This window comes from Lissotriton helveticus, chromosome 3_1 (assembly GCF_964261635.1).
Source record: "Lissotriton helveticus chromosome 3_1, aLisHel1.1, whole genome shotgun sequence".
NCBI classification, from domain to species: Eukaryota; Metazoa; Chordata; class Amphibia; order Caudata; family Salamandridae; genus Lissotriton; species Lissotriton helveticus.
The window spans coordinates 930,237,072-931,371,011 of record NC_136061.1 but is presented as its reverse complement, the minus strand read 5'-3'; positions in this window follow the sequence as shown (position 1 = coordinate 931,371,011).

The window sequence follows — 1,133,940 nt, the reverse complement described above, 5'->3', positions numbered from 1 at the left end:
GGGGTGTATAGGAGGAGGGGCCTAGTCAGATTGGGTGGGGTCAGAGAGGAGGGGTATAGGAGGAGCCTAGTCAGAGAGGAGGGGTATAGGAGGAGCCTATTCAGATTGGGTGGGGTCGGAGAGGAGGAGCCTAGTCAGATTGGGTGGGGTCAGAGAAGAGGGCTGTAGGAGGAGCCTAGTCAGAGGGGAGGGGGTCAGCGAGGAGTGGGAGGCAAAAAGCTGTTTGACAGTTTCTATTACCAACAGGGGTCACCATACAATTCTGCTGCAGTTATCGTATTGAAAGGTACAACAAGGAGCATGTGGCTGTATTTTTGCAGGTGCGGTGCCCCAAAATTTTACTGCCAGCAGCAGCAGCCCCACTCCTCCCCACCCTGCAGATTGATATAGGTCCCTTTAGGACATTTCTGTTGAAAACAGAGGCTATAGCGAATCACGCTACGAAATCTACATTTGCTAAATAAAGGTGGCATCGGAGCATACCAATGAGGCAGGGAGAGGCTACTGTTGGCAATTGGTTTAGTGGGTCATAGTGAATAACCACAGCATGCAAATAGGCAGAAGTGTGAGGATTGGCAGTGTCTGTAGAGAATTTTGGCATGCTCTTCAGTTTATTTTTTCCTCCTTATGTTGGCTATGAACTACAGAGGAAAGGCCTGGCCTTACTGTTGGGCAAAACATGTATTTATGATTTTAAGAAGTATAGTCTGGCTGTACTGAGAGGGGCTGTACAGTACGGTAAATGCCTGTATACCCCTGCAATGTGCATCCAACTGTCACTTGAGATTGAACAGCGAACGAAGTAGCTGGGTTTCTGACTGAATGTAAATGGAAGGCACATAGGAAGGGTGTTTGTGGTCACTCAAACGATTGAAACCTGGTTGATGCAGTACCAAAGCTGGGGTACCAGGAGTGAACATTCGAGGGGTATTGAGATGGTGGTGTCCAGAGGTCAAAATAAGTTTCAGAGACACAGAGGTATCGCGGTCCTGGTCCCACATTGGGGTTAGTCAAAAGTCCCTGCTAAAGATTTCTGTCCAGCTGTGACCACATTTTGTGCAGCCTGGCTCCCTCTGTAACGATTCCCCAGTGTCTTTGGATCGTATAGATGACTGGAGCAAACTTCCCAAATTTTTTCTTGGCCCCATACCCCCAAAGGAGTGCCTGACATTTGCCAGCCTAACTATACTCACAAAGGGAGCGCTACTGACATTCTCGGAAAAACCTCACTAACCATGCATATTTATGCACCACACATGGCAAATCCTTACAATTGCAGAACATCATATCGAACTTGTCATCTTTGAGGTGCTGTAAGTATTTGGATTTGAGGAAAATATTCATCCTTGCTTGCTCTCTCATCTGAAGTCTATGGTGCTGCTGTTCCTTTCTCACATGTCCATTCAAAGAGACAAGTGACACACAGACTCAATCACTCAGCAAACATATATGCTTTGGCGCTTTCATCTTGCTGTTTACCTTCCAAATATTCCCCCTTCACCACAAATACAGGCCAGCCATTCCTCATCCCCTCAGTGTTCGCATTTCTTCACTCCGTAGGCCCTCAAGACCACCATGAACAAGAATCATGTCAGCAAGCAGAAGAAAAGCCTCAGTGTGCTCTTTTGTTCATACTGCTGCCCTCTAGTAACACTTCATTGCAACTGCAGCATAAGAATGGGACTTAGAAGAGGGCTGTCCTATGCAAATAATGTCCTCTCATGCATACTTTCTTCTGAGACGGTCGGCGGCTTGTGCCGTGATACCGCCTCCAACATATGGCCTTCAACCAACTTTTAAAAAGCCCACTTGCCTTAGACGAAGGATTTTGCCACTCAAAGGAAGCACATGGGGACATCACCCTCATTTAGCAGGGTCCCAAATTGCCTGCTGTCAGCCTGTATACAGAACAAGGGCGTTCGTGGGCGTTTGTGAGCGTTCCTCAAAGGAAGGAGGTGGATGATTAAATCCACAGTGACAGGGCAGGCCCGGCCCAGCCCGGCACGTCGTACTGCTGTGGAGGTTCATTCCTTCAAATACTACAGCAGGCATGATGCAGACCTACTAGAGCAAATGCTTGACTCTGCCCTTGTCTGTCTCTTAAAGAAAACAATCTTTCTAGCTTCTTATTGCACCTAATAAATGGACTCTAGCTTGCCTCAAACTTGACCCATCATTTCATTAGCCAGAGCTCGTACTTGACCTTTATTTCTATCCAAGCTCACTGGCTCCAAACCCCTGATTTGAGCGAGTGGCTCACACCAAAATGAAAAATCACCATCATCCATCCTATTTTACAATAAGTGTAGCACCTTCCTCGCATTCTTGTGCTCAGTAATAACCCCCAATACCACAATTGCACTCTGCAATTCACCAAACTTAAAGGACAAAGAATGAAGACATTGATAAAGGAAGATAAGGCCTTGTCCCTATTGCACCTACTTGAGAAATAGGGCGGTTGGTAGAAGGTCACGAGGGAAAATATTTGCAATTTTGGGACACACGTGCCAAAAAGAGTGCCCATTTTTCTATTCTGTTACCAAGTATAATAAAATCTTAGCAAAAAAAAAAAAAAAAAAACGTTTGACATTTTCCCACCTTGGGATAATTCTACAGCATTGACAGGATTCGAACCCTGGCCTGTGAGGGCTGTCCACACCAAAGGTACGAGACTTACCTTTGAGCTATAGCTCCTTGGTGGTCTAGAGGATTACAGTAGTAACTATAAGCAACATACAGGCCTTGGTGTCATTCCCTGCGGCTTCCATTGCACATGAAAAGGATGACCATGACATAAGGACAATTTGATAGGCTTCTTACATGGAAACCAGTGTGGTCCAGTGGGTAAGTTCCTGCCTTCCATCCAGGCAACCAGGGTTCAAATCCCGGGTTCGGCACCAGGAGACTGATGGTGGCAGAGCAGAGGTAAGTTGGAGGTGGGCCTAAATGGCCAATTGGTAAGGAAAATGTGTCTGTGTGTTGTGTAAGAGTGGAATCATGGCTAGCGAATGAGGGATAGCAGATTGGTTGGTAAGTAAAATAGGTGTGTCCTGAACAGAGACAGGTGAAAGAAAGGTAACAGGTGTTGTGTGTAGGAGGAGGAGCGTAGTCAGATTGGGTGGGGTCATAGAGGAGAGGGGTTAAGGAGGAGCCTAGTCAGAGAGGAGGGGGTCAGAGAGGAGGAGCCTAGTTAGATTGGGTGGGGTCAGAAAAGAGGGGTGTAGGAGGAGCCTAGTCAGATTGGGTGGGGTCAGAGAAGAGGGCTGTAGGAGGAGCCTAGTCAGAGAGGAGGGGTCAGAGAGGAGGAGCCTAGTTAGATTGGGTGGGGTCAGAGAAGAGGGCTGTAGGAGGAGCCTAGTCAGAGAGGAGGGGGTCAGAGAGGAGGAGCCTAGTCAGATTGGGTGGGGTCAGAGAAGAGGGCTGTAGGAGGAGCCTAGTCAGAGGGGAGGGGGTCAGAGAGGAGGAGCCTATTCAGATTGGGTGGGGTCGGAGGGGTATAGGAGGAGGGGTCAGAGAGGAGGAGCCTAGTCAGATTGGGTGGGGTCGGGGGAGAGGGCTGTAGGAGGAGCCTAGTAAGAGAGGAGAGGGTCAGAGAGGAGGAGCCTAGTTAGATTGGGTGGGATCAGAGAAGAGGGCTATAGGAGGAGCCTAGTCAGAGAGGAGGGGGTCAGAGAGGAGGAGCCTAGTTAGATTGGGTGGGGTCAGAGAAGAGGGCTGTAGGAGGAGCCTAGTCGGAGGGGGTCAGAGAGGAGGAGCCTAGTCAGATTGGGTGGGGTCGGAGGGGTGTATAGGAGGAGGGGCCTAGTCAGATTGGGTGGGGTCAGAGAGGAGGGGTATAGGAGGAGCCTATTCAGATTGGGTGGGGTCGGAGGGGTATAGGAGGAGCCTAGTCAGAGAGGAGGGGTCAGAGAGGGGGAGCCTAGTCAGATTGGGTGGGGGTCAGAGAGGAGGAGCCTAGTCAGATTGGGTGGGGTCAGAGAAGAGGGCTGTAGGAGGAGCCTAGTCAGAGGGGAGGGGGTCAGAGAGGAGGAGCCTATTCAGATTGGGTGGGGTCGGAGGGGTATAGGAGGAGCCTAGTCAGAGAGGAGGGGTCAGAGAGGAAGAGCCTAGTCAGATTGGGTGGGGTCGGGGGAGAGGGCTGTAGGAGGAGCCTAGTAAGAGAGGAGAGGGTCAGAGAGGAGGAGCCTAGTCAGATTGGGTGGGGTCAGAGAAGAGGGCTGTAGGAGGAGCCTAGTTAGATTGGGTGGGGTCAGAGAAGAGGGCTGTAGGAGGAGCCTAGTCGGAGGGGGTCAGAGAGGAGGGGCCTAGTCAGATTGGGTGGGGTCAGAGAGGAGGGGTATAGGAGGAGCCTAGTCAGAGAAGAGGGGTATAGGAGGAGCCTATTCAGATTGGGTGGGGTCGGAGGGGTGTATAGGAGGAGGAGCCTAGTTAGGTGGGGTCAGAGAAGAGGGGTATAGGAGGAGCCTATTCAGATTGGGTGGGGTCGGAGAGGGGTATAGGAGGAGCCTAGTCAGAGAGGAGGGGTCAGAGAGGGGAAGCCTATTCAGATTGGGTGGGGTCGGAGGGGTATAGGAGGAGCCTAGTCAGAGAGGAGGGGTCAGAGAGGAAGAGCCTAGTCAGATTGGGTGGGGTCGGGGGAGAGGGCTGTAGGAGGAGCCTAGTAAGAGAGGAGAGGGTCAGAGAGGAGGAGCCTAGTCAGATTGGGTGGGGTCAGAGAAGAGGGCTGTAGGAGGAGCCTAGTTAGATTGGGTGGGGTCAGAGAAGAGGGCTGTAGGAGGAGCCTAGTCGGAGGGGGTCAGAGAGGAGGGGCCTAGTCAGATTGGGTGGGGTCAGAGAGGAGGGGTATAGGAGGAGCCTAGTCAGAGAAGAGGGGTATAGGAGGAGCCTATTCAGATTGGGTGGGGTCGGAGGGGTGTATAGGAGGAGGAGCCTAGTTAGGTGGGGTCAGAGAAGAGGGGTATAGGAGGAGCCTATTCAGATTGGGTGGGGTCGGAGAGGGGTATAGGAGGAGCCTAGTCAGAGAGGAGGGGTCAGAGAGGGGGAGCCTAGTCAGATTGGGTGGGGGTCATAGAGGAGGAGCCTAGTTAGATTGGGTGGGGTCAGAGAAGAGGGCTGTAGGAGGAGCCTAGTCAGAGGGGAGGGGGTCAGAGAGGAGGAGCCTATTCAGATTGGGTGGGGTCGGAGGGGTATAGGAGGAGCCTAGTCAGAGAGGAGGGGGTCAGAGAGGAAGAGCCTAGTCAGATTGGGTGGGGTCGGGGGAGAGGGCTGTAGGAGGAGCCTAGTAAGAGAGGAGAGGGTCAGAGAGGAGGAGCCTAGTCAGATTGGGTGGGGTCAGAGAAGAGGGCTGTAGGAGGAGCCTAGTCGGAGGGGGTCAGAGAGGAGGAGCCTAGTCAGATTGGGTGGGGTCGGAGGGGTGTATAGGAGGAGGGGCCTAGTCAGATTGGGTGGGGTCAGAGAGGAGGGGTATAGGAGGAGCCTAGTCAGAGAGGAGGGGTATAGGAGGAGCCTAGTCAGATTGTGTGTGGACAGAGGAGGGGTATAGGAGGAGGGGCCTAGTCGGAGAGGGGTCAGAGAGGAGGAGCCTAGTTAGATTGGGTGGGGTCAGAGAAGAGGGGTATAGGAGGAGCCTATTCAGATTGGGTGGGGTCGGAGGGGTGTATAGGAGGAGGGGCCTAGTCAGATTGGGTGGGGTCAGAGAGGAGGAGCCTATTCAGATTGGGTGGGGTCGGGGGAGAGGGCTGTAGGAGGAGCCTAGTAAGAGAGGAGAGGGTCAGAGAGGAGGAGCCTAGTTAGATTGGGTGGGGTCAGAGAAGAGGGCTATAGGAGCAGCCTAATCAGAGAGGAGAGCTTTAGGAGGAGCCTATTCAGATTGGGTGGGGTCAGAGGGGCCTAGTCAGATTGGGTGTGATTGGAGAGGAGGGGAATAGGAGGAGCCTAGTCAGATAGGAGGGGTCGAGGAGGAGCCTAGTCAGATTGGGTGGGGTCAGAGAAGAGGGCTGTAGGAGGAGCCTAGTCAGATTGGGTGGGGTCAGAGAAGAGGGCTGTAGGAGGAGCCTAGTCAGATTGGGTGGGGTCAGAGAAGAGGGCTGTAGGAGGAGCCTAGTCAGAGGGGAGGGGTCAGAGAGGAGGAGCCTATTCAGATTGGGTGGGGTCGGAGGGGCATAGGAGGAGCCTAGTCAGAGAGGAGGGGTCAGAGAGGAGGAGCCTAGTCAGATTGGGTGGGGTCGGGGGAGAGGGCTGTAGGAGGAGCCTAGTAAGAGAGGAGAGAGTCAGAGAGGAGGAGCCTAGTTAGATTGGGTGGGGTCAGAGAAGAGGGCTATAGGAGGAGCCTAGTCAGATTGGGTGGGGTCAGAGAAGAGGGCTGTAGGAGGAGCCTAGTCAGAGAGGAGGAGCCTAGTTAGATTGGGTGGTGTCAGAGAAGAGGGCTGTAGGAGGAGCCTAGTCGGAGGGGGTCAGAGAGAGGAGCCTAGTCAGATTGGGTGGGGTCGGAGGGGTGTATAGGAGGAGGGGCCTAGTCAGATTGGGTGGGGTCAGAGAGGAGGGGTATAGGAGGAGCCTAGTCAGAGAGGAGGGGTATAGGAGGAGCCTATTCAGATTGGGTGGGGTCGGAGAGGAGGAGCCTAGTCAGATTGGGTGGGGTCAGAGAAGAGGGCTGTAGGAGGAGCCTAGTCAGAGGGGAGGGGGTCAGCGAGGAGTGGGAGGCAAAAAGCTGTTTGACAGTTTCTATTACCAACAGGGGTCACCATACAATTCTGCTGCAGTTATCGTATTGAAAGGTACAACAAGGAGCATGTGGCTGTATTTTTGCAGGTGCGGTGCCCCAAAATTTTACTGCCAGCAGCAGCAGCCCCACTCCTCCCCACCCTGCAGATTGATATAGGTCCCTTTAGGACATTTCTGTTGAAAACAGAGGCTATAGCGAATCACGCTACGAAATCTACATTTGCTAAATAAAGGTGGCATCGGAGCATACCAATGAGGCAGGGAGAGGCTACTGTTGGCAATTGGTTTAGTGGGTCATAGTGAATAACCACAGCATGCAAATAGGCAGAAGTGTGAGGATTGGCAGTGTCTGTAGAGAATTTTGGCATGCTCTTCAGTTTATTTTTTCCTCCTTATGTTGGCTATGAACTACAGAGGAAAGGCCTGGCCTTACTGTTGGGCAAAACATGTATTTATGATTTTAAGAAGTATAGTCTGGCTGTACTGAGAGGGGCTGTACAGTACGGTAAATGCCTGTATACCCCTGCAATGTGCATCCAACTGTCACTTGAGATTGAACAGCGAACGAAGTAGCTGGGTTTCTGACTGAATGTAAATGGAAGGCACATAGGAAGGGTGTTTGTGGTCACTCAAACGATTGAAACCTGGTTGATGCAGTACCAAAGCTGGGGTACCAGGAGTGAACATTCGAGGGGTATTGAGATGGTGGTGTCCAGAGGTCAAAATAAGTTTCAGAGACACAGAGGTATCGCGGTCCTGGTCCCACATTGGGGTTAGTCAAAAGTCCCTGCTAAAGATTTCTGTCCAGCTGTGACCACATTTTGTGCAGCCTGGCTCCCTCTGTAACGATTCCCCAGTGTCTTTGGATCGTATAGATGACTGGAGCAAACTTCCCAAATTTTTTCTTGGCCCCATACCCCCAAAGGAGTGCCTGACATTTGCCAGCCTAACTATACTCACAAAGGGAGCGCTACTGACATTCTCGGAAAAACCTCACTAACCATGCATATTTATGCACCACACATGGCAAATCCTTACAATTGCAGAACATCATATCGAACTTGTCATCTTTGAGGTGCTGTAAGTATTTGGATTTGAGGAAAATATTCATCCTTGCTTGCTCTCTCATCTGAAGTCTATGGTGCTGCTGTTCCTTTCTCACATGTCCATTCAAAGAGACAAGTGACACACAGACTCAATCACTCAGCAAACATATATGCTTTGGCGCTTTCATCTTGCTGTTTACCTTCCAAATATTCCCCCTTCACCACAAATACAGGCCAGCCATTCCTCATCCCCTCAGTGTTCGCATTTCTTCACTCCGTAGGCCCTCAAGACCACCATGAACAAGAATCATGTCAGCAAGCAGAAGAAAAGCCTCAGTGTGCTCTTTTGTTCATACTGCTGCCCTCTAGTAACACTTCATTGCAACTGCAGCATAAGAATGGGACTTAGAAGAGGGCTGTCCTATGCAAATAATGTCCTCTCATGCATACTTTCTTCTGAGACGGTCGGCGGCTTGTGCCGTGATACCGCCTCCAACATATGGCCTTCAACCAACTTTTAAAAAGCCCACTTGCCTTAGACGAAGGATTTTGCCACTCAAAGGAAGCACATGGGGACATCACCCTCATTTAGCAGGGTCCCAAATTGCCTGCTGTCAGCCTGTATACAGAACAAGGGCGTTCGTGGGCGTTTGTGAGCGTTCCTCAAAGGAAGGAGGTGGATGATTAAATCCACAGTGACAGGGCAGGCCCGGCCCAGCCCGGCACGTCGTACTGCTGTGGAGGTTCATTCCTTCAAATACTACAGCAGGCATGATGCAGACCTACTAGAGCAAATGCTTGACTCTGCCCTTGTCTGTCTCTTAAAGAAAACAATCTTTCTAGCTTCTTATTGCACCTAATAAATGGACTCTAGCTTGCCTCAAACTTGACCCATCATTTCATTAGCCAGAGCTCGTACTTGACCTTTATTTCTATCCAAGCTCACTGGCTCCAAACCCCTGATTTGAGCGAGTGGCTCACACCAAAATGAAAAATCACCATCATCCATCCTATTTTACAATAAGTGTAGCACCTTCCTCGCATTCTTGTGCTCAGTAATAACCCCCAATACCACAATTGCACTCTGCAATTCACCAAACTTAAAGGACAAAGAATGAAGACATTGATAAAGGAAGATAAGGCCTTGTCCCTATTGCACCTACTTGAGAAATAGGGCGGTTGGTAGAAGGTCACGAGGGAAAATATTTGCAATTTTGGGACACACATGCCAAAAAGAGTGCCCATTTTTCTATTCTGTTACCAAGTATAATAAAATCTTAGCAAAAAAAACGAAAAAAAAAAACGTTTGACATTTTCCCACCTTGGGATAATTCTACAGCATTGACAGGATTCGAACCCTGGCCTGTGAGGGCTGTCCACACCAAAGGTACGAGACTTACCTTTGAGCTATAGCTCCTTGTTGGTCTAGAGGATTACAGTAGTAACTATAAGCAACATACAGGCCTTGGTGTCATTCCCTGCGGCTTCCATTGCACATGAAAAGGATGACCATGACATAAGGACAATTTGATAGGCTTCTTACATGGAAACCAGTGTGGTCCAGTGGGTAAGTTCCTGCCTTCCATCCAGGCAACCAGGGTTCAAATCCCGGGTTCGGCACCAGGAGACTGATGGTGGCAGAGCAGAGGTAAGTTGGAGGTGGGCCTAAATGGCCAATTGGTAAGGAAAATGTGTCTGTGTGTTGTGTAAGAGTGGAATCATGGCTAGCGAATGAGGGATAGCAGATTGGTTGGTAAGTAAAATAGGTGTGTCCTGAACAGAGACAGGTGAAAGAAAGGTAACAGGTGTTGTGTGTGTAGGAGGAGGAGCGTAGTCAGATTGGGTGGGGTCATAGAGGAGAGGGGTTAAGGAGGAGCCTAGTCAGAGAGGAGGGGGTCAGAGAGGAGGAGCCTAGTTAGATTGGGTGGGGTCAGAAAAGAGGGGTGTAGGAGGAGCCTAGTCAGATTGGGTGGGGTCAGAGAAGAGGGCTGTAGGAGGAGCCTAGTCAGAGAGGAGGGGGTCAGAGAGGAGGAGCCTAGTCAGATTGGGTGGGATCAGAGAAGAGGGCTGTAGGAGGAGCCTAGTCAGAGAGGAGGGGTCAGAGAGGAGGAGCCTATTCAGATTGGGTGGGGTCGGAGGGGTATAGGAGGAGCCTAGTCAGAGAGGAGGGGTCAGAGAGGAGGAGCCTAGTCAGATTGGGTGGGGTCGGGGGAGAGGGCTGTAGGAGGAGCCTAGTAAGAGAGGAGAGGGTCAGAGAGGAGGAGCCTAGTTAGATTGGGTGGGGTCAGAGAAGAGGGCTATAGGAGGAGCCTAGTCAGATTGGGTGGGGTCAGAGAAGAGGGCTGTAGGAGGAGCCTAGTCAGAGAGGAGGAGCCTAGTCAGATTGGGTGGTGTCAGAGAAGAGGGCTGTAGGAGGAGCCTAGTCGGAGGGGGTCAGAGAGAGGAGCCTAGTCAGATTGGGTGGGGTCGGAGGGGTGTATAGGAGGAGGGGCCTAGTCAGATTGGGTGGGGTCAGAGAGGAGGGGTATAGGAGGAGCCTAGTCAGAGAGGAGGGGTATAGGAGGAGCCTATTCAGATTGGGTGGGGTCGGAGAGGAGGAGCCTAGTCAGATTGGGTGGGGTCAGAGAAGAGGGCTGTAGGAGGAGCCTAGTCAGAGGGGAGGGGGTCAGAGAGGAGTGGGAGGCAAAAAGCTGTTTGACAGTTTCTATAACCAACAGGGGTCACCATACAATTCTGCTGCAGTTATCGTATTGAAAGGTACAACAAGGAGCATGTGGCTGTATTTTTGCAGGTGCGGTGCCCCAAAATTTTACTGCCAGCAGCAGCAGCCCCACTCCTCCCCACCCTGCAGATTGATATAGGTCCCTTTAGGACATTTCTGTTGAAAACAGAGGCTATAGCGAATCACGCTACGAAATCTACATTTGCTAAATAAAGGTGGCATCGGAGCATACCAATGAGGCAGGGAGAGGCTACTGTTGGCAATTGGTTTAGTGGGTCATAGTGAATAACCACAGCATGCAAATAGGCAGAAGTGTGAGGATTGGCAGTGTCTGTAGAGAATTTTGGCATGCTCTTCAGTTTATTTTTTCCTCCTTATGTTGGCTATGAACTACAGAGGAAAGGCCTGGCCTTACTGTTGGGCAAAACATGTATTTATGATTTTAAGAAGTATAGTCTGGCTGTACTGAGAGGGGCTGTACAGTACGGTAAATGCCTGTATACCCCTGCAATGTGCATCCAACTGTCACTTGAGATTGAACAGCGAACGAAGTAGCTGGGTTTCTGACTGAATGTAAATGGAAGGCACATAGGAAGGGTGTTTGTGGTCACTCAAACGATTGAAACCTGGTTGATGCAGTACCAAAGCTGGGGTACCAGGAGTGAACATTCGAGGGGTATTGAGATGGTGGTGTCCAGAGGTCAAAATAAGTTTCAGAGACACAGAGGTATCGCGGTCCTGGTCCCACATTGGGGTTAGTCAAAAGTCCCTGCTAAAGATTTCTGTCCAGCTGTGACCACATTTTGTGCAGCCTGGCTCCCTCTGTAACGATTCCCCAGTGTCTTTGGATCGTATAGATGACTGGAGCAAACTTCCCAAATTTTTTCTTGGCCTCATACCCCCAAAGGAGTGCCTGACATTTGCCAGCCTAACTATACTCACAAAGGGAGCGCTACTGACATTCTCGGAAAAACCTCACTAACCATGCATATTTATGCACCACACATGGCAAATCCTTACAATTGCAGAACATCATATCGAACTTGTCATCTTTGAGGTGCTGTAAGTATTTGGATTTGAGGAAAATATTCATCCTTGCTTGCTCTCCCATCTGAAGTCTATGGTGCTGCTGTTCCTTTCTCACATGTCCATTCAAAGAGACAAGTGACACACAGACTCAATCACTCAGCAAACATATATGCTTTGGCGCTTTCATCTTGCTGTTTACCTTCCAAATATTCCCCCTTCACCACAAATACAGGCCAGCCATTCCTCATCCCCTCAGTGTTCGCATTTCTTCACTCCGTAGGCCCTCAAGACCACCATGAACAAGAATCATGTCAGCAAGCAGAAGAAAAGCCTCAGTGTGCTCTTTTGTTCATACTGCTGCCCTCTAGTAACACTTCATTGCAACTGCAGCATAAGAATGGGACTTAGAAGAGGGCTGTCCTATGCAAATAATGTCCTCTCATGCATACTTTCTTCTGAGACGGTCGGCGGCTTGTGCCGTGATACCGCCTCCAACATATGGCCTTCAACCAACTTTTAAAAAGCCCACTTGCCTTAGACGAAGGATTTTGCCACTCAAAGGAAGCACATGGGGACATCACCCTCATTTAGCAGGGTCCCAAATTGCCTGCTGTCAGCCTGTATACAGAACAAGGGCGTTCGTGGGCGTTTGTGAGCGTTCCTCAAAGGAAGGAGGTGGATGATTAAATCCAGAGTGACAGGGCAGGCCCGGCCCAGCCCGGCACAGCGTACTGCTGTGGAGGTTCATTCCTTCAAATACTACAGCAGGCATGATGCAGACCTACTAGAGCAAAGGCTTGACTCTGCCCTTGTCTGTCTCTTAAAGAAAACAATCTTTCTAGCTTCTTATTGCACCTAATAAATGGACTCTAGCTTGCCTCAAACTTGACCCATCATTTCATTAGCCAGAGCTCGTACTTGACCTTTATTTCTATCCAAGCTCACTGGCTCCAAACCCCTGATTTGAGCGAGTGGCTCACACCAAAATGAAAAATCACCATCATCCATCCTATTTTACAATAAGTGTAGCACCTTCCTCGCATTCTTGTGCTCAGTAATAACCCCCAATACCACAATTGCACTCTGCAATTCACCAAACTTAAAGGACAAAGAATGAAGACATTGATAAAGGAAGAAGGCCTTGTCCCTATTGCACCTACTTGAGAAATAGGGCGGTTGGTAGAAGGTCACGAGGGAAAATATTTGCAATTTTGGGACACACGTGCCAAAAAGAGTGCCCATTTTTCTATTCTGTTACCAAGTATAATAAAATCTTAGCAAAAAAAAAAAAAAAAAACGTTAGAAATTTTCCCACCTTGGGATAATTCTACAGCATTGGCAGGATTCGAACCCTGGCCTGTGAGGGCTGTCCACACCAAAGGTACGAGACTTACCTTTGAGCTATAGCTCCTTGGTGGTCTAGAGGATTACAGTAGTAACTATAAGCAACATACAGGCCTTGGTGTCATTCCCTGCGGCTTCCATTGCACATGAAAAGGATGACCATGACATAAGGACAATTTGATAGGCTTCTTACATGGAAACCAGTGTGGTCCAGTGGGTAAGTTCCTGCCTTCCATCCAGGCAACCAGGGTTCAAATCCCGGGTTCGGCACCAGGAGACTGATGGTGGCAGAGCAGAGGTAAGTTGGAGGTGGGCCTAAATGGCCAATTGGTAATGAAAATGTGTCTGTGTGTTGTGTAAGAGTGGAATCATGGCTAGCGAATGAGGGATAGCAGATTGGTTGGTAAGTAAAATAGGTGTGGCCTGAACAGAGACAGGTGTTGTGTGTAGGAGGAGGAGCGTAGTCAGATTGGGTGGGGTCAGAGAGGAGAGTGGTTCAGGAGGAGCCTAGTCAGATTGGGTGAGGTCAGAGAAGAGGGCTGTAGGAGGATCCTAGTCAGATTGGGTGGGGTCAGAGAAGAGGGGTATCGGAGGAGCCTAGTCAGATTGTGTGTGGACAGAGGAGGGGTATAGGAGGAGGGGCCTAGTCGGAGAGGGGTCAGAGAGGAGGAGCCTAGTTAGATTGGGTGGGGTCAGAGAAGAGGGGTATAGGAGGAGCCTATTCAGATTGGGTGGGGTCGGAGGGGTGTATAGGAGGAGGGGCCTAGTCAGATTGGGTGGGGTCAGAGAGGGGTATAGGAGGAGCCTAGTCAGAGAGGAGGGGTCAGAGAGGAGGAGTCTAGTCAGATTGGGTGGGGTCAGAGAAGAGGGGTATAGGAGGAGCTTATTCAGATTGGGTGGGGTCGGAGGGTTGTATAGGAGGAGGGGCCTAGTCAGATTGGGTGGGGTCAGAGAAGAGGGCTGTAGGAGGAGCCTAGTCAGAGAGGAGGGGGTCAGAGAGGAGGAGCCTAGTTAGATTGGGTGGGGTCAGAGAAGAGGGGTATAGGAGGAGCCTAGTCAGAGAGGGGGAGCCTAGTCAGATTGGATGGGGGTCAGAGAGGAGGAGCCTAGTCAGATTGGGTGGGGTCAGAGAAGAGGGCTGTAGGAGGAGCCTAGTCAGAGAGGAAGGGTCAGAGAGGAGGAGCCAAGTCAGATTGGGTGGGGTCGGGGGAGAGGGCTGTAGGAGGAGCCTAGTAAGAGAGGAGAGGGTCAGAGACGAGGAGCCTAGTTAGATTGGGTGGGGTCAGAGAAGAGGGCTATAGGAGCAGCCTAGTCAGAGAGGAGGGGTCGGAGAGGTATAGGAGGAGCCTAATCAGAGAGGAGGGCTATAGGAGGAGCCTATTCAGATTGGGTGGGGTCGGAGGGGCCTAGTCAGATTGGGTGTGATTGGAGAGGAGGGGTATAGGAGGAGCCTAGTCAGATAGGAGGGGTCAAAGAGGAGGAGCCTAGTCAGATTGGGTGGGGTCAGAGAAGAGGGATGTAGGAGGAGCCTAGTTAGATTGGGTGGGGTCAGAGAAGAGGGCTGTAGGAGGAGCCTAGTCGGAGGGGGTCAGAGAGGAGGAGCCTATTCAGATTGGGTGGGGTCGGAGGGGTATAGGAGGAGCCTAGTCAGAGAGGAGGGGTCAGAGAGGAGGAGCCTAGTCAGATTGGGTGGGGTCGGGGGAGAGGGCTGTAGGAGGAGCCTAGTAAGAGAGGAGAGGGTCAGAGAGGAGGAGCCTAGTTAGATTGGGTGGGGTCAGAGAAGAGGGCTATAGGAGGAGCCTAGTCAGATTGGGTGGGGTCAGAGAAGAGGGCTGTAGGAGGAGCCTAGTCAGAGAGGAGGAGCCTAGTCAGATTGGGTGGTGTCAGAGAAGAGGGCTGTAGGAGGAGCCTAGTCGGAGGGGGTCAGAGAGAGGAGCCTAGTCAGATTGGGTGGGGTCGGAGGGGTGTATAGGAGGAGGGGCCTAGTCAGATTGGGTGGGGTCAGAGAGGAGGGGTATAGGAGGAGCCTAGTCAGAGAGGAGGGGTATAGGAGGAGCCTATTCAGATTGGGTGGGGTCGGAGAGGAGGAGCCTAGTCAGATTGGGTGGGGTCAGAGAAGAGGGCTGTAGGAGGAGCCTAGTCAGAGGGGAGGGGGTCAGAGAGGAGTGGGAGGCAAAAAGCTGTTTGACAGTTTCTATAACCAACAGGGGTCACCATACAATTCTGCTGCAGTTATCGTATTGAAAGGTACAACAAGGAGCATGTGGCTGTATTTTTGCAGGTGCGGTGCCCCAAAATTTTACTGCCAGCAGCAGCAGCCCCACTCCTCCCCACCCTGCAGATTGATATAGGTCCCTTTAGGACATTTCTGTTGAAAACAGAGGCTATAGCGAATCACGCTACGAAATCTACATTTGCTAAATAAAGGTGGCATCGGAGCATACCAATGAGGCAGGGAGAGGCTACTGTTGGCAATTGGTTTAGTGGGTCATAGTGAATAACCACAGCATGCAAATAGGCAGAAGTGTGAGGATTGGCAGTGTCTGTAGAGAATTTTGGCATGCTCTTCAGTTTATTTTTTCCTCCTTATGTTGGCTATGAACTACAGAGGAAAGGCCTGGCCTTACTGTTGGGCAAAACATGTATTTATGATTTTAAGAAGTATAGTCTGGCTGTACTGAGAGGGGCTGTACAGTACGGTAAATGCCTGTATACCCCTGCAATGTGCATCCAACTGTCACTTGAGATTGAACAGCGAACGAAGTAGCTGGGTTTCTGACTGAATGTAAATGGAAGGCACATAGGAAGGGTGTTTGTGGTCACTCAAACGATTGAAACCTGGTTGATGCAGTACCAAAGCTGGGGTACCAGGAGTGAACATTCGAGGGGTATTGAGATGGTGGTGTCCAGAGGTCAAAATAAGTTTCAGAGACACAGAGGTATCGCGGTCCTGGTCCCACATTGGGGTTAGTCAAAAGTCCCTGCTAAAGATTTCTGTCCAGCTGTGACCACATTTTGTGCAGCCTGGCTCCCTCTGTAACGATTCCCCAGTGTCTTTGGATCGTATAGATGACTGGAGCAAACTTCCCAAATTTTTTCTTGGCCTCATACCCCCAAAGGAGTGCCTGACATTTGCCAGCCTAACTATACTCACAAAGGGAGCGCTACTGACATTCTCGGAAAAACCTCACTAACCATGCATATTTATGCACCACACATGGCAAATCCTTACAATTGCAGAACATCATATCGAACTTGTCATCTTTGAGGTGCTGTAAGTATTTGGATTTGAGGAAAATATTCATCCTTGCTTGCTCTCCCATCTGAAGTCTATGGTGCTGCTGTTCCTTTCTCACATGTCCATTCAAAGAGACAAGTGACACACAGACTCAATCACTCAGCAAACATATATGCTTTGGCGCTTTCATCTTGCTGTTTACCTTCCAAATATTCCCCCTTCACCACAAATACAGGCCAGCCATTCCTCATCCCCTCAGTGTTCGCATTTCTTCACTCCGTAGGCCCTCAAGACCACCATGAACAAGAATCATGTCAGCAAGCAGAAGAAAAGCCTCAGTGTGCTCTTTTGTTCATACTGCTGCCCTCTAGTAACACTTCATTGCAACTGCAGCATAAGAATGGGACTTAGAAGAGGGCTGTCCTATGCAAATAATGTCCTCTCATGCATACTTTCTTCTGAGACGGTCGGCGGCTTGTGCCGTGATACCGCCTCCAACATATGGCCTTCAACCAACTTTTAAAAAGCCCACTTGCCTTAGACGAAGGATTTTGCCACTCAAAGGAAGCACATGGGGACATCACCCTCATTTAGCAGGGTCCCAAATTGCCTGCTGTCAGCCTGTATACAGAACAAGGGCGTTCGTGGGCGTTTGTGAGCGTTCCTCAAAGGAAGGAGGTGGATGATTAAATCCAGAGTGACAGGGCAGGCCCGGCCCAGCCCGGCACAGCGTACTGCTGTGGAGGTTCATTCCTTCAAATACTACAGCAGGCATGATGCAGACCTACTAGAGCAAAGGCTTGACTCTGCCCTTGTCTGTCTCTTAAAGAAAACAATCTTTCTAGCTTCTTATTGCACCTAATAAATGGACTCTAGCTTGCCTCAAACTTGACCCATCATTTCATTAGCCAGAGCTCGTACTTGACCTTTATTTCTATCCAAGCTCACTGGCTCCAAACCCCTGATTTGAGCGAGTGGCTCACACCAAAATGAAAAATCACCATCATCCATCCTATTTTACAATAAGTGTAGCACCTTCCTCGCATTCTTGTGCTCAGTAATAACCCCCAATACCACAATTGCACTCTGCAATTCACCAAACTTAAAGGACAAAGAATGAAGACATTGATAAAGGAAGAAGGCCTTGTCCCTATTGCACCTACTTGAGAAATAGGGCGGTTGGTAGAAGGTCACGAGGGAAAATATTTGCAATTTTGGGACACACGTGCCAAAAAGAGTGCCCATTTTTCTATTCTGTTACCAAGTATAATAAAATCTTAGCAAAAAAAAAAAAAAAAAACGTTAGAAATTTTCCCACCTTGGGATAATTCTACAGCATTGGCAGGATTCGAACCCTGGCCTGTGAGGGCTGTCCACACCAAAGGTACGAGACTTACCTTTGAGCTATAGCTCCTTGGTGGTCTAGAGGATTACAGTAGTAACTATAAGCAACATACAGGCCTTGGTGTCATTCCCTGCGGCTTCCATTGCACATGAAAAGGATGACCATGACATAAGGACAATTTGATAGGCTTCTTACATGGAAACCAGTGTGGTCCAGTGGGTAAGTTCCTGCCTTCCATCCAGGCAACCAGGGTTCAAATCCCGGGTTCGGCACCAGGAGACTGATGGTGGCAGAGCAGAGGTAAGTTGGAGGTGGGCCTAAATGGCCAATTGGTAATGAAAATGTGTCTGTGTGTTGTGTAAGAGTGGAATCATGGCTAGCGAATGAGGGATAGCAGATTGGTTGGTAAGTAAAATAGGTGTGGCCTGAACAGAGACAGGTGTTGTGTGTAGGAGGAGGAGCGTAGTCAGATTGGGTGGGGTCAGAGAGGAGAGTGGTTCAGGAGGAGCCTAGTCAGATTGGGTGAGGTCAGAGAAGAGGGCTGTAGGAGGATCCTAGTCAGATTGGGTGGGGTCAGAGAAGAGGGGTATCGGAGGAGCCTAGTCAGATTGTGTGTGGACAGAGGAGGGGTATAGGAGGAGGGGCCTAGTCGGAGAGGGGTCAGAGAGGAGGAGCCTAGTTAGATTGGGTGGGGTCAGAGAAGAGGGGTATAGGAGGAGCCTATTCAGATTGGGTGGGGTCGGAGGGGTGTATAGGAGGAGGGGCCTAGTCAGATTGGGTGGGGTCAGAGAGGGGTATAGGAGGAGCCTAGTCAGAGAGGAGGGGTCAGAGAGGAGGAGTCTAGTCAGATTGGGTGGGGTCAGAGAAGAGGGGTATAGGAGGAGCCTATTCAGATTGGGTGGGGTCGGAGGGTTGTATAGGAGGAGGGGCCTAGTCAGATTGGGTGGGGTCAGAGAAGAGGGCTGTAGGAGGAGCCTAGTCAGAGAGGAGGGGGTCAGAGAGGAGGAGCCTAGTTAGATTAGGTGGGGTCAAAGAAGAGGGGTATAGGAGGAGCCTAGTCAGAGAGGGGGAGCCTAGTCAGATTGGATGGGGGTCAGAGAGGAGGAGCCTAGTCAGATTGGGTGGGGTCAGAGAAGAGGGCTGTAGGAGGAGCCTAGTCAGAGAGGAAGGGTCAGAGAGGAGGAGCCAAGTCAGATTGGGTGGGGTCGGGGGAGAGGGCTGTAGGAGGAGCCTAGTAAGAGAGGAGAGGGTCAGAGACGAGGAGCCTAGTTAGATTGGGTGGGGTCAGAGAAGAGGGCTATAGGAGCAGCCTAGTCAGAGAGGAGGGGTCGGAGAGGTATAGGAGGAGCCTAATCAGAGAGGAGGGCTATAGGAGGAGCCTATTCAGATTGGGTGGGGTCGGAGGGGCCTAGTCAGATTGGGTGTGATTGGAGAGGAGGGGTATAGGAGGAGCCTAGTCAGATAGGAGGGGTCAAAGAGGAGGAGCCTAGTCAGATTGGGTGGGGTCAGAGAAGAGGGATGTAGGAGGAGCCTAGTTAGATTGGGTGGGGTCAGAGAAGAGGGCTGTAGGAGGAGCCTAGTCGGAGGGGGTCAGAGAGGAGGAGCCTAGTCAGATTGGGTGGGGTCGGAGGGGTGTATAGGAGGAGGGGCCTAGTCAGATTGGGTGGGGTCAGAGAGGAGGGGTATAGGAGGAGCCTAGTCAGAGAGGAGGGGTATAGGAGGTGCCTATTCAGATTGGGTGGGGTCGGAGGGGTATAGGAGGAGCCGAGTCAGAGAGGAGGGGTCAGAGAGGAGGAGCCTAGTCAGATTGGGTGGGGTCAGAGAATAGGGCTGTAGGAGGAGCCTAGTCAGAGAGGAGGAGCCTAGTCAGAGAGGAGGGACCAGAGAGGAGGATCCTAGTCAGAGAGGAGGGCTATAGGAGGAGCCTATTCAGATTGGGTGGGGTCGGAGGGGCCTAGTCAGATTGGGTGTGATCGGAGAGGAGGGGTATAGGAGGAGCCTAGTCGGATTATGTGTGGTCAGAGAAGAAGGGTATAGGAGGAGCCTAGGCTAGGCAAATACTTTTTTACTGCCCCGCCCTATACTCTCTGCTTTCTGTTGGGAGGGGGCAGGCAAAATTTGGGGGAGCAGTATTAAAAGTTGCTTGGGCGTAACGTGAAGGGCGATGAGGTCCACAGAATGGCATGGCTTCCAGGTACTTTTTGGGGGGCTACCATTAGTTTTTATTGCTCTGATCCTCCCTCATGGGGTGTACCCCAAATGGTTAGGGGCAACGGGGTGGGAGGCAAAAAGCTGTTTGACAGTTTCTATTACCAACAGGGGTCACCATACAATTCTGCTGCAGTTATCGTATTGAAAGGTACAACAAGGAGCATGTGGCTGTATTTTTGCAGGTGCGGTGCCCCAAAATTTTACTGCCAGCAGCAGCAGCCCCACTCCTCCCCACCCTGCAGATTGATATAGGTCCCTTTAGGACATTTCTGTTGAAAACAGAGGCTATAGCGAATCACGCTACGAAATCTACATTTGCTAAATAAAGGTGGCATCGGAGCATACCAATGAGGCAGGGAGAGGCTACTGTTGGCAATTGGTTTAGTGGGTCATAGTGAATAACCACAGCATGCAAATAGGCAGAAGTGTGAGGATTGGCAGTGTCTGTAGAGAATTTTGGCATGCTCTTCAGTTTATTTTTTCCTCCTTATGTTGGCTATGAACTACAGAGGAAAGGCCTGGCCTTACTGTTGGGCAAAACATGTATTTATGATTTTAAGAAGTATAGTCTGGCTGTACTGAGAGGGGCTGTACAGTACGGTAAATGCCTGTATACCCCTGCAATGTGCATCCAACTGTCACTTGAGATTGAACAGCGAACGAAGTAGCTGGGTTTCTGACTGAATGTAAATGGAAGGCACATAGGAAGGGTGTTTGTGGTCACTCAAACGATTGAAACCTGGTTGATGCAGTACCAAAGCTGGGGTACCAGGAGTGAACATTCGAGGGGTATTGAGATGGTGGTGTCCAGAGGTCAAAATAAGTTTCAGAGACACAGAGGTATCGCGGTCCTGGTCCCACATTGGGGTTAGTCAAAAGTCCCTGCTAAAGATTTCTGTCCAGCTGTGACCACATTTTGTGCAGCCTGGCTCCCTCTGTAACGATTCCCCAGTGTCTTTGGATCGTATAGATGACTGGAGCAAACTTCCCAAATTTTTTCTTGGCCTCATACCCCCAAAGGAGTGCCTGACATTTGTCAGCCTAACTATACTCACAAAGGGAGCGCTACTGACATTCTCGGAAAAACCTCACTAACCATGCATATTTATGCACCACACATGGCAAATCCTTACAATTGCAGAACATCATATCGAACTTGTCATCTTTGAGGTGCTGTAAGTATTTGGATTTGAGGAAAATATTCATCCTTGCTTGCTCTCCCATCTGAAGTCTATGGTGCTGCTGTTCCTTTCTCACATGTCCATTCAAAGAGACAAGTGACACACAGACTCAATCACTCAGCAAACATATATGCTTTGGCGCTTTCATCTTGCTGTTTACCTTCCAAATATTCCCCCTTCACCACAAATACAGGCCAGCCATTCCTCATCCCCTCAGTGTTCGCATTTCTTCACTCCGTAGGCCCTCAAGACCACCATGAACAAGAATCATGTCAGCAAGCAGAAGAAAAGCCTCAGTGTGCTCTTTTGTTCATACTGCTGCCCTCTAGTAACACTTCATTGCAACTGCAGCATAAGAATGGGACTTAGAAGAGGGCTGTCCTATGCAAATAATGTCCTCTCATGCATACTTTCTTCTGAGACGGTCGGCGGCTTGTGCCGTGATACCGCCTCCAACATATGGCCTTCAACCAACTTTTAAAAAGCCCACTTGCCTTAGACGAAGGATTTTGCCACTCAAAGGAAGCACATGGGGACATCACCCTCATTTAGCAGGGTCCCAAATTGCCTGCTGTCAGCCTGTATACAGAACAAGGGCGTTCGTGGGCGTTTGTGAGCGTTCCTCAAAGGAAGGAGGTGGATGATTAAATCCACAGTGACAGGGCAGGCCCGGCCCAGCCCGGCACAGCGTACTGCTGTGGAGGTTCATTCCTTCAAATACTACAGCAGGCATGATGCAGACCTACTAGAGCAAAGGATTGACTCTGCCCTTGTCTGTCTCTTAAAGAAAACAATCTTTCTAGCTTCTTATTGCACCTAATAAATGGACTCTAGCTTGCCTCAAACTTGACCCATCATTTCATTAGCCAGAGCTCGTACTTGACCTTTATTTCTATCCAAGCTCACTGGCTCCAAACCCCTGATTTGAGCGAGTGGCTCACACCAAAATGAAAAATCACCATCATCCATCCTATTTTACAATAAGTGTAGCACCTTCCTCGCATTCTTGTGCTCAGTAATAACCCCCAATACCACAATTGCACTCTGCAATTCACCAAACTTAAAGGACAAAGAATGAAGACATTGATAAAGGAAGATAAGGCCTTGTCCCTATTGCACCTACTTGAGAAATAGGGCGGTTGGTAGAAGGTCACGAGGGAAAATATTTGCAATTTTGGGACACACGTGCCAAAAAGAGTGCCCATTTTTCTATTCTGTTACCAAGTATAATAAAATCTTAGCAAAAAAAAAAAAAAAAAAAACGTTTGAAATTTTCCCACCTTGGGATAATTCTACAGCATTGGCAGGATTCGAACCCTGGCCTGTGAGGGCTGTCCACACCAAAGGTACGAGACTTACCTTTGAGCTATAGCTCCTTGGTGGTCTAGAGGATTACAGTAGTAACTATAAGCAACATACAGGCCTTGGTGTCATTCCCTGCGGCTTCCATTGCACATGAAAAGGATGACCATGACATAAGGACAATTTGATAGGCTTCTTACATGGAAACCAGTGTGGTCCAGTGGGTAAGTTCCTGCCTTCCATCCAGGCAACCAGGGTTCAAATCCCGGGTTCGGCACCAGGAGACTGATGGTGGCAGAGCAGAGGTAAGTTGGAGGTGGGCCTAAATGGCCAATTGGTAAGGAAAATGTGTCTGTGTGTTGTGTAAGAGTGGAATCATGGCTAGCGAATGAGGGATAGCAGATTGGTTGGTAAGTAAAATAGGTGTGGCCTGAACAGAGACAGGAGAAAGAAAGGTAACAGGTGTTGTGTGTAGGAGGAGGAGCGTAGTCAGATTGGGTGGGGTCATAGAGGAGAGGGGTTAAGGAGGAGCCTAGTCAGAGAGGAGGGGGTCAGAGAGGAGGAGCCTAGTTAGATTGGGTGGGGTCAGAAAAGAGGGGTGTAGGAGGAGCCTAGTCAGATTGGGTGGGGTCAGAGAAGAGGGCTGTAGGAGGAGCCTAGTCAGAGAGGAGGGGTCAGAGAAGAGGAGCCTAGTTAGATTGGGTGGGGTCAGAGAAGAGGGCTGTAGGAGGAGCCTAGTCAGAGAGGAGGGGGTCAGAGAGGAGGAGCCTAGTCAGATTGGGTGGGGTCAGAGAAGAGGGCTGTAGGAGGAGCCTAGTCAGAGAGGAGGGGGTCAGAGAGGAGGAGCCTAGTTAGATTGGGTGGGGTCAGAGAAGAGGGCTGTAGGAGGAGCCTAGTCAGAGGGGAGGGGGTCAGAGAGGAGGAGCCTATTCAGATTGGGTGGGGTCGGAGGGGTATAGGAGGAGCCTAGTCAGAGAGGAGGGGGTCAGAGAGGAGGAGCCTAGTTAGATTGGGTGGGGTCGGGGGAGAGGGCTGTAGGAGGAGCCTAGTAGGAGAGGGTCAGAGAGGAGGAGCCTAGTTAGATTGGGTGGGGTCAGAGAAGAGGGCTATAGGAGGGGCCTAGTCAGATTGGGTGTGATCGGAGAGGAGGGGTATAGGAGGAGCCTAGTCGGATTATGTGTGGTCAGAGAAGAAGGGGAGCCTAGGCTAGGCAAATACTTTTTTACTGCACCGCCCTATACTCTCTGCTTTCTGTTGGGAGGGGGCAGGCAAAATTTGGGGGAGCAGTATTAAAAGTTGCTTGGGCGTAACGTGAAGGGCGATGAGGTCCACAGAATGGCATGGCTTCCAGGTACTTTTTGGGGGGCTACCATTAGTTTTTATTGCTCTGATCCTCCCTCATGGGGTGTACCCCAAATGGTTAGGGACAACGGGGTGGGAGGCAAAAAGCTGTTTGACAGTTTCTATTACCAACAGGGGTCACCATACAATTCTGCTGCAGTTATCGTATTGAAAGGTACAACAAGGAGCATGTGGCTGTATTTTTGCAGGTGCGGTGCCCCAAAATTTTACTGCCAGCAGCAGCAGCCCCACTCCTCCCCACCCTGCAGATTGATATAGGTCCCTTTAGGACATTTCTGTTGAAAACAGAGGCTATAGCGAATCACGCTACGAAATCTACATTTGCTAAATAAAGGTGGCATCGGAGCATACCAATGAGGCAGGGAGAGGCTACTGTTGGCAATTGGTTTAGTGGGTCATAGTGAATAACCACAGCATGCAAATAGGCAGAAGTGTGAGGATTGGCAGTGTCTGTAGAGAATTTTGGCATGCTCTTCAGTTTATTTTTTCCTCCTTATGTTGACTATGAACTACAGAGGAAAGGCCTGGCCTTACTGTTGGGCAAAACATGTATTTATGATTTTAAGAAGTATAGTCTGGCTGTACTGAGAGGGGCTGTACAGTACGGTAAATGCCTGTATACCCCTGCAATGTGCATCCAACTGTCACTTGAGATTGAACAGCGAACGAAGTAGCTGGGTTTCTGACTGAATGTAAATGGAAGGCACATAGGAAGGGTGTTTGTGGTCACTCAAACGATTGAAACCTGGTTGATGCAGTACCAAAGCTGGGGTACCAGGAGTGAACATTGAGGGGTATTGAGATGGTGGTGTCCAGAGGTCAAAATAAGTTTCAGAGACACAGAGGTATCGCGGTCCTGGTCCCACATTGGGGTTAGTCAAAAGTCCCTGCTAAAGATTTCTGTCCAGCTGTGACCACATTTTGTGCAGCCTGGCTCCCTCTGTAACGATTCCCCAGTGTCTTTGGATCGTATAGATGACTGGAGCAAACTTCCCAAATTTTTTCTTGGCCTCATACCCCCAAAGGAGTGCCTGACATTTGCCAGCCTAACTATACTCACAAAGGGAGCGCTACTGACATTCTCGGAAAAACCTCACTAACCATGCATATTTATGCACCACACATGGCAAATCCTTACAATTGCAGAACATCATATCGAACTTGTCATCTTTGAGGTGCTGTAAGTATTTGGATTTGAGGAAAATATTCATCCTTGCTTGCTCTCCCATCTGAAGTCTATGGTGCTGCTGTTCCTTTCTCACATGTCCATTCAAAGAGACAAGTGACACACAGACTCAATCACTCAGCAAACATATATGCTTTGGCGCTTTCATCTTGCTGTTTACCTTCCAAATATTCCCCCTTCACCACAAATACAGGCCAGCCATTCCTCATCCCCTCAGTGTTCGCATTTCTTCACTCCGTAGGCCCTCAAGACCACCATGAACAAGAATCATGTCAGCAAGCAGAAGAAAAGCCTCAGTGTGCTCTTTTGTTCATACTGCTGCCCTCTAGTAACACTTCATTGCAACTGCAGCATAAGAATGGGACTTAGAAGAGGGCTGTCCTATGCAAATAATGTCCTCTCATGCATACTTTCTTCTGAGACGGTCGGCGGCTTGTGCCGTGATACCGCCTCCAACATATGGCCTTCAACCAAATTTTAAAAAGCCCACTTGCCTTAGACGAAGGATTTTGCCACTCAAAGGAAGCACATGGGGACATCACCCTCATTTAGCAGGGTCCCAAATTGCCTGCTGTCAGCCTGTATACAGAACAAGGGCGTTCGTGGGCGTTTGTGAGCGTTCCTCAAAGGAAGGAGGTGGATGATTAAATCCACAGTGACAGGGCAGGCCCGGCCCAGCCCGGCACAGCGTACTGCTGTGGAGGTTCATTCCTTCAAATACTACAGCAGGCATGATGCAGACCTACTAGAGCAAAGGCTTGACTCTGCCCTTGTCTGTCTCTTAAAGAAAACAATCTTTCTAGCTTCTTATTGCACCTAATAAATGGACTCTAGCTTGCCTCAAACTTGACCCATCATTTCATTAGCCAGAGCTCGTACTTGACCTTTATTTCTATCCAAGCTCACTGGCTCCAAACCCCTGATTTGAGCGAGTGGCTCACACCAAAATGAAAAATCACCATCATCCATCCTATTTTACAATAAGTGTAGCACCTTCCTCGCATTCTTGTGCTCAGTAATAACCCCCAATACCACAATTGCACTCTGCAATTCACCAAACTTAAAGGACAAAGAATGAAGACATTGATAAAGGAAGATAAGGCCTTGTCCCTATTGCACCTACTTGAGAAATAGGGCGGTTGGTAGAAGGTCACGAGGGAAAATATTTGCAATTTTGGGACACACGTGCCAAAAAGAGTGCCCATTTTTCTATTCTGTTACCAAGTATAATAAAATCTTAGCAAAAAAAAAAAAAAAAAAAACGTTTGAAATTTTCCCACCTTGGGATAATTCTACAGCATTGGCAGGATTCGAACCCTGGCCTGTGAGGGCTGTCCACACCAAAGGTACGAGACTTACCTTTGAGCTATAGCTCCTTGGTGGTCTAGAGGATTACAGTAGTAACTATAAGCAACATACAGGCCTTGGTGTCATTCCCTGCGGCTTCCATTGCACATGAAAAGGATGACCATGACATAAGGACAATTTGATAGGCTTCTTACATGGAAACCAGTGTGGTCCAGTGGGTAAGTTCCTGCCTTCCATCCAGGCAACCAGGGTTCAAATCCCGGGTTCGGCACCAGGAGACTGATGGTGGCAGAGCAGAGGTAAGTTGGAGGTGGGCCTAAATGGCCAATTGGTAAGGAAAATGTGTCTGTGTGTTGTGTAAGAGTGGAATCATGGCTAGCGAATGAGGGATAGCAGATTGGTTGGTAAGTAAAATAGGTGTGGCCTGAACAGAGACAGGTGAAAGAAAGGTAACAGGTGTTGTGTGTAGGAGGAGGAGCGTAGTCAGATTGGGTGGGGTCATAGAGGAGAGGGGTTAAGGAGGAGCCTAGTCAGAGAGGAGGGGGTCAGAGAGGAGGAGCCTAGTTAGATTGGGTGGGGTCAGAAAAGAGGGGTGTAGGAGGAGCCTAGTCAGATTGGGTGGGGTCAGAGAAGAGGGCTGTAGGAGGAGCCTAGTCAGAGGGGAGGGGGTCAGAGAGGAGGAGCCTATTCAGATTGGGTGGGGTCGGAGGGGTATAGGAGGAGCCTAGTCAGAGAGGAGGGGTCAGAGAGGAGGAGCCTAGTCAGATTGGGTGGGGTCGGGGGAGAGGGCTGTAGGAGGAGCCTAGTAAGAGAGGAGAGGGTCAGAGAGGAGGAGCCTAGTTAGATTGGGTGGGGTCAGAGAGGAGGGGTATAGGAGGAGCCTAGTCAGAGAGGAGGGGTATAGGAGGAGCCTAGTCAGATTGTGTGTGGACAGAGTAGGGGTATAGGAGGAGGGGCCTAGTCAGATTGGGTGGGGTCAGGGAGGAGGAGCCTATTCAGATTGGGTGGGGTCGGGGGAGAGGGCTGTAGGAGGAGCCTAGTAAGAGAGGAGAGGGTCAGAGAGGAGGAGCCTAGTTAGATTGGGTGGGGTCAGAGAAGAGGGCTATAGGAGCAGCCTAATCAGAGAGGAGGGCTTTAGGAGGAGCCTATTCAGATTGGGTGGGGTCGGAGGGGTGTATAGGAGGAGGGGCCTAGTCAGATTGGGTGGGGTCAGAGAGGAGGGGTATAGGAGGAGCCTAGTCAGAGAGGAGGGGTATAGGAGGAGCCTAGTCAGATTGTGTGTGGACAGAGGAGGGGTATAGGAGGAGGGGCCTAGTCGGAGAGGGGTCAGAGAGGAGGAGCCTAGTTAGATTGGGTGGGGTCAGAGAAGAGGGGTATAGGAGGAGCCTATTCAGATTGGGTGGGTCGGAGGGGTGTATAGGAGGAGGGGCCTAGTCAGATTGGGTGGGGTCAGAGAGGAGGAGCCTATTCAGATTGGGTGGGGTCGGGGGAGAGGGCTGTAGGAGGAGCCTAGTAAGAGAGGAGAGGGTCAGAGAGGAGGAGCCGAGTTAGATTGGGTGGGGTCAGAGAAGAGGGCTATAGGAGCAGCCTAATCAGAGAGGAGGGCGTTAGGAGGAGCCTATTCAGATTGGGTGGGGTCGGGGGAGAGGGCTGTAGGAGGAGCCTAGTCAGAGAGGAGGAGCCTAGTCAGATTGGGTGGGGTCAGAGAAGAGGGCTGTAGGAGGAGCCTAGTCAGAGAGGAGGGGGTCAGAGAGGAGGAGCCTAGTTAGATTGGGTGGGGTCAGAGAAGAGGGCTGTAGGAGGAGCCTAGTCAGAGGGGAGGGGGTCAGAGAGGAGGAGCCTATTCAGATTGGGTGGGGTCGGAGGGGTATAGGAGGAGCCTAGTCAGAGAGGAGGGGTCAGAGAGGAGGAGCCTAGTCAGATTGGGTGGGGTCGGGGGAGAGGGCTGTAGGAGGAGCCTAGTAGGAGAGGGTCAGAGAGGAGGAGCCTAGTTAGATTGGGTGGGGTCAGAGAAGAGGGCTGTAGGAGGAGCCTAGTCAGATTGGGTGGGGTCAGAGAAGAGGGCTGTAGGAGGAACCTAGTCAGAGAGGAGGAGCCTAGTTAGATTGGGTGGGGTCAGAGAAGAGGGCTGTAGGAGGAGCCTAGTCGGAGGGGGTCAGAGAGGAGGAGCCTAGTCAGATTGGGTGGGGTCAGAGAAGAGGGCTGTAGGAGGAGCCTAGTCAGAGAGGAGGAGCCTAGTTAGATTGGGTGGGGTCAGAGAAGAGGGCTGTAGGGGGAGCCTAGTCAGAGAGGAGGGGTCAGAGAGGTGGAGCCTAGTCAGATTGGGTGGGGTCAGAGAGGAGGGGTATAGGAGGAGCCTAGTCAGAGAGGAGGGGTATAGGAGGAGCCTATTCAGATTGGGTGGGGTCGGAGGGGTATAGGAGGAGCCTAGTCAGAGGGAGAGCCTAGTCAGATTGGGTGGGGTCAGAGAAGAGGGCTGTAGGAGGAGCCTAGTCAGAGAGGAGAGGGTCAGAGAGGAGGAGCCTAGTTAGATTGGGTGGGGTCAGAGAAGAGGGGTATCGGAGGAGCCTAGTCAGATTGTGTGTGGACAGAGGAGGGGTATAGGAGGAGGGGCCTAGTCGGAGAGGGGTCAGAGAGGAGGAGCCTAGTCAGATTGGGTGGGGTCAGAGAAGAGGGCTGTAGGAGGAGCCTAGTCAGAGAGGAGGGGTCAGAGAAGAGGAGCCTAGTTAGATTGGGTGGGGTCAGAGAAGAGGGCTGTAGGAGGAGCCTAGTCAGAGAGGAGGGGGTCAGAGAGGAGGAGCCTAGTCAGATTGGGTGGGGTCAGAGAAGAGGGCTGTAGGAGGAGCCTAGTCAGAGAGGAGGGGGTCAGAGAGGAGGAGCCTAGTTAGATTGGGTGGGGTCAGAGAAGAGGGCTGTAGGAGGAGCCTAGTCAGAGGGGAGGGGGTCAGAGAGGAGGAGCCTATTCAGATTGGGTGGGGTCGGAGGGGTATAGGAGGAGCCTAGTCAGAGAGGAGGGGGTCAGAGAGGAGGAGCCTAGTTAGATTGGGTGGGGTCGGGGGAGAGGGCTGTAGGAGGAGCCTAGTAGGAGAGGGTCAGAGAGGAGGAGCCTAGTTAGATTGGGTGGGGTCAGAGAAGAGGGCTATAGGAGGGGCCTAGTCAGATTGGGTGTGATCGGAGAGGAGGGGTATAGGAGGAGCCTAGTCGGATTATGTGTGGTCAGAGAAGAAGGGGAGCCTAGGCTAGGCAAATACTTTTTTACTGCACCGCCCTATACTCTCTGCTTTCTGTTGGGAGGGGGCAGGCAAAATTTGGGGGAGCAGTATTAAAAGTTGCTTGGGCGTAACGTGAAGGGCGATGAGGTCCACAGAATGGCATGGCTTCCAGGTACTTTTTGGGGGGCTACCATTAGTTTTTATTGCTCTGATCCTCCCTCATGGGGTGTACCCCAAATGGTTAGGGACAACGGGGTGGGAGGCAAAAAGCTGTTTGACAGTTTCTATTACCAACAGGGGTCACCATACAATTCTGCTGCAGTTATCGTATTGAAAGGTACAACAAGGAGCATGTGGCTGTATTTTTGCAGGTGCGGTGCCCCAAAATTTTACTGCCAGCAGCAGCAGCCCCACTCCTCCCCACCCTGCAGATTGATATAGGTCCCTTTAGGACATTTCTGTTGAAAACAGAGGCTATAGCGAATCACGCTACGAAATCTACATTTGCTAAATAAAGGTGGCATCGGAGCATACCAATGAGGCAGGGAGAGGCTACTGTTGGCAATTGGTTTAGTGGGTCATAGTGAATAACCACAGCATGCAAATAGGCAGAAGTGTGAGGATTGGCAGTGTCTGTAGAGAATTTTGGCATGCTCTTCAGTTTATTTTTTCCTCCTTATGTTGACTATGAACTACAGAGGAAAGGCCTGGCCTTACTGTTGGGCAAAACATGTATTTATGATTTTAAGAAGTATAGTCTGGCTGTACTGAGAGGGGCTGTACAGTACGGTAAATGCCTGTATACCCCTGCAATGTGCATCCAACTGTCACTTGAGATTGAACAGCGAACGAAGTAGCTGGGTTTCTGACTGAATGTAAATGGAAGGCACATAGGAAGGGTGTTTGTGGTCACTCAAACGATTGAAACCTGGTTGATGCAGTACCAAAGCTGGGGTACCAGGAGTGAACATTGAGGGGTATTGAGATGGTGGTGTCCAGAGGTCAAAATAAGTTTCAGAGACACAGAGGTATCGCGGTCCTGGTCCCACATTGGGGTTAGTCAAAAGTCCCTGCTAAAGATTTCTGTCCAGCTGTGACCACATTTTGTGCAGCCTGGCTCCCTCTGTAACGATTCCCCAGTGTCTTTGGATCGTATAGATGACTGGAGCAAACTTCCCAAATTTTTTCTTGGCCTCATACCCCCAAAGGAGTGCCTGACATTTGCCAGCCTAACTATACTCACAAAGGGAGCGCTACTGACATTCTCGGAAAAACCTCACTAACCATGCATATTTATGCACCACACATGGCAAATCCTTACAATTGCAGAACATCATATCGAACTTGTCATCTTTGAGGTGCTGTAAGTATTTGGATTTGAGGAAAATATTCATCCTTGCTTGCTCTCCCATCTGAAGTCTATGGTGCTGCTGTTCCTTTCTCACATGTCCATTCAAAGAGACAAGTGACACACAGACTCAATCACTCAGCAAACATATATGCTTTGGCGCTTTCATCTTGCTGTTTACCTTCCAAATATTCCCCCTTCACCACAAATACAGGCCAGCCATTCCTCATCCCCTCAGTGTTCGCATTTCTTCACTCCGTAGGCCCTCAAGACCACCATGAACAAGAATCATGTCAGCAAGCAGAAGAAAAGCCTCAGTGTGCTCTTTTGTTCATACTGCTGCCCTCTAGTAACACTTCATTGCAACTGCAGCATAAGAATGGGACTTAGAAGAGGGCTGTCCTATGCAAATAATGTCCTCTCATGCATACTTTCTTCTGAGACGGTCGGCGGCTTGTGCCGTGATACCGCCTCCAACATATGGCCTTCAACCAAATTTTAAAAAGCCCACTTGCCTTAGACGAAGGATTTTGCCACTCAAAGGAAGCACATGGGGACATCACCCTCATTTAGCAGGGTCCCAAATTGCCTGCTGTCAGCCTGTATACAGAACAAGGGCGTTCGTGGGCGTTTGTGAGCGTTCCTCAAAGGAAGGAGGTGGATGATTAAATCCACAGTGACAGGGCAGGCCCGGCCCAGCCCGGCACAGCGTACTGCTGTGGAGGTTCATTCCTTCAAATACTACAGCAGGCATGATGCAGACCTACTAGAGCAAAGGCTTGACTCTGCCCTTGTCTGTCTCTTAAAGAAAACAATCTTTCTAGCTTCTTATTGCACCTAATAAATGGACTCTAGCTTGCCTCAAACTTGACCCATCATTTCATTAGCCAGAGCTCGTACTTGACCTTTATTTCTATCCAAGCTCACTGGCTCCAAACCCCTGATTTGAGCGAGTGGCTCACACCAAAATGAAAAATCACCATCATCCATCCTATTTTACAATAAGTGTAGCACCTTCCTCGCATTCTTGTGCTCAGTAATAACCCCCAATACCACAATTGCACTCTGCAATTCACCAAACTTAAAGGACAAAGAATGAAGACATTGATAAAGGAAGATAAGGCCTTGTCCCTATTGCACCTACTTGAGAAATAGGGCGGTTGGTAGAAGGTCACGAGGGAAAATATTTGCAATTTTGGGACACACGTGCCAAAAAGAGTGCCCATTTTTCTATTCTGTTACCAAGTATAATAAAATCTTAGCAAAAAAAAAAAAAAAAAAAACGTTTGAAATTTTCCCACCTTGGGATAATTCTACAGCATTGGCAGGATTCGAACCCTGGCCTGTGAGGGCTGTCCACACCAAAGGTACGAGACTTACCTTTGAGCTATAGCTCCTTGGTGGTCTAGAGGATTACAGTAGTAACTATAAGCAACATACAGGCCTTGGTGTCATTCCCTGCGGCTTCCATTGCACATGAAAAGGATGACCATGACATAAGGACAATTTGATAGGCTTCTTACATGGAAACCAGTGTGGTCCAGTGGGTAAGTTCCTGCCTTCCATCCAGGCAACCAGGGTTCAAATCCCGGGTTCGGCACCAGGAGACTGATGGTGGCAGAGCAGAGGTAAGTTGGAGGTGGGCCTAAATGGCCAATTGGTAAGGAAAATGTGTCTGTGTGTTGTGTAAGAGTGGAATCATGGCTAGCGAATGAGGGATAGCAGATTGGTTGGTAAGTAAAATAGGTGTGGCCTGAACAGAGACAGGTGAAAGAAAGGTAACAGGTGTTGTGTGTAGGAGGAGGAGCGTAGTCAGATTGGGTGGGGTCATAGAGGAGAGGGGTTAAGGAGGAGCCTAGTCAGAGAGGAGGGGGTCAGAGAGGAGGAGCCTAGTTAGATTGGGTGGGGTCAGAAAAGAGGGGTGTAGGAGGAGCCTAGTCAGATTGGGTGGGGTCAGAGAAGAGGGCTGTAGGAGGAGCCTAGTCAGAGGGGAGGGGGTCAGAGAGGAGGAGCCTATTCAGATTGGGTGGGGTCGGAGGGGTATAGGAGGAGCCTAGTCAGAGAGGAGGGGTCAGAGAGGAGGAGCCTAGTCAGATTGGGTGGGGTCGGGGGAGAGGGCTGTAGGAGGAGCCTAGTTAGAGAGGAGAGGGTCAGAGAGGAGGAGCCTAGTTAGATTGGGTGGGGTCAGAGAGGAGGGGTATAGGAGGAGCCTAGTCAGAGAGGAGGGGTATAGGAGGAGCCTAGTCAGATTGTGTGTGGACAGAGTAGGGGTATAGGAGGAGGGGCCTAGTCAGATTGGGTGGGGTCAGGGAGGAGGAGCCTATTCAGATTGGGTGGGGTCGGGGGAGAGGGCTGTAGGAGGAGCCTAGTAAGAGAGGAGAGGGTCAGAGAGGAGGAGCCTAGTTAGATTGGGTGGGGTCAGAGAAGAGGGCTATAGGAGCAGCCTAATCAGAGAGGAGGGCTTTAGGAGGAGCCTATTCAGATTGGGTGGGGTCGGAGGGGTGTATAGGAGGAGGGGCCTAGTCAGATTGGGTGGGGTCAGAGAGGAGGGGTATAGGAGGAGCCTAGTCAGAGAGGAGGGGTATAGGAGGAGCCTAGTCAGATTGTGTGTGGACAGAGGAGGGGTATAGGAGGAGGGGCCTAGTCGGAGAGGGGTCAGAGAGGAGGAGCCTAGTTAGATTGGGTGGGGTCAGAGAAGAGGGGTATAGGAGGAGCCTATTCAGATTGGGTGGGTCGGAGGGGTGTATAGGAGGAGGGGCCTAGTCAGATTGGGTGGGGTCAGAGAGGAGGAGCCTATTCAGATTGGGTGGGGTCGGGGGAGAGGGCTGTAGGAGGAGCCTAGTAAGAGAGGAGAGGGTCAGAGAGGAGGAGCCGAGTTAGATTGGGTGGGGTCAGAGAAGAGGGCTATAGGAGCAGCCTAATCAGAGAGGAGGGCGTTAGGAGGAGCCTATTCAGATTGGGTGGGGTCGGGGGAGAGGGCTGTAGGAGGAGCCTAGTCAGAGAGGAGGAGCCTAGTCAGATTGGGTGGGGTCAGAGAAGAGGGCTGTAGGAGGAGCCTAGTCAGAGAGGAGGGGGTCAGAGAGGAGGAGCCTAGTTAGATTGGGTGGGGTCAGAGAAGAGGGCTGTAGGAGGAGCCTAGTCAGAGGGGAGGGGGTCAGAGAGGAGGAGCCTATTCAGATTGGGTGGGGTCGGAGGGGTATAGGAGGAGCCTAGTCAGAGAGGAGGGGTCAGAGAGGAGGAGCCTAGTCAGATTGGGTGGGGTCGGGGGAGAGGGCTGTAGGAGGAGCCTAGTAGGAGAGGGTCAGAGAGGAGGAGCCTAGTTAGATTGGGTGGGGTCAGAGAAGAGGGCTGTAGGAGGAGCCTAGTCAGATTGGGTGGGGTCAGAGAAGAGGGCTGTAGGAGGAACCTAGTCAGAGAGGAGGAGCCTAGTTAGATTGGGTGGGGTCAGAGAAGAGGGCTGTAGGAGGAGCCTAGTCGGAGGGGGTCAGAGAGGAGGAGCCTAGTCAGATTGGGTGGGGTCAGAGAAGAGGGCTGTAGGAGGAGCCTAGTCAGAGAGGAGGAGCCTAGTTAGATTGGGTGGGGTCAGAGAAGAGGGCTGTAGGGGGAGCCTAGTCAGAGAGGAGGGGTCAGAGAGGTGGAGCCTAGTCAGATTGGGTGGGGTCAGAGAGGAGGGGTATAGGAGGAGCCTAGTCAGAGAGGAGGGGTATAGGAGGAGCCTATTCAGATTGGGTGGGGTCGGAGGGGTATAGGAGGAGCCTAGTCAGAGGGAGAGCCTAGTCAGATTGGGTGGGGTCAGAGAAGAGGGCTGTAGGAGGAGCCTAGTCAGAGAGGAGAGGGTCAGAGAGGAGGAGCCTAGTTAGATTGGGTGGGGTCAGAGAAGAGGGGTATCGGAGGAGCCTAGTCAGATTGTGTGTGGACAGAGGAGGGGTATAGGAGGAGGGGCCTAGTCGGAGAGGGGTCAGAGAGGAGGAGCCTAGTTAGATTGGGTGGGGTCAGAGAAGAGGGGTATAGGAGGAGCCTATTCAGATTGGGTGGGGTCGGAGGGGTGTATAGGAGGAGGGGCCTAGTCAGATTGGGTGGGGTCAGAGAGGGGTATAGGAGGAGCCTAGTCAGAGAGGAGGGGTCAGAGAGGAGGAGCCTAGTTAGATTGGGTGGGGTCAGAAAAGAGGGGTGTAGGAGGAGCCTAGTCAGATTGGGTGGGGTCAGAGAAGAGGGCTGTAGGAGGAGCCTAGTCAGAGAGGAGGGGTCAGAGAGGAGGAGCCTAGTTAGATTGGGTGGGGTCAGAGAAGAGGGCTGTAGGAGGAGCCTAGTCAGAGAGGAGGGGGTCAGAGAGGAGAAGCCTAGTCAGATTGGGTGGGGTCAGAGAAGAGGGCTGTAGGAGGAGGCTAGTCAGAGGGGAGGGGGTCAGAGAGGAGGAGCCTATTCAGATTGGGTGGGGTCGGAGGGGTATAGGAGGAGCCTAGTCAGAGAGGAGGGGTCAGAGAGGAGGAGCCTAGTCAGATTGGGTGGGGTCGGGGGAGAGGGCTGTAGGAGGAGCCTAGTAAGAGAGGAGAGGGTCAGAGAGGAGGAGCCTAGTTAGATTGGGTGGGGTCAGAGAGGAGGGGTATAGGAGGAGCCTAGTCAGAGAGGAGGGGTATAGGAGGAGCCTAGTCAGATTGTGTGTGGACAGAGGAGGGGTATAGGAGGAGGGGCCTAGTCAGATTGGGTGGGGTCAGGGAGGAGGAGCCTATTCAGATTGGGTGGGGTCGGGGAGAGGGCTGTAGGAGGAGCCTAGTAAGAGAGGAGAGGGTCAGAGAGGAGGAGCCTAGTTAGATTGGGTGGGGTCAGAGAAGAGGGCTATAGGAGCAGCCTAATCAGAGAGGAGGGGTCAGAGAGGAGGAGCCTAGTCAGATTGGGTGGGGTCGGGGGAGAGGGCTGTAGGAGGAGCCTAGTAAGAGAGGAGAGGGTCAGAGAGGAGGAGCCTAGTTAGATTGGGTGGGGTCAGAGAGGAGGGGTATAGGAGGAGCCTAGTCAGAGAGGAGGGGTATAGGAGGAGCCTAGTCAGATTGTGTGTGGACAGAGGAGGGGTATAGGAGGAGGGGCCTAGTCAGATTGGGTGGGGTCAGGGAGGAGGAGCCTATTCAGATTGGGTGGGGTCGGGGAGAGGGCTGTAGGAGGAGCCTAGTAAGAGAGGAGAGGGTCAGAGAGGAGGAGCCTAGTTAGATTGGGTGGGGTCAGAGAAGAGGGCTATAGGAGCAGCCTAATCAGAGAGGAGGGCTTTAGGAGGAGCCTATTCAGATTGGGTGGGGTCGGAGGGGTGTATAGGAGGAGGGGCCTAGTCAGATTGGGTGGGGTCAGAGAGGAGGGGTATAGGAGGAGCCTAGTCAGAGAGTAGGGGTATAGGAGGAGCCTAGTCAGATTGTGTGTGGACAGAGGAGGGGTATAGGAGGAGGGGCCTAGTCGGAGAGGGGTCAGAGAGGAGGAGCCTAGTTAGATTGGGTGGGGTCAGAGAAGAGGGGTATAGGAGGAGCCTATTCAGATTGGGTGGGGTCGGAGGGGTGTATAGGAGGAGGGGCCTAGTCAGATTGGGTGGGGTCAGAGAGGAGGAGCCTATTCAGATTGGGTGGGGTCGGGGGAGAGGGCTGTAGGAGGAGCCTAGTAAGAGAGGAGAGGGTCAGAGAGGAGGAGCCTAGTTAGATTGGGTGGGGTCAGAGAAGAGGGCTATAGGAGCAGCCTAATCAGAGAGGAGGGCTTTAGGAGGAGCCTATTCAGATTGGGTGGGGTCGGAGGGGCCTAGTCAGATTGGGTGTGATTGGAGAGGAGGGGAATAGGAGGAGCCTAGTCAGATAGGAGGGGTCGAGGAGGAGCCTAGTCAGATTGGGTGGGGTCAGAGAAGAGGGCTGTAGGAGGAGCCTAGTCAGATTGGGTGGGGTCAGAGAAGAGGGCTGTAGGAGGAGCCTAGTCAGAGAGGAGAGGGTCAGAGAGGAGGAGCCTAGTTAGATTGGGTGGGGTCAGAGAAGAGGGCTATAGGAGCAGCCTAATCAGAGAGGAGGGCTTTAGGAGGAGCCTATTCACATTGGGTGGGGTCGGAGGGGCCTAGTCAGATTGGGTGTGATTGGAGAGGAGGGGAATAGGAGGAGCCTAGTCAGATAGGAGGGGTCAAAGAGGAGGAGCCTAGTCAGATTGGGTGGGGTCAGAGAGGAGGAGCCTATTCAGATTGGGTGGGGTCGGGGGAGAGGGCTGTAGGAGGAGCCTAGTAAGAGAGGAGAGGGTCAGAGAGGAGGAGCCTAGTTAGATTGGGTGGGGTCAGAGAAGAGGGCTATAGGAGCAGCCTAATCAGAGAGGAGGGCTTTAGGAGGAGCCTATTCACATTGGGTGGGGTCGGAGGGGCCTAGTCAGATTGGGTGTGATTGGAGAGGAGGGGAATAGGAGGAGCCTAGTCAGATAGGAGGGGTCAAAGAGGAGGAGCCTAGTCAGATTGGGTGGGGTCAGAGAAGAGGGCTGTAGGAGGAGCCTAGTCAGATTGGGTGGGGTCAGAGAAGAGGGCTGTAGGAGGAGCCTAGTCAGAGAGGAGGGGGTCAGAGAGGAGGAGCCTAGTTAGATTGGGTGGGGTCAGAGAAGAGGGCTGTAGGAGGAGCCTAGTCGGAGGGGGTCAGAGAGGAGGAGCCTAGTCAGATTGGGTGGGGTCGGAGGGGTGTATAGGAGGAGGGGCCTAGTCAGATTGGGTGGGGTCAGAGAGGAGGGGTATAGGAGGAGCCTAGTCAGAGAGGAGGGGTATAGGAGGAGCCTATTCAGATTGGGTGACGTCGGAGGGGTATAGGAGGAGCCGAGTCAGAGAGGAGGGGTCAGAGAGGAGGAGCCTAGTCAGATTGGGTGGGGTCAGCGAATAGGGCTGTAGGAGGAGCCTAGTCAGAGAGGAGGAGCCTAGTCAGAGAGGAGGGGCCAGAGAGGAGGATCCTAGTCAGAGAGGAGGGCTATAGGAGGAGCCTATTCAGATTGGGTGGGGTCGGAGGGGCCTAGTCAGATTGGGTGTGATCGGAGAGGAGGGGTATAGGAGGAGCCTAGTCGGATTATGTGTGGTCAGAGAAGAAGGGTATAGGAGGAGCCTAGGCTAGGCAAATACTTTTTTACTGCACCGCCCTATACTCTCTGCTTTCTGTTGGGAGGGGGCAGGCAAAATTTGGGGGAGCAGTATTAAAAGTTGCTTGGGCGTAACGTGAAGGGCGATGAGGTCCACAGAATGGCATGGCTTCCAGGTACTTTTTGGGGGGCTACCATTAGTTTTTATTGCTCTGATCCTCCCTCATGGGGTGTACCCCAAATGGTTAGGGGCAACGGGGTGGGAGGCAAAAAGCTGTTTGACAGTTTCTATTACCAACAGGGGTCACCATACAATTCTGCTGCAGTTATCGTATTGAAAGGTACAACAAGGAGCATGTGGCTGTATTTTTGCAGGTGCGGTGCCCCAAAATTTTACTGCCAGCAGCAGCAGCCCCACTCCTCCCCACCCTGCAGATTGATATAGGTCCCTTTAGGACATTTCTGTTGAAAACAGAGGCTATAGCGAATCACGCTACGAAATCTACATTTGCTAAATAAAGGTGGCATCGGAGCATACCAATGAGGCAGGGAGAGGCTACTGTTGGCAATTGGTTTAGTGGGTCATAGTGAATAACCACAGCATGCAAATAGGCAGAAGTGTGAGGATTGGCAGTGTCTGTAGAGAATTTTGGCATGCTCTTCAGTTTATTTTTTCCTCCTTATGTTGGCTATGAACTACAGAGGAAAGGCCTGGCCTTACTGTTGGGCAAAACATGTATTTATGATTTTAAGAAGTATAGTCTGGCTGTACTGAGAGGGGCTGTACAGTACGGTAAATGCCTGTATACCCCTGCAATGTGCATCCAACTGTCACTTGAGATTGAACAGCGAACGAAGTAGCTGGGTTTCTGACTGAATGTAAATGGAAGGCACATAGGAAGGGTGTTTGTGGTCACTCAAACGATTGAAACCTGGTTGATGCAGTACCAAAGCTGGGGTACCAGGAGTGAACATTCGAGGGGTATTGAGATGGTGGTGTCCAGAGGTCAAAATAAGTTTCAGAGACACAGAGGTATCGCGGTCCTGGTCCCACATTGGGGTTAGTCAAAAGTCCCTGCTAAAGATTTCTGTCCAGCTGTGACCACATTTTGTGCAGCCTGGCTCCCTCTGTAACGATTCCCCAGTGTCTTTGGATCGTATAGATGACTGGAGCAAACTTCCCAAATTTTTTCTTGGCCTCATACCCCCAAAGGAGTGCCTGACATTTGCCAGCCTAACTATACTCACAAAGGGAGCGCTACTGACATTCTCGGAAAAACCTCACTAACCATGCATAGTTATGCACCACACATGGCAAATCCTTACAATTGCAGAACATCATATCGAACTTGTCATCTTTGAGGTGCTGTAAGTATTTGGATTTGAGGAAAATATTCATCCTTGCTTGCTCTCCCATCTGAAGTCTATGGTGCTGCTGTTCCTTTCTCACATGTCCATTCAAAGAGACAAGTGACACACAGACTCAATCACTCAGCAAACATATATGCTTTGGCGCTTTCATCTTGCTGTTTACCTTCCAAATATTCCCCCTTCACCACAAATACAGGCCAGCCATTCCTCATCCCCTCAGTGTTCGCATTTCTTCACTCCGTAGGCCCTCAAGACCACCATGAACAAGAATCATGTCAGCAAGCAGAAGAAAAGCCTCAGTGTGCTCTTTTGTTCATACTGCTGCCCTCTAGTAACACTTCATTGCAACTGCAGCATAAGAATGGGACTTAGAAGAGGGCTGTCCTATGCAAATAATGTCCTCTCATGCATACTTTCTTCTGAGACGGTCGGCGGCTTGTGCCGTGATACCGCCTCCAACATATGGCCTTCAACCAAATTTTAAAAAGCCCACTTGCCTTAGACGAAGGATTTTGCCACTCAAAGGAAGCACATGGGGACATCACCCTCATTTAGCAGGGTCCCAAATTGCCTGCTGTCAGCCTGTATACAGAACAAGGGCGTTCGTGGGCGTTTGTGAGCGTTCCTCAAAGGAAGGAGGTGGATGATTAAATCCACAGTGACAGGGCAGGCCCGGCCCAGCCCGGCACAGCGTACTGCTGTGGAGGTTCATTCCTTCAAATACTACAGCAGGCATGATGCAGACCTACTAGAGCAAAGGCTTGACTCTGCCCTTGTCTGTCTCTTAAAGAAAACAATCTTTCTAGCTTCTTATTGCACCTAATAAATGGACTCTAGCTTGCCTCAAACTTGACCCATCATTTCATTAGCCAGAGCTCGTACTTGACCTTTATTTCTATCCAAGCTCACTGGCTCCAAACCCCTGATTTGAGCGAGTGGCTCACACCAAAATGAAAAATCACCATCATCCATCCTATTTTACAATAAGTGTAGCACCTTCCTCGCATTCTTGTGCTCAGTAATAACCCCCAATACCACAATTGCACTCTGCAATTCACCAAACTTAAAGGACAAAGAATGAAGACATTGATAAAGGAAGATAAGGCCTTGTCCCTATTGCACCTACTTGAGAAATAGGGCGGTTGGTAGAAGGTCACGAGGGAAAATATTTGCAATTTTGGGACACACGTGCCAAAAAGAGTGCCCATGTTTCTATTCTGTTACCAAGTATAATAAAATCTTAGCAAAAAAAAAAACGTTTGAAATTTTCCCACCTTGGGATAATTCTACAGCATTGGCAGGATTCGAACCCTGGCCTGTGAGGGCTGTCCACACCAAAGGTACGAGACTTACCTTTGAGCTATAGCTCCTTGGTGGTCTAGAGGATTACAGTAGTAACTATAAGCAACATACAGGCCTTGGTGTCATTCCCTGCGGCTTCCATTGCACATGAAAAGGATGACCATGACATAAGGACAATTTGATAGGCTTATTACATGGAAACCAGTGTGGTCCAGTGGGTAAGTTCCTGCCTTCCATCCAGGCAACCAGGGTTCAAATCCCGGGTTCGGCACCAGGAGACTGATGGTGGCAGAGCAGAGGTAAGTTGGAGGTGGGCCTAAATGGCCAATTGGTAAGGAAAATGTGTCTGTGTGTTGTGTAAGAGTGGAATCATGGCTAGCGAATGAGGGATAGCAGATTGGTTGGTAAATAAAATAGGGGTGTTCTGAACAGAGACAGGTGAAAGAAAGGTAACAGGTGTTGTGTGTAGGAGGAGGAGCGTAGTCAGATTGGGTGGGGTCATAGAGGAGAGGGGTTAAGGAGGAGCCTAGTCAGAGAGGAGGGGGTCAGAGAGGAGGAGCCTAGTTAGATTGGGTGGGGTCAGAAAAGAGGGGTGTAGGAGGAGCCTAGTCAGATTGGGTGGGGTCAGAGAAGAGGGCTGTAGGAGGAGCCTAGTCAGAGAGGAGGGGTCAGAGAAGAGGAGCCTAGTTAGATTGGGTGGGGTCAGAGAAGAGGGCTGTAGGAGGAGCCTAGTCAGAGAGGAGGGGGTCAGAGAGGAGGAGCCTAGTCAGATTGGGTGGGGTCAGAGAAGAGGGCTGTAAGAGGAGCCTAGTCAGAGAGGAGGGGTCAGAGAGGAGGAGCCTAGTCAGATTGGGTGGGGTCAGAGAAGAGGGCTGTAGGAGGAGCCTAGTCAGAGAGGAGGGGGTCAGAGAGGAGGAGCCTAGTTAGATTGGGTGGGGGTCAGAGAAGAGGGCTGTAGGAGGAGCCTAGTCAGAGGGGAGGGGGTCAGAGAGGAGGAGCCTATTCAGATTGGGTGGGGTCGGAGGGGTATAGGAGGAGCCTAGTCAGAGAGGAGGGGTCAGAGAGGAGGAGCCTAGTCAGATTGGGTGGGGTCGGGGGAGAGGGCTGTAGGAGGAGCCTAGTAGGAGAGGGTCAGAGAGGAGGAGCCTAGTTAGATTGGGTGGGGTCAGAGAAGAGGGCTATAGGAGGAGCCTAGTCAGATTGGGTGGGGTCAGAGAAGAGGGCTGTAGGAGGAGCCTAGTCAGAGAGGAGGAGCCTAGTTAGATTGGGTGGGGTCAGAGAAGAGGGCTGTAGGAGGAGCCTAGTCGGAGGGGGTCAGAGAGGAGGAGCCTAGTCAGATTGGGTGGGGTCAGAGAAGAGGGCTGTAGGAGGAGCCTAGTCAGAGAGGAGGGGTCAGAGAGGTGGAGCCTAGTCAGATTGGGTGGGGTCAGAGAGGAGGGGTATAGGAGGAGCCTAGTCAGAGAGGAGGGGTATAGGAGGAGCCTATTCAGATTGGGTGGGGTCGGAGGGGTATAGGAGGAGCCTAGTCAGAGGGAGAGCCTAGTCAGATTGGGTGGGGTCAGAGAAGAGGGCTGTAGGAGGAGCCTAGTCAGAGGGGAGGGGGTCAGAGAGGAGGAGCCTATTCAGATTGGGTGGGGTCGGAGGGGTATAGGAGGAGCCTAGTCAGAGAGGAGGGGTCAGAGAGGAGGAGCCTAGTCAGGTGGGGTCGGGGGAGAGGGCTGTAGGAGGAGCCTAGTAAGAGAGGAGAGGGTCAGAGAGGAGGAGCCTAGTTAGATTGGGTGGGGTCAGAGAAGAGGGGTATCGGAGGAGCCTAGTCAGATTGTGTGTGGACAGAGGAGGGGTATAGGAGGAGGGGCCTAGTCGGAGAGGGGTCAGAGAGGAGGAGCCTAGTTAGATTGGGTGGGGTCAGAGAAGAGGGGTATAGGAGGAGCCTATTCAGATTGGGTGGGGTCGGAGGGGTGTATAGGAGGAGGGGCCTAGTCAGATTGGGTGGGGTCAGAGAGGGGTATAGGAGGAGCCTAGTCAGAGAGGAGGAGTCTAGTCAGATTGGGTGGGGTCAGAGAAGAGGGCTGTAGGAGGAGCCTAGTCAGAGAGGAGGGGGTCAGAGAGGAGGAGCCTAGTCAGATTGGGTGGGGTCAGAGAAGAGGGCTGTAGGAGGAGCCTAGTCAGAGGGGAGGGGGTCAGAGAGGAGGAGCCTATTCAGATTGGGTGGGGTCGGAGGGGTATAGGAGGAGCCTAGTCAGAGAGGAGGGGTCAGAGAGGAGGAGCCTAGTTAGATTGGGTGGGGTCAGAGAAGAGGGGTATCGGAGGAGCCTAGTCAGATTGTGTGTGGACAGAGGAGGGGTATAGGAGGAGGGGCCTAGTCGGAGAGGGGTCAGAGAGGAGGAGCCTAGTTAGATTGGGTGGGGTCAGAGAAGAGGGGTATAGGAGGAGCCTAGTCAGAGAGGAGGGGTCAGAGAGGAGGAGCCTAGTCAGATTGGGTGGGTTCGGGGGAGAGGGCTGTAGGAGGAGCCTAGTAAGAGAGGAGAGGGTCAGAGAGGAGGAGCCTAGTTAGATTGGGTGGGGTCAGAGAAGAGGGGTATCGGAGGAGCCTAGTCAGATTGTGTGTGGACAGAGGAGGGGTATAGGAGGAGGGGCCTAGTCGGAGAGGGGTCAGAGAGGAGGAGCCTAGTTAGATTGGGTGGGGTCAGAGAAGAGGGGTATAGGAGGAGGGGCCTAGTCGGAGAGGGGTCAGAGAGGAGGAGCCTAGTCAGATTGGGTGGGGTCGGGGGAGAGGGCTGTAGGAGGAGCCTAGTAAGAGAGGAGAGGGTCAGAGAGGAGGAGCCTAGTTAGATTGGGTGGGCTCAGAGAAGAGGGCTGTAGGAGGAGCCTAGTCAGAGAGGAGGGGTATAGGAGGAGCCTATTCAGATTGGGTGACGTCGGAGGGGTATAGGAGGAGCCGAGTCAGAGAGGAGGGGTCAGAGAGGAGGAGCCTAGTCAGATTGGGTGGGGTCAGCGAATAGGGCTGTAGGAGGAGCCTAGTCAGAGAGGAGGAGCCTAGTCAGAGAGGAGGGGCCAGAGAGGAGGATCCTAGTCAGAGAGGAGGGCTATAGGAGGAGCCTATTCAGATTGGGTGGGGTCGGAGGGGCCTAGTCAGATTGGGTGTGATCGGAGAGGAGGGGTATAGGAGGAGCCTAGTCGGATTATGTGTGGTCAGAGAAGAAGGGTATAGGAGGAGCCTAGGCTAGGCAAATACTTTTTTACTGCACCGCCCTATACTCTCTGCTTTCTGTTGGGAGGGGGCAGGCAAAATTTGGGGGAGCAGTATTAAAAGTTGCTTGGGCGTAACGTGAAGGGCCATGAGGTCCACAGAATGGCATGGCTTCCAGGTACTTTTTGGGGGGCTACCATTAGTTTTTATTGCTCTGATCCTCCCTCATGGGGTGTACCCCAAATGGTTAGGGGCAACGGGGTGGGAGGCAAAAAGCTGTTTGACAGTTTCTATTACCAACAGGGGTCACCATACAATTCTGCTGCAGTTATCGTATTGAAAGGTACAACAAGGAGCATGTGGCTGTATTTTTGCAGGTGCGGTGCCCCAAAATTTTACTGCCAGCAGCAGCAGCCCCACTCCTCCCCACCCTGCAGATTGATATAGGTCCCTTTAGGACATTTCTGTTGAAAACAGAGGCTATAGCGAATCACGCTACGAAATCTACATTTGCTAAATAAAGGTGGCATCGGAGCATACCAATGAGGCAGGGAGAGGCTACTGTTGGCAATTGGTTTAGTGGGTCATAGTGAATAACCACAGCATGCAAATAGGCAGAAGTGTGAGGATTGGCAGTGTCTGTAGAGAATTTTGGCATGCTCTTCAGTTTATTTTTTCCTCCTTATGTTGGCTATGAACTACAGAGGAAAGGCCTGGCCTTACTGTTGGGCAAAACATGTATTTATGATTTTAAGAAGTATAGTCTGGCTGTACTGAGAGGGGCTGTACAGTACGGTAAATGCCTGTATACCCCTGCAATGTGCATCCAACTGTCACTTGAGATTGAACAGCGAACGAAGTAGCTGGGTTTCTGACTGAATGTAAATGGAAGGCACATAGGAAGGGTGTTTGTGGTCACTCAAACGATTGAAACCTGGTTGATGCAGTACCAAAGCTGGGGTACCAGGAGTGAACATTCGAGGGGTATTGAGATGGTGGTGTCCAGAGGTCAAAATAAGTTTCAGAGACACAGAGGTATCGCGGTCCTGGTCCCACATTGGGGTTAGTCAAAAGTCCCTGCTAAAGATTTCTGTCCAGCTGTGACCACATTTTGTGCAGCCTGGCTCCCTCTGTAACGATTCCCCAGTGTCTTTGGATCGTATAGATGACTGGAGCAAACTTCCCAAATTTTTTCTTGGCCTCATACCCCCAAAGGAGTGCCTGACATTTGCCAGCCTAACTATACTCACAAAGGGAGCGCTACTGACATTCTCGGAAAAACCTCACTAACCATGCATATTTATGCACCACACATGGCAAATCCTTACAATTGCAGAACATCATATCGAACTTGTCATCTTTGAGGTGCTGTAAGTATTTGGATTTGAGGAAAATATTCATCCTTGCTTGCTCTCCCATCTGAAGTCTATGGTGCTGCTGTTCCTTTCTCACATGTCCATTCAAAGAGACAAGTGACACACAGACTCAATCACTCAGCAAACATATATGCTTTGGCGCTTTCATCTTGCTGTTTACCTTCCAAATATTCCCCCTTCACCACAAATACAGGCCAGCCATTCCTCATCCCCTCAGTGTTCGCATTTCTTCACTCCGTAGGCCCTCAAGACCACCATGAACAAGAATCATGTCAGCAAGCAGAAGAAAAGCCTCAGTGTGCTCTTTTGTTCATACTGCTGCCCTCTAGTAACACTTCATTGCAACTGCAGCATAAGAATGGGACTTAGAAGAGGGCTGTCCTATGCAAATAATGTCCTCTCATGCATACTTTCTTCTGAGACGGTCGGCGGCTTGTGCCGTGATACCGCCTCCAACATATGGCCTTCAACCAAATTTTAAAAAGCCCACTTGCCTTAGACGAAGGATTTTGCCACTCAAAGGAAGCACATGGGGACATCACCCTCATTTAGCAGGGTCCCAAATTGCCTGCTGTCAGCCTGTATACAGAACAAGGGTGTTCGTGGGCGTTTGTGAGCGTTCCTCAAAGGAAGGAGGTGGATGATTAAATCCACAGTGACAGGGCAGGCCCGGCCCAGCCCGGCACAGCGTACTGCTGTGGAGGTTCATTCCTTCAAATACTACAGCAGGCATGATGCAGACCTACTAGAGCAAAGGCTTGACTCTGCCCTTGTCTGTCTCTTAAAGAAAACAATCTTTCTAGCTTCTTATTGCACCTAATAAATGGACTCTAGCTTGCCTCAAACTTGACCCATCATTTCATTAGCCAGAGCTCGTACTTGACCTTTATTTCTATCCAAGCTCACTGGCTCCAAACCCCTGATTTGAGCGAGTGGCTCACACCAAAATGAAAAATCACCATCATCCATCCTATTTTACAATAAGTGTAGCACCTTCCTCGCATTCTTGTGCTCAGTAATAACCCCCAATACCACAATTGCACTCTGCAATTCACCAAACTTAAAGGACAAAGAATGAAGACATTGATAAAGGAAGATAAGGCCTTGTCCCTATTGCACCTACTTGAGAAATAGGGCGGTTGGTAGAAGGTCACGAGGGAAAATATTTGCAATTTTGGGACACACGTGCCAAAAAGAGTGCCCATTTTTCTATTCTGTTACCAAGTATAATAAAATCTTAGCAAAAAAAAAAAAAACGTTTGAAATTTTCCCACCTTGGGATAATTCTACAGCATTGGCAGGATTCGAACCCTGGCCTGTGAGGGCTGTCCACACCAAAGGTACGAGACTTACCTTTGAGCTATAGCTCCTTGGTGGTCTAGAGGATTACAGTAGTAACTATAAGCAACATACAGGCCTTGGTGTCATTCCCTGCGGCTTCCATTGCACATGAAAAGGATGACCATGACATAAGGACAATTTGATAGGCTTCTTACATGGAAACCAGTGTGGTCCAGTGGGTAAGTTCCTGCCTTCCATCCAGGCAACCAGGGTTCAAATCCCGGGTTCGGCACCAGGAGACTGATGGTGGCAGAGCAGAGGTAAGTTGGAGGTGGGCCTAAATGGCCAATTGGTAAGGAAAATGTGTCTGTGTGTTGTGTAAGAGTGGAATCATGGCTAGCGAATGAGGGATAGCAGATTGGTTGGTAAGTAAAATAGGTGTGGCCTGAACAGAGACAGGTGAAAGAAAGGTAACAGGTGTTGTGTGTAGGAGGAGGAGCGTAGTCAGATTGGGTGGGGTCATAGAGGAGAGGGGTTAAGGAGGAGCCTAGTCAGAGAGGAGGGGGTCAGAGAGGAGGAGCCTAGTTAGATCGGGTGGGGTCAGAGAAGAGGGCTGTAGGAGGAGCCTAGTCAGATTGGGTGGGGTCAGAGAAGAGGGCTGTAGGAGGAGCCTAGTCAGAGAGGAGGGGTCAGAGAGGAGGAGCCTAGTTAGATTGGGTGGGGTCAGAGAAGAGGGCTGTAGGAGGAGCCTAGTCAGAGAGGAGGGGGTCAGAGAGGAGGAGCCTAGTTAGATTGGGTGGGGTCAGAGAAGAGGGCTGTAGGAGGAGCCTAGTCCGAGAGGAGGGGGTCAGAGAGGAGGAGCCTAGTTAGATTGGGTGGGGTCAGAGAAGAGGGCTGTAGGAGGAGCCTAGTCAGAGGGGAGGGGGTCAGAGATGAGGAGCCTATTCAGATTGGGTGGGGTCGGAGGGGTATAGGAGGAGCCTAGTCAGAGAGGAGGGGTCAGAGAGGAGGAGTCTAGTCAGATTGGGTGGGGTCGGGGGAGAGGGCTGTAGGAGGAGCCTAGTAGGAGAGGGTCAGAGAGGAGGAGCCTAGTTAGATTGGGTGGGGTCAGAGAAGAGGGCTGTAGGAGGAGCCTAGTCGGAGGGGGTCAGAGAGGAGGAGCCTAGTCAGATTGGGTGGGGTCAGAGAAGAGGGCTGTAGGAGGAGCCTAGTCAGAGAGGAGGGGTCAGAGAGGAGGAGCCTAGTCAGATTGGGTGGGGTCGGAGGGGTGTATAGGAGGAGGGGCCTAGTCAGATTGGGTGGGGTCAGAGAGGAGGGGTATAGGAGGAGCCTAGTCAGAGAGGAGGGGTATAGGAGGAGCCTATTCAGATTGGGTGGGGTCGGAGGGGTATAGGAGGAGCCTAGTCAGAGGGAGAGCCTAGTCAGATTGGGTGGGGGTCAGAGAGGAGGAGCCTAGTCAGATTGGGTGGGGTCAGAGAGGGGTATAGGAGGAGCCTAGTCAGAGAGGAGGGGTCAGAGAGGAGGAGTCTAGTCAGATAGGGTGGGGTCAGAGAAGAGGGCTGTAGGAGGAGCCTAGTCAGAGGGGAGGGGGTCAGAGAGGAGGAGCCTATTCAGATTGGGTGGGGTCGCAGGGGTATAGGAGGAGCCTAGTCAGAGAGGAGAGGGTCAGAGAGGAGGAGCCTAGTTAGATTGGGTGGGGTCAGAGAAGAGGGCTATAGGAGGAGCCTAGTCAGATTGGGTGGGGTCAGAGAAGAGGGCTGTAGGAGGAGCCTAGTCAGAGGGGAGGGGGTCAGAGAGGAGGAGCCTATTCAGATTGGGTGGGGTCGGAGGGGTATAGGAGGAGCCTAGTCAGATAGGAGGGGTCAAAGAGGAGGAGCCTAGTCAGATTGGGTGGGGTCAGAGAAGAGGGCTGTAGGAGGAGCCTAGTCAGATTGGGTGGGGTCAGAGAAGAGGGCTGTAGGAGGAGCCTAGTCAGAGAGGAGGGGGTCAGAGAGGAGGAGCCTAGTTAGATTGGGTGGGGTCAGAGAAGAGGGCTGTAGGAGGAGCCTAGTCGGAGGGGGTCAGAGAGGAGGAGCCTAGTCAGATTGGGTGGGGTCGGAGGGGTGTATAGGAGGAGGGGCCTAGTCAGATTTGGTGGGGTCAGAGAGGAGGGGTATAGGAGGAGCCTAGTCAGAGAGGAGGGGTATAGGAGGAGCCTATTCAGATTGGGTGGGGTCGGAGGGGTATAGGAGGAGCCGAGTCAGAGAGGAGGGGTCAGAGAGGAGGAGCCTAGTCAGATTGGGTGGGGTCAGCGAATAGGGCTGTAGGAGGAGCCTAGTCAGAGAGGAGGGGCCAGAGAGGAGGATCCTAGTCAGAGAGGAGGGCTATAGGAGGAGCCTATTCAGATTGGGTGGGGTCGGAGGGGCCTAGTCAGATTGGGTGTGATCGGAGAGGAGGGGTATAGGAGGAGCCTAGTCGGATTATGTGTGGTCAGAGAAGAAGGGTATAGGAGGAGCCTAGGCTAGGCAAATACTTTTTTACTGCACCGCCCTATACTCTCTGCTTTCTGTTGGGAGGGGGCAGGCAAAATTTGGGGGAGCAGTATTAAAAGTTGCTTGGGCGTAACGTGAAGGGCGATGAGGTCCACAGAATGGCATGGCTTCCAGGTACTTTTTGGGGGGCTACCATTAGTTTTTATTGCTCTGATCCTCCCTCATGGGGTGTACCCCAAATGGTTAGGGGCAACGGGGTGGGAGGCAAAAAGCTGTTTGACAGTTTCTATTACCAACAGGGGTCACCATACAATTCTGCTGCAGTTATCGTATTGAAAGGTACAACAAGGAGCATGTGGCTGTATTTTTGCAGGTGCGGTGCCCCAAAATTTTACTGCCAGCAGCAGCAGCCCCACTCCTCCCCACCCTGCAGATTGATATAGGTCCCTTTAGGACATTTCTGTTGAAAACAGAGGCTATAGCGAATCACGCTACGAAATCTACATTTGCTAAATAAAGGTGGCATCGGAGCATACCAATGAGGCAGGGAGAGGCTACTGTTGGCAATTGGTTTAGTGGGTCATAGTGAATAACCACAGCATGCAAATAGGCAGAAGTGTGAGGATTGGCAGTGTCTGTAGAGAATTTTGGCATGCTCTTCAGTTTATTTTTTCCTCCTTATGTTGGCTATGAACTACAGAGGAAAGGCCTGGCCTTACTGTTGGGCAAAACATGTATTTATGATTTTAAGAAGTATAGTCTGGCTGTACTGAGAGGGGCTGTACAGTACGGTAAATGCCTGTATACCCCTGCAATGTGCATCCAACTGTCACTTGAGATTGAACAGCGAACGAAGTAGCTGGGTTTCTGACTGAATGTAAATGGAAGGCACATAGGAAGGGTGTTTGTGGTCACTCAAACGATTGAAACCTGGTTGATGCAGTACCAAAGCTGGGGTACCAGGAGTGAACATTCGAGGGGTATTGAGATGGTGGTGTCCAGAGGTCAAAATAAGTTTCAGAGACACAGAGGTATCGCGGTCCTGGTCCCACATTGGGGTTAGTCAAAAGTCCCTGCTAAAGATTTCTGTCCAGCTGTGACCACATTTTGTGCAGCCTGGCTCCCTCTGTAACGATTCCCCAGTGTCTTTGGATCGTATAGATGACTGGAGCAAACTTCCCAAATTTTTTCTTGGCCTCATACCCCCAAAGGAGTGCCTGACATTTGCCAGCCTAACTATACTCACAAAGGGAGCGCTACTGACATTCTCGGAAAAACCTCACTAACCATGCATATTTATGCACCACACATGGCAAATCCTTACAATTGCAGAACATCATATCGAACTTGTCATCTTTGAGGTGCTGTAAGTATTTGGATTTGAGGAAAATATTCATCCTTGCTTGCTCTCCCATCTGAAGTCTATGGTGCTGCTGTTCCTTTCTCACATGTCCATTCAAAGAGACAAGTGACACACAGACTCAATCACTCAGCAAACATATATGCTTTGGCGCTTTCATCTTGCTGTTTACCTTCCAAATATTCCCCCTTCACCACAAATACAGGCCAGCCATTCCTCATCCCCTCAGTGTTCGCATTTCTTCACTCCGTAGGCCCTCAAGACCACCATGAACAAGAATCATGTCAGCAAGCAGAAGAAAAGCCTCAGTGTGCTCTTTTGTTCATACTGCTGCCCTCTAGTAACACTTCATTGCAACTGCAGCATAAGAATGGGACTTAGAAGAGGGCTGTCCTATGCAAATAATGTCCTCTCATGCATACTTTCTTCTGAGACGGTCGGCGGCTTGTGCCGTGATACCGCCTCCAACATATGGCCTTCAACCAAATTTTAAAAAGCCCACTTGCCTTAGACGAAGGATTTTGCCACTCAAAGGAAGCACATGGGGACATCACCCTCATTTAGCAGGGTCCCAAATTGCCTGCTGTCAGCCTGTATACAGAACAAGGGCGTTCGTGGGCGTTTGTGAGCGTTCCTCAAAGGAAGGAGGTGGATGATTAAATCCACAGTGACAGGGCAGGCCCGGCCCAGCCCGGCACAGCGTACTGCTGTGGAGGTTCATTCCTTCAAATACTACAGCAGGCATGATGCAGACCTACTAGAGCAAAGGCTTGACTCTGCCCTTGTCTGTCTCTTAAAGAAAACAATCTTTCTAGCTTCTTATTGCACCTAATAAATGGACTCTAGCTTGCCTCAAACTTGACCCATCATTTCATTAGCCAGAGCTCGTACTTGACCTTTATTTCTATCCAAGCTCACTGGCTCCAAACCCCTGATTTGAGCGAGTGGCTCACACCAAAATGAAAAATCACCATCATCCATCCTATTTTACAATAAGTGTAGCACCTTCCTCGCATTCTTGTGCTCAGTAATAACCCCCAATACCACAATTGCACTCTGCAATTCACCAAACTTAAAGGACAAAGAATGAAGACATTGATAAAGGAAGATAAGGCCTTGTCCCTATTGCACCTACTTGAGAAATAGGGCGGTTGGTAGAAGGTCACGAGGGAAAATATTTGCAATTTTGGGACACACGTGCCAAAAAGAGTGCCCATTTTTCTATTCTGTTACCAAGTATAATAAAATCTTAGCAAAAAAAAAAAAAAACGTTAGAAATTTTCCCACCTTGGGATAATTCTACAGCATTGGCAGGATTCGAACCCTGGCCTGTGAGGGCTGTCCACACCAAAGGTACGAGACTTACCTTTGAGCTATAGCTCCTTGGTGGTCTAGAGGATTACAGTAGTAACTATAAGCAACATACAGGCCTTGGTGTCATTCCCTGCGGCTTCCATTGCACATGAAAAGGATGACCATGACATAAGGACAATTTGATAGGCTTCTTACATGGAAACCAGTGTGGTCCAGTGGGTAAGTTCCTGCCTTCCATCCAGGCAACCAGGGTTCAAATCCCGGGTTCGGCACCAGGAGACTGATGGTGGCAGAGCAGAGGTAAGTTGGAGGTGGGCCTAAATGGACAATTGGTAAGGAAAATGTGTCTGTGTGTTGTGTAAGAGTGGAATCATGGCTAGCGAATGAGGGATAGCAGATTGGTTGGTAAGTAAAATAGGTGTGGCCTGAACAGAGACAGGTGAAAGAAAGGTAACAGGTGTTGTGTGTAGGAGGAGGAGCGTAGTCAGATTGGGTGGGGTCATAGAGGAGAGAGGTTAAGGAGGAGCCTAGTCAGAGAGGAGAGGAGGAGCCTAGTTAGATTGGGTGGGGTCAGAAAAGAGGGGTGTAGGAGGAGCCTAGTCAGATTGGGTGGGGTCAGAGAAGAGGGCTGTAGGAGGAGCCTAGTCAGAGAGGAGGGGTCAGAGAGGAGGAGCCTAGTTAGATTGGGTGGGGTCAGAGAAGAGGGCTGTAGGAGGAGCCTAGTCAGAGAGGAGGGGGTCAGAGAGGAGGAGCCTAGTCAGATTGGGTGGGGTCAGAGAAGAGGGCTGTAGGAGGAGCCTAGTCCGAGAGGAGGGGGTCAGAGAGGAGGAGCCTAGTTAGATTGGGTGGGGTCAGAGAAGAGGGCTGTAGGAGGAGCCTAGTCAGAGGGGAGGGGGTCAGAGAGGAGGAGCCTAGTCAGATTGGGTGGGGTCGGGGGAGAGGGCTGTAGGAGGAGCCTAGTCAGAGAGGAGGGGTCAGAGAGGAGGAGCCTAGTTAGATTGGGTGGGGTCAGAGAAGAGGGCTGTAGGAGGAGCCTAGTCAGAGAGGAGGGGGTCAGAGAGGAGGAGCCTAGTTAGATTGGGTGGGGTCGGAGGGGTATAGGAGGAGCCTAGTCAGAGAGGAGGGGTCAGAGAGGAGGAGCCTATTCAGATTGGGTGGGGTCGGAGGGGTATAGGAGGAGCCTAGTCATAGAGGAGGGGTCAGAGAGGAGGAGCCTAGTCAGATTGGGTGGGGTCGGGGGAGAGGGCTGTAGGAGGAGCCTAGTCAGAGAGGAGGGGTCAGAGAGGAGGAGCCTAGTTAGATTGGGTGGGGTCAGAGAAGAGGGCTGTAGGAGGAGCCTAGTCAGAGAGGAGGGGGTCAGAGAGGAGGAGCCTAGTTAGATTGGGTGGGGTCAGAGAAGAGGGCTGTAGGAGGAGCCTAGTCCGAGAGGAGGGGGTCAGAGAGGAGGAGCCTAGTTAGATTGGGTGGGGTCAGAGAAGAGAGCTGTAGGAGGAGCCTAGTCAGAGGGGAGGGGGTCAGAGAGGAGGAGCCTATTCAGATTGGGTGGGGTCGGAGGGGTATAGGAGGAGCCTAGTCAGAGAGGAGGGGTCAGAGAGGAGGAGCCTAGTCAGATTGGGTGGGGTCGGGGGAGAGGGCTGTAGGAGGAGCCTAGTAGGAGAGGGTCAGAGAGGAGGAGCCTAGTTAGATTGGGTGGGGTCAGAGAAGAGGGCTGTAGGAGGAGCCTAGTCGGAGGGGGTCAGAGAGGAGGAGCCTAGTCAGATTGGGTGGGGTCAGAGAAGAGGGCTGTAGGAGGAGCCTAGTCAGAGAGGAGGGGTCAGAGAGGAGGAGCCTAGTCAGATTGGGTGGGGTCGGAGGGGTGTATAGGAGGAGGGGCCTAGTCAGATTGGGTGGGGTCAGAGAGGAGGGGTATAGGAGGAGCCTAGTCAGAGAGGAGGGGTATAGGAGGAGCCTATTCAGATTGGGTGGGGTCGGAGGGGTATAGGAGGAGCCTAGTCAGAGGGAGAGCCTAGTCAGATTGGGTGGGGGTCAGAGAGGAGGAGCCTAGTCAGATTGGGTGGGGTCAGAGAGGGGTATAGGAGGAGCCTAGTCAGAGAGTAGGGGTCAGAGAGGAGGAGTCTAGTCAGATAGGGTGGGGTCAGAGAAGAGGGCTGTAGGAGGAGCCTAGTCAGAGGGGAGGGGGTCAGAGAGGAGGAGCCTATTCAGATTGGGTGGGGTCGGAGGGGTATAGGAGGAGCCTAGTCGGAGAGGGTCAGAGAGGAGGAGCCTAGTTAGATTGGGTGGGGTCAGAGAAGAGGGCTATAGGAGGAGCCTAGTCAGATTGGGTGGGGTCAGAGAAGAGGGCTGTAGGAGGAGCCTAGTCAGAGGGGAGGGGGTCAGAGAGGAGGAGCCTATTCAGATTGGGTGGGGTCGGAGGGGTATAGGAGGAGCCTAATCAGAGAGGAGGGCTATAGGAGGAGCCTATTCAGATTGGGTGGGGTCGGAGGGACCTAGTCAGATTGGGTGTGATTGGAGAGGAGGGGTATAGGAGGAGCCTAGTCAGATAGGAGGGGTCAAAGAGGAGGAGCCTAGTTAGATTGGGTGGGGTCAGAGAAGAGGGCTGTAGGAGGAGCCTAGTCAGAGGGGGTCAGAGAGGAGGAGCCTAGTCAGATTGGGTGGGGTCGGAGGGGTGTATAGGAGGAGGGGCCTAGTCAGATTTGGTGGGGTCAGAGAGGAGGGGTATAGGAGGAGCCTATTCAGATTGGGTGGGGTCGGAGGGGTATAGGAGGAGCCGAGTCAGAGAGGAGGGGTCAGAGAGGAGGAGCCTAGTCAGATTGGGTGGGGTCAGCGAATAGGGCTGTAGGAGGAGCCTAGTCAGAGAGGAGGAGCCTAGTCAGAGAGGAGGGGCCAGAGAGGAGGATCCTAGTCAGAGAGGAGGGCTATAGGAGGAGCCTATTCAGATTGGGTGGGGTCGGAGGGGCCTAGTCAGATTGGGTGTGATCGGAGAGGAGGGGTATAGGAGGAGCCTAGTCGGATTATGTGTGGTCAGAGAAGAAGGGTATAGGAGGAGCCTAGGCTAGGCAAATACTTTTTTACTGCACCGCCCTATACTCTCTGCTTTCTGTTGGGAGGGGGCAGGCAAAATTTGGGGGAGCAGTATTAAAAGTTGCTTGGGCGTAACGTGAAGGGCGATGAGGTCCACAGAATGGCATGGCTTCCAGGTACTTTTTGGGGGGCTACCATTAGTTTTTATTGCTCTGATCCTCCCTCATGGGGTGTACCCCAAATGGTTAGGGGCAACGGGGTGGGAGGCAAAAAGCTGTTTGACAGTTTCTATTACCAACAGGGGTCACCATACAATTCTGCTGCAGTTATCGTATTGAAAGGTACAACAAGGAGCATGTGGCTGTATTTTTGCAGGTGCGGTGCCCCAAAATTTTACTGCCAGCAGCAGCAGCCCCACTCCTCCCCACCCTGCAGATTGATATAGGTCCCTTTAGGACATTTCTGTTGAAAACAGAGGCTATAGCGAATCACGCTACGAAATCTACATTTGCTAAATAAAGGTGGCATCGGAGCATACCAATGAGGCAGGGAGAGGCTACTGTTGGCAATTGGTTTAGTGGGTCATAGTGAATAACCACAGCATGCAAATAGGCAGAAGTGTGAGGATTGGCAGTGTCTGTAGAGAATTTTGGCATGCTCTTCAGTTTATTTTTTCCTCCTTATGTTGGCTATGAACTACAGAGGAAAGGCCTGGCCTTACTGTTGGGCAAAACATGTATTTATGATTTTAAGAAGTATAGTCTGGCTGTACTGAGAGGGGCTGTACAGTACGGTAAATGCCTGTATACCCCTGCAATGTGCATCCAACTGTCACTTGAGATTGAACAGCGAACGAAGTAGCTGGGTTTCTGACTGAATGTAAATGGAAGGCACATAGGAAGGGTGTTTGTGGTCACTCAAACGATTGAAACCTGGTTGATGCAGTACCAAAGCTGGGGTACCAGGAGTGAACATTCGAGGGGTATTGAGATGGTGGTGTCCAGAGGTCAAAATAAGTTTCAGAGACACAGAGGTATCGCGGTCCTGGTCCCACATTGGGGTTAGTCAAAAGTCCCTGCTAAAGATTTCTGTCCAGCTGTGACCACATTTTGTGCAGCCTGGCTCCCTCTGTAACGATTCCCCAGTGTCTTTGGATCGTATAGATGACTGGAGCAAACTTCCCAAATTTTTTCTTGGCCTCATACCCCCAAAGGAGTGCCTGACATTTGCCAGCCTAACTATACTCACAAAGGGAGCGCTACTGACATTCTCGGAAAAACCTCACTAACCATGCATATTTATGCACCACACATGGCAAATCCTTACAATTGCAGAACATCATATCGAACTTGTCATCTTTGAGGTGCTGTAAGTATTTGGATTTGAGGAAAATATTCATCCTTGCTTGCTCTCCCATCTGAAGTCTATGGTGCTGCTGTTCCTTTCTCACATGTCCATTCAAAGAGACAAGTGACACACAGACTCAATCACTCAGCAAACATATATGCTTTGGCGCTTTCATCTTGCTGTTTACCTTCCAAATATTCCCCCTTCACCACAAATACAGGCCAGCCATTCCTCATCCCCTCAGTGTTCGCATTTCTTCACTCCGTAGGCCCTCAAGACCACCATGAACAAGAATCATGTCAGCAAGCAGAAGAAAAGCCTCAGTGTGCTCTTTTGTTCATACTGCTGCCCTCTAGTAACACTTCATTGCAACTGCAGCATAAGAATGGGACTTAGAAGAGGGCTGTCCTATGCAAATAATGTCCTCTCATGCATACTTTCTTCTGAGACGGTCGGCGGCTTGTGCCGTGATACCGCCTCCAACATATGGCCTTCAACCAAATTTTAAAAAGCCCACTTGCCTTAGACGAAGGATTTTGCCACTCAAAGGAAGCACATGGGGACATCACCCTCATTTAGCAGGGTCCCAAATTGCCTGCTGTCAGCCTGTATACAGAACAAGGGCGTTCGTGGGCGTTAGTGAGCGTTCCTCAAAGGAAGGAGGTGGATGATTAAATCCACAGTGACAGGGCAGGCCCGGCCCAGCCCGGCACAGCGTACTGCTGTGGAGGTTCATTCCTTCAAATACTACAGCAGGCATGATGCAGACCTACTAGAGCAAAGGCTTGACTCTGCCCTTGTCTGTCTCTTAAAGAAAACAATCTTTCTAGCTTCTTATTGCACCTAATAAATGGACTCTAGCTTGCCTCAAACTTGACCCATCATTTCATTAGCCAGAGCTCGTACTTGACCTTTATTTCTATCCAAGCTCACTGGCTCCAAACCCCTGATTTGAGCGAGTGGCTCACACCAAAATGAAAAATCACCATCATCCATCCTATTTTACAATAAGTGTAGCACCTTCCTCGCATTCTTGTGCTCAGTAATAACCCCCAATACCACAATTGCACTCTGCAATTCACCAAACTTAAAGGACAAAGAATGAAGACATTGATAAAGGAAGATAAGGCCTTGTCCCTATTGCACCTACTTGAGAAATAGGGCGGTTGGTAGAAGGTCACGAGGGAAAATATTTGCAATTTTGGGACACACGTGCCAAAAAGAGTGCCCATTTTTCTATTCTGTTACCAAGTATAATAAAATCTTAGCAAAAAAAAAAAAAAAAAAAACGTTTGAAATTTTCCCACCTTGGGATAATTCTACAGCATTGGCAGGATTCGAACCCTGGCCTGTGAGGGCTGTCCACACCAAAGGTACGAGACTTACCTTTGAGCTATAGCTCCTTGGTGGTCTAGAGGATTACAGTAGTAACTATAAGCAACATACAGGCCTTGGTGTCATTCCCTGCGGCTTCCATTGCACATGAAAAGGATGACCATGACATAAGGACAATTTGATAGGCTTCTTACATGGAAACCAGTGTGGTCCAGTGGGTAAGTTCCTGCCTTCCATCCAGGCAACCAGGGTTCAAATCCCGGGTTCGGCACCAGGAGACTGATGGTGGCAGAGCAGAGGTAAGTTGGAGGTGGGCCTAAATGGACAATTGGTAAGGAAAATGTGTCTGTGTGTTGTGTAAGAGTGGAATCATGGCTAGCGAATGAGGGATAGCAGATTGGTTGGTAAGTAAAATAGGTGTGGCCTGAACAGAGACAGGTGAAAGAAAGGTAACAGGTGTTGTGTGTAGGAGGAGGAGCGTAGTCAGATTGGGTGGGGTCATAGAGGAGAGGGGTTAAGGAGGAGCCTAGTCAGATTGGGTGGGGTCAGAGAAGAGGGCTGTAGGAGGAGCCTAGTCAGAGAGGAGGGGTCAGAGAGGAGGAGCCTAGTTAGATTGGGTGGGGTCAGAGAAGAGGGCTGTAGGAGGAGCCTAGTCAGAGAGGAGGGGGTCAGAGAGGAGGAGCCTAGTCAGATTGGGTGGGGTCAGAGAAGAGGGCTGTAGGAGGAGCCTAGTCAGAGGGGAGGGGGTCAGAGAGGAGGAGCCTATTCAGATTGGGTGGGGTCGGAGGGGTATAGGAGGAGCCTAGTCAGAGAGGAGGGGTCAGAGAGGAGGAGCCTAGTCAGATTGGGTGGGGTCGGGGGAGAGGGTTGTAGGAGGAGCCTAGTAAGAGAGGAGAGGGTCAGAGAGGAGGAGCCTAGTTAGATTGGGTGGGGTCAGAGAAGAGGGCTATAGGAGGAGCCTAGTCAGAGAGGAGGGGGTCAGAGAGGAGGAGCCTAGTTAGATTGGGTGGGGTCAGAGAAGAGGGCTGTAGGAGGAGCCTAGTCGGAGGGGGTCAGAGAGGAGGAGCCTAGTCAGATTGGGTGGGGTCGGAGGGGTGTATAGGAGGAGGGGCCTAGTCAGATTGGGTGGGGTCAGAGAGGAGGGGTATAGGAGGAGCCTATTCAGATTGGGTGGGGTCGGAGGGGTATAGGAGGAGCCTAGTCAGAGAGGAGGGGTCAGAGAGGGGGAGCCTAGTCAGATTGGGTGGGGGTCAGAGAGGAGGAGCCTAGTCAGATTAGGTGGGGTCAGAGAGGAGGGCTGTAGGAGGAGCCTAGTCAGAGGGGAGGGGGTCAGAGAGGAGGAGCCTATTCAGATTGGGTGGGGTCGGAGGGGTATAGGAGGAGCCTAGTCAGAGAGGAGGGGTCAGAGAGGAAGAGCCTAGTCAGATTGGGTGGGGTCGGGGGAGAGGGCTGTAGGAGGAGCCTAGTAAGAGAGGAGAGGGTCAGAGAGGAGGAGCCTAGTCAGATTGGGTGGGGTCAGAGAAGAGGGCTGTAGGAGGAGCCTAGTTAGATTGGGTGGGGTCAGAGAAGAGGGCTGTAGGAGGACCCTAGTCGGAGGGGGTCAGAGAGGAGGAGCCTAGTCAGATTGGGTGGGGTCGGAGGGGTGTATAGGAGGAGGGGCCTAGTCAGATTGGGTGGGGTCAGAGAGGAGGGGTATAGGAGGAGCCTAGTCAGAGAGGAGGGGTATAGGAGGAGCCTAGTCAGATTGTGTGTGGACAGAGGAGGGGTATAGGAGGAGGGGCCTAGTCGGAGAGGGGTCAGAGAGGAGGAGCCTAGTTAGATTGGGTGGGGTCAGAGAAGAGGGGTATAGGAGGAGCCTATTCAGATTGGGTGGGGTCGGAGGGGTGTATAGGAGGAGGGGCCTAGTCAGATTGGGTGGGGTCAGAGAGGAGGAGCCTATTCAGATTGGGTGGGGTCGGGGGAGAGGGCTGTAGGAGGAGCCTAGTAAGAGAGGAGAGGGTCAGAGAGGAGGAGCCTAGTTAGATTGGGTGGGGTCAGAGAAGAGGGCTATAGGAGCAGCCTAATCAGAGAGGAGGGCTTTAGGAGGAGCCTAGTCAGATTGGGTGGGGTCGGAGGGGCCTAGTCAGATTGGGTGTGATTGGAGAGGAGGGGAATAGGAGGAGCCTAGTTAGATTGGGTGGGGTCAGAGAAGAGGGCTGTAGGAGGAGCCTAGTCGGAGGGGGTCAGAGAGGAGGAGCCTAGTCAGAGAGGAGGGGGTCAGAGAGGAGGAGCCTAGTTAGATTGGGTGGGGTCAGAAAAGAGGGGTGTAGGAGGAGCCTAGTCAGATTGGGTGGGGTCAGAGAAGAGGGCTGTAGGAGGAGCCTAGTCAGAGAGGAGGGGTCAGAGAGGAGGAGCCTAGTCAGATTGGGTGGGGTCGGGGGAGAGGGCTGTAGGAGGAGCCTAGTAAGAGAGGAGAGGGTCAGAGAGGAGGAGCCTAGTTAGATTGGGTGGGGTCAGAGAAGAGGGCTATAGGAGGAGCCTAGTCAGATTGGGTGGGGTCAGAGAAGAGGGCTGTAGGAGGAGCCTAGTCAGAGAGGAGGGGGTCAGAGAGGAGGAGCCTAGTTAGATTGGGTGGGGTCAGAGAAGAGGGCTGTAGGAGGAGCCTAGTCGGAGGGGGTCAGAGAGGAGGAGCCTAGTCAGATTGTGTGGGGTCGGAGGGGTGTATAGGAGGAGGGGCCTAGTCAGATTGGGTGGGGTCAGAGAGGAGGGGTATAGGAGGAGCCTAGTCAGAGAGGAGGGGTATAGGAGGAGCCTATTCAGATTGGGTGGGGTCGGAGGGGTATAGGAGGAGCCTAGTCAGAGAGGAGGGGTCAGAGAGGGGGAGCCTAGTCAGATTGGGTGGGGGTCAGAGAGGAGGAGCCTAGTCAGAGGGGAGGGGGTCAGAGAGGAGGAGCCTATTCAGATTGGGTGGGGTCGGAGGGGTATAGGAGGAGCCTAGTCAGAGAGGAGGGGTCAGAGAGGAGGAGCCTAGTCAGATTGGGTGGGGTCAGAGAAGAGGGCTATAGGAGCAGCCTAGTCAGAGAGGAGGGGTCGGAGAGGTATAGGAGGAGCCTAATCAGAGAGGAGGGCTATAGGAGGAGCCTATTCAGATTGGGTGGGGTTGGAGGGGCCTAGTCAGATTGGGTGTGATTGGAGAGGAGGGGTATAGGAGGAGCCTAGTCAGATAGGAGGGGTCAAAGAGGAGGAGCCTAGTCAGATTGGGTGGGGTCAGAGAAGAGGGCTGTAGGAGGAGCCTAGTTAGATTGGGTGGGGTCAGAGAAGAGGGCTGTAGGAGGAGCCTAGTCGGAGGGGGTCAGAGAGGAGGAGCCTAGTCAGATTGGGTGGGGTCGGAGGGGTGTATAGGAGGAGGGGCCTAGTCAGATTGGGTGGGGTCAGAGAGGAGGGGTATAGGAGGAGCCTAGTCAGAGAGGAGGGGTATAGGAGGAGCCTATTCAGATTGGGTGGGGTCGGAGGGGTATAGGAGGAGCCGAGTCAGAGAGGAGGGGTCAGAGAGGAGGAGCCTAGTCAGATTGGGTGGGGTCAGAGAATAGGGCTGTAGGAGGAGCCTAGTCAGAGAGGAGGAGCCTAGTCAGAGAGGAGGGGCCAGAGAGGAGGATCCTAGTCAGAGAGGAGGGCTATAGGAGGAGCCTATTCAGATTGGGTGGGGTCGGAGGGGCCTAGTCAGATTGGGTGTGATCGGAGAGGAGGGGTATAGGAGGAGCCTAGTCGGATTATGTGTGGTCAGAGAAGAAGGGTATAGGAGGAGCCTAGGCTAGGCAAATACTTTTTTACTGCACCGCCCTATACTCTCTGCTTTCTGTTGGGAGGGGGCAGTCAAAATTTGGGGGAGCAGTATTAAAAGTTGCTTGGGCGTAACGTGAAGGGCGATGAGGTCCACAGAATGGCATGGCTTCCAGGTACTTTTTGGGGGGCTACCATTAGTTTTTATTGCTCTGATCCTCCCTCATGGGGTGTACCCCAAATGGTTAGGGGCAACGGGGTGGGAGGCAAAAAGCTGTTTGACAGTTTCTATTACCAACAGGGGTCACCATACAATTCTGCTGCAGTTATCGTATTGAAAGGTACAACAAGGAGCATGTGGCTGTATTTTTGCAGGTGCGGTGCCTCAAAATTTTACTGCCAGCAGCAGCAGCCCCACTCCTCCCCACCCTGCAGATTGATATAGGTCCCTTTAGGACATTTCTGTTGAAAACAGAGGCTATAGCGAATCACGCTACGAAATCTACATTTGCTAATTAAAGGTGGCATCGGAGCATACCAATGAGGCAGGGAGAGGCTACTGTTGGCAATTGGTTTAGTGGGTCATAGTGAATAACCACAGCATGCAAATAGGCAGAAGTGTGAGGATTGGCAGTGTCTGTAGAGAATTTTGGCATGCTCTTCAGTTTATTTTTTCCTCCTTATGTTGGCTATGAACTACAGAGGAAAGGCCTGGCCTTACTGTTGGGCAAAACATGTATTTATGATTTTAAGAAGTATAGTCTGGCTGTACTGAGAGGGGCTGTACAGTACGGTAAATGCCTGTATACCCCTGCAATGTGCATCCAACTGTCACTTGAGATTGAACAGCGAACGAAGTAGCTGGGTTTCTGACTGAATGTAAATGGAAGGCACATAGGAAGGGTGTTTGTGGTCACTCAAACGATTGAAACCTGGTTGATGCAGTACCAAAGCTGGGGTACCAGGAGTGAACATTCGAGGGGTATTGAGATGGTGGTGTCCAGAGGTCAAAATAAGTTTCAGAGACACAGAGGTATCGCGGTCCTGGTCCCACATTGGGGTTAGTCAAAAGTCCCTGCTAAAGATTTCTGTCCAGCTGTGACCACATTTTGTGCAGCCTGGCTCCCTCTGTAACGATTCCCCAGTGTCTTTGGATCGTATAGATGACTGGAGCAAACTTCCCAAATTTTTTCTTGGCCTCATACCCCCAAAGGAGTGCCTGACATTTGCCAGCCTAACTATACTCACAAAGGGAGCGCTACTGACATTCTCGGAAAAACCTCACTAACCATGCATATTTATGCACCACACATGGCAAATCCTTACAATTGCAGAACATCATATCGAACTTGTCATCTTTGAGGTGCTGTAAGTATTTGGATTTGAGGAAAATATTCATCCTTGCTTGCTCTCCCATCTGAAGTCTATGGTGCTGCTGTTCCTTTCTCACATGTCCATTCAAAGAGACAAGTGACACACAGACTCAATCACTCAGCAAACATATATGCTTTGGTGCTTTCATCTTGCTGTTTACCTTCCAAATATTCCCCCTTCACCACAAATACAGGCCAGCCATTCCTCATCCCCTCAGTGTTCGCATTTCTTCACTCCGTAGGCCCTCAAGACCACCATGAACAAGAATCATGTCAGCAAGCAGAAGAAAAGCCTCAGTGTGCTCTTTTGTTCATACTGCTGCCCTCTAGTAACACTTCATTGCAACTGCAGCATAAGAATGGGACTTAGAAGAGGGCTGTCCTTTGCAAATAATGTCCTCTCATGCATACTTTCTTCTGAGACGGTCGGCGGCTTGTGCCGTGATACCGCCTCCAACATATGGCCTTCAACCAAATTTTAAAAAGCCCACTTGCCTTAGACGAAGGATTTTGCCACTCAAAGGAAGCACATGGGGACATCACCCTCATTTAGCAGGGTCCCAAATTGCCTGCTGTCAGCCTGTATACAGAACAAGGGCGTTCGTGGGCGTTTGTGAGCGTTCCTCAAAGGAAGGAGGTGGATGATTAAATCCACAGTGACAGGGCAGGCCCGGCCCAGCCCGGCACAGCGTACTGCTGTGGAGGTTCATTCCTTCAAATACTACAGCAGGCATGATGCAGACCTACTAGAGCAAAGGCTTGACTCTGCCCTTGTCTGTCTCTTAAAGAAAACAATCTTTCTAGCTTCTTATTGCACCTAATAAATGGACTCTAGCTTGCCTCAAACTTGACCCATCATTTCATTAGCCAGAGCTCGTACTTGACCTTTATTTCTATCCAAGCTCACTGGCTCCAAACCCCTGATTTGAGCGAGTGGCTCACACCAAAATGAAAAATCACCATCATCCATCCTATTTTACAATAAGTGTAGCACCTTCCTCGCATTCTTGTGCTCAGTAATAACCCCCAATACCACAATTGCACTCTGCAATTCACCAAACTTAAAGGACAAAGAATGAAGACATTGATAAAGGAAGATAAGGCCTTGTCCCTATTGCACCTACTTGAGAAATAGGGCGGTTGGTAGAAGGTCACGAGGGAAAATATTTGCAATTTTGGGACACACGTGCCAAAAAGAGTGCCCATTTTTCTATTCTGTTACCAAGTATAATAAAATCTTAGCAATAAAAAAAAAACGTTTGAAATTTTCCCACCTTGGGATAATTCTACAGCATTGGCAGGATTTGAACCCTGGCCTGTGAGGGCTGTCCACACCAAAGGTACGAGACTTACCTTTGAGCTATAGCTCCTTGGTGGTCTAGAGGATTACAGTAGTAACTATAAGCAACATACAGGCCTTGGTGTCATTCCCTGCGGCTTCCATTGCACATGATAAGGATGACCATGACATAAGGACAATTTGATAGGCTTCTTACATGGAAACCAGTGTGGTCCAGTGGGTAAGTTCCTGCCTTCCATCCAGGCAACCAGGGTTCAAATCCCGGGTTCGGCACCAGGAGACTGATGGTGGCAGAGCAGAGGTAAGTTGGAGGTGGGCCTAAATGGCCAATTGGTAAGGAAAATGTGTCTGTGTGTTGTGTAAGAGTGGAATCATGGCTAGCGAATGAGGGATAGCAGATTGGTTGGTAAGTAAAATAGGTGTGGTCTGAACAGAGACAGGTGAAAGAAAGGTAACAGGTGTTGTGTGTAGGAGGAGGAGCGTAGTCAGATTGGGTGGGGTCATAGAGGAGAGGGGTTAAGGAGGAGCCTAGTCAGAGAGGAGGGGGTCAGAGAGGAGGAGCCTAGTTAGATTGGGTGGGGTCAGAAAAGAGGGGTGTAGGAGGAGCCTAGTCAGATTGGGTGGGGTCAGAGAAGAGGGCTGTAGGAGGAGCCTAGTCAGAGAGGAGGGGTCAGAGAGGAGGAGCCAAGTTAGATTGGGTGGGGTCAGAGAAGAGGGCTGTAGGAGGAGCCTAGTCAGAGAGGAGGGGGTCAGAGAGGAGGAGCCTAGTCAGATTGGGTGGGGTCAGAGAAGAGGGCTGTAGGAGGAGCCTAGTCAGAGAGGAGGGGGTCAGAGAGGAGGAGCCTAGTTAGATTGGGTGGGGTCAGAGAAGAGGGCTGTAGGAGGAGCCTAGTCGGAAGGGGTCAGAGAGGAGGAGCCTAGTCAGATTGGGTGGGGTCGGAGGGGTGTATAGGAGGAGGGGCCTAGTCAGATTGGGTGGGGTCAGAGAGGGGTATAGGAGGAGCCTAGTCAGAGAGGAGGGGTCAGAGAGGAGGAGTCTAGTCAGATTGGGTGGGGTCAGAGAAGAGGGCTGTAGGAGGAGCCTAGTCAGAGAGGAGGGGGTCAGAGAGGAGGAGCCTAGTTAGATTGGGTGGGGTCAGAGAGGAGAGGGGTTCAGGAGGAGCCTAGTCAGATTGGGTGGGGTCGGAGAGGGGTTCAGGAGGAGCCTAGTCAGATTGGGTGAGGTCAGAGAGGAGGGGTATAGGAGGAGCCTAGTAGGAGAGGTCGGAGATGTGGGCTGTAGGAGGAGCCTAGTCGGAAGGGGTCAGAGAGGAGGAGCCTAGTCAGATTGGGTGGGGTCGGAGGGGTGTATAGGAGGAGGGGCCTAGTCAGATTGGGTGGGGTCAGAGAGGAGGGGTATAGGAGGAGCCTAGTCAGAGAGGAGGGGTATAGGAGGAGCCTATTCAGATTGGGTGGGGTCGGAGGGGTATAGGAGGAGCCTAGTCAGAGGGGGAGCCTAGTCAGATTGGGTGGGGGTCAGAGAGGAGGAGCCTAGTCAGATTGGGTGGGGTCAGAGAAGAGGGCTGTAGGAGGAGCCTAGTCAGAGGGGAGGGGGTCAGAGAGGAGGAGCCTAGTCAGATTGGGTGGGGTTGGAGGGGTATAGGAGGAGCCTAGTCAGAGAGGAGGGGTCAGAGAGGAGGAGCCTAGTCAGATTGGGTGGGGTCGGGGGAGAGGGCTGTAGGAGGAGCCTAGTAAGAGAGGAGAGGGTCAGAGAGGAGGAGCCTAGTTAGATTGGGTGGGGTCAGAGAAGAGGGCTATAGGAGCAGCCTAGTCAGAGAGGAGGGGTCGGAGAGGTATAGGAGGAGCCTAATCAGAGAGGAGGGCTATAGGAGGAGCCTATTCAGATTGGGTGGGGTCGGAGGGGCCTAGTCAGATTGGGTGTGATTGGAGAGGAGGGGTATAGGAGGAGCCTAGTCAGATAGGAGGGGTCAAAGAGGAGGAGCCTAGTTAGATTGGGTGGGGTCAGAGAAGAGGGCTGTAGGAGGAGCCTAGTCGGAGGGGGTCAGAGAGGAGGAGCCTAGTCAGATTGGGTGGGGTCAGAGAGGAGGGGTATAGGAGGAGCCTAGTCAGATTGGGTGGGGTCAGAGAAGAGGGCTGTAGGAGGAGCCTAGTCGGAGGGGGTCAGAGAGGAGGAGCCTAGTCAGATTGGGTGGGGTCGGAGGGGTGTATAGGAGGAGGGGCCTAGTCAGATTGTGTGGGGTCGGAGGGGTATAGGAGGAGCCGAGTCAGATTGGGTGGGGTCAGAGAGGAGGGGTATAGGAGGAGCCTAGTCAGAGAGGAGGGGTATAGGAGGAGCCTATTCAGATTGGGTGGGGTCGGAGGGGTATAGGAGGAGCCGAGTCAGAGAGGAGGGGTCAGAGAGGAGGAGCCTAGTCAGATTGGGTGGGGTCAGCGAATAGGGCTGTAGGAGGAGCCTAGTCAGAGAGGAGGAGCCTAGTCAGAGAGGAGGGGCCAGAGAGGAGGATCCTAGTCAGAGAGGAGGGCTATAGGAGGAGCCTATTCAGATTGGGTGGGGTCGGAGGGGCCTAGTCAGATTGGGTGTGATCGGAGAGGAGGGGTATAGGAGGAGCCTAGTCGGATTATGTGTGGTCAGAGAAGAAGGGTATAGGAGGAGCCTAGGCTAGGCAAATACTTTTTTACTGCACCGCCCTATACTCTCTGCTTTCTGTTGGGAGGGGGCAGGCAAAATTTGGGGGAGCAGTATTAAAAGTTGCTTGGGCGTAACGTGAAGGGCCATGAGGTCCACAGAATGACATGGCTTCCAGGTACTTTTTGGGGGGCTACCATTAGTTTTTATTGCTCTGATCCTCCCTCATGGGGTGTACCCCAAATGGTTAGGGGCAACGGGGTGGGAGGCAAAAAGCTGTTTGACAGTTTCTATTACCAACAGGGGTCACCATACAATTCTGCTGCAGTTATCGTATTGAAAGGTACAACAAGGAGCATGTGGCTGTATTTTTGCAGGTGCGGTGCCCCAAAATTTTACTGCCAGCAGCAGCAGCCCCACTCCTCCCCACCCTGCAGATTGATATAGGTCCCTTTAGGACATTTCTGTTGAAAACAGAGGCTATAGCGAATCACGCTACGAAATCTACATTTGCTAAATAAAGGTGGCATCGGAGCATACCAATGAGGCAGGGAGAGGCTACTGTTGGCAATTGGTTTAGTGGGTCATAGTGAATAACCACAGCATGCAAATAGGCAGAAGTGCGAGGATTGGCAGTGTCTGTAGAGAATTTTGGCATGCTCTTCAGTTTATTTTTTCCTCCTTATGTTGGCTATGAACTACAGAGGAAAGGCCTGGCCTTACTGTTGGGCAAAACATGTATTTATGATTTTAAGAAGTATAGTCTGGCTGTACTGAGAGGGGCTGTACAGTACGGTAAATGCCTGTATACCCCTGCAATGTGCATCCAACTGTCACTTGAGATTGAACAGCGAACGAAGTAGCTGGGTTTCTGACTGAATGTAAATGGAAGGCACATAGGAAGGGTGTTTGTGGTCACTCAAACGATTGAAACCTGGTTGATGCAGTACCAAAGCTGGGGTACCAGGAGTGAACATTCGAGGGGTATTGAGATGGTGGTGTCCAGAGGTCAAAATAAGTTTCAGAGACACAGAGGTATCGCGGTCCTGGTCCCACATTGGGGTTAGGCAAAAGTCCCTGCTAAAGATTTCTGTCCAGCTGTGACCACATTTTGTGCAGCCTGGCTCCCTCTGTAACGATTCCCCAGTGTCTTTGGATCGTATAGATGACTGGAGCAAACTTCCCAAATTTTTTCTTGGCCTCATACCCCCAAAGGAGTGCCTGACATTTGCCAGCCTAACTATACTCACAAAGGGAGCGCTACTGACATTCTCGGAAAAACCTCACTAACCATGCATATTTATGCACCACACATGGCAAATCCTTACAATTGCAGAACATCATATCGAACTTGTCATCTTTGAGGTGCTGTAAGTATTTGGATTTGAGGAAAATATTCATCCTTGCTTGCTCTCCCATCTGAAGTCTATGGTGCTGCTGTTCCTTTCTCACATGTCCATTCAAAGAGACAAGTGACACACAGACTCAATCACTCAGCAAACATATATGCTTTGGCGCTTTCATCTTGCTGTTTACCTTCCAAATATTCCCCCTTCACCACAAATACAGGCCAGCCATTCCTCATCCCCTCAGTGTTCGCATTTCTTCACTCCGTAGGCCCTCAAGACCACCATGAACAAGAATCATGTCAGCAAGCAGAAGAAAAGCCTCAGTGTGCTCTTTTGTTCATACTGCTGCCCTCTAGTAACACTTCATTGCAACTGCAGCATAAGAATGGGACTTAGAAGAGGGCTGTCCTATGCAAATAATGTCCTCTCATGCATACTTTCTTCTGAGACGGTCGGCGGCTTGTGCCGTGATACCGCCTCCAACATATGGCCTTCAACCAAATTTTAAAAAGCCCACTTGCCTTAGACGAAGGATTTTGCCACTCAAAGGAAGCACATGGGGACATCACCCTCATTTAGCAGGGTCCCAAATTGCCTGCTGTCAGCCTGTATACAGAACAAGGGCGTTCGTGGGCGTTTGTGAGCGTTCCTCAAAGGAAGGAGGTGGATGATTAAATCCACAGTGACAGGGCAGGCCCGGCCCAGCCCGGCACAGCGTACTGCTGTGGAGGTTCATTCCTTCAAATACTACAGCAGGCATGATGCAGACCTACTAGAGCAAAGGCTTGACTCTGCCCTTGTCTGTCTCTTAAAGAAAACAATCTTTCTAGCTTCTTATTGCACCTAATAAATGGACTCTAGCTTGCCTCAAACTTGACCCATCATTTCATTAGCCAGAGCTCGTACTTGACCTTTATTTCTATCCAAGCTCACTGGCTCCAAACCCCTGATTTGAGCGAGTGGCTCACACCAAAATGAAAAATCACCATCATCCATCCTATTTTACAATAAGTGTAGCACCTTCCTCGCATTCTTGTGCTCAGTAATAACCCCCAATACCACAATTGCACTCTGCAATTCACCAAACTTAAAGGACAAAGAATGAAGACATTGATAAAGGAAGATAAGGCCTTGTCCCTATTGCACCTACTTGAGAAATAGGGCGGTTGGTAGAAGGTCACGAGGGAAAATATTTGCAATTTTGGGACACACGTGCCAAAAAGAGTGCCCATTTTTCTATTCTGTTACCAAGTATAATAAAATCTTAGCAAAAAAAAAAAAAAAAAAACGTTTGAAATATTCCCACCTTGGGATAATTCTACAGCATTGGCAGGATTCGAACCCTGGCCTGTGAGGGCTGTCCACACCAAAGGAACGAGACTTACCTTTGAGCTATAGCTCCTTGGTGGTCTAGACTCTAGAGGATTACAGTAGTAACTATAAGCAACATACAGGCCTTGGTGTCATTCCCTGCGGCTTCCATTGCACATGAAAAGGATGACCATGACATAAGGACAATTTGATAGGCTTCTTACATGGAAACCAGTGTGGTCCACTGGGTAAGTTCCTGCCTTCCATCCAGGCAACCAGGGCTCAAATCCCGGGTTCGGCACCAGGAGACTGATGGTGGCAGAGCAGAGGTAAGTTGGAGGTGGGCCTAAATGGCCAATTGGTAAGGAAAATGTGTCTGTGTGTTGTGTAAGAGTGGAATCATGGCTAGCGAATGAGGGATAGCAGATTGGTTGGTAAGTAAAATAGGTGTGTCCTGAACAGAGACAGGTGAAAGAAAGGTAACAGGTGTTGTGTGTGTAGGAGGAGGAGCGTAGTCAGATTGGGTGGGGTCATAGAGGAGAGGGGTTAAGGAGGAGCCTAGTCAGAGAGGAGGGGGTCAGAGAGGAGGAGCCTAGTTAGATTGGGTGGGGTCAGAAAAGAGGGGTGTAGGAGGAGCCTAGTCAGATTGGGTGGGGTCAGAGAAGAGGGCTGTAGGAGGAGCCTAGTCAGAGAGGAGGGGGTCAGAGAGGAGGAGCCTAGTCAGATTGGGTGGGATCAGAGAAGAGGGCTGTAGGAGGAGCCTAGTCAGAGAGGAGGGGTCAGAGAGGAGGAGCCTATTCAGATTGGGTGGGGTCGGAGGGGTATAGGAGGAGCCTAGTCAGAGAGGAGGGGTCAGAGAGGAGGAGCCTAGTCAGATTGGGTGGGGTCGGGGGAGAGGGCTGTAGGAGGAGCCTAGTAAGAGAGGAGAGGGTCAGAGAGGAGGAGCCTAGTTAGATTGGGTGGGGTCAGAGAAGAGGGCTATAGGAGGAGCCTAGTCAGATTGGGTGGGGTCAGAGAAGAGGGCTGTAGGAGGAGCCTAGTCAGAGAGGAGGGGGTCAGAGAGGAGGAGCCTAGTCAGATTGGGTGGGGTCGGAGGGGTGTATAGGAGGAGGGGCCTAGTCAGATTGGGTGGGGTCAGAGAGGAGGGGTATAGGAGGAGCCTAGTCAGAGAGGAGGGGTATAGGAGGAGCCTATTCAGATTGGGTGGGGTCGGAGAGGAGGAGCCTAGTCAGATTGGGTGGGGTCAGAGAAGAGGGCTGTAGGAGGAGCCTAGTCAGAGGGGAGGGGGTCAGAGAGGAGGAGCCTATTCAGATTGGGTGGGGTCGGAGGGGTATAGGAGGAGCCTAGTAAGAGAGGAGAGGGTCAGAGAGGAGGAGCCTAGTTAGATTGGGTGGGGTCAGAGAAGAGGGCTATAGGAGCAGCCTAGTCAGAGAGGAGGGGTCGGAGAGGTATAGGAGGAGCCTAATCAGAGAGGAGGGCTATAGGAGGAGCCTATTCAGATTGGGTGGGGTTGGAGGGGCCTAGTCAGATTGGGTGTGATTGGAGAGGAGGGGTATAGGAGGAGCCTAGTCAGATAGGAGGGGTCAAAGAGGAGGAGCCTAGTCAGATTGGGTGGGGTCAGAGAAGAGGGCTGTAGGAGGAGCCTAGTCGGAGGGGGTCAGAGAGGAGGAGCCTAGTCAGATTGGGTGGGGTCGGAGGGGTGTATAGGAGGAGGGGCCTAGTCAGATTGGGTGGGGTCAGAGAGGAGGGGTATAGGAGGAGCCTAGTCAGAGAGGAGGGGTATAGGAGGAGCCTATTCAGATTGGGTGGGGTCGGAGGGGTATAGGAGGAGCCGAGTCAGAGAGGAGGGGTCAGAGAGGAGGAGCCTAGTCAGAGAGGAGGAGCCTAGTCAGAGAGGAGGGGCCAGAGAGGAGGATCCTAGTCAGAGAGGAGGGCTATAGGAGGAGCCTATTCAGATTGGGTGGGGTCGGAGGGGCCTAGTCAGATTGGGTGTGATCGGAGAGGAGGGGTATAGGAGGAGCCTAGTCGGATTATGTGTGGTCAGAGAAGAAGGGTATAGGAGGAGCCTAGGCTAGGCAAATACTTTTTTACTGCACCGCCCTATACTCTCTGCTTTCTGTTGGGAGGGGGCAGGCAAAATTTGGGGGAGCAGTATTAAAAGTTGCTTGGGCGTAACGTGAAGGGCGATGAGGTCCACAGAATGGCATGGCTTCCAGGTACTTTTTGGGGGGCTACCATTAGTTTTTATTGCTCTGATCCTCCCTCATGGGGTGTACCCCAAATGGTTAGGGGCAACGGGGTGGGAGGCAAAAAGCTGTTTGACAGTTTCTATTACCAACAGGGGTCACCATACAATTCTGCTGCAGTTATCGTATTGAAAGGTACAACAAGGAGCATGTGGCTGTATTTTTGCAGGTGCGGTGCCCCAAAATTTTACTGCCAGCAGCAGCAGCCCCACTCCTCCCCACCCTGCAGATTGATATAGGTCCCTTTAGGACATTTCTGTTGAAAACAGAGGCTATAGCGAATCACGCTACGAAATCTACATTTGCTAAATAAAGGTGGCATCGGAGCATACCAATGAGGCAGGGAGAGGCTACTGTTGGCAATTGGTTTAGTGGGTCATAGTGAATAACCACAGCATGCAAATAGGCAGAAGTGTGAGGATTGGCAGTGTCTGTAGAGAATTTTGGCATGCTCTTCAGTTTATTTTTTCCTCCTTATGTTGGCTATGAACTACAGAGGAAAGGCCTGGCCTTACTGTTGGGCAAAACATGTATTTATGATTTTAAGAAGTATAGTCTGGCTGTACTGAGAGGGGCTGTACAGTACGGTAAATGCCTGTATACCCCTGCAATGTGCATCCAACTGTCACTTGAGATTGAACAGCGAACGAAGTAGCTGGGTTTCTGACTGAATGTAAATGGAAGGCACATAGGAAGGGTGTTTGTGGTCACTCAAACGATTGAAACCTGGTTGATGCAGTACCAAAGCTGGGGTACCAGGAGTGAACATTCGAGGGGTATTGAGATGGTGGTGTCCAGAGGTCAAAATAAGTTTCAGAGACACAGAGGTATCGCGGTCCTGGTCCTACATTGGGGTTAGTCAAAAGTCCCTGCTAAAGATTTCTGTCCAGCTGTGACCACATTTTGTGCAGCCTGGCTCCCTCTGTAACGATTCCCCAGTGTCTTTGGATCGTATAGATGACTGGAGCAAACTTCCCAAATTTTTTCTTGGCCTCATACCCCCAAAGGAGTGCCTGACATTTGCCAGCCTAACTATACTCACAAAGGGAGCGCTACTGACATTCTCGGAAAAACCTCACTAACCATGCATATTTATGCACCACACATGGCAAATCCTTACAATTGCAGAACATCATATCGAACTTGTCATCTTTGAGGTGCTGTAAGTATTTGGATTTGAGGAAAATATTCATCCTTGCTTGCTCTCTCATCTGAAGTCTATGGTGCTGCTGTTCCTTTCTCACATGTCCATTCAAAGAGACAAGTGACACACAGACTCAATCACTCAGCAAACATATATGCTTTGGCGCTTTCATCTTGCTGTTTACCTTCCAAATATTCCCCCTTCACCACAAATACAGGCCAGCCATTCCTCATCCCCTCAGTGTTCGCATTTCTTCACTCCGTAGGCCCTCAAGACCACCATGAACAAGAATCATGTCAGCAAGCAGAAGAAAAGCCTCAGTGTGCTCTTTTGTTCATACTGCTGCCCTCTAGTAACACTTCATTGCAACTGCAGCATAAGAATGGGACTTAGAAGAGGGCTGTCCTATGCAAATAATGTCCTCTCATGCATACTTTCTTCTGAGACGGTCGGCGGCTTGTGCCGTGATACCGCCTCCAACATATGGCCTTCAACCAACTTTTAAAAAGCCCACTTGCCTTAGACAAAGGATTTTGCCACTCAAAGGAAGCACATGGGGACATCACCCTCATTTAGCAGGGTCCCAAATTGCCTGCTGTCAGCCTGTATACAGAACAAGGGCGTTCGTGGGCGTTTGTGAGCGTTCCTCAAAGGAAGGAGGTGGATGATTAAATCCACAGTGACAGGGCAGGCCCGGCCCAGCCCGGCACGTCGTACTGCTGTGGAGGTTCATTCCTTCAAATACTACAGCAGGCATGATGCAGACCTACTAGAGCAAATGCTTGACTCTGCCCTTGTCTGTCTCTTAAAGAAAACAATCTTTCTAGCTTCTTATTGCACCTAATAAATGGACTCTAGCTTGCCTCAAACTTGACCCATCATTTCATTAGCCAGAGCTCGTACTTGACCTTTATTTCTATCCAAGCTCACTGGCTCCAAACCCCTGATTTGAGCGAGTGGCTCACACCAAAATGAAAAATCACCATCATCCATCCTATTTTACAATAAGTGTAGCACCTTCCTCGCATTCTTGTGCTCAGTAATAACCCCCAATACCACAATTGCACTCTGCAATTCACCAAACTTAAAGGACAAAGAATGAAGACATTGATAAAGGAAGATAAGGCCTTGTCCCTATTGCACCTACTTGAGAAATAGGGCGGTTGGTAGAAGGTCACGAGGGAAAATATTTGCAATTTTGGGACACACATGCCAAAAAGAGTGCCCATTTTTCTATTCTGTTACCAAGTATAATAAAATCTTAGCAAAAAAAAAAAAAAAAAAAACGTTTGAAATTTTCCCACCTTGGGATAATTCTACAGCATTGACAGGATTCGAACCCTGGCCTGTGAGGGCTGTCCACACCGTAGGTACGAGACTTACCTTTGAGCTATAGCTCCTTGTTGGTCTAGAGGATTACAGTAGTAACTATAAGCAACATACAGGCCTTGGTGTCATTCCCTGCGGCTTCCATTGCACATGAAAAGGATGACCATGACATAAGGACAATTTGATAGGCTTCTTACATGGAAACCAGTGTGGTCCAGTGGGTAAGTTCCTGCCTTCCATCCAGGCAACCAGGGCTCAAATCCCGGGTTCGGCACCAGGAGACTGATGGTGGCAGAGCAGAGGTAAGTTGGAGGTGGGCCTAAATGGCCAATTGGTAAGGAAAATGTGTCTGTGTGTTGTGTAAGAGTGGAATCATGGCTAGCGAATGAGGGATAGCAGATTGGTTGGTAAGTAAAATAGGTGTGTCCTGAACAGAGACAGGTGAAAGAAAGGTAACAGGTGTTGTGTGTGTAGGAGGAGGAGCGTAGTCAGATTGGGTGGGGTCATAGAGGAGAGGGGTTAAGGAGGAGCCTAGTCAGAGAGGAGGGGGTCAGAGAGGAGGAGCCTAGTTAGATTGGGTGGGGTCAGAAAAGAGGGGTGTAGGAGGAGCCTAGTCAGATTGGGTGGGGTCAGAGAAGAGGGCTGTAGGAGGAGCCTAGTCAGAGAGGAGGGGGTCAGAGAGGAGGAGCCTAGTCAGATTGGGTGGGATCAGAGAAGAGGGCTGTAGGAGGAGCCTAGTCAGAGAGGAGGGGTCAGAGAGGAGGAGCCTATTCAGATTGGGTGGGGTCGGAGGGGTATAGGAGGAGCCTAGTCAGAGAGGAGGGGTCAGAGAGGAGGAGCCTAGTCAGATTGGGTGGGGTCGGGGGAGAGGGCTGTAGGAGGAGCCTAGTAAGAGAGGAGAGGGTCAGAGAGGAGGAGCCTAGTTAGATTGGGTGGGGTCAGAGAAGAGGGCTATAGGAGGAGCCTAGTCAGATTGGGTGGGGTCAGAGAAGAGGGCTGTAGGAGGAGCCTAGTCAGAGAGGAGGAGCCTAGTTAGATTGGGTGGTGTCAGAGAAGAGGGCTGTAGGAGGAGCCTAGTCGGAGGGGGTCAGAGAGAGGAGCCTAGTCAGATTGGGTGGGGTCGGAGGGGTGTATAGGAGGAGGGGCCTAGTCAGATTGGGTGGGGTCAGAGAGGAGGGGTATAGGAGGAGCCTAGTCAGAGAGGAGGGGTATAGGAGGAGCCTATTCAGATTGGGTGGGGTCGGAGAGGAGGAGCCTAGTCAGATTGGGTGGGGTCAGAGAAGAGGGCTGTAGGAGGAGCCTAGTCAGAGGGGAGGGGGTCAGAGAGGAGTGGGAGGCAAAAAGCTGTTTGACAGTTTCTATAACCAACAGGGGTCACCATACAATTCTGCTGCAGTTATCGTATTGAAAGGTACAACAAGGAGCATGTGGCTGTATTTTTGCAGGTGCGGTGCCCCAAAATTTTACTGCCAGCAGCAGCAGCCCCACTCCTCCCCACCCTGCAGATTGATATAGGTCCCTTTAGGACATTTCTGTTGAAAACAGAGGCTATAGCGAATCACGCTACGAAATCTACATTTGCTAAATAAAGGTGGCATCGGAGCATACCAATGAGGCAGGGAGAGGCTACTGTTGGCAATTGGTTTAGTGGGTCATAGTGAATAACCACAGCATGCAAATAGGCAGAAGTGTGAGGATTGGCAGTGTCTGTAGAGAATTTTGGCATGCTCTTCAGTTTATTTTTTCCTCCTTATGTTGGCTATGAACTACAGAGGAAAGGCCTGGCCTTACTGTTGGGCAAAACATGTATTTATGATTTTAAGAAGTATAGTCTGGCTGTACTGAGAGGGGCTGTACAGTACGGTAAATGCCTGTATACCCCTGCAATGTGCATCCAACTGTCACTTGAGATTGAACAGCGAACGAAGTAGCTGGGTTTCTGACTGAATGTAAATGGAAGGCACATAGGAAGGGTGTTTGTGGTCACTCAAACGATTGAAACCTGGTTGATGCAGTACCAAAGCTGGGGTACCAGGAGTGAACATTCGAGGGGTATTGAGATGGTGGTGTCCAGAGGTCAAAATAAGTTTCAGAGACACAGAGGTATCGCGGTCCTGGTCCCACATTGGGGTTAGTCAAAAGTCCCTGCTAAAGATTTCTGTCCAGCTGTGACCACATTTTGTGCAGCCTGGCTCCCTCTGTAACGATTCCCCAGTGTCTTTGGATCGTATAGATGACTGGAGCAAACTTCCCAAATTTTTTCTTGGCCTCATACCCCCAAAGGAGTGCCTGACATTTGCCAGCCTAACTATACTCACAAAGGGAGCGCTACTGACATTCTCGGAAAAACCTCACTAACCATGCATATTTATGCACCACACATGGCAAATCCTTACAATTGCAGAACATCATATCGAACTTGTCATCTTTGAGGTGCTGTAAGTATTTGGATTTGAGGAAAATATTCATCCTTGCTTGCTCTCCCATCTGAAGTCTATGGTGCTGCTGTTCCTTTCTCACATGTCCATTCAAAGAGACAAGTGACACACAGACTCAATCACTCAGCAAACATATATGCTTTGGCGCTTTCATCTTGCTGTTTACCTTCCAAATATTCCCCCTTCACCACAAATACAGGCCAGCCATTCCTCATCCCCTCAGTGTTCGCATTTCTTCACTCCGTAGGCCCTCAAGACCACCATGAACAAGAATCATGTCAGCAAGCAGAAGAAAAGCCTCAGTGTGCTCTTTTGTTCATACTGCTGCCCTCTAGTAACACTTCATTGCAACTGCAGCATAAGAATGGGACTTAGAAGAGGGCTGTCCTATGCAAATAATGTCCTCTCATGCATACTTTCTTCTGAGACGGTCGGCGGCTTGTGCCGTGATACCGCCTCCAACATATGGCCTTCAACCAACTTTTAAAAAGCCCACTTGCCTTAGACGAAGGATTTTGCCACTCAAAGGAAGCACATGGGGACATCACCCTCATTTAGCAGGGTCCCAAATTGCCTGCTGTCAGCCTGTATACAGAACAAGGGCGTTCGTGGGCGTTTGTGAGCGTTCCTCAAAGGAAGGAGGTGGATGATTAAATCCAGAGTGACAGGGCAGGCCCGGCCCAGCCCGGCACAGCGTACTGCTGTGGAGGTTCATTCCTTCAAATACTACAGCAGGCATGATGCAGACCTACTAGAGCAAAGGCTTGACTCTGCCCTTGTCTGTCTCTTAAAGAAAACAATCTTTCTAGCTTCTTATTGCACCTAATAAATGGACTCTAGCTTGCCTCAAACTTGACCCATCATTTCATTAGCCAGAGCTCGTACTTGACCTTTATTTCTATCCAAGCTCACTGGCTCCAAACCCCTGATTTGAGCGAGTGGCTCACACCAAAATGAAAAATCACCATCATCCATCCTATTTTACAATAAGTGTAGCACCTTCCTCGCATTCTTGTGCTCAGTAATAACCCCCAATACCACAATTGCACTCTGCAATTCACCAAACTTAAAGGACAAAGAATGAAGACATTGATAAAGGAAGAAGGCCTTGTCCCTATTGCACCTACTTGAGAAATAGGGCGGTTGGTAGAAGGTCACGAGGGAAAATATTTGCAATTTTGGGACACACGTGCCAAAAAGAGTGCCCATTTTTCTATTCTGTTACCAAGTATAATAAAATCTTAGCAAAAAAAAAAAAAAAAACGTTAGAAATTTTCCCACCTTGGGATAATTCTACAGCATTGGCAGGATTCGAACCCTGGCCTGTGAGGGCTGTCCACACCAAAGGTACGAGACTTACCTTTGAGCTATAGCTCCTTGGTGGTCTAGAGGATTACAGTAGTAACTATAAGCAACATACAGGCCTTGGTGTCATTCCCTGCGGCTTCCATTGCACATGAAAAGGATGACCATGACATAAGGACAATTTGATAGGCTTCTTACATGGAAACCAGTGTGGTCCAGTGGGTAAGTTCCTGCCTTCCATCCAGGCAACCAGGGTTCAAATCCCGGGTTCGGCACCAGGAGACTGATGGTGGCAGAGCAGAGGTAAGTTGGAGGTCGGCCTAAATGGCCAATTGGTAATGAAAATGTGTCTGTGTGTTGTGTAAGAGTGGAATCATGGCTAGCGAATGAGGGATAGCAGATTGGTTGGTAAGTAAAATAGGTGTGGCCTGAACAGAGACAGGTGTTGTGTGTAGGAGGAGGAGCGTAGTCAGATTGGGTGGGGTCAGAGAGGAGAGTGGTTCAGGAGGAGCCTAGTCAGATTGGGTGAGGTCAGAGAAGAGGGCTGTAGGAGGATCCTAGTCAGATTGGGTGGGGTCAGAGAAGAGGGGTATCGGAGGAGCCTAGTCAGATTGTGTGTGGACAGAGCAGGGGTATAGGAGGAGGGGCCTAGTCGGAGAGGGGTCAGAGAGGAGGAGCCTAGTTAGATTGGGTGGGGTCAGAGAAGAGGGGTATAGGAGGAGCCTATTCAGATTGGGTGGGGTCGGAGGGGTGTATAGGAGGAGGGGCCTAGTCAGATTGGGTGGGGTCAGAGAGGGGTATAGGAGGAGCCTAGTCAGAGAGGAGGGGTCAGAGAGGAGGAGTCTAGTCAGATTGGGTGGGGTCAGAGAAGAGGGGTATAGGAGGAGCCTATTCAGATTGGGTGGGGTCGGAGGGTTGTATAGGAGGAGGGGCCTAGTCAGATTGGGTGGGGTCAGAGAAGAGGGCTGTAGGAGGAGCCTAGTCAGAGAGGAGGGGGTCAGAGAGGAGGAGCCTAGTTAGATTGGGTGGGGTCAGAGAAGAGGGCTGTAGGAGGAGCCTAGTCAGAGAGGGGGAGCCTAGTCAGATTGGATGGGGGTCAGAGAGGAGGAGCCTAGTCAGATTGGGTGGGGTCAGAGAAGAGGGCTGTAGGAGGAGCCTAGTCAGAGAGGAAGGGTCAGAGAGGAGGAGCCAAGTCAGATTGGGTGGGGTCGGGGGAGAGGGCTGTAGGAGGAGCCTAGTAAGAGAGGAGAGGGTCAGAGACGAGGAGCCTAGTTAGATTGGGTGGGGTCAGAGAAGAGGGCTATAGGAGCAGCCTAGTCAGAGAGGAGGGGTCGGAGAGGTATAGGAGGAGCCTAATCAGAGAGGAGGGCTATAGGAGGAGCCTATTCAGATTGGGTGGGGTCGGAGGGGCCTAGTCAGATTGGGTGTGATTGGAGAGGAGGGGTATAGGAGGAGCCTAGTCAGATAGGAGGGGTCAAAGAGGAGGAGCCTAGTCAGATTGGGTGGGGTCAGAGAAGAGGGATGTAGGAGGAGCCTAGTTAGATTGGGTGGGGTCAGAGAAGAGGGCTGTAGGAGGAGCCTAGTCGGAGGGGGTCAGAGAGGAGGAGCCTAGTCAGATTGGGTGGGGTCGGAGGGGTGTATAGGAGGAGGGGCCTAGTCAGATTGGGTGGGGTCAGAGAGGAGGGGTATAGGAGGAGCCGAGTCAGAGAGGAGGGGTCAGAGAGGAGGAGCCTAGTCAGATTGGGTGGGGTCAGAGAATAGGGCTGTAGGAGGAGCCTAGTCAGAGAGGAGGAGCCTTGTCAGAGAGGAGGGGCCAGAGAGGAGGATCCTAGTCAGAGAGGAGGGCTATAGGAGGAGCCTATTCAGATTGGGTGGGGTCGGAGGGGCCTAGTCAGATTGGGTGTGATCGGAGAGGAGGGGTATAGGAGGAGCCTAGTCGGATTATGTGTGGTCAGAGAAGAAGGGTATAGGAGGAGCCTAGGCTAGGCAAATACGTTTTTACTGCCCCGCCCTATACTCTCTGCTTTCTGTTGGGAGGGGGCAGGCAAAATTTGGGGGAGCAGTATTAAAAGTTGCTTGGGCGTAACGTGAAGGGCGATGAGGTCCACAGAATGGCATGGCTTCCAGGTACTTTTTGGGGGGCTACCATTAGTTTTTATTGCTCTGATCCTCCCTCATGGGGTGTACCCCAAATGGTTAGGGGCAACGGGGTGGGAGGCAAAAAGCTGTTTGACAGTTTCTATTACCAACAGGGGTCACCATACAATTCTGCTGCAGTTATCGTATTGAAAGGTACAACAAGGAGCATGTGGCTGTATTTTTGCAGGTGCGGTGCCCCAAAATTTTACTGCCAGCAGCAGCAGCCCCACTCCTCCCCACCCTGCAGATTGATATAGGTCCCTTTAGGACATTTCTGTTGAAAACAGAGGCTATAGCGAATCACGCTACGAAATCTACATTTGCTAAATAAAGGTGGCATCGGAGCATACCAATGAGGCAGGGAGAGGCTACTGTTGGCAATTGGTTTAGTGGGTCATAGTGAATAACCACAGCATGCAAATAGGCAGAAGTGTGAGGATTGGCAGTGTCTGTAGAGAATTTTGGCATGCTCTTCAGTTTATTTTTTCCTCCTTATGTTGGCTATGAACTACAGAGGAAAGGCCTGGCCTTACTGTTGGGCAAAACATGTATTTATGATTTTAAGAAGTATAGTCTGGCTGTACTGAGAGGGGCTGTACAGTACGGTAAATGCCTGTATACCCCTGCAATGTGCATCCAACTGTCACTTGAGATTGAACAGCGAACGAAGTAGCTGGGTTTCTGACTGAATGTAAATGGAAGGCACATAGGAAGGGTGTTTGTGGTCACTCAAACGATTGAAACCTGGTTGATGCAGTACCAAAGCTGGGGTACCAGGAGTGAACATTCGAGGGGTATTGAGATGGTGGTGTCCAGAGGTCAAAATAAGTTTCAGAGACACAGAGGTATCGCGGTCCTGGTCCCACATTGGGGTTAGTCAAAAGTCCCTGCTAAAGATTTCTGTCCAGCTGTGACCACATTTTGTGCAGCCTGGCTCCCTCTGTAACGATTCCCCAGTGTCTTTGGATCGTATAGATGACTGGAGCAAACTTCCCAAATTTTTTCTTGGCCTCATACCCCCAAAGGAGTGCCTGACATTTGTCAGCCTAACTATACTCACAAAGGGAGCGCTACTGACATTCTCGGAAAAACCTCACTAACCATGCATATTTATGCACCACACATGGCAAATCCTTACAATTGCAGAACATCATATCGAACTTGTCATCTTTGAGGTGCTGTAAGTATTTGGATTTGAGGAAAATATTCATCCTTGCTTGCTCTCCCATCTGAAGTCTATGGTGCTGCTGTTCCTTTCTCACATGTCCATTCAAAGAGACAAGTGACACACAGACTCAATCACTCAGCAAACATATATGCTTTGGCGCTTTCATCTTGCTGTTTACCTTCCAAATATTCCCCCTTCACCACAAATACAGGCCAGCCATTCCTCATCCCCTCAGTGTTCGCATTTCTTCACTCCGTAGGCCCTCAAGACCACCATGAACAAGAATCATGTCAGCAAGCAGAAGAAAAGCCTCAGTGTGCTCTTTTGTTCATACTGCTGCCCTCTAGTAACACTTCATTGCAACTGCAGCATAAGAATGGGACTTAGAAGAGGGCTGTCCTATGCAAATAATGTCCTCTCATGCATACTTTCTTCTGAGACGGTCGGCGGCTTGTGCCGTGATACCGCCTCCAACATATGGCCTTCAACCAACTTTTAAAAAGCCCACTTGCCTTAGACGAAGGATTTTGCCACTCAAAGGAAGCACATGGGGACATCACCCTCATTTAGCAGGGTCCCAAATTGCCTGCTGTCAGCCTGTATACAGAACAAGGGCGTTCGTGGGCGTTTGTGAGCGTTCCTCAAAGGAAGGAGGTGGATGATTAAATCCACAGTGACAGGGCAGGCCCGGCCCAGCCCGGCACAGCGTACTGCTGTGGAGGTTCATTCCTTCAAATACTACAGCAGGCATGATGCAGACCTACTAGAGCAAAGGCTTGACTCTGCCCTTGTCTGTCTCTTAAAGAAAACAATCTTTCTAGCTTCTTATTGCACCTAATAAATGGACTCTAGCTTGCCTCAAACTTGACCCATCATTTCATTAGCCAGAGCTCGTACTTGACCTTTATTTCTATCCAAGCTCACTGGCTCCAAACCCCTGATTTGAGCGAGTGGCTCACACCAAAATGAAAAATCACCATCATCCATCCTATTTTACAATAAGTGTAGCACCTTCCTCGCATTCTTGTGCTCAGTAATAACCCCCAATACCACAATTGCACTCTGCAATTCACCAAACTTAAAGGACAAAGAATGAAGACATTGATAAAGGAAGATAAGGCCTTGTCCCTATTGCACCTACTTGAGAAATAGGGCGGTTGGTAGAAGGTCACGAGGGAAAATATTTGCAATTTTGGGACACACGTGCCAAAAAGAGTGCCCATTTTTCTATTCTGTTACCAAGTATAATAAAATCTTAGCAAAAAAAAAAAAAAAAAAACGTTTGATATTTTCCCACCTTGGGATAATTCTACAGCATTGGCAGGATTCGAACCCTGGCCTGTGAGGGCTGTCCACACCAAAGGTACGAGACTTACCTTTGAGCTATAGCTCCTTGGTGGTCTAGAGGATTACAGTAGTAACTATAAGCAACATACAGGCCTTGGTGTCATTCCCTGCGGCTTCCATTGCACATGAAAAGGATGACCATGACATAAGGACAATTTGATAGGCTTCTTACATGGAAACCAGTGTGGTCCAGTGGGTAAGTTCCTGCCTTCCATCCAGGCAACCAGGGTTCAAATCCCGGGTTCGGCACCAGGAGACTGATGGTGGCAGAGCAGAGGTAAGTTGGAGGTGGGCCTAAATGGCCAATTGGTAAGGAAAATGTGTCTGTGTGTTGTGTAAGAGTGGAATCATGGCTAGCGAATGAGGGATAGCAGATTGGTTGGTAAGTAAAATAGGTGTGGCCTGAACAGAGACAGGTGAAAGAAAGGTAACAGGTGTTGTGTGTAGGAGGAGGAGCGTAGTCAGATTGGGTGGGGTCATAGAGGAGAGGGGTTAAGGAGGAGCCTAGTCAGAGAGGAGGGGGTCAGAGAGGAGGAGCCTAGTTAGATTGGGTGGGGTCAGAAAAGAGGGGTGTAGGAGGAGCCTAGTCAGATTGGGTGGGGTCAGAGAAGAGGGCTGTAGGAGGAGCCTAGTCAGAGAGGAGGGGTCAGAGAAGAGGAGCCTAGTTAGATTGGGTGGGGTCAGAGAAGAGGGCTGTAGGAGGAGCCTAGTCAGAGAGGAGGGGGTCAGAGAGGAGGAGCCTAGTCAGATGGGGTGGGTTCAGAGAAGAGGGCTGTAGGAGGAGCCTAGTCAGAGGGGAGGGGGTCAGAGAGGAGGAGCCTATTCAGATTGGGTGGGGTCGGAGGGGTATAGGAGGAGCCTAGTCAGAGAGGAGGGGGTCAGAGAGGAGGAGCCTAGTTAGATTGGGTGGGGTCGGGGGAGAGGGCTGTAGGAGGAGCCTAGTCAGAGAGGAGGAGCCTAGTTAGATTGGGTGGGGTCAGAGAAGAGGGCTGTAGGAGGAGCCTAGTCGGAGGGGGTCAGAGAGGAGGAGCCTAGTCAGATTGGGTGGGGTCAGAGAAGAGGGCTGTAGGAGGAGCCTAGTCAGAGAGGAGGGGTCAGAGAGGTGGAGCCTAGTCAGATTGGGTGGGGTCAGAGAGGAGGGGTATAGGAGGAGCCTAGTCAGAGAGGAGGGGTATAGGAGGAGCCTATTCAGATTGGGTGGGGTCGGAGGGGTATAGGAGGAGCCTAGTCAGAGGGAGAGCCTAGTCAGATTGGGTGGGGTCAGAGAAGAGGGCTGTAGGAGGAGCCTAGTCAGAGGGGAGGGGGTCAGAGAGGAGGAGCCTATTCAGATTGGGTGGGGTCGGAGGGGTATAGGAGGAGCCTAGTCAGAGAGGAGGGGTCAGAGAGGAGGAGCCTAGTCAGGTGGGGTCGGGGGAGAGGGCTGTAGGAGGAGCCTAGTAGGAGAGGGTCAGAGAGGAGGAGCCTAGTTAGATTGGGTGGGGTCAGAGAAGAGGGGTATCGGAGGAGCCTAGTCAGATTGTGTGTGGACAGAGGAGGAGTATAGGAGGAGGGGCCTAGTCGGAGAGGGGTCAGAGAGGAGGAGCCTAGTTAGATTGGGTGGGGTCAGAGAAGAGGGGTATAGGAGGAGCCTATTCAGATTGGGTGGGGTCGGAGGGGTGTATAGGAGGAGGGGCCTAGTCAGATTGGGTGGGGTCAGAGAGGGGTATAGGAGGAGCCAAGTCAGAGAGGAGGAGTCTAGTCAGATTGGGTGGGGTCAGAGAAGAGGGCTGTAGGAGGAGCCTAGTCAGAGAGGAGGGGGTCAGAGAGGAGGAGCCTAGTTAGATTGGGTGGGGTCAGAGAAGAGGGGTATAGGAGGAGCCTATTCAGATTGGGTGGGGTCGGAGGGGTGTATAGGAGGAGGGGCCTAGTCAGATTGGGTGGGGTCAGAGAGGAGGAGCCTATTCAGATTGGGTGGGGTCGGGGGAGAGGGCTGTAGGAGGAGCCTAGTAAGAGAGGAGAGGGTCAGAGAGGAGGAGCCTAGTTAGATTGGGTGGGGTCGGAGGGGCCTAGTCAGATTGGAGAGGAGGGGAATAGGAGGAGCCTAGTCAGATAGGAGGGGTCAAAGAGGAGGAGCCTAGTCAGATTGGGTGGGGTCAGAGAAGAGGGCTGTAGGAGGAGCCTAGTCAGAGAGGAGGGGGTCAGAGAGGAGGAGCCTAGTCAGATTGGGTGGGGTCGGGGGAGAGGGCTGTAGGAGGAGCCTAGTAAGAGAGGAGAGGGTCAGAGAGGAGGAGCCTAGTTAGATTGGGTGGGGTCAGAGAAGAGGGGTATCGGAGGAGCCTAGTCAGATTGTGTGTGGACAGAGGAGGGGTATAGGAGGAGGGGCCTAGTCGGAGAGGGGTCAGAGAGGAGGAGCCTAGTTAGATTGGGTGGGGTCAGAGAAGAGGGGTATAGGAGGAGCCTAGTCGGAGGAGCCTAGTCTGAGAGGAGGGGTCAGAGAGGGGGAGCCTAGTCAGATTGGGTGGGGGTCAGAGAGGAGGAGCCTAGTCAGATTGGGTGGGGTCAGAGAAGAGGGCTGTAGGAGGAGCCTAGTCAGAGGGGAGGGGGTCAGAGAGGAGGAGCCTATTCAGATTGGGTGGGGTCGGAGGGGTATAGGAGGAGCCTAGTCAGAGAGGAGGGGTCAGAGAGGAAGAGCCTAGTCAGATTGGGTGGGGTCGGGGGAGAGGGCTGTAGGAGGAGCCTAGTAAGAGAGGAGAGGGTCAGAGAGGAGGAGCCTAGTCAGATTGGGTGGGGTCAGAGAAGAGGGCTGTAGGAGGAGCCTAGTCGGAGGGGGTCAGAGAGGAGGAGCCTAGTCAGATTGGGTGGGGTCGGAGGGGTGTATAGGAGGAGGGGCCTAGTCAGATTGGGTGGGGTCAGAGAGGAGGGGTATAGGAGGAGCCTAGTCAGAGAGGAGGGGTATAGGAGGAGCCTATTCAGATTGGGTGACGTCGGAGGGGTATAGGAGGAGCCGAGTCAGAGAGGAGGGGTCAGAGAGGAGGAGCCTAGTCAGATTGGGTGGGGTCGGGGGAGAGGGCTGTAGGAGGAGCCTAGTAAGAGAGGAGAGGGTCAGAGAGGAGGAGCCTAGTTAGATTGGGTGGGGTCAGAGAAGAGGGGTATCGGAGGAGCCTAGTCAGATTGTGTGTGGACAGAGGAGGGGTATAGGAGGAGGGGCCTAGTCGGAGAGGGGTCAGAGAGGAGGAGCCTAGTTAGATTGGGTGGGGTCAGAGAAGAGGGGTATAGGAGGAGCCTAGTCGGAGAGGAGGGGTCAGAGAGGGGGAGCCTAGTCAGATTGGGTGGGGGTCAGAGAGGAGGAGCCTAGTCAGATTGGGTGGGGTCAGAGAAGAGGGCTGTAGGAGGAGCCTAGTCAGAGGGGAGGGGGTCAGAGAGGAGGAGCCTATTCAGATTGGGTGGGGTCGGAGGGGTATAGGAGGAGCCTAGTCAGAGAGGAGGGGTCAGAGAGGAGGAGCCTAGTCAGATTGGGTGGGGTCGGGGGAGAGGGCTGTAGGAGGAGCCTAGTAAGAGAGGAGAGGGTCAGAGAGGAGGAGCCTAGTTAGATTGGGTGGGGTCAGAGAAGAGGGCTGTAGGAGGAGCCTAGTCGGAGGGGGTCAGAGAGGAGGAGCCTAGTCAGATTGGGTGGGGTCGGAGGGGTGTATAGGAGGAGGGGCCTAGTCAGATTGGGTGGGGTCAGAGAGGAGGGGTATAGGAGGAGCCTAGTCAGAGAGGAGGGGTATAGGAGGAGCCTATTCAGATTGGGTGACGTCGGAGGGGTATAGGAGGAGCCGAGTCAGAGAGGAGGGGTCAGAGAGGAGGAGCCTAGTCAGAGAGGAGGGGCCAGAGAGGAGGATCCTAGTCAGAGAGGAGGGCTATAGGAGGAGCCTATTCAGATTGGGTGGGGTCGGAGGGGCCTAGTCAGATTGGGTGTGATCGGAGAGGAGGGGTATAGGAGGAGCCTAGTCGGATTATGTGTGGTCAGAGAAGAAGGGTATAGGAGGAGCCTAGGCTAGGCAAATACTTTTTTACTGCCCCGCCCTATACTCTCTGCTTTCTGTTGGGAGGGGGCAGGCAAAATTTGGGGGAGCAGTATTAAAAGTTGCTTGGGCGTAACGTGAAGGGCGATGAGGTCCACAGAATGGCATGGCTTCCAGGTACTTTTTGGGGGGCTACCATTAGTTTTTATTGCTCTGATCCTCCCTCATGGGGTGTACCCCAAATGGTTAGGGGCAACGGGGTGGGAGGCAAAAAGCTGTTTGACAGTTTCTATTACCAACAGGGGTCACCATACAATTCTGCTGCAGTTATCGTATTGAAAGGTACAACAAGGAGCATGTGGCTGTATTTTTGCAGGTGCGGTGCCCCAAAATTTTACTGCCAGCAGCAGCAGCCCCACTCCTCCCCACCCTGCAGATTGATATAGGTCCCTTTAGGACATTTCTGTTGAAAACAGAGGCTATAGCGAATCACGCTACGAAATCTACATTTGCTAAATAAAGGTGGCATCGGAGCATACCAATGAGGCAGGGAGAGGCTACTGTTGGCAATTGGTTTAGTGGGTCATAGTGAATAACCACAGCATGCAAATAGGCAGAAGTGTGAGGATTGGCAGTGTCTGTAGAGAATTTTGGCATGCTCTTCAGTTTATTTTTTCCTCCTTATGTTGGCTATGAACTACAGAGGAAAGGCCTGGCCTTACTGTTGGGCAAAACATGTATTTATGATTTTAAGAAGTATAGTCTGGCTGTACTGAGAGGGGCTGTACAGTACGGTAAATGCCTGTATACCCCTGCAATGTGCATCCAACTGTCACTTGAGATTGAACAGCGAACGAAGTAGCTGGGTTTCTGACTGAATGTAAATGGAAGGCACATAGGAAGGGTGTTTGTGGTCACTCAAACGATTGAAACCTGGTTGATGCAGTACCAAAGCTGGGGTACCAGGAGTGAACATTCGAGGGGTATTGAGATGGTGGTGTCCAGAGGTCAAAATAAGTTTCAGAGACACAGAGGTATCGCGGTCCTGGTCCCACATTGGGGTTAGTCAAAAGTCCCTGCTAAAGATTTCTGTCCAGCTGTGACCACATTTTGTGCAGCCTGGCTCCCTCTGTAACGATTCCCCAGTGTCTTTGGATCGTATAGATGACTGGAGCAAACTTCCCAAATTTTTTCTTGGCCTCATACCCCCAAAGGAGTGCCTGACATTTGCCAGCCTAACTATACTCACAAAGGGAGCGCTACTGACATTCTCGGAAAAACCTCACTAACCATGCATATTTATGCACCACACATGGCAAATCCTTACAATTGCAGAACATCATATCGAACTTGTCATCTTTGAGGTGCTGTAAGTATTTGGATTTGAGGAAAATATTCATCCTTGCTTGCTCTCCCATCTGAAGTCTATGGTGCTGCTGTTCCTTTCTCACATGTCCATTCAAAGAGACAAGTGACACACAGACTCAATCACTCAGCAAACATATATGCTTTGGCGCTTTCATCTTGCTGTTTACCTTCCAAATATTCCCCCTTCACCACAAATACAGGCCAGCCATTCCTCATCCCCTCAGTGTTCGCATTTCTTCACTCCGTAGGCCCTCAAGACCACCATGAACAAGAATCATGTCAGCAAGCAGAAGAAAAGCCTCAGTGTGCTCTTTTGTTCATACTGCTGCCCTCTAGTAACACTTCATTGCAACTGCAGCATAAGAATGGGACTTAGAAGAGGGCTGTCCTATGCAAATAATGTCCTCTCATGCATACTTTCTTCTGAGACGGTCGGCGGCTTGTGCCGTGATACCGCCTCCAACATATGGCCTTCAACCAAATTTTAAAAAGCCCACTTGCCTTAGACGAAGGATTTTGCCACTCAAAGGAAGCACATGGGGACATCACCCTCATTTAGCAGGGTCCCAAATTGCCTGCTGTCAGCCTGTATACAGAACAAGGGCGTTCGTGGGCGTTTGTGAGCGTTCCTCAAAGGAAGGAGGTGGATGATTAAATCCACAGTGACAGGGCAGGCCCGGCCCAGCCCGGCACAGCGTACTGCTGTGGAGGTTCATTCCTTCAAATACTACAGCAGGCATGATGCAGACCTACTAGAGCAAAGGCTTGACTCTGCCCTTGTCTGTCTCTTAAAGAAAACAATCTTTCTAGCTTCTTATTGCACCTAATAAATGGACTCTAGCTTGCCTCAAACTTGACCCATCATTTCATTAGCCAGAGCTCGTACTTGACCTTTATTTCTATCCAAGCTCACTGGCTCCAAACCCCTGATTTGAGCGAGTGGCTCACACCAAAATGAAAAATCACCATCATCCATCCTATTTTACAATAAGTGTAGCACCTTCCTCGCATTCTTGTGCTCAGTAATAACCCCCAATACCACAATTGCACTCTGCAATTCACCAAACTTAAAGGACAAAGAATGAAGACATTGATAAAGGAAGATAAGGCCTTGTCCCTATTGCACCTACTTGAGAAATAGGGCGGTTGGTAGAAGGTCACGAGGGAAAATATTTGCAATTTTGGGACACACGTGCCAAAAAGAGTGCCCATGTTTCTATTCTGTTACCAAGTATAATAAAATCTTAGCCACCAGAGCAGAGGTAAGTTGGAGGTGGGCCTAAATGGCCAATTGGTAAGGAAAATGTGTCTGTGTGTTGTGTAAGAGTGGAATCATGGCTAGCGAATGAGGGATAGCAGATTGGTTGGTAAGTAAAATAGGTGTGGCCTGAACAGAGACAGGTGAAAGAAAGGTAACAGGTGTTGTGTGTAGGAGGAGGAGCGTAGTCAGATTGGGTGGGGTCATAGAGGAGAGGGGTTAAGGAGGAGCCTAGTCAGAGAGGAGGGGGTCAGAGAGGAGGAGCCTAGTTAGATTGGGTGGGGTCAGAAAAGAGGGGTGTAGGAGGAGCCTAGTCAGATTGGGTGGGGTCAGAGAAGAGGGCTGTAGGAGGAGCCTAGTCAGAGAGGAGGGGTCAGAGAAGAGGAGCCTAGTTAGATTGGGTGGGGTCAGAGAAGAGGGCTGTAGGAGGAGCCTAGTCAGAGAGGAGGGGGTCAGAGAGGAGGAGCCTAGTCAGATGGGGTGGGGTCAGAGAAGAGGGCTGTAGGAGGAGCCTAGTCAGAGGGGAGGGGGTCAGAGAGGAGGAGCCTATTCAGATTGGGTGGGGTCGGAGGGGTATAGGAGGAGCCTAGTCAGAGAGGAGGGGGTCAGAGAGGAGGAGCCTAGTTAGATTGGGTGGGGTCGGGGGAGAGGGCTGTAGGAGGAGCCTAGTCAGAGAGGAGGAGCCTAGTTAGATTGGGTGGGGTCAGAGAAGAGGGCTGTAGGAGGAGCCTAGTCGGAGGGGGTCAGAGAGGAGGAGCCTAGTCAGATTGGGTGGGGTCAGAGAAGAGGGCTGTAGGAGGAGCCTAGTCAGAGAGGAGGGGTCAGAGAGGTGGAGCCTAGTCAGATTGGGTGGGGTCAGAGAGGAGGGGTATAGGAGGAGCCTAGTCAGAGAGGAGGGGTATAGGAGGAGCCTATTCAGATTGGGTGGGGTCGGAGGGGTATAGGAGGAGCCTAGTCAGAGGGAGAGCCTAGTCAGATTGGGTGGGGTCAGAGAAGAGGGCTGTAGGAGGAGCCTAGTCAGAGGGGAGGGGGTCAGAGAGGAGGAGCCTATTCAGATTGGGTGGGGTCGGAGGGGTATAGGAGGAGCCTAGTCAGAGAGGAGGGGTCAGAGAGGAGGAGCCTAGTCAGGCTCCTCCTCTCTGACCCCTCCTCTCTGACTAGGCTCCTCCTATACCCCTCCGACCCCACCCAATCTGAATAGGCTCCTCCTCTCTGACCCCCTCCCCTCTGACTAGGCTCCTCCTACAGCCCTCTTCTCTGACCCCACCCCATCTGACTAGGCTCCTCCTCTCTGACCCCCTCCTCTCTGACTAGGCTCCTCCTACAGCCCTCTTCTCTGACCCCACCCAATCTAACTAGGCTCCTCTTCTCTGACCCCTCCTCTCTGACTAGGCTCCTCCTACAGCCCTCTTCTCTGACCCCACCCAATCTGACTAGGCTCCTCCTACACCCCTCTTTTCTGACCCCACCCAATCTAACTAGGCTCCTCCTCTCTGACCCCCTCCTCTCTGACTAGGCTCCTCCTTAACCCCTCTCCTCTATGACCCCACCCAATCTGACTACGCTCCTCCTCCTACACACAACACCTGTTACCTTTCTTTCACCTGTCTCTGTTCAGGCCACACCTATTTTACTTACCAACCAATCTGCTATCCCTCATTCGCTAGCCATGATTCCACTCTTACACAACACACAGACACATTTTCCTTACCAATTGGCCATTTAGGCCCACCTCCAACTTACCTCTGCTCTGCCACCAGAGCAGAGGTAAGTTGGAGGTGGGCCTAAATGGCCAATTGGTAAGGAAAATGTGTCTGTGTGTTGTGTAAGAGTGGAATCATGGCTAGCGAATGAGGGATAGCAGATTGGTTGGTAAGTAAAATAGGTGTGGCCTGAACAGAGACAGGTGAAAGAAAGGTAACAGGTGTTGTGTGTAGGAGGAGGAGCGTAGTCAGATTGGGTGGGGTCATAGAGGAGAGGGGTTAAGGAGGAGCCTAGTCAGAGAGGAGGGGGTCAGAGAGGAGGAGCCTAGTTAGATTGGGTGGGGTCAGAAAAGAGGGGTGTAGGAGGAGCCTAGTCAGATTGGGTGGGGTCAGAGAAGAGGGCTGTAGGAGGAGCCTAGTCAGAGAGGAGGGGTCAGAGAAGAGGAGCCTAGTTAGATTGGGTGGGGTCAGAGAAGAGGGCTGTAGGAGGAGCCTAGTCAGAGAGGAGGGGGTCAGAGAGGAGGAGCCTAGTCAGATGGGGTGGGGTCAGAGAAGAGGGCTGTAGGAGGAGCCTAGTCAGAGGGGAGGGGGTCAGAGAGGAGGAGCCTATTCAGATTGGGTGGGGTCGGAGGGGTATAGGAGGAGCCTAGTCAGAGAGGAGGGGGTCAGAGAGGAGGAGCCTAGTTAGATTGGGTGGGGTCGGGGGAGAGGGCTGTAGGAGGAGCCTAGTCAGAGAGGAGGAGCCTAGTTAGATTGGGTGGGGTCAGAGAAGAGGGCTGTAGGAGGAGCCTAGTCGGAGGGGGTCAGAGAGGAGGAGCCTAGTCAGATTGGGTGGGGTCAGAGAAGAGGGCTGTAGGAGGAGCCTAGTCAGAGAGGAGGGGTCAGAGAGGTGGAGCCTAGTCAGATTGGGTGGGGTCAGAGAGGAGGGGTATAGGAGGAGCCTAGTCAGAGAGGAGGGGTATAGGAGGAGCCTATTCAGATTGGGTGGGGTCGGAGGGGTATAGGAGGAGCCTAGTCAGAGGGAGAGCCTAGTCAGATTGGGTGGGGTCAGAGAAGAGGGCTGTAGGAGGAGCCTAGTCAGAGGGGAGGGGGTCAGAGAGGAGGAGCCTATTCAGATTGGGTGGGGTCGGAGGGGTATAGGAGGAGCCTAGTCAGAGAGGAGGGGTCAGAGAGGAGGAGCCTAGTCAGGTGGGGTCGGGGGAGAGGGCTGTAGGAGGAGCCTAGTAGGAGAGGGTCAGAGAGGAGGAGCCTAGTTAGATTGGGTGGGGTCAGAGAAGAGGGGTATCGGAGGAGCCTAGTCAGATTGTGTGTGGACAGAGGAGGAGTATAGGAGGAGGGGCCTAGTCGGAGAGGGGTCAGAGAGGAGGAGCCTAGTTAGATTGGGTGGGGTCAGAGAAGAGGGGTATAGGAGGAGCCTATTCAGATTGGGTGGGGTCGGAGGGGTGTATAGGAGGAGGGGCCTAGTCAGATTGGGTGGGGTCAGAGAGGGGTATAGGAGGAGCCAAGTCAGAGAGGAGGAGTCTAGTCAGATTGGGTGGGGTCAGAGAAGAGGGCTGTAGGAGGAGCCTAGTCAGAGAGGAGGGGGTCAGAGAGGAGGAGCCTAGTTAGATTGGGTGGGGTCAGAGAAGAGGGGTATAGGAGGAGCCTATTCAGATTGGGTGGGGTCCGAGGGGTGTATAGGAGGAGGGGCCTAGTCAGATTGGGTGGGGTCAGAGAGGAGGAGCCTATTCAGATTGGGTGGGGTCGGGGGAGAGGGCTGTAGGAGGAGCCTAGTAAGAGAGGAGAGGGTCAGAGAGGAGGAGCCTAGTTAGATTGGGTGGGGTCGGAGGGGCCTAGTCAGATTGGAGAGGAGGGGAATAGGAGGAGCCTAGTCAGATAGGAGGGGTCAAAGAGGAGGAGCCTAGTCAGATTGGGTGGGGTCAGAGAAGAGGGCTGTAGGAGGAGCCTAGTCAGAGAGGAGGGGGTCAGAGAGGAGGAGCCTAGTCAGATTGGGTGGGGTCGGGGGAGAGGGCTGTAGGAGGAGCCTAGTAAGAGAGGAGAGGGTCAGAGAGGAGGAGCCTAGTTAGATTGGGTGGGGTCAGAGAAGAGGGGTATCGGAGGAGCCTAGTCAGATTGTGTGTGGACAGAGGAGGGGTATAGGAGGAGGGGCCTAGTCGGAGAGGGGTCAGAGAGGAGGAGCCTAGTTAGATTGGGTGGGGTCAGAGAAGAGGGGTATAGGAGGAGCCTAGTCGGAGGAGCCTAGTCTGAGAGGAGGGGTCAGAGAGGGGGAGCCTAGTCAGATTGGGTGGGGGTCAGAGAGGAGGAGCCTAGTCAGATTGGGTGGGGTCAGAGAAGAGGGCTGTAGGAGGAGCCTAGTCAGAGGGGAGGGGGTCAGAGAGGAGGAGCCTATTCAGATTGGGTGGGGTCGGAGGGGTATAGGAGGAGCCTAGTCAGAGAGGAGGGGTCAGAGAGGAAGAGCCTAGTCAGATTGGGTGGGGTCGGGGGAGAGGGCTGTAGGAGGAGCCTAGTAAGAGAGGAGAGGGTCAGAGAGGAGGAGCCTAGTCAGATTGGGTGGGGTCAGAGAAGAGGGCTGTAGGAGGAGCCTAGTCGGAGGGGGTCAGAGAGGAGGAGCCTAGTCAGATTGGGTGGGGTCGGAGGGGTGTATAGGAGGAGGGGCCTAGTCAGATTGGGTGGGGTCAGAGAGGAGGGGTATAGGAGGAGCCTAGTCAGAGAGGAGGGGTATAGGAGGAGCCTATTCAGATTGGGTGACGTCGGAGGGGTATAGGAGGAGCCGAGTCAGAGAGGAGGGGTCAGAGAGGAGGAGCCTAGTCAGATTGGGTGGGGTCGGGGGAGAGGGCTGTAGGAGGAGCCTAGTAAGAGAGGAGAGGGTCAGAGAGGAGGAGCCTAGTTAGATTGGGTGGGGTCAGAGAAGAGGGGTATCGGAGGAGCCTAGTCAGATTGTGTGTGGACAGAGGAGGGGTATAGGAGGAGGGGCCTAGTCGGAGAGGGGTCAGAGAGGAGGAGCCTAGTTAGATTGGGTGGGGTCAGAGAAGAGGGGTATAGGAGGAGCCTAGTCGGAGAGGAGGGGTCAGAGAGGGGGAGCCTAGTCAGATTGGGTGGGGGTCAGAGAGGAGGAGCCTAGTCAGATTGGGTGGGGTCAGAGAAGAGGGCTGTAGGAGGAGCCTAGTCAGAGGGGAGGGGGTCAGAGAGGAGGAGCCTATTCAGATTGGGTGGGGTCGGAGGGGTATAGGAGGAGCCTAGTCAGAGAGGAGGGGTCAGAGAGGAGGAGCCTAGTCAGATTGGGTGGGGTCGGGGGAGAGGGCTGTAGGAGGAGCCTAGTAAGAGAGGAGAGGGTCAGAGAGGAGGAGCCTAGTTAGATTGGGTGGGGTCAGAGAAGAGGGCTGTAGGAGGAGCCTAGTCGGAGGGGGTCAGAGAGGAGGAGCCTAGTCAGATTGGGTGGGGTCGGAGGGGTGTATAGGAGGAGGGGCCTAGTCAGATTGGGTGGGGTCAGAGAGGAGGGGTATAGGAGGAGCCTAGTCAGAGAGGAGGGGTATAGGAGGAGCCTATTCAGATTGGGTGACGTCGGAGGGGTATAGGAGGAGCCGAGTCAGAGAGGAGGGGTCAGAGAGGAGGAGCCTAGTCAGAGAGGAGGGGCCAGAGAGGAGGATCCTAGTCAGAGAGGAGGGCTATAGGAGGAGCCTATTCAGATTGGGTGGGGTCGGAGGGGCCTAGTCAGATTGGGTGTGATCGGAGAGGAGGGGTATAGGAGGAGCCTAGTCGGATTATGTGTGGTCAGAGAAGAAGGGTATAGGAGGAGCCTAGGCTAGGCAAATACTTTTTTACTGCCCCGCCCTATACTCTCTGCTTTCTGTTGGGAGGGGGCAGGCAAAATTTGGGGGAGCAGTATTAAAAGTTGCTTGGGCGTAACGTGAAGGGCGATGAGGTCCACAGAATGGCATGGCTTCCAGGTACTTTTTGGGGGGCTACCATTAGTTTTTATTGCTCTGATCCTCCCTCATGGGGTGTACCCCAAATGGTTAGGGGCAACGGGGTGGGAGGCAAAAAGCTGTTTGACAGTTTCTATTACCAACAGGGGTCACCATACAATTCTGCTGCAGTTATCGTATTGAAAGGTACAACAAGGAGCATGTGGCTGTATTTTTGCAGGTGCGGTGCCCCAAAATTTTACTGCCAGCAGCAGCAGCCCCACTCCTCCCCACCCTGCAGATTGATATAGGTCCCTTTAGGACATTTCTGTTGAAAACAGAGGCTATAGCGAATCACGCTACGAAATCTACATTTGCTAAATAAAGGTGGCATCGGAGCATACCAATGAGGCAGGGAGAGGCTACTGTTGGCAATTGGTTTAGTGGGTCATAGTGAATAACCACAGCATGCAAATAGGCAGAAGTGTGAGGATTGGCAGTGTCTGTAGAGAATTTTGGCATGCTCTTCAGTTTATTTTTTCCTCCTTATGTTGGCTATGAACTACAGAGGAAAGGCCTGGCCTTACTGTTGGGCAAAACATGTATTTATGATTTTAAGAAGTATAGTCTGGCTGTACTGAGAGGGGCTGTACAGTACGGTAAATGCCTGTATACCCCTGCAATGTGCATCCAACTGTCACTTGAGATTGAACAGCGAACGAAGTAGCTGGGTTTCTGACTGAATGTAAATGGAAGGCACATAGGAAGGGTGTTTGTGGTCACTCAAACGATTGAAACCTGGTTGATGCAGTACCAAAGCTGGGGTACCAGGAGTGAACATTCGAGGGGTATTGAGATGGTGGTGTCCAGAGGTCAAAATAAGTTTCAGAGACACAGAGGTATCGCGGTCCTGGTCCCACATTGGGGTTAGTCAAAAGTCCCTGCTAAAGATTTCTGTCCAGCTGTGACCACATTTTGTGCAGCCTGGCTCCCTCTGTAACGATTCCCCAGTGTCTTTGGATCGTATAGATGACTGGAGCAAACTTCCCAAATTTTTTCTTGGCCTCATACCCCCAAAGGAGTGCCTGACATTTGCCAGCCTAACTATACTCACAAAGGGAGCGCTACTGACATTCTCGGAAAAACCTCACTAACCATGCATATTTATGCACCACACATGGCAAATCCTTACAATTGCAGAACATCATATCGAACTTGTCATCTTTGAGGTGCTGTAAGTATTTGGATTTGAGGAAAATATTCATCCTTGCTTGCTCTCCCATCTGAAGTCTATGGTGCTGCTGTTCCTTTCTCACATGTCCATTCAAAGAGACAAGTGACACACAGACTCAATCACTCAGCAAACATATATGCTTTGGCGCTTTCATCTTGCTGTTTACCTTCCAAATATTCCCCCTTCACCACAAATACAGGCCAGCCATTCCTCATCCCCTCAGTGTTCGCATTTCTTCACTCCGTAGGCCCTCAAGACCACCATGAACAAGAATCATGTCAGCAAGCAGAAGAAAAGCCTCAGTGTGCTCTTTTGTTCATACTGCTGCCCTCTAGTAACACTTCATTGCAACTGCAGCATAAGAATGGGACTTAGAAGAGGGCTGTCCTATGCAAATAATGTCCTCTCATGCATACTTTCTTCTGAGACGGTCGGCGGCTTGTGCCGTGATACCGCCTCCAACATATGGCCTTCAACCAAATTTTAAAAAGCCCACTTGCCTTAGACGAAGGATTTTGCCACTCAAAGGAAGCACATGGGGACATCACCCTCATTTAGCAGGGTCCCAAATTGCCTGCTGTCAGCCTGTATACAGAACAAGGGCGTTCGTGGGCGTTTGTGAGCGTTCCTCAAAGGAAGGAGGTGGATGATTAAATCCACAGTGACAGGGCAGGCCCGGCCCAGCCCGGCACAGCGTACTGCTGTGGAGGTTCATTCCTTCAAATACTACAGCAGGGATGATGCAGACCTACTAGAGCAAAGGCTTGACTCTGCCCTTGTCTGTCTCTTAAAGAAAACAATCTTTCTAGCTTCTTATTGCACCTAATAAATGGACTCTAGCTTGCCTCAAACTTGACCCATCATTTCATTAGCCAGAGCTCGTACTTGACCTTTATTTCTAACCAAGCTCACTGGCTCCAAACCCCTGATTTGAGCGAGTGGCTCACACCAAAATGAAAAATCACCATCATCCATCCTATTTTACAATAAGTGTAGCACCTTCCTCGCATTCTTGTGCTCAGTAATAACCCCCAATACCACAATTGCACTCTGCAATTCACCAAACTTAAAGGACAAAGAATGAAGACATTGATAAAGGAAGATAAGGCCTTGTCCCTATTGCACCTACTTGAGAAATAGGGCGGTTGGTAGAAGGTCACGAGGGAAAATATTTGCAATTTTGGGACACACGTGCCAAAAAGAGTGCCCATTTTTCTATTCTGTTACCAAGTATAATAAAATCTTAGCAAAAAAAAAAAAAAAAAAAAACGTTTGAAATTTTCCCACCTTGGGATAATTCTACAGCATTGGCAGGATTCGAACCCTGGCCTGTGAGGGCTGTCCACACCAAAGGTACGAGACTTACCTTTGAGCTATAGCTCCTTGGTGGTCTAGAGGATTACAGTAGTAACTATAAGCAACATACAGGCCTTGGTGTCATTCCCTGCGGCTTCCATTGCACATGAAAAGGATGACCATGACATAAGGACAATTTGATAGGCTTCTTACATGGAAACCAGTGTGGTCCAGTGGGTAAGTTCCTGCCTTCCATCCAGGCAACCAGGGTTCAAATCCCGGGTTCGGCACCAGGAGACTGATGGTGGCAGAGCAGAGGTAAGTTGGAGGTGGGCCTAAATGGCCAATTGGTAAGGAAAATGTGTCTGTGTGTTGTGTAAGAGTGGAATCATGGCTAGCGAATGAGGGATAGCAGATTGGTTGGTAAGTAAAATAGGTGTGGCCTGAACAGAGACAGGAGAAAGAAAGGTAACAGGTGTTGTGTGTAGGAGGAGGAGCGTAGTCAGATTGGGTGGAGTCATAGAGGGGTTAAGGAGGAGCCTAGTCAGAGAGGAGGGGGTCAGAGAGGAGGAGCATAGTTAGATTGGGTGGGGTCAGAAAAGAGGGGTGTAGGAGGAGCCTAGTCAGATTGGGTGGGGTCAGAGAAGAGGGCTGTAGGAGGAGCCTAGTCAGAGAGGAGGGGTCAGAGAAGAGGAGCCTAGTTAGATTGGGTGGGGTCAGAGAAGAGGGCTGTAGGAGGAGCCTAGTCAGAGAGGAGGGGGTCAGAGAGGAGGAGCCTAGTCAGATTGGGTGGGGTCAGAGAAGAGGGCTGTAGGAGGAGCCTAGTCAGAGAGGAGGGGGTCAGAGAGGAGGAGCCTAGTTAGATTGGGTGGGGTCAGAGAAGAGGGCTGTAGGAGGAGCCTAGTCAGAGGGGAGGGGGTCAGAGAGGAGGAGCCTATTCAGATTGGGTGGGGTCGGAGGGGTATAGGATGAGCCTAGTCAGAGAGGAGGGGGTCAGAGAGGAGGAGCCTAGTTAGATTGGGTGGGGTCGGGGGAGAGGGCTGTAGGAGGAGCCTAGTAGGAGAGGGTCAGAGAGGAGGAGCCTAGTTAGATTGGGTGGGGTCAGAGAAGAGGGCTATAGGAGGGGCCTAGTCAGATTGGGTGTGATCGGAGAGGAGGGGTATAGGAGGAGCCTAGTTGGATTATGTGTGGTCAGAGAAGAAGGGGAGCCTAGGCTAGGCAAATACTTTTTTACTGCACCGCCCTATACTCTCTGCTTTCTGTTGGGAGGGGGCAGGCAAAATTTGGGGGAGCAGTATTAAAAGTTGCTTGGGCGTAACGTGAAGGGCGATGAGGTCCACAGAATGGCATGGCTTCCAGGTACTTTTTGGGGGGCTACCATTAGTTTTTATTGCTCTGATCCTCCCTCATGGGGTGTACCCCAAATGGTTAGGGACAACGGGGTGGGAGGCAAAAAGCTGTTTGACAGTTTCTATTACCAACAGGGGTCACCATACAATTCTGCTGCAGTTATCGTATTGAAAGGTACAACAAGGAGCATGTGGCTGTATTTTTGCAGGTGCGGTGCCCCAAAATTTTACTGCCAGCAGCAGCAGCCCCACTCCTCCCCACCCTGCAGATTGATATAGGTCCCTTTAGGACATTTCTGTTGAAAACAGAGGCTATAGCGAATCACGCTACGAAATCTACATTTGCTAAATAAAGGTGGCATCGGAGCATACCAATGAGGCAGGGAGAGGCTACTGTTGGCAATTGGTTTAGTGGGTCATAGTGAATAACCACAGCATGCAAATAGGCAGAAGTGTGAGGATTGGCAGTGTCTGTAGAGAATTTTGGCATGCTCTTCAGTTTATTTTTTCCTCCTTATGTTGGCTATGAACTACAGAGGAAAGGCCTGGCCTTACTGTTGGGCAAAACATGTATTTATGATTTTAAGAAGTATAGTCTGGCTGTACTGAGAGGGGCTGTACAGTACGGTAAATGCCTGTATACCCCTGCAATGTGCATCCAACTGTCACTTGAGATTGAACAGCGAACGAAGTAGCTGGGTTTCTGACTGAATGTAAATGGAAGGCACATAGGAAGGGTGTTTGTGGTCACTCAAACGATTGAAACCTGGTTGATGCAGTACCAAAGCTGGGGTACCAGGAGTGAACATTGAGGGGTATTGAGATGGTGGTGTCCAGAGGTCAAAATAAGTTTCAGAGACACAGAGGTATCGCGGTCCTGGTCCCACATTGGGGTTAGTCAAAAGTCCCTGCTAAAGATTTCTGTCCAGCTGTGACCACATTTTGTGCAGCCTGGCTCCCTCTGTAACGATTCCCCAGTGTCTTTGGATCGTATAGATGACTGGAGCAAACTTCCCAAATTTTTTCTTGGCCTCATACCCCCAAAGGAGTGCCTGACATTTGCCAGCCTAACTATACTCACAAAGGGAGCGCTACTGACATTCTCGGAAAAACCTCACTAACCATGCATATTTATGCACCACACATGGCAAATCCTTACAATTGCAGAACATCATATCGAACTTGTCATCTTTGAGGTGCTGTAAGTATTTGGATTTGAGGAAAATATTCATCCTTGCTTGCTCTCCCATCTGAAGTCTATGGTGCTGCTGTTCCTTTCTCACATGTCCATTCAAAGAGACAAGTGACACACAGACTCAATCACTCAGCAAACATATATGCTTTGGCGCTTTCATCTTGCTGTTTACCTTCCAAATATTCCCCCTTCACCACAAATACAGGCCAGCCATTCCTCATCCCCTCAGTGTTCGCATTTCTTCACTCCGTAGGCCCTCAAGACCACCATGAACAAGAATCATGTCAGCAAGCAGAAGAAAAGCCTCAGTGTGCTCTTTTGTTCATACTGCTGCCCTCTAGTAACACTTCATTGCAACTGCAGCATAAGAATGGGACTTAGAAGAGGGCTGTCCTATGCAAATAATGTCCTCTCATGCATACTTTCTTCTGAGACGGTCGGCGGCTTGTGCCGTGATACCGCCTCCAACATATGGCCTTCAACCAAATTTTAAAAAGCCCACTTGCCTTAGACGAAGGATTTTGCCACTCAAAGGAAGCACATGGGGACATCACCCTCATTTAGCAGGGTCCCAAATTGCCTGCTGTCAGCCTGTATACAGAACAAGGGCGTTCGTGGGCGTTTGTGAGCGTTCCTCAAAGGAAGGAGGTGGATGATTAAATCCACAGTGACAGGGCAGGCCCGGCCCAGCCCGGCACAGCGTACTGCTGTGGAGGTTCATTCCTTCAAATACTACAGCAGGCATGATGCAGACCTACTAGAGCAAAGGCTTGACTCTGCCCTTGTCTGTCTCTTAAAGAAAACAATCTTTCTAGCTTCTTATTGCACCTAATAAATGGACTCTAGCTTGCCTCAAACTTGACCCATCATTTCATTAGCCAGAGCTCGTACTTGACCTTTATTTCTATCCAAGCTCACTGGCTCCAAACCCCTGATTTGAGCGAGTGGCTCACACCAAAATGAAAAATCACCATCATCCATCCTATTTTACAATAAGTGTAGCACCTTCCTCGCATTCTTGTGCTCAGTAATAACCCCCAATACCACAATTGCACTCTGCAATTCACCAAACTTAAAGGACAAAGAATGAAGACATTGATAAAGGAAGATAAGGCCTTGTCCCTATTGCACCTACTTGAGAAATAGGGCGGTTGGTAGAAGGTCACGAGGGAAAATATTTGCAATTTTGGGACACACGTGCCAAAAAGAGTGCCCATTTTTCTATTCTGTTACCAAGTATAATAAAATCTTAGCAAAAAAAAAAAAAAAAAAAACGTTTGAAATTTTCCCACCTTGGGATAATTCTACAGCATTGGCAGGATTCGAACCCTGGCCTGTGAGGGCTGTCCACACCAAAGGTACGAGACTTACCTTTGAGCTATAGCTCCTTGGTGGTCTAGAGGATTACAGTAGTAACTATAAGCAACATACAGGCCTTGGTGTCATTCCCTGCGGCTTCCATTGCACATGAAAAGGATGACCATGACATAAGGACAATTTGATAGGCTTCTTACATGGAAACCAGTGTGGTCCAGTGGGTAAGTTCCTGCCTTCCATCCAGGCAACCAGGGTTCAAATCCCGGGTTCGGCACCAGGAGACTGATGGTGGCAGAGCAGAGGTAAGTTGGAGGTGGGCCTAAATGGCCAATTGGTAAGGAAAATGTGTCTGTGTGTTGTGTAAGAGTGGAATCATGGCTAGCGAATGAGGGATAGCAGATTGGTTGGTAAGTAAAATAGGTGTGGCCTGAACAGAGACAGGTGAAAGAAAGGTAACAGGTGTTGTGTGTAGGAGGAGGAGCGTAGTCAGATTGGGTGGGGTCATAGAGGAGAGGGGTTAAGGAGGAGCCTAGTCAGAGAGGAGGGGGTCAGAGAGGAGGAGCCTAGTTAGATTGGGTGGGGTCAGAAAAGAGGGGTGTAGGAGGAGCCTAGTCAGATTGGGTGGGGTCAGAGAAGAGGGCTGTAGGAGGAGCCTAGTCAGAGGGGAGGGGGTCAGAGAGGAGGAGCCTATTCAGATTGGGTGGGGTCGGAGGGGTATAGGAGGAGCCTAGTCAGAGAGGAGGGGTCAGAGAGGAGGAGCCTAGTCAGATTGGGTGGGGTCGGGGGAGAGGGCTGTAGGAGGAGCCTAGTAAGAGAGGAGAGGGTCAGAGAGGAGGAGCCTAGTTAGATTGGGTGGGGTCAGAGAGGAGGGGTATAGGAGGAGCCTAGTCAGAGAGGAGGGGTATAGGAGGAGCCTAGTCAGATTGTGTGTGGACAGAGTAGGGGTATAGGAGGAGGGGCCTAGTCAGATTGGGTGGGGTCAGGGAGGAGGAGCCTATTCAGATTGGGTGGGGTCGGGGGAGAGGGCTGTAGGAGGAGCCTAGTAAGAGAGGAGAGGGTCAGAGAGGAGGAGCCTAGTTAGATTGGGTGGGGTCAGAGAAGAGGGCTATAGGAGCAGCCTAATCAGAGAGGAGGGCTTTAGGAGGAGCCTATTCAGATTGGGTGGGGTCGGAGGGGTGTATAGGAGGAGGGGCCTAGTCAGATTGGGTGGGGTCAGAGAGGTATAGGAGGAGCCTAGTCAGAGAGGAGGGGTATAGGAGGAGCCTAGTCAGATTGTGTGTGGACAGAGGAGGGGTGGAGGAGGGGCCTAGTCGGAGAGGGGTCAGAGAGGAGGAGCCTAGTTAGATTGGGTGGGGTCAGAGAAGAGGGGTATAGGAGGAGCCTATTCAGATTGGGTGGGGTCGGAGGGGTGTATAGGAGGAGGGGCCTAGTCAGATTGGGTGGGGTCAGAGAGGAGGAGCCTATTCAGATTGGGTGGGGTCGGGGGAGAGGGCTGTAGGAGGAGCCTAGTAAGAGAGGAGAGGGTCAGAGAGGAGGAGCCGAGTTAGATTGGGCGGGGTCAGAGAAGAGGGCTGTAGGAGGAGCCTAGTCGGAGGGGGTCAGAGAGGAGGAGCCTAGTCAGATTGGGTGGGGTCGGAGGGGTGTATAGGAGGAGGGGCCTAGTCAGATTGGGTGGGGTCAGAGAGGAGGGGTATAGGAGGAGCCTATTCAGATTGGGTGGGGTCGGAGGGGTATAGGAGGAGCCTAGTCAGAGAGGAGGGGTCAGAGAGGGGGAGCCTAGTCAGATTGGGTGGGGTCAGAGAAGAGGGCTATAGGAGCAGCCTAATCAGAGAGGAGGGCGTTAGGAGGAGCCTATTCAGATTGGGTGTGATTGGAGGGGAATAGGAGGAGCCTAGTCAGATAGGAGGGGTCAAAGAGGAGGAGCCTAGTCAGATTGGGTGTGATTGGAGGGGAATAGGAGGAGCCTAGTCAGATAGGAGGGGTCAAAGAGGAGGAGCCTAGTCAGATTGGGTGGGGTCAGAGAAGAGGGCTGTAGGAGGAGCCTAGTCAGATTGGGTGGGGTCAGAGAAGAGGGCTGTAGGAGGAGCCTAGTCAGAGAGGAGGGGGTCAGAGAGGAGGAGCCTAGTTAGATTGGGCGGGGTCAGAGAAGAGGGCTGTAGGAGGAGCCTAGTCGGAGGGGGTCAGAGAGGAGGAGCCTAGTCAGATTGGGTGGGGTCGGAGGGGTGTATAGGAGGAGGGGCCTAGTCAGATTGGGTGGGGTCAGAGAGGAGGGGTATAGGAGGAGCCTATTCAGATTGGGTGGGGTCGGAGGGGTATAGGAGGAGCCTAGTCAGAGAGGAGGGGTCAGAGAGGGGGAGCCTAGTCAGATTGGGTGGGGGTCAGAGAGGAGGAGCCTAGTCAGATTGGGTGGGGTCAGAGAAGAGGGCTGTAGGAGGAGCCTAGTCAGAGGGGAGGGGGTCAGAGAGGAGGAGCCTATTCAGATTGGGTGGGGTCGGAGGGGTATAGGAGGAGCCTAGTCAGAGAGGAGGGGTCAGAGAGGAAGAGCCTAGTCAGATTGGGTGGGGTCGGGGGAGAGGGCTGTAGGAGGAGCCTAGTAAGAGAGGAGAGGGTCAGAGAGGAGGAGCCTAGTTAGATTGGGTGGGGTCAGAGAAGAGGGCTATAGGAGCAGCCTAGTCAGAGAGGAGGGGTCGGAGAGGTATAGGAGGAGCCTAATCAGAGAGGAGGGGTCAAAGAGGAGGAGCCTAGTCAGATTGGGTGGGGTCAGAGAAGAGGGCTGTAGGAGGAGCCTAGTCAGAGAGGAGGGGGTCAGAGAGGAGGAGCCTAGTTAGATTGGGTGGGGTCAGAGAAGAGGGCTGTAGGAGGAGCCTAGTCGGAGGGGGTCAGAGAGGAGGAGCCTAGTCAGATTGGGACAGTTTCTATTACCAACAGGGGTCACCATACAATTCTGCTGCAGTTATCGTATTGAAAGGTACAACAAGGAGCATGTGGCTGTATTTTTGCAGGTGCGGTGCCCCAAAATTTTACTGCCAGCAGCAGCAGCCCCACTCCTCCCCACCCTGCAGATTGATATAGGTCCCTTTAGGACATTTCTGTTGAAAACAGAGGCTATAGCGAATCACGCTACGAAATCTACATTTGCTAAATAAAGGTGGCATCGGAGCATACCAATGAGGCAGGGAGAGGCTACTGTTGGCAATTGGTTTAGTGGGTCATAGTGAATAACCACAGCATGCAAATAGGCAGAAGTGTGAGGATTGGCAGTGTCTGTAGAGAATTTTGGCATGCTCTTCAGTTTATTTTTTCCTCCTTATGTTGGCTATTAACTACAGAGGAAAGGCCTGGCCTTACTGTTGGGCAAAACATGTATTTATGATTTTAAGAAGTATAGTCTGGCTGTACTGAGAGGGGCTGTACAGTACGGTAAATGCCTGTATACCCCTGCAATGTGCATCCAACTGTCACTTGAGATTGAACAGCGAACGAAGTAGCTGGGTTTCTGACTGAATGTAAATGGAAGGCACATAGGAAGGGTGTTTGTGGTCACTCAAACGATTGAAACCTGGTTGATGCAGTACCAAAGCTGGGGTACCAGGAGTGAACATTCGAGGGGTATTGAGATGGTGGTGTCCAGAGGTCAAAATAAGTTTCAGAGACACAGAGGTATCGCGGTCCTGGTCCCACATTGGGGTTAGTCAAAAGTCCCTGCTAAAGATTTCTGTCCAGCTGTGACCACATTTTGTGCAGCCTGGCTCCCTCTGTAACGATTCCCCAGTGTCTTTGGATCGTATAGATGACTGGAGCAAACTTCCCAAATTTTTTCTTGGCCTCATACCCCCAAAGGAGTGCCTGACATTTGCCAGCCTAACTATACTCACAAAGGGAGCGCTACTGACATTCTCGGAAAAACCTCACTAACCATGCATATTTATGCACCACACATGGCAAATCCTTACAATTGCAGAACATCATATCGAACTTGTCATCTTTGAGGTGCTGTAAGTATTTGGATTTGAGGAAAATATTCATCCTTGCTTGCTCTCCCATCTGAAGTCTATGGTGCTGCTGTTCCTTTCTCACGTGTCCATTCAAAGAGACAAGTGACACACAGACTCAATCACTCAGCAAACATATATGCTTTGGCGCTTTCATCTTGCTGTTTACCTTCCAAATATTCCCCCTTCACCACAAATACAGGCCAGCCATTCCTCATCCCCTCAGTGTTCGCATTTCTTCACTCCGTAGGCCCTCAAGACCACCATGAACAAGAATCATGTCAGCAAGCAGAAGAAAAGCCTCAGTGTGCTCTTTTGTTCATACTGCTGCCCTCTAGTAACACTTCATTGCAACTGCAGCATAAGAATGGGACTTAGAAGAGGGCTGTCCTATGCAAATAATGTCCTCTCATGCATACTTTCTTCTGAGACGGTCGGCGGCTTGTGCCGTGATACCGCCTCCAACATATGGCCTTCAACCAAATTTTAAAAAGCCCACTTGCCTTAGACGAAGGATTTTGCCACTCAAAGGAAGCACATGGGGACATCACCCTCATTTAGCAGGGTCCCAAATTGCCTGCTGTCAGCCTGTATACAGAACAAGGGCGTTCGTGGGCGTTTGTGAGCGTTCCTCAAAGGAAGGAGGTGGATGATTAAATCCACAGTGACAGGGCAGGCCCGGCCCAGCCCGGCACAGCGTACTGCTGTGGAGGTTCATTCCTTCAAATACTACAGCAGGCATGATGCAGACCTACTAGAGCAAAGGCTTGACTCTGCCCTTGTCTGTCTCTTAAAGAAAACAATCTTTCTAGCTTCTTATTGCACCTAATAAATGGACTCTAGCTTGCCTCAAACTTGACCCATCATTTCATTAGCCAGAGCTCGTACTTGACCTTTATTTCTATCCAAGCTCACTGGCTCCAAACCCCTGATTTGAGCGAGTGGCTCACACCAAAATGAAAAATCACCATCATCCATCCTATTTTACAATAAGTGTAGCACCTTCCTCGCATTCTTGTGCTCAGTAATAACCCCGAATACCACAATTGCACTCTGCAATTCACCAAACTTAAAGGACAAAGAATGAAGACATTGATAAAGGAAGATAAGGCCTTGTCCCTATTGCACCTACTTGAGAAATAGGGCGGTTGGTAGAAGGTCACGAGGGAAAATATTTGCAATTTTGGGACACACGTGCCAAAAAGAGTGCCCATTTTTCTATTCTGTTACCAAGTATAATAAAATCTTAGCAAAAAAAAAACAAAAAAAAACGTTTGAAATTTTCCCACCTTGGGATAATTCTACAGCATTGGCAGGATTCGAACCCTGGCCTGTGAGGGCTGTCCACACCAAAGGTACGAGACTTACCTTTGAGCTATAGCTCCTTGGTGGTCTAGAGGATTACAGTAGTGACTATAAGCAACATACAGGCCTTGGTGTCATTCCCTGCGGCTTCCATTGCACATGAAAAGGATGACCATGACATAAGGACAATTTGATAGGCTTCTTACATGGAAACCAGTGTGGTCCAGTGGGTAAGTTCCTGCCTTCCATCCAGGCAACCAGGGTTCAAATCCCGGGTTCGGCACCAGGAGACTGATGGTGGCAGAGCAGAGGTAAGTTGGAGGTGGGCCTAAATGGCCAATTGGTAAGGAAAATGTGTCTGTGTGTTGTGTAAGAGTGGAATCATGGCTAGCGAATGAGGGATAGCAGATTGGTTGGTAAGTAAAATAGGTGTGGCCTGAACAGAGACAGGTGAAAGAAAGGTAACAGGTGTTGTGTGTAGGAGGAGGAGCGTAGTCAGATTGGGTGGGGTCATAGAGGAGAGGGGTTAAGGAGGAGCCTAGTCAGAGAGGAGGGGGTCAGAGAGGAGGAGCCTAGTCAGATTGGGTGGGGTCAGAGAAGAGGGCTGTAGGAGGAGCCTAGTCAGAGAGGAGGGGTCAGAGAGGAGGAGCCTAGTCAGATTGGGTGGGGTCAGAGAAGAGGGCTGTAGGAGGAGCCTAGTCAGAGAGGAGGGGGTCAGAGAGGAGGAGCCTAGTTAGATTGGGTGGGGTCAGAGAAGAGGGCTGTAGGAGGAGCCTAGTCAGAGGGGAGGGGGTCAGAGAGGAGGAGCCTATTCAGATTGGGTGGGGTCGGAGGGGTATAGGAGGAGCCTAGTCAGAGAGGAGGGGTCAGAGAGGAGGAGCCTAGTCAGATTGGGTGGGGTCGGGGGAGAGGGCTGTAGGAGGAGCCTAGTAGGAGAGGGTCAGAGAGGAGGAGCCTAGTTAGATTGGGTGGGGTCAGAGAAGAGGGCTATAGGAGGAGCCTAGTCAGATTGGGTGGGGTCAGAGAAGAGGGCTGTAGGAGGAGCCTAGTCAGAGAGGAGGAGCCTAGTTAGATTGGGTGGGGTCAGAGAAGAGGGCTGTAGGAGGAGCCTAGTCGGAGGGGGTCAGAGAGGAGGAGCCTAGTCAGATTGGGTGGGGTCAGAGAAGAGGGCTGTAGGAGGAGCCTAGTCAGAGAGGAGGAGCCTAGTTAGATTGGGTGGGGTCAGAGAAGAGGGCTGTAGGGGGAGCCTAGTCAGAGAGGAGGGGTCAGAGAGGTGGAGCCTAGTCAGATTGGGTGGGGTCAGAGAGGAGGGGTATAGGAGGAGCCTAGTCAGAGAGGAGGGGTATAGGAGGAGCCTATTCAGATTGGGTGGGGTCGGAGGGGTATAGGAGGAGCCTAGTCAGAGGGAGAGCCTAGTCAGATTGGGTGGGGTCAGAGAAGAGGGCTGTAGGAGGAGCCTAGTCAGATTGTGTGTGGACAGAGGAGGGGTATAGGAGGAGGGGCCTAGTCGGAGAGGGGTCAGAGAGGAGGAGCCTAGTTAGATTGGGTGGGGTCAGAGAAGAGGGGTATAGGAGGAGCCTATTCAGATTGGGTGGGGTCGGAGGGGTGTATAGGAGGAGGGGCCTAGTCAGATTGGGTGGGGTCAGAGAGGGGTATAGGAGGAGCCTAGTCAGAGAGGAGGGGTCAGAGAGGAGGAGCCTAGTTAGATTGGGTGGGGTCAGAAAAGAGGGGTGTAGGAGGAGCCTAGTCAGATTGGGTGGGGTCAGAGAAGAGGGCTGTAGGAGGAGCCTAGTCAGAGAGGAGGGGTCAGAGAGGAGGAGCCTAGTTAGATTGGGTGGGGTCAGAGAAGAGGGCTGTAGGAGGAGCCTAGTCAGAGAGGAGGGGGTCAGAGAGGAGGAGCCTAGTCAGATTGGGTGGGGTCAGAGAAGAGGGCTGTAGGAGGAGGCTAGTCAGAGGGGAGGGGGTCAGAGAGGAGGAGCCTATTCAGATTGGGTGGGGTCGGAGGGGTATAGGAGGAGCCTAGTCAGAGAGGAGGGGTATAGGAGGAGCCTAGTCAGATTGTGTGTGGACAGAGGAGGGGTATAGGAGGAGGGGCCTAGTCAGATTGGGTGGGGTCAGGGAGGAGGAGCCTATTCAGATTGGGTGGGGTCGGGGAGAGGGCTGTAGGAGGAGCCTAGTAAGAGAGGAGAGGGTCAGAGAGGAGGAGCCTAGTTAGATTGGGTGGGGTCAGAGAAGAGGGCTATAGGAGCAGCCTAATCAGAGAGGAGGGGTCAGAGAGGAGGAGCCTAGTCAGATTGGGTGGGGTCGGGGGAGAGGGCTGTAGGAGGAGCCTAGTAAGAGAGGAGAGGGTCAGAGAGGAGGAGCCTAGTTAGATTGGGTGGGGTCAGAGAGGAGGGGTATAGGAGAAGCCTAGTCAGAGAGGAGGGGTATAGGAGGAGCCTAGTCAGATTGTGTGTGGACAGAGGAGGGGTATAGGAGGAGGGGCCTAGTCAGATTGGGTGGGGTCAGGGAGGAGGAGCCTATTCAGATTGGGTGGGGTCGGGGAGAGGGCTGTAGGAGGAGCCTAGTAAGAGAGGAGAGGGTCAGAGAGGAGGAGCCTAGTTAGATTGGGTGGGGTCAGAGAAGAGGGCTATAGGAGCAGCCTAATCAGAGAGGAGGGCTTTAGGAGGAGCCTATTCAGATTGGGTGGGGTCGGAGGGGTGTATAGGAGGAGGGGCCTAGTCAGATTGGGTGGGGTCAGAGAGGAGGGGTATAGGAGGAGCCTAGTCAGAGAGGAGGGGTATAGGAGGAGCCTAGTCAGATTGTGTGTGGACAGAGGAGGGGTATAGGAGGAGGGGCCTAGTCGGAGAGGGGTCAGAGAGGAGGAGCCTAGTTAGATTGGGTGGGGTCAGAGAAGAGGGGTATAGGAGGAGCCTATTCAGATTGGGTGGGGTCGGAGGGGTGTATAGGAGGAGGGGCCTAGTCAGATTGGGTGGGGTCAGAGAGGAGGAGCCTATTCAGATTGGGTGGGGTCGGGGGAGAGGGCTGTAGGAGGAGCCTAGTAAGAGAGGAGAGGGTCAGAGAGGAGGAGCCTAGTTAGATTGGGTGGGGTCAGAGAAGAGGGCTATAGGAGCAGCCTAATCAGAGAGGAGGGCTTTAGGAGGAGCCTATTCAGATTGGGTGGGGTCGGAGGGGCCTAGTCAGATTGGGTGTGATTGGAGAGGAGGGGAATAGGAGGAGCCTAGTCAGATAGGAGGGGTCAAAGAGGAGGAGCCTAGTCAGATTGGGTGGGGTCAGAGAAGAGGGCTGTAGGAGGAGCCTAGTCAGATTGGGTGGGGTCAGAGAAGAGGGCTGTAGGAGGAGCCTAGTCAGAGAGGAGGGGGTCAGAGAGGAGGAGCCTAGTTAGATTGGGTGGGGTCAGAGAAGAGGGCTGTAGGAGGAGCCTAGTCGGAGGGGGTCAGAGAGGAGGAGCCTAGTCAGATTGGGTGGGGTCGGAGGGGTGTATAGGAGGAGGGGCCTAGTCAGATTGGGTGGGGTCAGAGAGGAGGGGTATAGGAGGAGCCTAGTCAGAGAGGAGGGGTATAGGAGGAGCCTAGTCAGATTGTGTGTGGACAGAGGAGGGGTATAGGAGGAGGGGCCTAGTCGGAGAGGGGTCAGAGAGGAGGAGCCTAGTTAGATTGGGTGGGGTCAGAGAAGAGGGGTATAGGAGGAGCCTATTCAGATTGGGTGGGGTCGGAGGGGTGTATAGGAGGAGGGGCCTAGTCAGATTGGGTGGGGTCAGAGAGGAGGAGCCTATTCAGATTGGGTGGGGTCGGGGGAGAGGGCTGTAGGAGGAGCCTAGTAAGAGAGGAGAGGGTCAGAGAGGAGGAGCCTAGTTAGATTGGGTGGGGTCAGAGAAGAGGGCTATAGGAGCAGCCTAATCAGAGAGGAGGGCTTTAGGAGGAGCCTATTCACATTGGGTGGGGTCGGAGGGGCCTAGTCAGATTGGGTGTGATTGGAGAGGAGGGGAATAGGAGGAGCCTAGTCAGATAGGAGGGGTCAAAGAGGAGGAGCCTAGTCAGATTGGGTGGGGTCAGAGAAGAGGGCTGTAGGAGGAGCCTAGTCAGATTGGGTGGGGTCAGAGAAGAGGGCTGTAGGAGGAGCCTAGTCAGAGAGGAGGGGGTCAGAGAGGAGGAGCCTAGTTAGATTGGGTGGGGTCAGAGAAGAGGGCTGTAGGAGGAGCCTAGTCGGAGGGGGTCAGAGAGGAGGAGCCTAGTCAGATTGGGTGGGGTCGGAGGGGTGTATAGGAGGAGGGGCCTAGTCAGATTGGGTGGGGTCAGAGAGGAGGGGTATAGGAGGAGCCTAGTCAGAGAGGAGGGGTATAGGAGGAGCCTATTCAGATTGGGTGACGTCGGAGGGGTATAGGAGGAGCCGAGTCAGAGAGGAGGGGTCAGAGAGGAGGAGCCTAGTCAGATTGGGTGGGGTCAGCGAATAGGGCTGTAGGAGGAGCCTAGTCAGAGAGGAGGAGCCTAGTCAGAGAGGAGGGGCCAGAGAGGAGGATCCTAGTCAGAGAGGAGGGCTATAGGAGGAGCCTATTCAGATTGGGTGGGGTCGGAGGGGCCTAGTCAGATTGGGTGTGATCGGAGAGGAGGGGTATAGGAGGAGCCTAGTCGGATTATGTGTGGTCAGAGAAGAAGGGTATAGGAGGAGCCTAGGCTAGGCAAATACTTTTTTACTGCACCGCCCTATACTCTCTGCTTTCTGTTGGGAGGGGGCAGGCAAAATTTGGGGGAGCAGTATTAAAAGTTGCTTGGGCGTAACGTGAAGGGCGATGAGGTCCACAGAATGGCATGGCTTCCAGGTACTTTTTGGGGGGCTACCATTAGTTTTTATTGCTCTGATCCTCCCTCATGGGGTGTACCCCAAATGGTTAGGGGCAACGGGGTGGGAGGCAAAAAGCTGTTTGACAGTTTCTATTACCAACAGGGGTCACCATACAATTCTGCTGCAGTTATCGTATTGAAAGGTACAACAAGGAGCATGTGGCTGTATTTTTGCAGGTGCGGTGCCCCAAAATTTTACTGCCAGCAGCAGCAGCCCCACTCCTCCCCACCCTGCAGATTGATATAGGTCCCTTTAGGACATTTCTGTTGAAAACAGAGGCTATAGCGAATCACGCTACGAAATCTACATTTGCTAAATAAAGGTGGCATCGGAGCATACCAATGAGGCAGGGAGAGGCTACTGTTGGCAATTGGTTTAGTGGGTCATAGTGAATAACCACAGCATGCAAATAGGCAGAAGTGTGAGGATTGGCAGTGTCTGTAGAGAATTTTGGCATGCTCTTCAGTTTATTTTTTCCTCCTTATGTTGGCTATGAACTACAGAGGAAAGGCCTGGCCTTACTGTTGGGCAAAACATGTATTTATGATTTTAAGAAGTATAGTCTGGCTGTACTGAGAGGGGCTGTACAGTACGGTAAATGCCTGTATACCCCTGCAATGTGCATCCAACTGTCACTTGAGATTGAACAGCGAACGAAGTAGCTGGGTTTCTGACTGAATGTAAATGGAAGGCACATAGGAAGGGTGTTTGTGGTCACTCAAACGATTGAAACCTGGTTGATGCAGTACCAAAGCTGGGGTACCAGGAGTGAACATTCGAGGGGTATTGAGATGGTGGTGTCCAGAGGTCAAAATAAGTTTCAGAGACACAGAGGTATCGCGGTCCTGGTCCCACATTGGGGTTAGTCAAAAGTCCCTGCTAAAGATTTCTGTCCAGCTGTGACCACATTTTGTGCAGCCTGGCTCCCTCTGTAACGATTCCCCAGTGTCTTTGGATCGTATAGATGACTGGAGCAAACTTCCCAAATTTTTTCTTGGCCTCATACCCCCAAAGGAGTGCCTGACATTTGCCAGCCTAACTATACTCACAAAGGGAGCGCTACTGACATTCTCGGAAAAACCTCACTAACCATGCATAGTTATGCACCACACATGGCAAATCCTTACAATTGCAGAACATCATATCGAACTTGTCATCTTTGAGGTGCTGTAAGTATTTGGATTTGAGGAAAATATTCATCCTTGCTTGCTCTCCCATCTGAAGTCTATGGTGCTGCTGTTCCTTTCTCACATGTCCATTCAAAGAGACAAGTGACACACAGACTCAATCACTCAGCAAACATATATGCTTTGGCGCTTTCATCTTGCTGTTTACCTTCCAAATATTCCCCCTTCACCACAAATACAGGCCAGCCATTCCTCATCCCCTCAGTGTTCGCATTTCTTCACTCCGTAGGCCCTCAAGACCACCATGAACAAGAATCATGTCAGCAAGCAGAAGAAAAGCCTCAGTGTGCTCTTTTGTTCATACTGCTGCCCTCTAGTAACACTTCATTGCAACTGCAGCATAAGAATGGGACTTAGAAGAGGGCTGTCCTATGCAAATAATGTCCTCTCATGCATACTTTCTTCTGAGACGGTCGGCGGCTTGTGCCGTGATACCGCCTCCAACATATGGCCTTCAACCAAATTTTAAAAAGCCCACTTGCCTTAGACGAAGGATTTTGCCACTCAAAGGAAGCACATGGGGACATCACCCTCATTTAGCAGGGTCCCAAATTGCCTGCTGTCAGCCTGTATACAGAACAAGGGCGTTCGTGGGCGTTTGTGAGCGTTCCTCAAAGGAAGGAGGTGGATGATTAAATCCACAGTGACAGGGCAGGCCCGGCCCAGCCCGGCACAGCGTACTGCTGTGGAGGTTCATTCCTTCAAATACTACAGCAGGCATGATGCAGACCTACTAGAGCAAAGGCTTGACTCTGCCCTTGTCTGTCTCTTAAAGAAAACAATCTTTCTAGCTTCTTATTGCACCTAATAAATGGACTCTAGCTTGCCTCAAACTTGACCCATCATTTCATTAGCCAGAGCTCGTACTTGACCTTTATTTCTATCCAAGCTCACTGGCTCCAAACCCCTGATTTGAGCGAGTGGCTCACACCAAAATGAAAAATCACCATCATCCATCCTATTTTACAATAAGTGTAGCACCTTCCTCGCATTCTTGTGCTCAGTAATAACCCCCAATACCACAATTGCACTCTGCAATTCACCAAACTTAAAGGACAAAGAATGAAGACATTGATAAAGGAAGATAAGGCCTTGTCCCTATTGCACCTACTTGAGAAATAGGGCGGTTGGTAGAAGGTCACGAGGGAAAATATTTGCAATTTTGGGACACACGTGCCAAAAAGAGTGCCCATTTTTCTATTCTGTTACCAAGTATAATAAAATCTTAGCAAAAAAAAAAAAAAAAAAAACGTTTGAAATTTTCCCACCTTGGGATAATTCTACAGCATTGGCAGGATTCGAACCCTGGCCTGTGAGGGCTGTCCACACCAAAGGTACGAGACTTACCTTTGAGCTATAGCTCCTTGGTGGTCTAGAGGATTACAGTAGTAACTATAAGCAACATACAGGCCTTGGTGTCATTCCCTGCGGCTTCCATTGCACCTGAAAAGGATGACCATGACATAAGGACAATTTGATAGGCTTCTTACATGGAAACCAGTGTGGTCCAGTGGGTAAGTTCCTGCCTTCCATCCAGGCAACCAGGGTTCAAATCCCGGGTTCGGCACCAGGAGACTGATGGTGGCAGAGCAGAGGTAAGTTGGAGGTGGGCCTAAATGGCCAATTGGTAAGGAAAATGTGTCTGTGTGTTGTGTAAGAGTGGAATCATGGCTAGCGAATGAGGGATAGCAGATTGGTTGGTAAATAAAATAGGTGTGGCCTGAACAGAGACAGGTGAAAGAAAGGTAACAGGTGTTGTGTGTAGGAGGAGGAGCGTAGTCAGATTGGGTGGGGTCATAGAGGAGAGGGGTTAAGGAGGAGCCTAGTCAGAGAGGAGGGGGTCAGAGAGGAGGAGCCTAGTTAGATTGGGTGGGGTCAGAAAAGAGGGGTGTAGGAGGAGCCTAGTCAGATTGGGTGGGGTCAGAGAAGAGGGCTGTAGGAGGAGCCTAGTCAGAGAGGAGGGGTCAGAGAGGAGGAGCCTAGTCAGATTGGGTGGGGTCAGAGAAGAGGGCTGTAGGAGGAGCCTAGTCAGAGAGGAGGGGGTCAGAGAGGAGGAGCCTAGTTAGATTGGGTGGGGGTCAGAGAAGAGGGCTGTAGGAGGAGCCTAGTCAGAGGGGAGGGGGTCAGAGAGGAGGAGCCTATTCAGATTGGGTGGGGTCGGAGGGGTATAGGAGGAGCCTAGTCAGAGAGGAGGGGTCAGAGAGGAGGAGCCTAGTCAGATTGGGTGGGGTCGGGGGAGAGGGCTGTAGGAGGAGCCTAGTAGGAGAGGGTCAGAGAGGAGGAGCCTAGTTAGATTGGGTGGGGTCAGAGAAGAGGGCTATAGGAGGAGCCTAGTCAGATTGGGTGGGGTCAGAGAAGAGGGCTGTAGGAGGAGCCTAGTCAGAGAGGAGGAGCCTAGTTAGATTGGGTGGGGTCAGAGAAGAGGGCTGTAGGAGGAGCCTAGTCGGAGGGGGTCAGAGAGGAGGAGCCTAGTCAGATTGGGTGGGGTCAGAGAAGAGGGCTGTAGGAGGAGCCTAGTCAGAGAGGAGGGGTCAGAGAGGTGGAGCCTAGTCAGATTGGGTGGGGTCAGAGAGGAGGGGTATAGGAGGAGCCTAGTCAGAGAGGAGGGGTATAGGAGGAGCCTATTCAGATTGGGTGGGGTCGGAGGGGTATAGGAGGAGCCTAGTCAGAGGGAGAGCCTAGTCAGATTGGGTGGGGTCAGAGAAGAGGGCTGTAGGAGGAGCCTAGTCAGAGGGGAGGGGGTCAGAGAGGAGGAGCCTATTCAGATTGGGTGGGGTCGGAGGGGTATAGGAGGAGCCTAGTCAGAGAGGAGGGGTCAGAGAGGAGGAGCCTAGTCAGGTGGGGTCGGGGGAGAGGGCTGTAGGAGGAGCCTAGTAAGAGAGGAGAGGGTCAGAGAGGAGGAGCCTAGTTAGATTGGGTGGGGTCAGAGAAGAGGGGTATCGGAGGAGCCTAGTCAGATTGTGTGTGGGCAGAGGAGGGGTATAGGAGGAGGGGCCTAGTCGGAGAGGGGTTAGAGAGGAGGAGCCTAGTTAGATTGGGTGGGGTCAGAGAAGAGGGGTATAGGAGGAGCCTAGTCAGAGAGGAGGGGTCAGAGAGGAGGAGCCTAGTCAGATTGGGTGGGGTCGGGGGAGAGGGCTGTAGGAGGAGCCTAGTAAGAGAGGAGAGGGTCAGAGAGGAGGAGCCTAGTTAGATTGGGTGGGCTCAGAGAAGAGGGCTGTAGGAGGAGCCTAGTCGGAGGGGGTCAGAGAGGAGGAGCCTAGTCAGATTGGGTGGGGTCGGAGGGGTGTATAGGAGGAGGGGCCTAGTCAGACTGGGTGGGGTCAGAGAGGAGGGGTATAGGAGGAGCCTAGTCAGAGAGGAGGGGTATAGGAGGAGCCTATTCAGATTGGGTGACGTCGGAGGGGTATAGGAGGAGCCGAGTCAGAGAGGAGGGGTCAGAGAGGAGGAGCCTAGTCAGATTGGGTGGGGTCAGCGAATAGGGCTGTAGGAGGATCCTAGTCAGAGAGGAGGGCTATAGGAGGAGCCTATTCAGATTGGGTGGGGTCGGAGGGGCCTAGTCAGATTGGGTGTGATCGGAGAGGAGGGGTATAGGAGGAGCCTAGTCGGATTATGTGTGGTCAGAGAAGAAGGGTATAGGAGGAGCCTAGGCAAATACTTTTTTACTGCACCGCCCTATACTCTCTGCTTTCTGTTGGGAGGGGGCAGGCAAAATTTGGGGGAGCAGTATTAAAAGTTGCTTGGGCGTAACGTGAAGGGCCATGAGGTCCACAGAATGGCATGGCTTCCAGGTACTTTTTGGGGGGCTACCATTAGTTTTTATTGCTCTGATCCTCCCTCATGGGGTGTACCCCAAATGGTTAGGGGCAACGGGGTGGGAGGCAAAAAGCTGTTTGACAGTTTCTATTACCAACAGGGGTCACCATACAATTCTGCTGCAGTTATCGTATTGAAAGGTACAACAAGGAGCATGTGGCTGTATTTTTGCAGGTGCGGTGCCCCAAAATTTTACTGCCAGCAGCAGCAGCCCCACTCCTCCCCACCCTGCAGATTGATATAGGTCCCTTTAGGACATTTCTGTTGAAAACAGAGGCTATAGCGAATCACGCTACGAAATCTACATTTGCTAAATAAAGGTGGCATCGGAGCATACCAATGAGGCAGGGAGAGGCTACTGTTGGCAATTGGTTTAGTGGGTCATAGTGAATAACCACAGCATGCAAATAGGCAGAAGTGTGAGGATTGGCAGTGTCTGTAGAGAATTTTGGCATGCTCTTCAGTTTATTTTTTCCTCCTTATGTTGGCTATGAACTACAGAGGAAAGGCCTGGCCTTACTGTTGGGCAAAACATGTATTTATGATTTTAAGAAGTATAGTCTGGCTGTACTGAGAGGGGCTGTACAGTACGGTAAATGCCTGTATACCCCTGCAATGTGCATCCAACTGTCACTTGAGATTGAACAGCGAACGAAGTAGCTGGGTTTCTGACTGAATGTAAATGGAAGGCACATAGGAAGGGTGTTTGTGGTCACTCAAACGATTGAAACCTGGTTGATGCAGTACCAAAGCTGGGGTACCAGGAGTGAACATTCGAGGGGTATTGAGATGGTGGTGTCCAGAGGTCAAAATAAGTTTCAGAGACACAGAGGTATCGCGGTCCTGGTCCCACATTGGGGTTAGTCAAAAGTCCCTGCTAAAGATTTCTGTCCAGCTGTGACCACATTTTGTGCAGCCTGGCTCCCTCTGTAACGATTCCCCAGTGTCTTTGGATCGTATAGATGACTGGAGCAAACTTCCCAAATTTTTTCTTGGCCTCATACCCCCAAAGGAGTGCCTGACATTTGCCAGCCTAACTATACTCACAAAGGGAGCGCTACTGACATTCTCGGAAAAACCTCACTAACCATGCATATTTATGCACCACACATGGCAAATCCTTACAATTGCAGAACATCATATCGAACTTGTCATCTTTGAGGTGCTGTAAGTATTTGGATTTGAGGAAAATATTCATCCTTGCTTGCTCTCCCATCTGAAGTCTATGGTGCTGCTGTTCCTTTCTCACATGTCCATTCAAAGAGACAAGTGACACACAGACTCAATCACTCAGCAAACATATATGCTTTGGCGCTTTCATCTTGCTGTTTACCTTCCAAATATTCCCCCTTCACCACAAATACAGGCCAGCCATTCCTCATCCCCTCAGTGTTCGCATTTCTTCACTCCGTAGGCCCTCAAGACCACCATGAACAAGAATCATGTCAGCAAGCAGAAGAAAAGCCTCAGTGTGCTCTTTTGTTCATACTGCTGCCCTCTAGTAACACTTCATTGCAACTGCAGCATAAGAATGGGACTTAGAAGAGGGCTGTCCTATGCAAATAATGTCCTCTCATGCATACTTTCTTCTGAGACGGTCGGCGGCTTGTGCCGTGATACCGCCTCCAACATATGGCCTTCAACCAAATTTTAAAAAGCCCACTTGCCTTAGACGAAGGATTTTGCCACTCAAAGGAAGCACATGGGGACATCACCCTCATTTAGCAGGGTCCCAAATTGCCTGCTGTCAGCCTGTATACAGAACAAGGGCGTTCGTGGGCGTTTGTGAGCGTTCCTCAAAGGAAGGAGGTGGATGATTAAATCCACAGTGACAGGGCAGGCCCGGCCCAGCCCGGCACAGCGTACTGCTGTGGAGGTTCATTCCTTCAAATACTACAGCAGGCATGATGCAGACCTACTAGAGCAAAGGCTTGACTCTGCCCTTGTCTGTCTCTTAAAGAAAACAATCTTTCTAGCTTCTTATTGCACCTAATAAATGGACTCTAGCTTGCCTCAAACTTGACCCATCATTTCATTAGCCAGAGCTCGTACTTGACCTTTATTTCTATCCAAGCTCACTGGCTCCAAACCCCTGATTTGAGCGAGTGGCTCACACCAAAATGAAAAATCACCATCATCCATCCTATTTTACAATAAGTGTAGCACCTTCCTCGCATTCTTGTGCTCAGTAATAACCCCCAATACCACAATTGCACTCTGCAATTCACCAAACTTAAAGGACAAAGAATGAAGACATTGATAAAGGAAGATAAGGCCTTGTCCCTATTGCACCTACTTGAGAAATAGGGCGGTTGGTAGAAGGTCACGAGGGAAAATATTTGCAATTTTGGGACACACGTGCCAAAAAGAGTGCCCATTTTTCTATTCTGTTACCAAGTATAATAAAATCTTAGCAAAAAAAAAAAAAAAAAAAACGTTTGAAATTTTCCCACCTTGGGATAATTCTACAGCATTGGCAGGATTCGAACCCTGGCCTGTGAGGGCTGTCCACACCAAAGGTACGAGACTTACCTTTGAGCTATAGCTCCTTGGTGGTCTAGAGGATTACAGTAGTAACTATAAGCAACATACAGGCCTTGGTGTCATTCCCTGCGGCTTCCATTGCACCTGAAAAGGATGACCATGACATAAGGACAATTTGATAGGCTTCTTACATGGAAACCAGTGTGGTCCAGTGGGTAAGTTCCTGCCTTCCATCCAGGCAACCAGGGTTCAAATCCCGGGTTCGGCACCAGGAGACTGATGGTGGCAGAGCAGAGGTAAGTTGGAGGTGGGCCTAAATGGCCAATTGGTAAGGAAAATGTGTCTGTGTGTTGTGTAAGAGTGGAATCATGGCTAGCGAATGAGGGATAGCAGATTGGTTGGTAAATAAAATAGGTGTGGCCTGAACAGAGACAGGTGAAAGAAAGGTAACAGGTGTTGTGTGTAGGAGGAGGAGCGTAGTCAGATTGGGTGGGGTCATAGAGGAGAGGGGTTAAGGAGGAGCCTAGTCAGAGAGGAGGGGGTCAGAGAGGAGGAGCCTAGTTAGATTGGGTGGGGTCAGAAAAGAGGGGTGTAGGAGGAGCCTAGTCAGATTGGGTGGGGTCAGAGAAGAGGGCTGTAGGAGGAGCCTAGTCAGAGAGGAGGGGTCAGAGAGGAGGAGCCTAGTCAGATTGGGTGGGGTCAGAGAAGAGGGCTGTAGGAGGAGCCTAGTCAGAGAGGAGGGGGTCAGAGAGGAGGAGCCTAGTTAGATTGGGTGGGGGTCAGAGAAGAGGGCTGTAGGAGGAGCCTAGTCAGAGGGGAGGGGGTCAGAGAGGAGGAGCCTATTCAGATTGGGTGGGATCGGAGGGGTATAGGAGGAGCCTAGTCAGAGAGGAGGGGTCAGAGAGGAGGAGCCTAGTCAGATTGGGTGGGGTCGGGGGAGAGGGCTGTAGGAGGAGCCTAGTAGGAGAGGGTCAGAGAGGAGGAGCCTAGTTAGATTGGGTGGGGTCAGAGAAGAGGGCTATAGGAGGAGCCTAGTCAGATTGGGTGGGGTCAGAGAAGAGGGCTGTAGGAGGAGCCTAGTCAGAGAGGAGGAGCCTAGTTAGATTGGGTGGGGTCAGAGAAGAGGGCTGTAGGAGGAGCCTAGTCGGAGGGGGTCAGAGAGGAGGAGCCTAGTCAGATTGGGTGGGGTCAGAGAAGAGGGCTGTAGGAGGAGCCTAGTCAGAGAGGAGGGGTCAGAGAGGTGGAGCCTATTCAGATTGGGTGGGGTCGGAGGGGTATAGGAGGAGCCTAGTCAGAGGGAGAGCCTAGTCAGATTGGGTGGGGTCAGAGAAGAGGGCTGTAGGAGGAGCCTAGTCAGAGGGGAGGGGGTCAGAGAGGAGGAGCCTATTCAGATTGGGTGGGGTCGGAGGGGTATAGGAGGAGCCTAGTCAGAGAGGAGGGGTCAGAGAGGAGGAGCCTAGTCAGGTGGGGTCGGGGGAGAGGGCTGTAGGAGGAGCCTAGTAAGAGAGGAGAGGGTCAGAGAGGAGGAGCCTAGTTAGATTGGGTGGGGTCAGAGAAGAGGGGTATCGGAGGAGCCTAGTCAGATTGTGTGTGGACAGAGGAGGGGGTATAGGAGGAGGGGCCTAGTCGGAGAGGGGTCAGAGAGGAGGAGCCTAGTTAGATTGGGTGGGGTCAGAGAAGAGGGGTATAGGAGGAGCTTATTCAGATTGGGTGGGGTCGGAGGGGTGTATAGGAGGAGGGGCCTAGTCAGATTGGGTGGGGTCAGAGAGGGGTATAGGAGGAGCCTAGTCAGAGAGGAGGAGTCTAGTCAGATTGGGTGGGGTCAGAGAAGAGGGCTGTAGGAGGAGCCTAGTCAGAGAGGAGGGGGTCAGAGAGGAGGAGCCTAGTCAGATTGGGTGGGGTCAGAGAAGAGGGCTGTAGGAGGAGCCTAGTCAGAGGGGAGGGGGTCAGAGAGGAGGAGCCTATTCAGATTGGGTGGGGTCGGAGGGGTATAGGAGGAGCCTAGTCAGAGAGGAGGGGTCAGAGAGGAGGAGCCTAGTCAGATTGGGTGGGGTCGGGGGAGAGGGCTGTAGGAGGAGCCTAGTAAGAGAGGAGAGGGTCAGAGAGGAGGAGCCTAGTTAGATTGGGTGGGGTCAGAGAAGAGGGGTATCGGAGGAGCCTAGTCAGATTGTGTGTGGACAGAGGAGGGGTATAGGAGGAGGGGCCTAGTCGGAGAGGGGTCAGAGAGGAGGAGCCTAGTTAGATTGGGTGGGGTCAGAGAAGAGGGGTATAGGAGGAGCCTAGTCAGAGAGGAGGGGTCAGAGAGGAGGAGCCTAGTCAGATTGGGTGGGGTCGGGGGAGAGGGCTGTAGGAGGAGCCTAGTAAGAGAGGAGAGGGTCAGAGAGGAGGAGCCTAGTTAGATTGGGTGGGGTCAGAGAAGAGGGGTATCGGAGGAGCCTAGTCAGATTGTGTGTGGACAGAGGAGGGGTATAGGAGGAGGGGCCTAGTCGGAGAGGGGTCAGAGAGGAGGAGCCTAGTTAGATTGGGTGGGGTCAGAGAAGAGGGGTATAGGAGGAGCCTAGTCAGAGAGGAGGGGTCAGAGAGGAGGAGCCTAGTCAGATTGGGTGGGGTCGGGGGAGAGGGCTGTAGGAGGAGCCTAGTAAGAGAGGAGAGGGTCAGAGAGGAGGAGCCTAGTTAGATTGGGTGGGCTCAGAGAAGAGGGCTGTAGGAGGAGCCTAGTCGGAGGGGGTCAGAGAGGAGGAGCCTAGTCAGATTGGGTGGGGTCGGAGGGGTGTATAGGAGGAGGGGCCTAGTCAGACTGGGTGGGGTCAGAGAGGAGGGGTATAGGAGGAGCCTAGTCAGAGAGGAGGGGTATAGGAGGAGCCTATTCAGATTGGGTGACGTCGGAGGGGTATAGGAGGAGCCGAGTCAGAGAGGAGGGGTCAGAGAGGAGGAGCCTAGTCAGATTGGGTGGGGTCAGCGAATAGGGCTGTAGGAGGAGCCTAGTCAGAGAGGAGGAGCCTAGTCAGAGAAGAGGGGCCAGAGAGGAGGATCCTAGTCAGAGAGGAGGGCTATAGGAGGAGCCTATTCAGATTGGGTGGGGTCGGAGGGGCCTAGTCAGATTGGGTGTGATCGGAGAGGAGGGGTATAGGAGGAGCCTAGTCGGATTATGTGTGGTCAGAGAAGAAGGGTATAGGAGGAGCCTAGGCTAGGCAAATACTTTTTTACTGCACCGCCCTATACTCTCTGCTTTCTGTTGGGAGGGGGCAGGCAAAATTTGGGGGAGCAGTATTAAAAGTTGCTTGGGCGTAACGTGAAGGGCCATGAGGTCCACAGAATGGCATGGCTTCCAGGTACTTTTTGGGGGGCTACCATTAGTTTTTATTGCTCTGATCCTCCCTCATGGGGTGTACCCCAAATGGTTAGGGGCAACGGGGTGGGAGGCAAAAAGCTGTTTGACAGTTTCTATTACCAACAGGGGTCACCATACAATTCTGCTGCAGTTATCGTATTGAAAGGTACAACAAGGAGCATGTGGCTGTATTTTTGCAGGTGCGGTGCCCCAAAATTTTACTGCCAGCAGCAGCAGCCCCACTCCTCCCCACCCTGCAGATTGATATAGGTCCCTTTAGGACATTTCTGTTGAAAACAGAGGCTATAGCGAATCACGCTACGAAATCTACATTTGCTAAATAAAGGTGGCATCGGAGCATACCAATGAGGCAGGGAGAGGCTACTGTTGGCAATTGGTTTAGTGGGTCATAGTGAATAACCACAGCATGCAAATAGGCAGAAGTGTGAGGATTGGCAGTGTCTGTAGAGAATTTTGGCATGCTCTTCAGTTTATTTTTTCCTCCTTATGTTGGCTATGAACTACAGAGGAAAGGCCTGGCCTTACTGTTGGGCAAAACATGTATTTATGATTTTAAGAAGTATAGTCTGGCTGTACTGAGAGGGGCTGTACAGTACGGTAAATGCCTGTATACCCCTGCAATGTGCATCCAACTGTCACTTGAGATTGAACAGCGAACGAAGTAGCTGGGTTTCTGACTGAATGTAAATGGAAGGCACATAGGAAGGGTGTTTGTGGTCACTCAAACGATTGAAACCTGGTTGATGCAGTACCAAAGCTGGGGTACCAGGAGTGAACATTCGAGGGGTATTGAGATGGTGGTGTCCAGAGGTCAAAATAAGTTTCAGAGACACAGAGGTATCGCGGTCCTGGTCCCACATTGGGGTTAGTCAAAAGTCCCTGCTAAAGATTTCTGTCCAGCTGTGACCACATTTTGTGCAGCCTGGCTCCCTCTGTAACGATTCCCCAGTGTCTTTGGATCGTATAGATGACTGGAGCAAACTTCCCAAATTTTTTCTTGGCCTCATACCCCCAAAGGAGTGCCTGACATTTGCCAGCCTAACTATACTCACAAAGGGAGCGCTACTGACATTCTCGGAAAAACCTCACTAACCATGCATATTTATGCACCACACATGGCAAATCCTTACAATTGCAGAACATCATATCGAACTTGTCATCTTTGAGGTGCTGTAAGTATTTGGATTTGAGGAAAATATTCATCCTTGCTTGCTCTCCCATCTGAAGTCTATGGTGCTGCTGTTCCTTTCTCACATGTCCATTCAAAGAGACAAGTGACACACAGACTCAATCACTCAGCAAACATATATGCTTTGGCGCTTTCATCTTGCTGTTTACCTTCCAAATATTCCCCCTTCACCACAAATACAGGCCAGCCATTCCTCATCCCCTCAGTGTTCGCATTTCTTCACTCCGTAGGCCCTCAAGACCACCATGAACAAGAATCATGTCAGCAAGCAGAAGAAAAGCCTCAGTGTGCTCTTTTGTTCATACTGCTGCCCTCTAGTAACACTTCATTGCAACTGCAGCATAAGAATGGGACTTAGAAGAGGGCTGTCCTATGCAAATAATGTCCTCTCATGCATACTTTCTTCTGAGACGGTCGGCGGCTTGTGCCGTGATACCGCCTCCAACATATGGCCTTCAACCAAATTTTAAAAAGCCCACTTGCCTTAGACGAAGGATTTTGCCACTCAAAGGAAGCACATGGGGACATCACCCTCATTTAGCAGGGTCCCAAATTGCCTGCTGTCAGCCTGTATACAGAACAAGGGCGTTCGTGGGCGTTTGTGAGCGTTCCTCAAAGGAAGGAGGTGGATGATTAAATCCACAGTGACAGGGCAGGCCCGGCCCAGCCCGGCACAGCGTACTGCTGTGGAGGTTCATTCCTTCAAATACTACAGCAGGCATGATGCAGACCTACTAGAGCAAAGGCTTGACTCTGCCCTTGTCTGTCTCTTAAAGAAAACAATCTTTCTAGCTTCTTATTGCACCTAATAAATGGACTCTAGCTTGCCTCAAACTTGACCCATCATTTCATTAGCCAGAGCTCGTACTTGACCTTTATTTCTATCCAAGCTCACTGGCTCCAAACCCCTGATTTGAGCGAGTGGCTCACACCAAAATGAAAAATCACCATCATCCATCCTATTTTACAATAAGTGTAGCACCTTCCTCGCATTCTTGTGCTCAGTAATAACCCCCAATACCACAATTGCACTCTGCAATTCACCAAACTTAAAGGACAAAGAATGAAGACATTGATAAAGGAAGATAAGGCCTTGTCCCTATTGCACCTACTTGAGAAATAGGGCGGTTGGTAGAAGGTCACGAGGGAAAATATTTGCAATTTTGGGACACACGTGCCAAAAAGAGTGCCCATTTTTCTATTCTGTTACCAAGTATAATAAAATCTTAGCAAAAAAAAAAAAAACGTTTGAAATTTTCCCACCTTGGGATAATTCTACAGCATTGGCAGGATTCGAACCCTGGCCTGTGAGGGCTGTCCACACCAAAGGTACGAGACTTACCTTTGAGCTATAGCTCCTTGGTGGTCTAGAGGATTACAGTAGTAACTATAAGCAACATACAGGCCTTGGTGTCATTCCCTGCGGCTTCCATTGCACATGAAAAGGATGACCATGACATAAGGACAATTTGATAGGCTTCTTACATGGAAACCAGTGTGGTCCAGTGGGTAAGTTCCTGCCTTCCATCCAGGCAACCAGGGTTCAAATCCCGGGTTCGGCACCAGGAGACTGATGGTGGCAGAGCAGAGGTAAGTTGGAGGTGGGCCTAAATGGCCAATTGGTAAGGAAAATGTGTCTGTGTGTTGTGTAAGAGTGGAATCATGGCTAGCGAATGAGGGATAGCAGATTGGTTGGTAAGTAAAATAGGTGTGGCCTGAACAGAGACAGGTGAAAGAAAGGTAACAGGTGTTGTGTGTAGGAGGAGGAGCGTAGTCAGATTGGGTGGGGTCATAGAGGAGAGGGGTTAAGGAGGAGCCTAGTCAGAGAGGAGGGGGTCAGAGAGGAGGAGCCTAGTTAGATTGGGTGGGGTCAGAAAAGAGGGGTGTAGGAGGAGCCTAGTCAGATTGGGTGGGGTCAGAGAAGAGGGCTGTAGGAGGAGCCTAGTCAGAGAGGAGGGGTCAGAGAGGAGGAGCCTAGTTAGATTGGGTGGGGTCAGAGAAGAGGGCTGTAGGAGGAGCCTAGTCAGAGAGGAGGGGGTCAGAGAGGAGGAGCCTAGTTAGATTGGGTGGGGTCAGAGAAGAGGGCTGTAGGAGGAGCCTAGTCCGAGAGGAGGGGGTCAGAGAGGAGGAGCCTAGTTAGATTTGGTGGGGTCAGAGAAGAGGGCTGTAGGAGGAGCCTAGTCAGAGGGGAGGGGGTCAGAGATGAGGAGCCTATTCAGATTGGGTGGGGTCGGAGGGGTATAGGAGGAGCCTAGTCAGAGAGGAGGGGTCAGAGAGGAGGAGTCTAGTCAGATTGGGTGGGGTCGGGGGAGAGGGCTGTAGGAGGAGCCTAGTAGGAGAGGGTCAGAGAGGAGGAGCCTAGTCAGATTGGGTGGGGTCAGAGAAGAGGGCTGTAGGAGGAGCCTAGTCGGAGGGGGTCAGAGAGGAGGAGCCTAGTCAGATTGGGTGGGGTCAGAGAAGAGGGCTGTAGGAGGAGCCTAGTCAGAGAGGAGGGGTCAGAGAGGAGGAGCCTAGTCAGATTGGGTGGGGTCGGAGGGGTGTATAGGAGGAGGGGCCTAGTCAGATTGGGTGGGGTCAGAGAGGAGGGGTATAGGAGGAGCCTAGTCAGAGAGGAGGGGGTCGGAGGGGTATAGGAGGAGCCTAGTCAGAGGGAGAGCCTAGTCAGATTGGGTGGGGGTCAGAGAGGAGGAGCCTAGTCAGATTGGGTGGGGTCAGAGAGGGGTATAGGAGGAGCCTAGTCAGAGAGGAGGGGTCAGAGAGGAGGAGTCTAGTCAGATAGGGTGGGGTCAGAGAAGAGGGCTGTAGGAGGAGCCTAGTCAGAGGGGAGGGGGTCAGAGAGGAGGAGCCTATTCAGATTGGGTGGGGTCGGAGGGGTATAGGAGGAGCCTAGTCAGAGAGGAGAGGGTCAGAGAGGAGGAGCCTAGTTAGATTGGGTGGGGTCAGAGAAGAGGGCTATAGGAGGAGCCTAGTCAGATTGGGTGGGGTCAGAGAAGAGGGCTGTAGGAGGAGCCTAGTCAGAGGGGAGGGGGTCAGAGAGGAGGAGCCTATTCAGATTGGGTGGGGTCGGAGGGGTATAGGAGGAGCCTAGTCAGATAGGAGGGGTCAAAGAGGAGGAGCCTAGTCAGATTGGGTGGGGTCAGAGAAGAGGGCTGTAGGAGGAGCCTAGTCAGATTGGGTGGGGTCAGAGAAGAGGGCTGTAGGAGGAGCCTAGTCAGAGAGGAGGGGGTCAGAGAGGAGGAGCCTAGTTAGATTGGGTGGGGTCAGAGAAGAGGGCTGTAGGAGGAGCCTAGTCGGAGGGGGTCAGAGAGGAGGAGCCTAGTCAGATTGGGTGGGGTCGGAGGGGTGTATAGGAGGAGGGGCCTAGTCAGATTTGGTGGGGTCAGAGAGGAGGGGTATAGGAGGAGCCTAGTCAGAGAGGAGGGGTATAGGAGGAGCCTATTCAGATTGGGTGGGGTCGGAGGGGTATAGGAGGAGCCGAGTCAGAGAGGAGGGGTCAGAGAGGAGGAGCCTAGTCAGATTGGGTGGGGTCAGCGAATAGGGCTGTAGGAGGAGCCTAGTCAGAGAGGAGGGGCCAGAGAGGAGGATCCTAGTCAGAGAGGAGGGCTATAGGAGGAGCCTATTCAGATTGGGTGGGGTCGGAGGGGCCTAGTCAGATTGGGTGTGATCGGAGAGGAGGGGTATAGGAGGAGCCTAGTCGGATTATGTGTGGTCAGAGAAGAAGGGTATAGGAGGAGCCTAGGCTAGGCAAATACTTTTTTACTGCACCGCCCTATACTCTCTGCTTTCTGTTGGGAGGGGGCAGGCAAAATTTGGGGGAGCAGTATTAAAAGTTGCTTGGGCGTAACGTGAAGGGCGATGAGGTCCACAGAATGGCATGGCTTCCAGGTACTTTTTGGGGGGCTACCATTAGTTTTTATTGCTCTGATCCTCCCTCATGGGGTGTACCCCAAATGGTTAGGGGCAACGGGGTGGGAGGCAAAAAGCTGTTTGACAGTTTCTATTACCAACAGGGGTCACCATACAATTCTGCTGCAGTTATCGTATTGAAAGGTACAACAAGGAGCATGTGGCTGTATTTTTGCAGGTGCGGTGCCCCAAAATTTTACTGCCAGCAGCAGCAGCCCCACTCCTCCCCACCCTGCAGATTGATATAGGTCCCTTTAGGACATTTCTGTTGAAAACAGAGGCTATAGCGAATCACGCTACGAAATCTACATTTGCTAAATAAAGGTGGCATCGGAGCATACCAATGAGGCAGGGAGAGGCTACTGTTGGCAATTGGTTTAGTGGGTCATAGTGAATAACCACAGCATGCAAATAGGCAGAAGTGTGAGGATTGGCAGTGTCTGTAGAGAATTTTGGCATGCTCTTCAGTTTATTTTTTCCTCCTTATGTTGGCTATGAACTACAGAGGAAAGGCCTGGCCTTACTGTTGGGCAAAACATGTATTTATGATTTTAAGAAGTATAGTCTGGCTGTACTGAGAGGGGCTGTACAGTACGGTAAATGCCTGTATACCCCTGCAATGTGCATCCAACTGTCACTTGAGATTGAACAGCGAACGAAGTAGCTGGGTTTCTGACTGAATGTAAATGGAAGGCACATAGGAAGGGTGTTTGTGGTCACTCAAACGATTGAAATCTGGTTGATGCAGTACCAAAGCTGGGGTACCAGGAGTGAACATTCGAGGGGTATTGAGATGGTGGTGTCCAGAGGTCAAAATAAGTTTCAGAGACACAGAGGTATCGCGGTCCTGGTCCCACATTGGGGTTAGTCAAAAGTCCCTGCTAAAGATTTCTGTCCAGCTGTGACCACATTTTGTGCAGCCTGGCTCCCTCTGTAACGATTCCCCAGTGTCTTTGGATCGTATAGATGACTGGAGCAAACTTCCCAAATTTTTTCTTGGCCTCATACCCCCAAAGGAGTGCCTGACATTTGCCAGCCTAACTATACTCACAAAGGGAGCGCTACTGACATTCTCGGAAAAACCTCACTAACCATGCATATTTATGCACCACACATGGCAAATCCTTACAATTGCAGAACATCATATCGAACTTGTCATCTTTGAGGTGCTGTAAGTATTTGGATTTGAGGAAAATATTCATCCTTGCTTGCTCTCCCATCTGAAGTCTATGGTGCTGCTGTTCCTTTCTCACATGTCCATTCAAAGAGACAAGTGACACACAGACTCAATCACTCAGCAAACATATATGCTTTGGCGCTTTCATCTTGCTGTTTACCTTCCAAATATTCCCCCTTCACCACAAATACAGGCCAGCCATTCCTCATCCCCTCAGTGTTCGCATTTCTTCACTCCGTAGGCCCTCAAGACCACCATGAACAAGAATCATGTCAGCAAGCAGAAGAAAAGCCTCAGTGTGCTCTTTTGTTCATACTGCTGCCCTCTAGTAACACTTCATTGCAACTGCAGCATAAGAATGGGACTTAGAAGAGGGCTGTCCTATGCAAATAATGTCCTCTCATGCATACTTTCTTCTGAGACGGTCGGCGGCTTGTGCCGTGATACCGCCTCCAACATATGGCCTTCAACCAAATTTTAAAAAGCCCACTTGCCTTAGACGAAGGATTTTGCCACTCAAAGGAAGCACATGGGGACATCACCCTCATTTAGCAGGGTCCCAAATTGCCTGCTGTCAGCCTGTATACAGAACAAGGGCGTTCGTGGGCGTTAGTGAGCGTTCCTCAAAGGAAGGAGGTGGATGATTAAATCCACAGTGACAGGGCAGGCCCGGCCCAGCCCGGCACAGCGTACTGCTGTGGAGGTTCATTCCTTCAAATACTACAGCAGGCATGATGCAGACCTACTAGAGCAAAGGCTTGACTCTGCCCTTGTCTGTCTCTTAAAGAAAACAATCTTTCTAGCTTCTTATTGCACCTAATAAATGGACTCTAGCTTGCCTCAAACTTGACCCATCATTTCATTAGCCAGAGCTCGTACTTGACCTTTATTTCTATCCAAGCTCACTGGCTCCAAACCCCTGATTTGAGCGAGTGGCTCACACCAAAATGAAAAATCACCACCATCCATCCTATTTTACAATAAGTGTAGCACCTTCCTCGCATTCTTGTGCTCAGTAATAACCCCCAATACCACAATTGCGCTCTGCAATTCACCAAACTTAAAGGACAAAGAATGAAGACATTGATAAAGGAAGATAAGGCCTTGTCCCTATTGCACCTACTTGAGAAATAGGGCGGTTGGTAGAAGGTCACGAGGGAAAATATTTGCAATTTTGGGACACACGTGCCAAAAAGAGTGCCCATTTTTCTATTCTGTTACCAAGTATAATAAAATCTAAGCAAAAAAAAAAAAAAAAAAAAAATGTTTGAAATTTTCCCACCTTGGGATAATTCTACAGCATTGGCAGGATTCGAACCCTGGCCTGTGAGGGCTGTCCACACCAAAGGTACGAGACTTACCTTTGAGCTATAGCTCCTTGGTGGTCTAGAGGATTACAGTAGTAACTATAAGCAACATACAGGCCTTGGTGTCATTCCCTGCGGCTTCCATTGCACATGAAAAGGATGACCATGACATAAGGACAATTTGATAGGCTTCTTACATGGAAACCAGTGTGGTCCAGTGGGTAAGTTCCTGCCTTCCATCCAGGCAACCAGGGTTCAAATCCCGGGTTCGGCACCAGGAGACTGATGGTGGCAGAGCAGAGGTAAGTTGGAGGTGGGCCTAAATGGCCAATTGGTAAGGAAAATGTGTCTGTGTGTTGTGTAAGAGTGGAATCATGGCTAGCGAATGAGGGATAGCAGATTGGTTGGTAAGTAAAATAGGTGTGGCCTGAACAGAGACAGGTGAAAGAAAGGTAACAGGTGTTGTGTGTAGGAGGAGGAGCGTAGTCAGATTGGGTGGGGTCATAGAGGAGAGGGGTTAAGGAGGAGCCTAGTCAGAGAGGAGGGGGTCAGAGAGGAGGAGCCTAGTTAGATTGGGTGGGGTCAGAAAAGAGGGGTGTAGGAGGAGCCTAGTCAGATTGGGTGGGGTCAGAGAAGAGGGCTGTAGGAGGAGCCTAGTCAGAGAGGAGGGGTCAGAGAGGAGGAGCCTAGTTAGATTGGGTGGGGTCAGAGAAGAGGGCTGTAGGAGGAGCCTAGTCAGAGAGGAGGGGGTCAGAGAGGAGGAGCCTAGTCAGATTGGGTGGGGTCAGAGAAGAGGGCTGTAGGAGGAGCCTAGTCAGAGAGGAGGGGTCAGAGAGGAGGAGCCTAGTCAGATTGGGTGGGGTCAGAGAAGAGGGCTGTAGGAGGAGCCTAGTCAGAGAGGAGGAGCCTAGTTAGATTGGGTGGGGTCAGAGAAGAGGGCTGTAGGAGGAGCCTAGTCAGAGGGGAGGGGGTCAGAGAGGAGGAGCCTATTCAGATTGGGTGGGGTCGGAGGGGTATAGGAGGAGCCTAGTCAGAGAGAAGGGGTCAGAGAGGAGGAGCCTAGTCAGATTGGGTGGGGTCGGGGGAGAGGGCTGTAGGAGGAGCCTAGTAGGAGAGGGTCAGAGAGGAGGAGCCTAGTTAGATTGGGTGGGGTCAGAGAAGAGGGCTGTAGGAGGAGCCTAGTCAGAGACGAGGAGCCTAGTTAGATTGGGTGGGGTCAGAGAAGAGGGCTGTAGGAGGAGCCTAGTCGGAGGGGGTCAGAGAGGAGGAGCCTAGTCAGATTGGGTGGGGTCAGAGAAGAGGGCTGTAGGAGGAGCCTAGTCAGAGAGGAGGGGTCAGAGAGGTGGAGCCTAGTCAGATTGGGAGGGGTGTATAGGAGGAGGGGCCTAGTCAGATTGGGTGGGGTCAGAGAGGAGGGGTATAGGAGGAGCCTAGTCAGAGAGGAGGGGTATAGGAGGAGCCTATTCAGATTGGGTGGGGTCGGAGGGGTATAGGAGGAGCCTAGTCAGAGGGAGAGCCTAGTCAGATTGGGTGGGGTCAGAGAAGAGGGCTGTAGGAGGAGCCTAGTCAGAGGGGAGGGGGTCAGAGAGGAGGAGCCTATTCAGATTGGGTGGGGTCGGAGGGGTATAGGAGGAGCCTAGTCAGAGAGGAGGGGTCAGAGAGGAGGAGCCTAGTCAGGTGGGGTCGGGGGAGAGGGCTGTAGGAGGAGCCTAGTAAGAGAGGAGAGGGTCAGAGAGGAGGAGCCTAGTTAGATTGGGTGGGGTCAGAGAAGAGGGGTATAGGAGGAGCCTATTCAGATTGGGTGGGGTCGGAGGGGTGTATAGGAGGAGGGGCCTAGTCAGATTGGGTGGGGTCAGAGAGGGGTATAGGAGGAGCCTAGTCAGAGAGGAGGGGTCAGAGAGGAGGAGTCTAGTCAGATAGGGTGGGGTCAGAGAAGAGGGGTATAGGAGGAGCCTATTCAGATTGGGAGGGGTGTATAGGAGGAGGAGCCTAGTTAGATTGGGTGGGGTCAGAGAAGAGGGGTATAGGAGGAGCCTATTCAGATTGGGTGGGGTCGGAGGGGTGTATAGGAGGAGGGGCCTAGTCAGATTGGGTGGGGTCAGAGAGGGGTATAGGAGGAGCCTAGTCAGAGAGGAGGAGTCTAGTCAGATTGGGTGGGGTCAGAGAAGAGGGCTGTAGGAGGAGCCTAGTCAGAGAGGAGGGGGTCAGAGAGGAGGAGCCTAGTCAGATTGGGTGGGGGTCAGAGAGGAGGAGCCTAGTCAGATTGGGTGGGGTCAGAGAAGAGGGCTGTAGGAGGAGCCTAGTCAGAGGGGAGGGGGTCAGAGAGGAGGAGCCTATTCAGATTGGGTGGGGTCGGGGGAGAGGGCTGTAGGAGGAGCCTAGTAAGAGAGGAGAGGGTCAGAGAGGAGGAGCCTAGTTAGATTGGGTGGGGTCAGAGAAGAGGGGTATCGGAGGAGCCTAGTCAGATTGTGTGTGGACAGAGGAGGGGTATAGGAGGAGCCTAGTCAGAGAGGAGGGGTCAGAGAGGGGGAGCCTAGTCAGATTGGGTGGGGGTCAGAGAGGAGGAGCCTAGTCAGATTGGGTGGGGTCAGAGAAGAGGGCTGTAGGAGGAGCCTAGTCAGAGGGGAGGGGGTCAGAGAGGAGGAGCCTATTCAGATTGGGTGGGGTCGGAGGGGTATAGGAGGAGCCTAGTCAGAGAGGAGGGGTCAGAGAGGAGGAGCCTAGTCAGATTGGGTGGGGTCGGGGGAGAGGGCTGTAGGAGGAGCCTAGTAAGAGAGGAGAGGGTCAGAGAGGAGGAGCCTAGTTAGATTGGGTGGGGTCAGAGAAGAGGGCTGTAGGAGGAGCCTAGTCGGAGGGGGTCAGAGAGGAGGAGCCTAGTCAGATTGGGTGGGGTCGGAGGGGTGTATAGGAGGAGGGGCCTAGTCAGATTGGGTGGGGTCAGAGAGGAGGGGTATAGGAGGAGCCTAGTCAGAGAGGAGGGGTATAGGAGGAGCCTATTCAGATTGGGTGACGTCGGAGGGGTATAGGAGGAGCCGAGTCAGAGAGGAGGAGCCTAGTCAGATTGGGTGGGGTCAGCGAATAGGGCTGTAGGAGGAGCCTAGTCAGAGAGGAGGAGCCTAGTCAGAGAGGAGGGGCCAGAGAGGAGGATCCTAGTCAGAGAGGAGGGCTATAGGAGGAGCCTATTCAGATTGGGTGGGGTCGGAGGGGCCTAGTCAGATTGGGTGTGATCGGAGAGGAGGGGTATAGGAGGAGCCTAGTCGGATTATGTGTGGTCAGAGAAGAAGGGTATAGGAGGAGCCTAGGCTAGGCAAATACTTTTTTACTGCACCGCCCTATACTCTCTGCTTTCTGTTGGGAGGGGGCAGGCAAAATTTGGGGGAGCAGTATTAAAAGTTGCTTGGGCGTAACGTGAAGGGCCATGAGGTCCACAGAATGGCATGGCTTCCAGGTACTTTTTGGGGGGCTACCATTAGTTTTTATTGCTCTGATCCTCCCTCATGGGGTGTACCCCAAATGGTTAGGGGCAACGGGGTGGGAGGCAAAAAGCTGTTTGACAGTTTCTATTACCAACAGGGGTCACCATACAATTCTGCTGCAGTTATCGTATTGAAAGGTACAACAAGGAGCATGTGGCTGTATTTTTGCAGGTGCGGTGCCCCAAAATTTTACTGCCAGCAGCAGCAGCCCCACTCCTCCCCACCCTGCAGATTGATATAGGTCCCTTTAGGACATTTCTGTTGAAAACAGAGGCTATAGCGAATCACGCTACGAAATCTACATTTGCTAAATAAAGGTGGCATCGGAGCATACCAATGAGGCAGGGAGAGGCTACTGTTGGCAATTGGTTTAGTGGGTCATAGTGAATAACCACAGCATGCAAATAGGCAGAAGTGTGAGGATTGGCAGTGTCTGTAGAGAATTTTGGCATGCTCTTCAGTTTATTTTTTCCTCCTTATGTTGGCTATGAACTACAGAGGAAAGGCCTGGCCTTACTGTTGGGCAAAACATGTATTTATGATTTTAAGAAGTATAGTCTGGCTGTACTGAGAGGGGCTGTACAGTACGGTAAATGCCTGTATACCCCTGCAATGTGCATCCAACTGTCACTTGAGATTGAACAGCGAACGAAGTAGCTGGGTTTCTGACTGAATGTAAATGGAAGGCACATAGGAAGGGTGTTTGTGGTCACTCAAACGATTGAAACCTGGTTGATGCAGTACCAAAGCTGGGGTACCAGGAGTGAACATTCGAGGGGTATTGAGATGGTGGTGTCCAGAGGTCAAAATAAGTTTCAGAGACACAGAGGTATCGCGGTCCTGGTCCCACATTGGGGTTAGTCAAAAGTCCCTGCTAAAGATTTCTGTCCAGCTGTGACCACATTTTGTGCAGCCTGGCTCCCTCTGTAACGATTCCCCAGTGTCTTTGGATCGTATAGATGACTGGAGCAAACTTCCCAAATTTTTTCTTGGCCTCATACCCCCAAAGGAGTGCCTGACATTTGCCAGCCTAACTATACTCACAAAGGGAGCGCTACTGACATTCTCGGAAAAACCTCACTAACCATGCATATTTATGCACCACACATGGCAAATCCTTACAATTGCAGAACATCATATCGAACTTGTCATCTTTGAGGTGCTGTAAGTATTTGGATTTGAGGAAAATATTCATCCTTGCTTGCTCTCCCATCTGAAGTCTATGGTGCTGCTGTTCCTTTCTCACATGTCCATTCAAAGAGACAAGTGACACACAGACTCAATCACTCAGCAAACATATATGCTTTGGCGCTTTCATCTTGCTGTTTACCTTCCAAATATTCCCCCTTCACCACAAATACAGGCCAGCCATTCCTCATCCCCTCAGTGTTCGCATTTCTTCACTCCGTAGGCCCTCAAGACCACCATGAACAAGAATCATGTCAGCAAGCAGAAGAAAAGCCTCAGTGTGCTCTTTTGTTCATACTGCTGCCCTCTAGTAACACTTCATTGCAACTGCAGCATAAGAATGGGACTTAGAAGAGGGCTGTCCTATGCAAATAATGTCCTCTCATGCATACTTTCTTCTGAGACGGTCGGCGGCTTGTGCCGTGATACCGCCTCCAACATATGGCCTTCAACCAAATTTTAAAAAGCCCACTTGCCTTAGACGAAGGATTTTGCCACTCAAAGGAAGCACATGGGGACATCACCCTCATTTAGCAGGGTCCCAAATTGCCTGCTGTCAGCCTGTATACAGAACAAGGGCGTTCGTGGGCGTTAGTGAGCGTTCCTCAAAGGAAGGAGGTGGATGATTAAATCCACAGTGACAGGGCAGGCCCGGCCCAGCCCGGCACAGCGTACTGTTGTGGAGGTTCATTCCTTCAAATACTACAGCAGGCATGATGCAGACCTACTAGAGCAAAGGCTTGACTCTGCCCTTGTCTGTCTCTTAAAGAAAACAATCTTTCTAGCTTCTTATTGCACCTAATAAATGGACTCTAGCTTGCCTCAAACTTGACCCATCATTTCATTAGCCAGAGCTCGTACTTGACCTTTATTTCTATCCAAGCTCACTGGCTCCAAACCCCTGATTTGAGCGAGTGGCTCACACCAAAATGAAAAATCACCATCATCCATCCTATTTTACAATAAGTGTAGCACCTTCCTCGCATTCTTGTGCTCAGTAATAACCCCCAATACCACAATTGCGCTCTGCAATTCACCAAACTTAAAGGACAAAGAATGAAGACATTGATAAAGGAAGATAAGGCCTTGTCCCTATTGCACCTACTTGAGAAATAGGGCGGTTGGTAGAAGGTCACGAGGGAAAATATTTGCAATTTTGGGACACACGTGCCAAAAAGAGTGCCCATTTTTCTATTCTGTTACCAAGTATAATAAAATCTTAGCAAAAAAAAAAAAAAAAAAAACGTTTGAAATTTTCCCACCTTGGGATAATTCTACAGCATTGGCAGGATTCGAACCCTGGCCTGTGAGGGCTGTCCACACCAAAGGTACGAGACTTACCTTTGAGCTATAGCTCCTTGGTGGTCTAGAGGATTACAGTAGTAACTATAAGCAACATACAGGCCTTGGTGTCATTCCCTGCGGCTTCCATTGCACATGAAAAGGATGACCATGACATAAGGACAATTTGATAGGCTTCTTACATGGAAACCAGTGTGGTCCAGTGGGTAAGTTCCTGCCTTCCATCCAGGCAACCAGGGTTCAAATCCCGGGTTCGGCACCAGGAGACTGATGGTGGCAGAGCAGAGGTAAGTTGGAGGTGGGCCTAAATGGCCAATTGGTAAGGAAAATGTGTCTGTGTGTTGTGTAAGAGTGGAATCATGGCTAGCGAATGAGGGATAGCAGATTGGTTGGTAAGTAAAATAGGTGTGGCCTGAACAGAGACAGGTGAAAGAAAGGTAACAGGTGTTGTGTGTAGGAGGAGGAGCGTAGTCAGATTGGGTGGGGTCATAGAGGAGAGGGGTTAAGGAGGAGCCTAGTCAGAGAGGAGGGGGTCAGAGAGGAGGAGCCTAGTTAGATTGGGTGGGGTCAGAAAAGAGGGGTGTAGGAGGAGCCTAGTCAGATTGGGTGGGGTCAGAGAAGAGGGCTGTAGGAGGAGCCTAGTCAGAGAGGAGGGGTCAGAGAGGAGGAGCCTAGTTAGATTGGGTGGGGTCAGAGAAGAGGGCTGTAGGAGGAGCCTAGTCAGAGAGGAGGGGGTCAGAGAGGAGGAGCCTAGTCAGATTGGGTGGGGTCAGAGAAGAGGGCTGTAGGAGGAGCCTAGTCAGAGAGGAGGGGTCAGAGAGGAGGAGCCTAGTCAGATTGGGTGGGGTCAGAGAAGAGGGCTGTAGGAGGAGCCTAGTCAGAGAGGAGGAGCCTAGTTAGATTGGGTGGGGTCAGAGAAGAGGGCTGTAGGAGGAGCCTAGTCAGAGGGGAGGGGGTCAGAGAGGAGGAGCCTATTCAGATTGGGTGGGGTCGGAGGGGTATAGGAGGAGCCTAGTCAGAGAGGAGGGGTCAGAGAGGAGGAGCCTAGTCAGATTGGGTGGGGTCGGGGGAGAGGGCTGTAGGAGGAGCCTAGTAGGAGAGGGTCAGAGAGGAGGAGCCTAGTTAGATTGGGTGGGGTCAGAGAAGAGGGCTGTAGGAGGAGCCTAGTCAGAGAGGAGGAGCCTAGTTAGATTGGGTGGGGTCAGAGAAGAGGGCTGTAGGAGGAGCCTAGTCGGAGGGGGTCAGAGAGGAGGAGCCTAGTCAGATTGGGTGGGGTCAGAGAAGAGGGCTGTAGGAGGAGCCTAGTCAGAGAGGAGGGGTCAGAGAGGTGGAGCCTAGTCAGATTGGGAGGGGTGTATAGGAGGAGGGGCCTAGTCAGATTGGGTGGGGTCAGAGAGGAGGGGTATAGGAGGAGCCTAGTCAGAGAGGAGGGGTATAGGAGGAGCCTATTCAGATTGGGTGGGGTCGGAGGGGTATAGGAGGAGCCTAGTCAGAGGGAGAGCCTAGTCAGATTGGGTGGGGTCAGAGAAGAGGGCTGTAGGAGGAGCCTAGTCAGAGGGGAGGGGGTCAGAGAGGAGGAGCCTATTCAGATTGGGTGGGGTCGGAGGGGTATAGGAGGAGCCTAGTCAGAGAGGAGGGGTCAGAGAGGAGGAGCCTAGTCAGGTGGGGTCGGGGGAGAGGGCTGTAGGAGGAGCCTAGTAAGAGAGGAGAGGGTCAGAGAGGAGGAGCCTAGTTAGATTGGGTGGGGTCAGAGAAGAGGGGTATCGGAGGAGCCTAGTCAGATTGTGTGTGGACAGAGGAGGGGTATAGGAGGAGGGGCCTAGTCGGAGAGGGGTCAGAGAGGAGGAGCCTAGTTAGATTGGGTGGGGTCAGAGAAGAGGGGTATAGGAGGAGCCTATTCAGATTGGGTGGGGTCGGAGGGGTGTATAGGAGGAGGGGCCTAGTCAGATTGGGTGGGGTCAGAGAGGGGTATAGGAGGAGCCTAGTCAGAGAGGAGGGGTCAGAGAGGAGGAGTCTAGTCAGATAGGGTGGGGTCAGAGAAGAGGGGTATAGGAGGAGCCTATTCAGATTGGGAGGGGTGTATAGGAGGAGGAGCCTAGTTAGATTGGGTGGGGTCAGAGAAGAGGGGTATAGGAGGAGCCTATTCAGATTGGGTGGGGTCGGAGGGGTGTATAGGAGGAGGGGCCTAGTCAGATTGGGTGGGGTCAGAGAGGGGTATAGGAGGAGCCTAGTCAGAGAGGAGGAGTCTAGTCAGATTGGGTGGGGTCAGAGAAGAGGTCTGTAGGAGGAGCCTAGTCAGAGAGGAGGGGGTCAGAGAGGAGGAGCCTAGTTAGATTGGGTGGGGTCAGAGAAGAGGGGTATAGGAGGAGCCTAGTCAGAGAGGAGGGGTCAGAGAGGGGGAGCCTAGTCAGATTGGGTGGGGGTCAGAGAGGAGGAGCCTAGTCAGATTGGGTGGGGTCAGAGAAGAGGGCTGTAGGAGGAGCCTAGTCAGAGGGGAGGGGGTCAGAGAGGAGGAGCCTATTCAGATTGGGTGGGGTCGGAGGGGTATAGGAGGAGCCTAGTCAGAGAGGAGGGGTCAGAGAGGAGGAGCCTAGTCAGATTGGGTGGGGTCGGGGGAGAGGGCTGTAGGAGGAGCCTAGTAAGAGAGGAGAGGGTCAGAGAGGAGGAGCCTAGTTAGATTGGGTGGGGTCAGAGAAGAGGGGTATCGGAGGAGCCTAGTCAGATTGTGTGTGGACAGAGGAGGGGTATAGGAGGAGGGGCCTAGTCGGAGAGGGGTCAGAGAGGAGGAGCCTAGTTAGATTGGGTGGGGTCAGAGAAGAGGGGTATAGGAGGAGCCTAGTCAGAGAGGAGGGGTCAGAGAGGGGGAGCCTAGTCAGATTGGGTGGGGGTCAGAGAGGAGGAGCCTAGTCAGATTGGGTGGGGTCAGAGAAGAGGGCTGTAGGAGGAGCCTAGTCAGAGGGGAGGGGGTCAGAGAGGAGGAGCCTATTCAGATTGGGTGGGGTCGGAGGGGTATAGGAGGAGCCTAGTCAGAGAGGAGGGGTCAGAGAGGAGGAGCCTAGTCAGATTGGGTGGGGTCGGGGGAGAGGGCTGTAGGAGGAGCCTAGTAAGAGAGGAGAGGGTCAGAGAGGAGGAGCCTAGTTAGATTGGGTGGGGTCAGAGAAGAGGGCTGTAGGAGGAGCCTAGTCGGAGGGGGTCAGAGAGGAGGAGCCTAGTCAGATTGGGTGGGGTCGGAGGGGTGTATAGGAGGAGGGGCCTAGTCAGATTGGGTGGGGTCAGAGAGGAGGGGTATAGGAGGAGCCTAGTCAGAGAGGAGGGGTATAGGAGGAGCCTATTCAGATTGGGTGACGTCGGAGGGGTATAGGAGGAGCCGAGTCAGAGAGGAGGAGCCTAGTCAGATTGGGTGGGGTCAGCGAATAGGGCTGTAGGAGGAGCCTAGTCAGAGAGGAGGAGCCTAGTCAGAGAGGAGGGGCCAGAGAGGAGGATCCTAGTCAGAGAGGAGGGCTATAGGAGGAGCCTATTCAGATTGGGTGGGGTCGGAGGGGCCTAGTCAGATTGGGTGTGATCGGAGAGGAGGGGTATAGGAGGAGCCTAGTCGGATTATGTGTGGTCAGAGAAGAAGGGTATAGGAGGAGCCTAGGCTAGGCAAATACTTTTTTACTGCACCGCCCTATACTCTCTGCTTTCTGTTGGGAGGGGGCAGGCAAAATTTGGGGGAGCAGTATTAAAAGTTGCTTGGGCGTAACGTGAAGGGCCATGAGGTCCACAGAATGGCATGGCTTCCAGGTACTTTTTGGGGGGCTACCATTAGTTTTTATTGCTCTGATCCTCCCTCATGGGGTGTACCCCAAATGGTTAGGGGCAACGGGGTGGGAGGCAAAAAGCTGTTTGACAGTTTCTATTACCAACAGGGGTCGCCATACAATTCTGCTGCAGTTATCGTATTGAAAGGTACAACAAGGAGCATGTGGCTGTATTTTTGCAGGTGCGGTGCCCCAAAATTTTACTGCCAGCAGCAGCAGCCCCACTCCTCCCCACCCTGCAGATTGATATAGGTCCCTTTAGGACATTTCTGTTGAAAACAGAGGCTATAGCGAATCACGCTACGAAATCTACATTTGCTAAATAAAGGTGGCATCGGAGCATACCAATGAGGCAGGGAGAGGCTACTGTTGGCAATTGGTTTAGTGGGTCATAGTGAATAACCACAGCATGCAAATAGGCAGAAGTGTGAGGATTGGCAGTGTCTGTAGAGAATTTTGGCATGCTCTTCAGTTTATTTTTTCCTCCTTATGTTGGCTATGAACTACAGAGGAAAGGCCTGGCCTTACTGTTGGGCAAAACATGTATTTATGATTTTAAGAAGTATAGTCTGGCTGTACTGAGAGGGGCTGTACAGTACGGTAAATGCCTGTATACCCCTGCAATGTGCATCCAACTGTCACTTGAGATTGAACAGCGAACGAAGTAGCTGGGTTTCTGACTGAATGTAAATGGAAGGCACATAGGAAGGGTGTTTGTGGTCACTCAAACGATTGAAACCTGGTTGATGCAGTACCAAAGCTGGGGTACCAGGAGTGAACATTCGAGGGGTATTGAGATGGTGGTGTCCAGAGGTCAAAATAAGTTTCAGAGACACAGAGGTATCGCGGTCCTGGTCCCACATTGGGGTTAGTCAAAAGTCCCTGCTAAAGATTTCTGTCCAGCTGTGACCACATTTTGTGCAGCCTGGCTCCCTCTGTAACGATTCCCCAGTGTCTTTGGATCGTATAGATGACTGGAGCAAACTTCCCAAATTTTTTCTTGGCCTCATACCCCCAAAGGAGTGCCTGACATTTGCCAGCCTAACTATACTCACAAAGGGAGCGCTACTGACATTCTCGGAAAAACCTCACTAACCATGCATATTTATGCACCACACATGGCAAATCCTTACAATTGCAGAACATCATATCGAACTTGTCATCTTTGAGGTGCTGTAAGTATTTGGATTTGAGGAAAATATTCATCCTTGCTTGCTCTCCCATCTGAAGTCTATGGTGCTGCTGTTCCTTTCTCACATGTCCATTCAAAGAGACAAGTGACACACAGACTCAATCACTCAGCAAACATATATGCTTTGGCGCTTTCATCTTGCTGTTTACCTTCCAAATATTCCCCCTTCACCACAAATACAGGCCAGCCATTCCTCATCCCCTCAGTGTTCGCATTTCTTCACTCCGTAGGCCCTCAAGACCACCATGAACAAGAATCATGTCAGCAAGCAGAAGAAAAGCCTCAGTGTGCTCTTTTGTTCATACTGCTGCCCTCTAGTAACACTTCATTGCAACTGCAGCATAAGAATGGGACTTAGAAGAGGGCTGTCCTATGCAAATAATGTCCTCTCATGCATACTTTCTTCTGAGACGGTCGGCGGCTTGTGCCGTGATACCGCCTCCAACATATGGCCTTCAACCAAATTTTAAAAAGCCCACTTGCCTTAGACGAAGGATTTTGCCACTCAAAGGAAGCACATGGGGACATCACCCTCATTTAGCAGGGTCCCAAATTGCCTGCTGTCAGCCTGTATACAGAACAAGGGCGTTCGTGGGCGTTTGTGAGCGTTCCTCAAAGGAAGGAGGTGGATGATTAAATCCACAGTGACAGGGCAGGCCCGGCCCAGCCCGGCACAGCGTACTGCTGTGGAGGTTCATTCCTTCAAATACTACAGCAGGCATGATGCAGACCTACTAGAGCAAAGGCTTGACTCTGCCCTTGTCTGTCTCTTAAAGAAAACAATCTTTCTAGCTTCTTATTGCACCTAATAAATGGACTCTAGCTTGCCTCAAACTTGACCCATCATTTCATTAGCCAGAGCTCGTACTTGACCTTTATTTCTATCCAAGCTCACTGGCTCCAAACCCCTGATTTGAGCGAGTGGCTCACACCAAAATGAAAAATTACCATCATCCATCCTATTTTACAATAAGTGTAGCACCTTCCTCGCATTCTTGTGCTCAGTAATAACCCCCAATACCACAATTGCACTCTGCAATTCACCAAACTTAAAGGACAAAGAATGAAGACATTGATAAAGGAAGATAAGGCCTTGTCCCTATTGCACCTACTTGAGCAATAGGGCGGTTGGTAGAAGGTCACGAGGGAAAATATTTGCAATTTTGGGACACACGTGCCAAAAAGAGTGCCCATTTTTCTATTCTGTTACCAAGTATAATAAAATCTTAGCCAAAAAAAAAAAAAAAAAACGTTTGAAATGTTCCCACCTTGGGATAATTCTACAGCATTGGCAGGATTCGAACCCTGGCCTGTGAGGGCTGTCCACACCAAAGGTACGAGACTTACCTTTGAGCTATAGCTCCTTGGTGGTCTAGATGATTACAGTAGTAACTATAAGCAACATACAGGCCTTGGTGTCATTCCCTGCGGCTTCCATTGCACATGAAAAGGATGACCATGACATAAGGACAATTTGATAGGCTTCTTACATGGAAACCAGTGTGGTCCAGTGGGTAAGTTCCTGCCTTCCATCCAGGCAACCAGGGTTCAAATCCCGGGTTCGGCACCAGGAGACTGATGGTGGCAGAGCAGCGGTAAGTTGGAGGTGGGCCTAAATGGCCAATTGGTAAGGAAAATGTGTCTGTGTGTTGTGTAAGAGTGGAATCATGGCTAGCGAATGAGGGATAGCAGATTGGTTGGTAAGTAAAATAGGTGTGGCCTGAACAGAGACAGGTGAAAGAAAGGTAACAGGTGTTGTGTGTAGGAGGAGGAGCGTAGTCAGATTGGGTGGGGTCAGAGAGGAGAGGGGTTCAGGAGGAGCCTAGTCAGATTGGGTGAGGTCAGAGAAGAGGGCTGTAGGAGGATCCTAGTCTGATTGGGTGGGGTCAGAGAGGAGGGGTATAGGAGGAGCCTAGTCAGAGAGGAGAGGTCGGAGAAGTGGGCTGTAGGAGGAGCCTAGTCAGATTGGGTGGGGTCAGAGAAGAGGGGTATAGGAGGAGCCTATTCAGATTGGGTGGGGTCGGAGGGGTGTATAGGAGGAGGGGCCTAGTCAGATTGGGTGGGGTCAGAGAGGGGTATAGGAGGAGCCTAGTCAGAGAGGAGGAGTCTAGTCAGATTGGGTGGGGGTCAGAGAGGAGGAGCCTAGTCTCATTGGGTGGGGTCAGAGAGGGGTATAGGAGGAGCCTAGTCAGAGAGGAGGGGTCAGAGAGGAGGAGTCTAGTCAGATAGGGTGGGGTCAGAGAAGAGGGCTGTAGGAGGAGCCTAGTCAGAGGGGAGGGGGTCAGAGAGGAGGAGCCTATTCAGATTGGGTGGGGTCGGAGGGGTATAGGAGGAGCCTAATCAGAGAGGAGGGCTATAGGAGGAGCCTATTCAGATTGGGTGGGGTCGGAGGGACCTAGTCAGATTGGGTGTGATTGGAGAGGAGGGGTATAGGAGGAGCCTAGTCAGATAGGAGGGGTCAAAGAGGAGGAGCCTAGTCAGATTGGGTGGGGTCAGAGAAGAGGGCTGTAGGAGGAGCCTAGTCAGATTGGGTGGGGTCAGAGAAGAGGGCTGTAGGAGGAGCCTAGTCAGAGAGGAGGGGGTCAGAGAGGAGGAGCCTAGTTAGATTGGGTGGGGTCAGAGAAGAGGGCTGTAGGAGGAGCCTAGTCGGAGGGGGTCAGAGAGGAGGAGCCTAGTCAGATTGGGTGGGGTCGGAGGGGTGTATAGGAGGAGGGGCCTAGTCAGATTTGGTGGGGTCAGAGAGGAGGGGTATAGGAGGAGCCTAGTCAGAGAGGAGGGGTATAGGAGGAGCCTATTCAGATTGGGTGGGGTCGGAGGGGTATAGGAGGAGCCGAGTCAGAGAGGAGGGGTCAGAGAGGAGGAGCCTAGTCAGATTGGGTGGGGTCAGCGAATAGGGCTGTAGGAGGAGCCTAGTCAGAGAGGAGAAGCCTAGTCAGAGAGGAGGGGCCAGAGAGGAGGATCCTAGTCAGAGAGGAGGGCTATAGGAGGAGCCTATTCAGATTGGGTGGGGTCGGAGGGGCCTAGTCAGATTGGGTGTGATCGGAGAGGAGGGGTATAGGAGGAGCCTAGTCGGATTATGTGTGGTCAGAGAAGAAGGGTATAGGAGGAGCCTAGGCTAGGCAAATACTTTTTTACTGCACCGCCCTATACTCTCTGCTTTCTGTTGGGAGGGGGCAGGCAAAATTTGGGGGAGCAGTATTAAAAGTTGCTTGGGCGTAACGTGAAGGGCGATGAGGTCCACAGAATGGCATGGCTTCCAGGTACTTTTTGGGGGGCTACCATTAGTTTTTATTGCTCTGATCCTCCCTCATGGGGTGTACCCCAAATGGTTAGGGGCAACGGGGTGGGAGGCAAAAAGCTGTTTGACAGTTTCTATTACCAACAGGGGTCACCATACAATTCTGCTGCAGTTATCGTATTGAAAGGTACAACAAGGAGCATGTGGCTGTATTTTTGCAGGTGCGGTGCCCCAAAATTTTACTGCCAGCAGCAGCAGCCCCACTCCTCCCCACCCTGCAGATTGATATAGGTCCCTTTAGGACATTTCTGTTGAAAACAGAGGCTATAGCGAATCACGCTACGAAATCTACATTTGCTAAATAAAGGTGGCATCGGAGCATACCAATGAGGCAGGGAGAGGCTACTGTTGGCAATTGGTTTAGTGGGTCATAGTGAATAACCACAGCATGCAAATAGGCAGAAGTGTGAGGATTGGCAGTGTCTGTAGAGAATTTTGGCATGCTCTTCAGTTTATTTTTTCCTCCTTATGTTGGCTATGAACTACAGAGGAAAGGCCTGGCCTTACTGTTGGGCAAAACATGTATTTATGATTTTAAGAAGTATAGTCTGGCTGTACTGAGAGGGGCTGTACAGTACGGTAAATGCCTGTATACCCCTGCAATGTGCATCCAACTGTCACTTGAGATTGAACAGCGAACGAAGTAGCTGGGTTTCTGACTGAATGTAAATGGAAGGCACATAGGAAGGGTGTTTGTGGTCACTCAAACGATTGAAACCTGGTTGATGCAGTACCAAAGCTGGGGTACCAGGAGTGAACATTCGAGGGGTATTGAGATGGTGGTGTCCAGAGGTCAAAATAAGTTTCAGAGACACAGAGGTATCGCGGTCCTGGTCCCACATTGGGGTTAGTCAAAAGTCCCTGCTAAAGATTTCTGTCCAGCTGTGACCACATTTTGTGCAGCCTGGCTCCCTCTGTAACGATTCCCCAGTGTCTTTGGATCGTATAGATGACTGGAGCAAACTTCCCAAATTTTTTCTTGGCCTCATACCCCCAAAGGAGTGCCTGACATTTGCCAGCCTAACTATACTCACAAAGGGAGCGCTACTGACATTCTCGGAAAAACCTCACTAACCATGCATATTTATGCACCACACATGGCAAATCCTTACAATTGCAGAACATCATATCGAACTTGTCATCTTTGAGGTGCTGTAAGTATTTGGATTTGAGGAAAATATTCATCCTTGCTTGCTCTCCCATCTGAAGTCTATGGTGCTGCTGTTCCTTTCTCACATGTCCATTCAAAGAGACAAGTGACACACAGACTCAATCACTCAGCAAACATATATGCTTTGGCGCTTTCATCTTGCTGTTTACCTTCCAAATATTCCCCCTTCACCACAAATACAGGCCAGCCATTCCTCATCCCCTCAGTGTTCGCATTTCTTCACTCCGTAGGCCCTCAAGACCACCATGAACAAGAATCATGTCAGCAAGCAGAAGAAAAGCCTCAGTGTGCTCTTTTGTTCATACTGCTGCCCTCTAGTAACACTTCATTGCAACTGCAGCATAAGAATGGGACTTAGAAGAGGGCTGTCCTATGCAAATAATGTCCTCTCATGCATACTTTCTTCTGAGACGGTCGGCGGCTTGTGCCGTGATACCGCCTCCAACATATGGCCTTCAACCAAATTTTAAAAAGCCCACTTGCCTTAGACGAAGGATTTTGCCACTCAAAGGAAGCACATGGGGACATCACCCTCATTTAGCAGGGTCCCAAATTGCCTGCTGTCAGCCTGTATACAGAACAAGGGCGTTCGTGGGCGTTAGTGAGCGTTCCTCAAAGGAAGGAGGTGGATGATTAAATCCACAGTGACAGGGCAGGCCCGGCCCAGCCCGGCACAGCGTACTGCTGTGGAGGTTCATTCCTTCAAATACTACAGCAGGCATGATGCAGACCTACTAGAGCAAAGGCTTGACTCTGCCCTTGTCTGTCTCTTAAAGAAAACAATCTTTCTAGCTTCTTATTGCACCTAATAAATGGACTCTAGCTTGCCTCAAACTTGACCCATCATTTCATTAGCCAGAGCTCGTACTTGACCTTTATTTCTATCCAAGCTCACTGGCTCCAAAACCCTGATTTGAGCGAGTGGCTCACACCAAAATGAAAAATCACCATCATCCATCCTATTTTACAATAAGTGTAGCACCTTCCTCGCATTCTTGTGCTCAGTAATAACCCCCAATACCACAATTGCGCTCTGCAATTCACCAAACTTAAAGGACAAAGAATGAAGACATTGATAAAGGAAGATAAGGCCTTGTCCCTATTGCACCTACTTGAGAAATAGGGCGGTTGGTAGAAGGTCACGAGGGAAAATATTTGCAATTTTGGGACACACGTGCCAAAAAGAGTGCCCATTTTTCTATTCTGTTACCAAGTATAATAAAATCTTAGCAAAAAAAAAAAAAAAAAAAACGTTTGAAATTTTCCGACCTTGGGATAATTCTACAGCATTGGCAGGATTCGAACCCTGGCCTGTGAGGGCTGTCCACACCAAAGGTACGAGACTTACCTTTGAGCTATAGCTCCTTGGTGGTCTAGAGGATTACAGTAGTAACTATAAGCAACATACAGGCCTTGGTGTCATTCCCTGCGGCTTCCATTGCACATGAAAAGGATGACCATGACATAAGGACAATTTGATAGGCTTCTTACATGGAAACCAGTGTGGTCCAGTGGGTAAGTTCCTGCCTTCCATCCAGGCAACCAGGGTTCAAATCCCGGGTTCGGCACCAGGAGACTGATGGTGGCAGAGCAGAGGTAAGTTGGAGGTGGGCCTAAATGGCCAATTGGTAAGGAAAATGTGTCTGTGTGTTGTGTAAGAGTGGAATCATGGCTAGCGAATGAGGGATAGCAGATTGGTTGGTAAGTAAAATAGGTGTGGCCTGAACAGAGACAGGTGAAAGAAAGGTAACAGGTGTTGTGTGTAGGAGGAGGAGCGTAGTCAGATTGGGTGGGGTCATAGAGGAGAGGGGTTAAGGAGGAGCCTAGTCAGAGAGGAGGGGGTCAGAGAGGAGGAGCCTAGTTAGATTGGGTGGGGTCAGAAAAGAGGGGTGTAGGAGGAGCCTAGTCTGATTGGGTGGGGTCAGAGAAGAGGGCTGTAGGAGGAGCCTAGTCAGAGAGGAGGGGTCAGAGAGGAGGAGCCTAGTTAGATTGGGTGGGGTCAGAGAAGAGGGCTGTAGGAGGAGCCTAGTCAGAGAGGAGGGGGTCAGAGAGGAGGAGCCTAGTCAGATTGGGTGGGGTCAGAGAAGAGGGCTGTAGGAGGAGCCTAGTCAGAGAGGAGGGGTCAGAGAGAAGGAGCCTAGTCAGATTGGGTGGGGTCAGAGAAGAGGGCTGTAGGAGGAGCCTAGTCAGAGAGGAGGAGCCTAGTCAGATTGGGTGGGGTCAGAGAAGAGGGCTGTAGGAGGAGCCTAGTCAGAGGGGAGGGGGTCAGAGAGGAGGAGCCTATTCAGATTGGGTGGGGTCGGAGGGGTATAGGAGGAGCCTAGTCAGAGAGGAGGGGTCAGAGAGGAGGAGCCTAGTCAGGTGGGGTCGGGGGAGAGGGCTGTAGGAGGAGCCTAGTAAGAGAGGAGAGGGTCAGAGAGGAGGAGCCTAGTTAGATTGGGTGGGGTCAGAGAAGAGGGGTATCGGAGGAGCCTAGTCAGATTGTGTGTGGACAGAGGAGGGGTATAGGAGGAGGGGCCTAGTCGGAGAGGGGTCAGAGAGGAGGAGCCTAGTTAGATTGGGTGGGGTCAGAGAAGAGGGGTATAGGAGGAGCCTATTCAGATTGGGTGTTGTCGGAGGGGTGTATAGGAGGAGGGGCCTAGTCAGATTGGGTGGGGTCAGAGAGGGGTATAGGAGGAGCCTAGTCAGAGAGGAGGGGTCAGAGAGGAGGAGTCTAGTCAGATAGGGTGGGGTCAGAGAAGAGGGGTATAGGAGGAGCCTATTCAGATTGGGAGGGGTGTATAGGAGGAGGAGCCTAGTTAGATTGGGTGGGGTCAGAGAAGAGGGGTATAGGAGGAGCCTATTCAGATTGGGTGGGGTCGGAGGGGTGTATAGGAGGAGGGGCCTAGTCAGATTGGGTGGGGTCAGAGAGGGGTATAGGAGGAGCCTAGTCAGAGAGGAGGAGTCTAGTCAGATTGGGTGGGGTCAGAGAAGAGGGCTGTAGGAGGAGCCTAGTCAGAGAGGAGGGGGTCAGAGAGGAGGAGCCTAGTTAGATTGGGTGGGGTCAGAGAAGAGGGGTATAGGAGGAGCCTAGTCAGAGAGGAGGGGTCAGAGAGGGGGAGCCTAGTCAGATTGGGTGGGGGTCAGAGAGGAGGAGCCTAGTCAGATTGGGTGGGGTCAGAGAAGAGGGCTGTAGGAGGAGCCTAGTCAGAGGGGAGGGGGTCAGAGAGGAGGAGCCTATTCAGATTGGGTGGGGTCGGAGGGGTATAGGAGGAGCCTAGTCAGAGAGGAGGGGTCAGAGAGGAGGAGCCTAGTCAGATTGGGTGGGGTCGGGGGAGAGGGCTGTAGGAGGAGCCTAGTAAGAGAGGAGAGGGTCAGAGAGGAGGAGCCTAGTTAGATTGGGTGGGGTCAGAGAAGAGGGGTATCGGAGGAGCCTAGTCAGATTGTGTGTGGACAGAGGAGGGGTATAGGAGGAGGGGCCTAGTCGGAGAGGGGTCAGAGAGGAGGAGCCTAGTTAGATTGGGTGGGGTCAGAGAAGAGGGGTATAGGAGGAGCCTAGTCAGAGAGGAGGGGTCAGAGAGGGGGAGCCTAGTCAGATTGGGTGGGGGTCAGAGAGGAGGAGCCTAGTCAGATTGGGTGGGGTCAGAGAAGAGGGCTGTAGGAGGAGCCTAGTCAGAGGGGAGGGGGTCAGAGAGGAGGAGCCTATTCAGATTGGGTGGGGTCGGAGGGGTATAGGAGGAGCCTAGTCAGAGAGGAGGGGTCAGAGAGGAGGAGCCTAGTCAGATTGGGTGGGGTCGGGGGAGAGGGCTGTAGGAGGAGCCTAGTAAGAGAGGAGAGGGTCAGAGAGGAGGAGCCTAGTTAGATTGGGCGGGGTCAGAGAAGAGGGCTGTAGGAGGAGCCTAGTCGGAGGGGGTCAGAGAGGAGGAGCCTAGTCAGATTGGGTGGGGTCGGAGGGGTGTATAGGAGGAGGGGCCTAGTCAGATTGGGTGGGGTCAGAGAGGAGGGGTATAGGAGGAGCCTAGTCAGAGAGGAGGGGTATAGGAGGAGCCTATTCAGATTGGGTGACGTCGGAGGGGTATAGGAGGAGCCGAGTCAGAGAGGAGGAGCCTAGTCAGATTGGGTGGGGTCAGCGAATAGGGCTGTAGGAGGAGCCTAGTCAGAGAGGAGGAGCCTAGTCAGAGAGGAGGGGCCAGAGAGGAGGATCCTAGTCAGAGAGGAGGGCTATAGGAGGAGCCTATTCAGATTGGGTGGGGTCGGAGGGGCCTAGTCAGATTGGGTGTGGTCAGAGAAGAAGGGTATAGGAGGAGCCTAGGCTAGGCAAATACTTTTTTACTGCACCGCCCTATACTCTCTGCTTTCTGTTGGGAGGGGGCAGGCAAAATTTGGGGGAGCAGTATTAAAAGTTGCTTGGGCGTAACGTGAAGGGCCATGAGGTCCACAGAATGGCATGGCTTCCAGGTACTTTTTGGGGGGCTACCATTAGTTTTTATTGCTCTGATCCTCCCTCATGGGGTGTACCCCATATGGTTAGGGGCAACGGGGTGGGAGGCAAAAAGCTGTTTGACAGTTTCTATTACCAACAGGGGTCACCATACAATTCTGCTGCAGTTATCGTATTGAAAGGTACAACAAGGAGCATGTGGCTGTATTTTTGCAGGTGCGGTGCCCCAAAATTTTACTGCCAGCAGCAGCAGCCCCACTCCTCCCCACCCTGCAGATTGATATAGGTCCCTTTAGGACATTTCTGTTGAAAACAGAGGCTATAGCGAATCACGCTACGAAATCTACATTTGCTAAATAAAGGTGGCATCGGAGCATACCAATGAGGCAGGGAGAGGCTACTGTTGGCAATTGGTTTAGTGGGTCATAGTGAATAACCACAGCATGCAAATAGGCAGAAGTGTGAGGATTGGCAGTGTCTGTAGAGAATTTTGGCATGCTCTTCAGTTTATTTTTTCCTCCTTATGTTGGCTATGAACTACAGAGGAAAGGCCTGGCCTTACTGTTGGGCAAAACATGTATTTATGATTTTAAGAAGTATAGTCTGGCTGTACTGAGAGGGGCTGTACAGTACGGTAAATGCCTGTATACCCCTGCAATGTGCATCCAACTGTCACTTGAGATTGAACAGCGAACAAAGTAGCTGGGTTTCTGACTGAATGTAAATGGAAGGCACATAGGAAGGGTGTTTGTGGTCACTCAAACGATTGAAACCTGGTTGATGCAGTACCAAAGCTGGGGTACCAGGAGTGAACATTCGAGGGGTATTGAGATGGTGGTGTCCAGAGGTCAAAATAAGTTTCAGAGACACAGAGGTATCGCGGTCCTGGTCCCACATTGGGGTTAGTCAAAAGTCCCTGCTAAAGATTTCTGTCCAGCTGTGACCACATTTTGTGCAGCCTGGCTCCCTCTGTAACGATTCCCCAGTGTCTTTGGATCGTATAGATGACTGGAGCAAACTTCCCAAATTTTTTCTTGGCCTCATACCCCCAAAGGAGTGCCTGACATTTGCCAGCCTAACTATACTCACAAAGGGAGCGCTACTGACATTCTCGGAAAAACCTCACTAACCATGCATATTTATGCACCACACATGGCAAATCCTTACAATTGCAGAACATCATATCGAACTTGTCATCTTTGAGGTGCTGTAAGTATTTGGATTTGAGGAAAATATTCATCCTTGCTTGCTCTCCCATCTGAAGTCTATGGTGCTGCTGTTCCTTTCTCACATGTCCATTCAAAGAGACAAGTGACACACAGACTCAATCACTCAGCAAACATATATGCTTTGGCGCTTTCATCTTGCTGTTTACCTTCCAAATATTCCCCCTTCACCACAAATACAGGCCAGCCATTCCTCATCCCCTCAGTGTTCGCATTTCTTCACTCCGTAGGCCCTCAAGACCACCATGAACAAGAATCATGTCAGCAAGCAGAAGAAAAGCCTCAGTGTGCTCTTTTGTTCATACTGCTGCCCTCTAGTAACACTTCATTGCAACTGCAGCATAAGAATGGGACTTAGAAGAGGGCTGTCCTATGCAAATAATGTCCTCTCATGCATACTTTCTTCTGAGACGGTCGGCGGCTTGTGCCGTGATACCGCCTCCAACATATGGCCTTCAACCAAATTTTAAAAAGCCCACTTGCCTTAGACGAAGGATTTTGCCACTCAAAGGAAGCACATGGGGACATCACCCTCATTTAGCAGGGTCCCAAATTGCCTGCTGTCAGCCTGTATACAGAACAAGGGCGTTCGTGGGCGTTAGTGAGCGTTCCTCAAAGGAAGGAGGTGGATGATTAAATCCACAGTGACAGGGCAGGCCCGGCCCAGCCCGGCACAGCGTACTGCTGTGGAGGTTCATTCCTTCAAATACTACAGCAGGCATGATGCAGACCTACTAGAGCAAAGGCTTGACTCTGCCCTTGTCTGTCTCTTAAAGAAAACAATCTTTCTAGCTTCTTATTGCACCTAATAAATGGACTCTAGCTTGCCTCAAACTTGACCCATCATTTCATTAGCCAGAGCTCGTACTTGACCTTTATTTCTATCCAAGCTCACTGGCTCCAAACCCCTGATTTGAGCGAGTGGCTCACACCAAAATGAAAAATCACCATCATCCATCCTATTTTACAATAAGTGTAGCACCTTCCTCGCATTCTTGTTCTCAGTAATAACCCCCAATACCACAATTGCGCTCTGCAATTCACCAAACTTAAAGGACAAAGAATGAAGACATTGATAAAGGAAGATAAGGCCTTGTCCCTATTGCACCTACTTGAGAAATAGGGCGGTTGGTAGAAGGTCACGAGGGAAAATATTTGCAATTTTGGGACACACGTGCCAAAAAGAGTGCCCATTTTTCTATTCTGTTACCAAGTATAATAAAATCTTAGCAAAAAAAAAAAAACGTTTGAAATTTTCCCACCTTGGGATAATTCTACAGCATTGGCAGGATTCGAACCCTGGCCTGTGAGGGCTGTCCACACCAAAGGTACGAGACTTACCTTTGAGCTATAGCTCCTTGGTGGTCTAGAGGATTACAGTAGTAACTATAAGCAACATACAGGCCTTGGTGTCATTCCCTGCGGCTTCCATTGCACATGAAAAGGATGACCATGACATAAGGACAATTTGATAGGCTTCTTACATGGAAACCAGTGTGGTCCAGTGGGTAAGTTCCTGCCTTCCATCCAGGCAACCAGGGTTCAAATCCCGGGTTCGGCACCAGGAGACTGATGATGGCAGAGCAGAGGTAAGTTGGAGGTGGGCCTAAATGGCCAATTGGTAAGGAAAATGTGTCTGTGTGTTGTGTAAGAGTGGAATCATGGCTAGCGAATGAGGGATAGCAGATTGGTTGGTAAGTAAAATAGGTGTGGCCTGAACAGAGACAGGTGAAAGAAAGGTAACAGGTGTTGTGTGTAGGAGGAGGAGCGTAGTCAGATTGGGTGGGGTCATAGAGGAGAGGGGTTAAGGAGGAGCCTTGTCAGAGAGGAGGGGGTCAGAGAGGAGGAGCCTAGTTAGATTGGGTGGGGTCAGAAAAGAGGGGTGTAGGAGGAGCCTAGTCAGATTGGGTGGGGTCAGAGAAGAGGGCTGTAGGAGGAGCCTAGTCAGAGAGGAGGGGTCAGAGAGGAGGAGCCTAGTTAGATTCGGTGGGGTCAGAGAAGAGGGCTGTAGGAGGAGCCTAGTCAGAGAGGAGGGGGGTCAGAGAGGAGGAGCCTAGTCAGATTGGGTGGGGTCAGAGAAGAGGGCTGTAGGAGGAGCCTAGTCAGAGAGGAGGGGTCAGAGAGGAGGAGCCTAGTCAGATTGGGTGGGGTCAGAGAAGAGGGCTGTAGGAGGAGCCTAGTCAGAGAGGAAGGGGTCAGAGAGGAGGAGCCTAGTTAGATTGGGTGGGGTCAGAGAAGAGGGCTGTAGGAGGAGCCTAGTCAGAGGGGAGGGGGTCAGAGAGGAGGAGCCTATTCAGATTGGGTGGGGTCGGAGGGGTATAGGAGGAGCCTAGTCGGAGAGTGTCAGAGAGGAGGAGCCTAGTTAGATTGGGTGGGGTCAGAGAAGAGGGCTATAGGAGGAGCCTAGTCAGATTGGGTGGGGTCAGAGAAGAGGGCTGTAGGAGGAGCCTAGTCAGAGAGGAGGGGGTCAGAGAGGAGGAGCCTAGTTAGATTGGGTGGGGTCAGAGAAGAGGGCTGTAGGAGGAGCCTAGTCGGAGGGGGTCAGAGAGGAGGAGCCTAGTCAGATTGGGTGGGGTCGGAGGGGTGTATAGGAGGAGGGGCCTAGTCAGATTGGGTGGGGTCAGAGAGGAGGGGTATAGGAGGAGCCTAGTCAGAGAGGAGGGGTATAGGAGGAGCCTATTCAGATTGGGTGGGGTCGGAGGGGTATAGGAGGAGCCGAGTCAGAGAGGAGGGGTCAGAGAGGAGGAGCCTAGTCAGATTGGGTGGGGTCAGCGAATAGGGCTGTAGGAGGAGCCTAGTCAGAGAGGAGGGGGTCAGAGAGGAGGAGCCTAGTCAGATTGGGTGGGGTCAGAGAAGAGGGCTGTAGGAGGAGCCTAGTCAGAGAGGAGGGGTCAGAGAGAAGGAGCCTAGTCAGATTGGGTGGGGTCAGAGAAGAGGGCTGTAGGAGGAGCCTAGTCAGAGAGGAGGAGCCTAGTCAGATTGGGTGGGGTCAGAGAAGAGGGCTGTAGGAGGAGCCTAGTCAGAGGGGAGGGGGTCAGAGAGGAGGAGCCTATTCAGATTGGGTGGGGTCGGAGGGGTATAGGAGGAGCCTAGTCAGAGAGGAGGGGTCAGAGAGGAGGAGCCTAGTCAGGTGGGGTCGGGGGAGAGGGCTGTAGGAGGAGCCTAGTAAGAGAGGAGAGGGTCAGAGAGGAGGAGCCTAGTTAGATTGGGTGGGGTCAGAGAAGAGGGGTATCGGAGGAGCCTAGTCAGATTGTGTGTGGACAGAGGAGGGGTATAGGAGGAGGGGCCTAGTCGGAGAGGGGTCAGAGAGGAGGAGCCTAGTTAGATTGGGTGGGGTCAGAGAAGAGGGGTATAGGAGGAGCCTATTCAGATTGGGTGTTGTCGGAGGGGTGTATAGGAGGAGGGGCCTAGTCAGATTGGGTGGGGTCAGAGAGGGGTATAGGAGGAGCCTAGTCAGAGAGGAGGGGTCAGAGAGGAGGAGTCTAGTCAGATAGGGTGGGGTCAGAGAAGAGGGGTATAGGAGGAGCCTATTCAGATTGGGAGGGGTGTATAGGAGGAGGAGCCTAGTTAGATTGGGTGGGGTCAGAGAAGAGGGGTATAGGAGGAGCCTATTCAGATTGGGTGGGGTCGGAGGGGTGTATAGGAGGAGGGGCCTAGTCAGATTGGGTGGGGTCAGAGAGGGGTATAGGAGGAGCCTAGTCAGAGAGGAGGAGTCTAGTCAGATTGGGTGGGGTCAGAGAAGAGGGCTGTAGGAGGAGCCTAGTCAGAGAGGAGGGGGTCAGAGAGGAGGAGCCTAGTTAGATTGGGTGGGGTCAGAGAAGAGGGGTATAGGAGGAGCCTAGTCAGAGAGGAGGGGTCAGAGAGGGGGAGCCTAGTCAGATTGGGTGGGGGTCAGAGAGGAGGAGCCTAGTCAGATTGGGTGGGGTCAGAGAAGAGGGCTGTAGGAGGAGCCTAGTCAGAGGGGAGGGGGTCAGAGAGGAGGAGCCTATTCAGATTGGGTGGGGTCGGAGGGGTATAGGAGGAGCCTAGTCAGAGAGGAGGGGTCAGAGAGGAGGAGCCTAGTCAGATTGGGTGGGGTCGGGGGAGAGGGCTGTAGGAGGAGCCTAGTAAGAGAGGAGAGGGTCAGAGAGGAGGAGCCTAGTTAGATTGGGTGGGGTCAGAGAAGAGGGGTATCGGAGGAGCCTAGTCAGATTGTGTGTGGACAGAGGAGGGGTATAGGAGGAGGGGCCTAGTCGGAGAGGGGTCAGAGAGGAGGAGCCTAGTTAGATTGGGTGGGGTCAGAGAAGAGGGGTATAGGAGGAGCCTAGTCAGAGAGGAGGGGTCAGAGAGGGGGAGCCTAGTCAGATTGGGTGGGGGTCAGAGAGGAGGAGCCTAGTCAGATTGGGTGGGGTCAGAGAAGAGGGCTGTAGGAGGAGCCTAGTCAGAGGGGAGGGGGTCAGAGAGGAGGAGCCTATTCAGATTGGGTGGGGTCGGAGGGGTATAGGAGGAGCCTAGTCAGAGAGGAGGGGTCAGAGAGGAGGAGCCTAGTCAGATTGGGTGGGGTCGGGGGAGAGGGCTGTAGGAGGAGCCTAGTAAGAGAGGAGAGGGTCAGAGAGGAGGAGCCTAGTTAGATTGGGCGGGGTCAGAGAAGAGGGCTGTAGGAGGAGCCTAGTCGGAGGGGGTCAGAGAGGAGGAGCCTAGTCAGATTGGGTGGGGTCGGAGGGGTGTATAGGAGGAGGGGCCTAGTCAGATTGGGTGGGGTCAGAGAGGAGGGGTATAGGAGGAGCCTAGTCAGAGAGGAGGGGTATAGGAGGAGCCTATTCAGATTGGGTGACGTCGGAGGGGTATAGGAGGAGCCGAGTCAGAGAGGAGGAGCCTAGTCAGATTGGGTGGGGTCAGCGAATAGGGCTGTAGGAGGAGCCTAGTCAGAGAGGAGGAGCCTAGTCAGAGAGGAGGGGCCAGAGAGGAGGATCCTAGTCAGAGAGGAGGGCTATAGGAGGAGCCTATTCAGATTGGGTGGGGTCGGAGGGGCCTAGTCAGATTGGGTGTGGTCAGAGAAGAAGGGTATAGGAGGAGCCTAGGCTAGGCAAATACTTTTTTACTGCACCGCCCTATACTCTCTGCTTTCTGTTGGGAGGGGGCAGGCAAAATTTGGGGGAGCAGTATTAAAAGTTGCTTGGGCGTAACGTGAAGGGCCATGAGGTCCACAGAATGGCATGGCTTCCAGGTACTTTTTGGGGGGCTACCATTAGTTTTTATTGCTCTGATCCTCCCTCATGGGGTGTACCCCATATGGTTAGGGGCAACGGGGTGGGAGGCAAAAAGCTGTTTGACAGTTTCTATTACCAACAGGGGTCACCATACAATTCTGCTGCAGTTATCGTATTGAAAGGTACAACAAGGAGCATGTGGCTGTATTTTTGCAGGTGCGGTGCCCCAAAATTTTACTGCCAGCAGCAGCAGCCCCACTCCTCCCCACCCTGCAGATTGATATAGGTCCCTTTAGGACATTTCTGTTGAAAACAGAGGCTATAGCGAATCACGCTACGAAATCTACATTTGCTAAATAAAGGTGGCATCGGAGCATACCAATGAGGCAGGGAGAGGCTACTGTTGGCAATTGGTTTAGTGGGTCATAGTGAATAACCACAGCATGCAAATAGGCAGAAGTGTGAGGATTGGCAGTGTCTGTAGAGAATTTTGGCATGCTCTTCAGTTTATTTTTTCCTCCTTATGTTGGCTATGAACTACAGAGGAAAGGCCTGGCCTTACTGTTGGGCAAAACATGTATTTATGATTTTAAGAAGTATAGTCTGGCTGTACTGAGAGGGGCTGTACAGTACGGTAAATGCCTGTATACCCCTGCAATGTGCATCCAACTGTCACTTGAGATTGAACAGCGAACAAAGTAGCTGGGTTTCTGACTGAATGTAAATGGAAGGCACATAGGAAGGGTGTTTGTGGTCACTCAAACGATTGAAACCTGGTTGATGCAGTACCAAAGCTGGGGTACCAGGAGTGAACATTCGAGGGGTATTGAGATGGTGGTGTCCAGAGGTCAAAATAAGTTTCAGAGACACAGAGGTATCGCGGTCCTGGTCCCACATTGGGGTTAGTCAAAAGTCCCTGCTAAAGATTTCTGTCCAGCTGTGACCACATTTTGTGCAGCCTGGCTCCCTCTGTAACGATTCCCCAGTGTCTTTGGATCGTATAGATGACTGGAGCAAACTTCCCAAATTTTTTCTTGGCCTCATACCCCCAAAGGAGTGCCTGACATTTGCCAGCCTAACTATACTCACAAAGGGAGCGCTACTGACATTCTCGGAAAAACCTCACTAACCATGCATATTTATGCACCACACATGGCAAATCCTTACAATTGCAGAACATCATATCGAACTTGTCATCTTTGAGGTGCTGTAAGTATTTGGATTTGAGGAAAATATTCATCCTTGCTTGCTCTCCCATCTGAAGTCTATGGTGCTGCTGTTCCTTTCTCACATGTCCATTCAAAGAGACAAGTGACACACAGACTCAATCACTCAGCAAACATATATGCTTTGGCGCTTTCATCTTGCTGTTTACCTTCCAAATATTCCCCCTTCACCACAAATACAGGCCAGCCATTCCTCATCCCCTCAGTGTTCGCATTTCTTCACTCCGTAGGCCCTCAAGACCACCATGAACAAGAATCATGTCAGCAAGCAGAAGAAAAGCCTCAGTGTGCTCTTTTGTTCATACTGCTGCCCTCTAGTAACACTTCATTGCAACTGCAGCATAAGAATGGGACTTAGAAGAGGGCTGTCCTATGCAAATAATGTCCTCTCATGCATACTTTCTTCTGAGACGGTCGGCGGCTTGTGCCGTGATACCGCCTCCAACATATGGCCTTCAACCAAATTTTAAAAAGCCCACTTGCCTTAGACGAAGGATTTTGCCACTCAAAGGAAGCACATGGGGACATCACCCTCATTTAGCAGGGTCCCAAATTGCCTGCTGTCAGCCTGTATACAGAACAAGGGCGTTCGTGGGCGTTAGTGAGCGTTCCTCAAAGGAAGGAGGTGGATGATTAAATCCACAGTGACAGGGCAGGCCCGGCCCAGCCCGGCACAGCGTACTGCTGTGGAGGTTCATTCCTTCAAATACTACAGCAGGCATGATGCAGACCTACTAGAGCAAAGGCTTGACTCTGCCCTTGTCTGTCTCTTAAAGAAAACAATCTTTCTAGCTTCTTATTGCACCTAATAAATGGACTCTAGCTTGCCTCAAACTTGACCCATCATTTCATTAGCCAGAGCTCGTACTTGACCTTTATTTCTATCCAAGCTCACTGGCTCCAAACCCCTGATTTGAGCGAGTGGCTCACACCAAAATGAAAAATCACCATCATCCATCCTATTTTACAATAAGTGTAGCACCTTCCTCGCATTCTTGTTCTCAGTAATAACCCCCAATACCACAATTGCGCTCTGCAATTCACCAAACTTAAAGGACAAAGAATGAAGACATTGATAAAGGAAGATAAGGCCTTGTCCCTATTGCACCTACTTGAGAAATAGGGCGGTTGGTAGAAGGTCACGAGGGAAAATATTTGCAATTTTGGGACACACGTGCCAAAAAGAGTGCCCATTTTTCTATTCTGTTACCAAGTATAATAAAATCTTAGCAAAAAAAAAAAAACGTTTGAAATTTTCCCACCTTGGGATAATTCTACAGCATTGGCAGGATTCGAACCCTGGCCTGTGAGGGCTGTCCACACCAAAGGTACGAGACTTACCTTTGAGCTATAGCTCCTTGGTGGTCTAGAGGATTACAGTAGTAACTATAAGCAACATACAGGCCTTGGTGTCATTCCCTGCGGCTTCCATTGCACATGAAAAGGATGACCATGACATAAGGACAATTTGATAGGCTTCTTACATGGAAACCAGTGTGGTCCAGTGGGTAAGTTCCTGCCTTCCATCCAGGCAACCAGGGTTCAAATCCCGGGTTCGGCACCAGGAGACTGATGATGGCAGAGCAGAGGTAAGTTGGAGGTGGGCCTAAATGGCCAATTGGTAAGGAAAATGTGTCTGTGTGTTGTGTAAGAGTGGAATCATGGCTAGCGAATGAGGGATAGCAGATTGGTTGGTAAGTAAAATAGGTGTGGCCTGAACAGAGACAGGTGAAAGAAAGGTAACAGGTGTTGTGTGTAGGAGGAGGAGCGTAGTCAGATTGGGTGGGGTCATAGAGGAGAGGGGTTAAGGAGGAGCCTTGTCAGAGAGGAGGGGGTCAGAGAGGAGGAGCCTAGTTAGATTGGGTGGGGTCAGAAAAGAGGGGTGTAGGAGGAGCCTAGTCAGATTGGGTGGGGTCAGAGAAGAGGGCTGTAGGAGGAGCCTAGTCAGAGAGGAGGGGTCAGAGAGGAGGAGCCTAGTTAGATTCGGTGGGGTCAGAGAAGAGGGCTGTAGGAGGAGCCTAGTCAGAGAGGAGGGGGTCAGAGAGGAGGAGCCTAGTCAGATTGGGTGGGGTCAGAGAAGAGGGCTGTAGGAGGAGCCTAGTCAGAGAGGAGGGGTCAGAGAGGAGGAGCCTAGTCAGATTGGGTGGGGTCAGAGAAGAGGGCTGTAGGAGGAGCCTAGTCAGAGAGGAAGGGGTCAGAGAGGAGGAGCCTAGTTAGATTGGGTGGGGTCAGAGAAGAGGGCTGTAGGAGGAGCCTAGTCAGAGGGGAGGGGGTCAGAGAGGAGGAGCCTATTCAGATTGGGTGGGGTCGGAGGGGTATAGGAGGAGCCTAGTCGGAGAGTGTCAGAGAGGAGGAGCCTAGTTAGATTAGGTGGGGTCAGAGAAGAGGGCTATAGGAGGAGCCTAGTCAGATTGGGTGGGGTCAGAGAAGAGGGCTGTAGGAGGAGCCTAGTCAGAGAGGAGGGGGTCAGAGAGGAGGAGCCTAGTTAGATTGGGTGGGGTCAGAGAAGAGGGCTGTAGGAGGAGCCTAGTCGGAGGGGGTCAGAGAGGAGGAGCCTAGTCAGATTGGGTGGGGTCGGAGGGGTGTATAGGAGGAGGGGCCTAGTCAGATTGGGTGGGGTCAGAGAGGAGGGGTATAGGAGGAGCCTAGTCAGAGAGGAGGGGTATAGGAGGAGCCTATTCAGATTGGGTGGGGTCGGAGGGGTATAGGAGGAGCCGAGTCAGAGAGGAGGGGTCAGAGAGGAGGAGCCTAGTCAGATTGGGTGGGGTCAGCGAATAGGGCTGTAGGAGGAGCCTAGTCAGAGAGGAGGAGCCTAGTCAGAGAGGAGGGGCCAGAGAGGAGGATCCTAGTCAGAGAGGAGGGCTATAGGAGGAGCCTATTCAGATTGGGTGGGGTCGGAGGAGCCTAGTCGGATTATGTGTGGTCAGAGAAGAAGGGTATAGGAGGAGCCTAGGCTAGGCAAATACTTTTTTACTGCACCGCCCTATACTCTCTGCTTTCTGTTGGGAGGGGGCAGGCAAAATTTGGGGGAGCAGTATTAAAAGTTGCTTGGGCGTAACGTGAAGGGCGATGAGGTCCACAGAATGGCATGGCTTCCAGGTACTTTTTGGGGGGCTACCATTAGTTTTTATTGCTCTGATCCTCCCTCATGGGGTGTACCCCATATGGTTAGGGGCAACGGGGTGGGAGGCAAAAAGCTGTTTGACAGTTTCTATTACCAACAGGGGTCAGATTGGGTGGGGGTCAGAGAGGAGGAGTCTAGTCAGATTGGGTGGGGTCAGAGAAGAGGGCTGTAGGAGGAGCCTAGTCAGAGGGGAGGGGGTCAGAGAGGAGGAGCCTATTCAGATTGGGTGGGGTCGGAGGGGTATAGGAGGAGCCTAGTCAGAGAGGAGGGGTCAGAGAGGAGGAGCCTAGTCAGATTGGGTGGGGTCGGGGGAGAGGGCTGTAGGAGGAGCCTAGTAAGAGAGGAGAGGGTCAGAGAGGAGGAGCCTAGTTAGATTGGGTGGGGTCAGAGAAGAGGGCTGTAGGAGGAGCCTAGTCGGAGGGGGTCAGAGAGGAGGAGCCTAGTCAGATTGGGTGGGGTCGGAGGGGTGTATAGGAGGAGGGGCCTAGTCAGATTGGGTGGGGTCAGAGAGGAGGGGTATAGGAGGAGCCTAGTCAGAGAGGAGGGGTATAGGAGGAGCCTATTCAGATTGGGTGACGTCGGAGGGGTATAGGAGGAGCCGAGTCAGAGAGGAGGAGCCTAGTCAGATTGGGTGGGGTCAGCGAATAGGGCTGTAGGAGGAGCCTAGTCAGAGAGGAGGAGCCTAGTCAGAGAGGAGGGGCCAGAGAGGAGGATCCTAGTCAGAGAGGAGGGCTATAGGAGGAGCCTATTCAGATTGGGTGGGGTCGGAGGGGCCTAGTCAGATTGGGTGTGATCGGAGAGGAGGGGTATAGGAGGAGCCTAGTCGGATTATGTGTGGTCAGAGAAGAAGGGTATAGGAGGAGCCTAGGCTAGGCAAATACTTTTTTACTGCACCGCCCTATACTCTCTGCTTTCTGTTGGGAGGGGGCAGGCAAAATTTGGGGGAGCAGTATTAAAAGTTGCTTGGGCGTAACGTGAAGGGCCATGAGGTCCACAGAATGGCATGGCTTCCAGGTACTTTTTGGGGGGCTACCATTAGTTTTTATTGCTCTGATCCTCCCTCATGGGGTGTACCCCAAATGGTTAGGGGCAACGGGGTGGGAGGCAAAAAGCTGTTTGACAGTTTCTATTACCAACAGGGGTCGCCATACAATTCTGCTGCAGTTATCGTATTGAAAGGTACAACAAGGAGCATGTGGCTGTATTTTTGCAGGTGCGGTGCCCCAAAATTTTACTGCCAGCAGCAGCAGCCCCACTCCTCCCCACCCTGCAGATTGATATAGGTCCCTTTAGGACATTTCTGTTGAAAACAGAGGCTATAGCGAATCACGCTACGAAATCTACATTTGCTAAATAAAGGTGGCATCGGAGCATACCAATGAGGCAGGGAGAGGCTACTGTTGGCAATTGGTTTAGTGGGTCATAGTGAATAACCACAGCATGCAAATAGGCAGAAGTGTGAGGATTGGCAGTGTCTGTAGAGAATTTTGGCATGCTCTTCAGTTTATTTTTTCCTCCTTATGTTGGCTATGAACTACAGAGGAAAGGCCTGGCCTTACTGTTGGGCAAAACATGTATTTATGATTTTAAGAAGTATAGTCTGGCTGTACTGAGAGGGGCTGTACAGTACGGTAAATGCCTGTATACCCCTGCAATGTGCATCCAACTGTCACTTGAGATTGAACAGCGAACAAAGTAGCTGGGTTTCTGACTGAATGTAAATGGAAGGCACATAGGAAGGGTGTTTGTGGTCACTCAAACGATTGAAACCTGGTTGATGCAGTACCAAAGCTGGGGTACCAGGAGTGAACATTCGAGGGGTATTGAGATGGTGGTGTCCAGAGGTCAAAATAAGTTTCAGAGACACAGAGGTATCGCGGTCCTGGTCCCACATTGGGGTTAGTCAAAAGTCCCTGCTAAAGATTTCTGTCCAGCTGTGACCACATTTTGTGCAGCCTGGCTCCCTCTGTAACGATTCCCCAGTGTCTTTGGATCGTATAGATGACTGGAGCAAACTTCCCAAATTTTTTCTTGGCCTCATACCCCCAAAGGAGTGCCTGACATTTGCCAGCCTAACTATACTCACAAAGGGAGCGCTACTGACATTCTCGGAAAAACCTCACTAACCATGCATATTTATGCACCACACATGGCAAATCCTTACAATTGCAGAACATCATATCGAACTTGTCATCTTTGAGGTGCTGTAAGTATTTGGATTTGAGGAAAATATTCATCCTTGCTTGCTCTCCCATCTGAAGTCTATGGTGCTGCTGTTCCTTTCTCACATGTCCATTCAAAGAGACAAGTGACACACAGACTCAATCACTCAGCAAACATATATGCTTTGGCGCTTTCATCTTGCTGTTTACCTTCCAAATATTCCCCCTTCACCACAAATACAGGCCAGCCATTCCTCATCCCCTCAGTGTTCGCATTTCTTCACTCCGTAGGCCCTCAAGACCACCATGAACAAGAATCATGTCAGCAAGCAGAAGAAAAGCCTCAGTGTTCTCTTTTGTTCATACTGCTGCCCTCTAGTAACACTTCATTGCAACTGCAGCATAAGAATGGGACTTAGAAGAGGGCTGTCCTATGCAAATAATGTCCTCTCATGCATACTTTCTTCTGAGACGGTCGGCGGCTTGTGCCGTGATACCGCCTCCAACATATGGCTTTCAACCAAATTTTAAAAAGCCCACTTGCCTTAGACGAAGGATTTTGCCACTCAAAGGAAGCACATGGGGACATCACCCTCATTTAGCAGGGTCCCAAATTGCCTGCTGTCAGCCTGTATACAGAACAAGGGCGTTCGTGGGCGTTTGTGAGCGTTCCTCAAAGGAAGGAGGTGGATGATTAAATCCACAGTGACAGGGCAGGCCCGGCCCAGCCCGGCACAGCGTACTGCTGTGGAGGTTCATTCCTTCAAATACTACAGCAGGCATGATGCAGACCTACTAGAGCAAAGGCTTGACTCTGCCCTTGTCTGTCTCTTAAAGAAAACAATCTTTCTAGCTTCTTATTGCACCTAATAAATGGACTCTAGCTTGCCTCAAACTTGACCCATCATTTCATTAGCCAGAGCTCGTACTTGACCTTTATTTCTATCCAAGCTCACTGGCTCCAAACCCCTGATTTGAGCGAGTGGCTCACACCAAAATGAAAAATCACCATCATCCATCCTATTTTACAATAAGTGTAGCACCTTCCTCGCATTCTTGTGCTCAGTAATAACCCCCAATACCACAATTGCGCTCTGCAATTCACCAAACTTAAAGGACAAAGAATGAAGACATTGATAAAGGAAGATAAGGCCTTGTCCCTATTGCACCTACTTGAGAAATAGGGCGGTTGGTAGAAGGTCACGAGGGAAAATATTTGCAATTTTGGGACACACGTGCCAAAAAGAGTGCCCATTTTTCTATTCTGTTACCAAGTATAATAAAATCTTAGCAAAAAAAAAAAAAAAAAAAAACGTTTGAAATATTCCTACCTTGGGATAATTCTACAGCATTGGCAGGATTCGAACCCTGGCCTGTGAGGGCTGTCCACACCAAAGGAACGAGACTTACCTTTGAGCTATAGCTCCTTGGTGGTCTAGAGGATTACAGTAGTAACTATAAGCAACATACAGGCCTTGGTGTCATTCCCTGCGGCTTCCATTGCACATGAAAAGGATGACCATGACATAAGGACAATTTGATAGGCTTCTTACATGGAAACCAGTGTGGTCCAGTGGGTAAGTTCCTGCCTTCCATCCAGGCAACCAGGGATCAAATCCCGGGTTCGGCACCAGGAGACTGATGGTGGCAGAGCAGAGGTAAGTTGGAGGTGGGCCTAAATGGCCAATTGGTAAGGAAAATGTGTCTGTGTGTTGTGTAAGAGTGGAATCATGGCTAGCGAATGAGGGATAGCAGATTGGTTGGTAAGTAAAATAGGTGTGGCCTGAACAGAGACAGGTGAAAGAAAGGTAACAGGTGTTGTGTGTAGGAGGAGGAGCGTAGTCAGATTGGGTGGGGTCATAAAGGAGAGGGGTTAAGGAGGAGCCTAGTCAGAGAGGAGGGGGTCAGAGAGGAGGAGCCTAGTTAGATTGGGTGGGGTCAGAAAAGAGGGGTGTAGGAGGAGCCTAGTCAGATTGGGTGGGGTCAGAGAAGAGGGCTGTAGGAGGAGCCTAGTCAGAGAGGAGGAGCCTAGTTAGATTGGGTGGGGTCAGAGAAGAGGGCTGTAGGAGGAGCCTAGTCAGAGAGGAGGGGGTCAGAGAGGAGGAGCCTAGTCAGATTGGGTGGGGTCAGAGAAGAGGGCTGTAGGAGGAGCCTGGTCAGAGAGGAGGAGCCTAGTCAGATTGGGTGGGGTCAGAGAAGAGGGCTGTAGGAGGAGCCTAGTCAGAGAGGAGGGGGTCAGAGAGGAGGAGCCTAGTTAGATTGGGTGGGGTCAGAGAAGAGGGCTGTAGGAGGAGCCTAGTCAGAGAGGAGGGGGTCAGAGAGGAGGAGCCTATTCAGATTGGGTGGGGTCGGAGTGGTATAGGAGGAGAGGGTCAGAGAGGAGGAGCCTAGTTAGATTGGGTGGGGTCAGAGAAGAGGGCTGTAGGAGGAGCCTAGTCAGAGAGGAGGGGGTCAGAGAGGAGGAGCCTAGTCAGATTGGGTGGGGTCAGAGAAGAGGGCTGTAGGAGGAGCCTAGTCAGAGAGGAGGGGTCAGAGAGGAGGAGCCTAGTCAGATTGGGTGGGGTCAGAGAAGAGGGCTGTAGGAGGAGCCTAGTCAGAGAGGAGGGGGTCAGAGAGGAGGAGCCTAGTTAGATTGGGTGGGGTCAGAGAAGAGGGCTGTAGGAGGAGCCTAGTCAGAGGGGAGGGGGTCAGAGAGGAGGAGCCTATTCAGATTGGGTGGGGTCGGAGGGGTATAGGAGGAGCCTAGTCAGAGAGGAGGGGGTCAGAGAGGAGGAGCCTAGTCAGATTGGGTGGGGTCAGAGAAGAGGGCTGTAGGAGGAGCCTAGTCAGAGAGGAGGGGTCAGAGAGGAGGAGCCTAGTCAGATTGGGTGGGGTCAGAGAAGAGGGCTGTAGGAGGAGCCTAGTCAGAGAGGAGGGGTCAGAGAGGAGGAGCCTAGTCAGATTGGGTGGGGTCAGAGAAGAGGGCTGTAGGAGGAGCCTAGTCAGAGAGGAGGGGTCAGAGAGGAGGAGCCTAGTCAGATTGGGTGGGGTCAGAGAAGAGGGCTGTAGGAGGAGCCTAGTCAGAGAGGAGGGGGTCAGAGAGGAGGAGCCTAGTTAGATTGGGTGGGGTCAGAGAAGAGGGCTGTAGGAGGAGCCTAGTCAGAGGGGAGGGGGTCAGAGAGGAGGAGCCTATTCAGATTGGGTGGGGTCGGAGGGGTATAGGAGGAGCCTAGTCAGAGAGGAGAGGGTCAGAGAGGAGGAGCCTAGTTAGATTGGGTGGGGTCAGAGAAGAGGGCTGTAGGAGGAGCCTAGTCAGAGAGGAGGGGTCAGAGAGGAGGAGCCTAGTCAGATTGGGTGGGGTCAGAGAAGAGGGCTGTAGGAGGAGCCTAGTCAGAGAGGAGGGGGTCAGAGAGGAGGAGCCTAGTTATATTGGGTGGGGTCAGAGAAGAGGGCTGTAGGAGGAGCCTAGTCGGAGGGGGTCAGAGAGGAGGAGCCTAGTCAGATTGGGTGGGGTCGGAGGGGTATAGGAGGAGCCTAGTCAGAGGGGGAGCCTAGTCAGATTGGGTGGGGGTCAGAGAGGAGGAGCCTAGTCAGATTGGGTGGGGTCAGAGAAGAGGGCTGTAGGAGGAGCCTGGTCAGAGGGGAGGGGGTCAGAGAGGAGGAGCCTATTCAGATTGGGTGGGGTCGGAGGGGTATAGGAGGAGCCTAGTCAGAGAGGAGGGGTCAGAGAGGAGGAGCCTAGTCAGATTGGGTGGGGTCGGGGGAGAGGGCTGTAGGAGGAGCCTAGTAAGAGAGGAGAGGGTCAGAGAGGAGGAGCCTAGTTAGATTGGGTGGGGTCAGAGAAGAGGGCTATAGGAGCAGCCTAGTCAGATAGGAGGGGTCAAAGAGGAGGAGCCTAGTCAGATTGGGTGGGGTCAGAGAAGAGGGCTGTAGGAGGAGCCTAGTCAGATTGGGTGGGTCAGAGAAGAGGGCTGTAGGAGGAGCCTAGTCAGAGAGGAGGGGGTAAGAGAGGAGGAGCCTAGTTAGATTGGGTGGGGTCAGAGAAGAGGGCTGTAGGAGGAGCCTAGTCGGAGGGGGTCAGAGAGGAGGAGCCTAGTCAGATTGGGTGGGGTCGGAGGGGTGTATAGGAGGAGGGGCCTAGTCAGATTGGGTGGGGTCAGAGAGGAGGGGTATAGGAGGAGCCTAGTCAGAGAGGAGGGGTATAGGAGGAGCCTATTCAGATTGGGTGGGGTCGGAGGGGTATAGGAGGAGCCGAGTCAGAGAGGAGGGGTCAGAGAGGAGGAGCCTAGTCAGATTGGGTGGGGTCAGCGAATAGGGCTGTAGGAGGAGCCTAGTCAGAGAGGAGGAGCCTAGTCAGAGAGGAGGGCTACAGGAGGAGCCTATTCAGATTGGGTGGGGTCGGAGGGGCCTAGTCAGATTGGGTGTGATCGGAGAGGAGGGGTATAGGAGGAGCCTAGTCGGATTATGTGTGGTCAGAGAAGAAGGGTATAGGAGGAGCCTAGGCTAGGCAAATACTTTTTTACTGCACCGCCCTATACTCTCTGCTTTCTGTTGGGAGGGGGCAGGCAAAATTTGGGGGAGCAGTATTAAAAGTTGCTTGGGCGTAACGTGAAGGGCGATGAGGTCCACAGAATGGCATGGCTTCCAGGTACTTTTTGGGGGGCTACCATTAGTTTTTATTGCTCTGATCCTCCCTCATGGGGTGTACCCCATATGGTTAGGGGCAACGGGGTGGGAGGCAAAAAGCTGTTTGACAGTTTCTATTACCAACAGGGGTCACCATACAATTCTGCTGCAGTTATCGTATTGAAAGGTACAACAAGGAGCATGTGGCTGTATTTTTGCAGGTGCGGTGCCCCAAAATTTTACTGCCAGCAGCAGCAGCCCCACTCCTCCCCACCCTGCAGATTGATATAGGTCCCTTTAGGACATTTCTGTTGAAAACAGAGGCTATAGCGAATCACGCTACGAAATCTACATTTGCTAAATAAAGGTGGCATCGGAGCATACCAATGAGGCAGGGAGAGGCTACTGTTGGCAATTGGTTTAGTGGGTCATAGTGAATAACCACAGCATGCAAATAGGCAGAAGTGTGAGGATTGGCAGTGTCTGTAGAGAATTTTGGCATGCTCTTCAGTTTATTTTTTCCTCCTTATGTTGGCTATGAACTACAGAGGAAAGGCCTGGCCTTACTGTTGGGCAAAACATGTATTTATGATTTTAAGAAGTATAGTCTGGCTGTACTGAGAGGGGCTGTACAGTACGGTAAATGCCTGTATACCCCTGCAATGTGCATCCAACTGTCACTTGAGATTGAACAGCGAACAAAGTAGCTGGGTTTCTGACTGAATGTAAATGGAAGGCACATAGGAAGGGTGTTTGTGGTCACTCAAACGATTGAAACCTGGTTGATGCAGTACCAAAGCTGGGGTACCAGGAGTGAACATTCGAGGGGTATTGAGATGGTGGTGTCCAGAGGTCAAAATAAGTTTCAGAGACACAGAGGTATCGCGGTCCTGGTCCCACATTGGGGTTAGTCAAAAGTCCCTGCTAAAGATTTCTGTCCAGCTGTGACCACATTTTGTGCAGCCTGGCTCCCTCTGTAACGATTCCCCAGTGTCTTTGGATCGTATAGATGACTGGAGCAAACTTCCCAAATTTTTTCTTGGCCTCATACCCCCAAAGGAGTGCCTGACATTTGCCAGCCTAACTATACTCACAAAGGGAGCGCTACTGACATTCTCGGAAAAACCTCACTAACCATGCATATTTATGCACCACACATGGCAAATCCTTACAATTGCAGAACATCATATCGAACTTGTCATCTTTGAGGTGCTGTAAGTATTTGGATTTGAGGAAAATATTCATCCTTGCTTGCTCTCCCATCTGAAGTCTATGGTGCTGCTGTTCCTTTCTCACATGTCCATTCAAAGAGACAAGTGACACACAGACTCAATCACTCAGCAAACATATATGCTTTGGCGCTTTCATCTTGCTGTTTACCTTCCAAATATTCCCCCTTCACCACAAATACAGGCCAGCCATTCCTCATCCCCTCAGTGTTCGCATTTCTTCACTCCGTAGGCCCTCAAGACCACCATGAACAAGAATCATGTCAGCAAGCAGAAGAAAAGCCTCAGTGTGCTCTTTTGTTCATACTGCTGCCCTCTAGTAACACTTCATTGCAACTGCAGCATAAGAATGGGACTTAGAAGAGGGCTGTCCTATGCAAATAATGTCCTCTCATGCATACTTTCTTCTGAGACGGTCGGCGGCTTGTGCCGTGATACCGCCTCCAACATATGGCCTTCAACCAAATTTTAAAAAGCCCACTTGCCTTAGACGAAGGATTTTGCCACTCAAAGGAAGCACATGGGGACATCACCCTCATTTAGCAGGGTCCCAAATTGCCTGCTGTCAGCCTGTATACAGAACAAGGGCGTTCGTGGGCGTTTGTGAGCGTTCCTCAAAGGAAGGAGGTGGATGATTAAATCCACAGTGACAGGGCAGGCCCGGCCCAGCCCGGCACAGCGTACTGCTGTGGAGGTTCATTCCTTCAAATACTACAGCAGGCATGATGCAGACCTACTAGAGCAAAGGCTTGACTCTGCCCTTGTCTGTCTCTTAAAGAAAACAATCTTTCTAGCTTCTTATTGCACCTAATAAATGGACTCTAGCTTGCCTCAAACTTGACCCATCATTTCATTAGCCAGAGCTCGTACTTGACCTTTATTTCTATCCAAGCTCACTGGCTCCAAACCCCTGATTTGAGCGAGTGGCTCACACCAAAATGAAAAATCACCATCATCCATCCTATTTTACAATAAGTGTAGCACCTTCCTCGCATTCTTGTGCTCAGTAATAACCCCCAATACCACAATTGCGCTCTGCAATTCACCAAACTTAAAGGACAAAGAATGAAGACATTGATAAAGGAAGATAAGGCCTTGTCCCTATTGCACCTACTTGAGAAATAGGGCGGTTGGTAGAAGGTCACGAGGGAAAATATTTGCAATTTTGGGACACACGTGCCAAAAAGAGTGCCCATTTTTCTATTCTGTTACCAAGTATAATAAAATCTTAGCAAAAAAAAAAAAAAAAAAAAACGTTTGAAATATTCCTACCTTGGGATAATTCTACAGCATTGGCAGGATTCGAACCCTGGCCTGTGAGGGCTGTCCACACCAAAGGAACGAGACTTACCTTTGAGCTATAGCTCCTTGGTGGTCTAGAGGATTACAGTAGTAACTATAAGCAACATACAGGCCTTGGTGTCATTCCCTGCGGCTTCCATTGCACATGAAAAGGATGACCATGACATAAGGACAATTTGATAGGCTTCTTACATGGAAACCAGTGTGGTCCAATGGGTAAGTTCCTGCCTTCCATCCAGGCAACCAGGGATCAAATCCCGGGTTCGGCACCAGGAGACTGATGGTGGCAGAGCAGAGGTAAGTTGGAGGTGGGCCTAAATGGCCAATTGGTAAGGAAAATGTGTCTGTGTGTTGTGTAAGAGTGGAATCATGGCTAGCGAATGAGGGATAGCAGATTGGTTGGTAAGTAAAATAGGTGTGGCCTGAACAGAGACAGGTGAAAGAAAGGTAACAGGTGTTGTGTGTAGGAGGAGGAGCGTAGTCAGATTGGGTGGGGTCATAGAGGAGAGGGGTTAAGGAGGAGCCTAGTCAGAGAGGAGGGGGTCAGAGAGGAGGAGCCTAGTTAGATTGGGTGGGGTCAGAAAAGAGGGGTGTAGGAGGAGCCTAGTCAGATTGGGTGGGGTCAGAGAAGAGGGCTGTAGGAGGAGCCTAGTCAGAGAGGAGGAGCCTAGTTAGATTGGGTGGGGTCAGAGAAGAGGGCTGTAGGAGGAGCCTAGTCAGAGAGGAGGGGGTCAGAGAGGAGGAGCCTAGTCAGATTGGGTGGGGTCAGAGAAGAGGGCTGTAGGAGGAGCCTGGTCAGAGAGGAGGAGCCTAGTCAGATTGGGTGGGGTCAGAGAAGAGGGCTGTAGGAGGAGCCTAGTCAGAGAGGAGGGGGTCAGAGAGGAGGAGCCTAGTTAGATTGGGTGGGGTCAGAGAAGAGGGCTGTAGGAGGAGCCTAGTCAGAGAGGAGGGGGTCAGAGAGGAGGAGCCTATTCAGATTGGGTGGGGTCGGAGGGGTATAGGAGGAGAGGGTCAGAGAGGAGGAGCCTAGTTAGATTGGGTGGGGTCAGAGAAGAGGGCTGTAGGAGGAGCCTATTCAGATTGGGTGGGGTCGGAGGGGTATAGGAGGAGCCTAGTCAGAGAGGAGAGGGTCAGAGAGGAGGAGCCTAGTCAGATTGGGTGGGGTCAGAGAAGAGGGCTGTAGGAGGAGCCTAGTCAGAGAGGAGGGGGTCAGAGAGGAGGAGCCTAGTCAGATTGGGTGGGGTCAGAGAAGAGGGCTGTAGGAGGAGCCTAGTCAGAGAGGAGGGGGTCAGAGAGGAGGAGCCTAGTTATATTGGGTGGGGTCAGAGAAGAGGGCTGTAGGAGGAGCCTAGTCGGAGGGGGTCAGAGAGGAGGAGCCTAGTCAGATTGGGTGGGGTCGGAGGGGTGTATAGGAGGAGGGGCCTATTCAGATTGGGTGGGGTCAGAGAGGAGGGGTATAGGAGGAGCCTATTCAGATTGGGTGGGGTCGGAGGGGTATAGGAGGAGCCTAGTCAGAGGGGGAGCCTAGTCAGATTGGGTGGGGGTCAGAGAGGAGGAGCCTAGTCAGATTGGGTGGGGTCAGAGAAGAGGGCTGTAGGAGGAGCCTGGTCAGAGGGGAGGGGGTCAGAGAGGAGGAGCCTATTCAGATTGGGTGGGGTCGGAGGGGTATAGGAGGAGCCTAGTCAGATAGGAGGGGTCAAAGAGGAGGAGCCTAGTCAGATTGGGTGGGGTCAGAGAAGAGGGCTGTAGGAGGAGCCTAGTCAGATTGGGTGGGTCAGAGAAGAGGGCTGTAGGAGGAGCCTAGTCAGAGAGGAGGGGGTAAGAGAGGAGGAGCCTAGTTAGATTGGGTGGGGTCAGAGAAGAGGGCTATAGGAGCAGCCTAGTCAGATAGGAGGGGTCAAAGAGGGGGAGCCTAGTCAGATTGGGTGGGGGTCAGAGAGGAGGAGCCTAGTCAGATTGGGTGGGGTCAGAGAAGAGGGCTGTAGGAGGAGCCTAGTAAGAGAGGAGAGGGTCAGAGAGGAGGAGCCTAGTTAGATTGGGTGGGGTCAGAGAAGAGGGCTATAGGAGCAGCCTAGTCAGATAGGAGGGGTCAAAGAGGAGGAGCCTAGTCAGATTGGGTGGGGTCAGAGAAGAGGGCTGTAGGAGGAGCCTAGTCAGATTGGGTGGGTCAGAGAAGAGGGCTGTAGGAGGAGCCTAGTCAGAGAGGAGGGGGTAAGAGAGGAGGAGCCTAGTTAGATTGGGTGGGGTCAGAGAAGAGGGCTGTAGGAGGAGCCTAGTCGGAGGGGGTCAGAGAGGAGGAGCCTAGTCAGATTGGGTGGGGTCGGAGGGGTGTATAGGAGGAGGGGCCTAGTCAGATTGGGTGGGGTCAGAGAGGAGGGGTATAGGAGGAGCCTAGTCAGAGAGGAGGGGTATAGGAGGAGCCTATTCAGATTGGGTGGGGTCGGAGGGGTATAGGAGGAGCCGAGTCAGAGAGGAGGGGTCAGAGAGGAGGAGCCTAGTCAGATTGGGTGGGGTCAGCGAATAGGGCTGTAGGAGGAGCCTAGTCAGAGAGGAGGAGCCTAGTCAGATTGGGTGGGGTCAGAGAAGAGGGCTGTAGGAGGAGCCTAGTCAGATTGGGTGGGTCAGAGAAGAGGGCTGTAGGAGGAGCCTAGTCAGAGAGGAGGGGGTAAGAGAGGAGGAGCCTAGTTAGATTGGGTGGGGTCAGAGAAGAGGGCTGTAGGAGGAGCCTAGTCGGAGGGGGTCAGAGAGGAGGAGCCTAGTCAGATTGGGTGGGGTCGGAGGGGTGTATAGGAGGAGGGGCCTAGTCAGATTGGGTGGGGTCAGAGAGGAGGGGTATAGGAGGAGCCTAGTCAGAGAGGAGGGGTATAGGAGGAGCCTATTCAGATTGGGTGGGGTCGGAGGGGTATAGGAGGAGCCGAGTCAGAGAGGAGGGGTCAGAGAGGAGGAGCCTAGTCAGATTGGGTGGGGTCAGCGAATAGGGCTGTAGGAGGAGCCTAGTCAGAGAGGAGGAGCCTAGTCAGAGAGGAGGGCTACAGGAGGAGCCTATTCAGATTGGGTGGGGTCGGAGGGGCCTAGTCAGATTGGGTGTGATCGGAGAGGAGGGGTATAGGAGGAGCCTAGTCGGATTATGTGTGGTCAGAGAAGAAGGGTATAGGAGGAGCCTAGGCTAGGCAAATACTTTTTTACTGCACCGCCCTATACTCTCTGCTTTCTGTTGGGAGGGGGCAGGCAAAATTTGGGGGAGCAGTATTAAAAGTTGCTTGGGCGTAACGTGAAGGGCGATGAGGTCCACAGAATGGCATGGCTTCCAGGTACTTTTTGGGGGGCTACCATTAGTTTTTATTGCTCTGATCCTCCCTCATGGGGTGTACCCCATATGGTTAGGGGCAACGGGGTGGGAGGCAAAAAGCTGTTTGACAGTTTCTATTACCAACAGGGGTCACCATACAATTCTGCTGCAGTTATCGTATTGAAAGGTACAACAAGGAGCATGTGGCTGTATTTTTGCAGGTGCGGTGCCCCAAAATTTTACTGCCAGCAGCAGCAGCCCCACTCCTCCCCACCCTGCAGATTGATATAGGTCCCTTTAGGACATTTCTGTTGAAAACAGAGGCTATAGCGAATCACGCTACGAAATCTACATTTGCTAAATAAAGGTGGCATCGGAGCATACCAATGAGGCAGGGAGAGGCTACTGTTGGCAATTGGTTTAGTGGGTCATAGTGAATAACCACAGCATGCAAATAGGCAGAAGTGTGAGGATTGGCAGTGTCTGTAGAGAATTTTGGCATGCTCTTCAGTTTATTTTTTCCTCCTTATGTTGGCTATGAACTACAGAGGAAAGGCCTGGCCTTACTGTTGGGCAAAACATGTATTTATGATTTTAAGAAGTATAGTCTGGCTGTACTGAGAGGGGCTGTACAGTACGGTAAAATGCCTGTATACCCCTGCAATGTGCATCCAACTGTCACTTGAGATTGAACAGCGAACGAAGTAGCTGGGTTTCTGACTGAATGTAAATGGAAGGCACATAGGAAGGGTGTTTGTGGTCACTCAAACGATTGAAACCTGGTTGATGCAGTACCAAAGCTGGGGTACCAGGAGTGAACATTCGAGGGGTATTGAGATGGTGGTGTCCAGAGGTCAAAATAAGTTTCAGAGACACAGAGGTATCGCGGTCCTGGTCCCACATTGGGGTTAGTCAAAAGTCCCTGCTAAAGATTTCTTTCCAGCTGTGACCACATTTTGTGCAGCCTGGCTCCCTCTGTAACGATTCCCCAGTGTCTTTGGATCGTATAGATGACTGGAGCAAACTTCCCAAATTTTTTCTTGGCCTCATACCCCCAAAGGAGTGCCTGACATTTGCCAGCCTAACTATACTCACAAAGGGAGCGCTACTGACATTCTCGGAAAAACCTCACTAACCATGCATATTTATGCACCACACATGGCAAATCCTTACAATTGCAGAACATCATATCGAACTTGTCATCTTTGAGGTGCTGTAAGTATTTGGATTTGAGGAAAATATTCATCCTTGCTTGCTCTCCCATCTGAAGTCTATGGTGCTGCTGTTCCTTTCTCACATGTCCATTCAAAGAGACAAGTGACACACAGACTCAATCACTCAGCAAACATATATGCTTTGGCGCTTTCATCTTGCTGTTTACCTTCCAAATATTCCCCCTTCACCACAAATACAGGCCAGCCATTCCTCATCCCCTCAGTGTTCGCATTTCTTCACTCCGTAGGCCCTCAAGACCACCATGAACAAGAATCATGTCAGCAAGCAGAAGAAAAGCCTCAGTGTGCTCTTTTGTTCATACTGCTGCCCTCTAGTAACACTTCATTGCAACTGCAGCATAAGAATGGGACTTAGAAGAGGGCTGTCCTATGCAAATAATGTCCTCTCATGCATACTTTCTTCTGAGACGGTCGGCGGCTTGTGCCGTGATACCGCCTCCAACATATGGCCTTCAACCAAATTTTAAAAAGCCCACTTGCCTTAGACGAAGGATTTTGCCACTCAAAGGAAGCACATGGGGACATCACCCTCATTTAGCAGGGTCCCAAATTGCCTGCTGTCAGCCTGTATACAGAACAAGGGCGTTTGTGGGCGTTTGTGAGCGTTCCTCAAAGGAAGGAGGTGGATGATTAAATCCACAGTGACAGGGCAGGCCCGGCCCAGCCCGGCACAGCGTACTGCTGTGGAGGTTCATTCCTTCAAATACTACAGCAGGCATGATGCAGACCTACTAGAGCAAAGGCTTGACTCTGCCCTTGTCTGTCTCTTAAAGAAAACAATCTTTCTAGCTTCTTATTGCACCTAATAAATGGACTCTAGCTTGCCTCAAACTTGACCCATCATTTCATTAGCCAGAGCTCGTACTTGACCTTTATTTCTATCCAAGCTCACTGGCTCCAAACCCCTGATTTGAGCGAGTGGCTCACACCAAAATGAAAAATCACCATCATCCATCCTATTTTACAATAAGTGTAGCACCTTCCTCGCATTCTTGTGCTCAGTAATAACCCCCAATACCACAATTGCGCTCTGCAATTCACCAAACTTAAAGGACAAAGAATGAAGACATTGATAAAGGAAGATAAGGCCTTGTCCCTATTGCACCTACTTGAGAAATAGGGCGGTTGGTAGAAGGTCACGAGGGAAAATATTTGCAATTTTGGGACACACGTGCCAAAAAGAGTGCCCATTTTTCTATTCTGTTACCAAGTATAATAAAATCTTAGCAAAAAAAAAAAAAAAAAAAACGTTTGAAATTTTCCCACCTTGGGATAATTCTACAGCATTGGCAGGATTCGAACCCTGGCCTGTGAGGGCTGTCCACACCAAAGGAACGAGACTTACCTTTAAGCTATAGCTCCTTGGTGGTCTAGAGGATTACAGTAGTAACTATAAGCAACATACAGGCCTTGGTGTCATTCCCTGCGGCTTCCATTGCACATGAAAAGGATGACCATGACATAAGGACAATTTGATAGGCTTCTTACATGGAAACCAGTGTGGTCCAGTGGGTAAGTTCCTGCCTTCCATCCAGGCAACCAGGGATCAAATCCCGGGTTCGGCACCAGGAGACTGATGGTGGCAGAGCAGAGGTAAGTTGGAGGTGGGCCTAAATGGCCAATTGGTAAGGAAAATGTGTCTGTGTGTTGTGTAAGAGTGGAATCATGGCTAGCGAATGAGGGATAGCAGATTGGTTGGTAAGTAAAATAGGTGTGGCCTGAACAGAGACAGGTGAAAGAAAGGTAACAGGTGTTGTGTGTAGGAGGAGGAGCGTAGTCAGATTGGGTGGGGTCATAGAGGAGAGGGGTTAAGGAGGAGCCTAGTCAGAGAGGAGGGGGTCAGAGAGGAGGAGCCTAGTTAGATTGGGTGGGGTCAGAAAAGAGGGGTGTAGGAGGAGCCTAGTCAGATTGGGTGGGGTCAGAGAAGAGGGCTGTAGGAGGAGCCTAGTCAGAGAGGAGGAGCCTAGTTAGATTGGGTGGGGTCAGAGAAGAGGGCTGTAGGAGGAGCCTAGTCAGAGAGGAGGGGGTCAGAGAGGAGGAGCCTAGTCAGATTGGGTGGGGTCAGAGAAGAGGGCTATAGGAGGAGCCTAGTCAGAGAGGAGGGGGTCAGAGAGGAGGAGCCTAGTTAGATTGGGTGGGGTCAGAGAAGAGGGCTGTAGGAGGAGCCTAGTCGGAGGGGGTCAGAGAGGAGGAGCCTAGTCAGATTGGGTGGGGTCGGAGGGGTGTATAGGAGGAGGGGCCTAGTCAGATTGGGTGGGGTCAGAGAGGAGGGGTATAGGAGGAGCCTAGTCAGAGAGGAGGGGTATAGGAGGAGCCTATTCAGATTGGGTGGGGTCGGAGGGGTATAGTAGGAGCCTAGTCAGAGGGGGAGCCTAGTCAGATTGGGTGGGGGTCAGAGAGGAGGAGTCTAGTCAGATTGGGTGGGGTCAGAGAAGGTGGCTGTAGGAGGAGCCTAGTCAGAGGGGAGGGGGTCAGAGAGGAGGAGCCTATTTAGATTGGGTGGGGTCAGAGGGGTATAGGAGGAGCCTAGTCAGAGAGGAGGGGTCAGAGAGGAGGAGCCTAGTCAGATTGGGTGGGGTCGGGGGAGAGGGCTGTAGGAGGAGCCTAGTAAGAGAGGAGAGGGTCAGAGAGGAGGAGCCTAGTTAGATTGGGTGGGGTCAGAGAAGAGGGCTGCAGCAGCCTAGTCAGAGAGGAGGGGTCGGAGAGGTATAGGAGGAGCCTAATCAGAGAGGAGGGCTATAGGAGGAGCCTATTCAGATTGGGTGGGGTCGGAGGGGCCTAGTCAGATTGGGTGTGATTGGAGAGGAGGGGTATAGGAGGAGCCTAGTCAGATAGGAGGGGTCAAAGAGGAGGAGCCTAGTCAGATTGGGTGGGGTCAGAGAAGAGGGCTGTAGGAGGAGCCTAGTCAGATTGGGTGGGGTCAGAGAAGAGGGCTGTAGGAGGAGCCTAGTCAGAGAGGAGGAGCCTAGTTAGATTGGGTGGGGTCAGAGAAGAGGGCTGTAGGAGGAGCCTAGTCGGAGGGGGTCAGAGAGGAGGAGCCTAGTCAGATTGGGTGGGGTCGGAGGGGTGTATAGGAGGAGGGGCCTAGTCAGATTGGGTGGGGTCAGAGAGGAGGGGTATAGGAGGAGCCTAGTCAGAGAGGAGGGGTATAGGAGGAGCCTATTCAGATTGGGTGGGGTCGGAGGGGTATAGGAGGAGCCGAGTCAGAGAGGAGGGGTCAGAGAGGAGGAGCCTAGTCAGATTGGGTGGGGTCAGCGAATAGGGCTGTAGGAGGAGCCTAGTCAGAGAGGAGGAGCCTAGTCAGAGAGGAGGGGCCAGAGAGGAGGATCCTAGTCAGAGAGGAGGGCTACAGGAGGAGCCTATTCAGATTGGGTGGGGTCGGAGGGGCCTAGTCAGATTGGGTGTGATCGGAGAGGAGGGGTATAGGAGGAGCCTAGTCGGATTATGTGTGGTCAGAGAAGAAGGGTATAGGAGGAGCCTAGGCTAGGCAAATACTTTTTTACTGCACCGCCCTATACTCTCTGCTTTCTGTTGGGAGGGGGCAGGCAAAATTTGGGGGAGCAGTATTAAAAGTTGCTTGGGCGTAACGTGAAGGGCGATGAGGTCCACAGAATGGCATGGCTTCCAGGTACTTTTTGGGGGGCTACCATTAGTTTTTATTGCTCTGATCCTCCCTCATGGGGTGTACCCCATATGGTTAGGGGCAACGGGGTGGGAGGCAAAAAGCTGTTTGACAGTTTCTATTACCAACAGGGGTCACCATACAATTCTGCTGCAGTTATCGTATTGAAAGGTACAACAAGGAGCATGTGGCTGTATTTTTGCAGGTGCGGTGCCCCAAAATTTTACTGCCAGCAGCAGCAGCCCCACTCCTCCCCACCCTGCAGATTGATATAGGTCCCTTTAGGACATTTCTGTTGAAAACAGAGGCTATAGCGAATCACGCTACGAAATCTACATTTGCTAAATAAAGGTGGCATCGGAGCATACCAATGAGGCAGGGAGAGGCTACTGTTGGCAATTGGTTTAGTGGGTCATAGTGAATAACCACAGCATGCAAATAGGCAGAAGTGTGAGGATTGGCAGTGTCTGTAGAGAATTTTGGCATGCTCTTCAGTTAATTTTTTCCTCCTTATGTTGGCTATGAACTACAGAGGAAAGGCCTGGCCTTACTGTTGGGCAAAACATGTATTTATGATTTTAAGAAGTATAGTCTGGCTGTACTGAGAGGGGCTGTACAGTACGGTAAATGCCTGTATACCCCTGCAATGTGCATCCAACTGTCACTTGAGATTGAACAGCGAACGAAGTAGCTGGGTTTCTGACTGAATGTAAATGGAAGGCACATAGGAAGGGTGTTTGTGGTCACTCAAACGATTGAAACCTGGTTGATGCAGTACCAAAGCTGGGGTACCAGGAGTGAACATTCGAGGGGTATTGAGATGGTGGTGTCCAGAGGTCAAAATAAGTTTCAGAGACACAGAGGTATCGCGGTCCTGGTCCCACATTGGGGTTAGTCAAAAGTCCCTGCTAAAGATTTCTGTCCAGCTGTGACCACATTTTGTGCAGCCTGGCTCCCTCTGTAACGATTCCCCAGTGTCTTTGGATCGTATAGATGACTGGAGCAAACTTCCCAAATTTTTTCTTGGCCTCATACCCCCAAAGGAGTGCCTGACATTTGCCAGCCTAACTATACTCACAAAGGGAGCGCTACTGACATTCTCGGAAAAACCTCACTAACCATGCATATTTATGCACCACACATGGCAAATCCTTACAATTGCAGAACATCATATCGAACTTGTCATCTTTGAGGTGCTGTAAGTATTTGGATTTGAGGAAAATATTCATCCTTGCTTGCTCTCCCATCTGAAGTCTATGGTGCTGCTGTTCCTTTCTCACATGTCCATTCAAAGAGACAAGTGACACACAGACTCAATCACTCAGCAAACATATATGCTTTGGCGCTTTCATCTTGCTGTTTACCTTCCAAATATTCCCCCTTCACCACAAATACAGGCCAGCCATTCCTCATCCCCTCAGTGTTCGCATTTCTTCACTCCGTAGGCCCTCAAGACCACCATGAACAAGAATCATGTCAGCAAGCAGAAGAAAAGCCTCAGTGTGCTCTTTTGTTCATACTGCTGCCCTCTAGTAACACTTCATTGCAACTGCAGCATAAGAATGGGACTTAGAAGAGGGCTGTCCTATGCAAATAATGTCCTCTCATGCATACTTTCTTCTGAGACGGTCGGCGGCTTGTGCCGTGATACCGCCTCCAACATATGGCCTTCAACCAAATTTTAAAAAGCCCACTTGCCTTAGACGAAGGATTTTGCCACTCAAAGGAAGCACATGGGGACATCACCCTCATTTAGCAGGGTCCCAAATTGCCTGCTGTCAGCCTGTATACAGAACAAGGGCGTTCGTGGGCGTTTGTGAGCGTTCCTCAAAGGAAGGAGGTGGATGATTAAATCCACAGTGACAGGGCAGGCCCGGCCCAGCCCGGCACAGCGTACTGCTGTGGAGGTTCATTCCTTCAAATACTACAGCAGGCATGATGCAGACCTACTAGAGCAAAGGCTTGACTCTGCCCTTGTCTGTCTCTTAAAGAAAACAATCTTTCTAGCTTCTTATTGCACCTAATAAATGGACTCTAGCTTGCCTCAAACTTGACCCATCATTTCATTAGCCAGAGCTCGTACTTGACCTTTATTTCTATCCAAGCTCACTGGCTCCAAACCCCTGATTTGAGCGAGTGGCTCACACCAAAATGAAAAATCACCATCATCCATCCTATTTTACAATAAGTGTAGCACCTTCCTCGCATTCTTGTGCTCAGTAATAACCCCCAATACCACAATTGCGCTCTGCAATTCACCAAACTTAAAGGACAAAGAATGAAGACATTGATAAAGGAAGATAAGGCCTTGTCCCTATTGCACCTACTTGAGAAATAGGGCGGTTGGTAGAAGGTCACGAGGGAAAATATTTGCAATTTTGGGACACACGTGCCAAAAAGAGTGCCCATTTTTCTATTCTGTTACCAAGTATAATAAAATCTTAGCAAAAAAAAAAAAAAACGTTTGAAATTTTCCCACCTTGGGATAATTCTACAGCATTGGCAGGATTCAAACCCTGGCCTGTGAGGGCTGTCCACACCAAAGGAACGAGACTTACCTTTGAGCTATAGCTCCTTGGTGGTCTAGAGGATTACAGTAGTAACTATAAGCAACATACAGGCCTTGGTGTCATTCCCTGCGGCTTCCATTGCACATGAAAAGGATGACCATGACATAAGGACAATTTGATAGGCTTCTTACATGGAAACCAGTGTGGTCCAGTGGGTAAGTTCCTGCCTTCCATCCAGGCAACCAGGGATCAAATCCCGGGTTCGGCACCAGGAGACTGATGGTGGCAGAGCAGAGGTAAGTTGGAGGTGGGCCTAAATGGCCAATTGGTAAGGAAAATGTGTCTGTGTGTTGTGTAAGAGTGGAATCATGGCTAGCGAATGAGGGATAGCAGATTGGTTGGTAAGTAAAATAGGTGTGGCCTGAACAGAGACAGGTGAAAGAAAGGTAACAGGTGTTGTGTGTAGGAGGAGGAGCGTAGTCAGATTGGGTGGGGTCATAGAGGAGAGGGGTTAAGGAGGAGCCTAGTCAGAGAGGAGGGGGTCAGAGAGGAGGAGCCTAGTTAGATTGGGTGGGGTCAGAAAAGAGGGGTGTAGGAGGAGCCTAGTCAGATTGGGTGGGGTCAGAGAAGAGGGCTGTAGGAGGAGCCTAGTCAGAGAGGAGGAGCCTAGTTAGATTGGGTGGGGTCAGAGAAGAGGGCTGTAGGAGGAGCCTAGTCAGAGAGGAGGGGGTCAGAGAGGAGGAGCCTAGTCAGATTGGGTGGGGTCAGAGAGGAGGAGCCTAGTCAGATTGGGTGGGGTCAGAGAAGAGGGCTGTAGGAGGAGCCTAGTCAGAGAGGAGGGGGTCAGAGAGGAGGAGCCTAGTTAGATTGGGTGGGGTCAGAGAAGAGGGCTGTAGGAGGAGCCTAGTCAGAGGGGAGGGGGTCAGAGAGGAGGAGCCTATTCAGATTGGGTGGGGTCGGAGGGGTATAGGAGGAGCCTAGTCAGAGAGGAGAGGGTCAGAGAGGAGGAGCCTAGTTAGATTGGGTGGGGTCAGAGAAGAGGGCTGTAGGAGGAGCCTAGTCGGAGGGGGTCAGAGAGGAGGAGCCTAGTTAGATTGGGTGGGGTCAGAGAAGAGGGCTGTAGGAGGAGCCTAGTCGGAGGGGGTCAGAGAGGAGGAGCCTAGTCATATTGGGTGAGGTCGGAGGGGTGTATAGGAGGAGGGGCCTAGTCAGATTGGGTGGGGTCAGAGAGGAGGGGTATAGGAGGAGCCTATTCAGATTGGGTGGGGTCGGAGGGGTATAGGAGGAGCCTAGTCAGAGGGGGAGCCTAGTCAGATTGGGTGGGGGTCAGAGAGGAGGAGTCTAGTCAGATTGGGTGGGGTCAGAGAAGAGGGCTGTAGGAGGAGCCTAGTCAGAGGGGAGGGGGTCAGAGAGGAGGAGCCTATTCAGATTGGGTGGGGTCCGAGGGGTATAGGAGGAGCCTAGTCAGAGAGGAGGGGTCAGAGAGGAGGAGCCTAGTCAGATTGGGTGGGGTCGGGGGAGAGGGCTGTAGGAGGAGCCTAGTAAGAGAGGAGAGGGTCAGAGAGGAGGAGCCTAGTTAGATTGGGTGGGGTCAGAGAAGAGGGCTATAGGAGCAGCCTAGTCAGAGAGGAGGGGTCGGAGAGGTATAGGAGGAGCCTAATCAGAGAGGAGGGCTATAGGAGGAGCCTATTCAGATTGGGTGGGGTCGGAGGGGCCTAGTCAGATTGGGTGTGATTGGAGAGGAGGGGTATAGGAGGAGCCTAGTCAGATAGGAGGGGTCAAAGAGGAGGAGCCTAGTCAGATTGGGTGGGGTCAGAGAAGAGGGCTGTAGGAGGAGCCTAGTCAGATTGGGTGGGGTCAGAGAAGAGGGCTGTAGGAGGAGCCTAGTCAGAGAGGAGGAGCCTAGTTAGATTGGGTGGGGTCAGAGAAGAGGGCTGTAGGAGGAGCCTAGTCGGAGGGGGGTCAGAGAGGAGGAGCCTAGTCAGATTGGGTGGGGTCGGAGGGGTGTATAGGAGGAGGGGCCTAGTCAGATTGGGTGGGGTCAGAGAGGAGGGGTATAGGAGGAGCCTAGTCAGAGAGGAGGGGTATAGGAGGAGCCTATTCAGATTGGGTGGGGTCGGAGGGGTATAGGAGGAGCCGAGTCAGAGAGGAGGGGTCAGAGAGGAGGAGCCTAGTCAGATTGGGTGGGGTCAGCGAATAGGGCTGTAGGAGGAGCCTAGTCAGAGAGGAGGAGCCTAGTCAGAGAGGAGGGGCCAGAGAGGAGGATCCTAGTCAGAGAGGAGGGCTATAGGAGGAGCCTATTCAGATTGGGTGGGGTCGGAGGGGCCTAGTCAGATTGGGTGTGATCGGAGAGGAGGGGTATAGGAGGAGCCTAGTCGGATTATGTGTGGTCAGAGAAGAAGGGTATAGGAGGAGCCTAGGCTAGGCAAATACTTTTTTACTGCACCGCCCTATACTCTCTGCTTTCTGTTGGGAGGGGGCAGGCAAAATTTGGGGGAGCAGTATTAAAAGTTGCTTGGGCGTAATGTGAAGGGCGATGAGGTCCACAGAATGGCATGGCTTCCAGGTACTTTTTGGGGGGCTACCATTAGTTTTTATTGCTCTGATCCTCCCTCATGGGGTGTACCCCAAATGGTTAGGGGCAACGGGGTGGGAGGCAAAAAGCTGTTTGACAGTTTCTATTACCAACAGGGGTCACCATACAATTCTGCTGCAGTTATCGTATTGAAAGGTACAACAAGGAGCATGTGGCTGTATTTTTGCAGGTGCGGTGCCCCAAAATGTTACTGCCAGCAGCAGCAGCCCCACTCCTCCCCACCCTGCAGATTGATATAGGTCCCTTTAGGACATTTCTGTTGAAAACAGAGGCTATAGCGAATCACGCTACGAAATCTACATTTGCTAAATAAAGGTGGCATCGGAGCATACCAATGAGGCAGGGAGAGGCTACTGTTGGCAATTGGTTTAGTGGGTCATAGTGAATAACCACAGCATGCAAATAGGCAGAAGTGTGAGGATTGGCAGTGTCTGTAGAGAATTTTGGCATGCTCTTCAGTTTATTTTTTCCTCCTTATGTTGGCTATGAACTACAGAGGAAAGGCCTGGCCTTACTGTTGGGCAAAACATGTATTTATGATTTTAAGAAGTATAGTCTGGCTGTACTGAGAGGGGCTGTACAGTACGGTAAATGCCTGTATACCCCTGCAATGTGCATCCAACTGTCACTTGAGATTGAACAGCGAACGAAGTAGCTGGGTTTCTGACTGAATGTAAATGGAAGGCACATAGGAAGGGTGTTTGTGGTCACTCAAACGATTGAAACCTGGTTGATGCAGTACCAAAGCTGGGGTACCAGGAGTGAACATTCGAGGGGTATTGAGATGGTGGTGTCCAGAGGTCAAAATAAGTTTCAGAGACACAGAGGTATCGCGGTCCTGGTCCCACATTGGGGTTAGTCAAAAGTCCCTGCTAAAGATTTCTGTCCAGCTGTGACCACATTTTGTGCAGCCTGGCTCCCTCTGTAACGATTCCCCAGTGTCTTTGGATCGTATAGATGACTGGAGCAAACTTCCCAAATTTTTTCTTGGCCTCATACCCCCAAAGGAGTGCCTGACATTTGCCAGCCTAACTATACTCACAAAGGGAGCGCTACTGACATTCTCGGAAAAACCTCACTAACCATGCATATTTATGCACCACACATGGCAAATCCTTACAATTGCAGAACATCATATCGAACTTGTCATCTTTGAGGTGCTGTAAGTATTTGGATTTGAGGAAAATATTCATCCTTGCTTGCTCTCCCATCTGAAGTCTATGGTGCTGCTGTTCCTTTCTCACATGTCCATTCAAAGAGACAAGTGACACACAGACTCAATCACTCAGCAAACATATATGCTTTGGCGCTTTCATCTTGCTGTTTACCTTCCAAATATTCCCCCTTCACCACAAATACAGGCCAGCCATTCCTCATCCCCTCAGTGTTCGCATTTCTTCACTCCGTAGGCCCTCAAGACCACCATGAACAAGAATCATGTCAGCAAGCAGAAGAAAAGCCTCAGTGTGCTCTTTTGTTCATACTGCTGCCCTCTAGTAACACTTCATTGCAACTGCAGCATAAGAATGGGACTTAGAAGAGGGCTGTCCTATGCAAATAATGTCCTCTCATGCATACTTTCTTCTGAGACGGTCGGCGGCTTGTGCCGTGATACCGCCTCCAACATATGGCCTTCAACCAAATTTTAAAAAGCCCACTTGCCTTAGACGAAGGATTTTGCCACTCAAAGGAAGCACATGGGGACATCACCCTCATTTAGCAGGGTCCCAAATTGCCTGCTGTCAGCCTGTATACAGAACAAGGGCGTTCGTGGGCGTTTGTGAGCGTTCCTCAAAGGAAGGAGGTGGATGATTAAATCCACAGTGACAGGGCAGGCCCGGCCCAGCCCGGCACAGCGTACTGCTGTGGAGGTTCATTCCTTCAAATACTACAGCAGGCATGATGCAGACCTACTAGAGCAAAGGCTTGACTCTGCCCTTGTCTGTCTCTTAAAGAAAACAATCTTTCTAGCTTCTTATTGCACCTAATAAATGGACTCTAGCTTGCCTCAAACTTGACCCATCATTTCATTAGCCAGAGCTCGTACTTGACCTTTATTTCTATCCAAGCTCACTGGCTCCAAACCCCTGATTTGAGCGAGTGGCTCACACCAAAATGAAAAATCACCATCATCCATCCTATTTTACAATAAGTGTAGCACCTTCCTCGCATTCTTGTGCTCAGTAATAACCCCCAATACCACAATTGCGCTCTGCAATTCACCAAACTTAAAGGACAAAGAATGAAGACATTGATAAAGGAAGATAAGGCCTTGTCCCTATTGCACCTACTTGAGAAATAGGGCGGTTGGTAGAAGGTCAGGAGGGAAAATATTTGCAATTTTGGGACACACGTGCCAAAAAGAGTGCCCATTTTTCTATTCTGTTACCAAGTATAATAAAATCTTAGCAAAAAAAAAAAAAAAAAAACGTTTGAAATATTCCCACCTTGGGATAATTCTACAGCATTGGCAGGATTCGAACCCTGGCCTGTGAGGGCTGTCCACACCAAAGGAACGAGACTTACCTTTGAGCTATAGCTCCTTGGTGGTCTAGAGGATTACAGTAGTAACTATAAGCAACATACAGGCCTTGGTGTCATTCCCTGCGGCTTCCATTGCACATGAAAAGGATGACCATGACATAAGGACAATTTGATAGGCTTCTTACATGGAAACCAGTGTGGTCCAGTGGGTAAGTTCCTGCCTTCCATCCAGGCAACCAGGGATCAAATCCCGGGTTCGGCACCAGGAGACTGATGGTGGCAGAGCAGAGGTAAGTTGGAGGTGGGCCTAAATGGCCAATTGGTAAGGAAAATGTGTCTGTGTGTTGTGTAAGAGTGGAATCATGGCTAGCGAATGAGGGATAGCAGATTGGTTGGTAAGTAAAATAGGTGTGGCCTGAACAGAGACAGGTGAAAGAAAGGTAACAGGTGTTGTGTGTAGGAGGAGGAGCGTAGTCAGATTGGGTGGGGTCATAGAGGAGAGGGGTTAAGGAGGAGCCTAGTCAGAGAGGAGGGGGTCAGAGAGGAGGAGCCTAGTTAGATTGGGTGGGGTCAGAAAAGAGGGGTGTAGGAGGAGCCTAGTCAGATTGGGTGGGGTCAGAGAAGAGGGCTGTAGGAGGAGCCTAGTCAGAGAGGAGGAGCCTAGTTAGATTGGGTGGGGTCAGAGAAGAGGGCTGTAGGAGGAGCCTAGTCAGAGAGGAGGGGGTCAGAGAGGAGGAGCCTAGTCAGATTGGGTGGGGTCAGAGAAGAGGGCTGTAGGAGGAGCCTAGTCAGAGAGGAGGGGTCAGAGAGGAGGAGCCTAGTCAGATTGGGTGGGGTCAGAGAAGAGGGCTGTAGGAGGAGCCTAGTCAGAGAGGAGGGGGTCCGAGAGGAGGAGCCTAGTTAGATTGGGTGGGGTCAGAGAAGAGGGCTGTAGGAGGAGCCTAGTCAGAGGGGAGGGGGTCAGAGAGGAGGAGCCTAGTCAGAGAGGAGAGGGTCAGAGAGGAGGAGCCTAGTTAGATTGGGTGGGGTCAGAGAAGAGGGCTGTAGGAGGAGCCTAGTCAGAGAGGAGGGGGTCAGAGAGGAGGGGCCTAGTCAGATTGGGTGGGGTCAGAGAAGAGGGCTGTAGGAGGAGCCTAGTCAGAGAGGAGGGGTCAGAGAGGAGGAGCCTAGTCAGATTGGGTGGGGTCAGAGAAGAGGGCTGTAGGAGGAGCCTAGTCAGAGAGGAGGGGGTCAGAGAGGAGGAGCCTAGTTATATTGGGTGGGGTCAGAGAAGAGGGCTGTAGGAGGAGCCTAGTCAGAGAGGAGGAGCCTAGTCAGATTGGGTGGGGTCAGAGAAGAGGGCTGTAGGAGGAGCCTAGTCAGAGAGGAGGGGGTCAGAGAGGAGGAGCCTAGTTAGATTGGGTGGGGTCAGAGAAGAGGGCTGTAGGAGGAGCCTAGTCAGAGGGGAGGGGGTCAGAGAGGAGGAGCCTATTCAGATTGGGTGGGGTCGGAGGGGTATAGGAGGAGCCTAGTCAGAGAGGAGAGGGTCAGAGAGGAGGAGCCTAGTTAGATTGGGTGGGGTCAGAGAAGAGGGCTGTAGGAGGAGCCTAGTCAGAGAGGAGGGGGTCAGAGAGGAGGAGCCTAGTCAGATTGGGTGGGGTCAGAGAAGAGGGCTGTAGGAGGAGCCTAGTCAGAGAGGAGGGGTCAGAGAGGAGGAGCCTAGTCAGATTGGGTGGGGTCAGAGAAGAGGGCTGTAGGAGGAGCCTAGTCAGAGAGGAGGGGGTCAGAGAGGAGGAGCCTAGTTATATTGGGTGGGGTCAGAGAAGAGGGCTGTAGGAGGAGCCTAGTCGGAGGGGGTCAGAGAGGAGGAGCCTAGTCAGATTGGGTGGGGTCGGAGGGGTGTATAGGAGGAGGGGCCTAGTCAGATTGGGTGGGGTCAGAGAGGAGGGGTATAGGAGGAGCCTATTCAGATTGGGTGGGGTCGGAGGGGTATAGGAGGAGCCGAGTCAGAGAGGAGGGGTCAGAGAGGAGGAGCCTAGTCAGATTGGGTGGGGTCAGCGAATAGGGCTGTAGGAGGAGCCTAGTCAGAGAGGAGGAGCCTAGTCAGAGAGGAGGGGCCAGAGAGGAGGATCCTAGTCAGAGAGGAGGGCTACAGGAGGAGCCTATTCAGATTGGGTGGGGTCGGAGGGGCCTAGTCAGATTGGGTGTGATCGGAGAGGAGGGGTATAGGAGGAGCCTAGTCGGATTATGTGTGGTCAGAGAAGAAGGGTATAGGAGGAGCCTAGGCTAGGCAAATACTTTTTTACTGCACCGCCCTATACTCTCTGCTTTCTGTTGGGAGGGGGCAGGCAAAATTTGGGGGAGCAGTATTAAAAGTTGCTTGGGCGTAACGTGAAGGGCGATGAGGTCCACAGAATGGCATGGCTTCCAGGTACTTTTTGGGGGGCTACCATTAGTTTTTATTGCTCTGATCCTCCCTCATGGGGTGTACCCCATATGGTTAGGGGCAACGGGGTGGGAGGCAAAAAGCTGTTTGACAGTTTCTATTACCAACAGGGGTCACCATACAATTCTGCTGCAGTTATCGTATTGAAAGGTACAACAAGGAGCATGTGGCTGTATTTTTGCAGGTGCGGTGCCCCAAAATTTTACTGCCAGCAGCAGCAGCCCCACTCCTCCCCACCCTGCAGATTGATATAGGTCCCTTTAGGACATTTCTGTTGAAAACAGAGGCTATAGCGAATCACGCTACGAAATCTACATTTGCTAAATAAAGGTGGCATCGGAGCATACCAATGAGGCAGGGAGAGGCTACTGTTGGCAATTGGTTTAGTGGGTCATAGTGAATAACCACAGCATGCAAATAGGCAGAAGTGTGAGGATTGGCAGTGTCTGTAGAGAATTTTGGCATGCTCTTCAGTTTATTTTTTCCTCCTTATGTTGGCTATGAACTACAGAGGAAAGGCCTGGCCTTACTGTTGGGCAAAACATGTATTTATGATTTTAAGAAGTATAGTCTGGCTGTACTGAGAGGGGCTGTACAGTACGGTAAATGCCTGTATACCCCTGCAATGTGCATCCAACTGTCACTTGAGATTGAACAGCGAACAAAGTAGCTGGGTTTCTGACTGAATGTAAATGGAAGGCACATAGGAAGGGTGTTTGTGGTCACTCAAACGATTGAAACCTGGTTGATGCAGTACCAAAGCTGGGGTACCAGGAGTGAACATTCGAGGGGTATTGAGATGGTGGTGTCCAGAGGTCAAAATAAGTTTCAGAGACACAGAGGTATCGCGGTCCTGGTCCCACATTGGGGTTAGTCAAAAGTCCCTGCTAAAGATTTCTGTCCAGCTGTGACCACATTTTGTGCAGCCTGGCTCCCTCTGTAACGATTCCCCAGTGTCTTTGGATCGTATAGATGACTGGAGCAAACTTCCCAAATTTTTTCTTGGCCTCATACCCCCAAAGGAGTGCCTGACATTTGCCAGCCTAACTATACTCACAAAGGGAGCGCTACTGACATTCTCGGAAAAACCTCACTAACCATGCATATTTATGCACCACACATGGCAAATCCTTACAATTGCAGAACATCATATCGAACTTGTCATCTTTGAGGTGCTGTAAGTATTTGGATTTGAGGAAAATATTCATCCTTGCTTGCTCTCCCATCTGAAGTCTATGGTGCTGCTGTTCCTTTCTCACATGTCCATTCAAAGAGACAAGTGACACACAGACTCAATCACTCAGCAAACATATATGCTTTGGCGCTTTCATCTTGCTGTTTACCTTCCAAATATTCCCCCTTCACCACAAATACAGGCCAGCCATTCCTCATCCCCTCAGTGTTCGCATTTCTTCACTCCGTAGGCCCTCAAGACCACCATGAACAAGAATCATGTCAGCAAGCAGAAGAAAAGCCTCAGTGTGCTCTTTTGTTCATACTGCTGCCCTCTAGTAACACTTCATTGCAACTGCAGCATAAGAATGGGACTTAGAAGAGGGCTGTCCTATGCAAATAATGTCCTCTCATGCATACTTTCTTCTGAGACGGTCGGCGGCTTGTGCAGTGATACCGCCTCCAACATATGGCCTTCAACCAAATTTTAAAAAGCCCACTTGCCTTAGACGAAGGATTTTGCCACTCAAAGGAAGCACATGGGGACATCACCCTCATTTAGCAGGGTCCCAAATTGCCTGCTGTCAGCCTGTATACAGAACAAGGGCGTTCGTGGGCGTTTGTGAGCGTTCCTCAAAGGAAGGAGGTGGATGATTAAATCCACAGTGACAGGGCAGGCCCGGCCCAGCCCGGCACAGCGTACTGCTGTGGAGGTTCATTCCTTCAAATACTACAGCAGGCATGATGCAGACCTACTAGAGCAAAGGCTTGACTCTGCCCTTGTCTGTCGATTAAAGAAAACAATCTTTCTAGCTTCTTATTGCACCTAAAAAATGGACTCTAGCTTGCCTCAAACTTGACCCATCATTTCATTAGCCAGAGCTCGTACTTGACCTTTATTTCTATCCAAGCTCACTGGCTCCAAACCCCTGATTTGAGCGAGTGGCTCACACCAAAATGAAAAATCACCATCATCCATCCTATTTTACAATAAGTGTAGCACCTTCCTCGCATTCTTGTGCTCAGTAATAACCCCCAATACCACAATTGCGCTCTGCAATTCACCAAACTTAAAGGACAAAGAATGAAGACATTGATAAAGGAAGATAAGGCCTTGTCCCTATTGCACCTACTTGAGAAATAGGGCGGTTGGTAGAAGGTCACGAGGGAAAATATTTGCAATTTTGGGACACACGTGCCAAAAAGAGTGCCCATTTTTCTATTCTGTTACCAAGTATAATAAAATCTTAGCAAAAAAAAAAAAAAAAAAAAACGTTTGAAATATTCCCACCTTGGGATAATTCTACAGCATTGGCAGGATTCGAACCCTGGCCTGTGAGGGCTGTCCACACCAAAGGAACGAGACTTACCTTTGAGCTATAGCTCCTTGGTGGTCTAGACTCTAGAGGATTACAGTAGTAACTATAAGCAACATACAGGCCTTGGTGTCATTCCCTGCGGCTTCCATTGCACATGAAAAGGATGACCATGACATAAGGACAATTTGATAGGCTTCTTACATGGAAACCAGTGTGGTCCAGTGGGTAAGTTCCTGCCTTCCATCCAGGCAACCAGGGATCAAATCCCGGGTTCGGCACCAGGAGACTGATGGTGGCAGAGCAGAGGTAAGTTGGAGGTGGGCCTAAATGGCCAATTGGTAAGGAAAATGTGTCTGTGTGTTGTGTAAGAGTGGAATCATGGCTAGCGAATGAGGGATAGCAGATTGGTTGGTAAGTAAAATAGGTGTGGCCTGAACAGAGACAGGTGAAAGAAAGGTAACAGGTGTTGTGTGTAGGAGGAGGAGCGTAGTCAGATTGGGTGGGGTCATAGAGGAGAGGGGTTAAGGAGGAGCCTAGTCAGAGAGGAGGGGGTCAGAGAGGAGGAGCCTAGTTAGATTGGGTGGGGTCAGAAAAGAGGGGTGTAGGAGGAGCCTAGTCAGATTGGGTGGGGTCAGAGAAGAGGGCTGTAGGAGGAGCCTAGTCAGAGAGGAGGAGCCTAGTCAGAGAGGAGGGGGTCAGAGAGGAGGAGCCTAGTCAGATTGGGTGGGGTCAGAGAAGAGGGCTGTAGGAGGAGCCTAGTCAGAGAGGAGGGGTCAGAGAGGAGGAGCCTAGTCAGATTGGGTGGGGTCAGAGAAGAGGGCTGTAGGAGGAGCCTAGTCAGAGAGGAGGGGGTCAGAGAGGAGGAGCCTAGTTAGATTGGGTGGGGTCAGAGAAGAGGGCTGTAGGAGGAGCCTAGTCAGAGGGGAGGGGGTCAGAGAGGAGGAGCCTATTCAGATTGGGTGGGGTCGGAGGGGTATAGGAGGAGCCTAGTCAGAGAGGAGAGGGTCAGAGAGGAGGAGCCTAGTTAGATTGGGTGGGGTCAGAGAAGAGGGCTATAGGAGGAGCCTAGTCAGATTGGGTGGGGTCAGAGAAGAGGGCTGTAGGAGGAGCCTAGTCAGAGAGGAGGGGGTCAGAGAGGAGGAGCCTAGTTAGATTAGGTGGGGTCAGAGAAGAGGGCTGTAGGAGGAGCCTAGTCGGAGGGGGTCAGAGAGGAGGAGCCTAGTCAGATTGGGTGGGGTCGGAGGGGTGTATAGGAGGAGGGGCCTAGTCAGATTGGGTGGGGTCAGAGAGGAGGGGTATAGGAGGAGCCTAGTCAGAGAGGAGGGGTATAGGAGGAGCCTATTCAGATTGGGTGGGGTCGGAGGGGTATAGGAGGAGCCTAGTCAGAGGGGGAGCCTAGTCAGATTGGGTGGGGGTCAGAGAGGAGGAGTCTAGTCAGATTGGGTGGGGTCAGAGAAGAGGGCTGTAGGAGGAGCCTAGTCAGAGGGGAGGGGGTCAGAGAGGAGGAGCCTATTCAGATTGGGTGGGGTCGGAGGGGTATAGGAGGAGCCTAGTCAGAGAGGAGGGGTCAGAGAGGAGGAGCCTAGTCAGATTGGGTGGGGTCGGGGGAGAGGGCTGTAGGAGGAGCCTAGTAAGAGAGGAGAGGGTCAGAGAGGAGGAGCCTAGTTAGATTGGGTGGGGTCAGAGAAGAGGGCTATAGGAGCAGCCTAGTCAGAGAGGAGGGGTCGGAGAGGTATAGGAGGAGCCTAATCAGAGAGGAGGGCTATAGGAGGAGCCTATTCAGATTGGGTGGGGTCGGAGGGGCCTAGTCAGATTGGGTGTGATTGGAGAGGAGGGGTATAGGAGGAGCCTAGTCAGATAGGAGGGGTCAAAGAGGAGGAGCCTAGTCAGATTGGGTGGGGTCAGAGAAGAGGGCTGTAGGAGGAGCCTAGTCAGATTGGGTGGGGTCAGAGAAGAGGGCTGTAGGAGGAGCCTAGTCAGAGAGGAGGAGCCTAGTTAGATTGGGTGGGGTCAGAGAAGAGGGCTGTAGGAGGAGCCTAGTCGGAGGGGGTCAGAGAGGAGGAGCCTAGTCAGATTGGGTGGGGTCGGAGGGGTGTATAGGAGGAGGGGCCTAGTCAGATTGGGTGGGGTCAGAGAGGAGGGGTATAGGAGGAGCCTAGTCAGAGAGGAGGGGTATAGGAGGAGCCTATTCAGATTGGGTGGGGTCGGAGGGGTATAGGAGGAGCCGAGTCAGAGAGGAGGGGTCAGAGAGGAGGAGCCTAGTCAGATTGGGTAGGGTCAGCGAATAGGGCTGTAGGAGGAGCCTAGTCAGAGAGGAGGAGCCTAGTCAGAGAGGAGGGGCCAGAGAGGAGGATCCTAGTCAGAGAGGAGGGCTATAGGAGGAGCCTATTCAGATTGGGTGGGGTCGGAGGGGCCTAGTCAGATTGGGTGTGATCGGAGAGGAGGGGTATAGGAGGAGCCTAGTCGGATTATGTGTGGTCAGAGAAGAAGGGTATAGGAGGAGCCTAGGCTAGGCAAATACTTTTTTACTGCACCGCCCTATACTCTCTGCTTTCTGTTGGGAGGGGGCAGGCAAAATTTGGGGGAGCAGTATTAAAAGTTGCTTGGGCGTAACGTGAAGGGCGATGAGGTCCACAGAATGGCATGGCTTCCAGGTACTTTTTGGGGGGCTACCATTAGTTTTTATTGCTCTGATCCTCCCTCATGGGGTGTACCCCATATGGTTAGGGGCAACGGGGTGGGAGGCAAAAAGCTGTTTGACAGTTTCTATTACCAACAGGGGTCACCATACAATTCTGCTGCAGTTATCGTATTGAAAGGTACAACAAGGAGCATGTGGCTGTATTTTTGCAGGTGCGGTGCCCCAAAATTTTACTGCCAGCAGCAGCAGCCCCACTCCTCCCCACCCTGCAGATTGATATAGGTCCCTTTAGGACATTTCTGTTGAAAACAGAGGCTATAGCGAATCACGCTACGAAATCTACATTTGCTAAATAAAGGTGGCATCGGAGCATACCAATGAGGCAGGGAGAGGCTACTGTTGGCAATTGGTTTAGTGGGTCATAGTGAATAACCACAGCATGCAAATAGGCAGAAGTGTGAGGATTGGCAGTGTCTGTAGAGAATTTTGGCATGCTCTTCAGTTTATTTTTTCCTCCTTATGTTGGCTATGAACTACAGAGGAAAGGCCTGGCCTTACTGTTGGGCAAAACATGTATTTATGATTTTAAGAAGTATAGTCTGGCTGTACTGAGAGGGGCTGTACAGTACGGTAAATGCCTGTATACCCCTGCAATGTGCATCCAACTGTCACTTGAGATTGAACAGCGAACGAAGTAGCTGGGTTTCTGACTGAATGTAAATGGAAGGCACATAGGAAGGGTGTTTGTGGTCACTCAAACGATTGAAACCTGGTTGATGCAGTACCAAAGCTGGGGTAGCAGGAGTGAACATTCGAGGGGTATTGAGATGGTGGTGTCCAGAGGTCAAAATAAGTTTCAGAGACACAGAGGTATCGCGGTCCTGGTCCCACATTGGGGTTAGTCAAAAGTCCCTGCTAAAGATTTCTGTCCAGCTGTGACCACATTTTGTGCAGCCTGGCTCCCTCTGTAACGATTCCCCAGTGTCTTTGGATCGTATAGATGACTGGAGCAAACTTCCCAAATTTTTTCTTGGCCTCATACCCCCAAAGGAGTGCCTGACATTTGCCAGCCTAACTATACTCACAAAGGGAGCGCTACTGACATTCTCGGAAAAACCTCACTAACCATGCATATTTATGCACCACACATGGCAAATCCTTACAATTGCAGAACATCATATCGAACTTGTCATCTTTGAGGTGCTGTAAGTATTTGGATTTGAGGAAAATATTCATCCTTGCTTGCTCTCCCATCTGAAGTCTATGGTGCTGCTGTTCCTTTCTCACATGTCCATTCAAAGAGACAAGTGACACACAGACTCAATCACTCAGCAAACATATATGCTTTGGCGCTTTCATCTTGCTGTTTACCTTCCAAATATTCCCCCTTCACCACAAATACAGGCCAGCCATTCCTCATCCCCTCAGTGTTCGCATTTCTTCACTCCGTAGGCCCTCAAGACCACCATGAACAAGAATCATGTCAGCAAGCAGAAGAAAAGCCTCAGTGTGCTCTTTTGTTCATACTGCTGCCCTCTAGTAACACTTCATTGCAACTGCAGCATAAGAATGGGACTTAGAAGAGGGCTGTCCTATGCAAATAATGTCCTCTCATGCATACTTTCTTCTGAGACGGTCGGCGGCTTGTGCCGTGATACCGCCTCCAACATATGGCCTTCAACCAAATTTTAAAAAGCCCACTTGCCTTAGACGAAGGATTTTGCCACTCAAAGGAAGCACATGGGGACATCACCCTCATTTAGCAGGGTCCCAAATTGCCTGCTGTCAGCCTGTATACAGAACAAGGGCGTTCGTGGGCGTTTGTGAGCGTTCCTCAAAGGAAGGAGGTGGATGATTAAATCCACAGTGACAGGGCAGGCCCGGCCCAGCCCGGCACAGCGTACTGCTGTGGAGGTTCATTCCTTCAAATACTACAGCAGGCATGATGCAGACCTACTAGAGCAAAGGCTTGACTCTGCCCTTGTCTGTCTCTTAAAGAAAACAATCTTTCTAGCTTCTTATTGCACCTAATAAATGGACTCTAGCTTGCCTCAAACTTGACCCATCATTTCATTAGCCAGAGCTCGTACTTGACCTTTATTTCTATCCAAGCTCACTGGCTCCAAACCCCTGATTTGAGCGAGTGGCTCACACCAAAATGAAAAATCACCATCATCCATCCTATTTTACAATAAGTGTAGCACCTTCCTCGCATTCTTGTGCTCAGTAATAACCCCCAATACCACAATTGCGCTCTGCAATTCACCAAACTTAAAGGACAAAGAATGAAGACATTGATAAAGGAAGATAAGGCCTTGTCCCTATTGCACCTACTTGAGAAATAGGGCGGTTGGTAGAAGGTCACGAGGGAAAATATTTGCAATTTTGGGACACACGTGCCAAAAAGAGTGCCCATTTTTCTATTCTGTTACCAAGTATAATAAAATCTTAGCAAAAAAAAAAAAAAAAAAACCGTTTGAAATTTTCCCACCTTGGGATAATTCTACAGCATTGGCAGGATTCGAACCCTGGCCTGTGAGGGCTGTCCACACCAAAGGAACGAGACTTACCTTTGAGCTATAGCTCCTTGGTATTCTAGAGGATTACAGTAGTAACTATAAGCAACATACAGGCCTTGGTGTCATTCCCTGCGGCTTCCATTGCACATGAAAAGGATGACCATGACATAAGGACAATTTGATAGGCTTCTTACATGGAAACCAGTGTGGTCCAGTGGGTAAGTTCCTGCCTTCCATCCAGGCAACCAGGGATCAAATCCCGGGTTCGGCACCAGGAGACTGATGGTGGCAGAGCAGAGGTAAGTTGGAGGTGGGCCTAAATGGCCAATTGGTAAGGAAAATGTGTCTGTGTGTTGTGTAAGAGTGGAATCATGGCTAGCGAATGAGGGATAGCAGATTGGTTGGTAAGTAAAATAGGTGTGGCCTGAACAGAGACAGGTGAAAGAAAGGTAACAGGTGTTGTGTGTAGGAGGAGGAGCGTAGTCAGATTGGGTGGGGTCATAGAGGAGAGGGGTTAAGGAGGAGCCTAGTCAGAGAGGAGGGGGTCAGAGAGGAGGTGCCTAGTTAGATTGGGTGGGGTCAGAAAAGAGGGGTGTAGGAGGAGCCTAGTCAGATTGGGTGGGGTCAGAGAAGAGGGCTGTAGGAGGAGCCTAGTCAGAGAGGAGGGGTCAGAGAGGAGGAGCCAAGTTAGATTGGGTGGGGTCAGAGAAGAGGGCTGTAGGAGGAGCCTAGTCAGAGAGGAGGGGGTCAGAGAGGAGGAGCCTAGTCAGATTGGGTGGGGTCAGAGAAGAGGGCTGTAGGAGGAGCCTAGTCAGAGAGGAGGGGTCAGAGAGGAGGAGCCTAGTCAGATTGGGTGGGGTCAGAGAAGAGGGCTGTAGGAGGAGCCTAGTCAGAGAGGAGGGGTCAGAGAGGAGGAGCCAAGTTAGATTGGGTGGGGTCAGAGAAGAGGGCTGTAGGAGGAGCCTAGTCAGAGAGGAGGGGGTCAGAGAGGAGGAGCCTATTCAGATTGGGTGGGGTCGGAGGGGCCTAGTCAGATTGGGTGTGATTGGAGAGGAGGGGTATAGGAGGAGCCTAGTCAGAGAGGAGGGGGTCAGAGAGGAGGAGCCTAGTCAGATTGGGTGGGGTCAGAGAAGAGGGCTGTAGGAGGAGCCTAGTCAGAGAGGAGGGGGTCAGAGAGGAGGAGCCTAGTTAGATTGGGTGGGGTCAGAGAAGAGGGCTGTAGGAGGAGCCTAGTCGGAGGGGGTCAGAGAGGAGGAGCCTAGTCAGATTGGGTGGGGTCGGAGGGGTGTACAGGAGGAGGGGCCTAGTCAGATTGGGTGGGGTCAGAGAGGAGGGGTATAGGAGGAGCCTAGTCAGAGAGGAGGGGTATAGGAGGAGCCTATTCAGATTGGGTGGGGTCGGAGGGGTATAGGAGGAGCCTAGTCAGAGGGGGAGCCTAGTCAGATTGGGTGGGGGTCAGAGAGGAGGAGCCTAGTCAGATTGGGTGGGGTCAGAGAAGAGGGCTGTAGGAGGAGCCTAGTCAGAGGGGAGGGGGTCAGAGAGGAGGAGCCTATTCAGATTGGGTGGGGTCGGAGGGGTATAGGAGGAGCCTAGTCAGAGAGGAGGGGTCAGAGAGGAGGAGCCTAGTCAGATTGGGTGGGGTCGGGGGAGAGGGCTGTAGGAGCAGCCTAGTCAGAGAGGAGGGGTAGGAGAGGTATAGGAGGAGCCTAATCAGAGAGGAGGGCTATAGGAGGAGCCTATTCAGATTGGGTGGGGTCGGAGGGGCCTAGTCAGATTGGGTGTGATTGGAGAGGAGGGGTATAGGAGGAGCCTAGTCAGATAGGAGGGGTCAAAGAGGAGGAGCCTAGTCAGATTGGGTGGGGTCAGAGAAGAGGGCTGTAGGAGGAGCCTAGTCAGATTGGGTGGGGTCAGAGAAGAGGGCTGTAGGAGGAGCCTAGTCAGAGAGGAGGGGGTCAGAGAGGAGGAGCCTAGTTAGATTGGGAGGGGTCGGAGGGGTGTATAGGAGGAGGGGCCTAGTCAGATTGGGTGGGGTCAGAGAGGAGGGGTATAGGAGGAGCCTAGTCAGAGAGGAGGGGTATAGGAGGAGCCTATTCAGATTGGGTGGGGTCGGAGGGGTTTAGGAGGAGCCTAGTCAGATTGGGTGGGGTCAGCGAATAGGGCTGTAGGAGGAGCCTAGTCAGAGAGGAGGAGCCTAGTCAGAGAGGAGGGGCCAGAGAGGAGGATCCTAGTCAGAGAGGAGGGCTATAGGAGGAGCCTATTCAGATTGGGTGGGGTCGGAGGGGCCTAGTCAGATTGGGTGTGATCGGAGAGGAGGGGTATAGGAGGAGCCTAGTCGGATTATGTGTGGTCAGAGAAGAAGGGTATAGGAGGAGCCTAGGCTAGGCAAATACTTTTTTACTGCACCGCCCTATACTCTCTGCTTTCTGTTGGGAGGGGGCAGGCAAAATTTGGGGGAGCAGTATTAAAAGTTGCTTGGGCGTAACGTGAAGGGCCATGAGGTCCACAGAATTGCATGGCTTCCAGGTACTTTTTGGGGGGCTACCATTAGTTTTTATTGCTCTGATCCTCCCTCATGGGGTGTACCCCAAATGGTTAGGGGCAACGGGGTGGGAGGCAAAAAGCTGTTTGACAGTTTCTATTACCAACAGGGGTCACCATACAATTCTGCTGCAGTTATCGTATTGAAAGGTACAACAAGGAGCATGTGGCTGTATTTTTGCAGGTGCGGTGCCCCAAAATATTACTGCCAGCAGCAGCAGCCCCACTCCTCCCCACCCTGCAGATTGATATAGGTCCCTTTAGGACATTTCTGTTGAAAACAGAGGCTATAGCGAATCACGCTACGAAATCTACATTTGCTAAATAAAGGTGGCATCGGAGCATACCAATGAGGCAGGGAGAGGCTACTGTTGGCAATTGGTTTAGTGGGTCATAGTGAATAACCACAGCATGCAAATAGGCAGAAGTGTGAGGATTGGCAGTGTCTGTAGAGAATTTTGGCATGCTCTTCAGTTTATTTTTTCCTCCTTATGTTGGCTATGAACTACAGAGGAAAGGCCTGGCCTTACTGTTGGGCAAAACATGTATATATGATTTTAAGAAGTATAGTCTGGCTGTACTGAGAGGGGCTGTACAGTACGGTAAATGCCTGTATACCCCTGCAATGTGCATCCAACTGTCACTTGAGATTGAACAGCGAACGAAGTAGCTGGGTTTCTGACTGAATGTAAATGGAAGGCACATAGGAAGGGTGTTTGTGGTCACTCAAACGATTGAAACCTGGTTGATGCAGTACCAAAGCTGGGGTACCAGGAGTGAACATTCGAGGGGTATTGAGATGGTGGTGTCCAGAGGTCAAAATAAGTTTCAGAGACACAGAGGTATCGCGGTCCTGGTCCCACATTGGGGTTAGTCAAAAGTCCCTGCTAAAGATTTCTGTCCAGCTGTGACCACATTTTGTGCAGCCTGGCTCCCTCTGTAACGATTCCCCAGTGTCTTTGGATCGTATAGATGACTGGAGCAAACTTCCCAAATTTTTTCTTGGCCTCATACCCCCAAAGGAGTGCCTGACATTTGCCAGCCTAACTATACTCACAAAGGGAGCGCTACTGACATTCTCGGAAAAACCTCACTAACCATGCATATTTATGCACCACACATGGCAAATCCTTACAATTGCAGAACATCATATCGAACTTGTCATCTTTGAGGTGCTGTAAGTATTTGGATTTGAGGAAAATATTCATCCTTGCTTGCTCTCCCATCTGAAGTCTATGGTGCTGCTGTTCCTTTCTCACATGTCCATTCAAAGAGACAAGTGACACACAGACTCAATCACTCAGCAAACATATATGCTTTGGCGCTTTCATCTTGCTGTTTACCTTCCAAATATTCCCCCTTCACCACAAATACAGGCCAGCCATTCCTCATCCCCTCAGTGTTCGCATTTCTTCACTCCGTAGGCCCTCAAGACCACCATGAACAAGAATCATGTCAGCAAGCAGAAGAAAAGCCTCAGTGTGCTCTTTTGTTCATACTGCTGCCCTCTAGTAACACTTCATTGCAACTGCAGCATAAGAATGGGACTTAGAAGAGGGCTGTCCTATGCAAATAATGTCCTCTCATGCATACTTTCTTCTGAGACGGTCGGCGGCTTGTGCCGTGATACCGCCTCCAACATATGGCCTTCAACCAAATTTTAAAAAGCCCACTTGCCTTAGACGAAGGATTTTGCCACTCAAAGGAAGCACATGGGGACATCACCCTCATTTAGCAGGGTCCCAAATTGCCTGCTGTCAGCCTGTATACAGAACAAGGGCGTTCGTGGGCGTTTGTGAGCGTTCCTCAAAGGAAGGAGGTGGATGATTAAATCCACAGTGACAGGGCAGGCCCGGCCCAGCCCGGCACAGCGTACTGCTGTGGAGGTTCATTCCTTCAAATACTACAGCAGGCATGATGCAGACCTACTAGAGCAAAGGCTTGACTCTGCCCTTGTCTGTCTCTTAAAGAAAACAATCTTTCTAGCTTCTTATTGCACCTAATAAATGGACTCTAGCTTGCCTCAAACTTGACCCATCATTTCATTAGCCAGAGCTCGTACTTGACCTTTATTTCTATCCAAGCTCACTGGCTCCAAACCCCTGATTTGAGCGAGTGGCTCACACCAAAATGAAAAATCACCATCATCCATCCTATTTTACAATAAGTGTAGCACCTTCCTCGCATTCTTGTGCTCAGTAATAACCCCCAATACCACAATTGCGCTCTGCAATTCACCAAACTTAAAGGACAAAGAATGAAGACATTGATAAAGGAAGATAAGGCCTTGTCCCTATTGCACCTACTTGAGAAATAGGGCGGTTGGTAGAAGGTCACGAGGGAAAATATTTGCAATTTTGGGACACACGTGCCAAAAAGAGTGCCCATTTTTCTATTCTGTTACCAAGTATAATAAAATCTTAGCAAAAAAAATAAATAAAAAAAACGTTTGAAATTTTCCCACCTTGGGATAATTCTACAGCATTGGCAGGATTCGAACCCTGGCCTGTGAGGGCTGTCCACACCAAAGGTACGAGACTTACCTTTGAGCTATAGCTCCTTGGTGGTCTAGAGGATTACAGTAGTAACTATAAGCAACATACAGGCCTTGGTGTCATTCCCTGCGGCTTCCATTGCACATGAAAAGGATGACCATGACATAAGGACAATTTTATAGGCTTCTTACATGGAAACCAGTGTGGTCCAGTGGGTAAGTTCCTGCCTTCCATCCAGGCAACCAGGGTTCAAATCCCGGGTTCAGCACCAGGAGACTGATGGTGGCAGAGCAGAGGTAAGTTGGAGGTGGGCCTAAATGGCCAATTGGTAAGGAAAATGTGTCTGTGTGTTGTGTAAGAGTGGAATCATGGCTAGCGAATGAGGGATAGCAGATTGGTTGGTAAGTAAAATAGGTGTGGCCTGAACAGAGACAGGTGAAAGAAAGGTAACAGGTGTTGTGTGTAGGAGGAGGAGCGTAGTCAGATTGGGTGGGGTCATAGAGGAGAGGGGTTAAGGAGGAGCCTAGTCAGAGAGGAGGGGGTCAGAGAGGAGGAGCCTAGTTAGATTGGGTGGGGTCAGAAAAGAGGGGTGTAGGAGGAGCCTAGTCAGATTGGGTGGGGTCAGAGAAGAGGGCTGTAGGAGGAGCCTAGTCAGAGAGGAGGGGTCAGAGAGGAGGAGCCTAGTTAGATTGGGTGGGGTCAGAGAAGAGGGCTGTAGGAGGAGCCTAGTCAGAGAGGAGGGGGTCAGAGAGGAGGAGCCTAGTCAGATTGGGTGGGGTCAGAGAAGAGGGCTGTAGGAGGAGCCTAGTCAGAGAGGAGGGGTCAGAGAGGAGGAGCCTAGTTAGATTGGGTGGGGTCAGAGAAGAGGGCTGTAGGAGGAGCCTAGTCAGAGGGGAGGGGGTCAGAGAGGAGGAGCCTATTCAGATTGGGTGGGGTCGGAGGGGTATAGGAGGAGCCTAGTCAGAGAGGAGAGGGTCAGAGAGGAGGAGCCTAGTTAGATTGGGTGGGGTCAGAGAAGAGGGCTATAGGAGGAGCCTAGTCAGATTGGGTGGGGTCAGAGAAGAGGGCTGTAGGAGGAGCCTAGTCAGAGAGGAGGGGGTCAGAGAGGAGGAGCCTAGTTAGATTGGGTGGGGTCAGAGAAGAGGGCTGTAGGAGGAGCCTAGTCGGAGGGGGTCAGAGAGGAGGAGCCTAGTCAGATTGGGTGGGGTCGGAGGGGTGTATAGGAGGAGGGGCCTAGTCAGATTGGGTGGGGTCAGAGAGGAGGGGTATAGGAGGAGCCTAGTCAGAGAGGAGGGGTATAGGAGGAGCCTAGTCAGAGAGGAGGGGTATAGGAGGAGCCTATTCAGATTGGGTGGGGTCGGAGGGGTATAGGAGGAGCCTAGTCAGAGGGGGAGCCTAGTCAGATTGGGTGGGGGTCAGAGAGGAGGAGTCTAGTCAGATTGGGTGGGGTCAGAGAAGAGGGCTGTAGGAGGAGCCTAGTAAGAGAGGAGAGGGTCAGAGAGGAGGAGCCTAGTTAGATTGGGTGGGGTCAGAGAAGAGGGCTATAGGAGCAGCCTAGTCAGAGAGGAGGGGTCGGAGAGGTATAGGAGGAGCCTAATCAGAGAGGAGGGCTATAGGAGGAGCCTATTCAGATTGGGTGGGGTCGGAGGAGCCTAGTCAGATTGGGTGGGGTCAGAGAAGAGGGCTGTAGGAGGAGCCTAGTCAGAGAGGAGGGGGTCAGAGAGGAGGAGCCTAGTTAGATTGGGTGGGGTCAGAGAAGAGGGCTGTAGGAGGAGCCTAGTCGGAGGGGGTCAGAGAGGAGGAGCCTAGTCAGATTGGGTGGGGTCGGAGGGGTGTATAGGAGGAGGGGCCTAGTCAGATTGTGTGGGGTCAGAGAGGAGGGGTATAGGAGGAGCCTAGTCAGAGAGGAGGGGTATAGGAGGAGCCTATTCAGATTGGGTGGGGTCGGAGGGGTATAGGAGGAGCCGAGTCAGAGAGGAGGGGTCAGAGAGGAGGAGCCTAGTCAGATTGGGTGGGGTCAGCGAATAGGGCTGTAGGAGGAGCCTAGTCAGAGAGGAGGAGCCTAGTCAGAGAGGAGGGGCCAGAGAGGAGGATCCTAGTCAGAGAGGAGGGCTATAGGAGGAGCCTATTCAGATTGGTTGGGGTCGGAGGGGCCTAGTCAGATTGGGTGTGATCGGAGAGGAGGGGTATAGGAGGAGCCTAGTCGGATTATGTGTGGTCAGAGAAGAAGGGTATAGGAGGAGCCTAGGCTAGGCAAATACTTTTTTACTGCACCGCCCTATACTCTCTGCTTTCTGTTGGGAGGGGGCAGGCAAAATTTGGGGGAGCAGTATTAAAAGTTGCTTGGGCGTAACGTGAAGGGCCATGAGGTCCACAGAATGACATGGCTTCCAGGTACTTTTTGGGGGGCTACCATTAGTTTTTATTGCTCTGATCCTCCCTCATGGGGTGTACCCCAAATGGTTAGGGGCAACGGGGTGGGAGGCAAAAAGCTGTTTGACAGTTTCTATTACCAACAGGGGTCACCATACAATTCTGCTGCAGTTATCGTATTGAAAGGTACAACAAGGAGCATGTGGCTGTATTTTTGCAGGTGCGGTGCCCCAAAATTTTACTGCCAGCAGCAGCAGCCCCACTCCTCCCCACCCTGCAGATTGATATAGGTCCCTTTAGGACATTTCTGTTGAAAACAGAAGCTATAGCGAATCACGCTACGAAATCTACATTTGCTAAATAAAGGTGGCATCGGAGCATACCAATGAGGCAGGGAGAGGCTACTGTTGGCAATTGGTTTAGTGGGTCATAGTGAATAACCACAGCATGCAAATAGGCAGAAGTGTGAGGATTGGCAGTGTCTGTAGAGAATTTTGGCATGCTCTTCAGTTTATTTTTTCCTCCTTATGTTGGCTATGAACTACAGAGGAAAGGCCTGGCCTTACTGTTGGGCAAAACATGTATTTATGATTTTAAGAAGTATAGTCTGGCTGTACTGAGAGGGGCTGTACAGTACGGTAAATGCCTGTATACCCCTGCAATGTGCATCCAACTGTCACTTGAGATTGAACAGCGAACGAAGTAGCTGGGTTTCTGACTGAATGTAAATGGAAGGCACATAGGAAGGGTGTTTGTGGTCACTCAAACGATTGAAACCTGGTTGATGCAGTACCAAAGCTGGGGTACCAGGAGTGAACATTCGAGGGGTATTGAGATGGTGGTGTCCAGAGGTCAAAATAAGTTTCAGAGACACAGAGGTATCGCGGTCCTGGTCCCACATTGGGGTTAGTCAAAAGTCCCTGCTAAAGATTTCTGTCCAGCTGTGACCACATTTTGTGCAGCCTGGCTCCCTCTGTAACGATTCCCCAGTGTCTTTGGATCGTATAGATGACTGGAGCAAACTTCCCAAATTTTTTCTTGGCCTCATACCCCCAAAGGAGTGCCTGACATTTGCCAGCCTAACTATACTCACAAAGGGAGCGCTACTGACATTCTCGGAAAAACCTCACTAACCATGCATATTTATGCACCACACATGGCAAATCCTTACAATTGCAGAACATCATATCGAACTTGTCATCTTTGAGGTGCTGTAAGTATTTGGATTTGAGGAAAATATTCATCCTTGCTTGCTCTCCCATCTGAAGTCTATGGTGCTGCTGTTCCTTTCTCACATGTCCATTCAAAGAGACAAGTGACACACAGACTCAATCACTCAGCAAACATATATGCTTTGGCGCTTTCATCTTGCTGTTTACCTTCCAAATATTCCCCCTTCACCACAAATACAGGCCAGCCATTCCTCATCCCCTCAGTGTTCGCATTTCTTCACTCCGTAGGCCCTCAAGACCACCATGAACAAGAATCATGTCAGCAAGCAGAAGAAAAGCCTCAGTGTGCTCTTTTGTTCATACTGCTGCCCTCTAGTAACACTTCATTGCAACTGCAGCATAAGAATGGGACTTAGAAGAGGGCTGTCCTATGCAAATAATGTCCTCTCATGCATACTTTCTTCTGAGACGGTCGGCGGCTTGTGCCGTGATACCGCCTCCAACATATGGCCTTCAACCAAATTTTAAAAAGCCCACTTGCCTTAGACGAAGAATTTTGCCACTCAAAGGAAGCACATGGGGACATCACCCTCATTTAGCAGGGTCCCAAATTGCCTGCTGTCAGCCTGTATACAGAACAAGGGCGTTCGTGGGCGTTTGTGAGCGTTCCTCAAAGGAAGGAGGTGGATGATTAAATCCACAGTGACAGGGCAGGCCCGGCCCAGCCCGGCACAGCGTACTGCTGTGGAGGTTCATTCCTTCAAATACTACAGCAGGCATGATGCAGACCTACTAGAGCAAAGGCTTGACTCTGCCCTTGTCTGTCTCTTAAAGAAAACAATCTTTCTAGCTTCTTATTGCACCTAATAAATGGACTCTAGCTTGCCTCAAACTTGACCCATCATTTCATTAGCCAGAGCTCGTACTTGACCTTTATTTCTATCCAAGCTCACTGGCTCCAAACCCCTGATTTGAGCGAGTGGCTCACACCAAAATGAAAAATCACCATCATCCATCCTATTTTACAATAAGTGTAGCACCTTCCTCGCATTCTTGTGCTCAGTAATAACCCCCAATACCACAATTGCACTCTGCAATTCACCAAACTTAAAGGACAAAGAATGAAGACATTGATAAAGGAAGATAAGGCCTTGTCCCTATTGCACCTACTTGAGAAATAGGGCGGTTGGTAGAAGGTCACGAGGGAAAATATTTGCAATTTTGGGACACACGTGCCAAAAAGAGTGCCCATTTTTCTATTCTGTTACCAAGTATAATAAAATCTTAGCCAAAAAAAAAAAAAAAAAAACGTTTGAAATTTTCCCACCTTGGGATAATTCTACAGCATTGGCAGGATTCGAGCCCTGGCCTGTGAGGGCTGTCCACACCAAAGGTACGAGACTTACCTTTGAGCTATAGCTCCTTGGTGGTCTAAATGATTACAGTAGTAACTATAAGCAACATACAGGCCTTGGTGTCATTCCCTGCGGCTTCCATTGCACATGATAAGGATGACCATGACATAAGGACAATTTGATAGGCTTCTTACATGGAAACCAGTGTGGTCCAGTGGGTAAGTTCCTGCCTTCCATCCAGGCAACCAGGGTTCAAATCCCGGGTTCGGCACCAGGAGACTGATGGTGGCAGAGCAGAGGTAAGTTGGAGGTGGTCCTAAATGGCCAATTGGTAAGGAAAATGTGTCTGTGTGTTGTGTAAGAGTGGAATCATGGCTAGCGAATGAGGGATAGCAGATTGGTTGGTAAGTAAAATAGGTGTGGCCTGAACAGAGACAGGTGAAAGAAAGGTAACAGGTGTTGTGTGTAGGAGGAGGAGCGTAGTCAGATTGGGTGGGGTCATAGAGGAGAGGGGTTAAGGAGGAGCCTAGTCAGAGAGGAGGGGGTCAGAGAGGAGGAGCCTAGTTAGATTGGGTGGGGTCAGAAAAGAGGGGTGTAGGAGGAGCCTAGTCAGATTGGGTGGGGTCAGAGAAGAGGGCTGTAGGAGGAGCCTAGTCAGAGAGGAGGGGTCAGAGAGGAGGAGTCAAGTTAGATTGGGTGGGGTCAGAGAAGAGGGCTGTAGGAGGAGCCTAGTCAGAGAGGAGGGGGTCAGAGAGGAGGAGCCTAGTCAGATTGGGTGGGGTCAGAGAAGAGGGCTGTAGGAGGAGCCTAGTCAGAGAGGAGGGGGTCAGAGAGGAGGAGCCTAGTTAGATTGGGTGGGGTCAGAGAAGAGGGCTGTAGGAGGAGCCTAGTCAGAGGGGAGGGGGTCAGAGAGGAGGAGCCTATTCAGATTGGGTGGGGTCGGAGGGGTATAGGAGGAGCCTAGTCAGAGAGGAGGGGGTAAGAGAGGAGGAGCCTAGTTAGATTGGGTGGGGTCAGAGAAGAGGGCTGTAGGAGGAGCCTAGTCAGAGGGGGTCAGAGAGGAGGAGCCTAGTCAGATTGGGTGGGGTCGGAGGGGTGTATAGGAGGAGGGGCCTAGTCAGATTGGGTGGGGTCAGAGAGGAGGGGTATAGGAGGAGCCTAGTCAGAGAGGAGGGGTATAGGAGGAGCCTATTCAGATTGGGTGGGGTCGGAGGGGTATAGGAGGAGCCTAGTCAGAGGGGGAGCCTAGTCAGATTGGGTGGGGGTCAGAGAGGAGGAGCCTAGTCAGATTGGGTGGGGTCAGAGAAGAGGGCTGTAGGAGGAGCCTAGTCAGAGGGGAGGGGGTCAGAGAGGAGGAGCCTATTCAGATTGGGTGGGGTCGGAGGGGTATAGGAGGAGCCTAGTCAGAGAGGAGAGGGTCAGAGAGGAGGAGCCTAGTCAGATTGGGTGGGGTCAGAGAAGAGGGCTGTAGGAGGAGCCTAGTCAGAGGGGAGGGGGTCAGAGAGGAGGAGCCTAGTCAGATTGGGTGGGGTCAGAGAAGAGGGCTGTAGGAGGAGCCTAGTCAGAGGGGAGGGGGTCAGAGAGGAGGGGCCTATTCAGATTGGGTGGGGTCGGAGGGGTATAGGAGGAGCCTAGTCAGAGAGGAGAGGGTCAGAGAGGAGGAGCCTAGTTAGATTGGGTGGGGTCAGAGAAGAGGGCTGTAGGAGGAGCCTAGTCAGAGAGGAGGGGTCAGAGAGGAGGAGCCTAGTCAGATTGGGTGGGGTCAGAGAAGAGGGCTGTAGGAGGAGCCTAGTCAGAGAGGAGGGGGTCAGAGAGGAGGAGCCTAGTTAGATTGGGTGGGGTCAGAGAAGAGGGCTGTAGGAGGAGCCTAGTCAGAGGGGAGGGGGTCAGAGAGGAGGAGCCTATTCAGATTGGGTGGGGTAGGAGGGGTATAGGAGGAGCCTAGTCAGAGAGGAGAGGGTCAGAGAGGAGGAGCCTAGTTAGATTGGGTGGGGTCAGAGAAGAGGGCTGTAGGAGGAGCCTAGTCAGAGAGGAGGGGGTCAGAGAGGAGGAGCCTAGTCAGATTGGGTGGGGTCAGAGAAGAGGGCTGTAGGAGGAGCCTAGTCAGAGAGGAGGGGGTCAGAGAGGAGGAGCCTAGTTAGATTGGGTGGGGTCAGAGAAGAGGGCTGTAGGAGGAGCCTAGTCGGAGGGGGTCAGAGAGGAGGGAGCCTAGTCAGAGAGGAGGGGGTCAGAGAGGAGGAGCCTAGTCAGATTGGGTGGGGTCAGAGAAGAGGGCTGTAGGAGGAGCCTAGTCAGAGAGGAGGGGGTCAGAGAGGAGGAGCCTAGTTAGATTGGGTGGGGTCAGAGAAGAGGGCTGTAGGAGGAGCCTAGTCGGAGGGGGTCAGAGAGGAGGAGCCTAGTCAGATTGGGTGGGGTCGGAGGGGTGTATAGGAGGAGGGGCCTAGTCAGATTGGGTGGGGTCAGAGAGGAGGATCCTAGTCATAGAGGAGGGCTATAGGAGGAGCCTATTCAGATTGGGTGGGGTCGGAGGGGCCTAGTCAGATTGGGTGTGATCGGAGAGGAGGGGTATAGGAGGAGCCTAGGCTAGGCAAATACTTTTTTACTGCACTGCCCTATACTCTCTGCTTTCTGTTGGGAGGGGGCAGGCAAAATTTGGGGGAGCAGTATTAAAAGTTGCTTGGGCGTAACGTGAAGGGCCATGAGGTCCACAGAATGGCATGGCTTCCAGGTACTTTTTGGGGGGCTACCATTAGTTTTTATTGCTCTGATCCTCCCTCATGGGGTGTACCCCAAATGGTTAGGGGCAACGGGGTGGGAGGCAAAAAGCTGTTTGACAGTTTCTATTACCAACAGGGGTCACCATACAATTCTGCTGCAGTTATCGTATTGAAAGGTACAACAAGGAGCATGTGGCTGTATTTTTGCAGGTGCGGTGCCCCAAAATTTTACTGCCAGCAGCAGCAGCCCCACTCCTCCCCACCCTGCAGATTGATATAGGTCCCTTTAGGACATTTCTGTTGAAAACAGAGGCTATAGCGAATCACGCTACGAAATCTACATTTGCTAAATAAAGGTGGCATCGGAGCATACCAATGAGGCAGGGAGAGGCTACTGTTGGCAATTGGTTTAGTGGGTCATAGTGAATAACCACAGCATGCAAATAGGCAGAAGTGTGAGGATTGGCAGTGTCTGTAGAGAATTTTGGCATGCTCTTCAGTTTATTTTTTCCTCCTTATGTTGGCTATGAACTACAGAGGAAAGGCCTGGCCTTACTGTTGGGCAAAACATGTATTTATGATTTTAAGAAGTATAGTCTGGCTGTACTGAGAGGGGCTGTACAGTACGGTAAATGCCTGTATACCCCTGCAATGTGCATCCAACTGTCACTTGAGATTGAACAGCGAACGAAGTAGCTGGGTTTCTGACTGAATGTAAATGGAAGGCACATAGGAAGGGTGTTTGTGGTCACTCAAACGATTGAAACCTGGTTGATGCAGTACCAAAGCTGGGGTACCAGGAGTGAACATTCGAGGGGTATTGAGATGGTGGTGTCCAGAGGTCAAAATAAGTTTCAGAGACACAGAGGTATCGCGGTCCTGGTCCCACATTGGGGTTAGTCAAAAGTCCCTGCTAAAGATTTCTGTCCAGCTGTGACCACATTTTGTGCAGCCTGGCTCCCTCTGTAACGATTCCCCAGTGTCTTTGGATCGTATAGATGACTGGAGCAAACTTCCCAAATTTTTTCTTGGCCTCATACCCCCAAAGGAGTGCCTGACATTTGCCAGCCTAACTATACTCACAAAGGGAGCGCTACTGACATTCTCGGAAAAACCTCACTAACCATGCATATTTATGCATCACACATGGCAAATCCTTACAATTGCAGAACATCATATCGAACTTGTCATCTTTGAGGTGCTGTAAGTATTTGGATTTGAGGAAAATATTCATCCTTGCTTGCTCTCCCATCTGAAGTCTATGGTGCTGCTGTTCCTTTCTCACATGTCCATTCAAAGAGACAAGTGACACACAGACTCAATCACTCAGCAAACATATATGCTTTGGCGCTTTCATCTTGCTGTTTACCTTCCAAATATTCCCCCTTCACCACAAATACAGGCCAGCCATTCCTCATCCCCTCAGTGTTCGCATTTCTTCACTCCGTAGGCCCTCAAGACCACCATGAACAAGAATCATGTCAGCAAGCAGAAGAAAAGCCTCAGTGTGCTCTTTTGTTCATACTGCTGCCCTCTAGTAACACTTCATTGCAACTGCAGCATAAGAATGGGACTTAGAAGAGGGCTGTCCTATGCAAATAATGTCCTCTCATGCATACTTTCTTCTGAGACGGTCGGCGGCTTGTGCCGTGATACCGCCTCCAACATATGGCCTTCAACCAAATTTTAAAAAGCCCACTTGCCTTAGACGAAGGATTTTGCCACTCAAAGGAAGCACATGGGGACATCACCCTCATTTAGCAGGGTCCCAAATTGCCTGCTGTCAGCCTGTATACAGAACAAGGGCGTTCGTGGGCGTTTGTGAGCGTTCCTCAAAGGAAGGAGGTGGATGATTAAATCCACAGTGACAGGGCAGGCCCGGCCCAGCCCGGCACAGCGTACTGCTGTGGAGGTTCATTCCTTCAAATACTACAGCAGGCATGATGCAGACCTACTAGAGCAAAGGCTTGACTCTGCCCTTGTCTGTCTCTTAAAGAAAACAATCTTTCTAGCTTCTTATTGCACCTAATAAATGGACTCTAGCTTGCCTCAAACTTGACCCATCATTTCATTAGCCAGAGCTCGTACTTGACCTTTATTTCTATCCAAGCTCACTGGCTCCAAACCCCTGATTTGAGCGAGTGGCTCACACCAAAATGAAAAATCACCATCATCCATCCTATTTTACAATAAGTGTAGCACCTTCCTCGCATTCTTGTGCTCAGTAATAACCCCCAATACCACAATTGCGCTCTGCAATTCACCAAACTTAAAGGACAAAGAATGAAGACATTGATAAAGGAAGATAAGGCCTTGTCCCTATTGCACCTACTTGAGAAATAGGGCGGTTGGTAGAAGGTCACGAGGGAAAATATTTGCAATTTTGGGACACACGTGCCAAAAAGAGTGCCCATTTTTCTATTCTGTTACCAAGTATAATAAAATCTTAGCAAAAAAAAAAAAAAAAAAAACGTTTGAAATATTCCCACCTTGGGATAATTCTACAGCATTGGCAGGATTCGAACCCTGGCCTGTGAGGGCTGTCCACACCAAAGGAACGAGACTTACCTTTGAGCTATAGCTCCTTGGTGGTCTAGAGGATTACAATAGTAACTATAAGCAACATACAGGCCTTGGTGTCATTCCCTGCGGCTTCCATTGCACATGAAAAGGATGACCATGACATAAGGACAATTTGATAGGCTTCTTACATGGAAACCAGTGTGGTCCAGTGGGTAAGTTCCTGCCTTCCATCCAGGCAACCAGGGATCAAATCCCGGGTTCGGCACCAGGAGACTGATGGTGGCAGAGCAGAGGTAAGTTGGAGGTGGGCCTAAATGGCCAATTGGTAAGGAAAATGTGTCTGTGTGTTGTGTAAGAGTGGAATCATGGCTAGCGAATGAGGGATAGCAGATTGGTTGGTAAGTAAAATAGGTGTGGCCTGAACAGAGACAGGTGAAAGAAAGGTAACAGGTGTTGTGTGTAGGAGGAGGAGCGTAGTCAGATTGGGTGGGGTCATAGAGGAGAGGGGTTAAGGAGGAGCCTAGTCAGAGAGGAGGGGGTCAGAGAGGAGGAGCCTAGTTAGATTGGGTGGGGTCAGAAAAGAGGGGTGTAGGAGGAGCCTAGTCAGATTGGGTGGGTTCAGAGAAGAGGGCTGTAGGAGGAGCCTAGTCAGAGAGGAGGAGCCTAGTTAGATTGGGTGGGGTCGGAGAAGAGGGCTGTAGGAGGAGCCTAGTCAGAGAGGAGGGGGTCAGAGAGGAGGAGCCTAGTCAGATTGGGTGGGGTCAGAGAAGAGGGCTGTAGGAGGAGCCTAGTCAGAGAGGAGGGGTCAGAGAGGAGGAGCCTAGTCAGATTGGGTGGGGTCAGAGAAGAGGGCTGTAGGAGGAGCCTAGTCAGAGAGGAGGGGGTCAGAGAGGAGGAGCCTAGTTAGATTGGGTGGGGTCAGAGAAGAGGGCTGTAGGAGGAGCCTAGTCAGAGGGGAGGGGGTCAGAGAGGAGGAGCCTATTCAGATTGGGTGGGGTCGGAGGGGTATAGGAGGAGCCTAGTCAGAGAGGAGAGGGTCAGAGAGGAGGAGCCTAGTTAGATTGGGTGGGGTCAGAGAAGAGGGCTGTAGGAGGAGCCTAGTCAGAGAGGAGGGGGTCAGAGAGGAGGAGCCTAGTCAGATTGGGTGGGGTCAGAGAAGAGGGCTGTAGGAGGAGCCTAGTCAGAGAGGAGGGGTCAGAGAGGAGGAGCCTAGTCAGATTGGGTGGGGTCAGAGAAGAGGGCTGTAGGAGGAGCCTAGTCAGAGAGGAGGGGGTCAGAGAGGAGGAGCCTAGTTATATTGGGTGGGGTCGGAGAAGAGGGCTGTAGGAGGAGCCTAGTCAGAGAGGAGGGGTCAGAGAGGAGGAGCCTAGTTAGATTGGGTGGGGTCAGAGAAGAGGGCTGTAGGAGGAGCCTAGTCAGAGAGGAGGGGGTCAGAGAGGAGGAGCCTATTCAGATTGGGTGGGGTCGGAGGGGTATAGGAGGAGCCTAGTCAGAGAGGAGAGGGTCAGAGAGGAGGAGCCTAGTTAGATTGGGTGGGGTCAGAGAAGAGGGCTGTAGGAGGAGCCTAGTCAGAGAGGAGGGGGTCAGAGAGGAGGAGCCTAGTCAGATTGGGTGGGGTCAGAGAAGAGGGCTGTAGGAGGAGCCTAGTCAGAGAGGAGGGGTCAGAGAGGAGGAGCCTAGTCAGATTGGGTGGGGTCAGAGAAGAGGGCTGTAGGAGGAGCCTAGTCAGAGAGGAGGGGGTCAGAGAGGAGGAGCCTAGTTATATTGGGTGGGGTCAGAGAAGAGGGCTGTAGGAGGAGCCTAGTCGGAGGGGGTCAGAGAGGAGGAGCCTAGTCAGATTGGGTGGGGTCGGAGGGGTGTATAGGAGGAGGGGCCTAGTCAGATTGGGTGGGGTCAGAGAGGAGGGGTATAGGAGGAGCCTATTCAGATTGGGTGGGGTCGGAGGGGTATAGGAGGAGCCTAGTCAGAGGGGGAGCCTAGTCAGATTGGGTGGGGGTCAGAGAGGAGGAGCCTAGTCAGATTGGGTGGGGTCAGAGAAGAGGGCTGTAGGAGGAGCCTGGTCAGAGGGGAGGGGGTCAGAGAGGAGGAGCCTATTCAGATTGGGTGGGGTCGGAGGGGTATAGGAGGAGCCTAGTCAGAGAGGAGGGGTCAGAGAGGAGGAGCCTAGTCAGATTGGGTGGGGTCGGGGGAGAGGGCTGTAGGAGGAGCCTAGTAAGAGAGGAGAGGGTCAGAGAGGAGGAGCCTAGTCAGATTGGGTGGGGTCAGAGAAGAGGGCTGTAGGAGGAGCCTAGTCAGAGAGGAGGGGTCAGAGAGGAGGAGCCTAGTCAGATTGGGTGGGGTCAGAGAAGAGGGCTGTAGGAGGAGCCTAGTCAGAGAGGAGGGGTCAGAGAGGAGGAGCCTAGTCAGATTGGGTGGGGTCAGAGAAGAGGGCTGTAGGAGGAGCCTAGTCAGAGAGGAGGGGGTCAGAGAGGAGGAGCCTAGTTATATTGGGTGGGGTCAGAGAAGAGGGCTGTAGGAGGAGCCTAGTCGGAGGGGGTCAGAGAGGAGGAGCCTAGTCAGATTGGGTGGGGTCGGAGGGGTGTATAGGAGGAGGGGCCTAGTCAGATTGGGTGGGGTCAGAGAGGAGGGGTATAGGAGGAGCCTATTCAGATTGGGTGGGGTCGGAGGGGTATAGGAGGAGCCTAGTCAGAGGGGGAGCCTAGTCAGATTGGGTGGGGGTCAGAGAGGAGGAGCCTAGTCAGATTGGGTGGGGTCAGAGAAGAGGGCTGTAGGAGGAGCCTGGTCAGAGGGGAGGGGGTCAGAGAGGAGGAGCCTATTCAGATTGGGTGGGGTCGGAGGGGTATAGGAGGAGCCTAGTCAGAGAGGAGGGGTCAGAGAGGAGGAGCCTAGTCAGATTGGGTGGGGTCGGGGGAGAGGGCTGTAGGAGGAGCCTAGTAAGAGAGGAGAGGGTCAGAGAGGAGGAGCCTAGTTAGATTGGGTGGGGTCAGAGAAGAGGGCTATAGGAGCAGCCTAGTCAGATAGGAGGGGTCAAAGAGGAGGAGCCTAGTCAGATTGGGTGGGGTCAGAGAAGAGGGCTGTAGGAGGAGCCTAGTCAGATTGGGTGGGTCAGAGAAGAGGGCTGTAGGAGGAGCCTAGTCAGAGAGGAGGGGGTAAGAGAGGAGGAGCCTAGTTAGATTGGGTGGGGTCAGAGAAGAGGGCTGTAGGAGGAGCCTAGTCGGAGGGGGTCAGAGAGGAGGAGCCTAGTCAGATTGGGTGGGGTCGGAGGGGTGTATAGGAGGAGGGGCCTAGTCAGATTGGGTGGGGTCAGAGAGGAGGGGTATAGGAGGAGCCTAGTCAGAGAGGAGGGGTATAGGAGGAGCCTATTCAGATTGGGTGGGGTCGGAGGGGTATAGGAGGAGCCGAGTCAGAGAGGAGGGGTCAGAGAGGAGGAGCCTAGTCAGATTGGGTGGGGTCAGCGAATAGGGCTGTAGGAGGAGCCTAGTCAGAGAGGAGGAGCCTAGTCAGAGAGGAGGGGCCAGAGAGGAGGATCCTAGTCAGAGAGGAGGGCTACAGGAGGAGCCTATTCAGATTGGGTGGGGTCGGAGGGGCCTAGTCAAATTGGGTGTGATCGGAGAGGAGGGGTATAGGAGGAGCCTAGTCGGATTATGTGTGGTCAGAGAAGAAGGGTATAGGAGGAGCCTAGGCTAGGCAAATACTTTTTTACTGCACCGCCCTATACTCTCTGCTTTCTGTTGGGAGGGGGCAGGCAAAATTTGGGGGAGCAGTATTAAAAGTTGCTTGGGCGTAACGTGAAGGGCCATGAGGTCCACAGAATGGCATGGCTTCCAGGTACTTTTTGGGGGGCTACCATTAGTTTTTATTGCTCTGATCCTCCCTCATGGGGTGTACCCCATATGGTTAGGGGCAACGGGGTGGGAGGCAAAAAGCGGGCTGTAGGAGGAGCCTAGTCAGAGAGGAGGGGTCAGAGAGGAGGAGCCAAGTTAGATTGGGTGGGGTCAGAGAAGAGGGCTGTAGGAGGAGCCTAGTCAGAGAGGAGGGGGTCAGAGAGGAGGAGCCTATTCAGATTGGGTGGGGTCGGAGGGGCCTAGTCAGATTGGGTGTGATTGGAGAGGAGGGGTATAGGAGGAGCCTAGTCAGAGAGGAGGGGGTCAGAGAGGAGGAGCCTAGTCAGATTGGGTGGGGTCAGAGAAGAGGGCTGTAGGAGGAGCCTAGTCAGAGAGGAGGGGGTCAGAGAGGAGGAGCCTAGTTAGATTGGGTGGGGTCAGAGAAGAGGGCTGTAGGAGGAGCCTAGTCGGAGGGGGTCAGAGAGGAGGAGCCTAGTCAGATTGGGTGGGGTCGGAGGGGTGTATAGGAGGAGGGGCCTAGTCAGATTGGGTGGGGTCAGAGAGGAGGGGTATAGGAGGAGCAGTAGTCAGAGAGGAGGGGTATAGGAGGAGCCTATTCAGATTGGGTGGGGTCGGAGGGGTTTAGGAGGAGCCTAGTCAGATTGGGTGGGGTCAGCGAATAGGGCTGTAGGAGGAGCCTAGTCAGAGAGGAGGAGCCTAGTCAGAGAGGAGGGGCCAGAGAGGAGGATCCTAGTCAGAGAGGAGGGCTATAGGAGGAGCCTATTCAGATTGGGTGGGGTCGGAGGGGCCTAGTCAGATTGGGTGTGATCGGAGAGGAGGGGTATAGGAGGAGCCTAGTCGGATTATGTGTGGTCAGAGAAGAAGGGTATAGGAGGAGCCTAGGCTAGGCAAATACTTTTTTACTGCACCGCCCTATACTCTCTGCTTTCTGTTGGGAGGGGGCAGGCAAAATTTGGGGGAGCAGTATTAAAAGTTGCTTGGGCGTAACGTGAAGGGCCATGAGGTCCACAGAATTGCATGGCTTCCAGGTACTTTTTGGGGGGCTACCATTAGTTTTTATTGCTCTGATCCTCCCTCATGGGGTGTACCCCAAATGGTTAGGGGCAACGGGGTGGGAGGCAAAAAGCTGTTTGACAGTTTCTATTACCAACAGGGGTCACCATACAATTCTGCTGCAGTTATCGTATTGAAAGGTACAACAAGGAGCATGTGGCTGTATTTTTGCAGGTGCGGTGCCCCAAAATTTTACTGCCAGCAGCAGCAGCCCCACTCCTCCCCACCCTGCAGATTGATATAGGTCCCTTTAGGACATTTCTGTTGAAAACAGAGGCTATAGCGAATCACGCTACGAAATCTACATTTGCTAAATAAAGGTGGCATCGGAGCATACCAATGAGGCAGGGAGAGGCTACTGTTGGCAATTGGTTTAGTGGGTCATAGTGAATAACCACAGCATGCAAATAGGCAGAAGTGTGAGGATTGGCAGTGTCTGTAGAGAATTTTGGCATGCTCTTCAGTTTATTTTTTCCTCCTTATGTTGGCTATGAACTACAGAGGAAAGGCCTGGCCTTACTGTTGGGCAAAACATGTATTTATGATTTTAAGAAGTATAGTCTGGCTGTACTGAGAGGGGCTGTACAGTACGGTAAATGCCTGTATACCCCTGCAATGTGCATCCAACTGTCACTTGAGATTGAACAGCGAACGAAGTAGCTGGGTTTCTGACTGAATGTAAATGGAAGGCACATAGGAAGGGTGTTTGTGGTCACTCAAACGATTGAAACCTGGTTGATGCAGTACCAAAGCTGGGGTACCAGGAGTGAACATTCGAGGGGTATTGAGATGGTGGTGTCCAGAGGTCAAAATAAGTTTCAGAGACACAGAGGTATCGCGGTCCTGGTCCCACATTGGGGTTAGTCAAAAGTCCCTGCTAAAGATTTCTGTCCAGCTGTGACCACATTTTGTGCAGCCTGGCTCCCTCTGTAACGATTCCCCAGTGTCTTTGGATCGTATAGATGACTGGAGCAAACTTCCCAAATTTTTTCTTGGCCTCATACCCCCAAAGGAGTGCCTGACATTTGCCAGCCTAACTATACTCACAAAGGGAGCGCTACTGACATTCTCGGAAAAACCTCACTAACCATGCATATTTATGCACCACACATGGCAAATCCTTACAATTGCAGAACATCATATCGAACTTGTCATCTTTGAGGTGCTGTAAGTATTTGGATTTGAGGAAAATATTCATCCTTGCTTGCTCTCCCATCTGAAGTCTATGGTGCTGCTGTTCCTTTCTCACATGTCCATTCAAAGAGACAAGTGACACACAGACTCAATCACTCAGCAAACATATATGCTTTGGCGCTTTCATCTTGCTGTTTACCTTCCAAATATTCCCCCTTCACCACAAATACAGGCCAGCCATTCCTCATCCCCTCAGTGTTCGCATTTCTTCACTCCGTAGGCCCTCAAGACCACCATGAACAAGAATCATGTCAGCAAGCAGAAGAAAAGCCTCAGTGTGCTCTTTTGTTCATACTGCTGCCCTCTAGTAACACTTCATTGCAACTGCAGCATAAGAATGGGACTTAGAAGAGGGCTGTCCTATGCAAATAATGTCCTCTCATGCATACTTTCTTCTGAGACGGTCGGCGGCTTGTGCCGTGATACCGCCTCCAACATATGGCCTTCAACCAAATTTTAAAAAGCCCACTTGCCTTAGACGAAGGATTTTGCCACTCAAAGGAAGCACATGGGGACATCACCCTCATTTAGCAGGGTCCCAAATTGCCTGCTGTCAGCCTGTATACAGAACAAGGGCGTTCGTGGGCGTTTGTGAGCGTTCCTCAAAGGAAGGAGGTGGATGATTAAATCCACAGTGACAGGGCAGGCCCGGCCCAGCCCGGCACAGCGTACTGCTGTGGAGGTTCATTCCTTCAAATACTACAGCAGGCATGATGCAGACCTACTAGAGCAAAGGCTTGACTCTGCCCTTGTCTGTCTCTTAAAGAAAACAATCTTTCTAGCTTCTTATTGCACCTAATAAATGGACTCTAGCTTGCCTCAAACTTGACCCATCATTTCATTAGCCAGAGCTCGTACTTGACCTTTATTTCTATCCAAGCTCACTGGCTCCAAACCCCTGATTTGAGCGAGTGGCTCACACCAAAATGAAAAATCACCATCATCCATCCTATTTTACAATAAGTGTAGCACCTTCCTCGCATTCTTGTGCTCAGTAATAACCCCCAATACCACAATTGCGCTCTGCAATTCACCAAACTTAAAGGACAAAGAATGAAGACATTGATAAAGGAAGATAAGGCCTTGTCCCTATTGCACCTACTTGAGAAATAGGGCGGTTGGTAGAAGGTCACGAGGGAAAATATTTGCAATTTTGGGACACACGTGCCAAAAAGAGTGCCCATTTTTCTATTCTGTTACCAAGTATAATAAAATCTTAGCAAAAAAAAAAAAAAAAAAAACGTTTGAAATATTCCCACCTTGGGATAATTCTACAGCATTGGCAGGATTCGAACCCTGGCCTGTGAGGGCTGTCCACACCAAAGGAACGAGACTTACCTTTGAGCTATAGCTCCTTGGTGGTCTAGAGGATTACAATAGTAACTATAAGCAACATACAGGCCTTGGTGTCATTCCCTGCGGCTTCCATTGCACATGAAAAGGATGACCATGACATAAGGACAATTTGATAGGCTTCTTACATGGAAACCAGTGTGGTCCAGTGGGTAAGTTCCTGCCTTCCATCCAGGCAACCAGGGATCAAATCCCGGGTTCGGCACCAGGAGACTGATGGTGGCAGAGCAGAGGTAAGTTGGAGGTGGGCCTAAATGGCCAATTGGTAAGGAAAATGTGTCTGTGTGTTGTGTAAGAGTGGAATCATGGCTAGCGAATGAGGGATAGCAGATTGGTTGGTAAGTAAAATAGGTGTGGCCTGAACAGAGACAGGTGAAAGAAAGGTAACAGGTGTTGTGTGTAGGAGGAGGAGCGTAGTCAGATTGGGTGGGGTCATAGAGGAGAGGGGTTAAGGAGGAGCCTAGTCAGAGAGGAGGGGGTCAGAGAGGAGGAGCCTAGTTAGATTGGGTGGGGTCAGAAAAGAGGGGTGTAGGAGGAGCCTAGTCAGATTGGGTGGGTTCAGAGAAGAGGGCTGTAGGAGGAGCCTAGTCAGAGAGGAGGAGCCTAGTTAGATTGGGTGGGGTCGGAGAAGAGGGCTGTAGGAGGAGCCTAGTCAGAGAGGAGGGGGTCAGAGAGGAGGAGCCTAGTCAGATTGGGTGGGGTCAGAGAAGAGGGCTGTAGGAGGAGCCTAGTCAGAGAGGAGGGGTCAGAGAGGAGGAGCCTAGTCAGATTGGGTGGGGTCAGAGAAGAGGGCTGTAGGAGGAGCCTAGTCAGAGAGGAGGGGGTCAGAGAGGAGGAGCCTAGTTAGATTGGGTGGGGTCAGAGAAGAGGGCTGTAGGAGGAGCCTAGTCAGAGGGGAGGGGGTCAGAGAGGAGGAGCCTATTCAGATTGGGTGGGGTCGGAGGGGTATAGGAGGAGCCTAGTCAGAGAGGAGAGGGTCAGAGAGGAGGAGCCTAGTTAGATTGGGTGGGGTCAGAGAAGAGGGCTGTAGGAGGAGCCTAGTCAGAGAGGAGGGGGTCAGAGAGGAGGAGCCTAGTCAGATTGGGTGGGGTCAGAGAAGAGGGCTGTAGGAGGAGCCTAGTCAGAGAGGAGGGGTCAGAGAGGAGGAGCCTAGTCAGATTGGGTGGGGTCAGAGAAGAGGGCTGTAGGAGGAGCCTAGTCAGAGAGGAGGGGGTCAGAGAGGAGGAGCCTAGTTATATTGGGTGGGGTCGGAGAAGAGGGCTGTAGGAGGAGCCTAGTCAGAGAGGAGGGGTCAGAGAGGAGGAGCCTAGTTAGATTGGGTGGGGTCAGAGAAGAGGGCTGTAGGAGGAGCCTAGTCAGAGAGGAGGGGTCAGAGAGGAGGAGCCTAGTCAGATTGGGTGGGGTCAGAGAAGAGGGCTGTAGGAGGAGCCTAGTCAGAGAGGAGGGGGTCAGAGAGGAGGAGCCTAGTTAGATTGGGTGGGGTCAGAGAAGAGGGCTGTAGGAGGAGCCTAGTCAGAGGGGAGGGGGTCAGAGAGGAGGAGCCTATTCAGATTGGGTGGGGTCGGAGGGGTATAGGAGGAGCCTAGTCAGAGAGGAGAGGGTCAGAGAGGAGGAGCCTAGTTAGATTGGGTGGGGTCAGAGAAGAGGGCTGTAGGAGGAGCCTAGTCAGAGAGGAGGGGGTCAGAGAGGAGGAGCCTAGTCAGATTGGGTGGGGTCAGAGAAGAGGGCTGTAGGAGGAGCCTAGTCAGAGAGGAGGGGTCAGAGAGGAGGAGCCTAGTCAGATTGGGTGGGGTCAGAGAAGAGGGCTGTAGGAGGAGCCTAGTCAGAGAGGAGGGGGTCAGAGAGGAGGAGCCTAGTTATATTGGGTGGGGTCAGAGAAGAGGGCTGTAGGAGGAGCCTAGTCGGAGGGGGTCAGAGAGGAGGAGCCTAGTCAGATTGGGTGGGGTCGGAGGGGTGTATAGGAGGAGGGGCCTAGTCAGATTGGGTGGGGTCAGAGAGGAGGGGTATAGGAGGAGCCTATTCAGATTGGGTGGGGTCGGAGGGGTATAGGAGGAGCCTAGTCAGAGGGGGAGCCTAGTCAGATTGGGTGGGGGTCAGAGAGGAGGAGCCTAGTCAGATTGGGTGGGGTCAGAGAAGAGGGCTGTAGGAGGAGCCTGGTCAGAGGGGAGGGGGTCAGAGAGGAGGAGCCTATTCAGATTGGGTGGGGTCGGAGGGGTATAGGAGGAGCCTAGTCAGAGAGGAGGGGTCAGAGAGGAGGAGCCTAGTCAGATTGGGTGGGGTCGGGGGAGAGGGCTGTAGGAGGAGCCTAGTAAGAGAGGAGAGGGTCAGAGAGGAGGAGCCTAGTCAGATTGGGTGGGGTCAGAGAAGAGGGCTGTAGGAGGAGCCTAGTCAGAGAGGAGGGGTCAGAGAGGAGGAGCCTAGTCAGATTGGGTGGGGTCAGAGAAGAGGGCTGTAGGAGGAGCCTAGTCAGAGAGGAGGGGTCAGAGAGGAGGAGCCTAGTCAGATTGGGTGGGGTCAGAGAAGAGGGCTGTAGGAGGAGCCTAGTCAGAGAGGAGGGGGTCAGAGAGGAGGAGCCTAGTTATATTGGGTGGGGTCAGAGAAGAGGGCTGTAGGAGGAGCCTAGTCGGAGGGGGTCAGAGAGGAGGAGCCTAGTCAGATTGGGTGGGGTCGGAGGGGTGTATAGGAGGAGGGGCCTAGTCAGATTGGGTGGGGTCAGAGAGGAGGGGTATAGGAGGAGCCTATTCAGATTGGGTGGGGTCGGAGGGGTATAGGAGGAGCCTAGTCAGAGGGGGAGCCTAGTCAGATTGGGTGGGGGTCAGAGAGGAGGAGCCTAGTCAGATTGGGTGGGGTCAGAGAAGAGGGCTGTAGGAGGAGCCTGGTCAGAGGGGAGGGGGTCAGAGAGGAGGAGCCTAGTCAGATTGGGTGGGGTCAGAGAAGAGGGCTGTAGGAGGAGCCTAGTCAGAGAGGAGGGGGTCAGAGAGGAGGAGCCTAGTTATATTGGGTGGGGTCAGAGAAGAGGGCTGTAGGAGGAGCCTAGTCGGAGGGGGTCAGAGAGGAGGAGCCTAGTCAGATTGGGTGGGGTCGGAGGGGTGTATAGGAGGAGGGGCCTAGTCAGATTGGGTGGGGTCAGAGAGGAGGGGTATAGGAGGAGCCTATTCAGATTGGGTGGGGTCGGAGGGGTATAGGAGGAGCCTAGTCAGAGGGGGAGCCTAGTCAGATTGGGTGGGGGTCAGAGAGGAGGAGCCTAGTCAGATTGGGTGGGGTCAGAGAAGAGGGCTGTAGGAGGAGCCTGGTCAGAGGGGAGGGGGTCAGAGAGGAGGAGCCTATTCAGATTGGGTGGGGTCGGAGGGGTATAGGAGGAGCCTAGTCAGAGAGGAGGGGTCAGAGAGGAGGAGCCTAGTCAGATTGGGTGGGGTCGGGGGAGAGGGCTGTAGGAGGAGCCTAGTAAGAGAGGAGAGGGTCAGAGAGGAGGAGCCTAGTTAGATTGGGTGGGGTCAGAGAAGAGGGCTATAGGAGCAGCCTAGTCAGATAGGAGGGGTCAAAGAGGAGGAGCCTAGTCAGATTGGGTGGGGTCAGAGAAGAGGGCTGTAGGAGGAGCCTAGTCAGATTGGGTGGGTCAGAGAAGAGGGCTGTAGGAGGAGCCTAGTCAGAGAGGAGGGGGTAAGAGAGGAGGAGCCTAGTTAGATTGGGTGGGGTCAGAGAAGAGGGCTGTAGGAGGAGCCTAGTCGGAGGGGGTCAGAGAGGAGGAGCCTAGTCAGATTGGGTGGGGTCGGAGGGGTGTATAGGAGGAGGGGCCTAGTCAGATTGGGTGGGGTCAGAGAGGAGGGGTATAGGAGGAGCCTAGTCAGAGAGGAGGGGTATAGGAGGAGCCTATTCAGATTGGGTGGGGTCGGAGGGGTATAGGAGGAGCCGAGTCAGAGAGGAGGGGTCAGAGAGGAGGAGCCTAGTCAGATTGGGTGGGGTCAGCGAATAGGGCTGTAGGAGGAGCCTAGTCAGAGAGGAGGAGCCTAGTCAGAGAGGAGGGGCCAGAGAGGAGGATCCTAGTCAGAGAGGAGGGCTACAGGAGGAGCCTATTCAGATTGGGTGGGGTCGGAGGGGCCTAGTCAAATTGGGTGTGATCGGAGAGGAGGGGTATAGGAGGAGCCTAGTCGGATTATGTGTGGTCAGAGAAGAAGGGTATAGGAGGAGCCTAGGCTAGGCAAATACTTTTTTACTGCACCGCCCTATACTCTCTGCTTTCTGTTGGGAGGGGGCAGGCAAAATTTGGGGGAGCAGTATTAAAAGTTGCTTGGGCGTAACGTGAAGGGCCATGAGGTCCACAGAATGGCATGGCTTCCAGGTACTTTTTGGGGGGCTACCATTAGTTTTTATTGCTCTGATCCTCCCTCATGGGGTGTACCCCATATGGTTAGGGGCAACGGGGTGGGAGGCAAAAAGCGGGCTGTAGGAGGAGCCTAGTCAGAGAGGAGGGGTCAGAGAGGAGGAGCCAAGTTAGATTGGGTGGGGTCAGAGAAGAGGGCTGTAGGAGGAGCCTAGTCAGAGAGGAGGGGGTCAGAGAGGAGGAGCCTATTCAGATTGGGTGGGGTCGGAGGGGCCTAGTCAGATTGGGTGTGATTGGAGAGGAGGGGTATAGGAGGAGCCTAGTCAGAGAGGAGGGGGTCAGAGAGGAGGAGCCTAGTCAGATTGGGTGGGGTCAGAGAAGAGGGCTGTAGGAGGAGCCTAGTCAGAGAGGAGGGGGTCAGAGAGGAGGAGCCTAGTTAGATTGGGTGGGGTCAGAGAAGAGGGCTGTAGGAGGAGCCTAGTCGGAGGGGGTCAGAGAGGAGGAGCCTAGTCAGATTGGGTGGGGTCGGAGGGGTGTATAGGAGGAGGGGCCTAGTCAGATTGGGTGGGGTCAGAGAGGAGGGGTATAGGAGGAGCAGTAGTCAGAGAGGAGGGGTATAGGAGGAGCCTATTCAGATTGGGTGGGGTCGGAGGGGTTTAGGAGGAGCCTAGTCAGATTGGGTGGGGTCAGCGAATAGGGCTGTAGGAGGAGCCTAGTCAGAGAGGAGGAGCCTAGTCAGAGAGGAGGGGCCAGAGAGGAGGATCCTAGTCAGAGAGGAGGGCTATAGGAGGAGCCTATTCAGATTGGGTGGGGTCGGAGGGGCCTAGTCAGATTGGGTGTGATCGGAGAGGAGGGGTATAGGAGGAGCCTAGTCGGATTATGTGTGGTCAGAGAAGAAGGGTATAGGAGGAGCCTAGGCTAGGCAAATACTTTTTTACTGCACCGCCCTATACTCTCTGCTTTCTGTTGGGAGGGGGCAGGCAAAATTTGGGGGAGCAGTATTAAAAGTTGCTTGGGCGTAACGTGAAGGGCCATGAGGTCCACAGAATTGCATGGCTTCCAGGTACTTTTTGGGGGGCTACCATTAGTTTTTATTGCTCTGATCCTCCCTCATGGGGTGTACCCCAAATGGTTAGGGGCAACGGGGTGGGAGGCAAAAAGCTGTTTGACAGTTTCTATTACCAACAGGGGTCACCATACAATTCTGCTGCAGTTATCGTATTGAAAGGTACAACAAGGAGCATGTGGCTGTATTTTTGCAGGTGCGGTGCCCCAAAATTTTACTGCCAGCAGCAGCAGCCCCACTCCTCCCCACCCTGCAGATTGATATAGGTCCCTTTAGGACATTTCTGTTGAAAACAGAGGCTATAGCGAATCACGCTACGAAATCTACATTTGCTAAATAAAGGTGGCATCGGAGCATACCAATGAGGCAGGGAGAGGCTACTGTTGGCAATTGGTTTAGTGGGTCATAGTGAATAACCACAGCATGCAAATAGGCAGAAGTGTGAGGATTGGCAGTGTCTGTAGAGAATTTTGGCATGCTCTTCAGTTTATTTTTTCCTCCTTATGTTGGCTATGAACTACAGAGGAAAGGCCTGGCCTTACTGTTGGGCAAAACATGTATTTATGATTTTAAGAAGTATAGTCTGGCTGTACTGAGAGGGGCTGTACAGTACGGTAAATGCCTGTATACCCCTGCAATGTGCATCCAACTGTCACTTGAGATTGAACAGCGAACGAAGTAGCTGGGTTTCTGACTGAATGTAAATGGAAGGCACATAGGAAGGGTGTTTGTGGTCACTCAAACGATTGAAACCTGGTTGATGCAGTACCAAAGCTGGGGTACCAGGAGTGAACATTCGAGGGGTATTGAGATGGTGGTGTCCAGAGGTCAAAATAAGTTTCAGAGACACAGAGGTATCGCGGTCCTGGTCCCACATTGGGGTTAGTCAAAAGTCCCTGCTAAAGATTTCTGTCCAGCTGTGACCACATTTTGTGCAGCCTGGCTCCCTCTGTAACGATTCCCCAGTGTCTTTGGATCGTATAGATGACTGGAGCAAACTTCCCAAATTTTTTCTTGGCCTCATACCCCCAAAGGAGTGCCTGACATTTGCCAGCCTAACTATACTCACAAAGGGAGCGCTACTGACATTCTCGGAAAAACCTCACTAACCATGCATATTTATGCACCACACATGGCAAATCCTTACAATTGCAGAACATCATATCGAACTTGTCATCTTTGAGGTGCTGTAAGTATTTGGATTTGAGGAAAATATTCATCCTTGCTTGCTCTCCCATCTGAAGTCTATGGTGCTGCTGTTCCTTTCTCACATGTCCATTCAAAGAGACAAGTGACACACAGACTCAATCACTCAGCAAACATATATGCTTTGGCGCTTTCATCTTGCTGTTTACCTTCCAAATATTCCCCCTTCACCACAAATACAGGCCAGCCATTCCTCATCCCCTCAGTGTTCGCATTTCTTCACTCCGTAGGCCCTCAAGACCACCATGAACAAGAATCATGTCAGCAAGCAGAAGAAAAGCCTCAGTGTGCTCTTTTGTTCATACTGCTGCCCTCTAGTAACACTTCATTGCAACTGCAGCATAAGAATGGGACTTAGAAGAGGGCTGTCCTATGCAAATAATGTCCTCTCATGCATACTTTCTTCTGAGACGGTCGGCGGCTTGTGCCGTGATACCGCCTCCAACATATGGCCTTCAACCAAATTTTAAAAAGCCCACTTGCCTTAGACGAAGGATTTTGCCACTCAAAGGAAGCACATGGGGACATCACCCTCATTTAGCAGGGTCCCAAATTGCCTGCTGTCAGCCTGTATACAGAACAAGGGCGTTCGTGGGCGTTTGTGAGCGTTCCTCAAAGGAAGGAGGTGGATGATTAAATCCACAGTGACAGGGCAGGCCCGGCCCAGCCCGGCACAGCGTACTGCTGTGGAGGTTCATTCCTTCAAATACTACAGCAGGCATGATGCAGACCTACTAGAGCAAAGGCTTGACTCTGCCCTTGTCTGTCTCTTAAAGAAAACAATCTTTCTAGCTTCTTATTGCACCTAATAAATGGACTCTAGCTTGCCTCAAACTTGACCCATCATTTCATTAGCCAGAGCTCGTACTTGACCTTTATTTCTATCCAAGCTCACTGGCTCCAAACCCCTGATTTGAGCGAGTGGCTCACACCAAAATGAAAAATCACCATCATCCATCCTATTTTACAATAAGTGTAGCACCTTCCTCGCATTCTTGTGCTCAGTAATAACCCCCAATACCACAATTGCGCTCTGCAATTCACCAAACTTAAAGGACAAAGAATGAAGACATTGATAAAGGAAGATAAGGCCTTGTCCCTATTGCACCTACTTGAGAAATAGGGCGGTTGGTAGAAGGTCACGAGGGAAAATATTTGCAATTTTGGGACACACGTGCCAAAAAGAGTGCCCATTTTTCTACTCTGTTACCAAGTATAATAAAATCTTAGCAAAAAAAAAAAAAAAAAAAACGTTTGAAATATTCCCACCTTGGGATAATTCTACAGCATTGGCAGGATTCGAACCCTGGCCTGTGAGGGCTGTCCACACCAAAGGAACGAGACTTACCTTTGAGCTATAGCTCCTTGGTGGTCTAGAGGATTACAGTAGTAACTATAAGCAACATACAGGCCTTGGTGTCATTCCCTGCGGCTTCCATTGCACATGAAAAGGATGACCATGACATAAGGACAATTTGATAGGCTTCTTACATGGAAACCAGTGTGGTCCAGTGGGTAAGTTCCTGCCTTCCATCCAGGCAACCAGGGTTCAAATCCCGGGTTCGGCACCAGGAGACTGATGGTGGCAGAGCAGAGGTAAGTTGGAGGTGGGCCTAAATGGCCAATTGGTAAGGAAAATGTGTCTGTGTGTTGTGTAAGAGTGGAATCATGGCTAGCGAATGAGGGATAGCAGATTGGTTGGTAAGTAAAATAGGTGTGGCCTGAACAGAGACAGGTGAAAGAAAGGTAACAGGTGTTGTGTGTAGGAGGAGGAGCGTAGTCAGATTGGGTGGGGTCATAGAGGAGAGGGGTTAAGGAGGAGCCTAGTCAGAGAGGAGGGGGTCAGAGAGGAGGAGCCTAGTTAGATTGGGTGGGGTCAGAAAAGAGGGGTGTAGGAGGAGCCTAGTCAGATTGGGTGGGGTCAGAGAAGAGGGCTGTAGGAGGAGCCTAGTCAGAGAGGAGGAGCCTAGTTAGATTGGGTGGGGTCAGAGAAGAGGGCTGTAGGAGGAGCCTAGTCAGAGAGGAGGGGGTCAGAGAGGAGGAGCCTAGTCAGATTGGGTGGGGTCAGAGAAGAGGGCTGTAGGAGGAGCCTAGTCAGAGAGGAGGGGGTCAGAGAGGAGGAGCCTAGTTAGATTGGGTGGGGTCAGAGAAGAGGGCTGTAGGAGGAGCCTAGTCAGAGGGGAGGGGGTCAGAGAGGAGGAGCCTATTCAGATTGGGTGGGGTCGGAGGGGTATAGGAGGAGCCTAGTCAGAGAGGAGAGGGTCAGAGAGGAGGAGCCTAGTTAGATTGGGTGGGGTCAGAGAAGAGGGCTATAGGAGGAGCCTAGTCAGATTGGGTGGGGTCAGAGAAGAGGGCTGTAGGAGGAGCCTAGTCAGAGAGGAGGGGGTCAGAGAGGAGGAGCCTAGTTAGATTGGGTGGGGTCAGAGAAGAGGGCTGTAGGAGGAGCCTAGTCAGAGAGGAGGGGTCAGAGAGGAGGAGCCTAGTCAGATTGGGTGGGGTCGGGGGAGAGGGCTGTAGGAGGAGCCTAGTAAGAGAGGAGAGGGTCAGAGAGGAGGAGCCTAGTTAGATTGGGTGGGGTCAGAGAAGAGGGCTATAGGAGCAGCCTAGTCAGAGAGGAGGGGTCGGAGAGGTATAGGAGGAGCCTAATCAGAGAGGAGGGCTATAGGAGGAGCCTATTCAGATTGGGTGGGGTCGGAGGGGCCTAGTCAGATTGGGTGTGATTGGAGAGGAGGGGTATAGGAGGAGCCTAGTCAGATAGGAGGGGTCAAAGAGGAGGAGCCTAGTCAGATTGGGTGGGGTCAGAGAAGAGGGCTGTAGGAGGAGCCTAGTCAGAGAGGAGGGGGTCAGAGAGGAGGAGCCTAGTTAGATTGGGTGGGGTCAGAGAAGAGGGCTGTAGGAGGAGCCTAGTCAGAGGGGGGGAGGGGGTCAGAGAGGAGGAGCCTATTCAGATTGGGTGGGGTCGGAGGGGTATAGGAGGAGCCTAGTCAGAGAGGAGAGGGTCAGAGAGGAGGAGCCTAGTTAGATTGGGTGGGGTCAGAGAAGAGGGCTGTAGGAGGAGCCTAGTCAGAGAGGAGGGGGTCAGAGAGGAGGAGCCTAGTCAGATTGGGTGGGGTCAGAGAAGAGGGCTGTAGGAGGAGCCTAGTCAGAGAGGAGGGGGTCAGAGAGGAGGAGCCTAGTTAGATTGGGTGGGGTCAGAGAAGAGGGCTGTAGGAGGAGCCTAGTCAGAGAGGAGGGGGTCAGAGAGGAGGAGCCTAGTCAGATTGGGTGGGGTCAGAGAAGAGGGCTGTAGGAGGAGCCTAGTCAGAGAGGAGGGGTCAGAGAGGAGGAGCCTAGTCAGATTGGGTGGGGTCAGAGAAGAGGGCTGTAGGAGGAGCCTAGTCAGAGAGGAGGGGGTAAGAGAGGAGGAGCCTAGTTAGATTGGGTGGGGTCAGAGAAGAGGGCTGTAGGAGGAGCCTAGTCGGAGGGGGTCAGAGAGGAGGAGCCTAGTCAGATTGGGTGGGGTCGGAGGGGTGTATAGGAGGAGGGGCCTAGTCAGATTGGGTGGGGTCAGAGAGGAGGGCTGTAGGAGGAGCCTAGTCAGAGAGGAGGGGTATAGGAGGAGCCTATTCAGATTGGGTGGGGTCGGAGGGGTATAGGAGGAGCCGAGTCAGAGAGGAGGGGTCAGAGAGGAGGAGCCTAGTCAGATTGGGTGGGGTCAGCGAATAGGGCTGTAGGAGGAGCCTAGTCAGAGAGGAGGGGCCAGAGAGGAGGATCCTAGTCAGAGAGGAGGGCTACAGGAGGAGCCTATTCAGATTGGGTGGGGTCGGAGGGGCCTAGTCAGATTGGGTGTGATCGGAGAGGAGGGGTATAGGAGGAGCCTAGTCGGATTATGTGTGGTCAGAGAAGAAGGGTATAGGAGGAGCCTAGGCTAGGCAAATACTTTTTTACTGCACCGCCCTATACTCTCTGCTTTCTGTTGGGAGGGGGCAGGCAAAATTTGGGGGAGCAGTATTAAAAGTTGCTTGGGCGTAACGTGAAGGGCGATGAGGTCCACAGAATGGCATGGCTTCCAGGTACTTTTTGGGGGGCTACCATTAGTTTTTATTGCTCTGATCCTCCCTCATGGGGTGTACCCCATATGGTTAGGGGCAACGGGGTGGGAGGCAAAAAGCTGTTTGACAGTTTCTATTACCAACAGGGGTCACCATACAATTCTGCTGCAGTTATCGTATTGAAAGGTACAACAAGGAGCATGTGGCTGTATTTTTGCAGGTGCGGTGCCCCAAAATTTTACTGCCAGCAGCAGCAGCCCCACTCCTCCCCACCCTGCAGATTGATATAGGTCCCTTTAGGACATTTCTGTTGAAAACAGAGGCTATAGCGAATCACGCTACGAAATCTACATTTGCTAAATAAAGGTGGCATCGGAGCATACCAATGAGGCAGGGAGAGGCTACTGTTGGCAATTGGTTTAGTGGGTCATAGTGAATAACCACAGCATGCAAATAGGCAGAAGTGTGAGGATTGGCAGTGTCTGTAGAGAATTTTGGCATGCTCTTCAGTTTATTTTTTCCTCCTTATGTTGGCTATGAACTACAGAGGAAAGGCCTGGCCTTACTGTTGGGCAAAACATGTATTTATGATTTTAAGAAGTATAGTCTGGCTGTACTGAGAGGGGCTGTACAGTACGGTAAATGCCTGTATACCCCTGCAATGTGCATCCAACTGTCACTTGAGATTGAACAGCGAACGAAGTAGCTGGGTTTCTGACTGAATGTAAATGGAAGGCACATAGGAAGGGTGTTTGTGGTCACTCAAACGATTGAAACCTGGTTGATGCAGTACCAAAGCTGGGGTACCAGGAGTGAACATTCGAGGGGTATTGAGATGGTGGTGTCCAGAGGTCAAAATAAGTTTCAGAGACACAGAGGTATCGCGGTCCTGGTCCCACATTGGGGTTAGTCAAAAGTCCCTGCTAAAGATTTCTGTCCAGCTGTGACCACATTTTGTGCAGCCTGGCTCCCTCTGTAACGATTCCCCAGTGTCTTTGGATCGTATAGATGACTGGAGCAAACTTCCCAAATTTTTTCTTGGCCTCATACCCCCAAAGGAGTGCCTGACATTTGCCAGCCTAACTATACTCACAAAGGGAGCGCTACTGACATTCTCGGAAAAACCTCACTAACCATGCATATTTATGCACCACACATGGCAAATCCTTACAATTGCAGAACATCATATCGAACTTGTCATCTTTGAGGTGCTGTAAGTATTTGGATTTGAGGAAAATATTCATCCTTGCTTGCTCTCCCATCTGAAGTCTATGGTGCTGCTGTTCCTTTCTCACATGTCCATTCAAAGAGACAAGTGACACACAGACTCAATCACTCAGCAAACATATATGCTTTGGCGCTTTCATCTTGCTGTTTACCTTCCAAATATTCCCCCTTCACCACAAATACAGGCCAGCCATTCCTCATCCCCTCAGTGTTCGCATTTCTTCACTCCGTAGGCCCTCAAGACCACCATGAACAAGAATCATGTCAGCAAGCAGAAGAAAAGCCTCAGTGTGCTCTTTTGTTCATACTGCTGCCCTCTAGTAACACTTCATTGCAACTGCAGCATAAGAATGGGACTTAGAAGAGGGCTGTCCTATGCAAATAATGTCCTCTCATGCATACTTTCTTCTGAGAAGGTCGGCGGCTTGTGCCGTGATAACGCCTCCAACATATGGCCTTCAACCAAATTTTAAAAAGCCCACTTGCCTTAGACGAAGGATTTTGCCACTCAAAGGAAGCACATGGGGACATCACCCTCATTTAGCAGGGTCCCAAATTGCCTGCTGTCAGCCTGTATACAGAACAAGGGCGTTCGTGGGCATTTGTGAGCGTTCCTCAAAGGAAGGAGGTGGATGATTAAATCCACAGTGACAGGGCAGGCCCGGCCCAGCCCGGCACAGCGTACTGCTGTGGAGGTTCATTCCTTCAAATACTACAGCAGGCATGATGCAGACCTACTAGAGCAAAGGCTTGACTCTGCCCTTGTCTGTCTCTTAAAGAAAACAATCTTTCTAGCTTCTTATTGCACCTAATAAATGGACTCTAGCTTGCCTCAAACTTGACCCATCATTTCATTAGCCAGAGCTCGTACTTGACCTTTATTTCTATCCAAGCTCACTGGCTCCAAACCCCTGATTTGAGCGAGTGGCTCACACCAAAATGAAAAATCACCATCATCCATCCTATTTTACAATAAGTGTAGCACCTTCCTCGCATTCTTGTGCTCAGTAATAACCCCCAATACCACAATTGCGCTCTGCAATTCACCAAACTTAAAGGACAAAGAATGAAGACATTGATAAAGGAAGATAAGGCCTTGTCCCTATTGCACCTACTTGAGAAATAGGGCGGTTGGTAGAAGGTCACGAGGGAAAATATTTGCAATTTTGGGACACACGTGCCAAAAAGAGTGCCCATTTTTCTATTCTGTTACCAAGTATAATAAAATCTTAGCAAAAAAAAACAAAAAAAAAAAAACGTTTGAAATATTCCCACCTTGGGATAATTCTACAGCATTGGCAGGATTCGAACCCTGGCCTGTGAGGGCTGTCCACACCAAAGGAACGAGACTTACCTTTGAGCTATAGCTCCTTGGTGGTCTAGAGGATTACAGTAGTAACTATAAGCAACATACAGGCCTTGGTGTCATTCCCTGCGGCTTCCATTGCACATGAAAAGGATGACCATGACATAAGGACAATTTGATAGGCTTCTTACATGGAAACCAGTGTGGTCCAGTGGGTAAGTTCCTGCCTTCCATCCAGGCAACCAGGGATCAAATCCCGGGTTCGGCACCAGGAGACTGATGGTGGCAGAGCAGAGGTAAGTTGGAGGTGGGCCTAAATGGCCAATTGGTAAGGAAAATGTGTCTGTGTGTTGTGTAAGAGTGGAATCATGGCTAGCGAATGAGGGATAGCAGATTGGTTGGTAAGTAAAATAGGTGTGGCCTGAACAGAGACAGGTGAAAGAAAGGTAACAGGTGTTGTGTGTAGGAGGAGGAGCGTAGTCAGATTGGGTGGGGTCATAGAGGAGAGGGGTTAAGGAGGAGCCTAGTCAGAGAGGAGGGGGTCAGAGAGGAGGAGCCTAGTTAGATTGGGTGGGGTCAGAAAAGAGGGGTGTAGGAGGAGCCTAGTCAGATTGGGTGGGGTCAGAGAAGAGGGCTGTAGGAGGAGCCTAGTCAGAGAGGAGGAGCCTAGTTAGATTGGGTGGGGTCAGAGAAGAGGGCTGTAGGAGGAGCCTAGTCAGAGAGGAGGGGGTCAGAGAGGAGGAGCCTAGTCAGATTGGGTGGGGTCAGAGAAGAGGGCTGTAGGAGGAGCCTAGTCAGAGAGGAGGGGTCAGAGAGGAGGAGCCTAGTCAGATTGGGTGGGGTCAGAGAAGAGGGCTGTAGGAGGAGCCTAGTCAGAGAGGAGGGGGTCAGAGAGGAGGAGCCTAGTTAGATTGGGTGGGGTCAGAGAAGAGGGCTGTAGGAGGAGCCTAGTCAGAGGGGAGGGGGTCAGAGAGGAGGAGCCTATTCAGATTGGGTGGGGTCGGAGGGGTATAGGAGGAGCCTAGTCAGAGAGGAGAGGGTCAGAGAGGAGGAGCCTAGTTAGATTGGGTGGGGTCAGAGAAGAGGGCTGTAGGAGGAGCCTAGTCAGAGAGGAGGGGGTCAGAGAGGAGGAGCCTAGTCAGATTGGGTGGGGTCAGAGAAGAGGGCTGTAGGAGGAGCCTAGTCAGAGAGGAGGGGTCAGAGAGGAGGAGCCTAGTCAGATTGGGTGGGGTCAGAGAAGAGGGCTGTAGGAGGAGCCTAGTCAGAGAGGAGGGGGTCAGAGAGGAGGAGCCTAGTTATATTGGGTGGGGTCAGAGAAGAGGGCTGTAGGAGGAGCCTAGTCAGAGAGGAGGGGTCAGAGAGGAGGAGCCTAGTCAGATTGGGTGGGGTCAGAGAAGAGGGCTGTAGGAGGAGCCTAGTCAGAGAGGAGGGGGTCAGAGAGGAGGAGCCTAGTTAGATTGGGTGGGGTCAGAGAAGAGGGCTGTAGGAGGAGCCTAGTCAGAGGGGAGGGGGTCAGAGAGGAGGAGCCTATTCAGATTGGGTGGGGTCGGAGGGGTATAGGAGGAGCCTAGTCAGAGAGGAGAGGGTCAGAGAGGAGGAGCCTAGTTAGATTGGGTGGGGTCAGAGAAGAGGGCTGTAGGAGGAGCCTAGTCAGAGAGGAGGGGGTCAGAGAGGAGGAGCCTAGTCAGATTGGGTGGGGTCAGAGAAGAGGGCTGTAGGAGGAGCCTAGTCAGAGAGGAGGGGTCAGAGAGGAGGAGCCTAGTCAGATTGGGTGGGGTCAGAGAAGAGGGCTGTAGGAGGAGCCTAGTCAGAGAGGAGGGGTCAGAGAGGAGGAGCCTAGTTATATTGGGTGGGGTCAGAGAAGAGGGCTGTAGGAGGAGCCTAGTCGGAGGGGGTCAGAGAGGAGGAGCCTAGTCAGATTGGGTGGGGTCGGAGGGGTGTATAGGAGGAGGGGCCTAGTCAGATTGGGTGGGGTCAGAGAGGAGGGGTATAGGAGGAGCCTATTCAGATTGGGTGGGGTCGGAGGGGTATAGGAGGAGCCTAGTCAGAGGGGGAGCCTAGTCAGATTGGGTGGGGGTCAGAGAGGAGGAGCCTAGTCAGATTGGGTGGGGTCAGAGAAGAGGGCTGTAGGAGGAGCCTGGTCAGAGGGGAGGGGGTCAGAGAGGAGGAGCCTATTCAGATTGGGTGGGGTCGGAGGGGTATAGGAGGAGCCTAGTCAGAGAGGAGGGGTCAGAGAGGAGGAGCCTAGTCAGATTGGGTGGGGTCGGGGGAGAGGGCTGTAGGAGGAGCCTAGTAAGAGAGGAGAGGGTCAGAGAGGAGGAGCCTAGTTAGATTGGGTGGGGTCAGAGAAGAGGGCTATAGGAGCAGCCTAGTCAGATAGGAGGGGTCAAAGAGGAGGAGCCTAGTCAGATTGGGTGGGGTCAGAGAAGAGGGCTGTAGGAGGAGCCTAGTCAGATTGGGTGGGTCAGAGAAGAGGGCTGTAGGAGGAGCCTAGTCAGAGAGGAGGGGGTAAGAGAGGAGGAGCCTAGTTAGATTGGGTGGGGTCAGAGAAGAGGGCTGTAGGAGGAGCCTAGTCGGAGGGGGTCAGAGAGGAGGAGCCTAGTCAGATTGGGTGGGGTCGGAGGGGTGTATAGGAGGAGGGGCCTAGTCAGATTGGGTGGGGTCAGAGAGGAGGGGTATAGGAGGAGCCTAGTCAGAGAGGAGGGGTATAGGAGGAGCCTATTCAGATTGGGTGGGGTCGGAGGGGTATAGGAGGAGCCGAGTCAGAGAGGAGGGGTCAGAGAGGAGGAGCCTAGTCAGATTGGGTGGGGTCAGCGAATAGGGCTGTAGGAGGAGCCTAGTCAGAGAGGAGGAGCCTAGTCAGAGAGGAGGGGCCAGAGAGGAGGATCCTAGTCAGAGAGGAGGGCTACAGGAGGAGCCTATTCAGATTGGGTGGGGTCGGAGGGGCCTAGTCAAATTGGGTGTGATCGGAGAGGAGGGGTATAGGAGGAGCCTAGTCGGATTATGTGTGGTCAGAGAAGAAGGGTATAGGAGGAGCCTAGGCTAGGCAAATACTTTTTTACTGCACCGCCCTATACTCTCTGCTTTCTGTTGGGAGGGGGCAGGCAAAATTTGGGGGAGCAGTATTAAAAGTTGCTTGGGCGTAACGTGAAGGGCGATGAGGTCCACAGAATGGCATGGCTTCCAGGTACTTTTTGGGGGGCTACCATTAGTTTTTATTGCTCTGATCCTCCCTCATGGGGTGTACCCCATATGGTTAGGGGCAACGGGGTGGGAGGCAAAAAGCTGTTTGACAGTTTCTATTACCAACAGGGGTCACCATACAATTCTGCTGCAGTTATCGTATTGAAAGGTACAACAAGGAGCATGTGGCTGTATTTTTGCAGGTGCGGTGCCCCAAAATTTTACTGCCAGCAGCAGCAGCCCCACTCCTCCCCACCCTGCAGATTGATATAGGTCCCTTTAGGACATTTCTGTTGAAAACAGAGGCTATAGCGAATCACGCTACGAAATCTACATTTGCTAAATAAAGGTGGCATCGGAGCATACCAATGAGGCAGGGAGAGGCTACTGTTGGCAATTGGTTTAGTGGGTCATAGTGAATAACCACAGCATGCAAATAGGCAGAAGTGTGAGGATTGGCAGTGTCTGTAGAGAATTTTGGCATGCTCTTCAGTTTATTTTTTCCTCCTTATGTTGGCTATGAACTACAGAGGAAAGGCCTGGCCTTACTGTTGGGCAAAACATGTATTTATGATTTTAAGAAGTATAGTCTGGCTGTACTGAGAGGGGCTGTACAGTACGGTAAATGCCTGTATACCCCTGCAATGTGCATCCAACTGTCACTTGAGATTGAACAGCGAACGAAGTAGCTGGGTTTCTGACTGAATGTAAATGGAAGGCACATAGGAAGGGTGTTTGTGGTCACTCAAACGATTGAAACCTGGTTGATGCAGTACCAAAGCTGGGGTACCAGGAGTGAACATTCGAGGGGTATTGAGATGGTGGTGTCCAGAGGTCAAAATAAGTTTCAGAGACACAGAGGTATCGCGGTCCTGGTCCCACATTGGGGTTAGTCAAAAGTCCCTGCTAAAGATTTCTGTCCAGCTGTGACCACATTTTGTGCAGCCTGGCTCCCTCTGTAACGATTCCCCAGTGTCTTTGGATCGTATAGATGACTGGAGCAAACTTCCCAAATTTTTTCTTGGCCTCATACCCCCAAAGGAGTGCCTGACATTTGCCAGCCTAACTATACTCACAAAGGGAGCGCTACTGACATTCTCGGAAAAACCTCACTAACCATGCATATTTATGCACCACACATGGCAAATCCTTACAATTGCAGAACATCATATCGAACTTGTCATCTTTGAGGTGCTGTAAGTATTTGGATTTGAGGAAAATATTCATCCTTGCTTGCTCTCCCATCTGAAGTCTATGGTGCTGCTGTTCCTTTCTCACATGTCCATTCAAAGAGACAAGTGACACACAGACTCAATCACTCAGCAAACATATATGCTTTGGCGCTTTCATCTTGCTGTTTACCTTCCAAATATTCCCCCTTCACCACAAATACAGGCCAGCCATTCCTCATCCCCTCAGTGTTCGCATTTCTTCACTCCGTAGGCCCTCAAGACCACCATGAACAAGAATCATGTCAGCAAGCAGAAGAAAAGCCTCAGTGTGCTCTTTTGTTCATACTGCTGCCCTCTAGTAACACTTCATTGCAACTGCAGCATAAGAATGGGACTTAGAAGAGGGCTGTCCTATGCAAATAATGTCCTCTCATGCATACTTTCTTCTGAGACGGTCGGCGGCTTGTGCCGTGATACCGCCTCCAACATATGGCCTTCAACCAAATTTTAAAAAGCCCACTTGCCTTAGACGAAGGATTTTGCCACTCAAAGGAAGCACATGGGGACATCACCCTCATTTAGCAGGGTCCCAAATTGCCTGCTGTCAGCCTGTATACAGAACAAGGGCGTTCGTGGGCGTTTGTGAGCGTTCCTCAAAGGAAGGAGGTGGATGATTAAATCCACAGTGACAGGGCAGGCCCGGCCCAGCCCGGCACAGCGTACTGCTGTGGAGGTTCATTCCTTCAAATACTACAGCAGGCATGATGCAGACCTACTAGAGCAAAGGCTTGACTCTTCCCTTGTCTGTCTCTTAAAGAAAACAATCTTTCTAGCTTCTTATTGCACCTAATAAATGGACTCTAGCTTGCCTCAAACTTGACCCATCATTTCATTAGCCAGAGCTCGTACTTGACCTTTATTTCTATCCAAGCTCACTGGCTCCAAACCCCTGATTTGAGCGAGTGGCTCACACCAAAATGAAAAATCACCATCATCCATCCTATTTTACAATAAGTGTAGCACCTTCCTCGCATTCCTGTGCTCAGTAATAACCCCCAATACCACAATTGCGCTCTGCAATTCACCAAACTTAAAGGACAAAGAATGAAGACATTGATAAAGGAAGATAAGGCCTTGTCCCTATTGCACCTACTTGAGAAATAGGGCGGTTGGTAGAAGGTCACGAGGGAAAATATTTGCAATTTTGGGACACACGTGCCAAAAAGAGTGCCCATTTTTCTATTCTGTTACCAAGTATAATAAAATCTTAGCAAAAAAAAAACAAAAAAAAAAACGTTTGAAATATTCCCACCTTGGGATAATTCTACAGCATTGGCAGGATTCGAACCCTGGCCTGTGAGGGCTGTCCACACCAAAGGAACGAGACTTACCTTTGAGCTATAGCTCCTTGGTGGTCTAGAGGATTACAGTAGTAACTATAAGCAACATACAGGCCTTGGTGTCATTCCCTGCGGCTTCCATTGCACATGAAAAGGATGACCATGACATAAGGACAATTTGATAGGCTTCTTACATGGAAACCAGTGTGGTCCAGTGGGTAAGTTCCTGCCTTCCATCCAGGCAACCAGGGATCAAATCCCGGGTTCGGCACCAGGAGACTGATGGTGGCAGAGCAGAGGTAAGTTGGAGGTGGGCCTAAATGGCCAATTGGTAAGGAAAATGTGTCTGTGTGTTGTGTAAGAGTGGAATCATGGCTAGCGAATGAGGGATAGCAGATTGGTTGGTAAGTAAAATAGGTGTGGCCTGAACAGAGACAGGTGAAAGAAAGGTAACAGGTGTTGTGTGTAGGAGGAGGAGCGTAGTCAGATTGGGTGGGGTCATAGAGGAGAGGGGTTAAGGAGGAGCCTAGTCAGAGAGGAGGGGGTCAGAGAGGAGGAGCCTAGTTAGATTGGGTGGGGTCAGAAAAGAGGGGTGTAGGAGGAGCCTAGTCAGATTGGGTGGGGTCAGAGAAGAGGGCTGTAGGAGGAGCCTAGTCAGAGAGGAGGAGCCTAGTTAGATTGGGTGGGGTCAGAGAAGAGGGCTGTAGGAGGAGCCTAGTCAGAGAGGAGGGGGTCAGAGAGGAGGAGCCTAGTCAGATTGGGTGGGGTCAGAGAAGAGGGCTGTAGGAGGAGCCTAGTCAGAGAGGAGGGGTCAGAGAGGAGGAGCCTAGTCAGATTGGGTGGGGTCAGAGAAGAGGGCTGTAGGAGGAGCCTAGTCAGAGAGGAGGGGGTCAGAGAGGAGGAGCCTAGTTAGATTAGATTGGGTGGGGTCAGAGAAGAGGGCTGTAGGAGGAGCCTAGTCAGAGGGGAGGGGGTCAGAGAGGAGGAGCCTATTCAGATTGGGTGGGGTCGGAGGGGTATAGGAGGAGCCTAGTCAGAGAGGAGAGGGTCAGAGAGGAGGAGCCTAGTTAGATTGGGTGGGGTCAGAGAAGAGGGCTATAGGAGGAGCCTAGTCAGATTGGGTGGGGTCAGAGAAGAGGGCTGTAGGAGGAGCCTAGTCAGAGAGGAGGGGGTCAGAGAGGAGGAGCCTAGTTAGATTGGGTGGGGTCAGAGAAGAGAGCTGTAGGAGGAGCCTAGTCAGAGAGGAGGGGGTCAGAGAGGAGGAGCCTAGTCAGATTGGGTGGGGTCAGAGAAGAGGGCTGTAGGAGGAGCCTAGTCAGAGAGGAGGGGTCAGAGAGGAGGAGCCTAGTCAGATTGGGTGGGGTCAGAGAAGAGGGCTGTAGGAGGAGCCTAGTCAGAGAGGAGGGGGTCAGAGAGGAGGAGCCTAGTTATATTGGGTGGGGTCAGAGAAGAGGGCTGTAGGAGGAGCCTAGTCAGAGAGGAGGGGTCAGAGAGGAGGAGCCTAGTCAGATTGGGTGGGGTCAGAGAAGAGGGCTGTAGGAGGAGCCTAGTCAGAGAGGAGGGGGTCAGAGAGGAGGAGCCTAGTTAGATTGGGTGGGGTCAGAGAAGAGGGCTGTAGGAGGAGCCTAGTCAGAGGGGAGGGGGTCAGAGAGGAGGAGCCTATTCAGATTGGGTGGGGTCGGAGAAGAGGGCTGTAGGAGGAGCCTAGTCAGAGAGGAGGAGCCTAGTCAGATTGGGTGGGGTCAGAGAAGAGGGCTGTAGGAGGAGCCTAGTCAGAGAGGAGGGGGTCAGAGAGGAGGAGCCTAGTTATATTGGGTGGGGTCAGAGAAGAGGGCTGTAGGAGGAGCCTAGTCGGAGGGGGTCAGAGAGGAGGAGCCTAGTCAGATTGGGTGGGGTCGGAGGGGTGTATAGGAGGAGGGGCCTAGTCAGATTGGGTGGGGTCAGAGAGGAGGGGTATAGGAGGAGCCTATTCAGATTGGGTGGGGTCGGAGGGGTATAGGAGGAGCCTAGTCAGAGGGGGAGCCTAGTCAGATTGGGTGGGGGTCAGAGAGGAGGAGCCTAGTCAGATTGGGTGGGGTCAGAGAAGAGGGCTGTAGGAGGAGCCTGGTCAGAGGGGAGGGGGTCAGAGAGGAGGAGCCTATTCAGATTGGGTGGGGTCGGAGGGGTATAGGAGGAGCCTAGTCAGAGAGGAGGGGTCAGAGAGGAGGAGCCTAGTCAGATTGGGTGGGGTCGGGGGAGAGGGCTGTAGGAGGAGCCTAGTAAGAGAGGAGAGGGTCAGAGAGGAGGAGCCTAGTTAGATTGGGTGGGGTCAGAGAAGAGGGCTATAGGAGCAGCCTAGTCAGATAGGAGGGGTCAAAGAGGAGGAGCCTAGTCAGATTGGGTGGGGTCAGAGAAGAGGGCTGTAGGAGGAGCCTAGTCAGATTGGGTGGGTCAGAGAAGAGGGCTGTAGGAGGAGCCTAGTCAGAGAGGAGGGGGTAAGAGAGGAGGAGCCTAGTTAGATTGGGTGGGGTCAGAGAAGAGGGCTGTAGGAGGAGCCTAGTCGGAGGGGGTCAGAGAGGAGGAGCCTAGTCAGATTGGGTGGGGTCGGAGGGGTGTATAGGAGGAGGGGCCTAGTCAGATTGGGTGGGGTCAGAGAGGAGGGGTATAGGAGGAGCCTAGTCAGAGAGGAGGGGTATAGGAGGAGCCTATTCAGATTGGGTGGGGTCGGAGGGGTATAGGAGGAGCCGAGTCAGAGAGGAGGGGTCAGAGAGGAGGAGCCTAGTCAGATTGGGTGGGGTCAGCGAATAGGGCTGTAGGAGGAGCCTAGTCAGAGAGGAGGAGCCTAGTCAGAGAGGAGGGGCCAGAGAGGAGGATCCTAGTCAGAGAGGAGGGCTACAGGAGGAGCCTATTCAGATTGGGTGGGGTCGGAGGGGCCTAGTCAAATTGGGTGTGATCGGAGAGGAGGGGTATAGGAGGAGCCTAGTCGGATTATGTGTGGTCAGAGAAGAAGGGTATAGGAGGAGCCTAGGCTAGGCAAATACTTTTTTACTGCACCGCCCTATACTCTCTGCTTTCTGTTGGGAGGGGGCAGGCAAAATTTGGGGGAGCAGTATTAAAAGTTGCTTGGGCGTAACGTGAAGGGCGATGAGGTCCACAGAATGGCATGGCTTCCAGGTACTTTTTGGGGGGCTACCATTAGTTTTTATTGCTCTGATCCTCCCTCATGGGGTGTACCCCATATGGTTAGGGGCAACGGGGTGGGAGGCAAAAAGCTGTTTGACAGTTTCTATTACCAACAGGGGTCACCATACAATTCTGCTGCAGTTATCGTATTGAAAGGTACAACAAGGAGCATGTGGCTGTATTTTTGCAGGTGCGGTGCCCCAAAATTTTACTGCCAGCAGCAGCAGCCCCACTCCTCCCCACCCTGCAGATTGATATAGGTCCCTTTAGGACATTTCTGTTGAAAACAGAGGCTATAGCGAATCACGCTACGAAATCTACATTTGCTAAATAAAGGTGGCATCGGAGCATACCAATGAGGCAGGGAGAGGCTACTGTTGGCAATTGGTTTAGTGGGTCATAGTGAATAACCACAGCATGCAAATAGGCAGAAGTGTGAGGATTGGCAGTGTCTGTAGAGAATTTTGGCATGCTCTTCAGTTTATTTTTTCCTCCTTATGTTGGCTATGAACTACAGAGGAAAGGCCTGGCCTTACTGTTGGGCAAAACATGTATTTATGATTTTAAGAAGTATAGTCTGGCTGTACTGAGAGGGGCTGTACAGTACGGTAAATGCCTGTATACCCCTGCAATGTGCATCCAACTGTCACTTGAGATTGAACAGCGAACGAAGTAGCTGGGTTTCTGACTGAATGTAAATGGAAGGCACATAGGAAGGGTGTTTGTGGTCACTCAAACGATTGAAACCTGGTTGATGCAGTACCAAAGCTGGGGTACCAGGAGTGAACATTCGAGGGGTATTGAGATGGTGGTGTCCAGAGGTCAAAATAAGTTTCAGAGACACAGAGGTATCGCGGTCCTGGTCCCACATTGGGGTTAGTCAAAAGTCCCTGCTAAAGATTTCTGTCCAGCTGTGACCACATTTTGTGCAGCCTGGCTCCCTCTGTAACGATTCCCCAGTGTCTTTGGATCGTATAGATGACTGGAGCAAACTTCCCAAATTTTTTCTTGGCCTCATACCCCCAAAGGAGTGCCTGACATTTGCCAGCCTAACTATACTCACAAAGGGAGCGCTACTGACATTCTCGGAAAAACCTCACTAACCATGCATATTTATGCACCACACATGGCAAATCCTTACAATTGCAGAACATCATATCGAACTTGTCATCTTTGAGGTGCTGTAAGTATTTGGATTTGAGGAAAATATTCATCCTTGCTTGCTCTCCCATCTGAAGTCTATGGTGCTGCTGTTCCTTTCTCACATGTCCATTCAAAGAGACAAGTGACACACAGACTCAATCACTCAGCAAACATATATGCTTTGGCGCTTTCATCTTGCTGTTTACCTTCCAAATATTCCCCCTTCACCACAAATACAGGCCAGCCATTCCTCATCCCCTCAGTGTTCGCATTTCTTCACTCCGTAGGCCCTCAAGACCACCATGAACAAGAATCATGTCAGCAAGCAGAAGAAAAGCCTCAGTGTGCTCTTTTGTTCATACTGCTGCCCTCTAGTAACACTTCATTGCAACTGCAGCATAAGAATGGGACTTAGAAGAGGGCTGTCCTATGCAAATAATGTCCTCTCATGCATACTTTCTTCTGAGACGGTCGGCGGCTTGTGCCGTGATACCGCCTCCAACATATGGCCTTCAACCAAATTTTAAAAAGCCCACTTGCCTTAGACGAAGGATTTTGCCACTCAAAGGAAGCACATGGGGACATCACCCTCATTTAGCAGGGTCCCAAATTGCCTGCTGTCAGCCTGTATACAGAACAATGGCGTTCGTGGGCGTTTGTGAGCGTTCCTCAAAGGAAGGAGGTGGATGATTAAATCCACAGTGACAGGGCAGGCCCGGCCCAGCCCGGCACAGCGTACTGCTGTGGAGGTTCATTCCTTCAAATACTACAGCAGGCATGATGCAGACCTACTAGAGCAAAGGCTTGACTCTGCCCTTGTCTGTCTCTTAAAGAAAACAATCTTTCTAGCTTCTTATTGCACCTAATAAATGGACTCTAGCTTGCCTCAAACTTGACCCATCATTTCATTAGCCAGAGCTCGTACTTGACCTTTATTTCTATCCAAGCTCACTGGCTCCAAACCCCTGATTTGAGCGAGTGGCTCACACCAAAATGAAAAATCACCATCATCCATCCTATTTTACAATAAGTGTAGCACCTTCCTCGCATTCTTGTGCTCAGTAATAACCCCCAATACCACAATTGCGCTCTGCAATTCACCAAACTTAAAGGACAAAGAATGAAGACATTGATAAAGGAAGATAAGGCCTTGTCCCTATTGCACCTACTTGAGAAATAGGGCGGTTGGTAGGTCACGAGGGAAAATATTTGCAATTTTGGGACACACGTGCCAAAAAGAGTGCCCATTTTTCTATTCTGTTACCAAGTATAATAAAATCTTAGCAAAAAAAAAAAAAAAAAAAACGTTTGAAATATTCCCACCTTGGGATAATTCTACAGCATTGGCAGGATTCGAACCCTGGCCTGTGAGGGCTGTCCACACCAAAGGAACGAGACTTACCTTTGAGCTATAGCTCCTTGGTGGTCTAGAGGATTACAGTAGTAACTATAAGCAACATACAGGCCTTGGTGTCATTCCCTGCGGCTTCCATTGCACATGAAAAGGATGACCATGACATAAGGACAATTTGATAGGCTTCTTACATGGAAACCAGTGTGGTCCAGTGGGTAAGTTCCTGCCTTCCATCCAGGCAACCAGGGATCAAATCCCGGGTTCGGCACCAGGAGACTGATGGTGGCAGAGCAGAGGTAAGTTGGAGGTGGGCCTAAATGGCCAATTGGTAAGGAAAATGTGTCTGTGTGTTGTGTAAGAGTGGAATCATGGCTAGCGAATGAGGGATAGCAGATTGGTTGGTAAGTAAAATAGGTGTGGCCTGAACAGAGACAGGTGAAAGAAAGGTAACAGGTGTTGTGTGTAGGAGGAGGAGCGTAGTCAGATTGGGTGGGGTCATAGAGGAGAGGGGTTAAGGAGGAGCCTAGTCAGAGAGGAGGGGGTCAGAGAGGAGGAGCCTAGTTAGATTGGGTGGGGTCAGAAAAGAGGGGTGTAGGAGGAGCCTAGTCAGATTGGGTGGGGTCAGAGAAGAGGGCTGTAGGAGGAGCCTAGTCAGAGAGGAGGAGCCTAGTTAGATTGGGTGGGGTCAGAGAAGAGGGCTGTAGGAGGAGCCTAGTCAGAGAGGAGGGGGTCAGAGAGGAGGAGCCTAGTCAGATTGGGTGGGGTCAGAGAAGAGGGCTGTAGGAGGAGCCTAGTCAGAGAGGAGGGGTCAGAGAGGAGGAGCCTAGTCAGATTGGGTGGGGTCAGAGAAGAGGGCTGTAGGAGGAGCCTAGTCAGAGAGGAGGGGGTCAGAGAGGAGGAGCCTAGTTAGATTAGATTGGGTGGGGTCAGAGAAGAGGGCTGTAGGAGGAGCCTAGTCAGAGGGGAGGGGGTCAGAGAGGAGGAGCCTATTCAGATTGGGTGGGGTCGGAGGGGTATAGGAGGAGCCTAGTCAGAGAGGAGGGGTCAGAGAGGAGGAGCCTAGTTAGATTGGGTGGGGTCAGAGAAGAGGGCTATAGGAGGAGCCTAGTCAGATTGGGTGGGGTCAGAGAAGAGGGCTGTAGGAGGAGCCTAGTCAGAGAGGAGGGGGTCAGAGAGGAGGAGCCTAGTTAGATTGGGTGGGGTCAGAGAAGAGGGCTGTAGGAGGAGCCTAGTCGGAGGGGGTCAGAGAGGAGGAGCCTAGTCAGATTGGGTGGGGTCGGAGGGGTGTATAGGAGGAGGGGCCTAGTCAGATTGGGTGGGGTCAGAGAGGAGGGGTATAGGAGGAGCCTATTCAGATTGGGTGGGGTCGGAGGGGTATAGGAGGAGCCTAGTCAGAGGGGGAGCCTAGTCAGATTGGGTGGGGGTCAGAGAGGAGGAGTCTAGTCAGATTGGGTGGGGTCAGAGAAGAGGGCTGTAGGAGGAGCCTAGTCAGAGGGGAGGGGGTCAGAGAGGAGGAGCCTATTCAGATTGGGTGGGGTCGGAGGGGTATAGGAGGAGCCTAGTCAGAGAGGAGGGGTCAGAGAGGAGGAGCCTAGTCAGATTGGGTGGGGTCGGGGGAGAGGGCTGTAGGAGGAGCCTAGTAAGAGAGGAGAGGGTCAGAGAGGAGGAGCCTAGTTAGATTGGGTGGGGTCAGAGAAGAGGGCTATAGGAGCAGCCTAGTCAGAGAGGAGGGGTCGGAGAGGTATAGGAGGAGCCTAATCAGAGAGGAGGGGTCAAAGAGGAGGAGCCTATTCAGATTGGGTGGGGTCGGAGGGGCCTAGTCAGATTGGGTGTGATTGGAGAGGAGGGGTATAGGAGGAGCCTAGTCAGATAGGAGGGGTCAAAGAGGAGGAGCCTAGTCAGATTGGGTGGGGTCAGAGAAGAGGGCTGTAGGAGGAGCCTAGTCAGATTGGGTGGGGTCAGAGAAGAGGGCTGTAGGAGGAGCCTAGTCAGAGAGGAGGAGCCTAGTTAGATTGGGTGGGGTCAGAGAAGAGGGCTGTAGGAGGAGCCTAGTCGGAGGGGGTCAGAGAGGAGGAGCCTAGTCAGATTGGGTGGGGTCGGAGGGGTGTATAGGAGGAGGGGCCTAGTCAGATTGGGTGGGGTCAGAGAGGAGGGGTATAGGAGGAGCCTAGTCAGAGAGGAGGGGTATAGGAGGAGCCTATTCAGATTGGGTGGGGTCGGAGGGGTATAGGAGGAGCCGAGTCAGAGAGGAGGGGTCAGAGAGGAGGAGCCTAGTCAGATTGGGTGGGGTCAGCGAATAGGGCTGTAGGAGGAGCCTAGTCAGAGAGGAGGAGCCTAGTCAGAGAGGAGGGGCCAGAGAGGAGGATCCTAGTCAGAGAGGAGGGCTATAGGAGGAGCCTATTCAGATTGGGTGGGGTCGGAGGGGCCTAGTCAGATTGGGTGTGATCGGAGAGGAGGGGTATAGGAGGAGCCTAGTCGGATTATGTGTGGTCAGAGAAGAAGGGTATAGGAGGAGCCTAGGCTAGGCAAATACTTTTTTACTGCACCGCCCTATACTCTCTGCTTTCTGTTGGGAGGGGGCAGGCAAAATTTGGGGGAGCAGTATTAAAAGTTGCTTGGGCGTAACGTGAAGGGCGATGAGGTCCACAGAATGGCATGGCTTCCAGGTACTTTTTGGGGGGCTACCATTAGTTTTTATTGCTCTGATCCTCCCTCATGGGGTGTACCCCATATGGTTAGGGGCAACGGGGTGGGAGGCAAAAAGCTGTTTGACAGTTTCTATTACCAACAGGGGTCACCATACAATTCTGCTGCAGTTATCGTATTGAAAGGTACAACAAGGAGCATGTGGCTGTATTTTTGCAGGTGCGGTGCCCCAAAATTTTACTGCCAGCAGCAGCAGCCCCACTCCTCCCCACCCTGCAGATTGATATAGGTCCCTTTAGGACATTTCTGTTGAAAACAGAGGCTATAGCGAATCACGCTACGAAATCTACATTTGCTAAATAAAGGTGGCATCGGAGCATACCAATGAGGCAGGGAGAGGCTACTGTTGGCAATTGGTTTAGTGGGTCATAGTGAATAACCACAGCATGCAAATAGGCAGAAGTGTGAGGATTGGCAGTGTCTGTAGAGAATTTTGGCATGCTCTTCAGTTTATTTTTTCCTCCTTATGTTGGCTATGAACTACAGAGGAAAGGCCTGGCCTTACTGTTGGGCAAAACATGTATTTATGATTTTAAGAAGTATAGTCTGGCTGTACTGAGAGGGGCTGTACAGTACGGTAAATGCCTGTATACCCCTGCAATGTGCATCCAACTGTCACTTGAGATTGAACAGCGAACGAAGTAGCTGGGTTTCTGACTGAATGTAAATGGAAGGCACATAGGAAGGGTGTTTGTGGTCACTCAAACGATTGAAACCTGGTTGATGCAGTACCAAAGCTGGGGTACCAGGAGTGAACATTCGAGGGGTATTGAGATGGTGGTGTCCAGAGGTCAAAATAAGTTTCAGAGACACAGAGGTATCGCGGTCCTGGTCCCACATTGGGGTTAGTCAAAAGTCCCTGCTAAAGATTTCTGTCCAGCTGTGACCACATTTTGTGCAGCCTGGCTCCCTCTGTAACGATTCCCCAGTGTCTTTGGATCGTATAGATGACTGGAGCAAACTTCCCAAATTTTTTCTTGGCCTCATACCCCCAAAGGAGTGCCTGACATTTGCCAGCCTAACTATACTCACAAAGGGAGCGCTACTGACATTCTCGGAAAAACCTCACTAACCATGCATATTTATGCACCACACATGGCAAATCCTTACAATTGCAGAACATCATATCGAACTTGTCATCTTTGAGGTGCTGTAAGTATTTGGATTTGAGGAAAATATTCATCCTTGCTTGCTCTCCCATCTGAAGTCTATGGTGCTGCTGTTCCTTTCTCACATGTCCATTCAAAGAGACAAGTGACACACAGACTCAATCACTCAGCAAACATATATGCTTTGGCGCTTTCATCTTGCTGTTTACCTTCCAAATATTCCCCCTTCACCACAAATACAGGCCAGCCATTCCTCATCCCCTCAGTGTTCGCATTTCTTCACTCCGTAGGCCCTCAAGACCACCATGAACAAGAATCATGTCAGCAAGCAGAAGAAAAGCCTCAGTGTGCTCTTTTGTTCATACTGCTGCCCTCTAGTAACACTTCATTGCAACTGCAGCATAAGAATGGGACTTAGAAGAGGGCTGTCCTATGCAAATAATGTCCTCTCATGCATACTTTCTTCTGAGACGGTCGGCGGCTTGTGCCGTGATACCGCCTCCAACATATGGCCTTCAACCAAATTTTAAAAAGCCCACTTGCCTTAGACGAAGGATTTTGCCACTCAAAGGAAGCACATGGGGACATCACCCTCATTTAGCAGGGTCCCAAATTGCCTGCTGTCAGCCTGTATACAGAACAAGGGCGTTCGTGGGCGTTTGTGAGCGTTCCTCAAAGGAAGGAGGTGGATGATTAAATCCACAGTGACAGGGCAGGCCCGGCCCAGCCCGGCACAGCGTACTGCTGTGGAGGTTCATTCCTTCAAATACTACAGCAGGCATGATGCAGACCTACTAGAGCAAAGGCTTGACTCTGCCCTTGTCTGTCTCTTAAAGAAAACAATCTTTCTAGCTTCTTATTGCACCTAATAAATGGACTCTAGCTTGCCTCAAACTTGACCCATCATTTCATTAGCCAGAGCTCGTACTTGACCTTTATTTCTATCCAAGCTCACTGGCTCCAAACCCCTGATTTGAGCGAGTGGCTCACACCAAAATGAAAAATCACCATCATCCATCCTATTTTACAATAAGTGTAGCACCTTCCTCGCATTCTTGTGCTCAGTAATAACCCCCAATACCACAATTGCGCTCTGCAATTCACCAAACTTAAAGGACAAAGAATGAAGACATTGATAAAGGAAGATAAGGCCTTGTCCCTATTGCACCTACTTGAGAAATAGGGCGGTTGGTAGAAGGTCACGAGGGAAAATATTTGCAATTTTGGGACACACGTGCCAAAAAGAGTGCCCATTTTTCTATTCTGTTACCAAGTATAATAAAATCTTAGCAAAAAAAAACAAAAAAAAAAACGTTTGAAATATTCCCACCTTGGGATAATTCTACAGCATTGGCAGGATTCGAACCCTGGCCTGTGAGGGCTGTCCACACCAAAGGAACGAGACTTACCTTTGAGCTATAGCTCCTTGGTGGTCTAGAGGATTACAGTAGTAACTATAAGCAACATACAGGCCTTGGTGTCATTCCCTGCGGCTTCCATTGCACATGAAAAGGATGACCATGACATAAGGACAATTTGATAGGCTTCTTACATGGAAACCAGTGTGGTCCAGTGGGTAAGTTCCTGCCTTCCATCCAGGCAACCAGGGATCAAATCCCGGGTTCGGCACCAGGAGACTGATGGTGGCAGAGCAGAGGTAAGTTGGAGGTGGGCCTAAATGGCCAATTGGTAAGGAAAATGTGTCTGTGTGTTGTGTAAGAGTGGAATCATGGCTAGCGAATGAGGGATAGCAGATTGGTTGGTAAGTAAAATAGGTGTGGCCTGAACAGAGACAGGTGAAAGAAAGGTAACAGGTGTTGTGTGTAGGAGGAGGAGCGTAGTCAGATTGGGTGGGGTCATAGAGGAGAGGGGTTAAGGAGGAGCCTAGTCAGAGAGGAGGGGGTCAGAGAGGAGGAGCCTAGTTAGATTGGGTGGGGTCAGAAAAGAGGGGTGTAGGAGGAGCCTAGTCAGATTGGGTGGGGTCAGAGAAGAGGGCTGTAGGAGGAGCCTAGTCAGAGAGGAGGAGCCTAGTTAGATTGGGTGGGGTCAGAGAAGAGGGCTGTAGGAGGAGCCTAGTCAGAGAGGAGGGGGTCAGAGAGGAGGAGCCTAGTCAGATTGGGTGGGGTCAGAGAGGAGGAGCCTAGTCAGATTGGGTGGGGTCAGAGAAGAGGGCTGTAGGAGGAGCCTAGTCAGAGAGGAGGGGGTCAGAGAGGAGGAGCCTAGTTAGATTGGGTGGGGTCAGAGAAGAGGGCTGTAGGAGGAGCCTAGTCAGAGGGGAGGGGGTCAGAGAGGAGGAGCCTATTCAGATTGGGTGGGGTCGGAGGGGTATAGGAGGAGCCTAGTCAGAGAGGAGAGGGTCAGAGAGGAGGAGCCTAGTTAGATTGGGTGGGGTCAGAGAAGAGGGCTGTAGGAGGAGCCTAGTCGGAGGGGGTCAGAGAGGAGGAGCCTAGTCAGATTGGGTGGGGTCGGAGGGGTGTATAGGAGGAGGGGCCTAGTCAGATTGGGTGGGGTCAGAGAGGAGGGGTATAGGAGGAGCCTAGTCAGAGAGGAGGGGTATAGGAGGAGCCTATTCAGATTGGGTGGGGTCGGAGGGGTATAGGAGGAGCCTAGTCAGAGGGGGAGCCTAGTCAGATTGGGTGGGGGTCAGAGAGGAGGAGTCTAGTCAGATTGGGTGGGGTCAGAGAAGAGGGCTGTAGGAGGAGCCTAGTCAGAGGGGAGGGGGTCAGAGAGGAGGAGCCTATTCAGATTGGGTGGGGTCGGAGGGGCCTAGTCAGATTGGGTGTGATCGGAGAGGAGGGGTATAGGAGGAGCCTAGTCGGATTATGTGTGGTCAGAGAAGAAGGGTATAGGAGGAGCCTAGGCTAGGCAAATACTTTTTTACTGCACCGCCCTATACTCTCTGCTTTCTGTTGGGAGGGGGCAGGCAAAATTTGGGGGAGCAGTATTAAAAGTTGCTTGGGCGTAACGTGAAGGGCGATGAGGTCCACAGAATGGCATGGCTTCCAGGTACTTTTTGGGGGGCTACCATTAGTTTTTATTGCTCTGATCCTCCCTCATGGGGTGTACCCCATATGGTTAGGGGCAACGGGGTGGGAGGCAAAAAGCTGTTTGACAGTTTCTATTACCAACAGGGGTCACCATACAATTCTGCTGCAGTTATCGTATTGAAAGGTACAACAAGGAGCATGTGGCTGTATTTTTGCAGGTGCGGTGCCCCAAAATTTTACTGCCAGCAGCAGCAGCCCCACTCCTCCCCACCCTGCAGATTGATATAGGTCCCTTTAGGACATTTCTGTTGAAAACAGAGGCTATAGCGAATCACGCTACGAAATCTACATTTGCTAAATAAAGGTGGCATCGGAGCATACCAATGAGGCAGGGAGAGGCTACTGTTGGCAATTGGTTTAGTGGGTCATAGTGAATAACCACAGCATGCAAATAGGCAGAAGTGTGAGGATTGGCAGTGTCTGTAGAGAATTTTGGCATGCTCTTCAGTTTATTTTTTCCTCCTTATGTTGGCTATGAACTACAGAGGAAAGGCCTGGCCTTACTGTTGGGCAAAACATGTATTTATGATTTTAAGAAGTATAGTCTGGCTGTACTGAGAGGGGCTGTACAGTACGGTAAATGCCTGTATACCCCTGCAATGTGCATCCAACTGTCACTTGAGATTGAACAGCGAACGAAGTAGCTGGGTTTCTGACTGAATGTAAATGGAAGGCACATAGGAAGGGTGTTTGTGGTCACTCAAACGATTGAAACCTGGTTGATGCAGTACCAAAGCTGGGGTACCAGGAGTGAACAGTCGAGGGGTATTGAGATGGTGGTGTCCAGAGGTCAAAATAAGTTTCAGAGACACAGAGGTATCGAGGTCCTGGTCCCACATTGGGGTTAGTCAAAAGTCCCTGCTAAAGATTTCTGTCCAGCTGTGACCACATTTTGTGCAGCCTGGCTCCCTCTGTAACGATTCCCCAGTGTCTTTGGATCGTATAGATGACTGGAGCAAATTTCCCAAATTTTTTCTTGGCCTCATACCCCCAAAGGAGTGCCTGACATTTGCCAGCCTAACTATACTCACAAAGGGAGCGCTACTGACATTCTCGGAAAAACCTCACTAACCATGCATATTTATGCACCACACATGGCAAATCCTTACAATTGCAGAACATCATATCGAACTTGTCATCTTTGAGGTGCTGTAAGTATTTGGATTTGAGGAAAATATTCATCCTTGCTTGCTCTCCCATCTGAAGTCTATGGTGCTGCTGTTCCTTTCTCACATGTCCATTCAAAGAGACAAGTGACACACAGACTCAATCACTCAGCAAACATATATGCTTTGGCGCTTTCATCTTGCTGTTTACCTTCCAAATATTCCCCCTTCACCACAAATACAGGCCAGCCATTCCTCATCCCCTCAGTGTTCGCATTTCTTCACTCCGTAGGCCCTCAAGACCACCATGAACAAGAATCATGTCAGCAAGCAGAAGAAAAGCCTCAGTGTGCTCTTTTGTTCATACTGCTGCCCTCTAGTAACACTTCATTGCAACTGCAGCATAAGAATGGGACTTAGAAGAGGGCTGTCCTATGCAAATAATGTCCTCTCATGCATACTTTCTTCTGAGACGGTCGGCGGCTTGTGCCGTGATACCGCCTCCAACATATGGCCTTCAACCAAATTTTAAAAAGCCCACTTGCCTTAGACGAAGGATTTTGCCACTCAAAGGAAGCACATGGGGACATCACCCTCATTTAGCAGGGTCCCAAATTGCCTGCTGTCAGCCTGTATACAGAACAAGGGCGTTCGTGGGCGTTTGTGAGCGTTCCTCAAAGGAAGGAGGTGGATGATTAAATCCACAGTGACAGGGCAGGCCCGGCCCAGCCCGGCACAGCGTACTGCTGTGGAGGTTCATTCCTTCAAATACTACAGCAGGCATGATGCAGACCTACTAGAGCAAAGGCTTGACTCTGCCCTTGTCTGTCTCTTAAAGAAAACAATCTTTCTAGCTTCTTATTGCACCTAATAAATGGACTCTAGCTTGCCTCAAACTTGACCCATCATTTCATTAGCCAGAGCTCGTACTTGACCTTTATTTCTATCCAAGCTCACTGGCTCCAAACCCCTGATTTGAGCGAGTGGCTCACACCAAAATGAAAAATCACCATCATCCATCCTATTTTACAATAAGTGTAGCACCTTCCTCGCATTCTTGTGCTCAGTAATAACCCCCAATACCACAATTGCGCTCTGCAATTCACCAAACTTAAAGGACAAAGAATGAAGACATTGATAAAGGAAGATAAGGCCTTGTCCCTATTGCACCTACTTGAGAAATAGGGCGGTTGGTAGAAGGTCACGAGGGAAAATATTTGCAATTTTGGGACACACGTGCCAAAAAGAGTGCCCATTTTTCTATTCTGTTACCAAGTATAATAAAATCTTAGCAAAAAAAAAAAAAAAAAAAAAACGTTTGAAATTTTCCCACCTTGGGATAATTCTACAGCATTGGCAGGATTCGAACCCTGGCCTGTGAGGGCTGTCCACACCAAAGGAACGAGACTTACCTTTGAGCTATAGCTCCTTGGTGGTCTAGAGGATTACAGTAGTAACTATAAGCAACATACAGGCCTTGGTGTCATTCCCTGCGGCTTCCATTGCACATGAAAAGGATGACCATGACATAAGGACAATTTGATAGGCTTCTTACATGGAAACCAGTGTGGTCCAGTGGGTAAGTTCCTGCCTTCCATCCAGGCAACCAGGGATCAAATCCCGGGTTCGGCACCAGGAGACTGATGGTGGCAGAGCAGAGGTAAGTTGGAGGTGGGCCTAAATGGCCAATTGGTAAGGAAAATGTGTCTGTGTGTTGTGTAAGAGTGGAATCATGGCTAGCGAATGAGGGATAGCAGATTGGTTGGTAAGTAAAATAGGTGTGGCCTGAACAGAGACAGGTGAAAGAAAGGTAACAGGTGTTGTGTGTAGGAGGAGGAGCGTAGTCAGATTGGGTGGGGTCATAGAGGAGAGGGGTTAAGGAGGAGCCTAGTCAGAGAGGAGGGGGTCAGAGAGGAGGAGCCTAGTTAGATTGGGTGGGGTCAGAAAAGAGGGGTGTAGGAGGAGCCTAGTCAGATTGGGTGGGGTCAGAGAAGAGGGCTGTAGGAGGAGCCTAGTCAGAGAGGAGGGGTCAGAGAGGAGGAGCCAAGTTAGATTGGGTGGGGTCAGAGAAGAGGGCTGTAGGAGGAGCCTAGTCAGAGAGGAGGGGGTCAGAGAGGAGGAGCCTATTCAGATTGGGTGGGGTCGGAGGGGCCTAGTCAGATTGGGTGTGATTGGAGAGGAGGGGTATAGGAGGAGCCTAGTCAGAGAGGAGGGGGTCAGAGAGGAGGAGCCTAGTCAGATTGGGTGGGGTCAGAGAAGAGGGCTGTAGGAGGAGCCTAGTCAGAGAGGAGGGGGTCAGAGAGGAGGAGCCTAGTTAGATTGGGTGGGGTCAGAGAAGAGGGCTGTAGGAGGAGCCTAGTCGGAGGGGGTCAGAGAGGAGGAGCCTAGTCAGATTGGGTGGGGTCGGAGGGGTGTATAGGAGGAGGGGCCTAGTCAGATTGGGTGGGGTCAGAGAGGAGGGGTATAGGAGGAGCCTAGTCAGAGAGGAGGGGTATAGGAGGAGCCTATTCAGATTGGGTGGGGTCGGAGGGGTATAGGAGGAGCCTAGTCAGAGGGGGAGCCTAGTCAGATTGGGTGGGGGTCAGAGAGGAGGAGCCTATTCAGATTGGGTGGGGTCGGAGGGGTATAGGAGGAGCCTAGTCAGAGAGGAGGGGTCAGAGAGGAGGAGCCTAGTCAGATTGGGTGGGGTCGGGGGAGAGGGCTGTAGGAGCAGCCTAGTCAGAGAGGAGGGGTAGGAGAGGTATAGGAGGAGCCTAATCAGAGAGGAGGGCTATAGGAGGAGCCTATTCAGATTGGGTGGGGTCGGAGGGGCCTAGTCAGATTGGGTGTGATTGGAGAGGAGGGGTATAGGAGGAGCCTAGTCAGATAGGAGGGGTCAAAGAGGAGGAGCCTAGTCAGATTGGGTGGGGTCAGAGAAGAGGGCTGTAGGAGGAGCCTAGTCAGAGAGGAGGGGGTCAGAGAGGAGGAGCCTAGTTAGATTGGGTGGGGTCAGAGAAGAGGGCTGTAGGAGGAGCCTAGTCGGAGGGGGTCAGAGAGGAGGAGCCTAGTCAGATTGGGTGGGGTCGGAGGGGTGTATAGGAGGAGGGGCCTAGTCAGATTGGGTGGGGTCAGAGAGGAGGGGTATAGGAGGAGCCTAGTCAGAGAGGAGGGGTATAGGAGGAGCCTATTCAGATTGGGTGGGGTCGGAGGGGTATAGGAGGAGCCGAGTCAGAGAGGAGGGGTCAGAGAGGAGGAGCCTAGTCAGATTGGGTGGGGTCAGCGAATAGGGCTGTAGGAGGAGCCTAGTCAGAGAGGAGGAGCCTAGTCAGAGAGGAGGGGCCAGAGAGGAGGATCCTAGTCAGAGAGGAGGGCTATAGGAGGAGCCTATTCAGATTGGGTGGGGTCGGAGGGGCCTAGTCAGATTGGGTGTGATCGGAGAGGAGGGGTATAGGAGGAGCCTAGTCGGATTATGTGTGGTCAGAGAAGAAGGGTATAGGAGGAGCCTAGGCTAGGCAAATACTTTTTTACTGCACCGCCCTATACTCTCTGCTTTCTGTTGGGAGGGGGCAGGCAAAATTTGGGGGAGCAGTATTAAAAGTTGCTTGGGCGTAACGTGAAGGGCCATGAGGTCCACAGAATGACATGGCTTCCAGGTACTTTTTGGGGGGCTACCATTAGTTTTTATTGCTCTGATCCTCCCTCATGGGGTGTACCCCAAATGGTTAGGGGCAACGGGGTGGGAGGCAAAAAGCTGTTTGACAGTTTCTATTACCAACAGGGGTCACCATACAATTCTGCTGCAGTTATCGTATTGAAAGGTACAACAAGGAGCATGTGGCTGTATTTTTGCAGGTGCGGTGCCCCAAAATTTTACTGCCAGCAGCAGCAGCCCCACTCCTCCCCACCCTGCAGATTGATATAGGTCCCTTTAGGACATTTCTGTTGAAAACAGAGGCTATAGCGAATCACGCTACGAAATCTACATTTGCTAAATAAAGGTGGCATCGGAGCATACCAATGAGGCAGGGAGAGGCTACTGTTGGCAATTGGTTTAGTGGGTCATAGTGAATAACCACAGCATGCAAATAGGCAGAAGTGTGAGGATTGGCAGTGTCTGTAGAGAATTTTGGCATGCTCTTCAGTTTATTTTTTCCTCCTTATGTTGGCTATGAACTACAGAGGAAAGGCCTGGCCTTACTGTTGGGCAAAACATGTATTTATGATTTTAAGAAGTATAGTCTGGCTGTACTGAGAGGGGCTGTACAGTACGGTAAATGCCTGTATACCCCTGCAATGTGCATCCAACTGTCACTTGAGATTGAACAGCGAACGAAGTAGCTGGGTTTCTGACTGAATGTAAATGGAAGGCACATAGGAAGGGTGTTTGTGGTCACTCAAACGATTGAAACCTGGTTGATGCAGTACCAAAGCTGGGGTACCAGGAGTGAACATTCGAGGGGTATTGAGATGGTGGTGTCCAGAGGTCAAAATAAGTTTCAGAGACACAGAGGTATCGCGGTCCTGGTCCCACATTGGGGTTAGTCAAAAGTCCCTGCTAAAGATTTCTGTCCAGCTGTGACCACATTTTGTGCAGCCTGGCTCCCTCTGTAACGATTCCCCAGTGTCTTTGGATCGTATAGATGACTGGAGCAAACTTCCCAAATTTTTTCTTGGCCTCATACCCCCAAAGGAGTGCCTGACATTTGCCAGCCTAACTATACTCACAAAGGGAGCGCTACTGACATTCTCGGAAAAACCTCACTAACCATGCATATTTATGCACCACACATGGCAAATCCTTACAATTGCAGAACATCATATCGAACTTGTCATCTTTGAGGTGCTGTAAGTATTTGGATTTGAGGAAAATATTCATCCTTGCTTGCTCTCCCATCTGAAGTCTATGGTGCTGCTGTTCCTTTCTCACATGTCCATTCAAAGAGACAAGTGACACACAGACTCAATCACTCAGCAAACATATATGCTTTGGCGCTTTCATCTTGCTGTTTACCTTCCAAATATTCCCCCTTCACCACAAATACAGGCCAGCCATTCCTCATCCCCTCAGTGTTCGCATTTCTTCACTCCGTAGGCCCTCAAGACCACCATGAACAAGAATCATGTCAGCAAGCAGAAGAAAAGCCTCAGTGTGCTCTTTTGTTCATACTGCTGCCCTCTAGTAACACTTCATTGCAACTGCAGCATAAGAATGGGACTTAGAAGAGGGCTGTCCTATGCAAATAATGTCCTCTCATGCATACTTTCTTCTGAGACGGTCGGCGGCTTGTGCCGTGATACCGCCTCCAACATATGGCCTTCAACCAAATTTTAAAAAGCCCACTTGCCTTAGACGAAGGATTTTGCCACTCAAAGGAAGCACATGGGGACATCACCCTCATTTAGCAGGGTCCCAAATTGCCTGCTGTCAGCCTGTATACAGAACAAGGGCGTTCGTGGGCGTTTGTGAGCGTTCCTCAAAGGAAGGAGGTGGATGATTAAATCCACAGTGACAGGGCAGGCCCGGCCCAGCCCGGCACAGCGTACTGCTGTGGAGGTTCATTCCTTCAAATACTACAGCAGGCATGATGCAGACCTACTAGAGCAAAGGCATGACTCTGCCCTTGTCTGTCTCTTAAAGAAAACAATCTTTCTAGCTTCTTATTGCACCTAATAAATGGACTCTAGCTTGCCTCAAACTTGACCCATCATTTCATTAGCCAGAGCTCGTACTTGACCTTTATTTCTATCCAAGCTCACTGGCTCCAAACCCCTGATTTGAGCGAGTGGCTCACACCAAAATGAAAAATCACCATCATCCATCCTATTTTACAATAAGTGTAGCACCTTCCTCGCATTCTTGTGCTCAGTAATAACCCCCAATACCACAATTGCACTCTGCAATTCACCAAACTTAAAGGACAAAGAATGAAGACATTGATAAAGGAAGATAAGGCCTTGTCCCTATTGCACCTACTTGAGAAATAGGGCGGTTGGTAGAAGGTCACGAGGGAAAATATTTGCAATTTTGGGACACACGTGCCAAAAAGAGTGCCCATTTTTCTATTCTGTTACCAAGTATAATAAAATCTTAGCAATAAAAAAAAAACGTTTGAAATTTTCCCACCTTGGGATAATTCTACAGCATTGGCAGGATTTGAACCCTGGCCTGTGAGGGCTGTCCACACCAAAGGTACGAGACTTACCTTTGAGCTATAGCTCCTTGGTGGTCTAGAGGATTACAGTAGTAACTATAAGCAACATACAGGCCTTGGTGTCATTCCCTGCGGCTTCCATTGCACATGATAAGGATGACCATGACATAAGGACAATTTGATAGGCTTCTTACATGGAAACCAGTGTGGTCCAGTGGGTAAGTTCCTGCCTTCCATCCAGGCAACCAGGGTTCAAATCCCGGGTTCGGCACCAGGAGACTGATGGTGGCAGAGCAGAGGTAAGTTGGAGGTGGGCCTAAATGGCCAATTGGTAAGGAAAATGTGTCTGTGTGTTGTGTAAGAGTGGAATCATGGCTAGCGAATGAGGGATAGCAGATTGGTTGGTAAGTAAAATAGGTGTGGTCTGAACAGAGACAGGTGAAAGAAAGGTAACAGGTGTTGTGTGTAGGAGGAGGAGCGTAGTCAGATTGGGTGGGGTCATAGAGGAGAGGGGTTAAGGAGGAGCCTAGTCAGAGAGGAGGGGGTCAGAGAGGAGGAGCCTAGTTAGATTGGGTGGGGTCAGAAAAGAGGGGTGTAGGAGGAGCCTAGTCAGATTGGGTGGGGTCAGAGAAGAGGGCTGTAGGAGGAGCCTAGTCAGAGAGGAGGGGTCAGAGAGGAGGAGCCAAGTTAGATTGGGTGGGGTCAGAGAAGAGGGCTGTAGGAGGAGCCTAGTCAGAGAGGAGGGGGTCAGAGAGGAGGAGCCTAGTCAGATTGGGTGGGGTCAGAGAAGAGGGCTGTAGGAGGAGCCTAGTCAGAGAGGAGGGGGTCAGAGAGGAGGAGCCTAGTTAGATTGGGTGGGGTCAGAGAAGAGGGCTGTAGGAGGAGCCTAGTCGGAAGGGGTCAGAGAGGAGGAGCCTAGTCAGATTGGGTGGGGTCGGAGGGGTGTATAGGAGGAGGGGCCTAGTCAGATTGGGTGGGGTCAGAGAGGGGTATAGGAGGAGCCTAGTCAGAGAGGAGGGGTCAGAGAGGAGGAGTCTAGTCAGATTGGGTGGGGTCAGAGAAGAGGGCTGTAGGAGGAGCCTAGTCAGAGAGGAGGGGGTCAGAGAGGAGGAGCCTAGTTAGATTGGGTGGGGTCAGAGAGGAGAGGGGTTCAGGAGGAGCCTAGTCAGATTGGGTGGGGTCGGAGAGGGGTTCAGGAGGAGCCTAGTCAGATTGGGTGAGGTCAGAGAGGAGGGGTATAGGAGGAGCCTAGTAGGAGAGGTCGGAGATGTGGGCTGTAGGAGGAGCCTAGTCGGAAGGGGTCAGAGAGGAGGAGCCTAGTCAGATTGGGTGGGGTCGGAGGGGTGTATAGGAGGAGGGGCCTAGTCAGATTGGGTGGGGTCAGAGAGGAGGGGTATAGGAGGAGCCTAGTCAGAGAGGAGGGGTATAGGAGGAGCCTATTCAGATTGGGTGGGGTCGGAGGGGTATAGGAGGAGCCTAGTCAGAGGGGGAGCCTAGTCAGATTGGGTGGGGGTCAGAGAGGAGGAGCCTAGTCAGATTGGGTGGGGTCAGAGAAGAGGGCTGTAGGAGGAGCCTAGTCAGAGGGGAGGGGGTCAGAGAGGAGGAGCCTAGTCAGATTGGGTGGGGTTGGAGGGGTATAGGAGGAGCCTAGTCAGAGAGGAGGGGTCAGAGAGGAGGAGCCTAGTCAGATTGGGTGGGGTCGGGGGAGAGGGCTGTAGGAGGAGCCTAGTAAGAGAGGAGAGGGTCAGAGAGGAGGAGCCTAGTTAGATTGGGTGGGGTCAGAGAAGAGGGCTATAGGAGCAGCCTAGTCGGAGGGGTCGGAGAGGTATAGGAGGAGCCTAATCAGAGAGGAGGGCTATAGGAGGAGCCTATTCAGATTGGGTGGGGTCGGAGGGGCCTAGTCAGATTGGGTGTGATTGGAGAGGAGGGGTATAGGAGGAGCCTAGTCAGATAGGAGGGGTCAAAGAGGAGGAGCCTAGTTAGATTGGGTGGGGTCAGAGAAGAGGGCTGTAGGAGGAGCCTAGTCGGAGGGGGTCAGAGAGGAGGAGCCTAGTCAGATTGGGTGGGGTCGGAGGGGTGTATAGGAGGAGGGGCCTAGTCAGATTGGGTGGGGTCAGAGAGGAGGGGTATAGGAGGAGCCTAGTCAGATTGGGTGGGGTCAGAGAAGAGGGCTGTAGGAGGAGCCTAGTCGGAGGGGGTCAGAGAGGAGGAGCCTAGTCAGATTGGGTGGGGTCGGAGGGGTGTATAGGAGGAGGGGCCTAGTCAGATTGTGTGGGGTCAGAGAGGAGGGGTATAGGAGGAGCCTAGTCAGAGAGGAGGGGTATAGGAGGAGCCTATTCAGATTGGGTGGGGTCGGAGGGGTATAGGAGGAGCCGAGTCAGAGAGGAGGGGTCAGAGAGGAGGAGCCTAGTCAGATTGGGTGGGGTCAGCGAATAGGGCTGTAGGAGGAGCCTAGTCAGAGAGGAGGAGCCTAGTCAGAGAGGAGGGGCCAGAGAGGAGGATCCTAGTCAGAGAGGAGGGCTATAGGAGGAGCCTATTCAGATTGGGTGGGGTCGGAGGGGCCTAGTCAGATTGGGTGTGATCGGAGAGGAGGGGTATAGGAGGAGCCTAGTCGGATTATGTGTGGTCAGAGAAGAAGGGTATAGGAGGAGCCTAGGCTAGGCAAATACTTTTTTACTGCACCGCCCTATACTCTCTGCTTTCTGTTGGGAGGGGGCAGGCAAAATTTGGGGGAGCAGTATTAAAAGTTGCTTGGGCGTAACGTGAAGGGCCATGAGGTCCACAGAATGACATGGCTTCCAGGTACTTTTTGGGGGGCTACCATTAGTTTTTATTGCTCTGATCCTCCCTCATGGGGTGTACCCCAAATGGTTAGGGGCAACGGGGTGGGAGGCAAAAAGCTGTTTGACAGTTTCTATTACCAACAGGGGTCACCATACAATTCTGCTGCAGTTATCGTATTGAAAGGTACAACAAGGAGCATGTGGCTGTATTTTTGCAGGTGCGGTGCCCCAAAATTTTACTGCCAGCAGCAGCAGCCCCACTCCTCCCCACCCTGCAGATTGATATAGGTCCCTTTAGGACATTTCTGTTGAAAACAGAGGCTATAGCGAATCACGCTACGAAATCTACATTTGCTAAATAAAGGTGGCATCGGAGCATACCAATGAGGCAGGGAGAGGCTACTGTTGGCAATTGGTTTAGTGGGTCATAGTGAATAACCACAGCATGCAAATAGGCAGAAGTGCGAGGATTGGCAGTGTCTGTAGAGAATTTTGGCATGCTCTTCAGTTTATTTTTTCCTCCTTATGTTGGCTATGAACTACAGAGGAAAGGCCTGGCCTTACTGTTGGGCAAAACATGTATTTATGATTTTAAGAAGTATAGTCTGGCTGTACTGAGAGGGGCTGTACAGTACGGTAAATGCCTGTATACCCCTGCAATGTGCATCCAACTGTCACTTGAGATTGAACAGCGAACGAAGTAGCTGGGTTTCTGACTGAATGTAAATGGAAGGCACATAGGAAGGGTGTTTGTGGTCACTCAAACGATTGAAACCTGGTTGATGCAGTACCAAAGCTGGGGTACCAGGAGTGAACATTCGAGGGGTATTGAGATGGTGGTGTCCAGAGGTCAAAATAAGTTTCAGAGACACAGAGGTATCGCGGTCCTGGTCCCACATTGGGGTTAGGCAAAAGTCCCTGCTAAAGATTTCTGTCCAGCTGTGACCACATTTTGTGCAGCCTGGCTCCCTCTGTAACGATTCCCCAGTGTCTTTGGATCGTATAGATGACTGGAGCAAACTTCCCAAATTTTTTCTTGGCCTCATACCCCCAAAGGAGTGCCTGACATTTGCCAGCCTAACTATACTCACAAAGGGAGCGCTACTGACATTCTCGGAAAAACCTCACTAACCATGCATATTTATGCACCACACATGGCAAATCCTTACAATTGCAGAACATCATATCGAACTTGTCATCTTTGAGGTGCTGTAAGTATTTGGATTTGAGGAAAATATTCATCCTTGCTTGCTCTCCCATCTGAAGTCTATGGTGCTGCTGTTCCTTTCTCACATGTCCATTCAAAGAGACAAGTGACACACAGACTCAATCACTCAGCAAACATATATGCTTTGGCGCTTTCATCTTGCTGTTTACCTTCCAAATATTCCCCCTTCACCACAAATACAGGCCAGCCATTCCTCATCCCCTCAGTGTTCGCATTTCTTCACTCCGTAGGCCCTCAAGACCACCATGAACAAGAATCATGTCAGCAAGCAGAAGAAAAGCCTCAGTGTGCTCTTTTGTTCATACTGCTGCCCTCTAGTAACACTTCATTGCAACTGCAGCATAAGAATGGGACTTAGAAGAGGGCTGTCCTATGCAAATAATGTCCTCTCATGCATACTTTCTTCTGAGACGGTCGGCGGCTTGTGCCGTGATACCGCCTCCAACATATGGCCTTCAACCAAATTTTAAAAAGCCCACTTGCCTTAGACGAAGGATTTTGCCACTCAAAGGAAGCACATGGGGACATCACCCTCATTTAGCAGGGTCCCAAATTGCCTGCTGTCAGCCTGTATACAGAACAAGGGCGTTCGTGGGCGTTTGTGAGCGTTCCTCAAAGGAAGGAGGTGGATGATTAAATCCACAGTGACAGGGCAGGCCCGGCCCAGCCCGGCACAGCGTACTGCTGTGGAGGTTCATTCCTTCAAATACTACAGCAGGCATGATGCAGACCTACTAGAGCAAAGGCTTGACTCTGCCCTTGTCTGTCTCTTAAAGAAAACAATCTTTCTAGCTTCTTATTGCACCTAATAAATGGACTCTAGCTTGCCTCAAACTTGACCCATCATTTCATTAGCCAGAGCTCGTACTTGACCTTTATTTCTATCCAAGCTCACTGGCTCCAAACCCCTGATTTGAGCGAGTGGCTCACACCAAAATGAAAAATCACCATCATCCATCCTATTTTACAATAAGTGTAGCACCTTCCTCGCATTCTTGTGCTCAGTAATAACCCCCAATACCACAATTGCACTCTGCAATTCACCAAACTTAAAGGACAAAGAATGAAGACATTGATAAAGGAAGATAAGGCCTTGTCCCTATTGCACCTACTTGAGAAATAGGGCGGTTGGTAGAAGGTCACGAGGGAAAATATTTGCAATTTTGGGACACACGTGCCAAAAAGAGTGCCCATTTTTCTATTCTGTTACCAAGTATAATAAAATCTTAGCAAAAAAAAAAAACGTTTGAAATTTTCCCACCTTGGGATAATTCTACAGCATTGGCAGGATTTGAACCCTGGCCTGTGAGGGCTGTCCACACCAAAGGTACGAGACTTACCTTTGAGCTATAGCTCCTTGGTGGTCTAGAGGATTACAGTAGTAACTATAAGCAACATACAGGCCTTGGTGTCATTCCCTGCGGCTTCCATTGCACATGATAAGGATGACCATGACATAAGGACAATTTGATAGGCTTCTTACATGGAAACCAGTGTGGTCCAGTGGGTAAGTTCCTGCCTTCCATCCAGGCAACCAGGGTTCAAATCCCGGGTTCGGCACCAGGAGACTGATGGTGGCAGAGCAGAGGTAAGTTGGAGGTGGGCCTAAATGGCCAATTGGTAAGGAAAATGTGTCTGTGTGTTGTGTAAGAGTGGAATCATGGCTAGCGAATGAGGGATAGCAGATTGGTTGGTAAGTAAAATAGGTGTGGCCTGAACAGAGACAGGTGAAAGAAAGGTAACAGGTGTTGTGTGTAGGAGGAGGAGCGTAGTCAGATTGGGTGGGGTCATAGAGGAGAGGGGTTAAGGAGGAGCCTAGTCAGAGAGGAGGGGGTCAGAGAGGAGGAGCCTAGTTAGATTGGGTGGGGTCAGAAAAGAGGGGTGTAGGAGGAGCCTAGTCAGATTGGGTGGGGTCAGAGAAGAGGGCTGTAGGAGGAGCCTAGTCAGAGAGGAGGGGTCAGAGAGGAGGAGCCAAGTTAGATTGGGTGGGGTCAGAGAAGAGGGCTGTAGGAGGAGCCTAGTCAGAGAGGAGGGGGTCAGAGAGGAGGAGCCTAGTCAGATTGGGTGGGGTCAGAGAAGAGGGCTGTAGGAGGAGCCTAGTCAGAGAGGAGGGGGTCAGAGAGGAGGAGCCTAGTTAGATTGGGTGGGGTCAGAGAAGAGGGCTGTAGGAGGAGCCTAGTCAGAGAGGAGGGGGTCAGAGAGGAGGAGCCTAGTTAGATTGGGTGGGGTCAGAGAGGAGAGGGGTTCAGGAGGAGCCTAGTCAGATTGGGTGGGGTCAGAGAGGAGAGGGGTTCAGGAGGAGCCTAGTCAGATTGGGTGAGGTCAGAGAGGAGGGGTATAGGAGGAGCCTAGTAGGAGAGGTCGGAGATGTGGGCTGTAGGAGGAGCCTAGTCAGATTGGGTGGGGTCAGAGAAGAGGGGTATCGGAGGAGCCTAGTCAGATTGTGTGTGGACAGAGGAGGGGTATAGGAGGAGGGGCCTAGTCGGAGAGGGGTCAGAGAGGAGGAGCCTAGTTAGATTGGGTGGGGTCAGAGAAGAGGGCTGTAGGAGGAGCCTAGTTGGAAGGGGTCAGAGAGGAGGAGCCTATTCAGATTGGGTGGGGTCGGAGGGGTGTATAGGAGGAGGGGCCTAGTCAGATTGGGTGGGGTCAGAGAGGGGTATAGGAGGAGCCTAGTCAGAGAGGAGGGGTCAGAGAGGAGGAGTCTAGTCAGATTGGGTGGGGTCAGAGAAGAGGGCTGTAGGAGGAGCCTGGTCAGAGAGGAGGGGGTCAGAGAGGAGGAGCCTAGTTAGATTGGGTGGGGTCAGAGAAGAGGGCTGTAGGAGGAGCCTAGTCAGAGAGGAGGGGGTCAGAGAGGAGGAGCCTAGTCAGATTGGGTGGGGTCAGAGAAGAGGGCTGTAGGAGGAGCCTAGTCAGAGAGGAGGGGGTCAGAGAGGAGGAGCCTAGTTAGATTGGGTGGGGTCAGAGAAGAGGGCTGTAGGAGGAGCCTAGTCGGAAGGGGTCAGAGAGGAGGAGCCTAGTCAGATTGGGTGGGGTCGGAGGGGTGTATAGGAGGAGGGGCCTAGTCAGATTGGGTGGGGTCAGAGAGGAGGGGTATAGGAGGAGCCTATTCAGATTGGGTGGGGTCGGAGGGGTATAGGAGGAGCCTAGTCAGAGGGGAGGGGGTCAGAGAGGAGGAGCCTAGTCAGATTGGGTGGGGGTCAGAGAGGAGGAGCCTAGTCAGATTGGGTGGGGTCAGAGAAGAGGGCTGTAGGAGGAGCCTAGTCAGAGGGGAGGGGGTCAGAGAGGAGGAGCCTAGTCAGATTGGGTGGGGTTGGAGGGGTATAGGAGGAGCCTAGTCAGAGAGGAGGGGTCAGAGAGGAGGAGCCTAGTCAGATTGGGTGGGGTCAGAGAAGAGGGCTGTAGGAGGAGCCTAGTCAGAGAGGAGGGGGTCAGAGAGGAGGAGCCTAGTTAGATTGGGTGGGGTCAGAGAAGAGGGCTGTAGGAGGAGCCTAGTCAGAGAGGAGGGGGTCAGAGAGGAGGAGCCTAGTTAGATTGGGTGGGGTCAGAGAGGAGAGGGGTTCAGGAGGAGCCTAGTCAGATTGGGTGGGGTCAGAGAGGAGAGGGGTTCAGGAGGAGCCTAGTCAGATTGGGTGAGGTCAGAGAGGAGGGGTATAGGAGGAGCCTAGTAGGAGAGGTCGGAGATGTGGGCTGTAGGAGGAGCCTAGTCAGATTGGGTGGGGTCAGAGAAGAGGGGTATCGGAGGAGCCTAGTCAGATTGTGTGTGGACAGAGGAGGGGTATAGGAGGAGGGGCCTAGTCGGAGAGGGGTCAGAGAGGAGGAGCCTAGTTAGATTGGGTGGGGTCAGAGAAGAGGGCTGTAGGAGGAGCCTAGTTGGAAGGGGTCAGAGAGGAGGAGCCTATTCAGATTGGGTGGGGTCGGAGGGGTGTATAGGAGGAGGGGCCTAGTCAGATTGGGTGGGGTCAGAGAGGGGTATAGGAGGAGCCTAGTCAGAGAGGAGGGGTCAGAGAGGAGGAGTCTAGTCAGATTGGGTGGGGTCAGAGAAGAGGGCTGTAGGAGGAGCCTGGTCAGAGAGGAGGGGGTCAGAGAGGAGGAGCCTAGTTAGATTGGGTGGGGTCAGAGAAGAGGGCTGTAGGAGGAGCCTAGTCAGAGAGGAGGGGGTCAGAGAGGAGGAGCCTAGTCAGATTGGGTGGGGTCAGAGAAGAGGGCTGTAGGAGGAGCCTAGTCAGAGAGGAGGGGGTCAGAGAGGAGGAGCCTAGTTAGATTGGGTGGGGTCAGAGAAGAGGGCTGTAGGAGGAGCCTAGTCGGAAGGGGTCAGAGAGGAGGAGCCTAGTCAGATTGGGTGGGGTCGGAGGGGTGTATAGGAGGAGGGGCCTAGTCAGATTGGGTGGGGTCAGAGAGGAGGGGTATAGGAGGAGCCTATTCAGATTGGGTGGGGTCGGAGGGGTATAGGAGGAGCCTAGTCAGAGGGGGAGCCTAGTCAGATTGGGTGGGGGTCAGAGAGGAGGAGCCTAGTCAGATTGGGTGGGGTTGGAGGGGTATAGGAGGAGCCTAGTCAGAGAGGAGGGGTCAGAGAGGAGGAGCCTAGTCAGATTGGGTGGGGTCGGGGGAGAGGGCTGTAGGAGGAGCCTAGTAAGAGAGGAGAGGGTCAGAGAGGAGGAGCCTAGTTAGATTGGGTGGGGTCAGAGAAGAGGGCTATAGGAGCAGCCTAGTCAGAGAGGAGGGGTCGGAGAGGTATAGGAGGAGCCTAATCAGAGAGGAGGGCTATAGGAGGAGCCTATTCAGATTGGGTGGGGTCGGAGGGGCCTAGTCAGATTGGGTGTGATTGGAGAGGAGGGGTATAGGAGGAGCCTAGTCAGATTGGGTGGGGTCGGAGGGGTGTATAGGAGGAGGGGCCTAGTCAGATTGGGTGGGGTCAGAGAGGAGGGGTATAGGAGGAGCCTAGTCAGATTGGGTGGGGTCAGAGAAGAGGGCTGTAGGAGGAGCCTAGTCAGAGAGGAGGGGGTCAGAGAGGAGGAGCCTAGTCAGATTGGGTGGGGTCGGAGGGGTGTATAGGAGGAGGGGCCTAGTCAGATTGTGTGGGGTCAGAGAGGAGGGGTATAGGAGGAGCCTAGTCAGAGAGGAGGGGTATAGGAGGAGCCTATTCAGATTGGGTGGGGTCGGAGGGGTATAGGAGGAGCCGAGTCAGAGAGGAGGGGTCAGAGAGGAGGAGCCTAGTCAGATTGGGTGGGGTCAGCGAATAGGGCTGTAGGAGGAGCCTAGTCAGAGAGGAGGAGCCTAGTCAGAGAGGAGGGGCCAGAGAGGAGGATCCTAGTCAGAGAGGAGGGCTATAGGAGGAGCCTATTCAGATTGGGTGGGGTCGGAGGGGCCTAGTCAGATTGGGTGTGATCGGAGAGGAGGGGTATAGGAGGAGCCTAGTCGGATTATGTGTGGTCAGAGAAGAAGGGTATAGGAGGAGCCTAGGCTAGGCAAATACTTTTTTACTGCACCGCCCTATACTCTCTGCTTTCTGTTGGGAGGGGGCAGGCAAAATTTGGGGGAGCAGTATTAAAAGTTGCTTGGGCGTAACGTGAAGGGCCATGAGGTCCACAGAATGACATGGCTTCCAGGTACTTTTTGGGGGGCTACCATTAGTTTTTATTGCTCTGATCCTCCCTCATGGGGTGTACCCCAAATGGTTAGGGGCAACGGGGTGGGAGGCAAAAAGCTGTTTGACAGTTTCTATTACCAACAGGGGTCACCATACAATTCTGCTGCAGTTATCGTATTGAAAGGTACAACAAGGAGCATGTGGCTGTATTTTTGCAGGTGCGGTGCCCCAAAATTTTACTGCCAGCAGCAGCAGCCCCACTCCTCCCCACCCTGCAGATTGATATAGGTCCCTTTAGGACATTTCTGTTGAAAACAGAGGCTATAGCGAATCACGCTACGAAATCTACATTTGCTAAATAAAGGTGGCATCGGAGCATACCAATGAGGCAGGGAGAGGCTACTGTTGGCAATTGGTTTAGTGGGTCATAGTGAATAACCACAGCATGCAAATAGGCAGAAGTGTGAGGATTGGCAGTGTCTGTAGAGAATTTTGGCATGCTCTTCAGTTTATTTTTTCCTCCTTATGTTGGCTATGAACTACAGAGGAAAGGCCTGGCCTTACTGTTGGGCAAAACATGTATTTATGATTTTAAGAAGTATAGTCTGGCTGTACTGAGAGGGGCTGTACAGTACGGTAAATGCCTGTATACCCCTGCAATGTGCATCCAACTGTCACTTGAGATTGAACAGCGAACGAAGTAGCTGGGTTTCTGACTGAATGTAAATGGAAGGCACATAGGAAGGGTGTTTGTGGTCACTCAAACGATTGAAACCTGGTTGATGCAGTACCAAAGCTGGGGTACCAGGAGTGAACATTCGAGGGGTATTGAGATGGTGGTGTCCAGAGGTCAAAATAAGTTTCAGAGACACAGAGGTATCGCGGTCCTGGTCCCACATTGGGGTTAGTCAAAAGTCCCTGCTAAAGATTTCTGTCCAGCTGTGACCACATTTTGTGCAGCCTGGCTCCCTCTGTAACGATTCCCCAGTGTCTTTGGATCGTATAGATGACTGGAGCAAACTTCCCAAATTTTTTCTTGGCCTCATACCCCCAAAGGAGTGCCTGACATTTGCCAGCCTAACTATACTCACAAAGGGAGCGCTACTGACATTCTCGGAAAAACCTCACTAACCATGCATATTTATGCACCACACATGGCAAATCCTTACAATTGCAGAACATCATATCGAACTTGTCATCTTTGAGGTGCTGTAAGTATTTGGATTTGAGGAAAATATTCATCCTTGCTTGCTCTCCCATCTGAAGTCTATGGTGCTGCTGTTCCTTTCTCACATGTCCATTCAAAGAGACAAGTGACACACAGACTCAATCACTCAGCAAACATATATGCTTTGGTGCTTTCATCTTGCTGTTTACCTTCCAAATATTCCCCCTTCACCACAAATACAGGCCAGCCATTCCTCATCCCCTCAGTGTTCGCATTTCTTCACTCCGTAGGCCCTCAAGACCACCATGAACAAGAATCATGTCAGCAAGCAGAAGAAAAGCCTCAGTGTGCTCTTTTGTTCATACTGCTGCCCTCTAGTAACACTTCATTGCAACTGCAGCATAAGAATGGGACTTAGAAGAGGGCTGTCCTTTGCAAATAATGTCCTCTCATGCATACTTTCTTCTGAGACGGTCGGCGGCTTGTGCCGTGATACCGCCTCCAACATATGGCCTTCAACCAAATTTTAAAAAGCCCACTTGCCTTAGACGAAGGATTTTGCCACTCAAAGGAAGCACATGGGGACATCACCCTCATTTAGCAGGGTCCCAAATTGCCTGCTGTCAGCCTGTATACAGAACAAGGGCGTTCGTGGGCGTTTGTGAGCGTTCCTCAAAGGAAGGAGGTGGATGATTAAATCCACAGTGACAGGGCAGGCCCGGCCCAGCCCGGCACAGCGTACTGCTGTGGAGGTTCATTCCTTCAAATACTACAGCAGGCATGATGCAGACCTACTAGAGCAAAGGCTTGACTCTGCCCTTGTCTGTCTCTTAAAGAAAACAATCTTTCTAGCTTCTTATTGCACCTAATAAATGGACTCTAGCTTGCCTCAAACTTGACCCATCATTTCATTAGCCAGAGCTCGTACTTGACCTTTATTTCTATCCAAGCTCACTGGCTCCAAACCCCTGATTTGAGCGAGTGGCTCACACCAAAATGAAAAATCACCATCATCCATCCTATTTTACAATAAGTGTAGCACCTTCCTCGCATTCTTGTGCTCAGTAATAACCCCCAATACCACAATTGCACTCTGCAATTCACCAAACTTAAAGGACAAAGAATGAAGACATTGATAAAGGAAGATAAGGCCTTGTCCCTATTGCACCTACTTGAGAAATAGGGCGGTTGGTAGAAGGTCACGAGGGAAAATATTTGCAATTTTGGGACACACGTGCCAAAAAGAGTGCCCATTTTTCTATTCTGTTACCAAGTATAATAAAATCTTAGCAATAAAAAAAAAACGTTTGAAATTTTCCCACCTTGGGATAATTCTACAGCATTGGCAGGATTTGAACCCTGGCCTGTGAGGGCTGTCCACACCAAAGGTACGAGACTTACCTTTGAGCTATAGCTCCTTGGTGGTCTAGAGGATTACAGTAGTAACTATAAGCAACATACAGGCCTTGGTGTCATTCCCTGCGGCTTCCATTGCACATGATAAGGATGACCATGACATAAGGACAATTTGATAGGCTTCTTACATGGAAACCAGTGTGGTCCAGTGGGTAAGTTCCTGCCTTCCATCCAGGCAACCAGGGTTCAAATCCCGGGTTCGGCACCAGGAGACTGATGGTGGCAGAGCAGAGGTAAGTTGGAGGTGGGCCTAAATGGCCAATTGGTAAGGAAAATGTGTCTGTGTGTTGTGTAAGAGTGGAATCATGGCTAGCGAATGAGGGATAGCAGATTGGTTGGTAAGTAAAATAGGTGTGGTCTGAACAGAGACAGGTGAAAGAAAGGTAACAGGTGTTGTGTGTAGGAGGAGGAGCGTAGTCAGATTGGGTGGGGTCATAGAGGAGAGGGGTTAAGGAGGAGCCTAGTCAGAGAGGAGGGGGTCAGAGAGGAGGAGCCTAGTTAGATTGGGTGGGGTCAGAAAAGAGGGGTGTAGGAGGAGCCTAGTCAGATTGGGTGGGGTCAGAGAAGAGGGCTGTAGGAGGAGCCTAGTCAGAGAGGAGGGGTCAGAGAGGAGGAGCCAAGTTAGATTGGGTGGGGTCAGAGAAGAGGGCTGTAGGAGGAGCCTAGTCAGAGAGGAGGGGGTCAGAGAGGAGGAGCCTAGTCAGATTGGGTGGGGTCAGAGAAGAGGGCTGTAGGAGGAGCCTAGTCAGAGAGGAGGGGGTCAGAGAGGAGGAGCCTAGTTAGATTGGGTGGGGTCAGAGAAGAGGGCTGTAGGAGGAGCCTAGTCGGAAGGGGTCAGAGAGGAGGAGCCTAGTCAGATTGGGTGGGGTCGGAGGGGTGTATAGGAGGAGGGGCCTAGTCAGATTGGGTGGGGTCAGAGAGGGGTATAGGAGGAGCCTAGTCAGAGAGGAGGGGTCAGAGAGGAGGAGTCTAGTCAGATTGGGTGGGGTCAGAGAAGAGGGCTGTAGGAGGAGCCTAGTCAGAGAGGAGGGGGTCAGAGAGGAGGAGCCTAGTTAGATTGGGTGGGGTCAGAGAGGAGAGGGGTTCAGGAGGAGCCTAGTCAGATTGGGTGGGGTCGGAGAGGGGTTCAGGAGGAGCCTAGTCAGATTGGGTGAGGTCAGAGAGGAGGGGTATAGGAGGAGCCTAGTAGGAGAGGTCGGAGATGTGGGCTGTAGGAGGAGCCTAGTCGGAAGGGGTCAGAGAGGAGGAGCCTAGTCAGATTGGGTGGGGTCGGAGGGGTGTATAGGAGGAGGGGCCTAGTCAGATTGGGTGGGGTCAGAGAGGAGGGGTATAGGAGGAGCCTAGTCAGAGAGGAGGGGTATAGGAGGAGCCTATTCAGATTGGGTGGGGTCGGAGGGGTATAGGAGGAGCCTAGTCAGAGGGGGAGCCTAGTCAGATTGGGTGGGGGTCAGAGAGGAGGAGCCTAGTCAGATTGGGTGGGGTCAGAGAAGAGGGCTGTAGGAGGAGCCTAGTCAGAGGGGAGGGGGTCAGAGAGGAGGAGCCTAGTCAGATTGGGTGGGGTTGGAGGGGTATAGGAGGAGCCTAGTCAGAGAGGAGGGGTCAGAGAGGAGGAGCCTAGTCAGATTGGGTGGGGTCGGGGGAGAGGGCTGTAGGAGGAGCCTAGTAAGAGAGGAGAGGGTCAGAGAGGAGGAGCCTAGTTAGATTGGGTGGGGTCAGAGAAGAGGGCTATAGGAGCAGCCTAGTCAGAGAGGAGGGGTCGGAGAGGTATAGGAGGAGCCTAATCAGAGAGGAGGGCTATAGGAGGAGCCTATTCAGATTGGGTGGGGTCGGAGGGGCCTAGTCAGATTGGGTGTGATTGGAGAGGAGGGGTATAGGAGGAGCCTAGTCAGATAGGAGGGGTCAAAGAGGAGGAGCCTAGTTAGATTGGGTGGGGTCAGAGAAGAGGGCTGTAGGAGGAGCCTAGTCGGAGGGGGTCAGAGAGGAGGAGCCTAGTCAGATTGGGTGGGGTCGGAGGGGTGTATAGGAGGAGGGGCCTAGTCAGATTGGGTGGGGTCAGAGAGGAGGGGTATAGGAGGAGCCTAGTCAGATTGGGTGGGGTCAGAGAAGAGGGCTGTAGGAGGAGCCTAGTCGGAGGGGGTCAGAGAGGAGGAGCCTAGTCAGATTGGGTGGGGTCGGAGGGGTGTATAGGAGGAGGGGCCTAGTCAGATTGTGTGGGGTCGGAGGGGTATAGGAGGAGCCGAGTCAGATTGGGTGGGGTCAGAGAGGAGGGGTATAGGAGGAGCCTAGTCAGAGAGGAGGGGTATAGGAGGAGCCTATTCAGATTGGGTGGGGTCGGAGGGGTATAGGAGGAGCCGAGTCAGAGAGGAGGGGTCAGAGAGGAGGAGCCTAGTCAGATTGGGTGGGGTCAGCGAATAGGGCTGTAGGAGGAGCCTAGTCAGAGAGGAGGAGCCTAGTCAGAGAGGAGGGGCCAGAGAGGAGGATCCTAGTCAGAGAGGAGGGCTATAGGAGGAGCCTATTCAGATTGGGTGGGGTCGGAGGGGCCTAGTCAGATTGGGTGTGATCGGAGAGGAGGGGTATAGGAGGAGCCTAGTCGGATTATGTGTGGTCAGAGAAGAAGGGTATAGGAGGAGCCTAGGCTAGGCAAATACTTTTTTACTGCACCGCCCTATACTCTCTGCTTTCTGTTGGGAGGGGGCAGGCAAAATTTGGGGGAGCAGTATTAAAAGTTGCTTGGGCGTAACGTGAAGGGCCATGAGGTCCACAGAATGACATGGCTTCCAGGTACTTTTTGGGGGGCTACCATTAGTTTTTATTGCTCTGATCCTCCCTCATGGGGTGTACCCCAAATGGTTAGGGGCAACGGGGTGGGAGGCAAAAAGCTGTTTGACAGTTTCTATTACCAACAGGGGTCACCATACAATTCTGCTGCAGTTATCGTATTGAAAGGTACAACAAGGAGCATGTGGCTGTATTTTTGCAGGTGCGGTGCCCCAAAATTTTACTGCCAGCAGCAGCAGCCCCACTCCTCCCCACCCTGCAGATTGATATAGGTCCCTTTAGGACATTTCTGTTGAAAACAGAGGCTATAGCGAATCACGCTACGAAATCTACATTTGCTAAATAAAGGTGGCATCGGAGCATACCAATGAGGCAGGGAGAGGCTACTGTTGGCAATTGGTTTAGTGGGTCATAGTGAATAACCACAGCATGCAAATAGGCAGAAGTGCGAGGATTGGCAGTGTCTGTAGAGAATTTTGGCATGCTCTTCAGTTTATTTTTTCCTCCTTATGTTGGCTATGAACTACAGAGGAAAGGCCTGGCCTTACTGTTGGGCAAAACATGTATTTATGATTTTAAGAAGTATAGTCTGGCTGTACTGAGAGGGGCTGTACAGTACGGTAAATGCCTGTATACCCCTGCAATGTGCATCCAACTGTCACTTGAGATTGAACAGCGAACGAAGTAGCTGGGTTTCTGACTGAATGTAAATGGAAGGCACATAGGAAGGGTGTTTGTGGTCACTCAAACGATTGAAACCTGGTTGATGCAGTACCAAAGCTGGGGTACCAGGAGTGAACATTCGAGGGGTATTGAGATGGTGGTGTCCAGAGGTCAAAATAAGTTTCAGAGACACAGAGGTATCGCGGTCCTGGTCCCACATTGGGGTTAGGCAAAAGTCCCTGCTAAAGATTTCTGTCCAGCTGTGACCACATTTTGTGCAGCCTGGCTCCCTCTGTAACGATTCCCCAGTGTCTTTGGATCGTATAGATGACTGGAGCAAACTTCCCAAATTTTTTCTTGGCCTCATACCCCCAAAGGAGTGCCTGACATTTGCCAGCCTAACTATACTCACAAAGGGAGCGCTACTGACATTCTCGGAAAAACCTCACTAACCATGCATATTTATGCACCACACATGGCAAATCCTTACAATTGCAGAACATCATATCGAACTTGTCATCTTTGAGGTGCTGTAAGTATTTGGATTTGAGGAAAATATTCATCCTTGCTTGCTCTCCCATCTGAAGTCTATGGTGCTGCTGTTCCTTTCTCACATGTCCATTCAAAGAGACAAGTGACACACAGACTCAATCACTCAGCAAACATATATGCTTTGGCGCTTTCATCTTGCTGTTTACCTTCCAAATATTCCCCCTTCACCACAAATACAGGCCAGCCATTCCTCATCCCCTCAGTGTTCGCATTTCTTCACTCCGTAGGCCCTCAAGACCACCATGAACAAGAATCATGTCAGCAAGCAGAAGAAAAGCCTCAGTGTGCTCTTTTGTTCATACTGCTGCCCTCTAGTAACACTTCATTGCAACTGCAGCATAAGAATGGGACTTAGAAGAGGGCTGTCCTATGCAAATAATGTCCTCTCATGCATACTTTCTTCTGAGACGGTCGGCGGCTTGTGCCGTGATACCGCCTCCAACATATGGCCTTCAACCAAATTTTAAAAAGCCCACTTGCCTTAGACGAAGGATTTTGCCACTCAAAGGAAGCACATGGGGACATCACCCTCATTTAGCAGGGTCCCAAATTGCCTGCTGTCAGCCTGTATACAGAACAAGGGCGTTCGTGGGCGTTTGTGAGCGTTCCTCAAAGGAAGGAGGTGGATGATTAAATCCACAGTGACAGGGCAGGCCCGGCCCAGCCCGGCACAGCGTACTGCTGTGGAGGTTCATTCCTTCAAATACTACAGCAGGCATGATGCAGACCTACTAGAGCAAAGGCTTGACTCTGCCCTTGTCTGTCTCTTAAAGAAAACAATCTTTCTAGCTTCTTATTGCACCTAATAAATGGACTCTAGCTTGCCTCAAACTTGACCCATCATTTCATTAGCCAGAGCTCGTACTTGACCTTTATTTCTATCCAAGCTCACTGGCTCCAAACCCCTGATTTGAGCGAGTGGCTCACACCAAAATGAAAAATCACCATCATCCATCCTATTTTACAATAAGTGTAGCACCTTCCTCGCATTCTTGTGCTCAGTAATAACCCCCAATACCACAATTGCACTCTGCAATTCACCAAACTTAAAGGACAAAGAATGAAGACATTGATAAAGGAAGATAAGGCCTTGTCCCTATTGCACCTACTTGAGAAATAGGGCGGTTGGTAGAAGGTCACGAGGGAAAATATTTGCAATTTTGGGACACACGTGCCAAAAAGAGTGCCCATTTTTCTATTCTGTTACCAAGTATAATAAAATCTTAGCAAAAAAAAAAAACGTTTGAAATTTTCCCACCTTGGGATAATTCTACAGCATTGGCAGGATTTGAACCCTGGCCTGTGAGGGCTGTCCACACCAAAGGTACGAGACTTACCTTTGAGCTATAGCTCCTTGGTGGTCTAGAGGATTACAGTAGTAACTATAAGCAACATACAGGCCTTGGTGTCATTCCCTGCGGCTTCCATTGCACATGATAAGGATGACCATGACATAAGGACAATTTGATAGGCTTCTTACATGGAAACCAGTGTGGTCCAGTGGGTAAGTTCCTGCCTTCCATCCAGGCAACCAGGGTTCAAATCCCGGGTTCGGCACCAGGAGACTGATGGTGGCAGAGCAGAGGTAAGTTGGAGGTGGGCCTAAATGGCCAATTGGTAAGGAAAATGTGTCTGTGTGTTGTGTAAGAGTGGAATCATGGCTAGCGAATGAGGGATAGCAGATTGGTTGGTAAGTAAAATAGGTGTGGCCTGAACAGAGACAGGTGAAAGAAAGGTAACAGGTGTTGTGTGTAGGAGGAGGAGCGTAGTCAGATTGGGTGGGGTCATAGAGGAGAGGGGTTAAGGAGGAGCCTAGTCAGAGAGGAGGGGGTCAGAGAGGAGGAGCCTAGTTAGATTGGGTGGGGTCAGAAAAGAGGGGTGTAGGAGGAGCCTAGTCAGATTGGGTGGGGTCAGAGAAGAGGGCTGTAGGAGGAGCCTAGTCAGAGAGGAGGGGTCAGAGAGGAGGAGCCAAGTTAGATTGGGTGGGGTCAGAGAAGAGGGCTGTAGGAGGAGCCTAGTCAGAGAGGAGGGGGTCAGAGAGGAGGAGCCTAGTCAGATTGGGTGGGGTCAGAGAAGAGGGCTGTAGGAGGAGCCTAGTCAGAGAGGAGGGGGTCAGAGAGGAGGAGCCTAGTTAGATTGGGTGGGGTCAGAGAAGAGGGCTGTAGGAGGAGCCTAGTCAGAGAGGAGGGGGTCAGAGAGGAGGAGCCTAGTTAGATTGGGTGGGGTCAGAGAGGAGAGGGGTTCAGGAGGAGCCTAGTCAGATTGGGTGGGGTCAGAGAGGAGAGGGGTTCAGGAGGAGCCTAGTCAGATTGGGTGAGGTCAGAGAGGAGGGGTATAGGAGGAGCCTAGTAGGAGAGGTCGGAGATGTGGGCTGTAGGAGGAGCCTAGTCAGATTGGGTGGGGTCAGAGAAGAGGGGTATCGGAGGAGCCTAGTCAGATTGTGTGTGGACAGAGGAGGGGTATAGGAGGAGGGGCCTAGTCGGAGAGGGGTCAGAGAGGAGGAGCCTAGTTAGATTGGGTGGGGTCAGAGAAGAGGGCTGTAGGAGGAGCCTAGTTGGAAGGGGTCAGAGAGGAGGAGCCTATTCAGATTGGGTGGGGTCGGAGGGGTGTATAGGAGGAGGGGCCTAGTCAGATTGGGTGGGGTCAGAGAGGGGTATAGGAGGAGCCTAGTCAGAGAGGAGGGGTCAGAGAGGAGGAGTCTAGTCAGATTGGGTGGGGTCAGAGAAGAGGGCTGTAGGAGGAGCCTGGTCAGAGAGGAGGGGGTCAGAGAGGAGGAGCCTAGTTAGATTGGGTGGGGTCAGAGAAGAGGGCTGTAGGAGGAGCCTAGTCAGAGAGGAGGGGGTCAGAGAGGAGGAGCCTAGTCAGATTGGGTGGGGTCAGAGAAGAGGGCTGTAGGAGGAGCCTAGTCAGAGAGGAGGGGGTCAGAGAGGAGGAGCCTAGTTAGATTGGGTGGGGTCAGAGAAGAGGGCTGTAGGAGGAGCCTAGTCGGAAGGGGTCAGAGAGGAGGAGCCTAGTCAGATTGGGTGGGGTCGGAGGGGTGTATAGGAGGAGGGGCCTAGTCAGATTGGGTGGGGTCAGAGAGGAGGGGTATAGGAGGAGCCTATTCAGATTGGGTGGGGTCGGAGGGGTATAGGAGGAGCCTAGTCAGAGGGGGAGCCTAGTCAGATTGGGTGGGGGTCAGAGAGGAGGAGCCTAGTCAGATTGGGTGGGGTCAGAGAAGAGGGCTGTAGGAGGAGCCTAGTCAGAGGGGAGGGGGTCAGAGAGGAGGAGCCTAGTCAGATTGGGTGGGGTTGGAGGGGTATAGGAGGAGCCTAGTCAGAGAGGAGGGGTCAGAGAGGAGGAGCCTAGTCAGATTGGGTGGGGTCGGGGGAGAGGGCTGTAGGAGGAGCCTAGTAAGAGAGGAGAGGGTCAGAGAGGAGGAGCCTAGTTAGATTGGGTGGGGTCAGAGAAGAGGGCTATAGGAGCAGCCTAGTCAGAGAGGAGGGGTCGGAGAGGTATAGGAGGAGCCTAATCAGAGAGGAGGGCTATAGGAGGAGCCTATTCAGATTGGTTGGGGTCGGAGGGGCCTAGTCAGATTGGGTGTGATTGGAGAGGAGGGGTATAGGAGGAGCCTAGTCAGATTGGGTGGGGTCGGAGGGGTGTATAGGAGGAGGGGCCTAGTCAGATTGGGTGGGGTCAGAGAGGAGGGGTATAGGAGGAGCCTAGTCAGATTGGGTGGGGTCAGAGAAGAGGGCTGTAGGAGGAGCCTAGTCAGAGAGGAGGGGGTCAGAGAGGAGGAGCCTAGTTAGATTGGGTGGGGTCAGAGAAGAGGGCTGTAGGAGGAGCCTAGTCGGAGGGGGTCAGAGAGGAGGAGCCTAGTCAGATTGGGTGGGGTCGGAGGGGTGTATAGGAGGAGGGGCCTAGTCAGATTGTGTGGGGTCAGAGAGGAGGGGTATAGGAGGAGCCTAGTCAGAGAGGAGGGGTATAGGAGGAGCCTATTCAGATTGGGTGGGGTCGGAGGGGTATAGGAGGAGCCGAGTCAGAGAGGAGGGGTCAGAGAGGAGGAGCCTAGTCAGATTGGGTGGGGTCAGCGAATAGGGCTGTAGGAGGAGCCTAGTCAGAGAGGAGGAGCCTAGTCAGAGAGGAGGGGCCAGAGAGGAGGATCCTAGTCAGAGAGGAGGGCTATAGGAGGAGCCTATTCAGATTGGGTGGGGTCGGAGGGGCCTAGTCAGATTGGGTGTGATCGGAGAGGAGGGGTATAGGAGGAGCCTAGTCGGATTATGTGTGGTCAGAGAAGAAGGGTATAGGAGGAGCCTAGGCTAGGCAAATACTTTTTTACTGCACCGCCCTATACTCTCTGCTTTCTGTTGGGAGGGGGCAGGCAAAATTTGGGGGAGCAGTATTAAAAGTTGCTTGGGCGTAACGTGAAGGGCCATGAGGTCCACAGAATGACATGGCTTCCAGGTACTTTTTGGGGGGCTACCATTAGTTTTTATTGCTCTGATCCTCCCTCATGGGGTGTACCCCAAATGGTTAGGGGCAACGGGGTGGGAGGCAAAAAGCTGTTTGACAGTTTCTATTACCAACAGGGGTCACCATACAATTCTGCTGCAGTTATCGTATTGAAAGGTACAACAAGGAGCATGTGGCTGTATTTTTGCAGGTGCGGTGCCCCAAAATTTTACTGCCAGCAGCAGCAGCCCCACTCCTCCCCACCCTGCAGATTGATATAGGTCCCTTTAGGACATTTCTGTTGAAAACAGAGGCTATAGCGAATCACGCTACGAAATCTACATTTGCTAAATAAAGGTGGCATCGGAGCATACCAATGAGGCAGGGAGAGGCTACTGTTGGCAATTGGTTTAGTGGGTCATAGTGAATAACCACAGCATGCAAATAGGCAGAAGTGTGAGGATTGGCAGTGTCTGTAGAGAATTTTGGCATGCTCTTCAGTTTATTTTTTCCTCCTTATGTTGGCTATGAACTACAGAGGAAAGGCCTGGCCTTACTGTTGGGCAAAACATGTATTTATGATTTTAAGAAGTATAGTCTGGCTGTACTGAGAGGGGCTGTACAGTACGGTAAATGCCTGTATACCCCTGCAATGTGCATCCAACTGTCACTTGAGATTGAACAGCGAACGAAGTAGCTGGGTTTCTGACTGAATGTAAATGGAAGGCACATAGGAAGGGTGTTTGTGGTCACTCAAACGATTGAAACCTGGTTGATGCAGTACCAAAGCTGGGGTACCAGGAGTGAACATTCGAGGGGTATTGAGATGGTGGTGTCCAGAGGTCAAAATAAGTTTCAGAGACACAGAGGTATCGCGGTCCTGGTCCCACATTGGGGTTAGTCAAAAGTCCCTGCTAAAGATTTCTGTCCAGCTGTGACCACATTTTGTGCAGCCTGGCTCCCTCTGTAACGATTCCCCAGTGTCTTTGGATCGTATAGATGACTGGAGCAAACTTCCCAAATTTTTTCTTGGCCTCATACCCCCAAAGGAGTGCCTGACATTTGCCAGCCTAACTATACTCACAAAGGGAGCGCTACTGACATTCTCGGAAAAACCTCACTAACCATGCATATTTATGCACCACACATGGCAAATCCTTACAATTGCAGAACATCATATCGAACTTGTCATCTTTGAGGTGCTGTAAGTATTTGGATTTGAGGAAAATATTCATCCTTGCTTGCTCTCCCATCTGAAGTCTATGGTGCTGCTGTTCCTTTCTCACATGTCCATTCAAAGAGACAAGTGACACACAGACTCAATCACTCAGCAAACATATATGCTTTGGCGCTTTCATCTTGCTGTTTACCTTCCAAATATTCCCCCTTCACCACAAATACAGGCCAGCCATTCCTCATCCCCTCAGTGTTCGCATTTCTTCACTCCGTAGGCCCTCAAGACCACCATGAACAAGAATCATGTCAGCAAGCAGAAGAAAAGCCTCAGTGTGCACTTTTGTTCATACTGCTGCCCTCTAGTAACACTTCATTGCAACTGCAGCATAAGAATGGGACTTAGAAGAGGGCTGTCCTATGCAAATAATGTCCTCTCATGCATACTTTCTTCTGAGACGGTCGGCGGCTTGTGCCGTGATACCGCCTCCAACATATGGCCTTCAACCAAATTTTAAAAAGCCCACTTGCCTTAGACGAAGGATTTTGCCACTCAAAGGAAGCACATGGGGACATCACCCTCATTTAGCAGGGTCCCAAATTGCCTGCTGTCAGCCTGTATACAGAACAAGGGCGTTCGTGGGCGTTTGTGAGCGTTCCTCAAAGGAAGGAGGTGGATGATTAAATCCACAGTGACAGGGCAGGCCCGGCCCAGCCCGGCACAGCGTACTGCTGTGGAGGTTCATTCCTTCAAATACTACAGCAGGCATGATGCAGACCTACTAGAGCAAAGGCTTGACTCTGCCCTTGTCTGTCTCTTAAAGAAAACAATCTTTCTAGCTTCTTATTGCACCTAATAAATGGACTCTAGCTTGCCTCAAACTTGACCCATCATTTCATTAGCCAAAGCTCGTACTTGACCTTTATTTCTATCCAAGCTCACTGGCTCCAAACCCCTGATTTGAGCGAGTGGCTCACACCAAAATGAAAAATCACCATCATCCATCCTATTTTACAATAAGTGTAGCACCTTCCTCGCATTCTTGTGCTCAGTAATAACCCCCAATACCACAATTGCACTCTGCAATTCACCAAACTTAAAGGACAAAGAATGAAGACATTGATAAAGGAAGATAAGGCCTTGTCCCTATTGCACCTACTTGAGAAATAGGGCGGTTGGTAGAAGGTCACGAGGGAAAATATTTGCAATTTTGGGACACACGTGCCAAAAAGAGTGCCCATTTTTCTATTCTGTTACCAAGTATAATAAAATCTTAGCAAAAAAAAAAAACGTTTGAAATTTTCCCACCTTGGGATAATTCTACAGCATTGGCAGGATTTGAACCCTGGCCTGTGAGGGCTGTCCACACCAAAGGTACGAGACTTACCTTTGAGCTATAGCTCCTTGGTGGTCTAGAGGATTACAGTAGTAACTATAAGCAACATACAGGCCTTGGTGTCATTCCCTGCGGCTTCCATTGCACATGATAAGGATGACCATGACATAAGGACAATTTGATAGGCTTCTTACATGGAAACCAGTGTGGTCCAGTGGGTAAGTTCCTGCCTTCCATCCAGGCAACCAGGGTTCAAATCCCGGGTTCGGCACCAGGAGACTGATGGTGGCAGAGCAGAGGTAAGTTGGAGGTGGGCCTAAATGGCCAATTGGTAAGGAAAATGTGTCTGTGTGTTGTGTAAGAGTGGAATCATGGCTAGCGAATGAGGGATAGCAGATTGGTTGGTAAGTAAAATAGGTGTGGCCTGAACAGAGACAGGTGAAAGAAAGGTAACAGGTGTTGTGTGTAGGAGGAGGAGCGTAGTCAGATTGGGTGGGGTCATAGAGGAGAGGGGTTAAGGAGGAGCCTAGTCAGAGAGGAGGGGGTCAGAGAGGAGGAGCCTAGTTAGATTGGGTGGGGTCAGAAAAGAGGGGTGTAGGAGGAGCCTAGTCAGATTGGGTGGGGTCAGAGAAGAGGGCTGTAGGAGGAGCCTAGTCAGAGAGGAGGGGTCAGAGAGGAGGAGCCAAGTTAGATTGGGTGGGGTCAGAGAAGAGGGCTGTAGGAGGAGCCTAGTCAGAGAGGAGGGGGTCAGAGAGGAGGAGCCTAGTCAGATTGGGTGGGGTCAGAGAAGAGGGCTGTAGGAGGAGCCTAGTCAGAGAGGAGGGGGTCAGAGAGGAGGAGCCTAGTTAGATTGGGTGGGGTCAGAGAAGAGGGCTGTAGGAGGAGCCTAGTCGGAAGGGGTCAGAGAGGAGGAGCCTAGTCAGATTGGGTGGGGTCGGAGGGGTGTATAGGAGGAGGGGCCTAGTCAGATTGGGTGGGATCAGAGAGGGGTATAGGAGGAGCCTAGTCAGAGAGGAGGGGTCAGAGAGGAGGAGTCTAGTCAGATTGGGTGGGGTCAGAGAAGAGGGCTGTAGGAGGAGCCTAGTCAGAGAGGAGGGGGTCAGAGAGGAGGAGCCTAGTTAGATTGGATGGGGTCAGAGAAGAGGGCTGTAGGAGGAGCCTAGTCGGAAGGGGTCAGAGAGGAGGAGCCTAGTCAGATTGGGTGAGGTCAGAGAGGAGGGGTATAGGAGGAGCCTAGTAGGAGAGGTCGGAGATGTGGGCTGTAGGAGGAGCCTAGTCAGATTGGGTGGGGTCAGAGAAGAGGGGTATCGGAGGAGCCTAGTCAGATTGTGTGTGGACAGAGGAGGGGTATAGGAGGAGGGGCCTAGTCGGAGAGGGGTCAGAGAGGAGGAGCCTAGTTAGATTGGGTGGGGTCAGAGAAGAGGGCTGTAGGAGGAGCCTAGTCAGAGAGGAGGGGGTCAGAGAGGAGGAGCCTAGTTAGATTGGGTGGGGTCAGAGAAGAGGGCTGTAGGAGGAGCCTAGTCGGAAGGGGTCAGAGAGGAGGAGCCTAGTCAGATTGGGTGGGGTCGGAGGGGTGTATAGGAGGAGGGGCCTAGTCAGATTGGGTGGGATCAGAGAGGGGTATAGGAGGAGCCTAGTCAGAGAGGAGGGGTCAGAGAGGAGGAGTCTAGTCAGATTGGGTGGGGTCAGAGAAGAGGGCTGTAGGAGGAGCCTAGTCAGAGAGGAGGGGGTCAGAGAGGAGGAGCCTAGTTAGATTGGGTGGGGTCAGAGAGGAGAGGGGTTCAGGAGGAGCCTAGTCAGATTGGGTGGGGTCAGAGAGGAGAGGGGTTCAGGAGGAGCCTAGTCAGATTGGGTGAGGTCAGAGAGGAGGGGTATAGGAGGAGCCTAGTAGGAGAGGTCGGAGATGTGGGCTGTAGGAGGAGCCTAGTCAGATTGGGTGGGGTCAGAGAAGAGGGGTATCGGAGGAGCCTAGTCAGATTGTGTGTGGACAGAGGAGGGGTATAGGAGGAGGGGCCTAGTCGGAGAGGGGTCAGAGAGGAGGAGCCTAGTTAGATTGGGTGGGGTCAGAGAAGAGGGCTGTAGGAGGAGCCTAGTTGGAAGGGGTCAGAGAGGAGGAGCCTATTCAGATTGGGTGGGGTCGGAGGGGTGTATAGGAGGAGGGGCCTAGTCAGATTGGGTGGGGTCAGAGAGGGGTATAGGAGGAGCCTAGTCAGAGAGGAGGGGTCAGAGAGGAGGAGTCTAGTCAGATTGGGTGGGGTCAGAGAAGAGGGCTGTAGGAGGAGCCTAGTCAGAGAGGAGGGGGTCAGAGAGGAGGAGCCTAGTTAGATTGGGTGGGGTCAGAGAAGAGGGCTGTAGGAGGAGCCTAGTCAGAGAGGAGGGGGTCAGAGAGGAGGAGCCTAGTCAGATTGGGTGGGGTCAGAGAAGAGGGCTGTAGGAGGAGCCTAGTCAGAGAGGAGGGGGTCAGAGAGGAGGAGCCTAGTTAGATTGGGTGGGGTCAGAGAAGAGGGCTGTAGGAGGAGCCTAGTCGGAAGGGGTCAGAGAGGAGGAGCCTAGTCAGATTGGGTGGGGTCGGAGGGGTGTATAGGAGGAGGGGCCTAGTCAGATTGGGTGGGGTCAGAGAGGAGGGGTATAGGAGGAGCCTAGTCAGAGAGGAGGGGTATAGGAGGAGCCTATTCAGATTGGGTGGGGTCGGAGGGGTATAGGAGGAGCCTAGTCAGAGGGGGAGCCTAGTCAGATTGGGTGGGGGTCAGAGAGGAGGAGCCTAGTCAGATTGGGTGGGGTCAGAGAAGAGGGCTGTAGGAGGAGCCTAGTCAGAGGGGAGGGGGTCAGAGAGGAGGAGCCTAGTCAGATTGGGTGGGGTTGGAGGGGTATAGGAGGAGCCTAGTCAGAGAGGAGGGGTCAGAGAGGAGGAGCCTAGTCAGATTGGGTGGGGTCGGGGGAGAGGGCTGTAGGAGGAGCCTAGTAAGAGAGGAGAGGGTCAGAGAGGAGGAGCCTAGTTAGATTGGGTGGGGTCAGAGAAGAGGGCTATAGGAGCAGCCTAGTCAGAGAGGAGGGGTCGGAGAGGTATAGGAGGAGCCTAATCAGAGAGGAGGGCTATAGGAGGAGCCTATTCAGATTGGGTGGGGTCGGAGGGGCCTAGTCAGATTGGGTGTGATTGGAGAGGAGGGGTATAGGAGGAGCCTAGTCAGATAGGAGGGGTCAAAGAGGAGGAGCCTAGTTAGATTGGGTGGGGTCAGAGAAGAGGGCTGTAGGAGGAGCCTAGTCGGAGGGGGTCAGAGAGGAGGAGCCTAGTCAGATTGGGTGGGGTCGGAGGGGTGTATAGGAGGAGGGGCCTAGTCAGATTGGGTGGGGTCAGAGAGGAGGGGTATAGGAGGAGCCTAGTCAGATTGGGTGGGGTCAGAGAAGAGGGCTGTAGGAGGAGCCTAGTCAGAGAGGAGGGGGTCAGAGAGGAGGAGCCTAGTTAGATTGGGTGGGGTCAGAGAAGAGGGCTGTAGGAGGAGCCTAGTCAGATTGGGTGGGGTCAGAGAAGAGGGCTGTAGGAGGAGCCTAGTCGGAGGGGGTCAGAGAGGAGGAGCCTAGTCAGATTGGGTGGGGTCAGAGAAGAGGGCTGTAGGAGGAGCCTAGTCAGAGAGGAGGGGGTCAGAGAGGAGGAGCCTAGTTAGATTGGGTGGGGTCAGAGAAGAGGGCTGTAGGAGGAGCCTAGTCGGAGGGGGTCAGAGAGGAGGAGCCTAGTCAGATTGGGTGGGGTCGGAGGGGTGTATAGGAGGAGGGGCCTAGTCAGATTGGGTGGGGTCAGAGAGGAGGGGTATAGGAGGAGCCTAGTCAGAGAGGAGGGGTATAGGAGGAGCCTATTCAGATTGGGTGGGGTCGGAGGGGTATAGGAGGAGCTGAGTCAGAGAGGAGGGGTCAGAGAGGAGGAGCCTAGTCAGATTGGGTGGGGTCAGCGAATAGGGCTGTAGGAGGAGCCTAGTCAGAGAGGAGGAGCCTAGTCAGAGAGGAGGGGCCAGAGAGGAGGATCCTAGTCAGAGAGGAGGGCTATAGGAGGAGCCTATTCAGATTGGGTGGGGTCGGAGGGGCCTAGTCAGATTGGGTGTGATCGGAGAGGAGGGGTATAGGAGGAGCCTAGTCGGATTATGTGTGGTCAGAGAAGAAGGGTATAGGAGGAGCCTAGGCTAGGCAAATACTTTTTTACTGCACTGCCCTATACTCTCTGCTTTCTGTTGGGAGGGGGCAGGCAAAATTTGGGGGAGCAGTATTAAAAGTTGCTTGGGCGTAACGTGAAGGGCCATGAGGTCCACAGAATGGCATGGCTTTCAGGTACTTTTTGGGGGGCTACCATTAGTTTTTATTGCTCTGATCCTCCCTCATGGGGTGTACCCCAAATGGTTAGGGGCAACGGGGTGGGAGGCAAAAAGCTGTTTGACAGTTTCTATTACCAACAGGGGTCACCATACAATTCTGCTGCAGTTATCGTATTGAAAGGTACAACAAGGAGCATGTGGCTGTATTTTTGCAGGTGCGGTGCCCCAAAATTTTACTGCCAGCAGCAGCAGCCCCACTCCTCCCCACCCTGCAGATTGATATAGGTCCCTTTAGGACATTTCTGTTGAAAACAGAGGCTATAGCGAATCACGCTACGAAATCTACATTTGCTAAATAAAGGTGGCATCGGAGCATACCAATGAGGCAGGGAGAGGCTACTGTTGGCAATTGGTTTAGTGGGTCATAGTGAATAACCACAGCATGCAAATAGGCAGAAGTGTGAGGATTGGCAGTGTCTGTAGAGAATTTTGGCATGCTCTTCAGTTTATTTTTTCCTCCTTATGTTGGCTATGAACTACAGAGGAAAGGCCTGGCCTTACTGTTGGGCAAAACATGTATTTATGATTTTAAGAAGTATAGTCTGGCTGTACTGAGAGGGGCTGTACAGTACGGTAAATGCCTGTATACCCCTGCAATGTGCATCCAACTGTCACTTGAGATTGAACAGCGAACGAAGTAGCTGGGTTTCTGACTGAATGTAAATGGAAGGCACATAGGAAGGGTGTTTGTGGTCACTCAAACGATTGAAACCTGGTTGATGCAGTACCAAAGCTGGGGTACCAGGAGTGAACATTCGAGGGGTATTGAGATGGTGGTGTCCAGAGGTCAAAATAAGTTTCAGAGACACAGAGGTATCGCGGTCCTGGTCCCACATTGGGGTTAGTCAAAAGTCCCTGCTAAAGATTTCTGTCCAGCTGTGACCACATTTTGTGCAGCCTGGCTCCCTCTGTAACGATTCCCCAGTGTCTTTGGATCGTATAGATGACTGGAGCAAACTTCCCAAATTTTTTCTTGGCCTCATACCCCCAAAGGAGTGCCTGACATTTGCCAGCCTAACTATACTCACAAAGGGAGCGCTACTGACATTCTCGGAAAAACCTCACTAACCATGCATATTTATGCACCACACATGGCAAATCCTTACAATTGCAGAACATCATATCGAACTTGTCATCTTTGAGGTGCTGTAAGTATTTGGATTTGAGGAAAATATTCATCCTTGCTTGCTCTCCCATCTGAAGTCTATGGTGCTGCTGTTCCTTTCTCACATGTCCATTCAAAGAGACAAGTGACACACAGACTCAATCACTCAGCAAACATATATGCTTTGGTGCTTTCATCTTGCTGTTTACCTTCCAAATATTCCCCCTTCACCACAAATACAGGCCAGCCATTCCTCATCCCCTCAGTGTTCGCATTTCTTCACTCCGTAGGCCCTCAAGACCACCATGAACAAGAATCATGTCAGCAAGCAGAAGAAAAGCCTCAGTGTGCTCTTTTGTTCATACTGCTGCCCTCTAGTAACACTTCATTGCAACTGCAGCATAAGAATGGGACTTAGAAGAGGGCTGTCCTTTGCAAATAATGTCCTCTCATGCATACTTTCTTCTGAGACGGTCGGCGGCTTGTGACGTGATACCGCCTCCAACATATGGCCTTCAACCAAATTTTAAAAAGCCCACTTGCCTTAGACGAAGGATTTTGCCACTCAAAGGAAGCACATGGGGACATCACCCTCATTTAGCAGGGTCCCAAATTGCCTGCTGTCAGCCTGTATACAGAACAAGGGCGTTCGTGGGCGTTTGTGAGCGTTCCTCAAAGGAAGGAGGTGGATGATTAAATCCACAGTGACAGGGCAGGCCCGGCCCAGCCCGGCACAGCGTACTGCTGTGGAGGTTCATTCCTTCAAATACTACAGCAGGCATGATGCAGACCTACTAGAGCAAAGGCTTGACTCTGCCCTTGTCTGTCTCTTAAAGAAAACAATCTTTCTAGCTTCTTATTGCACCTAATAAATGGACTCTAGCTTGCCTCAAACTTGACCCATCATTTCATTAGCCAGAGCTCGTACTTGACCTTTATTTCTATCCAAGCTCACTGGCTCCAAACCCCTGATTTGAGCGAGTGGCTCACACCAAAATGAAAAATCACCATCATCCATCCTATTTTACAATAAGTGTAGCACCTTCCTCGCATTCTTGTGCTCAGTAATAACCCCCAATACCACAATTGCACTCTGCAATTCACCAAACTTAAAGGACAAAGAATGAAGACATTGATAAAGGAAGATAAGGCCTTGTCCCTATTGCACCTACTTGAGAAATAGGGCGGTTGGTAGAAGGTCACGAGGGAAAATATTTGCAATTTTGGGACACACGTGCCAAAAAGAGTGCCCATTTTTCTATTCTGTTACCAAGTATAATAAAATCTTAGCAATAAAAAAAAAACGTTTGAAATTTTCCCACCTTGGGATAATTCTACAGCATTGGCAGGATTTGAACCCTGGCCTGTGAGGGCTGTCCACACCAAAGGTACGAGACTTACCTTTGAGCTATAGCTCCTTGGTGGTCTAGAGGATTACAGTAGTAACTATAAGCAACATACAGGCCTTGGTGTCATTCCCTGCGGCTTCCATTGCACATGATAAGGATGACCATGACATAAGGACAATTTGATAGGCTTCTTACATGGAAACCAGTGTGGTCCAGTGGGTAAGTTCCTGCCTTCCATCCAGGCAACCAGGGTTCAAATCCCGGGTTCGGCACCAGGAGACTGATGGTGGCAGAGCAGAGGTAAGTTGGAGGTGGGCCTAAATGGCCAATTGGTAAGGAAAATGTGTCTGTGTGTTGTGTAAGAGTGGAATCATGGCTAGCGAATGAGGGATAGCAGATTGGTTGGTAAGTAAAATAGGTGTGGCCTGAACAGAGACAGGTGAAAGAAAGGTAACAGGTGTTGTGTGTAGGAGGAGGAGCGTAGTCAGATTGGGTGGGGTCATAGAGGAGAGGGGTTAAGGAGGAGCCTAGTCAGAGAGGAGGGGGTCAGAGAGGAGGAGCCTAGTTAGATTGGGTGGGGTCAGAAAAGAGGGGTGTAGGAGGAGCCTAGTCAGATTGGGTGGGGTCAGAGAAGAGGGCTGTAGGAGGAGCCTAGTCAGAGAGGAGGGGTCAGAGAGGAGGAGCCAAGTTAGATTGGGTGGGGTCAGAGAAGAGGGCTGTAGGAGGAGCCTAGTCAGAGAGGAGGGGGTCAGAGAGGAGGAGCCTAGTCAGATTGGGTGGGGTCAGAGAAGAGGGCTGTAGGAGGACCCTAGTCAGAGAGGAGGGGGTCAGAGAGGAGGAGCCTAGTTAGATTGGGTGGGGTCAGAGAAGAGGGCTGTAGGAGGAGCCTAGTCGGAAGGGGTCAGAGAGGAGGAGCCTAGTCAGATTGGGTGGGGTCGGAGGGGTGTATAGGAGGAGGGGCCTAGTCAGATTGGGTGGGGTCAGAGAGGGGTATAGGAGGAGCCTAGTCAGAGAGGAGGGGTCAGAGAGGAGGAGTCTAGTCAGATTGGGTGGGGTCAGAGAAGAGGGCTGTAGGAGGAGCCTAGTCAGAGAGGAGGGGGTCAGAGAGGAGGAGCCTAGTTAGATTGGATGGGGTCAGAGAAGAGGGCTGTAGGAGGAGCCTAGTCGGAAGGGGTCAGAGAGGAGGAGCCTAGTCAGATTGGGTGGGGTCGGAGGGGTGTATAGGAGGAGGGGCCTAGTCAGATTGGGTGGGGTCAGAGAGGAGGGGTATAGGAGGAGCCTAGTCAGAGAGGAGGGGTATAGGAGGAGCCTATTCAGATTGGGTGGGGTCGGAGGGGTATAGGAGGAGCCTAGTCAGAGGGGGAGCCTAGTCAGATTGGGTGGGGGTCAGAGAGGAGGAGCCTAGTCAGATTGGGTGGGGTCAGAGAAGAGGGCTGTAGGAGGAGCCTAGTCAGAGAGGAGGGGTCAGAGAGGAGGAGCCTAGTCAGATTGGGTGGGGTCGGGGGAGAGGGCTGTAGGAGGAGCCTAGTAAGAGAGGAGAGGGTCAGAGAGGAGGAGCCTAGTTAGATTGGGTGGGGTCAGAGAAGAGGGCTATAGGAGCAGCCTAGTCAGAGAGGAGGGGTCGGAGAGGTATAGGAGGAGCCTAGTCAGAGAGGAGGGGTCAGAGAGGAGGAGCCTAGTCAGATTGGGTGGGGTCGGGGGAGAGGGCTGTAGGAGGAGCCTAGTAAGAGAGGAGAGGGTCAGAGAGGAGGAGCCTAGTTAGATTGGGTGGGGTCAGAGAAGAGGGCTATAGGAGCAGCCTAGTCAGAGAGGAGGGGTCGGAGAGGTATAGGAGGAGCCTAATCAGAGAGGAGGGCTATAGGAGGAGCCTATTCAGATTGGGTGGGGTCGGAGGGGCCTAGTCAGATTGGGTGTGATTGGAGAGGAGGGGTATAGGAGGAGCCTAGTCAGATAGGAGGGGTCAAAGAGGAGGAGCCTAGTTAGATTGGGTGGGGTCAGAGAAGAGGGCTGTAGGAGGAGCCTAGTCGGAGGGGGTCAGAGAGGAGGAGCCTAGTCAGATTGGGTGGGGTCGGAGGGGTGTATAGGAGGAGGGGCCTAGTCAGATTGGGTGGGGTCAGAGAGGAGGGGTATAGGAGGAGCCTAGTCAGATTGGGTGGGGTCAGAGAAGAGGGCTGTAGGAGGAGCCTAGTCAGAGAGGAGGGGGTCAGAGAGGAGGAGCCTAGTTAGATTGGGTGGGGTCAGAGAAGAGGGCTGTAGGAGGAGCCTAGTCGGAGGGGGTCAGAGAGGAGGAGCCTAGTCAGATTGGGTGGGGTCGGAGGGGTGTATAGGAGGAGGGGCCTAGTCAGATTGTGTGGGGTCAGAGAGGAGGGGTATAGGAGGAGCCTAGTCAGAGAGGAGGGGTATAGGAGGAGCCTATTCAGATTGGGTGGGGTCGGAGGGGTATAGGAGGAGCCGAGTCAGAGAGGAGGGGTCAGAGAGGAGGAGCCTAGTCAGATTGGGTGGGGTCAGCGAATAGGGCTGTAGGAGGAGCCTAGTCAGAGAGGAGGAGCCTAGTCAGAGAGGAGGGGCCAGAGAGGAGGATCCTAGTCAGAGAGGAGGGCTATAGGAGGAGCCTATTCAGATTGGGTGGGGTCGGAGGGGCCTAGTCAGATTGGGTGTGATCGGAGAGGAGGGGTATAGGAGGAGCCTAGTCGGATTATGTGTGGTCAGAGAAGAAGGGTATAGGAGGAGCCTAGGCTAGGCAAATACTTTTTTACTGCACCGCCCTATACTCTCTGCTTTCTGTTGGGAGGGGGCAGGCAAAATTTGAGGGAGCAGTATTAAAAGTTGCTTGGGCGTAACGTGAAGGGCCATGAGGTCCACAGAATGACATGGCTTCCAGGTACTTTTTGGGGGGCTACCATTAGTTTTTATTGCTCTGATCCTCCCTCATGGGGTGTACCCCAAATGGTTAGGGGCAACGGGGTGGGAGGCAAAAAGCTGTTTGACAGTTTCTATTACCAACAGGGGTCACCATACAATTCTGCTGCAGTTATCGTATTGAAAGGTACAACAAGGAGCATGTGGCTGTATTTTTGCAGGTGCGGTGCCCCAAAATTTTACTGCCAGCAGCAGCAGCCCCACTCCTCCCCACCCTGCAGATTGATATAGGTCCCTTTAGGACATTTCTGTTGAAAACAGAGGCTATAGCGAATCACGCTACGAAATCTACATTTGCTAAATAAAGGTGGCATCGGAGCATACCAATGAGGCAGGGAGAGGCTACTGTTGGCAATTGGTTTAGTGGGTCATAGTGAATAACCACAGCATGCAAATAGGCAGAAGTGTGAGGATTGGCAGTGTCTGTAGAGAATTTTGGCATGCTCTTCAGTTTATTTTTTCCTCCTTATGTTGGCTATGAACTACAGAGGAAAGGCCTGGCCTTACTGTTGGGCAAAACATGTATTTATGATTTTAAGAAGTATAGTCTGGCTGTACTGAGAGGGGCTGTACAGTACGGTAAATGCCTGTATACCCCTGCAATGTGCATCCAACTGTCACTTGAGATTGAACAGCGAACGAAGTAGCTGGGTTTCTGACTGAATGTAAATGGAAGGCACATAGGAAGGGTGTTTGTGGTCACTCAAACGATTGAAACCTGGTTGATGCAGTACCAAAGCTGGGGTACCAGGAGTGAACATTCGAGGGGTATTGAGATGGTGGTGTCCAGAGGTCAAAATAAGTTTCAGAGACACAGAGGTATCGCGGTCCTGGTCCCACATTGGGGTTAGTCAAAAGTCCCTGCTAAAGATTTCTGTCCAGCTGTGACCACATTTTGTGCAGCCTGGCTCCCTCTGTAACGATTCCCCAGTGTCTTTGGATCGTATAGATGACTGGAGCAAACTTCCCAAATTTTTTCTTGGCCTCATACCCCCAAAGGAGTGCCTGACATTTGCCAGCCTAACTATACTCACAAAGGGAGCGCTACTGACATTCTCGGAAAAACCTCACTAACCATGCATATTTATGCACCACACATGGCAAATCCTTACAATTGCAGAACATCATATCGAACTTGTCATCTTTGAGGTAATGTAAGTATTTGGATTTGAGGAAAATATTCATCCTTGCTTGCTCTCCCATCTGAAGTCTATGGTGCTGCTGTTCCTTTCTCACATGTCCATTCAAAGAGACAAGTGACACACAGACTCAATCACTCAGCAAACATATATGCTTTGGCGCTTTCATCTTGCTGTTTACCTTCCAAATATTCCCCCTTCACCACAAATACAGGCCAGCCATTCCTCATCCCCTCAGTGTTCGCATTTCTTCACTCCGTAGGCCCTCAAGACCACCATGAACAAGAATCATGTCAGCAAGCAGAAGAAAAGCCTCAGTGTGCTCTTTTGTTCATACTGCTGCCCTCTAGTAACACTTCATTGCAACTGCAGCATAAGAATGGGACTTAGAAGAGGGCTGTCCTATGCAAATAATGTCCTCTCATGCATACTTTCTTCTGAGACGGTCGGCGGCTTGTGCCGTGATACCGCCTCCAACATATGGCCTTCAACCAAATTTTAAAAAGCCCACTTGCCTTAGACGAAGGATTTTGCCACTCAAAGGAAGCACATGGGGACATCACCCTCATTTAGCAGGGTCCCAAATTGCCTGCTGTCAGCCTGTATACAGAACAAGGGCGTTCGTGGGCGTTTGTGAGCGTTCCTCAAAGGAAGGAGGTGGATGATTAAATCCACAGTGACAGGGCAGGCCCGGCCCAGCCCGGCACAGCGTACTGCTGTGGAGGTTCATTCCTTCAAATACTACAGCAGGCATGATGCAGACCTACTAGAGCAAAGGCTTGACTCTGCCCTTGTCTGTCTCTTAAAGAAAACAATCTTTCTAGCTTCTTATTGCACCTAATAAATGGACTCTAGCTTGCCTCAAACTTGACCCATCATTTCATTAGCCAGAGCTCGTACTTGACCTTTATTTCTATCCAAGCTCACTGGCTCCAAACCCCTGATTTGAGCGAGTGGCTCACACCAAAATGAAAAATCACCATCATCCATCCTATTTTACAATAAGTGTAGCACCTTCCTCGCATTCTTGTGCTCAGTAATAACCCCCAATACCACAATTGCACTCTGCAATTCACCAAACTTAAAGGACAAAGAATGAAGACATTGATAAAGGAAGATAAGGCCTTGTCCCTATTGCACCTACTTGAGAAATAGGGCGGTTGGTAGAAGGTCACGAGGGAAAATATTTGCAATTTTGGGACACACGTGCCAAAAAGAGTGCCCATTTTTCTATTCTGTTACCAAGTATAATAAAATCTTAGCAAAAAAAAAAAACGTTTGAAATTTTCCCACCTTGGGATAATTCTACAGCATTGGCAGGATTTGAACCCTGGCCTGTGAGGGCTGTCCACACCAAAGGTACGAGACTTACCTTTGAGCTATAGCTCCTTGGTGGTCTAGAGGATTACAGTAGTAACTATAAGCAACATACAGGCCTTGGTGTCATTCCCTGCGGCTTCCATTGCACATGATAAGGATGACCATGACATAAGGACAATTTGATAGGCTTCTTACATGGAAACCAGTGTGGTCCAGTGGGTAAGTTCCTGCCTTCCATCCAGGCAACCAGAGTTCAAATCCCGGGTTTGGCACCAGGAGACTGATGGTGGCAGAGCAGAGGTAAGTTGGAGGTGGGCCTAAATGGCCAATTGGTAAGGAAAATGTGTCTGTGTGTTGTGTAAGAGTGGAATCATGGCTAGCGAATGAGGGATAGCAGATTGGTTGGTAAGTAAAATAGGTGTGGCCTGAACAGAGACAGGTGAAAGAAAGGTAACAGGTGTTGTGTGTAGGAGGAGGAGCGTAGTCAGATTGGGTGGGGTCATAGAGGAGAGGGGTTAAGGAGGAGCCTAGTCAGAGAGGAGGGGGTCAGAGAGGAGGAGCCTAGTTAGATTGGGTGGGGTCAAAAAAGAGGGGTGTAGGAGGAGCCTAGTCAGATTGGGTGGGGTCAGAGAAGAGGGCTGTAGGAGGAGCCTAGTCAGAGAGGAGGGGTCAGAGAGGAGGAGCCAAGTTAGATTGGGTGGGGTCAGAGAAGAGGGCTGTAGGAGGAGCCTAGTCAGAGAGGAGGGGGTCAGAGAGGAGGAGCCTAGTCAGATTGGGTGGGGTCAGAGAAGAGGGCTGTAGGAGGAGCCTAGTCAGAGAGGAGGGGGTCAGAGAGGAGGAGCCTAGTTAGATTGGGTGGGGTCAGAGAAGAGGGCTGTAGGAGGAGCCTAGTCGGAAGGGGTCAGAGAGGAGGAGCCTAGTCAGATTGGGTGGGGTCGGAGGGGTGTATAGGAGGAGGGGCCTAGTCAGATTGGGTGGGGTCAGAGAGGGGTATAGGAGGAGCCTAGTCAGAGAGGAGGGGTCAGAGAGGAGGAGTCTAGTCAGATTGGGTGGGGTCAGAGAAGAGGGCTGTAGGAGGAGCCTAGTCAGAGAGGAGGGGGGTCAGAGAGGAGGAGCCTAGTTAGATTGGGTGGGGTCAGAGAGGAGAGGGGTTCAGGAGGAGCCTAGTCAGATTGGGTGGGGTCAGAGAGGAGAGGGGTTCAGGAGGAGCCTAGTCAGATTGGGTGAGGTCAGAGAGGAGGGGTATAGGAGGAGCCTAGTAGGAGAGGTCGGAGATGTGGGCTGTAGGAGGAGCCTAGTCAGATTGGGTGGGGTCAGAGAAGAGGGGTATCGGAGGAGCCTAGTCAGATTGTGTGTGGACAGAGGAGGGGTATAGGAGGAGGGGCCTAGTCGGAGAGGGGTCAGAGAGGAGGAGCCTAGTTAGATTGGGTGGGGTCAGAGAAGAGGGCTGTAGGAGGAGCCTAGTCAGAGAGGAGGGGGTCAGAGAGGAGGAGCCTAGTTAGATTGGGTGGGGTCAGAGAAGAGGGCTGTAGGAGGAGCCTAGTCGGAAGGGGTCAGAGAGGAGGAGCCTAGTCAGATTGGGTGGGGTCGGAGGGGTGTATAGGAGGAGGGGTGTATAGGAGGAGGGGCCTAGTCAGATTGGGTGGGGTCAGAGAGGAGGGGTATAGGAGGAGCCTAGTCAGAGAGGAGGGGTATAGGAGGAGCCTTTTCAGATTGGGTGGGGTCGGAGGGGTATAGGAGGAGCCTAGTCAGATTGGGTGGGGGTCAGAGAGGAGGAGCCTAGTCAGATTGGGTGGGGTCAGAGAAGAGGGCTGTAGGAGGAGCCTAGTCAGAGGGGAGGGGGTCAGAGAGGAGGAGCCTAGTCAGATTGGGTGGGGTTGGAGGGGTATAGGAGGAGCCTAGTCAGAGAGGAGGGGTCAGAGAGGAGGAGCCTAGTCAGATTGGGTGGGGTCGGGGGAGAGGGCTGTAGGAGGAGCCTAGTAAGAGAGGAGAGGGTCAGAGAGGAGGAGCCTAGTTAGATTGGGTGGGGTCAGAGAAGAGGGCTATAGGAGCAGCCTAGTCAGAGAGGAGGGGTCGGAGAGGTATAGGAGGAGCCTAATCAGAGAGGAGGGCTATAGGAGGAGCCTTTTCAGATTGGGTGGGGTCGGAGGGGTATAGGAGGAGCCTAGTCAGATTGGGTGGGGGTCAGAGAGGAGGAGCCTATTCAGATTGGGTGGGGTCGGAGGGGCCTAGTCAGATTGGGTGTGATTGGAGAGGAGGGGTATAGGAGGAGCCTAGTCAGATAGGAGGGGTCAAAGAGGAGGAGCCTAGTTAGATTGGGTGGGGTCAGAGAAGAGGGCTGTAGGAGGAGCCTAGTCGGAGGGGGTCAGAGAGGAGGAGCCTAGTCAGATTGGGTGGGGTCGGAGGGGTGTATAGGAGGAGGGGCCTTGTCAGATTGGGTGGGGTCAGAGAGGAGGGGTATAGGAGGAGCCTAGTCAGATTGGGTGGGGTCAGAGAAGAGGGCTGTAGGAGGAGCCTAGTCAGAGAGGAGGGGGTCAGAGAGGAGGAGCCTAGTTAGATTGGGTGGGGTCAGAGAAGAGGGCTGTAGGAGGAGCCTAGTCAGATTGGGTGGGGTCAGAGAAGAGGGCTGTAGGAGGAGCCTAGTCAGAGAGGAGGGGGTCAGAGAGGAGGAGCCTAGTTAGATTGGGTGGGGTCAGAGAAGAGGGCTGTAGGAGGAGCCTAGTCGGAGGGGGTCAGAGAGGAGGAGCCTAGTCAGATTGGGTGGGGTCGGAGGGGTGTATAGGAGGAGGGGCCTAGTCAGATTGGGTGGGGTCAGAGAGGAGGGGTATAGGAGGAGCCTAGTCAGAGAGGAGGGGTATAGGAGGAGCCTATTCAGATTGGGTGGGGTCGGAGGGGTATAGGAGGAGCCGAGTCAGAGAGGAGGGGTCAGAGAGGAGGAGCCTAGTCAGATTGGGTGGGGTCAGCGAATAGGGCTGTAGGAGGAGCCTAGTCAGAGAGGAGGAGCCTAGTCAGAGAGGAGGGGCCAGAGAGGAGGATCCTAGTCAGAGAGGAGGGCTATAGGAGGAGCCTATTCAGATTGGGTGGGGTCGGAGGGGCCTAGTCAGATTGGGTGTGATCGGAGAGGAGGGGTATAGGAGGAGCCTAGTCGGATTATGTGTGGTCAGAGAAGAAGGGTATAGGAGGAGCCTAGGCTAGGCAAATACTTTTTTACTGCACTGCCCTATACTCTCTGCTTTCTGTTGGGAGGGGGCAGGCAAAATTTGGGGGAGCAGTATTAAAAGTTGCTTGGGCGTAACGTGAAGGGCCATGAGGTCCACAGAATGGCATGGCTTTCAGGTACTTTTTGGGGGGCTACCATTAGTTTTTATTGCTCTGATCCTCCCTCATGGGGTGTACCCCAAATGGTTAGGGGCAACGGGGTGGGAGGCAAAAAGCTGTTTGACAGTTTCTATTACCAACAGGGGTCACCATACAATTCTGCTGCAGTTATCGTATTGAAAGGTACAACAAGGAGCATGTGGCTGTATTTTTGCAGGTGCGGTGCCCCAAAATTTTACTGCCAGCAGCAGCAGCCCCACTCCTCCCCACCCTGCAGATTGATATAGGTCCCTTTAGGACATTTCTGTTGAAAACAGAGGCTATAGCGAATCACGCTACGAAATCTACATTTGCTAAATAAAGGTGGCATCGGAGCATACCAATGAGGCAGGGAGAGGCTACTGTTGGCAATTGGTTTAGTGGGTCATAGTGAATAACCACAGCATGCAAATAGGCAGAAGTGTGAGGATTGGCAGTGTCTGTAGAGAATTTTGGCATGCTCTTCAGTTTATTTTTTCCTCCTTATGTTGGCTATGAACTACAGAGGAAAGGCCTGGCCTTACTGTTGGGCAAAACATGTATTTATGATTTTAAGAAGTATAGTCTGGCTGTACTGAGAGGGGCTGTACAGTACGGTAAATGCCTGTATACCCCTGCAATGTGCATCCAACTGTCACTTGAGATTGAACAGCGAACGAAGTAGCTGGGTTTCTGACTGAATGTAAATGGAAGGCACATAGGAAGGGTGTTTGTGGTCACTCAAACGATTGAAACCTGGTTGATGCAGTACCAAAGCTGGGGTACCAGGAGTGAACATTCGAGGGGTATTGAGATGGTGGTGTCCAGAGGTCAAAATAAGTTTCAGAGACACAGAGGTATCGCGGTCCTGGTCCCACATTGGGGTTAGTCAAAAGTCCCTGCTAAAGATTTCTGTCCAGCTGTGACCACATTTTGTGCAGCCTGGCTCCCTCTGTAACGATTCCCCAGTGTCTTTGGATCGTATAGATGACTGGAGCAAACTTCCCAAATTTTTTCTTGGCCTCATACCCCCAAAGGAGTGCCTGACATTTGCCAGCCTAACTATACTCACAAAGGGAGCGCTACTGACATTCTCGGAAAAACCTCACTAACCATGCATATTTATGCACCACACATGGCAAATCCTTACAATTGCAGAACATCATATCGAACTTGTCATCTTTGAGGTGCTGTAAGTATTTGGATTTGAGGAAAATATTCATCCTTGCTTGCTCTCCCATCTGAAGTCTATGGTGCTGCTGTTCCTTTCTCACATGTCCATTCAAAGAGACAAGTGACACACAGACTCAATCACTCAGCAAACATATATGCTTTGGTGCTTTCATCTTGCTGTTTACCTTCCAAATATTCCCCCTTCACCACAAATACAGGCCAGCCATTCCTCATCCCCTCAGTGTTCGCATTTCTTCACTCCGTAGGCCCTCAAGACCACCATGAACAAGAATCATGTCAGCAAGCAGAAGAAAAGCCTCAGTGTGCTCTTTTGTTCATACTGCTGCCCTCTAGTAACACTTCATTGCAACTGCAGCATAAGAATGGGACTTAGAAGAGGGCTGTCCTTTGCAAATAATGTCCTCTCATGCATACTTTCTTCTGAGACGGTCGGCGGCTTGTGCCGTGATACCGCCTCCAACATATGGCCTTCAACCAAATTTTAAAAAGCCCACTTGCCTTAGACGAAGGATTTTGCCACTCAAAGGAAGCACATGGGGACATCACCCTCATTTAGCAGGGTCCCAAATTGCCTGCTGTCAGCCTGTATACAGAACAAGGGCGTTCGTGGGCGTTTGTGAGCGTTCCTCAAAGGAAGGAGGTGGATGATTAAATCCACAGTGACAGGGCAGGCCCGGCCCAGCCCGGCACAGCGTACTGCTGTGGAGGTTCATTCCTTCAAATACTACAGCAGGCATGATGCAGACCTACTAGAGCAAAGGCTTGACTCTGCCCTTGTCTGTCTCTTAAAGAAAACAATCTTTCTAGCTTCTTATTGCACCTAATAAATGGACTCTAGCTTGCCTCAAACTTGACCCATCATTTCATTAGCCAGAGCTCGTACTTGACCTTTATTTCTATCCAAGCTCACTGGCTCCAAACCCCTGATTTGAGCGAGTGGCTCACACCAAAATGAAAAATCACCATCATCCATCCTATTTTACAATAAGTGTAGCACCTTCCTCGCATTCTTGTGCTCAGTAATAACCCCCAATACCACAATTGCACTCTGCAATTCACCAAACTTAAAGGACAAAGAATGAAGACATTGATAAAGGAAGATAAGGCCTTGTCCCTATTGCACCTACTTGAGAAATAGGGCGGTTGGTAGAAGGTCACGAGGGAAAATATTTGCAATTTTGGGACACACGTGCCAAAAAGAGTGCCCATTTTTCTATTCTGTTACCAAGTATAATAAAATCTTAGCAAAAAAAAAAAAAAAAAAAACGTTTGAAATTTTACCACCTTGGGATAATTCTACAGCATTGGCAGGATTCGAACCCTGGCCTGTGAGGGCTGTCCACACCAAAGGTACGAGACTTACCTTTGAGCTATAGCTCCTTGGTGGTCTAGAGGATTACAGTAGTAACTATAAGCAACATACAGGCCTTGGTGTCATTCCCTGCGGCTTCCATTGCACATGAAAAGGATGACCATGACATAAGGACAATTTGATAGGCTTCTTACATGGAAACCAGTGTGGTCCAGTGGGTAAGTTCCTGCCTTCCATCCAGGCAACCAGGGTTCAAATCCCGGGTTCGGCACCAGGAGACTGATGGTAAGTTGGAGGTGGGCCAATTGGTAAGGAAAATGTGTCTGTGTGTTGTGTAAGAGTGGAATCATGGCTAGCGAATGAGGGATAGCAGATTGGTTGGTAAGTAAAATAGGTGTGGCCTGAACAGAGACAGGTGAAAGAAAGGTAACAGGTGTTGTGTGTAGGAGGAGGAGCGTAGTCAGATTGGGTGGGGTCAGAGAGGAGAGGGGTTCAGGAGGAGCCTAGTCAGATTGGGTGAGGTCAGAGAAGAGGGGTATAGGAGGAGCCTATTCAGATGGGGTGTATAGGAGGAGGGGCCTAGTCAGATTGGGTGGGGTCAGAGAGGGGTATAGGAGGAACCTAGTCAGAGAGGAGGGGTCAGAGAGGAGGAGTCTAGTCAGATTGGGTGGGGTCAGAGAAGAGGGCTGTAGGAGGAGCCTAGTCAGAGAGGAGGGGGTCAGAGAGGAGGAGCCTAGTTAGATTGGGTGGGGTCAGAGAGGAGAGGGGTTCAGGAGGAGCCTAGTCAGATTGGGTGAGGTCAGAGAGGAGGGGTATAGGAGGAGCCTAGTAGGAGAGGTCGGAGAAGTGGGCTGTAGGAGGAGCCTAGTCAGATTGGGTGGGGTCAGAGAAGAGGGGTATCGGAGGAGCCTAGTCAGATTGTGTGTGGACAGAGGAGGGGTATAGGAGGAGGGGCCTAGTCGGAGAGGGGTCAGAGAGGAGGAGCCTAGTTAGATTGGGTGGGGTCAGAGAAGAGGGGTATAGGAGGAGCCTATTCAGATTGGGTGGGGTCGGAGGGGTGTATAGGAGGAGGGGCCTAGTCAGATTGGGTGGGGTCAGAGAGGGGTATAGGAGGAGCCTAGTCAGAGAGGAGGGGTCAGAGAGGAGGAGTCTAGTCAGATTGGGTGGGGTCAGAGAAGAGGGGTAGAGGAGGAGCCTATTCAGAGGGGAGGGGGTCAGAGAGGAGGAGCCTAGTCAGATTGGGTGGGGTCAGAGAAGAGGGGTATAGGAGGAGCCTAGTCAGAGAGGAGGGGGTCAGAGAGGGGGAGCCTAGTCAGATTGGGTGGGGGTCAGAGAGGAGGAGCCTAGTCAGATTGGGTGGGGTCAGAGAAGAGGGCTGTAGGAGGAGCCTAGTCAGAGGGGAGGGGGTCAGAGAGGAGGAGCCTAGTCAGATTGGGTGGGGTTGGAGGGGTATAGGAGGAGCCTAGTCAGAGAGGAGGGGTCAGAGAGGAGGAGCCTAGTCAGATTGGGTGGGGTCGGGGGAGAGGGCTGTAGGAGGAGCCTAGTAAGAGAGGAGAGGGTCAGAGAGGAGGAGCCTAGTTAGATTGGGTGGGGTCAGAGAAGAGGGCTATAGGAGCAGCCTAGTCAGAGAGGAGGGGTCGGAGAGGTATAGGAGGAGCCTAATCAGAGAGGAGGGCTATAGGAGGAGCCTATTCAGATTGGGTGGGGTCGGAGGGGCCTAGTCAGATTGGGTGTGATTGGAGAGGAGGGGTATAGGAGGAGCCTAGTCAGATAGGAGGGGTCAAAGAGGAGGAGCCTAGTTAGATTGGGTGGGGTCAGAGAAGAGGGCTGTAGGAGGAGCCTAGTCGGAGGGGGTCAGAGAGGAGGAGCCTAGTTAGATTGGGTGGGGTCAGAGAAGAGGGCTGTAGGAGGAGCCTAGTCAGAGAGGAGGGGGTCAGAGAGGAGGAGCCTAGTTAGATTGGGTGGGGTCAGAGAGGGGTATAGGAGGAGCCTAGTCAGAGAGGAGGGGTCAGAGAGGAGGAGTCTAGTCAGATTGGGTGGGGTCAGAGAAGAGGGGTAGAGGAGGAGCCTATTCAGAGGGGAGGGGGTCAGAGAGGAGGAGCCTAGTCAGATTGGGTGGGGTCAGAGAAGAGGGGTATAGGAGGAGCCTAGTCAGAGAGGAGGGGGTCAGAGAGGGGGAGCCTAGTCAGATTGGGTGGGGGTCAGAGAGGAGGAGCCTAGTCAGATTGGGTGGGGTCAGAGAAGAGGGCTGTAGGAGGAGCCTAGTCAGAGGGGAGGGGGTCAGAGAGGAGGAGCCTAGTCAGATTGGGTGGGGTTGGAGGGGTATAGGAGGAGCCTAGTCAGAGAGGAGGGGTCAGAGAGGAGGAGCCTAGTCAGATTGGGTGGGGTCGGGGGAGAGGGCTGTAGGAGGAGCCTAGTAAGAGAGGAGAGGGTCAGAGAGGAGGAGCCTAGTTAGATTGGGTGGGGTCAGAGAAGAGGGCTATAGGAGCAGCCTAGTCAGAGAGGAGGGGTCGGAGAGGTATAGGAGGAGCCTAATCAGAGAGGAGGGCTATAGGAGGAGCCTATTCAGATTGGGTGGGGTCGGAGGGGCCTAGTCAGATTGGGTGTGATTGGAGAGGAGGGGTATAGGAGGAGCCTAGTCAGATAGGAGGGGTCAAAGAGGAGGAGCCTAGTTAGATTGGGTGGGGTCAGAGAAGAGGGCTGTAGGAGGAGCCTAGTCGGAGGGGGTCAGAGAGGAGGAGCCTAGTTAGATTGGGTGGGGTCAGAGAAGAGGGCTGTAGGAGGAGCCTAGTCAGAGAGGAGGGGGTCAGAGAGGAGGAGCCTAGTTAGATTGGGTGGGGTCAGAGAAGAGGGCTGTAGGAGGAGCCTAGTCGGAGGGGGTCAGAGAGGAGGAGCCTAGTCAGATTGGGTGGGGTCGGAGGGGTGTATAGGAGGAGGGGCCTAGTCAGATTGGGTGGGGTCAGAGAGGAGGGGTATAGGAGGAGCCTAGTCAGAGAGGAGGGGTATAGGAGGAGCCTATTCAGATTGGGTGGGGTCGGAGGGGTATAGGAGGAGCCTAGTCAGATTGGGTGGGGTCAGCGAATAGGGCTGTAGGAGGAGCCTAGTCAGAGAGTGTGGTAAATAAATAAATAATACCTCTCTTTTTGACTAGACATATATCATAACAGATAGCTCAATAAATAAGAGTCAAGATTCGAGGTAGTAGGAGTTTTGCAGGTTTAATACAGCATAAGGACAGGAACAGGACAACCTGCATAGGAATAGGATGGCAGGGCCCAGCAGCTGCTGGGGCTGGATCTGGGATGAGCGCGCTGGCTTTTAATAACAATACATGAGCATATATACATAACGCAAACACATAGCATTACATTGCAGTAGGCGTAGCAGTGGGTGGAGCAGAAGGTGTGACACGTAGCAGTCGCGAAAGATAAGGGGGAAAGTAGGTGTAACTGGGCGTATACATAGACATGTGATGCAAACGTAACAGGATATGTCATGAATGGGGCGGAAACCATGGAGGGGGCTACCTAAGGAGCCGGGACCTCTAACCTGGTGGTGCGCGCAAACTGGCAATGACGTATCACTAGGAGAAGCTGGGGGCTATGAACTCTGTGCTAGGAGCAGAGACTGAAGTCTGGAGGGTCGGAGCGACATGTACCTAAACAGTATCTAGTATCTGATGTTTAGAGAACATGTTGATATAAACTATAAGTTAGGAGGGGAAAGGCTAACTTGATTCTAAGACTGGACCATGCATTATTCTACATGTAGTGCGTGATGAAGAATATTAAATGACCATTAAATGCAGTATTTCTCTAACGTGGAGACGTGAAGGCTAGACAATGACGGAAACTATTGATGCAGTTCAGTAGTTTAGGAATGCAGAGAAGGAGGGCTGAACTGATAACTGGACTCATAACATACTCTTGGCAGACTCAGAGGCAGAGCCAGGCTGGACCGGGCGAGGCAGGAAGTAAGTGAAGGGTCGAGGATACAGGTGGGGGCTGTATCGCTCCTCAGCGAGGCTTCAGGAGACAGGAGCTGAATCTAGTGTCCAGGCCCTTTTGAGGCCTAGAAACGGGGACTTTCAAATGGAATAACGTGCACACTGAGAAACGTGGCAACGTAGCTTTACATAGGCCTGATATTCGTAGTATTCACGAGGACTGGAAACTGGCATACTAGAGGTGGACACAACTGTAATTGCGTCATTAATCGGACATGGGGAGTGCATATGCATATTTAATCATGCACACATAACATATGATGAATGACACGTAGGGACACAGAACATGGCAAAATTTACTTTTACACATTCCCTCCTTGTCACTACGTTTCCATCAGGAAACATCAATATTCATGATACCATCTATCATTTCATACAGTATCATTTGCTCGTCTCGAATTCTCTTAGAACGGGATTTAGAACGGGACTTGGGACTAGGAATACAAGAGGTAGCACAAATGCCGCAAATCGCAGGGCCACATTGTATACAGAGGCAGCAGCTGAATATGATTGCTACTGCAATACCTAGAAAGGTCAATATTTTCCATCCCCATGCGGAAATTATATTCCAGAACCAACCGGACCATGTCCAGGTGCCTGGATCTTGGTGTATCAGATGGGCAATTTTATGGAGTCTGGTTATAGCTGAATAAACAGACGGCGCGTTATTTGGAATGAAAATGCAGCAACTAGATCCGATGACTCTACAGGCCCCGCCCCTATCGGCCAGTATGACGTCAAGGACGAGACGATTCTGTAAAACGACAAATCTCATAGCAGACTGCTCTTCGGTTAAGTTACCTAGAGCAGAGGCAGTCTCATTTACTACAGCTTCGAGGGTTCTGGTTAACCTACGGATTAGTTTACTATTCTGGATAGGTCCTATAAAGAAAAAGAAACCTCTATTGAAATCTGTATATTGTTCTAGAGCAGTTTCAGTGTAATCGACAATTGGGGACTCCCTTCTATGTCTAACGTGTACTAGATGTGTATTTCTATGATAATTAGGTGGGGCTAGGAAAACAGGTGGCAGTAGGAAGGCAATGTAACAGGTTCCCTCCCAATCGAGGGGCAGACGAATATATGCGGTTTGACCACAAATAAAATATGAATGACGTGAAGCTTTAAAGATAGATTTCCCACTGTCACTATACTTGACAATAGTAGTACAATCACTATGTCCTACGTGTACGGAACCCTTATTTCGGACACATAATTCGCCTTTGACTGGTAATACTGAAATAGCAGGTAAGTCTGGAGTAGTATCAGACTGAACATTCAGGACCATGAAATTCGAAGAATAATTACCTAAATTATACACTTCATTTTCTAGATCTAACCCGGTTCTGTGGGGGAGACCTTGCTTGTCTGGGAAACATGTACTGTTAAGAAAAGACATATCTGTTGAGGATGACGTTAACGTGGACCATGCCCCACACGAACCATTATGTGAAAAAGGATAAGGAAAGAGTGGCAGAACTCCCTTCGGCATCTGGAAAGGGGGGAGTCGACCACACACCCAACAATTAGTGGCATTGCTGGTCTGGTGTGAGTAATGTAACATGCGGATAAAGGAGTTATTTCGCATAGCGAGGCGGTAGGACAGTTCATGAGGGGGCAGATCACTAAACGTGTGCTCTACTGTAGCATTAGCAGACTTATTTACATGTGAAACTGGGAAATACAGGAAAAATGCATAACTCGTGCAGGAAATCATAATGCTGAGAAATAATATGAAACATAGAAAAACGATACATCGGATTGAGTTTTGACTAACTCTCTCACTATGGGGGTCTATTTTATACATGTCAGAAACAGTTTAACCGTTTCACCTAGGGGAGGACTTAGACAATCAAACTGACTGACTTATTTTACTAGACCTTAGTTTCTGTTTATACTCCTGCTGCGGAGTTTTCTCTAATAGGGGAGGGGTTGTAGCAATGTCTTTTGCGGGACAGTCCTTGAGAACAATATTCTGGCAATCCTTCGAATCCTGGGAAATGTTCTTAAAGACGGGTTTCAGTCCTTTAAAAAGTTTAACATGAGAAAGGTGCACCCAGCCCTTGCGTCCTTCCAACTTCACGGCTGTACGGGTGGTGAGGAGGACCTGTCGGGGCTCTTTCCAACGAGGCTCCAGCGGACTTGATCTGTCAAAGTTGCGGACCATCACCATGGATCCTGGGACGATTTCATGCGGTGCCACCTCGGTATTGTCTGGAAATGCGGCAGCAACCTGTGAACGACATGAGTTGAGGGCAGACATCAAGGAAGCTAGGTAATCTGTCAGCATATTACTTGAAACATCGGTAATACTTCGGGGTCTAGGAGTACCCCACATATTTGGGGGGCGGCCGAAAACGACCTCATACGGGGACAGACCTGATCTGGAATGTGCAACCATGCGCATATAAAATAGAGCGACTGGCAGAGCTACTAGCCAGTCCACACCCTTCTCTTTACACACTTTGGCAATACGGATTTTCAGAGTCTGATTATGTCTCTCAACGAGACCGGCTGCTTCAGGATGGCGTACACAATGGAACTTCCACTGGTACCCTAACAAAAGGGAAACGTGCTTCATTAACTCTGAGGAGAATGGCTGGCCGTTATCAGAATATACGACTCTAGGGAGTCCATAACGGGGGAAGAACTCACGAACCAACTGCTTGGCAGTGGTCGTGGCTGTGTAATCTGGGACTGGATATGCTTCTGTCCACCTGGACAAAGCGCATACAACTACAAGGACATACTTGAAACCTCGACATCGCTCCATCTGAATATAATCCATCTGGAGGACTTCAAAAGGGTGGTCAGGGGGCTGGAAACCACCTTGTTCCACCGGGACACTTTTACCTGGATTAAACTGACAACATATCATACAGGTACGGACTTTCTGCTTAGCTGCAGCTCGTAAATGCTTGTTGAACCAAATGTTCTGAATACTGTCTAACATAGCTTTTTCTCCTAAATGTGCTGGACTATGTGCGGTATTAATAATGACTTGAACCATAGAGTCGGGGAGAAACCATGTGGCTCTACCCTTCGTTAACCATCCTTGATCTGTCTGGACCCCTCCTTGTTCGGACCATTTCTTGATTTCTTCGGGAGTAGCATGTAACTGGATATCTATGACATCTTGTGTAGGGTCCTTAACTGTCATACATGTAATCGGATCTGGAGTATGTGTCATGTTAACTGGAATGTCTGGAGTCTGGGCTGTAAGCTTGGCTGTGCGATCTGCTAGATCGTTACCCTGGGAAATAATGTCAGTGACTTTCGTGTGTGCTTTGCACTTCATGATAGCGATAGATGTCGGTAAGTGTATGGCATCTAACAGAGCTTGAATAAGGAGACCATGCTGAATCTTGGTTCCATGAGAAGTCATGAAACCTCTCTCCTGCCAGAGCACTCCGAAGTCGTGTACAACTCCAAATGCGTAACGTGAATCTGTGTAAACGTTAACTTTCAGGTTCTTGGCGTGTATACAGGCTTGTGTCAGAGCAACTAGCTCTGCTGCTTGAGCGGACAGAGTGTCAATACGGTGTGTTTCAATAACTTCGGTGTCAGTAGTCACTGCATACGCGGCGACTAGTTCTCCTGTACTAGTTCTCATACATGAACCATCCACATAAAGTGTCAGGTCGGGGTCTGGTAACGGAGTATCTGTCAGATCTTGTCTTGGCTTTGTCGTAATGTTAACTACTTCCACACAGTCATGTGGGTCAGGATTCGAAGTAACTGATGGTAACAGTGTAGCAGGATTTAAAATGTTGCAGCGTCTTATTTCTATGTGTGGCTGGAACAGTGTCAATTCATAACCTGTTAAACGTGCAATTGTCAAGTGCTGAGTTTGTGTTCGGTTTAAAAGAACTTCCACGGAGTGTGGAACTTGTACTGTCAAGGTATGTCCTAAGACTATGGAATCACTTTGTCTGATAGCTAGTGCTGTGGCTGCAACTGACTTGAGGCACGCAGGCAGAGCCTGGGCTACAGGATCTAATGTGCTCGAAAAATAAGCACAGGGCTTGTTTTGTCCTGCTTGATCTTGTGTGAGAACAGATAATGCTGTACCTTCGCGTTCAGTAACGAAAAGTGTAAAAGGCTTACTGTAGTTCGGTGTCGCTAGAACTGGAGCTTGGCATAGGGCTTTCTTTAACTCATTGAAACTAAGTGTATGTTCAGATGTCCAAGGGAGGACAGTCGATACGGCTGCCTCCTGTGTCGTTAACTGTATCAGTGGCTTGGCTAGGAATGCATACTGAGGAATCCATTGTCTACAGTAAGAAGTAAGGCCGATAAAGGCACGTACCTCCTTCTGGGTCTTGGGCTGAGGAAGACTCGCTATTAACTGGATACGGTCTGGTGTCAACTGCCTACCCCTCTTGGACAGTAAGTGTCCTAAGTAGACCACTTGCTGGACACAGAATTGAAGTTTAGAAGGGGACACCTTGTGCCCCATCTCGGCTAGGAAATACAAAACTGTAAGGGATGCTCGCTCGCAAGCACGTTCAGAACGGGCTGTGATCAGTAGATCGTCGACATACTGGAGCAGGGCAGTGTCAGTTGGCATGTGAATGTTGTCTAGTTGTCTCTTGAGTGCTTGACTGTAAATACTAGGACTTTCTGTGAAACCTTGAGGAGCGCGTGTGAACATATAGCTCCTTCCATTTAAACAGAATCCGAAAAGAAACTGGCTGTCTGGATGAATAGGGACACTGAAAAATGCGTTCTTGAGGTCTATGACAGTGAAGAACGTGGCTTCGGAATCAATGGCTGTCAATAGGGAAGAGATGTCTGGGACAACTGGGTACTGCGGAATAATACATTTATTAAGCTCTCGTAGGTCGATCACTAATCGATATACTGGGGGTGCATTTGGATCAGTACGTTTCATGACTGGAATGATCGGAGAATTACATACATTGGAGTCAGTTTCTACAACTACTCCTTGAGCGATGAGCTCGTCAATAATTTTGGATAAGGCTGCTACAGCCTCAGGTGGCAATCTGTACTGTCTGATTCGTGGTAACACTACACCTGGTTTCAGAGTCACACGATAGGGTGTGATTTGCATGTAACCAACATCAGTTGGACCTTGCGCCCATAAATGCTGCGGAACATTAGACAGTCTTGAATCAAAATCTCGTAATACATAGTGACCCTTAAAGTCACGTAGGAACAATCGTATTCCCTCTGGGGAACAGCATATAACTGCACCTAACTCTTTCAGTGTTTTAATGCCTAATAGGTTTTCTGGACATGACTTAGTAAGTAACAGATCAGTAGTGCGGGACAATGGACCTACTTCTAGAGTAACTGGCTTTGAAATCTCATTTACGATAGGTTTTCCTGAAAATCCAAGGGAAACATTTCTTGAGCCTGAGAGCGGAGCCCCTGGAACTTCGGCGTGACTAATTGTGGTCCTACTTGCCCCTGTATCAATCAAAAACTTTCTGTCTTTCCCTAATACTTGACTGTGAACATAGGGACCTTCTTGATCTACAGGTATCTCGATGAGAGGCAAGCCTACCTCCCTCTCTAGGCTGTTTCATGAATACTGCTGGTACTCTGGATACTCAGACTGTGCATACTGGTACATCTGCGATGTAACATGCTGTGTTGCAGCGATAGGCTGCGGAGCTGTAACTGTCTGTGGTGCATTCTGTGGCTGAGGAGTCTGTGAAACTTGTTCTTGTCTAGGCGGACGTGGTCTTTCTTTTGTTTTACCGGTAGCTATGTTGCGTTTCAGAACTGCACACTCATTTATAAAATGACCTGGCTGTTTACAATAATTGCAATTCCCTTTAACGGGAGCTGCAGGATGACTGGCTTGATTCGGACCCCTCTTCTGACTGTCTTGAGGAACGGATTGTGCAACTAGTACTTTCATTTTCGTGTCTTTCATACGTTTTCTCTCGTGTTCTTGTTCTTCTCTGATTCTATTCTGGTGATACTGAAGCATTTGCAACATCTGGGACGGGGTATTAGCTTGCCAGGTACTCTCGACTTTCAGAACTCGATTTTTAATTTGTGGGCTTGAATTCTCGACTAATTTAGTAACAAAAAGGTGAGGGTATGACTCACTACTTGTCTTGAGGCCACTATTGATGCTAAAGCATTTCTCAAATCTAGAATAAAAATCACTAATATCTTCCTCTTGTTTCTGTTTACAGGCTGAGATTGCATCCCAGTCTTCTTTTCTAGTTGTCAATAATCTGGGTAAAACTTGAATCAATAATTCTGGTAATTCTTTACATTTCTCTCCTAGACCGGTACCTGGTACTCGTGCCTTATCTTCGGCTTCTAGAACTGCCCAATCTATCTTTTTCTCTCCCACCTCCCATTCTTTTTCTTTTAGCTTTTCATACACCCCTGCGGGCAACAGGACCTTTAACATTTTAATGATATCTGGGTAAGTGTATTCTCCCATACGGAGCATGTCTTTTAATTCTCTATGGAACCCTGCTGGATCTTTGTCATGACAGGGAATTAATTTCTTCATTTCGAGGAGTTCCATCTTTGTTATTGGAGTGTATACAAACACTCGTTGCATTTCACCGTCCTCTGTCTTAACTGGATGCACTTCTCGTAACGGGTTCTGTCTTTCCATGTAAAATGGTTTACTTTCTGGGGGTGAGACATGAACAAAATGCGGGTTCAGAAACGTTCTATATTTGTGACGCTGTTCTAGAATGACACTAATTAAATCGGTACCTAGACCTCTCCATCTATACTGGAGTAATTCGTTCAGGACATCATGTAACGGACCTGGATCAGAGTGCTGACCCTCATACAATGTAATGAGGTGCTGAATCATATACATACCCACCAGTCGTTGCTCGGCTGGGGGCAATTTCAGAAACATTTGTGCCACTATTTCGTCTGGAAAAGTGGTAGAATCAGTAATCCATCGGACTGCTGATCGGGCTAGTTCCTGTTCATGCATGGTACTTAACTCACTGTAACCGATTCGTGATTTCAGAATGTGATCGGTAGCTTGGAATACTTGTTCTAGGGAACCTTGTTCTGGTGCTGAATGATGGAAAATTGACTTGTGTTCTAGGCGTAAATGGCGATCTGGAAATCTAGATTTTCCCACATACGCTATTCTGGCGGTATTCTCGTCCTCTACCTCTTTAGGATCAGAGTTACTTTCTTTCTCGCTTACTTGTGCTGCTTTACGTTGTTCGTGTATCTTTATTATTTCTCTACGGATTTTCTTGTACATACTCTCCATAGCACTAATGGTATTGTGCTTACCCTCGGCTATATTATCACTCCACTTTGTCAGGGTTTTCATTTCGGCCGGATCTTTAGACGGGTAATCTTGTTCTCTTATTAGACAGTTAATTAAAAACTTTAATATCATACGCTGGATCTCAGCTTTCCTTTGAGACATGGCATCACTAATACTTTCTGGATCATCCCCTGTACGGATGAAACGATATATTCTGTCTAGATCTTCTTTCATATTGGGTAGGGTGACTAGATACTCGGTCACCCTCCTTACGCGTACTGAATATAAAACCATATTATTCTCGCCTGGGACTGGGTCATAGGCACATTCGCCAAGGGCTTGCCTGATTTCTGCAACAGACTTATTACTCTTGGGAGTACGCTGTGATGCTTGAGCATGTAATTCGAGTGCTGATAAACGCTTGCGTGGCGGCGGGGTTTGAGGAGGACCTCCTCCTGCGGCCCCTAGACTAGAATTGTCGACTGATATTCTTCGTGGCGGAGCGGGAAATTGAAATGCTGGCTGGACCGGGGGTACCGTAGCAGGTACTGCATGGGGTGCCCCGGTGTCTGGAGAAGCAGGATGTGCCTGATTTACTGGGACTGGCGGAGCGCGAACAGGATTTGCATATTCAGGGACTGTGTCGTCCAGATAGGACGAAATAAAAATATCAGCTGCGGTCGGTTTGTGACGTAGCTTGGTCGGAACTAATGGTGGCGGGAAATTACTGGATGCCTCTGGGGTCGCTTTTGGCAAGCCCTCGGCAAGAAGAGGATACATACCCTTAATAAGGGCATTCCTCTGTCTGTCTCTCTGTTCAGTTTTGACTTGTTCACCTATCTCGATTAATTCTTTTTCTTGGGCTCGCTCTAAGGATTCTCTACTTAATTCTGATTTTCTGATTTCTTTTTCGGTTCTTTTATGAGCTTCTTTGCGCCATAACTCGATGGCATCTTTCTGTGACTGTCTGGCTTTCTTTTTCCATAATGCCTCTTCTACTCGCATGATGCATTCGGCATCCCATGTACCCGATACGGGCCATCTATACTTTTCTTCTAACTGTTTGGTATATTCTACCCATAAATCTAGATACAATATGGCACTTATGCCATGTTTCTGATACATAAAGTGACCTGGACTGTCCCTAGGCGGGACGGGAACTGCTGCTTCCAGCAGACCCTTTCTAGTTTTTAACTGACGTAACTTGGAAAATATGGGCATGACTGAACTGTAATCTAGACACAATACAATACACAATGAACACGATACTTATTCCCCATTCATACCACAACATTAAAATACATGAAAAACATTTAAAATAACAGTTCGAACAGAATACTACCTGGAAATATTGAGAACAGAACACATACATTTTCTCGAGAACAGAAACTGGCTAGAACAGAAACTAGATGCACTGCTGAAACAGTACGAAACTTACCGGTCTCATAAAGAGACACGTCAGGACCCGCATCCACCGAAATGGACACTTCGTTTGTGGGACTGTGTACCACCAACCCACAGACCAGAGTCAATTAAATTGACCCTGTCTAGATACCACCCCAGTAACGGTACTCACCGGGCAGCAAGAACGGAAAGCCTCAGACTGGACTGGACTGCTACGACGACGGACGACGAACTTCGGACTTCGGACTTCAGTTACGGGTGGACCTCCGGATACCTCGGACCTTGGACTCTTGGCTTGGGCTCTGGTCGGGACTCGCCGCGTTCCTCCACCGTCTCGTCTGGATGCTGGACCGCCTCCTCCGTCTCCTCCGTGGGCCTGAGGGATACTTGAGCAGAAATATCTGCCACTGCGCAGAAGAGTTCCGTCACGACTGCAGAGGGTCAGGGGGTCGGCGTGGCTTCACCGACGCGTGGGGAAAGGGCAAGTCCCTGTTCGGGCGCCATTATGTGGTAAATAAATAAATAATACCTCTCTTTTTGACTAGACATATATCATAACAGATAGCTCAATAAATAAGAGTCAAGATTCGAGGTAGTAGGAGTTTTGCAGGTTTAATACAGCATAAGGACAGGAACAGGACAACCTGCATAGGAATAGGATGGCAGGGCCCAGCAGCTGCTGGGGCTGGATCTGGGATGAGCGCGCTGGCTTTTAATAACAATACATGAGCATATATACATAACGCAAACACATAGCATTACATTGCAGTAGGCGTAGCAGTGGGTGGAGCAGAAGGTGTGACGCGTAGCAGTCGCGAAAGATAAGGGGGAAAGTAGGTGTAACTGGGCGTATACATAGACATGTGATGCAAACGTAACAGGATATGTCATGAATGGGGCGGAAACCATGGAGGGGGCTACCTAAGGAGCCGGGACCTCTAACCTGGTGGTGCGCGCAAACTGGCAATGACGTATCACTAGGAGAAGCTGGGGGCTATGAACTCTGTGCTAGGAGCAGAGACTGAAGTCTGGAGGGTCGGAGCGACATGTACCTAAACAGTATCTAGTATCTGATGTTTAGAGAACATGTTGATATAAACTATAAGTTAGGAGGGGAAAGGCTAACTTGATTCTAAGACTGGACCATGCATTATTCTACATGTAGTGCGTGATGAAGAATATTAAATGACCATTAAATGCAGTATTTCTCTAACGTGGAGACGTGAAGGCTAGACAATGACGGAAACTATTGATGCAGTTCAGTAGTTTAGGAATGCAGAGAAGGAGGGCTGAACTGATAACTGGACTCATAACATACTCTTGGCAGACTCAGAGGCAGAGCCAGGCTGGACCGGGCACTGCGAGGCAGGAAGTAAGTGAAGGGTCGAGGATACAGGTGGGGGCTGTATCGCTCCTCAGCGAGGCTTCAGGAGACAGGAGCTGAATCTAGTGTCCAGGCCCTTTTGAGGCCTAGAAACGGGGACTTTCAAATGGAATAACGTGCACACTGAGAAACGTGGCAACGTAGCTTTACATAGGCCTGATATTCGTAGTATTCACGAGGACTGGAAACTGGCATACTAGAGGTGGACACAACTGTAATTGCGTCATTAATCGGACATGGGGAGTGCATATGCATATTTAATCATGCACACATAACATATGATGAATGACACGTAGGGACACAGAACATGGCAAAATTTACTTTTCCACAAGAGGAGGAGCCTAGTCAGAGAGGAGGGGCCAGAGAGGAGGATCCTAGTCAGAGAGGAGGGCTATAGGAGGAGCCTATTCAGATTGGGTGGGGTCGGAGGGGCCTAGTCAGATTGGGTGTGATCGGAGAGGAGGGGTATAGGAGGAGCCTAGTCAGATTGTGTGTGGACAGAGGAGGGGTATAGGAGGAGGGGCCTAGTCGGAGAGGGGTCAGAGAGGAGGAGCCTAGTTAGATTGGGTGGGGTCAGAGAAGAGGGGTATCGGAGGAGCCTAGTCAGATTGTGTGTGGACAGAGGAGGGGTATAGGAGGAGGGGCCTAGTCGGAGAGGTCGGAGAAGTGGGCTGTAGGAGGAGCCTAGTCAGATTGGGTGGGGTCAGAGAAGAGGGGTATCGGAGGAGCCTAGTCAGATTGTGTGTGGACAGAGGAGGGGTATAGGAGGAGGGGCCTAGTCGGAGAGGGGTCAGAGAGGAGGAGCCTAGTTAGATTGGGTGGGGTCAGAGAAGAGGGGTATAGGAGGAGCCTATTCAGATTGGGTGGGGTCGGAGGGGTGTATAGGAGGAGGGGCCTAGTCAGATTGGGTGGGGTCAGAGAGGGGTATAGGAGGAGCCTAGTCAGAGAGGAGGGGTCAGAGAGGAGGAGTCTAGTCAGATTGGGTGGGGTCAGAGAAGAGGGCTGTAGGAGGAGCCTAGTCAGAGAGGAGGGGGTCAGAGAGGAGGAGCCTAGTTAGATTGGGTGGGGTCAGAGAAGAGGGCTGTAGGAGGAGCCTAGTCGGAAGGGGTCAGAGAGGAGGAGCCTAGTCAGATTGGGTGGGGTCGGAGGGGTGTATAGGAGGAGGGGCCTAGTCAGATTGGGTGGGGTCAGAGAGGAGGGGTATAGGAGGAGCCTAGTCAGAGGGGGAGCCTAGTCAGATTGGGTGGGGGTCAGAGAGGAGGAGCCTAGTCAGATTGGGTGGGGTCAGAGAAGAGGGCTGTAGGAGGAGCCTAGTCGGAGGGGGTCAGAGAGGAGGAGCCTAGTCAGATTGGGTGGGGTTGGAGGGGTATAGGAGGAGCCTAGTCAGAGAGGAGGGGTCAGAGAGGAGGAGCCTAGTCAGATTGGGTGGGGTCGGGGGAGAGGGCTGTAGCAGGAGCCTAGTAAGAGAGGAGAGGGTCAGAGAGGAGGAGCCTAGTTAGATTGGGTGGGGTCAGAGAAGAGGGCTATAGGAGCAGCCTAGTCAGAGAGGAGGGGTCGGAGAGGTATAGGAGGAGCCTAATCAGAGAGGAGGGCTATAGGAGGAGCCTATTCAGATTGGGTGGGGTCGGAGGGGCCTAGTCAGATTGGGTGTGATTGGAGAGGAGGGGTATAGGAGGAGCCTAGTCAGAGAGGAGGGGGTCAGAGAGGAGGAGCCTAGTTAGATTGGGTGGGGTCAGAGAAGAGGGCTGTAGGAGGAGCCTAGTCGGAGGGGGTCAGAGAGGAGGAGCCTAGTCAGATTGGGTGGGGTCGGAGGGGTGTATAGGAGGAGGGGCCTAGTCAGATTGGGTGGGGTCAGAGAGGAGGGGTATAGGAGGAGCCTAGTCAGAGAGGAGGGATATAGGAGGAGCCTATTCAGATTGGGTGGGGTCGGAGGGGTATAGGAGGAGCCGAGTCAGAGAGGAGGAGCCTAGTCAGATTGGGTGGGGTCAGCGAATAGGGCTGTAGGAGGAGCCTAGTCAGAGAGGAGGAGCCTAGTCAGAGAGGAGGGGCCAGAGAGGAGGATCCTAGTCAGAGAGGAGGGCTATAGGAGGAGCCTATTCAGATTGGGTGGGGTCGGAGGGGCCTAGTCAGATTGGGTGTGATCGGAGAGGAGGGGTATAGGAGGAGCCTAGTCGGATTATGTGTGGTCAGAGAAGAAGGGTATAGGAGGAGCCTAGGCTAGGCAAATACTTTTTTACTGCACCGCCCTATACTCTCTGCTTTCTGTTGGGAGGGGGCAGGCAAAATTTGGGGGAGCAGTATTAAAAGTTGCTTGGGCGTAACGTGAAGGGCCATGAGGTCCACAGAATGGCATGGCTTCCAGGTACTTTTTGGGGGGCTACCATTAGTTTTTATTGCTCTGATCCTCCCTCATGGGGTGTACCCCAAATGGGTAGGGGCAACGGGGTGGGAGGCAAAAAGCTGTTTGACAGTTTCTATTACCAACAGGGGTCACCATACAATTCTGCTGCAGTTACCGTATTGAAAGGTACAACAAGGAGCATGTGGCTGTATTTTTGCAGGTGCGGTGCCCCAAAATTTTACTGCCAGCAGCAGCAGCCCCACTCCTCCCCACCCTGCAGATTGATATAGGTCCCTTTAGGACATTTCTGTTGAAAACAGAGGCTATAGCGAATCACGCTACGAAATCTACATTTGCTAAATAAAGGTGGCATCGGAGCATACCAATGAGGCAGGGAGAGGCTACTGTTGGCAATTGGTTTAGTGGGTCATAGTGAATAACCACAGCATGCAAATAGGCAGAAGTGTGAGGATTGGCAGTGTCTGTAGAGAATTTTGGCATGCTCTTCAGTTTATTTTTTCCTCCTTATGTTGGCTATGAACTACAGAGGAAAGGCCTGGCCTTACTGTTGGGCAAAACATGTATTTATGATTTTAAGAAGTATAGTCTGGCTGTACTGAGAGGGGCTGTACAGTACGGTAAATGCCTGTATACCCCTGCAATGTGCATCCAACTGTCACTTGAGATTGAACAGCGAACGAAGTAGCTGGGTTTCTGACTGAATGTAAATGGAAGGCACATAGGAAGGGTGTTTGTGGTCACTCAAACGATTGAAACCTGGTTGATGCAGTACCAAAGCTGGGGTACCAGGAGTGAACATTCGAGGGGTATTGAGATGGTGGTGTCCAGAGGTCAAAATAAGTTTCAGAGACACAGAGGTATCGCGGTCCTGGTCCCACATTGGGGTTAGTCAAAAGTCCCTGCTAAAGATTTCTGTCCAGCTGTGACCACATTTTGTGCAGCCTGGCTCCCTCTGTAACGATTCCCCAGTGTCTTTGGATCGTATAGATGACTGGAGCAAACTTCCCAAATTTTTTCTTGGCCTCATACCCCCAAAGGAGTGCCTGACATTTGCCAGCCTAACTATACTCACAAAGGGAGCGCTACTGACATTCTCGGAAAAACCTCACTAACCATGCATATTTATGCACCACACATGGCAAATCCTTACAATTGCAGAACATCATATCGAACTTGTCATCTTTGAGGTGCTGTAAGTATTTGGATTTGAGGAAAATATTCATCCTTGCTTGCTCTCCCATCTGAAGTCTATGGTGCTGCTGTTCCTTTCTCACATGTCCATTCAAAGAGACAAGTGACACACAGACTCAATCACTCAGCAAACATATATGCTTTGGCGCTTTCATCTTGCTGTTTACCTTCCAAATATTCCCCCTTCACCACAAATACAGGCCAGCCATTCCTCATCCCCTCAGTGTTCGCATTTCTTCACTCCGTAGGCCCTCAAGACCACCATGAACAAGAATCATGTCAGCAAGCAGAAGAAAAGCCTCAGTGTGCTCTTTTGTTCATACTGCTGCCCTCTAGTAACACTTCATTGCAACTGCAGCATAAGAATGGGACTTAGAAGAGGGCTGTCCTATGCAAATAATGTCCTCTCATGCATACTTTCTTCTGAGACGGTCGGCGGCTTGTGCCGTGATACCGCCTCCAACATATGGCCTTCAACCAAATTTTAAAAAGCCCACTTGCCTTAGACGAAGGATTTTGCCACTCAAAGGAAGCACATGGGGACATCACCCTCATTTAGCAGGGTCCCAAATTGCCTGCTGTCAGCCTGTATACAGAACAAGGGCGTTCGTGGGCGTTTGTGAGCGTTCCTCAAAGGAAGGAGGTGGATGATTAAATCCACAGTGACAGGGCAGGCCAGGCCCAGCCCGGCACAGCGTACTGCTGTGGAGGTTCATTCCTTCAAATACTACAGCAGGCATGATGCAGACCTACTAGAGCAAAGGCTTGACTCTGCCCTTGTCTGTCTCTTAAAGAAAACAATCTTTCTAGCTTCTTATTGCACCTAATAAATGGACTCTAGCTTGCCTCAAACTTGACCCATCATTTCATTAGCCAGAGCTCGTACTTGACCTTTATTTCTATCCAAGCTCACTGGCTCCAAACCCCTGATTTGAGCGAGTGGCTCACACCAAAATGAAAAATCACCATCATCCATCCTATTTTACAATAAGTGTAGCACCTTCCTCGCATTCTTGTGCTCAGTAATAACCCCCAATACCACAATTGCACTCTGCAATTCACCAAACTGAAAGGACAAAGAATGAAGACATTGATAAAGGAAGATAAGGCCTTGTCCCTATTGCACCTACTTGAGAAATAGGGCGGTTGGTAGAAGGTCACGAGGGAAAATATTTGCAATTTTGGGACACACGTGCCAAAAAGAGTGCCCATTTTTCTATTCTGTTACCAAGTATAATAAAATCTTAGCAAAAAAAAAAAAACGTTTGAAATTTTACCACCTTGGGATAATTCTACAGCATTGGCAGGATTCGAACCCTGGCCTGTGAGGGCTGTCCACACCAAAGGTACGAGACTTACCTTTGAGCTATAGCTCCTTGGTGGTCTAGAGGATTACAGTAGTAACTATAAGCAACATACAGGCCTTGGTGTCATTCCCTGCGGCTTCCATTGCACATGAAAAGGATGACCATGACATAAGGACAATTTGATAGGCTTCTTACATGGAAACCAGTGTGGTCCAGTGGGTAAGTTCCTGCCTTCCATCCAGGCAACCAGGGTTCAAATCCCGGGTTCGGCACCAGTAGACTGATGGTGGCAGAGCAGAGGTAAGTTGGAGGTGGGCCTAAATGGCCAATTGGTAAGGAAAATGTGTCTGTGTGTTGTGTAAGAGTGGAATCATGGCTAGCGAATGAGGGATAGCAGATTGGTTGGTAAGTAAAATAGGTGTGGCCTGAACAGAGACAGGTGAAAGAAAGGTAACAGGTGTTGTGTGTAGGAGGAGGAGCGTAGTCAGATTGGGTGGGGTCAGAGAGGAGAGGGGTTCAGGAGGAGCCTAGTCAGATTGTGTGTGGACAGAGGAGGGGCCTAGTCGGAGAGGGGTCAGAGAGGAGGAGCCTAGTTAGATTGGGTGGGGTCAGAGAAGAGGGGTATAGGAGGAGCCTATTCAGATTGGGTGGGGTCGGAGGGGTGTATAGGAGGAGGGGCCTAGTCAGATTGGGTGGGGTCAGAGAGGGGTATAGGAGGAGCCTAGTCAGAGAGGAGGGGTCAGAGAGGAGGAGTCTAGTCAGATTGGGTGGGGTCAGAGAAGAGGGCTGTAGGAGGAGCCTAGTCAGATAGGAGGGGTCAGAGAGGGGGAGCCTAGTCAGATTGGGTGGGGGTCAGAGAGGAGGAGCCTAGTCAGATTGGGTGGGGTCGGAGGGGTGTATAGGAGGAGGGGCCTAGTCAGATTGGGTGGGGTCAGAGAGGAGGGGTATAGGAGGAGCCTAGTCAGAGAGGAGGGGTATAGGAGGAGCCTATTCAGATTGGGTGGGGTCGGAGGGGTATAGGAGGAGCCTAGTCAGAGAGGAGGGGGTCAGAGAGGAGGAGCCTAGCCAGATTGGGTGGGGTCAGAGAAGAGGGGTATCGGAGGAGCCTAGTCAGATTGTGTGTGGACAGAGGAGGGGTATAGGAGGAGGGGCCTAGTCGGAGAGGGGTCAGAGAGGAGGAGCCTAGTTAGATTGGGTGGGGTCGGAGGGGTGTATAGGAGGAGGGGCCTAGTCAGATTGGGTGGGGTCAGAGAGGGGTATAGGAGGAGCCTAATCAGAGAGGAGGGGTCAGAGAGGAGGAGTCTAGTCAGATTGGGTGGGGTCAGAGAAGAGGGGTATAGGAGGAGCCTATTCAGATTGGGTGGGGTCGGAGGGGTGTGGAGGAGGAGACTAGTTAGATTGGGTGGGGTCAGAGAAGAGGGGTATAGGAGGAGCCTAGTCAGAGAGGAGGAGTCTAGTCAGATTGGGTGGGGTCAGAGAAGAGGGGTATAGGAGGAGCCTAGTCAGAGAGGAGGGGTCAGAGAGGGGGAGCCTAGTCAGATTGGGTGGGGGTCAGAGAGGAGGAGCCTAGTCAGATTGGGTGGGGTCAGAGAAGAGGGCTGTAGGAGGAGCCTAGTCAGAGGGGAGGGGGTCAGAGAGGAGGAGCCTATTGAGATTGGGTGGGGTCGGAGGGGTATAGGAGCCTAGTCAGAGAGGAGGGGTCAGAGAGGAGGAGCCTAGTCAGATTGGGTGGGGTCGGGGGAGAGGGCTGTAGGAGGAGCCTAGTAAGAGAGGAGAGGGTCAGAGAGGAGGAGCCTAGTTAGATTGGGTGGGGTCAGAGAAGAGGGCTATAGGAGCAGCCTAGTCAGAGAGGAGGGGTCGGAGAGGTATAGGAGGAGCCTAATCAGAGAGGAGGGCTATAGGAGGAGCCTATTCAGATTGGGTGGGGTCGGAGAAGAGGGCTGTAGGAGGAGCCTAGTCAGATTGGGTGGGGTCAGAGAAGAGGGCTGTAGGAGGAGCCTAGTCGGAGGGGGTCAGAGAGGAGGAGCCTAGTCAGATTGGGTGGGGTCGGAGGGGTGTATAGGAGGAGGGGCCTATTCAGATTGGGTGGGGTCGGAGGGGCCTAGTCAGATTGGGTGTGATTGGAGAGGAGGGGTATAGGAGGAGCCTAGTCAGATAGGAGGGGTCAAAGAGGAGGAGCCTAGTCAGATTGGGTGGGGTCAGAGAAGAGGGCTGTAGGAGGAGCCTAGTCAGATTGGGTGGGGTCAGAGAAGAGGGCTGTAGGAGGAGCCGAGTCAGAGAGGAGGGGGTCAGAGAGGAGGAGCCTAGTTAGATTGGGTGGGGTCAGAGAAGAGGGCTGTAGGAGGAGCCGAGTCAGAGAGGAGGGGGTCAGAGAGGAGGAGCCTAGTTAGATTGGGTGGGGTCAGAGAAGAGGGCTGTAGGAGGAGCCTAGTCGGAGGGGGTCAGAGAGGAGGAGCCTAGTCAGATTGGGTGGGGTCGGAGGGGTGTATAGGAGGAGGGGCCTAGTCAGATTGGGTGGGGTCAGAGAGGAGGGGTATAGGAGGAGCCTAGTCAGAGAGGAGGGGTATAGGAGGAGCCTATTCAGATTGGGTGGGGTCGGAGGGGTATAGGAGGAGCCGAGTCAGAGAGGAGGGGTCAGAGAGGAGGAGCCTAGTCAGATTGGGTGGGGTCAGAGAAGAGGGCTGTAGGAGGAGCCTAGTCGGAGGGGGTCAGAGAGGAGGAGCCTAGTCAGATTGGGTGGGGTCGGAGGGGTATAGGAGGAGCCGAGTCAGAGAGGAGGGGTCAGAGAGGAGGAGCCTAGTCAGATTGGGTGGGGTCAGCGAATAGGGCTGTAGGAGGAGCCTAGTCAGAGAGGAGGAGCCTAGTCAGAGAGGAGGGGGTCAGAGAGGAGGAGCCTAGTTAGATTGGGTGGGGGTCAGAGAAGAGGGCTGTAGGAGGAGCCTAGTCGGAGGGGGTCAGAGAGGAGGAGCCTAGTCAGATTGGGTGGGGTCGGAGGGGTGTATAGGAGGAGGGGCCTAGTCAGATTGGGTGGGGTCAGAGAGGAACGGGGTATAGGAGGAGCCTAGTCAGAGAGGAGGGGTATAGGAGGAGCCTATTCAGATTGGGTGGGGTCGGAGGGGTATAGGAGGAGCCGAGTCAGAGAGGAGGGGTCAGAGAGGAGGAGCCTAGTCAGATTGGGTGGGGTCAGCGAATAGGGCTGTAGGAGGAGCCTAGTCAGAGAGGAGGAGCCTAGTCAGAGAGGAGGGGCCAGAGAGGAGGATCCTAGTCAGAGAGGAGGGCTATAGGAGGAGCCTATTCAGATTGGGTGGGGTCGGAGGGGCCTAGTCAGATTGGGTGTGATCGGAGAGGAGGGGTATAGGAGGAGCCTAGTCGGATTATGTGTGGTCAGAGAAGAAGGGTATAGGAGGAGCCTAGGCTAGGCAAATACTTTTTTACTGCACCGCCCTATACTCTCTGCTTTCTGTTGGGAGGGGGCAGGCAAAATTTGGGGGAGCAGTATTAAAAGTTGCTTGGGCGTAACGTGAAGGGCCATGAGGTCCACAGAATGGCATGGCTTCCAGGTACTTTTTGGGGGGCTACCATTAGTTTTTATTGCTCTGATCCTCCCTCATGGGGTGTACCCCAAATGGTTAGGGGCAACGGGGTGGGAGGCAAAAAGCTGTTTGACAGTTTCTATTACCAACAGGGGTCACCATACAATTCTGCTGCAGTTATCGTATTGAAAGGTACAACAAGGAGCATGTGGCTGTATTTTTGCAGGTGCGGTGCCCCAAAATTTTACTGCCAGCAGCAGCAGCCCCACTCCTCCCCACCCTGCAGATTGATATAGGTCCCTTTAGGACATTTCTGTTGAAAACAGAGGCTATAGCGAATCACGCTACGAAATCTACATTTGCTAAATAAAGGTGGCATCGGAGCATACCAATGAGGCAGGGAGAGGCTACTGTTGGCAATTGGTTTAGTGGGTCATAGTGAATAACCACAGCATGCAAATAGGCAGAAGTGTGAGGATTGGCAGTGTCTGTAGAGAATTTTGGCATGCTCTTCAGTTTATTTTTTCCTCCTTATGTTGGCTATGAACTACAGAGGAAAGGCCTGGCCTTACTGTTGGGCAAAACATGTATTTATGATTTTAAGAAGTATAGTCTGGCTGTACTGAGAGGGGCTGTACAGTACGGTAAATGCCTGTATACCCCTGCAATGTGCATCCAACTGTCACTTGAGATTGAACAGCGAACGAAGTAGCTGGGTTTCTGACTGAATGTAAATGGAAGGCACATAGGAAGGGTGTTTGTGGTCACTCAAACGATTGAAACCTGGTTGATGCAGTACCAAAGCTGGGGTACCAGGAGTGAACATTCGAGGGGTATTGAGATGGTGGTGTCCAGAGGTCAAAATAAGTTTCAGAGACACAGAGGTATCGCGGTCCTGGTCCCACATTGGGGTTAGTCAAAAGTCCCTGCTAAAGATTTCTGTCCAGCTGTGACCACATTTTGTGCAGCCTGGCTCCCTCTGTAACGATTCCCCAGTGTCTTTGGATCGTATAGATGACTGGAGCAAACTTCCCAAATTTTTTCTCGGCCTCATACCCCCAAAGGAGTGCCTGACATTTGCCAGCCTAACTATACTCACAAAGGGAGCGCTACTGACATTCTCGGAAAAACCTCACTAACCATGCATATTTATGCACCACACATGGCAAATCCTTACAATTGCAGAACATCATATCGAACTTGTCATCTTTGAGGTGCTGTAAGTATTTGGATTTGAGGAAAATATTCATCCTTGCTTGCTCTCCCATCTGAAGTCTATGGTGCTGCTGTTCCTTTCTCACATGTCCATTCAAAGAGACAAGTGACACACAGACTCAATCACTCAGCAAACATATATGCTTTGGCGCTTTCATCTTGCTGTTTACCTTCCAAATATTCCCCCTTCACCACAAATACAGGCCAGCCATTCCTCATCCCCTCAGTGTTCGCATTTCTTCACTCCGTAGGCCCTCAAGACCACCATGAACAAGAATCATGTCAGCAAGCAGAAGAAAAGCCTCAGTGTGCTCTTTTGTTCATACTGCTGCCCTCTAGTAACACTTCATTGCAACTGCAGCATAAGAATGGGACTTAGAAGAGGGCTGTCCTATGCAAATAATGTCCTCTCATGCATACTTTCTTCTGAGACGGTCGGCGGCTTGTGCCGTGATACCGCCTCCAACATATGGCCTTCAACCAACTTTTAAAAAGCCCACTTGCCTTAGACGAAGGATTTTGCCACTCAAAGGAAGCACATGGGGACATCACCCTCATTTAGCAGGGTCCCAAATTGCCTGCTGTCAGCCTGTATACAGAACAAGGGCGTTCGTGGGCGTTTGTGAGCGTTCCTCAAAGGAAGGAGGTGGATGATTAAATCCACAGTGACAGGGCAGGCCCGGCCCAGCCCGGCACAGCGTACTGCTGTGGAGGTTCATTCCTTCAAATACTACAGCAGGCATGATGCAGACCTACTAGAGCAAAGGCTTGACTCTGCCCTTGTCTGTCTCTTAAAGAAAACAATCTTTCTAGCTTCTTATTGCACCTAATAAATGGACTCTAGCTTGCCTCAAACTTGACCCATCATTTCATTAGCCAGAGCTCGTACTTGACCTTTATTTCTATCCAAGCTCACTGGCTCCAAACCCCTGATTTGAGCGAGTGGCTCACACCAAAATGAAAAATCACCATCATCCATCCTATTTTACAATAAGTGTAGCACCTTCCTCGCATTCTTGTGCTCAGTAATAACCCCCAATACCACAATTGCACTCTGCAATTCACCAAACTTAAAGGACAAAGAATGAAGACATTGATAAAGGAAGATAAGGCCTTGTCCCTATTGCACCTACTGAGAAATAGGGCGGTTGGTAGAAGGTCACGAGGGAAAATATTTGCAATTTTGGGACACACGTGCCAAAAAGAGTGCCCATTTTTCTATTCTGTTACCAAGTATAATAAAATCTTAGCAAAAAAAAAAAAACGTTTGAAATTTTCCCACCTTGGGATAATTCTACAGCATTGGCAGGATTCGAACCCTGGCCTGTGAGGGCTGTCCACACCAAAGGTACGAGACTTACCTTTGAGCTATAGCTCCTTGGTGGTCTAGAGGATTACAGTAGTAACTATAAGCAACATACAGGCCTTGGTGTCATTCCCTGCGGCTTCCATTGCACATGAAAAGGATGACCATGACATAAGGACAATTTGATAGGCTTCTTACATGGAAACCAGTGTGGTCCAGTGGGTAAGTTCCTGCCTTCCATCCAGGCAACCAGGGTTCAAATCCCGGGTTCGGCACCAGGAGACTGATGGTGGCAGAGCAGAGGTAAGTTGGAGGTGGGCCTTAATGGCCAATTGGTAAGGAAAATGTGTCTGTGTGTTGTGTAAGAGTGGAATCATGGCTAGCGAATGAGGGATAGCAGATTGGTTGGTAAGTAAAATAGGTGTGGCCTGAACAGAGACAGGTGAAAGAAAGGTAACAGGTGTTGTGTGTAGGAGGAGGAGCGTAGTCAGATTGGGTGGGGTCAGAGAGGAGAGGGGTTCAGGAGGAGCCTAGTCAGATTGGGTGAGGTCAGAGAAGAGGGCTGTAGGAGGATCCTAGTCAGATTGGGTGGGGTCAGAGAGGAGGGGTATAGGAGGAGCCTAGTAGGAGAGGTCGGAGAAGTGGGCTGTAGGAGGAGCCTAGTCAGATTGGGTGGGGTCAGAGAAGAGGGGTATCGGAGGAGCCTAGTCAGATTGTGTGTGGACAGAGGAGGGGTATAGGAGGAGGGGCCTAGTCGGAGAGGGGTCAGAGAGGAGGAGCCTAGTTAGATTGGGTGGGGTCAGAGAAGAGGGGTATAGGAGGAGCCTATTCAGATTGGGTGGGGTCGGAGGGGTGTATAGGAGGAGGGGCCTAGTCAGATTGGGTGGGGTCAGAGAGGAGGAGTCTAGTCAGATTGGGTGGGGTCAGAGAAGAGGGCTGTAGGAGGAGCCTAGTCAGAGAGGAGGGGGTCAGAGAGGAGGAGCCTAGTTAGATTGGGTGGGGTCAGAGAAGAGGGGTATAGGAGGAGCCTAGTCAGAGAGGAGGGGGTCAGAGAGGGGGAGCCTAGTCAGATTGGGTGGGGGTCAGAGAGGAGGAGCCTAGTCAGATTGGGTGGGGTCAGAGAAGAGGGCTGTAGGAGGAGCCTAGTCAGAGGGGAGGGGGTCAGAGAGGAGGAGCCTATTCAGATTGGGTGGGGTCAGAGGGGTATAGGAGGAGCCTAGTCAGAGAGGAGGGGTCAGAGAGGAGGAGCCTAGTCAGATTGGGTGGGGTCAGAGAAGAGGGCTATAGGAGGAGCCTAATCAGAGAGGAGGGCTATAGGAGGAGCCTATTCAGATTGGGTGGGGTCGGAGGGGCCTAGTCAGATTGGGTGTGATTGGAGAGGAGGGGTATAGGAGGAGCCTAGTCAGATAGGAGGGGTCAAAGAGGAGGAGCCTAGTCAGATTGGGTGGGGTCAGAGAAGAGGGCTGTAGGAGGAGCCTAGTCAGATTGGGTGGGGTCAGAGAAGAGGGCTGTAGGAGGAGCTTAGTCGGAGGGGGTCAGAGAGGAGGAGCCTAGTCAGATTGGTTGGGGTCGGAGGGGTGTATAGGAGGAGGGGCCTAGTCAGATTGGGTGGGGTCAGAGAGGAGGGGTATAGGAGGAGCCTAGTCAGAGAGTGAGGGGTATAGGAGGAGGGGCCTAGTCGGAGAGGGGTCAGAGAGGAGGAGCCTAGTTAGATTGGGTGGGGTCGGAGGGGTGTATAGGAGGAGGGGCCTAGTCAGATTGGGTGGGGTCAGAGAGGAGGGGTATAGGAGGAGCCTAGTCAGAGAGTGAGGGGTATAGGAGGAGGGGCCTAGTCGGAGAGGGGTCAGAGAGGAGGAGCCTAGTTAGATTGGGTGGGGTCGGAGGGGTGTATAGGAGGAGGGGCCTAGTCAGATTGGGTGGGGTCAGAGAGGGGTATAGGAGGAGCCTAGTCAGAGAGGAGGGGTCAGAGAGGAGGAGTCTAGTCAGATTGGGTGGGGTCAGAGAAGAGGGGTATAGGAGGAGCCTATTCAGATTGGGTGGGGTCGGAGGGGTGTATAGGAGGAGGAGCCTAGTTAGATTGGGTGGGGTCAGAGAAGAGGGGTATAGGAGGAGCCTATTCAGATTGGGTGGGGTCGGAGGGGTGTATAGGAGGAGGGGCCTAGTCAGATTGGGAGGGGTATAGGAGGAGCCTATTCAGATTGGGTGGGGTCGGAGGGGTATAGGAGGAGCCGAGTTAGAGAGGAGGGGTCAGAGAGGAGGAGCCTAGTCAGATTGGGTGGGGTCAGCGAATAGGGCTGTAGGAGGAGCCTAGTCAGAGAGGAGGAGCCTAGTCAGAGAGGAGGGGCCAGAGAGGAGGATCCTAGTCAGAGAGGAGGGCTATAGGAGGAGCCTATTCAGATTGGGTGGGGTCGGAGGGGCCTAGTCAGATTGGGTGTGATCGGAGAGGAGGGGTATAGGAGGAGCCTAGTCGGATTATGTGTGGTCAGAGAAGAAGGGTATAGGAGGAGCCTAGGCTAGGCAAATACTTTTTTACTGCACCGCCCTATAGAGAATTTTGGCATGCTCTTCAGTTTATTTTTTCCTCCTTATGTTGGCTATGAACTACAGAGGAAAGGCCTGGCCTTACTGTTGGGCAAAACATGTATTTATGATTTTAAGAAGTATAGTCTGGCTGTACTGAGAGGGGCTGTACAGTACGGTAAATGCCTGTATACCCCTGCAATGTGCATCCAACTGTCACTTGAGATTGAACAGCGAACGAAGTAGCTGGGTTTCTGACTGAATGTAAATGGAAGGCACATAGGAAGGGTGTTTGTGGTCACTCAAACGATTGAAACCTGGTTGATGCAGTACCAAAGCTGGGGTACCAGGAGTGAAAATTCGAGGGGTATTGAGATGGTGATGTCCAGAGGTCAAAATAAGTTTCAGAGACACAGAGGTATCGCGGTCCTGGTCCCACATTGGGGTTAGTCAAAAGTCCCTGCTAAAGATTTCTGTCCAGCTGTGACCACATTTTGTGCAGCCTGGCTCCCTCTGTAACGATTCCCCAGTGTCTTTGGATCGTATAGATGACTGGAGCAAACTTCCCAAATTTTTTCTTGGCCTCATACCCCCAAAGGAGTGCCTGACATTTGCCAGCCTAACTATACTCACAAAGGGAGCGCTACTGACATTCTCGGAAAAACCTCACTAACCATGCATATTTATGCACCACACATGGCAAATCCTTACAATTGCAGAACATCATATCGAACTTGTCATCTTTGAGGTGCTGTAAGTATTTGGATTTGAGGAAAATATTCATCCTTGCTTGCTCTCCCATCTGAAGTCTATGGTGCTGCTGTTCCTTTCTCACATGTCCATTCAAAGAGACAAGTGACACACAGACTCAATCACTCAGCAAACATATATGCTTTGGCGCTTTCATCTTGCTGTTTACCTTCCAAATATTCCCCCTTCACCACAAATACAGGCCAGCCATTCCTCATCCCCTCAGTGTTCGCATTTCTTCACTCCGTAGGCCCTCAAGACCACCATGAACAAGAATCATGTCAGCAAGCAGAAGAAAAGCCTCAGTGTGCTCTTTTGTTCATACTGCTGCCCTCTAGTAACACTTCATTGCAACTGCAGCATAAGAATGGGACTTAGAAGAGGGCTGTTCTATGCAAATAATGTCCTCTCATGCATACTTTCTTCTGAGACGGTCGGCGGCTTGTGCCGTGATACCGCCTCCAACATATGGCCTTCAACCAAATTTTAAAAAGCCCACTTGCCTTAGACGAAGGATTTTGCCACTCAAAGGAAGCACATGGGGACATCACCCTCATTTAGCAGGGTCCCAAATTGCCTGCTGTCAGCCTGTATACAGAACAAGGGCGTTCGTGGGCGTTTGTGAGCGTTCCTCAAAGGAAGGAGGTGGATGATTAAATCCACAGTGACAGGGCAGGCCCGGCCCAGCCCAGCACAGCGTACTGCTGTGGAGGTTCATTCCTTCAAATACTACAGCAGGCATGATGCAGACCTACTAGAGCAAAGGCTTGACTCTGCCCTTGTCTGTCTCTTAAAGAAAACAATCTTTCTAGCTTCTTATTGCACCTAATAAATGGACTCTAGCTTGCCTCAAACTTGACCCATCATTTCATTAGCCAGAGCTCGTACTTGACCTTTATTTCTATCCAAGCTCACTGGCTCCAAACCCCTGATTTGAGCGAGTGGCTCACACCAAAATGAAAAATCACCATCATCCATCCTATTTTACAATAAGTGTAGCACCTTCCTCGCATTCTTGTGCTCAGTAATAACCCCCAATACCACAATTGCACTCTGCAATTCACCAAACTTAAAGGACAAAGAATGAAGACATTGATAAAGGAAGATAAGGCCTTGTCCCTATTGCACCTACTTGAGAAATAGGGCGGTTGGTAGAAGGTCACGAGGGAAAATATTTGCAATTTTGGGACACACGTGCCAAAAAGAGTGCCCATTTTTCTATTCTGTTACCAAGTATATTAAAATCTTAGCAAAAAAAAAAAACGTTAGAAATTTTCCCACCTTGGGATAATTCTACAGCATTGGCAGGATTCGAACCCTGGCCTATGAGGGCTGTCCACACCAAAGGTACGAGACTTACCTTTGAGCTATAGCTCCTTGGTGGTCTAGAGGATTACAGTAGTAACTATAAGCAACATACAGGCCTTGGTGTCATTCCCTGCGGCTTCCATTGCACATGAAAAGGATGACCATGACATAAGGACAATTTGATAGGCTTCTTACATGGAAACCAGTGTGGTCCAGTGGGTAAGTTCCTGCCTTCCATCCTGTGGAAAAGTAAATTCTGCCATGTTCTGTGTCCCTACGCGTCCTCCATCATATGTTATGTGTGCATGATTAATATGCATATGTATTCCCCATGTTCGATTAAAGACGCAATTATAGTTGTGTCCATCTCTAGTATGCCAGTTTCCAGTTCTCGTGAATACTACGAATATCAGGCCTATGTAAAGTTACGTTGCCACGTTTCTCAGTGTGCACGTTATTTCATTGTAAAGTCCCCGTTCCTAGGCCTCAAAAGGGCCCGGACACCAGATTTCAGCTCCTGTCTCCTGAGCCCTCGCTGAGGAGCGATACAGCCCCCACCTGTGTTCCTGACCCTTCACTTACTTCCTGCCTCACAGTGCCCGGTTCAGCCTGGCTCTGCCTCTGAGTCTGCCAAGAGTATGTTATGATTCCAGTTATCAGTTCAGTCCTCCTTCTCTGCATTCCTAAGCTACTGAACTGCATCAATAGTTTCCGTCATTGTCTAGCCTTTACGTCTCCATGTAAGGGAAATACTGTATTAATGGTCATTTAATATTCTTCATCACGCACTACATGTAGAATAATGCATGCTCCAGTCTTAGAGTCTGTTAGCCTTTACCCTGATAACTTTTGGATTCTATCAACATGTTCTCTAAACATCAGATATTAGATACTGCTTAGGTACATGTCGCCCTGACTCTCCAGACTTCAGTCTCTGCTCCTAGCACAGAGTTCATAGCCCCCAGCTTCTCCTAGTAACACGTCATTGCCAGTTTGCGCGCACCACCAGGTTAGAGGTCCCGGCTCCTTAGGTAGCCCCCTCCATGTTTCCGCCCCATTCATGACATATTCTGTTACGTTTGCATCACATGTCTATGTATACGCCTCTGTTACACCTACTTTCACCCTTATCTTTCGCGACTGCTATTGACCACACCCACTGCTCCGCCTATCGTATGTATTGTAATGCAACTGTTTTAGTATATATGATCGTGTATTGTTATTAAATGTTAGCGCGCTCATCCCAGATCCAGCCCCGGCAGCTGCCGGGCTCTGCCATCCTATTCTTGTGCAGGTTGTCCTGTTCCTGTCCTTTATGCTGTAATAAACCTGCAAACTCCTACTACCTCGAATCTTGACTCTTATTTATTGAGCTATCTGTTATTCATTTATCCATTCAAAAATAGAGGTATTATTTATTTATTTACCACATAATGGCGCCCGAATAGGGACTTGCCCTTTCCCCACGCGCCGGTGAAGCCACGCAAGCCCCCTGACCCTCTGCAGCCGTGACGGAACCATACCGTGCACGTGCAGATATTTCTGCTTCAAGTATCCCTCAGGCCCACGGAGGAGACGGAGGTGGCGGTCCAGCATCCAGACGAGGCGGTGGAGGAACACGGCGAGTCCCGACCAGAGCCCAAGCCGAGAGTCCAAGGTCCGAGGTATCCGGAGGTCCACCCGTAACAGAAGTCCGAAGTCCGTCCGTCCGGCGTCGAAGCAGTCCAGTCCGAGGCCTTCCGTTCTTGCTGCCCGGTGAGTACCGTTGCTGGGGTAGTATCTAGAAAGGGTCAATCTAACTGACTCTGGTCCGTGGGGTTTGGTGGTACACATATCCCAAACGAAGTGTCCACTTCGGTGGATGCGGGTCCTGACGTGTCTCTGTATGAGACCGGTAAGTTTCGTACTGTTTTAGCAGTGCATCTAGTTCCTGTTCTAGTCAGTTCTGTTCTCGAGAAAATTCATGTATTCTGTTTTCCGTATTCCAGGTGGTATTCTGTCCGAACTGTTGCTTCATAATGTTATTCAATGTATTTTCAATGTCGTGGTATGCCTGAATTGTTTTCTCAGTTGTTATTGTTCCTCGTGTATTGTATTGTGTTCAGATTCAAGTTTGCAATGTCCCTCTTTTCGAGATTACGTCAGTTAAAAACTAGAAAGGGTCTGCTAGAAGAAGCAGTTCCTGTTCCGCCTAGGGACAGTCCAGGTCATTTCATGTATCAGAAGCATGGCATAAGCGCCATATTGTATCTAGATTTATGGGTAGAGTATACCAAGGAGTTAGAAGAAAAGTATAGATGGCCCGTATCAGGTACGTGGGATGCCGAGTGCATCATGAGAGTAGAAGAGGCATTATGGAAAAAGAAAGCCAGACAGTCACAGAAAGATGCCATCGAGTTATGGCGCAAAGAATCTCATAAAAGAACCGAAAAAGAAATCAGAAAGTCTGAATTAAGTAGAGAATCCTTAGAACGAGCCCAGGAAAAAGAATTAATCGAGATAAGTGAACGAATTAGAACCGAACAGTCAGACAGACAGAGGCATGCTCTTATTAAGGGTATGTATCCTCTTCTTGCCGAGGGCTTGCCACAAGCGACCCCGGAGGCATCCAGTAACTTTCCGCCACCACTAGTTCCGACCAAGCTACGTCACAAACCGACCGCAGCTGATATTTTCATTTCGTCCTATTTGGACGACACAGTCCCAGAATATGCAAATCCTGTTCCTGCTCCGCCAGTCCCTGTAAATCAGGCACTTCCCGTTCCTCCAGACACCGGAGTGCCTGTTACGGTACCCCTGGTCCAGCCCGCCATACAAGTCCAGCCTGCATTTCCATTTCCCACTCTGCCAGGACGAAGAGCATCAGTTGACGATTCTAGTTTAGGGGCCGCAGGGGGAGGTCTTCCAGGAACCCCGCCGCCACACAAGCGTTTAACGTTAGCCGAATTACATGCACAAGCGTCACAGCGCACGCCCAGATATCAGTCTGTTGCAGAAATAAGAAAAGCCCTTACCGAATGTGGCTATGATCCAGTCCCAGGCGAGGATAATATGGTTTTGTATTCATTACGCGTAAGAAAGGTGACCGAGTATCTAGTCACCATACCAGATATGAAAGAAGATCTAGACAGAATATATCGTTTCATCCGTACAGGGAATGATCCAGAAAGTATTAGTGACGTCATGTGCCAAAGAAAAGTTGAAGTCCAGCTCATGCTATTAAAATTTCTGATTAATTGTTTAATACGAGAACAAGATTATCCGACCAAAGATCGAGCCGAAATGAAAGTCCTGACATGGTGGAGTGATAATATAGCCGAGGGTAAGCATAAGACCATCAGTTGTATAGAGAGTATGTACAAGAAGATTCGTAAAGAAATAATAAGGATACACGAACAACGCAAAGAAGCACGAGTAAGCGAGAAAGAAAGTAACTCTGATACTGAAGAGGTAGAGGATGAGAATCCCGATAGAATAGCGTATGTAGGAAAATCTAGATTTCCAGATCGCCATTTACGCCTAGAACACAAGCTAACTTTCCATCATCCCGCACCAGAACAAGGTTCACTAGAACAAGTATTCCAAGCTACTGACCATATTCTGAAATCACGAATCGGTTATAGCGAGTTAAGTACTATGCATGAACAAGAACTAGTCCGATCAGCAGTCCGGTGGATTACTGATTCTACCACTTTTCCAGACGAAATAGTGGCACAAATGTTTCTGAAAATGCCCCCAGCCGAGCAACGACTGGCGGGTATGTATATGATCCAGCACCTCATTACATTGTATGAGGGTCAACATTCTGATCCAGGTCCGTTACACGATGTCCTGAACGAGTTACTACAGTATAAATGGAAAGGTTTAGGTACCGATTTAATTAGTGTCATTTTAGAACAGCGGCACAAATACAGAACGTTCTTGAACCCACATTTTGTTCATGTCTCACCCCCAGAAAGTAAACCCTTTTATATAGATAGACAGAATCCGTTACGAGAAGTACATCCAGTTAAGACAGATGGTGGTGAAATGCAACGAGTGTTTGTTTACACCCCGATTACAAAGATGGAACTCTTAGAGATGAAAAAGTTGATTCCCTGTCATGATAAAGATCCAGCAGGGTTCCACCGAGAATTAAAAGACATGTTCCGTATGGGAGAATATACGTATCCAGACGTTATTAAAATGTTAAAAGTCCTATTGCCCGCAGGGGTATATGAGAAACTCAAGGAAAAAGATTGGGAGGTGGGAGAGAAAAAGATTGATTGGGCAGTTCTAGAAGCCGAAGATAAGGCACGAGTACCAGGTACCGGTCTTGGAGATAAATGTAAGGAATTACCAGAATTATTAATACAAGTTTTACCCAGATTATTGACAACTAGAAAGGAAGACTGGGATGCAATCTCAGCCTGTAAACAGAAACAAGACGAAGATATTAGTGATTATTATTCTAGATTTGAGAAATGTTTTACCATAAACAGTGGCCTCAAGACAAGTAGTGAATCATACCCTCATCTTTTTGTTACTAAATTAGTAGAGAATTCAAGTCCACAAATTAAAAACCGAGTTTTGAAAGTCGAAAGTACCTGGCAAGCCAATACCCCGTCCCAAATGCTCCAGATGCTTCAATATCACCAGAATAGAATCAGAGAAGAGCAAGAACACGAGAGGAAACGTATGAAAGACACGAAAATGAAAGTACTAGTTGCACAATCTGTTCCTCAAGACAGTCAGAAGAGGGGTCCGAATCAAGCCAGTCATCCTGCAGCTCCCGTTAAAGGAAACTGCAATTATTGTAAACAGCCAGGTCATTTTATAAACGAGTGTGCAGTTCTGAAACACAATATAGCTACCGGTAAGACTAAAGAAAGACCACGTCCGCCTAGACAAGAACAAGTTACACAGACTCCTCAGTCACAGAATGCACCACAGACAGTTACAGCACCGCAGCCTATCGCTGCAACACAGCATGTTACACAGCAGATGTACCAGTATGCTCAGTCCGAGTACCCAGAGTATCAACCGTATTCATGAAACAGCCTAGAGAGGGAGGTAGGCTTGCCTCTCATCGAGATACCTGTAGATCAAGAAGGTCCCTATGTTCACAGTCAAGTATTAGGGAAAGACAGAAAGTTTCTGATTGATACAGGGGCAAGTAGGACCACTATAAGTCACGCCGAAGTTCCAGGGGCTCCGCTCTCAGGCTCTAGAAATGTTTCCCTTGGATTTTCAGGAAAGCCTATTGTAAATGAAATATCTAAGCCAGTTACTCTAGAAGTAGGTCCATTGTCCCGCACTACTGATCTGTTACTTACTAAGTCATGTCCAGAAAACCTATTAGGCATTAAAACACTGAAAGAGTTAGGTGCAGTTATATGCTGTTCCCCCGAGGGAATACGATTGTTCCTACGTGACTTTAAGGGTCACTATGTATTACGAGATTTTGATCCGAGATTGTCTAATGTTCCGCAGCATCTATGGGCGCAAGGTCCAACTGATGTTGGTTTTATGCAAATCACACCCCATCGTGTGACTCTCAAGCCAGGTGTAGTCCTGCCACGAATCAGACAGTACAGATTGCCACCTGAGGCTGTAGCAGCCTTATCCAAAATTATTGACGAGCTCATGGCTCAAGGAGTAGTTGTAGAAACTGACTCCAATGTATGTAATTCTCCGATCATTCCAGTCATGAAACGTACCGATCCAAATGCACCTCCAGTATATCGATTAGTGATTGACCTTCGAGAGCTTAATAAATGTATTATTCCCCAGTACCCGGTTGTCCCAGATATTTCTTCCCTATTGACAGCCATTGATTCCGAAGCTTCATTCTTTACTGTCATAGACCTCAAGAATGCGTTTTTCAGTGTCCCCATTCATCCAGACAGCCAGTTTCTTTTCGGATTTTGTTTAAATGGAAGGAGCTATATGTTCACACGCGCTCCTCAAGGTTTCACAGAAAGTCCTAGTATTTACAGTCAAGCACTTAAGAGACAACTAGACAACATTCACATGCCAACTGACACTGCCCTGCTCCAGTATGTCGATGATCTACTGATCACAGCCCGTTCTGAACGTGCTTGCGAGCGAGCCTCACTTACAGTCTTGTATTTCCTAGCCGAGATGGGGCACAAGGTGTCCCCTTCTAAGCTTCAATTCTGTGTCCAGCAAGTGATCTATTTAGGCCACTTACTGTCCAAGAGGAGTAGGCAGTTGACACCAGACCGTATCCAGCTAATAGCGAGTCTTCCTCAGCCCAAGACCCAGAAGGAGGTACGTGCTTTTATCGGCCTTACTTCCTATTGCAGACAATGGATTCCTCAGTATGCATTTCTAGCTAAACCACTGATACAGTTAACGACACAGGAGGCAGCCGTATCGACTGTCCTCCCATGGACATCTGAACATACACTTAGTTTCAATGAGTTAAAGAAAGCCCTATGCCAAGCTCCAGTTCTAGCTACACCGAACTACAGTAAACCTTTTACACTTTTCGTCACTGAACGTGAAGGTACAGCATTATCCGTCCTCACACAAGATCAAGCAGGACAATACAAGCCCTGTGCTTATTTTTCGAGCACATTAGATCCTGTAGCCCAGGCTCTGCCTGCGTGCCTCAAGTCAGTTGCAGCCACAGCACTAGCTATCAGACAAAGTGATTCCATAGTATTAGGACACTCCCTGACAGTACAAGTTCCACACTCCGTGGAAGTTCTTTTAAACCGAACACAAACTCAGCACTTGACAATTGCACGTTTAACAGGTTATGAATTGACACTGTTCCAGCCACACATAGAGATCAGACGCTGCAACGTTTTAAATCCTGCTACATTGTTACCATCAGTTACTTCGAATTCTGCCACACACGATTGTGTGGAAGTAGTCAACATTACGACAAAACCAAGACAAGATCTGACAGATATTCCATTACCAGATCCCGACCTGACACTTTATGTGGATGGTTCATGCATGAGAACTAGTACAGGAGAACTAGTCGCCGCGTATGCAGTGACTACTGACACCGAAGTTATAGAAACACACCGCATTGACACTCTGTCCGCTCAAGCAGCAGAGCTAGTTGCTCTGACACAAGCCTGCATACACGCTAAGAACCTGAAGGTTAATGTTTACACAGATTCACGTTACGCATTTGGAGTCGTACACGACTTTGGAGTGCTCTGGCAGGAGAGAGGTTTCATGACTTCTCATGGAACCAAGATTCAGCATGGTCTCCTCATTCAGACTCTGTTAGATGCTATACATTTACCGACATCCATTGCTATCATGAAATGTAAAGCACATACGAAAGTTACTGACACTATTTCTCAGGGTAATGATCTAGCAGATCGCACAGCCAAGCTTACAGCACAGACTCCAGACATTCCAGTTAATCCGACACAGACACATACTCCAGATCCGACTACATGTATGACAGTTAAAGACCCTACTCAAGATGTCATAGATATCCAGTTACATGCTACTCCCGAAGAAATCAAGAAATGGTCCGAACAAGGAGGGGTCCAGACAGATCAGGGATGGTTAACGAAGGGTAGAGCCACATGGTTTCTCCCCGACTCTATGGTTCAAGTCATTGTTAATACCGCACATAGTCCAGCACATTTAGGAGAAAAAGCAATGTTAGACAGTATCCAGAATATTTGGTTCAACAAGCATTTACGAGCTGCAGCCAAGCAGAAAGTCCGTACCTGTATGATATGTTGTCAGTTCAACCCAGGTAAAAGTGTCCCGGTGGAACAAGGTGGATTCCAGCCCCCTGACCACCCTTTTGAAGTCCTCCAAATGGATTATATTCAGATGGAGCGATGTCGAGGTTTCAAGTATGTCCTTGTAGTGGTATGCGCCTTGTCCAGGTGGACAGAGGCATATCCAGTTCCAGATTACACAGCCGCGACCACTGCCAAGCAGTTGGTTCGTGAGTTCTTCCCCCGTTATGGACTCCCTAGAGTCGTATATTCTGACAACGGCCAGCCATTCTCATCTGAACTCATGAAGCATGTTTCCCTTCTATTAGGGTACCAGTGGAAGTTCCATTGTGTACGCCATCCTGAAGCAGCCGGTCTCGTAGAGAGACATAATCAGACCCTGAAAATTCGAATTGCAAAAGTATGTCAAGAGAAAGGTGTGGACTGGCTAATAGCTCTGCCAGTTGCCCTGTTCTATATGCGCATGGTCGCACATTCCAGATCAGGTCTGTCCCCGTATGAGGTCGTATTCGGCCGCCCCCCTAACATGTGGGGTACACCTAGACCCCGAAGTATTACCGATGTTTCAAGTAATATGCTGACAGATTACCTAGCTTCCTTGATGTCTGCCCTCAACTCTTGTCGTTCACAGGTTGCTGCCGCATTTCCAGACAATACCGAGGTGGCACCGCATGAAATCGTTCCCGGATCCATGGTCCTAGTGCGAAATTTCGATCGTTCAAGTCCGCTGGAGCCTCGCTGGAAGGAGCCCCGACAGGTCCTCCTCGCCACCCGTACAGCCGTGAAGTTGGAGGGACGCAAAGGCTGGGTGCATCTTTCGCATATTAAAAAGTTTTATGGACTGAAACCTGTCTCAAAGAACATTTCCGAGGATTCTAAAGACTGCCAAAGTACTATTCTTAAGGACTGTCCCGCAAAAGACACTGATACTGCACCCTCCCTGTTAGAGACAACTCCGCAACAGGAGTATAAATTAAAACTAAGGTCTAGTAAAATAAGTCAGCCAGTTTGATTGTCTAAGTCCTCCCCTAGGTGAAACGGTTAGACCGGTTTCTGACATGTATAAAATAGACCCCCATAGTGAGAGAGTTAGTCAAAACTCAATCCGATGTATCGTTTTTCTAAGTTTCATATTATTTCTCAGCATTATGATTTCCTGCACCAGTTATGCATTTTACCTGTATTTCCCAGTTTCTCATGTGAATAAGTCTTCTAATGTTACAGTAGAGCACACGTTTAGTGATCTGCCTCCTCATGAACTCTCTTACCGCCTCGCTATGCGTAACAATTCTTTTATCCGCATGTTACATTATTCACACCAGACCAGCAATGCCACTAATTGTTGGGTGTGTGGTCGACTCCCCCTTTCCAGACACCGAAGGGAGTTCTGCCACTCTTTCCTTATCCTTTTTCACATAATGGTTCGTGTGGAGCATGGTCCACGTTAACGTCATCCTCAACAGATATGTTTTTTCTTAACAGTACATGTTTTCCAGACAAGCAAGGTCTTTCCCACAGGACAGGGTTAGATCTAGAAAATGAAGTTTACAATTTAGGTAATTATTCTTCGAATTTTATGGTCCTGAATGTTCAGTCTGATTCCACTCCAGACTTACCTGCTATTTCAGTATTACCAGTCAAAGGCGAATTATGTGTCCGAAATAATGGTTCCGTACATGTAGGACATAGTGATTGTACTACTATTGTCAAGTATAGTGACAGTAGGAAATCTATTTTCAAAGCTTCACGTCATTCTTATTTTATTTGTGGTCAAACTGCATATGTTCGTCTGCCCCTCGATTGGGAGGGAACCTGTTACATTGCCTTCCTACTGCCACCAGTTTTCCTAGCCCCATCTGATTATCACAGAAACACACATCTAGTACACATTAGACATAGAAGGGAGTCCCCGATTGTCGATTATACTGAAACTGCTCTAGAACAATATACAGATTTCAATAGAGGTTTCTTCTTCTTTATAGGACCTATCCAGAATAGTAAGCTAATCCGTAGGTTAACCAGAACCCTTGAAGCTGTAGTAAATGAGACTGCCTCTGCTCTAGGTAACTTAACCGAAGAGCAATCTGCTATGAGATTTGTCGTTTTACAGAATCGTCTCGTCCTTGACGTCATACTGGCCGATAGGGGCGGGGCATGTAGAGTCATCGGATCTAGTTGCTGCATTTTCATTCCAAATAACGCACCGTCTGTTTATTCAGCTATAACCAGACTCCATAAAATTGCCCATCTGTTACACCAAGATCCAGGCACCTGGACATGGTCCGGTTGGTTCTGGAATATAATTTCCGCCTGGGGATGGAAAGTCTTGTCCTTTCTAGGTATTGCAGTAGCGATCATATTCAGTTGCTGCCTCTGTATACAATGTGGCCCTGCGATTTGCGGCATTTGTGCTACCTCTTGTATTCCTAGTCCCAAGTCCCGTTCTAAATCCCGTTCCCAGAAAATTCGAGACGAGCAAATGATACTGTATGAAATGATAGATGGTATCATGAATATTGATGTTTCCTGATGGAAACGTAGTGACAAGGAGGGAATGTGGAAAAGTAAATTCTGCCATGTTCTGTGTCCCTACGCGTCCTCCATCATATGTTATGTGTGCATGATTAATATGCATATGTATTCCCCATGTTCGATTAAAGACGCAATTATAGTTGTGTCCATCTCTAGTATGCCAGTTTCCAGTTCTCGTGAATACTGCGAATATCAGGCCTATGTAAAGTTACGTTGCCACGTTTCTCAGTGTGCACGTTATTTCATTGTAAAGTCCCCGTTCCTAGGCCTCAAAAGGGCCCGGACACCAGATTTCAGCTCCTGTCTCCTGAGCCCTCGCTGAGGAGCGATACAGCCCCCACCTGTGTTCCTGACCCTTCACTTACTTCCTGCCTCACAGTGCCCGGTTCAGCCTGGCTCTGCCTCTGAGTCTGCCAAGAGTATGTTATGATTCCAGTTATCAGTTCAGTCCTCCTTCTCTGCATTCCTAAGCTACTGAACTGCATCAATAGTTTCCGTCATTGTCTAGCCTTTACGTCTCCATGTAAGGGAAATACTGTATTAATGGTCATTTAATATTCTTCATCACGCACTACATGTAGAATAATGCATGCTCCAGTCTTAGAGTCTGTTAGCCTTTACCCTGATAACTTTTGGATTCTATCAACATGTTCTCTAAACATCAGATATTAGATACTGCTTAGGTACATGTCGCCCTGACTCTCCAGACTTCAGTCTCTGCTCCTAGCACAGAGTTCATAGCCCCCAGCTTCTCCTAGTAACACGTCATTGCCAGTTTGCGCGCACCACCAGGTTAGAGGTCCCGGCTCCTTAGGTAGCCCCCTCCATGTTTCCGCCCCATTCATGACATATTCTGTTACGTTTGCATCACATGTCTATGTATACGCCTCTGTTACACCTACTTTCACCCTTATCTTTCGCGACTGCTATTGACCACACCCACTGCTCCGCCTATCGTATGTATTGTAATGCAACTGTTTTAGTATATATGATCGTGTATTGTTATTAAATGTTAGCGCGCTCATCCCAGATCCAGCCCCGGCAGCTGCCGGGCTCTGCCATCCTATTCTTGTGCAGGTTGTCCTGTTCCTGTCCTTTATGCTGTAATAAACCTGCAAACTCCTACTACCTCGAATCTTGACTCTTATTTATTGAGCTATCTGTTATTCATTTATCCATTCAAAAATAGAGGTATTATTTATTTATTTACCACAATCCAGGCAACCAGGGTTCAAATCCCGGGTTCGACACCAGGAGACTGATGGTGGCAGAGCAGAGGTAAGTTGGAGGTGGGCCTAAATGGCCAATTGGTAAGGAAAATGTGTCTGTGTGTTGTGTAAGAGTGGAATCATGGCTAGCGAATGAGGGATAGCAGATTGGTTGGTAAGTAAAATAGGTGTGGCCTGAACAGAGACAGGTGAAAGAAAGGTAACAGGTGTTGTGTGTAGGAGGAGGAGCGTAGTCAGATTGGGTGGGGTCAGAGAGGAGAGGGGTTCAGGAGGAGCCTAGTCAGATTGGGTGAGGTCAGAGAAGAGGGCTGTAGGAGGATCCTAGTCAGATTGGGTGGGGTCAGAGAGGAGGGGTATAGGAGGAGCCTAGTCAGAGAGGAGAGGTCGGAGAAGTGGGTTGTAGGAGGAGCCTAGTCAGATTGGGTGGGGTCAGAGAAGAGGGGTATCGGAGGAGCCTAGTCAGATTGTGTGTGGACAGAGGAGGGGTATAGGAGGAGGGGCCTAGTCGGAGAGGGGTCAGAGAGGAGGAGCCTAGTTAGATTGGGTGGGGTCAGAGAAGAGGGGTATAGGAGGAGCCTATTCAGATTGGGTGGGGTCGGAGGGGTGTATAGGAGGAGGGGCCTAGTCAGATTGGGTGGGGTCAGAGAAGAGGGCTGTAGGAGGAGCCTAGTCAGAGAGGAGGGGGTCAGAGAGGAGGAGCCTAGTTAGATTGGGTGGGGTCAGAGAAGAGGGGTATAGGAGGAGCCTAGTCAGAGAGGAGGGGTCAGAGAGGGGGAGCCTAGTCAGATTGGGTGGGGGTCAGAGAGGAGGAGCCTAGTCAGATTGGGTGGGGTCGGGGGAGAGGGCTGTAGGAGGAGCCTAGTAAGAGAGGAGAGGGTCAGAGAGGAGGAGCCTAGTTAGATTGGGTGGGGTCGGGGGAGAGGGCTGTAGGAGGAGCCTAGTAAGAGAGGAGAGGGTCAGAGAGGAGGAGCCTAGTTAGATTGGGTGGGGTCAGAGAAGAGGGCTATAGGAGCAGCCGAGTCGGAGGGGTCGGAGAGGTATAGGAGGAGCCTAATCAGAGAGGAGGGCTATAGGAGGAGCCTATTCAGATTGGGTGGGGTCGGAGGGGCCTAGTCAGATTGGGTGTGATCGGAGAGGAGGGGTATAGGAGGAGCCTAGTCGGATTATGTGTGGTCAGAGAAGAAGGGTATAGGAGGAGCCTAGGCTAGGCAAATACTTTTTTACTGCACCGCCCTATAGAGAATTTTGGCATGCTCTTCAGTTTATTTTTTCCTCCTTATGTTGGCTATGAACTACAGAGGAAAGGCCTGGCCTTACTGTTGGGCAAAACATGTATTTATGATTTTAAGAAGTATAGTCTGGCTGTACTGAGAGGGGCTGTACAGTACGGTAAATGCCTGTATACCCCTGCAATGTGCATCCAACTGTCACTTGAGATTGAACAGCGAACGAAGTAGCTGGGTTTCTGACTGAATGTAAATGGAAGGCACATAGGAAGGGTGTTTGTGGTCACTCAAACGATTGAAACCTGGTTGATGCAGTACCAAAGCTGGGGTACCAGGAGTGAACATTCGAGGGGTATTGAGATGGTGGTGTCCAGAGGTCAAAATAAGTTTCAGAGACACAGAGGTATCGCGGTCCTGGTCCCACATTGGGGTTAGTCAAAAGTCCCTGCTAAAGATTTCTGTCCAGCTGTGACCACATTTTGTGCAGCCTGGCTCCCTCTGTAACGATTCCCCAGTGTCTTTGGATCGTATAGATGACTGGAGCAAACTTCCCACATTTTTTCTTGGCCTCATACCCCCAAAGGAGTGCCTGACATTTGCCAGCCTAACTATACTCACAAAGGGAGCGCTACTGACATTCTCGGAAAAACCTCACTAACCATGCATATTTATGCACCACACATGGCAAATCCTTACAATTGCAGAACATCATATCGAACTTGTCATCTTTGAGGTGCTGTAAGTATTTGGATTTGAGGAAAATATTCATCCTTGCTTGCTCTCCCATCTGAAGTCTATGGTGCTGCTGTTCCTTTCTCACATGTCCATTCAAAGAGACAAGTGACACACAGACTCAATCACTCAGCAAACATATATGCTTTGGCGCTTTCATCTTGCTGTTTACCTTCCAAATATTCCCCCTTCACCACAAATACAGGCCAGCCATTCCTCATCCCCTCAGTGTTCGCATTTCTTCACTCCGTAGGCCCTCAAGACCACCATGAACAAGAATCATGTCAGCAAGCAGAAGAAAAGCCTCAGTGTGCTCTTTTGTTCATACTGCTGCCCTCTAGTAACACTTCATTGCAACTGCAGCATAAGAATGGGACTTAGAAGAGGGCTGTCCTATGCAAATAATGTCCTCTCATGCATACTTTCTTCTGAGACGGTCGGCGGCTTGTGCCGTGATACCGCCTCCAACATATGGCCTTCAACCAAATTTTAAAAAGCCCACTTGCCTTAGACGAAGGATTTTGCCACTCAAAGGAAGCACATGGGGACATCACCCTCATTTAGCAGGGTCCCAAATTGCCTGCTGTCAGCCTGTATACAGAACAAGGGCGTTCGTGGGCGTTTGTGAGCGTTCCTCAAAGGAAGGAGGTGGATGATTAAATCCACAGTGACAGGGCAGGCCCGGCCCAGCCCGGCACAGCGTACTGCTGTGGAGGTTCATTCCTTCAAATACTACAGCAGGCATGATGCAGACCTACTAGAGCAAAGGCTTGACTCTGCCCTTGTCTGTCTCTTAAAGAAAACAATCTTTCTAGCTTCTTATTGCACCTAATAAATGGACTCTAGCTTGCCTCAAACTTGACCCATCATTTCATTAGCCAGAGCTCGTACTTGACCTTTATTTCTATCCAAGCTCACTGTCTCCAAACCCCTGATTTGAGCGAGTGGCTCACACCAAAATGAAAAATCACCATCATCCATCCTATTTTACAATAAGTGTAGCACCTTCCTCGCATTCTTGTGCTCAGTAATAACCCCCAATACCACAATTGCACTCTGCAATTCACCAAACTTAAAGGACAAAGAATGAAGACATTGATAAAGGAAGATAAGGCCTTGTCCCTATTGCACCTACTTGAGAAATAGGGCGGTTGGTAGAAGGTCACGAGGGAAAATATTTGCAATTTTGGGACACACGTGCCAAAAAGAGTGCCCATTTTTCTATTCTGTTACCAAGTATAATAAAATCTTAGCAAAAAAAAAAAAAAACGTTTGAAATTTTCCCACCTTGGGATAATTCTACAGCATTGGCAGGATTCGAACCCTGGCCTGTGAGGGCTGTCCACACCAAAGGTACGAGACTTACCTTTGAGCTATAGCTCCTTGGTGGTCTAGAGGATTACAGTAGTAACTATAAGCAACATACAGGCCTTGGTGTCATTCCCTGCGGCTTCCATTGCACATGAAAAGGATGACCATGACATAAGGACAATTTGATAGGCTTCTTACATGGAAACCAGTGTGGTCCAGTGGGTAAGTTCCTGCCTTCCATCCAGGCAACCAGGGTTCAAATCCCGGGTTCGGCACCAGGAGACTGATGGTGGCAGAGCAGAGGTAAGTTGGAGGTGGGCCTAAATGGCCAATTGGTAAGGAAAATGTGTCTGTGTGTTGTGTAAGAGTGGAATCATGGCTAGCGAATGAGGGATAGCAGATTGGTTGGTAAGTAAAATAGGTGGGGCCTGAACAGAGACAGGTGAAAGAAAGGTAACAGGTGTTGTGTGTAGGAGGAGGAGCGTAGTCAGATTGGGTGGGGTCAGAGAGGAGAGGGGTTCAGGAGGAGCCTAGTCAGATTGGGTGAGGTCAGAGAAGAGGGCTGTAGGAGGATCTTAGTCAGATTGGGTGGGGTCAGAGAGGAGGGGTATAGGAGGAGCCTAGTCAGAGAGGAGAGGTCGGAGAAGTGGGCTGTAGGAGGAGCCTAGCCAGATTGGGTGGGGTCAGAGAAGAGGGGTATCGGAGGAGCCTAGTCAGATTGTGTGTGGACAGAGGAGGGGTATAGGAGGAGGGGACTAGTCGGAGAGGGGTCAGAGAGGAGGAGCCTAGTTAGATTGGGTGGGGTCAGAGAAGAGGGGTATAGGAGGAGCCTATTCAGATTGGGTGGGGTCGGAGGGGTGTGGAGGAGGAGCCTAGTTAGATTGGGTGGGGTCAGAGAAGAGGGGTATAGGAGGAGCCTATTCAGATTGGGTGGGGTCGGAGAGGGGTATAGGAGGAGCCTAGTCAGAGAGGAGGAGTCTAGTCAGATTGGGTGGGGTCAGAGAAGAGGGCTGTAGGAGGAGCCTAGTCAGAGGGGAGGGGGTCAGAGAGGAGGAGCCTATTCGGGTGGGGTCGGAGGGGTATAGGAGGAGCCTAGTCAGAGAGGAGGGGTCAGAGAGGGGGAGCCTAGTCAGATTGGGTGGGGGTCAGAGAGGAGGAGCCTAGTCAGATTGGGTGGGGTCAGAGAAGAGGGCTGTAGGAGGAGCCTAGTCAGAGGGGAGGGGGTCAGAGAGGAGGAGCCTATTCGGGTGGGGTCGGAGGGGTATAGGAGGAGCCTAGTCAGAGAGGAGGGGTCAGAGAGGAGGAGCCTAGTCAGATTGGGTGGGGTTGGGGGAGAGGGCTGTAGGAGGAGCCTAGTAAGAGAGGAGAGGGTCAGAGAGGAGGAGCCTAGTTAGATTGGGTGGGGTCAGAGAAGAGGGCTATAGGAGCAGCCTAGTCAGAGAGGAGGGGTCGGAGAGGTATAGGAGGAGCCTAATCAGAGAGGAGGGCTATAGGAGGAGCCTATTCAGGTGGGGTCGGAGGGGCCTAGTCAGATTGGGTGTGATTGGAGAGGATGGGTATAGGAGGAGCCTAGTCAGATAGGAGGGGTCAAAGAGGAGGATAGGAGGGGTCAAAGAGGAGGAGCCTAGTCAGATTGGGTGGGGTCAGAGAAGAGGGCTGTAGGAGGAGCCTAGTCAGAGAGGAGGGGTCGGAGAGGTATAGGAGGAGCCTAATCAGAGAGGAGGGCTATAGGAGGAGCCTATTCAGGTGGGGTCGGAGGGGCCTAGTCAGATTGGGTGTGATTGGAGAGGAGGGGTATAGGAGGAGCCTAGTCAGATAGGAGGGGTCAAAGAGGAGGAGCCTAGTCAGATTGGGTGGGGTCAGAGAAGAGGGCTGTAGGAGGAGCCTAGTCAGATTGGGTGGGGTCAGAGAAGAGGGCTGTAGGAGGAGCCTAGTCAGAGAGGAGGGGGTCAGAGAGGAGGAGCCTAGTTAGATTGGGTGGGGTCAGAGAAGAGGGCTGTAGGAGGAGCCTAGTCGGAGGGGGTCAGAGAGGAGGAGCCTAGTCAGATTGGGTGGGGTCGGAGGGGTATAGGAGGAGCCGAGTCAGAGAGGAGGGGTCAGAGAGGAGGAGCCTAGTCAGATTGGGTGGGGTCAGCGAATAGGGCTGTAGGAGGAGCCTAGTCAGAGAGGAGGAGCCTAGTCAGAGAGGAGGGCTATAGGAGGAGCCTATTCAGATTGGGTGGCGTCGGAGGGGCCTAGTCAGATTGGGTGTGATCGGAGAGGAGGGGTATAGGAGGAGCCTAGTCGGATTATGTGTGGTCAGAGAAGAAGGGTATAGGAGGAGCCTAGGCTAGGCAAATACTTTTTTACTGCACCGCCCTATACTCTCTGCTTTCTGTTGGGAGGGGGCAGGCAAAATTTGGGGGAGCAGTATTAAAAGTTGCTTGGGCGTAACGTGAAGGGCGATGAGGTCCACAGAATGGCATGGCTTCCAGGTACTTTTTGGGGGGCTACCATTAGTTTTTATTGCTCTGATCCTCCCTCATGGGGTGTACCCCAAATGGTTAGGGGCAACGGGGTGGGAGGCAAAAAGCTGTTTGACAGTTTCTATTACCAACAGGGGTCACCATACAATTCTGCTGCAGTTATCGTATTGAAAGGTACAACAAGGAGCATGTGGCTGTATTTTTGCAGGTGCGGTGCCCCAAAATTTTACTGCCAGCAGCAGCAGCCCCACTCCTCCCCACCCTGCAGATTGATATAGGTCCCTTTAGGACATTTCTGTTGAAAACAGAGGCTATAGCGAATCACGCTACGAAATCTACATTTGCTAAATAAAGGTGGCATCGGAGCATACCAATGAGGCAGGGAGAGGCTACTGTTGGCAATTGGTTTAGTGGGTCATAGTGAATAACCACAGCATGCAAATAGGCAGAAGTGTGAGGATTGGCAGTGTCTGTAGAGAATTTTGGCATGCTCTTCAGTTTATTTTTTCCTCCTTATGTTGGCTATGAACTACAGAGGAAAGGCCTGGCCTTACTGTTGGGCAAAACATGTATTTATGATTTTAAGAAGTATAGTCTGGCTGTACTGAGAGGGGCTGTACAGTACGGTAAATGCCTGTATACCCCTGCAATGTGCATCCAACTGTCACTTGAGATTGAACAGCGAACGAAGTAGCTGGGTTTCTGACTGAATGTAAATGGAAGGCACATAGGAAGGGTGTTTGTGGTCACTCAAACGATTGAAACCTGGTTGATGCAGTACCAAAGCTGGGGTACCAGGAGTGAACATTCGAGGGGTATTGAGATGGTGGTGTCCAGAGGTCAAAATAAGTTTCAGAGACACAGAGGTATCGCGGTCCTGGTCCCACATTGGGGTTAGTCAAAAGTCCCTGCTAAAGATTTCTGTCCAGCTGTGACCACATTTTGTGCAGCCTTGCTCCCTCTGTAACGATTCCCCAGTGTCTTTGGATCGTATAGATGACTGGAGCAAACTTCCCAAATTTTTTCTTGGCCTCATACCCCCAAAGGAGTGCCTGACATTTGCCAGCCTAACTATACTCACAAAGGGAGCGCTACTGACATTCTCGGAAAAACCTCACTAACCATGCATATTTATGCACCACACATGGCAAATCCTTACAATTGCAGAACATCATATCGAACTTGTCATCTTTGAGGTGCTGTAAGTATTTGGATTTGAGGAAAATATTCATCCTTGCTTGCTCTCCCATCTGAAGTCTATGGTGCTGCTGTTCCTTTCTCACATGTCCATTCAAAGAGACAAGTGACACACAGACTCAATCACTCAGCAAACATATATGCTTTGGCGCTTTCATCTTGCTGTTTACCTTCCAAATATTCCCCCTTCACCACAAATACAGGCCAGGCATTCCTCATCCCCTCAGTGTTCGCATTTCTTCACTCCGTAGGCCCTCAAGACCACCATGAACAAGAATCATGTCAGCAAGCAGAAGAAAAGCCTCAGTGTGCTCTTTTGTTCATACTGCTGCCCTCTAGTAACACTTCATTGCAACTGCAGCATAAGAATGGGACTTAGAAGAGGGCTGTCCTATGCAAATAATGTCCTCTCATGCATACTTTCTTCTGAGACGGTCGGCGGCTTGTGCCGTGATACCGCCTCCAACATATGGCCTTCAACCAACTTTTAAAAAGCCCACTTGCCTTAGACGAAGGATTTTGCCACTCAAAGGAAGCACATGGGGACATCACCCTCATTTAGCAGGGTCCCAAATTGCCTGCTGTCAGCCTGTATACAGAACAAGGGCGTTCGTGGGCGTTTGTGAGCGTTCCTCAAAGGAAGGAGGTGGATGATTAAATCCACAGTGACAGGGCAGGCCCGGCCCAGCCCGGCACAGCGTACTGCTGTGGAGGTTCATTCCTTCAAATACTACAGCAGGCATGATGCAGACCTACTAGAGCAAAGGCTTGACTCTGCCCTTGTCTGTCTCTTAAAGAAAACAATCTTTCTAGCTTCTTATTGCACCTAATAAATGGACTCTAGCTTGCCTCAAACTTGACCCATCATTTCATTAGCCAGAGCTCGTACTTGACCTTTATTTCTATCCAAGCTCACTGGCTCAAAACCCCTGATTTGAGCGAGTGGCTCACACCAAAATGAAAAATCACCATCATCCATCCTATTTTACAATAAGTGTAGCACCTTCCTCGCATTCTTGTGCTCAGTAATAACCCCCAATACCACAATTGCACTCTGCAATTCACCAAACTTAAAGGACAAAGAATGAAGACATTGATAAAGGAAGATAAGGCCTTGTCCCTATTGCACCTACTTGAGAAATAGGGCGGTTGGTAGAAGGTCACGAGGGAAAATATTTGCAATTTTGGGACACACGTGCCAAAAAGAGTGCCCATTTTTCTATTCTGTTACCAAGTATAATAAAATCTTAGCAAAAAAAAAAAAACGTTTGAAATTTTCCCACCTTGGGATAATTCTACAGCATTGGCAGGATTTGAACCCTGGCCTGTGAGGGCTGTCCACACCAAAGGTACGAGACTTACCTTTGAGCTATAGCTCCTTGGTGGTCTAGAGGATTACAGTAGTAACTATAAGCAACATACAGGCCTTGGTGTCATTCCCTGCGGCTTCCATTGCACATGAAAAGGATGACCATGACATAAGGACAATTTGATAGGCTTCTTACATGGAAACCAGTGTGGTCCAGTGGGTAAGTTCCTGCCTTCCATCCAGGCAACCAGGGTTCAAATCCCGGGTTCGGCACCAGGAGACTGATGGTGGCAGAGCAGAGGTAAGTTGGAGGTGAGCCTAAATGGCCAATTGGTAAGGAAAATGTGTCTGTGTGTTGTGTAAGAGTGGAATCATGGCTAGCGAATGAGGGATAGCAGATTGGTTGGTAAGTAAAATAGGTGTGGCCTGAACAGAGACAGGTGAAAGAAAGGTAACAGGTGTTGTGTGTAGGAGGAGGAGCGTAGTCAGATTGGGTGGGGTCAGAGAGAAGAGGGGTTCAGGAGGAGCCTAGTCAGATTGGGTGAGGTCAGAGAAGAGGGCTGTAGGAGGATCCTAGTCAGATTGGGTGAGGTCAGAGAAGAGGGCTGTAGGAGGATCCTAGTCAGATTGGGTGGGGTCAGAGAGGAGGGGTATAGGAGGAGCCTAGTCAGAGAGGAGTGGTCGGAGAAGTGGGCTGCAGGAGGAGCCTAGTCAGATTGGGTGGGGTCAGAGAAGAGGGGTATCGGATGAGCCTAGTCAGATTGTGTGTGGACAGAGGAGGGGTATAGGAGGAGGGGCCTAGTCGGAGAGGGGTCAGAGAGGAGGAGCCTAGTTAGATTGGGTGGGGTCGGAGGGGTGTATAGGAGGAGGGGCCTAGTCAGATTGGGTGGGGTCAGAGAGGGGTATAGGAGGAGCCTAGTCAGAGAGGAGGGGTCAGAGAGGAGGAGTCTAGTCAGATTGGGTGGGGTCAGAGAAGAGGGGTATAGGAGGAGCCTATTCAGATTGGGTGGGGTCGGAGGGGTGTATAGGAGGAGGAGCCTAGTTAGATTGGGTGGGGGCAGAGAAGAGGGGTATAGGAGGAGCCTATTCAGATTGGGTGGGGTCGGAGAGGGGTATAGGAGGAGCCTAGTCAGAGAGGAGGAGTCTAGTCACATTGGGTGGGGTCAGAGAAGAGGGGTATAGGAGGAGCCTAGTCAGAGAGGAGGGGTCAGAGAGGGGGAGCCTAGTCAGATTGGGTGGGGGGTCAGAGAGGAGGAGCCTAGTCAGATTGGGTGGGGTCAGAGAAGAGGGCTGTAGGAGGAGCCTAGTCAGAGGGGAGGGGGTCAGAGAGGAGGAGCCTATTCAGATTGGGTGGGGTCAGAGGGGTATAGGAGGAGCCTAGTCAGAGAGGAGGGGTCAGAGAGGAGGAGCCTAGTCAGATTGGGTGGGGTCGGGGGAGAGGGCTGTAGGAGGAGCCTAGTAAGAGAGGAGAGGGTCAGAGAGGAGGAGCCTAGTTAGATTGGGTGGGGTCAGAGAAGAGGGCTATAGGAGCAGCCTAGTCAGAGAGGAGCGGTCGGTGAGGTATAGGAGGAGCCTAATCAGAGAGGAGGGCTATAGGAGGAGCCTATTCAGATTGGGTGGGGTCGGAGGGGCCTAGTCAGATTGGGTGTGATTGGAGAGGAGGGGTATAGGAGGAGCCTAGTCAGATAGGAGGGGTCAAAGAGGAGAAGCCTAGTCAGATTGGGTGGGGTCAGAGAAGAGGGCTGTAGGAGGAGCCTAGTCAGATTGGGTGGGGTCAGAGAAGAGGGCTGTAGGAGGAGCCTAGTCGGAGGGGGTCGGAGAGGAGGAGCCTAGTCAGATTGGGTGGGGTCGGAGGGGTGTATAGGAGGAGGGGCCTAGTCAGATTGGGTGGGGTCGGAGGGGTATAGGAGGAGCCGAGTCAGAGAGGAGGGGTCAGAGAGGAGGAGCCTAGTCAGATTGGGTGGGGTCAGAGAAGAGGGCTGTAGGAGGAGCCTAGTCGGAGGGGGTCAGAGAGGAGGAGCCTAGTCAGATTGGGTGGGGTCGGAGGGGTGTATAGGAGGAGGGGCCTAGTCAGATTGGGTGGGGTCAGAGAGGAGGGGTATAGGAGGAGCCTATTCAGATTGGGTGGGGTCGGAGGGGTATAGGAGGAGCCGAGTCAGAGAGGAGGGGTCAGAGAGGAGGAGCCTAGTCAGATTGGGTGGGGTCAGCGAATAGGGCTGTAGGAGGAGCCTAGTCAGAGAGGAGGAGCCTAGTCAGAGAGGAGGGGCCAGAGAGGAGGATCCTAGTCAGAGAGGAGGGCTATAGGAGGAGCCTATTCAGATTGGGTGGGGTCGGAGGGGCCTAGTCGGATTATGTGTGGTCAGAGAAGAAGGGTATAGGAGGAGCCTAGGCTAGGCAAATACTTTTTTACTGCACCGCCCTATACTCTCTGCTTTCTGTTGGGAGGGGGCAGGCAAAATTTGGGGGAGCAGTATTAAAAGTTGCTTGGGCGTAACGTGAAGGGCGATGAGGTCCACAGAATGGCATGGCTTCCAGGTACTTTTTGGGGGGCTACCATTAGTTTTTATTGCTCTGATCCTCCCTCATGGGGTGTACCCCAAATGGTTAGGGGCAACGGGGTGGGAGGCAAAAAGCTGTTTGACAGTTTCTATTACCAACAGGGGTCACCATACAATTCTGCTGCAGTTATCGTATTGAAAGGTACAACAAGGAGCATGTGGCTGTATTTTTGCAGGTGCGGTGCCCCAAAATTTTACTGCCAGCAGCAGCAGCCCCACTCCTCCCCACCCTGCAGATTGATATAGGTCCCTTTAGGACATTTCTGTTGAAAACAGAGGCTATAGCGAATCACGCTACGAAATCTACATTTGCTAAATAAAGGTGGCATCGGAGCATACCAATGAGGCAGGGAGAGGCTACTGTTGGCAATTGGTTTAGTGGGTCATAGTGAATAACCACAGCATGCAAATAGGCAGAAGTGTGAGGATTGGCAGTGTCTGTAGAGAATTTTGGCATGCTCTTCAGTTTATTTTTTCCTCCTTATGTTGGCTATGAACTACAGAGGAAAGGCCTGGCCTTACTGTTGGGCAAAACATGTATTTATGATTTTAAGAAGTATAGTCTGGCTGTACTGAGAGGGGCTGTACAGTACGGTAAATGCCTGTATACCCCTGCAATGTGCATCCAACTGTCACTTGAGATTGAACAGCGAACGAAGTAGCTGGGTTTCTGACTGAATGTAAATGGAAGGCACATAGGAAGGTTGTTTGTGGTCACTCAAACGATTGAAACCTGGTTGATGCAGTACCAAAGCTGGGGTACCAGGAGTGAACATTCGAGGGGTATTGAGATGGTGGTGTCCAGAGGTCAAAATAAGTTTCAGAGACACAGAGGTATCGCGGTCCTGGTCCCACATTGGGGTTAGTCAAAAGTCCCTGCTAAAGATTTCTGTCCAGCTGTGACCACATTTTGTGCAGCCTGGCTCCCTCTGTAACGATTCCCCAGTGTCTTTGGATCGTATAGATGACTGGAGCAAACTTCCCAAATTTTTTCTTGGCCTCATACCCCCAAAGGAGTGCCTGACATTTGCCAGCCTAACTATACTCACAAAGGGAGCGCTACTGACATTCTCGGAAAAACCTCACTAACCATGCATATTTATGCACCACACATGGCAAATCCTTACAATTGCAGAACATCATATCGAACTTGTCATCTTTGAGGTGCTGTAAGTATTTGGATTTGAGGAAAATATTCATCCTTGCTTGCTCTCCCATCTGAAGTCTATGGTGCTGCTGTTCCTTTCTCACATGTCCATTCAAAGAGACAAGTGACACACAGACTCAATCACTCAGCAAACATATATGCTTTGGCGCTTTCATCTTGCTGTTTACCTTCCAAATATTCCCCCTTCACCACAAATACAGGCCAGCCATTCCTCATCCCCTCAGTGTTCGCATTTCTTCACTCCGTAGGCCCTCAAGACCACCATGAACAAAAATCATGTCAGCAAGCAGAAGAAAAGCCTCAGTGTGCTCTTTTGTTCATACTGCTGCCCTCTAGTAACACTTCATTGCAACTGCAGCATAAGAATGGGACTTAGAAGAGGGCTGTCCTATGCAAATAATGTCCTCTCATGCATACTTTCTTCTGAGACGGTCGGCGGCTTGTGCCGTGATACCGCCTCCAACATATGGCCTTCAACCAACTTTTAAAAAGCCCACTTGCCTTAGACGAAGGATTTTGCCACTCAAAGGAAGCACATGGGGACATCACCCTCATTTAGCAGGGTCCCAAATTGCCTGCTGTCAGCCTGTATACAGAACAAGGGCGTTCGTGGGCGTTTGTGAGCGTTCCTCAAAGGAAGGAGGTGGATGATTAAATCCACAGTGACAGGGCAGGCCCGGCCCAGCCCGGCACAGCGTACTGCTGTGGAGGTTCATTCCTTCAAATACTACAGCAGGCATGATGCAGACTTACTAGAGCAAAGGCTTGACTCTGCCCTTGTCTGTCTCTTAAAGAAAACAATCTTTCTAGCTTCTTATTGCACCTAATAAATGGACTCTAGCTTGCCTCAAACTTGACCCATCATTTCATTAGCCAGAGCTCGTACTTGACCTTTATTTCTATCCAAGCTCACTGGCTCCAAACCCCTGATTTGAGCGAGTGGCTCACACCAAAATGAAAAATCACCATCATCCATTCTATTTTACAATAAGTGTAGCACCTTCCTCGCATTCTTGTGCTCAGTAATAACCCCCAATACCACAATTGCACTCTGCAATTCACCAAACTTAAAGGACAAAGAATGAAGACATTGATAAAGGAAGATAAGGCCTTGTCCCTATTGCACCTACTTGAGAAATAGGGCGGTTGGTAGAAGGTCACGAGGGAAAATATTTGCAATTTTGGGACACACGTGCCAAAAAGAGTGCCCATTTTTCTATTCTGTTACAAAGTATAATAAAATCTTAGCAAAAAAAAAAACGTTTGAAATTTTCCCACCTTGGGATAATTCTACAGCATTGGCAGGATTCGAACCCTGGCCTGTGAGGGCTGTCCACACCAAAGGTACGAGACTTACCTTTGAGCTATAGCTCCTTGGTGGTCTAGAGGATTACAGTAGTAACTATAAGCAACATACAGGCCTTGGTGTCATTCCCTGCGGCTTCCATTGCACATGAAAAGGATGACCATGACATAAGGACAATTTGATAGGCTTCTTACATGGAAACCAGTGTGGTCCAGTGGGTAAGTTCCTGCCTTCCATCCAGGCAACCAGGGTTCAAATCCCGGGTTCGGCACCAGGAGACTGATGGTGGCAGAGCAGAGGTAAGTTGGAGGTGGGCCTAAATGGCCAATTGGTAAGAAAAATGTGTCTGTGTGTTGTGTAAGAGTGGAATCATGGCTAGCGAATGAGGGATAGCAGATTGGTTGGTAAGTAAAATAGGTGTGGCCTGAACAGAGACAGGTGAAAGAAAGGTAACAGGTGTTGTGTGTAGGAGGAGGAGCGTAGTCAGATTGGGTGAGGTCAGAGAAGAGGGCTGTAGGAGGATCCTAGTCAGATTGGGTGGGGTCAGAGAGGAGGGGTATAGGAGGAGCCTAGTCAGAGAGGAGAGGTCGGAGAAGTGGGCTGTAGGAGGAGCCTAGTCAGATTGGGTGGGGTCAGAGAAGAGGGGTATCGGAGGAGCCTAGTCAGATTGTGTGTGGACAGAGGAGGGGTATAGGAGGAGGGGCCTAGTCGGAGAGGGGTCAGAGAGGAGGAGCCTAGTTAGATTGGGTGGGGTCAGAGAAGAGGGGTATAGGAGGAGCCTATTCAGATTGGGTGGGGTCGGAGGGGTGTATAGGAGGAGGGGCCTAGTCAGATTGGGTGGGGTCAGAGAGGGGTATAGGAGGAGCCTAGTCAGAGAGGAGGGGTCAGAGAGGAGGAGTCTAGTCAGATTGGGTGGGGTCAGAGAAGAGGGCTGTAGGAGGAGCCTAGTCAGATTGGGTGGGGGTCAGAGAGGAGGAGCCTAGTCAGATTGGGTGGGGTCGGAGGGGTGTATAGGAGGAGGGGCCTAGTCAGATTGGGTGGGGTCAGAGAGGAGGGGTATAGGAGGAGCCTAGTCAGAGAGGAGGGGTATAGGAGGAGCCTATTCAGATTGGGTGGGGTCGGAGGGGTATAGGAGGAGCCTAGTCAGAGAGGAGGAGTCTAGTCAGATTGGGTGGGGTCAGAGAAGAGGGGTATAGGAGGAGCCTAGTCAGAGAGGAGGGGTCAGAGAGGGGGAGCCTAGTCAGATTGGGTGGGGGTCAGAGAGGAGGAGCCTAGTCAGATTGGGTGGGGTCGGAGGGGTGTATAGGAGGAGGGGCCTAGTCAGATTGGGTGGGGTCAGAGAGGAGGGGTATAGGAGGAGCCTAGTCAGAGAGGAGGGGTATAGGAGGAGCCTATTCAGATTGGGTGGGGTCGGAGGGGTATAGGAGGAGCCTAGTCAGAGAGGAGGAGTCTAGTCAGATTGGGTGGGGTCAGAGAAGAGGGGTATAGGAGGAGCCTAGTCAGAGAGGAGGGGTCAGAGAGGGGGAGCCTAGTCAGATTGGGTGGGGTCGGAGGGGTGTATAGGAGGAGGAGCCTAGTTAGATTGGGTGGGGTCAGAGAAGAGGGGTATAGGAGGAGCCTATTCAGATTGGGTGGGGTCGGAGAGGGGTATAGGAGGAGCCTAGTCAGAGAGGAGGAGTCTAGTCAGATTGGGTGGGGTCAGAGAAGAGGGGTATAGGAGGAGCCTAGTCAGAGAGGAGGGGTCAGAGAGGGGGAGCCTAGTCAGATTGGGTGGGGGTCAGAGAGGAGGAGCCTATTCAGATTGGGTGGGGTCGGAGGGGTATAGGAGGAGCCTAGTCAGAGAGGAGGGGTCAGAGAGGAGGAGCCTAGTCAGATTGGGTGGGGTCGGGGGAGAGGGCTGTAGGAGGAGCCTAGTAAGAGAGGAGAGGGTCAGAGAGGAGGAGCCTAGTTAGATTGGGTGGGGTCAGAGAAGAGGGCTATAGGAGCAGCCTAGTCAGAGAGGAGGGGTCGGAGAGGTATAGGAGGAGCCTAATCAGAGAGGAGGGCTATAGGAGGAGCCTATTCAGATTGGGTGGGGTCGGAGGGGCCTAGTCAGATTGGGTGTGATTGGAGAGGAGGGGTATAGGAGGAGCCTAGTCAGATAGGAGGGGGTCAGAGAGGAGGAGCCTAGTTAGATTGGGTGGGGTCAGAGAAGAGGGCTGTAGGAGGAGCCTAGTCGGAGGGGGTCAGAGAGGGGGAGCCTAGTCAGATTGGGTGGGGGTCAGAGAGGAGGAGCCTATTCAGATTGGGTGGGGTCGGAGGGGTGTATAGGAGGAGGAGCCTAGTTAGATTGGGTGGGGTCAGAGAAGAGGGGTATAGGAGGAGCCTAGTCAGAGAGGAGGAGTCTAGTCAGATTGGGTGGGGTCAGAGAAGAGGGGTATAGGAGGAGCCTAGTCAGAGAGGGGGGGTCAGAGAGGGGGAGCCTAGTCAGATTGGGTGGGGGTCAGAGAGGAGGAGCCTATTCAGATTGGGTGGGGTCGGAGGGGTATAGGAGGAGCCTAGTCAGAGAGGAGGGGTCAGAGAGGAGGAGCCTAGTCAGATTGGTCGGGGGAGAGGGCTGTAGGAGGAGCCTAGTAAGAGAGGAGAGGGTCAGAGAGGAGGAGCCTAGTTAGATTGGGTGGGGTCAGAGAAGAGGGCTATAGGAGCAGCCTAGTCAGAGAGGAGGGGTCGGAGAGGTATAGGAGGAGCCTAATCAGAGAGGAGGGCTATAGGAGGAGCCTATTCAGATTGGGTGGGGTCGGAGGGGCCTAGTCAGATTGGGTGTGATTGGAGAGGAGGGGTATAGGAGGAGCCTAGTCAGAGAGGAGGGGTCAGAGAGGAGGAGCCTAGTCAGATTGGGTGGGGTCGGGGGAGAGGGCTGTAGGAGGAGCCTAGTAAGAGAGGAGAGGGTCAGAGAGGAGGAGCCTAGTTAGATTGGGTGGGGTCAGAGAAGAGGGCTATAGGAGCAGCCTAGTCAGAGAGGAGGGGTCGGAGAGGTATAGGAGGAGCCTAATCAGAGAGGAGGGCTATAGGAGGAGCCTATTCAGATTGGGTGGGGTCGGAGGGGCCTAGTCAGATTGGGTGTGATTGGAGAGGAGGGGTATAGGAGGAGCCTAGTCAGATAGGAGGGGTCAAAGAGGAGAAGCCTAGTCAGATTGGGTGGGGTCAGAGAAGAGGGCTGTAGGAGGAGCCTAGTCAGATTGGGTGGGGTCAGAGAAGAGGGCTGTAGGAGGAGCCTAGTCAGAGAGGAGGGGGTCAGAGAGGAGGAGCCTAGTTAGATTGGGTGGGGTCAGAGAAGAGGGCTGTAGGAGGAGCCTAGTCGGAGGGGGTCAGAGAGGAGGAGCCTAGTCAGATTGGGTGGGGTCGGAGGGGTGTATAGGAGGAGGGGCCTAGTCAGATTGGGTGGGGTCAGAGAGGAGGGGTATAGGAGGAGCCTAGTCAGAGAGGAGGGGGTATAGGAGGAGCCTATTCAGATTGGGTGGGGTCGGAGGGGTATAGGAGGAGCCGAGTCAGAGAGGAGGGGTCAGAGAGGAGGAGTCTAGTCAGATTGGGTGGGGTCAGAGAAGAGGGCTGTAGGAGGAGCCTAGTCAGATTGGGTGGGGGTCAGAGAGGAGGAGCCTAGTCAGATTGGGTGGGGTCGGAGGGGTGTATAGGAGGAGGGGCCTAGTCAGATTGGGTGGGGTCAGAGAGGAGGGGTATAGGAGGAGCCTAGTCAGAGAGGAGGGGTATAGGAGGAGCCTATTCAGATTGGGTGGGGTCGGAGGGGTATAGGAGGAGCCTAGTCAGAGAGGAGGAGTCTAGTCAGATTGGGTGGGGTCAGAGAAGAGGGGTATAGGAGGAGCCTAGTCAGAGAGGAGGGGTCAGAGAGGGGGAGCCTAGTCAGATTGGGTGGGGGTCAGAGAGGAGGAGCCTAGTCAGATTGGGTGGGGTCGGAGGGGTGTATAGGAGGAGGGGCCTAGTCAGATTGGGTGGGGTCAGAGAGGAGGGGTATAGGAGGAGCCTAGTCAGAGAGGAGGGGTATAGGAGGAGCCTATTCAGATTGGGTGGGGTCGGAGGGGTATAGGAGGAGCCTAGTCAGAGAGGAGGAGTCTAGTCAGATTGGGTGGGGTCAGAGAAGAGGGGTATAGGAGGAGCCTAGTCAGAGAGGAGGGGTCAGAGAGGGGGAGCCTAGTCAGATTGGGTGGGGTCGGAGGGGTGTATAGGAGGAGGAGCCTAGTTAGATTGGGTGGGGTCAGAGAAGAGGGGTATAGGAGGAGCCTATTCAGATTGGGTGGGGTCGGAGAGGGGTATAGGAGGAGCCTAGTCAGAGAGGAGGAGTCTAGTCAGATTGGGTGGGGTCAGAGAAGAGGGGTATAGGAGGAGCCTAGTCAGAGAGGAGGGGTCAGAGAGGGGGAGCCTAGTCAGATTGGGTGGGGGTCAGAGAGGAGGAGCCTATTCAGATTGGGTGGGGTCGGAGGGGTATAGGAGGAGCCTAGTCAGAGAGGAGGGGTCAGAGAGGAGGAGCCTAGTCAGATTGGGTGGGGTCGGGGGAGAGGGCTGTAGGAGGAGCCTAGTAAGAGAGGAGAGGGTCAGAGAGGAGGAGCCTAGTTAGATTGGGTGGGGTCAGAGAAGAGGGCTATAGGAGCAGCCTAGTCAGAGAGGAGGGGTCGGAGAGGTATAGGAGGAGCCTAATCAGAGAGGAGGGCTATAGGAGGAGCCTATTCAGATTGGGTGGGGTCGGAGGGGCCTAGTCAGATTGGGTGTGATTGGAGAGGAGGGGTATAGGAGGAGCCTAGTCAGATAGGAGGGGGTCAGAGAGGAGGAGCCTAGTTAGATTGGGTGGGGTCAGAGAAGAGGGCTGTAGGAGGAGCCTAGTCGGAGGGGGTCAGAGAGGGGGAGCCTAGTCAGATTGGGTGGGGGTCAGAGAGGAGGAGCCTATTCAGATTGGGTGGGGTCGGAGGGGTGTATAGGAGGAGGAGCCTAGTTAGATTGGGTGGGGTCAGAGAAGAGGGGTATAGGAGGAGCCTAGTCAGAGAGGAGGAGTCTAGTCAGATTGGGTGGGGTCAGAGAAGAGGGGTATAGGAGGAGCCTAGTCAGAGAGGGGGGGTCAGAGAGGGGGAGCCTAGTCAGATTGGGTGGGGGTCAGAGAGGAGGAGCCTATTCAGATTGGGTGGGGTCGGAGGGGTATAGGAGGAGCCTAGTCAGAGAGGAGGGGTCAGAGAGGAGGAGCCTAGTCAGATTGGTCGGGGGAGAGGGCTGTAGGAGGAGCCTAGTAAGAGAGGAGAGGGTCAGAGAGGAGGAGCCTAGTTAGATTGGGTGGGGTCAGAGAAGAGGGCTATAGGAGCAGCCTAGTCAGAGAGGAGGGGTCGGAGAGGTATAGGAGGAGCCTAATCAGAGAGGAGGGCTATAGGAGGAGCCTATTCAGATTGGGTGGGGTCGGAGGGGCCTAGTCAGATTGGGTGTGATTGGAGAGGAGGGGTATAGGAGGAGCCTAGTCAGAGAGGAGGGGTCAGAGAGGAGGAGCCTAGTCAGATTGGGTGGGGTCGGGGGAGAGGGCTGTAGGAGGAGCCTAGTAAGAGAGGAGAGGGTCAGAGAGGAGGAGCCTAGTTAGATTGGGTGGGGTCAGAGAAGAGGGCTATAGGAGCAGCCTAGTCAGAGAGGAGGGGTCGGAGAGGTATAGGAGGAGCCTAATCAGAGAGGAGGGCTATAGGAGGAGCCTATTCAGATTGGGTGGGGTCGGAGGGGCCTAGTCAGATTGGGTGTGATTGGAGAGGAGGGGTATAGGAGGAGCCTAGTCAGATAGGAGGGGTCAAAGAGGAGAAGCCTAGTCAGATTGGGTGGGGTCAGAGAAGAGGGCTGTAGGAGGAGCCTAGTCAGATTGGGTGGGGTCAGAGAAGAGGGCTGTAGGAGGAGCCTAGTCAGAGAGGAGGGGGTCAGAGAGGAGGAGCCTAGTTAGATTGGGTGGGGTCAGAGAAGAGGGCTGTAGGAGGAGCCTAGTCGGAGGGGGTCAGAGAGGAGGAGCCTAGTCAGATTGGGTGGGGTCGGAGGGGTGTATAGGAGGAGGGGCCTAGTCAGATTGGGTGGGGTCAGAGAGGAGGGGTATAGGAGGAGCCTAGTCAGAGAGGAGGGGGTATAGGAGGAGCCTATTCAGATTGGGTGGGGTCGGAGGGGTATAGGAGGAGCCGAGTCAGAGAGGAGGGGTCAGAGAGGAGGAGCCTAGTCAGATTGGGTGGGGTCAGCGAATAGGGCTGTAGGAGGAGCCTAGTCAGAGAGGAGGGGCCAGAGAGGAGGATCCTAGTCAGAGAGGAGGGCTATAGGAGGAGCCTATTCAGATTGGGTGGGGTCGGAGGGGCCTAGTCAGATTGGGTGTGATCGGAGAGGAGGGGTATAGGAGGAGCCTAGTCGGATTATGTGTGGTCAGAGAAGAAGGGTATAGGAGGAGCCTAGGCTAGGCAAATACTTTTTTACTGCACCGCCCTATACTCTCTGCTTTCTGTTGGGAGGGGGCAGGCAAAATTTGGGGGAGCAGTATTAAAAGTTGCTTGGGCGTAACGTGAAGGGCGATGAGGTCCACAGAATGGCATGGCTTCCAGGTACTTTTTGGGGGGCTACCATTAGTTTTTATTGCTCTGATCCTCCCTCATGGGGTGTACCCCAAATGGTTAGGGGCAACGGGGTGGGAGGCAAAAAGCTGTTTGACAGTTTCTATTACCAACAGGGGTCACCATACAATTCTGCTGCAGTTATCGTATTGATAGGTACAACAAGGAGCATGTGGCTGTATTTTTGCAGGTGCGGTGCCCCAACATTTTACTGCCAGCAGCAGCAGCCCCACTCCTCCCCACCCTGCAGATTGATATAGGTCCCTTTAGGACATTTCTGTTGAAAACAGAGGCTATAGCGAATCACGCTACGAAATCTACATTTGCTAAATAAAGGTGGCATCGGAGCATACCAATGAGGCAGGGAGAGGCTACTGTTGGCAATTGGTTTAGTGGGTCATAGTGAATAACCACAGCATGCAAATAGGCAGAAGTGTGAGGATTGGCAGTGTCTGTAGAGAATTTTGGCATGCTCTTCAGTTTATTTTTTCCTCCTTATGTTGGCTATGAACTACAGAGGAAAGGCCTGGCCTTACTGTTGGGCAAAACATGTATTTATGATTTTAAGAAGTATAGTCTGGCTGTACTGAGAGGGGCTGTACAGTACGGTAAATGCCTGTATACCCCTGCAATGTGCATCCAACTGTCACTTGAGATTGAACAGCGAACGAAGTAGCTGGGTTTCTGACTGAATGTAAATGGAAGGCACATAGGAAGGGTGTTTGTGGTCACTCAAACGATTGAAACCTGGTTGATGCAGTACCAAAGCTGGGGTACCAGGAGTGAACATTCGAGGGGTATTGAGATGGTGGTGTCCAGAGGTCAAAATAAGTTTCAGAGACACAGAGGTATCGCGGTCCTGGTCCCACATTGGGGTTAGTCAAAAGTCCCTGCTAAAGATTTCTGTCCAGCTGTGACCACATTTTGTGCAGCCTTGCTCCCTCTGTAACGATTCCCCAGTGTCTTTGGATCGTATAGATGACTGGAGCAAACTTCCCAAATTTTTTCTTGGCCTCATACCCCCAAAGGAGTGCCTGACATTTGCCAGCCTAACTATACTCACAAAGGGAGCGCTACTGACATTCTCGGAAAAACCTCACTAACCATGCATATTTATGCACCACACATGGCAAATCCTTACAATTGCAGAACATCATATTGAACTTGTCATCTTTGAGGTGCTGTAAGTATTTGGATTTGAGGAAAATATTCATCCTTGCTTGCTCTCCCATCTGAAGTCTATGGTGCTGCTGTTCCTTTCTCACATGTCCATTCAAAGAGACAAGTGACACACAGACTCAATCACTCAGCAAACATATATGCTTTGGCGCTTTCATCTTGCTGTTTACCTTCCAAATATTCCCCCTTCACCACAAATACAGGCCAGGCATTCCTCATCCCCTCAGTGTTCGCATTTCTTCACTCCGTAGGCCCTCAAGACCACCATGAACAAGAATCATGTCAGCAAGCAGAAGAAAAGCCTCAGTGTGCTCTTTTGTTCATACTGCTGCCCTCTAGTAACACTTCATTGCAACTGCAGCATAAGAATGGGACTTAGAAGAGGGCTGTCCTATGCAAATAATGTCCTCTCATGCATACTTTCTTCTGAGACGGTCGGCGGCTTGTGCCGTGATACCGCCTCCAACATATGGCCTTCAACCAACTTTTAAAAAGCCCACTTGCCTTAGACGAAGGATTTTGCCACTCAAAGGAAGCACATGGGGACATCACCCTCATTTAGCAGGGTCCCAAATTGCCTGCTGTCAGCCTGTATACAGAACAAGGGCGTTCGTGGGCGTTTGTGAGCGTTCCTCAAAGGAAGGAGGTGGATGATTAAATCCACAGTGACAGGGCAGGCCCGGCCCAGCCCGGCACAGCGTACTGCTGTGGAGGTTCATTCCTTCAAATACTACAGCAGGCATGATGCAGACCTACCAGAGCAAAGGCTTGACTCTGCCCTTGTCTGTCTCTTAAAGAAAACAATCTTTCTAGCTTCTTATTGCACCTAATAAATGGACTCTAGCTTGCCTCAAACTTGACCCATCATTTCATTAGCCAGAGCTCGTACTTGACCTTTATTTCTATCCAAGCTCACTGGCTCCAAACCCCTGATTTGAGCGAGTGGCTCACACCAAAATGAAAAATCACCATCATCCATCCTATTTTACAATAAGTGTAGCACCTTCCTCGCATTCTTGTGCTCAGTAATAACCCCCAATACCACAATTGCACTCTGCAATTCACCAAACTTAAAGGACAAAGAATGAAGACATTGATAAAGGAAGATAAGGCCTTGTCCCTATTGCACCTACTTGAGAAATAGGGCGGTTGGTAGAAGGTCACGAGGGAAAATATTTGCAATTTTGGGACACACGTGCCAAAAAGAGTGCCCATTTTTCTATTCTGTTACCAAGTATAATAAAATCTTAGCAAAAAAAAAACGTTTGAAATTTCCCCACCTTGGGATAATTCTACAGCATTGGCAGGATTCGAACCCTGGCCTGTGAGGGCTGTCCACACCAAAGGTACGAGACTTACCTTTGAGCTATAGCTCCTTGGTGGTCTAGAGGATTACAGTAGTAACTATAAGCAACATACAGGCCTTGGTGTCATTCCCTGCGGCTTCCATTGCACATGAAAAGGATGACCATGACATAAGGACAATTTGATAGGCTTCTTACATGGAAACCAGTGTGGTCCAGTGGGTAAGTTCCTGCCTTCCATCCAGGCAACCAGGGTTCAAATCCCGGGTTCGGCACCAGGAGACTGATGGTGGCAGAGCAGAGGTAAGTTGGAGGTGGGCCTAAATGGCCAATTGGTAAGGAAAATGTGTCTGTGTGTTGTGTAAGAGTGGAATCATGGCTAGCGAATGAGGGATAGCAGATTGGTTGGTAAGTAAAATAGGTGTGGCCTGAACAGAGACAGGTGAAAGAAAGGTAACAGGTGTTGTGTGTAGGAGGAGGAGCGTAGTCAGATTGGGTGGGGTCAGAGAGGAGAGGGGTTCAGGAGGAGCCTAGTCAGATTGGGTGAGGTCAGAGAAGAGCGCTGTAGGAGGATCCTAGTCAGATTGGGTGGGGTCAGAGAGGAGGGGTATAGGAGGAGCCTAGTCAGAGAGGAGAGGTCGGAGAAGTGGGCTGTAGGAGGAGCCTAGTCAGATTGGGTGGGGTCAGAGAAGAGGGGTATCGGAGGAGCCTAGTCAGATTGTGTGTGGACAGAGGAGGGGTATAGGAGGAGGGGCCTAGTCGGAGAGGGGTCAGAGAGGAGGAGCCTAGTTAGATTGGGTGGGGTCAGAGAAGAGGGGTATAGGAGGAGCCTATTCAGATTGGGTGGGGTCGGAGGGGTGTATAGGAGGAGGGGCCTAGTCAGATTGGGTGGGGTCAGAGAGGGGTATAGGAGGAGCCTAGTCAGATTGTGTGTGGACAGAGGAGGGGTATAGGAGGAGGGGCCTAGTCGGAGAGGGGTCAGAGAGGAGGAGCCTAGTTAGATTGGGTGGGGTCGGAGGGGTGTATAGGAGGAGGGGCCTAGTCAGATTGGGTGGAGTCAGAGAGGGGTATAGGAGGAGCCTAGTCAGAGAGGAGGGGTCAGAGAGGAGGAGTCTAGTCAGATTGGGTGGGGTCAGAGAAGAGGGGTATAGGAGGAGCCTATTCAGATTGGGTGGGGTCGGAGGGGTGTATAGGAGGAGGAGCCTAGTTAGATTGGGTGGGGGCAGAGAAGAGGGGTATAGGAGGAGCCTATTCAGATTGGGTGGGGTCAGAGAAGAGGGGTATAGGAGGAGCCTAGTCAGAGAGGGGGGGTCAGAGAGGGGGAGCCTAGTCAGATTGGGTGGGGGTCAGAGAGGAGGAGCCTATTCAGATTGGGTGGGGTCGGAGGGGTATAGGAGGAGCCTAGTCAGAGAGGAGGGGTCAGAGAGGAGGAGCCTAGTCAGATTGGTCGGGGGAGAGGGCTGTAGGAGGAGCCTAGTAAGAGAGGAGAGGGTCAGAGAGGAGGAGCCTAGTTAGATTGGGTGGGGTCAGAGAAGAGGGCTATAGGAGCAGCCTAGTCAGAGAGGAGGGGTCGGAGAGGTATAGGAGGAGCCTAATCAGAGAGGAGGGCTATAGGAGGAGCCTATTCAGATTGGGTGGGGTCGGAGGGGCCTAGTCAGATTGGGTGTGATTGGAGAGGAGGGGTATAGGAGGAGCCTAGTCAGAGAGGAGGGGTCAGAGAGGAGGAGCCTAGTCAGATTGGGTGGGGTCGGGGGAGAGGGCTGTAGGAGGAGCCTAGTAAGAGAGGAGAGGGTCAGAGAGGAGGAGCCTAGTTAGATTGGGTGGGGTCAGAGAAGAGGGCTATAGGAGCAGCCTAGTCAGAGAGGAGGGGTCGGAGAGGTATAGGAGGAGCCTAATCAGAGAGGAGGGCTATAGGAGGAGCCTATTCAGATTGGGTGGGGTCGGAGGGGCCTAGTCAGATTGGGTGTGATTGGAGAGGAGGGGTATAGGAGGAGCCTAGTCAGATAGGAGGGGTCAAAGAGGAGAAGCCTAGTCAGATTGGGTGGGGTCAGAGAAGAGGGCTGTAGGAGGAGCCTAGTCAGATTGGGTGGGGTCAGAGAAGAGGGCTGTAGGAGGAGCCTAGTCAGAGAGGAGGGGGTCAGAGAGGAGGAGCCTAGTTAGATTGGGTGGGGTCAGAGAAGAGGGCTGTAGGAGGAGCCTAGTCGGAGGGGGTCAGAGAGGAGGAGCCTAGTCAGATTGGGTGGGGTCGGAGGGGTGTATAGGAGGAGGGGCCTAGTCAGATTGGGTGGGGTCAGAGAGGAGGGGTATAGGAGGAGCCTAGTCAGAGAGGAGGGGGTATAGGAGGAGCCTATTCAGATTGGGTGGGGTCGGAGGGGTATAGGAGGAGCCGAGTCAGAGAGGAGGGGTCAGAGAGGAGGAGCCTAGTCAGATTGGGTGGGGTCAGCGAATAGGGCTGTAGGAGGAGCCTAGTCAGAGAGGAGGGGCCAGAGAGGAGGATCCTAGTCAGAGAGGAGGGCTATAGGAGGAGCCTATTCAGATTGGGTGGGGTCGGAGGGGCCTAGTCAGATTGGGTGTGATCGGAGAGGAGGGGTATAGGAGGAGCCTAGTCAGAGAGGAGGGGTCAGAGAGGAGGGGTATAGGAGGAGCCTATTCAGATTGGGTGGGGTCGGAGGGGTGTATAGGAGGAGGAGCCTAGTTAGATTGGGTGGGGGCAGAGAAGAGGGGTATAGGAGGAGCCTATTCAGATTGGGTGGGGTCAGAGAAGAGGGCTGTAGGAGGAGCCTAGTCAGAGGGGAGGGGGTCAGAGAGGAGGAGCCTATTCAGATTGGGTGGGGTCAGAGGGGTATAGGAGGAGCCTAGTCAGAGAGGAGGGGTCAGAGAGGAGGAGCCTAGTCAGATTGGGTGGGGTCGGGGGAGAGGGCTGTAGGAGGAGCCTAGTAAGAGAGGAGAGGGTCAGAGAGGAGGAGCCTAGTTAGATTGGGTGGGGTCAGAGAAGAGGGCTATAGGAGCAGCCTAGTCAGAGAGGAGCGGTCGGTGAGGTATAGGAGGAGCCTAATCAGAGAGGAGGGCTATAGGAGGAGCCTATTCAGATTGGGTGGGGTCGGAGGGGCCTAGTCAGATTGGGTGTGATTGGAGAGGAGGGGTATAGGAGGAGCCTAGTCAGATAGGAGGGGTCAAAGAGGAGAAGCCTAGTCAGATTGGGTGGGGTCAGAGAAGAGGGCTGTAGGAGGAGCCTAGTCAGATTGGGTGGGGTCAGAGAAGAGGGCTGTAGGAGGAGCCTAGTCAGAGAGGAGGGGGTCAGAGAGGAGGAGCCTAGTTAGATTGGGTGGGGTCAGAGAAGAGGGCTGTAGGAGGAGCCTAGTCGGAGGGGGTCGGAGAGGAGGAGCCTAGTCAGATTGGGTGGGGTCGGAGGGGTGTATAGGAGGAGGGGCCTAGTCAGATTGGGTGGGGTCGGAGGGGTATAGGAGGAGCCGAGTCAGAGAGGAGGGGTCAGAGAGGAGGAGCCTAGTCAGATTGGGTGGGGTCAGAGAAGAGGGCTGTAGGAGGAGCCTAGTCGGAGGGGGTCAGAGAGGAGGAGCCTAGTCAGATTGGGTGGGGTCGGAGGGGTGTATAGGAGGAGGGGCCTAGTCAGATTGGGTGGGGTCAGAGAGGAGGGGTATAGGAGGAGCCTATTCAGATTGGGTGGGGTCGGAGGGGTATAGGAGGAGCCGAGTCAGAGAGGAGGGGTCAGAGAGGAGGAGCCTAGTCAGATTGGGTGGGGTCAGCAAATAGGGCTGTAGGAGGAGCCTAGTCAGAGAGGAGGAGCCTAGTCAGAGAGGAGGGGCCAGAGAGGAGGATCCTAGTCAGAGAGGAGGGCTATAGGAGGAGCCTATTCAGATTGGGTGGGGTCGGAGGGGCCTAGTCGGATTATGTGTGGTCAGAGAAGAAGGGTATAGGAGGAGCCTAGGCTAGGCAAATACTTTTTTACTGCACCGCCCTATACTCTCTGCTTTCTGTTGGGAGGGGGCAGGCAAAATTTGGGGGAGCAGTATTAAAAGTTGCTTGGGCGTAACGTGAAGGGCGATGAGGTCCACAGAATGGCATGGCTTCCAGGTACTTTTTGGGGGGCTACCATTAGTTTTTATTGCTCTGATCCTCCCTCATGGGGTGTACCCCAAATGGTTAGGGGCAACGGGGTGGGAGGCAAAAAGCTGTTTGACAGTTTCTATTACCAACAGGGGTCACCATACAATTCTGCTGCAGTTATCGTATTGAAAGGTACAACAAGGAGCATGTGGCTGTATTTTTGCAGGTGCGGTGCCCCAAAATTTTACTGCCAGCAGCAGCAGCCCCACTCCTCCCCACCCTGCAGATTGATATAGGTCCCTTTAGGACATTTCTGTTGAAAACAGAGGCTATAGCGAATCACGCTACGAAATCTACATTTGCTAAATAAAGGTGGCATCGGAGCATACCAATGAGGCAGGGAGAGGCTACTGTTGGCAATTGGTTTAGTGGGTCATAGTGAATAACCACAGCATGCAAATAGGCAGAAGTGTGAGGATTGGCAGTGTCTGTAGAGAATTTTGGCATGCTCTTCAGTTTATTTTTTCCTCCTTATGTTGGCTATGAACTACAGAGGAAAGGCCTGGCCTTACTGTTGGGCAAAACATGTATTTATGATTTTAAGAAGTATAGTCTGGCTGTACTGAGAGGGGCTGTACAGTACGGTAAATGCCTGTATACCCCTGCAATGTGCATCCAACTGTCACTTGAGATTGAACAGCGAACGAAGTAGCTGGGTTTCTGACTGAATGTAAATGGAAGGCACATAGGAAGGTTGTTTGTGGTCACTCAAACGATTGAAACCTGGTTGATGCAGTACCAAAGCTGGGGTACCAGGAGTGAACATTCGAGGGGTATTGAGATGGTGGTGTCCAGAGGTCAAAATAAGTTTCAGAGACACAGAGGTATCGCGGTCCTGGTCCCACATTGGGGTTAGTCAAAAGTCCCTGCTAAAGATTTCTGTCCAGCTGTGACCACATTTTGTGCAGCCTGGCTCCCTCTGTAACGATTCCCCAGTGTCTTTGGATCGTATAGATGACTGGAGCAAACTTCCCAAATTTTTTCTTGGCCTCATACCCCCAAAGGAGTGCCTGACATTTGCCAGCCTAACTATACTCACAAAGGGAGCGCTACTGACATTCTCGGAAAAACCTCACTAACCATGCATATTTATGCACCACACATGGCAAATCCTTACAATTGCAGAACATCATATCGAACTTGTCATCTTTGAGGTGCTGTAAGTATTTGGATTTGAGGAAAATATTCATCCTTGCTTGCTCTCCCATCTGAAGTCTATGGTACTGCTGTTCCTTTCTCACATGTCCATTCAAAGAGACAAGTGACACACAGACTCAATCACTCAGCAAACATATATGCTTTGGCGCTTTCATCTTGCTGTTTACCTTCCAAATATTCCCCCTTCACCACAAATACAGGCCAGCCATTCCTCATCCCCTCAGTGTTCGCATTTCTTCACTCCGTAGGCCCTCAAGACCACCATGAACAAAAATCATGTCAGCAAGCAGAAGAAAAGCCTCAGTGTGCTCTTTTGTTCATACTGCTGCCCTCTAGTAACACTTCATTGCAACTGCAGCATAAGAATGGGACTTAGAAGAGGGCTGTCCTATGCAAATAATGTCCTCTCATGCATACTTTCTTCTGAGACGGTCGGCGGCTTGTGCCGTGATACCGCCTCCAACATATGGCCTTCAACCAACTTTTAAAAAGCCCACTTGCCTTAGACGAAGGATTTTGCCACTCAAAGGAAGCACATGGGGACATCACCCTCATTTAGCAGGGTCCCAAATTGCCTGCTGTCAGCCTGTATACAGAACAAGGGCGTTCGTGGGCGTTTGTGAGCGTTCCTCAAAGGAAGGAGGTGGATGATTAAATCCACAGTGACAGGGCAGGCCCGGCCCAGCCCGGCACAGCGTACTGCTGTGGAGGTTCATTCCTTCAAATACTACAGCAGGCATGATGCAGACTTACTAGAGCAAAGGCTTGACTCTGCCCTTGTCTGTCTCTTAAAGAAAACAATCTTTCTAGCTTCTTATTGCACCTAATAAATGGACTCTAGCTTGCCTCAAACTTGACCCATCATTTCATTAGCCAGAGCTCGTACTTGACCTTTATTTCTATCCAAGCTCACTGGCTCCAAACCCCTGATTTGAGCGAGTGGCTCACACCAAAATGAAAAATCACCATCATCCATTCTATTTTACAATAAGTGTAGCACCTTCCTCGCATTCTTGTGCTCAGTAATAACCCCCAATACCACAATTGCACTCTGCAATTCACCAAACTTAAAGGACAAAGAATGAAGACATTGATAAAGGAAGATAAGGCCTTGTCCCTATTGCACCTACTTGAGAAATAGGGCGGTTGGTAGAAGGTCACGAGGGAAAATATTTGCAATTTTGGGACACACGTGCCAAAAAGAGTGCCCATTTTTCTATTCTGTTACAAAGTATAATAAAATCTTAGCAAAAAAAAAAACGTTTGAAATTTTCCCACCTTGGGATAATTCTACAGCATTGGCAGGATTCGAACCCTGGCCTGTGAGGGCTGTCCACACCAAAGGTACGAGACTTACCTTTGAGCTATAGCTCCTTGGTGGTCTAGAGGATTACAGTAGTAACTATAAGCAACATACAGGCCTTGGTGTCATTCCCTGCGGCTTCCATTGCACATGAAAAGGATGACCATGACATAAGGACAATTTGATAGGCTTCTTACATGGAAACCAGTGTGGTCCAGTGGGTAAGTTCCTGCCTTCCATCCAGGCAACCAGGGTTCAAATCCCGGGTTCGGCACCAGGAGACTGATGGTGGCAGAGCAGAGGTAAGTTGGAGGTGGGCCTAAATGGCCAATTGGTAAGAAAAATGTGTCTGTGTGTTGTGTAAGAGTGGAATCATGGCTAGCGAATGAGGGATAGCAGATTGGTTGGTAAGTAAAATAGGTGTGGCCTGAACAGAGACAGGTGAAAGAAAGGTAACAGGTGTTGTGTGTAGGAGGAGGAGCGTAGTCAGATTGGGTGAGGTCAGAGAAGAGGGCTGTAGGAGGATCCTAGTCAGATTGGGTGGGGTCAGAGAGGAGGGGTATAGGAGGAGCCTAGTCAGAGAGGAGAGGTCGGAGAAGTGGGCTGTAGGAGGAGCCTAGTCAGATTGGGTGGGGTCAGAGAAGAGGGGTATCGGAGGAGCCTAGTCAGATTGTGTGTGGACAGAGGAGGGGTATAGGAGGAGGGGCCTAGTCGGAGAGGGGTCAGAGAGGAGGAGCCTAGTTAGATTGGGTGGGGTCAGAGAAGAGGGGTATAGGAGGAGCCTATTCAGATTGGGTGGGGTCGGAGGGGTGTATAGGAGGAGGGGCCTAGTCAGATTGGGTGGGGTCAGAGAGGGGTATAGGAGGAGCCTAGTCAGAGAGGAGGGGTCAGAGAGGAGGAGTCTAGTCAGATTGGGTGGGGTCAGAGAAGAGGGCTGTAGGAGGAGCCTAGTCAGATTGGGTGGGGGTCAGAGAGGAGGAGCCTAGTCAGATTGGGTGGGGTCGGAGGGGTGTATAGGAGGAGGGGCCTAGTCAGATTGGGTGGGGTCAGAGAGGAGGGGTATAGGAGGAGCCTAGTCAGAGAGGAGGGGTATAGGAGGAGCCTATTCAGATTGGGTGGGGTCGGAGGGGTATAGGAGGAGCCTAGTCAGAGAGGAGGAGTCTAGTCAGATTGGGTGGGGTCAGAGAAGAGGGGTATAGGAGGAGCCTAGTCAGAGAGGAGGGGTCAGAGAGGGGGAGCCTAGTCAGATTGGGTGGGGGTCAGAGAGGAGGAGCCTAGTCAGATTGGGTGGGGTCGGAGGGGTGTATAGGAGGAGGGGCCTAGTCAGATTGGGTGGGGTCAGAGAGGAGGGGTATAGGAGGAGCCTAGTCAGAGAGGAGGGGTATAGGAGGAGCCTATTCAGATTGGGTGGGGTCGGAGGGGTATAGGAGGAGCCTAGTCAGAGAGGAGGAGTCTAGTCAGATTGGGTGGGGTCAGAGAAGAGGGGTATAGGAGGAGCCTAGTCAGAGAGGAGGGGTCAGAGAGGGGGAGCCTAGTCAGATTGGGTGGGGTCGGAGGGGTGTATAGGAGGAGGAGCCTAGTTAGATTGGGTGGGGTCAGAGAAGAGGGGTATAGGAGGAGCCTATTCAGATTGGGTGGGGTCGGAGAGGGGTATAGGAGGAGCCTAGTCAGAGAGGAGGAGTCTAGTCAGATTGGGTGGGGTCAGAGAAGAGGGGTATAGGAGGAGCCTAGTCAGAGAGGAGGGGTCAGAGAGGGGGAGCCTAGTCAGATTGGGTGGGGGTCAGAGAGGAGGAGCCTATTCAGATTGGGTGGGGTCGGAGGGGTATAGGAGGAGCCTAGTCAGAGAGGAGGAGTCTAGTCAGATTGGGTGGGGTCAGAGAAGAGGGGTATAGGAGGAGCCTAGTCAGAGAGGAGGGGTCAGAGAGGGGGAGCCTAGTCAGATTGGGTGGGGGTCAGAGAGGAGGAGCCTAGTTAGATTGGGTGGGGTCAGAGAAGAGGGGTATAGGAGGAGCCTATTCAGATTGGGTGGGGTCGGAGGGGTGTATAGGAGGAGGGGCCTAGTCAGATTGGGTGGGGTCAGAGAGGGGTATAGGAGGAGCCTAGTCAGAGAGGAGGGGTCAGAGAGGAGGAGTCTAGTCAGATTGGGTGGGGTCAGAGAAGAGGGCTGTAGGAGGAGCCTAGTCAGATTGGGTGGGGGTCAGAGAGGAGGAGCCTAGTCAGATTGGGTGGGGTCGGAGGGGTGTATAGGAGGAGGGGCCTAGTCAGATTGGGTGGGGTCAGAGAGGAGGGGTATAGGAGGAGCCTAGTCAGAGAGGAGGGGTATAGGAGGAGCCTATTCAGATTGGGTGAGGTCGGAGGGGTATAGGAGGAGCCTAGTCAGAGAGGAGGAGTCTAGTCAGATTGGGTGGGGTCAGAGAAGAGGGGTATAGGAGGAGCCTAGTCAGAGAGGAGGGGTCAGAGAGGGGGAGCCTAGTCAGATTGGGTGGGGGTCAGAGAGGAGGAGCCTAGTCAGATTGGGTGGGGTCGGAGGGGTGTATAGGAGGAGGGGCCTAGTCAGATTGGGTGGGGTCAGAGAGGAGGGGTATAGGAGGAGCCTAGTCAGAGAGGAGGGGTATAGGAGGAGCCTATTCAGATTGGGTGGGGTCGGAGGGGTATAGGAGGAGCCTAGTCAGAGAGGAGGAGTCTAGTCAGATTGGGTGGGGTCAGAGAAGAGGGGTATAGGAGGAGCCTAGTCAGAGAGGAGGGGTCAGAGAGGGGGAGCCTAGTCAGATTGGGTGGGGTCGGAGGGGTGTATAGGAGGAGGAGCCTAGTTAGATTGGGTGGGGTCAGAGAAGAGGGGTATAGGAGGAGCCTATTCAGATTGGGTGGGGTCGGAGAGGGGTATAGGAGGAGCCTAGTCAGAGAGGAGGAGTCTAGTCAGATTGGGTGGGGTCAGAGAAGAGGGGTATAGGAGGAGCCTAGTCAGAGAGGAGGGGTCAGAGAGGGGGAGCCTAGTCAGATTGGGTGGGGGTCAGAGAGGAGGAGCCTATTCAGATTGGGTGGGGTCGGAGGGGTATAGGAGGAGCCTAGTCAGAGAGGAGGGGTCAGAGAGGAGGAGCCTAGTCAGATTGGGTGGGGTCGGGGGAGAGGGCTGTAGGAGGAGCCTAGTAAGAGAGGAGAGGGTCAGAGAGGAGGAGCCTAGTTAGATTGGGTGGGGTCAGAGAAGAGGGCTATAGGAGCAGCCTAGTCAGAGAGGAGGGGTCGGAGAGGTATAGGAGGAGCCTAATCAGAGAGGAGGGCTATAGGAGGAGCCTATTCAGATTGGGTGGGGTCGGAGGGGCCTAGTCAGATTGGGTGTGATTGGAGAGGAGGGGTATAGGAGGAGCCTAGTCAGATAGGAGGGGGTCAGAGAGGAGGAGCCTAGTTAGATTGGGTGGGGTCAGAGAAGAGGGCTGTAGGAGGAGCCTAGTCGGAGGGGGTCAGAGAGGGGGAGCCTAGTCAGATTGGGTGGGGGTCAGAGAGGAGGAGCCTATTCAGATTGGGTGGGGTCGGAGGGGTGTATAGGAGGAGGAGCCTAGTTAGATTGGGTGGGGTCAGAGAAGAGGGGTATAGGAGGAGCCTATTCAGATTGGGTGGGGTCGGAGAGGGGTATAGGAGGAGCCTAGTCAGAGAGGAGGAGTCTAGTCAGATTGGGTGGGGTCAGAGAAGAGGGGTATAGGAGGAGCCTAGTCAGAGAGGGGGGGTCAGAGAGGGGGAGCCTAGTCAGATTGGGTGGGGGTCAGAGAGGAGGAGCCTATTCAGATTGGGTGGGGTCGGAGGGGTATAGGAGGAGCCTAGTCAGAGAGGAGGGGTCAGAGAGGAGGAGCCTAGTCAGATTGGTCGGGGGAGAGGGCTGTAGGAGGAGCCTAGTAAGAGAGGAGAGGGTCAGAGAGGAGGAGCCTAGTTAGATTGGGTGGGGTCAGAGAAGAGGGCTATAGGAGCAGCCTAGTCAGAGAGGAGGGGTCGGAGAGGTATAGGAGGAGCCTAATCAGAGAGGAGGGCTATAGGAGGAGCCTATTCAGATTGGGTGGGGTCGGAGGGGCCTAGTCAGATTGGGTGTGATTGGAGAGGAGGGGTATAGGAGGAGCCTAGTCAGATAGGAGGGGGTCAGAGAGGAGGAGCCTAGTTAGATTGGGTGGGGTCAGAGAAGAGGGCTGTAGGAGGAGCCTAGTCAGAGGGGAGGGGGTCAGAGAGGAGGAGCCTATTCAGATTGGGTGGGGTCGGAGGGGTATAGGAGGAGCCTAGTCAGAGAGGAGGGGTCAGAGAGGAGGAGCCTAGTCAGATTGGGTGGGGTCGGGGGAGAGGGCTGTAGGAGGAGCCTAGTAAGAGAGGAGAGGGTCAGAGAGGAGGAGCCTAGTTAGATTGGGTGGGGTCAGAGAAGAGGGCTATAGGAGCAGCCTAGTCAGAGAGGAGGGGTCGGAGAGGTATAGGAGGAGCCTAATCAGAGAGGAGGGCTATAGGAGGAGCCTATTCAGATTGGGTGGGGTCGGAGGGGTATAGGAGGAGCCTAGTCAGAGAGGAGGGGGTCAGAGAAGAGGGGTATCGGAGGAGCCTAGCCAGATTGGGTGGGGTCGGAGGGGTGTATAGGAGGAGGAGCCTAGTTAGATTGGGTGGGGTCAGAGAAGAGGGGTATAGGAGGAGCCTATTCAGATTGGGTGGGGTCGGAGAGGGGTATAGGAGGAGCCTAGTCAGAGAGGAGGAGTCTAGTCAGATTGGGTGGGGTCAGAGAAGAGGGCTGTAGGAGGAGCCTAGTCAGAGGGGAGGGGGTCAGAGAGGAGGAGCCTATTCAGATTGGGTGGGGTCGGAGGGGTATAGGAGGAGCCTAGTCAGAGAGGAGGGGTCAGAGAGGAGGAGCCTAGTCAGATTGGGTGGGGTCGGGGGAGAGGGCTGTAGGAGGAGCCTAGTAAGAGAGGAGAGGGTCAGAGAGGAGGAGCCTAGTTAGATTGGGTGGGGTCAGAGAAGAGGGCTATAGGAGCAGCCTAGTCAGAGAGGAGGGGTCGGAGAGGTATAGGAGGAGCCTAATCAGAGAGGAGGGCTATAGGAGGAGCCTATTCAGATTGGGTGGGGTCGGAGGGGCCTAGTCAGATTGGGTGTGATTGGAGAGGAGGGGTATAGGAGGAGCCTAGTCAGATAGGAGGGGTCAAAGAGGAGAAGCCTAGTCAGATTGGGTGGGGTCAGAGAAGAGGGCTGTAGGAGGAGCCTAGTCAGATTGGGTGGGGTCAGAGAAGAGGGCTGTAGGAGGAGCCTAGTCAGAGAGGAGGGGGTCAGAGAGGAGGAGCCTAGTTAGATTGGGTGGGGTCAGAGAAGAGGGCTGTAGGAGGAGCCTAGTCGGAGGGGGTCAGAGAGGAGGAGCCTAGTCAGATTGGGTGGGGTCGGAGGGGTGTATAGGAGGAGGGGCCTAGTCAGATTGGGTGGGGTCAGAGAGGAGGGGTATAGGAGGAGCCTAGTCAGAGAGGAGGGGGTATAGGAGGAGCCTATTCAGATTGGGTGGGGTCGGAGGGGTATAGGAGGAGCCGAGTCAGAGAGGAGGGGTCAGAGAGGAGGAGCCTAGTCAGATTGGGTGGGGTCAGCGAATAGGGCTGTAGGAGGAGCCTAGTCAGAGAGGAGGGGCCAGAGAGGAGGATCCTAGTCAGAGAGGAGGGCTATAGGAGGAGCCTATTCAGATTGGGTGGGGTCGGAGGGGCCTAGTCAGATTGGGTGTGATCGGAGAGGAGGGGTATAGGAGGAGCCTAGTCGGATTATGTGTGGTCAGAGAAGAAGGGTATAGGAGGAGCCTAGGCTAGGCAAATACTTTTTTACTGCACCGCCCTATACTCTCTGCTTTCTGTTGGGAGGGGGCAGGCAAAATTTGGGGGAGCAGTATTAAAAGTTGCTTGGGCGTAACGTGAAGGGCGATGAGGTCCACAGAATGGCATGGCTTCCAGGTACTTTTTGGGGGGCTACCATTAGTTTTTATTGCTCTGATCCTCCCTCATGGGGTGTACCCCAAATGGTTAGGGGCAACGGGGTGGGAGGCAAAAAGCTGTTTGACAGTTTCTATTACCAACAGGGGTCACCATACAATTCTGCTGCAGTTATCGTATTGATAGGTACAACAAGGAGCATGTGGCTGTATTTTTGCAGGTGCGGTGCCCCAACATTTTACTGCCAGCAGCAGCAGCCCCACTCCTCCCCACCCTGCAGATTGATATAGGTCCCTTTAGGACATTTCTGTTGAAAACAGAGGCTATAGCGAATCACGCTACGAAATCTACATTTGCTAAATAAAGGTGGCATCGGAGCATACCAATGAGGCAGGGAGAGGCTACTGTTGGCAATTGGTTTAGTGGGTCATAGTGAATAACCACAGCATGCAAATAGGCAGAAGTGTGAGGATTGGCAGTGTCTGTAGAGAATTTTGGCATGCTCTTCAGTTTATTTTTTCCTCCTTATGTTGGCTATGAACTACAGAGGAAAGGCCTGGCCTTACTGTTGGGCAAAACATGTATTTATGATTTTAAGAAGTATAGTCTGGCTGTACTGAGAGGGGCTGTACAGTACGGTAAATGCCTGTATACCCCTGCAATGTGCATCCAACTGTCACTTGAGATTGAACAGCGAACGAAGTAGCTGGGTTTCTGACTGAATGTAAATGGAAGGCACATAGGAAGGGTGTTTGTGGTCACTCAAACGATTGAAACCTGGTTGATGCAGTACCAAAGCTGGGGTACCAGGAGTGAACATTCGAGGGGTATTGAGATGGTGGTGTCCAGAGGTCAAAATAAGTTTCAGAGACACAGAGGTATCGCGGTCCTGGTCCCACATTGGGGTTAGTCAAAAGTCCCTGCTAAAGATTTCTGTCCAGCTGTGACCACATTTTGTGCAGCCTTGCTCCCTCTGTAACGATTCCCCAGTGTCTTTGGATCGTATAGATGACTGGAGCAAACTTCCCAAATTTTTTCTTGGCCTCATACCCCCAAAGGAGTGCCTGACATTTGCCAGCCTAACTATACTCACAAAGGGAGCGCTACTGACATTCTCGGAAAAACCTCACTAACCATGCATATTTATGCACCACACATGGCAAATCCTTACAATTGCAGAACATCATATCGAACTTGTCATCTTTGAGGTGCTGTAAGTATTTGGATTTGAGGAAAATATTCATCCTTGCTTGCTCTCCCATCTGAAGTCTATGGTGCTGCTGTTCCTTTCTCACATGTCCATTCAAAGAGACAAGTGACACACAGACTCAATCACTCAGCAAACATATATGCTTTGGCGCTTTCATCTTGCTGTTTACCTTCCAAATATTCCCCCTTCACCACAAATACAGGCCAGGCATTCCTCATCCCCTCAGTGTTCGCATTTCTTCACTCCGTAGGCCCTCAAGACCACCATGAACAAGAATCATGTCAGCAAGCAGAAGAAAAGCCTCAGTGTGCTCTTTTGTTCATACTGCTGCCCTCTAGTAACACTTCATTGCAACTGCAGCATAAGAATGGGACTTAGAAGAGGGCTGTCCTATGCAAATAATGTCCTCTCATGCATACTTTCTTCTGAGACGGTCGGCGGCTTGTGCCGTGATACCGCCTCCAACATATGGCCTTCAACCAACTTTTAAAAAGCCCACTTGCCTTAGACGAAGGATTTTGCCACTCAAAGGAAGCACATGGGGACATCACCCTCATTTAGCAGGGTCCCAAATTGCCTGCTGTCAGCCTGTATACAGAACAAGGGCGTTCGTGGGCGTTTGTGAGCGTTCCTCAAAGGAAGGAGGTGGATGATTAAATCCACAGTGACAGGGCAGGCCCGGCCCAGCCCGGCACAGCGTACTGCTGTGGAGGTTCATTCCTTCAAATACTACAGCAGGCATGATGCAGACCTACCAGAGCAAAGGCTTGACTCTGCCCTTGTCTGTCTCTTAAAGAAAACAATCTTTCTAGCTTCTTATTGCACCTAATAAATGGACTCTAGCTTGCCTCAAACTTGACCCATCATTTCATTAGCCAGAGCTCGTACTTGACCTTTATTTCTATCCAAGCTCACTGGCTCCAAACCCCTGATTTGAGCGAGTGGCTCACACCAAAATGAAAAATCACCATCATCCATCCTATTTTACAATAAGTGTAGCACCTTCCTCGCATTCTTGTGCTCAGTAATAACCCCCAATACCACAATTGCACTCTGCAATTCACCAAACTTAAAGGACAAAGAATGAAGACATTGATAAAGGAAGATAAGGCCTTGTCCCTATTGCACCTACTTGAGAAATAGGGCGGTTGGTAGAAGGTCACGAGGGAAAATATTTGCAATTTTGGGACACACGTGCCAAAAAGAGTGCCCATTTTTCTATTCTGTTACCAAGTATAATAAAATCTTAGCAAAAAAAAAACGTTTGAAATTTCCCCACCTTGGGATAATTCTACAGCATTGGCAGGATTCGAACCCTGGCCTGTGAGGGCTGTCCACACCAAAGGTACGAGACTTACCTTTGAGCTATAGCTCCTTGGTGGTCTAGAGGATTACAGTAGTAACTATAAGCAACATACAGGCCTTGGTGTCATTCCCTGCGGCTTCCATTGCACATGAAAAGGATGACCATGACATAAGGACAATTTGATAGGCTTCTTACATGGAAACCAGTGTGGTCCAGTGGGTAAGTTCCTGCCTTCCATCCAGGCAACCAGGGTTCAAATCCCGGGTTCGGCACCAGGAGACTGATGGTGGCAGAGCAGAGGTAAGTTGGAGGTGGGCCTAAATGGCCAATTGGTAAGGAAAATGTGTCTGTGTGTTGTGTAAGAGTGGAATCATGGCTAGCGAATGAGGGATAGCAGATTGGTTGGTAAGTAAAATAGGTGTGGCCTGAACAGAGACAGGTGAAAGAAAGGTAACAGGTGTTGTGTGTAGGAGGAGGAGCGTAGTCAGATTGGGTGGGGTCAGAGAGGAGAGGGGTTCAGGAGGAGCCTAGTCAGATTGGGTGAGGTCAGAGAAGAGCGCTGTAGGAGGATCCTAGTCAGATTGGGTGGGGTCAGAGAGGAGGGGTATAGGAGGAGCCTAGTCAGAGAGGAGAGGTCGGAGAAGTGGGCTGTAGGAGGAGCCTAGTCAGATTGGGTGGGGTCAGAGAAGAGGGGTATCGGAGGAGCCTAGTCAGATTGTGTGTGGACAGAGGAGGGGTATAGGAGGAGGGGCCTAGTCGGAGAGGGGTCAGAGAGGAGGAGCCTAGTTAGATTGGGTGGGGTCAGAGAAGAGGGGTATAGGAGGAGCCTATTCAGATTGGGTGGGGTCGGAGGGGTGTATAGGAGGAGGGGCCTAGTCAGATTGGGTGGGGTCAGAGAGGGGTATAGGAGGAGCCTAGTCATAGAGGAGGGGTCAGAGAGGAGGAGTCTAGTCAGATTGGGTGGGGTCAGAGAAGAGGGCTGTAGGAGGAGCCTAGTCAGAGAGGAGGGGGTCAGAGAGGAGGAGCCTAGTTAGATTGGGTTGGGTCAGAGAAGAGGGGTATAGGAGGAGCCTAGTCAGAGAGGAGGGGTCAGAGAGGGGGAGCCTAGTCAGATTGGGTGGGGGTCAGATAGGAGGAGCCTAGTCAGATTGGGTGGGGTCGGAGGGGTGTATAGGAGGAGGGGCCTAGTCAGATTGGGTGGGGTCAGAGAAGAGGGCTGTAGGAGGAGCCTAGTCAGAGAGGAGGGGGTCAGAGAGGAGGAGCCTAGTTAGATTGGGTGGGCTCAGAGAAGAGGGGTATAGGAGGAGCCTAGTCAGAGAGGAGGGGTCAGAGAGGGGGAGCCTAGTCAGATTGGGTGGGGGTCAGATAGGAGGAGCCTAGTCAGATTGGGTGGGGTCGGAGGGGTGTATAGGAGGAGGGGCCTAGTCAGATTGGGTGGGGTCAGAGAAGAGGGCTGTAGGAGGAGCCTAGTCAGAGAGGAGGGGTCAGAGAGGGGGAGCCTAGTCAGATTGGGTGGGGGTCAGATAGGAGGAGCCTATTCAGATTGGGTGGGGTCGGAGGGGTATAGGAGGAGCCTAGTCAGAGAGGAGGGGGTCAGAGAAGAGGGGTATCGGAGGAGCCTAGCCAGATTGTGTGGGGTCAGAGAAGAGGGGTATCGGAGGAACCTAGTCAGATTGTGTGTGGACAGAGGAGGGGTATAGGAGGAGGGGCCTAGTCGGAGAGGGGTCAGAGAGGAGGAGCCTAGTTAGATTGGGTGGGGTCGGAGGGGTGTATAGGAGGAGGGGCCTAGTCAGATTGGGTGGGGTCAGAGAGGGGTATAGGAGGAGCCTAGTCAGAGAGGAGGGGTCAGAGAGGAGGAGCCTAGTCAGATTGGGTGGGGGTCAGAGAGGAGGAGCCTAGTCAGATTGGGTGGGGTCGGAGGGGTGTATAGGAGGAGGGGCCTAGTCAGATTGGGTGGGGTCAGAGAGGAGGGGTATAGGAGGAGCCTAGTCAGAGAGGAGGGGTATAGGAGGAGCCTATTCAGATTGGGTGGGGTCGGAGGGGTATAGGAGGAGCCTAGTCAGAGAGGAGGAGTCTAGTCAGATTGGGTGGGGTCAGAGAAGAGGGGTATAGGAGGAGCCTAGTCAGAGAGGAGGGGTCAGAGAGGGGGAGCCTAGTCAGATTGGGTGGGGGTCAGAGAGGAGGAGCCTAGTCAGATTGGGTGGGGTCAGAGAGGAGGGGTATAGGAGGAGCCTAGTCAGAGAGGAGGGGTATAGGAGGAGCCTATTCAGATTGGGTGGGGTCGGAGGGGTATAGGAGGAGCCTAGTCAGAGAGGAGGAGTCTAGTCAGATTGGGTGGGGTCAGAGAAGAGGGGTATAGGAGGAGCCTAGTCAGAGAGGAGGGGTCAGAGAGGGGGAGCCTAGTCAGATTGGGTGGGGTCGGAGGGGTGTATAGGAGGAGGAGCCTAGTTAGATTGGGTGGGGTCAGAGAAGAGGGGTATAGGAGGAGCCTATTCAGATTGGGTGTGATTGGAGAGGAGGGGTATAGGAGGAGCCTAGTCAGATAGGAGGGGGTCAGAGAGGAGGAGCCTAGTTAGATTGGGTGGGGTCAGAGAAGAGGGCTGTAGGAGGAGCCTAGTCGGAGGGGGTCAGAGAGGGGGAGCCTAGTCAGATTGGGTGGGGGTCAGAGAGGAGGAGCCTATTCAGATTGGGTGGGGTCGGAGGGGTGTATAGGAGGAGGAGCCTAGTTAGATTGGGTGGGGTCAGAGAAGAGGGGTATAGGAGGAGCCTATTCAGATTGGGTGGGGTCGGAGAGGGGTATAGGAGGAGCCTAGTCAGAGAGGAGGAGTCTAGTCAGATTGGGTGGGGTCAGAGAAGAGGGGTATAGGAGGAGCCTAGTCAGAGAGGGGGGGTCAGAGAGGGGGAGCCTAGTCAGATTGGGTGGGGGTCAGAGAGGAGGAGCCTATTCAGATTGGGTGGGGTCGGAGGGGTATAGGAGGAGCCTAGTCAGAGAGGAGGGGTCAGAGAGGAGGAGCCTAGTCAGATTGGTCGGGGGAGAGGGCTGTAGGAGGAGCCTAGTAAGAGAGGAGAGGGTCAGAGAGGAGGAGCCTAGTTAGATTGGGTGGGGTCAGAGAAGAGGGCTATAGGAGCAGCCTAGTCAGAGAGGAGGGGTCGGAGAGGTATAGGAGGAGCCTAATCAGAGAGGAGGGCTATAGGAGGAGCCTATTCAGATTGGGTGGGGTCGGAGGGGCCTAGTCAGATTGGGTGTGATTGGAGAGGAGGGGTATAGGAGGAGCCTAGTCAGATAGGAGGGGGTCAGAGAGGAGGAGCCTAGTTAGATTGGGTGGGGTCAGAGAAGAGGGCTGTAGGAGGAGCCTAGTCAGAGGGGAGGGGGTCAGAGAGGAGGAGCCTATTCAGATTGGGTGGGGTCGGAGGGGTATAGGAGGAGCCTAGTCAGAGAGGAGGGGTCAGAGAGGAGGAGCCTAGTCAGATTGGGTGGGGTCGGGGGAGAGGGCTGTAGGAGGAGCCTAGTAAGAGAGGAGAGGGTCAGAGAGGAGGAGCCTAGTTAGATTGGGTGGGGTCAGAGAAGAGGGCTATAGGAGCAGCCTAGTCAGAGAGGAGGGGTCGGAGAGGTATAGGAGGAGCCTAATCAGAGAGGAGGGCTATAGGAGGAGCCTATTCAGATTGGGTGGGGTCGGAGGGGTATAGGAGGAGCCTAGTCAGAGAGGAGGGGGTCAGAGAAGAGGGGTATCGGAGGAGCCTAGCCAGATTGGGTGGGGTCGGAGGGGTGTATAGGAGGAGGAGCCTAGTTAGATTGGGTGGGGTCAGAGAAGAGGGGTATAGGAGGAGCCTATTCAGATTGGGTGGGGTCGGAGAGGGGTATAGGAGGAGCCTAGTCAGAGAGGAGGAGTCTAGTCAGATTGGGTGGGGTCAGAGAAGAGGGGTATAGGAGGAGCCTAGTCAGAGAGGAGGGGTCAGAGAGGGGGAGCCTAGTCAGATTGGGTGGGGGTCAGAGAGGAGGAGCCTAGTCAGATTGGGTGGGGTCAGAGAAGAGGGCTGTAGGAGGAGCCTAGTCAGAGGGGAGGGGGTCAGAGAGGAGGAGCCTATTCAGATTGGGTGGGGTCGGAGGGGTATAGGAGGAGCCTAGTCAGAGAGGAGGGGTCAGAGAGGAGGAGCCTAGTCAGATTGGGTGGGGTCGGGGGAGAGGGCTGTAGGAGGAGCCTAGTAAGAGAGGAGAGGGTCAGAGAGGAGGAGCCTAGTTAGATTGGGTGGGGTCAGAGAAGAGGGCTATAGGAGCAGCCTAGTCAGAGAGGAGGGGTCGGAGAGGTATAGGAGGAGCCTAATCAGAGAGGAGGGCTATAGGAGGAGCCTATTCAGATTGGGTGGGGTCGGAGGGGCCTAGTCAGATTGGGTGTGATTGGAGAGGAGGGGTATAGGAGGAGCCTAGTCAGATAGGAGGGGTCAAAGAGGAGAAGCCTAGTCAGATTGGGTGGGGTCAGAGAAGAGGGCTGTAGGAGGAGCCTAGTCAGATTGGGTGGGGTCAGAGAAGAGGGCTGTAGGAGGAGCCTAGTCAGAGAGGAGGGGGTCAGAGAGGAGGAGCCTAGTTAGATTGGGTGGGGTCAGAGAAGAGGGCTGTAGGAGGAGCCTAGTCGGAGGGGGTCAGAGAGGAGGAGCCTAGTCAGATTGGGTGGGGTCGGAGGGGTGTATAGGAGGAGGGGCCTAGTCAGATTGGGTGGGGTCAGAGAGGAGGGGTATAGGAGGAGCCTAGTCAGAGAGGAGGGGGTATAGGAGGAGCCTATTCAGATTGGGTGGGGTCGGAGGGGTATAGGAGGAGCCGAGTCAGAGAGGAGGGGTCAGAGAGGAGGAGCCTAGTCAGATTGGGTGGGGTCAGCGAATAGGGCTGTAGGAGGAGCCTAGTCAGAGAGGAGGGGCCAGAGAGGAGGATCCTAGTCAGAGAGGAGGGCTATAGGAGGAGCCTATTCAGATTGGGTGGGGTCGGAGGGGCCTAGTCAGATTGGGTGTGATCGGAGAGGAGGGGTATAGGAGGAGCCTAGTCGGATTATGTGTGGTCAGAGAAGAAGGGTATAGGAGGAGCCTAGGCTAGGCAAATACTTTTTTACTGCACCGCCCTATACTCTCTGCTTTCTGTTGGGAGGGGGCAGGCAAAATTTGGGGGAGCAGTATTAAAAGTTGCTTGGGCGTAACGTGAAGGGCGATGAGGTCCACAGAATGGCATGGCTTCCAGGTACTTTTTGGGGGGCTACCATTAGTTTTTATTGCTCTGATCCTCCCTCATGGGGTGTACCCCAAATGGTTAGGGGCAACGGGGTGGGAGGCAAAAAGCTGTTTGACAGTTTCTATTACCAACAGGGGTCACCATACAATTCTGCTGCAGTTATCGTATTGATAGGTACAACAAGGAGCATGTGGCTGTATTTTTGCAGGTGCGGTGCCCCAACATTTTACTGCCAGCAGCAGCAGCCCCACTCCTCCCCACCCTGCAGATTGATATAGGTCCCTTTAGGACATTTCTGTTGAAAACAGAGGCTATAGCGAATCACGCTACGAAATCTACATTTGCTAAATAAAGGTGGCATCGGAGCATACCAATGAGGCAGGGAGAGGCTACTGTTGGCAATTGGTTTAGTGGGTCATAGTGAATAACCACAGCATGCAAATAGGCAGAAGTGTGAGGATTGGCAGTGTCTGTAGAGAATTTTGGCATGCTCTTCAGTTTATTTTTTCCTCCTTATGTTGGCTATGAACTACAGAGGAAAGGCCTGGCCTTACTGTTGGGCAAAACATGTATTTATGATTTTAAGAAGTATAGTCTGGCTGTACTGAGAGGGGCTGTACAGTACGGTAAATGCCTGTATACCCCTGCAATGTGCATCCAACTGTCACTTGAGATTGAACAGCGAACGAAGTAGCTGGGTTTCTGACTGAATGTAAATGGAAGGCACATAGGAAGGGTGTTTGTGGTCACTCAAACGATTGAAACCTGGTTGATGCAGTACCAAAGCTGGGGTACCAGGAGTGAACATTCGAGGGGTATTGAGATGGTGGTGTCCAGAGGTCAAAATAAGTTTCAGAGACACAGAGGTATCGCGGTCCTGGTCCCACATTGGGGTTAGTCAAAAGTCCCTGCTAAAGATTTCTGTCCAGCTGTGACCACATTTTGTGCAGCCTTGCTCCCTCTGTAACGATTCCCCAGTGTCTTTGGATCGTATAGATGACTGGAGCAAACTTCCCAAATTTTTTCTTGGCCTCATACCCCCAAAGGAGTGCCTGACATTTGCCAGCCTAACTATACTCACAAAGGGAGCGCTACTGACATTCTCGGAAAAACCTCACTAACCATGCATATTTATGCACCACACATGGCAAATCCTTACAATTGCAGAACATCATATCGAACTTGTCATCTTTGAGGTGCTGTAAGTATTTGGATTTGAGGAAAATATTCATCCTTGCTTGCTCTCCCATCTGAAGTCTATGGTGCTGCTGTTCCTTTCTCACATGTCCATTCAAAGAGACAAGTGACACACAGACTCAATCACTCAGCAAACATATATGCTTTGGCGCTTTCATCTTGCTGTTTACCTTCCAAATATTCCCCCTTCACCACAAATACAGGCCAGGCATTCCTCATCCCCTCAGTGTTCGCATTTCTTCACTCCGTAGGCCCTCAAGACCACCATGAACAAGAATCATGTCAGCAAGCAGAAGAAAAGCCTCAGTGTGCTCTTTTGTTCATACTGCTGCCCTCTAGTAACACTTCATTGCAACTGCAGCATAAGAATGGGACTTAGAAGAGGGCTGTCCTATGCAAATAATGTCCTCTCATGCATACTTTCTTCTGAGACGGTCGGCGGCTTGTGCCGTGATACCGCCTCCAACATATGGCCTTCAACCAACTTTTAAAAAGCCCACTTGCCTTAGACGAAGGATTTTGCCACTCAAAGGAAGCACATGGGGACATCACCCTCATTTAGCAGGGTCCCAAATTGCCTGCTGTCAGCCTGTATACAGAACAAGGGCGTTCGTGGGCGTTTGTGAGCGTTCCTCAAAGGAAGGAGGTGGATGATTAAATCCACAGTGACAGGGCAGGCCCGGCCCAGCCCGGCACAGCGTACTGCTGTGGAGGTTCATTCCTTCAAATACTACAGCAGGCATGATGCAGACCTACCAGAGCAAAGGCTTGACTCTGCCCTTGTCTGTCTCTTAAAGAAAACAATCTTTCTAGCTTCTTATTGCACCTAATAAATGGACTCTAGCTTGCCTCAAACTTGACCCATCATTTCATTAGCCAGAGCTCGTACTTGACCTTTATTTCTATCCAAGCTCACTGGCTCCAAACCCCTGATTTGAGCGAGTGGCTCACACCAAAATGAAAAATCACCATCATCCATCCTATTTTACAATAAGTGTAGCACCTTCCTCGCATTCTTGTGCTCAGTAATAACCCCCAATACCACAATTGCACTCTGCAATTCACCAAACTTAAAGGACAAAGAATGAAGACATTGATAAAGGAAGATAAGGCCTTGTCCCTATTGCACCTACTTGAGAAATAGGGCGGTTGGTAGAAGGTCACGAGGGAAAATATTTGCAATTTTGGGACACACGTGCCAAAAAGAGTGCCCATTTTTCTATTCTGTTACCAAGTATAATAAAATCTTAGCAAAAAAAAAACGTTTGAAATTTCCCCACCTTGGGATAATTCTACAGCATTGGCAGGATTCGAACCCTGGCCTGTGAGGGCTGTCCACACCAAAGGTACGAGACTTACCTTTGAGCTATAGCTCCTTGGTGGTCTAGAGGATTACAGTAGTAACTATAAGCAACATACAGGCCTTGGTGTCATTCCCTGCGGCTTCCATTGCACATGAAAAGGATGACCATGACATAAGGACAATTTGATAGGCTTCTTACATGGAAACCAGTGTGGTCCAGTGGGTAAGTTCCTGCCTTCCATCCAGGCAACCAGGGTTCAAATCCCGGGTTCGGCACCAGGAGACTGATGGTGGCAGAGCAGAGGTAAGTTGGAGGTGGGCCTAAATGGCCAATTGGTAAGGAAAATGTGTCTGTGTGTTGTGTAAGAGTGGAATCATGGCTAGCGAATGAGGGATAGCAGATTGGTTGGTAAGTAAAATAGGTGTGGCCTGAACAGAGACAGGTGAAAGAAAGGTAACAGGTGTTGTGTGTAGGAGGAGGAGCGTAGTCAGATTGGGTGGGGTCAGAGAGGAGAGGGGTTCAGGAGGAGCCTAGTCAGATTGGGTGAGGTCAGAGAAGAGCGCTGTAGGAGGATCCTAGTCAGATTGGGTGGGGTCAGAGAGGAGGGGTATAGGAGGAGCCTAGTCAGAGAGGAGAGGTCGGAGAAGTGGGCTGTAGGAGGAGCCTAGTCAGATTGGGTGGGGTCAGAGAAGAGGGGTATCGGAGGAGCCTAGTCAGATTGTGTGTGGACAGAGGAGGGGTATAGGAGGAGGGGCCTAGTCGGAGAGGGGTCAGAGAGGAGGAGCCTAGTTAGATTGGGTGGGGTCAGAGAAGAGGGGTATAGGAGGAGCCTATTCAGATTGGGTGGGGTCGGAGGGGTGTATAGGAGGAGGGGCCTAGTCAGATTGGGTGGGGTCAGAGAGGGGTATAGGAGGAGCCTAGTCATAGAGGAGGGGTCAGAGAGGAGGAGTCTAGTCAGATTGGGTGGGGTCAGAGAAGAGGGCTGTAGGAGGAGCCTAGTCAGAGAGGAGGGGGTCAGAGAGGAGGAGCCTAGTTAGATTGGGTGGGGTCAGAGAAGAGGGGTATAGGAGGAGCCTAGTCAGAGAGGAGGGGTCAGAGAGGGGGAGCCTAGTCAGATTGGGTGGGGGTCAGATAGGAGGAGCCTAGTCAGATTGGGTGGGGTCGGAGGGGTGTATAGGAGGAGGGGCCTAGTCAGATTGGGTGGGGTCAGAGAAGAGGGCTGTAGGAGGAGCCTAGTCAGAGAGGAGGGGGTCAGAGAGGAGGAGCCTAGTTAGATTGGGTGGGCTCAGAGAAGAGGGGTATAGGAGGAGCCTAGTCAGAGAGGAGGGGTCAGAGAGGGGGAGCCTAGTCAGATTGGGTGGGGGTCAGATAGGAGGAGCCTAGTCAGATTGGGTGGGGTCGGAGGGGTGTATAGGAGGAGGGGCCTAGTCAGATTGGGTGGGGTCAGAGAAGAGGGCTGTAGGAGGAGCCTAGTCAGAGAGGAGGGGTCAGAGAGGGGGAGCCTAGTCAGATTGGGTGGGGGTCAGATAGGAGGAGCCTATTCAGATTGGGTGGGGTCGGAGGGGTATAGGAGGAGCCTAGTCAGAGAGGAGGGGGTCAGAGAAGAGGGGTATCGGAGGAGCCTAGCCAGATTGTGTGGGGTCAGAGAAGAGGGGTATCGGAGGAACCTAGTCAGATTGTGTGTGGACAGAGGAGGGGTATAGGAGGAGGGGCCTAGTCGGAGAGGGGTCAGAGAGGAGGAGCCTAGTTAGATTGGGTGGGGTCGGAGGGGTGTATAGGAGGAGGGGCCTAGTCAGATTGGGTGGGGTCAGAGAGGGGTATAGGAGGAGCCTAGTCAGAGAGGAGGGGTCAGAGAGGAGGAGTCTAGTCAGATTGGGTGGGGTCAGAGAAGAGGGCTGTAGGAGGAGCCTAGTCAGATTGGGTGGGGGTCAGAGAGGAGGAGCCTAGTCAGATTGGGTGGGGTCGGAGGGGTGTATAGGAGGAGGGGCCTAGTCAGATTGGGTGGGGTCAGAGAGGAGGGGTATAGGAGGAGCCTAGTCAGAGAGGAGGGGTATAGGAGGAGCCTATTCAGATTGGGTGGGGTCGGAGGGGTATAGGAGGAGCCTAGTCAGAGAGGAGGAGTCTAGTCAGATTGGGTGGGGTCAGAGAAGAGGGGTATAGGAGGAGCCTAGTCAGAGAGGAGGGGTCAGAGAGGGGGAGCCTAGTCAGATTGGGTGGGGGTCAGAGAGGAGGAGCCTAGTCAGATTGGGTGGGGTCGGAGGGGTGTATAGGAGGAGGGGCCTAGTCAGATTGGGTGGGGTCAGAGAGGAGGGGTATAGGAGGAGCCTAGTCAGAGAGGAGGGGTATAGGAGGAGCCTATTCAGATTGGGTGGGGTCGGAGGGGTATAGGAGGAGCCTAGTCAGAGAGGAGGAGTCTAGTCAGATTGGGTGGGGTCAGAGAAGAGGGGTATAGGAGGAGCCTAGTCAGAGAGGAGGGGTCAGAGAGGGGGAGCCTAGTCAGATTGGGTGGGGTCGGAGGGGTGTATAGGAGGAGGAGCCTAGTTAGATTGGGTGGGGTCAGAGAAGAGGGGTATAGGAGGAGCCTATTCAGATTGGGTGTGATTGGAGAGGAGGGGTATAGGAGGAGCCTAGTCAGATAGGAGGGGGTCAGAGAGGAGGAGCCTAGTTAGATTGGGTGGGGTCAGAGAAGAGGGCTGTAGGAGGAGCCTAGTCGGAGGGGGTCAGAGAGGGGGAGCCTAGTCAGATTGGGTGGGGGTCAGAGAGGAGGAGCCTATTCAGATTGGGTGGGGTCGGAGGGGTGTATAGGAGGAGGAGCCTAGTTAGATTGGGTGGGGTCAGAGAAGAGGGGTATAGGAGGAGCCTATTCAGATTGGGTGGGGTCGGAGAGGGGTATAGGAGGAGCCTAGTCAGAGAGGAGGAGTCTAGTCAGATTGGGTGGGGTCAGAGAGGAGGAGCCTATTCAGATTGGGTGGGGTCGGAGGGGTATAGGAGGAGCCTAGTCAGAGAGGAGGGGTCAGAGAGGAGGAGCCTAGTCAGATTGGTCGGGGGAGAGGGCTGTAGGAGGAGCCTAGTAAGAGAGGAGAGGGTCAGAGAGGAGGAGCCTAGTTAGATTGGGTGGGGTCAGAGAAGAGGGCTATAGGAGCAGCCTAGTCAGAGAGGAGGGGTCGGAGAGGTATAGGAGGAGCCTAATCAGAGAGGAGGGCTATAGGAGGAGCCTATTCAGATTGGGTGGGGTCGGAGGGGCCTAGTCAGATTGGGTGTGATTGGAGAGGAGGGGTATAGGAGGAGCCTAGTCAGATAGGAGGGGGTCAGAGAGGAGGAGCCTAGTTAGATTGGGTGGGGTCAGAGAAGAGGGCTGTAGGAGGAGCCTAGTCAGAGGGGAGGGGGTCAGAGAGGAGGAGCCTATTCAGATTGGGTGGGGTCGGAGGGGTATAGGAGGAGCCTAGTCAGAGAGGAGGGGTCAGAGAGGAGGAGCCTAGTCAGATTGGGTGGGGTCGGGGGAGAGGGCTGTAGGAGGAGCCTAGTAAGAGAGGAGAGGGTCAGAGAGGAGGAGCCTAGTTAGATTGGGTGGGGTCAGAGAAGAGGGCTATAGGAGCAGCCTAGTCAGAGAGGAGGGGTCGGAGAGGTATAGGAGGAGCCTAATCAGAGAGGAGGGCTATAGGAGGAGCCTATTCAGATTGGGTGGGGTCGGAGGGGTATAGGAGGAGCCTAGTCAGAGAGGAGGGGGTCAGAGAAGAGGGGTATCGGAGGAGCCTAGCCAGATTGGGTGGGGTCGGAGGGGTGTATAGGAGGAGGAGCCTAGTTAGATTGGGTGGGGTCAGAGAAGAGGGGTATAGGAGGAGCCTATTCAGATTGGGTGGGGTCGGAGAGGGGTATAGGAGGAGCCTAGTCAGAGAGGAGGAGTCTAGTCAGATTGGGTGGGGTCAGAGAAGAGGGGTATAGGAGGAGCCTAGTCAGAGAGGAGGGGTCAGAGAGGGGGAGCCTAGTCAGATTGGGTGGGGGTCAGAGAGGAGGAGCCTAGTCAGATTGGGTGGGGTCAGAGAAGAGGGCTGTAGGAGGAGCCTAGTCAGAGGGGAGGGGGTCAGAGAGGAGGAGCCTATTCAGATTGGGTGGGGTCGGAGGGGTATAGGAGGAGCCTAGTCAGAGAGGAGGGGTCAGAGAGGAGGAGCCTAGTCAGATTGGGTGGGGTCGGGGGAGAGGGCTGTAGGAGGAGCCTAGTAAGAGAGGAGAGGGTCAGAGAGGAGGAGCCTAGTTAGATTGGGTGGGGTCAGAGAAGAGGGCTATAGGAGCAGCCTAGTCAGAGAGGAGGGGTCGGAGAGGTATAGGAGGAGCCTAATCAGAGAGGAGGGCTATAGGAGGAGCCTATTCAGATTGGGTGGGGTCGGAGGGGCCTAGTCAGATTGGGTGTGATTGGAGAGGAGGGGTATAGGAGGAGCCTAGTCAGATAGGAGGGGTCAAAGAGGAGAAGCCTAGTCAGATTGGGTGGGGTCAGAGAAGAGGGCTGTAGGAGGAGCCTAGTCAGATTGGGTGGGGTCAGAGAAGAGGGCTGTAGGAGGAGCCTAGTCAGAGAGGAGGGGGTCAGAGAGGAGGAGCCTAGTTAGATTGGGTGGGGTCAGAGAAGAGGGCTGTAGGAGGAGCCTAGTCGGAGGGGGTCAGAGAGGAGGAGCCTAGTCAGATTGGGTGGGGTCGGAGGGGTGTATAGGAGGAGGGGCCTAGTCAGATTGGGTGGGGTCAGAGAGGAGGGGTATAGGAGGAGCCTAGTCAGAGAGGAGGGGGTATAGGAGGAGCCTATTCAGATTGGGTGGGGTCGGAGGGGTATAGGAGGAGCCGAGTCAGAGAGGAGGGGTCAGAGAGGAGGAGCCTAGTCAGATTGGGTGGGGTCAGCGAATAGGGCTGTAGGAGGAGCCTAGTCAGAGAGGAGGGGCCAGAGAGGAGGATCCTAGTCAGAGAGGAGGGCTATAGGAGGAGCCTATTCAGATTGGGTGGGGTCGGAGGGGCCTAGTCAGATTGGGTGTGATCGGAGAGGAGGGGTATAGGAGGAGCCTAGTCGGATTATGTGTGGTCAGAGAAGAAGGGTATAGGAGGAGCCTAGGCTAGGCAAATACTTTTTTACTGCACCGCCCTATACTCTCTGCTTTCTGTTGGGAGGGGGCAGGCAAAATTTGGGGGAGCAGTATTAAAAGTTGCTTGGGCGTAACGTGAAGGGCGATGAGGTCCACAGAATGGCATGGCTTCCAGGTACTTTTTGGGGGGCTACCATTAGTTTTTATTGCTCTGATCCTCCCTCATGGGGTGTACCCCAAATGGTTAGGGGCAACGGGGTGGGAGGCAAAAAGCTGTTTGACAGTTTCTATTACCAACAGGGGTCACCATACAATTCTGCTGCAGTTATCGTATTGATAGGTACAACAAGGAGCATGTGGCTGTATTTTTGCAGGTGCGGTGCCCCAACATTTTACTGCCAGCAGCAGCAGCCCCACTCCTCCCCACCCTGCAGATTGATATAGGTCCCTTTAGGACATTTCTGTTGAAAACAGAGGCTATAGCGAATCACGCTACGAAATCTACATTTGCTAAATAAAGGTGGCATCGGAGCATACCAATGAGGCAGGGAGAGGCTACTGTTGGCAATTGGTTTAGTGGGTCATAGTGAATAACCACAGCATGCAAATAGGCAGAAGTGTGAGGATTGGCAGTGTCTGTAGAGAATTTTGGCATGCTCTTCAGTTTATTTTTTCCTCCTTATGTTGGCTATGAACTACAGAGGAAAGGCCTGGCCTTACTGTTGGGCAAAACATGTATTTATGATTTTAAGAAGTATAGTCTGGCTGTACTGAGAGGGGCTGTACAGTACGGTAAATGCCTGTATACCCCTGCAATGTGCATCCAACTGTCACTTGAGATTGAACAGCGAACGAAGTAGCTGGGTTTCTGACTGAATGTAAATGGAAGGCACATAGGAAGGGTGTTTGTGGTCACTCAAACGATTGAAACCTGGTTGATGCAGTACCAAAGCTGGGGTACCAGGAGTGAACATTCGAGGGGTATTGAGATGGTGGTGTCCAGAGGTCAAAATAAGTTTCAGAGACACAGAGGTATCGCGGTCCTGGTCCCACATTGGGGTTAGTCAAAAGTCCCTGCTAAAGATTTCTGTCCAGCTGTGACCACATTTTGTGCAGCCTTGCTCCCTCTGTAACGATTCCCCAGTGTCTTTGGATCGTATAGATGACTGGAGCAAACTTCCCAAATTTTTTCTTGGCCTCATACCCCCAAAGGAGTGCCTGACATTTGCCAGCCTAACTATACTCACAAAGGGAGCGCTACTGACATTCTCGGAAAAACCTCACTAACCATGCATATTTATGCACCACACATGGCAAATCCTTACAATTGCAGAACATCATATCGAACTTGTCATCTTTGAGGTGCTGTAAGTATTTGGATTTGAGGAAAATATTCATCCTTGCTTGCTCTCCCATCTGAAGTCTATGGTGCTGCTGTTCCTTTCTCACATGTCCATTCAAAGAGACAAGTGACACACAGACTCAATCACTCAGCAAACATATATGCTTTGGCGCTTTCATCTTGCTGTTTACCTTCCAAATATTCCCCCTTCACCACAAATACAGGCCAGGCATTCCTCATCCCCTCAGTGTTCGCATTTCTTCACTCCGTAGGCCCTCAAGACCACCATGAACAAGAATCATGTCAGCAAGCAGAAGAAAAGCCTCAGTGTGCTCTTTTGTTCATACTGCTGCCCTCTAGTAACACTTCATTGCAACTGCAGCATAAGAATGGGACTTAGAAGAGGGCTGTCCTATGCAAATAATGTCCTCTCATGCATACTTTCTTCTGAGACGGTCGGCGGCTTGTGCCGTGATACCGCCTCCAACATATGGCCTTCAACCAACTTTTAAAAAGCCCACTTGCCTTAGACGAAGGATTTTGCCACTCAAAGGAAGCACATGGGGACATCACCCTCATTTAGCAGGGTCCCAAATTGCCTGCTGTCAGCCTGTATACAGAACAAGGGCGTTCGTGGGCGTTTGTGAGCGTTCCTCAAAGGAAGGAGGTGGATGATTAAATCCACAGTGACAGGGCAGGCCCGGCCCAGCCCGGCACAGCGTACTGCTGTGGAGGTTCATTCCTTCAAATACTACAGCAGGCATGATGCAGACCTACCAGAGCAAAGGCTTGACTCTGCCCTTGTCTGTCTCTTAAAGAAAACAATCTTTCTAGCTTCTTATTGCACCTAATAAATGGACTCTAGCTTGCCTCAAACTTGACCCATCATTTCATTAGCCAGAGCTCGTACTTGACCTTTATTTCTATCCAAGCTCACTGGCTCCAAACCCCTGATTTGAGCGAGTGGCTCACACCAAAATGAAAAATCACCATCATCCATCCTATTTTACAATAAGTGTAGCACCTTCCTCGCATTCTTGTGCTCAGTAATAACCCCCAATACCACAATTGCACTCTGCAATTCACCAAACTTAAAGGACAAAGAATGAAGACATTGATAAAGGAAGATAAGGCCTTGTCCCTATTGCACCTACTTGAGAAATAGGGCGGTTGGTAGAAGGTCACGAGGGAAAATATTTGCAATTTTGGGACACACGTGCCAAAAAGAGTGCCCATTTTTCTATTCTGTTACCAAGTATAATAAAATCTTAGCAAAAAAAAAACGTTTGAAATTTCCCCACCTTGGGATAATTCTACAGCATTGGCAGGATTCGAACCCTGGCCTGTGAGGGCTGTCCACACCAAAGGTACGAGACTTACCTTTGAGCTATAGCTCCTTGGTGGTCTAGAGGATTACAGTAGTAACTATAAGCAACATACAGGCCTTGGTGTCATTCCCTGCGGCTTCCATTGCACATGAAAAGGATGACCATGACATAAGGACAATTTGATAGGCTTCTTACATGGAAACCAGTGTGGTCCAGTGGGTAAGTTCCTGCCTTCCATCCAGGCAACCAGGGTTCAAATCCCGGGTTCGGCACCAGGAGACTGATGGTGGCAGAGCAGAGGTAAGTTGGAGGTGGGCCTAAATGGCCAATTGGTAAGGAAAATGTGTCTGTGTGTTGTGTAAGAGTGGAATCATGGCTAGCGAATGAGGGATAGCAGATTGGTTGGTAAGTAAAATAGGTGTGGCCTGAACAGAGACAGGTGAAAGAAAGGTAACAGGTGTTGTGTGTAGGAGGAGGAGCGTAGTCAGATTGGGTGGGGTCAGAGAGGAGAGGGGTTCAGGAGGAGCCTAGTCAGATTGGGTGAGGTCAGAGAAGAGCGCTGTAGGAGGATCCTAGTCAGATTGGGTGGGGTCAGAGAGGAGGGGTATAGGAGGAGCCTAGTCAGAGAGGAGAGGTCGGAGAAGTGGGCTGTAGGAGGAGCCTAGTCAGATTGGGTGGGGTCAGAGAAGAGGGGTATCGGAGGAGCCTAGTCAGATTGTGTGTGGACAGAGGAGGGGTATAGGAGGAGGGGCCTAGTCGGATAGGGGTCAGAGAGGAGGAGCCTAGTTAGATTGGGTGGGGTCAGAGAAGAGGGGTATAGGAGGAGCCTATTCAGATTGGGTGGGGTCGGAGGGGTGTATAGGAGGAGGGGCCTAGTCAGATTGGGTGGGGTCAGAGAGGGGTATAGGAGGAGCCTAGTCATAGAGGAGGGGTCAGAGAGGAGGAGTCTAGTCAGATTGGGTGGGGTCAGAGAAGAGGGCTGTAGGAGGAGCCTAGTCAGAGAGGAGGGGGTCAGAGAGGAGGAGCCTAGTTAGATTGGGTGGGGTCAGAGAAGAGGGGTATAGGAGGAGCCTAGTCAGAGAGGAGGGGTCAGAGAGGGGGAGCCTAGTCAGATTGGGTGGGGGTCAGATAGGAGGAGCCTAGTCAGATTGGGTGGGGTCGGAGGGGTGTATAGGAGGAGGGGCCTAGTCAGATTGGGTGGGGTCAGAGAAGAGGGCTGTAGGAGGAGCCTAGTCAGAGAGGAGGGGGTCAGAGAGGAGGAGCCTAGTTAGATTGGGTGGGCTCAGAGAAGAGGGGTATAGGAGGAGCCTAGTCAGAGAGGAGGGGTCAGAGAGGGGGAGCCTAGTCAGATTGGGTGGGGGTCAGATAGGAGGAGCCTAGTCAGATTGGGTGGGGTCGGAGGGGTGTATAGGAGGAGGGGCCTAGTCAGATTGGGTGGGGTCAGAGAAGAGGGCTGTAGGAGGAGCCTAGTCAGAGAGGAGGGGTCAGAGAGGGGGAGCCTAGTCAGATTGGGTGGGGGTCAGATAGGAGGAGCCTATTCAGATTGGGTGGGGTCGGAGGGGTATAGGAGGAGCCTAGTCAGAGAGGAGGGGGTCAGAGAAGAGGGGTATCGGAGGAGCCTAGCCAGATTGTGTGGGGTCAGAGAAGAGGGGTATCGGAGGAACCTAGTCAGATTGTGTGTGGACAGAGGAGGGGTATAGGAGGAGGGGCCTAGTCGGAGAGGGGTCAGAGAGGAGGAGCCTAGTTAGATTGGGTGGGGTCGGAGGGGTGTATAGGAGGAGGGGCCTAGTCAGATTGGGTGGGGTCAGAGAGGGGTATAGGAGGAGCCTAGTCAGAGAGGAGGGGTCAGAGAGGAGGAGTCTAGTCAGATTGGGTGGGGTCAGAGAAGAGGGGTATAGGAGGAGCCTATTCAGATTGGGTGGGGTCGGAGGGGTGTATAGGAGGAGGAGCCTAGTTAGATTGGGTGGGGTCAGAGAAGAGGGGTATAGGAGGAGCCTATTCAGATTGGGTGGGGTCGGAGAGGGGTATAGGAGGAGCCTAGTCAGAGAGGAGGAGTCTAGTCAGATTGGGTGGGGTCAGAGAAGAGGGGTATAGGAGGAGCCTAGTCAGAGAGGAGGGGTCAGAGAGGGGGAGCCTAGTCAGATTGGGTGGGGGTCAGAGAGGAGGAGCCTAGTCAGATTGGGTGGGGTCAGAGAAGAGGGCTGTAGGAGGAGCCTAGTCAGAGGGGAGGGGGTCAGAGAGGAGGAGCCTATTCAGATTGGGTGGGGTCGGAGGGGTATAGGAGGAGCCTAGTCAGAGAGGAGGGGTCAGAGAGGAGGAGCCTAGTCAGATTGGGTGGGGTCGGGGGAGAGGGCTGTAGGAGGAGCCTAGTAAGAGAGGAGAGGGTCAGAGAGGAGGATCCTAGTTAGATTGGGTGGGGTCAGAGAAGAGGGCTATAGGAGCAGCCTAGTCAGAGAGGAGGGGTCGGAGAGGTATAGGAGGAGCCTAATCAGAGAGGAGGGCTATAGGAGGAGCCTATTCAGATTGGGTGGGGTCGGAGGGGCCTAGTCAGATTGGGTGTGATTGGAGAGGAGGGGTATAGGAGGAGCCTAGTCAGATAGGAGGGGTCAAAGAGGAGAAGCCTAGTCAGATTGGGTGGGGTCAGAGAAGAGGGCTGTAGGAGGAGCCTAGTCAGATTGGGTGGGGTCAGAGAAGAGGGCTGTAGGAGGAGCCTAGTCAGAGAGGAGGGGGTCAGAGAGGAGGAGCCTAGTTAGATTGGGTGGGGTCAGAGAAGAGGGCTGTAGGAGGAGCCTAGTCTAATTGGGTGGGGTCGGAGGGGTGTATAGGAGGAGGGGCCTAGTCAGATTGGGTGGGGTCAGAGAGGAGGGGTATAGGAGGAGCCTAGTCAGAGAGGAGGGGTATAGGAGGAGCCTATTCAGATTGGGTGGGGTCGGAGGGGTATAGGAGGAGCCGAGTCAGAGAGGAGGGGTCAGAGAGGAGGAGCCTAGTCAGATTGGGTGGGGTCAGCGAATAGGGCTGTAGGAGGAGCCTAGTCAGAGAGGAGGAGCCTAGTCAGAGAGGAGGGGCCAGAGAGGAGGATCCTAGTCAGAGAGGAGGGCTATAGGAGGAGCCTATTCAGATTGGGTGGGGTCGGAGGGGCCTAGTCAGATTGGGTGTGATCGGAGAGGAGGGGTATAGGAGGAGCCTAGTCGGATTATGTGTGGTCAGAGAAGAAGGGTATAGGAGGAGCCTAGGCTAGGCAAATACTTTTTTACTGCACCGCCCTATACTCTCTGCTTTCTGTTGGGAGGGGGCAGGCAAAATTTGGGGGAGCAGTATTAAAAGTTGCTTGGGCGTAACGTGAAGGGCGATGAGGTCCACAGAATGGCATGGCTTCCAGGTACTTTTTGGGGGGCTACCATTAGTTTTTATTGCTCTGATCCTCCCTCATGGGGTGTACCCCAAATGGTTAGGGGCAACGGGGTGGGAGGCAAAAAGCTGTTTGACAGTTTCTATTACCAACAGGGGTCACCATACAATTCTGCTGCAGTTATCGTATTGATAGGTACAACAAGGAGCATGTGGCTGTATTTTTGCAGGTGCGGTGCCCCAAAATTTTACTGCCAGCAGCAGCAGCCCCACTCCTCCCCACCCTGCAGATTGATATAGGTCCCTTTAGGACATTTCTGTTGAAAACAGAGGCTATAGCGAATCACGCTACGAAATCTACATTTGCTAAATAAAGGTGGCATCGGAGCATACCAATGAGGCAGGGAGAGGCTACTGTTGGCAATTGGTTTAGTGGGTCATAGTGAATAACCACAGCATGCAAATAGGCAGAAGTGTGAGGATTGGCAGTGTCTGTAGAGAATTTTGGCATGCTCTTCAGTTTATTTTTTCCTCCTTATGTTGGCTATGAACTACAGAGGAAAGGCCTGGCCTTACTGTTGGGCAAAACATGTATTTATGATTTTAAGAAGTATAGTCTGGCTGTACTGAGAGGGGCTGTACAGTACGGTAAATGCCTGTATACCCCTGCAATGTGCATCCAACTGTCACTTGAGATTGAACAGCGAACGAAGTAGCTGGGTTTCTGACTGAATGTAAATGGAAGGCACATAGGAAGGGTGTTTGTGGTCACTCAAACGATTGAAACCTGGTTGATGCAGTACCAAAGCTGGGGTACTGAGGTTCCATGACGATTTTACTCGTGTTTGTAACATTGTCGTAAATACATAATTTTGGTATCAGTGAACCGCAAATGATCCATTTAGTATATCCTGGTGTTTTCACAATGCTACGAGCAAGAGCACTCCTGTTACAAACACATTTTCGTTCTACCCATGGCATCCATTTTAGAACACGGAAGCCATTTTGTATTCTTTGCCCTCACATAGTCAATGAACACGCAATAACCTCTTTCAATTAAGGACACGTAGGCTTTAGCCGGCGATTCACCTTGCTAGTGACACGTGCACCTTAGGCCAGCAACGCTGTGGCAGCATGACTCGGCAAGAACTGCCTCCCCAGCCTGAGGCCAGTCCTGCTATACTGGTTCTTGTGTTCGTTGGCCTGCTCATGATTAGGCGGCCGAAGCTGGTAACCGTGCCCATTTACGACCCACAAACATCTCTTATCCTGTCTTTCTATCTTCTGCACCTGGCTCTGCTCCTTTCCTTCTGGGCCTTTATTAGGGGGAGGTAACGAAATTTACGATGAGGCGGTCCGGGTCTTGAATGAGAAATTGACATGGGATTATGATGGAATAGTGGGAACCCCTCATTCGTAATGTTTTGACATCAGATACTGTTGACGATTCCTGTGCAACGCCAAATATTTATTGTTTAAAGACACGAATGTTTAGAACTGTGGTAACATGTAAAGAATTTGCCCAGAGCAGAATATTTAGTATATAAGGAACAACCCTCTTTGTACAAATCGAACAGGCTCCTAGACACTGCCCGTGTGCAGTTTCTGTGACTTCTGTGTCCCTGCAGTAATAAACCTTTGGTCTTTGACGCCACCATCGAGAAGCCCGTGTTTCTGTTTGTTTGTGCACCGAGACAGGTTGAACTCCGGGGTCTTCGGGTGTTTTCCCTGACACCTCTGGACGGAACCAAAAAGTCCAGAACTCCAATTGGCGCCCAACGTGGGGCGACGTCATTCGGTACCGGTCCAAAAGCCTGAAGAGTTCGAGGAGCTTCGTGTGAAGATTTCAGAGGGAGGCGCCCCACTTCATTGATCCCGGCATATCGCAAAAGTGGCCCCGACGTTCTCTTCCACGAGGGTTCCCGTTCAGACGGCTGCAGTGGTCCATTGCCTTGACCGTCGCCCTGTCTTGGACCCGAGGTGCAGTCCTTAGTACGGCGAGACGTGACGGGTTTCTCCTTGGTGACGTCTTCAGTGCCTCAGTTAAGTATTTTGTGAGGGTTGCTCCTGTTGGGATAATCCTTTTAGTTCTCAGTTCAGTTCAGTTCTGTAAGATTATCACTGGTTATTCTGGTTACGATAATCATTCTGTTCAGTTCAGGTATCGATACATTTGTCAGTTCTGGTAGGCCTAAGTTCTTGGTTTGAGTGCGCATCTTTTCTGTTTGTGTCTCGTTTGTTTTGTGTTCCGGATTATAAAATGGTAAGTCGGAAAAATTGTATGTTGTCTTGTTTTAGTTGCAACAGTGATTCCCAGTTAGAGGACTCGTGTTTGGTTCCTCCGATTGGAACTCCTCTTTATGATCTATATTGCAAGTTTGGTGTGGGCCCTATCTCTTATAACGAGGTATGGATCCACTATACAGAGAAAGATGGTGTCCTTAGTTGGCCACTACATGGTAGTTTTGAACCTGAAGTTCTGGATAATCTAGAAAGAAGGTTGTTTAAGAAGAAAGCCCGGCCGGCAATGTTTGATTCTTTCCGTCATTGGCGAAAAGAATCTAAACAAAGAGAAATTAAAAAGTTGAAGAAAGAACAGAAAGAGCAAGAGTGGACTTTAGAACAGTCTGCTAAGCAGCTGCAACTCAACGAGTCTGAGAAAGCGATGGAGGTGGCCAATAGAGAGCGTAATTTAGCGATAGACAAGTGCTATCCTGCTTTGCCATCGAGTACAGCTAAGATAGTAGAGGACCCTGAAAAGGATCCCCTGTTGTCTTACTTGTTACGATCACCCCCACCGTATGCACAGGGTGCTACGGCTCCACCTATACCGAATGTTCAATTACCGGTTGCTGGACAACCTGGTGTCCCTGTTCCCGCTCCCCTGAATCAAGTTCCTGTACCTCCTGTGGTCAATATTCATGTTCCTTTGACAGCCCCTCTTCCAGGGTTGCCGGCTTCTTTACCTATGCCTGTGTCGCTCACACCTGCTAGTTCACAGGCTATTTTGCCTGCTACTCCTACTGTTCCTGATCTATCTGTTCCAACTGCTACTCTATTTACTGCTTCTGCTAATATTATGACTCCACTTTCTGTTCGTCGGAGAATCACTGATTCTGTCTCTAATATTCTATCTCCCTTCTATAAAACTCTGATTAAGACTCCTACCTCTGACTCTGTGCAGAGACGTAGTCAGCTTCCCAGTACTGAAGAACGAGGAATATTAGATTCCACTGCTCTTAGATGGGTTTCGAAAGTTGGAAGATATAATGTACAAGATGTATTAGATACATTTATGCAATGGAATGAACCGACACAACGATATGTGTTCGATGAAATGTGTTTCCTTCTACGTGAGGAATTGGAAGAGGATGACCCTGAATCAAATCTAGGAGAATTAATTAATGTTCAGAAAGAGTTTGCTGCAGGTATGATAGTTGGACACAATATAAAAGAAGCGATGGAACTGGTTCTAAGTTATAGGACCGACTCATCCCTTCGTTCACCGAGAGAGTTAGAGAAACGTAGTACGAAACAAAATCGTCAATACCCAATGAGAGAGGTTCCACCAATTTGGCGTGAAGCTGTGCAAGCTAATGCACCGCTTGGTATTGCAGCCGCTCCGGCGCAATTCCAGAGAGTATGGATACATATTCCATGGAAGCGAGCTGAAGTATTAGCAGTAAAACAGGCCTTGCCAGATCCGCGTAAAAATCCTGCAGGGTACTACAAAGAGTTGGCTCAAACAGTTGACGCTTGTGTATTGAATCTTGCTGACATAGATCTGCTATTTGGTAATGTAGTGCCACAACCAATTTGGGCTAAAATTCGTAAAGAGAATCATCCAGTTGCCCTAGGAGGTGATTGGGCAGCTATAATTGCAGTGGATGGTCAACAAGTAGGTGGTTCTAAACCTGAACCCTTAATTGCTAATTTGCCCGGTAGAATAATCGACTTAATGAAGACCCTAATGCCAGCATTGCGCGTTAACTGGGACAAATTGTCCGCGTGCAAACAAAAGAAAGACGAAAGCGTCTCCGACTTTTTCACAAGATTCGAAGAGACTTTCGTGGATCATAGTGGTTAGGATATGAGCACAGAAGGAGGTCAGAGATTATTTGTTGATAAATTTGTGCACAATCTGTTGCCAGAACTTAGTGGTAAATTAAAGAATTCTGAAAGTGCGTGGGCTGTCTCTACGACTGCGCAAATACTTGCGACTGCCCAGTACTATGAAAATAGGGATAAAGAAGAGAAGGAAAAATCAGATAAAAAGACGAAAGATTTAAAGAATAAAGTACTTTTACAGCAAGCTTATCCGCCTCGCACGAATCAGACTAACATGCAGCAGGGGTCATATCAAAGAACGGATTATAATTTTCAAAGGCCACAATACCAATGGAATCAATGTGCTTATTGCAAAGTGGAAGGTCATTACAAAAATGAGTGTCCAGTTCGGGCGCAAAATAATAATGCGGCAGCTCAGAGAGGTCGTGGTAGTTCTATGCAAAATTCTAGAGGTCGAGGAAGAGGTGCTATGCCTCCGCAGACGAGTGATCGCCCTTCTAATTATTTCGACCAGCGAAATGGACAATCTGCCCAACAGAATAGGTCTCCACAGTATCATGTTGAAGACTATTATGAAGCTAGTGAGGAAGGTCAGCAAAGTGAGTACTAGGACAGCCATGGACAAAGAGAGGGAGTAGTATCAGTTCCAGTAGATCAGAGTGGGCCTTATGTCGCAGTAGCAACATCAGGTATAGTCGAACCGTTTCTGTTGGATACTGGTGCAGCAAAAAGTTTTTTCATACATGCGAAACTCCCTGGCGCACCTTTGTCTGGCTCAACAAACGTTTCAGTAGGTTTTTCTGGCGCCCCTGTTCATAACCCTGTTTCTGGTCCTTTGTCTATTTCTGTTGGACCCTGTCAATTGAAAGCTCCTCTGATTTTGACGACAGGTTGTAACGAAAATCTGCTTGGTTTAGACTTGTTAAAACGCCTGTACACGACATTGTACTGTTCTCCAGCAGGAGTACAGCTTACGTTGGGTAAAAGAATAATCTCTCCGATGTACTTGTCGATGGATGCGCTCCCACCAGAGCTGCGTTCACTCCCTGATACTCTTTGGGCGACTGGTCCTAATGATGTAGGTCTATTGGAAATTCCACCCTATGTAGTAACTTTGAAAGCAAATGTCAAACTTCCACGAATTCCACAATACAGAATCTCTAGTGAAGGTGAGCGTGCGCTCCTACTGATAGTGCAAGATCTGATTAAGAAAGACGTTATAGAAGAAACTAGAGGTAATGTCTGTAATAGTCCTGTACTGCCTATTTTGAAACGAACTGACCCAACAAAACCTCCAGTATATAGGTTTGTAATTGATCTTAGAGAGGTTAATAAAATTGTGATTCCACAGTTTCCTGTGGTTCCAGACATTACTGCATTGTTAACATTGATTCCTGCTACAGCAGCATGGTTTTCGGTTGTCGACTTGAAAAATGCCTTTTTCAGCATTCCGATAGCCGAGGAAAGCAGAGATATCTTCGGTTTCTCTCTAGGAGGACGAAGCTTCAGGTTTAAACGCGCTCCACAAGGCTATTGTGAAAGCCCATCCATTTACAGTCAAGCATTAAAAAGCCAGTTAGATTCCTTCGTACTTCCTCCTGGTTCTGCTTTAATACAATATGTTGATGATCTTCTAGTGGCTGCCGATGACAAGGAAACTTGCAAAACAGCTACAATTTCTTTATTGCATCACTTGTCAGATTTGAATCACAAGGTGTCACCTTCAAAAATGCAATACTGTTGCCAAGAAGTGACCTACCTAGGTCATCTCTTGTCAAAGGAGGGAAGGAAGTTGACCCCAGAGAGAATACAAGCAATTACACAGATGAATGTTCCTAGCACGCAGAGAGAAGTACGTGCCTTTTTAGGTATTACCTCATATTGTAGGCAATGGATCCCAAATTTTTCTCTTTTAGCAAAACCATTGGTAGCCTTGACTGGGAAAGGTGTTCCGAGTCCGGTACCATGGTCTGCTGAATGTCAGCGGAGTTTCTCTGAATTACGAAATGCACTGTGTTCAGCACCTGTATTGGGTACACCCGACTACAGTAAGCCATTCACGCTCTATGTCCACGAGAGAGAAGGTTGTGCATTGAGTGTTTTGACGCAGAAATTTGGTGATAAACAACACCCTTGTGCGTATTTTTCATCAACGTTAGATCCGGTAGCCAGAGCATTGCCTAGTTGCTTGAGAGCTAAAGCCGCAGCTGCAGCTTCCATTCGACAATCTGCTGGTTTAGTAATGAACAACATGCTAGTGGTCATGGTTCCTCATGCTGTGGATACACTCATGAACCGAACCAAGACGCAGCACCTTACCAGTGCTAGATTATCAGGTTATGAACTGACACTGTTAGCTAGTCACATTCAGATCAAGAGATGCAATGTATTGAATTCAGCAACATTGTTGCCGACTAGCCAAGAGTCGAGTGATTCCGAACCACACGACTGTTGCTTCAAAACTGAGGAAGAAACAAAAGGACGAATTGATTTAAAAGACACTCCGTTATCAGATCCAGATGGAACGTTGTATGTTGATGGGTCTTGCTTCAAATTGGAGAATGGTGATGTGACTGCTGCTTATGCAGTAACGACCTTGAGTACGATTGTGGAGACTGCAAGAGTGAGTCAGAATTCTGCCCAGGCTGCAGAATTGATCGCGCTAACAAGAGCATGCGTTTTAGCTAAGGGAAAGAGAGTGAATGTGTTCACAGATAGTCAGTACGCGTTCGGCGTGGCCCATAGTTTTGGCCGTTTATGGAAAGAGAGAGGTTTCATTACGTCCCATGGGACTAAGATTCAACATGGTCAGCTAGTTAATGACTTGTTGGAATCTCTAACCTTGCCGACTGAAGTTGCGATTGTGAAATGCAGTGCTCATAAAGCAATCACGGGTGATGTTGGTCGTGGGAATGCTTTTGCTGATGAGACTGCAAAACAGACAGCTAGAAACATGATGAGTAGAATGTATGTTGCAACGTCTGCAAGATGGATTTCTGAGTCTGGAATGTGTGAAGACACAGTGGAAAGCGTAAAAGAAATTCAGAAAGAGGCGACTGAGGAGGAAAAACTTGCATGGAGAGAGAGCACGGGTAAATTGGACTCGAGTGGGTGTTGGATTGATTTGTCGGAACAACAGCGTTGGATGTTGCCTGATGCGTATGTGCTTGCAGTAGTAACGATGGCACATGGAACAGCGCACATCAGTTCAAAAGGGATTTGTAAGATGTTGGCTCCAGTCTGGAAGAATGATGGGATTAGTAAGTGTGCAGAGAGAGTGGTGAGAAATTGTATGGTATGCTTGATGCATAATCCTGGCAAGGGAATCCCCACACCTGCAGGTCATTTCGCTCCTCCTTCCTGCCCCTTTGAAGTGATCCAGCTAGACTTCATTCACATGGATCGTTGTAATAACCTAAAGTACGTCCTAGTGGTAGTTTGTGCTTTCTCCAGATGGATCGAAGCATACCCGCTAAAGGACAATACTGCCTTATCCACTGCCAAAATTCTTCTTAAAGAATACTTCCCCAGATACGGAATGCCACGGATTGTATGGTCAGATAACGGAAGTGAGTTCGTAGGGAAAGTTATGCAGAGTGTGTGTGCCGGCCTAGGGATTAGACAGAAGTTTCATAGTGCGAATCATCCCCAGTCCGCGGGTTTAGTCGAGGGTTACAATGGCACCCTTAAACTGAAACTTGCTAAGATACAAGCATCCACGGGTTTGTCCTGGCCAGACGCATTGCCTTTGGCTTTGCTATCAACAAGAGCAACTGTACATTCTAGAGTAGGGCTTAGTCCATATGAAATAGTTTTTGGTCGTCCTGCAAATGTTTGGGGGGTACCTAGACCAAAAGAATTCAAGCAGCTGGAATACCCAATGTTAATTGATTACCTTTTCGACTTGACTGCTAAATTGAGTCTTATTCACCAACAGGTTTTCGATGCATTGCCAAAGCCACCGGAGAGCCCAGGCCATCAGCTGAAACCGGGTGACCAGGTGGTCATTAGAAATTTTGCAAGAACGAAAAATCTTCAACCCAGATTCATTGGCCCTTTCCAAGTCTTACTAGCAACGAGAACTGCTATTCGTGTGGCCTGAAGGAAGAACTGGATCCATACGACACACGTCAAACGTGTGCCTTTGCCACTTCCTTACGACAACTGGGTAAAGAAAGGAATCGGTGCCTCTGAAACGGAACAAGTCCCCAGGTTCATACCTTTCAGCGATGCAGAACTGATCACGGATTCACCAAATTCTGACTCTCCTCCTGAAACTGCTCTTTTGAACCCTGAACATTTGTCATCCGCACCCAACGAACATTTGCCATCTGCACCAAAAGAACATTTGTCATCTGAAAACGTGAACATTGCAACGTCGGCTGAAAATACATTGTTTCCAGATCAGACAGCTCCTGCAAAACTGAGATACAACTTGCGACCTCGCAATATGGACAAATAAAGCAGGAAACTGCCTATTTTCAGATTTGAATTTTCTATACATTGCCTCCAGCCAGGAAGTTTGCTAATACTTTGTATTGTTTCTTTTTGTTTTAAAATTGCCTTGCCGTCTGGGTAGCCGTAGGGTCATGGCTGTGTGCCTAGTTGAATCTGCGGGGGTCAGACACAAGGTCGATCTTTCTGTTAGTTCTGGGAACTCCCAGGGCTGATAGAGGCATTTTCATCTACGTACACATCATCAGTGGTCACGAGCGGATTGTAGAAGATGGAGCTTCCTGAGCTGCAACGAGAAAATGTAATTTATGTTCGCAGAAATAGACTGTACAGAATACTTCACAGCAAATGCTTTCTAATGCAATGTGCAGTTACATTTTTAATTGTTTTGATAACGTTGGTGGGTGGAATCGTCTTTGGTGTACATTTGATTTTTATGCCAGTAACTACAGTACCTCCCCTTGATCCTACTACTTCTACGGTTTCTTCTATGCATTCTTTTCACTCATTTCCTGAACACGAACAAGCTCGACGCTCAGAATTTATTAACAATACATTTGTACAGCTCTTGCATCAACACCAACTGGTAGTTAATACTACAGACTGCTGGGTGTGTGGCTTGATACCTCACACTATGGATAAAGGCATTCCCTATCTAGTCTTGCCTTTTAGCTACAATGGATCATTTCAGGCCTTTCAGACCATTTTTTCATATGCCCTTGAGACCTATCCTCCGCGTCCACCACGGTCCACTAAATACAACTCAGCCAACAAAGCTTTAGTCCAGGGAATTATTGACATGATTAAAGACGTCAATAATACTCCATCATACCCTAGAGATGAATTACGAGTGTATTTGAGTTGGAACTCTACCGAGTACCGCCTTAGTTTGGGAGAAAGCAAGCGTAAAAGCTCCACTTCAGTTTGGGTCGTGCCTCACCGAGGTCAGGTCTGTTTACAAGGAAATGGGAGAAATCTGAGAGCTCAGCTAGGGAGGAGTGAGTGCGTTGAGACTTACGTATTTCTGTCTAATTCCTCCCCTGCCTTTCTGACTGCTAGGGGTACCTACTTCATCTGTCAGGACAGAGCATATACATGGCTGCCTGCTGACTTTTCAGGTTCATGTTATATTGCTCGATTGTTACCTCCGACATACACTGCTTCTTCAGATTATCACAAGACCAGAGTAGCAAGAGGTGTCTTCAGCAAGGAAGATACCGCTGGTCAGGAAGCTGGAGACTTCTTCAAAGGTTTCCTTCCGTTTTGGGGGCCTATGGCCAATAGTAGAAATCTACGTCAACTAACACGGGTAGTTGAATCTACTATTACAGAAACTGCTGGTGCCCTTAGTAACTTAACAGCTGAGCTTCAGGCGGATCGTCTCATGACGTTACAGAACCGTATGGTTCTAGACGTAATACTTGCAGATCGAGGTGGGGTATGCAGAATGATCCAATCGAGCTGCTGTGTCTTTATTCCAAATAATGCTCCAACAGTCTATGAAGCGATCTCTAAGCTACACAAGATTTCCGACTCTATACACGTAGACAAAGGAAACTGGTCCTTCATGGAGTGGTTTTGGACTCTGGTATCAGCGTGGGGATGGAAGGTTCTGATGGTCATTGGTGTCATCCTAGTATTTCTGTTCTCGTGCTGCCTTATTATCCAATGTGGTCCCGCTTTGTGTAGTCTCTGTGCTGCAACCTGTTTCAGAAAACCACCTGCATTTGGAGAAAAGGTACGAGACAAGATGATGGTGCAACAACATGTCACTGACCTAATGAGCATAGAATTAGACTCTGACTCTGACATAGACTGAGTAATTGCCTATGTAAGGGCAAAAGGAGGGGCTGAGGTTCCGTGACGATTTTACTCGTGTTTGTAACATTGTCGTAAATACATAATTTTGGTATCAGTGAACCGCAAATGATCCATTTAGTATATCCTGGTGTTTTCGCAATGCTACGAGCAAGAGCACTCCTGTTACAAACACATTTTTGTTCTACCCATGGCATCCATTTTAGAACACGGAAGCCATTTTGTATTCTTTGCCCTCACATAGTCAATGAACACGCAATAACCTCTTTCAATTAAGGACACGTAGGCTTTAGCCGGCGATTCACCTTGCTAGTGACACGTGCACCTTAGGCCAGCAACGCTGTGGCAGCATGACTCGGCAAGAACTGCCTCCCCAGCCTGAGGCCAGTCCTGCTATACTGGTTCTTGTGCTCGTTGGCCTGATCATGATTAGGCGGCCGAAGCTGGTAACCGTGCCCATTTACGACCCACAAACATCTCTTATCCTGTCTTTCTATCTTCTGCACCTGGCTCTGCTCCTTTCCTTCTGGGCCTTTATTAGGGGGAGGTAACGAAATTTACGATGAGGCGGTCCGGGTCTTGAATGAGAAATTGACATGGGATTATGATGGAATAGTGGGAACCCCTCATTCGTAATGTTTTGACATCAGATACTGTTGACGATTCCTGTGCAACGCCAAATATTTATTGTTTAAAGACACGAATGTTTAGAACTGTGGTAACATGTAAAGAATTTGCCCCGAGCAGAATATTTAGTATATAAGGAACAACCCTCTTTGTACAAATCGAACAGGCTCCTAGACACTGCCCGTGTGCAGTTTCTGTGACTTCTGTGTCCCTGCAGTAATAAACCTTTGGTCTTTGATGCCACCATCGAGAAGCCCGTGTTTCTGTTTGTTTGTGCACCGAGACAGGTTGAACTCCGGGGTCTTCGGGTGTTTTCCCTGACACCTCTGGACGGAACCAAAAAGTCCAGAACTCCAGTACCAGGAGTGAACATTCGAGGGGTATTGAGATGGTGGTGTCCAGAGGTCAAAATAAGTTTCAGAGACACAGAGGTATCGCGGTCCTGGTCCCACATTGGGGTTAGTCAAAAGTCCCTGCTAAAGATTTCTGTCCAGCTGTGACCACATTTTGTGCAGCCTGGCTCCCTCTGTAACGATTCCCCAGTGTCTTTGGATCGTATAGATGACTGGAGCAAACTTCCCAAATTTTTTCTTGGCCTCATACCCCCAAAGGAGTGCCTGACATTTGCCAGCCTAACTATACTCACAAAGGGAGCGCTACTGACATTCTCGGAAAAACCTCACTAACCATGCATATTTATGCACCACACATGGCAAATCCTTACAATTGCAGAACATCATATCGAACTTGTCATCTTTGAGGTGCTGTAAGTATTTGGATTTGAGGAAAATATTCATCCTTGCTTGCTCTCCCATCTGAAGTCTATGGTGCTGCTGTTCCTTTCTCACATGTCCATTCAAAGAGACAAGTGACACACAGACTCAATCACTCAGCAAACATATATGCTTTGGCGCTTTCATCTTGCTGTTTACCTTCCAAATATTCCCCCTTCACCACAAATACAGGCCAGCCATTCCTCATCCCCTCAGTGTTCGCATTTCTTCACTCCGTAGGCCCTCAAGACCACCATGAACAAGAATCATGTCAGCAAGCAGAAGAAAAGCCTCAGTGTGCTCTTTTGTTCATACTGCTGCCCTCTAGTAACACTTCATTGCAACTGCAGCATAAGAATGGGACTTAGAAGAGGGCTGTCCTATGCAAATAATGTCCTCTCATGCATACTTTCTTCTGAGACGGTCGGCGGCTTGTGCCGTGATACCGCCTCCAACATATGGCCTTCAACCAACTTTTAAAAAGCCCACTTGCCTTAGACGAAGGATTTTGCCACTCAAAGGAAGCACATGGGGACATCACCCTCATTTAGCAGGGTCCCAAATTGCCTGCTGTCAGCCTGTATACAGAACAAGGGCGTTCGTGGGCGTTTGTGAGCGTTCCTCAAAGGAAGGAGGTGGATGATTAAATCCACAGTGACAGGGCAGGCCCGGCCCAGCCCAGCACAGCGTACTGCTGTGGAGGTTCATTCCTTCAAATACTACAGCAGGCATGATGCAGACCTACTAGAGCAAAGGCTTGACTCTGCCCTTGTCTGTCTCTTAAAGAAAACAATCTTTCTAGCTTCTTATTGCACCTAATAAATGGACTCTAGCTTGCCTCAAACTTGACCCATCATTTCATTAGCCAGAGCTCGTACTTGACCTTTATTTCTATCCAAGCTCACTGGCTCCAAACCCCTGATTTGAGCGAGTGGCTCACACCAAAATGAAAAATCACCATCATCCATCCTATTTTACAATAAGTGTAGCACCTTCCTCGCATTCTTGTGCTCAGTAATAACCCCCAATACCACAATTGCACTCTGCAATTCACCAAACTTAAAGGACAAAGAATGAAGACATTGATAAAGGAAGATAAGGCCTTGTCCCTATTGCACCTACTTGAGAAATAGGGCGGTTGGTAGAAGGTCACGAGGGAAAATATTTGCAATTTTGGGACACACGTGCCAAAAAGAGTGCCCATTTTTCTATTCTGTTACCAAGTATAATAAAATCTTAGCAAAAAAAAAAAAAAAAAAAACGTTTGAAATTTTCCCACCTTGGGATAATTCTACAGCATTGGCAGGATTCGAACCCTAGCCTGTGAGGGGTGTCCACACCAAAGGTACGAGACTTACCTTTGAGCTATAGCTCCTTGGTGGTCTAGAGGATTACAGTAGTAACTATAAGCAACATACAGGCCTTGGTGTCACTCCCTGCGGCTTCCATTGCACATGAAAAGGATGACCATGACATAAGGACAATTTGATAGGCTTCTTACATGGAAACCAGTGTGGTCCAGTGGGTAAGTTCCTGCCTTCCATCCAGGCAACCAGGGTTCAAATCCCGGGTTCGGCACCAGGAGACTGATGGTGGCAGAGCAGAGGTAAGTTGGAGGTGGGCCTAAATGGCCAATTGGTAAGGAAAATGTGTCTGTGTGTTGTGTAAGAGTGGAATCATGGCTAGCGAATGAGGGATAGCAGATTGGTTGGTAAGTAAAATAGGTGTGGCCTGAACAGAGACAGGTGAAAGAAAGGTAACAGGTGTTGTGTGTAGGAGGAGGAGCGTAGTCAGATTGGGTGGGGTCAGAGAGGAGAGGGGTTCAGGAGGAGCCTAGTCAGATTGGGTGAGGTCAGAGAAGAGGGCTGTAGGAGGATCCTAGTCAGATTGGGTGGGGTCAGAGAAGAGGGGTATCGCAGGAGCCTAGTCAGATTGTGTGTGGACAGAGGAGGGGTGTATAGGAGGAGGGGCCTAGTCAGATTGGGTGGGGTCAGAGAGGGGTATAGGAGGAGCCTAGTCAGAGAGGAGGGGTCAGAGAGGAGGAGTCTAGTCAGATTGGGTGGGGTCAGAGAAGAGGGGTATAGGAGGAGCCTATTCAGATTGGGTGGGGTCGGAGGGGTGTATAGGAGGAGGAGCCTAGTTAGATTGGGTGGGGTCAGAGAAGAGGGGTATAGGAGGAGCCTATTCAGATTGGGTGGGATCGGAGGGGTGTATAGGAGGAGGGGCCTAGTCAGATTGGGTGGGGTCAGAGAGGGGTATAGGAGGAGCCTAGTCAGAGAGGAGGGGTCAGAGAGGAGGAGTCTAGTCAGATTGGGTGGGGTCAGAGAAGAGGGCTGTAGGAGGAGCCTAGTCAGAGAGGAGGGGTCAGAGAGGAGGAGTCTAGTCAGATTGGGTGGGGTCAGAGAAGAGGGCTGTAGGAGGAGCCTAGTCAGAGAGGAGGGGGTCAGAGAGGAGGAGCCTAGTTAGATTGGGTGGGGTCAGAGAAGAGGGGTATAGGAGAAGCCTAGTCAGAGAGGAGGGGTCAGAGAGGGGGAGCCTAGTCAGATTGGGTGGGGGTCAGAGAGGAGGAGCCTAGTCAGATTGGGTGGGGTCGGAGGGGTGTAGAGGAGGGGCCTAGTCAGATTGGGTGGGGTCAGAGAGGAGGGGTATAGGAGGAGCCTAGTCAGAGAGGAGGGGTATAGGAGGAGCCTATTCAGATTGGGTGGGGTCGGAGGGGTATAGGAGGAGCCTAGTCAGAGAGGAGGGGGTCAGAGAAGAGGGGTATCGGAGGAGCCTAGCCAGATTGGGTGGGGTCAGAGAAGAGGGGTATCGGAGGAGCCTAGTCAGATTGTGTGTGGACAGAGGAGGGGTATAGGAGGAGGGGCCTAGTCGGAGAGGGGTCAGAGAGGAGGAGCCTAGTTAGATTGGGTGGGGTTGGAGGGGTGTATAGGAGGAGGGGCCTAGTCAGATTGGGTGGGGTCAGAGAGGGGTATAGGAGGAGCCTAGTCAGAGAGGAGGGGTCAGAGAGAAGGAGTCTAGTCAGATTGGGTGGGGTCAGAGAAGAGGGGTATAGGAGGAGCCTATTCAGATTGGGTGGGGTCGGAGAGGGGTATAGGAGGAGCCTAGTCAGAGAGGAGGAGTCTAGTCAGATTGGGTGGGGTCAGAGAAGAGGGGTATAGGAGGAGCCTAGTCAGAGAGGAGGGGTCAGAGAGGGGGAGCCTAGTCAGATTGGGTGGGGGTCAGAGAGGAGGAGCCTAGTCAGATTGGGTGGGGTCAGAGAAGAGGGCTGTAGGAGGAGCCTAGTCAGAGGGGAGGGGGTCAGAGAGGAGGAGCCTATTCAGATTGGGTGGGGTCGGAGGGGTATAGGAGGAGCCTAGTCAGAGAGGAGGGGTCAGAGAGGAGGAGCCTAGTCAGATTGGGTGGGGTCGGGGGAGAGGGCTGTAGGAGGAGCCTAGTAAGAGAGGAGAGGGTCAGAGAGGAGGAGCCTAGTTAGATTGGGTGGGGTCAGAGAAGAGGGCTATAGGAGCAGCCTAGTCAGAGAGGAGGGGTCGGAGAGGTATAGGAGGAGCCTAATCAGAGAGGAGGGCTATAGGAGGAGCCTATTCAGATTGGGTGGGGTCGGAGGGGACTAGTCAGATTGGGTGTGATTGGAGAGGAGGGGTATAGGAGGAGCCTAGTCAGATAGGAGGGGTCAAAGAGGAGAAGCCTAGTCAGATTGGGTGGGGTCAGAGAAGAGGGCTGTAGGAGGAGCCTAGTCGGAGGGGGTCAGAGAGGAGGAGCCTAGTCAGATTGGGTGGGGTCGGAGGGGTGTATAGGAGGAGGGGCCTAGTCAGATTGGTTGGGGTCAGAGAGGAGGGGTATAGGAGGAGCCTAGTCAGAGAGGAGGGGGTATAGGAGGAGCCTATTCAGATTGGGTGGGGTCGGAGGGGTATAGGAGGAGCCGAGTCAGAGAGGAGGGGTCAGAGAGGAGGAGCCTAGTCAGATGGGGTCAGAGAGGAGGAGCCTAGTCAGATTGGGTGGGGTCAGCGAATAGGGCTGTAGGAGGAGCCTAGTCAGAGAGGAGGGGCCAGAGAGGAGGATCCTAGTCAGAGAGGAGGGCTATAGGAGGAGCCTATTCAGATTGGGTGGGGTCGGAGGGGCCTAGTCAGATTGGGTGTGATCGGAGAGGAGGGGTATAGGAGGAGCCTAGTCGGATTATGTGTGGTCAGAGAAGAAGGGTATAGGAGGAGCCTAGGCTAGGCAAATACTTTTTTACTGCACCGCCCTATACTCTCTGCTTTCTGTTGGGAGGGGGCAGGCAAAATTTGGGGGAGCAGTATTAAAAGTTGCTTGGGCGTAACGTGAAGGGCGATGAGGTCCACAGAATGGCATGGCTTCCAGGTACTTTTTGGGGGGCTACCATTAGTTTTTATTGCTCTGATCCTCCCTCATGGGGTGTACCCCAAATGGTTAGGGGCAACGGGGTGGGAGGCAAAAAGCTGTTTGACAGTTTCTATTACCAACAGGGGTCACCATACAATTCTGCTGCAGTTATCGTATTGATAGGTACAACAAGGAGCATGTGGCTGTATTTTTGCAGGTGCGGTGCCCCAAAATTTTACTGCCAGCAGCAGCAGCCCCACTCCTCCCCACCCTGCAGATTGATATAGGTCCCTTTAGGACATTTCTGTTGAAAACAGAGGCTATAGCGAATCACGCTACGAAATCTACATTTGCTAAATAAAGGTGGCATCGGAGCATACCAATGAGGCAGGGAGAGGCTACTGTTGGCAATTGGTTTAGTGGGTCATAGTGAATAACCACAGCATGCAAATAGGCAGAAGTGTGAGGATTGGCAGTGTCTGTAGAGAATTTTGGCATGCTCTTCAGTTTATTTTTTCCTCCTTATGTTGGCTATGAACTACAGAGGAAAGGCCTGGCCTTACTGTTGGGCAAAACATGTATTTATGATTTTAAGAAGTATAGTCTGGCTGTACTGAGAGGGGCTGTACAGTACGGTAAATGCCTGTATACCCCTGCAATGTGCATCCAACTGTCACTTGAGATTGAACAGCGAACGAAGTAGCTGGGTTTCTGACTGAATGTAAATGGAAGGCACATAGGAAGGGTGTTTGTGGTCACTCAAACGATTGAAACCTGGTTGATGCAGTACCAAAGCTGGGGTACCAGGAGTGAACATTCGAGGGGTATTGAGATGGTGGTGTCCAGAGGTCAAAATAAGTTTCAGAGACACAGAGGTATCGCGGTCCTGGTCCCACATTGGGGTTAGTCAAAAGTCCCTGCTAAAGATTTCTGTCCAGCTGTGACCACATTTTGTGCAGCCTTGCTCCCTCTGTAACGATTCCCCAGTGTCTTTGGATCGTATAGATGACTGGAGCAAACTTCCCAAATTTTTTCTTGGCCTCATACCCCCAAAGGAGTGCCTGACATTTGCCAGCCTAACTATACTCACAAAGGGAGCGCTACTGACATTCTCGGAAAAACCTCACTAACCATGCATATTTATGCACCACACATGGCAAATCCTTACAATTGCAGAACATCATATCGAACTTGTCATCTTTGAGGTGCTGTAAGTATTTGGATTTGAGGAAAATATTCATCCTTGCTTGCTCTCCCATCTGAAGTCTATGGTGCTGCTGTTCCTTTCTCACATGTCCATTCAAAGAGACAAGTGACACACAGACTCAATCACTCAGCAAACATATATGCTTTGGCGCTTTCATCTTGCTGTTTACCTTCCAAATATTCCCCCTTCACCACAAATACAGGCCAGGCATTCCTCATCCCCTCAGTGTTCGCATTTCTTCACTCCGTAGGCCCTCAAGACCACCATGAACAAGAATCATGTCAGCAAGCAGAAGAAAAGCCTCAGTGTGCTCTTTTGTTCATACTGCTGCCCTCTAGTAACACTTCATTGCAACTGCAGCATAAGAATGGGACTTAGAAGAGGGCTGTCCTATGCAAATAATGTCCTCTCATGCATACTTTCTTCTGAGACGGTCGGCGGCTTGTGCCGTGATACCGCCTCCAACATATGGCCTTCAACCAACTTTTAAAAAGCCCACTTGCCTTAGACGAAGGATTTTGCCACTCAAAGGAAGCACATGGGGACATCACCCTCATTTAGCAGGGTCCCAAATTGCCTGCTGTCAGCCTGTATACAGAACAAGGGCGTTCGTGGGCGTTTGTGAGCGTTCCTCAAAGGAAGGAGGTGGATGATTAAATCCACAGTGACAGGGCAGGCCCGGCCCAGCCCGGCACAGCGTACTGCTGTGGAGGTTCATTCCTTCAAATACTACAGCAGGCATGATGCAGACCTACCAGAGCAAAGGCTTGACTCTGCCCTTGTCTGTCTCTTAAAGAAAACAATCTTTCTAGCTTCTTATTGCACCTAATAAATGGACTCTAGCTTGCCTCAAACTTGACCCATCATTTCATTAGCCAGAGCTCGTACTTGACCTTTATTTCTATCCAAGCTCACTGGCTCCAAACCCCTGATTTGAGCGAGTGGCTCACACCAAAATGAAAAATCACCATCATCCATCCTATTTTACAATAAGTGTAGCACCTTCCTCGCATTCTTGTGCTCAGTAATAACCCCCAATACCACAATTGCACTCTGCAATTCACCAAACGTAAAGGACAAAGAATGAAGACATTGATAAAGGAAGATAAGGCCTTGTCCCTATTGCACCTACTTGAGAAATAGGGCGGTTGGTAGAAGGTCACGAGGGAAAATATTTGCAATTTTGGGACACACGTGCCAAAAAGAGTGCCCATTTTTCTATTCTGTTACCAAGTATAATAAAATCTTAGCAAAAAAAAAAAAAAAAAAAAAAGTTTGAAATTTTCCCACCTTGGGATAATTCTACAGCATTGGCAGGATTCGAACCCTGGCCTGTGAGGGCTGTCCACACCAAAGGTACGAGACTTACCTTTGAGCTATAGCTCCTTGGTGGTCTAGAGGATTACAGTAGTAACTATAAGCAACATACAGGCCTTTGTGTCATTCCCTGCGGCTTCCATTGCACATGAAAAGGATGACCATGACATAAGGACAATTTGATAGGCTTATTACATGGAAACCAGTGTGGTCCAGTGGGTAAGTTCCTGCCTTCCATCCAGGCAACCAGGGTTCAAATCCCGGGTTCGGCACCAGGAGACTGATGGTGGCAGAGCAGAGGTAAGTTGGAGGTGGGCCTAAATGGCCAATTGGTAAGGAAAATGTGTCTGTGTGTTGTGTAAGAGTGGAATCATGGCTAGCGAATGAGGGATAGCAGATTGGTTGGTAAGTAAAATAGGTGTGGCCTGAACAGAGACAGGTGAAAGAAAGGTAACAGGTGTTGTGTGTAGGAGGAGGAGCGTAGTCAGATTGGGTGGGGTCGGAGAGGGGTTCAGGAGGAGCCTAGTCAGATTGGGTGAGGTCAGAGAAGAGCGCTGTAGGAGGATCCTAGTCAGATTGGGTGGGGTCAGAGAGGAGGGGTATCGGAGGAGCCTAGTCAGATTGTGTGTGGACAGAGGAGGGGTATAGGAAGGCGCCTAGTCGGAGAGGGGTCAGAGAGGAGGAGCCTAGTTAGATTGGGTGGGGTCAGAGAAGAGGGGTATAGGAGGAGCCTATTCAGATTGGGTGGGGTCGGAGGGGTGTATAGGAGGAGGGGCCTAGTCAGATTGGGTGGGGTCAGAGAGGGGGAGCCTAGTCAGATTGGGTGGGGGTCAGAGAGGAGGAGCCTAGTCAGATTGGGTGGGGTCGGAGGGGTGTATAGGAGGAGGGGCCTAGTCAGATTGGGTGGGGTCAGAGAGGAGGGGTATAGGAGGAGCCTAGTCAGAGAGGAGGGGTATAGAAGGAGCCTAGTCAGAGAGGAGGGGGTCAGAGAAGAGGGGTATCGGAGGAGCCTAGCCAGATTGGGTGGGGTCAGAGAAGAGGGGTATTGGAGGAGCCTAGTCAGATTGTGTGTGGACAGAGGAGGGGTATAGGAGGAGGGGCCTAGTCGGAGAGGGGTCAGAGAGGAGGAGCCTAGTTAGATTGGGTCGGGTCGGAGGGGTGTGGAGGAGGAGCCTATTCAGATTGGGTGGGGTCAGAGAGGAGGAGTCTAGTCAGATTGGGTGGGGTCAGAGAAGAGGGGTATAGGAGGAGCCTATTCAGATTGGGTGGGGTCGGAGGGGTGTATAGGAGGAGGGGCCTAGTCAGATTGGGTGGGGTCAGAGAGGGGTATAGGAGGAGCCTAGTCAGAGAGGAGGGGTCAGAGAGGAGGAGCCTAGTCAGATTGGGTGGGGTCGGAGGGGTGTATAGGAGGAGGGGCCTAGTCAGATTGGGTGGGGTCGGAGAGGGGTATAGGAGGAGCCTAGTCAGAGAGGAGGGGTCAGAGAGGAGGAGTCTAGTCAGATTGGGTGGGGTCAGAGAAGAGGGCTGTAGGAGGAGCCTAGTCAGAGAGGAGGGGGTCAGAGAGGAGGAGCCTAGTTAGATTGGGTGGTGTCAGAGAAGAGGGGTATAGGAGGAGCCTAGTCAGAGAGGAGGGGTCAGAGAGGAGGAGCCTAGTCAGATTGGGTGGGGTCGGAGGGGTGTATAGGAGGAGGGGCCTAGTCAGATTGGGTGGGGTCAGAGAGGAGGGGTATAGGAGGAGCCTAGTCAGAGAGGAGGGGTATAGGAGGAGCCTATTCAGATTGGGTGGGGTCGGAGGGGTAGGAGGAGCCTAGTCAGAGAGGAGGGGGTCAGAGAAGAGGGGTATCGGAGGAGCCTAGCCAGATTGGGTGGGGTCAGAGGAGGGGTATAGGAGGAGGGGCCTAGTCGGAGAGGGGTCAGAGAGGAGGAGCCTAGTTAGATTGGGTGGGGTCGGAGGGGTGTATAGGAGGAGGGGCCTAGTCAGATTGGGTGGGGTCAGAGAGGGGTATAGGAGGAGCCTATTCAGATTGGGTGGGGTCGGAGGGGTGTATAGGAGGAGGAGCCTAGTTAGATTGGGTGGGGTCAGAGAAGAGGGGTATAGGAGGAGCCTATTCAGATTGGGGTCGGAGAGGTGTATAGGAGGAGCCTAGTCAGAGAGGAGGAGTCTAGTCAGATTGGGTGGGGTCAGAGAAGAGGGGTATAGGAGGAGCCTAGTCAGAGAGGAGGGGTCAGAGAGGGGGAGCCTAGTCAGATTGGGTGGGGGTCAGAGAGGAGGAGCCTAGTCAGATTGGGTGGGGTCAGAGAAGAGGGCTGTAGGAGGAGCCTAGTCAGAGGGGAGGGGGTCAGAGAGGAGGAGCCTATTCAGATTGGGTGGGGTCGGAGGGGTATAGGAGGAGCCTAGTCAGAGAGGAGGGGTCAGAGAGGAGGAGCCTAGTCAGATTGGGTGGGGTCGGGGGAGAGGGCTGTAGGAGGAGCCTAGTAAGAGAGGAGAGGGTCAGAGAGGAGGAGCCTAGTTAGATTGGGTGGGGTCAGAGAAGAGGGCTATAGGAGCAGCCTAGTCAGAGAGGAGGGGTCGGAGAGGTATAGGAGGAGCCTAATCAGAGAGGAGGGCTATAGGAGGAGCCTAATCAGAGAGGAGGGCTATAGGAGGAGCCTATTCAGATTGGGTGGGGTCGGAGGGGCCTAGTCAGATTGGGTGTGATTGGAGAGGAGGGGTATAGGAGGAGCCTAGTCAGATAGGAGGGGTCAAAGAGGAGAAGCCTAGTCAGATTGGGTGGGGTCAGAGAAGAGGGCTGTAGGAGGAGCCTAGTCAGAGAGGAGGGGTCAGAGAGGAGGAGTCTAGTCAGATTGGGTGGGGTCAGAGAAGAGGGCTGTAGGAGGAGCCTAGTCAGAGAGGAGGGGGTCAGAGAGGAGGAGCCTAGTTAGATTGGGTGGGGTCGGAGGGGTGTATAGGAGGAGGGGCCTAGTCAGATTGGGTGGGGTCAGAGAGGAGGGGTATAGGAGGAGCCTAGTCAGAGAGGAGGGGGTATAGGAGGAGCCTATTCAGATTGGGTGGGGTCGGAGGGGTATAGGAGGAGCCGAGTCAGAGAGGAGGAGCCTAGTCAGATTGGGTGGGGTCAGCGAATAGGGCTGTAGGAGGAGCCTAGTCAGAGAAGAGGGGCCAGAGAGGAGGATCCTAGTCAGAGAGGAGGGCTATAGGAGGAGCCTATTCAGATTGGGTGGGGTCGGAGGGGCCTAGTCAGATTGGGTGTGATCGGAGAGGAGGGGTATAGGAGGAGCCTAGTCGGATTATGTGTGGTCAGAGAAGAAGGGTATAGGAGGAGCCTAGGCTAGGCAAATACTTTTTTACTGCACCGCCCTATACTCTCTGCTTTCTGTTGGGAGGGGGCAGGCAAAATTTGGGGGAGCAGTATTAAAAGTTGCTTGGGCGTAACGTGAAGGGCGATGAGGTCCACAGAATGGCATGGCTTCCAGGTACTTTTTGGGGGGCTACCATTAGTTTTTATTGCTCTGATCCTCCCTCATGGGGTGTACCCCAAATGGTTAGGGGCAACGGGGTGGGAGGCAAAAAGCTGTTTGACAGTTTCTATTACCAACAGGGGTCACCATACAATTCTGCTGCAGTTATCGTATTGATAGGTACAACAAGGAGCATGTGGCTGTATTTTTGCAGGTGCGGTGCCCCAAAATTTTACTGCCAGCAGCAGCAGCCCCACTCCTCCCCACCCTGCAGATTGATATAGGTCCCTTTAGGACATTTCTGTTGAAAACAGAGGCTATAGCGAATCACGCTACGAAATCTACATTTGCTAAATAAAGGTGGCATCGGAGCATACCAATGAGGCAGGGAGAGGCTACTGTTGGCAATTGGTTTAGTGGGTCATAGTGAATAACCACAGCATGCAAATAGGCAGAAGTGTGAGGATTGGCAGTGTCTGTAGAGAATTTTGGCATGCTCTTCAGTTTATTTTTTCCTCCTTATGTTGGCTATGAACTACAGAGGAAAGGCCTGGCCTTACTGTTGGGCAAAACATGTATTTATGATTTTAAGAAGTATAGTCTGGCTGTACTGAGAGGGGCTGTACAGTACGGTAAATGCCTGTATACCCCTGCAATGTGCATCCAACTGTCACTTGAGATTGAACAGCGAACGAAGTAGCTGGGTTTCTGACTGAATGTAAATGGAAGGCACATAGGAAGGGTGTTTGTGGTCACTCAAACGATTGAAACCTGGTTGATGCAGTACCAAAGCTGGGGTACCAGGAGTGAACATTCGAGGGGTATTGAGATGGTGGTGTCCAGAGGTCAAAATAAGTTTCAGAGACACAGAGGTATCGCGGTCCTGGTCCCACATTGGGGTTAGTCAAAATTCCCTGCTAAAGATTTCTGTCCAGCTGTGACCACATTTTGTGCAGCCTTGCTCCCTCTGTAACGATTCCCCAGTGTCTTTGGATCGTATAGATGACTGGAGCAAACTTCCCAAATTTTTTCTTGGCCTCATACCCCCAAAGGAGTGCCTGACATTTGCCAGCCTAACTATACTCACAAAGGGAGCGCTACTGACATTCTCGGAAAAACCTCACTAACCATGCATATTTATGCACCACACATGGCAAATCCTTACAATTGCAGAACATCATATCGAACTTGTCATCTTTGAGGTGCTGTAAGTATTTGGATTTGAGGAAAATATTCATCCTTGCTTGCTCTCCCATCTGAAGTCTATGGTGCTGCTGTTCCTTTCTCACATGTCCATTCAAAGAGACAAGTGACACACAGACTCAATCACTCAGCAAACATATATGCTTTGGCGCTTTCATCTTGCTGTTTACCTTCCAAATATTCCCCCTTCACCACAAATACAGGCCAGGCATTCCTCATCCCCTCAGTGTTCGCATTTCTTCACTCCGTAGGCCCTCAAGACCACCATGAACAAGAATCATGTCAGCAAGCAGAAGAAAAGCCTCAGTGTGCTCTTTTGTTCATACTGCTGCCCTCTAGTAACACTTCATTGCAACTGCAGCATAAGAATGGGACTTAGAAGAGGGCTGTCCTATGCAAATAATGTCCTCTCATGCATACTTTCTTCTGAGACGGTCGGCGGCTTGTGCCGTGATACCGCCTCCAACATATGGCCTTCAACCAAATTTTAAAAAGCCCACTTGCCTTAGACGAAGGATTTTGCCACTCAAAGGAAGCACATGGGGACATCACCCTCATTTAGCAGGGTCCCAAATTGCCTGCTGTCAGCCTGTATACAGAACAAGGGCGTTCGTGGGCGTTTGTGAGCGTTCCTCAAAGGAAGGAGGTGGATGATTAAATCCACAGTGACAGGGCAGGCCCGGCCCAGCCCGGCACAGCGTACTGCTGTGGAGGTTCATTCCTTCAAATACTACAGCAGGCATGATGCAGACCTACCAGAGCAAAGGCTTGACTCTGCCCTTGTCTGTCTCTTAAAGAAAACAATCTTTCTAGCTTCTTATTGCACCTAATAAATGGACTCTAGCTTGCCTCAAACTTGACCCATCATTTCATTAGCCAGAGCTCGTACTTGACCTTTATTTCTATCCAAGCTCACTGGCTCCAAACCCCTGATTTGAGCGAGTGGCTCACACCAAAATGAAAAATCACCATCATCCATCCTATTTTACAATAAGTGTAGCACCTTCCTCGCATTCTTGTGCTCAGTAATAACCCCCAATACCACAATTGCACTCTGCAATTCACCAAACTTAAAGGACAAAGAATGAAGACATTGATAAAGGAAGATAAGGCCTTGTCCCTATTGCACCTACTTGAGAAATAGGGCGGTTGGTAGAAGGTCACGAGGGAAAATATTTGCAATTTTGGGACACACGTGCCAAAAAGAGTGCCCATTTTTCTATTCTGTTACCAAGTATAATAAAATCTTAGCAAAAAAAAAAAAAAAAAAAAGTTTGAAATTTTCCCACCTTGGGATAATTCTACAGCATTGGCAGGATTAGAACCCTGGCCTGTGAGGGCTGTCCACACCAAAGGTACGAGACTTACCTTTGAGCTATAGCTCCTTGGTGGTCTAGAGGATTACAGTAGTAACTATAAGCAACATACAGGCCTTGGTGTCATTCCCTGCGGCTTCCATTGCACATGAAAAGGATGACCATGACATAAGGACAATTTGATAGGCTTCTTACATGGAAACCAGTGTGGTCCAGTGGGTAAGTTCCTGCCTTCCATCCAGGCAACCAGGGTTCAAATCCCGGGTTCGGCACCAGGAGACTGATGGTGGCAGAGCAGAGGTAAGTTGGAGGTGGGCCTAAATCGCCAATTGGTAAGGAAAATGTGTCTGTGTGTTGTGTAAGAGTGGAATCATGGCTAGCGAATGAGGGATAGCAGATTGGTTGGTAAGTAAAATAGGTGTGGCCTGAACAGAGACAGGTGAAAGAAAGGTAACAGGTGTTGTGTGTAGGAGGAGGAGCGTAGTCAGATTGGGTGGGGTCGGAGAGGGGTTCAGGAGGAGCCTAGTCAGATTGGGTGAGGTCAGAGAAGAGCGCTGTAGGAGGATCCTAGTCAGATTGGGTGGGGTCAGAGAGGAGGGGTATAGGAGGAGCCTAGTCAGAGAGGAGAGGTCGGAGAAGTGGGCTGTAGGAGGAGCCTAGTCAGATTGGGTGGGGTCAGAGAAGAGGGGTATCGGAGGAGCCTAGTCAGATTGTGTGTGGACAGAGGAGGGGTATAGGAGGAGGGGCCTAGTCGGAGAGGGGTCAGAGAGGAGGAGCCTAGTTAGATTGGGTGGGGTCAGAGAAGAGGGGTATAGGAGAAGCCTAGTCAGAGAGGAGGGGTCAGAGAGGGGGAGCCTAGTCAGATTGGGTGGGGTCAGAGAGGAGGAGCCTAGTCAGATTGGGTGGGGTCGGAGGGGTGTATAGGAGGAGCCTATTCAGATTGGGTGGGGTCGGAGGGGTATAGGAGGAGCCTAGTCAGAGAGGTGGGGGTCAGAGAAGAGGGGTATCGGAGGAGCCTAGCCAGATTGGGTGGGGTCAGAGAAGAGGGGTATCGGAGGAGCCTAGTCAGATTGTGTGTGGACAGAGGAGGGGTATAGGAGGAGGGGCCTAGTCGGAGAGGGGTCAGAGAGGAGGAGCCTAGTTAGATTGGGTGGGGTCGGCGGGGTGTATAGGAGGAGGGGCCTAGTCAGATTGGGTGGGGTCAGAGAGGGGTATAGGAGGAGCCTAGTCAGAGAGGAGGAGTCTAGTCAGATTGGGTGGGGTCAGAGAAGAGGGGTATAGGAGGAGCCTATTCAGATTGGGTGGGGTCGGAGGGGTGTATAGGAGGAGGAGCCTAGTTAGATTGGGTGGGGTCAGAGAAGAGGGGTATAGGAGGAGCCTATTCAGATTGGGTGGGGTCGGAGGGGTGTATAGGAGGAGGGGCCTAGTCAGATTGGGTGGGGTCAGAGAGGGGTATAGGAGGAGCCTAGTCAGAGAGGAGGAGTCTAGTCAGATTGGGTGGGGTCAGAGAAGAGGGCTGTAGGAGGAGCCTAGTCAGAGAGGAGGGGTCTGGGGTGTATAGGAGGAGGAGCCTAGTCAGATTGGGTGGGGGTCAGAGAGGAGGAGCCTAGTCAGATTGGGTGGGGTCAGAGAAGAGGGCTGTAGGAGGAGCCTAGTCGGAGGAGGTCAGAGAGGAGGAGCCTAGTCAGATTGGGTGGGGTCGGGGGAGAGGGCTGTAGGAGGAGCCTAGTAAGAGGGTCAGAAAGGAGGAGCCTAGTTAGATTGGGTGGGGTCAGAGAAGAGGGCTATAGGAGCAGCCTAGTCAGAGAGGAGGGGTCGGAGAGGTATAGGAGGAGCCTAATCAGAGAGGAGGGCTATAGGAGGAGCCTATTCAGATTGGGTGGGGTCGGAGGGGCCTAGTCAGATTGGGTGTGATTGGAGAGGAGGGGTATAGGAGGAGCCTAGTCAGATAGGAGGGGTCGAGGAGGAGCCTAGTCAGATTGGGTGGGGTCAGAGAAGAGGGCTGTAGGAGGAGCCTAGTTAGATTGGGTGGGGGTCAGAGAGGAGGAGCCTAGTCAGAGAGGAGGGCTATAGGAGGAGCCTAATCAGAGAGGAGGGCTATAGGAGGAGCCTATTCAGATTGGGTGGGGTCGGAGGGGCCTAGTCAGATTGGGTGTGATTGGAGAGGAGGGCTGTAGGAGGGGCCTAGTTAGATTGGGTGGGGTCAGAGAAGAGGGCTGTAGGAGGAGCCTAGTCGGAGGGGGTCAGAGAGGAGGAGCCTAGTCAGATTGGGTGGGGTCGGAGGGGTGTATAGGAGGAGGGGCCTAGTCAGATTGGGTGGGGTCAGAGAGGAGGGGTATAGGAGGAGCCTATTCAGATTGGGTGGGGTCGGAGGGGTATAGGAGGAGCCGAGTCAGAGAGGAGGGGTCAGAGAGGAGGAGCCTAGTCAGATTGGGTGGGGTCAGCGAATAGGGCTGTAGGAGGAGCCTAGTCAGAGAGGAGGAGCCTGGCCAGAGAGGAGGATCCTAGTCAGAGAGGAGGGCTATAGGAGGAGCCTATTCAGATTGCGTGGGGTCGGAGGGGCCTAGTCAGATTGGGTGTGATCGGAGAGGAGGGGTATAGGAGGAGCCTAGTCGGATTATGTGTGGTCAGAGAAGAAGGGTATAGGAGGAGCCTAGGCTAGGCAAATACTTTTTTACTGCACCGCCCTATACTCTCTGCTTTCTGTTGGGAGGGGGCAGGCAAAATTTGGGGGAGCAGTATTAAAAGTTGCTTGGCCGTAACGTGAAGGGCGATGAGGTCCACAGAATGGCATGGCTTCCAGGTACTTTTTGGGGGGCTACCATTAGTTTTTATTGCTCTGATCCTCCCTCATGGGGTGTACCCCAAATGGTTAGGGGCAACGGGGTGGGAGGCAAAAAGCTGTTTGACAGTTTCTATTACCAACAGGGGTCACCATACAATTCTGCTGCAGTTATCGTATTGAAAGGTACAACAAGGAGCATGTGGCTGTATTTTTGCAGGTGCGGTGCCCCAAAATTTTACTGCCAGCAGCAGCAGCCCCACTCCTCCCCACCCTGCAGATTGATATAGGTCCCTTTAGGACATTTCTGTTGAAAACAGAGGCTATAGCGAATCACGCTACGAAATCTACATTTGCTAAATAAAGGTGGCATCGGAGCATACCAATGAGGCAGGGAGAGGCTACTGTTGGCAATTGGTTTAGTGGGTCATAGTGAATAACCACAGCATGCAAATAGGCAGAAGTGTGAGGATTGGCAGTGTCTGTAGAGAATTTTGGCATGCTCTTCAGTTTATTTTTTCCTCCTTATGTTGGCTATGAACTACAGAGGAAAGGCCTGGCCTTACTGTTGGGCAAAACATGTATTTATGATTTTAAGAAGTATAGTCTGGCTGTACTGAGAGGGGCTGTACAGTACGGTAAATGCCTGTATACCCCTGCAATGCAATGTGCATCCAACTGTCACTTGAGATTGAACAGCGAACGAAGTAGCTGGGTTTCTGACTGAATGTAAATGGAAGGCACATAGGAAGGGTGTTTGTGGTCACTCAAACGATTGAAACCTGGTTGATGCAGTACCAAAGCTGGGGTACCAGGAGTGAACATTCGAGGGGTATTGAGATGGTGGTGTCCAGAGGTCAAAATAAGTTTCAGAGACACAGAGGTATCGCGGTCCTGGTCCCACATTGGGGTTAGTCAAAAGTCCCTGCTAAAGATTTCTGTCCAGCTGTGACCACATTTTGTGCAGCCTGGCTCCCTCTGTAACGATTCCCCAGTGTCTTTGGATCGTATAGATGACTGGAGCAAACTTCCCAAATTTTTTCTTGGCCTCATACCCCCAAAGGAGTGCCTGACATTTGCCAGCCTAACTATACTCACAAAGGGAGCGCTACTGACATTCTCGGAAAAACCTCACTAACCATGCATATTTATGCACCACACATGGCAAATCCTTACAATTGCAGAACATCATATCGAACTTGTCATCTTTGAGGTGCTGTAAGTATTTGGATTTGAGGAAAATATTCATCCTTGCTTGCTCTCCCATCTGAAGTCTATGGTGCTGCTGTTCCTTTCTCACATGTCCATTCAAAGAGACAAGTGACACACAGACTCAATCACTCAGCAAACATATATGCTTTGGCGCTTTCATCTTGCTGTTTACCTTCCAAATATTCCCCCTTCACCACAAATACAGGCCAGCCATTCCTCATCCCCTCAGTGTTCGCATTTCTTCACTCCGTAGGCCCTCAAGACCACCATGAACAAGAATCATGTCAGCAAGCAGAAGAAAAGCCTCAGTGTGCTCTTTTGTTCATACTGCTGCCCTCTAGTAACACTTCATTGCAACTGCAGCATAAGAATGGGACTTAGAAGAGGGCTGTCCTATGCAAATAATGTCCTCTCATGCATACTTTCTTCTGAGACGGTCGGCGGCTTGTGCCGTGATACCGCCTCCAACATATGGCCTTCAACCAAATTTTAAAAAGCCCACTTGCCTTAGACGAACGATTTTGCCACTCAAAGGAAGCACATGGGGACATCACCCTCATTTAGCAGGGTCCCAAATTGCCTGCTGTCAGCCTGTATACAGAACAAGGGCGTTCGTGGGCGTTTGTGAGCGTTCCTCAAAGGAAGGAGGTGGATGATTAAATCCAAAGTGACAGGGCAGGCCCGGCCCAGCCCGGCACAGCGTACTGCTGTGGAGGTTCATTCCTTCAAATACTACAGCAGGCATGATGCAGACTTACTAGAGCAAAGGCTTGACTCTGCCCTTGTCTGTCTCTTAAAGAAAACAATCTTTCTAGCTTCTTATTGCACCTAATAAATGGATTCTAGCTTGCCTCAAACTTGACCCATCATTTCATTAGCCAGAGCTCGTACTTGACCTTTATTTCTATCCAAGCTCACTGGCTCCAAACCCCTGATTTGAGCGAGTGGCTCACACCAAAATGAAAAATCACCATCATCCATCCTATTTTACAATAAGTGTAGCACCTTCCTCGCATTCTTGTGCTCAGTAATAACCCCCAATACCACAATTGCACTCTGCAATTCACCAAACTTAAAGGACAAAGAATGAAGACATTGATAAAGGAAGATAAGGCCTTGTCCCTATTGCACCTACTTGAGAAATAGGGCGGTTGGTAGAAGGTCACGAGGGAAAATATTTGCAATTTTGGGACACACGTGCCAAAAAGAGTGCCAATTTTTCTATTCTGTTACCAAGTATAATAAAATCTTAGCAAAAAAATTAAAAAAAAGAAACGTTTGAAATTTTCCCACCTTGGGAGGATTCGAACCCTGGCCTGTGAGGGCTGTCCACACCAAAGGTACGAGACTTACCTTTGAGCTATAGCTCCTTGGTGGTCTAGAGGATTACAGTAGTAACTATAAGCAACATACAGGCCTTGGTGTCATTCCCTGCGGCTTCCATTGCACATGAAAAGGATGACCATGACATAAGGACAATTTGATAGGCTTCTTACATGGAAACCAGTGTGGTCCAGTGGGTAAGTTCCTGCCTTCCATCCAGGCAACCAGGGTTCAAATCCCGGGTTCGGCACCAGGAGACTGATGGTGGCAGAGCAGAGGTAAGTTGGAGGTGGGCCTAAATGGCCAATTGGTAAGGAAAATGTGTCTGTGTGTTGTGTAAGAGTGGAATCATGGCTAGCGAATGAGGGATAGCAGATTGGTTGGTAAGTAAAATAGGTGTGGCCTGAACAGAGACAGGTGAAAGAAAGGTAACAGGTGTTGTGTGTAGGAGGAGGAGCGTAGTCAGATTGGGTGGGGTCAGAGAGGAGAGGGGTTCAGGAGGAGCCTAGTCAGATTGGGTGAGGGCTGTAGGAGGATCCGAGTCAGATTGGGTGGGGTCAGAGAAGAGGGGTATTGGAGGAGCCTAGTCAGATTGTGTGTGGACAGAGGAGGGGTATAGGAGGAGGGGCCTAGTCGGAGAGGGGTCAGAGAGGAGGAGCCTAGTTAGGTGGGGTCGGAGGGGTGTATAGGAGGAGGGGCCTAGTCAGATTGGGTGGGGGTCAGAGAGGAGGAGCCTAGTCAGATTGGGTGGGGTCAGAGAAGAGGGCTGTAGGAGGAGCCTAGTCGGAGGGGGTCAGAGCGGAGGAGCCTATTCAGATTGGGTGGGGTCGGAGGGGTATAGGAGGAGCCTAGTCAGAGAGGAGGGGTCAGAGAAGAGGGCTGTAGGAGGAGCCTAGTCAGAGAGGAGGGGGTCAGAGAGGAGGAGCCTAGTTAGATTGGGTGGGGTCAGAGAAGAGGGCTGTAGGAGGAGCCTAGTCGGAGGAGGTCAGAGAGGAGGAGCCTAGTCAGATTGGGTGGGGTCGGGGGAGAGGGCTGTAGGAGGAGCCTAGTAAGAGGGTCAGAGAGGAGGAGCCTAGTTAGATTGGGTGGGGTCAGAGAAGAGGGCTATAGGAGCAGCCTAGTCAGAGAGGAGGGGTCGGAGAGGTATAGGAGGAGCCTAATCAGAGAGGAGGGCTATAGGAGGAGCCTATTCAGATTGGGTGGGGTCGGAGGGGCCTAGTCAGATTGGGTGTGATTGGAGAGGAGGGGTATAGGAGGAGCCTAGTCAGATTGGGTGGGGTCAGAGAAGAGGGCTGTAGGAGGAGCCTAGTTAGATTGGGTGGGGTCAGAGAAGAGGGCTGTAGGAGGAGCCTAGTCGGAGGGGGTCAGAGAGGAGGAGCCTAGTCAGATTGGGTGGGGTCGGAGGGGTGTATAGGAGGAGGGGCCTAGTCAGATTGGGTGGGGTCAGAGAGGAGGGGTATAGGAGGAGCCTAGTCAGAGAGGAGGGGTCAGAGAGGGGGAGCCTAGTCAGATTGGGTGGGGGTCAGAGAGGAGGAGCCTAGTCAGATTGGGTGGGGTCAGAGAAGAGGGCTGTAGGAGGAGCCTAGTCAGAGAGGAGGGGGTCAGAGAGGAGGAGCCTAGTTAGATTGGTTGGGGTCAGAGAAGAGGGCTGTAGGAGGAGCCTAGTTAGATTGGGTGGGGTCAGAGAAGAGGGCTGTAGGAGGAGCCTAGTCGGAGGAGGTCAGAGAGGAGGAGCCTAGTCAGATTGGGTGGGATAGGAGGAGGGGCCTAGTCAGATTGGGTGGGGTTGGAGGGGTATAGGAGGAGCCTATTCAGATTGGGTGGGGTCGGAGGGGTATAGGAGGAGCCTAGTCAGAGAGGAGGGGGTCAGAGAGGAGGAGCCTAGTTAGATTGGGTGGGGTCAGAGAAGAGGGGTATAGGAGGAGCCTAGTCAGAGGGGAGGGGGTCAGAGAGGAGGAGCCTATTCAGATTGGGTGGGGTCGGAGGGGTATAGGAGGAGCCTAGTCAGAGAGGAGGGGTCAGAGAGGAGGAGCCTAGTTAGATTGGGTGGGGTCGGGGGAGAGGGCTGTAGGAGGAGCCTAGTAAGAGAGGAGAGGGTCAGAGAGGAGGAGCCTAGTTAGATTGGGTGGGGTCAGAGAAGAGGGCTATAGGAGCAGCCTAGTCAGAGAGGAGGGGTCGGAGAGGTATAGGAGGAGCCTAGTCAGAGAGGAGGGGTATAGGAGGAGCCTATTCAGATTGGGTGGGGTCGGAAGGGTATAGGAGGAGCCGAGTCAGAGAGGAGGGGTCAGAGAGGAGGAGCCTAGTCAGATTGGGTGGGGTCAGCGAATAGGGCTGTAGGAGGAGCCTAGGCAGAGAGGAGGAGCCTAGTCAGAGAGGAGGGGCCAGAGAGGAGGATCCTAGTCAGAGAGGAGGGCTATAGGAGGAGCCTATTCAGATTGGGTGGGGTCGGAGGGGCCTAGTCAGATTGGGTGTGATCGGAGAGGAGGGGTATAGGAGGAGCCTAGTCGGATTATGTGTGGTCAGAGAAGAAGGGTATAGGAGGAGCCTAGGCTAGGCAAATACTTTTTTACTGCACCACCCTATACTCTCTGCTTTCTGTTGGGAGGGGGCAGGCAAAATTTGGGGGAGCAGTATTAAAAGTTGCTTGGGCGTAACGTGAAGGGCGATGAGGTCCACAGAATGGCATGGCTTCCAGGTACTTTTTGGGGGGCTACCATTAGTTTTTATTGCTCTGATCCTCCCTCATGGGGTGTACCCCAAATGGTTAGGGGCAACGGGGTGGGAGGCAAAAAGCTGTTTGACAGTTTCTATTACCAACAGGGGTCACCATACAATTCTGCTGCAGTTATCGTATTGAAAGGTACAACAAGGAGCATGTGGCTGTATTTTTGCAGGTGCGGTGCCCCAAAATTTTACTGCCAGCAGCAGCAGCCCCACTCCTCCCCACCCTGCAGATTGATATAGGTCCCTTTAGGACATTTCTGTTGAAAACAGAGGCTATAGCGAATCACGCTACGAAATCTACATTTGCTAAATAAAGGTGGCATCGGAGCATACCAATGAGGCAGGGAGAGGCTACTGTTGGCAATTGGTTTAGTGGGTCATAGTGAATAACCACAGCATGCAAATAGGCAGAAGTGTGAGGATTGGCAGTGTCTGTAGAGAATTTTGGCATGCTCTTCAGTTTATTTTTTCCTCCTTATGTTGGCTATGAACTACAGAGGAAAGGCCTGGCCTTACTGTTGGGCAAAACATGTATTTATGATTTTACGAAGTATAGTCTGGCTGTACTGAGAGGGGCTGTACAGTACGGTAAATGCCTGTATACCCCTGCAATGCAATGTGCATCCAACTGTCACTTGAGATTGAACAGCGAACGAAGTAGCTGGGTTTCTGACTGAATGTAAATGGAAGGCACATAGGAAGGGTGTTTGTGGTCACTCAAACGATTGAAACCTGGTTGATGCAGTACCAAAGCTGGGGTACCAGGAGTGAACATTCGAGGGGTATTGAGATGGTGGTGTCCAGAGGTCAAAATAAGTTTCAGAGACACAGAGGTATCGCGTCCTGGTCCCACATTGGGGTTAGTCAAAAGTCCCTGCTAAAGATTTCTGTCCAGCTGTGACCACATTTTGTGCAGCCTGGCTCCCTCTGTAACGATTCCCCAGTGTCTTTGGATCGTATAGATGACTGGAGCAAACTTCCCAAATTTTTTCTTGGCCTCATACCCCCAAAGGAGTGCCTGACATTTGCCAGCCTAACTATACTCACAAAGGGAGCGCTACTGACATTCTCGGAAAAACCTCACTAACCATGCATATTTATGCACCACACATGGCAAATCCTTACAATTGCAGAACATCATATCGAACTTGTCATCTTTGAGGTGCTGTAAGTATTTGGATTTGAGGAAAATATTCATCCTTGCTTGCTCTCCCATCTGAAGTCTATGGTGCTGCTGTTCCTTTCTCACATGTCCATTCAAAGAGACAAGTGACACACAGACTCAATCACTCAGCAAACATATATGCTTTGGCGCTTTCATGTTGCTGTTTACCTTCCAAATATTCCCCCTTCACCACAAATACAGGCCAGCCATTCCTCATCCCCTCAGTGTTCGCATTTCTTCACTCCGTAGGCCCTCAAGACCACCATGAACAAGAATCATGTCAGCAAGCAGAAGAAAAGCCTCAGTGTGCTCTTTTGTTCATACTGCTGCCCTCTAGTAACACTTCATTGCAACTGCAGCATAAGAATGGGACTTAGAAGAGGGCTGTCCTATGCAAATAATGTCCTCTCATGCATACTTTCTTCTGAGACGGTCGGCGGCTTGTGCCGTGATACCGCCTCCAACATATGGCCTTCAACCAAATTTTAAAAAGCCCACTTGCCTTAGACGAAGGATTTTGCCACTCAAAGGAAGCACATGGGGACATCACCCTCATTTAGCAGGGTCCCAAATTGCCTGCTGTCAGCCTGTATACAGAACAAGGGCGTTCGTGGGCGTTTGTGAGCGTTCCTCAAAGGAAGGAGGTGGATGATTAAATCCACAGTGACAGGGCAGGCCCGGCCCAGCCCGGCACAGCGTACTGCTGTGGAGGTTCATTCCTTCAAATACTACAGCAGGCATGATGCAGACCTACCAGAGCAAAGGCTTGACTCTGCCCTTGTCTGTCTCTTAAAGAAAACAATCTTTCTAGCTTCTTATTGCACCTAATAAATGGACTCTAGCTTGCCTCAAACTTGACCCATCATTTCATTAGCCAGAGCTCGTACTTGACCTTTATTTCTATCCAAGCTCACTGGCTCCAAACCCCTGATTTGAGCGAGTGGCTCACACCAAAATGAAAAATCACCATCATCCATCCTATTTTACAATAAGTGTAGCACCTTCCTCGCATTCTTGTGCTCAGTAATAACCCCCAATACCACAATTGCACTCTGCAATTCACCAAACTTAAAGGACAAAGAATGAAGACATTGATAAAGGAAGATAAGGCCTTGTCCCTATTGCACCTACTTGAGAAATAGGGCGGTTGGTAGAAGGTCACGAGGGAAAATATTTGCAATTTTGGGACACACGTGCCAAAAAGAGTGCCCATTTTTCTATTCTGTTACCAAGTATAATAAAATCTTAGCAAAAAAAAAAAAAAAAAAAAAGTTTGAAATTTTCCCACCTTGGGATAATTCTACAGCATTGGCAGGATTAGAACCCTGGCCTGTGAGGGCTGTCCACACCAAAGGTACGAGACTTACCTTTGAGCTATAGCTCCTTGGTGGTCTAGAGGATTACAGTAGTAACTATAAGCAACATACAGGCCTTGGTGTCATTCCCTGCGGCTTCCATTGCACATGAAAAGGATGACCATGACATAAGGACAATTTGATAGGCTTCTTACATGGAAACCAGTGTGGTCCAGTGGGTAAGTTCCTGCCTTCCATCCAGGCAACCAGGGTTCAAATCCCGGGTTCGGCACCAGGAGACTGATGGTGGCAGAGCAGAGGTAAGTTGGAGGTGGGCCTAAATGGCCAATTGGTAAGGAAAATGTGTCTGTGTGTTGTGTAAGAGTGGAATCATGGCTAGCGAATGAGGGATAGCAGATTGGTTGGTAAGTAAAATAGGTGTGGCCTGAACAGAGACAGGTGAAAGAAAGGTAACAGGTGTTGTATGTAGGAGGAGGAGCGTAGTCAGATTGGGTGGGGTCGGAGAGGGGTTCAGGAGGAGCCTAGTCAGATTGGGTGAGGTCAGAGAAGAGCGCTGTAGGAGGATCCTAGTCAGATTGGGTGGGGTCAGAGAGGAGGGGTATAGGAGGAGCCTAGTCAGAGAGGAGAGGTCGGAGAAGTGGGCTGTAGGAGGAGCCTAGTCAGATTGGGTGGGGTCAGAGAAGAGGGGTATCGGAGGAGCCTAGTCAGATTGTGTGTGGACAGAGGAGGGGTATAGGAGGAGGGGCCTAGTCGGAGAGGGGTCAGAGAGGAGGAGCCTAGTTAGATTGGGTGGGGTCAGAGAAGAGGGGTATAGGAGAAGCCTAGTCAGAGAGGAGGGGTCAGAGAGGGGGAGCCTAGTCAGATTGGGTGGGGGTCAGAGAGGAGGAGCCTAGTCAGATTGGGTGGGGTCGGAGGGGTGTATAGGAGGAGCCTATTCAGATTGGGTGGGGTCGGAGGGGTATAGGAGGAGCCTAGTCAGAGAGGTGGGGGTCAGAGAAGAGGGGTATCGGAGGAGCCTAGCCAGATTGGGTGGGGTCAGAGAAGAGGGGTATCGGAGGAGCCTAGTCAGATTGTGTGTGGACAGAGGAGGGGTATAGGAGGAGGGGCCTAGTCGGAGAGGGGTCAGAGAGGAGGAGCCTAGTTAGATTGGGTGGGGTCGGCGGGGTGTATAGGAGGAGGGGCCTAGTCAGATTGGGTGGGGTCAGAGAGGGGTATAGGAGGAGCCTAGTCAGAGAGGAGGAGTCTAGTCAGATTGGGTGGGGTCAGAGAAGAGGGGTATAGGAGGAGCCTATTCAGATTGGGTGGGGTCGGAGGGGTGTATAGGAGGAGGAGCCTAGTTAGATTGGGTGGGGTCAGAGAAGAGGGGTATAGGAGGAGCCTATTCAGATTGGGTGGGGTCGGAGGGGTGTATAGGAGGAGGGGCCTAGTCAGATTGGGTGGGGTCAGAGAGGGGTATAGGAGGAGCCTAGTCAGAGAGGAGGAGTCTAGTCAGATTGGGTGGGGTCAGAGAAGAGGGCTGTAGGAGGAGCCTAGTCAGAGAGGAGGGGTCTGGGGTGTATAGGAGGAGGAGCCTAGTCAGATTGGGTGGGGGTCAGAGAGGAGGAGCCTAGTCAGATTGGGTGGGGTCAGAGAAGAGGGCTGTAGGAGGAGCCTAGTCGGAGGAGGTCAGAGAGGAGGAGCCTAGTCAGATTGGGTGGGGTCGGGGGAGAGGGCTGTAGGAGGAGCCTAGTAAGAGGGTCAGAGAGGAGGAGCCTAGTTAGATTGGGTGGGGTCAGAGAAGAGGGCTATAGGAGCAGCCTAGTCAGAGAGGAGGGGTCGGAGAGGTATAGGAGGAGCCTAATCAGAGAGGAGGGCTATAGGAGGAGCCTATTCAGATTGGGTGGGGTCGGAGGGGCCTAGTCAGATTGGGTGTGATTGGAGAGGAGGGGTATAGGAGGAGCCTAGTCAGATAGGAGGGGTCGAGGAGGAGCCTAGTCAGATTGGGTGGGGTCAGAGAAGAGGGCTGTAGGAGGAGCCTAGTTAGATTGGGTGGGGGTCAGAGAGGAGGAGCCTAGTCAGAGAGGAGGGCTATAGGAGGAGCCTAATCAGAGAGGAGGGCTATAGGAGGAGCCTATTCAGATTGGGTGGGGTCGGAGGGGCCTAGTCAGATTGGGTGTGATTGGAGAGGAGGGCTGTAGGAGGGGCCTAGTTAGATTGGGTGGGGTCAGAGAAGAGGGCTGTAGGAGGAGCCTAGTCGGAGGGGGTCAGAGAGGAGGAGCCTAGTCAGATTGGGTGGGGTCGGAGGGGTGTATAGGAGGAGGGGCCTAGTCAGATTGGGTGGGGTCAGAGAGGAGGGGTATAGGAGGAGCCTATTCAGATTGGGTGGGGTCGGAGGGGTATAGGAGGAGCCGAGTCAGAGAGGAGGGGTCAGAGAGGAGGAGCCTAGTCAGATTGGGTGGGGTCAGCGAATAGGGCTGTAGGAGGAGCCTAGTCAGAGAGGAGGAGCCTGGCCAGAGAGGAGGATCCTAGTCAGAGAGGAGGGCTATAGGAGGAGCCTATTCAGATTGCGTGGGGTCGGAGGGGCCTAGTCAGATTGGGTGTGATCGGAGAGGAGGGGTATAGGAGGAGCCTAGTCGGATTATGTGTGGTCAGAGAAGAAGGGTATAGGAGGAGCCTAGGCTAGGCAAATACTTTTTTACTGCACCGCCCTATACTCTCTGCTTTCTGTTGGGAGGGGGCAGGCAAAATTTGGGGGAGCAGTATTAAAAGTTGCTTGGCCGTAACGTGAAGGGCGATGAGGTCCACAGAATGGCATGGCTTCCAGGTACTTTTTGGGGGGCTACCATTAGTTTTTATTGCTCTGATCCTCCCTCATGGGGTGTACCCCAAATGGTTAGGGGCAACGGGGTGGGAGGCAAAAAGCTGTTTGACAGTTTCTATTACCAACAGGGGTCACCATACAATTCTGCTGCAGTTATCGTATTGAAAGGTACAACAAGGAGCATGTGGCTGTATTTTTGCAGGTGCGGTGCCCCAAAATTTTACTGCCAGCAGCAGCAGCCCCACTCCTCCCCACCCTGCAGATTGATATAGGTCCCTTTAGGACATTTCTGTTGAAAACAGAGGCTATAGCGAATCACGCTACGAAATCTACATTTGCTAAATAAAGGTGGCATCGGAGCATACCAATGAGGCAGGGAGAGGCTACTGTTGGCAATTGGTTTAGTGGGTCATAGTGAATAACCACAGCATGCAAATAGGCAGAAGTGTGAGGATTGGCAGTGTCTGTAGAGAATTTTGGCATGCTCTTCAGTTTATTTTTTCCTCCTTATGTTGGCTATGAACTACAGAGGAAAGGCCTGGCCTTACTGTTGGGCAAAACATGTATTTATGATTTTAAGAAGTATAGTCTGGCTGTACTGAGAGGGGCTGTACAGTACGGTAAATGCCTGTATACCCCTGCAATGCAATGTGCATCCAACTGTCACTTGAGATTGAACAGCGAACGAAGTAGCTGGGTTTCTGACTGAATGTAAATGGAAGGCACATAGGAAGGGTGTTTGTGGTCACTCAAACGATTGAAACCTGGTTGATGCAGTACCAAAGCTGGGGTACCAGGAGTGAACATTCGAGGGGTATTGAGATGGTGGTGTCCAGAGGTCAAAATAAGTTTCAGAGACACAGAGGTATCGCGGTCCTGGTCCCACATTGGGGTTAGTCAAAAGTCCCTGCTAAAGATTTCTGTCCAGCTGTGACCACATTTTGTGCAGCCTGGCTCCCTCTGTAACGATTCCCCAGTGTCTTTGGATCGTATAGATGACTGGAGCAAACTTCCCAAATTTTTTCTTGGCCTCATACCCCCAAAGGAGTGCCTGACATTTGCCAGCCTAACTATACTCACAAAGGGAGCGCTACTGACATTCTCGGAAAAACCTCACTAACCATGCATATTTATGCACCACACATGGCAAATCCTTACAATTGCAGAACATCATATCGAACTTGTCATCTTTGAGGTGCTGTAAGTATTTGGATTTGAGGAAAATATTCATCCTTGCTTGCTCTCCCATCTGAAGTCTATGGTGCTGCTGTTCCTTTCTCACATGTCCATTCAAAGAGACAAGTGACACACAGACTCAATCACTCAGCAAACATATATGCTTTGGCGCTTTCATCTTGCTGTTTACCTTCCAAATATTCCCCCTTCACCACAAATACAGGCCAGCCATTCCTCATCCCCTCAGTGTTCGCATTTCTTCACTCCGTAGGCCCTCAAGACCACCATGAACAAGAATCATGTCAGCAAGCAGAAGAAAAGCCTCAGTGTGCTCTTTTGTTCATACTGCTGCCCTCTAGTAACACTTCATTGCAACTGCAGCATAAGAATGGGACTTAGAAGAGGGCTGTCCTATGCAAATAATGTCCTCTCATGCATACTTTCTTCTGAGACGGTCGGCGGCTTGTGCCGTGATACCGCCTCCAACATATGGCCTTCAACCAAATTTTAAAAAGCCCACTTGCCTTAGACGAACGATTTTGCCACTCAAAGGAAGCACATGGGGACATCACCCTCATTTAGCAGGGTCCCAAATTGCCTGCTGTCAGCCTGTATACAGAACAAGGGCGTTCGTGGGCGTTTGTGAGCGTTCCTCAAAGGAAGGAGGTGGATGATTAAATCCAAAGTGACAGGGCAGGCCCGGCCCAGCCCGGCACAGCGTACTGCTGTGGAGGTTCATTCCTTCAAATACTACAGCAGGCATGATGCAGACTTACTAGAGCAAAGGCTTGACTCTGCCCTTGTCTGTCTCTTAAAGAAAACAATCTTTCTAGCTTCTTATTGCACCTAATAAATGGATTCTAGCTTGCCTCAAACTTGACCCATCATTTCATTAGCCAGAGCTCGTACTTGACCTTTATTTCTATCCAAGCTCACTGGCTCCAAACCCCTGATTTGAGCGAGTGGCTCACACCAAAATGAAAAATCACCATCATCCATCCTATTTTACAATAAGTGTAGCACCTTCCTCGCATTCTTGTGCTCAGTAATAACCCCCAATACCACAATTGCACTCTGCAATTCACCAAACTTAAAGGACAAAGAATGAAGACATTGATAAAGGAAGATAAGGCCTTGTCCCTATTGCACCTACTTGAGAAATAGGGCGGTTGGTAGAAGGTCACGAGGGAAAATATTTGCAATTTTGGGACACACGTGCCAAAAAGAGTGCCAATTTTTCTATTCTGTTACCAAGTATAATAAAATCTTAGCAAAAAAATTAAAAAAAAGAAACGTTTGAAATTTTCCCACCTTGGGAGGATTCGAACCCTGGCCTGTGAGGGCTGTCCACACCAAAGGTACGAGACTTACCTTTGAGCTATAGCTCCTTGGTGGTCTAGAGGATTACAGTAGTAACTATAAGCAACATACAGGCCTTGGTGTCATTCCCTGCGGCTTCCATTGCACATGAAAAGGATGACCATGACATAAGGACAATTTGATAGGCTTCTTACATGGAAACCAGTGTGGTCCAGTGGGTAAGTTCCTGCCTTCCATCCAGGCAACCAGGGTTCAAATCCCGGGTTCGGCACCAGGAGACTGATGGTGGCAGAGCAGAGGTAAGTTGGAGGTGGGCCTAAATGGCCAATTGGTAAGGAAAATGTGTCTGTGTGTTGTGTAAGAGTGGAATCATGGCTAGCGAATGAGGGATAGCAGATTGGTTGGTAAGTAAAATAGGTGTGGCCTGAACAGAGACAGGTGAAAGAAAGGTAACAGGTGTTGTGTGTAGGAGGAGGAGCGTAGTCAGATTGGGTGGGGTCAGAGAGGAGAGGGGTTCAGGAGGAGCCTAGTCAGATTGGGTGAGGGCTGTAGGAGGATCCGAGTCAGATTGGGTGGGGTCAGAGAAGAGGGGTATTGGAGGAGCCTAGTCAGATTGTGTGTGGACAGAGGAGGGGTATAGGAGGAGGGGCCTAGTCGGAGAGGGGTCAGAGAGGAGGAGCCTAGTTAGGTGGGGTCGGAGGGGTGTATAGGAGGAGGGGCCTAGTCAGATTGGGTGGGGGTCAGAGAGGAGGAGCCTAGTCAGATTGGGTGGGGTCAGAGAAGAGGGCTGTAGGAGGAGCCTAGTCGGAGGGGGTCAGAGCGGAGGAGCCTATTCAGATTGGGTGGGGTCGGAGGGGTATAGGAGGAGCCTAGTCAGAGAGGAGGGGTCAGAGAAGAGGGCTGTAGGAGGAGCCTAGTCAGAGAGGAGGGGGTCAGAGAGGAGGAGCCTAGTTAGATTGGGTGGGGTCAGAGAAGAGGGCTGTAGGAGGAGCCTAGTCGGAGGAGGTCAGAGAGGAGGAGCCTAGTCAGATTGGGTGGGGTCGGGGGAGAGGGCTGTAGGAGGAGCCTAGTAAGAGGGTCAGAGAGGAGGAGCCTAGTTAGATTGGGTGGGGTCAGAGAAGAGGGCTATAGGAGCAGCCTAGTCGGAGAGGTCGGAGAGGTATAGGAGGAGCCTAATCAGAGAGGAGGGCTATAGGAGGAGCCTATTCAGATTGGGTGGGGTCGGAGGGGCCTAGTCAGATTGGGTGTGATTGGAGAGGAGGGGTATAGGAGGAGCCTAGTCAGATAGGAGGGGTCGAGGAGGAGCCAAGTCAGATTGGGTGGGGTCAGAGAAGAGGGCTGTAGGAGGAGCCTAGTTAGATTGGGTGGGGTCAGAGAAGAGGGCTGTAGGAGGAGCCTAGTCGGAGGGGGTCAGAGAGGAGGAGCCTAGTCAGATTGGGTGGGGTCGGAGGGGTGTATAGGAGGAGGGGCCTAGTCAGATTGGGTGGGGTCAGAGAGGAGGGGTATAGGAGGAGCCTAGTCAGAGAGGAGGGGTCAGAGAGGGGGAGCCTAGTCAGATTGGGTGGGGGTCAGAGAGGAGGAGCCTAGTCAGATTGGGTGGGGTCAGAGAAGAGGGCTGTAGGAGGAGCCTAGTCAGAGAGGAGGGGGTCAGAGAGGAGGAGCCTAGTTAGATTGGTTGGGGTCAGAGAAGAGGGCTGTAGGAGGAGCCTAGTTAGATTGGGTGGGGTCAGAGAAGAGGGCTGTAGGAGGAGCCTAGTCGGAGGAGGTCAGAGAGGAGGAGCCTAGTCAGATTGGGTGGGATAGGAGGAGGGGCCTAGTCAGATTGGGTGGGGTTGGAGGGGTATAGGAGGAGCCTATTCAGATTGGGTGGGGTCGGAGGGGTATAGGAGGAGCCTAGTCAGAGAGGAGGGGGTCAGAGAGGAGGAGCCTAGTTAGATTGGGTGGGGTCAGAGAAGAGGGGTATAGGAGGAGCCTAGTCAGAGGGGAGGGGGTCAGAGAGGAGGAGCCTATTCAGATTGGGTGGGGTCGGAGGGGTATAGGAGGAGCCTAGTCAGAGAGGAGGGGTCAGAGAGGAGGAGCCTAGTTAGATTGGGTGGGGTCGGGGGAGAGGGCTGTAGGAGGAGCCTAGTAAGAGAGGAGAGGGTCAGAGAGGAGGAGCCTAGTTAGATTGGGTGGGGTCAGAGAAGAGGGCTATAGGAGCAGCCTAGTCAGAGAGGAGGGGTCGGAGAGGTATAGGAGGAGCCTAGTCAGAGAGGAGGGGTATAGGAGGAGCCTATTCAGATTGGGTGGGGTCGGAAGGGTATAGGAGGAGCCGAGTCAGAGAGGAGGGGTCAGAGAGGAGGAGCCTAGTCAGATTGGGTGGGGTCAGCGAATAGGGCTGTAGGAGGAGCCTAGGCAGAGAGGAGGAGCCTAGTCAGAGAGGAGGGGCCAGAGAGGAGGATCCTAGTCAGAGAGGAGGGCTATAGGAGGAGCCTATTCAGATTGGGTGGGGTCGGAGGGGCCTAGTCAGATTGGGTGTGATCGGAGAGGAGGGGTATAGGAGGAGCCTAGTCGGATTATGTGTGGTCAGAGAAGAAGGGTATAGGAGGAGCCTAGGCTAGGCAAATACTTTTTTACTGCACCACCCTATACTCTCTGCTTTCTGTTGGGAGGGGGCAGGCAAAATTTGGGGGAGCAGTATTAAAAGTTGCTTGGGCGTAACGTGAAGGGCGATGAGGTCCACAGAATGGCATGGCTTCCAGGTACTTTTTGGGGGGCTACCATTAGTTTTTATTGCTCTGATCCTCCCTCATGGGGTGTACCCCAAATGGTTAGGGGCAACGGGGTGGGAGGCAAAAAGCTGTTTGACAGTTTCTATTACCAACAGGGGTCACCATACAATTCTGCTGCAGTTATCGTATTGAAAGGTACAACAAGGAGCATGTGGCTGTATTTTTGCAGGTGCGGTGCCCCAAAATTTTACTGCCAGCAGCAGCAGCCCCACTCCTCCCCACCCTGCAGATTGATATAGGTCCCTTTAGGACATTTCTGTTGAAAACAGAGGCTATAGCGAATCACGCTACGAAATCTACATTTGCTAAATAAAGGTGGCATCGGAGCATACCAATGAGGCAGGGAGAGGCTACTGTTGGCAATTGGTTTAGTGGGTCATAGTGAATAACCACAGCATGCAAATAGGCAGAAGTGTGAGGATTGGCAGTGTCTGTAGAGAATTTTGGCATGCTCTTCAGTTTATTTTTTCCTCCTTATGTTGGCTATGAACTACAGAGGAAAGGCCTGGCCTTACTGTTGGGCAAAACATGTATTTATGATTTTACGAAGTATAGTCTGGCTGTACTGAGAGGGGCTGTACAGTACGGTAAATGCCTGTATACCCCTGCAATGCAATGTGCATCCAACTGTCACTTGAGATTGAACAGCGAACGAAGTAGCTGGGTTTCTGACTGAATGTAAATGGAAGGCACATAGGAAGGGTGTTTGTGGTCACTCAAACGATTGAAACCTGGTTGATGCAGTACCAAAGCTGGGGTACCAGGAGTGAACATTCGAGGGGTATTGAGATGGTGGTGTCCAGAGGTCAAAATAAGTTTCAGAGACACAGAGGTATCGCGTCCTGGTCCCACATTGGGGTTAGTCAAAAGTCCCTGCTAAAGATTTCTGTCCAGCTGTGACCACATTTTGTGCAGCCTGGCTCCCTCTGTAACGATTCCCCAGTGTCTTTGGATCGTATAGATGACTGGAGCAAACTTCCCAAATTTTTTCTTGGCCTCATACCCCCAAAGGAGTGCCTGACATTTGCCAGCCTAACTATACTCACAAAGGGAGCGCTACTGACATTCTCGGAAAAACCTCACTAACCATGCATATTTATGCACCACACATGGCAAATCCTTACAATTGCAGAACATCATATCGAACTTGTCATCTTTGAGGTGCTGTAAGTATTTGGATTTGAGGAAAATATTCATCCTTGCTTGCTCTCCCATCTGAAGTCTATGGTGCTGCTGTTCCTTTCTCACATGTCCATTCAAAGAGACAAGTGACACACAGACTCAATCACTCAGCAAACATATATGCTTTGGCGCTTTCATGTTGCTGTTTACCTTCCAAATATTCCCCCTTCACCACAAATACAGGCCAGCCATTCCTCATCCCCTCAGTGTTCGCATTTCTTCACTCCGTAGGCCCTCAAGACCACCATGAACAAGAATCATGTCAGCAAGCAGAAGAAAAGCCTCAGTGTGCTCTTTTGTTCATACTGCTGCCCTCTAGTAACACTTCATTGCAACTGCAGCATAAGAATGGGACTTAGAAGAGGGCTGTCCTATGCAAATAATGTCCTCTCATGCATACTTTCTTCTGAGACGGTCGGCGGCTTGTGCCGTGATACCGCCTCCAACATATGGCCTTCAACCAAATTTTAAAAAGCCCACTTGCCTTAGACGAAGGATTTTGCCACTCAAAGGAAGCACATGGGGACATCACCCTCATTTAGCAGGGTCCCAAATTGCCTGCTGTCAGCCTGTATACAGAACAAGGGCGTTCGTGGGCGTTTGTGAGCGTTCCTCAAAGGAAGGAGGTGGATGATTAAATCCAAAGTGACAGGGCAGGCCCGGCCCAGCCCGGCACAGCGTACTGCTGTGGAGGTTCATTCCTTCAAATACTACAGCAGGCATGATGCAGACTTACTAGAGCAAAGGCTTGACTCTGCCCTTGTCTGTCTCTTAAAGAAAACAATCTTTGTAGCTTCTTATTGCACCTAATAAATGGACTCTAGCTTGCCTCAAACTTGACCCATCATTTCATTAGCCAGAGCTCGTACTTGACCTTTATTTCTATCCAAGCTCACTGGCTCCAAACCCCTGATTTGAGCGAGTGGCTCACACCAAAATGAAAAATCACCATCATCCATCCTATTTTACAATAAGTGTAGCACCTTCCTAGCATTCTTGTGCTCAGTAATAACCCCCAATACCACAATTGCACTCTGCAATTCACCAAACTTAAAGGACAAAGAATGAAGACATTGATAAAGGAAGATAAGGCCTTGTCCCTATTGCACCTACTTGAGAAATAGGGCGGTTGGTAGAAGGTCAAGAGGGAAAATATTTGCAATTTTGGGACACACGTGCCAAAAAGAGTGCCCATTTTTCTATTCTGTTACCAAGTATAATAAAATCTTAGCAAAAAAAAAAAATAAATAAACGTTTGAAATGTTCCCACCTTGGGATAATTCTACAGCATTCAAACCCTGGCCTGTGAGGGCTGTCCACACCAAAGGTACGAGACTTACCTTTGAGCTATAGCTCCTTGGTGGTCTAGAGGATTACAGTAGTAACTATAAGCAACATACAGGCCTTGGTGTCATTCCCTGCGGCTTCCATTGCACATGAAAAGGATGACCATGACATAAGGACAATTTGATAGGCTTCTTACATGGAAACCAGTGTGGTCCAGTGGGAAAGTTCCTGCCTTCCATCCAGGCAACCAGGGTTCAAATCCCGGGTTCGGCACCAGGAGACTGATGGTGGCAGAGCAGAGGTAAGTTGGAGGTGGGCCTAAATGGCCAATTGGTAAGGAAAATGTGTCTGTGTGTTGTGTAAGAGTGGAATCATGGCTAGCGAATGAGGGATAGCAGATTGGTTGGTAAGTAAAATAGGTGTGGCCTGAACAGAGACAGGTGAAAGAAAGGTAACAGGTGTTGTGTGTAGGAGGAGGAGCGTAGTCAGATTGGGTGGGGTCAGAGAGGAGAGGGGTTCAGGAGGAGCCTAGTCAGATTGGGTGAGGTCAGAGAAGAGGGCTGTAGGAGGATCCTAGTCAGATTGGGTGGGGTCAGAGAAGAGGGGTATCGGAGGAGCCTAGTCAGATTGTGTGTGGACAGAGGAGGGGTATAGGTGGAGGGGCCTAGTCGGAGAGGGGTCAGAGAAGAGGAGCCTAGTTAGATTGGGTGGGGTCGGAGGGGTGTATAGGAGGAGGGGCCTAGTCAGATTGGGTGGGGTCAGAGAAGAGGGGTATAGGAGGAGCTTATTCAGATTGGGTGGGGTCGGAGGGGTGTATAGGAGGAGGGGCCTAGTCAGATTGGGTGGGGTCAGAGAAGAGGGGTATAGGAGGAGCCTAGTCAGAGAGGAGGAGTCTAGTCAGATTGGGTGGGGTCAGAGAAGAGGGGTATAGGAGGAGCCTAGTCAGAGAGGAGGGGTCAGAGAGGGGGAGCCTAGTCAGATTGGGTGGGGGTCAGAGAGGAGGAGCCTAGTCAGATTGGGTGGGGTCGGAGGGGTATAGGAGGAGCCTAGTCAGAGAGGAGGGGTCAGAGAGGAGGAGCCTAGTCAGATTGGGTGGGGTCGGGGGAGAGGGCTGTAGGAGGAGCCTAGTAAGAGAGGAGAGGGTCAGAGAGGAGGAGCCTAGTTAGATTGGGTGGGGTCAGAGAAGAGGGCTATAGGAGCAGCCTAGTCAGAGAGGAGGGGTCGGAGAGGTATAGGAGGAGCCTAATCAGAGAGGAGGGCTATCGGAGGAGCCTATTCGGGTGGGGTCGGAGGGGCCTAGTCAGATTGGGTGTGATTGGAGAGGAGGGCTGTAGGAGGGGCCTAGTTAGATTGGGTGGGGTCAGAGAAGAGGGCTGTAGGAGGAGCCTAGTCGGAGGGGGTCAGAGAGGAGGAGCCTAGTCAGATTGGGTGGGGTCGGAGGGGTGTATAGGAGGAGGGGCCTAGTCAGATTGGGTGGGGTCAGAGAGGAGGGGTATAGGAGGAGCCTAGTCAGAGAGGAGGGGTATAGGAGGAGCCTATTCAGATTGGGTGGGGTCGGAGGGGTATAGGAGGAGCCGAGTCAGAGAGGAGGGGTCAGAGAGGAGGAGCCTAGTCAGATTGGGTGGGGTCAGCGAATAGGGCTGTAGGAGGAGCCTAGTCAGAGAGGAGGAGCCTGGCCAGAGAGGAGGATCCTAGTCAGAGAGGAGGGCTATAGGAGGAGCCTATTCAGATTGGGTGGGGTCGGAGGGGCCTAGTCAGATTGGGTGTGATCGGAGAGGAGGGGTATAGGAGGAGCCTAGTCGGATTATGTGTGGTCAGAGAAGAAGGGTATAGGAGGAGCCTAGGCTAGGCAAATACTTTTTTACTGCACCGCCCTATACTCTCTGCTTTCTGTTGGGAGGGGGCAGGCAAAATTTGGGGGAGCAGTATTAAAAGTTGCTTGGGCATAACGTGAAGGGCGATGAGGTCCACAGAATGGCATGGCTTCCAGGTACTTTTTGGGGGGCTACCATTAGTTTTTATTGCTCTGATCCTCCCTCATGGGGTGTACCCCAAATGGTTAGGGGCAACGGGGTGGGAGGCAAAAAGCTGTTTGACAGTTTCTATTACCAACAGGGGTCACCATACAATTCTGCTGCAGTTATCGTATTGAAAGGTACAACAAGGAGCATGTGGCTGTATTTTTGCAGGTGCGGTGCCCCAAAATTTTACTGCCAGCAGCAGCAGCCCCACTCCTCCCCACCCTGCAGATTGATATAGGTCCCTTTAGGACATTTCTGTTGAAAACAGAGGCTATAGCGAATCACGCTACGAAATCTACATTTGCTAAATAAAGGTGGCATCGGAGCATACCAATGAGGCAGGGAGAGGCTACTGTTGGCAATTGGTTTAGTGGGTCATAGTGAATAACCACAGCATGCAAATAGGCAGAAGTGTGAGGATTGGCAGTGTCTGTAGAGAATTTTGGCATGCTCTTCAGTTTATTTTTTCCTCCTTATGTTGGCTATGAACTACAGAGGAAAGGCCTGGCCTTACTGTTGGGCAAAACATGTATTTATGATTTTAAGAATTATAGTCTGGCTGTACTGAGAGGGGCTGTACAGTACGGTAAATGCCTGTATACCCCTGCAATGTGCATCCAACTGTCACTTGAGATTGAACAGCGAACGAAGTAGCTGGGTTTCTGACTGAATGTAAATGGAAGGCACATAGGAAGGGTGTTTGTGGTCACTCAAACGATTGAAACCTGGTTGATGCAGTACCAAAGCTGGGGTACCAGGAGTGAACATTCGAGGGGTATTGAGATGGTGGTGTCCAGAGGTCAAAATAAGTTTCAGAGACACAGAGGTATTGCGGTCCTGGTCCCACATTGGGGTTAGTCAAAAGTCCCTGCTAAAGATTTCTGTCCAGCTGTGACCACATTTTGTGCAGCCTGGCTCCCTCTGTAACGATTCCCCAGTGTCTTTGGATCGTATAGATGACTGGAGCAAACTTCCCAAATTTTTTCTTGGCCTCATACCCCCAAAGGAGTGCCTGACATTTGCCAGCCTAACTATACTCACAAAGGGAGCGCTACTGACATTCTCGGAAAAACCTCACTAACCATGCATATTTATGCACCACACATGGCAAATCCTTACAATTGCAGAACATCATATCGAACTTGTCATCTTTGAGGTGCTGTAAGTATTTGGATTTGAGGAAAATATTCATCCTTGCTTGCTCTCCCATCTGAAGTCTATGGTGCTGCTGTTCCTTTCTCACATGTCCATTCAAAGAGACAAGTGACACACAGACTCAATCACTCAGCAAACATATATGCTTTGGCGCTTTCATCTTGCTGTTTACCTTCCAAATATTCCCCCTTCACCACAAATACAGGCCAGCCATTCCTCATCCCCTCAGTGTTCGCATTTCTTCACTCCGTAGGCCCTCAAGACCACCATGAACAAGAATCATGTCAGCAAGCAGAAGAAAAGCCTCAGTGTGCTCTTTTGTTCATACTGCTGCCCTCTAGTAACACTTCATTGCAACTGCAGCATAAGAATGGGACTTAGAAGAGGGCTGTCCTATGCAAATAATGTCCTCTCATGCATACTTTCTTCTGAGACGGTCGGCGGCTTGTGCCGTGATACCGCCTCCAACATATGGCCTTCAACCAACTTTTAAAAAGCCCACTTGCCTTAGACGAAGGATTTTGCCACTCAAAGGAAGCACATGGGGACATCACCCTCATTTAGCAGGGTCCCAAATTGCCTGCTGTCAGCCTGTATACAGAACAAGGGCGTTCGTGGGCGTTTGTGAGCGTTCCTCAAAGGAAGGAGGTGGATGATTAAATCCACAGTGACAGGGCAGGCCCGGCCCAGCCCGGCACAGCGTACTGCTGTGGAGGTTCATTCCTTCAAATACTACAGCAGGCATGATGTAGACCTACTAGAGCAAAGGCTTGACTCTGCCCTTGTCTGTCTCTTAAAGAAAACAATCTTTCTAGCTTCTTATTGCACCTAATAAATGGACTCTAGCTTGCCTCAAACTTGACCCATCATTTCATTAGCCAGAGCTCGTACTTGACCTTTATTTCTATCCAAGCTCACTGGCTCCAAACCCCTGATTTGAGCGAGTGGCTCACACCAAAATGAAAAATCACCATCATCCATCCTATTTTACAATAAGTGTAGCACCTTCCTCGCATTCTTGTGCTCAGTAATAACCCCCAATACCACAATTGCACTCTGCAATTCACCAAACTTAAAGGACAAAGAATGAAGACATTGATAAAGGAAGATAAGGCCTTGTCCCTATTGCACCTACTTGAGAAATAGGGCGGTTGGTAGAAGGTCACGAGGGAAAATATTTGCAATTTTGGGACACACGTGCCAAAAAGAGTGCCCATTTTTCTATTCTGTTACCAAGTATAATAAAGTCTTAGCAAAAAAAAAAAAAAAAACGTTTGAAATTTTCCCACATTGGGATAATTCTACAGCATTGGCAGGATTCGAACCCTGGCCTGTGAGGGCTGTCCACACCAAAGGTACGAGACTTACCTTTGAGCTATAGCTCCTTGGTGGTCTAAAGGATTACAGTAGTAACTATAAGCAACATACAGGCCTTGGTGTCATTCCCTGCGGCTTCCATTGCACATCAAAAGGATGACCATGACATAAGGACAATTTGATAGGCTTCTTACATGGAAACCAGTGTGGTCCAGTGGGTAAGTTCCTGCCTTCCATCCAGGCAACCAGGGTTCAAATCCCGGGTTCGGCACCAGGAGACTGATGGTGGCAGAGCAGAGGTAAGTTGGAGGTGGGCCTAAATGGCCAATTGGTAAGGAAAATGTGTCTGTGTGTTGTGTAAGAGTGGAATCATGGCTAGCGAATGAGGGATAGCAGATTGGTTGGTAAGTAAAATAGGTGTGGCCTGAACAGAGACAGGTGAAAGAAAGGTAACAGGTGTTGTGTGTAGGAGGAGGAGCGTAGTCAGATTGGGTGGGGTCAGAGAGGAGAGGGATTCAGGAGGAGCCTAGTCAGATTGGGTGAGGTCAGAGAAGAGGGCTGTAGGAGGATCCTAGTCAGATTGGGTGGGGTCAGAGAGGAGGGGTATAGGAGGAGCCTAGTCAGAGAGGAGAGGTCGGAGAAGTGGGCTGTAGGAGGAGCCTAGTCAGATTGGGTGGGGTCAGAGAAGAGGGGTATAGGAGGAGCCTATTCAGATTGGGTGGGGTCGGAGGGGTGTATAGGAGGAGGGGCCTAGTCGGAGAGGGGTCAGAGAGGAGGAGCCTAGTTAGATTGGGTGGTGTCAGAGAAGAGGGGTATAGGAGGAGCCTAGTCAGAGAGGAGGGGTCAGAGAGGAGGAGTCTAGTCAGATTGGGTGGGGTCAGAGAAGAGGGGTATAGGAGGAGCCTATTCAGATTGGGTGGGGTCGGAGGGGTGTGGAGGAGGAGCCTAGTTAGATTGGGTGGGGTCAGAGAAGAGGGGTATAGGAGGAGCCTATTCAGATTGGGTGGGGTCGGAGGGGTGTGGAGGAGGGGCCTAGTCAGATTGGGTGGGGTCAGAGAGGGGTATAGGAGGAGCCTAGTCAGAGAGGAGGAGTCTAGTCAGATTGGGTGGGGTCAGAGAAGAGGGGTATAGGAGAAGCCTAGTCAGAGAGGAGGGGTCAGAGAGGGGGAGCCTAGTCAGATTGGGTGGGGGTCAGAGAGGAGGAGCCTAGTCAGATTGGGTGGGGGTCAGAGAGGAGGAGCCTAGTCAGATTGGGTGGGGTCAGAGAAGAGGGCTGTAGGAGGAGCCTAGTCCGAGAGGAGGGGGTCAGAGAGGAGGAGCCTAGTTAGATTGGGTCGGGTCAGAGAAGAGGGCTGTAGGAGGAGCCTAGTCGGAGGGGGTCAGAGAGGAGGAGCCTAGTCAGATTGGGTGGGATAGGAGGAGGGGCCTAGTCAGATTGGGTGGGGTCAGAGAGGAGGGGTATAGGAGGAGCCTATTCAGATTGGGTGGGGTCGGAGGGGTATAGGAGGAGCCTAGTCAGAGAGGAGGGGGTCAGAGAGGAGGAGCCCAGCCAGATTGGGTGGGGTCAGAGAAGAGAGGTATCGGAGGAGCCTAGTCAGATTGTGTGTGGACAGAGGAGGGGTATAGGAGGAGGGGCCTAGTCGGAGAGGGGTCAGAGAGGAGGAGCCTAGTTAGATTGGGTGGGGTCGGATGGGTGTATAGGAGGAGGGGCCTAGTCAGATTGGGTGGGGTCAGAGAGGGGTATAGGAGGAGCCTAGTCAGAGAGGAGGGGTCAGAGAGGAGGAGTCTAGTCAGATTGGGTGGGGTCAGAGAAGAGGGGTATAGGAGGAGCCTATTCAGATTGGGTGGGGTCGGAGGGGTGTATAGGAGGAGGGGCCTAGTCAGATTGGGTGGGGTCAGAGAGGGGTATAGGAGGAGCCTAGTCAGAGAGGAGGGGTCAGAGAGGAGGAGTCTAGTCAGATTGGGTGGGGTCAGAGAAGAGGGGTATAGGAGGAGCCTATTCAGATTGGGTGGGGTCGGAGGGGTGTATAGGAGGAGGAGCCTAGTTAGATTGGGTGGGGTCAGAGAAGAGGGGTATAGGAGGAACCTATTCAGATTGGGTGGGGTCGGAGGGGTGTATAGGAGGAGGGGCCTAGTCAGATTGGGTGGGGTCAGAGAGGGGTATAGGAGGAGCCTAGTCAGAGAGGAGGGGTCAGAGAGGAGGAGTCTAGTCAGATAGGGTGGGGTCAGAGAAGAGGGGTTTAGGAGGAGCCTATTCAGATTGGGTGGGGTCGGAGGGGTGTATAGGAGGAGGAGCCTAGTTAGATTGGGTGGGGTCAGAGAAGAGGGGTATAGGAGGAGCCTATTCAGATTGGGTGGGGTCGGAGGTGTGTATAGGAGGAGGGGCCTAGTCAGATTGGGTGGGGTCAGAGAGGGGTATAGGAGGAGCCTAGTCAGAGAGGAGGGGTCAGAGAGGAGGAGTCTAGTCAGATTGGGTGGGGTCAGAGAAGAGGGGTTTAGGAGGAGCCTATTCAGATTGGGTGGGGTCGGAGGGGTGTATAGGAGGAGGAGCCTAGTTAGATTGGGTGGGGTCAGAGAAGAGGGGTATAGGAGGAGCCTATTCAGATTGGGTGGGGTCGGAGGGGTGTAGAGGAGGGGCCTAGTCAGATTGGGAGGGGTATAGGAGGAGCCTAGTCAGAGAGGAGGAGTCTAGTCAGATTGGGTGGGGTCAGAGAAGAGGGGTATAGGAGGAGCCTAGTCAGAGAGGAGGGGTCAGAGAGGGGGAGCCTAGTCAGATTGGGTGGGGGTCAGAGAGGAGGAGCCTAGTCAGATTGGGTGGGGTCAGAGAAGAGGGCTGTAGGAGGAGCCTAGTCAGAGAGGAGGGGTCAGAGAGGAGGAGCCTAGTCAGATTGGGTGGGGTCAGAGAAGAGGGCTGTAGGAGGAGCCTAGTCAGAGAGGAGGGGGTCAGAGAGGAGGAGCCTAGTTAGATTGGGTGGGGTCAGAGAAGAGGGCTGTAGGAGGAGCCTAGTCAGAGGGGAGGGGGTCAGAGAGGAGGAGCCTATTCAGATTGGGTGGGGTCGGAGGGGTATAGGAGGAGCCTAGTCAGAGAGGAGGGGTATAGGAGGAGCCTATTCAGATTGGGTGGGGTCGGAGGGGTATAGGAGGAGCCTAGTCAGAGAGGAGGGGGTCAGAGAGGAGGAGTCTAGTCAGATTGGGTGGGGTCAGAGAAGAGGGCTGTAGGAGGAGGGGGTCAGAGAGGAGGAGCCTAGTTAGATTGGGTGGGGTCAGAGAAGAGGGGTATAGGAGGAGCCTAGTCAGAGAGGAGGGGTCAGAGAGGGGGAGCCTAGTCAGATTGGGTGGGGGTCAGAGAGGAGGAGCCTAGTCAGATTGGGTGGGGTCAGAGAAGAGGGCTGTAGGAGGAGCCTAGTCAGAGGGGCGGGGGTCAGAGAGGAGGAGCCTATTCAGATTGGGTGGGGTCGGAGGGGTATAGGAGGAGCCTAGTCAGAGAGGAGGGGTCAGAGAGGAGGAGCCTAGTCAGATTGGGTGGGGTCGGGGGAGAGGGCTGTAGGAGGAGCCTAGTAAGAGAGGAGAGGGTCAGAGAGGAGGAGCCTAGTTAGATTGGGTGGGGTCAGAGAAGAGGGGTATAGGAGGAGCCTATTCAGATTGGGTGGGGTCGGAGGGGTGTATAGGAGGAGGGGCCTAGTCAGATTGGGTGGGGTCAGAGAGGGGTATAGGAGGAGCCTAGTCAGATTGGGTGGGGGTCAGAGAGGAGGAGCCTAGTCAGATTGGGTGGGGTCAGAGAAGAGGGCTGTAGGAGGAGCCTAGTCAGAGGGGCGGGGGTCAGAGAGGAGGAGCCTATTCAGATTGGGTGGGGTCGGAGGGGTATAGGAGGAGCCTAGTCAGAGAGGAGGGGTCAGAGAGGAGGAGTCTAGTCAGATTGGGTGGGGTCAGAGAAGAGGGGTTTAGGAGGAGCCTATTCAGATTGGGTGGGGTCGGAGGGGTGTATAGGAGGAGGAGCCTAGTTAGATTGGGTGGGGTCAGAGAAGAGGGGTATAGGAGGAGCCTATTCAGATTGGGTGGGGTCGGAGGGGTGTATAGGAGGAGGGGCCTAGTCAGATTGGGTGGGGTCAGAGAGGGGTATAGGAGGAGCCTAGTCAGAGAGGAGGAGTCTAGTCAGATTGGGTGGGGTCAGAGAAGAGGGGTATAGGAGGAGCCTAGTCAGAGAGGAGGGGTCAGAGAGGGGGAGCCTAGTCAGATTGGGTGGGGGTCAGAGAGGAGGAGCCTAGTCAGATTGGGTGGGGTCAGAGAAGAGGGCTGTAGGAGGAGCCTAGTCAGAGAGGAGGGGTCAGAGAGGAGGAGCCTAGTCAGATTGGGTGGGGTCAGAGAAGAGGGCTGTAGGAGGAGCCTAGTCAGAGAGGAGGGGGTCAGAGAGGAGGAGCCTAGTTAGATTGGGTGGGGTCAGAGAAGAGGGCTGTAGGAGGAGCCTAGTCAGAGGGGAGGGGGTCAGAGAGGAGGAGCCTATTCAGATTGGGTGGGGTCGGAGGGGTATAGGAGGAGCCTAGTCAGAGAGGAGGGGTATAGGAGGAGCCTATTCAGATTGGGTGGGGTCGGAGGGGTATAGGAGGAGCCTAGTCAGAGGGGGAGCCTAGTCAGATTGGGTGGGGGTCAGAGAGGAGGAGCCTAGTCAGATTGGGTGGGGTCAGAGAAGAGGGCTGTAGGAGGAGCCTAGTCAGAGGGGAGGGGGTCAGAGAGGAGGAGCCTATTCAGATTGGGTGGGGTCGGAGGGGTATAGGAGGAGCCTAGTCAGAGAGGAGGGGTCAGAGAGGAGGAGCCTAGTCAGATTGGGTGGGGTCGGGGGAGAGGGCTGTAGGAGGAGCCTAGTAAGAGAGGAGAGGGTCAGAGAGGAGGAGCCTAGTTAGATTGGGTGGGGTCAGAGAAGAGGGGTATAGGAGGAGCCTATTCAGATTGGGTGGGGTCGGAGGGGTGTATAGGAGGAGGGGCCTAGTCAGATTGGGTGGGGTCAGAGAGGGGTATAGGAGGAGCCTAGTCAGATTGGGTGGGGGTCAGAGAGGAGGAGCCTAGTCAGATTGGGTGGGGTCAGAGAAGAGGGCTGTAGGAGGAGCCTAGTCAGAGGGGCGGGGGTCAGAGAGGAGGAGCCTATTCAGATTGGGTGGGGTCGGAGGGGTATAGGAGGAGCCTAGTCAGAGAGGAGGGGTCAGAGAGGAGGAGCCTAGTCAGATTGGGTGGGGTCGGGGGAGAGGGCTGTAGGAGGAGCCTAGTAAGAGAGGAGAGGGTCAGAGAGGAGGAGCCTAGTTAGATTGGGTGGGGTCAGAGAAGAGGGGTATAGGAGGAGCCTATTCAGATTGGGTGGGGTCGGAGGGGTGTATAGGAGGAGGGGCCTAGTCAGATTGGGTGGGGTCAGAGAGGGGTATAGGAGGAGCCTAGTCAGAGAGGAGGGGTCAGAGAGGGGGAGCCTAGTCAGATTGGGTGGGGGTCAGAGAGGAGGAGCCTAGTCAGATTGGGTGGGGTCAGAGAAGAGGGCTGTAGGAGGAGCCTAGTCAGAGAGGAGGGGTCAGAGAGGAGGAGCCTAGTCAGATTGGGTGGGGTCAGAGAAGAGGGCTGTAGGAGGAGCCTAGTCAGAGAGGAGGGGGTCAGAGAGGAGGAGCCTAGTTAGATTGGGTGGGGTCAGAGAAGAGGGCTGTAGGAGGAGCCTAGTCAGAGGGGAGGGGGTCAGAGAGGAGGAGCCTATTCAGATTGGGTGGGGTCGGAGGGGTATAGGAGGAGCCTAGTCAGAGAGGAGGGGTATAGGAGGAGCCTATTCAGATTGGGTGGGGTCGGAGGGGTATAGGAGGAGCCTAGTCAGAGAGGAGGGGGTCAGAGAGGAGGAGTCTAGTCAGATTGGGTGGGGTCAGAGAAGAGGGCTGTAGGAGGAGCCTAGTCAGAGAGGAGGGGGTCAGAGAGGAGGAGCCTAGTTAGATTGGGTGGGGTCAGAGAAGAGGGGTATAGGAGGAGCCTAGTCAGAGAGGAGGGGTCAGAGAGGGGGAGCCTAGTCAGATTGGGTGGGGGTCAGAGAGGAGGAGCCTAGTCAGATTGGGTGGGGTCAGAGAAGAGGGCTGTAGGAGGAGCCTAGTCAGAGGGGAGGGGGTCAGAGAGGAGGAGCCTATTCAGATTGGGTGGGGTCGGAGGGGTATAGGAGGAGCCTAGTCAGAGAGGAGGGGTCAGAGAGGAGGAGCCTAGTCAGATTGGGTGGGGTCGGGGGAGAGGGCTGTAGGAGGAGCCTAGTAAGAGAGGAGAGGGTCAGAGAGGAGGAGCCTAGTTAGATTGGGTGGGGTCAGAGAAGAGGGGTATAGGAGGAGCCTATTCAGATTGGGTGGGGTCGGAGGGGTGTATAGGAGGAGGGGCCTAGTCAGATTGGGTGGGGTCAGAGAGGGGTATAGGAGGAGCCTAGTCAGATTGGGTGGGGGTCAGAGAGGAGGAGCCTAGTCAGATTGGGTGGGGTCAGAGAAGAGGGCTGTAGGAGGAGCCTAGTCAGAGGGGCGGGGGTCAGAGAGGAGGAGCCTATTCAGATTGGGTGGGGTCGGAGGGGTATAGGAGGAGCCTAGTCAGAGAGGAGGGGTCAGAGAGGAGGAGCCTAGTCAGATTGGGTGGGGTCGGGGGAGAGGGCTGTAGGAGGAGCCTAGTAAGAGAGGAGAGGGTCAGAGAGGAGGAGCCTAGTTAGATTGGGTGGGGTCAGAGAAGAGGGGTATAGGAGGAGCCTATTCAGATTGGGTGGGGTCGGAGGGGTGTATAGGAGGAGGGGCCTAGTCAGATTGGGTGGGGTCAGAGAGGGGTATAGGAGGAGCCTAGTCAGAGAGGAGGAGTCTAGTCAGATTGGGTGGGGTCAGAGAAGAGGGGTATAGGAGGAGCCTAGTCAGAGAGGAGGGGGTCAGAGAGGAGGAGCCTAGCCAGATTGGGTGGGGTCAGAGAAGAGGGGTATCGGATGAGCCTAGTCAGATTGTGTGTGGACAGAGGAGGGGTATAGGAGGAGGGGCCTAGTCGGAGAGGGGTCAGAGAGGAGGAGCCTAGTTAGATTGGGTGGGGTCGGAGGGGTGTATAGGAGGAGGGGCCTAGTCAGATTGGGTGGGGTCAGAGAGGGGTATAGGAGGAGCCTAGTCAGAGAGGAGGGGTCAGAGAGGAGGAGTCTAGTCAGATTGGGTGGGGTCAGAGAAGAGGAGCCTAGTCAGATTGGGTGGGGTCAGAGAAGAGGGCTGTAGGAGGAGCCTAGTCAGAGAGGAGGGGTCAGAGAGGAGGAGCCTAGTCAGATTGGGTGGGGTCAGAGAAGAGGGCTGTAGGAGGAGCCTAGTCAGAGAGGAGGGGGTCAGAGAGGAGGAGCCTAGTTAGATTGGGTGGGGTCAGAGAAGAGGGCTGTAGGAGGAGCCTAGTCAGAGGGGAGGGGGTCAGAGAGGAGGAGCCTATTCAGATTGGGTGGGGTCGGAGGGGTATAGGAGGAGCCTAGTCAGAGAGGAGGGGTATAGGAGGAGCCTATTCAGATTGGGTGGGGTCGGAGGGGTATAGGAGGAGCCTAGTCAGAGAGGAGGGGGTCAGAGAGGAGGAGTCTAGTCAGATTGGGTGGGGTCAGAGAAGAGGGCTGTAGGAGGAGGGGGTCAGAGAGGAGGAGCCTAGTTAGATTGGGTGGGGTCAGAGAAGAGGGGTATAGGAGGAGCCTAGTCAGAGAGGAGGGGTCAGAGAGGGGGAGCCTAGTCAGATTGGGTGGGGGTCAGAGAGGAGGAGCCTAGTCAGATTGGGTGGGGTCAGAGAAGAGGGCTGTAGGAGGAGCCTAGTCAGAGGGGCGGGGGTCAGAGAGGAGGAGCCTATTCAGATTGGGTGGGGTCGGAGGGGTATAGGAGGAGCCTAGTCAGAGAGGAGGGGTCAGAGAGGAGGAGCCTAGTCAGATTGGGTGGGGTCGGGGGAGAGGGCTGTAGGAGGAGCCTAGTAAGAGAGGAGAGGGTCAGAGAGGAGGAGCCTAGTTAGATTGGGTGGGGTCAGAGAAGAGGGGTATAGGAGGAGCCTATTCAGATTGGGTGGGGTCGGAGGGGTGTATAGGAGGAGGGGCCTAGTCAGATTGGGTGGGGTCAGAGAGGGGTATAGGAGGAGCCTAGTCAGATTGGGTGGGGGTCAGAGAGGAGGAGCCTAGTCAGATTGGGTGGGGTCAGAGAAGAGGGCTGTAGGAGGAGCCTAGTCAGAGGGGCGGGGGTCAGAGAGGAGGAGCCTATTCAGATTGGGTGGGGTCGGAGGGGTATAGGAGGAGCCTAGTCAGAGAGGAGGGGTCAGAGAGGAGGAGTCTAGTCAGATTGGGTGGGGTCAGAGAAGAGGGGTTTAGGAGGAGCCTATTCAGATTGGGTGGGGTCGGAGGGGTGTATAGGAGGAGGAGCCTAGTTAGATTGGGTGGGGTCAGAGAAGAGGGGTATAGGAGGAGCCTATTCAGATTGGGTGGGGTCGGAGGGGTGTATAGGAGGAGGGGCCTAGTCAGATTGGGTGGGGTCAGAGAGGGGTATAGGAGGAGCCTAGTCAGAGAGGAGGAGTCTAGTCAGATTGGGTGGGGTCAGAGAAGAGGGGTATAGGAGGAGCCTAGTCAGAGAGGAGGGGTCAGAGAGGGGGAGCCTAGTCAGATTGGGTGGGGGTCAGAGAGGAGGAGCCTAGTCAGATTGGGTGGGGTCAGAGAAGAGGGCTGTAGGAGGAGCCTAGTCAGAGAGGAGGGGTCAGAGAGGAGGAGCCTAGTCAGATTGGGTGGGGTCAGAGAAGAGGGCTGTAGGAGGAGCCTAGTCAGAGAGGAGGGGGTCAGAGAGGAGGAGCCTAGTTAGATTGGGTGGGGTCAGAGAAGAGGGCTGTAGGAGGAGCCTAGTCAGAGGGGAGGGGGTCAGAGAGGAGGAGCCTATTCAGATTGGGTGGGGTCGGAGGGGTATAGGAGGAGCCTAGTCAGAGAGGAGGGGTATAGGAGGAGCCTATTCAGATTGGGTGGGGTCGGAGGGGTATAGGAGGAGCCTAGTCAGAGGGGGAGCCTAGTCAGATTGGGTGGGGGTCAGAGAGGAGGAGCCTAGTCAGATTGGGTGGGGTCAGAGAAGAGGGCTGTAGGAGGAGCCTAGTCAGAGGGGAGGGGGTCAGAGAGGAGGAGCCTATTCAGATTGGGTGGGGTCGGAGGGGTATAGGAGGAGCCTAGTCAGAGAGGAGGGGTCAGAGAGGAGGAGCCTAGTCAGATTGGGTGGGGTCGGGGGAGAGGGCTGTAGGAGCAGCCTAGTCAGAGAGGAGGGGTAGGAGAGGTATAGGAGGAGCCTAATCAGAGAGGAGGGCTATAGGAGGAGCCTATTCAGATTGGGTGGGGTCGGAGGGGCCTAGTCAGATTGGGTGTGATTGGAGAGGAGGGGTATAGGAGGAGCCTAGTCAGATAGGAGGGGTATAGGAGGAGCCTATTCAGATTGGGTGGGGTCGGAGGGGTATAGGAGGAGCCTAGTCAGAGAGGAGGGGGTCAGAGAGGAGGAGTCTAGTCAGATTGGGTGGGGTCAGAGAAGAGGGCTGTAGGAGGAGCCTAGTCGGAGGGCGTCAGAGAGGAGGAGCCTAGTCAGATTGGGTGGGGTCGGAGGGGTGTATAGGAGGAGGGGCCTAGTCAGATTGGGTGGGGTCAGAGAGGGGTATAGGAGGAGCCTAGTCAGAGAGGAGGAGTCTAGTCAGATTGGGTGGGGTCAGAGAAGAGGGGTATAGGAGGAGCCTAGTCAGAGAGGAGGGGTCAGAGAGGGGGAGCCTAGTCAGATTGGGTGGGGGTCAGAGAGGAGGAGCCTAGTCAGATTGGGTGGGGTCAGAGAAGAGGGCTGTAGGAGGAGCCTAGTCAGAGAGGAGGGGTCAGAGAGGAGGAGCCTAGTCAGATTGGGTGGGGTCAGAGAAGAGGGCTGTAGGAGGAGCCTAGTCAGAGAGGAGGGGGTCAGAGAGGAGGAGCCTAGTTAGATTGGGTGGGGTCAGAGAAGAGGGCTGTAGGAGGAGCCTAGTCAGAGGGGAGGGGGTCAGAGAGGAGGAGCCTATTCAGATTGGGTGGGGTCGGAGGGGTATAGGAGGAGCCTAGTCAGAGAGGAGGGGTATAGGAGGAGCCTATTCAGATTGGGTGGGGTCGGAGGGGTATAGGAGGAGCCTAGTCAGAGAGGAGGGGGTCAGAGAGGAGGAGTCTAGTCAGATTGGGTGGGGTCAGAGAAGAGGGCTGTAGGAGGAGCCTAGTCAGAGAGGAGGGGGTCAGAGAGGAGGAGCCTAGTTAGATTGGGTGGGGTCAGAGAAGAGGGGTATGGGAGGAGCCTAGTCAGAGAGGAGGGGTCAGAGAGGGGGAGCCTAGTCAGATTGGGTGGGGGTCAGAGAGGAGGAGCCTAGTCAGATTGGGTGGGGTCAGAGAAGAGGGCTGTAGGAGGAGCCTAGTCAGAGGGGAGGGGGTCAGAGAGGAGGAGCCTATTCAGATTGGGTGGGGTCGGAGGGGTATAGGAGGAGCCTAGTCAGAGAGGAGGGGTCAGAGAGGAGGAGCCTAGTCAGATTGGGTGGGGTCGGGGGAGAGGGCTGTAGGAGGAGCCTAGTAAGAGAGGAGAGGGTCAGAGAGGAGGAGCCTAGTTAGATTGGGTGGGGTCAGAGAAGAGGGGTATAGGAGGAGCCTATTCAGATTGGGTGGGGTCGGAGGGGTGTATAGGAGGAGGGGCCTAGTCAGATTGGGTGGGGTCAGAGAGGGGTATAGGAGGAGCCTAGTCAGATTGGGTGGGGGTCAGAGAGGAGGAGCCTAGTCAGATTGGGTGGGGTCAGAGAAGAGGGCTGTAGGAGGAGCCTAGTCAGAGGGGCGGGGGTCAGAGAGGAGGAGCCTATTCAGATTGGGTGGGGTCGGAGGGGTATAGGAGGAGCCTAGTCAGAGAGGAGGGGTCAGAGAGGAGGAGCCTAGTCAGATTGGGTGGGGTCGGGGGAGAGGGCTGTAGGAGGAGCCTAGTAAGAGAGGAGAGGGTCAGAGAGGAGGAGCCTAGTTAGATTGGGTGGGGTCAGAGAAGAGGGGTATAGGAGGAGCCTATTCAGATTGGGTGGGGTCGGAGGGGTGTATAGGAGGAGGGGCCTAGTCAGATTGGGTGGGGTCAGAGAGGGGTATAGGAGGAGCCTAGTCAGAGAGGAGGGGTCAGAGAGGGGGAGCCTAGTCAGATTGGGTGGGGGTCAGAGAGGAGGAGCCTAGTCAGATTGGGTGGGGTCAGAGAAGAGGGCTGTAGGAGGAGCCTAGTCAGAGAGGAGGGGTCAGAGAGGAGGAGCCTAGTCAGATTGGGTGGGGTCAGAGAAGAGGGCTGTAGGAGGAGCCTAGTCAGAGAGGAGGGGGTCAGAGAGGAGGAGCCTAGTTAGATTGGGTGGGGTCAGAGAAGAGGGCTGTAGGAGGAGCCTAGTCAGAGGGGAGGGGGTCAGAGAGGAGGAGCCTATTCAGATTGGGTGGGGTCGGAGGGGTATAGGAGGAGCCTAGTCAGAGAGGAGGGGTATAGGAGGAGCCTATTCAGATTGGGTGGGGTCGGAGGGGTATAGGAGGAGCCTAGTCAGAGAGGAGGGGGTCAGAGAGGAGGAGTCTAGTCAGATTGGGTGGGGTCAGAGAAGAGGGCTGTAGGAGGAGCCTAGTCAGAGAGGAGGGGGTCAGAGAGGAGGAGCCTAGTTAGATTGGGTGGGGTCAGAGAAGAGGGGTATAGGAGGAGCCTAGTCAGAGAGGAGGGGTCAGAGAGGGGGAGCCTAGTCAGATTGGGTGGGGGTCAGAGAGGAGGAGCCTAGTCAGATTGGGTGGGGTCAGAGAAGAGGGCTGTAGGAGGAGCCTAGTCAGAGGGGAGGGGGTCAGAGAGGAGGAGCCTATTCAGATTGGGTGGGGTCGGAGGGGTATAGGAGGAGCCTAGTCAGAGAGGAGGGGTCAGAGAGGAGGAGCCTAGTCAGATTGGGTGGGGTCGGGGGAGAGGGCTGTAGGAGGAGCCTAGTAAGAGAGGAGAGGGTCAGAGAGGAGGAGCCTAGTTAGATTGGGTGGGGTCAGAGAAGAGGGGTATAGGAGGAGCCTATTCAGATTGGGTGGGGTCGGAGGGGTGTATAGGAGGAGGGGCCTAGTCAGATTGGGTGGGGTCAGAGAGGGGTATAGGAGGAGCCTAGTCAGATTGGGTGGGGGTCAGAGAGGAGGAGCCTAGTCAGATTGGGTGGGGTCAGAGAAGAGGGCTGTAGGAGGAGCCTAGTCAGAGGGGCGGGGGTCAGAGAGGAGGAGCCTATTCAGATTGGGTGGGGTCGGAGGGGTATAGGAGGAGCCTAGTCAGAGAGGAGGGGTCAGAGAGGAGGAGCCTAGTCAGATTGGGTGGGGTCGGGGGAGAGGGCTGTAGGAGGAGCCTAGTAAGAGAGGAGAGGGTCAGAGAGGAGGAGCCTAGTTAGATTGGGTGGGGTCAGAGAAGAGGGGTATAGGAGGAGCCTATTCAGATTGGGTGGGGTCGGAGGGGTGTATAGGAGGAGGGGCCTAGTCAGATTGGGTGGGGTCAGAGAGGGGTATAGGAGGAGCCTAGTCAGAGAGGAGGAGTCTAGTCAGATTGGGTGGGGTCAGAGAAGAGGGGTATAGGAGGAGCCTAGTCAGAGAGGAGGGGGTCAGAGAGGAGGAGCCTAGCCAGATTGGGTGGGGTCAGAGAAGAGGGGTATCGGATGAGCCTAGTCAGATTGTGTGTGGACAGAGGAGGGGTATAGGAGGAGGGGCCTAGTCGGAGAGGGGTCAGAGAGGAGGAGCCTAGTTAGATTGGGTGGGGTCGGAGGGGTGTATAGGAGGAGGGGCCTAGTCAGATTGGGTGGGGTCAGAGAGGGGTATAGGAGGAGCCTAGTCAGAGAGGAGGGGTCAGAGAGGAGGAGTCTAGTCAGATTGGGTGGGGTCAGAGAAGAGGGGTATAGGAGGAGCCTATTCAGATTGGGTGGGGTCGGAGGGGTGTATAGGAGGAGGAGCCTAGTTAGATTGGGTGGGGTCAGAGAAGAGGGGTATAGGAGGAGCCTATTCAGATTGGGTGGGGTCGGAGGGGTGTATAGGAGGAGGGGCCTAGTCAGATTGGGTGGGGTCAGAGAGGGGTATAGGAGGAGCCTAGTCAGAGAGGAGGAGTCTAGTCAGATTGGGTGGGGTCAGAGAAGAGGGGTATAGGAGGAGCCTAGTCAGAGAGGAGGGGTCAGAGAGGGGGAGCCTAGTCAGATTGGGTGGGGGTCAGAGAGGAGGAGCCTAGTCAGATTGGGTGGGGTCAGAGAAGAGGGCTGTAGGAGGAGCCTAGTCAGAGAGGAGGGGTCAGAGAGGAGGAGCCTAGTCAGATTGGGTGGGGTCAGAGAAGAGGGCTGTAGGAGGAGCCTAGTCAGAGAGGGGGGGGTCAGAGAGGAGGAGCCTAGTTAGATTGGGTGGGGTCAGAGAAGAGGGCTGTAGGAGGAGCCTAGTCAGAGGGGAGGGGGTCAGAGAGGAGGAGCCTATTCAGATTGGGTGGGGTCGGAGGGGTATAGGAGGAGCCTAGTCAGAGAGGAGGGGTATAGGAGGAGCCTATTCAGATTGGGTGGGGTCGGAGGGGTATAGGAGGAGCCGAGTCAGAGAGGAGGGGTCAGAGAGGAGGAGCCTAGTCAGATTGGGTGGGGTCAGCGAATAGGGCTGTAGGAGGAGCCTATTCGGAGGGGGTCAGAGAGGAGGAGCCTAGTCAGATTGGGTGGGGTCGGAGGGGTTTATAGGAGGAGGGGCCTAGTCAGATTGGGTGGGGTCAGAGAGGAGGGGTATAGGAGGAGCCTAGTCAGAGAGGAGGGGTATAGGAGGAGCCTATTCAGATTGGGTGGGGTCGGAGGGGTATAGGAGGAGCCTAGTCAGAGAGGAGGGGGTCAGAGAGCAGGAGCCTAGCCAGATTGGGTGGGGTCAGAGAAGAGGGGTATCGGAGGAGCCTAGTCAGATTGTGTGTGGACAGAGGAGGGGTATAGGAGGAGGGGCCTAGTCGGAGAGGGGTCAGAGAGGAGGAGCCTAGTTAGATTGGGTGGGGTCGGAGGGGTGTATAGGAGGAGGGGCCTAGTCAGATTGGGTGGGGTCAGAGAGGGGTATAGGAGGAGCCTAGTCAGAGAGGAGGGGTCAGAGAGGAGGAGTCTAGTCAGATTGGGTGGGGTCAGAGAAGAGGGGTATAGGAGGAGCCTATTCAGATTGGGTGGGGTCGGAGGGGTGTATAGGAGGAGGAGCCTAGTTAGATTGGGTGGGGTCAGAGAAGAGGGGTATAGGAGGAGCCTATTCAGATTGGGTGGGGTCGGAGAGGGGTATAGGAGGAGCCTAGTCAGAGAGGAGGAGTCTAGTCAGATTGGGTGGGGTCAGAGAAGAGGGGTATAGGAGGAGCCTAGTCAGAGAGGAGGGGTCAGAGAGGGGGAGCCTAGTCAGATTGGGTGGGGGTCAGAGAGGAGGAGCCTAGTCAGATTGGGTGGGGTCAGAGAAGAGGGCTGTAGGAGGAGCCTAGTCAGAGGGGAGGGGGTCAGAGAGGAGGAGCCTATTCAGATTGGGTGGGGTCGGAGGGGTATAGGAGGAGCCTAGTCAGAGAGGAGGGGTCAGAGAGGAGGAGCCTAGTCAGATTGGGTGGGGTCGGGGGAGAGGGCTGTAGGAGGAGCCTAGTAAGAGAGGAGAGGGTCAGAGAGGAGGAGCCTAGTTAGATTGGGTGGGGTCAGAGAAGAGGGCTATAGGAGCAGCCTAGTCAGAGAGGAGGGGTCGGAGAGGTATAGGAGGAGCCTAATCAGAGAGGAGGGCTATAGGAGGAGCCTATTCAGATTGGGTGGGGTCGGAGGGGCCTAGTCAGATTGGGTGTGATTGGAGATAAGGGGTATAGGAGGAGCCTAGTCAGATAGGAGGGGTCAAAGAGGAGGAGCCTAGTCAGATTGGGTGGGGTCAGAGAAGAGGGCTGTAGGAGGAGCCTAGTCAGATTGGGTGGGGTCAGAGAAGAGGGGTATAGGAGGAGCCTATTCAGATTGGGTGGGGTCGGAGGGGTGTATAGGAGGAGGAGCCTAGTTAGATTGGGTGGGGTCAGAGAAGAGGGGTATAGGAGGAGCCTAGTCAGATTGGGTGGGGTCGGAGGGGTGTATAGGAGGAGGGGCCTAGTCAGATTGGGTGGGGTCAGAGAGGGGTATAGGAGGAGCCTAGTCAGAGAGGAGGAGTCTAGTCAGATTGGGTGGGGTCAGAGAAGAGGGGTATAGGAGGAGCCTAGTCAGAGAGGAGGGGTCAGAGAGGGGGAGCCTAGTCAGATTGGGTGGGGGTCAGAGAGGAGGAGCCTAGTCAGATTGGGTGGGGTCAGAGAAGAGGGCTGTAGGAGGAGCCTAGTCAGAGAGGAGGGGTCAGAGAGGAGGAGCCTAGTCAGATTGGGTGGGGTCAGAGAAGAGGGCTGTAGGAGAAGCCTAGTCAGAGAGGAGGGGGTCAGAGAGGAGGAGCCTAGTTAGATTGGGTGGGGTCAGAGAAGAGGGCTGTAGGAGGAGCCTAGTCAGAGGGGAGGGGGTCAGAGAGGAGGAGCCTATTCAGATTGGGTGGGGTCGGAGGGGTATAGGAGGAGCCTAGTCAGAGAGGAGGGGTATAGGAGGAGCCTATTCAGATTGGGTGGGGTCGGAGGGGTATAGGAGGAGCCGAGTCAGAGAGGAGGGGTCAGAGAGGAGGAGCCTAGTCAGATTGGGTGGGGTCAGCGAATAGGGCTGTAGGAGGAGCCTAGTCGGAGGGCGTCAGAGAGGAGGAGCCTAGTCAGATTGGGTGGGGTCGGAGGGGTGTATAGGAGGAGGGGCCTAGTCAGATTGGGTGGGGTCAGAGAGGAGGGGTATAGGAGGAGCCTAGTCAGAGAGGAGGGGTATAGGAGGAGCCTATTCAGATTGGGTGGGGTCGGAGGGGTATAGGAGGAGCCTAGTCAGAGAGGAGGGGGTCAGAGAGGAGGAGCCTAGCCAGATTGGGTGGGGTCAGAGAAGAGGGGTATCGGAGGAGCCTAGTCAGATTGTGTGTGGACAGAGGAGGGGTATAGGAGGAGGGGCCTAGTCGGAGAGGGGTCAGAGAGGAGGAGCCTAGTTAGATTGGGTGGGGTCGGAGGGGTGTATAGGAGGAGGGGCCTAGTCAGATTGGGTGGGGTCAGAGAGGGGTATAGGAGGAGCCTAGTCAGAGAGGAGGGGTCAGAGAGGAGGAGTCTAGTCAGATTGGGTGGGGTCAGAGAAGAGGGGTATAGGAGGAGCCTATTCAGATTGGGTGGGGTCGGAGGGGTGTATAGGAGGAGGAGCCTAGTTAGATTGGGTGGGGTCAGAGAAGAGGGGTATAGGAGGAGCCTATTCAGATTGGGTGGGGTCAGAGGGGTGTATAGGAGGAGGGGCCTAGTCAGATTGGGTGGGGTCAGAGAGGGGTATAGGAGGAGCCTAGTCAGAGAGGAGGAGTCTAGTCAGATTGGGTGGGGTCAGAGAAGAGGGGTATAGGAGGAGCCTAGTCAGAGAGGAGGGGTCAGAGAGGGGGAGCCTAGTCAGATTGGGTGGGGGTCAGAGAGGAGGAGCCTAGTCAGATTGGGTGGGGTCAGAGAAGAGGGCTGTAGGAGGAGCCTAGTCAGAGGGGAGGGGGTCAGAGAGGAAGAGCCTATTCAGATTGGGTGGGGTCGGAGGGGTATAGGAGGAGCCTAGTCAGAGAGGAGGGGTCAGAGAGGAGGAGCCTAGTCAGATTGGGTGGGGTCGGGGGAGAGGGCTGTAGGAGGAGCCTAGTAAGAGAGGAGAGGGTCAGAGAGGAGGAGCCTAGTTAGATTGGGTGGGGTCAGAGAAGAGGGCTATAGGAGCAGCCTAGTCAGAGAGGAGGGGTCGGAGAGGTATAGGAGGAGCCTAATCAGAGAGGAGGGCTATAGGAGGAGCCTATTCAGATTGGGTGGGGTCGGAGGGGCCTAGTCAGATTGGGTGTGATTGGAGAGGAGGGGTATAGGAGGAGCCTAGTCAGATAGGAGGGGTCAAAGAGGAGGAGCCTAGTCAGATTGGGTGGGGTCAGAGAAGAGGGCTGTAGGAGGAGCCTAGTCAGATTGGGTGGGGTCAGAGAAGAGGGCTGTAGGAGGAGCCTAGTCAGAGAGGAGGGGGTCAGAGAGGAGGAGCCTAGTTAGATTGGGTGGGGTCAGAGAAGAGGGCTGTAGGAGGAGCCTAGTCGGAGGGGGTCAGAGAGGAGGAGCCTAGTCAGATTGGGTGGGGTCGGAGGGGTGTATAGGAGGAGGGGCCTAGTCAGATTGGGTGGGGTCAGAGAGGAGGGGTATAGGAGGAGCCTAGTCAGAGAGGAGGGGTATAGGAGGAGCCTATTCAGATTGGGTGGGGTCGGAGGGGTATAGGAGGAGCCGAGTCAGAGAGGAGGGGTCAGAGAGGAGGAGCCTAGTCAGATTGGGTGGGGTCAGCGAATAGGGCTGTAGGAGGAGCCTAGTCAGAGAGGAGGAGCCTAGTCAGAGAGGAGGGGCCAGAGAGGAGGATCCTAGTCAGAGAGGAGGGCTATAGGAGGAGCCTATTCAGATTGGGTGGGGTCGGAGGGGCCTAGTCAGATTGGGTGTGATCGGAGAGGAGGGGTATAGGAGGAGCCTAGTCGGATTATGTGTGGTCAGAGAAGAAGGGTATAGGAGGAGCCTAGGCTAGGCAAATACTTTTTTACTGCACCGCCCTATACTCTCTGCTTTCTGTTGGGAGGGGGCAGGCAAAATTTGGGGGAGCAGTATTAAAAGTTGCTTGGGCGTAACGTGAAGGGCGATGAGGTCCACAGAATGGCATGGCTTCCAGGTACTTTTTGGGGGGCTACCATTAGTTTTTATTGCTCTGATCCTCCCTCATGGGGTGTACCCCAAATGGTTAGGGGCAACGGGGTGGGAGGCAAAAAGCTGTTTGACAGTTTCTATTACCAACAGGGGTCACCATACAATTCTGCTGCAGTTATCGTATTGAAAGGTACAACAAGGAGCATGTGGCTGTATTTTTGCAGGTGCGGTGCCCCAAAATTTTACTGCCAGCAGCAGCAGCCCCACTCCTCCCCACCCTGCAGATTGATATAGGTCCCTTTAGGACATTTCTGTTGAAAACAGAGGCTATAGCGAATCACGCTACGAAATCTACATTTGCTAAATAAAGGTGGCATCGGAGCATACCAATGAGGCAGGGAGAGGCTACTGTTGGCAATTGGTTTAGTGGGTCATAGTGAATAACCACAGCATGCAAATAGGCAGAAGTGTGAGGATTGGCAGTGTCTGTAGAGAATTTTGGCATGCTCTTCAGTTTATTTTTTCCTCCTTATGTTGGCTATGAACTACAGAGGAAAGGCCTGGCCTTACTGTTGGGCAAAACATGTATTTATGATTTTAAGAAGTATAGTCTGGCTGTACTGAGAGGGGCTGTACAGTACGGTAAATGCCTGTATACCCCTGCAATGTGCATCCAACTGTCACTTGAGATTGAACAGCGAACGTAGTAGCTGGGTTTCTGACTGAATGTAAATGGAAGGCACATAGGAAGGGTGTTTGTGGTCACTCAAACGATTGAAACCTGGTTGATGCAGTACCAAAGCTGGGGTACCAGGAGTGAACATTCGAGGGGTATTGAGATGGTGGTGTCCAGAGGTCAAAATAAGTTTCAGAGACACAGAGGTATCGCGGTCCTGGTCCCACATTGGGGTTAGTCAAAAGTCCCTGCTAAAGATTTCTGTCCAGCTGTGACCACATTTTGTGCAGCCTGGCTCCCTCTGTAACGATTCCCCAGTGTCTTTGGATCGTATAGATGACTGGAGCAAACTTCCCAAATTTTTTCTTGGCCTCATACCCCCAAAGGAGTGCCTGACATTTGCCAGCCTAACTATACTCACAAAGGGAGCGCTACTGACATTCTCGGAAAAACCTCACTAACCATGCATATTTATGCACCACACATGGCAAATCCTTACAATTGCAGAACATCATATCGAACTTGTCATCTTTGAGGTGCTGTAAGTATTTGGATTTGAGGAAAATATTCATCCTTGCTTGCTCTCCCATCTGAAGTCTATGGTGCTGCTGTTCCTTTCTCACATGTCCATTCAAAGAGACAAGTGACACACAGACTCAATCACTCAGCAAACATATATGCTTTGGCGCTTTCATCTTGCTGTTTACCTTCCAAATATTCCCCCTTCACCACAAATACAGGCCAGCCATTCCTCATCCCCTCAGTGTTCGCATTTCTTCACTCCGTAGGCCCTCAAGACCACCATGAACAAGAATCATGTCAGCAAGCAGAAGAAAAGCCTCAGTGTGCTCTTTTGTTCATACTGCTGCCCTCTAGTAACACTTCATTGCAACTGCAGCATAAGAATGGGACTTAGAAGAGGGCTGTCCTATGCAAATAATGTCCTCTCATGCATACTTTCTTCTGAGACGGTCGGCGGCTTGTGCCGTGATACCGCCTCCAACATATGGCCTTCAACCAAATTTTTAAAAGCCCACTTGCCTTAGACGAAGGATTTTGCCACTCAAAGGAAGCACATGGGGACATCACCCTCATTTAGCAGGGTCCCAAATTGCCTGCTGTCAGCCTGTATACAGAACAAGGGCGTTCGTGGGCGTTTGTGAGCGTTCCTCAAAGGAAGGAGGTGGATGATTAAATCCACAGTGACAGGGCAGGCCCGGCCCAGCCCGGCACAGCGTACTGCTGTGGAGGTTCATTCCTTCAAATACTACAGCAGGCATGATGCAGACCTACTAGAGCAAAGGCTTGACTCTGCCCTTGTCTGTCTCTTAAAGAAAACAATCTTTCTAGCTTCTTATTGCACCTAATAAATGGACTCTAGCTTGCCTCAAACTTGACCCATCATTTCATTAGCCAGAGCTCGTACTTGACCTTTATTTCTATCCAAGCTCACTGGCTCCAAACCCCTGATTTGAGCGAGTGGCTCACACCAAAATGAAAAATCACCATCATCCATCCTATTTTACAATAAGTGTAGCACCTTCCTCGCATTCTTGTGCTCAGTAATAACCCCCAATACCACAATTGCACTCTGCAATTCACCAAACTTAAAGGACAAAGAATGAAGACATTGATAAAGGAAGATAAGGCCTTGTCCCTATTGCACCTACTTGAGAAATAGGGCGGTTGGTAGAAGGTCACGAGGGAAAATATTTGCAATTTTGGGACACACGTGCCAAAAAGAGTGCCCATTTTTCTATTCTGTTACCAAGTATAATAAAATCTTAGCAAAAAAAAAAAAAACGTTTGAAATTTTCCCACCTTGGGATAATTCTACAGCATTGGCAGGATTTGAACCCTGGCCTGTGAGGGCTGTCCACACCAAAGGTACGAGACTTACCTTTGAGCTATAGCTCCTTGGTGGTCTAGAGGATTACAGTAGTAACTATAAGCAACATACAGGCCTTGGTGTCATTCCCTGCGGCTTCCATTGCACATGAAAAGGATGACCATGACATAAGGACAATTTGATAGGCTTCTTACATGGAAACCAGTGTGGTCCAGTGGGTAAGTTCCTGCCTTCCATCCAGGCAACCAGGGTTCAAATCCCGGGTTCGGCACCAGGAGACTGATGGTGGCAGAGCAGAGGTAAGTTGGAGGTGGGCCTAAATGGCCAATTGGTAAGGAAAATGTGTCTGTGTGTTGTGTAAGAGTGGAATCATGGCTAGCGAATGAGGGATAGCAGATTGGTTGGTAAGTAAAATAGGTGTGGCCTGAACAGAGACAGGTGAAAGAAAGGTAACAGGTGTTGTGTGTAGGAGGAGGAGCGTAGTCAGATTGGGTGGGGTCAGAGAGGAGAGGGGTTCAGGAGGAGCCTAGTCAGTTTGGGTGAGGTCAGAGAAGAGGGCTGTAGGAGGATCCTAGTCAGATTGGGTGGGGTCAGAGAGGAGGGGTATAGGAGGAGCCTCTAGTCAGAGAGGAGAGGTCGGAGAAGTGGGCTGTAGGAGGAGCCTAGTCAGATTGGGTGGGGTCAGAGAAGAGGGGTATCGGTGGAGCCTAGTCAGATTGTGTGTGGACAGAGGAGGGGTATAGGAGGAGGGGCCTAGTCGGAGAGGGGTCAAAGAGGAGGAGCCTAGTTAGATTGGGTGGGGTCAGAGAAGAGGGGTATAGGAGGAGCCTATTCAGATTGGGTGGGGTCGGAGGGGTGTATAGGAGGAGGGGCCTAGTCAGATTGGGTGGGGTCAGAGAGGGGTATAGGAGGAGCCTAGTCAGAGAGGAGGGGTCAGAGAGGAGGAGCCTAGTTAGATTGGGTGGGGTCAGAGAAGAGGGGTATAGGAGGAGCCTAGTCAGAGAGGAGGGGTCAGAGAGGGGGAGCCTAGTCAGATTGGGTGGGGGTCAGAGAGGAGGAGCCTAGTCAGATTGGGTGGGGTCAGAGAAGAGGGCTGTAGGAGGAGCCTAGTCAGAGAGGAGGGGTCAGAGAGGAGGAGCCTAGTCAGATTGGGTGGGGTTGGGGGAGAGGGCTGTAGGAGGAGCCTAGTAAGAGAGGAGAGGGTCAGAGAGGAGGAGCCTAGTTAGATTGGGTGGGGTCAGAGAAGAGGGCTATAGGAGGAGCCTAGTCGGAGAGGTATAGGAGGAGCCTAATCAGAGAGGAGGGGTCAGAGAGGGGGAGCCTAGTCAGATTGGGTGGGGGTCAGAGAGGAGGAGCCTATTCAGATTGGGTGGGGTCAGAGAAGAGGGCTGTAGGAGGAGCCTAGTCAGAGAGGAGGGGTCAAAGAGGAGGAGCCTAGTCAGATTGGGTGGGGTCAGAGAAGAGGGCTGTAGGAGGAGCCTAGTCAGATTGGGTGGGGTCAGAGAAGAGGGCTGTAGGAGGAGCCTAGTCAGAGAGGAGGGGGTCAGAGAGGAGGAGCCTAGTCAGATTGGGTGGGGTCAGAGAGGAGGGGTATAGGAGGAGCCTAGTCAGAGAGGAGGGGTATAGGAGGAGCCTATTCAGATTGGGTGGGGTCGGAGGGGTATAGGAGGAGCCGAGTCAGAGAGGAGGGGTCAGAGAGGAGGAGCCTAGTCAGATTGGGTGGGGTCAGAGAATAGGGCTGTAGGAGGAGCCTAGTCAGATTGGGTGGGGTCAGAGAAGAGGGCTGTAGGAGGAGCCTAGTCAGATTGGGTGGGGTCAGAGAAGAGGGCTGTAGGAGGAGCCTAGTCAGAGAGGAGGGGGTCAGAGAGGAGGAGCCTAGTTAGATTGGGTGGGGTCAGAGAAGAGGGCTGTAGGAGGAGCCTAGTCGGAGGGGGTCAGAGAGGAGGAGCCTAGTCAGATTGGGTGGGGTCGGAGGGGTGTATAGGAGGAGGGTCCTAGTCAGATTGGGTGGGGTCAGAGAGGAGGGGTATAGGAGGAGCCTAGTCAGAGAGGAGGGGTATAGGAGGAGCCTAGTCAGATTGGGTGGGGTCAGAGAAGAGGGCTGTAGGAGGATCCTAGTCAGAGAGGAGGAGCCTAGTCAGACTGGGTGGGGTCAGAGAATAGGGCTGTAGGAGGAGCCTAGTCAGAGAGGAGGAGCCTAGTCAGAGAGGAGGGGCCAGAGAGGAGGATCCTAGTCAGAGAGGAGGGCTATAGGAGGAGCCTATTCAGATTGGGTGGGGTCGGAGGGGCCTAGTCAGATTGGGTGTGATCGGAGAGGAGGGGTATAGGAGGAGCCTAGTCGGATTATGTGTGGTCAGAGAAGAAGGGTATAGGAGGAGCCTAGGCTAGGCAAATACTTTTTTACTGCACCGCCCTATACTCTCTGCTTTCTGTTGGGAGGGGGCAGGCAAAATTTGGGGGAGCAGTATTAAAAGTTGCTTGGGCGTAACGTGAAGGGCGATGAGGTCCACAGAATGGCATGGCTTCCAGGTACTTTTTGGGGGGCTACCATTAGTTTTTATTGCTCTGATCCTCCCTCATGGGGTGTACCCCAAATGGTTAGGGGCAACGGGGTGGGAGGCAAAAAGCTGTTTGACAGTTTCTATTACCAACAGGGGTCACCATACAATTCTGCTGCAGTTATCGTATTGAAAGGTACAACAAGGAGCATGTGGCTGTATTTTTGCAGGTGCGGTGCCCCAAAATGTTACTGCCAGCAGCAGCAGCCCCACTCCTCCCCACCCTGCAGATTGATATAGGTCCCTTTAGGACATTTCTGTTGAAAACAGAGGCTATAGCGAATCACGCTACGAAATCTACATTTGCTAAATAAAGGTGGCATCGGAGCATACCAATGAGGCAGGGAGAGGCTACTGTTGGCAATTGGTTTAGTGGGTCATAGTGAATAACCACAGCATGCAAATAGGCAGAAGTGTGAGGATTGGCAGTGTCTGTAGAGAATTTTGGCATGCTCTTCAGTTTATTTTTTCCTCCTTATGTTGGCTATGAACTACAGAGGAAAGGCCTGGCCTTACTGTTGGGCAAAACATGTATTTATGATTTTAAGAAGTATAGTCTGGCTGTACTGAGAGGGGCTGTACAGTACGGTAAATGCCTGTATACCCCTGCAATGTGCATCCAACTGTCACTTGAGATTGAACAGCGAACGAAGTAGCTGGGTTTCTGACTGAATGTAAATGGAAGGCACATAGGAAGGGTGTTTGTGGTCACTCAAACGATTGAAACCTGGTTGATGCAGTACCAAAGCTGGGGTACCAGGAGTGAACATTCGAGGGGTATTGAGATGGTGGTGTCCAGAGGTCAAAATAAGTTTCAGAGACACAGAGGTATCGCGGTCCTGGTCCCACATTGGGGTTAGTGAAAAGTCCCTGCTAAAGATTTCTGTCCAGCTGTGACCACATTTTGTGCAGCCTGGCTCCCTCTGTAACGATTCCCCAGTGTCTTTGGATCGTATAGATGACTGGAGCAAACTTCCCAAATTTTTTCTTGGCCTCATACCCCCAAAGGAGTGCCTGACATTTGCCAGCCTAACTATACTCACAAAGGGAGCGCTACTGACATTCTCGTAAAAACCTCACTAACCATGCATATTTATGCACCACACATGGCAAATCCTTACAATTGCAGAACATCATATCGAACTTGTCATCTTTGAGGTGCTGTAAGTATTTGGATTTGAGGAAAATATTCATCCTTGCTTGCTCTCCCATCTGAAGTCTATGGTGCTGCTGTTCCTTTCTCACATGTCCATTCAAAGAGACAAGTGACACACAGACTCAATCACTCAGCAAACATATATGCTTTGGCGCTTTCATCTTGCTGTTTACCTTCCAAATATTCCCCCTTCACCACAAATACAGGCCAGCCATTCCTCATCCCCTCAGTGTTCGCATTTCTTCACTCCGTAGGCCCTCAAGACCACCATGAACAAGAATCATGTCAGCAAGCAGAAGAAAAGCCTCAGTGTGCTCTTTTGTTCATACTGCTGCCCTCTAGTAACACTTCATTGCAACTGCAGCATAAGAATGGGACTTAGAAGAGGGCTGTCCTATGCAAATAATGTCCTCTCATGCATACTTTCTTCTGAGACGGTCGGCGGCTTGTGCCGTGATACCGCCTCCAACATATGGCCTTCAACCAAATTTTAAAAAGCCCACTTGCCTTAGACGAAGGATTTTGCCACTCAAAGGAAGCACATGGGGACATCACCCTCATTTAGCAGGGTCCCAAATTGCCTGCTGTCAGCCTGTATACAGAACAAGGGCGTTCGTGGGCGTTTGTGAGCGTTCCTCAAAGGAAGGAGGTGGATGATTAAATCCACAGTGACAGGGCAGGCCCGGCCCAGCCCGGCACAGCGTACTGCTGTGGAGGTTCATTCCTTCAAATACTACAGCAGGCATGATGCAGACCTACTAGAGCAAAGGCTTGACTCTGCCCTTGTCTGTCTCTTAAAGAAAACAATCTTTCTAGCTTCTTATTGCACCTAATAAATGGACTCTAGCTTGCCTCAAACTTGACCCATCATTTCATTAGCCAGAGCTCGTACTTGACCTTTATTTCTATCCAAGCTCACTGGCTCCAAACCCCTGATTTGAGCGAGTGGCTCACACCAAAATGAAAAATCACCATCATCCATCCTATTTTACAATAAGTGTAGCACCTTCCTCGCATTCTTGTGCTCAGTAATAACCCCCAATACCACAATTGCACTCTGCAATTCACCAAACTTAAAGGACAAAGAATGAAGACATTGATAAAGGAAGATAAGGCCTTGTCCCTATTGCACCTACTTGAGAAATAGGGCGGTTGGTAGAAGGTCACGAGGGAAAATATTTGCAATTTTGGGACACACGTGCCAAAAAGAGTGCCCATTTTTCTATTCTGTTACCAAGTATAATAAAATCTTAGCAAAAAAAAAAAAAAAAAAAAACGTTTGAAATGTTCCCACCTTGGGATAATTCTACAGCATTGGCAGGATTTGAACCCTGGCCTGTGAGGGCTGTCCACACCAAAGGTACGAGACTTACCTTTGAGCTATAGCTCCTTGGTGGTCTAGAGGATTACAGTAGTAACTATAAGCAACATACAGGCCTTGGTGTCATTCCCTGCGGCTTCCATTGCACATGAAAAGGATGACCATGACATAAGGACAATTTGATAGGCTTCTTACATGGAAACCAGTGTGGTCCAGTGGGTAAGTTCCTGCCTTCCATCCAGGCAACCAGGGTTCAAATCCCGGGTTCAGCACCAGGAGACTGATGGTGGCAGAGGTAAGTTGGAGGTGGGCCTAAATGGCCAATTGGTAAGGAAAATGTGTCGTTGTGTAAGAGTGGAATCATGGCTAGCGAATGAGGGATAGCAGATTGGTTGGTAAGTAAAATAGGTGTGGCCTGAACAGAGACAGGTGAAAGAAAGGTAACAGGTGTTGTGTGTAGGAGGAGGAGCGTAGTCAGATTGGGTGGGGTCAGAGAGGAGAGGGGTTCAGGAGGAGCCTAGTCAGATTGGGTGAGGTCAGAGAAGAGGGCTGTAGGAGCATCCTAGTCAGATTGGGTGGGGTCAGAGAGGAGGGGTATAGGAGGAGCCTAGTCGGAGGGGTCGGAGAAGTGGGCTGTAGGAGGAGCCTAGCCAGATTGGGTGGGGTCAGAGAAGAGGGGTATCGGAGGAGCCTAGTCAGATTGTGTGTGGACAGAGGAGGGGTATAGGAGGAGGGGCCTAGTCGGAGAGGGGTCAGAGAGGAGGAGCCTAGTTAGATTGGGTGGGGTCGGAGGGCTGTATAGGAGGAGGGGCCTAGTCAGATTGGGTGGGGTCAGAGAGGGGTATAGGAGGAGCCTGAGAGGAGGGGTCAGAAAGGAGGAGTCCAGTCAGATTGGGTGGGGTCAGAGAAGAGGGGTATAGGAGGAGCCTATTCAGATTGGGTGGGGTCGGAGGGGTGTATAGGAGGAGGAGCCTAGTTAGATTGGGTGGGGTCAGAGAAGAGGGGTATAGGAGGAGCCTATTCAGATTGGGTGGGGTCGGAGGGGTGTATAGGAGGAGGGGCCTAGTCAGATTGAGTGGGGTCAGAGAGGGGTATAGGAGGAGCCTAGTCAGAGAGGAGGGGTCAGAGAGGAGGAGCCTAGTCAGATTGGGTGAGGTCGGGGGAGAGGGCTGTAGGAGGAGCCTAGTAAGAGAGGAGAGGGTCAGAGAGGAGGAGCCTAGTTAGATTGGGTGGGGTCAGAGAAGAGGGGTATAGGAGGAGCCTATTCAGATTGGGTGGGGTCGGAGGGGTGTATAGGAGGAGGGGCCTAGTCGGATTGGGTGGGGTCAGAGAGGGGTATAGGAGGAGCCTAGTCAGAGAGGAGGGGTCAGAGAGGAGGAGTCTAGTCAGATTGGGTGGGGTCAGAGAAGAGGGCTGTAGGAGGAGCCTAGTCAGAGAGGAGGGGGTCAGAGAGGAGGAGCCTAGTTAGATTGGGTGGGGTCAGAGAAGAGGGCTGTAGGAGGAGCCTAGTCAGAGGGGAGGGGGTCAGAGAGGAGGAGCCTATTCAGATGGGGTATAGCCTAGTCAGAGAGGAGGGGTCAGAGAGGAGGAGCCTAGTCAGATTGGGTGGGGTCGGGGGAGAGGGCTGTAGGAGGAGCCTAGTAAGAGAGGAGAGGGTCAGAGAGGAGGAGCCTAGTTAGATTGGGTGGGGTCAGAGAAGAGGGCTATAGGAGGAGCCTAGTCAGAGAGGAGGGGTCGGAGAGGTATAGGAGGAGCCTAATCAGAGAGGTGGGCTATAGGAGGAGCCTATTCAGATTGGGTGGGGTCGGAGGGGCCTAGTCAGATTGGGTGTGATTGGAGAGGAGGGGTATAGGAGGAGCCTAGTCAGATAGGAGGGGTCAAGGAGGAGGAGCCTAGTCAGATTGGGTGGGGTCAGAGAAGAGGGCTGTAGGAGGAGCCTAGTCAGAGAGGAGGGGGTCAGAGAGGAGGAGCCTAGTCAGATTGGGTGGGGTCGGAGGGGTGTATAGGAGGAGGGGCCTAGTCAGATTGGGTGGGGTCAGAGAATAGGGCTGTAGGAGGAGCCTAGTCAGAGAGGAGGAGCCTAGTCAGAGAGGAGGGGCCAGAGAGGAGGATCCTAGTCAGAGAGGAGGGCTATAGGAGGAGCCTATTCAGATTGGGTGGGGTCGGAGGGGCCTAGTCAGATTGGGTGTGATCGGAGAGGAGGGGTATAGGAGGAGCCTAGTCGGATTATGTGTGGTCAGAGAAGAAGGGTATAGGAGGAGCCTAGGCTAGGCAAATACTTTTTTACTGCACCGCCCTATACTCTCTGCTTTCTGTTGGGAGGGGGGGCAGGCAAAATTTGGGGGAGCAGTATTAAAAGTTGCTTGGGCGTAACGTGAAGGGCGATGAGGTCCACAGAATGGCATGGCTTCCAGGTACTTTTTGGGGGGCTACCATTAGTTTTTATTGCTCTGATCCTCCCTCATGGGGTGTACCCCAAATGGTTAGGGGCAACGGGGTGGGAGGCAAAAAGCTGTTTGACAGTTTCTATTACCAACAGGGGTCACCATACAATTCTGCTGCAGTTATCGTATTGAAAGGTACAACAAGGAGCATGTGGCTGTATTTTTGCAGGTGCGGTGCCCCAAAATTTTACTGCCAGCAGCAGCAGCCCCACTCCTCCCCACCCTGCAGATTGATATAGGTCCCTTTAGGACATTTCTGTTGAAAACAGAGGCTATAGCGAATCACGCTACGAAATCTACATTTGCTAAATAAAGGTGGCATCGGAGCATACCAATGAGGCAGGGAGAGGCTACTGTTGGCAAATGGTTTAGTGGGTCACAGTGAATAACCACAGCATGCAAATAGGCAGAAGTGTGAGGATTGGCAGTGTCTGTAGAGAATTTTGGCATGCTCTTCAGTTTATTTTTTCCTCCTTATGTTGGCTATGAACTACAGAGGAAAGGCCTGGCCTTACTGTTGGGCAAAACATGTATTTATGATTTTAAGAAGTATAGTCTGGCTGTACTGAGAGGGGCTGTACAGTACGGTAAATGCCTGTATACCCCTGCAATGTGCATCCAACTGTCACTTGAGATTGAACAGCGAACGAAGTAGCTGGGTTTCTGACTGAATGTAAATGGAAGGCACATAGGAAGGGTGTTTGTGGTCACTCAAACGATTGAAACCTGGGTGATGCAGTACCAAAGCTGGGGTACCAGGAGTGAACATTCGAGGGGTATTGAGATGGTGGTGTCCAGAGGTCAAAATAAGTTTCAGAGACACAGAGGTATCGCGGTCCTGGTCCCACATTGGGGTTAGTCAAAAGTCCCTGCTAAAGATTTCTGTCCAGCTGTGACCACATTTTGTGCAGCCTGGCTCCCTCTGTAACGATTCCCCAGTGTCTTTGGATCGTATAGATGACTGGAGCAAACTTCCCAAATTTTTTCTTGGCCTCATACCCCCAAAGGAGTGCCTGACATTTGCCAGCCTAACTATACTCACAAAGGGAGCGCTACTGACATTCTCGGAAAAACCTCACTAACCATGCATATTTATGCACCACACATGGCAAATCCTTACAATTGCAGAACATCATATCGAACTTGTCATCTTTGAGGTGCTGTAAGTATTTGGATTTGAGGAAAATATTCATCCTTGCTTGCTCTCCCATCTGAAGTCTATGGTGCTGCTGTTCCTTTCTCACATGTCCATTCAAAGAGACAAGTGACACACAGACTCAATCACTCAGCAAACATATATGCTTTGGCGCTTTCATCTTGCTGTTTACCTTCCAAATATTCCCCCTTCACCACAAATACAGGCCAGCCATTCCTCATCCCCTCAGTGTTCGCATTTCTTCACTCCGTAGGCCCTCAAGACCACCATGAACAAGAATCATGTCAGCAAGCAGAAGAAAAGCCTCAGTGTGCTCTTTTGTTCATACTGCTGCCCTCTAGTAACACTTCATTGCAACTGCAGCATAAGAATGGGACTTAGAAGAGGGCTGTCCTATGCAAATAATGTCCTCTCATGCATACTTTCTTCTGAGACGGTCGGCGGCTTGTGCCGTGATACCGCCTCCAACATATGGCCTTCAACCAAATTTTAAAAAGCCCACTTGCCTTAGACGAAGGATTTTGCCACTCAAAGGAAGCACATGGGGACATCACCCTCATTTAGCAGGGTCCCAAATTGCCTGCTGTCAGCCTGTATACAGAACAAGGGCGTTCGTGGGCGTTTGTGAGCGTTCCTCAAAGGAAGGAGGTGGATGATTAAATCCACAGTGACAGGGCAGGCCCGGCCCAGCCCGGCACAGGGTACTGCTGTGGAGGTTCATTCCTTCAAATACTACAGCAGGCATGATGCAGACCTACTAGAGCAAAGGCTTGACTCTGCCCTTGTCTGTCTCTTAAAGAAAACAATCTTTCTAGCTTCTTATTGCACCTAATAAATGGACTCTAGCTTGCCTCAAACTTGACCCATCATTTCATTAGCCAGAGCTCGTACTTGACCTTTATTTCTATCCAAGCTCACTGGCTCCAAACCCCTGATTTGAGCGAGTGGCTCACACCAAAATGAAAAATCACCATCATCCATCCTATTTTACAATAAGTGTAGCACCTTCCTCTCATTCTTGTGCTCAGTAATAACCCCCAATACCACAATTGCACTCTGCAATTCACCAAACTTAAAGGACAAAGAATGAAGACATTGATAAAGGAAGATAAGGCCTTGTCCCTATTGCACCTACTTGAGAAATAGGGCGGTTGGTAGAAGGTCACGAGGGAAAATATTTGCAATTTTGGGACACACGTGCCAAAAAGAGTGCCCATTTTTCTATTCTGTTACCAAGTATAATAAAATCTTAGCAAAAAAAAAAAAAAGAAAAAACGTTTGAAATTTTCCCACCTTGGGATAATTCTACAGCATTGGCAGGATTCGAACCCTGGCCTGTGAGGGCTGTCCACACCAAAGGTACGAGACTTACCTTTGAGCTATAGCTCCTTGGTGGTCTAGAGGATTACAGTAGTAACTATAAGCAACATACAGGCCTTGGTGTCATTCCCTGCGGCTTCCATTGCACATGAAAAGGATGACCATGACATAAGGACAATTTGATAGGCTTCTTACATGGAAACCAGTGTGGTCCAGTGGGTAAGTTCCTGCCTTCCATCCAGGCAACCAGGGTTCAAATCCCGGGTTCGGCACCAGGAGACTGATGGTGGCAGAGGTAAGTTGGAGGTGGGCCTAAATGGCCAATTGGTAAGGAAAATGTGTCGTTGTGTAAGAGTGGAATCATGGCTAGCGAATGAGGGATAGCAGATTGGTTGGTAAGTAAAATAGGTGTGGCCTGAACAGAGACAGGTGAAAGAAAGGTAACAGGTGTTGTGTGTAGGAGGAGGAGCGTAGTCAGATTGGGTGGGGTCAGAGAGGAGAGGGGTTCAGGAGGAGCCTAGTCAGTTTGGGTGAGGTCAGAGAAGAGGGCTGTAGGAGGATCCTAGTCAGATTGGGTGGGGTCAGAGAGGAGGGGTATAGGAGGAGCCTCTAGTCAGAGAGGAGAGGTCGGAGAAGTGGGCTGTAGGAGGATCCTAGTCAGATTGGGTGGGGTCAGAGAGGAGGGGTATAGGAGGAGCCTCTAGTCAGAGAGGAGAGGTCGGAGAAGTGGGCTGTAGGAGGAGCCTAGTCAGATTGGGTGGGGTCAGAGAAGAGGGGTATCGGTGGAGCCTAGTCAGATTGTGTGTGGACAGAGGAGGGGTATAGGAGGAGGGGCCTAGTCGGAGAGGGGTCAAAGAGGAGGAGCCTAGTTAGATTGGGTGGGGTCAGAGAAGAGGGGTATAGGAGGAGCCTATTCAGATTGGGTGGGGTCGGAGGGGTGTATAGGAGGAGGGGCCTAGTCAGATTGGGTGGGGTCAGAGAGGGGTATAGGAGGAGCCTAGTCAGAGAGGAGGGGTCAGAGAGGAGGAGCCTAGTTAGATTGGGTGGGGTCAGAGAAGAGGGGTATAGGAGGAGCCTAGTCAGAGAGGAGGGGTCAGAGAGGGGGAGCCTAGTCAGATTGGGTGGGGGTCAGAGAGGAGGAGCCTAGTCAGATTGGGTGGGGTCAGAGAAGAGGGCTGTAGGAGGAGCCTAGTCAGAGAGGAGGGGTCAGAGAGGAGGAGCCTAGTCAGATTGGGTGGGGTCGGGGGAGAGGGCTGTAGGAGGAGCCTAGTAAGAGAGGAGAGGGTCAGAGAGGAGGAGCCTAGTTAGATTGGGTGGGGTCAGAGAAGAGGGCTATAGGAGGAGCCTAGTCAGAGAGGAGGGGTCGGAGAGGTATAGGAGGAGCCTAATCCGAGAGGTGGGCTATAGGAGGAGCCTATTCAGATTGGGTGGGGTCAGAGAAGAGGGCTGTAGGAGGAGCCTAGTCAGAGAGGAGGGGTCAAAGAGGAGGAGCCTAGTCAGATTGGGTGGGGTCAGAGAAGAGGGCTGTAGGAGGAGCCTAGTCAGATTGGGTGGGGTCAGAGAAGAGGGCTGTAGGAGGAGCCTAGTCAGATTGGGTGGGGTCGGAGGGGTGTATAGGAGGAGGGGCCTAGTCAGATTGGGTGGGGTCAGAGAGGAGGGGTATAGGAGGAGCCTAGTCAGAGAGGAGGGGTATAGGAGGAGCCTATTCAGATTGGGTGGGGTCGGAGGGGTATAGGAGGAGCCGAGTCAGAGAGGAGGGGTCAGAGAGGAGGAGCCTAGTCAGATTGGGTGGGGTCAGAGAAGAGGGCTGTAGGAGGAGCCTAGTCAGATTGGGTGGGGTCAGAGAAGAGGGCTGTAGGAGGAGCCTAGTCAGAGAGGAGGGGGTCAGAGAGGAGGAGCCTAGTTAGATTGGGTGGAGTCAGAGAAGAGGGCTATAGGAGGAGCCTAGTCAGAGAGGAGGGGTCGGAGAGGTATAGGAGGAGCCTAATCAGAGAGGTGGGCTATAGGAGGAGCCTATTCAGATTGGGTGGGGTCAGAGAAGAGGGCTGTAGGAGGAGCCTAGTCAGAGAGGAGGGGTCAAAGAGGAGGAGCCTAGTCAGATTGGGTGGGGTCAGAGAAGAGGGCTGTAGGAGGAGCCTAGTCAGATTGGGTGGGGTCAGAGAAGAGGGCTGTAGGAGGAGCCTAGTCAGAGAGGAGGGGGTCAGAGAGGAGGAGCCTAGTCAGATTGGGTGGGGTCGGAGGGGTGTATAGGAGGAGGGGCCTAGTCAGATTGGGTGGGGTCAGAGAGGAGGGGTATAGGAGGAGCCTAGTCAGAGAGGAGGGGTATAGGAGGAGCCTATTCAGATTGGGTGGGGTCGGAGGGGTATAGGAGGAGCCGAGTCAGAGAGGAGGGGTCAGAGAGGAGGAGCCTAGTCAGATTGGGTGGGGTCAGAGAATAGGGCTGTAGGAGGAGCCTAGTCAGATTGGGTGGGGTCAGAGAAGAGGGCTGTAGGAGGAGCCGAGTCAGATTGGGTGGGGTCAGAGAAGAGGGCTGTAGGAGGAGCCTAGTCAGAGAGGAGGGGGTCAGAGAGGAGGAGCCTAGTTAGATTGGGTGGAGTCAGAGAAGAGGGCTGTAGGAGGAGCCTAGTCGGAGGGGGTCAGAGAGGAGGAGCCTAGTCAGATTGGGTGGGGTCAGAGAAGAGGGCTGTAGGAGGATCCTAGTCAGATTGGGTGGGGTCAGAGAGGAGGGGTATAGGAGGAGCCTAGTCAGAGAGGAGGGGTATAGGAGGAGCCTATTCAGATTGGGTGGGGTCGGAGGGGTATAGGAGGAGCCGAGTCAGAGAGGAGGGGTCAGAGAGGAGGAGCCTAGTCAGACTGGGTGGGGTCAGAGAATAGGGCTGTAGTTGGGTGGGGTCGGAGGGGTATAGGAGGAGCCGAGTCAGAGAGGAGGGGTCAGAGAGGAGGAGCCTAGTCAGACTGGGTGGGGTCAGAGAATAGGGCTGTAGGAGGAGCCTAGTCAGAGAGGAGGAGCCTAGTCAGAGAGGAGGGGCCAGAGAGGAGGATCCTAGTCAGAGAGGAGGGCTATAGGAGGAGCCTATTCAGATTGGGTGGGGTCGGAGGGGCCTAGTCAGATTGGGTGTGATCGGAGAGGAGGGGTATAGGAGGAGCCTAGTCGGATTATGTGTGGTCAGAGAAGAAGGGTATAGGAGGAGCCTAGGCTAGGCAAATACTTTTTTACTGCACCGCCCTATACTCTCTGCTTTCTGTTGGGAGGGGGCAGGCAAAATTTGGGGGAGCAGTATTAAAAGTTGCTTGGGCGTAACGTGAAGGGCGATGAGGTCCACAGAATGGCATGGCTTCCAGGTACTTTTTGGGGGGCTACCATTAGTTTTTATTGCTCTGATCCTCCCTCATGGGGTGTACCCCAAATGGTTAGGGGCAACGGGGTGGGAGGCAAAAAGCTGTTTGACAGTTTCTATTACCAACAGGGGTCACCATACAATTCTGCTGCAGTTATCGTATTGAAAGGTACAACAAGGAGCATGTGGCTGTATTTTTGCAGGTGCGGTGCCCCAAAATGTTACTGCCAGCAGCAGCAGCCCCACTCCTCCCCACCCTGCAGATTGATATAGGTCCCTTTAGGACATTTCTGTTGAAAACAGAGGCTATAGCGAATCACGCTACGAAATCTACATTTGCTAAATAAAGGTGGCATCGGAGCATACCAATGAGGCAGGGAGAGGCTACTGTTGGCAATTGGTTTAGTGGGTCATAGTGAATAACCACAGCATGCAAATAGGCAGAAGTGTGAGGATTGGCAGTGTCTGTAGAGAATTTTGGCATGCTCTTCAGTTTATTTTTTCCTCCTTATGTTGGCTATGAACTACAGAGGAAAGGCCTGGCCTTACTGTTGGGCAAAACATGTATTTATGATTTTAAGAAGTATAGTCTGGCTGTACTGAGAGGGGCTGTACAGTACGGTAAATGCCTGTATACCCCTGCAATGTGCATCCAACTGTCACTTGAGATTGAACAGCGAACGAAGTAGCTGGGTTTCTGACTGAATGTAAATGGAAGGCACATAGGAAGGGTGTTTGTGGTCACTCAAACGATTGAAACCTGGTTGATGCAGTACCAAAGCTGGGGTACCAGGAGTGAACATTCGAGGGGTATTGAGATGGTGGTGTCCAGAGGTCAAAATAAGTTTCAGAGACACAGAGGTATCGCGGTCCTGGTCCCACATTGGGGTTAGTGAAAAGTCCCTGCTAAAGATTTCTGTCCAGCTGTGACCACATTTTGTGCAGCCTGGCTCCCTCTGTAACGATTCCCCAGTGTCTTTGGATCGTATAGATGACTGGAGCAAACTTCCCAAATTTTTTCTTGGCCTCATACCCCCAAAGGAGTGCCTGACATTTGCCAGCCTAACTATACTCACAAAGGGAGTGCTACTGACATTCTCGTAAAAACCTCACTAACCATGCATATTTATGCACCACACATGGCAAATCCTTACAATTGCAGAACATCATATCGAACTTGTCATCTTTGAGGTGCTGTAAGTATTTGGATTTGAGGAAAATATTCATCCTTGCTTGCTCTCCCATCTGAAGTCTATGGTGCTGCTGTTCCTTTCTCACATGTCCATTCAAAGAGACAAGTGACACACAGACTCAATCACTCAGCAAACATATATGCTTTGGCGCTTTCATCTTGCTGTTTACCTTCCAAATATTCCCCCTTCACCACAAATACAGGCCAGCCATTCCTCATCCCCTCAGTGTTCGCATTTCTTCACTCCGTAGGCCCTCAAGACCACCATGAACAAGAATCATGTCAGCAAGCAGAAGAAAAGCCTCAGTGTGCTCTTTTGTTCATACTGCTGCCCTCTAGTAACACTTCATTGCAACTGCAGCATAAGAATGGGACTTAGAAGAGGGCTGTCCTATGCAAATAATGTCCTCTCATGCATACTTTCTTCTGAGACGGTCGGCGGCTTGTGCCGTGATACCGCCTCCAACATATGGCCTTCAACCAAATTTTAAAAAACCCACTTGCCTTAGACGAAGGATTTTGCCACTCAAAGGAAGCACATGGGGACATCACCCTCATTTAGCAGGGTCCCAAATTGCCTGCTGTCAGCCTGTATACAGAACAAGGGCGTTCGTGGGCGTTTGTGAGCGTTCCTCAAAGGAAGGAGGTGGATGATTAAATCCACAGTGACAGGGCAGGCCCGGCCCAGCCCGGCACAGCGTACTGCTGTGGAGGTTCATTCCTTCAAATACTACAGCAGGCATGATGCAGACCTACTAGAGCAAAGGCTTGACTCTGCCCTTGTCTGTCTCTTAAAGAAAACAATCTTTCTAGCTTCTTATTGCACCTAATAAATGGACTCTAGCTTGCCTCAAACTTGACCCATCATTTCATTAGCCAGAGCTCGTACTTGACCTTTATTTCTATCCAAGCTCACTGGCTCCAAACCCCTGATTTGAGCGAGTGGCTCACACCAAAATGAAAAATCACCATCATCCATCCTATTTTACAATAAGTGTAGCACCTTCCTCGCATTCTTGTGCTCAGTAATAACCCCCAATACCACAATTGCACTCTGCAATTCACCAAACTTAAAGGACAAAGAATGAAGACATTGATAAAGGAAGATAAGGCCTTGTCCCTATTGCACCTACTTGAGAAATAGGGCGGTTGGTAGAAGGTCACGAGGGAAAATATTTGCAATTTTGGGACACACGTGCCAAAAAGAGTGCCCATTTTTCTATTCTGTTACCAAGTATAATAAAATCTTAGCAAAAAAAAAACAAAAAAAACGTTTGAAATGTTCCCACCTTGGGATAATTCTACAGCATTGGCAGGATTCGAACCCTGGCCTGTGAGGGCTGTCCACACCAAAGGTACGAGACTTACCTTTGAGCTATAGCTCCTTGGTGGTCTAGAGGATTACAGTAGTAACTATAAGCAACATACAGGCCTTGGTGTCATTCCCTGCGGCTTCCATTGCACATGAAAAGGATGACCATGACATAAGGACAATTTGATAGGCTTCTTACATGGAAACCAGTGTGGTCCAGTGGGTAAGTTCCTGCCTTCCATCCAGGCAACCAGGGTTCAAATCCCGGGTTCAGCACCAGGAGACTGATGGTGGCAGAGGTAAGTTGGAGGTGGGCCTAAATGGCCAATTGGTAAGGAAAATGTGTCGTTGTGTAAGAGTGGAATCATGGCTAGCGAATGAGGGATAGCAGATTGGTTGGTAAGTAAAATAGGTGTGGCCTGAACAGAGACAGGTGAAAGAAAGGTAACAGGTGTTGTGTGTAGGAGGAGGAGCGTAGTCAGATTGGGTGGGGTCAGAGAGGAGAGGGGTTCAGGAGGAGCCTAGTCAGATTGGGTGAGGTCAGAGAAGAGGGCTGTAGGAGCATCCTAGTCAGATTGGGTGGGGTCAGAGAGGAGGGGTATAGGAGGAGCCTAGTCGGAGAGGTCGGAGAAGTGGGCTGTAGGAGGAGCCTAGCCAGATTGGGTGGGGTCAGAGAAGAGGGGTATCGGAGGAGCCTAGTCAGATTGTGTGTGGACAGAGGAGGGGTATAGGAGGAGGGGCCTAGTCGGAGAGGGGTCGGAGAGGAGGAGCCTAGTTAGATTGGGTGGGGTCGGAGGGGTGTATAGGAGGAGGGGCCTAGTCAGATTGGGTGGGGTCAGAGAAGAGGGGTATAGGAGGAGCCTATTCAGATTGGGTGGGGTCGGAGGGGTGTATAGGAGGAGGAGCCTAGTTAGATTGGGTGGGGTCAGAGAAGAGGGGTATAGGAGGAGCCTATTCAGATTGGGTGGGGTCGGAGGGGTGTATAGGAGGAGGGGCCTAGTCAGATTGGGTGGGGTCAGAGAAGAGGGCTGTAGGAGGAGCCTAGTCAGAGAGGAGGGGGTCAGAGAGGAGGAGCCTAGTTAGATTGGGTGGGGTCAGAGAAGAGGGCTGTAGGAGGAGCCTAGTCAGAGGGGAGGGGGTCAGAGAGGAGGAGCCTATTCAGATTGGGTGGGGTCGGAGGGGTATAGGAGGAGCCTAGTCAGAGAGGAGGGGTCATAGAGGAGGAGCCTAGTCAGATTGGGTGAGGTCGGGGGAGAGGGCTGTAGAAGGAGCCTAGTAAGAGAGGAGAGGGTCAGAGAGGAGGAGCCTAGTTAGATTGGGTGGGGTCAGAGAAGAGGGGTATAGGAGGAGCCTATTCAGATTGGGTGGGGTCGGAGGGGTGTATAGGAGGAGGGGCCTAGTCAGATTGGGTGGGGTCAGAGAGGGGTATAGGAGGAGCCTAGTCAGAGAGGAGGGGTCAGAGAGGAGGAGTCTAGTCAGATTGGGTGGGGTCAGAGAAGAGGGCTGTAGGAGGAGCCTAGTCAGAGAGGAGGGGGTCAGAGAGGAGGAGCCTAGTTAGATTGGGTGGGGTCAGAGAAGAGGGGTATAGGAGGAACCTAGTCAGAGAGGAGGGGTCAGAGAGGGGGAGCCTAGTCAGATTGGGTGGGGGTCAGAGAGGAGGAGCCTAGTCAGAGGGGAGGGGGTCAGAGAGGAGGAGCCTATTCAGATGGGGTATAGCCTAGTCAGAGAGGAGGGGTCAGAGAGGAGGAGCCTAGTCAGGTGGGGTCGGGGGAGAGGGCTGTAGGAGGAGCCTAGTAAGAGAGGAGAGGGTCAGAGAGGAGGAGCCTAGTTAGATTGGGTGGGGTCAGAGAAGAGGGCTATAGGAGGAGCCTAGTCAGAGAGGAGGGGTCGGAGAGGTATAGGAGGAGCCTAATCAGAGAGGTGGGCTATAGGAGGAGCCTATTCAGATTGGGTGGGGTCGGAGGGGCCTAGTCAGATTGGGTGTGATTGGAGAGGAGGGGTATAGGAGGAGCCTAGTCAGATAGGAGGGGTCAAAGAGGAGGAGCCTAGTCAGATTGGGTGGGGTCAGAGAAGAGGGCTGTAGGAGGAGCCTAGTCAGAGAGGAGGGGGTCAGAGAGGAGGAGCCTAGTTAGATTGGGTGGGGTCAGAGAAGAGGGCTGTAGGAGGAGCCTAGTCGGAGGGGGTCAGAGAGGAGGAGCCTAGTCAGATTGGGTGGGGTCGGAGGGGTGTATAGGAGGAGGGGCCTAGTCAGATTGGGTGGGGTCAGAGAATAGGGCTGTAGGAGGAGCCTAGTCAGAGAGGAGGAGCCTAGTCAGAGAGGAGGGGCCAGAGAGGAGGATCCTAGTCAGAGAGGAGGGCTATAGGAGGAGCCTATTCAGATTGGGTGGGGTCGGAGGGGCCTAGTCAGATTGGGTGTGATCGGAGAGGAGGGGTATAGGAGGAGCCTAGTCGGATTATGTGTGGTCAGAGAAGAAGGGTATAGGAGGAGCCTAGGCTAGGCAAATACTTTTTTACTGCACCGCCCTATACTCTCTGCTTTCTGTTGGGAGGGGGGCAGGCAAAATTTGGGGGAGCAGTATTAAAAGTTGCTTGGGCGTAACGTGAAGGGCGATGAGGTCCACAGAATGGCATGGCTTCCAGGTACTTTTTGGGGGGCTACCATTAGTTTTTATTGCTCTGATCCTCCCTCATGGGGTGTACCCCAAATGGTTAGGGGCAACGGGGTGGGAGGCAAAAAGCTGTTTGACAGTTTCTATTACCAACAGGGGTCACCATACAATTCTGCTGCAGTTATCGTATTGAAAGGTACAACAAGGAGCATGTGGCTGTATTTTTGCAGGTGCGGTGCCCCAAAATTTTACTGCCAGCAGCAGCAGCCCCACTCCTCCCCACCCTGCAGATTGATATAGGTCCCTTTAGGACATTTCTGTTGAAAACAGAGGCTATAGCGAATCACGCTACGAAATCTACATTTGCTAAATAAAGGTGGCATCGGAGCATACCAATGAGGCAGGGAGAGGCTACTGTTGGCAATTGGTTTAGTGGGTCATAGTGAATAACCACAGCATGCAAATAGGCAGAAGTGTGAGGATTGGCAGTGTCTGTAGAGAATTTTGGCATGCTCTTCAGTTTATTTTTTCCTCCTTATGTTGGCTATGAACTACAGAGGAAAGGCCTGGCCTTACTGTTGGGCAAAACATGTATTTATGATTTTAAGAAGTATAGTCTGGCTGTACTGAGAGGGGCTGTACAGTACGGTAAATGCCTGTATACCCCTGCAATGTGCATCCAACTGTCACTTGAGATTGAACAGCGAACGAAGTAGCTGGGTTTCTGACTGAATGTAAATGGAAGGCACATAGGAAGGGTGTTTGTGGTCACTCAAACGATTGAAACCTGGTTGATGCAGTACCAAAGCTGGAGTACCAGGAGTGAACATTCGAGGGGTATTGAGATGGTGGTGTCCAGAGGTCAAAATAAGTTTCAGAGACACAGAGGTATCGCGGTCCTGGTCCCACATTGGGGTTAGTCAAAAGTCCCTGCTAAAGATTTCTGTCCAGCTGTGACCACATTTTGTGCAGCCTGGCTCCCTCTGTAACGATTCCCCAGTGTCTTTGGATCGTATAGATGACTGGAGCAAACTTCCCAAATTTTTTCTTGGCCTCATACCCCCAAAGGAGTGCCTGACATTTGCCAGCCTAACTATACTCACAAAGGGAGCGCTACTGACATTCTCGGAAAAACCTCACTAACCATGCATATTTATGCACCACACATGGCAAATCCTTACAATTGCAGAACATCATATCGAACTTGTCATCTTTGAGGTGCTGTAAGTATTTGGATTTGAGGAAAATATTCATCCTTGCTTGCTCTCCCATCTGAAGTCTATGGTGCTGCTGTTCCTTTCTCACATGTCCATTCAAAGAGACAAGTGACACACAGACTCAATCACTCAGCAAACATATATGCTTTGGCGCTTTCATCTTGCTGTTTACCTTCCAAATATTCCCCCTTCACCACAAATACAGGCCAGCCATTCCTCATCCCCTCAGTGTTCGCATTTCTTCACTCCGTAGGCCCTCAAGACCACCATGAACAAGAATCATGTCAGCAAGCAGAAGAAAAGCCTCAGTGTGCTCTTTTGTTCATACTGCTGCCCTCTAGTAACACTTCATTGCAACTGCAGCATAAGAATGGGACTTAGAAGAGGGCTGTCCTATGCAAATAATGTCCTCTCATGCATACTTTCTTCTGAGACGGTCGGCGGCTTGTGCCGTGATACCGCCTCCAACATATGGCCTTCAACCAAATTTTAAAAAGCCCACTTGCCTTAGACGAAGGATTTTGCCACTCAAAGGAAGCACATGGGGACATCACCCTCATTTAGCAGGGTCCCAAATTGCCTGCTGTCAGCCTGTATACAGAACAAGGGCGTTCGTGGGCGTTTGTGAGCGTTCCTCAAAGGAAGGAGGTGGATGATTAAATCCACAGTGACAGGGCAGGCCCGGCCCAGCCCGGCACAGGGTACTGCTGTGGAGGTTCATTCCTTCAAATACTACAGCAGGCATGATGCAGACCTACTAGAGCAAAGGCTTGACTCTGCCCTTGTCTGTCTCTTAAAGAAAACAATCTTTCTAGCTTCTTATTGCACCTAATAAATGGACTCTAGCTTGCCTCAAACTTGACCCATCATTTCATTAGCCAGAGCTCGTACTTGACCTTTATTTCTATCCAAGCTCACTGGCTCCAAACCCCTGATTTGAGCGAGTGGCTCACACCAAAATGAAAAATCACCATCATCCATCCTATTTTACAATAAGTGTAGCACCTTCCTCTCATTCTTGTGCTCAGTAATAACCCCCAATACCACAATTGCACTCTGCAATTCACCAAACTTAAAGGACAAAGAATGAAGACATTGATAAAGGAAGATAAGGCCTTGTCCCTATTGCACCTACTTGAGAAATAGGGCGGTTGGTAGAAGGTCACGAGGGAAAATATTTGCAATTTTGGGACACACGTGCCAAAAAGAGTGCCCATTTTTCTATTCTGTTACCAAGTATAATAAAATCTTAGCAAAAAAAAAAAAAAAAAAAACGTTTCAAATTTTCCCACCTTGGGATAATTCTACAGCATTGGCAGGATTCGGACCCTGGCCTGTGAGGGCTGTCCACACCAAAGGTACGAGACTTACCTTTGAGCTATAGCTCCTTGGTGGTCTAGAGGATTACAGTAGTAACTATAAGCAACATACAGGCCTTGGTGTCATTCCCTGCGGCTTCCATTGCACATGAAAAGGATGACCATGACATAAGGACAATTTGATAGGCTTCTTACATGGAAACCAGTGTGGTCCAGTGGGTAAGTTCCTGCCTTCCATCCAGGCAACCAGGGTTCAAATCCCGGGTTCGGCACCAGGAGACTGATGGTGGCAGAGGTAAGTTGGAGGTGGGCCTAAATGGCCAATTGGTAAGGAAAATGTGTCGTTGTGTAAGAGTGGAATCATGGCTAGCGAATGAGGGATAGCAGATTGGTTGGTAAGTAAAATAGGTGTGGCCTGAACAGAGACAGGTGAAAGAAAGGTAACAGGTGTTGTGTGTAGGAGGAGGAGCGTAGTCAGATTGGGTGGGGTCAGAGCCTATTCAGATTGGGTGGGGTCGGAGGGGTGTATAGGAGGAGGGGCCTAGTCAGATTGGGTGGGGTCAGAGAAGAGGGCTGTAGGAGGAGCCTAGTCAGAGAGGAGGGGGTCAGAGAGGAGGAGCCTAGTTAGATTGGGTGGGGTCAGAGAAGAGGGGTATAGGAGGAGCCTAGTCAGAGAGGAGGGGTCAGAGAGGAGGAGTCTAGTCAGATTGGGTGGGGTCAGAAAAGAGGGCTGTAGGAGGAGCCTAGTCAGAGAGGAGGGGGTCAGAGAGGAGGAGCCTATTCAGATTGGGTGGGGTCAGAGAAGAGGGGTATAGGAGGAGCCTAGTCAGAGAGGAGGGGTCAGAGAGGGGGAGCCTAGTCAGATTGGGTGGGGGTCAGAGAGGAGGAGCCTAGTCAGATTGGGTGGGTTCAGAGAAGAGGGCTGTAGGAGGAGCCTAGTCAGAGGGGAGGGGGTCAGAGAGGAGGAGCCTATTCAGATTGGGTGGGGTCGGAGGGGTATAGGAGGAGCCTAGTCAGAGAGGAGGGGTCATAGAGGAGGAGCCTAGTCAGATTGGGTGGGGTCGGGGGAGAGGGCTGTAGGAGGAGCCTAGGAGGAGAGGGTCAGAGAGGAGGAGCCTAGTTAGATTGGGTGGGGTCAGAGAAGAGGGGTATAGGAGGAGCCTATTCAGATTGGGTGGGGTCAGAGAGGGGTATAGGAGGAGGGGTCAGAGAGGAGGAGTCTAGTCAGATTGGGTGGGGTCAGAGAAGAGGGCTGTAGGAGGAGCCTAGTCAGAGAGGAGGGGGTCAGAGAGGAGGAGCCTAGTTAGATTGGGTGGGGTCAGAGAAGAGGGCTGTAGGAGGAGCCTAGTCAGAGAGGAGGAGCCTAGTCAGAGAGGAGGGGCCAGAGAGGAGGATCCTAGTCAGAGAGGAGGGCTATAGGAGGAGCCTATTCAGATTGGGTGGGGTCGGAGGGGCCTAGTCAGATTGGGTGTGATCGGAGAGGAGGGGTATAGGAGGAGCCTAGTCGGATTATGTGTGGTCAGAGAAGAAGGGTATAGGAGGAGCCTAGGCTAGGCAAATACTTTTTTACTGCACCGCCCTATACTCTCTGCTTTCTGTTGGGAGGGGGCAGGCAAAATTTGGGGGAGCAGTATTAAAAGTTGCTTGGGCGTAACGTGAAGGGCGATGAGGTCCACAGAATGGCATGGCTTCCAGGTACTTTTTGGGGGGCTACCATTAGTTTTTATTGCTCTGATCCTCCCTCATGGGGTGTACCCCAAATGGTTAGGGGCAACGGGGTGGGAGGCAAAAAGCTGTTTGACAGTTTCTATTACCAACAGGGGTCACCATACAATTCTGCTGCAGTTATCGTATTGAAAGGTACAACAAGGAGCATGTGGCTGTATTTTTGCAGGTGCGGTGCCCCAAAATTTTACTGCCAGCAGCAGCAGCCCCACTCCTCCCCACCCTGCAGATTGATATAGGTCCCTTTAGGACATTTCTGTTGAAAACAGAGGCTATAGCGAATCACGCTACGAAATCTACATTTGCTAAACAAAGGTGGCATCGGAGCATACCAATGAGGCAGGGAGAGGCTACTGTTGGCAATTGGTTTAGTGGGTCACAGTGAATAACCACAGCATGCAAATAGGCAGAAGTGTGAGGATTGGCAGTGTCTGTAGAGAATTTTGGCATGCTCTTCAGTTTATTTTTTCCTCCTTATGTTGGCTATGAACTACAGAGGAAAGGCCTGGCCTTACTGTTGGGCAAAACATGTATTTATGATTTTAAGAAGTATAGTCTGGCTGTACTGAGAGGGGCTGTACAGTACGGTAAATGCCTGTATACCCCTGCAATGTGCATCCAACTGTCACTTGAGATTGAACAGCGAACGAAGTAGCTGGGTTTCTGACTGAATGTAAATGGAAGGCACATAGGAAGGGTGTTTGTGGTCACTCAAACGATTGAAACCTGGTTGATGCAGTACCAAAGCTGGGGTACCAGGAGTGAACATTCGAGGGGTATTGAGATGGTGGTGTCCAGAGGTCAAAATAAGTTTCAGAGACACAGAGGTATCGCGGTCCTGGTCCCACATTGGGGTTAGTCAAAAGTCCCTGCTAAAGATTTCTGTCCAGCTGTGACCACATTTTGTGCAGCCTGGCTCCCTCTGTAACGATTCCCCAGTGTCTTTGGATCGTATAGATGACTGGAGCAAACTTCCCAAATTTTTTCTTGGCCTCATACCCCCAAAGGAGTGCCTGACATTTGCCAGCCTAACTATACTCACAAAGGGAGCGCTACTGACATTCTCGGAAAAACCTCACTAACCATGCATATTTATGCACCACACATGGCAAATCCTTACAATTGCAGAACATCATATCGAACTTGTCATCTTTGAGGTGCTGTAAGTATTTGGATTTGAGGAAAATATTCATCCTTGCTTGCTCTCCCATCTGAAGTCTATGGTGCTGCTGTTCCTTTCTCACATGTCCATTCAAAGAGACAAGTGACACACAGACTCAATCACTCAGCAAACATATATGCTTTGGCGCTTTCATCTTGCTGTTTACCTTCCAAATATTCCCCCTTCACCACAAATACAGGCCAGCCATTCCTCATCCCCTCAGTGTTCGCATTTCTTCACTCCGTAGGCCCTCAAGACCACCATGAACAAGAATCATGTCAGCAAGCAGAAGAAAAGCCTCAGTGTGCTCTTTTGTTCATACTGCTGCCCTCTAGTAACACTTCATTGCAACTGCAGCATAAGAATGGGACTTAGAAGAGGGCAGTCCTATGCAAATAATGTCCTCTCATGCATACTTTCTTCTGAGACGGTCGGCGGCTTGTGCCGTGATACCGCCTCCAACATATGGCCTTCAACCAAATTTTAAAAAGCCCACTTGCCTTAGACGAAGGATTTTGCCACTCAAAGGAAGCCCATGGGGACATCACCCTCATTTAGCAGGGTCCCAAATTGCCTGCTGTCAGCCTGTATACAGAACAAGGGCGTTCGTGGGCGTTTGTGAGCGTTCCTCAAAGGAAGGAGGTGGATGATTAAATCCACAGTGACAGGGCAGGCCCGGCCCAGCCCGGCACAGCGTACTGCTGTGGAGGTTCATTCCTTCAAATACTACAGCAGGCATGATGCAGACCTACTAGAGCAAAGGCTTGACTCTGCCCTTGTCTGTCTCTTAAAGAAAACAATCTTTCTAGCTTCTTATTGCACCTAATAAATGGACTCTAGCTTGCCTCAAACTTGACCCATCATTTCATTAGCCAGAGCTCGTACTTGACCTTTATTTCTATCCAAGCTCACTGGCTCCAAACCCCTGATTTGAGCGAGTGGCTCACACCAAAATGAAAAATCACCATCATCCATCCTATTTTACAATAAGTGTAGCACCTTCCTCGCATTCTTGTGCTCAGTAATAACCCCTAATACCACAATTGCACTCTGCAATTCACCAAACTTAACCCCTTCCACACTCATGACGAGCTGGGCTCGTCATGGTGTAGCCTCCTCGCACGCTCATGACGAGCCCAGCTCGTCATGAAACAATGGGATTCACGATTTACCAGCACAGCAGGGGAATATGCTCAGCAGCAATGAGGTTAAAGGACAAAGAATGAAGACATTGATAAAGGAAGATAAGGCCTTGTCCCTATTGCACCTACTTGAGAAATAGGGCGGTTGGTAGAAGGTCACGAGGGAAAATATTTGCAATTTTGGGACACACGTGCCAAAAAGAGTGCCCATTTTTCTATTCTGTTACCAAGTATAATAAAATCTTAGCAAAAAAAAAAAAAAAAAAAGTTTGAAATTTTCCCACCTTGGGATAATTCTACAGCATTGGCAGGATTCGAACCCTGGCCTGTGAGGGCTGTCCACACCAAAGGTACGAGACTTACCTTTGAGCTATAGCTCCTTGGTGGTCTAGAGGATTACAGTAGTAACTATAAGCAACATACAGGCCTTGGTGTCATTCCCTGCGGCTTCCATTGCACATGAAAAGGATGACCATGACATAAGGACAATTTGATAGGCTTCTTACATGGAAACCAGTGTGGTCCAGTGGGTAAGTTCCTGCCTTCCATCCAGGCAACCAGGGTTCAAATCCCGGGTTCGGCACCAGGAGACTGATGGTGGCAGAGCAGAGGTAAGTTGGAGGTGGGCCTAAATGGCCAATTGGTAAGGAAAATGTGTCTGTGTGTTGTGTAAGAGTGGAATCATGGCTAGCGAATGAGGGATAGCAGATTGGTTGGTAAGTAAAATAGGTGTGGCCTGAACAGAGACAGGTGAAAGAAAGGTAACAGGTGTTGTGTGTAGGAGGAGGAGCGTAGTCAGATTGGGTGGGGTCAGAGAGGAGAGGGGTTCAGGAGGAGCCTAGTCAGATTGGGTGAGGTCAGAGAAGAGGGCTGTAGGAGGATCCTAGTCAGATTGGGTGGGGTCAGAGAGGAGGTGTTAAAATAAAGAGTCGGGTCGGGGACAATCGATATTTGCCCGGCGGTATTGCCTCTGTGACCCTCTAGTAATTTAATCAATGAAGAGGCAGGCGCTGGAGACTGGAAAGCAGGAAACAAGGTTTTTATTCTCTCCGGAGGAGAACACGGCAAAACGGACAGCAGGTATCGTTCTGAGGTGCTCTAACTTATGTTTGAGGCCTGGCCCCTTATATACAGTGCCTTGCGGTTTTTATTACAGTTTACATACACATGATAAAGCTTTGATGTACGGAAAGACATTCCCGGAACCCCCCCTCCGGGCCCGTTCCCACACACATTTACAGTAGAGGTCCCCACCCTGGTCACAACAGGTGATGAGTATCGCGCAGCTGGATATTCCGTCCATTCATGGAATGCGGGGTTCGATCGGATCTCATGGGGTGGGGGCTTTGATCAACCCGGGGATCCTTTGATGGGGGAAGCTTTCTATTGTACGGGGAGGGGCAAGGAATAGTATCGGCAGAGCTGGGTGTCGGCCTGGGAACGAGGAAGACAAACGGGCACACGAGGAAAAGGGGGTTTGCATCAAAGGGCCGGGGATCATGAAAGGGAGGAAGGGAGGTGTTGCGCTGGGGACAGGATGAGGGCCTGAGGCAGAGCAGCGCTGAAAAGGGGTTTATGATTCAAGGCAGGTGCAAGCAGGGGGTTGGTCAGCGTGCAGGCTTAGTGAGGGCGAAGGGCTATGTCGGGGGCCAGCGGCATGCAAAAGGGTTTGTTCGGCTCAGGGCATCTTAAAATGGCGGGTGCGCACGACAAAAGTGTGGCATCAGGGGAAGAGGCAAGATGGCGCAGATAATGTTCACCAAACCGTACTAATTTTCAACAGTCCTCCCTTTAACATATTCAAGACATCTTGCTGGCTCATTTTCTACTCGGTTCTATTGTGGTGGGCATGAGAAAGAAAGCAGTAGGAATCCTAGATGAAAGAGTTGTAAACAATACATTTTAAGATTTCTAGGTTTAGGAGGCGGACCTATTGATAAACTTTGATAAACTTGTTTAGCAGGAAAGTCATAGAAATGCAATACAAAAACGATTCTGTAGCGAGAGCAGCAAGTACATTTCATAATGTGAACTGATAAGTTATTACATATATCATATTTGGATTGGAGCATGATCAATACAATGGCGGCTGGGAGAGAAATGAGACGCGGCAGAAACGGTGATTGAGGATGTCAAAATGTTCGCTGTTAACGAGTTCTCAGTATCCTTTGTTGTCTTTCGTTGGCGCTGTGGAGCACCGGCGGTGGAGCTACAAGTCCAGCTCTATTCTAAGTTCTGTGTTGCCGGGCACGACCCTTTCCTCGCGCTTCTGATCAGAAAAAAGGGTATTTCTCGCCCGGTGTCCTTTAGGATCAATAGTCAAAAAGTTCAGGTGGAAGAAGAGTGTACAAGACAGTCCATAGGGTAGGTCGGAGAAAAAGGGGGATGGAGCAAGGCCAAATCGGGAACAAACTAGGGGAACGAGAGACTTCAGATGGGCGGACTCATGACCGAGTCTAGAGAGCGGGGACCTTTCGGCACACATTCGAACATAGAGCGGGGGCATCAGGTTAGCCCTTTCTTCTCACTTTGTTGGAGGTAGTGCCTCGTCCTGTAGCTCTGTTCTGTCACGGTCTCGCCTTGGCCCATGTCACAGACGTTCCATAGTCCGTAGTCAGGCCACGTGCTCCCACATCCGGTCCTTCTTTTCTCCAACAGCCGTACCCTTGAAGGAGTTTGAAAAGACAGTTTTTTAGAGATTTGGTAGAGGAGAGTAACCACATAAGTCTATTTCTCTCCCAGCTCCAGGCAAATGAAGATAGGAATGTTCGCTATACATATAAATGATCGATGGTGGACCTGCTGGGTTTACTATGGCTTTCCTTCACAACTTTTTAATATAGTCACGACAGGTCATCTGATGGGGGCCCACCTCTGTAATGTAAGCCGGGCAATGCTAATAAAAAGTGGTGTGAGCTAACCGCATGGTACTAATAGGCTTCTCGCTGAGGGACGAACATAGGCTAAACATTTTTTATCATCAATGCATCCTGCCCTTTAACTAAACATTTTTACTTTCAACAAGGCTCAGTGTAATAGTTTTCTTTGCTCCGGTCTAATATTTAACTTTGCAAAACTTCATTCTGGTCCCTATGCAGCCTCTCGCGGCCGGATTACTTAATCAGAAAGGACAGGAGTTTTACGGGAAACAACTAAGGACATAGAAAACTTATGGTAAGGGCGTAAATCGACCCATCTCTCACAACCGGGAATGAGGGGTAGTTTCATAACTCCAGTTTGGAGCGGCTGATACGGGGACAGGGGTGATCATTTTTACTGTTTGGGTATTGCGACAATTCGGGGCGGGGAAGGTCGCGTATTCTGAGGTCCCCCTTTTTATAACATAGGAGCCGTTGACATGTAGTTCCCTTATTACGGGCCAGATTAGGGAACCTCTGTCGTCTTACCTGTCCTTTCCCTTACGGCCCAACTTCGGTTCATTGACTTCTAGCGGAAAAGGAGAGGTAATGACACGGTCTCAGGGTGATTGTATTAAAGACAAGTTTTTGTGCAAATACTGACGGTATTTGAAGCCAATCGGGTGGTGTGCTAGGGGTGGCAGTCTGCCAATTTCGGGGCTAATCGCTCGGAAGAGTGGGAGTGCGAAAATAGAGAGAGAGAGAGAGAGAGAGAGAGAGAGAGGGAGAGAGAGAGAGAGAGAGAGAGAGAGAGAGAGAGAGAGAGAGAGAGTGCAATGGTAGGCTAAATAGTACACGTGCAACAGAGAGGGTGGCAGTGTATTCAAGAAAGGCTATTTAGTGCATTACACAGTAAAGGACATTCACGGGTCTGCGCCAGAATCTTGTAATCATGCAGTTTGAGCATTAGACAGGGTAGAGGGGACGTGCCTTGAGAAAAAGGAAAAAAGAAAGGAGGTACCATTTTGTCGCACTTTCTCGCATTCTCGGTCCTTCGACCAGTTGGGTCAACGCCTCAGTCACACACACACATTCTCTCATAGCTTCGCATCATACGTGACATGGGTTCATTCGTGTGGTCTAGTTTTAAGGGTGATCACTTTTTATCGGGTCATACTAATTTTACGGGTTTGTTCGATATGTGAGTAGTTAGTAGGCGTGCTTAGGCACCACCTTGCAGCGCTAGTCTGCTTCTCGTATTAGACATGGCAAGGCTTCAGATCTTCGCCACACCTCGGCTGTAATCTCTGATGTAACCTGCAGAGGGAGGAAAAAAAGGGGGGGGACAGCATTCGCGCAGATTCAAATACATGGATTCAAGAGTCCTTTACTTACCTTTTACTCGTCTTTCCTCCTCGGGGTAGAGTCCCCGGGGATATGGTTTCTGGAGTCGGGGGGGGGGGCAGTGTGTCCATATAGGTCGTGTGCGGGGAAACGTAAAAAGGAAAACCAGAGGTGCCTAGTGCGAGGTATCTAGTCGAAAGATGTATCTCACTATCGGGATCCTTAAACCTCCTTCAACGCTGTGACATTCTAAGGTTCTTTGGTTCTTGGGTCAGCTCTGTTCCCTAATACCTTTGAACGTCGTGCTTTATAATATTTACATCATTTCATTTCACCCTTCTTTTACATTCCCTCATTTACACCGTTCGTTTTACCCATCCTTGGAAGTCGAGGTCTTCCTCCATGCGAGAGTTCATGAGTCAGTCGCGTACTTTGAAGGCAGAGTGTCGTGTTGTCGATCCGATCCGACCTCCAGGGCTGGGCAACCATCTTCTTTCAACCTTAAAGAGAGAGCAGAGTAGGGTGCACAGAAAAGAACTCTCCCACCGATCCCACATTTTTTTTTTTTAAATAAAGCATGCAATACCCGTTCATAGTTTCGAAAACCTTTATTTTGCAAAATCATTTCAGCACGTGGATTTTGAGGGTGCGTCGTATTTGGCCGGACGTGGAAATGGCTAAAGTGCGTACAGTGGGGAACGTCGTTTTGCAGCAATAAAAACATTGGAAAGTTTTATTCATTCATTTGTAAGAAACTAAAACGTCTATTAATTGGCTGGGGGTTCGGGGGCATTTATTTCAAAATTTAGAAGCATAGTCAGAATAGTTGCAATCAGATTTCCTACATGCATACCGTATGTGTGCGTCATAAATGGGGTTATACATCAGCTATAAAAATATAATACATCGTACATTTGTAATCAACATTTTTTTAACGGGATCCCTTCACAATGTTCGTCGAGTGAGCTCTCCTTGTCTTTTCTAGCCAAGTGTACAAAGGATCCTATAAGTCTCAGAACATCAAGTTTGTATTAGTGCGAAGGAACACCACGAGGTGTTCGTAAGCTCCTATTGATACCGGCGCCATTTTGGGCGGGGCCGGCACAGTCCGGAAGTAGCATCAGGGGGAAATGTTTCCCATAACTGGCAGTTGGACCAGAGTCCTTTTCGGCAGTTCTAGAATTCATGCTAACAGAAGGAGTGGCAATGTCATGCTTGTTTCGTTAGTGATCAAGGCAGCCGTCCCTTACCGGAAGCCTGCAGAGGCCGAAGGCTCCGCCGGGGACTTTTGAAGAATCTTCAAGGCTGGGGAGATGCTGTCGGAGATGGGGGCTCGTGCTCCGGTGGGCGAGCGACCGAGTTACATTGCTGTTCAAAGTTACTCTAGCGGCCGAGGCCCGCCTTCCAACGGACCCAGACGCCATTTTGAGGCCCTACAGGGGCCACTCTCGTCGAGTTTGCAAGAGTGGAAGAGATCCTTCGGAGTGAAAGGAAAAGGGCTCTGTTTTGTGAAATCGGGACGTTCGGCTGGGGTGCAGCTGTGATGCCCCCACCTGGGGGGGGGCGAGGGAGACTCGTTCGCGCCGTCTCCTTCTTCCGGTGCACCCCATGCTGCTCTTTTTCATCGGCCCGCACGAAGGTCTCTCCCCATCCGGTGCTCCCCAAGTCGTGTGCTCAGTGCTGTGGGAGCATGGCCACCTGTGGCGCACACTCGGTGCTGCGCAAGTATCGGTGCAGTCATTGCAGGTTCAGTGTTCCGAAAATATGGGCACCATTGCACGTTCGGTGCTGCGCAAGTATTGGGGCACCATCGCCTGACTGGGGGTGTTTGGCGTTGGGCCGGGGGCTGGGAGACCTCCTATCCGTGGAGGTGGGAGAGGCTCGCCGGCGTCGCCTCTCCCTCCCAGCCCGACCTGGACGCATTCCTGCAGAGGTATGGACAGGGCATCCCGCCGCCCAGAGCTGCTGCGGTTGTTACGGAAGGGAAAAGAAAGAGGTGTCTCGTTCTTCTCTGGACATGTGGCGGGACTACTTAAGTCTATCCAGGCCCGTTGCGGCTGGACTCCGCTGGCCCCTGCCTCTCCTCCGGCTTCCCCATATGTTAAGATTTCCTGACCAAGAGTTGGCAGCGGGGCCCGCCTTATATGGGTTGCCGCTGGTTGGGCGTAGCCGTAACCCTGCCCTACTTTGGAAGGTTCCAGAATGTGGGGGGGGGCGAATGTTCTATTGACTTTCATGTTCTACAGTTTACCGTTCTTGTTTTTCTAGCGTTATTGTGTTTTCCCTTGCCTGTTATGTTAAAATAAAAGTTCGTGTTTATCAGTGACTTACTGATTTCGTTTCCCATTTCTTTCTTTCCAGGTTGTTTCATGCTAAAATTTCTATTAACATAGTCTGTGTAACATGGAAGCACGTGCAGGGGGATGACGCAGATTCATATATTACGTACACACAAACTCAGACGGGGGGACAGTAAAAGCATGACACACAAGATCCAAAGACAAAACATAAAACAGTGATTATTTGGCCAAAATTATCTTTTTCCGTCTGTTAATTTAGAACTAGGCTGGGTTCCCGTTTTTATATTGTCCGACCTAGGAAAACTCGAACATGTCGCTGAAATCGTTCTGGCGGAACCTGTGCCATCGGGCATAATCGAACGTGGTGGTTCTATCTGGTCTGTCCGTACGAGTCGGATTTTTCTTTGTCTCGCGCTTTTTCTCATTCTGCTGGCCTGTCATTCCTGTCGGCCCTTTGCCCTTACTCACGCTCAGTAGAGTCGGGCATTGGGCTTTCCAGTGTCCGACATATCTACAAAAAGCGCATTGGTCTGGCCCTAAGTCTGGCCGTCTTTTGCGTAGTGTCGGGGGATAACTTTTGGGCTGTGGTGTCCCGGGGTTGTCCTGTCGGTATATTTCTCTACCTGGTTTGTCCTCGTCTTTTCTCTGTCGTTGCATAGCCTCTCTGCGCCACATACCGAGACTGTCGAGCATAATAGGCGTTGTCTTATTATTGCGAAGGGCTATTTCCAACGCTTCTATTTTATCAAGGTCAAAGGATCCTGCCAGTGGCCACTGTTTGTCTTGACTTTCTTTGGTATACCTGTGCCACAATTTATTATAGGCTATGGTAACTAATCCATAGTTTATGAACATGTCCTTATTAGGGGTGCCTTCTAGTGGAGCTATATGGTCCACCTCTAATACACGGTCCGGGCTGAACCAGTTATCAATCAGTGGGGAGAAGACAGACATGACGGCTCGTAACGAGGGACTAAAAAGTCAGCACTGCCTATCTTATCACTAGGTGCAAAGACTAGACAGAATATTCCTATTCTACGTTGTTTGCAGGCAGTGAATACCTCATGAACAAAAAGTAATAAATAACGAGGAGCAATCAAACAATCAATAAATAAATAAGCTAGAGTAAAGGTCAATGGGGAGAGTAAGTAGGGCGCAAAAGTCTGCGTCCTCTACCCTTTCACTATCCGCAAAGAGGAATCTGTTGTTTCCGGTTTGCAGACAGAGAATCTCCAGAAGACAATCTGCGAACAGTAGTTCGAGGTTAAAGAACCCGGTTAATCAGTGAGGGAGAGGGGAGTCTCCCAAAAACCGTTAAGAAATAATAGAGTCATTGGGGGAGAAAGATAGGCGCGACGGTTACGTTACCTATCCTTCACCGTTTGCAAAAGAGAAGGAGCCTACTGTTTCTCCGTGTGCAGACAGTGAATCCCCAAATAGGTCAAACAAAGAGTAATACTAGTATTTTATAAATAATCAAGCAATCAAGCAATCATTTCGCAACTTGTCGTGATTACACGACCTTACCCGGACCGTGTGGACAGTTTCTTGTCTTCCGAATCCAGCGCCCGTTCGTCCTCTTTTTCTCGTATTTTCTCACGGCACTCCTAATGGTCCCCAGTCAGGACCGTAGATCACTCGAGAGAGGTCTGTTCGGAACTAGTGAAGTTCGGATGATCGGCTGCCAGACGAGGGTCTATTGGGCAAGAGCTCTCCCGATCGTTGCAGTCGTTCACTCTGTCGTCGGGACCTCTCCCACTGGATCCACGAGTCGCTTATGGGCCCAACGTTGGGCGCCAATTGTTAAAATAAAGAGTCGGGTCGGGGACAATCGATATTTGCCCGGCGGTATTGCCTCTGTGACCCTCTAGTAATTTAATCAATGAAGAGGCAGGCGCTGGAGACTGGAAAGCAGGAAACAAGGTTTTTATTCTCTCCGGAGGAGAACACGGCAAAACGGACAGCAGGTATCGTTCTGAGGTGCTCTAACTTATGTTTGAGGCCTGGCCCCTTATATACAGTGCCTTGCGGTTTTTATTACAGTTTACATACACATGATAAAGCTTTGATGTACGGAAAGACATTCCCGGAACCCCCCTCCGGGCCCGTTCCCACACACATTTACAGTAGAGGTCCCCACCCTGGTCACAACAGGTGATGAGTATCGCGCAGCTGGATATTCCGTCCATTCATGGAATGCGGGGTTCGATCGGATCTCATGGGGTGGGGGCTTTGATCAACCCGGGGATCCTTTGATGGGGGAAGCTTTCTATTGTACGGGGAGGGGCAAGGAATAGTATCGGCAGAGCTGGGTGTCGGCCTGGGAACGAGGAAGACAAACGGGCACACAAGGAAAAGGGGGTTTGCATCAAAGGGCCGGGGATCATGAAAGGGAGGAAGGGAGGTGTTGCGCTGGGGACAGGATGAGGGCCTGAGGCAGAGCAGCGCTGAAAAGGGGTTTATGATTCAAGGCAGGTGCAAGCAGGGGGTTGGTCAGCGTGCAGGCTTAGTGAGGGCGAAGGGCTATGTCGGGGGCCAGCGGCATGCAAAAGGGTTTGTTCGGCTCAGGGCATCTTAAAATGGCGGGTGCGCACGACAAAAGTGTGGCATCAGGGGAAGAGGCAAGATGGCGCAGATAATGTTCACCAAACCGTACTAATTTTCAACAGAGGGGTATAGGAGGAGCCTAGTCAGAGAGGAGAGGTCGGAGAAGTGGGCTGTAGGAGGAGCCTAGTCAGATTGGGTGGGGTCAGAGAAGAGGGGTATCGGAGGAGCCTAGTCAGATTGTGTGTGGACAGAGGAGGGGTATAGGAGGAGGGGCCTAGTCGGAGAGGGGTCAGAGAGGAGGAGCCTAGTTAGATTGGGTGGGGTCAGAGAAGAGGGGTATAGGAGGAGCCTATTCAGATTGGGTGGGGTCGGAGGGGTGTATAGGAGGAGGGGCCTAGTCAGATTGGGTGGGGTCAGAGAGGGGTATAGGAGGAGCCTAGTCAGAGAGGAGGGGTCAGAGAGGAGGAGTCTAGTCAGATTGGGTGGGGTCAGAGAAGAGGGGTATAGGAGGAGCCTATTCAGATTGGGTGGGGTCGGAGGGGTGTATAGGAGGAGGGGCCTAGTCAGATTGGGTGGGGTCAGAGAGGGGTATAGGAGGAGCCTAGTCAGAGAGGAGGGGTCAGAGAGGAGGAGTCTAGTCAGATTGGGTGGGGTCAGAGAAGAGGGCTGTAGGAGGAGCCTAGTCAGAGAGGAGGGGGTCAGAGAGGAGGAGCCTAGTTAGATTGGGTGGGGTCAGAGAAGAGGGGTATAGGAGGAGCCTAGTCAGAGAGGAGGGGTCAGAGAGGGGGAGCCTAGTCAGATTGGGTGGGGGTCAGAGAGGAGGAGCCTAGTCAGATTGGGTGGGGTCAGAGAAGAGGGCTGTAGGAGGAGCCTAGTCAGAGGGGAGGGGGTCAGAGAGGAGGAGCCTATTCAGATTGGGTGGGGTCGGAGGGGTATAGGAGGAGCCGAGTCAGAGAGGAGGGGTCAGAGAGGAGGAGCCTAGTCAGATTGGGTGGGGTCGGGGGAGAGGGCTGTAGGAGGAGCCTAGTAAGAGAGGAGAGGGTCAGAGAGGAGGAGCCTAGTTAGATTGGGTGGGGTCAGAGAAGAGGGCTATAGGAGGAGCCTAGTCAGAGAGGAGGGGTCGGAGAGGTATAGGAGGAGCCTAATCAGAGAGGAGGGCTATAGGAGGAGCCTATTCAGATTGGGTGGGGTCGGAGGGGCCTAGTCAGATTGGGTGTGATTGGAGAGGAGGGGTATAGGAGGAGCCTAGTCAGATAGGAGGGGTCAAAGAGGAGGAGCCTAGTCAGATTGGGTGGGGTCAGAGAAGAGGGCTGTAGGAGGAGCCTAGTCAGATTGGGTGGGGTCAGAGAAGAGGGCTGTAGGAGGAGCCTAGTCAGAGAGGAGGGGGTCAGAGAGGAGGAGCCTAGTTAGATTGGGTGGGGTCAGAGAAGAGGGCTGTAGGAGGAGCCTAGTCGGAGGGGGTCAGAGAGGAGGAGCCTAGTCAGATTGGGTGGGGTCGGAGGGGTGTATAGGAGGAAGGGCCTAGTCAGATTGGGTGGGGTCAGAGAGGAGGGGTATAGGAGGAGCCTAGTCAGAAAGGAGGGGCCAGAGAGGAGGATCCTAGTCAGAGAGGAGGGCTATAGGAGGAGCCTATTCAGATTGGGTGGGGTCGGAGGGGCCTAGTCAGATTGGGTGTGATCGGAGAGGAGGGGTATAGGAGGAGCCTAGTCGGATTATGTGTGGTCAGAGAAGAAGGGTATAGGAGGAGCCTAGGCTAGGCAAATACTTTTTTACTGCACCGCCCTATACTCTCTGCTTTCTGTTGGGAGGGGGCAGGCAAAATTTAGGGGAGCAGTATTAAAAGTTGCTTGGGCGTAACGTGAAGGGCGATGAGGTCCACAGAATGGCATGGCTTCCAGGTACTTTTTGGGGGGCTACCATTAGTTTTTATTGCTCTGATCCTCCCTCATGGGGTGTACCCCAAATGGTTAGGGGCAACGGGGTGGGAGGCAAAAAGCTGTTTGACAGTTTCTATTACCAACAGGGGTCACCATACAATTCTGCTGCAGTTATCGTATTGAAAGGTACAACAAGGAGCATGTGGCTGTATTTTTGCAGGTGCGGTGCCCCAAAATTTTACTGCCAGCAGCAGCAGCCCCACTCCTCCCCACCCTGCAGATTGATATAGGTCCCTTTAGGACATTTCTGTTGAAAACAGAGGCTATAGCGAATCACGCTACGAAATCTACATTTGCTAAATAAAGGTGGCATCGGAGCATACCAATGAGGCAGGGAGAGGCTACTGTTGGCAATTGGTTTAGTGGGTCACAGTGAATAACCACAGCATGCAAATAGGCAGAAGTGTGAGGATTGGCAGTGTCTGTAGAGAATTTTGGCATGCTCTTCAGTTTATTTTTTCCTCCTTATGTTGGCTATGAACTACAGAGGAAAGGCCTGGCCTTACTGTTGGGCAAAACATGTATTTATGATTTTAAGAAGTATAGTCTGGCTGTACTGAGAGGGGCTGTACAGTACGGTAAATGCCTGTATACCCCTGCAATGTGCATCCAACTGTCACTTGAGATTGAACAGCGAACGAAGTAGCTGGGTTTCTGACTGAATGTAAATGGAAGGCACATAGGAAGGGTGTTTGTGGTCACTCAAACGATTGAAACCTGGTTGATGCAGTACCAAAGCTGGGGTACCAGGAGTGAACATTCGAGGGGTATTGAGATGGTGGTGTCCAGAGGTCAAAATAAGTTTCAGAGACACAGAGGTATCGCGGTCCTGGTCCCACATTGGGGTTAGTCAAAAGTCCCTGCTAAAGATTTCTGTCCAGCTGTGACCACATTTTGTGCAGCCTGGCTCCCTCTGTAACGATTCCCCAGTGTCTTTGGATCGTATAGATGACTGGAGCAAACTTCCCACATTTTTTCTTGGCCTCATACCCCCAAAGGAGTGCCTGACATTTGCCAGCCTAACTATACTCACAAAGGGAGCGCTACTGACATTCTCGGAAAAACCTCACTAACCATGCATATTTATGCACCACACATGGCAAATCCTTACAATTGCAGAACATCATATCGAACTTGTCATCTTTGAGGTGCTGTAAGTATTAGGATTTGAGGAAAATATTCATCCTTGCTTGCTCTCCCATCTGAAGTCTATGGTGCTGCTGTTCCTTTCTCACATGTCCATTCAAAGAGACAAGTGACACACAGACTCAATCACTCAGCAAACATATATGCTTTGGCGCTTTCATCTTGCTGTTTACCTTCCAAATATTCCCCCTTCACCACAAATACAGGCCAGCCATTCCTCATCCCCTCAGTGTTCGCATTTCTTCACTCCGTAGGCCCTCAAGACCACCATGAACAAGAATCATGTCAGCAAGCAGAAGAAAAGCCTCAGTGTGCTCTTTTGTTCATACTGCTGCCCTCTAGTAACACTTCATTGCAACTGCAGCATAAGAATGGGACTTAGAAGAGGGCAGTCCTATGCAAATAATGTCCTCTCATGCATACTTTCTTCTGAGACGGTCGGCGGCTTGTGCCGTGATACCGCCTCCAACATATGGCCTTCAACCAAATTTTAAAAAGCCCACTTGCCTTAGACGAAGGATTTTGCCACTCAAAGGAAGCACATGGGGACATCACCCTCATTTAGCAGGGTCCCAAATTGCCTGCTGTCAGCCTGTATACAGAACAAGGGCGTTCGTGGGCGTTTGTGAGCGTTCCTCAAAGGAAGGAGGTGGATGATTAAATCCACAGTGACAGGGCAGGCCCGGCCCAGCCCGGCACAGCGTACTGCTGTGGAGGTTCATTCCTTCAAATACTACAGCAGGCATGATGCAGACCTACTAGAGCAAAGGCTTGACTCTGCCCTTGTCTGTCTCTTAAAGAAAACAATCTTTCTAGCTTCTTATTGCACCTAATAAATGGACTCTAGCTTGCCTCAAACTTGACCCATCATTTCATTAGCCAGAGCTCGTACTTGACCTTTATTTCTATCCAAGCTCACTGGCTCCAAACCCCTGATTTGAGCGAGTGGCTCACACCAAAATGAAAAATCATCATCATCCATCCTATTTTACAATAAGTGTAGCACCTTCTGAGGTTCCGTGACAATTTTAAGTGATGTTTTCGACTCGCACGAATATGGTTGAGTCTGGTATCTAAGAACCGCAAATGACGAGTTTAGTAAGTGTGCGCAGTTTCGCTGTGCTAACTTAAACCGTTCGTTTGATATGTGGGTTTTTCATCTGTACCCACGGGTTCCATCTTAGATACGGCATCCATTTTGTCTCTTGCCCTCAAGTAGCCAGCGAACGGACACTGTCCGCTTCGTCACCCTGGGACTCTCAGGATATTTGTGGAAGACACATGTACTTTGTAAATATCTTTTACGATGAGGGGGATGATACTGTAAGGCAGATGGCCCCGCTCGAGGCTCATCTTGCCGTGCCGGTTTATTGTCTCAGCCGTGCATCTCATTAGGCACGTCCCTTTGATGCCTGTATCTCGTGTTTCCCGATACCTCCCCTTTTACACTCTTTTCAATCCCCCACTGTCTCCATCTTCCTCTGCACCTGTCCTTGTCCCTATTTCGATCTGTTTTACTGCCGATTAGAATTCACTAATGTTGGGAAGATGGGTTTTTACATTTGGGAACCGCCAAATGTTTCCGCACTTATGTTCCGGACCTTATGTGTACCAAAGTGACCAAAGCGACCCCTCTGGGGGATAATTAGGGGATAATTATGGGAACCAGGTTGTAAACTTTTGTGTACCATGTTGTCCTATGAGTTAATTTTGTATAAAAGGAGCGATCCACAGAACCAATTTGAAGCAGTCTCCCCAAGTTGCACGTGTTGTACTTGTCGTGACTTCTGTGTTCCCTGCAGTAATAAACCTTGAATCTTTGACGCCGAAGGAAGTGTCCCGTGTCTCTGTAGTTTGTGCGCCGAAACAGGTATCCCATGAAGGTTATAGGTGTTGTTCCCTGGCACCGCTGGTACTGTTAAAAGTCCAGTCCTTCAGTTGGCGCCCAACGTGGGGCGACTTCAGCGGTACCGGTCCGGTCCAAAGCCTGATGATCGTGAGGAACTTCGTGTGAAATCTCCGAGGGAAGGTGCACCCCGCTTCATCGATCCTGTTATCGAAATAAGTGGCCCGAAGTTTTTCCCTGCGAAGATTCCCGCCTCCTGACGGCTGCGACGGAACGATGCCCTGACTGTCGACCTGTCTTCGACGCCCGGCGTAGACCTTATGTACAAGCGAGACGATAGACGGGCCTTCCTGGTGACGCCATTGAAGTTCTGAGTTAAGTATTTGTGGGTCGCTCCCAGTCCTTAGTGGTTGTTCTAGCTTTTGAAAGCTTTGTTGTTAGCCTTTAAGGCTTTGTGGTAATAGCTCACTGAGCTTTGTAATAGCCTTCTCAGGCTTTGTGGTTAGCTCTACGAGCTTTGTGATAGCCTTAAGGCTTTGTTGTATTGCATGGTTCCATTGCATTTGTGGTTCTTAGTATTGGTTCTTAGTATTATTTGACAGTTGCAATTGCCAAAAACCGAGGGTTTTTGACTTACACGAAGTTTCATTGCTTCGGTAATCCTTGAAGTTTGATACTAGGTTAGTGTGCACGATGCCTAGCCATAGTAATTTGTTTCGTATTTTCAAATGTTGCGCAATGGATTCCCGGTTGGAGGACTCGTGTCCGATACCTCCAGTTGGAACTCCGATACATGATCTTTATAGTCGACATGGGGTGGGCCCTATAATATATAATGATTACTGGATTCGCTATACAAAGAAAGACGGTGACCTTAGATGGCCACCACACGGAACTTTTGAACTTTCGATTTTAGATAATCTTGAGGCTAAATTATTTTTAAAGAAAGCTAGGCCAGCTATGTTTGATTCCTTTCGGATATGGCGTAAAGAGGCCAAACAGAAAGAAATCAAACAACTTAAAAAGGATAAAAAGCAAGAGTTTGTTCCGATAATGCAAGCTATAAAAGAATGTAGACAAGACAAAGAAGAAAAAGATATGGAAATCGCTACTAGATTGCATCACATGAAAATAGATAAATGTTACCCAGTTTTACCGAATAATCTAGAAAAGAAAGAAGAAGATTTGAAGGAGGATTCCTTGTTATCATACTTGATGAAATCACCACCTCCTTATGTACAGGGTGCTACTGCTCCTGTAGCTCCTCCTATAGCTCCTCCTGTTGTTCCTCTTGTTGCTCCAGCGGCTGCGAGTCAGCCCGCCGCTGTTAACCCTACGTTTGTTCCACCACCTGTTCTTGTTCCTACTGCTCCTGTACCTGTACCTTCGCAGACTGTTGTTTATGCTACTCCGACTATCTTGTCCGTTCCTACTATGCCTTCCTTCACCTCCAGTGTTGTTGCCCCTGTTTTTCTTTCCCCTTCTGTTCGTAAGCGTGTTCCTAACTCTGTTGCTACCCTTTATTCACCTCTTTCTGGTCCGTTATTTTCGTCTGATTCATCTGAAACTCCTCAGAGACGGAGTCAGATCCCTAGTGGTAGGGAGAAAGAGACGTTAGTAACAATGGCACATAGGTGGATAAGACATCCTGCTAATTACACTCCACGTGTAGTCTTTGATACGTTTTCTCAGTTTAATGAGCCTACGCAGAGATTCGTATTTGAGGAGATGTGTAACTTTTTGAGAGAAGAATGGTACAATAATGATGTAGATGATGTACCGTCCGACATAATTGAACTTCAAAGTCACTTTTCGAACGGTATGATTATAGGAGACGATGTACGACGTGCAGTGGAACGCTTATTAGCATTCAGATCCACAGCACATTCTCGGGTGACATTAGATGATACCACTGAGAACTGGAAAGCGGTTCCTGGTCAGTATCCCATGAGAGAAGTTCCGCCACTGTGGGTGCCTGGTGATCCTAATGCGAACCCTGTGGTGCTACCGCATTTTCGAAGGGTGTGGATACATCTTCCATGGAAACGATCGGAAGTTTTGCAAGTGAAGCAATCCTTACCCGATCCGCGTAAAAATCCGGCTGGTTATTATAAGGAGTTATCACAACTGATAGAAGCTTCTATTATGAATATTGCCGACATCGACATGTTGTTTGGCAACGTTGTACCGCAACCAGTTTGGGCTAAAATTCGTCAAGCCGATCACGCAGTTGAATTAGGGGGTGATTGGGCTGCACTGCTAGCAGCTGATGCATTACAAGTCGGTGGGGCTAAACCTGAACAGTTGATCTTAGATTTGCCTCAGAGAATCCTTACGCTCATGAAAACTCTCATGCCAGCGATGAAGGTGAACTGGGATAAGTTATCAGCTTGTAAGCAAAAGAAAGACGAGAGTGTCTCAGATTTCTTTACAAGGTTTGAGGAAGCGTTTGTCGACCACAGCGGCCAGGACATGGGCGCTGAGGGAGGCCAGCGGTTATTCGTTGACAAATTCGTGTCGAATTTGTTGCCTGAACTAAGCAACAAACTAAAGAATTCAGAAAGTGCGTGGGCAGTTTCAACCCCTGCACAAATACTAGCAACGGCCCAGTATTATGAGAATAGGGAAAAGGAAGAAAGTGATCGTGTAGAAAAGAAAACTAAGGAGCTCAAAACGAAGGTTTTGTTGCAGCAAGCATACCCTCCACGATCAAACCAAAATGATGCACAACAGCAGTATCGGCCGCGAGCACAGCTCGATAGAACACAGCCGCACTCTGACAACTTTGATCCCAGATCTTCACTTGGGTATAATCAGTGCGCATATTGTAGGAAAGAGGGACACCTAAAATATGATTGTCTTGCTTTACGGGACCGTCTGAATGGTGTGTCAGCACGAGGAAACCGTGGTGGTGGTCCTCAACAGGCACCACGTGGTAGAGGTCGTGGTTCATCCCACAATCAGATTGATCGTCATCAAAATCAATCGGATGCAAATAATTATTTTGACCAGCGAAATGCGGGGTCAGTTCGATCCGCACAGTATAATGTTGATGATTATTATGTAAACCACGAGACTGTTGTAAATGACCACTACTAGGACAGCCAACGACAAAGAGAGGGAGTAGTGTCAGTTCCGGTCGATCAGAGTGGGCCTTACGTTGCAGTGACTACATCGGGTGTAGTTGAGCCTTTTCTGTTAGACACTGGTGCGACGAAAAGTTCCATCATGCATTCAAAACTCCCTGGCGCACCTTTGTCTGGCTTAACGAATGTTTCCGTCGGATTCTCTGGCGCCCCTGTTAGTAACCCAGTCTCTAACCCTTTGCCTCTTATGATTGGACCTCGTGAGCTAACGGCTCCACTGATTCTATCTACAGGTTGTGGTGAAAATCTTTTGGGCCTGGATTTGTTGAAACGATTATATGCAACATTGTATTGTTCCCCCGAAGGAGTGGAGCTTACATTGGGACGGAGAGTGATCTCTCCCATGTATTTATCGGTTGATAAATTCCCACCGGAATTGAGTTCCCTCCCTGCGTCCTTATGGGCCACAGGTCCCAATGACGTGGGCCTGTTAGACATTCCACCCTATGTGATTCAATTGAAACCGAATGCGCGATTACCGCGTTTACCTCAATATCGTATTTCTCTTGAAGGCGAACGAGCACTGTTAGCAATCGTTCATGATCTCATTGGAAAAGGTGTTGTTGAAGAAACTCGTGGAAACGTGTGTAATAGCCCTGTATTGCCGATTCTGAAACGAACTGACCCAACTAAACCTCCTGTGTATCGTTTTGTTATAGATTTGAGAGAGGTAAACAAAATAGTGGTTCCGCAATTTCCTGTGGTCCCTGACATTACGGCTTTATTAACAATGATTCCGGCATCTGCCTCCTGGTTCACAGTGATCGATTTAAAAAATGCTTTCTTTAGCATCCCGATTGCAGAGGAAAGCAGAGACCTATTCGGATTTTCATTAGGAGGTCGCAGTTTTAGGCTAAAACGCGCTCCACAGGGCTACTGTGAGAGTCCGTCAATCTACAGCCAAGCACTTAAAGGTCAGCTTGATGCCTTTGTATTGCCTAAAGGTGCAGCTTTGATTCAATACGTTGACGATCTTTTAGTGGCAGCTGATACAGAAGCTATTTGCAAAACGGCTACAGTATCATTGTTGCACTATCTACATAACTTACACCACAAGGTGTCGCCTTCAAAGCTACAGTATTGCTGTCAAGAAGTTACCTATCTAGGTCACTTATTGTCAAGAGAAGGGAGAAGGTTGACCCCAGAGAGAATTGCAGCGATATCCCGAATGACTGTGCCAAAAACCAAGAGAGATGTTCGCGCCTTCTTAGGCATTACGTCCTACTGCAGACAATGGATTCCAAATTTTTCATTGTTAGCGAAACCATTGATAGCCCTTACGTGCAAAGATGTTTCATCCCCAGTACCTTGGTCTGAAGAATGTCAGAAAAGTTTTTCGGAATTGCTTGATGCGTTGTGTTCGGCTCCTGTGTTGGGTACCCCTGACTACAGTAAGCCGTTTACACTATACGTTCACGAGAGGGATGGTTGCGCGTTGAGTGTTTTGACACAATCTTTTGGTGGTAAGCAACGCCCATGTGCCTACTTTTCTTCGACTTTAGACCCAGTAGCAAGAGCTTTGCCAAGTTGCTTAAGGGCAACAGCGGCAGCTGCGGCGTCCATTCGACAGTCCGCAGGTCTAGTAATGGATAATATGCTCACGGTAATGGTTCCGCATGCAGTCGACACTCTATTGAACCGAACGAAAACTCAACATCTGACAAGTGCAAGATTGTCTGGATATGAGTTGATGGTGTTGGCCAGTCATATACGGATAAAACGATGTAATGTGTTGAATCCAGCAACACTGCTGCCGATCAACACAGAATCAAGTGGTGAAGCAGTACATGACTGCTATCTCAAAACTGAAGAGGAAACCAAGGGTCGCATTGACCTAAAAGATACTCCATTGACAGATCCCGATGGTACTTTGTATGTGGATGGTTCCTGTTTTAAGTTGCCGAACGGTGATGTGACGACTGCGTATGCTGTAGTTACATTGAGAACGATTGTGGAAAGTGCAAGATTAAATCAAAATTCGGCTCAGGCTGCTGAGTTAATTGCTTTGACGAGAGCGTGTGTGTTGTCTAAAGATAAACGGGTGAATGTGTTTACAGATAGCCAGTATGCGTTTGGTGTGGCACATAGTTTTGGACGATTGTGGAGAGAGAGAGGATTCCTTACGTCACATGGTACGAAGATTCAACATGGACAGCTTGTAAATGATCTTTTAGATACACTCACATTGCCTAAACAGGTGGCCATAATCAAATGTAGCGCACATCAGAAAGTAACGGACGATGTGGGTCGTGGAAATGCGTTTGCGGATGAGACTGCTAAGGAGACTGCCCGGAACCTTAGCACTCGAATGTATGTGACGAGTTCGGTTAGGTGGCCTGCAGAATCAAGTATGTGTGAAAACACTATCGAGAGTGTGAAAGCAATTCAGAATGAGGCCACCGAGACTGAAAAGGCGAAGTGGAAAGAAAGTACGGGAAAGTTGGATGCGAATGGTTGTTGGATTGACTTATCGGAACAGAAAAGATGGATGTTGCCTGATGCGTATGTGCTGGCTGTTGTGACTATGGCACATGGGTTAGCACATATTAGCGCGAAAGGTATCTGTAAATTGCTGTTTCCTGTGTGGAAGAATGATGGTATTACGAAATGTGCTGAACGCTTGGTTAAGAATTGTATGGTATGTATGTTGTACAATCCTGGTAAGGGAACCCCAACTCCTCCTGGTAGTTTTGCTCCCCCTTCATGCCCCTTTGAGGTGATCCAATTGGACTTCATCCATATGGAGCGATGCAATAACTTGAAATACGTTTTAGTTGTTGTTTGCGCATTTTCCCGATGGATTGAAGCCTATCCTCTCAAAGACAATACTGCTTTGTCCACTGCGAAAATCCTACTGAAGGAGTATTTCCCTCGGTATGGAATGCCTAGAATTGTGTGGTCAGACAACGGAAGTGAGTTTGTGGGGAGTGTGATGAAGAGTGTGTGCAAGGGCCTTGGAATTAATCAGAAATTCCATAGTGCCAATCATCCTCAGTCAGCTGGTTTGGTTGAGGGGTACAATGGCACCCTTAAACTAAAACTAGCAAAAATTCAGGCTACGACAGGTCTTTCGTGGCCTGACGCTTTACCCTTAGCATTACTGTCAACAAGGGCAACTGTACACTCCCGAGTAGGGCTCAGTCCCTATGAAATAGTGTTCGGTCGTCCTGCCAATGTTTGGGGGGTCCCTAGACCGAGTGCCTTTTGTGATCTTGAGTATCCAATGTTGATCGATTATCTTTATGACTTGACTGCTAAACTGAGGTTAATTCACCAACAGGTTCACGAAGCATTGCCGACTCAGACGGAGGGTCCAGGCCACCAGCTCCAGCCCGGAGATTGGGTGGTAACGCGTAACTTTTCGCGCAAGAACAATTTGGATCCCAGGTTCACTGGACCCTATCAGGTCCTCCTTGCCACGAGAACTGCAGTTCGTCTCGAGGGGCGGAAAAATTGGGTGCATGCCACCCATACCAAGAAAGTCCCCATTCCGTTGCCAGCAGACTCGTGGGTAAGGAAAGGCATTGCATCAACTGAAACCGAAGGATTGCCGGCGTTTGTACCTTTCAGCGACGCACAACCTGTCGGAGAATCCTCAGTGCAGCAAAAAGGCATTATTGAACACTTGTCATCAGAAGACTCAAGACCAGAACATTCAGCTGATCAACAGGGCGTTGTCCCTTCAACGGATCTTTTGTTTAACGAACAGACACCTCCTGGGAAAACCCGATATTTTTTGAGATCCAGCACTAAAGACTAATAAAAAACCCCGTTCTGTCCCTTGACAAGTGCATTATCCCGTTTTCCATGATCAGTTTGAACACTCATACTATTGTAATTATTTTGTATATATTCATTGAGCTTCGTTCCTTACACTTTTTGTTTCCACAGCTGAGAGACATTTGTTTTTTATATATATATATATATTTGAAATAAAGACCGTAGGGCCGCGCGTGTACTTCCTCCTGGTTAGTAGGTCTTGACGCTAGGTTAAAGACCGTCGGTTCCTGGGAACTTCTAGGAATTGACTATTGCTACACAGAACGAAGTGCGTCAAGAAACGTTGCGGACGGTCATAGGGAATGGCATTTTTAAAGCTGATGGACTTGGAAAGAGCTCAAGCACAAAGATTCAAGCTGCAGCAACTCAGTCGTACCAAATGTTTTGTGTTCCAAATATTCGTACTGTTTGTGACTGGTTCTGCGTTATTAGCGGGTGGAGTGTATTACACAATGTCTTACTTCTTACCTTCTACTATACCTACTCCTACCCCTGACCTTAAACTCATCTCCACTGATTCTCCTCATTCTTTTCACATCTTACCTGAACACGAGCAGGCTAGACGTGCAGAATTCCGCAACAATTCCTTTATTCAGCTCCTTCATCAGCATCAGTTAGTGGTTAACACTACTAATTGTTGGGTGTGTGGGTTGATGCCACATACTACGGATAAGGGAATTCCATATCTGGTGTTACCGTATAGCTCCCAAGGGTCTGCTCGAGCATTTCAAACAATGTTTCGAAGCGCACTGGGTTTCCACCCCATTCGAGAACCACGTTCCCCTTACTCTGGTCCTACCTCGTACCAAAAATCTTTGTCTATAGCAATAGAGGATTTAGATAGCGATATCTATGATCCCTCGCTTATCCCTGAAGAAGAGGTACAAGCCTATAGGGTCCTAAGTAGAGGCGAATATAGTGTGTTCACTGGTGAAAAACAGCTTAAAAGCTCGCCTCCGATATGGGTCGTACCCCACATTGGTAATTTTTGTTTAATAGGTCGCGGCCGTAGATCGAAAGCCCGACTTGGAGAGAGTGCTTGCACTGAAAATTATATTTTGCCAATGGTCTCGTCCCCTGTATTTTTGGCTGCCAAGGGTACATACTTTATTTGTCATGATCGTGCGTATGCATGGTTGCCCTCTGACTTCATGGGCTCATGTTTTATCGCAAACTTGTTGCCTCCGACATTTACTGTAGATGCAGATTATCACAAAACTAGAGTTGTGAGGGGCATAATTAGCGAAGAGGATACTGCCGGTCAAGAGGCAGGAGACTTTTTCAAGGGTTTCCTCCCATTTTGGGGACCTATGGTTAATAGTAGGAACCTAAGACAGTTGACTCGAGTGGTAGAATCGACAGCTAATATTACTGCCAGTGCCCTTGGTAATATCACCACAGAACTTCAGGCGGATAGACTTATGACGTTACAAAACCGTATGGTTTTAGATGTGATCTTAGCAGATCGAGGTGGGGTATGTAAGGTGATCCATTCGAGCTGCTGTATTTTCATTCCTGATAACGCTCCGACTGTCTATCAAGCCATCTCGAAGTTGCATAAGATCTCCGAATCCATACACGTGGATGTAGGGGATTGGACGCTACTTGGATGGTTTTGGGGCTTGATGTCGACTTGGGGTTGGAAGATTCTGACGATCATTGGAGTCGTTGTAGTGTTCCTGTTCACGTGTTGCCTTTGCGTGCAGTGCGGTCCTGCCTTATGTGGCCTCTGTGCTACAACGTGTATGAGACAGCCACCTGTTACCAAAGGGTCTCGGTTGGACAGAGCTATGCTACAGCAACATCTCGAGGGTCTGATGAATATCGAATATGATTCCGACTAGTGCTTGCCTACATGAGGGCAAAAGGAGCGTCTGAGGTTCCGTGACAATTTTAAGTGATGTTTTCGACTCGCACGAATATGGTCGAGTCTGGTATCTAAGAACCGCAAATGACGAGTTTAGTAAGTGTGCGCAGTTTCGCTGTGCTAACTTAAACCGTTCGTTTGATATGTGGGTTTTTCATCTGTACCCACGGGTTCCATCTTAGATACGGCATCCATTTTGTCTCTTGCCCTCAAGTAGCCAGCGAACGGACACTGTCCGCTTCGTCACCCTGGGACTCTCAGGATATTTGTGGAAGACACATGTACTTTGTAAATATCTTTTACGATGAGGGGGATGATACTGTAAGGCAGATGGCCCCGCTCGAGGCTCATCTTGCCGTGCCGGTTTATTGTCTCAGCCGTGCATCTCATTAGGCACGTCCCTTTGATGCCTGTATCTCGTGTTTCCCGATACCTCCCCTTTTACACTCTTTTCAATCCCCCACTGTCTCCATCTTCCTCTGCACCTGTCCTTGTCCCTATTTCGATCTGTTTTACTGCCGATTAGAATTCACTAATGTTGGGAAGATGGGTTTTTACAGTTGGGAACCGCCAAATGTTTCCGCACTTATGTTCCGGACCTTATGTGTACCAAAGTGACCAAAGCGACCCCTCTGGGGGATAATTAGGGGATAATTATGGGAACCAGGTTGTAAACTTTTGTGTACCATGTTGTCCTATGAGTTAATTTTGTATAAAAGGAGCGATCCACAGAACCAATTTGAAGCAGTCTCCCCAAGTTGCACGTGTTGTACTTGTCGTGACTTCTGTGTTCCCTGCAGTAATAAACCTTGAATCTTTGACGCCGAAGGAAGTGTCCCGTGTCTCTGTAGTTTGTGCGCCGAAACAGGTATCCCATGAAGGTTATAGGTGTTGTTCCCTGGCACCGCTGGTACTGTTAAAAGTCCAGTCCTTCACTTCCTCGCATTCTTGTGCTCAGTAATAACCCCCAATACCACAATTGCACTCTGCAATTCACCAAACTTAACCCCTTCCACACTCATGACGAGCTGGGCTCGTCATGGTGTAGCCTCCTCGCACGCTCATGACGAGCCCAGCTCGTCATGAAACAATGGGATTCACGATTTACCAGCACAGCAGGGGAATATCCTCAGCAGCAATGAGGTTAAAGGACAAAGAATGAAGACATTGATAAAGGAAGATAAGGCCTTGTCCCTATTGCACCTACTTGAGAAATAGGGCGGTTGGTAGAAGGTCACGAGGGAAAATATTTGCAATTTTGAGACACACGTGCCAAAAAGAGTGCCCATTTTTCTATTCTGTTACCAAGTATAATAAAATCTTAGCAAAAAAAAAAAAAAAAAAAAAACCGTTTGAAATTTTCCCACCTTGGGATAATTCTACAGCATTGGCAGGATTCGAACCCTGGCCTGTGAGGGCTGTCCACACCAAAGGTACGAGACTTACCTTTGAGCTATAGCTCCTTGGTGGTCTAGAGGATTACAGTAGTAACTATAAGCAACATACAGGCCTTGGTGTCATTCCCTGCGGCTTCCATTGCACATGAAAAGGATGACCATGACATAAGGACAATTTGATAGGCTTCTTACATGGAAACCAGTGTGGTCCAGTGGGTAAGTTCCTGCCTTCCATCCAGGCAACCAGGGTTCAAATCCCGGGTTCGGCACCAGGAGACTGATGGTGGCAGAGCAGAGGTAAGTTGGAGGTGGGCCTAAATGGCCAATTGGTAAGGAAAATGTGTCTGTGTGTTGTGTAAGAGTGGAATCATGGCTAGCGAATGAGGGATAGCAGATTGGTTGGTAAGTAAAATAGGTGTGGCCTGAACAGAGACAGGTGAAAGAAAGGTAACAGGTGTTGTGTGTAGGAGGAGGAGCGTAGTCAGATTGGGTGGGGTCAGAGAGGAGAGGGGTTCATGAGGAGCCTAGTCAGATTGGGTGAGGTCAGAGAAGAGGGCTGTAGGAGGATCCTAGTCAGATTGGGTGGGGTCAGAGAGGAGGTGTTAAAATAAAGAGTCGGGTCGGGGACAATCGATATTTGCCCGGCGGTATTGCCTCTGTGACCCTCTAGTAATTTAATCAATGAAGAGGCAGGCGCTGGAGACTGGAAAGCAGGAAACAAGGTTTTTATTCTCTCCGGAGGAGAACACGGCAAAACGGACAGCAGGTATCGTTCTGAGGTGCTCTAACTTATGTTTGAGGCCTGGCCCCTTATATACAGTGCCTTGCGGTTTTTATTACAGTTTACATACACATGATAAAGCTTTGATGTACGGAAAGACATTCCCGGAACCCCCCCTCCGGGCCCGTTCCCACACACATTTACAGTAGAGGTCCCCACCCTGGTCACAACAGGTGATGAGTATCGCGCAGCTGGATATTCCGTCCATTCATGGAATGCGGGGTTCGATCGGATCTCATGGGGTGGGGGCTTTGATCAACCCGGGGATCCTTTGATGGGGGAAGCTTTCTATTGTACGGGGAGGGGCAAGGAATAGTATCGGCAGAGCTGGGTGTCGGCCTGGGAACGAGGAAGACAAACGGGCACACGAGGAAAAGGGGGTTTGCATCAAAGGGCCGGGGATCATGAAAGGGAGGAAGGGAGGTGTTGCGCTGGGGACAGGATGAGGGCCTGAGGCAGAGCAGCGCTGAAAAGGGGTTTATGATTCAAGGCAGGTGCAAGCAGGGGGTTGGTCAGCGTGCAGGCTTAGTGAGGGCGAAGGGCTATGTCGGGGGCCAGCGGCATGCAAAAGGGTTTGTTCGGCTCAGGGCATCTTAAAATGGCGGGTGCGCACGACAAAAGTGTGGCATCAGGGGAAGAGGCAAGATGGCGCAGATAATGTTCACCAAACCGTACTAATTTTCAACAGTCCTCCCTTTAACATATTCAAGACATCTTGCTGGCTCATTTTCTACTCGGTTCTATTGTGGTGGGCATGAGAAAGAAAGCAGTAGGAATCCTAGATGAAAGAGTTGTAAACAATACATTTTAAGATTTCTAGGTTTAGGAGGCAGACCTATTGATAAACTTTGATAAACTTGTTTAGCAGGAAAGTCATAGAAATGCAATACAAAAACGATTCTGTAGCGAGAGCAGCAAGTACATTTCATAATGTGAACTGATAAGTTATTACATATATCATATTTGGATTGGAGCATGATCAATACAATGGCGGCTGGGAGAGAAATGAGACGCGGCAGAAACGGTGATTGAGGATGTCAAAATGTTCGCTGTTAACGAGTTCTCAGTATCCTTTGTTGTCTTTCGTTGGCGCTGTGGAGCACCGGCGGTGGAGCTACAAGTCCAGCTCTATTCTAAGTTCTGTGTTGCCGGGCACGACCCTTTCCTCGCGCTTCTGATCAGAAAAAAGGGTCTTTCTCGCCCGGTGTCCTTTAGGATCAATAGTCAAAAAGTTCAGGTGGAAGAAGAGTGTACAAGACAGTCCATAGGGTAGGTCGGAGAAAAAGGGGGATGGAGCAAGGCCAAATCGGGAACAAACTAGGGGAACGAGAGACTTCAGATGGGCGGACTCATGACCGAGTCTAGAGAGCGGGGACCTTTCGGCACACATTCGAACATAGAGCGGGGGCATCAGGTTAGCCCTTTCTTCTCACTTTGTTGGAGGTAGTGCCTCGTCCTGTAGCTCTGTTCTGTCGCGGTCTCGCCTTGGCCCATGTCACAGACGTTCCATAGTCCGTAGTCAGGCCACGTGCTCCCACATCCGGTCCTTCTTTTCTCCAACAGCCGTACCCTTGAAGGAGTTTGAAAAGACAGTTTTTTAGAGATTTGGTAGAGGAGAGTAACCACATAAGTCTATTTCTCTCCCAGCTCCAGGCAAATGAAGATAGGAATGTTCGCTATACATATAAATGATCGATGGTGGACCTGCTGGGTTTACTATGGCTTTCCTTCACAACTTTTTAATATAGTCACGACAGGTCATCTGATGGGGGCCCACCTCTGTAATGTAAGCCGGGCAATGCTAATAAAAAGTGGTGTGAGCTAACCGCATGGTACTAATAGGCTTCTCGCTGAGGGACGAACATAGGCTAAACATTTTTTATCATCAATGCATCCTGCCCTTTAACTAAACATTTTTACTTTCAACAAGGCTCAGTGTAATAGTTTTCTTTGCTCCGGTCTAATATTTAACTTTGCAAAACTTCATTCTGGTCCCTATGCAGCCTCTCGCGGCCGGATTACTTAATCAGAAAGGACAGGAGTTTTATGGGAAACAACTAAGGACATAGAAAACTTATGGTAAGGGCGTAAATCGACCCATCTCTCACAACCGGGAATGAGGGGTAGTTTCATAACTCCAGTTTGGAGCGGCTGATACGGGGACAGGGGTGATCATTTTTACTGTTTGGGTATTGCGACAATTCGGGGCGGGGAAGGTCGCGTATTCTGAGGTCCCCCTTTTTATAACATAGGAGCCGTTGACATGTAGTTCCCTTATTACGGGCCAGATTAGGGAACCTCTGTCGTCTTACCTGTCCTTTCCCTTACGGCCCAACTTCGGTTCATTGACTTCTAGCGGAAAAGGAGAGGTAATGACACGGTCTCAGGGTGATTGTATTAAAGACAAGTTTTTGTGCAAATACTGACGGTATTTGAAGCCAATCGGGTGGTGTGCTAGGGGTGGCAGTCTGCCAATTTCGGGGCTAATCGCTCGGAAGAGTGGGAGTGCGAAAATAGAGAGAGAGAGAGAGAGAGAGAGAGGGAGAGAGAGAGAGAGAGAGAGAGAGAGAGAGAGAGAGAGAGAGTGCAATGGTAGGCTAAATAGTACACGTGCAACAGAGAGGGTGGCAGTGTATTCAAGAAAGGCTATTTAGTGCATTACACAGTAAAGGACATTCACGGGTCTGCGCCAGAATCTTGTAATCATGCAGTTTGAGCATTAGACAGGGTAGAGGGGACGTGCCTTGAGAAAAAGGAAAAAAGAAAGGAGGTACCATTTTGTCGCACTTTCTCGCATTCTCGGTCCTTCGACCAGTTGGGTCAACGCCTCAGTCACACACACACATTCTCTCATAGCTTCGCATCATACGTGACATGGGTTCATTCGTGTGGTCTAGTTTTAAGGGTGATCACTTTTTATCGGGTCATACTAATTTTACGGGTTTGTTCGATATGTGAGTAGTTAGTAGGCGTGCTTAGGCACCACCTTGCAGCGCTAGTCTGCTTCTCGTATTAGACATGGCAAGGCTTCAGATCTTCGCCACACCTCGGCTGTAATCTCTGATGTAACCTGCAGAGGGAGGAAAAAAAGGGGGGGGGGACAGCATTCGCGCAGATTCAAATACATGGATTCAAGAGTCCTTTACTTACCTTTTACTCGTCTTTCCTCCTCGGGGTAGAGTCCCCGGGGATATGGTTTCTGAAGTCGGGGGGGGGGGGCAGTGTGTCCATATAGGTCGTGTGCGGGGAAACGTAAAAAGGAAAACCAGAGGTGCCTAGTGCGAGGTATCTAGTCGAAAGATGTATCTCACTATCGGGATCCTTAAACCTCCTCCAACGCTGTGACATTCTAAGGTTCTTTGGTTCTTGGGTCAGCTCTGTTCCCTAATACCTTTGAACGTCGTGCTTTATAATATTTACATCATTTCATTTCACCCTTCTTTTACATTCCCTCATTTACACCGTTCGTTTTACCCATCCTTGGAAGTCGAGGTCTTCCTCCATGCGAGAGTTCATGAGTCAGTCGCGTACTTTGAAGGCAGAGTGTCGTGTTGTCGATCCGATCCGACCTCCAGGGCTGGGCAACCATCTTCTTTCAACCTTAAAGAGAGAGCAGAGTAGGGTGCACAGAAAAGAACTCTCCCACCGATCCCACATTTTTTTTTTTTTAAATAAAGCATGCAATACCCGTTCATAGTTTCGAAAACCTTTATTTTGCAAAATCATTTCAGCACGTGGATTTTGAGGGTGCGTCGTATTTGGCCGGACGTGGAAATGGCTAAAGTGCGTACAGTGGGGAACGTCGTTTTGCAGCAATAAAAACATTGGAAAGTTTTATTCATTCATTTGTAAGAAACTAAAACGTCTATTAATTGGCTGGGGGTTCGGGGGCATTTATTTCAAAATTTAGAAGCATAGTCAGAATAGTTGCAATCAGATTTCCTACATGCATACCGTATGTGTGCGTCATAAATGGGGTTATACATCAGCTATAAAAATATAATACATCGTACATTTGTAATCAACATTTTTTTAACGGGATCCCTTCACAATGTTCGTCGAGTGAGCTCTCCTTGTCTTTTCTAGCCAAGTGTACAAAGGATCCTATAAGTCTCAGAACATCAAGTTTGTATTAGTGCGAAGGAACACCACGAGGTGTTCGTAAGCTCCTATTGATACCGGCGCCATTTTGGGCGGGGCCGGCACAGTCCGGAAGTAGCATCAGGGGGAAATGTTTCCCATAACTGGCAGTTGGACCAGAGTCCTTTTCGCCAGTTCTAGAATTCATGCTAACAGAAGGAGTGGCAATGTCATGCTTGTTTCGTTAGTGATCAAGGCAGCCGTCCCTTACCGGAAGCCTGCAGAGGCCGAAGGCTCCGCCGGGGACTTTTGAAGAATCTTCAAGGCTGGGGAGATGCTGTCGGAGATGGGGGCTCGTGCTCCGGTGGGCGAGCGACCGAGTTACATTGCTGTTCAAAGTTACTCTAGCGGCTGAGGCCCGCCTTCCAGCGGACCCAGACGCCATTTTGAGGCCCTACAGGGGCCACTCTCGTCGAGTTTGCAAAAGTGGAAGAGATCCTTCGGAGTGAAAGGAAAAGGGCTCTGTTTTGTGAAATCGGGACGTTCGGCTGGGGTGCAGCTGTGATGCCCCCACCTGGGGGGGGGCGAGGGAGACTCGTTCGCGCCGTCTCCTTCTTCCGGTGCACCCCATGCTGCTCTTTTTCATCGGCCCGCACGAAGGTCTCTCCCCATCCGGTGCTCCCCAAGTCGTGTGCTCAGTGCTGTGGGAGCATGGCCACCTGTGGCGCACACTCGGTGCTGCGCAAGTATCGGTGCAGTCATTGCAGGTTCAGTGTTCCGAAAATATGGGCACCATTGCACGTTCGGTGCTGCGCAAGTATTGGGGCACCATCGCCTGACTGGGGGTGTTTGGCGTTGGGCCGGGGGCTGGGAGACCTCCTATCCGTGGAGGTGGGAGAGGCTCGTCCGCGTCGCCTCTCCCTCCCAGCCCGACCTGGACGCATTCCTGCAGAGGTATGGACAGGGCATCCCGCCGCCCAGAGCTGCTGCGGTTGTTACGGAAGGGAAAAGAAAGAGGTGTCTCGTTCTTCTCTGGACATGTGGCGGGACTACTTAAGTCTATCCAGGCCCGTTGCGGCTGGACTCCGCTGGCCCCTGCCTCTCCTCCGGCTTCCCCATATGTTAAGATTTCCTGACCAAGAGTTGGCAGCGGGGCCCGCCTTATATGGGTTGCCGCTGGTTGGGCGTAGCCGTAACCCTGCCCTACTTTGGAAGGTTCCAGAATGTGGGGGGGGGCGAATGTTCTATTGACTTTCATGTTCTACAGTTTACCGTTCTTGTTTTTCTAGCGTTATTGTGTTTTCCCTTGCCTGTTATGTTAAAATAAAAGTTCGTGTTTATCAGTGACTTACTGATTTCGTTTCCCATTTCTTTCTTTCCAGGTTGTTTCATGCTAAAATTTCTATTAACATAGTCTGTGTAACATGGAAGCACGTGCAGGGGGATGACGCAGATTCATATATTACGTACACACAAACTCAGACGGGGGGACAGTAAAAGCATGACACACAAGATCCAAAGACAAAACATAAAACAGTGATTATTTGGCCAAAATTATCTTTTTCCGTCTGTTAATTTAGAACTAGGCTGGGTTCCCGTTTTTATATTGTCCGACCTAGGAAAACTCGAACATGTCGCTGAAATCGTTCTGGCGCAACCTGTGCCATCGGGCATAATCGAACGTGGTGGTTCTATCTGGTCTGTCCGTACGAGTCGGATTTTTCTTTGTCTCGCGCTTTTTCTCATTCTGCTGGCCTGTCATTCCTGTCGCCCCTTTGCCCTTACTCACGCTCAGTAGAGTCGGGCATTGGGCTTTCCAGTGTCCGACATATCTACAAAAAGCGCATTGGTCTGGCCCTAAGTCTGGCCGTCTTTTGCGTAGTGTCGGGGGATAACTTTTGGGCTGCGGTGTCCCGGGGTTGTCCTGTCGGTATATTTCGCTACCTGGTTTGTCCTCGTCTTTTCTCTGTCGTTGCATAGCCTCTCTGCGCCACATACCGAGACTGTCGAGCATAATAGGCGTTGTCTTATTATTGCGAAGGGCTATTTCCAACGCTTCTATTTTATCAAGGTCAAAGGATCCTGCCAGTGGCCACTGTTTGTCTTGACTTTCTTTGGTATACCTGTGCCACAATTTATTATAGGCTATGGTAACTAATCCATAGTTTATGAACATGTCCTTATTAGGGGTGCCTTCTAGTGGAGCTATATGGTCCACCTCTAATACACGGTCCGACCTGAACCAGTTATCATTCAGTGGGGAGAAGACAGACATGACGGCTCGTAACGAGGGACTAAAAAGTCAGCACTGCCTATCTTATCACTAGGTGCAAAGACTAGACAGAATATTCCTATTCTACGTTGTTTGCAGGCAGTGAATACCTCATGAACAAAAAGTAATAAATAACGAGGAGCAATCAAACAATCAATAAATAAATAAGCTAGAGTAAAGGTCAATGGGGAGAGTAAGTAGGGCGCAAAAGTCTGCGTCCTCTACCCTTTCACTATCCGCAAAGAGGAATCTGTTGTTTCCGGTTTGCAGACAGAGAATCTCCAGAAGACAATCTGCGAACAGTAGTTCGGGGTTAAAGAACCCGGTTAATCAGTGAGGGAGAGGGGAGTCTCCCAAAAACCGTTAAGAAATAATAGAGTCATTGGGGGAGAAAGATAGGCGCGACGGTTACGTTACCTATCCTTCACCGTTTGCAAAAGAGAAGGAGCCTACTGTTTCTCCGTGTGCAGACAGTGAATCCCCAAATAGGTCAAACAAAGAGTAATACTAGTATTTTATAAATAATCAAGCAATCAAGCAATCATTTCGCAACTTGTCGTGATTACACGACCTTACCCGGACCGTGTGGACAGTTTCTTGTCTTCCGAATCCAGCGCCCGTTCGTCCTCTTTTTCTCGTATTTTCTCACGGCACTCCTAATGGTCCCCAGTCAGGACCGTAGATCACTCGAGAGAGGTCTGTTCGGAACTAGTGAAGTTCGGATGATCGGCTGCCAGACGAGGGTCTATTGGGCAAGAGCTCTCCCGATCGTTGCAGTCGTTCACTCTGTCGTCGGGACCTCTCCCACTGGATCCACGAGTCGCTGATGGGCCCCACGTGGGCGCCAATTGTTAAAATAAAGAGTCGGGTCGGGGACAATCGATATTTGCCCGGCGGTATTGCCTCTGTGACCCTCTAGTAATTTAATCAATGAAGAGGCAGGCGCTGGAGACTGGAAAGCAGGAAACAAGGTTTTTATTCTCTCCGGAGGAGAACACGGCAAAACGGACAGCAGGTATCGTTCTGAGGTGCTCTAACTTATGTTTGAGGCCTGGCCCCTTATATACAGTGCCTTGCGGTTTTTATTACAGTTTACATACACATGATAAAGCTTTGATGTACGGAAAGACATTCCCGGAACCCCCCCTCCGGGCCCGTTCCCACACACATTTACAGTAGAGGTCCCCACCCTGGTCACAACAGGTGATGAGTATCGCGCCGCTGGATATTCCGTCCATTCATGGAATGCGGGGTTCGATCGGATCTCATGGGGTGGGGGCTTTGATCAACCCGGGGATCCTTTGATGGGGGAAGCTTTCTATTGTACGGGGAGGGGTAAGGAATAGTATCGGCAGAGCTGGGTGTCGGCCTGGGAACGAGGAAGACAAACGGGCACACGAGGAAAAGGGGGTTTGCATCAAAGGGCCGGGGATCATGAAAGGGAGGAAGGGAGGTGTTGCGCTGGGGACAGGATGAGGGCCTGAGGCAGAGCAGCGCTGAAAAGGGGTTTATGATTCAAGGCAGGTGCAAGCAGGGGGTTGGTCAGCGTGCAGGCTTAGTGAGGGCGAAGGGCTATGTCGGGGGCCAGCGGCATGCAAAAGGGTTTGTTCGGCTCAGGGCATCTTAAAATGGCGGGTGCGCACGACAAAAGTGTGGCATCAGGGGAAGAGGCAAGATGGCGCAGATAATGTTCACCAAACCGTACTAATTTTCAACAGAGGGGTATAGGAGGAGCCTAGTCAGAGAGGAGAGGTCGGAGAAGTGGGCTGTAGGAGGAGCCTAGTCAGATTGGGTGGGGTCAGAGAAGAGGGGTATCGGAGGAGCCTAGTCAGATTGTGTGTGGACAGAGGAGGGGTATAGGAGGAGGGGCCTAGTCGGAGAGGGGTCAGAGAGGAGGAGCCTAGTTAGATTGGGTGGGGTCAGAGAAGAGGGGTATAGGAGGAGCCTATTCAGATTGGGTGGGGTCGGAGGGGTGTATAGGAGGAGGGGCCTAGTCAGATTGGGTGGGGTCAGAGAGGGGTATAGGAGGAGCCTAGTCAGAGAGGAGGGGTCAGAGAGGAGGAGTCTAGTCAGATTGGGTGGGGTCAGAGAAGAGGGGTATAGGAGGAGCCTATTCAGATTGGGTGGGGTCGGAGGGGTGTATAGGAGGAGGGGCCTAGTCAGATTGGGTGGGGTCAGAGAGGGGTATAGGAGGAGCCTAGTCAGAGAGGAGGGGTCAGAGAGGAGGAGTCTAGTCAGATTGGGTGGGGTCAGAGAAGAGGGCTGTAGGAGGAGCCTAGTCAGAGAGGAGGGGGTCAGAGAGGAGGAGCCTAGTTAGATTGGGTGGGGTCAGAGAAGAGGGGTATAGGAGGAGCCTAGTCAGAGAGGAGGGGTCAGAGAGGGGGAGCCTAGTCAGATTGGGTGGGGGTCAGAGAGGAGGAGCCTAGTCAGATTGGGTGGGGTCAGAGAAGAGGGCTGTAGGAGGAGCCTAGTCAGAGGGGAGGGGGTCAGAGAGGAGGAGCCTATTCAGATTGGGTGGGGTCGGAGGGGTATAGGAGGAGCCGAGTCAGAGAGGAGGGGTCAGAGAGGAGGAGCCTAGTCAGATTGGGTGGGGTCGGGGGAGAGGGCTGTAGGAGGAGCCTAGTAAGAGAGGAGAGTGTCAGAGAGGAGGAGCCTAGTTAGATTGGGTGGGGTCAGAGAAGAGGGCTATAGGAGGAGCCTAGTCAGAGAGGAGGGGTCGGAGAGGTATAGGAGGAGCCTAATCAGAGAGGAGGGCTATAGGAGGAGCCTATTCAGATTGGGTGGGGTCGGAGGGGCCTAGTCAGATAGGAGGGGTCAAAGAGGAGGAGCCTAGTCAGATTGGGTGGGGTCAGAGAAGAGGGCTGTAGGAGGAGCCTAGTCAGATTGGGTGGGGTCAGAGAAGAGGGCTGTAGGAGGAGCCTAGTCAGAGAGGAGGGGGTCAGAGAGGAGGAGCCTAGTTAGATTGGGTGGGGTCAGAGAAGAGGGCTGTAGGAGGAGCCTAGTCGGAGGGGGTCAGAGAGGAGGAGCCTAGTCAGATTGGGTGGGGTCGGAGGGGTGTATAGGAGGAGGGGCCTAGTCAGATTGGGTGGGGTCAGAGAGGAGGGGTATAGGAGGAGCCTAGTCAGAGAGGAGGGGTATAGGAGGAGCCTATTCAGATTGGGTGGGGTCGGAGGGGTATAGGAGGAGCCGAGTCAGAGAGGAGGGGTCAGAGAGGAGGAGCCTAGTCAGATTGGGTGGGGTCAGAGAATAGGGCTGTAGGAGGAGCCTAGTCAGAGAGGAGGAGCCTAGTCAGAGAGGAGGGGCCAGAGAGGAGGATCCTAGTCAGAGAGGAGGGCTATAGGAGGAGCCTATTCAGATTGGGTGTGATCGGAGAGGAGGGGTATAGGAGGAGCCTAGTCGGATTATGTGTGGTCAGAGAAGAAGGGTATAGGAGGAGCCTAGGCTAGGCAAATACTTTTTTACTGCACCGCCCTATACTCTCTGCTTTCTGTTGGGAGGGGGCAGGCAAAATTTAGGGGAGCAGTATTAAAAGTTGCTTGGGCGTAACGTGAAGGGCGATGAGGTCCACAGAATGGCATGGCTTCCAGGTACTTTTTGGGGGGCTACCATTAGTTTTTATTGCTCTGATCCTCCCTCATGGGGTGTACCCCAAATGGTTAGGGGCAACGGGGTGGGAGGCAAAAAGCTGTTTGACAGTTTCTATTACCAACAGGGGTCACCATACAATTCTGCTGCAGTTATCGTATTGAAAGGTACAACAAGGAGCATGTGGCTGTATTTTTGCAGGTGCGGTGCCCCAAAATTTTACTGCCAGCAGCAGCAGCCCCACTCCTCCCCACCCTGCAGATTGATATAGGTCCCTTTAGGACATTTCTGTTGAAAACAGAGGCTATAGCGAATCACGCTACGAAATCTACATTTGCTAAATAAAGGTGGCATCGGAGCATACCAATGAGGCAGGGAGAGGCTACTGTTGGCAATTGGTTTAGTGGGTCATAGTGAATAACCACAGCATGCAAATAGGCAGAAGTGTGAGGATTGGCAGTGTCTGTAGAGAATTTTGGAATGCTCTTCAGTTTATTTTTTCCTCCTTTTGTTGGCTATGAACTACAGAGGAAAGGCCTGGCCTTACTGTTGGGCAAAACATGTATTTATGATTTTAAGAAGTATAGTCTGGCTGTACTGAGAGGGGCTGTACAGTACGGTAAATGCCTGTATACCCCTGCAATGTGCATCCAACTGTCACTTGAGATTGAACAGCGAACGAAGTAGCTGGGTTTCTGACTGAATATAAATGGAAGGCACATAGGAAGGGTGTTTGTGGTCACTCAAACGATTGAAACCTGGTTGATGCAGTACCAAAGCTGGGGTACCAGGAGTGAACATTCGAGGGGTATTGAGATGGTGGTGTCCAGAGGTCAAAATAAGTTTCAGAGACACAGAGGTATCGCGGTCCTGGTCCCACATTGGGGTTAGTCAAAAGTCCCTGCTAAAGATTTCTGTCCAGCTGTGACCACATTTTGTGCAGCCTGGCTCCCTCTGTAACGATTCCCCAGTGTCTTTGGATCGTATAGATGACTGGAGCAAACTTCCCAAATTTTTTCTTGGCCTCATACCCCCAAAGGAGTGCCTGACATTTGCCAGCCTAACTATACTCACAAAGGGAGCGCTACTGACATTCTCGGAAAAACCTCACTAACCATGCATATTTATGCACCACACATGGCAAATCCTTACAATTGCAGAACATCATGTCGAACTTGTCATCTTTGAGGTGCTGTAAGTATTTGGATTTGAGGAAAATATTCATCCTTGCTTGCTCTCCCATCTGAAGTCTATGGTGCTGCTGTTCCTTTCTCACATGTCCATTCAAAGAGACAAGTGACACACAGACTCAATCACTCAGCAAACATATATGCTTTGGCGCTTTCATCTTGCTGTTTACCTTCCAAATATTCCCCCTTCACCACAAATACAGGCCAGCCATTCCTCATCCCCTCAGTGTTCGCATTTCTTCACTCCGTAGGCCCTCAAGACCACCATGAACAAGAATCATGTCAGCAAGCAGAAGAAAAGCCTCAGTGTGCTCTTTTGTTCATACTGCTGCCCTCTAGTAACACTTCATTGCAACTGCAGCATAAGAATGGGACTTAGAAGAGGGCTGTCCTATGCAAATAATGTCCTCTCATGCATACTTTCTTCTGAGACGGTCGGCGGCTTGTGCCGTGATACCGCCTCCAACATATGGCCTTCAACCAAATTTTAAAAAGCCCACTTGCTTTAGACGAAGGATTTTGCCACTCAAAGGAAGCACATGGGGACATCACCCTCATTTAGCAGGGTCCCAAATTGCCTGCTGTCAGCCTGTATACAGAACAAGGGTGTTCGTGGGCGTTTGTGAGCGTTCCTCAAAGGAAGGAGGTGGATGATTAAATCCACAGTGACAGGGCAGGCCCGGCCCAGCCCGGCACAGCGTACTGCTGTGGAGGTTCATTCCTTCAAATACTACAGCAGGCATGATGCAGACCTACTAGAGCAAAGGCTTGACTCTGCCCTTGTCTGTCTCTTAAAGAAAACAATCTTTCTAGCTTCTTATTGCACCTAATAAATGGACTCTAGCTTGCCTCAAACTTGACCCATCATTTCATTAGCCAGAGCTCGTACTTGACCTTTATTTCTATCCAAGCTCACTGGCTCCAAACCCCTGATTTGAGCGAGTGGCTCACACCAAAATGAAAAATCACCATCATCCATCCTATTTTACAATAAGTGTAGCACCTTCCTCGCATTCTTGTGCTCAGTAATAACCCCCAATACCACAATTGCACTCTGCAATTCACCAAACTTAACCCCTTCCACACTCATGACGAGCTGGGCTCGTCATGGTGTAGCCTCCTCGCACGCTCATGACGAGCCCAGCTCGTCATGAAACAATGGGATTCACGATTTACCAGCACAGCAGGGGAATATGCTCAGCAGCAATGAGGTTAAAGGACAAAGAATGAAGACATTGATAAAGGAAGATAAGGCCTTGTCCCTATTGCACCTACTTGAGAAATAGGGCGGTTGGTAGAAGGTCACAAGGGAAAATATTTGCAATTTTGGGACACACGTGCCAAAAAGAGTGCCCATTTTTAGGTCTCGCTGGCGTTGCAGGGCGAAGCCCTGCCGCCAACGAGACTTATAGCTGCCTTGCTCCCTGCCAAGGGAGTCAGAGCAGTGAGCGAGCAGATACAGACCTGGGCACGAGCCGACCCAGGTCTGTGAACGCGCCGTGCTTGAAAGTGGAGCAGCTTGTGCACGTTTGTTGCACTTCAGACGTCCCAAGCACAGCCAGACCAATTATCACAGCGTGAGACTTCACTTCCTCAGGCGCCAGCAAGACCAATTATCCCAGCATGAGTCACCACTTCCTCTGGCGCCAGCAACAATTATCACAGCATGAGGCCCACTTATCCCAGCATGTCAACAGGCGCCTCAGGCTGCTGGAGCACTCAACTATAATTAATGCACAGTTGAGTGCTCCAGCAGAGTGGGGCGCCTCTCGGCATGCTGTGATAATTGAGCAGGCATATTACTGGCGCCACCACCACCCTTCATTAATCATAAAGGCTGCATAATTAGGGCGGCATGCTCTATTTAAACGTGCAGCACTGAACATTTTAGAAGGCGAATCAGCGGACATTCATTGGAGGCACGACCTATTTGAAGACGCTTGTTTTACTGGGGTAAGTTCTGTGAACTGTTTAGTTTGTTTACTTTATTATAATCTAAGTGGCAGGGTTGGCTAAATTTTGAGAGAATTGGAGGCACGACCTATTTGAAGACGCTTGTTTTACTGGGGTAAGTTCTGTGAACTGTTTAGTTTGTTTACTTTATTATAGTCTAAGTGGCAGGGTTGGCTAAATTTTGGAATTGGAGGCACGACCTATTTGAAGACGCTTGTTTTACTGGGGTAAGTTCTGTGAACTGTTTAGTTTGTTTACTTTATTATAATCTAAGTGGCAGGGTTGGCTAAATTTTGCGAGAATTGGAGGCACAACCTATTTGAAGACGCTTGTTTTACTGGGGTAAGTTCTGTGAACTGTTTAGTTTGTTTACTTTATTATAGTCTAAGTGGCAGGGTTGGCTAAATTTTGCGAGAAAAGGAAAAATATTCAGGAGATGATGGTATGGGGCAAGTGTGGCACATGTATAATTATGCATACACCATAGAAAAGCAAGTTGCAAAATGTCCGGTGTTCGGCGGATGGGTTCACTGTGCTGTTGCGAACAACATTCGTTGGCCTGATGTTCTCTTAAAGGTTTTGGGCGTTATTATGCAAGTATATAAATCAATGTGCAGGATGCTAGTAGATGCTAGCTGTCTCTGCCAGGTGCTAGCTGTCTCTGCGCCTGTCAGGTGCTAGCTGTCTCTGCACTTTGAGATGCTTTCTGCTTCTGCATTTGTGAAGGTTTGCTGGAAATTGAGATGTTGCCTGTGCCTACAGTTGTGAGATCTAGGCTTTGCAGCACTTGCGAGGCGCTCTCTAGGTCTGCACCTGCGAGATGCTGGTTGTCCTTGCACCCCTGAATCTCGGCTTTCAATTGACTTGTGAGAAGAGGGCTGTGTCTGCACCCGTGACATGCTGTGTCTACACCTGTGACTTGCTTTCTCTGCACCCGTAACATGCTAGCTGTGTGTGTGACATGTTGACTGTCCTCGTGAGAAGCTGGCGGCTGTGCTGGTGGTATGCTGATTGTGCATGTGACATGTTGACTGGTTGCCCTTGCACGGTTGATGTAGTGCTGATATTAAGACTACACCTGCAGTCCTGGCCTGGCTGAGGATTTCTGGGGTGCAGGGGTGGAGTGCGCTGTATGTGTGGGTGGGATACGGTACCTGGCAGGAGTGTGCATGGACTGGTGTGATGTTAGTAGCCTATTGCCCAGAAATGCCCAGTTTGAAACACATTTTCAGTGCTTAATTTGTGCCGGTGCTCAGCACCGGCAGTTAATTCAGAGGGCCGGGAGTATAAATTCCTTCTTTTGCGGTCAAAATTTCGGATAACTGTTTAAAATAAAATAAACATACCTGCGAATATAACTGCCTGAGGGAATTCCTAATATGTCTCCACAGACTGGCCCACCGCTTTCACTGACTGGCCCACCACGGCGTTATTGTTCCGGCATTATGAGTGTGTATTTGTATTCTGTGATTGTCTCGGCCCTCGTCAATTAGTGAATAAACAGAGCAGGGTTTGCGCATCCAATCATCCATGCCCTTGCTTGATACAGCCTGTCTTCGTCCTCCTATTGGAAGATTTCAGATGAGGGCTGGATCATTGCTAAACGTAGGCAAGGTAGGCTGTGAGACCACAGGCAAATGTAACGTAAAGGCATGTGAGGAAAAAGTAAAAACGCAAACTTTTCTTTCGCTTTGCTGCCTACAACTGCCAGCGACATGTGGTGTTCATGGTTCACAGCACCCCAACTCCTCCTATTAGCATTCTGCTTAGGGCTGTGCCTGCTGGCCTCACACCTTGTGCGGCTCCCCATTTATCTAGGCCTAAACAATCTGTAACATATGGAAGAACTGGTGAGTCTCTTCGCATATTCTGCAGTCGGGCACCATCAATTTAGCGTTAAGCCGCTGCCGCGCACTTCAATTGCTGAGCTGGGCAAGGGGAACGAACATTGGGCATCAGGATACCAGGCCTGGACTGATTAATGACTTCACCAGTGCCTGGATGACCTGCTGTGACCCGCCATCCTCGAGGTTTGCATGGAGTGGGAGCAGAGGAGACCATGGTTGGCAATACGTTTCCAGTGTGCCTCACAAATCTGAATATCCCACAGTCCAGAGATTCCAGCACTGTTTGAGCAGCAGCAAAGTGTGTGAAAACAGGGCCTGATTGACATACAGACATTACAAGCCATGCAAAGAGCCAATGCCAGGAGGTTAGCAGATTATTTTACATTGGTAATCTAACAGCTCAGAGTAGCTCACATCGTCATATGGCTTAGGGGTTGGTCACTTGGTTGCCAGGGATATAGAGGTCTTAAGAGTCCCATATTCATGTGTGCGTGAAGCATTTGGTTCAGAATGTACATGTGCATTCTGGTATTTGTAGGCCAGTTGATTTCTATCAAGAAAACAAGATTACAAGTTTGTAAATGTGGCACAGTGTAACACACACTCTAAGAGGCTGCTGTTTGCTGTACATGTTGGCATTTGTACTGGGTATGGGTATGTGTAGATATACCAGGATGATCTCTGCGGAAGGGCCGTAAAGAGTGCCAGTGTATATTCACATAACTAATAGGGACATTTAAATTCTACAGTGAAGTGACAGATTAGGGTAAGTGTTAGTACAACCCCAATTGACAAATGTAGTTCCCCTATATATGTGTCCTGTGCTCGTGTAGTCCTACTAACGTTCTACATGTATGCACCACAGAAACAGGTGTCTTATCTCCTCCTCACCAGTCAAAGATGTGTCAATCACAAGTAACACTGAAGTCAGAACCAGGTAAATCACTCCGTTAGGCTAATTATTGTTAAGTTTCCGGTACAGTTTAAGTTTTGTGAAACGAAGGTGAAGGGTTTCAAGGCCTTAGTCTACTAGTGTGATTTCACATGCTCTGCTGATGGAGCCTTTCAGATTGTGTAAACAGCTTTGCCAGTTTTGTCTGTGTTAGTTTTAAAGACCTTTATTAGTTTTGATGTTCATGGCTTGTTTCTCCATGCCAACTGGGTCTCTGGCATTAATGTAGGCACTCTGTAATGAAGTCGATAGAGTACTAGACCACAGTTCACAGTACAGGTATTTGGTTTCTGCTCAGGCATTGTCGTTTTTGGGAGATATTATACCTTTCCCTTGTTTTTTTATGCAAGTGGAGGAAGGGAGCAACACATGGTTTGGGATGAGAGACAACACTGAAAGCATGGGTGAGGGTAGCAACACAGGATGAGGAGGTGCAGAACAAACATAGAGTCCAAGAGTGGGGGCAAGCAACATGGTAGGCAGCGGGACACCACGGAGAGAGCAATGTGGAGCACGGGGTGACAGAAGATAAGCAAACTGGCAAGACAGAGCAACTTGGCGCTGGGTGTAAAATCACACAGAGGAGATGCACACCAGGGGCGGGGGAGAGAAGCACATGAGAGAGAGAGAGAGCGCAACATAAATCATGGATGGGAGAGCAGTCAAACACGAGGAAGGGAAACCCACATAAGCAACTAAATGAGTTCTACTAAAGTCAATCAATAGTAAAATGGTAAGCCGTGGATGGGCTCTAAGCTTACTGTAAGCTGACCATGACTTTTTACAACTGTGCACCTTCTTTCAAGGCATATTCGCTCCCCCCTTCCCAAGTAAAATATCAGTATTGTATAGTTTGCCTGTTTTCTTCTTTCCATCCAGCAGAATCTTCAACCTTGGGTACTTTTAGATTTCCTAACGAGGGAATGGAGGTGAGTGAAGTGGGAGTCTGGTGCAAGTTTGACCTAAATAGCTTTTTGTTGGAAAAAAGTTACGAAGGCTTAAGTGTGAGGTACCACACACATATTAATCAATCTCCACAATAAAAATAACATATTGTAATATGCATCTAAAAAACGATTTCTGGGTTAGAGACTCTAAGTGAAACATACTTTTAATGTTTCCACTCAAAGCTCTAGATTTGATAAATTTGTCCTTGCACTGAGTTTACTCGTATGGAACGGCACTCGGATGAACTTTAACTTTAAGATTCAGTGGCCTAAATATTGTGTTTATCCACAAAATCTCTGCCTGTAGGTCATAGTGGCTATTTAATTAAATACTAAATAGCATCTCTAATGTGGTAGGTTTAGGGCCCTGGTTCCTTGTTATGTGGCTTTAGTTGAAATTCTGTCAGGCACCGAGGTCTGAAGCCTATCTGTTGACTTATCAGCCAAAATAATCCAACCCCCCAACTCCCCAAAATACACCAATCAACGAGCAGTTGAGGGTACTGGGCCATGTTGTGGAAGATTTCAGTTGCAGGTATACTGCTGCGTCTCCACAATTGTTAATCTGTGATCTTTGGTCACCGGTTCTTACAAGTTGGCTTGGCTACTGGGACCTGATGGCATCTGGACAATCATGGGTCTGTGAGGCATTCTCCAAGCAAGCCTCTAGTCCGCTTTGCCTTGTACAGTTGTTCCTTATTCTCTTTTGGCCCTTTTATCACCTAGAAATCTAGCTCAAGGCTTGCTATATACCTTTGTAAAGAGGATTTCAAAGCACCAGGCTTACTCTCACGCTTGGGGACAGATTCTAACAAGCATTTTGTCCCTCCCAGTGGATCTGGCCAACACCGATGTGTAGGATCTCCTCAATGGTGACATGATGGCTGCAGAGTGGGCAGTATTTATCCAGCCTTAGACCCAGGCAGTGAGCTTCAGACACTTCTCCCTTTTCAGCTGCACAGGAATAGTTATTCTGCATTAAGCTTTCAAAGAAATGCTGATAGACTTTCCATGTATTACTAACTGAAGAGTTCTTTTGGTGATGGCAGAATTTAGAACACTGGGACAGGATTATGCCCACTTTCTGCTGGAAGGTGTCATATCCAGGGCATAGAGACCCCAAAGGTAAGTAGGCTACTACTCTCCTAACTCCCCTAAATGTAGTATTAAAGGGGCTTCCAGAATTTCAGATTCCACTGACTAAAATTAAGAGGACCCTGAAGAGCCGAACCTGCGAGAACTTAAGACTGCTGTGGACTTTTAGTGCCAAACGCTGCCTGCTGCGCAGATATTTTGCAAAGACCCGACTCGTCCTGCTGCTGTGCAACCTCCACATGGCCCGCAACATTGTCAGCACTCCCAGAAGCCAGCATCTCCCTTGGGGTAGAGACTGTCCTCCCCTGCAGCCAGCAGGCACCAACATCTGGAATCAAGATACGTCTGGTTTAAAGAAGCTGCTGTCCACCAAGCAGTAGCCACCCAGGTGACGGTCAGCGCATTCAAGGAGGTCAGAGCAGTCTTCCTGCTAAACCTTAAGACGGCAGGACCTCCACAAGCCCTCCTCCACCAATATCCGGGGTACCAGACCCTTGCAGCAACCAATGCCTGATGAAAGTCCAGTCTGGATTCTCAGTGGCATCAGACTACCAGTCGCTGAGGGACTTGTGCATCGCAGAGGCCAGCGCAGAGTGGCCTGGCTGTCCTGTTTTTGTCCCGTTTACTGCCTGACTGATTCCAGTGAGCACTCTGCACCAGAGTCACCTAGGTCTTAAGAAACAGACTGCCTCCCCCGCAGCCTATTTCCAGGTGGCTGGCCCCTTCCTTTCTACCGCGTAGCGTGCAAGCTTTACAACCAGTCCAGCACCTCTGCACTCACTTGCCAGGGCAGATACAACCGATCTGTTGATGGAACTATGGTGCTCGCCCCTCTACCACCTCATGACTGAAAGGGGTGCCACAGAAACGCCTCGCAAGTATATATATACATGCAGTAAATGTTCTTTCCCCCATAGGAAAGCATTACAACTAAAAACGCACTGTTGGTTAACTGCTAAAACTGTGAAGTCTATTATGAAAATGTACTTGCTTGATAACGAAGCTCGAAGGTTCAAAATATATATATATATATAAAGATACCTGTTATTTTTCGATATTAGTGTTGAGCTCCTTTTTAGGTCTCGCCTGTAAATGTGCATGCGCATTGAGCAGAGCGAGACTATAGGGGCTTAAACAGAGCTTACCTACACTGGCGATTTGATGCAGTGCATGTGTACTTTTAACTCAATGCGCAAGCGCAATTAGTTAAAATGCGCGTGCACAGCATCAAATCGTCAGCTTGGTGCCGCCAGCAGCTCTTCCCGCTCCGCCCCCTGCTGCCCCCTGCTGCATCAAAGACTTTGCGCTCTGCCTCAGCCCAGCCATTCTCCTCCCCTAATTACCCCCTGCTGCATCAAAGGCTTATTCACGGCTGGCCGTGCTTTCAGTTTCACGGCCGGCCGTGTCTTTTCTTTTTTTTTTTCTATATATTTTCCCTTCTCTCCCATTCACTCATTATCTCTCTCTCCCTTTCACTCGTACTCTCGTTTTCCGTCTATATCTGTCTGTCAGCCCTCTTTCTTTCTATAGTTCACCCTCGTTCTTTCTCGCTCTCATATTTATACAACTTGCTCGCTCCTCTGATTCTTTCCCTTCTTTTTTCTCTCCCTCAAGATACCCCCTTCTCTCCTCGTATGTCGGTCTCTCTTCTTCTGTCAGTCTCTTCCCCCCCCCCACCACCACCTCTCTTGTCCTGCCCTCGGTTATGTAAGAAGCTCTCCTGATACTTTTACTTGGACAGTACCAGCACTTCTTAGAAACAATCGGGTATTTATTTATTTCATGCAATTGTATATTGTTCTATTTCAGAGGGGTGGGGTTTCTTATTTCCTCTCCCTCGCTCTTGCCTTTGTTTGCCCCCTCGTCCTCCCTTCCTTGACCTCCGTCTTCAAGTGTATTGGTTGTAATTTATTCACGTTAATTAACCTTGTTTTTATTGTGGCTGCTATTTTCCACCTAACACTCCATCTAGGGACCAGCAGTAGTATTGCAGGCGTTACAGCAGCTTTCAAAAGGGGCATCTATCTTCGTACACTGAGCACACTTCGTCAGCTCCGGTATTTAAGGAATACTCCACTACAGTGCACCTCCCAATCGCCGCGACTCCAACTCTATTTCTACCCCTTTACATACAGTTTATGGTCCGATGGAGAAATGAATAAAGAAAATTGCGGCTGCTATCAGAGTGGCAGCAGCAACTGGCAGCAAACTGCCTCACCCATAACTTGTTTTTTTTGGATTTACTTTAAGCTAGTGCCTTTATAAATTACAATAACTTTCATTTAAGTATTAATTATTTGAAAAAAATTTAAAAGCCATTGTTATTTGTAAAATCAATTAATATTTCACCTCTGTTCTTGCATTTTCGTCATAATAAAATACACTGAACATATTCCTCACAAAAGTTATTTACAATAGTTTAAGCTATTGCTATTATAAATTACAAGAACTTTTATTTAAGTATTAATTATTTAAAAAAATTAAAAGCCATTTGTATTTGTTATATGAATACATGTAAGTCACGTACATACATAACATGTTGCATTACAAATGCTATAGGTGTCCCATTTGAAAAAGTTAAAAGTATTGGCATTGTAAATGACAAAGATATTAATTTTTGCTATTTTCAAGACCAACACATAAAAAAAAATTGTCATTTACAAAACAAATAGCTCCAACTTTTCTAATGCGAGACCTATTGCATTTCCAATGCTTGTTCTATTCTGTTACCAAGTATAATAAAATCTTAGCAAAAAAAAAAAAAACGTTTGAAATGTTCCCACCTTGGGATAATTCTACAGCATTGGCAGGATTCGAACCCTGGCCTGTGAGGGCTGTCCACACCAAAGGTACGAGACTTACCTTTGAGCTATAGCTCCTTGGTGGTCTAGAGGATTACAGTAGTAACTATAAGCAACATACAGGCCTTGGTGTCATTCCCTGCGGCTTCCATTGCACATGAAAAGGATGACCATGACATAAGGACAATTTGATAGGCTTCTTACATGGAAACCAGTGTGGTCCAGTGGGTAAGTTCCTGCCTTCCATCCAGGCAACCAGGGTTCAAATCAGGAGACTGATGGTGGCAGAGCAGAGGTAAGTTGGAGGTGGGCCTAAATGGCCAATTGGTAAGGAAAATGTGTCTGTGTGTTGTGTAAGAGTAGAATCATGGCTAGCGAATGAGGGATAGCAGATTGGTTGGTAAGTAAAATAGGTGTGGCCTGAACAGAGACAGGTGAAAGAAAGGTAACAGGTGTTGTGTGTAGCAGGAGGAGCCTAGTCAGATTGGGTGAGGTCAGAGAAGAGGGCTGTGGGAGGAGCCTAGTCAGAGAGGAGGGGTCAGAGAGGAGGGGTCGGAGAGGTATAGGAGGAGCCTAATCAGAGAGGAGGGCTATAGGAGGAGCCTATTCAGATTGGGTGGGGTCGGAGGGGCCTAGTCAGATTGGGTGTGATTGGAGAGGAGGGGTATAGGAGGAGCCTAGTCAGATAGGAGGGGTCAAAGAGGAGGAGCCTAGTCAGATTGGGTGGGGTCAGAGAAGAGGGCTGTAGGAGGAGCCTAGTCGGAGGGGGTCAGAGAGGAGGAGCCTAGTCAGATTGGGTGGGGTCGGAGGGGTGTATAGGAGGAGGGGCCTAGTCAGATTGGGTGGGGTCAGAGAGGAGGGGTATAGGAGGAGCCTAGTCAGAGAGGAGGGGTATAGGAGGAGCCTATTCAGATTGGGTGGGGTCGGAGGGGTATAGGAGGAGCCGAGTCAGAGAGGAGGGGTCAGAGAGGAGGAGCCTAGTCAGAGAGGAGGGCTATAGGAGGAGCCTATTCAGATTGGGTGGGGTCGGAGGGGCCTAGTCAGATTGGGTGTGATCGGAGAGGAGGGGTATAGGAGGAGCCTAGTCGGATTATGTGTGGTCAGAGAAGAAGGGTATAGGAGGAGCCTAGGCTAGGCAAATACTTTTTTTACTGCACCGCCCTATACTCTCTGCTTTCTGTTGGGAGGGGGCAGGCAAAATTTGGGGGAGCAGTATTAAAAGTTGCTTGGGCGTAACGTGAAGGGCGATGAGGTCCACAGAATGGCATGGCTTCCAGGTACTTTTTGGGGGGCTACCATTAGTTTTTATTGCTCTGATCCTCCCTCATGGGGTGTACCCCAAATGGTTAGGGGCAACGGGGTGGGAGGCAAAAAGCTGTTTGACAGTTTCTATTACCAACAGGGGTCACCATACAATTCTGCTGCAGTTATCGTATTGAAAGGTACAACAAGGAGCATGTGGCTGTATTTTTGCAGGTGCGGTGCCCCAACATTTTACTGCCAGCAGCAGCAGCCCCACTCCTCCCCACCCTGCAGATTGATATAGGTCCCTTTAGGACATTTCTGTTGACAACAGAGGCTATAGCGAATCACGCTACGAAATCTACATTTGCTAAATAAAGGTGGCATCGGAGCATACCAATGAGGCAGGGAGAGGCTACTGTTGGCAATTGGTTTAGTGGGTCATAGTGAATAACCACAGCATGCAAATAGGCAGAAGTGTGAGGATTGGCAGTGTCTGTAGAGAATTTTGGCATGCTCTTCAGTTTATTTTTTCCTCCTTATGTTGGCTATGAACTACAGAGGAAAGGCCTGGCTTTACTGTTGGGCAAAACATGTATTTATGATTTTAAGAAGTATAGTCTGGCTGTACTGAGAGGGGCTGTACAGTACGGTAAATGCCTGTATACCCCTGCAATGTGCATCCAACTGTCACTTGAGATTGAACAGCGAACGAAGTAGCTGGGTTTCTGACTGAATGTAAATGGAAGGCACATAGGAAGGGTGTTTGTGGTCACTCAAACGATTGAAACCTGGTTGATGCAGTACCAAAGCTGGGGTACCAGGAGTGAACATTCGAGGGGTATTGAGATGGTGGTGTCCAGAGGTCAAAATAAGTTTCAGAGACACAGAGGTATCGCGGTCCTGGTCCCACATTGGGGTTAGTCAAAAGTCCCTGCTAAAGATTTCTGTCCAGCTGTGACCACATTTTGTGCAGCCTGGCTCCCTCTGTAACGGTTCCCCAGTGTCTTTGGATCGTATAGATGACTGGAGCAAACTTCCCAAATTTTTTCTTGGCCTCATACCCCCAAAGGAGTGCCTGACATTTGCCAGCCTAACTATACTCACAAAGGGAGCGCTACTGACATTCTCGGAAAAACCTCACTAACCATGCATATTTATGCACCACACATGGCAAATCCTTACAATTGCAGAACATCATATCGAACTTGTCATCTTTGAGGTGCTGTAAGTATTTGGATTTGAGGAAAATATTCATCCTTGCTTGCTCTCCCATCTGAAGTCTATGGTGCTGCTGTTCCTTTCTCACATGTCCATTCAAAGAGACAAGTGACACACAGACTCAATCACTCAGCAAACATATATGCTTTGGCGCTTTCATCTTGCTGTTTACCTTCCAAATATTCCCCCTTCACCACAAATACAGGCCAGCCATTCCTCATCCCCTCAGTGTTCGCATTTCTTCACTCCGTAGGCCCTCAAGACCACCATGAACAAGAATCATGTCAGCAAGCAGAAGAAAAGCCTCAGTGTGCTCTTTTGTTCATACTGCTGCCCTCTAGTAACACTTCATTGCAACTGCAGCATAAGAATGGGACTTAGAAGAGGGCTGTCCTATGCAAATAATGTCCTCTCATGCATACTTTCTTCTGAGACGGTCGGCGGCTTGTGCCGTGATACCGCCTCCAACATATGGCCTTCAACCAAATTTTAAAAAGCCCACTTGCCTTAGACGAAGGATTTTGCCACTCAAAGGAAGCACATGGGGACATCACCCTCATTTAGCAGGGTCCCAAATTGCCTGCTGTCAGCCTGTATACAGAACAAGGGCGTTCGTGGGCGTTTGTGAGCGTTCCTCAAAGGAAAGAGGTGGATGATTAAATCCACAGTGACAGGGCAGGCCCGGCCCAGCCCGGCACAGCGTACTGCTGTGGAGGTTCATTCCTTCAAATACTACAGCAGGCATGATGCAGACCTACTAGAGCAAAGGCTTGACTCTGCCCTTGTCTGTCTCTTAAAGAAAACAATCTTTCTAGCTTCTTATTGCACCTAATAAATGGACTCTAGCTTGCCTCAAACTTGACCCATCATTTCATTAGCCAGAGCTCGTACTTGACCTTTATTTCTATCCAAGCTCACTGGCTCCAAACCCCTGATTTGAGCGAGTGGCTCACACCAAAATGAAAAATCACCATCATCCATCCTATTTTACAATAAGTGTAGCACCTTCCTCGCATTCTTGTGCTCAGTAATAACCCCCAATACCACAATTGCACTCTGCAATTCACCAAACTTAACCCCTTCCACACTCATGACGAGCTGGGCTCGTCATGGTGTAGCCTCCTCGCACGCTCATGACGAGCCCAGCTCGTCATGAAACAATGGGATTCACGATTGACCAGCACAGCAGGGGAATATGCTCAGCAGCAATGAGGTTAAAGGACAAAGAATGAAGACATTGATAAAGGAAGATAAGGCCTTGTCCCTATTGCACCTACTTGAGAAATAGGGCGGTTGGTAGAAGGTCACGAGGGAAAATATTTGCAATTTTGGGACACACGTGCCAAAAAGAGTGCCCATTTTTCTATTCTGTTACCAAGTATAATAAAATCTTAGCAAAAAAAAAAAAAAAAGTTTGAAATTTTCCCACCTTGGGATAATTCTACAGCATTGGCAGGATTCGAACCCTGGCCTGTGAGGGCTGTCCACACCAAAGGTACGAGACTTACCTTTGAGCTATAGCTCCTTGGTGGTCTAGAGGATTACAGTAGTAACTATAAGCAACATACAGGCCTTGGTGTCATTCCCTGCGGCTTCCATTGCACATGAAAAGGATGACCATGACATAAGGACAATTTGATAGGCTTCTTACATGGAAACCAGTGTGGTCCAGTGGGTAAGTTCCTGCCTTCCATCCAGGCAACCAGGGTTCAAATCCCGGGTTCGGCACCAGGAGACTGATGGTGGCAGAGCAGAGGTAAGTTGGAGGTGGGCCTAAATGGCCAATTGGTAAGGAAAATGTGTCTGTGTGTTGTGTAAGAGTGGAATAATGGCTAGCGAATGAGGGATAGCAGATTGGTTGGTAAGTAAAATAGGTGTGGCCTGAACAGAGACAGGTGAAAGAAAGGTAACAGGTGTTGTGTGTAGGAGGAGGAGCGTAGTCAGATTGGGTGGGGTCAGAGAGGAGAGGGGTTCAGGAGGAGCCTAGTCAGATTGGGTGAGGTCAGAGAAGAGGGCTGTAGGAGGAGCCTAGTCAGAGAGGAGGGGTCAGAGAGGAGGAGCCTAGTCAGATTGGGTGGGGTCGGGGGAGAGGGCTGTAGGAGGAGCCTAGTAAGAGAGGAGAGGGTCAGAGAGGAGGAGCCTAGTCAGAGAGGAGGGGTCGGAGAGGTATAGGAGGAGCCTAATCAGAGAGGAGGGCTATAGGAGGAGCCTATTCAGATTGGGTGGGGTCGGAGGGGCCTAGTCAGTTTGGGTGTGATTGGAGAGGAGGGGTATTGGAGGAGCCTAGTCAGATAGGAGGGGTCAAAGAGGAGGAGCCTAGTCAGATTGGGTGGGGTCAGAGAAGAGGGCTGTAGGAGGAGCCTAGTCAGATTGGGTGGGGTCAGAGAAGAGGGCTGTAGGAGGAGCCTAGTCAGAGAGGAGGGGGTCAGAGAGGAGGAGCCTAGTTAGATTGGGTGGGGTCAGAGAAGAGGGCTGTAGGAGGAGCCTAGTCGGAGGGGGTCAGAGAGGAGGAGCCTAGTCAGATTGGGTGGGGTCGGAAGGGTGTATAGGAGGAGGGGCCTAGTCAGATTGGGTGGGGTCAGAGAGGAGGGGTATAGGAGGAGCCGAGTCAGAGAGGAGGGGTCAGAGAGGAGGAGCCTAGTCAGATTGGGTGGGGTCAGAGAATAGGGCTGTAGGAGGAGCCTAGTAAGAGAGGAGAGGGTCAGAGAGGAGGAGCCTAGTCAGATTGGGTGGGGTCAGAAAAGAGGGCTATAGGAGGAGCCTAGTCAGAGAGGAGGGGTCGGAGAGGTATAGGAGGAGCCTAATCAGAGAGGAGGGCTATAGGAGGAGCCTATTCAGATTGGGTGGGGTCGGAGGGGCCTAGTCAGATTGGGTGTGATTGGAGAGGAGGGGTATAGGAGGAGCCTAGTCAGATAGGAGGGGTCAAAGAGGAGGAGCCTAGTCAGATTGGGTGGGGTCAGAGAAGAGGGCTGTAGGAGGAGCCTAGTCAGATTGGGTGGGGTCAGAGAAGAGGGCTGTAGGAGGAGCCTAGTCAGAGAGGAGGGGGTCAGAGAGGAGGAGCCTAGTTAGATTGGATGGGGTCAGAGAAGAGGGCTGTAGGAGGAGCCTAGTCAGAGAGGAGGGGTATAGGAGGAGTCTATTCAGATTGGGTGGGGTCAGAGGGGTATAGGAGGAGCCGAGTCAGAGAGGAGGGGTCAGAGAGGAGGAGCCTAGTCAGATTGGGTGGGGTCAGCGAATAGGGCTGTAGGAGGAGCCTAGTCAGAGAGGAGGGGCCAGAGAGGAGGATCCTAGTCAGAGAGGAGGGCTATAGGAGGAGCCTATTCAGATTGGGTGGGGTCGGAGGGGCCTAGTCAGATTGGGTGTGATTGGAGGGGTATAGGAGGAGCCTAGTCAGATAGGAGGGGTCAAAGAGGAGCAGCCTAGTCAGATTGGGTGGGGTCAGAGAAGAGGGCTGTAGGAGGAGCCTAGTCAGATTAGGTGGGGTCAGAGAAGAGGGCTGTAGGAGGAGCCTAGTCAGAGAGGAGGGGGGTCAGAGAGGAGGAGCCTAGTTAGATTGGGTGGGGTCAGAGAAGAGGGCTGTAGGAGGAGCCTAGTCGGAGGGGGTCAGAGAGGAGGAGCCTAGTCAGATTGGGTGGGGTCGGAGGGGTGTATAGGAGGAGGGGCCTAGTCAGATTGGGTGGGGTCAGAGAGGAGGGGTATAGGAGGAGCCGAGTCAGAGAGGAGGGGTCAGAGAGGAGGAGCCTAGTCAGATTGGGTGGGGTCAGAGAATAGGGCTGTAGGAGGAGCCTAGTCAGAGAGGAGGAGCCTAGTCAGAGAGGAGGGGCCAGAGAGGAGGATCCTAGTCAGAGAGGAGGGCTATAGGAGGAGCCTATTCAGATTGGGTGGGGTCGGAGGGGCCTAGTCAGATTGGGTGTGATCGGAGAGGAGGGGTATAGGAGGAGCCTAGTCGGATTATGTGTGGTCAGAGAAGAAGGGTATAGGAGGAGGCTAGGCAAATACTTTTTTACTGCACCGCCCTATACTCTCTGCTTTCTGTTGGGAGGGGGCAGGCAAAATTTGGGGGAGCAGTATTAAAAGTTGCTTGGGCGTAACGTGAAGGGCGATGAGGTCCACAGAATGGCATGGCTTCCAGGTACTTTTTGGGGGGCTACCATTAGTTTTTATTGCTCTGATCCTCCCTCATGGGGTGTACCCCAAATGGTTAGGGGCAACGGGGTGGGAGGCAAAAAGCTGTTTGACAGTTTCTATTACCAACAGGGGTCACCATACAATTCTGCTGCAGTTATCGTATTGAAAGGTACAACAAGGAGCATGTGGCTGTATTTTTGCAGGTGCGGTGCCCCAAAATTTTACTGCCAGCAGCAGCAGCCCCACTCCTCCCCACCCTGCAGATTGATATAGGTCCCTTTAGGACATTTCTGTTGACAACAGAGGCTATAGCGAATCACGCTACGAAATCTACATTTGCTAAATAAAGGTGGCATCGGAGCATACCAATGAGGCAGGGAGAGGCTACTGTTGGCAATTGGTTTAGTGGGTCATAGTGAATAACCACAGCATGCAAATAGGCAGAAGTGTGAGGATTGGCAGTGTCTGTAGAGAATTTTGGCATGCTCTTCAGTTTATTTTTTCCTCCTTATGTTGGCTATGAACTACAGAGGAAAGGCCTGGCCTTACTGTTGGGCAAAACATGTATTTATGATTTTAAGAACTATAGTCTGGCTGTACTGAGAGGGGCTGTACAGTACGGTAAATGCCTGTATACCCCTGCAATGTGCATCCAACTGTCACTTGAGATTGAACAGCGAACGAAGTAGCTGGGTTTCTGACTGAATGTAAATGGAAGGCACATAGGAAGGGTGTTTGTGGTCACTCAAACGATTGAAACCTGGTTGATGCAGTACCAAAGCTGGGGTACCAGGAGTGAACATTCGAGGGGTATTGAGATGGTGGTGTCCAGAGGTCAAAATAAGTTTCAGAGACACAGAGGTATCGCGGTCCTGGTCCCACATTGGGGTTAGTCAAAAGTCCCTGCTAAAGATTTCTGTCCAGCTGTGACCACATTTTGTGCAGCCTGGCTCCCTCTGTAACGATTCCCCAGTGTCTTTGGATCGTATAGATGACTGGAGCAAACTTCCCAAATTTTTTCTTGGCCTCATACCCCCAAAGGAGTGCCTGACATTTGCCAGCCTAACTATACTCACAAAGGGAGCGCTACTGACATTCTCGGAAAAACCTCACTAACCATGCATATTTATGCACCACACATGGCAAATCCTTACAATTGCAGAACATCATATCGAACTTGTCATCTTTGAGGTGCTGTAAGTATTTGGATTTGAGGAAAATATTCATCCTTGCTTGCTCTCCCATCTGAAGTCTATGGTGCTGCTGTTCCTTTCTCACATGTCCATTCAAAGAGACAAGTGACACACAGACTCAATCACTCAGCAAACATATATGCTTTGGCGCTTTCATCTTGCTGTTTACCTTCCAAATATTCCCCCTTCACCACAAATACAGGCCAGCCATTCCTCATCCCCTCAGTGTTCGCATTTCTTCACTCCGTAGGCCCTCAAGACCACCATGAACAAGAATCATGTCAGCAAGCAGAAGAAAAGCCTCAGTGTGCTCTTTTGTTCATACTGCTGCCCTCTAGTAACACTTCATTGCAACTGCAGCATAAGAATGGGACTTAGAAGAGGGCTGTCCTATGCAAATAATGTCCTCTCATGCATACTTTCTTCTGAGACGGTCGGCGGCTTGTGCCGTGATACCGCCTCCAACATATGGCCTTCAACCAAATTTTAAAAAGCCCACTTGCCTTAGACGAAGGATTTTGCCACTCAAAGGAAGCACATGGGGACATCACCCTCATTTAGCAGGGTCCCAAATTGCCTGCTGTCAGCCTGTATACAGAACAAGGGCGTTCGTGGGCGTTTGTGAGCGTTCCTCAAAGGAAGGAGGTGGATGATTAAATCCACAGTGACAGGGCAGGCCCGGCCCAGCCCGGCACAGCGTACTGCTGTGGAGGTTCATTCCTTCAAATACTACAGCAGGCATGATGCAGACCTACTAGAGCAAAGGCTTGACTCTGCCCTTGTCTGTCTCTTAAAGAAAACAATCTTTCTAGCTTCTTATTGCACCTAATAAATGTACTCTAGCTTGCCTCAAACTTGACCCATCATTTCATTAGCCAGAGCTCGTACTTGACCTTTATTTCTATCCAAGCTCACTGGCTCCAAACCCCTGATTTGAGCGAGTGGCTCACACCAAAATGAAAAATCACCATCATCCATCCTATTTTACAATAAGTGTAGCACCTTCCTCGCATTCTTGTGCTCAGTAATAACCCCCAATACCACAATTGCACTCTGCAATTCACCAAACTTAACCCCTTCCACACTCATGACGAGCTGGGCTCGTCATGGTGTAGCCTCCTCGCACGCTCATGACGAGCCCAGCTCGTCATGAAACAATGGGATTCACGATTGACCAGCACAGCAGGGGAATATGCTCAGCAGCAATGAGGTTAAAGGACAAAGAATGAAGACATTGATAAAGGAAGATAAGGCCTTGTCCCTATTGCACCTACTTGAGAAATAGGGCGGTTGGTAGAAGGTCACGAGGGAAAATATTTGCAATTTTGGGACACACGTGCCAAAAAGAGTGCCCATTTTTCTATTCTGTTACCAAGTATAATAAAATCTTAGCAAAAAAAAAAAAAAAAAAAAAAGTTTGAAATTTTCCCACCTTGGGATAATTCTACAGCATTGGCAGGATTCGAACCCTGGCCTGTGAGGGCTGTCCACACCAAAGGTACGAGACTTACCTTTGAGCTATAGCTCCTTGGTGGTCTAGAGGATTACAGTAGTAACTATAAGCAACATACAGGCCTTGGTGTCATTCCCTGCGGCTTCCATTGCACATGAAAAGGATGACCATGACATAAGGACAATTTGATAGGCTTCTTACATGGAAACCAGTGTGGTCCAGTGGGTAAGTTCCTGCCTTCCATCCAGGCAACCAGGGTTCAAATCCCGGGTTCGGCACCAGGAGACTGATGGTGGCAGAGCAGAGGTAAGTTGGAGGTGGGCCTAAATGGCCAATTGGTAAGGAAAATGTGTCTGTGTGTTGTGTAAGAGTGGAATCATGGCTAGCGAATGAGGGATAGCAGATTGGTTGGTAAGTAAAATAGGTGTGGCCTGAACAGAGACAGGTGAAAGAAAGGTAACAGGTGTTGTGTGTAGGAGGAGGAGCGTAGTCAGATTGGGTGGGGTCAGAGAGGAGAGGGGTTCAGGAGGAGCCTAGTCAGATTGGGTGAGGTCAGAGAAGAGGGCTGTAGGAGGAGCCTAGTCAGAGAGGAGGGGTCAGAGAGGAGGAGCCTAGTCAGATTGGGTGGGGTCGGGGGAGAGGGCTGTAGGAGGAGCCTAGTAAGAGAGGAGAGGGTCAGAGAGGTATAGGAGGAGCCTAATCAGAGAGGAGGGCTATAGGAGGAGCCTATTCAGATTGGGTGGGGTCGGAGGGGCCTAGTCAGTTTGGGTGTGATTGGAGAGGAGGGGTATTGGAGGAGCCTAGTCAGATAGGAGGGGTCAAAGAGGAGGAGCCTAGTCAGATTGGGTGGGGTCAGAGAAGAGGGCTGTAGGAGGAGCCTAGTCAGATTGGGTGGGGTCAGAGAAGAGGGCTGTAGGAGGAGCCTAGTCAGAGAGGAGGGGGTCAGAGAGGAGGAGCCTAGTTAGATTGGGTGGGGTCAGAGAAGAGGGCTGTAGGAGGAGCCTAGTCGGAGGGGGTCAGAGAGGAGGAGCCTAGTCAGATTGGGTGGGGTCGGAAGGGTGTATAGGAGGAGGGGCCTAGTCAGATTGGGTGGGGTCAGAGAGGAGGGGTATAGGAGGAGCCGAGTCAGAGAGGAGGGGTCAGAGAGGAGGAGCCTAGTCAGATTGGGTGGGGTCAGAGAATAGGGCTGTAGGAGGAGCCTAGTAAGAGAGGAGAGGGTCAGAGAGGAGGAGCCTAGTCAGATTGGGTGGGGTCAGAAAAGAGGGCTATAGGAGGAGCCTAGTCAGAGAGGAGGGGTCGGAGAGGTATAGGAGGAGCCTAATCAGAGAGGAGGGCTATAGGAGGAGCCTATTCAGATTGGGTGGGGTCGGAGGGGCCTAGTCAGATTGGGTGTGATTGGAGAGGAGGGGTATAGGAGGAGCCTAGTCAGATAGGAGGGGTCAAAGAGGAGGAGCCTAGTCAGATTGGGTGGGGTCAGAGAAGAGGGCTGTAGGAGGAGCCTAGTCAGATTGGGTGGGGTCAGAGAAGAGGGCTGTAGGAGGAGCCTAGTCAGAGAGGAGGGGGTCAGAGAGGAGGAGCCTAGTTAGATTGGGTGGGGTCAGAGAAGAGGGCTGTAGGAGGAGCCTAGTCGGAGGGGGTCAGAGAGGAGGAGCCTAGTCAGATTGGGTGGGGTCGGAGGGGTGTATAGGAGGAGGGGCCTAGTCAGATTGGGTGGGGTCAGAGAGGAGGGGTATAGGAGGAGCCTAGTCAGAGAGGAGGGGTATAGGAGGAGCCTATTCAGATTGGGTGGGGTCGGAGGGGTATAGGAGGAGCCGAGTCAGAGAGGAGGGGTCAGAGAGGAGGAGCCTAGTCAGATTGGGTGGGGTCAGAGAATAGGGCTGTAGGAGGAGCCTAGTCAGAGAGGAGGAGCCTAGTCAGAGAGGAGGGGCCAGAGAGGAGGATCCTAGTCAGAGAGGAGGGCTATAGGAGGAGCCTATTCAGATTGGGTGGGGTCGGAGGGGCCTAGTCAGATTGGGTGTGATTGGAGGGGTATAGGAGAAGCCTAGTCAGATAGGAGGAGTCAAAGAGGAGCAGCCTAGTCAGATTGGGTGGGGTCAGAGAAGAGGGCTGTAGGAGGAGCCTAGTCGGAGGGGGTCAGAGAGGAGGAGCCTAGTTAGATTGGGTGGGGTCAGAGAAGAGGGCTGTAGGAGGAGCCTAGTCGGAGGGGGTCAGAGAGGAGGAGCCTAGTCAGATTGGGTGGGGTCGGAGGGGTGTATAGGAGGAGGGGCCTAGTCAGATTGGGTGGGGTCAGAGAGGAGGGGTATAGGAGGAGCCGAGTCAGAGAGGAGGGGTCAGAGAGGAGGAGCCTAGTCAGATTGGGTGGGGTCAGAGAATAGGGCTGTAGGAGGAGCCTAGTCAGAGAGGAGGAGCCTAGTCAGAGAGGAGGGGCCAGAGAGGAGGATCCTAGTCAGAGAGGAGGGCTATAGGAGGAGCCTATTCAGATTGGGTGGGGTCGGAGGGGCCTAGTCAGATTGGGTGTGATCGGAGAGGAGGGGTATAGGAGGAGCCTAGTCGGATTATGTGTGGTCAGAGAAGAAGGGTATAGGAGGAGGCTAGGCAAATACTCTTTTACTGCACCGCCCTATACTCTCTGCTTTCTGTTGGGAGGGGGCAGGCAAAATTTGGGGGAGCAGTATTAAAAGTTGCTTGGGCGTAACGTGAAGGGCGATGAGGTCCACAGAATGGCATGGCTTCCAGGTACTTTTTGGGGGGCTACCATTAGTTTTTATTGCTCTGATCCTCCCTCATGGGGTGTACCCCAAATGGTTAGGGGCAACGGGGTGGGAGGCAAAAAGCTGTTTGACAGTTTCTATTACCAACAGGGGTCACCATACAATTCTGCTGCAGTTATCGTATTGAAAGGTACAACAAGGAGCATGTGGCTGTATTTTTGCAGGTGCGGTGCCCCAAAATTTTACTGCCAGCAGCAGCAGCCCCACTCCTCCCCACCCTGCAGATTGATATAGGTCCCTTTAGGACATTTCTGTTGAAAACAGAGGCTATAGCGAATCACGCTACGAAATCTACATTTGCTAAATAAAGGTGGCATCGGAGCATACCAATGAGTCAGGGAGAGGCTACTGTTGGCAATTGGTTTAGTGGGTCATAGTGAATAACCACAGCATGCAAATAGGCAGAAGTGTGAGGATTGGCAGTGTCTGTAGAGAATTTTGGCATGCTCTTCAGTTTATTTTTTCCTCCTTATGTTGGCTATGAACTACAGAGGAAAGGCCTGGCCTTACTGTTGGGCAAAACATGTATTTATGATTTTAAGAAGTATAGTCTGGCTGTACTGAGAGGGGCTGTACAGTACGGTAAATGCCTGTATACCCCTGCAATGTGCATCCAACTGTCACTTGAGATTGAACAGCGAACGAAGTAGCTGGGTTTCTGACTGAATGTAAATGGAAGGCACATAGGAAGGGTGTTTGTGGTCACTCAAACGATTGAAACCTGGTTGATGCAGTACCAAAGCTGGGGTACCAGGAGTGAACATTCGAGGGGTATTGAGATGGTGGTGTCCAGAGGTCAAAATAAGTTTCAGAGACACAGAGGTATCGCGGTCCTGGTCCCACATTGGGGTTAGTCAAAAGTCCCTGCTAAAGATTTCTGTCCAGCTGTGACCACATTTTGTGCAGCCTGGCTCCCTCTGTAACGATTCCCCAGTGTCTTTGGATCGTATAGATGACTGGAGCAAACTTCCCAAATTTTTTCTTGGCCTCATACCCCCAAAGGAGTGCCTGACATTTGCCAGCCTAACTATACTCACAAAGGGAGCGCTACTGACATTCTCGGAAAAACCTCACTAACCATGCATATTTATGCACCACACATGGCAAATCCTTACAATTGCAGAACATCATATCGAACTTGTCATCTTTGAGGTGCTGTAAGTATTTGGATTTGAGGAAAATATTCATCCTTGCTTGCTCTCCCATCTGAAGTCTATGGTGCTGCTGTTCCTTTCTCACATGTCCATTCAAAGAGACAAGTGACACACAGACTCAATCACTCAGCAAACATATATGCTTTGGCGCTTTCATCTTGCTGTTTACCTTCCAAATATTCCCCCTTCACCACAAATACAGGCCAGCCATTCCTCATCCCCTCAGTGTTCGCATTTCTTCACTCCGTAGGCCCTCAAGACCACCATGAACAAGAATCATGTCAGCAAGCAGAAGAAAAGCCTCAGTGTGCTCTTTTGTTCATACTGCTGCCCTCTAGTAACACTTCATTGCAACTGCAGCATAAGAATGGGACTTAGAAGAGGGCTGTCCTATGCAAATAATGTCCTCTCATGCATACTTTCTTCTGAGACGGTCGGCGGCTTGTGCCGTGATACCGCCTCCAACATATGGCCTTCAACCAAATTTTAAAAAGCCCACTTGCCTTAGACGAAGGATTTTGCCACTCAAAGGAAGCACATGGGGACATCACCCTCATTTAGCAGGGTCCCAAATTGCCTGCTGTCAGCCTGTATACAGAACAAGGGCGTTCGTGGGCGTTTGTGAGCGTTCCTCAAAGGAAGGAGGTGGATGATTAAATCCACAGTGACAGGGCAGGCCCGGCCCAGCCCGGCACAGCGTACTGCTGTGGAGGTTCATTCCTTCAAATACTACAGCAGGCATGATGCAGACCTACTAGAGCAAAGGCTTGACTCTGCCCTTGTCTGTCTCTTAAAGAAAACAATCTTTCTAGCTTCTTATTGCACCTAATAAATGTACTCTAGCTTGCCTCAAACTTGACCCATCATTTCATTAGCCAGAGCTCGTACTTGACCTTTATTTCTATCCAAGCTCACTGGCTCCAAACCCCTGATTTGAGCGAGTGGCTCACACCAAAATGAAAAATCACCATCATCCATCCTATTTTACAATAAGTGTAGCACCTTCCTCGCATTCTTGTGCTCAGTAATAACCCCCAATACCACAATTGCACTCTGCAATTCACCAAACTTAACCCCTTCCACACTCATGACGAGCTGGGCTCGTCATGGTGTAGCCTCCTCGCACGCTCATGACGAGCCCAGCTCGTCATGAAACAATGGGATTCACGATTGACCAGCACAGCAGGGGAATATGCTCAGCAGCAATGAGGTTAAAGGACAAAGAATGAAGACATTGATAAAGGAAGATAAGGCCTTGTCCCTATTGCACCTACTTGAGAAATAGGGCGGTTGGTAGAAGGTCACGAGGGAAAATATTTGCAATTTTGGGACACACGTGCCAAAAAGAGTGCCCATTTTTCTATTCTGTTACCAAGTATAATAAAATCTTAGCAAAAAAAAAAAAAAAAAAAAAAGTTTGAAATTTTCCCACCTTGGGATAATTCTACAGCATTGGCAGGATTCGAACCCTGGCCTGTGAGGGCTGTCCACACCAAAGGTACGAGACTTACCTTTGAGCTATAGCTCCTTGGTGGTCTAGAGGATTACAGTAGTAACTATAAGCAACATACAGGCCTTGGTGTCATTCCCTGCGGCTTCCATTGCACATGAAAAGGATGACCATGACATAAGGACAATTTGATAGGCTTCTTACATGGAAACCAGTGTGGTCCAGTGGGTAAGTTCCTGCCTTCCATCCAGGCAACCAGGGTTCAAATCCCGGGTTCGGCACCAGGAGACTGATGGTGGCAGAGCAGAGGTAAGTTGGAGGTGGGCCTAAATGGCCAATTGGTAAGGAAAATGTGTCTGTGTGTTGTGTAAGAGTGGAATCATGGCTAGCGAATGAGGGATAGCAGATTGGTTGGTAAGTAAAATAGGTGTGGCCTGAACAGAGACAGGTGAAAGAAAGGTAACAGGTGTTGTGTGTAGGAGGAGGAGCGTAGTCAGATTGGGTGGGGTCAGAGAGGAGAGGGGTTCAGGAGGAGCCTAGTCAGATTGGGTGAGGTCAGAGAAGAGGGCTGTAGGAGGATCCTAGTCAGATTGGGTGGGGTCAGAGAGGAGGGGTATAGGAGGAGCCTAGTAGGAGAGGTCGGAGAAGTGGGCTGTAGGAGGAGCCTAGTCAGATTGGGTGGGGTCAGAGAAGAGGGGTATCGGAGGAGCCTAGTCAGATTGTGTGTGGACAGAGGAGGGGTATAGGAGGAGGGGCCTAGTCGGAGAGGGGTCAGAGAGGAGGAGCCTAGTTAGATTGGGTGGGGTCAGAGAAGAGGGGTATAGGAGGAGCCTATTCAGATTGGGTGGGGTCGGAGGGGTGTATAGGAGGAGGGGCCTAGTCAGATTGGGTGGGGTCAGAGAGGAGGAGTCTAGTCAGATTGGGTGGGGTCAGAGAAGAGGGCTGTAGGAGGAGCCTAGTCAGAGAGGAGGGGGTCAGAGAGGAGGAGCCTAGTTAGATTGGGTGGGGTCAGAGAAGAGGGCTGTAGGAGGAGCCTAGTCGGAGGGGGTCAGAGAGGAGGAGCCTAGTCAGATTGGGTGGGGTCGGAAGGGTGTATAGGAGGAGGGGCCTAGTCAGATTGGGTGGGGTCAGAGAGGAGGGGTATAGGAGGAGCCGAGTCAGAGAGGAGGGGTATAGGAGGAGCCTATTCAGATTGGGTGGGGTCGGAGGGGTATAGGAGGAGCCGAGTCAGAGAGGAGGGGTCAGAGAGGAGGAGCCTAGTCAGATTGGGTGGGGTCAGAGAATAGGGCTGTAGGAGGAGCCTAGTCAGAGAGGAGGAGCCTAGTCAGAGAGGAGGGGCCAGAGAGGAGGATCCTAGTCAGAGAGGAGGGCTATAGGAGGAGCCTATTCAGATTGGGTGGGGTCGGAGGGGCCTAGTCAGATTGGGTGTGATTGGAGGGGTATAGGAGAAGCCTAGTCAGATAGGAGGGGTCAAAGAGGAGCAGCCTAGTCAGATTGGGTGGGGTCAGAGAAGAGGGCTGTAGGAGGAGCCTAGTCGGAGGGGGTCAGAGAGGAGGAGCCTAGTTAGATTGGGTGGGGTCAGAGAAGAGGGCTGTAGGAGGAGCCTAGTCGGAGGGGGTCAGAGAGGAGGAGCCTAGTCAGATTGGGTGGGGTCGGAGGGGTGTATAGGAGGAGGGGCCTAGTCAGATTGGGTGGGGTCAGAGAGGAGGGGTATAGGAGGAGCCGAGTCAGAGAGGAGGGGTCAGAGAGGAGGAGCCTAGTCAGATTGGGTGGGGTCAGAGAATAGGGCTGTAGGAGGAGCCTAGTCAGAGAGGAGGAGCCTAGTCAGAGAGGAGGGGCCAGAGAGGAGGATCCTAGTCAGAGAGGAGGGCTATAGGAGGAGCCTATTCAGATTGGGTGGGGTCGGAGGGGCCTAGTCAGATTGGGTGTGATCGGAGAGGAGGGGTATAGGAGGAGCCTAGTCGGATTATGTGTGGTCAGAGAAGAAGGGTATAGGAGGAGGCTAGGCAAATACTCTTTTACTGCACCGCCCTATACTCTCTGCTTTCTGTTGGGAGGGGGCAGGCAAAATTTGGGGGAGCAGTATTAAAAGTTGCTTGGGCGTAACGTGAAGGGCGATGAGGTCCACAGAATGGCATGGCTTCCAGGTACTTTTTGGGGGGCTACCATTAGTTTTTATTGCTCTGATCCTCCCTCATGGGGTGTACCCCAAATGGTTAGGGGCAACGGGGTGGGAGGCAAAAAGCTGTTTGACAGTTTCTATTACCAACAGGGGTCACCATACAATTCTGCTGCAGTTATCGTATTGAAAGGTACAACAAGGAGCATGTGGCTGTATTTTTGCAGGTGCGGTGCCCCAAAATTTTACTGCCAGCAGCAGCAGCCCCACTCCTCCCCACCCTGCAGATTGATATAGGTCCCTTTAGGACATTTCTGTTGAAAACAGAGGCTATAGCGAATCACGCTACGAAATCTACATTTGCTAAATAAAGGTGGCATCGGAGCATACCAATGAGTCAGGGAGAGGCTACTGTTGGCAATTGGTTTAGTGGGTCATAGTGAATAACCACAGCATGCAAATAGGCAGAAGTGTGAGGATTGGCAGTGTCTGTAGAGAATTTTGGCATGCTCTTCAGTTTATTTTTTCCTCCTTATGTTGGCTATGAACTACAGAGGAAAGGCCTGGCCTTACTGTTGGGCAAAACATGTATTTATGATTTTAAGAAGTATAGTCTGGCTGTACTGAGAGGGGCTGTACAGTATGGTAAATGCCTGTATACCCCTGCAATGTGCATCCAACTGTCACTTGAGATTGAACAGCGAACGAAGTAGCTGGGTTTCTGACTGAATGTAAATGGAAGGCACATAGGAAGGGTGTTTGTGGTCACTCAAACGATTGAAACCTGGTTGATGCAGTACCAAAGCTGGGGTACCAGGAGTGAACATTCGAGGGGTATTGAGATGGTGGTGTCCAGAGGTCAAAATAAGTTTCAGAGACACAGAGGTATCGCGGTCCTGGTCCCACATTGGGGTTAGTCAAAAGTCCCTGCTAAAGATTTCTGTCCAGCTGTGACCACATTTTGTGCAGCCTGGCTCCCTCTGTAACGATTCCCCAGTGTCTTTGGATCGTAGAGATGACTGGAGCAAACTTCCCAAATTTTTTCTTGGCCTCATACCCCCAAAGGAGTGCCTGACATTTGCCAGCCTAACTATACTCACAAAGGGAGCGCTACTGACATTCTCGGAAAAACCTCACTAACCATGCATATTTATGCACCACACATGGCAAATCCTTACAATTGCAGAACATCATATCGAACTTGTCATCTTTGAGGTGCTGTAAGTATTTGGATTTGAGGAAAATATTCATCCTTGCTTGCTCTCCCATCTGAAGTCTATGGTGCTGCTGTTCCTTTCTCACATGTCCATTCAAAGAGACAAGTGACACACAGACTCAATCACTCAGCAAACATATATGCTTTGGCGCTTTCATCTTGCTGTTTACCTTCCAAATATTCCCCCTTCACCACAAATACAGGCCAGCCATTCCTCATCCCCTCAGTGTTCGCATTTCTTCACTCCGTAGGCCCTCAAGACCACCATGAACAAGAATCATGTCAGCAAGCAGAAGAAAAGCCTCAGTGTGCTCTTTTGTTCATACTGCTGCCCTCTAGTAACACTTCATTGCAACTGCAGCATAAGAATGGGACTTAGAAGAGGGCTGTCCTATGCAAATAATGTCCTCTCATGCATACTTTCTTCTGAGACGGTCGGCGGCTTGTGCCGTGATACCGCCTCCAACATATGGCCTTCAACCAAATTTTAAAAAGCCCACTTGCCTTAGACGAAGGATTTTGCCACTCAAAGGAAGCACATGGGGACATCACCCTCATTTAGCAGGGTCCCAAATTGCCTGCTGTCAGCCTGTATACAGAACAAGGGCGTTCGTGGGCGTTTGTGAGCGTTCCTCAAAGGAAGGAGGTGGATGATTAAATCCACAGTGACAGGGCAGGCCCGGCCCAGCCCGGCACAGCGTACTGCTGTGGAGGTTCATTCCTTCAAATACTACAGCAGGCATGATGCAGACCTACTAGAGCAAAGGCTTGACTCTGCCCTTGTCTGTCTCTTAAAGAAAACAATCTTTCTAGCTTCTTATTGCACCTAATAAATGTACTCTAGCTTGCCTCAAACTTGACCCATCATTTCATTAGCCAGAGCTCGTACTTGACCTTTATTTCTATCCAAGCTCACTGGCTCCAAACCCCTGATTTGAGCGAGTGGCTCACACCAAAATGAAAAATCACCATCATCCATCCTATTTTACAATAAGTGTAGCACCTTCCTCGCATTCTTGTGCTCAGTAATAACCCCCAATACCACAATTGCACTCTGCAATTCACCAAACTTAACCCCTTCCACACTCATGACGAGCTGGGCTCGTCATGGTGTAGCCTCCTCGCACGCTCATGACGAGCCCAGCTCGTCATGAAACAATGGGATTCACGATTGACCAGCACAGCAGGGGAATATGCTCAGCAGCAATGAGGTTAAAGGACAAAGAATGAAGACATTGATAAAGGAAGATAAGGCCTTGTCCCTATTGCACCTACTTGAGAAATAGGGCGGTTGGTAGAAGGTCACGAGGGAAAATATTTGCAATTTTGGGACACACGTGCCAAAAAGAGTGCCCATTTTTCTATTCTGTTACCAAGTATAATAAAATCTTAGCAAAAAAAAAAAAAAAAAAAAAAGTTTGAAATTTTCCCACCTTGGGATAATTCTACAGCATTGGCAGGATTCGAACCCTGGCCTGTGAGGGCTGTCCACACCAAAGGTACGAGACTTACCTTTGAGCTATAGCTCCTTGGTGGTCTAGAGGATTACAGTAGTAACTATAAGCAACATACAGGCCTTGGTGTCATTCCCTGCGGCTTCCATTGCACATGAAAAGGATGACCATGACATAAGGACAATTTGATAGGCTTCTTACATGGAAACCAGTGTGGTCCAGTGGGTAAGTTCCTGCCTTCCATCCAGGCAACCAGGGTTCAAATCCCGGGTTCGGCACCAGGAGACTGATGGTGGCAGAGCAGAGGTAAGTTGGAGGTGGGCCTAAATGGCCAATTGGTAAGGAAAATGTGTCTGTGTGTTGTGTAAGAGTGGAATCATGGCTAGCGAATGAGGGATAGCAGATTGGTTGGTAAGTAAAATAGGTGTGGCCTGAACAGAGACAGGTGAAAGAAAGGTAACAGGTGTTGTGTGTAGGAGGAGGAGCGTAGTCAGATTGGGTGGGGTCAGAGAGGAGAGGGGTTCAGGAGGAGCCTAGTCAGATTGGGTGAGGTCAGAGAAGAGGGCTGTAGGAGGAGCCTAGTCAGAGAGGAGGGGTCAGAGAGGAGGAGCCTAGTCAGATTGGGTGGGGTCGGGGGAGAGGGCTGTAGGAGGAGCCTAGTAAGAGAGGAGAGGGTCAGAGAGGAGGAGCCTAGTCAGAGAGGAGGGGTCGGAGAGGTATAGGAGGAGCCTAATCAGAGAGGAGGGCTATAGGAGGAGCCTATTCAGATTGGGTGGGGTCGGAGGGGCCTAGTCAGTTTGGGTGTGATTGGAGAGGAGGGGTATTGGAGGAGCCTAGTCAGATAGGAGGGGTCAAAGAGGAGGAGCCTAGTCAGATTGGGTGGGGTCAGAGAAGAGGGCTGTAGGAGGAGCCTAGTCAGATTGGGTGGGGTCAGAGAAGAGGGCTGTAGGAGGAGCCTAGTCAGAGAGGAGGGGGTCAGAGAGGAGGAGCCTAGTTAGATTGGGTGGGGTCAGAGAAGAGGGCTGTAGGAGGAGCCTAGTCGGAGGGGGTCAGAGAGGAGGAGCCTAGTCAGATTGGGTGGGGTCGGAGGGGTGTATAGGAGGAGGGGCCTAGTCAGATTGGGTGGGGTCAGAGAGGAGGGGTATAGGAGGAGCCGAGTCAGAGAGGAGGGGTCAGAGAGGAGGAGCCTAGTCAGATTGGGTGGGGTCAGAGAATAGGGCTGTAGGAGGAGCCTAGTAAGAGAGGAGAGGGTCAGAGAGGAGGAGCCTAGTCAGATTGGGTGGGGTCAGAAAAGAGGGCTATAGGAGGAGCCTAGTCAGAGAGGAGGGGTCGAAGAGGTATAGGAGGAGCCTAATCAGAGAGGAGGGCTATAGGAGGAGCCTATTCAGATTGGGTGGGGTCGGAGGGGCCTAGTCAGATTGGGTGTGATTGGAGAGGAGGGGTATAGGAGGAGCCTAGTCAGATAGGAGGGGTCAAAGAGGAGGAGCCTAGTCAGATTGGGTGGGGTCAGAGAAGAGGGCTGTAGGAGGAGCCTAGTCAGATTGGGTGGGGTCAGAGAAGAGGGCTGTAGGAGGAGCCTAGTCAGAGAGGAGGGGGTCAGAGAGGAGGAGCCTAGTCAGATTGGGTGGGGTCGGAGGGGTGTATAGGAGGAGGGGCCTAGTCAGATTGGGTGGGGTCAGAGAGGAGGGGTATAGGAGGAGCCTAGTCAGAGAGGAGGGGTATAGGAGGAGCCTAGTCAGAGAGGAGGGCTGTAGGAGGAGCCGAGTCAGAGAGGAGGGGTCAGAGAGGAGGAGCCTAGTCAGATTGGGTGGGGTCAGAGAATAGGGCTGTAGGAGGAGCCTAGTCAGAGAGGAGGAGCCTAGTCAGATAGGAGGGGCCAGAGAGGAGGATCCTAGTCAGAGAGGAGGGCTATAGGAGGAGCCTATTCAGATTGGGTGGGGTCGGAGGGGCCTAGTCAGATTGGGTGTGATTGGAGGGGTATAGGAGAAGCCTAGTCAGATAGGAGGGGTCAAAGAGGAGCAGCCTAGTCAGATTGGGTGGGGTCAGAGAAGAGGGCTGTAGGAGGAGCCTAGTCGGAGGGGGTCAGAGAGGAGGAGCCTAGTTAGATTGGGTGGGGTCAGAGAAGAGGGCTGTAGGAGGAGCCTAGTCGGAGGGGGTCAGAGAGGAGGAGCCTAGTCAGATTGGGTGGGGTCGGAGGGGTGTATAGGAGGAGGGGCCTAGTCAGATTGGGTGGGGTCAGAGAGGAGGGGTATAGGAGGAGCCGAGTCAGAGAGGAGGGGTCAGAGAGGAGGAGCCTAGTCAGATTGGGTGGGGTCAGAGAATAGGGCTGTAGGAGGAGCCTAGTCAGAGAGGAGGAGCCTAGTCAGAGAAGGGGCCAGAGAGGAGGATCCTAGTCAGAGAGGAGGGCTATAGGAGGAGCCTATTCAGATTGGGTGGGGTCGGAGGGGCCTAGTCAGATTGGGTGTGATTGGAGGGGTATAGGAGAAGCCTAGTCAGATAGGAGGGGTCAAAGAGGAGCAGCCTAGTCAGATTGGGTGGGGTCAGAGAAGAGGGCTGTAGGAGGAGCCTATTCAGATTGGGTGGGGTCGGAGGGGTATAGGAGGAGCCGAGTCAGAGAGGAGGGGTCAGAGAGGAGGAGCCTAGTCAGATTGGGTGGGGTCAGAGAAGAGGGCTGTAGGAGGAGCCTAGTCAGATTGGGTGGGGTCAGAGAAGAGGGCTGTAGGAGGAGCCTAGTCAGAGAGGAGGGGGTCAGAGAGGAGGAGCCTAGTTAGATTGGGTGGCGTCAGAGAAGAGGGCTGTAGGAGGAGCCTAGTCGGAGGGGGTCAGAGAGGAGGAGCCTAGTCAGATTGGGTGGGGTCGGAGGGGTGTATAGGAGGAGGGGCCTAGTCAGATTGGGTGGGGTCAGAGAGGAGGGGTATAGGAGGAGCCTAGTCAGAGAGGAGGGGTATAGGAGGAGTCTATTCAGATTGGGTGGGGTCAGAGGGGTATAGGAGGAGCCGAGTCAGAGAGGAGGGGTCAGAGAGGAGGAGCCTAGTCAGATTGGGTGGGGTCAGAGAATAGGGCTGTAGGAGGAGCCTAGTCAGAGAGGAGGAGCCTAGTCAGAGAGGAGGGGCCAGAGAGGAGGATCCTAGTCAGAGAGGAGGGCTATAGGAGGAGCCTATTCAGATTGGGTGGGGTTGGAGGGGCCTAGTCAGATTGGGTGTGATCGGAGAGGAGGGGTATAGGAGGAGCCTAGTCGGATTATGTGTGGTCAGAGAAGAAGGGTATAGGAGGAGCCTAGGCTAGGCAAATACTTTTTTACTGCACCGCCCTATACTCTCTGCTTTCTGTTGGGAGGGGGCAGGCAAAGTTTGGGGGAGCAGTATTAAAAGTTGCTTGGGCGTAACGTGAAGGGCGATGAGGTCCACAGAATGGCATGGCTTCCAGGTACTTTTTGGGGGGCTACCATTAGTTTTTATTGCTCTGATCCTCCCTCATGGGGTGTACCCCAAATGGTTAGGGGCAACGGGGTGGGAGGCAAAAAGCTGTTTGACAGTTTCTATTACCAACAGGGGTCACCATACAATTCTGCTGCAGTTATCGTATTGAAAGGTACAACAAGGAGCATGTGGCTGTATTTTTGCAGGTGCGGTGCCCCAAAATTTTACTGCCAGCAGCAGCAGCCCCACTCCTCCCCACCCTGCAGATTGATATAGGTCCCTTTAGGACATTTCTGTTGAAAACAGAGGCTATAGCGAATCACGCTACGAAATCTACATTTGCTAAATAAAGGTGGCATCGGAGCATACCAATGAGTCAGGGAGAGGCTACTGTTGGCAATTGGTTTAGTGGGTCATAGTGAATAACCACAGCATGCAAATAGGCAGAAGTGTGAGGATTGGCAGTGTCTGTAGAGAATTTTGGCATGCTCTTCAGTTTATTTGTTCCTCCTTATGTTGGCTATGAACTACAGAGGAAAGGCCTGGCCTTACTGTTGGGCAAAACATGTATTTATGATTTTAAGAAGTATAGTCTGGCTGTACTGAGAGGGGCTGTACAGTACGGTAAATGCCTGTATACCCCTGCAATGTGCATCCAACTGTCACTTGAGATTGAACAGCGAACGAAGTAGCTGGGTTTCTGACTGAATGTAAATGGAAGGCACATAGGAAGGGTGTTTGTGGTCACTCAAACGATTGAAACCTGGTTGATGCAGTACCAAAGCTGGGGTACCAGGAGTGAACATTCGAGGGGTATTGAGATGGTGGTGTCCAGAGGTCAAAATAAGTTTCAGAGACACAGAGGTATCGCGGTCCTGGTCCCACATTGGGGTTAGTCAAAAGTCCCTGCTAAAGATTTCTGTCCAGCTGTGACCACATTTTGTGCAGCCTGGCTCCCTCTGTAACGATTCCCCAGTGTCTTTGGATCGTATAGATGACTGGAGCAAACTTCCCAAATTTTTTCTTGGCCTCATACCCCCAAAGGAGTGCCTGACATTTGCCAGCCTAACTATACTCACAAAGGGAGCGCTACTGACATTCTCGGAAAAACCTCACTAACCATGCATATTTATGCACCACACATGGCAAATCCTTACAATTGCAGAACATCATATCGAACTTGTCATCTTTGAGGTGCTGTAAGTATTTGGATTTGAGGAAAATATTCATCCTTGCTTGCTCTCCCATCTGAAGTCTATGGTGCTGCTGTTCCTTTCTCACATGTCCATTCAAAGAGACAAGTGACACACAGACTCAATCACTCAGCAAACATATATGCTTTGGCGCTTTCATCTTGCTGTTTACCTTCCAAATATTCCCCCTTCACCACAAATACAGGCCAGCCATTCCTCATCCCCTCAGTGTTCGCATTTCTTCACTCCGTAGGCCCTCAAGACCACCATGAACAAGAATCATGTCAGCAAGCAGAAGAAAAGCCTCAGTGTGCTCTTTTGTTCATACTGCTGCCCTCTAGTAACACTTCATTGCAACTGCAGCATAAGAATGGGACTTAGAAGAGGGCTGTCCTATGCAAATAATGTCCTCTCATGCATACTTTCTTCTGAGACGGTCGGCGGCTTGTGCCGTGATACCGCCTCCAACATATGGCCTTCAACCAAATTTTAAAAAGCCCACTTGCCTTAGACGAAGGATTTTGCCACTCAAAGGAAGCACATGGGGACATCACCCTCATTTAGCAGGGTCCCAAATTGCCTGCTGTCAGCCTGTATACAGAACAAGGGCGTTCGTGGGCGTTTGTGAGCGTTCCTCAAAGGAAGGAGGTGGATGATTAAATCCACAGTGACAGGGCAGGCCCGGCCCAGCCCGGCACAGCGTACTGCTGTGGAGGTTCATTCCTTCAAATACTACAGCAGGCATGATGCAGACCTACTAGAGCAAAGGCTTGACTCTGCCCTTGTCTGTCTCTTAAAGAAAACAATCTTTCTAGCTTCTTATTGCACCTAATAAATGTACTCTAGCTTGCCTCAAACTTGACCCATCATTTCATTAGCCAGAGCTCGTACTTGACCTTTATTTCTATCCAAGCTCACTGGCTCCAAACCCCTGATTTGAGCGAGTGGCTCACACCAAAATGAAAAATCACCATCATCCATCCTATTTTACAATAAGTGTAGCACCTTCCTCGCATTCTTGTGCTCAGTAATAACCCCCAATACCACAATTGCACTCTGCAATTCACCAAACTTAACCCCTTCCACACTCATGACGAGCTGGGCTCGTCATGGTGTAGCCTCCTCGCACGCTCATGACGAGCCCAGCTCGTCATGAAACAATGGGATTCACGATTTACCAGCACAGCAGGGGAATATGCTCAGCAGCAATGAGGTTAAAGGACAAAGAATGAAGACATTGATAAAGGAAGATAAGGCCTTGTCCCTATTGCACCTACTTGAGAAATAGGGCGGTTGGTAGAAGGTCACGAGGGAAAATATTTGCAATTTTGGGACACACGTGCCAAAAAGAGTGCCCATTTTTCTATTCTGTTACCAAGTATAATAAAATCTTAGCAAAAAAAAAAAAAAAAAAAAGTTTGAAATTTTCCCACCTTGGGATAATTCTACAGCATTGGCAGGATTCGAACCCTGGCCTGTGAGGGCTGTCCACACCAAAGGTACGAGACTTACCTTTGAGCTATAGCTCCTTGGTGGTCCAGAGGATTACAGTAGTAACTATAAGCAACATACAGGCCTTGGTGTCATTCCCTGCGGCTTCCATTGCACATGAAAAGGATGACCATGACATAAGGACAATTTGATAGGCTTCTTACATGGAAACCAGTGTGGTCCAGTGGGTAAGTTCCTGCCTTCCATCCAGGCAACCAGGGTTCAAATCCCGGGTTCGGCACCAGGAGACTGATGGTGGCAGAGCAGAGGTAAGTTGGAGGTGGGCCTAAATGGCCAATTGGTAAGGAAAATGTGTCTGTGTGTTGTGTAAGAGTGGAATCATGGCTAGCGAATGAGGGATAGCAGATTGGTTGGTAAGTAAAATAGGTGTGGCCTGAACAGAGACAGGTGAAAGAAAGGTAACAGGTGTTGTGTGTAGGAGGAGGAGCGTAGTCAGATTGGGTGGGGTCAGAGAGGAGAGGGGTTCAGGAGGAGCCTAGTCAGATTGGGTGAGGTCAGAGAAGAGGGCTGTAGGAGGAGCCTAGTCAGAGAGGAGGGGTCAGAGAGGAGGAGCCTAGTCAGATTGGGTGGGGTCAGGGGAGAGGGCTGTAGGAGGAGCCTAGTAAGAGAGGAGAGGGTCAGAGAGGAGGAGCCTAGTTAGATTGGGTGGGGTCAGAAAAGAGGACTATAGGAGGAGCCTAGTCAGAGAGGAGGGGTCGGAGAGGTATAGGAGGAGCCTAATCAGAGAGGAGGGCTATAGGAGGAGCCTATTCAGATTGGGTGGGGTCGGAGGGGCCTAGTCAGATTGGGTGTGATTGGAGAGGAGGGGTATAGGAGGAGCCTAGTCAGATAGGAGGGGTCAAAGAGGAGGAGCCTAGTCAGATTGGGTGGGGTCAGAGAAGAGGGCTGTAGGAGGAGCCTAGTCAGATTGGGTGGGGTCAGAGAAGAGGGCTGTAGGAGGAGCCTAGTCAGAGAGGAGGGGGTCAGAGAGGAGGAGCCTAGTTAGATTGGGTGGGGTCAGAGAAGAGGGCTGTAGGAGGAGCCTAGTCGGAGGGGGTCAGAGAGGAGGAGCCTAGTCAGATTGGGTGGGGTCGGAGGGGTGTATAGGAGGAGGGGCCTAGTCAGATTGGGTGGGGTCAGAGAGGAGGGGTATAGGAGGAGCCTAGTCAGAGAGGAGGGGTATAGGAGGAGCCTATTCAGATTGGGTGGGGTCGGAGGGGTATAGGAGGAGCCGAGTCAGAGAGGAGGGGTCAGAGAGGAGGAGCCTAGTCAGATTGGGTGGGGTCAGAGAATAGGGCTGTAGGAGGAGCCTAGTCAGAGAGGAGGAGCCTAGTCAGAGAGGAGGGGCCAGAGAGGAGGATCCTAGTCAGAGAGGAGGGCTATAGGAGGAGCCTATTCAGATTGGGTGGGGTCGGAGGGGCCTAGTCAGATTGGGTGTGATTGGAGGGGTATAGGAGAAGCCTAGTCAGATAGGAGGGGTCAAAGAGGAGCAGCCTAGTCAGATTGGGTGGGGTCAGAGAAGAGGGCTGTAGGAGGAGCCTAGTCAGATTGGGTGGGGTCAGAGAAGAGGGCTGTAGGAGGAGCCTAGTCAGAGAGGAGGGGGGTCAGAGAGGAGGAGCCTAGTTAGATTGGGTGGGGTCAGAGAAGAGGGCTGTAGGAGGAGCCTAGTCGGAGGGGGTCAGAGAGGAGGAGCCTAGTCAGATTGGGTGGGGTCGGAGGGGTGTATAGGAGGAGGGGCCTAGTCAGATTGGGTGGGGTCAGAGAGGAGGGGTATAGGAGGAGCCGAGTCAGAGAGGAGGGGTCAGAGAGGAGGAGCCTAGTCAGATTGGGTGGGGTCAGAGAATAGGGCTGTAGGAGGAGCCTAGTCAGAGAGGAGGAGCCTAGTCAGAGAGGAGGGGCCAGAGAGGAGGATCCTAGTCAGAGAGGAGGGCTATAGGAGGAGCCTATTCAGATTGGGTGGGGTCGGAGGGGCCTAGTCAGATTGGGTGTGATCGGAGAGGAGGGGTATAGGAGGAGCCTAGTCGGATTATGTGTGGTTAGAGAAGAAGGGTATAGGAGGAGCCTAGGCTAGGCAAATACTTTTTTACTGCACCGCCCTATACTCTCTGCTTTCTGTTGGGAGGGGGCAGGCAAAATTTGGGGGAGCAGTATTAAAAGTTGCTTGGGCGTAACGTGAAGGGCGATGAGGTCCACAGAATGGCATGGCTTCCAGGTACTTTTTGGGGGGCTACCATTAGTTTTTATTGCTCTGATCCTCCCTCATGGGGTGTACCCCAAATGGTTAGGGGCAACGGGGTGGGAGGCAAAAAGCTGTTTGACAGTTTCTATTACCAACAGGGGTCACCATACAATTCTGCTGCAGTTATCGTATTGAAAGGTACAACAAGGAGCATGTGGCTGTATTTTTGCAGGTGCGGTGCCCCAAAATTTTACTGCCAGCAGCAGCAGCCCCACTCCTCCCCACCCTGCAGATTGATATAGGTCCCTTTAGGACATTTCTGTTGAAAACAGAGGCTATAGCGAATCACGCTACGAAATCTACATTTGCTAAATAAAGGTGGCATCGGAGCATACCAATGAGTCAGGGAGAGGCTACTGTTGGCAATTGGTTTAGTGGGTCATAGTGAATAACCACAGCATGCAAATAGGCAGAAGTGTGAGGATTGGCAGTGTCTGTAGAGAATTTTGGCATGCTCTTCAGTTTATTTGTTCCTCCTTATGTTGGCTATGAACTACAGAGGAAAGGCCTGGCCTTACTGTTGGGCAAAACATGTATTTATGATTTTAAGAAGTATAGTCTGGCTGTACTGAGAGGGGCTGTACAGTACGGTAAATGCCTGTATACCCCTGCAATGTGCATCCAACTGTCACTTGAGATTGAACAGCGAACGAAGTAGCTGGGTTTCTGACTGAATGTAAATGGAAGGCACATAGGAAGGGTGTTTGTGGTCACTCAAACGATTGAAACCTGGTTGATGCAGTACCAAAGCTGGGGTACCAGGAGTGAACATTCGAGGGGTATTGAGATGGTGGTGTCCAGAGGTCAAAATAAGTTTCAGAGACACAGAGGTATCGCTGTCCTGGTCCCACATTGGGGTTAGTCAAAAGTCCCTGCTAAAGATTTCTGTCCAGCTGTGACCACATTTTGTGCAGCCTGGCTCCCTCTGTAACGATTCCCCAGTGTCTTTGGATCGTATAGATGACTGGAGCAAACTTCCCAAATTTTTTCTTGGCCTCATACCCCCAAAGGAGTGCCTGACATTTGCCAGCCTAACTATACTCACAAAGGGAGCGCTACTGACATTCTCGGAAAAACCTCACTAACCATGCATATTTATGCACCACACATGGCAAATCCTTACAATTGCAGAACATCATATCGAACTTGTCATCTTTGAGGTGCTGTAAGTATTTGGATTTGAGGAAAATATTCATCCTTGCTTGCTCTCCCATCTGAAGTCTATGGTGCTGCTGTTCCTTTCTCACATGTCCATTCAAAGAGACAAGTGACACACAGACTCAATCACTCAGCAAACATATATGCTTTGGCGCTTTCATCTTGCTGTTTACCTTCCAAATATTCCCCCTTCACCACAAATACAGGCCAGCCATTCCTCATCCCCTCAGTGTTCGCATTTCTTCACTCCGTAGGCCCTCAAGACCACCATGAACAAGAATCATGTCAGCAAGCAGAAGAAAAGCCTCAGTGTGCTCTTTTGTTCATACTGCTGCCCTCTAGTAACACTTCATTGCAACTGCAGCATAAGAATGGGACTTAGAAGAGGGCTGTCCTATGCAAATAATGTCCTCTCATGCATACTTTCTTCTGAGACGGTCGGCGGCTTGTGCCGTGATACCGCCTCCAACATATGGCCTTCAACCAAATTTTAAAAAGCCCACTTGCCTTAGACGAAGGATTTTGCCACTCAAAGGAAGCACATGGGACATCACCCTCATTTAGCAGGGTCCCAAATTGCCTGCTGTCAGCCTGTATACAGAACAAGGGCGTTCGTGGGCGTTTGTGAGCGTTCCTCAAAGGAAGGAGGTGGATGATTAAATCCACAGTGACAGGGCAGGCCCGGCCCAGCCCAGCACAGCGTACTGCTGTGGAGGTTCATTCCTTCAAATACTACAGCAGGCATGATGCAGACCTACTAGAGCAAAGGCTTGACTCTGCCCTTGTCTGTCTCTTAAAGAAAACAATCTTTCTAGCTTCTTATTGCACCTAATAAATGTACTCTAGCTTGCCTCAAACTTGACCCATCATTTCATTAGCCAGAGCTCGTACTTGACCTTTATTTCTATCCAAGCTCACTGGCTCCAAACCCCTGATTTGAGCGAGTGGCTCACACCAAAATGAAAAATCACCATCATCCATCCTATTTTACAATAAGTGTAGCACCTTCCTCGCATTCTTGTGCTCAGTAATAACCCCCAATACCACAATTGCACTCTGCAATTCACCAAACTTAACCCCTTCCACACTCATGACGAGCTGGGCTCGTCATGGTGTAGCCTCCTCGCACGCTCATGACGAGCCCAGCTCGTCATGAAACAATGGGATTCACGATTTACCAGCACAGCAGGGGAATATGCTCAGCAGCAATGAGGTTAAAGGACAAAGAATGAAGACATTGATAAAGGAAGATAAGGCCTTGTCCCTATTGCACCTACTTGAGAAATAGGGCGGTTGGTAGAAGGTCACGAGGGAAAATATTTGCAATTTTGGGACACACGTGCCAAAAAGAGTGCCCATTTTTCTATTCTGTTACCAAGTATAATAAAATCTTAGCAAAAAAAAAAAAAAAAAAAAGTTTGAAATTTTCCCACCTTGGGATAATTCTACAGCATTGGCAGGATTCGAACCCTGGCCTGTGAGGGCTGTCCACACCAAAGGTACGAGACTTACCTTTAAGCTATAGCTCCTTGGTGGTCCAGAGGATTACAGTAGTAACTATAAGCAACATACAGGCCTTGGTGTCATTCCCTGCGGCTTCCATTGCACATGAAAAGGATGACCATGACATAAGGACAATTTGATAGGCTTCTTACATGGAAACCAGTGTGGTCCAGTGGGTAAGTTCCTGCCTTCCATCCAGGCAACCAGGGTTCAAATCCCGGATTCGGCACCAGGAGACTGATGGTGGCAGAGCAGAGGTAAGTTGGAGGTGGGCCTAAATGGCCAATTGGTAAGGAAAATGTGTCTGTGTGTTGTGTAAGAGTGGAATCATGGCTAGCGAATGAGGGATAGCAGATTGGTTGGTAAGTAAAATAGGTGTGGCCTGAACAGAGACAGGTGAAAGAAAGGTAACAGGTGTTGTGTGTAGGAGGAGGAGCGTAGTCAGATTGGGTGGGGTCAGAGAGGAGAGGGGTTCAGGAGGAGCCTAGTCAGATTGGGTGAGGTCAGAGAAGAGGGCTGTAGGAGGAGCGTAGTCAGAGAGGAGGAGCCTAGTCAGATTGGGTGGGGTCGGGGGAGAGGGCTGTAGGAGGAGCCTAGTAAGAGAGGAGAGGGTCAGAGAGGAGGAGCCTAGTTAGATTGGGTGGTGTCAGAAAAGAGGGCTATAGGAGGAGCCTAGTCAGAGAGGAGGGGTCGGAGAGGTATAGGAGGAGCCTAATCAGAGAGGAGGGCTATAGGAGGAGCCTATTCAGATTGGGTGGGGTCGGAGGGGCCTAGTCAGATTGGGTGGGGTCAGAGAAGAGGGCTGTAGGAGGAGCCTAGTCAGATTGGGTGGGGTCAGAGAAGAGGGCTGTAGGAGGAGCCTAGTCAGAGAGAAGGGGGTCAGAGAGGAGGAGCCTAGTTAGATTGGGTGGGGTCAGAGAAGAGGGCTGTAGGAGGAGCCTAGTCGGAGGGGGTCAGAGAGGAGGAGCCTAGTCAGATTGGGTGGGGTCGGAGGGGTGTATAGGAGGAGGGGCCTAGTCAGATTGGGTGGGGTCGGAGGGGTATAGGAGGAGCCGAGTCAGAGAGGAGGGGTCAGAGAGGAGGAGCCTAGTCAGATTGGGTGGGGTCAGAGAATAGGGCTGTAGGAGGAGCCTAGTCAGAGAGGAGGAGCCTAGTCAGAGAGGAGGGGCCAGAGAGGAGGATCCTAGTCAGAGAGGAGGGCTATAGGAGGAGCCTATTCAGATTGGGTGGGGTCGGAGGGGCCTAGTCAGATTGGGTGTGATTGGAGGGGTATAGGAGAAGCCTAGTCAGATAGGAGGGGTCAAAGAGGAGCAGCGTAGTCAGATTGGGTGGGGTCAGAGAAGAGGGCTGTAGGAGGAGCCTAGTCAGATTGGGTGGGGTCAGAGAAGAGGGCTGTAGGAGGAGCCTAGTCAGAGAGGAGGGGGGTCAGAGAGGAGGAGCCTAGTTAGATTGGGTGGGGTCAGAGAAGAGGGCTGTAGGAGGAGCCTAGTCGGAGGGGGTCAGAGAGGAGGAGCCTAGTCAGATTGGGTGGGGTCGGAGGGGTGTATAGGAGGAGGGGCCTAGTCAGATTGGGTGGGGTCAGAGAGGAGGGGTATAGGAGGAGCCTAGTCAGAGAGGAGGGGTATAGGAGGAGCCTATTCAGATTGGGTGGGGTCGGAGGGGTATAGGAGGAGCCGAGTCAGAGAGGAGGGGTCAGAGAGGAGGAGCCTAGTCAGATTGGGTGGGGTCAGAGAATAGGGCTGTAGGAGGAGCCTAGTCAGAGAGGAGGAGCCTAGTCAGATAGGAGGGGCCAGAGAGGAGGATCCTAGTCAGAGAGGAGGGCTATAGGAGGAGCCTATTCAGATTGGGTGGGGTCGGAGGGGCCTAGTCAGATTGGGTGTGATTGGAGGGGTATAGGAGAAGCCTAGTCAGATAGGAGGGGTCAAAGAGGAGCAGCCTAGTCAGATTGGGTGGGGTCAGAGAAGAGGGCTGTAGGAGGAGCCTAGTCGGAGGGGGTCAGAGAGGAGGAGCCTAGTTAGATTGGGTGGGGTCAGAGAAGAGGGCTGTAGGAGGAGCCTAGTCGGAGGGGGTCAGAGAGGAGGAGCCTAGTCAGATTGGGTGGGGTCGGAGGGGTGTATAGGAGGAGGGGCCTAGTCAGATTGGGTGGGGTCAGAGAGGAGGGGTATAGGAGGAGCCGAGTCAGAGAGGAGGGGTCAGAGAGGAGGAGCCTAGTCAGATTGGGTGGGGTCAGAGAATAGGGCTGTAGGAGGAGCCTAGTCAGAGAGGAGGAGCCTAGTCAGAGAAGGGGCCAGAGAGGAGGATCCTAGTCAGAGAGGAGGGCTATAGGAGGAGCCTATTCAGATTGGGTGGGGTCGGAGGGGCCTAGTCAGATTGGGTGTGATTGGAGGGGTATAGGAGAAGCCTAGTCAGATAGGAGGGGTCAAAGAGGAGCAGCCTAGTCAGATTGGGTGGGGTCAGAGAAGAGGGCTGTAGGAGGAGCCTATTCAGATTGGGTGGGGTCGGAGGGGTATAGGAGGAGCCGAGTCAGAGAGGAGGGGTCAGAGAGGAGGAGCCTAGTCAGATTGGGTGGGGTCAGAGAAGAGGGCTGTAGGAGGAGCCTAGTCAGATTGGGTGGGGTCAGAGAAGAGGGCTGTAGGAGGAGCCTAGTCAGAGAGGAGGGGGTCAGAGAGGAGGAGCCTAGTTAGATTGGGTGGCGTCAGAGAAGAGGGCTGTAGGAGGAGCCTAGTCGGAGGGGGTCAGAGAGGAGGAGCCTAGTCAGATTGGGTGGGGTCGGAGGGGTGTATAGGAGGAGGGGCCTAGTCAGATTGGGTGGGGTCAGAGAGGAGGGGTATAGGAGGAGCCTAGTCAGAGAGGAGGGGTATAGGAGGAGTCTATTCAGATTGGGTGGGGTCAGAGGGGTATAGGAGGAGCCGAGTCAGAGAGGAGGGGTCAGAGAGGAGGAGCCTAGTCAGATTGGGTGGGGTCAGAGAATAGGGCTGTAGGAGGAGCCTAGTCAGAGAGGAGGAGCCTAGTCAGAGAGGAGGGGCCAGAGAGGAGGATCCTAGTCAGAGAGGAGGGCTATAGGAGGAGCCTATTCAGATTGGGTGGGGTCGGAGGGGCCTAGTCAGATTGGGTGTGATCGGAGAGGAGGGGTATAGGAGGAGCCTAGTCGGATTATGTGTGGTCAGAGAAGAAGGGTATAGGAGGAGCCTAGGCTAGGCAAATACTTTTTTACTGCACCGCCCTATACTCTCTGCTTTCTGTTGGGAGGGGGCAGGCAAAATTTGGGGGAGCAGTATTAAAAGTTGCTTGGGCGTAACGTGAAGGGCGATGAGGTCCACAGAATGGCATGGCTTCCAGGTACTTTTTGGGGGGCTACCATTAGTTTTTATTGCTCTGATCCTCCCTCATGGGGTGTACCCCAAATGGTTAGGGGCAACGGGGTGGGAGGCAAAAAGCTGTTTGACAGTTTCTATTACCAACAGGGGTCACCATACAATTCTGCTGCAGTTATCGTATTGAAAGGTACAACAAGGAGCATGTGGCTGTATTTTTGCAGGTGCGGTGCCCCAAAATTTTACTGCCAGCAGCAGCAGCCCCACTCCTCCCCACCCTGCAGATTGATATAGGTCCCTTTAGGACATTTCTGTTGAAAACAGAGGCTATAGCGAATCACGCTACGAAATCTACATTTGCTAAATAAAGGTGGCATCGGAGCATACCAATGAGTCAGGGAGAGGCTACTGTTGGCAATTGGTTTAGTGGGTCATAGTGAATAACCACAGCATGCAAATAGGCAGAAGTGTGAGGATTGGCAGTGTCTGTAGAGAATTTTGGCATGCTCTTCAGTTTATTTGTTCCTCCTTATGTTGGCTATGAACTACAGAGGAAAGGCCTGGCCTTACTGTTGGGCAAAACATGTATTTATGATTTTAAGAAGTATAGTCTGGCTGTACTGAGAGGGGCTGTACAGTACGGTAAATGCCTGTATACCCCTGCAATGTGCATCCAACTGTCACTTGAGATTGAACAGCGAACGAAGTAGCTGGGTTTCTGACTGAATGTAAATGGAAGGCACATAGGAAGGGTGTTTGTGGTCACTCAAACGATTGAAACCTGGTTGATGCAGTACCAAAGCTGGGGTACCAGGAGTGAACATTCGAGGGGTATTGAGATGGTGGTGTCCAGAGGTCAAAATAAGTTTCAGAGACACAGAGGTATCGCGGTCCTGGTCCCACATTGGGGTTAGTCAAAAGTCCCTGCTAAAGATTTCTGTCCAGCTGTGACCACATTTTGTGCAGCCTGGCTCCCTCTGTAACGATTCCCCAGTGTCTTTGGATCGTATAGATGACTGGAGCAAACTTCCCAAATTTTTTCTTGGCCTCATACCCCCAAAGGAGTGCCTGACATTTGCCAGCCTAACTATACTCACAAAGGGAGCGCTACTGACATTCTCGGAAAAACCTCACTAACCATGCATATTTATGCACCACACATGGCAAATCCTTACAATTGCAGAACATCATATCGAACTTGTCATCTTTGAGGTGCTGTAAGTATTTGGATTTGAGGAAAATATTCATCCTTGCTTGCTCTCCCATCTGAAGTCTATGGTGCTGCTGTTCCTTTCTCACATGTCCATTCAAAGAGACAAGTGACACACAGACTCAATCACTCAGCAAACATATATGCTTTGGCGCTTTCATCTTGCTGTTTACCTTCCAAATATTCCCCCTTCACCACAAATACAGGCCAGCCATTCCTCATCCCCTCAGTGTTCGCATTTCTTCACTCCGTAGGCCCTCAAGACCACCATGAACAAGAATCATGTCAGCAAGCAGAAGAAAAGCCTCAGTGTGCTCTTTTGTTCATACTGCTGCCCTCTAGTAACACTTCATTGCAACTGCAGCATAAGAATGGGACTTAGAAGAGGGCTGTCCTATGCAAATAATGTCCTCTCATGCATACTTTCTTCTGAGACGGTCGGCGGCTTGTGCCGTGATACCGCCTCCAACATATGGCCTTCAACCAAATTTTAAAAAGCCCACTTGCCTTAGACGAAGGATTTTGCCACTCAAAGGAAGCACATGGGGACATCACCCTCATTTAGCAGGGTCCCAAATTGCCTGCTGTCAGCCTGTATACAGAACAAGGGCGTTCGTGGGCGTTTGTGAGCGTTCCTCAAAGGAAGGAGGTGGATGATTAAATCCACAGTGACAGGGCAGGCCCGGCCCAGCCCGGCACAGCGTACTGCTGTGGAGGTTCATTCCTTCAAATACTACAGCAGGCATGATGCAGACCTACTAGAGCAAAGGCTTGACTCTGCCCTTGTCTGTCTCTTAAAGAAAACAATCTTTCTAGCTTCTTATTGCACCTAATAAATGTACTCTAGCTTGCCTCAAACTTGACCCATCATTTCATTAGCCAGAGCTCGTACTTGACCTTTATTTCTATCCAAGCTCACTGGCTCCAAACCCCTGATTTGAGCGAGTGGCTCACACCAAAATGAAAAATCACCATCATCCATCCTATTTTACAATAAGTGTAGCACCTTCCTCGCATTCTTGTGCTCAGTAATAACCCCCAATACCACAATTGCACTCTGCAATTCACCAAACTTAACCCCTTCCACACTCATGACGAGCTGGGCTCGTCATGGTGTAGCCTCCTCGCACGCTCATGACGAGCCCAGCTCGTCATGAAACAATGGGATTCACGATTTACCAGCACAGCAGGGGAATATGCTCAGCAGCAATGAGGTTAAAGGACAAAGAATGAAGACATTGATAAAGGAAGATAAGGCCTTGTCCCTATTGCACCTACTTGAGAAATAGGGCGGTTGGTAGAAGGTCACGAGGGAAAATATTTGCAATTTTGGGACACACGTGCCAAAAAGAGTGCCCATTTTTCTATTCTGTTACCAAGTATAATAAAATCTTAGCAAAAAAAAAAAAAAAAAAAAGTTTGAAATTTTCCCACCTTGGGATAATTCTACAGCATTGGCAGGATTCGAACCCTGGCCTGTGAGGGCTGTCCACACCAAAGGTACGAGACTTACCTTTGAGCTATAGCTCCTTGGTGGTCCAGAGGATTACAGTAGTAACTATAAGCAACATACAGGCCTTGGTGTCATTCCCTGCGGCTTCCATTGCACATGAAAAGGATGACCATGACATAAGGACAATTTGATAGGCTTCTTACATGGAAACCAGTGTGGTCCAGTGGGTAAGTTCCTGCCTTCCATCCAGGCAACCAGGGTTCAAATCCCGGGTTCGGCACCAGGAGACTGATGGTGGCAGAGCAGAGGTAAGTTGGAGGTGGGCCTAAATGGCCAATTGGTAAGGAAAATGTGTCTGTGTGTTGTGTAAGAGTGGAATCATGGCTAGCGAATGAGGGATAGCAGATTGGTTGGTAAGTAAAATAGGTGTGGCCTGAACAGAGACAGGTGAAAGAAAGGTAACAGGTGTTGTGTGTAGGAGGAGGAGCGTAGTCAGATTGGGTGGGGTCAGAGAGGAGAGGGGTTCAGGAGGAGCCTAGTCAGATTGGGTGAGGTCAGAGAAGAGGGCTGTAGGAGGAGCCTAGTCAGAGAGGAGGGGTCAGAGAGGAGGAGCCTAGTCAGATTGGGTGGGGTCGGGGGAGAGGGCTGTAGGAGGAGCCTAGTAAGAGAGGAGAGGGTCAGAGAGGAGGAGCCTAGTTAGATTGGGTGGGGTCAGAAAAGAGGACTATAGGAGGAGCCTAGTCAGAGAGGAGGGGTCGGAGAGGTATAGGAGGAGCCTAATCAGAGAGGAGGGCTATAGGAGGAGCCTATTCAGATTGGGTGGGGTCGGAGGGGCCTAGTCAGATTGGGTGTGATTGGAGAGGAGGGGTATAGGAGGAGCCTAGTCAGATAGGAGGGGTCAAAGAGGAGGAGCCTAGTCAGATTGGGTGGGGTCAGAGAAGAGGGCTGTAGGAGGAGCCTAGTCAGATTGGGTGGGGTCAGAGAAGAGGGCTGTAGGAGGAGCCTAGTCAGAGAGGAGGGGGTCAGAGAGGAGGAGCCTAGTTAGATTGGGTGGGGTCAGAGAAGAGGGCTGTAGGAGGAGCCTAGTCGGAGGGGGTCAGAGAGGAGGAGCCTAGTCAGATTGGGTGGGGTCGGAGGGGTGTATAGGAGGAGGGGCCTAGTCAGATTGGGTGGGGTCAGAGAGGAGGGGTATAGGAGGAGCCTAGTCAGAGAGGAGGGGTATAGGAGGAGCCTATTCAGATTGGGTGGGGTCGGAGGGGTATAGGAGGAGCCGAGTCAGAGAGGAGGGGTCAGAGAGGAGGAGCCTAGTCAGATTGGGTGGGGTCAGAGAATAGGGCTGTAGGAGGAGCCTAGTCAGAGAGGAGGAGCCTAGTCAGAGAGGAGGGGCCAGAGAGGAGGATCCTAGTCAGAGAGGAGGGCTATAGGAGGAGCCTATTCAGATTGGGTGGGGTCGGAGGGGCCTAGTCAGATTGGGTGTGATTGGAGGGGTATAGGAGAAGCCTAGTCAGATAGGAGGGGTCAAAGAGGAGCAGCCTAGTCAGATTGGGTGGGGTCAGAGAAGAGGGCTGTAGGAGGAGCCTAGTCAGATTGGGTGGGGTCAGAGAAGAGGGCTGTAGGAGGAGCCTAGTCAGAGAGGAGGGGGGTCAGAGAGGAGGAGCCTAGTTAGATTGGGTGGGGTCAGAGAAGAGGGCTGTAGGAGGAGCCTAGTCGGAGGGGGTCAGAGAGGAGGAGCCTAGTCAGATTGGGTGGGGTCGGAGGGGTGTATAGGAGGAGGGGCCTAGTCAGATTGGGTGGGGTCAGAGAGGAGGGGTATAGGAGGAGCCGAGTCAGAGAGGAGGGGTCAGAGAGGAGGAGCCTAGTCAGATTGGGTGGGGTCAGAGAATAGGGCTGTAGGAGGAGCCTAGTCAGAGAGGAGGAGCCTAGTCAGAGAGGAGGGGCCAGAGAGGAGGATCCTAGTCAGAGAGGAGGGCTATAGGAGGAGCCTATTCAGATTGGGTGGGGTCGGAGGGGCCTAGTCAGATTGGGTGTGATCGGAGAGGAGGGGTATAGGAGGAGCCTAGTCGGATTATGTGTGGTTAGAGAAGAAGGGTATAGGAGGAGCCTAGGCTAGGCAAATACTTTTTTACTGCACCGCCCTATACTCTCTGCTTTCTGTTGGGAGGGGGCAGGCAAAATTTGGGGGAGCAGTATTAAAAGTTGCTTGGGCGTAACGTGAAGGGCGATGAGGTCCACAGAATGGCATGGCTTCCAGGTACTTTTTGGGGGGCTACCATTAGTTTTTATTGCTCTGATCCTCCCTCATGGGGTGTACCCCAAATGGTTAGGGGCAACGGGGTGGGAGGCAAAAAGCTGTTTGACAGTTTCTATTACCAACAGGGGTCACCATACAATTCTGCTGCAGTTATCGTATTGAAAGGTACAACAAGGAGCATGTGGCTGTATTTTTGCAGGTGCGGTGCCCCAAAATTTTACTGCCAGCAGCAGCAGCCCCACTCCTCCCCACCCTGCAGATTGATATAGGTCCCTTTAGGACATTTCTGTTGAAAACAGAGGCTATAGCGAATCACGCTACGAAATCTACATTTGCTAAATAAAGGTGGCATCGGAGCATACCAATGAGTCAGGGAGAGGCTACTGTTGGCAATTGGTTTAGTGGGTCATAGTGAATAACCACAGCATGCAAATAGGCAGAAGTGTGAGGATTGGCAGTGTCTGTAGAGAATTTTGGCATGCTCTTCAGTTTATTTGTTCCTCCTTATGTTGGCTATGAACTACAGAGGAAAGGCCTGGCCTTACTGTTGGGCAAAACATGTATTTATGATTTTAAGAAGTATAGTCTGGCTGTACTGAGAGGGGCTGTACAGTACGGTAAATGCCTGTATACCCCTGCAATGTGCATCCAACTGTCACTTGAGATTGAACAGCGAACGAAGTAGCTGGGTTTCTGACTGAATGTAAATGGAAGGCACATAGGAAGGGTGTTTGTGGTCACTCAAACGATTGAAACCTGGTTGATGCAGTACCAAAGCTGGGGTACCAGGAGTGAACATTCGAGGGGTATTGAGATGGTGGTGTCCAGAGGTCAAAATAAGTTTCAGAGACACAGAGGTATCGCTGTCCTGGTCCCACATTGGGGTTAGTCAAAAGTCCCTGCTAAAGATTTCTGTCCAGCTGTGACCACATTTTGTGCAGCCTGGCTCCCTCTGTAACGATTCCCCAGTGTCTTTGGATCGTATAGATGACTGGAGCAAACTTCCCAAATTTTTTCTTGGCCTCATACCCCCAAAGGAGTGCCTGACATTTGCCAGCCTAACTATACTCACAAAGGGAGCGCTACTGACATTCTCGGAAAAACCTCACTAACCATGCATATTTATGCACCACACATGGCAAATCCTTACAATTGCAGAACATCATATCGAACTTGTCATCTTTGAGGTGCTGTAAGTATTTGGATTTGAGGAAAATATTCATCCTTGCTTGCTCTCCCATCTGAAGTCTATGGTGCTGCTGTTCCTTTCTCACATGTCCATTCAAAGAGACAAGTGACACACAGACTCAATCACTCAGCAAACATATATGCTTTGGCGCTTTCATCTTGCTGTTTACCTTCCAAATATTCCCCCTTCACCACAAATACAGGCCAGCCATTCCTCATCCCCTCAGTGTTCGCATTTCTTCACTCCGTAGGCCCTCAAGACCACCATGAACAAGAATCATGTCAGCAAGCAGAAGAAAAGCCTCAGTGTGCTCTTTTGTTCATACTGCTGCCCTCTAGTAACACTTCATTGCAACTGCAGCATAAGAATGGGACTTAGAAGAGGGCTGTCCTATGCAAATAATGTCCTCTCATGCATACTTTCTTCTGAGACGGTCGGCGGCTTGTGCCGTGATACCGCCTCCAACATATGGCCTTCAACCAAATTTTAAAAAGCCCACTTGCCTTAGACGAAGGATTTTGCCACTCAAAGGAAGCACATGGGACATCACCCTCATTTAGCAGGGTCCCAAATTGCCTGCTGTCAGCCTGTATACAGAACAAGGGCGTTCGTGGGCGTTTGTGAGCGTTCCTCAAAGGAAGGAGGTGGATGATTAAATCCACAGTGACAGGGCAGGCCCGGCCCAGCCCAGCACAGCGTACTGCTGTGGAGGTTCATTCCTTCAAATACTACAGCAGGCATGATGCAGACCTACTAGAGCAAAGGCTTGACTCTGCCCTTGTCTGTCTCTTAAAGAAAACAATCTTTCTAGCTTCTTATTGCACCTAATAAATGTACTCTAGCTTGCCTCAAACTTGACCCATCATTTCATTAGCCAGAGCTCGTACTTGACCTTTATTTCTATCCAAGCTCACTGGCTCCAAACCCCTGATTTGAGCGAGTGGCTCACACCAAAATGAAAAATCACCATCATCCATCCTATTTTACAATAAGTGTAGCACCTTCCTCGCATTCTTGTGCTCAGTAATAACCCCCAATACCACAATTGCACTCTGCAATTCACCAAACTTAACCCCTTCCACACTCATGACGAGCTGGGCTCGTCATGGTGTAGCCTCCTCGCACGCTCATGACGAGCCCAGCTCGTCATGAAACAATGGGATTCACGATTTACCAGCACAGCAGGGGAATATGCTCAGCAGCAATGAGGTTAAAGGACAAAGAATGAAGACATTGATAAAGGAAGATAAGGCCTTGTCCCTATTGCACCTACTTGAGAAATAGGGCGGTTGGTAGAAGGTCACGAGGGAAAATATTTGCAATTTTGGGACACACGTGCCAAAAAGAGTGCCCATTTTTCTATTCTGTTACCAAGTATAATAAAATCTTAGCAAAAAAAAAAAAAAAAAAAAGTTTGAAATGTTCCCACCTTGGGATAATTCTACAGCATTGGCAGGATTCGAACCCTGGCCTGTGAGGGCTGTCCACACCAAAGGTACGAGACTTACCTTTAAGCTATAGCTCCTTGGTGGTCCAGAGGATTACAGTAGTAACTATAAGCAACATACAGGCCTTGGTGTCATTCCCTGCGGCTTCCATTGCACATGAAAAGGATGACCATGACATAAGGACAATTTGATAGGCTTCTTACATGGAAACCAGTGTGGTCCAGTGGGTAAGTTCCTGCCTTCCATCCAGGCAACCAGGGTTCAAATCCCGGATTCGGCACCAGGAGACTGATGGTGGCAGAGCAGAGGTAAGTTGGAGGTGGGCCTAAATGGCCAATTGGTAAGGAAAATGTGTCTGTGTGTTGTGTAAGAGTGGAATCATGGCTAGCGAATGAGGGATAGCAGATTGGTTGGTAAGTAAAATAGGTGTGGCCTGAACAGAGACAGGTGAAAGAAAGGTAACAGGTGTTGTGTGTAGGAGGAGGAGCGTAGTCAGATTGGGTGGGGTCAGAGAGGAGAGGGGTTCAGGAGGAGCCTAGTCAGATTGGGTGAGGTCAGAGAAGAGGGCTGTAGGAGGAGCGTAGTCAGAGAGGAGGAGCCTAGTCAGATTGGGTGGGGTCGGGGGAGAGGGCTGTAGGAGGAGCCTAGTAAGAGAGGAGAGGGTCAGAGAGGAGGAGCCTAGTTAGATTGGGTGGTGTCAGAAAAGAGGGCTATAGGAGGAGCCTAGTCAGAGAGGAGGGGTCGGAGAGGTATAGGAGGAGCCTAATCAGAGAGGAGGGCTATAGGAGGAGCCTATTCAGATTGGGTGGGGTCGGAGGGGCCTAGTCAGATTGGGTGGGGTCAGAGAAGAGGGCTGTAGGAGGAGCCTAGTCAGATTGGGTGGGGTCAGAGAAGAGGGCTGTAGGAGGAGCCTAGTCAGAGAGAAGGGGGTCAGAGAGGAGGAGCCTAGTTAGATTGGGTGGGGTCAGAGAAGAGGGCTGTAGGAGGAGCCTAGTCGGAGGGGGTCAGAGAGGAGGAGCCTAGTCAGATTGGGTGGGGTCGGAGGGGTGTATAGGAGGAGGGGCCTAGTCAGATTGGGTGGGGTCGGAGGGGTATAGGAGGAGCCGAGTCAGAGAGGAGGGGTCAGAGAGGAGGAGCCTAGTCAGATTGGGTGGGGTCAGAGAATAGGGCTGTAGGAGGAGCCTAGTCAGAGAGGAGGAGCCTAGTCAGAGAGGAGGGGCCAGAGAGGAGGATCCTAGTCAGAGAGGAGGGCTATAGGAGGAGCCTATTCAGATTGGGTGGGGTCGGAGGGGCCTAGTCAGATTGGGTGTGATTGGAGGGGTATAGGAGAAGCCTAGTCAGATAGGAGGGGTCAAAGAGGAGCAGCGTAGTCAGATTGGGTGGGGTCAGAGAAGAGGGCTGTAGGAGGAGCCTAGTCAGATTGGGTGGGGTCAGAGAAGAGGGCTGTAGGAGGAGCCTAGTCAGAGAGGAGGGGGGTCAGAGAGGAGGAGCCTAGTTAGATTGGGTGGGGTCAGAGAAGAGGGCTGTAGGAGGAGCCTAGTCGGAGGGGGTCAGAGAGGAGGAGCCTAGTCAGATTGGGTGGGGTCGGAGGGGTGTATAGGAGGAGGGGCCTAGTCAGATTGGGTGGGGTCAGAGAGGAGGGGTATAGGAGGAGCCGAGTCAGAGAGGAGGGGTCAGAGAGGAGGAGCCTAGTCAGATTGGGTGGGGTCAGAGAATAGGGCTGTAGGAGGAGCCTAGTCAGAGAGGAGGAGCCTAGTCAGAGAGGAGGGGCCAGAGAGGAGGATCCTAGTCAGAGAGGAGGGCTATAGGAGGAGCCTATTCAGATTGGGTGGGGTCGGAGGGGCCTAGTCAGATTGGGTGTGATCGGAGAGGAGGGGTATAGGAGGAGCCTAGTCGGATTATGTGTGGTTAGAGAAGAAGGGTATAGGAGGAGCCTAGGCTAGGCAAATACTTTTTTACTGCACCGCCCTATACTCTCTGCTTTCTGTTGGGAGGGGGCAGGCAAAATTTGGGGGAGCAGTATTAAAAGTTGCTTGGGCGTAACGTGAAGGGCGATGAGGTCCACAGAATGGCATGGCTTCCAGGTACTTTTTGGGGGGCTACCATTAGTTTTTATTGCTCTGATCCTCCCTCATGGGGTGTACCCCAAATGGTTAGGGGCAACGGGGTGGGAGGCAAAAAGCTGTTTGACAGTTTCTATTACCAACAGGGGTCACCATACAATTCTGCTGCAGTTATCGTATTGAAAGGTACAACAAGGAGCATGTGGCTGTATTTTTGCAGGTGCGGTGCCCCAAAATTTTACTGCCAGCAGCAGCAGCCCCACTCCTCCCCACCCTGCAGATTGATATAGGTCCCTTTAGGACATTTCTGTTGAAAACAGAGGCTATAGCGAATCACGCTACGAAATCTACATTTGCTAAATAAAGGTGGCATCGGAGCATACCAATGAGTCAGGGAGAGGCTACTGTTGGCAATTGGTTTAGTGGGTCATAGTGAATAACCACAGCATGCAAATAGGCAGAAGTGTGAGGATTGGCAGTGTCTGTAGAGAATTTTGGCATGCTCTTCAGTTTATTTGTTCCTCCTTATGTTGGCTATGAACTACAGAGGAAAGGCCTGGCCTTACTGTTGGGCAAAACATGTATTTATGATTTTAAGAAGTATAGTCTGGCTGTACTGAGAGGGGCTGTACAGTACGGTAAATGCCTGTATACCCCTGCAATGTGCATCCAACTGTCACTTGAGATTGAACAGCGAACGAAGTAGCTGGGTTTCTGACTGAATGTAAATGGAAGGCACATAGGAAGGGTGTTTGTGGTCACTCAAACGATTGAAACCTGGTTGATGCAGTACCAAAGCTGGGGTACCAGGAGTGAACATTCGAGGGGTATTGAGATGGTGGTGTCCAGAGGTCAAAATAAGTTTCAGAGACACAGAGGTATCGCGGTCCTGGTCCCACATTGGGGTTAGTCAAAAGTCCCTGCTAAAGATTTCTGTCCAGCTGTGACCACATTTTGTGCAGCCTGGCTCCCTCTGTAACGATTCCCCAGTGTCTTTGGATCGTATAGATGACTGGAGCAAACTTCCCAAATTTTTTCTTGGCCTCATACCCCCAAAGGAGTGCCTGACATTTGCCAGCCTAACTATACTCACAAAGGGAGCGCTACTGACATTCTCGGAAAAACCTCACTAACCATGCATATTTATGCACCACACATGGCAAATCCTTACAATTGCAGAACATCATATCGAACTTGTCATCTTTGAGGTGCTGTAAGTATTTGGATTTGAGGAAAATATTCATCCTTGCTTGCTCTCCCATCTGAAGTCTATGGTGCTGCTGTTCCTTTCTCACATGTCCATTCAAAGAGACAAGTGACACACAGACTCAATCACTCAGCAAACATATATGCTTTGGCGCTTTCATCTTGCTGTTTACCTTCCAAATATTCCCCCTTCACCACAAATACAGGCCAGCCATTCCTCATCCCCTCAGTGTTCGCATTTCTTCACTCCGTAGGCCCTCAAGACCACCATGAACAAGAATCATGTCAGCAAGCAGAAGAAAAGCCTCAGTGTGCTCTTTTGTTCATACTGCTGCCCTCTAGTAACACTTCATTGCAACTGCAGCATAAGAATGGGACTTAGAAGAGGGCTGTCCTATGCAAATAATGTCCTCTCATGCATACTTTCTTCTGAGACGGTCGGCGGCTTGTGCCGTGATACCGCCTCCAACATATGGCCTTCAACCAAATTTTAAAAAGCCCACTTGCCTTAGACGAAGGATTTTGCCACTCAAAGGAAGCACATGGGGACATCACCCTCATTTAGCAGGGTCCCAAATTGCCTGCTGTCAGCCTGTATACAGAACAAGGGCGTTCGTGGGCGTTTGTGAGCGTTCCTCAAAGGAAGGAGGTGGATGATTAAATCCACAGTGACAGGGCAGGCCCGGCCCAGCCCAGCACAGCGTACTGCTGTGGAGGTTCATTCCTTCAAATACTACAGCAGGCATGATGCAGACCTACTAGAGCAAAGGCTTGACTCTGCCCTTGTCTGTCTCTTAAAGAAAACAATCTTTCTAGCTTCTTATTGCACCTAATAAATGTACTCTAGCTTGCCTCAAACTTGACCCATCATTTCATTAGCCAGAGCTCGTACTTGACCTTTATTTCTATCCAAGCTCACTGGCTCCAAACCCCTGATTTGAGCGAGTGGCTCACACCAAAATGAAAAATCACCATCATCCATCCTATTTTACAATAAGTGTAGCACCTTCCTCGCATTCTTGTGCTCAGTAATAACCCCCAATACCACAATTGCACTCTGCAATTCACCAAACTTAACCCCTTCCACACTCATGACGAGCTGGGCTCGTCATGGTGTAGCCTCCTCGCACGCTCATGACGAGCCCAGCTCGTCATGAAACAATGGGATTCACGATTTACCAGCACAGCAGGGGAATATGCTCAGCAGCAATGAGGTTAAAGGACAAAGAATGAAGACATTGATAAAGGAAGATAAGGCCTTGTCCCTATTGCACCTACTTGAGAAATAGGGCGGTTGGTAGAAGGTCACGAGGGAAAATATTTGCAATTTTGGGACACACGTGCCAAAAAGAGTGCCCATTTTTCTATTCTGTTACCAAGTATAATAAAATCTTAGCAAAAAAAAAAAAAAAAAAAAGTTTGAAATTTTCCCACCTTGGGATAATTCTACAGCATTGGCAGGATTCGAACCCTGGCCTGTGAGGGCTGTCCACACCAAAGGTACGAGACTTACCTTTGAGCTATAGCTCCTTGGTGGTCCAGAGGATTACAGTAGTAACTATAAGCAACATACAGGCCTTGGTGTCATTCCCTGCGGCTTCCATTGCACATGAAAAGGATGACCATGACATAAGGACAATTTGATAGGCTTCTTACATGGAAACCAGTGTGGTCCAGTGGGTAAGTTCCTGCCTTCCATCCAGGCAACCAGGGTTCAAATCCCGGGTTCGGCACCAGGAGACTGATGGTGGCAGAGCAGAGGTAAGTTGGAGGTGGGCCTAAATGGCCAATTGGTAAGGAAAATGTGTCTGTGTGTTGTGTAAGAGTGGAATCATGGCTAGCGAATGAGGGATAGCAGATTGGTTGGTAAGTAAAATAGGTGTGGCCTGAACAGAGACAGGTGAAAGAAAGGTAACAGGTGTTGTGTGTAGGAGGAGGAGCGTAGTCAGATTGGGTGGGGTCAGAGAGGAGAGGGGTTCAGGAGGAGCCTAGTCAGATTGGGTGAGGTCAGAGAAGAGGGCTGTAGGAGGAGCGTAGTCAGAGAGGAGGGGTCAGAGAGGAGGAGCCTAGTCAGATTGGGTGGGGTCGGGGGAGAGGGCTGTAGGAGGAGCCTAGTAAGAGAGGAGAGGGTCAGAGAGGAGGAGCCTAGTTAGATTGGGTGGGGTCAGAAAAGAGGGCTATAGGAGGAGCCTAGTCAGAGAGGAGGGGTCGGAGAGGTATAGGAGGAGCCTAATCAGAGAGGAGGGCTATAGGAGGAGCCTATTCAGATTGGGTGGGGTCGGAGGGGCCTAGTCAGATTGGGTGTGATTGGAGAGGAGGGCTGTAGGAGGAGCCTAGTCAGATTGGGTGGGGTCAGAGAAGAGGGCTGTAGGAGGAGCCTAGTCAGATTGGGTGGGGTCAGAGAAGAGGGCTGTAGGAGGAGCCTAGTCAGAGAGGAGGGGGTCAGAGAGGAGGAGCCTAGTTAGATTGGGTGGGGTCAGAGAAGAGGGCTGTAGGAGGAGCCTAGTCGGAGGGGGTCAGAGAGGAGGAGCCTAGTCAGATTGGGTGGGGTCGGAGGGGTGTATAGGAGGAGGGGCCTAGTCAGATTGGGTGGGGTCAGAGAGGAGGGGTATAGGAGGAGCCTAGTCAGAGAGGAGGGGTATAGGAGGAGCCTATTCGGGTGGGGTCGGAGGGGTATAGGAGGAGCCGAGTCAGAGAGGAGGGGTCAGAGAGGAGCAGCCTAGTCAGATTGGGTGGGGTCAGAGAAGAGGGCTGTAGGAGGAGCCTAGTCAGATTGGGTGGGGTCAGAGAAGAGGGCTGTAGGAGGAGCCTAGTCAGAGAGGAGGGGGGTCAGAGAGGAGGAGCCTAGTTAGATTGGGTGGGGTCAGAGAAGAGGGCTGTAGGAGGAGCCTAGTCGGAGGGGGTCAGAGAGGAGGAGCCTAGTCAGATTGGGTGGGGTCGGAGGGGTGTATAGGAGGAGGGGCCTAGTCAGATTGGGTGGGGTCAGAGAGGAGGGGTATAGGAGGAGCTGAGTCAGAGAGGAGGGGTCAGAGAGGAGGAGCCTAGTCAGATTGGGTGGGGTCGGGGGAGAGGGCTGTAGGAGGAGCCTAGTAAGAGAGGAGAGGGTCAGAGAGGAGGAGCCTAGTTAGATTGGGTGGGGTCAGAAAAGAGGGCTATAGGAGGAGCCTAGTCAGAGAGGAGGGGCCGGAGAGGTATAGGAGGAGCCTAATCAGAGAGGAGGGGTCAAAGAGGAGGAGCCTAGTCAGATTGGGTGGGGTCAGAGAAGAGGGCTGTAGGAGGAGCCTAGTCAGATTGGGTGGGGTCAGAGAAGAGGGCTGTAGGAGGAGCCTAGTCAGAGAGGAGGGGGTCAGAGAGGAGGAGCCTAGTCAGATTGGGTGGGGTCGGAGGGGTGTATAGGAGGAGGGGCCTAGTCAGATTGGGTGGGGTCAGAGAGGAGGGGTATAGGAGGAGCCTAGTCAGAGAGGAGGGGTATAGGAGGAGCCTATTCAGATTGGGTGGGGTCGGAGGGGTATAGGAGGAGCCGAGTCAGAGAGGAGGGGTCAGAGAGGAGGAGCCTAGTCAGATTGGGTGGGGTCAGAGAATAGGGCTGTAGGAGGAGCCTAGTCAGAGAGGAGGAGCCTAGTCAGAGAGGAGGGGGTCAGAGAGGAGGAGCCTAGTTAGATTGGGTGGGGTCAGAGAAGAGGGCTGTAGGAGGAGCCTAGTCGGAGGGGGTCAGAGAGGAGGAGCCTAGTCAGATTGGGTGGGGTCGGAGGGGTGTATAGGAGGAGGGGCCTAGTCAGATTGGGTGGGGTCAGAGAGGAGGGGTATAGGAGGAGCCTAGTCAGAGAGGAGGGGTATAGGAGGAGCCTATTCAGATTGGGTGGGGTCGGAGGGGTATAGGAGGAGCCGAGTCAGAGAGGAGGGGTCAGAGAGGAGCAGCCTAGTCAGATTGGGTGGGGTCAGAGAAGAGGGCTGTAGGAGGAGCCTAGTCAGATTGGGTGGGGTCAGAGAAGAGGGCTGTAGGAGGAGCCTAGTCAGAGAGGAGGGGGGTCAGAGAGGAGGAGCCTAGTTAGATTGGGTGGGGTCAGAGAAGAGGGCTGTAGGAGGAGCCTAGTCGGAGGGGGTCAGAGAGGAGGAGCCTAGTCAGATTGGGTGGGGTCGGAGGGGTGTATAGGAGGAGGGGCCTAGTCAGATTGGGTGGGGTCAGAGAGGAGGGGTATAGGAGGAGCTGAGTCAGAGAGGAGGGGTCAGAGAGGAGGAGCCTAGTCAGATTGGGTGGGGTCAGAGAATAGGGCTGTAGGAGGAGCCTAGTCAGAGAGGAGGAGCCTAGTCAGAGAGGAGGGGCCAGAGAGGAGGATCCTAGTCAGAGAGGAGGGCTATAGGAGGAGCCTATTCAGATTGGGTGGGGTCGGAGGGGCCTAGTCAGATTGGGTGTGATCGGAGAGGAGGGGTATAGGAGGAGCCTAGTCGGATTATGTGTGGTCAGAGAAGAAGGGTATAGGAGGAGCCTAGGCTAGGCAAATACTTTTTTACTGCACCGCCCTATACTCTCTGCTTTCTGTTGGGAGGGGGCAGGCAAAATTTGGGGGAGCAGTATTAAAAGTTGCTTGGGCGTAACGTGAAGGGCGATGAGGTCCACAGAATGGCATGGCTTCCAGGTACTTTTTGGGGGGCTACCATTAGTTTTTATTGCTCTGATCCTCCCTCATGGGGTGTACCCCAAATGGTTAGGGGCAACGGGGTGGGAGGCAAAAAGCTGTTTGACAGTTTCTATTACCAACAGGGGTCACCATACAATTCTGCTGCAGTTATCGTATTGAAAGGTACAACAAGGAGCATGTGGCTGTATTTTTGTAGGTGCGGTGCCCCAAAATTTTACTGCCAGCAGCAGCAGCCCCACTCCTCCCCACCCTGCAGATTGATATAGGTCCCTTTAGGACATTTCTGTTGAAAACAGAGGCTATAGCGAATCACGCTACGAAATCTACATTTGCTAAATAAAGGTGGCATCGGAGCATACCAATGAGTCAGGGAGAGGCTGCTGTTGGCAATTGGTTTAGTGGGTCATAGTGAATAACCACAGCATGCAAATAGGCAGAAGTGTGAGGATTGGCAGTGTCTGTAGAGAATTTTGGCATGCTCTTCAGTTTATTTTTTCCTCCTTATGTTGGCTATGAACTACAGAGGAAAGGCCTGGCCTTACTGTTGGGCAAAACATGTATTTATGATTTTAAGAAGTATAGTCTGGCTGTACTGAGAGGGGCTGTACAGTACGGTAAATGCCTGTATACCCCTGCAATGTGCATCCAACTGTCACTTGAGATTGAACAGCGAACGAAGTAGCTGGGTTTCTGACTGAATGTAAATGGAAGGCACATAGGAAGGGTGTTTGTGGTCACTCAAACGATTGAAACCTGGTTGATGCAGTACCAAAGCTGGGGTACCAGGAGTGAACATTCGAGGGGTATTGAGATGGTGGTGTCCAGAGGTCAAAATAAGTTTCAGAGACACAGAGGTATCGCGGTCCTGGTCCCACATTGGGGTTAGTCAAAAGTCCCTGCTAAAGATTTCTGTCCAGCTGTGACCACATTTTGTGCAGCCTGGCTCCCTCTGTAACGATTCCCCAGTGTCTTTGGATCGTATAGATGACTGGAGCAAACTTCCCAAATTTTTTCTTGGCCTCATACCCCCAAAGGAGTGCCTGACATTTGCCAGCCTAACTATACTCACAAAGGGAGCGCTACTGACATTCTCGGAAAAACCTCACTAACCATGCATATTTATGCACCACACATGGCAAATCCTTACAATTGCAGAACATCATATCGAACTTGTCATCTTTGAGGTGCTGTAAGTATTTGGATTTGAGGAAAATATTCATCCTTGCTTGCTCTCCCATCTGAAGTCTATGGTGCTGCTGTTCCTTTCTCACATGTCCATTCAAAGAGACAAGTGACACACAGACTCAATCACTCAGCAAACATATATGCTTTGGCGCTTTCATCTTGCTGTTTACCTTCCAAATATTCCCCCTTCACCACAAATACAGGCCAGCCATTCCTCATCCCCTCAGTGTTCGCATTTCTTCACTCCGTAGGCCCTCAAGACCACCATGAACAAGAATCATGTCAGCAAGCAGAAGAAAAGCCTCAGTGTGCTCTTTTGTTCATACTGCTGCCCTCTAGTAACACTTCATTGCAACTGCAGCATAAGAATGGGACTTAGAAGAGGGCTGTCCTATGCAAATAATGTCCTCTCATGCATACTTTCTTCTGAGACGGTCGGCGGCTTGTGCCGTGATACCGCCTCCAACATATGGCCTTCAACCAAATTTTAAAAAGCCCACTTGCCTTAGACGAAGGATTTTGCCACTCAAAGGAAGCACATGGGGACATCACCCTCATTTAGCAGGGTCCCAAATTGCCTGCTGTCAGCCTGTATACAGAACAAGGGCGTTCGTGGGCGTTTGTGAGCGTTCCTCAAAGGAAGGAGGTGGATGATTAAATCCACAGTGACAGGGCAGGCCCGGCCCAGCCCGGCACAGCGTACTGCTGTGGAGGTTCATTCCTTCAAATACTACAGCAGGCATGATGCAGACCTACTAGAGCAAAGGCTTGACTCTGCCCTTGTCTGTCTCTTAAAGAAAACAATCTTTCTAGCTTCTTATTGCACCTAATAAATGTACTCTAGCTTGCCTCAAACTTGACCCATCATTTCATTAGCCAGAGCTCGTACTTGACCTTTATTTCTATCCAAGCTCACTGGCTCCAAACCCCTGATTTGAGCGAGTGGCTCACACCAAAATGAAAAATCACCATCATCCATCCTATTTTACAATAAGTGTAGCACCTTCCTCGCATTCTTGTGCTCAGTAATAACCCCCAATACCACAATTGCACTCTGCAATTCACCAAACTTAACCCCTTCCACACTCATGACGAGCTGGGCTCGTCATGGTGTAGCCTCCTCGCACGCTCATGACGAGCCCAGCTCGTCATGAAACAATGGGATTCACGATTTACCAGCACAGCAGGGGAATATGCTCAGCAGCAATGAGGTTAAAGGACAAAGAATGAAGACATTGATAAAGGAAGATAAGGCCTTGTCCCTATTGCACCTACTTGAGAAATAGGGCGGTTGGTAGAAGGTCACGAGGGAAAATATTTGCAATTTTGGGACACACGTGCCAAAAAGAGTGCCCATTTTTCTATTCTGTTACCAAGTATAATAAAATCTTAGCAAAAAAAAAAAAAAAGTTTGAAATTTTCCCACCTTGGGATAATTCTACAGCATTGGCAGGATTCGAACCCTGGCCTGTGAGGGCTGTCCACACCAAAGGTACGAGACTTACCTTTGAGCTATAGCTCCTTGGTGGTCCAGAGGATTACAGTAGTAACTATAAGCAACATACAGGCCTTGGTGTCATTCCCTGCGGCTTCCATTGCACATGAAAAGGATGACCATGACATAAGGACAATTTGATAGGCTTCTTACATGGAAACCAGTGTGGTCCAGTGGGTAAGTTCCTGCCTTCCATCCAGGCAACCAGGGTTCAAATCCCGGGTTCGGCACCAGGAGACTGATGGTGGCAGAGCAGAGGTAAGTTGGAGGTGGGCCTAAATGGCCAATTGGTAAGGAAAATGTGTCTGTGTGTTGTGTAAGAGTGGAATCATGGCTAGCGAATGAGGGATAGCAGATTGGTTGGTAAGTAAAATAGGTGTGGCCTGAACAGAGACAGGTGAAAGAAAGGTAACAGGTGTTGTGTGTAGGAGGAGGAGCGTAGTCAGATTGGGTGGGGTCAGAGAGGAGAGGGGTTCAGGAGGAGCCTAGTCAGATTGGGTGAGGTCAGAGAAGAGGGCTGTAGGAGGAGCCTAGTCAGAGAGGAGGGGTCAGAGAGGAGGAGCCTAGTCAGATTGGGTGGGGTCGGGGGAGAGGGCTGTAGGAGGAGCCTAGTAAGAGAGGAGAGGGTCAGAGAGGAGGAGCCTAGTTAGATTGGGTGGGGTCAGAAAAGAGGGCTATAGGAGGAGCCTAGTCAGAGAGGAGGGGCCGGAGAGGTATAGGAGGAGCCTAATCAGAGAGGAGGGGTCAAAGAGGAGGAGCCTAGTCAGATTGGGTGGGGTCAGAGAAGAGGGCTGTAGGAGGAGCCTAGTCAGATTGGGTGGGGTCAGAGAAGAGGGCTGTAGGAGGAGCCTAGTCAGAGAGGAGGGGGTCAGAGAGGAGGAGCCTAGTTAGATTGGGTGGGGTCAGAGAAGAGGGCTGTAGGAGGAGCCTAGTCGGAGGGGGTCAGAGAGGAGGAGCCTAGTCAGATTGGGTGGGGTCGGAGGGGTGTATAGGAGGAGGGGCCTAGTCAGATTGGGTGGGGTCAGAGAGGAGGGGTATAGGAGGAGCCTAGTCAGAGAGGAGGGGTATAGGAGGAGCCTATTCAGATTGGGTGGGGTCGGAGGGGTATAGGAGGAGCCGAGTCAGAGAGGAGGGGTCAGAGAGGAGGAGCCTAGTCAGATTGGGTGGGGTCAGAGAATAGGGCTGTAGGAGGAGCCTAGTCAGAGAGGAGGAGCCTAGTCAGAGAGGAGGGGCCAGAGAGGAGGATCCTAGTCAGAGAGGAGGGCTATAGGAGGAGCCTATTCAGATTGGGTGGGGTCGGAGGGGCCTAGTCAGATTGGGTGTGATTGGAGGGGTATAGGAGAAGCCTAGTCAGATAGGAGGGGTCAAAGAGGAGCAGCCTAGTCAGATTGGGTGGGGTCAGAGAAGAGGGCTGTAGGAGGAGCCTAGTCAGATTGGGTGGGGTCAGAGAAGAGGGCTGTAGGAGGAGCCTAGTCAGAGAGGAGGGGGGTCAGAGAGGAGGAGCCTAGTTAGATTGGGTGGGGTCAGAGAAGAGGGCTGTAGGAGGAGCCTAGTCGGAGGGGGTCAGAGAGGAGGAGCCTAGTCAGATTGGGTGGGGTCGGAGGGGTGTATAGGAGGAGGGGCCTAGTCAGATTGGGTGGGGTCAGAGAGGAGGGGTATAGGAGGAGCCGAGTCAGAGAGGAGGGGTCAGAGAGGAGGAGCCTAGTCAGATTGGGTGGGGTCAGAGAATAGGGCTGTAGGAGGAGCCTAGTCAGAGAGGAGGAGCCTAGTCAGAGAGGAGGGGCCAGAGAGGAGGATCCTAGTCAGAGAGGAGGGCTATAGGAGGAGCCTATTCAGATTGGGTGGGGTCGGAGGGGCCTAGTCAGATTGGGTGTGATCGGAGAGGAGGGGTATAGGAGGAGCCTAGTCGGATTATGTGTGGTCAGAGAAGAAGGGTATAGGAGGAGCCTAGGCTAGGCAAATACTTTTTTACTGCACCGCCCTATACTCTCTGCTTTCTGTTGGGAGGGGGCAGGCAAAATTTGGGGGAGCAGTATTAAAAGTTGCTTGGGCGTAACGTGAAGGGCGATGAGGTCCACAGAATGGCATGGCTTCCAGGTACTTTTTGGGGGGCTACCATTAGTTTTTATTGCTCTGATCCTCCCTCATGGGGTGTACCCCAAATGGTTAGGGGCAACGGGGTGGGAGGCAAAAAGCTGTTTGACAGTTTCTATTACCAACAGGGGTCACCATACAATTCTGCTGCAGTTATCGTATTGAAAGGTACAACAAGGAGCATGTGGCTGTATTTTTGCAGGTGCGGTGCCCCAAAATTTTACTTCCAGCAGCAGCAGCCCCACTCCTCCCCACCCTGCAGATTGATATAGGTCCCTTTAGGACATTTCTGTTGAAAACAGAGGCTATAGCGAATCACGCTACGAAATCTACATTTGCTAAATAAAGGTGGCATCGGAGCATACCAATGAGTCAGGGAGAGGCTACTGTTGGCAATTGGTTTAGTGGGTCATAGTGAATAACCACAGCATGCAAATAGGCAGAAGTGTGAGGATTGGCAGTGTCTGTAGAGAATTTTGGCATGCTCTTCAGTTTATTTGTTCCTCCTTATGTTGGCTATGAACTACAGAGGAAAGGCCTGGCCTTACTGTTGGGCAAAACATGTATTTATGATTTTAAGAAGTATAGTCTGGCTGTACTGAGAGGGGCTGTACAGTACGGTAAATGCCTGTATACCCCTGCAATGTGCATCCAACTGTCACTTGAGATTGAACAGCGAACGAAGTAGCTGGGTTTCTGACTGAATGTAAATGGAAGGCACATAGGAAGGGTGTTTGTGGTCACTCAAACGATTGAAACCTGGTTGATGCAGTACCAAAGCTGGGGTACCAGGAGTGAACATTCGAGGGGTATTGAGATGGTGGTGTCCAGAGGTCAAAATAAGTTTCAGAGACACAGAGGTATCGCGGTCCTGGTCCCACATTGGGGTTAGTCAAAAGTCCCTGCTAAAGATTTCTGTCCAGCTGTGACCACATTTTGTGCAGCCTGGCTCCCTCTGTAACGATTCCCCAGTGTCTTTGGATCGTATAGATGACTGGAGCAAACTTCCCAAATTTTTTCTTGGCCTCATACCCCCAAAGGAGTGCCTGACATTTGCCAGCCTAACTATACTCACAAAGGGAGCGCTACTGACATTCTCGGAAAAACCTCACTAACCATGCATATTTATGCACCACACATGGCAAATCCTTACAATTGCAGAACATCATATCGAACTTGTCATCTTTGAGGTGCTGTAAGTATTTGGATTTGAGGAAAATATTCATCCTTGCTTGCTCTCCCATCTGAAGTCTATGGTGCTGCTGTTCCTTTCTCACATGTCCATTCAAAGAGACAAGTGACACACAGACTCAATCACTCAGCAAACATATATGCTTTGGCGCTTTCATCTTGCTGTTTACCTTCCAAATATTCCCCCTTCACCACAAATACAGGCCAGCCATTCCTCATCCCCTCAGTGTTCGCATTTCTTCACTCCGTAGGCCCTCAAGACCACCATGAACAAGAATCATGTCAGCAAGCAGAAGAAAAGCCTCAGTGTGCTCTTTTGTTCATACTGCTGCCCTCTAGTAACACTTCATTGCAACTGCAGCATAAGAATGGGACTTAGAAGAGGGCTGTCCTATGCAAATAATGTCCTCTCATGCATACTTTCTTCTGAGACGGTCGGCGGCTTGTGCCGTGATACCGCCTCCAACATATGGCCTTCAACCAAATTTTAAAAAGCCCACTTGCCTTAGACGAAGGATTTTGCCACTCAAAGGAAGCACATGGGGACATCACCCTCATTTAGCAGGGTCCCAAATTGCCTGCTGTCAGCCTGTATACAGAACAAGGGCGTTCGTGGGCGTTTGTGAGCGTTCCTCAAAGGAAGGAGGTGGATGATTAAATCCACAGTGACAGGGCAGGCCCGGCCCAGCCCGGCACAGCGTACTGCTGTGGAGGTTCATTCCTTCAAATACTACAGCAGGCATGATGCAGACCTACTAGAGCAAAGGCTTGACTCTGCCCTTGTCTGTCTCTTAAAGAAAACAATCTTTCTAGCTTCTTATTGCACCTAATAAATGTACTCTAGCTTGCCTCAAACTTGACCCATCATTTCATTAGCCAGAGCTCGTACTTGACCTTTATTTCTATCCAAGCTCACTGGCTCCAAACCCCTGATTTGAGCGAGTGGCTCACACCAAAATGAAAAATCACCATCATCCATCCTATTTTACAATAAGTGTAGCACCTTCCTCGCATTCTTGTGCTCAGTAATAACCCCCAATACCACAATTGCACTCTGCAATTCACCAAACTTAACCCCTTCCACACTCATGACGAGCTGGGCTCGTCATGGTGTAGCCTCCTCGCACGCTCATGACGAGCCCAGCTCGTCATGAAACAATGGGATTCACGATTTACCAGCACAGCAGGGGAATATGCTCAGCAGCAATGAGGTTAAAGGACAAAGAATGAAGACATTGATAAAGGAAGATAAGGCCTTGTCCCTATTGCACCTACTTGAGAAATAGGGCGGTTGGTAGAAGGTCACGAGGGAAAATATTTGCAATTTTGGGACACACGTGCCAAAAAGAGTGCTCATTTTTCTATTCTGTTACCAAGTATAATAAAATCTTAGCAAAAAAAAAAAAAAAAAAAAAGTTTGAAATTTTCCCACCTTGGGATAATTCTACAGCATTGGCAGGATTCGAACCCTGGCCTGTGAGGGCTGTCCACACCAAAGGTACGAGACTTACCTTTGAGCTATAGCTCATTGGTGGTCCAGAGGATTACAGTAGTAACTATAAGCAACATACAGGCCTTGGTGTCATTCCCTGCGGCTTCCATTGCACATGAAAAGGATGACCATGACATAAGGACAATTTGATAGGCTTCTTACATGGAAACCAGTGTGGTCCAGTGGGTAAGTTCCTGCCTTCCATCCAGTCAACCAGGGTTCAAATTCCTGGGTTCGGCACCAGGAGACTGATGGTGGCAGAGCAGAGGTAAGTTGGAGGTGGGCCTAAATGGCCAATTGGTAAGGAAAATGTGTCTGTGTGTTGTGTAAGAGTGGAATCATGGCTAGCGAATGAGGGATAGCAGATTGGTTGGTAAGTAAAATAGGTGTGGCCTGAACAGAGACAGGTGAAAGAAAGGTAACAGATGTTGTGTGTAGGAGGAGGAGCGTAGTCAGATTGGGTGGGGTCAGAGAGGAGAGGGGTTCAGGAGGAGCCTAGTCAGATTGGGTGAGGTCAGAGAAGAGGGCTGTAGGAGGAGCCTAGTCAGAGAGGAGGGGTCAGAGAGGAGGAGCCTAGTCAGATTGGGTGGGGTCGGGGGAGAGGGCTGTAGGAGGAGCCTAGTAAGAGAGGAGAGGGTCAGAGAGGAGGAGCCTAGTTAGATTGGGTGGGGTCAGAAAAGAGGGCTATAGGAGGAGCCTAGTCAGAGAGGAGGGGTCGGAGAGGTATAGGAGGAGCCTAATCAGAGAGGAGGGCTATAGGAGGAGCCTATTCAGATTGGGTGGGGTCGGAGGGGCCTAGTCAGATTGGGTGTGATTGGAGAGGAGGGGTATAGGAGGAGCCTAGTCAGATAGGAGGGGTCAAAGAGGAGGAGCCTAGTCAGATTGGGTGGGGTCAGAGAAGAGGGCTGTAGGAGGAGCCTAGTCAGATTGGGTGGGGTCAGAGAAGAGGGCTGTAGGAGGAGCCTAGTCAGAGAGGAGGGGGTCAGAGAGGAGGAGCCTAGTTAGATTGGGTGGGGTCAGAGAAGAGGGCTGTAGGAGGAGCCTAGTCGGAGGGGGTCAGAGAGGAGGAGCCTAGTCAGATTGGGTGGGGTCGGAGGGGTGTATAGGAGGAGGGGCCTAGTCAGATTGGGTGGGGTCAGAGAGGAGGGGTATAGGAGGAGCCTAGTCAGAGAGGAGGGGTATAGGAGGAGCCTATTCAGATTGGGTGGGGTCGGAGGGGTATAGGAGGAGCCGAGTCAGAGAGGAGGGGTCAGAGAGGAGGAGCCTAGTCAGATTGGGTAAGGTCAGAGAATAGGGCTGTAGGAGGAGCCTAGTCAGAGAGGAGGAGCCTAGTCAGAGAGGAGGGGCCAGAGAGGAGGATCCTAGTCAGAGAGGAGGGCTATAGGAGGAGCCTATTCAGATTGGGTGGGGTCGGAGGGGCCTAGTCAGATTGGGTGTGATTGGAGGGGTATAGGAGAAGCCTAGTCAGATAGGAGGGGTCAAAGAGGAGCAGCCTAGTCAGATTGGGTGGGGTCAGAGAAGAGGGCTGTAGGAGGAGCCTAGTCAGATTGGGTGGGGTCAGAGAAGAGGGCTGTAGGAGGAGCCTAGTCAGAGAGGAGGGGGGTCAGAGAGGAGGAGCCTAGTTAGATTGGGTGGGGTCAGAGAAGAGGGCTGTAGGAGGAGCCTAGTCGGAGGGGGTCAGAGAGGAGGAGCCTAGTCAGATTGGGTGGGGTCGGAGGGGTGTATAGGAGGAGGGGCCTAGTCAGATTGGGTGGGGTCAGAGAGGAGGGGTATAGGAGGAGCCGAGTCAGAGAGGAGGGGTCAGAGAGGAGGAGCCTAGTCAGATTGGGTGGGGTCAGAGAATAGGGCTGTAGGAGGAGCCTAGTCAGAGAGGAGGAGCCTAGTCAGAGAGGAGGGGCCAGAGAGGAGGATCCTAGTCAGAGAGGAGGGCTATAGGAGGAGCCTATTCAGATTGGGTGGGGTCGGAGGGGCCTAGTCAGATTGGGTGTGATCGGAGAGGAGGGGTATAGGAGGAGCCTAGTCGGATTATGTGTGGTCAGAGAAGAAGGGTATAGGAGGAGCCTAGGCTAGGCAAATACTTTTTTACTGCACCGCCCTATACTCTCTGCTTTCTGTTGGGAGGGGGCAGGCAAAATTTGGGGGAGCAGTATTAAAAGTTGCTTGGGCGTAACGTGAAGGGCGATGAGGTCCACAGAATGGCATGGCTTCCAGGTACTTTTTGGGGGGCTACCATTAGTTTTTATTGCTCTGATCCTCCCTCATGGGGTGTACCCCAAATGGTTAGGGGCAACGGGGTGGGAGGCAAAAAGCTGTTTGACAGTTTCTATTACCAACAGGGGTCACCATACAATTCTGCTGCAGTTATCGTATTGAAAGGTACAACAAGGAGTATGTGGCTGTATTTTTGCAGGTGCGGTGCCCCAAAATTTTACTGCCAGCAGCAGCAGCCCCACTCCTCCCCACCCTGCAGATTGATATAGGTCCCTTTAGGACATTTCTGTTGAAAACAGAGGCTATAGCGAATCACGCTACGAAATCTACATTTGCTAAATAAAGGTGGCATCGGAGCATACCAATGAGTCAGGGAGAGGCTACTGTTGGCAATTGGTTTAGTGGGTCATAGTGAATAACCACAGCATGCAAATAGGCAGAAGTGTGAGGATTGGCAGTGTCTGTAGAGAATTTTGGCATGCTCTTCAGTTTATTTTTTCCTCCTTATGTTGGCTATGAACTACAGAGGAAAGGCCTGGCCTTACTGTTGGGCAAAACATGTATTTATGATTTTAAGAAGTATAGTCTGGCTGTACTGAGAGGGGCTGTACAGTACGGTAAATGCCTGTATACCCCTGCAATGTGCATCCAACTGTCACTTGAGATTGAACAGCGAACGAAGTAGCTGGGTTTCTGACTGAATGTAAATGGAAGGCACATAGGAAGGGTGTTTGTGGTCACTCAAACGATTGAAACCTGGTTGATGCAGTACCAAAGCTGGGGTACCAGGAGTGAACATTCGAGGGGTATTGAGATGGTGGTGTCCAGAGGTCAAAATAAGTTTCAGAGACACAGAGGTATCGCGGTCCTGGTCCCACATTGGGGTTAGTCAAAAGTCCCTGCTAAAGATTTCTGTCCAGCTGTGACCACATTTTGTGCAGCCTGGCTCCCTCTGTAACGATTCCCCAGTGTCTTTGGATCGTATAGATGACTGGAGCAAACTTCCCAAATTTTTTCTTGGCCTCATACCCCCAAAGGAGTGCCTGACATTTGCCAGCCTAACTATACTCACAAAGGGAGCGCTACTGACATTCTCGGAAAAACCTCACTAACCATGCATATTTATGCACCACACATGGCAAATCCTTACAATTGCAGAACATCATATCGAACTTGTCATCTTTGAGGTGCTGTAAGTATTTGGATTTGAGGAAAATATTCATCCTTGCTTGCTCTCCCATCTGAAGTCTATGGTGCTGCTGTTCCTTTCTCACATGTCCATTCAAAGAGACAAGTGACACACAGACTCAATCACTCAGCAAACATATATGCTTTGGCGCTTTCATCTTGCTGTTTACCTTCCAAATATTCCCCCTTCACCACAAATACAGGCCAGCCATTCCTCATCCCCTCAGTGTTCGCATTTCTTCACTCCGTAGGCCCTCAAGACCACCATGAACAAGAATCATGTCAGCAAGCAGAAGAAAAGCCTCAGTGTGCTCTTTTGTTCATACTGCTGCCCTCTAGTAACACTTCATTGCAACTGCAGCATAAGAATGGGACTTAGAAGAGGGCTGTCCTATGCAAATAATGTCCTCTCATGCATACTTTCTTCTGAGACGGTCGGCGGCTTGTGCCGTGATACCGCCTCCAACATATGGCCTTCAACCAAATTTTAAAAAGCCCACTTGCCTTAGACGAAGGATTTTGCCACTCAAAGGAAGCACATGGGGACATCACCCTCATTTAGCAGGGTCCCAAATTGCCTGCTGTCAGCCTGTATACAGAACAAGGGCGTTCGTGGGCGTTTGTGAGCGTTCCTCAAAGGAAGGAGGTGGATGATTAAATCCACAGTGACAGGGCAGGCCCGGCCCAGCCCGGCACAGCGTACTGCTGTGGAGGTTCATTCCTTCAAATACTACAGCAGGCATGATGCAGACCTACTAGAGCAAAGGCTTTACTCTGCCCTTGTCTGTCTCTTAAAGAAAACAATCTTTCTAGCTTCTTATTGCACCTAATAAATGTACTCTAGCTTGCCTCAAACTTGACCCATCATTTCATTAGCCAGAGCTCGTACTTGACCTTTATTTCTATCCAAGCTCACTGGCTCCAAACCCCTGATTTGAGCGAGTGGCTCACACCAAAATGAAAAATCACCATCATCCATCCTATTTTACAATAAGTGTAGCACCTTCCTCGCATTCTTGTGCTCAGTAATAACCCCCAATACCACAATTGCACTCTGCAATTCACCAAACTTAACCCCTTCCACACTCATGACGAGCTGGGCTCGTCATGGTGTAGCCTCCTCGCACGCTCATGACGAGCCCAGCTCGTCATGAAACAATGGGATTCACGATTTACCAGCACAGCAGGGGAATATGCTCAGCAGCAATGAGGTTAAAGGACAAAGAATGAAGACATTGATAAAGGAAGATAAGGCCTTGTCCCTATTGCACCTACTTGAGAAATAGGGCGGTTGGTAGAAGGTCACGAGGGAAAATATTTGCAATTTTGGGACACACGTGCCAAAAAGAGTGCCCATTTTTCTATTCTGTTACCAAGTATAATAAAATCTTAGCAAAAAAAAAAAAAAAAAAAAGTTTGAAATTTTCCCACCTTGGGATAATTCTACAGCATTGGCAGGATTCGAACCCTGGCCTGTGAGGGCTGTCCACACCAAAGGTACGAGACTTACCTTTGAGCTATAGCTCCTTGGTGGTCCAGAGGATTACAGTAGTAACTATAAGCAACATACAGGCCTTGGTGTCATTCCCTGCGGCTTCCATTGCACATGAAAAGGATGACCATGACATAAGGACAATTTGATAGGCTTCTTACATGGAAACCAGTGTGGTCCAGTGGGTAAGTTCCTGCCTTCCATCCAGGCAACCAGGGTTCAAATCCCGGGTTCGGCACCAGGAGACTGATGGTGGCAGAGCAGAGGTAAGTTGGAGGTGGGCCTAAATGGCCAATTGGTAAGGAAACTGTGTCTGTGTGTTGTGTAAGAGTGGAATCATGGCTAGCGAATGAGGGATAGCAGATTGGTTGGTAAGTAAAATAGGTGTGGCCTGAACAGAGACAGGTGAAAGAAAGGTAACAGGTGTTGTGTGTAGGAGGAGGAGCGTAGTCAGATTGGGTGGGGTCAGAGAGGAGAGGGGTTCAGGAGGAGCCTAGTCAGATTGGGTGAGGTCAGAGAAGAGGGCTGTAGGAGGAGCGTAGTCAGAGAGGAGGGGTCAGAGAGGAGGAGCCTAGTCAGATTGGGTGGGGTCGGGGGAGAGGGCTGTAGGAGGAGCCTAGTAAGAGAGGAGAGGGTCAGAGAGGAGGAGCCTAGTTAGATTGGGTGGTGTCAGAAAAGAGGGCTATAGGAGGAGCCTAGTCAGAGAGGAGGGGTCGGAGAGGTATAGGAGGAGCCTAATCAGAGAGGAGGGCTATAGGAGGAGCCTATTCAGATTGGGTGGGGTCGGAGGGGCCTAGTCAGATTGGGTGTGATTGGAGAGGAGGGCTGTAGGAGGAGCCTAGTCAGATAGGAGGGGTCAAAGAGGAGGAGCCTAGTCAGATTGGGTGGGGTCAGAGAAGAGGGCTGTAGGAGGAGCCTAGTCAGATTGGGTGGGGTCAGAGAAGAGGGCTGTAGGAGGAGCCTAGTCAGAGAGGAGGGGGTCAGAGAGGAGGAGCCTAGTTAGATTGGGTGGGGTCAGAGAAGAGGGCTGTAGGAGGAGCCTAGTCGGAGGGGGTCAGAGAGGAGGAGCCTAGTCAGATTGGGTGGGGTCGGAGGGGTGTATAGGAGGAGGGGCCTAGTCAGATTGGGTGGGGTCAGAGAGGAGGGGTATAGGAGGAGCCTAGTCAGAGAGGAGGGGTATAGGAGGAGCCTATTCAGATTGGGTGGGGTCGGAGGGGTATAGGAGGAGCCGGGTCAGAGAGGAGGAGCCTAGTCAGATTGGGTGGGGTCAGAGAATAGGGCTGTAGGAGGAGCCTAGTCAGAGAGGAGGAGCCTAGTCAGAGAGGAGGGGCCAGAGAGGAGGATCCTAGTCAGAGAGGAGGGCTATAGGAGGAGCCTATTCAGATTGGGTGGGGTCGGAGGGGCCTAGTCAGATTGGGTGTGATTGGAGGGGTATAGGAGAAGCCTAGTCAGATAGGAGGGGTCAAAGAGGAGCAGCCTAGTCAGATTGGGTGGGGTCAGAGAAGAGGGCTGTAGGAGGAGCCTAGTTAGATTGGGTGGGGTCAGAGAAGAGGGCTGTAGGAGGAGCCTAGTCGGAGGGGGTCAGAGAGGAGGAGCCTAGTCAGATTGGGTGGGGTCGGAGGGGTGTATAGGAGGAGGGGCCTAGTCAGATTGGGTGGGGTCAGAGAGGAGGGGTATAGGAGGAGCCGAGTCAGAGAGGAGGGGTCAGAGAGGAGGAGCCTAGTCAGATTGGGTGGGGTCAGAGAATAGGGCTGTAGGAGGAGCCTAGTCAGAGAGGAGGAGCCTAGTCAGAGAGGAGGGGCCAGAGAGGAGGATCCTAGTCAGAGAGGAGGGCTATAGGAGGAGCCTATTCAGATTGGGTGGGGTCGGAGGGGTATAGGAGGAGCCGAGTCAGAGAGGAGGGGTCAGAGAGGAGGAGCCTAGTCAGATTGGGTGGGGTCAGAGAATAGGGCTGTAGGAGGAGCCTAGTCAGAGAGGAGGAGCCTAGTCAGAGAGGAGGGGCCAGAGAGGAGGATCCTAGTCAGAGAGGAGGGCTATAGGAGGAGCCTATTCAGATTGGGTGGGGTCGGAGGGGCCTAGTCAGATTGGGTGTGATCGGAGAGGAGGGGTATAGGAGGAGCCTAGTCGGATTATGTGTGGTCAGAGAAGAAGGGTATAGGAGGAGCCTAGGCTAGGCAAATACTTTTTTACTGCACCGCCCTATACTCTCTGCTTTCTGTTGGGAGGGGGCAGGCAAAATTTGGGGGAGCAGTATTAAAAGTTGCTTGGGCGTAACGTGAAGGGCGATGAGGTCCACAGAATGGCATGGCTTCCAGGTACTTTTTGGGGGGCTACCATTAGTTTTTATTGCTCTGATCCTCCCTCATGGGGTGTACCCCAAATGGTTAGGGGCAACGGGGTGGGAGGCAAAAAGCTGTTTGACAGTTTCTATTACCAACAGGGGTCACCATACAATTCTGCTGCAGTTATCGTATTGAAAGGTACAACAAGGAGCATGTGGCTGTATTTTTGCAGGTGCGGTGCCCCAAAATTTTACTGCCAGCAGCAGCAGCCCCACTCCTCCCCACCCTGCAGATTGATATAGGTCCCTTTAGGACATTTCTGTTGAAAACAGAGGCTATAGCGAATCACGCTACGAAATCTACATTTGCTAAATAAAGGTGGCATCGGAGCATACCAATGAGTCAGGGAGAGGCTACTGTTGGCAATTGGTTTAGTGGGTCATAGTGAATAACCACAGCATGCAAATAGGCAGAAGTGTGAGGATTGGCAGTGTCTGTAGAGAATTTTGGCATGCTCTTCAGTTTATTTTTTCCTCCTTATGTTGGCTATGAACTACAGAGGAAAGGCCTGGCCTTACTGTTGGGCAAAACATGTATTTATGATTTTAAGAAGTATAGTCTGGCTGTACTGAGAGGGGCTGTACAGTACGGTAAATGCCTGTATACCCCTGCAATGTGCATCCAACTGTCACTTGAGATTGAACAGCGAACGAAGTAGCTGGGTTTCTGACTGAATGTAAATGGAAGGCACATAGGAAGGGTGTTTGTGGTCACTCAAACGATTGAAACCTGGTTGATGCAGTACCAAAGCTGGGGTACCAGGAGTGAACATTCGAGGGGTATTGAGATGGTGGTGTCCAGAGGTCAAAATAAGTTTCAGAGACACAGAGGTATCGCGGTCCTGGTCCCACATTGGGGTTAGTCAAAAGTCCCTGCTAAAGATTTCTGTCCAGCTGTGACCACATTTTGTGCAGCCTGGCTCCCTCTGTAACGATTCCCCAGTGTCTTTGGATCGTATAGATGACTGGAGCAAACTTCCCAAATTTTTTCTTGGCCTCATACCCCCAAAGGAGTGCCTGACATTTCCCAGCCTAACTATACTCACAAAGGGAGCGCTACTGACATTCTCGGAAAAACCTCACTAACCATGCATATTTATGCACCACACATGGCAAATCCTTACAATTGCAGAACATCATATCGAACTTGTCATCTTTGAGGTGCTGTAAGTATTTGGATTTGAGGAAAATATTCATCCTTGCTTGCTCTCCCATCTGAAGTCTATGGTGCTGCTGTTCCTTTCTCACATGTCCATTCAAAGAGACAAGTGACACACAGACTCAATCACTCAGCAAACATATATGCTTTGGCGCTTTCATCTTGCTGTTTACCTTCCAAATATTCCCCCTTCACCACAAATACAGGCCAGCCATTCCTCATCCCCTCAGTGTTCGCATTTCTTCACTCCGTAGGCCCTCAAGACCACCATGAACAAGAATCATGTCAGCAAGCAGAAGAAAAGCCTCAGTGTGCTCTTTTGTTCATACTGCTGCCCTCTAGTAACACTTCATTGCAACTGCAGCATAAGAATGGGACTTAGAAGAGGGCTGTCCTATGCAAATAATGTCCTCTCATGCATACTTTCTTCTGAGACGGTCGGCGGCTTGTGCCGTGATACCGCCTCCAACATATGGCCTTCAACCAAATTTTAAAAAGCCCACTTGCCTTAGACGAAGGATTTTGCCACTCAAAGGAAGCACATGGGGACATCACCCTCATTTAGCAGGGTCCCAAATTGCCTGCTGTCAGCCTGTATACAGAACAAGGGCGTTCGTGGGCGTTTGTGAGCGTTCCTCAAAGGAAGGAGGTGGATGATTAAATCCACAGTGACAGGGCAGGCCCGGCCCAGCCCGGCACAGCGTACTGCTGTGGAGGTTCATTCCTTCAAATACTACAGCAGGCATGATGCAGACCTACTAGAGCAAAGGCTTGACTCTGCCCTTGTCTGTCTCTTAAAGAAAACAATCTTTCTAGCTTCTTATTGCACCTAATAAATGTACTCTAGCTTGCCTCAAACTTGACCCATCATTTCATTAGCCAGAGCTCGTACTTGACCTTTATTTCTATCCAAGCTCACTGGCTCCAAACCCCTGATTTGAGCGAGTGGCTCACACCAAAATGAAAAATCACCATCATCCATCCTATTTTACAATAAGTGTAGCACCTTCCTCGCATTCTTGTGCTCAGTAATAACCCCCAATACCACAATTGCACTCTGCAATTCACCAAACTTAACCCCTTCCACACTCATGACGAGCTGGGCTCGTCATGGTGTAGCCTCCTCGCACGCTCATGACGAGCCCAGCTCGTCATGAAACAATGGGATTCACGATTTACCAGCACAGCAGGGGAATATGCTCAGCAGCAATGAGGTTAAAGGACAAAGAATGAAGACATTGATAAAGGAAGATAAGGCCTTGTCCCTATTGCACCTACTTGAGAAATAGGGCGGTTGGTAGAAGGTCACGAGGGAAAATATTTGCAATTTTGGGACACACGTGCCAAAAAGAGTGCCCATTTTTCTATTCTGTTACCAAGTATAATAAAATCTTAGCAAAAAAAAAAAAAAAAAAAAGTTTGAAATGTTCCCACCTTGGGATAATTCTACAGCATTGGCAGGATTCGAACCCTGGCCTGTGAGGGCTGTCCACACCAAAGGTACGAGACTTACCTTTGAGCTATAGCTCCTTGGTGGTCCAGAGGATTACAGTAGTAACTATAAGCAACATACAGGCCTTGGTGTCATTCCCTGCGGCTTCCATTGCACATGAAAAGGATGACCATGACATAAGGACAATTTGATAGGCTTCTTACATGGAAACCAGTGTGGTCCAGTGGGTAAGTTCCTGCCTTCCATCCAGGCAACCAGGGTTCAAATCCCGGGTTCGGCACCAGGAGACTGATGGTGGCAGAGCAGAGGTAAGTTGGAGGTGGGCCTAAATGGCCAATTGGTAAGGAAACTGTGTCTGTGTGTTGTGTAAGAGTGGAATCATGGCTAGCGAATGAGGGATAGCAGATTGGTTGGTAAGTAAAATAGGTGTGGCCTGAACAGAGACAGGTGAAAGAAAGGTAACAGGTGTTGTGTGTAGGAGGAGGAGCGTAGTCAGATTGGGTGGGGTCAGAGAGGAGAGGGGTTCAGGAGGAGCCTAGTCAGATTGGGTGAGGTCAGAGAAGAGGGCTGTAGGAGGAGCCTAGTCAGAGAGGAGGGGTCAGAGAGGAGGAGCCTAGTCAGATTGGGTGGGGTCGGGGGAGAGGGCTGTAGGAGGAGCCTAGTAAGAGAGGAGAGGGTCAGAGAGGAGGAGCCTAGTTAGATTGGGTGGTGTCAGAAAAGAGGGCTATAGGAGGAGGGGTCGGAGAGGTATAGGAGGAGCCTAATCAGAGAGGAGGGCTATAGGAGGAGCCTATTCAGATTGGGTGGGGTCGGAGGGGCCTAGTCAGATTGGGTGTGATTGGAGAGGAGGGGTATAGGAGGAGCCTAGTCAGATAGGAGGGGTCAAAGAGGAGGAGCCTAGTCAGATTGGGTGGGGTCAGAGAAGAGGGCTGTAGGAGGAGCCTAGTCAGATTGGGTGGGGTCAGAGAAGAGGGCTGTAGGAGGAGCCTAGTCAGAGAGGAGGGGGTCAGAGAGGAGGAGCCTAGTTAGATTGGGTGGGGTCAGAGAAGAGGGCTGTAGGAGGAGCCTAGTCGGAGGGGGTCAGAGAGGAGGAGCCTAGTCAGATTGGGTGGGGTCGGAGGGGTGTATAGGAGGAGGGGCCTAGTCAGATTGGGTGGGGTCAGAGAGGAGGGGTATAGGAGGAGCCTAGTCAGAGAGGAGGGGTATAGGAGGAGCCTATTCAGATTGGGTGGGGTCGGAGGGGTATAGGAGGAGCCGAGTCAGAGAGGAGGGGTCAGAGAGGAGGAGCCTAGTCAGATTGGGTGGGGTCAGAGAATAGGGCTGTAGGAGGAGCCTAGTCAGAGAGGAGGAGCCTAGTCAGAGAGGAGGGGCCAGAGAGGAGGATCCTAGTCAGAGAGGAGGGCTATAGGAGGAGCCTAGTCAGATTGGGTGGGGTCAGAGAAGAGGGCTGTAGGAGGAGCCTAGTCAGATTGGGTGGGGTCAGAGAAGAGGGCTGTAGGAGGAGCCTAGTCAGAGAGGAGGGGGGTCAGAGAGGAGGAGCCTAGTTAGATTGGGTGGGGTCAGAGAAGAGGGCTGTAGGAGGAGCCTAGTCGGAGGGGGTCAGAGAGGAGGAGCCTAGTCAGATTGGGTGGGGTCGGAGGGGTGTATAGGAGGAGGGGCCTAGTCAGATTGGGTGGGGTCAGAGAGGAGGGGTATAGGAGGAGCCGAGTCAGAGAGGAGGGGTCAGAGAGGAGGAGCCTAGTCAGATTGGGTGGGGTCAGAGAATAGGGCTGTAGGAGGAGCCTAGTCAGAGAGGAGGAGCCTAGTCAGAGAGGAGGGGCCAGAGAGGAGGATCCTAGTCAGAGAGGAGGGCTATAGGAGGAGCCTATTCAGATTGGGTGGGGTCGGAGGGGCCTAGTCAGATTGGGTGTGATCGGAGAGGAGGGGTATAGGAGGAGCCTAGTCGGATTATGTGTGGTCAGAGAAGAAGGGTATAGGAGGAGCCTAGGCTAGGCAAATACTTTTTTACTGCACCGCCCTATACTCTCTGCTTTCTGTTGGGAGGGGGCAGGCAAAATTTGGGGGAGCAGTATTAAAAGTTGCTTGGGCGTAACGTGAAGGGCGATGAGGTCCACAGAATGGCATGGCTTCCAGGTACTTTTTGGGGGGCTACCATTAGTTTTTATTGCTCTGATCCTCCCTCATGGGGTGTACCCCAAATGGTTAGGGGCAACGGGGTGGGAGGCAAAAAGCTGTTTGACAGTTTCTATTACCAACAGGGGTCACCATACAATTCTGCTGCAGTTATCGTATTGAAAGGTACAACAAGGAGCATGTGGCTGTATTTTTGCAGGTGCGGTGCCCCAAAATTTTACTGCCAGCAGCAGCAGCCCCACTCCTCCCCACCCTGCAGATTGATATAGGTCCCTTTAGGACATTTCTGTTGAAAACAGAGGCTATAGCGAATCACGCTACGAAATCTACATTTGCTAAATAAAGGTGGCATCGGAGCATACCAATGAGTCAGGGAGAGGCTACTGTTGGCAATTGGTTTAGTGGGTCATAGTGAATAACAACAGCATGCAAATAGGCAGAAGTGTGAGGATTGGCAGTGTCTGTAGAGAATTTTGGCATGCTCTTCAGTTTATTTTTTCCTCCTTATGTTGGCTATGAACTACAGAGGAAAGGCCTGGCCTTACTGTTGGGCAAAACATGTATTTATGATTTTAAGAAGTATAGTCTGGCTGTACTGAGAGGGGCTGTACAGTACGGTAAATGCCTGTATACCCCTGCAATGTGCATCCAACTGTCACTTGAGATTGAACAGCGAACGAAGTAGCTGGGTTTCTGACTGAATGTAAATGGAAGGCACATAGGAAGGGTGTTTGTGGTCACTCAAACGATTGAAACCTGGTTGATGCAGTACCAAAGCTGGGGTACCAGGAGTGAACATTCGAGGGGTATTGAGATGGTGGTGTCCAGAGGTCAAAATAAGTTTCAGAGACACAGAGGTATCGCGGTCCTGGTCCCACATTGGGGTTAGTCAAAAGTCCCTGCTAAAGATTTCTGTCCAGCTGTGACCACATTTTGTGCAGCCTGGCTCCCTCTGTAACGATTCCCCAGTGTCTTTGGATCGTATAGATGACTGGAGCAAACTTCCCAAATTTTTTCTTGGCCTCATACCCCCAAAGGAGTGCCTGACATTTGCCAGCCTAACTATACTCACAAAGGGAGCGCTACTGACATTCTCGGAAAAACCTCACTAACCATGCATATTTATGCACCACACATGGCAAATCCTTACAATTGCAGAACATCATATCGAACTTGTCATCTTTGAGGTGCTGTAAGTATTTGGATTTGAGGAAAATATTCATCCTTGCTTGCTCTCCCATCTGAAGTCTATGGTGCTGCTGTTCCTTTCTCACATGTCCATTCAAAGAGACAAGTGACACACAGACTCAATCACTCAGCAAACATATATGCTTTGGCGCTTTCATCTTGCTGTTTACCTTCCAAATATTCCCCCTTCACCACAAATACAGGCCAGCCATTCCTCATCCCCTCAGTGTTCGCATTTCTTCACTCCGTAGGCCCTCAAGACCACCATGAACAAGAATCATGTCAGCAAGCAGAAGAAAAGCCTCAGTGTGCTCTTTTGTTCATACTGCTGCCCTCTAGTAACACTTCATTGCAACTGCAGCATAAGAATGGGACTTAGAAGAGGGCTGTCCTATGCAAATAATGTCCTCTCATGCATACTTTCTTCTGAGACGGTCGGCGGCTTGTGCCGTGATACCGCCTCCAACATATGGCCTTCAACCAAATTTTAAAAAGCCCACTTGCCTTAGACGAAGGATTTTGCCACTCAAAGGAAGCACATGGGGACATCACCCTCATTTAGCAGGGTCCCAAATTGCCTGCTGTCAGCCTGTATACAGAACAAGGGCGTTCGTGGGCGTTTGTGAGCGTTCCTCAAAGGAAGGAGGTGGATGATTAAATCCACAGTGACAGGGCAGGCCCGGCCCAGCCCGGCACAGCGTACTGCTGTGGAGGTTCATTCCTTCAAATACTACAGCAGGCATGATGCAGACCTACTAGAGCAAAGGCTTGACTCTGCCCTTGTCTGTCTCTTAAAGAAAACAATCTTTCTAGCTTCTTATTGCACCTAATAAATGTACTCTAGCTTGCCTCAAACTTGACCCATCATTTCATTAGCCAGAGCTCGTACTTGACCTTTATTTCTATCCAAGCTCACTGGCTCCAAACCCCTGATTTGAGCGAGTGGCTCACACCAAAATGAAAAATCACCATCATCCATCCTATTTTACAATAAGTGTAGCACCTTCCTCGCATTCTTGTGCTCAGTAATAACCCCCAATACCACAATTGCACTCTGCAATTCACCAAACTTAACCCCTTCCACACTCATGACGAGCTGGGCTCGTCATGGTGTAGCCTCCTCGCACGCTCATGACGAGCCCAGCTCGTCATGAAACAATGGGATTCACGATTTACCAGCACAGCAGGGGAATATGCTCAGCAGCAATGAGGTTAAAGGACAAAGAATGAAGACATTGATAAAGGAAGATAAGGCCTTGTCCCTATTGCACCTACTTGAGAAATAGGGCGGTTGGTAGAAGGTCACGAGGGAAAATATTTGCAATTTTGGGACACACGTGCCAAAAAGAGTGCCCATTTTTCTATTCTGTTACCAAGTATAATAAAATCTTAGCAAAAAAAAAAAAAAAAAAAAGTTTGAAATTTTCCCACCTTGGGATAATTCTACAGCATTGGCAGGATTCGAACCCTGGCCTGTGAGGGCTGTCCACACCAAAGGTACGAGACTTACCTTTGAGCTATAGCTCCTTGGTGGTCCAGAGGATTACAGTAGTAACTATAAGCAACATACAGGCCTTGGTGTCATTCCCTGCGGCTTCCATTGCACATGAAAAGGATGACCATGACATAAGGACAATTTGATAGGCTTCTTACATGGAAACCAGTGTGGTCCAGTGGGTAAGTTCCTGCCTTCCATCCAGGCAACCAGGGTTCAAATCCCGGGTTCGGCACCAGGAGACTGATGGTGGCAGAGCAGAGGTAAGTTGGAGGTGGGCCTAAATGGCCAATTGGTAAGGAAACTGTGTCTGTGTGTTGTGTAAGAGTGGAATCATGGCTAGCGAATGAGGGATAGCAGATTGGTTGGTAAGTAAAATAGGTGTGGCCTGAACAGAGACAGGTGAAAGAAAGGTAACAGGTGTTGTGTGTAGGAGGAGGAGCGTAGTCAGATTGGGTGGGGTCAGAGAGGAGAGGGGTTCAGGAGGAGCCTAGTCAGATTGGGTGAGGTCAGAGAAGAGGGCTGTAGGAGGAGCGTAGTCAGAGAGGAGGGGTCAGAGAGGAGGAGCCTAGTCAGATTGGGTGGGGTCGGGGGAGAGGGCTGTAGGAGGAGCCTAGTAAGAGAGGAGAGGGTCAGAGAGGAGGAGCCTAGTTAGATTGGGTGGTGTCAGAAAAGAGGGCTATAGGAGGAGCCTAGTCAGAGAGGAGGGGTCGGAGAGGTATAGGAGGAGCCTAATCAGAGAGGAGGGCTATAGGAGGAGCCTATTCAGATTGGGTGGGGTCGGAGGGGCCTAGTCAGATTGGGTGTGATTGGAGAGGAGGGGTATAGGAGGAGCCTAGTCAGATAGGAGGGGTCAAAGAGGAGGAGCCTAGTCAGATTGGGTGGGGTCAGAGAAGAGGGCTGTAGGAGGAGCCTAGTCAGATTGGGTGGGGTCAGAGAAGAGGGCTGTAGGAGGAGCCTAGTCAGAGAGGAGGGGGTCAGAGAGGAGGAGCCTAGTTAGATTGGGTGGGGTCAGAGAAGAGGGCTGTAGGAGGAGCCTAGTCGGAGGGGGTCAGAGAGGAGGAGCCTAGTCAGATTGGGTGGGGTCGGAGGGGTGTATAGGAGGAGGGGCCTAGTCAGATTGGGTGGGGTCAGAGAGGAGGGGTATAGGAGGAGCCTAGTCAGAGAGGAGGGGTATAGGAGGAGCCTATTCAGATTGGGTGGGGTCGGAGGGGTATAGGAGGAGCCGAGTCAGAGAGGAGGGGTCAGAGAGGAGGAGCCTAGTCAGATTGGGTGGGGTCAGAGAATAGGGCTGTAGGAGGAGCCTAGTCAGAGAGGAGGAGCCTAGTCAGAGAGGAGGGGCCAGAGAGGAGGATCCTAGTCAGAGAGGAGGGCTATAGGAGGAGCCTATTCAGATTGGGTGGGGTCGGAGGGGCCTAGTCAGATTGGGTGTGATTGGAGGGGTATAGGAGAAGCCTAGTCAGATAGGAGGGGTCAAAGAGGAGCAGCCTAGTCAGATTGGGTGGGGTCAGAGAAGAGGGCTGTAGGAGGAGCCTAGTTAGATTGGGTGGGGTCAGAGAAGAGGGCTGTAGGAGGAGCCTAGTCGGAGGGGGTCAGAGAGGAGGAGCCTAGTCAGATTGGGTGGGGTCGGAGGGGTGTATAGGAGGAGGGGCCTAGTCAGATTGGGTGGGGTCAGAGAGGAGGGGTATAGGAGGAGCCGAGTCAGAGAGGAGGGGTCAGAGAGGAGGAGCCTAGTCAGATTGGGTGGGGTCAGAGAATAGGGCTGTAGGAGGAGCCTAGTCAGAGAGGAGGAGCCTAGTCAGAGAGGAGGGGCCAGAGAGGAGGATCCTAGTCAGAGAGGAGGGCTATAGGAGGAGCCTAGTCGGATTATGTGTGGTCAGAGAAGAAGGGTATAGGAGGAGCCTAGGCTAGGCAAATACTTTTTTACTGCACCGCCCTATACTCTCTGCTTTCTGTTGGGAGGGGGCAGGCAAAATTTGGGGGAGCAGTATTAAAAGTTGCTTGGGCGTAACGTGAAGGGCGATGAGGTCCACAGAATGGCATGGCTTCCAGGTACTTTTTGGGGGGCTACCATTAGTTTTTATTGCTCTGATCCTCCCTCATGGGGTGTACCCCAAATGGTTAGGGGCAACGGGGTGGGAGGCAAAAAGCTGTTTGACAGTTTCTATTACCAACAGGGGTCACCATACAATTCTGCTGCAGTTATCGTATTGAAAGGTACAACAAGGAGCATGTGGCTGTATTTTTGCAGGTGCGGTGCCCCAAAATTTTACTGCCAGCAGCAGCAGCCCCACTCCTCCCCACCCTGCAGATTGATATAGGTCCCTTTAGGACATTTCTGTTGAAAACAGAGGCTATAGCGAATCACGCTACGAAATCTACATTTGCTAAATAAAGGTGGCATCGGAGCATACCAATGAGTCAGGGAGAGGCTACTGTTGGCAATTGGTTTAGTGGGTCATAGTGAATAACCACAGCATGCAAATAGGCAGAAGTGTGAGGATTGGCAGTGTCTGTAGAGAATTTTGGCATGCTCTTCAGTTTATTTTTTCCTCCTTATGTTGGCTATGAACTACAGAGGAAAGGCCTGGCCTTACTGTTGGGCAAAACATGTATTTATGATTTTAAGAAGTATAGTCTGGCTGTACTGAGAGGGGCTGTACAGTACGGTAAATGCCTGTATACCCCTGCAATGTGCATCCAACTGTCACTTGAGATTGAACAGCGAACGAAGTAGCTGGGTTTCTGACTGAATGTAAATGGAAGGCACATAGGAAGGGTGTTTGTGGTCACTCAAACGATTGAAACCTGGTTGATGCAGTACCAAAGCTGGGGTACCAGGAGTGAACATTCGAGGGGTATTGAGATGGTGGTGTCCAGAGGTCAAAATAAGTTTCAGAGACACAGAGGTATCGCGGTCCTGGTCCCACATTGGGGTTAGTCAAAAGTCCCTGCTAAAGATTTCTGTCCAGCTGTGACCACATTTTGTGCAGCCTGGCTCCCTCTGTAACGATTCCCCAGTGTCTTTGGATCGTATAGATGACTGGAGCAAACTTCCCAAATTTTTTCTTGGCCTCATACCCCCAAAGGAGTGCCTGACATTTCCCAGCCTAACTATACTCACAAAGGGAGCGCTACTGACATTCTCGGAAAAACCTCACTAACCATGCATATTTATGCACCACACATGGCAAATCCTTACAATTGCAGAACATCATATCGAACTTGTCATCTTTGAGGTGCTGTAAGTATTTGGATTTGAGGAAAATATTCATCCTTGCTTGCTCTCCCATCTGAAGTCTATGGTGCTGCTGTTCCTTTCTCACATGTCCATTCAAAGAGACAAGTGACACACAGACTCAATCACTCAGCAAACATATATGCTTTGGCGCTTTCATCTTGCTGTTTACCTTCCAAATATTCCCCCTTCACCACAAATACAGGCCAGCCATTCCTCATCCCCTCAGTGTTCGCATTTCTTCACTCCGTAGGCCCTCAAGACCACCATGAACAAGAATCATGTCAGCAAGCAGAAGAAAAGCCTCAGTGTGCTCTTTTGTTCATACTGCTGCCCTCTAGTAACACTTCATTGCAACTGCAGCATAAGAATGGGACTTAGAAGAGGGCTGTCCTATGCAAATAATGTCCTCTCATGCATACTTTCTTCTGAGACGGTCGGCGGCTTGTGCCGTGATACCGCCTCCAACATATGGCCTTCAACCAAATTTTAAAAAGCCCACTTGCCTTAGACGAAGGATTTTGCCACTCAAAGGAAGCACATGGGGACATCACCCTCATTTAGCAGGGTCCCAAATTGCCTGCTGTCAGCCTGTATACAGAACAAGGGCGTTCGTGGGCGTTTGTGAGCGTTCCTCAAAGGAAGGAGGTGGATGATTAAATCCACAGTGACAGGGCAGGCCCGGCCCAGCCCGGCACAGCGTACTGCTGTGGAGGTTCATTCCTTCAAATACTACAGCAGGCATGATGCAGACCTACTAGAGCAAAGGCTTGACTCTGCCCTTGTCTGTCTCTTAAAGAAAACAATCTTTCTAGCTTCTTATTGCACCTAATAAATGTACTCTAGCTTGCCTCAAACTTGACCCATCATTTCATTAGCCAGAGCTCGTACTTGACCTTTATTTCTATCCAAGCTCACTGGCTCCAAACCCCTGATTTGAGCGAGTGGCTCACACCAAAATGAAAAATCACCATCATCCATCCTATTTTACAATAAGTGTAGCACCTTCCTCGCATTCTTGTGCTCAGTAATAACCCCCAATACCACAATTGCACTCTGCAATTCACCAAACTTAACCCCTTCCACACTCATGACGAGCTGGGCTCGTCATGGTGTAGCCTCCTCGCACGCTCATGACGAGCCCAGCTCGTCATGAAACAATGGGATTCACGATTTACCAGCACAGCAGGGGAATATGCTCAGCAGCAATGAGGTTAAAGGACAAAGAATGAAGACATTGATAAAGGAAGATAAGGCCTTGTCCCTATTGCACCTACTTGAGAAATAGGGCGGTTGGTAGAAGGTCACGAGGGAAAATATTTGCAATTTTGGGACACACGTGCCAAAAAGAGTGCCCATTTTTCTATTCTGTTACCAAGTATAATAAAATCTTAGCAAAAAAAAAAAAAAAAAAAAGTTTGAAATTTTCCCACCTTGGGATAATTCTACAGCATTGGCAGGATTCGAACCCTGGCCTGTGAGGGCTGTCCACACCAAAGGTACGAGACTTACCTTTGAGCTATAGCTCCTTGGTGGTCCAGAGGATTACAGTAGTAACTATAAGCAACATACAGGCCTTGGTGTCATTCCCTGCGGCTTCCATTGCACATGAAAAGGATGACCATGACATAAGGACAATTTGATAGGCTTCTTACATGGAAACCAGTGTGGTCCAGTGGGTAAGTTCCTGCCTTCCATCCAGGCAACCAGGGTTCAAATCCCGGGTTCGGCACCAGGAGACTGATGGTGGCAGAGCAGAGGTAAGTTGGAGGTGGGCCTAAATGGCCAATTGGTAAGGAAACTGTGTCTGTGTGTTGTGTAAGAGTGGAATCATGGCTAGCGAATGAGGGATAGCAGATTGGTTGGTAAGTAAAATAGGTGTGGCCTGAACAGAGACAGGTGAAAGAAAGGTAACAGGTGTTGTGTGTAGGAGGAGGAGCGTAGTCAGATTGGGTGGGGTCAGAGAGGAGAGGGGTTCAGGAGGAGCCTAGTCAGATTGGGTGAGGTCAGAGAAGAGGGCTGTAGGAGGAGCCTAGTCAGAGAGGAGGGGTCAGAGAGGAGGAGCCTAGTCAGATTGGGTGGGGTCGGGGGAGAGGGCTGTAGGAGGAGCCTAGTAAGAGAGGAGAGGGTCAGAGAGGAGGAGCCTAGTTAGATTGGGTGGTGTCAGAAAAGAGGGCTATAGGAGGAGGGGTCGGAGAGGTATAGGAGGAGCCTAATCAGAGAGGAGGGCTATAGGAGGAGCCTATTCAGATTGGGTGGGGTCGGAGGGGCCTAGTCAGATTGGGTGTGATTGGAGAGGAGGGGTATAGGAGGAGCCTAGTCAGATAGGAGGGGTCAAAGAGGAGGAGCCTAGTCAGATTGGGTGGGGTCAGAGAAGAGGGCTGTAGGAGGAGCCTAGTCAGATTGGGTGGGGTCAGAGAAGAGGGCTGTAGGAGGAGCCTAGTCAGAGAGGAGGGGGTCAGAGAGGAGGAGCCTAGTTAGATTGGGTGGGGTCAGAGAAGAGGGCTGTAGGAGGAGCCTAGTCGGAGGGGGTCAGAGAGGAGGAGCCTAGTCAGATTGGGTGGGGTCGGAGGGGTGTATAGGAGGAGGGGCCTAGTCAGATTGGGTGGGGTCGGAGGGGTGTATAGGAGGAGGGGCCTAGTCAGATTGGGTGGGGTCAGAGAGGAGGGGTATAGGAGGAGCCTAGTCAGAGAGGAGGGGTATAGGAGGAGCCTATTCAGATTGGGTGGGGTCGGAGGGGTATAGGAGGAGCCGAGTCAGAGAGGAGGGGTCAGAGAGGAGGAGCCTAGTCAGATTGGGTGGGGTCAGAGAATAGGGCTGTAGGAGGAGCCTAGTCAGAGAGGAGGAGCCTAGTCAGAGAGGAGGGGCCAGAGAGGAGGATCCTAGTCAGAGAGGAGGGCTATAGGAGGAGCCTATTCAGATTGGGTGGGGTCGGAGGGGCCTAGTCAGATTGGGTGTGATTGGAGGGGTATAGGAGAAGCCTAGTCAGATAGGAGGGGTCAAAGAGGAGCAGCCTAGTCAGATTGGGTGGGGTCAGAGAAGAGGGCTGTAGGAGGAGCCTAGTCAGATTGGGTGGGGTCAGAGAAGAGGGCTGTAGGAGGAGCCTAGTCAGAGAGGAGGGGGGTCAGAGAGGAGGAGCCTAGTTAGATTGGGTGGGGTCAGAGAAGAGGGCTGTAGGAGGAGCCTAGTCGGAGGGGGTCAGAGAGGAGGAGCCTAGTCAGATTGGGTGGGGTCGGAGGGGTGTATAGGAGGAGGGGCCTAGTCAGATTGGGTGGGGTCAGAGAGGAGGGGTATAGGAGCAGCCGAGTCAGAGAGGAGGGGTCAGAGAGGAGGAGCCTAGTCAGATTGGGTGGGGTCAGAGAATAGGGCTGTAGGAGGAGCCTAGTCAGAGAGGAGGAGCCTAGTCAGAGAGGAGGGGCCAGAGAGGAGGATCCTAGTCAGAGAGGAGGGCTATAGGAGGAGCCTATTCAGATTGGGTGGGGTCGGAGGGGTATAGGAGGAGCCGAGTCAGAGAGGAGGGGTCAGAGAGGAGGAGCCTAGTCAGATTGGGTGGGGTCAGAGAAGAGGGCTGTAGGAGGAGCCTAGTCAGATTGGGTGGGGTCAGAGAAGAGGGCTGTAGGAGGAGCCTAGTCAGAGAGGAGGGGGTCAGAGAGGAGGAGCCTAGTTAGATTGGGTGGCGTCAGAGAAGAGGGCTGTAGGAGGAGCCTAGTCGGAGGGGGTCAGAGAGGAGGAGCCTAGTCAGATTGGGTGGGGTCGGAGGGGTGTATAGGAGGAGGGGCCTAGTCAGATTGGGTGGGGTCAGAGAGGAGGGGTATAGGAGGAGCCTAGTCAGAGAGGAGGGGTATAGGAGGAGTCTATTCAGATTGGGTGGGGTCAGAGGGGTATAGGAGGAGCCGAGTCAGAGAGGAGGGGTCAGAGAGGAGGAGCCTAGTCAGATTGGGTGGGGTCAGAGAATAGGGCTGTAGGAGGAGCCTAGTCAGAGAGGAGGAGCCTAGTCAGAGAGGAGGGGCCAGAGAGGAGGATCCTAGTCAGAGAGGAGGGCTATAGGAGGAGCCTATTCAGATTGGGTGGGGTCGGAGGGGCCTAGTCAGATTGGGTGTGATCGGAGAGGAGGGGTATAGGAGGAGCCTAGTCGGATTATGTGTGGTCAGAGAAGAAGGGTATAGGAGGAGCCTAGGCTAGGCAAATACTTTTTTACTGCACCGCCCTATACTCTCTGCTTTCTGTTGGGAGGGGGCAGGCAAAATTTGGGGGAGCAGTATTAAAAGTTGCTTGGGCGTAACGTGAAGGGCGATGAGGTCCACAGAATGGCATGGCTTCCAGGTACTTTTTGGGGGGCTACCATTAGTTTTTATTGCTCTGATCCTCCCTCATGGGGTGTACCCCAAATGGTTAGGGGCAACGGGGTGGGAGGCAAAAAGCTGTTTGACAGTTTCTATTACCAACAGGGGTCACCATACAATTCTGCTGCAGTTATCGTATTGAAAGGTACAACAAGGAGCATGTGGCTGTATTTTTGCAGGTGCGGTGCCCCAAAATTTTACTGCCAGCAGCAGCAGCCCCACTCCTCCCCACCCTGCAGATTGATATAGGTCCCTTTAGGACATTTCTGTTGAAAACAGAGGCTATAGCGAATCACGCTACGAAATCTACATTTGCTAAATAAAGGTGGCATCGGAGCATACCAATGAGTCAGGGAGAGGCTACTGTTGGCAATTGGTTTAGTGGGTCATAGTGAATAACCACAGCATGCAAATAGGCAGAAGTGTGAGGATTGGCAGTGTCTGTAGAGAATTTTGGCATGCTCTTCAGTTTATTTTTTCCTCCTTATGTTGGCTATGAACTACAGAGGAAAGGCCTGGCCTTACTGTTGGGCAAAACATGTATTTATGATTTTAAGAAGTATAGTCTGGCTGTACTGAGAGGGGCTGTACAGTACGGTAAATGCCTGTATACCCCTGCAATGTGCATCCAACTGTCACTTGAGATTGAACAGCGAACGAAGTAGCTGGGTTTCTGACTGAATGTAAATGGAAGGCACATAGGAAGGGTGTTTGTGGTCACTCAAACGATTGAAACCTGGTTGATGCAGTACCAAAGCTGGGGTACCAGGAGTGAACATTCGAGGGGTATTGAGATGGTGGTGTCCAGAGGTCAAAATAAGTTTCAGAGACACAGAGGTATCGCGGTCCTGGTCCCACATTGGGGTTAGTCAAAAGTCCCTGCTAAAGATTTCTGTCCAGCTGTGACCACATTTTGTGCAGCCTGGCTCCCTCTGTAACGATTCCCCAGTGTCTTTGGATCGTATAGATGACTGGAGCAAACTTCCCAAATTTTTTCTTGGCCTCATACCCCCAAAGGAGTGCCTGACATTTGCCAGCCTAACTATACTCACAAAGGGAGCGCTACTGACATTCTCGGAAAAACCTCACTAACCATGCATATTTATGCACCACACATGGCAAATCCTTACAATTGCAGAACATCATATCGAACTTGTCATCTTTGAGGTGCTGTAAGTATTTGGATTTGAGGAAAATATTCATCCTTGCTTGCTCTCCCATCTGAAGTCTATGGTGCTGCTGTTCCTTTCTCACATGTCCATTCAAAGAGACAAGTGACACACAGACTCAATCACTCAGCAAACATATATGCTTTGGCGCTTTCATCTTGCTGTTTACCTTCCAAATATTCCCCCTTCACCACAAATACAGGCCAGCCATTCCTCATCCCCTCAGTGTTCGCATTTCTTCACTCCGTAGGCCCTCAAGACCACCATGAACAAGAATCATGTCAGCAAGCAGAAGAAAAGCCTCAGTGTGCTCTTTTGTTCATACTGCTGCCCTCTAGTAACACTTCATTGCAACTGCAGCATAAGAATGGGACTTAGAAGAGGGCTGTCCTATGCAAATAATGTCCTCTCATGCATACTTTCTTCTGAGACGGTCGGCGGCTTGTGCCGTGATACCGCCTCCAACATATGGCCTTCAACCAAATTTTAAAAAGCCCACTTGCCTTAGACGAAGGATTTTGCCACTCAAAAGAAGCACATGGGGACATCACCCTCATTTAGCAGGGTCCCAAATTGCCTGCTGTCAGCCTGTATACAGAACAAGGGCGTTCGTGGGCGTTTGTGAGCGTTCCTCAAAGGAAGGAGGTGGATGATTAAATCCACAGTGACAGGGCAGGCCCGGCCCAGCCCGGCACAGCGTACTGCTGTGGAGGTTCATTCCTTCAAATACTACAGCAGGCATGATGCAGACCTACTAGAGCAAAGGCTTGACTCTGCCCTTGTCTGTCTCTTAAAGAAAACAATCTTTCTAGCTTCTTATTGCACCTAATAAATGTACTCTAGCTTGCCTCAAACTTGACCCATCATTTCATTAGCCAGAGCTCGTACTTGACCTTTATTTCTATCCAAGCTCACTGGCTCCAAACCCCTGATTTGAGCGAGTGGCTCACACCAAAATGAAAAATCACCATCATCCATCCTATTTTACAATAAGTGTAGCACCTTCCTCGCATTCTTGTGCTCAGTAATAACCCCCAATACCACAATTGCACTCTGCAATTCACCAAACTTAACCCCTTCCACACTCATGACGAGCTGGGCTCGTCATGGTGTAGCCTCCTCGCACGCTCATGACGAGCCCAGCTCGTCATGAAACAATGGGATTCACGATTTACCAGCACAGCAGGGGAATATGCTCAGCAGCAATGAGGTTAAAGGACAAAGAATGAAGACATTGATAAAGGAAGATAAGGCCTTGTCCCTATTGCACCTACTTGAGAAATAGGGCGGTTGGTAGAAGGTCACGAGGGAAAATATTTGCAATTTTGGGACACACGTGCCAAAAAGAGTGCCCATTTTTCTATTCTGTTACCAAGTATAATAAAATCTTAGCAAAAAAAAAAAAAAAATAAAGTTTGAAATTTTCCCACCTTGGGATAATTCTACAGCATTGGCAGGATTCGAACCCTGGCCTGTGAGGGCTGTCCACACCAAAGGTACGAGACTTACCTTTGAGCTATAGCTCCTTGGTGGTCCAGAGGATTACAGTAGTAACTATAAGCAACATACAGGCCTTGGTGTCATTCCCTGCGGCTTCCATTGCACATGAAAAGGATGACCATGACATAAGGACAATTTGATAGGCTTCTTACATGGAAACCAGTGTGGTCCAGTGGGTAAGTTCCTGCCTTCCATCCAGGCAACCAGGGTTCAAATCCCGGGTTCGGCACCAGGAGACTGATGGTGGCAGAGCAGAGGTAAGTTGGAGGTGGGCCTAAATGGCCAATTGGTAAGGAAAATGTGTCTGTGTGTTGTGTAAGAGTGGAATCATGGCTAGCGAATGAGGGATAGCAGATTGGTTGGTAAGTAAAATAGGTGTGGCCTGAACAGAGACAGGTGAAAGAAAGGTAACAGGTGTTGTGTGTAGGAGGAGGAGCGTAGTCAGATTGGGTGGGGTCAGAGAGGAGAGGGGTTCAGGAGGAGCCTAGTCAGATTGGGTGAGGTCAGAGAAGAAGGCTGTAGGAGGAGCCTAGTCAGAGAGGAGGGGTCAGAGAGGAGGAGCCTAGTCAGATTGGGTGGGGTCGGGGGAGAGGGCTGTAGGAGGAGCCTGAGAGGAGAGGGTCAGAGAGGAGGAGCCTAGTTAGATTGGGTGGGGTCAGAGAAGAGGGCTGTAGGAGGAGCCTAGTCAGAGAGGAGGGGGTCAGAGAGGAGGAGCCTAGTTAGATTGGGTGGGGTCAGAGAAGAGGGCTGTAGGAGGAGCCTAGTCGGAGGGGGTCAGAGAGGAGGAGCCTAGTCAGATTGGGTGGGGTCGGAGGGGTGTATAGGAGGAGGGGCCTAGTCAGATTGGGTGGGGTCGGAGGGGTGTATAGGAGGAGGGGCCTAGTCAGATTGGGTGGGGTCAGAGAGGAGGGGTATAGGAGGAGCCTAGTCAGAGAGGAGGGGTATAGGAGGAGCCTATTCAGATTGGGTGGGGTCGGAGGGGTATAGGAGGAGCCGAGTCAGAGAGGAGGGGTCAGAGAGGAGGAGCCTAGTCAGATTGGGTGGGGTCAGAGAATAGGGCTGTAGGAGGAGCCTAGTCAGAGAGGAGGAGCCTAGTCAGAGAGGAGGGGCCAGAGAGGAGGATCCTAGTCAGAGAGGAGGGCTATAGGAGGAGCCTATTCAGATTGGGTGGGGTCGGAGGGGCCTAGTCAGATTGGGTGTGATTGGAGGGGTATAGGAGAAGCCTAGTCAGATAGGAGGGGTCAAAGAGGAGCAGCCTAGTCAGATTGGGTGGGGTCAGAGAAGAGGGCTGTAGGAGGAGCCTAGTCAGATTGGGTGGGGTCAGAGAAGAGGGCTGTAGGAGGAGCCTAGTCAGAGAGGAGGGGGGTCAGAGAGGAGGAGCCTAGTTAGATTGGGTGGGGTCAGAGAAGAGGGCTGTAGGAGGAGCCTAGTCGGAGGGGGTCAGAGAGGAGGAGCCTAGTCAGATTGGGTGGGGTCGGAGGGGTGTATAGGAGGAGGGGCCTAGTCAGATTGGGTGGGGTCAGAGAGGAGGGGTATAGGAGGAGCCGAGTCAGAGAGGAGGGGTCAGAGAGGAGGAGCCTAGTCAGATTGGGTGGGGTCAGAGAATAGGGCTGTAGGAGGAGCCTAGTCAGAGAGGAGGAGCCTAGTCAGAGAGGAGGGGCCAGAGAGGAGGATCCTAGTCAGAGAGGAGGGCTATAGGAGGAGCCTATTCAGATTGGGTGGGGTCGGAGGGGTATAGGAGGAGCCGAGTCAGAGAGGAGGGGTCAGAGAGGAGGAGCCTAGTCAGATTGGGTGGGGTCAGAGAAGAGGGCTGTAGGAGGAGCCTAGTCAGATTGGGTGGGGTCAGAGAAGAGGGCTGTAGGAGGAGCCTAGTCAGAGAGGAGGGGGTCAGAGAGGAGGAGCCTAGTTAGATTGGGTGGCGTCAGAGAAGAGGGCTGTAGGAGGAGCCTAGTCGGAGGGGGTCAGAGAGGAGGAGCCTAGTCAGATTGGGTGGGGTCGGAGGGGTGTATAGGAGGAGGGGCCTAGTCAGATTGGGTGGGGTCAGAGAGGAGGGGTATAGGAGGAGCCTAGTCAGAGAGGAGGGGTATAGGAGGAGTCTATTCAGATTGGGTGGGGTCAGAGGGGTATAGGAGGAGCCGAGTCAGAGAGGAGGGGTCAGAGAGGAGGAGCCTAGTCAGATTGGGTGGGGTCAGAGAATAGGGCTGTAGGAGGAGCCTAGTCAGAGAGGAGGAGCCTAGTCAGAGAGGAGGGGCCAGAGAGGAGGATCCTAGTCAGAGAGGAGGGCTATAGGAGGAGCCTATTCAGATTGGGTGGGGTCGGAGGGGCCTAGTCAGATTGGGTGTGATCGGAGAGGAGGGGTATAGGAGGAGCCTAGTCGGATTATGTGTGGTCAGAGAAGAAGGGTATAGGAGGAGCCTAGGCTAGGCAAATACTTTTTTACTGCACCGCCCTATACTCTCTGCTTTCTGTTGGGAGGGGGCAGGCAAAATTTGGGGGAGCAGTATTAAAAGTTGCTTGGGCGTAACGTGAAGGGCGATGAGGTCCACAGAATGGCATGGCTTCCAGGTACTTTTTGGGGGGCTACCATTAGTTTTTATTGCTCTGATCCTCCCTCATGGGGTGTACCCCAAATGGTTAGGGGCAACGGGGTGGGAGGCAAAAAGCTGTTTGACAGTTTCTATTACCAACAGGGGTCACCATACAATTCTGCTGCAGTTATCGTATTGAAAGGTACAACAAGGAGCATGTGGCTGTATTTTTGCAGGTGCGGTGCCCCAAAATTTTACTGCCAGCAGCAGCAGCCCCACTCCTCCCCACCCTGCAGATTGATATAGGTCCCTTTAGGACATTTCTGTTGAAAACAGAGGCTATAGCGAATCACGCTACGAAATCTACATTTGCTAAATAAAGGTGGCATCGGAGCATACCAATGAGTCAGGGAGAGGCTACTGTTGGCAATTGGTTTAGTGGGTCATAGTGAATAACCACAGCATGCAAATAGGCAGAAGTGTGAGGATTGGCAGTGTCTGTAGAGAATTTTGGCATGCTCTTCAGTTTATTTTTTCCTCCTTATGTTGGCTATGAACTACAGAGGAAAGGCCTGGCCTTACTGTTGGGCAAAACATGTATTTATGATTTTAAGAAGTATAGTCTGGCTGTACTGAGAGGGGCTGTACAGTACGGTAAATGCCTGTATACCCCTGCAATGTGCATCCAACTGTCACTTGAGATTGAACAGCGAACGAAGTAGCTGGGTTTCTGACTGAATGTAAATGGAAGGCACATAGGAAGGGTGTTTGTGGTCACTCAAACGATTGAAACCTGGTTGATGCAGTACCAAAGCTGGGGTACCAGGAGTGAACATTCGAGGGGTATTGAGATGGTGGTGTCCAGAGGTCAAAATAAGTTTCAGAGACACAGAGGTATCGCGGTCCTGGTCCCACATTGGGGTTAGTCAAAAGTCCCTGCTAAAGATTTCTGTCCAGCTGTGACCACATTTTGTGCAGCCTGGCTCCCTCTGTAACGATTCCCCAGTGTCTTTGGATCGTATAGATGACTGGAGCAAACTTCCCAAATTTTTTCTTGGCCTCATACCCCCAAAGGAGTGCCTGACATTTGCCAGCCTAACTATACTCACAAAGGGAGCGCTACTGACATTCTCGGAAAAACCTCACTAACCATGCATATTTATGCACCACACATGGCAAATCCTTACAATTGCAGAACATCATATCGAACTTGTCATCTTTGAGGTGCTGTAAGTATTTGGATTTGAGGAAAATATTCATCCTTGCTTGCTCTCCCATCTGAAGTCTATGGTGCTGCTGTTCCTTTCTCACATGTCCATTCAAAGAGACAAGTGACACACAGACTCAATCACTCAGCAAACATATATGCTTTGGCGCTTTCATCTTGCTGTTTACCTTCCAAATATTCCCCCTTCACCACAAATACAGGCCAGCCATTCCTCATCCCCTCAGTGTTCGCATTTCTTCACTCCGTAGGCCCTCAAGACCACCATGAACAAGAATCATGTCAGCAAGCAGAAGAAAAGCCTCAGTGTGCTCTTTTGTTCATACTGCTGCCCTCTAGTAACACTTCATTGCAACTGCAGCATAAGAATGGGACTTAGAAGAGGGCTGTCCTATGCAAATAATGTCCTCTCATGCATACTTTCTTCTGAGACGGTCGGCGGCTTGTGCCGTGATACCGCCTCCAACATATGGCCTTCAACCAAATTTTAAAAAGCCCACTTGCCTTAGACGAAGGATTTTGCCACTCAAAAGAAGCACATGGGGACATCACCCTCATTTAGCAGGGTCCCAAATTGCCTGCTGTCAGCCTGTATACAGAACAAGGGCGTTCGTGGGCGTTTGTGAGCGTTCCTCAAAGGAAGGAGGTGGATGATTAAATCCACAGTGACAGGGCAGGCCCGGCCCAGCCCGGCACAGCGTACTGCTGTGGAGGTTCATTCCTTCAAATACTACAGCAGGCATGATGCAGACCTACTAGAGCAAAGGCTTGACTCTGCCCTTGTCTGTCTCTTAAAGAAAACAATCTTTCTAGCTTCTTATTGCACCTAATAAATGTACTCTAGCTTGCCTCAAACTTGACCCATCATTTCATTAGCCAGAGCTCGTACTTGACCTTTATTTCTATCCAAGCTCACTGGCTCCAAACCCCTGATTTGAGCGAGTGGCTCACACCAAAATGAAAAATCACCATCATCCATCCTATTTTACAATAAGTGTAGCACCTTCCTCGCATTCTTGTGCTCAGTAATAACCCCCAATACCACAATTGCACTCTGCAATTCACCAAACTTAACCCCTTCCACACTCATGACGAGCTGGGCTCGTCATGGTGTAGCCTCCTCGCACGCTCATGACGAGCCCAGCTCGTCATGAAACAATGGGATTCACGATTTACCAGCACAGCAGGGGAATATGCTCAGCAGCAATGAGGTTAAAGGACAAAGAATGAAGACATTGATAAAGGAAGATAAGGCCTTGTCCCTATTGCACCTACTTGAGAAATAGGGCGGTTGGTAGAAGGTCACGAGGGAAAATATTTGCAATTTTGGGACACACGTGCCAAAAAGAGTGCCCATTTTTCTATTCTGTTACCAAGTATAATAAAATCTTAGCAAAAAAAAAAAAAAAATAAAGTTTGAAATTTTCCCACCTTGGGATAATTCTACAGCATTGGCAGGATTCGAACCCTGGCCTGTGAGGGCTGTCCACACCAAAGGTACGAGACTTACCTTTGAGCTATAGCTCCTTGGTGGTCCAGAGGATTACAGTAGTAACTATAAGCAACATACAGGCCTTGGTGTCATTCCCTGCGGCTTCCATTGCACATGAAAAGGATGACCATGACATAAGGACAATTTGATAGGCTTCTTACATGGAAACCAGTGTGGTCCAGTGGGTAAGTTCCTGCCTTCCATCCAGGCAACCAGGGTTCAAATCCCGGGTTCGGCACCAGGAGACTGATGGTGGCAGAGCAGAGGTAAGTTGGAGGTGGGCCTAAATGGCCAATTGGTAAGGAAAATGTGTCTGTGTGTTGTGTAAGAGTGGAATCATGGCTAGCGAATGAGGGATAGCAGATTGGTTGGTAAGTAAAATAGGTGTGGCCTGAACAGAGACAGGTGAAAGAAAGGTAACAGGTGTTGTGTGTAGGAGGAGGAGCGTAGTCAGATTGGGTGGGGTCAGAGAGGAGAGGGGTTCAGGAGGAGCCTAGTCAGATTGGGTGAGGTCAGAGAAGAAGGCTGTAGGAGGAGCCTAGTCAGAGAGGAGGGGTCAGAGAGGAGGAGCCTAGTCAGATTGGGTGGGGTCGGGGGAGAGGGCTGTAGGAGGAGCCTGAGAGGAGAGGGTCAGAGAGGAGGAGCCTAGTTAGATTGGGTGGGGTCAGAAAAGAGGGCTATAGGAGGAGCCTAGTCAGATTGGGTGGGGTCGGAGGGGCCTAGTCAGATTGGGTGTGATTGGAGAGGAGGGGTATAGGAGGAGCCTAGTCAGATAGGAGGGGTCAAAGAGGAGGAGCCTAGTCAGATTGGGTGGGGTCAGAGAAGAGGGCTGTAGGAGGAGCCTAGTCAGATTGGGTGGGGTCAGAGAAGAGGGCTGCAGGAGGAGCCTAGTCGGAGGGGGTCAGAGAGGAGGAGCCTAGTCAGATTGGGTGGGGTCGGAGGGGTGTATAGGAGGAGGGGCCTAGTCAGATTGGGTGTGATTGGAGAGGAGGGCTATAGGAGGAGCCTATTCAGATTGGGTGGGGTCGGAGGGGCCTAGTCAGATTGGGTGTGATTGGAGAGGAGGGGTATAGGAGGAGCCTAGTCAGATAGGAGGGGTCAAAGAGGAGGAGCCTAGTCAGATTGGGTGGGGTCAGAGAAGAGGGCTGTAGGAGGAGCCTAGTCAGATTGGGTGGGGTCAGAGAAGAGGGCTGTAGGAGGAGCCTAGTCAGAGAGGAGGGGGTCAGAGAGGAGGAGCCTAGTTAGATTGGGTGGGGTCAGAGAAGAGGGCTGTAGGAGGAGCCTAGTCGGAGGGGGTCAGAGAGGAGGAGCCTAGTCAGATTGGGTGGGGTCGGAGGGGTGTATAGGAGGAGGGGCCTAGTCAGATTGGGTGGGGTCAGAGAGGAGGGGTATAGGAGGAGCCTAGTCAGAGAGGAGGGGTATAGGAGGAGCCTATTCAGATTGGGTGGGGTCGGAGGGGTATAGGAGGAGCCGAGTCAGAGAGGAGGGGTCAGAGAGGAGGAGCCTAGTCAGATTGGGTGGGGTCAGAGAATAGGGCTGTAGGAGGAGCCTAGTCAGAGAGGAGGAGCCTAGTCAGAGAGGAGGGGCCAGAGAGGAGGATCCTAGTCAGAGAGGAGGGCTATAGGAGGAGCCTATTCAGATTGGGTGGGGTCGGAGGGGCCTAGTCAGATTGGGTGTGATTGGAGGGGTATAGGAGAAGCCTAGTCAGATAGGAGGGGTCAAAGAGGAGCAGCCTAGTCAGATTGGGTGGGGTCAGAGAAGAGGGCTGTAGGAGGAGCCTAGTTAGATTGGGTGGGGTCAGAGAAGAGGGCTGTAGGAGGAGCCTAGTCGGAGGGGGTCAGAGAGGAGGAGCCTAGTCAGATTGGGTGGGGTCGGAGGGGTGTATAGGAGGAGGGGCCTAGTCAGATTGGGTGGGGTCAGAGAGGAGGGGTATAGGAGGAGCCGAGTCAGAGAGGAGGGGTCAGAGAGGAGGAGCCTAGTCAGATTGGGTGGGGTCAGAGAATAGGGCTGTAGGAGGAGCCTAGTCAGAGAGGAGGAGCCTAGTCAGAGAGGAGGGGCCAGAGAGGAGGATCCTAGTCAGAGAGGAGGGCTATAGGAGGAGCCTAGTCGGATTATGTGTGGTCAGAGAAGAAGGGTATAGGAGGAGCCTAGGCTAGGCAAATACTTTTTTACTGCACCGCCCTATACTCTCTGCTTTCTGTTGGGAGGGGGCAGGCAAAATTTGGGGGAGCAGTATTAAAAGTTGCTTGGGCGTAACGTGAAGGGCGATGAGGTCCACAGAATGGCATGGCTTCCAGGTACTTTTTGGGGGGCTACCATTAGTTTTTATTGCTCTGATCCTCCCTCATGGGGTGTACCCCAAATGGTTAGGGGCAACGGGGTGGGAGGCAAAAAGCTGTTTGACAGTTTCTATTACCAACAGGGGTCACCATACAATTCTGCTGCAGTTATCGTATTGAAAGGTACAACAAGGAGCATGTGGCTGTATTTTTGCAGGTGCGGTGCCCCAAAATTTTACTGCCAGCAGCAGCAGCCCCACTCCTCCCCACCCTGCAGATTGATATAGGTCCCTTTAGGACATTTCTGTTGAAAACAGAGGCTATAGCGAATCACGCTACGAAATCTACATTTGCTAAATAAAGGTGGCATCGGAGCATACCAATGAGTCAGGGAGAGGCTACTGTTGGCAATTGGTTTAGTGGGTCATAGTGAATAACCACAGCATGCAAATAGGCAGAAGTGTGAGGATTGGCAGTGTCTGTAGAGAATTTTGGCATGCTCTTCAGTTTATTTTTTCCTCCTTATGTTGGCTATGAACTACAGAGGAAAGGCCTGGCCTTACTGTTGGGCAAAACATGTATTTATGATTTTAAGAAGTATAGTCTGGCTGTACTGAGAGGGGCTGTACAGTACGGTAAATGCCTGTATACCCCTGCAATGTGCATCCAACTGTCACTTGAGATTGAACAGCGAACGAAGTAGCTGGGTTTCTGACTGAATGTAAATGGAAGGCACATAGGAAGGGTGTTTGTGGTCACTCAAACGATTGAAACCTGGTTGATGCAGTACCAAAGCTGGGGTACCAGGAGTGAACATTCGAGGGGTATTGAGATGGTGGTGTCCAGAGGTCAAAATAAGTTTCAGAGACACAGAGGTATCGCGGTCCTGGTCCCACATTGGGGTTAGTCAAAAGTCCCTGCTAAAGATTTCTGTCCAGCTGTGACCACATTTTGTGCAGCCTGGCTCCCTCTGTAACGATTCCCCAGTGTCTTTGGATCGTATAGATGACTGGAGCAAACTTCCCAAATTTTTTCTTGGCCTCATACCCCCAAAGGAGTGCCTGACATTTCCCAGCCTAACTATACTCACAAAGGGAGCGCTACTGACATTCTCGGAAAAACCTCACTAACCATGCATATTTATGCACCACACATGGCAAATCCTTACAATTGCAGAACATCATATCGAACTTGTCATCTTTGAGGTGCTGTAAGTATTTGGATTTGAGGAAAATATTCATCCTTGCTTGCTCTCCCATCTGAAGTCTATGGTGCTGCTGTTCCTTTCTCACATGTCCATTCAAAGAGACAAGTGACACACAGACTCAATCACTCAGCAAACATATATGCTTTGGCGCTTTCATCTTGCTGTTTACCTTCCAAATATTCCCCCTTCACCACAAATACAGGCCAGCCATTCCTCATCCCCTCAGTGTTCGCATTTCTTCACTCCGTAGGCCCTCAAGACCACCATGAACAAGAATCATGTCAGCAAGCAGAAGAAAAGCCTCAGTGTGCTCTTTTGTTCATACTGCTGCCCTCTAGTAACACTTCATTGCAACTGCAGCATAAGAATGGGACTTAGAAGAGGGCTGTCCTATGCAAATAATGTCCTCTCATGCATACTTTCTTCTGAGACGGTCGGCGGCTTGTGCCGTGATACCGCCTCCAACATATGGCCTTCAACCAAATTTTAAAAAGCCCACTTGCCTTAGACGAAGGATTTTGCCACTCAAAGGAAGCACATGGGGACATCACCCTCATTTAGCAGGGTCCCAAATTGCCTGCTGTCAGCCTGTATACAGAACAAGGGCGTTCGTGGGCGTTTGTGAGCGTTCCTCAAAGGAAGGAGGTGGATGATTAAATCCACAGTGACAGGGCAGGCCCGGCCCAGCCCGGCACAGCGTACTGCTGTGGAGGTTCATTCCTTCAAATACTACAGCAGGCATGATGCAGACCTACTAGAGCAAAGGCTTGACTCTGCCCTTGTCTGTCTCTTAAAGAAAACAATCTTTCTAGCTTCTTATTGCACCTAATAAATGTACTCTAGCTTGCCTCAAACTTGACCCATCATTTCATTAGCCAGAGCTCGTACTTGACCTTTATTTCTATCCAAGCTCACTGGCTCCAAACCCCTGATTTGAGCGAGTGGCTCACACCAAAATGAAAAATCACCATCATCCATCCTATTTTACAATAAGTGTAGCACCTTCCTCGCATTCTTGTGCTCAGTAATAACCCCCAATACCACAATTGCACTCTGCAATTCACCAAACTTAACCCCTTCCACACTCATGACGAGCTGGGCTCGTCATGGTGTAGCCTCCTCGCACGCTCATGACGAGCCCAGCTCGTCATGAAACAATGGGATTCACGATTTACCAGCACAGCAGGGGAATATGCTCAGCAGCAATGAGGTTAAAGGACAAAGAATGAAGACATTGATAAAGGAAGATAAGGCCTTGTCCCTATTGCACCTACTTGAGAAATAGGGCGGTTGGTAGAAGGTCACGAGGGAAAATATTTGCAATTTTGGGACACACGTGCCAAAAAGAGTGCCCATTTTTCTATTCTGTTACCAAGTATAATAAAATCTTAGCAAAAAAAAAAAAAAAAAAAAGTTTGAAATTTTCCCACCTTGGGATAATTCTACAGCATTGGCAGGATTCGAACCCTGGCCTGTGAGGGCTGTCCACACCAAAGGTACGAGACTTACCTTTGAGCTATAGCTCCTTGGTGGTCCAGAGGATTACAGTAGTAACTATAAGCAACATACAGGCCTTGGTGTCATTCCCTGCGGCTTCCATTGCACATGAAAAGGATGACCATGACATAAGGACAATTTGATAGGCTTCTTACATGGAAACCAGTGTGGTCCAGTGGGTAAGTTCCTGCCTTCCATCCAGGCAACCAGGGTTCAAATCCCGGGTTCGGCACCAGGAGACTGATGGTGGCAGAGCAGAGGTAAGTTGGAGGTGGGCCTAAATGGCCAATTGGTAAGGAAACTGTGTCTGTGTGTTGTGTAAGAGTGGAATCATGGCTAGCGAATGAGGGATAGCAGATTGGTTGGTAAGTAAAATAGGTGTGGCCTGAACAGAGACAGGTGAAAGAAAGGTAACAGGTGTTGTGTGTAGGAGGAGGAGCGTAGTCAGATTGGGTGGGGTCAGAGAGGAGAGGGGTTCAGGAGGAGCCTAGTCAGATTGCGTGAGGTCAGAGAAGAGGGCTGTAGGAGGAGCCTAGTCAGAGAGGAGGGGTCAGAGAGGAGGAGCCTAGTCAGATTGGGTGGGGTCGGGGGAGAGGGCTGTAGGAGGAGCCTAGTAAGAGAGGAGAGGGTCAGAGAGGAGGAGCCTAGTTAGATTGGGTGGTGTCAGAAAAGAGGGCTATAGGAGGAGGGGTCGGAGAGGTATAGGAGGAGCCTAATCAGAGAGGAGGGCTATAGGAGGAGCCTATTCAGATTGGGTGGGGTCGGAGGGGCCTAGTCAGATTGGGTGTGATTGGAGAGGAGGGGTATAGGAGGAGCCTAGTCAGATAGGAGGGGTCAAAGAGGAGGAGCCTAGTCAGATTGGGTGGGGTCAGAGAAGAGGGCTGTAGGAGGAGCCTAGTCAGATTGGGTGGGGTCAGAGAAGAGGGCTGTAGGAGGAGCCTAGTCAGAGAGGAGGGGGTCAGAGAGGAGGAGCCTAGTTAGATTGGGTGGGGTCAGAGAAGAGGGCTGTAGGAGGAGCCTAGTCGGAGGGGGTCAGAGAGGAGGAGCCTAGTCAGATTGGGTGGGGTCGGAGGGGTGTATAGGAGGAGGGGCCTAGTCAGATTGGGTGGGGTCGGAGGGGTGTATAGGAGGAGGGGCCTAGTCAGATTGGGTGGGGTCAGAGAGGAGGGGTATAGGAGGAGCCTAGTCAGAGAGGAGGGGTATAGGAGGAGCCTATTCAGATTGGGTGGGGTCGGAGGGGTATAGGAGGAGCCGAGTCAGAGAGGAGGGGTCAGAGAGGAGGAGCCTAGTCAGATTGGGTGGGGTCAGAGAATAGGGCTGTAGGAGGAGCCTAGTCAGAGAGGAGGAGCCTAGTCAGAGAGGAGGGGCCAGAGAGGAGGATCCTAGTCAGAGAGGAGGGCTATAGGAGGAGCCTATTCAGATTGGGTGGGGTCGGAGGGGCCTAGTCAGATTGGGTGTGATTGGAGGGGTATAGGAGAAGCCTAGTCAGATAGGAGGGGTCAAAGAGGAGCAGCCTAGTCAGATTGGGTGGGGTCAGAGAAGAGGGCTGTAGGAGGAGCCTAGTCAGATTGGGTGGGGTCAGAGAAGAGGGCTGTAGGAGGAGCCTAGTCAGAGAGGAGGGGGGTCAGAGAGGAGGAGCCTAGTTAGATTGGGTGGGGTCAGAGAAGAGGGCTGTAGGAGGAGCCTAGTCGGAGGGGGTCAGAGAGGAGGAGCCTAGTCAGATTGGGTGGGGTCGGAGGGGTGTATAGGAGGAGGGGCCTAGTCAGATTGGGTGGGGTCAGAGAGGAGGGGTATAGGAGGAGCCGAGTCAGAGAGGAGGGGTCAGAGAGGAGGAGCCTAGTCAGATTGGGTGGGGTCAGAGAATAGGGCTGTAGGAGGAGCCTAGTCAGAGAGGAGGAGCCTAGTCAGAGAGGAGGGGCCAGAGAGGAGGATCCTAGTCAGAGAGGAGGGCTATAGGAGGAGCCTATTCAGATTGGGTGGGGTCGGAGGGGTATAGGAGGAGCCGAGTCAGAGAGGAGGGGTCAGAGAGGAGGAGCCTAGTCAGATTGGGTGGGGTCAGAGAAGAGGGCTGTAGGAGGAGCCTAGTCAGATTGGGTGGGGTCAGAGAAGAGGGCTGTAGGAGGAGCCTAGTCAGAGAGGAGGGGGTCAGAGAGGAGGAGCCTAGTTAGATTGGGTGGCGTCAGAGAAGAGGGCTGTAGGAGGAGCCTAGTCGGAGGGGGTCAGAGAGGAGGAGCCTAGTCAGATTGGGTGGGGTCGGAGGGGTGTATAGGAGGAGGGGCCTAGTCAGATTGGGTGGGGTCAGAGAGGAGGGGTATAGGAGGAGCCTAGTCAGAGAGGAGGGGTATAGGAGGAGTCTATTCAGATTGGGTGGGGTCAGAGGGGTATAGGAGGAGCCGAGTCAGAGAGGAGGGGTCAGAGAGGAGGAGCCTAGTCAGATTGGGTGGGGTCAGAGAATAGGGCTGTAGGAGGAGCCTAGTCAGAGAGGAGGAGCCTAGTCAGAGAGGAGGGGCCAGAGAGGAGGATCCTAGTCAGAGAGGAGGGCTATAGGAGGAGCCTATTCAGATTGGGTGGGGTCGGAGGGGCCTAGTCAGATTGGGTGTGATCGGAGAGGAGGGGTATAGGAGGAGCCTAGTCGGATTATGTGTGGTCAGAGAAGAAGGGTATAGGAGGAGCCTAGGCTAGGCAAATACTTTTTTACTGCACCGCCCTATACTCTCTGCTTTCTGTTGGGAGGGGGCAGGCAAAATTTGGGGGAGCAGTATTAAAAGTTGCTTGGGCGTAACGTGAAGGGCGATGAGGTCCACAGAATGGCATGGCTTCCAGGTACTTTTTGGGGGGCTACCATTAGTTTTTATTGCTCTGATCCTCCCTCATGGGGTGTACCCCAAATGGTTAGGGGCAACGGGGTGGGAGGCAAAAAGCTGTTTGACAGTTTCTATTACCAACAGGGGTCACCATACAATTCTGCTGCAGTTATCGTATTGAAAGGTACAACAAGGAGCATGTGGCTGTATTTTTGCAGGTGCGGTGCCCCAAAATTTTACTGCCAGCAGCAGCAGCCCCACTCCTCCCCACCCTGCAGATTGATATAGGTCCCTTTAGGACATTTCTGTTGAAAACAGAGGCTATAGCGAATCACGCTACGAAATCTACATTTGCTAAATAAAGGTGGCATCGGAGCATACCAATGAGTCAGGGAGAGGCTACTGTTGGCAATTGGTTTAGTGGGTCATAGTGAATAACCACAGCATGCAAATAGGCAGAAGTGTGAGGATTGGCAGTGTCTGTAGAGAATTTTGGCATGCTCTTCAGTTTATTTTTTCCTCCTTATGTTGGCTATGAACTACAGAGGAAAGGCCTGGCCTTACTGTTGGGCAAAACATGTATTTATGATTTTAAGAAGTATAGTCTGGCTGTACTGAGAGGGGCTGTACAGTACGGTAAATGCCTGTATACCCCTGCAATGTGCATCCAACTGTCACTTGAGATTGAACAGCGAACGAAGTAGCTGGGTTTCTGACTGAATGTAAATGGAAGGCACATAGGAAGGGTGTTTGTGGTCACTCAAACGATTGAAACCTGGTTGATGCAGTACCAAAGCTGGGGTACCAGGAGTGAACATTCGAGGGGTATTGAGATGGTGGTGTCCAGAGGTCAAAATAAGTTTCAGAGACACAGAGGTATCGCGGTCCTGGTCCCACATTGGGGTTAGTCAAAAGTCCCTGCTAAAGATTTCTGTCCAGCTGTGACCACATTTTGTGCAGCCTGGCTCCCTCTGTAACGATTCCCCAGTGTCTTTGGATCGTATAGATGACTGGAGCAAACTTCCCAAATTTTTTCTTGGCCTCATACCCCCAAAGGAGTGCCTGACATTTGCCAGCCTAACTATACTCACAAAGGGAGCGCTACTGACATTCTCGGAAAAACCTCACTAACCATGCATATTTATGCACCACACATGGCAAATCCTTACAATTGCAGAACATCATATCGAACTTGTCATCTTTGAGGTGCTGTAAGTATTTGGATTTGAGGAAAATATTCATCCTTGCTTGCTCTCCCATCTGAAGTCTATGGTGCTGCTGTTCCTTTCTCACATGTCCATTCAAAGAGACAAGTGACACACAGACTCAATCACTCAGCAAACATATATGCTTTGGCGCTTTCATCTTGCTGTTTACCTTCCAAATATTCCCCCTTCACCACAAATACAGGCCAGCCATTCCTCATCCCCTCAGTGTTCGCATTTCTTCACTCCGTAGGCCCTCAAGACCACCATGAACAAGAATCATGTCAGCAAGCAGAAGAAAAGCCTCAGTGTGCTCTTTTGTTCATACTGCTGCCCTCTAGTAACACTTCATTGCAACTGCAGCATAAGAATGGGACTTAGAAGAGGGCTGTCCTATGCAAATAATGTCCTCTCATGCATACTTTCTTCTGAGACGGTCGGCGGCTTGTGCCGTGATACCGCCTCCAACATATGGCCTTCAACCAAATTTTAAAAAGCCCACTTGCCTTAGACGAAGGATTTTGCCACTCAAAAGAAGCACATGGGGACATCACCCTCATTTAGCAGGGTCCCAAATTGCCTGCTGTCAGCCTGTATACAGAACAAGGGCGTTCGTGGGCGTTTGTGAGCGTTCCTCAAAGGAAGGAGGTGGATGATTAAATCCACAGTGACAGGGCAGGCCCGGCCCAGCCCGGCACAGCGTACTGCTGTGGAGGTTCATTCCTTCAAATACTACAGCAGGCATGATGCAGACCTACTAGAGCAAAGGCTTGACTCTGCCCTTGTCTGTCTCTTAAAGAAAACAATCTTTCTAGCTTCTTATTGCACCTAATAAATGTACTCTAGCTTGCCTCAAACTTGACCCATCATTTCATTAGCCAGAGCTCGTACTTGACCTTTATTTCTATCCAAGCTCACTGGCTCCAAACCCCTGATTTGAGCGAGTGGCTCACACCAAAATGAAAAATCACCATCATCCATCCTATTTTACAATAAGTGTAGCACCTTCCTCGCATTCTTGTGCTCAGTAATAACCCCCAATACCACAATTGCACTCTGCAATTCACCAAACTTAACCCCTTCCACACTCATGACGAGCTGGGCTCGTCATGGTGTAGCCTCCTCGCACGCTCATGACGAGCCCAGCTCGTCATGAAACAATGGGATTCACGATTTACCAGCACAGCAGGGGAATATGCTCAGCAGCAATGAGGTTAAAGGACAAAGAATGAAGACATTGATAAAGGAAGATAAGGCCTTGTCCCTATTGCACCTACTTGAGAAATAGGGCGGTTGGTAGAAGGTCACGAGGGAAAATATTTGCAATTTTGGGACACACGTGCCAAAAAGAGTGCCCATTTTTCTATTCTGTTACCAAGTATAATAAAATCTTAGCAAAAAAAAAAAAATAATAAAGTTTGAAATTTTCCCACCTTGGGATAATTCTACAGCATTGGCAGGATTCGAACCCTGGCCTGTGAGGGCTGTCCACACCAAAGGTACGAGACTTACCTTTGAGCTATAGCTCCTTGGTGGTCCAGAGGATTACAGTAGTAACTATAAGCAACATACAGGCCTTGGTGTCATTCCCTGCGGCTTCCATTGCACATGAAAAGGATGACCATGACATAAGGACAATTTGATAGGCTTCTTACATGGAAACCAGTGTGGTCCAGTGGGTAAGTTCCTGCCTTCCATCCAGGCAACCAGGGTTCAAATCCCGGGTTCGGCACCAGGAGACTGATGGTGGCAGAGCAGAGGTAAGTTGGAGGTGGGCCTAAATGGCCAATTGGTAAGGAAAATGTGTCTGTGTGTTGTGTAAGAGTGGAATCATGGCTAGCGAATGAGGGATAGCAGATTGGTTGGTAAGTAAAATAGGTGTGGCCTGAACAGAGACAGGTGAAAGAAAGGTAACAGGTGTTGTGTGTAGGAGGAGGAGCGTAGTCAGATTGGGTGGGGTCAGAGAGGAGAGGGGTTCAGGAGGAGCCTAGTCAGATTGGGTGAGGTCAGAGAAGAAGGCTGTAGGAGGAGCCTAGTCAGAGAGGAGGGGTCAGAGAGGAGGAGCCTAGTCAGATTGGGTGGGGTCGGGGGAGAGGGCTGTAGGAGGAGCCTGAGAGGAGAGGGTCAGAGAGGAGGAGCCTAGTTAGATTGGGTGGGGTCAGAAAAGAGGGCTATAGGAGGAGCCTAGTCAGATTGGGTGGGGTCGGAGGGGCCTAGTCAGATTGGGTGTGATTGGAGAGGAGGGGTATAGGAGGAGCCTAGTCAGATAGGAGGGGTCAAAGAGGAGGAGCCTAGTCAGATTGGGTGGGGTCAGAGAAGAGGGCTGTAGGAGGAGCCTAGTCAGATTGGGTGGGGTCAGAGAAGAGGGCTGCAGGAGGAGCCTAGTCGGAGGGGGTCAGAGAGGAGGAGCCTAGTCAGATTGGGTGGGGTCGGAGGGGTGTATAGGAGGAGGGGCCTAGTCAGATTGGGTGGGGTCAGAGAGGAGGGGTATAGGAGGAGCCTAGTCAGATAGGAGGGGTCAAAGAGGAGGAGCCTAGTCAGATTGGGTGGGGTCAGAGAAGAGAGCTGTAGGAGGAGCCTAGTCAGATTGGGTGGGGTCAGAGAAGAGGGCTGTAGGAGGAGCCTAGTCAGAGAGGAGGGGGTCAGAGAGGAGGAGCCTAGTTAGATTGGGTGGGGTCAGAGAAGAGGGCTGTAGGAGGAGCCTAGTCGGAGGGGGTCAGAGAGGAGGAGCCTAGTCAGATTGGGTGGGGTCAGAGAGGAGGGGTATAGGAGGAGCCTAGTCGGATTATGTGTGGTCAGAGAAGAAGGGTATAGGAGGAGCCTAGGCTAGGCAAATACTTTTTTACTGCACCGCCCTATACTCTCTGCTTTCTGTTGGGAGGGGGCAGGCAAAATTTGGGGGAGCAGTATTAAAAGTTGCTTGGGCGTAACGTGAAGGGCGATGAGGTCCACAGAATGGCATGGCTTCCAGGTACTTTTTGGGGGGCTACCATTAGTTTTTATTGCTCTGATCCTCCCTCATGGGGTGTACCCCAAATGGTTAGGGGCAACGGGGTGGGAGGCAAAAAGCTGTTTGACAGTTTCTATTACCAACAGGGGTCACCATACAATTCTGCTGCAGTTATCGTATTGAAAGGTACAACAAGGAGCATGTGGCTGTATTTTTGCAGGTGCGGTGCCCCAAAATTTTACTGCCAGCAGCAGCAGCCCCACTCCTCCCCACCCTGCAGATTGATATAGGTCCCTTTAGGACATTTCTGTTGACAACAGAGGCTATAGCGAATCACGCTACGAAATCTACATTTGCTAAATAAAGGTGGCATCGGAGCATACCAATGAGGCAGGGAGAGGCTACTGTTGGCAATTGGTTTAGTGGGTCATAGTGAATAACCACAGCATGCAAATAGGCAGAAGTGTGAGGATTGGCAGTGTCTGTAGAGAATTTTGGCATGCTCTTCAGTTTATTTTTTCCTCCTTATGTTGGCTATGAACTACAGAGGAAAGGCCTGGCCTTACTGTTGGGCAAAACATGTATTTATGATTTTAAGAAGTATAGTCTGGCTGTACTGAGAGGGGCTGTACAGTACGGTAAATGCCTGTATACCCCTGCAATGTGCATCCAACTGTCACTTGAGATTGAACAGCGAACGAAGTAGCTGGGTTTCTGACTGAATGTAAATGGAAGGCACATAGGAAGGGTGTTTGTGGTCACTCAAACGATTGAAACCTGGTTGATGCAGTACCAAAGCTGGGGTACCAGGAGTGAACATTCGAGGGGTATTGAGATGGTGGTGTCCAGAGGTCAAAATAAGTTTCAGAGACACAGAGGTATCGCAGTCCTGGTCCCACATTGGGGTTAGTCAAAAGTCCCTGCTAAAGATTTCTGTCCAGCTGTGACCACATTTTGTGCAGCCTGGCTCCCTCTGTAACGATTCCCCAGTGTCTTTGGATCGTATAGATGACTGGAGCAAACTTCCCAAATTTTTTCTTGGCCTCATACCCCCAAAGGAGTGCCTGACATTTGCCAGCCTAACTATACTCACAAAGGGAGCGCTACTGACATTCTCGGAAAAACCTCACTAACCATGCATATTTATGCACCACACATGGCAAATCCTTACAATTGCAGAACATCATATCGAACTTGTCATCTTTGAGGTGCTGTAAGTATTTGGATTTGAGGAAAATATTCATCCTTGCTTGCTCTCCCATCTGAAGTCTATGGTGCTGCTGTTCCTTTCTCACATGTCCATTCAAAGAGACAAGTGACACACAGACTCAATCACTCAGCAAACATATATGCTTTGGCGCTTTCATCTTGCTGTTTACCTTCCAAATATTCCCCCTTCACCACAAATACAGGCCAGCCATTCCTCATCCCCTCAGTGTTCGCATTTCTTCACTCCGTAGGCCCTCAAGACCACCATGAACAAGAATCATGTCAGCAAGCAGAAGAAAAGCCTCAGTGTGCTCTTTTGTTCATACTGCTGCCCTCTAGTAACACTTCATTGCAACTGCAGCATAAGAATGGGACTTAGAAGAGGGCTGTCCTATGCAAATAATGTCCTCTCATGCATACTTTCTTCTGAGACGGTCGGCGGCTTGTGCCGTGATACCGCCTCCAACATATGGCCTTCAACCAAATTTTAAAAAGCCCACTTGCCTTAGACGAAGGATTTTGCCACTCAAAGGAAGCACATGGGGACATCACCCTCATTTAGCAGGGTCCCAAATTGCCTGCTGTCAGCCTGTATACAGAACAAGGGCGTTCGTGGGCGTTTGTGAGCGTTCCTCAAAGGAAGGAGGTGGATGATTAAATCCACAGTGACAGGGCAGGCCCGGCCCAGCCCGGCACAGCGTACTGCTGTGGAGGTTCATTCCTTCAAATACTACAGCAGGCATGATGCAGACCTACTAGAGCAAAGGCTTGACTCTGCCCTTGTCTGTCTCTTAAAGAAAACAATCTTTCTAGCTTCTTATTGCACCTAATAAATGGACTCTAGCTTGCCTCAAACTTGACCCATCATTTCATTAGCCAGAGCTCGTACTTGACCTTTATTTCTATCCAAGCTCACTGGCTCCAAACCCCTGATTTGAGTGAGTGGCTCACACCAAAATGAAAAATCACCATCATCCATCCTATTTTACAATAAGTGTAGCACCTTCCTCGCATTCTTGTGCTCAGTAATAACCCCCAATACCACAATTGCACTCTGCAATTCACCAAACTTAACCCCTTCCACACTCATGACGAGCTGGGCTCGTCATGGTGTAGCCTCCTCGCACGCTCATGACGAGCCCAGCTCGTCATGAAACAATGGGATTCACGATTTACCAGCACAGCAGGGGAATATGCTCAGCAGCAATGAGGTTAAAGGACAAAGAATGAAGACATTGATAAAGGAAGATAAGGCCTTGTCCCTATTGCACCTACTTGAGAAATAGGGCGGTTGGTAGAAGGTCACGAGGGAAAATATTTGCAATTTTGGGACACACGTGCCAAAAAGAGTGCCCATTTTTCTATTCTGTTACCAAGTATAATAAAATCTTAGCAAAAAAAAAACGTTTGAAATTTTCCCACCTTGGGATAATTCTACAGCATTGGCAGGATTCGAACCCTGGCCTGTGAGGGCTGTCCACACCAAAGGTACGAGACTTACCTTTGAGCTATAGCTCCTTGGTGGTCTAGAGGATTACCGTAGTAACTATAAGCAACATACAGGCCTTGGTGTCATTCCCTGCGGCTTCCATTGCACATGAAAAGGATGACCATGACATAAGGACAATTTGATAGGCTTCTTACATGGAAACCAGTGTGGTCCAGTGGGTAAGTTCCTGCCTTCCATCCAGGCAACCAGGGTTCAAATCCCGGGTTCGGCACCAGGAGACTGATGGTGGCAGAGCAGAGGTAAGTTGGAGGTGGGCCTAAATGGCCAATTGGTAAGGAAAATGTGTCTGTGTGTTGTGTAAGAGTGGAATCATGGCTAGCGAATGAGGGATAGCAGATTGGTTGGTAAGTAAAATAGGTGTGGCCTGAACAGAGACAGGTGAAAGAAAGGTAACAGGTGTTGTGTGTAGGAGGAGGAGCGTAGTCAGATTGGGTGGGGTCAGAGAAGAGGGCTGTAGGAGGAGCCTAGTCAGATTGGGTGGGGTCAGAGAAGAGGGCTGCTCCTTGTTGGAGAGGAGGGGGTCAGAGAGGAGGAGCCTAGTTAGATTGGGTGGGGTCAGAGAAGAGGGCTGTAGGAGGAGCCTAGTCGGAGGGGGTCAGAGAGGAGGAGCCTAGTCAGATTGGGTGGGGTCGGAGGGGTGTATAGGAGGAGGGGCCTAGTCAGATTGGGTGGGGTCAGAGAGGAGGGGTATAGGAGGAGCCGAGTCAGAGAGGAGGGGTCAGAGAGGAGGAGTCTATTCAGATTGGGTGGGGTCAGAGAATAGGGCTGTAGGAGGAGCCTAGTCAGAGAGGAGGAGCCTAGTCAGAGAGGAGGGGCCAGAGAGGAGGATCCTAGTCAGAGAGGAGGGCTATAGGAGGAGCCTATTCAGATTGGGTGGGGTCGGAGGGGCCTAGTCAGATTGGGTGTGATCGGAGAGGAGGGGTATAGGAGGAGCCTAGTCGGATTATGTGTGGTCAGAGAAGAAGGGGAGGAGCCTAGGCTAGGCAAATACTTTTTTACTGCACCGCCCTATACTCTCTGCTTTCTGTTGGGAGGGGGCAGGCAAAATTTGGGGGAGCAGTATTAAAAGTTGCTTGGGCGTAACGTGAAGGGCGATGAGGTCCACAGAATGGCATGGCTTCCAGGTACTTTTTGGGGGGCTACCATTAGTTTTTATTGCTCTGATCCTCCCTCATGGGGTGTACCCCAAATGGTTAGGGGCAACGGGGTGGGAGGCAAAAAGCTGTTTGACAGTTTCTATTACCAACAGGGGTCACCATACAATTCTGCTGCAGTTATCGTATTGAAAGGTACAACAAGGAGCATGTGGCTGTATTTTTGCAGGTGCGGTGCCCCAAAATTTTACTGCCAGCAGCAGCAGCCCCACTCCTCCCCACCCTGCAGATTGATATAGGTCCCTTTAGGACATTTCTGTTGAAAACAGAGGCTATAGCGAATCACGCTACGAAATCTACATTTGCTAAATAAAGGTGGCATCGGAGCATACCAATGAGTCAGGGAGAGGCTACTGTTGGCAATTGGTTTAGTGGGTCACAGTGAATAACCACAGCATGCAAATAGGCAGAAGTGTGAGGATTGGCAGTGTCTGTAGAGAATTTTGGCATGCTCTTCAGTTTATTTTTTCCTCCTTATGTTGGCTATGAACTACAGAGGAAAGGCCTGGCCTTACTGTTGGGCAAAACATGTATTTATGATTTTAAGAAGTATAGTCTGGCTGTACTGAGAGGGGCTGTACAGTACGGTAAATGCCTGTATACCCCTGCAATGTGCATCCAACTGTCACTAGAGATTGAACAGCGAACGAAGTAGCTGGGTTTCTGACTGAATGTAAATGGAAGGCACATAGGAAGGGTGTTTGTGGTCACTCAAACGATTGAAACCTGGTTGATGCAGTACCAAAGCTGGGGTACCAGGAGTGAACATTCGAGGGGTATTGAGATGGTGGTGTCCAGAGGTCAAAATAAGTTTCAGAGACACAGAGGTATCGCGGTCCTGGTCCCACATTGGGGTTAGTCAAAAGTCCCTGCTAAAGATTTCTGTCCAGCTGTGACCACATTTTGTGCAGCCTGGCTGCCTCTGTAACGATTCCCCAGTGTCTTTGGATCGTATAGATGACTGGAGCAAACTTCCCAAATTTTTTCTTGGCCTCATACCCCCAAAGGAGTGCCTGACATTTGCCAGCCTAACTATACTCACAAAGGGAGCGCTACTGACATTCTCGGAAAAACCTCACTAACCATGCATATTTATGCACCACACATGGCAAATCCTTACAATTGCAGAACATCATATTGAACTTGTCATCTTTGAGGTGCTGTAAGTATTTGGATTTGAGGAAAATATTCATCCTTGCTTGCTCTCCCATCTGAAGTCTATGGTGCTGCTGTTCCTTTCTCACATGTCCATTCAAAGAGACAAGTGACACACAGACTCAATCACTCAGCAAACATATATGCTTTGGCGCTTTCATCTTGCTGTTTACCTTCCAAATATTCCCCCTTCACCACAAATACAGGCCAGCCATTCCTCATCCCCTCAGTGTTCCCATTTCTTCACTCCGTAGGCCCTCAAGACCACCATGAACAAGAATCATGTCAGCAAGCAGAAGAAAAGCCTCAGTGTGCTCTTTTGTTCATACTGCTGCCCTCTAGTAACACTTCATTGCAACTGCAGCATAAGAATGGGACTTAGAAGAGGGCTGTCCTATGCAAATAATGTCCTCTCATGCATACTTTCTTCTGAGACGGTCGGCGGCTTGTGCCGTGATACCGCCTCCAACATATGGCCTTCAACCAAATTTTAAAAAGCCCACTTGCCTTAGACGAAGGATTTTGCCACTCAAAGGAAGCACATGGGGACATCACCCTCATTTAGCAGGGTCCCAAATTGCCTGCTGTCAGCCTGTATACAGAACAAGGGCGTTCGTGGGCGTTTGTGAGCGTTCCTCAAAGGAAGGAGGTGGATGATTAAATCCACAGTGACAGGGCAGGCCCGGCCCAGCCCGGCACAGCGTACTGCTGTGGAGGTTCATTCCTTCAAATACTACAGCAGGCATGATGCAGACCTACTAGAGCAAAGGCTTGACTCTGCCCTTGTCTGTCTCTTAAAGAAAACAATCTTTCTAGCTTCTTATTGCACCTAATAAATGTACTCTAGCTTGCCTCAAACTTGACCCATCATTTCATTAGCCAGAGCTCGTACTTGACCTTTATTTCTATCCAAGCTCACTGGCTCCAAACCCCTGATTTGAGCGAGTGGCTCACACCAAAATGAAAAATCACCATCATCCATCCTATTTTACAATAAGTGTAGCACCTTCCTCGCATTCTTGTGCTCAGTAATAACCCCCAATACCACAATTGCACTCTGCAATTCACCAAACTTAACCCCTTCCACACTCATGACGAGCTGGGCTCGTCATGGTGTAGCCTCCTCGCACGCTCATGACGAGCCCAGCTCGTCATGAAACAATGGGATTCACGATTTACCAGCACAGCAGGGGAATATGCTCAGCAGCAATGAGGTTAAAGGACAAAGAATGAAGACATTGATAAAGGAAGATAAGGCCTTGTCCCTATTGCACCTACTTGAGAAATAGGGCGGTTGGTAGAAGGTCACGAGGGAAAATATTTGCAATTTTGGGACACACGTGCCAAAAAGAGTGCCCATTTTTCTATTCTGTTACCAAGTATAATAAAATCTTAGCAAAAAAAAAACGTTTGAAATTTTCCCACCTTGGGATAATTCTACAGCATTGGCAGGATTCGAACCCTGGCCTGTGAGGGCTGTCCACACCAAAGGTACGAGACTTACCTTTGAGCTATAGCTCCTTGGTGGTCTAGAGGATTACCGTAGTAACTATAAGCAACATACAGGCCTTGGTGTCATTCCCTGCGGCTTCCATTGCACATGAAAAGGATGACCATGACATAAGGACAATTTGATAGGCTTCTTACATGGAAACCAGTGTGGTCCAGTGGGTAAGTTCCTGCCTTCCATCCAGGCAACCAGGGTTCAAATCCCGGGTTCGGCACCAGGAGACTGATGGTGGCAGAGCAGAGGTAAGTTGGAGGTGGGCCTAAATGGCCAATTGGTAAGGAAAATGTGTCTGTGTGTTGTGTAAGAGTGGAATCATGGCTAGCGAATGAGGGATAGCAGATTGGTTGGTAAGTAAAATAGGTGTGGCCTGAACAGAGACAGGTGAAAGAAAGGTAACAGGTGTTGTGTGTAGGAGGAGGAGCGTAGTCAGATTGGGTGGGGTCAGAGAAGAGGGCTGTAGGAGGAGCCTAGTCAGATTGGGTGGGGTCAGAGAAGAGGGCTGCTCCTTGTTGGAGAGGAGGGGGTCAGAGAGGAGGAGCCTAGTTAGATTGGGTGGGGTCAGAGAAGAGGGCTGTAGGAGGAGCCTAGTCGGAGGGGGTCAGAGAGGAGGAGCCTAGTCAGATTGGGTGGGGTCGGAGGGGTGTATAGGAGGAGGGGCCTAGTCAGATTGGTTGGGGTCAGAGAGGAGGGGTATAGGAGGAGCCTAGTCAGAGAGGAGGGGTATAGGAGGAGTCTATTCAGATTGGGTGGGGTCAGAGGGGTATAGGAGGAGCCGAGTCAGAGAGGAGGGGTCAGAGAGGAGGAGCCTAGTCAGATTGGGTGGGGTCAGAGAATAGGGCTGTAGGAGGAGCCTAGTCAGAGAGGAGGGGCCAGAGAGGAGGATCCTAGTCAGAGAGGAGGGCTATAGGAGGAGCCTATTCAGATTGGGTGGGGTCGGAGGGGCCTAGTCAGATTGGGTGTGATCGGAGAGGAGGGGTATAGGAGGAGCCTAGTCGGATTATGTGTGGTCAGAGAAGAAGGGTATAGGAGGAGCCTAGGCTAGGCAAATACTTTTTTACTGCACCGCCCTATACTCTCTGCTTTCTGTTGGGAGGGGGCAGGCAAAATTTGGGGGAGCAGTATTAAAAGTTGCTTGGGCGTAACGTGAAGGGCGATGAGGTCCACAGAATGGCATGGCTTCCAGGTACTTTTTGGGGGGCTACCATTAGTTTTTATTGCTCTGATCCTCCCTCATGGGGTGTACCCCAAATGGTTAGGGGCAACGGGGTGGGAGGCAAAAAGCTGTTTGACAGTTTCTATTACCAACAGGGGTCACCATACAATTCTGCTGCAGTTATCGTATTGAAAGGTACAACAAGGAGCATGTGGCTGTATTTTTGCAGGTGCGGTGCCCCAAAATTTTACTGCCAGCAGCAGCAGCCCCACTCCTCCCCACCCTGCAGATTGATATAGGTCCCTTTAGGACATTTCTGTTGACAACAGAGGCTATAGCGAATCACGCTACGAAATCTACATTTGCTAAATAAAGGTGGCATCGGAGCATACCAATGAGGCAGGGAGAGGCTACTGTTGGCAATTGGTTTAGTGGGTCATAGTGAATAACCACAGCATGCAAATAGGCAGAAGTGTGAGGATTGGCAGTGTCTGTAGAGAATTTTGGCATGCTCTTCAGTTTATTTTTTCCTCCTTATGTTGGCTATGAACTACAGAGGAAAGGCCTGGCCTTACTGTTGGGCAAAACATGTATTTATGATTTTAAGAACTATAGTCTGGCTGTACTGAGAGGGGCTGTACAGTACGGTAAATGCCTGTATACCCCTGCAATGTGCATCCAACTGTCATTTGAGATTGAACAGCGAACGAAGTAGCTGGGTTTCTGACTGAATGTAAATGGAAGGCACATAGGAAGGGTGTTTGTGGTCACTCAAACGATTGAAACCTGGTTGATGCAGTACCAAAGCTGGGGTACCAGGAGTGAACATTCGAGGGGTATTGAGATGGTGGTGTCCAGAGGTCAAAATAAGTTTCAGAGACACAGAGGTATCGCAGTCCTGGTCCCACATTGGGGTTAGTCAAAAGTCCCTGCTAAAGATTTCTGTCCAGCTGTGACCACATTTTGTGCAGCCTGGCTCCCTCTGTAACGATTCCCCAGTGTCTTTGGATCGTATAGATGACTGGAGCAAACTTCCCAAATTTTTTCTTGGCCTCATACCCCCAAAGGAGTGCCTGACATTTGCCAGCCTAACTATACTCACAAAGGGAGCGCTACTGACATTCTCGGAAAAACCTCACTAACCATGCATATTTATGCACCACACATGGCAAATCCTTACAATTGCAGAACATCATATCGAACTTGTCATCTTTGAGGTGCTGTAAGTATTTGGATTTGAGGAAAATATTCATCCTTGCTTGCTCTCCCATCTGAAGTCTATGGTGCTGCTGTTCCTTTCTCACATGTCCATTCAAAGAGACAAGTGACACACAGACTCAATCACTCAGCAAACATATATGCTTTGGCGCTTTCATCTTGCTGTTTACCTTCCAAATATTCCCCCTTCACCACAAATACAGGCCAGCCATTCCTCATCCCCTCAGTGTTCGCATTTCTTCACTCCGTAGGCCCTCAAGACCACCATGAACAAGAATCATGTCAGCAAGCAGAAGAAAAGCCTCAGTGTGCTCTTTTGTTCATACTGCTGCCCTCTAGTAACACTTCATTGCAACTGCAGCATAAGAATGGGACTTAGAAGAGGGCTGTCCTATGCAAATAATGTCCTCTCATGCATACTTTCTTCTGAGACGGTCGGCGGCTTGTGCCGTGATACCGCCTCCAACATATGGCCTTCAACCAAATTTTAAAAAGCCCACTTGCCTTAGACGAAGGATTTTGCCACTCAAAGGAAGCACATGGGGACATCACCCTCATTTAGCAGGGTCCCAAATTGCCTGCTGTCAGCCTGTATACAGAACAAGGGCGTTCGTGGGCGTTTGTGAGCGTTCCTCAAAGGAAGGAGGTGGATGATTAAATCCACAGTGACAGGGCAGGCCCGGCCCAGCCCGGCACAGCGTACTGCTGTGGAGGTTCATTCCTTCAAATACTACAGCAGGCATGATGCAGACCTACTAGAGCAAAGGCTTGACTCTGCCCTTGTCTGTCTCTTAAAGAAAACAATCTTTCTAGCTTCTTATTGCACCTAATAAATGGACTCTAGCTTGCCTCAAACTTGACCCATCATTTCATTAGCCAGAGCTCGTACTTGACCTTTATTTCTATCCAAGCTCACTGGCTCCAAACCCCTGATTTGAGTGAGTGGCTCACACCAAAATGAAAAATCACCATCATCCATCCTATTTTACAATAAGTGTAGCACCTTCCTCGCATTCTTGTGCTCAGTAATAACCCCCAATACCACAATTGCACTCTGCAATTCACCAAACTTAACCCCTTCCACACTCATGACGAGCTGGGCTCGTCATGGTGTAGCCTCCTCGCACGCTCATGACGAGCCCAGCTCGTCATGAAACAATGGGATTCACGATTTACCAGCACAGCAGGGGAATATGCTCAGCAGCAATGAGGTTAAAGGACAAAGAATGAAGACATTGATAAAGGAAGATAAGGCCTTGTCCCTATTGCACCTACTTGAGAAATAGGGCGGTTGGTAGAAGGTCACGAGGGAAAATATTTGCAATTTTGGGACACCCGTGCCAAAAAGAGTGCCCATTTTTCTATTCTGTTACCAAGTATAATAAAATCTTAGCAAAAAAAAAAAAAAAAAAACGTTTGAAATTTTCCCACCTTGGGATAATTCTACAGCATTGGCAGGATTCAAACCCTGGCCTGTGAGGGCTGTCCACACCAAAGGTACGAGACTTACCTTTGAGCTATAGCTCCTTGGTGGTCTAGAGGATTACCGTAGTAACTATAAGCAACATACAGGCCTTGGTGTCATTCCCTGCGGCTTCCATTGCACATGAAAAGGATGACCATGACATAAGGACAATTTGATAGGCTTCTTACATGGAAACCAGTGTGGTCCAGTGGGTAAGTTCCTGCCTTCCATCCAGGCAACCAGGGTTCAAATCCCGGGTTCGGCACCAGGAGACTGATGGTGGCAGAGCAGAGGTAAGTTGGAGGTGGGCCTAAATGGCCAATTGGTAAGGAAAATGTGTCTGTGTGTTGTGTAAGAGTGGAATCATGGCTAGCGAATGAGGGATAGCAGATTGGTTGGTAAGTAAAATAGGTGTGGCCTGAACAGAGACAGGTGAAAGAAAGGTAACAGGTGTTGTGTGTAGGAGGAGGAGCGTAGTCAGATTGGGTGGGGTCAGAGAAGAGGGCTGTAGGAGGAGCCTAGTCAGATTGGGTGGGGTCAGAGAGGAGGAGCCTAGTTAGATTGGGTGGGGTCAGAGAAGAGGGCTGTAGGAGGAGCCTAGTCAGAGAGGAGGGGGTCAGAGAGGAGGAGCCTAGTTAGATTGGGTGGGGTCAGAGAAGAGGGCTGTAGGAGGAGCCTAGTCGGAGGGGGTCAGAGAGGAGGAGCCTAGTCAGATTGGGTGGGGTCGGAGGGGTGTATAGGAGGAGGGACCTAGTCAGATTGGGTGGGGTCAGAGAGGAGGGGTATAGGAGGAGCCTAGTCAGAGAGGAGGGGTATAGGAGGAGTCTATTCAGATTGGGTGGGGTCAGAGGGGTATAGGAGGAGCCGAGTCAGAGAGGAGGGGTCAGAGAGGAGGAGCCTAGTCAGATTGGGTGGGGTCAGAGAATAGGGCTGTAGGAGGAGCCTAGTCAGAGAGGAGGAGCCTAGTCAGAGAGGAGGGGCCAGAGAGGAGGATCCTAGTCAGAGAGGAGGGCTATAGGAGGAGCCTATTCAGATTGGGTGGGGTCGGAGGGGCCTAGTCAGATTGGGTGTGGTCAGAGAAGAAGGGTATAGGAGGAGCCTAGGCTAGGCAAATACTTTTTTACTGCACCGCCCTATACTCTCTGCTTTCTGTTGGGAGGGGGCAGGCAAAATTTGGGGGAGCAGTATTAAAAGTTGCTTGGGCGTAACGTGAAGGGCGATGAGGTCCACAGAATGGCATGGCTTCCAGGTACTTTTTGGGGGGCTACCATTAGTTTTTATTGCTCTGATCCTTCCTCATGGGGTGTACCCCAAATGGTTAGGGGCAACGGGGTGGGAGGCAAAAAGCTGTTTGACAGTTTCTATTACCAACAGGGGTCACCATACAATTCTGCTGCAGTTATCGTATTGAAAGGTACAACAAGGAGCATGTGGCTGTATTTTTGCAGGTGCGGTGCCCCAAAATTTTACTGCCAGCAGCAGCAGCCCCACTCCTCCCCACCCTGCAGATTGATATAGGTCCCTTTAGGACATTTCTGTTGAAAACAGAGGCTATAGCGAATCACGCTACGAAATCTACATTTGCTAAATAAAGGTGGCATCGGAGCATACCAATGAGGCAGGGAGAGGCTACTGTTGGCAATTGGTTTAGTGGGTCATAGTGAATAACCACAGCATGCAAATAGGCAGAAGTGTGAGGATTGGCAGTGTCTGTAGAGAATTTTGGCATGCTCTTCAGTTTATTTTTTCCTCCTTATGTTGGCTATGAACTACAGAGGAAAGGCCTGGCCTTACTGTTGGGCAAAACATGTATTTATGATTTTAAGAAGTATAGTCTGGCTGTACTGAGAGGGGCTGTACAGTACGGTAAATGCCTGTATACCCCTGCAATGTGCATCCAACTGTCACTTGAGATTGAACAGCGAACGAAGTAGCTGGGTTTCTGACTGAATGTAAATGGAAGGCACATAGGAAGGGTGTTTGTGGTCACTCAAACGATTGAAACCTGGTTGATGCAGTACCAAAGCTGGGGTACCAGGAGGGAACATTCGAGGGGTATGGAGATGGTGGTGTCCAGAGGTCAAAATAAGTTTCAGAGACACAGAGGTATCGCGGTCCTGGTCCCACATTGGGGTTAGTCAAAAGTCCCTGCTAAAGATTTCTGTCCAGCTGTGACCACATTTTGTGCAGCCTGGCTCCCTCTGTAACGATTCCCCAGTGTCTTTGGATCGTATAGATGACTGGAGCAAACTTCCCAAATTTTTTCTTGGCCTCATACCCCCAAAGGAGTGCCTGACATTTGCCAGCCTAACTATACTCACAAAGGGAGCGCTACTGACATTCTCGGAAAAACCTCACTAACCATGCATATTTATGCACCACACATGGCAAATCCTTACAATTGCAGAACATCATATCGAACTTGTCATCTTTGAGGTGCTGTAAGTATTTGGATTTGAGGAAAATATTCATCCTTGCTTGCTCTCCCATCTGAAGTCTATGGTGCTGCTGTTCCTTTCTCACATGTCCATTCAAAGAGACAAGTGACACACAGACTCAATCACTCAGCAAACATATATGCTTTGGCGCTTTCATCTTGCTGTTTACCTTCCAAATATTCCCCCTTCACCACAAATACAGGCCAGCCATTCCTCATCCCCTCAGTGTTCGCATTTCTTCACTCCGTAGGCCCTCAAGACCACCATGAACAAGAATCATGTCAGCAAGCAGAAGAAAAGCCTCAGTGTGCTCTTTTGTTCATACTGCTGCCCTCTAGTAACACTTCATTGCAACTGCAGCATAAGAATGGGACTTAGAAGAAGGCTGTCCTATGCAAATAATGTCCTCTCATGCATACTTTCTTCTGAGACGGTCGGCGGCTTGTGCCGTGATACCGCCTCCAACATATGGCCTTCAACCAAATTTTAAAAAGCCCACTTGCCTTAGACGAAGGATTTTGCCACTCAAAGGAAGCACATGGGGACATCACCCTCATTTAGCAGGGTCCCAAATTGCCTGCTGTCAGCCTGTATACAGAACAAGGGCGTTCATGGGCGTTTGTGAGCGTTCCTCAAAGGAAGGAGGTGGATGATTAAATCCACAGTGACAGGGCAGGCCCGGCCCAGCCCGGCACAGCGTACTGCTGTGGAGGTTCATTCCTTCAAATACTACAGCGGGCATGATGCAGACCTACTAGAGCAAAGGCTTGACTCTGCCCTTGTCTGTCTCTTAAAGAAAACAATCTTTCTAGCTTCTTATTGCACCTAATAAATGGACTCTAGCTTGCCTCAAACTTGACCCATCATTTCATTAGCCAGAGCTCGTACTTGACCTTTATTTCTATCCAAGCTCACTGGCTCCAAACCCCTGATTTGAGCGAGTGGCTCACACCAAAATGAAAAATCACCATCATCCATCCTATTTTACAATAAGTGTAGCACCTTCCTCGCATTCTTGTGCTCAGTAATAACCCCCAATACCACAATTGCACTCTGCAATTCACCAAACTTAAAGGACAAAGAATGAAGACATTGATAAAGGAAGATAAGGCCTTGTCCCTATTGCACCTACTTGAGAAATAGGGCGGTTGGTAGAAGGTCACGAGGGAAAATATTTGCAATTTTGGGACACACGTGCCAAAAAGAGTGCCCATTTTTCTATTCTGTTACCAAGTATAATAAAATCTTAGCAAAAAAAAAAAAAACCTTCGAAATTTTCCCACCTTGGGATATTTCTACAGCATTGGCAGAATTCGAACCCTGGCCTGTGAGGGCTGTCCACACCAAAGGTACGAGACTTACCTTTGAGCTATAGCTCCTTGGTGGTCTAGAGGATTACAGTAGTAACTATAAGCAACATACAGGCCTTGGTGTCATTCCCTGCGGCTTCCATTGCACATGAAAAGGATGACCATGACATAAGGACAATTTGATAGGCTTCTTACATGGAAACCAGTGTGGTCCAGTGGGTAAGTTCCTGCCTTCCATCCAGGCAACCAGGGTTCAAATCCCGGGTTCGGCACCAGGAGACTGATGGTGGCAGAGCAGAGGTAAGTTGGAGGTGGGCCTAAATGGCCAATTGGTAAGGAAAATGTGTCTGTGTGTTGTGTAAGAGTGGAATCATGGCTAGCGAATGAGGGATAGCAGATTGGTTGGTAAGTAAAATAGGTGTGGCCTGAACAGAGACAGGTGAAAGAAAGGTAACAGGTGTAGGAGGAGGAGCATAGTCAGATTGGGTGGGGTCAGAGAAGAGGGCTGTAGGAGGATCCTAGTCAGATTGGGTGGGGTCAGAGAGGAGGGGTATAGGAGGATCCTAGTCAGATTGGGTGGGGTCAGAGAGGAGGGGTATAGGAGGAGCCTAGTCAGATTGGGTGGGGTCAGAGAAGAGGGGTATCGGAGGAGCCTAGTCAGATTGTGTGTGGACAGAGGAGGGGTATAGGAGGAGGGGCCTAGTCGGAGAGGGGTCAGAGAGGAGGAGCCTAGTTAGATTGGGTGGGGTCAGAGAAGAGGGGTATAGGAGGAGCCTATTCAGATTGGGTGGGGTCGGAGGGGTGTATAGGAGGAGGGGCCTAGTCAGATTGGGTGGGGTCAGAGAGGGGTATAGGAGGAGCCTAGTCAGAGAGGAGGGGTCAGAGAGGAGGAGTTTAGTCAGATTGGGTGGGGTCAGAGAAGAGGAGGAGCCTAGTCAGAGAGGAGGGGTCAGAGAGGAGGAGTTTAGTCAGATTGGGTGGGGTCAGAGAAGAGGGGTATAGGAGGAGCCTATTCAGATTGGGTGGGGTCGGAGGGGTGTATAGGAGGAGGGGCCTAGTCAGATTGGGTGGGGTCAGAGAGGGGTATAGGAGGAGCCTAGTCAGAGAGGAGGGGTCAGAGAGGAGTCTAGTCAGATTGGGTGGGGTCAGAGAAGAGAAGCCTAGTCAGATTGGGTGGGGTCAGAGAAGAGGGCTGTAGGAGGAGCCTAGTCAGAGGGGAGGGGGTCAGAGAGGAGGAGCCTATTCAGATTGGGTGGGGTCGGAGGGGTATAGGAGGAGCCTAGTCAGAGAGGAGGGGTCAGAGAGGAGGAGCCTAGTCAGATTGGGTGGGGTCAGGGGAGAGGGCTGTAGGAGGAGCCTAGTAAGAGAGGGTCAGAGAGGAGGAGCCTAGTTAGATTGGGTGGGGTCAGAGAAGAGGGCTATAGGAGGAGCCTAGACAGAGAGGAGGGGTCGGAGAGGTATAGGAGGAGCCTAATCAGAGAGGAGGGCTATAGGAGGAGCCTATTCAGATTGGGTGGGGTCGGAGGGGCCTAGTCAGATTGGGTGTGATTGGAGAGGAGGGGTATAGGAGGAGCCTAGTCAGATAGGAGGGGTCAAAGAGGAGGAGCCTAGTCAGATTGGGTGGGGTCAGAGAGGAGGGTTATAGGAGGAGCCTAGTCAGAGAGGAGAGGTCGGAGAAGTGGGCTGTAGGAGGAGCCTAGTCAGATTGGGTGGGGTCAGAGAAGAGGGGTATCGGAGGAGCCTAGTCAGATTGTGTGTGGACAGAGGAGGGGTATAGGAGGAGGGGCCTAGTGGGAGAGGGGTCAGAGAGGAGGAGCCTAGTTAGATTGGGTGGGGTCAGAGAAGAGGGGTATAGGAGGAGCCTATTCAGATTGGGTGGGGTCGGAGGGGTGTATAGGAGGAGGGGCCTAGTCAGATTGGGTGGGGTCAGAGAGGGGTATAGGAGGAGCCTAGTCAGAGAGGAGGGGTCAGAGAGGAGGAGTCTAGTCAGATTGGGTGGGGTCAGAGAAGAGGACTGTAGGAGGAGCCTAGTCAGAGAGGAGGGGGTCAGAGAGGAGGAGCCTAGTTAGATTGGGTGGGGTCAGAGAGGGGTATAGGAGGAGCCTAGTCAGAGAGGAGGGGTCAGAGAGGAGGAGTCTAGTCAGATTGGGTGGGGTCAGAGAAGAGGGGTATAGGAGGAGCCTATTCAGATTGGGTGGGGTCGGAGGGGTGTATAGGAGGAGGAGCCTAGTTAGATTGGGTGGGGTCAGAGAGGGGTATAGGAGGAGCCTAGTCAGAGAGGAGGGGTCAGAGAGGAGGAGTCTAGTCAGATTGGGTGGGGTCAGAGAAGAGGGCTGTAGGAGGAGCCTAGTCAGAGAGGAGGGGGTCAGAGAGGAGGAGCCTAGTTAGATTGGGTGGGGTCAGAGAAGAGGGGTATAGGAGGAGCCTAGTCAGAGAGGAGGGGTCAGAGAGGGGGAGCCTAGTCAGATTGGGTGGGGTTGGAGGGGTATAGGAGGAGCCTAGTCAGAGAGGAGGGGTCAGAGAGGAGGAGCCTAGTCAGATTGGGTGGGGTCAGAGAATAGGGCTGTAGGAGGAGCCTAGTCAGAGAGGAGGAGCCTAGTCAGAGAGGAGGGGCCAGAGAGGAGGATCCTAGTCAGAGAGGAGGGCTATAGGAGGAGCCTATTCAGATTGGGTGGGGTCGGAGGGGCCTAGTCAGATTGGGTGGGGTCAGAGAGGGGTATAGGAGGAGCCTAGTCAGAGAGGAGGGGTCGGAGAGGGGGAGCCTAGTCAGATTGGGTGGGGTCAGAGAATAGGGCTGTAGGAGGAGCCTAGTCAGAGAGGAGGAGCCTAGTCAGAGAGGAGGGGCCAGAGAGGAGGATCCTAGTCAGAGAGGAGGGCTATAGGAGGAGCCTATTCAGATTGGGTGGGGTCGGAGGGGTATAGGAAGAGCCGAGTCAGAGAGGAGGGGTCAGAGAGGAGGAGCCTAGTCAGATTGGGTGGGGTCAGAGAATAGGGCTGTAGGAGGAGCCTAGTCAGAGAGGAGGAGCCTAGTCAGAGAGGAGGGGCCAGAGAGGAGGATCCTAGTCAGAGAGGAGGGCTATAGGAGGAGCCTATTCAGATTGGGTGGGGTCGGAGGGGCCTAGTCAGATTGGGTGGGGTCAGAGAGGGGTATAGGAGGAGCCTAGTCAGAGAGGAGGGGTCGGAGAGGGGGAGCCTAGTCAGATTGGGTGGGGTCGGGGGAGAGGGCTGTAGGAGGAGCCTAGTAAGAGAGCAGAGGGTCAGAGAGGAGGAGCCTAGTTAGATTGGGTGGGGTCAGAGAAGAGGGCTATAGGAGGAGCCTAGTCAGAGAGGAGGGGTCGGAGAGGTATAGGAGGAGCCTAATCAGAGAGGAGGGATATAGGAGGAGCCTATTCAGATTGGGTGGGGTCGGAGGGGTGTATAGGAGGAGGGGCCTAGTCAGATTGGGTGGGGTCAGAGAAGAGGGCTGTAGGAGGAGCCTAGTCAGAGAGGAGGGGGTCAGAGAGGAGGAGCCTAGTCAGATTGGGTGGGGTCAGAGAAGAGGGGTATAGGAGGAGCCTAGTCAGAGAGGAGGGGGTCAGAGAGGAGGAGCCTAGTCAGAGAGGAGGGGTCAGAGAGGGGGAGCCTAGTCAGATTGGGTGGGGGTCAGAGAGGAGGAGCCTAGTCAGATTGGGTGGGGTCAGAGAAGAGGGCTGTAGGAGGAGCCTAGTCAGATTGGGTGGGGTCGGAGGGGTATAGGAGGAGCCTAGTCAGAGAGGAGGGGTCAGAGAGGAGGAGCCTAGTCAGATTGGGTGGGGTCGGGGGAGAGGGCTGTAGGAGGAGCCTAGTAAGAGAGGAGCGGGTCAGAGAGGAGGAGCCTAGTCAGAGAGGAGGGGTCGGAGAGGTATAGGAGGAGCCTAATCAGAGAGGAGGGCTATAGGAGGAGCCTATTCAGATTGGGTGGGGTCGGAGGGGCCTAGTCAGATTGGGTGTGATTGGAGAGGAGGGGTATAGGAGGAGCCTAGTCAGAGAGGAGGGGTCAGAGAGGAGGAGTCTAGTCAGATTGGGTGGGGTCAGAGAAGAGGGGTATAGGAGGAGCCTATTCAGATTGGGTGGGGTCGGAGGGGTGTATAGGAGGAGGGGCCTAGTCAGATTGGGTGGGGTCAGAGAGGGGTATAGGAGGAGCCTAGTCAGAGAGGAGGGGTCAGAGAGGAGTCTAGTCAGATTGGGTGGGGTCAGAGAAGAGGAGCCTATTCAGATTGGGTGGGGTCGGAGGGGTATAGGAGGAGCCTAGTCAGAGAGGAGGGGTCAGAGAGGAGGAGCCTAGTCAGATTGGGTGGGGTCGGGGGAGAGGGCTGTAGGAGGAGCCTAGTAAGAGAGGAGAGGGTCAGAGAGGAGGAGCCTAGTTAGATTGGGTGGGGTCAGAGAAGAGGGCTATAGGAGGAGCCTAGACAGAGAGGAGGGGTCGGAGAGGTATAGGAGGAGCCTAATCAGAGAGGAGGGCTATAGGAGGAGCCTATTCAGATTGGGTTGGGTCGGAGGGGCCTAGTCAGATTGGGTGTGATTGGAGAGGAGGGGTATAGGAGGAGCCTAGTCAGATAGGAGGGGTCAAAGAGGAGGAGCCTAGTCAGATTGGGTGGGGTCAGAGAGGAGAGGGGTTCAGGAGGAGCCTAGTCAGATTGGGTGAGGTCAGAGAAGAGGGCTGTAGGAGGATCCTAGTCAGATTGGGTGGGGTCAGAGAGGAGGGGTATAGGAGGAGCCTAGTCAAAGAGGAGAGGTCGGAGAAGTGGGCTGTAGGAGGAGCCTAGTCAGATTGGGTGGGGTCAGAGAAGAGGGGTATAGGAGGAGCCTATTCAGATTGGGTGGGGTCGGAGGGGTGTATAGGAGGAGGGGCCTAGTCAGATTGGGTGGGGTCAGAGAGGGGTATAGGAGGAGCCTAGTCAGAGAGGAGGGGTCAGAGAGGAGTCTAGTCAGATTGGGTGGGGTCAGAGAAGAGGAGCCTAGTCAGATTGGGTGGGGTCAGAGAAGAGGGCTGTAGGAGGAGCCTAGTCAGAGGGGAGTGGGTCAGAGAGGAGGAGCCTAGTCAGATTGGGTGGGGTCAGAGAAGAGGGGTATCGGAGGAGCCTAGTCAGATTGTGTGTGGACAGAGGAGGGGTATAGGAGGAGGGGCCTAGTCGGAGAGGGGTCAGAGAGGAGGAGCCTAGTTAGATTGGGTGGGGTCAGAGAAGAGGGGTATAGGAGGAGCCTATTCAGATTGGGTGGGGTCGGAGGGGTGTATAGGAGGAGGGGCCTAGTCAGATTGGGTGGGGTCAGAGAGGGGTATAGGAGGAGCCTAGTCAGAGAGGAGGGGTCAGAGAGGAGGAGTCTAGTCAGATTGGGTGGGGTCAGAGAAGAGGGGTATAGGAGGAGCCTATTCAGATTGGGTGGGGTCGGAGGGGTGTATAGGAGGAGGAGCCGATTCAGATTGGGTGGGGTCGGAGGGGTGTATAGGAGGAGGGGCCTAGTCAGATTGGGTGGGGTCAGAGAGGGGTATAGGAGGAGCCTAGTCAGAGAGGAGGGGTCAGAGAGGAGGAGTCTAGTCAGATTGGGTGGGGTCAGAGAAGAGGGCTGTAGGAGGAGCCTAGTCAGAGAGGAGGGGGTCAGAGAGGAGGAGCCTAGTTAGATTGGGTGGGGTCAGAGAGGGGTATAGGAGGAGCCTAGTCAGAGAGGAGGGGTCAGAGAGGAGGAGTCTAGTCAGATTGGGTGGGGTCAGAGAAGAGGGGTATAGGAGGAGCCTATTCAGATTGGGTGGGGTCGGAGGGGTGTATAGGAGGAGGAGCCTAGTCAGATTGGGTGGGGTCAGAGAGGGGTATAGGAGGAGCCTAGTCAGAGAGGAGGGGTCAGAGAGGAGGAGTCTAGTCAGATTGGGTGGGGTCAGAGAAGAGGGCTGTAGGAGGAGCCTAGTCAGAGAGGAGGGGGTCAGAGAGGAGGAGCCTAGTTAGATTGGGTGGGGTCAGAGAGGGGTATAGGAGGAGCCTAGTCAGAGAGGAGGGGTCAGAGAGGAGGAGTCTAGTCAGATTGGGTGGGGTCAGAGAAGAGGGGTATAGGAGGAGCCTATTCAGATTGGGTGGGGTCGGAGGGGTGTATAGGAGGAGGAGCCTAGTCAGATTGGGTGGGGTCAGAGAGGGGTATAGGAGGAGCCTAGTCAGAGAGGAGGGGTCAGAGAGGAGGAGTCTAGTCAGATTGGGTGGGGTCAGAGAAGAGGGCTGTAGGAGGAGCCTAGTCAGAGAGGAGGGGGTCAGAGAGGAGGAGCCTAGTTAGATTGGGTGGGGTCAGAGAGGGGTATAGGAGGAGCCTAGTCAGAGAGGAGGGGTCAGAGAGGAGGAGTCTAGTCAGATTGGGTGGGGTCAGAGAAGAGGGGTATAGGAGGAGCCTATTCAGATTGGGTGGGGTCGGAGGGGTGTATAGGAGGAGGAGCCTAGTTAGATTGGGTGGGGTCAGAGAAGAGGGGTATAGGAGGAGCCTATTCAGATTGGGTGGGGTCGGAGGGGTGTATAGGAGGAGGGGCCTAATCAGATTGGGTGGGGTCAGAGAGGGGTATAGGAGGAGCCTAGTCAGAGAGGAGGGGTCAGAGAGGAGGAGTCTAGTCAGATTGGGTGGGGTCAGAGAAGAGGGCTGTAGGAGGAGCCTAGTCAGAGAGGAGGGGGTCAGAGAGGAGGAGCCTAGTTAGATTGGGTGGGGTCAGAGAAGAGGGGTATAGGAGGAGCCTAGTCAGAGAGGAGGGGTCAGAGAGGGGGAGCCTAGTCAGATTGGGTGGGGTCGGAGGGGTATAGGAGGAGCCTAGTCAGAGAGGAGGGGTCAGAGAGGAGGAGCCTAGTCAGATTGGGTGGGGTCGGGGGAGAGGGCTGTAGGAGGAGCCTAGTAGGAGAGGGTCAGAGAGGAGGGGTCAGAGAGGAGTCTAGTCAGATTGGGTGGGGTCAGAGAAGAGGAGCCTAGTCAGATTGGGTGGGGTCAGAGAAGAGGGCTGTAGGAGGAGCCTAGTCAGAGGGGAGTGGGTCAGAGAGGAGGAGCCTAGTCAGATTGGGTGGGGTCAGAGAAGAGGGGTATCGGAGGAGCCTAGTCAGATTGTGTGTGGACAGAGGAGGGGTATAGGAGGAGGGGCCTAGTCGGAGAGGGGTCAGAGAGGAGGAGCCTAGTTAGATTGGGTGGGGTCAGAGAAGAGGGGTATAGGAGGAGCCTATTCAGATTGGGTGGGGTCGGAGGGGTGTATAGGAGGAGGGGCCTAGTCAGATTGGGTGGGGTCAGAGAGGGGTATAGGAGGAGCCTAGTCAGAGAGGAGGGGTCAGAGAGGAGGAGTCTAGTCAGATTGGGTGGGGTCAGAGAAGAGGGGTATAGGAGGAGCCTATTCAGATTGGGTGGGGTCGGAGGGGTGTATAGGAGGAGGAGCCGATTCAGATTGGGTGGGGTCGGAGGGGTGTATAGGAGGAGGGGCCTAGTCAGATTGGGTGGGGTCAGAGAGGGGTATAGGAGGAGCCTAGTCAGAGAGGAGGGGTCAGAGAGGAGGAGTCTAGTCAGATTGGGTGGGGTCAGAGAAGAGGGCTGTAGGAGGAGCCTAGTCAGAGAGGAGGGGGTCAGAGAGGAGGAGCCTAGTTAGATTGGGTGGGGTCAGAGAGGGGTATAGGAGGAGCCTAGTCAGAGAGGAGGGGTCAGAGAGGAGGAGTCTAGTCAGATTGGGTGGGGTCAGAGAAGAGGGGTATAGGAGGAGCCTATTCAGATTGGGTGGGGTCGGAGGGGTGTATAGGAGGAGGAGCCTAGTCAGATTGGGTGGGGTCAGAGAGGGGTATAGGAGGAGCCTAGTCAGAGAGGAGGGGTCAGAGAGGAGGAGTCTAGTCAGATTGGGTGGGGTCAGAGAAGAGGGCTGTAGGAGGAGCCTAGTCAGAGAGGAGGGGGTCAGAGAGGAGGAGCCTAGTTAGATTGGGTGGGGTCAGAGAGGGGTATAGGAGGAGCCTAGTCAGAGAGGAGGGGTCAGAGAGGAGGAGTCTAGTCAGATTGGGTGGGGTCAGAGAAGAGGGGTATAGGAGGAGCCTATTCAGATTGGGTGGGGTCGGAGGGGTGTATAGGAGGAGGAGCCTAGTCAGATTGGGTGGGGTCAGAGAGGGGTATAGGAGGAGCCTAGTCAGAGAGGAGGGGTCAGAGAGGAGGAGTCTAGTCAGATTGGGTGGGGTCAGAGAAGAGGGCTGTAGGAGGAGCCTAGTCAGAGAGGAGGGGGTCAGAGAGGAGGAGCCTAGTTAGATTGGGTGGGGTCAGAGAGGGGTATAGGAGGAGCCTAGTCAGAGAGGAGGGGTCAGAGAGGAGGAGTCTAGTCAGATTGGGTGGGGTCAGAGAAGAGGGGTATAGGAGGAGCCTATTCAGATTGGGTGGGGTCGGAGGGGTGTATAGGAGGAGGAGCCTAGTTAGATTGGGTGGGGTCAGAGAAGAGGGGTATAGGAGGAGCCTATTCAGATTGGGTGGGGTCGGAGGGGTGTATAGGAGGAGGGGCCTAATCAGATTGGGTGGGGTCAGAGAGGGGTATAGGAGGAGCCTAGTCAGAGAGGAGGGGTCAGAGAGGAGGAGTCTAGTCAGATTGGGTGGGGTCAGAGAAGAGGGCTGTAGGAGGAGCCTAGTCAGAGAGGAGGGGGTCAGAGAGGAGGAGCCTAGTTAGATTGGGTGGGGTCAGAGAAGAGGGGTATAGGAGGAGCCTAGTCAGAGAGGAGGGGTCAGAGAGGGGGAGCCTAGTCAGATTGGGTGGGGTCGGAGGGGTATAGGAGGAGCCTAGTCAGAGAGGAGGGGTCAGAGAGGAGGAGCCTAGTCAGATTGGGTGGGGTCGGGGGAGAGGGCTGTAGGAGGAGCCTAGTAGGAGAGGGTCAGAGAGGAGGAGCCTAGTTAGATTGGGTGGGGTCAGAGAAGAGGGCTATAGGAGGAGCCTAGTCAGAGAGGAGGGGTCGGAGAGGTATAGGAGGAGCCTAATCAGAGAGGAGGGCTATAGGAGGAGCCTATTCAGATTGGGTGGGGTCCGAGGGGCCTAGTCAGATTGGGTGGGGTCGGAGGGGTATGGGAGGAGCCGAGTCAGAGAGGAGGGGTCAGAGAGGAGGAGCCTAGTCAGATTGGGTGGGGTCAGAGAATAGGGCTGTAGGAGGAGCCTAGTCAGAGATGAGGAGCCTAGTCAGAGAGGAGGGGCCAGAGAGGAGGATCCTAGTCAGAGAGGAGGGCTATAGGAGGAGCCTATTCAGATTGGGTGGAGTCGGAGGGGCCTAGTCAGATTGGGTGGGGTCAGAGAGGGGTATAGGAGGAGCCTAGTCAGAGAGGAGGGGTCGGAGAGGGGGAGCCTAGTCAGATTGGGTGGGGTCGGGGGAGAGGGCTGTAGGAGGAGCCTAGTAAGAGAGGAGAGGGTCAGAGAGGAGGAGCCTAGTTAGATTGGGTGGGGTCAGAGAAGAGGGCTATAGGAGGAGCCTAGTCAGAGAGGAGGGGTCGGAGAGGTATAGGAGGAGCCTAATCAGAGAGGAGGGCTATAGGAGGAGCCTATTCAGATTGGGTGGGGTCGGAGGGGTGTATAGGAGGAGGGGCCTAGTCAGATTGGGTGGGGTCAGAGAAGAGGGCTGTAGGAGGAGCCTAGTCAGAGAGGAGGGGGTCAGAGAGGAGGAGCCTAGTCAGATTGGGTGGGGTCAGAGAAGAGGGGTATAGGAGGAGCCTAGTCAGAGAGGAGGGGGTCAGAGAGGAGGAGCCTAGTCAGAGAGGAGGGGTCAGAGAGGGGGAGCCTAGTCAGATTGGGTGGGGGTCAGAGAGGAGGAGCCTAGTCAGATTGGGTGGGGTCAGAGAAGAGGGCTGTAGGAGGAGCCTAGTCAGAGAGGAGGGGTCGGAGAGGTATAGGAGGAGCCTAATCAGAGAGGAGGGCTATAGGAGGAGCCTATTCAGATTGGGTGGGGTCGGAGGGGCCTAGTCAGATTGGGTGTGATTGGAGAGGAGGGGTATAGGAGGAGCCTAGTCAGATTGGGTGGGGTCAGAGAAGAGGGCTGTAGGAGGAGCCTAGTCAGAGAGGAGGGGGTCAGAGAGGAGGAGCCTAGTCAGATTGGGTGGGGTCAGAGAAGAGGGGTATAGGAGGAGCCTAGTCAGAGAGGAGGGGGTCAGAGAGGAGGAGCCTAGTCAGAGAGGAGGGGTCAGAGAGGGGGAGCCTAGTCAGATTGGGTGGGGGTCAGAGAGGAGGAGCCTAGTCAGATTGGGTGGGGTCAGAGAAGAGGGCTGTAGGAGGAGCCTAGTCAGAGAGGAGGGGTCGGAGAGGTATAGGAGGAGCCTAATCAGAGAGGAGGGCTATAGGAGGAGCCTATTCAGATTGGGTGGGGTCGGAGGGGCCTAGTCAGATTGGGTGTGATTGGAGAGGAGGGGTATAGGAGGAGCCTAGTCAGATAGGAGGGGTCAAAGAGGAGGAGCCTAGTCAGATTGGGTGGGGTCAGAGAAGAGGGCTGTAGGAGGAGCCTAGTCGGAGGGGGTCAGAGAGGAGGAGCCTAGTCAGATTGGGTGGGGTCGGAGGGGTGTATAGGAGGAGGGGCCTAGTCAGATTGGGTGGGGTCAGAGAGGAGGGGTATAGGAGGAGCCTAGTCAGAGAGGAGGGGTATAGGAGGAGCCTATTCAGATTGGGTGGGGTCGGAGGGGTATAGGAGGAGCCGAGTCAGAGAGGAGGGGTCAGAGAGGAGGAGCCTAGTCAGATTGGGTGGGGTCAGAGAATAGGGCTGTAGGAGGAGCCTAGTCAGAGAGGAGGAGCCTAGTCAGAGAGGAGGGGCCAGAGAGGAGGATCCTAGTCAGAGAGGAGGGCTATAGGAGGAGCCTATTCAGATTGGGTGGGGTCGGAGGGGCCTAGTCAGATTGGGTGTGATCGGAGAGGAGGGGTATAGGAGGAGCCTAGTCGGATTATGTGTGGTCAGAGAAGAAGGGTATAGGAGGAGCCTAGGCTAGGCAAATACTTTTTTACTGCACCGCCCTATACTCTCTGCTTTCTGTTGGGAGGGGGCAGGCAAAATTTGGGGGAGCAGTATTAAAAGTTGCTTGGGCGTAACGTGAAGGGCGATGAGGTCCACAGAATGGCATGGCTTCCAGGTACTTTTTGGGGGGGCTACCATTAGTTTTTATTGCTCTGATCCTCCCTCATGGGGTGTACCCCAAATGGTTAGGGGCAACGGGGTGGGAGGCAAAAAGCTGTTTGACAGTTTCTATTACCAACAGGGGTCACCATACAATTCTGCTGCAGTTATCGTATTGAAAGGTACAACAAGGAGCATGTGGCTGTATTTTTGCAGGTGCGGTGCCCCAAAATTTTACTGCCAGCAGCAGCAGCCCCACTCCTCCCCACCCTGCAGATTGATATAGGTCCCTTTAGGACATTTCTGTTGAAAACAGAGGCTATAGCGAATCACGCTACGAAATCTACATTTGCTAAATAAAGGTGGCATCGGAGCATACCAATGAGGCAGGGAGAGGCTACTGTTGGCAATTGGTTTAGTGGGTCATAGTGAATAACCACAGCATGCAAATAGGCAGAAGTGTGAGGATTGGCAGTGTCTGTAGAGAATTTTGGCATGCTCTTCAGTTTATTTTTTCCTCCTTATGTTGGCTATGAACTACAGAGGAAAGGCCTGGCCTTACTGTTGGGCAAAACATGTATTTATGATTTTAAGAAGTATAGTCTGGCTGTACTGAGAGGGGCTGTACAGTACGGTAAATGCCTGTATACCCCTGCAATGTGCATCCAACTGTCACTTGAGATTGAACAGCGAACGAAGTAGCTGGGTTTCTGACTGAATGTAAATGGAAGGCACATAGGAAGGGTGTTTGTGGTCACTCAAACAATTGAAACCTGGTTGATGCAGTACCAAAGCTGGGGTACCAGGAGTGAACATTCGAGGGGTATTGAGATGGTGGTGTCCAGAGGTCAAAATAAGTTTCAGAGACACAGAGGTATCGCGGTCCTGCTCCCACATTGGGGTTAGTCAAAAGTCCCTGCTAAAGATTTCTGTCCAGCTGTGACCACATTTTGTGCAGCCTGGCTCCCTCTGTAATGATTCCCCAGTGTCTTTGGATCGTATAGATGACTGGAGCAAACTTCCCAAATTTTTTCTTGGCCTCATACCCCCAAAGGAGTGCCTGACATTTGCCAGCCTAACTATACTCACAAAGGGAGCGCTACTGACATTCTCGGAAAAACCTCACTAACCATGCATATTTATGCACCACACATGGCAAATCCTTACAATTGCAGAACATCATATCGAACTTGTCATCTTTGAGGTGCTGTAAGTATTTGGATTTGAGGAAAATATTCATCCTTGCTTGCTCTCCCATCTGAAGTCTATGGTGCTGCTGTTCCTTTCTCACATATCCATTCAAAGAGACAAGTGACACTCAGACTCAATCACTCAGCAAACATATATGCTTTGGCCCTTTCATCTTGCTGTTTACCTTCCAAATATTCCCCCTTCACCACAAATACAGGCCAGCCATTCCTCATCCCCTCAGTGTTCGCATTTCTTCACTCCGTAGGCCCTCAAGTCCACCATGAACAAGAATCATGTCAGCAAGCAGAAGAAAAGCCTCAGTGTGCTCTTTTGTTCATACTGCTGCCCTCTAGTAACACTTCATTGCAACTGCAGCATAAGAATGGGACTTAGAAGAGGGCTGTCCTATGCAAATAATGTCCTCTCATGCATACTTTCTTCTGAGACGGTCGGCGGCTTGTGCCGTGATACCGCCTCCAACATATGGCCTTCAACCAAATTTTAAAAAGCCCACTTGCCTTAGACGAAGGATTTTGCCACTCAAAGGAAGCACATGGGGACATCACCCTCATTTAGCAGGGTCCCAAATTGCCTGCTGTCAGCCTGTATACAGAACAAGGGCGTTCGTGGGCGTTTGTGAGCGTTCCTCAAAGGAAGGAGGTGGATGATTAAATCCACAGTGACAGGGCAGGCCCGGCCCAGCCCGGCACAGCGTACTGCTGTGGAGGTTCATTCCTTCAAATACTACAGCAGGCATGATGCAGACCTACTAGAGCAAAGGCTTGACTCTGCCCTTGTCTGTCTCTTAAAGAAAACAATCTTTCTAGCTTCTTATTGCACCTAATAAATGGATTCTAGCTTGCCTCAAACTTGACCCATCATTTCATTAGCCAGAGCTCGTACTTGACCTTTATTTCTATCCAAGCTCACTGGCTCCAAACCCCTGATTTGAGCGAATGGCTCACACCAAAATGAAAAATCACCATCATCCATCCTATTTTACAATAAGTGTAGCACCTTCCTCGCATTCTTGTGCTCAGTAATAACCCCCAATACCACAATTGCACTCTGCAATTCACCAAACTTAAAGGACAAAGAATGAAGACATTGATAAAGGAAGATAAGGCCTTGTCCCTATTGCACCTACTTGAGAAATAGGGCGGTTGGTAGAAGGTCACGAGGGAAAATATTTGCAATTTTGGGACACACGTGCCAAAAAGAGTGCCCATTTTTCTATTCTGTTACCAAGTATAATAAAATCTTAGCCAAAAAAAAAAAAAAAAAACGTTTGAAATTTTCCCACCTTGGGATAATTCTACAGCATTGGCAGGATTCGAACCCTGGCCTGTGAGGGCTGTCCACACCAAAGGTACGAGACTTACCTTTGAGCTATAGCTCCTTGGTGGTCTAGATGATTACAGTAGTAACTATAAGCAACATACAGGCCTTGGTGTCATTCCCTGCGGCTTCCATTGCACATGAAAAGGATGACCATGACATAAGGACAATTTGATAGGCTTCTTACATGGAAACCAGTGTGGTCCAGTGGGTAAGTTCCTGCCTTCCATCCAGGCAACCAGGTAGGAGGAGGGGCCTAGTCAGATTGGGTGGGGTCAGAGAGGGGTATAGGAGGAGCCTAGTCAGAGAGGAGGAGTCTAGTCAGATTGGGTGGGGTCAGAGAAGAGGGGTATAGGAGGAGCCTAGTCAGAGAGGAGGGGTCAGAGAGGGGGAGCCTAGTCAGATTGGGTGGGGGTCAGAGAGGAGGAGCCTAGTCAGATTGGGTGGGGTCAGAGAAGAGGGCTGTAGGAGGAGCCTAGTCAGAGGGAAGGGGGTCAGAGAGGAGGAGCCTATTCAGATTGGGTGGGGTCGGAGGGGTATAGGAGGAGCCTAGTCAGAGAGGAGGGGTCAGAGAGGGGGAGCCTAGTCAGATTGGGTGGGGGTCAGAGAGGAGGAGCCTAGTCAGATTGGGTGGGGTCAGAGAAGAGGGCTGTAGGAGGAGCCTAGTCAGAGGGGAGGGGGTCAGAGAGGAGGAGCCTATTCAGATTGGGTGGGGTCGGAGGGGTATAGGAGGAGCCTAGTCAGATAGGAGGGGTCAAAGAGGAGGAGCCTAGTCAGATTGGGTGGGGTCAGAGAAGAGGGCTGTAGGAGGAGCCTAGTCAGATTGGGTGGGGTCAGAGAAGAGGGCTGTAGGAGGAGCCTAGTCAGAGAGGAGGGGGTCAGAGAGGAGGAGCCTAGTTAGATTGGGTGGGGTCAGAGAAGAGGGCTGTAGGAGGAGCCTAGTCGGAGGGGGTCAGAGAGGAGGAGCCTAGTCAGATTGGGTGCGGTCGGAGGGGTGTATAGGAGGAGGGGCCTAGTCAGATTGGGTGGGGTCAGAGAGGAGGGGTATAGGAGGAGCCTAGTCAGAGAGGAGGGGTATAGGAGGAGCCTATTCAGATTGGGTGGGGTCGGAGGGGTATAGGAGGAGCCGAGTCAGAGAGGAGGGGTCAGAGAGGAGGAGCCTAGTCAGATTGGGTGGGGTCAGCGAATAGGGCTGTAGGAGGAGCCTAGTCAGAGAGGAGGGGCCAGAGAGGAGGATCCTAGTCAGAGAGGAGGGCTATAGGAGGAGCCTATTCAGATTGGGTGGGGTCGGAGGGGCCTAGTCAGATTGGGTGTGATCGGAGAGGAGGGGTATAGGAGGAGCCTAGTCGGATTATGTGTGGTCAGAGAAGAAGGGTATAGGAGGAGCCTAGGCTAGGCAAATACTTTTTTACTGCACCGCCCTATACTCTCTGCTTTCTGTTGGGAGGGGGCAGGCAAAATTTGGGGGAGCAGTATTAAAAGTTGCTTGGGCGTAACGTGAAGGGCGATGAGGTCCACAGAATGGCATGGCTTCCAGGTACTTTTTGGGGGGGCTACCATTAGTTTTTATTGCTCTGATCCTCCCTCATGGGGTGTACCCCAAATGGTTAGGGGCAACGGGGTGGGAGGCAAAAAGCTGTTTGACAGTTTCTATTACCAACAGGGGTCACCATACAATTCTGCTGCAGTTATCGTATTGAAAGGTACAACAAGGAGCATGTGGCTGTATTTTTGCAGGTGCGGTGCCCCAAAATTTTACTGCCAGCAGCAGCAGCCCCACTCCTCCCCACCCTGCAGATTGATATAGGTCCCTTTAGGACATTTCTGTTGAAAACAGAGGCTATAGCGAATCACGCTACGAAATCTACATTTGCTAAATAAAGGTGGCATCGGAGCATACCAATGAGGCAGGGAGAGGCTACTGTTGGCAATTGGTTTAGTGGGTCATAGTGAATAACCACAGCATGCAAATAGGCAGAAGTGTGAGGATTGGCAGTGTCTGTAGAGAATTTTGGCATGCTCTTCAGTTTATTTTTTCCTCCTTATGTTGGCTATGAACTACAGAGGAAAGGCCTGGCCTTACTGTTGGGCAAAACATGTATTTATGATTTTAAGAAGTATAGTCTGGCTGTACTGAGAGGGGCTGTACAGTACGGTAAATGCCTGTATACCCCTGCAATGTGCATCCAACTGTCACTTGAGATTGAACAGCGAACGAAGTAGCTGGGTTTCTGACTGAATGTAAATGGAAGGCACATAGGAAGGGTGTTTGTGGTCACTCAAACGATTGAAACCTGGTTGATGCAGTACCAAAGCTGGGGTACCAGGAGTGAACATTCGAGGGGTATTGAGATGGTGGTGTCCAGAGGTCAAAATAAGTTTCAGAGACACAGAGGTATCGCGGTCCTGCTCCCACATTGGGGTTAGTCAAAAGTCCCTGCTAAAGATTTCTGTCCAGCTGTGACCACATTTTGTGCAGCCTGGCTCCCTCTGTAATGATTCCCCAGTGTCTTTGGATCGTATAGATGACTGGAGCAAACTTCCCAAATTTTTTCTTGGCCTCATACCCCCAAAGGAGTGCCTGACATTTGCCAGCCTAACTATACTCACAAAGGGAGCGCTACTGACATTCTCGGAAAAACCTCACTAACCATGCATATTTATGCACCACACATGGCAAATCCTTACAATTGCAGAACATCATATCGAACTTGTCATCTTTGAGGTGCTGTAAGTATTTGGATTTGAGGAAAATATTCATCCTTGCTTGCTCTCCCATCTGAAGTCTATGGTGCTGCTGTTCCTTTCTCACATATCCATTCAAAGAGACAAGTGACACTCAGACTCAATCACTCAGCAAACATATATGCTTTGGCGCTTTCATCTTGCTGTTTACCTTCCAAATATTCCCCCTTCACCACAAATACAGGCCAGCCATTCCTTATCCCCTCAGTGTTCGCATTTCTTCACTCCGTAGGCCCTCAAGTCCACCATGAACAAGAATCATGTCAGCAAGCAGAAGAAAAGCCTCAGTGTGCTCTTTTGTTCATACTGCTGCCCTCTAGTAACACTTCATTGCAACTGCAGCATAAGAATGGGACTTAGAAGAGGGCTGTCCTATGCAAATAATGTCCTCTCATGCATACTTTCTTCTGAGACGGTCGGCGGCTTGTGCCGTGATACCGCCTCCAACATATGGCCTTCAACCAAATTTTAAAAAGCCCACTTGCCTTAGACGAAGGATTTTGCCACTCAAAGGAAGCACATGGGGACATCACCCTCATTTAGCAGGGTCCCAAATTGCCTGCTGTCAGCCTGTATACAGAACAAGGGCGTTCGTGGGCGTTTGTGAGCGTTCCTCAAAGGAAGGAGGTGGATGATTAAATCCACAGTGACAGGGCAGGCCCGGCCCAGCCCGGCACAGCGTACTGCTGTGGAGGTTCATTCCTTCAAATACTACAGCAGGCATGATGCAGACCTACTAGAGCAAAGGCTTGACTCTGCCCTTGTCTGTCTCTTAAAGAAAACAATCTTTCTAGCTTCTTATTGCACCTAATAAATGGATTCTAGCTTGCCTCAAACTTGACCCATCATTTCATTAGCCAGAGCTCGTACTTGACCTTTATTTCTATCCAAGCTCACTGGCTCCAAACCCCTGATTTGAGCGAATGGCTCACACCAAAATGAAAAATCACCATCATCCATCCTATTTTACAATAAGTGTAGCACCTTCCTCGCATTCTTGTGCTCAGTAATAACCCCCAATACCACAATTGCACTCTGCAATTCACCAAACTTAAAGGACAAAGAATGAAGACATTGATAAAGGAAGATAAGGCCTTGTCCCTATTGCACCTACTTGAGAAATAGGGCGGTTGGTAGAAGGTCACGAGGGAAAATATTTGCAATTTTGGGACACACGTGCCAAAAAGAGTGCCCATTTTTCTATTCTGTTACCAAGTATAATAAAATCTTAGCCAAAAAAAAAAAAAAAAAAACGTTTGAAATTTTCCCACCTTGGGATAATTCTACAGCATTGGCAGGATTCGAACCCTGGCCTGTGAGGGCTGTCCACACCAAAGGTATGAGACTTACCTTTGAGCTATAGCTCCTTGGTGGTCTAGATGATTACAGTAGTAACTATAAGCAACATACAGGCCTTGGTGTCATTCCCTGCGGCTTCCATTGCACATGAAAAGGATGACCATGACATAAGGACAATTTGATAGGCTTCTTACATGGAAACCAGTGTGGTCCAGTGGGTAAGTTCCTGCCTTCCATCCAGGCAACCAGGGTTCAAATCCCGGGTTCGGCACCAGGAGACTGATGGTGGCAGAGCAGAGGTAAGTTGGAGGTGGGCCTAAATGGCCAATTGGTAAGGAAAATGTGTCTGTGTGTTGTGTAAGAGTGGAATCATGGCTAGCGAATGAGGGATAGCAGATTGGTTGGTAAGTAAAATAGGTGTGGCCTGAACAGAGACAGGTGAAAGAAAGGTTACAGGTGTTGTGTGTAGGAGGAGGAGCGTAGTCAGATTGGGTGGGGTCAGAGAGGAGAGGGGTTCAGGAGGAGCCTAGTCAGATTGGGTGAGGTCAGAGAAGAGGGCTGTAGGAGGATCCTAGTCTGATTGGGTGGGGTCAGAGAGGAGGGGTATAGGAGGAGCCTAGTCAGAGAGGAGAGGTCGGAGAAGTGGGCTGTAGGAGGAGCCTAGTCAGATTGGGTGGGGTCAGAGAAGAGGGGTATAGGAGGAGCCTATTCAGATTGGGTGGGGTCGGAGGGGTGTATAGGAGGAGGGGCCTAGTCAGATTGGGTGGGGTCAGAGAGGGGTATAGGAGGAGCCTAGTCAGAGAGGAGGAGTCTAGTCAGATTGGGTGGGGTCAGAGAAGAGGGGTATAGGAGGAGCCTAGTCAGAGAGGAGGGGTCAGAGAGGGGGAGCCTAGTCAGATTGGGTGGGGGTCAGAGAGGAGGAGCCTAGTCAGATTGGGTGGGGTCAGAGAAGAGGGCTGTAGGAGGAGCCTAGTCAGAGGGGAGGGGGTCAGAGAGGAGGAGCCTATTCAGATTGGGTGGGGTCGGAGGGGCCTAGTCAGATTGGGTGTGATCGGAGAGGAGGGGTATAGGAGGAGCCTAGTCGGATTATGTGTGGTCAGAGAAGAAGGGTATAGGAGGAGCCTAGGCTAGGCAAATACTTTTTTACTGCACCGCCCTATACTCTCTGCTTTCTGTTGGGAGGGGGCAGGCAAAATTTGGGGGAGCAGTATTAAAAGTTGCTTGGGCGTAACGTGAAGGGCGATGAGGTCCACAGAATGGCATGGCTTCCAGGTACTTTTTGGGGGGGCTACCATTAGTTTTTATTGCTCTGATCCTCCCTCATGGGGTGTACCCCAAATGGTTAGGGGCAACGGGGTGGGAGGCAAAAAGCTGTTTGACAGTTTCTATTACCAACAGGGGTCACCATACAATTCTGCTGCAGTTATCGTATTGAAAGGTACAACAAGGAGCATGTGGCTGTATTTTTGCAGGTGCGGTGCCCCAAAATTTTACTGCCAGCAGCAGCAGCCCCACTCCTCCCCACCCTGCAGATTGATATAGGTCCCTTTAGGACATTTCTGTTGAAAACAGAGGCTATAGCGAATCACGCTACGAAATCTACATTTGCTAAATAAAGGTGGCATCGGAGCATACCAATGAGGCAGGGAGAGGCTACTGTTGGCAATTGGTTTAGTGGGTCATAGTGAATAACCACAGCATGCAAATAGGCAGAAGTGTGAGGATTGGCAGTGTCTGTAGAGAATTTTGGCATGCTCTTCAGTTTATTTTTTCCTCCTTATGTTGGCTATGAACTACAGAGGAAAGGCCTGGCCTTACTGTTGGGCAAAACATGTATTTATGATTTTAAGAAGTATAGTCTGGCTGTACTGAGAGGGGCTGTACAGTACGGTAAATGCCTGTATACCCCTACAATGTGCATCCAACTGTCACTTGAGATTGAACAGCGAACGAAGTAGCTGGGTTTCTGACTGAATGTAAATGGAAGGCACATAGGAAGGGTGTTTGTGGTCACTCAAACGATTGAAACCTGGTTGATGCAGTACCAAAGCTGGGGTACCAGGAGTGAACATTCGAGGGGTATTGAGATGGTGGTGTCCAGAGGTCAAAATAAGTTTCAGAGACACAGAGGTATCGCGGTCCTGCTCCCACATTGGGGTTAGTCAAAAGTCCCTGCTAAAGATTTCTGTCCAGCTGTGACCACATTTTGTGCAGCCTGGCTCCCTCTGTAATGATTCCCCAGTGTCTTTGGATCGTATAGATGACTGGAGCAAACTTCCCAAATTTTTTCTTGGCCTCATACCCCCAAAGGAGTGCCTGACATTTGCCAGCCTAACTATACTCACAAAGGGAGCGCTACTGACATTCTCGGAAAAACCTCACTAACCATGCATATTTATGCACCACACATGGCAAATCCTTACAATTGCAGAACATCATATCGAACTTGTCATCTTTGAGGTGCTGTAAGTATTTGGATTTGAGGAAAATATTCATCCTTGCTTGCTCTCCCATCTGAAGTCTATGGTGCTGCTGTTCCTTTCTCACATATCCATTCAAAGAGACAAGTGACACTCAGACTCAATCACTCAGCAAACATATATGCTTTGGCGCTTTCATCTTGCTGTTTACCTTCCAAATATTCCCCCTTCACCACAAATACAGGCCAGCCATTCCTCATCCCCTCAGTGTTCGCATTTCTTCACTCCGTAGGCCCTCAAGTCCACCATGAACAAGAATCATGTCAGCAAGCAGAAGAAAAGCCTCAGTGTGCTCTTTTGTTCATACTGCTGCCCTCTAGTAACACTTCATTGCAACTGCAGCATAAGAATGGGACTTAGAAGAGGGCTGTCCTATGCAAATAATGTCCTCTCATGCATACTTTCTTCTGAGACGGTCGGCGGCTTGTGCCGTGATACCGCCTCCAACATATGGCCTTCAACCAAATTTTAAAAAGCCCACTTGCCTTAGACGAAGGATTTTGCCACTCAAAGGAAGCACATGGGGACATCACCCTCATTTAGCAGGGTCCCAAATTGCCTGCTGTCAGCCTGTATACAGAACAAGGGCGTTCGTGGGCGTTTGTGAGCGTTCCTCAAAGGAAGGAGGTGGATGATTAAATCCACAGTGACAGGGCAGGCCCGGCCCAGCCCGGCACAGCGTACTGCTGTGGAGGTTCATTCCTTCAAATACTACAGCAGGCATGATGCAGACCTACTAGAGCAAAGGCTTGACTCTGCCCTTGTCTGTCTCTTAAAGAAAACAATCTTTCTAGCTTCTTATTGCACCTAATAAATGGATTCTAGCTTGCCTCAAACTTGACCCATCATTTCATTAGCCAGAGCTCGTACTTGACCTTTATTTCTATCCAAGCTCACTGGCTCCAAACCCCTGATTTGAGCGAATGGCTCACACCAAAATGAAAAATCACCATCATCCATCCTATTTTACAATAAGTGTAGCACCTTCCTCGCATTCTTGTGCTCAGTAATAACCCCCAATACCACAATTGCACTCTGCAATTCACCAAACTTAAAGGACAAAGAATGAAGACATTGATAAAGGAAGATAAGGCCTTGTCCCTATTGCACCTACTTGAGAAATAGGGCGGTTGGTAGAAGGTCACGAGGGAAAATATTTGCAATTTTGGGACACACGTGCCAAAAAGAGTGCCCATTTTTCTATTCTGTTACCAAGTATAATAAAATCTTAGCCAAAAAAAAAAAAAAAAAACGTTTGAAATTTTCCCACCTTGGGATAATTCTACAGCATTGGCAGGATTCGAACCCTGGCCTGTGAGGGCTGTCCACACCAAAGGTACGAGACTTACCTTTGAGCTATAGCTCCTTGGTGGTCTAGATGATTACAGTAGTAACTATAAGCAACATACAGGCCTTGGTGTCATTCCCTGCGGCTTCCATTGCACATGAAAAGGATGACCATGACATAAGGACAATTTGATAGGCTTCTTACATGGAAACCAGTGTGGTCCAGTGGGTAAGTTCCTGCCTTCCATCCAGGCAACCAGGGTTCAAATCCCGGGTTCGGCACCAGGAGACTGATGGTGGCAGAGCAGAGGTAAGTTGGAGGTGGGCCTAAATGGCCAATTGGTAAGGAAAATGTGTCTGTGTGTTGTGTAAGAGTGGAATCATGGCTAGCGAATGAGGGATAGCAGATTGGTTGGTAAGTAAAATAGGTGTGGCCTGAACAGAGACAGGTGAAAGAAAGGTTACAGGTGTTGTGTGTAGGAGGAGGAGCGTAGTCAGATTGGGTGGGGTCAGAGAGGAGAGGGGTTCAGGAGGAGCCTAGTCAGATTGGGTGAGGTCAGAGAAGAGGGCTGTAGGAGGATCCTAGTCTGATTGGGTGGGGTCAGAGAGGAGGGGTATAGGAGGAGCCTAGTCAGAGAGGAGAGGTCGGAGAAGTGGGCTGTAGGAGGAGCCTAGTCAGATTGGGTGGGGTCAGAGAAGAGGGGTATAGGAGGAGCCTATTCAGATTGGGTGGGGTCGGAGGGGTGTATAGGAGGAGGGGCCTAGTCAGATTGGGTGGGGTCAGAGAGGGGTATAGGAGGAGCCTAGTCAGAGAGGAGGAGTCTAGTCAGATTGGGTGGGGTCAGAGAAGAGGGGTATAGGAGGAGCCTAGTCAGAGAGGAGGGGTCAGAGAGGGGGAGCCTAGTCAGATTGGGTGGGGGTCAGAGAGGAGGAGCCTAGTCAGATTGGGTGGGGTCAGAGAAGAGGGCTGTAGGAGGAGCCTAGTCAGAGGGGAGGGGGTCAGAGAGGAGGAGCCTATTCAGATTGGGTGGGGTCGGAGGGGTATAGGAGGAGCCTAGTCAGAGAGGAGGGGTCAGAGAGGAGCAGCCTAGTCAGATTGGGTGGGGTCAGAGAAGAGGGCTATAGGAGGAGCCTAATCAGAGAGGAGGGCTATAGGAGGAGCCTATTCAGATTGGGTGGGGTCGGAGGGGCCTAGTCAGATTGGGTGGGGTCAGAGAAGAGGGCTGTAGGAGGAGCCTAGTCAGATTGGGTGGGGTCAGAGAAGAGGGCTGTAGGAGGAGCCTAGTCAGAGAGGAGGGGGTCAGAGAGGAGGAGCCTAGTTAGATTGGGTGGGGTCAGAGAAGAGGGCTGTAGGAGGAGCCTAGTCGGAGGGGGTCAGAGAGGAGGAGCCTAGTCAGATTGGGTGCGGTCGGAGGGGTGTATAGGAGGAGGGGCCTAGTCAGATTGGGTGGGGTCAGAGAGGAGGGGTATAGGAGGAGCCTAGTCAGAGAGGAGGGGTATAGGAGGAGCCTATTCAGATTGGGTGGGGTCGGAGGGGTATAGGAGGAGCCGAGTCAGAGAGGAGGGGTCAGAGAGGAGGAGCCTAGTCAGATTGGGTGGGGTCAGCGAATAGGGCTGTAGGAGGAGCCTAGTCAGAGAGGAGGGGCCAGAGAGGAGGATCCTAGTCAGAGAGGAGGGCTATAGGAGGAGCCTATTCAGATTGGGTGGGGTCGGAGGGGCCTAGTCAGATTGGGTGTGATCGGAGAGGAGGGGTATAGGAGGAGCCTAGTCGGATTATGTGTGGTCAGAGAAGAAGGGTATAGGAGGAGCCTAGGCTAGGCAAATACTTTTTTACTGCACCGCCCTATACTCTCTGCTTTCTGTTGGGAGGGGGCAGGCAAAATTTGGGGGAGCAGTATTAAAAGTTGCTTGGGCGTAACGTGAAGGGCGATGAGGTCCACAGAATGGCATGGCTTCCAGGTACTTTTTGGGGGGGCTACCATTAGTTTTTATTGCTCTGATCCTCCCTCATGGGGTGTACCCCAAATGGTTAGGGGCAACGGGGTGGGAGGCAAAAAGCTGTTTGACAGTTTCTATTACCAACAGGGGTCACCATACAATTCTGCTGCAGTTATCGTATTGAAAGGTACAACAAGGAGCATGTGGCTGTATTTTTGCAGGTGCGGTGCCCCAAAATTTTACTGCCAGCAGCAGCAGCCCCACTCCTCCCCACCCTGCAGATTGATATAGGTCCCTTTAGGACATTTCTGTTGAAAACAGAGGCTATAGCGAATCACGCTACGAAATCTACATTTGCTAAATAAAGGTGGCATCGGAGCATACCAATGAGGCAGGGAGAGGCTACTGTTGGCAATTGGTTTAGTGGGTCATAGTGAATAACCACAGCATGCAAATAGGCAGAAGTGTGAGGATTGGCAGTGTCTGTAGAGAATTTTGGCATGCTCTTCAGTTAATTTTTTCCTCCTTATGTTGGCTATGAACTACAGAGGAAAGGCCTGGCCTTACTGTTGGGCAAAACATGTATTTATGATTTTAAGAAGTATAGTCTGGCTGTACTGAGAGGGGCTGTACAGTACGGTAAATGCCTGTATACCCCTGCAATGTGCATCCAACTGTCACTTGAGATTGAACAGCGAACGAAGTAGCTGGGTTTCTGACTGAATGTAAATGGAAGGCACATAGGAAGGGTGTTTGTGGTCACTCAAACGATTGAAACCTGGTTGATGCAGTACCAAAGCTGGGGTACCAGGAGTGAACATTCGAGGGGTATTGAGATGGTGGTGTCCAGAGGTCAAAATAAGTTTCAGAGACACAGAGGTATCGCGGTCCTGCTCCCACATTGGGGTTAGTCAAAAGTCCCTGCTAAAGATTTCTGTCCAGCTGTGACCACATTTTGTGCAGCCTGGCTCCCTCTGTAATGATTCCCCAGTGTCTTTGGATCGTATAGATGACTGGAGCAAACTTCCCAAATTTTTTCTTGGCCTCATACCCCCAAAGGAGTGCCTGACATTTGCCAGCCTAACTATACTCACAAAGGGAGCGCTACTGACATTCTCGGAAAAACCTCACTAACCATGCATATTTATGCACCACACATGGCAAATCCTTACAATTGCAGAACATCATATCGAACTTGTCATCTTTGAGGTGCTGTAAGTATTTGGATTTGAGGAAAATATTCATCCTTGCTTGCTCTCCCATCTGAAGTCTATGGTGCTGCTGTTCCTTTCTCACATATCCATTCAAAGAGACAAGTGACACTCAGACTCAATCACTCAGCAAACATATATGCTTTGGCGCTTTCATCTTGCTGTTTACCTTCCAAATATTCCCCCTTCACCACAAATACAGGCCAGCCATTCCTCATCCCCTCAGTGTTCGCATTTCTTCACTCCGTAGGCCCTCAAGACCACCATGAACAAGAATCATGTCAGCAAGCAGAAGAAAAGCCTCAGTGTGCTCTTTTGTTCATACTGCTGCCCTCTAGTAACACTTCATTGCAACTGCAGCATAAGAATGGGACTTAGAAGAGGGCTGTCCTATGCAAATAATGTCCTCTCATGCATACTTTCTTCTGAGACGGTCGGCGGCTTGTGCCGTGATACCGCCTCCAACATATGGCCTTCAACCAAATTTTAAAAAGCCCACTTGCCTTAGACGAAGGATTTTGCCACTCAAAGGAAGCACATGGGGACATCACCCTCATTTAGCAGGGTCCCAAATTGCCTGCTGTCAGCCTGTATACAGAACAAGGGCGTTCGTGGGCGTTTGTGAGCGTTCCTCAAAGGAAGGAGGTGGATGATTAAATCCACAGTGACAGGGCAGGCCCGGCCCAGCCCGGCACAGCGTACTGCTGTGGAGGTTCATTCCTTCAAATACTACAGCAGGCATGATGCAGACCTACTAGAGCAAAGGCTTGACTCTGCCCTTGTCTGTCTCTTAAAGAAAACAATCTTTCTAGCTTCTTATTGCACCTAATAAATGGATTCTAGCTTGCCTCAAACTTGACCCATCATTTCATTAGCCAGAGCTCGTACTTGACCTTTATTTCTATCCAAGCTCACTGGCTCCAAACCCCTGATTTGAGCGAATGGCTCACACCAAAATGAAAAATCACCATCATCCATCCTATTTTACAATAAGTGTAGCACCTTCCTCGCATTCTTGTGCTCAGTAATAACCCCCAATACCACAATTGCACTCTGCAATTCACCAAACTTAAAGGACAAAGAATGAAGACATTGATAAAGGAAGATAAGGCCTTGTCCCTATTGCACCTACTTGAGAAATAGGGCGGTTGGTAGAAGGTCACGAGGGAAAATATTTGCAATTTTGGGACACACGTGCCAAAAAGAGTGCCCATTTTTCTATTCTGTTACCAAGTATAATAAAATCTTAGCCAAAAAAAAAAAAAAAAAACGTTTGACATTTTCCCACCTTGGGATAATTCTACAGCATTGGCAGGATTCGAACCCTGGCCTGTGAGGGCTGTCCACACCAAAGGTACGAGACTTACCTTTGAGCTATAGCTCCTTGGTGGTCTAGATGATTACAGTAGTAACTATAAGCAACATACAGGCCTTGGTGTCATTCCCTGCGGCTTCCATTGCACATGAAAAGGATGACCATGACATAAGGACAATTTGATAGGCTTCTTACATGGAAACCAGTGTGGTCCAGTGGGTAAGTTCCTGCCTTCCATCCAGGCAACCAGGGTTCAAATCCCGGGTTCGGCACCAGGAGACTGATGGTGGCAGAGCAGAGGTAAGTTGGAGGTGGGCCTAAATGGCCAATTGGTAAGGAAAATGTGTCTGTGTGTTGTGTAAGAGTGGAATCATGGCTAGCGAATGAGGGATAGCAGATTGGTTGGTAAGTAAAATAGGTGTGGCCTGAACAGAGACAGGTGAAAGAAAGGTTACAGGTGTTGTGTGTAGGAGGAGGAGCGTAGTCAGATTGGGTGGGGTCAGAGAGGAGAGGGGTTCAGGAGGAGCCTAGTCAGATTGGGTGAGGTCAGAGAAGAGGGCTGTAGGAGGAGCCTAGTCAGAGAGGAGAGGTCGGAGAAGTGGGCTGTAGGAGGAGCCTATTCAGATTGGGTGGGGTCGGAGGGGTGTATAGGAGGAGGGGCCTAGTCAGATTGGGTGGGGTCAGAGAGGGGTATAGGAGGAGCCTAGTCAGAGAGGAGGAGTCTAGTCAGATTGGGTGGGGTCAGAGAAGAGGGGTATAGGAGGAGCCTAGTCAGAGAGGGGGAGCCTAGTCAGATTGGGTGGGGGTCAGAGAGGAGGAGCCTAGTCAGATTGGGTGGGGTCAGAGAAGAGGGCTGTAGGAGGAGCCTAGTCAGAGGGGAGGGGGTCAGAGAGGAGGAGCCTATTCAGATTGGGAGGGGTATAGGAGGAGCCTAGTCAGAGAGGAGGGGTCAGAGAGGGGGAGCCTAGTCAGATTGGGTGGGGGTCAGAGAGGAGGAGCCTAGTCAGATTGGGTGGGGTCAGAGAAGAGGGCTGTAGGAGGAGCCTAGTCAGAGGGGAGGGGGTCAGAGAGGAGGAGCCTATTCAGATTGGGTGGGGTCGGAGGGGTATAGGAGGAGCCTAGTCAGAGAGGAGGAGCCTAGTCAGATTGGGTGGGGTCAGAGAAGAGGGCTATAGGAGGAGCCTAATCAGAGAGGAGGGCTATAGGAGGAGCCTATTCAGATTGGGTGGGGTCGGAGGGGCCTAGTCAGATTGGGTGTGATTGGAGAGGAGGGGTATAGGAGGAGCCTAGTCAGATAGGAGGGGTCAAAGAGGAGGAGCCTAGTCAGATTGGGTGGGGTCAGAGAAGAGGGCTGTAGGAGGAGCCTAGTCAGATTGGGTGGGGTCAGAGAAGAGGGCTGTAGGAGGAGCCTAGTCAGAGAGGAGGGGGTCAGAGAGGAGGAGCCTAGTTAGATTGGGTGGGGTCAGAGAAGAGGGCTGTAGGAGGAGCCTAGTCGGAGGGGGTCAGAGAGGAGGAGCCTAGTCAGATTGGGTGCGGTCGGAGGGGTGTATAGGAGGAGGGGCCTAGTCAGATTGGGTGGGGTCAGAGAGGAGGGGTATAGGAGGAGCCTAGTCAGAGAGGAGGGGTATAGGAGGAGCCTATTCAGATTGGGTGGGGTCGGAGGGGTATAGGAGGAGCCGAGTCAGAGAGGAGGGGTCAGAGAGGAGGAGCCTAGTCAGATTGGGTGGGGTCAGCGAATAGGGCTGTAGGAGGAGCCTAGTCAGAGAGGAGGGGCCAGAGAGGAGGATCCTAGTCAGAGAGGAGGGCTATAGGAGGAGCCTATTCAGATTGGGTGGGGTCGGAGGGGCCTAGTCAGATTGGGTGTGATCGGAGAGGAGGGGTATAGGAGGAGCCTAGTCGGATTATGTGTGGTCAGAGAAGAAGGGTATAGGAGGAGCCTAGGCTAGGCAAATACTTTTTTACTGCACCGCCCTATACTCTCTGCTTTCTGTTGGGAGGGGGCAGGCAAAATTTGGGGGAGCAGTATTAAAAGTTGCTTGGGCGTAACGTGAAGGGCGATGAGGTCCACAGAATGGCATGGCTTCCAGGTACTTTTTGGGGGGGCTACCATTAGTTTTTATTGCTCTGATCCTCCCTCATGGGGTGTACCCCAAATGGTTAGGGGCAACGGGGTGGGAGGCAAAAAGCTGTTTGACAGTTTCTATTACCAACAGGGGTCACCATACAATTCTGCTGCAGTTATCGTATTGAAAGGTACAACAAGGAGCATGTGGCTGTATTTTTGCAGGTGCGGTGCCCCAAAATTTTACTGCCAGCAGCAGCAGCCCCACTCCTCCCCACCCTGCAGATTGATATAGGTCCCTTTAGGACATTTCTGTTGAAAACAGAGGCTATAGCGAATCACGCTACGAAATCTACATTTGCTAAATAAAGGTGGCATCGGAGCATACCAATGAGGCAGGGAGAGGCTACTGTTGGCAATTGGTTTAGTGGGTCATAGTGAATAACCACAGCATGCAAATAGGCAGAAGTGTGAGGATTGGCAGTGTCTGTAGAGAATTTTGGCATGCTCTTCAGTTTATTTTTTCCTCCTTATGTTGGCTATGAACTACAGAGGAAAGGCCTGGCCTTACTGTTGGGCAAAACATGTATTTATGATTTTAAGAAGTATAGTCTGGCTGTACTGAGAGGGGCTGTACAGTACGGTAAATGCCTGTATACCCCTGCAATGTGCATCCAACTGTCACTTGAGATTGAACAGCGAACGAAGTAGCTGGGTTTCTGACTGAATGTAAATGGAAGGCACATAGGAAGGGTGTTTGTGGTCACTCAAACGATTGAAACCTGGTTGATGCAGTACCAAAGCTGGGGTACCAGGAGTGAACATTCGAGGGGTATTGAGATGGTGGTGTCCAGAGGTCAAAATAAGTTTCAGAGACACAGAGGTATCGCGGTCCTGCTCCCACATTGGGGTTAGTCAAAAGTCCCTGCTAAAGATTTCTGTCCAGCTGTGACCACATTTTGTGCAGCCTGGCTCCCTCTGTAATGATTCCCCAGTGTCTTTGGATCGTATAGATGACTGGAGCAAACTTCCCAAATTTTTTCTTGGCCTCATACCCCCAAAGGAGTGCCTGACATTTGCCAGCCTAACTATACTCACAAAGGGAGCGCTACTGACATTCTCGGAAAAACCTCACTAACCATGCATATTTATGCACCACACATGGCAAATCCTTACAATTGCAGAACATCATATCGAACTTGTCATCTTTGAGGTGCTGTAAGTATTTGGATTTGAGGAAAATATTCATCCTTGCTTGCTCTCCCATCTGAAGTCTATGGTGCTGCTGTTCCTTTCTCACATATCCATTCAAAGAGACAAGTGACACTCAGACTCAATCACTCAGCAAACATATATGCTTTGGCGCTTTCATCTTGCTGTTTACCTTCCAAATATTCCCCCTTCACCACAAATACAGGCCAGCCATTCCTCATCCCCTCAGTGTTCGCATTTCTTCACTCCGTAGGCCCTCAAGACCACCATGAACAAGAATCATGTCAGCAAGCAGAAGAAAAGCCTCAGTGTGCTCTTTTGTTCATACTGCTGCCCTCTAGTAACACTTCATTGCAACTGCAGCATAAGAATGGGACTTAGAAGAGGGCTGTCCTATGCAAATAATGTCCTCTCATGCATACTTTCTTCTGAGACGGTCGGCGGCTTGTGCCGTGATACCGCCTCCAACATATGGCCTTCAACCAAATTTTAAAAAGCCCACTTGCCTTAGACGAAGGATTTTGCCACTCAAAGGAAGCACATGGGGACATCACCCTCATTTAGCAGGGTCCCAAATTGCCTGCTGTCAGCCTGTATACAGAACAAGGGCGTTCGTGGGCGTTTGTGAGCGTTCCTCAAAGGAAGGAGGTGGATGATTAAATCCACAGTGACAGGGCAGGCCCGGCCCAGCCCGGCACAGCGTACTGCTGTGGAGGTTCATTCCTTCAAATACTACAGCAGGCATGATGCAGACCTACTAGAGCAAAGGCTTGACTCTGCCCTTGTCTGTCTCTTAAAGAAAACAATCTTTCTAGCTTCTTATTGCACCTAATAAATGGATTCTAGCTTGCCTCAAACTTGACCCATCATTTCATTAGCCAGAGCTCGTACTTGACCTTTATTTCTATCCAAGCTCACTGGCTCCAAACCCCTGATTTGAGCGAATGGCTCACACCAAAATGAAAAATCACCATCATCCATCCTATTTTACAATAAGTGTAGCACCTTCCTCGCATTCTTGTGCTCAGTAATAACCCCCAATACCACAATTGCACTCTGCAATTCACCAAACTTAAAGGACAAAGAATGAAGACATTGATAAAGGAAGATAAGGCCTTGTCCCTATTGCACCTACTTGAGAAATAGGGCGGTTGGTAGAAGGTCACGAGGGAAAATATTTGCAATTTTGGGACACACGTGCCAAAAAGAGTGCCCATTTTTCTATTCTGTTACCAAGTATAATAAAATCTTAGCCAAAAAAAAAAAAAAAAAACGTTTGACATTTTCCCACCTTGGGATAATTCTACAGCATTGGCAGGATTCGAACCCTGGCCTGTGAGGGCTGTCCACACCAAAGGTACGAGACTTACCTTTGAGCTATAGCTCCTTGGTGGTCTAGATGATTACAGTAGTAACTATAAGCAACATACAGGCCTTGGTGTCATTCCCTGCGGCTTCCATTGCACATGAAAAGGATGACCATGACATAAGGACAATTTGATAGGCTTCTTACATGGAAACCAGTGTGGTCCAGTGGGTAAGTTCCTGCCTTCCATCCAGGCAACCAGGGTTCAAATCCCGGGTTCGGCACCAGGAGACTGATGGTGGCAGAGCAGAGGTAAGTTGGAGGTGGGCCTAAATGGCCAATTGGTAAGGAAAATGTGTCTGTGTGTTGTGTAAGAGTGGAATCATGGCTAGCGAATGAGGGATAGCAGATTGGTTGGTAAGTAAAATAGGTGTGGCCTGAACAGAGACAGGTGAAAGAAAGGTTACAGGTGTTGTGTGTAGGAGGAGGAGCGTAGTCAGATTGGGTGGGGTCAGAGAGGAGAGGGGTTCAGGAGGAGCCTAGTCAGATTGGGTGAGGTCAGAGAAGAGGGCTGTAGGAGGAGCCTAGTCAGAGAGGAGAGGTCGGAGAAGTGGGCTGTAGGAGGAGCCTAGTCAGATTGGGTGGGGTCAGAGAAGAGGGGTATAGGAGGAGCCTATTCAGATTGGGTGGGGTCGGAGGGGTGTATAGGAGGAGGGGCCTAGTCAGATTGGGTGGGGTCAGAGAGGGGTATAGGAGGAGCCTAGTCAGAGAGGAGGAGTCTAGTCAGATTGGGTGGGGGTCAGAGAGGAGGAGCCTAGTCAGATTGGGTGGGGTCAGAGAAGAGGGCTGTAGGAGGAGCCTAGTCAGAGGGGAGGGGGTCAGAGAGGAGGAGCCTATTCAGATTGGGAGGGGTATAGGAGGAGCCTAGTCAGAGAGGAGGGGTCAGAGAGGGGGAGCCTAGTCAGATTGGGTGGGGGTCAGAGAGGAGGAGCCTAGTCAGATTGGGTGGGGTCAGAGAAGAGGGCTGTAGGAGGAGCCTAGTCAGAGGGGAGGGGGTCAGAGAGGAGGAGCCTATTCAGATTGGGTGGGGTCGGAGGGGTATAGGAGGAGCCTAGTCAGAGAGGAGGGGTCAGAGAGGAGGAGCCTAGTCAGATTGGGTGGGGTCAGAGAAGAGGGCTATAGGAGGAGCCTAATCAGAGAGGAGGGCTATAGGAGGAGCCTATTAGATTGGGTGGGGTCGGAGGGGCCTAGTCAGATTGGGTGTGATTGGAGAGGAGGGGTATAGGAGGAGCCTAGTCAGATAGGAGGGGTCAAAGAGGAGGAGCCTAGTCAGATTGGGTGGGGTCAGAGAAGAGGGCTGTAGGAGGAGCCTAGTCGGAGGGGGTCAGAGAGGAGGAGCCTAGTCAGATTGGGTGCGGTCGGAGGGGTGTGGAGGAGGGGCCTAGTCAGATTGGGTGGGGTCAGAGAGGAGGGGTATAGGAGGAGCCTAGTCAGAGAGGAGGGGTATAGGAGGAGCCTATTCAGATTGGGTGGGGTCGGAGGGGTATAGGAGGAGCCGAGTCAGAGAGGAGGGGTCAGAGAGGAGGAGCCTAGTCAGATTGGGTGGGGTCAGCGAATAGGGCTGTAGGAGGAGCCTAGTCAGAGAGGAGGGGCCAGAGAGGAGGATCCTAGTCAGAGAGGAGGGCTATAGGAGGAGCCTATTCAGATTGGGTGGGGTCGGAGGGGCCTAGTCAGATTGGGTGTGATCGGAGAGGAGGGGTATAGGAGGAGCCTAGTCGGATTATGTGTGGTCAGAGAAGAAGGGTATAGGAGGAGCCTAGGCTAGGCAAATACTTTTTTACTGCACCGCCCTATACTCTCTGCTTTCTGTTGGGAGGGGGCAGGCAAAATTTGGGGGAGCAGTATTAAAAGTTGCTTGGGCGTAACGTGAAGGGCGATGAGGTCCACAGAATGGCATGGCTTCCAGGTACTTTTTGGGGGGGCTACCATTAGTTTTTATTGCTCTGATCCTCCCTCATGGGGTGTACCCCAAATGGTTAGGGGCAACGGGGTGGGAGGCAAAAAGCTGTTTGACAGTTTCTATTACCAACAGGGGTCACCATACAATTCTGCTGCAGTTATCGTATTGAAAGGTACAACAAGGAGCATGTGGCTGTATTTTTGCAGGTGCGGTGCCCCAAAATTTTACTGCCAGCAGCAGCAGCCCCACTCCTCCCCACCCTGCAGATTGATATAGGTCCCTTTAGGACATTTCTGTTGAAAACAGAGGCTATAGCGAATCACGCTACGAAATCTACATTTGCTAAATAAAGGTGGCATCGGAGCATACCAATGAGGCAGGGAGAGGCTACTGTTGGCAATTGGTTTAGTGGGTCATAGTGAATAACCACAGCATGCAAATAGGCAGAAGTGTGAGGATTGGCAGTGTCTGTAGAGAATTTTGGCATGCTCTTCAGTTTATTTTTTCCTCCTTATGTTGGCTATGAACTACAGAGGAAAGGCCTGGCCTTACTGTTGGGCAAAACATGTATTTATGATTTTAAGAAGTATAGTCTGGCTGTACTGAGAGGGGCTGTACAGTACGGTAAATGCCTGTATACCCCTGCAATGTGCATCCAACTGTCACTTGAGATTGAACAGCGAACGAAGTAGCTGGGTTTCTGACTGAATGTAAATGGAAGGCACATAGGAAGGGTGTTTGTGGTCACTCAAACGATTGAAACCTGGTTGATGCAGTACCAAAGCTGGGGTACCAGGAGTGAACATTCGAGGGGTATTGAGATGGTGGTGTCCAGAGGTCAAAATAAGTTTCAGAGACACAGAGGTATCGCGGTCCTGCTCCCACATTGGGGTTAGTCAAAAGTCCCTGCTAAAGATTTCTGTCCAGCTGTGACCACATTTTGTGCAGCCTGGCTCCCTCTGTAATGATTCCCCAGTGTCGTTGGATCGTATAGATGACTGGAGCAAACTTCCCAAATTTTTTCTTGGCCTCATACCCCCAAAGGAGTGCCTGACATTTGCCAGCCTAACTATACTCACAAAGGGAGCGCTACTGACATTCTCGGAAAAACCTCACTAACCATGCATATTTATGCACCACACATGGCAAATCCTTACAATTGCAGAACATCATATCGAACTTGTCATCTTTGAGGTGCTGTAAGTATTTGGATTTGAGGAAAATATTCATCCTTGCTTGCTCTCCCATCTGAAGTCTATGGTGCTGCTGTTCCTTTCTCACATATCCATTCAAAGAGACAAGTGACACTCAGACTCAATCACTCAGCAAACATATATGCTTTGGCGCTTTCATCGTGCTGTTTACCTTCCAAATATTCCCCCTTCACCACAAATACAGGCCAGCCATTCCTCATCCCCTCAGTGTTCGCATTTCTTCACTCCGTAGGCCCTCAAGTCCACCATGAACAAGAATCATGTCAGCAAGCAGAAGAAAAGCCTCAGTGTGCTCTTTTGTTCATACTGCTGCCCTCTAGTAACACTTCATTGCAACTGCAGCATAAGAATGGGACTTAGAAGAGGGCTGTCCTATGCAAATAATGTCCTCTCATGCATACTTTCTTCTGAGACGGTCGGCGGCTTGTGCCGTGATACCGCCTCCAACATATGGCCTTCAACCAAATTTTAAAAAGCCCACTTGCCTTAGACGAAGGATTTTGCCACTCAAAGGAAGCACATGGGGACATCACCCTCATTTAGCAGGGTCCCAAATTGCCTGCTGTCAGCCTGTATACAGAACAAGGGCGTTCGTGGGCGTTTGTGAGCGTTCCTCAAAGGAAGGAGGTGGATGATTAAATCCACAGTGACAGGGCAGGCCCGGCCCAGCCCGGCACAGCGTACTGCTGTGGAGGTTCATTCCTTCAAATACTACAGCAGGCATGATGCAGACCTACTAGAGCAAAGGCTTGACTCTGCCCTTGTCTGTCTCTTAAAGAAAACAATCTTTCTAGCTTCTTATTGCACCTAATAAATGGATTCTAGCTTGCCTCAAACTTGACCCATCATTTCATTAGCCAGAGCTCGTACTTGACCTTTATTTCTATCCAAGCTCACTGGCTCCAAACCCCTGATTTGAGCGAATGGCTCACACCAAAATGAAAAATCACCATCATCCATCCTATTTTACAATAAGTGTAGCACCTTCCTCGCATTCTTGTGCTCAGTAATAACCCCCAATACCACAATTGCACTCTGCAATTCACCAAACTTAAAGGACAAAGAATGAAGACATTGATAAAGGAAGATAAGGCCTTGTCCCTATTGCACCTACTTGAGAAATAGGGCGGTTGGTAGAAGGTCACGAGGGAAAATATTTGCAATTTTGGGACACACGTGCCAAAAAGAGTGCCCATTTTTCTATTCTGTTACCAAGTATAATAAAATCTTAGCCAAAAAAAAAAAAAAAAAACGTTTGAAATTTTCCCACCTTGGGATAATTCTACAGCATTGGCAGGATTTGAACCCTGGCCTGTGAGGGCTGTCCACACCAAAGGTACGAGACTTACCTTTGAGCTATAGCTCCTTGGTGGTCTAGATGATTACAGTAGTAACTATAAGCAACATACAGGCCTTGGTGTCATTCCCTGCGGCTTCCATTGCACATGAAAAGGATGACCATGACATAAGGACAATTTGATAGGCTTCTTACATGGAAACCAGTGTGGTCCAGTGGGTAAGTTCCTGCCTTCCATCCAGGCAACCAGGGTTCAAATCCCGGGTTCGGCACCAGGAGACTGATGGTGGCAGAGCAGAGGTAAGTTGGAGGTGGGCCTAAATGGCCAATTGGTAAGGAAAATGTGTCTGTGTGTTGTGTAAGAGTGGAATCATGGCTAGCGAATGAGGGATAGCAGATTGGTTGGTAAGTAAAATAGGTGTGGCCTGAACAGAGACAGGTGAAAGAAAGGTTACAGGTGTTGTGTGTAGGAGGAGGAGCGTAGTCAGATTGGGTGGGGTCAGAGAGGAGAGGGGTTCAGGAGGAGCCTAGTCAGATTGGGTGAGGTCAGAGAAGAGGGCTGTAGGAGGAGCCTAGTCAGAGAGGAGAGGTCGGAGAAGTGGGCTGTAGGAGGAGCCTAGTCAGATTGGGTGGGGTCAGAGAAGAGGGGTATAGGAGGAGCCTATTCAGATTGGGTGGGGTCGGAGGGGTGTATAGGAGGAGGGGCCTAGTCAGATTGGGTGGGGTCAGAGAGGGGTATAGGAGGAGCCTAGTCAGAGAGGAGGAGTCTAGTCAGATTGGGTGGGGTCAGAGAAGAGGGGTATAGGAGGAGCCTAGTCAGAGAGGAGGGGTCAGAGAGGGGGAGCCTAGTCAGATTGGGTGGGGGTCAGAGAGGAGGAGCCTAGTCAGATTGGGTGGGGTCAGAGAAGAGGGCTGTAGGAGGAGCCTAGTCAGAGGGGAGGGGGTCAGAGAGGAGGAGCCTATTCAGATTGGGAGGGGTATAGGAGGAGCCTAGTCAGAGAGGAGGGGTCAGAGAGGGGGAGCCTAGTCAGATTGGGTGGGGGTCAGAGAGGAGGAGCCTAGTCAGATTGGGTGGGGTCAGAGAAGAGGGCTGTAGGAGGAGCCTAGTCAGAGGGGAGGGGGTCAGAGAGGAGGAGCCTATTCAGATTGGGTGGGGTCGGAGGGGTATAGGAGGAGCCTAGTCAGAGAGGAGGGGTCAGAGAGGAGGAGCCTAGTCAGATTGGGTGGGGTCAGAGAAGAGGGCTATAGGAGGAGCCTAATCAGAGAGGAGGGCTATAGGAGGAGCCTATTAGATTGGGTGGGGTCGGAGGGGCCTAGTCAGATTGGGTGTGATTGGAGAGGAGGGGTATAGGAGGAGCCTAGTCAGATAGGAGGGGTCAAAGAGGAGGAGCCTAGTCAGATTGGGTGGGGTCAGAGAAGAGGGCTGTAGGAGGAGCCTAGTCAGATTGGGTGGGGTCAGAGAAGAGGGCTGTAGGAGGAGCCTAGTTAGATTGGGTGGGGTCAGAGAAGAGGGCTGTAGGAGGAGCCTAGTCGGAGGGGGTCAGAGAGGAGGAGCCTAGTCAGATTGGGTGCGGTCGGAGGGGTGTATAGGAGGAGGGGCCTAGTCAGATTGGGTGGGGTCAGAGAGGAGGGGTATAGGAGGAGCCTAGTCAGAGAGGAGGGGTATAGGAGGAGCCTATTCAGATTGGGTGGGGTCGGAGGGGTATAGGAGGAGCCGAGTCAGAGAGGAGGGGTCAGAGAGGAGGAGCCTAGTCAGATTGGGTGGGGTCAGCGAATAGGGCTGTAGGAGGAGCCTAGTCAGAGAGGAGGGGCCAGAGAGGAGGATCCTAGTCAGAGAGGAGGGCTATAGGAGGAGCCTATTCAGATTGGGTGGGATCGGAGGGGCCTAGTCAGATTGGGTGTGATCGGAGAGGAGGGGTATAGGAGGAGCCTAGTCGGATTATGTGTGGTCAGAGAAGAAGGGTATAGGAGGAGCCTAGGCTAGGCAAATACTTTTTTACTGCACCGCCCTATACTCTCTGCTTTCTGTTGGGAGGGGGCAGGCAAAATTTGGGGGAGCAGTATTAAAAGTTGCTTGGGCGTAACGTGAAGGGCGATGAGGTCCACAGAATGGCATGGCTTCCAGGTACTTTTTGGGGGGGCTACCATTAGTTTTTATTGCTCTGATCCTCCCTCATGGGGTGTACCCCAAATGGTTAGGGGCAACGGGGTGGGAGGCAAAAAGCTGTTTGACAGTTTCTATTACCAACAGGGGTCACCATACAATTCTGCTGCAGTTATCGTATTGAAAGGTACAACAAGGAGCATGTGGCTGTATTTTTGCAGGTGCGGTGCCCCAAAATTTTACTGCCAGCAGCAGCAGCCCCACTCCTCCCCACCCTGCAGATTGATATAGGTCCCTTTAGGACATTTCTGTTGAAAACAGAGGCTATAGCGAATCACGCTACGAAATCTACATTTGCTAAATAAAGGTGGCATCGGAGCATACCAATGAGGCAGGGAGAGGCTACTGTTGGCAATTGGTTTAGTGGGTCATAGTGAATAACCACAGCATGCAAATAGGCAGAAGTGTGAGGATTGGCAGTGTCTGTAGAGAATTTTGGCATGCTCTTCAGTTTATTTTTTCCTCCTTATGTTGGCTATGAACTACAGAGGAAAGGCCTGGCCTTACTGTTGGGCAAAACATGTATTTATGATTTTAAGAAGTATAGTCTGGCTGTACTGAGAGGGGCTGTACAGTACGGTAAATGCCTGTATACCCCTGCAATGTGCATCCAACTGTCACTTGAGATTGAACAGCGAACGAAGTAGCTGGGTTTCTGACTGAATGTAAATGGAAGGCACATAGGAAGAGTGTTTGTGGTCACTCAAACAATTGAAACCTGGTTGATGCAGTACCAAAGCTGGGGTACCAGGAGTGAACATTCGAGGGGTATTGAGATGGTGGTGTCCAGAGGTCAAAATAAGTTTCAGAGACACAGAGGTATCGCGGTCCTGCTCCCACATTGGGGTTAGTCAAAAGTCCCTGCTAAAGATTTCTGTCCAGCTGTGACCACATTTTGTGCAGCCTGGCTCCCTCTGTAATGATTCCCCAGTGTCTTTGGATCGTATAGATGACTGGAGCAAACTTCCCAAATTTTTTCTTGGCCTCATACCCCCAAAGGAGTGCCTGACATTTGCCAGCCTAACTATACTCACAAAGGGAGCGCTACTGACATTCTCGGAAAAACCTCACTAACCATGCATATTTATGCACCACACATGGCAAATCCTTACAATTGCAGAACATCATATCGAACTTGTCATCTTTGAGGTGCTGTAAGTATTTGGATTTGAGGAAAATATTCATCCTTGCTTGCTCTCCCATCTGAAGTCTATGGTGCTGCTGTTCCTTTCTCACATATCCATTCAAAGAGACAAGTGACACTCAGACTCAATCACTCAGCAAACATATATGCTTTGGCGCTTTCATCTTGCTGTTTACCTTCCAAATATTCCCCCTTCACCACAAATACAGGCCAGCCATTCCTCATCCCCTCAGTGTTCGCATTTCTTCACTCCGTAGGCCCTCAAGTCCACCATGAACAAGAATCATGTCAGCAAGCAGAAGAAAAGCCTCAGTGTGCTCTTTTGTTCATACTGCTGCCCTCTAGTAACACTTCATTGCAACTGCAGCATAAGAATGGGACTTAGAAGAGGGCTGTCCTATGCAAATAATGTCCTCTCATGCATACTTTCTTCTGAGACGGTCGGCGGCTTGTGCCGTGATACCGCCTCCAACATATGGCCTTCAACCAAATTTTAAAAAGCCCACTTGCCTTAGACGAAGGATTTTGCCACTCAAAGGAAGCACATGGGGACATCACCCTCATTTAGCAGGGTCCCAAATTGCCTGCTGTCAGCCTGTATACAGAACAAGGGCGTTCGTGGGCGTTTGTGAGCGTTCCTCAAAGGAAGGAGGTGGATGATTAAATCCACAGTGACAGGGCAGGCCCGGCCCAGCCCGGCACAGCGTACTGCTGTGGAGGTTCATTCCTTCAAATACTACAGCAGGCATGATGCAGACCTACTAGAGCAAAGGCTTGACTCTGCCCTTGTCTGTCTCTTAAAGAAAACAATCTTTCTAGCTTCTTATTGCACCTAATAAATGGATTCTAGCTTGCCTCAAACTTGACCCATCATTTCATTAGCCAGAGCTCGTACTTGACCTTTATTTCTATCCAAGCTCACTGGCTCCAAACCCCTGATTTGAGCGAATGGCTCACACCAAAATGAAAAATCACCATCATCCATCCTATTTTACAATAAGTGTAGCACCTTCCTCGCATTCTTGTGCTCAGTAATAACCCCCAATACCACAATTGCACTCTGCAATTCACCAAACTTAAAGGACAAAGAATGAAGACATTGATAAAGGAAGATAAGGCCTTGTCCCTATTGCACCTACTTGAGAAATAGGGCGGTTGGTAGAAGGTCACGAGGGAAAATATTTGCAATTTTGGGACACACGTGCCAAAAAGAGTGCCCATTTTTCTATTCTGTTACCAAGTATAATAAAATCTTAGCCAAAAAAAAAAAAAAAAAACGTTTGAAATTTTCCCACCTTGGGATAATTCTACAGCATTGGCAGGATTCGAACCCTGGCCTGTGAGGGCTGTCCACACCAAAGGTACGAGACTTACCTTTGAGCTATAGCTCCTTGGTGGTCTAGATGATTACAGTAGTAACTATAAGCAACATACAGGCCTTGGTGTCATTCCCTGCGGCTTCCATTGCACATGAAAAGGATGACCATGACATAAGGACAATTTGATAGGCTTCTTACATGGAAACCAGTGTGGTCCAGTGGGTAAGTTCCTGCCTTCCATCCAGGCAACCAGGGTTCAAATCCCGGGTTCGGCACCAGGAGACTGATGGTGGCAGAGCAGAGGTAAGTTGGAGGTGGGCCTAAATGGCCAATTGGTAAGGAAAATGTGTCTGTGTGTTGTGTAAGAGTGGAATCATGGCTAGCGAATGAGGGATAGCAGATTGGTTGGTAAGTAAAATAGGTGTGGCCTGAACAGAGACAGGTGAAAGAAAGGTTACAGGTGTTGTGTGTAGGAGGAGGAGCGTAGTCAGATTGGGTGGGGTCAGAGAGGAGAGGGGTTCAGGAGGAGCCTAGTCAGATTGGGTGAGGTCAGAGAAGAGGGCTGTAGGAGGAGCCTAGTCAGAGAGGAGAGGTCGGAGAAGTGGGCTGTAGGAGGAGCCTAGTCAGATTGGGTGGGGTCAGAGAAGAGGGGTATAGGAGGAGCCTATTCAGATTGGGTGGGGTCGGAGGGCTGTATAGGAGGAGGGGCCTAGTCAGATTGGGTGGGGTCAGAGAGGGGTATAGGAGGAGCCTAGTCAGAGAGGAGGAGTCTAGTCAGATTGGGTGGGGTCAGAGAAGAGGGGTATAGGAGGAGCCTAGTCAGAGAGGAGGGGTCAGAGAGGGGGAGCCTAGTCAGATTGGGTGGGGGTCAGAGAGGAGGAGCCTAGTCAGATTGGGTGGGGTCAGAGAAGAGGGCTGTAGGAGGAGCCTAGTCAGAGGGGAGGGGGTCAGAGAGGAGGAGCCTATTCAGATTGGGAGGGGTATAGGAGGAGCCTAGTCAGAGAGGAGGGGTCAGAGAGGGGGAGCCTAGTCAGATTGGGTGGGGGTCAGAGAGGAGGAGCCTAGTCAGATTGGGTGGGGTCAGAGAAGAGGGCTGTAGGAGGAGCCTAGTCAGAGGGGAGGGGGTCAGAGAGGAGGAGCCTATTCAGATTGGGTGGGGTCGGAGGGGTATAGGAGGAGCCTAGTCAGAGAGGAGGGGTCAGAGAGGAGGAGCCTAGTCAGATTGGGTGGGGTCAGAGAAGAGGGCTATAGGAGGAGCCTAATCAGAGAGGAGGGCTATAGGAGGAGCCTATTAGATTGGGTGGGGTCGGAGGGGCCTAGTCAGATTGGGTGTGATTGGAGAGGAGGGGTATAGGAGGAGCCTAGTCAGATAGGAGGGGTCAAAGAGGAGGAGCCTAGTCAGATTGGGTGGGGTCAGAGAAGAGGGCTGTAGGAGGAGCCTAGTCAGATTGGGTGGGGTCAGAGAAGAGGGCTGTAGGAGGAGCCTAGTTAGATTGGGTGGGGTCAGAGAAGAGGGCTGTAGGAGGAGCCTAGTCGGAGGGGGTCAGAGAGGAGGAGCCTAGTCAGATTGGGTGGGGTCAGAGAGGAGGGGTATAGGAGGAGCCTAGTCAGAGAGGAGGGGTATAGGAGGAGCCTATTCAGATTGGGTGGGGTCGGAGGGGTATAGGAGGAGCCGAGTCAGAGAGGAGGGGTCAGAGAGGAGGAGCCTAGTCAGATTGGGTGGGGTCAGCGAATAGGGCTGTAGGAGGAGCCTAGTCAGAGAGGAGGGGCCAGAGAGGAGGATCCTAGTCAGAGAGGAGGGCTATAGGAGGAGCCTATTCAGATTGGGTGGGGTCGGAGGGGCCTAGTCAGATTGGGTGTGATCGGAGAGGAGGGGTATAGGAGGAGCCTAGTCGGATTATGTGTGGTCAGAGAAGAAGGGTATAGGAGGAGCCTAGGCAAATACTTTTTTACTGCACCGCCCTATACTCTCTGCTTTCTGTTGGGAGGGGGCAGGCAAAATTTGGGGGAGCAGTATTAAAAGTTGCTTGGGCGTAACGTGAAGGGCGATGAGGTCCACAGAATGGCATGGCTTCCAGGTACTTTTTGGGGGGGCTACCATTAGTTTTTATTGCTCTGATCCTCCCTCATGGGGTGTACCCCAAATGGTTAGGGGCAACGGGGTGGGAGGCAAAAAGCTGTTTGACAGTTTCTATTACCAACAGGGGTCACCATACAATTCTGCTGCAGTTATCGTATTGAAAGGTACAACAAGGAGCATGTGGCTGTATTTTTGCAGGTGCGGTGCCCCAAAATTTTACTGCCAGCAGCAGCAGCCCCACTCCTCCCCACCCTGCAGATTGATATAGGTCCCTTTAGGACATTTCTGTTGAAAACAGAGGCTATAGCGAATCACGCTACGAAATCTACATTTGCTAAATAAAGGTGGCATCGGAGCATACCAATGAGGCAGGGAGAGGCTACTGTTGGCAATTGGTTTAGTGGGTCATAGTGAATAACCACAGCATGCAAATAGGCAGAAGTGTGAGGATTGGCAGTGTCTGTAGAGAATTTTGGCATGCTCTTCAGTTTATTTTTTCCTCCTTATGTTGGCTATGAACTACAGAGGAAAGGCCTGGCCTTACTGTTGGGCAAAACATGTATTTATGATTTTAAGAAGTATAGTCTGGCTGTACTGAGAGGGGCTGTACAGTACGGTAAATGCCTGTATACCCCTGCAATGTGCATCCAACTGTCACTTGAGATTGAACAGCGAACGAAGTAGCTGGGTTTCTGACTGAATGTAAATGGAAGGCACATAGGAAGGGTGTTTGTGGTCACTCAAACGATTGAAACCTGGTTGATGCAGTACCAAAGCTGGGGTACCAGGAGTGAACATTCGAGGGGTATTGAGATGGTGGTGTCCAGAGGTCAAAATAAGTTTCAGAGACACAGAGGTATCGCGGTCCTGCTCCCACATTGGGGTTAGTCAAAAGTCCCTGCTAAAGATTTCTGTCCAGCTGTGACCACATTTTGTGCAGCCTGGCTCCCTCTGTAATGATTCCCCAGTGTCTTTGGATCGTATAGATGACTGGAGCAAACTTCCCAAATTTTTTCTTGGCCTCATACCCCCAAAGGAGTGCCTGACATTTGCCAGCCTAACTATACTCACAAAGGGAGCGCTACTGACATTCTCGGAAAAACCTCACTAACCATGCATATTTATGCACCACACATGGCAAATCCTTACAATTGCAGAACATCATATCGAACTTGTCATCTTTGAGGTGCTGTAAGTATTTGGATTTGAGGAAAATATTCATCCTTGCTTGCTCTCCCATCTGAAGTCTATGGTGCTGCTGTTCCTTTCTCACATGTCCATTCAAAGAGACAAGTGACACTCAGACTCAATCACTCAGCAAACATATATGCTTTGGCGCTTTCATCTTGCTGTTTACCTTCCAAATATTCCCCCTTCACCACAAATACAGGCCAGCCATTCCTCATCCCCTCAGTGTTCGCATTTCTTCACTCCGTAGGCCCTCAAGACCACCATGAACAAGAATCATGTCAGCAAGCAGAAGAAAAGCCTCAGTGTGCTCTTTTGTTCATACTGCTGCCCTCTAGTAACACTTCATTGCAACTGCAGCATAAGAATGGGACTTAGAAGAGGGCTGTCCTATGCAAATAATGTCCTCTCATGCATACTTTCTTCTGAGACGGTCGGCGGCTTGTGCCGTGATACCGCCTCCAACATATTGCCTTCAACCAAATTTTAAAAAGCCCACTTGCCTTAGACGAAGGATTTTGCCACTCAAAGGAAGCACATGGGGACATCACCCTCATTTAGCAGGGTCCCAAATTGCCTGCTGTCAGCCTGTATACAGAACAAGGGCGTTCGTGGGCGTTTGTGAGCGTTCCTCAAAGGAAGGAGGTGGATGATTAAATCCACAGTGACAGGGCAGGCCCGGCCCAGCCCGGCACAGCGTACTGCTGTGGAGGTTCATTCCTTCAAATACTACAGCAGGCATGATGCAGACCTACTAGAGCAAAGGCTTGACTCTGCCCTTGTCTGTCTCTTAAAGAAAACAATCTTTCTAGCTTCTTATTGCACCTAATAAATGGACTCTAGCTTGCCTCAAACTTGACCCATCATTTCATTAGCCAGAGCTCGTACTTGACCTTTATTTCTATCCAAGCTCACTGGCTCCAAACCCCTGATTTGAGCGAGTGGCTCACACCAAAATGAAAAATCACCATCATCCATCCTATTTTACAATAAGTGTAGCACCTTCCTCGCATTCTTGTGCTCAGTAATAACCCCCAATACCACAATTGCACTCTGCAATTCACCAAACTTAAAGGACAAAGAATGAAGACATTGATAAAGGAAGATAAGGCCTTGTCCCTATTGCACCTACTTGAGAAATAGGGCGGTTGGTAGAAGGTCACGAGGGAAAATATTTGCAATTTTGGGACACACGTGCCAAAAAGAGTGCCCATTTTTCTATTCTGTTACCAAGTATAATAAAATCTTAGCCAAAAAAAAAAAAAAAAAACGTTTGAAATGTTCCCACCTTGGGATAATTCTACAGCATTGGCAGGATTCGAACCCTGGCCTGTGAGGGCTGTCCACACCAAAGGTACGAGACTTACCTTTGAGCTATAGCTCCTTGGTGGTCTAGATGATTACAGTAGTAACTATAAGCAACATACAGGCCTTGGTGTCATTCCCTGCGGCTTCCATTGCACATGAAAAGGATGACCATGACATAAGGACAATTTGATAGGCTTCTTACATGGAAACCAGTGTGGTCCAGTGGGTAAGTTCCTGCCTTCCATCCAGGCAACCAGGGTTCAAATCCCGGGTTCGGCACCAGGAGACTGATGGTGGCAGAGCAGAGGTAAGTTGGAGGTGGGCCTAAATGGCCAATTGGTAAGGAAAATGTGTCTGTGTGTTGTGTAAGAGTGGAATCATGGCTAGAATGAGGGATAGCAGATTGGTTGGTAAGTTAAATAGGTGTGGCCTGAACAGAGACAGGTGAAAGAAAGGTAACAGGTGTTGTGTGTAGGAGGAGGAGCGTAGTCAGATTGGGTGGGGTCAGAGAGGAGAGGGGTTCAGGAGGAGCCTAGTCAGATTGGGTGAGGTCAGAGAAGAGGGCTGTAGGAGGATCCTAGTCTGATTGGGTGGGGTCAGAGAGGAGGGGTATAGGAGGAGCCTAGTCAGAGAGGAGAGGTCGGAGAAGTGGGCTGTAGGAGGAGCCTAGTCAGATTGGGTGGGGTCAGAGAAGAGGGGTATAGGAGGAGCCTATTCAGATTGGGTGGGGTCGGAGGGGTGTATAGGAGGAGGGGCCTAGTCAGATTGGGTGGGGTCAGAGAAGAGGGGTATAGGAGGAGCCTAGTCAGAGAGGAGGGGTCAGAGAGGGGGAGCCTAGTCAGATTGGGTGGGGGTCAGAGAGGAGGAGCCTAGTCAGATTGGGTGGGGTCAGAGAAGAGGGCTGTAGGAGGAGCCTAGTCAGAGGGGAGGGGGTCAGAGAGGAGGAGCCTATTCAGATTGGGTGGGGTCGGAGGGGTATAAGAGGAGCCTAGTCAGAGAGGAGGGGTCAGAGAGGAGGAGCCTAGTCAGATTGGGTGGGGTCAGAGAAGAGGGCTATAGGAGGAGCCTAATCAGAGAGGAGGGCTATAGGAGGAGCCTATTCAGATTGGGTGGGGTCGGAGGGGCCTAGTCAGATTGGGTGTGATAGGAGGGGTATAGGAGGAGCCTAGTCAGATTGGGTGGGGTCAGAGAAGAGGGCTGTAGGAGGAGCCTAGTCAGATTGGGTGGGGTCAGAGAAGAGGGCTGTAGGAGGAGCCTAGTCAGAGAGGAGGGGGTCAGAGAGGAGGAGCCTAGTTAGATTGGGTGGGGTCAGAGAAGAGGGCTGTAGGAGGAGCCTAGTCGGAGCGGGTCAGAGAGGAGGAGCCTAGTCAGATTGGGTGCGGTCGGAGGGGTGTATAGGAGGAGGGGCCTAGTCAGATTGGGTGGGGTCAGAGAGGAGGGGTATAGGAGGAGCCTAGTCAGAGAGGAGGGGTATAGGAGGAGCCTATTCAGATTGGGTGGGGTCGGAGGGGTATAGGAGGAGCCGAGTCAGAGAGGAGGGGTCAGAGAGGAGGAGCCTAGTCAGATTGGGTGGGGTCAGCGAATAGGGCTGTAGGAGGAGCCTAGTCAGAGAGGAGGGGCCAGAGAGGAGGATCCTAGTCAGAGAGGAGGGCTATAGGAGGAGCCTATTCAGATTGGGTGGGGTCGGAGGGGCCTAGTCAGATTGGGTGTGATCGGAGAGGAGGGGTATAGGAGGAGCCTAGTCGGATTATGTGTGGTCAGAGAAGAAGGGTATAGGAGGAGCCTAGGCTAGGCAAATACTTTTTTACTGCACCGCCCTATACTCTCTGCTTTCTGTTGGGAGGGGGCAGGCAAAATTTGGGGGAGCAGTATTAAAAGTTGCTTGGGCGTAACGTGAAGGGCGATGAGGTCCACAGAATGGCATGGCTTCCAGGTACTTTTTGGGGGGGCTACCATTAGTTTTTATTGCTCTGATCCTCCCTCATGGGGTGTACCCCAAATGGTTAGGGGCAACGGGGTGGGAGGCAAAAAGCTGTTTGACAGTTTCTATTACCAACAGGGGTCACCATACAATTCTGCTGCAGTTATCGTATTGAAAGGTACAACAAGGAGCATGTGGCTGTATTTTTGCAGGTGCGGTGCCCCAAAATTTTACTGCCAGCAGCAGCAGCCCCACTCCTCCCCACCCTGCAGATTGATATAGGTCCCTTTAGGACATTTCTGTTGAAAACAGAGGCTATAGCGAATCACGCTACGAAATCTACATTTGCTAAATAAAGGTGGCATCGGAGCATACCAATGAGGCAGGGAGAGGCTACTGTTGGCAATTGGTTTAGTGGGTCATAGTGAATAACCACAGCATGCAAATAGGCAGAAGTGTGAGGATTGGCAGTGTCTGTAGAGAATTTTGGCATGCTCTTCAGTTTATTTTTTCCTCCTTATGTAGGCTATGAACTACAGAGGAAAGGCCTGGCCTTACTGTTGGGCAAAACATGTATTTATGATTTTAAGAAGTATAGTCTGGCTGTACTGAGAGGGGCTGTACAGTACGGTAAATGCCTGTATACCCCTGCAATGTGCATCCAACTGTCACTTGAGATTGAACAGCGAACGAAGTAGCTGGGTTTCTGACTGAATGTAAATGGAAGGCACATAGGAAGGGTGTTTGTGGTCACTCAAACGATTGAAACCTGGTTGATGCAGTACCAAAGCTGGGGTACCAGGAGTGAACATTCGAGGGGTATTGAGATGGTGGTGTCCAGAGGTCAAAATAAGTTTCAGAGACACAGAGGTATCGCGGTCCTGCTCCCACATTGGGGTTAGTCAAAAGTCCCTGCTAAAGATTTCTGTCCAGCTGTGACCACATTTTGTGCAGCCTGGCTCCCTCTGTAATGATTCCCCAGTGTCTTTGGATCGTATAGATGACTGGAGCAAACTTCCCAAATTTTTTCTTGGCCTCATACCCCCAAAGGAGTGCCTGACATTTGCCAGCCTAACTATACTCACAAAGGGAGCGCTACTGACATTCTCGGAAAAACCTCACTAACCATGCATATTTATGCACCACACATGGCAAATCCTTACAATTGCAGAACATCATATCGAACTTGTCATCTTTGAGGTGCTGTAAGTATTTGGATTTGAGGAAAATATTCATCCTTGCTTGCTCTCCCATCTGAAGTCTATGGTGCTGCTGTTCCTTTCTCACATATCCATTCAAAGAGACAAGTGACACTCAGACTCAATCACTCAGCAAACATATATGCTTTGGCGCTTTCATCTTGCTGTTTACCTTCCAAATATTCCCCCTTCACCACAAATACAGGCCAGCCATTCCTCATCCCCTCAGTGTTCGCATTTCTTCACTCCGTAGGCCCTCAAGACCACCATGAACAAGAATCATGTCAGCAAGCAGAAGAAAAGCCTCAGTGTGCTCTTTTGTTCATACTGCTGCCCTCTAGTAACACTTCATTGCAACTGCAGCATAAGAATGGGACTTAGAAGAGGGCTGTCCTATGCAAATAATGTCCTCTCATGCATACTTTCTTCTGAGACGGTCGGCGGCTTGTGCCGTGATACCGCCTCCAACATATGGCCTTCAACCAAATTTTAAAAAGCCCACTTGCCTTAGACGAAGGATTTTGCCACTCAAAGGAAGCACATGGGGACATCACCCTCATTTAGCAGGGTCCCAAAATTGCCTGCTGTCAGCCTGTATACAGAACAAGGGCGTTCGTGGGCGTTTGTGAGCGTTCCTCAAAGGAAGGAGGTGGATGATTAAATCCACAGTGACAGGGCAGGCCCGGCCCAGCCCGGCACAGCGTACTGCTGTGGAGGTTCATTCCTTCAAATACTACAGCAGGCATGATGCAGACCTACTAGAGCAAAGGCTTGACTCTGCCCTTGTCTGTCTCTTAAAGAAAACAATCTTTCTAGCTTCTTATTGCACCTAATAAATGGACTCTAGCTTGCCTCAAACTTGACCCATCATTTCATTAGCCAGAGCTCGTACTTGACCTTTATTTCTATCCAAGCTCACTGGCTCCAAACCCCTGATTTGAGCGAGTGGCTCACACCAAAATGAAAAATCACCATCATCCATCCTATTTTACAATAAGTGTAGCACCTTCCTCGCATTCTTGTGCTCAGTAATAACCCCCAATACCACAATTGCACTCTGCAATTCACCAAACTTAAAGGACAAAGAATGAAGACATTGATAAAGGAAGATAAGGCCTTGTCCCTATTGCACCTACTTGAGAAATAGGGCGGTTGGTAGAAGGTCACGAGGGAAAATATTTGCAATTTTGGGACACACGTGCCAAAAAGAGTGCCCATTTTTCTATTCTGTTACCAAGTATAATAAAATCTTAGCCAAAAAAAAAAAAAAAAAACGTTTGAAATGTTCCCACCTTGGGATAATTCTACAGCATTGGCAGGATTCGAACCCTGGCCTGTGAGGGCTGTCCACACCAAAGGTACGAGACTTACCTTTGAGCTATAGCTCCTTGGTGGTCTAGATGATTACAGTAGTAACTATAAGCAACATACAGGCCTTGGTGTCATTCCCTGCGGCTTCCATTGCACATGAAAAGGATGACCATGACATAAGGACAATTTGATAGGCTTCTTACATGGAAACCAGTGTGGTCCAGTGGGTAAGTTCCTGCCTTCCATCCAGGCAACCAGGGTTCAAATCCCGGGTTCGGCACCAGGAGACTGATGGTGGCAGAGCAGAGGTAAGTTGGAGGTGGGCCTAAATGGCCAATTGGTAAGGAAAATGTGTCTGTGTGTTGTGTAAGAGTGGAATCATGGCTAGCGAATGAGGGATAGCAGATTGGTTGGTAAGTAAAATAGGTGTGGCCTGAACAGAGACAGGTGAAAGAAAGGTAACAGGTGTTGTGTGTAGGAGGAGGAGCGTAGTCAGATTGGGTGGGGTCAGAGAGGAGAGGGGTTCAGGAGGAGCCTAGTCAGATTGGGTGAGGTCAGAGAAGAGGGCTGTAGGAGGATCCTAGTCTGATTGGGTGGGGTCAGAGAGGAGGGGTATAGGAGGAGCCTAGTCAGAGAGGAGAGGTCGGAGAAGTGGGCTGTAGGAGGAGCCTAGTCAGATTGGGTGGGGTCAGAGAAGAGGGGTATAGGAGGAGCCTATTCAGATTGGGTGGGGTCGGAGGGGTGTATAGGAGGAGGGGCCTAGTCAGATTGGGTGGGGTCAGAGAGGGGTATAGGAGGAGCCTAGTCAGAGAGGAGGAGTCTAGTCAGATTGGGTGGGGTCAGAGAAGAGGGGTATAGGAGGAGCCTAGTCAGAGAGGAGGGGTCAGAGAGGGGGAGCCTAGTCAGATTGGGTGGGGGTCAGAGAGGAGGAGCCTAGTCAGATTGGGTGGGGTCAGAGAAGAGGGCTGTAGGAGGAGCCTAGTCAGAGGGGAGGGGTCAGAGAGGAGGAGCCTATTCAGATTGGGTGGGGTCGGAGGGGTATAGGAGGAGCCTAGTCAGAGAGGAGGGGTCAGAGAGGAGGAGCCTAGTCAGATTGGGTGGGGTCAGAGAAGAGGGCTATAGGAGGAGCCTAATCAGAGAGGAGGGCTATAGGAGGAGCCTATTCAGATTGGGTGGGGTCGGAGGGGCCTAGTCAGATTGGGTGTGATTGGAGAGGAGGGGTATAGGAGGAGCCTAGTCAGATTGGGTGGGGTCAGAGAAGAGGGCTGTAGGAGGAGCCTAGTCAGATTGGGTGGGGTCAGAGAAGAGGGCTGTAGGAGGAGCCTAGTCAGAGAGGAGGGGGTCAGAGAGGAGGAGCCTAGTTAGATTGGGTGGGGTCAGAGAAGAGGGCTGTAGGAGGAGCCTAGTCGGAGCGGGTCAGAGAGGAGGAGCCTAGTCAGATTGGGTGCGGTCGGAGGGGTGTATAGGAGGAGGGGCCTAGTCAGATTGGGTGGGGTCAGAGAGGAGGGGTATAGGAGGAGCCTAGTCAGAGAGGAGGGGTATAGGAGGAGCCTATTCAGATTGGGTGGGGTCGGAGGGGTATAGGAGGAGCCGAGTCAGAGAGGAGGGGTCAGAGAGGAGGAGCCTAGTCAGATTGGGTGGGGTCAGCGAATAGGGCTGTAGGAGGAGCCTAGTCAGAGAGGAGGGGCCAGAGAGGAGGATCCTAGTCAGAGAGGAGGGCTATAGGAGGAGCCTATTCAGATTGGGTGGGGTCGGAGGGGCCTAGTCAGATTGGGTGTGATCGGAGAGGAGGGGTATAGGAGGAGCCTAGTCGGATTATGTGTGGTCAGAGAAGAAGGGTATAGGAGGAGCCTAGGCTAGGCAAATACTTTTTTACTGCACCGCCCTATACTCTCTGCTTTCTGTTGGGAGGGGGCAGGCAAAATTTGGGGGAGCAGTATTAAAAGTTGCTTGGGCGTAACGTGAAGGGCGATGAGGTCCACAGAATGGCATGGCTTCCAGGTACTTTTTGGGGGGGCTACCATTAGTTTTTATTGCTCTGATCCTCCCTCATGGGGTGTACCCCAAATGGTTAGGGGCAACGGGGTGGGAGGCAAAAAGCTGTTTGACAGTTTCTATTACCAACAGGGGTCACCATACAATTCTGCTGCAGTTATCGTATTGAAAGGTACAACAAGGAGCATGTGGCTGTATTTTTGCAGGTGCGGTGCCCCAAAATTTTACTGCCAGCAGCAGCAGCCCCACTCCTCCCCACCCTGCAGATTGATATAGGTCCCTTTAGGACATTTCTGTTGAAAACAGAGGCTATAGCGAATCACGCTACGAAATCTACATTTGCTAAATAAAGGTGGCATCGGAGCATACCAATGAGGCAGGGAGAGGCTACTGTTGGCAATTGGTTTAGTGGGTCATAGTGAATAACCACAGCATGCAAATAGGCAGAAGTGTGAGGATTGGCAGTGTCTGTAGAGAATTTTGGCATGCTCTTCAGTTTATTTTTTCCTCCTTATGTTGGCTATGAACTACAGAGGAAAGGCCTGGCCTTACTGTTGGGCAAAACATGTATTTATGATTTTAAGAAGTATAGTCTGGCTGTACTGAGAGGGGCTGTACAGTACGGTAAATGCCTGTATACCCCTGCAATGTGCATCCAACTGTCACTTGAGATTGAACAGCGAACGAAGTAGCTGGGTTTCTGACTGAATGTAAATGGAAGGCACATAGGAAGGGTGTTTGTGGTCACTCAAACGATTGAAACCTGGTTGATGCAGTACCAAAGCTGGGGTACCAGGAGTGAACATTCGAGGGGTATTGAGATGGTGGTGTCCAGAGGTCAAAATAAGTTTCAGAGACACAGAGGTATCGCGGTCCTGCTCCCACATTGGGGTTAGTCAAAAGTCCCTGCTAAAGATTTCTGTCCAGCTGTGACCACATTTTGTGCAGCCTGGCTCCCTCTGTAATGATTCCCCAGTGTCTTTGGATCGTATAGATGACTGGAGCAAACTTCCCAAATTTTTTCTTGGCCTCATACCCCCAAAGGAGTGCCTGACATTTGCCAGCCTAACTATACTCACAAAGGGAGCGCTACTGACATTCTCGGAAAAACCTCACTAACCATGCATATTTATGCACCACACATGGCAAATCCTTACAATTGCAGAACATCATATCGAACTTGTCATCTTTGAGGTGCTGTAAGTATTTGGATTTGAGGAAAATATTCATCCTTGCTTGCTCTCCCATCTGAAGTCTATGGTGCTGCTGTTCCTTTCTCACATGTCCATTCAAAGAGACAAGTGACACTCAGACTCAATCACTCAGCAAACATATATGCTTTGGCGCTTTCATCTTGCTGTTTACCTTCCAAATATTCCCCCTTCACCACAAATACAGGCCAGCCATTCCTCATCCCCTCAGTGTTCGCATTTCTTCACTCCGTAGGCCCTCAAGACCACCATGAACAAGAATCATGTCAGCAAGCAGAAGAAAAGCCTCAGTGTGCTCTTTTGTTCATACTGCTGCCCTCTAGTAACACTTCATTGCAACTGCAGCATAAGAATGGGACTTAGAAGAGGGCTGTCCTATGCAAATAATGTCCTCTCATGCATACTTTCTTCTGAGACGGTCGGCGGCTTGTGCCGTGATACCGCCTCCAACATATTGCCTTCAACCAAATTTTAAAAAGCCCACTTGCCTTAGACGAAGGATTTTGCCACTCAAAGGAAGCACATGGGGACATCACCCTCATTTAGCAGGGTCCCAAATTGCCTGCTGTCAGCCTGTATACAGAACAAGGGCGTTCGTGGGCGTTTGTGAGCGTTCCTCAAAGGAAGGAGGTGGATGATTAAATCCACAGTGACAGGGCAGGCCCGGCCCAGCCCGGCACAGCGTACTGCTGTGGAGGTTCATTCCTTCAAATACTACAGCAGGCATGATGCAGACCTACTAGAGCAAAGGCTTGACTCTGCCCTTGTCTGTCTCTTAAAGAAAACAATCTTTCTAGCTTCTTATTGCACCTAATAAATGGACTCTAGCTTGCCTCAAACTTGACCCATCATTTCATTAGCCAGAGCTCGTACTTGACCTTTATTTCTATCCAAGCTCACTGGCTCCAAACCCCTGATTTGAGCGAGTGGCTCACACCAAAATGAAAAATCACCATCATCCATCCTATTTTACAATAAGTGTAGCACCTTCCTCGCATTCTTGTGCTCAGTAATAACCCCCAATACCACAATTGCACTCTGCAATTCACCAAACTTAAAGGACAAAGAATGAAGACATTGATAAAGGAAGATAAGGCCTTGTCCCTATTGCACCTACTTGAGAAATAGGGCGGTTGGTAGAAGGTCACGAGGGAAAATATTTGCAATTTTGGGACACACGTGCCAAAAAGAGTGCCCATTTTTCTATTCTGTTACCAAGTATAATAAAATCTTAGCCAAAAAAAAAAAAAAAAAACGTTTGAAATTTTCCCACCTTGGGATAATTCTACAGCATTGGCAGGATTCGAACCCTGGCCTGTGAGGGCTGTCCACACCAAAGGTACGAGACTTACCTTTGAGCTATAGCTCCTTGGTGGTCTAGATGATTACAGTAGTAACTATAAGCAACATACAGGCCTTGGTGTCATTCCCTGCGGCTTCCATTGCACATGAAAAGGATGACCATGACATAAGGACAATTTGATAGGCTTCTTACATGGAAACCAGTGTGGTCCACCGGGTAAGTTCCTGCCTTCCATCCAGGCAACCAGGGTTCAAATCCCGGGTTCGGCACCAGGAGACTGATGGTGGCAGAGCAGAGGTAAGTTGGAGGTGGGCCTAAATGGCCAATTGGTAAGGAAAATGTGTCTGTGTGTTGTGTAAGAGTGGAATCATGGCTAGCGAATGAGGGATAGCAGATTGGTTGGTAAGTAAAATAGGTGTGGCCTGAACAGAGACAGGTGAAAGAAAGGTAACAGGTGTTGTGTGTAGGAGGAGGAGCGTAGTCAGATTGGGTGGGGTCAGAGAGGAGAGGGGTTCAGGAGGAGCCTAGTCAGATTGGGTGAGGTCAGAGAAGAGGGCTGTAGGAGGATCCTAGTCTGATTGGGAGGGGTATAGGAGGAGCCTAGTCAGAGAGGAGAGGTCGGAGAAGTGGGCTGTAGGAGGAGCCTAGTCAGATTGGGTGGGGTCAGAGAAGAGGGGTATAGGAGGAGCCTATTCAGATTGGGTGGGGTCGGAGGGGTGTATAGGAGGAGGGGCCTAGTCAGATTGGGTGGGGTCAGAGAGGGGTATAGGAGGAGCCTAGTCAGAGAGGAGGAGTCTAGTCAGATTGGGTGGGGTCAGAGAAGAGGGGTATAGGAGGAGCCTAGTCAGAGAGGAGGGGTCAGAGAGGGGGAGCCTAGTCAGATTGGGTGGGGGTCAGAGAAGAGGGCTGTAGGAGGAGCCTAGTCAGAGGGGAGGGGGTCGGAGAGGAGGAGCCTATTCAGATTGGGTGGGGTCGGAGGGGTATAGGAGGAGCCTAGTCAGAGAGGAGGGGTCAGAGAGGAGGAGTCTAGTCAGATTGGGTGGGGTCAGAGAAGAGGGGTGTAGGAGGAGCCTAGTCAGAGAGGAGGGGTCAGAGAGGAGGAGCCTATTCAGATTGGGTGGGGTCGGAGGGGTGTATAGGAGGAGGGGCCTAGTCAGATTGGGTGGGGTCAGAGAGGGGTATAGGAGGAGCCTAGTCAGAGAGGAGGGGTCAGAGAGGAGGAGTCTAGTCAGATTGGGTGGGGTCAGATAAGAGGGCTGTAGGAGGAGCCTAGTCAGAGAGGAGGGGGTCAGAGAGGAGGAGCCTAGTTAGATTGGGTGGGGTCAGAGAAGAGGGGTATAGGAGGAGCCTAGTCAGAGAGGAGGGGTCAGAGAGGGGGAGCCTAGTCAGATTGGGTGGGGGTCAGAGAGGAGGAGCCTAGTCAGATTGGGTGTGGTCGGAGGGGTGTATAGGAGGAGGGGCCTAGTCAGATTGGGTGGGGTCAGAGAGGAGGGGTATAGGAGGAGACTAGTCAGAGAGGAGGGGTATAGGAGGAGCCTATTCAGATTGGGTGGGGTCGGAGGGGTATAGGAGGAGCCTAGTTAGAGAGGAGGGGGTCAGAGAGGAGGAGCCTAGCCAGATTGGGTGGGGTCAGAGAAGAGGGGTATCGGAGGAGCCTAGTCAGATTGTGTGTGGACAGAGGAGGGGTATAGGAGGAGGGGCCTAGTCGGAGAGGGGTCAGAGAGGAGGAGCCTAGTTAGATTGGGTGGGGTCGGAGGGGTGTATAGGAGGAGGGGCCTAGTCAGATTGGGTGGGGTCAGAGAGGGGTATAGGAGGAGCCTAGTCAGAGAGGAGGGGTCAGAGAGGAGGAGCCTATTCAGATTGGGTGGGGTCGGAGAGGGGTATAGGAGGAGCCTAGTCGAGGAGGAGTCTAGTCAGATTGGGTGGGGTCAGAGAGGGGTATAGGAGGAGCCTAGTCAGAGAGGAGGGGTCAGAGAGGAGGAGCCTATTCAGATTGGGTGGGGTCGGAGAGGGGTATAGGAGGAGCCTAGTCAGAGAGGGGGAGCCTAGTCAGATTGGGTGGGGGTCAGAGAGGAGGAGCCTAGTCAGATTGGGTGGGGTCAGAGAAGAGGGCTGTAGGAGGAGCCTAGTCAGAGGGGAGGGGGTCAGAGAGGAGGAGCCTATTCAGATTGGGTGGGGTCGGAGGGGTATAGGAGGAGCCTAGTTAGAGAGGAGGGGGTCAGAGAGGAGGAGCCTAGTCAGATTGGGTGGGGTCGGGGGAGAGGGCTGTAGGAGGAGCCTAGTAAGAGAGGAGAGGGTCAGAGAGGAGGAGCCTAGTTAGATTGGGTGGGGTCAGAGAAGAGGGCTATAGGAGCAGCCTAGTCAGAGAGGAGGGGTCGGAGAGGTATAGGAGGAGCCTAATCAGAGAGGAGGGCTATAGGAGGAGCCTATTCAGATTGGGTGGGGTCGGAGGGGCCTAGTCAGATTGGGTGTGATTGGAGAGGAGGGGTATAGGAGGAGCCTAGTCAGATAGGAGGGGTCAAAGAGGAGGAGCCTAGTCAGATTGGGTGGGGTCAGAGAAGAGGGCTGTAGGAGGAGCCTAGTCAGATTGGGTGGGGTCAGAGAAGAGGGCTGTAGGAGGAGCCTAGTCAGAGAGGAGGGGGTCAGAGAGGAGGAGCCTAGTTAGATTGGGTGGGGTCAGAGAAGAGGGCTGTAGGAGAAGCCTAGTCGGAGGGGGTCAGAGAGGAGGAGCCTATTCAGATTGGGTGGGGTCGGAGGGGTATAGGAGGGGTCAGAGAGGAGGAGCCTAGTCAGATTGGGTGGGGTCAGCGAATAGGGCTGTAGGAGGAGCCTAGTCAGAGAGGAGGAGCCTAGTCAGAGAGGAGGGGCCAGAGAGGAGGATCCTAGTCAGAGAGGAGGGCTATAGGAGGAGCCTATTCAGATTGGGTGTGGACAGAGGAGGGGTATAGGAGGAGGGGCCTAGTCGGAGAGGGGTCAGAGAGGAGGAGCCTAGTTAGATTGGGTGGGGTCGGAGGGGTGTATAGGAGGAGGGGCCTAGTCAGATTGGGTGGGGTCAGAGAGGGGTATAGGAGGAGCCTAGTCAGAGAGGAGGGGTCAGAGAGGAGGAGCCTATTCAGATTGGGTGGGGTCGGAGAGGGGTATAGGAGGAGCCTAGTCAAAGAGGAGGAGTCTAGTCAGATTGGGTGGGGTCAGAGAGGGGTATAGGAGGAGCCTAGTCAGAGAGGAGGGGTCAGAGAGGAGGAGCCTATTCAGATTGGGTGGGGTCGGAGAGGGGTATAGGAGGAGCCTAGTCAGAGAGGGGGAGCCTAGTCAGATTGGGTGGGGGTCAGAGAGGAGGAGCCTAGTCAGATTGGGTGGGGTCAGAGAAGAGGGCTGTAGGAGGAGCCTAGTCAGAGGGGAGGGGGTCAGAGAGGAGGAGCCTATTCAGATTGGGTGGGGTCGGAGGGGTATAGGAGGAGCCTAGTCAGAGAGGAGGGGTCAGAGAGGAGGAGCCTAGTCAGATTGGGTGGGGTCGGGGGAGAGGGCTGTAGGAGGAGCCTAGTAAGAGAGGAGAGGGTCAGAGAGGAGGAGCCTAGTTAGATTGGGTGGGGTCAGAGAAGAGGGCTATAGGAGCAGCCTAGTCAGAGAGGAGGGGTCGGAGAGGTATAGGAGGAGCCTAATCAGAGAGGAGGGCTATAGGAGGAGCCTATTCAGATTGGGTGGGGTCGGAGGGGCCTAGTCAGATTGGGTGTGATTGGAGAGGAGGGGTATAGGAGGAGCCTAGTCAGATAGGAGGGGTCAAAGAGGAGGAGCCTAGTCAGATTGGGTGGGGTCAGAGAAGAGGGCTGTAGGAGGAGCCTAGTCAGATTGGGTGGGGTCAGAGAAGAGGGCTGTAGGAGGAGCCTAGTCAGAGAGGAGGGGGTCAGAGAGGAGGAGCCTAGTTAGATTGGGTGGGGTCAGAGAAGAGGGCTGTAGGAGAAGCCTAGTCGGAGGGGGTCAGAGAGGAGGAGCCTATTCAGATTGGGTGGGGTCGGAGGGGTATAGGAGGGGTCAGAGAGGAGGAGCCTAGTCAGATTGGGTGGGGTCAGCGAATAGGGCTGTAGGAGGAGCCTAGTCAGAGAGGAGGAGCCTAGTCAGAGAGGAGGGGCCAGAGAGGAGGATCCTAGTCAGAGAGGAGGGCTATAGGAGGAGCCTATTCAGATTGGGTGGGGTCGGAGGGGCCTAGTCAGATTGGGTGTGATCGGAGAGGAGGGGTATAGGAGGAGCCTAGTCGGATTATGTGTGGTCAGAGAAGAAGGGTATAGGAGGAGCCTAGGCTAGGCAAATACTTTTTTACTGCACCGCCCTATACTCTCTGCTTTCTGTTGGGAGGGGGCAGGCAAAATTTGGGGGAGCAGTATTAAAAGTTGCTTGGGCGTAACGTGAAGGGCGATGAGGTCCACAGAATGGCATGGCTTCCAGGTACTTTTTGGGGGGCTACCATTAGTTTTTATTGCTCTGATCCTCCCTCATGGGGTGTACCCCAAATGGTTAGGGGCAACGGGGTGGGAGGCAAAAAGCTGTTTGACAGTTTCTATTACCAACAGGGGTCACCATACAATTCTGCTGCAGTTATCGTATTGAAAGGTACAACAAGGAGCATGTGGCTGTATTTTTGCAGGTGCGGTGCCCCAAAATTTTACTGCCAGCAGCAGCAGCCCCACTCCTCCCCACCCTGCAGATTGATATAGGTCCCTTTAGGACATTTCTGTTGAAAACAGAGGCTATAGCGAATCACGCTACGAAATCTACATTTGCTAAATAAAGGTGGCATCGGAGCATACCAATGAGGCAGGGAGAGGCTACTGTTGGCAATTCGTTTAGTGGGTCATAGTGAATAACCACAGCATGCAAATAGGCAGAAGTGTGAGGATTGGCAGTGTCTGTAGAGAATTTTGGCATGCTCTTCAGTTTATTTTTTCCTCCTTATGTTGGCTATGAACTACAGAGGAAAGGCCTGGCCTTACTGTTGGGCAAAACATGTATTTATGATTTTAAGAAGTATAGTCTGGCTGTACTGAGAGGGGCTGTACAGTACGGTAAATGCCTGTATACCCCTGCAATGTGCATCCAACTGTCACTTGAGATTGAACAGCGAACGAAGTAGCTGGGTTTCTGACTGAATGTAAATGGAAGGCACATAGGAAGGGTGTTTGTGGTCACTCAAACGATTGAAACCTGGTTGATGCAGTACCAAAGCTGGGGTACCAGGAGTGAACATTCGAGGGGTATTGAGATGGTGGTGTCCAGAGGTCAAAATAAGTTTCAGAGACACAGAGGTATCGCGGTCCTGGTCCCACATTGGGGTTAGTCAAAAGTCCCTGCTAAAGATTTCTGTCCAGCTGTGACCACATTTTGTGCAGCCTGGCTCCCTCTGTAACGATTCCCCAGTGTCTTTGGATCATATAGATGACTGGAGCAAACTTCCCAAATTTTTTCTTGGCCTCATACCCCCAAAGGAGTGCCTGACATTTGCCAGCCTAACTATACTCACAAAGGGAGCGCTACTGACATTCTCGGAAAAACCTCACTAACCATGCATATTTATGCACCACACATGGCAAATCCTTACAATTGCAGAACATCATATCGAACTTGTCATCTTTGAGGTGCTGTAAGTATTTGGATTTGAGGAAAATATTCATCCTTGCTTGCTCTCCCATCTGAAGTCTATGGTGCTGCTGTTCCTTTCTCACATGTCCATTCAAAGAGACAAGTGACACACAGACTCAATCACTCAGCAAACATATATGCTTTGGCGCTTTCATCTTGCTGTTTACCTTCCAAATATTCCCCCTTCACCACAAATACAGGCCAGCCATTCCTCATCCCCTCAGTGTTCGCATTTCTTCACTCCGTAGGCCCTCAAGACCACCATGAACAAGAATCATGTCAGCAAGCAGAAGAAAAGCCTCAGTGTGCTCTTTTGTTCATACTGCTGCCCTCTAGTAACACTTCATTGCAACTGCAGCATAAGAATGGGACTTAGAAGAGGGCTGTCCTATGCAAATAATGTCCTCTCATGCATACTTTCTTCTGAGACGGTCGGCGGCTTGTGCCGTGATACCGCCTCCAACATATGGCCTTCAACCAAATTTTAAAAAGCCCACTTGCCTTAGACGAAGGATTTTGCCACTCAAAGGAAGCACATGGGGACATCACCCTCATTTAGCAGGGTCCCAAATTGCCTGCTGTCAGCCTGTATACAGAACAAGGGCGTTCGTGGGCGTTTGTGAGCGTTCCTCAAAGGAAGGAGGTGGATGATTAAATCCACAGTGACAGGGCAGGCCCGGCCCAGCCCGGCACAGCGTACTGCTGTGGAGGTTCATTCCTTCAAATACTACAGCAGGCATGATGCAGACCTACTAGAGCAAAGGCTTGACTCTGCCCTTGTCTGTCTCTTAAAGAAAACAATCTTTCTAGCTTCTTATTGCACCTAATAAATGGACTCTAGCTTGCCTCAAACTTGACCCATCATTTCATTAGCCAGAGCTCGTACTTGACCTTTATTTCTATCCAAGCTCACTGGCTCCAAACCCCTGATTTGAGCGAGTGGCTCACACCAAAATGAAAAATCACCATCATCCATCCTATTTTACAATAAGTGAAGCACCTTCCTCGCATTCTTGTGCTCAGTAATAACCCCCAATACCACAATTGCACTCTGCAATTCACCAAACTTAAAGGACAAAGAATGAAGACATTGATAAAGGAAGATAAGGCCTTGTCCCTATTGCACCTACTTGAGAAATAGGGCGGTTGGTAGAAGGTCACGAGGGAAAATATTTGCAATTTTGGGACACACGTGCCAAAAAGAGTGCCCATTTTTCTATTCTGTTACCAAGTATAATAAAATCTTAGCCAAAAAAAAAAAAAAAAACGTTTGAAATTTTCCCACCTTGGGATAATTCTACAGCATTGGCAGGATTCGAACCCTGGCCTGTGAGGGCTGTCCACACCAAAGGTACGAGACTTACCTTTGAGCTATAGCTCCTTGGTGGTCTAGATGATTACAGTAGTAACTATAAGCAACATACAGGCCTTGGTGTCATTCCCTGCGGCTTCCATTGCACATGAAAAGGATGACCATGACATAAGGACAATTTGATAGGCTTCTTACATGGAAACCAGTGTGGTCCAGTGGGTAAGTTCCTGCCTTCCATCCAGGCAACCAGGGTTCAAATCCCGGGTTCGGCACCAGGAGACTGATGGTGGCAGAGCAGAGGTAAGTTGGAGGTGGGCCTAAATGGCCAATTGGTAAGGAAAATGTGTCTGTGTGTTGTGTAAGAGTGGAATCATGGCTAGCGAATGAGGGATAGCAGATTGGTTGGTAAGTAAAATAGGTGTGGCCTGAACAGAGACAGGTGAAAGAAAGGTAACAGGTGTTGTGTGTAGGAGGAGGAGCGTAGTCAGATTGGGTGGGGTCAGAGAGGAGAGGGGTTCAGGAGGAGCCTAGTCAGATTGGGTGAGGTCAGAGAAGAGGGCTGTAGGAGGATCCTAGTCTGATTGGGTGGGGTCAGAGAGGAGGGGTATAGGAGGAGCCTAGTCAGAGAGGAGAGGTCGGAGAAGTGGGCTGTAGGAGGAGCCTAGTCAGATTGGGTGGGGTCAGAGAAGAGGGGTATAGGAGGAGCCTATTCAGATTGGGTGGGGTCGGAGGGGTGTATAGGAGGAGGGGCCTAGTCAGATTGGGTGGGGTCAGAGAGGGGTATAGGAGGAGCCTAGTCAGAGAGGAGGAGTCTAGTCAGATTGGGTGGGGTCAGAGAAGAGGGGTATAGGAGGAGCCTAGTCAGAGAGGAGGGGTCAGAGAGGGGGAGCCTAGTCAGATTGGGTGGGGGTCAGAGAGGAGGAGCCTAGTCAGATTGGGTGGGGTCAGAGAAGAGGGCTGTAGGAGGAGCCTAGTCAGAGGGGAGGGGGTCAGAGAGGAGGAGCCTATTCAGATTGGGTGGGGTCGGAGGGGTATAGGAGGAGCCTAGTCAGAGAGGAGGGGTCAGAGAGGAGGAGCCTAGTTAGATTGGGTGGGGTCAGAGAAGAGGGGTATAGGAGGAGCCTATTCAGATTGGGTGGGGTCGGAGGGGTGTATAGGAGGAGGGGCCTAGTCAGATTGGGTGGGGTCAGAGAGGGGTATAGGAGGAGCCTAGTCAGAGAGGAGGGGTCAGAGAGGAGGAGCCTAGTCAGATTGGGTGGGGTCAGAGAAGAGGGCTATAGGAGGAGCCTAATCAGAGAGGAGGGCTATAGGAGGAGCCTATTCAGATTGGGTGGGGTCGGAGGGGCCTAGTCAGATTGGGTGTGATTGGAGAGGAGGGGTATAGGAGGAGCCTAGTCAGATAGGAGGGGTCAAAGAGGAGGAGCCTAGTCAGATTGGGTGGGGTCAGAGAAGAGGGCTGTAGGAGGAGCCTAGTCAGATTGGGTGGGGTCAGAGAAGAGGGCTGTAGGAGGAGCCTAGTCAGAGAGGAGGGGGTCAGAGAGGAGGAGCCTAGTTAGATTGGGTGGGGTCAGAGAAGAGGGCTGTAGGAGGAGCCTAGTCGGAGCGGGTCAGAGAGGAGGAGCCTAGTCAGATTGGGTGCGGTCGGAGGGGTGTATAGGAGGAGGGGCCTAGTCAGATTGGGTGGGGTCAGAGAGGAGGGGTATAGGAGGAGCCTATTCAGATTGGGTGGGGTCGGAGGGGTATAGGAGGAGCCGAGTCAGAGAGGAGGGGTCAGAGAGGAGGAGCCTAGTCAGATTGGGTGGGGTCAGCGAATAGGGCTGTAGGAGGAGCCTAGTCAGAGAGGAGGGGCCAGAGAGGAGGATCCTAGTCAGAGAGGAGGGCTATAGGAGGAGCCTATTCAGATTGGGTGGGGTCGGAGGGGCCTAGTCAGATTGGGTGTGATCGGAGAGGAGGGGTATAGGAGGAGCCTAGGCTAGGCAAATACTTTTTTACTGCACCGCCCTATACTCTCTGCTTTCTGTTGGGAGGGGGCAGGCAAAATTTGGGGGAGCAGTATTAAAAGTTGCTTGGGCGTAACGTGAAGGGCGATGAGGTCCACAGAATGGCATGGCTTCCAGGTACTTTTTGGGGGGGGCTACCATTAGTTTTTATTGCTCTGATCCTCCCTCATGGGGTGTACCCCAAATGGTTAGGGGCAACGGGGTGGGAGGCAAAAAGCTGTTTGACAGTTTCTATTACCAACAGGGGTCACCATACAATTCTGCTGCAGTTATCGTATTGAAAGGTACAACAAGGAGCATGTGGCTGTATTTTTGCAGGTGCGGTGCCCCAAAATTTTACTGCCAGCAGCAGCAGCCCCACTCCTCCCCACCCTGCAGATTGATATAGGTCCCTTTAGGACATTTCTGTTGAAAACAGAGGCTATAGCGAATCACGCTACGAAATCTACATTTGCTAAATAAAGGTGGCATCGGAGCATACCAATGAGGCAGGGAGAGGCTACTGTTGGCAATTGGTTTAGTGGGTCATAGTGAATAACCACAGCATGCAAATAGGCAGAAGTGTGAGGATTGGCAGTGTCTGTAGAGAATTTTGGCATGCTCTTCAGTTTATTTTTTCCTCCTTATGTTGGCTATGAACTACAGAGGAAAGGCCTGGCCTTACTGTTGGGCAAAACATGTATTTATGATTTTAAGAAGTATAGTCTGGCTGTACTGAGAGGGGCTGTACAGTACGGTAAATGCCTGTATACCCCTGCAATGTGCATCCAACTGTCACTTGAGATTGAACAGCGAACGAAGTAGCTGGGTTTCTGACTGAATGTAAATGGAAGGCACATAGGAAGGGTGTTTGTGGTCACTCAAACGATTGAAACCTGGTTGATGCAGTACCAAAGCTGGGGTACCAGGAGTGAACATTCGAGGGGTATTGAGATGGTGGTGTCCAGAGGTCAAAATAAGTTTCAGAGACACAGAGGTATCGCGGTCCTGCTCCCACATTGGGGTTAGTCAAAAGTCCCTGCTAAAGATTTCTGTCCAGCTGTGACCACATTTTGTGCAGCCTGGCTCCCTCTGTAATGATTCCCCAGTGTCTTTGGATCGTATAGATGACTGGAGCAAACTTCCCAAATTTTTTCTTGGCCTCATACCCCCAAAGGAGTGCCTGACATTTGCCAGCCTAACTATACTCACAAAGGGAGCGCTACTGACATTCTCGGAAAAACCTCACTAACCATGCATATTTATGCACCACACATGGCAAATCCTTACAATTGCAGAACATCATATCGAACTTGTCATCTTTGAGGTGCTGTAAGTATTTGGATTTGAGGAAAATATTCATCCTTGCTTGCTCTCCCATCTGAAGTCTATGGTGCTGCTGTTCCTTTCTCACATGTCCATTCAAAGAGACAAGTGACACTCAGACTCAATCACTCAGCAAACATATATGCTTTGGCGCTTTCATCTTGCTGTTTACCTTCCAAATATTCCCCCTTCACCACAAATACAGGCCAGCCATTCCTCATCCCCTCAGTGTTCGCATTTCTTCACTCCGTAGGCCCTCAAGACCACCATGAACAAGAATCATGTCAGCAAGCAGAAGAAAAGCCTCAGTGTGCTCTTTTGTTCATACTGCTGCCCTCTAGTAACACTTCATTGCAACTGCAGCATAAGAATGGGACTTAGAAGAGGGCTGTCCTATGCAAATAATGTCCTCTCATGCATACTTTCTTCTGAGACGGTCGGCGGCTTGTGCCGTGATACCGCCTCCAACATATGGCCTTCAACCAAATTTTAAAAAGCCCACTTGCCTTAGACGAAGGATTTTGCCACTCAAAGGAAGCACATGGGGACATCACCCTCATTTAGCAGGGTCCCAAATTGCCTGCTGTCAGCCTGTATACAGAACAAGGGCGTTCGTGGGCGTTTGTGAGCGTTCCTCAAAGGAAGGAGGTGGATGATTAAATCCACAGTGACAGGGCAGGCCCGGCCCAGCCCGGCACAGCGTACTGCTGTGGAGGTTCATTCCTTCAAATACTACAGCAGGCATGATGCAGACCTACTAGAGCAAAGGCTTGACTCTGCCCTTGTCTGTCTCTTAAAGAAAACAATCTTTCTAGCTTCTTATTGCACCTAATAAATGGACTCTAGCTTGCCTCAAACTTGACCCATCATTTCATTAGCCAGAGCTCGTACTTGACCTTTATTTCTATCCAAGCTCACTGGCTCCAAACCCCTGATTTGAGCGAGTGGCTCACACCAAAATGAAAAATCACCATCATCCATCCTATTTTACAATAAGTGTAGCACCTTCCTCGCATTCTTGTGCTCAGTAATAACCCCCAATACCACAATTGCACTCTGCAATTCACCAAACTTAAAGGACAAAGAATGAAGACATTGATAAAGGAAGATAAGGCCTTGTCCCTATTGCACCTACTTGAGAAATAGGGCGGTTGGTAGAAGGTCACGAGGGAAAATATTTGCAATTTTGGGACACACGTGCCAAAAAGAGTGCCCATTTTTCTATTCTGTTACCAAGTATAATAAAATCTTAGCCAAAAAAAAAAAAAAAAAACGTTTGAAATTTTCCCACCTTGGGATAATTCTACAGCATTGGCAGGATTCGAACCCTGGCCTGTGAGGGCTGTCCACACCAAAGGTACGAGACTTACCTTTGAGCTATAGCTCCTTGGTGGTCTAGATGATTACAGTAGTAACTATAAGCAACATACAGGCCTTGGTGTCATTCCCTGCGGCTTCCATTGCACATGAAAAGGATGACCATGACATAAGGACAATTTGATAGGCTTCTTACATGGAAACCAGTGTGGTCCAGTGGGTAAGTTCCTGCCTTCCATCCAGGCAACCAGGGTTCAAATCCCGGGTTCGGCACCAGGAGACTGATGGTGGCAGAGCAGAGGTAAGTTGGAGGTGGGCCTAAATGGCCAATTGGTAAGGAAAATGTGTCTGTGTGTTGTGTAAGAGTGGAATCATGGCTAGCGAATGAGGGATAGCAGATTGGTTGGTAAGTAAAATAGGTGTGGCCTGAACAGAGACAGGTGAAAGAAAGGTAACAGGTGTTGTGTGTAGGAGGAGGAGCGTAGTCAGATTGGGTGGGGTCAGAGAGGAGAGGGGTTCAGGAGGAGCCTAGTCAGATTGGGTGAGGTCAGAGAAGAGGGCTGTAGGAGGATCCTAGTCGGATTGGGTGGGGTCAGAGAGGAGGGGTATAGGAGGAGCCTAGTCAGAGAGGAGAGGTCGGAGAAGTGGGCTGTAGGAGGAGCCTATTCATATTGGGTGGGGTCGGAGGGGTGTATAGGAGGAGGGGCCTAGTCAGATTGGGTGGGGTCAGAGAGGGGTATAGGAGGAGCCTAGTCAGAGAGGAGGAGTCTAGTCAGATTGGGTGGGGTCAGAGAAGAGGGGTATAGGAGGAGCCTAGTCAGAGAGGAGGGGTCAGAGAGGGGGAGCCTAGTCAGATTGGGTGGGGGTCAGAGAGGAGGAGCCTAGTCAGATTGGGTAGGGTCAGAGAAGAGGGCTGTAGGAGGAGCCTAGTCAGAGGGGAGGGGGTCAGAGAGGAGGAGCCTATTCAGATTGGGTGGGGTCGGAGGGGTATAGGAGGAGCCTAGTCAGAGAGGAGGGGTCAGAGAGGAGGAGCCTAGTCAGATTGGGTGGGGTCAGAGAAGAGGGCTATAGGAGGAGCCTAATCAGAGAGGAGGGCTATAGGAGGAGCCTATTCAGATTGGGTGGGGTCGGAGGGGCCTAGTCAGATTGGGTGTGATTGGAGAGGAGGGGTATAGGAGGAGCCTAGTCAGATTGGGTGGGGTCAGAGAAGAGGGCTGTAGGAGGAGCCTAGTCAGATTGGGTGGGGTCAGAGAAGAGGGCTGTAGGAGGAGCCTAGTCAGAGAGGAGGGGGTCAGAGAGGAGGAGCCTAGTTAGATTGGGTGGGGTCAGAGAAGAGGGCTGTAGGAGGAGCCTAGTCGGAGCGGGTCAGAGAGGAGGAGCCTAGTCAGATTGGGTGCGGTCGGAGGGGTGTATAGGAGGAGGGGCCTAGTCAGATTGGGTGGGGTCAGAGAGGAGGGGTATAGGAGGAGCCTAGTCAGAGAGGAGGGGTATAGGAGGAGCCTATTCAGATTGGGTGGGGTCGGAGGGGTATAGGAGGAGCCGAGTCAGAGAGGAGGGGTCAGAGAGGAGGAGCCTAGTCAGATTGGGTGGGGTCAGCGAATAGGGCTGTAGGAGGAGCCTAGTCAGAGAGGAGGGGCCAGAGAGGAGGATCCTAGTCAGAGAGGAGGGCTATAGGAGGAGCCTATTCAGATTGGGTGGGGTCGGAGGGGCCTAGTCAGATTGGGTGTGATCGGAGAGGAGGGGTATAGGAGGAGCCTAGTCGGATTATGTGTGGTCAGAGAAGAAGGGTATAGGAGGAGGCTAGGCAAATACTTTTTTACTGCACCGCCCTATACTCTCTGCTTTCTGTTGGGAGGGGGCAGGCAAAATTTGGGGGAGCAGTATTAAAAGTTGCTTGGGCGTAACGTGAAGGGCGATGAGGTCCACAGAATGGCATGGCTTCCAGGTACTTTTTGGGGGGGCTACCATTAGTTTTTATTGCTCTGATCCTCCCTCATGGGGTGTACCCCAAATGGTTAGGGGCAACGGGGTGGGAGGCAAAAAGCTGTTTGACAGTTTCTATTACCAACAGGGGTCACCATACAATTCTGCTGCAGTTATCGTATTGAAAGGTACAACAAGGAGCATGTGGCTGTATTTTTGCAGGTGCGGTGCCCCAAAATTTTACTGCCAGCAGCAGCAGCCCCACTCCTCCCCACCCTGCAGATTGATATAGGTCCCTTTAGGACATTTCTGTTGAAAACAGAGGCTATAGCGAATCACGCTACGAAATCTACATTTGCTAAATAAAGGTGGCATCGGAGCATACCAATGAGGCAGGGAGAGGCTACTGTTGGCAATTGGTTTAGTGGGTCATAGTGAATAACCACAGCATGCAAATAGGCAGAAGTGTGAGGATTGGCAGTGTCTGTAGAGAATTTTGGCATGCTCTTCAGTTTATTTTTTCCTCCTTATGTAGGCTATGAACTACAGAGGAAAGGCCTGGCCTTACTGTTGGGCAAAACATGTATTTATGATTTTAAGAAGTATAGTCTGGCTGTACTGAGAGGGGCTGTACAGTACGGTAAATGCCTGTATACCCCTGCAATGTGCATCCAACTGTCACTTGAGATTGAACAGCGAACGAAGTAGCTGGGTTTCTGACTGAATGTAAATGGAAGGCACATAGGAAGGGTGTTTGTGGTCACTCAAACGATTGAAACCTGGTTGATGCAGTACCAAAGCTGGGGTACCAGGAGTGAACATTCGAGGGGTATTGAGATGGTGGTGTCCAGAGGTCAAAATAAGTTTCAGAGACACAGAGGTATCGCGGTCCTGCTCCCACATTGGGGTTAGTCAAAAGTCCCTGCTAAAGATTTCTGTCCAGCTGTGACCACATTTTGTGCAGCCTGGCTCCCTCTGTAATGATTCCCCAGTGTCTTTGGATCGTATAGATGACTGGAGCAAACTTCCCAAATTTTTTCTTGGCCTCATACCCCCAAAGGAGTGCCTGACATTTGCCAGCCTAACTATACTCACAAAGGGAGCGCTACTGACATTCTCGGAAAAACCTCACTAACCATGCATATTTATGCACCACACATGGCAAATCCTTACAATTGCAGAACATCATATCGAACTTGGATTCCTTTCTGCATCTTATCAAGCTGAACTGCACCTGTGTTGGAGGACTGAGACGGCGCTCTGTGCTACTGCTGAAGCGCTTTTTTAAGTGCTACTTTCCGCCGGACCCGCTCCGCGGGTCCCGCTTCACCGGAGGCGCTTTCTGCTGTGACTGCCAGCTGAGGACTGGGGGCTCGAGGCAAGTAGGGCTGCGAGCGGGCAGACTGCTGGACTCCAACTCCCAAGAGTCCCAGCAGCTGCCTCACCGATCTCACCTGGTGACGCTCTCCCTCAAGGCCACGCCCCCTTCTCTCCAGTAAAAGGCGCCGGATTACCATCAATAGCGGATTCCTTTCTGCATCTTATCAAGCTGAACTGCACCTGTGTTGGAGGACTGAGACGGCGCTCTGTGCTACTGCTGAAGCGCTTTTTAAGTGCTACTTTCCGCCGGACCCGCTCCGCGGGTCCCGCTTCACCGGAGGCGCTTTCTGCTGTGACTGCCAGCTGAGGACTGGGGGCTCGAGGCAAGTAGGGCTGCGAGCGGGCAGACTGCTGGACTCCAACTCCCAAGAGTCCCAGCAGCTGCCTCACCGATCTCACCTGGTGACGCTCTCCCTCAAGGCCACGCCCCCTTCTCTCCAGTAAAAGGCGCCGGATTACCATCAATAGCGGATTCCTTTCTGCATCTTATCAAGCTGAACTGCACCTGTGTTGGAGAACTGAGACGGCGCTCTGTGCTACTGCTGAAGCGCTTTTTAAGTGCTACTTTCCGCCGGACCCGCTCCGCGGGTCCCGCTTCACCGGAGGCGCTTTCTGCTGTGACTGCCAGCTGAGGACTGGGGGCTCGAGGCAAGTAGGGCTGCGAGCGGGCAGACTGCTGGACTCCAACTCCCAAGAGTCCCAGCAGCTGCCTCACCGATCTCACCTGGTGACGCTCTCCCTCAAGGCCACGCCCCCTTCTCTCCAGTAAAAGGCGCCGGATTACCATCAATAGCGGATTCCTTTCTGCATCTTATCAAGCTGAACTGCACCTGTGTTGGAGGACTGAGACGGCGCTCTGTGCTACTGCTGAAGCGTTTTTTTAAGTGCTACTTTCCGCCGGACCCGCTCTGCGGGTCCCGCTTCACCGGAGGCGCTTTCTGCTGTGACTGCCAGCTGAGGACTGGGGGCTCGAGGCAAGTAGGGCTGCGAGCGGGCAGACTGCTGGACTCCAACTCCCAAGAGTCCCAGCAGCTGCCTCACCGATCTCACCTGGTGACGCTCTCCCTCAAGGCCACGCCCCCTCCTAAGGTCAGTCAATAATTAGAGTACTTCTACTCCGCTGCGCGGGAGCGCGCGGGTAGCGCCCGAGAGAAGCCCGGGCAAAGGGCGGGCCGTCTGTGGCCGTCCGGGGACGACCGAGGACGGGACGGGCCACCCTACTAACACCGGCCGACGAAAAGTAAGGTCTTTTTATACTCGACCATATCCTCATAGTTCCTTCTGTCTAATATTTACACGAGAAATAAAGCTTGCAAACAATACCACTCGTGTGAAAGGAAATGGGGCTTAAAAAATTACGTTCACGGACCATCTTCATGAAACGTATGGGCACAGAGGATGCCGTACGGAAAACAAAAGATACTTCGGTCAAACAAGGTCGCATACTGCGGACCCCTGCCATCAGTGAATATTTCTCTGGTCTCTCTACTAAGGAAGTCACTGACAAAATTATCACAGATCCAGAAATTACAGATATCTCCGTAGTACCTACAGGGCCTAAAACGCTTTTTGAAATAACATCTGGACCCAACTTGAAGTTTCATCTCAGTAATGTGGCCCTTGACAATAAGCAAAAATCTATCAATTCCTTCAATAAATCAGATATCCAGGATCAAGAAGAGTTTCATCTTGTATCGTCTACTCCAAAAAATAATACTGGAAATAAATGTCAATTACAAGAACTCTGGGCAAATAAATCAAAGATAACAGAAAAACTATCAGAGCCCAAAATATCTAACAGTTTTCCTCAGTTACTAAACCCATCGCAACCTATCCCACTTGAATCATCTGTTGACCCTTTTAATATAAAAACGAACTATTCAGCCAACATTGCTACTCCTATGTCAAAAGCCCTCTTTACACTGCAAGAGATACTTGAGTCAGTGCTCTCCTTTTTGAGAAATATACTAGAAAACTCGGACCAAACCTTGGACGTTCAAATTGGGATCCTTAAGCATCTAGTGGAGGAAAAAAAGAGAAGAAAATCATCTGAAATGAAAAACAAACATCCGGAATACAACAACGACTTGCAAAAGAATAATAGTATAAGGAATTGCAACATTGAAAAGGAGACACAAAAACATGATCGTGGTACCCAGACATCAAATGCTACAAAACGAAAGAAAGGAAAGCCGGAAAATCAATCTGAAACTTCCATAATCTCTTTAAAAAAACTATTTATGGAAAAACCTCCAAGCGATAAGGAATATCCAATTTTCAAAAAAACTATCAAATCCAATAGACTAAACAATGATCTTTCGATTGAAAATATCCAAGTAATTAATTCCAATAGTACGTCTGAGGAAAAAAAGGGCGGGAAATCCTGTAGTAAGATAGAACCTGAGCAAGCAGAAGGAAAAAAAAAGAGGAAAAAGCCATTAAGACGTTTCCATAAAAGAAAAAATTGCAAGTTGAGATTTCAAAAGCCCACATTTGTTAATGAAACCAAAGAAGTACAAGAAGCTGAACCTGTCATATCAGGATTGATTGAGAATATGGAAACTAGTAATAAAAAAAAGGAAGAGAACTTACAACTACTAGACCCGGTTGCAAAAGAATTTTATCCATACAAGCTTTTTGAAAAATCAGTACACCACGACATTTGTGAAAGAAACTATGAAGGAAAACCCTTTTATGGAGCAGAAAAACGATACTCTAAAGTATTACAACTTGAAGAACTTTTCCCTACGGATTCGGTACTGCTCAACAGAAGTAGGGTCGTCAATCTCCTTCACTACATAAAGTCACTAGAAAGTTTAACTAGCAGTGAAATTGATTTAGTAACCTTCCCGCAAAGAGACAATACAAAAAAAGTTATAGTATCGTTTTGGTCATATGTTATCCCTGAAATCATACTCGAAGAAAAAGAGACATTGCATAAATACGGGTATGATGTTATCCCAGTAATAAACCCTGAGGAAGACAGAAACTATGCAGGGTACGATGAGCAAATACGATCAATTGCAAATTCCCAATATAAAAATCAGTTTCAACATACTGACTTGGCTGGAGAGTCGACTTCAGGATTTAATTCCACAGGGAAAGACTTTCTACAAATAAAAATAAAAGTGGAAAATGGAGGAAGGGCAGTATGGCACCATGACTCCAACGGAAGAGACTTTAGCGAAAGTATAAAGTCTTGGTCACGGGCTTCAGGGAATTGTAACAGTAAGAGATTCTCTGCATGCCTTGGGCAACCTGTTTAACAACGGCCTAAAAATAACATCGTGGAATATGGCGGGGGAAGATACGATCAAACTAAAGGAGGCTATAAGTAATCATCCAGATATCTTGCTGCTACAAGAGACTTGGGCAACTGACTCTTTTTCTTTGAAAAACTATTATGTCTATGTCACCCCTGCCATACCCACAAATCGGGGCCACGCAAAAGGTGGTTTGGCCACTCTACTGTCAGAGGAATATCTGTGGGGCCAAGAAGTTATTCAAACTAAATCTTACCACCTGCAATGTATAAAGGTCTCATTAAAAATACATAATACGGCAACCGAAAAGGCAATTTTGCTCTTCAACATATACGCCCCTCCTGGCCAGAATGAAGATCAAACGTTTGTGGAGATAATGGAAATTATTGCGCAGATAGTAGAGGACCAATTACATATTCCTTATATAATAGCTGGTGACTTGAATGGCAAAATTTCTAACCTTGAAATTAGAAAATGGGCTGAATTGTATAAAGAGGAATCAGTTGAATTTTCAGCCCCGCAATTCCCTAAAGGTGCGAAATCCGATAAAAGAGGAAAACTACTATTATCAATATTGCCAACTTTAAATGGTGCAATCTTGAATGGCAACCTGGAAGGCGATATCCCGGCGTCTTTCACTAGACGGGGTAATGGAAGTCCATCCACTATAGACTACATCATCTGTAGTATGAATCTACTGGAGACTGTTACCCACCTACAAGTAAAATTAAGCCAAGAGAGTGACCATGCGCTGATGAATTTAACTACGGAATGGAACCCTCAAACTGCATTAGATGCACCATTAATTTTTCATAAAAATTCTGTCCTGATAAATGGAGATCAGAGAAGAATTTTTTGGAGCTCTAAAATTATGGACAGAATATCAATCTTGATTGAGTACACTGACCTCCTAACAACAATTTTCTTGGAGGACCCAATAGAGAATTTTGAATACGTGATTAATGAGCTTAGGAATTTTTTATGGGATAAATTACATCAGGCTCCTTTTGGAGTTAATAGGTGGAAAAATCAAAACTTCAATAAAAACAACCAAAACTCCATTACGAAGAAAAAACTGAACAAACTCATTCGTGGTCATTACATGAATGCCTCTATATCTACTGAGAAAGAAATTAACCGACTAAAAAATAAACTCAGGAGAGAGAAGTTAAGAAATAAAAAAGATATTCAAAGACCGTAATTGGATTGACATTCAGGTAGCAGCAAAAGACTCTAATCAACGCAAATATTGGTCCCTCATAGCAAAATTAACAGGGACAAAAAAGAAATTACAATCAATACCTGTCCCCCCAAAGGAGTGGGAAACTTATCTCACTGATTTGTACAAAGCAAATCTGACTATATCAGATGGGAAAAGCCTGGAAAAAGGAAATAGCAAAGCTAAAGTGGACTTACAATTTCTTTCTGCTACTTCAGTGGAAAGGACAATCAAAAAAGCAAGAAAAACAGGTGCCTCTGGTCCAGATCAGATCCCTATAAAGATTTATCAAACAAATCCAAAGGAATGGGGTAAATCATTATCGGATCTATTCAATTTTATCCTCAAAATCGGACAAATACCTAAATCCTGGCAGGGGAGTACGATTATCCCAATATATAAAAAGGGGAGCAGGACAGTTGCCGGAAATTATAGGCAAATTGCGTTAATGGACGCTGCGGGTAAAATCTTTGCAGCAGAAGTTCTACAAAGACTAAAGGACTGGGCTTTTTCACTGGATAAAATTCCGATGTTTCAAGCTGGCTTTAGGCCAAAACATTCGGTCACAGATAACATTGCTGTTATTCAAACGATACTAGACAAATATGTAATAGGAAAATCACAGCCGGTATATGCAGTGTTCGTTGATTACACGACTGCGTTCGACCGTGTCGATCGACCAACTCTATGGCATAAACTCAGGGAACTTGGAATTCCAGAACAACTTCTACAAACCATCGTGAATCTCCACACCAATACCTGGTGTCAGGTGCAAATGGGAGGAGAAAAGGGCCTAACAAAAAGGATACAAACAGCCAATGGTCTGAAGCAAGGGTGCTTACTGGCACCATTATTATTTTCCCTGTATCTCAGCGACCTGCATAAACAGTTACAGCAGGGTTTATGTTTATCACCTAAAATTGCCAAACAAAACATACAAGTACTAATGTACGCTGATGACATAGTAATGCTTGACCTAACCCCTTTTGGGTTACAAAACTCCCTGGATATACTTCACGCATATTCAAAAGCAAACTTTTTAACCCCGAATTTAAATAAAACACAGATTGTGGTTTTTTCAAGGAAGAAACGTAGAAATAATTACAGTTGGAACTTAGGTGGAAGAAAAGTAGAAATAGTGAACGAGTATCCCTATCTTGGCAGGATACTATCAAAGAACATCTCCAATGCAAAACACATTGAAAATCTAATTAGGAAATCTGATGTACACACTGAGGCTCTTTTAAGACTCTATCGCTCCACCGGAAGTCGGCACTTCTCTTCCTTAATCAAAATTTATAAAGTAAAAATTCCACCTGTATTATCATATGCAACAGAGTACATCCCGATAAAACAGTGGACCTACATGGACCGTAAAGAGGGGAAAATTTTAAGAAAATTAATGAAGGTCTCTGACTCTGTACCTGTTCAGGCTTTACGTTTGGAGTTCTCGATTACAAGTTCTTTTGCCACAGCAGTAGCCAATGTAATCAGGTGGAGCTACAATCTACTTAAAGCTAAGGAGGGCACATTAAGACACCTATTGAAAAATGAACTTCTTTATAGTGAAACAAAAAACCAGACCTTCTCAAACAATATGAAAATTATATTCCAAATGGCAGAAATCACCTCGGATATTCTATGCAGTTGGTCAGCAGCTCAACTGAAATTGTTTCTAAGATGTTACACCCCGAAACTAAGCTACGAATTAGACTATGAACACTGCAAAAAACTGAAAACATATAAATCCTTCGTGGACTCATTGGAATATAAGCAAATTCAACCATATATCAGGTATTCCCTGACTCATGGTGTAAGGAGGACAATCACCATGCTAAGACTGGGTATCCTACCAGTATTAACTTACACAGCAAGGTGGTCGACTGGAAGATCACTCCTATGCCCCCTGTGTGAAGGGGGAGACCAAGATATTGAGCATTTGCTGTTTGTGTGTCCCAATATAAATGTAACTACTGCACGCACCAGATACCTTGCCCCGATCTATCAAACTTGTAGAATTGTCAAAGTGAGTGAACTTTTGCAGCTATGTAAATATCCGTCAAATGAATTTGTTTGTTATAATTTTTTTTAAGTTTCTAAAATCTTTTTTACCATTGTATTGATTATATGTAAAAATTATTTTTCCTTTATATCTGTAAATTGTATATTTGTGGTCCTCTATATGAGTACCAATACAAATAAAATCTTTTTGACTTTGAACTTGTCATCTTTGAGGTGCTGTAAGTATTTGGATTTGAGGAAAATATTCATCCTTGCTTGCTCTCCCATCTGAAGTCTATGGTGCTGCTGTTCCTTTCTCACATGTCCATTCAAAGAGACAAGTGACACACAGACTCAATCACTCAGCAAACATATATGCTTTGGCGCTTTCATCTTGCTGTTTACCTTCCAAATATTCCCCCTTCACCACAAATACAGGCCAGCCATTCCTCATCCCCTCAGTGTTCGCATTTCTTCACTCCGTAGGCCCTCAAGACCACCATGAACAAGAATCATGTCAGCAAGCAGAAGAAAAGCCTCAGTGTGCTCTTTTGTTCATACTGCTGCCCTCTAGTAACACTTCATTGCAACTGCAGCATAAGAATGGGACTTAGAAGAGGGCTGTCCTATGCAAATAATGTCCTCTCATGCATACTTTCTTCTGAGACGGTCGGCGGCTTGTGCCGTGATACCGCCTCCAACATATGGCCTTCAACCAAATTTTAAAAAGCCCACTTGCCTTAGACGAAGGATTTTGCCACTCAAAGGAAGCACATGGGGACATCACCCTCATTTAGCAGGGTCCCAAATTGCCTGCTGTCAGCCTGTATACAGAACAAGGGCGTTCGTGGGCGTTTGTGAGCGTTCCTCAAAGGAAGGAGGTGGATGATTAAATCCACAGTGACAGGGCAGGCCCGGCCCAGCCCGGCACAGCGTACTGCTGTGGAGGTTCATTCCTTCAAATACTACAGCAGGCATGATGCAGACCTACTAGAGCAAAGGCTTGACTCTGCCCTTGTCTGTCTCTTAAAGAAAACAATCTTTCTAGCTTCTTATTGCACCTAATAAATGGACTCTAGCTTGCCTCAAACTTGACCCATCATTTCATTAGCCAGAGCTCGTACTTGACCTTTATTTCTATCCAAGCTCACTGGCTCCAAACCCCTGATTTGAGCGAGTGGCTCACACCAAAATGAAAAATCACCATCATCCATCCTATTTTACAATAAGTGTAGCACCTTCCTCGCATTCTTGTGCTCAGTAATAACCCCCAATACCACAATTGCACTCTGCAATTCACCAAACTTAAAGGACAAAGAATGAAGACATTGATAAAGGAAGATAAGGCCTTGTCCCTATTGCACCTACTTGAGAAATAGGGCGGTTGGTAGAAGGTCACGAGGGAAAATATTTGCAATTTTGGGACACACGTGCCAAAAAGAGTGCCCATTTTTCTATTCTGTTACCAAGTATAATAAAATCTTAGCCAAAAAAAAAAAACGTTTGAAATGTTCCCACCTTGGGATAATTCTACAGCATTGGCAGGATTCGAACCCTGGCCTGTGAGGGCTGTCCACACCAAAGGTACGAGACTTACCTTTGAGCTATAGCTCCTTGGTGGTCTAGATGATTACAGTAGTAACTATAAGCAACATACAGGCCTTGGTGTCATTCCCTGCGGCTTCCATTGCACATGAAAAGGATGACCATGACATAAGGACAATTTGATAGGCTTCTTACATGGAAACCAGTGTGGTCCAGTGGGTAAGTTCCTGCCTTCCATCCAGGCAACCAGGGTTCAAATCCCGGGTTCGGCACCTAGAGACTGATGGTGGCAGAGCAGAGGTAAGTTGGAGGTGGGCCTAAATGGCCAATTGGTAAGGAAAATGTGTCTGTGTGTTGTGTAAGAGTGGAATCATGGCTAGAATGAGGGATAGCAGATTGGTTGGTAAGTTAAATAGGTGTGGCCTGAACAGAGACAGGTGAAAGAAAGGTAACAGGTGTTGTGTGTAGGAGGAGGAGCGTAGTCAGATTGGGTGGGGTCAGAGAGGAGAGGGGTTCAGGAGGAGCCTAGTCAGATTGGGTGAGGTCAGAGAAGAGGGCTGTAGGAGGATCCTAGTCTGATTGGGTGGGGTCAGAGAGGAGGGGTATAGGAGGAGCCTAGTCAGAGAGGAGAGGTCGGAGAAGTGGGCTGTAGGAGGAGCCTAGTCAGATTGGGTGGGGTTCAGAGAAGAGGGGTATAGGAGGAGCCTATTCAGATTGGGTGGGGTCGGAGGGGTGTATAGGAGGAGGGGCCTAGTCAGATTGGGTGGGGTCAGAGAGGGGTATAGGAGGAGCCTAGTCAGAGAGGAGGAGTCTAGTCAGATTGGGTGGGGTCAGAGAAGAGGGGTATAGGAGGAGCCTAGTCAGAGAGGAGGGGTCAGAGAGGGGGAGCCTAGTCAGATTGGGTGGGGGTCAGAGAGGAGGAGCCTAGTCAGATTGGGTGGGGTCAGAGAAGAGGGCTGTAGGAGGAGCCTAGTCAGAGGGGAGGGGGTCAGAGAGGAGGAGCCTATTCAGATTGGGTGGGGTCGGAGGGGTATAGGAGGAGCCTAGTCAGAGAGGAGGGGTCAGAGAGGAGGAGCCTAGTCAGATTGGGTGGGGTCAGAGAAGAGGGCTATAGGAGGAGCCTAATCAGAGAGGAGGGCTATAGGAGGAGCCTATTCAGATTGGGTGGGGTCGGAGGGGCCTAGTCAGATTGGGTGTGATTGGAGAGGAGGGGTATAGGAGGAGCCTAGTCAGATTGGGTGGGGTCAGAGAAGAGGGCTGTAGGAGGAGCCTAGTCAGATTGGGTGGGGTCAGAGAAGAGGGCTGTAGGAGGAGCCTAGTCAGAGAGGAGGGGGTCAGAGAGGAGGAGCCTAGTTAGATTGGGTGGGGTCAGAGAAGAGGGCTGTAGGAGGAGCCTAGTCGGAGCGGGTCAGAGAGGAGGAGCCTAGTCAGATTGGGTGCGGTCGGAGGGGTGTATAGGAGGAGGGGCCTAGTCAGATTGGGTGGGGTCAGAGAGGAGGGGTATAGGAGGAGCCTAGTCAGAGAGGAGGGGTATAGGAGGAGCCTATTCAGATTGGGTGGGGTCGGAGGGGTATAGGAGGAGCCGAGTCAGAGAGGAGGGGTCAGAGAGGAGGAGCCTAGTCAGATTGGGTGGGGTCAGCGAATAGGGCTGTAGGAGGAGCCTAGTCAGAGAGGAGGGGCCAGAGAGGAGGATCCTAGTCAGAGAGGAGGGCTATAGGAGGAGCCTATTCAGATTGGGTGGGGTCGGAGGGGCCTAGTCAGATTGGGTGTGATCGGAGAGGAGGGGTATAGGAGGAGCCTAGTCGGATTATGTGTGGTCAGAGAAGAAGGGTATAGGAGGAGCCTAGGCTAGGCAAATACTTTTTTACTGCACCGCCCTATACTCTCTGCTTTCTGTTGGGAGGGGGCAGGCAAAATTTGGGGGAGCAGTATTAAAAGTTGCTTGGGCGTAACGTGAAGGGCGATGAGGTCCACAGAATGGCATGGCTTCCAGGTACTTTTTGGGGGGGCTACCATTAGTTTTTATTGCTCTGATCCTCCCTCATGGGGTGTACCCCAAATGGTTAGGGGCAACGGGGTGGGAGGCAAAAAGCTGTTTGACAGTTTCTATTACCAACAGGGGTCACCATACAATTCTGCTGCAGTTATCGTATTGAAAGGTACAACAAGGAGCATGTGGCTGTATTTTTGCAGGTGCGGTGCCCCAAAATTTTACTGCCAGCAGCAGCAGCCCCACTCCTCCCCACCCTGCAGATTGATATAGGTCCCTTTAGGACATTTCTGTTGAAAACAGAGGCTATAGCGAATCACGCTACGAAATCTACATTTGCTAAATAAAGGTGGCATCGGAGCATACCAATGAGGCAGGGAGAGGCTACTGTTGGCAATTGGTTTAGTGGGTCATAGTGAATAACCACAGCATGCAAATAGGCAGAAGTGTGAGGATTGGCAGTGTCTGTAGAGAATTTTGGCATGCTCTTCAGTTTATTTTTTCCTCCTTATGTAGGCTATGAACTACAGAGGAAAGGCCTGGCCTTACTGTTGGGCAAAACATGTATTTATGATTTTAAGAAGTATAGTCTGGCTGTACTGAGAGGGGCTGTACAGTACGGTAAATGCCTGTATACCCCTGCAATGTGCATCCAACTGTCACTTGAGATTGAACAGCGAACGAAGTAGCTGGGTTTCTGACTGAATGTAAATGGAAGGCACATAGGAAGGGTGTTTGTGGTCACTCAAACGATTGAAACCTGGTTGATGCAGTACCAAAGCTGGGGTACCAGGAGTGAACATTCGAGGGGTATTGAGATGGTGGTGTCCAGAGGTCAAAATAAGTTTCAGAGACACAGAGGTATCGCGGTCCTGCTCCCACATTGGGGTTAGTCAAAAGTCCCTGCTAAAGATTTCTGTCCAGCTGTGACCACATTTTGTGCAGCCTGGCTCCCTCTGTAATGATTCCCCAGTGTCTTTGGATCGTATAGATGACTGGAGCAAACTTCCCAAATTTTTTCTTGGCCTCATACCCCCAAAGGAGTGCCTGACATTTGCCAGCCTAACTATACTCACAAAGGGAGCGCTACTGACATTCTCGGAAAAACCTCACTAACCATGCATATTTATGCACCACACATGGCAAATCCTTACAATTGCAGAACATCATATCGAACTTGTCATCTTTGAGGTGCTGTAAGTATTTGGATTTGAGGAAAATATTCATCCTTGCTTGCTCTCCCATCTGAAGTCTATGGTGCTGCTGTTCCTTTCTCACATATCCATTCAAAGAGACAAGTGACACTCAGACTCAATCACTCAGCAAACATATATGCTTTGGCGCTTTCATCTTGCTGTTTACCTTCCAAATATTCCCCCTTCACCACAAATACAGGCCAGCCATTCCTCATCCCCTCAGTGTTCGCATTTCTTCACTCCGTAGGCCCTCAAGACCACCATGAACAAGAATCATGTCAGCAAGCAGAAGAAAAGCCTCAGTGTGCTCTTTTGTTCATACTGCTGCCCTCTAGTAACACTTCATTGCAACTGCAGCATAAGAATGGGACTTAGAAGAGGGCTGTCCTATGCAAATAATGTCCTCTCATGCATACTTTCTTCTGAGACGGTCGGCGGCTTGTGCCGTGATACCGCCTCCAACATATGGCCTTCAACCAAATTTTAAAAAGCCCACTTGCCTTAGACGAAGGATTTTGCCACTCAAAGGAAGCACATGGGGACATCACCCTCATTTAGCAGGGTCCCAAATTGCCTGCTGTCAGCCTGTATACAGAACAAGGGCGTTCGTGGGCGTTTGTGAGCGTTCCTCAAAGGAAGGAGGTGGATGATTAAATCCACAGTGACAGGGCAGGCCCGGCCCAGCCCGGCACAGCGTACTGCTGTGGAGGTTCATTCCTTCAAATACTACAGCAGGCATGATGCAGACCTACTAGAGCAAAGGCTTGACTCTGCCCTTGTCTGTCTCTTAAAGAAAACAATCTTTCTAGCTTCTTATTGCACCTAATAAATGGACTCTAGCTTGCCTCAAACTTGACCCATCATTTCATTAGCCAGAGCTCGTACTTGACCTTTATTTCTATCCAAGCTCACTGGCTCCAAACCCCTGATTTGAGCGAGTGGCTCACACCAAAATGAAAAATCACCATCATCCATCCTATTTTACAATAAGTGTAGCACCTTCCTCGCATTCTTGTGCTCAGTAATAACCCCCAATACCACAATTGCACTCTGCAATTCACCAAACTTAAAGGACAAAGAATGAAGACATTGATAAAGGAAGATAAGGCCTTGTCCCTATTGCACCTACTTGAGAAATAGGGCGGTTGGTAGAAGGTCACGAGGGAAAATATTTGCAATTTTGGGACACACGTGCCAAAAAGAGTGCCCATTTTTCTATTCTGTTACCAAGTATAATAAAATCTTAGCCAAAAAAAAAAAAAAAAAACGTTTGAAATGTTCCCACCTTGGGATAATTCTACAGCATTGGCAGGATTCGAACCCTGGCCTGTGAGGGCTGTCCACACCAAAGGTACGAGACTTACCTTTGAGCTATAGCTCCTTGGTGGTCTAGATGATTACAGTAGTAACTATAAGCAACATACAGGCCTTGGTGTCATTCCCTGCGGCTTCCATTGCACATGAAAAGGATGACCATGACATAAGGACAATTTGATAGGCTTCTTACATGGAAACCAGTGTGGTCCAGTGGGTAAGTTCCTGCCTTCCATCCAGGCAACCAGGGTTCAAATCCCGGGTTCGGCACCAGGAGACTGATGGTGGCAGAGCAGAGGTAAGTTGGAGGTGGGCCTAAATGGCCAATTGGTAAGGAAAATGTGTCTGTGTGTTGTGTAAGAGTGGAATCATGGCTAGCGAATGAGGGATAGCAGATTGGTTGGTAAGTAAAATAGGTGTGGCCTGAACAGAGACAGGTGAAAGAAAGGTAACAGGTGTTGTGTGTAGGAGGAGGAGCGTAGTCAGATTGGGTGGGGTCAGAGAGGAGAGGGGTTCAGGAGGAGCCTAGTCAGATTGGGTGAGGTCAGAGAAGAGGGCTGTAGGAGGATCCTAGTCTGATTGGGTGGGGTCAGAGAGGAGGGGTATAGGAGGAGCCTAGTCAGAGAGGAGAGGTCGGAGAAGTGGGCTGTAGGAGGAGCCTAGTCAGATTGGGTGGGGTTCAGAGAAGAGGGGTATAGGAGGAGCCTATTCAGATTGGGTGGGGTCAGAGGGGTGTATAGGAGGAGGGGCCTAGTCAGATTGGGTGGGGTCAGAGAGGGGTATAGGAGGAGCCTAGTCAGAGAGGAGGAGTCTAGTCAGATTGGGTGGGGTCAGAGAAGAGGGGTATAGGAGGAGCCTAGTCAGAGAGGAGGGGTCAGAGAGGGGGAGCCTAGTCAGATTGGGTGGGGGTCAGAGAGGAGGAGCCTAGTCAGATTGGGTGGGGTCAGAGAAGAGGGCTGTAGGAGGAGCCTAGTCGGAGGGGGTCAGAGAGGAGGAGCCTATTCAGATTGGGTGGGGTCGGAGGGGTATAGGAGGAGCCTAGTCAGAGAGGAGGGGTCAGAGAGGAGGAGCCTAGTCAGATTGGGTGGGGTCAGAGAAGAGGGCTATAGGAGGAGCCTAATCAGAGAGGAGGGCTATAGGAGGAGCCTATTCAGATTGGGTGGGGTCGGAGGGGCCTAGTCAGATTGGGTGTGATTGGAGAGGAGGGGTATAGGAGGAGCCTAGTCAGATTGGGTGGGGTCAGAGAAGAGGGCTGTAGGAGGAGCCTAGTCAGATTGGGTGGGGTCAGAGAAGAGGGCTGTAGGAGGAGCCTAGTCGGAGCGGGTCAGAGAGGAGGAGCCTAGTCAGATTGGGTGCGGTCGGAGGGGTGTATAGGAGGAGGGGCCTAGTCAGATTGGGTGGGGTCAGAGAGGAGGGGTATAGGAGGAGCCTAGTCAGAGAGGAGGGGTATAGGAGGAGCCTATTCAGATTGGGTGGGGTCGGAGGGGTATAGGAGGAGCCGAGTCAGAGAGGAGGGGTCAGAGAGGAGGAGCCTAGTCAGATTGGGTGGGGTCAGCGAATAGGGCTGTAGGAGGAGCCTAGTCAGAGAGGAGGGGCCAGAGAGGAGGATCCTAGTCAGAGAGGAGGGCTATAGGAGGAGCCTATTCAGATTGGGTGGGGTCGGAGGGGCCTAGTCAGATTGGGTGTGATCGGAGAGGAGGGGTATAGGAGGAGCCTAGTCGGATTATGTGTGGTCAGAGAAGAAGGGTATAGGAGGAGCCTAGGCTAGGCAAATACTTTTTTACTGCACCGCCCTATACTCTCTGCTTTCTGTTGGGAGGGGGCAGGCAAAATTTGGGGGAGCAGTATTAAAAGTTGCTTGGGCGTAACGTGAAGGGCGATGAGGTCCACAGAATGGCATGGCTTCCAGGTACTTTTTGGGGGGGCTACCATTAGTTTTTATTGCTCTGATCCTCCCTCATGGGGTGTACCCCAAATGGTTAGGGGCAACGGGGTGGGAGGCAAAAAGCTGTTTGACAGTTTCTATTACCAACAGGGGTCACCATACAATTCTGCTGCAGTTATCGTATTGAAAGGTACAACAAGGAGCATGTGGCTGTATTTTTGCAGGTGCGGTGCCCCAAAATTTTACTGCCAGCAGCAGCAGCCCCACTCCTCCCCACCCTGCAGATTGATATAGGTCCCTTTAGGACATTTCTGTTGAAAACAGAGGCTATAGCGAATCACGCTACGAAATCTACATTTGCTAAATAAAGGTGGCATCGGAGCATACCAATGAGGCAGGGAGAGGCTACTGTTGGCAATTGGTTTAGTGGGTCATAGTGAATAACCACAGCATGCAAATAGGCAGAAGTGTGAGGATTGGCAGTGTCTGTAGAGAATTTTGGCATGCTCTTCAGTTTATTTTTTCCTCCTTATGTTGGCTATGAACTACAGAGGAAAGGCCTGGCCTTACTGTTGGGCAAAACATGTATTTATGATTTTAAGAAGTATAGTCTGGCTGTACTGAGAGGGGCTGTACAGTACGGTAAATGCCTGTATACCCCTGCAATGTGCATCCAACTGTCACTTGAGATTGAACAGCGAACGAAGTAGCTGGGTTTCTGACTGAATGTAAATGGAAGGCACATAGGAAGGGTGTTTGTGGTCACTCAAACGATTGAAACCTGGTTGATGCAGTACCAAAGCTGGGGTACCAGGAGTGAACATTCGAGGGGTATTGAGATGGTGGTGTCCAGAGGTCAAAATAAGTTTCAGAGACACAGAGGTATCGCGGTCCTGCTCCCACATTGGGGTTAGTCAAAAGTCCCTGCTAAAGATTTCTGTCCAGCTGTGACCACATTTTGTGCAGCCTGGCTCCCTCTGTAATGATTCCCCAGTGTCTTTGGATCGTATAGATGACTGGAGCAAACTTCCCAAATTTTTTCTTGGCCTCATACCCCCAAAGGAGTGCCTGACATTTGCCAGCCTAACTATACTCACAAAGGGAGCGCTACTGACATTCTCGGAAAAACCTCACTAACCATGCATATTTATGCACCACACATGGCAAATCCTTACAATTGCAGAACATCATATCGAACTTGTCATCTTTGAGGTGCTGTAAGTATTTGGATTTGAGGAAAATATTCATCCTTGCTTGCTCTCCCATCTGAAGTCTATGGTGCTGCTGTTCCTTTCTCACATGTCCATTCAAAGAGACAAGTGACACTCAGACTCAATCACTCAGCAAACATATATGCTTTGGCGCTTTCATCTTGCTGTTTACCTTCCAAATATTCCCCCTTCACCACAAATACAGGCCAGCCATTCCTCATCCCCTCAGTGTTCGCATTTCTTCACTCCGTAGGCCCTCAAGACCACCATGAACAAGAATCATGTCAGCAAGCAGAAGAAAAGCCTCAGTGTGCTCTTTTGTTCATACTGCTGCCCTCTAGTAACACTTCATTGCAACTGCAGCATAAGAATGGGACTTAGAAGAGGGCTGTCCTATGCAAATAATGTCCTCTCATGCATACTTTCTTCTGAGACGGTCGGCGGCTTGTGCCGTGATACCGCCTCCAACATATGGCCTTCAACCAAATTTTAAAAAGCCCACTTGCCTTAGACGAAGGATTTTGCCACTCAAAGGAAGCACATGGGGACATCACCCTCATTTAGCAGGGTCCCAAATTGCCTGCTGTCAGCCTGTATACAGAACAAGGGCGTTCGTGGGCGTTTGTGAGCGTTCCTCAAAGGAAGGAGGTGGATGATTAAATCCACAGTGACAGGGCAGGCCCGGCCCAGCCCGGCACAGCGTACTGCTGTGGAGGTTCATTCCTTCAAATACTACAGCAGGCATGATGCAGACCTACTAGAGCAAAGGCTTGACTCTGCCCTTGTCTGTCTCTTAAAGAAAACAATCTTTCTAGCTTCTTATTGCACCTAATAAATGGACTCTAGCTTGCCTCAAACTTGACCCATCATTTCATTAGCCAGAGCTCGTACTTGACCTTTATTTCTATCCAAGCTCACTGGCTCCAAACCCCTGATTTGAGCGAGTGGCTCACACCAAAATGAAAAATCACCATCATCCATCCTATTTTACAATAAGTGTAGCACCTTCCTCGCATTCTTGTGCTCAGTAATAACCCCCAATACCACAATTGCACTCTGCAATTCACCAAACTTAAAGGACAAAGAATGAAGACATTGATAAAGGAAGATAAGGCCTTGTCCCTATTGCACCTACTTGAGAAATAGGGCGGTTGGTAGAAGGTCATGAGGGAAAATATTTGCAATTTTGGGACACACGTGCCAAAAAGAGTGCCCATTTTTCTATTCTGTTACCAAGTATAATAAAATCTTAGCCCAAAAAAAAAAAAAAAAACGTTTGAAATTTTCCCACCTTGGGATAATTCTACAGCATTGGCAGGATTCGAACCCTGGCCTGTGAGGGCTGTCCACACCAAAGGTACGAGACTTACCTTTGAGCTATAGCTCCTTGGTGGTCTAGATGATTACAGTAGTAACTATAAGCAACATACAGGCCTTGGTGTCATTCCCTGCGGCTTCCATTGCACATGAAAAGGATGACCATGACATAAGGACAATTTGATAGGCTTCTTACATGGAAACCAGTGTGGTCCAGTGGGTAAGTTCCTGCCTTCCATCCAGGCAACCAGGGTTCAAATCCCGGGTTCGGCACCAGGAGACTGATGGTGGCAGAGCAGAGGTAAGTTGGAGGTGGGCCTAAATGGCCAATTGGTAAGGAAAATGTGTCTGTGTGTTGTGTAAGAGTGGAATCATGGCTAGCGAATGAGGGATAGCAGATTGGTTGGTAAGTAAAATAGGTGTGGCCTGAACAGAGACAGGTGAAAGAAAGGTAACAGGTGTTGTGTGTAGGAGGAGGAGCGTAGTCAGATTGGGTGGGGTCAGAGAGGAGAGGGGTTCAGGAGGAGCCTAGTCAGATTGGGTGAGGTCAGAGAAGAGGGCTGTAGGAGGATCCTAGTCTGATTGGGTGGGGTCAGAGAGGAGGGGTATAGGAGGAGCCTAGTCAGAGAGGAGAGGTCGGAGAAGTGGGCTGTAGGAGGAGCCTATTCAGATTGGGTGGGGTCGGAGGGGTGTATAGGAGGAGGGGCCTAGTCAGATTGGGTGGGGTCAGAGAGGGGTATAGGAGGAGCCTAGTCAGAGAGGAGGAGTCTAGTCAGATTGGGTGGGGTCAGAGAAGAGGGGTATAGGAGGAGCCTAGTCAGAGAGGAGGGGTCAGAGAGGGGGAGCCTAGTCAGATTGGGTGGGGTCAGAGAAGAGGGCTGTAGGAGGAGCCTAGTCAGAGGGGAGGGGGTCAGAGAGGAGGAGCCTATTCAGATTGGGTGGGGTCGGAGGGGTATAGGAGGAGCCTAGTCAGAGAGGAGGGGTCAGAGAGGAGGAGCCTAGTCAGATTGGGTGGGGTCAGAGAAGAGGGCTATAGGAGGAGCCTAATCAGAGAGGAGGGCTATAGGAGGAGCCTATTCAGATTGGGTGGGGTCGGAGGGGCCTAGTCAGATTGGGTGTGATTGGAGAGGAGGGGTATAGGAGGAGCCTAGTCAGATAGGAGGGGTCAAAGAGGAGGAGCCTAGTCAGATTGGGTGGGGTCAGAGAAGAGGGCTGTAGGAGGAGCCTAGTCAGATTGGGTGCGGTCGGAGGGGTGTATAGGAGGAGGGGCCTAGTCAGATTGGGTGGGGTCAGAGAGGAGGGGTATAGGAGGAGCCTAGTCAGAGAGGAGGGGTATAGGAGGAGCCTATTCAGATTGGGTGGGGTCGGAGGGGTATAGGAGGAGCCGAGTCAGAGAGGAGGGGTCAGAGAGGAGGAGCCTAGTCAGATTGGGTGGGGTCAGCGAATAGGGCTGTAGGAGGAGCCTAGTCAGAGAGGAGGGGCCAGAGAGGAGGATCCTAGTCAGAGAGGAGGGCTATAGGAGGAGCCTATTCAGATTGGGTGGGGTCGGAGGGGCCTAGTCAGATTGGGTGTGATCGGAGAGGAGGGGTATAGGAGGAGCCTAGTCGGATTATGTGTGGTCAGAGAAGAAGGGTATAGGAGGAGCCTAGGCTAGGCAAATACTTTTTTACTGCACCGCCCTATACTCTCTGCTTTCTGTTGGGAGGGGGCAGGCAAAATTTGGGGGAGCAGTATTAAAAGTTGCTTGGGCGTAACGTGAAGGGCGATGAGGTCCACAGAATGGCATGGCTTCCAGGTACTTTTTGGGGGGGCTACCATTAGTTTTTATTGCTCTGATCCTCCCTCATGGGGTGTACCCCAAATGGTTAGGGGCAACGGGGTGGGAGGCAAAAAGCTGTTTGACAGTTTCTATTACCAACAGGGGTCACCATACAATTCTGCTGCAGTTATCGTATTGAAAGGTACAACAAGGAGCATGTGGCTGTATTTTTGCAGGTGCGGTGCCCCAAAATTTTACTGCCAGCAGCAGCAGCCCCACTCCTCCCCACCCTGCAGATTGATATAGGTCCCTTTAGGACATTTCTGTTGAAAACAGAGGCTATAGCGAATCACGCTACGAAATCTACATTTGCTAAATAAAGGTGGCATCGGAGCATACCAATGAGGCAGGGAGAGGCTACTGTTGGCAATTGGTTTAGTGGGTCATAGTGAATAACCACAGCATGCAAATAGGCAGAAGTGTGAGGATTGGCAGTGTCTGTAGAGAATTTTGGCATGCTCTTCAGTTTATTTTTTCCTCCTTATGTTGGCTATGAACTACAGAGGAAAGGCCTGGCCTTACTGTTGGGCAAAACATGTATTTATGATTTTAAGAAGTATAGTCTGGCTGTACTGAGAGGGGCTGTACAGTACGGTAAATGCCTGTATACCCCTGCAATGTGCATCCAACTGTCACTTGAGATTGAACAGCGAACGAAGTAGCTGGGTTTCTGACTGAATGTAAATGGAAGGCACATAGGAAGGGTGTTTGTGGTCACTCAAACGATTGAAACCTGGTTGATGCAGTACCAAAGCTGGGGTACCAGGAGTGAACATTCGAGGGGTATTGAGATGGTGGTGTCCAGAGGTCAAAATAAGTTTCAGAGACACAGAGGTATCGCGGTCCTGCTCCCACATTGGGGTTAGTCAAAAGTCCCTGCTAAAGATTTCTGTCCAGCTGTGACCACATTTTGTGCAGCCTGGCTCCCTCTGTAATGATTCCCCAGTGTCTTTGGATCGTATAGATGACTGGAGCAAACTTCCCAAATTTTTTCTTGGCCTCATACCCCCAAAGGAGTGCCTGACATTTGCCAGCCTAACTATACTCACAAAGGGAGCGCTACTGACATTCTCGGAAAAACCTCACTAACCATGCATATTTATGCACCACACATGGCAAATCCTTACAATTGCAGAACATCATATCGAACTTGTCATCTTTGAGGTGCTGTAAGTATTTGGATTTGAGGAAAATATTCATCCTTGCTTGCTCTCCCATCTGAAGTCTATGGTGCTGCTGTTCCTTTCTCACATGTCCATTCAAAGAGACAAGTGACACTCAGACTCAATCACTCAGCAAACATATATGCTTTGGCGCTTTCATCTTGCTGTTTACCTTCCAAATATTCCCCCTTCACCACAAATACAGGCCAGCCATTCCTCATCCCCTCAGTGTTCGCATTTCTTCACTCCGTAGGCCCTCAAGACCACCATGAACAAGAATCATGTCAGCAAGCAGAAGAAAAGCCTCAGTGTGCTCTTTTGTTCATACTGCTGCCCTCTAGTAACACTTCATTGCAACTGCAGCATAAGAATGGGACTTAGAAGAGGGCTGTCCTATGCAAATAATGTCCTCTCATGCATACTTTCTTCTGAGACGGTCGGCGGCTTGTGCCGTGATACCGCCTCCAACATATGGCCTTCAACCAAATTTTAAAAAGCCCACTTGCCTTAGACGAAGGATTTTGCCACTCAAAGGAAGCACATGGGGACATCACCCTCATTTAGCAGGGTCCCAAATTGCCTGCTGTCAGCCTGTATACAGAACAAGGGCGTTCGTGGGCGTTTGTGAGCGTTCCTCAAAGGAAGGAGGTGGATGATTAAATCCACAGTGACAGGGCAGGCCCGGCCCAGCCCGGCACAGCGTACTGCTGTGGAGGTTCATTCCTTCAAATACTACAGCAGGCATGATGCAGACCTACTAGAGCAAAGGCTTGACTCTGCCCTTGTCTGTCTCTTAAAGAAAACAATCTTTCTAGCTTCTTATTGCACCTAATAAATGGACTCTAGCTTGCCTCAAACTTGACCCATCATTTCATTAGCCAGAGCTCGTACTTGACCTTTATTTCTATCCAAGCTCACTGGCTCCAAACCCCTGATTTGAGCGAGTGGCTCACACCAAAATGAAAAATCACCATCATCCATCCTATTTTACAATAAGTGTAGCACCTTCCTCGCATTCTTGTGCTCAGTAATAACCCCCAATACCACAATTGCACTCTGCAATTCACCAAACTTAAAGGACAAAGAATGAAGACATTGATAAAGGAAGATAAGGCCTTGTCCCTATTGCACCTACTTGAGAAATAGGGCGGTTGGTAGAAGGTCACGAGGGAAAATATTTGCAATTTTGGGACACACGTGCCAAAAAGAGTGCCCATTTTTCTATTCTGTTACCAAGTATAATAAAATCTTAGCCAAAAAAAAAAAAAAAAAACGTTTGAAATTTTCCCACCTTGGGATAATTCTACAGCATTGGCAGGATTCGAACCCTGGCCTGTGAGGGCTGTCCACACCAAAGGTACGAGACTTACCTTTGAGCTATAGCTCCTTGGTGGTCTAGATGATTACAGTAGTAACTATAAGCAACATACAGGCCTTGGTGTCATTCCCTGCGGCTTCCATTGCACATGAAAAGGATGACCATGACATAAGGACAATTTGATAGGCTTCTTACATGGAAACCAGTGTGGTCCAGTGGGTAAGTTCCTGCCTTCCATCCAGGCAACCAGGGTTCAAATCCCGGGTTCGGCACCAGGAGACTGATGGTGGCAGAGCAGAGGTAAGTTGGAGGTGGGCCTAAATGGCCAATTGGTAAGGAAAATGTGTCTGTGTGTTGTGTAAGAGTGGAATCATGGCTAGCGAATGAGGGATAGCAGATTGGTTGGTAAGTAAAATAGGTGTGGCCTGAACAGAGACAGGTGAAAGAAAGGTAACAGGTGTTGTGTGTAGGAGGAGGAGCGTAGTCAGATTGGGTGGGGTCAGAGAGGAGAGGGGTTCAGGAGGAGCCTAGTCAGATTGGGTGAGGTCAGAGAAGAGGGCTGTAGGAGGATCCTAGTCTGATTGGGTGGGGTCAGAGAGGAGGGGTATAGGAGGAGCCTAGTCAGAGAGGAGAGGTCGGAGAAGTGGGCTGTAGGAGGAGCCTATTCAGATTGGGTGGGGTCGGAGGGGTGTATAGGAGGAGGGGCCTAGTCAGATTGGGTGGGGTCAGAGAGGGGTATAGGAGGAGCCTAGTCAGAGAGGAGGAGTCTAGTCAGATTGGGTGGGGTCAGAGAAGAGGGGTATAGGAGGAGCCTAGTCAGAGAGGAGGGGTCAGAGAGGGGGAGCCTAGTCAGATTGGGTGGGGGTCAGAGAGGAGGAGCCTAGTCAGATTGGGTGGGGTCAGAGAAGAGGGCTGTAGGAGGAGCCTAGTCAGAGGGGAGGGGGTCAGAGAGGAGGAGCCTATTCAGATTGGGTGGGGTCGGAGGGGTATAGGAGGAGCCTAGTCAGAGAGGAGGGGTCAGAGAGGAGGAGCCTAGTCAGATTGGGTGGGGTCAGAGAAGAGGGCTATAGGAGGAGCCTAATCAGAGAGGAGGGCTATAGGAGGAGCCTATTCAGATTGGGTGGGGTCGGAGGGGCCTAGTCAGATTGGGTGGGAGAGGAGGGGTATAGGAGGAGCCTAGTCAGATAGGAGGGGTCAAAGAGGAGGAGCCTAGTCAGATTGGGTGGGGTCAGAGAAGAGGGCTGTAGGAGGAGCCTAGTCAGATTGGGTGGGGTCAGAGAAGAGGGCTGTAGGAGGAGCCTAGTCAGAGCGGGTCAGAGAGGAGGAGCCTAGTCAGATTGGGTGCGGTCGGAGGGGTGTATAGGAGGAGGGGCCTAGTCAGATTGGGTGGGGTCAGAGAGGAGGGGTATAGGAGGAGCCTATTCAGATTGGGTGGGGTCGGAGGGGTATAGGAGGAGCCGAGTCAGAGAGGAGGGGTCAGAGAGGAGGAGCCTAGTCAGATTGGGTGGGGTCAGCGAATAGGGCTGTAGGAGGAGCCTAGTCAGAGAGGAGGGGCCAGAGAGGAGGATCCTAGTCAGAGAGGAGGGCTATAGGAGGAGCCTATTCAGATTGGGTGGGGTCGGAGGGGCCTAGTCAGATTGGGTGTGATCGGAGAGGAGGGGTATAGGAGGAGCCTAGTCGGATTATGTGTGGTCAGAGAAGAAGGGTATAGGACTAGGCTAGGCAAATACTTTTTTACTGCACCGCCCTATACTCTCTGCTTTCTGTTGGGAGGGGGCAGGCAAAATTTGGGGGAGCAGTATTAAAAGTTGCTTGGGCGTAACGTGAAGGGCGATGAGGTCCACAGAATGGCATGGCTTCCAGGTACTTTTTGGGGGGGCTACCATTAGTTTTTATTGCTCTGATCCTCCCTCATGGGGTGTACCCCAAATGGTTAGGGGCAACGGGGTGGGAGGCAAAAAGCTGTTTGACAGTTTCTATTACCAACAGGGGTCACCATACAATTCTGCTGCAGTTATCGTATTGAAAGGTACAACAAGGAGCATGTGGCTGTATTTTTGCAGGTGCGGTGCCCCAAAATTTTACTGCCAGCAGCAGCAGCCCCACTCCTCCCCACCCTGCAGATTGATATAGGTCCCTTTAGGACATTTCTGTTGAAAACAGAGGCTATAGCGAATCACGCTACGAAATCTACATTTGCTAAATAAAGGTGGCATCGGAGCATACCAATGAGGCAGGGAGAGGCTACTGTTGGCAATTGGTTTAGTGGGTCATAGTGAATAACCACAGCATGCAAATAGGCAGAAGTGTGAGGATTGGCAGTGTCTGTAGAGAATTTTGGCATGCTCTTCAGTTTATTTTTTCCTCCTTATGTTGGCTATGAACTACAGAGGAAAGGCCTGGCCTTACTGTTGGGCAAAACATGTATTTATGATTTTAAGAAGTATAGTCTGGCTGTACTGAGAGGGGCTGTACAGTACGGTAAATGCCTGTATACCCCTGCAATGTGCATCCAACTGTCACTTGAGATTGAACAGCGAACGAAGTAGCTGGGTTTCTGACTGAATGTAAATGGAAGGCACATAGGAAGGGTGTTTGTGGTCACTCAAACGATTGAAACCTGGTTGATGCAGTACCAAAGCTGGGGTACCAGGAGTGAACATTCGAGGGGTATTGAGATGGTGGTGTCCAGAGGTCAAAATAAGTTTCAGAGACACAGAGGTATCGCGGTCCTGCTCCCACATTGGGGTTAGTCAAAAGTCCCTGCTAAAGATTTCTGTCCAGCTGTGACCACATTTTGTGCAGCCTGGCTCCCTCTGTAATGATTCCCCAGTGTCTTTGGATCGTATAGATGACTGGAGCAAACTTCCCAAATTTTTTCTTGGCCTCATACCCCCAAAGGAGTGCCTGACATTTGCCAGCCTAACTATACTCACAAAGGGAGCGCTACTGACATTCTCGGAAAAACCTCACTAACCATGCATATTTATGCACCACACATGGCAAATCCTTACAATTGCAGAACATCATATCGAACTTGTCATCTTTGAGGTGCTGTAAGTATTTGGATTTGAGGAAAATATTCATCCTTGCTTGCTCTCCCATCTGAAGTCTATGGTGCTGCTGTTCCTTTCTCACATGTCCATTCAAAGAGACAAGTGACACTCAGACTCAATCACTCAGCAAACATATATGCTTTGGCGCTTTCATCTTGCTGTTTACCTTCCAAATATTCCCCCTTCACCACAAATACAGGCCAGCCATTCCTCATCCCCTCAGTGTTCGCATTTCTTCACTCCGTAGGCCCTCAAGACCACCATGAACAAGAATCATGTCAGCAAGCAGAAGAAAAGCCTCAGTGTGCTCTTTTGTTCATACTGCTGCCCTCTAGTAACACTTCATTGCAACTGCAGCATAAGAATGGGACTTAGAAGAGGGCTGTCCTATGCAAATAATGTCCTCTCATGCATACTTTCTTCTGAGACGGTCGGCGGCTTGTGCCGTGATACCGCCTCCAACATATGGCCTTCAACCAAATTTTAAAAAGCCCACTTGCCTTAGACGAAGGATTTTGCCACTCAAAGGAAGCACATGGGGACATCACCCTCATTTAGCAGGGTCCCAAATTGCCTGCTGTCAGCCTGTATACAGAACAAGGGCGTTCGTGGGCGTTTGTGAGCGTTCCTCAAAGGAAGGAGGTGGATGATTAAATCCACAGTGACAGGGCAGGCCCGGCCCAGCCCGGCACAGCGTACTGCTGTGGAGGTTCATTCCTTCAAATACTACAGCAGGCATGATGCAGACCTACTAGAGCAAAGGCTTGACTCTGCCCTTGTCTGTCTCTTAAAGAAAACAATCTTTCTAGCTTCTTATTGCACCTAATAAATGGACTCTAGCTTGCCTCAAACTTGACCCATCATTTCATTAGCCAGAGCTCGTACTTGACCTTTATTTCTATCCAAGCTCACTGGCTCCAAACCCCTGATTTGAGCGAGTGGCTCACACCAAAATGAAAAATCACCATCATCCATCCTATTTTACAATAAGTGTAGCACCTTCCTCGCATTCTTGTGCTCAGTAATAACCCCCAATACCACAATTGCACTCTGCAATTCACCAAACTTAAAGGACAAAGAATGAAGACATTGATAAAGGAAGATAAGGCCTTGTCCCTATTGCACCTACTTGAGAAATAGGGCGGTTGGTAGAAGGTCACGAGGGAAAATATTTGCAATTTTGGGACACACGTGCCAAAAAGAGTGCCCATTTTTAGGTTTCGTAACCTGGCGAGGGGCGAAGCCACTCCCAGATCGAAATCTGTTGTTTTCTAATAGTGAGGTTAGGACAGCCTCTGTTTCCAATTGGCTAGCTCCATAAATGGAGGCTAGCCATTGGGAGGCAGAGGCTGTCAATCGCGTTTTCTCACGAAAACGCGATTCGGGGGCGTTTCTGGTGCTTTTTTTAAGCCCCGCCCCTTTGTCCCGGGCCGCGCTGCGATTGGCTGCCGGCCCGGGACACCCCCGTGACGTCATTCCCGGGCCGCGCTGTGATTGGCTGCCGGCCGGGAAACCCCCGTGACGTCAGCCAATCACAGCGCGGCCCGGGACCTGACTTGTTTTTTTTGTCCCATTCTTTTCTAAAGTATGCGCCTGATGTGACTTCACTTGATATGCTTTTCTATGGAATATTTTCAATGTACGACTTCGTCTTGTACTGACGTTATTAAATAGTTGTCTAAATACAGCTTTTTTGGAAGTGTTTTTTTTTAATTGTAAATTGAGACAGAGAAAAAACATTACTCTGGCTTGAGATAGACGTTGCTTTAAAAGGTTTTCAAGCTGACCGTAAACGTTAACGCTGAGAATCTTGATCAGAAAATCCAGACCAGTCTTTATATTTTGGTATTTGTGCTCTTGATTATAGTTTAGCTGGAGGTTACGGACAGGAATCGGTGGGAAGATCCTGCTCCTACCCGCTGGCACCAACAGCCATTTTTGCTTAGACTGGATTTTTCTCCTTAACGTGAAACCCAAGACTTGACTTTATCTGATTATGCCAGAGAAAGGTGCCGAGGCACCACTCCCTCAACTGCATTCCCCAGCCGACATCGGAGCGAGTGCTGCTCGGTTATTGTACAAGGGGCGTTTAACATCATGTTCACATGAGGTTCTCTAAAATCTCATAAAATGACTTATCTTGCGATTTGCAGCCTGTGTGTCCGAGCCCATTGACCACCCACGCGGCTGTCAAACCGCTTGCACTGACCTTTCTGCCTTCGGTGACCTCTAATCAGCTGTAGCGATTGAGGTACGGGATTAGCCCAACCAGTGGTAATCTCTTGCAGGAGAGACTTTAACAAAGCGCAGGTTCAAGAACAAGTGAAAGACTACCGAGGCTTTGATAGTAACAGTGCGATACTGAGCCTGCTATGTGTTAGTCGATGACTTGTGCATTAATTCACAAAGCAGTCCTCTAAACTTTCTTCTGACTTATAGTGACATTTTGTGCCTTGGCTTTCTAGCCGTGTTTTTTATTTACACCCAAGTTCAGCACATGCACGCATTGTAATGAGAACACTACGTGCGCCCCAGCACCATTTAATTTTTAACCCTTAACTGAGGCTGTTTGTTTAGCGAGCATGTGACCTTTCCGCTCAGAGGGCTGCCTGACTTCGAAAGAATGCACGCCCTTTGAAAAATATGAACATTGTATTGTAAACTATCCTATTACGTATTTGCTCTGGCAGCATATCCTCTTCAATAGTTCACGTGCTGTTTTTCCCCCCACTGAATTTTGTCTTGAAGGCCTCTTTGTACACAGTGTTATAGTAGACGCTAAACAATGTGGCTGATTGACCCTTTAACTTTTATGCGATCATTCATTTCTGACCTCTAGTTTGGTGCCATGCAATCCATGTCATCACTCTACCCACAACCAACCTAGTGATTATCTGCCATTATTTGATTGTTTGAACTGTGCAATATTATAGCACTGCACTAAATTAAATCCCTTTTCGGTTGTTGTGGCACCGCAATGGAACTAATGTCATACGCTTGCGAATATAAAGAAGTTTTCAGAAAAACAGGAGGTTGTTGCATGATTGCATGGGTAGTGGGAGTAAATTCTATATTTAGCTCAGATGAAAGGGAATGTGCTGCTACATTGTGGAGCAGATGGGTATTTGGTACACCTACTATGGAAAGTAAGACCAGCTCACATCACTGAGTTAACAAGTTTATTAGTAAAGCTATGTAGGAAGGCAAGGAAGGGTGTTGGTATGTCTGGGATACACGCTATCCTTATTGTGACCCAAAATGGTGCTGGTAAGTGCTTCACCCATAAGCCCTTGTAAAAAGTAAGTTTCAGGTAGAGGGTGGAGGATTGTACAATTAGTTCTGAAATAATTGAAAACGGTAAGATGCTTATTGTTTAGTTTCTTGGTTTTATTTTCTTTGTTACACCTTGTAACATTGAGAGAATGAAAAGAGGAACAGAAAAAACAGCCAACACATGTTTTGCCCGGTGGCCTATAGGTCGAGGGCTTTTTCAAGGCTAGAATAGTTGAAAATGTCTGTGAACACTGCAAAGAGTGATCTGTAGAGATGTACACAAGGTCTCTAAAGAATGAAGTAACCACCGGGCGAAACGCGTGTCAGCTGTTTTTCTATTAGTAAAGCTAAGCCGGCTGGTTCAATGCCAAATAGATATTTAAGTATTAACATGCTGCAGTAGACTTTAAAGTTTCTGGGAGTTAGGGGAGCTGTTATTGTGCTGGTGTAGCTTGCTTACATGCTTTCAGCTTGGCTATTACACATGGTTTTAGTGGGAGGTTTGCATTAAAGGAGTTATGGTGCAGATACTATCGAGATCCAAGGGAGTATTTATGTCCCTTTGTTTATCAATGCTTTCAGCCCATGCCTTTTGCACATCTCAAACATTGAACGCATTGTAAAACATGGAAGTTTAAAAGCATGGTTGCTCTCATCTGGTTCTAGTCATGCTATAAATAAGGTCAATCGGGTTTGGCATTTGTGTAATAAGTGGCAGTCTCATGGTTCCTCAGGGAGTGATTTCCTGCAAATGCCTTTGGGATTTAGCCCCTTAACATAATTTGCTGTGATATCCAGCCATTCTCCCTGTCATTGCATCTGTTAGAGTGAATGATGTACCTCGTGAAGCAGGTGTCTAGGAGGGGAATAGTGGTGGAGGCTGTTTTTTTTGGGAGTTTTTTTTTTTTAGGAGGATGGAGTGTTGGCTGTGGTTAAGAATCTGGAATTCATCCTGGACACATTATTAGTAGAGTTTGTTTTTCCAGTAGCGGATGATTTCTGTCAGGGCTCTTCAACAACCCCATCATCTACACTGAGGAAAATTAAATAAGCTGTTTAAGTTTGACCTGTTGAGTTTTTTTCTAGAGGGTCATGCAAGCATTTAATCACTGGTGCACATCATTATGTGAAGCTTCTTCCATTCAATGCATGTTGCTCCTGTATGTTTTGGCCATGTGCAAGTTCTATCCTCACCAGCAGTTATTCAGTTGAAAGACTGATCATAAATATATACCCTGTTTAATGAAAGATGTTGCCAGGTTCCTTAAGGTCTAAGACGTGAACAAATTTGAGTAGTGTGTGTAAAACAATAAAATATGGGATTTTGCCCTGAGCAGATACCAGCATGGAAAGACTAGTCAGAGGGCACCTACCAGGGTACTCCATGGTCTTCGACCCTTTGACACAAAATGCCAGGCGCTGGGAGTTTAGGGGCACAGGTATGTAGGAGTCATTTTGCAATTTCCTAATAGAATTTTTTTTTTGATTCACTATTAGGAAATCGCAAACCCCTATATACTAATGTCTTTGACACATTTAGCGATTCTTAATGAAGTAGCAATTGGCCCACCTCATTAATAATCATGAGTTGAGTCACAATTTGCAGCCCATTGGAAATCGCTAAAATACAGTGATGGTGGCATGCTGGGGACAGCAGACCACCATGCCTGTGTTTGCTGTTAAATAAAGCAGCGTTTTAAAAAATGTGATGTGTTTCAAAAAGAAAAATGAAACCTTCTGTTTAATTTTTTAAGAGTAGGCTGTGGTCCGTGGGACCACTGCCTGCTCTGGAAAAAATGTTTTTGCATGTGTTTACAAAGGGGTCCCCTGGGGATAACTTCCCATTTGCGAATGGGTTACTAACAACTTGAAGTAGGCGGTAAAATGCAAATGTTTTGTGACCACATTTCATCCATAAAACATTCGTACATAGCAGTGCGAGTCGCTATTAGAAAGGGACTCCTATAACGCGCTCCTTCCTAATACCGAATCTCTAATCAATTTTTCGATTCGGTAATAGCTTACTGAATCGCAAAATGGGTTAAGTACATAGGAAAATGCATTTTTTTCAGGTGCAAATGCCCCGATCTTCAAATCGGACCATTTGCGACTGGAAAATACAGACGTTCGCTTTGCCTTTAGTGATGAATATTCTTGCGCTTACCAAGTACAAAATATTGGTGTAATCCAGCCAAGGGTTTATTATAGAGCCCCGACAAGATGATATGGATGCTTACAAATCCTATGTTTGATTCTTTTTCAGCTGTGAAATATGGAAGTTATTTGGGTACGCAGAAGTTGAAAGCATTAACATAGTTACCAGTTTATAACAAGCATTTACAATGCAACGGTTTCGCCTTTGGAAAAGTTTGAGCTATTGGCATTGTAAATGACAACATTTGTATTTGTGTTGGTTTTGAAAACAGATAAATAAATGGCATTGTCCTTTACATTGCCAATCGCTCTAACTTTTCCAAAGGCGAAACCGTTGCATTGTAAATGCTTGTTCTATTCTGTTACCAAGTATAATAAAATCTTAGCCAAAAAAAAAAAAAAAAAACGTTTGAAATGTTCCCACCTTGGGATAATTCTACAGCATTGGCAGGATTCGAACCCTGGCCTGTGAGGGCTGTCCACACCAAAGGTACGAGACTTACCTTTGAGCTATAGCTCCTTGGTGGTCTAGATGATTACAGTAGTAACTATAAGCAACATACAGGCCTTGGTGTCATTCCCTGCGGCTTCCATTGCACATGAAAAGGATGACCATGACATAAGGACAATTTGATAGGCTTCTTACATGGAAACCAGTGTGGTCCAGTGGGTAAGTTCCTGCCTTCCATCCAGGCAACCAGGGTTCAAATCCCGGGTTCGGCACCAGGAGACTGATGGTGGCAGAGCAGAGGTAAGTTGGAGGTGGGCCTAAATGGCCAATTGGTAAGGAAAATGTGTCTGTGTGTTGTGTAAGAGTGGAATCATGGCTAGCGAATGAGGGATAGCAGATTGGTTGGTAAGTAAAATAGGTGTGGCCTGAACAGAGACAGGTGAAAGAAAGGTAACAGGTGTTGTGTGTAGGAGGAGGAGCGTAGTCAGATTGGGTGGGGTCAGAGAGGAGAGGGGTTCAGGAGGAGCCTAGTCAGATTGGGTGAGGTCAGAGAAGAGGGCTGTAGGAGGATCCTAGTCTGATTGGGTGGGGTCAGAGAGGAGGGGTATAGGAGGAGCCTAGTCAGAGAGGAGAGGTCGGAGAAGTGGGCTGTAGGAGGAGCCTATTCAGATTGGGTGGGGTCGGAGGGGTGTATAGGAGGAGGGGCCTAGTCAGATTGGGTGGGGTCAGAGAGGGGTATAGGAGGAGCCTAGTCAGAGAGGAGGAGTCTAGTCAGATTGGGTGGGGTCAGAGAAGAGGGGTATAGGAGGAGCCTAGTCAGAGAGGAGGGGTCAGAGAGGGGGAGCCTAGTCAGATTGGGTGGGGGTCAGAGAGGAGGAGCCTAGTCAGATTGGGTGGGGTCAGAGAAGAGGGCTGTAGGAGGAGCCTAGTCAGAGGGGAGGGGGTCAGAGAGGAGGAGCCTATTCAGATTGGGTGGGGTCGGAGGGGTATAGGAGGAGCCTAGTCAGAGAGGAGGGGTCAGAGAGGAGGAGCCTAGTCAGATTGGGTGGGGTCAGAGAAGAGGGCTATAGGAGGAGCCTAATCAGAGAGGAGGGCTATAGGAGGAGCCTATTCAGATTGGGTGGGGTCGGAGGGGCCTAGTCAGATTGGGTGTGATTGGAGAGGAGGGGTATAGGAGGAGCCTAGTCAGATAGGAGGGGTCAAAGAGGAGGAGCCTAGTCAGATTGGGTGGGGTCAGAGAAGAGGGCTGTAGGAGGAGCCTAGTCAGATTGGGTGGGGTCAGAGAAGAGGGCTGTAGGAGGAGCCTAGTCAGAGAGGAGGGGGTCAGAGAGGAGGAGCCTAGTTAGATTGGGTGGGGTCAGAGAAGAGGGCTGTAGGAGGAGCCTAGTCGGAGCGGGTCAGAGAGGAGGAGCCTAGTCAGATTGGGTGCGGTCGGAGGGGTGTATAGGAGGAGGGGCCTAGTCAGATTGGGTGGGGTCAGAGAGGAGGGGTATAGGAGGAGCCTAGTCAGAGAGGAGGGGTATAGGAGGAGCCTATTCAGATTGGGTGGGGTCGGAGGGGTATAGGAGGAGCCGAGTCAGAGAGGAGGGGTCAGAGAGGAGGAGCCTAGTCAGATTGGGTGGGGTCAGCGAATAGGGCTGTAGGAGGAGCCTAGTCAGAGAGGAGGGGCCAGAGAGGAGGATCCTAGTCAGAGAGGAGGGCTATAGGAGGAGCCTATTCAGATTGGGTGGGGTCGGAGGGGCCTAGTCAGATTGGGTGTGATCGGAGAGGAGGGGTATAGGAGGAGCCTAGTCGGATTATGTGTGGTCAGAGAAGAAGGGTATAGGAGGAGCCTAGGCTAGGCAAATACTTTTTTACTGCACCGCCCTATACTCTCTGCTTTCTGTTGGGAGGGGGCAGGCAAAATTTGGGGGAGCAGTATTAAAAGTTGCTTGGGCGTAACGTGAAGGGCGATGAGGTCCACAGAATGGCATGGCTTCCAGGTACTTTTTGGGGGGGCTACCATTAGTTTTTATTGCTCTGATCCTCCCTCATGGGGTGTACCCCAAATGGTTAGGGGCAACGGGGTGGGAGGCAAAAAGCTGTTTGACAGTTTCTATTACCAACAGGGGTCACCATACAATTCTGCTGCAGTTATCGTATTGAAAGGTACAACAAGGAGCATGTGGCTGTATTTTTGCAGGTGCGGTGCCCCAAAATTTTACTGCCAGCAGCAGCAGCCCCACTCCTCCCCACCCTGCAGATTGATATAGGTCCCTTTAGGACATTTCTGTTGAAAACAGAGGCTATAGCGAATCACGCTACGAAATCTACATTTGCTAAATAAAGGTGGCATCGGAGCATACCAATGAGGCAGGGAGAGGCTACTGTTGGCAATTGGTTTAGTGGGTCATAGTGAATAACCACAGCATGCAAATAGGCAGAAGTGTGAGGATTGGCAGTGTCTGTAGAGAATTTTGGCATGCTCTTCAGTTTATTTTTTCCTCCTTATGTTGGCTATGAACTACAGAGGAAAGGCCTGGCCTTACTGTTGGGCAAAACATGTATTTATGATTTTAAGAAGTATAGTCTGGCTGTACTGAGAGGGGCTGTACAGTACGGTAAATGCCTGTATACCCCTGCAATGTGCATCCAACTGTCACTTGAGATTGAACAGCGAACGAAGTAGCTGGGTTTCTGACTGAATGTAAATGGAAGGCACATAGGAAGGGTGTTTGTGGTCACTCAAACGATTGAAACCTGGTTGATGCAGTACCAAAGCTGGGGTACCAGGAGTGAACATTCGAGGGGTATTGAGATGGTGGTGTCCAGAGGTCAAAATAAGTTTCAGAGACACAGAGGTATCGCGGTCCTGCTCCCACATTGGGGTTAGTCAAAAGTCCCTGCTAAAGATTTCTGTCCAGCTGTGACCACATTTTGTGCAGCCTGGCTCCCTCTGTAATGATTCCCCAGTGTCTTTGGATCGTATAGATGACTGGAGCAAACTTCCCAAATTTTTTCTTGGCCTCATACCCCCAAAGGAGTGCCTGACATTTGCCAGCCTAACTATACTCACAAAGGGAGCGCTACTGACATTCTCGGAAAAACCTCACTAACCATGCATATTTATGCACCACACATGGCAAATCCTTACAATTGCAGAACATCATATCGAACTTGTCATCTTTGAGGTGCTGTAAGTATTTGGATTTGAGGAAAATATTCATCCTTGCTTGCTCTCCCATCTGAAGTCTATGGTGCTGCTGTTCCTTTCTCACATGTCCATTCAAAGAGACAAGTGACACTCAGACTCAATCACTCAGCAAACATATATGCTTTGGCGCTTTCATCTTGCTGTTTACCTTCCAAATATTCCCCCTTCACCACAAATACAGGCCAGCCATTCCTCATCCCCTCAGTGTTCGCATTTCTTCACTCCGTAGGCCCTCAAGACCACCATGAACAAGAATCATGTCAGCAAGCAGAAGAAAAGCCTCAGTGTGCTCTTTTGTTCATACTGCTGCCCTCTAGTAACACTTCATTGCAACTGCAGCATAAGAATGGGACTTAGAAGAGGGCTGTCCTATGCAAATAATGTCCTCTCATGCATACTTTCTTCTGAGACGGTCGGCGGCTTGTGCCGTGATACCGCCTCCAACATATGGCCTTCAACCAAATTTTAAAAAGCCCACTTGCCTTAGACGAAGGATTTTGCCACTCAAAGGAAGCACATGGGGACATCACCCTCATTTAGCAGGGTCCCAAATTGCCTGCTGTCAGCCTGTATACAGAACAAGGGCGTGCGTGGGCGTTTGTGAGCGTTCCTCAAAGGAAGGAGGTGGATGATTAAATCCACAGTGACAGGGCAGGCCCGGCCCAGCCCGGCACAGCGTACTGCTGTGGAGGTTCATTCCTTCAAATACTACAGCAGGCATGATGCAGACCTACTAGAGCAAAGGCTTGACTCTGCCCTTGTCTGTCTCTTAAAGAAAACAATCTTTCTAGCTTCTTATTGCACCTAATAAATGGACTCTAGCTTGCCTCAAACTTGACCCATCATTTCATTAGCCAGAGCTCGTACTTGACCTTTATTTCTATCCAAGCTCACTGGCTCCAAACCCCTGATTTGAGCGAGTGGCTCACACCAAAATGAAAAATCACCATCATCCATCCTATTTTACAATAAGTGTAGCACCTTCCTCGCATTCTTGTGCTCAGTAATAACCCCCAATACCACAATTGCACTCTGCAATTCACCAAACTTAAAGGACAAAGAATGAAGACATTGATAAAGGAAGATAAGGCCTTGTCCCTATTGCACGTACTTGAGAAATAGGGCGGTTGGTAGAAGGTCACGAGGGAAAATATTTGCAATTTTGGGACACACGTGCCAAAAAGAGTGCCCATTTTTCTATTCTGTTACCAAGTATAATAAAATCTTAGCCAAAAAAAAAAAAAAAAAACGTTTGAAATTTTCCCACCTTGGGATAATTCTACAGCATTGGCAGGATTCGAACCCTGGCCTGTGAGGGCTGTCCACACCAAAGGTACGAGACTTACCTTTGAGCTATAGCTCCTTGGTGGTCTAGATGATTACAGTAGTAACTATAAGCAACATACAGGCCTTGGTGTCATTCCCTGCGGCTTCCATTGCACATGAAAAGGATGACCATGACATAAGGACAATTTGATAGGCTTCTTACATGGAAACCAGTGTGGTCCAGTGGGTAAGTTCCTGCCTTCCATCCAGGCAACCAGGGTTCAAATCCCGGGTTCGGCACCAGGAGACTGATGGTGGCAGAGCAGAGGTAAGTTGGAGGTGGGCCTAAATGGCCAATTGGTAAGGAAAATGTGTCTGTGTGTTGTGTAAGAGTGGAATCATGGCTAGCGAATGAGGGATAGCAGATTGGTTGGTAAGTAAAATAGGTGTGGCCTGAACAGAGACAGGTGAAAGAAAGGTAACAGGTGTTGTGTGTTGGAGGAGGAGCGTAGTCAGATTGGGTGGGGTCAGAGAGGAGAGGGGTTCAGGAGGAGCCTAGTCAGATTGGGTGAGGTCAGAGAAGAGGGCTGTAGGAGGATCCTAGTCTGATTGGGTGGGGTCAGAGAGGAGGGGTATAGGAGGAGCCTAGTCAGAGAGGAGAGGTCGGAGAAGTGGGCTGTAGGAGGAGCCTATTCAGATTGGGTGGGGTCGGAGGGGTGTATAGGAGGAGGGGCCTAGTCAGATTGGGTGGGGTCAGAGAGGGGTATAGGAGGAGCCTAGTCAGAGAGGAGGAGTCTAGTCAGATTGGGTGGGGTCAGAGAAGAGGGGTATAGGAGGAGCCTAGTCAGAGAGGAGGGGTCAGAGAGGGGGAGCCTAGTCAGATTGGGTGGGGGTCAGAGAGGAGGAGCCTAGTCAGATTGGGTGGGGTCAGAGAAGAGGGCTGTAGGAGGAGCCTAGTCAGAGGGGAGGGGGTCAGAGAGGAGGAGCCTATTCAGATTGGGTGGGGTCGGAGGGGTATAGGAGGAGCCTAGTCAGAGAGGAGGGGTCAGAGAGGAGGAGCCTAGTCAGATTGGGTGGGGTCAGAGAAGAGGGCTATAGGAGGAGCCTAATCAGAGAGGAGGGCTATAGGAGGAGCCTATTCAGATTGGGTGGGGTCGGAGGGGCCTAGTCAGATTGGGTGTGATTGGAGAGGAGGGGTATAGGAGGAGCCTAGTCAGATAGGAGGGGTCAAAGAGGAGGAGCCTAGTCAGATTGGGTGGGGTCAGAGAAGAGGGCTGTAGGAGGAGCCTAGTCAGATTGGGTGGGGTCAGAGAAGAGGGCTGTAGGAGGAGCCTAGTCAGAGAGGAGGGGGTCAGAGAGGAGGAGCCTAGTTAGATTGGGTGGGGTCAGAGAAGAGGGCTGTAGGAGGAGCCTAGTCGGAGCGGGTCAGAGAGGAGGAGCCTAGTCAGATTGGGTGCGGTCGGAGGGGTGTATAGGAGGAGGGGCCTAGTCAGATTGGGTGGGGTCAGAGAGGAGGGGTATAGGAGGAGCCTATTCAGATTGGGTGGGGTCGGAGGGGCCTAGTCAGATTGGGTGTGATCGGAGAGGAGGGGTATAGGAGGAGCCTAGTCGGATTATGTGTGGTCAGAGAAGAAGGGTATAGGAGGAGCCTAGGCTAGGCAAATACTTTTTTACTGCACCGCCCTATACTCTCTGCTTTCTGTTGGGAGGGGGCAGGCAAAATTTGGGGGAGCAGTATTAAAAGTTGCTTGGGCGTAACGTGAAGGGCGATGAGGTCCACAGAATGGCATGGCTTCCAGGTACTTTTTGGGGGGGCTACCATTAGTTTTTATTGCTCTGATCCTCCCTCATGGGGTGTACCCCAAATGGTTAGGGGCAACGGGGTGGGAGGCAAAAAGCTGTTTGACAGTTTCTATTACCAACAGGGGTCACCATACAATTCTGCTGCAGTTATCGTATTGAAAGGTACAACAAGGAGCATGTGGCTGTATTTTTGCAGGTGCGGTGCCCCAAAATTTTACTGCCAGCAGCAGCAGCCCCACTCCTCCCCACCCTGCAGATTGATATAGGTCCCTTTAGGACATTTCTGTTGAAAACAGAGGCTATAGCGAATCACGCTACGAAATCTACATTTGCTAAATAAAGGTGGCATCGGAGCATACCAATGAGGCAGGGAGAGGCTACTGTTGGCAATTGGTTTAGTGGGTCATAGTGAATAACCACAGCATGCAAATAGGCAGAAGTGTGAGGATTGGCAGTGTCTGTAGAGAATTTTGGCATGCTCTTCAGTTTATTTTTTCCTCCTTATGTTGGCTATGAACTACAGAGGAAAGGCCTGGCCTTACTGTTGGGCAAAACATGTATTTATGATTTTAAGAAGTATAGTCTGGCTGTACTGAGAGGGGCTGTACAGTACGGTAAATGCCTGTATACCCCTGCAATGTGCATCCAACTGTCACTTGAGATTGAACAGCGAACGAAGTAGCTGGGTTTCTGACTGAATGTAAATGGAAGGCACATAGGAAGGGTGTTTGTGGTCACTCAAACGATTGAAACCTGGTTGATGCAGTACCAAAGCTGGGGTACCAGGAGTGAACATTCGAGGGGTATTGAGATGGTGGTGTCCAGAGGTCAAAATAAGTTTCAGAGACACAGAGGTATCGCGGTCCTGCTCCCACATTGGGGTTAGTCAAAAGTCCCTGCTAAAGATTTCTGTCCAGCTGTGACCACATTTTGTGCAGCCTGGCTCCCTCTGTAATGATTCCCCAGTGTCTTTGGATCGTATAGATGACTGGAGCAAACTTCCCAAATTTTTTCTTGGCCTCATACCCCCAAAGGAGTGCCTGACATTTGCCAGCCTAACTATACTCACAAAGGGAGCGCTACTGACATTCTCGGAAAAACCTCACTAACCATGCATATTTATGCACCACACATGGCAAATCCTTACAATTGCAGAACATCATATCGAACTTGTCATCTTTGAGGTGCTGTAAGTATTTGGATTTGAGGAAAATATTCATCCTTGCTTGCTCTCCCATCTGAAGTCCATGGTGCTGCTGTTCCTTTCTCACATGTCCATTCAAAGAGACAAGTGACACTCAGACTCAATCACTCAGCAAACATATATGCTTTGGCGCTTTCATCTTGCTGTTTACCTTCCAAATATTCCCCCTTCACCACAAATACAGGCCAGCCATTCCTCATCCCCTCAGTGTTCGCATTTCTTCACTCCGTAGGCCCTCAAGACCACCATGAACAAGAATCATGTCAGCAAGCAGAAGAAAAGCCTCAGTGTGCTCTTTTGTTCATACTGCTGCCCTCTAGTAACACTTCATTGCAACTGCAGCATAAGAATGGGACTTAGAAGAGGGCTGTCCTATGCAAATAATGTCCTCTCATGCATACTTTCTTCTGAGACGGTCGGCGGCTTGTGCCGTGATACCGCCTCCAACATATGGCCTTCAACCAAATTTTAAAAAGCCCACTTGCCTTAGACGAAGGATTTTGCCACTCAAAGGAAGCACATGGGGACATCACCCTCATTTAGCAGGGTCCCAAATTGCCTGCTGTCAGCCTGTATACAGAACAAGGGCGTTCGTGGGCGTTTGTGAGCGTTCCTCAAAGGAAGGAGGTGGATGATTAAATCCACAGTGACAGGGCAGGCCCGGCCCAGCCCGGCACAGCGTACTGCTGTGGAGGTTCATTCCTTCAAATACTACAGCAGGCATGATGCAGACCTACTAGAGCAAAGGCTTGACTCTGCCCTTGTCTGTCTCTTAAAGAAAACAATCTTTCTAGCTTCTTATTGCACCTAATAAATGGACTCTAGCTTGCCTCAAACTTGACCCATCATTTCATTAGCCAGAGCTCGTACTTGACCTTTATTTCTATCCAAGCTCACTGGCTCCAAACCCCTGATTTGAGCGAGTGGCTCACACCAAAATGAAAAATCACCATCATCCATCCTATTTTACAATAAGTGTAGCACCTTCCTCGCATTCTTGTGCTCAGTAATAACCCCCAATACCACAATTGCACTCTGCAATTCACCAAACTTAAAGGACAAAGAATGAAGACATTGATAAAGGAAGATAAGGCCTTGTCCCTATTGCACCTACTTGAGAAATAGGGCGGTTGGTAGAAGGTCACGAGGGAAAATATTTGCAATTTTGGGACACACGTGCCAAAAAGAGTGCCCATTTTTCTATTCTGTTACCAAGTATAATAAAATCTTAGCCAAAAAAAAAAAAAAAAACGTTTGAAATTTTCCCACCTTGGGATAATTCTACAGCATTGGCAGGATTCGAACCCTGGCCTGTGAGGGCTGTCCACACCAAAGGTACGAGACTTACCTTTGAGCTATAGCTCCTTGGTGGTCTAGATGATTACAGTAGTAACTATAAGCAACATACAGGCCTTGGTGTCATTCCCTGCGGCTTCCATTGCACATGAAAAGGATGACCATGACATAAGGACAATTTGATAGGCTTCTTACATGGAAACCAGTGTGGTCCAGTGGGTAAGTTCCTGCCTTCCATCCAGGCAACCAGGGTTCAAATCCCGGGTTCGGCACCAGGAGACTGATGGTGGCAGAGCAGAGGTAAGTTGGAGGTGGGCCTAAATGGCCAATTGGTAAGGAAAATGTGTCTGTGTGTTGTGTAAGAGTGGAATCATGGCTAGCGAATGAGGGATAGCAGATTGGTTGGTAAGTAAAATAGGTGTGGCCTGAACAGAGACAGGTGAAAGAAAGGTAACAGGTGTTGTGTGTAGGAGGAGGAGCGTAGTCAGATTGGGTGGGGTCAGAGAGGAGAGGGGTTCAGGAGGAGCCTAGTCAGATTGGGTGAGGTCAGAGAAGAGGGCTGTAGGAGGATCCTAGTCTGATTGGGTGGGGTCAGAGAGGAGGGGTATAGGAGGAGCCTAGTCAGAGAGGAGAGGTCGGAGAAGTGGGCTGTAGGAGGAGCCTATTCAGATTGGGTGGGGTCGGAGGGGTGTATAGGAGGAGGGGCCTAGTCAGATTGGGTGGGGTCAGAGAGGGGTATAGGAGGAGCCTAGTCAGAGAGGAGGAGTCTAGTCAGATTGGGTGGGGTCAGAGAAGAGGGGTATAGGAGGAGCCTAGTCAGAGAGGAGGGGTCAGAGAGGGGGAGCCTAGTCAGATTGGGTGGGGGTCAGAGAGGAGGAGCCTAGTCAGATTGGGTGGGGTCAGAGAAGAGGGCTGTAGGAGGAGCCTAGTCAGAGGGGAGGGGGTCAGAGAGGAGGAGCCTATTCAGATTGGGTGGGGTCGGAGGGGTATAGGAGGAGCCTAGTCAGAGAGGAGGGGTCAGAGAGGAGGAGCCTAGTCAGATTGGGTGGGGTCAGAGAAGAGGGCTATAGGAGGAGCCTAATCAGAGAGGAGGGCTATAGGAGGAGCCTATTCAGATTGGGTGGGGTCGGAGGGGCCTAGTCAGATTGGGTGGGAGAGGAGGGGTATAGGAGGAGCCTAGTCAGATAGGAGGGGTCAAAGAGGAGGAGCCTAGTCAGATTGGGTGGGGTCAGAGAAGAGGGCTGTAGGAGGAGCCTAGTCAGATTGGGTGGGGTCAGAGAAGAGGGCTGTAGGAGGAGCCTAGTCAGAGCGGGTCAGAGAGGAGGAGCCTAGTCAGATTGGGTGCGGTCGGAGGGGTGTATAGGAGGAGGGGCCTAGTCAGATTGGGTGGGGTCAGAGAGGAGGGGTATAGGAGGAGCCTATTCAGATTGGGTGGGGTCGGAGGGGTATAGGAGGAGCCGAGTCAGAGAGGAGGGGTCAGAGAGGAGGAGCCTAGTCAGATTGGGTGGGGTCAGCGAATAGGGCTGTAGGAGGAGCCTAGTCAGAGAGGAGGGGCCAGAGAGGAGGATCCTAGTCAGAGAGGAGGGCTATAGGAGGAGCCTATTCAGATTGGGTGGGGTCGGAGGGGCCTAGTCAGATTGGGTGTGATCGGAGAGGAGGGGTATAGGAGGAGCCTAGTCGGATTATGTGTGGTCAGAGAAGAAGGGTATAGGACTAGGCTAGGCAAATACTTTTTTACTGCACCGCCCTATACTCTCTGCTTTCTGTTGGGAGGGGGCAGGCAAAATTTGGGGGAGCAGTATTAAAAGTTGCTTGGGCGTAACGTGAAGGGCGATGAGGTCCACAGAATGGCATGGCTTCCAGGTACTTTTTGGGGGGGCTACCATTAGTTTTTATTGCTCTGATCCTCCCTCATGGGGTGTACCCCAAATGGTTAGGGGCAACGGGGTGGGAGGCAAAAAGCTGTTTGACAGTTTCTATTACCAACAGGGGTCACCATACAATTCTGCTGCAGTTATCGTATTGAAAGGTACAACAAGGAGCATGTGGCTGTATTTTTGCAGGTGCGGTGCCCCAAAATTTTACTGCCAGCAGCAGCAGCCCCACTCCTCCCCACCCTGCAGATTGATATAGGTCCCTTTAGGACATTTCTGTTGAAAACAGAGGCTATAGCGAATCACGCTACGAAATCTACATTTGCTAAATAAAGGTGGCATCGGAGCATACCAATGAGGCAGGGAGAGGCTACTGTTGGCAATTGGTTTAGTGGGTCATAGTGAATAACCACAGCATGCAAATAGGCAGAAGTGTGAGGATTGGCAGTGTCTGTAGAGAATTTTGGCATGCTCTTCAGTTTATTTTTTCCTCCTTATGTTGGCTATGAACTACAGAGGAAAGGCCTGGCCTTACTGTTGGGCAAAACATGTATTTATGATTTTAAGAAGTATAGTCTGGCTGTACTGAGAGGGGCTGTACAGTACGGTAAATGCCTGTATACCCCTGCAATGTGCATCCAACTGTCACTTGAGATTGAACAGCGAACGAAGTAGCTGGGTTTCTGACTGAATGTAAATGGAAGGCACATAGGAAGGGTGTTTGTGGTCACTCAAACGATTGAAACCTGGTTGATGCAGTACCAAAGCTGGGGTACCAGGAGTGAACATTCGAGGGGTATTGAGATGGTGGTGTCCAGAGGTCAAAATAAGTTTCAGAGACACAGAGGTATCGCGGTCCTGCTCCCACATTGGGGTTAGTCAAAAGTCCCTGCTAAAGATTTCTGTCCAGCTGTGACCACATTTTGTGCAGCCTGGCTCCCTCTGTAATGATTCCCCAGTGTCTTTGGATCGTATAGATGACTGGAGCAAACTTCCCAAATTTTTTCTTGGCCTCATACCCCCAAAGGAGTGCCTGACATTTGCCAGCCTAACTATACTCACAAAGGGAGCGCTACTGACATTCTCGGAAAAACCTCACTAACCATGCATATTTATGCACCACACATGGCAAATCCTTACAATTGCAGAACATCATATCGAACTTGTCATCTTTGAGGTGCTGTAAGTATTTGGATTTGAGGAAAATATTCATCCTTGCTTGCTCTCCCATCTGAAGTCTATGGTGCTGCTGTTCCTTTCTCACATGTCCATTCAAAGAGACAAGTGACACTCAGACTCAATCACTCAGCAAACATATATGCTTTGGCGCTTTCATCTTGCTGTTTACCTTCCAAATATTCCCCCTTCACCACAAATACAGGCCAGCCATTCCTCATCCCCTCAGTGTTCGCATTTCTTCACTCCGTAGGCCCTCAAGACCACCATGAACAAGAATCATGTCAGCAAGCAGAAGAAAAGCCTCAGTGTGCTCTTTTGTTCATACTGCTGCCCTCTAGTAACACTTCATTGCAACTGCAGCATAAGAATGGGACTTAGAAGAGGGCTGTCCTATGCAAATAATGTCCTCTCATGCATACTTTCTTCTGAGACGGTCGGCGGCTTGTGCCGTGATACCGCCTCCAACATATGGCCTTCAACCAAATTTTAAAAAGCCCACTTGCCTTAGACGAAGGATTTTGCCACTCAAAGGAAGCACATGGGGACATCACCCTCATTTAGCAGGGTCCCAAATTGCCTGCTGTCAGCCTGTATACAGAACAAGGGCGTTCGTGGGCGTTTGTGAGCGTTCCTCAAAGGAAGGAGGTGGATGATTAAATCCACAGTGACAGGGCAGGCCCGGCCCAGCCCGGCACAGCGTACTGCTGTGGAGGTTCATTCCTTCAAATACTACAGCAGGCATGATGCAGACCTACTAGAGCAAAGGCTTGACTCTGCCCTTGTCTGTCTCTTAAAGAAAACAATCTTTCTAGCTTCTTATTGCACCTAATAAATGGACTCTAGCTTGCCTCAAACTTGACCCATCATTTCATTAGCCAGAGCTCGTACTTGACCTTTATTTCTATCCAAGCTCACTGGCTCCAAACCCCTGATTTGAGCGAGTGGCTCACACCAAAATGAAAAATCACCATCATCCATCCTATTTTACAATAAGTGTAGCACCTTCCTCGCATTCTTGTGCTCAGTAATAACCCCCAATACCACAATTGCACTCTGCAATTCACCAAACTTAAAGGACAAAGAATGAAGACATTGATAAAGGAAGATAAGGCCTTGTCCCTATTGCACGTACTTGAGAAATAGGGCGGTTGGTAGAAGGTCACGAGGGAAAATATTTGCAATTTTGGGACACACGTGCCAAAAAGAGTGCCCATTTTTCTATTCTGTTACCAAGTATAATAAAATCTTAGCCAAAAAAAAAAAAAAAAAACGTTTGAAATTTTCCCACCTTGGGATAATTCTACAGCATTGGCAGGATTCGAACCCTGGCCTGTGAGGGCTGTCCACACCAAAGGTACGAGACTTACCTTTGAGCTATAGCTCCTTGGTGGTCTAGATGATTACAGTAGTAACTATAAGCAACATACAGGCCTTGGTGTCATTCCCTGCGGCTTCCATTGCACATGAAAAGGATGACCATGACATAAGGACAATTTGATAGGCTTCTTACATGGAAACCAGTGTGGTCCAGTGGGTAAGTTCCTGCCTTCCATCCAGGCAACCAGGGTTCAAATCCCGGGTTCGGCACCAGGAGACTGATGGTGGCAGAGCAGAGGTAAGTTGGAGGTGGGCCTAAATGGCCAATTGGTAAGGAAAATGTGTCTGTGTGTTGTGTAAGAGTGGAATCATGGCTAGCGAATGAGGGATAGCAGATTGGTTGGTAAGTAAAATAGGTGTGGCCTGAACAGAGACAGGTGAAAGAAAGGTAACAGGTGTTGTGTGTAGGAGGAGGAGCGTAGTCAGATTGGGTGGGGTCAGAGAGGAGAGGGGTTCAGGAGGAGCCTAGTCAGATTGGGTGAGGTCAGAGAAGAGGGCTGTAGGAGGATCCTAGTCTGATTGGGTGGGGTCAGAGAGGAGGGGTATAGGAGGAGCCTAGTCAGAGAGGAGAGGTCGGAGAAGTGGGCTGTAGGAGGAGCCTATTCAGATTGGGTGGGGTCGGAGGGGTGTATAGGAGGAGGGGCCTAGTCAGATTGGGTGGGGTCAGAGAGGGGTATAGGAGGAGCCTAGTCAGAGAGGAGGAGTCTAGTCAGATTGGGTGGGGTCAGAGAAGAGGGGTATAGAGGAGCCTAGTCAGAGAGGAGGGGTCAGAGAGGGGGAGCCTAGTCAGATTGGGTGGGGGTCAGAGAGGAGGAGCCTAGTCAGATTGGGTGGGGTCAGAGAAGAGGGCTGTAGGAGGAGCCTAGTCAGAGGGGAGGGGGTCAGAGAGGAGGAGCCTATTCAGATTGGGTGGGGTCGGAGGGGTATAGGAGGAGCCTAGTCAGAGAGGAGGGGTCAGAGAGGAGGAGCCTAGTCAGATTGGGTGGGGTCAGAGAAGAGGGCTATAGGAGGAGCCTAATCAGAGAGGAGGGCTATAGGAGGAGCCTATTCAGATTGGGTGGGGTCGGAGGGGCCTAGTCAGATTGGGTGTGATTGGAGAGGAGGGGTATAGGAGGAGCCTAGTCAGATAGGAGGGGTCAAAGAGGAGGAGCCTAGTCAGATTGGGTGGGGTCAGAGAAGAGGGCTGTAGGAGGAGCCTAGTCAGATTGGGTGGGGTCAGAGAAGAGGGCTGTAGGAGGAGCCTAGTCAGAGAGGAGGGGGTCAGAGAGGAGGAGCCTAGTTAGATTGGGTGGGGTCAGAGAAGAGGGCTGTAGGAGGAGCCTAGTCGGAGCGGGTCAGAGAGGAGGAGCCTAGTCAGATTGGGTGCGGTCGGAGGGGTGTATAGGAGGAGGGGCCTAGTCAGATTGGGTGGGGTCAGAGAGGAGGGGTATAGGAGGAGCCTAGTCAGAGAGGAGGGGTATAGGAGGAGCCTATTCAGATTGGGTGGGGTCGGAGGGGTATAGGAGGAGCCGAGTCAGAGAGGAGGGGTCAGAGAGGAGGGGTCAGAGAGGAGGAGCCTAGTCAGATTGGGTGGGGTCAGCGAATAGGGCTGTAGGAGGAGCCTAGTCAGAGAGGAGGGGCCAGAGAGGAGGATCCTAGTCAGAGAGGAGGGCTATAGGAGGAGCCTATTCAGATTGGGTGGGGTCGGAGGGGCCTAGTCAGATTGGGTGTGATCGGAGAGGAGGGGTATAGGAGGAGCCTAGTCGGATTATGTGTGGTCAGAGAAGAAGGGTATAGGAGGAGCCTAGGCTAGGCAAATACTTTTTTACTGCACCGCCCTATACTCTCTGCTTTCTGTTGGGAGGGGGCAGGCAAAATTTGGGGGAGCAGTATTAAAAGTTGCTTGGGCGTAACGTGAAGGGCGATGAGGTCCACAGAATGGCATGGCTTCCAGGTACTTTTTGGGGGGGCTACCATTAGTTTTTATTGCTCTGATCCTCCCTCATGGGGTGTACCCCAAATGGTTAGGGGCAACGGGGTGGGAGGCAAAAAGCTGTTTGACAGTTTCTATTACCAACAGGGGTCACCATACAATTCTGCTGCAGTTATCGTATTGAAAGGTACAACAAGGAGCATGTGGCTGTATTTTTGCAGGTGCGGTGCCCCAAAATTTTACTGCCAGCAGCAGCAGCCCCACTCCTCCCCACCCTGCAGATTGATATAGGTCCCTTTAGGACATTTCTGTTGAAAACAGAGGCTATAGCGAATCACGCTACGAAATCTACATTTGCTAAATAAAGGTGGCATCGGAGCATACCAATGAGGCAGGGAGAGGCTACTGTTGGCAATTGGTTTAGTGGGTCATAGTGAATAACCACAGCATGCAAATAGGCAGAAGTGTGAGGATTGGCAGTGTCTGTAGAGAATTTTGGCATGCTCTTCAGTTTATTTTTTCCTCCTTATGTTGGCTATGAACTACAGAGGAAAGGCCTGGCCTTACTGTTGGGCAAAACATGTATTTATGATTTTAAGAAGTATAGTCTGGCTGTACTGAGAGGGGCTGTACAGTACGGTAAATGCCTGTATACCCCTGCAATGTGCATCCAACTGTCACTTGAGATTGAACAGCGAACGAAGTAGCTGGGTTTCTGACTGAATGTAAATGGAAGGCACATAGGAAGGGTGTTTGTGGTCACTCAAACGATTGAAACCTGGTTGATGCAGTACCAAAGCTGGGGTACCAGGAGTGAACATTCGAGGGGTATTGAGATGGTGGTGTCCAGAGGTCAAAATAAGTTTCAGAGACACAGAGGTATCGCGGTCCTGCTCCCACATTGGGGTTAGTCAAAAGTCCCTGCTAAAGATTTCTGTCCAGCTGTGACCACATTTTGTGCAGCCTGGCTCCCTCTGTAATGATTCCCCAGTGTCTTTGGATCGTATAGATGACTGGAGCAAACTTCCCAAATTTTTTCTTGGCCTCATACCCCCAAAGGAGTGCCTGACATTTGCCAGCCTAACTATACTCACAAAGGGAGCGCTACTGACATTCTCGGAAAAACCTCACTAACCATGCATATTTATGCACCACACATGGCAAATCCTTACAATTGCAGAACATCATATCGAACTTGTCATCTTTGAGGTGCTGTAAGTATTTGGATTTGAGGAAAATATTCATCCTTGCTTGCTCTCCCATCTGAAGTCCATGGTGCTGCTGTTCCTTTCTCACATGTCCATTCAAAGAGACAAGTGACACTCAGACTCAATCACTCAGCAAACATATATGCTTTGGCGCTTTCATCTTGCTGTTTACCTTCCAAATATTCCCCCTTCACCACAAATACAGGCCAGCCATTCCTCATCCCCTCAGTGTTCGCATTTCTTCACTCCGTAGGCCCTCAAGACCACCATGAACAAGAATCATGTCAGCAAGCAGAAGAAAAGCCTCAGTGTGCTCTTTTGTTCATACTGCTGCCCTCTAGTAACACTTCATTGCAACTGCAGCATAAGAATGGGACTTAGAAGAGGGCTGTCCTATGCAAATAATGTCCTCTCATGCATACTTTCTTCTGAGACGGTCGGCGGCTTGTGCCGTGATACCGCCTCCAACATATGGCCTTCAACCAAATTTTAAAAAGCCCACTTGCCTTAGACGAAGGATTTTGCCACTCAAAGGAAGCACATGGGGACATCACCCTCATTTAGCAGGGTCCCAAATTGCCTGCTGTCAGCCTGTATACAGAACAAGGGCGTTCGTGGGCGTTTGTGAGCGTTCCTCAAAGGAAGGAGGTGGATGATTAAATCCACAGTGACAGGGCAGGCCCGGCCCAGCCCGGCACAGCGTACTGCTGTGGAGGTTCATTCCTTCAAATACTACAGCAGGCATGATGCAGACCTACTAGAGCAAAGGCTTGACTCTGCCCTTGTCTGTCTCTTAAAGAAAACAATCTTTCTAGCTTCTTATTGCACCTAATAAATGGACTCTAGCTTGCCTCAAACTTGACCCATCATTTCATTAGCCAGAGCTCGTACTTGACCTTTATTTCTATCCAAGCTCACTGGCTCCAAACCCCTGATTTGAGCGAGTGGCTCACACCAAAATGAAAAATCACCATCATCCATCCTATTTTACAATAAGTGTAGCACCTTCCTCGCATTCTTGTGCTCAGTAATAACCCCCAATACCACAATTGCACTCTGCAATTCACCAAACTTAAAGGACAAAGAATGAAGACATTGATAAAGGAAGATAAGGCCTTGTCCCTATTGCACCTACTTGAGAAATAGGGCGGTTGGTAGAAGGTCACGAGGGAAAATATTTGCAATTTTGGGACACACGTGCCAAAAAGAGTGCCCATTTTTCTATTCTGTTACCAAGTATAATAAAATCTTAGCCAAAAAAAAAAAAAAAAACGTTTGAAATTTTCCCACCTTGGGATAATTCTACAGCATTGGCAGGATTCGAACCCTGGCCTGTGAGGGCTGTCCACACCAAAGGTACGAGACTTACCTTTGAGCTATAGCTCCTTGGTGGTCTAGATGATTACAGTAGTAACTATAAGCAACATACAGGCCTTGGTGTCATTCCCTGCGGCTTCCATTGCACATGAAAAGGATGACCATGACATAAGGACAATTTGATAGGCTTCTTACATGGAAACCAGTGTGGTCCAGTGGGTAAGTTCCTGCCTTCCATCCAGGCAACCAGGGTTCAAATCCCGGGTTCGGCACCAGGAGACTGATGGTGGCAGAGCAGAGGTAAGTTGGAGGTGGGCCTAAATGGCCAATTGGTAAGGAAAATGTGTCTGTGTGTTGTGTAAGAGTGGAATCATGGCTAGCGAATGAGGGATAGCAGATTGGTTGGTAAGTAAAATAGGTGTGGCCTGAACAGAGACAGGTGAAAGAAAGGTAACAGGTGTTGTGTGTAGGAGGAGGAGCGTAGTCAGATTGGGTGGGGTCAGAGAAGAGAGGGGTTCAGGAGGAGCCTAGTCAGATTGGGTGAGGTCAGAGAAGAGGGCTGTAGGAGGATCCTAGTCTGATTGGGTGGGGTCAGAGAGGAGGGGTATAGGAGGAGCCTAGTCAGAGAGGAGAGGTCGGAGAAGTGGGCTGTAGGAGGAGCCTAGTCAGATTGGGTGGGGTCAGAGAAGAGGGGTATAGGAGGAGCCTATTCAGATTGGGTGGGGTCGGAGAGGTGTATAGGAGGAGGGGCCTAGTCAGATTGGGTGGGGTCAGAGAGGGGTATAGGAGGAGCCTAGTCAGAGAGGAGGAGTCTAGTCAGATTGGGTGGGGTCAGAGAAGAGGGGTATAGGAGGAGCCTAGTCAGAGAGGAGGGGTCAGAGAGGGTCAGATTGGGTGGGGGTCAGAGAGGAGGAGCCTAGTCAGATTGGGTGGGGTCAGAGAAGAGGGCTGTAGGAGGAGCCTAGTCAGAGGGGAGGGGGTCGGAGAGGAGGAGCCTATTCAGATTGGGTGGGGTCGGAGGGGTATAGGAGGAGCCTAGTCAGAGAGGAGGGGTCAGAGAGGAGGAGTCTAGTCAGATTGGGTGGGGTCAGAGAAGAGGGGTGTAGGAGGAGCCTAGTCAGAGAGGAGGGGTCAGAGAGGAGGAGCCTAGTCACATTGGGTGGGGTCAGAGAAGAGGGGTATAGGAGGAGCCTATTCAGATTGGGTGGGGTCGGAGGGGTGTATAGGAGGAGGAGCCTAGTTAGATTGGGTGGGGTCAGAGAAGAGGGGTATAGGAGGAGCCTATTCAGATTGGGTGGGGTCGGAGGGGTGTATAGGAGGAGGAGCCTAGTCACATTGGGTGGGGTCAGAGAAGAGGGGTATAGGAGGAGCCTATTCAGATTGGGTGGGGTCGGAGGGGTGTATAGGAGGAGGAGCCTAGTTAGATTGGGTGGGGTCAGAGAAGAGGGGTATAGGAGGAGCCTATTCAGATTGGGTGGGGTCGGAGGGGTGTATAGGAGGAGGGGCCTAGTCAGATTGGGTGGGGTCAGAGAGGGGTATAGGAGGAGCCTAGTCAGAGAGGAGGGGTCAGAGAGGAGGAGTCTAGTCAGATTGGGTGGGGTCAGAGAAGAGGGCTGTAGGAGGAGCCTAGTCAGAGAGGAGGGGGTCAGAGAGGAGGAGCCTAGTTAGATTGGGTGGGGTCAGAGAAGAGGGGTATAGGAGGAGCCTAGTCAGAGAGGAGGGGTCAGAGAGGGGGAGCCTAGTCAGATTGGGTGGGGGTCAGAGAGGAGGAGCCTAGTCAGATTGGGTGTGGTCGGAGGGGTGTATAGGAGGAGGGGCCTAGTCAGATTGGGTGGGGTCAGAGAGGAGGGGTATAGGAGGAGCCTAGTCAGAGAGGAGGGGTATAGGAGGAGCCTATTCAGATTGGGTGGGGTCGGAGGGGTATAGGAGGAGCCTAGTTAGAGAGGAGGGGGTCAGAGAGGAGGAGCCTAGCCAGATTGGGTGGGGTCAGAGAAGAGGGGTATCGGAGGAGCCTAGTCAGATTGTGTGTGGACAGAGGAGGGGTATAGGAGGAGGGGCCTAGTCGGAGAGGGGTCAGAGAGGAGGAGCCTAGTTAGATTGGGTGGGGTCGGAGGGGTGTATAGGAGGAGGGGCCTAGTCAGATTGGGTGGGGTCAGAGAGGGGTATAGGAGGAGCCTAGTCAGATTGGGTGAGGTCAGAGAAGAGGGCTGTAGGAGGATCCTAGTCTGATTGGGTGGGGTCAGAGAGGAGGGGTATAGGAGGAGCCTAGTCAGAGAGGAGAGGTCGGAGAAGTGGGCTGTAGGAGGAGCCTAGTCAGATTGGGTGGGGTCAGAGAAGAGGGGTATAGGAGGAGCCTATTCAGATTGGGTGGGGTCGGAGAGGTGTATAGGAGGAGGGGCCTAGTCAGATTGGGTGGGGTCAGAGAGGGGTATAGGAGGAGCCTAGTCAGAGAGGAGGAGTCTAGTCAGATTGGGTGGGGTCAGAGAAGAGGGGTATAGGAGGAGCCTAGTCAGAGAGGAGGGGTCAGAGAGGGTCAGATTGGGTGGGGGTCAGAGAGGAGGAGCCTAGTCAGATTGGGTGGGGTCAGAGAAGAGGGCTGTAGGAGGAGCCTAGTCAGAGGGGAGGGGGTCGGAGAGGAGGAGCCTATTCTGATTGGGTGGGGTCGGAGGGGTATAGGAGGAGCCTAGTCAGAGAGGAGGGGTCAGAGAGGAGGAGTCTAGTCAGATTGGGTGGGGTCAGAGAAGAGGGGTGTAGGAGGAGCCTAGTCAGAGAGGAGGGGTCAGAGAGGAGGAGCCTAGTCACATTGGGTGGGGTCAGAGAAGAGGGGTATAGGAGGAGCCTATTCAGATTGGGTGGGGTCGGAGGGGTGTATAGGAGGAGGAGCCTAGTTAGATTGGGTGGGGTCAGAGAAGAGGGGTATAGGAGGAGCCTATTCAGATTGGGTGGGGTCGGAGGGGTGTATAGGAGGAGGGGCCTAGTCAGATTGGGTGGGGTCAGAGAGGGGTATAGGAGGAGCCTAGTCAGAGAGGAGGGGTCAGAGAGGAGGAGTCTAGTCAGATTGGGTGGGGTCAGAGAAGAGGGCTGTAGGAGGAGCCTAGTCAGAGAGGAGGAGCCTAGTTAGATTGGGTGGGGTCAGAGAAGAGGGGTATAGGAGGAGCCTAGTCAGAGAGGAGGGGTCAGAGAGGGGGAGCCTAGTCAGATTGGGTGGGGGTCAGAGAGGAGGAGCCTAGTCAGATTGGGTGTGGTCGGAGGGGTGTATAGGAGGAGGGGCCTAGTCAGATTGGGTGGGGTCAGAGAGGAGGGGTATAGGAGGAGCCTAGTCAGAGAGGAGGGGTATAGGAGGAGCCTATTCAGATTGGGTGGGGTCGGAGGGGTATAGGAGGAGCCTAGTTAGAGAGGAGGGGGTCAGAGAGGAGGAGCCTAGCCAGATTGGGTGGGGTCAGAGAAGAGGGGTATCGGAGGAGCCTAGTCAGATTGTGTGTGGACAGAGGAGGGGTATAGGAGGAGGGGCCTAGTCGGAGAGGGGTCAGAGAGGAGGAGCCTAGTTAGATTGGGTGGGGTCGGAGGGGTGTATAGGAGGAGGGGCCTAGTCAGATTGGGTGGGGTCAGAGAGGGGTATAGGAGGAGCCTAGTCAGAGAGGAGGGGTCAGAGAGGAGGAGCCTATTCAGATTGGGTGAGGTCGGAGAGGGGTATAGGAGGAGCCTAGTCAAAGAGGAGGAGTCTAGTCAGATTGGGTGGGGTCAGAGAGGGGGAGCCTAGTCAGATTGGGTGGGGGTCAGAGAGGAGGAGCCTAGTCAGATTGGGTGGGGTCAGAGAAGAGGGCTGTAGGAGGAGCCTAGTCAGAGGGGAGGGGGTCAGAGAGGAGGAGCCTATTCAGATTGGGTGGGGTCGGAGGGGTATAGGAGGAGCCTAGTCAGAGAGGAGGGGTCAGAGAGGAGGAGCCTAGTCAGATTGGGTGGGGTCAGAGAAGAGGGCTATAGGAGGAGCCTAATCAGAGAGGAGGGCTATAGGAGGAGCCTATTCAGATTGGGTGGGGTCGGAGGGGCCTAGTCAGATTGGGTGTGATTGGAGAGGAGGGGTATAGGAGGAGCCTAGTCAGATAGGAGGGGTCAAAGAGGAGGAGCCTAGTCAGATTGGGTGGGGTCAGAGAAGAGGGCTGTAGGAGGAGCCTAGTCAGATTGGGTGGGGTCAGAGAAGAGGGCTGTAGGAGGAGCCTAGTCAGAGAGGAGGGGGTCAGAGAGGAGGAGCCTAGTTAGATTGGGTGGGGTCAGAGAAGAGGGCTGTAGGAGGAGCCTAGTCGGAGCGGGTCAGAGAGGAGGAGCCTAGTCAGATTGGGTGCGGTCGGAGGGGTGTATAGGAGGAGGGGCCTAGTCAGATTGGGTGGGGTCAGAGAGGAGGGGTATAGGAGGAGCCTAGTCAGAGAGGAGGGGTATAGGAGGAGCCTATTCAGATTGGGTGGGGTCGGAGGGGTATAGGAGGAGCCGAGTCAGAGAGGAGGGGTCAGAGAGGAGGAGCCTAGTCAGATTGGGTGGGGTCAGCGAATAGGGCTGTAGGAGGAGCCTAGTCAGAGAGGAGGGGCCAGAGAGGAGGATCCTAGTCAGAGAGGAGGGCTATAGGAGGAGCCTATTCAGATTGGGTGGGGTCGGAGGGGCCTAGTCAGATTGGGTGTGATCGGAGAGGAGGGGTATAGGAGGAGCCTAGTCGGATTATGTGTGGTCAGAGAAGAAGGGTATAGGAGGAGCCTAGGCTAGGCAAATACTTTTTTACTGCACCGCCCTATACTCTCTGCTTTCTGTTGGGAGGGGGCAGGCAAAATTTGGGGGAGCAGTATTAAAAGTTGCTTGGGCGTAACGTGAAGGGCGATGAGGTCCACAGAATGGCATGGCTTCCAGGTACTTTTTGGGGGGGCTACCATTAGTTTTTATTGCTCTGATCCTCCCTCATGGGGTGTACCCCAAATGGTTAGGGGCAACGGGGTGGGAGGCAAAAAGCTGTTTGACAGTTTCTATTACCAACAGGGGTCACCATACAATTCTGCTGCAGTTATCGTATTGAAAGGTACAACAAGGAGCATGTGGCTGTATTTTTGCAGGTGCGGTGCCCCAAAATTTTACTGCCAGCAGCAGCAGCCCCACTCCTCCCCACCCTGCAGATTGATATAGGTCCCTTTAGGACATTTCTGTTGAAAACAGAGGCTATAGCGAATCACGCTACGAAATCTACATTTGCTAAATAAAGGTGGCATCGGAGCATACCAATGAGGCAGGGAGAGGCTACTGTTGGCAATTGGTTTAGTGGGTCATAGTGAATAACCACAGCATGCAAATAGGCAGAAGTGTGAGGATTGGCAGTGTCTGTAGAGAATTTTGGCATGCTCTTCAGTTTATTTTTTCCTCCTTATGTTGGCTATGAACTACAGAGGAAAGGCCTGGCCTTACTGTTGGGCAAAACATGTATTTATGATTTTAAGAAGTATAGTCTGGCTGTACTGAGAGGGGCTGTACAGTACGGTAAATGCCTGTATACCCCTGCAATGTGCATCCAACTGTCACTTGAGATTGAACAGCGAACGAAGTAGCTGGGTTTCTGACTGAATGTAAATGGAAGGCACATAGGAAGGGTGTTTGTGGTCACTCAAACGATTGAAACCTGGTTGATGCAGTACCAAAGCTGGGGTACCAGGAGTGAACATTCGAGGGGTATTGAGATGGTGGTGTCCAGAGGTCAAAATAAGTTTCAGAGACACAGAGGTATCGCGGTCCTGGTCCCACATTGGGGTTAGTCAAAAGTCCCTGCTAAAGATTTCTGTCCAGCTGTGACCACATTTTGTGCAGCCTGGCTCCCTCTGTAACGATTCCCCAGTGTCTTTGGATCATATAGATGACTGGAGCAAACTTCCCAAATTTTTTCTTGGCCTCATACCCCCAAAGGAGTGCCTGACATTTGCCAGCCTAACTATACTCACAAAGGGAGCGCTACTGACATTCTCGGAAAAACCTCACTAACCATGCATATTTATGCACCACACATGGCAAATCCTTACAATTGCAGAACATCATATCGAACTTGTCATCTTTGAGGTGCTGTAAGTATTTGGATTTGAGGAAAATATTCATCCTTGCTTGCTCTCCCATCTGAAGTCTATGGTGCTGCTGTTCCTTTCTCACATGTCCATTCAAAGAGACAAGTGACACACAGACTCAATCACTCAGCAAACATATGCTTTGGCGCTTTCATCTTGCTGTTTACCTTCCAAATATTCCCCCTTCACCACAAATACAGGCCAGCCATTCCTCATCCCCTCAGTGTTCGCATTTCTTCACTCCGTAGGCCCTCAAGACCACCATGAACAAGAATCATGTCAGCAAGCAGAAGAAAAGCCTCAGTGTGCTCTTTTGTTCATACTGCTGCCCTCTAGTAACACTTCATTGCAACTGCAGCATAAGAATGGGACTTAGAAGAGGGCTGTCCTATGCAAATAATGTCCTCTCATGCATACTTTCTTCTGAGACGGTCGGCGGCTTGTGCCGTGATACCGCCTCCAACATATGGCCTTCAACCAAATTTTAAAAAGCCCACTTGCCTTAGACGAAGGATTTTGCCACTCAAAGGAAGCACATGGGGACATCACCCTCATTTAGCAGGGTCCCAAATTGCCTGCTGTCAGCCTGTATACAGAACAAGGGCGTTCGTGGGCGTTTGTGAGCGTTCCTCAAAGGAAGGAGGTGGATGATTAAATCCACAGTGACAGGGCAGGCCCGGCCCAGCCCGGCACAGCGTACTGCTGTGGAGGTTCATTCCTTCAAATACTACAGCAGGCATGATGCAGACCTACTAGAGCAAAGGCTTGACTCTGCCCTTGTCTGTCTCTTAAAGAAAACAATCTTTCTAGCTTCTTATTGCACCTAATAAATGGACTCTAGCTTGCCTCAAACTTGACCCATCATTTCATTAGCCAGAGCTCGTACTTGACCTTTATTTCTATCCAAGCTCACTGGCTCCAAACCCCTGATTTGAGCGAGTGGCTCACACCAAAATGAAAAATCACCATCATCCATCCTATTTTACAATAAGTGTAGCACCTTCCTCGCATTCTTGTGCTCAGTAATAACCCCCAATACCACAATTGCACTCTGCAATTCACCAAACTTAAAGGACAAAGAATGAAGACATTGATAAAGGAAGATAAGGCCTTGTCCCTATTGCACCTACTTGAGAAATAGGGCGGTTGGTAGAAGGTCACGAGGGAAAATATTTGCAATTTTGGGACACACGTGCCAAAAAGAGTGCCCATTTTTCTATTCTGTTACCAAGTATAATAAAATCTTAGCCAAAAAAAAAAAAAAAACGTTTGAAATTTTCCCACCTTGGGATAATTCTACAGCATTGGCAGGATTCGAACCCTGGCCTGTGAGGGCTGTCCACACCAAAGGTACGAGACTTACCTTTGAGCTATAGCTCCTTGGTGGTCTAGATGATTACAGTAGTAACTATAAGCAACATACAGGCCTTGGTGTCATTCCCTGCGGCTTCCATTGCACATGAAAAGGATGACCATGACATAAGGACAATTTGATAGGCTTCTTACATGGAAACCAGTGTGGTCCAGTGGGTAAGTTCCTGCCTTCCATCCAGGCAACCAGGGTTCAAATCCCGGGTTCGGCACCAGGAGACTGATGGTGGCAGAGCAGAGGTAAGTTGGAGGTGGGCCTAAATGGCCAATTGGTAAGGAAAATGTGTCTGTGTGTTGTGTAAGAGTGGAATCATGGCTAGCGAATGAGGGATAGCAGATTGGTTGGTAAGTAAAATAGGTGTGGCCTGAACAGAGACAGGTGAAAGAAAGGTAACAGGTGTTGTGTGTAGGAGGAGGAGCGTAGTCAGATTGAGTGGGGTCAGAGAGGAGAGGGGTTCAGGAGGAGCCTAGTCAGATTGGGTGAGGTCAGAGAAGAGGGCTGTAGGAGGATCCTAGTCTGATTGGGTGGGGTCAGAGAGGAGGGGTATAGGAGGAGCCTAGTCAGAGAGGAGAGGTCGGAGAAGTGGGCTGTAGGAGGAGCCTAGTCAGATTGGGTGGGGTCAGAGAAGAGGGGTATAGGAGGAGCCTATTCAGATTGGGTGGGGTCGGAGGGGTGTATAGGAGGAGGGGCCTAGTCAGATTGGGTGGGGTCAGAGAAGAGGGGTATAGGAGGAGCCTAGTCAGAGAGGAGGAGTCTAGTCAGATTGGGTGGGGTCAGAGAAGAGGGGTATAGGAGGAGCCTAGTCAGAGAGGAGGGGTCAGAGAGGGGGAGCCTAGTCAGATTGGGTGGGGGTCAGAGAGGAGGAGCCTAGTCAGATTGGGTGGGGTCAGAGAAGAGGGCTGTAGGAGGAGCCTAGTCAGAGGGGAGGGGGTCAGAGAGGAGGAGCCTATTCAGATTGGGTGGGGTCGGAGGGGTATAGGAGGAGCCTAGTCAGAGAGGAGGGGTCAGAGAGGAGGAGCCTAGTCAGATTGGGTGGGGTCAGAGAAGAGGGCTATAGGAGGAGCCTAATCAGAGAGGAGGGCTATAGGAGGAGCCTATTCAGATTGGGTGGGGTCGGAGGGGCCTAGTCAGATTGGGTGTGATTGGAGAGGAGGGGTATAGGAGGAGCCTAGTCAGATAGGAGGGGTCAAAGAGGAGGAGCCTAGTCAGATTGGGTGGGGTCAGAGAAGAGGGCTGTAGGAGGAGCCTAGTCAGATTGGGTGGGGTCAGAGAAGAGGGCTGTAGGAGGAGCCTAGTCAGAGAGGAGGGGGCCAGAGAGGAGGAGCCTAGTTAGATTGGGTGGGGTCAGAGAAGAGGGCTGTAGGAGGAGCCTAGTCGGAGCGGGTCAGAGAGGAGGAGCCTAGTCAGATTGGGTGCGGTCGGAGGGGTGTATAGGAGGAGGGGCCTAGTCAGATTGGGTGGGGTCAGAGAGGAGGGGTATAGGAGGAGCCTAGTCAGAGAGGAGGGGTATAGGAGCAGCCTATTCAGATTGGGTGGGGTCGGAGGGGTATAGGAGGAGCCGAGTCAGAGAGGAGGGGTCAGAGAGGAGGAGCCTAGTCAGATTGGGTGGGGTCAGCGAATAGGGCTGTAGGAGGAGCCTAGTCAGAGAGGAGGGGCCAGAGAGGAGGATCCTAGTCAGAGAGGAGGGCTATAGGAGGAGCCTATTCAGATTGGGTGGGGTCGGAGGGGCCTAGTCAGATTGGGTGTGATCGGAGAGGAGGGGTATAGGAGGAGCCTAGTCGGATTATGTGTGGTCAGAGAAGAAGGGTATAGGAGGAGCCTAGGCTAGGCAAATACTTTTTTACTGCACCGCCCTATACTCTCTGCTTTCTGTTGGGAGGGGGCAGGCAAAATTTGGGGGAGCAGTATTAAAAGTTGCTTGGGCGTAACGTGAAGGGCGATGAGGTCCACAGAATGGCATGGCTTCCAGGTACTTTTTGGGGGGGCTACCATTAGTTTTTATTGCTCTGATCCTCCCTCATGGGGTGTACCCCAAATGGTTAGGGGCAACGGGGTGGGAGGCAAAAAGCTGTTTGACAGTTTCTATTACCAACAGGGGTCACCATACAATTCTGCTGCAGTTATCGTATTGAAAGGTACAACAAGGAGCATGTGGCTGTATTTTTGCAGGTGCGGTGCCCCAAAATTTTACTGCCAGCAGCAGCAGCCCCACTCCTCCCCACCCTGCAGATTGATATAGGTCCCTTTAGGACATTTCTGTTGAAAACAGAGGCTATAGCGAATCACGCTACGAAATCTACATTTGCTAAATAAAGGTGGCATCGGAGCATACCAATGAGGCAGGGAGAGGCTACTGTTGGCAATTGGTTTAGTGGGTCATAGTGAATAACCACAGCATGCAAATAGGCAGAAGTGTGAGGATTGGCAGTGTCTGTAGAGAATTTTGGCATGCTCTTCAGTTTATTTTTTCCTCCTTATGTTGGCTATGAACTACAGAGGAAAGGCCTGGCCTTACTGTTGGGCAAAACATGTATTTATGATTTTAAGAAGTATAGTCTGGCTGTACTGAGAGGGGCTGTACAGTACGGTAAATGCCTGTATACCCCTGCAATGTGCATCCAACTGTCACTTGAGATTGAACAGCGAACGAAGTAGCTGGGTTTCTGACTGAATGTAAATGGAAGGCACATAGGAAGGGTGTTTGTGGTCACTCAAACGATTGAAACCTGGTTGATGCAGTACCAAAGCTGGGGTACCAGGAGTGAACATTCGAGGGGTATTGAGATGGTGGTGTCCAGAGGTCAAAATAAGTTTCAGAGACACAGAGGTATCGCGGTCCTGGTCCCACATTGGGGTTAGTCAAAAGTCCCTGCTAAAGATTTCTGTCCAGCTGTGACCACATTTTGTGCAGCCTGGCTCCCTCTGTAACGATTCCCCAGTGTCTTTGGATCATATAGATGACTGGAGCAAACTTCCCAAATTTTTTCTTGGCCTCATACCCCCAAAGGAGTGCCTGACATTTGCCAGCCTAACTATACTCACAAAGGGAGCGCTACTGACATTCTCGGAAAAACCTCACTAACCATGCATATTTATGCACCACACATGGCAAATCCTTACAATTGCAGAACATCATATCGAACTTGTCATCTTTGAGGTGCTGTAAGTATTTGGATTTGAGGAAAATATTCATCCTTGCTTGCTCTCCCATCTGAAGTCTATGGTGCTGCTGTTCCTTTCTCACATGTCCATTCAAAGAGACAAGTGACACTCAGACTCAATCACTCAGCAAACATAAATGCTTTGGCGCTTTCATCTTGCTGTTTACCTTCCAAATATTCCCCCTTCACCACAAATACAGGCCAGCCATTCCTCATCCCCTCAGTGTTCGCATTTCTTCACTCCGTAGGCCCTCAAGACCACCATGAACAAGAATCATGTCAGCAAGCAGAAGAAAAGCCTCAGTGTGCTCTTTTGTTCATACTGCTGCCCTCTAGTAACACTTCATTGCAACTGCAGCATAAGAATGGGACTTAGAAGAGGGCTGTCCTATGCAAATAATGTCCTCTCATGCATACTTTCTTCTGAGACGGTCGGCGGCTTGTGCCGTGATACCGCCTCCAACATATGGCCTTCAACCAAATTTTAAAAATCCCACTTGCCTTAGACGAAGGATTTTGCCACTCAAAGGAAGCACATGGGGACATCACCCTCATTTAGCAGGGTCCCAAATTGCCTGCTGTCAGCCTGTATACAGAACAAGGGCGTTCGTGGGCGTTTGTGAGCGTTCCTCAAAGGAAGGAGGTGGATGATTAAATCCACAGTGACAGGGCAGGCCCGGCCCAGCCCGGCACAGCGTACTGCTGTGGAGGTTCATTCCTTCAAATACTACAGCAGGCATGATGCAGACCTACTAGAGCAAAGGCTTGACTCTGCCCTTGTCTGTCTCTTAAAGAAAACAATCTTTCTAGCTTCTTATTGCACCTAATAAATGGACTCTAGCTTGCCTCAAACTTGACCCATCATTTCATTAGCCAGAGCTCGTACTTGACCTTTATTTCTATCCAAGCTCACTGGCTCCAAACCCCTGATTTGAGCGAGTGGCTCACACCAAAATGAAAAATCACCATCATCCATCCTATTTTACAATAAGTGTAGCACCTTCCTCGCATTCTTGTGCTCAGTAATAACCCCCAATACCACAATTGCACTCTGCAATTCACCAAACTTAAAGGACAAAGAATGAAGACATTGATAAAGGAAGATAAGGCCTTGTCCCTATTGCACCTACTTGAGAAATAGGGCGGTTGGTAGAAGGTCACGAGGGAAAATATTTGCAATTTTGGGACACACGTGCCAAAAAGAGTGCCCATTTTTCTATTCTGTTACCAAGTATAATAAAATCTTAGCCAAAAAAAAAAAAAAAACGTTTGAAATTTTCCCACCTTGGGATAATTCTACAGCATTGGCAGGATTCGAACCCTGGCCTGTGAGGGCTGTCCACACCAAAGGTACGAGACTTACCTTTGAGCTATAGCTCCTTGGTGGTCTAGATGATTACAGTAGTAACTATAAGCAACATACAGGCCTTGGTGTCATTCCCTGCGGCTTCCATTGCACATGAAAAGGATGACCATGACATAAGGACAATTTGATAGGCTTCTTACATGGAAACCAGTGTGGTCCAGTGGGTAAGTTCCTGCCTTCCATCCAGGCAACCAGGGTTCAAATCCCGGGTTCGGCACCAGGAGACTGATGGTGGCAGAGCAGAGGTAAGTTGGAGGTGGGCCTAAATGGCCAATTGGTAAGGAAAATGTGTCTGTGTGTTGTGTAAGAGTGGAATCATGGCTAGCGAATGAGGGATAGCAGATTGGTTGGTAAGTAAAATAGGTGTGGCCTGAACAGAGACAGGTGAAAGAAAGGTAACAGGTGTTGTGTGTAGGAGGAGGAGCGTAGTCAGATTGGGTGGGGTCAGAGAGGAGAGGGGTTCAGGAGGAGCCTAGTCAGATTGGGTGAGGTCAGAGAAGAGGGCTGTAGGAGGATCCTAGTCTGATTGGGTGGGGTCAGAGAGGAGGGGTATAGGAGGAGCCTAGTCAGAGAGGAGAGGTCGGAGAAGTGGGCTGTAAGAGGAGCCTAGTCAGATTGGGTGGGGTCAGAGAAGAGGGGTATAGGAGGAGCCTATTCAGATTGGGTGGGGTCGGAGGGGTGTATAGGAGGAGGGGCCTAGTCAGATTGGGTGGGGTCAGAGAGGGGTATAGGAGGAGCCTAGTCAGAGAGGAGGAGTCTAGTCAGATTGGGTGGGGTCAGAGAAGAGGGGTATGAGAGGAGGGGTCAGAGAGGGTCAGATTGGGTGGGGGTCAGAGAGGAGGAGCCTAGTCAGATTGGGTGGGGTCAGAGAAGAGGGCTGTAGGAGGAGCCTAGTCAGAGGGGAGGGGGTCGGAGAGGAGGAGCCTATTCAGATTGGGTGGGGTCGGAGGGGTATAGGAGGAGCCTAGTCAGAGAGGAGGGGTCAGAGAGGAGGAGTCTAGTCAGATTGGGTGGGGTCAGAGAAGAGGGGTGTAGGAGGAGCCTAGTCAGAGAGGAGGGGTCAGAGAGGAGGAGCCTAGTCACATTGGGTGGGGTCAGAGAAGAGGGGTATAGGAGGAGCCTATTCAGATTGGGTGGGGTCGGAGGGGTGTATAGGAGGAGGAGCCTAGTTAGATTGGGTGGGGTCAGAGAAGAGGGGTATAGGAGGAGCCTATTCAGATTGGGTGGGGTCGGAGGGGTGTATAGGAGGAGGGGCCTAGTCAGATTGGGTGGGGTCAGAGAGGGGTATAGGAGGAGCCTAGTCAGAGAGGAGGGGTCAGAGAGGAGGAGTCTAGTCAGATTGGGTGGGGTCAGAGAAGAGGGCTGTAGGAGGAGCCTAGTCAGAGAGGAGGGGGTCAGAGAGGAGGAGCCTAGTTAGATTGGGTGGGGTCAGAGAAGAGGGGTATAGGAGGAGCCTAGTCAGAGAGGAGGGGTCAGAGAGGGGGAGCCTAGTCAGATTGGGTGTGGTCGGAGGGGTGTATAGGAGGAGGGGCCTAGTCAGATTGGGTGGGGTCAGAGAGGAGGGGTATAGGAGGAGCCTAGTCAGAGAGGAGGGGTCAAAGAGGAGGAGCCTAGTCAGATTGGGTGGGGTCAGAGAAGAGGGCTGTAGGAGGAGCCTAGTCAGAGGGGAGGGGGTCAGAGAGGAGGAGCCTATTCAGATTGGGTGGGGTCGGAGGGGTATAGGAGGAGCCTAGTCAGAGAGGAGGGGTCAGAGAGGAGGAGCCTAGCCAGATTGGGTGGGGTCAGAGAAGAGGGGTATCGGAGGAGCCTAGTCAGATTGTGTGTGGACAGAGAAGAGGGCTATAGGAGGAGCCTAATCAGAGAGGAGGGCTATAGGAGGAGCCTATTCAGATTGGGTGGGGTCGGAGGGGCCTAGTCAGATTGGGTGTGATTGGAGAGGAGGGGTATAGGAGGAGCCTATTCAGATAGGAGGGGTCAAAGAGGAGGAGCCTAGTCAGATTGGGTGGGGTCAGAGAAGAGGGCTGTAGGAGGAGCCTAGTCAGATTGGGTGGGGTCAGAGAAGAGGGCTGTAGGAGGAGCCTAGTCGGAGCGGGTCAGAGAGGAGGAGCCTATTCAGATTGGGTGGGGTCGGAGGGGTGTATAGGAGGAGGGGCCTAGTCAGATTGGGTGGGGTCAGAGAGGGGTATAGGAGGAGCCTAGTCAGAGAGGAGGAGTCTAGTCAGATTGGGTGGGGTCAGAGAAGAGGGGTATAGGAGGAGCCTAGTCAGAGAGGAGGGGTCAGAGAGGGTCAGATTGGGTGGGGGTCAGAGAGGAGGAGCCTAGTCAGATTGGGTGGGGTCAGAGAAGAGGGCTGTAGGAGGAGCCTAGTCAGAGGGGAGGGGGTCGGAGAGGAGGAGCCTATTCAGATTGGGTGGGGTCGGAGGGGTATAGGAGGAGCCTAGTCAGAGAGGAGGGGTCAGAGAGGAGGAGTCTAGTCAGATTGGGTGGGGTCAGAGAAGAGGGGTGTAGGAGGAGCCTAGTCAGAGAGGAGGGGTCAGAGAGGAGGAGCCTAGTCACATTGGGTGGGGTCAGAGAAGAGGGGTATAGGAGGAGCCTATTCAGATTGGGTGGGGTCGGAGGGGTGTATAGGAGGAGGAGCCTAGTTAGATTGGGTGGGGTCAGAGAAGAGGGGTATAGGAGGAGCCTATTCAAATTGGGTGGGGTCGGAGGGGTGTATAGGAGGAGGGGCCTAGTCAGATTGGGTGGGGTCAGAGAGGAGGGGTATAGGAGGAGCCTAGTCAGAGAGGAGGGGTATAGGAGGAGCCTATTCAGATTGGGTGGGGTCGGAGGGGTATAGGAGGAGCCTAGTTAGAGAGGAGGGGGTCAGAGAGGAGGAGCCTAGCCAGATTGGGTGGGGTCAGAGAAGAGGGGTATCGGAGGAGCCTAGTCAGATTGTGTGTGGACAGAGGAGGGGTATAGGAGGAGGGGCCTAGTCGGAGAGGGGTCAGAGAGGAGGAGCCTAGTTAGATTGGGTGGGGTCGGAGGGGTGTATAGGAGGAGGGGCCTAGTCAGATTGGGTGGGGTCAGAGAGGGGTATAGGAGGAGCCTAGTCAGAGAGGAGGGGTCAGAGAGGAGGAGCCTATTCAGATTGGGTGGGGTCGGAGAGGGGGAGCCTAGTCAGATTGGGTGGGGGTCAGAGAGGAGGAGCCTAGTCAGATTGGGTGGGGTCAGAGAAGAGGGCTGTAGGAGGAGCCTAGTCAGAGGGGAGGGGGTCAGAGAGGAGGAGCCTATTCAGATTGGGTGGGGTCGGAGGGGTATAGGAGGAGCCTAGTCAGAGAGGAGGGGTCAGAGAGGAGGAGCCTAGTCAGATTGGGTGGGGTCGGGGGAGAGGGCTGTAGGAGGAGCCTAGTAAGAGAGGAGAGGGTCAGAGAGGAGGAGCCTAGTTAGATTGGGTGGGGTCAGAGAAGAGGGCTATAGGAGCAGCCTAGTCAGAGAGGAGGGGTCGGAGAGGTATAGGAGGAGCCTAATCAGAGAGGAGGGCTATAGGAGGAGCCTATTCAGATTGGGTGGGGTCGGAGGGGCCTAGTCAGATTGGGTGTGATTGGAGAGGAGGGGTATAGGAGGAGCCTAGTCAGATAGGAGGGGTCAGAGAGGAGGAGCCTAGTCACATTGGGTGGGGTCAGAGAAGAGGGGTATAGGAGGAGCCTATTCAGATTGGGTGGGGTCGGAGGGGTGTATAGGAGGAGGAGCCTAGTTAGATTGGGTGGGGTCAGAGAAGAGGGGTATAGGAGGAGCCTATTCAGATTGGGTGGGGTCGGAGGGGTGTATAGGAGGAGGGGCCTAGTCAGATTGGGTGGGGTCAGAGAGGGGTATAGGAGGAGCCTAGTCAGAGAGGAGGGGTCAGAGAGGAGGAGTCTAGTCAGATTGGGTGGGGTCAGAGAAGAGGGCTGTAGGAGGAGGAGCCTAGTCAGAGAGGAGGGGGTCAGAGAGGAGGAGCCTAGTTAGATTGGGTGGGGTCAGAGAAGAGGGGTATAGGAGGAGCCTAGTCAGAGAGGAGGGGTCAGAGAGGGGGAGCCTAGTCAGATTGGGTGGGGGTCAGAGAGGAGGAGCCTAGTCAGATTGGGTGTGGTCGGAGGGGTGTATAGGAGGAGGGGCCTAGTCAGATTGGGTGGGGTCAGAGAGGAGGGGTATAGGAGGAGCCTAGTCAGAGAGGAGGGGTATAGGAGGAGCCTATTCAGATTGGGTGGGGTCGGAGGGGTATAGGAGGAGCCTAGTTAGAGAGGAGGGGGTCAGAGAGGAGGAGCCTAGCCAGATTGGGTGGGGTCAGAGAAGAGGGGTATCGGAGGAGCCTAGTCAGATTGTGTGTGGACAGAGGAGGGGTATAGGAGGAGGGGCCTAGTCGGAGAGGGGTCAGAGAGGAGGAGCCTATTCAGATTGGGTGGGGTCGGAGAGGGGTATAGGAGGAGCCTAGTCAAAGAGGAGGAGTCTAGTCAGATTGGGTGGGGTCAGAGAGGAGGAGCCTAGTCAGATTGGGTGGGGGTCAGAGAGGAGGAGCCTAGTCAGATTGGGTGGGGTCAGAGAAGAGGGCTGTAGGAGGAGCCTAGTCAGATTGTGTGTGGACAGAGGAGGGGTATAGGAGGAGGGGCCTAGTCGGAGAGGGGTCAGAGAGGAGGAGCCTAGTTAGATTGGGTGGGGTCGGAGGGGTGTATAGGAGGAGGGGCCTAGTCAGATTGGGTGGGGTCAGAGAGGGGTATAGGAGGAGCCTAGTCAAAGAGGAGGAGTCTAGTCAGATTGGGTGGGGTCAGAGAGGAGGAGCCTAGTCAGATTGGGTGGGGCCAGAGAGGAGGAGCCTAGTCAGATTGGGTGGGGTCAGAGAAGAGGGCTGTAGGAGGAGCCTAGTCAGATTGTGTGTGGACAGAGGAGGGGTATAGGAGGAGGGGCCTAGTCGGAGAGGGGTCAGAGAGGAGGAGCCTAGTTAGATTGGGTGGGGTCGGAGGGGTGTATAGGAGGAGGGGCCTAGTCAGATTGGGTGGGGTCAGAGAGGGGTATAGGAGGAGCCTAGTCAGAGAGGAGGGGTCAGAGAGGAGGAGCCTATTCAGATTGGGTGGGGTCGGAGAGGGGTATAGGAGGAGCCTAGTCAAAGAGGAGGAGTCTAGTCAGATTGGGTGGGGTCAGAGAGGAGGAGCCTAGTCAGATTGGGTGGGGGTCAGAGAGGAGGAGCCTAGTCAGATTGGGTGGGGTCAGAGAAGAGGGCTGTAGGAGGAGCCTAGTCAGAGGGGAGGGGGTCAGAGAGGAGGAGCCTAGTCACATTGGGTGGGGTCAGAGAAGAGGGGTATAGGAGGAGCCTATTCAGATTGGGTGGGGTCGGAGGGGTGTATAGGAGGAGGAGCCTAGTTAGATTGGGTGGGGTCAGAGAAGAGGGGTATAGGAGGAGCCTATTCAGATTGGGTGGGGTCGGAGGGGTGTATAGGAGGAGGGGCCTAGTCAGATTGGGTGGGGTCAGAGAGGGGTATAGGAGGAGCCTAGTCAGAGAGGAGGGGTCAGAGAGGAGGAGCCTAGTCAGATTGGGTGGGGTCGGGGGAGAGGGCTGTAGGAGGAGCCTAGTAAGAGAGGAGAGGGTCAGAGAGGAGGAGCCTAGTTAGATTGGGTGGGGTCAGAGAAGAGGGCTATAGGAGCAGCCTAGTCAGAGAGGAGGGGTCGGAGAGGTATAGGAGGAGCCTAATCAGAGAGGAGGGCTATAGGAGGAGCCTATTCAGATTGGGTGGGGTCGGAGGGGCCTAGTCAGATTGGGTGTGATTGGAGAGGAGGGGTATAGGAGGAGCCTAGTCAGATAGGAGGGGTCAAAGAGGAGGAGCCTAGTCAGATTGGGTGGGGTCAGAGAAGAGGGCTGTAGGAGGAGCCTAGTCAGATTGGGTGGGGTCAGAGAAGAGGGCTGTAGGAGGAGCCTAGTCAGAGAGGAGGGGGTCAGAGAGGAGGAGCCTAGTTAGATTGGGTGGGGTCAGAGAAGAGGGCTGTAGGAGGAGCCTAGTCGGAGGGGGTCAGAGAGGAGGAGCCTATTCAGATTGGGTGGGGTCGGAGGGGTATAGGAGGGGTCAGAGAGGAGGAGCCTAGTCAGATTGGGTGGGGTCAGCGAATAGGGCTGTAGGAGGAGCCTAGTCAGAGAGGAGGAGCCTAGTCAGAGAGGAGGGGCCAGAGAGGAGGATCCTAGTCAGAGAGGAGGGCTACTGCACCGCCCTATACTCTCTGCTTTCTGTTGGGAGGGGGCAGGCAAAATTTGGGGAGCAGTATTAAAAGTTGCTTGGGCGTAACGTGAAGGGCGATGAGGTCCACAGAATGGCATGGCTTCCAGGTACTTTTTGGGGGGCTACCATTAGTTTTTATTGCTCTGATCCTCCCTCATGGGGTGTACCCCAAATGGTTAGGGGCAACGGGATGGGAGGCAAAAAGCTGTTTGACAGTTTCTATTACCAACAGGGGTCACCATACAATTCTGCTGCAGTTATCGTATTGAAAGGTACAACAAGGAGCATGTGGCTGTATTTTTGCAGGTGCGGTGCCCCAAAATTTTACTGCCAGCAGCAGCAGCCCCACTCCTCCCCACCCTGCAGATTGATATAGGTCCCTTTAGGACATTTCTGTTGAAAACAGAGGCTATAGCGAATCACGCTACGAAATCTACATTTGCTAAATAAAGGTGGCATCGGAGCATACCAATGAGGCAGGGAGAGGCTACTGTTGGCAATTGGTTTAGTGGGTCATAGTGAATAACCACAGCATGCAAATAGGCAGAAGTGTGAGGATTGGCAGTGTCTGTAGAGAATTTTGGCATGCTCTTCAGTTTATTTTTTCCTCCTTATGTTGGCTATGAACTACAGAGGAAAGGCCTGGCCTTACTGTTGGGCAAAACATGTATTTATGATTTTAAGAAGTATAGTCTGGCTGTACTGAGAGGGGCTGTACAGTACGGTAAATGCCTGTATACCCCTGCAATGTGCATCCAACTGTCACTTGAGATTGAACAGCGAACGAAGTAGCTGGGTTTCTGACTGAATGTAAATGGAAGGCACATAGGAAGGGTGTTTGTGGTCACTCAAACGATTGAAACCTGGTTGATGCAGTACCAAAGCTGGGGTACCAGGAGTGAACATTCGAGGGGTATTGAGATGGTGGTGTCCAGAGGTCAAAATAAGTTTCAGAGACACAGAGGTATCGCGGTCCTGGTCCCACATTGGGGTTAGTCAAAAGTCCCTGCTAAAGATTTCTGTCCAGCTGTGACCACATTTTGTGCAGCCTGGCTCCCTCTGTAACGATTCCCCAGTGTCTTTGGATCATATAGATGACTGGAGCAAACTTCCCAAATTTTTTCTTGGCCTCATACCCCCAAAGGAGTGCCTGACATTTGCCAGCCTAACTATACTCACAAAGGGAGCGCTACTGACATTCTCGGAAAAACCTCACTAACCATGCATATTTATGCACCACACATGGCAAATCCTTACAATTGCAGAACATCATATCGAACTTGTCATCTTTGAGGTGCTGTAAGTATTTGGATTTGAGGAAAATATTCATCCTTGCTTGCTCTCCCATCTGAAGTCTATGGTGCTGCTGTTCCTTTCTCACATGTCCATTCAAAGAGACAAGTGACACACAGACTCAATCACTCAGCAAACATATATGCTTTGGCGCTTTCATCTTGCTGTTTACCTTCCAAATATTCCCCCTTCACCACAAATACAGGCCAGCCATTCCTCATCCCCTCAGTGTTCGCATTTCTTCACTCCGTAGGCCCTCAAGACCACCATGAACAAGAATCATGTCAGCAAGCAGAAGAAAAGCCTCAGTGTGCTCTTTTGTTCATACTGCTGCCCTCTAGTAACACTTCATTGCAACTGCAGCATAAGAATGGGACTTAGAAGAGGGCTGTCCTATGCAAATAATGTCCTCTCATGCATACTTTCTTCTGAGACGGTCGGCGGCTTGTGCCGTGATACCGCCTCCAACATATGGCCTTCAACCAAATTTTAAAAAGCCCACTTGCCTTAGACGAAGGATTTTGCCACTCAAAGGAAGCACATGGGGACATCACCCTCATTTAGCAGGGTCCCAAATTGCCTGCTGTCAGCCTGTATACAGAACAAGGGCGTTCGTGGGCGTTTGTGAGCGTTCCTCAAAGGAAGGAGGTGGATGATTAAATCCACAGTGACAGGGCAGGCCCGGCCCAGCCCGGCACAGCGTACTGCTGTGGAGGTTCATTCCTTCAAATACTACAGCAGGCATGATGCAGACCTACTAGAGCAAAGGCTTGACTCTGCCCTTGTCTGTCTCTTAAAGAAAACAATCTTTCTAGCTTCTTATTGCACCTAATAAATGGACTCTAGCTTGCCTCAAACTTGACCCATCATTTCATTAGCCAGAGCTCGTACTTGACCTTTATTTCTATCCAAGCTCACTGGCTCCAAACCCCTGATTTGAGCGAGTGGCTCACACCAAAATGAAAAATCACCATCATCCATCCTATTTTACAATAAGTGTAGCACCTTCCTCGCATTCTTGTGCTCAGTAATAACCCCCAATACCACAATTGCACTCTGCAATTCACCAAACTTAAAGGACAAAGAATGAAGACATTGATAAAGGAAGATAAGGCCTTGTCCCTATTGCACCTACTTGAGAAATAGGGCGGTTGGTAGAAGGTCACGAGGGAAAATATTTGCAATTTTGGGACACACGTGCCAAAAAGAGTGCCCATTTTTCTATTCTGTTACCAAGTATAATAAAATCTTAGCCAAAAAAAAAAAAAAAAACGTTTGAAATTTTCCCACCTTGGGATAATTCTACAGCATTGGCAGGATTCGAACCCTGGCCTGTGAGGGCTGTCCACACCAAAGGTACGAGACTTACCTTTGAGCTATAGCTCCTTGGTGGTCTAGATGATTACAGTAGTAACTATAAGCAACATACAGGCCTTGGTGTCATTCCCTGCGGCTTCCATTGCACATGAAAAGGATGACCATGACATAAGGACAATTTGATAGGCTTCTTACATGGAAACCAGTGTGGTCCAGTGGGTAAGTTCCTGCCTTCCATCCAGGCAACCAGGGTTCAAATCCCGGGTTCGGCACCAGGAGACTGATGGTGGCAGAGCAGAGGTAAGTTGGAGGTGGGCCTAAATGGCCAATTGGTAAGGAAAATGTGTCTGTGTGTTGTGTAAGAGTGGAATCATGGCTAGCGAATGAGGGATAGCAGATTGGTTGGTAAGTAAAATAGGTGTGGCCTGAACAGAGACAGGTGAAAGAAAGGTAACAGGTGTTGTGTGTAGGAGGAGCGTAGTCAGATTGGGTGGGGTCAGAGAGGAGAGGGGTTCAGGAGGAGCCTAGTCAGATTGGGTGAGGTCAGAGAAGAGGGCTGTAGGAGGATCCTAGTCTGATTGGGTGGGGTCAGAGAGGAGGGGTATAGGAGGAGCCTAGTCAGAGAGGAGAGGTCGGAGAAGTGGGCTGTAGGAGGAGCCTAGTCAGATTGGGTGGGGTCAGAGAAGAGGGGTATAGGAGGAGCCTATTCAGATTGGGTGGGGTCGGAGGGGTGTATAGGAGGAGGGGCCTAGTCAGATTGGGTGGGGTCAGAGAGGGGTATAGGAGGAGCCTAGTCAGAGAGGAGGAGTCTAGTCAGATTGGGTGGGGTCAGAGAAGAGGGGTATAGGAGGAGCCTAGTCAGAGAGGAGGGGTCAGAGAGGGTCAGATTGGGTGGGGGTCAGAGAGGAGGAGCCTAGTCAGATTGGGTGGGGTCAGAGAAGAGGGCTGTAGGAGGAGCCTAGTCAGAGGGGAGGGGGTCGGAGAGGAGGAGCCTATTCAGATTGGGTGGGGTCGGAGGGGTATAGGAGGAGCCTAGTCAGAGAGGAGGGGTCAGAGAGGAGGAGTCTAGTCAGATTGGGTGGGGTCAGAGAAGAGGGGTGTAGGAGGAGCCTAGTCAGAGAGGAGGGGTCAGAGAGGAGGAGCCTAGTCACATTGGGTGGGGTCAGAGAAGAGGGGTATAGGAGGAGCCTATTCAGATTGGGTGGGGTCGGAGGGGTGTATAGGAGGAGGAGCCTAGTTAGATTGGGTGGGGTCAGAGAAGAGGGGTATAGGAGGAGCCTATTCAAATTGGGTGGGGTCGGAGGGGTGTATAGGAGGAGGGGCCTAGTCAGATTGGGTGGGGTCAGAGAGGGGTATAGGAGGAGCCTAGTCAGAGAGGAGGGGTCAGAGAGGAGGAGTCTAGTTAGATTGGGTGGGGTCAGAGAAGAGGGGTATAGGAGGAGCCTAGTCAGAGAGGAGGGGTCAGAGAGGAGGAGCCTATTCAGATTGGGTGGGGTCGGAGAGGGGTATAGGAGGAGCCTAGTCAAAGAGGAGGAGTCTAGTCAGATTGGGTGGGGTCAGAGAGGGGGAGCCTAGTCAGATTGGGTGGGGGTCAGAGAGGAGGAGCCTAGTCAGATTGGGTGGGGTCAGAGAAGAGGGCTGTAGGAGGAGCCTAGTCAGAGGGGAGGGGGTCAGAGAGGAGGAGCCTATTCAGATTGGGTGGGGTCGGAGGGGTATAGGAGGAGCCTAGTCAGAGAGGAGGGGTCAGAGAGGAGGAGCCTAGTCAGATTGGGTGGGGTCGGGGGAGAGGGCTGTAGGAGGAGCCTAGTAAGAGAGGAGAGGGTCAGAGAGGAGGAGCCTAGTTAGATTGGGTGGGGTCAGAGAAGAGGGCTATAGGAGCAGCCTAGTCAGAGAGGAGGGGTCGGAGAGGTATAGGAGGAGCCTAATCAGAGAGGAGGGCTATAGGAGGAGCCTATTCAGATTGGGTGGGGTCGGAGGGGCCTAGTCAGATTGGGTGTGATTGGAGAGGAGGGGTATAGGAGGAGCCTAGTCAGATAGGAGGGGTCAGAGAGGAGGAGCCTAGTCACATTGGGTGGGGTCAGAGAAGAGGGGTATAGGAGGAGCCTATTCAGATTGGGTGGGGTCGGAGGGGTGTATAGGAGGAGGAGCCTAGTTAGATTGGGTGGGGTCAGAGAAGAGGGGTATAGGAGGAGCCTATTCAGATTGGGTGGGGTCGGAGGGGTGTATAGGAGGAGGGGCCTAGTCAGATTGGGTGGGGTCAGAGAGGGGTATAGGAGGAGCCTAGTCAGAGAGGAGGGGTCAGAGAGGAGGAGTCTAGTCAGATTGGGTGGGGTCAGAGAAGAGGGCTGTAGGAGGAGGAGCCTAGTCAGAGAGGAGGGGGTCAGAGAGGAGGAGCCTAGTTAGATTGGGTGGGGTCAGAGAAGAGGGGTATAGGAGGAGCCTAGTCAGAGAGGAGGGGGTCAGAGAGGAGGAGCCTAGTTAGATTGGGTGGGGTCAGAGAAGAGGGGTATAGGAGGAGCCTAGTCAGAGAGGAGGGGTCAGAGAGGGGGAGCCTAGTCAGATTGGGTGGGGGTCAGAGAGGAGGAGCCTAGTCAGATTGGGTGTGGTCGGAGGGGTGTATAGGAGGAGGGGCCTAGTCAGATTGGGTGGGGTCAGAGAGGAGGGGTATAGGAGGAGCCTAGTCAGAGAGGAGGGGTATAGGAGGAGCCTATTCAGATTGGGTGGGGTCGGAGGGGTATAGGAGGAGCCTAGTTAGAGAGGAGGGGGTCAGAGAGGAGGAGCCTAGCCAGATTGGGTGGGGTCAGAGAAGAGGGGTATCGGAGGAGCCTAGTCAGATTGTGTGTGGACAGAGGAGGGGTATAGGAGGAGGGGCCTAGTCGGAGAGGGGTCAGAGAGGAGGAGCCTAGTTAGATTGGGTGGGGTCGGAGGGGTGTATAGGAGGAGGGGCCTAGTCAGATTGGGTGGGTTCAGAGAGGGGTATAGGAGGAGCCTAGTCAGAGAGGAGGGGTCAGAGAGGAGGAGCCTATTCAGATTGGGTGGGGTCGGAGAGGGGTATAGGAGGAGCCTAGTCAAAGAGGAGGAGTCTAGTCAGATTGGGTGGGGTCAGAGAGGGGGAGCCTAGTCAGATTGGGTGGGGGTCAGAGAGGAGGAGCCTAGTCAGATTGGGTGGGGTCAGAGAAGAGGGCTGTAGGAGGAGCCTAGTCAGAGGGGAGGGGGTCAGAGAGGAGGAGCCTATTCAGATTGGGTGGGGTCGGAGGGGTATAGGAGGAGCCTAGTCAGAGAGGAGGGGTCAGAGAGGAGGAGCCTAGTCAGATTGGGTGGGGTCGGGGGAGAGGGCTGTAGGAGGAGCCTAGTAAGAGAGGAGAGGGTCAGAGAGGAGGAGCCTAGCCAGATTGGGTGGGGTCAGAGAAGAGGGGTATCGGAGGAGCCTAGTCAGATTGTGTGTGGACAGAGGAGGGGTATAGGAGGAGGGGCCTAGTCGGAGAGGGGTCAGAGAGGAGGAGCCTAGTTAGATTGGGTGGGGTCGGAGGGGTGTATAGGAGGAGGGGCCTAGTCAGATTGGGTGGGGTCAGAGAGGAGGGGTATAGGAGGAGCCTAGTCAGAGAGGAGGGGTATAGGAGGAGCCTATTCAGATTGGGTGGGGTCGGAGGGGTATAGGAGGAGCCTAGTTAGAGAGGAGGGGGTCAGAGAGGAGGAGCCTAGCCAGATTGGGTGGGGTCAGAGAAGAGGGGTATCGGAGGAGCCTAGTCAGATTGTGTGTGGACAGAGGAGGGGTATAGGAGGAGGGGCCTAGTCGGAGAGGGGTCAGAGAGGAGGAGCCTAGTTAGATTGGGTGGGGTCGGAGGGGTGTATAGGAGGAGGGGCCTAGTCAGATTGGGTGGGGTCAGAGAGGAGGGGTATAGGAGGAGCCTAGTCAGAGAGGAGGGGTATAGGAGGAGCCTATTCAGATTGGGTGGGGTCGGAGGGGTATAGGAGGAGCCTAGTTAGAGAGGAGGGGGTCAGAGAGGAGGAGCCTAGCCAGATTGGGTGGGGTCAGAGAAGAGGGGTATCGGAGGAGCCTAGTCAGATTGTGTGTGGACAGAGGAGGGGTATAGGAGGAGGGGCCTAGTCGGAGAGGGGTCAGAGAGGAGGAGCCTAGTTAGATTGGGTGGGGTCGGAGGGGTGTATAGGAGGAGGGGCCTAGTCAGATTGGGTGGGGTCAGAGAGGGGTATAGGAGGAGCCTAGTCAGAGAGGAGGGGTCAGAGAGGAGGAGCCTATTCAGATTGGGTGGGGTCGGAGAGGGGTATAGGAGGAGCCTAGTCAAAGAGGAGGAGTCTAGTCAGATTGGGTGGGGTCAGAGAGGAGGAGCCTAGTCAGATTGGGTGGGGGTCAGAGAGGAGGAGCCTAGTCAGATTGGGTGGGGTCAGAGAAGAGGGCTGTAGGAGGAGCCTAGTCAGAGGGGAGGGGGTCAGAGAGGAGGAGCCTAGTCACATTGGGTGGGGTCAGAGAAGAGGGGTATAGGAGGAGCCTATTCAGATTGGGTGGGGTCGGAGGGGTGTATAGGAGGAGGAGCCTAGTTAGATTGGGTGGGGTCAGAGAAGAGGGGTATAGGAGGAGCCTATTCAGATTGGGTGGGGTCGGAGGGGTGTATAGGAGGAGGGGCCTAGTCAGATTGGGTGGGGTCAGAGAGGGGTATAGGAGGAGCCTAGTCAGAGAGGAGGGGTCAGAGAGGAGGAGCCTAGTCAGATTGGGTGGGGTCGGGGGAGAGGGCTGTAGGAGGAGCCTAGTAAGAGAGGAGAGGGTCAGAGAGGAGGAGCCTAGTTAGATTGGGTGGGGTCAGAGAAGAGGGCTATAGGAGCAGCCTAGTCAGAGAGGAGGGGTCGGAGAGGTATAGGAGGAGCCTAATCAGAGAGGAGGGCTATAGGAGGAGCCTATTCAGATTGGGTGGGGTCGGAGGGGCCTAGTCAGATTGGGTGTGATTGGAGAGGAGGGGTATAGGAGGAGCCTAGTCAGATAGGAGGGGTCAAAGAGGAGGAGCCTAGTCAGATTGGGTGGGGTCAGAGAAGAGGGCTGTAGGAGGAGCCTAGTCAGATTGGGTGGGGTCAGAGAAGAGGGCTGTAGGAGGAGCCTAGTCAGAGAGGAGGGGGTCAGAGAGGAGGAGCCTAGTTAGATTGGGTGGGGTCAGAGAAGAGGGCTGTAGGAGGAGCCTAGTCGGAGGGGGTCAGAGAGGAGGAGCCTATTCAGATTGGGTGGGGTCGGAGGGGTATAGGAGGGGTCAGAGAGGAGGAGCCTAGTCAGATTGGGTGGGGTCAGCGAATAGGGCTGTAGGAGGAGCCTAGTCAGAGAGGAGGAGCCTAGTCAGAGAGGAGGGGCCAGAGAGGAGGATCCTAGTCAGAGAGGAGGGCTACTGCACCGCCCTATACTCTCTGCTTTCTGTTGGGAGGGGGCAGGCAAAATTTGGGGAGCAGTATTAAAAGTTGCTTGGGCGTAACGTGAAGGGCGATGAGGTCCACAGAATGGCATGGCTTCCAGGTACTTTTTGGGGGGCTACCATTAGTTTTTATTGCTCTGATCCTCCCTCATGGGGTGTACCCCAAATGGTTAGGGGCAACGGGATGGGAGGCAAAAAGCTGTTTGACAGTTTCTATTACCAACAGGGGTCACCATACAATTCTGCTGCAGTTATCGTATTGAAAGGTACAACAAGGAGCATGTGGCTGTATTTTTGCAGGTGCGGTGCCCCAAAATTTTACTGCCAGCAGCAGCAGCCCCACTCCTCCCCACCCTGCAGATTGATATAGGTCCCTTTAGGACATTTCTGTTGAAAACAGAGGCTATAGCGAATCACGCTACGAAATCTACATTTGCTAAATAAAGGTGGCATCGGAGCATACCAATGAGGCAGGGAGAGGCTACTGTTGGCAATTGGTTTAGTGGGTCATAGTGAATAACCACAGCATGCAAATAGGCAGAAGTGTGAGGATTGGCAGTGTCTGTAGAGAATTTTGGCATGCTCTTCAGTTTATTTTTTCCTCCTTATGTTGGCTATGAACTACAGAGGAAAGGCCTGGCCTTACTGTTGGGCAAAACATGTATTTATGATTTTAAGAAGTATAGTCTGGCTGTACTGAGAGGGGCTGTACAGTACGGTAAATGCCTGTATACCCCTGCAATGTGCATCCAACTGTCACTTGAGATTGAACAGCGAACGAAGTAGCTGGGTTTCTGACTGAATGTAAATGGAAGGCACATAGGAAGGGTGTTTGTGGTCACTCAAACGATTGAAACCTGGTTGATGCAGTACCAAAGCTGGGGTACCAGGAGTGAACATTCGAGGGGTATTGAGATGGTGGTGTCCAGAGGTCAAAATAAGTTTCAGAGACACAGAGGTATCGCGGTCCTGGTCCCACATTGGGGTTAGTCAAAAGTCCCTGCTAAAGATTTCTGTCCAGCTGTGACCACATTTTGTGCAGCCTGGCTCCCTCTGTAACGATTCCCCAGTGTCTTTGGATCATATAGATGACTGGAGCAAACTTCCCAAATTTTTTCTTGGCCTCATACCCCCAAAGGAGTGCCTGACATTTGCCAGCCTAACTATACTCACAAAGGGAGCGCTACTGACATTCTCGGAAAAACCTCACTAACCATGCATATTTATGCACCACACATGGCAAATCCTTACAATTGCAGAACATCATATCGAACTTGTCATCTTTGAGGTGCTGTAAGTATTTGGATTTGAGGAAAATATTCATCCTTGCTTGCTCTCCCATCTGAAGTCTATGGTGCTGCTGTTCCTTTCTCACATGTCCATTCAAAGAGACAAGTGACACACAGACTCAATCACTCAGCAAACATATATGCTTTGGCGCTTTCATCTTGCTGTTTACCTTCCAAATATTCCCCCTTCACCACAAATACAGGCCAGCCATTCCTCATCCCCTCAGTGTTCGCATTTCTTCACTCCGTAGGCCCTCAAGACCACCATGAACAAGAATCATGTCAGCAAGCAGAAGAAAAGCCTCAGTGTGCTCTTTTGTTCATACTGCTGCCCTCTAGTAACACTTCATTGCAACTGCAGCATAAGAATGGGACTTAGAAGAGGGCTGTCCTATGCAAATAATGTCCTCTCATGCATACTTTCTTCTGAGACGGTCGGCGGCTTGTGCCGTGATACCGCCTCCAACATATGGCCTTCAACCAAATTTTAAAAAGCCCACTTGCCTTAGACGAAGGATTTTGCCACTCAAAGGAAGCACATGGGGACATCACCCTCATTTAGCAGGGTCCCAAATTGCCTGCTGTCAGCCTGTATACAGAACAAGGGCGTTCGTGGGCGTTTGTGAGCGTTCCTCAAAGGAAGGAGGTGGATGATTAAATCCACAGTGACAGGGCAGGCCCGGCCCAGCCCGGCACAGCGTACTGCTGTGGAGGTTCATTCCTTCAAATACTACAGCAGGCATGATGCAGACCTACTAGAGCAAAGGCTTGACTCTGCCCTTGTCTGTCTCTTAAAGAAAACAATCTTTCTAGCTTCTTATTGCACCTAATAAATGGACTCTAGCTTGCCTCAAACTTGACCCATCATTTCATTAGCCAGAGCTCGTACTTGACCTTTATTTCTATCCAAGCTCACTGGCTCCAAACCCCTGATTTGAGCGAGTGGCTCACACCAAAATGAAAAATCACCATCATCCATCCTATTTTACAATAAGTGTAGCACCTTCCTCGCATTCTTGTGCTCAGTAATAACCCCCAATACCACAATTGCACTCTGCAATTCACCAAACTTAAAGGACAAAGAATGAAGACATTGATAAAGGAAGATAAGGCCTTGTCCCTATTGCACCTACTTGAGAAATAGGGCGGTTGGTAGAAGGTCACGAGGGAAAATATTTGCAATTTTGGGACACACGTGCCAAAAAGAGTGCCCATTTTTCTATTCTGTTACCAAGTATAATAAAATCTTAGCCAAAAAAAAAAAAAAAAACGTTTGAAATTTTCCCACCTTGGGATAATTCTACAGCATTGGCAGGATTCGAACCCTGGCCTGTGAGGGCTGTCCACACCAAAGGTACGAGACTTACCTTTGAGCTATAGCTCCTTGGTGGTCTAGATGATTACAGTAGTAACTATAAGCAACATACAGGCCTTGGTGTCATTCCCTGCGGCTTCCATTGCACATGAAAAGGATGACCATGACATAAGGACAATTTGATAGGCTTCTTACATGGAAACCAGTGTGGTCCAGTGGGTAAGTTCCTGCCTTCCATCCAGGCAACCAGGGTTCAAATCCCGGGTTCGGCACCAGGAGACTGATGGTGGCAGAGCAGAGGTAAGTTGGAGGTGGGCCTAAATGGCCAATTGGTAAGGAAAATGTGTCTGTGTGTTGTGTAAGAGTGGAATCATGGCTAGCGAATGAGGGATAGCAGATTGGTTGGTAAGTAAAATAGGTGTGGCCTGAACAGAGACAGGTGAAAGAAAGGTAACAGGTGTTGTGTGTAGGAGGAGGAGCGTAGTCAGATTGGGTGGGGTCAGAGAGGAGAGGGGTTCAGGAGGAGCCTAGTCAGATTGGGTGAGGTCAGAGAAGAGGGCTGTAGGAGGATCCTAGTCTGATTGGGTGGGGTCAGAGAGGAGGGGTATAGGAGGAGCCTAGTCAGAGAGGAGAGGTCGGAGAAGTGGGCTGTAGGAGGAGCCTATTCAGATTGGGTGGGGTCGGAGGGGTGTATAGGAGGAGGGGCCTAGTCAGATTGGGTGGGGTCAGAGAGGGGTATAGGAGGAGCCTAGTCAGAGAGGAGGAGTCTAGTCAGATTGGGTGGGGTCAGAGAAGAGGGGTATAGGAGGAGCCTAGTCAGAGAGGAGGGGTCAGAGAGGGGGAGCCTAGTCAGATTGGGTGGGGGTCAGAGAGGAGGAGCCTAGTCAGATTGGGTGGGGTCAGAGAAGAGGGCTGTAGGAGGAGCCTAGTCAGAGGGGAGGGGGTCAGAGAGGAGGAGCCTATTCAGATTGGGTGGGGTCGGAGGGGTATAGGAGGGGGTCGGAGAGGAGGAGCCTATTCAGATTGGGTGGGGTCGGAGGGGTATAGGAGGAGCCTAGTCAGAGAGGAGGGGTCAGAGAGGAGGAGTCTAGTCAGATTGGGTGGGGTCAGAGAAGAGGGGTGTAGGAGGAGCCTAGTCAGAGAGGAGGGGTCAGAGAGGAGGAGCCTAGTCACATTGGGTGGGGTCAGAGAAGAGGGGTATAGGAGGAGCCTATTCAGATTGGGTGGGGTCGGAGGGGTGTATAGGAGGAGGAGCCTAGTTAGATTGGGTGGGGTCAGAGAAGAGGGGTATAGGAGGAGCCTATTCAGATTGGGTGGGGTCGGAGGGGTGTATAGGAGGAGGGGCCTAGTCAGATTGGGTGGGGTCAGAGAGGGGTATAGGAGGAGCCTAGTCAGAGAGGAGGGGTCAGAGAGGAGGAGTCTAGTTAGATTGGGTGGGGTCAGAGAAGAGGGGTATAGGAGGAGCCTAGTCAGAGAGGAGGGGTCAGAGAGGGGGAGCCTAGTCAGATTGGGTGGGGGTCAGAGAGGAGGAGCCTAGTCAGATTGGGTGTGGTCGGAGGGGTGTATAGGAGGAGGGGCCTAGTCAGATTGGGTGGGGTCAGAGAGGAGGGGTATAGGAGGAGCCTAGTTAGAGAGGAGGGGTATAGGAGGAGCCTATTCAGATTGGGTGGGGTCGGAGGGGTATAGGAGGAGCCTAGTTAGAGAGGAGGGGGTCAGAGAGGAGGAGCCTAGCCAGATTGGGTGGGGTCAGAGAAGAGGGGTATCGGAGGAGCCTAGTCAGATTGTGTGTGGACAGAGGAGGGGTATAGGAGGAGGGGCCTAGTCGGAGAGGGGTCAGAGAGGAGGAGCCTAGTTAGATTGGGTGGGGTCGGAGGGGTGTATAGGAGGAGGGGCCTAGTCAGATTGGGTGGGGTCAGAGAGGGGTATAGGAGGAGCCTAGTCAGAGAGGAGGGGTCAGAGAGGAGGAGCCTATTCAGATTGGGTGGGGTCGGAGAGGGGTATAGGAGGAGCCTAGTCAAAGAGGAGGAGTCTAGTCAGATTGGGTGGGGTCAGAGAGGGGGAGCCTAGTCAGATTGGGTGGGGGTCAGAGAGGAGGAGCCTAGTCAGATTGGGTGGGGTCAGAGAAGAGGGCTGTAGGAGGAGCCTAGTCAGAGGGGAGGGGGTCAGAGAGGAGGAGCCTATTCAGATTGGGTGGGGTCGGAGGGGTATAGGAGGAGCCTAGTCAGAGAGGAGGGGTCAGAGAGGAGGAGCCTAGTCAGATTGGGTGGGGTCGGGGGAGAGGGCTGTAGGAGGAGCCTAGTAAGAGAGGAGAGGGTCAGAGAGGAGGAGCCTAGTTAGATTGGGTGGGGTCAGAGAAGAGGGCTATAGGAGCAGCCTAGTCAGAGAGGAGGGGTCGGAGAGGTATAGGAGGAGCCTAATCAGAGAGGAGGGCTATAGGAGGAGCCTATTCAGATTGGGTGGGGTCGGAGGGGTGTATAGGAGGAGGAGCCTAGTTAGATTGGGTGGGGTCAGAGAAGAGGGGTATAGGAGGAGCCTATTCAGATTGGGTGGGGTCGGAGGGGTGTATAGGAGGAGGGGCCTAGTCAGATTGGGTGGGGTCAGAGAGGGGTATAGGAGGAGCCTAGTCAGAGAGGAGGGGTCAGAGAGGAGGAGTCTAGTCAGATTGGGTGGGGTCAGAGAAGAGGGCTGTAGGAGGAGCCTAGTCAGAGAGGAGGGGGTCAGAGAGGAGGAGCCTAGTTAGATTGGGTGGGGTCAGAGAAGAGGGGTATAGGAGGAGCCTAGTCAGAGAGGAGGGGTCAGAGAGGGGGAGCCTAGTCAGATTGGGTGGGGGTCAGAGAGGAGGAGCCTAGTCAGATTGGGTGTGGTCGGAGGGGTGTATAGGAGGAGGGGCCTAGTCAGATTGGGTGGGGTCAGAGAGGAGGGGTATAGGAGGAGCCTAGTCAGAGAGGAGGGGTATAGGAGGAGCCTATTCAGATTGGGTGGGGTCGGAGGGGTATAGGAGGAGCCTAGTTAGAGAGGAGGGGGTCAGAGAGGAGGAGCCTAGCCAGATTGGGTGGGGTCAGAGAAGAGGGGTATCGGAGGAGCCTAGTCAGATTGTGTGTGGACAGAGGAGGGGTATAGGAGGAGGGGCCTAGTCGGAGAGGGGTCAGAGAGGAGGAGCCTAGTTAGATTGGGTGGGGTCGGAGGGGTGTATAGGAGGAGGGGCCTAGTCAGATTGGGTGGGGTCAGAGAGGGGTATAGGAGGAGCCTAGTCAGAGAGGAGGGGTCAGAGAGGAGGAGCCTATTCAGATTGGGTGGGGTCGGAGAGGGGTATAGGAGGAGCCTAGTCAAAGAGGAGGAGTCTAGTCAGATTGGGTGGGGTCAGAGAGGGGGAGCCTAGTCAGATTGGGTGGGGGTCAGAGAGGAGGAGCCTAGTCAGATTGGGTGGGGTCAGAGAAGAGGGCTGTAGGAGCAGCCTAGTCAGAGAGGAGGGGTCGGAGAGGTATAGGAGGAGCCTAATCAGAGAGGAGGGCTATAGGAGGAGCCTATTCAGATTGGGTGGGGTCGGAGGGGCCTAGTCAGATTGGGTGTGATTGGAGAGGAGGGGTATAGGAGGAGCCTAGTCAGATAGGAGGGGTCAAAGAGGAGGAGCCTAGTCAGATTGGGTGGGGTCAGAGAAGAGGGCTGTAGGAGGAGCCTAGTCAGATTGGGTGGGGTCAGAGAAGAGGGCTGTAGGAGGAGCCTAGTCAGAGAGGAGGGGGTCAGAGAGGAGAAGCCTAGTTAGATTGGGTGGGGTCAGAGAAGAGGGCTGTAGGAGGAGCCTAGTCGGAGGGGGTCAGAGAGGAGGAGCCTATTCAGATTGGGTGGGGTCGGAGGGGTATAGGAGGGGTCAGAGAGGAGGAGCCTAGTCAGATTGGGTGGGGTCAGCGAATAGGGCTGTAGGAGGAGCCTAGTCAGAGAGGAGGAGCCTAGTCAGAGAGGAGGGGCCAGAGAGGAGGATCCTAGTCAGAGAGGAGGGCTATAGGAGGAGCCTATTCAGATTGGGTGGGGTCGGAGGGGCCTAGTCAGATTGGGTGTGATCGGAGAGGAGGGGTATAGGAGGAGCCTAGTCGGATTATGTGTGGTCAGAGAAGAAGGGTATAGGAGGAGCCTAGGCTAGGCAAATACTTTTTTACTGCACCGCCCTATACTCTCTGCTTTCTGTTGGGAGGGGGCAGGCAAAATTTGGGGGAGCAGTATTAAAAGTTGCTTGGGCGTAACGTGAAGGGCGATGAGGTCCACAGAATGGCATGGCTTCCAGGTACTTTTTGGGGGGCTACCATTAGTTTTTATTGCTCTGATCCTCCCTCATGGGGTGTACCCCAAATGGTTAGGGGCAACGGGGTGGGAGGCAAAAAGCTGTTTGACAGTTTCTATTACCAACAGGGGTCACCATACAATTCTGCTGCAGTTATCGTATTGAAAGGTACAACAAGGAGCATGTGGCTGTATTTTTGCAGGTGCGGTGCCCCAAAATTTTACTGCCAGCAGCAGCAGCCCCACTCCTCCCCACCCTGCAGATTGATATAGGTCCCTTTAGGACATTTCTGTTGAAAACAGAGGCTATAGCGAATCACGCTACGAAATCTACATTTGCTAAATAAAGGTGGCATCGGAGCATACCAATGAGGCAGGGAGAGGCTACTGTTGGCAATTGGTTTAGTGGGTCATAGTGAATAACCACAGCATGCAAATAGGCAGAAGTGTGAGGATTGGCAGTGTCTGTAGAGAATTTTGGCATGCTCTTCAGTTTATTTTTTCCTCCTTATGTTGGCTATGAACTACAGAGGAAAGGCCTGGCCTTACTGTTGGGCAAAACATGTATTTATGATTTTAAGAAGTATAGTCTGGCTGTTCTGAGAGGGGCTGTACAGTACGGTAAATGCCTGCATACCCCTGCAATGTGCATCCAACTGTCACTTGAGATTGAACAGCGAACGAAGTAGCTGGGTTTCTGACTGAATGTAAATGGAAGGCACATAGGAAGGGTGTTTGTGGTCACTCAAACGATTGAAACCTGGTTGATGCAGTACCAAAGCTGGGGTACCAGGAGTGAACATTCGAGGGGTATTGAGATGGTGGTGTCCAGAGGTCAAAATAAGTTTCAGAGACACAGAGGTATCGCGGTCCTGGTCCCACATTGGGGTTAGTCAAAAGTCCCTGCTAAAGATTTCTGTCCAGCTGTGACCACATTTTGTGCAGCCTGGCTCCCTCTGTAACGATTCCCCAGTGTCTTTGGATCATATAGATGACTGGAGCAAACTTCCCAAATTTTTTCTTGGCCTCATACCCCCAAAGGAGTGCCTGACATTTGCCAGCCTAACTATACTCACAAAGGGAGCGCTACTGACATTCTCGGAAAAACCTCACTAACCATGCATATTTATGCACCACACATGGCAAATCCTTACAATTGCAGAACATCATATCGAACTTGTCATCTTTGAGGTGCTGTAAGTATTTGGATTTGAGGAAAATATTCATCCTTGCTTGCTCTCCCATCTGAAGTCTATGGTGCTGCTGTTCCTTTCTCACATGTCCATTCAAAGAGACAAGTGACACACAGACTCAATCACTCAGCAAACATATATGCTTTGGCGCTTTCATCTTGCTGTTTACCTTCCAAATATTCCCCCTTCACCACAAATACAGGCCAGCCATTCCTCATCCCCTCAGTGTTCGCATTTCTTCACTCCGTAGGCCCTCAAGACCACCATGAACAAGAATCATGTCAGCAAGCAGAAGAAAAGCCTCAGTGTGCTCTTTTGTTCATACTGCTGCCCTCTAGTAACACTTCATTGCAACTGCAGCATAAGAATGGGACTTAGAAGAGGGCTGTCCTATGCAAATAATGTCCTCTCATGCATACTTTCTTCTGAGACGGTCGGCGGCTTGTGCCGTGATACCGCCTCCAACATATGGCCTTCAACCAAATTTTAAAAAGCCCACTTGCCTTAGACGAAGGATTTTGCCACTCAAAGGAAGCACATGGGGACATCACCCTCATTTAGCAGGGTCCCAAATTGCCTGCTGTCAGCCTGTATACAGAACAAGGGCGTTCGTGGGCGTTTGTGAGCGTTCCTCAAAGGAAGGAGGTGGATGATTAAATCCACAGTGACAGGGCAGGCCCGGCCCAGCCCGGCACAGCGTACTGCTGTGGAGGTTCATTCCTTCAAATACTACAGCAGGCATGATGCAGACCTACTAGAGCAAAGGCTTGACTCTGCCCTTGTCTGTCTCTTAAAGAAAACAATCTTTCTAGCTTCTTATTGCACCTAATAAATGGACTCTAGCTTGCCTCAAACTTGACCCATCATTTCATTAGCCAGAGCTCGTACTTGACCTTTATTTCTATCCAAGCTCACTGGCTCCAAACCCCTGATTTGAGCGAGTGGCTCACACCAAAATGAAAAATCACCATCATCCATCCTATTTTACAATAAGTGTAGCACCTTCCTCGCATTCTTGTGCTCAGTAATAACCCCCAATACCACAATTGCACTCTGCAATTCACCAAACTTAAAGGACAAAGAATGAAGACATTGATAAAGGAAGATAAGGCCTTGTCCCTATTGCACCTACTTGAGAAATAGGGCGGTTGGTAGAAGGTCACGAGGGAAAATATTTGCAATTTTGGGACACACGTGCCAAAAAGAGTGCCCATTTTTCTATTCTGTTACCAAGTATAATAAAATCTTAGCCAAAAAAAAAAAAAAAAACGTTTGAAATTTTCCCACCTTGGGATAATTCTACAGCATTGGCAGGATTCGAACCCTGGCCTGTGAGGGCTGTCCACACCAAAGGTACGAGACTTACCTTTGAGCTATAGCTCCTTGGTGGTCTAGATGATTACAGTAGTAACTATAAGCAACATACAGGCCTTGGTGTCATTCCCTGCGGCTTCCATTGCACATGAAAAGGATGACCATGACATAAGGACAATTTGATAGGCTTCTTACATGGAAACCAGTGTGGTCCAGTGGGTAAGTTCCTGCCTTCCATCCAGGCAACCAGGGTTCAAATCCCGGGTTCGGCACCAGGAGACTGATGGTGGCAGAGCAGAGGTAAGTTGGAGGTGGGCCTAAATGGCCAATTGGTAAGGAAAATGTGTCTGTGTGTTGTGTAAGAGTGGAATCATGGCTAGCGAATGAGGGATAGCAGATTGGTTGGTAAGTAAAATAGGTGTGGCCTGAACAGAGACAGGTGAAAGAAAGGTAACAGGTGTTGTGTGTAGGAGGAGGAGCGTAGTCAGATTGGGTGGGGTCAGAGAGGAGAGGGGTTCAGGAGGAGCCTAGTCAGATTGGGTGAGGTCAGAGAAGAGGGCTGTAGGAGGATCCTAGTCTGATTGGGTGGGGTCAGAGAGGAGGGGTATAGGAGGAGCCTAGTCAGAGAGGAGAGGTCGGAGAAGTGGGCTGTAGGAGGAGCCTAGTCAGATTGGGTGGGGTCAGAGAAGAGGGGTATAGGAGGAGCCTATTCAGATTGGGTGGGGTCGGAGGGGTGTATAGGAGGAGGGGCCTAGTCAGATTGGGTGGGGTCAGAGAGGGGTATAGGAGGAGCCTAGTCAGAGAGGAGGAGTCTAGTCAGATTGGGTGGGGTCAGAGAAGAGGGGTATAGGAGGAGCCTAGTCAGAGAGGAGGGGTCAGAGAGGGGGAGCCTAGTCAGATTGGGTGGGGGTCAGAGAGGAGGAGCCTAGTCAGATTGGGTGGGGTCAGAGAAGAGGGCTGTAGGAGGAGCCTAGTCAGAGGGGAGGGGGTCAGAGAGGAGGAGCCTATTCAGATTGGGTGGGGTCGGAGGGGTATAGGAGGGGGTCGGAGAGGAGGAGCCTATTCAGATTGGGTGGGGTCGGAGGGGTATAGGAGGAGCCTAGTCAGAGAGGAGGGGTCAGAGAGGAGGAGTCTAGTCAGATTGGGTGGGGTCAGAGAAGAGGGGTGTAGGAGGAGCCTAGTCAGAGAGGAGGGGTCAGAGAGGAGGAGCCTAGTCACATTGGGTGGGGTCAGAGAAGAGGGGTATAGGAGGAGCCTATTCAGATTGGGTGGGGTCGGAGGGGTGTATAGGAGGAGGAGCCTAGTTAGATTGGGTGGGGTCAGAGAAGAGGGGTATAGGAGGAGCCTATTCAGATTGGGTGGGGTCGGAGGGGTGTATAGGAGGAGGGGCCTAGTCAGATTGGGTGGGGTCAGAGAGGGGTATAGGAGGAGCCTAGTCAGAGAGGAGGGGTCAGAGAGGAGGAGTCTAGTCAGATTGGGTGGGGTCAGAGAAGAGGGCTGTAGGAGGAGCCTAGTCAGAGAGGAGGGGGTCAGAGAGGAGGAGCCTAGTTAGATTGGGTGGGGTCAGAGAAGAGGGGTATAGGAGGAGCCTAGTCAGAGAGGAGGGGTCAGAGAGGGGGAGCCTAGTCAGATTGGGTGGGGGTCAGAGAGGAGGAGCCTAGTCAGATTGGGTGTGGTCGGAGGGGTGTATAGGAGGAGGGGCCTAGTCAGATTGGGTGGGGTCAGAGAGGAGGGGTATAGGAGGAGCCTAGTTAGAGAGGAGGGGTATAGGAGGAGCCTATTCAGATTGGGTGGGGTCGGAGGGGTATAGGAGGAGCCTAGTTAGAGAGGAGGGGGTCAGAGAGGAGGAGCCTAGCCAGATTGGGTGGGGTCAGAGAAGAGGGGTATCGGAGGAGCCTAGTCAGATTGTGTGTGGACAGAGGAGGGGTATAGGAGGAGGGGCCTAGTCGGAGAGGGGTCAGAGAGGAGGAGCCTAGTTAGATTGGGTGGGGTCGGAGGGGTGTATAGGAGGAGGGGCCTAGTCAGATTGGGTGGGGTCAGAGAGGGGTATAGGAGGAGCCTAGTCAGAGAGGAGGGGTCAGAGAGGAGGAGCCTATTCAGATTGGGTGGGGTCGGAGAGGGGTATAGGAGGAGCCTAGTCAAAGAGGAGGAGTCTAGTCAGATTGGGTGGGGTCAGAGAGGGGGAGCCTAGTCAGATTGGGTGGGGGTCAGAGAGGAGGAGCCTAGTCAGATTGGGTGGGGTCAGAGAAGAGGGCTGTAGGAGGAGCCTAGTCAGAGGGGAGGGGGTCAGAGAGGAGGAGCCTATTCAGATTGGGTGGGGTCGGAGGGGTATAGGAGGAGCCTAGTCAGAGAGGAGGGGTCAGAGAGGAGGAGCCTAGTCAGATTGGGTGGGGTCGGGGGAGAGGGCTGTAGGAGGAGCCTAGTAAGAGAGGAGAGGGTCAGAGAGGAGGAGCCTAGTTAGATTGGGTGGGGTCAGAGAAGAGGGCTATAGGAGCAGCCTAGTCAGAGAGGAGGGGTCGGAGAGGTATAGGAGGAGCCTAATCAGAGAGGAGGGCTATAGGAGGAGCCTATTCAGATTGGGTGGGGTCGGAGGGGTGTATAGGAGGAGGAGCCTAGTTAGATTGGGTGGGGTCAGAGAAGAGGGGTATAGGAGGAGCCTATTCAGATTGGGTGGGGTCGGAGGGGTGTATAGGAGGAGGGGCCTAGTCAGATTGGGTGGGGTCAGAGAGGGGTATAGGAGGAGCCTAGTCAGAGAGGAGGGGTCAGAGAGGAGGAGTCTAGTCAGATTGGGTGGGGTCAGAGAAGAGGGCTGTAGGAGGAGCCTAGTCAGAGAGGAGGGGGTCAGAGAGGAGGAGCCTAGTTAGATTGGGTGGGGTCAGAGAAGAGGGGTATAGGAGGAGCCTAGTCAGAGAGGAGGGGTCAGAGAGGGGGAGCCTAGTCAGATTGGGTGGGGGTCAGAGAGGAGGAGCCTAGTCAGATTGGGTGGGGTCAGAGAGGAGGGGTATAGGAGGAGCCTAGTCAGAGAGGAGGGGTATAGGAGGAGCCTATTCAGATTGGGTGGGGTCGGAGGGGTATAGGAGGAGCCTAGTTAGAGAGGAGGGGGTCAGAGAGGAGGAGCCTAGCCAGATTGGGTGGGGTCAGAGAAGAGGGGTATCGGAGGAGCCTAGTCAGATTGTGTGTGGACAGAGGAGGGGTATAGGAGGAGGGGCCTAGTCGGAGAGGGGTCAGAGAGGAGGAGCCTAGTTAGATTGGGTGGGGTCGGAGGGGTGTATAGGAGGAGGGGCCTAGTCAGATTGGGTGGGGTCAGAGAGGGGTATAGGAGGAGCCTAGTCAGAGAGGAGGGGTCAGAGAGGAGGAGCCTATTCAGATTGGGTGGGGTCGGAGAGGGGTATAGGAGGAGCCTAGTCAAAGAGGAGGAGTCTAGTCAGATTGGGTGGGGTCAGAGAGGGGGAGCCTAGTCAGATTGGGTGGGGGTCAGAGAGGAGGAGCCTAGTCAGATTGGGTGGGGTCAGAGAAGAGGGCTGTAGGAGGAGCCTAGTCAGAGGGGAGGGGGTCAGAGAGGAGGAGCCTATTCAGATTGGGTGGGGTCGGAGGGGTATAGGAGGAGCCTAGTCAGAGAGGAGGGGTCAGAGAGGAGGAGCCTAGTCAGATTGGGTGGGGTCGGGGGAGAGGGCTGTAGGAGGAGCCTAGTAAGAGAGGAGAGGGTCAGAGAGGAGGAGCCTAGTTAGATTGGGTGGGGTCAGAGAAGAGGGCTATAGGAGCAGCCTAGTCAGAGAGGAGGGGTCGGAGAGGTATAGGAGGAGCCTAATCAGAGAGGAGGGCTATAGGAGGAGCCTATTCAGATTGGGTGGGGTCGGAGGGGCCTAGTCAGATTGGGTGTGATTGGAGAGGAGGGGTATAGGAGGAGCCTAGTCAGATAGGAGGGGTCAAAGAGGAGGAGCCTAGTCAGATTGGGTGGGGTCAGAGAAGAGGGCTGTAGGAGGAGCCTAGTCAGATTGGGTGGGGTCAGAGAAGAGGGCTGTAGGAGGAGCCTAGTCAGAGAGGAGGGGGTCAGAGAGGAGAAGCCTAGTTAGATTGGGTGGGGTCAGAGAAGAGGGCTGTAGGAGGAGCCTAGTCGGAGGGGGTCAGAGAGGAGGAGCCTATTCAGATTGGGTGGGGTCGGAGGGGTATAGGAGGGGTCAGAGAGGAGGAGCCTAGTCAGATTGGGTGGGGTCAGCGAATAGGGCTGTAGGAGGAGCCTAGTCAGAGAGGAGGAGCCTAGTCAGAGAGGAGGGGCCAGAGAGGAGGATCCTAGTCAGAGAGGAGGGCTATAGGAGGAGCCTATTCAGATTGGGTGGGGTCGGAGGGGCCTAGTCAGATTGGGTGTGATCGGAGAGGAGGGGTATAGGAGGAGCCTAGTCGGATTATGTGTGGTCAGAGAAGAAGGGTATAGGAGGAGCCTAGGCTAGGCAAATACTTTTTTACTGCACCGCCCTATACTCTCTGCTTTCTGTTGGGAGGGGGCAGGCAAAATTTGGGGGAGCAGTATTAAAAGTTGCTTGGGCGTAACGTGAAGGGCGATGAGGTCCACAGAATGGCATGGCTTCCAGGTACTTTTTGGGGGGCTACCATTAGTTTTTATTGCTCTGATCCTCCCTCATGGGGTGTACCCCAAATGGTTAGGGGCAACGGGGTGGGAGGCAAAAAGCTGTTTGACAGTTTCTATTACCAACAGGGGTCACCATACAATTCTGCTGCAGTTATCGTATTGAAAGGTACAACAAGGAGCATGTGGCTGTATTTTTGCAGGTGCGGTGCCCCAAAATTTTACTGCCAGCAGCAGCAGCCCCACTCCTCCCCACCCTGCAGATTGATATAGGTCCCTTTAGGACATTTCTGTTGAAAACAGAGGCTATAGCGAATCACGCTACGAAATCTACATTTGCTAAATAAAGGTGGCATCGGAGCATACCAATGAGGCAGGGAGAGGCTACTGTTGGCAATTGGTTTAGTGGGTCATAGTGAATAACCACAGCATGCAAATAGGCAGAAGTGTGAGGATTGGCAGTGTCTGTAGAGAATTTTGGCATGCTCTTCAGTTTATTTTTTCCTCCTTATGTTGGCTATGAACTACAGAGGAAAGGCCTGGCCTTACTGTTGGGCAAAACATGTATTTATGATTTTAAGAAGTATAGTCTGGCTGTTCTGAGAGGGGCTGTACAGTACGGTAAATGCCTGCATACCCCTGCAATGTGCATCCAACTGTCACTTGAGATTGAACAGCGAACGAAGTAGCTGGGTTTCTGACTGAATGTAAATGGAAGGCACATAGGAAGGGTGTTTGTGGTCACTCAAACGATTGAAACCTGGTTGATGCAGTACCAAAGCTGGGGTACCAGGAGTGAACATTCGAGGGGTATTGAGATGGTGGTGTCCAGAGGTCAAAATAAGTTTCAGAGACACAGAGGTATCGCGGTCCTGGTCCCACATTGGGGTTAGTCAAAAGTCCCTGCTAAAGATTTCTGTCCAGCTGTGACCACATTTTGTGCAGCCTGGCTCCCTCTGTAACGATTCCCCAGTGTCTTTGGATCATATAGATGACTGGAGCAAACTTCCCAAATTTTTTCTTGGCCTCATACCCCCAAAGGAGTGCCTGACATTTGCCAGCCTAACTATACTCACAAAGGGAGCGCTACTGACATTCTCGGAAAAACCTCACTAACCATGCATATTTATGCACCACACATGGCAAATCCTTACAATTGCAGAACATCATATCGAACTTGTCATCTTTGAGGTGCTGTAAGTATTTGGATTTGAGGAAAATATTCATCCTTGCTTGCTCTCCCATCTGAAGTCTATGGTGCTGCTGTTCCTTTCTCACATGTCCATTCAAAGAGACAAGTGACACACAGACTCAATCACTCAGCAAACATATATGCTTTGGCGCTTTCATCTTGCTGTTTACCTTCCAAATATTCCCCCTTCACCACAAATACAGGCCAGCCATTCCTCATCCCCTCAGTGTTCGCATTTCTTCACTCCGTAGGCCCTCAAGACCACCATGAACAAGAATCATGTCAGCAAGCAGAAGAAAAGCCTCAGTGTGCTCTTTTGTTCATACTGCTGCCCTCTAGTAACACTTCATTGCAACTGCAGCATAAGAATGGGACTTAGAAGAGGGCTGTCCTATGCAAATAATGTCCTCTCATGCATACTTTCTTCTGAGACGGTCGGCGGCTTGTGCCGTGATACCGCCTCCAACATATGGCCTTCAACCAAATTTTAAAAAGCCCACTTGCCTTAGACGAAGGATTTTGCCACTCAAAGGAAGCACATGGGGACATCACCCTCATTTAGCAGGGTCCCAAATTGCCTGCTGTCAGCCTGTATACAGAACAAGGGCGTTCGTGGGCGTTTGTGAGCGTTCCTCAAAGGAAGGAGGTGGATGATTAAATCCACAGTGACAGGGCAGGCCCGGCCCAGCCCGGCACAGCGTACTGCTGTGGAGGTTCATTCCTTCAAATACTACAGCAGGCATGATGCAGACCTACTAGAGCAAAGGCTTGACTCTGCCCTTGTCTGTCTCTTAAAGAAAACAATCTTTCTAGCTTCTTATTGCACCTAATAAATGGACTCTAGCTTGCCTCAAACTTGACCCATCATTTCATTAGCCAGAGCTCGTACTTGACCTTTATTTCTATCCAAGCTCACTGGCTCCAAACCCCTGATTTGAGCGAGTGGCTCACACCAAAATGAAAAATCACCATCATCCATCCTATTTTACAATAAGTGTAGCACCTTCCTCGCATTCTTGTGCTCAGTAATAACCCCCAATACCACAATTGCACTCTGCAATTCACCAAACTTAAAGGACAAAGAATGAAGACATTGATAAAGGAAGATAAGGCCTTGTCCCTATTGCACCTACTTGAGAAATAGGGCGGTTGGTAGAAGGTCACGAGGGAAAATATTTGCAATTTTGGGACACACGTGCCAAAAAGAGTGCCCATTTTTCTATTCTGTTACCAAGTATAATAAAATCTTAGCCAAAAAAAAAAAACAAAACGTTTGAAATTTTCCCACCTTGGGATAATTCTACAGCATTGGCAGGATTCGAACCCTGGCCTGTGAGGGCTGTCCACACCAAAGGTACGAGACTTACCTTTGAGCTATAGCTCCTTGGTGGTCTAGATGATTACAGTAGTAACTATAAGCAACATACAGGCCTTGGTGTCATTCCCTGCGGCTTCCATTGCACATGAAAAGGATGACCATGACATAAGGACAATTTGATAGGCTTCTTACATGGAAACCAGTGTGGTCCAGTGGGTAAGTTCCTGCCTTCCATCCAGGCAACCAGGGTTCAAATCCCGGGTTCGGCACCAGGAGACTGATGGTGGCAGAGCAGAGGTAAGTTGGAGGTGGGCCTAAATGGCCAATTGGTAAGGAAAATGTGTCTGTGTGTTGTGTAAGAGTGGAATCATGGCTAGCGAATGAGGGATAGCAGATTGGTTGGTAAGTAAAATAGGTGTGGCCTGAACAGAGACAGGTGAAAGAAAGGTAACAGGTGTTGTGTGTAGGAGGAGGAGCGTAGTCAGATTGGGTGGGGTCAGAGAGGAGAGGGGTTCAGGAGGAGCCTAGTCAGATTGGGTGAGGTCAGAGAAGAGGGCTGTAGGAGGATCCTAGTCTGATTGGGTGGGGTCAGAGAGGAGGGGTATAGGAGGAGCCTAGTCAGAGAGGAGAGGTCGGAGAAGTGGGCTGTAGGAGGAGCCTAGTCAGATTGGGTGGGGTCAGAGAAGAGGGGTATAGGAGGAGCCTATTCAGATTGGGTGGGGTCGGAGGGGTGTATAGGAGGAGGGGCCTAGTCAGATTGGGTGGGGTCAGAGAGGGGTATAGGAGGAGCCTAGTCAGAGAGGAGGAGTCTAGTCAGATTGGGTGGGGTCAGAGAAGAGGGGTATAGGAGGAGCCTAGTCAGAGAGGAGGGGTCAGAGAGGGGGAGCCTAGTCAGATTGGGTGGGGGTCAGAGAGGAGGAGCCTAGTCAGATTGGGTGGGGTCAGAGAAGAGGGCTGTAGGAGGAGCCTAGTCAGAGGGGAGGGGGTCAGAGAGGAGGAGCCTATTCAGATTGGGTGGGGTCGGAGGGGTATAGGAGGAGCCTAGTCAGAGAGGAGGGGTCAGAGAGGAGGAGCCTAGTCAGATTGGGTGGGGTCAGAGAAGAGGGCTATAGGAGGAGCCTAATCAGAGAGGAGGGCTATAGGAGGAGCCTAGTCAGATTGGGTGGGGTCAGAGAAGAGGGCTGTAGGAGGAGCCTAGTCAGAGAGGAGGGGGTCAGAGAGGAGGAGCCTAGTTAGATTGGGTGGGGTCAGAGAAGAGGGCTGTAGGAGGAGCCTAGTCGGAGCGGGTCAGAGAGGAGGAGCCTAGTCAGATTGGGTGCGGTCGGAGGGGTGTATAGGAGGAGGGGCCTAGTCAGATTGGGTGGGGTCAGAGAGGAGGGGTATAGGAGGAGCCTAGTCAGAGAGGAGGGGTATAGGAGGAGCCTATTCAGATTGGGTGGGGTCGGAGGGGTATAGGAGGAGCCGAGTCAGAGAGGAGGGGTCAGAGAGGAGGAACCTAGTCAGATTGGGTGGGGTCAGCGAATAGGGCTGTAGGAGGAGCCTAGTCAGAGAGGAGGGGCCAGAGAGGAGGATCCTAGTCAGAGAGGAGGGCTATAGGAGGAGCCTATTCAGATTGGGTGGGGTCGGAGGGGCCTAGTCAGATTGGGTGTGATCGGAGAGGAGGGGTATAGGAGGAGCCTAGTCGGATTATGTGTGGTCAGAGAAGAAGGGTATAGGAGGAGCCTAGGCTAGGCAAATACTTTTTTACTGCACCGCCCTATACTCTCTGCTTTCTGTTGGGAGGGGGCAGGCAAAATTTGGGGGAGCAGTATTAAAAGTTGCTTGGGCGTAACGTGAAGGGCGATGAGGTCCACAGAATGGCATGGCTTCCAGGTACTTTTTGGGGGGGCTACCATTAGTTTTTATTGCTCTGATCCTCCCTCATGGGGTGTACCCCAAATGGTTAGGGGCAACGGGGTGGGAGGCAAAAAGCTGTTTGACAGTTTCTATTACCAACAGGGGTCACCATACAATTCTGCTGCAGTTATCGTATTGAAAGGTACAACAAGGAGCATGTGGCTGTATTTTTGCAGGTGCGGTGCCCCAAAATTTTACTGCCAGCAGCAGCAGCCCCACTCCTCCCCACCCTGAAGATTGATATAGGTCCCTTTAGGACATTTCTGTTGAAAACAGAGGCTATAGCGAATCACGCTACGAAATCTACATTTGCTAAATAAAGGTGGCATCGGAGCATACCAATGAGGCAGGGAGAGGCTACTGTTGGCAATTGGTTTAGTGGGTCATAGTGAATAACCACAGCATGCAAATAGGCAGAAGTGTGAGGATTGGCAGTGTCTGTAGAGAATTTTGGCATGCTCTTCAGTTTATTTTTTCCTCCTTATGTTGGCTATGAACTACAGAGGAAAGGCCTGGCCTTACTGTTGGGCAAAACATGTATTTATGATTTTAAGAAGTATAGTCTGGCTGTACTGAGAGGGGCTGTACAGTACGGTAAATGCCTGTATACCCCTGCAATGTGCATCCAACTGTCACTTGAGATTGAACAGCGAACGAAGTAGCTGGGTTTCTGACTGAATGTAAATGGAAGGCACATAGGAAGGGTGTTTGTGGTCACTCAAACGATTGAAACCTGGTTGATGCAGTACCAAAGCTGGGGTACCAGGAGTGAACATTCGAGGGGTATTGAGATGGTGGTGTCCAGAGGTCAAAATAAGTTTCAGAGACACAGAGGTATCGCGGTCCTGCTCCCACATTAGGGTTAGTCAAAAGTCCCTGCTAAAGATTTCTGTCCAGCTGTGACCACATTTTGTGCAGCCTGGCTCCCTCTGTAATGATTCCCCAGTGTCTTTGGATCGTATAGATGACTGGAGCAAACTTCCCAAATTTTTTCTTGGCCTCATACCCCCAAAGGAGTGCCTGACATTTGCCAGCCTAACTATACTCACAAAGGGAGCGCTACTGACATTCTCGGAAAAACCTCACTAACCATGCATATTTATGCACCACACATGGCAAATCCTTACAATTGCAGAACATCATATCGAACTTGTCATCTTTGAGGTGCTGTAAGTATTTGGATTTGAGGAAAATATTCATCCTTGCTTGCTCTCCCATCTGAAGTCTATGGTGCTGCTGTTCCTTTCTCACATGTCCATTCAAAGAGACAAGTGACACTCAGACTCAATCACTCAGCAAACATATATGCTTTGGCGCTTTCATCTTGCTGTTTACCTTCCAAATATTCCCCCTTCACCACAAATACAGGCCAGCCATTCCTCATCCCCTCAGTGTTCGCATTTCTTCACTCCGTAGGCCCTCAAGACCACCATGAACAAGAATCATGTCAGCAAGCAGAAGAAAAGCCTCAGTGTGCTCTTTTGTTCATACTGCTGCCCTCTAGTAACACTTCATTGCAACTGCAGCATAAGAATGGGACTTAGAAGAGGGCTGTCCTATGCAAATAATGTCCTCTCATGCATACTTTCTTCTGAGACGGTCGGCGGCTTGTGCCGTGATACCGCCTCCAACATATGGCCTTCAACCAAATTTTAAAAAGCCCACTTGCCTTAGACGAAGGATTTTGCCACTCAAAGGAAGCACATGGGGACATCACCCTCATTTAGCAGGGTCCCAAATTGCCTGCTGTCAGCCTGTATACAGAACAAGGGCGTTCGTGGGCGTTTGTGAGCGTTCCTCAAAGGAAGGAGGTGGATGATTAAATCCACAGTGACAGGGCAGGCCCGGCCCAGCCCGGCACAGCGTACTGCTGTGGAGGTTCATTCCTTCAAATACTACAGCAGGCATGATGCAGACCTACTAGAGCAAAGGCTTGACTCTGCCCTTGTCTGTCTCTTAAAGAAAACAATCTTTCTAGCTTCTTATTGCACCTAATAAATGGACTCTAGCTTGCCTCAAACTTGACCCATCATTTCATTAGCCAGAGCTCGTACTTGACCTTTATTTCTATCCAAGCTCACTGGCTCCAAACCCCTGATTTGAGCGAGTGGCTCACACCAAAATGAAAAATCACCATCATCCATCCTATTTTACAATAAGTGTAGCACCTTCCTCGCATTCTTGTGCTCAGTAATAACCCCCAATACCACAATTGCACTCTGCAATTCACCAAACTTAAAGGACAAAGAATGAAGACATTGATAAAGGAAGATAAGGCCTTGTCCCTATTGCACCTACTTGAGAAATAGGGCGGTTGGTAGAAGGTCACGAGGGAAAATATTTGCAATTTTGGGACACACGTGCCAAAAAGAGTGCCCATTTTTCTATTCTGTTACCAAGTATAATAAAATCTTAGCCAAAAAAAAAAAAAAAAAACGTTTGAAATTTTCCCACCTTGGGATAATTCTACAGCATTGGCAGGATTCGAACCCTGGCCTGTGAGGGCTGTCCACACCAAAGGTACGAGACTTACCTTTGAGCTATAGCTCCTTGGTGGTCTAGATGATTACAGTAGTAACTATAAGCAACATACAGGCCTTGGTGTCATTCCCTGCGGCTTCCATTGCACATGAAAAGGATGACCATGACATAAGGACAATTTGATAGGCTTCTTACATGGAAACCAGTGTGGTCCACTGGGTAAGTTCCTGCCTTCCATCCAGGCAACCAGGGTTCAAATCCCGGGTTCGGCACCAGGAGACTGATGGTGGCAGAGCAGAGGTAAGTTGGAGGTGGGCCTAAATGGCCAATTGGTAAGGAAAATGTGTCTGTGTGTTGTGTAAGAGTGGAATCATGGCTAGCGAATGAGGGATAGCAGATTGGTCGGTAAGTAAAATAGGTGTGGCCTGAACAGAGACAGGTGAAAGAAAGGTAACAGGTGTTGTGTGTAGGAGGAGGAGCGTAGTCAGATTGGGTGGGGTCAGAGAGGAGAGGGGTTCAGGAGGAGCCTAGTCAGATTGGGTGAGGTCAGAGAAGAGGGCTGTAGGAGGATCCTAGTCTGATTGGGTGGGGTCAGAGAGGAGGGGTATAGGAGGAGCCTAGTCAGAGAGAAGAGGTCGGAGAAGTGGGCTGTAGGAGGAGCCTAGTCAGATTGGGTGGGGTCAGAGAAGAGGGGTATAGGAGGAGCCTATTCAGATAGGGTGGGGTCGGAGGGGTGTATAGGAGGAGGGGCCTAGTCAGATTGGGTGGGGTCAGAGAGGGGTATAGGAGGAGCCTAGTCAGAGAGGAGGAGTCTAGTCAGATTGGGTGGGGTCAGAGAAGAGGGGTATAGGAGGAGCCTAGTCAGAGAGGAGGGGTCAGAGAGGGGGAGCCTAGTCAGATTGGGTGGGGGTCAGAGAGGAGGAGCCTAGTCAGATTGGGTGGGGTCAGAGAAGAGGGCTGTAGGAGGAGCCTAGTCAGAGGGGAGGGGGTCAGAGAGGAGGAGCCTATTCAGATTGGGTGGGGTCGGAGGGGTATAGGAGGGGGTCGGAGAGGAGGAGCCTATTCAGATTGGGTGGGGTCGGAGGGGTATAGGAGGAGCCTAGTCAGAGAGGAGGGGTCAGAGAGGAGGAGTCTAGTCAGATTGGGTGGGGTCAGAGAAGAGGGGTGTAGGAGGAGCCTAGTCAGAGAGGAGGGGTCAGAGAGGAGGAGCCTAGTCACATTGGGTGGGGTCAGAGAAGAGGGGTATAGGAGGAGCCTATTCAGATTGGGTGGGGTCGGAGGGGTGTGGAGGAGGAGCCTAGTTAGATTGGGTGGGGTCAGAGAAGAGGGGTATAGGAGGAGCCTATTCAGATTGGGTGGGGTCGGAGGGGTGTATAGGAGGAGGGGCCTAGTCAGATTGGGTGGGGTCAGAGAGGGGTATAGGAGGAGCCTAGTCAGAGAGGAGGGGTCAGAGAGGAGGAGTCTAGTCAGATTGGGTGGGGTCAGAGAAGAGGGCTGTAGGAGGAGCCTAGTCAGAGAGGAGGGGGTCAGAGAGGAGGAGCCTAGTTAGATTGGGTGGGGTCAGAGAAGAGGGGTATAGGAGGAGCCTAGTCAGAGAGGAGGGGTCAGAGAGGGGGAGCCTAGTCAGATTGGGTGGGGGTCAGAGAGGAGGAGCCTAGTCAGATTGGGTGTGGTCGGAGGGGTGTATAGGAGGAGGGGCCTAGTCAGATTGGGTGGGGTCAGAGAGGAGGGGTATAGGAGGAGCCTAGTCAGAGAGGAGGGGTATAGGAGGAGCCTATTCAGATTGGGTGGGGTCGGAGGGGTATAGGAGGAGCCTAGTTAGAGAGGAGGGGGTCAGAGAAGAGGGGTATCGGAGGAGCCTAGTCAGATTGTGTGTGGACAGAGGAGGGGTATAGGAGGAGGGGCCTAGTCGGAGAGGGGTCAGAGAGGAGGAGCCTAGTTAGATTGGGTGGGGTCGGAGGGGTGTATAGGAGGAGGGGCCTAGTCAGATTGGGTGGGGTCAGAGAGGGGTATAGGAGGAGCCTAGTCAGAGAGGAGGGGTCAGAGAGGAGGAGCCTATTCAGATTGGGTGGGGTCGGAGAGGGGTATAGGAGGAGCCTAGTCAAAGAGGAGGAGTCTAGTCAGATTGGGTGGGGTCAGAGAGGGGGAGCCTAGTCAGATTGGGTGGGGGTCAGAGAGGAGGAGCCTAGTCAGATTGGGTGGGGTCAGAGAAGAGGGCTGTAGGAGGAGCCTAGTCAGAGGGGAGGGGGTCAGAGAGGAGGAGCCTATTCAGATTGGGTGGGGTCGGAGGGGTATAGGAGGAGCCTAGTCAGAGAGGAGGAGCCTAGTCAGATTGGGTGGGGTCGGGGGAGAGGGCTGTAGGAGGAGCCTAGTAAGAGAGGAGAGGGTCAGAGAGGAGGAGCCTAGTTAGATTGGGTGGGGTCAGAGAAGAGGGCTATAGGAGCAGCCTAGTCAGAGAGGAGGGGTCGGAGAGGTATAGGAGGAGCCTAATCAGAGAGGAGGGCTATAGGAGGAGCCTATTCAGATTGGGTGGGGTCGGAGGGGCCTAGTCAGATTGGGTGTGATTGGAGAGGAGGGGTATAGGAGGAGCCTAGTCAGATAGGAGGGGTCAAAGAGGAGGAGCCTAGTCAGATTGGGTGGGGTCAGAGAAGAGGGCTGTAGGAGGAGCCTAGTCAGATTGGGTGGGGTCAGAGAAGAGGGCTGTAGGAGGAGCCTAGTCAGAGAGGAGGGGGTCAGAGAGGAGGAGCCTAGTTAGATTGGGTGGGGTCAGAGAAGAGGGCTGTAGGAGGAGCCTAGTCGGAGGGGGTCAGAGAGGAGGAGCCTATTCAGATTGGGTGGGGTCGGAGGGGTATAGGAGGGGTCAGAGAGGAGGAGCCTAGTCAGATTGGGTGGGGTCAGCGAATAGGGCTGTAGGAGGAGCCTAGTCAGAGAGGAGGAGCCTAGTCAGAGAGGAGGGGCCAGAGAGGAGGATCCTAGTCAGAGAGGAGGGCTATAGGAGGAGCCTATTCAGATTGGGTGGGGTCGGAGGGGCCTAGTCAGATTGGGTGTGATCGGAGAGGAGGGGTATAGGAGGAGCCTAGTCGGATTATGTGTGGTCAGAGAAGAAGGGTATAGGAGGAGCCTAGGCTAGGCAAATACTTTTTTACTGCACCGCCCTATACTCTCTGCTTTCTGTTGGGAGGGGGCAGGCAAAATTTGGGGGAGCAGTATTAAAAGTTGCTTGGGCGTAACGTGAAGGGCGATGAGGTCCACAGAATGGCATGGCTTCCAGGTACTTTTTGGGGGGGCTACCATTAGTTTTTATTGCTCTGATCCTCCCTCATGGGGTGTACCCCAAATGGTTAGGGGCAACGGGGTGGGAGGCAAAAAGCTGTTTGACAGTTTCTATTACCAACAGGGGTCACCATACAATTCTGCTGCAGTTATCGTATTGAAAGGTACAACAAGGAGCATGTGGCTGTATTTTTGCAGGTGCGGTGCCCCAAAATTTTACTGCCAGCAGCAGCAGCCCCACTCCTCCCCACCCTGAAGATTGATATAGGTCCCTTTAGGACATTTCTGTTGAAAACAGAGGCTATAGCGAATCACGCTACGAAATCTACATTTGCTAAATAAAGGTGGCATCGGAGCATACCAATGAGGCAGGGAGAGGCTACTGTTGGCAATTGGTTTAGTGGGTCATAGTGAATAACCACAGCATGCAAATAGGCAGAAGTGTGAGGATTGGCAGTGTCTGTAGAGAATTTTGGCATGCTCTTCAGTTTATTTTTTCCTCCTTATGTTGGCTATGAACTACAGAGGAAAGGCCTGGCCTTACTGTTGGGCAAAACATGTATTTATGATTTTAAGAAGTATAGTCTGGCTGTACTGAGAGGGGCTGTACAGTACGGTAAATGCCTGTATACCCCTGCAATGTGCATCCAACTGTCACTTGAGATTGAACAGCGAACGAAGTAGCTGGGTTTCTGACTGAATGTAAATGGAAGGCACATAGGAAGGGTGTTTGTGGTCACTCAAACGATTGAAACCTGGTTGATGCAGTACCAAAGCTGGGGTACCAGGAGTGAACATTCGAGGGGTATTGAGATGGTGGTGTCCAGAGGTCAAAATAAGTTTCAGAGACACAGAGGTATCGCGGTCCTGCTCCCACATTGGGGTTAGTCAAAAGTCCCTGCTAAAGATTTCTGTCCAGCTGTGACCACATTTTGTGCAGCCTGGCTCCCTCTGTAATGATTCCCCAGTGTCTTTGGATCGTATAGATGACTGGAGCAAACTTCCCAAATTTTTTCTTGGCCTCATACCCCCAAAGGAGTGCCTGACATTTGCCAGCCTAACTATACTCACAAAGGGAGCGCTACTGACATTCTCGGAAAAACCTCACTAACCATGCATATTTATGCACCACACATGGCAAATCCTTACAATTGCAGAACATCATATCGAACTTGTCATCTTTGAGGTGCTGTAAGTATTTGGATTTGAGGAAAATATTCATCCTTGCTTGCTCTCCCATCTGAAGTCTATGGTGCTGCTGTTCCTTTCTCACATGTCCATTCAAAGAGACAAGTGACACTCAGACTCAATCACTCAGCAAACATATATGCTTTGGCGCTTTCATCTTGCTGTTTACCTTCCAAATATTCCCCCTTCACCACAAATACAGGCCAGCCATTCCTCATCCCCTCAGTGTTCGCATTTCTTCACTCCGTAGGCCCTCAAGACCACCATGAACAAGAATCATGTCAGCAAGCAGAAGAAAAGCCTCAGTGTGCTCTTTTGTTCATACTGCTGCCCTCTAGTAACACTTCATTGCAACTGCAGCATAAGAATGGGACTTAGAAGAGGGCTGTCCTATGCAAATAATGTCCTCTCATGCATACTTTCTTCTGAGACGGTCGGCGGCTTGTGCCGTGATACCGCCTCCAACATATGGCCTTCAACCAAATTTTAAAAAGCCCACTTGCCTTAGACGAAGGATTTTGCCACTCAAAGGAAGCACATGGGGACATCACCCTCATTTAGCAGGGTCCCAAATTGCCTGCTGTCAGCCTGTATACAGAACAAGGGCGTTCGTGGGCGTTTGTGAGCGTTCCTCAAAGGAAGGAGGTGGATGATTAAATCCACAGTGACAGGGCAGGCCCGGCCCAGCCCGGCACAGCGTACTGCTGTGGAGGTTCATTCCTTCAAATACTACAGCAGGCATGATGCAGACCTACTAGAGCAAAGGCTTGACTCTGCCCTTGTCTGTCTCTTAAAGAAAACAATCTTTCTAGCTTCTTATTGCACCTAATAAATGGACTCTAGCTTGCCTCAAACTTGACCCATCATTTCATTAGCCAGAGCTCGTACTTGACCTTTATTTCTATCCAAGCTCACTGGCTCCAAACCCCTGATTTGAGCGAGTGGCTCACACCAAAATGAAAAATCACCATCATCCATCCTATTTTACAATAAGTGTAGCACCTTCCTCGCATTCTTGTGCTCAGTAATAACCCCCAATACCACAATTGCACTCTGCAATTCACCAAACTTAAAGGACAAAGAATGAAGACATTGATAAAGGAAGATAAGGCCTTGTCCTTATTGCACCTACTTGAGAAATAGGGCGGTTGGTAGAAGGTCACGAGGGAAAATATTTGCAATTTTGGGACACACGTGCCAAAAAGAGTGCCCATTTTTCTATTCTGTTACCAAGTATAATAAAATCTTAGCCAAAAAAAAAAAAAAAAAACGTTTGAAATTTTCCCACCTTGGGAAATTCTACAGCATTGGCAGGATTCGAACCCTGGCCTGTGAGGGCTGTCCACACCAAAGGTACGAGACTTACCTTTGAGCTATAGCTCCTTGGTGGTCTAGATGATTACAGTAGTAACTATAAGCAACATACAGGCCTTGGTGTCATTCCCTGCGGCTTCCATTGCACATGAAAAGGATGACCATGACATAAGGACAATTTGATAGGCTTCTTACATGGAAACCAGTGTGGTCCACTGGGTAAGTTCCTGCCTTCCATCCAGGCAACCAGGGTTCAAATCCCGGGTTCGGCACCAGGAGACTGATGGTGGCAGAGCAGAGGTAAGTTGGAGGTGGGCCTAAATGGCCAATTGGTAAGGAAAATGTGTCTGTGTGTTGTGTAAGAGTGGAATCATGGCTAGCGAATGAGGGATAGCAGATTGGTTGGTAAGTAAAATAGGTGTGGCCTGAACAGAGACAGGTGAAAGAAAGGTAACAGGTGTTGTGTGTAGGAGGAGGAGCGTAGTCAGATTGGGTGGGGTCAGAGAGGAGAGGGGTTCAGGAGGAGCCTAGTCAGATTGGGTGAGGTCAGAGAAGAGGGCTGTAGGAGGATCCTAGTCTGATTGGGTGGGGTCAGAGAGGAGGGGTATAGGAGGAGCCTAGTCAGAGAGGAGAGGTCGGAGAAGTGGGCTGTAGGAGGAGCCTAGTCAGATTGGGTGGGGTCAGAGAAGAGGGGAATAGGAGGAGCCTATTCAGATTGGGTGGGGTCGGAGGGGTGTATAGGAGGAGGGGCCTAGTCAGATTGGGTGGGGTCAGAGAGGGGTATAGGAGGAGCCTAGTCAGAGAGGAGGAGTCTAGTCAGATTGGGTGGGGTCAGAGAAGAGGGGTATAGGAGGAGCCTAGTCAGAGAGGAGGGGTCAGAGAGGGGGAGCCTAGTCAGATTGGGTGGGGGTCAGAGAGGAGGAGCCTAGTCAGATTGGGTGGGGTCAGAGAAGAGGGCTGTAGGAGGAGCCTAGTCAGAGGGGAGGGGGTCAGAGAGGAGGAGCCTATTCAGATTGGGTGGGGTCGGAGGGGTATAGGAGGAGCCTAGTCAGAGAGGAGGGGTCAGAGAGGAGGAGCCTAGTCAGATTGGGTGGGGTCAGAGAAGAGGGCTATAGGAGGAGCCTAATCAGAGAGGAGGGCTATAGGAGGAGCCTATTCAGATTGGGTGGGGTCGGAGGGGCCTAGTCAGATTGGGTGTGATTGGAGAGGAGGGGTATAGGAGGAGCCTAGTCAGATAGGAGGGGTCAAAGAGGAGGAGCCTAGTCAGATTGGGTGGGGTCAGAGAAGAGGGCTGTAGGAGGAGCCTAGTCAGATTGGGTGGGGTCAGAGAAGAGGGCTGTAGGAGGAGCCTAGTCGGAGCGGGTCAGAGAGGAGGAGCCTAGTCAGATTGGGTGCGGTCGGAGGGGTGTATAGGAGGAGGGGCCTAGTCAGATTGGGTGGGGTCAGAGAGGAGGGGTATAGGAGGAGCCTAGTCAGAGAGGAGGGGTATAGGAGGAGCCTATTCAGATTGGGTGGGGTCGGAGGGGTATAGGAGGAGCCGAGTCAGAGAGGAGGGGTCAGAGAGGAGGAGCCTAGTCAGATTGGGTGGGGTCAGCGAATAGGGCTGTAGGAGGAGCCTAGTCAGAGAGGAGGGGCCAGAGAGGAGGATCCTAGTCAGAGAGGAGGGCTATAGGAGGAGCCTATTCAGATTGGGTGGGGTCGGAGGGGCCTAGTCAGATTGGGTGTGATCGGAGAGGAGGGGTATAGGAGGAGCCTAGTCGGATTATGTGTGGTCAGAGAAGAAGGGTATAGGAGGAGCCTAGGCTAGGCAAATACTTTTTTACTGCACCGCCCTATACTCTCTGCTTTCTGTTGGGAGGGGGCAGGCAAAATTTGGGGGAGCAGTATTAAAAGTTGCTTGGGCGTAACGTGAAGGGCGATGAGGTCCACAGAATGGCATGGCTTCCAGGTACTTTTTGGGGGGGCTACCATTAGTTTTTATTGCTCTGATCCTCCCTCATGGGGTGTACCCCAAATGGTTAGGGGCAACGGGGTGGGAGGCAAAAAGCTGTTTGACAGTTTCTATTACCAACAGGGGTCACCATACAATTCTGCTGCAGTTATCGTATTGAAAGGTACAACAAGGAGCATGTGGCTGTATTTTTGCAGGTGCGGTGCCCCAAAATTTTACTGCCAGCAGCAGCAGCCCCACTCCTCCCCACCCTGAAGATTGATATAGGTCCCTTTAGGACATTTCTGTTGAAAACAGAGGCTATAGCGAATCACGCTACGAAATCTACATTTGCTAAATAAAGGTGGCATCGGAGCATACCAATGAGGCAGGGAGAGGCTACTGTTGGCAATTGGTTTAGTGGGTCATAGTGAATAACCACAGCATGCAAATAGGCAGAAGTGTGAGGATTGGCAGTGTCTGTAGAGAATTTTGGCATGCTCTTCAGTTTATTTTTTCCTCCTTATGTTGGCTATGAACTACAGAGGAAAGGCCTGGCCTTACTGTGGGGCAAAACATGTATTTATGATTTTAAGAAGTATAGTCTGGCTGTACTGAGAGGGGCTGTACAGTACGGTAAATGCCTGTATACCCCTGCAATGTGCATCCAACTGTCACTTGAGATTGAACAGCGAACGAAGTAGCTGGGTTTCTGACTGAATGTAAATGGAAGGCACATAGGAAGGGTGTTTGTGGTCACTCAAACGATTGAAACCTGGTTGATGCAGTACCAAAGCTGGGGTACCAGGAGTGAACATTCGAGGGGTATTGAGATGGTGGTGTCCAGAGGTCAAAATAAGTTTCAGAGACACAGAGGTATCGCGGTCCTGCTCCCACATTGGGGTTAGTCAAAAGTCCCTGCTAAAGATTTCTGTCCAGCTGTGACCACATTTTGTGCAGCCTGGCTCCCTCTGTAATGATTCCCCAGTGTCTTTGGATCGTATAGATGACTGGAGCAAACTTCCCAAATTTTTTCTTGGCCTCATACCCCCAAAGGAGTGCCTGACATTTGCCAGCCTAACTATACTCACAAAGGGAGCGCTACTGACATTCTCGGAAAAACCTCACTAACCATGCATATTTATGCACCACACATGGCAAATCCTTACAATTGCAGAACATCATATCGAACTTGTCATCTTTGAGGTGCTGTAAGTATTTGGATTTGAGGAAAATATTCATCCTTGCTTGCTCTCCCATCTGAAGTCTATGGTGCTGCTGTTCCTTTCTCACATGTCCATTCAAAGAGACAAGTGACACTCAGACTCAATCACTCAGCAAACATATATGCTTTGGCGCTTTCATCTTGCTGTTTACCTTCCAAATATTCCCCCTTCACCACAAATACAGGCCAGCCATTCCTCATCCCCTCAGTGTTCGCATTTCTTCACTCCGTAGGCCCTCAAGACCACCATGAACAAGAATCATGTCAGCAAGCAGAAGAAAAGCCTCAGTGTGCTCTTTTGTTCATACTGCTGCCCTCTAGTAACACTTCATTGCAACTGCAGCATAAGAATGGGACTTAGAAGAGGGCTGTCCTATGCAAATAATGTCCTCTCATGCATACTTTCTTCTGAGACGGTCGGCGGCTTGTGCCGTGATACCGCCTCCAACATATGGCCTTCAACCAAATTTTAAAAAGCCCACTTGCCTTAGACGAAGGATTTTGCCACTCAAAGGAAGCACATGGGGACATCACCCTCATTTAGCAGGGTCCCAAATTGCCTGCTGTCAGCCTGTATACAGAACAAGGGCGTTCGTGGGCGTTTGTGAGCGTTCCTCAAAGGAAGGAGGTGGATGATTAAATCCACAGTGACAGGGCAGGCCCGGCCCAGCCCGGCACAGCGTACTGCTGTGGAGGTTCATTCCTTCAAATACTACAGCAGGCATGATGCAGACCTACTAGAGCAAAGGCTTGACTCTGCCCTTGTCTGTCTCTTAAAGAAAACAATCTTTCTAGCTTCTTATTGCACCTAATAAATGGACTCTAGCTTGCCTCAAACTTGACCCATCATTTCATTAGCCAGAGCTCGTACTTGACCTTTATTTCTATCCAAGCTCACTGGCTCCAAACCCCTGATTTGAGCGAGTGGCTCACACCAAAATGAAAAATCACCATCATCCATCCTATTTTACAATAAGTGTAGCACCTTCCTCGCATTCTTGTGCTCAGTAATAACCCCCAATACCACAATTGCACTCTGCAATTCACCAAACTTAAAGGACAAAGAATGAAGACATTGATAAAGGAAGATAAGGCCTTGTCCTTATTGCACCTACTTGAGAAATAGGGCGGTTGGTAGAAGGTCACGAGGGAAAATATTTGCAATTTTGGGACACACGTGCCAAAAAGAGTGCCCATTTTTCTATTCTGTTACCAAGTATAATAAAATCTTAGCCAAAAAAAAAAAAAAAAAACGTTTGAAATTTTCCCACCTTGGGAAATTCTACAGCATTGGCAGGATTCGAACCCTGGCCTGTGAGGGCTGTCCACACCAAAGGTACGAGACTTACCTTTGAGCTATAGCTCCTTGGTGGTCTAGATGATTACAGTAGTAACTATAAGCAACATACAGGCCTTGGTGTCATTCCCTGCGGCTTCCATTGCACATGAAAAGGATGACCATGACATAAGGACAATTTGATAGGCTTCTTACATGGAAACCAGTGTGGTCCAGTGGGTAAGTTCCTGCCTTCCATCCAGGCAACCAGGGTTCAAATCCCGGGTTCGGCACCAGGAGACTGATGGTGGCAGAGCAGAGGTAAGTTGGAGGTGGGCCTAAATGGCCAATTGGTAAGGAAAATGTGTCTGTGTGTTGTGTAAGAGTGGAATCATGGCTAGCGAATGAGGGATAGCAGATTGGTTGGTAAGTAAAATAGGTGTGGCCTGAACAGAGACAGGTGAAAGAAAGGTAACAGGTGTTGTGTGTAGGAGGAGGAGCGTAGTCAGATTGGGTGGGGTCAGAGAGGAGAGGGGTTCAGGAGGAGCCTAGTCAGATTGGGTGAGGTCAGAGAAGAGGGCTGTAGGAGGATCCTAGTCTGATTGGGTGGGGTCAGAGAGGAGGGGTATAGGAGGAGCCTAGTCAGAGAGGAGAGGTCGGAGAAGTGGGCTGTAGGAGGAGCCTAGTCAGATTGGGTGGGGTCAGAGAAGAGGGGTATAGGAGGAGCCTATTCAGATTGGGTGGGGTCGGAGGGGTGTATAGGAGGAGGGGCCTAGTCAGATTGGGTGGGGTCAGAGAGGGGTATAGGAGGAGCCTAGTCAGAGAGGAGGAGCCTAGTCAGATTGGGTGGGGTCAGAGAAGAGGGCTGTAGGAGGAGCCTAGTCAGAGGGGAGGGGGTCAGAGAGGAGGAGCCTATTCAGATTGGGTGGGGTCGGAGGGGTATAGGAGGAGCCTAGTCAGAGAGGAGGGGTCAGAGAGGAGGAGCCTAGTCAGATTGGGTGGGGTCAGAGAAGAGGGCTATAGGAGGAGCCTAATCAGAGAGGAGGGCTATAGGAGGAGCCTATTCAGATTGGGTGGGGTCGGAGGGGCCTAGTCAGATTGGGTGTGATTGGAGAGGAGGGGTATAGGAGGAGCCTAGTCAGATAGGAGGGGTCAAAGAGGAGGAGCCTAGTCAGATTGGGTGGGGTCAGAGAAGAGGGCTGTAGGAGGAGCCTAGTCAGATTGGGTGGGGTCAGAGAAGAGGGCTATAGGAGGAGCCTAATCAGAGAGGAGGGCTATAGGAGGAGCCTATTCAGATTGGGTGGGGTCGGAGGGGCCTAGTCAGATTGGGTGTGATTGGAGAGGAGGGGTATAGGAGGAGCCTAGTCAGAGAGGAGGGGGTCAGAGAGGAGGAGCCTAGTTAGATTGGGTGGGGTCAGAGAAGAGGGCTGTAGGAGGAGCCTAGTCGGAGCGGGTCAGAGAGGAGGAGCCTAGTCAGATTGGGTGCGGTCGGAGGGGTGTATAGGAGGAGGGGCCTAGTCAGATTGGGTGGGGTCAGAGAGGAGGGGTATAGGAGGAGCCTAGTCAGAGAGGAGGGGTATAGGAGGAGCCTATTCAGATTGGGTGGGGTCGGAGGGGTATAGGAGGAGCCGAGTCAGAGAGGAGGGGTCAGAGAGGAGGAGCCTAGTCAGATTGGGTGGGGTCAGCGAATAGGGCTGTAGGAGGAGCCTAGTCAGAGAGGAGGGGCCAGAGAGGAGGATCCTAGTCAGAGAGGAGGGCTATAGGAGGAGCCTATTCAGATTGGGTGGGGTCGGAGGGGCCTAGTCAGATTGGGTGTGATCGGAGAGGAGGGGTATAGGAGGAGCCTAGTCGGATTATGTGTGGTCAGAGAAGAAGGGTATAGGAGGAGCCTAGGCTAGGCAAATACTTTTTTACTGCACCGCCCTATACTCTCTGCTTTCTGTTGGGAGGGGGCAGGCAAAATTTGGGGGAGCAGTATTAAAAGTTGCTTGGGCGTAACGTGAAGGGCGATGAGGTCCACAGAATGGCATGGCTTCCAGGTACTTTTTGGGGGGGCTACCATTAGTTTTTATTGCTCTGATCCTCCCTCATGGGGTGTACCCCAAATGGTTAGGGGCAACGGGGTGGGAGGCAAAAAGCTGTTTGACAGTTTCTATTACCAACAGGGGTCACCATACAATTCTGCTGCAGTTATCGTATTGAAAGGTACAACAAGGAGCATGTGGCTGTATTTTTGCAGGTGCGGTGCCCCAAAATTTTACTGCCAGCAGCAGCAGCCCCACTCCTCCCCACCCTGAAGATTGATATAGGTCCCTTTAGGACATTTCTGTTGAAAACAGAGGCTATAGCGAATCACGCTACGAAATCTACATTTGCTAAATAAAGGTGGCATCGGAGCATACCAATGAGGCAGGGAGAGGCTACTGTTGGCAATTGGTTTAGTGGGTCATAGTGAATAACCACAGCATGCAAATAGGCAGAAGTGTGAGGATTGGCAGTGTCTGTAGAGAATTTTGGCATGCTCTTCAGTTTATTTTTTCCTCCTTATGTTGGCTATGAACTACAGAGGAAAGGCCTGGCCTTACTGTGGGGCAAAACATGTATTTATGATTTTAAGAAGTATAGTCTGGCTGTACTGAGAGGGGCTGTACAGTACGGTAAATGCCTGTATACCCCTGCAATGTGCATCCAACTGTCACTTGAGATTGAACAGCGAACGAAGTAGCTGGGTTTCTGACTGAATGTAAATGGAAGGCACATAGGAAGGGTGTTTGTGGTCACTCAAACGATTGAAACCTGGTTGATGCAGTACCAAAGCTGGGGTACCAGGAGTGAACATTCGAGGGGTATTGAGATGGTGGTGTCCAGAGGTCAAAATAAGTTTCAGAGACACAGAGGTATCGCGGTCCTGCTCCCACATTGGGGTTAGTCAAAAGTCCCTGCTAAAGATTTCTGTCCAGCTGTGACCACATTTTGTGCAGCCTGGCTCCCTCTGTAATGATTCCCCAGTGTCTTTGGATCGTATAGATGACTGGAGCAAACTTCCCAAATTTTTTCTTGGCCTCATACCCCCAAAGGAGTGCCTGACATTTGCCAGCCTAACTATACTCACAAAGGGAGCGCTACTGACATTCTCGGAAAAACCTCACTAACCATGCATATTTATGCACCACACATGGCAAATCCTTACAATTGCAGAACATCATATCGAACTTGTCATCTTTGAGGTGCTGTAAGTATTTGGATTTGAGGAAAATATTCATCCTTGCTTGCTCTCCCATCTGAAGTCTATGGTGCTGCTGTTCCTTTCTCACATGTCCATTCAAAGAGACAAGTGACACTCAGACTCAATCACTCAGCAAACATATATGCTTTGGCGCTTTCATCTTGCTGTTTACCTTCCAAATATTCCCCCTTCACCACAAATACAGGCCAGCCATTCCTCATCCCCTCAGTGTTCGCATTTCTTCACTCCGTAGGCCCTCAAGACCACCATGAACAAGAATCATGTCAGCAAGCAGAAGAAAAGCCTCAGTGTGCTCTTTTGTTCATACTGCTGCCCTCTAGTAACACTTCATTGCAACTGCAGCATAAGAATGGGACTTAGAAGAGGGCTGTCCTATGCAAATAATGTCCTCTCATGCATACTTTCTTCTGAGACGGTCGGCGGCTTGTGCCGTGATACCGCCTCCAACATATGGCCTTCAACCAAATTTTAAAAAGCCCACTTGCCTTAGACGAAGGATTTTGCCACTCAAAGGAAGCACATGGGGACATCACCCTCATTTAGCAGGGTCCCAAATTGCCTGCTGTCAGCCTGTATACAGAACAAGGGCGTTCGTGGGCGTTTGTGAGCGTTCCTCAAAGGAAGGAGGTGGATGATTAAATCCACAGTGACAGGGCAGGCCCGGCCCAGCCCGGCACAGCGTACTGCTGTGGAGGTTCATTCCTTCAAATACTACAGCAGGCATGATGCAGACCTACTAGAGCAAAGGCTTGACTCTGCCCTTGTCTGTCTCTTAAAGAAAACAATCTTTCTAGCTTCTTATTGCACCTAATAAATGGACTCTAGCTTGCCTCAAACTTGACCCATCATTTCATTAGCCAGAGCTCGTACTTGACCTTTATTTCTATCCAAGCTCACTGGCTCCAAACCCCTGATTTGAGCGAGTGGCTCACACCAAAATGAAAAATCACCATCATCCATCCTATTTTACAATAAGTGTAGCACCTTCCTCGCATTCTTGTGCTCAGTAATAACCCCCAATACCACAATTGCACTCTGCAATTCACCAAACTTAAAGGACAAAGAATGAAGACATTGATAAAGGAAGATAAGGCCTTGTCCTTATTGCACCTACTTGAGAAATAGGGCGGTTGGTAGAAGGTCACGAGGGAAAATATTTGCAATTTTGGGACACACGTGCCAAAAAGAGTGCCCATTTTTCTATTCTGTTACCAAGTATAATAAAATCTTAGCCAAAAAAAAAAAAAAAAAACGTTTGAAATTTTCCCACCTTGGGAAATTCTACAGCATTGGCAGGATTCGAACCCTGGCCTGTGAGGGCTGTCCACACCAAAGGTACGAGACTTACCTTTGAGCTATAGCTCCTTGGTGGTCTAGATGATTACAGTAGTAACTATAAGCAACATACAGGCCTTGGTGTCATTCCCTGCGGCTTCCATTGCACATGAAAAGGATGACCATGACATAAGGACAATTTGATAGGCTTCTTACATGGAAACCAGTGTGGTCCACTGGGTAAGTTCCTGCCTTCCATCCAGGCAACCAGGGTTCAAATCCCGGGTTCGGCACCAGGAGACTGATGGTGGCAGAGCAGAGGTAAGTTGGAGGTGGGCCTAAATGGCCAATTGGTAAGGAAAATGTGTCTGTGTGTTGTGTAAGAGTGGAATCATGGCTAGCGAATGAGGGATAGCAGATTGGTTGGTAAGTAAAATAGGTGTGGCCTGAACAGAGACAGGTGAAAGAAAGGTAACAGGTGTTGTGTGTAGGAGGAGGAGCGTAGTCAGATTGGGTGGGGTCAGAGAGGAGAGGGGTTCAGGAGGAGCCTAGTCAGATTGGGTGAGGTCAGAGAAGAGGGCTGTAGGAGGATCCTAGTCTGATTGGGTGGGGTCAGAGAGGAGGGGTATAGGAGGAGCCTAGTCAGAGAGGAGAGGTCGGAGAAGTGGGCTGTAGGAGGAGCCTAGTCAGATTGGGTGGGGTCAGAGAAGAGGGGTATAGGAGGAGCCTATTCAGATTGGGTGGGGTCGGAGGGGTGTATAGGAGGAGGAGCCTAGTTAGATTGGGTGGGGTCAGAGAAGAGGGGTATAGGAGGAGCCTATTCAGATTGGGTGGGGTCGGAGGGGTGTATAGGAGGAGGGGCCTAGTCAGATTGGGTGGGGTCAGAGAGGGGTATAGGAGGAGCCTAGTCAGAGAGGAGGGGTCAGAGAGGAGGAGTCTAGTCAGATTGGGTGGGGTCAGAGAAGAGGGCTGTAGGAGGAGCCTAGTCAGAGAGGAGGGGGTCAGAGAGGAGGAGCCTAGTTAGATTGGGTGGGGTCAGAGAAGAGGGGTATAGGAGGAGCCTAGTCAGAGAGGAGGGGTCAGAGAGGGGGAGCCTAGTCAGATTGGGTGGGGGTCAGAGAGGAGGAGCCTAGTCAGATTGGGTGTGGTCGGAGGGGTGTATAGGAGGAGGGGCCTAGTCAGATTGGGTGGGGTCAGAGAGGAGGGGTATAGGAGGAGCCTAGTCAGAGAGGAGGGGTATAGGAGGAGCCTATTCAGATTGGGTGGGGTCGGAGGGGTATAGGAGGAGCCTAGTTAGAGAGGAGGGGGTCAGAGAGGAGGAGCCTAGCTAGATTGGGTGGGGTCAGAGAAGAGGGGTATCGGAGGAGCCTAGTCAGATTGTGTGTGGACAGAGGAGGGGTATAGGAGGGGCCTAGTCGGAGAGGGGTCAGAGAGGAGGAGCCTAGTTAGATTGGGTGGGGTCGGAGGGGTGTATAGGAGGAGGGGCCTAGTCAGATTGGGTGGGGTCAGAGAGGGGTATAGGAGGAGCCTAGTCAGAGAGGAGGGGTCAGAGAGGAGGAGCCTATTCAGATTGGGTGGGGTCGGAGAGGGGTAGAGGAGGAGTCTAGTCAGATTGGGTGGGGTCAGAGAGGGGGAGCCTAGTCAGATTGGGTGGGGGTCAGAGAGGAGGAGCCTAGTCAGATTGGGTGGGGTCGGGGGAGAGGGCTGTAGGAGGAGCCTAGTAAGAGAGGAGAGGGTCAGAGAGGAGGAGCCTAGTTAGATTGGGTGGGGTCAGAGAAGAGGGCTATAGGAGCAGCCTAGTCAGAGAGGAGGGGTCGGAGAGGTATAGGAGGAGCCTAATCAGAGAGGAGGGCTATAGGAGGAGCCTATTCAGATTGGGTGGGGTCGGAGGGGCCTAGTCAGATTGGGTGTGATTGGAGAGGAGGGGTATAGGAGGAGCCTAGTCAGATAGGAGGGGTCAAAGAGGAGGAGCCTAGTCAGATTGGGTGGGGTCAGAGAAGAGGGCTGTAGGAGGAGCCTAGTCAGATTGGGTGGGGTCAGAGAAGAGGGCTGTAGGAGGAGCCTAGTCAGAGAGGAGGGGGTCAGAGAGGAGGAGCCTAGTTAGATTGGGTGGGGTCAGAGAAGAGGGCTGTAGGAGAAGCCTAGTCGGAGGGGGTCAGAGAGGAGGAGCCTATTCAGATTGGGTGGGGTCGGAGGGGTATAGGAGGGGTCAGAGAGGAGGAGCCTAGTCAGATTGGGTGGGGTCAGCGAATAGGGCTGTAGGAGGAGCCTAGTCAGAGAGGAGGAGCCTAGTCAGAGAGGAGGGCTATAGGAGGAGCCTATTCAGATTGGGTGGGGTCGGAGGGGCCTAGTCAGATTGGGTGTGATCGGAGAGGAGGGGTATAGGAGGAGCCTAGTCGGATTATGTGTGGTCAGAGAAGAAGGGTATAGGAGGAGCCTAGGCTAGGCAAATACTTTTTTACTGCACCGCCCTATACTCTCTGCTTTCTGTTGGGAGGGGGCAGGCAAAATTTGGGGGAGCAGTATTAAAAGTTGCTTGGGCGTAACGTGAAGGGCGATGAGGTCCACAGAATGGCATGGCTTCCAGGTACTTTTTGGGGGGGCTACCATTAGTTTTTATTGCTCTGATCCTCCCTCATGGGGTGTACCCCAAATGGTTAGGGGCAACGGGGTGGGAGGCAAAAAGCTGTTTGACAGTTTCTATTACCAACAGGGGTCACCATACAATTCTGCTGCAGTTATCGTATTGAAAGGTACAACAAGGAGCATGTGGCTGTATTTTTGCAGGTGCGGTGCCCCAAAATTTTACTGCCAGCAGCAGCAGCCCCACTCCTCCCCACCCTGAAGATTGATATAGGTCCCTTTAGGACATTTCTGTTGAAAACAGAGGCTATAGCGAATCACGCTACGAAATCTACATTTGCTAAATAAAGGTGGCATCGGAGCATACCAATGAGGCAGGGAGAGGCTACTGTTGGCAATTGGTTTAGTGGGTCATAGTGAATAACCACAGCATGCAAATAGGCAGAAGTGTGAGGATTGGCAGTGTCTGTAGAGAATTTTGGCATGCTCTTCAGTTTATTTTTTCCTCCTTATGTTGGCTATGAACTACAGAGGAAAGGCCTGGCCTTACTGTTGGGCAAAACATGTATTTATGATTTTAAGAAGTATAGTCTGGCTGTACTGAGAGGGGCTGTACAGTACGGTAAATGCCTGTATACCCCTGCAATGTGCATCCAACTGTCACTTGAGATTGAACAGCGAACGAAGTAGCTGGGTTTCTGACTGAATGTAAATGGAAGGCACATAGGAAGGGTGTTTGTGGTCACTCAAACGATTGAAACCTGGTTGATGCAGTACCAAAGCTGGGGTACCAGGAGTGAACATTCGAGGGGTATTGAGATGGTGGTGTCCAGAGGTCAAAATAAGTTTCAGAGACACAGAGGTATCGCGGTCCTGCTCCCACATTGGGGTTAGTCAAAAGTCCCTGCTAAAGATTTCTGTCCAGCTGTGACCACATTTTGTGCAGCCTGGCTCCCTCTGTAATGATTCCCCAGTGTCTTTGGATCGTATAGATGACTGGAGCAAACTTCCCAAATTTTTTCTTGGCCTCATACCCCCAAAGGAGTGCCTGACATTTGCCAGCCTAACTATACTCACAAAGGGAGCGCTACTGACATTCTCGGAAAAACCTCACTAACCATGCATATTTATGCACCACACATGGCAAATCCTTACAATTGCAGAACATCATATCGAACTTGTCATCTTTGAGGTGCTGTAAGTATTTGGATTTGAGGAAAATATTCATCCTTGCTTGCTCTCCCATCTGAAGTCTATGGTGCTGCTGTTCCTTTCTCACATGTCCATTCAAAGAGACAAGTGACACTCAGACTCAATCACTCAGCAAACATATATGCTTTGGCGCTTTCATCTTGCTGTTTACCTTCCAAATATTCCCCCTTCACCACAAATACAGGCCAGCCATTCCTCATCCCCTCAGTGTTCGCATTTCTTCACTCCGTAGGCCCTCAAGACCACCATGAACAAGAATCATGTCAGCAAGCAGAAGAAAAGCCTCAGTGTGCTCTTTTGTTCATACTGCTGCCCTCTAGTAACACTTCATTGCAACTGCAGCATAAGAATGGGACTTAGAAGAGGGCTGTCCTATGCAAATAATGTCCTCTCATGCATACTTTCTTCTGAGACGGTCGGCGGCTTGTGCCGTGATACCGCCTCCAACATATGGCCTTCAACCAAATTTTAAAAAGCCCACTTGCCTTAGACGAAGGATTTTGCCACTCAAAGGAAGCACATGGGGACATCACCCTCATTTAGCAGGGTCCCAAATTGCCTGCTGTCAGCCTGTATACAGAACAAGGGCGTTCGTGGGCGTTTGTGAGCGTTCCTCAAAGGAAGGAGGTGGATGATTAAATCCACAGTGACAGGGCAGGCCCGGCCCAGCCCGGCACAGCGTACTGCTGTGGAGGTTCATTCCTTCAAATACTACAGCAGGCATGATGCAGACCTACTAGAGCAAAGGCTTGACTCTGCCCTTGTCTGTCTCTTAAAGAAAACAATCTTTCTAGCTTCTTATTGCACCTAATAAATGGACTCTAGCTTGCCTCAAACTTGACCCATCATTTCATTAGCCAGAGCTCGTACTTGACCTTTATTTCTATCCAAGCTCACTGGCTCCAAACCCCTGATTTGAGCGAGTGGCTCACACCAAAATGAAAAATCACCATCATCCATCCTATTTTACAATAAGTGTAGCACCTTCCTCGCATTCTTGTGCTCAGTAATAACCCCCAATACCACAATTGCACTCTGCAATTCACCAAACTTAAAGGACAAAGAATGAAGACATTGATAAAGGAAGATAAGGCCTTGTCCTTATTGCACCTACTTGAGAAATAGGGCGGTTGGTAGAAGGTCACGAGGGAAAATATTTGCAATTTTGGGACACACGTGCCAAAAAGAGTGCCCATTTTTCTATTCTGTTACCAAGTATAATAAAATCTTAGCCAAAAAAAAAAAAAAAAAACGTTTGAAATTTTCCCACCTTGGGAAATTCTACAGCATTGGCAGGATTCGAACCCTGGCCTGTGAGGGCTGTCCACACCAAAGGTACGAGACTTACCTTTGAGCTATAGCTCCTTGGTGGTCTAGATGATTACAGTAGTAACTATAAGCAACATACAGGCCTTGGTGTCATTCCCTGCGGCTTCCATTGCACATGAAAAGGATGACCATGACATAAGGACAATTTGATAGGCTTCTTACATGGAAACCAGTGTGGTCCACTGGGTAAGTTCCTGCCTTCCATCCAGGCAACCAGGGTTCAAATCCCGGGTTCGGCACCAGGAGACTGATGGTGGCAGAGCAGAGGTAAGTTGGAGGTGGGCCTAAATGGCCAATTGGTAAGGAAAATGTGTCTGTGTGTTGTGTAAGAGTGGAATCATGGCTAGCGAATGAGGGATAGCAGATTGGTTGGTAAGTAAAATAGGTGTGGCCTGAACAGAGACAGGTGAAAGAAAGGTAACAGGTGTTGTGTGTAGGAGGAGGAGCGTAGTCAGATTGGGTGGGGTCAGAGAGGAGAGGGGTTCAGGAGGAGCCTAGTCAGATTGGGTGAGGTCAGAGAAGAGGGCTGTAGGAGGATCCTAGTCTGATTGGGTGGGGTCAGAGAGGAGGGGTATAGGAGGAGCCTAGTCAGAGAGGAGAGGTCGGAGAAGTGGGCTGTAGGAGGAGCCTAGTCAGATTGGGTGGGGTCAGAGAAGAGGGGAATAGGAGGAGCCTATTCAGATTGGGTGGGGTCGGAGGGGTGTATAGGAGGAGGGGCCTAGTCAGATTGGGTGGGGTCAGAGAGGGGTATAGGAGGAGCCTAGTCAGAGAGGAGGAGTCTAGTCAGATTGGGTGGGGTCAGAGAAGAGGGGTATAGGAGGAGCCTAGTCAGAGAGGAGGGGTCAGAGAGGGGGAGCCTAGTCAGATTGGGTGGGGGTCAGAGAGGAGGAGCCTAGTCAGATTGGGTGGGGTCAGAGAAGAGGGCTGTAGGAGGAGCCTAGTCAGAGGGGAGGGGGTCAGAGAGGAGGAGCCTATTCAGATTGGGTGGGGTCGGAGGGGTATAGGAGGAGCCTAGTCAGAGAGGAGGGGTCAGAGAGGAGGAGCCTAGTCAGATTGGGTGGGGTCAGAGAAGAGGGCTATAGGAGGAGCCTAATCAGAGAGGAGGGCTATAGGAGGAGCCTATTCAGATTGGGTGGGGTCGGAGGGGCCTAGTCAGATTGGGTGTGATTGGAGAGGAGGGGTATAGGAGGAGCCTAGTCAGATAGGAGGGGTCAAAGAGGAGGAGCCTAGTCAGATTGGGTGGGGTCAGAGAAGAGGGCTGTAGGAGGAGCCTAGTCAGATTGGGTGGGGTCAGAGAAGAGGGCTATAGGAGGAGCCTAATCAGAGAGGAGGGCTATAGGAGGAGCCTATTCAGATTGGGTGGGGTCGGAGGGGCCTAGTCAGATTGGGTGTGATTGGAGAGGAGGGGTATAGGAGGAGCCTAGTCAGAGAGGAGGGGGTCAGAGAGGAGGAGCCTAGTTAGATTGGGTGGGGTCAGAGAAGAGGGCTGTAGGAGGAGCCTAGTCGGAGCGGGTCAGAGAGGAGGAGCCTAGTCAGATTGGGTGCGGTCGGAGGGGTGTATAGGAGGAGGGGCCTAGTCAGATTGGGTGGGGTCAGAGAGGAGGGGTATAGGAGGAGCCTAGTCAGAGAGGAGGGGTATAGGAGGAGCCTATTCAGATTGGGTGGGGTCGGAGGGGTATAGGAGGAGCCGAGTCAGAGAGGAGGGGTCAGAGAGGAGGAGCCTAGTCAGATTGGGTGGGGTCAGCGAATAGGGCTGTAGGAGGAGCCTAGTCAGAGAGGAGGGGCCAGAGAGGAGGATCCTAGTCAGAGAGGAGGGCTATAGGAGGAGCCTATTCAGATTGGGTGGGGTCGGAGGGGCCTAGTCAGATTGGGTGTGATCGGAGAGGAGGGGTATAGGAGGAGCCTAGTCGGATTATGTGTGGTCAGAGAAGAAGGGTATAGGAGGAGCCTAGGCTAGGCAAATACTTTTTTACTGCACCGCCCTATACTCTCTGCTTTCTGTTGGGAGGGGGCAGGCAAAATTTGGGGGAGCAGTATTAAAAGTTGCTTGGGCGTAACGTGAAGGGCGATGAGGTCCACAGAATGGCATGGCTTCCAGGTACTTTTTGGGGGGGCTACCATTAGTTTTTATTGCTCTGATCCTCCCTCATGGGGTGTACCCCAAATGGTTAGGGGCAACGGGGTGGGAGGCAAAAAGCTGTTTGACAGTTTCTATTACCAACAGGGGTCACCATACAATTCTGCTGCAGTTATCGTATTGAAAGGTACAACAAGGAGCATGTGGCTGTATTTTTGCAGGTGCGGTGCCCCAAAATTTTACTGCCAGCAGCAGCAGCCCCACTCCTCCCCACCCTGAAGATTGATATAGGTCCCTTTAGGACATTTCTGTTGAAAACAGAGGCTATAGCGAATCACGCTACGAAATCTACATTTGCTAAATAAAGGTGGCATCGGAGCATACCAATGAGGCAGGGAGAGGCTACTGTTGGCAATTGGTTTAGTGGGTCATAGTGAATAACCACAGCATGCAAATAGGCAGAAGTGTGAGGATTGGCAGTGTCTGTAGAGAATTTTGGCATGCTCTTCAGTTTATTTTTTCCTCCTTATGTTGGCTATGAACTACAGAGGAAAGGCCTGGCCTTACTGTGGGGCAAAACATGTATTTATGATTTTAAGAAGTATAGTCTGGCTGTACTGAGAGGGGCTGTACAGTACGGTAAATGCCTGTATACCCCTGCAATGTGCATCCAACTGTCACTTGAGATTGAACAGCGAACGAAGTAGCTGGGTTTCTGACTGAATGTAAATGGAAGGCACATAGGAAGGGTGTTTGTGGTCACTCAAACGATTGAAACCTGGTTGATGCAGTACCAAAGCTGGGGTACCAGGAGTGAACATTCGAGGGGTATTGAGATGGTGGTGTCCAGAGGTCAAAATAAGTTTCAGAGACACAGAGGTATCGCGGTCCTGCTCCCACATTGGGGTTAGTCAAAAGTCCCTGCTAAAGATTTCTGTCCAGCTGTGACCACATTTTGTGCAGCCTGGCTCCCTCTGTAATGATTCCCCAGTGTCTTTGGATCGTATAGATGACTGGAGCAAACTTCCCAAATTTTTTCTTGGCCTCATACCCCCAAAGGAGTGCCTGACATTTGCCAGCCTAACTATACTCACAAAGGGAGCGCTACTGACATTCTCGGAAAAACCTCACTAACCATGCATATTTATGCACCACACATGGCAAATCCTTACAATTGCAGAACATCATATCGAACTTGTCATCTTTGAGGTGCTGTAAGTATTTGGATTTGAGGAAAATATTCATCCTTGCTTGCTCTCCCATCTGAAGTCTATGGTGCTGCTGTTCCTTTCTCACATGTCCATTCAAAGAGACAAGTGACACTCAGACTCAATCACTCAGCAAACATATATGCTTTGGCGCTTTCATCTTGCTGTTTACCTTCCAAATATTCCCCCTTCACCACAAATACAGGCCAGCCATTCCTCATCCCCTCAGTGTTCGCATTTCTTCACTCCGTAGGCCCTCAAGACCACCATGAACAAGAATCATGTCAGCAAGCAGAAGAAAAGCCTCAGTGTGCTCTTTTGTTCATACTGCTGCCCTCTAGTAACACTTCATTGCAACTGCAGCATAAGAATGGGACTTAGAAGAGGGCTGTCCTATGCAAATAATGTCCTCTCATGCATACTTTCTTCTGAGACGGTCGGCGGCTTGTGCCGTGATACCGCCTCCAACATATGGCCTTCAACCAAATTTTAAAAAGCCCACTTGCCTTAGACGAAGGATTTTGCCACTCAAAGGAAGCACATGGGGACATCACCCTCATTTAGCAGGGTCCCAAATTGCCTGCTGTCAGCCTGTATACAGAACAAGGGCGTTCGTGGGCGTTTGTGAGCGTTCCTCAAAGGAAGGAGGTGGATGATTAAATCCACAGTGACAGGGCAGGCCCGGCCCAGCCCGGCACAGCGTACTGCTGTGGAGGTTCATTCCTTCAAATACTACAGCAGGCATGATGCAGACCTACTAGAGCAAAGGCTTGACTCTGCCCTTGTCTGTCTCTTAAAGAAAACAATCTTTCTAGCTTCTTATTGCACCTAATAAATGGACTCTAGCTTGCCTCAAACTTGACCCATCATTTCATTAGCCAGAGCTCGTACTTGACCTTTATTTCTATCCAAGCTCACTGGCTCCAAACCCCTGATTTGAGCGAGTGGCTCACACCAAAATGAAAAATCACCATCATCCATCCTATTTTACAATAAGTGTAGCACCTTCCTCGCATTCTTGTGCTCAGTAATAACCCCCAATACCACAATTGCACTCTGCAATTCACCAAACTTAAAGGACAAAGAATGAAGACATTGATAAAGGAAGATAAGGCCTTGTCCTTATTGCACCTACTTGAGAAATAGGGCGGTTGGTAGAAGGTCACGAGGGAAAATATTTGCAATTTTGGGACACACGTGCCAAAAAGAGTGCCCATTTTTCTATTCTGTTACCAAGTATAATAAAATCTTAGCCAAAAAAAAAAAAAAAAAACGTTTGAAATTTTCCCACCTTGGGAAATTCTACAGCATTGGCAGGATTCGAACCCTGGCCTGTGAGGGCTGTCCACACCAAAGGTACGAGACTTACCTTTGAGCTATAGCTCCTTGGTGGTCTAGATGATTACAGTAGTAACTATAAGCAACATACAGGCCTTGGTGTCATTCCCTGCGGCTTCCATTGCACATGAAAAGGATGACCATGACATAAGGACAATTTGATAGGCTTCTTACATGGAAACCAGTGTGGTCCAGTGGGTAAGTTCCTGCCTTCCATCCAGGCAACCAGGGTTCAAATCCCGGGTTCGGCACCAGGAGACTGATGGTGGCAGAGCAGAGGTAAGTTGGAGGTGGGCCTAAATGGCCAATTGGTAAGGAAAATGTGTCTGTGTGTTGTGTAAGAGTGGAATCATGGCTAGCGAATGAGGGATAGCAGATTGGTTGGTAAGTAAAATAGGTGTGGCCTGAACAGAGACAGGTGAAAGAAAGGTAACAGGTGTTGTGTGTAGGAGGAGGAGCGTAGTCAGATTGGGTGGGGTCAGAGAGGAGAGGGGTTCAGGAGGAGCCTAGTCAGATTGGGTGAGGTCAGAGAAGAGGGCTGTAGGAGGATCCTAGTCTGATTGGGTGGGGTCAGAGAGGAGGGGTATAGGAGGAGCCTAGTCAGAGAGGAGAGGTCGGAGAAGTGGGCTGTAGGAGGAGCCTAGTCAGATTGGGTGGGGTCAGAGAAGAGGGGTATAGGAGGAGCCTATTCAGATTGGGTGGGGTCGGAGGGGTGTATAGGAGGAGGGGCCTAGTCAGATTGGGTGGGGTCAGAGAGGGGTATAGGAGGAGCCTAGTCAGAGAGGAGGAGCCTAGTCAGATTGGGTGGGGTCAGAGAAGAGGGCTGTAGGAGGAGCCTAGTCAGAGGGGAGGGGGTCAGAGAGGAGGAGCCTATTCAGATTGGGTGGGGTCGGAGGGGTATAGGAGGAGCCTAGTCAGAGAGGAGGGGTCAGAGAGGAGGAGCCTAGTCAGATTGGGTGGGGTCAGAGAAGAGGGCTATAGGAGGAGCCTAATCAGAGAGGAGGGCTATAGGAGGAGCCTATTCAGATTGGGTGGGGTCGGAGGGGCCTAGTCAGATTGGGTGTGATTGGAGAGGAGGGGTATAGGAGGAGCCTAGTCAGATAGGAGGGGTCAAAGAGGAGGAGCCTAGTCAGATTGGGTGGGGTCAGAGAAGAGGGCTGTAGGAGGAGCCTAGTCAGATTGGGTGGGGTCAGAGAAGAGGGCTATAGGAGGAGCCTAATCAGAGAGGAGGGCTATAGGAGGAGCCTATTCAGATTGGGTGGGGTCGGAGGGGCCTAGTCAGATTGGGTGTGATTGGAGAGGAGGGGTATAGGAGGAGCCTAGTCAGAGAGGAGGGGGTCAGAGAGGAGGAGCCTAGTTAGATTGGGTGGGGTCAGAGAAGAGGGCTGTAGGAGGAGCCTAGTCGGAGCGGGTCAGAGAGGAGGAGCCTAGTCAGATTGGGTGCGGTCGGAGGGGTGTATAGGAGGAGGGGCCTAGTCAGATTGGGTGGGGTCAGAGAGGAGGGGTATAGGAGGAGCCTAGTCAGAGAGGAGGGGTATAGGAGGAGCCTATTCAGATTGGGTGGGGTCGGAGGGGTATAGGAGGAGCCGAGTCAGAGAGGAGGGGTCAGAGAGGAGGAGCCTAGTCAGATTGGGTGGGGTCAGCGAATAGGGCTGTAGGAGGAGCCTAGTCAGAGAGGAGGGGCCAGAGAGGAGGATCCTAGTCAGAGAGGAGGGCTATAGGAGGAGCCTATTCAGATTGGGTGGGGTCGGAGGGGCCTAGTCAGATTGGGTGTGATCGGAGAGGAGGGGTATAGGAGGAGCCTAGTCGGATTATGTGTGGTCAGAGAAGAAGGGTATAGGAGGAGCCTAGGCTAGGCAAATACTTTTTTACTGCACCGCCCTATACTCTCTGCTTTCTGTTGGGAGGGGGCAGGCAAAATTTGGGGGAGCAGTATTAAAAGTTGCTTGGGCGTAACGTGAAGGGCGATGAGGTCCACAGAATGGCATGGCTTCCAGGTACTTTTTGGGGGGGCTACCATTAGTTTTTATTGCTCTGATCCTCCCTCATGGGGTGTACCCCAAATGGTTAGGGGCAACGGGGTGGGAGGCAAAAAGCTGTTTGACAGTTTCTATTACCAACAGGGGTCACCATACAATTCTGCTGCAGTTATCGTATTGAAAGGTACAACAAGGAGCATGTGGCTGTATTTTTGCAGGTGCGGTGCCCCAAAATTTTACTGCCAGCAGCAGCAGCCCCACTCCTCCCCACCCTGAAGATTGATATAGGTCCCTTTAGGACATTTCTGTTGAAAACAGAGGCTATAGCGAATCACGCTACGAAATCTACATTTGCTAAATAAAGGTGGCATCGGAGCATACCAATGAGGCAGGGAGAGGCTACTGTTGGCAATTGGTTTAGTGGGTCATAGTGAATAACCACAGCATGCAAATAGGCAGAAGTGTGAGGATTGGCAGTGTCTGTAGAGAATTTTGGCATGCTCTTCAGTTTATTTTTTCCTCCTTATGTTGGCTATGAACTACAGAGGAAAGGCCTGGCCTTACTGTGGGGCAAAACATGTATTTATGATTTTAAGAAGTATAGTCTGGCTGTACTGAGAGGGGCTGTACAGTACGGTAAATGCCTGTATACCCCTGCAATGTGCATCCAACTGTCACTTGAGATTGAACAGCGAACGAAGTAGCTGGGTTTCTGACTGAATGTAAATGGAAGGCACATAGGAAGGGTGTTTGTGGTCACTCAAACGATTGAAACCTGGTTGATGCAGTACCAAAGCTGGGGTACCAGGAGTGAACATTCGAGGGGTATTGAGATGGTGGTGTCCAGAGGTCAAAATAAGTTTCAGAGACACAGAGGTATCGCGGTCCTGCTCCCACATTGGGGTTAGTCAAAAGTCCCTGCTAAAGATTTCTGTCCAGCTGTGACCACATTTTGTGCAGCCTGGCTCCCTCTGTAATGATTCCCCAGTGTCTTTGGATCGTATAGATGACTGGAGCAAACTTCCCAAATTTTTTCTTGGCCTCATACCCCCAAAGGAGTGCCTGACATTTGCCAGCCTAACTATACTCACAAAGGGAGCGCTACTGACATTCTCGGAAAAACCTCACTAACCATGCATATTTATGCACCACACATGGCAAATCCTTACAATTGCAGAACATCATATCGAACTTGTCATCTTTGAGGTGCTGTAAGTATTTGGATTTGAGGAAAATATTCATCCTTGCTTGCTCTCCCATCTGAAGTCTATGGTGCTGCTGTTCCTTTCTCACATGTCCATTCAAAGAGACAAGTGACACTCAGACTCAATCACTCAGCAAACATATATGCTTTGGCGCTTTCATCTTGCTGTTTACCTTCCAAATATTCCCCCTTCACCACAAATACAGGCCAGCCATTCCTCATCCCCTCAGTGTTCGCATTTCTTCACTCCGTAGGCCCTCAAGACCACCATGAACAAGAATCATGTCAGCAAGCAGAAGAAAAGCCTCAGTGTGCTCTTTTGTTCATACTGCTGCCCTCTAGTAACACTTCATTGCAACTGCAGCATAAGAATGGGACTTAGAAGAGGGCTGTCCTATGCAAATAATGTCCTCTCATGCATACTTTCTTCTGAGACGGTCGGCGGCTTGTGCCGTGATACCGCCTCCAACATATGGCCTTCAACCAAATTTTAAAAAGCCCACTTGCCTTAGACGAAGGATTTTGCCACTCAAAGGAAGCACATGGGGACATCACCCTCATTTAGCAGGGTCCCAAATTGCCTGCTGTCAGCCTGTATACAGAACAAGGGCGTTCGTGGGCGTTTGTGAGCGTTCCTCAAAGGAAGGAGGTGGATGATTAAATCCACAGTGACAGGGCAGGCCCGGCCCAGCCCGGCACAGCGTACTGCTGTGGAGGTTCATTCCTTCAAATACTACAGCAGGCATGATGCAGACCTACTAGAGCAAAGGCTTGACTCTGCCCTTGTCTGTCTCTTAAAGAAAACAATCTTTCTAGCTTCTTATTGCACCTAATAAATGGACTCTAGCTTGCCTCAAACTTGACCCATCATTTCATTAGCCAGAGCTCGTACTTGACCTTTATTTCTATCCAAGCTCACTGGCTCCAAACCCCTGATTTGAGCGAGTGGCTCACACCAAAATGAAAAATCACCATCATCCATCCTATTTTACAATAAGTGTAGCACCTTCCTCGCATTCTTGTGCTCAGTAATAACCCCCAATACCACAATTGCACTCTGCAATTCACCAAACTTAAAGGACAAAGAATGAAGACATTGATAAAGGAAGATAAGGCCTTGTCCTTATTGCACCTACTTGAGAAATAGGGCGGTTGGTAGAAGGTCACGAGGGAAAATATTTGCAATTTTGGGACACACGTGCCAAAAAGAGTGCCCATTTTTCTATTCTGTTACCAAGTATAATAAAATCTTAGCCAAAAAAAAAAAAAAAAAACGTTTGAAATTTTCCCACCTTGGGAAATTCTACAGCATTGGCAGGATTCGAACCCTGGCCTGTGAGGGCTGTCCACACCAAAGGTACGAGACTTACCTTTGAGCTATAGCTCCTTGGTGGTCTAGATGATTACAGTAGTAACTATAAGCAACATACAGGCCTTGGTGTCATTCCCTGCGGCTTCCATTGCACATGAAAAGGATGACCATGACATAAGGACAATTTGATAGGCTTCTTACATGGAAACCAGTGTGGTCCACTGGGTAAGTTCCTGCCTTCCATCCAGGCAACCAGGGTTCAAATCCCGGGTTCGGCACCAGGAGACTGATGGTGGCAGAGCAGAGGTAAGTTGGAGGTGGGCCTAAATGGCCAATTGGTAAGGAAAATGTGTCTGTGTGTTGTGTAAGAGTGGAATCATGGCTAGCGAATGAGGGATAGCAGATTGGTTGGTAAGTAAAATAGGTGTGGCCTGAACAGAGACAGGTGAAAGAAAGGTAACAGGTGTTGTGTGTAGGAGGAGGAGCGTAGTCAGATTGGGTGGGGTCAGAGAGGAGAGGGGTTCAGGAGGAGCCTAGTCAGATTGGGTGAGGTCAGAGAAGAGGGCTGTAGGAGGATCCTAGTCTGATTGGGTGGGGTCAGAGAGGAGGGGTATAGGAGGAGCCTAGTCAGAGAGGAGAGGTCGGAGAAGTGGGCTGTAGGAGGAGCCTAGTCAGATTGGGTGGGGTCAGAGAAGAGGGGTATAGGAGGAGCCTATTCAGATTGGGTGGGGTCGGAGGGGTGTATAGGAGGAGGAGCCTAGTTAGATTGGGTGGGGTCAGAGAAGAGGGGTATAGGAGGAGCCTATTCAGATTGGGTGGGGTCGGAGGGGTGTATAGGAGGAGGGGCCTAGTCAGATTGGGTGGGGTCAGAGAGGGGTATAGGAGGAGCCTAGTCAGAGAGGAGGGGTCAGAGAGGAGGAGTCTAGTCAGATTGGGTGGGGTCAGAGAAGAGGGCTGTAGGAGGAGCCTAGTCAGAGAGGAGGGGGTCAGAGAGGAGGAGCCTAGTTAGATTGGGTGGGGTCAGAGAAGAGGGGTATAGGAGGAGCCTAGTCAGAGAGGAGGGGTCAGAGAGGGGGAGCCTAGTCAGATTGGGTGGGGGTCAGAGAGGAGGAGCCTAGTCAGATTGGGTGTGGTCGGAGGGGTGTATAGGAGGAGGGGCCTAGTCAGATTGGGTGGGGTCAGAGAGGAGGGGTATAGGAGGAGCCTAGTCAGAGAGGAGGGGTATAGGAGGAGCCTATTCAGATTGGGTGGGGTCGGAGGGGTATAGGAGGAGCCTAGTTAGAGAGGAGGGGGTCAGAGAGGAGGAGCCTAGCTAGATTGGGTGGGGTCAGAGAAGAGGGGTATCGGAGGAGCCTAGTCAGATTGTGTGTGGACAGAGGAGGGGTATAGGAGGGGCCTAGTCGGAGAGGGGTCAGAGAGGAGGAGCCTAGTTAGATTGGGTGGGGTCGGAGGGGTGTATAGGAGGAGGGGCCTAGTCAGATTGGGTGGGGTCAGAGAGGGGTATAGGAGGAGCCTAGTCAGAGAGGAGGGGTCAGAGAGGAGGAGCCTATTCAGATTGGGTGGGGTCGGAGAGGGGTAGAGGAGGAGTCTAGTCAGATTGGGTGGGGTCAGAGAGGGGGAGCCTAGTCAGATTGGGTGGGGGTCAGAAAGGAGGAGCCTAGTCAGATTGGGTGGGGTCGGGGGAGAGGGCTGTAGGAGGAGCCTAGTAAGAGAGGAGAGGGTCAGAGAGGAGGAGCCTAGTTAGATTGGGTGGGGTCAGAGAAGAGGGCTATAGGAGCAGCCTAGTCAGAGAGGAGGGGTCGGAGAGGTATAGGAGGAGCCTAATCAGAGAGGAGGGCTATAGGAGGAGCCTATTTAGATTGGGTGGGGTCGGAGGGGCCTAGTCAGATTGGGTGTGATTGGAGAGGAGGGGTATAGGAGGAGCCTAGTCAGATAGGAGGGGTCAAAGAGGAGGAGCCTAGTCAGATTGGGTGGGGTCAGAGAAGAGGGCTGTAGGAGGAGCCTAGTCAGATTGGGTGGGGTCAGAGAAGAGGGCTGTAGGAGGAGCCTAGTCAGAGAGGAGGGGGTCAGAGAGGAGGAGCCTAGTTAGATTGGGTGGGGTCAGAGAAGAGGGCTGTAGGAGAAGCCTAGTCGGAGGGGGTCAGAGAGGAGGAGCCTATTCAGATTGGGTGGGGTCGGAGGGGTATAGGAGGGGTCAGAGAGGAGGAGCCTAGTCAGATTGGGTGGGGTCAGCGAATAGGGCTGTAGGAGGAGCCTAGTCAGAGAGGAGGAGCCTAGTCAGAGAGGAGGGCTATAGGAGGAGCCTATTCAGATTGGGTGGGGTCGGAGGGGCCTAGTCAGATTGGGTGTGATCGGAGAGGAGGGGTATAGGAGGAGCCTAGTCGGATTATGTGTGGTCAGAGAAGAAGGGTATAGGAGGAGCCTAGGCTAGGCAAATACTTTTTTACTGCACCGCCCTATACTCTCTGCTTTCTGTTGGGAGGGGGCAGGCAAAATTTGGGGGAGCAGTATTAAAAGTTGCTTGGGCGTAACGTGAAGGGCGATGAGGTCCACAGAATGGCATGGCTTCCAGGTACTTTTTGGGGGGCTACCATTAGTTTTTATTGCTCTGATCCTCCCTCATGGGGTGTACCCCAAATGGTTAGGGGCAACGGGGTGGGAGGCAAAAAGCTGTTTGACAGTTTCTATTACCAACAGGGGTCACCATACAATTCTGCTGCAGTTATCGTATTGAAAGGTACAACAAGGAGCATGTGGCTGTATTTTTGCAGGTGCGGTGCCCCAAAATTTTACTGCCAGCAGCAGCAGCCCCACTCCTCCCCACCCTGCAGATTGATATAGGTCCCTTTAGGACATTTCTGTTGAAAACAGAGGCTATAGCGAATCACGCTACGAAATCTACATTTGCTAAATAAAGGTGGCATCGGAGCATACCAATGAGGCAGGGAGAGGCTACTGTTGGCAATTGGTTTAGTGGGTCATAGTGAATAACCACAGCATGCAAATAGGCAGAAGTGTGAGGATTGGCAGTGTCTGTAGAGAATTTTGGCATGCTCTTCAGTTTATTTTTTCCTCCTTATGTTGGCTATGAACTACAGAGGAAAGGCCTGGCCTTACTGTTGGGCAAAACATGTATTTATGATTTTAAGAAGTATAGTCTGGCTGTACTGAGAGGGGCTGTACAGTACGGTAAATGCCTGTATACCCCTGCAATGTGCATCCAACTGTCACTTGAGATTGAACAGCGAACGAAGTAGCTGGGTTTCTGACTGAATGTAAATGGAAGGCACATAGGAAGGGTGTTTGTGGTCACTCAAACGATTGAAACCTGGTTGATGCAGTACCAAAGCTGGGGTACCAGGAGTGAACATTCGAGGGGTATTGAGATGGTGGTGTCCAGAGGTCAAAATAAGTTTCAGAGACACAGAGGTATCGCGGTCCTGGTCCCACATTGGGGTTAGTCAAAAGTCCCTGCTAAAGATTTCTGTCCAGCTGTGACCACATTTTGTGCAGCCTGGCTCCCTCTGTAACGATTCCCCAGTGTCTTTGGATCATATAGATGACTGGAGCAAACTTCCCAAATTTTTTCTTGGCCTCATACCCCCAAAGGAGTGCCTGACATTTGCCAGCCTAACTATACTCACAAAGGGAGCGCTACTGACATTCTCGGAAAAACCTCACTAACCATGCATATTTATGCACCACACATGGCAAATCCTTACAATTGCAGAACATCATATCGAACTTGTCATCTTTGAGGTGCTGTAAGTATTTGGATTTGAGGAAAATATTCATCCTTGCTTGCTCTCCCATCTGAAGTCTATGGTGCTGCTGTTCCTTTCTCACATGTCCATTCAAAGAGACAAGTGACACACAGACTCAATCACTCAGCAAACATATATGCTTTGGCGCTTTCATCTTGCTGTTTACCTTCCAAATATTCCCCCTTCACCACAAATACAGGCCAGCCATTCCTCATCCCCTCAGTGTTCGCATTTCTTCACTCCGTAGGCCCTCAAGACCACCATGAACAAGAATCATGTCAGCAAGCAGAAGAAAAGCCTCAGTGTGCTCTTTTGTTCATACTGCTGCCCTCTAGTAACACTTCATTGCAACTGCAGCATAAGAATGGGACTTAGAAGAGGGCTGTCCTATGCAAATAATGTCCTCTCATGCATACTTTCTTCTGAGACGGTCGGCGGCTTGTGCCGTGATACCGCCTCCAACATATGGCCTTCAACCAAATTTTAAAAAGCCCACTTGCCTTAGACGAAGGATTTTGCCACTCAAAGGAAGCACATGGGGACATCACCCTCATTTAGCAGGGTCCCAAATTGCCTGCTGTCAGCCTGTATACAGAACAAGGGCGTTCGTGGGCGTTTGTGAGCGTTCCTCAAAGGAAGGAGGTGGATGATTAAATCCACAGTGACAGGGCAGGCCCGGCCCAGCCCGGCACAGCGTACTGCTGTGGAGGTTCATTCCTTCAAATACTACAGCAGGCATGATGCAGACCTACTAGAGCAAAGGCTTGACTCTGCCCTTGTCTGTCTCTTAAAGAAAACAATCTTTCTAGCTTCTTATTGCACCTAATAAATGGACTCTAGCTTGCCTCAAACTTGACCCATCATTTCATTAGCCAGAGCTCGTACTTGACCTTTATTTCTATCCAAGCTCACTGGCTCCAAACCCCTGATTTGAGCGAGTGGCTCACACCAAAATGAAAAATCACCATCATCCATCCTATTTTACAATAAGTGTAGCACCTTCCTCGCATTCTTGTGCTCAGTAATAACCCCCAATACCACAATTGCACTCTGCAATTCACCAAACTTAAAGGACAAAGAATGAAGACATTGATAAAGGAAGATAAGGCCTTGTCCCTATTGCACCTACTTGAGAAATAGGGCGGTTGGTAGAAGGTCACGAGGGAAAATATTTGCAATTTTGGGACACACGTGCCAAAAAGAGTGCCCATTTTTCTATTCTGTTACCAAGTATAATAAAATCTTAGCCAAAAAAAAAAAAAAAAACGTTTGAAATTTTCCCACCTTGGGATAATTCTACAGCATTGGCAGGATTCGAACCCTGGCCTGTGAGGGCTGTCCACACCAAAGGTACGAGACTTACCTTTGAGCTATAGCTCCTTGGTGGTCTAGATGATTACAGTAGTAACTATAAGCAACATACAGGCCTTGGTGTCATTCCCTGCGGCTTCCATTGCACATGAAAAGGATGACCATGACATAAGGACAATTAAATAGGCTTCTTACATGGAAACCAGTGTGGTCCACTGGGTAAGTTCCTGCCTTCCATCCAGGCAACCAGGGTTCAAATCCCGGGTTCGGCACCAGGAGACTGATGGTGGCAGAGCAGAGGTAAGTTGGAGGTGGGCCTAAATGGCCAATTGGTAAGGAAAATGTGTCTGTGTGTTGTGTAAGAGTGGAATCATGGCTAGCGAATGAGGGATAGCAGATTGGTCGGTAAGTAAAATAGGTGTGGCCTGAACAGAGACAGGTGAAAGAAAGGTAACAGGTGTTGTGTGTAGGAGGAGGAGCGTAGTCAGATTGGGTGGGGTCAGAGAGGAGAGGGGTTCAGGAGGAGCCTAGTCAGATTGGGTGAGGTCAGAGAAGAGGGCTGTAGGAGGATCCTAGTCTGATTGGGTGGGGTCAGAGAGAAGGGGTATAGGAGGAGCCTAGTCAGAGAGGAGAGGTCGGAGAAGTGGGCTGTAGGAGGAGCCTAGTCAGATTGGGTGGGGTCAGAGAAGAGGGGTATAGGAGGAGCCTATTCACATTGGGTGGGGTCGGAGGGGTGTATAGAAGGAGGGGCCTAGTCAGATTGGGTGGGGTCAGAGAGGGGTATAGGAGGAGCCTAGTCAGAGAGGAGGAGCCTAGTCAGAGAGGAGGGGTCAGAGAGGGGGAGCCTAGTCAGATTGGGTGGGGGTCAGAGAGGAGGAGCCTAGTCAGATTGGGTGGGGTCAGAGAAGAGGGCTGTAGGAGGAGCCTAGTCAGAGGGGAGGGGGTCGGAGAGGAGGAGCCTATTCAGATTGGGTGGGGTCGGAGGGGTATAGGAGGAGCCTAGTCAGAGAGGAGGGGTCAGAGAGGAGGAGTCTAGTCAGATTGGGTGGGGTCAGAGAAGAGGGGTATAGGAGGAGCCTAGTCAGAGAGGAGGGGTCAGAGAGGAGGAGCCTAGTCACATTGGGTGGGGTCAGAGAAGAGGGGTATAGGAGGAGCCTATTCAGATTGGGTGGGGTCGGAGGGGTGTATAGGAGGAGGAGCCTAGTTAGATTGGGTGGGGTCAGAGAAGAGGGGTATAGGAGGAGCCTATTCAGATTGGGTGGGGTCGGAGGGGTGTATAGGAGGAGGGGCCTAGTCAGATTGGGTGGGGTCAGAGAGGGGTATAGGAGGAGCCTAGTCAGAGAGGAGGGGTCAGAGAGGAGGAGTCTAGTCAGATTGGGTGGGGTCAGAGAAGAGGGCTGTAGGAGGAGCCTAGTCAGAGAGGAGGGGGTCAGAGAGGAGGAGCCTAGTTAGATTGGGTGGGGTCAGAGAAGAGGGGTATAGGAGGAGCCTAGTCAGAGAGGAGGGGTCAGAGAGGGGGAGCCTAGTCAGATTGGGTGGGGTCAGAGAAGAGGGGTATAGGAGGAGCCTATTCAGATTGGGTGGGGTCGGAGGGGTGTATAGGAGGAGGGGCCTAGTCAGATTGGGTGGGGTCAGAGAGGGGTATAGGAGGAGCCTAGTCAGAGAGGAGGGGTCAGAGAGGAGGAGCCTAGTCAGATTGGGTGGGGTCGGGGGAGAGGGCTGTAGGAGGAGCCTAGTAAGAGAGGAGAGGGTCAGAGAGGAGGAGCCTAGTTAGATTGGGTGGGGTCAGAGAAGAGGGCTATAGGAGGAGCCTAATCAGAGAGGAGGGCTATAGGAGGAGCCTATTCAGATTGGGTGGGGTCGGAGGGGCCTAGTCAGATTGGGTGTGATTGGAGAGGAGGGGTATAGGAGGAGCCTAGTCAGATAGGAGGGGTCAAAGAGGAGGAGCCTAGTCAGATTGGGTGGGGTCAGAGAAGAGGGCTGTAGGAGGAGCCTAGTCAGATTGGGTGGGGTCAGAGAAGAGGGCTGTAGGAGGAGCCTAGTCAGAGAGGAGGGGGTCAGAGAGGAGGAGCCTAGTTAGATTGGGTGGGGTCAGAGAAGAGGGCTGTAGGAGAAGCCTAGTCGGAGGGGGTCAGAGAGGAGGAGCCTATTCAGATTGGGTGGGGTCGGAGGGGTATAGGAGGGGTCAGAGAGGAGGAGCCTAGTCAGATTGGGTGGGGTCAGCGAATAGGGCTGTAGGAGGAGCCTAGTCAGAGAGGAGGAGCCTAGTCAGAGAGGAGGGCTATAGGAGGAGCCTATTCAGATTGGGTGGGGTCGGAGGGGCCTAGTCAGATTGGGTGTGATCGGAGAGGAGGGGTATAGGAGGAGCCTAGTCGGATTATGTGTGGTCAGAGAAGAAGGGTATAGGAGGAGCCTAGGCTAGGCAAATACTTTTTTACTGCACCGCCCTATACTCTCTGCTTTCTGTTGGGAGGGGGCAGGCAAAATTTGGGGGAGCAGTATTAAAAGTTGCTTGGGCGTAACGTGAAGGGCGATGAGGTCCACAGAATGGCATGGCTTCCAGGTACTTTTTGGGGGGCTACCATTAGTTTTTATTGCTCTGATCCTCCCTCATGGGGTGTACCCCAAATGGTTAGGGGCAACGGGGTGGGAGGCAAAAAGCTGTTTGACAGTTTCTATTACCAACAGGGGTCACCATACAATTCTGCTGCAGTTATCGTATTGAAAGGTACAACAAGGAGCATGTGGCTGTATTTTTGCAGGTGCGGTGCCCCAAAATTTTACTGCCAGCAGCAGCAGCCCCACTCCTCCCCACCCTGCAGATTGATATAGGTCCCTTTAGGACATTTCTGTTGAAAACAGAGGCTATAGCGAATCACGCTACGAAATCTACATTTGCTAAATAAAGGTGGCATCGGAGCATACCAATGAGGCAGGGAGAGGCTACTGTTGGCAATTGGTTTAGTGGGTCATAGTGAATAACCACAGCATGCAAATAGGCAGAAGTGTGAGGATTGGCAGTGTCTGTAGAGAATTTTGGCATGCTCTTCAGTTTATTTTTTCCTCCTTATGTTGGCTATGAACTACAGAGGAAAGGCCTGGCCTTACTGTTGGGCAAAACATGTATTTATGATTTTAAGAAGTATAGTCTGGCTGTACTGAGAGGGGCTGTACAGTACGGTAAATGCCTGTATACCCCTGCAATGTGCATCCAACTGTCACTTGAGATTGAACAGCGAACGAAGTAGCTGGGTTTCTGACTGAATGTAAATGGAAGGCACATAGGAAGGGTGTTTGTGGTCACTCAAACGATTGAAACCTGGTTGATGCAGTACCAAAGCTGGGGTACCAGGAGTGAACATTCGAGGGGTATTGAGATGGTGGTGTCCAGAGGTCAAAATAAGTTTCAGAGACACAGAGGTATCGCGGTCCTGGTCCCACATTGGGGTTAGTCAAAAGTCCCTGCTAAAGATTTCTGTCCAGCTGTGACCACATTTTGTGCAGCCTGGCTCCCTCTGTAACGATTCCCCAGTGTCTTTGGATCATATAGATGACTGGAGCAAACTTCCCAAATTTTTTCTTGGCCTCATACCCCCAAAGGAGTGCCTGACATTTGCCAGCCTAACTATACTCACAAAGGGAGCGCTACTGACATTCTCGGAAAAACCTCACTAACCATGCATATTTATGCACCACACATGGCAAATCCTTACAATTGCAGAACATCATATCGAACTTGTCATCTTTGAGGTGCTGTAAGTATTTGGATTTGAGGAAAATATTCATCCTTGCTTGCTCTCCCATCTGAAGTCTATGGTGCTGCTGTTCCTTTCTCACATGTCCATTCAAAGAGACAAGTGACACACAGACTCAATCACTCAGCAAACATATATGCTTTGGCGCTTTCATCTTGCTGTTTACCTTCCAAATATTCCCCCTTCACCACAAATACAGGCCAGCCATTCCTCATCCCCTCAGTGTTCGCATTTCTTCACTCCGTAGGCCCTCAAGACCACCATGAACAAGAATCATGTCAGCAAGCAGAAGAAAAGCCTCAGTGTGCTCTTTTGTTCATACTGCTGCCCTCTAGTAACACTTCATTGCAACTGCAGCATAAGAATGGGACTTAGAAGAGGGCTGTCCTATGCAAATAATGTCCTCTCATGCATACTTTCTTCTGAGACGGTCGGCGGCTTGTGCCGTGATACCGCCTCCAACATATGGCCTTCAACCAAATTTTAAAAAGCCCACTTGCCTTAGACGAAGGATTTTGCCACTCAAAGGAAGCACATGGGGACATCACCCTCATTTAGCAGGGTCCCAAATTGCCTGCTGTCAGCCTGTATACAGAACAAGGGCGTTCGTGGGCGTTTGTGAGCGTTCCTCAAAGGAAGGAGGTGGATGATTAAATCCACAGTGACAGGGCAGGCCCGGCCCAGCCCGGCACAGCGTACTGCTGTGGAGGTTCATTCCTTCAAATACTACAGCAGGCATGATGCAGACCTACTAGAGCAAAGGCTTGACTCTGCCCTTGTCTGTCTCTTAAAGAAAACAATCTTTCTAGCTTCTTATTGCACCTAATAAATGGACTCTAGCTTGCCTCAAACTTGACCCATCATTTCATTAGCCAGAGCTCGTACTTGACCTTTATTTCTATCCAAGCTCACTGGCTCCAAACCCCTGATTTGAGCGAGTGGCTCACACCAAAATGAAAAATCACCATCATCCATCCTATTTTACAATAAGTGTAGCACCTTCCTCGCATTCTTGTGCTCAGTAATAACCCCCAATACCACAATTGCACTCTGCAATTCACCAAACTTAAAGGACAAAGAATGAAGACATTGATAAAGGAAGATAAGGCCTTGTCCCTATTGCACCTACTTGAGAAATAGGGCGGTTGGTAGAAGGTCACGAGGGAAAATATTTGCAATTTTGGGACACACGTGCCAAAAAGAGTGCCCATTTTTCTATTCTGTTACCAAGTATAATAAAATCTTAGCCAAAAAAAAAAAAAAAAACGTTTGAAATTTTCCCACCTTGGGATAATTCTACAGCATTGGCAGGATTCGAACCCTGGCCTGTGAGGGCTGTCCACACCAAAGGTACGAGACTTACCTTTGAGCTATAGCTCCTTGGTGGTCTAGATGATTACAGTAGTAACTATAAGCAACATACAGGCCTTGGTGTCATTCCCTGCGGCTTCCATTGCACATGAAAAGGATGACCATGACATAAGGACAATTAAATAGGCTTCTTACATGGAAACCAGTGTGGTCCACTGGGTAAGTTCCTGCCTTCCATCCAGGCAACCAGGGTTCAAATCCCGGGTTCGGCACCAGGAGACTGATGGTGGCAGAGCAGAGGTAAGTTGGAGGTGGGCCTAAATGGCCAATTGGTAAGGAAAATGTGTCTGTGTGTTGTGTAAGAGTGGAATCATGGCTAGCGAATGAGGGATAGCAGATTGGTCGGTAAGTAAAATAGGTGTGGCCTGAACAGAGACAGGTGAAAGAAAGGTAACAGGTGTTGTGTGTAGGAGGAGGAGCGTAGTCAGATTGGGTGGGGTCAGAGAGGAGAGGGGTTCAGGAGGAGCCTAGTCAGATTGGGTGAGGTCAGAGAAGAGGGCTGTAGGAGGATCCTAGTCTGATTGGGTGGGGTCAGAGAGAAGGGGTATAGGAGGAGCCTAGTCAGAGAGGAGAGGTCGGAGAAGTGGGCTGTAGGAGGAGCCTAGTCAGATTGGGTGGGGTCAGAGAAGAGGGGTATAGGAGGAGCCTATTCACATTGGGTGGGGTCGGAGGGGTGTATAGAAGGAGGGGCCTAGTCAGATTGGGTGGGGTCAGAGAGGGGTATAGGAGGAGCCTAGTCAGAGAGGAGGAGCCTAGTCAGAGAGGAGGGGTCAGAGAGGGGGAGCCTAGTCAGATTGGGTGGGGGTCAGAGAGGAGGAGCCTAGTCAGATTGGGTGGGGTCAGAGAAGAGGGCTGTAGGAGGAGCCTAGTCAGAGGGGAGGGGGTCGGAGAGGAGGAGCCTATTCAGATTGGGTGGGGTCGGAGGGGTATAGGAGGAGCCTAGTCAGAGAGGAGGGGTCAGAGAGGAGGAGTCTAGTCAGATTGGGTGGGGTCAGAGAAGAGGGGTATAGGAGGAGCCTAGTCAGAGAGGAGGGGTCAGAGAGGAGGAGCCTAGTCACATTGGGTGGGGTCAGAGAAGAGGGGTATAGGAGGAGCCTATTCAGATTGGGTGGGGTCGGAGGGGTGTATAGGAGGAGGAGCCTAGTTAGATTGGGTGGGGTCAGAGAAGAGGGGTATAGGAGGAGCCTATTCAGATTGGGTGGGGTCGGAGGGGTGTATAGGAGGAGGGGCCTAGTCAGATTGGGTGGGGTCAGAGAGGGGTATAGGAGGAGCCTAGTCAGAGAGGAGGGGTCAGAGAGGAGGAGTCTAGTCAGATTGGGTGGGGTCAGAGAAGAGGGCTGTAGGAGGAGCCTAGTCAGAGAGGAGGGGGTCAGAGAGGAGGAGCCTAGTTAGATTGGGTGGGGTCAGAGAAGAGGGGTATAGGAGGAGCCTAGTCAGAGAGGAGGGGTCAGAGAGGGGGAGCCTAGTCAGATTGGGTGGGGTCAGAGAAGAGGGGTATAGGAGGAGCCTATTCAGATTGGGTGGGGTCGGAGGGGTGTATAGGAGGAGGGGCCTAGTCAGATTGGGTGGGGTCAGAGAGGGGTATAGGAGGAGCCTAGTCAGAGAGGAGGGGTCAGAGAGGAGGAGCCTAGTCAGATTGGGTGGGGTCGGGGGAGAGGGCTGTAGGAGGAGCCTAGTAAGAGAGGAGAGGGTCAGAGAGGAGGAGCCTAGTTAGATTGGGTGGGGTCAGAGAAGAGGGCTATAGGAGCAGCCTAGTCAGAGAGGAGGGGTCGGAGAGGTATAGGAGGAGCCTAATCAGAGAGGAGGGCTATAGGAGGAGCCTATTCAGATTGGGTGGGGTCGGAGGGGCCTAGTCAGATTGGGTGTGATTGGAGAGGAGGGGTATAGGAGGAGCCTAGTCAGATAGGAGGGGTCAAAGAGGAGGAGCCTAGTCAGATTGGGTGGGGTCAGAGAAGAGGGCTGTAGGAGGAGCCTAGTCAGATTGGGTGGGGTCAGAGAAGAGGGCTGTAGGAGGAGCCTAGTCAGAGAGGAGGGGGTCAGAGAGGAGGAGCCTAGTTAGATTGGGTGGGGTCAGAGAAGAGGGCTGTAGGAGAAGCCTAGTCGGAGGGGGTCAGAGAGGAGGAGCCTATTCAGATTGGGTGGGGTCGGAGGGGTATAGGAGGGGTCAGAGAGGAGGAGCCTAGTCAGATTGGGTGGGGTCAGCGAATAGGGCTGTAGGAGGAGCCTAGTCAGAGAGGAGGAGCCTAGTCAGAGAGGAGGGCTATAGGAGGAGCCTATTCAGATTGGGTGGGGTCGGAGGGGCCTAGTCAGATTGGGTGTGATCGGAGAGGAGGGGTATAGGAGGAGCCTAGTCGGATTATGTGTGGTCAGAGAAGAAGGGTATAGGAGGAGCCTAGGCTAGGCAAATACTTTTTTACTGCACCGCCCTATACTCTCTGCTTTCTGTTGGGAGGGGGCAGGCAAAATTTGGGGGAGCAGTATTAAAAGTTGCTTGGGCGTAACGTGAAGGGCGATGAGGTCCACAGAATGGCATGGCTTCCAGGTACTTTTTGGGGGGCTACCATTAGTTTTTATTGCTCTGATCCTCCCTCATGGGGTGTACCCCAAATGGTTAGGGGCAACGGGGTGGGAGGCAAAAAGCTGTTTGACAGTTTCTATTACCAACAGGGGTCACCATACAATTCTGCTGCAGTTATCGTATTGAAAGGTACAACAAGGAGCATGTGGCTGTATTTTTGCAGGTGCGGTGCCCCAAAATTTTACTGCCAGCAGCAGCAGCCCCACTCCTCCCCACCCTGCAGATTGATATAGGTCCCTTTAGGACATTTCTGTTGAAAACAGAGGCTATAGCGAATCACGCTACGAAATCTACATTTGCTAAATAAAGGTGGCATCGGAGCATACCAATGAGGCAGGGAGAGGCTACTGTTGGCAATTGGTTTAGTGGGTCATAGTGAATAACCACAGCATGCAAATAGGCAGAAGTGTGAGGATTGGCAGTGTCTGTAGAGAATTTTGGCATGCTCTTCAGTTTATTTTTTCCTCCTTATGTTGGCTATGAACTACAGAGGAAAGGCCTGGCCTTACTGTTGGGCAAAACATGTATTTATGATTTTAAGAAGTATAGTCTGGCTGTACTGAGAGGGGCTGTACAGTACGGTAAATGCCTGTATACCCCTGCAATGTGCATCCAACTGTCACTTGAGATTGAACAGCGAACGAAGTAGCTGGGTTTCTGACTGAATGTAAATGGAAGGCACATAGGAAGGGTGTTTGTGGTCACTCAAACGATTGAAACCTGGTTGATGCAGTACCAAAGCTGGGGTACCAGGAGTGAACATTCGAGGGGTATTGAGATGGTGGTGTCCAGAGGTCAAAATAAGTTTCAGAGACACAGAGGTATCGCGGTCCTGGTCCCACATTGGGGTTAGTCAAAAGTCCCTGCTAAAGATTTCTGTCCAGCTGTGACCACATTTTGTGCAGCCTGGCTCCCTCTGTAACGATTCCCCAGTGTCTTTGGATCATATAGATGACTGGAGCAAACTTCCCAAATTTTTTCTTGGCCTCATACCCCCAAAGGAGTGCCTGACATTTGCCAGCCTAACTATACTCACAAAGGGAGCGCTACTGACATTCTCGGAAAAACCTCACTAACCATGCATATTTATGCACCACACATGGCAAATCCTTACAATTGCAGAACATCATATCGAACTTGTCATCTTTGAGGTGCTGTAAGTATTTGGATTTGAGGAAAATATTCATCCTTGCTTGCTCTCCCATCTGAAGTCTATGGTGCTGCTGTTCCTTTCTCACATGTCCATTCAAAGAGACAAGTGACACACAGACTCAATCACTCAGCAAACATATATGCTTTGGCGCTTTCATCTTGCTGTTTACCTTCCAAATATTCCCCCTTCACCACAAATACAGGCCAGCCATTCCTCATCCCCTCAGTGTTCGCATTTCTTCACTCCGTAGGCCCTCAAGACCACCATGAACAAGAATCATGTCAGCAAGCAGAAGAAAAGCCTCAGTGTGCTCTTTTGTTCATACTGCTGCCCTCTAGTAACACTTCATTGCAACTGCAGCATAAGAATGGGACTTAGAAGAGGGCTGTCCTATGCAAATAATGTCCTCTCATGCATACTTTCTTCTGAGACGGTCGGCGGCTTGTGCCGTGATACCGCCTCCAACATATGGCCTTCAACCAAATTTTAAAAAGCCCACTTGCCTTAGACGAAGGATTTTGCCACTCAAAGGAAGCACATGGGGACATCACCCTCATTTAGCAGGGTCCCAAATTGCCTGCTGTCAGCCTGTATACAGAACAAGGGCGTTCGTGGGCGTTTGTGAGCGTTCCTCAAAGGAAGGAGGTGGATGATTAAATCCACAGTGACAGGGCAGGCCCGGCCCAGCCCGGCACAGCGTACTGCTGTGGAGGTTCATTCCTTCAAATACTACAGCAGGCATGATGCAGACCTACTAGAGCAAAGGCTTGACTCTGCCCTTGTCTGTCTCTTAAAGAAAACAATCTTTCTAGCTTCTTATTGCACCTAATAAATGGACTCTAGCTTGCCTCAAACTTGACCCATCATTTCATTAGCCAGAGCTCGTACTTGACCTTTATTTCTATCCAAGCTCACTGGCTCCAAACCCCTGATTTGAGCGAGTGGCTCACACCAAAATGAAAAATCACCATCATCCATCCTATTTTACAATAAGTGTAGCACCTTCCTCGCATTCTTGTGCTCAGTAATAACCCCCAATACCACAATTGCACTCTGCAATTCACCAAACTTAAAGGACAAAGAATGAAGACATTGATAAAGGAAGATAAGGCCTTGTCCCTATTGCACCTACTTGAGAAATAGGGCGGTTGGTAGAAGGTCACGAGGGAAAATATTTGCAATTTTGGGACACACGTGCCAAAAAGAGTGCCCATTTTTCTATTCTGTTACCAAGTATAATAAAATCTTAGCCAAAAAAAAAAAAAAAAACGTTTGAAATTTTCCCACCTTGGGATAATTCTACAGCATTGGCAGGATTCGAACCCTGGCCTGTGAGGGCTGTCCACACCAAAGGTACGAGACTTACCTTTGAGCTATAGCTCCTTGGTGGTCTAGATGATTACAGTAGTAACTATAAGCAACATACAGGCCTTGGTGTCATTCCCTGCGGCTTCCATTGCACATGAAAAGGATGACCATGACATAAGGACAATTAAATAGGCTTCTTACATGGAAACCAGTGTGGTCCACTGGGTAAGTTCCTGCCTTCCATCCAGGCAACCAGGGTTCAAATCCCGGGTTCGGCACCAGGAGACTGATGGTGGCAGAGCAGAGGTAAGTTGGAGGTGGGCCTAAATGGCCAATTGGTAAGGAAAATGTGTCTGTGTGTTGTGTAAGAGTGGAATCATGGCTAGCGAATGAGGGATAGCAGATTGGTCGGTAAGTAAAATAGGTGTGGCCTGAACAGAGACAGGTGAAAGAAAGGTAACAGGTGTTGTGTGTAGGAGGAGGAGCGTAGTCAGATTGGGTGGGGTCAGAGAGGAGAGGGGTTCAGGAGGAGCCTAGTCAGATTGGGTGAGGTCAGAGAAGAGGGCTGTAGGAGGATCCTAGTCTGATTGGGTGGGGTCAGAGAGAAGGGGTATAGGAGGAGCCTAGTCAGAGAGGAGAGGTCGGAGAAGTGGGCTGTAGGAGGAGCCTAGTCAGATTGGGTGGGGTCAGAGAAGAGGGGTATAGGAGGAGCCTATTCACATTGGGTGGGGTCGGAGGGGTGTATAGAAGGAGGGGCCTAGTCAGATTGGGTGGGGTCAGAGAGGGGTATAGGAGGAGCCTAGTCAGAGAGGAGGAGCCTAGTCAGAGAGGAGGGGTCAGAGAGGGGGAGCCTAGTCAGATTGGGTGGGGGTCAGAGAGGAGGAGCCTGGTCAGATTGGGTGGGGTCAGCGAATAGGGCTGTAGGAGGAGCCTAGTCAGAGAGGAGGAGCCTAGTCAGAGAGGAGGGCTATAGGAGGAGCCTATTCAGATTGGGTGGGGTCGGAGGGGCCTAGTCAGATTGGGTGTGATCGGAGAGGAGGGGTATAGGAGGAGCCTAGTCGGATTATGTGTGGTCAGAGAAGAAGGGTATAGGAGGAGCCTAGGCTAGGCAAATACTTTTTTACTGCACCGCCCTATACTCTCTGCTTTCTGTTGGGAGGGGGCAGGCAAAATTTGGGGGAGCAGTATTAAAAGTTGCTTGGGCGTAACGTGAAGGGCGATGAGGTCCACAGAATGGCATGGCTTCCAGGTACTTTTTGGGGGGCTACCATTAGTTTTTATTGCTCTGATCCTCCCTCATGGGGTGTACCCCAAATGGTTAGGGGCAACGGGGTGGGAGGCAAAAAGCTGTTTGACAGTTTCTATTACCAACAGGGGTCACCATACAATTCTGCTGCAGTTATCGTATTGAAAGGTACAACAAGGAGCATGTGGCTGTATTTTTGCAGGTGCGGTGCCCCAAAATTTTACTGCCAGCAGCAGCAGCCCCACTCCTCCCCACCCTGCAGATTGATATAGGTCCCTTTAGGACATTTCTGTTGAAAACAGAGGCTATAGCGAATCACGCTACGAAATCTACATTTGCTAAATAAAGGTGGCATCGGAGCATACCAATGAGGCAGGGAGAGGCTACTGTTGGCAATTGGTTTAGTGGGTCATAGTGAATAACCACAGCATGCAAATAGGCAGAAGTGTGAGGATTGGCAGTGTCTGTAGAGAATTTTGGCATGCTCTTCAGTTTATTTTTTCCTCCTTATGTTGGCTATGAACTACAGAGGAAAGGCCTGGCCTTACTGTTGGGCAAAACATGTATTTATGATTTTAAGAAGTATAGTCTGGCTGTACTGAGAGGGGCTGTACAGTACGGTAAATGCCTGTATACCCCTGCAATGTGCATCCAACTGTCACTTGAGATTGAACAGCGAACGAAGTAGCTGGGTTTCTGACTGAATGTAAATGGAAGGCACATAGGAAGGGTGTTTGTGGTCACTCAAACGATTGAAACCTGGTTGATGCAGTACCAAAGCTGGGGTACCAGGAGTGAACATTCGAGGGGTATTGAGATGGTGGTGTCCAGAGGTCAAAATAAGTTTCAGAGACACAGAGGTATCGCGGTCCTGGTCCCACATTGGGGTTAGTCAAAAGTCCCTGCTAAAGATTTCTGTCCAGCTGTGACCACATTTTGTGCAGCCTGGCTCCCTCTGTAACGATTCCCCAGTGTCTTTGGATCATATAGATGACTGGAGCAAACTTCCCAAATTTTTTCTTGGCCTCATACCCCCAAAGGAGTGCCTGACATTTGCCAGCCTAACTATACTCACAAAGGGAGCGCTACTGACATTCTCGGAAAAACCTCACTAACCATGCATATTTATGCACCACACATGGCAAATCCTTACAATTGCAGAACATCATATCGAACTTGTCATCTTTGAGGTGCTGTAAGTATTTGGATTTGAGGAAAATATTCATCCTTGCTTGCTCTCCCATCTGAAGTCTATGGTGCTGCTGTTCCTTTCTCACATGTCCATTCAAAGAGACAAGTGACACACAGACTCAATCACTCAGCAAACATATATGCTTTGGCGCTTTCATCTTGCTGTTTACCTTCCAAATATTCCCCCTTCACCACAAATACAGGCCAGCCATTCCTCATCCCCTCAGTGTTCGCATTTCTTCACTCCGTAGGCCCTCAAGACCACCATGAACAAGAATCATGTCAGCAAGCAGAAGAAAAGCCTCAGTGTGCTCTTTTGTTCATACTGCTGCCCTCTAGTAACACTTCATTGCAACTGCAGCATAAGAATGGGACTTAGAAGAGGGCTGTCCTATGCAAATAATGTCCTCTCATGCATACTTTCTTCTGAGACGGTCGGCGGCTTGTGCCGTGATACCGCCTCCAACATATGGCCTTCAACCAAATTTTAAAAAGCCCACTTGTCTTAGACGAAGGATTTTGCCACTCAAAGGAAGCACATGGGGACATCACCCTCATTTAGCAGGGTCCCAAATTGCCTGCTGTCAGCCTGTATACAGAACAAGGGCGTTCGTGGGCGTTTGTGAGCGTTCCTCAAAGGAAGGAGGTGGATGATTAAATCCACAGTGACAGGGCAGGCCCGGCCCAGCCCGGCACAGCGTACTGCTGTGGAGGTTCATTCCTTCAAATACTACAGCAGGCATGATGCAGACCTACTAGAGCAAAGGCTTGACTCTGCCCTTGTCTGTCTCTTAAAGAAAACAATCTTTCTAGCTTCTTATTGCACCTAATAAATGGACTCTAGCTTGCCTCAAACTTGACCCATCATTTCATTAGCCAGAGCTCGTACTTGACCTTTATTTCTATCCAAGCTCACTGGCTCCAAACCCCTGATTTGAGCGAGTGGCTCACACCAAAATGAAAAATCACCATCATCCATCCTATTTTACAATAAGTGTAGCACCTTCCTCGCATTCTTGTGCTCAGTAATAACCCCCAATACCACAATTGCACTCTGCAATTCACCAAACTTAAAGGACAAAGAATGAAGACATTGATAAAGGAAGATAAGGCCTTGTCCCTATTGCACCTACTTGAGAAATAGGGCGGTTGGTAGAAGGTCACGAGGGAAAATATTTGCAATTTTGGGACACACGTGCCAAAAAGAGTGCCCATTTTTCTATTCTGTTACCAAGTATAATAAAATCTTAGCCAAAAAAAAAAAAAAAAACGTTTGAAATTTTCCCACCTTGGGATAATTCTACAGCATTGGCAGGATTCGAACCCTGGCCTGTGAGGGCTGTCCACACCAAAGGTACGAGACTTACCTTTGAGCTATAGCTCCTTGGTGGTCTAGATGATTACAGTAGTAACTATAAGCAACATACAGGCCTTGGTGTCATTCCCTGCGGCTTCCATTGCACATGAAAAGGATGACCATGACATAAGGACAATTAAATAGGCTTCTTACATGGAAACCAGTGTGGTCCACTGGGTAAGTTCCTGCCTTCCATCCAGGCAACCAGGGTTCAAATCCCGGGTTCGGCACCAGGAGACTGATGGTGGCAGAGCAGAGGTAAGTTGGAGGTGGGCCTAAATGGCCAATTGGTAAGGAAAATGTGTCTGTGTGTTGTGTAAGAGTGGAATCATGGCTAGCGAATGAGGGATAGCAGATTGGTCGGTAAGTAAAATAGGTGTGGCCTGAACAGAGACAGGTGAAAGAAAGGTAACAGGTGTTGTGTGTAGGAGGAGGAGCGTAGTCAGATTGGGTGGGGTCAGAGAGGAGAGGGGTTCAGGAGGAGCCTAGTCAGATTGGGTGAGGTCAGAGAAGAGGGCTGTAGGAGGATCCTAGTCTGATTGGGTGGGGTCAGAGAGAAGGGGTATAGGAGGAGCCTAGTCAGAGAGGAGAGGTCGGAGAAGTGGGCTGTAGGAGGAGCCTAGTCAGATTGGGTGGGGTCAGAGAAGAGGGGTATAGGAGGAGCCTATTCACATTGGGTGGGGTCGGAGGGGTGTATAGAAGGAGGGGCCTAGTCAGATTGGGTGGGGTCAGAGAGGGGTATAGGAGGAGCCTAGTCAGAGAGGAGGAGCCTAGTCAGAGAGGAGGGGTCAGAGAGGGGGAGCCTAGTCAGATTGGGTGGGGGTCAGAGAGGAGGAGCCTAGTCAGATTGGGTGGGGTCAGAGAAGAGGGCTGTAGGAGGAGCCTAGTCAGAGGGGAGGGGGTCGGAGAGGAGGAGCCTATTCAGATTGGGTGGGGTCGGAGGGGTATAGGAGGAGCCTAGTCAGAGAGGAGGGGTCAGAGAGGAGGAGTCTAGTCAGATTGGGTGGGGTCAGAGAAGAGGGGTATAGGAGGAGCCTAGTCAGAGAGGAGGGGTCAGAGAGGAGGAGCCTAGTCACATTGGGTGGGGTCAGAGAAGAGGGGTATAGGAGGAGCCTATTCAGATTGGGTGGGGTCGGAGGGGTGTATAGGAGGAGGAGCCTAGTTAGATTGGGTGGGGTCAGAGAAGAGGGGTATAGGAGGAGCCTATTCAGATTGGGTGGGGTCGGAGGGGTGTATAGGAGGAGGGGCCTAGTCAGATTGGGTGGGGTCAGAGAGGGGTATAGGAGGAGCCTAGTCAGAGAGGAGGGGTCAGAGAGGAGGAGTCTAGTCAGATTGGGTGGGGTCAGAGAAGAGGGCTGTAGGAGGAGCCTAGTCAGAGAGGAGGGGGTCAGAGAGGAGGAGCCTAGTTAGATTGGGTGGGGTCAGAGAAGAGGGGTATAGGAGGAGCCTAGTCAGAGAGGAGGGGTCAGAGAGGGGGAGCCTAGTCAGATTGGGTGGGGTCAGAGAAGAGGGGTATAGGAGGAGCCTATTCAGATTGGGTGGGGTCGGAGGGGTGTATAGGAGGAGGGGCCTAGTCAGATTGGGTGGGGTCAGAGAGGGGTATAGGAGGAGCCTAGTCAGAGAGGAGGGGTCAGAGAGGAGGAGCCTAGTCAGATTGGGTGGGGTCGGGGGAGAGGGCTGTAGGAGGAGCCTAGTAAGAGAGGAGAGGGTCAGAGAGGAGGAGCCTAGTTAGATTGGGTGGGGTCAGAGAAGAGGGCTATAGGAGCAGCCTAGTCAGAGAGGAGGGGTCGGAGAGGTATAGGAGGAGCCTAATCAGAGAGGAGGGCTATAGGAGGAGCCTATTCAGATTGGGTGGGGTCGGAGGGGCCTAGTCAGATTGGGTGTGATTGGAGAGGAGGGGTATAGGAGGAGCCTAGTCAGATAGGAGGGGTCAAAGAGGAGGAGCCTAGTCAGATTGGGTGGGGTCAGAGAAGAGGGCTGTAGGAGGAGCCTAGTCAGATTGGGTGGGGTCAGAGAAGAGGGCTGTAGGAGGAGCCTAGTCAGAGAGGAGGGGGTCAGAGAGGAGGAGCCTAGTTAGATTGGGTGGGGTCAGAGAAGAGGGCTGTAGGAGAAGCCTAGTCGGAGGGGGTCAGAGAGGAGGAGCCTATTCAGATTGGGTGGGGTCGGAGGGGTATAGGAGGGGTCAGAGAGGAGGAGCCTAGTCAGATTGGGTGGGGTCAGCGAATAGGGCTGTAGGAGGAGCCTAGTCAGAGAGGAGGAGCCTAGTCAGAGAGGAGGGCTATAGGAGGAGCCTATTCAGATTGGGTGGGGTCGGAGGGGCCTAGTCAGATTGGGTGTGATCGGAGAGGAGGGGTATAGGAGGAGCCTAGTCGGATTATGTGTGGTCAGAGAAGAAGGGTATAGGAGGAGCCTAGGCTAGGCAAATACTTTTTTACTGCACCGCCCTATACTCTCTGCTTTCTGTTGGGAGGGGGCAGGCAAAATTTGGGGGAGCAGTATTAAAAGTTGCTTGGGCGTAACGTGAAGGGCGATGAGGTCCACAGAATGGCATGGCTTCCAGGTACTTTTTGGGGGGCTACCATTAGTTTTTATTGCTCTGATCCTCCCTCATGGGGTGTACCCCAAATGGTTAGGGGCAACGGGGTGGGAGGCAAAAAGCTGTTTGACAGTTTCTATTACCAACAGGGGTCACCATACAATTCTGCTGCAGTTATCGTATTGAAAGGTACAACAAGGAGCATGTGGCTGTATTTTTGCAGGTGCGGTGCCCCAAAATTTTACTGCCAGCAGCAGCAGCCCCACTCCTCCCCACCCTGCAGATTGATATAGGTCCCTTTAGGACATTTCTGTTGAAAACAGAGGCTATAGCGAATCACGCTACGAAATCTACATTTGCTAAATAAAGGTGGCATCGGAGCATACCAATGAGGCAGGGAGAGGCTACTGTTGGCAATTGGTTTAGTGGGTCATAGTGAATAACCACAGCATGCAAATAGGCAGAAGTGTGAGGATTGGCAGTGTCTGTAGAGAATTTTGGCATGCTCTTCAGTTTATTTTTTCCTCCTTATGTTGGCTATGAACTACAGAGGAAAGGCCTGGCCTTACTGTTGGGCAAAACATGTATTTATGATTTTAAGAAGTATAGTCTGGCTGTACTGAGAGGGGCTGTACAGTACGGTAAATGCCTGTATACCCCTGCAATGTGCATCCAACTGTCACTTGAGATTGAACAGCGAACGAAGTAGCTGGGTTTCTGACTGAATGTAAATGGAAGGCACATAGGAAGGGTGTTTGTGGTCACTCAAACGATTGAAACCTGGTTGATGCAGTACCAAAGCTGGGGTACCAGGAGTGAACATTCGAGGGGTATTGAGATGGTGGTGTCCAGAGGTCAAAATAAGTTTCAGAGACACAGAGGTATCGCGGTCCTGGTCCCACATTGGGGTTAGTCAAAAGTCCCTGCTAAAGATTTCTGTCCAGCTGTGACCACATTTTGTGCAGCCTGGCTCCCTCTGTAACGATTCCCCAGTGTCTTTGGATCATATAGATGACTGGAGCAAACTTCCCAAATTTTTTCTTGGCCTCATACCCCCAAAGGAGTGCCTGACATTTGCCAGCCTAACTATACTCACAAAGGGAGCGCTACTGACATTCTCGGAAAAACCTCACTAACCATGCATATTTATGCACCACACATGGCAAATCCTTACAATTGCAGAACATCATATCGAACTTGTCATCTTTGAGGTGCTGTAAGTATTTGGATTTGAGGAAAATATTCATCCTTGCTTGCTCTCCCATCTGAAGTCTATGGTGCTGCTGTTCCTTTCTCACATGTCCATTCAAAGAGACAAGTGACACACAGACTCAATCACTCAGCAAACATATATGCTTTGGCGCTTTCATCTTGCTGTTTACCTTCCAAATATTCCCCCTTCACCACAAATACAGGCCAGCCATTCCTCATCCCCTCAGTGTTCGCATTTCTTCACTCCGTAGGCCCTCAAGACCACCATGAACAAGAATCATGTCAGCAAGCAGAAGAAAAGCCTCAGTGTGCTCTTTTGTTCATACTGCTGCCCTCTAGTAACACTTCATTGCAACTGCAGCATAAGAATGGGACTTAGAAGAGGGCTGTCCTATGCAAATAATGTCCTCTCATGCATACTTTCTTCTGAGACGGTCGGCGGCTTGTGCCGTGATACCGCCTCCAACATATGGCCTTCAACCAAATTTTAAAAAGCCCACTTGCCTTAGACGAAGGATTTTGCCACTCAAAGGAAGCACATGGGGACATCACCCTCATTTAGCAGGGTCCCAAATTGCCTGCTGTCAGCCTGTATACAGAACAAGGGCGTTCGTGGGCGTTTGTGAGCGTTCCTCAAAGGAAGGAGGTGGATGATTAAATCCACAGTGACAGGGCAGGCCCGGCCCAGCCCGGCACAGCGTACTGCTGTGGAGGTTCATTCCTTCAAATACTACAGCAGGCATGATGCAGACCTACTAGAGCAAAGGCTTGACTCTGCCCTTGTCTGTCTCTTAAAGAAAACAATCTTTCTAGCTTCTTATTGCACCTAATAAATGGACTCTAGCTTGCCTCAAACTTGACCCATCATTTCATTAGCCAGAGCTCGTACTTGACCTTTATTTCTATCCAAGCTCACTGGCTCCAAACCCCTGATTTGAGCGAGTGGCTCACACCAAAATGAAAAATCACCATCATCCATCCTATTTTACAATAAGTGTAGCACCTTCCTCGCATTCTTGTGCTCAGTAATAACCCCCAATACCACAATTGCACTCTGCAATTCACCAAACTTAAAGGACAAAGAATGAAGACATTGATAAAGGAAGATAAGGCCTTGTCCCTATTGCACCTACTTGAGAAATAGGGCGGTTGGTAGAAGGTCACGAGGGAAAATATTTGCAATTTTGGGACACACGTGCCAAAAAGAGTGCCCATTTTTCTATTCTGTTACCAAGTATAATAAAATCTTAGCCAAAAAAAAAAAAAAAAACGTTTGAAATTTTCCCACCTTGGGATAATTCTACAGCATTGGCAGGATTCGAACCCTGGCCTGTGAGGGCTGTCCACACCAAAGGTACGAGACTTACCTTTGAGCTATAGCTCCTTGGTGGTCTAGATGATTACAGTAGTAACTATAAGCAACATACAGGCCTTGGTGTCATTCCCTGCGGCTTCCATTGCACATGAAAAGGATGACCATGACATAAGGACAATTAAATAGGCTTCTTACATGGAAACCAGTGTGGTCCACTGGGTAAGTTCCTGCCTTCCATCCAGGCAACCAGGGTTCAAATCCCGGGTTCGGCACCAGGAGACTGATGGTGGCAGAGCAGAGGTAAGTTGGAGGTGGGCCTAAATGGCCAATTGGTAAGGAAAATGTGTCTGTGTGTTGTGTAAGAGTGGAATCATGGCTAGCGAATGAGGGATAGCAGATTGGTCGGTAAGTAAAATAGGTGTGGCCTGAACAGAGACAGGTGAAAGAAAGGTAACAGGTGTTGTGTGTAGGAGGAGGAGCGTAGTCAGATTGGGTGGGGTCAGAGAGGAGAGGGGTTCAGGAGGAGCCTAGTCAGATTGGGTGAGGTCAGAGAAGAGGGCTGTAGGAGGATCCTAGTCTGATTGGGTGGGGTCAGAGAGAAGGGGTATAGGAGGAGCCTAGTCAGAGAGGAGAGGTCGGAGAAGTGGGCTGTAGGAGGAGCCTAGTCAGATTGGGTGGGGTCAGAGAAGAGGGGTATAGGAGGAGCCTATTCACATTGGGTGGGGTCGGAGGGGTGTATAGAAGGAGGGGCCTAGTCAGATTGGGTGGGGTCAGAGAGGGGTATAGGAGGAGCCTAGTCAGAGAGGAGGAGCCTAGTCAGAGAGGAGGGGTCAGAGAGGGGGAGCCTAGTCAGATTGGGTGGGGGTCAGAGAGGAGGAGCCTGGTCAGATTGGGTGGGGTCAGCGAATAGGGCTGTAGGAGGAGCCTAGTCAGAGAGGAGGAGCCTAGTCAGAGAGGAGGGCTATAGGAGGAGCCTATTCAGATTGGGTGGGGTCGGAGGGGCCTAGTCAGATTGGGTGTGATCGGAGAGGAGGGGTATAGGAGGAGCCTAGTCGGATTATGTGTGGTCAGAGAAGAAGGGTATAGGAGGAGCCTAGGCTAGGCAAATACTTTTTTACTGCACCGCCCTATACTCTCTGCTTTCTGTTGGGAGGGGGCAGGCAAAATTTGGGGGAGCAGTATTAAAAGTTGCTTGGGCGTAACGTGAAGGGCGATGAGGTCCACAGAATGGCATGGCTTCCAGGTACTTTTTGGGGGGCTACCATTAGTTTTTATTGCTCTGATCCTCCCTCATGGGGTGTACCCCAAATGGTTAGGGGCAACGGGGTGGGAGGCAAAAAGCTGTTTGACAGTTTCTATTACCAACAGGGGTCACCATACAATTCTGCTGCAGTTATCGTATTGAAAGGTACAACAAGGAGCATGTGGCTGTATTTTTGCAGGTGCGGTGCCCCAAAATTTTACTGCCAGCAGCAGCAGCCCCACTCCTCCCCACCCTGCAGATTGATATAGGTCCCTTTAGGACATTTCTGTTGAAAACAGAGGCTATAGCGAATCACGCTACGAAATCTACATTTGCTAAATAAAGGTGGCATCGGAGCATACCAATGAGGCAGGGAGAGGCTACTGTTGGCAATTGGTTTAGTGGGTCATAGTGAATAACCACAGCATGCAAATAGGCAGAAGTGTGAGGATTGGCAGTGTCTGTAGAGAATTTTGGCATGCTCTTCAGTTTATTTTTTCCTCCTTATGTTGGCTATGAACTACAGAGGAAAGGCCTGGCCTTACTGTTGGGCAAAACATGTATTTATGATTTTAAGAAGTATAGTCTGGCTGTACTGAGAGGGGCTGTACAGTACGGTAAATGCCTGTATACCCCTGCAATGTGCATCCAACTGTCACTTGAGATTGAACAGCGAACGAAGTAGCTGGGTTTCTGACTGAATGTAAATGGAAGGCACATAGGAAGGGTGTTTGTGGTCACTCAAACGATTGAAACCTGGTTGATGCAGTACCAAAGCTGGGGTACCAGGAGTGAACATTCGAGGGGTATTGAGATGGTGGTGTCCAGAGGTCAAAATAAGTTTCAGAGACACAGAGGTATCGCGGTCCTGGTCCCACATTGGGGTTAGTCAAAAGTCCCTGCTAAAGATTTCTGTCCAGCTGTGACCACATTTTGTGCAGCCTGGCTCCCTCTGTAACGATTCCCCAGTGTCTTTGGATCATATAGATGACTGGAGCAAACTTCCCAAATTTTTTCTTGGCCTCATACCCCCAAAGGAGTGCCTGACATTTGCCAGCCTAACTATACTCACAAAGGGAGCGCTACTGACATTCTCGGAAAAACCTCACTAACCATGCATATTTATGCACCACACATGGCAAATCCTTACAATTGCAGAACATCATATCGAACTTGTCATCTTTGAGGTGCTGTAAGTATTTGGATTTGAGGAAAATATTCATCCTTGCTTGCTCTCCCATCTGAAGTCTATGGTGCTGCTGTTCCTTTCTCACATGTCCATTCAAAGAGACAAGTGACACACAGACTCAATCACTCAGCAAACATATATGCTTTGGCGCTTTCATCTTGCTGTTTACCTTCCAAATATTCCCCCTTCACCACAAATACAGGCCAGCCATTCCTCATCCCCTCAGTGTTCGCATTTCTTCACTCCGTAGGCCCTCAAGACCACCATGAACAAGAATCATGTCAGCAAGCAGAAGAAAAGCCTCAGTGTGCTCTTTTGTTCATACTGCTGCCCTCTAGTAACACTTCATTGCAACTGCAGCATAAGAATGGGACTTAGAAGAGGGCTGTCCTATGCAAATAATGTCCTCTCATGCATACTTTCTTCTGAGACGGTCGGCGGCTTGTGCCGTGATACCGCCTCCAACATATGGCCTTCAACCAAATTTTAAAAAGCCCACTTGCCTTAGACGAAGGATTTTGCCACTCAAAGGAAGCACATGGGGACATCACCCTCATTTAGCAGGGTCCCAAATTGCCTGCTGTCAGCCTGTATACAGAACAAGGGCGTTCGTGGGCGTTTGTGAGCGTTCCTCAAAGGAAGGAGGTGGATGATTAAATCCACAGTGACAGGGCAGGCCCGGCCCAGCCCGGCACAGCGTACTGCTGTGGAGGTTCATTCCTTCAAATACTACAGCAGGCATGATGCAGACCTACTAGAGCAAAGGCTTGACTCTGCCCTTGTCTGTCTCTTAAAGAAAACAATCTTTCTAGCTTCTTATTGCACCTAATAAATGGACTCTAGCTTGCCTCAAACTTGACCCATCATTTCATTAGCCAGAGCTCGTACTTGACCTTTATTTCTATCCAAGCTCACTGGCTCCAAACCCCTGATTTGAGCGAGTGGCTCACACCAAAATGAAAAATCACCATCATCCATCCTATTTTACAATAAGTGTAGCACCTTCCTCGCATTCTTGTGCTCAGTAATAACCCCCAATACCACAATTGCACTCTGCAATTCACCAAACTTAAAGGACAAAGAATGAAGACATTGATAAAGGAAGATAAGGCCTTGTCCCTATTGCACCTACTTGAGAAATAGGGCGGTTGGTAGAAGGTCACGAGGGAAAATATTTGCAATTTTGGGACACACGTGCCAAAAAGAGTGCCCATTTTTCTATTCTGTTACCAAGTATAATAAAATCTTAGCCAAAAAAAAAAAAAAAAACGTTTGAAATTTTCCCACCTTGGGATAATTCTACAGCATTGGCAGGATTCGAACCCTGGCCTGTGAGGGCTGTCCACACCAAAGGTACGAGACTTACCTTTGAGCTATAGCTCCTTGGTGGTCTAGATGATTACAGTAGTAACTATAAGCAACATACAGGCCTTGGTGTCATTCCCTGCGGCTTCCATTGCACATGAAAAGGATGACCATGACATAAGGACAATTAAATAGGCTTCTTACATGGAAACCAGTGTGGTCCACTGGGTAAGTTCCTGCCTTCCATCCAGGCAACCAGGGTTCAAATCCCGGGTTCGGCACCAGGAGACTGATGGTGGCAGAGCAGAGGTAAGTTGGAGGTGGGCCTAAATGGCCAATTGGTAAGGAAAATGTGTCTGTGTGTTGTGTAAGAGTGGAATCATGGCTAGCGAATGAGGGATAGCAGATTGGTCGGTAAGTAAAATAGGTGTGGCCTGAACAGAGACAGGTGAAAGAAAGGTAACAGGTGTTGTGTGTAGGAGGAGGAGCGTAGTCAGATTGGGTGGGGTCAGAGAGGAGAGGGGTTCAGGAGGAGCCTAGTCAGATTGGGTGAGGTCAGAGAAGAGGGCTGTAGGAGGATCCTAGTCTGATTGGGTGGGGTCAGAGAGAAGGGGTATAGGAGGAGCCTAGTCAGAGAGGAGAGGTCGGAGAAGTGGGCTGTAGGAGGAGCCTAGTCAGATTGGGTGGGGTCAGAGAAGAGGGGTATAGGAGGAGCCTATTCACATTGGGTGGGGTCGGAGGGGTGTATAAAAGGAGGGGCCTAGTCAGATTGGGTGGGGTCAGAGAGGGGTATAGGAGGAGCCTAGTCAGAGAGGAGGAGCCTAGTCAGAGAGGAGGGGTCAGAGAGGGGGAGCCTAGTCAGATTGGGTGGGGGTCAGAGAGGAGGAGCCTAGTCAGATTGGGTGGGGTCAGAGAAGAGGGCTGTAGGAGGAGCCTAGTCAGAGGGGAGGGGGTCGGAGAGGAGGAGCCTATTCAGATTGGGTGGGGTCGGAGGGGTATAGGAGGAGCCTAGTCAGAGAGGAGGGGTCAGAGAGGAGGAGTCTAGTCAGATTGGGTGGGGTCAGAGAAGAGGGGTATAGGAGGAGCCTAGTCAGAGAGGAGGGGTCAGAGAGGAGGAGCCTAGTCACATTGGGTGGGGTCAGAGAAGAGGGGTATAGGAGGAGCCTATTCAGATTGGGTGGGGTCGGAGGGGTGTATAGGAGGAGGGGCCTAGTCAGATTGGGTGGGGTCAGAGAGGGGTATAGGAGGAGCCTAGTCAGAGAGGAGGGGTCAGAGAGGAGGAGTCTAGTCAGATTGGGTGGGGTCAGAGAAGAGGGCTGTAGGAGGAGCCTAGTCAGAGAGGAGGGGGTCAGAGAGGAGGAGCCTAGTTAGATTGGGTGGGGTCAGAGAAGAGGGGTATAGGAGGAGCCTAGTCAGAGAGGAGGGGTCAGAGAGGGGGAGCCTAGTCAGATTGGGTGGGGTCAGAGAAGAGGGGTATAGGAGGAGCCTATTCAGATTGGGTGGGGTCGGAGGGGTGTATAGGAGGAGGGGCCTAGTCAGATTGGGTGGGGTCAGAGAGGGGTATAGGAGGAGCCTAGTCAGAGAGGAGGGGCCAGAGAGGAGGAGCCTAGTCAGATTGGGTGGGGTCGGGGGAGAGGGCTGTAGGAGGAGCCTAGTAAGAGAGGAGAGGGTCAGAGAGGAGGAGCCTAGTTAGATTGGGTGGGGTCAGAGAAGAGGGCTGTAGGAGGAGCCTAGTCAGATTGGGTGGGGTCAGAGAAGAGGGCTGTAGGAGGAGCCTAGTCAGAGAGGAGGGGGTCAGAGAGGAGGAGCCTAGTTAGATTGGGTGGGGTCAGAGAAGAGGGCTGTAGGAGAAGCCTAGTCGGAGGGGGTCAGAGAGGAGGAGCCTATTCAGATTGGGTGGGGTCGGAGGGGTATAGGAGGGGTCAGAGAGGAGGAGCCTAGTCAGATTGGGTGGGGTCGGAGGGGCCTAGTCAGATTGGGTGTGATTGGAGAGGAGGGGTATAGGAGGAGCCTAGTCAGATAGGAGGGGTCAAAGAGGAGGAGCCTAGTCAGATTGGGTGGGGTCAGAGAAGAGGGCTGTAGGAGGAGCCTAGTCAGATTGGGTGGGGTCAGAGAAGAGGGCTGTAGGAGGAGCCTAGTCAGAGAGGAGGGGGTCAGAGAGGAGGAGCCTAGTTAGATTGGGTGGGGTCAGAGAAGAGGGCTGTAGGAGAAGCCTAGTCGGAGGGGGTCAGAGAGGAGGAGCCTATTCAGATTGGGTGGGGTCGGAGGGGTATAGGAGGGGTCAGAGAGGAGGAGCCTAGTCAGATTGGGTGGGGTCAGCGAATAGGGCTGTAGGAGGAGCCTAGTCAGAGAGGAGGAGCCTAGTCAGAGAGGAGGGGCCAGAGAGGAGGATCCTAGTCAGAGAGGAGGGCTATAGGAGGAGCCTAGTCAGATTGTGTGTGGACAGAGGAGGGGTATAGGAGGAGGGGCCTAGTCGGAGAGGGGTCAGAGAGGAGGAGCCTAGTTAGATTGGGTGGGGTCGGAGGGGTGTATAGGAGGAGGGGCCTAGTCAGATTGGGTGGGGTCAGAGAGGGGTATAGGAGGAGCCTAGTCAGAGAGGAGGGGTCAGAGAGGAGGAGCCTATTCAGATTGGGTGGGGTCGGAGAGGGGTATAGGAGGAGCCTAGTCAAAGAGGAGGAGTCTAGTCAGATTGGGTGGGGTCAGAGAGGGGGAGCCTAGTCAGATTGGGTGGGGGTCAGAGAGGAGGAGCCTAGTCAGATTGGGTGGGGTCAGAGAAGAGGGCTGTAGGAGGAGCCTAGTCAGAGGGGAGGGGGTCAGAGAGGAGGAGCCTATTCAGATTGGGTGGGGTCGGAGGGGTATAGGAGGAGCCTAGTCAGAGAGGAGGGGTCAGAGAGGAGGAGCCTAGTTAGATTGGGTGGGGTCAGAGAAGAGGGCTGTAGGAGAAGCCTAGTCGGAGGGGGTCAGAGAGGAGGAGCCTATTCAGATTGGGAGGGGTCGGAGAGGTATAGGAGGAGCCTAATCAGAGAGGAGGGCTATAGGAGGAGCCTATTCAGATTGGGTGGGGTCGGAGGGGCCTAGTCAGATTGGGTGTGATTGGAGAGGAGGGGTATAGGAGGAGCCTAGTCAGATAGGAGGGGTCAAAGAGGAGGAGCCTAGTCAGATTGGGTGGGGTCAGAGAAGAGGGCTGTAGGAGGAGCCTAGTCAGATTGGGTGGGGTCAGAGAAGAGGGCTGTAGGAGGAGCCTAGACAGAGAGGAGGGGGTCAGAGAGGAGGAGCCTAGTTAGATTGGGTGGGGTCAGAGAAGAGGGCTGTAGGAGAAGCCTAGTCGGAGGGGGTCAGAGAGGAGGAGCCTATTCAGATTGGGTGGGGTCGGAGGGGTATAGGAGGGGTCAGAGAGGAGGAGCCTAGTCAGATTGGGTGGGGTCAGCGAATAGGGCTGTAGGAGGAGCCTAGTCAGAGAGGAGGAGCCTAGTCAGAGAGGAGGGGCCAGAGAGGAGGATCCTAGTCAGAGAGGAGGGCTATAGGAGGAGCCTATTCAGATTGGGTGGGGTCGGAGGGGCCTAGTCAGATTGGGTGTGATCGGAGAGGAGGGGTATAGGAGGAGCCTAGTCGGATTATGTGTGGTCAGAGAAGAAGGGTATAGGAGGAGCCTAGGCTAGGCAAATACTTTTTTACTGCACCGCCCTATACTCTCTGCTTTCTGTTGGGAGGGGGCAGGCAAAATTTGGGGGAGCAGTATTAAAAGTTGCTTGGGCGTAACGTGAAGGGCGATGAGGTCCACAGAATGGCATGGCTTCCAGGTACTTTTTGGGGGGCTACCATTAGTTTTTATTGCTCTGATCCTCCCTCATGGGGTGTACCCCAAATGGTTAGGGGCAACGGGGTGGGAGGCAAAAAGCTGTTTGACAGTTTCTATTACCAACAGGGGTCACCATACAATTCTGCTGCAGTTATCGTATTGAAAGGTACAACAAGGAGCATGTGGCTGTATTTTTGCAGGTGCGGTGCCCCAAAATTTTACTGCCAGCAGCAGCAGCCCCACTCCTCCCCACCCTGCAGATTGATATAGGTCCCTTTAGGACATTTCTGTTGAAAACAGAGGCTATAGCGAATCACGCTACGAAATCTACATTTGCTAAATAAAGGTGGCATCGGAGCATACCAATGAGGCAGGGAGAGGCTACTGTTGGCAATTGGTTTAGTGGGTCATAGTGAATAACCACAGCATGCAAATAGGCAGAAGTGTGAGGATTGGCAGTGTCTGTAGAGAATTTTGGCATGCTCTTCAGTTTATTTTTTCCTCCTTATGTTGGCTATGAACTACAGAGGAAAGGCCTGGCCTTACTGTTGGGCAAAACATGTATTTATGATTTTAAGAAGTATAGTCTGGCTGTACTGAGAGGGGCTGTACAGTACGGTAAATGCCTGTATACCCCTGCAATGTGCATCCAACTGTCACTTGAGATTGAACAGCGAACGAAGTAGCTGGGTTTCTGACTGAATGTAAATGGAAGGCACATAGGAAGGGTGTTTGTGGTCACTCAAACGATTGAAACCTGGTTGATGCAGTACCAAAGCTGGGGTACCAGGAGTGAACATTCGAGGGGTATTGAGATGGTGGTGTCCAGAGGTCAAAATAAGTTTCAGAGACACAGAGGTATCGCGGTCCTGCTCCCACATTGGGGTTAGTCAAAAGTCCCTGCTAAAGATTTCTGTCCAGCTGTGACCACATTTTGTGCAGCCTGGCTCCCTCTGTAATGATTCCCCAGTGTCTTTGGATCGTATAGATGACTGGAGCAAACTTCCCAAATTTTTTCTTGGCCTCATACCCCCAAAGGAGTGCCTGACATTTGCCAGCCTAACTATACTCACAAAGGGAGCGCTACTGACATTCTCGGAAAAACCTCACTAACCATGCATATTTATGCACCACACATGGCAAATCCTTACAATTGCAGAACATCATATCGAACTTGTCATCTTTGAGGTGCTGTAAGTATTTGGATTTGAGGAAAATATTCATCCTTGCTTGCTCTCCCATCTGAAGTCTATGGTGCTGCTGTTCCTTTCTCACATGTCCATTCAAAGAGACAAGTGACACTCAGACTCAATCACTCAGCAAACATATATGCTTTGGCGCTTTCATCTTGCTGTTTACCTTCCAAATATTCCCCCTTCACCACAAATACAGGCCAGCCATTCCTCATCCCCTCAGTGTTCGCATTTCTTCACTCCGTAGGCCCTCAAGACCACCATGAACAAGAATCATGTCAGCAAGCAGAAGAAAAGCCTCAGTGTGCTCTTTTGTTCATACTGCTGCCCTCTAGTAACACTTCATTGCAACTGCAGCATAAGAATGGGACTTAGAAGAGGGCTGTCCTATGCAAATAATGTCCTCTCATGCATACTTTCTTCTGAGACGGTCGGCGGCTTGTGCCGTGATACCGCCTCCAACATATGGCCTTCAACCAAATTTTAAAAAGCCCACTTGCCTTAGACGAAGGATTTTGCCACTCAAAGGAAGCACATGGGGACATCACCCTCATTTAGCAGGGTCCCAAATTGCCTGCTGTCAGCCTGTATACAGAACAAGGGCGTTCGTGGGCGTTTGTGAGCGTTCCTCAAAGGAAGGAGGTGGATGATTAAATCCACAGTGACAGGGCAGGCCCGGCCCAGCCCGGCACAGCGTACTGCTGTGGAGGTTCATTCCTTCAAATACTACAGCAGGCATGATGCAGACCTACTAGAGCAAAGGCTTGACTCTGCCCTTGTCTGTCTCTTAAAGAAAACAATCTTTCTAGCTTCTTATTGCACCTAATAAATGGACTCTAGCTTGCCTCAAACTTGACCCATCATTTCATTAGCCAGAGCTCGTACTTGACCTTTATTTCTATCCAAGCTCACTGGCTCCAAACCCCTGATTTGAGCGAGTGGCTCACACCAAAATGAAAAATCACCATCATCCATCCTATTTTACAATAAGTGTAGCACCTTCCTCGCATTCTTGTGCTCAGTAATAACCCCCAATACCACAATTGCACTCTGCAATTCACCAAACTTAAAGGACAAAGAATGAAGACATTGATAAAGGAAGATAAGGCCTTGTCCCTATTGCACCTACTTGAGAAATAGGGCGGTTGGTAGAAGGTCACGAGGGAAAATATTTGCAATTTTGGGACACACGTGCCAAAAAGAGTGCCCATTTTTCTATTCTGTTACCAAGTATAATAAAATCTTAGCCAAAAAAAAAAAAAAAAAACGTTTGAAATTTTCCCACCTTGGGATAATTCTACAGCATTGGCAGGATTCGAACCCTGGCCTGTGAGGGCTGTCCACACCAAAGGTACGAGACTTACCTTTGAGCTATAGCTCCTTGGTGGTCTAGATGATTACAGTAGTAACTATAAGCAACATACAGGCCTTGGTGTCATTCCCTGCGGCTTCCATTGCACATGAAAAGGATGACCATGACATAAGGACAATTTGATAGGCTTCTTACATGGAAACCAGTGTGGTCCACTGGGTAAGTTCCTGCCTTCCATCCAGGCAACCAGGGTTCAAATCCCGGGTTCGGCACCAGGAGACTGATGGTGGCAGAGCAGAGGTAAGTTGGAGGTGGGCCTAAATGGCCAATTGGTAAGGAAAATGTGTCTGTGTGTTGTGTAAGAGTGGAATCATGGCTAGCGAATGAGGGATAGCAGATTGGTTGGTAAGTAAAATAGGTGTGGCCTGAACAGAGACAGGTGAAAGAAAGGTAACAGGTGTTGTGTGTAGGAGGAGGAGCGTAGTCAGATTGGGTGGGGTCAGAGAGGAGAGGGGTTCAGGAGGAGCCTAGTCAGATTGGGTGAGGTCAGAGAAGAGGGCTGTAGGAGGATCCTAGTCTGATTGGGTGGGGTCAGAGAGGAGGGGTATAGGAGGAGCCTAGTCAGAGAGGAGAGGTCGGAGAAGTGGGCTGTAGGAGGAGCCTAGTCAGATTGGGTGGGGTCAGAGAAGAGGGGTATAGGAGGAGCCTATTCACATTGGGTGGGGTCGGAGGGGTGTATAGGAGGAGGGGCCTAGTCAGATTGGGTGGGGTCAGAGAGGGGTATAGGAGGAGCCTAGTCAGAGAGGAGGAGTCTAGTCAGATTGGGTGGGGTCAGAGAAGAGGGGTATAGGAGGAGCCTAGTCAGAGAGGAGGGGTCAGAGAGGGGGAGCCTAGTCAGATTGGGTGGGGGTCAGAGAGGAGGAGCCTAGTCAGATTGGGTGGGGTGTCAGAGAAGAGGGCTGTAGGAGGAGCCTAGTCAGAGGGGAGGGGGTCGGAGAGGAGGAGCCTATTCAGATTGGGTGGGGTCGGAGGGGTATAGGAGGAGCCTAGTCAGAGAGGAGGGGTCAGAGAGGAGGAGTCTAGTCAGATTGGGTGGGGTCAGAGAAGAGGGGTATAGGAGGAGCCTAGTCAGAGAGGAGGGGTCAGAGAGGAGGAGCCTAGTCACATTGGGTGGGGTCAGAGAAGAGGGGTATAGGAGGAGCCTATTCAGATTGGGTGGGGTCGGAGGGGTGTATAGGAGGAGGAGCCTAGTTAGATTGGGTGGGGTCAGAGAAGAGGGGTATAGGAGGAGCCTATTCAGATTGGGTGGGGTCGGAGGGGTGTATAGGAGGAGGAGCCTAGTTAGATTGGGTGGGGTCAGAGAAGAGGGGTATAGGAGGAGCCTATTCAGATTGGGTGGGGTCGGAGGGGTGTATAGGAGGAGGGGCCTACTCAGATTGGGTGGGGTCAGAGAGGGGTATAGGAGGAGCCTAGTCAGAGAGGAGGGGTCAGAGAGGAGGAGTCTAGTCAGATTGGGTGGGGTCAGAGAAGAGGGCTGTAGGAGGAGCCTAGTCAGAGAGGAGGGGGTCAGAGAGGAGGAGCCTAGTTAGATTGGGTGGGGTCAGAGAAGAGGGGTATAGGAGGAGCCTAGTCAGAGAGGAGGGGTCAGAGAGGGGGAGCCTAGTCAGATTGGGTGGGGGTCAGAGAGGAGGAGCCTAGTTAGATTGGGTGGGGTCAGAGAGGAGGGGTATAGGAGGAGCCTAGTCAGAGAGGAGGGGTATAGGAGGAGCCTATTCAGATTGGGTGGGGTCGGAGGGGTATAGGAGGAGCCTAGTTAGAGAGGAGGGGGTCAGAGAGGAGGAGCCTAGCTAGATTGGGTGGGGTCAGAGAAGAGGGGTATCGGAGGAGCCTAGTCAGATTGTGTGTGGACAGAGGAGGGGTATAGGAGGAGGGGCCTAGTCGGAGAGGGGTCAGAGAGGAGGAGCCTAGTTAGATTGGGTGGGGTCGGAGGGGTGTATAGGAGGAGGGGCCTAGTCAGATTGGGTGGGGTCAGAGAGGGGTATAGGAGGGGTCAGAGAGGAGGAGCCTATTCAGATTGGGTGGGGTCGGAGAGGGGTATAGGAGGAGCCTAGTCAAAGAGGAGGAGTCTAGTCAGATTGGGTGGGGTCAGAGAGGGGGAGCCTAGTCAGATTGGGTGGGGGTCAGAGAGGAGGAGCCTAGTCAGATTGGGTGGGGTCAGAGAAGAGGGCTGTAGGAGGAGCCTAGTCAGAGGGGAGGGGGTCAGAGAGGAGGAGCCTAGTCAGATTGGGTGGGGTCGGGGGAGAGGGCTGTAGGAGGAGCCTAGTAAGAGAGGAGAGGGTCAGAGAGGAGGAGCCTAGTTAGATTGGGTGGGGTCAGAGAAGAGGGCTATAGGAGCAGCCTAGTCAGAGAGGAGGGGTCGGAGAGGTATAGGAGGAGCCTAATCAGAGAGGAGGGCTATAGGAGGAGCCTATTCAGATTGGGTGGGGTCGGAGGGGCCTAGTCAGATTGGGTGTGATTGGAGAGGAGGGGTATAGGAGGAGCCTAGTCAGATAGGAGGGGTCAAAGAGGAGGAGCCTAGTCAGATTGGGTGGGGTCAGAGAAGAGGGCTGTAGGAGGAGCCTAGTCAGATTGGGTGGGGTCAGAGAAGAGGGCTGTAGGAGGAGCCTAGTCAGAGAGGAGGGGGTCAGAGAGGAGGAGCCTAGTTAGATTGGGTGGGGTCAGAGAAGAGGGCTGTAGGAGAAGCCTAGTCGGAGGGGGTCAGAGAGGAGGAGCCTATTCAGATTGGGTGGGGTCGGAGGGGTATAGGAGGGGTCAGAGAGGAGGAGCCTAGTCAGATTGGGTGGGGTCAGCGAATAGGGCTGTAGGAGGAGCCTAGTCAGAGAGGAGGGGCCAGAGAGGAGGATCCTAGTCAGAGAGGAGGGCTATAGGAGGAGCCTAGTCAGATTGTGTGTGGACAGAGGAGGGGTATAGGAGGAGGGGCCTAGTCGGAGAGGGGTCAGAGAGGAGGAGCCTAGTTAGATTGGGTGGGGTCGGAGGGGTGTATAGGAGGAGGGGCCTAGTCAGATTGGGTGGGGTCAGAGAGGGGTATAGGAGGAGCCTAGTCAGAGAGGAGGGGTCAGAGAGGAGGAGCCTATTCAGATTGGGTGGGGTCGGAGAGGGGTATAGGAGGAGCCTAGTCAAAGAGGAGGAGTCTAGTCAGATTGGGTGGGGTCAGAGAGGGGGAGCCTAGTCAGATTGGGTGGGGGTCAGAGAGGAGGAGCCTAGTCAGATTGGGTGGGGTCAGAGAAGAGGGCTGTAGGAGGAGCCTAGTCAGAGGGGAGGGGGTCAGAGAGGAGGAGCCTATTCAGATTGGGTGGGGTCGGAGGGGTATAGGAGGAGCCTAGTCAGAGAGGAGGGGTCAGAGAGGAGGAGCCTAGTCAGATTGGGTGGGGTCGGGGGAGAGGGCTGTAGGAGGAGCCTAGTAAGAGAGGAGAGGGTCAGAGAGGAGGAGCCTAGTTAGATTGGGTGGGGTCAGAGAAGAGGGCTATAGGAGCAGCCTAGTCAGAGAGGAGGGGTCGGAGAGGTATAGGAGGAGCCTAATCAGAGAGGAGGGCTATAGGAGGAGCCTATTCAGATTGGGTGGGGTCGGAGGGGCCTAGTCAGATTGGGTGTGATTGGAGAGGAGGGGTATAGGAGGAGCCTAGTCAGATAGGAGGGGTCAAAGAGGAGGAGCCTAGTCAGATTGGGTGGGGTCAGAGAAGAGGGCTGTAGGAGGAGCCTAGTCAGATTGGGTGGGGTCAGAGAAGAGGGGTATAGGAGGAGCCTAGTCAGAGAGGAGGGGTCAGAGAGGGGGAGCCTAGTCAGATTGGGTGGGGGTCAGAGAGGAGGAGCCTAGTCAGATTGGGTGGGGTGTCAGAGAAGAGGGCTGTAGGAGGAGCCTAGTCAGAGGGGAGGGGGTCGGAGAGGAGGAGCCTATTCAGATTGGGTGGGGTCGGAGGGGTATAGGAGGAGCCTAGTCAGAGAGGAGGGGTCAGAGAGGAGGAGTCTAGTCAGATTGGGTGGGGTCAGAGAAGAGGGGTATAGGAGGAGCCTAGTCAGAGAGGAGGGGTCAGAGAGGAGGAGCCTAGTCACATTGGGTGGGGTCAGAGAAGAGGGGTATAGGAGGAGCCTATTCAGATTGGGTGGGGTCGGAGGGGTGTATAGGAGGAGGAGCCTAGTTAGATTGGGTGGGGTCAGAGAAGAGGGGTATAGGAGGAGCCTATTCAGATTGGGTGGGGTCGGAGGGGTGTATAGGAGGAGGAGCCTAGTTAGATTGGGTGGGGTCAGAGAAGAGGGGTATAGGAGGAGCCTATTCAGATTGGGTGGGGTCGGAGGGGTGTATAGGAGGAGGGGCCTACTCAGATTGGGTGGGGTCAGAGAGGGGTATAGGAGGAGCCTAGTCAGAGAGGAGGGGTCAGAGAGGAGGAGTCTAGTCAGATTGGGTGGGGTCAGAGAAGAGGGCTGTAGGAGGAGCCTAGTCAGAGAGGAGGGGGTCAGAGAGGAGGAGCCTAGTTAGATTGGGTGGGGTCAGAGAAGAGGGGTATAGGAGGAGCCTAGTCAGAGAGGAGGGGTCAGAGAGGGGGAGCCTAGTCAGATTGGGTGGGGGTCAGAGAGGAGGAGCCTAGTTAGATTGGGTGGGGTCAGAGAGGAGGGGTATAGGAGGAGCCTAGTCAGAGAGGAGGGGTATAGGAGGAGCCTATTCAGATTGGGTGGGGTCGGAGAGGGGTATAGGAGGGGTCAGAGAGGAGGAGCCTATTCAGATTGGGTGGGGTCGGAGAGGGGTATAGGAGGAGCCTAGTCAAAGAGGAGGAGTCTAGTCAGATTGGGTGGGGTCAGAGAGGGGGAGCCTAGTCAGATTGGGTGGGGGTCAGAGAGGAGGAGCCTAGTCAGATTGGGTGGGGTCAGAGAAGAGGGCTGTAGGAGGAGCCTAGTCAGAGGGGAGGGGGTCAGAGAGGAGGAGCCTAGTCAGATTGGGTGGGGTCGGGGGAGAGGGCTGTAGGAGGAGCCTAGTAAGAGAGGAGAGGGTCAGAGAGGAGGAGCCTAGTTAGATTGGGTGGGGTCAGAGAAGAGGGCTATAGGAGCAGCCTAGTCAGAGAGGAGGGGTCGGAGAGGTATAGGAGGAGCCTAATCAGAGAGGAGGGCTATAGGAGGAGCCTATTCAGATTGGGTGGGGTCGGAGGGGCCTAGTCAGATTGGGTGTGATTGGAGAGGAGGGGTATAGGAGGAGCCTAGTCAGATAGGAGGGGTCAAAGAGGAGGAGCCTAGTCAGATTGGGTGGGGTCAGAGAAGAGGGCTGTAGGAGGAGCCTAGTCAGATTGGGTGGGGTCAGAGAAGAGGGCTGTAGGAGGAGCCTAGTCAGAGAGGAGGGGGTCAGAGAGGAGGAGCCTAGTTAGATTGGGTGGGGTCAGAGAAGAGGGCTGTAGGAGAAGCCTAGTCGGAGGGGGTCAGAGAGGAGGAGCCTATTCAGATTGGGTGGGGTCGGAGGGGTATAGGAGGGGTCAGAGAGGAGGAGCCTAGTCAGATTGGGTGGGGTCAGCGAATAGGGCTGTAGGAGGAGCCTAGTCAGAGAGGAGGGGCCAGAGAGGAGGATCCTAGTCAGAGAGGAGGGCTATAGGAGGAGCCTAGTCAGATTGTGTGTGGACAGAGGAGGGGTATAGGAGGAGGGGCCTAGTCGGAGAGGGGTCAGAGAGGAGGAGCCTAGTTAGATTGGGTGGGGTCGGAGGGGTGTATAGGAGGAGGGGCCTAGTCAGATTGGGTGGGGTCAGAGAGGGGTATAGGAGGAGCCTAGTCAGAGAGGAGGGGTCAGAGAGGAGGAGCCTATTCAGATTGGGTGGGGTCGGAGAGGGGTATAGGAGGAGCCTAGTCAAAGAGGAGGAGTCTAGTCAGATTGGGTGGGGTCAGAGAGGGGGAGCCTAGTCAGATTGGGTGGGGGTCAGAGAGGAGGAGCCTAGTCAGATTGGGTGGGGTCAGAGAAGAGGGCTGTAGGAGGAGCCTAGTCAGAGGGGAGGGGGTCAGAGAGGAGGAGCCTATTCAGATTGGGTGGGGTCGGAGGGGTATAGGAGGAGCCTAGTCAGAGAGGAGGGGTCAGAGAGGAGGAGCCTAGTCAGATTGGGTGGGGTCGGGGGAGAGGGCTGTAGGAGGAGCCTAGTAAGAGAGGAGAGGGTCAGAGAGGAGGAGCCTAGTTAGATTGGGTGGGGTCAGAGAAGAGGGCTATAGGAGCAGCCTAGTCAGAGAGGAGGGGTCGGAGAGGTATAGGAGGAGCCTAATCAGAGAGGAGGGCTATAGGAGGAGCCTATTCAGATTGGGTGGGGTCGGAGGGGCCTAGTCAGATTGGGTGTGATTGGAGAGGAGGGGTATAGGAGGAGCCTAGTCAGATAGGAGGGGTCAAAGAGGAGGAGCCTAGTCAGATTGGGTGGGGTCAGAGAAGAGGGCTGTAGGAGGAGCCTAGTCAGATTGGGTGGGGTCAGAGAAGAGGGCTGTAGGAGAAGCCTAGTCGGAGGGGGTCAGAGAGGAGGAGCCTATTCAGATTGGGTGGGGTCGGAGGGGTATAGGAGGGGTCAGAGAGGAGGAGCCTAGTCAGATTGGGTGGGGTCAGCGAATAGGGCTGTAGGAGGAGCCTAGTCAGAGAGGAGGAGCCTAGTCAGAGAGGAGGGGCCAGAGAGGAGGATCCTAGTCAGAGAGGAGGGCTATAGGAGGAGCCTATTCAGATTGGGTGGGGTCGGAGGGGCCTAGTCAGATTGGGTGTGATCGGAGAGGAGGGGTATAGGAGGAGCCTAGTCGGATTATGTGTGGTCAGAGAAGAAGGGTATAGGAGGAGCCTAGGCTAGGCAAATACTTTTTTACTGCACCGCCCTATACTCTCTGCTTTCTGTTGGGAGGGGGCAGGCAAAATTTGGGGGAGCAGTATTAAAAGTTGCTTGGGCGTAACGTGAAGGGCGATGAGGTCCACAGAATGGCATGGCTTCCAGGTACTTTTTGGGGGGCTACCATTAGTTTTTATTGCTCTGATCCTCCCTCATGGGGTGTACCCCAAATGGTTAGGGGCAACGGGGTGGGAGGCAAAAAGCTGTTTGACAGTTTCTATTACCAACAGGGGTCACCATACAATTCTGCTGCAGTTATCGTATTGAAAGGTACAACAAGGAGCATGTGGCTGTATTTTTGCAGGTGCGGTGCCCCAAAATTTTACTGCCAGCAGCAGCAGCCCCACTCCTCCCCACCCTGCAGATTGATATAGGTCCCTTTAGGACATTTCTGTTGAAAACAGAGGCTATAGCGAATCACGCTACGAAATCTACATTTGCTAAATAAAGGTGGCATCGGAGCATACCAATGAGGCAGGGAGAGGCTACTGTTGGCAATTGGTTTAGTGGGTCATAGTGAATAACCACAGCATGCAAATAGGCAGAAGTGTGAGGATTGGCAGTGTCTGTAGAGAATTTTGGCATGCTCTTCAGTTTATTTTTTCCTCCTTATGTTGGCTATGAACTACAGAGGAAAGGCCTGGCCTTACTGTTGGGCAAAACATGTATTTATGATTTTAAGAAGTATAGTCTGGCTGTACTGAGAGGGGCTGTACAGTACGGTAAATGCCTGTATACCCCTGCAATGTGCATCCAACTGTCACTTGAGATTGAACAGCGAACGAAGTAGCTGGGTTTCTGACTGAATGTAAATGGAAGGCACATAGGAAGGGTGTTTGTGGTCACTCAAACGATTGAAACCTGGTTGATGCAGTACCAAAGCTGGGGTACCAGGAGTGAACATTCGAGGGGTATTGAGATGGTGGTGTCCAGAGGTCAAAATAAGTTTCAGAGACACAGAGGTATCGCGGTCCTGCTCCCACATTGGGGTTAGTCAAAAGTCCCTGCTAAAGATTTCTGTCCAGCTGTGACCACATTTTGTGCAGCCTGGCTCCCTCTGTAATGATTCCCCAGTGTCTTTGGATCGTATAGATGACTGGAGCAAACTTCCCAAATTTTTTCTTGGCCTCATACCCCCAAAGGAGTGCCTGACATTTGCCAGCCTAACTATACTCACAAAGGGAGCGCTACTGACATTCTCGGAAAAACCTCACTAACCATGCATATTTATGCACCACACATGGCAAATCCTTACAATTGCAGAACATCATATCGAACTTGTCATCTTTGAGGTGCTGTAAGTATTTGGATTTGAGGAAAATATTCATCCTTGCTTGCTCTCCCATCTGAAGTCTATGGTGCTGCTGTTCCTTTCTCACATGTCCATTCAAAGAGACAAGTGACACTCAGACTCAATCACTCAGCAAACATATATGCTTTGGCGCTTTCATCTTGCTGTTTACCTTCCAAATATTCCCCCTTCACCACAAATACAGGCCAGCCATTCCTCATCCCCTCAGTGTTCGCATTTCTTCACTCCGTAGGCCCTCAAGACCACCATGAACAAGAATCATGTCAGCAAGCAGAAGAAAAGCCTCAGTGTGCTCTTTTGTTCATACTGCTGCCCTCTAGTAACACTTCATTGCAACTGCAGCATAAGAATGGGACTTAGAAGAGGGCTGTCCTATGCAAATAATGTCCTCTCATGCATACTTTCTTCTGAGACGGTCGGCGGCTTGTGCCGTGATACCGCCTCCAACATATGGCCTTCAACCAAATTTTAAAAAGCCCACTTGCCTTAGACGAAGGATTTTGCCACTCAAAGGAAGCACATGGGGACATCACCCTCATTTAGCAGGGTCCCAAATTGCCTGCTGTCAGCCTGTATACAGAACAAGGGCGTTCGTGGGCGTTTGTGAGCGTTCCTCAAAGGAAGGAGGTGGATGATTAAATCCACAGTGACAGGGCAGGCCCGGCCCAGCCCGGCACAGCGTACTGCTGTGGAGGTTCATTCCTTCAAATACTACAGCAGGCATGATGCAGACCTACTAGAGCAAAGGCTTGACTCTGCCCTTGTCTGTCTCTTAAAGAAAACAATCTTTCTAGCTTCTTATTGCACCTAATAAATGGACTCTAGCTTGCCTCAAACTTGACCCATCATTTCATTAGCCAGAGCTCGTACTTGACCTTTATTTCTATCCAAGCTCACTGGCTCCAAACCCCTGATTTGAGCGAGTGGCTCACACCAAAATGAAAAATCACCATCATCCATCCTATTTTACAATAAGTGTAGCACCTTCCTCGCATTCTTGTGCTCAGTAATAACCCCCAATACCACAATTGCACTCTGCAATTCACCAAACTTAAAGGACAAAGAATGAAGACATTGATAAAGGAAGATAAGGCCTTGTCCCTATTGCACCTACTTGAGAAATAGGGCGGTTGGTAGAAGGTCACGAGGGAAAATATTTGCAATTTTGGGACACACGTGCCAAAAAGAGTGCCCATTTTTCTATTCTGTTACCAAGTATAATAAAATCTTAGCCAAAAAAAAAAAAAAAAAACGTTTGAAATTTTCCCACCTTGGGATAATTCTACAGCATTGGCAGGATTCGAACCCTGGCCTGTGAGGGCTGTCCACACCAAAGGTACGAGACTTACCTTTGAGCTATAGCTCCTTGGTGGTCTAGATGATTACAGTAGTAACTATAAGCAACATACAGGCCTTGGTGTCATTCCCTGCGGCTTCCATTGCACATGAAAAGGATGACCATGACATAAGGACAATTTGATAGGCTTCTTACATGGAAACCAGTGTGGTCCACTGGGTAAGTTCCTGCCTTCCATCCAGGCAACCAGGGTTCAAATCCCGGGTTCGGCACCAGGAGACTGATGGTGGCAGAGCAGAGGTAAGTTGGAGGTGGGCCTAAATGGCCAATTGGTAAGGAAAATGTGTCTGTGTGTTGTGTAAGAGTGGAATCATGGCTAGCGAATGAGGGATAGCAGATTGGTTGGTAAGTAAAATAGGTGTGGCCTGAACAGAGACAGGTGAAAGAAAGGTAACAGGTGTTGTGTGTAGGAGGAGGAGCGTAGTCAGATTGGGTGGGGTCAGAGAGGAGAGGGGTTCAGGAGGAGCCTAGTCAGATTGGGTGAGGTCAGAGAAGAGGGCTGTAGGAGGATCCTAGTCTGATTGGGTGGGGTCAGAGAGGAGGGGTATAGGAGGAGCCTAGTCAGAGAGGAGAGGTCGGAGAAGTGGGCTGTAGGAGGAGCCTAGTCAGATTGGGTGGGGTCAGAGAAGAGGGGTATAGGAGGAGCCTAGTCAGAGAGGAGGAGTCTAGTCAGATTGGGTGGGGTCAGAGAAGAGGGGTATAGGAGGAGCCTAGTCAGAGAGGAGGGGTTAGAGAGGGGGAGCCTAGTCAGATTGGGTGGGGGTCAGAGAGGAGGAGCCTAGTCAGATTGGGTGGGGTCAGAGAAGAGGGCTGTAGGAGGAGCCTAGTCAGAGGGGAGGGGGTCGGAGAGGAGGAGCCTATTCAGATTGGGTGGGGTTGGAGGGGTATAGGAGGAGCCTAGTCAGAGAGGAGGGGTCAGAGAGGAGGAGTCTAGTCAGATTGGGTGGGGTCAGAGAAGAGGGGTATAGGAGGAGCCTATTCAGATTGGGTGGGGTCGGAGGGGTGTATAGGAGGAGGAGCCTAGTTAGATTGGGTGGGGTCAGAGAAGAGGGGTATAGGAGGAGCCTATTCAGATTGGGTGGGGTCGGAGGGGTGTATAGGAGGAGGGGCCTAGTCAGATTGGGTGGGGTCAGAGAGGGGTATAGGAGGAGCCTAGTCAGAGAGGAGGGGTCAGAGAGGAGGAGTCTAGTCAGATTGGGTGGGGTCAGAGAAGAGGGCTGTAGGAGGAGCCTAGTCAGAGAGGAGGGGGTCAGAGAGGAGGAGCCTAGTTAGATTGGGTGGGGTCAGAGAAGAGGGGTATAGGAGGAGCCTAGTCAGAGAGGAGGGGTCAGAGAGGGGGAGCCTAGTCAGATTGGGTGGGGTCGGGGGAGAGGGCTGTAGGAGGAGCCTAGTAAGAGAGGAGAGGGTCAGAGAGGAGGAGCCTAGTTAGATTGGGTGGGGTCAGAGAAGAGGGCTATAGGAGCAGCCTAGTCAGAGAGGAGGGGTATAGGAGGAGCCTAGTCAGATTGGGTGTGGTCGGAGGGGTGTATAGGAGGAGGGGCCTAGTCAGATTGGGTGGGGTCAGAGAGGAGGGGTATAGGAGGAGCCTAGTCAGAGAGGAGGGGTATAGGAGGAGCCTATTCAGATTGGGTGGGGTCGGAGGGGTATAGGAGGAGCCTAGTTAGAGAGGAGGGGGTCAGAGAGGAGGAGCCTAGCTAGATTGGGTGGGGTCAGAGAAGAGGGGTATCGGAGGAGCCTAGTCAGATTGTGTGTGGACAGAGGAGGGGTATAGGAGGAGGGGCCTAGTCGGAGAGGGGTCAGAGAGGAGGAGCCTAGTTAGATTGGGTGGGGTCGGAGGGGTGTATAGGAGGAGGGGCCTAGTCAGATTGGGTGGGGTCAGAGAGGGGTATAGGAGGAGCCTAGTCAGAGAGGAGGGGTCAGAGAGGAGGAGCCTATTCAGATTGGGTGGGGTCGGAGAGGGGTATAGGAGGAGCCTAGTCAAAGAGGAGGAGTCTAGTCAGATTGGGTGGGGTCAGAGAGGAGGAGCCTAGTCAGATTGGGTGGGGTCAGAGAAGAGGGCTGTAGGAGGAGCCTAGTCAGAGGGGAGGGGGTCAGAGAGGAGGAGCCTAGTCAGATTGGGTGGGGTCGGGGGAGAGGGCTGTAGGAGGAGCCTAGTAAGAGAGGAGAGGGTCAGAGAGGAGGAGCCTAGTTAGATTGGGTGGGGTCAGAGAAGAGGGCTATAGGAGCAGCCTAGTCAGAGAGGAGGGGTCGGAGAGGTATAGGAGGAGCCTAATCAGAGAGGAGGGCTATAGGAGGAGCCTATTCAGATTGGGTGGGGTCGGAGGGGCCTAGTCAGATTGGGTGTGATTGGAGAGGAGGGGTATAGGAGGAGCCTAGTCAGATAGGAGGGGTCAAAGAGGAGGAGCCTAGTCAGATTGGGTGGGGTCAGAGAAGAGGGCTGTAGGAGGAGCCTAGTCAGATTGGGTGGGGTCAGAGAAGAGGGCTGTAGGAGGAGCCTAGTCAGAGAGGAGGGGGTCAGAGAGGAGGAGCCTAGTTAGATTGGGTGGGGTCAGAGAAGAGGGCTGTAGGAGAAGCCTAGTCAGAGGGGGTCAGAGAGGAGGAGCCTATTCAGATTGGGTGGGGTCGGAGGGGTATAGGAGGGGTCAGAGAGGAGGAGCCTAGTCAGATTGGGTGGGGTCAGCGAATAGGGCTGTAGGAGGAGCCTAGTCAGAGAGGAGGAGCCTAGTCAGAGAGGAGGGGCCAGAGAGGAGGATCCTAGTCAGAGAGGAGGGCTATAGGAGGAGCCTAGTCAGATTGTGTGTGGACAGAGGAGGGGTATAGGAGGAGGGGCCTAGTCGGAGAGGGGTCAGAGAGGAGGAGCCTAGTTAGATTGGGTGGGGTCGGAGGGGTGTATAGGAGGAGGGGCCTAGTCAGATTGGGTGGGGTCAGAGAGGGGTATAGGAGGAGCCTAGTCAGAGAGGAGGGGTCAGAGAGGAGGAGCCTATTCAGATTGGGTGGGGTCGGAGAGGGGTATAGGAGGAGCCTAGTCAAAGAGGAGGAGTCTAGTCAGATTGGGTGGGGTCAGAGAGGGGGAGCCTAGTCAGATTGGGTGGGGGTCAGAGAGGAGGAGCCTAGTCAGATTGGGTGGGGTCAGAGAAGAGGGCTGTAGGAGGAGCCTAGTCAGAGGGGAGGGGGTCAGAGAGGAGGAGCCTATTCAGATTGGGTGGGGTCGGAGGGGTATAGGAGGAGCCTAGTCAGAGAGGAGGGGTCAGAGAGGAGGAGCCTAGTCAGATTGGGTGGGGTCGGGGGAGAGGGCTGTAGGAGGAGCCTAGTAAGAGAGGAGAGGGTCAGAGAGGAGGAGCCTAGTTAGATTGGGTGGGGTCAGAGAAGAGGGCTATAGGAGCAGCCTAGTCAGAGAGGAGGGGTCGGAGAGGTATAGGAGGAGCCTAATCAGAGAGGAGGGCTATAGGAGGAGCCTATTCAGATTGGGTGGGGTCGGAGGGGCCTAGTCAGATTGGGTGTGATTGGAGAGGAGGGGTATAGGAGGAGCCTAGTCAGATAGGAGGGGTCAAAGAGGAGGAGCCTAATCAGATTGGGTGGGGTCAGAGAAGAGGGCTGTAGGAGGAGCCTAGTCAGATTGGGTGGGGTCAGAGAAGAGGGCTGTAGGAGGAGCCTAGACAGAGAGGAGGGGGTCAGAGAGGAGGAGCCTAGTTAGATTGGGTGGGGTCAGAGAAGAGGGCTGTAGGAGAAGCCTAGTCGGAGGGGGTCAGAGAGGAGGAGCCTATTCAGATTGGGTGGGGTCGGAGGGGTATAGGAGGGGTCAGAGAGGAGGAGCCTAGTCAGATTGGGTGGGGTCAGCGAATAGGGCTGTAGGAGGAGCCTAGTCAGAGAGGAGGAGCCTAGTCAGAGAGGAGGGGCCAGAGAGGAGGATCCTAGTCAGAGAGGAGGGCTATAGGAGGAGCCTATTCAGATTGGGTGGGGTCGGAGGGGCCTAGTCAGATTGGGTGTGATCGGAGAGGAGGGGTATAGGAGGAGCCTAGTCGGATTATGTGTGGTCAGAGAAGAAGGGTATAGGAGGAGCCTAGGCTAGGCAAATACTTTTTTACTGCACCGCCCTATACTCTCTGCTTTCTGTTGGGAGGGGGCAGGCAAAATTTGGGGGAGCAGTATTAAAAGTTGCTTGGGCGTAACGTGAAGGGCGATGAGGTCCACAGAATGGCATGGCTTCCAGGTACTTTTTGGGGGGGCTACCATTAGTTTTTATTGCTCTGATCCTCCCTCATGGGGTGTACCCCAAATGGTTAGGGGCAACGGGATGGGAGGCAAAAAGCTGTTTGACAGTTTCTATTACCAACAGGGGTCACCATACAATTCTGCTGCAGTTATCGTATTGAAAGGTACAACAAGGAGCATGTGGCTGTATTTTTGCAGGTGCGGTGCCCCAAAATTTTACTGCCAGCAGCAGCAGCCCCACTCCTCCCCACCCTGCAGATTGATATAGGTCCCTTTAGGACATTTCTGTTGAAAACAGAGGCTATAGCGAATCACGCTACGAAATCTACATTTGCTAAATAAAGGTGGCATCGGAGCATACCAATGAGGCAGGGAGAGGCTACTGTTGGCAATTGGTTTAGTGGGTCATAGTGAATAACCACAGCATGCAAATAGGCAGAAGTGTGAGGATTGGCAGTGTCTGTAGAGAATTTTGGCATGCTCTTCAGTTTATTTTTTCCTCCTTATGTTGGCTATGAACTACAGAGGAAAGGCCTGGCCTTACTGTTGGGCAAAACATGTATTTATGATTTTAAGAAGTATAGTCTGGCTGTACTGAGAGGGGCTGTACAGTACGGTAAATGCCTGTATACCCCTGCAATGTGCATCCAACTGTCACTTGAGATTGAACAGCGAACGAAGTAGCTGGGTTTCTGACTGAATGTAAATGGAAGGCACATAGGAAGGGTGTTTGTGGTCACTCAAACGATTGAAACCTGGTTGATGCAGTACCAAAGCTGGGGTACCAGGAGTGAACATTCGAGGGGTATTGAGATGGTGGTGTCCAGAGGTCAAAATAAGTTTCAGAGACACAGAGGTATCGCGGTCCTGCTCCCACATTGGGGTTAGTCAAAAGTCCCTGCTAAAGATTTCTGTCCAGCTGTGACCACATTTTGTGCAGCCTGGCTCCCTCTGTAATGATTCCCCAGTGTCTTTGGATCGTATAGATGACTGGAGCAAACTTCCCAAATTTTTTCTTGGCCTCATACCCCCAAAGGAGTGCCTGACATTTGCCAGCCTAACTATACTCACAAAGGGAGCGCTACTGACATTCTCGGAAAAACCTCACTAACCATGCATATTTATGCACCACACATGGCAAATCCTTACAATTGCAGAACATCATATCGAACTTGTCATCTTTGAGGTGCTGTAAGTATTTGGATTTGAGGAAAATATTCATCCTTGCTTGCTCTCCCATCTGAAGTCTATGGTGCTGCTGTTCCTTTCTCACATGTCCATTCAAAGAGACAAGTGACACTCAGACTCAATCACTCAGCAAACATATATGCTTTGGCGCTTTCATCTTGCTGTTTACCTTCCAAATATTCCCCCTTCACCACAAATACAGGCCAGCCATTCCTCATCCCCTCAGTGTTCGCATTTCTTCACTCCGTAGGCCCTCAAGACCACCATGAACAAGAATCATGTCAGCAAGCAGAAGAAAAGCCTCAGTGTGCTCTTTTGTTCATACTGCTGCCCTCTAGTAACACTTCATTGCAACTGCAGCATAAGAATGGGACTTAGAAGAGGGCTGTCCTATGCAAATAATGTCCTCTCATGCATACTTTCTTCTGAGACGGTCGGCGGCTTGTGCCGTGATACCGCCTCCAACATATGGCCTTCAACCAAATTTTAAAAAGCCCACTTGCCTTAGACGAAGGATTTTGCCACTCAAAGGAAGCACATGGGGACATCACCCTCATTTAGCAGGGTCCCAAATTGCCTGCTGTCAGCCTGTATACAGAACAAGGGCGTTCGTGGGCGTTTGTGAGCGTTCCTCAAAGGAAGGAGGTGGATGATTAAATCCACAGTGACAGGGCAGGCCCGGCCCAGCCCGGCACAGCGTACTGCTGTGGAGGTTCATTCCTTCAAATACTACAGCAGGCATGATGCAGACCTACTAGAGCAAAGGCTTGACTCTGCCCTTGTCTGTCTCTTAAAGAAAACAATCTTTCTAGCTTCTTATTGCACCTAATAAATGGACTCTAGCTTGCCTCAAACTTGACCCATCATTTCATTAGCCAGAGCTCGTACTTGACCTTTATTTCTATCCAAGCTCACTGGCTCCAAACCCCTGATTTGAGCGAGTGGCTCACACCAAAATGAAAAATCACCATCATCCATCCTATTTTACAATAAGTGTAGCACCTTCCTCGCATTCTTGTGCTCAGTAATAACCCCCAATACCACAATTGCACTCTGCAATTCACCAAACTTAAAGGACAAAGAATGAAGACATTGATAAAGGAAGATAAGGCCTTGTCCCTATTGCACCTACTTGAGAAATAGGGCGGTTGGTAGAAGGTCACGAGGGAAAATATTTGCAATTTTGGGACACACGTGCCAAAAAGAGTGCCCATTTTTCTATTCTGTTACCAAGTATAATAAAATCTTAGCCAAAAAAAAAAAAAAAAACGTTTGAAATTTTCCCACCTTGGGATAATTCTACAGCATTGGCAGGATTCGAACCCTGGCCTGTGAGGGCTGTCCACACCAAAGGTACGAGACTTACCTTTGAGCTATAGCTCCTTGGTGGTCTAGATGATTACAGTAGTAACTATAAGCAACATACAGGCCTTGGTGTCATTCCCTGCGGCTTCCATTGCACATGAAAAGGATGACCATGACATAAGGACAATTTGATAGGCTTCTTACATGGAAACCAGTGTGGTCCACTGGGTAAGTTCCTGCCTTCCATCCAGGCAACCAGGGTTCAAATCCCGGGTTCGGCACCAGGAGACTGATGGTGGCAGAGCAGAGGTAAGTTGGAGGTGGGCCTAAATGGCCAATTGGTAAGGAAAATGTGTCTGTGTGTTGTGTAAGAGTGGAATCATGGCTAGCGAATGAGGGATAGCAGATTGGTTGGTAAGTAAAATAGGTGTGGCCTGAACAGAGACAGGTGAAAGAAAGGTAACAGGTGTTGTGTGTAGGAGGAGGAGCGTAGTCAGATTGGGTGGGGTCAGAGAGGAGAGGGGTTCAGGAGGAGCCTAGTCAGATTGGGTGAGGTCAGAGAAGAGGGCTGTAGGAGGATCCTAGTCTGATTGGGAGGGGTATAGGAGGAGCCTAGTCAGAGAGGAGAGGTCGGAGAAGTGGGCTGTAGGAGGAGCCTAGTCAGATTGGGTGGGGTCAGAGAAGAGGGGTATAGGAGGAGCCTATTCAGATTGGGTGGGGTCGGAGGGGTGTATAGGAGGAGGGGCCTAGTCAGATTGGGTGGGGTCAGAGAGGGGTATAGGAGGAGCCTAGTCAGAGAGGAGGAGTCTAGTCAGATTGGGTGGGGTCAGAGAAGAGGGGTATAGGAGGAGCCTAGTCAGAGAGGAGGGGTCAGAGAGGGGGAGCCTAGTCAGATTGGGTGGGGGTCAGAGAAGAGGGCTGTAGGAGGAGCCTAGTCAGAGGGGAGGGGGTCGGAGAGGAGGAGCCTATTCAGATTGGGTGGGGTCGGAGGGGTATAGGAGGAGCCTAGTCAGAGAGGAGGGGTCAGAGAGGAGGAGTCTAGTCAGATTGGGTGGGGTCAGAGAAGAGGGGTGTAGGAGGAGCCTAGTCAGAGAGGAGGGGTCAGAGAGGAGGAGCCTAGTCACATTGGGTGGGGTCAGAGAAGAGGGGTATAGGAGGAGCCTATTCAGATTGGGTGGGGTCGGAGGGGTGTATAGGAGGAGGGGCCTAGTCAGATTGGGTGGGGTCAGAGAGGGGTATAGGAGGAGCCTAGTCAGAGAGGAGGGGTCAGAGAGGAGGAGTCTAGTCAGATTGGGTGGGGTCAGAGAAGAGGGGTATAGGAGGAGCCTAGTCAGAGAGGAGGGGTCAGAGAGGGGGAGCCTAGTCAGATTGGGTGGGGGTCAGAGAGGAGGAGCCTAGTCAGATTGGGTGTGGTCGGAGGGGTGTATAGGAGGAGGGGCCTAGTCAGATTGGGTGGGGTCAGAGAGGAGGGGTATAGGAGGAGCCTAGTCAGAGAGGAGGGGTCAAAGAGGAGGAGCCTAGTCAGATTGGGTGGGGGTCAGAGAGGAGGAGCCTAGTCAGATTGGGTGGGGTCAGAGAAGAGGGCTGTAGGAGGAGCCTAGTCAGAGGGGAGGGGGTCGGAGAGGAGGAGCCTATTCAGATTGGGTGGGGTTGGAGGGGTATAGGAGGAGCCTAGTCAGAGAGGAGGGGTCAGAGAGGAGGAGTCTAGTCAGATTGGGTGGGGTCAGAGAAGAGGGGTATAGGAGGAGCCTATTCAGATTGGGTGGGGTCGGAGGGGTGTATAGGAGGAGGAGCCTAGTTAGATTGGGTGGGGTCAGAGAAGAGGGGTATAGGAGGAGCCTATTCAGATTGGGTGGGGTCGGAGGGGTGTATAGGAGGAGGGGCCTAGTCAGATTGGGTGGGGTCAGAGAGGGGTATAGGAGGAGCCTAGTCAGAGAGGAGGGGTCAGAGAGGAGGAGTCTAGTCAGATTGGGTGGGGTCAGAGAAGAGGGCTGTAGGAGGAGCCTAGTCAGAGAGGAGGGGGTCAGAGAGGAGGAGCCTAGTTAGATTGGGTGGGGTCAGAGAAGAGGGGTATAGGAGGAGCCTAGTCAGAGAGGAGGGGTCAGAGAGGGGGAGCCTAGTCAGATTGGGTGGGGGTCAGAGAGGAGGAGCCTAGTCAGATTGGGTGTGGTCGGAGGGGTGTATAGGAGGAGGGGCCTAGTCAGATTGGGTGGGGTCAGAGAGGAGGGGTATAGGAGGAGCCTAGTCAGAGAGGAGGGGTATAGGAGGAGCCTATTCAGATTGGGTGGGGTCGGAGGGGTATAGGAGGAGCCTAGTTAGAGAGGAGGGGGTCAGAGAGGAGGAGCCTAGCTAGATTGGGTGGGGTCAGAGAAGAGGGGTATCGGAGGAGCCTAGTCAGATTGTGTGTGGACAGAGGAGGGGTATAGGAGGAGGGGCCTAGTCGGAGAGGGGTCAGAGAGGAGGAGCCTAGTTAGATTGGGTGGGGTCGGAGGGGTGTATAGGAGGAGGGGCCTAGTCAGATTGGGTGGGGTCAGAGAGGGGTATAGGAGGAGCCTAGTCAGAGAGGAGGGGTCAGAGAGGAGGAGCCTATTCAGATTGGGTGGGGTCGGAGAGGGGTATAGGAGGAGCCTAGTCAAAGAGGAGGAGTCTAGTCAGATTGGGTGGGGTCAGAGAGGAGGAGCCTAGTCAGATTGGGTGGGGTCAGAGAAGAGGGCTGTAGGAGGAGCCTAGTCAGAGGGGAGGGGGTCAGAGAGGAGGAGCCTAGTCAGATTGGGTGGGGTCGGGGGAGAGGGCTGTAGGAGGAGCCTAGTAAGAGAGGAGAGGGTCAGAGAGGAGGAGCCTAGTTAGATTGGGTGGGGTCAGAGAAGAGGGCTATAGGAGCAGCCTAGTCAGAGAGGAGGGGTCGGAGAGGTATAGGAGGAGCCTAATCAGAGAGGAGGGCTATAGGAGGAGCCTATTCAGATTGGGTGGGGTCGGAGGGGCCTAGTCAGATTGGGTGTGATTGGAGAGGAGGGGTATAGGAGGAGCCTAGTCAGATAGGAGGGGTCAAAGAGGAGGAGCCTAGTCAGATTGGGTGGGGTCAGAGAAGAGGGCTGTAGGAGGAGCCTAGTCAGATTGGGTGGGGTCAGAGAAGAGGGCTGTAGGAGGAGCCTAGTCAGAGAGGAGGGGGTCAGAGAGGAGGAGCCTAGTTAGATTGGGTGGGGTCAGAGAAGAGGGCTGTAGGAGAAGCCTAGTCGGAGGGGGTCAGAGAGGAGGAGCCTATTCAGATTGGGTGGGGTCGGAGGGGTATAGGAGGGGTCAGAGAGGAGGAGCCTAGTCAGATTGGGTGGGGTCAGCGAATAGGGCTGTAGGAGGAGCCTAGTCAGAGAGGAGGAGCCTAGTCAGAGAGGAGGGGCCAGAGAGGAGGATCCTAGTCAGAGAGGAGGGCTATAGGAGGAGCCTAGTCAGATTGTGTGTGGACAGAGGAGGGGTATAGGAGGAGGGGCCTAGTCGGAGAGGGGTCAGAGAGGAGGAGCCTAGTTAGATTGGGTGGGGTCGGAGGGGTGTATAGGAGGAGGGGCCTAGTCAGATTGGGTGGGGTCAGAGAGGGGTATAGGAGGAGCCTAGTCAGAGAGGAGGGGTCAGAGAGGAGGAGCCTATTCAGATTGGGTGGGGTCGGAGAGGGGTATAGGAGGAGCCTAGTCAAAGAGGAGGAGTCTAGTCAGATTGGGTGGGGTCAGAGAGGGGGAGCCTAGTCAGATTGGGTGGGGGTCAGAGAGGAGGAGCCTAGTCAGATTGGGTGGGGGTCAGAGAGGAGGAGCCTAGTCAGATTGGGTGGGGTCAGAGAAGAGGGCTGTAGGAGGAGCCTAGTCAGAGGGGAGGGGGTCAGAGAGGAGGAGCCTATTCAGATTGGGTGGGGTCGGAGGGGTATAGGAGGAGCCTAGTCAGAGAGGAGGGGTCAGAGAGGAGGAGCCTAGTCAGATTGGGTGGGGTCGGGGGAGAGGGCTGTAGGAGGAGCCTAGTAAGAGAGGAGAGGGTCAGAGAGGAGGAGCCTAGTTAGATTGGGTGGGGTCAGAGAAGAGGGCTATAGGAGCAGCCTAGTCAGAGAGGAGGGGTCGGAGAGGTATAGGAGGAGCCTAATCAGAGAGGAGGGCTATAGGAGGAGCCTATTCAGATTGGGTGGGGTCGGAGGGGCCTAGTCAGATTGGGTGTGATTGGAGAGGAGGGGTATAGGAGGAGCCTAGTCAGATAGGAGGGGTCAAAGAGGAGGAGCCTAATCAGATTGGGTGGGGTCAGAGAAGAGGGCTGTAGGAGGAGCCTAGTCAGATTGGGTGGGGTCAGAGAAGAGGGCTGTAGGAGGAGCCTAGACAGAGAGGAGGGGGTCAGAGAGGAGGAGCCTAGTTAGATTGGGTGGGGTCAGAGAAGAGGGCTGTAGGAGAAGCCTAGTCGGAGGGGGTCAGAGAGGAGGAGCCTATTCAGATTGGGTGGGGTCGGAGGGGTATAGGAGGGGTCAGAGAGGAGGAGCCTAGTCAGATTGGGTGGGGTCAGCGAATAGGGCTGTAGGAGGAGCCTAGTCAGAGAGGAGGAGCCTAGTCAGAGAGGAGGGGCCAGAGAGGAGGATCCTAGTCAGAGAGGAGGGCTATAGGAGGAGCCTATTCAGATTGGGTGGGGTCGGAGGGGCCTAGTCAGATTGGGTGTGATCGGAGAGGAGGGGTATAGGAGGAGCCTAGTCGGATTATGTGTGGTCAGAGAAGAAGGGTATAGGAGGAGCCTAGGCTAGGCAAATACTTTTTTACTGCACCGCCCTATACTCTCTGCTTTCTGTTGGGAGGGGGCAGGCAAAATTTGGGGGAGCAGTATTAAAAGTTGCTTGGGCGTAACGTGAAGGGCGATGAGGTCCACAGAATGGCATGGCTTCCAGGTACTTTTTGGGGGGGCTACCATTAGTTTTTATTGCTCTGATCCTCCCTCATGGGGTGTACCCCAAATGGTTAGGGGCAACGGGATGGGAGGCAAAAAGCTGTTTGACAGTTTCTATTACCAACAGGGGTCACCATACAATTCTGCTGCAGTTATCGTATTGAAAGGTACAACAAGGAGCATGTGGCTGTATTTTTGCAGGTGCGGTGCCCCAAAATTTTACTGCCAGCAGCAGCAGCCCCACTCCTCCCCACCCTGCAGATTGATATAGGTCCCTTTAGGACATTTCTGTTGAAAACAGAGGCTATAGCGAATCACGCTACGAAATCTACATTTGCTAAATAAAGGTGGCATCGGAGCATACCAATGAGGCAGGGAGAGGCTACTGTTGGCAATTGGTTTAGTGGGTCATAGTGAATAACCACAGCATGCAAATAGGCAGAAGTGTGAGGATTGGCAGTGTCTGTAGAGAATTTTGGCATGCTCTTCAGTTTATTTTTTCCTCCTTATGTTGGCTATGAACTACAGAGGAAAGGCCTGGCCTTACTGTTGGGCAAAACATGTATTTATGATTTTAAGAAGTATAGTCTGGCTGTACTGAGAGGGGCTGTACAGTACGGTAAATGCCTGTATACCCCTGCAATGTGCATCCAACTGTCACTTGAGATTGAACAGCGAACGAAGTAGCTGGGTTTCTGACTGAATGTAAATGGAAGGCACATAGGAAGGGTGTTTGTGGTCACTCAAACGATTGAAACCTGGTTGATGCAGTACCAAAGCTGGGGTACCAGGAGTGAACATTCGAGGGGTATTGAGATGGTGGTGTCCAGAGGTCAAAATAAGTTTCAGAGACACAGAGGTATCGCGGTCCTGCTCCCACATTGGGGTTAGTCAAAAGTCCCTGCTAAAGATTTCTGTCCAGCTGTGACCACATTTTGTGCAGCCTGGCTCCCTCTGTAATGATTCCCCAGTGTCTTTGGATCGTATAGATGACTGGAGCAAACTTCCCAAATTTTTTCTTGGCCTCATACCCCCAAAGGAGTGCCTGACATTTGCCAGCCTAACTATACTCACAAAGGGAGCGCTACTGACATTCTCGGAAAAACCTCACTAACCATGCATATTTATGCACCACACATGGCAAATCCTTACAATTGCAGAACATCATATCGAACTTGTCATCTTTGAGGTGCTGTAAGTATTTGGATTTGAGGAAAATATTCATCCTTGCTTGCTCTCCCATCTGAAGTCTATGGTGCTGCTGTTCCTTTCTCACATGTCCATTCAAAGAGACAAGTGACACTCAGACTCAATCACTCAGCAAACATATATGCTTTGGCGCTTTCATCTTGCTGTTTACCTTCCAAATATTCCCCCTTCACCACAAATACAGGCCAGCCATTCCTCATCCCCTCAGTGTTCGCATTTCTTCACTCCGTAGGCCCTCAAGACCACCATGAACAAGAATCATGTCAGCAAGCAGAAGAAAAGCCTCAGTGTGCTCTTTTGTTCATACTGCTGCCCTCTAGTAACACTTCATTGCAACTGCAGCATAAGAATGGGACTTAGAAGAGGGCTGTCCTATGCAAATAATGTCCTCTCATGCATACTTTCTTCTGAGACGGTCGGCGGCTTGTGCCGTGATACCGCCTCCAACATATGGCCTTCAACCAAATTTTAAAAAGCCCACTTGCCTTAGACGAAGGATTTTGCCACTCAAAGGAAGCACATGGGGACATCACCCTCATTTAGCAGGGTCCCAAATTGCCTGCTGTCAGCCTGTATACAGAACAAGGGCGTTCGTGGGCGTTTGTGAGCGTTCCTCAAAGGAAGGAGGTGGATGATTAAATCCACAGTGACAGGGCAGGCCCGGCCCAGCCCGGCACAGCGTACTGCTGTGGAGGTTCATTCCTTCAAATACTACAGCAGGCATGATGCAGACCTACTAGAGCAAAGGCTTGACTCTGCCCTTGTCTGTCTCTTAAAGAAAACAATCTTTCTAGCTTCTTATTGCACCTAATAAATGGACTCTAGCTTGCCTCAAACTTGACCCATCATTTCATTAGCCAGAGCTCGTACTTGACCTTTATTTCTATCCAAGCTCACTGGCTCCAAACCCCTGATTTGAGCGAGTGGCTCACACCAAAATGAAAAATCACCATCATCCATCCTATTTTACAATAAGTGTAGCACCTTCCTCGCATTCTTGTGCTCAGTAATAACCCCCAATACCACAATTGCACTCTGCAATTCACCAAACTTAAAGGACAAAGAATGAAGACATTGATAAAGGAAGATAAGGCCTTGTCCCTATTGCACCTACTTGAGAAATAGGGCGGTTGGTAGAAGGTCACGAGGGAAAATATTTGCAATTTTGGGACACACGTGCCAAAAAGAGTGCCCATTTTTCTATTCTGTTACCAAGTATAATAAAATCTTAGCCAAAAAAAAAAAAAAAAAACGTTTGAAATTTTCCCACCTTGGGATAATTCTACAGCATTGGCAGGATTCGAACCCTGGCCTGTGAGGGCTGTCCACACCAAAGGTACGAGACTTACCTTTGAGCTATAGCTCCTTGGTGGTCTAGATGATTACAGTAGTAACTATAAGCAACATACAGGCCTTGGTGTCATTCCCTGCGGCTTCCATTGCACATGAAAAGGATGACCATGACATAAGGACAATTTGATAGGCTTCTTACATGGAAACCAGTGTGGTCCACTGGGTAAGTTCCTGCCTTCCATCCAGGCAACCAGGGTTCAAATCCCGGGTTCGGCACCAGGAGACTGATGGTGGCAGAGCAGAGGTAAGTTGGAGGTGGGCCTAAATGGCCAATTGGTAAGGAAAATGTGTCTGTGTGTTGTGTAAGAGTGGAATCATGGCTAGCGAATGAGGGATAGCAGATTGGTTGGTAAGTAAAATAGGTGTGGCCTGAACAGAGACAGGTGAAAGAAAGGTAACAGGTGTTGTGTGTAGGAGGAGGAGCGTAGTCAGATTGGGTGAGGTCAGAGAAGAGGGCTGTAGGAGGATCCTAGTCTGATTGGGAGGGGTATAGGAGGAGCCTAGTCAGAGAGGAGAGGTCGGAGAAGTGGGCTGTAGGAGGAGCCTAGTCAGATTGGGTGGGGTCAGAGAAGAGGGGTATAGGAGGAGCCTATTCAGATTGGGTGGGGTCGGAGGGGTGTATAGGAGGAGGGGCCTAGTCAGATTGGGTGGGGTCAGAGAGGGGTATAGGAGGAGCCTAGTCAGAGAGGAGGAGTCTAGTCAGATTGGGTGGGGTCAGAGAAGAGGGGTATAGGAGGAGCCTAGTCAGAGAGGAGGGGTCAGAGAGGAGGAGCCTATTCAGATTGGGTGGGGTCGGAGGGGTATAGGAGGAGCCTAGTCAGAGAGGAGGGGTCAGAGAGGAGGAGTCTAGTCAGATTGGGTGGGGTCAGAGAAGAGGGGTGTAGGAGGAGCCTAGTCAGAGAGGAGGGGTCAGAGAGGAGGAGCCTAGTCACATTGGGTGGGGTCAGAGAAGAGGGGTATAGGAGGAGCCTATTCAGATTGGGTGGGGTCGGAGGGGTGTATAGGAGGAGGGGCCTAGTCAGATTGGGTGGGGTCAGAGAGGGGTATAGGAGGAGCCTAGTCAGAGAGGAGGGGTCAGAGAGGAGGAGTCTAGTCAGATTGGGTGGGGTCAGAGAAGAGGGGTATAGGAGGAGCCTAGTCAGAGAGGAGGGGTCAGAGAGGGGGAGCCTAGTCAGATTGGGTGGGGGTCAGAGAGGAGGAGCCTAGTCAGATTGGGTGTGGTCGGAGGGGTGTATAGGAGGAGGGGCCTAGTCAGATTGGGTGGGGTCAGGAAGGAGGGGTATAGGAGGAGACTAGTCAGAGAGGAGGGGTATAGGAGGAGCCTATTCAGATTGGGTGGGGTCGGAGGGGTATAGGAGGAGCCTAGTTAGAGAGGAGGGGGTCAGAGAGGAGGAGCCTAGCCAGATTGGGTGGGGTCAGAGAAGAGGGGTATCGGAGGAGCCTAGTCAGATTGTGTGTGGACAGAGGAGGGGTATAGGAGGAGGGGCCTAGTCGGAGAGGGGTCAGAGAGGAGGAGCCTAGTTAGATTGGGTGGGGTCGGAGGGGTGTATAGGAGGAGGGGCCTAGTCAGATTGGGTGGGGTCAGAGAGGGGTATAGGAGGAGCCTAGTCAGAGAGGAGGGGTCAGAGAGGAGGAGCCTATTCAGATTGGGTGGGGTCGGAGAGGGGTATAGGAGGAGCCTAGTCAAAGAGGAGGAGTCTAGTCAGATTGGGTGGGGTCAGAGAGGGGGAGCCTAGTCAGATTGGGTGGGGGTCAGAGAGGAGGAGCCTAGTCAGATTGGGTGGGGTCAGAGAAGAGGGCTGTAGGAGGAGCCTAGTCAGAGGGGAGGGGGTCAGAGAGGAGGAGCCTATTCAGATTGGGTGGGGTCGGAGGGGTATAGGAGGAGCCTAGTCAGAGAGGAGGGGTCAGAGAGGAGGAGCCTAGTCAGATTGGGTGGGGTCGGGGGAGAGGGCTGTAGGAGGAGCCTAGTAAGAGAGGAGAGGGTCAGAGAGGAGGAGCCTAGTTAGATTGGGTGGGGTCAGAGAAGAGGGCTATAGGAGCAGCCTAGTCAGAGAGGAGGGGTCGGAGAGGTATAGGAGGAGCCTAATCAGAGAGGAGGGCTATAGGAGGAGCCTATTCAGATTGGGTGGGGTCGGAGGGGCCTAGTCAGATTGGGTGTGATTGGAGAGGAGGGGTATAGGAGGAGCCTAGTCAGATAGGAGGGGTCAAAGAGGAGGAGCCTAGTCAGATTGGGTGGGGTCAGAGAAGAGGGCTGTAGGAGGAGCCTAGTCAGATTGGGTGGGGTCAGAGAAGAGGGCTGTAGGAGGAGCCTAGTCAGAGAGGAGGGGGTCAGAGAGGAGGAGCCTAGTTAGATTGGGTGGGGTCAGAGAAGAGGGCTGTAGGAGAAGCCTAGTCGGAGGGGGTCAGAGAGGAGGAGCCTATTCAGATTGGGTGGGGTCGGAGGGGTATAGGAGGGGTCAGAGAGGAGGAGCCTAGTCAGATTGGGTGGGGTCAGCGAATAGGGCTGTAGGAGGAGCCTAGTCAGAGAGGAGGGGCCAGAGAGGAGGATCCTAGTCAGAGAGGAGGGCTATAGGAGGAGCCTATTCAGATTGGGTGGGGTCGGAGGGGCCTAGTCAGATTGGGTGTGATCGGAGAGGAGGGGTATAGGAGGAGCCTAGTCGGATTATGTGTGGTCAGAGAAGAAGGGTATAGGAGGAGCCTAGGCTAGGCAAATACTTTTTTACTGCACCGCCCTATACTCTCTGCTTTCTGTTGGGAGGGGGCAGGCAAAATTTGGGGGAGCAGTATTAAAAGTTGCTTGGGCGTAACGTGAAGGGCGATGAGGTCCACAGAATGGCATGGCTTCCAGGTACTTTTTGGGGGGCTACCATTAGTTTTTATTGCTCTGATCCTCCCTCATGGGGTGTACCCCAAATGGTTAGGGGCAACGGGGTGGGAGGCAAAAAGCTGTTTGACAGTTTCTATTACCAACAGGGGTCACCATACAATTCTGCTGCAGTTATCGTATTGAAAGGTACAACAAGGAGCATGTGGCTGTATTTTTGCAGGTGCGGTGCCCCAAAATTTTACTGCCAGCAGCAGCAGCCCCACTCCTCCCCACCCTGCAGATTGATATAGGTCCCTTTAGGACATTTCTGTTGAAAACAGAGGCTATAGCGAATCACGCTACGAAATCTACATTTGCTAAATAAAGGTGGCATCGGAGCATACCAATGAGGCAGGGAGAGGCTACTGTTGGCAATTGGTTTAGTGGGTCATAGTGAATAACCACAGCATGCAAATAGGCAGAAGTGTGAGGATTGGCAGTGTCTGTAGAGAATTTTGGCATGCTCTTCAGTTTATTTTTTCCTCCTTATGTTGGCTATGAACTACAGAGGAAAGGCCTGGCCTTACTGTTGGGCAAAACATGTATTTATGATTTTAAGAAGTATAGTCTGGCTGTACTGAGAGGGGCTGTACAGTACGGTAAATGCCTGTATACCCCTGCAATGTGCATCCAACTGTCACTTGAGATTGAACAGCGAACGAAGTAGCTGGGTTTCTGACTGAATGTAAATGGAAGGCACATAGGAAGGGTGTTTGTGGTCACTCAAACGATTGAAACCTGGTTGATGCAGTACCAAAGCTGGGGTACCAGGAGTGAACATTCGAGGGGTATTGAGATGGTGGTGTCCAGAGGTCAAAATAAGTTTCAGAGACACAGAGGTATCGCGGTCCTGGTCCCACATTGGGGTTAGTCAAAAGTCCCTGCTAAAGATTTCTGTCCAGCTGTGACCACATTTTGTGCAGCCTGGCTCCCTCTGTAACGATTCCCCAGTGTCTTTGGATCATATAGATGACTGGAGCAAACTTCCCAAATTTTTTCTTGGCCTCATACCCCCAAAGGAGTGCCTGACATTTGCCAGCCTAACTATACTCACAAAGGGAGCGCTACTGACATTCTCGGAAAAACCTCACTAACCATGCATATTTATGCACCACACATGGCAAATCCTTACAATTGCAGAACATCATATCGAACTTGTCATCTTTGAGGTGCTGTAAGTATTTGGATTTGAGGAAAATATTCATCCTTGCTTGCTCTCCCATCTGAAGTCTATGGTGCTGCTGTTCCTTTCTCACATGTCCATTCAAAGAGACAAGTGACACACAGACTCAATCACTCAGCAAACATATATGCTTTGGCGCTTTCATCTTGCTGTTTACCTTCCAAATATTCCCCCTTCACCACAAATACAGGCCAGCCATTCCTCATCCCCTCAGTGTTCGCATTTCTTCACTCCGTAGGCCCTCAAGACCACCATGAACAAGAATCATGTCAGCAAGCAGAAGAAAAGCCTCAGTGTGCTCTTTTGTTCATACTGCTGCCCTCTAGTAACACTTCATTGCAACTGCAGCATAAGAATGGGACTTAGAAGAGGGCTGTCCTATGCAAATAATGTCCTCTCATGCATACTTTCTTCTGAGACGGTCGGCGGCTTGTGCCGTGATACCGCCTCCAACATATGGCCTTCAACCAAATTTTAAAAAGCCCACTTGCCTTAGACGAAGGATTTTGCCACTCAAAGGAAGCACATGGGGACATCACCCTCATTTAGCAGGGTCCCAAATTGCCTGCTGTCAGCCTGTATACAGAACAAGGGCGTTCGTGGGCGTTTGTGAGCGTTCCTCAAAGGAAGGAGGTGGATGATTAAATCCACAGTGACAGGGCAGGCCCGGCCCAGCCCGGCACAGCGTACTGCTGTGGAGGTTCATTCCTTCAAATACTACAGCAGGCATGATGCAGACCTACTAGAGCAAAGGCTTGACTCTGCCCTTGTCTGTCTCTTAAAGAAAACAATCTTTCTAGCTTCTTATTGCACCTAATAAATGGACTCTAGCTTGCCTCAAACTTGACCCATCATTTCATTAGCCAGAGCTCGTACTTGACCTTTATTTCTATCCAAGCTCACTGGCTCCAAACCCCTGATTTGAGCGAGTGGCTCACACCAAAATGAAAAATCACCATCATCCATCCTATTTTACAATAAGTGTAGCACCTTCCTCGCATTCTTGTGCTCAGTAATAACCCCCAATACCACAATTGCACTCTGCAATTCACCAAACTTAAAGGACAAAGAATGAAGACATTGATAAAGGAAGATAAGGCCTTGTCCCTATTGCACCTACTTGAGAAATAGGGCGGTTGGTAGAAGGTCACGAGGGAAAATATTTGCAATTTTGGGACACACGTGCCAAAAAGAGTGCCCATTTTTCTATTCTGTTACCAAGTATAATAAAATCTTAGCCAAAAAAAAAAAAAAAAACGTTTGAAATTTTCCCACCTTGGGATAATTCTACAGCATTGGCAGGATTCGAACCCTGGCCTGTGAGGGCTGTCCACACCAAAGGTACGAGACTTACCTTTGAGCTATAGCTCCTTGGTGGTCTAGATGATTACAGTAGTAACTATAAGCAACATACAGGCCTTGGTGTCATTCCCTGCGGCTTCCATTGCACATGAAAAGGATGACCATGACATAAGGACAATTTGATAGGCTTCTTACATGGAAACCAGTGTGGTCCACTGGGTAAGTTCCTGCCTTCCATCCAGGCAACCAGGGTTCAAATCCCGGGTTCGGCACCAGGAGACTGATGGTGGCAGAGCAGAGGTAAGTTGGAGGTGGGCCTAAATGGCCAATTGGTAAGGAAAATGTGTCTGTGTGTTGTGTAAGAGTGGAATCATGGCTAGCGAATGAGGGATAGCAGATTGGTTGGTAAGTAAAATAGGTGTGGCCTGAACAGAGACAGGTGAAAGAAAGGTAACAGGTGTTGTGTGTAGGAGGAGGAGCGTAGTCAGATTGGGTGAGGTCAGAGAAGAGGGCTGTAGGAGGATCCTAGTCTGATTGGGAGGGGTATAGGAGGAGCCTAGTCAGAGAGGAGAGGTCGGAGAAGTGGGCTGTAGGAGGAGCCTAGTCAGATTGGGTGGGGTCAGAGAAGAGGGGTATAGGAGGAGCCTATTCAGATTGGGTGGGGTCGGAGGGGTGTATAGGAGGAGGGGCCTAGTCAGATTGGGTGGGGTCAGAGAGGGGTATAGGAGGAGCCTAGTCAGAGAGGAGGAGTCTAGTCAGATTGGGTGGGGTCAGAGAAGAGGGGTATAGGAGGAGCCTAGTCAGAGAGGAGGGGTCAGAGAGGGGGAGCCTAGTCAGATTGGGTGGGGGTCAGAGAAGAGGGCTGTAGGAGGAGCCTAGTCAGAGGGGAGGGGGTCGGAGAGGAGGAGCCTATTCAGATTGGGTGGGGTCGGAGGGGTATAGGAGGAGCCTAGTCAGAGAGGAGGGGTCAGAGAGGAGGAGTCTAGTCAGATTGGGTGGGGTCAGAGAAGAGGGGTGTAGGAGGAGCCTAGTCAGAGAGGAGGGGTCAGAGAGGAGGAGCCTAGTCACATTGGGTGGGGTCAGAGAAGAGGGGTATAGGAGGAGCCTATTCAGATTGGGTGGGGTCGGAGGGGTGTATAGGAGGAGGGGCCTAGTCAGATTGGGTGGGGTCAGAGAGGGGTATAGGAGGAGCCTAGTCAGAGAGGAGGGGTCAGAGAGGAGGAGTCTAGTCAGATTGGGTGGGGTCAGAGAAGAGGGGTATAGGAGGAGCCTAGTCAGAGAGGAGGGGTCAGAGAGGGGGAGCCTAGTCAGATTGGGTGGGGGTCAGAGAGGAGGAGCCTAGTCAGATTGGGTGTGGTCGGAGGGGTGTATAGGAGGAGGGGCCTAGTCAGATTGGGTGGGGTCAGGAAGGAGGGGTATAGGAGGAGACTAGTCAGAGAGGAGGGGTATAGGAGGAGCCTATTCAGATTGGGTGGGGTCGGAGGGGTATAGGAGGAGCCTAGTTAGAGAGGAGGGGGTCAGAGAGGAGGAGCCTAGCCAGATTGGGTGGGGTCAGAGAAGAGGGGTATCGGAGGAGCCTAGTCAGATTGTGTGTGGACAGAGGAGGGGTATAGGAGGAGGGGCCTAGTCGGAGAGGGGTCAGAGAGGAGGAGCCTAGTTAGATTGGGTGGGGTCGGAGGGGTGTATAGGAGGAGGGGCCTAGTCAGATTGGGTGGGGTCAGAGAGGGGTATAGGAGGAGCCTAGTCAGAGAGGAGGGGTCAGAGAGGAGGAGCCTATTCAGATTGGGTGGGGTCGGAGAGGGGTATAGGAGGAGCCTAGTCAAAGAGGAGGAGTCTAGTCAGATTGGGTGGGGTCAGAGAGGGGGAGCCTAGTCAGATTGGGTGGGGGTCAGAGAGGAGGAGCCTAGTCAGATTGGGTGGGGTCAGAGAAGAGGGCTGTAGGAGGAGCCTAGTCAGAGGGGAGGGGGTCAGAGAGGAGGAGCCTATTCAGATTGGGTGGGGTCGGAGGGGTATAGGAGGAGCCTAGTCAGAGAGGAGGGGTCAGAGAGGAGGAGCCTAGTCAGATTGGGTGGGGTCGGGGGAGAGGGCTGTAGGAGGAGCCTAGTAAGAGAGGAGAGGGTCAGAGAGGAGGAGCCTAGTTAGATTGGGTGGGGTCAGAGAAGAGGGCTATAGGAGCAGCCTAGTCAGAGAGGAGGGGTCGGAGAGGTATAGGAGGAGCCTAATCAGAGAGGAGGGCTATAGGAGGAGCCTATTCAGATTGGGTGGGGTCGGAGGGGCCTAGTCAGATTGGGTGTGATTGGAGAGGAGGGGTATAGGAGGAGCCTAGTCAGATAGGAGGGGTCAAAGAGGAGGAGCCTAGTCAGATTGGGTGGGGTCAGAGAAGAGGGCTGTAGGAGGAGCCTAGTCAGATTGGGTGGGGTCAGAGAAGAGGGCTGTAGGAGGAGCCTAGTCAGAGAGGAGGGGGTCAGAGAGGAGGAGCCTAGTTAGATTGGGTGGGGTCAGAGAAGAGGGCTGTAGGAGAAGCCTAGTCGGAGGGGGTCAGAGAGGAGGAGCCTATTCAGATTGGGTGGGGTCGGAGGGGTATAGGAGGGGTCAGAGAGGAGGAGCCTAGTCAGATTGGGTGGGGTCAGCGAATAGGGCTGTAGGAGGAGCCTAGTCAGAGAGGAGGGGCCAGAGAGGAGGATCCTAGTCAGAGAGGAGGGCTATAGGAGGAGCCTATTCAGATTGGGTGGGGTCGGAGGGGCCTAGTCAGATTGGGTGTGATCGGAGAGGAGGGGTATAGGAGGAGCCTAGTCGGATTATGTGTGGTCAGAGAAGAAGGGTATAGGAGGAGCCTAGGCTAGGCAAATACTTTTTTACTGCACCGCCCTATACTCTCTGCTTTCTGTTGGGAGGGGGCAGGCAAAATTTGGGGGAGCAGTATTAAAAGTTGCTTGGGCGTAACGTGAAGGGCGATGAGGTCCACAGAATGGCATGGCTTCCAGGTACTTTTTGGGGGGCTACCATTAGTTTTTATTGCTCTGATCCTCCCTCATGGGGTGTACCCCAAATGGTTAGGGGCAACGGGGTGGGAGGCAAAAAGCTGTTTGACAGTTTCTATTACCAACAGGGGTCACCATACAATTCTGCTGCAGTTATCGTATTGAAAGGTACAACAAGGAGCATGTGGCTGTATTTTTGCAGGTGCGGTGCCCCAAAATTTTACTGCCAGCAGCAGCAGCCCCACTCCTCCCCACCCTGCAGATTGATATAGGTCCCTTTAGGACATTTCTGTTGAAAACAGAGGCTATAGCGAATCACGCTACGAAATCTACATTTGCTAAATAAAGGTGGCATCGGAGCATACCAATGAGGCAGGGAGAGGCTACTGTTGGCAATTGGTTTAGTGGGTCATAGTGAATAACCACAGCATGCAAATAGGCAGAAGTGTGAGGATTGGCAGTGTCTGTAGAGAATTTTGGCATGCTCTTCAGTTTATTTTTTCCTCCTTATGTTGGCTATGAACTACAGAGGAAAGGCCTGGCCTTACTGTTGGGCAAAACATGTATTTATGATTTTAAGAAGTATAGTCTGGCTGTACTGAGAGGGGCTGTACAGTACGGTAAAATGCCTGTATACCCCTGCAATGTGCATCCAACTGTCACTTGAGATTGAACAGCGAACGAAGTAGCTGGGTTTCTGACTGAATGTAAATGGAAGGCACATAGGAAGGGTGTTTGTGGTCACTCAAACGATTGAAACCTGGTTGATGCAGTACCAAAGCTGGGGTACCAGGAGTGAACATTCGAGGGGTATTGAGATGGTGGTGTCCAGAGGTCAAAATAAGTTTCAGAGACACAGAGGTATCGCGGTCCTGGTCCCACATTGGGGTTAGTCAAAAGTCCCTGCTAAAGATTTCTGTCCAGCTGTGACCACATTTTGTGCAGCCTGGCTCCCTCTGTAACGATTCCCCAGTGTCTTTGGATCATATAGATGACTGGAGCAAACTTCCCAAATTTTTTCTTGGCCTCATACCCCCAAAGGAGTGCCTGACATTTGCCAGCCTAACTATACTCACAAAGGGAGCGCTACTGACATTCTCGGAAAAACCTCACTAACCATGCATATTTATGCACCACACATGGCAAATCCTTACAATTGCAGAACATCATATCGAACTTGTCATCTTTGAGGTGCTGTAAGTATTTGGATTTGAGGAAAATATTCATCCTTGCTTGCTCTCCCATCTGAAGTCTATGGTGCTGCTGTTCCTTTCTCACATGTCCATTCAAAGAGACAAGTGACACACAGACTCAATCACTCAGCAAACATATATGCTTTGGCGCTTTCATCTTGCTGTTTACCTTCCAAATATTCCCCCTTCACCACAAATACAGGCCAGCCATTCCTCATCCCCTCAGTGTTCGCATTTCTTCACTCCGTAGGCCCTCAAGACCACCATGAACAAGAATCATGTCAGCAAGCAGAAGAAAAGCCTCAGTGTGCTCTTTTGTTCATACTGCTGCCCTCTAGTAACACTTCATTGCAACTGCAGCATAAGAATGGGACTTAGAAGAGGGCTGTCCTATGCAAATAATGTCCTCTCATGCATACTTTCTTCTGAGACGGTCGGCGGCTTGTGCCGTGATACCGCCTCCAACATATGGCCTTCAACCAAATTTTAAAAAGCCCACTTGCCTTAGACGAAGGATTTTGCCACTCAAAGGAAGCACATGGGGACATCACCCTCATTTAGCAGGGTCCCAAATTGCCTGCTGTCAGCCTGTATACAGAACAAGGGCGTTCGTGGGCGTTTGTGAGCGTTCCTCAAAGGAAGGAGGTGGATGATTAAATCCACAGTGACAGGGCAGGCCCGGCCCAGCCCGGCACAGCGTACTGCTGTGGAGGTTCATTCCTTCAAATACTACAGCAGGCATGATGCAGACCTACTAGAGCAAAGGCTTGACTCTGCCCTTGTCTGTCTCTTAAAGAAAACAATCTTTCTAGCTTCTTATTGCACCTAATAAATGGACTCTAGCTTGCCTCAAACTTGACCCATCATTTCATTAGCCAGAGCTCGTACTTGACCTTTATTTCTATCCAAGCTCACTGGCTCCAAACCCCTGATTTGAGCGAGTGGCTCACACCAAAATGAAAAATCACCATCATCCATCCTATTTTACAATAAGTGTAGCACCTTCCTCGCATTCTTGTGCTCAGTAATAACCCCCAATACCACAATTGCACTCTGCAATTCACCAAACTTAAAGGACAAAGAATGAAGACATTGATAAAGGAAGATAAGGCCTTGTCCCTATTGCACCTACTTGAGAAATAGGGCGGTTGGTAGAAGGTCACGAGGGAAAATATTTGCAATTTTGGGACACACGTGCCAAAAAGAGTGCCCATTTTTCTATTCTGTTACCAAGTATAATAAAATCTTAGCCAAAAAAAAAAAAAAAACCGTTTGAAATTTTCCCACCTTGGGATAATTCTACAGCATTGGCAGGATTCGAACCCTGGCCTGTGAGGGCTGTCCACACCAAAGGTACGAGACTTACCTTTGAGCTATAGCTCCTTGGTGGTCTACATGATTACAGTAGTAACTATAAGCAACATACAGGCCTTGGTGTCATTCCCTGCGGCTTCCATTGCACATGAAAAGGATGACCATGACATAAGGACAATTTGATAGGCTTCTTACATGGAAACCAGTGTGGTCCAGTGGGTAAGTTCCTGCCTTCCATCCAGGCAACCAGGGTTCAAATCCCGGGTTCGGCACCAGGAGACTGATGGTGGCAGAGCAGAGGTAAGTTGGAGGTGGGCCTAAATGGCCAATTGGTAAGGAAAATGTGTCTGTGTGTTGTGTAAGAGTGGAATCATGGCTAGCGAATGAGGGATAGCAGATTGGTTGGTAAGTAAAATAGGTGTGGCCTGAACAGAGACAGGTGAAAGAAAGGTAACAGGTGTTGTGTGTAGGAGGAGGAGCGTAGTCAGATTGGGTGGGGTCAGAGAGGAGAGGGGTTCAGGAGGAGCCTAGTCAGATTGGGTGAGGTCAGAGAAGAGGGCTGTAGGAGGATCCTAGTCTGATTGGGTGGGGTCAGAGAGGAGGGGTATAGGAGGAGCCTAGTCAGAGAGGAGAGGTCGGAGAAGTGGGCTGTAGGAGGAGCCTAGTCAGATTGGGTGGGGTCAGAGAAGAGGGGTATAGGAGGAGCCTATTCAGATTGGGTGGGGTCGGAGGGGTGTATAGGAGGAGGGGCCTAGTCAGATTGGGTGGGGTCAGAGAGGGGTATAGGAGGAGCCTAGTCAGAGAGGAGGAGTCTAGTCAGATTGGGTGGGGTCAGAGAAGAGGGGTATAGGAGGAGCCTAGTCAGAGAGGAGGGGTCAGAGAGGGGGAGCCTAGTCAGATTGGGTGGGGGTCAGAGAGGAGGAGCCTAGTCAGATTGGGTGGGGTCAGAGAAGAGGGCTGTAGGAGGAGCCTAGTCAGAGGGGAGGGGGTCAGAGAGGAGGAGCCTATTCAGATTGGGTGGGGTCGGAGGGGTATAGGAGGAGCCTAGTCAGAGAGGAGGGGTCAGAGAGGAGGAGCCTAGTTAGATTGGGTGGGGTCAGAGAAGAGGGGTATAGGAGGAGCCTATTCAGATTGGGTGGGGTTGGAGGGGTGTATAGGAGGAGGGGCCTAGTCAGATTGGGTGGGGTCAGAGAGGGGTATAGGAGGAGCCTAGTCAGAGAGGAGGGGTCAGAGAGGAGGAGCCTAGTCAGATTGGGTGGGGTCAGAGAAGAGGGCTATAGGAGGAGCCTAATCAGAGAGGAGGGCTATAGGAGGAGCCTATTCAGATTGGGTGGGGTCGGAGGGGCCTAGTCAGATTGGGTGTGATTGGAGAGGAGGGGTATAGGAGGAGCCTAGTCAGATAGGAGGGGTCAAAGAGGAGGAGCCTAGTCAGATTGGGTGGGGTCAGAGAAGAGGGCTGTAGGAGGAGCCTAGTCAGATTGGGTGGGGTCAGAGAAGAGGGCTGTAGGAGGAGCCTAGTCAGAGAGGAGGGGGTCAGAGAGGAGGAGCCTAGTTAGATTGGGTGGGGTCAGAGAAGAGGGCTGTAGGAGGAGCCTAGTCGGAGCGGGTCAGAGAGGAGGAGCCTAGTCAGATTGGGTGCGGTCGGAGGGGTGTATAGGAGGAGGGGCCTAGTCAGATTGGGTGGGGTCAGAGAGGAGGGGTATAGGAGGAGCCTATTCAGATTGGGTGGGGTCGGAGGGGTATAGGAGGAGCCGAGTCAGAGAGGAGGGGTCAGAGAGGAGGAGCCTAGTCAGATTGGGTGGGGTCAGCGAATAGGGCTGTAGGAGGAGCCTAGTCAGAGAGGAGGGGCCAGAGAGGAGGATCCTAGTCAGAGAGGAGGGCTATAGGAGGAGCCTATTCAGATTGGGTGGGGTCGGAGGGGCCTAGTCAGATTGGGTGTGATCGGAGAGGAGGGGTATAGGAGGAGCCTAGTCGGATTATGTGTGGTCAGAGAAGAAGGGTATAGGAGGAGCCTAGGCTAGGCAAATACTTTTTTACTGCACCGCCCTATACTCTCTGCTTTCTGTTGGGAGGGGGCAGGCAAAATTTGGGGGAGCAGTATTAAAAGTTGCTTGGGCGTAACGTGAAGGGCGATGAGGTCCACAGAATGGCATGGCTTCCAGGTACTTTTTGGGGGGGGCTACCATTAGTTTTTATTGCTCTGATCCTCCCTCATGGGGTGTACCCCAAATGGTTAGGGGCAACGGGGTGGGAGGCAAAAAGCTGTTTGACAGTTTCTATTACCAACAGGGGTCACCATACAATTCTGCTGCAGTTATCGTATTGAAAGGTACAACAAGGAGCATGTGGCTGTATTTTTGCAGGTGCGGTGCCCCAAAATTTTACTGCCAGCAGCAGCAGCCCCACTCCTCCCCACCCTGCAGATTGATATAGGTCCCTTTAGGACATTTCTGTTGAAAACAGAGGCTATAGCGAATCACGCTACGAAATCTACATTTGCTAAATAAAGGTGGCATCGGAGCATACCAATGAGGCAGGGAGAGGCTACTGTTGGCAATTGGTTTAGTGGGTCATAGTGAATAACCACAGCATGCAAATAGGCAGAAGTGTGAGGATTGGCAGTGTCTGTAGAGAATTTTGGCATGCTCTTCAGTTTATTTTTTCCTCCTTATGTTGGCTATGAACTACAGAGGAAAGGCCTGGCCTTACTGTTGGGCAAAACATGTATTTATGATTTTAAGAAGTATAGTCTGGCTGTACTGAGAGGGGCTGTACAGTACGGTAAATGCCTGTATACCCCTGCAATGTGCATCCAACTGTCACTTGAGATTGAACAGCGAACGAAGTAGCTGGGTTTCTGACTGAATGTAAATGGAAGGCACATAGGAAGGGTGTTTGTGGTCACTCAAACGATTGAAACCTGGTTGATGCAGTACCAAAGCTGGGGTACCAGGAGTGAACATTCGAGGGGTATTGAGATGGTGGTGTCCAGAGGTCAAAATAAGTTTCAGAGACACAGAGGTATTGCGGTCCTGCTCCCACATTGGGGTTAGTCAAAAGTCCCTGCTAAAGATTTCTGTCCAGCTGTGACCACATTTTGTGCAGCCTGGCTCCCTCTGTAATGATTCCCCAGTGTCTTTGGATCGTATAGATGACTGGAGCAAACTTCCCAAATTTTTTCTTGGCCTCATACCCCCAAAGGAGTGCCTGACATTTGCCAGCCTAACTATACTCACAAAGGGAGCGCTACTGACATTCTCGGAAAAACCTCACTAACCATGCATATTTATGCACCACACATGGCAAATCCTTACAATTGCAGAACATCATATCGAACTTGTCATCTTTGAGGTGCTGTAAGTATTTGGATTTGAGGAAAATATTCATCCTTGCTTGCTCTCCCATCTGAAGTCTATGGTGCTGCTGTTCCTTTCTCACATGTCCATTCAAAGAGACAAGTGACACTCAGACTCAATCACTCAGCAAACATATATGCTTTGGCGCTTTCATCTTGCTGTTTACCTTCCAAATATTCCCCCTTCACCACAAATACAGGCCAGCCATTCCTCATCCCCTCAGTGTTCGCATTTCTTCACTCCGTAGGCCCTCAAGACCACCATGAACAAGAATCATGTCAGCAAGCAGAAGAAAAGCCTCAGTGTGCTCTTTTGTTCATACTGCTGCCCTCTAGTAACACTTCATTGCAACTGCAGCATAAGAATGGGACTTAGAAGAGGGCTGTCCTATGCAAATAATGTCCTCTCATGCATACTTTCTTCTGAGACGGTCGGCGGCTTGTGCCGTGATACCGCCTCCAACATATGGCCTTCAACCAAATTTTAAAAAGCCCACTTGCCTTAGACGAAGGATTTTGCCACTCAAAGGAAGCACATGGGGACATCACCCTCATTTAGCAGGGTCCCAAATTGCCTGCTGTCAGCCTGTATACAGAACAAGGGCGTTCGTGGGCGTTTGTGAGCGTTCCTCAAAGGAAGGAGGTGGATGATTAAATCCACAGTGACAGGGCAGGCCCGGCCCAGCCCGGCACAGCGTACTGCTGTGGAGGTTCATTCCTTCAAATACTACAGCAGGCATGATGCAGACCTACTAGAGCAAAGGCTTGACTCTGCCCTTGTCTGTCTCTTAAAGAAAACAATCTTTCTAGCTTCTTATTGCACCTAATAAATGGACTCTAGCTTGCCTCAAACTTGACCCATCATTTCATTAGCCAGAGCTCGTACTTGACCTTTATTTCTATCCAAGCTCACTGGCTCCAAACCCCTGATTTGAGCGAGTGGCTCACACCAAAATGAAAAATCACCATCATCCATCCTATTTTACAATAAGTGTAGCACCTTCCTCGCATTCTTGTGCTCAGTAATAACCCCCAATACCACAATTGCACTCTGCAATTCACCAAACTTAAAGGACAAAGAATGAAGACATTGATAAAGGAAGATAAGGCCTTGTCCCTATTGCACCTACTTGAGAAATAGGGCGGTTGGTAGAAGGTCACGAGGGAAAATATTTGCAATTTTGGGACACACGTGCCAAAAAGAGTGCCCATTTTTCTATTCTGTTACCAAGTATAATAAAATCTTAGCCAAAAAAAAAAAAAAAAACGTTTGAAATTTTCCCACCTTGGGATAATTCTACAGCATTGGCAGGATTCGAACCCTGGCCTGTGAGGGCTGTCCACACCAAAGGTATGAGACTTACCTTTGAGCTATAGCTCCTTGGTGGTCTAGATGATTACAGTAGTAACTATAAGCAACATACAGGCCTTGGTGTCATTCCCTGCGGCTTCCATTGCACATGAAAAGGATGACCATGACATAAGGACAATTTGATAGGCTTCTTACATGGAAACCAGTGTGGTCCAGTGGGTAAGTTCCTGCCTTCCATCCAGGCAACCAGGGTTCAAATCCCGGGTTCGGCACCAGGAGACTGATGGTGGCAGAGCAGAGGTAAGTTGGAGGTGGGCCTAAATGGCCAATTGGTAAGGAAAATGTGTCTGTGTGTTGTGTAAGAGTGGAATCATGGCTAGCGAATGAGGGATAGCAGATTGGTTGGTAAGTAAAATAGGTGTGGCCTGAACAGAGACAGGTGAAAGAAAGGTAACAGGTGTTGTGTGTAGGAGGAGGAGCGTAGTCAGATTGGGTGGGGTCAGAGAGGAGAGGGGTTCAGGAGGAGCCTAGTCAGATTGGGTGAGGTCAGAGAAGAGGGCTGTAGGAGGATCCTAGTCTGATTGGGTGGGGTCAGAGAGGAGGGGTATAGGAGGAGCCTAGTCAGAGAGGAGAGGTCGGAGAAGTGGGCTGTAGGAGGAGCCTAGTCAGATTGGGTGGGGTCAGAGAAGAGGGGTATAGGAGGAGCCTATTCAGATTGGGTGGGGTCGGAGGGGTGTATAGGAGGAGGGGCCTAGTCAGATTGGGTGGGGTCAGAGAGGGGTATAGGAGGAGCCTAGTCAGAGAGGAGGAGTCTAGTCAGATTGGGTGGGGTCAGAGAAGAGGGGTATAGGAGGAGCCTAGTCAGAGAGGAGGGGTCAGAGAGGGGGAGCCTAGTCAGATTGGGTGGGGGTCAGAGAGGAGGAGCCTAGTCAGATTGGGTGGGGTCAGAGAAGAGGGCTGTAGGAGGAGCCTAGTCAGAGGGGAGGGGGTCAGAGAGGAGGAGCCTATTCAGATTGGGTGGGGTCGGAGGGGTATAGGAGGAGCCTAGTCAGAGAGGAGGGGTCAGAGAGGAGGAGCCTAGTTAGATTGGGTGGGGTCAGAGAAGAGGGGTATAGGAGGAGCCTATTCAGATTGGGTGGGGTCGGAGGGGTGTATAGGAGGAGGGGCCTAGTCAGATTGGGTGGGGTCAGAGAGGGGTATAGGAGGAGCCTAATCAGAGAGGAGGGCTATAGGAGGAGCCTAATCAGAGAGGAGGGCTATAGGAGGAGCCTATTCAGATTGGGTGGGGTCGGAGGGGCCTAGTCAGATTGGGTGTGATTGGAGAGGAGGGGTATAGGAGGAGCCTAGTCAGATAGGAGGGGTCAAAGAGGAGGAGCCTAGTCAGATTGGGTGGGGTCAGAGAAGAGGGCTGTAGGAGGAGCCTAGTCAGATTGGGTGGGGTCAGAGAAGAGGGCTGTAGGAGGAGCCTAGTCAGAGAGGAGGGGGTCAGAGAGGAGGAGCCTAGTTAGATTGGGTGGGGTCAGAGAAGAGGGCTGTAGGAGGAGCCTAGTCGGAGCGGGTCAGAGAGGAGGAGCCTAGTCAGATTGGGTGCGGTCGGAGGGGTGTATAGGAGGAGGGGCCTAGTCAGATTGGGTGGGGTCAGAGAGGAGGGGTATAGGAGGAGCCTATTCAGATTGGGTGGGGTCGGAGGGGTATAGGAGGAGCCGAGTCAGAGAGGAGGGGTCAGAGAGGAGGAGCCTAGTCAGATTGGGTGGGGTCAGCGAATAGGGCTGTAGGAGGAGCCTAGTCAGAGAGGAGGGGCCAGAGAGGAGGATCCTAGTCAGAGAGGAGGGCTATAGGAGGAGCCTATTCAGATTGGGTGGGGTCGGAGGGGCCTAGTCAGATTGGGTGTGATCGGAGAGGAGGGGTATAGGAGGAGCCTAGTCGGATTATGTGTGGTCAGAGAAGAAGGGTATAGGAGGAGCCTAGGCTAGGCAAATACTTTTTTACTGCACCGCCCTATACTCTCTGCTTTCTGTTGGGAGGGGGCAGGCAAAATTTGGGGGAGCAGTATTAAAAGTTGCTTGGGCGTAACGTGAAGGGCGATGAGGTCCACAGAATGGCATGGCTTCCAGGTACTTTTTGGGGGGGGCTACCATTAGTTTTTATTGCTCTGATCCTCCCTCATGGGGTGTACCCCAAATGGTTAGGGGCAACGGGGTGGGAGGCAAAAAGCTGTTTGACAGTTTCTATTACCAACAGGGGTCACCATACAATTCTGCTGCAGTTATCGTATTGAAAGGTACAACAAGGAGCATGTGGCTGTATTTTTGCAGGTGCGGTGCCCCAAAATTTTACTGCCAGCAGCAGCAGCCCCACTCCTCCCCACCCTGCAGATTGATATAGGTCCCTTTAGGACATTTCTGTTGAAAACAGAGGCTATAGCGAATCACGCTACGAAATCTACATTTGCTAAATAAAGGTGGCATCGGAGCATACCAATGAGGCAGGGAGAGGCTACTGTTGGCAATTGGTTTAGTGGGTCATAGTGAATAACCACAGCATGCAAATAGGCAGAAGTGTGAGGATTGGCAGTGTCTGTAGAGAATTTTGGCATGCTCTTCAGTTTATTTTTTCCTCCTTATGTTGGCTATGAACTACAGAGGAAAGGCCTGGCCTTACTGTTGGGCAAAACATGTATTTATGATTTTAAGAAGTATAGTCTGGCTGTACTGAGAGGGGCTGTACAGTACGGTAAATGCCTGTATACCCCTGCAATGTGCATCCAACTGTCACTTGAGATTGAACAGCGAACGAAGTAGCTGGGTTTCTGACTGAATGTAAATGGAAGGCACATAGGAAGGGTGTTTGTGGTCACTCAAACGATTGAAACCTGGTTGATGCAGTACCAAAGCTGGGGTACCAGGAGTGAACATTCGAGGGGTATTGAGATGGTGGTGTCCAGAGGTCAAAATAAGTTTCAGAGACACAGAGGTATTGCGGTCCTGCTCCCACATTGGGGTTAGTCAAAAGTCCCTGCTAAAGATTTCTGTCCAGCTGTGACCACATTTTGTGCAGCCTGGCTCCCTCTGTAATGATTCCCCAGTGTCTTTGGATCGTATAGATGACTGGAGCAAACTTCCCAAATTTTTTCTTGGCCTCATACCCCCAAAGGAGTGCCTGACATTTGCCAGCCTAACTATACTCACAAAGGGAGCGCTACTGACATTCTCGGAAAAACCTCACTAACCATGCATATTTATGCACCACACATGGCAAATCCTTACAATTGCAGAACATCATATCGAACTTGTCATCTTTGAGGTGCTGTAAGTATTTGGATTTGAGGAAAATATTCATCCTTGCTTGCTCTCCCATCTGAAGTCTATGGTGCTGCTGTTCCTTTCTCACATGTCCATTCAAAGAGACAAGTGACACTCAGACTCAATCACTCAGCAAACATATATGCTTTGGCGCTTTCATCTTGCTGTTTACCTTCCAAATATTCCCCCTTCACCACAAATACAGGCCAGCCATTCCTCATCCCCTCAGTGTTCGCATTTCTTCACTCCGTAGGCCCTCAAGACCACCATGAACAAGAATCATGTCAGCAAGCAGAAGAAAAGCCTCAGTGTGCTCTTTTGTTCATACTGCTGCCCTCTAGTAACACTTCATTGCAACTGCAGCATAAGAATGGGACTTAGAAGAGGGCTGTCCTATGCAAATAATGTCCTCTCATGCATACTTTCTTCTGAGACGGTCGGCGGCTTGTGCCGTGATACCGCCTCCAACATATGGCCTTCAACCAAATTTTAAAAAGCCCACTTGCCTTAGACGAAGGATTTTGCCACTCAAAGGAAGCACATGGGGACATCACCCTCATTTAGCAGGGTCCCAAATTGCCTGCTGTCAGCCTGTATACAGAACAAGGGCGTTCGTGGGCGTTTGTGAGCGTTCCTCAAAGGAAGGAGGTGGATGATTAAATCCACAGTGACAGGGCAGGCCCGGCCCAGCCCGGCACAGCGTACTGCTGTGGAGGTTCATTCCTTCAAATACTACAGCAGGCATGATGCAGACCTACTAGAGCAAAGGCTTGACTCTGCCCTTGTCTGTCTCTTAAAGAAAACAATCTTTCTAGCTTCTTATTGCACCTAATAAATGGACTCTAGCTTGCCTCAAACTTGACCCATCATTTCATTAGCCAGAGCTCGTACTTGACCTTTATTTCTATCCAAGCTCACTGGCTCCAAACCCCTGATTTGAGCGAGTGGCTCACACCAAAATGAAAAATCACCATCATCCATCCTATTTTACAATAAGTGTAGCACCTTCCTCGCATTCTTGTGCTCAGTAATAACCCCCAATACCACAATTGCACTCTGCAATTCACCAAACTTAAAGGACAAAGAATGAAGACATTGATAAAGGAAGATAAGGCCTTGTCCCTATTGCACCTACTTGAGAAATAGGGCGGTTGGTAGAAGGTCACGAGGGAAAATATTTGCAATTTTGGGACACACGTGCCAAAAAGAGTGCCCATTTTTCTATTCTGTTACCAAGTATAATAAAATCTTAGCCAAAAAAAAAAAAAAAAAACGTTTGAAATTTTCCCACCTTGGGATAATTCTACAGCATTGGCAGGATTCGAACCCTGGCCTGTGAGGGCTGTCCACACCAAAGGTACGAGACTTACCTTTGAGCTATAGCTCCTTGGTGGTCTAGATGATTACAGTAGTAACTATAAGCAACATACAGGCCTTGGTGTCATTCCCTGCGGCTTCCATTGCACATGAAAAGGATGACCATGACATAAGGACAATTTGATAGGCTTCTTACATGGAAACCAGTGTGGTCCACTGGGTAAGTTCCTGCCTTCCATCCAGGCAACCAGGGTTCAAATCCCGGGTTCGGCACCTGGAGACTGATGGTGGCAGAGCAGAGGTAAGTTGGAGGTGGGCCTAAATGGCCAATTGGTAAGGAAAATGTGTCTGTGTGTTGTGTAAGAGTGGAATCATGGCTAGCGAATGAGGGATAGCAGATTGGTTGGTAAGTAAAATAGGTGTGGCCTGAACAGAGACAGGTGAAAGAAAGGTAACAGGTGTTGTGTGTAGGAGGAGGAGCGTAGTCAGATTGGGTGGGGTCAGAGAGGAGAGGGGTTCAGGAGGAGCCTAGTCAGATTGGGTGAGGTCAGAGAAGAGGGCTGTAGGAGGATCCTAGTCTGATTGGGTGGGGTCAGAGAGGAGGGGTATAGGAGGAGCCTAGTCAGAGAGGAGAGGTCGGAGAAGTGGGCTGTAGGAGGAGCCTAGTCAGATTGGGTGGGGTCAGAGAAGAGGGGTATAGGAGGAGCCTATTCACATTGGGTGGGGTCGGAGGGGTGTATAGAAGGAGGGGCCTAGTCAGATTGGGTGGGGTCAGAGAGGGGTATAGGAGGAGCCTAGTCAGAGAGGAGGAGTCTAGTCAGATTGGGTGGGGTCAGAGAAGAGGGGTATAGGAGGAGCCTAGTCAGAGAGGAGGGGTCAGAGAGGGGGAGCCTAGTCAGATTGGGTGGGGGTCAGAGAGGAGGAGCCTAGTCAGATTGGGTGGGGTCAGAGAAGAGGGCTGTAGGAGGAGCCTAGTCAGAGGGGAGGGGGTCAGAGAGGAGGAGCCTATTCAGATTGGGTGGGGTCGGAGGGGTATAGGAGGAGCCTAGTCAGAGAGGAGGGGTCAGAGAGGAGGAGCCTAGTTAGATTGGGTGGGGTCAGAGAAGAGGGGTATAGGAGGAGCCTATTCAGATTGGGTGGGGTCGGAGGGGTGTATAGGAGGAGGGGCCTAGTCAGATTGGGTGGGGTCAGAGAGGGGTATAGGAGGAGCCTAATCAGAGAGGAGGGCTATAGGAGGAGCCTAATCAGAGAGGAGGGCTATAGGAGGAGCCTATTCAGATTGGGTGGGGTCGGAGGGGCCTAGTCAGATTGGGTGTGATTGGAGAGGAGGGGTATAGGAGGAGCCTAGTCAGATAGGAGGGGTCAAAGAGGAGGAGCCTAGTCAGATTGGGTGGGGTCAGAGAAGAGGGCTGTAGGAGGAGCCTAGTCAGATTGGGTGGGGTCAGAGAAGAGGGCTGTAGGAGGAGCCTAGTCAGAGAGGAGGGGGTCAGAGAGGAGGAGCCTAGTTAGATTGGGTGGGGTCAGAGAAGAGGGCTGTAGGAGGAGCCTAGTCGGAGCGGGTCAGAGAGGAGGAGCCTAGTCAGATTGGGTGCGGTCGGAGGGGTGTATAGGAGGAGGGGCCTAGTCAGATTGGGTGGGGTCAGAGAGGAGGGGTATAGGAGGAGCCTATTCAGATTGGGTGGGGTCGGAGGGGTATAGGAGGAGCCGAGTCAGAGAGGAGGGGTCAGAGAGGAGGAGCCTAGTCAGATTGGGTGGGGTCAGCGAATAGGGCTGTAGGAGGAGCCTAGTCAGAGAGGAGGGGCCAGAGAGGAGGATCCTAGTCAGAGAGGAGGGCTATAGGAGGAGCCTATTCAGATTGGGTGGGGTCGGAGGGGCCTAGTCAGATTGGGTGTGATCGGAGAGGAGGGGTATAGGAGGAGCCTAGTCGGATTATGTGTGGTCAGAGAAGAAGGGTATAGGAGGAGCCTAGGCTAGGCAAATACTTTTTTACTGCACCGCCCTATACTCTCTGCTTTCTGTTGGGAGGGGGCAGGCAAAATTTGGGGGAGCAGTATTAAAAGTTGCTTGGGCGTAACGTGAAGGGCGATGAGGTCCACAGAATGGCATGGCTTCCAGGTACTTTTTGGGGGGGGCTACCATTAGTTTTTATTGCTCTGATCCTCCCTCATGGGGTGTACCCCAAATGGTTAGGGGCAACGGGGTGGGAGGCAAAAAGCTGTTTGACAGTTTCTATTACCAACAGGGGTCACCATACAATTCTGCTGCAGTTATCGTATTGAAAGGTACAACAAGGAGCATGTGGCTGTATTTTTGCAGGTGCGGTGCCCCAAAATTTTACTGCCAGCAGCAGCAGCCCCACTCCTCCCCACCCTGCAGATTGATATAGGTCCCTTTAGGACATTTCTGTTGAAAACAGAGGCTATAGCGAATCACGCTACGAAATCTACATTTGCTAAATAAAGGTGGCATCGGAGCATACCAATGAGGCAGGGAGAGGCTACTGTTGGCAATTGGTTTAGTGGGTCATAGTGAATAACCACAGCATGCAAATAGGCAGAAGTGTGAGGATTGGCAGTGTCTGTAGAGAATTTTGGCATGCTCTTCAGTTTATTTTTTCCTCCTTATGTTGGCTATGAACTACAGAGGAAAGGCCTGGCCTTACTGTTGGGCAAAACATGTATTTATGATTTTAAGAAGTATAGTCTGGCTGTACTGAGAGGGGCTGTACAGTACGGTAAATGCCTGTATACCCCTGCAATGTGCATCCAACTGTCACTTGAGATTGAACAGCGAACGAAGTAGCTGGGTTTCTGACTGAATGTAAATGGAAGGCACATAGGAAGGGTGTTTGTGGTCACTCAAACGATTGAAACCTGGTTGATGCAGTACCAAAGCTGGGGTACCAGGAGTGAACATTCGAGGGGTATTGAGATGGTGGTGTCCAGAGGTCAAAATAAGTTTCAGAGACACAGAGGTATTGCGGTCCTGCTCCCACATTGGGGTTAGTCAAAAGTCCCTGCTAAAGATTTCTGTCCAGCTGTGACCACATTTTGTGCAGCCTGGCTCCCTCTGTAATGATTCCCCAGTGTCTTTGGATCGTATAGATGACTGGAGCAAACTTCCCAAATTTTTTCTTGGCCTCATACCCCCAAAGGAGTGCCTGACATTTGCCAGCCTAACTATACTCACAAAGGGAGCGCTACTGACATTCTCGGAAAAACCTCACTAACCATGCATATTTATGCACCACACATGGCAAATCCTTACAATTGCAGAACATCATATCGAACTTGTCATCTTTGAGGTGCTGTAAGTATTTGGATTTGAGGAAAATATTCATCCTTGCTTGCTCTCCCATCTGAAGTCTATGGTGCTGCTGTTCCTTTCTCACATGTCCATTCAAAGAGACAAGTGACACTCAGACTCAATCACTCAGCAAACATATATGCTTTGGCGCTTTCATCTTGCTGTTTACCTTCCAAATATTCCCCCTTCACCACAAATACAGGCCAGCCATTCCTCATCCCCTCAGTGTTCGCATTTCTTCACTCCGTAGGCCCTCAAGACCACCATGAACAAGAATCATGTCAGCAAGCAGAAGAAAAGCCTCAGTGTGCTCTTTTGTTCATACTGCTGCCCTCTAGTAACACTTCATTGCAACTGCAGCATAAGAATGGGACTTAGAAGAGGGCTGTCCTATGCAAATAATGTCCTCTCATGCATACTTTCTTCTGAGACGGTCGGCGGCTTGTGCCGTGATACCGCCTCCAACATATGGCCTTCAACCAAATTTTAAAAAGCCCACTTGCCTTAGACGAAGGATTTTGCCACTCAAAGGAAGCACATGGGGACATCACCCTCATTTAGCAGGGTCCCAAATTGCCTGCTGTCAGCCTGTATACAGAACAAGGGCGTTCGTGGGCGTTTGTGAGCGTTCCTCAAAGGAAGGAGGTGGATGATTAAATCCACAGTGACAGGGCAGGCCCGGCCCAGCCCGGCACAGCGTACTGCTGTGGAGGTTCATTCCTTCAAATACTACAGCAGGCATGATGCAGACCTACTAGAGCAAAGGCTTGACTCTGCCCTTGTCTGTCTCTTAAAGAAAACAATCTTTCTAGCTTCTTATTGCACCTAATAAATGGACTCTAGCTTGCCTCAAACTTGACCCATCATTTCATTAGCCAGAGCTCGTACTTGACCTTTATTTCTATCCAAGCTCACTGGCTCCAAACCCCTGATTTGAGCGAGTGGCTCACACCAAAATGAAAAATCACCATCATCCATCCTATTTTACAATAAGTGTAGCACCTTCCTCGCATTCTTGTGCTCAGTAATAACCCCCAATACCACAATTGCACTCTGCAATTCACCAAACTTAAAGGACAAAGAATGAAGACATTGATAAAGGAAGATAAGGCCTTGTCCCTATTGCACCTACTTGAGAAATAGGGCGGTTGGTAGAAGGTCACGAGGGAAAATATTTGCAATTTTGGGACACACGTGCCAAAAAGAGTGCCCATTTTTCTATTCTGTTACCAAGTATAATAAAATCTTAGCCAAAAAAAAAAAAAAAAAACGTTTGAAATTTTCCCACCTTGGGATAATTCTACAGCATTGGCAGGATTCGAACCCTGGCCTGTGAGGGCTGTCCACACCAAAGGTACGAGACTTACCTTTGAGCTATAGCTCCTTGGTGGTCTAGATGATTACAGTAGTAACTATAAGCAACATACAGGCCTTGGTGTCATTCCCTGCGGCTTCCATTGCACATGAAAAGGATGACCATGACATAAGGACAATTTGATAGGCTTCTTACATGGAAACCAGTGTGGTCCACTGGGTAAGTTCCTGCCTTCCATCCAGGCAACCAGGGTTCAAATCCCGGGTTCGGCACCTGGAGACTGATGGTGGCAGAGCAGAGGTAAGTTGGAGGTGGGCCTAAATGGCCAATTGGTAAGGAAAATGTGTCTGTGTGTTGTGTAAGAGTGGAATCATGGCTAGCGAATGAGGGATAGCAGATTGGTTGGTAAGTAAAATAGGTGTGGCCTGAACAGAGACAGGTGAAAGAAAGGTAACAGGTGTTGTGTGTAGGAGGAGGAGCGTAGTCAGATTGGGTGGGGTCAGAGAGGAGAGGGGTTCAGGAGGAGCCTAGTCAGATTGGGTGAGGTCAGAGAAGAGGGCTGTAGGAGGATCCTAGTCTGATTGGGTGGGGTCAGAGAGGAGGGGTATAGGAGGAGCCTAGTCAGAGAGGAGAGGTCGGAGAAGTGGGCTGTAGGAGGAGCCTAGTCAGATTGGGTGGGGTCAGAGAAGAGGGGTATAGGAGGAGCCTATTCACATTGGGTGGGGTCGGAGGGGTGTATAGAAGGAGGGGCCTAGTCAGATTGGGTGGGGTCAGAGAGGGGTATAGGAGGAGCCTAGTCAGAGAGGAGGAGTCTAGTCAGATTGGGTGGGGTCAGAGAAGAGGGGTATAGGAGGAGCCTAGTCAGAGAGGAGGGGTCAGAGAGGGGGAGCCTAGTCAGATTGGGTGGGGGTCAGAGAGGAGGAGCCTAGTCAGATTGGGTGGGGTCAGAGAAGAGGGCTGTAGGAGGAGACTAGTCAGAGGGGAGGGGGTCGGAGAGGAGGAGCCTATTCAGATTGGGTGGGGTCGGAGGGGTATAGGAGGAGCCTAGTCAGAGAGGAGGGGTCAGAGAGGAGGAGTCTAGTCAGATTGGGTGGGGTCAGAGAAGAGGGGTATAGGAGGAGCCTAGTCAGAGAGGAGGGGTCAGAGAGGAGGAGCCTAGTCACATTGGGTGGGGTCAGAGAAGAGGGGTATAGGAGGAGCCTATTCAGATTGGGTGGGGTCGGAGGGGTGTATAGGAGGAGGAGCCTAGTTAGATTGGGTGGAGTCAGAGAAGAGGGGTATAGGAGGAGCCTATTCAGATTGGGTGGGGTCGGAGGGGTGTATAGGAGGAGGGGCCTAGTCAGATTGGGTGGGGTCAGAGAGGGGTATAGGAGGAGCCTAGTCAGAGAGGAGGGGTCAGAGAGGAGGAGTCTAGTCAGATTGGGTGGGGGTCAGAGAGGAGGAGCCTAGTCAGATTGGGTGTGGTCGGAGGGGTGTATAGGAGGAGGGGCCTAGTCAGATTGGGTGGGGTCAGAGAGGAGGGGTATAGGAGGAGCCTAGTCAGAGAGGAGGGGTATAGGAGGAGCCTATTCAGATTGGGTGGGGTCGGAGGGGTATAGGAGGAGCCTAGTTAGAGAGGAGGGGGTCAGAGAGGAGGAGCCTAGCTAGATTGGGTGGGGTCAGAGAAGAGGGGTATCGGAGGAGCCTAGTCAGATTGTGTGTGGACAGAGGAGGGGTATAGGAGGAGGGGCCTAGTCGGAGAGGGGTCAGAGAGGAGGAGCCTAGTTAGATTGGGTGGGGTCGGAGGGGTGTATAGGAGGAGGGGCCTAGTCAGATTGGGTGGGGTCAGAGAGGGGTATAGGAGGAGCCTAGTCAGAGAGGAGGGGTCAGAGAGGAGGAGCCTATTCAGATTGGGTGGGGTCGGAGAGGGGTATAGGAGGAGCCTAGTCAAAGAGGAGGAGTCTAGTCAGATTGGGTGGGGTCAGAGAGGGGGAGCCTAGTCAGATTGGGTGGGGGTCAGAGAGGAGGAGCCTAGTCAGATTGGGTGGGGTCAGAGAAGAGGGCTGTAGGAGGAGCCTAGTCAGAGGGGAGGGGGTCAGAGAGGAGGAGCCTATTCAGATTGGGTGGGGTCGGAGGGGTATAGGAGGAGCCTAGTCAGAGAGGAGGGGTCAGAGAGGAGGAGCCTAGTCAGATTGGGTGGGGTCGGGGGAGAGGGCTGTAGGAGGAGCCTAGTAAGAGAGGAGAGGGTCAGAGAGGAGGAGCCTAGTTAGATTGGGTGGGGTCAGAGAAGAGGGCTATAGGAGCAGCCTAGTCAGAGAGGAGGGGTCGGAGAGGTATAGGAGGAGCCTAATCAGAGAGGAGGGCTATAGGAGGAGCCTATTCAGATTGGGTGGGGTCGGAGGGGCCTAGTCAGATTGGGTGTGATTGGAGAGGAGGGGTATAGGAGGAGCCTAGTCAGATAGGAGGGGTCAAAGAGGAGGAGCCTAGTCAGATTGGGTGGGGTCAGAGAAGAGGGCTGTAGGAGGAGCCTAGTCAGATTGGGTGGGGTCAGAGAAGAGGGCTGTAGGAGGAGCCTAGTCAGAGAGGAGGGGGTCAGAGAGGAGGAGCCTAGTTAGATTGGGTGGGGTCAGAGAAGAGGGCTGTAGGAGAAGCCTAGTCGGAGGGGGTCAGAGAGGAGGAGCCTATTCAGATTGGGTGGGGTCGGAGGGGTATAGGAGGGGTCAGAGAGGAGGAGCCTAGTCAGATTGGGTGGGGTCAGCGAATAGGGCTGTAGGAGGAGCCTAGTCAGAGAGGAGGAGCCTAGTCAGAGAGGAGGGGCCAGAGAGGAGGATCCTAGTCAGAGAGGAGGGCTATAGGAGGAGCCTATTCAGATTGGGTGGGGTCGGAGGGGCCTAGTCAGATTGGGTGTGATCGGAGAGGAGGGGTATAGGAGGAGCCTAGTCGGATTATGTGTGGTCAGAGAAGAAGGGTATAGGAGGAGCCTAGGCTAGGCAAATACTTTTTTACTGCACCGCCCTATACTCTCTGCTTTCTGTTGGGAGGGGGCAGGCAAAATTTGGGGGAGCAGTATTAAAAGTTGCTTGGGCGTAACGTGAAGGGCGATGAGGTCCACAGAATGGCATGGCTTCCAGGTACTTTTTGGGGGGGCTACCATTAGTTTTTATTGCTCTGATCCTCCCTCATGGGGTGTACCCCAAATGGTTAGGGGCAACGGGGTGGGAGGCAAAAAGCTGTTTGACAGTTTCTATTACCAACAGGGGTCACCATACAATTCTGCTGCAGTTATCGTATTGAAAGGTACAACAAGGAGCATGTGGCTGTATTTTTGCAGGTGCGGTGCCCCAAAATTTTACTGCCAGCAGCAGCAGCCCCACTCCTCCCCACCCTGCAGATTGATATAGGTCCCTTTAGGACATTTCTGTTGAAAACAGAGGCTATAGCGAATCACGCTACGAAATATACATTTGCTAAATAAAGGTGGCATCGGAGCATACCAATGAGGCAGGGAGAGGCTACTGTTGGCAATTGGTTTAGTGGGTCATAGTGAATAACCACAGCATGCAAATAGGCAGAAGTGTGAGGATTGGCAGTGTCTGTAGAGAATTTTGGCATGCTCTTCAGTTTATTTTTTCCTCCTTATGTTGGCTATGAACTACAGAGGAAAGGCCTGGCCTTACTGTTGGGCAAAACATGTATTTATGATTTTAAGAAGTATAGTCTGGCTGTACTGAGAGGGGCTGTACAGTACGGTAAATGCCTGTATACCCCTGCAATGTGCATCCAACTGTCACTTGAGATTGAACAGCGAACGAAGTAGCTGGGTTTCTGACTGAATGTAAATGGAAGGCACATAGGAAGGGTGTTTGTGGTCACTCAAACGATTGAAACCTGGTTGATGCAGTACCAAAGCTGGGGTACCAGGAGTGAACATTCGAGGGGTATTGAGATGGTGGTGTCCAGAGGTCAAAATAAGTTTCAGAGACACAGAGGTATCGCGGTCCTGCTCCCACATTGGGGTTAGTCAAAAGTCCCTGCTAAAGATTTCTGTCCAGCTGTGACCACATTTTGTGCAGCCTGGCTCCCTCTGTAATGATTCCCCAGTGTCTTTGGATCGTATAGATGACTGGAGCAAACTTCCCAAATTTTTTCTTGGCCTCATACCCCCAAAGGAGTGCCTGACATTTGCCAGCCTAACTATACTCACAAAGGGAGCGCTACTGACATTCTCGGAAAAACCTCACTAACCATGCATATTTATGCACCACACATGGCAAATCCTTACAATTGCAGAACATCATATCGAACTTGTCATCTTTGAGGTGCTGTAAGTATTTGGATTTGAGGAAAATATTCATCCTTGCTTGCTCTCCCATCTGAAGTCTATGGTGCTGCTGTTCCTTTCTCACATGTCCATTCAAAGAGACAAGTGACACTCAGACTCAATCACTCAGCAAACATATATGCTTTGGCGCTTTCATCTTGCTGTTTACCTTCCAAATATTCCCCCTTCACCACAAATACAGGCCAGCCATTCCTCATCCCCTCAGTGTTCGCATTTCTTCACTCCGTAGGCCCTCAAGACCACCATGAACAAGAATCATGTCAGCAAGCAGAAGAAAAGCCTCAGTGTGCTCTTTTGTTCATACTGCTGCCCTCTAGTAACACTTCATTGCAACTGCAGCATAAGAATGGGACTTAGAAGAGGGCTGTCCTATGCAAATAATGTCCTCTCATGCATACTTTCTTCTGAGACGGTCGGCGGCTTGTGCCGTGATACCGCCTCCAACATATGGCCTTCAACCAAATTTTAAAAAGCCCACTTGCCTTAGACGAAGGATTTTGCCACTCAAAGGAAGCACATGGGGACATCACCCTCATTTAGCAGGGTCCCAAATTGCCTGCTGTCAGCCTGTATACAGAACAAGGGCGTTCGTGGGCGTTTGTGAGCGTTCCTCAAAGGAAGGAGGTGGATGATTAAATCCACAGTGACAGGGCAGGCCCGGCCCAGCCCGGCACAGCGTACTGCTGTGGAGGTTCATTCCTTCAAATACTACAGCAGGCATGATGCAGACCTACTAGAGCAAAGGCTTGACTCTGCCCTTGTCTGTCTCTTAAAGAAAACAATCTTTCTAGCTTCTTATTGCACCTAATAAATGGACTCTAGCTTGCCTCAAACTTGACCCATCATTTCATTAGCCAGAGCTCGTACTTGACCTTTATTTCTATCCAAGCTCACTGGCTCCAAACCCCTGATTTGAGCGAGTGGCTCACACCAAAATGAAAAATCACCATCATCCATCCTATTTTACAATAAGTGTAGCACCTTCCTCGCATTCTTGTGCTCAGTAATAACCCCCAATACCACAATTGCACTCTGCAATTCACCAAACTTAAAGGACAAAGAATGAAGACATTGATAAAGGAAGATAAGGCCTTGTCCCTATTGCACCTACTTGAGAAATAGGGCGGTTGGTAGAAGGTCACGAGGGAAAATATTTGCAATTTTGGGACACACGTGCCAAAAAGAGTGCCCATTTTTCTATTCTGTTACCAAGTATAATAAAATCTTAGCCAAAAAAAAAAAAAAAAACGTTTGAAATTTTCCCACCTTGGGATAATTCTACAGCATTGGCAGGATTCGAACCCTGGCCTGTGAGGGCTGTCCACACCAAAGGTACGAGACTTACCTTTGAGCTATAGCTCCTTGGTGGTCTAGATGATTACAGTAGTAACTATAAGCAACATACAGGCCTTGGTGTCATTCCCTGCGGCTTCCATTGCACATGAAAAGGATGACCATGACATAAGGACAATTTGATAGGCTTCTTACATGGAAACCAGTGTGGTCCACTGGGTAAGTTCCTGCCTTCCATCCAGGCAACCAGGATTCAAATCCCGGGTTCGGCACCAGGAGACTGATGGTGGCAGAGCAGAGGTAAGTTGGAGGTGGGCCTAAATGGCCAATTGGTAAGGAAAATGTGTCTGTGTGTTGTGTAAGAGTGGAATCATGGCTAGCGAATGAGGGATAGCAGATTGGTTGGTAAGTAAAATAGGTGTGGCCTGAACAGAGACAGGTGAAAGAAAGGTAACAGGTGTTGTGTGTAGGAGGAGGAGCGTAGTCAGATTGGGTGGGGTCAGAGAGGAGAGGGGTTCAGGAGGAGCCTAGTCAGAGAGGAAAGGTCGGAGAAGTGGGCTGTAGGAGGAGCCTAGTCAGATTGGGTGGGGTCAGAGAAGAGGGGTATAGGAGGAGCCTATTCAGATTGGGTGGGGTCGGAGGGGTGTATAGGAGGAGGGGCCTAGTCAGATTGGGTGGGGTCAGAGAGGGGTATAGGAGGAGCCTAGTCAGAGAGGAGGAGTCTAGTCAGATTGGGTGGGGTCAGAGAAGAGGGGTATAGGAGGAGCCTAGTCAGAGAGGAGGGGTCAGAGAGGGGGAGCCTAGTCAGATTGGGTGGGGGTCAGAGAGGAGGAGCCTAGTCAGATTGGGTGGGGTCAGAGAAGAGGGCTGTAGGAGGAGCCTAGTCAGAGGGGAGGGGGTCAGAGAGGAGGAGCCTATTCAGATTGGGTGGGGTCGGAGGGGTATAGGAGGAGCCTAGTCAGAGAGGAGGGGTCAGAGAGGAGGAGCCTAGTCAGATTGGGTGGGGTCAGAGAAGAGGGCTATAGGAGGAGCCTAATCAGAGAGGAGGGCTATAGGAGGAGCCTATTCAGATTGGGTGGGGTCGGAGGGGCCTAGTCAGATTGGGTGTGATTGGAGAGGAGGGGTATAGGAGGAGCCTAGTCAGATAGGAGGGGTCAAAGAGGAGGAGCCTAGTCAGATTGGGTGGGGTCAGAGAAGAGGGCTGTAGGAGGAGCCTAGTCAGATTGGGTGGGGTCAGAGAAGAGGGCTGTAGGAGGAGCCTAGTCAGAGAGGAGGGGGTCAGAGAGGAGGAGCCTAGTTAGATTGGGTGGGGTCAGAGAAGAGGGCTGTAGGAGGAGCCTAGTCGGAGCGGGTCAGAGAGGAGGAGCCTAGTCAGATTGGGTGCGGTCGGAGGGGTGTATAGGAGGAGGGGCCTAGTCAGATTGGGTGGGGTCAGAGAGGAGGGGTATAGGAGGAGCCTAGTCAGAGAGGAGGGGTATAGGAGGAGCCTATTCAGATTGGGTGGGGTCGGAGGGGTATAGGAGAAGCCGAGTCAGAGAGGAGGGGTCAGAGAGGAGGAGCCTAGTCAGATTGGGTGGGGTCAGCGAATAGGGCTGTAGGAAGAGCCTAGTCAGAGAGGAGGGGCCAGAGAGGAGGATCCTAGTCAGAGAGGAGGGCTATAGGAGGAGCCTATTCAGATTGGGTGGGGTCGGAGGGGCCTAGTCAGATTGGGTGTGATCGGAGAGGAGGGGTATAGGAGGAGCCTAGTCGGATTATGTGTGGTCAGAGAAGAAGGGTATAGGAGGAGCCTAGGCTAGGCAAATACTTTTTTACTGCACCGCCCTATACTCTCTGCTTTCTGTTGGGAGGGGGCAGGCAAAATTTGGGGGAGCAGTATTAAAAGTTGCTTGGGCGTAACGTGAAGGGCGATGAGGTCCACAGAATGGCATGGCTTCCAGGTACTTTTTGGGGGGGCTACCATTAGTTTTTATTGCTCTGATCCTCCCTCATGGGGTGTACCCCAAATGGTTAGGGGCAACGGGGTGGGAGGCAAAAAGCTGTTTGACAGTTTCTATTACCAACAGGGGTCACCATACAATTCTGCTGCAGTTATCGTATTGAAAGGTACAACAAGGAGCATGTGGCTGTATTTTTGCAGGTGCGGTGCCCCAAAATTTTACTGCCAGCAGCAGCAGCCCCACTCCTCCCCACCCTGCAGATTGATATAGGTCCCTTTAGGACATTTCTGTTGAAAACAGAGGCTATAGCGAATCACGCTACGAAATCTACATTTGCTAAATAAAGGTGGCATCGGAGCATACCAATGAGGCAGGGAGAGGCTACTGTTGGCAATTGGTTTAGTGGGTCATAGTGAATAACCACAGCATGCAAATAGGCAGAAGTGTGAGGATTGGCAGTGTCTGTAGAGAATTTTGGCATGCTCTTCAGTTTATTTTTTCCTCCTTATGTTGGCTATGAACTACAGAGGAAAGGCCTGGCCTTACTGTTGGGCAAAACATGTATTTATGATTTTAAGAAGTATAGTCTGGCTGTACTGAGAGGGGCTGTACAGTACGGTAAATGCCTGTATACCCCTGCAATGTGCATCCAACTGTCACTTGAGATTGAACAGCGAACGAAGTAGCTGGGTTTCTGACTGAATGTAAATGGAAGGCACATAGGAAGGGTGTTTGTGGTCACTCAAACGATTGAAACCTGGTTGATGCAGTACCAAAGCTGGGGTACCAGGAGTGAACATTCGAGGGGTATTGAGATGGTGGTGTCCAGAGGTCAAAATAAGTTTCAGAGACACAGAGGTATCGCGGTCCTGCTCCCACATTGGGGTTAGTCAAAAGTCCCTGCTAAAGATTTCTGTCCAGCTGTGACCACATTTTGTGCAGCCTGGCTCCCTCTGTAATGATTCCCCAGTGTCTTTGGATCGTATAGATGACTGGAGCAAACTTCCCAAATTTTTTCTTGGCCTCATACCCCCAAAGGAGTGCCTGACATTTGCCAGCCTAACTATACTCACAAAGGGAGCGCTACTGACATTCTCGGAAAAACCTCACTAACCATGCATATTTATGCACCACACATGGCAAATCCTTACAATTGCAGAACATCATATCGAACTTGTCATCTTTGAGGTGCTGTAAGTATTTGGATTTGAGGAAAATATTCATCCTTGCTTGCTCTCCCATCTGAAGTCTATGGTGCTGCTGTTCCTTTCTCACATGTCCATTCAAAGAGACAAGTGACACTCAGACTCAATCACTCAGCAAACATATATGCTTTGGCGCTTTCATCTTGCTGTTTACCTTCCAAATATTCCCCCTTCACCACAAATACAGGCCAGCCATTCCTCATCCCCTCAGTGTTCGCATTTCTTCACTCCGTAGGCCCTCAAGACCACCATGAACAAGAATCATGTCAGCAAGCAGAAGAAAAGCCTCAGTGTGCTCTTTTGTTCATACTGCTGCCCTCTAGTAACACTTCATTGCAACTGCAGCATAAGAATGGGACTTAGAAGAGGGCTGTCCTATGCAAATAATGTCCTCTCATGCATACTTTCTTCTGAGACGGTCGGCGGCTTGTGCCGTGATACCGCCTCCAACATATGGCCTTCAACCAAATTTTAAAAAGCCCACTTGCCTTAGACGAAGGATTTTGCCACTCAAAGGAAGCACATGGGGACATCACCCTCATTTAGCAGGGTCCCAAATTGCCTGCTGTCAGCCTGTATACAGAACAAGGGCGTTCGTGGGCGTTTGTGAGCGTTCCTCAAAGGAAGGAGGTGGATGATTAAATCCACAGTGACAGGGCAGGCCCGGCCCAGCCCGGCACAGCGTACTGCTGTGGAGGTTCATTCCTTCAAATACTACAGCAGGCATGATGCAGACCTACTAGAGCAAAGGCTTGACTCTGCCCTTGTCTGTCTCTTAAAGAAAACAATCTTTCTAGCTTCTTATTGCACCTAATAAATGGACTCTAGCTTGCCTCAAACTTGACCCATCATTTCATTAGCCAGAGCTCGTACTTGACCTTTATTTCTATCCAAGCTCACTGGCTCCAAACCCCTGATTTGAGCGAGTGGCTCACACCAAAATGAAAAATCACCATCATCCATCCTATTTTACAATAAGTGTAGCACCTTCCTCGCATTCTTGTGCTCAGTAATAACCCCCAATACCACAATTGCACTCTGCAATTCACCAAACTTAAAGGACAAAGAATGAAGACATTGATAAAGGAAGATAAGGCCTTGTCCCTATTGCACCTACTTGAGAAATAGGGCGGTTGGTAGAAGGTCACGAGGGAAAATATTTGCAATTTTGGGACACACGTGCCAAAAAGAGTGCCCATTTTTCTATTCTGTTACCAAGTATAATAAAATCTTAGCCAAAAAAAAAAAAAAAACGTTTGAAATTTTCCCACCTTGGGATAATTCTACAGCATTGGCAGGATTCGAACCCTGGCCTGTGAGGGCTGTCCACACCAAAGGTACGAGACTTACCTTTGAGCTATAGCTCCTTGGTGGTCTAGATGATTACAGTAGTAACTATAAGCAACATACAGGCCTTGGTGTCATTCCCTGCGGCTTCCATTGCACATGAAAAGGATGACCATGACATAAGGACAATTTGATAGGCTTCTTACATGGAAACCAGTGTGGTCCACTGGGTAAGTTCCTGCCTTCCATCCAGGCAACCAGGGTTCAAATCCCGGGTTCGGCACCAGGAGACTGATGGTGGCAGAGCAGAGGTAAGTTGGAGGTGGGCCTAAATGGCCAATTGGTAAGGAAAATGTGTCTGTGTGTTGTGTAAGAGTGGAATCATGGCTAGCGAATGAGGGATAGCAGATTGGTTGGTAAGTAAAATAGGTGTGGCCTGAACAGAGACAGGTGAAAGAAAGGTAACAGGTGTTGTGTGTAGGAGGAGGAGCGTAGTCAGATTGGGTGGGGTCAGAGAGGAGAGGGGTTCAGGAGGAGCCTAGTCAGATTGGGTGAGGTCAGAGAAGAGAGCTGTAGGAGGATCCTAGTCTGATTGGGTGGGGTCAGAGAGGAGGGGTATAGGAGGAGCCTGAGAGGAGAGGTCGGAGAAGTGGGCTGTAGGAGGAGCCTAGTCAGATTGGGTGGGGTCAGAGAAGAGGGGTATAGGAGGAGCCTATTCACATTGGGTGGGGTCGGAGGGGTGTATAGAAGGAGGGGCCTAGTCAGATTGGGTGGGGTCAGAGAGGGGTATAGGAGGAGCCTAGTCAGAGAGGAGGAGTCTAGTCAGATTGGGTGGGGTCAGAGAAGAGGGGTATAGGAGGAGCCTAGTCAGAGAGGAGGGGTCAGAGAGGGGGAGCCTAGTCAGATTGGGTGGGGGTCAGAGAGGAGGAGCCTAGTCAGATTGGGTGGGGTCAGAGAAGAGGGCTGTAGGAGGAGCCTAGTCAGAGGGGAGGGGGTCGGAGAGGAGGAGCCTATTCAGATTGGGTGGGGTCGGAGGGGTATAGGAGGAGCCTAGTCAGAGAGGAGGGGTCAGAGAGGAGGAGTCTAGTCAGATTGGGTGGGGTCAGAGAAGAGGGGTATAGGAGGAGCCTAGTCAGAGAGGAGGGGTCAGAGAGGAGGAGCCTAGTCACATTGGGTGGGGTCAGAGAAGAGGGGTATAGGAGGAGCCTATTCAGATTGGGTGGGGTCGGAGGGGTGTATAGGAGGAGGAGCCTAGTTAGATTGGGTGGGGTCAGAGAAGAGGGGTATAGGAGGAGCCTATTCAGATTGGGTGGGGTCGGAGGGGTGTATAGGAGGAGGGGCCTAGTCAGATTGGGTGGGGTCAGAGAGGGGTATAGGAGGAGCCTAGTCAGAGAGGAGGGGTCAGAGAGGAGGAGTCTAGTCAGATTGGGTGGGGTCAGAGAAGAGGGCTGTAGGAGGAGCCTAGTCAGAGAGGAGGGGGTCAGAGAGGAGGAGCCTAGTTAGATTGGGTGGGGTCAGAGAAGAGGGGTATAGGAGGAGCCTAGTCAGAGAGGAGGGGTCAGAGAGGAGGGGTCAGAGAGGGGGAGCCTAGTCAGATTGGGTGGGGGTCAGAGAGGAGGAGCCTAGTCAGATTGGGTGTGGTCGGAGGGGTGTATAGGAGGAGGGGCCTAGTCAGATTGGGTGGGGTCAGAGAGGAGGGGTATAGGAGGAGCCTAGTCAGAGAGGAGGGGTATAGGAGGAGCCTATTCAGATTGGGTGGGGTCGGAGGGGTATAGGAGGAGCCTAGTTAGAGAGGAGGGGGTCAGAGAGGAGGAGCCTAGCTAGATTGGGTGGGGTCAGAGAAGAGGGGTATCGGAGGAGCCTAGTCAGATTGTGTGTGGACAGAGGAGGGGTATAGGAGGAGGGGCCTAGTCGGAGAGGGGTCAGAGAGGAGGAGCCTAGTTAGATTGGGTGGGGTCGGAGGGGTGTATAGGAGGAGGGGCCTAGTCAGATTGGGTGGGGTCAGAGAGGGGTATAGGAGGAGCCTATTCAGATTGGGTGGGGTCGGAGAGGGGTATAGGAGGAGCCTAGTCAAAGAGGAGGAGTCTAGTCAGATTGGGTGGGGTCAGAGAGGGGGAGCCTAGTCAGATTGGGTGGGGGTCAGAGAGGAGGAGCCTAGTCAGATTGGGTGGGGTCAGAGAAGAGGGCTGTAGGAGGAGCCTAGTCAGAGGGGAGGGGTCAGAGAGGAGGAGCCTATTGGGTGGGGTCGGAGAGGGGTATAGGAGGAGCCTAGTCAAAGAGGAGGAGTCTAGTCAGATTGGGTGGGGTCAGAGAGGGGGAGCCTAGTCAGATTGGGTGGGGTCGGGGGAGAGGGCTGTAGGAGGAGCCTAGTAAGAGAGGAGAGGGTCAGAGAGGAGGAGCCTAGTTAGATTGGGTGGGGTCAGAGAAGAGGGCTATAGGAGCAGCCTAGTCAGAGAGGAGGGGTCGGAGAGGTATAGGAGGAGCCTAATCAGAGAGGAGGGCTATAGGAGGAGCCTATTCAGATTGGGTGGGGTCGGAGGGGCCTAGTCAGATTGGGTGTGATTGGAGAGGAGGGGTATAGGAGGAGCCTAGTCAGATAGGAGGGGTCAAAGAGGAGGAGCCTAGTCAGATTGGGTGGGGTCAGAGAAGAGGGCTGTAGGAGGAGCCTAGTCAGATTGGGTGGGGTCAGAGAAGAGGGCTGTAGGAGAAGCCTAGTCGGAGGGGGTCAGAGAGGAGGAGCCTATTCAGATTGGGTGGGGTCGGAGGGGTATAGGAGGGGTCAGAGAGGAGGAGCCTAGTCAGATTGGGTGGGGTCAGCGAATAGGGCTGTAGGAGGAGCCTAGTCAGAGAGGAGGAGCCTAGTCAGAGAGGAGGGGCCAGAGAGGAGGATCCTAGTCAGAGAGGAGGGCTATAGGAGGAGCCTAGTCAGATTGTGTGTGGACAGAGGAGGGGTATAGGAGGAGGGGCCTAGTCGGAGAGGGGTCAGAGAGGAGGAGCCTAGTTAGATTGGGTGGGGTCGGAGGGGTGTATAGGAGGAGGGGCCTAGTCAGATTGGGTGGGGTCAGAGAGGGGTATAGGAGGAGCCTAGTCAGAGAGGAGGGGTCAGAGAGGAGGAGCCTATTCAGATTGGGTGGGGTCGGAGAGGGGTATAGGAGGAGCCTAGTCAAAGAGGAGGAGTCTAGTCAGATTGGGTGGGGTCAGAGAGGGGGAGCCTAGTCAGATTGGGTGGGGGTCAGAGAGGAGGAGCCTAGTCAGATTGGGTGGGGTCAGAGAAGAGGGCTGTAGGAGGAGCCTAGTCAGAGGGGAGGGGGTCAGAGAGGAGGAGCCTATTCAGATTGGGTGGGGTCGGAGGGGTATAGGAGGAGCCTAGTCAGAGAGGAGGGGTCAGAGAGGAGGAGCCTAGTCAGATTGGGTGGGGTCGGGGGAGAGGGCTGTAGGAGGAGCCTAGTAAGAGAGGAGAGGGTCAGAGAGGAGGAGCCTAGTTAGATTGGGTGGGGTCAGAGAAGAGGGCTATAGGAGCAGCCTAGTCAGAGAGGAGGGGTCGGAGAGGTATAGGAGGAGCCTAATCAGAGAGGAGGGCTATAGGGGGAGCCTATTCAGATTGGGTGGGGTCGGAGGGGCCTAGTCAGATTGGGTGTGATTGGAGAGGAGGGGTATAGGAGGAGCCTAGTCAGATAGGAGGGGTCAAAGAGGAGGAGCCTAGTCAGATTGGGTGGGGTCAGAGAAGAGGGCTGTAGGAGGAGCCTAGTCAGATTGGGTGGGGTCAGAGAAGAGGGCTGTAGGAGGAGCCTAGTCAGAGAGGAGGGGGTCAGAGAGGAGGAGCCTAGTTAGATTGGGTGGGGTCAGAGAAGAGGGCTGTAGGAGAAGCCTAGTCGGAGGGGGTCAGAGAGGAGGAGCCTATTCAGATTGGGTGGGGTCGGAGGGGTATAGGAGGGGTCAGAGAGGAGGAGCCTAGTCAGATTGGGTGGGGTCAGCGAATAGGGCTGTAGGAGGAGCCTAGTCAGAGAGGAGGAGCCTAGTCAGAGAGGAGGGGCCAGAGAGGAGGATCCTAGTCAGAGAGGAGGGCTATAGGAGGAGCCTATTCAGATTGGGTGGGGTCGGAGGGGCCTAGTCAGATTGGGTGTGATCGGAGAGGAGGGGTATAGGAGGAGCCTAGTCGGATTATGTGTGGTCAGAGAAGAAGGGTATAGGAGGAGCCTAGGCTAGGCAAATACTTTTTTACTGCACCGCCCTATACTCTCTGCTTTCTGTTGGGAGGGGGCAGGCAAAATTTGGGGGAGCAGTATTAAAAGTTGCTTGGGCGTAACGTGAAGGGCGATGAGGTCCACAGAATGGCATGGCTTCCAGGTACTTTTTGGGGGGGCTACCATTAGTTTTTATTGCTCTGATCCTCCCTCATGGGGTGTACCCCAAATGGTTAGGGGCAACGGGGTGGGAGGCAAAAAGCTGTTTGACAGTTTCTATTACCAACAGGGGTCACCATACAATTCTGCTGCAGTTATCGTATTGAAAGGTACAACAAGGAGCATGTGGCTGTATTTTTGCAGGTGCGGTGCCCCAAAATTTTACTGCCAGCAGCAGCAGCCCCACTCCTCCCCACCCTGCAGATTGATATAGGTCCCTTTAGGACATTTCTGTTGAAAACAGAGGCTATAGCGAATCACGCTACGAAATCTACATTTGCTAAATAAAGGTGGCATCGGAGCATACCAATGAGGCAGGGAGAGGTTACTGTTGGCAATTGGTTTAGTGGGTCATAGTGAATAACCACAGCATGCAAATAGGCAGAAGTGTGAGGATTGGCAGTGTCTGTAGAGAATTTTGGCATGCTCTTCAGTTTATTTTTTCCTCCTTATGTTGGCTATGAACTACAGAGGAAAGGCCTGGCCTTACTGTTGGGCAAAACATGTATTTATGATTTTAAGAAGTATAGTCTGGCTGTACTGAGAGGGGCTGTACAGTACGGTAAATGCCTGTATACCCCTGCAATGTGCATCCAACTGTCACTTGAGATTGAACAGCGAACGAAGTAGCTGGGTTTCTGACTGAATGTAAATGGAAGGCACATAGGAAGGGTGTTTGTGGTCACTCAAACGATTGAAACCTGGTTGATGCAGTACCAAAGCTGGGGTACCAGGAGTGAACATTCGAGGGGTATTGAGATGGTGGTGTCCAGAGGTCAAAATAAGTTTCAGAGACACAGAGGTATCGCGGTCCTGCTCCCACATTGGGGTTAGTCAAAAGTCCCTGCTAAAGATTTCTGTCCAGCTGTGACCACATTTTGTGCAGCCTGGCTCCCTCTGTAATGATTCCCCAGTGTCTTTGGATCGTATAGATGACTGGAGCAAACTTCCCAAATTTTTTCTTGGCCTCATACCCCCAAAGGAGTGCCTGACATTTGCCAGCCTAACTATACTCACAAAGGGAGCGCTACTGACATTCTCGGAAAAACCTCACTAACCATGCATATTTATGCACCACACATGGCAAATCCTTACAATTGCAGAACATCATATCGAACTTGTCATCTTTGAGGTGCTGTAAGTATTTGGATTTGAGGAAAATATTCATCCTTGCTTGCTCTCCCATCTGAAGTCTATGGTGCTGCTGTTCCTTTCTCACATGTCCATTCAAAGAGACAAGTGACACTCAGACTCAATCACTCAGCAAACATATATGCTTTGGCGCTTTCATCTTGCTGTTTACCTTCCAAATATTCCCCCTTCACCACAAATACAGGCCAGCCATTCCTCATCCCCTCAGTGTTCGCATTTCTTCACTCCGTAGGCCCTCAAGACCACCATGAACAAGAATCATGTCAGCAAGCAGAAGAAAAGCCTCAGTGTGCTCTTTTGTTCATACTGCTGCCCTCTAGTAACACTTCATTGCAACTGCAGCATAAGAATGGGACTTAGAAGAGGGCTGTCCTATGCAAATAATGTCCTCTCATGCATACTTTCTTCTGAGACGGTCGGCGGCTTGTGCCGTGATACCGCCTCCAACATATGGCCTTCAACCAAATTTTAAAAAGCCCACTTGCCTTAGACGAAGGATTTTGCCACTCAAAGGAAGCACATGGGGACATCACCCTCATTTAGCAGGGTCCCAAATTGCCTGCTGTCAGCCTGTATACAGAACAAGGGCGTTCGTGGGCGTTTGTGAGCGTTCCTCAAAGGAAGGAGGTGGATGATTAAATCCACAGTGACAGGGCAGGCCCGGCCCAGCCCAGCACAGCGTACTGCTGTGGAGGTTCATTCCTTCAAATACTACAGCAGGCATGATGCAGACCTACTAGAGCAAAGGCTTGACTCTGCCCTTGTCTGTCTCTTAAAGAAAACAATCTTTCTAGCTTCTTATTGCACCTAATAAATGGACTCTAGCTTGCCTCAAACTTGACCCATCATTTCATTAGCCAGAGCTCGTACTTGACCTTTATTTCTATCCAAGCTCACTGGCTCCAAACCCCTGATTTGAGCGAGTGGCTCACACCAAAATGAAAAATCACCATCATCCATCCTATTTTACAATAAGTGTAGCACCTTCCTCGCATTCTTGTGCTCAGTAATAACCCCCAATACCACAATTGCACTCTGCAATTCACCAAACTTAAAGGACAAAGAATGAAGACATTGATAAAGGAAGATAAGGCCTTGTCCCTATTGCACCTACTTGAGAAATAGGGCGGTTGGTAGAAGGTCACGAGGGAAAATATTTGCAATTTTGGGACACACGTGCCAAAAAGAGTGCCCATTTTTCTATTCTGTTACCAAGTATAATAAAATCTTAGCCAAAAAAAAAAAAAAAAAACGTTTGAAATTTTCCCACCTTGGGATAATTCTACAGCATTGGCAGGATTCGAACCCTGGCCTGTGCGGGCTGTCCACACCAAAGGTACGAGACTTACCTTTGAGCTATAGCTCCTTGGTGGTCTAGATGATTACAGTAGTAACTATAAGCAACATACAGGCCTTGGTGTCATTCCCTGCGGCTTCCATTGCACATGAAAAGGATGACCATGACATAAGGACAATTTGATAGGCTTCTTACATGGAAACCAGTGTGGTCCAGTGGGTAAGTTCCTGCCTTCCATCCAGGCAACCAGGGTTCAAATCCCGGGTTCGGCACCAGGAGACTGATGGTGGCAGAGCAGAGGTAAGTTGGAGGTGGGCCTAAATGGCCAATTGGTAAGGAAAATGTGTCTGTGTGTTGTGTAAGAGTGGAATCATGGCTAGCGAATGAGGGATAGCAGATTGGTTGGTAAGTAAAATAGGTGTGGCCTGAACAGAGACAGGTGAAAGAAAGGTAACAGGTGTTGTGTGTAGGAGGAGGAGCGTAGTCAGATTGGGTGGGGTCAGAGAGGAGAGGGGTTCAGGAGGAGCCTAGTCAGATTGGGTGAGGTCAGAGAAGAGGGCTGTAGGAGGATCCTAGTCTGATTGGGTGGGGTCAGAGAGGAGGGGTATAGGAGGAGCCTAGTCAGAGAGGAGAGGTCGGAGAAGTGGGCTGTAGGAGGAGCCTAGTCAGATTGGGTGGGGTCAGAGAAGAGGGGTATAGGAGGAGCCTATTCACATTGGGTGGGGTCGGAGGGGTGTATAGAAGGAGGGGCCTAGTCAGATTGGGTGGGGTCAGAGAGGGGTATAGGAGGAGCCTAGTCAGAGAGGAGGAGTCTAGTCAGATTGGGTGGGGTCAGAGAAGAGGGGTATAGGAGGAGCCTAGTCAGAGAGGAGGGGTCAGAGAGGGGGAGCCTAGTCAGATTGGGTGGGGGTCAGAGAGGAGGAGCCTAGTCAGATTGGGTGGGGTCAGAGAAGAGGGCTGTAGGAGGAGCCTAGTCAGAGGGGAGGGGGTCGGAGAGGAGGAGCCTATTCACATTGGGTGGGGTCGGAGGGGTATAGGAGGAGCCTAGTCAGAGAGGAGGGGTCAGAGAGGAGGAGCCTAGTCACATTGGGTGGGGTCAGAGAAGAGGGGTATAGGAGGAGCCTATTCAGATTGGGTGGGGTCGGAGGGGTGTATAGGAGGAGGAGCCTAGTTAGATTGGGTGGGGTCAGAGAAGAGGGGGTATAGGAGGAGCCTATTCAGATTGGGTGGGGTCGGAGGGGTGTATAGGAGGAGGTGGGGTATAGGAGGAGCCTAGTCAGATAGGAGGGGTCAAAGAGGAGGAGCCTAGTCAGATTGGGTGGGGTCAGAGAAGAGGGCTGTAGGAGGAGCCTAGTCAGATTGGGTGGGGTCAGAGAAGAGGGCTGTAGGAGGAGCCTAGTCAGAGAGGAGGGGGTCAGAGAGGAGGAGCCTAGTTAGATTGGGTGGGGTCAGAGAAGAGGGCTGTAGGAGAAGCCTAGTCGGAGGGGGTCAGAGAGGAGGAGCCTATTCAGATTGGGTGGGGTCGGAGGGGTATAGGAGGGGTCAGAGAGGAGGAGCCTAGTCAGATTGGGTGGGGTCAGCGAATAGGGCTGTAGGAGGAGCCTAGTCAGAGAGGAGGAGCCTAGTCAGAGAGGAGGGGCCAGAGAGGAGGAGCCTAGTCAGATTGGGTGGGGTCAGCGAATAGGGCTGTAGGAGGAGCCTAGTCAGAGAGGAGGGGCCAGAGAGGAGGATCCTAGTCAGAGAGGAGGGGTATAGGAGGAGCCTATTCAGATTGGGTGGGGTCGGAGGGGTATAGGAGGAGCCGAGTCAGAGAGGAGGGGTCAGAGAGGAGGAGCCTAGTCAGATTGGGTGGGGTCAGCGAATAGGGCTGTAGGAGGAGCCTAGTCAGAGAGGAGGGGCCAGAGAGGAGGATCCTAGTCAGAGAGGAGGGCTATAGGAGGAGCCTATTCAGATTGGGTGGGGTCGGAGGGGCCTAGTCAGATTGGGTGTGATCGGAGAGGAGGGGTATAGGAGGAGCCTAGTCGGATTATGTGTGGTCAGAGAAGAAGGGTATAGGAGGAGCCTAGGCTAGGCAAATACTTTTTTACTGCACCGCCCTATACTCTCTGCTTTCTGTTGGGAGGGGGCAGGCAAAATTTGGGGGAGCAGTATTAAAAGTTGCTTGGGCGTAACGTGAAGGGCGATGAGGTCCACAGAATGGCATGGCTTCCAGGTACTTTTTGGGGGGGCTACCATTAGTTTTTATTGCTCTGATCCTCCCTCATGGGGTGTACCCCAAATGGTTAGGGGCAACGGGGTGGGAGGCAAAAAGCTGTTTGACAGTTTCTATTACCAACAGGGGTCACCATACAATTCTGCTGCAGTTATCGTATTGAAAGGTACAACAAGGAGCATGTGGCTGTATTTTTGCAGGTGCGGTGCCCCAAAATTTTACTGCCAGCAGCAGCAGCCCCACTCCTCCCCACCCTGCAGATTGATATAGGTCCCTTTAGGACATTTCTGTTGAAAACAGAGGCTATAGCGAATCACGCTACGAAATCTACATTTGCTAAATAAAGGTGGCATCGGAGCATACCAATGAGGCAGGGAGAGGCTACTGTTGGCAATTGGTTTAGTGGGTCATAGTGAATAACCACAGCATGCAAATAGGCAGAAGTGTGAGGATTGGCAGTGTCTGTAGAGAATTTTGGCATGCTCTTCAGTTTATTTTTTCCTCCTTATGTTGGCTATGAACTACAGAGGAAAGGCCTGGCCTTACTGTTGGGCAAAACATGTATTTATGATTTTAAGAAGTATAGTCTGGCTGTACTGAGAGGGGCTGTACAGTACGGTAAATGCCTGTATACCCCTGCAATGTGCATCCAACTGTCACTTGAGATTGAACAGCGAACGAAGTAGCTGGGTTTCTGACTGAATGTAAATGGAAGGCACATAGGAAGGGTGTTTGTGGTCACTCAAACGATTGAAACCTGGTTGATGCAGTACCAAAGCTGGGGTACCAGGAGTGAACATTCGAGGGGTATTGAGATGGTGGTGTCCAGAGGTCAAAATAAGTTTCAGAGACACAGAGGTATCGCGGTCCTGCTCCCACATTGGGGTTAGTCAAAAGTCCCTGCTAAAGATTTCTGTCCAGCTGTGACCACATTTTGTGCAGCCTGGCTCCCTCTGTAATGATTCCCCAGTGTCTTTGGATCGTATAGATGACTGGAGCAAACTTCCCAAATTTTTTCTTGGCCTCATACCCCCAAAGGAGTGCCTGACATTTGCCAGCCTAACTATACTCACAAAGGGAGCGCTACTGACATTCTCGGAAAAACCTCACTAACCATGCATATTTATGCACCACACATGGCAAATCCTTACAATTGCAGAACATCATATCGAACTTGTCATCTTTGAGGTGCTGTAAGTATTTGGATTTGAGGAAAATATTCATCCTTGCTTGCTCTCCCATCTGAAGTCTATGGTGCTGCTGTTCCTTTCTCACATGTCCATTCAAAGAGACAAGTGACACTCAGACTCAATCACTCAGCAAACATATATGCTTTGGCGCTTTCATCTTGCTGTTTACCTTCCAAATATTCCCCCTTCACCACAAATACAGGCCAGCCATTCCTCATCCCCTCAGTGTTCGCATTTCTTCACTCCGTAGGCCCTCAAGACCACCATGAACAAGAATCATGTCAGCAAGCAGAAGAAAAGCCTCAGTGTGCTCTTTTGTTCATACTGCTGCCCTCTAGTAACACTTCATTGCAACTGCAGCATAAGAATGGGACTTAGAAGAGGGCTGTCCTATGCAAATAATGTCCTCTCATGCATACTTTCTTCTGAGACGGTCGGCGGCTTGTGCCGTGATACCGCCTCCAACATATGGCCTTCAACCAAATTTTAAAAAGCCCACTTGCCTTAGACGAAGGATTTTGCCACTCAAAGGAAGCACATGGGGACATCACCCTCATTTAGCAGGGTCCCAAATTGCCTGCTGTCAGCCTGTATACAGAACAAGGGCGTTCGTGGGCGTTTGTGAGCGTTCCTCAAAGGAAGGAGGTGGATGATTAAATCCACAGTGACAGGGCAGGCCCGGCCCAGCCCGGCACAGCGTACTGCTGTGGAGGTTCATTCCTTCAAATACTACAGCAGGCATGATGCAGACCTACTAGAGCAAAGGCTTGACTCTGCCCTTGTCTGTCTCTTAAAGAAAACAATCTTTCTAGCTTCTTATTGCACCTAATAAATGGACTCTAGCTTGCCTCAAACTTGACCCATCATTTCATTAGCCAGAGCTCGTACTTGACCTTTATTTCTATCCAAGCTCACTGGCTCCAAACCCCTGATTTGAGCGAGTGGCTCACACCAAAATGAAAAATCACCATCATCCATCCTATTTTACAATAAGTGTAGCACCTTCCTCGCATTCTTGTGCTCAGTAATAACCCCCAATACCACAATTGCACTCTGCAATTCACCAAACTTAAAGGACAAAGAATGAAGACATTGATAAAGGAAGATAAGGCCTTGTCCCTATTGCACCTACTTGAGAAATAGGGCGGTTGGTAGAAGGTCACGAGGGAAAATATTTGCAATTTTGGGACACACGTGCCAAAAAGAGTGCCCATTTTTCTATTCTGTTACCAAGTATAATAAAATCTTAGCCAAAAAAAAAAAAAAAAACGTTTGAAATTTTCCCACCTTGGGATAATTCTACAGCATTGGCAGGATTCGAACCCTGGCCTGTGAGGGCTGTCCACACCAAAGGTACGAGACTTACCTTTGAGCTATAGCTCCTTGGTGGTCTAGATGATTACAGTAGTAACTATAAGCAACATACAGGCCTTGGTGTCATTCCCTGCGGCTTCCATTGCACATGAAAAGGATGACCATGACATAAGGACAATTTGATAGGCTTCTTACATGGAAACCAGTGTGGTCCACTGGGTAAGTTCCTGCCTTCCATCCAGGCAACCAGGGTTCAAATCCCGGGTTCGGCACCAGGAGACTGATGGTGGCAGAGCAGAGGTAAGTTGGAGGTGGGCCTAAATGGCCAATTGGTAAGGAAAATGTGTCTGTGTGTTGTGTAAGAGTGGAATCATGGCTAGCGAATGAGGGATAGCAGATTGGTTGGTAAGTAAAATAGGTGTGGCCTGAACAGAGACAGGTGAAAGAAAGGTAACAGGTGTTGTGTGTAGGAGGAGGAGCGTAGTCAGATTGGGTGGGGTCAGAGAGGAGAGGGGTTCAGGAGGAGCCTAGTCAGAGAGGAGAGGTCGGAGAAGTGGGCTGTAGGAGGAGCCTAGTCAGATTGGGTGGGGTCAGAGAGGAGGGGTATAGGAGGAGCCTAGTCAGAGAGGAGAGGTCGGAGAAGTGGGCTGTAGGAGGAGCCTAGTCAGATTGGGTGGGGTCAGAGAAGAGGGGTATAGGAGGAGCCTAGTCAGAGAGGAGGGGTCAGAGAGGAGGAGCCTAGTCAGATTGGGTGGGGTCAGAGAAGAGGGCTGTAGGAGGAGCCTAGTCAGAGGGGAGGGGGTCGGAGAGGAGGAGCCTATTCAGATTGGGTGGGGTCGGAGGGGTATAGGAGGAGCCTAGTCAGAGAGGAGGGGTCAGAGAGGAGGAGTCTAGTCAGATTGGGTGGGGTCAGAGAAGAGGGCTGTAGGAGGAGCCTAGTCAGAGAGGAGGGGTCAGAGAGGAGGAGCCTAGTCAGATTGGGTGGGGTCAGAGAAGAGGGCTGTAGGAGGAGCCTAGTCAGAGGGGAGGGGGTCGGAGAGGAGGAGCCTATTCAGATTGGGTGGGGTCGGAGGGGTATAGGAGGAGCCTAGTCAGAGAGGAGGGGTCAGAGAGGAGGAGTCTAGTCAGATTGGGTGGGGTCAGAGAAGAGGGGTGTAGGAGGAGCCTAGTCAGAGAGGAGGGGTCAGAGAGGAGGAGCCTAGTCACATTGGGTGGGGTCAGAGAAGAGGGGTATAGGAGGAGCCTATTCAGATTGGGTGGGGTCGGAGGGGTGTATAGGAGGAGGAGCCTAGTTAGATTGGGTGGGGTCAGAGAAGAGGGGTATAGGAGGAGCCTATTCAGATTGGGTGGGGTCGGAGGGGTGTATAGGAGGAGGGGCCTAGTCAGATTGGGTGGGGTCAGAGAGGGGTATAGGAGGAGCCTAGTCAGAGAGGAGGGGTCAGAGAGGAGGAGTCTAGTCAGATTGGGTGGGGTCAGAGAAGAGGGCTGTAGGAGGAGCCTAGTCAGAGAGGAGGGGGTCAGAGAGGAGGAGTCTAGTCAGATTGGGTGGGGTCAGAGAAGAGGGGTATAGGAGGAGCCTAGTCAGAGAGGAGGGGTCAGAGAGGGGGAGCCTAGTCAGATTGGGTGGGGGTCAGAGAGGAGGAGCCTAGTCAGATTGGGTGTGGTCGGAGGGGTGTATAGGAGGAGGGGCCTAGTCAGATTGGGTGGGGTCAGAGAGGAGGGGTATAGGAGGAGACTAGTCAGAGAGGAGGGGTATAGGAGGAGCCTATTCAGATTGGGTGGGGTCGGAGGGGTATAGGAGGAGCCTAGTTAGAGAGGAGGGGGTCAGAGAGGAGGAGCCTAGCCAGATTGGGTGGGGTCAGAGAAGAGGGGTATCGGAGGAGCCTAGTCAGATTGTGTGTGGACAGAGGAGGGGTATAGGAGGAGGGGCCTAGTCGGAGAGGGGTCAGAGAGGAGGAGCCTAGTTAGATTGGGTGGGGTCGGAGGGGTGTATAGGAGGAGGGGCCTAGTCAGATTGGGTGGGGTCAGAGAGGGGTATAGGAGGAGCCTAGTCAGAGAGGAGGGGTCAGAGAGGAGGAGCCTATTCAGATTGGGTGGGGTCGGAGAGGGGTATAGGAGGAGCCTAGTCAAAGAGGAGGAGTCTAGTCAGATTGGGTGGGGTCAGAGAGGGGGAGCCTAGTCAGATTGGGTGGGGGTCAGAGAGGAGGAGCCTAGTCAGATTGGGTGGGGTCGGGGGAGAGGGCTGTAGGAGGAGCCTAGTAAGAGAGGAGAGGGTCAGAGAGGAGGAGCCTAGTTAGATTGGGTGGGGTCAGAGAAGAGGGCTATAGGAGCAGCCTAGTCAGAGAGGAGGGGTCGGAGAGGTAGAGGAGGGCTATAGGAGGAGCCTATTCAGATTGGGTGGGGTCGGAGGGGCCTAGTCAGATTGGGTGTGATTGGAGAGGAGGGGTATAGGAGGAGCCTAGTCAGATAGGAGGGGTCAAAGAGGAGGAGCCTAGTCAGATTGGGTGGGGTCAGAGAAGAGGGCTGTAGGAGGAGCCTAGTCAGATTGGGTGGGGTCAGAGAAGAGGGCTGTAGGAGGAGCCTAGTCAGAGAGGAGGGGGTCAGAGAGGAGGAGCCTAGTTAGATTGGGTGGGGTCAGAGAAGAGGGCTGTAGGAGAAGCCTAGTCGGAGGGGGTCAGAGAGGAGGAGCCTATTCAGATTGGGTGGGGTCGGAGGGGTATAGGAGGGGTCAGAGAGGAGGAGCCTAGTCAGATTGGGTGGGGTCAGCGAATAGGGCTGTAGGAGGAGCCTAGTCAGAGAGGAGGGGCCAGAGAGGAGGATCCTAGTCAGAGAGGAGGGCTATAGGAGGAGCCTATTCAGATTGGGTGGGGTCGGAGGGGCCTAGTCAGATTGGGTGTGATCGGAGAGGAGGGGTATAGGAGGAGCCTAGTCGGATTATGTGTGGTCAGAGAAGAAGGGTATAGGAGGAGCCTAGGCTAGGCAAATACTTTTTTACTGCACCGCCCTATACTCTCTGCTTTCTGTTGGGAGGGGGCAGGCAAAATTTGGGGGAGCAGTATTAAAAGTTGCTTGGGCGTAACGTGAAGGGCGATGAGGTCCACAGAATGGCATGGCTTCCAGGTACTTTTTGTTGGGCTACCATTAGTTTTTATTGCTCTGATCCTCCCTCATGGGGTGTACCCCAAATGGTTAGGGGCAACGGGGTGGGAGGCAAAAAGCTGTTTGACAGTTTCTATTACCAACAGGGGTCACCATACAATTCTGCTGCAGTTATCGTATTGAAAGGTACAACAAGGAGCATGTGGCTGTATTTTTGCAGGTGCGGTGCCCCAAAATTTTACTGCCAGCAGCAGCAGCCCCACTCCTCCCGACCCTGCAGATTGATATAGGTCCCTTTAGGACATTTCTGTTGAAAACAGAGGCTATAGCGAATCACGCTACGAAATCTACATTTGCTAAATAAAGGTGGCATCGGAGCATACCAATGAGGCAGGGAGAGGCTACTGTTGGCAATTGGTTTAGTGGGTCATAGTGAATAACCACAGCATGCAAATAGGCAGAAGTGTGAGGATTGGCAGTGTCTGTAGAGAATTTTGGCATGCTCTTCAGTTTATTTTTTCCTCCTTATGTTGGCTATGAACTACAGAGGAAAGGCCTGGCCTTACTGTTGGGCAAAACATGTATTTATGATTTTAAGAAGTATAGTCTGGCTGTACTGAGAGGGGCTGTACAGTACGGTAAATGCCTGTATACCCCTGCAATGTGCATCCAACTGTCACTTGAGATTGAACAGCGAACGAAGTAGCTGGGTTTCTGACTGAATGTAAATGGAAGGCACATAGGAAGGGTGTTTGTGGTCACTCAAACGATTGAAACCTGGTTGATGCAGTACCAAAGCTGGGGTACCAGGAGTGAACATTCGAGGGGTATTGAGATGGTGGTGTCCAGAGGTCAAAATAAGTTTCAGAGACACAGAGGTATCGCGGTCCTGGTCCCACATTGGGGTTAGTCAAAAGTCCCTGCTAAAGATTTCTGTCCAGCTGTGACCACATTTTGTGCAGCCTGGCTCCCTCTGTAACGATTCCCCAGTGTCTTTGGATCATATAGATGACTGGAGCAAACTTCCCAAATTTTTTCTTGGCCTCATACCCCCAAAGGAGTGCCTGACATTTGCCAGCCTAACTATACTCACAAAGGGAGCGCTACTGACATTCTCGGAAAAACCTCACTAACCATGCATATTTATGCACCACACATGGCAAATCCTTACAATTGCAGAACATCATATCGAACTTGTCATCTTTGAGGTGCTGTAAGTATTTGGATTTGAGGAAAATATTCATCCTTGCTTGCTCTCCCATCTGAAGTCTATGGTGCTGCTGTTCCTTTCTCACATGTCCATTCAAAGGGACAAGTGACACACAGACTCAATCACTCAGCAAACATATATGCTTTGGCGCTTTCATCTTGCTGTTTACCTTCCAAATATTCCCCCTTCACCACAAATACAGGCCAGCCATTCCTCATCCCCTCAGTGTTCGCATTTCTTCACTCCGTAGGCCCTCAAGACCACCATGAACAAGAATCATGTCAGCAAGCAGAAGAAAAGCCTCAGTGTGCTCTTTTGTTCATACTGCTGCCCTCTAGTAACACTTCATTGCAACTGCAGCATAAGAATGGGACTTAGAAGAGGGCTGTCCTATGCAAATAATGTCCTCTCATGCATACTTTCTTCTGAGACGGTCGGCGGCTTGTGCCGTGATACCGCCTCCAACATATGGCCTTCAACCAAATTTTAAAAAGCCCACTTGCCTTAGACGAAGGATTTTGCCACTCAAAGGAAGCACATGGGGACATCACCCTCATTTAGCAGGGTCCCAAATTGCCTGCTGTCAGCCTGTATACAGAACAAGGGCGTTCGTGGGCGTTTGTGAGCGTTCCTCAAAGGAAGGAGGTGGATGATTAAATCCACAGTGACAGGGCAGGCCCGGCCCAGCCCGGCACAGCGTACTGCTGTGGAGGTTCATTCCTTCAAATACTACAGCAGGCATGATGCAGACCTACTAGAGCAAAGGCTTGACTCTGCCCTTGTCTGTCTCTTAAAGAAAACAATCTTTCTAGCTTCTTATTGCACCTAATAAATGGACTCTAGCTTGCCTCAAACTTGACCCATCATTTCATTAGCCAGAGCTCGTACTTGACCTTTATTTCTATCCAAGCTCACTGGCTCCAAACCCCTGATTTGAGCGAGTGGCTCACACCAAAATGAAAAATCACCATCATCCATCCTATTTTACAATAAGTGTAGCACCTTCCTCGCATTCTTGTGCTCAGTAATAACCCCCAATACCACAATTGCACTCTGCAATTCACCAAACTTAAAGGACAAAGAATGAAGACATTGATAAAGGAAGATAAGGCCTTGTCCCTATTGCACCTACTTGAGAAATAGGGCGGTTGGTAGAAGGTCACGAGGGAAAATATTTGCAATTTTGGGACACACGTGCCAAAAAGAGTGCCCATTTTTCTATTCTGTTACCAAGTATAATAAAATCTTAGCCAAAAAAAAAAAAAAAACGTTTGAAATTTTCCCACCTTGGGATAATTCTACAGCATTGGCAGGATTCGAACCCTGGCCTGTGAGGGCTGTCCACACCAAAGGTACGAGACTTACCTTTGAGCTATAGCTCCTTGGTGGTCTAGATGATTACAGTAGTAACTATAAGCAACATACAGGCCTTGGTGTCATTCCCTGCTGCTTCCATTGCACATGAAAAGGATGACCATGACATAAGGACAATTTGATAGGCTTCTTACATGGAAACCAGTGTGGTCCAGTGGGTAAGTTCCTGCCTTCCATCCAGGCAACCAGGGTTCAAATCCCGGGTTCGGCACCAGGAGACTGATGGTGGCAGAGCAGAGGTAAGTTGGAGGTGGGCCTAAATGGCCAATTGGTAAGGAAAATGTGTCTGTGTGTTGTGTAAGAGTGGAATCATGGCTAGCGAATGAGGGATAGCAGATTGGTTGGTAAGTAAAATAGGTGTGGCCTGAACAGAGACAGGTGAAAGAAAGGTAACAGGTGTTGTGTGTAGGAGGAGGAGCGTAGTCAGATTGGGTGGGGTCAGAGAGGAGAGGGGTTCAGGAGGAGCCTAGTCAGATTGGGTGAGGTCAGAGAAGAGGGCTGTAGGAGGATCCTAGTCTGATTGGGTGGGGTCAGAGAGGAGGGGTATAGGAGGAGCCTAGTCAGAGAGGAGAGGTCGGAGAAGTGGGCTGTAGGAGGAGCCTAGTCAGATTGGGTGGGGTCAGAGAAGAGGGGTATAGGAGGAGCCTATTCAGATTGGGTGGGGTCGGAGGGGTGTATAGGAGGAGGGGCCTAGTCAGATTGGGTGGGGTCAGAGAGGGGTATAGGAGGAGCCTAGTCAGAGAGGAGGAGTCTAGTTAGATTGGGTGGGGTCAGAGAAGAGGTCTGTAGGAGGAGCCTAGTCGGAGGGGGTCAGAGAGGAGGAGCCTAGTCAGATTGGGTGGGGTCGGAGGGGTGTATAGGAGGAGGGACCTAGTCAGATTGGGTGGGGTCAGAGAGGAGGGGTATAGGAGGAGCCTAGTCAGAGAGGAGGGGTATAGGAGGAGTCTATTCAGATTGGGTGGGGTCAGAGGGGTATAGGAGGAGCCGAGTCAGAGAGGAGGGGTCAGAGAGGAGGAGCCTATTCAGATTGGAGGGGTATAGGAGGAGCCTAGTCAGAGAGGAGGGGTCAGAGAGGAGGAGCCTAGTCAGATTGGGTGGGGTCAGAGAAGAGGGCTATAGGAGGAGCCTAATCAGAGAGGAGGGCTATAGGAGGAGCCTATTCAGATTGGGTGGGGTCGGAGGGGCCTAGTCAGATTGGGTGTGATTGGAGAGGAGGGGTATAGGAGGAGCCTAGTCAGATAGGAGGGGTCAAAGAGGAGGAGCCTAGTCAGATTGGGTGGGGTCAGAGAAGAGGGCTGTAGGAGGAGCCTAGTCAGAGAGGAGGGGGTCAGAGAGGAGGAGCCTAGTTAGATTGGGTGGGGTCAGAGAAGAGGGCTGTAGGAGGAGCCTAGTCGGAGCGGGTCAGAGAGGAGGAGCCTAGTCAGATTGGGTGCGGTCGGAGGGGTGTATAGGAGGAGGGGCCTAGTCAGATTGGGTGGGGTCAGAGAGGAGGGGTATAGGAGGAGCCTAGTCAGAGAGGAGGGGTATAGGAGGAGCCTATTCAGAGAGGAGGGGTCAGAGAGGAGGAGCCTAGTTAGATTGGGTGGGGTCGGAGGGGTATAGGAGGAGCCGAGTCAGAGAGGAGGGGTCAGAGAGGAGGAGCCTAGTTAGATTGGGTGGGGTCAGCGAATAGGGCTGTAGGAGGAGCCTAGTCAGAGAGGAGGGGCCAGAGAGGAGGATCCTAGTCAGAGAGGAGGGCTATAGGAGGAGCCTATTCAGATTGGGTGGGGTCAGAGGGGCCTAGTCAGATTGGGTGTGATCGGAGAGGAGGGGTATAGGAGGAGCCTAGTCGGATTATGTGTGGTCAGAGAAGAAGGGTATAGGAGGAGCCTAGGCTAGGCAAATACTTTTTTACTGCACCGCCCTATACTCTCTGCTTTCTGTTGGGAGGGGGCAGGCAAAATTTGGGGGAGCAGTATTAAAAGTTGCTTGGGCGTAACGTGAAGGGCGATGAGGTCCACAGAATGGCATGGCTTCCAGGTACTTTTTGGGGGGGCTACCATTAGTTTTTATTGCTCTGATCCTCCCTCATGGGGTGTACCCCAAATGGTTAGGGGCAACGGGGTGGGAGGCAAAAAGCTGTTTGACAGTTTCTATTACCAACAGGGGTCACCATACAATTCTGCTGCAGTTATCGTATTGAAAGGTACAACAAGGAGCATGTGGCTGTATTTTTGCAGGTGCGGTGCCCCAAAATTTTACTGCCAGCAGCAGCAGCCCCACTCCTCCCCACCCTGCAGATTGATATAGGTCCCTTTAGGACATTTCTGTTGAAAACAGAGGCTATAGCGAATCACGCTACGAAATCTACATTTGCTAAATAAAGGTGGCATCGGAGCATACCAATGAGGCAGGGAGAGGCTACTGTTGGCAATTGGTTTAGTGGGTCATAGTGAATAACCACAGCATGCAAATAGGCAGAAGTGTGAGGATTGGCAGTGTCTGTAGAGAATTTTGGCATGCTCTTCAGTTTATTTTTTCCTCCTTATGTTGGCTATGAACTACAGAGGAAAGGCCTGGCCTTACTGTTGGGCAAAACATGTATTTATGATTTTAAGAAGTATAGTCTGGCTGTACTGAGAGGGGCTGTACAGTACGGTAAATGCCTGTATACCCCTGCAATGTGCATCCAACTGTCACTTGAGATTGAACAGCGAACGAAGTAGCTGGGTTTCTGACTGAATGTAAATAGAAGGCACATAGGAAGGGTGTTTGTGGTCACTCAAACGATTGAAACCTGGTTGATGCAGTACCAAAGCTGGGGTACCAGGAGTGAACATTCGAGGGGTATTGAGATGGTGGTGTCCAGAGGTCAAAATAAGTTTCAGAGACACAGAGGTATCGCGGTCCTGCTCCCACATTGGGGTTAGTCAAAAGTCCCTGCTAAAGATTTCTGTCCAGCTGTGACCACATTTTGTGCAGCCTGGCTCCCTCTGTAATGATTCCCCAGTGTCTTTGGATCGTATAGATGACTGGAGCAAACTTCCCAAATTTTTTCTTGGCCTCATACCCCCAAAGGAGTGCCTGACATTTGCCAGCCTAACTATACTCACAAAGGGAGCGCTACTGACATTCTCGGAAAAACCTCACTAACCATGCATATTTATGCACCACACATGGCAAATCCTTACAATTGCAGAACATCATATCGAACTTGTCATCTTTGAGGTGCTGTAAGTATTTGGATTTCAGGAAAATATTCATCCTTGCTTGCTCTCCCATCTGAAGTCTATGGTGCTGCTGTTCCTTTCTCACATATCCATTCAAAGAGACAAGTGACACTCAGACTCAATCACTCAGCAAACATATATGCTTTGGCGCTTTCATCTTGCTGTTTACCTTCCAAATATTCCCCCTTCACCACAAATACAGGCCAGCCATTCCTCATCCCCTCAGTGTTCGCATTTCTTCACTCCGTAGGCCCTCAAGACCACCATGAACAAGAATCATGTCAGCAAGCAGAAGAAAAGCCTCAGTGTGCTCTTTTGTTCATACTGCTGCCCTCTAGTAACACTTCATTGCAACTGCAGCATAAGAATGGGACTTAGAAGAGGGCTGTCCTATGCAAATAATGTCCTCTCATGCATACTTTCTTCTGAGACGGTCGGCGGCTTGTGCCGTGATACCGCCTCCAACATATGGCCTTCAACCAAATTTTAAAAAGCCCACTTGCCTTAGACGAAGGATTTTGCCACTCAAAGGAAGCACATGGGGACATCACCCTCATTTAGCAGGGTCCCAAATTGCCTGCTGTCAGCCTGTATACAGAACAAGGGCGTTCGTGGGCGTTTGTGAGCGTTCCTCAAAGGAAGGAGGTGGATGATTAAATCCACAGTGACAGGGCAGGCCCGGCCCAGCCCGGCACAGCGTACTGCTGTGGAGGTTCATTCCTTCAAATACTACAGCAGGCATGATGCAGACCTACTAGAGCAAAGGCTTGACTCTGCCCTTGTCTGTCTCTTAAAGAAAACAATCTTTCTAGCTTCTTATTGCACCTAATAAATGGACTCTAGCTTGCCTCAAACTTGACCCATCATTTCATTAGCCAGAGCTCGTACTTGACCTTTATTTCTATCCAAGCTCACTGGCTCCAAACCCCTGATTTGAGCGAATGGCTCACACCAAAATGAAAAATCACCATCATCCATCCTATTTTACAATAAGTGTAGCACCTTCCTCGCATTCTTGTGCTCAGTAATAACCCCCAATACCACAATTGCACTCTGCAATTCACCAAACTTAAAGGACAAAGAATGAAGACATTGATAAAGGAAGATAAGGCCTTGTCCCTATTGCACCTACTTGAGAAATAGGGCGGTTGGTAGAAGGTCACGAGGGAAAATATTTGCAATTTTGGGACACACGTGCCAAAAAGAGTGCCCATTTTTCTATTCTGTTACCAAGTATAATAAAATCTTAGCCAAAAAAAAAAAAAAAAAACGTTTGAAATTTTCCCACCTTGGGATAATTCTACAGCATTGGCAGGATTCGAACCCTGGCCTGTGAGGGCTGTCCACACCAAAGGTACGAGACTTACCTTTGAGCTATAGCTCCTTGGTGGTCTAGATGATTACAGTAGTAACTATAAGCAACATACAGGCCTTGGTGTCATTCCCTGCGGCTTCCATTGCACATGAAAAGGATGACCATGACATAAGGACAATTTGATAGGCTTCTTACATGGAAACCAGTGTGGTCCAGTGGGTAAGTTCCTGCCTTCCATCCAGGCAACCAGGGTTCAAATCCCGGGTTCGGCACCAGGAGACTGATGGTGGCAGAGCAGAGGTAAGTTGGAGGTGGGCCTAAATGGCCAATTGGTAAGGAAAATGTGTCTGTGTGTTGTGTAAGAGTGGAATCATGGCTAGCGAATGAGGGATAGCAGATTGGTTGGTAAGTAAAATAGGTGTGGCCTGAACAGAGACAGGTGAAAGAAAGGTTACAGGTGTTGTGTGTAGGAGGAGGAGCGTAGTCAGATTGGGTGGGGTCAGAGAGGAGAGGGGTTCAGGAGGAGCCTAGTCAGATTGGGTGAGGTCAGAGAAGAGGGCTGTAGGAGGATCCTAGACTGATTGGGTGGGGTCAGAGAGGAGGGGTATAGGAGGAGCCTAGTCAGAGAGGAGAGGTCGGAGAAGTGGGCTGTAGGAGGAGCCTAGTCAGATTGGGTGGGGTCAGAGAAGAGGGGTATAGGAGGAGCCTATTCAGATTGGGTGGGGTCGGAGGGGTGTATAGGAGGAGGGGCCTAGTCAGATTGGGTGGGGTCAGAGAGGGGTATAGGAGGAGCCTAGTCACAGAGGAGGAGTCTAGTCAGATTGGGTGGGGTCAGAGAAGAGGGGTATAGGAGGAGCCTAGTCAGAGAGGAGGGGTCAGAGAGGGGGAGCCTAGTCAGATTGGGTGGGGGTCAGAGAGGAGGAGCCTAGTCAGATTGGGTGGGGTCAGAGAAGAGGGCTGTAGGAGGAGCCTAGTCAGAGGGGAGGGGGTCAGAGAGGAGGAGCCTATTCAGATTGGGTGGGGTCGGAGGGGTATAGGAGGAGCCTAGTCAGAGAGGAGGGGTCAAAGAGGAGGAGCCTAGTCAGATTGGGTGGGGTCAGAGAAGAGGGCTGTAGGAGGAGCCTAGTCAGAGAGGAGGGGGTCAGAGAGGAGGAGCCTAGTTAGATTGGGTGGGGTCAGAGAAGAGGGCTGTAGGAGGAGCCTAGTCGGAGCGGGTCAGAGAGGAGGAGCCTAGTCAGATTGGGTGCGGTCGGAGGGGTGTATAGGAGGAGGGGCCTAGTCAGATTGGGTGGGGTCGGAGGGGTATAGGAGGAGCCGAGTCAGAGAGGAGGGGTCAGAGAGGAGGAGCCTAGTCAGATTGGGTGGGGTCAGCGAATAGGGCTGTAGGAGGAGCCTAGTCAGAGAGGAGGGGCCAGAGAGGAGGATCCTAGTCAGAGAGGAGGGCTATAGGAGGAGCCTATTCAGATTGGGTGGGGTCGGAGGGGCCTAGTCAGATTGGGTGTGATCGGAGAGGAGGGGTATAGGAGGAGCCTAGTCGGATTATGTGTGGTCAGAGAAGAAGGGTATAGGAGGAGCCTAGGCTAGGCAAATACTTTTTTACTGCACCGCCCTATACTCTCTGCTTTCTGTTGGGAGGGGGCAGGCAAAATTTGGGGGAGCAGTATTAAAAGTTGCTTGGGCGTAACGTGAAGGGCGATGAGGTCCACAGAATGGCATGGCTTCCAGGTACTTTTTGGGGGGGCTACCATTAGTTTTTATTGCTCTGATCCTCCCTCATGGGGTGTACCCCAAATGGTTAGGGGCAACGGGGTGGGAGGCAAAAAGCTGTTTGACAGTTTCTATTACCAACAGGGGTCACCATACAATTCTGCTGCAGTTATCGTATTGAAAGGTACAACAAGGAGCATGTGGCTGTATTTTTGCAGGTGCGGTGCCCCAAAATTTTACTGCCAGCAGCAGCAGCCCCACTCCTCCCCACCCTGCAGATTGATATAGGTCCCTTTAGGACATTTCTGTTGAAAACAGAGGCTATAGCGAATCACGCTACGAAATCTACATTTGCTAAATAAAGGTGGCATCGGAGCATACCAATGAGGCAGGGAGAGGCTACTGTTGGCAATTGGTTTAGTGGGTCATAGTGAATAACCACAGCATGCAAATAGGCAGAAGTGTGAGGATTGGCAGTGTCTGTAGAGAATTTTGGCATGCTCTTCAGTTTATTTTTTCCTCCTTATGTTGGCTATGAACTACAGAGGAAAGGCCTGGCCTTACTGTTGGGCAAAACATGTATTTATGATTTTAAGAAGTATAGTCTGGCTGTACTGAGAGGGGCTGTACAGTACGGTAAATGCCTGTATACCCCTGCAATGTGCATCCAACTGTCACTTGAGATTGAACAGCGAACGAAGTAGCTGGGTTTCTGACTGAATGTAAATGGAAGGCACATAGGAAGGGTGTTTGTGGTCACTCAAACGATTGAAACCTGGTTGATGCAGTACCAAAGCTGGGGTACCAGGAGTGAACATTCGAGGGGTATTGAGATGGTGGTGTCCAGAGGTCAAAATAAGTTTCAGAGACACAGAGGTATCGCGGTCCTGCTCCCACATTGGGGTTAGTCAAAAGTCCCTGCTAAAGATTTCTGTCCAGCTGTGACCACATTTTGTGCAGCCTGGCTCCCTCTGTAATGATTCCCCAGTGTCTTTGGATCGTATAGATGACTGGAGCAAACTTCCCAAATTTTTTCTTGGCCTCATACCCCCAAAGGAGTGCCTGACATTTGCCAGCCTAACTATACTCACAAAGGGAGCGCTACTGACATTCTCGGAAAAACCTCACTAACCATGCATATTTATGCACCACACATGGCAAATCCTTACAATTGCAGAACATCATATCGAACTTGTCATCTTTGAGGTGCTGTAAGTATTTGGATTTGAGGAAAATATTCATCCTTGCTTGCTCTCCCATCTGAAGTCTATGGTGCTGCTGTTCCTTTCTCACATATCCATTCAAAGAGACAAGTGACACTCAGACTCAATCACTCAGCAAACATATATGCTTTGGCGCTTTCATCTTGCTGTTTACCTTCCAAATATTCCCCCTTCACCACAAATACAGGCCAGCCATTCCTCATCCCCTCAGTGTTCGCATTTCTTCACTCCGTAGGCCCTCAAGACCACCATGAACAAGAATCATGTCAGCAAGCAGAAGAAAAGCCTCAGTGTGCTCTTTTGTTCATACTGCTGCCCTCTAGTAACACTTCATTGCAACTGCAGCATAAGAATGGGACTTAGAAGAGGGCTGTCCTATGCAAATAATGTCCTCTCATGCATACTTTCTTCTGAGACGGTCGGCGGCTTGTGCCGTGATACCGCCTCCAACATATGGCCTTCAACCAAATTTTAAAAAGCCCACTTGCCTTAGACGAAGGATTTTGCCACTCAAAGGAAGCACATGGGGACATCACCCTCATTTAGCAGGGTCCCAAATTGCCTGCTGTCAGCCTGTATACAGAACAAGGGCGTTCGTGGGCGTTTGTGAGCGTTCCTCAAAGGAAGGAGGTGGATGATTAAATCCACAGTGACAGGGCAGGCCCGGCCCAGCCCGGCACAGCGTACTGCTGTGGAGGTTCATTCCTTCAAATACTACAGCAGGCATGATGCAGACCTACTAGAGCAAAGGCTTGACTCTGCCCTTGTCTGTCTCTTAAAGAAAACAATCTTTCTAGCTTCTTATTGCACCTAATAAATGGACTCTAGCTTGCCTCAAACTTGACCCATCATTTCATTAGCCAGAGCTCGTACTTGACCTTTATTTCTATCCAAGCTCACTGGCTCCAAACCCCTGATTTGAGCGAGTGGCTCACACCAAAAAGAAAAATCACCATCATCCATCCTATTTTACAATAAGTGTAGCACCTTCCTCGCATTCTTGTGCTCAGTAATAACCCCCAATACCACAATTGCACTCTGCAATTCACCAAACTTAAAGGACAAAGAATGAAGACATTGATAAAGGAAGATAAGGCCTTGTCCCTATTGCACCTACTTGAGAAATAGGGCGGTTGGTAGAAGGTCACGAGGGAAAATATTTGCAATTTTGGGACACACGTGCCAAAAAGAGTGCCCATTTTTCTATTCTGTTACCAAGTATAGTAAAATCTTAGCCAAAAAAAAAAAAAAAAAACGTTTGAAATTTTCCCACCTTGGGATAATTCTACAGCATTGGCAGGATTCGAACCCTGGCCTGTGAGGGCTGTCCACACCAAAGGTACGAGACTTACCTTTGAGCTATAGCTCCTTGGTGGTCTAGATGATTACAGTAGTAACTATAAGCAACATACAGGCCTTGGTGTCATTCCCTGCGGCTTCCATTGCACATGAAAAGGATGACCATGACATAAGGACAATTTGATAGGCTTCTTACATGGAAACCAGTGTGGTCCAGTGGGTAAGTTCCTGCCTTCCATCCAGGCAACCAGGGTTCAAATCCCGGGTTCGGCACCAGGAGACTGATGGTGGCAGAGCAGAGGTAAGTTGGAGGTGGGCCTAAATGGCCAATTGGTAAGGAAAATGTGTCTGTGTGTTGTGTAAGAGTGGAATCATGGCTAGCGAATGAGGGATAGCAGATTGGTTGGTAAGTAAAATAGGTGTGGCCTGAACAGAGACAGGTGAAAGAAAGGTAACAGGTGTTGTGTGTAGGAGGAGGAGCGTAGTCAGATTGGGTGGGGTCAGAGAGGAGAGGGGTTCAGGAGGAGCCTAGTCAGATTGGGTGAGGTCAGAGAAGAGGGCTGTAGGAGGATCCTAGTCTGATTGGGTGGGGTCAGAGAGGAGGGGTATAGGAGGAGCCTAGTCAGAGAGGAGAGGTCGGAGAAGTGGGCTGTAGGAGGAGCCTAGGCAGATTGGGTGGGGTCAGAGAAGAGGGGTATAGGAGGAGCCTATTCAGATTGGGTGGGGTCGGAGGGGTGTATAGGAGGAGGGGCCTAGTCAGATTGGGTGGGGTCAGAGAGGGGTAGAGGAGGAGTCTAGTCAGATTGGGTGGGGTCAGAGAAGAGGGGTATAGGAGGAGCCTAGTCAGAGAGGAGGGGTCAGAGAGGGGGAGCCTAGTCAGATTGGGAGGGGGTCAGAGAGGAGGAGCCTAGTCAGATTGGGTGGGGTCAGAGAAGAGGGCTGTAGGAGGAGCCTAGTCAGAGGGGAGGGGGTCAGAGAGGAGGAGCCTATTCAGATTGGGTGGGGTCGGAGGGGTATAGGAGGAGCCTAGTCAGAGAGGAGGGGTCAGAGAGGAGGAGCCTAGTCAGATTGGGTGGGGTCAGAGAAGAGGGCTATAGGAGGAGCCTAATCAGAGAGGAGGGCTATAGGAGGAGCCTATTCAGATTGGGTGGGGTCGGAGGGGCCTAGTCAGATTGGGTGTGATTGGAGAGGAGGGGTATAGGAGGAGCCTAGTCAGATAGGAGGGGTCAAAGAGGAGGAGCCTAGTCAGATTGGGTGGGGTCAGAGAAGAGGGCTGTAGGAGGAGCCTAGTCAGATTGGGTGGGGTCAGAGAAGAGGGCTGTAGGAGGAGCCTAGTCAGAGAGGAGGGGGTCAGAGAGGAGGAGCCTAGTTAGATTGGGTGGGGTCAGAGAAGAGGGCTGTAGGAGGAGCCTAGTCGGAGCGGGTCAGAGAGGAGGAGCCTAGTCAGATTGGGTGCGGTCGGAGGGGTGTATAGGAGGAGGAGGGGCCTAGTCAGATTGGGTGGGGTCAGAGAGGAGGGGTATAGGAGGAGCCTAGTCAGAGAGGAGGGGTATAGGAGGAGCCTATTCAGATTGGGTGGGGTCGGAGGGGTATAGGAGGAGCCGAGTCAGAGAGGAGGGGTCAGAGAGGAGGAGCCTAGTCAGATTGGGTGGGGTCAGCGAATAGGGCTGTAGGAGGAGCCTAGTCAGAGAGGAGGGGCCAGAGAGGAGGATCCTAGTCAGAGAGGAGGGCTATAGGAGGAGCCTATTCAGATTGGGTGGGGTCGGAGGGGCCTAGTCAGATTGGGTGTGATCGGAGAGGAGGGGTATAGGAGGAGCCTAGTCGGATTATGTGTGGTCAGAGAAGAAGGGTATAGGAGGAGCCTAGGCTAGGCAAATACTTTTTTACTGCACCGCCCTATACTCTCTGCTTTCTGTTGGGAGGGGGCAGGCAAAATTTGGGGGAGCAGTATTAAAAGTTGCTTGGGCGTAACGTGAAGGGCGATGAGGTCCACAGAATGGCATGGCTTCCAGGTACTTTTTGGGGGGGCTACCATTAGTTTTTATTGCTCTGATCCTCCCTCATGGGGTGTACCCCAAATGGTTAGGGGCAACGGGGTGGGAGGCAAAAAGCTGTTTGACAGTTTCTATTACCAACAGGGGTCACCATACAATTCTGCTGCAGTTATCGTATTGAAAGGTACAACAAGGAGCATGTGGCTGTATTTTTGCAGGTGCGGTGCCCCAAAATTTTACTGCCAGCAGCAGCAGCCCCACTCCTCCCCACCCTGCAGATTGATATAGGTCCCTTTAGGACATTTCTGTTGAAAACAGAGGCTATAGCGAATCACGCTACGAAATCTACATTTGCTAAATAAAGGTGGCATCGGAGCATACCAATGAGGCAGGGAGAGGCTACTGTTGGCAATTGGTTTAGTGGGTCATAGTGAATAACCACAGCATGCAAATAGGCAGAAGTGTGAGGATTGGCAGTGTCTGTAGAGAATTTTGGCATGCTCTTCAGTTTATTTTTTCCTCCTTATGTTGGCTATGAACTACAGAGGAAAGGCCTGGCCTTACTGTTGGGCAAAACATGTATTTATGATTTTAAGAAGTATAGTCTGGCTGTACTGAGAGGGGCTGTACAGTACGGTAAATGCCTGTATACCCCTGCAATGTGCATCCAACTGTCACTTGAGATTGAACAGCGAACGAAGTAGCTGGGTTTCTGACTGAATGTAAATGGAAGGCACATAGGAAGGGTGTTTGTGGTCACTCAAACGATTGAAACCTGGTTGATGCAGTACCAAAGCTGGGGTACCAGGAGTGAACATTCGAGGGGTATTGAGATGGTGGTGTCCAGAGGTCAAAATAAGTTTCAGAGACACAGAGGTATCGCGGTCCTGCTCCCACATTGGGGTTAGTCAAAAGTCCCTGCTAAAGATTTCTGTCCAGCTGTGACCACATTTTGTGCAGCCTGGCTCCCTCTGTAATGATTCCCCAGTGTCTTTGGATCGTATAGATGACTGGAGCAAACTTCCCAAATTTTTTCTTGGCCTCATACCCCCAAAGGAGTGCCTGACATTTGCCAGCCTAACTATACTCACAAAGGGAGCGCTACTGACATTCTCGGAAAAACCTCACTAACCATGCATATTTATGCACCACACATGGCAAATCCTTACAATTGCAGAACATCATATCGAACTTGTCATCTTTGAGGTGCTGTAAGTATTTGGATTTGAGGAAAATATTCATCCTTGCTTGCTCTCCCATCTGAAGTCTATGGTGCTGCTGTTCCTTTCTCACATATCCATTCAAAGAGACAAGTGACACTCAGACTCAATCACTCAGCAAACATATATGCTTTGGCGCTTTCATCTTGCTGTTTACCTTCCAAATATTCCCCCTTCACCACAAATACAGGCCAGCCATTCCTCATCCCCTCAGTGTTCGCATTTCTTCACTCCGTAGGCCCTCAAGACCACCATGAACAAGAATCATGTCAGCAAGCAGAAGAAAAGCCTCAGTGTGCTCTTTTGTTCATACTGCTGCCCTCTAGTAACACTTCATTGCAACTGCAGCATAAGAATGGGACTTAGAAGAGGGCTGTCCTATGCAAATAATGTCCTCTCATGCATACTTTCTTCTGAGACGGTCGGCGGCTTGTGCCGTGATACCGCCTCCAACATATGGCCTTCAACCAAATTTTAAAAAGCCCACTTGCCTTAGACGAAGGATTTTGCCACTCAAAGGAAGCACATGGGGACATCACCCTCATTTAGCAGGGTCCCAAATTGCCTGCTGTCAGCCTGTATACAGAACAAGGGCGTTCGTGGGCGTTTGTGAGCGTTCCTCAAAGGAAGGAGGTGGATGATTAAATCCACAGTGACAGGGCAGGCCCGGCCCAGCCCGGCACAGCGTACTGCTGTGGAGGTTCATTCCTTCAAATACTACAGCAGGCATGATGCAGACCTACTAGAGCAAAGGCTTGACTCTGCCCTTGTCTGTCTCTTAAAGAAAACAATCTTTCTAGCTTCTTATTGCACCTAATAAATGGACTCTAGCTTGCCTCAAACTTGACCCATCATTTCATTAGCCAGAGCTCGTACTTGACCTTTATTTCTATCCAAGCTCACTGGCTCCAAACCCCTGATTTGAGCGAGTGGCTCACACCAAAAAGAAAAATCACCATCATCCATCCTATTTTACAATAAGTGTAGCACCTTCCTCGCATTCTTGTGCTCAGTAATAACCCCCAATACCACAATTGCACTCTGCAATTCACCAAACTTAAAGGACAAAGAATGAAGACATTGATAAAGGAAGATAAGGCCTTGTCCCTATTGCACCTACTTGAGAAATAGGGCGGTTGGTAGAAGGTCACGAGGGAAAATATTTGCAATTTTGGGACACACGTGCCAAAAAGAGTGCCCATTTTTCTATTCTGTTACCAAGTATAGTAAAATCTTAGCCAAAAAAAAAAAAAAAAACGTTTGAAATTTTCCCACCTTGGGATAATTCTACAGCATTGGCAGGATTTGAACCCTGGCCTGTGAGGGCTGTCCACACCAAAGGTACGAGACTTACCTTTGAGCTATAGCTCCTTGGTGGTCTAGATGATTACAGTAGTAACTATAAGCAACATACAGGCCTTGGTGTCATTCCCTGCGGCTTCCATTGCACATGAAAAGGATGACCATGACATAAGGACAATTTGATAGGCTTCTTACATGGAAACCAGTGTGGTCCAGTGGGTAAGTTCCTGCCTTCCATCCAGGCAACCAGGGTTCAAATCCCGGGTTCGGCACCAGGAGACTGATGGTGGCAGAGCAGAGGTAAGTTGGAGGTGGGCCTAAATGGCCAATTGGTAAGGAAAATGTGTCTGTGTGTTGTGTAAGAGTGGAATCATGGCTAGCGAATGAGGGATAGCAGATTGGTTGGTAAGTAAAATAGGTGTGGCCTGAACAGAGACAGGTGAAAGAAAGGTAACAGGTGTTGTGTGTAGGAGGAGGAGCGTAGTCAGATTGGGTGGGGTCAGAGAGGAGAGGGGTTCAGGAGGAGCCTAGTCAGATTGGGTGAGGTCAGAGAAGAGGGCTGTAGGAGGATCCTAGTCTGATTGGGTGGGGTCAGAGAGGAGGGGTATAGGAGGAGCCTAGTCAGAGAGGAGAGGTCGGAGAAGTGGGCTGTAGGAGGAGCCTAGGCAGATTGGGTGGGGTCAGAGAAGAGGGGTATAGGAGGAGCCTATTCAGATTGGGTGGGGTCGGAGGGGTGTATAGGAGGAGGGGCCTAGTCAGATTGGGTGGGGTCAGAGAGGGGTAGAGGAGGAGTCTAGTCAGATTGGGTGGGGTCAGAGAAGAGGGGTATAGGAGGAGCCTAGTCAGAGAGGAGGGGTCAGAGAGGGGGAGCCTAGTCAGATTGGGAGGGGGTCAGAGAGGAGGAGCCTAGTCAGATTGGGTGGGGTCAGAGAAGAGGGCTGTAGGAGGAGCCTAGTCAGAGGGGAGGGGGTCAGAGAGGAGGAGCCTATTCAGATTGGGTGGGGTCGGAGGGGTATAGGAGGAGCCTAGTCAGAGAGGAGGGGTCAGAGAGGAGGAGCCTAGTCAGATTGGGTGGGGTCAGAGAAGAGGGCTATAGGAGGAGCCTAATCAGAGAGGAGGGCTATAGGAGGAGCCTATTCAGATTGGGTGGGGTCGGAGGGGCCTAGTCAGATTGGGTGTGATTGGAGAGGAGGGGTATAGGAGGAGCCTAGTCAGATAGGAGGGGTCAAAGAGGAGGAGCCTAGTCAGATTGGGTGGGGTCAGAGAAGAGGGCTGTAGGAGGAGCCTAGTCAGATTGGGTGGGGTCAGAGAAGAGGGCTGTAGGAGGAGCCTAGTCAGAGAGGAGGGGGTCAGAGAGGAGGAGCCTAGTTAGATTGGGTGGGGTCAGAGAAGAGGGCTGTAGGAGGAGCCTAGTCGGAGCGGGTCAGAGAGGAGGAGCCTAGTCAGATTGGGTGCGGTCGGAGGGGTGTATAGGAGGAGGAGGGGCCTAGTCAGATTGGGTGGGGTCAGAGAGGAGGGGTATAGGAGGAGCCTAGTCAGAGAGGAGGGGTATAGGAGGAGCCTATTCAGATTGGGTGGGGTCGGAGGGGTATAGGAGGAGCCGAGTCAGAGAGGAGGGGTCAGAGAGGAGGAGCCTAGTCAGATTGGGTGGGGTCAGCGAATAGGGCTGTAGGAGGAGCCTAGTCAGAGAGGAGGGGCCAGAGAGGAGGATCCTAGTCAGAGAGGAGGGCTATAGGAGGAGCCTATTCAGATTGGGTGGGGTCGGAGGGGCCTAGTCAGATTGGGTGTGATCGGAGAGGAGGGGTATAGGAGGAGCCTAGTCGGATTATGTGTGGTCAGAGAAGAAGGGTATAGGAGGAGCCTAGGCTAGGCAAATACTTTTTTACTGCACCGCCCTATACTCTCTGCTTTCTGTTGGGAGGGGGCAGGCAAAATTTGGGGGAGCAGTATTAAAAGTTGCTTGGGCGTAACGTGAAGGGCGATGAGGTCCACAGAATGGCATGGCTTCCAGGTACTTTTTGGGGGGGCTACCATTAGTTTTTATTGCTCTGATCCTCCCTCATGGGGTGTACCCCAAATGGTTAGGGGCAACGGGGTGGGAGGCAAAAAGCTGTTTGACAGTTTCTATTACCAACAGGGGTCACCATACAATTCTGCTGCAGTTATCGTATTGAAAGGTACAACAAGGAGCATGTGGCTGTATTTTTGCAGGTGCGGTGCCCCAAAATTTTACTGCCAGCAGCAGCAGCCCCACTCCTCCCCACCCTGCAGATTGATATAGGTCCCTTTAGGACATTTCTGTTGAAAACAGAGGCTATAGCGAATCACGCTACGAAATCTACATTTGCTAAATAAAGGTGGCATCGGAGCATACCAATGAGGCAGGGAGAGGCTACTGTTGGCAATTGGTTTAGTGGGTCATAGTGAATAACCACAGCATGCAAATAGGCAGAAGTGTGAGGATTGGCAGTGTCTGTAGAGAATTTTGGCATGCTCTTCAGTTTATTTTTTCCTCCTTATGTTGGCTATGAACTACAGAGGAAAGGCCTGGCCTTACTGTTGGGCAAAACATGTATTTATGATTTTAAGAAGTATAGTCTGGCTGTACTGAGAGGGGCTGTACAGTACGGTAAATGCCTGTATACCCCTGCAATGTGCATCCAACTGTCACTTGAGATTGAACAGCGAACGAAGTAGCTGGGTTTCTGACTGAATGTAAATGGAAGGCACATAGGAAGGGTGTTTGTGGTCACTCAAACGATTGAAACCTGGTTGATGCAGTACCAAAGCTGGGGTACCAGGAGTGAACATTCGAGGGGTATTGAGATGGTGGTGTCCAGAGGTCAAAATAAGTTTCAGAGACACAGAGGTATCGCGGTCCTGCTCCCACATTGGGGTTAGTCAAAAGTCCCTGCTAAAGATTTCTGTCCAGCTGTGACCACATTTTGTGCAGCCTGGCTCCCTCTGTAATGATTCCCCAGTGTCTTTGGATCGTATAGATGACTGGAGCAAACTTCCCAAATTTTTTCTTGGCCTCATACCCCCAAAGGAGTGCCTGACATTTGCCAGCCTAACTATACTCACAAAGGGAGCGCTACTGACATTCTCGGAAAAACCTCACTAACCATGCATATTTATGCACCACACATGGCAAATCCTTACAATTGCAGAACATCATATCGAACTTGTCATCTTTGAGGTGCTGTAAGTATTTGGATTTGAGGAAAATATTCATCCTTGCTTGCTCTCCCATCTGAAGTCTATGGTGCTGCTGTTCCTTTCTCACATATCCATTCAAAGAGACAAGTGACACTCAGACTCAATCACTCAGCAAACATATATGCTTTGGCGCTTTCATCTTGCTGTTTACCTTCCAAATATTCCCCCTTCACCACAAATACAGGCCAGCCATTCCTCATCCCCTCAGTGTTCGCATTTCTTCACTCCGTAGGCCCTCAAGACCACCATGAACAAGAATCATGTCAGCAAGCAGAAGAAAAGCCTCAGTGTGCTCTTTTGTTCATACTGCTGCCCTCTAGTAACACTTCATTGCAACTGCAGCATAAGAATGGGACTTAGAAGAGGGCTGTCCTATGCAAATAATGTCCTCTCATGCATACTTTCTTCTGAGACGGTCGGCGGCTTGTGCCGTGATACCGCCTCCAACATATGGCCTTCAACCAAATTTTAAAAAGCCCACTTGCCTTAGACGAAGGATTTTGCCACTCAAAGGAAGCACATGGGGACATCACCCTCATTTAGCAGGGTCCCAAATTGCCTGCTGTCAGCCTGTATACAGAACAAGGGCGTTCGTGGGCGTTTGTGAGCGTTCCTCAAAGGAAGGAGGTGGATGATTAAATCCACAGTGACAGGGCAGGCCCGGCCCAGCCCGGCACAGCGTACTGCTGTGGAGGTTCATTCCTTCAAATACTACAGCAGGCATGATGCAGACCTACTAGAGCAAAGGCTTGACTCTGCCCTTGTCTGTCTCTTAAAGAAAACAATCTTTCTAGCTTCTTATTGCACCTAATAAATGGACTCTAGCTTGCCTCAAACTTGACCCATCATTTCATTAGCCAGAGCTCGTACTTGACCTTTATTTCTATCCAAGCTCACTGGCTCCAAACCCCTGATTTGAGCGAGTGGCTCACACCAAAAAGAAAAATCACCATCATCCATCCTATTTTACAATAAGTGTAGCACCTTCCTCGCATTCTTGTGCTCAGTAATAACCCCCAATACCACAATTGCACTCTGCAATTCACCAAACTTAAAGGACAAAGAATGAAGACATTGATAAAGGAAGATAAGGCCTTGTCCCTATTGCACCTACTTGAGAAATAGGGCGGTTGGTAGAAGGTCACGAGGGAAAATATTTGCAATTTTGGGACACACGTGCCAAAAAGAGTGCCCATTTTTCTATTCTGTTACCAAGTATAGTAAAATCTTAGCCAAAAAAAAAAAAAAAAAACGTTTGAAATTTTCCCACCTTGGGATAATTCTACAGCATTGGCAGGATTTGAACCCTGGCCTGTGAGGGCTGTCCACACCAAAGGTACGAGACTTACCTTTGAGCTATAGCTCCTTGGTGGTCTAGATGATTACAGTAGTAACTATAAGCAACATACAGGCCTTGGTGTCATTCCCTGCGGCTTCCATTGCACATGAAAAGGATGACCATGACATAAGGACAATTTGATAGGCTTCTTACATGGAAACCAGTGTGGTCCAGTGGGTAAGTTCCTGCCTTCCATCCAGGCAACCAGGGTTCAAATCCCGGGTTCGGCACCAGGAGACTGATGGTGGCAGAGCAGAGGTAAGTTGGAGGTGGGCCTAAATGGCCAATTGGTAAGGAAAATGTGTCTGTGTGTTGTGTAAGAGTGGAATCATGGCTAGCGAATGAGGGATAGCAGATTGGTTGGTAAGTAAAATAGGTGTGGCCTGAACAGAGACAGGTGAAAGAAAGGTAACAGGTGTTGTGTGTAGGAGGAGGAGCGTAGTCAGATTGGGTGGGGTCAGAGAGGAGAGGGGTTCAGGAGGAGCCTAGTCAGATTGGGTGAGGTCAGAGAAGAGGGCTGTAGGAGGATCCTAGTCTGATTGGGTGGGGTCAGAGAGGAGGGGTATAGGAGGAGCCTAGTCAGAGAGGAGAGGTCGGAGAAGTGGGCTGTAGGAGGAGCCTAGGCAGATTGGGTGGGGTCAGAGAAGAGGGGTATAGGAGGAGCCTATTCAGATTGGGTGGGGTCGGAGGGGTGTATAGGAGGAGGGGCCTAGTCAGATTGGGTGGGGTCAGAGAGGGGTAGAGGAGGAGTCTAGTCAGATTGGGTGGGGTCAGAGAAGAGGGGTATAGGAGGAGCCTAGTCAGAGAGGAGGGGTCAGAGAGGGGGAGCCTAGTCAGATTGGGAGGGGGTCAGAGAGGAGGAGCCTAGTCAGATTGGGTGGGGTCAGAGAAGAGGGCTGTAGGAGGAGCCTAGTCAGAGGGGAGGGGGTCAGAGAGGAGGAGCCTATTCAGATTGGGTGGGGTCGGAGGGGTATAGGAGGAGCCTAGTCAGAGAGGAGGGGTCAGAGAGGAGGAGCCTAGTCAGATTGGGTGGGGTCAGAGAAGAGGGCTATAGGAGGAGCCTAATCAGAGAGGAGGGCTATAGGAGGAGCCTATTCAGATTGGGTGGGGTCGGAGGGGCCTAGTCAGATTGGGTGTGATTGGAGAGGAGGGGTATAGGAGGAGCCTAGTCAGATAGGAGGGGTCAAAGAGGAGGAGCCTAGTCAGATTGGGTGGGGTCAGAGAAGAGGGCTGTAGGAGGAGCCTAGTCAGATTGGGTGGGGTCAGAGAAGAGGGCTGTAGGAGGAGCCTAGTCAGAGAGGAGGGGGTCAGAGAGGAGGAGCCTAGTTAGATTGGGTGGGGTCAGAGAAGAGGGCTGTAGGAGGAGCCTAGTCGGAGCGGGTCAGAGAGGAGGAGCCTAGTCAGATTGGGTGCGGTCGGAGGGGTGTATAGGAGGAGGAGGGGCCTAGTCAGATTGGGTGGGGTCAGAGAGGAGGGGTATAGGAGGAGCCTAGTCAGAGAGGAGGGGTATAGGAGGAGCCTATTCAGATTGGGTGGGGTCGGAGGGGTATAGGAGGAGCCGAGTCAGAGAGGAGGGGTCAGAGAGGAGGAGCCTAGTCAGATTGGGTGGGGTCAGCGAATAGGGCTGTAGGAGGAGCCTAGTCAGAGAGGAGGGGCCAGAGAGGAGGATCCTAGTCAGAGAGGAGGGCTATAGGAGGAGCCTATTCAGATTGGGTGGGGTCGGAGGGGCCTAGTCAGATTGGGTGTGATCGGAGAGGAGGGGTATAGGAGGAGCCTAGTCGGATTATGTGTGGTCAGAGAAGAAGGGTATAGGAGGAGCCTAGGCTAGTCAAATACTTTTTTACTGCACCGCCCTATACTCTCTGCTTTCTGTTGGGAGGGGGCAGGCAAAATTTGGGGGAGCAGTATTAAAAGTTGCTTGGGCGTAACGTGAAGGGCGATGAGGTCCACAGAATGGCATGGCTTCCAGGTACTTTTTGGGGGGGCTACCATTAGTTTTTATTGCTCTGATCCTCCCTCATGGGGTGTACCCCAAATGGTTAGGGGCAACGGGGTGGGAGGCAAAAAGCTGTTTGACAGTTTCTATTACCAACAGGGGTCACCATACAATTCTGCTGCAGTTATCGTATTGAAAGGTACAACAAGGAGCATGTGGCTGTTTTTTTGCAGGTGCGGTGCCCCAAAATTTTACTGCCAGCAGCAGCAGCCCCACTCCTCCCCACCCTGCAGATTGATATAGGTCCCTTTAGGACATTTCTGTTGAAAACAGAGGCTATAGCGAATCACGCTACGAAATCTACATTTGCTAAATAAAGGTGGCATCGGAGCATACCAATGAGGCAGGGAGAGGCTACTGTTGGCAATTGGTTTAGTGGGTCATAGTGAATAACCACAGCATGCAAATAGGCAGAAGTGTGAGGATTGGCAGTGTCTGTAGAGAATTTTGGCATGCTCTTCAGTTTATTTTTTCCTCCTTATGTTGGCTATGAACTACAGAGGAAAGGCCTGGCCTTACTGTTGGGCAAAACATGTATTTATGATTTTAAGAAGTATAGTCTGGCTGTACTGAGAGGGGCTGTACAGTACGGTAAATGCCTGTATACCCCTGCAATGTGCATCCAACTGTCACTTGAGATTGAACAGCGAACGAAGTAGCTGGGTTTCTGACTGAATGTAAATGGAAGGCACATAGGAAGGGTGTTTGTGGTCACTCAAACGATTGAAACCTGGTTGATGCAGTACCAAAGCTGGGGTACCAGGAGTGAACATTCGAGGGGTATTGAGATGGTGGTGTCCAGAGGTCAAAATAAGTTTCAGAGACACAGAGGTATCGCGGTCCTGCTCCCACATTGGGGTTAGTCAAAAGTCCCTGCTAAAGATTTCTGTCCAGCTGTGACCACATTTTGTGCAGCCTGGCTCCCTCTGTAATGATTCCCCAGTGTCTTTGGATCGTATAGATGACTGGAGCAAACTTCCCAAATTTTTTCTTGGCCTCATACCCCCAAAGGAGTGCCTGACATTTGCCAGCCTAACTATACTCACAAAGGGAGCGCTACTGACATTCTCGGAAAAACCTCACTAACCATGCATATTTATGCACCACACATGGCAAATCCTTACAATTGCAGAACATCATATCGAACTTGTCATCTTTGAGGTGCTGTAAGTATTTGGATTTGAGGAAAATATTCATCCTTGCTTGCTCTCCCATCTGAAGTCTATGGTGCTGCTGTTCCTTTCTCACATATCCATTCAAAGAGACAAGTGACACTCAGACTCAATCACTCAGCAAACATATATGCTTTGGCGCTTTCATCTTGCTGTTTACCTTCCAAATATTCCCCCTTCACCACAAATACAGGCCAGCCATTCCTCATCCCCTCAGTGTTCGCATTTCTTCACTCCGTAGGCCCTCAAGACCACCATGAACAAGAATCATGTCAGCAAGCAGAAGAAAAGCCTCAGTGTGCTCTTTTGTTCATACTGCTGCCCTCTAGTAACACTTCATTGCAACTGCAGCATAAGAATGGGACTTAGAAGAGGGCTGTCCTATGCAAATAATGTCCTCTCATGCATACTTTCTTCTGAGACGGTCGGCGGCTTGTGCCGTGATACCGCCTCCAACATATGGCCTTCAACCAAATTTTAAAAAGCCCACTTGCCTTAGACGAAGGATTTTGCCACTCAAAGGAAGCACATGGGGACATCACCCTCATTTAGCAGGGTCCCAAATTGCCTGCTGTCAGCCTGTATACAGAACAAGGGCGTTCGTGGGCGTTTGTGAGCGTTCCTCAAAGGAAGGAGGTGGATGATTAAATCCACAGTGACAGGGCAGGCCCGGCCCAGCCCGGCACAGCGTACTGCTGTGGAGGTTCATTCCTTCAAATACTACAGCAGGCATGATGCAGACCTACTAGAGCAAAGGCTTGACTCTGCCCTTGTCTGTCTCTTAAAGAAAACAATCTTTCTAGCTTCTTATTGCACCTAATAAATGGACTCTAGCTTGCCTCAAACTTGACCCATCATTTCATTAGCCAGAGCTCGTACTTGACCTTTATTTCTATCCAAGCTCACTGGCTCCAAACCCCTGATTTGAGCGAGTGGCTCACACCAAAAAGAAAAATCACCATCATCCATCCTATTTTACAATAAGTGTAGCACCTTCCTCGCATTCTTGTGCTCAGTAATAACCCCCAATACCACAATTGCACTCTGCAATTCACCAAACTTAAAGGACAAAGAATGAAGACATTGATAAAGGAAGATAAGGCCTTGTCCCTATTGCACCTACTTGAGAAATAGGGCGGTTGGTAGAAGGTCACGAGGGAAAATATTTGCAATTTTGGGACACACGTGCCAAAAAGAGTGCCCATTTTTCTATTCTGTTACCAAGTATAGTAAAATCTTAGCCAAAAAAAAAAAAAAAAAACGTTTGAAATTTTCCCACCTTGGGATAATTCTACAGCATTGGCAGGATTCGAACCCTGGCCTGTGAGGGCTGTCCACACCAAAGGTACGAGACTTACCTTTGAGCTATAGCTCCTTGGTGGTCTAGATGATTACAGTAGTAACTATAAGCAACATACAGGCCTTGGTGTCATTCCCTGCGGCTTCCATTGCACATGAAAAGGATGACCATGACATAAGGACAATTTGATAGGCTTCTTACATGGAAACCAGTGTGGTCCAGTGGGTAAGTTCCTGCCTTCCATCCAGGCAACCAGGGTTCAAATCCCGGGTTCGGCACCAGGAGACTGATGGTGGCAGAGCAGAGGTAAGTTGGAGGTGGGCCTAAATGGCCAATTGGTAAGGAAAATGTGTCTGTGTGTTGTGTAAGAGTGGAATCATGGCTAGCGAATGAGGGATAGCAGATTGGTTGGTAAGTAAAATAGGTGTGGCCTGAACAGAGACAGGTGAAAGAAAGGTAACAGGTGTTGTGTGTAGGAGGAGGAGCGTAGTCAGATTGGGTGGGGTCAGAGAGGAGAGGGGTTCAGGAGGAGCCTAGTCAGATTGGGTGAGGTCAGAGAAGAGGGCTGTAGGAGGATCCTAGTCTGATTGGGTGGGGTCAGAGAGGAGGGGTATAGGAGGAGCCTAGTCAGAGAGGAGAGGTCGGAGAAGTGGGCTGTAGGAGGAGCCTAGGCAGATTGGGTGGGGTCAGAGAAGAGGGGTATAGGAGGAGCCTATTCAGATTGGGTGGGGTCGGAGGGGTGTATAGGAGGAGGGGCCTAGTCAGATTGGGTGGGGTCAGAGAGGGGTAGAGGAGGAGTCTAGTCAGATTGGGTGGGGTCAGAGAAGAGGGGTATAGGAGGAGCCTAGTCAGAGAGGAGGGGTCAGAGAGGGGGAGCCTAGTCAGATTGGGTGGGGGTCAGAGAGGAGGAGCCTAGTCAGATTGGGTGGGGTCAGAGAAGAGGGCTGTAGGAGGAGCCTAGTCAGAGGGGAGGGGGTCAGAGAGGAGGAGCCTATTCAGATTGGGTGGGGTCGGAGGGGTATAGGAGGAGCCTAGTCAGAGAGGAGGGGTCAGAGAGGAGGAGCCTAGTCAGATTGGGTGGGGTCAGAGAAGAGGGCTATAGGAGGAGCCTAATCAGAGAGGAGGGCTATAGGAGGAGCCTATTCAGATTGGGTGGGGTCGGAGGGGCCTAGTCAGATTGGGTGTGATTGGAGAGGAGGGGTATAGGAGGAGCCTAGTCAGATAGGAGGGGTCAAAGAGGAGGAGCCTAGTCAGATTGGGTGGGGTCAGAGAAGAGGGCTGTAGGAGGAGCCTAGTCAGATTGGGTGGGGTCAGAGAAGAGGGCTGTAGGAGGAGCCTAGTCAGAGAGGAGGGGGTCAGAGAGGAGGAGCCTAGTTAGATTGGGTGGGGTCAGAGAAGAGGGCTGTAGGAGGAGCCTAGTCGGAGCGGGTCAGAGAGGAGGAGCCTAGTCAGATTGGGTGCGGTCGGAGGGGTGTATAGGAGGAGGAGGGGCCTAGTCAGATTGGGTGGGGTCAGAGAGGAGGGGTATAGGAGGAGCCTAGTCAGAGAGGAGGGGTATAGGAGGAGCCTATTCAGATTGGGTGGGGTCGGAGGGGTATAGGAGGAGCCGAGTCAGAGAGGAGGGGTCAGAGAGGAGGAGCCTAGTCAGATTGGGTGGGGTCAGCGAATAGGGCTGTAGGAGGAGCCTAGTCAGAGAGGAGGGGCCAGAGAGGAGGATCCTAGTCAGAGAGGAGGGCTATAGGAGGAGCCTATTCAGATTGGGTGGGGTCGGAGGGGCCTAGTCAGATTGGGTGTGATCGGAGAGGAGGGGTATAGGAGGAGCCTAGTCGGATTATGTGTGGTCAGAGAAGAAGGGTATAGGAGGAGCCTAGGCTAGTCAAATACTTTTTTACTGCACCGCCCTATACTCTCTGCTTTCTGTTGGGAGGGGGCAGGCAAAATTTGGGGGAGCAGTATTAAAAGTTGCTTGGGCGTAACGTGAAGGGCGATGAGGTCCACAGAATGGCATGGCTTCCAGGTACTTTTTGGGGGGGCTACCATTAGTTTTTATTGCTCTGATCCTCCCTCATGGGGTGTACCCCAAATGGTTAGGGGCAACGGGGTGGGAGGCAAAAAGCTGTTTGACAGTTTCTATTACCAACAGGGGTCACCATACAATTCTGCTGCAGTTATCGTATTGAAAGGTACAACAAGGAGCATGTGGCTGTTTTTTTGCAGGTGCGGTGCCCCAAAATTTTACTGCCAGCAGCAGCAGCCCCACTCCTCCCCACCCTGCAGATTGATATAGGTCCCTTTAGGACATTTCTGTTGAAAACAGAGGCTATAGCGAATCACGCTACGAAATCTACATTTGCTAAATAAAGGTGGCATCGGAGCATACCAATGAGGCAGGGAGAGGCTACTGTTGGCAATTGGTTTAGTGGGTCATAGTGAATAACCACAGCATGCAAATAGGCAGAAGTGTGAGGATTGGCAGTGTCTGTAGAGAATTTTGGCATGCTCTTCAGTTTATTTTTTCCTCCTTATGTTGGCTATGAACTACAGAGGAAAGGCCTGGCCTTACTGTTGGGCAAAACATGTATTTATGATTTTAAGAAGTATAGTCTGGCTGTACTGAGAGGGGCTGTACAGTACGGTAAATGCCTGTATACCCCTGCAATGTGCATCCAACTGTCACTTGAGATTGAACAGCGAACGAAGTAGCTGGGTTTCTGACTGAATGTAAATGGAAGGCACATAGGAAGGGTGTTTGTGGTCACTCAAACGATTGAAACCTGGTTGATGCAGTACCAAAGCTGGGGTACCAGGAGTGAACATTCGAGGGGTATTGAGATGGTGGTGTCCAGAGGTCAAAATAAGTTTCAGAGACACAGAGGTATCGCGGTCCTGCTCCCACATTGGGGTTAGTCAAAAGTCCCTGCTAAAGATTTCTGTCCAGCTGTGACCACATTTTGTGCAGCCTGGCTCCCTCTGTAATGATTCCCCAGTGTCTTTGGATCGTATAGATGACTGGAGCAAACTTCCCAAATTTTTTCTTGGCCTCATACCCCCAAAGGAGTGCCTGACATTTGCCAGCCTAACTATACTCACAAAGGGAGCGCTACTGACATTCTCGGAAAAACCTCACTAACCATGCATATTTATGCACCACACATGGCAAATCCTTACAATTGCAGAACATCATATCGAACTTGTCATCTTTGAGGTGCTGTAAGTATTTGGATTTGAGGAAAATATTCATCCTTGCTTGCTCTCCCATCTGAAGTCTATGGTGCTGCTGTTCCTTTCTCACATATCCATTCAAAGAGACAAGTGACACTCAGACTCAATCACTCAGCAAACATATATGCTTTGGCGCTTTCATCTTGCTGTTTACCTTCCAAATATTCCCCCTTCACCACAAATACAGGCCAGCCATTCCTCATCCCCTCAGTGTTCGCATTTCTTCACTCCGTAGGCCCTCAAGACCACCATGAACAAGAATCATGTCAGCAAGCAGAAGAAAAGCCTCAGTGTGCTCTTTTGTTCATACTGCTGCCCTCTAGTAACACTTCATTGCAACTGCAGCATAAGAATGGGACTTAGAAGAGGGCTGTCCTATGCAAATAATGTCCTCTCATGCATACTTTCTTCTGAGACGGTCGGCGGCTTGTGCCGTGATACCGCCTCCAACATATGGCCTTCAACCAAATTTTAAAAAGCCCACTTGCCTTAGACGAAGGATTTTGCCACTCAAAGGAAGCACATGGGGACATCACCCTCATTTAGCAGGGTCCCAAATTGCCTGCTGTCAGCCTGTATACAGAACAAGGGCGTTCGTGGGCGTTTGTGAGCGTTCCTCAAAGGAAGGAGGTGGATGATTAAATCCACAGTGACAGGGCAGGCCCGGCCCAGCCCGGCACAGCGTACTGCTGTGGAGGTTCATTCCTTCAAATACTACAGCAGGCATGATGCAGACCTACTAGAGCAAAGGCTTGACTCTGCCCTTGTCTGTCTCTTAAAGAAAACAATCTTTCTAGCTTCTTATTGCACCTAATAAATGGACTCTAGCTTGCCTCAAACTTGACCCATCATTTCATTAGCCAGAGCTCGTACTTGACCTTTATTTCTATCCAAGCTCACTGGCTCCAAACCCCTGATTTGAGCGAGTGGCTCACACCAAAAAGAAAAATCACCATCATCCATCCTATTTTACAATAAGTGTAGCACCTTCCTCGCATTCTTGTGCTCAGTAATAACCCCCAATACCACAATTGCACTCTGCAATTCACCAAACTTAAAGGACAAAGAATGAAGACATTGATAAAGGAAGATAAGGCCTTGTCCCTATTGCACCTACTTGAGAAATAGGGCGGTTGGTAGAAGGTCACGAGGGAAAATATTTGCAATTTTGGGACACACGTGCCAAAAAGAGTGCCCATTTTTCTATTCTGTTACCAAGTATAGTAAAATCTTAGCCAAAAAAAAAAAAACGTTTGAAATTTTCCCACCTTGGGATAATTCTACAGCATTGGCAGGATTCGAACCCTGGCCTGTGAGGGCTGTCCACACCAAAGGTACGAGACTTACCTTTGAGCTATAGCTCCTTGGTGGTCTAGATGATTACAGTAGTAACTATAAGCAACATACAGGCCTTGGTGTCATTCCCTGCGGCTTCCATTGCACATGAAAAGGATGACCATGACATAAGGACAATTTGATAGGCTTCTTACATGGAAACCAGTGTGGTCCAGTGGGTAAGTTCCTGCCTTCCATCCAGGCAACCAGGGTTCAAATCCCGGGTTCGGCACCAGGAGACTGATGGTGGCAGAGCAGAGGTAAGTTGGAGGTGGGCCTAAATGGCCAATTGGTAAGGAAAATGTGTCTGTGTGTTGTGTAAGAGTGGAATCATGGCTAGCGAATGAGGGATAGCAGATTGGTTGGTAAGTAAAATAGGTGTGGCCTGAACAGAGACAGGTGAAAGAAAGGTAACAGGTGTTGTGTGTAGGAGGAGGAGCGTAGTCAGATTGGGTGGGGTCAGAGAGGAGAGGGGTTCAGGAGGAGCCTAGTCAGATTGGGTGAGGTCAGAGAAGAGGGCTGTAGGAGGATCCTAGTCTGATTGGGAGGGGTATAGGAGGAGCCTAGTCAGAGAGGAGAGGTCGGAGAAGTGGGCTGTAGGAGGAGCCTAGGCAGATTGGGTGGGGTCAGAGAAGAGGGGTATAGGAGGAGCCTATTCAGATTGGGTGGGGTCGGAGGGGTGTATAGGAGGAGGGGCCTAGTCAGATTGGGTGGGGTCAGAGAGGGGTAGAGGAGGAGTCTAGTCAGATTGGGTGGGGTCAGAGAAGAGGGGTATAGGAGGAGCCTAGTCAGAGAGGAGGGGTCAGAGAGGGGGAGCCTAGTCAGATTGGGAGGGGGTCAGAGAGGAGGAGCCTAGTCAGATTGGGTGGGGTCAGAGAAGAGGGCTGTAGGAGGAGCCTAGTCAGAGGGGAGGGGGTCAGAGAGGAGGAGCCTATTCAGATTGGGTGGGGTCGGAGGGGTATAGGAGGAGCCTAGTCAGAGAGGAGGGGTCAGAGAGGAGGAGCCTAGTCAGATTGGGTGGGGTCAGAGAAGAGGGCTATAGGAGGAGCCTAATCAGAGAGGAGGGCTATAGGAGGAGCCTATTCAGATTGGGTGGGGTCGGAGGGGCCTAGTCAGATTGGGTGTGATTGGAGAGGAGGGGTATAGGAGGAGCCTAGTCAGATAGGAGGGGTCAAAGAGGAGGAGCCTAGTCAGATTGGGTGGGGTCAGAGAAGAGGGCTGTAGGAGGAGCCTAGTCAGATTGGGTGGGGTCAGAGAAGAGGGCTGTAGGAGGAGCCTAGTCAGAGAGGAGGGGGTCAGAGAGGAGGAGCCTAGTTAGATTGGGTGGGGTCAGAGAAGAGGGCTGTAGGAGGAGCCTAGTCGGAGCGGGTCAGAGAGGAGGAGCCTAGTCAGATTGGGTGCGGTCGGAGGGGTGTATAGGAGGAGGAGGGGCCTAGTCAGATTGGGTGGGGTCAGAGAGGAGGGGTATAGGAGGAGCCTAGTCAGAGAGGAGGGGTATAGGAGGAGCCTATTCAGATTGGGTGGGGTCGGAGGGGTATAGGAGGAGCCGAGTCAGAGAGGAGGGGTCAGAGAGGAGGAGCCTAGTCAGATTGGGTGGGGTCAGCGAATAGGGCTGTAGGAGGAGCCTAGTCAGAGAGGAGGGGCCAGAGAGGAGGATCCTAGTCAGAGAGGAGGGCTATAGGAGGAGCCTATTCAGATTGGGTGGGGTCGGAGGGGCCTAGTCAGATTGGGTGTGATCGGAGAGGAGGGGTATAGGAGGAGCCTAGTCGGATTATGTGTGGTCAGAGAAGAAGGGTATAGGAGGAGCCTAGGCTAGGCAAATACTTTTTTACTGCACCGCCCTATACTCTCTGCTTTCTGTTGGGAGGGGGCAGGCAAAATTTGGGGGAGCAGTATTAAAAGTTGCTTGGGCGTAACGTGAAGGGCGATGAGGTCCACAGAATGGCATGGCTTCCAGGTACTTTTTGGGGGGGCTACCATTAGTTTTTATTGCTCTGATCCTCCCTCATGGGGTGTACCCCAAATGGTTAGGGGCAACGGGGTGGGAGGCAAAAAGCTGTTTGACAGTTTCTATTACCAACAGGGGTCACCATACAATTCTGCTGCAGTTATCGTATTGAAAGGTACAACAAGGAGCATGTGGCTGTATTTTTGCAGGTGCGGTGCCCCAAAATTTTACTGCCAGCAGCAGCAGCCCCACTCCTCCCCACCCTGCAGATTGATATAGGTCCCTTTAGGACATTTCTGTTGAAAACAGAGGCTATAGCGAATCACGCTACGAAATCTACATTTGCTAAATAAAGGTGGCATCGGAGCATACCAATGAGGCAGGGAGAGGCTACTGTTGGCAATTGGTTTAGTGGGTCATAGTGAATAACCACAGCATGCAAATAGGCAGAAGTGTGAGGATTGGCAGTGTCTGTAGAGAATTTTGGCATGCTCTTCAGTTTATTTTTTCCTCCTTATGTTGGCTATGAACTACAGAGGAAAGGCCTGGCCTTACTGTTGGGCAAAACATGTATTTATGATTTTAAGAAGTATAGTCTGGCTGTACTGAGAGGGGCTGTACAGTACGGTAAATGCCTGTATACCCCTGCAATGTGCATCCAACTGTCACTTGAGATTGAACAGCGAACGAAGTAGCTGGGTTTCTGACTGAATGTAAATGGAAGGCACATAGGAAGGGTGTTTGTGGTCACTCAAACGATTGAAACCTGGTTGATGCAGTACCAAAGCTGGGGTACCAGGAGTGAACATTCGAGGGGTATTGAGATGGTGGTGTCCAGAGGTCAAAATAAGTTTCAGAGACACAGAGGTATCGCGGTCCTGCTCCCACATTGGGGTTAGTCAAAAGTCCCTGCTAAAGATTTCTGTCCAGCTGTGACCACATTTTGTGCAGCCTGGCTCCCTCTGTAATGATTCCCCAGTGTCTTTGGATCGTATAGATGACTGGAGCAAACTTCCCAAATTTTTTCTTGGCCTCATACCCCCAAAGGAGTGCCTGACATTTGCCAGCCTAACTATACTCACAAAGGGAGCGCTACTGACATTCTCGGAAAAACCTCACTAACCATGCATATTTATGCACCACACATGGCAAATCCTTACAATTGCAGAACATCATATCGAACTTGTCATCTTTGAGGTGCTGTAAGTATTTGGATTTGAGGAAAATATTCATCCTTGCTTGCTCTCCCATCTGAAGTCTATGGTGCTGCTGTTCCTTTCTCACATATCCATTCAAAGAGACAAGTGACACTCAGACTCAATCACTCAGCAAACATATATGCTTTGGCGCTTTCATCTTGCTGTTTACCTTCCAAATATTCCCCCTTCACCACAAATACAGGCCAGCCATTCCTCATCCCCTCAGTGTTCGCATTTCTTCACTCCGTAGGCCCTCAAGACCACCATGAACAAGAATCATGTCAGCAAGCAGAAGAAAAGCCTCAGTGTGCTCTTTTGTTCATACTGCTGCCCTCTAGTAACACTTCATTGCAACTGCAGCATAAGAATGGGACTTAGAAGAGGGCTGTCCTATGCAAATAATGTCCTCTCATGCATACTTTCTTCTGAGACGGTCGGCGGCTTGTGCCGTGATACCGCCTCCAACATATGGCCTTCAACCAAATTTTAAAAAGCCCACTTGCCTTAGACGAAGGATTTTGCCACTCAAAGGAAGCACATGGGGACATCACCCTCATTTAGCAGGGTCCCAAATTGCCTGCTGTCAGCCTGTATACAGAACAAGGGCGTTCGTGGGCGTTTGTGAGCGTTCCTCAAAGGAAGGAGGTGGATGATTAAATCCACAGTGACAGGGCAGGCCCGGCCCAGCCCGGCACAGCGTACTGCTGTGGAGGTTCATTCCTTCAAATACTACAGCAGGCATGATGCAGACCTACTAGAGCAAAGGCTTGACTCTGCCCTTGTCTGTCTCTTAAAGAAAACAATCTTTCTAGCTTCTTATTGCACCTAATAAATGGACTCTAGCTTGCCTCAAACTTGACCCATCATTTCATTAGCCAGAGCTCGTACTTGACCTTTATTTCTATCCAAGCTCACTGGCTCCAAACCCCTGATTTGAGCGAGTGGCTCACACCAAAAAGAAAAATCACCATCATCCATCCTATTTTACAATAAGTGTAGCACCTTCCTCGCATTCTTGTGCTCAGTAATAACCCCCAATACCACAATTGCACTCTGCAATTCACCAAACTTAAAGGACAAAGAATGAAGACATTGATAAAGGAAGATAAGGCCTTGTCCCTATTGCACCTACTTGAGAAATAGGGCGGTTGGTAGAAGGTCACGAGGGAAAATATTTGCAATTTTGGGACACACGTGCCAAAAAGAGTGCCCATTTTTCTATTCTGTTACCAAGTATAGTAAAATCTTAGCCAAAAAAAAAAAAAAGAAAAACGTTTGAAATTTTCCCACCTTGGGATAATTCTACAGCATTGGCAGGATTCGAACCCTGGCCTGTGAGGGCTGTCCACACCAAAGGTACGAGACTTACCTTTGAGCTATAGCTCCTTGGTGGTCTAGATGATTACAGTAGTAACTATAAGCAACATACAGGCCTTGGTGTCATTCCCTGCGGCTTCCATTGCACATGAAAAGGATGACCATGACATAAGGACAATTTGATAGGCTTCTTACATGGAAACCAGTGTGGTCCAGTGGGTAAGTTCCTGCCTTCCATCCAGGCAACCAGGGTTCAAATCCCGGGTTCGGCACCAGGAGACTGATGGTGGCAGAGCAGAGGTAAGTTGGAGGTGGGCCTAAATGGCCAATTGGTAAGGAAAATGTGTCTGTGTGTTGTGTAAGAGTGGAATCATGGCTAGCGAATGAGGGATAGCAGATTGGTTGGTAAGTAAAATAGGTGTGGCCTGAACAGAGACAGGTGAAAGAAAGGTAACAGGTGTTGTGTGTAGGAGGAGGAGCGTAGTCAGATTGGGTGGGGTCAGAGAGGAGAGGGGTTCAGGAGGAGCCTAGTCAGATTGGGTGAGGTCAGAGAAGAGGGCTGTAGGAGGATCCTAGTCTGATTGGGTGGGGTCAGAGAGGAGGGGTATAGGAGGAGCCTAGTCAGAGAGGAGAGGTCGGAGAAGTGGGCTGTAGGAGGAGCCTAGGCAGATTGGGTGGGGTCAGAGAAGAGGGCTGTAGGAGGAGCCTAGTCAGATTGGGTGGGGTCAGAGAAGAGGGCTGTAGGAGGAGCCTAGTCAGAGAGGAGGGGGTCAGAGAGGAGGAGCCTATTCAGATTGGGTGGGGTCGGAGGGGTGTATAGGAGGAGGGGCCTAGTCAGATTGGGTGGGGTCAGAGAGGGGTAGAGGAGGAGTCTAGTCAGATTGGGTGGGGTCAGAGAAGAGGGGTATAGGAGGAGCCTAGTCAGAGAGGAGGGGTCAGAGAGGGGGAGCCTAGTCAGATTGGGAGGGGGTCAGAGAGGAGGAGCCTAGTCAGATTGGGTGGGGTCAGAGAAGAGGGCTGTAGGAGGAGCCTAGTCAGAGGGGAGGGGGTCAGAGAGGAGGAGCCTATTCAGATTGGGTGGGGTCGGAGGGGTATAGGAGGAGCCTAGTCAGAGAGGAGGGGTCAGAGAGGAGGAGCCTAGTCAGATTGGGTGGGGTCAGAGAAGAGGGCTATAGGAGGAGCCTAATCAGAGAGGAGGGCTATAGGAGGAGCCTATTCAGATTGGGTGGGGTCGGAGGGGCCTAGTCAGATTGGGTGTGATTGGAGAGGAGGGGTATAGGAGGAGCCTAGTCAGATAGGAGGGGTCAAAGAGGAGGAGCCTAGTCAGATTGGGTGGGGTCAGAGAAGAGGGCTGTAGGAGGAGCCTAGTCAGATTGGGTGGGGTCAGAGAAGAGGGCTGTAGGAGGAGCCTAGTCAGAGAGGAGGGGGTCAGAGAGGAGGAGCCTAGTTAGATTGGGTGGGGTCAGAGAAGAGGGCTGTAGGAGGAGCCTAGTCGGAGCGGGTCAGAGAGGAGGAGCCTAGTCAGATTGGGTGCGGTCGGAGGGGTGTATAGGAGGAGGGGCCTAGTCAGATTGGGTGGGGTCAGAGAGGAGGGGTATAGGAGGAGCCTAGTCAGAGAGGAGGGGTATAGGAGGAGCCTATTCAGATTGGGTGGGGTCGGAGGGGTATAGGAGGAGCCGAGTCAGAGAGGAGGGGTCAGAGAGGAGGAGCCTAGTCAGATTGGGTGGGGTCAGCGAATAGGGCTGTAGGAGGAGCCTAGTCAGAGAGGAGGGCCAGAGAGGAGGATCCTAGTCAGAGAGGAGGGCTATAGGAGGAGCCTATTCAGATTGGGTGGGGTCGGAGGGGCCTAGTCAGATTGGGTGTGATCGGAGAGGAGGGGTATAGGAGGGGCCTAGTCAGATTGGGTGTGATCGGAGAAGAAGGGTATAGGAGGAGCCTAGGCTAGGCAAATACTTTTTTACTGCACCGCCCTATACTCTCTGCTTTCTGTTGGGAGGGGGCAGGCAAAATTTGGGGGAGCAGTATTAAAAGTTGCTTGGGCGTAACGTGAAGGGCGATGAGGTCCACAGAATGGCATGGCTTCCAGGTACTTTTTGGGGGGGCTACCATTAGTTTTTATTGCTCTGATCCTCCCTCATGGGGTGTACCCCAAATGGTTAGGGGCAACGGGGTGGGAGGCAAAAAGCTGTTTGACAGTTTCTATTACCAACAGGGGTCACCATACAATTCTGCTGCAGTTATCGTATTGAAAGGTACAACAAGGAGCATGTGGCTGTATTTTTGCAGGTGCGGTGCCCCAAAATTTTACTGCCAGCAGCAGCAGCCCCACTCCTCCCCACCCTGCAGATTGATATAGGTCCCTTTAGGACATTTCTGTTGAAAACAGAGGCTATAGCGAATCACGCTACGAAATCTACATTTGCTAAATAAAGGTGGCATCGGAGCATACCAATGAGGCAGGGAGAGGCTACTGTTGGCAATTGGTTTAGTGGGTCATAGTGAATAACCACAGCATGCAAATAGGCAGAAGTGTGAGGATTGGCAGTGTCTGTAGAGAATTTTGGCATGCTCTTCAGTTTATTTTTTCCTCCTTATGTTGGCTATGAACTACAGAGGAAAGGCCTGGCCTTACTGTTGGGCAAAACATGTATTTATGATTTTAAGAAGTATAGTCTGGCTGTACTGAGAGGGGCTGTACAGTACGGTAAATGCCTGTATACCCCTGCAATGTGCATCCAACTGTCACTTGAGATTGAACAGCGAACGAAGTAGCTGGGTTTCTGACTGAATGTAAATGGAAGGCACATAGGAAGGGTGTTTGTGGTCACTCAAACGATTGAAACCTGGTTGATGCAGTACCAAAGCTGGGGTACCAGGAGTGAACATTCGAGGGGTATTGAGATGGTGGTGTCCAGAGGTCAAAATAAGTTTCAGAGACACAGAGGTATCGCGGTCCTGCTCCCACATTGGGGTTAGTCAAAAGTCCCTGCTAAAGATTTCTGTCCAGCTGTGACCACATTTTGTGCAGCCTGGCTCCCTCTGTAATGATTCCCCAGTGTCTTTGGATCGTATAGATGACTGGAGCAAACTTCCCAAATTTTTTCTTGGCCTCATACCCCCAAAGGAGTGCCTGACATTTGCCAGCCTAACTATACTCACAAAGGGAGCGCTACTGACATTCTCGGAAAAACCTCACTAACCATGCATATTTATGCACCACACATGGCAAATCCTTACAATTGCAGAACATCATATCGAACTTGTCATCTTTGAGGTGCTGTAAGTATTTGGATTTGAGGAAAATATTCATCCTTGCTTGCTCTCCCATCTGAAGTCTATGGTGCTGCTGTTCCTTTCTCACATATCCATTCAAAGAGACAAGTGACACTCAGACTCAATCACTCAGCAAACATATATGCTTTGGCGCTTTCATCTTGCTGTTTACCTTCCAAATATTCCCCCTTCACCACAAATACAGGCCAGCCATTCCTCATCCCCTCAGTGTTCGCATTTCTTCACTCCGTAGGCCCTCAAGACCACCATGAACAAGAATCATGTCAGCAAGCAGAAGAAAAGCCTCAGTGTGCTCTTTTGTTCATACTGCTGCCCTCTAGTAACACTTCATTGCAACTGCAGCATAAGAATGGGACTTAGAAGAGGGCTGTCCTATGCAAATAATGTCCTCTCATGCATACTTTCTTCTGAGACGGTCGGCGGCTTGTGCCGTGATACCGCCTCCAACATATGGCCTTCAACCAAATTTTAAAAAGCCCACTTGCCTTAGACGAAGGATTTTGCCACTCAAAGGAAGCACATGGGGACATCACCCTCATTTAGCAGGGTCCCAAACTGCCTGCTGTCAGCCTGTATACAGAACAAGGGCGTTCGTGGGCGTTTGTGAGCGTTCCTCAAAGGAAGGAGGTGGATGATTAAATCCACAGTGACAGGGCAGGCCCGGCCCAGCCCGGCACAGCGTACTGCTGTGGAGGTTCATTCCTTCAAATACTACAGCAGGCATGATGCAGACCTACTAGAGCAAAGGCTTGACTCTGCCCTTGTCTGTCTCTTAAAGAAAACAATCTTTCTAGCTTCTTATTGCACCTAATAAATGGACTCTAGCTTGCCTCAAACTTGACCCATCATTTCATTAGCCAGAGCTCGTACTTGACCTTTATTTCTATCCAAGCTCACTGGCTCCAAACCCCTGATTTGAGCGAGTGGCTCACACCAAAAAGAAAAATCACCATCATCCATCCTATTTTACAATAAGTGTAGCACCTTCCTCGCATTCTTGTGCTCAGTAATAACCCCCAATACCACAATTGCACTCTGCAATTCACCAAACTTAAAGGACAAAGAATGAAGACATTGATAAAGGAAGATAAGGCCTTGTCCCTATTGCACCTACTTGAGAAATAGGGCGGTTGGTAGAAGGTCACGAGGGAAAATATTTGCAATTTTGGGACACACGTGCCAAAAAGAGTGCCCATTTTTCTATTCTGTTACCAAGTATAGTAAAATCTTAGCCAAAAAAAAAAAAAAGAAAAACGTTTGAAATTTTCCCACCTTGGGATAATTCTACAGCATTGGCAGGATTCGAACCCTGGCCTGTGAGGGCTGTCCACACCAAAGGTACGAGACTTACCTTTGAGCTATAGCTCCTTGGTGGTCTAGATGATTACAGTAGTAACTATAAGCAACATACAGGCCTTGGTGTCATTCCCTGCGGCTTCCATTGCACATGAAAAGGATGACCATGACATAAGGACAATTTGATAGGCTTCTTACATGGAAACCAGTGTGGTCCAGTGGGTAAGTTCCTGCCTTCCATCCAGGCAACCAGGGTTCAAATCCCGGGTTCGGCACCAGGAGACTGATGGTGGCAGAGCAGAGGTAAGTTGGAGGTGGGCCTAAATGGCCAATTGGTAAGGAAAATGTGTCTGTGTGTTGTGTAAGAGTGGAATCATGGCTAGCGAATGAGGGATAGCAGATTGGTTGGTAAGTAAAATAGGTGTGGCCTGAACAGAGACAGGTGAAAGAAAGGTAACAGGTGTTGTGTGTAGGAGGAGGAGCGTAGTCAGATTGGGTGGGGTCAGAGAGGAGAGGGGTTCAGGAGGAGCCTAGTCAGATTGGGTGAGGTCAGAGAAGAGGGCTGTAGGAGGATCCTAGTCTGATTGGGTGGGGTCAGAGAGGAGGGGTATATGAGGAGCCTAGTCAGAGAGGAGAGGTCGGAGAAGTGGGCTGTAGGAGGAGCCTAGGCAGATTGGGTGGGGTCAGAGAAGAGGGGTATAGGAGGAGCCTATTCAGATTGGGTGGGGTCGGAGGGGTGTATAGGAGGAGGGGCCTAGTCAGATTGGGTGGGGTCAGAGAGGGGTAGAGGAGGAGTCTAGTCAGATTGGGTGGGGTCAGAGAAGAGGGCTGTAGGAGGAGCCTAGTCAGAGGGGAGGGGGTCAGAGAGGAGGAGCCTATTCAGATTGGGTGGGGTCGGAGGGGTATAGGAGGAGCCTAGTCAGAGAGGAGGGGTCAGAGAGGAGGAGCCTAGTCAGATTGGGTGGGGTCAGAGAAGAGGGCTATAGGAGGAGCCTAATCAGAGAGGAGGGCTATAGGAGGAGCCTATTCAGATTGGGTGGGGTCGGAGGGGCCTAGTCAGATTGGGTGTGATTGGAGAGGAGGGGTATAGGAGGAGCCTAGTCAGATAGGAGGGGTCAAAGAGGAGGAGCCTAGTCAGATTGGGTGGGGTCAGAGAAGAGGGCTGTAGGAGGAGCCTAGTCAGATTGGGTGGGGTCAGAGAAGAGGGCTGTAGGAGGAGCCTAGTCAGAGAGGAGGGGGTCAGAGAGGAGGAGCCTAGTTAGATTGGGGTCAGAGAAGAGGGCTGTAGGAGGAGCCTAGTCGGAGCGGGTCAGAGAGGAGGAGCCTAGTCAGATTGGGTGCGGTCGGAGGGGTGTATAGGAGGAGGGGCCTAGTCAGATTGGGTGGGGTCAGAGAGGAGGGGTATAGGAGGAGCCTAGTCAGAGAGGAGGGGTATAGGAGGAGCCTATTCAGATTGGGTGGGGTCGGAGGGGTATAGGAGGAGCCGAGTCAGAGAGGAGGGGTCAGAGAGGAGGAGCCTAGTCAGATTGGGTGGGGTCAGCGAATAGGGCTGTAGGAGGAGCCTAGTCAGAGAGGAGGGGCCAGAGAGGAGGATCCTAGTCAGAGAGGAGGGCTATAGGAGGAGCCTATTCAGATTGGGTGGGGTCGGAGGGGCCTAGTCAGATTGGGTGTGATCGGAGAGGAGGGGTATAGGAGGAGCCTAGTCGGATTATGTGTGGTCAGAGAAGAAGGGTATAGGAGGAGCCTAGGCTAGGCAAATACTTTTTTACTGCACCGCCCTATACTCTCTGCTTTCTGTTGGGAGGGGGCAGGCAAAATTTGGGGGAGCAGTATTAAAAGTTGCTTGGGCGTAACGTGAAGGGCGATGAGGTCCACAGAATGGCATGGCTTCCAGGTACTTTTTGGGGGGGCTACCATTAGTTTTTATTGCTCTGATCCTCCCTCATGGGGTGTACCCCAAATGGTTAGGGGCAACGGGGTGGGAGGCAAAAAGCTGTTTGACAGTTTCTATTACCAACAGGGGTCACCATACAATTCTGCTGCAGTTATCGTATTGAAAGGTACAACAAGGAGCATGTGGCTGTATTTTTGCAGGTGCGGTGCCCCAAAATTTTACTGCCAGCAGCAGCAGCCCCACTCCTCCCCACCCTGCAGATTGATATAGGTCCCTTTAGGACATTTCTGTTGAAAACAGAGGCTATAGCGAATCACGCTACGAAATCTACATTTGCTAAATAAAGGTGGCATCGGAGCATACCAATGAGGCAGGGAGAGGCTACTGTTGGCAATTGGTTTAGTGGGTCATAGTGAATAACCACAGCATGCAAATAGGCAGAAGTGTGAGGATTGGCAGTGTCTGTAGAGAATTTTGGCATGCTCTTCAGTTTATTTTTTCCTCCTTATGTTGGCTATGAACTACAGAGGAAAGGCCTGGCCTTACTGTTGGGCAAAACATGTATTTATGATTTTAAGAAGTATAGTCTGGCTGTACTGAGAGGGGCTGTACAGTACGGTAAATGCCTGTATACCCCTGCAATGTGCATCCAACTGTCACTTGAGATTGAACAGCGAACAAAGTAGCTGGGTTTCTGACTGAATGTAAATGGAAGGCACATAGGAAGGGTGTTTGTGGTCACTCAAACTATTGAAACCTGGTTGATGCAGTACCAAAGCTGGGGTACCAGGAGTGAACATTCGAGGGGTATTGAGATGGTGGTGTCCAGAGGTCAAAATAAGTTTCAGAGACACAGAGGTATCGCGGTCCTGCTCCCACATTGGGGTTAGTCAAAAGTCCCTGCTAAAGATTTCTGTCCAGCTGTGACCACATTTTGTGCAGCCTGGCTCCCTCTGTAATGATTCCCCAGTGTCTTTGGATCGTATAGATGACTGGAGCAAACTTCCCAAATTTTTTCTTGGCCTCATACCCCCAAAGGAGTGCCTGACATTTGCCAGCCTAACTATACTCACAAAGGGAGCGCTACTGACATTCTCGGAAAAACCTCACTAACCATGCATATTTATGCACCACACATGGCAAATCCTTACAATTGCAGAACATCATATCGAACTTGTCATCTTTGAGGTGCTGTAAGTATTTGGATTTGAGGAAAATATTCATCCTTGCTTGCTCTCCCATCTGAAGTCTATGGTGCTGCTGTTCCTTTCTCACATATCCATTCAAAGAGACAAGTGACACTCAGACTCAATCACTCAGCAAACATATATGCTTTGGCGCTTTCATCTTGCTGTTTACCTTCCAAATATTCCCCCTTCACCACAAATACAGGCCAGCCATTCCTCATCCCCTCAGTGTTCGCATTTCTTCACTCCGTAGGCCCTCAAGACCACCATGAACAAGAATCATGTCAGCAAGCAGAAGAAAAGCCTCAGTGTGCTCTTTTGTTCATACTGCTGCCCTCTAGTAACACTTCATTGCAACTGCAGCATAAGAATGGGACTTAGAAGAGGGCTGTCCTATGCAAATAATGTCCTCTCATGCATACTTTCTTCTGAGACGGTCGGCGGCTTGTGCCGTGATACCGCCTCCAACATATGGCCTTCAACCAAATTTTAAAAAGCCCACTTGCCTTAGACGAAGGATTTTGCCACTCAAAGGAAGCACATGGGGACATCACCCTCATTTAGCAGGGTCCCAAATTGCCTGCTGTCAGCCTGTATACAGAACAAGGGCGTTCGTGGGCGTTTGTGAGCGTTCCTCAAAGGAAGGAGGTGGATGATTAAATCCACAGTGACAGGGCAGGCCCGGCCCAGCCCGGCACAGCGTACTGCTGTGGAGGTTCATTCCTTCAAATACTACAGCAGGCATGATGCAGACCTACTAGAGCAAAGGCTTGACTCTGCCCTTGTCTGTCTCTTAAAGAAAACAATCTTTCTAGCTTCTTATTGCACCTAATAAATGGACTCTAGCTTGCCTCAAACTTGACCCATCATTTCATTAGCCAGAGCTCGTACTTGACCTTTATTTCTATCCAAGCTCACTGGCTCCAAACCCCTGATTTGAGCGAGTGGCTCACACCAAAAAGAAAAATCACCATCATCCATCCTATTTTACAATAAGTGTAGCACCTTCCTCGCATTCTTGTGCTCAGTAATAACCCCCAATACCACAATTGCACTCTGCAATTCACCAAACTTAAAGGACAAAGAATGAAGACATTGATAAAGGAAGATAAGGCCTTGTCCCTATTGCACCTACTTGAGAAATAGGGCGGTTGGTAGAAGGTCACGAGGGAAAATATTTGCAATTTTGGGACACACGTGCCAAAAAGAGTGCCCATTTTTCTATTCTGTTACCAAGTATAGTAAAATCTTAGCCAAAAAAAAAAAAAAAAAACGTTTGAAATTTTCCCACCTTGGGATAATTCTACAGCATTGGCAGGATTCGAACCCTGGCCTGTGAGGGCTGTCCACACCAAAGGTACGAGACTTACCTTTGAGCTATAGCTCCTTGGTGGTCTAGATGATTACAGTAGTAACTATAAGCAACATACAGGCCTTGGTGTCATTCCCTGCGGCTTCCATTGCACATGAAAAGGATGACCATGACATAAGGACAATTTGATAGGCTTCTTACATGGAAACCAGTGTGGTCCAGTGGGTAAGTTCCTGCCTTCCATCCAGGCAACCAGGGTTCAAATCCCGGGTTCGGCACCAGGAGACTGATGGTGGAAGAGCAGAGGTAAGTTGGAGGTGGGCCTAAATGGCCAATTGGTAAGGAAAATGTGTCTGTGTGTTGTGTAAGAGTGGAATCATGGCTAGCGAATGAGGGATAGCAGATTGGTTGGTAAGTAAAATAGGTGTGGCCTGAACAGAGACAGGTGAAAGAAAGGTAACAGGTGTTGTGTGTAGGAGGAGGAGCGTAGTCAGATTGGGTGGGGTCAGAGAGGAGAGGGGTTCAGGAGGAGCCTAGTCAGATTGGGTGAGGTCAGAGAAGAGGGCTGTAGAAGGATCCTAGTCTGATTGGGTGGGGTCAGAGAGGAGGGGTATATGAGGAGCCTAGTCAGAGAGGAGAGGTCGGAGAAGTGGGCTGTAGGAGGAGCCTAGGCAGATTGGGTGGGGTCAGAGAAGAGGGGTATAGGAGGAGCCTATTCAGATTGGGTGGGGTCGGAGGGGTGTATAGGAGGAGGGGCCTAGTCAGATTGGGTGGGGTCAGAGAGGGGTAGAGGAGGAGTCTAGTCAGATTGGGTGGGGTCAGAGAAGAGGGCTGTAGGAGGAGCCTAGTCAGAGGGGAGGGGGTCAGAGAGGAGGAGCCTATTCAGATTGGGTGGGGTCGGAGGGGTATAGGAGGAGCCTAGTCAGAGAGGAGGGGTCAGAGAGGAGGAGCCTAGTCAGATTGGGTGGGGTCAGAGAAGAGGGCTATAGGAGGAGCCTAATCAGAGAGGAGGGCTATAGGAGGAGCCTATTCAGATTGGGTGGGGTCGGAGGGGCCTAGTCAGATTGGGTGTGATTGGAGAGGAGGGGTATAGGAGGAGCCTAGTCAGATAGGAGGGGTCAAAGAGGAGGAGCCTAGTCAGATTGGGTGGGGTCAGAGAAGAGGGCTGTAGGAGGAGCCTAGTCAGATTGGGTGGGGTCAGAGAAGAGGGCTGTAGGAGGAGCCTAGTCAGAGAGGAGGGGGTCAGAGAGGAGGAGCCTAGTTAGATTGGGGTCAGAGAAGAGGGCTGTAGGAGGAGCCTAGTCGGAGCGGGTCAGAGAGGAGGAGCCTAGTCAGATTGGGTGCGGTCGGAGGGGTGTATAGGAGGAGGGGCCTAGTCAGATTGGGTGGGGTCAGAGAGGAGGGGTATAGGAGGAGCCTAGTCAGAGAGGAGGGGTATAGGAGGAGCCTATTCAGATTGGGTGGGGTCAGAGGGGTATAGGAGGAGCCGAGTCAGAGAGGAGGGGTCAGAGAGGAGGAGCCTAGTCAGATTGGGTGGGGTCAGCGAATAGGGCTGTAGGAGGAGCCTAGTCAGAGAGGAGGGCCAGAGAGGAGGATCCTAGTCAGAGAGGAGGGCTATAGGAGGAGCCTATTCAGATTGGGTGGGGTCGGAGGGGCCTAGTCAGATTGGGTGTGATCGGAGAAGAAGGGTATAGGAGGAGCCTAGGCTAGGCAAATATTTTTTTACTGCACCGCCCTATACTCTCTGCTTTCTGTTGGGAGGGGGCAGGCAAAATTTGGGGGAGCAGTATTAAAAGTTGCTTGGGCGTAACGTGAAGGGCGATGAGGTCCACAGAATGGCATGGCTTCCAGGTACTTTTTGGGGGGGCTACCATTAGTTTTTATTGCTCTGATCCTCCCTCATGGGGTGTACCCCAAATGGTTAGGGGCAACGGGGTGGGAGGCAAAAAGCTGTTTGACAGTTTCTATTACCAACAGGGGTCACCATACAATTCTGCTGCAGTTATCGTATTGAAAGGTACAACAAGGAGCATGTGGCTGTATTTTTGCAGGTGCGGTGCCCCAAAATTTTACTGCCAGCAGCAGCAGCCCCACTCCTCCCCACCCTGCAGATTGATATAGGTCCCTTTAGGACATTTCTGTTGAAAACAGAGGCTATAGCGAATCACGCTACGAAATCTACATTTGCTAAATAAAGGTGGCATCGGAGCATACCAATGAGGCAGGGAGAGGCTACTGTTGGCAATTGGTTTAGTGGGTCATAGTGAATAACCACAGCATGCAAATAGGCAGAAGTGTGAGGATTGGCAGTGTCTGTAGAGAATTTTGGCATGCTCTTCAGTTTATTTTTTCCTCCTTATGTTGGCTATGAACTACAGAGGAAAGGCCTGGCCTTACTGTTGGGCAAAACATGTATTTATGATTTTAAGAAGTATAGTCTGGCTGTACTGAGAGGGGCTGTACAGTACGGTAAATGCCTGTATACCCCTGCAATGTGCATCCAACTGTCACTTGAGATTGAACAGCGAACGAAGTAGCTGGGTTTCTGACTGAATGTAAATGGAAGGCACATAGGAAGGGTGTTTGTGGTCACTCAAACTATTGAAACCTGGTTGATGCAGTACCAAAGCTGGGGTACCAGGAGTGAACATTCGAGGGGTATTGAGATGGTGGTGTCCAGAGGTCAAAATAAGTTTCAGAGACACAGAGGTATCGCGGTCCTGCTCCCACATTGGGGTTAGTCAAAAGTCCCTGCTAAAGATTTCTGTCCAGCTGTGACCACATTTTGTGCAGCCTGGCTCCCTCTGTAATGATTCCCCAGTGTCTTTGGATCGTATAGATGACTGGAGCAAACTTCCCAAATTTTTTCTTGGCCTCATACCCCCAAAGGAGTGCCTCACATTTGCCAGCCTAACTATACTCACAAAGGGAGCGCTACTGACATTCTCGGAAAAACCTCACTAACCATGCATATTTATGCACCACACATGGCAAATCCTTACAATTGCAGAACATCATATCGAACTTGTCATCTTTGAGGTGCTGTAAGTATTTGGATTTGAGGAAAATATTCATCCTTGCTTGCTCTCCCATCTGAAGTCTATGGTGCTGCTGTTCCTTTCAAAGAGACAAGTGACACTCAGACTCAATCACTCAGCAAACATATATGCTTTGGCGCTTTCATCTTGCTGTTTACCTTCCAAATATTCCCCCTTCACCACAAATACAGGCCAGCCATTCCTCATCCCCTCAGTGTTCGCATTTCTTCACTCCGTAGGCCCTCAAGACCACCATGAACAAGAATCATGTCAGCAAGCAGAAGAAAAGCCTCAGTGTGCTCTTTTGTTCATACTGCTGCCCTCTAGTAACACTTCATTGCAACTGCAGCATAAGAATGGGACTTAGAAGAGGGCTGTCCTATGCAAATAATGTCCTCTCATGCATACTTTCTTCTGAGACGGTCGGCGGCTTGTGCCGTGATACCGCCTCCAACATATGGCCTTCAACCAAATTTTAAAAAGCCCACTTGCCTTAGACGAAGGATTTTGCCACTCAAAGGAAGCACATGGGGACATCACCCTCATTTAGCAGGGTCCCAAATTGCCTGCTGTCAGCCTGTATAAAGAACAAGGGCGTTCGTGGGCGTTTGTGAGCGTTCCTCAAAGGAAGGAGGTGGATGATTAAATCCACAGTGACAGGGCAGGCCCGGCCCAGCCCGGCACAGCGTACTGCTGTGGAGGTTCATTCCTTCAAATACTACAGCAGGCATGATGCAGACCTACTAGAGCAAAGGCTTGACTCTGCCCTTGTCTGTCTCTTAAAGAAAACAATCTTTCTAGCTTCTTATTGCACCTAATAAATGGACTCTAGCTTGCCTCAAACTTGACCCATCATTTCATTAGCCAGAGCTCGTACTTGACCTTTATTTCTATCCAAGCTCACTGGCTCCAAACCCCTGATTTGAGCGAGTGGCTCACACCAAAAAGAAAAATCACCATCATCCATCCTATTTTACAATAAGTGTAGCACCTTCCTCGCATTCTTGTGCTCAGTAATAACCCCCAATACCACAATTGCACTCTGCAATTCACCAAACTTAAAGGACAAAGAATGAAGACATTGATAAAGGAAGATAAGGCCTTGTCCCTATTGCACCTACTTGAGAAATAGGGCGGTTGGTAGAAGGTCACGAGGGAAAATATTTGCAATTTTGGGACACACGTGCCAAAAAGAGTGCCCATTTTTCTATTCTGTTACCAAGTATAGTAAAATCTTAGCCAAAAAAAAAAAAAAAAAACGTTTGAAATTTTCCCACCTTGGGATAATTCTACAGCATTGGCAGGATTCGAACCCTGGCCTGTGAGGGCTGTCCACACCAAAGGTACGAGACTTACCTTTGAGCTATAGCTCCTTGGTGGTCTAGATGATTACAGTAGTAACTATAAGCAACATACAGGCCTTGGTGTCATTCCCTGCGGCTTCCATTGCACATGAAAAGGATGACCATGACATAAGGACAATTTGATAGGCTTCTTACATGGAAACCAGTGTGGTCCAGTGGGTAAGTTCCTGCCTTCCATCCAGGCAACCAGGGTTCAAATCCCGGGTTCGGCACCAGGAGACTGATGGTGGCAGAGCAGAGGTAAGTTGGAGGTGGGCCTAAATGGCCAATTGGTAAGGAAAATGTGTCTGTGTGTTGTGTAAGAGTGGAATCATGGCTAGCGAATGAGGGATAGCAGATTGGTTGGTAAGTAAAATAGGTGTGGCCTGAACAGAGACAGGTGAAAGAAAGGTAACAGGTGTTGTGTGTAGGAGGAGGAGCGTAGTCAGATTGGGTGGGGTCAGAGAGGAGAGGGGTTCAGGAGGAGCCTAGTCAGATTGGGTGAGGTCAGAGAAGAGGGCTGTAGGAGGATCCTAGTCTGATTGGGTGGGGTCAGAGAGGAGGGGTATAGGAGGAGCCTAGTCAGAGAGGAGAGGTCGGAGAAGTGGGCTGTAGGAGGAGCCTAGGCAGATTGGGTGGGGTCAGAGAAGAGGGGTATAGGAGGAGCCTATTCAGATTGGGTGGGGTCGGAGGGGTGTATAGGAGGAGGGGCCTAGTCAGATTGGGTGGGGTCAGAGAGGGGTAGAGGAGGAGTCTAGTCAGATTGGGTGGGGTCAGAGAAGAGGGGTATAGGAGGAGCCTAGTCAGAGAGGAGGGGTCAGAGAGGGGGAGCCTAGTCAGATTGGGAGGGGGTCAGAGAGGAGGAGCCTAGTCAGATTGGGTGGGGTCAGAGAAGAGGGCTGTAGGAGGAGCCTAGTCAGAGGGGAGGGGGTCAGAGAGGAGGAGCCTATTCAGATTGGGTGGGGTCGGAGGGGTATAGGAGGAGCCTAGTCAGAGAGGAGGGGTCAGAGAGGAGGAGCCTAGTCAGATTGGGTGGGGTCAGAGAAGAGGGCTATAGGAGGAGCCTAATCAGAGAGGAGGGCTATAGGAGGAGCCTATTCAGATTGGGTGGGGTCGGAGGGGCCTAGTCAGATTGGGTGTGATTGGAGAGGAGGGGTATAGGAGGAGCCTAGTCAGATAGGAGGGGTCAAAGAGGAGGAGCCTAGTCAGATTGGGTGGGGTCAGAGAAGAGGGCTGTAGGAGGAGCCTAGTCAGATTGGGTGGGGTCAGAGAAGAGGGCTGTAGGAGGAGCCTAGTCAGAGAGGAGGGGGTCAGAGAGGAGGAGCCTAGTTAGATTGGGTGGGGTCAGAGAAGAGGGCTGTAGGAGGAGCCTAGTCGGAGCGGGTCAGAGAGGAGGAGCCTAGTCAGATTGGGTGCGGTCGGAGGGGTGTATAGGAGGAGGAGGGGCCTAGTCAGATTGGGTGGGGTCAGAGAGGAGGGGTATAGGAGGAGCCTAGTCAGAGAGGAGGGGTATAGGAGGAGCCTATTCAGATTGGGTGGGGTCGGAGGGGTATAGGAGGAGCCGAGTCAGAGAGGAGGGGTCAGAGAGGAGGAGCCTAGTCAGATTGGGTGGGGTCAGCGAATAGGGCTGTAGGAGGAGCCTAGTCAGAGAGGAGGGGCCAGAGAGGAGGATCCTAGTCAGAGAGGAGGGCTATAGGAGGAGCCTATTCAGATTGGGTGGGGTCGGAGGGGCCTAGTCAGATTGGGTGTGATCGGAGAGGAGGGGTATAGGAGGAGCCTAGTCGGATTATGTGTGGTCAGAGAAGAAGGGTATAGGAGGAGCCTAGGCTAGGCAAATACTTTTTTACTGCACCGCCCTATACTCTCTGCTTTCTGTTGGGAGGGGGCAGGCAAAATTTGGGGGAGCAGTATTAAAAGTTGCTTGGGCGTAACGTGAAGGGCGATGAGGTCCACAGAATGGCATGGCTTCAAGGTACTTTTTGGGGGGGCTACCATTAGTTTTTATTGCTCTGATCCTCCCTCATGGGGTGTACCCCAAATGGTTAGGGGCAACGGGGTGGGAGGCAAAAAGCTGTTTGACAGTTTCTATTACCAACAGGGGTCACCATACAATTCTGCTGCAGTTATCGTATTGAAAGGTACAACAAGGAGCATGTGGCTGTATTTTTGCAGGTGCGGTGCCCCAAAATTTTACTGCCAGCAGCAGCAGCCCCACTCCTCCCCACCCTGCAGATTGATATAGGTCCCTTTAGGACATTTCTGTTGAAAACAGAGGCTATAGCGAATCACGCTACGAAATCTACATTTGCTAAATAAAGGTGGCATCGGAGCATACCAATGAGGCAGGGAGAGGCTACTGTTGGCAATTGGTTTAGTGGGTCATAGTGAATAACCACAGCATGCAAATAGGCAGAAGTGTGAGGATTGGCAGTGTCTGTAGAGAATTTTGGCATGCTCTTCAGTTTATTTTTTCCTCCTTATGTTGGCTATGAACTACAGAGGAAAGGCCTGGCCTTACTGTTGGGCAAAACATGTATTTATGATTTTAAGAAGTATAGTCTGGCTGTACTGAGAGGGGCTGTACAGTACGGTAAATGCCTGTATACCCCTGCAATGTGCATCCAACTGTCACTTGAGATTGAACAGCGAACGAAGTAGCTGGGTTTCTGACTGAATGTAAATGGAAGGCACATAGGAAGGGTGTTTGTGGTCACTCAAACGATTGAAACCTGGTTGATGCAGTACCAAAGCTGGGGTACCAGGAGTGAACATTCGAGGGGTATTGAGATGGTGGTGTCCAGAGGTCAAAATAAGTTTCAGAGACACAGAGGTATCGCGGTCCTGCTCCCACATTGGGGTTAGTCAAAAGTCCCTGCTAAAGATTTCTGTCCAGCTGTGACCACATTTTGTGCAGCCTGGCTCCCTCTGTAATGATTCCCCAGTGTCTTTGGATCGTATAGATGACTGGAGCAAACTTCCCAAATTTTTTCTTGGCCTCATACCCCCAAAGGAGTGCCTGACATTTGCCAGCCTAACTATACTCACAAAGGGAGCGCTACTGACATTCTCGGAAAAACCTCACTAACCATGCATATTTATGCACCACACATGGCAAATCCTTACAATTGCAGAACATCATATCGAACTTGTCATCTTTGAGGTGCTGTAAGTATTTGGATTTGAGGAAAATATTCATCCTTGCTTGCTCTCCCATCTGAAGTCTATGGTGCTGCTGTTCCTTTCTCACATATCCATTCAAAGAGACAAGTGACACTCAGACTCAATCACTCAGCAAACATATATGCTTTGGCGCTTTCATCTTGCTGTTTACCTTCCAAATATTCCCCCTTCACCACAAATACAGGCCAGCCATTCCTCATCCCCTCAGTGTTCGCATTTCTTCACTCCGTAGGCCCTCAAGACCACCATGAACAAGAATCATGTCAGCAAGCAGAAGAAAAGCCTCAGTGTGCTCTTTTGTTCATACTGCTGCCCTCTAGTAACACTTCATTGCAACTGCAGCATAAGAATGGGACTTAGAAGAGGGCTGTCCTATGCAAATAATGTCCTCTCATGCATACTTTCTTCTGAGACGGTCGGCGGCTTGTGCCGTGATACCGCCTCCAACATATGGCCTTCAACCAAATTTTAAAAAGCCCACTTGCCTTAGACGAAGGATTTTGCCACTCAAAGGAAGCACATGGGGACATCACCCTCATTTAGCAGGGTCCCAAATTGCCTGCTGTCAGCCTGTATACAGAACAAGGGCGTTCGTGGGCGTTTGTGAGCGTTCCTCAAAGGAAGGAGGTGGATGATTAAATCCACAGTGACAGGGCAGGCCCGGCCCAGCCCGGCACAGCGTACTGCTGTGGAGGTTCATTCCTTCAAATACTACAGCAGGCATGATGCAGACCTACTAGAGCAAAGGCTTGACTCTGCCCTTGTCTGTCTCTTAAAGAAAACAATCTTTCTAGCTTCTTATTGCACCTAATAAATGGACTCTAGCTTGCCTCAAACTTGACCCATCATTTCATTAGCCAGAGCTCGTACTTGACCTTTATTTCTATCCAAGCTCACTGGCTCCAAACCCCTGATTTGAGCGAGTGGCTCACACCAAAAAGAAAAATCACCATCATCCATCCTATTTTACAATAAGTGTAGCACCTTCCTCGCATTCTTGTGCTCAGTAATAACCCCCAATACCACAATTGCACTCTGCAATTCACCAAACTTAAAGGACAAAGAATGAAGACATTGATAAAGGAAGATAAGGCCTTGTCCCTATTGCACCTACTTGAGAAATAGGGCGGTTGGTAGAAGGTCACGAGGGAAAATATTTGCAATTTTGGGACACACGTGCCAAAAAGAGTGCCCATTTTTCTATTCTGTTACCAAGTATAGTAAAATCTTAGCCAAAAAAAAAAAAAAAAAACGTTTGAAATTTTCCCACCTTGGGATAATTCTACAGCATTGGCAGGATTCGAACCCTGGCCTGTGAGGGCTGTCCACACCAAAGGTACGAGACTTACCTTTGAGCTATAGCTCCTTGGTGGTCTAGATGATTACAGTAGTAACTATAAGCAACATACAGGCCTTGGTGTCATTCCCTGCGGCTTCCATTGCACATGAAAAGGATGACCATGACATAAGGACAATTTGATAGGCTTCTTACATGGAAACCAGTGTGGTCCAGTGGGTAAGTTCCTGCCTTCCATCCAGGCAACCAGGGTTCAAATCCCGGGTTCGGCACCAGGAGACTGATGGTGGCAGAGCAGAGGTAAGTTTGAGGTGGGCCTAAATGGCCAATTGGTAAGGAAAATGTGTCTGTGTGTTGTGTAAGAGTGGAATCATGGCTAGCGAATGAGGGATAGCAGATTGGTTGGTAAGTAAAATAGGTGTGGCCTGAACAGAGACAGGTGAAAGAAAGGTAACAGGTGTTGTGTGTAGGAGGAGGAGCGTAGTCAGATTGGGTGGGGTCAGAGAGGAGAGGGGTTCAGGAGGAGCCTAGTCAGATTGGGTGAGGTCAGAGAAGAGGGCTGTAGGAGGATCCTAGTCTGATTGGGTGGGGTCAGAGAGGAGGGGTATATGAGGAGCCTAGTCAGAGAGGAGAGGTCGGAGAAGTGGGCTGTAGGAGGAGCCTAGGCAGATTGGGTGGGGTCAGAGAAGAGGGGTATAGGAGGAGCCTATTCAGATTGGGTGGGGTCGGAGGGGTGTATAGGAGGAGGGGCCTAGTCAGATTGGGTGGGGTCAGAGAGGGGTAGAGGAGGAGTCTAGTCAGATTGGGTGGGGTCAGAGAAGAGGGGTATAGGAGGAGCCTAGTCAGAGAGGAGGGGTCAGAGAGGGGGAGCCTAGTCAGATTGGGTGGGGGTCAGAGAGGAGGAGCCTAGTCAGATTGGGTGGGGTCAGAGAAGAGGGCTGTAGGAGGAGCCTAGTCAGAGGGGAGGGGGTCAGAGAGGAGGAGCCTATTCAGATTGGGTGGGGTCGGAGGGGTATAGGAGGAGCCTAGTCAGAGAGGAGGGGTCAGAGAGGAGGAGCCTAGTCAGATTGGGTGGGGTCAGAGAAGAGGGCTATAGGAGGAGCCTAATCAGAGAGGAGGGCTATAGGAGGAGCCTATTCAGATTGGGTGGGGTCGGAGGGGCCTAGTCAGATTGGGTGTGATTGGAGAGGAGGGGTATAGGAGGAGCCTAGTCAGATAGGAGGGGTCAAAGAGGAGGAGCCTAGTCAGATTGGGTGGGGTCAGAGAAGAGGGCTGTAGGAGGAGCCTAGTCAGATTGGGTGGGGTCAGAGAAGAGGGCTGTAGGAGGAGCCTAGTCAGAGAGGAGGGGGTCAGAGAGGAGGAGCCTAGTTAGATTGGGTGGGGTCAGAGAAGAGGGCTGTAGGAGGAGCCTAGTCGGAGCGGGTCAGAGAGGAGGAGCCTAGTCAGATTGGGTGCGGTCGGAGGGGTGTATAGGAGGAGGGGCCTAGTCAGATTGGGTGGGGTCAGAGAGGAGGGGTATAGGAGGAGCCTAGTCAGAGAGGAGGGGTATAGGAGGAGCCTATTCAGATTGGGTGGGGTCGGAGGGGTATAGGAGGAGCTGAGTCAGAGAGGAGGGGTCAGAGAGGAGGAGCCTAGTCAGATTGGGTGGGGTCAGCGAATAGGGCTGTAGGAGGAGCCTAGTCAGAGAGGAGGGGCCAGAGAGGAGGATCCTAGTCAGAGAGGAGGGCTATAGGAGGAGCCTATTCAGATTGGGTGGGGTCGGAGGGGCCTAGTCAGATTGGGTGTGATCGGAGAGGAGGGGTATAGGAGGAGCCTAGTCGGATTATGTGTGGTCAGAGAAGAAGGGTATAGGAGGAGCCTAGGCTAGGCAAATACTTTTTTACTGCACCGCCCTATACTCTCTGCTTTCTGTTGGGAGGGGGCAGGCAAAATTTGGGGGAGCAGTATTAAAAGTTGCTTGGGCGTAACGTGAAGGGCGATGAGGTCCACAGAATGGCATGGCTTCCAGGTACTTTTTGGGGGGGCTACCATTAGTTTTTATTGCTCTGATCCTCCCTCATGGGGTGTACCCCAAATGGTTAGGGGCAACGGGGTGGGAGGCAAAAAGCTGTTTGACAGTTTCTATTACCAACAGGGGTCACCATACAATTCTGCTGCAGTTATCGTATTGAAAGGTACAACAAGGAGCATGTGGCTGTATTTTTGCAGGTGCGGTGCCCCAAAATTTTACTGCCAGCAGCAGCAGCCCCACTCCTCCCCACCCTGCAGATTGATATAGGTCCCTTTAGGACATTTCTGTTGAAAACAGAGGCTATAGCGAATCACGCTACGAAATCTACATTTGCTAAATAAAGGTGGCATCGGAGCATACCAATGAGGCAGGGAGAGGCTACTGTTGGCAATTGGTTTAGTGGGTCATAGTGAATAACCACAGCATGCAAATAGGCAGAAGTGTGAGGATTGGCAGTGTCTGTAGAGAATTTTGGCATGCTCTTCAGTTTATTTTTTCCTCCTTATGTTGGCTATGAACTACAGAGGAAAGGCCTGGCCTTACTGTTGGGCAAAACATGTATTTATGATTTTAAGAAGTATAGTCTGGCTGTACTGAGAGGGGCTGTACAGTACGGTAAATGCCTGTATACCCCTGCAATGTGCATCCAACTGTCACTTGAGATTGAACAGCGAACGAAGTAGCTGGGTTTCTGACTGAATGTAAATGGAAGGCACATAGGAAGGGTGTTTGTGGTCACTCAAACTATTGAAACCTGGTTGATGCAGTACCAAAGCTGGGGTACCAGGAGTGAACATTCGAGGGGTATTGAGATGGTGGTGTCCAGAGGTCAAAATAAGTTTCAGAGACACAGAGGTATCGCGGTCCTGCTCCCACATTGGGGTTAGTCAAAAGTCCCTGCTAAAGATTTCTGTCCAGCTGTGACCACATTTTGTGCAGCCTGGCTCCCTCTGTAATGATTCCCCAGTGTCTTTGGATCGTATAGATGACTGGAGCAAACTTCCCAAATTTTTTCTTGGCCTCATACCCCCAAAGGAGTGCCTGACATTTGCCAGCCTAACTATACTCACAAAGGGAGCGCTACTGACATTCTCGGAAAAACCTCACTAACCATGCATATTTATGCACCACACATGGCAAATCCTTACAATTGCAGAACATCATATCGAACTTGTCATCTTTGAGGTGCTGTAAGTATTTGGATTTGAGGAAAATATTCATCCTTGCTTGCTCTCCCATCTGAAGTCTATGGTGCTGCTGTTCCTTTCTCACATATCCATTCAAAGAGACAAGTGACACTCAGACTCAATCACTCAGCAAACATATATGCTTTGGCGCTTTCATCTTGCTGTTTACCTTCCAAATATTCCCCCTTCACCACAAATACAGGCCAGCCATTCCTCATCCCCTCAGTGTTCGCATTTCTTCACTCCGTAGGCCCTCAAGACCACCATGAACAAGAATCATGTCAGCAAGCAGAAGAAAAGCCTCAGTGTGCTCTTTTGTTCATACTGCTGCCCTCTAGTAACACTTCATTGCAACTGCAGCATAAGAATGGGACTTAGAAGAGGGCTGTCCTATGCAAATAATGTCCTCTCATGCATACTTTCTTCTGAGACGGTCGGCGGCTTGTGCCGTGATACCGCCTCCAACATATGGCCTTCAACCAAATTTTAAAAAGCCCACTTGCCTTAGACGAAGGATTTTGCCACTCAAAGGAAGCACATGGGGACATCACCCTCATTTAGCAGGGTCCCAAATTGCCTGCTGTCAGCCTGTATACAGAACAAGGGCGTTCGTGGGCGTTTGTGAGCGTTCCTCAAAGGAAGGAGGTGGATGATTAAATCCACAGTGACAGGGCAGGCCCGGCCCAGCCCGGCACAGCGTACTGCTGTGGAGGTTCATTCCTTCAAATACTACAGCAGGCATGATGCAGACCTACTAGAGCAAAGGCTTGACTCTGCCCTTGTCTGTCTCTTAAAGAAAACAATCTTTCTAGCTTCTTATTGCACCTAATAAATGGACTCTAGCTTGCCTCAAACTTGACCCATCATTTCATTAGCCAGAGCTCGTACTTGACCTTTATTTCTATCCAAGCTCACTGGCTCCAAACCCCTGATTTGAGCGAGTGGCTCACACCAAAAAGAAAAATCACCATCATCCATCCTATTTTACAATAAGTGTAGCACCTTCCTCGCATTCTTGTGCTCAGTAATAACCCCCAATACCACAATTGCACTCTGCAATTCACCAAACTTAAAGGACAAAGAATGAAGACATTGATAAAGGAAGATAAGGCCTTGTCCCTATTGCACCTACTTGAGAAATAGGGCGGTTGGTAGAAGGTCACGAGGGAAAATATTTGCAATTTTGGGACACACGTGCCAAAAAGAGTGCCCATTTTTCTATTCTGTTACCAAGTATAGTAAAATCTTAGCCAAAAAAAAAAAAAAAAAACGTTTGAAATTTTCCCACCTTGGGATAATTCTACAGCATTGGCAGGATTCGAACCCTGGCCTGTGAGGGCTGTCCACACCAAAGGTACGAGACTTACCTTTGAGCTATAGCTCCTTGGTGGTCTAGATGATTACAGTAGTAACTATAAGCAACATACAGGCCTTGGTGTCATTCCCTGCGGCTTCCATTGCACATGAAAAGGATGACCATGACATAAGGACAATTTGATAGGCTTCTTACATGGAAACCAGTGTGGTCCAGTGGGTAAGTTCCTGCCTTCCATCCAGGCAACCAGGGTTCAAATCCCGGGTTCGGCACCAGGAGACTGATGGTGGCAGAGCAGAGGTAAGTTGGAGGTGGGCCTAAATGGCCAATTGGTAAGGAAAATGTGTCTGTGTGTTGTGTAAGAGTGGAATCATGGCTAGCGAATGAGGGATAGCAGATTGGTTGGTAAGTAAAATAGGTGTGGCCTGAACAGAGACAGGTGAAAGAAAGGTAACAGGTGTTGTGTGTAGGAGGAGGAGCGTAGTCAGATTGGGTGGGGTCAGAGAGGAGAGGGGTTCAGGAGGAGCCTAGTCAGATTGGGTGAGGTCAGAGAAGAGGGCTGTAGGAGGATCCTAGTCTGATTGGGTGGGGTCAGAGAGGAGGGGTATAGGAGGAGCCTAGTCAGAGAGGAGAGGTCGGAGAAGTGGGCTGTAGGAGGAGCCTAGGCAGATTGGGTGGGGTCAGAGAAGAGGGGTATAGGAGGAGCCTATTCAGATTGGGTGGGGTCGGAGGGGTGTATAGGAGGAGGGGCCTAGTCAGATTGGGTAGGGGTAGAGGAGGAGTCTAGTCAGATTGGGTGGGGTCAGAGAAGAGGGGTATAGGAGGAGCCTAGTCAGAGAGGAGGGGTCAGAGAGGGGGAGCCTAGTCAGATTGGGTGGGGGTCAGAGAGGAGGAGCCTAGTCAGATTGGGTGGGGTCGGAGGGGTATAGGAGGAGCCTAGTCAGAGAGGAGGGGTCAGAGAGGAGGAGCCTAGTCAGATTGGGTGGGGTCAGAGAAGAGGGCTGTAGGAGGAGCCTAGTCAGAGGGGAGGGGGTCAGAGAGGAGGAGCCTATTCAGATTGGGTGGGGTCGGAGGGGTATAGGAGGAGCCTAGTCAGAGAGGAGGGGTCAGAGAGGAGGAGCCTAGTCAGATTGGGTGGGGTCAGAGAAGAGGGCTATAGGAGGAGCCTAATCAGAGAGGAGGGCTATAGGAGGAGCCTATTCAGATTGGGTGGGGTCGGAGGGGCCTAGTCAGATTGGGTGTGATTGGAGAGGAGGGGTATAGGAGGAGCCTAGTCAGATAGGAGGGGTCAAAGAGGAGGAGCCTAGTCAGATTGGGTGGGGTCAGAGAAGAGGGCTGTAGGAGGAGCCTAGTCAGAATGGGTGGGGTCAGAGAAGAGGGCTGTAGGAGGAGCCTAGTCAGAGAGGAGGGGGTCAGAGAGGAGGAGCCTAGTTAGATTGGGTGGGGTCAGAGAAGAGGGCTGTAGGAGGAGCCTAGTCGGAGCGGGTCAGAGAGGAGGAGCCTAGTCAGATTGGGTGCGGTCGGAGGGGTGTATAGGAGGAGGGGCCTAGTCAGATTGGGTGGGGTCAGAGAGGAGGGGTATAGGAGGAGCCTAGTCAGAGAGGAGGGGTATAGGAGGAGCCTATTCAGATTGGGTGGGGTCAGAGGGGTATAGGAGGAGCCGAGTCAGAGAGGAGGGGTCAGAGAGGAGGAGCCTAGTCAGATTGGGTGGGGTCAGCGAATAGGGCTGTAGGAGGAGCCTAGTCAGAGAGGAGGGCCAGAGAGGAGGATCCTAGTCAGAGAGGAGGGCTATAGGAGGAGCCTATTCAGATTGGGTGGGGTCGGAGGGGCCTAGTCAGATTGGGTGTGATCGGAGAAGAAGGGTATAGGAGGAGCCTAGGCTAGGCAAATATTTTTTTACTGCACCGCCCTATACTCTCTGCTTTCTGTTGGGAGGGGGCAGGCAAAATTTGGGGGAGCAGTATTAAAAGTTGCTTGGGCGTAACGTGAAGGGCGATGAGGTCCACAGAATGGCATGGCTTCCAGGTACTTTTTGGGGGGGCTACCATTAGTTTTTATTGCTCTGATCCTCCCTCATGGGGTGTACCCCAAATGGTTAGGGGCAACGGGGTGGGAGGCAAAAAGCTGTTTGACAGTTTCTATTACCAACAGGGGTCACCATACAATTCTGCTGCAGTTATCGTATTGAAAGGTACAACAAGGAGCATGTGGCTGTATTTTTGCAGGTGCGGTGCCCCAAAATTTTACTGCCAGCAGCAGCAGCCCCACTCCTCCCCACCCTGCAGATTGATATAGGTCCCTTTAGGACATTTCTGTTGAAAACAGAGGCTATAGCGAATCACGCTACGAAATCTACATTTGCTAAATAAAGGTGGCATCGGAGCATACCAATGAGGCAGGGAGAGGCTACTGTTGGCAATTGGTTTAGTGGGTCATAGTGAATAACCACAGCATGCAAATAGGCAGAAGTGTGAGGATTGGCAGTGTCTGTAGAGAATTTTGGCATGCTCTTCAGTTTATTTTTTCCTCCTTATGTTGGCTATGAACTACAGAGGAAAGGCCTGGCCTTACTGTTGGGCAAAACATGTATTTATGATTTTAAGAAGTATAGTCTGGCTGTACTGAGAGGGGCTGTACAGTACGGTAAATGCCTGTATACCCCTGCAATGTGCATCCAACTGTCACTTGAGATTGAACAGCGAACGAAGTAGCTGGGTTTCTGACTGAATGTAAATGGAAGGCACATAGGAAGGGTGTTTGTGGTCACTCAAACGATTGAAACCTGGTTGATGCAGTACCAAAGCTGGGGTACCAGGAGTGAACATTCGAGGGGTATTGAGATGGTGGTGTCCAGAGGTCAAAATAAGTTTCAGAGACACAGAGGTATCGCGGTCCTGCTCCCACATTGGGGTTAGTCAAAAGTCCCTGCTAAAGATTTCTGTCCAGCTGTGACCACATTTTGTGCAGCCTGGCTCCCTCTGTAATGATTCCCCAGTGTCTTTGGATCGTATAGATGACTGGAGCAAACTTCCCAAATTTTTTCTTGGCCTCATACCCCCAAAGGAGTGCCTCACATTTGCCAGCCTAACTATACTCACAAAGGGAGCGCTACTGACATTCTCGGAAAAACCTCACTAACCATGCATATTTATGCACCACACATGGCAAATCCTTACAATTGCAGAACATCATATCGAACTTGTCATCTTTGAGGTGCTGTAAGTATTTGGATTTGAGGAAAATATTCATCCTTGCTTGCTCTCCCATCTGAAGTCTATGGTGCTGCTGTTCCTTTCAAAGAGACAAGTGACACTCAGACTCAATCACTCAGCAAACATATATGCTTTGGCGCTTTCATCTTGCTGTTTACCTTCCAAATATTCCCCCTTCACCACAAATACAGGCCAGCCATTCCTCATCCCCTCAGTGTTCGCATTTCTTCACTCCGTAGGCCCTCAAGACCACCATGAACAAGAATCATGTCAGCAAGCAGAAGAAAAGCCTCAGTGTGCTCTTTTGTTCATACTGCTGCCCTCTAGTAACACTTCATTGCAACTGCAGCATAAGAATGGGACTTAGAAGAGGGCTGTCCTATGCAAATAATGTCCTCTCATGCATACTTTCTTCTGAGACGGTCGGCGGCTTGTGCCGTGATACCGCCTCCAACATATGGCCTTCAACCAAATTTTAAAAAGCCCACTTGCCTTAGACGAAGGATTTTGCCACTCAAAGGAAGCACATGGGGACATCACCCTCATTTAGCAGGGTCCCAAATTGCCTGCTGTCAGCCTGTATAAAGAACAAGGGCGTTCGTGGGCGTTTGTGAGCGTTCCTCAAAGGAAGGAGGTGGATGATTAAATCCACAGTGACAGGGCAGGCCCGGCCCAGCCCGGCACAGCGTACTGCTGTGGAGGTTCATTCCTTCAAATACTACAGCAGGCATGATGCCGACCTACTAGAGCAAAGGCTTGACTCTGCCCTTGTCTGTCTCTTAAAGAAAACAATCTTTCTAGCTTCTTATTGCACCTAATAAATGGACTCTAGCTTGCCTCAAACTTGACCCATCATTTCATTAGCCAGAGCTCGTACTTGACCTTTATTTCTATCCAAGCTCACTGGCTCCAAACCCCTGATTTGAGCGAGTGGCTCACACCAAAAAGAAAAATCACCATCATCCATCCTATTTTACAATAAGTGTAGCACCTTCCTCGCATTCTTGTGCTCAGTAATAACCCCCAATACCACAATTGCACTCTGCAATTCACCAAACTTAAAGGACAAAGAATGAAGACATTGATAAAGGAAGATAAGGCCTTGTCCCTATTGCACCTACTTGAGAAATAGGGCGGTTGGTAGAAGGTCACGAGGGAAAATATTTGCAATTTTGGGACACACGTGCCAAAAAGAGTGCCCATTTTTCTATTCTGTTACCAAGTATAGTAAAATCTTAGCCAAAAAAAAAAAAAAAAAACGTTTGAAATTTTCCCACCTTGGGATAATTCTACAGCATTGGCAGGATTCGAACCCTGGCCTGTGAGGGCTGTCCACACCAAAGGTACGAGACTTACCTTTGAGCTATAGCTCCTTGGTGGTCTAGATGATTACAGTAGTAACTATAAGCAACATACAGGCCTTGGTGTCATTCCCTGCGGCTTCCATTGCACATGAAAAGGATGACCATGACATAAGGACAATTTGATAGGCTTCTTACATGGAAACCAGTGTGGTCCAGTGGGTAAGTTCCTGCCTTCCATCCAGGCAACCAGGGTTCAAATCCCGGGTTCGGCACCAGGAGACTGATGGTGGCAGAGCAGAGGTAAGTTGGAGGTGGGCCTAAATGGCCAATTGGTAAGGAAAATGTGTCTGTGTGTTGTGTAAGAGTGGAATCATGGCTAGCGAATGAGGGATAGCAGATTGGTTGGTAAGTAAAATAGGTGTGGCCTGAACAGAGACAGGTGAAAGAAAGGTAACAGGTGTTGTGTGTAGGAGGAGGAGCGTAGTCAGATTGGGTGGGGTCAGAGAGGAGAGGGGTTCAGGAGGAGCCTAGTCAGATTGGGTGAGGTCAGAGAAGAGGGCTGTAGGAGGATCCTAGTCTGATTGGGTGGGGTCAGAGAGGAGGGGTATAGGAGGAGCCTAGTCAGAGAGGAGAGGTCGGAGAAGTGGGCTGTAGGAGGAGCCTAGGCAGATTGGGTGGGGTCAGAGAAGAGGGGTATAGGAGGAGCCTATTCAGATTGGGTGGGGTCGGAGGGGTGTATAGGAGGAGGGGCCTAGTCAGATTGGGTGGGGTCAGAGAGGGGTAGAGGAGGAGTCTAGTCAGATTGGGTGGGGTCAGAGAAGAGGGGTATAGGAGGAGCCTAGTCAGAGAGGAGGGGTCAGAGAGGGGGAGCCTAGTCAGATTGGGAGGGGGTCAGAGAGGAGGAGCCTAGTCAGATTGGGTGGGGTCAGAGAAGAGGGCTGTAGGAGGAGCCTAGTCAGAGGGGAGGGGGTCAGAGAGGAGGAGCCTATTCAGATTGGGTGGGGTCGGAGGGGTATAGGAGGAGCCTAGTCAGAGAGGAGGGGTCAGAGAGGAGGAGCCTAGTCAGATTGGGTGGGGTCAGAGAAGAGGGCTATAGGAGGAGCCTAATCAGAGAGGAGGGCTATAGGAGGAGCCTATTCAGATTGGGTGGGGTCGGAGGGGCCTAGTCAGATTGGGTGTGATTGGAGAGGAGGGGTATAGGAGGAGCCTAGTCAGATAGGAGGGGTCAAAGAGGAGGAGCCTAGTCAGATTGGGTGGGGTCAGAGAAGAGGGCTGTAGGAGGAGCCTAGTCAGATTGGGTGGGGTCAGAGAAGAGGGCTGTAGGAGGAGCCTAGTCAGAGAGGAGGGGGTCAGAGAGGAGGAGCCTAGTTAGATTGGGTGGGGTCAGAGAAGAGGGCTGTAGGAGGAGCCTAGTCGGAGCGGGTCAGAGAGGAGGAGCCTAGTCAGATTGGGTGCGGTCGGAGGGGTGTATAGGAGGAGGAGGGGCCTAGTCAGATTGGGTGGGGTCAGAGAGGAGGGGTATAGGAGGAGCCTAGTCAGAGAGGAGGGGTATAGGAGGAGCCTATTCAGATTGGGTGGGGTCGGAGGGGTATAGGAGGAGCCGAGTCAGAGAGGAGGGGTCAGAGAGGAGGAGCCTAGTCAGATTGGGTGGGGTCAGCGAATAGGGCTGTAGGAGGAGCCTAGTCAGAGAGGAGGGGCCAGAGAGGAGGATCCTAGTCAGAGAGGAGGGCTATAGGAGGAGCCTATTCAGATTGGGTGGGGTCGGAGGGGCCTAGTCAGATTGGGTGTGATCGGAGAGGAGGGGTATAGGAGGAGCCTAGTCGGATTATGTGTGGTCAGAGAAGAAGGGTATAGGAGGAGCCTAGGCTAGGCAAATACTTTTTTACTGCACCGCCCTATACTCTCTGCTTTCTGTTGGGAGGGGGCAGGCAAAATTTGGGGGAGCAGTATTAAAAGTTGCTTGGGCGTAACGTGAAGGGCGATGAGGTCCACAGAATGGCATGGCTTCCAGGTACTTTTTGGGGGGGCTACCATTAGTTTTTATTGCTCTGATCCTCCCTCATGGGGTGTACCCCAAATGGTTAGGGGCAACGGGGTGGGAGGCAAAAAGCTGTTTGACAGTTTCTATTACCAACAGGGGTCACCATACAATTCTGCTGCAGTTATCGTATTGAAAGGTACAACAAGGAGCATGTGGCTGTATTTTTGCAGGTGCGGTGCCCCAAAATTTTACTGCCAGCAGCAGCAGCCCCACTCCTCCCCACCCTGCAGATTGATATAGGTCCCTTTAGGACATTTCTGTTGAAAACAGAGGCTATAGCGAATCACGCTACGAAATCTACATTTGCTAAATAAAGGTGGCATCGGAGCATACCAATGAGGCAGGGAGAGGCTACTGTTGGCAATTGGTTTAGTGGGTCATAGTGAATAACCACAGCATGCAAATAGGCAGAAGTGTGAGGATTGGCAGTGTCTGTAGAGAATTTTGGCATGCTCTTCAGTTTATTTTTTCCTCCTTATGTTGGCTATGAACTACAGAGGAAAGGCCTGGCCTTACTGTTGGGCAAAACATGTATTTATGATTTTAAGAAGTATAGTCTGGCTGTACTGAGAGGGGCTGTACAGTACGGTAAATGCCTGTATACCCCTGCAATGTGCATCCAACTGTCACTTGAGATTGAACAGCGAACGAAGTAGCTGGGTTTCTGACTGAATGTAAATGGAAGGCACATAGGAAGGGTGTTTGTGGTCACTCAAACGATTGAAACCTGGTTGATGCAGTACCAAAGCTGGGGTACCAGGAGTGAACATTCGAGGGGTATTGAGATGGTGGTGTCCAGAGGTCAAAATAAGTTTCAGAGACACAGAGGTATCGCGGTCCTGCTCCCACATTGGGGTTAGTCAAAAGTCCCTGCTAAAGATTTCTGTCCAGCTGTGACCACATTTTGTGCAGCCTGGCTCCCTCTGTAATGATTCCCCAGTGTCTTTGGATCGTATAGATGACTGGAGCAAACTTCCCAAATTTTTTCTTGGCCTCATACCCCCAAAGGAGTGCCTGACATTTGCCAGCCTAACTATACTCACAAAGGGAGCGCTACTGACATTCTCGGAAAAACCTCACTAACCATGCATATTTATGCACCACACATGGCAAATCCTTACAATTGCAGAACATCATATCGAACTTGTCATCTTTGAGGTGCTGTAAGTATTTGGATTTGAGGAAAATATTCATCCTTGCTTGCTCTCCCATCTGAAGTCTATGGTGCTGCTGTTCCTTTCTCACATATCCATTCAAAGAGACAAGTGACACTCAGACTCAATCACTCAGCAAACATATATGCTTTGGCGCTTTCATCTTGCTGTTTACCTTCCAAATATTCCCCCTTCACCACAAATACAGGCCAGCCATTCCTCATCCCCTCAGTGTTCGCATTTCTTCACTCCGTAGGCCCTCAAGACCACCATGAACAAGAATCATGTCAGCAAGCAGAAGAAAAGCCTCAGTGTGCTCTTTTGTTCATACTGCTGCCCTCTAGTAACACTTCATTGCAACTGCAGCATAAGAATGGGACTTAGAAGAGGGCTGTCCTATGCAAATAATGTCCTCTCATGCATACTTTCTTCTGAGACGGTCGGCGGCTTGTGCCGTGATACCGCCTCCAACATATGGCCTTCAACCAAATTTTAAAAAGCCCACTTGCCTTAGACGAAGGATTTTGCCACTCAAAGGAAGCACATGGGGACATCACCCTCATTTAGCAGGGTCCCAAATTGCCTGCTGTCAGCCTGTATACAGAACAAGGGCGTTTGTGGGCTTTTGTGAGCGTTCCTCAAAGGAAGGAGGTGGATGATTAAATCCACAGTGACAGGGCAGGCCCGGCCCAGCCCGGCACAGCGTACTGCTGTGGAGGTTCATTCCTTCAAATACTACAGCAGGCATGATGCAGACCTACTAGAGCAAAGGCTTGACTCTGCCCTTGTCTGTCTCTTAAAGAAAACAATCTTTCTAGCTTCTTATTGCACCTAATAAATGGACTCTAGCTTGCCTCAAACTTGACCCATCATTTCATTAGCCAGAGCTCGTACTTGACCTTTATTTCTATCCAAGCTCACTGGCTCCAAACCCCTGATTTGAGCGAGTGGCTCACACCAAAAAGAAAAATCACCATCATCCATCCTATTTTACAATAAGTGTAGCACCTTCCTCGCATTCTTGTGCTCAGTAATAACCCCCAATACCACAATTGCACTCTGCAATTCACCAAACTTAAAGGACAAAGAATGAAGACATTGATAAAGGAAGATAAGGCCTTGTCCCTATTGCACCTACTTGAGAAATAGGGCGGTTGGTAGAAGGTCACGAGGGAAAATATTTGCAATTTTGGGACACACGTGCCAAAAAGAGTGCCCATTTTTCTATTCTGTTACCAAGTATAGTAAAATCTTAGCCAAAAAAAAAAAAAAAAAACGTTTGAAATTTTCCCACCTTGGGATAATTCTACAGCATTGGCAGGATTCGAACCCTGGCCTGTGAGGGCTGTCCACACCAAAGGTACGAGACTTACCTTTGAGCTATAGCTCCTTGGTGGTCTAGATGATTACAGTAGTAACTATAAGCAACATACAGGCCTTGGTGTCATTCCCTGCGGCTTCCATTGCACATGAAAAGGATGACCATGACATAAGGACAATTTGATAGGCTTCTTACATGGAAACCAGTGTGGTCCAGTGGGTAAGTTCCTGCCTTCCATCCAGGCAACCAGGGTTCAAATCCCGGGTTCGGCACCAGGAGACTGATGGTGGCAGAGCAGAGGTAAGTTGGAGGTGGGCCTAAATGGCCAATTGGTAAGGAAAATGTGTCTGTGTGTTGTGTAAGAGTGGAATCATGGCTAGCGAATGAGGGATAGCAGATTGGTTGGTAAGTAAAATAGGTGTGGCCTGAACAGAGACAGGTGAAAGAAAGGTAACAGGTGTTGTGTGTAGGAGGAGGAGCGTAGTCAGATTGGGTGGGGTCAGAGAGGAGAGGGGTTCAGGAGGAGCCTAGTCAGATTGGGTGAGGTCAGAGAAGAGGGCTGTAGGAGGATCCTAGTCTGATTGGGTGGGGTCAGAGAGGAGGGGTATAGGAGGAGCCTAGTCAGAGAGGAGAGGTCGGAGAAGTGGGCTGTAGGAGGAGCCTAGGCAGATTGGGTGGGGTCAGAGAAGAGGGGTATAGGAGGAGCCTATTCAGATTGGGTGGGGTCGGAGGGGTGTATAGGAGGAGGGGCCTAGTCAGATTGGGTGGGGTCAGAGAGGGGTAGAGGAGGAGTCTAGTCAGATTGGGTGGGGTCAGAGAAGAGGGGTATAGGAGGAGCCTAGTCAGAGAGGAGGGGTCAGAGAGGGGGAGCCTAGTCAGATTGGGTGGGGGTCAGAGAGGAGGAGCCTAGTCAGATTGGGTGGGGTCAGAGAAGAGGGCTGTAGGAGGAGCCTAGTCAGAGGGGAGGGGGTCAGAGAGGAGGAGCCTATTCAGATTGGGTGGGGTCGGAGGGGTATAGGAGGAGCCTAGTCAGAGAGGAGGGGTCAGAGAGGAGGAGCCTAGTCAGATTGGGTGGGGTCAGAGAAGAGGGCTATAGGAGGAGCCTAATCAGAGAGGAGGGCTATAGGAGGAGCCTATTCAGATTGGGTGGGGTCGGAGGGGCCTAGTCAGATTGGGTGTGATTGGAGAGGAGGGGTATAGGAGGAGCCTAGTCAGATAGGAGGGGTCAAAGAGGAGGAGCCTAGTCAGATTGGGTGGGGTCAGAGAAGAGGGCTGTAGGAGGAGCCTAGTCAGATTGGGTGGGGTCAGAGAAGAGGGCTGTAGGAGGAGCCTAGTCAGAGAGGAGGGGGTCAGAGAGGAGGAGCCTAGTTAGATTGGGTGGGGTCAGAGAAGAGGGCTGTAGGAGGAGCCTAGTCGGAGCGGGTCAGAGAGGAGGAGCCTAGTCAGATTGGGTGCGGTCGGAGGGGTGTATAGGAGGAGGGGCCTAGTCAGATTGGGTGGGGTCAGAGAGGAGGGGTATAGGAGGAGCCTAGTCAGAGAGGAGGGGTATAGGAGGAGCCTATTCAGATTGGGTGGGGTCGGAGGGGTATAGGAGGAGCCGAGTCAGAGAGGAGGGGTCAGAGAGGAGGAGCCTAGTCAGATTGGGTGGGGTCAGCGAATAGGGCTGTAGGAGGAGCCTAGTCAGAGAGGAGGGCCAGAGAGGAGGATCCTAGTCAGAGAGGAGGGCTATAGGAGGAGCCTATTCAGATTGGGTGGGGTCGGAGGGGCCTAGTCAGATTGGGTGTGATCGGAGAGGAGGGGCCTAGTCAGATTGGGTGTGATCGGAGAAGAAGGGTATAGGAGGAGCCTAGGCTAGGCAAATACTTTTTTACTGCACCGCCCTATACTCTCTGCTTTCTGTTGGGAGGGGGCAGGCAAAATTTGGGGGAGCAGTATTAAAAGTTGCTTGGGCGTAACGTGAAGGGCGATGAGGTCCACAGAATGGCATGGCTTCCAGGTACTTTTTGGGGGGGCTACCATTAGTTTTTATTGCTCTGATCCTCCCTCATGGGGTGTACCCCAAATGGTTAGGGGCAACGGGGTGGGAGGCAAAAAGCTGTTTGACAGTTTCTATTACCAACAGGGGTCACCATACAATTCTGCTGCAGTTATCGTATTGAAAGGTACAACAAGGAGCATGTGGCTGTATTTTTGCAGGTGCGGTGCCCCAAAATTTTACTGCCAGCAGCAGCAGCCCCACTCCTCCCCACCCTGCAGATTGATATAGGTCCCTTTAGGACATTTCTGTTGAAAACAGAGGCTATAGCGAATCACGCTACGAAATCTACATTTGCTAAATAAAGGTGGCATCGGAGCATACCAATGAGGCAGGGAGAGGCTACTGTTGGCAATTGGTTTAGTGGGTCGTAGTGAATAACCACAGCATGCAAATAGGCAGAAGTGTGAGGATTGGCAGTGTCTGTAGAGAATTTTGGCATGCTCTTCAGTTTATTTTTTCCTCCTTATGTTGGCTATGAACTACAGAGGAAAGGCCTGGCCTTACTGTTGGGCAAAACATGTATTTATGATTTTAAGAAGTATAGTCTGGCTGTACTGAGAGGGGCTGTACAGTACGGTAAATGCCTGTATACCCCTGCAATGTGCATCCAACTGTCACTTGAGATTGAACAGCGAACGAAGTAGCTGGGTTTCTGACTGAATGTAAATGGAAGGCACATAGGAAGGGTGTTTGTGGTCACTCAAACGATTGAAACCTGGTTGATGCAGTACCAAAGCTGGGGTACCAGGAGTGAACATTCGAGGGGTATTGAGATGGTGGTGTCCAGAGGTCAAAATAAGTTTCAGAGACACAGAGGTATCGCGGTCCTGCTCCCACATTGGGGTTAGTCAAAAGTCCCTGCTAAAGATTTCTGTCCAGCTGTGACCACATTTTGTGCAGCCTGGCTCCCTCTGTAATGATTCCCCAGTGTCTTTGGATCGTATAGATGACTGGAGCAAACTTCCCAAATTTTTTCTTGGCCTCATACCCCCAAAGGAGTGCCTGACATTTGCCAGCCTAACTATACTCACAAAGGGAGCGCTACTGACATTCTCGGAAAAACCTCACTAACCATGCATATTTATGCACCACACATGGCAAATCCTTACAATTGCAGAACATCATATCGAACTTGTCATCTTTGAGGTGCTGTAAGTATTTGGATTTGAGGAAAATATTCATCCTTGCTTGCTCTCCCATCTGAAGTCTATGGTGCTGCTGTTCCTTTCTCACATATCCATTCAAAGAGACAAGTGACACTCAGACTCAATCACTCAGCAAACATATATGCTTTGGCGCTTTCATCTTGCTGTTTACCTTCCAAATATTCCCCCTTCACCACAAATACAGGCCAGCCATTCCTCATCCCCTCAGTGTTCGCATTTCTTCACTCCGTAGGCCCTCAAGACCACCATGAACAAGAATCATGTCAGCAAGCAGAAGAAAAGCCTCAGTGTGCTCTTTTGTTCATACTGCTGCCCTCTAGTAACACTTCATTGCAACTGCAGCATAAGAATGGGACTTAGAAGAGGGCTGTCCTATGCAAATAATGTCCTCTCATGCATACTTTCTTCTGAGACGGTCGGCGGCTTGTGCCGTGATACCGCCTCCAACATATGGCCTTCAACCAAATTTTAAAAAGCCCACTTGCCTTAGACGAAGGATTTTGCCACTCAAAGGAAGCACATGGGGACATCACCCTCATTTAGCAGGGTCCCAAATTGCCTGCTGTCAGCCTGTATACAGAACAAGGGCGTTCGTGGGCGTTTGTGAGCGTTCCTCAAAGGAAGGAGGTGGATGATTAAATCCACAGTGACAGGGCAGGCCCGGCCCAGCCCGGCACAGCGTACTGCTGTGGAGGTTCATTCCTTCAAATACTACAGCAGGCATGATGCAGACCTACTAGAGCAAAGGCTTGACTCTGCCCTTGTCTGTCTCTTAAAGAAAACAATCTTTCTAGCTTCTTATTGCACCTAATAAATGGACTCTAGCTTGCCTCAAACTTGACCCATCATTTCATTAGCCAGAGCTCGTACTTGACCTTTATTTCTATCCAAGCTCACTGGCTCCAAACCCCTGATTTGAGCGAGTGGCTCACACCAAAAAGAAAAATCACCATCATCCATCCTATTTTACAATAAGTGTAGCACCTTCCTCGCATTCTTGTGCTCAGTAATAACCCCCAATACCACAATTGCACTCTGCAATTCACCAAACTTAAAGGACAAAGAATGAAGACATTGATAAAGGAAGATAAGGCCTTGTCCCTATTGCACCTACTTGAGAAATAGGGCGGTTGGTAGAAGGTCACGAGGGAAAATATTTGCAATTTTGGGACACACGTGCCAAAAAGAGTGCCCATTTTTCTATTCTGTTACCAAGTATAATAAAATCTTAGCCAAAAAAAAAAAAAAAAAAACGTTTGAAATTTTCCCACCTTGGGATAATTCTACAGCATTGGCAGGATTCGAACCCTGGCCTGTGAGGGCTGTCCACACCAAAGGTACGAGACTTACCTTTGAGCTATAGCTCCTTGGTGGTCTAGATGATTACAGTAGTAACTATAAGCAACATACAGGCCTTGGTGTCATTCCCTGCGGCTTCCATTGCACATGAAAAGGATGACCATGACATAAGGACAATTTGATAGGCTTCTTACATGGAAACCAGTGTGGTCCAGTGGGTAAGTTCCTGCCTTCCATCCAGGCAACCAGGGTTCAAATCCCGGGTTCGGCACCAGGAGACTGATGGTGGCAGAGCAGAGGTAAGTTGGAGGTGGGCCTAAATGGCCAATTGGTAAGGAAAATGTGTCTGTGTGTTGTGTAAGAGTGGAATCATGGCTAGCGAATGAGGGATAGCAGATTGGTTGGTAAGTAAAATAGGTGTGGCCTGAACAGAGACAGGTGAAAGAAAGGTAACAGGTGTTGTGTGTAGGAGGAGGAGCGTAGTCAGATTGGGTGGGGTCAGAGAGGAGAGGGGTTCAGGAGGAGCCTAGTCAGATTGGGTGAGGTCAGAGAAGAGGGCTGTAGGAGGATCCTAGTCTGATTGGGTGGGGTCAGAGAGGAGGGGTATAGGAGGAGCCTAGTCAGAGAGGAGAGGTCGGAGAAGTGGGCTGTAGGAGGAACCTAGTCAGATTGGGTGGGGTCAGAGAAGAGGGGTATAGGAGGAGCCTATTCAGATTGGGTGGGGTCGGAGGGGTGTATAGGAGGAGGGGCCTAGTCAGATTGGGTGGGGTCAGAGAGGGGTATAGGAGGAGCCTAGTCACAGAGGAGGAGTCTAGTCAGATTGGGTGGGGTCAGAGAAGAGGGGTATAGGAGGAGCCTAGTCAGAGAGGAGGGGTCAGAGAGGGGGAGCCTAGTCAGATTGGGTGGGGGTCAGAGAGGAGGAGCCTAGTCAGATTGGGTGGGGTCAGAGAAGAGGGCTGTAGGAGGAGCCTAGTCAGAGGGGAGGGGGTCAGAGAGGAGGAGCCTATTCAGATTGGGTGGGGTCGGAGGGGTATAGGAGGAGCCTAGTCAGAGAGGAGGGGTCAGAGAGGAGGAGCCTAGTCAGATTGGGTGGGGTCAGAGAAGAGGGCTATAGGAGGAGCCTAATCAGAGAGGAGGGCTATAGGAGGAGCCTATTCAGATTGGGTGGGGTCGGAGGGGCCTAGTCAGATTGGGTGTGATTGGAGAGGAGGGGTATAGGAGGAGCCTAGTCAGATAGGAGGGGTCAAAGAGGAGGAGCCTAGTCAGATTGGGTGGGGTCAGAGAAGAGGGCTGTAGGAGGAGCCTAGTCAGAATGGGTGGGGTCAGAGAAGAGGGCTGTAGGAGGAGCCTAGTCAGAGAGGAGGGGGTCAGAGAGGAGGAGCCTAGTTAGATTGGGTGGGGTCAGAGAAGAGGGCTGTAGGAGGAGCCTAGTCGGAGCGGGTCAGAGAGGAGGAGCCTAGTCAGATTGGGTGCGGTCGGAGGGGTGTATAGGAGGAGGGGCCTAGTCAGATTGGGTGGGGTCAGAGAGGAGGGGTATAGGAGGAGCCTAGTCAGAGAGGAGGGGTATAGGAGGAGCCTATTCAGATTGGGTGGGGTCAGAGGGGTATAGGAGGAGCCGAGTCAGAGAGGAGGGGTCAGAGAGGAGGAGCCTAGTCAGATTGGGTGGGGTCAGCGAATAGGGCTGTAGGAGGAGCCTAGTCAGAGAGGAGGGCCAGAGAGGAGGATCCTAGTCAGAGAGGAGGGCTATAGGAGGAGCCTATTCAGATTGGGTGGGGTCGGAGGGGCCTAGTCAGATTGGGTGTGATCGGAGAAGAAGGGTATAGGAGGAGCCTAGGCTAGGCAAATATTTTTTTACTGCACCGCCCTATACTCTCTGCTTTCTGTTGGGAGGGGGCAGGCAAAATTTGGGGGAGCAGTATTAAAAGTTGCTTGGGCGTAACGTGAAGGGCGATGAGGTCCACAGAATGGCATGGCTTCCAGGTACTTTTTGGGGGGGCTACCATTAGTTTTTATTGCTCTGATCCTCCCTCATGGGGTGTACCCCAAATGGTTAGGGGCAACGGGGTGGGAGGCAAAAAGCTGTTTGACAGTTTCTATTACCAACAGGGGTCACCATACAATTCTGCTGCAGTTATCGTATTGAAAGGTACAACAAGGAGCATGTGGCTGTATTTTTGCAGGTGCGGTGCCCCAAAATTTTACTGCCAGCAGCAGCAGCCCCACTCCTCCCCACCCTGCAGATTGATATAGGTCCCTTTAGGACATTTCTGTTGAAAACAGAGGCTATAGCGAATCACGCTACGAAATCTACATTTGCTAAATAAAGGTGGCATCGGAGCATACCAATGAGGCAGGGAGAGGCTACTGTTGGCAATTGGTTTAGTGGGTCATAGTGAATAACCACAGCATGCAAATAGGCAGAAGTGTGAGGATTGGCAGTGTCTGTAGAGAATTTTGGCATGCTCTTCAGTTTATTTTTTCCTCCTTATGTTGGCTATGAACTACAGAGGAAAGGCCTGGCCTTACTGTTGGGCAAAACATGTATTTATGATTTTAAGAAGTATAGTCTGGCTGTACTGAGAGGGGCTGTACAGTACGGTAAATGCCTGTATACCCCTGCAATGTGCATCCAACTGTCACTTGAGATTGAACAGCGAACGAAGTAGCTGGGTTTCTGACTGAATGTAAATGGAAGGCACATAGGAAGGGTGTTTGTGGTCACTCAAACGATTGAAACCTGGTTGATGCAGTACCAAAGCTGGGGTACCAGGAGTGAACATTCGAGGGGTATTGAGATGGTGGTGTCCAGAGGTCAAAATAAGTTTCAGAGACACAGAGGTATCGCGGTCCTGCTCCCACATTGGGGTTAGTCAAAAGTCCCTGCTAAAGATTTCTGTCCAGCTGTGACCACATTTTGTGCAGCCTGGCTCCCTCTGTAATGATTCCCCAGTGTCTTTGGATCGTATAGATGACTGGAGCAAACTTCCCAAATTTTTTCTTGGCCTCATACCCCCAAAGGAGTGCCTCACATTTGCCAGCCTAACTATACTCACAAAGGGAGCGCTACTGACATTCTCGGAAAAACCTCACTAACCATGCATATTTATGCACCACACATGGCAAATCCTTACAATTGCAGAACATCATATCGAACTTGTCATCTTTGAGGTGCTGTAAGTATTTGGATTTGAGGAAAATATTCATCCTTGCTTGCTCTCCCATCTGAAGTCTATGGTGCTGCTGTTCCTTTCAAAGAGACAAGTGACACTCAGACTCAATCACTCAGCAAACATATATGCTTTGGCGCTTTCATCTTGCTGTTTACCTTCCAAATATTCCCCCTTCACCACAAATACAGGCCAGCCATTCCTCATCCCCTCAGTGTTCGCATTTCTTCACTCCGTAGGCCCTCAAGACCACCATGAACAAGAATCATGTCAGCAAGCAGAAGAAAAGCCTCAGTGTGCTCTTTTGTTCATACTGCTGCCCTCTAGTAACACTTCATTGCAACTGCAGCATAAGAATGGGACTTAGAAGAGGGCTGTCCTATGCAAATAATGTCCTCTCATGCATACTTTCTTCTGAGACGGTCGGCGGCTTGTGCCGTGATACCGCCTCCAACATATGGCCTTCAACCAAATTTTAAAAAGCCCACTTGCCTTAGACGAAGGATTTTGCCACTCAAAGGAAGCACATGGGGACATCACCCTCATTTAGCAGGGTCCCAAATTGCCTGCTGTCAGCCTGTATAAAGAACAAGGGCGTTCGTGGGCGTTTGTGAGCGTTCCTCAAAGGAAGGAGGTGGATGATTAAATCCACAGTGACAGGGCAGGCCCGGCCCAGCCCGGCACAGCGTACTGCTGTGGAGGTTCATTCCTTCAAATACTACAGCAGGCATGATGCAGACCTACTAGAGCAAAGGCTTGACTCTGCCCTTGTCTGTCTCTTAAAGAAAACAATCTTTCTAGCTTCTTATTGCACCTAATAAATGGACTCTAGCTTGCCTCAAACTTGACCCATCATTTCATTAGCCAGAGCTCGTACTTGACCTTTATTTCTATCCAAGCTCACTGGCTCCAAACCCCTGATTTGAGCGAGTGGCTCACACCAAAAAGAAAAATCACCATCATCCATCCTATTTTACAATAAGTGTAGCACCTTCCTCGCATTCTTGTGCTCAGTAATAACCCCCAATACCACAATTGCACTCTGCAATTCACCAAACTTAAAGGACAAAGAATGAAGACATTGATAAAGGAAGATAAGGCCTTGTCCCTATTGCACCTACTTGAGAAATAGGGCGGTTGGTAGAAGGTCACGAGGGAAAATATTTGCAATTTTGGGACACACGTGCCAAAAAGAGTGCCCATTTTTCTATTCTGTTACCAAGTATAGTAAAATCTTAGCCAAAAAAAAAAAAAAAAAACGTTTGAAATTTTCCCACCTTGGGATAATTCTACAGCATTGGCAGGATTCGAACCCTGGCCTGTGAGGGCTGTCCACACCAAAGGTACGAGACTTACCTTTGAGCTATAGCTCCTTGGTGGTCTAGATGATTACAGTAGTAACTATAAGCAACATACAGGCCTTGGTGTCATTCCCTGCGGCTTCCATTGCACATGAAAAGGATGACCATGACATAAGGACAATTTGATAGGCTTCTTACATGGAAACCAGTGTGGTCCAGTGGGTAAGTTCCTGCCTTCCATCCAGGCAACCAGGGTTCAAATCCCGGGTTCGGCACCAGGAGACTGATGGTGGCAGAGCAGAGGTAAGTTGGAGGTGGGCCTAAATGGCCAATTGGTAAGGAAAATGTGTCTGTGTGTTGTGTAAGAGTGGAATCATGGCTAGCGAATGAGGGATAGCAGATTGGTTGGTAAGTAAAATAGGTGTGGCCTGAACAGAGACAGGTGAAAGAAAGGTAACAGGTGTTGTGTGTAGGAGGAGGAGCGTAGTCAGATTGGGTGGGGTCAGAGAGGAGAGGGGTTCAGGAGGAGCCTAGTCAGATTGGGTGAGGTCAGAGAAGAGGGCTGTAGGAGGATCCTAGTCTGATTGGGTGGGGTCAGAGAGGAGGGGTATAGGAGGAGCCTAGTCAGAGAGGAGAGGTCGGAGAAGTGGGCTGTAGGAGGAGCCTAGGCAGATTGGGTGGGGTCAGAGAAGAGGGGTATAGGAGGAGCCTATTCAGATTGGGTGGGGTCGGAGGGGTGTATAGGAGGAGGGGCCTAGTCAGATTGGGTGGGGTCAGAGAGGGGTAGAGGAGGAGTCTAGTCAGATTGGGTGGGGTCAGAGAAGAGGGGTATAGGAGGAGCCTAGTCAGAGAGGAGGGGTCAGAGAGGGGGAGCCTAGTCAGATTGGGAGGGGGTCAGAGAGGAGGAGCCTAGTCAGATTGGGTGGGGTCAGAGAAGAGGGCTGTAGGAGGAGCCTAGTCGGAGGGGGTCAGAGAGGAGGAGCCTATTCAGATTGGGTGGGGTCGGAGGGGTATAGGAGGAGCCTAGTCAGAGAGGAGGGGTCAGAGAGGAGGAGCCTAGTCAGATTGGGTGGGGTCAGAGAAGAGGGCTATAGGAGGAGCCTAATCAGAGAGGAGGGCTATAGGAGGAGCCTATTCAGATTGGGTGGGGTCGGAGGGGCCTAGTCAGATTGGGTGTGATTGGAGAGGAGGGGTATAGGAGGAGCCTAGTCAGATAGGAGGGGTCAAAGAGGAGGAGCCTAGTCAGATTGGGTGGGGTCAGAGAAGAGGGCTGTAGGAGGAGCCTAGTCAGATTGGGTGGGGTCAGAGAAGAGGGCTGTAGGAGGAGCCTAGTCAGAGAGGAGGGGGTCAGAGAGGAGGAGCCTAGTTAGATTGGGTGGGGTCAGAGAAGAGGGCTGTAGGAGGAGCCTAGTCGGAGCGGGTCAGAGAGGAGGAGCCTAGTCAGATTGGGTGCGGTCGGAGGGGTGTATAGGAGGAGGAGGGGCCTAGTCAGATTGGGTGGGGTCAGAGAGGAGGGGTATAGGAGGAGCCTAGTCAGAGAGGAGGGGTATAGGAGGAGCCTATTCAGATTGGGTGGGGTCGGAGGGGTATAGGAGGAGCCGAGTCAGAGAGGAGGGGTCAGAGAGGAGGAGCCTAGTCAGATTGGGTGGGGTCAGCGAATAGGGCTGTAGGAGGAGCCTAGTCAGAGAGGAGGGGCCAGAGAGGAGGATCCTAGTCAGAGAGGAGGGCTATAGGAGGAGCCTATTCAGATTGGGTGGGGTCGGAGGGGCCTAGTCAGATTGGGTGTGATCGGAGAGGAGGGGTATAGGAGGAGCCTAGTCGGATTATGTGTGGTCAGAGAAGAAGGGTATAGGAGGAGCCTAGGCTAGGCAAATACTTTTTTACTGCACCGCCCTATACTCTCTGCTTTCTGTTGGGAGGGGGCAGGCAAAATTTGGGGGAGCAGTATTAAAAGTTGCTTGGGCGTAACGTGAAGGGCGATGAGGTCCACAGAATGGCATGGCTTCCAGGCACTTTTTGGGGGGGCTACCATTAGTTTTTATTGCTCTGATCCTCCCTCATGGGGTGTACCCCAAATGGTTAGGGGCAACGGGGTGGGAGGCAAAAAGCTGTTTGACAGTTTCTATTACCAACAGGGGTCACCATACAATTCTGCTGCAGTTATCGTATTGAAAGGTACAACAAGGAGCATGTGGCTGTATTTTTGCAGGTGCGGTGCCCCAAAATTTTACTGCCAGCAGCAGCAGCCCCACTCCTCCCCACCCTGCAGATTGATATAGGTCCCTTTAGGACATTTCTGTTGAAAACAGAGGCTATAGCGAATCACGCTACGAAATCTACATTTGCTAAATAAAGGTGGCATCGGAGCATACCAATGAGGCAGGGAGAGGCTACTGTTGGCAATTGGTTTAGTGGGTCATAGTGAATAACCACAGCATGCAAATAGGCAGAAGTGTGAGGATTGGCAGTGTCTGTAGAGAATTTTGGCATGCTCTTCAGTTTATTTTTTCCTCCTTATGTTGGCTATGAACTACAGAGGAAAGGCCTGGCCTTACTGTTGGGCAAAACATGTATTTATGATTTTAAGAAGTATAGTCTGGCTGTACTGAGAGGGGCTGTACAGTACGGTAAATGCCTGTATACCCCTGCAATGTGCATCCAACTGTCACTTGAGATTGAACAGCGAACGAAGTAGCTGGGTTTCTGACTGAATGTAAATGGAAGGCACATAGGAAGGGTGTTTGTGGTCACTCAAACGATTGAAACCTGGTTGATGCAGTACCAAAGCTGGGGTACCAGGAGTGAACATTCGAGGGGTATTGAGATGGTGGTGTCCAGAGGTCAAAATAAGTTTCAGAGACACAGAGGTATCGCGGTCCTGCTCCCACATTGGGGTTAGTCAAAAGTCCCTGCTAAAGATTTCTGTCCAGCTGTGACCACATTTTGTGCAGCCTGGCTCCCTCTGTAATGATTCCCCAGTGTCTTTGGATCGTATAGATGACTGGAGCAAACTTCCCAAATTTTTTCTTGGCCTCATACCCCCAAAGGAGTGCCTGACATTTGCCAGCCTAACTATACTCACAAAGGGAGCGCTACTGACATTCTCGGAAAAACCTCACTAACCATGCATATTTATGCACCACACATGGCAAATCCTTACAATTGCAGAACATCATATCGAACTTGTCATCTTTGAGGTGCTGTAAGTATTTGGATTTGAGGAAAATATTCATCCTTGCTTGCTCTCCCATCTGAAGTCTATGGTGCTGCTGTTCCTTTCTCACATATCCATTCAAAGAGACAAGTGACACTCAGACTCAATCACTCAGCAAACATATATGCTTTGGCGCTTTCATCTTGCTGTTTACCTTCCAAATATTCCCCCTTCACCACAAATACAGGCCAGCCATTCCTCATCCCCTCAGTGTTCGCATTTCTTCACTCCGTAGGCCCTCAAGACCACCATGAACAAGAATCATGTCAGCAAGCAGAAGAAAAGCCTCAGTGTGCTCTTTTGTTCATACTGCTGCCCTCTAGTAACACTTCATTGCAACTGCAGCATAAGAATGGGACTTAGAAGAGGGCTGTCCTATGCAAATAATGTCCTCTCATGCATACTTTCTTCTGAGACGGTCGGCGGCTTGTGCCGTGATACCGCCTCCAACATATGGCCTTCAACCAAATTTTAAAAAGCCCACTTGCCTTAGACGAAGGATTTTGCCACTCAAAGGAAGCACATGGGGACATCACCCTCATTTAGCAGGGTCCCAAATTGCCTGCTGTCAGCCTGTATACAGAACAAGGGCGTTTGTGGGCGTTTGTGAGCGTTCCTCAAAGGAAGGAGGTGGATGATTAAATCCACAGTGACAGGGCAGGCCCGGCCCAGCCCGGCACAGCGTACTGCTGTGGAGGTTCATTCCTTCAAATACTACAGCAGGCATGATGCAGACCTACTAGAGCAAAGGCTTGACTCTGCCCTTGTCTGTCTCTTAAAGAAAACAATCTTTCTAGCTTCTTATTGCACCTAATAAATGGACTCTAGCTTGCCTCAAACTTGACCCATCATTTCATTAGCCAGAGCTCGTACTTGACCTTTATTTCTATCCAAGCTCACTGGCTCCAAACCCCTGATTTGAGCGAGTGGCTCACACCAAAAAGAAAAATCACCATCATCCATCCTATTTTACAATAAGTGTAGCACCTTCCTCGCATTCTTGTGCTCAGTAATAACCCCCAATACCACAATTGCACTCTGCAATTCACCAAACTTAAAGGACAAAGAATGAAGACATTGATAAAGGAAGATAAGGCCTTGTCCCTATTGCACCTACTTGAGAAATAGGGCGGTTGGTAGAAGGTCACGAGGGAAAATATTTGCAATTTTGGGACACACGTGCCAAAAAGAGTGCCCATTTTTCTATTCTGTTACCAAGTATAGTAAAATCTTAGCCAAAAAAAAAAAAAAAAAACGTTTGAAATTTTCCCACCTTGGGATAATTCTACAGCATTGGCAGGATTCGAACCCTGGCCTGTGAGGGCTGTCCACACCAAAGGTACGAGACTTACCTTTGAGCTATAGCTCCTTGGTGGTCTAGATGATTACAGTAGTAACTATAAGCAACATACAGGCCTTGGTGTCATTCCCTGCGGCTTCCATTGCACATGAAAAGGATGACCATGACATAAGGACAATTTGATAGGCTTCTTACATGGAAACCAGTGTGGTCCAGTGGGTAAGTTCCTGCCTTCCATCCAGGCAACCAGGGTTCAAATCCCGGGTTCGGCACCAGGAGACTGATGGTGGCAGAGCAGAGGTAAGTTGGAGGTGGGCCTAAATGGCCAATTGGTAAGGAAAATGTGTCTGTGTGTTGTGTAAGAGTGGAATCATGGCTAGCGAATGAGGGATAGCAGATTGGTTGGTAAGTAAAATAGGTGTGGCCTGAACAGAGACAGGTGAAAGAAAGGTAACAGGTGTTGTGTGTAGGAGGAGGAGCGTAGTCAGATTGGGTGGGGTCAGAGAGGAGAGGGGTTCAGGAGGAGCCTAGTCAGATTGGGTGAGGTCAGAGAAGAGGGCTGTAGGAGGATCCTAGTCTGATTGGGTGGGGTCAGAGAGGAGGGGTATAGGAGGAGCCTAGTCAGAGAGGAGAGGTCGGAGAAGTGGGCTGTAGGAGGAGCCTAGGCAGATTGGGTGGGGTCAGAGAAGAGGGGTATAGGAGGAGCCTATTCAGATTGGGTGGGGTCGGAGGGGTGTATAGGAGGAGGGGCCTAGTCAGATTGGGTGGGGTCAGAGAGGGGTAGAGGAGGAGTCTAGTCAGATTGGGTGGGGTCAGAGAAGAGGGGTATAGGAGGAGCCTAGTCAGAGAGGAGGGGTCAGAGAGGGGGAGCCTAGTCAGATTGGGAGGGGGTCAGAGAGGAGGAGCCTAGTCAGATTGGGTGGGGTCAGAGAAGAGGGCTGTAGGAGGAGCCTAGTCAGAGGGGAGGGGGTCAGAGAGGAGGAGCCTATTCAGATTGGGTGGGGTCGGAGGGGTATAGGAGGAGCCTAGTCAGAGAGGAGGGGTCAGAGAGGAGGAGCCTAGTCAGATTGGGTGGGGTCAGAGAAGAGGGCTATAGGAGGAGCCTAATCAGAGAGGAGGGCTATAGGAGGAGCCTATTCAGATTGGGTGGGGTCGGAGGGGCCTAGTCAGATTGGGTGTGATTGGAGAGGAGGGGTATAGGAGGAGCCTAGTCAGATAGGAGGGGTCAAAGAGGAGGAGCCTAGTCAGATTGGGTGGGGTCAGAGAAGAGGGCTGTAGGAGGAGCCTAGTCAGATTGGGTGGGGTCAGAGAAGAGGGCTGTAGGAGGAGCCTAGTCAGAGAGGAGGGGGTCAGAGAGGAGGAGCCTAGTTAGATTGGGTGGGGTCAGAGAAGAGGGCTGTAGGAGGAGCCTAGTCGGAGCGGGTCAGAGAGGAGGAGCCTAGTCAGATTGGGTGCGGTCGGAGGGGTGTATAGGAGGAGGGGCCTAGTCAGATTGGGTGGGGTCAGAGAGGAGGGGTATAGGAGGAGCCTAGTCAGAGAGGAGGGGTATAGGAGGAGCCTATTCAGATTGGGTGGGGTCGGAGGGGTATAGGAGGAGCCGAGTCAGAGAGGAGGGGTCAGAGAGGAGGAGCCTAGTCAGATTGGGTGGGGTCAGCGAATAGGGCTGTAGGAGGAGCCTAGTCAGAGAGGAGGGCCAGAGAGGAGGATCCTAGTCAGAGAGGAGGGCTATAGGAGGAGCCTATTCAGATTGGGTGGGGTCGGAGGGGCCTAGTCAGATTGGGTGTGATCGGAGAGGAGGGGCCTAGTCAGATTGGGTGTGATCGGAGAAGAAGGGTATAGGAGGAGCCTAGGCTAGGCAAATACTTTTTTACTGCACCGCCCTATACTCTCTGCTTTCTGTTGGGAGGGGGCAGGCAAAATTTGGGGGAGCAGTATTAAAAGTTGCTTGGGCGTAACGTGAAGGGCGATGAGGTCCACAGAATGGCATGGCTTCCAGGTACTTTTTGGGGGGGCTACCATTAGTTTTTATTGCTCTGATCCTCCCTCATGGGGTGTACCCCAAATGGTTAGGGGCAACGGGGTGGGAGGCAAAAAGCTGTTTGACAGTTTCTATTACCAACAGGGGTCACCATACAATTCTGCTGCAGTTATCGTATTGAAAGGTACAACAAGGAGCATGTGGCTGTATTTTTGCAGGTGCGGTGCCCCAAAATTTTACTGCCAGCAGCAGCAGCCCCACTCCTCCCCACCCTGCAGATTGATATAGGTCCCTTTAGGACATTTCTGTTGAAAACAGAGGCTATAGCGAATCACGCTACGAAATCTACATTTGCTAAATAAAGGTGGCATCGGAGCATACCAATGAGGCAGGGAGAGGCTACTGTTGGCAATTGGTTTAGTGGGTCGTAGTGAATAACCACAGCATGCAAATAGGCAGAAGTGTGAGGATTGGCAGTGTCTGTAGAGAATTTTGGCATGCTCTTCAGTTTATTTTTTCCTCCTTATGTTGGCTATGAACTACAGAGGAAAGGCCTGGCCTTACTGTTGGGCAAAACATGTATTTATGATTTTAAGAAGTATAGTCTGGCTGTACTGAGAGGGGCTGTACAGTACGGTAAATGCCTGTATACCCCTGCAATGTGCATCCAACTGTCACTTGAGATTGAACAGCGAACGAAGTAGCTGGGTTTCTGACTGAATGTAAATGGAAGGCACATAGGAAGGGTGTTTGTGGTCACTCAAACGATTGAAACCTGGTTGATGCAGTACCAAAGCTGGGGTACCAGGAGTGAACATTCGAGGGGTATTGAGATGGTGGTGTCTGAGGTTCCGTGACGATTTTACTCGTGTTTGTAACATTGTCGTAAATACATAATTTTGGTATCAGTGGACCGCAAATGATCCATTTAGTATATCCTGGTGTTTTCGCTATGCTACGAGCAAGAGCACTCCTGTTACCAACACAATTGTGATTTACCCATGGCATCCATCTTAGAACACGGAAGCCATTTTGTATTCCTTGCCCTCACATAGTCAATGGACACGCAATGACCTCTTTTCATTTAAGGACACGTAGGCTTTAACCGGCGATTCACCTTGCTAGTGTCACGTGCACCTTAGGCCAGCAACGCTGTGGCAGCATGACTCGGCAAGAGCGGCCTCCCCAGCCTGAGGCCAGTCCTGCTATACTGGTTCTTGTGTTCGTTGGCCTGATCAAGATTAGGCGGCTGAAGCTGGTAACCGTGCCCATTTACGACCCACAAACATTTCTTATCCTGTCTTTCTTTCTTCTACACCTGGCTCTGCTCCTTTCCTTCTGGGCCTTTATTAGGGGGAGGTAACGAAATTTACGATGAGGCGGTCCGGGTCTTGAATGAAGAATTGACATGGGATTATGATGGACTAGTGGGAACCCTTCATTCGTAATGTTTTGACATCAGATACTGTTGACGATTCCTGTGCAACGCCAAATATTTATTGTTTAAGACACGAATGTTTAGAACTGTGGTAACATGTAAAGAATTTGCCCCGAGCAGAATATTTAGTATATAAGGAACAACCCTCTTTGTACAAATCGAACAGGCTCCTAGACACTGCCCGTGTGCAGTTTCTGTGACTTCTGTGTCCCTGCAGTAATAAACCTTTGGTCTTTGACGCCACCATCGAGAAGCCCGTGTTTCTGTTTGTTTGTGCACCGAGACAGGTTGAACTCCGGGGTCTTCGGGTGTTGTCCCTGACACCTCTGGACGGAACCAAAAAGTCCAGAACTCCAATTGGCGCCCAACGTGGGGCGACGTCATTCGGTACCGGTCCAAAAGCCTGAAGAGTTCGAGGAGCTTCGTGCGAAGATTTCAGAGGGAGGCGCCCCACTTCATCGATCCCGGCATATCGCAAAAGTGGCCCCGACGTTCTCTTCCGCGAGGGTTCCCGATCAGACGGCTGCAGTGGTCCGTTGCCTTGACCGTCGCCCTGTCTTGGACCCGAGGTGCAGTCCTTAGTACGGCGAGACGTGACGGGTTTCTCCTTGGTGACGTCTTCAGTACCTCAGTTAAGTATTTTGTGAGGGTTGCTCCTGTTTGAATAATCCTTTTAGTTCTCAGTTCAGTTCAGTTCTGTAAGATTATCACTGGTTATTCTGGTTACGATAATCATTCTGTTCAGTTCAGGTATCGATACATTTGTCAGTTCTGGTAGGCCTAAGTTCGTGGTTCGAGTGCGCATCTTTTCTGTTTGTGTCTTGTTTGTCTTGTGTTCCGGATTATAAAATGGTAAGTCGGAAAAATTGTATGTTGTCTTGTTTTAGTTGCAACAGTGATTCCCAGTTGGAAGACTCGTGTTTGGTTCCTCCGATTGGAACTCCCCTTTATGATCTATATTGCAAATTTGGTGTGGGCCCTATCTCTTATAACGAGGTATGGATCCGCTTCACAGAGAAAGATGGTGTCCTTAGTTGGCCACTACATGGTAGTTTTGAACCTGAAGTTCTCGATAATCTAGAAAGAAGGTTATTTAAGAAGAAAGCCCGGCCGGCAATGTTTGATTCTTTCCGTTATTGGCGAAAAGAATCTAAACAGAGAGAAATTAAAAAGTTGAAGAAAGAACAGAAAGAGCAAGAGTTGACTTTAGAACAGTCTGCTAGGCAGCTGCAACTCAACGAGTCTGAGAAAGCGATGGAGGTGGCCGATAGAGAGCGTAATTTAGCGATAGACAAGTGCTATCCTGCTTTACCATCGAGTACGGCTAAGATAGTAGAGGACCCTGAAAAGGATCCCCTGTTGTCTTACTTGTTACGATCACCCCCACCGTATGCACAGGGTGCTACGGCTCCACCTATACCGAATGTTCAATTACCGGTTGCTGGACAACCTGGTGTCCCTGTTCTCGCTCCCCTGAATCAAGTTCCTGTACCTCCGGTGGTCAATATTAATGTTCCTTCGACAACCCCTCTTCTAGGGTTGCCGACTTCTTTACCTATGCCTGTGTCGCTCACACCTGCTAGTTCACAAGCTATCTTGCCTGCTACTCCTACTGTTCCTAATCTATCTGTTCCAACTGCTACTCTATTCACTGCCTCTGCTAATATTATGACTCCGCTTTCTGTTCGTCGAAGAATCACTGATTCTGTCTCTAATATTCTATCTCCCTTCTATAAAACTCTGATTAAGACTCCTACCCCTGACTCTGTGCAGAGGCGTAGTCAGCTTCCCAGTACTGAAGAAAGAGGAATACTAGATTCCACTGCTCTTAGATGGGTTTCGAAAGTTGGAAGATATAATGTACAAAATGTATTAGATACATTTATGCAATGGAACGAACCGACACAACGATATGTGTTCGATGAAATGTGTTTCCTTCTACGTGAGGAATTGGAAGAGGATGACCCTGAATCAAATCTAGGAGAATTAATTAATGTTCAGAAAGAGTTTGCTACAGGTATGATAGTTGGACAGAATATAAAAGAAGCGATGGAACTGGTTTTAAGTTATAGATCCGACTCATCCCTACTTTCACCGAGAGAGTTAGAGAAACGTAGTACGAAACGAAATCGTCAATATCCAATGAGAGAGGTTCCACCAATTTGGCGTGAAGCTGTGCAAGCTAATGTAAACCTTGGTATTGCAGCCGCTCCGGCACAATTCCAGAGAGTATGGATACATATTCCATGGAAGCGAGCTGAAGTGTTAGCAGTGAAACAGGCCTTGCCAGATCCGCGTAAAAATCCTGCAGGGTACTACAAAGAGTTGGCTCAAACAGTTGACGCTTGTGTATTGAATCTTGCTGACATAGATCTGCTATTTGGTAATGTAGTACCGCAACCAATTTGGGCTAAAATTCGTAAAGAGAATCATCCAGTTGCCCTAGGTGGTGACTGGGCAGCTATAATTGCAGCGGATGGTCAACAAATAGGTGGTTCCAAACCAGAACCCCTAATTGCTAATTTGCCTGGCAGAATAATCGATTTAATGAAAACCTTAATGCCTGCATTACGCGTTAACTGGGATAAATTGTCCGCATGCAAACAAAAGAAAGACGAAAGCGTCTCCGACTTTTTCACAAGATTCGAAGAGACTTTCGTGGATCATAGTGGTCAGGATATGAGCACAGAAGGGGGCCAGAGATTATTTGTCGATAAATTTGTGCACAATCTGTTGCCAGAACTTAGTAGTAAATTGAAGAATTCTGAAAGTGCGTGGGCTGTCTCTACGACTGCGCAAATACTTGCGACTGCTCAATACTACGAGAATAGGGATAAAGAAGAGAAGGAGAAATCAGATAAAAAGACGAAAGATTTAAAAACTAAAGTACTTTTACAGCAAGCTTATCCGCCTCGCACGAATCAAACTAATATGCAGCAAGGGTCATATCAAAGAACGGATTATAATTTTCAAAGGCCACAATATCAATGGAATCAATGTGCTTATTGCAAAAAGGAAGGTCATTACAAAAGTGAGTGTCCAGTTCGGGCGCAAAATAATGATGCGGCAGCCCAGAGAGGTCGTGGTAGTTCTATGCAAAACTCTAGAGGTCGAGGACGAGGTGCTATGCCTCCGCAGACGAGTGATCGCCCCTCTAATTATTTCGATCAGCGATATGGACAATCTGCCCAACAGAATAGGTCTCCACAGTATCATGTCGAAGACTATTATGAAACTAGTGAGGAAATTCAGCAAAGTGAATACTAGGACAGCCATGGACAAAGAGAGGGAGTAGTATCAGTACCAGTAGATCAGAGTGGACCTTATGTCGCAGTAGCAACATCAGGTATAGTCGAACCGTTTCTGTTGGATACTGGTGCAGCAAAAAGTTCTATCATACATGCGAAACTCCCTGGCGCACCTTTGTCTGGCTCAACAAACGTTTCAGTAGGTTTTTCGGGCGCCCCTGTTCACAACCCTGTTTCTGGTCCTTTGTCTATTTCTGTTGGACCCCGTCATTTGAAAGCACCCCTGATTTTGACGACAGGTTGTAACGAAAATCTGCTTGGTTTAGACTTGTTAAAACGCCTGTACGCGACACTGTACTGTTCTCCAGCAGGAGTACAGCTTACGTTGGGTAAAAGAATCATCTCCCCGATGTACTTGTCGATGGATGCGCTCCCACCAGAGCTGCGTTCACTCCCTGATACTCTTTGGGCGACTGGTCCTAATGATGTAGGTCTCTTGGAAATTCCACCCTATGTAGTAACTTTGAAAGCAAATGTCAAACTTCCACGAATTCCACAATACAGAATCTCTAGTGAAGGTGAGCGTGCGCTCCTACTGATAGTACAAGACCTGATCAAGAAAGATGTTGTAGAAGAGACTAGAGGTAATGTCTGTAATAGTCCTGTACTGCCTATTTTGAAACGAACTGACCCTACAAAGCCTCCAGTATATAGGTTCGTAATTGATCTTAGAGAGGTTAATAAAATTGTGATCCCACAGTTTCCTGTGGTACCAGACATTACTGCATTGTTAACGTTCATTCCCGCTACAGCAGCATGGTTTTCAGTTGTCGACTTGAAAAATGCCTTTTTCAGCATTCCGATAGCCGAGGAAAGCAGAGATATTTTCGGTTTTTCTCTAGGAGGACGAAGTTTTAGATTTAAACGCGCTCCACAAGGTTATTGTGAAAGCCCATCCATTTACAGTCAAGCATTAAAAAGTCAGTTAGATTCCTTCGTACTTCCTCGTGGTTCTGCTTTAGTACAGTATGTTGATGATCTTCTAGTGGCTGCCGATGACAAGGAAACTTGCAAAACAGCTACGATTTCTTTATTGCATCACTTATCAGATTTGAATCACAAGGTGTCACCTTCAAAAATGCAATACTGCTGCCAAGAAGTGACCTACCTAGGTCATCTCTTGTCAAAGGAGGGAAGGAAGTTGACCCCAGAGAGAATAAAAGCAATTACACAGATGAATGTTCCTAGCACGCAGAGAGAAGTACGTGCCTTTTTAGGTATTACCTCATATTGTAGGCAATGGATCCCAAATTTTTCTCTTTTAGCAAAACCATTGGTAGCCTTGACTGGGAAAGGTGTTCCGAGTCCGGTACCATGGTCTGCAGAATGTCAGCAGAGTTTTTCTGAATTACGAAATGCACTGTGTTCAGCACCTGTATTGGGTACACCCGACTACAGTAAGCCATTCACGCTCTATGTCCACGAGAGAGAAGGTTGTGCATTGAGTGTTTTGACGCAGAAATTTGGTGATAAACAACGCCCTTGTGCGTATTTTTCATCAACATTAGATCCAGTAGCTAGAGCATTGCCTAGTTGCTTGAGAGCTACAGCCGCAGCTGCAGCTTCCATTCGACAATCTGCTGGTTTAGTAATGAACAACATGCTAGTAGTCATGGTTCCTCATGCTGTGGATACACTCATGAACCGAACCAAGACGCAACACCTTACCAGTGCTAGATTATCAGGCTATGAACTGACACTATTAGCTAGTCATATTCAGATCAAAAGATGCAATGTATTGAATCCAGCAACATTGTTGCCGACTAGCCAAGAGTCGAGTGATTCCGAACCACACGACTGTTGTTTCAGAACTGAGGAAGAAACAAAAGGACGAATCGACCTAAAAGACACTCCGTTGTCAGAACCAGATGGCACGCTGTATGTTGATGGGTCTTGCTTCAAATTGGAGAATGGTGATGTGACTGCTGCTTATGCAGTAACGACCTTGAGTACGATTGTGGAGACTGCAAGAGTGAGTCAGAATTCTGCCCAGGCTGCAGAATTGATCGCGCTAACAAGAGCGTGCGTTTTAGCTAAGGGAAAGAGAGTGAACGTGTTCACAGATAGTCAGTACGCGTTCGGCGTGGCCCATAGTTTTGGCCGTTTGTGGAAAGAGAGAGGTTTCATTACGTCCCATGGGACTAAGATTCAACATGGCCAGCTAGTTAATGACTTGTTGGAATCTCTAACCTTGCCGACTGAAGTTGCGATTGTGAAATGCAGTGCTCATAAAACAATCACAGATGATGTTGGTCGTGGGAATGCTTTTGCTGATGAGACTGCAAAACAGACAGCTAGAAATATGATGAGTAGAATGTATGTTGCAACGTCTACAAGATGGATTTCTGAGTCTGGAATGTGTGAAGACACAGTGGAAAGCGTGAAAGAAATTCAGAAAGAGGCGACTGAGGAGGAAAAACGTGCATGGAGAGAGAGCACGGGGAAATTGGACTCGAGTGGGTGTTGGATTGACTTGTCGGAACAACAGCGTTGGATGTTGCCTGATGCGTATGTGCTTGCAGTAGTGACGATGGCGCATGGATCAGCGCACATCAGTTCAAAAGGGATTTGTAAGATGTTGGCTCCGGTCTGGAAGAATGACGGAATTAGTAAGTGTGCAGAGAGAGTGGTGAGAAATTGTATGGTATGCTTGATGCATAATCCTGGCAAGGGGATCCCCACACCTGCGGGTCACTTCGCTCCTCCTTCCTGCCCCTTTGAAGTGATCCAACTAGACTTCATTCACATGGACCGTTGTAATAACCTGAAATACGTCCTAGTGGTAGTTTGTGCTTTTTCCAGATGGATCGAAGCATACCCACTAAAGGACAATACTGCCTTATCCACTGCCAAAATTCTTCTTAAAGAATACTTCCCCCGATACGGAATGCCACGGATTGTATGGTCAGATAACGGAAGTGAGTTCGTAGGGAAAGTTATGCAGAGTGTGTGTGCCGGCCTAGGGATTAGGCAAAAATTTCATAGTGCGAATCATCCCCAGTCCGCGGGTTTAGTCGAGGGTTACAATGGCACCCTTAAACTGAAACTCGCTAAGATACAAGCATCCACGGGTTTGTCCTGGCCAGACGCATTGCCTTTGGCTTTGCTATCAACAAGAGCAACTGTACATTCTAGAGTAGGGCTTAGTCCCTACGAAATAGTTTTCGGTCGTCCTGCAAATGTTTGGGGGGTACCTAGACCGAAAGAATTTAAGCAGCTGGAATACCCAATGTTAATTGATTACCTTTTCGACTTGACTGCTAAATTGAGTCTTATTCACCAACAGGTTTTCGACGCATTGCCAAAGCCATCGGAGAGTCCAGGCCATCAGCTGAAACCGGGTGATCAGGTGGTCATCCGAAATTTTGCAAGAACGAAAAATCTTCAGCCCAGATTTATTGGCCCGTTCCAAGTCCTGCTAGCAACGAGAACTGCTATTCGTGTGGCCGGAAGAAGGAATTGGATCCATACGACTCATGCTAAACGTGTGCCTCTGCCACTTCCTTACGACAACTGGGTAAAGAAAGGAATCGGTGCCTCTGAAACGGAACAAGTCCCCAGATTCATACCTTTCAGCGATGCAGAACTAATCACGGATTCACCGAATTCTGACTCTCCTCCTGAAACGGCTCTTTTGAACCCTGAACATTTGCCATCTGCACCAAAAGGACATTTGCCATCTGCGAACGTGAACATTGCAACGTCAGCTGAAAATATATTGTTTCCAGATCAGACAGCTCCTGCAAAACTGAGATACAACTTACGTTCTCGCAATATGGACAAATAAAGCAGGAAACTGCCTATTTTCAGATTTGAATTTGCTATACATTGCCTCCAGCCAGGAAGCTTGCTAAATACTCTGTATTGTTTCTTTTTGTTTTAAAATTGCCTTGCCGTCTGGGTAGCCGTAGGGTCGTGGCTGTGTGCCTAGTTGAATCTGCGGGGGTCAGACACAAGGTCGATCTTTCTGTTAGTTCTGGGAACTCCCAGGGCTGATAGAGGCATTTTCATCTACGTACACATCATCAGTGGTCGCGAACGGTCGTAGAAGATGGAGCTTCCTGAGCTGCAACGAGAAAATGTAATTTATGTTCGCAGAAATAGACTGTACAGAATACTTCACAGCAAATGCTTTCTAATGCAATGTGCAGTTACATTTTTAATTGTTTTGATAACGTTGGTGGGTGGAATCATCTTTGGTGTACATTTGATTTTTATGCCAGTAACTACAGTACCTCCCCTTGATCCTACTACTTCTACGGTTTCTTCTATGCATTCTTTTCACTCATTTCCTGAACACGAACAAGCTCGACGCTCAGAATTTATTAACAATACATTTGTACAGCTCTTGCATCAACACCAACTGGTAGTTAATACTACAGACTGCTGGGTGTGTGGCTTGATACCTCACACTATGGATAAAGGCATTCCCTATTTAGTCTTGCCTTTTAGCTACAATGGATCATTTCAGGCCTTTCAGACCATTTTTTCATATGCTCTTGAGACCTATCCTGCGCGTCCACCACGGTCCACTAAATACAACTCAGCCAACAAAGCTTTAGTCCAGGGAATTATTGACATGATTAAAGACGTCAATAATACTCCATCTTACCCCAGAGATGAATTACGGGTGTATTTGAGTTGGAACTCTACAGAGTATCGCCTTAGTTTGGGAGAAAGCAAGCGTAAAAGCTCCACTTCAGTTTGGGTCGTGCCTCACCGAGGTCAAGTCTGTTTGCAAGGAAATGGGAGAAATCCGAGAGCTCAGCTAGGGAGGAGTGAGTGCGTTGAGACTTACGTATTTCCGTCTAACTCCTCCCCTGCCTTTCTGACTGCTAGGGGTACCTACTTCATCTGTCAGGACAGAGCTTATACATGGCTGCCTGCTGACTTCTCAGGTTCATGTTATATTGCTCGATTGTTACCTCCGACATACACTGCTTCTTCAGATTATCACAAGACCAGAGTAGCACGAGGTGTCTTCAGCAAGGAAGATACCGCTGGTCAAGAAGCTGGAGACTTTTTCAAAGGTTTCCTTCCGTTTTGGGGGCCTATGGCCAATAGTAGAAATCTACGTCAACTAACACGGGTAGTTGAATCTACTATTACAGAAACTGCTGGTGCCCTTAGTAACTTGACAGCTGAGCTTCAGGCGGACCGTCTCATGACGTTGCAGAACCGTATGGTTCTAGACGTAATACTTGCAGATCGAGGTGGGGTATGCAGAATGATCCAATCGAGCTGCTGTGTCTTTATTCCAAATAATGCTCCAACAGTCTATGAAGCAATCTCTAAGCTACACAAGATTTCCGACTCTATACACGTAGATAAGGGAAACTGGTCCTTCATGGAGTGGTTTTGGACTCTGGTATCAGCGTGGGGATGGAAGGTCCTGATGGTCATTGGTGTCATCCTAGTATTTCTGTTCTCGTGCTGTCTTATTATCCAATGTGGTCCCGCTCTGTGTAGTCTCTGTGCTGCAACCTGTTTCAGAAAATCACCGGCATTAGGAGAAAAGGCACGAGACAGGATGATGATACAACAACATGTCACTGACCTAATGAGCATAGAATTAGACTCTGACTCTGATATAGACTGAGTAATTGCCTATGTAAGGGCAAAAGGAGGGTCTGAGGTTCCGTGACGATTTTACTCGTGTTTGTAACATTGTCGTAAATACATAATTTTGGTATCAGTGGACCGCAAATGATCCATTTAGTATATCCTGGTGTTTTCGCTATGCTACGAGCAAGAGCACTCCTGTTACCAACACAATTGTGATTTACCCATGGCATCCATCTTAGAACACGGAAGCCATTTTGTATTCCTTGCCCTCACATAGTCAATGGACACGCAATGACCTCTTTTCATTTAAGGACACGTAGGCTTTAACCGGCGATTCACCTTGCTAGTGTCACGTGCACCTTAGGCCAGCAACGCTGTGGCAGCATGACTCGGCAAGAGCGGCCTCCCCAGCCTGAGGCCAGTCCTGCTATACTGGTTCTTGTGTTCGTTGGCCTGATCAAGATTAGGCGGCTGAAGCTGGTAACCGTGCCCATTTACGACCCACAAACATTTCTTATCCTGTCTTTCTTTCTTCTACACCTGGCTCTGCTCCTTTCCTTCTGGGCCTTTATTAGGGGGAGGTAACGAAATTTACGATGAGGCGGTCCGGGTCTTGAATGAAGAATTGACATGGGATTATGATGGACTAGTGGGAACCCTTCATTCGTAATGTTTTGACATCAGATACTGTTGACGATTCCTGTGCAACGCCAAATATTTATTGTTTAAGACACGAATGTTTAGAACTGTGGTAACATGTAAAGAATTTGCCCCGAGCAGAATATTTAGTATATAAGGAACAACCCTCTTTGTACAAATCGAACAGGCTCCTAGACACTGCCCGTGTGCAGTTTCTGTGACTTCTGTGTCCCTGCAGTAATAAACCTTTGGTCTTTGACGCCACCATCGAGAAGCCCGTGTTTCTGTTTGTTTGTGCACCGAGACAGGTTGAACTCCGGGGTCTTCGGGTGTTGTCCCTGACACCTCTGGACGGAACCAAAAAGTCCAGAACTCCATGTCCAGAGGTCAAAATAAGTTTCAGAGACACAGAGGTATCGCGGTCCTGCTCCCACATTGGGGTTAGTCAAAAGTCCCTGCTAAAGATTTCTGTCCAGCTGTGACCACATTTTGTGCAGCCTGGCTCCCTCTGTAATGATTCCCCAGTGTCTTTGGATCGTATAGATGACTGGAGCAAACTTCCCAAATTTTTTCTTGGCCTCATACCCCCAAAGGAGTGCCTGACATTTGCCAGCCTAACTATACTCACAAAGGGAGCGCTACTGACATTCTCGGAAAAACCTCACTAACCATGCATATTTATGCACCACACATGGCAAATCCTTACAATTGCAGAACATCATATCGAACTTGTCATCTTTGAGGTGCTGTAAGTATTTGGATTTGAGGAAAATATTCATCCTTGCTTGCTCTCCCATCTGAAGTCTATGGTGCTGCTGTTCCTTTCTCACATATCCATTCAAAGAGACAAGTGACACTCAGACTCAATCACTCAGCAAACATATATGCTTTGGCGCTTTCATCTTGCTGTTTACCTTCCAAATATTCCCCCTTCACCACAAATACAGGCCAGCCATTCCTCATCCCCTCAGTGTTCGCATTTCTTCACTCCGTAGGCCCTCAAGACCACCATGAACAAGAATCATGTCAGCAAGCAGAAGAAAAGCCTCAGTGTGCTCTTTTGTTCATACTGCTGCCCTCTAGTAACACTTCATTGCAACTGCAGCATAAGAATGGGACTTAGAAGAGGGCTGTCCTATGCAAATAATGTCCTCTCATGCATACTTTCTTCTGAGACGGTCGGCGGCTTGTGCCGTGATACCGCCTCCAACATATGGCCTTCAACCAAATTTTAAAAAGCCCACTTGCCTTAGACGAAGGATTTTGCCACTCAAAGGAAGCACATGGGGACATCACCCTCATTTAGCAGGGTCCCAAATTGCCTGCTGTCAGCCTGTATACAGAACAAGGGCGTTTGTGGGCGTTTGTGAGCGTTCCTCAAAGGAAGGAGGTGGATGATTAAATCCACAGTGACAGGGCAGGCCCGGCCCAGCCCGGCACAGCGTACTGCTGTGGAGGTTCATTCCTTCAAATACTACAGCAGGCATGATGCAGACCTACTAGAGCAAAGGCTTGACTCTGCCCTTGTCTGTCTCTTAAAGAAAACAATCTTTCTAGCTTCTTATTGCACCTAATAAATGGACTCTAGCTTGCCTCAAACTTGACCCATCATTTCATTAGCCAGAGCTCGTACTTGACCTTTATTTCTATCCAAGCTCACTGGCTCCAAACCCCTGATTTGAGCGAGTGGCTCACACCAAAAAGAAAAATCACCATCATCCATCCTATTTTACAATAAGTGTAGCACCTTCCTCGCATTCTTGTGCTCAGTAATAACCCCCAATACCACAATTGCACTCTGCAATTCACCAAACTTAAAGGACAAAGAATGAAGACATTGATAAAGGAAGATAAGGCCTTGTCCCTATTGCACCTACTTGAGAAATAGGGCGGTTGGTAGAAGGTCACGAGGGAAAATATTTGCAATTTTGGGACACACGTGCCAAAAAGAGTGCCCATTTTTCTATTCTGTTACCAAGTATAGTAAAATCTTAGCCAAAAAAAAAAAAAAAAAACGTTTGAAATTTTCCCACCTTGGGATAATTCTACAGCATTGGCAGGATTCGAACCCTGGCCTGTGAGGGCTGTCCACACCAAAGGTACGAGACTTACCTTTGAGCTATAGCTCCTTGGTGGTCTAGATGATTACAGTAGTAACTATAAGCAACATACAGGCCTTGGTGTCATTCCCTGCGGCTTCCATTGCACATGAAAAGGATGACCATGACATAAGGACAATTTGATAGGCTTCTTACATGGAAACCAGTGTGGTCCAGTGGGTAAGTTCCTGCCTTCCATCCAGGCAACCAGGGTTCAAATCCCGGGTTCGGCACCAGGAGACTGATGGTGGCAGAGCAGAGGTAAGTTGGAGGTGGGCCTAAATGGCCAATTGGTAAGGAAAATGTGTCTGTGTGTTGTGTAAGAGTGGAATCATGGCTAGCGAATGAGGGATAGCAGATTGGTTGGTAAGTAAAATAGGTGTGGCCTGAACAGAGACAGGTGAAAGAAAGGTAACAGGTGTTGTGTGTAGGAGGAGGAGCGTAGTCAGATTGGGTGGGGTCAGAGAGGAGAGGGGTTCAGGAGGAGCCTAGTCAGATTGGGTGAGGTCAGAGAAGAGGGCTGTAGGAGGATCCTAGTCTGATTGGGTGGGGTCAGAGAGGAGGGGTATAGGAGGAGCCTAGTCAGAGAGGAGAGGTCGGAGAAGTGGGCTGTAGGAGGAGCCTAGGCAGATTGGGTGGGGTCAGAGAAGAGGGGTATAGGAGGAGCCTATTCAGATTGGGTGGGGTCGGAGGGGTGTATAGGAGGAGGGGCCTAGTCAGATTGGGTGGGGTCAGAGAGGGGTAGAGGAGGAGTCTAGTCAGATTGGGTGGGGTCAGAGAAGAGGGGTATAGGAGGAGCCTAGTCAGAGAGGAGGGGTCAGAGAGGGGGAGCCTAGTCAGATTGGGTGGGGGTCAGAGAGGAGGAGCCTAGTCAGATTGGGTGGGGTCAGAGAAGAGGGCTGTAGGAGGAGCCTAGTCAGAGGGGAGGGGGTCAGAGAGGAGGAGCCTATTCAGATTGGGTGGGGTCGGAGGGGTATAGGAGGAGCCTAGTCAGAGAGGAGGGGTCAGAGAGGAGGAGCCTAGTCAGATTGGGTGGGGTCAGAGAAGAGGGCTATAGGAGGAGCCTAATCAGAGAGGAGGGCTATAGGAGGAGCCTATTCAGATTGGGTGGGGTCGGAGGGGCCTAGTCAGATTGGGTGTGATTGGAGAGGAGGGGTATAGGAGGAGCCTAGTCAGATAGGAGGGGTCAAAGAGGAGGAGCCTAGTCAGATTGGGTGGGGTCAGAGAAGAGGGCTGTAGGAGGAGCCTAGTCAGATTGGGTGGGGTCAGAGAAGAGGGCTGTAGGAGGAGCCTAGTCAGAGAGGAGGGGGTCAGAGAGCAGGAGCCTAGTTAGATTGGGTGGGGTCAGAGAAGAGGGCTGTAGGAGGAGCCTAGTCGGAGCGGGTCAGAGAGGAGGAGCCTAGTCAGATTGGGTGCGGTCGGAGGGGTGTATAGGAGGAGGGGCCTAGTCAGATTGGGTGGGGTCAGAGAGGAGGGGGTATAGGAGGAGCCTAGTCAGAGAGGAGGGGTATAGGAGGAGCCTATTCAGATTGGGTGGGGTCGGAGGGGTATAGGAGGAGCCGAGTCAGAGAGGAGGGGTCAGAGAGGAGGAGCCTAGTCAGATTGGGTGGGGTCAGCGAATAGGGCTGTAGGAGGAGCCTAGTCAGAGAGGAGGGCCAGAGAGGAGGATCCTAGTCAGAGAGGAGGGCTATAGGAGGAGCCTATTCAGATTGGGTGGGGTCGGAGGGGCCTAGTCAGATTGGGTGTGATCGGAGAGGAGGGGCCTAGTCAGATTGGGTGTGATCGGAGAAGAAGGGTATAGGAGGAGCCTAGGCTAGGCAAATACTTTTTTACTGCACCGCCCTATACTCTCTGCTTTCTGTTGGGAGGGGGCAGGCAAAATTTGGGGGAGCAGTATTAAAAGTTGCTTGGGCGTAACGTGAAGGGCGATGAGGTCCACAGAATGGCATGGCTTCCAGGTACTTTTTGGGGGGGCTACCATTAGTTTTTATTGCTCTGATCCTCCCTCATGGGGTGTACCCCAAATGGTTAGGGGCAACGGGGTGGGAGGCAAAAAGCTGTTTGACAGTTTCTATTACCAACAGGGGTCACCATACAATTCTGCTGCAGTTATCGTATTGAAAGGTACAACAAGGAGCATGTGGCTGTATTTTTGCAGGTGCGGTGCCCCAAAATTTTACTGCCAGCAGCAGCAGCCCCACTCCTCCCCACCCTGCAGATTGATATAGGTCCCTTTAGGACATTTCTGTTGAAAACAGAGGCTATAGCGAATCACGCTACGAAATCTACATTTGCTAAATAAAGGTGGCATCGGAGCATACCAATGAGGCAGGGAGAGGCTACTGTTGGCAATTGGTTTAGTGGGTCGTAGTGAATAACCACAGCATGCAAATAGGCAGAAGTGTGAGGATTGGCAGTGTCTGTAGAGAATTTTGGCATGCTCTTCAGTTTATTTTTTCCTCCTTATGTTGGCTATGAACTACAGAGGAAAGGCCTGGCCTTACTGTTGGGCAAAACATGTATTTATGATTTTAAGAAGTATAGTCTGGCTGTACTGAGAGGGGCTGTACAGTACGGTAAATGCCTGTATACCCCTGCAATGTGCATCCAACTGTCACTTGAGATTGAACAGCGAACGAAGTAGCTGGGTTTCTGACTGAATGTAAATGGAAGGCACATAGGAAGGGTGTTTGTGGTCACTCAAACGATTGAAACCTGGTTGATGCAGTACCAAAGCTGGGGTACCAGGAGTGAACATTCGAGGGGTATTGAGATGGTGGTGTCCAGAGGTCAAAATAAGTTTCAGAGACACAGAGGTATCGCGGTCCTGCTCCCACATTGGGGTTAGTCAAAAGTCCCTGCTAAAGATTTCTGTCCAGCTGTGACCACATTTTGTGCAGCCTGGCTCCCTCTGTAATGATTCCCCAGTGTCTTTGGATCGTATAGATGACTGGAGCAAACTTCCCAAATTTTTTCTTGGCCTCATACCCCCAAAGGAGTGCCTGACATTTGCCAGCCTAACTATACTCACAAAGGGAGCGCTACTGACATTCTCGGAAAAACCTCACTAACCATGCATATTTATGCACCACACATGGCAAATCCTTACAATTGCAGAACATCATATCGAACTTGTCATCTTTGAGGTGCTGTAAGTATTTGGATTTGAGGAAAATATTCATCCTTGCTTGCTCTCCCATCTGAAGTCTATGGTGCTGCTGTTCCTTTCTCACATATCCATTCAAAGAGACAAGTGACACTCAGACTCAATCACTCAGCAAACATATATGCTTTGGCGCTTTCATCTTGCTGTTTACCTTCCAAATATTCCCCCTTCACCACAAATACAGGCCAGCCATTCCTCATCCCCTCAGTGTTCGCATTTCTTCACTCCGTAGGCCCTCAAGACCACCATGAACAAGAATCATGTCAGCAAGCAGAAGAAAAGCCTCAGTGTGCTCTTTTGTTCATACTGCTGCCCTCTAGTAACACTTCATTGCAACTGCAGCATAAGAATGGGACTTAGAAGAGGGCTGTCCTATGCAAATAATGTCCTCTCATGCATACTTTCTTCTGAGACGGTCGGCGGCTTGTGCCGTGATACCGCCTCCAACATATGGCCTTCAACCAAATTTTAAAAAGCCCACTTGCCTTAGACGAAGGATTTTGCCACTCAAAGGAAGCACATGGGGACATCACCCTCATTTAGCAGGGTCCCAAATTGCCTGCTGTCAGCCTGTATACAGAACAAGGGCGTTCGTGGGCGTTTGTGAGCGTTCCTCAAAGGAAGGAGGTGGATGATTAAATCCACAGTGACAGGGCAGGCCCGGCCCAGCCCGGCACAGCGTACTGCTGTGGAGGTTCATTCCTTCAAATACTACAGCAGGCATGATGCAGACCTACTAGAGCAAAGGCTTGACTCTGCCCTTGTCTGTCTCTTAAAGAAAACAATCTTTCTAGCTTCTTATTGCACCTAATAAATGGACTCTAGCTTGCCTCAAACTTGACCCATCATTTCATTAGCCAGAGCTCGTACTTGACCTTTATTTCTATCCAAGCTCACTGGCTCCAAACCCCTGATTTGAGCGAGTGGCTCACACCAAAAAGAAAAATCACCATCATCCATCCTATTTTACAATAAGTGTAGCACCTTCCTCGCATTCTTGTGCTCAGTAATAACCCCCAATACCACAATTGCACTCTGCAATTCACCAAACTTAAAGGACAAAGAATGAAGACATTGATAAAGGAAGATAAGGCCTTGTCCCTATTGCACCTACTTGAGAAATAGGGCGGTTGGTAGAAGGTCACGAGGGAAAATATTTGCAATTTTGGGACACACGTGCCAAAAAGAGTGCCCATTTTTCTATTCTGTTACCAAGTATAATAAAATCTTAGCCAAAAAAAAAAAAAAAAAACGTTTGAAATTTTCCCACCTTGGGATAATTCTACAGCATTGGCAGGATTCGAACCCTGGCCTGTGAGGGCTGTCCACACCAAAGGTACGAGACTTACCTTTGAGCTATAGCTCCTTGGTGGTCTAGATGATTACAGTAGTAACTATAAGCAACATACAGGCCTTGGTGTCATTCCCTGCGGCTTCCATTGCACATGAAAAGGATGACCATGACATAAGGACAATTTGATAGGCTTCTTACATGGAAACCAGTGTGGTCCAGTGGGTAAGTTCCTGCCTTCCATCCAGGCAACCAGGGTTCAAATCCCGGGTTCGGCACCAGGAGACTGATGGTGGCAGAGCAGAGGTAAGTTGGAGGTGGGCCTAGATGGCCAATTGGTAAGGAAAATGTGTCTGTGTGTTGTGTAAGAGTGGAATCATGGCTAGCGAATGAGGGATAGCAGATTGGTTGGTAAGTAAAATAGGTGTGGCCTGAACAGAGACAGGTGAAAGAAAGGTAACAGGTGTTGTGTGTAGGAGGAGGAGCGTAGTCAGATTGGGTGGGGTCAGAGAGGAGAGGGGTTCAGGAGGAGCCTAGTCAGATTGGGTGAGGTCAGAGAAGAGGGCTGTAGGAGGATCCTAGTCTGATTGGGTGGGGTCAGAGAGGAGTGGTATAGGAGGAGCCTAGTCAGAGAGGAGAGGTCGGAGAAGTGGGCTGTAGGAGGAGCCTAGTCAGATTGGGTGGGGTCAGAGAAGAGGGGTATAGGAGGAGCCTATTCAGATTGGGTGGGGTCGGAGGGGTGTATAGGAGGAGGGGCCTAGTCAGATTGGGTGGGGTCAGAGAGGGGTATAGGAGGAGCCTAGTCACAGAGGAGGAGTCTAGTCAGATTGGGTGGGGTCAGAGAAGAGGGGTATAGGAGGAGCCTAGTCAGAGAGGGGGAGCCTAGTCAGATTGGGTGGGGGTCAGAGAGGAGGAGCCTAGTCAGATTGGGTGGGGTCAGAGAAGAGGGCTGTAGGAGGAGCCTAGTCAGAGGGGAGGGGGTCAGAGAGGAGAAGCCTAGTCAGATTGGGTGGGGTCAGAGAAGAGGGCTATAGGAGGAGCCTAATCAGAGAGGAGGGCTATAGGAGGAGCCTATTCAGATTGGGTGGGGTCGGAGGGGCCTAGTCAGATTGGGTGTGATTGGAGAGGAGGGGTATAGGAGGAGCCTAGTCAGATAGGAGGGGTCAGAGAAGAGGGCTGTAGGAGGAGCCTAGTCAGATTGGGTGGGGTCAGAGAAGAGGGCTGTAGGAGGAGCCTAGTCAGAGAGGAGGGGGTCAGAGAGGAGGAGCCTAGTCGGAGCGGGTCAGAGAGGAGGAGCCTAGTCAGATTGGGTGCGGTCGGAGGGGTGTATAGGAGGAGGGGCCTAGTCAGATTGGGTGGGGTCAGAGAGGAGGGGTATAGGAGGAGCCTAGTCAGAGAGGAGGGGTATAGGAGGAGCCTATTCAGATTGGGTGGGGTCGGAGGGGTATAGGAGGAGCCGAGTCAGAGAGGAGGGGTCAGAGAGGAGGAGCCTAGTCAGATTGGGTAGGGTCAGCGAATAGGGCTGTAGGAGGAGCCTAGTCAGAGAGGAGGGGCCAGAGAGGAGGATCCTAGTCAGAGAGGAGGGCTATAGGAGGAGCCTATTCAGATTGGGTGGGGTCGGAGGGGCCTAGTCAGATTGGGTGTGATCGGAGAGGAGGGGTATAGGAGGAGCCTAGTCGGATTATGTGTGGTCAGAGAAGAAGGGTATAGGAGGAGCCTAGGCTAGGCAAATACTTTTTTACTGCACCGCCCTATACTCTCTGCTTTCTGTTGGGAGGGGGCAGGCAAAATTTGGGGGAGCAGTATTAAAAGTTGCTTGGGCGTAACGTGAAGGGCGATGAGGTCCACAGAATGGCATGGCTTCCAGGTACTTTTTGGGGGGGCTACCATTAGTTTTTATTGCTCTGATCCTCCCTCATGGGGTGTACCCCAAATGGTTAGGGGCAACGGGGTGGGAGGCAAAAAGCTGTTTGACAGTTTCTATTACCAACAGGGGTCACCATACAATTCTGCTGCAGTTATCGTATTGAAAGGTACAACAAGGAGCATGTGGCTGTATTTTTGCAGGTGCGGTGCCCCAAAATTTTACTGCCAGCAGCAGCAGCCCCACTCCTCCCCACCCTGCAGATTGATATAGGTCCCTTTAGGACATTTCTGTTGAAAACAGAGGCTATAGCGAATCACGCTACGAAATCTACATTTGCTAAATAAAGGTGGCATCGGAGCATACCAATGAGGCAGGGAGAGGCTACTGTTGGCAATTGGTTTAGTGGGTCATAGTGAATAACCACAGCATGCAAATAGGCAGAAGTGTGAGGATTGGCAGTGTCTGTAGAGAATTTTGGCATGCTCTTCAGTTTATTTTTTCCTCCTTATGTTGGCTATGAACTACAGAGGAAAGGCCTGGCCTTACTGTTGGGCAAAACATGTATTTATGATTTTAAGAAGTATAGTCTGGCTGTACTGAGAGGGGCTGTACAGTACGGTAAATGCCTGTATACCCCTGCAATGTGCATCCAACTGTCACTTGAGATTGAACAGCGAACGAAGTAGCTGGGTTTCTGACTGAATGTAAATGGAAGGCACATAGGAAGGGTGTTTGTGGTCACTCAAACGATTGAAACCTGGTTGATGCAGTACCAAAGCTGGGGTACCAGGAGTGAACATTCGAGGGGTATTGAGATGGTGGTGTCCAGAGGTCAAAATAAGTTTCAGAGACACAGAGGTATCGCGGTCCTGCTCCCACATTGGGGTTAGTCAAAAGTCCCTGCTAAAGATTTCTGTCCAGCTGTGACCACATTTTGTGCAGCCTGGCTCCCTCTGTAATGATTCCCCAGTGTCTTTGGATCGTATAGATGACTGGAGCAAACTTCCCAAATTTTTTCTTGGCCTCATACCCCCAAAGGAGTGCCTGGCATTTGCCAGCCTAACTATACTCACAAAGGGAGCGCTACTGACATTCTCGGAAAAACCTCACTAACCATGCATATTTATGCACCACACATGGCAAATCCTTACAATTGCAGAACATCATATCGAACTTGTCATCTTTGAGGTGCTGTAAGTATTTGGATTTGAGGAAAATATTCATCCTTGCTTGCTCTCCCATCTGAAGTCTATGGTGCTGCTGTTCCTTTCTCACATATCCATTCAAAGAGACAAGTGACACTCAGACTCAATCACTCAGCAAACATATATGCTTTGGCGCTTTCATCTTGCTGTTTACCTTCCAAATATTCCCCCTTCACCACAAATACAGGCCAGCCATTCCTCATCCCCTCAGTGTTCGCATTTCTTCACTCCGTAGGCCCTCAAGTCCACCATGAACAAGAATCATGTCAGCAAGCAGAAGAAAAGCCTCAGTGTGCTCTTTTGTTCATACTGCTGCCCTCTAGTAACACTTCATTGCAACTGCAGCATAAGAATGGGACTTAGAAGAGGGCTGTCCTATGCAAATAATGTCCTCTCATGCATACTTTCTTCTGAGACGGTCGGCGGCTTGTGCCGTGATACCGCCTCCAACATATGGCCTTCAACCAAATTTTAAAAAGCCCACTTGCCTTAGACGAAGGATTTTGCCACTCAAAGGAAGCACATGGGGACATCACCCTCATTTAGCAGGGTCCCAAATTGCCTGCTGTCAGCCTGTATACAGAACAAGGGCGTTCGTGGGCGTTTGTGAGCGTTCCTCAAAGGAAGGAGGTGGATGATTAAATCCACAGTGACAGGGCAGGCCCGGCCCAGCCCGGCACAGCGTACTGCTGTGGAGGTTCATTCCTTCAAATACTACAGCAGGCATGATGCAGACCTACTAGAGCAAAGGCTTGACTCTGCCCTTGTCTGTCTCTTAAAGAAAACAATCTTTCTAGCTTCTTATTGCACCTAATAAATGGACTCTAGCTTGCCTCAAACTTGACCCATCATTTCATTAGCCAGAGCTCGTACTTGACCTTTATTTCTATCCAAGCTCACTGGCTCCAAACCCCTGATTTGAGCGAGTGGCTCACACCAAAATGAAAAATCACCATCATCCATCCTATTTTACAATAAGTGTAGCACCTTCCTCGCATTCTTGTGCTCAGTAATAACCCCCAATACCACAATTGCACTCTGCAATTCACCAAACTTAAAGGACAAAGAATGAAGACATTGATAAAGGAAGATAAGGCCTTGTCCCTATTGCACCTACTTGAGAAATAGGGCGGTTGGTAGAAGGTCACGAGGGAAAATATTTGCAATTTTGGGACACACGTGCCAAAAAGAGTGCCCATTTTTAGGTTTTGCCTTAGCCATGCGTACGAAGTACGCATGTGCTAGCAAAACCTCTTGATTTCTATCTGGGGTGATGACCCGCCTCTGCCTATCATTGGCTAGCTCCATAAATGGAGGCTAGCCATTGGGAGGCAGAGGCTGTCAATCGCGTTTTCTCTCGAAAACGCGATTCGGGGGCGTTTCTGGTGCTTTTTTTAAGCCCCGCCCCTTTGTCCCGGGCCGCCCTGCGATTGGCTGCCGGCCCGGGACACCCCCGTGACGTCATTCCCGGGCCGCGCTGTGATTGGCTGGCCGGCCCGGGACCTGACTTGTCTTTCTAGTTTACTATTTTATCTTCCTTCTTTGCGCCCATTTCCCCTAGTGCTTGAAGTTTAAATATAGAAGTGCAGGTACTCATCGTTTTACAGTACTTGTTTGCACCCGAGAAGCGCTGCTGCTCTCCCATTAAAAGGTTTGCACCACTGCGTAGTTGTGCTGGTAGAGTGTCCCTTTTAAATTTGTGCTGGTAGAGTGTCCCTTTTAAATTTTAAGACGTTCGTGTACTTGGTACGCCCCAGTGCCTGTCCATTAAAGGCACTGTTTTTCACTCCTCTCTTCTGTGTCTGTGCCCCAGTGCCTGTCCATTAAAGGCACTGTTTTTCACTCCTCTCTTCTGTGTCTGTGCCTGTCTCTCGCTTCTCGGCTAAGCCACCCCACCTCCTCCGCCCACTCACCTCCCTCCTCCTCTCCCCCTGTCTCCGGCTCCCCCGGGCTCCGGCGGGTCAGTCTCTCCCCGGGTTATTTATGACCCTTCACCCGGCGGCGCTGCGGCTCCGGGGCCGCCGCCAACAGGAGCTGTGGGGCGCTCTGGCATGGGGCCGTGAGGAACGAACGAACGGTGCCCAGGGCAGCGACCAGCAATAGCGAATGCGAGAGAGACCTAGGAAGCGACGGGGGCAAAGAAAGGGATAAGTGGAAAGGAGAGTAGGAGGTAATGAATCAAGATTCGGGTCCCTCGCAATACCTGGCCCCACCCGTGGCCCACTCCTCTTAGTACCTGCCCCTGTCCATCAGCCGTTTATTCGCACGCACGCGCCCCTCCTGCTCGGGGCAGCCATTTCCATCACTTCATTCAATTCTTCGCCACATCACTCTCCACTCTCCTCTGTCTTTGTTCATCCTTTCACCCATCGATCGCTCCCCTTCCATTGCTCTGTTTCAGCTCCATACCCCAAATCGCTGCGCTCGGTCTCCTCATCCTGTTGATATTTTCATGTTTCCCCTTCTCTTCATGCTCCACTCTCCACTTTTTTTTGCAGATTTATATAGCGAACTCGACCCGAAGGTAATGGAGCGCTTTACGCGAGCACCAGATACCATGTTTCCTCCTTAATATCCGCTCAGTTCCTCCCTTCGTCCCTTTCCCATTACTCTTACCCAAGCCTTCACATCCTTCTTTCTCTTTCTTTCTTTTTTCCCCACCTCCATGCCCCCATTTATGACTCCTCACCCTCTCTGAGTCTCTATGCCTCCCCTGGGTGTGTTTTGTTTCCTGCTGTCTTTGTTTGCGGAGTCGGGACGGGAGCCCTCCCCGGGGGCACATTCCCCACGAGCATCATGGCCGGGCAGCGCCAGCATTGTGCGGCTGTTTATTTTTCTTATGGATGATGCATAGGTGCTTTCATTCCGCCCAGTCCATGAGCGCGAGCCGGAGGGGTTGCGACATCGCCGTGTGGCGTTTCCAGTGCCTTGAAGACACCACCGCCTGGTTGCCTCGTTTTCGGACTTGCTGGAATAAACAGAGCTCGGACTCGGAGGCGGCTGTAAATCCATAGACTACGGGCTACTGCTTACGACGCGGCACTTCATGACTTGTCCCATGGCTTCTTGAGTATTTACAACGTGAGGACCCCTGGACGGGCGCATTGGTCCTATGATACGCTCTAGTGCTCACAATGCTGGGGCACTTCCACAGTGTCCGTAATGCAGGGGTCACCGACCTCTTTCAAGCACTTTAGTGCTCACGACTCAAGGACGCTTCCACGATGCCCATAATTTAGAGGTATCTGCGGCCTATCAAGAAATCTAAGAAACACTTAGGGCTCCTGTCCTGTCTTACGTTTTGTTTTTAAAGTATGAAGCACTTCACATCGCAGTCGAAACTGGACTGTACCATCTCCAAGACTCCTATGAAACCTTCAGGTGCCCACGTGCAATGGCGCTTAAAAATGCTTCAGTACTCACAGTGCAGAGCCTGTCCAATGGTTCATATAATTTTTTCAGTGCTCACAATGAAGGGCCCAGTGCGGCATCTCGCCGTTCCTTTGAAACACTTTAGTGTTCACAGTATCTACACATGTCCTATTTGTAAACTGCAAATCTACCAGAAAGATGGTGGAGTTCAGGTAGGGTCGCACGGGCCTTTCGGGCAATCTGGCAGTACCCGAAAGTATGGTCTGAAAGTCTGTGTGGGCCTGTTATTTTAAGCATGTGTGTACCTGTTTCTGGTAAGATGAACACGATTTTTCTGTTGATTTCCCTGATAGTACTGCAAGCATTGCCTTAAGCAAGCACAAATGCATGCAGCCTTCCGTACTTTGCAAAGTACCTTTACAGCAGGTCTTTTGAAATTCAAAACTGGCCTCATTTGCAAATATAGGCCCCTATGGCAGCTGTCCGGTCTGCTAATGATAGTGAAGACTAGATCTTGAGAATAAAAAATCGGAACATTTTGCAGAAATAGAGGAAGGACTACAATTTGACATCAACCATGCTGCGCAGAATGACAACTCTTATCAAAATAGGAACACAGAAGAAGCACTAAGAAAATAAAATGTATTTCTGAAACCAGCAGCATATCTGTTAATTAAATAGCTTCCTTTTAACAGCTGCTAACAAGCACAACTTTAGAACACCCAATAAATTATGGAGGGCGAGGGATGAAGGCACGTCTATTAGGAATACACCAAATGGGGATGAATAATCGGGGACTGCTAAATTCCCGATGGGTGCTTTGACTTCCGTGATCTCAAGTTTCCCGTGCTTTGAGCACATTTGATTCCCATTTTCAGAGGCTAACCTATTGTGTTTCTAAGTACTCTGAGCTTCGTTTTTACCCGAAATTTGAATACTGAAAAGGCACTTTGCTGGTGTTAGTGATGCCTGGAAGCCTTCTGCTGTGTGGAAACCAGCTGATCTGCTGCGCGAAGCACTCTATGGATTCGACGAATTTTCAAAACACACGCACACATTTCTTTGAAAAATGCTGCTTTTCATAGCCACGGGAGATAATTTAATTCAGTAGCTAGCCAATGAGCATTCAGCCCAGTCGGGGCGGCAACAAGGGTTGTGCGTGAAAATCCCCCACACACATAGCACACTTGCTTGCCGTTTCTCTACGAGCCGGTGTTGCACTTTCATTTATTGTTCGTAGGGGCATGACTCAAGGCAACGTTTCGTGCTAGCAGTATTGGCTGAATCAAGAAATGTTTACTTTGGTGGCTTGTGTAATTGCACAGCATATAAGTATGTCTTCTAACAACAGATGTGTCTTCCGACGCTTCAGTAAACATCTAACAGTTTGATTTAAGAGGTGCGCCATAGGTCTGCGTAGAAGAGGGACATTTACTTTTATAAGCGCTTCTGTAGACTGTATTTTACGTTGTTCGACGTTAGTACATTCCACGCCTCCCAGAGCTTCAATCATTCAGCATTTTTATAGCGCGCTTATCACTTCGAGGGGTTTCCAGGAGCTTAATTGCACTGCTTAGACAGCTTCCTTTACATAGGCAAGCACAAACACCCTTTAGCATCAGGAGGTGTAGCCTATCCGGCCTCAGTTGGTTACATTTTAAATATTTTAAGAATTATTACAAATCTTTCTTGGCCAGGTAATTGTGGACACTGGGCTGTCTTTTTTGCTCTCACTGCGGCTTAGTGAACCATGAGCAGACTAGCCCTTGGGGAAGCTGATTCATTGTATTAAAAATGTAACCTAAACCTTGTGAATAGCTGGTGGTTATAGGCGTTGGTCACCCATGTCGGGTATGGTTGAGATGAGGGTACTGTTTATTAAGTAATGAGCATGGGCGGGAGGTTTTTAGGTTTCGCCTGTGTGTGTGTGTGTGTGACTGCTCCTGGGTGTGTGTGTGTGTGTGTGACTGCTCCTGGGTGTGTGTGTGTGTGACTGCTCCAGAGTGTGTGTGTGTGTGTATGACTGCTCCAGAGTGTGTGTGTGTATGTGACTGCTCCAGAGTGTGTGTGTGTGTGTGTGTATATGTGACTGCTCCAGAGTGTGTGTGTGTGTGTGTGTGTGTGTGACTGCTCAAGTGTGTGTGTGTGTGACTGCTCCAGTGTGTGTGTGTGTGACTGCTCAAGTGTGTGTGTGTGTGTGTGTGTGTGACTGCTCCTGTGTGTGTGACTGCTCCAGTGTGTGTGTGTGTGTGACTGCTCCAGTGTGTGTGTGACTGCTCCAGTGTGTGTGTGTGTGGGGGGGGGGCTCTGGTTGTGGCTGGCTCTGGGTGTGTGGGGCTGGGTCTGGGGGTGTGTGTGTGTGTGTGGTAGTAATTGCTGTCTGCTGAGCTCGTCCGTAGGAGAAAATAGTTCTCACATTTGCGAGAGATTAAACTATTGGCAATGTAAATGACAATGCCATTTATTTATATGTTTTCAAAACCAACACATAAATACAAATTTTGTAATTTACAATGCCAATAGCTCTAACTTCTCCAAAGGCGAAACCGTTGCATTGTAAATGCTTGTTCTATTCTGTTACCAAGTATAATAAAATCTTAGCCAAAAAAAAAAAAAAAAAACGTTTGATATTTTCCCACCTTGGGATAATTCTACAGCATTGGCAGGATTCGAACCCTGGCCTGTGAGGGCTGTCCACACCAAAGGTACGAGACTTATCTTTGAGCTATAGCTCCTTGGTGGTCTAGATGATTACAGTAGTAACTATAAGCAACATACAGGCCTTGGTGTCATTCCCTGCGGCTTCCATTGCACATGAAAAGGATGACCATGACATAAGGACAATTTGATAGGCTTCTTACATGGAAACCAGTGTGGTCCAGTGGGTAAGTTCCTGCCTTCCATCCAGGCAACCAGGGTTCAAATCCCGGGTTCGGCACCAGGAGACTGATGGTGGCAGAGCAGAGGTAAGTTGGAGGTGGGCCTAAATGGCCAATTGGTAAGGAAAATGTGTCTGTGTGTTGTGTAAGAGTGGAATCATGGCTAGCGAATGAGGGATAGCAGATTGGTTGGTAAGTAAAATAGGTGTGGCCTGAACAGAGACAGGTGAAAGAAAGGTAACAGGTGTTGTGTGTAGGAGGAGGAGAGTAGTCAGATTGGGTGGGGTCAGAGAGGAGAGGGGTTCAGGAGGAGCCTAGTCAGATTGGGTGAGGTCAGAGAAGAGGGCTGTAGGAGGATCCTAGTCTGATTGGGTGGGGTCAGAGAGGAGGGGTATAGGAGGAGCCTAGTCAGAGAGGAGAGGTCGGAGAAGTGGGCTGTAGGAGGAGCCTAGTCAGATTGGGTGGGGTCAGAGAAGAGGGGTATAGGAGGAGCCTATTCAGATTGGGTGGGGTCGGAGGGGTGTATAGGAGGAGGGGCCTAGTCAGATTGGGTGGGGTCAGAGAGGGGTATAGGAGGAGCCTAGTCAGAGAGGAGGAGTCTAGTCAGATTGGGTGGGGTCAGAGAAGAGGGGTATAGGAGGAGCCTAGTCAGAGAGGGGGAGCCTAGTCAGATTGGGTGGGGGTCAGAGAGGAGGAGCCTAGTCAGATTGGGTGGGGTCAGAGAAGAGGGCTGTAGGAGGAGCCTAGTCAGAGGGGAGGGGGTCAGAGAGGAGAAGCCTAGTCAGATTGGGTGGGGTCAGAGAAGAGGGCTATAGGAGGAGCCTAATCAGAGAGGAGGGCTATAGGAGGAGCCTATTCAGATTGGGTGGGGTCGGAGGGGCCTAGTCAGATTGGGTGTGATTGGAGAGGAGGGGTATAGGAGGAGCCTAGTCAGATAGGAGGGGTCAAAGAGGAGGAGCCTAGTTAGATTGGGTGGGGTCAGAGAAGAGGGCTGTAGGAGGAGCCTAGTCGGAGCGGGTCAGAGAGGAGGAGCCTAGTCAGATTGGGTGCGGTCGGAGGGGTGTATAGGAGGAGGGGCCTAGTCAGATTGGGTGGGGTCAGAGAGGAGGGGTATAGGAGGAGCCTAGTCAGAGAGGAGGGGTATAGGAGGAGCCTATTCAGATTGGGTGGGGTCGGAGGGGTATAGGAGGAGCCGAGTCAGAGAGGAGGGGTCAGAGAGGAGGAGCCTAGTCAGATTGGGTGGGGTCAGCGAATAGGGCTGTAGGAGGAGCCTAGTCAGAGAGGAGGGGCCAGAGAGGAGGATCCTAGTCAGAGAGGAGGGCTATAGGAGGAGCCTATTCAGATTGGGTGGGGTCGGAGGGGCCTAGTCAGATTGGGTGTGATCGGAGAGGAGGGGTATAGGAGGAGCCTAGTCGGATTATGTGTGGTCAGAGAAGAAGGGTATAGGAGGAGCCTAGGCTAGGCAAATACTTTTTTACTGCACCGCCCTATACTCTCTGCTTTCTGTTGGGAGGGGGCAGGCAAAATTTGGGGGAGCAGTATTAAAAGTTGCTTGGGCGTAACGTGAAGGGCGATGAGGTCCACAGAATGGCATGGCTTCCAGGTACTTTTTGGGGGGGCTACCATTAGTTTTTATTGCTCTGATCCTCCCTCATGGGGTGTACCCCAAATGGTTAGGGGCAACGGGGTGGGAGGCAAAAAGCTGTTTGACAGTTTCTATTACCAACAGGGGTCACCATACAATTCTGCTGCAGTTATCGTATTGAAAGGTACAACAAGGAGCATGTGGCTGTATTTTTGCAGGTGCGGTGCCCCAAAATTTTACTGCCAGCAGCAGCCCCACTCCTCCCCACCCTGCAGATTGATATAGGTCCCTTTAGGACATTTCTGTTGAAAACAGAGGCTATAGCGAATCACGCTACGAAATCTACATTTGCTAAATAAAGGTGGCATCGGAGCATACCAATGAGGCAGGGAGAGGCTACTGTTGGCAATTGGTTTAGTGGGTCATAGTGAATAACCACAGCATGCAAATAGGCAGAAGTGTGAGGATTGGCAGTGTCTGTAGAGAATTTTGGCATGCTCTTCAGTTTATTTTTTCCTCCTTATGTTGGCTATGAACTACAGAGGAAAGGCCTGGCCTTACTGTTGGGCAAAACATGTATTTATGATTTTAAGAAGTATAGTCTGGCTGTACTGAGAGGGGCTGTACAGTACGGTAAATGCCTGTATACCCCTGCAATGTGCATCCAACTGTCACTTGAGATTGAACAGCGAACGAAGTAGCTGGGTTTCTGACTGAATGTAAATGGAAGGCACATAGGAAGGGTGTTTGTGGTCACTCAAACGATTGAAACCTGGTTGATGCAGTACCAAAGCTGGGGTACCAGGAGTGAACATTCGAGGGGTATTGAGATGGTGGTGTCCAGAGGTCAAAATAAGTTTCAGAGACACAGAGGTATCGCGGTCCTGCTCCCACATTGGGGTTAGTCAAAAGTCCCTGCTAAAGATTTCTGTCCAGCTGTGACCACATTTTGTGCAGCCTGGCTCCCTCTGTAATGATTCCCCAGTGTCTTTGGATCGTATAGATGACTGGAGCAAACTTCCCAAATTTTTTCTTGGCCTCATACCCCCAAAGGAGTGCCTGACATTTGCCAGCCTAACTATACTCACAAAGGGAGCGCTACTGACATTCTCGGAAAAACCTCACTAACCATGCATATTTATGCACCACACATGGCAAATCCTTACAATTGCAGAACATCATATCGAACTTGTCATCTTTGAGGTGCTGTAAGTATTTGGATTTGAGGAAAATATTCATCCTTGCTTGCTCTCCCATCTGAAGTCTATGGTGCTGCTGTTCCTTTCTCACATATCCATTCAAAGAGACAAGTGACACTCAGACTCAATCACTCAGCAAACATATATGCTTTGGCGCTTTCATCTTGCTGTTTACCTTCCAAATATTCCCCCTTCACCACAAATACAGGCCAGCCATTCCTCATCCCCTCAGTGTTCGCATTTCTTCACTCCGTAGGCCCTCAAGACCACCATGAACAAGAATCATGTCAGCAAGCAGAAGAAAAGCCTCAGTGTGCTCTTTTGTTCATACTGCTGCCCTCTAGTAACACTTCATTGCAACTGCAGCATAAGAATGGGACTTAGAAGAGGGCTGTCCTATGCAAATAATGTCCTCTCATGCATACTTTCTTCTGAGACGGTCGGCGGCTTGTGCCGTGATACCGCCTCCAACATATGGCCTTCAACCAAATTTTAAAAAGCCCACTTGCCTTAGACGAAGGATTTTGCCACTCAAAGGAAGCACATGGGGACATCACCCTCATTTAGCAGGGTCCCAAATTGCCTGCTGTCAGCCTGTATACAGAACAAGGGCGTTCGTGGGCGTTTGTGAGCGTTCCTCAAAGGAAGGAGGTGGATGATTAAATCCACAGTGACAGGGCAGGCCCGGCCCAGCCCGGCACAGCGTACTGCTGTGGAGGTTCATTCCTTCAAATACTACAGCAGGCATGATGCAGACCTACTAGAGCAAAGGCTTGACTCTGCCCTTGTCTGTCTCTTAAAGAAAACAATCTTTCTAGCTTCTTATTGCACCTAATAAATGGACTCTAGCTTGCCTCAAACTTGACCCATCATTTCATTAGCCAGAGCTCGTACTTGACCTTTATTTCTATCCAAGCTCACTGGCTCCAAACCCCTGATTTGAGCGAGTGGCTCACACCAAAAAGAAAAATCACCATCATCCATCCTATTTTACAATAAGTGTAGCACCTTCCTCGCATTCTTGTGCTCAGTAATAACCCCCAATACCACAATTGCACTCTGCAATTCACCAAACTTAAAGGACAAAGAATGAAGACATTGATAAAGGAAGATAAGGCCTTGTCCCTATTGCACCTACTTGAGAAATAGGGCGGTTGGTAGAAGGTCACGAGGGAAAATATTTGCAATTTTGGGACACACGTGCCAAAAAGAGTGCCCATTTTTCTATTCTGTTACCAAGTATAGTAAAATCTTAGCCAAAAAAAAAAAAAAAAAACGTTTGAAATTTTCCCACCTTGGGATAATTCTACAGCATTGGCAGGATTCGAACCCTGGCCTGTGAGGGCTGTCCACACCAAAGGTACGAGACTTACCTTTGAGCTATAGCTCCTTGGTGGTCTAGATGATTACAGTAGTAACTATAAGCAACATACAGGCCTTGGTGTCATTCCCTGCGGCTTCCATTGCACATGAAAAGGATGACCATGACATAAGGACAATTTGATAGGCTTCTTACATGGAAACCAGTGTGGTCCAGTGGGTAAGTTCCTGCCTTCCATCCAGGCAACCAGGGTTCAAATCCCGGGTTCGGCACCAGGAGACTGATGGTGGCAGAGCAGAGGTAAGTTGGAGGTGGGCCTAAATGGCCAATTGGTAAGGAAAATGTGTCTGTGTGTTGTGTAAGAGTGGAATCATGGCTAGCGAATGAGGGATAGCAGATTGGTTGGTAAGTAAAATAGGTGTGGCCTGAACTGAGACAGGTGAAAGAAAGGTAACAGGTGTTGTGTGTAGGAGGAGGAGCGTAGTCAGATTGGGTGGGGTCAGAGAGGAGAGGGGTTCAGGAGGAGCCTAGTCAGATTGGGTGAGGTCAGAGAAGAGGGCTGTAGGAGGATCCTAGTCTGATTGGGTGGGGTCAGAGAGGAGGGGTATAGGAGGAGCCTAGTCAGAGAGGAGAGGTCGGAGAAGTGGGCTGTAGGAGGAGCCTATGCAGATTGGGTGGGGTCAGAGGGGTGTATAGGAGGAGGGGCCTAGTCAGATTGGGTGGGGTCAGAGAGGGGTATAGGAGGAGCCTAGTCAGAGAGGAGGAGTCTAGTCAGATTGGGTGGGGTCAGAGAAGAGGGGTATAGGAGGAGCCTAGTCAGAGAGGAGGGGTCAGAGAGGGGGAGCCTAGTCAGATTGGGTGGGGGTCAGAGAGGAGGAGCCTAGTCAGATTGGGTGGGGTCAGAGAAGAGGGCTGTAGGAGGAGCCTAGTCGGAGGGGGTCAGAGAGGAGGAGCCTATTCAGATTGGGTGGGGTCGGAGGGGTATAGGAGGAGCCTAGTCAGAGAGGAGGGGTCAGAGAGGAGGAGCCTAGTCAGATTGGGTGGGGTCAGAGAAGAGGGCTATAGGAGGAGCCTAATCAGAGAGGAGGGCTATAGGAGGAGCCTATTCAGATTGGGTGGGGTCGGAGGGGCCTAGTCAGATTGGGTGTGATTGGAGAGGAGGGGTATAGGAGGAGCCTAGTCAGATAGGAGGGGTCGAGGAGGAGCCTAGTCAGATTGGGTGGGGTCAGAGAAGAGGGCTGTAGGAGGAGCCTAGTCAGATTGGGTGGGGTCAGAGAAGAGGGCTGTAGGAGGAGCCTAGTCAGAGAGGAGGGGGTCAGAGAGGAGGAGCCTAGTTAGATTGGGTGGGGTCAGAGAAGAGGGCTGTAGGAGGAGCCTAGTCGGAGCGGGTCAGAGAGGAGGAGCCTAGTCAGATTGGATGCGGTCGGAGGGGTGTATAGGAGGAGGGGCCTAGTCAGATTGGGTGGGGTCAGAGAGGAGGGGTATAGGAGGAGCCTAGTCAGAGAGGAGGGGTATAGGAGGAGCCTATTCAGATTGGGTGGGGTCGGAGGGGTATAGGAGGAGCCGAGTCAGAGAGGAGGGGTCAGAGAGGAGGAGCCTAGTCAGATTGGGTGGGGTCAGCGAATAGGGCTGTAGGAGGAGCCTAGTCAGAGAGGAGGGGCCAGAGAGGAGGATCCTAGTCAGAGAGGAGGGCTATAGGAGGAGCCTATTCAGATTGGGTGGGGTCGGAGGGGCCTAGTCAGATTGGGTGTGATCGGAGAGGAGGGGTATAGGAGGAGCCTAGTCGGATTATGTGTGGTCAGAGAAGAAGGGTATAGGAGGAGCCTAGGCTAGGCAAATACTTTTTTACTGCACCGCCCTATACTCTCTGCTTTCTGTTGGGAGGGGGCAGGCAAAATTTGGGGGAGCAGTATTAAAAGTTGCTTGGGCGTAACGTGAAGGGCGATGAGGTCCACAGAATGGCATGGCTTCCAGGTACTTTTTGGGGGGGCTACCATTAGTTTTTATTGCTCTGATCCTCCCTCATGGGGTGTACCCCAAATGGTTAGGGGCAACGGGGTGGGAGGCAAAAAGCTGTTTGACAGTTTCTATTACCAACAGGGGTCACCATACAATTCTGCTGCAGTTATCGTATTGAAAGGTACAACAAGGAGCATGTGGCTGTATTTTTGCAGGTGCGGTGCCCCAAAATTTTACTGCCAGCAGCAGCAGCCCCACTCCTCCCCACCCTGCAGATTGATATAGGTCCCTTTAGGACATTTCTGTTGAAAACAGAGGCTATAGCGAATCACGCTACGAAATCTACATTTGCTAAATAAAGGTGGCATCGGAGCATACCAATGAGGCAGGGAGAGGCTACTGTTGGCAATTGGTTTAGTGGGTCATAGTGAATAACCACAGCATGCAAATAGGCAGAAGTGTGAGGATTGGCAGTGTCTGTAGAGAATTTTGGCATGCTCTTCAGTTTATTTTTTCCTCCTTATGTTGGCTATGAACTACAGAGGAAAGGCCTGGCCTTACTGTTGGGCAAAACATGTATTTATGATTTTAAGAAGTATAGTCTGGCTGTACTGAGAGGGGCTGTACAGTACGGTAAATGCCTGTATACCCCTGCAATGTGCATCCAACTGTCACTTGAGATTGAACAGCGAACGAAGTAGCTGGGTTTCTGACTGAATGTAAATGGAAGGCACATAGGAAGGGTGTTTGTGGTCACTCAAACGATTGAAACCTGGTTGATGCAGTACCAAAGCTGGGGTACCAGGAGTGAACATTCGAGGGGTATTGAGATGGTGGTGTCCAGAGGTCAAAATAAGTTTCAGAGACACAGAGGTATCGCGGTCCTGCTCCCACATTGGGGTTAGTCAAAAGTCCCTGCTAAAGATTTCTGTCCAGCTGTGACCACATTTTGTGCAGCCTGGCTCCCTCTGTAATGATTCCCCAGTGTCTTTGGATCGTATAGATGACTGGAGCAAACTTCCCAAATTTTTTCTTGGCCTCATACCCCCAAAGGAGTGCCTGACATTTGCCAGCCTAACTATACTCACAAAGGGAGCGCTACTGACATTCTCGGAAAAACCTCACTAACCATGCATATTTATGCACCACACATGGCAAATCCTTACAATTGCAGAACATCATATCGAACTTGTCATCTTTGAGGTGCTGTAAGTATTTGGATTTGAGGAAAATATTCATCCTTGCTTGCTCTCCCATCTGAAGTCTATGGTGCTGCTGTTCCTTTCTCACATATCCATTCAAAGAGACAAGTGACACTCAGACTCAATCACTCAGCAAACATATATGCTTTGGCGCTTTCATCTTGCTGTTTACCTTCCAAATATTCCCCCTTCACCACAAATACAGGCCAGCCATTCCTCATCCCCTCAGTGTTCGCATTTCTTCACTCCGTAGGCCCTCAAGTCCACCATGAACAAGAATCATGTCAGCAAGCAGAAGAAAAGCCTCAGTGTGCTCTTTTGTTCATACTGCTGCCCTCTAGTAACACTTCATTGCAACTGCAGCATAAGAATGGGACTTAGAAGAGGGCTGTCCTATGCAAATAATGTCCTCTCATGCATACTTTCTTCTGAGACGGTCGGCGGCTTGTGCCGTGATACCGCCTCCAACATATGGCCTTCAACCAAATTTTAAAAAGCCCACTTGCCTTAGACGAAGGATTTTGCCACTCAAAGGAAGCACATGGGGACATCACCCTCATTTAGCAGGGTCCCAAATTGCCTGCTGTCAGCCTGTATACAGAACAAGGGCGTTCGTGGGCGTTTGTGAGCGTTCCTCAAAGGAAGGAGGTGGATGATTAAATCCACAGTGACAGGGCAGGCCCGGCCCAGCCCGGCACAGCGTACTGCTGTGGAGGTTCATTCCTTCAAATACTACAGCAGGCATGATGCAGACCTACTAGAGCAAAGGCTTGACTCTGCCCTTGTCTGTCTCTTAAAGAAAACAATCTTTCTAGCTTCTTATTGCACCTAATAAATGGACTCTAGCTTGCCTCAAACTTGACCCATCATTTCATTAGCCAGAGCTCGTACTTGACCTTTATTTCTATCCAAGCTCACTGGCTCCAAACCCCTGATTTGAGCGAGTGGCTCACACCAAAATGAAAAATCACCATCATCCATCCTATTTTACAATAAGTGTAGCACCTTCCTCGCATTCTTGTGCTCAGTAATAACCCCCAATACCACAATTGCACTCTGCAATTCACCAAACTTAAAGGACAAAGAATGAAGACATTGATAAAGGAAGATAAGGCCTTGTCCCTATTGCACCTACTTGAGAAATAGGGCGGTTGGTAGAAGGTCACGAGGGAAAATATTTGCAATTTTGGGACACACGTGCCAAAAAGAGTGCCCATTTTTCTATTCTGTTACCAAGTATAATAAAATCTTAGCCAAAAAAAAAAAAAAAAAACGTTTGAAATTTTCCCACCTTGGGATAATTCTACAGCATTGGCAGGATTCGAACCCTGGCCTGTGAGGGCTGTCCACACCAAAGGTACGAGACTTATCTTTGAGCTATAGCTCCTTGGTGGTCTAGATGATTACAGTAGTAACTATAAGCAACATACAGGCCTTGGTGTCATTCCCTGCGGCTTCCATTGCACATGAAAAGGATGACCATGACATAAGGACAATTTGATAGGCTTCTTACATGGAAACCAGTGTGGTCCAGTGGGTAAGTTCCTGCCTTCCATCCAGGCAACCAGGGTTCAAATCCCGGGTTCGGCACCAGGAGACTGATGGTGGCAGAGCAGAGGTAAGTTGGAGGTGGGCCTAAATGGCCAATTGGTAAGGAAAATGTGTCTGTGTGTTGTGTAAGAGTGGAATCATGGCTAGCGAATGAGGGATAGCAGATTGGTTGGTAAGTAAAATAGGTGTGGCCTGAACAGAGACAGGTGAAAGAAAGGTTACAGGTGTTGTGTGTAGGAGGAGGAGCGTAGTCAGATTGGTTGGGGTCAGAGAGGAGAGGGGTTCAGGAGGAGCCTAGTCAGATTGGGTGAGGTCAGAGAAGAGGGCTGTAGGAGGATCCTAGTCTGATTGGGTGGGGTCAGAGAGGAGGGGTATAGGAGGAGCCTAGTCAGAGAGGAGAGGTCGGAGAAGTGGGCTGTAGGAGGAGCCTATTCAGATTGGGTGGGGTCGGAGGGGTGTATAGGAGGAGGGGCCTAGTCAGATTGGGTGGGGTCAGAGAAAAGGGGTATAGGAGGAGCCTAGTCAGAGAGGGGGAGCCTAGTCAGATTGGGTGGGGGTCAGAGAGGAGGAGCCTAGTCAGATTGGGTGGGGTCAGAGAAGAGGGCTGTAGGAGGAGCCTAGTCAGAGGGGAGGGGGTCAGAGAGGAGGAGCCTAGTTAGATTGGGTGGGGTCAGAGAAGAGGGCTGTAGGAGGAGCCTAGTCGGAGCGGGTCAGAGAGGAGGAGCCTAGTCAGATTGGGTGCGGTCGGAGGGGTGTATAGGAGGAGGGGCCTAGTCAGATTGGGTGGGGTCAGAGAGGAGGGGTATAGGAGGAGCCTAGTCAGAGAGGAGGGGCCAGAGAGGAGGATCCTAGTCAGAGAGGAGGGCTATAGGAGGAGCCTATTCAGATTGGGTGGGGTCGGAGGGGTATAGGAGGAGCCGAGTCAGAGAGGAGGGGTCAGAGAGGAGGAGCCTAGTCAGATTGGGTGGGGTCAGCGAATAGGGCTGTAGGAGGAGCCTAGTCAGAGAGGAGGGGCCAGAGAGGAGGATCCTAGTCAGAGAGGAGGGCTATAGGAGGAGCCTATTCAGATTGGGTGGGGTCGGAGGGGCCTAGTCAGATTGGGTGTGATCGGAGAGGAGGGGTATAGGAGGAGCCTAGTCGGATTATGTGTGGTCAGAGAAGAAGGGTATAGGAGGAGGCTAGGCAAATACTTTTTTACTGCACCGCCCTATACTCTCTGCTTTCTGTTGGGAGGGGGCAGGCAAAATTTGGGGGAGCAGTATTAAAAGTTGCTTGGGCGTAACGTGAAGGGCGATGAGGTCCACAGAATGGCATGGCTTCCAGGTACTTTTTGGGGGGGCTACCATTAGTTTTTATTGCTCTGATCCTCCCTCATGGGGTGTACCCCAAATGGTTAGGGGCAACGGGGTGGGAGGCAAAAAGCTGTTTGACAGTTTCTATTACCAACAGGGGTCACCATACAATTCTGCTGCAGTTATCGTATTGAAAGGTACAACAAGGAGCATGTGGCTGTATTTTTGCAGGTGCGGTGCCCCAAAATTTTACTGCCAGCAGCAGCAGCCCCACTCCTCCCCACCCTGCAGATTGATATAGGTCCCTTTAGGACATTTCTGTTGAAAACAGAGGCTATAGCGAATCACGCTACGAAATCTACATTTGCTAAATAAAGGTGGCATCGGAGCATACCAATGAGGCAGGGAGAGGCTACTGTTGGCAATTGGTTTAGTGGGTCATAGTGAATAACCACAGCATGCAAATAGGCAGAAGTGTGAGGATTGGCAGTGTCTGTAGAGAATTTTGGCATGCTCTTCAGTTTATTTTTTCCTCCTTATGTTGGCTATGAACTACAGAGGAAAGGCCTGGCCTTACTGTTGGGCAAAACATGTATTTATGATTTTAAGAAGTATAGTCTGGCTGTACTGAGAGGGGCTGTACAGTACGGTAAATGCCTGTATACCCCTGCAATGTGCATCCAACTGTCACTTGAGATTGAACAGCGAACGAAGTAGCTGGGTTTCTGACTGAATGTAAATAGAAGGCACATAGGAAGGGTGTTTGTGGTCACTCAAACGATTGAAACCTGGTTGATGCAGTACCAAAGCTGGGGTACCAGGAGTGAACATTCGAGGGGTATTGAGATGGTGGTGTCCAGAGGTCAAAATAAGTTTCAGAGACACAGAGGTATCGCGGTCCTGCTCCCACATTGGGGTTAGTCAAAAGTCCCTGCTAAAGATTTCTGTCCAGCTGTGACCACATTTTGTGCAGCCTGGCTCCCTCTGTAATGATTCCCCAGTGTCTTTGGATCGTATAGATGACTGGAGCAAACTTCCCAAATTTTTTCTTGGCCTCATACCCCCAAAGGAGTGCCTGACATTTGCCAGCCTAACTATACTCACAAAGGGAGCGCTACTGACATTCTCGGAAAAACCTCACTAACCATGCATATTTATGCACCACACATGGCAAATCCTTACAATTGCAGAACATCATATCGAACTTGTCATCTTTGAGGTGCTGTAAGTATTTGGATTTGAGGAAAATATTCATCCTTGCTTGCTCTCCCATCTGAAGTCTATGGTGCTGCTGTTCCTTTCTCACATATCCATTCAAAGAGACAAGTGACACTCAGACTCAATCACTCAGCAAACATATATGCTTTGGCGCTTTCATCTTGCTGTTTACCTTCCAAATATTCCCCCTTCACCACAAATACAGGCCAGCCATTCCTCATCCCCTCAGTGTTCGCATTTCTTCACTCCGTAGGCCCTCAAGACCACCATGAACAAGAATCATGTCAGCAAGCAGAAGAAAAGCCTCAGTGTGCTCTTTTGTTCATACTGCTGCCCTCTAGTAACACTTCATTGCAACTGCAGCATAAGAATGGGACTTAGAAGAGGGCTGTCCTATGCAAATAATGTCCTCTCATGCATACTTTCTTCTGAGACGGTCGGCGGCTTGTGCCGTGATACCGCCTCCAACATATGGCCTTCAACCAAATTTTAAAAAGCCCACTTGCCTTAGACGAAGGATTTTGCCACTCAAAGGAAGCACATGGGGACATCACCCTCATTTAGCAGGGTCCCAAATTGCCTGCTGTCAGCCTGTATACAGAACAAGGGCGTTCGTGGGCGTTTGTGAGCGTTCCTCAAAGGAAGGAGGTGGATGATTAAATCCACAGTGACAGGGCAGGCCCGGCCCAGCCCGGCACAGCGTACTGCTGTGGAGGTTCATTCCTTCAAATACTACAGCAGGCATGATGCAGACCTACTAGAGCAAAGGCTTGACTCTGCCCTTGTCTGTCTCTTAAAGAAAACAATCTTTCTAGCTTCTTATTGCACCTAATAAATGGACTCTAGCTTGCCTCAAACTTGACCCATCATTTCATTAGCCAGAGCTCGTACTTGACCTTTATTTCTATCCAAGCTCACTGGCTCCAAACCCCTGATTTGAGCGAGTGGCTCACACCAAAATGAAAAATCACCATCATCCATCCTATTTTACAATAAGTGTAGCACCTTCCTCGCATTCTTGTGCTCAGTAATAACCCCCAATACCACAATTGCACTCTGCAATTCACCAAACTTAAAGGACAAAGAATGAAGACATTGATAAAGGAAGATAAGGCCTTGTCCCTATTGCACCTACTTGAGAAATAGGGCGGTTGGTAGAAGGTCACGAGGGAAAATATTTGCAATTTTGGGACACACGTGCCAAAAAGAGTGCCCATTTTTCTATTCTGTTACCAAGTATAATAAAATCCTAGCAAAAAAAAAAAAAAAAAACGTTTGAAATTTTCCCACCTTGGGATAATTCTATAGCATTGGCAGGATTCGAACCCTGGCCTGTGAGGGCTGTCCACACCAATGGTACGAGACTTACCTTTGAGCTACAGCTCCTTGGTGGTCTAAAGGATTACAGTAGTAACTATAAGCAACATACAGGCCTTGGTGTCATTCCCTGCGGCTTCCATTGCACATGAAAAGGATGACCATGACATAAGGACAATTTGATAGGCTTCTTACATGGAAACCAGTGTGGTCCAGTGGGTAAGTTCCTGCCTTCCATCCAGGCAACCAGGGTTCAAATCCCGGGTTTGGCACCAGGAGACTGATGGTGGCAGAGCAGAGGTAAGTTGGAGGTGGGCCTAAATGGCCAATTGGTAAGGAAAATGTGTCTGTGTGTTGTGTAAGAGTGGAATCATGGCTAGCGAATGAGGGATAGCAGATTGGTTGGTAAGTAAAATAGGTGTGGCCTGAACAGAGACAGGTGAAAGAAAGGTAACAGGTGTTGTGTGTAGGAGGAGGAGCGTAGTCAGATTGGGTGGGGTCAGAGAGGAGAGGGGTTCAGGAGGAGCCTAGTCAGATTGGGTGAGGTCAGAGAAGAGGGCTGTAAGAGGATCCTAGTCAGATTGGGTGGGGTCAGAGAGGAGGGGTATAGGAGGAGCCTAGTCAGAGAGGAGAGGTCGGAGAAGTGGGCTGTAGGAGGAGCCTAGCCAGATTGGGTGGGGTCAGAGAAGAGGGGTATCGGAGGAGCCTAGTCAGATTGTGTGTGGACAGAGGAGGGGTATAGGAGGAGGGGCCTAGTCGGAGAGGGGTCAGAGAGGAGGAGTCTAGTTAGATTGGGTGGGGTCGGAGGGGTGTATAGGAAGAGGGGCCTAGTCAGATTGGGTGGGGTCAGAGAGGGGTATAGGAGGAGCCTAGTCAGAGAGGAGGGGTCAGAGAGAAGGAGTCTAGTCAGATTGGGTGGGGTCAGAGAAGAGGGGTATAGGAGGAGCCTATTCAGATTGGGTGGGGTCGGAGGGGTGTATAGGAGGAGGGGCCTAGTCAGATTGGGTGGGGTCAGAGAGGGGTATAGGAGGAGCCTAGTCAGAGAGGAGGAGTCTAGTCAGATTGGGTGGGGTCAGAGAAGAGGGGTATAGGAGGAGCCTAGTCAGAGAGGGGGAGCCTAGTCAGATTGGGTGGGGGTCAGAGAGGAGGAGCCTAGTCAGATTGGGTGGGGTCAGAGAAGAGGGCTGTAGGAGGAGCCTAGTCAGAGGGGAGGGGGTCAGAGAGGAGGAGTCTATTCAGATTGGGTGGGGTCGGAGGGGTATAGGAGGAGCCTAGTCAGAGAGGAGGGGTCAGAGAGGAGGAGCCTAGTCAGATTGTGTGTGGACAGAGGAGGGGTATAGGAGGAGGGGTATAGGAGGAGGGGCCTAGTCGGAGAGGGGTCAGAGAGGAGGAGCCTAGTTAGATTGGGTGGGGTCAGAGAAGAGGGGTATAGGAGGAGCCTATTCAGATTGGGTGGGGTCGGAGGGGTGTATAGGAGGAGGGGCCTAGTCAGATTGGGTGGGGTCAGAGAAGAGGGGTGTAGGAGGAGCCTAGTCAGAGAGGAGGGGTCAGAGAGGAGGAGTCTAGTCAGATTGGGTGGGGTCAGAGAAGAGGGGTATAGGAGGAGCCTATTCAGATTGGGTGGGGTCGGAGGGGTGTATAGGAGGAGGAGCCTAGTTAGATTGGGTGGGGTCAGAGAAGAGGGGTATAGGAGGAGCCTATTCAGATTGGGTGGGGTCGGAGGGGTGTATAGGAGGAGGGGCCTAGTCAGATTGGGTGGGGTCAGAGAAGAGGGGTGTAGGAGGAGCCTAGTCAGAGAGGAGGGGTCAGAGAGGAGGAGTCTAGTCAGATTGGGTGGGGTCAGAGAAGAGGGCTGTAGGAGGAGCCTAGTCAGAGAGGAGGGGGTCAGAGAGGAGGAGCCTAGTTAGATTGGGTGGGGTCAGAGAAGAGGGGTATAGGAGGAGCCTAGTCAGAGAGGAGGGGTCAGAGAGGGGGAGCCTAGTCAGATTGGGTGGGGGTCAGAGAGGAGGAGCCTAGTCAGATTGGGTGTGGTCGGAGGGGTGTATAGGAGGAGGGGCCTAGTCAGATTGGGTGGGGTCAGAGAGGAGGGGTATCGGAGGAGCCTAGTTAGAGAGGAGGGGGTCAGAGAGGAGGAGCCTAGCCAGATTGGGTGGGGTCAGAGAAGAGGGGTATCGGAGGAGCCTAGTCAGATTGTGTGTGGACAGAGGAGGGGTATAGGAGGAGGGGTATAGGAGGAGGGGCCTAGTCGGAGAGGGGTCAGAGAGGAGGAGTCTAGTTAGATTGGGTGGGGTCGGAGGGGTGTATAGGAGGAGGGGCCTAGTCAGATTGGGTGGGGTCAGAGAGGGGTATAGGAGGAGCCTAGTCAGAGAGGAGGGGTCAGAGAGGAGGAGTCTAGTCAGATTGGGTGGGGTCAGAGAAGAGGGGTATAGGAGGAGCCTATTCAGATTGGGTGGGGTCGGAGGGGTGTATAGGAGGAGGGGCCTAGTCAGATTGGGTGGGGTCAGAGAGGGGTATAGGAGGAGCCTAGTCAGAGAGGAGGGGTCAGAGAGGGGGAGCCTAGTCAGATTGGGTGGGGGTCAGAGAGGAGGAGCCTAGTCAGATTGGGTGGGGTCAGAGAAGAGGGCTGTAGGAGGAGCCTAGTCAGAGGGGAGGGGGTCAGAGAGGAGGAGCCTATTCAGATTGGGTGGGGTCGGAGGGGTATAGGAGGAGCCTAGTCAGAGAGGAGGGGTCAGAGAGGAGGAGCCTAGTCAGATTGGGTGGGGTCAGAGAAGAGGGCTATAGGAGGAGCCTAATCAGAGAGGAGGGCTATAGGAGGAGCCTATTCAGATTGGGTGGGGTCGGAGGGGCCTAGTCAGATTGGGTGTGATTGGAGAGGAGGGGTATAGGAGGAGCCTAGTCAGATAGGAGGGGTCAAAGAGGAGGAGCCTAGTCAGATTGGGTGGGGTCAGAGAAGAGGGCTGTAGGAGGAGCCTAGTCAGATTGGGTGGGGTCAGAGAAGAGGGCTGTAGGAGGAGCCTAGTCAGAGAGGAGGGGGTCAGAGAGGAGGAGCCTAGTTAGATTGGGTGGGGTCAGAGAAGAGGGCTGTAGGAGGAGCCTAGTCGGAGGGGGTCAGAGAGGAGGAGCCTAGTCAGATTGGGTGCGGTCGGAGGGGTGTATAGGAGGAGGGGCCTAGTCAGATTGGGTGGGGTCAGAGGGGTATAGGAGGAGCCGAGTCAGAGAGGAGGGGTCAGAGAGGAGGAGCCTAGTCAGATTGGGTGGGGTCAGCGAATAGGGCGGTAGGAGGAGCCTAGTCAGAGAGGAGGGGCCAGAGAGGAGGATCCTAGTCAGAGAGGAGGGCTATAGGAGGAGCCTATTCAGATTGGGTGGGGTCGGAGGGGCCTAGTCAGATTGGGTGTGATCGGAGAGGAGGGGTATAGGAGGAGCCTAGTCGGATTATGTGTGGTCAGAGAAGAAGGGTATAGGAGGAGCCTAGGCTAGGCAAATACTTTTTTACTGCACCGCCCTATACTCTCTGCTTTCTGTTGGGAGGGGGCAGGCAAAATTTGGGGGAGCAGTATTAAAAGTTGCTTGGGCGTAACGTGAAGGGCGATGAGGTCCACAGAATGGCATGGCTTCCAGGTACTTTTTGGGGGGGCTACCATTAGTTTTTATTGCTCTGATCCTCCCTCATGGGGTGTACCCCAAATGGTTAGGGGCAACGGGGTGGGAGGCAAAAAGCTGTTTGACAGTTTCTATTACCAACAGGGGTCACCATACAATTCTGCTGCAGTTATCGTATTGAAAGGTACAACAAGGAGCATGTGGCTGTATTTTTGCAGGTGCGGTGCCCCAAAATTTTACTGCCAGCAGCAGCAGCCCCACTCCTCCCCACCCTGCAGATTGATATAGGTCCCTTTAGGACATTTCTGTTGAAAACAGAGGCTATAGCGAATCACGCTACGAAATCTACATTTGCTAAATAAAGGTGGCATCGGAGCATACCAATGAGGCAGGGAGAGGCTACTGTTGGCAATTGGTTTAGTGGGTCATAGTGAATAACCACAGCATGCAAATAGGCAGAAGTGTGAGGATTGGCAGTGTCTGTAGAGAATTTTGGCATGCTCTTCAGTTTATTTTTTCCTCCTTATGTTGGCTATGAACTACAGAGGAAAGGCCTGGCCTTACTGTTGGGCAAAACATGTATTTATGATTTTAAGAAGTATAGTCTGGCTGTACTGAGAGGGGCTGTACAGTACGGTAAATGCCTGTATACCCCTGCAATGTGCATCCAACTGTCACTTGAGATTGAACAGCGAACGAAGTAGCTGGGTTTCTGACTGAATGTAAATGGAAGGCACATAGGAAGGGTGTTTGTGGTCACTCAAACGATTGAAACCTGGTTGATGCAGTACCAAAGCTGGGGTACCAGGAGTGAACATTCGAGGGGTATTGAGATGGTGGTGTCCAGAGGTCAAAATAAGTTTCAGAGACACAGAGGTATCGCGGTCCTGCTCCCACATTGGGGTTAGTCAAAAGTCCCTGCTAAAGATTTCTGTCCAGCTGTGACCACATTTTGTGCAGCCTGGCTCCCTCTGTAATGATTCCCCAGTGTCTTTGGATCGTATAGATGACTGGAGCAAACTTCCCAAATTTTTTCTTGGCCTCATACCCCCAAAGGAGTGCCTGACATTTGCCAGCCTAACTATACTCACAAAGGGAGCGCTACTGACATTCTCGGAAAAACCTCACTAACCATGCATATTTATGCACCACACATGGCAAATCCTTACAATTGCAGAACATCATATCGAACTTGTCATCTTTGAGGTGCTGTAAGTATTTGGATTTGAGGAAAATATTCATCCTTGCTTGCTCTCCCATCTGAAGTCTATGGTGCTGCTGTTCCTTTCTCACATATCCATTCAAAGAGACAAGTGACACTCAGACTCAATCACTCAGCAAACATATATGCTTTGGCGCTTTCATCTTGCTGTTTACCTTCCAAATATTCCCCCTTCACCACAAATACAGGCCAGCCATTCCTCATCCCCTCAGTGTTCGCATTTCTTCACTCCGTAGGCCCTCAAGACCACCATGAACAAGAATCATGTCAGCAAGCAGAAGAAAAGCCTCAGTGTGCTCTTTTGTTCATACTGCTGCCCTCTAGTAACACTTCATTGCAACTGCAGCATAAGAATGGGACTTAGAAGAGGGCTGTCCTATGCAAATAATGTCCTCTCATGCATACTTTCTTCTGAGACGGTCGGCGGCTTGTGCCGTGATACCGCCTCCAACATATGGCCTTCAACCAAATTTTAAAAAGCCCACTTGCCTTAGACGAAGGATTTTGCCACTCAAAGGAAGCACATGGGGACATCACCCTCATTTAGCAGGGTCCCAAATTGCCTGCTGTCAGCCTGTATACAGAACAAGGGCGTTCGTGGGCGTTTGTGAGCGTTCCTCAAAGGAAGGAGGTGGATGATTAAATCCACAGTGACAGGGCAGGCCCGGCCCAGCCCGGCACAGCGTACTGCTGTGGAGGTTCATTCCTTCAAATACTACAGCAGGCATGATGCAGACCTACTAGAGCAAAGGCTTGACTCTGCCCTTGTCTGTCTCTTAAAGAAAACAATCTTTCTAGCTTCTTATTGCACCTAATAAATGGACTCTAGCTTGCCTCAAACTTGACCCATCATTTCATTAGCCAGAGCTCGTACTTGACCTTTATTTCTATCCAAGCTCACTGGCTCCAAACCCCTGATTTGAGCGAGTGGCTCACACCAAAATGAAAAATCACCATCATCCATCCTATTTTACAATAAGTGTAGCACCTTCCTCGCATTCTTGTGCTCAGTAATAACCCCCAATACCACAATTGCACTCTGCAATTCACCAAACTTAAAGGACAAAGAATGAAGACATTGATAAAGGAAGATAAGGCCTTGTCCCTATTGCACCTACTTGAGAAATAGGGCGGTTGGTAGAAGGTCACGAGGGAAAATATTTGCAATTTTGGGACACACGTGCCAAAAAGAGTGCCCATTTTTCTATTCTGTTACCAAGTATAATAAAATCCTAGCAAAAAAAAAAAAAAAAAACGTTTGAAATTTTCCCACCTTGGGATAATTCTATAGCATTGGCAGGATTCGAACCCTGGCCTGTGAGGGCTGTCCACACCAATGGTACGAGACTTACCTTTGAGCTACAGCTCCTTGGTGGTCTAAAGGATTACAGTAGTAACTATAAGCAACATACAGGCCTTGGTGTCATTCCCTGCGGCTTCCATTGCACATGAAAAGGATGACCATGACATAAGGACAATTTGATAGGCTTCTTACATGGAAACCAGTGTGGTCCAGTGGGTAAGTTCCTGCCTTCCATCCAGGCAACCAGGGTTCAAATCCCGGGTTCGGCACCAGGAGACTGATGGTGGCAGAGCAGAGGTAAGTTGGAGGTGGGCCTAAATGGCCAATTGGTAAGGAAAATGTGTCTGTGTGTTGTGTAAGAGTGGAATCATGGCTAGCGAATGAGGGATAGCAGATTGGTTGGTAAGTAAAATAGGTGTGGCCTGAACAGAGACAGGTGAAAGAAAGGTAACAGGTGTTGTGTGTAGGAGGAGGAGCGTAGTCAGATTGGGTGGGGTCAGAGAGGAGAGGGGTTCAGGAGGAGCCTAGTCAGATTGGGTGGGGTCAGAGAGGAGGGGTATAGGAGGAGCCTAGTCAGAGAGGAGAGGTCGGAGAAGTGGGCTGTAGGAGGAGCCTAGCCAGATTGGGTGGGGTCAGAGAAGAAGGGTATCGGAGGAGCCTAGTCAGATTGTGTGTGGACAGAGAGGGGTATAGGAGGAGCCTAGTCAGAGAGGAGGGGTCAGAGAGAAGGAGTCTAGTCAGATTGTGTGTGGACAGAGAGGGGTATAGGAGGAGCCTATTCAGATTGGGTGGGGTCGGAGGGGTGTATAGGAGGAGGGGCCTAGTCAGATTGGGTGGGGTCAGAGAAGAGGGGTGTAGGAGGAGCCTAGTCAGAGAGGAGGGGTCAGAGAGGAGGAGTCTAGCCAGATTGGGTGGGGTCAGAGAAGAGGGGTATAGGAGGAGCCTATTCAGATTGGGTGGGGTCGGAGGGGTGTATAGGAGGAGGAGCCTAGTTAGATTGGGTGGGGTCAGAGAAGAGGGGTATAGGAGGAGCCTATTCAGATTGGGTGGGGTCGGAGGGGTGTATAGGAGGAGGGGCCTAGTCAGATTGGGTGGGGTCAGAGAAGAGGGGTGTAGGAGGAGCCTAGTCAGAGAGGAGGGGTCAGAGAGGAGGAGTCTAGTCAGATTGGGTGGGGTCAGAGAAGAGGGCTGTAGGAGGAGCCTAGTCAGAGAGGAGGGGGTCAGAGAGGAGGAGCCTAGTTAGATTGGGTGGGGTCAGAGAAGAGGGGTATAGGAGGAGCCTAGTCAGAGAGGAGGGGTCAGAGAGGGGGAGCCTAGTCAGATTGGGTGGGGGTCAGAGAGGAGGAGCCTAGTCAGATTGGGTGTGGTCGGAGGGGTGTATAGGAGGAGGGGCCTAGTCAGATTGGGTGGGGTCAGAGAGGAGGGGTATAGGAGGAGCCTAGTCAGAGAGGAGGGGTATAGGAGGAGCCTAGTTAGAGAGGAGGGGGTCAGAGAGGAGGAGCCTAGCCAGATTGGGTGGGGTCAGAGAAGAGGGGTATCGGAGGAGCCTAGTCAGATTGTGTGTGGACAGAGGAGGGGTATAGGAGGAGGGGCCTAGTCGGAGAGGGGTCAGAGAGGAGGAGTCTAGTTAGATTGGGTGGGGTCGGAGGGGTGTATAGGAGGAGGGGCCTAGTCAGATTGGGTGGGGTCAGAGAGGGGTATAGGAGGAGCCTAGTCAGAGAGGAGGGGTCAGAGAGGAGGAGTCTAGTCAGATTGGGTGGGGTCAGAGAAGAGGGGTATAGGAGGAGCCTATTCAGATTGGGTGGGGTCGGAGGGGTGTATAGGAGGAGGGGCCTAGTCAGATTGGGTGGGGTCAGAGAGGGGTATAGGAGGAGCCTAGTCAGAGAGGAGGGGTCAGAGAGGGGGAGCCTAGTCAGATTGGGTGGGGGTCAGAGAGGAGGAGCCTAGTCAGATTGGGTGGGGTCAGAGAAGAGGGCTGTAGGAGGAGCCTAGTCAGAGGGGAGGGGGTCAGAGAGGAGGAGCCTATTCAGATTGGGTGGGGTCGGAGGGGTATAGGAGGAGCCTAGTCAGAGAGGAGGGGTCAGAGAGGAGGAGCCTAGTCAGATTGGGTGGGGTCAGAGAAGAGGGCTATAGGAGGAGCCTAATCAGAGAGGAGGGCTATAGGAGGAGCCTATTCAGATTGGGTGGGGTCGGAGGGGCCTAGTCAGATTGGGTGTGATTGGAGAGGAGGGGTATAGGAGGAGCCTAGTCAGATAGGAGGGGTCAAAGAGGAGGAGCCTAGTCAGATTGGGTGGGGTCAGAGAAGAGGGCTGTAGGAGGAGCCTAGTCAGATTGGGTGGGGTCAGAGAAGAGGGCTGTAGGAGGAGCCTAGTCAGAGAGGAGGGGGTCAGAGAGGAGGAGCCTAGTTAGATTGGGTGGGGTCAGAGAAGAGGGCTGTAGGAGGAGCCTAGTCGGAGGGGGTCAGAGAGGAGGAGCCTAGTCAGATTGGGTGCGGTCGGAGGGGTGTATAGGAGGAGGGGCCTAGTCAGATTGGGTGGGGTCAGAGGGGTATAGGAGGAGCCGAGTCAGAGAGGAGGGGTCAGAGAGGAGGAGCCTAGTCAGATTGGGTGGGGTCAGCGAATAGGGCGGTAGGAGGAGCCTAGTCAGAGAGGAGGGGCCAGAGAGGAGGATCCTAGTCAGAGAGGAGGGCTATAGGAGGAGCCTATTCAGATTGGGTGGGGTCGGAGGGGCCTAGTCAGATTGGGTGTGATCGGAGAGGAGGGGTATAGGAGGAGCCTAGTCGGATTATGTGTGGTCAGAGAAGAAGGGTATAGGAGGAGCCTAGGCTAGGCAAATACTTTTTTACTGCACCGCCCTATACTCTCTGCTTTCTGTTGGGAGGGGGCAGGCAAAATTTGGGGGAGCAGTATTAAAAGTTGCTTGGGCGTAACGTGAAGGGCGATGAGGTCCACAGAATGGCATGGCTTCCAGGTACTTTTTGGGGGGGCTACCATTAGTTTTTATTGCTCTGATCCTCCCTCATGGGGTGTACCCCAAATGGTTAGGGGCAACGGGGTGGGAGGCAAAAAGCTGTTTGACAGTTTCTATTACCAACAGGGGTCACCATACAATTCTGCTGCAGTTATCGTATTGAAAGGTACAACAAGGAGCATGTGGCTGTATTTTTGCAGGTGCGGTGCCCCAAAATTTTACTGCCAGCAGCAGCAGCCCCACTCCTCCCCACCCTGCAGATTGATATAGGTCCCTTTAGGACATTTCTGTTGAAAACAGAGGCTATAGCGAATCACGCTACGAAATCTACATTTGCTAAATAAAGGTGGCATCGGAGCATACCAATGAGGCAGGGAGAGGCTACTGTTGGCAATTGGTTTAGTGGGTCATAGTGAATAACCACAGCATGCAAATAGGCAGAAGTGTGAGGATTGGCAGTGTCTGTAGAGAATTTTGGCATGCTCTTCAGTTTATTTTTTCCTCCTTATGTTGGCTATGAACTACAGAGGAAAGGCCTGGCCTTACTGTTGGGCAAAACATGTATTTATGATTTTAAGAAGTATAGTCTGGCTGTACTGAGAGGGGCTGTACAGTACGGTAAATGCCTGTATACCCCTGCAATGTGCATCCAACTGTCACTTGAGATTGAACAGCGAACGAAGTAGCTGGGTTTCTGACTGAATGTAAATGGAAGGCACATAGGAAGGGTGTTTGTGGTCACTCAAACGATTGAAACCTGGTTGATGCAGTACCAAAGCTGGGGTACCAGGAGTGAACATTCGAGGGGTATTGAGATGGTGGTGTCCAGAGGTCAAAATAAGTTTCAGAGACACAGAGGTATCGCGGTCCTGCTCCCACATTGGGGTTAGTCAAAAGTCCCTGCTAAAGATTTCTGTCCAGCTGTGACCACATTTTGTGCAGCCTGGCTCCCTCTGTAATGATTCCCCAGTGTCTTTGGATCGTATAGATGACTGGAGCAAACTTCCCAAATTTTTTCTTGGCCTCATACCCCCAAAGGAGTGCCTGACATTTGCCAGCCTAACTATACTCACAAAGGGAGCGCTACTGACATTCTCGGAAAAACCTCACTAACCATGCATATTTATGCACCACACATGGCAAATCCTTACAATTGCAGAACATCATATCGAACTTGTCATCTTTGAGGTGCTGTAAGTATTTGGATTTGAGGAAAATATTCATCCTTGCTTGCTCTCCCATCTGAAGTCTATGGTGCTGCTGTTCCTTTCTCACATATCCATTCAAAGAGACAAGTGACACTCAGACTCAATCACTCAGCAAACATATATGCTTTGGCGCTTTCATCTTGCTGTTTACCTTCCAAATATTCCCCCTTCACCACAAATACAGGCCAGCCATTCCTCATCCCCTCAGTGTTCGCATTTCTTCACTCCGTAGGCCCTCAAGACCACCATGAACAAGAATCATGTCAGCAAGCAGAAGAAAAGCCTCAGTGTGCTCTTTTGTTCATACTGCTGCCCTCTAGTAACACTTCATTGCAACTGCAGCATAAGAATGGGACTTAGAAGAGGGCTGTCCTATGCAAATAATGTCCTCTCATGCATACTTTCTTCTGAGACGGTCGGCGGCTTGTGCCGTGATACCGCCTCCAACATATGGCCTTCAACCAAATTTTAAAAAGCCCACTTGCCTTAGACGAAGGATTTTGCCACTCAAAGGAAGCACATGGGGACATCACCCTCATTTAGCAGGGTCCCAAATTGCCTGCTGTCAGCCTGTATACAGAACAAGGGCGTTCGTGGGCGTTTGTGAGCGTTCCTCAAAGGAAGGAGGTGGATGATTAAATCCACAGTGACAGGGCAGGCCCGGCCCAGCCCGGCACAGCGTACTGCTGTGGAGGTTCATTCCTTCAAATACTACAGCAGGCATGATGCAGACCTACTAGAGCAAAGGCTTGACTCTGCCCTTGTCTGTCTCTTAAAGAAAACAATCTTTCTAGCTTCTTATTGCACCTAATAAATGGACTCTAGCTTGCCTCAAACTTGACCCATCATTTCATTAGCCAGAGCTCGTACTTGACCTTTATTTCTATCCAAGCTCACTGGCTCCAAACCCCTGATTTGAGCGAGTGGCTCACACCAAAATGAAAAATCACCATCATCCATCCTATTTTACAATAAGTGTAGCACCTTCCTCGCATTCTTGTGCTCAGTAATAACCCCCAATACCACAATTGCACTCTGCAATTCACCAAACTTAAAGGACAAAGAATGAAGACATTGATAAAGGAAGATAAGGCCTTGTCCCTATTGCACCTACTTGAGAAATAGGGCGGTTGGTAGAAGGTCACGAGGGAAAATATTTGCAATTTTGGGACACACGTGCCAAAAAGAGTGCCCATTTTTCTATTCTGTTACCAAGTATAATAAAATCCTAGCAAAAAAAAAAAAAAAAAACGTTTGAAATTTTCCCACCTTGGGATAATTCTATAGCATTGGCAGGATTCGAACCCTGGCCTGTGAGGGCTGTCCACACCAATGGTACGAGACTTACCTTTGAGCTACAGCTCCTTGGTGGTCTAAAGGATTACAGTAGTAACTATAAGCAACATACAGGCCTTGGTGTCATTCCCTGCGGCTTCCATTGCACATGAAAAGGATGACCATGACATAAGGACAATTTGATAGGCTTCTTACATGGAAACCAGTGTGGTCCAGTGGGTAAGTTCCTGCCTTCCATCCAGGCAACCAGGGTTCAAATCCCGGGTTCGGCACCAGGAGACTGATGGTGGCAGAGCAGAGGTAAGTTGGAGGTGGGCCTAAATGGCCAATTGGTAAGGAAAATGTGTCTGTGTGTTGTGTAAGAGTGGAATCATGGCTAGCGAATGAGGGATAGCAGATTGGTTGGTAAGTAAAATAGGTGTGGCCTGAACAGAGACAGGTGAAAGAAAGGTAACAGGTGTTGTGTTAGGAGGAGCGTAGTCAGATTGGGTGGGGTCAGAGAGGAGAGGGGTTCAGGAGGAGCCTAGTCAGATTGGGTGAGGTCAGAGAAGAGGGCTGTAGGAGGATCCTAGTCAGATTGGGTGGGGTCAGAGAGGAGGGGTATAGGAGGAGCCTAGTCAGAGAGGAGAGGTCGGAGAAGTGGGCTGTAGGAGGAGCCTAGCCAGATTGGGTGGGGTCAGAGAAGAAGGGTATCGGAGGAGCCTAGTCAGATTGTGTGTGGACAGAGAGGGGTATAGGAGGAGCCTAGTCAGAGAGGAGGGGTCAGAGAGAAGGAGTCTAGTCAGATTGGGTGGGGTCAGAGAAGAGGGGTATAGGAGGAGCCTATTCAGATTGGGTGGGGTCGGAGGGGTGTATAGGAGGAGGGGCCTAGTCAGATTGGGTGGGGTCAGAGAGGGGTATAGGAGGAGCCTAGTCAGAGAGGAGGAGTCTAGTCAGATTGGGTGGGGTCAGAGAAGAGGGGTATAGGAGGAGCCTAGTCAGAGAGGAGGGGTCAGAGAGGGGGAGCCTAGTCAGATTGGGTGGGGGTCAGAGAGGAGGAGCCTAGTCAGATTGGGTGGGGTCAGAGAAGAGGGCTGTAGGAGGAGCCTAGTCAGAGGGGAGGGGGTCAGAGAGGAGGAGCCTATTCAGATTGGGTGGGGTCGGAGGGGTATAGGAGGAGCCTAGTCAGAGAGGAGGGGTCAGAGAGGAGGAGCCTAGTCAGATTGGGTGGGGTCAGAGAAGAGGGCTATAGGAGGAGCCTAATCAGAGAGGAGGGCTATAGGAGGAGCCTATTCAGATTGGGTGGGGTCGGAGGGGCCTAGTCAGATTGGGTGTGATTGGAGAGGAGGGGTATAGGAGGAGCCTAGTCAGATAGGAGGGGTCAAAGAGGAGGAGCCTAGTCAGATTGGGTGGGGTCAGAGAAGAGGGCTGTAGGAGGAGCCTAGTCAGATTGGGTGGGGTCAGAGAAGAGGGCTGTAGGAGGAGCCTAGTCAGAGAGGAGGGGGTCAGAGAGGAGGAGCCTAGTTAGATTGGGTGGGGTCAGAGAAGAGGGCTGTAGGAGGAGCCTAGTCAGAGAGGAGGGGCCAGAGAGGAGGATCCTAGTCAGAGAGGAGGGCTATAGGAGGAGCCTATTCAGATTGGGTGGGGTCGGAGGGGCCTAGTCAGATTGGGTGTGATCGGAGAGGAGGGGTATAGGAGGAGCCTAGTCGGATTATGTGTGGTCAGAGAAGAAGGGTATAGGAGGAGCCTAGGCTAGGCAAATACTTTTTTACTGCACCGCCCTATACTCTCTGCTTTCTGTTGGGAGGGGGCAGGCAAAATTTGGGGGAGCAGTATTAAAAGTTGCTTGGGCGTAACGTGAAGGGCGATGAGGTCCACAGAATGGCATGGCTTCCAGGTACTTTTTGGGGGGCTACCATTAGTTTTTATTGCTCTGATCCTCCCTCATGGGGTGTACCCCAAATGGTTAGGGGCAACGGGGTGGGAGGCAAAAAGCTGTTTGACAGTTTCTATTACCAACAGGGGTCACCATACAATTCTGCTGCAGTTATCGTATTGAAAGGTACAACAAGGAGCATGTGGCTGTATTTTTGCAGGTGCGGTGCCCCAAAATTTTACTGCCAGCAGCAGCAGCCCCACTCCTCCCCACCCTGCAGATTGATATAGGTCCCTTTAGGACATTTCTGTTGAAAACAGAGGCTATAGCGAATCACGCTACGAAATCTACATTTGCTAAATAAAGGTGGCATCGGAGCATACCAATGAGGCAGGGAGAGGCTACTGTTGGCAATTGGTTTAGTGGGTCATAGTGAATAACCACAGCATGCAAATAGGCAGAAGTGTGAGGATTGGCAGTGTCTGTAGAGAATTTTGGCATGCTCTTCAGTTTATTTTTTCCTCCTTATGTTGGCTATGAACTACAGAGGAAAGGCCTGGCCTTACTGTTGGGCAAAACATGTATTTATGATTTTAAGAAGTATAGTCTGGCTGTACTGAGAGGGGCTGTACAGTACGGTAAATGCCTGTATACCCCTGCAATGTGCATCCAACTGTCACTTGAGATTGAACAGCGAACGAAGTAGCTGGGTTTCTGACTGAATGTAAATGGAAGGCACATAGGAAGGGTGTTTGTGGTCACTCAAACGATTGAAACCTGGTTGATGCAGTACCAAAGCTGGGGTACCAGGAGTGAACATTCGAGGGGTATTGAGATGGTGGTGTCCAGAGGTCAAAATAAGTTTCAGAGACACAGAGGTATCGCGGTCCTGGTCCCACATTGGGGTTAGTCAAAAGTCCCTGCTAAAGATTTCTGTCCAGCTGTGACCACATTTTGTGCAGCCTGGCTCCCTCTGTAACGATTTCCCAGTGTCTTTGGATCATATAGATGACTGGAGCAAACTTCCCAAATTTTTTCTTGGCCTCATACCCCCAAAGGAGTGCCTGACATTTGCCAGCCTAACTATACTCACAAAGGGAGCGCTACTGACATTCTCGGAAAAACCTCACTAACCATGCATATTTATGCACCACACATGGCAAATCCTTACAATTGCAGAACATCATATCGAACTTGTCATCTTTGAGGTGCTGTAAGTATTTGGATTTGAGGAAAATATTCATCCTTGCTTGCTCTCCCATCTGAAGTCTATGGTGCTGCTGTTCCTTTCTCACATGTCCATTCAAAGAGACAAGTGACACACAGACTCAGTCACTCAGCAAACATATATGCTTTGGCGCTTTCATCTTGCTGTTTACCTTCCAAATATTCCCCCTTCACCACAAATACAGGCCAGCCATTCCTCATCCCCTCAGTGTTCGCATTTCTTCACTCCGTAGGCCCTCAAGACCACCATGAACAAGAATCATGTCAGCAAGCAGAAGAAAAGCCTCAGTGTGCTCTTTTGTTCATACTGCTGCCCTCTAGTAACACTTCATTGCAACTGCAGCATAAGAATGGGACTTAGAAGAGGGCTGTCCTATGCAAATAATGTCCTCTCATGCATACTTTCTTCTGAGACGGTCGGCGGCTTGTGCCGTGATACCGCCTCCAACATATGGCCTTCAACCAAATTTTAAAAAGCCCACTTGCCTTTGACGAAGGATTTTGCCACTCAAAGGAAGCACATGGGGACATCACCCTCATTTAGCAGGGTCCCAAATTGCCTGCTGTCAGCCTGTATACAGAACAAGGGCGTTCGTGGGCGTTTGTGAGCGTTCCTCAAAGGAAGGAGGTGGATGATTAAATCCACAGTGACAGGGCAGGCCCGGCCCAGCCCGGCACAGCGTACTGCTGTGGAGGTTCATTCCTTCAAATACTACAGCAGGCATGATGCAGACCTACTAGAGCAAAGGCTTGACTCTGCCCTTGTCTGTCTCTTAAAGAAAACAATCTTTCTAGCTTCTTATTGCACCTAATAAATGGACTCTAGCTTGCCTCAAACTTGACCCATCATTTCATTAGCCAGAGCTCGTACTTGACCTTTATTTCTATCCAAGCTCACTGGCTCCAAACCCCTGATTTGAGCGAGTGGCTCACACCAAAATGAAAAATCACCATCATCCATCCTATTTTACAATAAGTGTAGCACCTTCCTCGCATTCTTGTGCTCAGTAATAACCCCCAATACCACAATTGCACTCTGCAATTCACCAAACTTAAAGGACAAAGAATGAAGACATTGATAAAGGAAGATAAGGCCTTGTCCCTATTGCACCTACTTGAGAAATAGGGCGGTTGGTAGAAGGTCACGAGGGAAAATATTTGCAATTTTGGGACACACGTGCCAAAAAGAGTGCCCATTTTTCTATTCTGTTACCAAGTATAATAAAATCCTAGCAAAAAAAAAAAAAAAAAACGTTTGAAATTTTCCCACCTTGGGATAATTCTATAGCATTGGCAGGATTCGAACCCTGGCCTGTGAGGGCTGTCCACACCAATGGTACGAGACTTACCTTTGAGCTACAGCTCCTTGGTGGTCTAAAGGATTACAGTAGTAACTATAAGCAACATACAGGCCTTGGTGTCATTCCCTGCGGCTTCCATTGCACATGAAAAGGATGACCATGACATAAGGACAATTTGATAGGCTTCTTACATGGAAACCAGTGTGGTCCAGTGGGTAAGTTCCTGCCTTCCATCCAGGCAACCAGGGTTCAAATCCCGGGTTCGGCACCAGGAGACTGATGGTGGCAGAGCAGAGGTAAGTTGGAGGTGGGCCTAAATGGCCAATTGGTAAGGAAAATGTGTCTGTGTGTTGTGTAAGAGTGGAATCATGGCTAGCGAATGAGGGATAGCAGATTGGTTGGTAAGTAAAATAGGTGTGGCCTGAACAGAGACAGGTGAAAGAAAGGTAACAGGTGTTGTGTGTAGGAGGAGGAGCGTAGTCAGATTGGGTGGGGTCAGAGAGGAGAGGGGTTCAGGAGGAGCCTAGTCAGATTGGGTGAGGTCAGAGAAGAGGGCTGTAAGAGGATCCTAGTCAGATTGGGTGGGGTCAGAGAGGAGGGGTATAGGAGGAGCCTAGTCAGAGAGGAGAGGTCGGAGAAGTGGGCTGTAGGAGGAGCCTAGCCAGATTGGGTGGGGTCAGAGAAGAGGGGTATCGGAGGAGCCTAGTCAGATTGTGTGTGGACAGAGGAGGGGTATAGGAGGAGGGGCCTAGTCGGAGAGGGGTCAGAGAGGAGGAGCCTAGTTAGATTGGGTGGGGTCGGAGGGGTGTATAGGAGGAGGGGCCTAGTCAGATTGGGTGGGGTCAGAGAGGGGTATAGGAGGAGCCTAGTCAGAGAGGAGGGGTCAGAGAGGAGGAGCCTATTCAGATTGGGTGGGGTCGGAGAGGGGTGTAGGAGGAGCCTAGTCAAAGAGGAGGAGTCTAGTCAGATTGGGTGGGGTCAGAGAAGAGGGGTATAGGAGGAGCCTAGTCAGAGAGGAGGGGTATCGGAGGAGCCTAGTCAGATTGTGTGTGGACAGAGGAGGGGTATAGGAGGAGGGGCCTAGTCGGAGAGGGGTCAGAGAGGAGGAGTCTAGTTAGATTGGGTGGGGTCGGAGGGGTGTATAGGAGGAGGGGCCTAGTCAGATTGGGTGGGGTCAGAGAGGGGTATAGGAGGAGCCTAGTCAGAGTGGAGGGGTCAGAGAGGAGGAGTCTAGTCAGATTGGGTGGGGTCAGAGAAGAGGGGTATAGGAGGAGCCTATTCAGATTGGGTGGGGTCGGAGGGGTGTATAGGAGGAGGGGCCTAGTCAGATTGGGTGGGGTCAGAGAGGGGTATAGGAGGAGCCTAGTCAGAGAGGAGGGGTCAGAGAGGGGGAGCCTAGTCAGATTGGGTGGGGGTCAGAGAGGAGGAGCCTAGTCAGATTGGGTGGGGTCAGAGAAGAGGGCTGTAGGAGGAGCCTAGTCAGAGGGGAGGGGGTCAGAGAGGAGGAGCCTATTCAGATTGGGTGGGGTCGGAGGGGTATAGGAGGAGCCTAGTCAGAGAGGAGGGGTCAGAGAGGAGGAGCCTAGTCAGATTGGGTGGGGTCAGAGAAGAGGGCTATAGGAGGAGCCTAATCAGAGAGGAGGGCTATAGGAGGAGCCTATTCAGATTGGGTGGGGTCGGAGGGGCCTAGTCAGATTGGGTGTGATTGGAGAGGAGGGGTATAGGAGGAGCCTAGTCAGATAGGAGGGGTCAAAGAGGAGGAGCCTAGTCAGATTGGGTGGGGTCAGAGAAGAGGGCTGTAGGAGGAGCCTAGTCAGATTGGGTGGGGTCAGAGAAGAGGGCTGTAGGAGGAGCCTAGTCAGAGAGGAGGGGGTCAGAGAGGAGGAGCCTAGTTAGATTGGGTGGGGTCAGAGAAGAGGGCTGTAGGAGGAGCCTAGTCGGAGGGGGTCAGAGAGGAGGAGCCTAGTCAGATTGGGTGCGGTCGGAGGGGTGTATAGGAGGAGGGGCCTAGTCAGATTGGGTGGGGTCAGAGGGGTATAGGAGGAGCCGAGTCAGAGAGGAGGGGTCAGAGAGGAGGAGCCTAGTCAGATTGGGTGGGGTCAGCGAATAGGGCTGTAGGAGGAGCCTAGTCAGAGAGGAGGGGCCAGAGAGGAGGATCCTAGTCAGAGAGGAGGGCTATAGGAGGAGCCTATTCAGATTGGGTGGGGTCGGAGGGGCCTAGTCAGATTGGGTGTGATCGGAGAGGAGGGGTATAGGAGGAGCCTAGTCGGATTATGTGTGGTCAGAGAAGAAGGGTATAGGAGGAGCCTAGGCTAGGCAAATACTTTTTTACTGCACCGCCCTATACTCTCTGCTTTCTGTTGGGAGGGGGCAGGCAAAATTTGGGGGAGCAGTATTAAAAGTTGCTTGGGCGTAACGTGAAGGGCGATGAGGTCCACAGAATGGCATGGCTTCCAGGTACTTTTTGGGGGGCTACCATTAGTTTTTATTGCTCTGATCCTCCCTCATGGGGTGTACCCCAAATGGTTAGGGGCAACGGGGTGGGAGGCAAAAAGCTGTTTGACAGTTTCTATTACCAACAGGGGTCACCATACAATTCTGCTGCAGTTATCGTATTGAAAGGTACAACAAGGAGCATGTGGCTGTATTTTTGCAGGTGCGGTGCCCCAAAATTTTGCTGCCAGCAGCAGCAGCCCCACTCCTCCCCACCCTGCAGATTGATATAGGTCCCTTTAGGACATTTCTGTTGAAAACAGAGGCTATAGCGAATCACGCTACGAAATCTACATTTGCTAAATAAAGGTGGCATCGGAGCATACCAATGAGGCAGGGAGAGGCTACTGTTGGCAATTGGTTTAGTGGGTCATAGTGAATAACCACAGCATGCAAATAGGCAGAAGTGTGAGGATTGGCAGTGTCTGTAGAGAATTTTGGCATGCTCTTCAGTTTATTTTTTCCTCCTTATGTTGGCTATGAACTACAGAGGAAAGGCCTGGCCTTACTGTTGGGCAAAACATGTATTTATGATTTTAAGAAGTATAGTCTGGCTGTACTGAGAGGGGCTGTACAGTACGGTAAATGCCTGTATACCCCTGCAATGTGCATCCAACTGTCACTTGAGATTGAACAGCGAACGAAGTAGCTGGGTTTCTGACTGAATGTAAATGGAAGGCACATAGGAAGGGTGTTTGTGGTCACTCAAACGATTGAAACCTGGTTGATGCAGTACCAAAGCTGGGGTACCAGGAGTGAACATTCGAGGGGTATTGAGATGGTGGTGTCCAGAGGTCAAAATAAGTTTCAGAGACACAGAGGTATCGCGGTCCTGCTCCCACATTGGGGTTAGTCAAAAGTCCCTGCTAAAGATTTCTGTCCAGCTGTGACCACATTTTGTGCAGCCTGGCTCCCTCTGTAACGATTCCCCAGTGTCTTTGGATCGTATAGATGACTGGAGCAAACTTCCCAAATTTTTTCTTGGCCTCATACCCCCAAAGGAGTGCCTGACATTTGCCAGCCTAACTATACTCACAAAGGGAGCGCTACTGACATTCTCGGAAAAACCTCACTAACCATGCATATTTATGCACCACACATGGCAAATCCTTACAATTGCAGAACATCATATCGAACTTGTCATCTTTGAGGTGCTGTAAGTATTTGGATTTGAGGAAAATATTCATCCTTGCTTGCTCTCCCATCTGAAGTCTATGGTGCTGCTGTTCCTTTCTCACATGTCCATTCAAAGAGACAAGTGACACACAGACTCAATCACTCAGCAAACATATATGCTTTGGCGCTTTCATCTTGCTGTTTACCTTCCAAATATTCCCCCTTCACCACAAATACAGGCCAGCCATTCCTCATCCCCTCAGTGTTCGCATTTCTTCACTCCGTAGGCCCTCAAGACCACCATGAACAAGAATCATGTCAGCAAGCAGAAGAAAAGCCTCAGTGTGCTCTTTTGTTCATACTGCTGCCCTCTAGTAACACTTCATTGCAACTGCAGCATAAGAATGGGACTTAGAAGAGGGCTGTCCTATGCAAATAATGTCCTCTCATGCATACTTTCTTCTGAGACGGTCGGCGGCTTGTGCCGTGATACCGCCTCCAACATATGGCCTTCAACCAAATTTTAAAAAGCCCACTTGCCTTAGACGAAGGATTTTGCCACTCAAAGGAAGCACATGGGGACATCACCCTCATTTAGCAGGGTCCCAAATTGCCTGCTGTCAGCCTGTATACAGAACAAGGGCGTTCGTGGGCGTTTGTGAGCGTTCCTCAAAGGAAGGAGGTGGATGATTAAATCCACAGTGACAGGGCAGGCCCGGCCCAGCCCGGCACAGCGTACTGCTGTGGAGGTTCATTCCTTCAAATACTACAGCAGGCATGATGCAGACCTACTAGAGCAAAGGCTTGACTCTGCCCTTGTCTGTCTCTTAAAGAAAACAATCTTTCTAGCTTCTTATTGCACCTAATAAATGGACTCTAGCTTGCCTCAAACTTGACCCATCATTTCATTAGCCAGAGCTCGTACTTGACCTTTATTTCTATCCAAGCTCACTGGCTCCAAACCCCTGATTTGAGCGAGTGGCTCACACCAAAATGAAAAATCACCATCATCCATCCTATTTTACAATAAGTGTAGCACCTTCCTCGCATTCTTGTGCTCAGTAATAACCCCCAATACCACAATTGCACTCTGCAATTCACCAAACTTAAAGGACAAAGAATGAAGACATTGATAAAGGAAGATAAGGCCTTGTCCCTATTGCACCTACTTGAGAAATAGGGCGGTTGGTAGAAGGTCACGAGGGAAAATATTTGCAATTTTGGGACACACGTGCCAAAAAGAGTGCCCATTTTTCTATTCTGTTACCAAGTATAATAAAATCCTAGCAAAAAAAAAAAAAAAAAACGTTTGAAATGTTCCCACCTTGGGATAATTCTATAGCATTGGCAGGATTCGAACCCTGGCCTGTGAGGGCTGTCCACACCAATGGTACGAGCCTTACCTTTGAGCTACAGCTCCTTGGTGGTCTAAAGGATTACAGTAGTAACTATAAGCAACATACAGGCCTTGGTGTCATTCCCTGCGGCTTCCATTGCACATGAAAAGGATGACCATGACATAAGGACAATTTGATAGGCTTCTTACATGGAAACCAGTGTGGTCCAGTGGGTAAGTTCCTGCCTTCCATCCAGGCAACCAGGGTTCAAATCCCGGGTTCGGCACCAGGAGACTGATGGTGGCAGAGCAGAGGTAAGTTGGAGGTGGGCCTAAATGGCCAATTGGTAAGGAAAATGTGTCTGTGTGTTGTGTAAGAGTGGAATCATGGCTAGCGAATGAGGGATAGCAGATTGGTTGGTAAGTAAAATAGGTGTGGCCTGAACAGAGACAGGTGAAAGAAAGGTAACACGTGTTGTGTGTAGGAGGAGGAGCGTAGTCAGATTGGGTGGGGTCAGAGAGGAGAGGGGTTCAGGAGGAGCCTAGTCAGATTGGGTGAGGTCAGAGAAGAGGGCTGTAGGAGGATCCTAGTCAGATTGGGTGGGGTCAGAGAGGAGGGGTATAGGAGGAGCCTAGTCAGAGAGGAGAGGTCGGAGAAGTGGGCTGTAGGAGGAGCTTAGTCAGATTGGGTGGGGTCAGAGAAGAGGGGTATCGGAGGAGCCTAGTCAGATTGTGTGTGGACAGAGGAGGGGTATAGGAGGAGGGGTATAGGAGGAGGGGCCTAGTCGGAGAGGGGTCAGAGAGGAGGAGCCTAGTTAGATTGGGTGGGGTCAGAGAAGAGGGGTATAGGAGGAGCCTAGTCAGAGAGGGGGAGCCTAGTCAGATTGGGTGGGGGTCAGAGAGGAGGAGCCTAGTCAGATTGGGTGGGGTCAGAGAAGAGGGCTGTAGGAGGAGCCTAGTCAGAGGGGAGGGGGTCAGAGAGGAGGAGCCTATTCAGATTGGGTGGGGTCGGAGGGGTATAGGAGGAGCCTAGTCAGAGAGGAGGGGTCAGAGAGGAGGAGCCTAGTCAGATTGTGTGTGGACAGAGGAGGGGTATAGGAGGAGGGGTATAGGAGGAGGGGCCTAGTCGGAGAGGGGTCAGAGAGGAGGAGCCTAGTTAGATTGGGTGGGGTCAGAGAAGAGGGGTATAGGAGGAGCCTATTCAGATTGGGTGGGGTCGGAGGGGTGTATAGGAGGAGGGGCCTAGTCAGATTGGGTGGGGTCAGAGAAGAGGGGTGTAGGAGGAGCCTAGTCAGAGAGGAGGGGTCAGAGAGGAGGAGTCTAGTCAGATTGGGTGGGGTCAGAGAAGAGGGGTATAGGAGGAGCCTATTCAGATTGGGTGGGGTCGGAGGGGTGTATAGGAGGAGGAGCCTAGTTAGATTGGGTGGGGTCAGAGAAGAGGGGTATAGGAGGAGCCTAGTCAGAGAGGGGGAGCCTAGTCAGATTGGGTGGGGTCAGAGAAGAGGGCTGTAGGAGGAGCCTAGTCAGAGAGGAGGGGGTCAGAGAGGAGGAGCCTAGTTAGATTGGGTGGGGTCAGAGAAGAGGGGTATAGGAGGAGCCTAGTCAGAGAGGAGGGGTCAGAGAGGGGGAGCCTAGTCAGATTGGGTGGGGGTCAGAGAGGAGGAGCCTAGTCAGATTGGGTGTGGTCGGAGGGGTGTATAGGAGGAGGGGCCTAGTCAGATTGGGTGGGGTCAGAGAGGAGGGGTATAGGAGGAGCCTAGTCAGATTGGGTGGGGTCGGAGGGGTATAGGAGGAGCCTAGTTAGAGAGGAGGGGGTCAGAGAGGAGGAGCCTAGCCAGATTGGGTGGGGTCAGAGAAGAGGGGTATCGGAGGAGCCTAGTCAGATTGTGTGTGGACAGAGGAGGGGTATAGGAGGAGGGGCCTAGTCGGAGAGGGGTCAGAGAGGAGGAGCCTAGTTAGATTGGGTGGGGTCGGAGGGGTGTATAGGAGGAGGGGCCTAGTCAGATTGGGTGGGGTCAGAGAGGGGTATAGGAGGAGCCTAGTCAGAGTGGAGGGGTCAGAGAGGAGGAGTCTAGTCAGATTGGGTGGGGTCAGAGAAGAGGGGTATAGGAGGAGCCTATTCAGATTGGGTGGGGTCGGAGGGGTGTATAGGAGGAGGGGCCTAGTCAGATTGGGTGGGGTCAGAGAGGGGTATAGGAGGAGCCTAGTCAGAGAGGAGGGGTCAGAGAGGGGGAGCCTAGTCAGATTGGGTGGGGGTCAGAGAGGAGGAGCCTAGTCAGATTGGGTGGGGTCAGAGAAGAGGGCTGTAGGAGGAGCCTAGTCAGAGGGGAGGGGGTCAGAGAGGAGGAGCCTATTCAGATTGGGTGGGGTCGGAGGGGTATAGGAGGAGCCTAGTCAGAGAGGAGGGGTCAGAGAGGAGGAGCCTAGTCAGATTGGGTGGGGTCAGAGAAGAGGGCTATAGGAGGAGCCTATTCAGATTGGGTGGGGTCGGAGGGGCCTAGTCAGATTGGGTGTGATTGGAGAGGAGGGGTATAGGAGGAGCCTAGTCAGATAGGAGGGGTCAAAGAGGAGGAGCCTAGTCAGATTGGGTGGGGTCAGAGAAGAGGGCTGTAGGAGGAGCCTAGTCAGATTGGGTGGGGTCAGAGAAGAGGGCTGTAGGAGGAGCCTAGTCAGAGAGGAGGGGGTCAGAGAGGAGGAGCCTAGTTAGATTGGGTGGGGTCAGAGAAGAGGGCTGTAGGAGGAGCCTAGTCGGAGGGGGTCAGAGAGGAGGAGCCTAGTCAGATTGGGTGCGGTCGGAGGGGTGTATAGGAGGAGGGGCCTAGTCAGATTGGGTGGGGTCAGAGGGGTATAGGAGGAGCCGAGTCAGAGAGGAGGGGTCAGAGAGGAGGAGCCTAGTCAGATTGGGTGGGGTCAGCGAATAGGGCTGTAGGAGGAGCCTAGTCAGAGAGGAGGGGCCAGAGAGGAGGATCCTAGTCAGAGAGGAGGGCTATAGGAGGAGCCTATTCAGATTGGGTGGGGTCGGAGGGGCCTAGTCAGATTGGGTGTGATCGGAGAGGAGGGGTATAGGAGGAGCCTAGTCGGATTATGTGTGGTCAGAGAAGAAGGGTATAGGAGGAGCCTAGGCTAGGCAAATACTTTTTTACTGCACCGCCCTATACTCTCTGCTTTCTGTTGGGAGGGGGCAGGCAAAATTTGGGGGAGCAGTATTAAAAGTTGCTTGGGCGTAACGTGAAGGGCGATGAGGTCCACAGAATGGCATGGCTTCCAGGTACTTTTTGGGGGGCTACCATTAGTTTTTATTGCTCTGATCCTCCCTCATGGGGTGTACCCCAAATGGTTAGGGGCAACGGGGTGGGAGGCAAAAAGCTGTTTGACAGTTTCTATTACCAACAGGGGTCACCATACAATTCTGCTGCAGTTATCGTATTGAAAGGTACAACAAGGAGCATGTGGCTGTATTTTTGCAGGTGCGGTGCCCCAAAATTTTACTGCCAGCAGCAGCAGCCCCACTCCTCCCCACCCTGCAGATTGATATAGGTCCCTTTAGGACATTTCTGTTGAAAACAGAGGCTATAGCGAATCACGCTACGAAATCTACATTTGCTAAATAAAGGTGGCATCGGAGCATACCAATGAGGCAGGGAGAGGCTACTGTTGGCAATTGGTTTAGTGGGTCATAGTGAATAACCACAGCATGCAAATAGGCAGAAGTGTGAGGATTGGCAGTGTCTGTAGAGAATTTTGGCATGCTCTTCAGTTTATTTTTTCCTCCTTATGTTGGCTATGAACTACAGAGGAAAGGCCTGGCCTTACTGTTGGGCAAAACATGTATTTATGATTTTAAGAAGTATAGTCTGGCTGTACTGAGAGGGGCTGTACAGTACGGTAAATGCCTGTATACCCCTGCAATGTGCATCCAACTGTCACTTGAGATTGAACAGCGAACGAAGTAGCTGGGTTTCTGACTGAATGTAAATGGAAGGCACATAGGAAGGGTGTTTGTGGTCACTCAAACGATTGAAACCTGGTTGATGCAGTACCAAAGCTGGGGTACCAGGAGTGAACATTCGAGGGGTATTGAGATGGTGGTGTCCAGAGGTCAAAATAAGTTTCAGAGACACAGAGGTATCGCGGTCCTGCTCCCACATTGGGGTTAGTCAAAAGTCCCTGCTAAAGATTTCTGTCCAGCTGTGACCACATTTTGTGCAGCCTGGCTCCCTCTGTAACGATTCCCCAGTGTCTTTGGATCGTATAGATGACTGGAGCAAACTTCCCAAATTTTTTCTTGGCCTCATACCCCCAAAGGAGTGCCTGACATTTGCCAGCCTAACTATACTCACAAAGGGAGCGCTACTGACATTCTCGGAAAAACCTCACTAACCATGCATATTTATGCACCACACATGGCAAATCCTTACAATTGCAGAACATCATATCGAACTTGTCATCTTTGAGGTGCTGTAAGTATTTGGATTTGAGGAAAATATTCATCCTTGCTTGCTCTCCCATCTGAAGTCTATGGTGCTGCTGTTCCTTTCTCACATGTCCATTCAAAGAGACAAGTGACACACAGACTCAATCACTCAGCAAACATATATGCTTTGGCGCTTTCATCTTGCTGTTTACCTTCCAAATATTCCCCCTTCACCACAAATACAGGCCAGCCATTCCTCATCCCCTCAGTGTTCGCATTTCTTCACTCCGTAGGCCCTCAAGACCACCATGAACAAGAATCATGTCAGCAAGCAGAAGAAAAGCCTCAGTGTGCTCTTTTGTTCATACTGCTGCCCTCTAGTAACACTTCATTGCAACTGCAGCATAAGAATGGGACTTAGAAGAGGGCTGTCCTATGCAAATAATGTCCTCTCATGCATACTTTCTTCTGAGACGGTCGGCGGCTTGTGCCGTGATACCGCCTCCAACATATGGCCTTCAACCAAATTTTAAAAAGCCCACTTGCCTTAGACGAAGGATTTTGCCACTCAAAGGAAGCACATGGGGACATCACCCTCATTTAGCAGGGTCCCAAATTGCCTGCTGTCAGCCTGTATACAGAACAAGGGCGTTCGTGGGCGTTTGTGAGCGTTCCTCAAAGGAAGGAGGTGGATGATTAAATCCACAGTGACAGGGCAGGCCCGGCCCAGCCCGGCACAGCGTACTGCTGTGGAGGTTCATTCCTTCAAATACTACAGCAGGCATGATGCAGACCTACTAGAGCAAAGGCTTGACTCTGCCCTTGTCTGTCTCTTAAAGAAAACAATCTTTCTAGCTTCTTATTGCACCTAATAAATGGACTCTAGCTTGCCTCAAACTTGACCCATCATTTCATTAGCCAGAGCTCGTACTTGACCTTTATTTCTATCCAAGCTCACTGGCTCCAAACCCCTGATTTGAGCGAGTGGCTCACACCAAAATGAAAAATCACCATCATCCATCCTATTTTACAATAAGTGTAGCACCTTCCTCGCATTCTTGTGCTCAGTAATAACCCCCAATACCACAATTGCGCTCTGCAATTCACCAAACTTAAAGGACAAAGAATGAAGACATTGATAAAGGAAGATAAGGCCTTGTCCCTATTGCACCTACTTGAGAAATAGGGCGGTTGGTAGAAGGTCACGAGGGAAAATATTTGCAATTTTGGGACACACGTGCCAAAAAGAGTGCCCATTTTTCTATTCTGTTACCAAGTATAATAAAATCCTAGCAAAAAAAAAAAAAAAAAACGTTTGAAATGTTCCCACCTTGGGATAATTCTATAGCATTGGCAGGATTCGAACCCTGGCCTGTGAGGGCTGTCCACACCAATGGTACGAGCCTTACCTTTGAGCTACAGCTCCTTGGTGGTCTAAAGGATTACAGTAGTAACTATAAGCAACATACAGGCCTTGGTGTCATTCCCTGCGGCTTCCATTGCACATGAAAAGGATGACCATGACATAAGGACAATTTGATAGGCTTCTTACATGGAAACCAGTGTGGTCCAGTGGGTAAGTTCCTGCCTTCCATCCAGGCAACCAGGGTTCAAATCCCGGGTTCGGCACCAGGAGACTGATGGTGGCAGAGCAGAGGTAAGTTGGAGGTGGGCCTAAATGGCCAATTGGTAAGGAAAATGTGTCTGTGTGTTGTGTAAGAGTGGAATCATGGCTAGCGAATGAGGGATAGCAGATTGGTTGGTAAGTAAAATAGGTGTGGCCTGAACAGAGACAGGTGAAAGAAAGGTAACACGTGTTGTGTGTAGGAGGAGGAGCGTAGTCAGATTGGGTGGGGTCAGAGAGGAGAGGGGTTCAGGAGGAGCCTAGTCAGATTGGGTGAGGTCAGAGAAGAGGGCTGTAGGAGGATCCTAGTCAGATTGGGTGGGGTCAGAGAGGAGGGGTATAGGAGGAGCCTAGTCAGAGAGGAGAGGTCGGAGAAGTGGGCTGTAGGAGGAGCTTAGTCAGATTGGGTGGGGTCAGAGAAGAGGGGTATCGGAGGAGCCTAGTCAGATTGTGTGTGGACAGAGGAGGGGTATAGGAGGAGGGGTATAGGAGGAGGGGCCTAGTCGGAGAGGGGTCAGAGAGGAGGAGCCTAGTTAGATTGGGTGGGGTCAGAGAAGAGGGGTATAGGAGGAGCCTATTCAGAGAGGGGGAGCCTAGTCAGATTGGGTGGGGGTCAGAGAGGAGGAGCCTAGTCAGATTGGGTGGGGTCAGAGAAGAGGGCTGTAGGAGGAGCCTAGTCAGAGGGGAGGGGGTCAGAGAGGAGGAGCCTATTCAGATTGGGTGGGGTCGGAGGGGTATAGGAGGAGCCTAGTCAGAGAGGAGGGGTCAGAGAGGAGGAGCCTAGTCAGATTGTGTGTGGACAGAGGAGGGGTATAGGAGGAGGGGTATAGGAGGAGGGGCCTAGTCGGAGAGGGGTCAGAGAGGAGGAGCCTAGTTAGATTGGGTGGGGTCAGAGAAGAGGGGTATAGGAGGAGCCTATTCAGATTGGGTGGGGTCGGAGGGGTGTATAGGAGGAGGGGCCTAGTCAGATTGGGTGGGGTCAGAGAAGAGGGGTGTAGGAGGAGCCTAGTCAGAGAGGAGGGGTCAGAGAGGAGGAGTCTAGTCAGATTGGGTGGGGTCAGAGAAGAGGGGTATAGGAGGAGCCTATTCAGATTGGGTGGGGTCGGAGGGGTGTATAGGAGGAGGAGCCTAGTTAGATTGGGTGGGGTCAGAGAAGAGGGGTATAGGAGGAGCCTAGTCAGAGAGGGGGAGCCTAGTCAGATTGGGTGGGGTCAGAGAAGAGGGCTGTAGGAGGAGCCTAGTCAGAGAGGAGGGGGTCAGAGAGGAGGAGCCTAGTTAGATTGGGTGGGGTCAGAGAAGAGGGGTATAGGAGGAGCCTAGTCAGAGAGGAGGGGTCAGAGAGGGGGAGCCTAGTCAGATTGGGTGGGGGTCAGAGAGGAGGGGCCTAGTCAGATTGGGTGGGGTCAGAGAGGAGGGGTATAGGAGGAGCCTAGTCAGATTGGGTGGGGTCGGAGGGGTATAGGAGGAGCCTAGTTAGAGAGGAGGGGGTCAGAGAGGAGGAGCCTAGCCAGATTGGGTGGGGTCAGAGAAGAGGGGTATCGGAGGAGCCTAGTCAGATTGTGTGTGGACAGAGGAGGGGTATAGGAGGAGGGGCCTAGTCGGAGAGGGGTCAGAGAGGAGGAGCCTAGTTAGATTGGGTGGGGTCGGAGGGGTGTATAGGAGGAGGGGCCTAGTCAGATTGGGTGGGGTCAGAGAGGGGTATAGGAGGAGCCTAGTCAGAGTGGAGGGGTCAGAGAGGAGGAGTCTAGTCAGATTGGGTGGGGTCAGAGAAGAGGGGTATAGGAGGAGCCTATTCAGATTGGGTGGGGTCGGAGGGGTGTATAGGAGGAGGGGCCTAGTCAGATTGGGTGGGGTCAGAGAGGGGTATAGGAGGAGCCTAGTCAGAGAGGAGGGGTCAGAGAGGGGGAGCCTAGTCAGATTGGGTGGGGGTCAGAGAGGAGGAGCCTAGTCAGATTGGGTGGGGTCAGAGAAGAGGGCTGTAGGAGGAGCCTAGTCAGAGGGGAGGGGGTCAGAGAGGAGGAGCCTATTCAGATTGGGTGGGGTCGGAGGGGTATAGGAGGAGCCTAGTCAGAGAGGAGGGGTCAGAGAGGAGGAGCCTAGTCAGATTGGGTGGGGTCAGAGAAGAGGGCTATAGGAGGAGCCTATTCAGATTGGGTGGGGTCGGAGGGGCCTAGTCAGATTGGGTGTGATTGGAGAGGAGGGGTATAGGAGGAGCCTAGTCAGATAGGAGGGGTCAAAGAGGAGGAGCCTAGTCAGATTGGGTGGGGTCAGAGAAGAGGGCTGTAGGAGGAGCCTAGTCAGATTGGGTGGGGTCAGAGAAGAGGGCTGTAGGAGGAGCCTAGTCAGAGAGGAGGGGGTCAGAGAGGAGGAGCCTAGTTAGATTGGGTGGGGTCAGAGAAGAGGGCTGTAGGAGGAGCCTAGTCGGAGGGGGTCAGAGAGGAGGAGCCTAGTCAGATTGGGTGCGGTCGGAGGGGTGTATAGGAGGAGGGGCCTAGTCAGATTGGGTGGGGTCAGAGGGGTATAGGAGGAGCCGAGTCAGAGAGGAGGGGTCAGAGAGGAGGAGCCTAGTCAGATTGGGTGGGGTCAGCGAATAGGGCTGTAGGAGGAGCCTAGTCAGAGAGGAGGGGCCAGAGAGGAGGATCCTAGTCAGAGAGGAGGGCTATAGGAGGAGCCTATTCAGATTGGGTGGGGTCGGAGGGGCCTAGTCAGATTGGGTGTGATCGGAGAGGAGGGGTATAGGAGGAGCCTAGTCGGATTATGTGTGGTCAGAGAAGAAGGGTATAGGAGGAGCCTAGGCTAGGCAAATACTTTTTTACTGCACCGCCCTATACTCTCTGCTTTCTGTTGGGAGGGGGCAGGCAAAATTTGGGGGAGCAGTATTAAAAGTTGCTTGGGCGTAACGTGAAGGGCGATGAGGTCCACAGAATGGCATGGCTTCCAGGTACTTTTTGGGGGGCTACCATTAGTTTTTATTGCTCTGATCCTCCCTCATGGGGTGTACCCCAAATGGTTAGGGGCAACGGGGTGGGAGGCAAAAAGCTGTTTGACAGTTTCTATTACCAACAGGGGTCACCATACAATTCTGCTGCAGTTATCGTATTGAAAGGTACAACAAGGAGCATGTGGCTGTATTTTTGCAGGTGCGGTGCCCCAAAATTTTACTGCCAGCAGCAGCAGCCCCACTCCTCCCCACCCTGCAGATTGATATAGGTCCCTTTAGGACATTTCTGTTGAAAACAGAGGCTATAGCGAATCACGCTACGAAATCTACATTTGCTAAATAAAGGTGGCATCGGAGCATACCAATGAGGCAGGGAGAGGCTACTGTTGGCAATTGGTTTAGTGGGTCATAGTGAATAACCACAGCATGCAAATAGGCAGAAGTGTGAGGATTGGCAGTGTCTGTAGAGAATTTTGGCATGCTCTTCAGTTTATTTTTTCCTCCTTATGTTGGCTATGAACTACAGAGGAAAGGCCTGGCCTTACTGTTGGGCAAAACATGTATTTATGATTTTAAGAAGTATAGTCTGGCTGTACTGAGAGGGGCTGTACAGTACGGTAAATGCCTGTATACCCCTGCAATGTGCATCCAACTGTCACTTGAGATTGAACAGCGAACGAAGTAGCTGGGTTTCTGACTGAATGTAAATGGAAGGCACATAGGAAGGGTGTTTGTGGTCACTCAAACGATTGAAACCTGGTTGATGCAGTACCAAAGCTGGGGTACCAGGAGTGAACATTCGAGGGGTATTGAGATGGTGGTGTCCAGAGGTCAAAATAAGTTTCAGAGACACAGAGGTATCGCGGTCCTGCTCCCACATTGGGGTTAGTCAAAAGTCCCTGCTAAAGATTTCTGTCCAGCTGTGACCACATTTTGTGCAGCCTGGCTCCCTCTGTAACGATTCCCCAGTGTCTTTGGATCGTATAGATGACTGGAGCAAACTTCCCAAATTTTTTCTTGGCCTCATACCCCCAAAGGAGTGCCTGACATTTGCCAGCCTAACTATACTCACAAAGGGAGCGCTACTGACATTCTCGGAAAAACCTCACTAACCATGCATATTTATGCACCACACATGGCAAATCCTTACAATTGCAGAACATCATATCGAACTTGTCATCTTTGAGGTGCTGTAAGTATTTGGATTTGAGGAAAATATTCATCCTTGCTTGCTCTCCCATCTGAAGTCTATGGTGCTGCTGTTCCTTTCTCACATGTCCATTCAAAGAGACAAGTGACACACAGACTCAATCACTCAGCAAACATATATGCTTTGGCGCTTTCATCTTGCTGTTTACCTTCCAAATATTCCCCCTTCACCACAAATACAGGCCAGCCATTCCTCATCCCCTCAGTGTTCGCATTTCTTCACTCCGTAGGCCCTCAAGACCACCATGAACAAGAATCATGTCAGCAAGCAGAAGAAAAGCCTCAGTGTGCTCTTTTGTTCATACTGCTGCCCTCTAGTAACACTTCATTGCAACTGCAGCATAAGAATGGGACTTAGAAGAGGGCTGTCCTATGCAAATAATGTCCTCTCATGCATACTTTCTTCTGAGACGGTCGGCGGCTTGTGCCGTGATACCGCCTCCAACATATGGCCTTCAACCAAATTTTAAAAAGCCCACTTGCCTTAGACGAAGGATTTTGCCACTCAAAGGAAGCACATGGGGACATCACCCTCATTTAGCAGGGTCCCAAATTGCCTGCTGTCAGCCTGTATACAGAACAAGGGCGTTCGTGGGCGTTTGTGAGCGTTCCTCAAAGGAAGGAGGTGGATGATTAAATCCACAGTGACAGGGCAGGCCCGGCCCAGCCCGGCACAGCGTACTGCTGTGGAGGTTCATTCCTTCAAATACTACAGCAGGCATGATGCAGACCTACTAGAGCAAAGGCTTGACTCTGCCCTTGTCTGTCTCTTAAAGAAAACAATCTTTCTAGCTTCTTATTGCACCTAATAAATGGACTCTAGCTTGCCTCAAACTTGACCCATCATTTCATTAGCCAGAGCTCGTACTTGACCTTTATTTCTATCCAAGCTCACTGGCTCCAAACCCCTGATTTGAGCGAGTGGCTCACACCAAAATGAAAAATCACCATCATCCATCCTATTTTACAATAAGTGTAGCACCTTCCTCGCATTCTTGTGCTCAGTAATAACCCCCAATACCACAATTGCACTCTGCAATTCACCAAACTTAAAGGACAAAGAATGAAGACATTGATAAAGGAAGATAAGGCCTTGTCCCTATTGCACCTACTTGAGAAATAGGGCGGTTGGTAGAAGGTCACGAGGGAAAATATTTGCAATTTTGGGACACACGTGCCAAAAAGAGTGCCCATTTTTCTATTCTGTTACCAAGTATAATAAAATCCTAGCAAAAAAAAAAAAAAAAAACGTTTGAAATGTTCCCACCTTGGGATAATTCTATAGCATTGGCAGGATTCGAACCCTGGCCTGTGAGGGCTGTCCACACCAATGGTACGAGCCTTACCTTTGAGCTACAGCTCCTTGGTGGTCTAAAGGATTACAGTAGTAACTATAAGCAACATACAGGCCTTGGTGTCATTCCCTGCGGCTTCCATTGCACATGAAAAGGATGACCATGACATAAGGACAATTTGATAGGCTTCTTACATGGAAACCAGTGTGGTCCAGTGGGTAAGTTCCTGCCTTCCATCCAGGCAACCAGGGTTCAAATCCCGGGTTCGGCACCAGGAGACTGATGGTGGCAGAGCAGAGGTAAGTTGGAGGTGGGCCTAAATGGCCAATTGGTAAGGAAAATGTGTCTGTGTGTTGTGTAAGAGTGGAATCATGGCTAGCGAATGAGGGATAGCAGATTGGTTGGTAAGTAAAATAGGTGTGGCCTGAACAGAGACAGGTGAAAGAAAGGTAACACGTGTTGTGTGTAGGAGGAGGAGCGTAGTCAGATTGGGTGGGGTCAGAGAGGAGAGGGGTTCAGGAGGAGCCTAGTCAGATTGGGTGAGGTCAGAGAAGAGGGCTGTAGGAGGATCCTAGTCAGATTGGGTGGGGTCAGAGAGGAGGGGTATAGGAGGAGCCTAGTCAGAGAGGAGAGGTCGGAGAAGTGGGCTGTAGGAGGAGCTTAGTCAGATTGGGTGGGGTCAGAGAAGAGGGGTATCGGAGGAGCCTAGTCAGATTGTGTGTGGACAGAGGAGGGGTATAGGAGGAGGGGCCTAGTCGGAGAGGGGTCAGAGAGGAGGAGCCTATTCAGATTGGGTGGGGTCGGAGGGGCCTAGTCAGATTGGGTGTGATTGGAGAGGAGGGGTATAGGAGGAGCCTAGTCAGATAGGAGGGGTCAAAGAGGAGGAGCCTAGTCAGATTGGGTGGGGTCAGAGAAGAGGGCTGTAGGAGGAGCCTAGTCAGATTGGGTGGGGTCAGAGAAGAGGGCTGTAGGAGGAGCCTAGTCAGAGAGGAGGGGGTCAGAGACGAGGAGCCTAGTTAGATTGGGTGGGGTCAGAGAAGAGGGCTGTAGGAGGAGCCTAGTCGGAGGGGGTCAGAGAGGAGGAGCCTAGTCAGATTGGGTGCGGTCGGAGGGGTGTATAGGATGAGGGGCCTAGTCAGATTGGGTGGGGTCAGAGGGGTATAGGAGGAGCCGAGTCAGAGAGGAGGGGTCAGAGAGGAGGAGCCTATTCAGATTGGGTGGGGTCGGAGGGGTGTATAGGAGGAGGGGCCTAGTCAGATTGGGTGGGGTCAGAGAAGAGGGGTGTAGGAGGAGCCTAGTCAGAGAGGAGGGGTCAGAGAGGAGGAGTCTAGTCAGATTGGGTGGGGTCAGAGAAGAGGGGTATAGGAGGAGCCTATTCAGATTGGGTGGGGTCGGAGGGGTGTATAGGAGGAGGAGCCTAGTTAGATTGGGTGGGGTCAGAGAAGAGGGGTATAGGAGGAGCCTATTCAGATTGGGTGGGGTCGGAGGGGTGTATAGGAGGAGGGGCCTAGTCAGATTGGGTGGGGTCAGAGAGGGGTATAGGAGGAGCCTAGTCAGAGAGGAGGGGTCAGAGAGGAGGAGTCTAGTCAGATTGGGTGGGGTCAGAGAAGAGGGCTGTAGGAGGAGCCTAGTCAGAGAGGAGGGGGTCAGAGAGGAGGAGCCTAGTTAGATTGGGTGGGGTCAGAGAAGAGGGGTATAGGAGGAGCCTAGTCAGAGAGGAGGGGTCAGAGAGGGGGAGCCTAGTCAGATTGGGTGGGGGTCAGAGAGGAGGAGCCTAGTCAGATTGGGTGTGGTCGGAGGGGTGTATAGGAGGAGGGGCCTAGTCAGATTGGGTGGGGTCAGAGAGGAGGGGTATAGGAGGAGCCTGAGAGGAGGGGTATAGGAGGAGCCTATTCAGATTGGGTGGGGTCGGAGGGGTATAGGAGGAGCCTAGTTAGAGAGGAGGGGGTCAGAGAGGAGGAGCCTAGCCAGATTGGGTGGGGTCAGAGAAGAGGGGTATCGGAGGAGCCTAGTCAGATTGTGTGTGGACAGAGGAGGGGTATAGGAGGAGGGGCCTAGTCGGAGAGGGGTCAGAGAGGAGGAGCCTAGTTAGATTGGGTGGGGTCGGAGGGGTGTATAGGAGGAGGGGCCTAGTCAGATTGGGTGGGGTCAGAGAGGGGTATAGGAGGAGCCTAGTCAGAGAGGAGGGGTCAGAGAGGAGGAGCCTATTCAGATTGGGTGGGGTCGGAGAGGGGTATAGGAGGAGCCTAGTCAAAGAGGAGGAGTCTAGTCAGATTGGGTGGGGTCAGAGAAGAGGGGTATAGGAGGAGCCTAGTCAGAGAGGAGGGGTCAGAGAAGAGGGGTATCGGAGGAGCCTAGTCAGATTGTGTGTGGACAGAGGAGGGGTATAGGAGGAGGGGCCTAGTCGGAGAGGGGTCAGAGAGGAGGAGTCTAGTTAGATTGGGTGGGGTCGGAGGGGTGTATAGGAGGAGGGGCCTAGTCAGATTGGGTGGGGTCAGAGAGGGGTATAGGAGGAGCCTAGTCAGAGAGGAGGGGTCAGAGAGGAGGAGTCTAGTCAGATTGGGTGGGGTCAGAGAAGAGGGGTATAGGAGGAGCCTATTCAGATTGGGTGGGGTCGGAGGGGTGTATAGGAGGAGGGGCCTAGTCAGATTGGGTGGGGTCAGAGAGGGGTATAGGAGGAGCCTAGTCAGAGAGGAGGGGTCAGAGAGGGGGAGCCTAGTCAGATTGGGTGGGGGTCAGAGAGGAGGAGCCTAGTCAGATTGGGTGGGGTCAGAGAAGAGGGCTGTAGGAGGAGCCTAGTCAGAGGGGAGGGGGTCAGAGAGGAGGAGCCTATTCAGATTGGGTGGGGTCAGAGGGGTATAGGAGGAGCCTAGTCAGAGAGGAGGGGTCAGAGAGGAGGAGCCTAGTCAGATTGGGTGGGGTCAGAGAAGAGGGCTATAGGAGGAGCCTAATCAGAGAGGAGGGCTATAGGAGGAGCCTATTCAGATTGGGTGGGGTCGGAGGGGCCTAGTCAGATTGGGTGTGATTGGAGAGGAGGGGTATAGGAGGAGCCTAGTCAGATAGGAGGGGTCAAAGAGGAGGAGCCTAGTCAGATTGGGTGGGGTCAGAGAAGAGGGCTGTAGGAGGAGCCTAGTCAGATTGGGTGGGGTCAGAGAAGAGGGCTGTAGGAGGAGCCTAGTCAGAGAGGAGGGGGTCAGAGACGAGGAGCCTAGTTAGATTGGGTGGGGTCAGAGAAGAGGGCTGTAGGAGGAGCCTAGTCGGAGGGGGTCAGAGAGGAGGAGCCTAGTCAGATTGGGTGCGGTCGGAGGGGTGTATAGGATGAGGGGCCTAGTCAGATTGGGTGGGGTCAGAGGGGTATAGGAGGAGCCGAGTCAGAGAGGAGGGGTCAGAGAGGAGGAGCCTAGTCAGATTGGGTGGGGTCAGCGAATAGGGCTGTAGGAGGAGCCTAGTCAGAGAGGAGGGGCCAGAGAGGAGGATCCTAGTCAGAGAGGAGGGCTATAGGAGGAGCCTATTCAGATTGGGTGTGATCGGAGAGGAGGGGTATAGGAGGAGCCTAGTCGGATTATGTGTGGTCAGAGAAGAAGGGTATAGGAGGAGCCTAGGCTAGGCAAATACTTTTTTACTGCACCGCCCTATACTCTCTGCTTTCTGTTGGGAGGGGGCAGGCAAAATTTGGGGGAGCAGTATTAAAAGTTGCTTGGGCGTAACGTGAAGGGCGATGAGGTCCACAGAATGGCATGGCTTCCAGGTACTTTTTGGGGGGGCTACCATTAGTTTTTATTGCTCTGATCCTCCCTCATGGGGTGTACCCCAAATGGTTAGGGGCAACGGGGTGGGAGGCAAAAAGCTGTTTGACAGTTTCTATTACCAACAGGGGTCACCATACAATTCTGCTGCAGTTATCGTATTGAAAGGTACAACAAGGAGCATGTGGCTGTATTTTTGCAGGTGCGGTGCCCCAAAATTTTACTGCCAGCAGCAGCAGCCCCACTCCTCCCCACCCTGCAGATTGATATAGGTCCCTTTAGGACATTTCTGTTGAAAACAGAGGCTATAGCGAATCACGCTACGAAATCTACATTTGCTAAATAAAGGTGGCATCGGAGCATACCAATGAGGCAGGGAGAGGCTACTGTTGGCAATTGGTTTAGTGGGTCATAGTGAATAACCACAGCATGCAAATAGGCAGAAGTGTGAGGATTGGCAGTGTCTGTAGAGAATTTTGGCATGCTCTTCAGTTTATTTTTTCCTCCTTATGTTGGCTATGAACTACAGAGGAAAGGCCTGGCCTTACTGTTGGGCAAAACATGTATTTATGATTTTAAGAAGTATAGTCTGGCTGTACTGAGAGGGGCTGTACAGTACGGTAAATGCCTGTATACCCCTGCAATGTGCATCCAACTGTCACTTGAGATTGAACAGCGAACGAAGTAGCTGGGTTTCTGACTGAATGTAAATGGAAGGCACATAGGAAGGGTGTTTGTGGTCACTCAAACGATTGAAACCTGGTTGATGCAGTACCAAAGCTGGGGTACCAGGAGTGAACATTCGAGGGGTATTGAGATGGTGGTGTCCAGAGGTCAAAATAAGTTTCAGAGACACAGAGGTATCGCGGTCCTGCTCCCACATTGGGGTTAGTCAAAAGTCCCTGCTAAAGATTTCTGTCCAGCTGTGACCACATTTTGTGCAGCCTGGCTCCCTCTGTAATGATTCCCCAGTGTCTTTGGATCGTATAGATGACTGGAGCAAACTTCCCAAATTTTTTCTTGGCCTCATACCCCCAAAGGAGTGCCTGACATTTGCCAGCCTAACTATACTCACAAAGGGAGCGCTACTGACATTCTCGGAAAAACCTCACTAACCATGCATATTTATGCACCACACATGGCAAATCCTTACAATTGCAGAACATCATATCGAACTTGTCATCTTTGAGGTGCTGTAAGTATTTGGATTTGAGGAAAATATTCATCCTTGCTTGCTCTCCCATCTGAAGTCTATGGTGCTGCTGTTCCTTTCTCACATATCCATTCAAAGAGACAAGTGACACTCAGACTCAATCACTCAGCAAACATATATGCTTTGGCGCTTTCATCTTGCTGTTTACCTTCCAAATATTCCCCCTTCACCACAAATACAGGCCAGCCATTCCTCATCCCCTCAGTGTTCGCATTTCTTCACTCCGTAGGCCCTCAAGACCACCATGAACAAGAATCATGTCAGCAAGCAGAAGAAAAGCCTCAGTGTGCTCTTTTGTTCATACTGCTGCCCTCTAGTAACACTTCATTGCAACTGCAGCATAAGAATGGGACTTAGAAGAGGGCTGTCCTATGCAAATAATGACCTCTCATGCATACTTTCTTCTGAGACGGTCGGCGGCTTGTGCCGTGATACCGCCTCCAACATATGGCCTTCAACCAAATTTTAAAAAGCCCACTTGCCTTAGACGAAGGATTTTGCCACTCAAAGGAAGCACATGGGGACATCACCCTCATTTAGCAGGGTCCCAAATTGCCTGCTGTCAGCCTGTATACAGAACAAGGGCGTTCGTGGGCGTTTGTGAGCGTTCCTCAAAGGAAGGAGGTGGATGATTAAATCCACAGTGACAGGGCAGGCCCGGCCCAGCCCGGCACAGCGTACTGCTGTGGAGGTTCATTCCTTCAAATACTACAGCAGGCATGATGCAGACCTACTAGAGCAAAGGCTTGACTCTGCCCTTGTCTGTCTCTTAAAGAAAACAATCTTTCTAGCTTCTTATTGCACCTAATAAATGGACTCTAGCTTGCCTCAAACTTGACCCATCATTTAATTAGCCAGAGCTCGTACTTGACCTTTATTTCTATCCAAGCTCACTGGCTCCAAACCCCTGATTTGAGCGAGTGGCTCACACCAAAATGAAAAATCACCATCATCCATCCTATTTTACAATAAGTGTAGCACCTTCCTCGCATTCTTGTGCTCAGTAATAACCCCCAATACCACAATTGCACTCTGCAATTCACCAAACTTAAAGGACAAAGAATGAAGACATTGATAAAGGAAGATAAGGCCTTGTCCCTATTGCACCTACTTGAGAAATAGGGCGGTTGGTAGAAGGTCACGAGGGAAAATATTTGCAATTTTGGGACACACGTGCCAAAAAGAGTGCCCATTTTTCTATTCTGTTACCAAGTATAATAAAATCCTAGCAAAAAAAAAAAAAAAAACGTTTGAAATTTTCCCACCTTGGGATAATTCTATAGCATTGGCAGGATTCGAACCCTGGCCTGTGAGGGCTGTCCACACCAATGGTACGAGACTTACCTTTGAGCTACAGCTCCTTGGTGGTCTAAAGGATTACAGTAGTAACTATAAGCAACATACAGGCCTTGGTGTCATTCCCTGCGGCTTCCATTGCACATGAAAAGGATGACCATGACATAAGGACAATTTGAGAGGCTTCTTACATGGAAACCAGTGTGGTCCAGTGGGTAAGTTCCTGCCTTCCATCCAGGCAACCAGGGTTCAAATCCCGGGTTCGGCACCAGGAGACTGATGGTGGCAGAGCAGAGGTAAGTTGGAGGTGGGCCTAAATGGCCAATTGGTAAGGAAAATGTGTCTGTGTGTTGTGTAAGAGTGGAATCATGGCTAGCGAATGAGGGATAGCAGATTGGTTGGTAAGTAAAATAGGTGTGGCCTGAACAGAGACAGGTGAAAGAAAGGTAACAGGTGTTGTGTGTAGGAGGAGGAGCGTAGTCAGATTGGGTGGGGTCAGAGAGGAGAGGGGTTCAGGAGGAGCCTAGTCAGATTGGGTGAGGTCAGAGAAGAGGGCTGTAGGAGGATCCTAGTCAGATTGGGTGGGGTCAGAGAGGAGGGGTATAGGAGGAGCCTAGTCAGAGAGGAGAGGTCGGAGAAGTGGGCTGTAGGAGGAGCCTAGCCAGATTGGGTGGGGTCAGAGAAGAGGGGTATCGGAGGAGCCTAGTCAGATTGTGTGTGGACAGAGGAGGGGTATAGGAGGAGGGGCCTAGTCGGAGAGGGGTCAGAGAGGAGGAGTCTAGTTAGATTGGGTGGGGTCGGAGGGGTGTATAGGAGGAGGGGCCTAGTCAGATTGGGTGGGGTCAGAGAGGGGTATAGGAGGAGCCTAGTCAGAGAGGAGGGGTCAGAGAGAAGGAGTCTAGTCAGATTGGGTGGGGTCAGAGAAGAGGGGTATAGGAGGAGCCTATTCAGATTGGGTGGGGTCGGAGGGGTGTATAGGAGGAGGGACCTAGTCAGATTGGGTGGGGTCAGAGAGGGGTATAGGAGGAGCCTAGTCAGAGAGGAGGAGTCTAGTCAGATTGGGTGGGGTCAGAGAGGAGGAGCCTAGTCAGATTGGGTGGGGTCAGAGAAGAGGGCTGTAGGAGGAGCCTAGTCAGAGGGGAGGGGGTCAGAGAGGAGGAGCCTATTCAGATTGGGTGGGGTCGGAGGGGTATAGGAGGAGCCTAGTCAGAGAGGAGGGGTCAGAGAGGAGGAGCCTAGTCAGATTGGGTGGGGTCAGAGAAGAGGGCTATAGGAGGAGCCTAATCAGAGAGGAAGGCTATAGGAGGAGCCTATTCAGATTGGGTGGGGTCGGAGGGGCCTAGTCAGATTGGGTGTGATTGGAGAGGAGGGGTATAGGAGGAGCCTAGTCAGATAGGAGGGGTCAAAGAGGAGGAGCCTAGTCAGATTGGGTGGGGTCAGAGAAGAGGGCTGTAGGAGGAGCCTAGTCAGAGAGGAGGTGTCAGAGAGGAGGAGCCTAGTTAGATTGGGTGGGGTCAGAGAAGAGGGCTGTAGGAGGAGCCTAGTCGGAGGGGGTCAGAGAGGAGGAGCCTAGTCAGATTGGGTGCGGTCGGAGGGGTGTATAGGAGGAGGGGCCTAGTCAGATTGGAGGAGGGGCCTAGTCAGATTGGGTGGGTTCAGAGAGGAGGGGTATAGGAGGAGCCTAATCAGAGAGGAGGGGTATAGGAGGAGCCTATTCAGATTGGGTGGGGTCGGAGGGGTATAGGAGGAGCCGAGTCAGAGAGGAGGGGTCAGAGAGGAGGAGCCTAGTCAGATTGGGTGGGGTCAGCGAATAGGGCTGTAGGAGGAGCCTAGTCAGAGAGGAGGGGTCAGAGAGGAGGATCCTAGTCAGATTGGGTGGGGTCAGAGAGGAGGGGTATAGGAGGAGCCTAGTCAGAGAGGAGAGGTCGGAGAAGTGGGCTGTAGGAGGAGCTTAGTCAGATTGGGTGGGGTCAGAGAAGAGGGGTATCGGAGGAGCCTAGTCAGATTGTGTGTGGACAGAGGAGGGGTATAGGAGGAGGGGTATAGGAGGAGGGGCCTAGTCGGAGAGGGGTCAGAGAGGAGGAGCCTAGTTAGATTGGGTGGGGTCAGAGAAGAGGGGTATAGGAGGAGCCTATTCAGATTGGGTGGGGTCGGAGGGGTGTATAGGAGGAGGGGCCTAGTCAGATTGGGTGGGGTCAGAGAAGAGGGGTGTAGGAGGAGCCTAGTCAGAGAGGAGGGGTCAGAGAGGAGGAGTCTAGTCAGATTGGGTGGGGTCAGAGAAGAGGGGTATAGGAGGAGCCTATTCAGATTGGGTGGGGTCGGAGGGGTGTATAGGAGGAGGAGCCTAGTTAGATTGGGTGGGGTCAGAGAAGAGGGGTATAGGAGGAGCCTATTCAGATTGGGTGGGGTCGGAGGGGTGTATAGGAGGAGGGGCCTAGTCAGATTGGGTGGGGTCAGAGAGGGGTATAGGAGGAGCCTAGTCAGAGAGGAGGGGTCAGAGAGGAGGAGTCTAGTCAGATTGGGTGGGGTCAGAGAAGAGGGCTGTAGGAGGAGCCTAGTCAGAGAGGAGGGGGTCAGAGAGGAGGAGCCTAGTTAGATTGGGTGGGGTCAGAGAGGGGTATAGGAGGAGCCTAGTCAGAGAGGAGGGGTCAGAGAGGAGGAGTCTAGTCAGATTGGGTGGGGTCAGAGAAGAGGGCTGTAGGAGGAGCCTAGTCAGAGAGGAGGGGGTCAGAGAGGAGGAGCCTAGTTAGATTGGGTGGGGTCAGAGAAGAGGGGTATAGGAGGAGCCTAGTCAGAGAGGAGGGGTCAGAGAGGGGGAGCCTAGTCAGATTGGGTGGGGGTCAGAGAGGAGGAGCCTAGTCAGATTGGGTGTGGTCGGAGGGGTGTATAGGAGGAGGGGCCTAGTCAGATTGGGTGGGGTCGGAGGGGTATAGGAGGAGCCTAGTTAGAGAGGAGGGGGTCAGAGAGGAGGAGCCTAGCCAGATTGGGTGGGGTCAGAGAAGAGGGGTATCGGAGGAGCCTAGTCAGATTGTGTGTGGACAGAGGAGGGGTATAGGAGGAGGGGCCTAGTCGGAGAGGGGTCAGAGAGGAGGAGCCTAGTTAGATTGGGTGGGGTCGGAGGGGTGTATAGGAGGAGGGGCCTAGTCAGATTGGGTGGGGTCAGAGAGGGGTATAGGAGGAGCCTAGTCAGAGAGGAGGGGTCAGAGAGGAGGAGCCTATTCAGATTGGGTGGGGTCGGAGAGGGGTATAGGAGGAGCCTAGTCAAAGAGGAGGAGTCTAGTCAGATTGGGTGGGGTCAGAGAAGAGGGGTATAGGAGGAGCCTAGTCAGAGAGGAGGGGTCAGAGAGGGGGAGCCTAGTCAGATTGGGTGGGGGTCAGAGAGGAGGAGCCTAGTCAGATTGGGTGGGGTCAGAGAAGAGGGCTGTAGGAGGAGCCTAGTCAGAGGGGAGGGGGTCAGAGAGGAGGGGTCAGAGAGGAGGAGCCTATTCAGATTGGGTGGGGTCGGAGAGGGGTATAGGAGGAGCCTAGTCAAAGAGGAGGAGTCTAGTCAGATTGGGTGGGGTCAGAGAAGAGGGGTATAGGAGGAGCCTAGTCAGAGAGAAGGGGTCAGAGAGGGGGAGCCTAGTCAGATTGGGTGGGGGTCAGAGAGGAGGAGCCTAGTCAGATTGGGTGGGGTCAGAGAAGAGGGCTGTAGGAGGAGCCTAGTCAGAGGGGAGGGGGTCAGAGAGGAGGAGCCTATTCAGATTGGGTGGGGTCGGAGGGGTATAGGAGGAGCCTAGGAGGGGTCAGAGAGGAGGAGCCTAGTCAGATTGGGTGGGGTCGGGGGAGAGGGCTGTAGGAGGAGCCTAGTAAGAGAGGAGAGGGTCAGAGAGGAGGAGCCTAGTTAGATTGGGTGGGGTCAGAGAAGAGGGCTTTAGGAGCAGCCTAGTCAGAGAGGAGGGGTCGGAGAGGTATAGGAGGAGCCTAATCAGAGAGGAGGGCTATAGGAGGAGCCTATTCAGATTGGGTGGGGTCGGAGGGGCCTAGTCAGATTGGGTGTGATTGGAGGGGTATAGGAGGAGCCTAGTCAGATAGGAGGGGTCAAAGAGGAGGAGCCTAGTCAGATTGGGTGGGGTCAGAGAAGAGGGCTGTAGGAGGAGCCTAGTCGGAGGGGGTCAGAGAGGAGGAGCCTAGTCAGATTGGGTGCGGTCGGAGGGGTATAGGAGGAGCCTAGTCAGAGAGGAGGGGCCAGAGAGGAGGATCCTAGTTAGATTGGGTGGGGTCAGAGAAGAGGGCTGTAGGAGGAGCCTAGTCGGAGGGGGTCAGAGAGGAGGAGCCTAGTCAGATTGGGTGCGGTCGGAGGGGTATAGGAGGAGCCGAGTCAGAGAGGAGGGGTCAGAGAGGAGGAGCCTAGTCAGATTGGGTGGGGTCAGCGAATAGGGCTGTAGGAGGAGCCTAGTCAGAGAGGAGGGGCCAGAGAGGAGGATCCTAGTCAGAGAGGAGGGCTATAGGAGGAGCCTATTCAGATTGGGTGGGGTCGGAGGGGTATAGGAGGAGCCGAGTCAGAGAGGAGGGGTATAGGAGGAGCCTATTCAGATTGGGTGGGGTCGGAGGGGTATAGGAGGAGCCGAGTCAGAGAGGAGGGGTCAGAGAGGAGGAGCCTAGTCAGATTGGGTGGGGTCAGCGAATAGGGCTGTAGGAGGAGCCTAGTCAGAGAGGAGGGGCCAGAGAGGAGGATCCTAGTCAGAGAGGAGGGCTATAGGAGGAGCCTATTCAGATTGGGTGGGGTCGGAGGGGCCTAGTCAGATTGGGTGTGATCGGAGAGGAGGGGTATAGGAGGAGCCTAGTCGGATTATGTGTGGTCAGAGAAGAAGGGTATAGGAGGAGCCTAGGCTAGGCAAATACTTTTTTACTGCACCGCCCTATACTCTCTGCTTTCTGTTGGGAGGGGGCAGGTAAAATTTGGGGGAGCAGTATTAAAAGTTGCTTGGGCGTAACGTGAAGGGCGATGAGGTCCACAGAATGGCATGGCTTCCAGGTACTTTTTGGGGGGCTACCATTAGTTTTTATTGCTCTGATCCTCCCTCATGGGGTGTACCCCAAATGGTTAGGGGCAACGGGGTGGGAGGCAAAAAGCTGTTTGACCGTTTCTATTACCAACAGGGATCACCATACAATTCTGCTGCAGTTATCGTATTGAAAGGTACAACAAGGAGCATGTGGCTGTATTTTTGCAGGTGCGGTGCCCCAAAATTTTACTGCCAGCAGCAGCAGCCCCACTCCTCCCCACCCTGCAGATTGATATAGGTCCCTTTAGGACATTTCTGTTGAAAACAGAGGCTATAGCGAATCACGCTACGAAATCTACATTTGCTAAATAAAGGTGGCATCGGAGCATACCAATGAGGCAGGGAGAGGCTACTGTTGGCAATTGGTTTAGTGGGTCATAGTGAATAACCACAGCATGCAAATAGGCAGAAGTGTGAGGATTGGCAGTGTCTGTAGAGAATTTTGGCATGCTCTTCAGTTTATTTTTTCCTCCTTATGTTGGCTATGAACTACAGAGGAAAGGCCTGGCCTTACTGTTGGGCAAAACATGTATTTATGATTTTAAGAAGTATAGTCTGGCTGTACTGAGAGGGGCTGTACAGTACGGTAAATGCCTGTATACCCCTGCAATGTGCATCCAACTGTCACTTGAGATTGAACAGCGAACGAAGTAGCTGGGTTTCTGACTGAATGTAAATGGAAGGCACATAGGAAGGGTGTTTGTGGTCACTCAAACGATTGAAACCTGGTTGATGCAGTACCAAAGCTGGGGTACCAGGAGTGAACATTCGAGGGGTATTGAGATGGTGGTGTCCAGAGGTCAAAATAAGTTTCAGAGACACAGAGGTATCGCGGTCCTGGTCCCACATTGGGGTTAGTCAAAAGTCCCTGCTAAAGATTTCTGTCCAGCTGTGACCACATTTTGTGCAGCCTGGCTCCCTCTGTAACGATTCCCCAGTGTCTTTGGATCATATAGATGACTGGAGCAAACTTCCCAAATTTTTTCTTGGCCTCATACCCCCAAAGGAGTGCCTGACATTTGCCAGCCTAACTATACTCACAAAGGGAGCGCTACTGACATTCTCGGAAAAACCTCACTAACCATGCATATTTATGCACCACACATGGCAAATCCTTACAATTGCAGAACATCATATCGAACTTGTCATCTTTGAGGTGCTGTAAGTATTTGGATTTGAGGAAAATATTCATCCTTGCTTGCTCTCCCATCTGAAGTCTATGGTGCTGCTGTTCCTTTCTCACATGTCCATTCAAAGAGACAAGTGACACACAGACTCAATCACTCAGCAAACATATATGCTTTGGCGCTTTCATCTTGCTGTTTACCTTCCAAATATTCCCCCTTCACCACAAATACAGGCCAGCCATTCCTCATCCCCTCAGTGTTCGCATTTCTTCACTCCGTAGGCCCTCAAGACCACCATGAACAAGAATCATGTCAGCAAGCAGAAGAAAAGCCTCAGTGTGCTCTTTTGTTCATACTGCTGCCCTCTAGTAACACTTCATTGCAACTGCAGCATAAGAATGGGACTTAGAAGAGGGCTGTCCTATGCAAATAATGTCCTCTCATGCATACTTTCTTCTGAGACGGTCGGCGGCTTGTGCCGTGATACCGCCTCCAACATATGGCCTTCAACCAAATTTTAAAAAGCCCACTTGCCTTAGACGAAGGATTTTGCCACTCAAAGGAAGCACATGGGGACATCACCCTCATTTAGCAGGGTCCCAAATTGCCTGCTGTCAGCCTGTATACAGAACAAGGGCGTTCGTGGGCGTTTGTGAGCGTTCCTCAAAGGAAGGAGGTGGATGATTAAATCCACAGTGACAGGGCAGGCCCGGCCCAGCCCGGCACAGCGTACTGCTGTGGAGGTTCATTCCTTCAAATACTACAGCAGGCATGATGCAGACCTACTAGAGCAAAGGCTTGACTCTGCCCTTGTCTGTCTCTTAAAGAAAACAATCTTTCTAGCTTCTTATTGCACCTAATAAATGGACTCTAGCTTGCCTCAAACTTGACCCATCATTTCATTAGCCAGAGCTCGTACTTGACCTTTATTTCTATCCAAGCTCACTGGCTCCAAACCCCTGATTTGAGCGAGTGGCTCACACCAAAATGAAAAATCACCATCATCCTCCTATTTTACAATAAGTGTAGCACCTTCCTCGCATTCTTGTGCTCAGTAATAACCCCCAATACCACAATTGCACTCTGCAATTCACCAAACTTAAAGGACAAAGAATGAAGACATTGATAAAGGAAGATAAGGCCTTGTCCCTATTGCACCTACTTGAGAAATAGGGCGGTTGGTAGAAGGTCACGAGGGAAAATATTTGCAATTTTGGGACACACGTGCCAAAAAGAGTGCCCATTTTTCTATTCTGTTACCAAGTATAATAAAATCCTAGCAAAAAAAAAAAAAAAAAAACGTTTGAAATTTTCCCACCTTGGGATAATTCTATAGCATTGGCAGGATTCGAACCCTGGCCTGTGAGGGCTGTCCACACCAATGGTACGAGACTTACCTTTGAGCTACAGCTCCTTGGTGGTCTAAAGGATTACAGTAGTAACTATAAGCAACATACAGGCCTTGGTGTCATTCCCTGCGGCTTCCATTGCACATGAAAAGGATGACCATGACATAAGGACAATTTGAGAGGCTTCTTACATGGAAACCAGTGTGGTCCAGTGGGTAAGTTCCTGCCTTCCATCCAGGCAACCAGGGTTCAAATCCCGGGTTCGGCACCAGGAGACTGATGGTGGCAGAGCAGAGGTAAGTTGGAGGTGGGCCTAAATGGCCAATTGGTAAGGAAAATGTGTCTGTGTGTTGTGTAAGAGTGGAATCATGGCTAGCGAATGAGGGATAGCAGATTGGTTGGTAAGTAAAATAGGTGTGGCCTGAACAGAGACAGGTGAAAGAAAGGTAACAGGTGTTGTGTGTAGGAGGAGGAGCGTAGTCAGATTTGGTGGGGTCAGAGAGGAGAGGGGTTCAGGAGGAGCCTAGTCAGATTGGGTGAGGTCAGAGAAGAGGGCTGTAGGAGGATCCTAGTCGGGTGGGGTCAGAGAGGAGGGGTATAGGAGGAGCCTAGTCAGAGAGGAGAGGTCGGAGAAGTGGGCTGTAGGAGGAGCCTAGCCAGATTGGGTGGGGTCAGAGAAGAGGGGTATCGGAGGAGCCTAGTCAGATTGTGTGTGGACAGAGGAGGGGCCTAGTCGGAGAGGGGTCAGAGAGGAGGAGTCTAGTTAGATTGGGTGGGGTCGGAGGGGTGTATAGGAGGAGCCTAGTCAGAGAGGAGGGGTCAGAGAGGAGGAGTCTAGTCAGATTGGGTGGGGTCAGAGAAGAGGGGTATAGGAGGAGCCTATTCAGATTGGGTGGGGTCGGAGGGGTGTATAGGAGGAGGGGCCTAGTCAGATTGGGTGGGGTCAGAGAGGGGTATAGGAGGAGCCTAGTCAGAGAGGAGGGGTCAGAGAGGGGGAGCCTAGTCAGATTTTGTGGGGGTCAGAGAGGAGGAGCCTAGTCAGATTGGGTGGGGTCAGAGAAGAGGGCTGTAGGAGGAGCCTAGTCAGAGGGGAGGGGGTCAGAGAGGAGGAGCCTATTCAGATTGGGTGGGGTCGGAGGGGTATAGGAGGAGCCTAGTCAGAGAGGAGGGGTCAGAGAGGAGGAGCCTAGTCAGATTGGGTGGGGTCAGAGAAGAGGGCTATAGGAGGAGCCTAATCAGAGAGGAGGGCTATAGGAGGAGCCTATTCAGATTGGGTGGGGTCGGAGGGGCCTAGTCAGATTGGGTGTGATTGGAGAGGAGGGGTATAGGAGGAGCCTAGTCAGATAGGAGGGGTCAAAGAGGAGGAGCCTAGTCAGATTGGGTGGGGTCAGAGAAGAGGGCTGTAGGAGGAGCCTAGTCAGATTGGGTGGGGTCAGAGAAGAGGGCTGTAGGAGGAGCCTAGTCAGAGAGGAGGGGGTCAGAGAGGAGGAGCCTAGTTAGATTGGGTGGGGTCAGAGAAGAGGGCTGTAGGAGGAGCCTAGTCGGAGGGGGTCAGAGAGGAGGAGCCTAGTCAGATTGGGTGCGGTCGGAGGGGTGTATAGGAGGAGGGGCCTAGTCAGATTGGGTGGGGTCAGAGAGGAGGGGTATAGGAGGAGCCTAGTCAGAGAGGAGGGGTATAGGAGGAGCCTATTCAGATTGGGTGGGGTCGGAGGGGTATAGGAGGAGCCGAGTCAGAGAGGAGGGGTCAGAGAGGAGGAGCCTAGTCAGATTGGGTGGGGTCAGCGAATAGGGCTGTAGGAGGAGCCTAGTCAGAGAGGAGGGGCCAGAGAGGAGGATCCTAGTCAGAGAGGAGGGCTATAGGAGGAGCCTATTCAGATTGGGTGGGGTCGGAGGGGCCTAGTCAGATTGGGTGTGATCGGAGAGGAGGGGTATAGGAGGAGCCTAGTCGGATTATGTGTGGTCAGAGAAGAAGGGTATAGGAGGAGCCTAGGCTAGGCAAATACTTTTTTACTGCACCGCCCTATACTCTCTGCTTTCTGTTGGGAGGGGGCAGGCAAAATTTGGGGGAGCAGTATTAAAAGTTGCTTGGGCGTAACGTGAAGGGCGATGAGGTCCACAGAATGGCATGGCTTCCAGGTACTTTTTGGGGGGGCTACCATTAGTTTTTATTGCTCTGATCCTCCCTCATGGGGTGTACCCCAAATGGTTAGGGGCAACGGGGTGGGAGGCAAAAAGCTGTTTGACAGTTTCTATTACCAACAGGGGTCACCATACAATTCTGCTGCAGTTATCGTATTGAAAGGTACAACAAGGAGCATGTGGCTGTATTTTTGCAGGTGCGGTGCCCCAAAATTTTACTGCCAGCAGCAGCAGCCCCACTCCTCCCCACCCTGCAGATTGATATAGGTCCCTTTAGGACATTTCTGTTGAAAACAGAGGCTATAGCGAATCACGCTACGAAATCTACATTTGCTAAATAAAGGTGGCATCGGAGCATACCAATGAGGCAGGGAGAGGCTACTGTTGGCAATTGGTTTAGTGGGTCATAGTGAATAACCACAGCATGCAAATAGGCAGAAGTGTGAGGATTGGCAGTGTCTGTAGAGAATTTTGGCATGCTCTTCAGTTTATTTTTTCCTCCTTATGTTGGCTATGAACTACAGAGGAAAGGCCTGGCCTTACTGTTGGGCAAAACATGTATTTATGATTTTAAGAAGTATAGTCTGGCTGTACTGAGAGGGGCTGTACAGTACGGTAAATGCCTGTATACCCCTGCAATGTGCATCCAACTGTCACTTGAGATTGAACAGCGAACGAAGTAGCTGGGTTTCTGACTGAATGTAAATGGAAGGCACATAGGAAGGGTGTTTGTGGTCACTCAAACGATTGAAACCTGGTTGATGCAGTACCAAAGCTGGGGTACCAGGAGTGAACATTCGAGGGGGATTGAGATGGTGGTGTCCAGAGGTCAAAATAAGTTTCAGAGACACAGAGGTATCGCGGTCCTGCTCCCACATTGGGGTTAGTCAAAAGTCCCTGCTAAAGATTTCTGTCCAGCTGTGACCACATTTTGTGCAGCCTGGCTCCCTCTGTAATGATTCCCCAGTGTCTTTGGATCGTATAGATGACTGGAGCAAACTTCCCAAATTTTTTCTTGGCCTCATACCCCCAAAGGAGTGCCTGACATTTGCCAGCCTAACTATACTCACAAAGGGAGCGCTACTGACATTCTCGGAAAAACCTCACTAACCATGCATATTTATGCACCACACATGGCAAATCCTTACAATTGCAGAACATCATATCGAACTTGTCATCTTTGAGGTGCTGTAAGTATTTGGATTTGAGGAAAATATTCATCCTTGCTTGCTCTCCCATCTGAAGTCTATGGTGCTGCTGTTCCTTTCTCACATATCCATTCAAAGAGACAAGTGACACTCAGACTCAATCACTCAGCAAACATATATGCTTTGGCGCTTTCATCTTGCTGTTTACCTTCCAAATATTCCCCCTTCACCACAAATACAGGCCAGCCATTCCTCATCCCCTCAGTGTTCGCATTTCTTCACTCCGTAGGCCCTCAAGACCACCATGAACAAGAATCATGTCAGCAAGCAGAAGAAAAGCCTCAGTGTGCTCTTTTGTTCATACTGCTGCCCTCTAGTAACACTTCATTGCAACTGCAACATAAGAATGGGACTTAGAAGAGGGCTGTCCTATGCAAATAATGTCCTCTCATGCATACTTTCTTCTGAGACGGTCGGCGGCTTGTGCCGTGATACCGCCTCCAACATATGGCCTTCAACCAAATTTTAAAAAGCCCACTTGCCTTAGACGAAGGATTTTGCCACTCAAAGGAAGCACATGGGGACATCACCCTCATTTAGCAGGGTCCCAAATTGCCTGCTGTCAGCCTGTATACAGAACAAGGGCGTTCGTGGGCGTTTGTGAGCGTTCCTCAAAGGAAGGAGGTGGATGATTAAATCCACAGTGACAGGGCAGGCCCGGCCCAGCCCGGCACAGCGTACTGCTGTGGAGGTTCATTCCTTCAAATACTACAGCAGGCATGATGCAGACCTACTAGAGCAAAGGCTTGACTCTGCCCTTGTCTGTCTCTTAAAGAAAACAATCTTTCTAGCTTCTTATTGCACCTAATAAATGGACTCTAGCTTGCCTCAAACTTGACCCATCATTTCATTAGCCAGAGCTCGTACTTGACCTTTATTTCTATCCAAGCTCACTGGCTCCAAACCCCTGATTTGAGCGAGTGGCTCACACCAAAATGAAAAATCACCATCATCCATCCTATTTTACAATAAGTGTAGCACCTTCCTCGCATTCTTGTGCTCAGTAATAACCCCCAATACCACAATTGCACTCTGCAATTCACCAAACTTAAAGGACAAAGAATGAAGACATTGATAAAGGAAGATAAGGCCTTGTCCCTATTGCACCTACTTGAGAAATAGGGCGGTTGGTAGAAGGTCACGAGGGAAAATATTTGCAATTTTGGGACACACGTGCCAAAAAGAGTGCCCATTTTTCGATTCTGTTACCAAGTATAATAAAATCCTAGCAAAAAAAAAAAAAAAAAAACATTTGAAATTTTCCCACCTTGGGATAATTCTATAGCATTGGCAGGATTCGAACCCTGGCCTGTGAGGGCTGTCCACACCAATGGTACGAGACTTACCTTTGAGCTACAGCTCCTTGGTGGACTAAAGGATTACAGTAGTAACTATAAGCAACATACAGGCCTTGGTGTCATTCCCTGCGGCTTCCATTGCACATGAAAAGGATGACCATGACATAAGGACAATTTGATAGGCTTCTTACATGGAAACCAGTGTGGTCCAGTGGGTAAGTTCCTGCCTTCCATCCAGGCAACCAGGGTTCAAATCCCGGGTTCGGCACCAGGAGACTGATGGTGGCAGAGCAGAGGTAAGTTGGAGGTGGGCCTAAATGGCCAATTGGTAAGGAAAATGTGTCTGTGTGTTGTGTAAGAGTGGAATCATGGCTAGCGAATGAGGGATAGCAGATTGGTTGGTAAGTAAAATAGGTGTGGCCTGAACAGAGACAGGTGAAAGAAAGGTAACAGGTGTTGTGTGTAGGAGGAGGAGCGTAGTCAGATTGGGTGGGGTCAGAGAGGAGAGGGGTTCAGGAGGAGCCTAGTCAGAGAGGAGAGGTCGGAGAAGTGGGCTGTAGGAGGAGCCTAGCCAGATTGGGTGGGGTCAGAGAAGAGGGGTATCGGAGGAGCCTAGTCAGATTGTGTGTGGACAGAGGAGGGGTATAGGAGGAGGGGCCTAGTCGGAGAGGGGTCAGAGAGGAGGAGCCTAGTTAGATTGGGTGGGGTCGGAGGGGTGTATAGGAGGAGGGGCCTAGTCAGATTGGGTGGGGTCAGAGAGGGGTATAGGAGGAGCCTAGTCAGAGAGGAGGGGTCAGAGAGAAGGAGTCTAGTCAGATTGGGTGGGGTCAGAGAAGAGGGGTATAGGAGGAGCCTATTCAGATTGGGTGGGGTCGGAGGGGTGTATAGGAGGAGGGGCCTAGTCAGATTGGGTGGGGTCAGAGAGGGGTATAGGAGGAGCCTAGTCAGAGAGGAGGAGTCTAGTCAGATTGGGTGGGGTCAGAGAAGAGGGGTATAGGAGGAGCCTAGTCAGAGAGGAGGGGTCAGAGAGGGGGAGCCTAGTCAGATTGGGTGGGGGTCAGAGAGGAGGAGCCTAGTCAGATTGGGTGGGGTCAGAGAAGAGGGCTGTAGGAGGAGCCTAGTCAGAGGGGAGGGGGTCAGAGAGGAGGAGCCTATTCAGATTGGGTGGGGTCGGAGGGGTATAGGAGGAGCCTAGTCAGAGAGGAGGGGTCAGAGAGGAGGAGCCTAGTCAGATTGGGTGGGGTCAGAGAAGAGGGCTATAGGAGGAGCCTAATCAGAGAGGAGGGCTATAGGAGGAGCCTATTCAGATTGGGTGGGGTCAGAGGGGCCTAGTCAGATTGGGTGTGATTGGAGAGGAGGTGTATAGGAGGAGCCTAGTCAGATTGGGTGGGGTCAGAGAAGAGGGCTGTAGGAGGAGCCTAGTCAGATTGGGTGGGGTCAGAGAAGAGGGCTGTAGGAGGAGCCTAGTCAGAGAGGAGGAGCCTAGTTAGATTGGGTGGGGTCAGAGAAGAGGGCTGTAGGAGGAGCCTAGTCGGAGGGGGTCAGAGAGGAGGAGCCTAGTCAGATTGGGTGCGGTCGGAGGGGTGTATAGGAGGAGGGGCCTAGTCAGATTGGGTGGGGTCAGAGAGGAGGGGTATAGGAGGAGCCTAGTCAGAGAGGAGGGGTATAGGAGGAGCCTATTCAGATTGGGTGGGGTCGGAGGGGTATAGGAGGAGCCGAGTCAGAGAGGAGGGGTCAGAGAGGAGGAGCCTAGTCAGATTGGGTGGGGTCAGCGAATAGGGCTGTAGGAGGAGCCTAGTCAGAGAGGAGGGGCCAGAGAGGAGGATCCTAGTCAGAGAGGAGGGCTATAGGAGGAGCCTATTCAGATTGGGTGGGGTCGGAGGGGCCTAGTCAGATTGGGTGTGATCGGAGAGGAGGGGTATAGGAGGAGCCTAGTCGGATTATGTGTGGTCAGAGAAGAAGGGTATAGGAGGAGCCTAGGCTAGGCAAATACTTTTTTACTGCACCGCCCTATACTCTCTGCTTTCTGTTGGGAGGGGGCAGGCAAAATTTGGGGGAGCAGTATTAAAAGTTGCTTGGGCGTAACGTGAAGGGCGATGAGGTCCACAGAATGGCATGGCTTCCAGGTACTTTTTGGGGGGGCTACCATTAGTTTTTATTGCTCTGATCCTCCCTCATGGGGTGTACCCCAAATGGTTAGGGGCAACGGGGTGGGAGGCAAAAAGCTGTTTGACAGTTTCTATTACCAACAGGGGTCACCATACAATTCTGCTGCAGTTATCGTATTGAAAGGTACAACAAGGAGCATGTGGCTGTATTTTTGCAGGTGCGGTGCCCCAAAATTTTACTGCCAGCAGCAGCAGCCCCACTCCTCCCCACCCTGCAGATTGATATAGGTCCCTTTAGGACATTTCTGTTGAAAACAGAGGCTATAGCGAATCACGCTACGAAATCTACATTTGCTAAATAAAGGTGGCATCGGAGCATACCAATGAGGCAGGGAGAGGCTACTGTTGGCAATTGGTTTAGTGGGTCATAGTGAATAACCACAGCATGCAAATAGGCAGAAGTGTGAGGATTGGCAGTGTCTGTAGAGAATTTTGGCATGCTCTTCAGTTTATTTTTTCCTCCTTATGTTGGCTATGAACTACAGAGGAAAGGCCTGGCCTTACTGTTGGGCAAAACATGTATTTATGATTTTAAGAAGTATAGTCTGGCTGTACTGAGAGGGGCTGTACAGTACGGTAAATGCCTGTATACCCCTGCAATGTGCATCCAACTGTCACTTGAGATTGAACAGCGAACGAAGTAGCTGGGTTTCTGACTGAATGTAAATGGAAGGCACATAGGAAGGGTGTTTGTGGTCACTCAAACGATTGAAACCTGGTTGATGCAGTACCAAAGCTGGGGTACCAGGAGTGAACATTCGAGGGGGATTGAGATGGTGGTGTCCAGAGGTCAAAATAAGTTTCAGAGACACAGAGGTATCGCGGTCCTGCTCCCACATTGGGGTTAGTCAAAAGTCCCTGCTAAAGATTTCTGTCCAGCTGTGACCACATTTTGTGCAGCCTGGCTCCCTCTGTAATGATTCCCCAGTGTTTTTGGATCGTATAGATGACTGGAGCAAACTTCCCAAATTTTTTCTTGGCCTCATACCCCCAAAGGAGTGCCTGACATTTGCCAGCCTAACTATACTCACAAAGGGAGCGCTACTGACATTCTCGGAAAAACCTCACTAACCATGCATATTTATGCACCACACATGGCAAATCCTTACAATTGCAGAACATCATATCGAACTTGTCATCTTTGAGGTGCTGTAAGTATTTGGATTTGAGGAAAATATTCATCCTTGCTTGCTCTCCCATCTGAAGTCTATGGTGCTGCTGTTCCTTTCTCACATATCCATTCAAAGAGACAAGTGACACTCAGACTCAATCACTCAGCAAACATATATGCTTTGGCGCTTTCATCTTGCTGTTTACCTTCCAAATATTCCCCCTTCACCACAAATACAGGCCAGCCATTCCTCATCCCCTCAGTGTTCGCATTTCTTCACTCCGTAGGCCCTCAAGACCACCATGAACAAGAATCATGTCAGCAAGCAGAAGAAAAGCCTCAGTGTGCTCTTTTGTTCATACTGCTGCCCTCTAGTAACACTTCATTGCAACTGCAGCATAAGAATGGGACTTAGAAGAGGGCTGTCCTATGCAAATAATGTCCTCTCATGCATACTTTCTTCTGAGACGGTCGGCGGCTTGTGCCGTGATACCGCCTCCAACATATGGCCTTCAACCAAATTTTAAAAAGCCCACTTGCCTTAGACGAAGGATTTTGCCACTCAAAGGAAGCACATGGGGACATCACCCTCATTTAGCAGGGTCCCAAATTGCCTGCTGTCAGCCTGTATACAGAACAAGGGCGTTCGTGGGCGTTTGTGAGCGTTCCTCAAAGGAAGGAGGTGGATGATTAAATCCACAGTGACAGGGCAGGCCCGGCCCAGCCCGGCACAGCGTACTGCTGTGGAGGTTCATTCCTTCAAATACTACAGCAGGCATGATGCAGACCTACTAGAGCAAAGGCTTGACTCTGCCCTTGTCTGTCTCTTAAAGAAAACAATCTTTCTAGCTTCTTATTGCACCTAATAAATGGACTCTAGCTTGCCTCAAACTTGACCCATCATTTCATTAGCCAGAGCTCGTACTTGACCTTTATTTCTATCCAAGCTCACTGGCTCCAAACCCCTGATTTGAGCGAGTGGCTCACACCAAAATGAAAAATCACCATCATCCATCCTATTTTACAATAAGTGTAGCACCTTCCTCGCATTCTTGTGCTCAGTAATAACCCCCAATACCACAATTGCACTCTGCAATTCACCAAACTTAAAGGACAAAGAATGAAGACATTGATAAAGGAAGATAAGGCCTTGTCCCTATTGCACCTACTTGAGAAATAGGGCGGTTGGTAGAAGGTCACGAGGGAAAATATTTGCAATTTTGGGACACACGTGCCAAAAAGAGTGCCCATTTTTCTATTCTGTTACCAAGTATAATAAAATCCTAGCAAAAAAAAAAAAAAAAAACATTTGAAATTTTCCCACCTTGGGATAATTCTATAGCATTGGCAGGATTCGAACCCTGGCCTGTGAGGGCTGTCCACACCAATGGTACGAGACTTACCTTTGAGCTACAGCTCCTTGGTGGTCTAAAGGATTACAGTAGTAACTATAAGCAACATACAGGCCTTGGTGTCATTCCCTGCGGCTTCCATTGCACATGAAAAGGATGACCATGACATAAGGACAATTTGATAGGCTTCTTACATGGAAACCAGTGTGGTCCAGTGGGTAAGTTCCTGCCTTCCATCCAGGCAACCAGGGTTCAAATCCCGGGTTCGGCACCAGGAGACTGATGGTGGCAGAGCAGAGGTAAGTTGGAGGTGGGCCTAAATGGCCAATTGGTAAGGAAAATGTGTCTGTGTGTTGTGTAAGAGTGGAATCATGGCTAGCGAATGAGGGATAGCAGATTGGTTGGTAAGTAAAATAGGTGTGGCCTGAACAGAGACAGGTGAAAGAAAGGTAACAGGTGTTGTGTGTAGGAGGAGGAGCGTAGTCAGATTGGGTGGGGTCAGAGAGGAGAGGGGTTCAGGAGGAGCCTAGTCAGAGAGGAGGGGTCGGAGAAGTGGGCTGTAGGAGGAGCCTAGCCAGATTGGGTGGGGTCAGAGAAGAGGGGTATCGGAGGAGCCTAGTCAGATTGTGTGTGGACAGAGGAGGGGTATAGGAGGAGGGGCCTAGTCGGAGAGGGGTCAGAGAGGAGGAGCCTAGTTAGATTGGGTGGGGTCGGAGGGGTGTATAGGAGGAGGGGCCTAGTCAGATTGGGTGGGGTCAGAGAGGGGTATAGGAGGAGCCTAGTCAGAGAGGAGGGGTCAGAGAGAAGGAGTCTAGTCAGATTGGGTGGGGTCAGAGAAGAGGGGTATAGGAGGAGCCTATTCAGATTGGGTGGGGTCGGAGGGGTGTATAGGAGGAGGGGCCTAGTCAGATTGGGTGGGGTCAGAGAGGGGTATAGGAGGAGCCTAGTCAGAGAGGAGGAGTCTAGTCAGATTGGGTGGGGTCAGAGAAGAGGGGTATAGGAGGAGCCTAGTCAGAGAGGAGGGGTCAGAGAGGGGGAGCCTAGTCAGATTGGGTGGGGGTCAGAGAGGAGGAGCCTAGTCAGATTGGGTGGGGTCAGAGAAGAGGGCTGTAGGAGGAGCCTAGTCAGAGGGGAGGGGGTCAGAGAGGAGGAGCCTATTCAGATTGGGTGGGGTCGGAGGGGTATAGGAGGAGCCTAGTCAGAGAGGAGGGGTCAGAGAGGAGGAGCCTAGTCAGATTGGGTGGGGTCAGAGAAGAGGGCTATAGGAGGAGCCTAATCAGAGAGGAGGGCTATAGGAGGAGCCTATTCAGATTGGGTGGGGTCGGAGGGGCCTAGTCAGATTGGGTGTGATTGGAGAGGAGGTGTATAGGAGGAGCCTAGTCAGATTGGGTGGGGTCAGAGAAGAGGGCTGTAGGAGGAGCCTAGTCAGATTGGGTGGGGTCAGAGAAGAGGGCTGTAGGAGGAGCCTAGTCAGAGAGGAGGAGCCTAGTTAGATTGGGTGGGGTCAGAGAAGAGGGCTGTAGGAGGAGCCTAGTCGGAGGGGGTCAGAGAGGAGGAGCCTAGTCAGATTGGGTGCGGTCGGAGGGGTGTATAGGAGGAGGGGCCTAGTCAGATTGGGTGGGGTCAGAGAGGAGGGGTATAGGAGGAGCCTAGTCAGAGAGGAGGGGTATAGGAGGAGCCTATTCAGATTGGGTGGGGTCGGAGGGGTATAGGAGGAGCCGAGTCAGAGAGGAGGGGTCAGAGAGGAGGAGCCTAGTCAGATTGGGTGGGGTCAGCGAATAGGGCTGTAGGAGGAGCCTAGTCAGAGAGGAGGGGCCAGAGAGGAGGATCCTAGTCAGAGAGGAGGGCTATAGGAGGAGCCTATTCAGATTGGGTGGGGTCGGAGGGGCCTAGTCAGATTGGGTGTGATCGGAGAGGAGGGGTATAGGAGGAGCCTAGTCGGATTATGTGTGGTCAGAGAAGAAGGGTATAGGAGGAGCCTAGGCTAGGCAAATACTTTTTTACTGCACCGCCCTATACTCTCTGCTTTCTGTTGGGAGGGGGCAGGCAAAATTTGGGGGAGCAGTATTAAAAGTTGCTTGGGCGTAACGTGAAGGGCGATGAGGTCCACAGAATGGCATGGCTTCCAGGTACTTTTTGGGGGGGCTACCATTAGTTTTTATTGCTCTGATCCTCCCTCATGGGGTGTACCCCAAATGGTTAGGGGCAACGGGGTGGGAGGCAAAAAGCTGTTTGACAGTTTCTATTACCAACAGGGGTCACCATACAATTCTGCTGCAGTTATCGTATTGAAAGGTACAACAAGGAGCATGTGGCTGTATTTTTGCAGGTGCGGTGCCCCAAAATTTTACTGCCAGCAGCAGCAGCCCCACTCCTCCCCACCCTGCAGATTGATATAGGTCCCTTTAGGACATTTCTGTTGAAAACAGAGGCTATAGCGAATCACGCTACGAAATCTACATTTGCTAAATAAAGGTGGCATCGGAGCATACCAATGAGGCAGGGAGAGGCTACTGTTGGCAATTGGTTTAGTGGGTCATAGTGAATAACCACAGCATGCAAATAGGCAGAAGTGTGAGGATTGGCAGTGTCTGTAGAGAATTTTGGCATGCTCTTCAGTTTATTTTTTCCTCCTTATGTTGGCTATGAACTACAGAGGAAAGGCCTGGCCTTACTGTTGGGCAAAACATGTATTTATGATTTTAAGAAGTATAGTCTGGCTGTACTGAGAGGGGCTGTACAGTACGGTAAATGCCTGTATACCCCTGCAATGTGCATCCAACTGTCACTTGAGATTGAACAGCGAACGAAGTAGCTGGGTTTCTGACTGAATGTAAATGGAAGGCACATAGGAAGGGTGTTTGTGGTCACTCAAACGATTGAAACCTGGTTGATGCAGTACCAAAGCTGGGGTACCAGGAGTGAACATTCGAGGGGGATTGAGATGGTGGTGTCCAGAGGTCAAAATAAGTTTCAGAGACACAGAGGTATCGCGGTCCTGCTCCCACATTGGGGTTAGTCAAAAGTCCCTGCTAAAGATTTCTGTCCAGCTGTGACCACATTTTGTGCAGCCTGGCTCCCTCTGTAATGATTCCCCAGTGTTTTTGGATCGTATAGATGACTGGAGCAAACTTCCCAAATTTTTTCTTGGCCTCATACCCCCAAAGGAGTGCCTGACATTTGCCAGCCTAACTATACTCACAAAGGGAGCGCTACTGACATTCTCGGAAAAACCTCACTAACCATGCATATTTATGCACCACACATGGCAAATCCTTACAATTGCAGAACATCATATCGAACTTGTCATCTTTGAGGTGCTGTAAGTATTTGGATTTGAGGAAAATATTCATCCTTGCTTGCTCTCCCATCTGAAGTCTATGGTGCTGCTGTTCCTTTCTCACATATCCATTCAAAGAGACAAGTGACACTCAGACTCAATCACTCAGCAAACATATATGCTTTGGCGCTTTCATCTTGCTGTTTACCTTCCAAATATTCCCCCTTCACCACAAATACAGGCCAGCCATTCCTCATCCCCTCAGTGTTCGCATTTCTTCACTCCGTAGGCCCTCAAGACCACCATGAACAAGAATCATGTCAGCAAGCAGAAGAAAAGCCTCAGTGTGCTCTTTTGTTCATACTGCTGCCCTCTAGTAACACTTCATTGCAACTGCAGCATAAGAATGGGACTTAGAAGAGGGCTGTCCTATGCAAATAATGTCCTCTCATGCATACTTTCTTCTGAGACGGTCGGCGGCTTGTGCCGTGATACCGCCTCCAACATATGGCCTTCAACCAAATTTTAAAAAGCCCACTTGCCTTAGACGAAGGATTTTGCCACTCAAAGGAAGCACATGGGGACATCACCCTCATTTAGCAGGGTCCCAAATTGCCTGCTGTCAGCCTGTATACAGAACAAGGGCGTTCGTGGGCGTTTGTGAGCGTTCCTCAAAGGAAGGAGGTGGATGATTAAATCCACAGTGACAGGGCAGGCCCGGCCCAGCCCGGCACAGCGTACTGCTGTGGAGGTTCATTCCTTCAAATACTACAGCAGGCATGATGCAGACCTACTAGAGCAAAGGCTTGACTCTGCCCTTGTCTGTCTCTTAAAGAAAACAATCTTTCTAGCTTCTTATTGCACCTAATAAATGGACTCTAGCTTGCCTCAAACTTGACCCATCATTTCATTAGCCAGAGCTCGTACTTGACCTTTATTTCTATCCAAGCTCACTGGCTCCAAACCCCTGATTTGAGCGAGTGGCTCACACCAAAATGAAAAATCACCATCATCCATCCTATTTTACAATAAGTGTAGCACCTTCCTCGCATTCTTGTGCTCAGTAATAACCCCCAATACCACAATTGCACTCTGCAATTCACCAAACTTAAAGGACAAAGAATGAAGACATTGATAAAGGAAGATAAGGCCTTGTCCCTATTGCACCTACTTGAGAAATAGGGCGGTTGGTAGAAGGTCACGAGGGAAAATATTTGCAATTTTGGGACACACGTGCCAAAAAGAGTGCCCATTTTTCTATTCTGTTACCAAGTATAATAAAATCCTAGCAAAAAAAAAAAAAAAAAACGTTTGAAATTTTCCCACCTTGGGATAATTCTATAGCATTGGCAGGATTCGAACCCTGGCCTGTGAGGGCTGTCCACACCAATGGTACGAGACTTACCTTTGAGCTACAGCTCCTTGGGGGTCTAAAGGATTACAGTAGTAACTATAAGCAACATACAGGCCTTGGTGTCATTCCCTGCGGCTTCCATTGCACATGAAAAGGATGACCATGACATAAGGACAATTTGATAGGCTTCTTACATGGAAACCAGTGTGGTCCAGTGGGTAAGTTCCTGCCTTCCATCCAGGCAACCAGGGTTCAAATCCCGGGTTCGGCACCAGGAGACTGATGGTGGCAGAGCAGAGGTAAGTTGGAGGTGGGCCTAAATGGCCAATTGGTAAGGAAAATGTGTCTGTGTGTTGTGTAAGAGTGGAATCATGGCTAGCGAATGAGGGATAGCAGATTGGTTGGTAAGTAAAATAGGTGTGGCCTGAACAGAGACAGGTGAAAGAAAGGTAACAGGTGTTGTGTGTAGGAGGAGGAGCGTAGTCAGATTGGGTGGGGTCAGAGAGGAGAGGGGTTCAGGAGGAGCCTAGTCAGAGAGGAGAGGTCGGAGAAGTGGGCTGTAGGAGGAGCCTAGCCAGATTGGGTGGGGTCAGAGAAGAGGGGTATCGGAGGAGCCTAGTCAGATTGTGTGTGGACAGAGGAGGGGTATAGGAGGAGGAGCCTAGTCGGAGAGGGGTCAGAGAGGAGGAGTCTAGTTAGATTGGGTGGGGTCGGAGGGGTGTATAGGAGGAGGGGCCTAGTCAGATTGGATGGGGTCAGAGAGGGGTATAGGAGGAGCCTAGTCAGAGAGGAGGAGTCTAGTCAGATTGGGTGGGGTCAGAGAAGAGGGGTATAGGAGGAGCCTAGTCAGAGAGGAGGGGTCAGAGAGGGGGAGCCTAGTCAGATTGGGTGGGGGTCAGAGAGAAGGAGCCTAGTCAGATTGGGTGGGGTCAGAGAAGAGGGCTGTAGGAGGAGCCTAGTCAGAGGGGAGGGGGTCAGAGAGGAGGAGCCTATTCAGATTGGGTGGGGTCGGAGGGGTATAGGAGGAGCCTAGTCAGAGAGGAGGGGTCAGAGAGGAGGAGCCTAGTCAGATTGGGTGGGGTCAGAGAAGAGGGCTGTAGGAGGAGCCTAGTCGGAGGGGGTCAGAGAGGAGGAGCCTAGTCAGATTGGGTGCGGTCGGAGGGGTGTATAGGAGGAGGGGCCTAGTCAGATTGGGTGGGGTCAGAGAGGGGTATAGGAGGAGCCTAGTCAGAGAGGAGGAGTCTAGTCAGATTGGGTGGGGTCAGAGAAGAGGGGTATAGGAGGAGCCTAGTCAGAGAGGAGGGGTCAGAGAGGGGGAGCCTAGTCAGATTGGGTGGGGGTCAGAGAGGAGGAGCCTAGTCAGATTGGGTGGGGTCAGAGAAGAGGGCTGTAGGAGGAGCCTAGTCGGAGGGGGTCAGAGCGGAGGAGCCTATTCAGATTGGGTGGGGTCGGAGGGGTATAGGAGGAGCCTAGTCAGAGAGGAGGGGTCAGAGAGGAGGAGCCTAGTCAGATTGGGTGGGGTCAGAGAAGAGGGCTATAGGAGGAGCCTAATCAGAGAGGAGGGCTATAGGAGGAGCCTATTCAGATTGGGTGGGGTCGGAGGGGCCTAGTCAGATTGGGTGTGATTGGAGAGGAGGGGTATAGGAGGAGCCTAGTCAGATAGGAGGGGTCAAAGAGGAGGAGCCTAGTCAGATTGGGTGGGGTCAGAGAAGAGGGCTGTAGGAGGAGCCTAGTCAGATTGGGTGGGGTCAGAGAAGAGGGCTGTAGGAGGAGCCTAGTCAGAGAGGAGGGGGTCAGAGAGGAGGAGCCTAGTTAGATTGGGTGGGGTCAGAGAAGAGGGCTGTAGGAGGAGCCTAGTCGGAGGGGGTCAGAGAGGAGGAGCCTAGTCAGATTGGGTGCGGTCGGAGGGGTGTATAGGAGGAGGGGCCTAGTCAGATTGGGTGGGGTCAGAGAGGAGGGGTATAGGAGGAGCCTAGTCAGAGAGGAGGGGTATAGGAGGAGCCTATTCAGATTGGGTGGGGTCGGAGGGGTATAGGAGGAGCCGAGTCAGAGAGGAGGGGTCAGAGAGGAGGAGCCTAGTCAGATTGGGTGGGGTCAGCGAATAGGGCTGTAGGAGGAGCCTAGTCAGAGAGGAGGGGCCAGAGAGGAGGATCCTAGTCAGAGAGGAGGGCTATAGGAGGAGCCTATTCAGATTGGGTGGGGTCGGAGGGGCCTAGTCAGATTGGGTGTGATTGGAGAGGAGGGGTATAGGAGGAGCCTAGTCGGATTATGTGTGGTCAGAGAAGAAGGGTATAGGAGGAGCCTAGGCTAGGCAAATACTTTTTTACTGCACCGCCCTATACTCTCTGCTTTCTGTTGGGAGGGGGCAGGCAAAATTTGGGGGAGCAGTATTAAAAGTTGCTTGGGCGTAACGTGAAGGGCGATGAGGTCCACAGAATGGCATGGCTTCCAGGTACTTTTTGGGGGGGCTACCATTAGTTTTTATTGCTCTGATCCTCCCTCATGGGGTGTACCCCAAATGGTTAGGGGCAACGGGGTGGGAGGCAAAAAGCTGTTTGACAGTTTCTATTACCAACAGGGGTCACCATACAATTCTGCTGCAGTTATCGTATTGAAAGGTACAACAAGGAGCATGTGGCTGTATTTTTGCAGGTGCGGTGCCCCAAAATTTTACTGCCAGCAGCAGCAGCCCCACTCCTCCCCACCCTGCAGATTGATATAGGTCCCTTTAGGACATTTCTGTTGAAAACAGAGGCTATAGCGAATCACGCTACGAAATCTACATTTGCTAAATAAAGGTGGCATCGGAGCATACCAATGAGGCAGGGAGAGGCTACTGTTGGCAATTGGTTTAGTGGGTCATAGTGAATAACCACAGCATGCAAATAGGCAGAAGTGTGAGGATTGGCAGTGTCTGTAGAGAATTTTGGCATGCTCTTCAGTTTATTTTTTCCTCCTTATGTTGGCTATGAACTACAGAGGAAAGGCCTGGCCTTACTGTTGGGCAAAACATGTATTTATGATTTTAAGAAGTATAGTCTGGCTGTACTGAGAGGGGCTGTACAGTACGGTAAATGCCTGTATACCCCTGCAATGTGCATCCAACTGTCACTTGAGATTGAACAGCGAACGAAGTAGCTGGGTTTCTGACTGAATGTAAATGGAAGGCACATAGGAAGGGTGTTTGTGGTCACTCAAACGATTGAAACCTGGTTGATGCAGTACCAAAGCTGGGGTACCAGGAGTGAACATTCGAGGGGTATTGAGATGGTGGTGTCCAGAGGTCAAAATAAGTTTCAGAGACACAGAGGTATCGCGGTCCTGCTCCCACATTGGGGTTAGTCAAAAGTCCCTGCTAAAGATTTCTGTCCAGCTGTGACCACATTTTGTGCAGCCTGGCTCCCTCTGTAATGATTCCCCAGTGTCTTTGGATCGTATAGATGACTGGAGCAAACTTCCCAAATTTTTTCTTGGCCTCATACCCCCAAAGGAGTGCCTGACATTTGCCAGCCTAACTATACTCACAAAGGGAGCGCTACTGACATTCTCGGAAAAACCTCACTAACCATGCATATTTATGCACCACACATGGCAAATCCTTACAATTGCAGAACATCATATCGAACTTGTCATCTTTGAGGTGCTGTAAGTATTTGGATTTGAGGAAAATATTCATCCTTGCTTGCTCTCCCATCTGAAGTCTATGGTGCTGCTGTTCCTTTCTCACATATCCATTCAAAGAGACAAGTGACACTCAGACTCAATCACTCAGCAAACATATATGCTTTGGCGCTTTCATCTTGCTGTTTACCTTCCAAATATTCCCCCTTCACCACAAATACAGGCCAGCCATTCCTCATCCCCTCAGTGTTCGCATTTCTTCACTCCGTAGGCCCTCAAGACCACCATGAACAAGAATCATGTCAGCAAGCAGAAGAAAAGCCTCAGTGTGCTCTTTTGTTCATACTGCTGCCCTCTAGTAACACTTCATTGCAACTGCAGCATAAGAATGGGACTTAGAAGAGGGCTGTCCTATGCAAATAATGTCCTCTCATGCATACTTTCTTCTGAGACGGTCGGCGGCTTGTGCCGTGATACCGCCTCCAACATATGGCCTTCAACCAAATTTTAAAAAGCCCACTTGCCTTAGACGAAGGATTTTGCCACTCAAAGGAAGCACATGGGGACATCACCCTCATTTAGCAGGGTCCCAAATTGCCTGCTGTCAGCCTGTATACAGAACAAGGGCGTTCGTGGGCGTTTGTGAGCGTTCCTCAAAGGAAGGAGGTGGATGATTAAATCCACAGTGACAGGGCAGGCCCGGCCCAGCCCGGCACAGCGTACTGCTGTGGAGGTTCATTCCTTCAAATACTACAGCAGGCATGATGCAGACCTACTAGAGCAAAGGCTTGACTCTGCCCTTGTCTGTCTCTTAAAGAAAACAATCTTTCTAGCTTCTTATTGCACCTAATAAATGGACTCTAGCTTGCCTCAAACTTGACCCATCATTTCATTAGCCAGAGCTCGTACTTGACCTTTATTTCTATCCAAGCTCACTGGCTCCAAACCCCTGATTTGAGCGAGTGGCTCACACCAAAATGAAAAATCACCATCATCCATCCTATTTTACAATAAGTGTAGCACCTTCCTCGCATTCTTGTGCTCAGTAATAACCCCCAATACCACAATTGCACTCTGCAATTCACCAAACTTAAAGGACAAAGAATGAAGACATTGATAAAGGAAGATAAGGCCTTGTCCCTATTGCACCTACTTGAGAAATAGGGCGGTTGGTAGAAGGTCACGAGGGAAAATATTTGCAATTTTGGGACACACGTGCCAAAAAGAGTGCCCATTTTTCGATTCTGTTACCAAGTATAATAAAATCCTAGCAAAAAAAAAAAAAAAAAACGTTTGAAATTTTTCCACCTTGGGATAATTCTATAGCATTGGCAGGATTCGAACCCTGGCCTGTGAGGGCTGTCCACACCAATGGTACGAGACTTACCTTTGAGCTACAGCTCCTTGGGGGTCTAAAGGATTACAGTAGTAACTATAAGCAACATACAGGCCTTGGTGTCATTCCCTGCGGCTTCCATTGCACATGAAAAGGATGACCATGACATAAGGACAATTTGATAGGCTTCTTACATGGAAACCAGTGTGGTCCAGTGGGTAAGTTCCTGCCTTCCATCCAGGCAACCAGGGTTCAAATCCCGGGTTCGGCACCAGGAGACTGATGGTGGCAGAGCAGAGGTAAGTTGGAGGTGGGCCTAAATGGCCAATTGGTAAGGAAAATGTGTCTGTGTGTTGTGTAAGAGTGGAATCATGGCTAGCGAATGAGGGATAGCAGATTGGTTGGTAAGTAAAATAGGTGTGGCCTGAACAGAGACAGGTGAAAGAAAGGTAACAGGTGTTGTGTGTAGGAGGAGGAGCGTAGTCAGATTGGGTGGGGTCAGAGAGGAGAGGGGTTCAGGAGGAGCCTAGTCAGAGAGGAGAGGTCGGAGAAGTGGGCTGTAGGAGGAGCCTAGCCAGATTGGGTGGGGTCAGAGAAGAGGGGTATCGGAGGAGCCTAGTCAGATTGTGTGTGGACAGAGGAGGGGTATAGGAGGAGGAGCCTAGTCGGAGAGGGGTCAGAGAGGAGGAGTCTAGTTAGATTGGGTGGGGTCGGAGGGGTGTATAGGAGGAGGGGCCTAGTCAGATTGGGTGGGGTCAGAGAGGGGTATAGGAGGAGCCTAGTCAGAGAGGAGGAGTCTAGTCAGATTGGGTGGGGTCAGAGAAGAGGGGTATAGGAGGAGCCTAGTCAGAGAGGAGGGGTCAGAGAGGGGGAGCCTAGTCAGATTGGGTGGGGGTCAGAGAGAAGGAGCCTAGTCAGATTGGGTGGGGTCAGAGAAGAGGGCTGTAGGAGGAGCCTAGTCAGAGGGGAGGGGGTCAGAGAGGAGGAGCCTATTCAGATTGGGTGGGGTCGGAGGGGTATAGGAGGAGCCTAGTCAGAGAGGAGGGGTCAGAGAGGAGGAGCCTAGTCAGATTGGGTGGGGTCAGAGAAGAGGGCTGTAGGAGGAGCCTAGTCGGAGGGGGTCAGAGAGGAGGAGCCTAGTCAGATTGGGTGCGGTCGGAGGGGTGTATAGGAGGAGGGGCCTAGTCAGATTGGGTGGGGTCAGAGAGGGGTATAGGAGGAGCCTAGTCAGAGAGGAGGAGTCTAGTCAGATTGGGTGGGGTCAGAGAAGAGGGGTATAGGAGGAGCCTAGTCAGAGAGGAGGGGTCAGAGAGGGGGAGCCTAGTCAGATTGGGTGGGGGTCAGAGAGGAGGAGCCTAGTCAGATTGGGTGGGGTCAGAGAAGAGGGCTGTAGGAGGAGCCTAGTCGGAGGGGGTCAGAGCGGAGGA